This window comes from Hyla sarda, chromosome 4 (genome assembly GCF_029499605.1).
Source record: "Hyla sarda isolate aHylSar1 chromosome 4, aHylSar1.hap1, whole genome shotgun sequence".
Taxonomy (NCBI): domain Eukaryota; kingdom Metazoa; phylum Chordata; class Amphibia; order Anura; family Hylidae; genus Hyla; species Hyla sarda.
The window spans coordinates 228,826,969-229,980,401 of record NC_079192.1 but is presented as its reverse complement, the minus strand read 5'-3'; the positions used below and the strand labels follow the sequence as shown (position 1 = coordinate 229,980,401).

Sequence of the window (1,153,433 nt, the reverse complement as noted above, 5' to 3'; positions counted from 1 at the left end):
TGAACATACACTTTACACTTCCATCCTTCATGTTATTGGGGTTAATGGGATTCAAGGGTGTAAGTTTTATTTTCCTATGAAGCCTATTCCTATTAACTATTCCAACCCCTCCCTCCGCTCCACCCCCAGGTACATTTATAATTCCCACCTCTCTATCTACACTATCTTCCCCCTCTTTGCTGTAGGTTCCCTCCCCCCAAGTCCCTAGTTTAAACACTCCTCCACCCTTCTAGCCATCTTCTCCCCAAGCACAGCTGCACCCTCCCCATAGAGGTGCAGCCCGTCCCTACGGTAGAGCCGGTAACCGACAGCGAAGTCAGCCCAGTTCTCCATGAACCCAAACCCTTCCTTCCTACACCAGCTTCTGAGCCACTTGTTTACCTCCCTGATCTCCCGCTGCCTCTCTGGTGCGGCTCGTGGTACTGGTAGGATTTCAGAAAATACTACCTTGGAGGTCCTTGCCTTAAGCTTGCGGCCTAAGTCCCTGAAATCATTTTTAAGGACACTCCACCTACCTCTTACTTTGTCATTGGTGCCAATATGTACCATGACTGCTGAGTCCTCTCCAGCCCCGCCCAGCAACCTGTCAACCCGATCCGCGATGTGCCGAACTCGTGCGCCAGGCAGACAACACACTGTTCGGCGATCCCGGTCTTTGTGACAGATCGCCCTGTCTGTCCCCCTAATAATTGAGTCCCCCACCACTATTACCTGTCTGGCCTTCCCTGTACTCCTCCCTCCTTACTGGAGCAGACACCCCCCTGGCGGTCAGAGGCAGTATCCTGCTGCAGTTCTGCTAGCTCTGTAATGGCATCCCCCTCATCTGCCAAGCGGGCAAACTTGTTGGAGTGTGCCAGTTCAGGACTAGCCTCCCTGACACTTTTTCCTCTACCCCGCTTTCTAACTGTAACCCAGCTAACTGCCTGACTGTCCTGCAACTCCTTCCCACTGTCCTCCCCCACCTCTATTCCCGAGAGTGCCTGCTCAGTGAGCAGGAGACTCCTCTCCATGTTGTTAATGCTTCTCATTGTTGCCAGTCGCCCCTCTAGATGCAGGATCTGGGCTTCCAAATGGACAACTAGCATACATCTCGCACAACAATATGCACCCTCATACATTGAACAGAATGTACAATGGACTGTATTTTCCAACATGGAGGCCATCTAGTTATGGGGATTTCTCAAATGTATAGGCAAAAACAGACAGTCAAAATTACACTTCAAATTTTTTGTAGACCTTGTGGGTTCAGAAATTAACACTCACAGTGATCTCAACCTCCTGCTTTCAAACTCCTGTTTTTGAAACTCCTCTTTCATGCCCCCTCTTACACAGCAACACTCAGAAGAGCAAGCTCTCAATAAGAGTGAAAAAGGGTGTTTAAACTCTAACAGTTATCCCACTATGCGCAAGAGAGAAAGACTTACCCAAAATATGAATGTGGACTATAGGCAGTCACACCCACTCCACAGATTCACTCCGCACAACAGATAATCACAGTTTTTGAAACTCCTCTTTCAAGCCCCCTCTTACACAGCAACACTCAGAAGAGCAAGTTAATGCGATGGCCCCGACATATAAAAGCATTGTATGTCGATGCTGACATTGACATGCGATGGCCTCTGAGAGGCCATCGTATGTCGATTTTATCATATGTCGGGGCCATCACATGTCGGGGGGTTGCTGCATTGAATTGATAAAGTGTCTTTTATTTTGTGTTTAACAGCTACTCAAAAAGTGACTTGCACCAGAATTTGAAGGAAAAAAAAAAATTCTAACAAACCTAGCAACATCTCACCATTTGATCCGATACTTATTTTATTTGGTAAAATGTAAAAACAGTAGTTCTGTAGAAGCACAATTTAGTGCAAAACAGTTTCCACTCAACAGTTGTCTATTGTTGTAAACAGTTGTCTGTTGTTGTAAGGGCTCTGTAGAGATTATAACATCACATTCATTAGCCTCTTTATTTAAAACTACAGCAGTCACCAATATTAACCTCTTAAGGATGCAGGGCGTACGCAGGGAGTATGCAGGGCACGGTGACCCTGCGTCGTAGCAGGTCGGGCCCGGCACCTAGCAACAGCCGGGACCAGTGGCAAATACCGGACATCAGAGATTGTGCTGAGGCCCGGTATAAACCTTTTAGACATGGTTGATAGCCACATCTGGAATTAAAAAAAATGCTTCTAGGCAGCTCAGTCAGGCTGATCGGGACCACCGCGGTAAAACCACCATGTCTCAATCAGCTGAGAGGACAAGAGGAGGGTCCTCACCTTTCTCCTCGGTGTCCAATCAGCGATTGATTGTTCCATGCCTGAGATGCAGGCTTGAGCAATCGAGCGCCGATAACACTGATCAATGATATGCTATGGCATAGCATTGATCAGTGTATGCAATCAATGTATTGCATGTTATAGTCCCCAAGGGGGCTATCCAAGTGTAAAAGAAAAGGTAAAAAAAACAGTTAATAAATGTGATTTAAACCCTAATAAAAGTTTGAATCACCCCCCCCCTTTCCCATTTAAAAAAAAAAATGTAAATAAAAATAAATATAAACATATGTGATATTGCCACATGCACAAATGTCCGAACTATAAAATTCATAATTAATTAAACCTCGCGGTCAATTGTGTATATGTAAAAAAATATTCCAAAGTCCAAAATAGCATATTTTTGTAACTTTTTATACCATAAGAAAAATGAATACAAATTGATCAAAAAGTCCCATCAAAACAAAAATGGTACCACCAGATCACGGCGCAAAAAATTAACCCTCATACATCCCAGTATGCGAAAAGATAAGGTGTGATTTTTACTGAAAAATGCACTGCGTAGAAACGGAAGTTACAAAAGTTACAAAATGATTTTTTTCAATTTTGTCCCCCAAATATATACATATATTTTTTTGTTTTGCTGTAGATTTTTCGGTAAGATGACTGATGTCATTACAAAGTACAATTGGTGGCGCAAAAAGCAAGCCATCATATGGGTCTTAGGTGCAAAATTGAAAGGGTTATGATTTTTAAAATGTAAGTGTGTCCTTAAGGGGGTTAAACAATCATCTTTTCTCTTGATTATTATTTTTATTATTATTTGATTTATCTGTATTCCTTTTTTCATTGAAAATAATAAAAAAAAAACTTTGAAAGTGAAGTAAACAGTAATGCTCATTTCTACCTTGCTTCAAAGAAGTTTTTTTTAAACTCATTTGATATAAACAAAACCTCAGTTATAAACTTAAATGCAATCATATCCACTTAGTCATGTATGTTTTGAAAAGACACCAGGCACATTGCGATATCTAGCACTTATAATCACTGCCAACCTGATGTAAAAAAATTTAGGTTGGTGGCTTAAAGTATGACCCAAAAATGTATGAATATACATTGTGTGAACATAGCCTTAACCCCTTAAGAACCTAGAATTTTTCTCAAAGTTTTTAAAATCGGAATTTTTCAGGGACCAGTTCAGTTTTGAAGTGGATTTGAGGGGCCTTCATATTGGAAATACGCATACTGTAAATGATCCCATTATAACAACTGCACCCCTCAAAGTATACAAAATGACATTCTTAAAGTTTGTTAAAGGGGTACTCCGGTGGTCAACATGTTTTTCTGTTATTGACTTACCCTATTTGTTTTGTTTCATTTATATTCTTGTTGTTTAGGCTACTCTATTTCAGTTCTTTGTTGTCTTTTTATCCCCCCACTTTGTTTTCCTATCTTTGCTTTTATTTCCTGTTTCTTACTGTGCTAAAAACTACAAATCCCAGCATGCCACATGCCTTCCTGGTTTTGGGCGGCTACTCTTATTTTTTGTTTGTTCCGCCCTTTACCCACCCTACTATTTTCCCGGGTCGTCCCCCTTATACACAGCACACTAATATAATCAGCCCTGGTTGGGATACACTGGCAAACACACAAAAAAGGGACTACAACTCCCAGCATGTGTCATTCAGGAGTCTTCAGTCTGTGGTATAACACCAGCATGCTGCCTCTGTAGTCTCCTGGGGGTTGTAGTTTACCACACCTCTATAGGGCATACACCAGTTTTTCCTAACCAGGGTGCCTCCAGGTGTTGCAAAACTACTACTACCAGCATGCCCGGACAGTAAAAAAGCTGTCCGGGAATGCTGGGAGTTGTAGTTTTTATACAGCTGAAGACACCCTGGTTGGGAAACAACACACTTTGTTTGTAACATACTGAATAGGCTAGGCCAGTGTTTCCCAACCAGTGTGCCTCCAGCTGTTGCAAACCTACAACTCCCAGCATGCCCAAAGGCTGTCAGGTCATGATGGGAGTTGTAGTTTTACAACAGCTGGAGGCACACTGGTTTGGAAACACTGGTGTAACATGATGTGTATGCTAAATAGGCTAGGACAGTGTTTCCCAACCAGTGTGCCTCCAGCTGTTGCAAAACTACAACTCCCAGCATGCCCAAAGTCTGTCCAGGCATGCTGCGAGTTGTAATCTTGCAACAGCTGGAGGCACACTGGTTTGTAAACACTAGCATACACACACATATCAGGGACTACAATGTAGAAAGCTGTCTCTGACAGCTCCGATCATCCCTTTCCGGGCAATTGGATCACCAGAGACTTATCAGCCCGGAATCGCTGCAAATCGCTGACATGGGAGTGGTGTCTCAGGACCCCCCCAGTGGTTTGCACGGGGTGCCTGCTGAATGATTTCAGCAGGCATCCTGGTCCTGTCCCCGCCCGGCACGCAGCGGGGACAGTAATTTCCACGGGCATACAGGTATGCTCTGGGTCCTTAAAGCGTACCCGTCAGATCAAACAAAATATTTTTTTTATTATATATCACTCAGTACCTAATTCTGACAATGTAAATCAAATTTTTATTTATCTAGCACCTCTATTTTTTTTTTTTTATTACATTTTTAATTTAGCTCACTAGTCTGAATTCCTATAAAAGGGAGGGGGTGTGGCCTCATTGTGCAGGTCTCCGCCCCCTCCCTCAGTATGCTGTCTGCTCACATCTGCCCTAGCATTAGCAAAACTACAACTGCCAGCTTGTCCTCACTGACAGTAGCGGGACACAAGCTGACAGTGGGAGGATTTTTCCTCCAGCTATGAGCCCTGTGCTCACAGCTGTCAATCAATTAAGTGTGTCCATGACGCATGGACACAGCAGGACTAGTATCCAAGCAGGCAAGGGGGGTAATTGTTTGTCTTTTTCAGTATGAAATACTGAACATTTTCTAATGAAAGTAATTGCAAAACCCATTGGTTTTGCATGCTTTCAGCTAAGTTTCTATTAAATTGCTAAATTCTTATTCCATTTGGCGTTTTTCCCTTTGGGATTTTTCTTTAATCCTCCTTGCATTTTTTCACTCTCTTTTGGTGTTTTACAGCTCCTTGGAGATTTTTTTTGTCAAAATCGTGGCATTTTTCGCCCATAAAAGTCTATGTGGGTTTTAACTTAGGCATTTTTGCAGGCGGTTTTTATTCTTTTTTCGACTTAAGCGATCCAAAAAAGTGATGGAGATACCTTTTTTAATAACATTTCGTAGGGAAGCATTAAAAAAATAAAATAAAATAGATGCCGTAGTGAAGGAAAAAATTGTATCTAACGAAATGTATCTTTTTTATAACAACATTTTTATTAATTTTTAAAACAGGGATCAATTTATGTGGGCGGGCAGGGACCTAAAAATGTAGCCGACAATAATAAAAATGTAGTGTGTGTATGTTTTTCACTTTTTTCTTTATTTTTACATTTTTTAGGTAGTACTACTACTCTCAGTATGGAACACACTGTTCCATAATGGGAGTAGTAGTACCTGTACTAATTGACAGATCGCCAGTTGCGATACTTCTGTATAATGTATAGATGCGGCTGGATGCTCTTCTATGTTCCAATGCATTTTTTTGACCAAGTGTGCTGCTGCGACCTTCTTTTTTTTGTATACTCTGTACATGACACAGCAGCGTGCACCCGTGTATTAGGTAGTTATGCTGGCTATTTTTATTTTAGTTTTTTTTGTGCATCTTAGGGGGAATGGCACCCTCTGTAGCCGTGCACCCCTCCCCTTTTTCACAGGAGGTATTTTAATTGAAATTGATAATGGATCCAAATTGTCACCCAGTCAGAGGCTGTATGCCCAGCAGAGGTGAGTGTTTTGAGTAATAGGCTCAGAATGTGTGTTAGGGTCCCATACAAAACGAGGCCACCTCCGCGTGGTGGATGGGGGGACATGTTTTGATCCAAAAGTGCGCTAAGAGCCTCCATTTTTTGACCAAGTGTGCTGCAGCAACCTTCTTTTTTTGTATACTGATGTATATGTACACCTATTCATATTTCCCGCAGAGAGCTGTGATTGGCCAGATGGTTCCAGCCAATCACAGCTCTCTGTGGGAAAAAGGAATATGTGCATATATACGTCAGTGCAGGGGACCATAGAGGAGCAGCCTGCTGCATCTATACATTATACAGGAGGTTCACAGCGGGTGTCAGGAGTGACATCCACTGTGATCTTTCCTTAACTGCAGGTACTAAAAGGTACCAAAAAAAAACTGCCAAGGTGCAATTTCCACACAAATGAAAAAACGCCAGAAAAAAACGCCAGACGCAGGAAATTGCACTGCCGTTTTTTCAGGTGTTTTTTCTTGCGGTTTTTATTTTTTCAAACCAAAAAACGCATGACAAAAAACCAAGGGGAAACTTAGCCTTAAAACATATCAAAAGTTTTTATATCTGACAGTGCCCATTTAAGTCCCAGGACGTCAGGGCGTACCTGCCTGTACACTCTGGGTTCTTAAGGGCTTAAAGGGGTACTCCAGGGAACTAAACTCATAGTCCATCATTTCCCTCTGACCAACCTATTTATTTTTCTAAATATAATTTCTTGGCTATATAGAGCAGTTTCCCTTTTTTAGCTTTCACTTACATGCAGGGAATGAGTGAAAAACATAATTTTCAATTCCTGCTTGTCTTTGTGTAAACCGCCCACCTCCTGGAAGACAACCACCATGTGATTTCTGGCTTCACAAGCAAAAGGTTTTCACCGGAGTACCCCTTTAAGGCCCAAATGGGCTGCATCCTTAAGGGGTTAAGGAGACAACAAGGGACATAGGAGCTGACAAAACCACATGGATAACTACAGGGGACGCAGAACAGGTATTGTGGTGGCTTTGGGACATTTTTATTTGTCTTAACTTTCTCTGAGCACCCCTTTAACCTGTTAAGGACCAAGGACATACCAGTACGTCCTGAGTCCTTTCCCTTTCTATAACGCAGGGCGTCTAAAGTGAAAAGAAAACATTGCCGGTTAGCTCAGGGGGCTGTTCCGGATGTCCACGGCGAAATCGCGGCATCCCGAACAGCTGTGGGACACGGGGAGGGTCTCCTACCTTGCCTCCTGGTGTCCGATCGCCAAATGACTGCTCAGTGCCTGAGATCCAGGCATGAGCAGTCAAGCGGCAGAATCATTGATCACTGGTTTCCTATGAGAAACCAATGATCAATGTAAAATATCAGTGTGTGCAGTGTTATAGCCCCCTATGGGAGCTATAACACTGCAAAAAAAAAAAGTGGGAAAAAAAGTGAATAAAGATTATGTAACACCTCCCCTAATAAAAGTTTGAATCACCCCCCTTTTCCCATTTAAAAAAAACTGTGTAAATAAAAATAAACATTTGTAGTATCACCGCTTGCTGAAATATCCGAATTCTAAAAATATATAGTTAATTAAACCACACGGTTAATGGCGTACGCGCAGAAAAATTGTGTATTTTTGGTCACTTTTTATATCATGAAAAAATTAATAAAAAGCGATCAACAAGTCCAAACAATACAAAAAGGGTACTGCTAAAAGCTTCAGATCACTATGTACTGTACTATTTTTTACCTGTTAATCTGTCAAGCACTTAGATACTGTGAAAGTCCAGGCAAAAGTAATCACTGGCTGGTGTACGTTTTTGTTAACCATACTGCACTGCATTTTCTGCCCTTATAAGTGTATACCACATACATACATCTAAGTAGTGTACTATTTTGTACTTGTTAATCTGTCAAGGGCCTAGATACTGTAAAAGTCCACGCAAAAGTAATCACCAGCTGGTGTTTTACTAAAATACCGCATTTTTCTGCTCTCATGCGCTGCGACTGGGAAGGCTGAGATATGTGCCCTGCATGGCACACATGTTCAATCTGGTTGTGAAGTGGTTCCTGAGGTGTTCCCCCCTTTGCAAGACATCCTAACAATGGGAAGGAAATTTTGCATGCACTTCAGCCACTCGTACACCGCAAAGCACACCCTTCTTGAGCTGCAGCGTCAGAACGCTATCCCCCAACATAGTCTGATTTGTGACGTTGCCACGAATTGGAATTTCACCCTCCATATGTTGGACCGACTATACAAACAGAGAAAAGCCATCACCAATTTCTTGATGATCCAAGCAGATAGGATGTGTATTTTCAATGTAAACCAGTGGCAGCTCATACGTGACACCTGCCGTTTGCTCAGGCCCTTTGAGGAAGCCACATTATTAGTAATTCGCCAGGAATACGGGATGAACAACGTAATTCCACTGCTTCATCTACTACAACATGTGTTGCAAACGATGGCAGGTCAGGGCAATGGAGATGTGGCGCATACATCTCACTGCCACATGAGCCCTGTGGGGGCTGAACTGGAGGAGGGGACAGGCACAGTGGAGCACAGTTTAGGGATCGCCAAATGGGCAGTTTTTCTAGTCATCTGACAGGAGAGGAGGAGCAGGAGCAGCCAGAGGAGCTAGAGGGTTATGAGGAAGGCGAGACAGAGGACCCAGACACACCGTGGCAGTATTTGCAGTAGAGATGGAGGCAGGGAGTCCCTCCCAGTCACTTGCACAAATGTCACGATGCGTGCATAGTGACAGATGATTCGTCACCATTTGGCAGCGGGATGACTTCTGGATCTCCACCTTATTGGACCCTCGCTACAGGCAAAAAATGGGGGCCTTTTTAACACCCACTGAAAGAGAGGACAAACTGACCTTCTACAAAGACATCCTATGTAGTCAGTTGGCCAATGCCAATCGGCGACATCGTCCATCCTCTCGCAGGTCTGACTTGGGGGGGCCCCCTGCGCTCACCTTCCACTGCCATGTCTGCTGATGATTAGCTTTCTTCACCCGCATAGTGAAGCACCTCATCAGCAGCAGGTAGACCTGGAGCAGGACCTGAACAAGCAGGTGGTGGCATGCCTTGACATGCCCATGCCAACACACCTTGAAGATCCGCTGGACTTCTGGGCATCCAAACTTGATTTGTGGCCGCAACTAGCAGAGTTTGCCCTGGAAAAGCTGTCCTGCCTGGCCAGTAGTGTGCCATCAGAGCGGGTGGTTAGTGCGGTAGGGTCCAAAGTCACCCCCAGGAGAACTCGTCTGTCCACGAAAAATGTGGAGAGACTGACCTTTGTGAAGATGAGTCAGGCATGGATCAGCCAGGATTTCCACCCACCATTGCCTGATACATGAGAGTAGATGACCATGATGCCACACCAACACTTCACAAATATGGATAGTGCCAAACAGATTTAAGGCACTGCTCCACAGTTACAAACATTCCGCTGTATCAGACATTTTTTCACCCACCTTCATCAGCGGGTACTGGTATTGCCACCCACCGCACCACTCTATCACCGGGTCACTGTCAGGACTCCTGATGCTGCTTCTGCCAACTCCAGGCTGTGCTATTCAGGACACTATATGGTCTCCTCATGCTTCAGTCACCTCCAGGCTGTGCCATTCAGACAATATTAGGTCTCCCCATGCTGCCACAAACTCCAGGCAGTCATTCAGCCACTTTATGGTCTCTTCATGATTCAGACACCTCCATGCTGTGTCATTCATCCAATATATGTTTAACTGATGCTTCAGCCACCTCCAGACAGTGCCGTTCATCCAATATATGGTTTACTGATGCTTAAGCCAGTCTGTGTCATTTAGCAACTACATGATTTAGTGATGCTGCTGGGCCTAGGACATTACCTATTTATGTTAGCACTAGGTAGCACTAGGTACCATACATCTGCAATGAAAATTTCTAAATTCATCAATTAATCTTAGGGGTTGTGAAGCCCTCTTGTGTACTCATGCTGCTGCCAGCTGTAGTCTGTGTGATTCAGCAACTACATGGTTTACTGATGCTGCTGGGCCTAGGACATTACCTATATATGTTTATGGTAGCACTAGGTACCATACATCTTCAATAGAAATTTAAATTTTCATTTTTTATTCTTAGAGATTGTGAAGCCCTATTTTCCCCTCATCTGCTGCCAACTCCAGGCTGTGCCATTAAGCCACTATATGTTCTCCTCATGCTTCAGCCACCTGCAGGCTGTGCCATTCAGACACTATATGGTCTCCTCATGCTTCAGCCACCTCCAGGCTGTGCCATTCAGCTACTATATGGTATCCTCATGCTTCAGCCACCTCCAGGCTGTGCCATTCAGCCACTGCATGGTATCCTCATGCTTCAGCCACTTCCAAGCTGTGCCACTCAGCCACTATATGGTACCCTCATGCTTCAGCCAACTCCAGGCTGTGCCATTCAGACACAATATGGTTTCCCCATGCTGCCACAAACTCCAGGCGGTCATTCAGCCACTATATGGTTTCCTCATGATGCAGCCACCTCCACGCTTATCATTCAGTCAATATATGATTTACAGATGCTTCAGCCACTCCAGACTATGCCATTCAGCCACTATATGGTTCACTGATGCTGCTGGGCCTGGGAAAATATCTTAAATTCCAATTCCAGGCTGTGTCATTCTGAAGGATTGTGGTCTCCTCATGCTTCAGCCACCTCCAGGCTGTGCAATTCAGCTAATGTATGATCTCATGCGTCAGCCACCTCCTGGCTGTGCCATTCAGCCATTTTTGGTTTACTGATGGTGCTGGGCCTGGGCCAAACATTTGTTATGGTAGAACTAGCAACCATTAATCCTTAATTTAAATTTGAAAATTCATCTTTTAATCTTAGGGATTGTGAAGCCCAGGGGTCTACTCATGCTGCTGCCAGCTCCAGCCAGGCTTTGTCATTCAGCAGCTATATGGTTTAGTGATGCTGATAGGCCTGGTAAATTACCTTAAAAGGTTTAGAGTAGCACTAGCTACTATACATCTTCAATTTAAATTTCAAAATTCCTCTTTTAATCTTAGGGATTGTGAGGCCCTATTGTCTCCTCCTTTTGCCAACTCCAGGCTGTGTCATTCAGCCACTATATGGTCTCCTCATGCTTAAACCACAACCAAGCTGTGTCATTCAGGCACTATATGGTCTCATGCTGCTAACACCTCTACACTGTGTCATTCAGCCACTATATGGTCTCATGCTGCCACCTCCATGCTGTGTCAATCAGCCACTATATGGTCTCCTCATGCTGCCAACATCTTAGCGCTGTGTCATTCAGCCACTATGAGGTCTCCTCATGCTGCCAACACCTCTACACTGTGTCATTCAGCCACTATATGGTCTTCTCATGCTGCCAACACCTCCAAACTGGGTCATTCAGCCACTATATGGTCTCCTCATGCTGCCAACAACTCCATGCTATACCATTCAGCCACTATATGGACTCCTCATGCTTCAGCCACATCCAAGCTGTGTCATTCAGCCACTATATGGTCTCCTCATGCTGCCAAGACCTCCACGCTTTGTCATTCAGCCACTATATGGTCTCCTTATGCTGTCAACACCCCCATGCTGTGTCATTCAGCCACTATATGGTCTCCTCTTGCTGTCAACACCTCCACGCTGTGTCATTCAGCCACTATATGGTCTCCTCATGCTGCCAACATCTCCTTGCTGTGTCATTCAACCACTATATGGTCCCCTCATGCTTCAGCCACATCCAAGCTGTGTCATTCAGCCACTATATGGTCTCCTCATGCTGCCAAGACCTCCACGCTTTGTCATTCAGCCACTATATGGTCTCCTTATGCTGTCAACACCCCCATGCTGTGTCATTCAGCCACTATATGGTCTCCTCTTGCTGTCAACACCTCCACGCTGTGTCATTCAGCCACTATATGGTCTCCTCATGCTGCCAACATCTCCTTGCTGTGTCATTCAACCACTATATGGTCCCCTCATGCTTCAGCCACATCCAAGATGTGTCATTCAGCCACTATATGGTCTCCTCATGTTGCCAACACCTCTACGCTGTGTCATTCATCCACTAAATGGTCTCCTCATGCTTCAGCCACATCCATGCTGTGTCATTCAGCCACTATATGGTCTCCTCATACTGATGCCACCTCCAGGCTCTGTCATTGTGCAGCTCTGCATCAGTGATTCTAATAGCCACACCTCTGCAGGTCATACTGAATAACAGTATTATTTCACTAACCCAGCACACACCATATGCCTGTTACAACAAGGCAAAGTGTTGTACACCCCTATTGAGGATCTCTGTAGGCCAGAAATAGCAGTTTTTAATAACGATTCACGGCGAGTAAATTCGGACCAAAACAAATAATTTTTGAAAATTTGGCGAATCGACCATATCAAAATTTTCAAAAATTCGCTCATCTCTAATTGCTAAAGCTAAAATTGACTGGACAAATCATTTAATTTTTATATAGAAGTGTCGCAGACAAATGCAGTAAAATCTTTTTTTTTTCTCAAATTATCTATCCATCACATATCTATCTATCTATCTATTTATCTGTCTATCTAATCTAACTGTACTTAGTTGCTAAAGTATTGTCAGCTTGAAAAGGTCACAGAGTACATGCTTATCTTTGAATCATACTAGATCAATATTAACAGAGTATCCATGAATATGAATTAACATCTATTTCTGTTCATCCTAGGTGAACTACATACAATGCTTTTCTTGTTAAATGGAGAAAAAAATTGTTCCCCATATTCATGATCACTGCATCAACGCTTGTAAGAACAGAGTGATTGTAATGACAGAAACACTTCAGAAGAATGCTAATTTTGTTCTCCTATATGACTGATTGGGCAACTTCAGCAAAAATTGATTATTCTGTCACCTCTTTGAGTCTACTAATGACATGTTGTTCTTCCAAAGAGACTCAGACCTACTTGATAGACTTGGCCTCAGGTATTTCATTCAAATCTCAAAAGGAAGAGAGCAATAAGCAAGGTAATAAAAAAGGTTAAAACCTATTGAACTGAAATTAATTAAATGACCAACAGACCTTTAAACAGCTAATTATCATATGTCTTTGTGGGATTTCCATGCAGAACATTTCAAAATACAATAAACATATCTATCCATTTATCTACAATATCCAGTCTTGCTGTTTTACATACTGAAACTAAAGCTTGAGGATATTATTATTAATGGAGAGTACAATATGAATAAATAATAGAATAGTAATTTTCTTAACTTAACCAACCAAGGGGAAAGTATAGTATACACTATGATACACCATTATATCAAGGGGTATTCCTTTTTATTTATTTGACTATACAGGGGTTGTAAAGTTAGTGTAGTTCACACTATAAAGTGTCTGTACCTGTGTTTGATATTGGTCTTCAACTTTGCCCTGATTTTCATATTTAGCAGCATAAAAAGGGAGTGTTGTCTCAGGCTTTTCCCAAGTTGCATTAAATCATTAGTCAGGTGTTGAAAAGAAGCATGACAATGCTTCAGTAGGGAACCGACCGCTGGTTGGGAGGGAAATCATTCTCTACAGGGATGCAGAGAATTGTAGTTTCCAGCACAGCACGCATGGAAGGGAGCCTAGCTGTGCTGCAATGGGTGGGGTGGCTAACATGTGGGAGGGAGAAAAGTGACCTCCTATTTCCAAACAAGGGATCCTGGGACTTAGTTGGAGACAGGAAACTCCAACAGGAAATAGACATTTCACAAAAAGAAAGCAACAGTGTTATGGTGGACTCAACATAGCCATTTAGTCCGGGGAAAAGCGCAGTTCCTTCTTATGCATGTCCATTACTGTCTGGCAGGTAAGTACTAAAGTCACCTTATGTTGGATAACCCCTTTAATATACACATCTTATGTTCCTTTCCTTGTCATTACACTGCACATGACAAACCCCATTATGTTTCTCCCCTTGGCACACCAGATGATAAAGTACTGAATAGTGTCATGCACCATACAGAATACACATAAGCCCTCATTTACTAAGCTAATCCAGTCAATTTTTGTCAGGTTCTGCGACTGAAATTGTGTCGCACACCCCGTGCAACACTTTCTGAGACAGATTCTAGTATCATGACCCGACATCACTCGGAGAGTTTTAAAAACCCTACAAAAGGGGCATGGTTATTGAATAAAGGGGTGTGTTCCTGACCAAACTCCCAAAAAGTATGTGAGAAAATACTCCACAAAAAATGTGAGTTTGTGAAGAAGAAAATTCTACAGCTCTGGGCAGTCGGAAAAAAGGAAAAATGGAGGGTTTATGTGGCAAATCATGTCCTATGCTGTTTTATATTAGTTAAACAAATGTTTCATACATTTATTTAATCCAATCTGAAAATTAAATTAAATTAAATGAAAATTTAATTAAATTTTTTTATATATTTTTTTTATACTTTCTATTCTTTTTGTCAAATTTTGTAGAATATATATTTCATTATTGTTTTTATAAATTATTACACTGAACTTTCACTGAACTTTATTTTAAGCAAGCCAGACACCCTTTGTTTTTTTTGTTTTGTTTTTTGAGAAAATTCGTTTTTTAACCAAAAATTTACCAAATAATAACATTATGAAGATTCATAAATAAAAATTAGCCCTTTTGGGCATTTTTGAGACTATGCTTACACAGCGAAATGTCCTTGCAGAATTCCACTGAGCACATAGCAGAATTTCCATGGCAGATGTTTCCGCTCGGAATTGCATTGCCATCTCTGAGATATTTCTCATTTCAAAATTTAGCGTGCGACACAATTTCCAACTCGTGCGACACAATTGTTTTCCCATGCGACACATTAGTAAATCAGGGAGAAAAATACACGGAGTAAATCAAAAAACACTCAGAGATAAACACTCCACTCTTAGTAAATGAGGGCTATAGAGTATCCAGCTCATCAGCTCATCAGTTTTTGACTGAACTCTACTATTCTGGTTTATGGATACAATGTACAGGTCCCAGACAAAAACCATCTTGAAAAAGTAAAAGCAAATCCAGCAAGTGAAAATTTAAAATCTAAAATTTTTATTTATAGCCTTTTAAAATAGCATAAAGCTTAGTGGCCGATAGAAACTGATCCATTTCAGGTGCATAGTGCACCTTTAATCATGATATAACAAAAATGATACATGGCAATAGTTAAACACATTCTTGGGTTATACAGTGATATAAAACACTAGAGATGAGCAAACTTACAGTAAATTCAATTCGTCACGAACTTCTCGGCTCGGCAGTTGATGACTTATCCTGCGTAAATTAGTTCAGCCTTCAGGTGCTCTGGTGGGCTGGAAAAGGTGGATACAGTCATAGGAGACTCCTAGGAATGTATCCACCTTTTCCAGCCCACCGGAGCACCTGAAGGCTGAACTAATTTACGCAGGATAAGTCATCAACTGCCGAGCCGAGAAGTTTGTGACGAATCAAATTTACTGTAAGTTCGCTCATCTCTATAAAACACCTGTTTGTTATTTAACTCTTTTCTATCTATGTCACATAGATAAAATACAATGAATCCTTAAAAAGCCTGTAAGGAGATCCATATGGTATCATGCCCTATTATATTTATGCAGATGAATAGGTGAAACATGACCTCATAACTAGTGTTGCACGAATATTCATAATGCTAATTTTTATTGTGAATATCCGCACTTCGCGATTTTGCGAATATTTATGCTATAGTGCTATATATTTGTAATAACGAATATTCGTTTTATTTTATTTTTTTGCTTTTTTCACATGCAAATTTTCCATGGAAATTTTTTTTAATGAACATAGCGAATATGCGCATTTCGCAAGCATATCACAAATTCGAATATGGCCCCTACTGCTCATCACTACTCATAACCTTTAAGTCGCACCCCCAAGACTGATCAAGTAGTTAACTTTCATCTGTTGGGAAAAGTTCAGTTTAGAAAAAAGTATAATTTTCAAAACCATATGAGTTGTATAATATGGATCAATACTCTCATTTGCAAAAGCATTATCAGTGGATAGAAAATGTCTTTTGAATGTACAATCTTGAATAAATGTATTAATTTCTCACTGCATTTTTTCCATCTTTTAAAAAAGGATTTTTTTTTTTTTTTTTTAATATGACAATTGGCTTGGTTGAATAGGCAACTCTGATTCATTGAGAAGCTTTCTCTTCGTTTGTGATCATCCTTCCTGATATTACTTTTAAACCTTTGCCCCTCTAATTTAAAACTATGTCCTCTTGTGGTAGCTATACATGTTAAAGGGGTTCTCCCTTGTTTATACTGTTTTTTGTTATTATGTTTGTGTTTTATGTGTGTATAAGTATGTGTTTTTTTATGTTTGTTGTGATTATGTATATATGTATTTTCTTACCTTTTGTGAAGATCTGGAAGCTGGCCCCTTTTTCTTCCAGCGGCTTGCTGTGCACCTCGGCCTCCGCCATGTTGTGTTCGGTAAGTGGGATGTCGTGGGGTGTGTTCTTGCTTCTGTCCTTCCTATCTTCTGACGTCCGAGGCAAATCTTTTCTTCCTGTTTCTTTTGTGGCTCAGCGACGAATCTGCGGCCTCTTCCGGCGCATGCGCAGGTAGTTTTTTTTTTTTTTTTTTACCAATAAAGTTTTTTTTGTCTAATTGACAAACTGTCTGCGCATGCGCGAGTACGCAAGTGCTACGCTAACAGCGTAGCGTACGTTAGGTCTACGCTAATAGCGTAGCTTCGCGCAAGCACAGACAGTTTGTAAATTAGACAAAAAAAACTTTATTGGTAAAAAAAAACAAAAAAAAAACTACCTGCACATGCGCCGGAAGAGGCCGCAGATTTGTCGCTGAGCCACGGAAGAAACAGGAAGAAAAGATTCGCCTCGGACGTCAGAAGATAGGAAGGACAGAAGCAAGAACACACCCCCGACATCCCACTTACCGAACACAACATGGCGGTGGCCGAGGTACACAGCAAGCCGCTGGAAGTAAAAGGGGCTAGCTTCCGGATCTTCACAAAAGGTAAGAAAATACATATATACATAATCACAACACACATAAAAAACACATACTTATACACACATAACACACAAACATAATAACAAAAAACAGTATAAACAAGGGAGAACCACTTTAACCCCTTCAGGACGGAGCCCATTTTGGCCTTAAGGACCGGAGCGTTTTTTGCACATCTGACCACTGTCACTATAAACATTATTAACTCTGGAATGCTTTTAGTTATCATTCTGATTCCAAGATTGTTTTTTCGTGACATATTCTACTTTAACACAGTGGTAAATTTTTGTCAATACTTGCATCCTTTCTTGGTGAAAAATCCGTAAATTTGATGAAAAATTTGAAAATTGTGCATTTTTCTAACTTTGAAGCTCTCTGCTTGTAAGGAAAATGAATATTACGAATACATTTTTTTTGGTTCACATATACAATATGTCTACTTTATTTTTGCATCATAAAATTGACTTGTTTTTACTTTTGGAAGACACCAGAGGGCTTCAACGGTCAGCAGCAATTTTCCAATTTTTCACAAAATTTTCAAACTCAGTATTTTTCAGGGACCAGTTCAGGTTTGAAGTGGATTTGAAGGGTCTTCATATTAGAAATACCCCATAAATGACCCCATTATAAAAACGACACCCCCCAAAGTATTCAAAATGACATTCAGTCAGCATTTTAACCCTTTAGGTGTTTCACACGAATAGCAGCAAAGTGAAGGAGAAAATTCACAATCTTCATTTTTTACACTTACATGTTCTTGTAGACCCAATTTTTGAATTTTTACAAGGGGTAAAAAGACAAAAGTTTTACTTGTATTTATAGCCCAATTTCTCTCGAGTAAGCACATACCTCATATGTCTATGTAAAGTGTTCGGCGGGCGCAGTAGAGGGCTCAGAAGGGAAGGAGCGACAAGGGGATTTTGGAGAGTACGTTTTTCTGAAATGGTTTTTGGGGGGCATGTTACCTTTAAGAAGCCCCTATGGTGCCAGAACAGCAAAAAAAAAACACATGGCATACCATTTTGGAAACTAGAGCCCTCGGGGAATGTAACATGGGATAAAGTGAACCTTAATACCCCACAGGTGTTTCACGACTTTTGCAAATGTAAAAAAAAATAAAAAATTTTACCTAAAATGCTTGTTTTCCCAAAAAAAATTTATTTTTAAAAAGGGTAATAGCAGAAAATACCCCTAAAAATTTGAAGCCCAATTTCTCTCGATTCAGAAAACACCCCATATGGGGGTGAAAAGTGCTCTGCTGGCGCAATACAGGTCTCGAAAGAGAAGGAGTCACATTTGGCTTTTTGAAAGCAAATTTTGCTCTGGGGGCATGCCGCATTTAGGAAGCCCCTATGGTGCCAGGACAGCAAAAAAAACCACATGGCATACCATTTTGGAAACTAGACCCCTCGGGGAACGTAACAAGGGGTTAAGTGAACCTTTATACCCCACAGGTGTTTCACGACTTTTGCATATGTAAAAAAAAAAATTTTTTTTTACCTAAAATGCTTGTTTTCCCCAAAATTTTACATTTTTAAAAAGGATAAAAGCAGAAAATACCCCCCAAAATTTGTAACACAATTTCTCCCGAGTACGGCGATACCCCATATGTGACCCTAAACTGTTGCCTTGAAATACGACAGGGCTCCAAAGTGAGAGCGCCATGCGCATTTGAGGCCTAAATTAGGGACTTGCATAGGGGTGGACATAGGGGCATTCTACGCCAGTGATTCCCAAACAGGGTGCCTCCAGCTGTTGCAAAACTCTCAGCATGCCTGGACAGTCAACGGCTGTCCGACAATACTGGGAGTTGTTTTGCAACAGCGGGAGGCTCCGTTCTGGAAACAGTGGCGTACCAGACGTTTTTCATTTTTATTGGGGAGGGGAGGGGGGCTGTATAGGGGTATGTGTATATGTAGTGTTTTTTACTTTTTATTTTATTTTTTGTGTTAGTGTAGTGTAGTGTTTTTAGGGTACAGTCGCACGGGCGGGGGTTCACAGTAGTTTCTCGCTGGCAATTTGAGCTGCAGCAGAAAGTTTGCGGCAGCTCAAATTTGCAGCCAGATACTTACTGTAATCCTCCGCCCATGTGAGTGTACCCTGTACGTCCAGCTGTTGCATAACTACAACTCCCAGCATGCCCGTTTGCTGTCGGTGACTGCTGAGAGTTGCAGTTTTGCAACAACTGTAGGCACACTGGTTATGTATCACTGAGTTTGTGACCTAACTCAGTGTTTCACAACCAGTGTGCCTCCAGCTGTTGCAAAACTACAACTCCCAGCATGTACGGTGCATGGTGTACGGTGCCTGCTGAGAGTTGTAGTTTGCAACAGCTGGAGGCACACCGGTCGTGAAACACTGAGTTAGGTAAAAAAAAACTCTGAGTTTCACAACCAGTGTGCCTTCAGCTGTTGCAAAACTACAACTCTCAGTAGTCACTGACAGCCAACGGGCATGCTGGGAGTTGTAGTTATGCAACCAGCAGATGCACCACTACAACTCCCAGCATGCACTTTAGCTGTTTGTGCAAGCTGGGAGTTGTAGTTATACAACAGCTGAAGGTACACTTTTCCATAGAAACAATGTGCCTCCAGCTGTTGCAAAACCATAAGTCCCAGCATGCCCATAAGGGAATGCTGGGAGTTGTGGTGGTCTGCCTCCTGCTGTTGCATAACTACAGCTCCCAGCATGCCCTTTTTGCATGCTGGGAGCTGTTGCTAAGCAACAGCAGGAGGCTGTCACTCACCTCCAACGATCCAGACGCTGCAGGTCATTCCCGCCGCCGCCGCTGCTCCTGGGGCCCCGATCCCAACATTAACGCCGGGGATCGGGGTCCCCAGCACCCGGGGTGCACGTCCCGCACCCGCTCACGTCCTCCAGAAGAGGGGCGGAGCGGGTGCGGGAGTGACACCCGCAGCAGGCGCCCTGATTGGTCGGCCGGTAATCAGGCCGACGAATCAGGGCGATCGTTAGGTGGCACCAGTGCCACCTCATCCCTACAGGCTCTGGCTGTTCGGGGCCGTCAGAGACGGCCCCGAACAGCCAGTAATTCCGGGTCATCGGGTCACTGGAGATCCGATTGATCCGGAATCGCCGCAGATCGCTGGACTGAATTGTCCAGCGATCTGCGGCGATCGCCGACATGGGAGGGCATAATGACCCCCCTGGGCGATATGCCGGGATGCCTGCTGAACGATTTCAGCAGGCATCCGGCTCCGGTCCCCAACCGGCTAGCGGTGGGGGACGGAATTCCCACGGGCGTATGGATACGCCCTCGGTCCTTAAGGACTCGGGATGCAGGGCTTATCCATACGCCCTATGTCCTGAAGAGGTTAAGGTCCTTTCCTGGTAAGTTTTATCCTGCAATCTATGTACTAGTTTAGTATCTCTTCTCTGAACTCTCTCTAGAGTATCTATATCCATTTGGATACATGGCCTCCAGTGCGCACAATATGCGCACAATATTCCAAGTGAGGCCTCACCAGTGTTCTGTACAGCGGCATGAGCACTTCCCTCTTTATACTGCTTATACCTCTCCCTATACATCCTAGCATTCTGCTAGCGTTTCCTGCTGCTCTATTACATTGTCTTCCTACCTTTAAGTCTTCTGAAATAATTACTCCTAAATCCCTTTCCTCAGATACTGAGGTCAGGACTGTGTCAAATATTCTATATTCTTCCCGAGGGCTTTTATCCACATTAAATTTCAGTTGCCAGAGTGCTGACCATTCTTCTAATTTGCCTAAATCCTTTCTCATTTGGCGTATCCCTCCAGGAACATCAACCCTGTTACATATCTTTGTGTCATAAGCAAAAAGACCTTACCATCAAGACCTTTTGCAATATCACTAATGAAGATATTAAACAAAATTGGTCCCAGTACAGATCCCTGAGGCACCCCACTGGTAAAAAGACCTTGCTCTGAATATACTCCATTGACTACAACCTTCTGTTGTCTGTCAGTCAGCCACTGCCTAATCCACTCAACAATAAGGGAGTCCAAGCTCAATGACTGTAGTTTATTGATAAGTCTTCTATGTAGGACAGTGTCAAAAGCTTCACCAAAATCCACTTATGTGATGTCTTCTGCCCCTCCGCCATCTATTATTTTAGCCACCCAGTCAAAAAAATCAATAAGATTTGTTTGACATGATCTCCCTGAATTAAACTCATGTGTTTTTTTTTTTAAACTTGCAATCCATGGGATTTTAGATGTTCCACAATTCTATCCTTTAGTGGGGTTTCCATTAATTTCCCCACTATTGATGTCAGACTTACTGGCCTATAGTTGCTTGATTTCTCCCTACTACCTTTCTTGTGAATGGGCACAACATTTGCTAATTTCCAATCTTCCGGGATGACTCCTGTTACCAGTGATTGGTTAAATAAATCTGTTAATGGTTTTGCTAGCTCACCACTAAACTCTTTTAATAATTTTGGGTGTATCCCATCAGGCCCCTGTGACTTATTTGTGTTCACTTTAGACAGCAAACGTAGATCCTCTTCCTCTGTAAAGACACATGCATCAAATGATTCATTAGTCTTCCTCCCTAATGGAGGTCCTTGTTGTTCTTTTTCTTCTGTAAAAACTGAACAGAAGTATTCATTAAGGCAGTCTGCTAGCCCTTTATTCTCTTCTACATACCTTCCTTCTTTTGCTTTTAATTTAGTTATTCCTTGTTTTAATTTCCTTTTTTTCATTTATATATCTGAAGAATGTCTTATCCCCTTTTTTTTTACAGACTGAGCTAGTTTTTCTTCTGCCTGCACTTTAGAAGTTCTTATAACTTCCTTTGCCTCTTTCTGCCTAATCTTGTAGATTTCCCTATCTTCATTGCTCTGGGTTGTTTTATAATCATTAAATGCTAGCTTTTAGTTTTTTATGATTTTGGCCACTTCTGCAGAGTACCACAGTGTTCGCTTCCTTTTTCTGCTTTTACTGACAAGTCTAATGCAATTTTTCTGTTGCCTGCAATAATGCGTCTTTTAAAGGGGTTATCCACCATAAGGTGATTTTAGTATGTACCTGGCAGACAGTAATGGACATGCTCAGGGAGGATCTGTGCTTGTCTTGGAGCTACATGGCTATGTTGTGAGATTACCATAACACTGTGGCTAGCTTTTTGTGAACTGGTATTTCCTGTTTGACTTTTCTTTTTTTGACTACAAATCCCACACTTTCATTTTCCTCCCTCCCACACATCAGTTCCCCACCCATTGGAACATAAATGAGCTGCATCCATCAAAAGACCTGTGATTTTCCATCAGGGTGCCTTCAGCTGTTGCATAAATTGGAGATTGATCTCTCTCCCACCAAGCGATCCCTCCACCCATTGAAGCAGACAGGCTCCCTGTCATCAGCTGACTAGTGAGTCAGGTTTCGACCGCATTGCAAGCTGGGAAAAATCAAAGACAACAGTCATGTTGTATGCTGTTAAAAATAAATAGTGGGGTGAAAATCACAGAAGAATTGTGAGAAAGCCGTCACACACAGGTACAGACACTATATTATGAACTACACTAACTTTACAGCCCCTGTAGCATAGTCAAATAAAAAAAGATCCTGGAATACCCCTTTAAGTAGTCCCATTTCTCCTGGACTCCATGTAATCCCTTCCAGTCTGATAGGGACTCATTTCTGACTAATCTAATTTTTGAAAAGTCTGTTTTTCTAAAGTCTAAAACTTTTGTTTTTGTATGGTGTGACTCCTTCACTGTTCATATATTAAACCACACTGACTGTTGATCACTAGATCCCAAGCTTTTGCCTATAATAACATCATATACCAAATCCCCATTTGTGAATGCCAAATCCAAAATGGCCTCCCTCCATGTTGGCTCCTCAACCACTTGTTGTAGAGATAATCCCAGTAGGGAATTTAGAATATCTGTACTCCTGGCAGAACTTGCTATTTTGGTTTTCCAGTTTATATCCGGAAGATTCAAGTCTCCCAATAATGATAACTTCTCCTTTCATTGTCATTTTAGCTATGTCTTCAACTAGTAGATCATTTAATTCTTTAACTTAGCCAGGTTGTCTATATTTCACACCCACACAAGTTACTGTCTGATTACCAAACATAATCCAAGCTGACTCTATGTTTGCCTCACTAACTTGTATAAGGTTAGATTTTATGCTGTCTTTCACATACAGGGCCACTCCTCCTTTCTTGCCTTCTCTGTCTCTTCTGTATAAAGAGTACCCTGGAATGTATATGTCCCAGTTATTACTTTCATTAAACCATGTCTCAATAACAGCCACTAAATCTACATTCTCAGATGCCATTACTGACCCAAGTTCATTGATTTTATTACCTAAACTGCGTACATTTGTAGACAGGACTCTGAGCTTGTCATTTCTCGTCAACCTCTGTGCTACTGACATGTTCTGGCATTGTTTCAGGAGGCAATTGGACTCATGGATGTTCATTCTTTTGTCCCCCCTTTCTAGTTCAAATACTCCTTAGCAAATTCTTGGAATTGTTCACTGAGTACATTTGTTCCTTTGAAAGATAGATGCAAACCATCTTTTTTTTTTTTTTACAGTTTTTTCTATTGCAAGTAGAGCTATCATGAGACACAAAGCCAAATTCTTTCTCTTGACACCATTTACTAAGCCGTAAATTGAACTCCTTGATGTGCCTCTGCCTATCATTCTGAACGTTATGCACAGACAGAACTTCAGAAAATAAAACAGTGGATGCATAATCCTGGACATCATTACCAAGTGTGAAACTTCATTGCAAGCCAGGTCATTTGTCCCTAGAAGGAAAAGAACATCCTTGTCCCCTTCCCTCTTTGCTTGCTTAACAATATTAAGAATATGTCTTCTATCTCTTCTAGACTGAATGCACTGACCCCACAATCTGAACGAATTGCCAGAATACACTATATAAATGTACATACTAAACAAACTATGTGGCTACGTACAGCACAAACTATGTGGGCGTATGCACTGAACCAACTGAATGATAGAGTGATCTGAATAAGTCTATGATAGTGTAATGTGGCCTGAATAAACTAAATGAGTGTATGACCGGAACAACTTATATGCTCTTTTGGGCGGAATTAACTATGAGCAAAGGCACAGCACAAACTATGCGCGTATGGCCAACCGAACAAAGACTGTATGTATGGACCCAACAATATAAGCGTAAGTGCAGAACAGACTCAGTGAGTGTAAGCATGCAACTTAAATGAGTATGCCCCGAACAACTAAATGAGTAGACGCACAAAACAAACTATACACGCGTATGCCCAGAACAAACTATGACTAACTAGCATACGCATGGAACAAATTATGTGAGCTTATAGCCAGATCAACTATGACTACAAGCAGGTAAATGGACCTGAGCATAACCATGGAACAGACTAAGTAAGTGTAAGCACAGGACTATATGAGCATGTGAACCTGACAACAATATGAGCATATATCCAGGACCAAATATGTAAGTGCTTATGCCTAGAACTAACTAAGTGTGTGTATGCAGCAAACAAACTCTGTATGCACAGAATACCTTTACGACCGTATACACAGAATAAACTGTATGCACTTATGCACATGTGAACAATGTGAACGTGCCGAGAACAAATTATGCTCGTATGTGTAAAGAAACTGTATGAGCATAAGCCTCTAATAACTATGTGAGCGTATGCCCTGAACAAATTACATGCCCTTATGCAATGGACGAAGTACCTGAGCGTGTGTCCAACACAACTGTGAGCGTAAACACGAAACGAACTATAAGCACGTGTGCATGAACGAACTATATGCAGAGAACAAAACTATATGCGCGAATGCTCCGAACAAGATATATGAGCATATGCACTAGACAAACTTGCTAAATGTATGCACAGAACAAACTATTCATGCATGAAGTAAATTATATGATCACGTGCTCATGCGCTTCATATTCTTTACGCTGCACTAGCAAGCACGGCATAAATGCTACGAATGTGTGAACAGCATCAAGCCAAGAGCTTGTGTACAGCATAAATACTAACAGTGCATGTACAGCATAAAGATTCTACAACCGTATGTATATGGTATACTCGCTATGAGCAGATGCACAATATGAATACTATGATTACACGTGAAATACTACCAGTACTACAACTTTGCTACTGCACAAAGGCTACAAGTGCACGTGTAATGACAAACACATGGCCCACCCTCCTATCTACAGGAGGGCCGTGTAGAAACCCAAATAAATAAAGAGCATATATGTAGAATGCGACCGTATGCATAGAACATATTGTAGGAGCGTGACAATTATAGGAGCGTATGCACACAACAAATAAATTACCATATGCGTGGAATAATTATAGGAGCATTGCACCGAATAACTACATGATTGGATGCGTAGGATGATAATAGAAGCATGTGCATTGAACAACTGTATGACTGTATGCGTAGAATAATTATGGGAATGTGTGCACAGAACAACTATATGATTGTAGGATAAATTATAGGAGCGTGTGCCTAGAACAACTATATGATTGTATGCGTAGAATAATTATAGGAACATGTGCACAGAACAACTATACGACTATGCGTAGAATTAATTATGAGAACGTGTGCACAGAACAACTATATGATTGTAGAATAAATTATAGGAGCATGTGTATAGAACAACTATATGATTGTATGCGTAGAATAATTATAGGAACATGTGCACAGAACAACTATATGACTATGCGTTGAATGAATTAAGAGAACGTGTGCACAGAACAACTATATGATTGTAGAATAAATTAAAGGAGCGTGTGCATAGAACAACTATATGATTGTATGCGTAGAATAATTCATAGGAACATGTGCACAGAACAACCATACGACTATGCGTAGAATGAATTATGGGAACATGTGCACAGAACAACTAAATGATTGTCGGATAAATTATATGAGCGTGTACATAGAACAACGATATGATTGTATGTGTGAATAATTAATAAGAACATGTGCACAGAACAACTATATGACTGTATGCTTAGAATAAATTATTGGACCATGTGCGCAGAACAACTATATGACCGTATGCGTAGAATACATTATAGGAACATGTGCACAGAACAACTGTATGACTGTCTGCATAGCACCAATTATAGGAGTGTGTACATAGAACCACTATTATTGTATGTACCGTATAACTCCTACGAGCGTATGTACAGTATAACTCCTACGAACATATGTACAGTATGAATCCTACGAGCGTGTGTACAGTATGAATCCTAATATCGTGTGTACAGTATAAATCCTACAAGCGTGTGTACAGTATAATCTTACGAGCGTGAGTTCAGTATAAATCCTACGAGCATTTCTACAGTATGAATCCTACAAGGATGTGTACAGTATAAATCCTACGAGCGTGTGTACAGTATAAATGCTACGAGCGTGTGTACAGTATAAATCCTATGAGCATGTGTACAGTATAAATCCCACGAGCTTGTGTACAGTATAATTCCTACGGGCGTGAGTACAGTATAAATCCTACAAGCGTGTGTACCATGAATGCTACGAGTGTGAGTACAGTATAAATCCTACGAGCGTACGTACAGTATGAATCCTACGAGCGTGTGTACCATGAATGCTAGGCGAGGACCCCCTACATTACCCCCCCCTCTCAAACCATGCAACAGACACTGCCAGACACCATAATAACTGCAACAGACACTACTACAAAAAATGAGGCCTCACCAGGGGTTTTGTGGGGGAGCGAAGTCTCAGCGGGAGACATCCTCAAGTGACAGCCGGCATGCCCCCGCCACAAATCTCACTGCAGGGCCAGCTTGCGTGCTGACGACATGGAAAAACAAGGGATCCCCTACTCCCCCCCCCCCCACACTGTCCCTGAGTTACTGAAACCGGGGCCGGGCTGGCTGAGAGTACCATCCTATCTCCGGCTCACCTCCGGAGAGCAGGCTGCGATGGAACGCCGCTACCCCAGCCAGCCCCGGCCACTTACCCGCAGACTGCGCGATGCTGCTTCCGATCAGCTGACTGAGAGTGTCAGCTGACTGATCGTTACGTGAAGAACCCGCAGCATCAGGGACAAGTACTACCGTGGGTTCTTGTAGGGACTACCCGCCGCTCCCACAAATACAGGCTTAATAAATTAGCCTTCACACACACACACACACACACACACATATATATATATATATATATATATATATATATATATATATGACCCAGTTGACAGTGCATATCTCGGCTGTGTTTTTTCTTTTGGTGTAACACCCCACAATTGTGTTGCAGGGGTTTCAATCGGACCCCTGACCAGTGCAACACTTCCCAGTTCACTTTCTGCATGCCGTGAGCCCAACATGAGAGTTTAACTGCCAGTATGGGACTAAAGGTCGATTCTGACAGTTGTAGGCCAGTGTTCTGCTCCTGAATATTCTTACAAATTGTATATCTACAAGCTGTGGCAATGGCTAACCCACTAAGTGAATCCTATCACTCTAAAATCCCTTTCTCTATCATTTTCTTTTTTATTTTCATCATTATGAAACACACTTACTGAACTAACACAAACCCACTATATAACTGTATTTATATTATCTGTGTTTTATTATCTATCGCTGTCTGAGATATGCTCTTTCTCACACCTCTCTCCCCACAAACAAGCAGGATTTCTTGATTGAGATGTTTTATAGTGGCTGTGATTTCTTCTTCTTTGGGATTGAAAATATTCTTTAGAATATCCTTTATTTTGTCATATGTGAACACTCACAGCTGCCTGGCCGATCTTGAAGTGATCTAGTTTTTAAAACATACCCAGAAGCATAGTAAACATCAATGTGGGATAACAGTCAATATTTTTTTCCCTGAATTTTTGTGGTATTTTCCAGATAAAACATCTAATCCAGTAAACACTGGCAATTCTATTTATAGTACAAGTGACAGTTGATGAACTTGAATCTGATTGGCTGCTCTTGGCTTCAATGACAGCTCACATTTCATCCTTCATAGTATAATAGACAATGGTTGCCATGGACAACACTGGCATTTTTATTCTAATAGTTTCCATGCTTGAAGTTTGGAATGTATCAGACATTGAGATGAGTGACTTTGTTACCATTCTTTAAAATTCATTACAGCTTATGTAAAATGCATCAGTAGTGATGTGATGAGTATTAATCATTTTTAAACATGATTATTACTTTTTTTTTTACAAGGTTAAACATGAAGAATGATTTGGGCCTGAGTTTAATAGGGTGTGGAAGACGTATACATTTGTATTCAGCAAATGTGGTCATTGGAATTATCCTATCAGAGATAAAGTTAAGTAAGTTTATTCAACTTGAGCTGCAACATAATTTGGTACAAATATGCAAAAGATATGCATATTTTACTCACATTTTGGGAACATATCTGTAGCTACTACAGGCAAAAGTACTCACCGGCTGGTGTTCTACTCAGATACTTTCTTAAGTGTACTGTAGTGGATTGTTCTGCCCTCATAAGTGCATACCACATATGGACATTTAAGTAGTGTACTGTTTTGTACCTGTTAATCTGTCAAGGGCCTAGATACTGTGAAAGGACAGTAAAAAGTACACACCTGCTGCTGTTCTAGACAAATAATGTTTTAAGCGTAGTGAAGCGTATTGTACTCCCCTCATATACGCACTATTTCAGGCAGAGAAGTGCCAGGATGTGCACAGAGGAGTGGCAGAGGCCTAAATTAATCAGGCAGAGGTTGCAGTAGACTAGAGGCGAGTGGCAGCAGGAGTCGCAGCGAGAGGCCTGAGCTCCGGGTATCAGCTAGCGGTTGTGTCTTGACCAGCAACCCATCTGCCATCATCGATTGGTTAACACGGTCATCCACTTCATCACAAGTGACATCTGATACCCCAGTCAACATTCAGTGGGTTCCTCAGACAAAACCCTCAGTTGGCATGGCCTGGTAGCAGTCCTGTCCTCCCATTGCCTCTGTCCTATGGTGTTCCCTCCCCTAAAGAAGTATCTTATGCTGTGGGTTCAGTTCCACTATTCACTGAGGACGATCTAATAGAGGACAGTCAGCAGCTACTGCCCAGCCAAGAAGGGGAGGAGACACCCACCGCTTCCCCCGCTAGGCGGGCAAGTAGTGATGAGGAGAGTGAGGCGTTGCCAGGGTTCAGGGTACTGAAGCAGACACTGTTGAGGAACCTGAGGAGGATATCAGTGATGTGCAGACACTTGTTGATGATGATGAAGCCGATTGCAATTGGGAGCCTGGTGAAGAAGGGCCTCATCATCATCAGGAGAAGAGGGTTGCAGGTTGCCGTGAGGCAGCAGCTGAGCCAGCAAGGTGGTAGCATAGTTTGCAGTCAGCGTGGTGGGAGAAGTGGAAATTCTGGAGCCAAACGTGCCCGGGGGAGACCACCTGGTTGGCAGCAGCCTACCTTCCCGGGTGGTAGTGGAACAGGTGTTCCTGGAGACAGTGGCAGTAGCAGTCAATTAGTTTGAAATGTTGGTGGGAAAATCAGCTACTCGGTGGTCTGGCAGTTTTTCATCAAATATCCGGAGGAGGTTCACATAACCACATGCAAGATATGTCGGCAGAAGGTGAAGCGTGGCCAGGTTCCAATGTTGGCAACACTGCCCTGCGTCAACGTATGCTTCACCACCATAAAGCATCCTGAAGAACTGTGGCTCTGATGTAGTGGTCCAGCCTGCTGCATCACCCAGTGGCACGCCACTCCCTCTTTCAGCCAGCCAAAGCTCCACCACCTCAGCCAAAGGGAGCTGTGTGTCATACCTTCCTTCTGTTGCTTCAGATGCTCCTGCTCCTCCTACTTTTAGTCAGCCATTCCGCCAACAATCCATCAGTGAAGCCATGTCCAAAAGACAACAGTATGTGCCCACTCATCCAATGACGCAGAAGCTGAATGTGCTCCTGTCCAAGTTGCTGGTGCTGCAGGTCCTCCCTTTTCAAGTGGTGAACTCTGCACCTTTCAGAGAACTAATAGCTTGTGCCAAGCCGAGGGGGAGAGTGCCAAGCCGTCATTTCTTTGCTAAGAAGGCAGTACCAGCCCTGCACAATTTTGTGAAAGAGAAGAAACTTTGCATGCCCTTCAGCCACTCGTACACCGCAAAGCACACCCTCCTTGAGCTGCTGCGTCAGAATGGTATCCCTCAACATAGTCTGATTTGTGACATTGCCAAACGTTTGAATGCCACCCTCCATATGTTGTACTGACTGTACGAACATAGAAAAGCCATCACCGATTTCTTAATGATCCAAGTGGATTGGGGTACTCCCCTGTGTAACTTCAATGTGAACCAGTGGCAGCTCATAACTGACACCTGCCATTTTCTCAGGCCCTTTGAGGAAGCCACATTATTAGTAAGTCGCCGGGATTACGGGATGAACAACGTCATTCCACTGCTTCATTTCTTACAACATGTGTTGAAAACAATGGCTGATCATGGCACTGGAGACGTGGCGCCTACATCTAATGGCCACGTGAGCCCTGTGGGGGCTGAACTGGAGGAGGAAGGGGAACTGGGTGTTTTTTCTAGTAATCTGACAGTAGAGGAGGAGCAGGAGCAGCCAGAGGAGCTAGATGGTTATGAGGAAGGCATGACATAGGACCCAAACACACCGTGGCAGTATGCAGTGGAGATGGAGGCAGGGAGTCCCTCCGAGTCACTTGCACAAATGGCAATATGCATGCTCACGTGCTTGTGTAGTGACAGTCGAACTGTCACCATTCGGCAGCGGGATGACTTCTGGATCTCCACCTTATTGGACCCTCGCTACCACCCAGGGGCGGACACAGACAGCAGAGGGCCCCTGTGCAAAGAATGTGCCTGGCCCCCCCCCCCCCCCAGCACTGTGCCCCCTCATGTACCTAGACCCCACCGGAGGGCCTCCACTTACCCCGCGCATGTAATGTCGCCACTTGCCTTGTCCACCACAGGTGGATGGAACGGCTCCTGAGGTGGGCTCCAGGTGGCCCCTGTCCCTCTCAGTGTGCGGCCCAGTGAGTACTCCCCCGGGTCAGCCTGACCCGTATCTAGCTGGGAGGCAGAGGGCAGTGCTCCCCTTTACATTCACACCCCTGGACTTAGCATGACACCCCTTGGCACCCCCTGGTTCCTTGGCTTCTTATCCTTAGTGATAGAAGTGACTTACAGGCAGGGCCAGACTGGGACCAAAAATAGGCTCAGGCATTTTAAAATAAACAGCCCATTTTTATGGTGGGGGTCTGACTCATGGGACCCCCACCAATCACCTTGGTTCAAGTGGCTCCCCAGATGTTGGAAAGCTGCAACTCCCATCATGTCTGAAGTGACTACAGCTGATGGGACAGTCAGGAGACTACACAATGATATCAGTGACTACAGCTCTGATGGGACAGTTAGGAAAATACACAATGATATCACTGACCTGAGTGACGTCTTCTCTGTTGTCTTTACTTTTCTTCTTCATCTGGTCCAGACACCAGGACTTCTTCCATCTTCTCTGCAGAGTCTGACACCTGGACATCATTGGTTCCTTAATTTGTCAGTAGATCCTCATCCTCTGTATGATGACAATAATCATTATAACCATGCCAAATACTGTACCCCCTGAATATAATACTGCCAACCACTGTACCCCCTGAATACTGCCAACCACTGTACCCCTGAATATAATACTGCCAACCACTGTACCCCCGAATATAATACTGCCAAATACTGTTCCCCTGAATATAATACTGCCAACCACTGTACTACTCTATTAATATAATACTGCCAATCACTATACACCACTGAATCACCCCATACACCCCACGCACTCCATCCTCAGTCTCCTCATCACCCCATACACCCCACGCACTCCATCCTCAGTCTCCTCATCACCCCATACACCCCACGCAACCCATCCTCAGTCTCCTAATCTCCCCCATACACCCCACGCACCCCTTCCTCAGTCTTATCCCCCCATACACCCCACACAACCCATCCTCAGTCTAATCATCACCCCCATACACCCCACCCCACGCACCCCATCCTCAGTCTCATCACCCCATACACGCCACACAACCCATCCTCGGTTTTCTCATCACCCCATACACCCCACACACTCCATCCTCGGTCTCCTCATCACCCCATGCACTCCATCCTCAGTCTCCTCATCACCCCCATATACCCCATCCTCAGTCTCCTCATCACCCCATACACCCCACGCACCCCATCCTCAGTCTCATCACCCCCATACACCCCACGCACCCCATCTTCAGTCTCATCACCCCATACACCCACACAACCCATCCTTGGTCTCCTCATCACCCCATACACCCCATCCTCAGTCTCCTCATCACCCCAGACACCCCATCTTCAGTCTCCTCATCACCCCATACACCCCACGCACCCCATCCTCAGTCTCCTCATCACCCCATGCACCCCATCCTCAGTCTCCTCATCACCCCATGCACTCCATCCTCAGTCTCCTCATCACCCCATACACCCCATGCACTCCATCCTCAGTCTCCTAATCACCCCATGCACTCCATCCTCAGTCTCCTCATCACCCCATACACCCCACGCACCCCATCCTCAGTCTCCTCATCACCCCATACACCCTACGCACTCCATCCTCAGTCTTCTGATCACCCCATACACCCCATGCACTCCATCCTCAGTCTCCTAATCACCCCATGCACTCCATCCTCAGTCTCCTCATCACCCCACACACCCCATCCTCAGTCTCCTCATCACCCCATACACCCCACGCACTCCATCCTCAGTCTCCTCATCACCCCATGCACTCCATCCTCAGTCTCCTCATCACCCCATGCACTCCATCCTCAGTCTCCTCATCACCCCATGCACTCCATCCTCAGTCTCCTCATCACCCCATACACCCCATGCACTCCATCCTCTTCACCCCATACAACCCATGCACCGCATCCTCAGTCTCCTCATCACCCCCATACACCCCATGCACTCCATTCTCATCACCCCATACACCCCATGCACTCCATCCTCATCACCCCATACAACCCATGCACTCCATCCTCAGTCTCCTCATCACCCCATACACCCCATGCACTCCATCCTCATCACCCCCATACACCCCACGCACCCCATCTTCAGTCTCATCACCCCATACACCCCACACAACCCATCCTCAGTCTCCTCATCACCCCATACACCCCATCCTCAGTCTCCTCATCACCCCATACACCCCACGCACCCCATCCTCAGTCTCCTCATCACCCCATACACCCCATGCACTCCATCCTCAGTCTCCTAATCACCCCATGCACTCCATCCTCAGTCTCCTCATCACCCCATACACCCCACGCACCCCATCCTCAGTCTCCTCATCACCCCATGCACTCCATCCTCAGTCTCCTCATCACCCCATGCACTCCATCCTCAGTCTCCTCATCACCCCATGCACTCCATCCTCAGTCTCCTCATCACCCCATACACCCCATGCACTCCATCCTCTTCACCCCATACAACCCATGCACTGCATCCTCAGTCTCCTCATCACCCCCATACACCCCATGCACTCCATTGTCATCACCCCATACACCCCATGCACTCCATCCTCAGTCTCCTCATCACCCCATACACCCCCTGCACTCCATCCTCATCACCCCCATACACCCCACGCACTCCATCCTCAGTCTCCTCATCACCTCATATACCTTAAGCACCTCATCAGTATTACACAGCTGACACCCCCCCAGTCCTTCTCATCAACATTAAACCCCCTAATCACTACACCCCTGACCCCCCTTCTGGTCCTCCTTATCAACACTACGCTCTCCCAGACCCCCAATCCTTCTTATCATTACACCACCAACCTCTTCAACACCCCTCCTGTCCTCTTCATCATCATTGCAATCCCCTCCCAACCCCCCACCGCCCTGCACCCGATCGTCGCTCTCCTCACCTTATCTGCTCAGTGATGCGGCCGTGTGAGGCGGGAGGGTTTGCTGCTCCTGTCGCTTCTGCCGGGGTCAGAGGCCATGACACGTGACATCAGAGGCTTGGAACAGACGTGCGTGCCTGCGCGGGGCACGTCTGTTCCCATCAGCCCCTGGCCTGTCCGTCTCGTCCGGACGGTTTAAAGGTAAATTACTGCTGTCAGCGGCAGGTCCGGGACCTGTTGCTGCAGCATATAGTATGAAGTACTGGCAGGGGGCCCTGCAGGGGCCCAGACTGTGAGGCCCAGGCTGTGACCTGGGCCACTAGGTGGGCCCCCTAACACGCTGGGCCCCTGTGCAGCCGAACCGGCTGAACAAGTGATATGTCCGCCCCTGCTACCACCACAAAATAGGGGCCTTTTTTACACCCACTGAGAGGGAGGACAAAGTGACCTTCTACAGAGGCATCCTATGTAGTCAGTTGGCCGATGCCTATCAGCGCCATCGTCAATCCTCTCGCAGGTCTTTATAGGGGGGCCCCCTGCGTTCACCTTCCATTGCCATGGCTGCTGGGGAGGGGTGGAGTGGCAGGAGCAGTACCAGCTCCATCAGCAGCAGCCTGACTCTACAGTCACTGATAAGTAGCTTTCTTCACCCGCATAGTGAAGCAATTCATCAGCAGCAGGTAGACCTGGAGCAGGACTTGAACCAGCTGGTGGTGGCATACCTTGACATGCCCATGCCAACACACCTTGAAGATCCACTGGACTTCTGGACAGCCAAACTTGATTTGTGGCCTCAACCATCAGAGTTTGCCCTGGAAAAGTTGTTCATTTAAGCCAGTAGTGTGCCATCAGAGTGGGTGTTTAGTGCGGCAGGGGCCATAGTCACCCCAAGGAGAACTTGTCTGTCCACGAAAAATGTGGAGAGACTGACCTTTGTGAAGATGAATAAGGCAGGGATCAGCCAAGATTTCCGCCCACCAATGCCTGATGCATCAGAGTAGATTGACCATGGTGCCACACCAACACTTCACAAATATAGATAGTGCCAAACAGATTTAAGGCGCTGCTCCCCGCTGCTTACAAACATTTCTTCACATCAGACCTTTTTTCTCCCACCTTCGTCACCGGGTACTGGTATTGCCACCCTCCAATTACCTCTATTACCGGGTCACCACCAGGTTGTGCCATTCAGCCACTATATGGTCTCTTCATGCTTCACCACCTCCAGGCTGTGCCATTCATCCACTGTATGGTATCCTCATGCTTCAGCCTCCTCCAGGCTTTGTCATTCAGCCACTATATGGTCACCTCATGCTTCAGCCAACTCCAGGCTGTGCCATTCAGACACTATATGGTCTCCTCATGCTGCAACAAACTCCAGGCTGTTCCAATCAACCACTATATGGTATTCATACAAGATAGGGCCAGGGACTATTGATAGGATTCAGATAATTGGGCAGACTAGATGGGCCAAATGGTCCTTATCTGCTGACACATTCTATGTTTGGTCATGCTTCAGCCAACTCCAGGCTGTGCCATTCAGCCACTATATGGTCTCCTCTTCCTTCAGCCAACTCCAGGCTGTGCCATTCAGCAACTATATGGTCTCCTCATGCTGCCACAAACTCCAGGCTGTGCCAGCCACTATATGGTCTCCTCATGCTTCAGCACACTCCAGGCTGTGCCATTCAGCTACTATATGGTCTCTTCTCATGCTTCAGCCACCTCCAGGCTGTGCCATTCAGACACTATATGGTCTCCTCATGCTTCAGACACCTCCAGGCTATGCCATTCAGACACTATATGGTCTCCTCATGCTTCATCCAACTCCAGGCTGTTCCATTCAGCCACTATATGGTCTCCTCATGCTTTAGCCACCTCCAGGCTGTGCCATTCAGACACTATATGGTCTCCCCATGCTGCCACAAACTCCAGGCAGTCATTCAGCCACTATATGGTCTCCTCATACTGATGCCACCTCCAGTCTCTGTCATTGTTCTGCCATGTGACATGACTCATTGTTAGATTTGGTCCTTTGTACCCACACCCGGGAGACTTAAACTTGGGAGTTAAAATTTCAATTTCAAAATCTTAAATTTCAAAATCTTTAATTTCAGTGGTCTCCTCAATTTTCTGCCAACTCCAGGCTGTGGCATTCAGCCACCATAGGGTCTCCTCATGATTCAGCCATCTCCAGGCTGTGTCATTCAGCCAATATATGGTTTACTGAAGCTGCTAGGCCTGGGCATGGGCCTAAACATTTTATGGTAGTAACAGTGTCTACTCATGCTGCTGCCAGCTCCAGGCTGTGTCATTCAGCAACTATATGGTCTCCTCTTGCTGCCAACACCTCCACGCTGTGTCATTCAGTCACTATATGGTCTCGTTCTCATGCGGCCAACACCTCCATACTGTGTCCTTCAATCATTATATGGTCTCCTCATACTGATTCCACGTCCAGACTTTTTCATTGTGCCGCTCTGCGGCAGTGATTCTAATAGTGATGCCTGTAATCTTTATGTCATACTGAATAACAATATTAAGTACCCCAGCACACTCCATATGCGTGTTAGAACAAAGCAAAGTGTTCTACACCCCTATTGAGGCTCTCTGTAGGCCAGAAATTGCTTTTTTTAATATAGATTCGCCGCAAATAAATTTGACCAGAAACAAATTTTGGGGGAAAATTCTGCAATGCGGCCGAATCAAATCTTTCAAAAGTTTTCTCATCTCTACCGATGATGCTATGTCTTTTGAGTAGTGTGCCGATAATCCTGGACTATCCAGAAAAAACATGGGGATTTGCGCAAAGTAATAATCTGCCATATTTGGTAGATTGTGCTATATACTTTTTTGACTGACCACAAGTGAAAAAAAATAAAAAATTCCAACAATATGTTAGGCAGGCATAAGTTCACCATTGTCCGTTGCAAATAATATTTTGCATGTCATTTACAAAGGATGGTTGCCTGAAATGGAGGGGAAAAAACTACTGTTTTAGGAAACATTTATCTCATGTGTATACCTAGATTAAGAAATCTGCTCTTCCACAAAACAAATTACATGCTGTCTAACAAAAAAAATCTACCCTGAGGTACATTTCTGAGGCTGGTGTATCTTGTACCTTATGTATTTTGTGGCCCATGACAATATATGAGTATGAGTATAATTGGCCTGCCATTGTAGAAATACATCAAAAAGTATGTTCCTGCAACCTGCATAGGCAAGAGGCCATGCCCAGGGAACTGTGGCTATCACATATTTTATAAATACCTGTGTACCAGTTTATGTTACCTTATAGCATAATGTTTGTTCTTACTAAGAGTGCATGAGGGAAGATCAATTTAGTGAAGTAATTGACAATTCCTTACATCAGCACAAGGGTAGATGAGGGAATCATTTTTGTAAAATCCTGACAAAGTCTCACTTTATTGCTGCTTTAACCCCTTAAGGACCCAGGGTTTTTCCATTTTTGCATTTTCGTTTTACCAGAGATCGTTGGCTGAGGAAGTAAGTCACTGCGCACGAAACGACCCACACGCCCCCTGCCGACCGCTGAGTCCTACCCACCTGCGGCTCCATGCATGAGAAATTAAAGTGTCGCTGTGCCATCTCTGGTGAGTGCCGTTTGGTTTCTTCTACATATTTCACTTTAAAAAACATAACTCTCAATTTTGCACTTAAAAATCCATATGATGGCTTATTTTTGCGCCACAAATTCTACTTTGTAATGACATCAGTCATTTTACCCAATAATCTATGGCAAAACGGAAAAAAAAAATCATTTTGAGACAAAATTGAAAACAAAAAAAACACCATTTTGTAAATTTTGGGGGCTTCCGTTTCTACACAGTACATTTTTTTGGTAAAAATGGCACCTTGTATTTATTCTGTAGGTCCATACAATTAAAATGATACCCTACTTATTAAGCAGCGTCCATCGGGGTCCAGCAGCCACCATGAAGGACATAACAGCACCATAGTACACTGCACTGTGATCTCATTGGTTTCTCCCTCATCTTTTGGGATTTCCCTACGCTGTAACCCTGACAGCACCAGTGTAATCCTTATCTCCTGGATACCTATTGGTTGGTAACTGTTGGCATACCTAAGTTTTAGTTTTTTGACTGCTATCCTTAGTCCTCTCGGCACCTACGAGTCCGGGTGCTGGGTCCTGGTGCTCCCTGATTGGGGCTATATCGTTATATCATCAGCTCCACATGATTATTTTCTTGGGTCTTACTACATATGTGCATTATTCTTGCATTCATCAAGCATCTGTCCAATTGATTGGGGTATTATTTGGCCATATATATAGCCCTAAGTTAGGGCTTCAAGATTATAGTGTATCTGAGTTTGGTATAATTTTGGAGTTTTGTCCATGTGCACAACATAGTTTTGGACCGTACAAACCCCTGGTGACTGCCTGACTGACTACATCTGACCCACTGACGCTGTGCTAACCTATCTCTTCTTTTATTTGTTGTATCTAATATTATGTATTGACATCAATTGTGCCCACTTATCATGTCAACTAACATGTATGTGATCATTAATCCTGCTATCTGATTTATCTTTACTGTGTTACCTGTTCGGCCTCCTCTCGTTCCCTGATGAGCCCCATCTATTATCGGGTGAAACGCGTTGGTAGAGAGGTTTGCTCATTTAGTACTATTATTATCATTACATTTTGTCTCCCTTCCCTATCCACACTTAGTTCAGGAGTATCCACCCTAGATAGGTAGGAACTCTAGTGTAGTCACTTGTACCCTTATCCCCCCCCATCCCCCACGCTTTGTGGTTTGTGTCTAATATTTTAAATACGCTCATCTTTGTATATACTGTATGTTGGGCACTTCACTTTTGAGTAAATAATAATTTCTTATATCTAGGTCTGCCTTATTGGTGTGTTTTTCCGCTTCGCCTACTTATTAAGGTTTGATTTACTTCTGGAAAAAATCATAACTACATGCGGAAAATTTAAACGCTTAAAATTGTCATCTTTTGACCCCTATAGCGTTTTCATTTTTCCGCGTATGGGGCGGTATGAGGGCTCATTTTTTGCACCGTGATCTGTATCTGTAGTGGTACCATTTTTGTTTTGATTGGACTTATTGATTTATTCATTTTTTTGCGCGTACGCCATTGAGTGGATTAATTAACAATATATTTTTATAATTCGGACATTTCCTCACGTGGCGATACCACATATGTTTATTTTTATTTACACAGTTTTTTTTTATGGAAAAGGGGGGTGATTCAAACTTTTATTAGGGAAGGGGTTAAATGATATTTATTCACTTTTTTTCACTTTTTTTTGCATAGGAGGTTATAACACTGCACACACTGATTTTTTACATTGATCAATAGTTTCTCAAAGGAAACCATTGATCAATGATTCTGCCGCTTGACTGCTCATGCCTGTATCTCAGGCACTAAGCAGTCATTCGGCGATCGGACACCAGGAGGCAAGGTAAGGGACACTCATGCTGTCTCACAGCTGTTCTGGATGCCACGATTTCACCGCGGACATCCCGAACAGCCCCCTGAGCTAACCCGAAATGATTTACTTTCACTTTAGATGCGGCGTTCAACTTTGAAAGCCACGTCTAAAGGGTTAATAGCACGCAGCACCACAATCAGTGCCGCGCGCCATTAGCCACCGGTCCCGGCTGTTGTTAGAGGCCGGGCCCAACCTGCTATGACGTGGGGCCATGCCGTGGCCCCATGTTATAGAATGGGAGCGGACTCATGACGTACCAGTACGTCATGGGTCCTTAAGGGGTTAAAGGAGGTGCCACCTCACACTTGTTATTGTACTTCTCTGTACAAAGGACCTTAGTTTTGAATAGATGTGAAAAGCTTTTCAGTTAAGTTTTATCAGTAAATAATTTTCTGCTATGGCTTCTTTTAATATCTCTCTAAACATTAGCAGTCATCTGCCTTAAAAAAAAAGGGATAATTTTTACACAATGATTTAAAAAAGCATAACAAATCCACTAGTGCAGTGTATTTTTATTGAACCTGTTAGTTACCAGTGGGTACCAATCATTTACCCATGGCCATACGTTGTTAAACAAATATTTTTGGATTACTGGTGTAGTGCAGGTTCGGGCAGAACAAGTTCAGAATCATCAGCACAGAACTTTTTAAAAGTACTCATCTCTAATGCATATATATAATCTTAATATTGTTACATGTACAACACACTCACTTATCATATATCATAGCTTGACAGCACACAGAATTGGTGCAGTAGGTGTAGTATTAAGGCTAAAGGGGTACTCTGGTACTCCGGTGAAAAACTTTTTTTTTTTTTTTAGTAAATTAACTGGTGCCAGAAAGTGAAACAGATTTGTAAATTACTTCTATTAAAAAAATCTTAATCCTTCCTGTACTTATTAGCTACTGAATAGTACAGCGGAAATTATTTTCTTTTTGAAACACAGAGCTGTCTGCTGACATCATGAGCACAGTGCTCTCTGCTGACATCTCTGTCCATTTTACTAACTGTCCAGAACAGCATATGGTTGCTATGGGGATTTCCTTTTACTCTGGACAGTTCCTAAAATGGACAAAGATGTGAGCAGAGAGCACTGTGCTCAGCAGACAGCTCTGTGTTTCAAACTGAAAACAATTTCCACTGTAGTATTAAGAAGCTAATAAGTACAGGAAGGATTAAGATTTTTTAATAGAAGTAATTTACAAATCTGTTTAACTTTCTGGCACCAGTTGATTTAAAAAAAAAAAAAAAGGTTTTCACCAGAGTACCCCTTTAACAACACGTTTATGCTCTTTATTTTCAATAAATATTTTGTTAAATGAAGGTTTTAATCTTGCTGGTGAAGTTAATAGTTATTGTAGGAACCTACAGAATAATGATAATGTGTCATTGTTACCGAAAATTGCACTAGGTGGAAACTAAACCCCACCAATATTTGTTTTTTATTTTTCAGCTTTGCCTTACACACACACACACACACATATACATATATATATATATATATATATATATATATATATATATATATATATATATATGTATATATATACATATATATATATATATATATATATATATATTTTATTTTTTATTTTTTTTTGTTAGTTTTTTTACCGTTATTTCTATGGTATGATGTGTGATGTCATTGCAAATTACAATCGGTCTGTAGGTGAGAAATTAAAAGCATTAGTATTAATATTAAGCAATTTAAATGAATTATTTTATTGCTTATAGAAATTGTTTTATTGATAAAATCATTGACATGACATAATGATAGGGTATGAAACTGACACAGCAGCTGTTTTAACACATTCTTTACAAGTTCAACATTTACTTTACAAGTCACACTGGTTGTAATTTGTAATAAGTAGCAGCCAGACATATACAATATGAATATCACATGACACATTCTTTCTTTGATATATTTTGAGCTTATATTTTTCTGTTTAAAGCCTATTACCTTGTTTCCTGGTTTGCTTTTATTCAGTTGTAATAGCATTTCAAGGGCCCTGCAGAAAACATTTGCGGAGTCTTAACATCAAACATGACCTCAACCGTTGACCTAGCTGTAGAAACTACCATATAAAGTGTAGGCTTTAAATGGGCTTTTGGGAATAACTATGAAAGATGCATGAGAAAAAGTACAACTTAAAAAAATCTTGAATGTTTTGACAGTTTATTTCTTTGTTCTATTTTTATTTTTCCAGTTTGTGTTGCATATAGATGAACATTACTCTCATAGCTTGTTTGCTACAAGTTTAGCCCAACCAATAATTTTAAGTAGAAAGATAACTTTTATATGATTGTAAAATAGCAGTAAAACATGAGTAATGGAAGACAGGTATATCTATCGCCTTCACCTTGTCCGTGTAGCTTCCTTTGTACCAATAATAGTGTGAAAAAAAGAAAAAAAAATCCCACTAAAGCATAAAGAAAATAAGTTCTGTTTTTCTATTACCTACCTAATTAAAGAATCACCTAAAATACTTATGTGTGTCTCCCATGACTTTCTTCATGTAAATACAAAATCACGTGGCCTTTACTGGCTGTCTGGTATATCAGACCAAAAGGAAAGATTTAAAAATGGTTAATGTCTAAAAAAAAAAAAATAGCTACTATAATGTTTGTTGCTACAAGATAAAAAATATTGTTCCTTCAAAGAAACTGTACCTCCTCCTACAAGGACTTGCAATTGAACTGCTAGCCTCCTTAACTTGGTACCAAACACTAGTTTGGTTGTTCTTAACTTGTTGGTGTAGCATTCTTCAAAACTGTAGGTGTTGGCATGAGTAGCCTTTTGGGAGACCAAAAGTAGCACAGCAGGATGGACACTAACCCGCAGGCACTTTGGTGTCATTGCCAATAATAAAAACTATGGGGCAAATATATCAAAACTGTCTAAAACAAAAACTGTTTTATTTGCTTATACTCATAAAATGAAAGCTGAGCATTGACTGGTGTCTATGGGAAAATAAGAAAAAAATATTAGAAAATGCACCCTAATGCTGTAGTTTAATCCGTATTAAAGTGCATTTGGCATGTAGATTCAACACAAACAACTCCCCTATAGCCTAGCAATGGTTAGTGCCCTCATGCCAAACATATATATTTTTTTAAATGTAATCTTATGTCTTTATTATTGAAAAAACAATGTTTATTCTGTGTCCCTTGTCTCCACTATGTCATGCTGCTTTGATTGACACATTGGGCTCTCTTGCCCTGTGCCCGATTTTAGCCCTGTGTGTTTTGTCTGTGACCTTGTGGTAAGCTTCACAATCCCTGAAGGTGGAGAATTACTTTGCTGCCTCTAGTGGCTGTCCTCATTAGTGGTGCATGTGCAGATAAAAGACACAGGGCTCCCATCGGCAGGAGAGCCCTCTGTCAATAAAAGCAGTCTGATGTATTGGAGAGAGGCATTACAGCTCTTGGACACCGTAGACTACTGGCCACATCTACAGCAAAAACTGTATTTTTTTAGAGAATAAAAGCACACAATTGAACTAAAAAAGTATGTTTGATATGGGAGTTAGGCTGCTAGACAATGGGGTGGTTGTATGTGATGAATCCATGTGACAGAAGCTTTAGAATACTGTCTATTATTTTTATTTCTTCATATATAGTTTACCGTAAAAAAAAAATACAAATCACATACAATTATCACAATTGTAACAAATATAAACTTTATTGTTAATGTAAAAAATGCAAAAACAATGATGAAATAGAGGTTTTATGTGTACACCTTAAAAACTATTTATAAAAATATTAAATATAGTGTATAAGTGTGTATATGGAACATAATTTATCACTGTGTGTAGGCGGAAACAGCAAGACACACATTGATTTATAGAGATTTTGCGAATTGTTCGCCGGCGAACAGTTCCCAGCGAACTTAGCATGTTCGCGTTTGCATCGCCGGGTTCGATTCGCCCCCTATACTTTAACATTGTGGTAAACTTTGACCCTGTGAGTCAGAGTCAGCAGACACATTACAGCCAATCGGCAGCAGTCCCTCCCTTCCAGACCCTCCTACCTCCTGCACGGACGCCATTTTACCTTCATTCGGCATGCTGCAGGCTTAGAAAGTGGAGGGACAGAGAAGCTGCTCCTGCTGTAATAGGGAAAGCAATAGCTAGGTTGCTGCTAGGTGGTGTATTCAGGGTCCACTTTTCTCCTAAAACACTAGTCTAACATCTGCTTTATGGACAGCACCCAAAAAAGCCCTTTTTAGGGCTCAAATATGAGTCCGTGTGTCTTGAAACAGCTGGAGGCACCCTGGTTGGGAGGGAACCGCTGGTTAAAAGGGGTACTCCAGTGTAAAACTTAAGTTCCTTCAAGCAACTAACTACAGTATTAAAAGGGCTATAAGTTCAGTCCGTGTGTCTTGCTACAGCTGGAGGCACCCTGGTTGGGAGGGAACCGCTGGTTAAAGGGGTACTCCGGTGTAAAACTTAATTTCCTTCAAGCAACTAACTAGAGTATTAAAAGGGCTATAAGTTCAGTCCGTGTGTCTTGCAACAGCTGGAGGCACCCTGGTTGTGAGGGAACCGCTGGTTAAAAGGGGTACTCCGGTGTAAAACTTAATTTCCTTCAAGCAACTAACTACAGTATTAAAAGGGCTATAAGTTCAGTCCGTGTGTCTTGCAACTGGTTGTGGACTTCTGCTTAAAAGGGGAACTCCGCTGGTAACCCTTTTTGCTTATTGTCACACTAGTGCAAATCACATTTGGTGTGACAGTTGTTCAAAAAAAAAAAAAAAAAACTTTTTTGGCTGTGAAATAAAACCAGTGCTGCCTTAAGGTGGGCTCTAACTATGTGCTGCCTAATATGGGGGAATCTATGTGCTGCCTAAAGGGGGGGATCTAACTATGTGCTGCCTAATATGGGGGAAACTATGTGCTGCCTAAAGGGGGGCTCTATGTTCTGCCTAAAGGGGGGCTCTAACTATATGCTGCTTAACATGGGGGAATCTATGTGCTGCCTAAAGTCAATGACGGTTTGCCCGGTTCGCGAACATTTGCGGAAGTTCGCGTTCGCCGTTCGCGAACTGAAAATGTTATGTTCGCGACATCACTATTGATTTACAGTGCTTTTTACTCAGAAATCTGTTAAAACCTGTATTTCACATGAGCGGCTATCCCTTTATAATATATTGTGCCCTAAGGGATTAACCTGTCTGTGCAAGATGATGCCGAGGGGATCAAATGCTTGTTTAGCCAATCGGGGCTGCTGCCCTGTTCCCCTATATCTGGCTAGACTGGAAGAGGTTAGTTTAGTCTAGAGTTAGTTAAGAAATAGAAAGAGTAGAGGTCACCTTTAGACCTTTGCTGTGGACTTGTATCTCACCACATGAGGACAGGCCTAAGAAAATCCAGTTACAGAACTAATCTGTTCCAGAGCGACAACACCCTTCACAGGATTCTGACGATCAAGTAGTCCATTCCAGTCATACCAAGTCTGCAGTGTGGAGAAGAGCCAAGAGGGCCCTCAGACCCTATTCACAAAGAAAATGATAACAGGAGATAGAAAGTCTCAGGCAACTTCAATCCATAAGTCTACTGCTCAAACCTGGCGGTAAGCCCTGATATATTATTCCTATATCTGAGAGTCAGTGTTTGTCAGTTCCTACGTCTTTAATAAGCTGTGCAATCAAACCCAGATCAGTCTAAATACAACTCAGAAAGCAAGAAGCTAGTCAGACAGGAAGGACTACAAGTTTCATGGTGCCCAGAAGCAACAGTGATCCCTGAAGCATTCTCTAATGAACATTCTTGTGTATTTTACAAGTTCCTGAGTAAAACTGGGTAATTTTCATAACTCTGCATCTGTGGTCGTTATTGCCTCAGCGCTTGACCCAGGAAACTACTACCCTTGGAGTGTGGAGGTCAACACTACCCTTGCGTCACAAAGTTTATTCCAGTCACATCACCCCATCAGTATTACATACATGCAATCACCCCAGTTAGCCACCATGCTTATCTTATTCTGCTGTCAGCTAGGTCAACATAGCTTAAATGGCACTTTCTTTTTTTAAATTAAAAATCACAAAATTTCCCAATCCTAATTTGATTGTGTGCCAATTCTTACAGTGACATGTTAGCATGGCAATGTAATTTAAATATCAACCAAGTTGATATGTAATTTATTACTTATCTGTCCATCAGACATGTCAAAAAATTGTTGATCACACTGGCCTCATTCTATACAGAGAAGTGGACGACGGATCTCTTGGCCACCAGGGAGCAGCCCACAATGCTGCTTGCTTCCCCCGGAAAATGACTCAAAATCGTAGTGGGTCTCAGGAATTAGATCCGATATAATCAACTTTTTACATGTCCGATCGACACATCAAATGTAGTTTTTAATGACAGTAAAGATTTAAATGCTTTATATGAACATTTGGAAACTTTTGATCTTTATAAGACCCACAGTAGACATGCTATGTATGAGCTGTTAAATGCATTTGGGATCTCAGTGCACTATGCGACAAGTCAAAAACATAACGTATGTCCACAACTATTTATGTATGGAAAAATACATTTCTAAATTCCTAGCTGACAGTAGACATTATTTCATATTTCATTAAAAGATAATAATGAAAGAGATGTGTTCTTAATATTTAATTCGCTCTATTTCAACATAATTCTGTTGGAACAAATTATAACCCCTGATTTAGCATCAATAATAAAGGAAAGACATATTCATTATATTTCTAAAATTTAACATCAAATATTAAATTTCATTAGAGCACTCGACAGATTAAAGTATCATTTATGACAGGCAACATACAGACTTTAATTCTTTGTTAACTTGTGATTTGATTTTTACAAGGAGGAGAGGGCAAAAAACATTCTAAAATTAGATTTCACATCATGCACATGATAGGTTTAGATTTAACACTTTTTATTTGTCCAGTCTGTATCGATGTACTGTATCAATACAATAAATTGAACTGTGGTTTTTCCAGATAATAGAGTTTGGAGGTCATTGAAATACTTATCCCGATAGTCACTTGCAAGTCCTAAGTAAAACCTCCAATATAAAAAAACAAAACAAAAATAAAAACTATCAATTTAACTCCTTAGTGAACAGTCTTTTTTAGGCCTTGAAGGGGTACTGCGGTGGAAAACTTTTTTTTTTAATCAACTGGTGCCAGAAAGTTAAACAGATTTGTAAATTAATGGAATACAAATAACAATAGCATGCGCTCACCGCATAACTGGCGTCTATACGTCCGGAGGTCCGGGGCATCGGGAGAAGATCAGGCTGAACAGGCTGGATGGAAGCCTGTTCGCATGCACCCCGCAGGTGTCAAGCCTCTCACAGGATCCCCAACCACCTCCGCTTATGTATCCTTCTGGCCTTAGTAGCAACTGACGTGGTGCCCTCCTCTTCAGTTCTTTGTTCCACTGTGTAGATTTATTAATTACTTCTATTAAAAAATCTTAATCCTTCCAGTACGTATTAGCTGCTGAATACAACAGAGTAAATTATTTTCTTTTTGGAACACAGTGCTCGCTGCTGACATCACGAGCACAGTGCTCTCTTCTGACATATCTGTCCATTTTAAGAACTGTCCAGAGTAGGAGAAAATCCCCATAGCAAACATATGCTGCTCTGGACAGTTCCTAAAATGGACAGAGATGTCCACAGAGAGCACTGTGGTCATGATGTCAGCAGAGAGCACTGTGTTCCAAAAAGAAAATAATTTCCTATGTAGTATTAAGCAGCTAATAATTACTGGAAGGATTAAGATTTTTTAATAGAAGTAATTCACAAATCTGTTTAACTTTCTGGCACCAGTTGATTTAAAAAAAAAAAAGTTTTCCACCTGAGTACCCATTTAATATCGAATCCATTTTTCATTTCTTTAACTTTTTATTTTATCACTCCAAGAGCTGCAGTATTTAATTTTTCAGATGACACAGTGAATTTATTATTTTTTTTTTTTTAAGTGGGACAAGTTTTATGTCTTAATGGCACTATTCTTGGTACATATCATTTTTTTTAAACTCTTTCTGGGAGGGAAGTTAAAAAGAGAAACAATGTCAAATGTATAAAGTTTTTTTTTAGAAGAACAGGAACATTCAAATAAATAAATAAAGGGAACACTTAACTCCTTGGGGACTCCGTTTTTGCACTATGTTTAAAATTGTCATCTTCTGACCCCTATAACTTTTTTTATTTTTCAGCATATGGGGCGGTATGAGGCTAATTTTTTGTTCCGTTAGTTTTTATCTATACCATTTTTGTTTTTGACTTTTTGATCGCTTTTTATAAATTTTTTATGGTATAAAAAGTGACCAAAAATACACAATTTTGGACTTTGTTTTTTTTGCGCATATGCCATTAACTGTGCAGTTTAATTAACTATATATTTTTATAGTTTGGATATTTACACATGTGGTGATACCACATATGTTTATATTTGTTTTTATTTACATGTTTTTTTTTAATGGGAAAAGGGGGGTGATTTGAACTTTTATTAGGGAAGGGATAAAATAATTTTTTTTTGCATTGTTGTAGCCCTCATAGGGAGCTATAACATGCAGTACATTCATTGCCAGCACTGTTCAATGCAAAGCCATAGCATTGCATTAATCAGTGTTTTCAGTGGTCGATTGCTCAAGCCTGGATCTCAGGCTTGGGGCAATCAATCTCCAATCGGACATGCAGGAGGCAGGTAACGGACCCTCCGCTCGTGTTCTTACTGATCATGACACCGCGGTTTCACTGCGATGGTCCCGATCAGCCCAACTGAGCTGCCAGGAATGCTTTTTTGCAGTTTAGATACGGCAATCAACTTTGAACCCCACGTCTAAAGGGTTAATAGCGGGCATCTCCGCGATCGGTAATGTGCGCTATTAGCCCCGGGCCCCGGCAACCGTTAGATGCTGGGACTGACCCGATATAACGTGGGGTCACGGTGTGACCCCTGCATTTTATCACGGGAACGGGGCAAGGATGTACAGATATGCCCTGAGTCCCCAAGAGGTTAAAGGGAATTTGTCACCAATGTCACCTGAACTAACTTGCTGGTACAGGCTTATAGTGAGGGCACAAAGGTTTTCACCTCTTTCTTTTCCATGTCCCGTTCCAGAGATATTGAAAATACAGTATATATGTAAATGATTTGTTTGGTGCACTTGGGGCATTCCCAAACCCTAAGGTGCACTGTCCGGCCTTCCAGCTTCTTCATTGGTAATGCCTTCTACATAAATATTTCTGTCTTTTTCCCCTAAGCATGTAGGTCGTCCTGGAGCGTCACTATGCCCATGTGTGAGAAAGATCTCTTAGCACATACAGCCTACGTGCTTAGGGAAAGAATCCATGAATATTGCAGAAGAGAACATTGCCAAGGAAAAAGCAGGCTGGCTGGACAGTGTACCTCTGGGCTTGGGAAGGCACCATGCACACCAAACAAATAACTCACATATATTATTTTTCATCAATATTTCTGGAACAGTCGTACAGATCAATACAGGAGCATCAATGGCAGACCTGGGAGCCTTCATAAGACACTTGGATGCTGAGAATGGAGTAAGAGAGTCCCGAAGGGAGAGTCATGCTGAGCGGTTAGGCTGACACTGTAAAAAGGAGGTAGCCTGGCTAATAGTCCCTTAATTACCACCACAAAAATACATATGGGTGGTTACTAAGGAATTAAATATCTGTAAATATATGTAGGATTCCATAGAAAAAAATCCAACTCTTTGTTCCAGTGCATTCTGGTGTAGCTTTAGAATGCAAGACATAATTGCCTATATAGCTATTTTATAGCTAAAAAATGGCTGTTTTGGGTATATGGCAGCCGGAACCATTAGGAGAATTTCAAAACTGTCTGCTGCCATTGCCCCGCCTTACTCAATCTGTACCCAATTCACTTCAAGGAGTCGGACAGAATCAGCTAGTGACTCCAGTCAGCTAATTTTTTAAATCATATCAGTTTTGTTTCTGGACCAAAAACCATGGCAGAGTCACTAGCTGAGCTGTAAACTCAAAAACTCTATCGGAAAAAATGTACACTGGCACACCTGGATAGTGACATCTTCTTTCTAACTGATCAAAGAACTGTCCTACACTGGGTTGATCATATATGTTTCCCATTTGTAACTATGTCAGTTAGAATTGTATTTAACCCCTTCCCGACCTATGACATACATGTACATCATGGGTCGGGTGGGCGGACATGACAGGGGCCCACTGGTCAGGTCCGCGTCAAGACTGGGAGATGTCCGCTGCTATCAGCAGCTGACATCTGCCGTTAATGACGGACTTCAGTGATCGCACTGAGGTCTGTCATTTAACTGGTGAAATACCATGATCCATACAGATCACTGCATTTAAACATGAAATGCAGCTATTTCTTGGTATCTAGTGGTTCCATATTTCCCCCTACGATGTAATCACAGGGGGGCTATGTGTTGCTAGGGAAGCCCATGGTCTTACCTGCTCCTCTGCATCTTCCCTGGCTCTGAGATTGCTTAGGGCTCACTTAGTCAGCCCTTAGAAATCACACAGATTCCAGAGATCAATGTAATGCATCCACTTCCATTCCAAACAAATTATCTCTCGAAAAGCTTTTCTTCTGAGCATTGTAGTTGACGTTCACACATGGGGTATTTCCATACTCAGAAGAAATGGGGTTACAAATTTTGGGGGGCATTTTCTCCTACTACTTCTTGAAAGATTGGTAAATTTGGGGAAAAAAACTGCATTTTAGTGAAACAAATTTATTTTTTTCATTTACATATATGAATTTAATAAAAAGTTGTCAAACACCTGTGGGGTGTTGAGGCTCACTGTACCCCTTCTTACATGCCTTGAGGGGTGTATATTTTAAAATAGTATGCCATGTGCTTTTTTTTTGTTTTTGTTTTTTTGCTGCTCTGGCACCATAGGGGCTTCCTAAATGTGACATGCCCCCCTAAAACCATTTCAGCAAAATTCACTCTCCAAAATCCCATTGTCACTCCTTCGCTTCTGAGCCTCTAGTGCACCCACAGAGCATTTTACGCTCACATATGAGGTATTTCCTTACTCAAGTACTCAAGAGAAATTGGGTTACACATTTTGGCGAGCATTTTCTCCTTTTACCCCTTGTAAAAAGTCAAGAACTTGGTCTACAAGAACATGTTAGTGTAAAAAAATGGAGATTTTTAATTTTCTACTTCAATTTGCTGCTATTCTAGTGAAAAACCTAAAGGGTTAACAAAGATTCTGAATAACATTTTGTATACTTTGATGGGTGTAGTTTTTATAATGGGGTCATTTATGGGGTATTTTTAATATGAAGACCCCTCAAATCCACTTCAAAGCTTAACTGGTCCCTGAAAAATCCAGATTTTGAAAACTTTGTGAAAAATTGCTGCTGAACTTTGAAGCCCTTTGATGTCTTCCAAAAGTAAAAACATGTCAACTTTATGATGCAAACATAAAGTAGACATATTGTATATGTGAATCAATATATCATTTATTTTGTATGTTTATTTTCCTCTCAAGCAGAGAGCTTCAAAGTTGGAAAAATGCAAAATTTTAAATTTTTTCATGAAATAAAGGATAAAGTAGAATATGTCACGAAAAAACAATCTCGGAATCAAATTCATAAGTAAAAGCATCCCAGAGTTATTAATGCTTAAAATGACAGTGGTCAGATGTGCAAAAAATGCTCTGGTCTATAAGGCCAAAAATGACCTTGGTCCTTAAGGGGTTAAACATAAACATGCCTCCTCAGAGAATTCACACCCTTTTTGTCAACTGGGACTGAAATCGTGTCTAAAACACATAATAAATGTAGAGCACAGCATGTGCACCAGCTTTTATATGCATTTCATGCCAGACCTACGGCACATTTTCAATAATACATATGCCCCATTGTATTTTGCATAGGCATATTTGACCACTATTTCCATATTTTTTGTATTAACCAATTGTATTAAATTCCATTGTTTTTACATTTTCCTGACATCACTAATATCAAAAATATGTTTTGTCTCTTTTTAGTTAAATGTAAAATGTAAAAATGTAGAGTCCTTATTGTATAAATAATCAGAAAAATGTGTTATCCATAGATATAGGCTTAATTGCCCAGATTTATGTATCAGAATTTTGTCTGAAGAAGTCACATATGTTACGCCGAGCGCTCCGGGTCCCCGCTCCTCCCCGGAGCGCTCACGGCGTCTCTCTCCCTGCAGCGGCCCGGTCAGTCCCGCTGACCGGGAGCGCTGCACTGATATGGCCGTCGGGGATGCGATTCGCACAGCGGGACGCGCCCGCTCGCGAATCGCATCCCAAGTCACTTACCCGTTCCGGTCCCCTGCTGTCATGTGCTGGCGCGCGTGGCTCCGCTCTCTAGGGCGCACGCGCGCCAGCTCTCTGAGACTTAAAGGGCCAGTGCACCAATGATTGGTGCCTGGCCCAATTAGCTGATTAGTTTCCACCTGTGCACTCCCTACTTATACCTCACTTCCCCTGCACTCCCTTGCCGGATCTTGTTGCCCTTGTGCCAGAGAAAGCCTTTCCTTGAGTGTTCCTAGCCTGTGTTCCAGACCTCCTGCCGTTGCCCCTGACTACGATCCTTGCTGCCTGCCCTGACCTTCTGCTACGTCCGACCTTGTTCTTGCCTTATCCCTTGTACCATGCCTATCTCAGCAGTCAGAGAGGTTGAGCCGTTGCCGATGGATACGACCTGGTTGCTACCGCCGCTGCAAGACCATCCCGCTTTGCGGCGGGCTCTGGTGAAAACCAGTAGCTACTTAGAACCGGTCCACCGACACGGTCCACGCCAAACCCTCTCTGACACAGAGGATCCACCTCCAGCCTGCCGAATCGTGACAGTAGATCCGGCCATGGATTCCGCTGAGGTGCCGCTGTCAAGTCTTGCCGACATTTCCACGGTGATTGCCCAGCAATCCCTAATGATCACCCAACGAAATCACCAGCTGGCATACTTGACCACCGTGACACAGCAACTTCAGTCACAGATACAGCAGCTGCTGCCGCAGATACAGCAACTTCAGTCACAGACACAGCAGCTGCAACAGCAACAACCATCTCCTCCGCCGGCTCCTGCAACTCCTCCGCAGCGACCGGCCACTCCTAACCCCTGCTTGTCCTTGCCGGACAAATTTGATGGGGACTCTAGACTCTGCCGTGGTCTCCTGCCTGGGAAGGCCCTGCCATGTGCCACACCGCTCGGAGCACCTCTCTCACAGTATCTCTTGCAATCCACCCCTGTGCCTCCCGCCGAGGAGGCTATGCAAGTGGATCGGTCTCGTCTGACCCCTGAAGAGAGGACTCGCCGCAGAAAGAAAGAAGATTTACTTCTATACTGCACTGTGCGTTACCGCACAGAACCCCTGCTCTTGAGCATGGAACTTCATCTCGAAAAAATTGAACTTTTTGTTTTGCCCAAATGCTCCTCTGAAGTCCTCCTCGGTCTGCCATGGCTCCAACGCCACTCCTCTACCCTTGTCTGGACCACCGGGGAGATCAAGAGCTGGGGTGCTTCTTGCCACAGAAAATGCCTCACGTCTGCTCCCAGTCCCGTCAGTCAAACCTCTGTGTCTCCTCCTTTACCTGGTCTTCCCAAGGCCTATCTGGACTATGCTGTGTCTCCTCCTCACAGCCCCCGTCCTGTTAACACTCTGCCCCGTGCCAAGCTTGACCCTCTTCCCTCCCTCCCTACCCCCACGCCTTCTTGTGTGCCCGCTGTTGATGTGGTTTCCCGGGGCTTCGCCACCATCTGGAAAAAGACTCTAAAATTCCTCATACTAGCCTCATCCCGGGTGAAGAAGCTTGCCGGAAAAAAGAGAAGAGCTCCTCCTGTTTTTGTGTGGCTCTCCGCCAAGTATATCCGCTTTCGTGTCCCCAGTTTTTATCTGGGACCACGTTACCTTGGACCCTTTGAAATTAAATGCCTAGAGGAAGCTACTCCGGTCTCCGGGTCCTCAGACGTCTTCCGGATTAAAGAATTTTCAGGTCCCAAAAAGAGGGGGAGACCCAAGGGGGGGGGGGGTACTGTTACGCCGAGCGCTCCGGGTCCCTGCTCCTCCCCGGAGCGCTCACGGCGTCTCTCTCCCTGCAGCGCCCCGGTCAGTCCCGCTGACCGGGAGCGCTGCACTGATATGGCCGTCGGGGATGCGATTCGCACAGCGGGACGCGCCCGCTCGCGAATCGCATCCCAAGTCACTTACCCGTTCCGGTCCCCTGCTGTCATGTGCTGGCGCGCGCGGCTCCGCTCTCTAGGGCGCGTGCGCGCCAGCTCTCTGAGACTTAAAGGGCCAGTGCACCAATGATTGGTGCCTGGCCCAATTAGCTGATTAGTTTCCACCTGTGCACTCCCTACTTATACCTCACTTCCCCTGCACTCCCTTGCCGGATCTTGTTGCCCTTGTGCCAGAGAAAGCCTTTCCTTGAGTGTTCCTAGCCTGTGTTCCAGACCTCCTGCCGTTGCCCCGACTACGATCCTTGCTGCCTGCCCTGACCTTCTGCTACGTCCGACCTTGCTCTTGCCTTATCCCTTGTACCATGCCTATCTCAGCAGTCAGAGAGGTTGAGCCGTTGCCGGTGGATACGACCTGGTTGCTACCGCCGCTGCAAGACCATCCCGCTTTGCGGCGGGCTCTGGTGAAAACCAGTAGCTACTTAGAACCGGTCCACCGACACGGTCCACGCCAAACCCTCTCTGACACAGAGGATCCACCTCCAGCCTGCCGAATCGTGACAACATGTAGTGACGGAACACATGGGCATTAGGTCGAAATTTGCTTACCTTTTGCACTTTTTTCTCCCACCATCTGGCTGGTATGACCTATCACACATGTTTATATTATCTTGACTGCTATTGTATTTCCATCCATAGCACTTTGCTTTGATAGAATCGTTACAACTTGACACTAGGATTATTCTACGTCCTCCACTATAGTGTATTTCTTAAATCATTGTTTCATTGCCATTAGTGCTGCAGTGGAGTGACTTCAGTATTCATCATTGTGAATATATAGTATTGTTAGAGATAAGCGAATGTTTGAATTAGTTTTGGTCCGAATAAATTTGCGGAGGATCACTTTTAAAAACTGCTATTTCTGGGCTACAAAAAGCCTCAATAGGGTGTAGAACACTTTGCCTTGTCGTAACATGCATAGGGAGTGTGATGTGTTAGTGAAATAATACTGTTATTCAGTATGACATGCAGATTAAAAGCATCGCTATTAAAATCACTGCCGCAGAGCGTCTGGAAGTGGCAGCAGGGAGACCATATGGTGTCAAAATTGAAGGGATGATAGATATTTTCTTATGTAATTTTTATTTAATTTATTTTGAATTTATTAATTTAGTTTGAATTTAGTTTGAATTTTTTGAGTGAGCATCGAGCTGGCATTCTGCCGCGAGGCAAGCTACCACCTGTTCCAGCCCCTGCCTCAACCCCCCCCCCCCCCCACCGACTGTCTTACTCTGTGTTGAACTGCAAATGTTCAATTTAATCAGTTATGCTTCATTGTTATCTCTCTAACCTGTTTCCTTGGATTCTTGTAGTAATTCCAGATAATGTATGACGACGACTAGAGAGGAGTGAATTTTTTTTAAATTTGATTAGTCCAATTTGATTCGCTCATCTCTATTGAGGACCCATTGGAGGGCAAGTCTGGTTCCAGCTCCAATAGTGTAAAATTTGCTGCAGTGTATAAGTTTGTACCTGTAACTTACGTAGCTCATACCTGTAACTTAAAATCGAGCTGGTGGTCCGCCGCGAGGCCAGCTACTGCCTGTACCAGCCCCAGCCTCTCAGCGCACCCCCATGCTCATGACTGAGTGTCCACTTCAAAATGGAGGGACTGTGGCCCCAGCAACTTGGACAGGAGCACATTCAGCTTCTGTGTCATTGGATAAGTGGGCGCATAATAAAGTTAGAAGTGGCTGCAGTGAAAAAGCTTGTACTTGTATCTTAAAATCGAGCTGGTGGTCCTCTGCCAGGAGAGTAACCACCTGTTTCACCCCCTGCCTCTCAGCCCCCCCCCCTAAACTGTGAAAGTGTGAATGTTTCCTTTAATCAGTTATGGGTCATTGTTATCACTCCAACCTGTTTGATTGGATTCTTGTGGTAATTCCACAGATAATATATGATGTCGCCGACTATAGGCCCTCAGTCTTGAAAAGATTACATCAATTTTTTTTAAATTTAAGATTTTGATTAGATTCACGAGTTAAATGTCCCAGGTGCTTGAAGCATTTACTTTGAACTAATACTGTATGACCACAAACCCCAATATAACAAGGAATCACATGGCGGCACAATGACAGAGCCTAAAGGTGTAGCAGTCCGACAAGGCCATAGGGCCTCACAATAGAAAAGATTAAAGATATTTTTAAAAATTTAAATAGAAGATTTTAGATAGATTACAATTTTTAAAGTTTAATTTAAGGTGCCAACAGCATAAGGAGACCATATGATGGCACAATGACACAGCCTGGAGGTGGCAGCAGCATAAGAAGACCATAGAGTGGCAGAATGACCAAGCCTGGAGGTGGCAGCAGCAAGAGGAGACCATAGGGCCTCACAATTGAAAAGATTAAAGGGGTTATCCACAATAAGGTGATTTTAGTACATACCTGGCAGGCAGTAATGGACATGCTTAGGAAGGATCTGCACTTGTCTTGGGGCTAAAAAGCTATGTTCTCAGATTACCATAACACTGTGGCTAGCTTTTTCGGAACTGGTATTTCCTGTTTGACTTTTCTTTTTTTTTACTACAAATCCCACGATTCCATTTCCTCCCTCCCACACATCAGCCACCCCACCTATTGAAACATAAATGAGCTGCATCAATTCAATCAAGGTGCCTACACCTGTTGCATTAGTTACAGATTGATCTCTCTCCCACCAAGCGATCCCTACAGCCAGTAAAGCAGACAGACTCCCTGTCATCAGCTGACTAGTGAGTCAGGTCTCGGCCACATTGCAAGCTGGGAAAAATCTGAGACAACAGTCATTTTGTATGCTGGTAAAAATAAATATTGGAGTGAAAATCACAGAAGAATTGTGAGAAAACTGTCACACACAGGTACAGACACTAAATTATGAACTACACTAACTTCACAGCCCCTGTAGCATAGTCAAATAAAAATAATTCCTGGAATACCCCTATAAAGATATATTTTCAAATTTAAATTGAAGATTTTAAATAGATTTCCATAAAATTGTTTTGGTAATGTCTGCGCCTGATGAAATTTGGCCTCTGTTACTCCTCTGTGCACATCCTGGCACGTCTCTGCCTGACATACTTAATGTGTATGAGGGTAGTACAGTAAGCTCCACTACACTTAAAACAGGATTTTTTTTCTTGAACAGTAGCAGGCGTGTACTTTTGGCTGGCCTTTCACAGTAACTAGGCCCTTAAGACTTTAACAGGAACAAAATGGTACACCACTTAGATGTACGTATGTGGTCTTCACTTATGAGGGGAGTACAATGCGCTCCAGTATGCTTAAAATAGTATTTGTCTACGACACCAGACGGTGTGTACTTTTGGCTGGCCTTTCACAGTAACTAGAATCTGTATAGAAAAAAAAAGGTGTGGGACCAATGCCAGCCTCTAGCGCATTACCCTTGGCAACAGGTGCAGTGGGGTTCAGGGTTTGGCCCAAAAAACGTATAGATGGCCGCTCACCTTAGAGAAGATCAATAAAAGCCTTTCACCCCAGTGATAATGGGGTACGGAGTCCAGAGATGGTTGCTGCTTGCCTTCTGGGTTGCAGGACCAGCTGTACATCTGTCCTGGATACAGATGAGGAGAAACTTGAGAAAAGAACCCTTTAGAGATGGCGCTGTGGTTCCCTCAGAATGAACAGGATAGACTGGATATTGTTTAAAAGGTTCACAGTGGAACCATATTTATTGGATAAAAATAAAAAACATGAGATGACACGTTTCGGGAGGTACCCTCCCTTCCTGAGATCAGGGTGCTTATTGTTCATCATACAGACAAATAAATACATGAAAAAATGCCAAAGTACACATTAGGGGGCGGGTCTTAGTGACATCATGACAGATAAGACACATATAGCATCAATACAGCATTGTTATGATTAATGCTATATGTGTCTTACCTGTCATGATGTCACTAAGCCCTGCCCTCTAATGTGTACTTTGGCATTTTATTCATGTATTTATTTGTCTGTATGATGAACATTAAGCAGTAACAGTAACTAGGCCCTTGAGACTTTAAAGTGCAACTGTCATGAAATCTGGGTGCAATAACCTCCACACAGCCTTTGTAATGTATGCAGTTGGTGTGTATTGCAATGTTTTACCCAATATTTGCAGGCTTTCATGACCCCCAAAAATGCTTTTGATCAAAGCCACTGACGGTCGAATAGGTGTGGCGCGAGGTAAGCCATGCCCACCCCCTGTATGTCAGCGCTGGGACCACTGTGTGATTGACACACAGGTCCCAGCACTTGCGCCCTTCAGCTCATCTAACGTGTGCCCCGCTGTGTGTCATCCAGGCAAGCTCTCGCTCCCCCAGCTAGCGCTCGCAACCGCTGCTGTCTTCCTCTTCGGTGCGCCTGGGCAGTGCTAGGTGCAGAGAGCGCGCTTCCTCTCTGTCCCTAGTGTTGGGAACTGTCCTGCTTGCATGTGCATCTCCACCAGAGAGAAGAAATAAGACAACAGGCATGAGTATAATAACCAGCCAAAAAAGGTGATCAGAAGGGTGCATGTGCTGGGACCTGTGTGTCATTCACACAGAGGTCCCAGCGCTAATGTACAGGGGGTGGGTGTTGTGGCGGCGGGGCATCCGACCGTCAGTGGCTTTGATCAAAAGCATTTTTTGGGGTCATGAAAGCCTGCAAATATTAGGTAAAACATTGCTATACACACCACCTGCACACAGTAGAAAGGCTGTGTGCAGGTTATTGCACCCAGATTTCATGACAGCTGCACTTTAACAGGAACAAAATGATACACCACTTAGATGTATGTATGTGGTATGCACTTATGAGGGGAGTACATTGCCCTCCAGTATGCTTAAATTAATATTTGTCAACAACACCAGCAGGTTTGTACTTTTGGCTGGCCTTTCACAGTATCTTGGCCCTTGAGAATTTAACAGGAACAAAATAGTAGACCACTTAGACGTATGTATGTGGTATGCACTTATGAAGGGAGGACCATGCACTCCAGTATGCTTAAAACAGTATTTGTCTAGAACAGCAGGAGATGTGTACTTTTGCCTGGCCTTCCACAGTAACTATGCATTTAAGAATTTAACAGGAACAAAATGGTACACTATGTAGATGTGCATATGTGGTATGCATTTATGAGTATAGTACAATGTGCTCCAGTACACTTAAAACAGTATTTGTCTACAACATCAGTAGGTGTCTACTTTTGGCTGGCCTTTCACAGTAACTAGGCCCTTGAGACTTTAAAAGGAACAAAATGGTACACCACTTAGATGTATGCTCAGGTTACACTTAATAGAGGACAATATGCTTTTAGTGCTTTACTCACCTTAACTGGCTGGCTACTATTAGCTTTTCAGTTGTTGTATACACCAGTGCTGCAGCACACAGTCGCTGTGTACTACACCCAAAATTGCACTATCTCTCTCAATCTCACTCCTTCCCTATCTGTGCTTCTAGGCTGGCTTTGGGCTTGAGGTGAATCACTGCTGTAATGCACCCAACATTGAACTTTCTCTCTCAATCTCACTCCTTTCCCTGTTAGTGCTTTTATGCTGGATTTATGCTTGAGGTGAATCTCTGCTGTAATACACCTGCAATGGCACTTTCTCTCTCAATCTCTCTCCCTTCCCTATCAGTGCTTCTAGGCTGGATTTGGTCTTCAGGTGAATCAGGTGAATCACTGCTGTATGTGCAACACACTGCTCTGTCCCTCTCTCTCTCTGCAATAGAACGCTGATGTCAGTGGCCGCAAGATGGCTGCCAATTATATAGGGCTGTGATATCACAGGTGTGGTTGGCTGCTGATAGGCTGCATGCTGCATGTGATTCAGGTTCATCCCACTGACCCTTGTTCCCACCTTCCCAGGATTCCTTGCCCCAGTCGTCGCAAATGGAAAGTTACCTGAAATTCATTAGGGAAGCAGTGGCACAGTTCTTTAGGGAAGCAGTGGCACAGATTATTCAAGGGGATATGGCATAGTTAATTAGAGGGGACAGTGGAACAGTTAATTTGGGGGGCAGTAGCAAAATTAATTAACCTCTTAAGGACGCAGGGCGTACCTGTACGCCCTGCGCCCGGTCCCGGTATATAACGCAGGGTCATGCCGTGACCCCACGTCTTACCAGTAGGTCCCGGTGGCTAATGAAAGCCCGGAACCTGGGCTAATAGAGTGAAGCACGATCATTGTGCCGTGGGCTATTAACCCTTTAGACGCGGCATTCAAATTTGATCCCCGCATCTAAAAGGAAAATAAAAGCTTCCCTGCAGCTTAGTCGGACTGATCGGGACCATCGCTGTGAAATCGCGATGTCCCGATCAGCTAGAACACGACAGGAGGTCCCCTCACCTGCCTCCGTCGTGTCCGATCGGTGATTGATTGCTCCAAGCCTGAAATACAGGCTTGAGCAATCAACCGCCGATAACACTGATCTTTGCTGTGTCAATGCACGGCAATGATCTGTGTATGAGATTGGTATGTGCAGTGTAAAATTAAAATTAAACATATGTGGTTTCACTGCATGAGGAAATGTCCAAATTATGAAAATATATTGTTAATTAAACCGCTCGGTCAATGGCATACGCGCAAAAAAATTCCAAAGGCCAAAATAGCGTATTTTTGGTCACTTTTTATATCATGAAAAAATGAATAAAAAGCAATCAAAAAGTCTGATCAATATAAAAATGGTATCAATAAAAATTTCAGATCATGGCGCAAAAAATGAGCCCCCCATACGCGGAGAAATTAAAGTGATAGGGGTCAGAAGATGACAATTTTAAACATATACATTTTCCTGCATGTAGATTTTCCTGCATGTAGATTTTTTTAGAAGTACGACAAAATCAAACCTATATAAGTAGGGTATCATTTTAACAGTATGGACCTACAGAATAAAAATAAGATGTCAATTTTATCAAAAAAATGTACTGCGTAGAAACGGAAGCCCCTAAAAGTTACAAAATGGCATTTTTACTTCAATTTTGTCGCACAATGAATTTTTTTTCTGCTTCACCATGGATATTTTGGTAAAATGACTAATGTCATTGCAAAGTAGAATTGGTGGCACAAAAATAAACCATAATATGAAATATTAGGTGCAACATTGAAAGCAATATGATTTTTAGAAGGTGATAAGGAAAAAATTAAAATGCAAAAACGGAAAAGCCCTGCGTCCTTAAGGGGTTAAGGGTAGTGGAAACAATATGTTGCAGTATTATATTCAGGAGCACAGTATGTGGCAGTATTGTATTTAGGGGCACAGAGTATGGTAGTATTTAGGTGATACTGGGAACTGTAGATTTACTGGGTGATCAAGAACGCGCATGTGTTCGAAACGCGTCCATAGGAGTAGTTTGCTGACCAGGTGAAGGTGCATGGTGTGTGCTCTGTATTTTTAAAGAAAAGTGCAATAAAGGATCTACGTTTTAAGGGACTGCTGGACTACCTTTCTTCATTTACTCACAGATTTACGTCATCCAAACTTCAGTAGCTCATTTTACTCTGTGACTTACTGTTAGCAGTTAGTTACTGTTAGTTAGTAGAATAATATTCTGCAATAAGCAGTGCCTCTTTCTTTCATGTCATTGTGGTATCTAGGTGTGAACTAGGCCTTAGTGTTCAGCTCGGACCTTCACCTGATGGCAGACCTGGATAAGTGAACCCTTACTAAAAGTAGGTGAGTATGCTTGGTCTAAAGCGCTGCTCCTCGACACACTTTGTATGCAATACAGCAGTTCAATATGCCTTTAGGTTGTTTGACAAGAATAACCCTTTAAGGTTCTGTTGTGTCTGCTAGGGAAAGATTATATATATATATATAATCCAAGAGTGTGAACAGACACGACAATTAAGTGCTCTGAATGGATTCCAATTCCAGGTTTTATATGTAACATGTTATTAACAATGACGAGGTCAGTCAAGTGACTTACACCTCCGGTATTTTAAGTTGTCCCCTGTGATTGTACGGCAGTCTACGATTAAGCTTTTTAGCGAAACGCGTCAGACTTTCTACCCTGTACTGCAGAATCTTGAAATAAAAGAATAAGAAGTTTTTACCTGCAACCTAGTGCCGGACCTTGTTTCTTCTTTCACAAGTGAGTAGCCGGAGGCGGTACCGGCCGGTCTACGGCACAGGAGGCGAGCTGGGCGTGCATTGGGTGAGTGACTCACAAACCAGCCTTGATATATATATATATATATATATATATATTTTTTTTTTTTAAGTTTAAAATGTCATTTTACAGACACTTCAAACAGATAGTAAGGGGTTTATTTTGCACCTCTGGCAGCTCCCATACAGTTATGTGAAGATCTCAATATGTTCAAAAAAGGAAATCATGATATCTACATTATTCTTTACTTTCACAGTTTTTATGGTAGATAATACTATACCTGCACCAAAATACAACAATTTTACTCATTAACTTCTGGCGGTGAGTAAGTACAGTGTCACATCAGAGATGGGTACGTTGTCATTATAGAGCACTCAAGTGCTTTGAAGTGCTTTTTGGACTTTTTTTTCCATCCCAGTATATCTTCTAGTTAAGTGGAGAAGATGCAAGTGCTCCAGCACAAATCAGTAGCTGCATTTAAATGTATTTTGGCCCATCAAGCATTCTCATTGCTTGCAAAAAATTATTATTATAGAATCTAAAGTATTCCCGGATAAATAATTACATTGATTTAAGGTATTTATATATATATATATATATATATATATATATACAGTGACGCCCCCGACCTACGATGGCCCCGACATACGATCATTTCAACATACGATGGCCTCTCAGAGGCCATCGCATGTTGAAGGCAGCATCAACATACGATGCTTTTGTATGTTGGGGCCATCGCATAAACGGCTATCCGGCAGCGCAGACTGCTTCAGCTGCCACCGGATAGCCGTTTATGGTGCCCCGTGTGGTCCGCTGATGATCACTTACCTGTCCTCGGGGCTCCGGCGCGTCCTCTTCAGGATCCCCTGCAATGTCGGCGCTCTCCATCGTCGTCATTACGTCGCTGCGCTCGCCGTCCCGTCATCCAATAGGAGCGGTGTGCATAGCAACGTGATGGCGGCGACATGAGAGCGAGGATGCCGGGGAAGCAGAGGCCTTGCCGGAGCGTAGGGGACATTCTGGGACAGTCATTCTGATTTCAATATTATATACAATGGGCAGATGCAGTTCTTTCATTTCATTTCATCTATAAAAATACGGAGAAATTACCATTGACACAAATATATAATACACAAACCACATTGCTAATAGGGACATTAGGGACATTTGAAAAAAAAAATATTTCTGCAACTAGAAATGTATTTTTTAAATTTATATCTCTGACATATAACTGTGCTTTACTATGCTTTCATCTATCTATCTATTTATTTATCATCGAATGTATCTGTTTATCTTTTATTTACTTATTCTTTACAATGTTCTTTGCCTGGGAGACAGTAGAAAACGAAGCCTATGTGAACGCCACCAGAGAGCACTGTTGCTTTAGAAGAATTCATATAGTTAATTTAACCTTTCACTGAAATAGTAAAAAGACAGACAAACACTGCTCTGCTAAATATTTCTTCTCGCTTTCCACATGGCAAATGTCACCAATGCAGATGGCATAATGATTCAGTTAGACTTGTGAGGTTTATTGGTTAGATTTTATTCTGTCAAGTCACCTGGTACTTTTGTGGTGAAACTATGGAATATGAAAAAAAATATCCCCCCAAAAATATATATAGTAAAATATTATGTAAAATAAATGAGTCCTGTAGACCAACAGTGATCTTCACAACCTTTATTTATTTATGCATTTGTAAAAAAAAATGCAGCAAATTTTAATTTTACTACTAAATAGTAAATATGTATATAACAGATATATCCTGTATCACTTCATATATAGATTTTGTTTGGCTGTTTGATTCCAGTATGATTGCACAGATTAAAATAAGGATGTTACGACACTCCCCGACAGGTAGAGGAAGCCGCCGCTTGGAATGATCCCCTTCTCCAGGAACGCAGGTTGGTTCCAGCCAACCGTCCAACTCCCAACCGGAGGATACGAACGCGGCCGCTCCCGATCAGCAAATCAGTCAAACTCTTTCCATAGCTAGGAATAACGAAAGCGCTGTCCCAATATTAATCCCCCCCCCCCACAAGCGAGACCAGCTCCGACTTGAGGGTCACACAGGAATTAATTTAATGGGGCTACCTACCCGGTATTTATGCAGGTCTCCACCAGGTGGAAACTCCCCTAGGGGACCTGATGGAAGACTGTAAAACATAGTGGACAGTAGCCAATCGCAGTGGCTTCAACATAAGCCCTTCCCACTTTACCCATACCTCCCTCCTCTCTATCCCCCAGACAACTGGGAAGAAATCCAATTATCTTCCAGGATGAAGAAATCCAATTATCTCCCAGGACGAAGAAATCCAATTATCTCCCAGGACAGAGACAATCGCCATCCCAGAACACAACAAGAAAACACATTGAAACATATAAAGGACGAAATAGAAGGCAGGCGGCAGCTTCCAGCGGTGTTAAATAAAGGGTCCGTTTTTAGTTGCAAAGGATTTGTACCGAACACTGCTGATTTTTCCTCGGGTCCCAAAAACAGCCGCCGCCTCGTGGTCGGCGAACGACGACCACCCGTACGAATGGAATGGAGAGGTGTCTGATGTTAACCACAACGTTCCAATTGGGGCCAAGTGGGTAACCAGCAGATGGGTCCGTCACAAAGGACTACATGGGATACTTGAAAATTTAGTTTAGTGCTGTATACAGGGCTGGCCTTTGGGGTGTGCGAGCTGTGCCTCCGCACAGGGCGCCATAGCAACATGGGCACCGGGCGGCCAACACAGCTCGCAGGGTAACAGGCCGGTGTAGTGAAGAAAGCTGTGTCTTGAAGCGTTCTGTGTCCCAAACAGCTGATGAAAGTGCTGCTGAGTCACTGTGCTGAGACACTGTGATTGGTTGATAGGGATGTGTGTGCAGTCTCGCTCTGCTCTGCTCACTGCTGCAGCCTTACAGCCTGGACACTGATTTCTTCAAACCCTACATTGTTATGTAATCAGCCTGAACACAGATTTCTTCAAACGCTACACTCTAATCTACTCAGCTTTTCCATATTTCAAACCCTACAGTGTTATGTATTCAGCCTGGACACATATTTCTTCAAAACCCTACAGTATAATATACTCAGCTTTTCCTGATTTCTGCAAACCCTACACTCTAATCTACTCAGCTTTTCCAGATTTCTGCAAATACTACACTCTCATGTACTCATCTTTTCCTGATTTCTGCAAACCCTACACTATAATCTACTCATCTTTTCCAGATTTCTGCAAATCCTACACTCGAATCTACTCAGCTTTTCCAGATTTCTGCAAATACTACACTCTGATGTACTCAGATTTTCCAGATTTCTGCAAACCCTACACTCTAATCTACTCAGCTTTTCCAGATTTCTGCAAATCCTACACTCTCATGTACTCAGCTTTTCCTGATTTCTGCAAATCCCACACTCTAATCTACTCAGCTTTTCCAGATTTCTGAAATATGGAAAAGACGAGTAGATTAGAGTGTAGGGTCTGAGTCTGATTAAGGGGGACTGGTGAAGGGGGGAGGGTCTGATTAAGGGGTGAAGGGGGGAGATGAGTACTGAGTGGACTGAGTAAAAAGAACATGGGACTGGGGAAAGGGGGTCTGAGTCTGCTTAAGGGGGACTGGTGAAGGGGGAGGGCCTGATTAAGGGGGCCTGCATCTGATTAAGGGGGGCAAGGGACTGGTGAAGGGGGACATGGGACCGATTAAGGGGGCAGGGGACTGATTAAGGGGGAAAGGGGACTGATTAAGGGGGACATGGGACTGATTAAGGGGACAGGGGACTGATTAAGGGGGACAGGGGACTGATTAAGGGGGCAGGGGACTGATTAAGGGGGACAGAGGACTGATTAAGGGGGACATGGGACTGATTAAGGGAGACGGACAAAAAAATATTTGTTACAAAGATTTTTATCCTCTTTGTGTATGTTTATGGGGGGTAATAGGGGGGGGGGGGGGGTGTGCCACAAGGTTAGCTCGCACAGGGTGTCTCAACACCTAAGGCCGGCCCTGGCTGTGTATAGTCAGAAATCCTATTAGAGATCCAGTTAAATATGAAAAAAAAACGTATTTGCTGTGTTGTATGTTATCGACAAGAAATGTGAATAGGTAAGGCTGGGTTCACATATATCAGGCATCCGGCATAGGTGAACTCAGCTTAGATCTCCACACAACTGATGCCACAACTGATGACAAGTTGTCATCAAATGTATGGCATCCGGCAACCATTGTTTCTGCATGGTGGACAGGGGAACGCAACAAGCTGCATTTCCCTGTTCGGTGCCCTGTGGCTGGATGAAACACTGGATGATTGTGAATGGAATCAGTTCTAGCATCAGTTGTCCCTCCAGAGTTCACAGCGGAGGGAAACTAAGCTGAACGCCTGATATATGGGAACCCAGCCTTAGTGCACTCAAAAGTGCTGTGTCTCCTTCAAATGCATATTAAAGGGGTACTCCACCCCTAGACATCTTATCTACTATCCAAAGCATAGGGCATAAGATGTCTGATCACAGGGGTCCCGCCACTGGATACCCCAGTGACCTCTCCTGCAGCACCCCTGTTCATGAGTTGCACGGAGCGAAGATCACTCAGTGGCTGATAATGGGCGATACAGGGGCCAGGGTACCGTGAAGTCATGAGGGGGCGAGGCCGTGACGTCATGATACCCCGGCCCCTGTATGAACGGGGGTGCTGCAGGAGATATAGCGGGGGTCCCCAGCAGTGGGACCCCCCGATCAGACACCTTATCCCCTATCCTTTAAATAGGGGATAAAATGTCTAGGGGTGGAGTACCCCTTTAAGCAGTTGTCCCAGAACAGATATAACATATCCCTCACTTAACTTCTAGGGAGCATGTAGTCACTACACTTTACCTCTCTCCCCACTTGAAGGTGGCAGGCAAACTTGCCAAGGCTCATCCCATGTTGTGATCACCGCATACAGGTGAAACCTCAGCCGCATGTTGTGGTTAATGGCTGCCCAATGTTGCAGCAGTCCCAATCTAGAACCAGTCCTGGCATCACAGCCAACCCTCTTCAAGCAGGAAGACGGGGATAGTGCAATGTCAGCACGCTGCCTAGAAGTTGGGCACAAAGGATGAAACATACACTATTTCTTTTACTGTCCTAAGACAACTCTTACATACTGGGCATTGTATGCAGCACTGGTGTCCCAAATGCTTTGAAGTCGGACAGCGATACCATGAATGTGAAAAATTCTTGAGGGATTTGTGAATATAGTATAATTGTCAATGATTATGTTTCATTCATTTGCCTAATTGCCTATACATATATATATACATATATATATATATATATATATATATATATATATATATATATATATATATAATTTTCATTTTGTTTAGTACTAAGTCTTATTACTATTTTTGATATTATTTAATATCCTGGTCATAAATTTACATACACATATTTATATTTCTGTTATTTCTGATATTTTATGCTTATGTTTTAGCAATGTTTGGTATTATTAGTGTTGAAGTGCAAACCAGTAGAACCCACATTTGGTCCAAACACAAAATTCTGTTTGCCATGAACTGGAACCTCAGGCTTTCTTCTCTTATCTCTCCTAACAAGTTTTATGATCAGCCCACACATATTTTCCTTAGACAACACCCAAGTTCCCCTCCCCACTCTCTCATTCCCATTCAACACAATCTTTCCCTTTTTTCCCCTTCTTTCTCCCTTGTCATTCTTACAATGGCCTTTATCTGTCCCCATCATATTTTCCTCCTCCTCCCCTCCCTCTTCGCTTCCTGTGTCCTTTTCATCCCTCATATATTTTTCCTTTTCATCTTTCCCATCCCCCTCTTTCCCTACCTTCCCAGTGCCACCATTCCCCTCTTTCCTAGTTTGCCCCCTTTATTCCCTTGCTCTCCGGTCTTCTTCTCACTTACACTATTTCCATTCCTCCCACAAAGCTCCATTTTCTTCAATTACAACACATTATAAAGGGCGATCTCTCAGTGTCTCTTTTTTCCCAGCAACGCGCTGGCCAGAAAGCAGTTTCATCTGATCCTGCTTTAAAGAGTGCACACTCTGATGGCTCTCTCTCCCTACAGAGGTGTGCACAGACATTCACATAGTGGCAGGGTTAGTATGTTACTTGGCAAACAGTTTCTTCTCAGCAATTTCTTTTTGCTATTTACTCTATTCCAGAGCATCTTGTAAGGGCATCCTGACATTCATCAGCGGGACCCTCGCATTCAGACATCATATTCCCTATCCTTTGAATAGTGGAAAAGTTGTCTAGGGGCGGAGTACCCCTTTAACGCTTATTTTCTATATTTCTCCATTCTGTTATAGTTGATGGCTCTATTCTAGAGCTTCTTGTAGTGACATTTATTTACATAGCACTCCTCTTATCTACATTTAAATAATCCCTATACAAGAAGTCTGTTCTTGGAGCTTACTTATCTGACCACTCAGTAAAGTTTTAGGCTTAGCAAATTTGGCTGAAAACTATAATTTTATAGACAATTTTAAGGATGACAATACACACTGCACACCTTGTTAATTTTAGGACACGTACATGCTGGCGTACCCACTAAATTTTAAAATTAATGTTGTTTTAAAATAGAATAAGGCTCAAAATAACCCATATGTGGCACTAAAATTTTTCCTTAAAAAAAAGAAACATCCATAGTAATACAGCTTCATGCACATTTTGGGGTGGGTAACGTACTGAGCGTTTTTTTCTTTTTTTTGTGGCTTCACTATTGTTTATGTGCCTGTTGGTGCTACGCTGACTTCCTTCCTGACATAAACTCCGGCCTCAGCGCATCAATGCAAGACTCCGCCTGCCAACATCACAAAATGCGGGCTCAAAATTAAACAAAAAAGCCTCCAGGGTACGGATATTCATGGTGTGGCATAGTATGTTTTTAATATTTTTTTAATTTCTGAGGAGGGTGGATGGGTTTTTGCGGGATAGTTGGAGTGCAGCTATTTAGTGCCAGGCAGGTCAGTCAGGGTGTCACCCGATGTGGTATGCCCCCCCTTCCTGTCACTCTCTAGCAACACTACTCATAATAAAGGGTTGATAAAGAACTTCGGCTATTAACATAAGGGAAAGCTTTTCTGCTTTAAAAAAATGCTTTTGATAGCGGGTTTCCCAGGTTTTGTTTACATGCGGTTTTGTTTACGTGCACAGCCCTCCATGTGCTTGCCAGAGGTAGCCTGAATGCCATTGTGTACCGAGATGAGCTCCTCAGACCCCTTGTGAGACCATATGCTGGTGCGGTTGGCCCTGGGTTCCTCCTAATGCAAGACAATGCTAAACCTCATGTGGCTGGAGTGTGTCAGCAGTTCCTGCAAGAGGAAGGCATTGTTGCTATGGACTGGCCCGCCCGTTCCCCAGACCTGAATCCGATTGAGCACATTTGGGACATCATGTCTTGCTCCATCCACCAATGCCACGTTGCACCACAGACTGTACAGGAGTTGGTGGACGCTTTATTCCAGGTCTGGGATGACATCCCTCAGGAGACCATCCGCCACCTCATCAGGAGCATGCCCAGGCATTGTAGGAAGGTCACACGGGCACCTGGAGGCCACACACACTACTGAGCCTCATTTTGACTTGTTTCAAGGACATTACATCAAAGTTGGATCAGCCTGTGGTGTGGTTTTCCACTTTGATTTTGAGTGTGACTCCATATCCAGACCTCCATGGGTTGATACATTTGATTTCCATCGATAATTCTTGTGCGATTTTGTTGTCAGCAAATTCAACTATGTAGACGGAAGTATTTCATACGATTAGTTCATTCATTTAGATCTAGGATGTGTTATCTTAGTGCTTCCTTTATTTTTTTGAGCAGTATATATATATATATATATATATATATATATATATATATACTGCTCAAAAAAATGCTTATGACTTGATAAAGGGAGGAATCCCGAAAGCTTCTCTACAAAATCTTGTTAGTCCAATAAAAAAGGTATTACAGTATTACAAGATACTGCAACTACAGATGATTTTGCTTTATATATATATATATATATATATATATATATATATATATACATATATATATATATATATATATATATACACACACACACACTGTGTAACAGTGTTTCCCAAAAAGAGTGCCTTCAGCTGTTTAAAAACGTTAAAACTTCAACTCCACGCATGCACAGATGGACTTTGGGGAAGTTTTATCAAAACCTGTCCTGAGGAAAAGTTGCTGGGTTGTCCATAGCAACCAATCAAATCGCTTTTTTCATTTTTGAAAAGGCCTCTGAAAAATTAAACAAGCGATCTGATTGGTTGCTATTGGCAACTAAGCAACTTTTCTCTGGATAGGTTTTGATAAATCTCCCCCTTTGACTTTTTGGGACTGCTGGGAGTTGTATTTTTGCAACAGATGGAGGCACCCATTTTGTGAATCATTGTTATATAGTACCGCAGTGTTGGGGCCCGCCAAGGGGCTAGGGCAGAAAAGGGCGGTTATGAGGAAGTGAGCACAGAGCGGCCGCAAAGAATGCTGGGACCTGTAGTTTAACCCCTTAACCCTTTAAGGACCGGGGTTTTTTCCGTTTTTGCATTTTCGTTTTTTGCTCATTGCCTTTAAAAAATCATAACTCTTTCAATTTTGCACCTAACAATCCATATGATGGCTTATATTTTGCGCCATTAATTATACTTTGTAATGACATCAGTCATTGTGCCCAAAAATCTACGGTGAAATGGAAAAAAAAATCATTGTGAGACAAAATTGAAAAAAAAAAACGCCATTTTGTAACTTTTGGGGGCTTCCGTTTCTACGTAGTACATTTTTCGGTAAAAATGACACCTGATATTTATTCTGTAGGTCCATACGGTTAAAATGATACACTACTTATATAGGTTTCATTTTGTCGTACTTCTGGAAAAAATCCTAACTTCATGCAGGAAAATTAATAAGTTTAAAATTGTCATTTCTGACCCCTATAACTTTTTTATTTTTCCGTGTATGGGGCGGTATTAGGGCTCATCATTTGCGCCGTAATCTGAATTTTATAACGGTACCATTTTTGCATTGATAGGACTTATTGATCGCTTTTTATTCATTTTTTCATGATATAAAAAGTGACCAAAAATTCACTATTTTGGACTTTGGAATTTTTTTGCGCACACGCCAATGACCGTGTGGTTTAATTAACGATATATTTTTATAATTCGGACATATACGCACGCGGCGATACCATATATGTTTATTTTTATTTTTATTTACACTGTAGTTTTTTTTATGGGAAAAGGGGGGTGATTCAAACTTTTAATAGGGGATCTTCATTCACTTTTTTTTTCACTTTTTTTTGCAGTGTTATAGCTCTCATAGGGACCTATAACACTGCACACACTGATCTTTCACATTGATCACTGGTTTCACATGATTCTGCCGCTTGACTGCTCATGCCTGCATCTCAGGCACTGAGCAGTCATTCGGCGATCGGACAGCGAGGAGGCAGGTAGGGACCCTCCTGCTGTCCTGTAAGCTGTTCGTGATGCCTCGATTTCGCCGCGGCTATCCCGAACAGCCCACTGAGCTAACCGGCATGGTTTCAATTTCACTTTAGACGTAGCGTTCAACTTTGCGCGCGATCAATGCCGCGCGCTATTAGGCCCCACGTTATAGATCGGGAGCGGACACATGATGTTTCAGTACGTCATATGTTCTTAAGGGGTTAAAGACAGCGTGTGGGGAAGGGAACATCTAGGATGGCAGAAAGGCGTAAAAGAGCCACGTACAGGAGATAAAACGATCACAGTAGAATGTTTTGTTTATATGCATGCAAGATTCAGTATTTGGAAAGTCTTATTTTTTGCCAGTTGTAATATAAAATAATATATTTAGTCCATGATAAACTAAAATTTAAGAAATGTATCTGCATGCCAGGAGATGGTCAAGATAACTGGAGATTTAAAAGGATTATAAAGCATCAGAGGATACAGTAATCTAATAACATGTACATATTTTTTTTTCCATTTCTCCCAATCAGACCAGAAGGAGATGAAAGTTTGGTATATTGTATAAACCCCCGTAAAAATGTGCTTCAGTTTAATTGTCTACAATTTTTAAGAGAGACAGATTAAAAAAGATAAAGAACATCACATGTTAAATGTACATACATCAAAAAGAATCTATAGAATTCATTTAATAGGTTATTTAACAAATAATGGAAAACAATGCTTTTATCTAAATTTAAGCAAAACATAAATAAATAAATAAATAAGTAAATAACACAGTAATTTATATAAACCCTTCTATTTGTAGCAAACAAATTTTTTATGTTACATAAAACTAGGCCTCATAGAGTCATTCTTCCAGGTCTGGTCATTAAAATGTTAGTTAATCTCTTTTCCTCTTATTTTTTGTGAGACAACTGGAACATCATTGTAATTCATTTTAATGCAATTTATTTTAATGAAATTTCTATTCAGTAACCCTATCTAAATTGACATCACTGCTTATGAGGCCCTAAATTCCTATATACATTCTATAAAAATATCTATTATAAGTAGAGATGAGCGAATTTTAGAAAAATTAGATACGTCCGATTCGACAATTTTTTTTTTTTTGTTTCCGTCCAAATCTATTTGCGGTGAATTGCTATTAATAATGGCTATTTCTGGCCTACAGAGAGCCTCAATAGGGGTTAAGGACACTTTGCCTTGTTCTAACATGCATAGAGAATGTACTGTGTTAGTGAAATAATACTGTTATTCAGTATGACATGCAGATTACAGGCTTCGCTATTAGAATCACTGCCGCAAAGCGTCTGGATGTACCAACAGTAAGACCATATGGTGTCAAAATTGAGGAGAATAAATAGATTTTCTTATTTAATTTTTATTTTATTTAATTTGAATTTATTTACATTTTTTGAGTACCCATTCTGGTGAGAATTGAGCTGGTGGTCCACCGCAAGGTGAGCTACCACCTGTTCAAGCCCGTGCCTCTCAGCGCACCCCCCACTGTCTTACTCTTTGTGGAACTGCAAATGTTTAATTTAACCCCTTAACCCCTTAAGGACTCAGACAATTTCATTTTTACGTTTTCATTTTTTCCTCCTCGCCTTCTAAAAATCATAACTCTTTTATATTTTCATCCACAGACTAGTATGAGGGCTTGTTTTTTGCGTGACCAGTTGTCCTTTGTAATGACATAACTCATTATATCATAAAATGTATGGAGCAACCAAAAAACACTATTTTTGTGTGGAAATTAAAAAGGAAAACGCAATTTTGCTAATTTTGGAAGATTTCGTTTTCACGCCGTACAATTTACGGTAAAAATGACATGTGTTCTTTATTCTGAGGGTCAATATGATTAAAATGATACCCATTATTACATACTTTTATATTACTGTTGTGCTTAAAAAAAATCACAAACTTTTTAACCAAATTAGTACGTTTATAATCCCTTTATTTTGATGACCTCTAACTTTTTTATTTTTCCATATAAGCGGTGGTATGAGGGCTAATTTTTTGCGCCATGATCTGTACTTTTTTTATACCACATTTGCATATAAAAAACTTTTAATAAATGTTAAAAAAATTTTTTATAAAATGTATTAAAAAAGTAGCAATTTTGGACTTTTTTTTTTTACGTTCACGCCGTTCACCGTACGGGATCATTAACATTTTATTTTAATAGTTCGGACATTTACGCATGCGGCGATACCAAATATGTCTATTAAATTTATTTTTTACGCTTTTTGGGGGTAAAATAGGAAAAAACTGATGTTTTACTTTTTTATTGGGGGAGGGGATCCGATCATTCATTGAAATCGCGCACTGCTGCAGATGCCGGGATCTGTATTGATCCCGGCACCTAAGGGGTTAATGGCGGACGCCCGCGAGATCGCGGGCGTTGGCCATTGCCGGCGAGTCCCTTGCTGCGATCAGCAGCCGGGATCAGCCGCGCATGACACGGGCATCGCTCCGATGCCCGCGGTTATGCACAGGACATAAATGTACGTCCTGGTGCGTTAAGTACCACTGCACCAGGACGAACATTTACGTCCTGCGTCCTTAAGGGGTTAAGGACCAGGCCATTTTACACCTTAAGGCCATTTTACACCTTTTTGCAAATCTGACCACTGTCCCTTTAAACATTAATAACTCTGGAATGCTTTTAGTTATCATTCTGATTCCGAGATTGTTTTATTCGTGACATATTCTACTTTAACTTAGTGGTAACATTTTATGGTAACTTGCATCCTTTCTTGGTGAAAATTCCCCAAATTTGATGAAAAAAATGAAAATTTAGCATTTTTCGAACTTTGAAGCTCTCTGCTTGTAAGGAAAATGGATATTCAATATAAAAAAAATTTGGGTGCACATATACAATATGTCTACTTTATGTTTGCATCATAAAATGTATGAGTTTTTACTTTTGGAAGACACCAGAGGGCTTCAAAGTTCAGCAGCAATTTTGAAATTTTTCGCAAAATTTTCAAACTCACTATTTTTCAGTGACCAGTTCAGGTTTGAAGTGGATTTGAAGGGTCTTCATATTAGAAATACCCCATAAAAGACCCCATTATAAAAACTACACCCCCCAAAGTATTCAAAATGACATTCAGTAAGTGTATTAACCCTTTATGTTTTTCACAGGAATAGCAGCAAAGTGAAGGAAAAAATTCAAAATCTTCATTTTTTACACTTGCATGTTCTTGTAGACCCAATTTTTGAATTTTTGCAAGGGGTAAAAGGAGAATATGTATACTTATATTTGTAGCCCAATTTCTCTCGAGTAAGGACATACCTCATATGTCTTTGTTAATTGTTCAGCAGGCGCAGTAGAGGGCTCAGAAAGGAAGGAGCGATAAATGGTTTTTGGGGGGGCATGTCACCTTTAGGAAGCCCCTATGGTGCCAGGACAGCAAAAAATAAACACATGGCTAACCATTTTGGAAACTAGACCCCTCGGGGAACGTAACAAGGGGTAAAGTGAACCTTACTTCCCCACAGGTGATTCACGACTTTTGCATATGTAAAAAAAATATATATTTTTTTACCTAAAATGCTTGGTTTCCCAAAAATTTTACATTTTTAGAAAGGGTAATAGCAGAAAATACACCCCCAAAATTTGAAGCCCAATTTCTCCCGATTCAGAAAACACCCCATATGGGGGTGAAAAGTGCTCTGCTGGCGCACTACAGGTCTCAGAAGAGAAGGAGTCACATTTGGCTTTTTGAAAGCAAATTTTGCTCTGAGGGCATGCCGCATTTAGGAAGCCCCTATGGTGCCAGAACAGCACAAAAAAAAACACATGGCATACTATTTTGGAAACTAGACCCCTCGGGGAACGTAACAAGGGGTAATGTGAACCTTTATACCCCACAGGCGTTTCACGACTTTTGTATATGTAAAAAAAAAAAATTTTTTTATACCTAAAATGCTTGTTTTCCCAAAAATTTTACATTTTTAAAAAGGGTAATAGCAGAAAATACCCCCCAAAATTTGGAACACAATTTCTCCCGAGTACGGCGATACCCCATATGTGACCCTAAACTGTTGCCTTGAAATACTGCAGGGCTCCAAAGTAAGAGCGCCATGTGCATTTGAGGCCTAAATTAGGGACTTGCATAGGGGTGGACATAGGGGTATTCTACCCTAGTGGTTCCCAAACAGGGTGCCTCCAGCTGTTGTAAAACTACCAACATGCCTAGACAGTCAGTGGCTATCTGGCAATACTGGGAGTAGTTGTTTTGCAACAGCTGGAGGCTCGGTTTTGGAAACAGTGGCGTACCAGACGTTTTTCATTTTTATTGAGGAGGGGGGCTCTGTAGGGGCATGTGTATATGTAGTGTTTTTTACTTTTTATTTTATTTTTTGTTAGTGTAGTGTAGTGTTTTTAGGGTACAGTCACACGGAAACAGTAGTTTCTCGCTGGCAGCTTGAGCTGTGACAGAAAATTTACCGCAGCTCAAACTTGCAGCCGGATACTTACTGTAAACTTCCTCCAATGTGAGTGTACCCTGTACATTCACATTGGGGGGGAGAAACATCCAGTTGTTGCAAAACTACAACTCCCAGCATGTACGGTCTATCAGTGCATGCTGGGAGTTGTAGTTTTGCAACAGCTGGAGGCACACTGGTTGTGAAACACCGAGTTTGGTAACAAACTCAGTGTTTTGCAACCAGTGTGCCTTCAGCTGTTGCAAAAGCTACAACCCCCAGCATGTACGGACAGCGGAAGGGCATGCTGGGTCTTGTAGTTATGCAATAGCCGGAGGCATACTACTTTGGCTGGGGATGCTGGGGATTGTAGTTATGCAACAGCTGGAGACACACTGGTTTGCTACTTAACTCAGTGTGCCTTCAGCTGTTGCAAAACTACAACTCTCAGCAGTCACCGACAGCCAACGGGCATGCTGGGAGTTGTAGTTATGCAACCAGCAGATGCACCACTACAACTCCCAGCATGCACTTTAGCTGATTGTGCAAGCTGGGAGTTGTAGTTATACAACAGCTGAAGGTACACTTTTCCATAGAAAAAATGTGCCTCCAGCTGTTGCAAAACTATAAGTCCCAGCATGCCCATAAGGGAATGCTGGGAGTTGTGGTGGTCTGCCTCCTGCTGTTGCATAACTACAGCTCCCAGCATGCCCTTTTTGCATGCTGGGAGCTGTTGCTAAGCAACAGCAGGAGGCTGTCACTCACCTCCAACTGCAGATCCACGCTGCAGGCCAGTCCCTCGCCGCCGCCGTCGCTCCTGGGGCCCCGATCCCAACAGGGATGCCGGGGATCAGGGCCGGGGATCGGGGTCCCCAGCACCCTGGGTCTTCTTCCGGCCGACGAATCAGGGCGATCGTGAGGTGGCACCAGTGCCACCTCACCCCTGCTGACTATGGCTGTTCGGGGCTGTCTCAGACGGCCCCGATCAGCCAGTAATTTCGGGTCACTGGAGACCCGATTGACCGGGAATCCGCCGCAGATTGCTGGACTGAATTGTCCAGCGATCTGCGGCCATCGCCGACATGGGGGGACATAATGACCCCCCTGGGCGATATGCCGGGATGCCTGCTGAACGATTTCAGTAGGCATCCGGCACCGGCTCCGCTCCAGCTAGCGGCTTGGGCCGGAAATGCGCAGGGCATATCCATACGCCCTGAGTCCTTAAGGACTTGGAAACGGGGGCGTATGGATACGCCCTGTGTTCTTAAGGGGTTAATCAGTAATGGTTCATTGTTATAGCTCCAACCTGTTTCATTGGATTCTTGTGGTAATTCCACAGCTAATATATGATGTCGACAAACATAGAGCCTCAGTCTTGAAAAGATTACATCAATTTTTTGAAATTTAAATTTAAGATTTAGAAATTTAAATTTCATATTACACTCCCAAGTTTAATGTCCTGGGCACCGACGTTTTGAATAAATAGTGGGGTTGAAAAAAAACAAATCTGACAAGGAGTCACATGTCACATGGCGGCACAATGACAGAGCCTGGAGGTGGCATCAGTATGAGGAGACCATATAGTGGCTAAATGACACAGCCTGGAGTTGGCGGCAGCATGAGGAGAACATATAGTGGCTGAATGACAAAGTGTGGAGGTGGTGGCAGCCTGAGGAGATCACATAGTGGCTGAATGACACAGCCTGGAGTTAGTGGCAGCATGAGGAGAACATATAGTGGCTGAATGACACAGCATGGAGGTGGCAGCAGCATGAGGAGAGCATATAGTGGCTGAATGACACAGCCTGGAGGTTGCGGCAGCATGAGGAGAACATATAATGGCTGAATGACACAGACTGGAGTTGGTGGCAGCATGAGGAAAACATATAGTGACTGAATGACAGTGTGGAGGTGGTGGCAGCATAAGGAGACCACGTAGTGGCTGAATGACACAACCTGGAGTTTGCGGCAGCATGAGGAGAACACATAGTGGCTGAATGACACAGCCTGGAGGTGGCGACAGCATGAGGAGAGCATATAGTGGCTGAATGACACCCCCTGGAGGTGGCACCAGCATGAGGAGAACATATGGTGGCAGTATAAGACAGGCAGTATAAGACGGGCAGTATAAGACAGCTTGGAGCTGGCATCAGCAGGAGGAGAACATATTGTGGCAGAATGAGACAGCCTAGAGGTGGCAGCAACAGCATCAGGAGTCCTGAAAATGACCCGGTGACCGAGTGGTGCGGTAGGTGGCAATATCAGTACCCGGTGACGAAGGTGGGTGGAAAAGGAGAATTTGTCAGCAGATGTGTGGCATCAGGCAGGTGGTAGTATCAAAATAGTAGCTGAGGCAGGTAGGTAGAAGAAAACGGTCTCTTTTGTAAAAGTGTTAGTGTGTACAAGTAAGAATTGAGGATATGCATTATGCATATGCAATTTTTTTTAAAATCAAACCAATGGAAAGGTGTGCAAAAAACACCATGTGACACCTACACCGCCAAGTATTGATGCGATGCAAAGACCTCTAAAAGGTGGAAGGGAACAACATATGGTCTATTGTAACCAGTGGGGGTAAAAACTTCCCCTGTAAGACCCTACTCTCACTTTATTAATTCCTTTCTTGGCAGTCATTACCCACCCTAAAAAGGGTGGACCCACAAAGGAACCTCCCCATATTTCCTTCTACAAACACTGCCATTTCCCAGGAATTTTAGGTGGAAATAGGTATTGGTTCCTGTGTGGGGCCGCCCTTTTTAAGGTGAGTAACACTTTCCTTGAAAAGTTGGGAACAACGTATTGTCCGCTGTAGCAGGTTGGGGGAAAAACCCCTGTAAGGTCCTACCCTCGTACTATTAATTCCCTTCTTGGCAAGTGTTACTTACTCTAAAAAGGGCGGCCCCACACAGGAAACTCTCTCTATTTCCACCTAAAAACCCTGGGTAATGGCAATGTTTGTAGGGGGAAATAGGGAGAGGTACCTGTGTGGGGCTGCCCTTTTTAGGGTGAGTAACATTTGCACAGAAGGAAATTAATAATGCGAGAGTAGGGCCTTACAGGGGAAGTTTTTACCCCCACCGGCTAAAATGGACCTTTTAGAGGTCTTTGCATCACATCAATACTTGCTTTTTGCACACCTTTCCTTTTGTTTGCTTTCAAAATTTTTTTTAGTACATATATTTTATCCTAAGAAAAGTTGCGTTTTAGCTAATGCATATCCTAAATACTTGTGGTCTGATGCCGAGGAATGTCTGTAACTGGGGAGCAGCACCTTAAATATGTTTTGCACTACACATATTTGTGTAGTGTTGGTGTGACACCATGGTCAATCTACTCTGATGCAACAGGCATTGGTGGGTGGAAATCTTCACTGATCCATGAATGATTCATCTTCACGGCCTGAGAGTGGGGAGGCAGAAGTGGCGTGACCTGTCCAAGTTGCTGTTGTTGTGGCTGTGCAGTAACCACATTCACCCAGTTGGCTGTAAAGAACATGTATTGTCCCTGACCATAGTTACAGCTCCCCACCATAGTTACAGGCTCAAGGACTGGCCCACGTTCTCTTCCACAAAATTGTGCAGGGCTGATACTGCCTTCTTCGCAAAGAAATGACGGCTTGGGACTCTCCACCTCGGCTCAGCACAAGCCATCAGTTCTCTGAAAGGTGCAGAGTCCACCACTTGAAAATGGAGGGACTGCAGCACCAGCAACTTGGACAGAAGCACATTTAGCTTCTGCGCCATTGGATGAGTGGGCACATACTGTTGTCTCTTGGACATGGCTTTGCCAATGGATTGCTGGCCGAATGACTAACTCGAAGTAGGAGGAGGAGGAGGAGCAAATGGAGCGACATAAGATGGGTTTAACACACAGCTCCCTTTGGCTGAGGTAGTGGAGCCTTGGCTGGCTGAAACAGGAAGCGGTGTTCCACTGGGTGATGCAGCAGTCTGGACCACCACATGAGAGCAAAGTTTCTCCAAGGCCGCTTTATGGTGACGCTGCATATGTTGACGCAGGGCCGTGGTGCCAACATTGGGACCCTGGCCATGCTTCACCTTCTGCCGACACAGCTTGCATGTGGCCAGGTTAACCTCCTCCGGATGCTTCATGAAAAACTACCACACCGACGAGTAGCTGATTTTTTTCACCAACAGTCTGCACTGATTGACTGCTACTGCCGCCGACTCCAGTAACCCCTTTTTCACTACCTCCTGGGAAGGTAGGCTGCCTTGAAGCAGGTAGTCTACACCAGGCATGTTTGGCTCCAGACTTTCCACTTCTGCCACCATGCTGACTACCAACCATGCCACCACCTTGCTGACTTAGCTCCTGCCTCACAAGCAACCTGCAACCCTCTTCTCCTGATGATGATGAAGCCCCTTCTGCACCCAGCTCCCAAGTGCGATCGGCTTTATCATCGAGTTGTGTCTGCACGTCACTGTTGTCCTCCTCAGGTTCTTCAACAATGTCTGCTTCAGGAGCCTGAATGCTCGCAACACCACTGTTACACCTTGTGCTCTGGCCACTTCCCCTGGCCGTGAGCGCACTGTCCCCCTCGCCCCTGTTGCCGGCGGGGCTGGGATTCGCGGGACGTGCCTGCCTACGAATCCCAGCCCGTCGCTTACCACACTCCTCTGCTGCTTCTTCCTCTGCCTCTCAGCTCTGACGTGCTCGTCCCCGTCTCCTAGGGCGCATGCGCGCCGAAGCTTGGAAATTCAAAGGGCCAGTATGCCCATAATTATGTGAAACACCTAACACTATTCTATAAGTCCCTGCACCTCCCACTCTTCCCTGCCGGATCTTCAGTGCCATTTGCCTGAAATTAAGCTTTCCATACTATCTGTTTGCCTTGCCCGTGTTCTGACCCTTCCGCTACGTTATTTGACTACGCACCTTTACCGCCTGCCTTGACCTTCTGCTAAGTCCGACTACGCCTCTGCCACATCCTGCTGTACTTCGCCTCACCCAGCTACCAGTGTGGTCGAGTCGTATTAGGGGTAGCGACCTGGGTGTCGCCTGCCGCAGAAAATCCATCCTGCCTTGCAGCGGGCTCTGGTGAAGACCAGCGGCATCTTAGACTCTACTCCCCAATACGGCCCATGTCATCAGCCACTCTGGTCAGTGGATCCACATCCGGCATTATTACAACCACCTCCCATGCCACTCTCCTCATTACTACTTGACTCCATTCTTGGGTGTATAAAAAATTCTAAAGCCACCAAAAAAATAAAAATAAGGTTAATGTAAATATTTTAAAAGGATCAATTTATGTGGGCAGGCAGGGACCTAAAAATGAAGCCGACAATAATGAAAATGTAGAAAGGGGCCATGTAAATGTAAAAATAATATATATTTTTATAATTAATTGTATTTATTTATTATTAATATATTTTAATATTGTGTTTAATCAAGTGTGTGTGTATGTGTGTTTCACTTTTTTTTTTTCTCGATTTTTTATATTTTTTAGGTAGTACTACTACTGCGAGCATGGAACAGACTGTTCCATGATGGGAGCTGTAGTACCTGTACTAATAAACAGATAACAGCAGGTGTCACTCCTGGCACCCGATGCGATTGTCCTATCCATTGCAGAGATGGAGCGGCTTTCTCCTCCACTCGCATCTCTGCACTATACTTTGCACTAGAACTCACATCACTTATTCATATTTCCCATAGAGAGCTGTGATTGGCCAGATGGTTACAGCCACTCGCAGCTTTCTGAGGGAAATATGAATAATAGCTAAATATACGGCATATACTCCAGTGGGCCCAGAGAAGAGCGGCCGCCCGCCCGCATCCATTTGTTATACAGGACGATCACATCGGGTGTCAGAAATTACACTCATTGTGATTGGTCTACTAATGCAGGTACTACAGCTCCCAGCATGGAGCACTGTGTGTGTGCTCCATGTTAGAAGCAGTAGTACCTGCAGTTAAGAACAGATCACAGCAGGTGTCACTCCTGACACCTGCTGTGATCGTCCTATTTATTGCAAAGATGCAAGCGCAGGAAAAAGCCACTCTCATCTATACATTATACAGGACGATCACAGGGGTGTCGCTAATGAAGAAATTCCTAAATTCGAATCGAATCGAAGTTCAGATTCGCTCCGAATCAAATTTTTCAGGAAATTTGCAACGAATTAGGCTTTGTCAGATTCGATTCGCTCATCTCTACTGATCTCATTCCGTGCTCCGGTTCTCCCATTATTCATCTCTGTATCTTCTGTTCTGGGGCAGACTCAGAGCATGGGCGGAGCTTTCTGATGTCAACTATGTTGTAGAACCTAGCAGAGAACAGCAGCGTTAACTTCAGGATAGTCAGAGAAACTGTTCACCGGGAATCAAACTTTTTCAGAGGTTTACAATATGTAGGATCCCACATGTTTCAAGATCATGTTGTTTTCATGGAATTTTTATTATTTACCTTAAATGAAGATTCAATGAAGACCTCTGTTTTAACCAAAAACATGATGAGCGCTGAATATACAATACATGTTGGGCGCAGATTATACATGTTGGGCGCTGAATATACATGATAGGTGCTGGATTGAAGCAAAAAATTCAAAATACTTGAAATGATCAGTAATTGACAAAAATATAGTTGCCAAGAATATTTTAGTTTCTTTCAAGTTTCCATTTATGGAGAGTATGTATTGTAGTCACTGCTTTAAGGCCCAATGGGGGGACATGTATCATTATATGTGTATCTAGAAGCAATTTACCCCTTTTACCGACTTCTAAATCTAGATGTGCTAAATTTATCAATCAATCGCAATGAGTTTCATAAATATAGTAAACTCCTCATACCTCCACTCTTCGAAAAATAAAATCGATGATTTAGAGCATCTCGCTACGTGCAGTCCAAGATGGCTTATATTTGTGTAAAAAATATGGTCGTTGCGCAAGATTTCTGCAGGTAAATGAAATGTACGCAGTTAATAAATTTGTGCGTACTAAATATGTTACTCCAAGGTACACCAAAACCTACACATCGGGAGTTAATGCTCTACCAGAATGAATGCAAAAAAAGAGGCAAAAAAACAGCTTGTGCAAAATTTTGCTCAAAAATTTAAACACAAAACAGGGGTAAAATATTTGATACATGTTCCCCAATGTGTTTATACAGTTGTGTCTTCACTCATTGATATGTGTTTCAAGTGACCTTGCTTGCTTGTTTTATTCCCCTTGATCTTATTGGTTTTACCAACTTTACATCCTTGTTTAGCTTTAATCCATTTGATTGTATTGAGCTTGTTTAAGGTATGTGATAACTTGGCACTAAGAAGGATTTTAGACTTTAATCTAGTATAAGGGATTAAAAAAAAAACTTGATTGTAGCCATAGGTTAAAAATTGAATGAAATGAAATTGAAGGACAAATGTAATTAAATAATCTAGAATAAATTGACATGCTGCTAGAATAAACCTTTCTCTTTTATTTGTGTGTATTTCAAATTGTGCGATACATTATAGAATATAAAACTACAAATAAATATATATACACAGTAGAGAAAGCAGCACTACCGTAAAAAAGTGCAAGGGTGCCAGCAGGTGAAGGGAAAGGAAAATCACATGCAGCACTCGATGGGGAAATAAGGTAAGTGGCTTTATTCCATCAAGTGTACAGGATGCAATGTTTCGGTTGCCTTTGCAACCTTTTCAAGCATAGTGAAACAATGACCTAGAGCAGTGATTCCCAACCGCGGTCCCCCAGCACTACCCCTGTGTGCCCCGTGATTTTGGCCTTGATTTTTCTTTTTTGTCTGGAGATCATGACAGGCTTTTTTTTTGCCCTCCTCTTGCGCCAAATCGTCCCCCACCCCCTCATTCTACTTGCAGATTTGCTTAGACCACAACATGGGAGCATTACATCACCTGTGGCTGCCCCGCCCACACACAGGACACTTCCCATTGTAGAGAAGCAGCAGCAGCAGCCGCCGTGTGACCGCCCACCATTAAGGCTCATCCACAACGCTCGTCACACATTGTGAGTCACACAATAATAGGAAGGAGAGTGGGTGGGTGAATGGGTTAGAGAGCCTATGTAAGTGGTTTTCCATTGGCCTGGGGGAGAGGGAATGGTGATGATGACGATGATTGGGGGGTAAGGGTGCTGGTGATACTGATGATGATGGGCCTGGGGGAAAGGAAATAATAATGGTGATGATGGCGATGATTGGGGTTGGGGGGTGCTCTTAATGGTGCTTGAAATTAGTGTTGTTGTAATTACTGCGACACTTCGCGATTTCGCAAATATTTAGAATATAGTGATATATATTCGGAATGACAAATATACAGTTTTTTTTTATGCAAATATTTATGCTAATATTTGTGGGAATATCGGCATTTCCAGACTGGACATTGATCCCTCCCATCTTTTAGGCGAAAGATATAATTGGGCATGTGCACTATGCAAATTTCATTACGAATTTTCGCATGGGGAAAAAAAGAGAACATAGCGAATATGCAAATTTCACGAACATTGGATGAATATTTGTCCATATATTCGCGAAATATCGCAAATTCAAATATGGCCCCTGCCGCTCATTATACTTGTGATACTGATGATGATGGGCCTGGGGGAGATGGAATAATTTTGGTGGTGATGATGATTGGAGGGCTTAAAGGTGCTTGTGATACTGATGATGATGGGCCTGGGGAGAGGGAATAATGGTGGTGGTTAGACATGTGCAATTTGGTTCGGCACGAATGTCTAATTTACCGAATTTTACCGTTTTCGTGCATTCGGACCGATCCGAATGCACGAAAACATATTTTGAACATTCCCGAATAGCCACGATAATACGAATAGCAAAGTAACGAATGCATTCGTTATTTCTCGAACACATGTTGTAAATAACGAATGCATTCGTTATCCGTAAACGACCGTGAAGAATTCATTCTGATAACAAAGATAATATAAAGGATACAGATACAGTTTGATTTTTCGGATACATTCGGTATTCGGGTACATTCGGTAAATCTTTTTATTCTTTTTTGGGACTTTAGCGATCCTAAAAAATTATGGAGATACCTTTTTTATTAAAATTTCGTAGGGTATCATAAAAAAATCATAATAAAAAAGATACAGTAGTGATGGAAAAAATTGTATCTAACGAAATGTATCATTTTTATTATGAAATGTTTATTCATTTTTAAACAGGGATCAATTTATGTCAGCGGGTAAAGCACTAAAAATGTAGCCGACAATAATAAAAATGTAGTGTGATAGTACTACTACTCCCAGCATGGGACACACTCTTCCATGATGGGAGTAGTAGTTACCTGTACTAATTGACAGATCGCAGGGGTCCCTTGCGATCCTCTTGTATAATGTATAGATGCAGCGGCTGCTTTTCTATGGTCCCCTGCACTCACGTATATATACACATATTCATATTTCCCGCAGAGCTGTGATTGGCCAGATGGTTCCAGCCAATCACAGCTCTCTGTGAGAAATAGGAATATGTGTATATATACGGCCGTACAGGGGACCATAGGAGAGCGGCCGCCGCATCCATACATTATACAGGAGCATCACAGCGGGTGTCAGGAGTGATATCCGCAGTGATCTTTCCTTTACTACAAGTACTACCACTCCCAACATGGAGCACACTATGCTCCATGCTGGGAGCTGTAGTACCTGCATTAATAGATAGATCGCAGCGGGTGTCAGAAGTTACACTCGCTGCGATATGTCTATTAATGCAGGTACTACAGCTCCCAGCATGGAGCAGAGAGTGCTCCATGTTGGGAGTATTAGTACCTGCAGTAAGGGACAGATCCCAGGGATGTCACTTCTCCTGACACCCGCTGCGATCTTCCTGATGTGAATGTCGGGATCAGCTGTTCTCAGGGCTATAGAGCCGGGAGAACAGCTGACGCTGAGCCATAGGTATACATCGTATATCTATTGCCCAGCAAGAACTTACAGTGAGCCTGCTATGTGTATACAGTATACACATTGCTGGCTCACTTAACCCCTTGCTGAGCTGTGCGCTATGCGCAAGCCCAGCAAGGGAAGAGTTAACTTAAACTGCTGGACAGTGTAGGTTAACCCTTTGGGCGGTATACACTATATACAGCTATCTATAGATAGCTGTATACAGTGTATACAGAAGACTAAGTCCAGCTTACTTCCTCGAGTCCCGGGCCGGGTCCGTGTAGCTCCGCCCCCTAGTGATGACGTCATTAGGGGGCGAAGCTACAGAAGGGAACAAGGCTAATTAATCTGAAGCTCTGTTCACATTGTACGTTTTGGATAATGGGAACAGACCCTTCTGGCAGTGTCTACCCAGACAGGGAGACTCCAGCTGTTGCTAAACTACAACTCCCAGCATGCCCAGACAGCCAAAGGCTGTCTGGGCATGCTGGGAGTTGTAGTTTTGCACCAATTGGTGGCTCCCTGTTTGGGTAGACATTGCATCATGGGTGCTCTCCCCAGCGGACAGCGCCAAAAATGTCATAACCAATTTTTTGTGTTTTTTTTCTTCTCGTTTCAGATCCGTGCATGCAGAGGATTACTGCGGATTCGATGGATTACGGCGGATGATTATTTTTTTTCCTTTAATAAAATAAAACCCTATGCGTTTTTTTTTTTTTATTTAAATAAAAAAAAAACGCATAGGGTTCCCCGTATTTTCATTCTCAGCTCAATACCAACCAAACAGCAACAGCCTGACGTTACCAGGGTGGGCGAGGACCATTGTTACTGGCCCTCCCCAGCCTAAATAACGCCAGCCTGTTACCGTCTAGGTCCAGGAGCGCCATTTTTGACGCTCCGGGCCTGTTGGTACCGGCTCTTCCCGGCACCCCTGTGGCAATGGGTACCGGGGTAATAATTGGGGGTTAGCGCTAGCTGTTTTTGGGGCTAGCACTAAGCCCTGGCCTAGTAATGGATTCCGTCAATAAGACAGCTTCCACTACTAACCCTGAAAATTTAATAAAAAAATAAAAATAAAAAAAAACTCAACACATTGGAAAAATTATTTTATTTAAAAAAACACTCCCCCACAGCCCTCGTTAACCATTTTATTAAAGGAAAAAAAAATAATCCGCCGTAAACCATCGAATCCGCAGTAGTCCTCTGCATACACGGGTCTGAAACGAGAAGAAAAAAACCACAAAAAATTGGTTATGACATTTTTGGCGCTGTCCGCTGGGGAGAGCACCCATGATGCAATGTCTACCCAAACAGGGAGCCACCAATTGGTGCAAAACTACAACTCCCAGCATGCCCAAACAGCCTTTGGCTGTCTGGGCATGCTGGGAGTTGTAGTTTAGCAACAGCTGGAGTCTCCCTGTCTGGGTAGACACTGCCAGAAGGGTCTGTTCACATTATACAAAACGTACAATGTGAACAGAGCTTCAGATTAAGTAGCCTTGTTCCCTTCTGTAGCTCCGCCCCTAATTACGTCATCACCAGGGGGCGGAGCTACACGGACCCGGCCCGGGACTCGAGGGAAGTAAGGCTGGGTTCACACCACGTTTTTCAAATACGGTTACCGTATACGGTTTTTCGCTAAAAAACGTATGACAAAAACCGTATGCAACCGTATACAACCGTATGACTCCAAATTAAAACATATACGGTTTTTCCCCTTACGGTTCTATCTGTTTGCATCAGTTTTTGCCAACGGTTTTGCTATTTTGTTGGAATTAGTTTTCCAGCAATTTAATAAAGTTACTATTGTTCTATTGAAATTCCAATCTGCGCATGTGTCAACTCCAAAAACGGATTAGAAAAACCGTGTGCAACCGTATTCTGAAATTCTGTGTATGGTTCTCATAGACAACAATGTTAAAAGAACCGCATACGGTTCGCATACGGTTTTCCAACCGGAGGCAAAAACGTGGTCGACAGCGTTTTTGCCTACGGTTGAAAAATCGGCAAAACCGCATCCGAGGCAAAACGGATGCAACCGTACACAACATTTGGAATACGGTTTACAATGCATTCTCTATGCATATGGTTTCGGATACGGTCGTATACGTTTTTTTGCGGAAAACCGTATACGGTTACCGTATTTGAAAAACGTGGTGTGAACCCAGCATAAGCTGGACTTCGTCTTCTGTATACACTGTATACAGCTATCTATAGATAGCTGTATATAGTGTATACCGCCCGAAGGGTTAACCTACACTGTCCAGCAGTGTAAGTTAACTCTTGCCTTGCTGGGCTTGCGCATATCGCACAGCTCAGCAAGGGGTTAAGTGAGCCAGCAATGTGTATACTGCATAAACATTGCAGGCTCACTGTAAGTTCTTGCTGGGCAGTAGATATACGATGTATACCTATGGCTCAGCGTCAGCTGTTCTCCCGGCTCTATAGCCCTGAGAACAGCTGATCCCGACATTCACATCAGGAGGATCGCAGCGGGTGTCAGGAGGAGTGACATCCCTGGGATCTGTCCCTTACTGCAGGTACTAATACTCCCAACATGGAGCACTCTCTGCTCCATGCTGGGAGCTGTAGTACCTGCATTAATAGACATGTCGCAGCGAGGGTAACTTCTGACACCCGCTGCAATCTGTCTATTAATGCAGGTACTACAGCTCCCAGCATGGAGCAGAGTGTGCTCCATGTTGGAAATGGTAGTACTTGTAGTAAAGGAAAGATCACTGCGGGTATCACTCCTGACACCCGCTGTGATGCTCCTGTATAATGTATGGATGCGGCGGCCGCTCTCCTATGGTCCCCTGCACAGCGTATATATACTCATATTCCTATTTCACACAGAGAGCTGTGATTGGCTGGAACCATCTGGCCAATCACAGCTCTGAGGGAAATATGAATATGTGTATATATACGTGAGTGCAGGGGACCATAGAAAAGCAGCCGCTGCATCTATACATTATAAAGGAGGATCGCAAGGGACCCCTGCGATCTGTCAATTAGTACAGGTAACTACTACTCCCATCATGGAAGAGTGTGTTCCATGCCGGGAGTAGTAGTACTACCTAAAAAATGTTTTAAGAAAAGTGAAAAATACGCACACACTACATTTTTATTATTGACGACTACATTTTTAGTGCTTTACCCGCTCACATAAATTGATCCCTGTTTAAAAATAAATAAACATTTCATAATAAAAAAGATACATTTCGTTAGATACAATTTTTCCCATCACTACTGTATCTTTTTTATTATGATTTTTTTATGATCGCTAAAGTCCAAACAAAATAAAACAGTTACCGAATGTACCCGAATACCGAATGTATCCGAAAAAATGAACCCGAATACCGAATGTATCCGAAAAATCTAAACCGAAAATATTGCCGAACCGAAATTTTTTTCCAAAACGAAAAAACGAAACAAAATGAAACGAAAATGTTTCTAGTGCACAAGTCTAGTGGTGGTGATGATAATGATTGGAGGGGTTAAAGGTGCTTGTGATACTGATGATGATGATGGGCCTGGGGAGAGGGAATAATGGTGGTGGTGATGATGATGATGATGATTGGGAGGGAAAGGTGCTTGTGATACTGATGATGATGATAGGCCTGGGGGAGAGGGAATGATGGTGGTGGTGGTGATGATGGTGATGATGATTGGGGGGGTTATGGTGCTTGTGATACTGATGATGATGGTGATGATGATGATTATGGGCCTGGGGAGAGGGAATAATGGTGATAGTGATGATGATGATTGTAAGGGAATGGTACTTGTGATACTGATGATGATAGGCCTGGGGGAGAGGGAATGATGGTGGTGGTGGTGATGATGATGATGATGATTATTGGGGGGGTTATGGTGCTTGTGATGATGATGATGATGATTATGGGCCTGGGGGAGAAGGAATAATGGTGGTAGTGATGATGATGATTGTAAGGGAATGGTACTTGTGATACTGATGATGATGATGGGCCTGGGGGAGAGAGAATAATGGTGGTGGGGGTGACAATGATGAGTGGGGGGGTTAATTGTGATTATGATAGTGTTTAAGGATGAGCGAATTGAATCTGACGAATCCGAATTTGCTACAAATTTCAGGAAAAAATTTGATTTGCAAGGCGGGAAGGTAGGCAGAATGACCCTGAATCACATGCAGGATCAGCAGCCAGTCACCACTGTGATATCACAGCAATATATAATCGGCAGCCATATTGCAGACGGTCCCTTCAGCCTTTCACTGCAGAGAGATAGATAAGGACAGACAGCCATGTGTGTTGGCCAGAAAAGCTTTTTTTCAGCAGCGATTCACCCCCCAGTCAAGTCAGCGAGCAATGTGTGTTTCACAGAATAGCATTCTTACTGCAGCCATTTACCTCTCAGTCACTGTCTACAGCATTCTATTACAGGGAGGGACACAGAGCAGTGTGTTGCACAGTGTGTTGCACAGAACAGCAACGATTCAGCTCAAGCACAAATCCTACCTAAAAGCACTGATAGGGAAGGGAGTGAGATTGAGAGAGAAAGTGCAATTTTGGGCGTGGTACACAGCAACTGTGGGTTGCAGCACTGGTGTGTACTGCTAGTGTTGTGCACAAATACTTTTTTAAGTGTACTATAGCACATTTTTCTTCCCTCATAAGTGCATACCACATACGTACATCTAAGTGGTGTACTATGTTATTCCTGTTAAAGTCTCAAGGGCCTAGATACTGTGAAAAGCCAGACAAAAGTACTCACCGGCTGGTGTTGTACACAAATACTTTTTTGAGCACACTGTAATGCATTTTTCTTCCCTCATAAGTGCATACCACATACATACATCTAAGTGGTGTACTATTTTGTTCCTCTTAAAGTCTCAAAGGCCTAGATACTGTGAAAGGCCAGGCAAAAGTACTCACCGGCTGGTGTTGTACACTAATACTTTTTTAAGCATACTGAAATGCATTTTTCTCCCCTCATAAGGGCATACCACATACGTACATCTAAGTGGTATACTATTTGATTCCTTTTAAAGTCTCAAGGGCCTAGATACTGTGAAAGGCCAGGCAAAAGTACTCACTGGCTGGTGTTGTACACAAATACTTTTTTAAGCGTACTGTAGCACATTTTTCTCCCCTCATAAGTGCATACCACATATGTACATCTAAGGGGTGTACTATTTTGTTCCTGTTAAAGTCTCAAGGGCCTAGATACTGTGAAAGGCCAGGCAAAAGTACTCACCGGTTGGTTTTGTACACAAATACTTTTTTAAGCATAATGTAGCACATTTTCCTCCACTCATAAGTACATAACACATATATACATCTAAGTGGTGTACTGTTTTGTTGCTGTTAAAGTTGCCTAGATACTGTGAAAGTCCAGGCAAAAGTACACACTGGTTGGTGTTGTGTAAAAATACTGTTTTAAGTGTAGTGGAGCATATTGTACTCCCCTTATATACGCACTTAGTATGTCAGGCAGAGAAGTGCCAGGACATGCCCAGAGGAGTGGCAGAGGCCTTAATTCATCAGGCAGAGGTCACAGCAGACTAGGGGCGAGTGGCAACAGGAGTCGCAGCGAGAGGCCTGAACTCCTGGTATAAGCTGCTGGTCGTGTCTCGACCAGCAACCCATCTGCCATCATTAATTGGTTAACTCGGTCATCCACTTCATCCCAAGTGACATCTGACACGCCCAGTCAACAATCAGTGGGTTGTATAGCAATTATTTGTTTAAATTTTATTAAATATTATTTAATATTTTACAAGTCACATGCAGATTACAGGCGTCGCTAATAGAATCACTGCCGCAGAGCGTCTGGATGTGGAAACAGGGTTGGCTGACCATATAGTGTCACAATTGAAGAGATTAGAGAGATTTTTTAATTTAGTTTTAATTTAATTTAATTAAAAAAAATTAATCCTTTTTTGAGGACACATTGATGGCCAAGTCTGGTGCCAGCAGCCATGGTTATTCCAGCTCCAAGTAGTTGAAGTGTTAAGATTTTTAAGTAGAAGGAAATTACAAATCTGGATAAAAATGTTTGAAACCAACTGGTGGCAAATCATCAGTCTCAGAGGTCCCCTCACTCTGGTTTATGGAACGAACTTTTGCAGAAATTTCTACAACTGAAACTACCCCCTTTTAAATCCACCCTTGATGATCTTGTCACATATTCACTTATAATTCTACCTCTTTTTTTATAGCATTTTTATCACAGATTTTAGCGTTTTTTGAAGTTAGTATTTTTTATTGTCAATTTTTCTGCCCAAGCCTGCGCACCTGTGAGTCACAGACATGCAGGCCAGCCAGGAGGGGAGTCTGTGTGCAGTACCGGGACAGGGGATTCTGCAGTTCCAATCCTCGTGTATCCTCCCTCTCCTGTGAAGCCGCTCTGGAGTCTGGATTTTCCCTGTTCCCTAGGCAGAATGATGTGGATGGAGGGAAGGAGCAGGGGCAGCGCTGACAGAGGCTTACTCAGCTTCAGAGGCTTACTCAGTGCACCCCCACCCTTCTTTCACTCTTCTACACCTCTCTGTTACCCCTGGACACCCCTCTGTCATCCCTCTAAACCCCTCTGTCTCCCCTGTACATGCCATGGTTACCCCATACACCCCTCTACACCCCTCTGTCACCTCTGTATGCAACATTTCTGTATGCAAAATTTTTGGATTTAACATTGAAAGGGGACATATTAACCAACAAAATCTACACATACCAACAAAATCTACACGTGTACCGAAAACCTTCTTCTGGCAATACAATTCTACATGCTACCAGTTGTCATTCACCCCATACAATCCATAATTTACCCATCGGAGAGTATACCTGAGCCAATAGGGCATCATCAACACTGGAATCATATAAAACCACCATGGTAGACATAGACAACAGACTCAAAAATTGTGGCTTTAAACCACTCTTATTCTAGCTAAAGGTATTGTGGTCAAGAAAAGGGATAGGAGGGAAGAACGTGCAATAAAAACATCCGAAGTAGATCGAAAATTCAAAAAATTACTTTCTCTACCCCTTACTCACCGCAATTTAAGGACATATGTAGCATAATACAGCAACACTTACCTGTGTTATATCAGGACTCTGTGTCGGCAAAACTATTACACACAGGGATCAGATTTGTTGCCTGAAGAGGACAATCGTTCAGAAACCATCTGTCCCCTAGTAAATACAGAGACAGTACCCCTACTGGAACGTGGCTCACATGTACCGGTTTCCATAAATGCAACCAACCCCGATGCCCAACACTCAAATTTGTCAATTCCACCCAAACTTTCACTCTACAGTTAACCAGTCTACCTTTTATATTAAAACTTTCATGAACTGTAATTCACATCACTTAATTCATCTAGCAACGTGTCAGAAATGTTCACTACAATACTAAACCATCAGGAAATTTAAAACTCGAATAGCAGAACACCTGAGAGCAGCCACTTCTACGCATCTTTTTAATAGTGCTCGCACATCAAGTAAACATATTCGAGAAATCCATGAAGGTTACTGTTCTGACATTACGGTTTGCGGCATCGGGAAAGTACATTAACCCAAAAGGGGTGGGGATTGTACAAGAATGGTATTATCCAGAGAAGCCTTATGGATTCTATCCCTAGATGCACGTGCCCCTAGGGGTCTAAACTATCGCAACTATCTTATGTACATATATTAATTTGATTACATCATATTCCATGTTACTATAAAGGGAAACCGCAAGTCACTACACTGTTTATATATTTTCAGTTCTAACCAGTCCTGTATGCCCAAATATTGTATTTAACCTCATTTGAGATTTATTTACTACAGACATATTATTTTTCTCTCTCTAAATCTCATATAATATTTTGGACTGTAGACTCTCTGACATATATAACATTTGATGCTAAATAGGTTACCTTGTAAATCATAGATATTCCCTTCATGTGAATATGTTTTTTTCCTACAGGTATTATCCATATCTAGTACCATCATAGTGATTGTATACTACTTGTGGTAATTTTCTTGCATTTACTGTTTATGACCATTTGCTCATTAGAGCTGGTTTCTTTGACTTTATGTGGCTTTAATATTAATGTATAGCCGATTCCCAGTGGTCACTTGTACATCCACAACTATACATGTTGTTGTATATACTTTCTTATAATTCATTTGTATAATAATTTTTCCTTCGATATGTAACACTCTTGTAGCCTTGTGAGTAACATATACTCTTCAGGACCACACTACTACCACAAATGATTGCATCATAGTACGCATAATATGCATTATGTCTATTTACTTACTAAAACATATTTCTATTACAGACACTAGTTCACACCTGGTGCAGCACTGACACTGTGATTTTTGTTAATGTCTCCCTACCCATGTGTTGTTCCAATACAGGTTTTCCACGTAGTTCGCTCTTTCTGTAGCTACACTCACCTGACATCCACCGGATGGGAGGATCCAAACACCATACCACTTCAGGTACATTATGTAAACAAGCACAGTTCTGTTTCTTACCTGCCATGAATAAGGACCCATCCTGGGTCCGAAATGCATCGGCGTGCTTGTTTTTACCCGGCACATCCATGTTTTAAGGGACCCTAATAAAGCTTGAATTTTAACAGTTGTGCTGTGAAGTTGGATACCTCCAATTTTCCTGCATGATGTGCAAAAATGGGGGGGGGGGGGGGGACAATTTTCTGTTCTCGCCTCAGAAGCAAAAAAACAGCTCTGTCTGTAATGCTCATCATGTAATAATGTTTAACATTTATCTGATCGCCTAGTAGTTTGCAGACTTTGTTTAAAGACTTTTCAAATTTATGAAAAGTGACTTGTAATTTTTTTAATAAAATTTAATAGAATTTAAATAAATAACTTTGATCCATAAAAACCAGGTAAGAAGTCCAGAATGGAAGGTAACTCTTGTCACTACATTCTCTTCGCATGAAGGACATTTCCAAAAGAATTTGCATATGGCAATGTCATACTGAATAACAGTATTATTTCACTAATCCAACACACACCCTACAGCAAGACAAAATGTTCTACACCCCTATTGAGGCTCTCTGTAGGCCAAAAACAGACGTTTTTAATAGTGATTCGCCGCAAATAAATTTGTACCAAATGGTGGTGGTGGTGATGATGATTGGGGGGGGGGTTAATGGTGCTTGTGATACTGATGATGATGATGGGCCTGGGGGAGAGGTAATAATAAGTGTGGTGATGATGATGATGATTGGTGGTGGTGGGGTTAATGGTGCTTGTGATACTGATGATGATGATGATGGGCCTTAGGGAGAGGGAATAATGGTGGTGGTGGTGATGATTGGTGGTGGGGGGTTAATGGTGCTTGTGATACTGATGATGATGATGATGATGATGATGGGCCTGGGGGAGAGGGAATAATGGTGGTGGTGGTGATGATGATGATGATGATGATGATAATTGGAAGGGAATGGTGCTTGTGATGCTGATGATGATGGGCCTGGGGGAGAGGGTATAATGGTGGTGGTGAGAATGATGATTGGTGGGAGGGGGTTACTGGGGCTTGTGATACTGATGATGATGATGATGGGCCTTAGAGAGAGGGAATAATGGTGGTGGTGGTGGTGATGATTGGTGGTGGGGGGTTAATGGTGCTTGTGATACTGATGATGATGATGATGGGCCTGGGGGAGAGGGAATAATGGTGGTGGTGGTGGTGGTGGTGGTGGTGGTGGTGATGATGATGATGATGATGATAATTGGAAGGGAATGGTGCTTGTGATGCTGATGATGATGGGCCTGGGGGAGAGGGTATAATGGTGGTGGTGAGAATGATGATTGGTGGGAGGGGGTTACTGGGGCTTGTGATACTGATGATGATGATGATGATGGGCCTTAGGGAGAGGGAATAATGGTGGTGGTGGTGGTGATGATTGGTGGTGGGGGGTTAATGGTGCTTGTGATACTGATGATGATGATGATGATGATGATGATGATGGGCCTGGGGGAGAGGGAATAATGGTGGTGGTGGTGATGATGATGATGATGATGATAATTGGAAGGGAATGGTGCTTGTGATGCTGATGATGATGGGCCTGGGGGAGAGGGTATAATGGTGGTGGTGAGAATGATGATTGGTGGGGGGGGGTTACTGGGGCTTGTGATACTGATGATGATGATGGGTCTGGGGAGAGGGAATAATGGTGGTGGTGATGATGATGTTGAGGATTGGGGGGGGGGGGGATATGATGCTTGTGATACTGATGTTGATGGGCCAGGGGGAGAGCAACCATTCTGGGGCCAGAAATTTTTGACCACTACAAAGGTAATCTTTTTTTCTCATTTTAAGTGCTACAATGCTACTAATGATATAGGACACTTCATACTGCTTAAATTAGCTTTATACTATTTAAATTAGCTTTTTTAGAGACTTTTTTGCAATTTTTTTCGTTTGGAGTGGCCTGGTGGGCAACAACCTGAAAAAGGTTGGGAGATACAGAGCTATATAAATATGTAGTTCAATTGATACTGATAACAAGTCAATCAACTAATTATAGTGCATATCATACAAAGTATAAAAGTGAAAACTTGATGAGAACACATCATATACATATTCCAAGTGTACAGTATAAATCAATGTGTGACACAATGTACAGTATAACTATACCCCATAGATGATCATAATTACCGTGCAGGTGTGACTGATATAAATAATCTGTAGAGGCGGAAACTGGGAGCCAGAAGCCCCCCCCCCCCCCAAAAAAAAAAAAACAGTAAACATGCACTGGGCCGCGTCATCTTGGGAGAAAGGGGCACGCTGAAGCCCTCTGTGACCAGAATACAAAGGGGAAAAAAATAATAGCACCCCAGATTACCATAGTGACACATGGCGCATGCACACTAGGTATATTGAGGCCATAGCGGCCATCTACAGATAGGAAATCTCAAGCAGGTCGCATCATTAGTATAATAATATGACAACTAGGTCCTTTTAGAGAAATGGACCAAGGATAAGGAACAGGGCACTGCATTCACATAAGAAGAGCTTTGAGTTTTGAATTCTCTTGTCGTTTCATCAACATAGATATACTGACAAGGACACAACAGGACGTAAACGACATAGCTAGAGTTACTGGGTTAGCTTTGCTGCTATACTATGACTACAGTGACAGTCTGCAATCTGCAGCGCAGACCCTGGAAAATTACCGACTCTTACTCCACCGAGGCCAGGAACCTCGGTGACACATACCGACCATCCACAATGGCCCCTTTCACCTTCTTTAAAAAAAAAAAAAATTATATATTATATATATATATATACACATACATATACACAGTATCTCACAAAAGTGAGTACACCCCTCATATTTTTGTTAATATTTTATTGCACCTTTTCAAAGGACAAAACTGAAAAATATTACACTTGGCTACAATGTAAAGTAGTAAGGGCACAGCCGATATAACAGTATTAAAGGAGTATTCTGGGCAAAAACATTTTATCCCCTATTCAAAGGATAGGAGATAAGATGTCTGATCGTGGGGTGCGGGAGCTGAATCTCCAGTTTCGAAAACCTCCGGGTTTCCGGGAATGGGGACGTGACGTCACGCCACGCCCCCTCTATTCATGTCTATGGGAGGGGGCGTGATGGCCATCACACCTCCTCCCATAGACATGAATGGAGGGGGCGTGGTGTGATGTCACATCTCCAGTCCCAGAAACTCGGAGGTTTACGAAACTGGAGATGCAGCACCTGCATAGAATGTGGGTGCTGCAGGGAGATCACGGGGGGGGGGGGGGGGTCCCACCAGCGGGTCCCCTGCGATCAGACATCTTATCCCCTATCCTTTGGATATGGAATAAGATGTTCTTGCCCGGAATACCCCTTTAAGGGTTGCTGTCTCTTAAGAATAACTAACACACAGTGATTAATGTCTAAACATTGGTCTAAACTATCCAAAGTGTCAATATTTTTTGACTTCAACCTCTGCTAAATTTTGGCAGCACTCATACTTCTATTTGGTAAAGACATCTTCTGGATGTGACTCTGAGCCTATGCACTCAACCTCTTTGGTCAACCATGGTGAGGCTTGTTCTGAGTGAAACCTGTCCTGTGAAACCACTGTATGATCTTGTCCACTGTGCTGCAGCTCAGTTTCAGGATCTTGGCAATCTTTATGTATAGCACCAATTCTTTTTTCAGATCCTCAGAGAGTTCTTTGTCATGAGGTGCCATGTATAATTTTAGTGACCAGCATTAGACAGTGTTAGAAGGATAACACCAAATTTAAGACACCTGCTCCCTATTCAAAATTGAGAGCTTGTAACACTAATGAGTCACATGACACTGGGGAGGGAAAATGGCTAATTGGGCCCAATTTGAACATTCCCACTTACTCACTTTTGTTCAAACAGGTTTAGACATAAGCCTCTTAAGGATGCAGGGTGTATCTGTACGCCCGGCACCCACTCCCGTGATATAACGCGGTGTCACACGCTGACCCCACATCACAGCTGGTCGGTCCTGGCATCTAGCATCATCCGTGACCCTTGGCTAATACCGCACATTACTGATCGCGGTGATGTCCAGTATTAACCCCTTAGACGTGGCGATCAAAGTTGATCGCCATGTCTAAAATGAAAGAAAATGCTTCCCGGCAGCTCAGTCGGGCTGATTGGGATCACCGCGGTAAAACCCCTGTGTCCCTATCAGCTGAGAGCTGGTCCCTACCTTCCTCCTCATTTTCCGATCGGCGATCCATTGCTCCATGCCTGAGATCCAGGCTAGAGCATTGGAGTGCCGATAACAATGATCAATGCTGTACTATGACATAGCATTGATCAGTGTATGCAATCAGAAGATTGCATGTTACTGTCCGTATGATGGCTATAACTGTGTAAAAGTTAATAAAATGTGATTCAACCCTTTCCCTAATAATAGTTTGAATCATCCCCCTTTTCCCATTAAAAAAAAAAAATGTAAACAAAAATAAACATAAACATATGTAGTATTGCCGCATGCATAAATGGCTGAACTATAAAAATATAATGCTAATTAAACCACACGGTCAATGGAATATTCGTAAAAAATATTCCAAAATCTAAAATTGTATATTCTTGGTCACTTTGAATACCATAAAAGAATGTATAAAAAGCGATCAAAAAGTCCCATCAAAACAAAAATTATACAGATAAAAGCTTAGGGACCCAGGGAGTGCCTGTACAGCCCTGGGAATTTCGGTCCCCACTGCTAGCCGGGCGGGGACCAGACCGGGATGCCTTCTGAAATCATTCAGCAGGTGCCCCGTGCAAACCCCTGGGGGGGGGGGCAATTCAGACCGACGATCTGAGGCGATTCCGGGTCATACTGGTCTCCGGTGACCTGGAAAATAAGAGCGATCAGGACTGTCCAAGACACCCACGATTCCCCTGAAGGGATAGGAGTAGGGTGGCAGGGGTGCCACCCCTCCTATCCCTGCTATTGGTCGGTCAGAAGCAGATCAGGGGCGGGGGGGGTTAAAGTTCAATTCACCTGTTCTGCCCACACATGGTAGTCAGGGCAGAACGAAGGAACTGTGGTTTGACCGGCAGCGGTGGTGGAGGTCACTTGCCAGCAGCAATCAGCGACAGCGGGCGGCGATCCTCTTCCTGGTGCAGCGATCCTGCAACTACAGAATCCGGTGAGTTGTTGCCTAGCAACATCTGGAGGGCTACAGTTTGGAGTCCACTATACAGTGGCCTTTAAACTGTAGCCGTCCAGATGTTGCAAAACTACAACTCCCAGCATGCCCAGACAGCTGTTTGCTGTTTGGGCATGTTGGGATTTGTAGTTTTGCAACAGCTGGAGGGCTACAGTTTGGAGATCACTGTGCAGTGGTCTCTAAACTGTGGTCCTCTAGATCAGTGATTCCCAACCGCGGTGCCGCGGCACACGGGATTTTGCCGTGATTTTTTTTATTATTATTATATTTTTTTTTTAAATGTCCCGCCCCGGCCTGACGGCGCAGGGGGGAAGGGAAGTCTGCGTGCGCAGTGCGCGCACAGCGTCCCCCTGCATCTCCTGCGTCCCCCGTGTTCCCCCTCCTTCTTCCTCTGTTCCCTGTGTCCCCCGTGTCCCCCTCCTTCACCCTCCGTCTCCTGCATCTCCCTCCGTCCCCCTCTCCCTTACGGCGCAGTGAGACGAAAATGGGTCCCTGCCTGGGACAGAACGAGCTGCACCTGTGCCGGACTCCCGTGCCTGCTGTGGAACTGCAAGCTGCGCGGGCCGGCTTGCTTAAGGTACGGTACCCTTTCCACCCCTCTGTTCACCTTCTCAACCCTGTCTAAACCCCCCACCGTCACCCAGGTCCACCCTCTACCCCCCCCGTCACTCATATCCACCCCCCCCTGTCAGCCATGTCCGCCTTGTCCACCTCCCTGTCCATCTCTATCACCCATGTCCACACCCCCCCCTGTCACCCATGTAATCCCTCCCTTTCACCCATGTCCACCCACCCTGTCACCCATGGCCACCCCCCTGTCACCCATGTCTACCCCCCCTGTCACCCATGGCCACCCTCCCCCTGTCACCCATGTCCATCCTCCCCCTGTCACCCATGGCCACCCTCCCCCTGTCACCCATGTCCACCCTCCCCCTGTCACCCATGTCCACCCTCCCACTGTCACCCATGTCCACACACCCCGTCACCCATGTCCACACCCCCCCCGTCACCCATGTCCACACCCCCCCCCGTCACCCATGTCACCTTCCTGTCACCCATGTCCACCCCCCCCGTCACTCATGTCCACCCCCTCTCACACATGTCCCCCCACCTATCATCCCCGTCACCCATGTCCACCCTCCTGTCATCCATGTCTGCCTTGTCCACTCCCCAGTCTACCCAGTCACCCATGTCCACCCCCCCAGTCACTCATGTCCACCCCCCCAGTCACCCATGTCCACCCCCCAGTCACCCATGTCCACCCTCCCTGTCACCCATGTTCACCTTCATGTCACCCATGTCCACCCCCTCTCACACATGTCCCCCCACCTATCATCCCAGTCACCCATGTGCACCTCCCCTCTTACCCATGTCCACCCTCCTGTCATCCATGTCTGCCTTGTCCACCCCCCTGTCCATCCCTGTCACTCATGTTAACCCCCCCTGTCTACCCCCGTAGTCTACCCTGTCACCCATGTCCACCCTCCTGTTCACCCATCTGTCCCTTTGTCACCCCAGTCCACCCCTCTCTGTCACTCCTGTCCCTCTTTTACCCCCTTGTCCACCCCTCTGACCCCCTGTCACCCATGTCCACCCCCCCTGTCACCCATGTCCACCCCCCCTGTCACCCATGTCCACCCCCCCTGTCACCCATGTCCACCCCTCCCTGTCACCCATGTCCACCCCCGTCACTCATGTCCACCCCCTCTCACTCATGTCCCCCCACCTATCATCCCCGTCACCCATGTCCACCTCCCCTCTCACCCATGTCCACCCTCCTGTCATCCATGTCTGCCTTGTCCACTCCCCTGTCCATCCCTGTCACTCATGTTTACCTCCCCGTCTACCCCCGTAGTCTACCCTGTCACCCATGTCCACCCTCCTGTTCACCCATCTGTCCCTTTGTCACCCTTGTCCACCCCTCTGACCCCCTGTCTCCCATGTCCACTCTCCTGTCATCCATGTCCACCCCCATCCAACCCTCTGTCACCCCTGCCCATCCCTGTCACCCATGTTCACCCTCCATTGTCCACCCCTCTAACCACATCCATGTCACCCATGTCCACCCCCCCGTCACCCATGTCCACCCCCCCTGTCACCCATGTCCACCCTTCCCTGTCACCCATGTCCACCCTCCCTGTCACTCATGTCCACACCCCCCCCCTGTCACCCATGTCACCTTCCTGTCACTCATGTCCACCCCCCGTCACTCATGTCCACCCTTCCCTGTCACCCATGTCCACCCTTCCCTGTCACCCATGTCCACCCTTCCCTGTCACCCATGTCCACCCTTCCCTGTCACCCATGTCACCCATGTTCACCTTCCTGTCACCCATGTCCACCCCCCATCACTCATGTCCACCCGCACTAACACATGTCCCCCCACCTATCATCCCCTACACCCATGTCCACCCCCCTCTCACCCATGTCCACCCTCCTGTCATCCACGTCTGCCTTGTCCACTCCCCTGTCCATCCCGGTCACTCATGTTTACCCCCCTGTCTACCCCCGGAGTCTTCTCTGTCACCCATGTCCACCCTCCTGTTCACCCATCTGTCCCTTTGTTACCCCAGTCCACCCCTCTGTCACTCCTGTCCCTCTTTTACCCCCTTGTCCACCCCTCTGACCCCCTGTCTCCCCTCCTTTCACCCATGTCCACCCCCTGTCCACCTCTCTGTCACCCCTATGCCCCCGTCACCCATGTTCACTCTTCTATACCCATCTATCACCCTTGTACACCTCCCTACACCCCTCTGTACACTCCTCTACACCCCTCTGTCACCCATGTACACTTCTCTACAACCCTCTGTCATCCATGAACACTTCTCTACACCCCTCTGTCACGCATGTACACTTCTCTACACCCCTCTGTCATCCATGTACACCCATCTGTCACCCATGTACACTCCTCTATACCCCTCTGTCACCCATGTACACTCCTCTACACCCCTCTGTCACCCATGTACACTTCTCTACAACCCTCTGTCATCCATGAACACTTCTCTACACCCCTCTGTCACCCATGTACACTGAACTACACCCCTTTGTCACCCATGTACACTCCTCTACACCCCTCTGTACACTCCTCTACACCCCTCTGTCACCCATGTACACTCCTCTACACCGCTGTGTCAACCATGTGCACTCCTCTACACCCCTCTGTCACCCATGTACACCCCTCTGTCACCCATGTACACTCCTCTATACCCCTCTGTCACTCATGTACACTCCTCTACACCCCTCTGTCACTCAGGTACACTCCTCTACACCCCTCTGTCACTCAGATACACTCCTCTACACCCATCTGTCCACTCCTCTACACCCATTTGTCACCCATGTACACTCCTCTATACCCCTCTGTCACCCATGTACACTCCTCTACACCCATCTGTCACCCATGTACACCCCTCTGTCACCCATGTACACTCCTCTACACCCCTCTGTCACCCATGTACACCCATCTGTCACCCATGTACACTCCTCTACACCCCCCTGCCACCCATGTACACTCCTCTACATCCCTCTGTCACCCATGTACACTCCTCTATACCCCCCTGCCACCCATGTACACTCCTCTACATTCCTCTGTCACCCATGTACACTCCTCTATACCCCCCTGTCACCCATGTACACTCATCTACACCCCTCTGTCACCCATGTACACCCATCTGTCCCCCATGTACACCCATCTGTCACCCATGTACACTCCTCTACACCCATCTGTCCCCCATGTACGCTCCTCTACACCCCTCTGAACGCTCCTCTACACCCCTCTGTCACCCATGTACACTCCTCTACACCCCTCTGTCACCCATGTCCCCCCCTCTGTCACCCATGTCCACTCTTCTACACCCCTCTGTCACCCATGTAAAAAAAAAAGAAAAAAAAGTTTGGCGCCTAATAGGTTTGTTTTGCAGGTTTAAAGGTGAAGAATTGTGTGTGGAAGAAATCGTGATGATGGCCCAGACCAGATGGAGAAGAGAAGGCAACGATGCAAATTAGAGAAGACGTCATTGGTGAGTTGCTGTATAAAGCAGCACTTTAAACTACATAAATAGATATAGTGCATTGCGTTTTTTACCGTTTTTCCTTTTTTTTTTTTTCTTGCTTGTCAACCTCGGTAGCGGTGCCCCAAGGAAAAATTTTTTTCCGAGGTGTGCCCCGACCCGAAAAAGGTTGGGAAACACTGCTCTAGATCTTGCAAAACTACAACTACCAGCATGCCCACGCAGCAGTACTGTCTGGGCATGCTGGAATTTGTAGTTTTGCAATATCTGGAGGGCCACAGTTTGGAGATCACTGTGCAGTGGTTTCTAAACTCCCAGCATGCACAAACAGCAAACGTCTGTCTCGCCATGCTGGGAGTTGTAGTTGCGTACCTCCAGCTGTTGTATAACTACATTTTCCAGCATGCCCTTCGGAGATGAGTACATGCTGGGAGTTGGAGTTTTTCAACAGCTGGAGGCACACTGGTTGGAAAATACTCAAATGTGCTCTCTCTCTTTCGGAGCCCTATCCTATTTCAAGATAACAGTTTAGTGCCACACATGGGGTATTTTCATACTTGGGAAAAATTGTGTTACCAATTTTGGGGGGCTTTTTCTCCTTTTACCCCATATGAAAAGGAAAAGTTGGGGGCTACACCAGCCTGTTAGTGTAAAAAAATTTAAAATGTTATACTAACATGCTGGTGTTGCCCCATACTTTAAATTTTCACAAGAGGTAAAAGGAAAAAAAGACCCCAAAATTTGTAACACAATTTATCCTGAATACGGAAATACCCCATATGTAGGTGTAAAATGCTCTACGGACCCACAACAAGGCTCAGGAGTGAGAGTGCACTATATACACTTGAGGCTTATATTGGTGATTTCCACAGTGGTGGCTGACTTTACAGTGCTTCTGACATAAACACAAAAAAATAAATACCCACGTGTGACCCCATTTTGGATACTACACCCCTCTGGAAACGTAACAAAGGGTAGAGTGAGCCTTAACACCCCACAGGTATTTGACGAATTTTCGTTAAATTGTGATGGTAAAAGGAAAAAAAATGTTTAAATAAATGCTGTTTTTACCCTAAATTTTCACAAGGGAAAATAGGAAAAAAAAAATTGTAACCCCTTTTCTTCTGAGTAAGAACATACCTCATATGTGGATGTAAAATTCTCTGCGAGCGAACTACAATGCTCAGAAGAGAAGGAGCACCATTGGGCTTTTGGAGAGAGAATTTGGCTGGAGTTGAAGGCCATGTGCGTTTACAAAGCCTCCATGGTGCCAGAACAATGGTGACCCCACATGTGACCCCATTTTTGAAAACTACACCCCTCACGTAATGTAATAAGGGGTACAGTGAGTATTTACGTTCCACAAGTGTCTGACAGATTTTTGGAACAGTGGTCCGTGAAAATGAAAAATATAATTTTTCATTTGCACAGCCCACTGTTCCAAAGATCTGTCAAACGCCAGTGGGGTGTAAATGCTCAATGCACCCCTTATTAAATTCTGTGAGGGGTGTAGTTTCCAAAATGGTGCCACGTGATGGGAGGTCCACTGTTCTGGCACCCCCGGGGGCTTTGGAAACGGACAAGGCCCTGATTTCTATTCCAACCAAATTCTCTCTCCAAAAGCTCAATGGCGCTCCTTCTCTTCTAATCATTGTAGTTCGCCAGCAGAGCACTTGATGACCACACGGGGTACTCAGAAGAAATGGGGTTACAAATTTTGGTGGGGATTTTTTCCTATTACACCTTGTAAAAATGTAAAATTTGGGGAAAAAAACTGCATTTTAGTGAAAAAATAATAGAAATTAATTTACACATCCAACTCTAACGAAAAGTCGTCAAACACCTTTGGAGTGTTCAGGCTCACTGGATCCCTTGAGGGGTGTAGTTTCCAAAATAGTATTCCATGTGTGTTTTATTTTTTTTTTTTTGCTGTTCTGGCACCATAGGGGCTTCCTAAATGAGACATGCCCCCAAAGAAAATTTCAGAAAAACTCACTCTCCAAAATCCCATTGTCGCTACTTCCCTTCTGAGCCCTCTAGTGCACCCACAGAGCACATAACATACACATATGAGATATTTTCTTACTCGAGAGAAATTGGGTTACTTATTTTAGGATGATTTCTCTCTTTTACCCCTTGAATTTTCTCCTTCACTTTGCTGCTATTCCTGGGAAACAACTAAAGGGTTAACACACTTACTGAATATCATGTTGAATACTTTGAGGAGTGCAGTTTTTAAAATGGGGTCATTTATGGGGTATTTCTAATATGAAGGCCCCCTAATATGAAGGCCCACTTCAAATCTGAACTGGTCCTTGAAAAATTCCGATTTAGAAAATTTTGTGAAAAATTGGAAAATTGCTGCTGAACTTTAAAGCCCTCTGATGTCTTCGAAAAGTAACAAAATGTCAACTTTATGATGCAAACATAAAGTAGACATATTGTATAGGTGAATCAATATATAATTTTTTGGGATGTCCATTTACCTTATAAGCAGAGAGTTTCAAAGTAAAAAAAATTTTTCATAAAATGTTGGAATTTTTCACCAAGAAATAATGCAAGTATCGATGAAAATTTAGCACTAACAAAAATTAGAACATGTCACGAAAAAACAATCTCGGAATCAGAATGAAAAGTAAAAGCATCCCAGAGTTATTAATGCTTAAAGTGACAGTGGTCAGATGTGCAAAAAATGTCGGGTCCTTAAGGAGAAAATGGGCTGGAAAATGACCTACAGAATAAAGATAATGTGTAATTTTTACCGAAAAGTGCACTGCGTAGAAACGGAAGATCCCACCCACAAATATTTTTTTCTGTTTTGTCGTAGATGTTTTAGTAAAATGACTGATATCATTACAAAGTACAATTGGTTGCACAAAAAACAAGCCATCATATGGATCTGTAGGTGCAAAATTGAAAGGGTTATGATTTTTAAAAGGTGTGGAGGAAAAAACGAAAGTGCAAAAATGGAAAAACCCTGAGTCCTTAAGGAGTTAATGGCTGTGTGTTGAGTTATTTTGAGGGAACACAACATTAAACACTGTTATACACTGTGCACTCACTACTTTACATTGTAGCAGAGAGTCATTCCTTCAGTGTTGTCACATGCAAAGATAAAATAAAATATTTGCAAAAATTTAATGTGAGGGATGTACTCACTTATGTGAGATATTGTATATCTATCAGCAGTGATAATTGCAAAGTCATATTTAAAGGAAATCTGACATCAATGTCACCTGCACTAACCTGTTGATACAGACAGGTAGTGCAGGTGACACTGATCATAACCATACTTGTCCCTACTTGTACCTGCCCCAGCACCATGCTTCTGTTCTCCTGCTATCTTCCTCCGTATGTTACCTTCTGGGGCTGACTTGGAGCAATCTACCGAACTTCCTGACGTCACCACTGCTGTACTCTGCTTAGTCCAGCTGTTAGCAAACAGCAGCGTGGACTTCAGGAAGCTTCACCCATGCTCCAAGTCAGCCCTATAACGGAAGATATGGAGTAAGATAGCGGGAGCACCAAAGCACGGATCGAGGACAGGTAAGTATGGTTATCATCAGTGTCACCTGCCCAACCTGTCTGTACACACAGGTTAGTGCAGGTCACGTTGATGACAGATTTCCTTTAATAAAGATTGCTTGTAATTTCATAGCTTACTCCAACTTGGTTCAATAACTTATCTTAGCTGTCCTTCTGGGATTTCCAAGGTGATAACATTACAGTGTGACCCAACCCACCAGGTTCAGCTTAGGTTAAGAAAAGCACCTGCTGTCCCTGAATTATATTTTTTTTATTTTAACATACATTAAATTCTTTGCTTTATGAACAGCCCTTCATTTAAAAAAATAGGGTATCCCCATTTTTTGAATGGTCACTAGAAAGAGGATCACCTTATTTTTCTAATTGTAGGGGTTTTGAAGCATTGACAAAAATTACTAAGCTAGGAGTGGGGTGATAAATAAAAGGAGAATTAAATAAAACTGTTTCCAGCCCAAAACTGCTGCTGCTTAGTAGTTCCTGGTGGAAATGCCCTGATAGTATTACTGTACACTTTCCATAGGACCACTAAGGTCAATTACTGGCCTCTATGGGTGTGTAAAATATGTTAAAGAGTTTTATGCTGTGTGAACATGCCTAAAAGCAAAACTGTAAATGAGAAAAAATAAAATTATATATATATATATATATATATATATATATATATATATATATATATGGAGGTTAGCTGAAACAGTTAACCTAATTTGTGGGAAGAGTCTGGTCTTTATATACCCACCTGACCCACACAGGTGCTGTCGCCAGCATGCAAGATGTCTTTGCACCGGATGCTGTGGTTTTGGTGGGAGGTTTGATTGCATACGTCACAGAGAGGCACTGTTCGCTAGCCTAACTATGATGCAAGGAATACGGTAATGGGTCACGGTACCTTTCATGCTGCAGGCTATGAAGTAGCTAAATCTCGCTCCTACATATGTTGTAAACATGCAGTAAGCACATGTAGCTGTACAGGCTCCAGCCTGGCCTGCTGGCCGTGAGGTAATTTGCATATTTCAGCCTGAGGTTAACTCTTTCCTGCTTCAGTCTCTTGGTTTGCAAAGATCACTCATAGGGGGTCACAGCTGTGGCTTATGCAAATGATTGACTGCAGCAGGAGAATGTGTTTGGGCTGACAGAGCAGCACAGGCTGCTGAATCTCCAGGTTTAACCCTCTCAGCATTGGGCTCCATATTTCTGCTAAGTATTATGTGTTTTTACTGTGTACTTACATTTATGAGATTACCTTTTCCTTCATATGTAACCTGGTGTAATCCAGTTTCATGCTCACAACCGTTCTCCATTCTGTCCCCTGGTTGGAGTCTCTCCTGCTGCGTCTCTGCATCTGCAAGCATTTTATGCTGTAGCCCAGGACAGAGCTTTATCTCAGACAGCATGTCATCCATTATAGGCAATGTATAAATTGTCATTATACATTGTACTGTTATACATCATCAGTGCATTCATTTACAGAGTTTGTCAGTTATATGTACACCACGTATACATCTCTTAGTACATACCATGTAAGTTTCCGTCGGTATACTGTTATACGTCACTGTGGTGATGTCACTTATCGTAGATACATCATATGTCTCTATTATACTGTTTTGTTACCATTCATTTAACTTGTATAGTTAATTATTACATACATGTAGTCAAGTATAGGTTATGTCACCATAGAATATACTGTGCGCCCACCTGCTACGACAGCGGATGTTTCATAGCTTTATTGTCACATTTGTCTTGGTTTTTAGTTCTGTCACGTTAGGCTTTCATTAATGTATGCAGCTCAGGTATTTCAAGCTGTCACAGCATGACTCTCATGGTTCTCAGGTCTAGTATGTTAGGCTGTTATCATGGCATTGCATTTACATTTACTCATGTGGGAGGTCAGGTGTGATAGGATTTTGTCTGTTAACTTGGGTTCATATGACGTAGGTTATGATAAACCATTAATTCATGTATTACTTAACTGAGGTATTTTTGTCCCCTTCTCTAGGATACCCTTCACAGCCACCCAGGCACACCCCAGTCTTAATTATTCATGCAAAGTGGTACTCTACTTACGGTACATATAAGAATCCGACCACAAATATATATACATATGTTCATTCCATAACAGTCATTATTATAGTTTTTATTACTTTTCAAAAGGTCTCCTGATGTTGAAAGGCCCCTTGGGGTCAGAGAAGACACTTGTTTGACTTTAGCAGTTCTATCACCAGCCATAGCTGCAGAAAGCTGTCATTAGTGCCTGTAAAGACTGTAGCAACTGTGACCTAGCCTGTGTTGGAGAGCAACAAGCCTTAGTGAAACATCAACAGACCTTATATCTGGTGCAATTAATGCCAACTAGAGATAAGCGCATCGAACCCGCAGAACCTGAGTTGGTTGGTTACTAAATGTTTAATTCTGCAAGAACTCGAACTTATTAGGTTGTTAGGTTGTTAGAACCTGCTAAAATAACAGCCACATGGCAAAAAGGAGATGGAGAATCACATGGCCTAAGTGAATCCCCAAATGCCTTTTAAACAGCCCTTCCAGACAATTAGAAGGCAGTATATGAAGTTATGTAAAGCCACTTCTTGGACCACGTGAAAAAAGCAATTGCTTCTTTCCATAACTCTATGTGTGTATAATCTCCCTTAAAAATAGTGATTATTTTTAAAAGCTAATACAATGTTTTTTTTTAATTTTATTTAGTCAACCTGTTAGTTACCAGCTGGTACCATCTGCTTACCTATAACCTTACATGCTGCCATATCTTTCAAATTGACTTACCTTAAGAAGAGTTTAGAAGTAGATATACACACTCCTAGGTGACATAACAGTTTTATATAGGGATTTTAAGCCCTTCAACAGTGTTATACACATGCTTTTGGGCTATCAGTGAAGTTTGGACAAAACCAGAACTTTTTGCCAGAGTTCGACAAATAAGCAGAACAGAACTTTTGAAAAGTTTGTTCATCTCTATGGACCAGTGCGAATGGACTGTATTACCAGCAAGAAGTACATGCATGATAACATCATGGACCATGTTCGAAAATTTGCACAGGCAATACTGACTCTTTCTAAGTGGCAGATATGGCAGACCAAAACATCAAAAGGTCTAGATGGAGAATTATGATCTTATGACTCAACAATTTGGGTAATATTACTTGACCAAAGTTCATGTTATTATGTGCAGTTAAGCAACCAGGGAATGTCAAAAACCACAATGAAGAGGGAAAGAGATTTCTTACAAGGTTATATGACAACTGGGTCATGTGTAGTTTCCACAAATGAAAAAGTTGCACATTCTTCATAAATACCTAAATAGTTTATAACAAAGCAAATTTCAAAGTGTGGTCTGGGTAGTGTGAGATTTTGTGAAAATTTGAGCGACTGCAACAACATTTTACAACAATTTTGCAATGAGGAAATTCAGCGAGAAAAATGTCCTCACTGAATTCGTCTGTGGATCTGCCATCTTCTTTATGGAACAGAAACAGAATTGGCCTGGAACTGACCCTTATGTTAGCACTGTCCCATTGACAAATATGACTTTCCTAATGGATTCTGGAATATTATTTGGCACATAATTATTTGTAATTGTTATAAATGGACAAATGTCTGCATATGTTCGCAGTTTAGGGAATAAGATCAATGAACTTGGGTCAATAATGGCATCTGAGAATGTATATTTAGTAGCTGTTACTGAGACCATACTTCAATGAGAGTAATGGCTGGGACATGTCAATACCAGGGCACTTTTTATATAGGTAAGACAGAGAAGACAAGAAAGGAGAACGGTTGGCCCTGAGTTTGAAAGAGCATAAAATCTAACTGAGGGCTTGGCCTGGGGGGAGAGCACAGCTGCCAGTACCCTTTTTTAAAATCTTTTTTTAGATTTTCTTCAAATTTTTTTTTGCTCGCTTCAACTACCACCAGTCTACCACCCCAGCTATCCACTTGATACTACTACCAGCAGTCTGCCACCCCTGCTGCCACCCGCTATCACCAGGCCTAAGTAAGTACAGATACCCTCTACACTGTACTGCTGCTGATGCAGCTACTTCTACCACCACCTCTGCTGTTGCTACTACCAGGCATTGATAACCAGGAAATCCCCAAAAAATATGAAAATTTGAAAATTTTTCATTTTTTGGAAAAAAAAATAAACATTTCTTTCTCACTTTTCAGGAAACCAATCTTGTGTTATACACCCAAAAGAGAATTATTGAAAGACTTAGGAAAAGCCATGGCTACTTCAAATACCACCATATGCTTTTAACCCACCAGCAGGCAACTGCTAACAAAAAGTATAAATTTTGTACCTTTATTTTAATTTACAAAGCATACAAAGTCTGCTAGTGCATTATATTTTTAAACAAGCTATTAGTTACCATGGTCACCTTAGCTTTGACATTAACTAAGCCTTAAAACCAGTTTAATGTACGTTGATACTTTCCTAGGCGACCTTGCAATGATATTCAAGGCTTTACGGCTTTACGTTTTTTTATACAAATTTAAGGGTTATTGTAAGGTTCTGAGTTCAGTACAAACTTTTTTGCTCAGAACAGAACTTTTTGACAATTTTTTTAAATTAAAAAATTTAAAAAATGTTTAAGTTTGCTCAACTCAACATATTTCTTATGCAGTTATGTAGTCTTAGGCCATGTTCACACTGCGGAATTTCCAAGTAGAATTCTACAGAAAAATTCTGCTTAGATTTTAATCAGATTCTGCTGCATGTTCATTGTTTTTGTGGATTCCGGCTGGAAATGCGTTGCCTTCTATGGAGATGGTGGATTTTTATGCCGTCCTTGAGCCGCCGGAACATGCAAATGTGCAAAATGTATCAGCGCACATTCTGCACATTTAACTCCATGTGAACATAGCCTTATATTTATTTTGGACCCAATCTAATCCCAAAGCTGCACTGTGTAAACAAAGACTGTAATGCTATGTTCACATGGCAAAATTTCCATGCATAATTCCATGGAAATATTCCACTCAGTAATTCCGCTGCAGCCCATTGATTGAATCCCATTAATTCCAATTGGATTCTGTTGGAATGTGCAGATGACACATTTCTGAGCAGTCCTAGTGCTGCCAAATCAAGCAAATTTGCAGAATGTTTGTGTTTTTGTGGCGGACATTCCGTGTGAACATAGCTTAAAGGGGTACTTCGGTGAAAACCTTTTTTCTTTTAAATCAACTGGTGGCAGAAAGTTAAACATATTTGTAGATTACTTCTATTAAAAAATCTTAATCCTTCCTCTACTTGTTAGCTACTGAATACTACAGAGGAAATTATTTTCTTTTTGGAATGCTCTCTGATGACATCACGAGCACAGTTCTCTCTGCTGACGTTATTATAATAATAATAATAATGCTTTATTTATTGTTGTCCTTAGTGGGATTTGAACCCAAGTCCCCAGCACTGCAAGGCAACAGTGCTAACCACTGAGCCACCATGCTGCCCTTAGCATATATCTGCTATGCATCTGCTATGCATGGTTGCTAAAATGGACAGAGATGTCAGCAGAGAGCACTGTGCTCGTGATATCATCAGTGTTCCAAAAAGAAAGGAATTTCCTCTGTAGAATTCAGCAGCCAAAATGTACTGGAAGGATTAAGATTTTTAATAAAAGTAATTTACAAATATGTTTAACTTTCTGCCACCAGTTGATTTAAAAGAAAAAATGTTTTCACCGGAGTACCCCTTTAACTGAGTAGAAAACTGGATGCTCAATAATATATTAGACCTCATATCACTCCGCTTTTTTATTGATTCAATGTGCAGCAATGCCACACCTATCTCAGGAGTCAAAAAAGTCAAATTGCAAAATGAGCAAAGCAGTAAAATACCACAGCAAATATCATACCAATGAAAGTGCCAAACAAATGCCTGTATATACTTAATTATATAATAGTTTTTTGAAGGAAAATAAAATTTTCCTTTAAACACCATTCTTTCCTATTTATATGCCTAAGTTTTATTTGAGAACATTGCCATTATTAGTAACCACTGCAAATAGCCTTAGTACATTCCTAATATATTAAAGAGACAGACAAGTGCGATAATTAACTATGTCAGGTGCTGACAAATCAGAGATGATGGCATCCCCAGAGTGAGCCTGCTTGAACCACATCCCACTTAACTCCGACATTGCTTCTCCTTGAGCAGAAAGTGTTGAGAAAGAAGTCCAATATTCGTTTTGCACTATTAAACACACTAATGAAGAATTATTACTTTCCTTTTTAAGTTTAAATATAAGTTTAAATATTACAAAAGAAATCCCTGAATATGATTTATTTATTCATTCATTTAATCATAACCTGCACTTGACTAACATTATTATTAAACATAATTTTGTCATGTTAAACTATATCATTATTTCATTACATCACAGCAACACTTCCCTTAGATGATTTATGATTAGTTGCTTTCTCTTTTCAAAGTGGGAGCAAGGAATAAAGCTGCCGGGCACCAGGGTTTTGAGGGTGGCAGGAGGTATCAAAACTCTAGTATTAGGAAAGCCCATACAGAATGCAGCATGCAAAAAACATCCCGAACATACAGTAACAAAAATGCAGTAAGGAGAGAAAATGAAGAACGTAGCACAAAAAAGAAGGTTCCAACAGCACTCTTGGTCAAAAAATGGAGGCTCTTAGCACATTTTTTGATCAAAACGTCTCCCCCATCCACCGCACGGAGGTGACCTCATTTCAAATGGGACCCTAACACTCATTTCACTCAGTTTCTGCTGGGCATATAGCATATGACTGGGTGACATGCTGGATCCACTATCAATATAAAACTGTGAATAGGGAGGGGTGCACAGCTACAGAGGGTGCCACTCCCCCTAAATTGCACAGCGAAAACAAAAAGAAAAATAGGCAGCACAACTACCTAATACACGGGTGCACGCTGCTGTGGCAAATACAAAGCATACAAAAAAGAAGGTTGCAGCAGCACTCATGGTCAAAAAATGGAGGCACTTTTTCATCAAAACATGTCCCCATCCACCACACGGTGGTGGCCTCATTTCGGATGGGACCCTAACACTTATTCCACTCACCTCTGCTGGGCATATGGCCTCTGACTGGGTGACATGCTGGATCCACTATCAATCCATACAGAATGCAGCCTGACGGGTGAAAAACACATCCTGAACATACAGTAACAAAAATGCAGTGAGGAAAGAAAATTAAGAATGCAGCACTCACCCATAACGTGGCATGACCAAGCGGGTTTTGCTGTGAAACTGAGCCATTGCTGATCCCCTGAGCTCGGAGGAGCCCATGTTGTTTTATCTCCCCATCCCTGCCTGTAACCTGCACCTATGTTTCTGTAATAAAGGATCTTTGTTTTTTTTTTGCATCGCTAAAGGTTGGGTGAGTGCTACATTCTTCATTTTTTTCCTTACTCTCTTTTCAAAGTATTCCTTTATGATTTGAAGGTAGAGATGTATGGTTCTTGCTTCCAAATGATCGTTCGATCAACAAACATCTACCAATCTCCAAATAAATGTGAATGTTGCACACAGCGGAGTGTTCATATGTTGTTTATGGAACAACTTTGGTGTTAGTGTATTCCACCAAGATTAAAAGGTCAAATGGTGAAAATAAACAAGCCTGACCTTCCTTCCCACCAAAATCTTCTGTTGGAGAAGAGAATGGAGGCCAACATACACCTAAGAAGGTCAGCCAAACCTGTCGGCAGCAGAAGGTTTGGCTGACTTTAGTATAAGGTGTATGGGCACCTTAAAACAACTACTTTTGAAAGGTAAAAAAATATTATTTTAGTGTGTTTAGTAGTATTTTATTTAGTTTTTTTGTAGGTTTAGTTCTCTTGCACATGGCACAGCAATGAGGACATAGCTTTTATGGATTTGTATGCTACCATTTTATACATGGCATTCAGTTCTAGTAATACTTTTAGTAGAGAATATTTCTAGAAATGAGCAAACGAATGCAAATATCACAACGAATGCAAATATCACCACGATTCTATCGCGCAAATTGCTTCATTAAACTCCATTTACTGCGTTCCAGGCTCCAGGGCATCTAAAATGGCGGATCCACATGTCAGTACATGGGACGCTAGAAAGGTGGGAAGGCAAAGTGGGAAAGGAAGTAGGCGGGATGACCCTGAATCACATGCAGGATGCAGCCTATCAGCAGTCAGTATCCCCTATGATGTCACAGCACTATATATTCAGCAGCCATTTTGCGGCTCGTCATATCGTTCATAACACTGCATAGAGATAGGGCGGACATCGCTGTGTGTGTGTTACACAGAAAAGCTCATTCCAGCAGTGTTTCACATCCTAGTCCCATCAGTGTTCTGGTGGACAGAGAGCAGTGTTTTTTTCACTGAAAAGGATTTTTACTGCAGCTTTTAACCTCCCAGTCGCTTTCTTCCGCATAGTATTACAGAGAGGGGCAAATAGCTGTGTGTTGCCTCATACATTTCAACAAGCTGCCTCAACTTCATAAACCTTAGCAAAGGAGGTAGGAATAATGTTTCAACGCAATTCTGTATCTTTGTTCCACAACAAATCATCTGCTGGTTAACCCCTTAAGGACGCAGCCCTTTTTAACCTTAAAGGGGTACTCCGCCCCTAGACATCTTATCCCCTATCCAAAGGATAGGGGATAAGATGTCAGATCACCGCGGTGCCGCTGCTGGGGATCCCCGGGATCCCCGCTGCGGCACTGCGGTATCATTACAGCACAGAGCGAGTTCGCTCTGCACGTAATGATGCACAATACAGGGGCCGGAGCATCGTTACATCACGGCTCCCCGGGCCGTCCCCTGTATTGCCTGTCATTACACACAGAGCGAACTCGCTCCGTGCTGTAAAAATAGCGGGGTGCTGCAGCGGTGATCCCGGGGGTCCCCAGCAGTGGCACCGCGGCGATCTGACATCTTATCCCCTATCCTTTGGACATCTTATCCACTACCCTTTAAGGACTGAGCCCTTTTTCGCAATTCTGACCACCGTCACTTTACGAATTAATAACGCGAAAACGCTTTTACCGAATATTCTGAGATAGTTTTTTCGTGACATATTCTACTTTATTTTGGTGGTAAATTTTTGGCGTTACTTGCATCCTTTTTTGGTGAAAAATCCCAAAATGTCATGAAAATTTAGAAAATTTTGCATTTTTCTAACTTTGAAGCTCTCTACTTGTAATGAAAATGGATATTCACAATAAATTTTATTTTTCTTCACAAATACAATATGTCCACTTTATGTTGGCATCATAAAATGGACATATTTTTGCTTTTTGAAAAAATTTTGATGGCTTCAAAGTAGAGCAGCAATTTTCAAAAATTCCATGAAAATTGCTAAATCTGAAGGGACAGATGTTACAGAACTACAACTCCCAGCATGCCTGGGCAGTCGAGGCATGCTGAGAGTTGTAGTTTGGCAACATCTGGAGGGCTACCGTTTGGGAACCACTGTAACAGTGGTCTCCAAACTGTGACCCTCCAGATGTTGCAAAACTACAACTCCCAGCCAAAGGTTGTCTGGGCATGCTGGGAGTTGCAGTTTGGCCTTCCTAGTGGTTGCCACAGTAAAGATCGTTTTACTTTCACTTTCAATCCCCCCCCCCCCCCCACCGTCAATTCCCTACCTGAGCAAGTATTCAGCAGGCTCCAGCGAAGATTCCGGGTCCCCAGACATCTTCTCCTGCAGGTACGGCCTCCATCTTCTTCCCAGATCCCCTCGACATCCAGGGGCGGGCAGAAAGGAGGGTTGCCATGGCAACCCCCTGTCCTGCGCCGCCATTGGTCACCATAAGTATTCAATTTAAATTTCAAAATTCTTCTTTTAATCTTAGGGATTGTGAAGCCCTAGTGTCTACTCATGCTGCTGCCAGCTCCAGGCTGTCCCATTCAGACACTATATAGTGTCCTCATGCTTCAGCCAAATCCAGGCTGTGCCATTCAGACACTACATGGTCTCCCCATGACACAAAAACTTGGGAGTTAAAATTTTAATTTCAAAATCCTCAATTTTCAATTTCAAAATCTTAATTTCTATTTAACTTCTTAAGGACTCAGGGTGTACCTGACCGCTGCATCTGAAAGTGAAAGTAAACACTTCACGACAGCTCAGTCGGGCTGATCGGAACATCGCGATAAAATCGCGATGTCCCAATCAGCTAGGACGCGAGCGGAGACCCCTTTACCTTGCTCCATCGCGACCGATCTGGGTTTGATTGCTCCAAGCCTGAGCTAAAGGCTTGAGCAATTGAGCCCCTATCTCGCTGATCCATGCAAAGTTATGGCTTTGCAGGGATCAGGGTAAAAGATCAGTATGTGCAGTGTTATAGCCCCCTATGGGAGCTATAACACTGCAAAAAAAAGTGGAAAATAAAGTTAACAAAGGTCATTTAACTTACTAGTGAAAAATATTTTCACTGAAAGAATATGGGGAAGTGCTTTAAAACTTGACTTTTAATATGTTACCTAAAATCGCACCTTAAATCAAAATGTTCATAATGATACCAACACCAAAATCATAATGAACTAATACCAAGATCCATACCACTACTGAGTGGATTTATTACAGCAAATATCTCAACATCCCTACGCGTTTCTGCTCTAGTATTGAGCGTCATCAGGGGATGAATACAACTTATGCATGTAGATAACTCGGATATTGAAGTATCATAGATTAATAGCTTAGCAAAATGGCTCCCGATACTCAGTGCTCCCTATTTGTACTCAAAGTGGCACTAGTTCATAGTGCTCACTAAAACAGGTGTACTTAAGGTTGCGACAAATATGACAACTAGTGGTGATAGTCCGGACCTGTAAAAAAGATAGAGAAAAAACAGCAATAGATTTCTCCCATTGTATGGTGACTCCAATCCTAATAGTACTGGGTACTGTACTTACAGTCTCGATTTACATGCCCGTCACCTAAGGGAGAAAAAACACATAAACATGCCTATTACTGTTCAGGGTCTGGAATGCCTGCAGAGAAATCTAGCAATACGCCGCTAGAAGGCTACTCTCTGTTGTCCGTCGCATCACCGGTATGGAGTCTCGGATGGGGTACAAACCCGCAGTGATGGGGAGCCATACTGTTAATGTCGGCTGCTCTGTGCTCACCATGTGAGACATGCCGGCGTCTGGCGTCATATCCTGTCGCCCCGGCACTACGTCACTCAAGCGATGCCCTCTAATGAAGCGTAAGGGGGGCGGAGCTAAGTCCCGAGCGCTGTGCCTGATAAGGGACCGGAAGATAACAATAGTGATTGTGGCTAGCTAAGTTAATATAACCAACTGCAGGTATCAAAACATAAACAAACCATTAGTGTAATGTTTGTTAAAGCTGGTGAGTCCTCATGAGTTACCTTATATCTTATTTCTATGTGGGTTTATAAAGTGTGTCAGTTTATAATTCTTAAACTTGGAGAGAGAGTGAAACCAAACGAGCGAGTAGCAGCGTATCCTATCACTTTAAACGGATACTGGGTCCCTCATTCTTTGTGTCACCACGCTCAGTCTCAGAAAGTCTCCATGTCATAACCCACACAGTAAATAACATAAATATTAATTGAAAGTGTAACTATTATAAAGAGAAAAATACCTATGATAAGCCATATAGGCTACCCTATATGTTATATGCTCCAAGGTTGCCCAAAGAAAACCACACCCCACATAATAAATTCTACCAAACAAATTGGGGCCACACATATGCATGGAAAATACTACTATAGTAGCATAATGTCTACCAGTGTTTGTGCGCAAATGTGCGGTGGCCTACTCAGGGTACCTAGCCTTGGGATGGGAAGGGATATAGTCATGGCCATAGGGAGCCTAACTAACCCTACTCTATCTATTTCCCTAATCCTAGGCGGAGTTTGACGCCCTTAGAAGGGCGGCCCCGCACTGGTGCCTCCTACTTGACCTATGATGACCCAAGTCTAACGGTGACTCTATCTGCTAGACTCACTAGGGTCTCACCTAACTTCCTATATGTCACCGGTATATGAGGGGGGTACTTATATGAAACAGGCAAAGTTTAATTGGTCCTTCAGACTATTGGAAGATAAAGTGCCTAGTTCATATATCCACTTGCATTCCCTCTGCAAGAGGATCCTATCAAAATCTCTTCCTCTTGGAGGTGGATCAATCTCTTCAAGGCCAAAGAACTTGAGTTGTGATTCATTTCCTCTATGGGCGTGATTCATATGACGGGCAAGTGGAGTATAGAAATAGATCACGCCCCGTGTATTACAGTTAATGAAATCACGGATCATGTACCTCCTACCCATGACCTCATTTACGAATTCCTTCGTTCTAATCATGTTGGGGCATGCTTTACAGTGGCCACATGGATAATTCCCCTGTGGTATGGGTCCTCTATTCAACCAGGTGGTCCTACTAGAAGTACAAGGGGAAAGATGGCTATGTGTGATCATGTCCTCAATGTTTTTCCCCCTACAGTAAGTAATCTGTGGAAAATCTGTAATGATCTCTTTGAGGTCAGGGTCCATCTGAAGAATGTTCTAGTGGCGTTGTAGAATTTCCCGCATATGTGTGGCACCGGTGTCATAGGTGGCTATAACTCTCGTGGGATTAACCATGTTATCTGGTTGTTTGGGTGTGAGTAGTGATTCCCTGGGCGTTCTTAGAGCATCACGTAGGCCGTCCGCAGAACATAATCTGGGTATCCTCTATTAATAAACCTATGCCTTAAATCCTGTGCTTCTTTTACAAAATCAGTTTTTTCAGAACAGTTCCTCCTGAGGCGGAGGTACTGCCCCCGTGGGATCCCCATTTTTAGAGGTCCCGGGTGGCAGCTCTCCCACCTCAGGAGGCTGTTTGTAGCTGTACTCTTTCTATATATTGTGGTACGTAAAGTACCATCAGATTTTTTATGTATACACATATCCAAGAAAGGTAATTTAGTCTCATGGAATTCATACGGGAAGGCCAAGCCTATGGAATTATGATTTAGTTGTCCCACAAACTCCTCAAACTATGCAGAACAGGGAGGCAAACCGGGACCTTACCCCACATGAGCGAGAGAGAGCAGACAATGAAGGATCCTCAGTTAGGGGGCTCATTACAAGTTGTGAACTTTTCTCACCACATGCTAATGGATGCACAAGTGGAGGTCCTGGGCCGGGGACTATCATTTGTACCTACAGTCAAGTTTGACCGTTTTACCTGGACCAAGGACCTCCACTTATTTGCACGCAAGTTAAAATGGCATAAATTTCACAAAATTCGTGATAGAAAACAATGCCAGGAACTAGGAATAAGTATAAATGAGCTTCCTGCAGTGAGAGATCTTACTGTTCTCTTGGATGACAATATCAGGGATACAGGAGAAGGTCCATTCACTATGTGCAAACTTAAAAATAAGTATTTTCCTCCCATTGGTGAAGTATCCTGCGTGGATGTCTTCTTGGAACTGGTTTCTAAGGACATTGAAAATATCACTCTTCCCTACTTGTCTGCGAATATGACCAACCTTTCACAAGCAGAAAGGCTGGCTGTTAAACAACTACAAAACAACCAGGAACTGGTTATAAAATCCGCAGACAAGGGGGGAAACATTGTTATGATGAATCGCTCCAAGTATGTACAGATGTGCACTAATCTTCTCAATGACAGGTCTACATATGAGATCCTATCGAAAGATCCCACTAATGTATACACACAAGAATTATTGGTAATCCTTAATAAAGCTAAGGGGAATAACCTCATCAGTGAATCAGAATACTTTAATTTTTGTTGCCCAAAACACTTACTGTCCCCAACTTCTATGCCCTCCCAAAAATCCACAAGTGGGTTATCCCCCTTAAGGGGAGACCTATAGTGGCGGGCATAGGGGGTCTGGGACAGAACCCGGGTATTTATATTGATCAAATACTCAGAGAATTCGTAGTGTCCCTTCTGTCATACACACGGGATACTATGGATCTCCTACAGAAGATCGAGGGTATTACCATTGATGAGGGTACTTTGCTTTCTAGTATTGACGTGGAAGCCCTATATTCATCGATACCACACGAGATAGGACTTATGGCCATAGCACATTTTTTGTCCTTTAGAGGAACCCAAATGAAACCTCATAATGACTTTGTCATTGGACTGATGCGTTTCACGCTGACCCACAATTACTTCCTGTTCAATAACAAATATTTCCACCAGCTCAGAGGGACCGCAATGGGGAGCCCTAGTGCCCCCAGTTATGTGAATCTCACTCTGGGCTGGTGGGAAACCACCGTGGTATTTGTGGGTGGCAGTGAACACTTCAGTGAGTGCGCCCTGTTATGGGCGTGCTTCATTGATGATATTTTCATTCTTTGGCAGGGAAATTCTGCACAGTTTGAGGAGTTTGTGGGACAACTAAATCATAATTCCATAGGCTTGGCCTTCACGTATGAATTCCATGAGACTAAAATACCTTTCTTGGATATGTGTATACATAAAAAATCTGATGGTACTTTACGTACCACAATATATAGAAAGAGTACAGCCTCCTGAGGTGGGAGACCTCTAAAAGAGGGGATCCCACGTGGGCAGTACCTCCGCCTCAGGAGGAACTGTTCTGAAAAAACAGATTTTGTAAAAGAAGCACAGGATTTAAGGCGTAGGTTTATTAATAGAGGATACCCAGATTATGTTCTGTGGACGGCCTACCGTGATGCTCTAAGAACGCCCAGGGAATCACTACTCACACCCAAACAACCAGATAACATGGTTAATCCCACGAGAGTTATAGCCACCTATGACACTGGTGCCACACATATGCCACTGGAACATGCTTCAGATGGACCCTGACCTCAAAGAGATCATTACAGATTTTCCACAGATTACTTACCGTAGGGGGAAAAACATTGGGGACATGATCCCACATAGCCATCTTTCCCCTTGTACTTCTAGTAGGACCACCTGGTTGAAAAGAGGACCCATACCACCGGGGAATTATCCATGTGGCCACTGTAAAGCATGCCCCAACTTGATTAGAACGAAGGAATTCGTAAATGAGGTCACGGGTAGGAGGTACATGATCCGTGATTTCATTAACTGTAATACACGGGGCGTGATCTATTTGGCGATGTGCCCATGTAAAAAGATATATGTGGGCAAGACTTTTAGAGAGATGAAGAAAAGGATGTTGGAACATCTAGGGGACATCCGTAGAGAGAGAGAGAGAGATACTCCACTTGCCCGTCATATGAATCACGCCAATAGAGGAAATGAATCACAACTCAAGTTCTTTGGCCTTGAAAAGATTGATCAACCTCCAAGAGGAGGAGATTTTGATAGGATCCTCTTGCAGAGGGAAAGCAAGTGGATATATGAACTAGGCACTTTATCTCCCAATGGTCTGAATGACCAATTAAACTTTGCCTGTTTCATATAAGTGGCCCCCTCATATAACGGTGACATATAGGAAGTTAGGTGAGACCCTAGTGGGTCTAGCAGATAGAGTTACCGTTAGACTTGGGCCATCATAGGTTAAGTAGGAGGCACCAGTGCGGGGCCGCCCTTCTAAGGGCGTCAAACTCCGCCTAGGATTAGGGAAATAGATAGAGTAGGGTTAGTTAGGCTCCCTATGGCCATGACTATATCCCTTCCCATCCCAAGGCTAGGTACCCTGAGGAGGCCACCGCACATTTGCGCACAAACACTGGTAGACATTATGCTACTATAGTAGTATTTTCCGTGCATATGTGTGGCCCCAATTTGTTTGTTAGAATTTATTATGTGGGGTGTGGTTTTCTTTGGGCAAGCTTGGAGCATAGAACATATAGGGTGCCCTATGTGGCTTATCATAGGTATTTTTCTCTTTATAACAGTTACACTTTCAATTAATATTTATGTTATTTACTGTGTGGGTTATGACATGGAGACTTTCTGAGACTGAGCGTGGTGACACAAAGAATGAGGGACCCAGTATCCATTTAAAGTGATAGGATACGCTGCTACTCGCTCGTTTGGTTTCACTCTCTCTCCAAGTTTAAGAATTATAAACTGACGCACTTAATAAACCCACATAGAAATAAGATATAAGGTAACTCATGAGGACTCACCAGCTTTAACAAACATTACACTAATGGTTTATTTATGTTTTGATACCTGTAGTTGGTTATATTAACTTAGCTAGCCACAATCACTATTGTTATCTTCCGGTCCCTTATCAGGCACAGCCCTCAGGACTTAGCTCCGCCCCCTTACACGTCAATAGAGGGCGTCGCTTGAGTGACGTAGTGCTGGGGCGACAGGATATGACGCCAGATGCAGGCATGTCTCACATGGTGAGCACAGAGCAGCCGACATTAACAGTACGGCACCCTGCCACTGCGGGTTTATGCCCCATCCGAGACTCCATACCGGTGATGCGACGGACAACAGAGAGTAGCCTTCTAGCGGCGTATTGCTAGATTTCTCTGCAGGCATTCCGGACCCTGAACAGTAATAGGCATGTTTATGTGTTTTTTCTCCCTTAGGTGACGGGCATGTAAATTGGGACTGTAAGTACAGTACCCAGTACTATTAGGATTGGAGTCACCATAAAATGGGAGAAATCTATTGCTGTTTTTTCTCTATCTTTTTTACAGGTCCGGACTATCACCACTAGTTGTCATATTTGTCGCAACCTTAAGTACACCTGTTTTAGTGAGCACTATGAACTAGTGCCACTTTGAGTACAAATAGTGAGCACTGAGTATCGGGTGCCACTTTGCTAAGCTATTAATCTATGATACTTCAATATCCGAGTCATCTATATGCATAAGTTGTATTTATCCCCTGATGACGCTCAATACTAGAGCAGAAACGCGTAGGGATGTTGAGATATTTGCTGTAATAAATCCACTCAGTAGTGGTATGGATCTTGGTATTAGTTCATTATGATTTTGGTGTTGGTATCATTATGAACATTTTGATTTAAGGTGCGATTTTAGGTAACATATTAAAAGTTACGTTTTAAAGCACTTCCCCCATATTCTTTTAGTGAAAATATTTTTCACTAGTAAGTTTCCTTGTTGTATTCTAAGTGCTGGGAGGTAAGAGCCCCTTGCAGGCTTTGTGAAAATATTTTGCATTTCAGATAAAGGTCATTTAACCCCTTCCCTAATAAAAGTTTGAATCGCCCCCCTTTTCCCATAAAAAACAGTGTAAATAAAAATAAACATATGTGGTATCGTGCATAAATGTCTGAACTATAAAAATATATTGTTAATTAAACCGCACAGTCAATGGCGTATGCGCAAAAAAATTCCAAAGTCCAACATAGCATATTTTTGGTCGCTTTTTATATAATAAAAAAATGAATAAAAAGCGATTAAAAACTCCACACAATGCAAAAATGGTACCAATAAAAACTTTAGAACACGGCACAAAAAATGAGCCCTTATACCTGCTTGTACACAGAAAAATAAAAAGTTATAGGGGTCAGAAGTTGACCATTTTAAACGTATACATTTTACTGTATGTAGTTATGATTTTTTTTTCAGAAGTACGACAAAATCAAATCTATATAAGTAGGGTATCAGTTTAACCATATGGACCTACAGAATAAAGATTAGGTGTCATTTTTACCAAAAAATCCACTGCATAGAAATGGAAGCCCCCAAAAGTAACAAAATTACATTTTTTCTTCAATTTTGTCGCACAATGAATTTTGTTTCCGTTTCGCCATGGATTTTTTGCTAAAATGACTATTGCAAAGAAGAATTAGTGGCGCAAAAAATAAGCCATTATATGGAATTTTATGTGCAAAATTGAAAGCGTTATTATTTTTAGAAGGTGATGAGGAAAAAATGAAAATGCAAAAACGGAAAAACGCTGAGTCCTTAAGGGTTTAAAAATCTTAAATTTCAATGGTCTCCTTATGCTTCTGCCATCTCCAGGCTGTGCCATTCAGACACTATATTGTCTCCTCATGCTTCAGCAAACTCCAGGCTGTGGCATTCAGCTACTCTATGGTCTCCTCGTGCTTCAGCCACCTCTAGGCTGTCATTCAGCCAATATATGGTTCACTGATGCTGTTGGGCCTGGGCCTAAAAAAATTTATAGTAGCACTAGCTACCATAAATATTTAATTTAAATTTCAAAATTCCTCTTTTCATCTTAGGGATTGTGAAGCCAAAATGTCTACTCATGCTGCTGCCAGCTCCAGGCTGTTTCATTCAGCAACAATATCGTCTCCTCATGCTGCCAATACCTCCATGCTGTGTAATTCAGCCACCATATGGTCTCCTCATGCTTTAGCCACATCCAAGCTGTGTCATTCAGTCACTATATGGTCTCCTCATGCTGCAAACACCTCCATGCTGTGTCATTTAGCCACTATATGGTCTCCTCATGCTGCCAACACCTCCAGACTGATGCCACTTCCAGGCTCTGTCATTGTGCCGCCCTGCGGCATTGTTTACAAAAGCAATGCCTGTAATCTGCAAGTCATGCTGAATAACAGTATTATTTCACTACCCCAGCACACTCCATATGCGTGATAGAACAAAGCAAAGTATTTTACACCCCTATTGAAGTTACTGGAGGAGAAAAGATGTTCTGCAGAGGCACGCCTTTCAGTGACAAAATTCAGTTCCGAACGGTTAAAAAAAGTATTCACATTTTTTTGTGCATACATAAAAAGACAAGTGAGACGCGTTTTGGGCTTAAGTTACCCCTTTCTCAATTTCAGATTAGAGTTGTCTACATTCCTACATTATTATTACATTTAAATAGTAAAAATGGAGCCAAAGAAACAGGATCGGGTCCAGCCCAGTGGGCGTAACATGGGTTGTTTGTGTGCAGACTGTTTACTGTTCATCTTGTAACCCTTGGTGTGGTAAAGGATTGAGAATTTCTTTGTTGCCAGATTGGTGAAAGAGTTATTTGTCCATCACCAAGTTTAAGCCAGTGGGTTTAAAGCATAGGTCAGCCAAGGCCATGATTGTGATCCTGAGAAGAAGCTGTGTTGTGGGCTACTGAGGTAAAGACAAATACCCATTAGTCAATAGGTAGATCAATTCACTACCATGAAGCAACATGATGAGATTTGTGGTGTCTTTGTGAGCTGTGTGAGCTTCATTCCTATCAAGACCAATTGTTTTATGAATGTGGACAATGCTGGAGAGAAGGGATACATTTTCTTTTATTTATTATTTACAGAAAAGCCTACTTTAGACCAAGAAACCAAAGTAATGTAATTTTTAATTTTTAATTTTTTTTTACCTAAATAGGTCATCCAGTGGCTTTTTAAAATTTTTTAAGCATGCTCATTGTGTGGTATATAACAAAACAAAGCTCCAGCACTCCTATGATACCTGAACTGCAGCATGTTGTGCCAGGCCCAGAAAGCCTCTGGGCCCAGTTTCTCACACTGCCACTCAGTGAATTACAGCCCACATCGATGTCCCGCCAACAATGGCCAAATTGATTTCAACCAATTATTACTTGAGAGAAAAAATATAGAAAAACAACCAGGGAGCGCTACTTTCAAAAGACCAAGTCTTATAATGTAATCAAAATCAGGGAATAGAATGTGACTCACCTGGTGTAGGTGGTGGTCCCTATGATTAGAAGACCACCACTAACACCTCCAGAGCCACATTCACGTTGTTCAATAATGTATCACTCCTCCACCAATACGGTATCCATATAGGAGATCGCAGGGATATCCAGATATACCTCAGGTAGATCTGTAGAGATTAAAGCATAAAGAAAAAAGGAGGAGAAATTTTCCCAACTACAATGAGAATTTAGCCTGTCGGTCCAGTGGTTTGCTCTCCTTGGTCCGGAATCGGTTAGTCACCTGGGTGGAAGCCTGTGGTTGTCTTGGTCTCGAGTCTGTGTGATATGCCTATGAGGAGGGGGGATACGTTTTAATTAACACTTGCCCCCACTGTGGAGTAAGTTCTCATCCATAATACCTTGTGAATGATAGTTCAATACTTCTCTGAGCGCTTGGGAACATTTCTCCTCCTTTTTTCATCATGCTTTAATTATTACTTGAGAGCAGGGCTCGAGTCCTGCAGGAAGGCACAGGAACGGCATTCTTTTGCTTTTTCCAGAGGAGGAACGCCGTCCCTGTTACATTAGTCCTGCAGGACTAACCTTTTTTTTTAAAGCAGTACAAGATTAGAAAAGCATGTAGGCATTGGTATCATTTTAATCATATTGACCCACAGAATAAAGATGACATGTCATTTTTACCATAAAGTGCACTCCAAATAAACGACCTCCCCCCAAAAAAAAAAAAAAAAGTTGCTAAATTGCCTTTTTTCTTTTCAATTTCTCTCACAAGTTATATATTTTTTGGTTGTGCCATACACTTTATAGTACATTGAGTGATGTCATTACAAAGTACAATTGGTCATGCAAAAACAAGCCTTTTATGGGTCTGTGGATGGCAAAATGAGTTATAGCTCTTAGAAAGCGAGGTGGAAAATATCAAAACAAAGTTAACTTTCTGTGTCTTCAATGCCAAAAGGGGCTGTGTCCTTAATTTCATGAAGGGTTTGTTACAGTTTGCTATCAGAAAGGTAATTTGTTACATTGTGTACTCTTAAGTGACATTCACCCAGGGCCTCCACCACCACATAAGGAATGCAGCCCTCTACCACTTTAACAGGGCCATAACTGCTGGGAGTAGACGTACTGAGACAGTCATGTCTGCTAGAATACACCGGGCCCTTTGCTGCCCACCAATGAGGAGCAGAACAGTCACTACTGTGGAGTCAAACTGTGATGGTAACTAACTTCGGTTGGGGCCTACTGCCATATAGGGGCTATACAGGAGGGCTGGAAATCTCTACATGGGGGCATAATTACTGTTTGGGGCACTATAGGTGCTGGAAAAGTGCAGAGCCTAAAATGTTTGTCTTGCAGGTTCTGTGGAGACGAGTTATGGCTGGAATTAATCGTCATGACATTCTGGGCCGGATAGAGAAGAAAAAGTAAAGTAACCGACTCTGATCAGAGAAGATGTTACGTGCAAGGCACCTGATGTAACTGTATGTAATCGCTTCTATGGTCTGCAAAGCCTGTGTGGACCTGATATCTACCATTATATGATCACCATATGTGGGAATATTTGTAGAAGTGGGGGTAGGGGGCAGTAGTTACATCTGTTCTCTCCTTCTCTGGCTACTGTATATGGTCCTATATATTCACATCATGATTTAACCTTACACTTAGGGTATATATTCTGTCAAACAGAGATGCCAACATATACTGTGGTGTAGTGGCAATGCCCCCATTTACTTTAGTGGCCTAAATATAGTCAAGGGCTAGTGTGTATGTTTAGTCCATTTTCTGCATGTAGAGTATATGTTTACTAAAAAGTGTGACTAAAAAGTGTGATCTGCTGTGCTTTACAGTGCTGCAAAGTAAACACATACATGCAGGGAATGGACTAAAACTTAGTCACTAGATGACTACGTTTAGGCCATTAAAGGGGTACTCCGGTGCTTACACATCTTATCCCCTATCCAAAGGATAGGGAATAAGATGCCTGATCGCGGGAGTCCCGCAGCTGGGGACGCCCGTGATCATGTACGCGGCACCCCGTTTGTAATCAGTCCCCAGGGCGTGTTCGGGGTGCCGCGTGCATGATTACGGGCGTCCCCAGCTGCGGGACTCCCGCGATCAGGCATCTTATCCCCTATCCTTTGGATAAGGGATAAGATGTGTAAGCACCGGAGTACCCCTTTAAAGTGAAATAGACCACTGCCAATACACCACAGTATGTGTTGGCAACCCTTTTTGTATATTCTAAGCTAAAGTTTAAATGGTGATGTGAACAGCCCCCTAGTAGGATAACACAGAGGGTTAACCCCTTAAGGACCAGGCCATTTTGGCATTAAGGACCAGGCGAATTTTATTTTTGCATTTTAGTTTTTTCCTCCTCACCTTTTAAAAATTATAACTCCTTTAGATTTCCATCCACAGACCCATATGAGGGCTTGTTTTTTGCGTCACCAATTTTACTTTGTAATTAAATCACTTATTTTACTATAAAATGTATGGCGCAACAAAAAAATATTATTTATGTGGGGAAAATTGAAAAGAAATCCGCAATTTAGCAAATTTTTGAAGGTTTTGTTTTAACAAAATTTGTATGTTTGAAATTGCCCTATTTTGACCATGGTCTGTAGTTTTTATCGGTACCATTTTTAACGGTACCACTTTTGCTTAGTCTTTACTTTTTATAAATTTTTTATAATTTTTTGGGGAATAAAATGTGACAAAAAAGAAGCAATTTTTAAATGTTTTTTATTTTTTTATGTTTACGCCATTCACCATACACAATAATTAACAATATATTTTTTGATAGTTCAGACTTTTACGATACTTTTTTGGGGGTAAAATGGGAAAAACAGATTACTTACATTTTTATCGGGGGTGGGGATTTTTCACATTTTGAAAAAATATTTGTAACTTTTTTTTCACACTTTAAAAAAAAAATATTTTTTTACTTTTTTTTAACACTTTTATAGTCCCCATAGGGAATAGCGCTGATTAGTGTTATTGGCTATCTTCTGCTCTGATCGGCTCAATCTCAGACCAGAGCAGAAGACCCCTGGAGATGGACAAAGGCAGGTGGGGGACCTCCAGTAGCCATGCTGGATGATCGGATCCCCGTGGCAGCATTGCGGGCAATCCGATCATCCATCTTAAGTACCACACTGCCGCAGATACCATGATCTGTATTGATCACGGTATCTGAGGAGTTAATGGCAGACATCTGCGCGATTGCGGATGTCCGCCGTTATTGGCGAGTCCCTGGCTGCTGATAGCAGCCTGGACCTGCCGTGCATGACGTGAGCACCGGTCCGGTGCTTGTGGTCATGGTGGAGTGTAAATGTACGTCATGGTGCATTATGTACCACGGCACCATGATGTCATTAAGGGGTTAACCTGTTATAAAAAAAAAATGTGTATTCAGTTAAAATCTGTGACTGAGCAATGAGTCTTGCCCTGTTACTAAACTCTTATAAACCATAGACAGCTGTATGCCTGCAGCCTGTAAGAATCCTGGAACCATGCAAGATGTCACGTTTTAGCTTGGACGTTTTTTTTTTTTTTTTGCGCAAACTGGGGGAGGGGGTGTATTAGAAAACTTGGGTGAGTTCCCACACTTTTTTTTTCCAGGACTTGACCCCTGGCTGAGAGGTAGTATGACACATTGGGCATGGGTGCCTTCCGGGACGCCTTTGTCCATCTCCATGCTTAACCCCTTAACGCACCAGGACGTACATTTACGTCCTGAGCATAACCGCGGGCATCGGAGCGATGTCGGCATCATGCACGGCAGGTCCCAGCTGTGGATCGCAGCCAGGGACCCGCTGGTAATGGTGGACAATGGCATCCGCCATTAACCCCTCAGATGCTGTGATCAATACAGATCACGGCATCTGCAGCATCGTGGTCACATAACAGGATGATCGGATCGCCCGCAGCACTGCCACGGCGATCCGATCATCCTGCACGGCAGACGGAGGTCCCCTCACCTGGCTCCGCTGCCTTCCGGAAGTCGTCTGCTCTGATCGGCCTTCCCGCAGACCAGAGCAGAAGATGACCGATAATGCTGATCAGTGATGTGTCCTATACATAGCACTGAACAGCATTGGCAATCGAATGGTTGCTATAAATAGTCCCCTATGGGGACTCTAAGAGTGTAAAAATAAAAGTAAAAAAAATAAAGTTAAAAAAAATGTGAACCCCCTCCCCCAATAACAATGTAAATTGTCCCATTTTCCCTATTTTACCACCAAAAAGTGTAAAAAAAATTATTTTATATACATATTTGGTATCACCGCGTGCATAAATATCCGAACTATTAAAATAAAATGTAAATGATCCTGTACGGTGAACGGCGTGAACATAAAAAAAAAAAAAGTCCAAAATAGCTGCTTTTTATAACATTTTATTCCCAAAAATTTTATTAAAAATGTAATGAAAGTTTTGTATTAGCAAATATGGTATTAATAAAAAAAAGTACAGATCACGGTACAAGAAATGAGCCCTCATACCACCGCTTATACGGAAAAATGAAAAAGTTATAGGTCTTCAAAATAAGGGGATTTTAAATGTACTAATTTGGTTAAAAAGTTTGAGATTTTTATTAAGCACAACAGTAATAGAAAAGTGTACAATCATGGGTATCATTTTAATTGTATTGACCCAGAGAATAAAAAACATATGTCATTTTTACCATAAATTGTACCGCGTGAAAACAAAACCTTCCAAAATGTGCAAAATTGCAGTTTTCTTTTTAATTTCCCCACACAAATAGTATTTTTTTGATTGCGCCATACATTTTATGGTAAAGTGAGTGATGGCATTACAACGGACAACTGGTCGCGCAAAAAACAAGCCCTCATACTAGTCTGTGGATGAAAATATAAAAGAGTTATGATTTTTTGAAGGGGAGGAGGAAAAAACGAAAACATAAGAATAAAATTGTCTTAGTCCTTAAGGTCCAAATGGGCTGAGCCCTTAAGGGGTTAAGCTCAGAAAGACGATTGCAGCAGAGGACAGGAGCAGGAGGTATCACAAGAGCGCTGGAGGTAAGTAAAGGCTTGTTTTGTTATATATCATGGGCAATAACGGGCAATCTTCTAAACCCTCCGATCCCCCCCCCCAATCCACTGGATAACCCCTTTAATTAAAGGGGTTATCAATAAACAAAAATTAAAGCCAGGGTTTAGTGTTAATCCTAATGGCTAAATCTCCCTTCCCCCATTTATTACCCCAGTACCCACCATCACTAGAATTACCAGAAAGAGCTGGTACTGTCAGACCCGAAATGACAAAAAATTATGGTGTGGGACCGGGCAGTAGCAGGCTGGTAATGGAAAATAGAGGGAAAGATTTGGGCGCAGTGGACCCAGTACAGAGAATCTATCAAAAAAGTACGGTAATGTAAATCAATATCCGGTTCTAATAGTACTTAAAAATCGGCACAATTTTTATTTCTGTGTTTTTGTTTTCCCCTCCTCAGAGCCATAACTATTTATTTATTTTTTATCCACTGAGCCATATAAGGGATTTTTTGTTGTGTGACCATATGTACTTTCAATTTAACATAAAGTGTGCAATACAGCCCAAAAAAAATATTTTGGGGGAGAAATAAAAAAAAATAAAAATAAACATTTATGGGGTTTTACAGCACATTTTACAATAAAAATAACATGTTATCTTTATTTTGTCGGTCAATATGGTGACAAAGATATCCAATTCATATAGGCGTTATTTTATTTCATTACTTTTACATTTCTTTTTTACTTTTTAAAGAAAATGAGTATGCATAAAATTGCCATAACTAAATACCTATTTGAAACCAAAGAACCCCACATGAAATATGAATAAGTATCAAAGATTACTGAGATGCATAGGAAACTATAAAACCACAATTAAAAATGAAATAGTAGTCTCCAGACTAAAACATTGTACCAATGGGATGGGTACAGAACATAAAAAGAACAGTGGTAACAAGTCTCCAACTTCTACAGATAATCACACAGCAATATGCTTGTGAGTCGTTTGTCATGCACTAAAGTAATTAATGTAAAAAATAAATACCGTATTTATCGGGGTATACCACGCACCGGCCTATAACACGCACCCTCATTTTATCAAGGATATTTGGGTAAAAAAAGTTTTTTACCCAAATATCCATGGTAAAATGAGGGTGCGTGTGTGCACGTGTATACCCCGATATACCCCCAGGAAAGGCAGGGGGAGAGAGGCCGTTGCTGCCCGCTTCTCTCCCCCTGCCTTTCCTGGGGTCTAGAGCGCTGCTGTCGGCCCTTCTCACCCCCTGGCTATCGGCGCCGCTGCCCGTTCTGTCCCCCTGACTATCGGTGCCGGCGCCGATAGCCAGGGGGAGAGAAGCGGCGCCGACAGGCAGGGGGAGAGAAGGGGCAGCGGCACCCATTGCCGGCGCCGCTGCCCCGTTGCCTCCCCCCATCCCCGGTGGCATAATTACCTGAGTCGGGTCCGCGCTGCTGCAGGCCTCCGGCGTGCGTCCCTGGCGTCGTTGCTATGCACGGCGCGGCGCACTGACGTCATGCGCCGCACCGTTCAGCGCATAGCAACGACGCCAGGGACGCACGCCGGAGGCCTGCAGCAGCGCGGACCCGACTCAGGTAATTTTGCCACCGGGGATGGGGGGAGGCAACGGGGCAGCGGCGCCGGCAATGGGTGCCGCTGCCCCTTCTCTCCCCCTGGCTGTCGGCGCCGCTTCTCTCCCCCTGGCTATGGGCGCCGGCACCGATAGTCAGGGGGACAGAACGGGCAGTGGCGCCGATAGCCAGGGGGTGAGAAGGGCCAACAGCAGCGCTCTAGACCCCAGGGAAGGCAGGGGGAGAGAAGCGAGCAGCGACGGCCTCTCTCTCCCTGCCTTTCCTGGGGGTGTATCGGCGTATAACACGCACACAGACTTTAGGCTAAAAATTTTTGCCTAAAAAGTGCATGTTATATGCCGATAAATACGGTACATAAATTAAAATCTATCTATCTAAGATAAATTCGTTAGGTGACCGAAACGTCGCTCACTTGTGTGATTGAATAAACAGCCACCAATTAATCACCACTGTATTGTCATTTGCTGTAAATTGTGGCGGCCCAGGATCAGAGCCCGGCCACCAGTCTGCACCCGTACACCGAGGATATTGCTGCCTTCTTTTTCCGTGATTAGCTATCTATCTATTCACACAAAGAGACCAAAACAAATACGCTCCGAAATTAAGTTACGTGTAATAATGTGAAATGACAAAGGGAAAAACGATTGAGCATGCTTATTGATGTTTATTTTATACTTTGTACAAAAGCCTCTTCTATGAATCGTGATCTTCAGTTATTTGCTGGGCCATTCTAGCAGCTTTAATTTTTTCTTTCTTTTTTTTTTAAACCATTTGAGAGTTTCCTTGGCTATGTGAATGGGATCATTGTCTTGCTGAAGTGTCCTCCCTCCTTTCATCATCATCATCCTGGCAGATGGCAGCAGATCTTTGTCAAGAATTTGCCCATTCATCCTTCCTTCAATTATGTGAAGTTTTCCAGAACCATTTGCTGAAATGTAACTTCCCACCATGATGTCCCCACCTCCAAATGTATGGTATGGTATGGTATGTTTAGGGTGAAGTGCAGTGCCATTTCTCCTCCAAACATGGTGTATATTATGGAATCCAAACAGTTAAGTTTTGCTCTCATCTGACCCCACTATATTCTCCCAGTATTTCACAGTTTTTTCTAAATGTTGTGCATCAGATTTTAAAGACTCTTCAACCCTTTTTATTCAGCAATGGAATATTGCGTGGTGATCGTGCATACAGGCCGTGGCAGTGGAGTACATTACTTACTGTTTTATTTGAGACAACAGTACCTGCTAATTCCAAGTCTTTTTGAAGCTCTCCACAAGTGGTCCTTGGCTCTTGGACAACTCTGTCAGAAATCTTCTGAGGAGCACCTGGTTGAGGTAAATTTACAGTGAAATAATTGTCTTTCCACTTCTGTATTATGACTCCAACGGTGATCACTGGAACATTTAGAAGCTTAGAAATGCGCCTGTAACCAACAACATTATTATGTTTTACAACAATTAGGTTGCAAAGGTCTTGAGACAGCTCTCTGTCTGGCTCTCTGGCAATCTATGTCTGTTTGTACCTCCCTTTCTTCACATGTTCAATCCTTTTTCCCTGTATCATTTCACATTATTATACATAACTTAATTTCTAAGCTTATTTGTATTTGTTTTTGCATATACTTAGGTAGCTTATTTGTTTTTGTAAATACTTAGGTTTTTACCAACGTCTGGTGAAAATTGAATGTCAAAAGGACCTTTGGAAATATATTTAGTGAGAAAACTGGGACATATTAAGTACTTATTTCACCCATATTAAATGTAAGTTATCTTGTGTTAAGAAACAGATCACCATGATGTGCATTTACGACACTGGGCTGCGAGAAGTTAAGTGGCTGTATAGTCACATGAAGACCCAAGCAAACTTTTCAAAAGTTTGGTTTGGCCACTCTGACTACACCTTTGGTTGTGGTCAAAGTTTGGTTGGTCAGAACTAGTATACTTCACACATTCACAGTAAAAACGATGTTTGAAGGGGTACTCTGGTAATATAAAATTCAACTGGAGTTCCCATGACCTCCGGAAGGGGACCCATCTTGCCCCATCTGGCCCCCACCATTTGAGATGAACTGTTCTTGAGAGTGACACTTGCTGTCCCACATTACTGTGGTGATTGGCGAGTGGGCCATCAACCCCAAGACCAGTTTGTCTTATAAAGTGGGGGCCTGGAGAGCTCCAAGGTAAGAGACTGGCCCTGTTCTGAAGATCGCAGGGTTTCTCAGTGGTTGGACCCTCTGCAATTGGACACTCATCCCTTAACCATTTCAGGGGTGATAAGTTTTACATAATCCCTTTAATGTACTTTCCCAAACTGGGAAACCCTTACTGGTTTATCTCACAAACACATATCTGACATAACAGTTAAAATTTTAACTACATGCTAGGAGCATAGACAAAGCATGACAGCCTCCGGTAATAACTAGGCTTCAGAAATTGTTGCAAGCAGAGCTGAAAGTAAGAAATGCTCTGAAGTGGGGATTGCAGAGCTTTCGCTGCTTAGATGTTATTTAAAGGTAAAAACCACAGATTACTGCCTTCACAGGCATTCGGACCAAACAGAGGGCTGTCAGAGACATGCAGGGGGCAGTGAGCACCTTTTCTCATAACACAGGGAAAATGTTCTGCATTAGTGCTTGTCACTGGCTACGGACAAAGAAATTAACACTCTACAGGGCAAATCTTGCAGATTGTGATGTAATACTGATTATTGAATGTAATCACATTGATAGATGTAACTGCATATATAGTATACTGAGTCACCACTCATAATGTTCGCTCAAGAAAGTTTGTGTCAATCCATCTGTCTAAAATGTGTTTCATAAACTATACTCTAATAGCAGATAAGGACATGAATTAGATTAGGACATGAATGTTAAGGTTGCAATATTAAATGCACAAATAAACGATGCAAGAAAACAAATAACCGCTAAATAATTTTGTAACTTTGCAATGTTGTAATGAAATGCGGAAGTGAAAGACACTATAGGCCCTTTGGTATATCCCAGTCCCATTGCAAATCACTAACTGACAAACTCAATGGTTTGGAACCTGGAACAGACAAGTCCAATAAAACCTCTGCCCAGTGACACCGTCTAGTTTAGTCTACTTGACAAGCCACAAAATGAGTTCCAGTACAAATAGTTTTATGTCAGAAGTATTATTTTAAGTCACAGAAATTTATTTTTTAAGCAAATAATACCTTGTAATTTTAAATGTCTTCAAATATTCCAGCTAAAGGTGAAGTAAAAGTATTATTTAAACATGTTGAAGAGAAGATGTTTTTCTGCCTTTACCCAGTGACACACTTTTTAATACCTCTTTAATTAAAATACTAACAGGATTACTTAAAGTGATCCCTGTGGGAAAATTAAGATGTCCTGTAAATTTGCAGTTTAAGTTGTCGGCACAGTTAAAAAGATTGTATTGCCGATTCATAGAATTTGCCAGCAGTTTTATTAATAACAATTAATGACTATGGTAGGTGTCCTATGATCTAAAACTCCTTTATATTTTTTCTGTTGTTTAGGATGTAAATAACAATACAACTATCAAAGGGGAAGTTATCTAAGTGATTGTAGCTATTTAGTAGAAACCAGAAAGTTTAATTGGGGAATTGTTGAACAAGTCAGCAAAGCTAAGCAAAACAATTGGACATAGAGTCAATTACACCTGATTTCAGCGTCCATGCACTTCTAAGGTGCACATAAGTACCCAGTCAGTTTGTTTCTCAAGTTGTTTGTGTTCAGTTTTTGAACTAACTTCTGCATTACGCCTTTCTTGATCCTTGCTGTGTACTTTTGACTCTTTGCTTTTTGGCCTGCCTATTTTTGTACTGCATGCTCTCTTGGTATTGATTCAGCCTATCTGACAAAACTTTCTCTTTATTCCCTGCTTTGTACCTTTTGCATTGCCTGTTAACTCTTTGTATCTCAACCTGCTTACTTGATGCCTGTACAGTGTTTTTTTTTTTTTTGTTTTTTTTTTTTTTTATTGTTTTGGGCCTTGTTACGCCCTTGCTTAAATAAAAAACTTCAATGAAAAATTTAGTTATAAAAGTATACAGCAGTACATGAAAGGATGAATGCATACATAAAAAATGGGGCGATATCTCTGGAACCCGCACATAGTAATACTAATACACCAGGGTGCATACACTATAATGACAAACAGGAAAATAATATGATTACATCATATATTGAGACAATAGGGAGCACAAATGGCAATGATTTTCGGTTAGGAAATCATCTAATGATGAAGTTCAAAAAGCAGTTGCTGGTTATCACAAAGCGCCATCTGCAGAAAGTGAAAAAAAGAATGTATAAAGGTGCTTTCACACCCCTATTTTTTATACGGTCACTGGATCTTGCTGGGAGATGTCAAAATCAGGCACTCCCTTATCCCAGCCAACTATCTGACTCTGGCCGACTCATTCAAGTGAATGAGATGTGTTCTGTGTCTGGCTGGTATACGCGAGCACCAGGATTTGACATTTCCCAGCCGGATCTGGTGACCATATAAAGAAAAATGGTGTGAATGCACCCTAAGAAATACAATAATACAACAACAGACTATACAGACCCAAAAAAGCAATGCTTATAGTGAGGCAGTGACAGAGATGCTACTCAAATCAGTCCCTACACTAACATAAGCAAGGAGAACCAACAATATGATTGAAAGCTGCCCCAAAGAATTGTATTAGCCATCCTAAGATTATTAGTGCCTACTCTGTCATCTGCTTGGCCTGGTTTCCTGTGTTAGTAGATCACTTTTTACACTGACATAAGCAAGTGTAGCCTCAGGCGCTCTGCTTTATTAACCAAGTCCATTTGTCTTTGCCAGCCTAATGGACCCAAAGTGGCACAGGGCTAAGAACTTTTTTTTAAAAACGTTATTGCATTTACTGGGCTATGCACGCTGTACCTGACCCAGAGAATGTAACTGAGCAGGAAGCCATGGAATTTATCTTTTGACAGAACTCCTTGCTGCTCTACATTAAAGAAATTGCGCTCCCCATCCTTCCGTTTGAGAATTCCCCAACAGATGCCTACTAGGTCTACCCTCGGCTTCTTTAGCAAGGCTTGGAAGGGTTTTTGGGGTTGTTCTTTTGGGATACTACCCTGCTGCCCAGTCTATGAAGGGAGGGGATTATGTTCTGCTTCAAGGCTTAGACATTAATTGCTATGTGTTGAGTTATTTTGAGGGGACACAACATTAAACACTGTTATACAGGCTGTGCACTTACTACATTGAGTAAGAGCAAAAACATTCTTTTTTGGAGGTCTTATGATTATAGACTACATAGCACACACTCATTTGGAATAGTATTAATGTAATAATAAATTTTTCCAGGAAATGCTTATTGTTGCATTACATTATTACTAATATATAAAATACCAATTACTGTGTTTGTACTAGATTCATCTCCCTTACATATTTAGCACCTCATCCTTGAAAGCACCAGTTCCTACATTCTCATTCAGCACAATGCTATTTTTTTTATTTAAATGACAAATATGTACGAGTCATATATTTATATGTACAGTATAGAATTTCACTATGTTCATCGTGAGCCTCAAAATCTGAAATATGATCTGCATTTCTGTATTGTATAATTCTTTCCTGAATTCATTCAAGGGTAATTGTTACTATAATGACATAGTTTGTGAATAATCCCATCCAAAGTGGTTATCTTGAAGGTAAAATGCTTTACTTTATTTAGTGTTGGACCTTTCAATTACAGCTTAAGAATAAATAAAATGCTACTAGTGCATGAAGCACTGAATAAAATCTCATGGGATAAAAGCTCTGCATAAAATGCCTAAAAACAGATAAGTTTCTAGTTTTGAACAAAAAAAAATTAAAATAAAAAAAGAGAATATTTGAAGGTCAAGTAATGAAGGAATCTAACTGCCTCATTGAGACAATTTCAGTTCATTCTCACATTCTCGAATGAGAAATCTTTCAAGCATAAACCAACTTATTTGTCAGTAAAGTTCTCAGAATCATCTCTCAGTTCTATTTAAAGAAATAAAAAGTCCAATGTCTTCCTTGTAAATATCATGCAAATGTGTTTGTGCACATATAGGGGCAGATGTATCAAAACCTTTGCTGAGTTGCCCATAGCAACCAAATTAAGTTGTTTCTTTCATTTTTGAAAAGGCCTCGGAAAAATAAAAGAAGCAATCTGGTTGCCACGGGCAACTCAGCAGCTTTTCCTCTGGACAGGTTTTGATAAATCTCCCCCATACTGTATATATCTTCTACGTGAAACTGCACTTAAAAAAAAAAACTTTAATATAATGTAATCATGTAACACTTTCTCATCTCTGAAAATTTTTCAGTTTTGTTTAGATAAAGAAGATGTCATAGCTTGGCAAATAGTCTTTTCTGGTTCCTTTGGCAGGAGAAGGTTAAAAAAGCCAGATTCAGCCAAAGCAGGAAAGTTACACAATTTGTACAACTCCCTATGATTTTATTGGGGATTGCACAAACCGTGTAGCCCCACAAGCTGTAGTGTTTATGTAACTCCTGCAACAATGGGAGCACAACTACTATTAAAGTTAATAGAAGCTATGCAAATTTTTTAACTTCCCTCTTTAGGCTGTTACGACCATCCTTGGCAAGGTGAGGGGTCTAGAGGTGGCAACCCAGCAAAGAAAGCGTACTGCAAGAATAATGAAAGTCAGTACTTGTTTCTTTTCAACTGGTACACAACCTTTAGTCAGCGCAGTGGGACACGTCATGAAGGTCTAATTGATTTTAATGGAACCTCCAAAGAGATACTGCGTGGAAAAAGCAACCACGTAGCCCCTTGAAATTAGTGAGGGATTATTTTAGGTTTTTGCTTTAGATTTGAAAATTAGTGCAGTTTTTTTTTTTTTTTTTTTTGGGGGGGGGGGGGGGGGGGTCATAATCCATATGGTTGTTTCCTTTGTAAACATTCCCTTACTTTAATGGAGGCAATACTTTTATATAGGTTATAAAAATATCTACAGCTCACAGTTGCATGGTGGTTTCCAGTGTCGAGGCATGATTTTTAGTTGGAAAACAGGCTAGTGGCGGTGGTATCATCCGCAGTTTCAGCTCTATTATAGTGCATACTTAGAGTGTATTACCCCTCCCAGCCGTGTGGTGCCCAGGTCCAGGACTTCCCAACATTATGCTGTTCAACCATAGTGTGTCCACTATCACTCACAATTAAATTATATAAATAATATACTGTATAAGCTAAAATAACAAGCTAAAAATAAAACATATTTAAAAAATCTATGCAGGCTTCAAAGGAGCCTCATCTCTTAAATGAACAATATTCCTTATTCAAAATTTCTCTGCACGGCCCTAAACCCTGTTTTTTCCTTTTCTATACACTTATAGTAGATAGTAAAACCCAATTGTAAATGCCGGAAGTTCAGACCTTTCAGCTTAATGCACTCCCCCAATAAAAAATAAAAAACGAGATACAATGCAGTTTTTTAGGTACAAATTGTAGAAATATTTTGATCATTTTGATCATTTAATGCATATACAATATATTAATCTGTTAGATCAGCCTTTATTGGTATCAATAGCTATGTCATAGCAGGCACCGAGGCCCAGAACAGGCAAAGGAGTTGTACACCACAGGATGCCGGAAAGCTAGATTCCAGGGATCTGCAAAAAAACACATTTAAAAAGTTAAATGACCAGCATCAGAGTCATCTCAGATGTCAGTCATTACTGGCTAGTGTTGTCTCCAAAAAGTTATGTTTGCTTGACCCCTTCCCTTCAAGACCCATAACTTTTTTATTTTTCCACTGACAAAGTTGTATTTGGGCTTCTTTTTTGTGGAACAAGTTGTACTTTCTATTGGCACACTTTATTTTATTATATAATGTATTAAGGAGCCAGAAAAAAATATATGTGAGGCAAAAAAAAAAAAAAAAAAAATGGAATTGCCAATTTTGAGAGGCAATGATTTTTTCAGAGTTCACATTATGAAAAATATGGCATGCTATCTTTATTCTATTGGTCAATACAATTCCAATGATACCAAACTTGGGTAATTTTTGTTTTGTTTAAAGGAAAGAAAAAATGAAATCTTAAAATAGAAAAAAAAAAATGTTCAATGCCATGTTCACACCACTATAACTTTTTAATTTTAACACCTACGGAGCTATGTTATTTTATTTTTATTTTTTTGCATTTACGCCTTTTACAGTGCAGCATCAGGAACATCATAATTTAATAGTTTGGGCAATTACGTATTTACCAATACCAAATATGTTTGTTATTATTTTTTTTACAGTGTTTTATTTGAACAGAGGGAAAAGGGGGTGATTTGAACTTTTTTTTAGGGGGAGGATTTTTTTTATATTTTAAAAACCTTTTTTTTATAGCATTTTTGATCCTCCCCCCAGGGTCCTATCATAATGGCTTACATATGGCTATGGTTTACATAGATCAATGTAATGCTATTGCATGTTTTCGGCGCTCAATTGCTAAGAGTTTCTTAAGACAATCGTCAATCTACCGAGGATGAGGAAGGATGGGTAAGTCCCCGTTCTTCCCCAGCAACCCATCTGCAGCCTGCGATTACATCATGAAGCTGCAAATGGGACCACTAGTCTCCAGAGATGACTGGAATTTAATGTTTAAATGTTGTGATCGCTATTGATCACAGCATTTAACCATTTCAATGACAGACATCAGAGCCAGCTTTACCAGTCATTACTGGCAGATGTCAGCTGCTGATAACAGCGGGGATCTGCTAGTTATGACATGGACCCGACCGGCGTGCTCGTGTCATATTCCCCTCACATAACCTACATCATAGGTCAGGAAAGGGTTATTGTTTTATTAAGCATATATTATAGTGTCTATACAAAACTCATCCAAACTTGTCCTAGTATGCACATACATAGAAACGTCACCCAAATGTGCAGGCTTTGTAAGATCTGTAAGATCCTCTGGATGACATTTCCAGTCTTCTGTGATAAATTATTTTAGAGAATATCTCATCACTATGGATCTTGCTAACGATGAACAGGACACGTCAAAAGATAATGTTAATGATATTACAGCTTTAATCATGTGTACACTGTTACATTTATGCATTGCAGTGTATTGTGCCTGATTGCATTGTTCTATTAAGCCTGACAGGACTTAAATGGAGTTGTCACGATGCCGGCTGGCAGGTAGTGGATCCTCTGTGCCAGAGAGGGATTGGCGTGGACCGTGCTAGTGGACCGGTTCTAAGCCACTACTGGTTTTCACCAGAGCCCGCCGCAAAGCGGGATGGTCTTGCTGCGGCGGTAGTGACCAGGTCGAATCCACTAGCAACGGCTCACCTCTCTGGCTGCTGAAGATAGGCGCGGTACAAGGGAGTAGGCAAAAGCAAGGTCGGACGTAGCAGAAGGTCGGGGCAGGCAGCAAGGATCGTAGTCAGGGGCAACGGCAGAAGGTCTGGAATCACAGGCAAGGAACACACAAGGAACGCTTTCACTGGCACTAAGGCAACAAGATCCGGCAAGGGAGTGCAGGGGAAGTGAGGTGATATAGGGAAGTGCACAGGTGCAAAGACTAATTGGAACCACTGCGCCAATCAGCGGCGCAGTGGCCCTTTAAATCGCAAAGACCCGGCGCGCGCGCGCCCTAGGGAGCGGGGCCGCGCGCGCCGGGACAGAACTGACGGAGAGCGGGTCAGGTACGGGAGCCGGGGTGCGCATCGCGAGCGGGCGCTACCCGCATCGCGGATCGCATCCCGGCCGGAGATAGTATCGCAGCGCCCCGGGTCCGTGGAACCGACCGGAGCGCTGCAGTGAGGAAGGTGTAGCGAGCGCTCCGGGGAGGAGCGGGGACCCGGAGCGCTCGGCGTAACAGTACCCCCCCCCTTGGGTCTCCCCCTCTTCTTGGAGCCTGAGAACCTGAGGATCAGACTTTTGTCCAGGATATTGTCCTCAGGTTCCCAGGACCTCTCTTCTGGACCACAACCCTCCCAATCCACTAAAAAGAAGGTTTTCCCTCTGACCTTTTTAGATGCTAGAATTTCTTTGACGGAGAAGATGTCCGAGGAGCCGGAAACAGGAGTGGGAGGAACAGATTTGGGAGAAAAACGGTTGAGGATGAGTGGTTTGAGAAGAGAGACGTGAAAGGCATTAGGGATACGAAGAGAGGGAGGAAGAAGAAGTTTATAAGAGACAGGATTAATTTGACACAAAATTTTGAAAGGACCAAGATAGCGTGGTCCCAACTTGTAGCTAGGGACACGGAAGCGGACATATTTAGCGGAGAGCCATACCTTGTCTCCAGGGGAAAAAACGGGGGGAGCTCTTCTTTTCTTATCCGCGAACTTCTTCATGCGTGATGAAGCCTGTAAGAGAGAATTTTGGGTCTCTCTCCATATGATGGAAAGGTCACGAGAAATTTCATCCACAGCGGGCAGACCAGAGGGCAAGGGAGTAGGGAGGGGGGGAAGAGGGTGACGGCCGTACACCACGAAAAATGGGGATTTGGAGGAAGACTCAGAGACCCTGAAGTTATACGAGAATTCGGCCCATGGGAGGAGATCTGCCCAGTCATCCTGGCGGGAGGAAACAAAATGTCGCAAATAATCACCCAAGATCTGGTTAATCCTTTCTACTTGTCCATTGGACTGGGGATGATATGCAGAAGAAAAATTTAATTTAATCTTGAGTTGTTTACAGAGAGCCCTCCAGAATTTAGACACGAATTGGACGCCTCTATCCGAGACAATCTGCGTAGGCAACCCGTGAAGACGAAAAATGTGTACAAAAAATTGTTTAGCCAACTGAGGCGCAGAAGGAAGACCAGGAAGAGGGATGAAATGTGCCATTTTGGAGAATCGATCAACGACCACCCAAATAACAGTGTTGCCATGGGATGGGGGTAAGTCAGTAATAAAATCCATACCAATCAGAGACCAAGGCTGTTCGGGGACAGGCAGAGGATGAAGAAAACCAGCGGGCTTCTGGCGAGGAGTCTTATCCCGGGCACAGATAGTGCAGGCTCGCACAAAGTCCACAACATCCGTCTCCAGAGTCGGCCACCAATAGAAGCGGGAGATGAGTTGCACAGATTTCTTGATACCCGCATGACCTGCGAGATGGGAGGAGTGACCCCATTTGAGGATACCGAGGCGTTGGCGAGGAGAAACAAAGGTCTTTCCTGGAGGAGTCTGCCTGATGGAGGCAGGAGAAGTGGAGATCAGGCAGTCAGGTGGAATGATGTGTTGCGGAGAGAGTTCAACTTCTGAGGCATCCGAGGAACGAGAGAGAGCATCGGCCCTAATGTTCTTATCGGCAGGACGAAAGTGAATCTCAAAATTAAATCGGGCAAAGAACAGAGACCACCGGGCCTGGCGAGGATTCAGCCGTTGGGCAGACTGGAGGTAGGAGAGGTTCTTGTGGTCGGTGTAGATAATAACAGGAGAACTTGATCCCTCTAGCAGATGCCTCCATTCCTCAAGTGCTAATTTAATGGCTAGAAGCTCTCGATCCCCGATGGAGTAGTTCCTCTCCGCTGGAGAGAAGGTCCTAGAGAAAAAACCACAAGTGACAGCATGCCCGGAAGAATTTTTTTGTAGAAGAACAGCTCCAGCTCCCACTGAGGAGGCATCAACCTCCAATAGGAAGGGTTTGGAAGGGTCAGGTCTGGAGAGGACGGGAGCCGAAGAAAAGGCAGACTTGAGTCGTTTAAAGGCGTCTTCTGCTTGAGGGGGCCAGGACTTGGGATCAGCATTTTTTTTGGTTAAAGCCACGATAGGAGCCACAATGGTAGAAAAATGTGGAATAAATTGCCTGTAATAATTGGCGAACCCCAAAAAGCGTTGGATAGCACGGAGTCCGGAGGGGCGTGGCCAATCTAAGACGGCAGAGAGTTTGTCTGGATCCATCTGTAGTCCCTGGCCAGAGACCAAATATCCTAGAAAAGGAAGAGATTGGCATTCAAACAGACATTTCTCAATTTTGGCATAGAGTTGGTTGTCACGAAGTCTCTGAAGAACCATACGGACATGCTGGCGGTGTTCTTCTAGATTGGCAGAAAAAATTAGGATATCGTCCAGATATACAACAACACAGGAGTATAACAGATCACGAAAAATTTCATTGACAAAGTCTTGGAAGACGGCAGGGGCGTTGCACAGTCCAAAGGGCATGACCAGATACTCAAAGTGTCCATCTCTGGTGTTAAATGCCGTTTTCCACTCGTCCCCCTCTCTGATGCGGATGAGGTTATAGGCGCCTCTTAAGTCCAATTTAGTGAAGATGTGGGCACCTTGGAGGCGATCAAAGAGTTCAGAGATGAGGGGTAAGGGGTAGCGGTTCTTAACCGTGATTTTATTAAGACCGCGGTAGTCAATGCATGGACGTAGGGAGCCATCTTTTTTGGACACAAAGAAAAATCCGGCTCCGGCAGGAGAGGAGGATTTACGGATAAAGCCCTTTTTTAGATTCTCCTGGACGTATTCGGACATGGCAAGAGTCTCTGGGGCAGAGAGAGGATAAATTCTGCCCCGGGGTGGAGTAGTGCCCGGGAGGAGGTCGATAGGGCAATCATAAGGCCTGTGAGGAGGTAGAGTCTCAGCTTGTTTTTTGCAGAAAACATCCGCGAAGTCCATATAGGCCTTAGGGAGACCGGTTACTGGAGGAACCACAGAGTTACGGCAAGGGTTACTGGGAACCGGTTTTAGACAGTTCTTGGAACAAGAGGACCCCCAACTCTTGATCTCCCCAGTGGACCAATCCAGGGTAGGGGAATGAAGTTGAAGCCAGGGAAGTCCAAGGAGAATTTCCGAGGTGCAATTGGGGAGGACCAAAAGTTCAATCCTCTCATGATGAGATCCGATGCTCATAAGAAGGGGCTCCGTGCGGAAACGTATGGAACAGTCCAATCTTTCATTATTTACACAATTGATGTAGAGGGGTCTGGCGAGACTGGTCACCGGGATGTTGAACTTGTTGACGAGGGAGGCCAAAATAAAATTTCCTGCAGATCCAGAGTCCAAGAAGGCCACTGTAGAGAAGGAGAAGGCAGAGGCAGACATCCGCACAGGCACAGTAAGACGTGGAGCAGCAGAGTAGACATCAAGGACTGTCTCACCTTTGTGCGGAGTCAGCGTACGTCTTTCCAGGCGGGGAGGACGGATAGGACAATCTCTCAGGAAGTGTTCGGTACTAGCACAGTACAGGCAGAGGTTCTCCATACGGCGTCGTGTCCTCTCTTGAGGTGTCAGGCGAGACCGGTCGACCTGCATAGCCTCCACGGCGGGAGGCACAGGAACAGATTGCAGGGGACCAGAGGAGAGAGGAGCCGAGGAGAAGAAACGCCTCGTGCGAACAGAGTCCATATCTTGGCGGAGTTCCTGACGCCTTTCGGAAAAACGCATGTCAATGCGAGTGGCTAGGTGAATAAGTTCATGTAGATTAGCAGGAATTTCTCGTGCGGCCAGAACATCTTTAATGTTGCTGGATAGGCCTTTTTTGAAGGTCGCGCAGAGGGCCTCATTATTCCAGGACAATTCTGAAGCAAGAGTACGGAATTGTACAGCATACTCGCCAACGGAAGAATTACCCTGGACCAGGTTCAACAGGGCAGTCTCAGCAGAAGAGGCTCGGGCAGGTTCCTCAAAGACACTTCGGATTTCCGAGAAGAAGGAGTGTACAGAGGCAGTGACGGGGTCATTGCGGTCCCAGAGCGGTGTGGCCCATGACAGGGCTTTTCCGGACAGAAGGCTGACTACGAAAGCCACCTTAGACCTTTCAGTGGGAAACAGATCCGACATCATCTCCAGATGCAGAGAACATTGGGAAAGAAAGCCACGGCAAAACTTAGAGTCCCCATCAAATTTATCCGGCAAGGATAAGCGTATCCCAGGAGCGGCCACTGTGGTGAGGTCAGCGACAACTGGCAGAGGAACTTCAGCGGGATCCATGGCCGGATCTACTGTCACGATGCCGGCTGGCAGGTAGTGGATCCTCTGTGCCAGAGAGGGATTGGCGTGGACCGTGCTAGTGGACCGGTTCTAAGCCACTACTGGTTTTCACCAGAGCCCGCCGCAAAGCGGGATGGTCTTGCTGCGGCGGTAGTGACCAGGTCGAATCCACTAGCAACGGCTCACCTCTCTGGCTGCTGAAGATAGGCGCGGTACAAGGGAGTAGGCAAAAGCAAGGTCGGACGTAGCAGAAGGTCGGGGCAGGCAGCAAGGATCGTAGTCAGGGGCAACGGCAGAAGGTCTGGAATCACAGGCAAGGAACACACAAGGAACGCTTTCACTGGCACTAAGGCAACAAGATCCGGCAAGGGAGTGCAGGGGAAGTGAGGTGATATAGGGAAGTGCACAGGTGCAAAGACTAATTGGAACCACTGCGCCAATCAGCGGCGCAGTGGCCCTTTAAATCGCAAAGACCCGGCGCGCGCGCGCCCTAGGGAGCGGGGCCGCGCGCGCCGGGACAGAACTGACGGAGAGCGGGTCAGGTACGGGAGCCGGGGTGCGCATCGCGAGCGGGCGCTACCCGCATCGCGGATCGCATCCCGGCCGGAGATAGTATCGCAGCGCCCCGGGTCCGTGGAACCGACCGGAGCGCTGCAGTGAGGAAGGTGTAGCGAGCGCTCCGGGGAGGAGCGGGGACCCGGAGCGCTCGGCGTAACAGGAGTAGAAAGGCAGACTTGTGAACCTTTATTAGCCATTGGCTTTAATGGCAGCCTAGGGGCCTTTATTCACCTCTTACCATCTGCTTAGATGCCACGGTTGCAATCGATAAAGTTATATCCAATTCTAGATTCTGCAGCAGACTGTCAATTGTAATAAACAGCAGACATCCTGCATGCATCCATGCAACTTATTGAGAAGGGGTTACTATCCTGACAAGAATAGCAACTTAAGCACCTTAAAATTCCATATTAATGCCATATTAATATAACTATGCCATATTAATATAACTATGCCATATTAATATAACTATGCACAAAAAGGCTAAGCCAAATAAGATAACTTCCATTTCATAATCTGAAGATAATCTATAATAAAGGGATACTCTGGTGGAAAACTTTTTTTTTTTTTTTTTTTTTAATCAACTGGTGCTAGAAAGTTAAACTGATTTGTAAATTACTTCTATTAAAATATCTGAATGCTTCCAGTACTTATTAGCTGCTGAATACTACAGAGGAAATTCTTTTCTTTTTGGAACACAGAGCTCTCTGCTGACATCACAAGCACAGTGCTCTCTGCTGGCATCTCTGCCCATTTTAAGAACTGTCCAGAGTAGGAGAAAATCCCCATAGCAAACATATGCTGCTCCGGTCATTTCCTATAATGGACAGAGATGTCCACAGAGAGCACTGTGCTTGTGATTCAGCAGAGAGCACTGTTACAAAAAGAAAATAATTTCCTCTGTAGTATTCAGCACCTAATAAGTACTGGAAGGATTAAGATTTTTTTAATAGAAGTAATTTACAAATCTGTTTAACCTTCTGGCACCAGTTGATTCAAAAAAAAGTTTTCTACCGGAATACCCCTTTAATTGCAAAAACACATGACAAAAAATACTGGAGACCTATAGCAATTTTTGGAAAATTAAATGATGTATTATCAGTAATAATAAAACAGATCCCAGACCGAAGTGGTAACAAATAAAACCTTGTAGTGGTCAAACTAGGATGGTGCACATTATGAAGTATGAGCTACATAAAAGCTGGCAATGCGTACAACAATAATGGTAGAAAGTCTTTTCCTGTGATTCATTTTTCTGATGCGTTTTTGTGTAGCCAGATGTTTTATTATAGTCTCCAGTGAACAAATAAATGTGCTACAATGTTTTTTTGCTATTTTTTTTTGTGTGCATTTTTGAGGCTGTGCCATTTGAAATGCAACAGTCTCTCATAATGTTCTTCTGCCATTTTTCCCTATAGGGAACATTTCTCTAGGACTTATAGGGAGAAATAGGGAGACTATAGGGAGAATTTCTCCAGGACTTGAAAATAAAAACATAAAAAAAATATATTTAAGCAAAAAAGGCTGAAAAATGCTTGTAAAATTGGTTTGGGAAGTGTTTCGAATTCTTGTTTTTTTTTAATGCAGATGCAAAAAATACTTGAAAGAACATCTGTAAAGGGGCATTTTTTTCTAACCTTCAACTATCTCACATAGAACTCTATATAACCATAGAAATATAGCACAATATAATTGGGCCTTTTTAGAATTTATTTTTCAGCACTTTTAGTGGCAAAATGTTTCAATCTACAATACCTAGTGACAGAAAGATATCCAGAAACATGACATATGCCAATCTATTCACTACATCTAAAAACTTAATAACAAGTGTATACTCTCTCAATATGTTCTCATAAAGAACATATCAAACCTTTCCTGTATTGTAAGAGTTTATTTCCACTTGTCAGATTAAGCAAGTGACACATTGTCTTGATGTTAATGATGTCTTTGCACATCAAATAAACACATTGCCTTAGCTGTTCCAATTTCCTATCAAATCTGCTCCCTGAGTTTTATCAAGATGCCTTTCACTTTGTCAATTTTGTATTAAATGTGACAGGGTTGAGTGATCGTGCCACTACTGATTGTATGTAGCCATCCCTGAGATCATTCTACAGTGCAGTTCTTAATACAGTGTCTTTTGGAACAATAAAGTAAAGAGAACAAGTGAAACATCTTCAATCTCCTTCATTAAAAGTCCATAAATTAATATTATATCTATATATCTATATATATCTATATCTATATATATATATATATATATATATATATATATATATGTGTGTGTGTGTGTGTGTGTGTGTGTGTGTGTCCATAAGTCTAATAATATTATTAGAGTATTTAATATTAAGCTTAAAAAACAAATTGACAAGAGACTTTATTGTGTGGTTTACAAAATAGATCTCAGACCATAAGGGAAATATGTAAATGATGGTGGAAGTTAAGAAGCATGATGACGTACCAAAGTTTTTGGAATACTAAGGCAACAACAAATGTGTTTGGCCATTTTAAAATACAATAATACAAATGCATTACTGTTGTGCACTGCATATATTTTATATGTGCTATACAAGAATAATTGCACAAGCCTGGAAGTCATGTATTTTAAACAGTTTCATAGTAACATAGTTTGTAAGTATTAAAAAATGCAGCAGCACTCCGATATAGATGAAAAAGTGATGTTAGGGTTTATTCATCAAGTGGAAAAACACAATGTTTCAACCGTCTCACACGGTCTTTGTCGAGCTAGTTTGTAAGTAGAGATGAGCGAATCTTAGAAAAATTAAATTTGGCCGATTCGCTTAATTATCAAAAAAAAAATGTGTTTCGGTCTGAATTTATTCGCGGTGAATCGCTATTAAAAACGACTATTTCTGGCCTACAGAGAGCCTCAACAGGGGTGTAGAACACTTTGCCTTGCTGTAACACGCATAGGGTGTGTGCTGGGTTAGTGAAATAATACTGTTATTCAGTAGGACATGTAGATTAGAACAATCGCTATTAGAATCACTGTCACAGACAATGACAGAGCCTGGAGGTGCCATCAATATGAGGAGACCACATAGTGGCTGAATGACACAGCCTGGAGGTGGTGGCAGCATGAGGAAACCATACAGTGCCTTAATGACACAGCATGGAGGTGGTGGCAGTATGAGGAGACCATTTAGTGGTGGAATGACACAGCCTGGAGTTGGTGGCAGCATGAGGAGACCATATAGTAGCTGAATGACACAGCCTGGAGATGGTGGGAGCATGAGGAGACCATATAGTGGCTGAATGACACAGCATGGAGGTAGCGGCAGCATGAGGAGACCATATAGTGGCTGAATGACACAGCCTGGAGTTGGCAGAAGCATGAGGAGACCATAAAGTGGCTGAATGACGTAGCATGTATTTGGTGGCCGCATGAGGAGACCATATAGTGGCTGAATGACACAGTGTGGAGTTGGCGGCAGCATGGGGGCACCATATAGTGGCTGAATGACACAACCTGGAGGTGGCGGATGAATGAGAAGACCCTATAGTTGCAGAATGAGACAGCCTGGAGGTGGCGGCAGCATGAGGAGAACAGATGGTGGCAGAATGAGACAGCCTGGAAATGGCATCAGCATGAGAACATATGGTAGCAGAAAGAGAGCGCTGGCATAAGCATGAGGAGAACATATGGTGGCAGTATGAGACAGCCTGGAGCTGGCATCTGCAGCATCAGGAGTCCTGAAAGTGACCTGGTGATATAGTGGGGCGGTGGGTGGCAATACCAGTACCCATTGAAGTTGGGTGAAAAAAGGAGAACTTGGCATCAGATGTGTGGCATCAGGCGGGTGGCAGGATCAGAATAGTAGCTGAGGCAGGTAGGCAGAAGAAAACAGTCTCTTTAGTGAAAGTGTTGGTGTGCAAAAGTAAGTATTGAGGATATACATTACGGAAAACGTAACTTTTAATAATATTCTTAGGATAAAATATATGTACCCATATTTTTTTTTTTAAATCAAACAAAAGGAAAGGTGTGCAAAAAAACATCATGTGCCACCTACACCACCAAGTATTTAGGTGATGTAAAGACCTCTAAGAGGTGAAAGGGAACAACGTATGGTTCAATGAAACCGGTGGGGGTAAAAACTTCCCCTGTAAGGCCCTACTCTCAAATTATTAATTCCCTTTTTGGCAAGTGTTACTCGCCCTAAAAAGGGCAGCCCCACACAGGAACCTCTTCCTATTTCCTCCTGAAAACACTGCCATTTCCCAGGGTTTTTAGGTGGAAATAGGGAGAGGTTCTTGTGTGGGGCCTATCCTTTTTAAGACGAGTAACACTTCCCTCGAAAAGGTGGGAGGCAACAATGTATTGTCCATTGTAGCAGGTGGTGGTAAAAAAAATTCCCCTGTAAGGCCCTACTTTCGTCCTATTAATTTCCTTCTTGGCAAGTGTTACTCTCCCTTAAAAACGTGGCCCCACACAGGAGACTCTCCCTTTTTCCACCTAAAAAACCCTGGAGAATGGCAGTGTTAGAGGTTACTGTGTGCGCAGACACCAAATCAAAAAAAATCTCAGCAATACAAAACATATATACAAAAATGAAAAACTTTATTGAGGTAATACATATATTTGATAAAATGCAATAGCACAGTGCACAGAACTGATAAAATGCAGGAGGTGTAGGCAAAAAAACACTGAAAGAAGAGAGATGCAGGTGCCAATAAATAATAGCTTAGAATGAAAAGTATATCCTAATAGGTACATATAAACCCTATAAAAAAGTAACATCAGAAGAGAGGCACAACAAAGAGCAAAATAAATCAGTTTAGAGCCATCTACCACCTGCACTTACAGTCAGGTTCCTGTGTGCGGCTGCCCTTTTTAGGTTGAGTAACCTTTGCCAAAAAGGGATTTAATAATGCGAGAGTAGGGCCTTACAGGGGGAGTTTTTACCCTCACCTGTTACAATGAAACATAAGTTGATCCCGTCCACCTTTTAGAGGTCTTTCCATCACATCAATACTTGGTGGTGTATGTGGCACATGGTTTTTTTTTGCACACTTTTCCGTTTGTTTGATTTCCCAAAAATTTTGGGTACATATATTTTATCCTAAGAAAAGTTATGTATTAGCTAATGCATATCCTCAATACTTACTTGGGGTCTGATGTGGAGGAATGTCTGTAACTGGGGAGTAGCACTTTAATTATGTTTTGCACTATACATACTTGTGGAGTGTTGGTGTGGGAATCCTGGCTGATCCATGCCTGATTCATCTTCACAAAGGTCAGTCTCTCCACATTTTTCGTGGACAGACAAGTTCTTCTTATGGTTACTATGGCCCCTGCCGCACTAAACACCCGCTCTGATGGTACACTATTAGCCGGGCAAGACAGCTTTTCCAGGGCAAACTCTGCTAGTTGCGGCCACAAATCAAGTTTGGCTGCCCAGAAGTCCAGCGGATCTTCAAGGTGTGTTGACATGGTCTTGTCAAGGTATGCCACCACCTGCTGGTTCAGGTCCTGCTCCAGGTCTACCTGTTGCTGATGAGTTGCTTCACTATGCAGGTGAAGAAATGGTGACAATTCAGCGGTCACTACGCAAGCAATTGAGCATGCATCGTTCCATTTGTGCAAGTGACTCGGAGGGGCTCCCTGCATCCATCTCCACTGCATGCTGCCACGGTGTGTCTGGGTCCTCTGTTTTGCCTTCCTCATAACCCTCTAGCTCCTCTGGCTGCTCCTACTCCTCCTCTTCTGTCAGATGACTAGAAAAACTGCCCATCTCGCGAAACCTAAACTGTGCTCCACTGTGCTCCTCCCCTCCTCCTCGGCGCCACTTCCCCAATGCCCTGACCAGCCATCGTTTCCAACACTTATTGTAGTAAATGAAGCAGTGGAATGACGATGTTCATCCCGTAATCCTGGCGACTGTCTAATAATGTGGCTTCCTCAAAGGGCCTAAGCAAACGTTAGGTGTCACATATGAGCTGCCACTGGTTGACATTGAAGTTACACAGGGGAGTTCCCCTATCCTCGTATAGTCGGTCCAACCTATGGAGGGTGGAATTCCAACAAGAAACATCGCAAATCAGACTATGTTGGGGGATACCGTTCTGATGCTGCAGCTCAAGGTGCTTTGCAGTGTACGAGTGGCTGAAGTGAATGCAAAGTTTCCTTCCCATTGTTAGGATGTCTTGCAGATGGGGGAACACTTCAGGAACCGCTTGACAACCAGATAGAACATGTGTGCCATGCAGGGCGCATGTCTCAGACTTACTTGTCGCAACGCAGACAATATCTTCTTCCCGTTGTCAGTTCCCATTGTTCCCATTTACAGTTTTCCTGGAGTAAGCCATGATTCGATTTCTTCATGAATGGCTTTTAGCATTTCCTCCCCTGTGTGACTCCGTTCACCAAGTCAAATCATGTGAAGAACAGCATGACACCGCCATGGCCTGCACACATGGTATGCTGGAGGGGCACTGAGACTTGTCCGTGCAGTGGAGGATGCATGACCGTGTTAACCAATTGATGGCTGCAGATGGGTTACTTGTCGAGACACGACCACTAGCTGATACCGGAAGTTCAGGCCTCTCGCTGTGACTCCTGCTGCCACTCGACCCTAGTCTACTGCGATGAATTTAGGCCTCTGCCACTCCTCTGTGCACATCCTTGCACTACTCTGCCTGAGGCGAGCTCAGGGAGAACAGAAACCTCCCGTGGGGCAGAAGGGAAACTTAGTGCTTACATGAGTGGAGGACAATACGCTCCAGTATGCTTAAAACAGTATTTGTCTACAATACCAGCAGGTGTGTACTTTTGGCTTTCCTTGCAATGAACTAGGCCCTTAAGACTTTAACAGGAACTAAATGGTACACCACTTAGATGTACGTATATCGTATGCACTTATGAGGGGAGTTCAAGGTTCTCCAGTATGCTTAAAACAGTATTTGTCTGCAACACCAGCAGATGTGTACTTTTGGCTGGCCTTGCAATGAACTAGGCCTTTTAGACTTTAACAGGAACTAAATGATACACAACTTAGATGTACGTCTGTGGTATGCACTTATGAGCGGAGGACAATGCACTCCAGCATGCTTAAAAAAGTATTTGTGTACTACACTAGCCAGTGTGTACTTTTGCCTGGCCTTTCACAGTATCTAGGCCCTTGAGACTTTAACAGGAACAAAATAGTAAATGACTTAGATGTACGTATGTGGTATGCACGTATGAGGGGAGGACAATGCGCTCAAGTATGCTTAAAAAAGTATATGTGTACAACACCAGCTGTACACACCAATGCTGCAGCACACAGCCGCTGTGTACTACACCCAAAATTGCTCTTTTGCTCTCATTCTCACTCCCTTCCCTATCAGTGCTTCTAGAGAAAAACAGAAGAAAAGGGTCCGACAATCGGCGTCTCATGTATTTCCCCGAGATAAAGTAGGAGGTGTGGGGGGTGACCCCACGGGGCTTATAAATGGCCGCCCACCTCAAAATGGAAAGTAACAGGCATATAACGCCTATTTAACCCCTTAAGGACCCAGCCAATTTTCACTGTAGGACCCGGCCATTTATTGCACATTATAAAAACTGCACCCCCAATGTCAAAATGACATTCAAAAGGTTTGTTAACCCTTTAGGTGTTTCACAGGAATAGAAGCAAATTGAAGGAGAAAATTCAAAATATTCATTTTTTACACTGGCATGTTCTTGTAGACCCAGTTTTTGAATTTTAACAAGGGTTAAAAGGAGAGAAATCTTCCTAAAATGTGTAGCCCAATTTCTCTCGAGTAAGGAAATACCTCATTTACCTCGTATGTCAAGTGTACAGCGGGCACAGTAGAGGGCTCAGAAGGGAAGGAGCGACAATGGGATTTTGGAGAGTGAGTTTTTCTGAAATGGTTTTTGTGGGGCATGTCGCATTTAGGAAGCCCCTATGGTGCCAGAACAGCAAAAAAAAAAAACATGACATACTATTTTGGAAACTACACCCCTCAAGGCATGTAACAAGGGGTCCAGTGAGCCTTAACACCCCACAGGTGTTTGACGACTTTTCGTTAAAGTTGGATGCGTAAATGATTTATTAATTTTTTTCCACTAAAATGCTAGTTTTCCCCAAAATTTTAAATTTTTACAAGGGATAATAGGACAAAATGCCCCCCAAAATTTGTAACCCCATCTCTTCTGAGTATGGAATTACCCCAAGTGTGGACGTCAAGTGCTCTGCTGGCGCACTACAATGCTGAGAAGAGAAGGAGTCACATTTGACTTTTGAAAAGCGAGTTTTGCTGAAATGGTTTTTGGAGGGCATGTCGCATTTAGGAAGCCCCTATGGTGCCAGAACAGCAAAAAAAAACACATGGCATACTATTTTAGAAACTACACCCCTCAAGGAACACAACAAGGGGTACAGTGAGCCTTAAAACCTCACAGACAGGTGTTTGACGACTTTTTGCTAAATTCAGATGTGTAAATGAAAAAAAAAAAAATTTCACTAAAATGCTGGTTTTCCCCCACATTTTATATTTTTACAAGGGGTAAAAGGAGAAAATGACCCCCAAAATTTGTAACCCCATTTCTTCTGAGTATGGAAATACCCCATGTGTGGACATCAAGTGATCTGCTGGCGCACTACAATGCTCAGAAGAGAAGGAGCACCATTGAGCTTTTGAAGACAGAATTTGGTTGGAATAGAAGTCGGGGGCCATGTGCGTTTACAAAGCCCCCCCGTGGTGCCAGAACAGTTGACCCCCCCCCATGTGACCCTATTTTGGAAACTACACCCCCCACAGAATTAAATAAGGGGTGCAGTTAGTATTTACACCCCACTGGCATTTGACAGATCTTTGGAACAGTGGGCTGTGCAAATGAAAAATTACATTTTTCATTTTCACAGACCACTGTTCAAAAAATCTGTCAGACACCTGTGGGGCGTAAATGCTCAATGTACCCCTTATTACATTACGTGAGGTGTGTAGTTTCCAAAATTGGGTCATATGTGGGTATTTATTTTTTTGCGTTTATGTCAGAACCGCTGTAAAATCAGCCACCCCTGTGCAAATCACCAATTTAGGCCTCAAATGTACATGGTGCGCTTTCAATCCTGAGCCTTGTTGTCCGCCCGCAGAGCATTTTACGCCCTCATATGGGGTATTTCCGTACTCAGGAGAAATCGTGTTACAAATTTTTGGGGTATTTTTTTCCTTTTAACACTTGTGAAAAAGGACAACACCAGCATGTTAGTGTAAAATTTTAAATTTTTTTACACTGACAGGCTAATGTAGCCCCCAACTTTTCCTTTTCATAAGGGGTAAAAGGAGAAAAAGCCCCCCAAAATTTGTAACACAATTTCTCCTGAGTACAGAGATACCCCATATGTGGCCCTAAACTGTTTCCTTGAAATACGACAGGGCTCTGAAGTGAGAGAGTGCCATGCGCATTTGAGGACTAAATTAGGGATTGCATAGGGGTGGTGTCTCCAGCTGTTGCTAAACTCCCAGCATGCCTTGACAGTCAGTGGCTGTCCGGAAATGCTGGGAGTTGTTTTGCAACAGCTGGAGGCTCCGTTTTGCAAACACTGCCGTACAATACATTTTTCATTTTTATTGGGGGGACAGTGTAAGGGGGTGTTTATGTAGTGTTTTACCCTTTATTATGTGTTAGTGTAGTGTTTTTAGGGTACATTCACACGGGCGCAAGTTTACAGTGAGCTTCCTGCTAGAAATTTGCGCTGCGGCGAAAAATTTACCTCAGCTCATACTTGAAGCAGGAAACTTACTGTAAACCTGTCTGTGTGAATGTACCCTGTACATTCACATGGGGGGGGACAAACTTCCAGCTGTTTCAAAACTACAACTCCCAGCATGACAGACCGTGCATGCTGGGAGTTGTAGTTTTGCAACAGATGGAGGCACACTCCAACTAGTGTGCCTATAGCTGTTGCAAAACTACAACTCCCAGCATGTACTGATCGCCTTGGATACCGGCGCTGCGACTAGAGCATACAGACAATGACATCCAGGATAAAGTAAAGGATCCTCAGCAGGACCATTTATTTAAAAAAAATAAAAATAAAAGACAATGGATTACACGTTTCGGGAGGAGCCCTCCCTCCCTCAGATCACCCTGATCTGAGGAAGGGAGGGCTCCTCCCGAAACGCGTAATCCATTGTCTTTTATTTTGTTTTTGTTTAATAAATAGTCCTGCTGAGGATCCTTTACTTTATCCTGGACGTCATTGTCTGTATGCTCTAGTCGCAGCGCCGGTATCCAAGAGTTTCTTTACATTCCTTTCTATCAGTGCTTCTAAGCAGGATTTGTGCTTGAGCTGAATCGCTGCTGTTCTGTGCAGCACACTGTGCAACAACACACTGCTCTCTGTCCCTCTGTGCAACAGAACGCTGATGTGACTAGGAGGTGAATTGCTGCTGGAAAAATGCTTTTCTGGCCATCACACAGCGCTGTCTGTCCCTATCTATCTCTCTGCAGTGAAAGGCTGAAGTGACTGTGGCTGTGACACAGGGGTTGCTGGCTGCTGATAGGCTGCATGCTGCATGTGATTCAGAGTCATCCCACCTACCCTTGTTCCTGCCTTCCCAGGATTCGTTGCTCCATGTCCTCACATGTGGATCTGCCATTTTAGATGCCCTAGAGCCTGGACTGCACTAAATGGAGTTTAATGGAGAAATTCACATTTTTTTTCGTAATGATTTCGGATTCATCAGATTCAATTCGATCATCCCTATTTGCAAGGTTAAAAAAAAAACAAGAGTCCAAGTACAACCTAAAACCCTACTGTGTTATTATTTAAAATGTGGTTAGAACTAAAGTAAACAAGACTTGTCTTTATAACAGAGGTCAGAAAAAAATTGTATGTCTATTTTATGGAAAATACCTTTGAAAGTTATCATTAAATGGGCACTGTCACCAAACTTTTTTTTAAATATGTTGTAGTACTTATGTACTACAGCATATCTCTTATATAAACCTATTAATTTTTTTTCATTAAAATAGTTTATTTTACTGTTGAAAACTGGCCACTAGGGGTCTCCCTCCTAGTGGCCGGCTGCAGGCTGGCGTAACGGCACGCCTGAATTCGGACTGATGCTGGCCGGGCATCAGTCCTAATTCATTCTGCCTGTGCTCGCTCCCTGCCTGCCAATCAGACATGGGGGAGCGAGCGCTGAGAGCGCATTGGCTCCCTTGCTTGACACGCCGGCCCCACCTCCCAGCATCTAGACGCCGCCGCCGCTCTGCACTAGAGGTATGGGGGGGGGTTCGGGGGAGCGCCGCTGTGAGGTGTTTCAGCTCACACCGCTGCTGCTTGACATGCCGCCGCTCTGCACTAGAGTTATGGGGGGGGGGGGGTTCAAGGGACCGCCGCTGCCGCTGCTTGACATGCCGGCCCTGTCTCCCAGCATCTACACGCCACCGCTTTGCACTAGAGGTTTGGGGGGGGGGAGCGCCGCCGCCGCTGCTCTGCACAAAGTTATTGATTTCACCACAGGGTGCATCCAGCTGTTTCACCACTACAACTCCCAGCATGCCCTGACAGCCAATAGATGTCAGGGCAAGCTGGGAGTTGTAGTGGTGAAACAGCTGGAGGCACCCTGTATAATGAACTAAGGGCGGAAGTGTCGGCCCCAGCAGGCATCAGTGACGTCACGCCTGCTGGGGAAGTCTGCCTGGTAGTGAGCACACTACCAGGCAGACAAAAAGCCATTTTAATATAGTAAAAAAAATGTAAAGGCAGGTAGGGGGTTAGGGATAGATGGGCATTAGGTAGGGACAGAAAGAAAAAAAAACGGATGGTGGGAGTTACCCTTTAATTTAGCTTTTTACTGGGATAGTGTCATGACTGGTTCTAATGGTAAGGCTGATTAGAATGATTCTGATTGTTGATCTATATATTTATATATATATATATATATATATATATATATATATATATATATATATATATATATAAATAACCAAAGAATAAGTTGGCCAGCACTATTGATTACAAACTATTATATAGACCTGGCTTACAGGTGCAGGCTGCTGGGCTAAATATACAACAACAGGAGCCCAGCAGCCTGCACTTGTAAGCCAGGTCTATATAATAGTTTGGAATTAATAGTGCTGGCCAACTTATTCTTTGGTTGTATTACACATACGGGGGAGTGGCTACCTCCATGTTGGCTCTTGCACCCCACCCACCTCTATTAGGTGTATATAAGGTGCCTTGGATGTTTCAGATCTTGCAATGCCTGCTGAGCTGTTCACACAGAGGCATATTCATAGTGTAGGGTCCGTCCCAGAATGAGGTCACCTTACCGTGGTGGGACGGTCCAAGCTATTTGGCCGCCAAATTTGCAAGCTAAGCACCTCATAATTTCATAATTTCATATTTTCATTTATTGCATTACAGCTGTATAGCTTTTAATGTTCTATCTATATACTCGTGTATACTCATGTTTTATCTATATCTTTGTAATAGCAGTGTGCTGCTGTATTCTCCTGTTGTTGTGTGTGTATATATATATATATATATATATATATATATCTATATCTATATATATATATATATATATATATATATATATATATATATATATACACTTATATGCTATTGCCAATGCTGCAGAAAAACATTATATCCGCTTATGCTAAGTAACCAAGATGGAGCCTTCCTCAAGAACTAGACCTGAGAAGCAAGAAGGAAAAATTTACAGTATCCAAAAAGGAGAAGTTGGAAAAGAACATCTAACTGAAAAATATGCAAACGGTGCAAAATAACGGATACATCTGGAATTTTCTGTTAGAAAAGGGAAATTGCAACATAACGGCATATGATTAGGATTGAATAAATTGCTTATAATAAAAGCTTACGCATTATACATAGTTAAATTACCAATCAAAATATAACAAGATGATTTTGATATGACAACTAACCTCCCCTTTTTGATAAGCATATCAAAACAATGTATTTCTGCATAATAAGAACAACTCCTCTGCCAGTGTGAACTAAACTTCAGCTGAAAGGGAGATTTATACCACACATTTGTCTGGTATTGATTTCTTGTGTCAACACTCAGCACCTACTAATTTGGACAGAGGCAGTCACTCACATTCTAGGCCAAACCAGCAGCCACTCCTTATCACTAATACTACTTAACACCAATACTACTGTTCCATGCCGAGGTGCATTTCTCTCTCTTTGCTGTGATTGTACTGTCTCTAGGTGATCTGTGTACACAGCGGGTGAATACGACCCAGCAGGTCTAGCAAAATACTATTGTGGTGTCCTGGTACCGTATTTTATACATTACCTATGTAGAGGTCCCCATAGTCAGAGTCCCTAGGACGTCGGGATCCCTCTTTTCTAGTCTTCCCCTTGTCACCTCTCACTTAGCCACTAAATGTATAGTAGTTCTATCTGATATTTATACAGTTATAAGTATAAAAAGTGTATATATTGAATTGTCTACCTGTTTGTAGTGTAAAAGGACCTGCGGGTCATGTGATCAGGTGGAAAACTCTTTGGTTTTGCTTTAGGACCTTAGGAGGTCCAAGTGACGTGTTCACCCACCATGCCTTGTAGCGGTGAGTGACAGCTGACACGGACCAATCCAAAACGGCCCTGCCCATATAAGGGAGCGGCGGCCATTAATTGCTCTCTTGTTCCTGCGCTGCTGATGAGGACGGATCTGCGCAGCTATCTTCCGCAGTGACTAGGCCCAAGCCTTGCGGCAACGGCCATTCATACAAAACTGTGAGTTATCTCAATCCCTGTTAACTTCACAAGATCACCGGACCTAAACAGACCCTTAAATCCAGACAGATCTCTGCACAAATCCTAATTCTATTAATCCTTGGATAAGTCAATGGTCCGCAGCATCTGTCAATCATTGCTGAGCTGTATAGAGACTGTATTACTAAGACTGTTGCTGTTAATTGGATGTACCGCAAGTGCCTCAGGAAAGTTTATGCAATTTCAAGTTCATCTCTATTGTGGACCTTCATTCATTTAAGCACGCACCTATCGTTTCTGGGAAGGGTGGCGATAGGCCGAAGATTTACCTCAGCGTATTAACCCTCACCCTGGCGTCACGAGTTACAGGGGTTAAATTAACCCCTCATATACCGAAGCAACACCCCCACTGTATTATATCCCCCCAAGGGCTACCACGTTATACTTTACTAATTTCCTAGTATAGTTATTTCCTTTGGTTTTGTTATCTTGCCTTCCTTTCATTGGCCGCTTCTATGTGAGGTCATTACTGTCTGCTATATATCTCTGCTACTCTTGAATTTAAGCAGAGCCTCCATTTTTGGTGCTGTGACTGTAGGACAGTTTGGATGGTCCTCTGTATGGCAAACAGATCCAGTGCTGTCTTCCACCTCCTTTGTTTTATGTAGTTACCTCCCTTCCCATTACCATTCTCCGGGCTTTTTCCCCTGCTGCTTATGCCCAATATAATCACTGTGCGTCATTGCTGAGTGTACAGGAACAAGAATTCCAATTTCAGTTCAGGTACACTGAACAGCCCAGCTGTAAGCACGAATGCTGTCTGCATTTCTGTTTATACACACCAGTACATTCGTTGTGTTGAGAACTTTGCAACTGGCCCAGATAATGTGTATGAGTAAATCCAAATTGGCTGCTTAATCTGAATTGAAATTTAGTTCTCTCTATTCATCCGTTATCACTTCGAAAATACCCCATCGTATGTATTCACTTGTACCTGGTTGTCCTGATCTTCTTGTAGTTCTTGTCTTAGGTTGAACATGCACAATCTGTGTTATTTTTTTTACTACATTTAGTTTTTTTTTTCTGTGAGGTGAAACAGCTCATGTGCAAAATCACTCTTCTTATTGCACTGGGTGAACATGCAAAGTGTACCCACAATGCTTGGTGTACAATGTGCTGCAACCTTCTTGGTTTTATGTCAGTGATGGTTAGCTTTGGGGTAATCTTGTTTACCAAATTTCCCAACAGTGGTCTCAAAGGATTCTTAGCAGGACTGCCCAGTTTACCCTAGCTAAGTAACCCTAGTAAGCTGTTATAGCCAATAGGATAGAAAGAACATATCAAGACTAGCATTTAACACTCTGATCTTTATAATTTCCCCACCAGAGCATTATGGAATAATGTTAAGGAAATGTAATTGAAATTGATGACAGCTCCGAGCAGTTGTAAACAGTAGTAAAATGAAACAATAAGTAAATATGAAACCACACCTTTTTTATGATCTGCACTAGACTTTTTGATTATCTGCACTAGACACAGATTTAATAAATATCCCCCTAAGTTTCTGAGAAATGGTAAATATGTTCTTGATGTTTAAGATGAAACAGAAGGTCCTGTAAACACAGTAATATTTGCACATTAACCCCTAGAACAGTGGTTTTCAACCTTTTCGAGACTGTACCCCCAAAGGGTGAAAGTATGTCGGCGAGTATCCCTTGTGCGTAAGTTCGCACGGAACCCACGCACGAGGGGTACCCACAGACAAAATAAGTAATAAAAGTACCTAATTTAATTATGGTGTGTGCTTACCTTTCTAATGCGATATTAATTTTGTACTTAATCCCCTTGTGCCATTATTGCCACCTCCATCTTAATCCCCTTTTATCATTATTTACCGCTCCCTCTGATCCCCTTTTGCCATAATCGGATAATAGCAAAAGATAATCAGAGGGAGGGGGAATAATGGCACAAGGGGATTAAGATGGAGAGGGGGGGGGAGATAATGATTAACCTCCCCCCTCCATATTAATTCCCTTGTCCCTGGGCCAATATATGAGATACATACAATAACACTCTCCCATACTGCGGTCTTACACTTAGTTTAACATGCTTACCAGGCCTGTGTCTATCCCGTTCGGCAGGAGTCAGAGGGCCGCACTGATTTGTGAGGTCCTTCTGCGCTGTGACATGGCCGGTATTTGTCAGCAAGTTTCCGTACCTCCGCATAACCCTTGCTGTACCCCCGGTTGAGAATCCCTGCCCTAGAGGATGCCAGATATATACGCCCTGTGTGCCTCATACTTGGCACTCCAGGAAGCACATGAACATTTTGGGTCTCATCCAGACTATTAAGCAAGCACAGGGATCTTCTTGTATGGTCTATGCATAGCACTGAACAGTAATAGCAATCAAAAGATTGCTATAAATAGTCCCCTATGAGGACTTAAAAAATATATAAAAGAGTAAAGTTTTATTAATGTGAATAAGCTCCTGATCCTGTAAGTTAATCATCCTGTAAAGTGAACAACGTAAAACAATACCGAATCTAAAATTGCGGATTTTTGGTCACATCATTTACCAAAAAATAGGATTCAATAGTGATCAAAAAGTCAAATAAACAAACAAGTACTGATGAAAACTACAGATCACAGTGCAATAATTGAGCCCTCATTCAGCCCCATATACAGAAAAATTAAAAAAGTTATAGGGGGTCATGATATGGTAATTTTAAATATACTTATTTTGTTGAAAAAGTAAGCAGTACAATAATAAAAAAGATTGTAACCATGGGTAATATCTTGTTAGTATTGACCCACAGAATAAAAAGAACATGCCAGTTTTATTATAAAGTTTGCTGTGTAAATATGAAACCCCCCACAATTTCTTTCCACAAACAATATTTTTTGGATTGTGTCATACATTTATTACAAAATGAAAGGTATCATAAAGTACGATTGGTCATGTAAAAAAACAACATATGGGTCTGTGGATGGTAATATAAAAGAGTTAGGGCTCTTAACTCCTTAAGAACGCAGGGCGTGGCCCTGCGTCATAGCGGGTCGGGCCCGGCCTCTAACAATGGCTGGGACCCGTGGCTAATAGCACGCTGCACTGATCGCTATTAACCCTTTAGGGCTTTCAAAGTTGATTGCCACATCTAAAGTGAAACTAAACTGCTGCCGGTTAGCTCAGGGGGCTGTTCGGAAACGCTGCTTCCCTAACAGCTATAGGACACGAGGAGGGTCCCCTAACCTTTCTCCTGGGGTCCGATCACCGAATGACTGCTCAGTGCCTGAGATCCAGGCAGGAGCATTCAAGCAGCAGAATCATTGATCTATATTATTCTATGAGATAACAAAGATCAATGTAAAAGATCAGTGTGTGTAGTGTTAAAGTCCCCTACGGGGGCTTTAACATTGCAAAAAAAAGTGAAAAAAAAGATTACTAAAGATCATTTAACCCCTTCCCTAATAAAAGTTTGAATCACCCCCCTTTTCCCATTTCGGAAATGTCCAAAATATTAAAATATATCATTAACATATATTAATTGACCGCACGGTCAATGGCGTATGCGTAAAAAAAAATTCCAAAGTCCAAAATAGCGTATTTTTGGTCACTTTTTATATCATGAAAAAATTTATAAAAAACAATCAAAAAGGCAGATCAATACAAAAATGGTACCACTAAAAACTTCAGATCATGGCGTAAAAAAGATCCCTCATACCGCCCCATATGCAGAAAAATAAAAAAGTTATAGGGGTCAGAAGATGACCATTTTAAACGTATACATTTTCCTGCATGTAGTTTTTTTCACAGAAGTACGACAAAATCAAACCTACACGAGTGGTGTATCATTTTAACCGTATGGACCTACAGAATAAAGATAAGGTGTCATTTTTACCGAAAAATGCACTGCTTAGAAACGGAAGCCCCCTAAATTCACAAAACAGTGTTTTTTCTTCAATTTTATCGTACTATAATTTTTTTTCCGTTTCGCTGTAGATTTTGGAGTAAAGTAGAATTGGCAAAAAATAAGCCATCACATGGATTTTTAGGTGCAAAATTTAAAGGGTTATGATTTTTAAAAGGTAAGTAGGAAAAAACGAAAGTGCAAAAACGGAAAAACGCTATGTCCTTAAGCAGTGAAGGAGAGGAGTAGAAAAAAAAAAAGAACGAATGTGCAAAAGTGAAACATGGCTGTGTCCTCAAGGCCCAAATGGTCTGTGTCCTTAAATGGGTACTCAAGTGGAAAACATTTTTTTTAAATCAACTGGTGCCAAAAAGCTAAACAGATTTGTAAATGACTTTTATTAAAAAAAACATTTACCCTTCCAGTACTTTTTAGCAGCTGTATGCTACAGAGGAAATTCTTTACTTTTTACATTTCTTTTTTGTCTTGTCCACAGTGCTCTCTGCTGACACCTGATGCCCGTATCATGAACTGTCCAGAGCAGGAGAAAATCCCCATTGCAAACCTACTGGACAGTTCCTGACACGGACAGACATGTCAGCAGAGAGCACTGTGGACAAGACAAAAAAGAAATAAATAAAAAAAGAATTTCCTCTGTATTATACAGCTGCTAATAAGTATTGGAAGGGTAAAGATTTTTTAGGAGTAATAGAAGTAATTTCCAAATCCGTTTAACTTTCTGGCACCAGTTGATGTAAAATAAAATAAAAATATTTTCCTCCAGAGTACCCCTTTAACCCCTTCTCGCTATTGGACGTATGCATACGTCCAGGCGAATTACACGTTCGCGCAAATGGACGTATGCATACGTCCAAGCGATCTCCTGCTCTGCCGCGGGCAGCGCAGGAGATCGCGTGTGGGACTCAGCTGTCAATCACAGCCGGAGTCCCACAGCAGCTGCCGGGGCCGCGATCGCGCCGGTCCCGGCAGCATTAACCCCATAGATGCCGTGATCAGTTCTGATCACGGCATCTATAGTGTTTGCAGGGGGAGCGCTCTCCCCCTGCCCATCAACGGCGGCTCCGCGATAAAATAAGGGGGATCGAGGGTGTCCAAGACACCCTCGATCCCCCTTGAAGAGATAGGAGTGAGGTGGCAGGGTTGCCACCCCTCCTATCCCTGCTATTGATCGGCCGAGCGACCGACCAATAGCAGACTGGGGGCGGGGGGGTTAAAGTTCTGTTCCCCCCGCTATGCCCACCCATCGGTGTCCGGGCACAGTGGGGGGAACCGTGTAGTAGCGGCGGCGGCAGCGGCGATCACTTACCCGGCGGCGGCTGTGATCATGGCGGCGGTGGAGGTGAGTATGACGCCGCGTGTCCGGGAGTCTGTTGCCTAGCAACATCTGCAGGGCGACAGTTTAGAGAGTGGTCTCTAAACTGTCGCCCTCCAGATGTTGCAAAACTACAACTCCCACCATGCCTTGACAGCTGTTTGCTGTGTTGGCATGCTGGGAGTTGTAGTTTTGCAAGATTTAGAGGGGTTCAGGCTAGAGATCACTGACAGTGGTCTCTAAACTGTAGCCCTCCAGATGTTACAAAACTACAACTCCCAGCATGCCCAGACAGCAGTTTGCTGTCTTAGCATGCTGAGATTTGTAGTTTTGCAACATCTGGAGGGCCACAGTTTAGAGACCACTGTCAGTGATCTCCATACTGAACCCCTCTAAATCTTGCAAAACTACAACTCCCAGCATTCAGGAACAGCAAATGGCTGTCTCGGCATGCTGGGAGTTGTACTTGCGTGCCTCCAGCTGTTGCATAACTACATCTCCCAGCATTCCCTTTGGCAATCAGTACATGCTGAGAGTTGTAGTTCTGCAACAGCTGGAGGCACACTGGTTGGGAAATACCGAGTTAGGTAATAGGTTCTATTACCTAACTCAGTATTTTCCAACCAGTGTGCCTCCAGCTGTTGCAAAACTACAACTCCCAGCATGCACGTTCTGTCAGTGCATGCTGTGAGTTGTAGTTTTGCCCCCCCCCCCTCCCATGTGAATGTACAGGTTACATTCACACTGGCGGCGGATTACAGTGAGTTCCCTGCTTCAAGTTTGAGCTGCAGCAGCCGCAGCTCAAACTCCTAGCGGGAGACTCAGTGTAATCCGCCGTCAGTGTGAATGTAACCTAAAAACACTACACTACACTAACATAAAATAAAGAGTAAAACACTACATGTACACACATACACTGCCCCCCCCCACCACCCCTTCCCCCCCAATAAAAATGAAAAACGTATCCTACAGCAGTGTTTCCAAAACGGAGCCTCCAGCTGTTGCAAAACAAAAACTCCCAGCATTTCCGGACAGCCATTGACTGTCCAAGCATGCTGGGAGTTTAGCAACAGCTGGAGGCACCCTGTTTGAGAATCACTGGTGTAGAATACCCCTATGTCCACCCCTATGCAAATCCCTAATTTAGGCCTCAAATGCACATGGCGCTCTCACTTTGGAGCCCTGTCGTATTTCAAGGCAACAGTTTAGGGCCACATATGGGGTATTGCCGTACTCGGGAGAAATTGCCTAACAAATTTTGGGGGGCTTTTTCTCCTTTTACCCCTTATAAAAAGGTAAAGTTGGGGTCTACACCAGCATGTTAGTGTAAAAAAAAAACATTTTTGTACACTAACATACTGGTGTTGCCCCATACTTTAAAATTTCACAAGCGGTAAAAGAAAAAAAGCCTCCAAAATTTGTAACGCAATTTCTTCTGAGGACGGAGATACCCCATATGTGGGCGCAAAATGTTCTGGGGACGCACAACAAGGCTCAGAAGGGAGAGTGCACCATGTAAATTTGAGGTCTAAATTGGTGATTTGCACAGGGGTGGCTGATTTTACAGCGGTTCTGACATAAGTGCAAAACAATAAATACCCACATGTGACCCCATTTTGGAAACTACACCCCTCACGGAATGTAACAAGGGGTACAGTGAGCATTTACACCCCACAGGTGTCTGACAGATCTTTGAAATACAATTTTTAATTTGCACAGCCCACTGTTCCAAAGATCTGTCAAATGCCAGTGGGGTGTAAATTCTCCCTGCACACCTTATTACCTTCCGTGAGGGGTGTAGTTTTAAAAATGGGGTCACATGTGGGGGGTCCACTGTTCTGGCACCACGGGGGGGCTTTGGAAATGCACATGGCCAAATTCTCTCTCCAAAAGCTCAATGATGCTCCTTCTCTTCTGAGCATTGTAGTTCGCCCCCAGTGGACTTCACGTCCACTTATTGGGTATTTCCATACTCAGAAGAGATGGGGTTACAAACTTTGGGGGGTATTTTCTGCTATTATCCCTTGTAAAAATGTAAAATTTGGGGGAAAACAAGCATTTTAGTGTAAAAAAAAATAATTTTTTTTTACATATGCAAAAGTCGTGAAACACCTGTGGGGTATTAAGGTTCACATTACCCCTTGTTACGTTCCCCAAGGGGTCTAGTTTCCAAAATGGTATGCCATGTGTTTTTTTTTCTGTCCTGGCACCATAGGTGCTTCCTAAATGCGGCATGCCCCCAGAGCAAAATTTGCTTCCAAAAAGCCAAATGTGACTCCTTCTCTTCTGAGACCTGTAGTGCGCCAGCAGAGCACTTTTCATCCCCATATTGGGTGTTTTCTGAATCGGGAGAAATTGGGCTTAAATTTTGGGGGGTATTTTCTGCTATTACCTTTTTTTAAAATGTAAAATTTTTGCTAAACCAAGCATTTTTGGTAAAAATTTTTATTTTTTTTTTACATATGCAAAAGTCGGGAAACACCTGTGGGGTATTAAGGTTCACTTAACCCCTTGTTACGTTCCCCGAGGGGTCTAGTTTCCAAAATGGTATGCCATGTCGTTTTTTTTGCTGTCCTGGCACCATAGGGGCTTCCTAAATGCGACATGCCCCCCGAGCAAAATTTGCTCTCAAAAAGCCAAATATGACTCCTTCTCTTCTGAGCATTGTAGTTCGCCCCCAGTGGACTTCACGTCCACTTATTGGGTATTTCCATACTCAGAAGAGATGGGGTTACAAACTTTGGGGGGTATTTTCTGCTATTATCCCTTGTAAAAATGTAAAATTTGGGGGAAAACAAGCATTTTAGTGTAAAAAAAAATAATTTTTTTTTACATATGCAAAAGTCGTGAAACACCTGTGGGGTATTAAGGTTCACATTACCCCTTGTTACGTTCCCCAAGGGGTCTAGTTTCCAAAATGGTATGCCATGTGTTTTTTTTTCTGTCCTGGCACCATAGGTGCTTCCTAAATGCGGCATGCCCCCAGAGCAAAATTTGCTTCCAAAAAGCCAAATGTGACTCCTTCTCTTCTGAGACCTGTAGTGCGCCAGCAGAGCACTTTTCATCCCCATATTGGGTGTTTTCTGAATCGGGAGAAATTGGGCTTCAAATTTTGGGGGGTATTTTCTGCTATTACCTTTTTTTAAAATGTAAAATTTTTGCTAAACCAAGCATTTTTGGTAAAAATTTTTTTTTTTTTTTACATATGCAAAAGTCGGGAAACACCTGTGGGGTATTAAGGTTCACTTAACCCCTTGTTACGTTCCCCGAGGGGTCTAGTTTCCAAAATGGTATGCCATGTCGTTTTTTTTGCTGTCCTGGCACCATAGGGGCTTCCTAAATGCGACATGCCCCCTGAGCAAAATTTGCTCTCAAAAAGCCAAATATGACTCCTTCTCTTCTGAGCATTGTAGTTCGCCCCCAGTGGACTTCACGTCCACTTATTGGGTATTTTCATACTCAGAAGAGATGGGGTTACAAACTTTGGGGGGTATTTTCTGCTATTATCCCTTGTAAAAATGTAAAATTTGGGGGAAAACAAGCATTTTAGTGTAAAAAAAAATATTTTTTTTTTACATATGCAAAAGTCGTGAAACACCTGTGGGGTATTAAGGTTCACATTACCCCTTGTTACGTTCCCCAAGGGGTCTAGTTTCCAAAATGGTATGCCATGTGTTTTTTTTTTCTGTCCTGGCACCATAGGTGCTTCCTAAATGCGGCATGCCCCCAGAGCAAAATTTGCTTCCAAAAAGCCAAATGTGACTCCTTCTCTTCTGAGACCTGTAGTGCGCCAGCAGAGCACTTTTCATCCCCATATTGGGTGTTTTCTGAATCGGGAGAAATTGGGCTTCAAATTTTGGGGGGTATTTTCTGCTATTACCTTTTTTTAAAATGTAAAATTTTTGCTAAACCAAGCATTTTTGGTAAAAATTTTTTTTTTTTTTACATATGCAAAAGTCGGGAAACACCTGTGGGGTATTAAGGTTCACTTAACCCCTTGTTACGTTCCCCGAGGGGTCTAGTTTCCAAAATGGTATGCCATGTCGTTTTTTTGCTGTCCTGGCACCATAGGGGCTTCCTAAATGCGACATGCCCCCCGAGCAAAATTTGCTCTCAAAAAGCCAAATATGACTCCTTCTCTTCTGAGCATTGTAGTTCGCCCGTAATGCACTTCAGGTCAACTTATGGGGTACCTCCATACTCAGAAGAGATGGGGTTACAAATTTTGGGGGGTATTTTCTGCTATTAACCCTTGCAAAAATGTGAAATTTGGGGGGAAACACACATTTTAGTGAAATATATATATTTTTTTTTACATATGCAAAAGTCATGAAACACCTGTGGGGTATTAAGGCTCACTTAATTCCTTGTTACGTTCCTCAAGGGGTCTAGTTTCCAAAATGGTATGCCATGTTTTTTTTTTTTTTGCTGTTTTGGCACCATAGGGGCTTCCTAAATGCAACATGCCCCCAAAAAACCATTTCAGAAAAACGTACTCTCCAAAATCCCCTTGTCGCTCCTTCGCTTCTGAGCCCTCTACTGCGCCCGCCGAACAATTTACATAGACATATGAGGTATGTGCTTACTCGAGAGAAATTGGGCTACAAATTCGAGTATAAATGTTATCCTTTTACCCCTTGTAAAAATTCAAAAATTGGGTCAACAAGAACATGCAAGTGTAAAAAATGAAGATTTTGAATTTTCTCCTTCACTTTGCTGCTTTTCCTGTGAAACACCTAAAGGGTTAAAACACTTACTGAATCTCATTTTGAATACTTTGGGGGGTGCAGTTTTTGTAATGGGGTCATTTATGGGGTATTTCTAATATGAAGACCCTTCAAATCCACTTCAAACCTGAACTGGTCCATGAAAAATAGCGAGTTTGAAAATTTTGTGAAAAATTGTAAAATTGCTGCTGAACTTTGAAGCCCTCTGGTGTCTTCCAAAAGTAAACACTTGTCAATTTTATGATGCAAACATAAAGTAGACATATTGTATATATGAATCCCCCCCAAAAATATTTGGAATATCCATTTTCCTTACAAGCAGAGAGCTTCAAAGTTAGAAAAATGCAAAATTTTCAATTTTTTCATCAAATTTTGGGATTTTTCACCAAGAAAGGATGCAAGTTACCACAAAAATTAACCGCTATGTTAAATTAGAATATGTCACGAAAAAACAATCTCAGAATCAGATTGATAAGTAAAAGCATTCCAGAATTATTAATGTTTAAAGTGACAGTGGTCAGATGTGCAAAAAAGGGCTGCGTCCTAGAGGTGAAAATGGGCTGTGTCCTTAAGGGGTTAAGGAATTTAAAATAATAATATAACAATGCTATATTTTTTTTATCATTTTTTTTTTAAATGAGAACGTAAATGTTGAGAAATATAATTCTTACTACACTAATGTTTCAAATAGGAACAAATGAATGCAACAATTGTAAATAATGTGACAGTTTTGGCTTCCATTTCTGCCCTCAATAAAGGTTTAATATGTTCATGCATGGCCTCTTGATGCCCATATTTATTCACATCTGTGCAGATGGCATCACACTGTTTTAAAAAGCAATTGCCATTTATCTAAAAAGGTTTAAATCAGCCTCACTATGTGCTAAGTGATGACAGGGTAAACCAGCTCACAGAGAAATAGCTAAGACGCAGTTAAATGCAGAAAGCAAATCTTTATTATAATAAATGAATTATGGCTTTGTAATGTGTATGTGTGCACAGGATGGTTACTGTTATTGTCATATAGGTAAAACACAACATAAGATGCTGTTTGCTTGTAAAGCACAATAGCTAATTTCTTATACATTTTACTGACTGTAAATAAGTCAATCACATAATAAAACAGTAAACACAAGGAAAGAAAGACACCTGTCAATCAAACTTTGCCTCCTCTGTCTCATCACAATGTCAATCCCTGCAAATGCAAAACAAGCAAACAAGATATTAAAGTCACTTCAAATTTGTTTCACAGGAGTAGGCCTACAAATGACACTCAGTATGTTCCCTTTAACTTATTATCATGTAGGACTTATGTAAAGTTGAAATGAATCTGCATAATCTCTTTTTTTTTTTTTTTTTTTGGGGGGGGGGGTCAAAATGTGCAACTGAAGGCTCTAACTGTGCATTGCATGTGTGGAGTACATGTCTCTATTATATCTATAGTATATACTGTGAAGTGTTGTTTATTTTCAAGAAATCATTTAAGCTTTTCTCCAAGCTGTGAAATACTCCTGCTGCAACAAACTTTTTATGTTAGAGTGTTCCACAGCTTCACAGCTCTTACAGTAAAGAAGCCTTGTTGCTAATAAAGATGGAGCCTTTTCTCTAGATCCCCATAACTTGTTTTAGGTAGATTTATTCCGAAAGGGAGATTCTTTTTTTAATGTTATGGTCAATTTGAATTTGGCCGTACAGCTTAGTAGGGCCAAGTGCCAGGTGCCCAACCCCAGTCAATGTAGGCGTGAGTGTAAGAGATTCATCTCAGTAAACATTAACTGTTTCACTGGACATCTTGCCGCTAAGTCTACAGGAATGGGGACTCCTGTAGCACTCTCCATGAAGCCCTACTTTAATAGCATAACTGCTTACCTTCAGGTGCCCTGTGCCTGACTTAGGAAATATAAACTGAGTGGTAAAGCATACAGTATTTTCCACCTTGCTTATAGTACAAAAGCATAGACTTCTATCTTTAAAAGGTGTCCCTGTTCCTTGTTTAGATTAATCCAAAACAAATCCCAAAAAATCATAACCAGATGAATCTGGATCTTTTGTAAAATACAGAGTGAAATGGGCTCATGATGAATCAATTCACTCACTTTTATTAATAAGGAAAATGCTCAGTCTCTAATGGACATTGTTGCTATTCTCCATACCTTTTCCAACTTCAGGTGCATTCACACCTTGAATTGCCAATCCGGCAGGCAGATATGGTGGGAGAATTTCAAAACAACTTCCTGACATATTGCTGCCAAATCTGTGCCATACCCCATTGATTTAATTGAGCTGCCTGGAGTCAGGTAGTGTCTCTGGTTAACACATTTGTTGACCATATGCTTTTTTTTTAACCAGACTGAAAAGTATAGAAGACAACGATTTTCAGTCCAGTTCAAAAAACATATACATTGGAAAATGAGCCAATCAGAGTCACTACCTGACACCAAGTGGCTCATTTAAATCAAAAGGTATGGCATGGATCCGGTAGCGAAATGGCAGGAGGCCAAATAATGTTACAATCAGAAAATAGAAACAGATTAGAAAAAATAGAATGTTTCAGTATCAGATTCTAATCAGTTAAAAAAAAATCTACAATACTTTTAAAGGGTTATCCAGGAAAAAAGAAAAAAACTGCAAGGCTGCAGTACCTTGGCGCTGTCACCACATAGAGTATAGAGACAACTGTATTCCAGGATCTTTTTTTATTTGACTATGCTACAGGGGCTGTAAAGTTAGTGTAGTTTATAATATAGTGTCTGTACCTGTGTGTGACGGCGATCTCACAATTCTTATGTGATTATTTCAACAGCATACAACATTACTCATGTCTCTGGATTACCCAGGTTGCAGTGCGTCGAGACCTGACATCACTAATCAATTGATCAGAGGGAGCCTGTCCTGCTTCAATTTAGCAACAGCTGAAGGCCCCCTGGTTTGAAAATACTGTGTTTCAATGGGTGTGGTGGCTGATGTGTTGGAGGAAGGAAAGTGATCTCAAACTTTCAAGCATGGAACTGTGGGATGTGTAGTTTAGAGAACAAAATCCAACAGGAAATACCCCATTTTGGTAGGTAAGTACTAAAATCATTTTATGGTGGATAACCCCTTTAATATACCCCCAGCATATTTTTCATTGCCCTAATTTGCAAGCTACAACTGTCCAAATTCACAGCCACAATTCCCCCTGCAGCTATTTATTTAACAAAAAAGTAATTCCTCATAAATATAGGAACAAGTGGAGTAAAGAGTAAGGCTGGGTTCAAACAGCATACATTTTTTAGAATGTATTGTATTTTACGCGTGGGTATCCCAAAAATGTGGAGGGAAAACGGGTTGAATTTTATGCTGTGATTAAGTCATAGGTTCAGGTATAAGTGCAGGAACTAATTAGGAGATGACCTGGAGGACTTTTCTTAATTTAAACAGACTATTTTCAGACTCTCTGGTAAAGTAAGAGATGACTCTGGTATGGTAACACCAGCTTAAAAAAAAGGTGGTACACACGCTAAACTGATCCTAACAGCTGTGATTGACAGTTGACTTTTGTTACATTGCCTGAGCACCTATTTACTGTAAGGCACCACTAAAATGGACCTAGCTTTATGTGCATTGTAGAAATGACATGTAAACTTTACTCTGCAGGTTGATACGATTATGGCGACATCAAATTTCTATACTTTTTTTCATATTTTAGTTCATTTCTAGTGAAAAAAATATATAATATATTTTATTATTTATTTTCACTTTTTTTTTTTTACATTTTACTGGCCCCTGGCCGGCTTCAGGGAGGCTTGGCTGTGCAGCACAGCCAGGCTAAATAAGCTGTCGCAACGCCCGGCGCACATGAAACATCAAGTTCTTGTACGTGATGATGCGGGAAGTCATCCCTAATCCCCACGTACATTTTCCTGATTATACGGGAAGAGGTTAATATCCTGATTACAAATCAGATTGAACATGACTCATAGATATACATATATGTGTAAGTTGACCATATACATTTTGGAAATAGGAAGACAGGCTTTTAATATAAAATGACTGCATTTTGTAACTTTTTCTGTCACCCTTTTCCATTATTTCTTTGAAACTCACAGTAAAACCCTGGGTAAGCAGAAGAAACAAGAGCATTCCACTTGAGCAGATTGTTTCAGTCAGTCAATATACAATGTATCTGTATATCAAAGTTAAGTTCAGTCCAGTTTAGAAGAAGAGAGTATATTAGAAAATGGCTATTGTGTTGATACCTCAACAAGCCACAAAATATAAAAGGGAACCTAAGAATTTAAAATATAGGAAAATTATGTTGGAAATCAATATTAAAGAGGTTATCCAGGATTAGAAAAACAAAGCACCACATTTGTCGTGAGTGGTGAAACATACAGTGGTCCCTTACTGCTATTGCTAAATTAACAGAAGAATGTTAACTGAGTGATGCAGAATACAGTTTGTGATTCACTGTTCAGTGTACAGTGTAAATGACAGTGATATATGCACGCAGCATTGCCAGTTACCTACAGGCAGCTACACATTTGCTGTGCTGGGCATTCAGACCACTAAATATTAAAGGGCTTCTCCATACCTAGACATCTTATCTAGGGATGAGCGAATCGAATCTGACAAATGTAAAAATTTGATTCGCAAAGAATGCGAATATCGCCACAATTTGATCGTGCAAATTGCTTCATTAAACTCCATCTAAAATGTTGGATCCACATGTGAGGACATGGAACAAGGAATGCTGGGAAGGCGGGAACAAGGGTAGATGGGATGACTCTGAATCACATGCAGCACGCAGCCTATCAGCAGCCAGTCACCCCTGTGATGTCACAGCCCCATATAATCGGCAGCCATCTTGCAGCCACACACATCAGCATTCTTTTGCAGAGAGAGAGGGACAAAGAGCAGTGTGTTGCACAAAAAAATCTTTTTTACAGCAGCATTCACCTCAAGGCCAAATCCAGCCTAGAAGAACTGAAAGGGAAAGGAGTGAGATTGAGAGAGAAAGTGCAATTTTGGGTGTAGTACACAGCGACTCTGTGCTTCAGCACTGGTGTGTACAACAACTGAAAAACTAATAGTAGCCATTCAGTTAGGGTGAGCAGAGCAATAAAAGTGTATTGTCCTCTATTAAGTGTAACCTGTGCGTACATCTAAGTGGTGTATCTTTTTGTTCCTGTTAAATTCTTAAGGGCCAGCCAAAAGTATACACCTGCTGGTGTTGTAGAGAAATACTGTTTTAAACGTACTAGAGCGCATTGTAATGAGCTCATAAGTGCACACCACATACGTACATCTGAGTGGTGTACCATTTTGTTCCTGTTTACCCCTTAAGGACGCAGCCCATTTGGGCCTTAAGGACGCAGACAATTAAATTTTTAAGTTTTCGTTTTTTCCTCTCGCCTTCAAAAAAATTATAACTCTCTATTTTCATCCACAGACTAGTATGAGGGCTTGTTTTTTGCGCGACCAGTTGTCTGTTGTAATGCCATCACTCACTTTACCATAAGGTGTATGGCAAAACCAAAAAACAAAAAAAAATGCTATTTGTGTGGGGAAATTAAAAAGAAAACCGCAATTTTGCTAATTTTGGAAGGTTTTGTTTTCACGCCGTACAATTTACGGTAAAAATTACATGTGATCTTTATTCTTTGGGTCAATACAATTAAAATGATACCCATGATAACATACTTTCTATTACCGTTGCGCTTAAAAAAAATCGCAAACTTTTTAACAGAATTAGTACGTTTAAAATCCCCCTATTTTGAAGACTTATAACTTTTTCATTTTTCCGCATAAGCGGCGGTATGAGGGCTAATTTTTTGTGCTGTGATCTTTAGTTTTTATTGATACCATATTTACTTATATAGAACTTTTAATCCATTTTTTATAAAACATTTTTGGGAATAAAATGTTATAAAAAAAGCATCTATTTTGGACTTTTTTTTTTTACGTTCACGCCGTTCACCGTACAGTATCATTAACATTTTATTTTAATAGTTCAGATATTTACACACGGTGATACTTTTTGGGGGTGAAATAGGGAAAATGGGACAATTTACGTTTTTATTGGGGGAGGGGGTTTTTCAAAATGTTTTTACTTTATTCTTTAACTTTTTTTTTACTTTTATTTTTACACTTTAATAGTCCCCATAGGGGACTATTTATAGCAATCACAAGATTGCTAATACTGTTCAGTGCTATGTATAGTACATAGCACTGATCAGCATTATCGGTCATCTTCTGCTCTGGTCTGCGGGAAGGCAGATCAGAGCAGAAGACGTCGTGAAGGCAGCAGAGCCAGGTGAGGAGACCTCCGTCTGCTGTGCTGGATGATCGGATCACAGCAGCAGCGCGATTAGTGACCGCGATGCTGCAGATGCCATGATCCGTATTGATCACGGCATCTGAGGGGTTAATAGCGAACATCCGCGGGACCGCGGATGTCCACCATTATGGGTGGGTCCCTGGCTGCGATCAGCAGCCGGGACCTGATGCGCATGATCCGGGCATCGCTCTGATGCTCGCGGTTATGCTTAGGACGTAAATGTATGTCCTGGTGTGTTAAGTACCACCTCACCAGGACATACATTTACGTCCTGCATCGTTAAGAGGTTTAAGTCTTAAGGGCCTAGATACTGTGAAAGGCCAGCCAAAAGTACACACCTGCACATGTTGTAGACAAATACTGTTTAAAGCGTAGTGGAGAGCATTGTACTCCCCTCATAAGTGCATACCACATATGTACATCTAAGTGGTTTACCATTTTTTTTCTGTTAAAGTCTTAAGGGCCTATATACTGTGAAAGGCCAGCCAAAAGTACACACCTGCTGGTGGTGTACACAAATACTGTTTTAAGCGTAGTGAAGCGTATTGGACTCCCCTCATATATGCACTAAATATGTCAGGCAAAGAAGTGCCAGGACATGCACAGAGGAGTGACAGAAGCCTAAATTCATCATGCAGAGGTCGCAGCAGACTAGGGGTGAGTGGCAGCACGAGTCGCAGCGAGAGGCCTGAGCTCCCGGTATGAGCTAGCGGTCGTGTTCCATCCAGCAACTCATCTGCCGTCATCGCTTGGTAAACACGGTCATCCACTTCATCACAAGTGACATCTGACACCCCCAGTCAACAGTCAGTGGGTTCCTCAGACACAACCCTCAGTTGGCATAGCCTGGGACCAGTCCCTGTCCTCTCATTGCCTCTGTCCTATGCTTTTCCCTCACCTACAGAAGTATCTAATGCTGTGGGTTCAGCTCCACTATTTAGTGAGGACCATCTACTAGAGGACAGTCAGCAGCTACTGACCAGCCAAGAAGTGGAGAAGACATCCGCTGCTGCCTCTGATAGGCGGGCAAGTAGTGATGAGGAGAGTGGCGTGGTTGGTGGTGTTGGGAGCGTTCAGGCCCCTGAAGCAGACACTGTTAAGGAACCTGAGGAGGACATCTTGATGATGATGAAGCCGATCGCACTTGGGAGCTGGTGCAAAAGGGGCTTCATCATCATCAGTTTGCAGTTAGCATGGTGGCAGAAGTGGAAAGTCTGGAGCCAAACAAGCCCGGGGTAGACAATCTGCTTTGTGGCAGCCTACCTTCCTGGGAGGTAGTGGAACAGGGGTACCTGGAGCCGGCGGCAGTAGCGGTCAAGCGGTCAATCAGTGCAGACTGTTGGTTGGAAAATCAGCTACTCGGCAGTGTGGCAGTTTTTCACCAAGCATCTAGAGGAGGTTAACATGGCTACATGCAAGATGTGTCGGCAGAAGGTGAAGCGTGGCCAGGGTCCCAATGTTAGCACCACAGCCCTGCGTCAACATATGCTGTGCCACCATAAAGCGGCCTGGGAGAACCTTGTCACCGATGTGGTGGTCCCGCCTGCTGCATCACCCAGTGGCACACCGCTTTCTGTTTCAGCCAACCAAGGCTTCACCACCTCAGCCAAAGGGAGCTGTGTGTCATACCCCTCTTCTGTCGCTTCAGATGCTCCTGCTCCTCCTACTTCAAGTCAATCATTCCGCCAGCAATCCATCGGCGAAGCCATGTCCAAGAGACAACAGTGTGCGCCCATTCATCCAACGACACAGAAGCTGAATGTGCTCCTGTCCAAGTTGCTGGTGCTGCAGTCCTTCCCTTTTCAACTCTGCACCTTTCAGAGAACTGATGGTTTGTGCCAAGCCGAGGTGGAGAGTCCCAAGCCATAATTTATTTGCAAAGAAGGAAGTACTATCCCTTCACAATTTTGTAGTACAGAAGGTGGGACAGTCCTTGAGCTTGTCTGTGTGTACCAAAGTGCACGGCAGCGCCAACGTAGACATAAATGGAGGGAGTGTGATGTTGCGACTATGGTTGACCGAAACAGGCATCCTGGTGCTGGTGCGGGGGTCCCAGTTGCTGGACCCATTGCGATCAGACATCTGTCTAGGGGCAGCATACAGTGTAAGCTTTGCAGCATAGAGTACAGGAGCAGGGATTCTTGTCCCTGCTCCTGCACAAGAACGTTTCCTAAAACAAATAAGATTAAAGCACTTGCGAGTTAAGCAGGAGCAAACTTCCACCAATAGATGTTTCTATAATAATGACTGCGAAACACAGTTTGGACAGTGTTAACCAGTGATGACAGGAGAAAATGGTCTTAGGCTAAGTTTCCACTTGTTTTTTTTTTCTGGCAGTTTTTGGATATCTTTGAAGAAAGGAACAGGCGACAACTCTCCGGTGGGTGCAAACAGATTCTTTTATTCTTGTGATGTAATAAATTACTTCTTAAAATCGGGGGAGACACAACTTCAGACTTCATGCAGTGTGTACAGGTAACAACGCCGTTTCACACACCTTGTGTGCTTCTACAGACCAACTCACTTCCTGCTGGGCGGCGCTGAAATAGCTCCTTCCAGCGACGTCAGCAGGACAGGTGAGTTGAATATGCCGCTAACTATACAAGAGATACTAAAAACAACATATGAAAAAGTATTCCAAAAAAGTTTTTTTTTCTCATAGAAAAACACTAAAATCAATTTTATCATTAAGTCCTAGCATATCTTGAGCTCTTGTTTTAAGTATAATATAAGTATAATATAATAATATAAAACTTTTTGTGCCTATCCTCTCCGTTGCTACTAGCAACACTCTCTAGACCGCAAAATTGCAAATTCGAAGTATCACTATTATGCTGTGATCTGATGTGGTTGATAAATCTTGGTGAACCCTTTCCCGACCTAACGGACCAGACATGCTCTCTAAATCTCGTAAACAATGGTCTAATTGTGCTTCCTATGTAAAAGAAACCGCAACTACATTGCAAACTATAGACAATAAATTTTGATCTACAACATATAAAATCAGAGACTATGAAATTTTCCCCTCCTAGTGAAATATTTTTACACGGACGAAAATATGAACACCAATTACAGGAACCGCACTTATGGTTACCATCAGGTCTGGATCGGGTCAACCAATTATCACACTTGGTACTGGAAAATTTACTTCTGTGGCTTAAATCGCAGAAGGGCATTATAATTAAAAAAGCAGACAATGCCGTCCTTATGTCCGAAGAATATTATAAGAAAGAAGCTCTGCGCCAATTGGGGGATCAGTCAACTTACTTTAAATTACGGGAAAATCCTACTCCCAAATATAGGTCTAGTCTGCAGTCCTTACTCAGAAGATATGTAGAAAAAGGTACTCTTTCTAATTGTACCGCAGAGAAGCTGTTACCGACCCACCCCAAATTTCCAGAGTGGTATTTTTTGCCAAAAATTCATAAGACGCTCGAGTCCCCTCCGGGAAGACCCATAGTGTCTGGGGTGGGTTCGGTGACAGAACCTCTGTCACGGTATATAGATTGGTTACTCCGTCCCATGCTAAAATTTGTCCCGTCTTTAATTAAAGACACTAACGAATTTTTGTTAGCCTTAGATGGTTTACACTGGCAGGGGGGATTTCTGCTCGCATCTATCGATGTAGAGAGCCTTTATACCAGGATACCACAGGAAAAGGGCACAAATTGCATTAAGGAGTTATTATCCAAAACAGATAAGGATGCAGATTTTATTTCCTTTATTGGTGAGGCTTTACATTTTATTCTTAGCCACAATGCTTTTCTCTTTGATGACACCTGGTATGCCCAGATAAATGGGACGGCGATGGGCACGCCCGTTCCGTGTACATTTGCCAACCTTTACCTAGCAGCCTTTGAACAAAAATGTGTTTTTTCCCCGTCCAAACAGTATCTTAAATATCTACAGTGCTTTTTCAGATACGTGGACGACATCTTCATTCTCTGGACCGGAACGGTCCAGCAGTTTGAGGATTTCGTCACGTATCTGAACACTCCAAATGACTTCAATATGCGGTTTACACATAAAATTGACAGCTGTTCACTAGAATTCCTAGATGTACAGGTCTGTGTAGAGGAGGGACAAATAACTACAAAAGGCGTTAGGAAATCCACTGCCTCCAATACTCTGTTGCACCACGAAAGTTATCATCCTGCTCATACTAAAAAGGCTTTACCCTATAGCCAATTTCTTAGGCTTCGCTGAATTAATAGCAATGATTGTACTTTCATGGTGCAAGCCTCAGAGTTATTGGAACGTTTAAAGTGTAGAGGCTATCCAGAAGACCTTCTCTTCGAAGCCCTTTCCCGTGCCAAAAATCAGAGCCGTTCCGATCTCCTTCTCGGAGAAAAAAAGAAAGGAAAAAAAACACAAAACTCTGGTCCTATTCAGACCTCCTCAACTCCAGGTTTTAGAGAGGATAAGGAACGACTCTGTTTTTCATTTAAATTCACCCCGATGGCAGATACCATCAAAAAAGTTATTCTGAAGAACTGGCCCCTAATTGAAAAAGATCCAAGTCTAGGCATGATTCGTTTGCAGAAACCTATTATTACGTTCCGTAGAAGTAGAAGTTTAAAAAATGAATTAGTCAGAAGTAAATTTTCCAGTACCAAGTGTGATAATTGGTTGACCCGATCCAGACCTGATGGTAACCATAAGTGCGGTTCCTGTAATTGGTGTTCATATTTTCGTCCGTGTAAAAATATTTCACTAGGAGGGGAAAATTTCATAGTCTCTGATTTTATATGTTGTAGATCAAAATTTATTGTCTATAGTTTGCTATGTAGTTGAGGTTTCTTTTACATAGGAAGCACAATTAGACCATTGTTTACGAGATTTAGAGAGCATGTCTGGTCCGTTAGGTCGGGAAAGGGTTCACCAAGATTTATCAACCACATCAGATCACAGCATAATAGTGATACTTCGAATTTGCAATTTTGCGGTCTAGAGAGTGTTGCTAGTAGCAACGGCGAGGATAGGCACAAAAAGTTGCTACAAAGAGAAGCTTATATTATACTTAAAACAAGAGCTCAAGATATGCTAGGACTTAATGATAAAATTGATTTTAGTGTTTTTCTATGAGAAAAAAAACTTTTTTGGAATAATTTTTCATATGTTGTTTTTAGTATCTCTTGTATAGTTAGAGGCATATTCAACTCACCTGTCCTGCTGACATTGCTGGAAGGAGCTATTTCAGCGCCGCCCAGCAGGAAGTGAGTTGGTCTGTAGAAACACACAAGGTGTGTGAAACTACGTTGTTACCTGTACACACTGCATGAAGTCTGAAGTTGTGTCTCCCCCGATTTTAAGAAGTAATTTATTACATCACAAGAATAAAAGAATCTGTTTGCACCCACCGGAGAGTTGCCGCCTGTTCCTTTCTTCAAAGTGTATCTGCTGGCTTGTTGCTCTAAAGGCTGAGCACCACCGGGGAACCTGCAGCTGCTGCCAGGACTGTACCGATTCTTGCTCCGGGGACAAGGTAGTGCCAACTTTTCTTTCTTTTTTGCCATTTGAGTTTTTGGATATCTGCCAGTGCAGTTTTTGAGCCAAAGCAAGAAGAGTATTCAAAAGGAATAGGACATATAAAGGAAGAACTTACACTTCTCCCTTATGGATCCACTTCTGACTTTGGCTCAAAAACTGCAGTGGCAGTTTTGCAAAAACTGCCAGAGTAAAAACCAAGTGGAAACTTAGCCTTGTAGTGTAGCAGTGCTTGGAACCCCAGGTCAGCCCAATTTAACTTAATGGGCTAAGCTGGAGTATTAAGAACAGCCACACTTAAATATATATTGTTTTGCATGGAAGTCAGTCTTCTAATACATTGAGTATCCTAGACCATAGCTCATTTTTCTACATTCAAACATGCATTGTTAATTATTCCAATATGCCTAAAGAAATTGCCAAAGAATAATGAGAGATAGTAATATTTTCCAATTATGAAATAATACTATTGTAATCAGCATCTGCTTTTAGTCATAGACTTAGCAGATAAGCAAGGAGGTATAAAAATGTACTAATGTGATAAAAACTATATAAAAACTATTTAGAGAAAAGAGCCTGGTTCTTAAATGGGACTAAGAAAAACTATTCCAAGTAGATTAACCCCTTAAGGACCACAGGTTTTTCAGTTTTGCACTTTCATTTTTTCCTCATCACCTTCTAAAAATCACAACACTTTAAATTTTGTACCTATAGAATCATATGAGGGCTTATTTGTTGCGCCACCAATTGTACTTTGTGACATAAATCATTTCACCACAAGGCTTACGGAAAACCCCCAAAAAAAGAATATTTGTGGGGCAAAATTGAAAAAAAAACACCATTTTGTAATTTTTGCAGGCTTCCGATTCTACCCAGTGCACTTTTCAGAAAAAATTATACCATATCTTTATTCTGTAGGTCCATACGGTTACAATAATACTAAATGTATATAGGTTTTCTTTATTTTACTACCGGTACTTAAAAAAATTATACCTACATGCACCTAAATTAATGTTTAAAATTGTCCTCTTCTGACCCCTATAACTTTTTAATTTTTCCGTATATGGGGTGGTGTGAGGGCAAATTTTTTTCACCATGATCTGAAGTTTTTATCGGTGCCATGATTGTTTTGATCTGACTTTTTGATAATTTTTTATACATTTTTTTAAAGTATGCAAAGTGACTTTGGGATCTTTTTACGTATACGCCATTGACCGGGCGGTTTAAATAACCTTATATTTCTATAGTTCAGACATTTACACATGCGGAGACACCACATATGTTTATTTTTATTATGTTTATATATTTTTTATATGGAATTTGGGTAAAGGGGGCAGATTTATACTTTCAATAAAGAAGGGGTTAATGTGTGTTTTAAAACTTTTTTTTTTTTTTTTACACTTTTAGTCCCCTTAGGGGAATTTTAGGAGGGATCCTTTGATTCCTCATACAGATCAATGTTGTTCCATAGAACCACATTGATCTGTGTGCTCTGCGCTCGATTGTTAAAGTCTGGTCCTGCCTGGCTTTATCATTCACAGCACAGCAGCTGACACAAGAGCAGAAGTAAGCCCTCCGGCTACCTCAGAAGTTGATCGCCCTGGGGGGGGGGGGCAATCCACCCCACTGGACCATCAGGGAACAGTTAAAGGTACCTGTAGACGCCACTGTCAGCATTGACAGTGGCAATCTAAAGGGTTAATAGCCAGCCGTGGCAATCGCCGCATGTCGGATGTAAACGCTGGCCCTCAGCTACAAGAATCGGCTGGGGCTGGCCAGTATGTCACGGGCTTGAGATGGGAGCCTGCGCCATACCTCGTTAATGGCACAAGGACAAGTATACATGTCCTTGGTCATTAACCAGTTAAATTTAGACTGGAATATTAAAGCAATAATAGATAATATAAATCAAGCAGAAAATATCCATTCAATTATATGGTTTCAGCTAATAGAAGGATTCTAGAGTACATCTGAACACAAAAAAAACTGCAAAATGTGAAACTTTAGTTTGCCAATTATTTTCTAATAAATGCATTGCAGTCAAACAGATAATACATGTGATCACTAGGGAGAATAACACAACATTTCAATCATAGTTAACCACTTCTATGTCATCATCACAATGTAGTAACAGAATATATTATATATTTACTGCACAGTAAAATAATATCTGGAAAATGTGCAACAACAACCATTCTATTAGTATAGTTTCTCCAGGCAACCTTCTATTTTCAGTCAATATTTGGATAGGGTTTTATTTCATATGATACTGCAGTGACAGAATCTAATTACATACACTGAACTGTATGCAAATGATGTTTTTCAAAAGAAAAAATAAAATAAAAGAGTCTTTTCATACAATCACTCAAACCACCGATGAATAATGTACTGAAAAATTGTGGGCAAAGATTTTATGATTATTTCCGTCAGGACAATCCCTGCAGCGATGGAGAGTAGTCTTCTCAAAATTCTTCATTTCTCAGATTCAAATAATAATAGGATCAAAAAATCAAGATTGATCAGCTTGGAAATAAAGACACCTTAGGTTGGGTTCGCTACTCAGCATAGATCTGGATGCAACTGATGCCACAACTGAAGTCGTCATCAGTTGTATGGCATTTGGCATCCATTGTTTCTGGATGCCGGACATGCAACAAACTGTGTTCCCCTGTCTGGTGCCCTCCGGCGTGTCCAACCATTTGATGTTCAAATTGAGACTCAGGATGATTGTGAACGGTCCCATTCAAATAAATGGGATCGGTTCTACCATCAGCTTCCCTCTGGTGCACTGAGGCTATCTTATTTATATGTGTAAGGCTAGGCTTCCACACAGAATTTTACTGGCATTTTTTTTTAAACTCCCACTGCAGTTTTTGAGCTAAAGCCAGAAGTGTATTCAAAAGGAATGGGGAATATAAATGAAGGACTTAGGGGGAAATTTATCATTGTTTGCTTTGGTAAGCAAGTTCTGAGGGCATGTTTTTTTGCTTTCATTTTGTTTATGTGCTACATATTTATCATACTATCACAGGGGGTTGATAAATGTGGAGCACATATGCAAAACAAAATAGTCACAGCTGAGACTTTTGAGATACTTTTTTGTGACTTTTTAAATTTGCTCATGTATGGAGTTGTGTACTCCAGGTCAGACCTGGAGGAGACTTGCGACTTTTTTTAAGGGGTTTGCAACTTTTTTTTTTGCCTACGTGCAAATTTCGCACATCATAAATACACTGCAAAGTGAAAACTGAAATTTTCTTAGGTAAGGCTATTTGTAACTTTTAGCTTACCCACAGAAGGTGCACAAAAAAGTGCTTAGATGCATGTGAGACTGTTCGTGCGCCTGGAGTAAGCAAAAAAAAGGCTCTAAATACCTTCATAAATGTCCCCCTTAGACATCTTCTTCCATATAAATCCACTTCTGACTTTGGCTCAAAAACTGCAGTGGCAGTTTCCCAGAAAAATGCCAGAAAAAACCTCTGTGGAAACCCAACCTTAAGGTGTAGTTAATACATAAAACGGACACATCATTTATTCAATTAATATACAAAGGATAGGAATTTTAGACAACATAGAAAAGAGTTTTTTAAAGCTACAGTAGTTAATTTATGGTATGTCCTACCCCAGGAAGTAGGGAAAGTAGAAATTATAAAAGCATTTAAAAAGGGCTTAATGCTAATCTAATGACAATGCATCAAGAGTTAAATAAAAAATATGTCACAATTGTTGTGAAATAACATGGAACCCACATTGAACAATTTCTGCTAAGCAAAACTTATGATAATAAACATGAGGTTCATTTAGTGCATTTTCATCAAATTGCATTAGCCCACTTATCACACCAGAAGTCTGGAAATGTAATAATAGCTAGTTAGACAATCTGTAATAGTTTAACATATAAAGATTTGCTAACACATCCTCAGAATTGCATGTTGCTTGTGACCAGAAACACTTGAGGGGCATTGGCCCAAATGCGTAATCCACAGGAACAAAGAACTAAATCTTCAGTAAGTTTTTTCAAGTCCATATCCTTCATTGCATGATGCATTCAAATTTGGACTGGTGACATCTCTCAGGTCAGTAATACATACATAGATACATACATAGCAATACATATTTTAACTCATAGTCTGAATGGGTCTAAATGGCGAAAACATTTAAAAGACAAACTGACCAATTGGTAAACTATGTCATTTGCTGACAGTGTTTCTTAAAGGTACATACACAGCCAAAATGTTCAAAGTGACCCAAATGCCACTTTGTGATGCAGCAACAGCCACAATGTTATATAATGAGAGCAGTATCTATTTATCAGTAAATGTGTATATGATATTGAGCAAGCAAAATATCCTAAGAATTAAAAGATATATGGAAATTTTTTTTTTCTCAGTTTAGGCTTAGTGGAATTTGTGTCTTTAGTTTAAGGATCAAAAAAGCTTCCTTTGACAGCTAAAGTTGTTGCCAATCCCTCCTCTGGTGGGGCAATAAACACATTCTGTAACAACAAAAGTATCAATTTTACTACCATAAAAGTAGATAAAGTGTTGCAGCGCCTGATGAGTTTACTTGACCCTTTTATATACAGTAAAGGTGTGCACAATCCGTGCTTTTACTTTATGTCACCTGCAACCCACATATGTAAGATTACAAGCATTACATAATATTTGGTTTTGGTTTCACTACTATGGACAGTGTCAGACAACGAAGAGCTGTGTTCTATTTTTGACCACATGTCACCTTACCTATCATCCATTTTTTATAACTCCCCTTTCTTAGTCCGCTTGTAATTTCCCTGGGGTCAGACTCAGATAGTTCATGTGTAGAACATGTTTTTTTTTTTTTGAGTCTGATAAACTCCCCCTTTGGGATTGCCTCATAGAAGGAGACAGAGTTTAAAGAGCTTTTATACCAACTTGATAACATATTATCGAGTGAACAAAGGACCTGGTGAGACTACAATACCCTGAACAATTATGTAAACTGAGGAAGCTCCCATGGGGTCCAAATTTTCTCCATCCCTTGTAAATTTATACATAGCAATGAGGGTACATGAATATTTTTTCCTGTGAAAAATACCTTTTCTCACTGCATTTTCTGGTATGGGCATGATTTTTATAACTCCCACCTCGTATGGAGTCACAATGTTACATTTATACCAGAATTACTAAATTATGTGAACAAGAACACAACATGAATCTCAATGTCACCAATTCAGGTAGGACAAAACATGTCAATTTTATGGACATTACTATGATTGGGGATCGTTTTTATCATTGCATCATTCTATGGAGAACCCAAATCAGGGAATATGAATCTGAGGGCTTCATCTTGACATCAGTTTAATATTATTGAGGCAATCCTGAAAGAGGAATTTATCAGAACTATTTGAGTTTGGCTCCAGGGAAAATACAAATAGACTACGAAAGAGCTTGTTCATAATAGTTAAGGCTCTACTACCCATAATCGCAAACCTGACGTTTTCTCCACAACTTATAGTAGGGGATTTCATTCAGTCAAAAACATTTTTTAATAGTGCCTTCCTATGTCATACATAGGGCAAAAATCACTGGAAATATTTTATCACCCACTGAGTTTGCCCTAAAATGGAAACCCCATATTTGGTTTTCACAAAAAAAGTTTTCTTTGCATCTGGTGGACAACGGTGTATGGTATACTAAAGTGTTTTTGTCCTAAGGCAATCACAAATTTACCATCCAGTCCTTTCCCAAATATTATGTAAAGCTCGCAATCTTACATATGTGGGTTGCATCCTTTCCCAAATATTATGCACTGCGTGCTGTCTTACACATATGAGTTGAATGTTACATAAAGTGAAAAGGGAAGCTTTTTGCATCCTGAAACTAAAAAGACAGGAATTCCACTAGGTCTAAGCTGAATTATATATATATATATATATATATATATATATATATATATATATATATATATATATGTATGTATATATATAAATTTTTATGACATTTTGATTGCTCAATATCTTATACACATGCACTTATATTTACATATTCTTCTTGTTATGTAACATTGTGTATGCTTCTGTATCATTTGTTCAATTTGGGTCACTTTCAACATTTTCAATAGGTATGTACCTATGTACCTATTAAGACCTGTTTCAACTGTGCGTAAGAGTGTTTATGACTAGAGTTGCTTGAGTCTTTTTCTGATCTGAGAAATGCTACCTGTCTAAATTTATACTCATCATGCAATAAAGAATGTGGATTTGAAGAGATTTCCTGAAGATGTATTTTTTTTTTAAATCTGTAATACTAATAACCTTGAAGCAGACCTGTCATAAGGTTTTAAGGGTATAAATGAAGGATATGGCAGCATAGGACTTTTAAACTTAAATTGAGAATTTTCCTATCATAGGTGACGGAAAATTTTGATTTTAATAAAAACAAAACATGAGTATTATGCTATAAACTTCTTTACTAATCTCAGCATCATATAAGTAATGGAAGTATCATAGAAATGTTATATATATATATATATATATATATATATATATATATACATATATATATATATATATAAAGTGTAAATAAACATATCTGAGCTAGGATGCAACCTAGAATGATGTTCATGGTATTGGCCAATCAGGTGATAGTACAGGTGATATCCATAACTGTCATATAGATAACTTCCTTCTTCTTTGCGAAGTAGAGATAGGAAAAACAGGAACAATCAGCAACAGGCAATTGTAGAACCAGAGAATAACGCAGAAATGGGGTGCAACGAGTTACTCCATCGATGAAAACGTCACAATAGGAAAAGATGAAGTGATCATTGTTGAACTGAAAGAAAGAGAAGATAATTACAGGGATGGGTTCTGGGAGGGATAATACTCGCGTTTTGTTTTTATTAAAATCTAAATTTTCCGTCAATAAGGATAGGAAAATTCTCAATTTTAAGGCAAAACAAAACGCTTTGTATTATGCTAGTTCAAAGCTAGTTATAAACTATAAACTCTAAGTAATAAATAGAGAAAGAAAAAACAAAAAATTAGATCAATAACATGGAAACATGCGATTCAGGTCTAAAATAGAAGGTCTTAAAGGTAGAATCAGAAGACCAATTGGCAGCTTTTAGTAAGTCTGATAAAGATCACCAGATTGAAAAAGTCTAGTGGAAACAGCACTTCTAGTAGAGTGGGCAGTAAATTTGGAGGTATTAACACCAGCAAGATGTAAAGTTTGTTTAACGCATCTGGCCAGAGTAGGAGAGGATACAGGTGCATGAGGTTTGCAAAAAGAAATTAATTATTGGAAGTGAGAAGCAATCCTAAGAGATTCAGTTTTTTGTTCGTAAGATTTCAGGCAACGAACAACACAAAGTTTTTCATGATGTGGAAAAGAGGGGTAGAAAACAGATTGAAGATTAGTTTTGGTACGACGATAAATAGAAAAAATTACACATTGTGGAGTAAATTGCCTATGAAATACATCAAGGGATTTGACATCAGAGACCTGTTTCACAGAGATAAGACATAGAAGTGCAGTGAGTTTGAAATAAAGAAATTTTAAAGAGAGAGAATCGTTGTCAGCCCAGGAAATGAACATATTGAGGACAAAATTCACGTCCCATGATGAAGTATACTTTGGTAAAGGAGGTCTCCAAAAAGAAATTCCTTTAAGTAGTTGGCAAACAAGAGGATGTTTACCAATAGGAATTGAATCGATAGGTATGTGTTTAGAGGATATGGTGGAACGATAAAGATTAATGGTTCTGTATGCTTTACCAGCATCAAAAGAGGCAGATAAGAAATTTAAGATGTGGTATATAGATGTTCGTAAGGGATCCAAATGCCTTCTATCGCACCAATCAGACCAAAGTTTCCAGGCTGATCTGTAAGAAGATCTGGTACCTGGGGCCCATGCATCGGATAGGATGTCCTAAGATGATTTTTAAAGTTGGAGATCAGATCTTGGTGACCCAAGATCAACCAAGCGACTAGAGGTAGTTGTCCTGACAGAATCAGAGGGTGGAAGTTCCCTTGAGGATCAAGAAGAAGATTCTGAAATGAAGGAAGAAGACTGGGAAAGTCTATAAGAAGATGAAGAATTTGGGGAAACCAAGACTGGGTTGGCCATAGCGGTGTGATGAGAACTAGAGTGGATTTCTGTATCGAGGTCTGGAAGAGAACTCGAGGAATGAGATTGAAGGGAGGAAAAGCGTAAAGAGTTTTCTGAGGCCAGAATTGCAGGAAGGCATCTTCCCCTAAAGCTTCTGGATCCGGGCACCAGCTGTAAAATAGAGGTAACCGAGTGTTGAGACGGGATGCAAAGAGATCTATGTGCAAAGGACATATGGAAATTCCAATTCCATAGGGAATTGATCGATTGGAAGATTGGAAGATGAAGTTTCCAATCGCTGGAATCTGTCAAATAACGAGAATACCAGTCTGCTACTGAATTGGAAATTCCAGGAAGGTATTCCGCTTTCAGGGTAATATTCTTGTCTAAACAAAAATGCCAGTATTCTTTGACAAGATCTGCAAGAACTTTTGAACTTGTGCCTCCCAAATGATTGATGTATTGGACAGTGGAAATGTTGTCCATACGTAGAAGAATACAACAATGGGAGAAATTATTTGCAAAACTTTTTAAGGCAAAGAAACCCACTAGAAGTTCTAGACAATTTATGTGAAGGTGGGACTCTGATGGAGACCATTTGCCTCCTGTAGAAAGGGAACCGCACTGAGCGCCCCATCCGGAAAGACTTGCATCCGATTCTATGATGATGTCTGGATTCGGATGAAAAATTGTCTTTCCATTCCAGGACTCTATGTGAGTGAGCCACCAAAGAAGTTCTTCTTTGGCTTCTGAAGAAAGAGGAACTTCGTCGGAATAGCCAAGGCCTTGTCTCAAGTGGCAAATTTTTAGGCATTAGAGAGCTCTATAGTGAAGAGGAGCAGGAAAAATGGCTTGAATGGAGGCTGAAAGGAGACCCACAATTCGAGCTATTGTCCTCAGAGATATAATGTCTTTGTGGAGAATCTGTCTGATTTCTTTACGAATAACTTTCAATCTCCTTGGAGGGAGACTCAAAGTGGCCAGTTGAGTATCTATTATGAAACCCAAAAATTCTTGAGTTTGAGATGGAATTAGGATGGATTTTTTGTGATTGATGGGAAACCCTAGATGAGTTAAGAGATGTAATGTCCAATTCCTGTGGAGCAAAAGTAACTCTTTTGATTGGGCCATAAGGAGAATGTCGTCTAGATAGATAATAAGGCGAACTCCGCGGCTTCTGAGAGAGGCAACTACTGGTTTCAGTAGTTTTGTGAAGCACCACGGGGCCGATGAAAGACCGAACGGGAGGCAAGTAAATTGCCATGTCTGATCTTCCCAAAGAAATCAAAGAAAAGGTTGAGATGATGGATGGATTGGTATTGTCAAATAAGCGTCTTTTAGATCTATCTTTACTAGCCAATCGTTCTTCAGAAGAATGTCTCTTAGAAGATGGATGCCCTCCATCTTGAAATGACGATAAACAACCAGGTTTTTTAAAAGTCTTAAATTGATCACAGGTCTGTGACCTCCATCTTTCTTTTTGACCAGAAAGAGATTGCTTAGGAATCCCATGGAATGTGGGGGTACAGGTATAATTGCTTGTTTTGAAGCCAGTTCTTGGATTTCTTGGTCAATGAGTTTTTTGTCTAATAGAGAAAATTGGATTGGATGAGGTAAATGAGTTTTGACAGGAGGGACGACAAATTCTATTTGGTAGCCCTTGACTGTATTTAGTATCCAAGAGTCGGATGTAATCATAGTCCAATTGTGGAAAAAATTAAGGAGTCTTCCCCTAATGGGATATGTGGGGAAGAATATAGGGGTAGACTTACCTGTGGGGGGTCTGGAGCGAGGGTAACCTCTTTGGCCTCTGGAGCGCCAGGGTCTGGACCTGTAAGGGAAAAATGGGGAGGGAGCGGAGGATGGACCAGCAAATTGTGTGGATGCGTGAGGGTAGGAGCCTCTATAAGTTCTATACTGAGATGACCGGCCGGAAAATCGTCCCCGACCTTTTCCGGCCTTCCCAAAAATTCTGTTGGAGAAGACTTTCTTCATGGACACTTGAGCCTTATTGAGTGAAGAAAAAAGACCCACATATTTATTTAGCTCCCTGATGAAATCTTCACCAAAAAGCATGCCATTGGTGGGATTGACCGGTTCGGCAGTAGCCAGATGAGTCAGTTGGGGGTCAATCTTCATGAGAACTGACCTTTTTCTCTAAGTGGAGAGAGCGGAATTGGCATTACCGAATAAACATATGGCTCGCTGAATCCACCCTTTAAGGGTTTTGGTGTCAACTGTGGCATTTGAGGTGGATGCTTCATCAGCCATGTCCATAATTTTAGAAAGGGGACCAAGAAGGTCCATTAGTTTGTCCTGACAGGACTTGAAACTACGGTCTACTCCTTTTTTCGGATATTTACCTGTTTTAAACAGGAATTTAGCCAGGAGTGGGTCCAACGCAAAGAAGGGCGAGGGCATTCTGCCTTCAGTTTGCTACGTGATGGGCGATCTAAAGGTTTATTAGCCCTCAGAGCTAAAAATTCAGCAATTCTTGAATTGGGAAGCCATTCACCTGAGCGTGGATGGCAGATTAAAGAGGGATCAAAGTATGAATCCCCAGGGTTTGTCACTGAAGTGTCTTCCTGCAGAGCAGGGTCCTCGTGATCTGAGTCACTGTCCTCCGAACAATATAAAATCTCCTGAACATCCTGAATGTCAGAATCTTCGGATTCCTAAGAAGAATTAATTTGGTAGGAGTCTGGCTTCGCTCTAAATGCGCATGTCGTAGCCTTGACAGGTTGGACTTCCTCTCGGGTGGAGGGTGAGATATGGGGTTTCTTTGAACCCCTGTTAGATGGGTCTTGTTTAGAGCCCGAATGAGTGGTATCGGACTCATGGCGAATCCCTGAGGTGTGTTGTACACTTTTAGAGGGATATGGTTCGTCAAAAGAGGTATGGTGTTTTTTCGATTTAACCTTGCCAGGACCCTTAAAAACTTTCGCCAAATGAGATACTGACTCAGAAGGTGACCAATAATGGTCCGAAGGGGTAATAGTAGGTAAAACCCCAGAAGTTATATTACCAGAGCGAGCCATAACATTAGATAATGATTTTTCAAAAGACTCTTGCAGGGTGGAAACTGCATTTTGTAAAGATCTAGACACTAAAGCATCTATCATGGACTGCAAAGTGTCTGGGTTGACCTTGTCTGTGGTATTCTGAATACTGTCCTGAGACATTATATATGATATGGAAATGTGCAATAGCAGGGAAAAAAGATGTATATACTGCATATAATTAAGGATAATCCAATATGAAATGTAAAATATATATAATAAATATGAGGTAAATAAATTATTAAATATACAATTAATTAATAAATAAATAATGAATTATTATGAAAACATTAAGATATGACTAAAAAGAGGAAATAAATAAATCACGAAATAGTCAATTAATTACAACGATAAGGGGTAATGAGAAAGGGTATGAAAATAACAAGAAATATAATGAGTTCCGATGGAAATAAAAGATTCAAGAAAGAAAAGAGGTTGAAATATAAAATATACAATGAAATACAATGAAAAACAAAAAAAATTATCATATATATATATATATATATATATATATATATATATAATGAAAAAATGAAGAGAAAAATAAATAAATTTATTAAAAATCACTAAATAAATAAATAATTAATGAAATAAATATGTAGATTGATATAGCAATATATAGAAAATTATGAGAGAGAAAAAACAGCATAACTTCACCGTCTGCTGAGCAGCAAAGTAGAAGGAAGTTATCTATAGGATAGTTATGGATATCACCTGTACTATCACCTGATTGGCCAATACCATGAACATCATTCTACGTTGCATCCTAGCTCACATATGTTTATTTACACTTTTTATATATATATATATATATATATATATATATATATATATATATATATAAAAAATTTCTATGATACTTCCATTATTTACATGCTGCTAAGATTAGTAAAGAAGTTTATAGCATAAAACAAAGCGTTTTGTTTTGCCTTAAAATTCATAACTCTCAATAGTTGATTGATCCCTCCAGTGTCAATAAATCAAAAAGATATGAAAATTCATTTTTGGAGCCCTCCACTGGGCATTCCCCTAGGTTACAAGAGCCCAGGGAAGAGGCAGGGATTACCGTGCAGCCTAATATCTATCAGGGAGGGTAAATGAGGCATCCAGTACACAAAGGGGAGTGCCTAACTGGTGAAGAGGCTGAACTGTGCTGGGCTCTAGTAGCCAATAAGAATGCCAAGTGGGCTCTAAAGCCCCCCACTAGTTCAGTAATGTTTTAATGCAAAATATATTACCCTGATAATGCCTTTAATACTTTTTGCCAAAAGAGAGGAAAAAAAAAACACATGGAACAACTATGTGGAACTATCCCCAATAGGATGTGTGGACACAAATGATGAAAGCATGCTCACCTTATAGTGTTGCACTCAGAGCGCAACACCGTATAATGCCTTCTGTCACTATTAGTGACCCACCAATATAGAGTGCAGCCGAGCAGTAGGCCATGGGCCTTTGAAGCAGGTACGGTGCAAACTGAAGTGTAGTATCCTAATCCAGCTTAGGAGTATAAAAATGCTGCTCTTCTAGCGCTCTCAAGTAAGGTCCCATCAGGCTGAGATAGTAGTATTAACCGGAACTGACCAAAAGATATTAAACAAACACTGGCCCTCATTTACTAAAGGATAACTGATGCTTTTTCTCGGTTATTGCGCCTAAAATTTGGTTGCATCCCGCTTGCGACCAAATCTGCTACTTAAATTTAGGCGCACAACCTACATTTTCTTAAACACTCCGAGATTTTTTTTTTTACCTACAAAATGGGCGTGTTTTATTCAAAAAGGGGCGTGAACCCGACAAAAACAGAAAAAACACTCCGAGTGTCAAGAAAACTCACAGGAAAACCTGTGAGTTTTGCTTCACAGAAAGCCAACAGTTCAGAGCTGTCGGTAAATTTCTCAAAACGGATGGAATCCTGCTACCCCCAGCATGGAACAGGGTCTGTTCCATGTTGGGGGTAGTAGTGTAGGGGCTGAGGGATTGATCGCACTGGCTCTCACTTCTGAGACCAGATCCGATCAGATGTTATTAAGCAGGGGAGCGGGCGGCATGTTCCTTTCCCCTGCAATGTACAGTAAACTTTAATTTTTAAATTTCCCACCAGAAGCCCTGAATGGCCGGGACCGAGGAGCCAATTAGGGTTCCTGGCAGGGTTTTAATATAGAAGCGCTGTGGTGGGCAAAGATGTATAGAATCACTGGGGGGGGGGGAGGTATATATCTGGCCCCTCCAGCATTTCTATATATATTTCCCCCTGCTGCGCTATATCAAACTTAGTGGCCGCTGCGCTTGAATAAATGTACTGCCCCCAGCGCTATTATATATCTATACTGACCCCCGCTGCGCATATACTGACCCCCGCTGCACATATTTATATATATATACTGCCTCCCCCAAGCTGCGCATATTAATCTTCATCTTCTCCCTCCCCTGGCTGCCAATGAATGAAAACTCTATTAGCGGGGGAGCGGAGGGCTGCTGCCCGCTCTCGCTGCTAAGAGTTTGTCATTCATAGCGGGCAGCAGCTGCATATCATGCTGTGGGGGTCAGACATATGGATATATGTCTGACCCTCACATCATACATATACAAATGCCAGCTCACCGCTATGAATGACAAGTAAGCTATTGGCAGCAGCAGCCAGAGCCTCCGCTCCCTGCACTGCTTTACTTGTCTTTCATAGCGGTGAGCCGGCACCTGTATATATAGATGCTGTGAGGGTCAGACCTATATCCATAGGTCTGACCCCTACCGCGCATCTATATATACAGGTGCCGGCTCACCGCTATGAATGACAAGTAAGCTATTGGCAACAGCAGTTCGAGCCTCCGCTCCCTGCACTGCTTTACTTGTCATTCATAGCGGTGAGCCGGCACCTGTATATATAGTTGCACGGTAGGGGTCAGACATATGAACATATGTCTGACCCTCACAGCATCTATATATACAGGTGCCAGCTCACCGCTATGAATGACAAGTAAAGCAGTGCAGGGAGAGGAGGCTCGGGCTGCTGCTGCCAATGTGCGACAGAAAAAAACCCTGCGACAGAAAGAAAGGGAAATTGGGCGACAGATTAGTAAACAACAAGGAAAAAAAAGACGAGTACACTGAAAAAAAAAACCTAACCGACACTCCAGGCTTTGTAAATGAGGGCCACTGGCTTTATTTGCCAAAAGAATAAAATAAACAAACATACATGTGTCAGACAATGCGTTTCGAGGGGCGAGACCCCCTTTTCATCAGTTCATCTCATGATATACCTCTTTTACTGTTTGTTTTTTTAGTCAATTAAATAGTGTTATGCTTATTTTATGTATTACATTTTATTACAATATTATTATTATTATTATTATATTTAAACCTATTTACATAAAAAGATAAGGTCATGCATTTCTTTAATTTTGTTGCATCTTTCTCATCACTACTTTTTAGTTACCATGATTGCTATTATCAGGAAAAAAACATGTTTTATTCCAAGCTTGTGTCATCTCTCAATATAATGAGCACCAAAAATGCAAATACATATCGATTTATGCAGAGGTCACTTCATGTGACAAGCAATCTGTGAAAAAGTTACTCGGAAGAACTAAGTTATAAAAAAGTAATTGGAAAAATGACTGTAACCTTTCGGTAATGAATAGCAATAATAAATGGCTTTTGTAGTTTTCTGTTGACCCTGTCAAAACAGCAAGGTGGTCTTTTTGTAACCGATTCATGATTCTGATCTGTTCTGTAATCGGAGATATGAATATGACATCATTCATTAATAGATCCAGTCATTGCCTGCACGCATGATGGCGAGAAGCAACTTAATTCATTTATTTGTGACTAAGAGGTCATCAGAATAAAAATGAAACAATTTATCATTCCTAGATTCAAAGATCTATTTATTTTTTCATAAATCGCTACTATATTTTCATACTATTGTTAAAAAGACATTTTTATTTCTGATGTGATGCATGTGCAGCCATAAAATGGTGCATTGTTATTTTTCTTTTTTTATTCCTTTGAACGTTCCTCTTAATAACTATAATTCAAATATTGCTTGATTTTTGCTACAGGTCTTGCTGGTCTCTTTTGAGTTCTATGCTGGTCTTTTATCATCCACATACCATTGTCACTGTTTATATGACTTGAATTTAGAGAGACACCAATGTAGTCTAAACTTCTGGCGACCACTCTGTTGTATGTATTGGCACAAAGTAAAATGACGGTCAATAGAAGATAAAGTGAATGGTTATTAGGCAACCAATCTTTGTGCTGTTTTGAAAACTAATAAGAACTTTTATCAGAACAGAGAGTTAATCCTGGAAATAACAGTGCTATTAGACCTTTTAATAACGACTCTTTCATTAATCCTAAACTTGGAAGATAATTTATGAACACTTCTGTTTATTTCTCTTTTCTATTGTTCAATGAATGACACCGCCACTTTTGTTCTATTGTTCTTTTTTTTTTTTTATCAAAGTATTAGAATAACAATTAAAGAAATTCTATCTAATACCCTGTAAAGGTATGTAAATGTGTAAAGAAAAATGTAATTACTCTTATTAAATAAACAATCACTATGGTATGTCAGATACTGGCTCTACCATAGGGACGGGCTGCCCCTCAATGGGGAGGGTGCAGCTGTGCTTGGGGAGAAGATGGCTAGAAGGGTGGAGGAGTGTTTCAACTAGGGATGCGGGGGGGGGGACCTACAACATAGAGGGGGAACATAGTGTAGATAGAGAGGGGGGCTTATTAATGTACCTGGGGTGGAGGGGAAGGGGGGGTTGGAATAGTTAATAGGGATAGGCTTCATAGGGGAAAAAAAAAACATACACAATTGAATTGCATGTTGACTAATGCCAGAATTCTGTCCAATAAAACAGAGGAACTGAAGGGGTTGATGTCTGAGGAGAATTATGATATAGTGGGTATAACAGAGACTTTGTTGGACGATACCTGTGACTGGACAGTCAACATACAGGGTTATAGTCTATTCAGGAAGGATCGGACAAAACGGAAAGGGGGAGGAGTTTGTATTTATGTAAATTCCAGCCTGAAGGCCGCATTGGGGGAGGATATTTAGGAGGGAAACGATAATGTGGAGGCATTATGGGTAGAAATATATGGAGATAAAAAAAAATCTGAAAGGGGTTTGCTATAAGCCACCAAACATAATGGAAGAGCCAGAAGATCAAATACTGAGGCAAATAAACAAGGCAACAAATCAGAACGAGGTGATAATAATGGGGGATTTTACTATCCTGATATAAACTGGGAGACTGAGACCTGTGAATCTCATAAAGGAAAAGTGTTTCTTACTATAGTTAAAGACAATTATCTGTCCCAAATGGTGCAGGGCCCAACCAGAGGGGACGCCCTACTCAACTTAGTTTCAACCAACAGACCTGACAGAGTAAATAATGTGCAAGTAGAAGAACACCTAGAAAATAGTAATCATAATATAATACAGTGGTCCCTCAACATATGATATTAATTGATTCCAGGAGAACCCATCATATGTTGAAACCATCATATGTCGAGTACATATGTCTATGTAAAAATGGTAATTGGTTCTGGGGCCTCGGAACCATTGTATGTTGAATACATATCTCTATGGGAAATTGCTAATTGGTTCTGGGATGACCATTGTATGTGGAGTGTATGGGGAGTGTTTAACAAACCAGGGTGCCTCCAGCTGTTGCACAACTACAACTCCCAGCATGCATGTACAGCCATTGACTGTCTGGGCATGCTGGAAGTTATAGTTTTGCAACAGCTGGAGGCACACTGATAGGGAAACATTGATGTATGGGGTGTATAGTGTGTATATGTATTGTATGGGATGTGTGACATCGCATACAGTACTGTACAGTTCTTTCAAAGCCTTCAGGGGGGACAGAATGTCCTCCATTACAATCCTGCCGACTACTGCTCCTTAGGAAAGGAAGGGGAGAGCAGCCAGCAGCTCATTGGATGCCTGCAGCAAGATGCTGCAGGCTATTGGCTATGGCTGCACTGGGGGGGCGGGGCTTACACAGAGCTCAAAGTGGAAGCCTGCTTGAGTTAGCAGGACAGCAACAGGAGGCACACGGGGCACACGGGGCACATTAAACAACTATCTGTCAGTTGCTGAAGTTGTCAGCGCTGTCAGATAGCTGTTTGTACAATGGCCCCGAAACATAGCAGCATCGTACGTTGATGCTGCCTTCAACATACGATGGGCTCTGAGAGGCCATCGTATGTTGAAATGTCAGGGCCATCGTAAGTCGGGGGGTCACTGTACATTCAAAAATAGATGTGTGTATCACTAGCGCTGGATTTATTTAATTCTGGCAGCCAATTGGTCGCTAAGAGGGTCCTGGCAAATCTATCTGTACCCTGTGGGATAATATAATACATTATAACTTGTTCTTCAATAAGGGAATCTCTCGAGTGGCCACAAAAACAATGACCTTTAGGAAGGTAACATTTTATCAACTCAGAGAAGCCCTTAACAATATAAAAAGGGATAATGTCCTCAAAAACTAAAATACTGACACTAAATGGGAGACTTAAAAATATTGTAAATTCTCACTGTAAGAGGTATATACCTTAAGGAAATAAAAGGGTCAGAAATCAAAGAAAACCAATATGGATGAATAAAAATGTTAAGGGGGCAATAAATGACAAAAATAAAGCATTTATACTACTAAAACAGGACGGCAGTGAAGAAGCATTAAAAAGCTTTAGAGAAAAATGTAAAATATGTAAAAAAAAGATAAAAGCCGCAAAAATAGACAGAAAGTCTCATTGCCAAAGATGTTCTTTAACTACACACACACACACACACACACACATATATATATATAGCAAAAAAGGTTAAAAATGAAAGTGTTGGCCCTTTAACCTGTTGGGGACCAAGGGCATACAGGTACGCCCTTGCTCCCTGGTACTTAAGGATAAAGAGCGTACCTGTACGCCTGTGGGAATTTTGGTCCCCTCTGGGAGGCGGGCGGGGACCGGATCGGGATGCCTGCTGAAGTCATTCAGCAGGCACCTCATGCAAATCCCTTGGGGGGGGGGGTCCTGAGACCTTCCCATGTCGGCGATCGCCACAAATCGCCAATCAATTCTGATCAGCGATTTGCAGCGATTCCGGGCTGATCGGGTCTCTGATGACCCAATAGCCTGGAAAATAGGGATAATCGGAGCTGTCAGAGACAGCCCCGAATATCCTAAAAGATAGAAGCGAGGTGGCAGGGGTGCCACCTCCTCCTATCCCCTGTGGTTGGCCGGTCAGGACTGACTGGTGAATCGCAGGGCAGGGGTGGGGGGGGGGTGGCTGTGAAAGGTGCGGGGGTGGGGGGACTGGCGGCAGTTACCTGCGATCACGCGGGCACCGGGGTCCAGCGGCTGAAAGGACTGCAAGCAAGTGGCGGCGACCTCAGAGGCAGCAGTGAAAGTCGCTGTAAAGTGATCTTCACTGCTGCTTCTTGGAGTTTTAAAACTACAACTCCCAGCATTCCCAGACAGCCTTTGGCTGTCTGGGCATGCTGGGAGCTGTAGTTTTGTAACATCTGCAGGGCCACAGTTTGGAGACCACTGTGCAGTAATCTCCAAACTGTGCCCTTCCAGATGTTGCAAAACTGCAACTCTCAGCATGCCCAGACAGTCTAGACATGCTGGGAGTTGTAGTTCTGTAACATCTGGCCCTTCATATGTTGCAGAACTACAACTCCCAGCATGCCTGGAAAGTCTTGGCATGCTGGGAGTTCTAGTTTTGCAACATCTGGAAGGGCATTGTTTGGAGACCACTATACAGTGGTGTCCATACTGTAGCACTCCAGATGTCAATTCAAAGCATGCCGAGACTGTCCAAGCATGCTGGGAGTTGTAGTTTGGCAACATCTGGCCCTTCAGATGTTGCCGAACTACAACTCCCAGCATGCCTGGCCAGTCTGGGCATGCTTGGCGTTGAAGTTTTGCAACATCTGGAGGGCTACAATTTGGAGACCACTACACAGTGGTCTCCGAACTGTTATCCTCCAGTTCTTGCAAGACCACAGCTCCAAAAAATGACCTTCAGCTGTCTGGGCATGCTGTGAGTTGTAGTTTTGCAACAACTGGAGACACACTGGTTGGGAAACATTGTCTGTTTCCTAACTCTGTGTTTCCCAACCCTTGTGCTTCCTGCTGTTGCAAAACTATAAATCTCTGCATGCACTGACAGACCATGCATGCTTGGAGTTGTAGTTTTGCAACAGCTGGAGGCACATGGGTTGGGAAACACTGAGTTAAGAAACAGACAGTGGTGTAGAAGCACTGCAGTAGTCTGATACCTAACTCTGTGTTTCCCAATCCCAACCAGTGTGCCTTTAGCTGTTGCATAACTACCAGCATGCACGGTCTGTCAGTGCATGCTGGGAGTTGTAGTTTTGTCCCCCCCCCCATGTGATTGTACAGGGTACATTCATATGGGCGGGGGTTTACAGCAACTCTCCCGCTTCAAGTTTGAGATGCGGCAAATTTTACGCTGCAGCGGGAAACTCACTGTAAACCCCCGCCCATGTGAATGTACCCTAAAAACACCACACTAACCCAAAATAAAGAGTGAAACACTACATATACACTACACACTTACACTGTTATCCCCCCCCCCCCCCAATAAAAATAAAAAACGTCTTGTACATCAGTTTTTCCTGAACAGAGCATCCAGCTGTTGCAAAATAACAACTCACAGTATTGCCGGACAGCCATTGACTGTCCAGGAATGTTGTGAGTTTTGTAACAGCTGGAGGCACCTTGTTTAGGAAAAACTGACGTACAGTATTTTTGGTGGAGGAGGCAAGCGTAATGCTGTAAGGCAACTTTCCATGTGGTACGTGCTCCTTCTGTCCACAGATGAGACGCACCAATACATGGAAAAGTTCATCTACAGGTGAAATCTTCTACTCTAGAGAGCTACCTCTGTCAATGCCCTTATCCCCTTGATTATGTGGGGAAAACGGTTAGGAAGGTTAGAAGAAGAATTGGTGAACACATGGGAGATATAAGACACAATCGGAATACCCCTATTGCGCATCACATACATGACAAACATGCAGGGGATGACAATGTTCTTTGCTTTACCATAATTGAGGTTGTCCACCCGCCAGTAAGAGGAGGAGACTTTGATAAAATACTTCTGCAAAAGGAACTCCGGTGGATCTATAAAATAAGATCTTTTTCACCCTATGGCTTGAATGAGGCATTATCGTTTGGATGCTTCATATAGATCCAATACAAAATCACTAACTCTTGATACCCCTGAGCGGCATGCCCTGTAAATATAAATTCTCAGAATGACCCCAACTACGATGGAAACCTGCCCATTTGGCACGACATAGTGCAGTTTTTTTTTTTTTTTTCTTTGTATCTTGTTGTCAGCGGAAACCGCTGACATTCACATGTATATAGGTACCATTATTAAGAAGGCACACATAATATCTAGGATATAGGGAGGATTCCCTTAGAAACCGAGAATGTGGCTTTATTTTAAATTCTAGCCTAACTCATATAATAATGTTAATGCGGCATAACATTAACAGATGACTATGAGAATATTAAGTAATCAATGTGGACCTATCCATATCACTATAGTTAATTCATAATACATCTGAACTATGATGAGTCATGTGTAGAGCTTTGTCGGACCGGCCCCTTGATCTAGGACCGGTTAGAGAGTTGTAGTATAAGTCTTAACCTACCTAGGATAAGAATACTTCTCTCTGACAGCTCGTACATAGTGCGATACGTCATTTCCAGCCTAAACCGGAAGTGACGCGATTATGCGTTCCACTGTGAACCGCATTAGGTGTGCTGACGTACGGCTCACCGGATATTTAAGGGCGCGCGATGCGCCAAATCGGTAGCCGCACAGAACCCTCGCACATTGCTGCAGGGTGCATATGGATGGCGTGCTCCTCATCCTCTATCTGTATCCCTATCGGTCTCCTGATGAACGGGACATTAAGAAACGCGTCGAGACATTAACCATGCATCTTCTGGATCATAAAACCATAAGTATCCAGCTAATAGTTTGATATATACTTTCTATTGTATGGGGGGGGTTTTGATGGTGCCCTATCCTCCTACTGCTACATGTATGTAGATGTCATCTGTATATCAAAAGGTGACTTTTCTGGTTATATAACCCGTGTGGGGAAGGGATTACAACATTGTCAATTACCCTGACTGATACTTAGGTAAAGGATCACTCTCCTTGCAGCTCTGACTGTCCTGCCTTGACTGATTATAATCATAGATCAGTAGTAGGGTATTGGCCCCGCAGGTAGTCAGTACATTTTTCATTAGCAAGTAAGTGAGTTTATTGTAGGGTGTCTATAGTACAACAGGGACTAGGTTCCTACGCGGGACCATCCTTCTTAGGACGCCCACCCCGCCTAGAGGTAGGGTTTCTAGGGGTAGCATAGTGTGTAACAGGCTCCCCTGCCAACCCCCTCCTGTTATCCCACCCTGAGACCTCTCCCGAACCATGGGGAAAGGGTCAGAATTAGCCAGGCGGATACTTTATGGTAATTAATATCAATCATTTTTACGCAGCTACTATGCTGCATTTACCTGGAGCTTAACCTATTATTTTCAATTTTTTGCACATGCGGTGGTTTTCTGTCCAGTTTTTCGAGGACAGTTTTAGTTGTACCTATTAAAAGTTACATTTTAGTCTGCAAATTAAATTTCCTGATTATACTGGTAGACCAATATCAATTTTTTTCTGTGTAAACCATCCAGGAACACCCCTATGAAAATCCCTAATTTAGGCCTCAAATATACATGGCGCTCTCTCACTTCGGAGCCCTGTCGTATTTCAAGGTAACAGTTTAGGGCCACACATGGGTTATCTCCGTACCCAGGAGAAATTGCGCTACAAATTTTTGGTGGCTTTTTCTCCTTTTATTCCTTATGAAAAGGTAAAATTGGGGTCTACACCAGCATGTTAGTGTAAAAAAATTAAATGTTTACACTAACATGCTGGTGTTGCCCCATACTTTTCATTTTCTTAAGAGGTAAAAGGAAATAAAAAAAAAAAAAACTCAAAATTTGTAAAACCATTTCTCCTAAGTACGGAAATACCCCATATGTGGACATAAAATGCTCTGCGGGTGCACAAAATGGCTCAGGAGTGAGAGTGCACTATGTACATTTGAGACCTAAACTGGTGATTTGCACAGGGGTGGCTGAATTTACAGTGGTTCTGACTAGTGTTGCTCACGAATATTCGCAATGCGAATTTTATTCGCGAATATCGCATATTCGCGAATTCGCGAATATTCGCGAATATAGCACTATATATTCATAATTACGAATATTCGTTTTTTTTTTTTTCACAGTACACATCACAGTGATCATCCCTCTCTGCTTCCAGCTTATGTGGTGTAAAGAAGGCTCTAATACTACTGTGTGAGACTGGGGCGCGAATTTTCGCTTATGCGAAAATTTGTATATGCTAATTTTCACATATGCAAATTTTCTCTTATGCTAATTTTCGCATACGCGCATATTCGCATATGCGAAAATAAAACGAGAATATTACGAATGTGCGAATATTCGCGAATATATGACGAATATTCGTCCATATATTCGCGAATATTCGCGAATTCAAATATGGCCTATGCCGCTCAACACTAGTTCTGACATAAATGCAAAAAAATTAATACCCACATGTGATCCCATTTTGGAAACTACACCCCTCACAGAACGTAACAAGGGGTGCAGTGAGCATTTACACCCGGCAGGTGACTGACAGATTTTTGGAACAGTGGTCTGGGGCTTTTTCTCCTTTTACCCCTTGTAAAAATAAAAAATGTGGGTCTACAAGAACATGTTACTGTAGTGTAAAAAATGAAGATTTTAAATTTTCACCTCCACTTTGCTGCTATTCCTGTGAAACATCTAAAGGGTTAACAAACTTTATGAATGTCATTTTGAATATGTTGAGGGGTCCAGTTTTCATAATGGGGTCCATTATGGGGTATTTCTAACATAAAGACACTCAAATTCACTTCAAACCTGAACTGGTCCCTGAAAATTCAGATTTTGAAATTTACTTGAAAAATTGGAAAATTGCTGCTATACTTTGAAACCCTCTGATGTCTTAAAAAAATAAAACCATGTCAAGTTTATAATGTCAACATAAAGTAGAATCAAATTTATAAGTACAAGCTAGAGATGAGCGAACTTACAGTAATTCGATTTGTCACGAACTTCTCGATTCGGCAGTTGCTGACTTTAGCCTGCATAAATTAGTTCAGCTTTAAGGTGCTCCGGTGGGCTGGAGACTCTCTTCTAGGACTGTATCCACCTTTTCCAGCCCACCGGAGCACCTGAAAGCTGAACTAATTTATGCAGGCTAAAGTCAGCAACTGCCGAGCCAAGAAGTTTGTGAATTGAATCCCTGTAAGTTCACTCATCTCTAGTACAAGCATCCCAGAGTTATTAATGCTTAAAGTGACAGTGGTCAGAATTGCAAAAAATGTTCTGGTCCTTAATGTCAAAATGGACATAGTCCCCAAGGGGCTAAAAACGATAAATAAGAAATTATAAACGGGGATCAGGTAAAATCAAATATATTAAACAAATTCTTCTCCACTGTATTAACAAAGGAAAATAAAATACGACGTGAAATACAGCAAGATAAGGTAAACACCCCTGTACATGTCACCTGTCTAACCCAGGAAGAAGTACAGTGCCGCCTACAAAAAATCAAAATAGACAAATCGCCAGGTCCAGATGGCATTCACCCCCGTGTTCTAAAGGAATTAAGTAATGTAAGAGACAGACCCCTATTTTTAATATTCATGGACCCTATAGTAACAGGGATGGTTCCCTAGGACTGACGCATGGCAAATGTGGTGCCAATATTTAAAAAGGGGTAAAAATGTAACCCCGGGAATTATAGGACAGTTAGTTTAACCTCTGTTGTATAAAATTTGTTTGAGGGTTTTCTAAGGGATGCTATTTTGGAGTATCTTGATAAAAATAAATGTATGACCCCATATCAGCATGGGCTTATGAGGGATAGGTCCTGTCAAATTAAGCTGATCTGCTTTTATGAGGAGGTGAGCTCCAGACTGGACCAGGGGCAGTAGCTAGATATATCTGGACTTTTCCAAAGCATTTGATACGGTGCCACATAAAAGGTTGGTGCAATGAGAATGTTTGGACTGGGGAAAAATGTGTGCAAGTGGGTAAGTAACTGGCTTTGTGATAGGAAACAGAGGGTGGTTATTAATAGTACTTATTCTGATTGGTGGACTGTTACTAGTGGGGTACCACAGAGGTCAGTCTTGGGTCCTGATCTATTTAATATATTCATTAATGACCTTGTAGAGGGGTTGAATAGTAAAGTAGCAATCTTTGCAGATGATACTAAACTCTGTAAAGTGGTAAACACTATACAGGACAGTGCACTGTTACAAATAACACAAGGTTATGAAGATGGGGAAGAAAAATCTGGGCTGGGATTACATATTAAATGGGTGAACACTTGGGACGACTGATGTGGAAAAGTACTTGGGGTTTTTAGTTAATAGTAAATTTAGCTGTAGTGACCAATGTCGGGCAGCTGCTGCCAAGGCAAATAAAATCATGGGGTGCATCAATAGGGGCATAGATGCCCACGACAAAGAAATTATTCTACTGCTGTATAAATCACTAGTCAGACCACACATAGAATATTGTGTACAGTACTGGGCACTAGTGTACAAAAAATATATAGTGTTGGAGAGGGTTCAAAGACGGGCAACCAGAGTAATACGGAGAATTGGAGGACTACAGTACCCAGAAAGATTATCAGAATTAGGGTTATTTAGGGGCGACCTAAAAACTATGTATAAATATATCAGGGGGCCGTACAGAGATCTCTCCCATGATCTATTTGTACCCAGGACTGTATCTATAACAAGGGGGCATCCTCTACGTTTAGAGGAAAGAAAGTTTCTACACCAGCACAGATGGGGATTCTTTACTGTTAGAGCAGTGAGAGATGGTCATGGTTAACTGGGTAAAAGAATTTAAAAGTGGTCTGGATGCATTTTTGGAGAGTAATAACATTACAGTTTATGGATTCTAGATCTATTGGGACAGAAGGTTGATCCAGGGATCTATTCTGACTGCCCTATTGGAGTCGGGAAGGATTTTTTACCTCAAGTATGAGGGTTTTATGCCTTTCTCTGGATCAATTCAGTAAGGACTGATTAGGGTTATAGGTTGAACTTGATGGGCTCTGGTCTTTTTCAACCTTATGAATTATGTTACTATGTTTTTTTTTTTTCAAAATTACCTCTGATTTTATATTCAGCATATTAAATGTAGCTGTTTATATTATTTATATTATTGAAGTTATATTGAATCTTTATAAGAAGTTGAAAATATCTTTAGATCCAATTTATGTAAGGTCAAAGCTTGTTTAGTTCTACTTATGTGAAGGCTGTTGATGTTTTTTTACTTGTCAGCACTGCACTTGATATTTAGAATTTCTTCCTGTCAAGAAAAAAAAAGAATAATGTTACACATAATTCTGTAATAATGGAAAATAAATATTGCTTGGTTCTCTAAAAATCTAATTTGAAGTATGTCAGTAAACGCTAGTTCGAAGAGTTGGTAGCATTATACACTACTCAAAAAAATAAAGAGAACACTTAACCCGTTAAGGACCATGCCCATTTTGACCTTAAGGACCAGAGCATTTTTTGCACACCTGACCTCTTTAACCCCTTAACAACCACAGACGTAAATGTACGTCCTGGTTTGGCGGACTTCCCGCACCAGGATGTACATTTACATCCGGTGTATGTCCGCGAGCATCGGAGCTCTGCTCGCGTCATACACGGCAGGTTCCGGCTGCTAGCAGCAGCCGGGGACCCGCCCGTAGTGGCCGACATCCGCGATCGCGCTGATGTCCGCCATTAACCTCTCAGATGCCGTGATCAATACTGATCACAGCATCTGCGGCATTGCGGTACTTTGATTGGATGATCGGATCGCCTGCAGCGCTGCCGTGGCAATCCGATCATCTGTAATGGTGGCCGGAGGTCCCCTCACCTGGCTCCGGCCATCTCCCGGGGTCTTCTGCTCTGGTCGAGCAGACCAGAGCAGAAGATCACCAATAATATTGAGCAGTGCTGTGTCCTATGCATAGCACTGCACAGTATAAGCAATCAAAGGATTGCTATAGATAGTCCCCTATGGGGACATAAAAAGTGTAATAAAAAAGTTGAAAAATGCAAAAATAAAAAGTCAAAAAAAGTGAAAAATCCCCTCCCCCAATAAAAATAAAAATTGAAAATTTTTCCCATTTTATCCCCAAAAAGCGTAATTTTTTTCTTAATAAACATATTTGGTATCACCGCGTGCGTAAATGTCCGAACTATCAAAATATAATGTTAATGATCCAGTACGGTGAATGGTGTAAACGTAAAAAAGAAAAAAAAGTCCAAAAATGCAGCTTTTTGTTTTATATATGCAAACGTAGTATCTAAAAAAAATTACAGATGATGGGGCAAAAAATGAGCCCTCATACCACCCTATATACGGAATAATGAAAAAGTTATACATGGTCAAAGTAGGGCGATTTTAGATTACTGAATTTGTACAAAAAGTTTTAGATTTTTTTAAGCGGTACAAAAATATAAAAGTATCTAGCAGTGGGTATAATTTTAATCATATTGACCCACAGAATAAAGAACACATGTCATTTTTACCATAAATTGTACAGTGTGAAAACGATTCCCTCCAAAATGTGCAAAATTTGGGTTTTCATTAAAATTTCCTACCTAAAAAATTTTTTTTTGGGTTCGCCGTAAATTTTATGGTAAAATGAGAGGTTTCATTACAAAGTACAATTGGCCACGCAAAAAACAAGCCCTTATATGGGTCTGTAGATGGAAATATAAAAGAGTTATGGATTTTAGAAGGCGAGGAGGAAAGAACGAAAACGCAAACATAAAATTGCCCTGGTCCTTAAGGTGAAAATGGGCTTGGTCATTAAGGGGTTAAGCATTAATAACTCTGGGATGCTTTTACTTATGAATTTGATTCTGAGTTTTTTCATGACATATTCTACTTTATCATAGTGGTAAATGTTCGTCGATACTTGCATCATTTCTTGGGGGAAAATTCCAAAATTACATGAAAAATTTGAAAATTTTGCATTTTTCTAACTTTGAAGCTCCCTGCTTGTTAGGAAAATAGACATACCATGTAAATTATATATTGATTCACATACAGTCATGGCTGCAAATGTTGGCACCCCTGAGTATTTCTCGCAGAAAATTATTACAGTAACACATGTTTTGCTATACACATGTTTATTCCCTTAGTGTGTATTGAACTAAACCAAAAAAGGGAGGAAAAAAAGCAAATTGGACATATTGTCACACCAAACTCCAAAAATGGGCTGGACAAAATTATTGGCACCCTTAAATTAATATTTGCACACCCTTTGGGAAAAAAATTACTGAAATCAGTGGCTTCCTATAACCATCAATAAGCTTCTTACACTTTTCAGCCGGAATGTTGGACCACTCTTTCTTTACAAACTGCTCCAGGTCTCTCTTATTGGAAGGGCGCCTTTTCCAAACAGCAATTTTAAGATCTCTCCACAGGTGTTCAATGGGATTAGGATCTGGACTCATTGCTGGCCCCTTCAGAAATCTCCAGTGCTTTTTTGCCATCCATTTCTGGGTGCTTTTTCACTTATGTTTGGGGTCATTGTCCTGTTGAAAGACCCAAGATTTCGGAAGCAAACCCAGCTTTCTGACACTGGGCTGTACAGTGCGCCCCAAAATTTGTTGGTAATCCTTAGATTTCATGATGCCTTTCACACATTCAAGGCCCCCAGTGCCAGAGGCAGCAAAACAACCCCAAAACATCATTGAACCTCCTCCATATTTCATTGTAGGTACTGCTTTCTTTTCTTTGTAGGCCTCATTCCATTTTCAGTAAACAGTAGAATGATGTGCTTTACCAAAAAGCTCCATCTTCATCTCATCTGTCCACAAGATGTTTTCCCAGAAGGATTTTGGCTTACTCAAGTTCATTTTGGCAAAATGTAACCTTGCTTTTTTATGTCTCTGTGGGGTCCTCCTGGGTCTCCTGCCATGGTGTTAAATTTCATTTAAATGTCGATGGATAGTTCACACTGACACTGATGCTATCTGACCATGCAGGACAGCTTGAATATCTTTGGAACTTGTTTGGGGCTGCTTATCCACCATCTGGACTATCCTGCATTTCATAAATCTTTCTCCTCCGTCCATGCCCAGGGAGGTTAGCTACAGTGCCATGGGTTGCAAACTTCTTATTAATGTTGCGCACTGTGGACAAAAGCAAATCTAGATCTCTGGAGATGGACTTGTAACCTTGAGATTGTTGATATTTTTTCACAATTTTGGTTCTCAAGTCCTCATGCAGTTCTCTTCTCCTCTTTCTGTTGTCCATGCTTAGTATGGCACACACAGACACACAATGCAAAGGCTAAGTTAACTTCTCTCCTTTTTATCTGCTTTCAGGCTTTATTTATATATTGCCCACACCTGTTACTTGCCCCAGGTGAGTTTAAAGCAGCATCACATGCTTGAAACAATCCTATTTATGCTTGCATCATAAAGTTGACATGTTTTTACTTTTGGAAATTCAGCATCCAATTTTTCACATCATTTTCAAAATCAGAATTTTTAAGGGACCAGTTCAGTTTTGAAGTAGATTTGAGGGGTCTTCATATTAGAAACACCCCATTAATGACACCATTATTAAAACTACACCCCTTTAAGTATACAAAATGACATTCAAAATGTTTGTTACCCTTAACACAGGAATAGCAGCAAATTGAAGGAGAAAATTCAAAATCTAAATTTTTTACACTATCATGTTCTTGTAGACCCAGTTTTTTTTATTTTTACAAAGGAAATTCCACCCAAAATGTGTAACCCAATTTCTCTCGAGTAAGAAAATACCACATATGTAGATGTAAAGTGTTCTGTAAGTGCACTAAAGGGCTCAGAAGTGAAGGAGCAACAATGGGATTTTGCTGAAATGGTTTTCAGGGGGCATGTCACATTTAAGATTCCTCTATGGTTCCATAACAGCAAAAATATATAAATAAAACATGGCATACTATTTTGGAAACTACACCCCTCAAGGCACGTAACAAGGGGTACAGTGAGCCTTAACACCCCACAGGTGTTTGACGACTTTTCGCTAAAGTCGGAGGTTTTAATGAAATTTTTTTTCACTAAAATGCAGTTTTTCACCAAATTTACAATTTTTACAAGAGGTAATAGGAGAAAATGCCCCCCAAAATGTGTAACCTCATTTATTCTGAGTATGGAAATAGCCCATATGTGGACATCAAGTGCTCTGCTGGTGCACTACAATGCTCAGAAGAGAAGGAGCCACATTTGGCTTTTTTAAATCAAATTTTGCTGAAATGGTTTTTGGGGGCATGTCGCATTTAGGAAGGCCCTGTTGTGCCAGAACAGCAAAAAAAAAACAAAAAAAAACACATGGCATACTATTTTGGAAACGACACCCCTCAAGGCACGTAACAAGGGGTACAGTGAGCCTTAACATGCCACAGGTGTTTGACGATTTGTTAAACTCAGATGTGTAAATTACATTTTTTTTCATTAAAATACAGTTTTTTCCCCCAAATTTACTATTTTTACAAGAGGTTGTAGTAGAAAATACCCCCAAAATTTGTAACCCCATTTCTTCTGATTATGGAAATACCCCATGTGTGGATATAAAGTGCTCTATGGGCAAACTACAATGCTCAGAAGAGAAGGAGCTTTTAGAGAAAGAATTTGTTTGGAATGGAAGTCGGGGCATTTACAAAGCCCCTATGCTATCAGAACAGTGGACACCCCCACATGTGACCCCATTTTGAAAACTACACCAATCACGGAATGTAATAAGGGGTGCAGTGAACATTTACACCCCACTGGGGTTTGACAGACTTTTGGAACAGTGGGCTGTGCAAATTAAAATTTTAATTTTTTATTTTCACAGACCACTGTTCCAAAAATCTGTCAGACACATGTGGGGTGTAAATGCTCACTGCACCCCTTATTATATTCTGTGAGGGGTGTAGTTTCCAAGGGTCACATGTGGGGGGGGTTCCTCCGTTCTGGCACCATGGAGGGCTATGAAAACGCACATGGCCTTTGATTCCAGCCAAATTCTCTCTCCAAAAGCCCAATTGGCGCTCATTCTCTCCTGAGCCCTACAGTGTGCCAGCAGAGTACTTTATATCCACATTTGGGGTATTTATATACTCAGAAGAAATGGTGTCACAAATTTTGGGAGGCTGTTTTCCTATTACCCCTTGTGAAAATGAAAAATTTTGGATAGCACTACCATTTTTGTGAAAAAAATACACATTTTTAATTTTCAACGAAAATTCTTCAAACACCTGCAGGTAGTTAAAGCTCACTATACCCCTTGTTACGTTCCTTAAGGGGTGTAGTTTCCAAAACGGGGTCACATGTGAGTGTTTTTTTTTTGTGTTTATGTCAGAACCGCTGTAATGATCAGCCACCCCTGTGCAAATCACCTCAAATGCACATAGTGCTCCTACTCCTGAGCCTTATTGTGCATCCACAGAACATTTTACGCCCACATATGGGGTATTTCTGTACTCCGGAGAAATTGTGTTACAAATTTTTTTTTTTTTTTCCTTTTACCTCTTGTGGAAATAAAAAGTATGGAACAACACCAGCAAGTTAGTGTAAAAATTTTTTTTTTTTTTTACAATAACATGCTAGAGTAGGCCCCCAAAATTTGTTAGGCAATTTCTACCGAGTACAAAAATACCCCTTATGTGGCCCTAAACTGTTAAAATACGGCAGGGCTCCGAAGTGTGTGATGCCATGCGCATTTGAGGCCTAAATTGCATAGGGATGGACATAGGGGTATTCTATGCCAGTGATTACCAAAGAGAGTGCCTCCAGCTGTTGCAAAACTCCCAGCATACCTGGACAGTCAATGGCAATCCGGTAATACTGGGAGTTCTCCATTTTGGAAACAGGCTCCGTTTTGGAAACAGTGCCGTGCCAGATGTCAAAGGTATGTGTATACGCAGTGTTTTACTCTTTATTTTGTGTAGTGTAGTTCTTTTTTTTAGGGTACATTTACACAGGCGAGTGTTCACAGCGAGTTTCCTGCTGGGAGTTTTAGCTGCAGCGGAAAATTTTCTGCATCTCAAACTTGCAGTGAGAAACTTGCAGTAAACCACCGCCCGTGTGAATGTACCCTGTACATTCACATGGGGGAGGGGGGGTGCAAACCTCTAGTTGTTGCAAAACTACAACTTTCAGTATGTAGTGACAGCAGAAGGGCATGCTGGGACTTGTGGGTATGCAGCAGCTGGAGGCATACTACCTTTGGCATGCTAGGGGTTGTAGTTATGCAACAGCTAGATGCACATTGGTTGCAAAACACTGAGAGTTTGTTACTTAACTCAGTGTTTACCAACCCGTGTGCCTCCAGCTGTTGCAAAACTACAACTCCCAGTATGCATGGTCTATCAGACAAAGGGCATGCTGGGAGTTGTATTTTTGCAACAACTGAATGATAACAATTTGGAGACCACTGTGTAGTGTTGTCCAAACTGTAGCCCTCCAGTTGGTGCAAAACTTCAACTCCAAGCATGCCCAGACTGCCCAGGCATGCTGGGGGTTGTAGTTTGGCAACATCTGAAGGGCCAGATGTTACAAAACTACAACTCCCAGCATGCTTGGACTGTTTGGGCATGCTGAGAGTTGTCGTTTTTTCAACTTCTGAATGAGTACAGATTGGAGACGACTGCACAATGTTCACCAAACTGTGGCCCTACAGATGTTGCAAAACTATAACTCCCAGCATGCCTGGACAGCCACAGGCTGTCTGGGCATGCTGGGAGTTGTAGTTTTGAAACTCCAAGAAGCAACAGTGAAGATCACTTTACAGTGATCTTCACTGCTGCCTCTGATGCCAACGCCGCTGCTGCCTCTTCCACTTGCCTGCTGCTGCCTCCTCCACTTGCCTGCCACCGGTCCCCAGTCCCCGTTGCCTGCGCTGGTCCTGCGGTATGTCACCAGGCAGCTCTCGGGGTCATCTTCCCCCACTCTTCCGGGACTTCTAGGGGCAGGAAGAGTGGGGGATCTGAACTTTCTACCTGCCAGTCAGCTGAGACACTGACCAGGACCATTCACAGATGGATCAAATGATTTCTATAAATAGTCCCCTATGGGGACTATTAAAGTGTAAAAATAAAAGCAAAAAAAAGTTAAAAAAATTAATTAAAAAAATGTGAAAACCCCCCTCCCCCATTAAAAACGTAAATTGTCCCATTTTCCCTATTGAACTCCCGAAAAGTGTTAAAAGTGATAAATGTTAATGATGCCATACAGTGAACGGCATGATTGTAAAAAAAAAGTCCAAAATAGCTGCTTTTTTTTTTATAACATTTTATTCCAAAAAAAATAAAAAAATGGATTAAACGTTTTATAATAGCAAATATGGTATCAATAAAAAGTACAGATCACAGCGCAAATAATTAGCCCTCATACCGCCCCTTAAACAGAAAAATGAAAAAGTTATAGGTCTTCAAAATAGGGGGATTTTAAACACACTAATTTGGTTAAAAAGTTTGTGATTTTTTTTAAGCGCAACAATAATAGAAAAGTATGTTATCATGGGTATCATTTTAATCGTATTGACCCAAAGAATAAAGAACACATGTTTTTATTACCATAAATTGTAGAGTGTGAAAACAAAACCTTTAAAAATTAGCAAAATTGCGGTTTTCTTTTTAATTTTACCACACAAATAGCATTTTTTTGGTTGCGCCATACATTTTATGGTAAATTGAGTAATGGCATTACAACGGACAACTGGTCGCGCAAAAAACAAGCCCTCATACTAGTCTGTGGATGAAAATATAAAAGAGCTATGATTTTTTGAAGGCGAGGAGGAAAAAACGAAAACATAAAAATAAAATTGCCTGCGTCCTTAAGGCCCAAATGGGCTGAGTCCTTAAGGGGTTAATCACTTATGGGTCATTGTTATCGCTCTATCGATTTTTTGAAATGTAAATTTAAATTTAATATTTAATAATAAAATATGTGGTTACAAAAGACCAAATACAACAAGGAGTCACATGGCGGCACAATGACAGAACCTAAAGGTTGACCATAATCTGGCAGAATGACACAGTCTGCAATTGTCAGCAGCAAGAGGAGACCATATAGTGGCTCAATGATACAGCCTGGAGTTGGCAGCAGTATGAGGAGATCATAGGGCCTCACAATCCCTAAGATTAAAAGATTAATTTTCATTTTTAAATGGAAGACTTATGGTAGCAAGTGGAACTATAAAAATGTTTAGGTATTGTCCCAGCAGCATGATGAGACCATATGATGGCTGAATGATGCAGCCTGGAGTTGGCAGCAGCATGAGGAGACCATAGGGCCACACAGTCCCTAAGATTAAAATATTAATTTTCAAATTTAAATTGAATATTTATGGTAGCTAGTGCTACCATAAAAATCTTTAGGTAATGTACAAGCAGCATGAGAAGACCATATAGTGGCTGAATGATGCAGCCTGGAGGTGGCGGCAGCATGAGGAGAACATATAGTGGCTGAATGACACAGCAAGGAGGTGGCGGCAGCATGAGGAGAACATATAGTGCCAGAATGTTACAGCATGGAGGTGGCGGTAGCATGAGAAGAATGTTTAGTGGCTGAATGAAACAGCCTGGAGTTGGCGGCAGCATGAGGAGGCATGAGGAGAACATGTAGTGGCTGAATGACACAGTGTGGAGGTGGCGGCAGTTGTTTCACTCTGCGGGTGAAGAAAGGTACTCATCAGCGACTGTAGACTCAGGCTGCTGATGGAGCTGGTACTGATTCTGCCCTACCACCCCTTCCCAGCAGCAATGGCAGTGGAAGGTGAGCGCAGAGGGCCCCCCAAGTCAGACCTGCAAGAGGATGGACAATGGCATCGATAGGCATCGGCCAATAGACTTCAAAGGATGTCTCTGTAGTAGGTCAGTTTGTCCTCCCTCTCAGTGGGAGTAAAAAAGGCCCCATTTTGTGGCGGTAGTGAGGGTCCAATATGGTGGAGAGACAGAAGTCATTCCGCTGCTGAATGGTGACAATTCGGCGGTCACTATGAGAGCAAGTGAACATGCATTGTGCCTTTTGTGCAAGTGATTAGAAGGGACTCCCTGCCTCCATCTCCACTGCAAATACTGCCACGGTGTGTCTGGGTCCTCTGTCTTGCCTTCCTCTTAACCTTCTAGCTCCTCTGGCTGCTCCTGCTCCTGTCAGATGACTAGAAAAACCACCCATCTCGCAAAATGTAACTGTGCTCCACTGTGCCCCTCCCCCTCCAATTCAGCCCCCACAGAGCTCATGTGGCCATAAGATGTAGGCGCCACATCTCCATTGCCGTGACCAGCCATCGTTTCCAACATGTGTTGTAGGAAATGAAGCAGTGGAATGACGTTGATCATCCCATAATCCTGGTGAGTGACTAATAATGTGGCTTTCTCAAAGGGCCTGAGCAAACGTCAGGTGTCACGTTTGAGCTGCCACTAGTTGACATTGAATTTACACAGGGGGTCCTCCTATCCGCTTGGATCATCAAGAAATTGGTGATGGATTTTCTCTGTTCGTATAGTCAGTCCAACATATGGAGGGTGGAATTCCAACATGTGGCAACTCCCAAATCAGACTATGTTGGGGGACACCGTCCTGACACTGCAGCTCAAGGAAGGTGCGCATTGCGGTGACTGAAGTGCATGCAAAGTTTCCTTCCCATTGTTAGGATGTCTTGCAAATGGGGGGAACACTTCAGGAACCACTTGACAACCAGATTGAACAAGTGTGCCATGCAGGGCGCATAGTTCATCCTTCCTTGTTGCAGTGCAGACAAGATGTTCTTCCCGTTGTCGGTCACCATGGTTCCCCTTTCCAGTTTTCGTGGAGAAAGCTATACTCCGATTTCTTTATAAATTACTTTTAGCAGTTCTCTTAGGACTTCTCCCAGGCCATGCCAACTGAGGGTTGTGTCTGAGGAACCCCCCCGACTGCTGACAGGGAGTATCAGATGTCACTTGTGATGAAGTAGATGACCGTGTTAACCAATCAATAGACATGTGCAATTCTGTTCGGCACGAATGTCTAATTTACCAAATTTTACCGTTTTCGGGCATTCGGACCGATCCGAATGCACGAAAACATATTTTGAACATTCCCGAATAGCCACGATAATACGAATAGCAAAATAACGAATGCATTTGTTATTTCCCGAATGCATGCGGTAAATAACGAATGCATTCGTTATCCATAAACGAACGTAAAGAATTCATTCTAATAACAAAGATAATAAAAAGGATACAGATACAGTTTGATTTTTCGGATACATTCGGTATTCGGGTACATTCGGTAAATCTTTTTATTCTTTTTTCGACTTTAGAGATCCTAAAAAATTATGGAGATACCTTTTTTATTAAAATTTTGTAGGATACCATAAAAAATAATAATAAAAAGATACAGTTGTGATGGAAAAATTGTATCTAACGAAATTTATCTTTTTATTATGAAATGTTTATCAATTTATGTGAGCGGGTAAAGCACTAAAAATTTAGCCGACAATAATAAAAATGTATTGTGTGCGTGTTTTCACTTTTTTAAAAATATTTTTTAGGTAGTATTACTACTCCCAGCATGGAACACACTCTTCCATGATGGGAGTAGTAGTTACCTGTACTAATTGACAGATCGCCGGGGTCCCTTGCGATCCTCTTGTATAATGTATAGATGCGGTGGACGCTTTTCTATGGTCCCCTGCACTCATGTATATATACACATATTCATATTTCCCGCAGGGCTGTGATTGGCCAGATGGTTCCAGCCAATCATAGCTCTCTGTGTGAAATAGGAATATGTGTATATATACGGCCGTGCAGGGGACGATAGTAGAGCGTCCGCCGCATCCATACATTGTACAAGAGCATCACAGCGGGTGTCAGGAGTGACACCCGCAGTGATCTTTCCTTTACTACAAGTACTACTACTCCCAACATGGAGGGCACTCTGCTCCATGCTGGGAGCTGTAGTACCTGCATTAATAGACAGATCGCAGCGGGTGTCAGAAATTACACTCGCTGCAATATGTCTATTAATGCAGGTACTACAGCTCCCAGCATGGAGCAGAGTGGGCTAGCAGTAAGCCCTGGCTTAGTAATGGATTTGGTCAATAAGACCAGCTTCCACTACTAACCCTGAAAATTCAATAAAAAAAACAACACAACACATTGGAAAAATTATTTTATTTAAAAAAACACTCCCCCACAGCCCTCGTTAACCATTTTATTAAAAGAAAAAAAATAATAATCTGCCGTAATCCATCAAATCCGCAGTAATCCTCTGCATACACGGATCTGAAACGAGAATAAAAAATACACAACAAATTGGTTATGACATTTCTGTCGCTGTCCGCTGGGGAGAGCACCCATGATGCAATGTCTACCCAAACAGGGAGCCACCAATTGGTGAAAAACTACAACTCCCAGCATGCCCAGACAGACTTTGGCTGTCTGGGCATGCTGGGAGTTGTAGTTTAGCAACAGCTGGAGTCTCCCTGTCTGGGTAGACACTGCCAGAAGGGTCTGTTCACATTATACAAAACGTACAATGTGAACAGAGCTTCAGATTAAATAGCCTTGTTCCCTTCTGTAGCTCTGCCCCTTAATGATGTCATCAATAGGGGGCGGAGCTACACAGACCTGCCCGGTACTCGAGGGAAGTAAGCGGACTTCGTCTTCTGTATACACTATATACAGCTAACTATAGATAGCTGTATATAGTGTATACCGCCCAAAGGGTTAACCTACACTGTCCAGCAGTGTAAGTTAACTCTTTCCTTGCTGGACCAAAAAAATTTTCCAAAACGAAAAAACGAAATGAAACTAAACAAAATTTTTTCTAGTGCACAGGTCTACCAATCAATGACGGCAGATGGGTTGCTGATCAAGACAAGACCGCAGGCCTCTCGCTGCGACTCCTGCTGCCACTCCCCTTAGTCTGCTGTGACCTCTGCCTGGTGAATTTAGGCCTCTGACACTCCTCTGTGCACATCCTGGCACTTCTCTGCCTGACATACTTAGTGCGTATATGATGGGAGTACAATTCGCTTCACAACGCTTAAAACTGTATTTGTCTAGAACAGAAGCAGGTGTGTACTTTTGGCTGTCCTTTCACAGTATCTAAGCCCTTGACAGGTTAACAGGTACAAAATTGTACAGTACGTGGCTGTAGGTATGTGGTATGCACTTATGAGGTCAAAAATGCACTACAGTATGCTTAAAAAGTATTTGAGTACAACACCAGCCGGTAATTACTTTTGCCTGGCCTTTACAGTATGTAGGCCCTTGACAGATTAACAGGTACAAAATAGTTCACTGCTTAGATATAGGTATGTGGTATGCACTTATGTGGGCAGAAAAATGCGCTGTAGTAAGCTTAAAAAATTATTTTTAGCAATATTATTGGCAGTCCTTTCATAGTATCTAGGCCCTTGACTGACTAACAGGTACAAAATAGTACACTACTGAGATGTAGGTATGTGATATGCACTTATGTGGACACACAAATGTGCTACAGTACGCTTAAAGAAGTAGAGGAGTAAAACACCAGCTGGTGATTACTTTTGCCTTGACTTTCACAGTATCTAGGCCCTTGATAGATTAAAAGGTACAAAACAGTACACTACTTAGATTTAGGGAAATGAAGGAGATCAGATCCAGCTCAATGCAGGTAAAATCAGGTTTAATCCATAGGACAAGGAAGGAACAAGTAACGCGTTTCAAGCGCTGTAAGCGCTCTTAGTCATACAACAAATGCATGTTACAGGTCGGCTTAAATAGGCAGTAAGGTAATTGCGGCCGGTTACAGGTCATGTGACCGGCAGGAATTAACCCCTTACAAGTAAAAAAGGGGCAATATAAAGACATAAGATGTATACTTCAAGTATCAGGAAGGTGAATAAATACAAATACAATACTAACTACATAAAGGAATAATGTCTGAAAATAATAAATGACCGATGTGTGGAGAAATGAGAGAAAGAATGAGAGAACAGGCATGAGTTAATGAATTAAATAGTAAAAAGATATATGCTATCATGCACATCGGCTGTGAAGAAACCACATACGAGTTGACATCTAAGAAATGTGTCACCAGATAGGTCCTATGTAAAAATAAACACAAATATACGAGTGAATCAATATATATTAATGGACACCTGGGGAATATGTGAAGATATCAAGGAATGAATAAAGGATGACATAAATAAAATAATATTTAGTAATGAAGAATGACATCCTGCCGTTTATTCATACCAAGAGGAACTCGTGTAGACAATTTGAGAATCCAAAAGACTTCTCGATTGAGAAGCTTTTGTTTCAAGTCACTTCCTCTCTTGGATGGGTTAACACGTTCAATTGCAGTGCATTGTAAAGAAGAGAAGCTGCCATGGTGTGCTTTGGCACAATGTTTGGACACTGCAGAAGTATTTCTGGAGTTAAAATGAGGGATGTCAGATAAATGTTTTCTCAACCGGACTTTAAGTGGATTTGTGGTACAACCGACGTACTGTAAACGGCAGGTCATGCACGACACCAGATACACCACGTATGTGGTATTACAATTAATGTATTGTTTAATTGTATAGGTAGCATTAGTGACGAATGAAGTAAAGGATCTGATGACGTGCATCACCGAGCAACAGGTACATCGGCTGTGCCCGCATCTAAATGAACCAGGGTAGGATAGCCAAGTGGGTGGAGCAGGCCTGGAAGTAGAGAAGAGACTCGGATAGACTCTTTGGCCAATCGTGGGAGCCTTTTTAGGAACGCATCTGTACCCGGTTTCTTTAATACACGCATACTGGGGATCAGTCAAAATTATAGGCATGTATGTGTGTATAATCTTACAAATAGTAGAAAAATCAGTACTATAAGAAGTGGTGAAAGTCACCAGAGTTGGATTGTCGTGTTTCATTTTTGGTTTGCGGGAACTGTTAAGTAGTTCCTGTCTGTTTCCATCAAAGGAAATTTTAGTGGCTCTTTTAAGTGACCAATCAGGGTAACCACGTGCTTTTAAACGTGCCTGGACAGACTCGGCCTCAGTGAAAAAATCCTTGTCAGTGGAGCAATTTCTGCGTGCCCGAATCATCTCACCCACCGGCAGGTTTTTTATAAAGTGGGGTGGGTGACATGAGTGGGCACACAGATTGGAATTGACAGCTGTACTTTTACGAAATGTAGAAGACTGTATTTTGCCAGTGGCACTGTCGCCCCTCAGGTTGACATCGAGAAAAGAAATGGTGTGAGTCTGTTCTGAAACAGTGAACTGTAGATTAAGAGTGTTAGTATTAAGATAAGAAGAGAAGTCTGGCACGGTCGCCACACCGGGACCCCATATGAATATGAGGTCGTCTATGTAGCGACCGTACCAGACAAGATGATTAGCAAAGGGGTTAGATGGAGAAAAAAGATAGATAGATTCCCACCAACACATGTAGATATTAGCAATAGAGGGGGAGAACTTAGCCCCCATAGAAGCGCCAGTGATTTGGAGAAAGAAACACCCATCAAACGTGAAAAAGTTGTGTTCAAGAAGAAAAGAAACACATAAACCCAGAAATTCGCGTAGGTCAGGAGAGTAAGTGGAGTAAGTAAAAAGAAACCATTGAAGTGCAGTGAGTGCAAGGTGATGTGGAATGACTGAGTACAGGGATGTGACATCCGCTGAAACCCAGGAAAAGGATGAATGCCAAGGTACATGATTCAAATTAAGTAGTAAATGTTTAGTGTCCTGTATATATGCCGGAATCTGAGGGATGAGTGGTTGGAGGAGCGAGTCTATCCAGGCACAAAGGTTTTCGTTTAGAGAGCCGATGCCTGCAACAATAGGCCTGCAAGGTGGGGGGAAACAGAGCTTGTGGATCTTGGGAAGGGAATGAAAAATGGGGATCACTGGGTGATCGATAATGAAAAAATCTGCCTCGCGGGAAGTAAAGAAACCCTTCTCCTTCCCAAGATCCACAAGCTCCGCTAACCGTTGTTTGAAGATAGTAGGGTCGGATCTGAGAACATTATATGTGTTGGGATCCGACAACATGTCTAAATTAATTTGACGGTAGAGCCCCTTATCTAGAATGACAACGGCGCCCCCCTTGTCAGCCTGTCTCACAACTAAATCATCTGCTGTGGACAGGCTGTCAAGAGCAGCTTTTTCTTGACGGGTAAGATTAGGGACATGGTGACCCCTAGTGTGGGCCAAAGTTGTTAGATCACGCTCGACTGCCTCCTGAAACATGTCCAGAACAGGTGTTCTGGACATGACAGGATAGAAATTGGAATTCCGTGTGGTAATCTTTGGAACTATGTCCAAGGCAGCGGAGCTGTGATCACACAATTGGTCCAAAGTGGAAATGGATATCATGTCCTGAAAAGAAAAATTGGTGGCTAATCAATGTTCTGGAACAACAAGGTTAGGTGAAGGGGATGATACAAAATCATAACTAATAATATCGTCACATTCAGGTACAATAGAGTCATCTACTTTAGGCATGTTGGAGAAATGACGACGGATGGTAATACCCCTCACAAACCTATTAATATCGATCAGAGTTCTGAATAAATCAAATCTTGTAGTTGGAGAGAAAGACAGTCCCTGTGACAAAACCGAGATCTGGGAAGTAGTAAGAATCTTGGCTGAGATGTTGTAGATAGGAATAGTGTTCATTTCTTTCTGTCCCTGTGATTGCGCGGACTGCGTCTTTCTGGCTCTGTGCTTACGACCCGCCCGCCGTTTTTTGAAGTAGAAGTCGCAGGGTGTGAACTGGATTTGAAATCCTGATTGGGCGTATTCTCATTAGTAACTGATTCGCCAGGATCAGAAGCAGAGTCAGAGGTATCTGGTTCTGTTGAGCTGAAATTAACCCTGGTGGTACCACGTTTCTTGTTCGTCTCTTGGAAGAGTTTTTTTTTAGGATAGAACGAGGAGTACTCGCCCGAGTGGTTATTTGTGGCCAGGGAAAAACACTATTAGAACGATAATCTTGATCATCTCTAAGGTATTTAACCTGTTTAGTGTCAGCAATAGATTTTTCCATTAATGTAAGTTTGTCATTGATTTTAATGTCCAACTCTTGGAACAGCTTATGTTCAGCATATTTAGCAACATCTTTTTGTAGTAAAGAAATTTTATTTCTCACCTCGTCAAGGGCCATTTGCTCATGCCGGATTATCAGATTGACGAACTTCATTGATGAATCTGAAAGAAGTTCTTGCCACTCAGTCTTGAAAAAATCCGAATAGACGGTAGTAGGAAATTTTTTCAATCTAAGGCCACGAGGGATCATATTCTGAGGCACATACTTTTGTAGTGAAGATAAATCCAACCATATCCTGGTCTCTTGAAGGAGTGCTGCCTCGTGATCCGACATGTGCATGCGAAGATCCAGCAACTCCTTGGTGTCCGGATTAAATGCATCAAGAGTCTGCAGCATACTGTCGATTCGTGCTTGCCGGTCCTCCACAGATTGCAAGCAAGTGCTTTTGGAGGACATGCTGTGGTAATGCCCGTAGCAATTAGAGCGTATTGCAAGCTGGCGTGGGGAGCACGGAAAGTCCAGACTACTTAGATTTAGGTATGTATTATGCACTTATGTGGGCAGAAAAATGCCCTACAGTACACTTAAAAAGCGTATTTTTTTACTACACCAGCAGTTCACAACAGTGCTGCAGCACACAGTCGCTGTGTATTAACCCCTTAAGGACTCAGCCCATTTTGGCCTTAAGGACTCAGACAATTTAATTTTTACGTTTTCATTTTTTCCTCCTCACCTTCTAAAAATCATAACTCTTTTATATTTTCATCCACAGACTAGTATGAGGGCTTGTTTTTTGCGCGACTAGTTGTCCTTTGTAATGACATCACTCATTATATCATAAAATGTATGCCGCAACCAAAAAACACTATTTTTGTGGGGAAATTAAAACGAAAAACGCAATTTTGCTAATTTTGTTTTTCACGCCGTACAATTTATGGTAAAAATGACGTGTGTTCTTTATTCTGAGGGTCAATACGATTAAAATGATACCCATTATTACGTACTTTTCTATTATTGTTGCGCTTAAAAAAAATCACAAACTTTTTAACCAAATTAGTACGTTTATAATCCCTTGATTTTGATGACCTCTAACTTTTTTATTTTTCCGTATAAGCGGCGGTATGGGGGCTCATTTTTTCCGCCATGATCTGTACTTTTTTTTGATAGCACATTTGCATATAAAAAACTTTTAATTAATTTTTTATAATTTTTTTTTTAATAAAATGTTTTAAAAAAGTAGGAATTTTGGACTTTTTTTTTTCGTTCACGCCGTTCACCGTACGGGATCATAAACATTTTATTTTAATAGTTCGGACATTTACTCACGCGGCGATACCAAATATGTCTATAAAAAATTTTTTTTACGCTTTTTGGGGGTAAAATAGAAAAAAACGGACGTTTTACTTTTTTATTGGGGGAGGGGATTTTTCACTTTTTTACTTTTACTTTTACATTTTTTAACTTTTTTTTTTACACTTGAATAGTCCCCATAGGGGACTATTCATAGCAATACCATGATTGCTAATACTGATCTGTTCTATGTATAGGACATAGAACAGATCAGTGTTTTCGGTCATCTTCTGCTCTGGTCTGCTCGATCACAGACCAGAGCAGGAGACGCCAGGAGCCGGACGGAGGAAGGAGAGGGGACCTCCGTGCGCCGTTATGAATGATCGGATCCCCGCAGCGCTGCGGGCGATCCGATCATTCATTCAAATCGCGCACTGTCGCAGATGCCGGGATCTGTATTGATCCCGGCACCTGAGGGGTTAATGGCGGACGCTCCGATGCCCGCGGTTATGCACAGGACGTAAATGTACGTCCTGGTGCGTTAAGTACCACCTCACCAGGACGTACATTTACGTCCTGCGTCCTTAAGGGGTTAAACCCAAAAATGCACTCTCTCACAGACTATTAAGAATGGACTGCTGGGTGTGTATTATACTGTCTACAGACTAGTATAACCAGCAGACCATTTGTTGTGGAACAAAGAGGGCAGAAAAATGTGCTACAATATGCTTAAAAAAGTATTGGAGTAAAACACCAGACGGTGATTACTTTTGCCTGGCCTTTCACAGTATGTAGGCCCTTGACAGATTATAAGTTACAAAATAGTACACTACTTAGAAGTACGTATGTGGTATGTACATATGAGGACAAAAAAATGCGCTACAGTACGCTTAAAAAATATATTGGAGTAAAACACCAGCTGGTAGTTACTTTTGCCTGGCCTTTCACAGTATCTAGGCCCTCGACAGATTAACAAATACAAAATAGTACACTATTTAGATGTAGGTATGTGGTATGCATTTATGAGGGCAGAAAAATGCACTACAGTACGCTTAAAGTATTTGAGTACAACACCAGCTGGTGAGTACTTTTGGCTGTCCTTTCACAGTATCTAGTCCCTTGACAGATTAACAGGTACAACATACTTAGATGTACACTACTTAGATGTAGACATGTGGTGTGCACTTTGTGGGCAGAAAAATGCACTACAGTATGCTTAAAAAACTTATATTTTTGCACAACACCAGCAGTACACAACAGTGCTGCAGCACATTGTCGATGTGTACTAAACCCAAAATTGCACACTCACACAGACTATTAGAATTGGACTGCTGGATGTGTATTATACAATCTACAGACTAGCATAACCAGCAGTGTAACGGGTCAAGGCAGGTGGTGGATCCTCTGGGCCTGTGTTGATGATGACATGAGCAGTGCCAGGGAGCAGAGTTTAAGGTGACGCTGTTTTTCACCAGAGCCCGCCGCAAAGCAGGATGGTCTTGCTGCGGCAGGCGGCACCCAGGTCGCTACCCCTGGAACGACTCGTCCACACAGGTTGCTGGGATGTGGCGTGGCACAAAAGGAAACTGGCAAGATGTGGTCAAGGTAGCAGTAGGTCAGAGCAGGCGGCACAGGTGCAGGTTCAGGTAACGGAACTAGTATCAGGAACACAGATATCAGGAACACAGAAGCTTTCTATGGGGCACAAAGGCAACAAAGATCCAACAGGGAACAAAGGGAGGAGCTGATACTTATAACAAGAGCACAGGTGAATACACTTTATTAAATGAGTACTGGCCCTTTAAATGTAAGAGTTCTAGCACACGCCCTTGGAGGCAGGAGCAAATGCACTGAGGCTGCGGGAACAGGAAGACCAGGGAGGTGAGTGATGGGCTGGGATGCAAATCCCAGCTCTGCCAGCAGCGGGGACGTGACAATAGAGCGCTCACGGCCAGCGTGTCTGGCTGGAGTGCAGATGTAACAAGCAGACCATTTGTTGTGAAACAAAGAGGGCAGAGAAATGTGCTACAGTATGCTTAAAAAAGTATTGGAGTAAAACACCAGCCAGTGATTACTTTTGCCTGGCTTTTCACAGTATCTAGGCCCTTAACAGATTATAAGATACCAAATAGTACACTAGATGTACGTATGTGGTATGCACTTATGGGGGCACAAAAATGCTCTACAGTACGCTTAAAAAACGCATTGGAGTAAAACACTAGCCAGTGATTACTTTTGCCTGGCCTTACAGAGTATCTAGGCAGATGACAGATTGACAGGTACATAATAGTACACTACTTAGATGAGGGCAGAAAAATGCGCTACGGTACCCTTAACCCCTTAAGGACACATGGTTTTTCCGTTTTTGCATTTTCATTTTTTCCTCATCACCTTCTAAAAATCATAACGCTTTCAATTTTGCACATAAAGTTCCATATGATGGCTTATTTTTTGCACCACCAATTCTACTTTGCAGTGACATTAGTCATTTTACTCAAAAATCCATGGCAAAACAGAAAAAAAATTGATTGTGCGACAACATTGAAGAAAAAATTTAATTTTGTAACTTTTGGGAGCTTCCGTTTCTACGCAGTGCACTTTTCGGTAAAAATAACACCTTATCATTATTATGTAGGTCCATACAGTTAAAAGGATACACTACTTACATAGGTTGGATATTGTCGTACTTCGGGAAAAAAATCATAACTACAGGAAAATGTATACGTTAAAAATTCTCATCTTCTAACCCCTATAACTTTTTTATTTTTTCGCATACGGGCCGGTATGAGGACTCCTTTTTTGCGCCGTGTTCTGAAGTTTTTATCGGTACCTTTGATGCATTGATTGGACTTTTTGATCGCTTTTATTCATTTTTTTCATGATAGAAAAAGTGGCCAAAAATATGCTATGTTGGACTTTGGAATTTTTATAGTTCGACATTTCCGCACGCGGCGATACCACATATGTTTATTTTTATTTACACAGTTTTTTTTTTATGGGAAAAGGGGGGTGATTCAAACTTTTATTATGGAAAGGGTTAAATGACCTTTGTTAACTTTTTTAGAATTTTTTTTTTGCAGTAGGTCCCATAGGGGGCTATAACACTGCACACACTGATCCTTTACCCTGATCCCTGCAAAGCCATAGCTTTGCATGGATCAGCGAGATAGAGGCTCGATTGCTCAAGTCTGTAGCTCAATCTTGGAGCAACCAAATGCTGATCAGACTCGAAAGAGCAAGGTAAGGGGGTCTCCGCTCGGGTCCTAGATGATCGGGACATCGCAATTTTATCGTAATGTCCCGATCAGCCCGACTGAGCTGCCGGAAAGCATTTACTTTAATTTTTAGATCCGGCAATCAACTTTGCCACGTCTGAAGGGTTAATAGCACGCGGCACAATGATCGGTGCCGCATGCTATTAGCCCATGGTCCCGGCTATCGTTAGCAGCTGGGACTGACCCGGTGTGATGTGGGGTCACAGTGTGACCCCGTTTTAAACACCGGGACCGGGCGTAGGGTGTACAGGTAAGCCCTTCGTCCTGAAGGAGTTAAAAAACATATTTTTGCACAACACCAGCAGCACACTGTCGCCGTGTACTAAACCCAAAATGTCACTCTCTCAAAGAATATTAGGAATAGACTGCTGGGTATTATACAGTCTAAAGACTAGTATAACCAGCAGACACAGAGTTGCGCTGAAAAATTATTACTCCGTCTTCTGCTGTTTCTCAAGCTGAGCCAGCTTGTTCAAATGTATGAGGCAATACACAGCTCTCTGCCCCTCTTTGTAATACAATGCTGTAGAAAGTGACTGGAAGGTTAATGGCTGCAGTAAAAATCATTTTTTGTAAAAATATGCACTGCTCTCTGTCCACCAGAACGCTGACGTTACTATGAGGTGAAACGCTGCCTGAAAAAGTTTGTCTGTGTAACACACAGCGCTGCCCTATCTCTCTGCAGTGAAAGGATGAAGGGACGAGCCGGAATATGGCTGCCGATTATATAGGGCTGTGACATCACAGGGGTGACTTACTGTTGATAGGCTGCATGTAATTCAGGGTCATCCCACCTACCCTCGTTGCGACCTTCCCAGAGTTCCTTGCCAGATTCCTCATATGTGGATCCACCATTTTAGATGCTCTGGAGCCTGCACCACAGTGAATGGAGTTTAATGAAGTGATTTACGTGATAGAATCGCGCCAATATTCTCATTCGTTGCAAATCGAGTTTTTCATGAAATTCGTAACAAATTTGGATTCCTTAGATTCAATTCGCTCATCTCTAATTGTCATCACTCATACTGATTCCATAGGCGTTCTCTTATTTAGAGAATAGAATGTCCACTACAAAATTTGCTTCATGAAAGACAGGGGCTACAGAGTAACCTGGAAGTGATTTTATAAATGTATTATCATTTGCAAAGTCACCAAAAATAAATCTGTACTGTATAGTAATGTGGTAGCACATGTCAATAGGTCTCAGAAATTCTAAATTTGAGCTGTAGGTACTGCCTTGAGTTATCTTTAAAGTCCATGGCAGATTTAAGTACTGCAAATCCTAACTATATGAATCCGAGAGATGCTAAACACCAGTGATAATATTTTGACTGGTGGGATAAACATGTTATCTGTTTATTCAAATATATTTATGACATGTTTCAAACTGAGGTAACCTTATTTAGGAAGATTTCCATATACAGTGTTTATATTGTTAATGTTATAACTTGTGTACAGTGTCACTCATCAGCATAATTTACCCTTTATGAAGTATTCAACAGATATTTTAATGCATATTAGTCTGAAGCTCATATTATTTTAATGTATAAATATATAAAATATGTATAAGGATTTGATGCAACATATCTTTTAATTATGTTCATGTGTTTCCCCTCTATTTTAAATATTTATTACACTGTAAGGAGATGTTTAAACTTAGTTAAGCTGAGAAAATAATAGAACATAGTAATAATAATATTCAAAATGTCATCTTTAATTTTTCCTAAATTTATTTGTGTCAAATTAAATTGCATAGTAAGAAATTAATTAGTGGTGTGTCGCATATCATGTTTTATGCTTAAATGTCAACTAGATTGTCTACATGGAAATAAGACTGGATTCCAGTCATGCATTGTATATTAATTACAAGTTAGAAAGTTAGAAGAGATAGTTAGAAGCTTTTCAGCACCTTATTAACCCCTTAACAACCCAGTCTGTTTGGGCTGGGAGGATGTAGCACATATTTATTTGTGCATTTTCGTTTTTTCCTCCTCGCATTCTAAAAGCCACAACTCTTACTTTTTCATCTACAAACAGAGACAAATTAGGGATAATTTTTGTAGGACCAATTGTACTTTGTAGTTACAGCTTTTATTTTATCATAAAGTGTACTGTGGTACTGAATTATTATTATTATTTTTGTTCATCTATGTCAGTAAAACTTTGTTCTGTGGGTTAATATGATTACACAATACCTTATTATACCTTAATATTGTTACTACTTTTGCTTTATTATAACTACCACTACTATTTAAAGGTGAACATTTCTTAAAAATAAAAATCAGTATCATGAAAATAATTATAATATTAATTGATGAGTTTGTAAACATTGAATCTGTCTTGCAAACAACCCCATTAGGTGGACTATTAAAGCTATATAATTGTATGAAAAGTAAAACACCAACAAGACTATGTGATTGAAAACTTAGCTTTAAATTGTTGCATCATGAAACCAATAAAGAAGATATATGTGATCATCTGTGTGATAACGCCTGGACCTCAATAGCCACTCACTTCATGTGCCCCGTAGTGTGGTATATAAGGCTGATCTTGCTCACTAATAGACATAAAAACAGTTTAAACTTTGCCTTCTGAATATATGTTGCGTTTTAACATGTGCATGTGACAGTAAAGCCAACCCAGCTATCAGTTAATTGAGACACTAGATTCATATTAAAATGATGGCCCTTAGACTGTGACAACATAAAAATAATAATAAAAAAAGATACAAGACGCATTTTTGTTCTTGCTAGATTCATACTGTAGAACAAGGTTAAAATTATTAGAAATGAGCCAAAGGCTGTGGGAATGACAGGGGTTGTAATTTAGCAACAGCGGGAGGCTCTCTCTTTGGGAATACACTTCCAGAAAGGATCTGTTCACATTATACATTTTTAACATGCCTTTTCAAAACAAAAAAGGCATGCTAAAAACATAATGTGAGCAGACCCACACTTACCTCCCTTATTCCAGTCTGTGATCTTCTTCTTGTGTAGCTCTGCCTCTAGTGATGTCATCACTAGATGCTTGGCTACACAAGAAGAGGCCGCGGCAGGAACAAGGTGGGTAAGTGTATCCTCTTCAGCATACAGTATACAGCTAAAATAGCTGTATACTGTATCCTCCGAAACCCCACCCCCCCCCATGAGTTAACTATTGCTGTTCAGCAGTGCTAGGGAATTTGTTTCCTTGCTGGGTCAGTGCATAGCACTGAGCCTAGCAAGGGGTTGCAGTAAAGCAGCAAACTATACAGATCGCTGCATTATTGACTGTATTCCAAGGTTCACGCAAGTCTGGTAAGGCATGGTTTTACAAAGTTTAGGTCAAAACCGGATGTTTCTTTCTCAAACCTAAATATTACAAAACATATTTACATAACCAATATGGTGGGGAACTGCGTGTGTTAAAATATAACCTTTAATAATATTCATAAAAATCACCAAAAGTAATTGTGCTATAGTGAAGATAAAAGAGAATTAAATTAACATAGCCCTCCTATGCTAAACGTATAGATTACGCAGCATAGGATGTGGATTGCTCCCAACGCGTTTCAACCTAAGTTAAAGGCATCATCAGGGGAGGCTTACGCAATCTTAGCTACGAGTATTATAATTGAGATTTAGCTCAGGTCAAATCAATATTTATTATGACATGAATTATAATCAATAAGCACTTTACTGGTGCTAGTTAGCACCACAGGGTAACACTGTATGTCCGGTCTCGGCCTAGAACCAGATCCCGGCACGATTATCCCTGTTGTTAGCGGCCTATCCAGTTCAGCGCGACACCCGCAGTGGCGGGGAGCTGTTAGTGCATAGTACAGCTACCGCGCGCGCAATCCACATCCTATGCTGCGTAATCTATACGTTTAGCATAGGAGGGCTATGTTAATTTAATTCTCTTTTATCTTCACTATAGCACAACTACTTTTGGTGATTTTTATGAATATTATTAAAGGTTATATTTTAACACACGCAGTTCCCCACCATATTGGTTATGTAAATATGTTTTGTTATAATTCATGCTGGGAATAATTTGGTCTCCTTGTAGGGCCTGTACCTCTATAACATACATTTATAGCATAGTCAAACCTAAATATTGTAAAAAAGATTTGTCAGAATTCTGTTTTATTTTTTAAGTTATACAATGAAATTCACGCACCCTAAAAAGGTGCCAATAAAAACTATGGAGGAGATTTATCAAAACCTGTCCAGAAGTTGCTGAGTTGCCCATAGCAACCAATCAGATCACTTCTTTCATTTTTCAGAAGCCTTTTAAAAATTACAGAAGTAAGCTGATTAATTGCTGTGGGCAACTCAGCAACTTTTCCTCTGAACAGGTTTTGATAAATCTCCCCCTATAACTCCTCCTGCAAAAGATGGCCATCATACAGGGATATCAGTCCATCTTTGTAAATATGGCTTGTGGGCAGCACCAGATTGGTCAGGTGCAAATTGCCAAGGGTGGTTTGGTCCATCTGGTGCAGTGAAAAGTGCAGGACGGCAACATCACCATCATGATTTAAGTTCTTTTAAAGAGTTCTTTCTGGGAGGACATCATTGTGAATTGAAGATCTCAGTCGAAGCTGTTGATAACCAGGAGGAAATTCTCAATATCAACAATCTGATAATTCTGTTGAAAGCTCTGCTGATTTCCTTTGATGTAGTCAGTCTCTGTATCTCTCCTATCTCTCCTACTGGATCTGTTTCAAGATACATATTTTGCACAGAAACAGGGGACCGCTTTGGGATCTAATGTAGTACCAACTTAGGCAAACCTATCCATGATATACTACATGGAAAACAACAGCATTTACAGATCCAAACACTTAGCAAATTGCATTTATTGGTGGTGCTACATTAACAGTGCATTTACACTCTGCACAAGTGATGAAAGTGGCCTTCCAGGAGTTCCTCCTAGATATCATCAACTCATCAAGACCTTCAATTCACAATGGTGTCCTCCCAGAAAGAACTCAAGTTCCTGGATGTCCTGATGAAGAAAGATGACTCTAAAATTTCCACTGACCTGAGAATGGTCAGTGAAGAACATATGATGCCCTCACTATTGGGCACTGTTGGGTCCCAAAACAGTGTATATTTTTCTGAAGTCGTGGCGCACAGTGCTCGCTGCATTTACATGTGCCTTTCTTAGGTGTTAATGTGAGTTTTATCTGCCCATGAATCCATTAGGTGTTTAGTGGCTATGTTTTCTATGTAAATAGTTAATGGCAAAAGTCACAGTCTTGTGCAACAGTCACGCCAATCAGGACCACATTCAGCTAGCCACACCATGCTGGCTAGATTCCTACACCCCATTTATCACATATCTCACTGTTCATCTGGATCTAGAGGTTGGAGCCCCTGAAATTTCCTGCATGGGTGTTGTCTATTCGTCCATCCTCGGCACGCTTCAGACCCCACTCTTGGAGAAGAGCTTCAGTGTGCAGTGTAACATTCCCAGGTGAGTTTGTATTTTTAATATGTAACCCTAACATCATCAGTTACTGAGTTACAGTACTTAGAGCGCCTATCTGTTCCTAGTTACATTTGCATTGTAATAACTGCACAGTATAAGCTACAACACATATTCCCATTAAAATCAATGGGACTAAAAGTTTGCATTAATTCAGATGCATAAACCATGACAGTATGTGCACGAGAAGTTTGCTTAGTGGACATTAATACCATATCAGCTGACAGAAGAAACTGTGGAACTAGAGCACAATGGGGGAGATTTATCAAATCCTGTCCAGAGAAAAAGTTACTGAGTTGCCCATAGCAACCAATCAAATTTCTTTTTTCATTTTTAAAAAGGCCTCTTAAAAATGAAAGCAGCAATCTGATTGGTTGCTATGGGCAACTCAGCAACTTTTCCTCTGGATAGGTTTTGAGTGTAGACTTCATTGTTTACCAGGCACAGTTCTATACATACTATCGTATATCACAGCTCAAACCCAGTTATCTTAAGAGTACGTTCACATATACAGGATTTGCTGCAAATGTGATGCTGCAGAGTGCAAATGTACAGATGCGATGTGGTGTTCAATCATTTAATTACATTCATTTCTGAAGCATCAAATGTGTGGTACATCCTGTCTGTGTGAATGTATCCTAAAATTATCATAATAGCTTCATTTAACTGATTATGACAATTTGTTTAGAGTTTCACTTTAAGACGGTCTGTAAATAATATATTGCAGTTTTTTTTTACAGTTTGCGAACTTGGCCTAAGCCCTTTGTAACCTACTTGTTTAAGGCCTTAATGACTAAGCAATGTTTTTGTCTCTTGCTAAAAAATGTTCTGCCTGCCTGCATTTTTTCTGCCTGCATAGCATTTTTTGAAAGAGGGACTTTCTGTGGGATGTGTTACACATTCAATTTTTTTCATTCAGCGGTACATGAAATTTTTGGTTAACTTTTTGTTTCTCTTTTTGGTAAACACAGTAAACACAATGTAGGCACAACTCCCTGAACCCGTATTTCATCAGCACACATTTATTGTAAAATGATTTCACACAACGCAGACACATATCTATCTACATAGAAAATCAAATGGTCATGATGGTCAGATTGGGAACCCACTACTTAGCTTTCATGAAGAAAGGGTTAAAATGTTAGGATATAATTGAATTAGGGTGAAAAAGAATAACTCTGCTAATATATATATATATATATATATATATATATATATATCAATAAATAAAAATGCTGGTGACTTAGCATGATGTATGAACAAATAAATAAAAATAATGCACAAATACTACTTTAAACAGTTCTTCTAGTTCTCTAGCGCACACAAAGCAGACAGATTCAAAGTTAAATTTTTAATTTTTGCGTCTTACCAATATTTTAACACACCATGACTTGCTTTATTAAAGGTAATTCTTGTTCACAAAAAAAAAAGAAAAGAGTTGATTTATCTAAAATGTCATCAACTTTCTGAAGTTCTTCAGCAGAAAACCTGTGCAATCCAATCCTTAGGTTAGAGCAAATCATTGTAAACATCAATTTAAGAAATTATATGCAGTTAAAACATTTTATTTGATCTTTAAATGTCATTGTTTTGCAGTATAGAGAAAGCAAAGCAAAATAAATCATTTTTCTGGTTGTATAAAATATTAACCAGATGCTTCATAATTTAACGCTTTGGTATTCTAAAGGCCAAAGCAATTTAATGCATCACATTTTAGACTTGTGATGTTTTTATTTAGATGCTTTTGGATGAGAGATGAATAATTATTACAAACTTTCAGTAATGTGGAAGAGCATAATGGCCATGGCTCCTGTTAACATAGAAATAGTTGTAATAAAATATCAGTCAATACAAATAAATCATTTCGGTTCAATGGAAAACATGTCCAGAGAATTGTGCCAACCAAAATCTCAGACTGAACTGTACTATACTGCCCAATTCTAAAGTACATTTCAGGAACTCAATACACATACATACAATACAATAATAATGTTATATTAATATATTTCTGTCCACTCCATGTAAATCAACAGGCTAAAGACACAATCCCTGTTCCGATAATATTCTCACACTGTACAGTAAGGCAAGCAGTGCTATTGGCAGGGTTGGACTGTCACACTGATGGCCCGATCCTGTACTGATGGCTGAAATTCTCTGGCAATAAAAATAAAAAAAAGACACATTCAAAGCATTACTCCTATTCTGGGCTACATTTTCAAACATAGAAATAGTCATTTCTGCATTCAGCGGTTGCTAGGGAACAACGTGATGCCATAAATGACAATAAAAGGATTCCCTGGTTATATAGATCTTAGTGTCATGCAGAGAATATTCAGTCTGTGTACACAGATCACTGATAGTGATCTAATGGCTTCTAACATTATATCATTGTTATTAGACATTTTTACCAAACATAGTTAATGTGTCTCCTGCTAACCTGTGCTTCCCAAAATTACCTTTCCAAAAATAATAAGATGAACAAGATGAAAAACAAATTACAAATGTTTTGCCCTTTGCATTGTTACTAAATTGTTAATAAAATCTGTATGATTTGGTACAAACTTTCGACTGCAGACTTACCTGTTGAACTTCCACAGCATTTCTGACACACAAGAAAGCACTGTAAGCCTTAGCAAGAAAGACTTGAAGAACTTTCTTTGTATAGTCTGTAAAAATTTTTTTACATGTCAGTGAGACATGTCAAAAGTTTTGATCAGTTAGGGTCTCAGTCCTAAGACCCCAACCAGTAGAACTTCCCATCTTGCAGCGATCTGCATCCAACTTAACTAGGCGGGCTCCATTATAAGTCTATGTGACCATTCAATTGAGCCCTCCACCTAAATTTTACTGGTGGAAGTCTTAGCACTTAGACCTTGAAAGATCCAAACTTTTGACATGTTTCTGTGACATGTCAAAAGTTTTGTTTTTTAATGACAGGGACATTTTAAATAAAAATCTGAGGTTAGTTATAATAAGATCAGAAGTAAAGCAAGAAAATATTATAGTAGAAGTAATTTTTTTTATATCCCACACAATGGGCATATTTTTGAACCCCTACCCTCTTTCCACCGGATAAACACTTTAAATAGGCAACCAAGGACTGATGATATCTTTGCAAACCAATGTCGCCAAGTAGGCTAAGAAACAGTGCCATAACCAAATCCAGCTCTGATAGAAAACAGGAGACAATATGAGGTGTCTTGTTGCCTCGCAACTGGACATAGCTATCAGCAGTGACAGGCAGCACTGCTGTTCGCAAGTCAGGCTCTGCCTGAAGTCTTCCAGCTGGCGGACCCTCACCCTGTTTCCTAGGGCGCTCATGCCGGCTCTCTCAAATTTGAAGGGCCAATATTTGTTTTTTCTTGGGAGCTGACCCTATAAATATTTCTCACTTCCCTTTGACCCCTGCCGGATCTTTGTGCCTCCAAGCCTTAGAGAAAGCGTTCCAAGTTCACTCTTACCGCGCACCAGTACCTTTTGCTATGTTTCCTGACCACTGAACCTTGCCGCTTGCCCTGACCTATCTGCCAGTCCCCGACTCTGAGTTGCCTTACGAATCTGTACCTCGCCTCATCTCGGCCGCCACTGTGGGCAAGTCGCGCCAGGGGTAGCGCCCTGGGAGTTCGCTTGCCGCAGCAAGTCCATCCTGTTTTTTGGCAGGCTCTGATGAAAACCAGCGGCTCCTTAGACTCTGCTCCCTGGTGCGGCTTTTACCATCATCCACAGTGGTACAGCAGATCCACTACTCCAGCCGTTACACAAATATCCAAGTTAATGAACTTTAGAGAGTCTGAATATTTGTAATGCCTATCCAGAACATTGAAGGCAGTCTGTGGGTCTTGGGTCTTCCTCCTTAATCCAAATCAGGTTGTATGCACCCATATATATCACTGAGTGACAATAAAGACTTATATTATGCTAAAATGTGATTTTTATTCTGTGTCAAGATAAAGCAATAAAATATGCTACACTACATATGTTGCTAACCCACAGTTACACAGCCTCACCTATATGTATAGATTCTCCCTAAGAATAGATTGACGCAGAGGCTCTCCTAGAATCCAATAGATGCAGCAATATTACTGTGATGCTGCTGCAGACTCCTAGGACATACTGGGCTAACGGTGTTTGGGTGCAGTTCATTAAAGGAAAATCTTGACTATTGTATCCTGTTTTGTCTAAAATGTTTAATATATTCCTACAGTTAAACCAATATGACTTGTGGTCAGCATGGTTGTCACCACAAGAGACTTCTTCTGCAATGATGATGTAGTCTGCATTTAATAACACTTGGAGACTTACAGCAATGAGATACTTACAAGCATGAATGCTGAAAGTCTTATTGCTTGTTCTGTGATATGATAACATAGTTAGCAATGTTTATCACCATCCCCCAGTATATTTGCAGTTATACAAATCTGTCAAAAAATTTGGACTGGCATTTTCAAAAGAGACGCACCATGTCAGGGGGACTAATATGTCAGACCATCGCCTCCACTAATGGTGTAATATGTGAATTAAAGGTTACATTCTGACAATCCCAGAATAAATTGCTAAAGGAACCAGTGCTGACAGCTATATTTATAGCTATTGTAACTGGCTCATTGTATAATTACTGTACATCATAGCAAAAGGAGTGGACACTCCATAACACAGAGATGCTGGGAGATTTGCACTGTCCTACATCATCCTAGATACATAAGTGAAAGTTCCCAAATACAGAAGACAAAATGTGCCCACTGCAATTACCAAAGTAAAAATAACAAATATGCTGTAATAAAAATTATATAGTTCCCTCTTAAAGTATAACATTTATCTCACTAGGCAATAGTGAACAAGTGAACAAGTTATAACAGAAGCTAGGATACTGTACTTTGGAGAAATAGTATTTATCTGAAAAGGTATTTATTTCATAGTTTTCCAAAAAGGTCCATGGGGGAGATTTTTAAAGACCTGTCCAGAGGAAAAGTAATCTGATTGGTTACTATGGGCAACCCAGCAACTTTTCCTCTGGACAGGTTTTGATAAATCTCCCCCCATGTGTTTGCCCCAAAGATCCATTATGCTTCTTTTTAGGATCTCATTGTCCCAATTCCTGCTCTCAAATCAAAACACAATTGTTCTACCACTTTAAAAGTAATACTGGTGTCTCCTATGTAACACTCAAGAACAAGTTTTGTCACTGGTGTATCATTAATGTTGGCTACAGGCGAACCCGGTCTCACTCTGAAGGGTAAATTCAGTTGCAGAACTCTGCCATGCTCAGCTCGTGCAAGCCTAGCAATGACACTATTATTAGCACAGAGGAACACATGGTGTTTGATGCCTGAATTAATATAGGAAGTATTAGGAACATTAGGGAAGATTTATCAAGACCAGTGCAGAGGAAAAGTTGACCAGTTGCCCATAGCAGCCAATCAGATTTCTTCTTTTATTTTTTAAATGGCCTCTGAAAAATAAAAGAAGTGATCTGATTGGTTGCTATGGACAATTAGTCATCTTTCCTCTGCACAGGTCTTGGTAAATCATCTCCATTGAGTTGATGTCAGGGTAGCCCAGCATACCTTGCAGCTAGCAGAAGGATCACATGACACCAGGTTGTACAATAAATGTTTGCATTATGTCATATACAGCACAAATGCTACGGCTATGGACCACCGGTTCTCGGCGCTATTGGCTGCCTTTACCTCCTGTCAATCCATAATGGTGACTAAAGTAGATAACCTGTGGCAGGAGTTTGTTATTCTGCGACATGAGATCCAAAAGTTACGTGAGTGCACTGAAGAGGTGGAACACAGAGTTTCTACGCTGGAGGATACTGTCCTTCCCTTGCCGGAGCGGGTTGATTCTCTACAATGCCAGGTTACAGGAGTTTTAAGCCATATGGATGATATGGAGAACCGCCTTGTAGGCATTCCTGAAAAGGTAACCCCTTTAGATATAATTTTGTTACAAATTTCAATATTTAGGCATCTAATATTAGAAAAATACTAAGAATTGGCCCATTATTCAAAATGATAAAATTCTAAATCAAATAATTCCCCCAGTTCCTAATGTCACTTACAGACGTTCTAAAAATCTTAGCAATTTGTTAGCCCCCAGTAGATTTTCCGAACATCCGACACCACAGAATAGCCGTCCCTTTAAACCATACTGTTTCCCCTGTAAAAAAAGTCGCTGCCTTTGCTGTGAATGGATCATTCAAACTGATACTTTTTCTTCTTATTTCACACAACAAACATTTAAAATAAAAGATTCATTAAATTGTGACACTACTTTTGCTATTTATCTATTAACCTGTGGTTGCGACCGCCAATATGTCGGCCGCACCACACAAACTGTACGCTCCAGGAAGAACAAGCACAGATGGAACATAAAACATGGTTTTTTGTTGCACAGTTTGTCCCGACACTTCACTCTTCACCATCAAAAAAATACTGAAACATTGAAATTAATCATTTTAGAAACTATCCCCATTCATTTACCTAAAAGAATACAAAGATGAAATAATCGTGAATTCTTCTGGATTCACAAATTACATACTTTACACCCCCAAGGTTTTAATGAATGTATCGATACAGTTAAATAATCTGATAAATTAGGGTCTATAATATTACATTTCTCCTAATAGATTAATCTCCCAAATATTATATCTATACCCGCTTTTTTTGTTGTTCCTTCTGTGCTGTTCATCCTGGAGCGTCCTATCCGGGATATTGTTTCCTTCCCTTCTACTTGTTTATTGAAATTGGTTTATAGGTACGTCCTTTGTTATATTTTATTATTATTTTAATTTTAATTTTATTATTTATTTTTATGATTTTTATTTTTATCATTTTCATTATCTGGTCGTTTTTTACTGTTTATCTATCATTATTCATGCTTTATTATCCAGGTTCTTTTTTCTTCTTTGTATACAGAAACCTCTGTATATTTATTATTCATTTATTTATGATTTTTTGTTGTTTGTAAATTTCGATTTTACAAATATGTTGTTATTCTTCTATGGGTATTCACACCTTGCGTCTTGGCCGGGTGCTGTATTCAATACCGCACTAGTTATTCTAGTCTATTTCCCCCACTTCTCTTTTAAGTAGTGTTCACATGTCACCCTCGGGTCAGTTGCGATTTATAATACCGTACTGTTCATTTTACCTTATTTGTACTGTCATTACCCATTTAGATAGTACAGTGATATATAATTAAATTTTTTGCTCTCTGAACTAATACATATAGTATCCTATAGGTCCATATTTCTCTATACTATATATTTTGAAATAATATTCAACTTGTTGAATGCCGCACCGGTGACTAAGCGGTGTGATTACCTAAGTCGCTTGTGGGGTATATTCACACCACATGCGATAATTATATTATATGTTTATGTAATTTCATTGTGCTTCTACATTATTGTTTTATTTTTGTGATTATCGTCTGTCTATTTATATTCATTTATATTTTTCTATATATATTTTTTTATTTATTGTCACATTCATATGTGGATATGTAATTTTATGCAACAACTCTTTCAAAAAGTACTCTAATGGTTAATCCCTGGAGGTATATATACCTGTCACCAGCCTTCTCTTGCTATGCCTGATGAAGCTGCGCATGCGCAGCGAAACGCATTGAATTTAATAAATCCATTGATTTTACTTGGCTTCCTGATGGTTCCTCTCTGCGCCAGACAAACTCCTGAATCCATGGTCATTCGGTTTTGATTTTACTTCTACCCAGGAGGGCTGCAGTGGACCTTCGTGTACATCTCTTCTGCACTTTACCTTGTTGTGTGTGGGCGCACAACCAACTTTGGTAAGCGGTTTGGGAATTACCGTCCCCCACCCCCACTAACAAGATCTGCTGATCCCGCACATGAGGCGCCTTCCTCCTTCTCTCTGAAAAGGTAGAGGGGAATGATCCTGTGTTATTCCTTGAAACGTGGCTAAGGAAGATTGTTCCGGTGGACACCTTCTCTCCTTATTTCTCCGTTGAACGAGTTCATAGAGTCCCAGCTAGACCTCCTCCCCCTGGGGGTCCCCCTCGTCCATTCCTTGCTAAACTTCTCCACTTCAAGGACAGGGATGCTGTTCTCCGTGCTGTAAGGATCAAGGGGGAGGTCATGCGTGATGGGAGCAGAGTGTCTTTCTACCCTGACTTTTCCGTGGAGCTCTGGAAGCAGCGGGTGCAGTTCAGTGAGGTCCGGGCGGAGCTGCGTGCCAAGGGTTACCGCTCCTCAATGCTGTATCCTGCCCATCTACGAGTGGTGGATGGGGCTATCTGTAAAGACCCTACTATCTGTGGCATACCCAGGGGGTCTTTTGTGGAGGTTTCCCTTTATGCGGATGACACACTAGTGTATTTGGCGGATGCAGATGGTTCTCTCCTGTCTTTAATTGACCTACTGGACCGGTTTGGTTCTATCTCGCGCTTACGGGTGAACTAGGCTAAGTCCTCCCTAATGGTGCTTTCACCCGGGGTTCTTCTTCCTTCCTAACTTCCAGCTGGGGTGCAACTGGTTTCCCGTTTTAGATATCTGGGGGTGGAGGTTACGGCTTCCCTGACAGACTATCTATCCCTGAATTTAGATCCGCTCTTAACTGCCTGGTCCTTGCTCCCTCTGTCCTTAGCTGGCTGGATAAATATCTTCAAAATGATTTACCTCCCTAAATCTCTGTACCTTTTTCATTTAGCCCCTCTAATTGCTCCCAAGAAATATTTCAGTGTTCTCTGTGGTGCTCATGGATCCTTCTATTGGCAGGGAAGTCCTCCCAGGCTTGGTCGGGCTCTTCTCCAGGCTCCTAAAAGACATGGGAGCTTGGCTGCCCCTGATGTATATAACTATTTTCTTGCCTCCCAACTGGTCTATGCAACGTTGTGGATCGACTTGGATCTGTAGAACTCGGCAACTGCCCTGGCTGGAGTGCTTAAGGGTTCTTATGAAGCGTTCACTAACTCACTCTACAGATACCACTCTCGCTCCTCTTTTTTCCTTCCACTGCAAATCATAGCTAAAGTGTGGTCCATCGTGTCGAGCAAATTTCCACAACCGCTGGTATCTCCTAGAGCACCCTTGTGGGGGAATGTACATCTACCTCACCTACGTGGGTTACAGGAGGCCAGTTTCTGGGGTTCTCATGGAGTCAAATTTGTGATTCACTTATTTGCAGAGGATCAGTTCTTCTTATCCTTTTCGGACATGAAGGAGCGTTATAGCAGCCCTGGAAATGCTCCCTGATGTTTACTCCTGCTTTTTTGAGGTGGAGCTTCTCCTGGGCACCACAGACTTGTCTAAACCCCTTACTCTTACTCTCTCCTCCTAGCCTTTTTTCCCAGGCCTTTCAGAAATGGGTGGTGGATGTCCCGAATTTGCCAGTGGAAGGAAGTTGATATTATTCAACGGTAGTTAGTAGCAGAGACATATTTATCAATCTAGATGTATTTTAAGGTTGTATTATAGGTCCCCAACAGTGTTCCACTTGTCTTTCAGGGAGGAGCATGGGGGGGGGGGGGGGGTTGGGATTACCGGGAAGTGTGCCTGAATGAGTATATGTTTGTTTGTCGGATGGGTCTCTGAGATGCCCTCCTTATTGCTGATGACTGATTATATGTGTATTGCTCCCTGTCTTTATGGAGGCATCGGCCTCTGGATGCACAGAGGCTGTTAATTTTGTTTGTATTGTTTATCATATCTGTTTATTAAAATGCAAAACTACATGAATAAATACTTTTAAAAAAGGCATCTAAAACTTAAAAAAAAATAGGCATCTAAGTTACGTGTATTTTCTAGGTTTAATCAAACTGACAGTATATTTATCTGTGTTTAACATAAATCTGCATTAAAAGTTTTGAGAATGAAAGTTGATTGGCAGTTTCTACCGCCATTTGACTACTTGGTTAGTGCAAAAAAAAAAAACATAACAAAAACCATAAAATCATTTTCATAAAAAAAAAGTCTCTTAAAGAAATGGTTGACAGAGGAAGGGGTAAAGAAGAGAGCACCTCTGCCTTTTCCTTTGTCAATAAGTATGTTGGTGTCCAGGGACGTGCACAGACATTTTAGAGGGCAGGGGCTCAAGTAAAAAAAGAGGGCACTTCTCATCATTTAAAAAAATGTCTGCCAGACTTAATGGGCTGCGGCCCAGGGACACAGTGGACCTCCGGCCAGGCTCCCTTGACATTCCCATAAAAGTTGGTGCTTTTGTAAAATAAAGTCAAGAACAGTTTCTATGAAGGTCTTCCCTGTGTATATACACTTTGGCTATGCTGTCAGTCTTATTTACAGAAAACATGTGACAGCTGCCCTATAATATACTGTATTATAGAGAAGATTTATCAAAACCTGTGCAGAGAAAGAGCGGTGCAGTCGCCCATAGCAACCAATCAGATCGCTGCTTTCATTTTGCAGAAGACTTTTCCTCTGCAAAGGTTTTAATAAATCTCCCCCTATATGCCCCGGTCTGAGCTCTATATGACAGAACGTGCACTGTATCTGGCCTCACCCAGCACCCATCCCCAATCACCCAGCACCCATCCCCAATCACCCAGCACCCATCCCCAATCACCCATCACCCAGCACCAATCACACAGCACCCATCCCCTATCACCCATCACCCATCCCCAATCACCCAGCACCCACCTTATGCAGGAATCTCCACACAGCTCTGGTTCTTACACTGAAGAGATGGACACCACACTAATATATGCTTACATGCTGCAATATACAAGTTGGCAAAAAAAAGAATTATAAATATACAAAGACGGCCAGGCATAGCACAGCATACAGGATGGAGGCAGGGAAGCTCCGCCTCCATTGCGCACAAGACTGACTTCGCTTACTAGCAATGTGGGTCAATACGTAGAAAACGGCTGGTCCACATTTAGTAAGTATAACATTATCTTTCTCCTGTTCTCCTGCACTGTAACCTAGTGTATTGGGTTTAGTAGGAGTAAACAGCCTGTCAGTTTCCCTTTAATTATATACCGTACCCCCCTTAATGATCTATATACTGTGCCACCATTCATCTATTAATTCCCTATATACTGTGCCACCATTAATGAACTATATACTGTGCCACTATTATTTAACTATACTGTGCCACCATTAACCCTTTAAGGACCCGGGCTTTTTCCGTTTTTTCATTTTCAATTTTTCCTCCTTAACTTTAAAAAATCATAACTCTTTAAAATTTTCACCTAAAATTCTATATGAAGGCTTATTTTTTGCGTCACTAATTCTAATTTGTAATGACATTAGTCATTTTACCCAAAAAAACCTTATCTTTATTCTGTAGGTCCATACGGTTAAAATGATACCCTACTTGTATAGGTTTGATTTTGTATCACTTAAGAAAAAAATCATGAATACATGCAGGAAAATTTATACATTTAAAATTGTCATTTTCTGATCCCTATAACTTTTTTATTTTTCTGTGTTCAGGGCGCTATGAGGGCTAATTTTTTGCGCTGTGATCTGAAGTTTTTATCGGTATCATTTTTGTTCTGATCAGACTTTTTGATCACTTTTTATTAACTTTTTTAGTGGTATAAAAAGTGATCAAAAATGCGCTATTTTGAACTTTGTAATTTTTGGCGCATACGCCATTTAATGTGCGGTTTAAAAAGCAGTATATTTTTTTAATTCGGACATTTCCGCACGTGGCAATACCACATATGTTTATTTTTATTTTTATTTATACTGTGTTTTTTTTATTCTTGGAAATGCCGGGTGATTCCAACTTTTATTAGGGGAAGGGATAATTGAAAGGGTTAATGATTTTTTTTACACTTTTCTTATGCAATATTATAGCTCCTATAGGGGGCTATAACATTGCATTAATTGATCTTTTACACTGATTGATGCATCTCCATGGGAATGGATCATTCAGTGTTTTCGGCGATCGAATGCTCAAGCCTGGATCTAAGGCTTGAAGCATTTAATCGGCGATCGGACAGCACAGGAGAAGGTAAGAAGACTTCCTCCTGTGCTACAGCTGTTCGGGATGACGCGATTATACCGCGGCGATCCCGAACAACTCCCTGAGCTAGCCAGGCACTTTTACTTTAGTTTTTAGCGGCGCGGCTCAGCTTTGAGCGCGCGGCTAAAGGGATCAGTGCCGCGTGCTATTAGCGGCAGGTCCCGGCTTCACTATGACACCGGGCCCGCCGCGATATGATGCGGGGTCACCGTGTGACCTCGCGTTATATCGCAGGACCGGGACTCAGGCCGTAAGTTTACGTAATGTTCCAAAATAAATAAAATATATTCTGTGCTTTCATAAATTCCCTATATAATGTGCTTACATTCCTCTATTAATTCCCTAATAATGTGCTTTATACAATACATACACGCCATACACGTGGTCTAGACGCGACCACCAATAGCAGATCAGGGGCGGAGGGGTTTACTTTCGTTTTCCCCATCCTGCCCACCCACAATAGGCGGGGCAGAATGGAGAAAACGAAGAGGAGCAGCGCCGGAGTCCACTTACCCGTCCGGAGGCAGCGGAGCGACGGGGATCGCCGGGCGGCGACGGAGATCTGCGGCGGCGTGCGGCAGAAGAGGACGGCTCCCTGGATGCGACGGAAGCCGGTGAGTTGCCCAGCAACATCTAGAGGGCTACAGTCTGAGACCACTATAGTGGTCTCTAGACTGTAGCCCTCCAGATGTTGCAAAACTACAACTCCCAGCATGCCCAGACAGCTGTTTGCTGTGTGGGCATGCTGGAATTTGTAGTTTTGCAACAGCTGGAGGTCTACAATTTAGAGACCACTGCACAGTGATCTCTATACTGCCCTCTAGATCTTGCAAAACTACAACTCCTAGCATGCCCACACAGTTTTCTGTGTGGGCATGCTGGGAGTTGTAGTTTTGCAACATCTGGAGGTCCACAGTTTGGAGATCACTGTTCAGTGTTCTCTAAATTGTAGCACTCCAGATGTTGCAAAACTACAAATTCCAGAATGCCCACACAGAAAACAGCTGTCTCGGCATGCTGGGAGTTGTAGTTGCGTACCTCCAGCTTTTGCATAACTACATCTCCCAGCATGCCCTTCTGTGATCAGTACATGCTGGAAATTGTAATTTTGCAACAGCTGGAGGCACACTGGTTGGAAAATACTGAGTTAGGTAACAGAACCTAACTGAAGGTTTTCCAACCAGTGTGCCTCCAGCAGTTGCAAAACTACAACTCCCAGCATGTACTGACAGACCGTGCATGCTGGGAGTTGTAGTTTTGCAACAGCTGGAGGCACACTGGTTGGAAAATACTGAGTTAGGTAACAGAACCTAACTGAAGGTTTTCCAAACAGTGTGCCTCCAGCTGTTGCAAAACTACAACTCCCAGCATGTACTGACAGACCGTGCATGCTGGGGGTTGCAGCTTTGCAACAGCTGGAGGCTCACTTGTTGGAAAAAACTGAGTTAGGTGACAGAACCTAACTGAAGGTTTTCCAACCAGTGTGCCTCCAGCTGTTGCAAAACTACAACTCCCAGCATGTACCGACAGACTGTGCATGCTGGCAGTTATAGTTTTGAAACAGCTGGAGGTTCCCCCCCCCCCCCATGTGAACGTACAGGGTACATTCACACGGGCGGGTTTACAGCAAGTTTCCTGCTTCAAGTATGAGCTGTGGCAAATTTTTCGCCGCAGCACAAATTCCTAGCAGGAAACTCTTACACTGTCCCCCCCCCCCCCCAATAAAAATGAAAAACGTATTGTATGGCAGTGATTCCAAAACGGAGCCTCCAGCTGTTGCAAAACAACAACTCTCAGCATTTCCGGACAGCCACTGACTGTCCAGGCATGCTGGGAGTTTAGCAACAGCTGGAGGCACCCTGTTTGGGAATCACTGGCGTAGAATACCCCTATGTCCACCCCTATGCAATCCCTAATTTAGTACTCAAATGCGCATGGTGCTCTCTCACTTCGGAGCCCTGTCGTATTTCAAGGAAACAGTTTAGGGACACATATGGGGTATCGCCGTACTCGGGAGAAATTGCACTACAAATTTTGAGGGGCTTGTTCTCCTTTTACCCCTTATGAAAAGGAAAAGTTGGGGTCTACACCAGCCTGTTAGTGTAAAAAAAAAATTTTTTACACTAACATGCTGGTGTTGCCCTTTACTTTTTATTTTCACAAGAGGTAAAAGGAAAAAAAGACCCCAAAAATTTGTAACACAATTTCTCCAAAGTACGGAAATACCCCATATGTGGGCGTAAAATGCTCTGCGGGTGCACAACAAGGCTCAGGAGTGAGAGCGCACCATGTACATTTGAGGCCTAAATTGGTGATTTGCACAGGGGTGGCTGATTTTACAGCAGTTCTGACATAAACCCAAAAAAATAAATACCCACATGTGATCCCATTTTGGAAACTACACCCCTCACTGAATGTAATAAGGGGTATAGTGAGCATTTACACCCCACAGATTTTTGGAACAGGGGTACGAGAAAATGAAAATGTAATTTTTTTGTTTGCACAGCCCACTGTTCCAAAGATCTGTCAAACGCCAGTAGGGTGTAAATGCTCACTATACCCCTTATTACATTCTGTGAGGGGTTTAGTTTCCAAAATGGGGTCACATGTAGGGGGGTCCACTGGTCTGGCACCACAGGAGGCTTTGTAAATGCACATGGCCCCCGACTTCCATTCCAAACAAATTATCTCTCTAAAAGCTCAATGGCCCTCCTTCTCATCTGAGTGTTGTAGTTCGCTCGCAGTGCACTTGACGTCCAAACATGGGGTATTTCCATACTCAGAAGAAATGGGGTTACATATTTTGGGGGGCATTTTCTCCTATTACCCTTTGTAAAAAAGTTAAATTTGGGGAAAAACTGCATTTTAGTGGAATTTTTTTTTTTTTCATTTACACGTCTGACTTTAACAAAAAGTTGTCAAACACCTGTGGGGTGTTAAGGCTCACCGTACCCCTTGTTACGTTCCTTGAGGGGTGTCGTTTCCATAATAGTGTGCGATGTGGGTTTTTTTGCTGTCCTGGCACCATAGGGGCTTCCTAAATGGGACATGCCCCCCAAAAACCATTTCAGAAAAACTCACTCTCCTAAATCCCATTGTTGCTTCTGAGCTCTCTAGTGCACCCGCCAAACACTTGACATACATATATGAGGTATTTTCTTACTTTAGAGAAATTGGGTTACAAATTTTGAGAGGATTTTTTTTCCTTTTACTCCTTGTAAAAATTCAAAAACTGGGTCTACAAGAACATGCCAGTGTAAAAAATGAAGATTTTGAATTTTCTCCTTCACTTTGAAGCTATTCCTGTGAAACACCTAAAGGGTTAACACACTTACTGAATGTCATTTTGAATACTTTGAGGGGTGCAGTTTTTATAATGGGGTTATTTATGGGGTATTTCTAACCAGAAGACCCTTCAAATCCACTTCAAACCTGAACTGGTCCCTGAAAAATTCCGATTTTGAAAATTTTGCGAAAAATTGGAAAATTGCTGCTGAACTTTGAAGCCCTCTGATGTTTACCAAAAGTAAAAACTCATCAATTTTATGATGCAAACATAAAGTAGACATATTGTATATGTGAATCAATATATAATTTATTTGGAATATCCATATTCCTTATAAGCAGAGAGCTTCAAAGTTAGAAAAATGCAAAATTTTTAAATTTTTCATGAAATTTTTGAAATTTTCACCAAGAAAGGATGCAAGTATCGACGAAAATTTACCACTGACATAAAGCAGAATATGTCACTAAAAACTATCTCGGAATCAAATTTATAAGTAAAAGCATCCCAGAGTTATTAATGCTTAAAGTGACAGTGGTCAGATTTGCAAAAAATGCTCCCGTCCTTAGGGTCATAATGGGCTCCGTCCCCAAGGGGTTAAAGGAAATCTGTCACCAGTGTCACCTGCACTAACCTGTTGGTACCTACAGGAAGTTCAGGTGATACTGATGACAACCGTACTTACCATGACCCGTTCCGTGCAGGGGTTCTCCGGTAATCTCCTCCGTTAACTTCAGCTCCGGCCCGGGCTTGGGGCACGGGCGGAGCTTAGTGACAAACTGCTGCTGTTCACCAGCAGAGAGCAGCAGAGAGCAGCAGCGGCTTGTGGAATGTGCAGAGCTTAGTGAAATCACCTCTGCTGGGTCCCGCTGCTGGAGAACAGCAGCAATGATGTCACTAAACTCCACCCGTGCCCCAAGCTGGAGCTGAAGTTAATAGAGGAGATTACCGGAGATCGCCTGCACGGAACGGGACAAAGTAAGTACTGTTGTCATCAGTGTCACCTGCACTATCTGTCGGTACCGACAGGTTAGTGCAGGTGACACTGGTGACAAATTTCCTTTAAGTCATTCACTTTTCTTTCTCTAAAGTGTTAGGTTCACAACAAACATAGTATTGTGAACTGCCAGACCAAGAATGCTTATTACAAACATGCTTGGCAATAAAATCCCATTTCTCAATCACTAAGAAAAATTGTTCATTGCATGTTTTTATGCATCATTATAGATGGTCCTCGGCAGAATAACTCATTGTGCTGGTATATAACATTTGGTTGCTTAATGATATATCACAATCTGTGCAAACTATAGAAATATTTTGTTTGCCATTCAGAATTCTGTCTAGATATTTTACCTTTTTTTAAAATATTTTATCCATCTTTAAAATCCACTTATTATTATGACTCCATAAATGTAAATGCACAATTCATAGCTGTGTACATGAGGGAGACACATTGTTTGTCACTTAAAAAGAAATTGGTTTTCCAGACATCTCATTTATGGCTATGCAGCGATACATGATCCAGTGATGATTCAAGGCAGAGAGGAGGAATTATTTTAGATTTTTGTAGTGTGTAGTTTTTTTGAAATGTCAACTAGTTCAAGAACACCAAAAATGTTATAATTTAAAAACGTTTCCCCAGCTGCATATATTGTATATTTAAATTTCAGAACAACTAACATATATTTTATAATTTAGGATTGATATAGATTACTCTTAAAAGGGAGATTCTTTGTTTTAGTCATATAATCCTTTTTGGGGAGAGAAGCAGAATTAATAACATATGATAGATTCATACTCTTAGGACAGATTACTATGTTTGCATTTCTTCCCCTTTTCTCCCCCTTAATTTTTTTTCTAAACAATAATATACAATGCATTTATAATGTTTTTTAGATCCTTTCACATTTTGATATGCTGCAGCTTTATGCTAAAATGTAACATTTTTGTATTGTAAAATTATCAAAAAGAATTTAAAAAAATTCTGCATGGATATAAATGTTTAGACACTTTACAATGTTTCTACACCTTGATTGGATTCCATCTGTGGCAAATCCAAAGCGATGTAAACCAAGCGATGAGCAGGAAAGAGCAGCCTGTACAGCACAAAGACGGGATTGTGTAGAGACACAAATCTAGAAAAAGGGCACAGATAAATGTCTGCTACACTGAAAGATCCCAAGAGCACAGTGGCCTCCATAATTCTTAGATGTAAGATGTCTGGAACAACTCGGAGTCTTCCTTGAGCTGACCACAACACTAAACTAAGGAAATGGGAAAGAGGTGAACAAGAACCCAGTGACTGAGCTCCAAGGATCCTGTGTGCAGATTGGGGAAGCTTCCAGAAGTTCAACCATCCCCTCAGCACTCCACAATTTGGGTTGTATAGCCCGGAAGAAACCTCTCCCCAGTAAAAGACACATGCAAGCCCACCTGGAGTTCAGACCTAATTGACTCTCAGACTGTGGGAAACATGATTATTTGGCATGATGGAACTCAAAATGTAACTTTCTGGCCTCAATTCTAAGCATGATGTATAAGCACACTGCTTGCCCTCTGCCAAATCCCTACAGTGAAGCTGGAACAACTCGGAGTCTTCCTTGAGCTGGCCACCACACTAAACTAGGGAAATGAAACTAGTGCCCTGACTAAAACCAGTTTAACATCTCTGAAGAGTGCTAAATGTGGCTTGAAACTGATTGACTCCCTCCAACCTGACAGTGCTTGAGAGGAACTGCAGAGAAGAATGGCAGAACATTTCCAAATCCAGGTGTGCAAATCTTTTGGCATCATACCCAAGAAGACTGGAGGCTTTAATCACTGCTAAAGGTTCTACAAGTAAGTACTAAGTAATGGGTCTATATATGTATGTTAAGTTTTTCCTTTTTTTAAAGAGTTGCAAAAATTTGTAAAATTCTGTATTTAATTAGTCCACATGGGGTATTGAGTGCAGAATGAGGGGAAAATGTTGTTGATTTTAGCACAATGCCACAACACAACAAAATGCTGGGTCCCCCTGCAATCTTGAGAATAGGGACCTAAACCCTATCTTAGAATAGGGAAGCAAGTCATGCAAGCATTCCGTCACTTTATTAATTGTTCATGGCACTTTCAAAGATAGACAATAGCTGTAATCAGCTATCTCTGGCAGCTCCATTTGGGAATGGCAGACCCCCCTTCCTTCCAGACTTATTCTCTTCAGGATAGAAAATACATTTTTTAAGTTGGAATTCTGTGTAATTGTCAGCACGGCCACAGCCAGCGTCATTGCTCTGCTCCCTTAGCAGACAGAGCAGAGCAATGATATGGGCCGTGCCCAGGCTGTCAATCATGCAGAGAGGGCATGATTACAGCTGGGGAAGACAGGACTAAGTAAGTATAGCTTCTTGCCCAGCGGACTACTTACTTCATATCCTCACCATCCCTGCAGGCAGGAACGTCCCCTGGGATGGAAAGAAAGAACATTTTGTAATGACAAACACTCATGTGTATCACAAAGTCCACTCATTACATGATGTATCTGCCTTCCGAGCTCCACCATGCTCCGATACTAATAACTATTCAATGATACAGCAAAGTGACCATCAGATTACTAACATATAATTGAGATAAGGTATTCACAGTAATGTTTCCACATAGTTTCCTCCTTTCTTTATGTCTCATTTCTTCCAAACGGTTATAACTAGAGATAAGTGAATCGTACCGGACAAATATGAATTTGTTACGAATTTCCTGAAAATTTTAATTCATATTGAATCCGGATTTGATAAAACAAATCGCTTCATTAAACTTTTTGTGCAAGCAAGGGGGCTAAAATGGCAGATTCCACATGTGAGGACATGGGGCAAGGAATTCTGGGAAGGTGGGTAGGAATGATGACCCTGAATCACACGGTTGTGTAAAGGATTTAATAAAAATAATCATATATATATATATAGTGAGGTTTAGGAAACATATTACGGATGCTAAAAGTAGTTTGACAAACATGTCCATGCTGTCACGTCACTTTAGAGAGTCCCATTCAGGTGACACTACCCATTTACGAGTATTGGGAGTAGAAAAAGTCACCTTAGGACCCAGGGGAGGCGATCTTAGAAAGAAACTATATAATAGAGAGGCACATTGGATGTTCCTCTTGGGAACAAGATTCCCGCAAGGATTAAACAAAAGATTGGATTTAATGTTAACGTGTGCATAAATGGAATAAGTAAATATAGTGGATGTACACAATTTATCCTTAATCATGTAAGCCTAGTCCCCGGTTTAATATTTATTCTTCGTTTCCTGTGCATATATAATAAATTTAGAATTGTTGTAAATTATAGGGGGATGTTCACACGACGTGATGCATATCATGCGGTTATCGATTTATATATATAAATATCTCGGATTTTGATGTCTACATATAGTTCAAAGTGCTTATTTCGGTAAATATGTACCTCTAAACCAATATGAATATCGGTATATACGATAAATTTCGAATTGTCGCAAATTGTATAGGGGGTTGTTCACATGGTGTGACATACACCATGCGGTTATCGATTTATATAAAAATATCTCGGATTTTTTGATGTGTAGATAAAGTTTAAATTACATACTACGGTTAAATATGCACCCCTGCATAAATACGAATATCGGTAGTATTGGTAGACTAGTCTTCGGACCATTTAAATTTGAATTTTACTTAAAATGTGAAAGCCGCATTGATTGCATCCTGGTGTGAACTCTCTTTGAACGATTAAATGTGATCATGATTCCCAATGCCATGTTTTGTAACCAACTGTTTTTAATTAAGATCCATGTGGTCATGTGACCAAACTCATGTGTATTTTAACCTGCATTATTGAATGTGTGTCTATCTACGATTAAGCACCCGAGGGTGCGAAACGCGTCAGATTGTGTCCTGCCTAAGCGTGTGAATAAAGCCATTGACAAGTTTTACCTGCATTTTCTCGAGTGCCGGACGTTTTCTTTTTTGTGAGAGTTCTACTAAGCCGGGAGTGGTACCGGTGTCCGCAGCACGAGATAGCGCAGCAAACACGAGAGTGGTGAGCAGCCTGACCCTATCTGCATCAAACAGTTCCCGCATTGGAGTGCTCCCACCGCGTGGACTAACATGGCTGAATCTAATTTGGAAACGCCAAGGCTAGGACTGGGGGAACCTGTAACCGCTGATGTGAGTAATATGGACAAATATGGTCCGAGCAGAGATGCGAAAGCTCAAACAGTATTCAATGATTTTGTTACAACCACGGTTAACGTGGTTCCCCCTGACATGCTTGCTATTACAAGACAGTTGGAGAATCTCATGATTAAGGAGACGAAGACTTGGTGGGATAATAAAACTCTCACTACATATTTAGAAAAGAACATTGTGCCAAGGGGTCTGAGACTGAAAAAAAGACCCATAAAAACCTACTCACAGGGATTCATTACCAAATGGGACTCCGCATTGCTGGAATGTTCAGCTAAACTTATGACATATATTGTGGAGGAGGAATCCCTGGAATTAGCCAGTATGCAACAGGAGATGGAGGGCCTTAGGACCCAGCTGGCTATGTACAAAGAGCACAAGGATTTTGCCAGTGTGGAACAAGCAGCATTGGAGAAGCTAGACAGTGTGGAAAACTCCATAATGGACATTAAAAAAAGTAAATTCCAAAGAGATATTTTGGATTACAACAAAGATCAAGTGTTCTCGTGGCATCTCAACAAAGGGGACAACCCAGACACACCGCGTTCTATTTTACGCACACCACGATCCAGATCCAAACGCAGAAATCATCCAAGGTCCCGATCTGCAAGGAAAGTGAGCTTTTCAGACCCTGAAAGTTCCCAAGAGGAAAACACAGGTGCACAATATTCATCAGTACAACAACAGAAAAAGAAACTAACATCGATCGCCGCACCATCCAAAGAACTTGGAGCTATTCCAAAAAACCGCCTGGGTCAGACCGACAGCCTAAAGGGTCAAAAACAAGGAGAGCTGGACGCAAACATAGAAGAAAGAAGATATCCCCTGTGCTCGCTACTGGTTCCGAGATAAATCCGGTAATGAACTTATCTGCATGCATCTTATCTGCTGACCAAATCACTGTACTTGGTAAAGGACTGAATTTTGTGCCGACAAGTAAGTTTGAACTTTTTAATACCATATTAGATGTTAATAAATTGGCAAGAGGACTCACTCTCAAAAGACATTTTCACAAGGGGGTTATGAGTCATGAGGAGGGAGAATCCTCAGGTACAGTGGTGGGAGGATCAGTAGCGAACGATGGTGATGAAATTAATGTTAATGTTACTAATTTCAAGGATCAAAATGTATTATTACAGCTTACCTGCTTGCAGAAAGAAAATGCAGTTGTCGATGATAGTAGGAATAATAACTACCGCTCGGCCAACCCTGGTTTCTATCCTGTTGCCTCCCGTTCGGAGGCGCTGGATAGATTCCAGGAGTTGGTCGAGCGGGACCTAGTGAAACTCAATGAACAGGTGTCTCGGAATAACGCTTATGACAATTTAAATAAAAATGAACGTATAGCATTGAAGGAATTATCTGAGAATAAGTCTATCGTAATTCGTAATGCTGATAAAGGTGGAAATATTATTGTTCTGGATTCAGGGTTATACAAACAACTTAATGAGGATATGTTATCAGACACATCCACTTACTGTAAATTAAGAAATGACCCTACTAAAATGTACCAAATGAAACTTAAGAAAATATTGGAAGAGGGCGTAGCACTGGGGGCAATTAACAAAAAACTGGAAGAATATCTATTTGTAGAGAATCCAGTTACTCCAGTGTTCCACTCACTCCCCAAGGTACATAAAGGTGTATTTCCACCTCCCCTTCGGCCAATAGTTGCTGGCATTGGGTCGCTGGGTGAACGCCTTGGAGAATGGGTGGATCACCATCTCCAACCACTGACTAAAATCACCCCCACATTCACACAAGACACTAAGCATGTGATTAACATCTTAGAAAAAATTGTGTGGGATGAGCAGTTGTCATGGGCAACGTGTGATGTTATAGGCTTATATCCATGTATTCCCTGGTCTAAAGGCCTCGATGCCCTGTCCATTCATATGGAAAAGTTCAGCACATACTCCCCTGGTCTGCGGGAATTCATCACCATCGCCACGGAGTTTTTGCTCAAACACAATTACTTCGTGTTCGATGGTGGTTTCTACCTGCAGACCAGGGGAGCATCAATGGGTGCCAAATATTCCCCGTCCTTTGCAAATATCTACATGTTTCACTGGGAGCAACTTTTTATTTTCAGTGATAAAAACCCATATTATGATAATATACACTGGATTAGTCGCTACATAGACAATTTATTGATAATTTGGAGGGGTACAGAGACACTATTTTCGGAATTTGTCAAGTATATTGGAAATAACAACCTAAATTTGGGGTTCACCTCACATTTCGATAAAAATACAATTAATTTCTTGGACATTTCGTTGATTAGTGGGAGTGATGGCATAGAAATTCGCCCCTATAGAAAAGATACAGCCTCTAACTCCATTCTGCTAGCCTCTTCCTGCCATCCACGACATGTCCTGGATAATATTCCCTATGGCGAATTATGCAGAATAAAACGTAATTGCTCTAGTGAGATACAATTTAAAATTGCAGCAGAGGAACTACATACTAGATTGGAACAGAGGGGTTATAGTGAAAAAATATTAAAAAAAGCAGAGATAAGAATAGAAGGACGGGGACGTGAGGAACTAGTATCCTATTCTAGCAGGCATCAGAACAGAAGGGACTCATATAAAGTTGGAGATATATCGGCTAAAAATACAAATGAAAATGTAAATTTGAGTAAAGATAGACCACCATTTTTCGTGACCTCATACAGTACTCAATTTGGACAAATTAAGAAAATAATAAATAGATATATCCCGGTATTAGAAACAGACCCAATATTAAAAGACTTATTATCAGAAGGTATTTCTATTGTGTCCAGGAGAGGCCCCACTATTGGAACCAGGGTCTCACCCAGTCTATTTATTAGTCAAAAGGAAAGTGTAAAGGATCGGGACTGGTTGAGGAATATAGGTAACCGCAAATGTGGTCATTAGTGTTGCTCGCGAATATTCGCAATTCGAATATTATTCGCGAATATCGCATATTCGCGAATTCGCGAATTTCGCGAATATAGCGCTATATATTCGTAATTACGAATATTCGTTTTTTTTTTTTTTTTGTTTGTTTTTTTCTTCACAGTACACATCACACTGATCACCCCTCTCTACTTCCAGCTTGTGTGGTGTAAAGAAGGCTCTAATACTACTGTGTGAGACTGGCGTGCGAAAATTCGCATATGCGAAAATTCGAATATGCGAATTTTCGAATATGCGAATTTTACCTTATGCTACTTTTGTGTATGCTAATTTTCACATCTGCAAATTTTCGCATACGCGAATCTTCGCGTATGCGAAAATAAAACGAGGATATAACGAATATGCGAATATTCGCGAATATATGACGAATATTCGTCCATATATTCGCGAATATTCGCGAATTCGAATATGGCCTATGCCGCTCAACACTAGTGGTCATACCAGATGTATCACATGTACACATATGGTGAATACAAATACTGTAACGTCTTGCACAACAAATAGAACATATAATATACATCAATACATCAATTGTAATACTAAATCCATCATATATGTAGCCACATGCACTGCGTGCAACTTGCAATATGTAGGATGCTCGGGGAATTCATTGAAAGTGAGGTTTAGGAAACATATTACGGATGCTAAAAGTAGTTTGACAAACATGTCCATGCTGTCACGTCACTTTAGAGAGTCCCATTCAGGTGACACTACCCATTTACGAGTATTGGGAGTAGAAAAAGTCACCTTAGGACCCAGGGGAGGCGATCTTAGAAAGAAACTATATAATAGAGAGGCACATTGGATGTTCCTCTTGGGAACAAGATTCCCGCAAGGATTAAACAAAAGATTGGATTTAATGTTAACGTGTGCATAAATGGAATAAGTAAATATAGTGGATGTACACAATTTATCCTTAATCATGTAAGCCTAGTCCCCGGTTTAATATTTATTCTTCGTTTCCTGTGCATATATAATAAATTTAGAATTGTTGTAAATTATAGGGGGATGTTCACACGACGTGATGCATATCATGCGGTTATCGATTTATATATATAAATATCTCGGATTTTGATGTCTACATATAGTTCAAAGTGCTTATTTCGGTAAATATGTACCTCTAAACCAATATGAATATCGGTATATACGATAAATTTCGAATTGTCGCAAATTGTATAGGGGGTTGTTCACATGGTGTGACATACACCATGCGGTTATCGATTTATATAAAAATATCTCGGATTTTTTGATGTGTAGATAAAGTTTAAATTACATACTACGGTTAAATATGCACCCCTGCATAAATACGAATATCGGTAGTATTGGTAGACTAGTCTTTGGACCATTTAAATTTGAATTTTACTTAAAATGTGAAAGCCGCATTGATTGCATCCTGGTGTGAACTCTCTTTGAACGATTAAATGTGATCATGATTCCCAATGCCATGTTTTGTAACCAACTGTTTTTAATTAAGATCCATGTGGTCATGTGACCAAACTCATGTGTATTTTAACCTGCATTATTGAATGTGTGTCTATCTACGATTAAGCACCCGAGGGTGCGAAACGCGTCAGATTGTGTCCTGCCTAACCGTGTGAATAAAGCCATTGACAAGTTTTACCTGCATTTTCTCGAGTGCCGGACGTTTTCTTTTTTGTGATATATATATATATATATATATATATATATATATATATATATGGCATATATTGTAGAGTAGATAGAAACAATGACAACTCACCAATACCGGCAAATTCAGTCTTTATTTATCCAGATTTCATGTGGTAACATAGACACTGAGGCAGGGAGCTGTAATGATGTTAGCAGGAGCTAGGAGTCAGCGTGACAGCTGTTTCCTACCTCATCACATACTTCATCAGGCGTCTGACATTAGAGGATGCAATATATTTATATATATATATATATATATATATATATACATATATATATATATATATTTATAATTTTTTTTTATTGGTATATTTTACATCTGCTTAGTTCTTTTGCTCAATATTAGCTGACCTGTCAGAAATCATAAGCCTTCCCCACAGTGTAGCCTGACAATCAAGATTGAACTGTTTGCAGAGAGATAAAGTAATGTCAAAATGACATTTGGATATTTGGGAAGAAGAACAAGGTTAATAATTGCTTAGCGCTTAGAAGCAAAATAAGTCAAACTTGCGCATGACAAAAAAATCTATGTACACAAATCTTAACACACACATCACTAATAATCAATAATGTGGGTGGTAATTTATGTTAATTCTGGAGTCTACATAAACCCCTGGGAAATGTTGTAATAAAGATGACAGAAGGAAGAATTTATGTACTGAATAACATGTCAGTACTTCGATTCATGCATCAAATAATAATAGATTCTGATGGAAACAGATATCCACTAGGTCCTGAAGGAGAGTTCTGCTTCAGTGGAATGCAGCCTATCAGCAGCCAGCCCCTGTGATGTCACAGCCCTTTATAATCGTCAGCCATTGCTACAGACAGACATTTCTGGGATTCTTAACAGAGAGAGAAGGCAGTGTGTGTTCCAAAGAAAAATAAGCTTTACAGCGGCGCAATGATTCACCTCAAGCCAAATCACTGCAGACAGGCAAGGACAGGAGAGAAAGAGAAAGTACATCTTTTTTTTCTGTTGCTGTACTGGGGTGCACTACTCTAAAATTAGTCTGTACTGCTGTACGGGGGTGCACTACTCTAATACAGGTGTAACTGTACTAGGGCATATTTTCCTCTCATAAGTGTAACCTATATATACACTCAGCCGATGTACGTTTTTTTTTTGCTGTTAACCCCATCCTGCAGAATGACGTATATAAACGTCATGATATGCAGGTAGTTCGCACATCATGATGTTTATATACAGGGCTCAAATCCTGCAGGAACTCATGGGAACGGAGTTCCTGCACTTTTTCCACAGCAGGAATGCAGTTCCCATTAGCAGGAGTCCTGCAGGACCAGCCCTTAAAGAGTTACTCTGCCCCTAGGCATGTTATCCCCTATCCAAAGGATAGAGGATAAGGTGTCTCATCACAGGGGTCTCGGCTGCGGCACCCCAGACATCCAGTGCACGGACCGAACTTCGCTCCGTGCCGGATGACTGGTGATGCAAGGCAGAGGCTCGAGATGTCACAGTAATGCCCTCTCAATGCAAGTCTATGGGGGGCAGCCACGCCCCCTCCCATAGACTTGCATTGAGGGGCTGTGACTGTGAGTCATGAGCCTCTGTCGCTGAACCCAACGCTCTAAACGAACACCGGGAGCAGCAGGGAGAACGTGGGGGTCCCCAGCAGCGGGACCCCTGGGAACAGACATCTTATCCCCTATCCTTTGGATAGGGTATAAGATGTCTAGTACCCCTTTAAGTGGAAATCTAGGGTGAGTTCCCACTCTTTTTTACCCAGGACTTTACCCCTGTTTATATGTCATTCAGTTAACCCGGCGATGCGCGGCATCGCACGGGTTAACTGGCAGAAGTCCCGCTGTTACCAGTGGGGGACAACTTCTGCAAGCCCCCCCAGGACCACCTGTGGATGGTCCTGGTCAGCGATCACTGTGATTGGTCCCTGTGGACCAATCACAGTGATCGCTCACTGGGGGAGTTAAAGTTCAGATCCCTCGCTCTGCCCGCCCCTAGAAGTCGGGCAGAGCAGGGGAAGAGGATCCCGAGAGCTGCGGGGGGACCGTGGCACATACCTGCAAGGGGAACGGCAAGGCAGTGGGAACTGGGTAGCTGCGGCAGGCACACGTGGAGGCAGCAGCGGCAGCAGGCACACGTGGAGGCAGCAGTGAAGGTTGCTTTAAAGTGATCTTCACTGCTGTTTCTAGGAGTTTCAAATTTACAACTCCCAGCATGCCCAAACAGCATTTTAGTGAAATTTTTTTTATTTATTTTCACATCCGAATTTAACGAAAAGTTGTCAAACACCTGTGGGGTGTTAAGGCTCACTGTACCCCTTCTTACATGCCTTGAGGGGTGGGTGTAGATTTCAAAATAGTATGCCATGTGTGTTTTTTTTTTTTTTTTGCTTTTATGGAACCATAGGGACTTCCTAAATTTGACATGCCCCCTAAAACCATTTCAGCAAAATTCACTCACCAAAATCTCATTGTCGCTCCTTTGCTTCTGAGCCCTCTAGTACACCCACAGAGCACTTTACGTTCACGTATGAGGTATTTCCTTACTTGAGAGAAATTGAAATACACATTTTGCGGAGCATTTTCTCCTTTTACCCCTTGTAAAATTTCCAAAACTGGGTCTACAAGAACATGTTAGTGTAAAAAAATGTAGATTTTGAATTTTCTCTTTCACTTTGCTGCTATTCCTTTGAAACACCTAAAGGGTTAACAAACATTCTGAATATCATTTTGTATACTTTGATGGGGGCAGTTTTTATAGTGTGGTCATTTATGGGGTATTTCTAATATGAAGGCCCCTCAAATCCACTTAAAAACTGAACTGGTCCCTGAAAAATTCCGATTTAGAAAATGTTGTGAAAAATTGGAAAATTGCTGCTGAACTTTGAAGCCCTCTGATGTCTTCCAAAAGTAAAAACATGTCAACTTTATAATGCAAACATAAAGTAGACATATTGTATAAGTGAATCAATATATCATTTATTTGGTATGTCTATTTCCCTCACAAGCAGAGAGCTTCAAAGTTAGAAAAATGCTAAATTTTCAAATTTTTCATGAAATGTTTGGAATTTTTCACCAAGAAATTATACAAGTATCGACGAGATTTACCACTATGATAAAATAGAATATGTCACAAAAAACAATCTCAGAATCAAATTCATAAGTAAAAGTATCCCAGTTATTAATGCTTAAAGTGGCAGTGGTCATGTGTGCAAAAAATGCTCTGGTCCTTAAGGCCAAAATGACCTCAGTCCTTAAACGGTTAAACTCATAAGGTCCAGTTACTGTTAAAGGCCAGTAATACTTACACACCTGCTTTTAACGCCTAATTAAGGTTTAACCGTACTAGAGCATATTGTCCTCACATAAGTGTAACCTATACGTACACTCAATCGGTGTATGTTTTTTTCCTGTTTAACTCATTAGAGCCAGTTATACTAGCCCTTTAAATGTAAGAGCTCTGGCGAGGGGGCAGGTGTGTGCCGGGGCTACGAGGACAGAAAGAACAGGGAGGGGAGTGACAGGCTGGGATTCGCATGTGGGCGCATCCCGCCATGTGAAGCCCACATGAGGGCGCTCAAGGCCAGTGTGTGTGGCTGGAGCGCAGATGTTACACTTACTAGGGCATATTGTCCTCTTATAAGTTTAACCTATACGTACAATCAGCCGATGTACGTTTTTTATCTGTTAAACTCATAAAGGCCAGTTACTGTTAAAGGCCAGGAATACCTACACACCTGCTTTTAATGTCTAATACTGGTGTAACCGTAATAGTAACATAGTAACATAGTTCATAAGGTTGAAAAAAATACCAGAGTCCATCAAGTTGAACCTATATGCCTAATGAGTCCATACTGAGTTGATCCAGAGGAAGGCAAAAAACCCTCATACTAGAGGTAAAAATTCCTTCTTGACTCCAAATATGGCAGTCAGAATAAATCCCTGGATCAACGTTCTGTCCCTATAAATCTAGTATACATAATCAGCAATTTTATTATTCTCCAAAAATGCCTCCAGACCCCTTTTGAACTCTTTTACAGAGTTCACCATGACCACCTCCTCTGGCAGAGAGTTCCATAGTCTCACTGCTCTTACAGTAAAGAACCACCCTCTGTGCTGGTGTAGAAACCTTCTTTCCTCAAGACGTAGAGGATGCCCCCTTGTTATAGATACAGTCCTGGGTATGAATAGATCATGGGAGAGATCTCTGTAAGGTCCCCTGATATATTTATACATAGTTATTCGGTAACCCCTAAGCCTTCTTTTTTCTAAACTAAATAACCACAATTCTGATAATCTTTCTGTGTACCGTAGTCCCCCTATTCCCCGTATCACTCTGGTTGCCCGTCTTTGAACCCTCTCCAGCTCCACTATATCTTTCTTGTACACTGGTGCCCAGTACTGTACACAGCATTCCATGTGTAATCTGACTAATGATTTGTACAGTGGTAGAATTATTTTATTGTCATGGGCATCTATTCCCCTATTGATGCACCCCATGATTTTATTTGCCTTGGCAGCAGCTGCCCGACACTGGTCACTACAGCTACATTTACTGTTAAAGGAGTACTCCAGAAAAGGAAAATTGTACTCCAAACTGCCAGCAGTAAAAAAATAAAGAGGTACATACCTTCCTTCACTCCCCCAGTGCCTCCGGTAACCCACTCTGCTTTCTGCCGCGATCCTCTTCCTGGTTGCCAGTTGTTGGTGAGTCATACCACACTCAGCCAATCACCGGCCGCAGCGAGGTCCCGACTCGGCTGGCAATAGGCTGAGCAGCAGTCTGACGTTTTTGTCCCTACGGTAGGGCTGGTATCTGACAGCAAAGTCGACCCAGTTCCCCATGAACGCAAACCCTTCCTTCCTACACCAGATTCTGAGCCACTTGTTTACCTCCCTTATCTCCCACTGAATCTCTGGTGTGGCTCGTGGTATAGGTAATATTTCAGAAAATATTATCTTGGAGGTCCTTGCCTTAAGCTTGCGGCCTAAGTACCTGAAATAATTTTTAAGGACACTCCACCTACCTCTTACTCTGTCATTGGTGCCAATATGTACCATGACTGCTGGGTCCTCTCCAGCCCCACCCAGCAACCTGTCAAACCGATCCACGATGTGCCAAACTTGAGCGCCAGGCAGACAACACACTGTTTGGTGATCCGAGTCTTTATGACAGATTGCCCTGTCTGTCCCCCTAATAATTGAGTCTCCCACTACCAGTACCTGTCTGGCCTGCCCTGCACTCCACCCTCCCTCCTTCCTTGAGCAGACACCCCCCTGGCGGTCAGAGGGAGAGTCCTGCTGCAGTACTGCTAGCTCTGAAATGGCATCCCCCTCATCTGCCAACTGGGCAAACTGGTTGGGGTGTGCCAGTTCAGGACTAACCTCCGCGACACTTTTCCCTGTACTCTGTTTTCTAACTGTAAAGAGTGAAAAGTCTGTTTAAAATTCTATTAGTGATCCCTCTATGTGCAATTTTAAGTACTCCCACAAGTCACTCCAACTTCAAAGATTCACTCCGCACTGCAGATATCTTTCTGTTTTAAACTCTTTTACAGCTGCCTCTCTTTCAAAGCACACTCAGACAGGGCTTATTGTCATCTCATAAGTGTAAACTAAACTTATAAGGGCCAGTTACTGTTAAAGGCCAGGAATACCTACACACCTGCTTTTAACGCCTAATACAGGTGTAACCATAATAGGGCGCATTGGCCTCTCATATGTGTAACCTATACGTACACTCAGCCGGTGTACATTGTTTTCCTGTTAAACTCATAAGGGCCAGTTACTGTTAAATGCCAGGAATACCTACACAACCGCTTTAACCCCTTGAGGACACAGGGTTTATCCATTTTTGCACCTTTTTTCCTCCTTACTTATAAAAATTATAACCCTTTCAATTATGCACCTAAAAATCCATATGATGGCTTATTTTTTGCACCACCAATTCTACTTTGTAATAACATCAGTCATTTTACCCAAAAATCTACGGCAAAAAAAAAAAAATCATTGTGCGACAAAATTGAAGAAAAAACACAATCTTGTAAGTTTGGGGTGCTTCCATTTCTACGCAGTACATTTCTTGGTAAAAATGGCACTTTCTCTTTATTCTGTAGGTCCATATGATTAAAATGATACCCTACTTATATAGGTTTGATTTTGTCTTACTTCTGGAAAAAATCATAACTACATGCACAAAAACGTATACGTTTAAAATTGTCATCTTTTAACCCCTATAACATTTATTTTTATGTGTACAGGGCGGTATGAGGGCTCAGTTTTTGCGCCGTGATCTGAAGATTTTAGCGGTACCATAATTGTATTGATCAGTCTTTTTGCTCGCTCTTTATTCATTTTTTCATGATCTAAAAAGGGACCAAAAATACGCTATTTTGGACTTTGGAATTTTTTTGCGCGTACGCCATTGACAGTTTAGTTAACAATATATTTTTATGGTTCTGACATTTGCGCACGTGGCAATACCACATATGTTTATTTTTATTATGGTAGCATATTTTTTATATGGAATTTGGGAAAGGGGGGGGGTGATTTAAACTTTTAATAAGGAAGGGGTTAATGTGTGTTTTTAAACTTTTTTTTTTACTTTTTATTTATTCACTTTTAGTCTCCATAGGGGACTTTTAGGAGGAATCATCAGATTCCCCATACAGATCAATGTGGCTTCCTAAAACCACACTGATCTGTGTGCTCTGCCAGACTTTATCATTCAGAGCACAGGAGCCGGCAGTGAAGGAGAGGTAAGCCCTCTGGCTACCTCAGCAGTGGATCCCCCCCCCCCCCACAATCGCGCTGGGGGGGGCGATCCACCCCACTCGACCACCAGGGAGCATTTAAATGTAACTTTGACATCGGCAATCTAAAGGGTTAATATCCAGCCGCGGCAATTGCCGCATGTCGGCTATTAACCCCGGCCCTCAGCTACAGGAATCAGCTGGGGGCTGCACGGTATGATTCGGGCTCGAGTCGGGAGCCCGCATCATACACTGCTTGCCTTCTCAGTACGAGCCGCCTCGTGCTTCATCGGCAACCGGTTAAATGCCTTATACAGTTGTAACTGTACTAGGGTGTATTGTCCTCTCATAAGTGTGTCATTATGCTGCCATTTGGTCTCCTCATGCTGCCGCCACCTCCAGGCTTTGTCATTCTGCTGCCATTTGGTCTCCTCATGCTGCAGCCACCTCCAGGCTCTTTTTATTGTGCCGCCCTATAGTCTCCTAATGCTGCTCTAACCTCCAGGCTCTGTTATTGTGCCGCTCTGCGGCCTACATGGGCTGCCGCCACCTCCAGACTGTGTAATTGTGCCGCCATATGATCTCATGCTGCTTGTGGCACATTAAACTCGTTAATCTCTTTAAACTCTTCAACTGACATCTCAAAAATCTCTTTAATCCCTTCAATTGTGAAGCCATATTGTCTCCCGACCCTGCTGCTACATCCAGGCTCTGTCATTGTGCTGCAGTGATTCTAATAGCAATGCCTGTAATCTGCATGTCATGCTAAATAAGAGTATTATTTCACTACTCTAGCACACTCCCTATGCATGTTATAGAAAGGCAAAGTGTTCTACACTCCTATTGAGGCTCTCTGCAGCCCGGTAATTGCTGTTTTTAATAGAAATTTGCAGCGAATAAATTCGGTTCTAACCAAATTTTTTTCGTCGAATCAGCCGAATTAAATTTTTCACAAATTCACTCATCTCTACATACTCGTAGTTAGATCAGAGCTGAAGAATTCAACCATACACGACCGTTGTTGCATCTGACTAAGGGATGCGTGTCAGACGCAGCAATGGTCATGTATGATCTATAGTTCTGATTTAACTACGAGTATGTTATAAGCGTCTGGAAGAAGTAAGACAAAAATAAAAATAAATTATGAAACTATATGTAAACAGGTCTGTGAATTCCTTAACTTTATTATACTAAGTAATCTGATGGTCACTTTGTATCAGTGAATAGAGAAAGAAGATTTTACAATATATCGCATTGTCACGTGTTATATATGGTAAAATCTTATGCAGTTTCCCATAGCAGAGCTGAGCAGAGCTCCCTCCTCCCCCTTCATAGGCTTATATTTCTTGTCTTGTAGACACAGGACAAATCTGAGCTGATTTTCACAGCAGAAGTGTGAGGAAAACAGAAGAAAGAAGCATTTTGGTCTAATAAGAAATATTACAAAGTTTCCTATATTTGTTGTACTAAAGATCTATGCAAAGTTTGTATATATGACTATGCCAATTTACTAGGTGAAATTTATTGTAATAGTATTATTTAAAGAAGGAAAGCAAAACCTTCATTTTCACTGATATTGTTTGCAAATGTGTCATAAAAGCGATCCCTTGACTTTACAGGTACAAACTGCAATGATATTCTTTGTTGGGAAGCCTGGAAGGAATATAATAGAAGTTAAAGAGTACCTGTCATCAAAAAACTTTTGTCCATTAATCTATTCCAAACAACTCTGTAATTGCATGTATTAAAAAAAAATGTCTAAATCTATGTTTATTTCCACTTCAAGAAATTGACCACTAGTGGTCTCCCTACATGTTCCAATCTCTTATAGAGTTCGGACTCATGCTGGCCTGGCATGAGCCAAACTCTCATACTGAAGCCGGGACATTGACAAACACAGCGCAGCTCCCTGCCTGTCAATCAGACAGGGCGGGAGCAAGCACTGTGCCCGCAGCATGGCGCTCCTTACATGGTCAGCAGGTTTCTTCTCTGGCATGTGCAGTGCTAAGCTGAGAGGAGGAGACTCAGCAGCTGCAAGCCATGCTGTGTGCTGAGCCTCTGTGCGCACTCCCGAGAGCGATCGCAGCATAGAGGAAGAAGGGCGTTAGTGAGTGCAGGCAGGGTTCAGATGACATTGTGCCTGCCAGGCCATGCCCCCATCCTCCCTCACACATAGACCCAAGAAGGAGCAGCCATACAGGGACAAAATAAGGTAAAAAGAGGGGTAAAAAAAAAGGCAGGATTAGTGTCAGGAACAGTAAGGGACAGATGGGGGGTGGATTAGGGACAGATTATTTTGTGATAGGTACCCTTTAAGGAGAGGAAAGGAGACTGGGTGGAATTGAATTAGTCGAACTCCCTTGAGAAAGTCAGCGTGGTCTGACGAAACGTCGGGGGGCGAATGGCTAGCATAAAATTTTAAACAGCAGCCATATATGCCTGCAGAAACATTAATGTGTATGTCCATAGCTAATAGCTAAAGACTACAAGACTACTTGGTATTTCTTTGGACGTACACAGTGAATTGACCGAGCACAGGATGTGTTTTTAATGAGCACATTACAATTCCTTGTCTCAACTTAAGACCATTTTAAACATATGAAATAAAGCATTGAAGTTTTAATAAAATTGGTGGGTGATTTCTAGTTTAGGGCTAACCCCTTTTGGGGGGGGGGGGGCACCCCTAAAAGTTGTTGATTATATTAATGCCCTGGAATCCTCGGGGGTATTTGTTGGTTAATGGGTGGAATGGACTTGTTTGGGAGAGGCAAAATTCTAAAGTTTGGTGAAAGTCAGGGATGTAAGAAGCCTTTGGTAAACACAATGACAACTGTTAAGCCAGGTTCACACTTCAGAATCTCCGGCTGCACACAATCTGGCCAGAGATTCTGAGTGCGGACCATGCAGACATTGCCATGCCCATAGACGGTAATGTTTGCGGAGCAGATTCCTCCTGAAGAATGGTCAAGTTCATTCTTTTGGCACGGGAATTTCCATACTACGCAGTGTGCACTGTGCAGCGACATCCTATCATCCTATTCCATTTCCAGCAATGGAATTCTGCTGCACTGGTCGTAAATTCCGTAATGTGAACCCAGCCTTACAAGCAGGTAGTAACTGTGGCATCATACTATTTATTTCCCTGGAAAGACATAAAGCAAAGAGACCAAGAGGGAGACCATAAATACATTGTTACAACATTGATGATGAGTGCAATTTATTTGGGGGAAAGAAATAAGATAAATATATGCTTTTTTTATTGTTTCTGTCAAAACATCAAAAAACCATGATTATTGTATCCGTTGAACCCGTATTGACAGACTTAGTGACATTTTACAAGAATATGACACCTATTTTATTTTCCTTAAAAAATTAGGAGATTCGCTTTATGTTGTAGGAAAATAAAAGTTAAATGACCAGGTCTAGGACACCATAATTTCTCTTTAGAGGCTATTTAGAATGAATAGGACTCTGGTGGTTAGGAATAATTTACCAGCCAGTCACCGATAACTTCATCAGAATTCTTCCCTGAGGGATCATAAGATGTTAGACCGCTGAGAACAAACCCCGATGCTACATTGTTAAGTGGATGAAAGTGGTGGAATTAGATGAAAGTATTTTCAAACATCATTTAGTCCTTGCTGCTCTGCAACAAGAATCCCTGTTGTGCTCAGTGTGTTTGCTTGTGAAGATAGAAGATACATATTTACAGAGTTACCTGCTCAATCATGCAACTGTGCAATTGTCTGAATTTAAATGTGAGTAAAAACAGTCATCAACAATAGCTTTTAGGCATAGAAAGGCCGCATTAATAGCAAGAATCATGATGGATTTTAACCTCCTGCCTTTCATGGTAGGGAAGGTACTGAAAAAAATGATCTTGACAAATGTGCATATGTATTTCTATGAATATAATAATTCAAAAGAAAATTGAAAGTATTTAGTGGGAAGTAATGGACATCTGAAGGAGAATTTGTTCAGGCGTAGCTTTTGTGATTATTACCATAAACCTAATGTTCTTCACTATTAGGCTGCAGGAAGTAAAAAAAAAAACGCATGTGCTACTATTATTAAAGTATAAGTCATAAAGTTTTTACCAATATTACCACATACATAAATGACACTAACAACAGACTGTAAAGTCTGTAGGGTTTAGTTACTAAAGTGATCCTGACTCTTTTTTGTCAGGTTTTGCGCCCAAATTGTGTTGCACGTTCCATGCGACACAATTTGCGACCAAAAAAAAAAAAAACAACACACTCCATTTTACAAGAAATTTAAATTCATAATTATAGGACACACATCTCCTGTCTACATAATCATTTTATTGGCCACAATAAAGATACAATCAGCTGACTGATCTTTGGTCCTTTTACAAGGACAGGTTATTGGGAACGACTGCTCTTAGGAACAGTCACATAATAATTTTCTCAATGCCCATGTAAACGGGCATTGAGAATGAGCAAGAAGTTGCATGAACAAACTTGCATTTTACTTATAGAAGTGCACCATTAAGGCTAGAAGGCTGGGGTTTGATGTTTCCATGAGATACAGGGGGATATTTATCAAAACCTGTGCAAAGGAAAAGTTACCCAGTTGCTCATAGCAACCAATCCGATTGCTTCTTCCATTTTGCAGAGGCCTTGCTAAAGATGAAAGAAGCGAGCTGATTGGTTGCTATGGGCAACTAGGCAACTTTTCCTCTGGACAGGTTTTGATAAATCTCCCCCACAATTTCACAATGCATAGGGTAGGGTCACACATAGTGCATATCAGACTGTGCAAAATCTACTATACAGTAGAAAATACACTGTGTATTCTTCTAAAAGCAGACACACAAGGCTACCCGGTGGCAGACATGTGTTTGAAGGTAGGTCCCGCCTCCAAACAGGGCTGAAGCTCCCATAAGGCGACTCATGCAATTGCCTCAGGAGTGCTGCTACAAGGGGGGGGACATCGGCTTGTGGGAAGGCTGGTGGCATTGTGTTTGGAGGAGACTGGATGCATTTGTGGGGAAAAGGGGAAGATAATGCTGGAAAAGTGCAGAGCCTAATATGTTTGTGTTGCAGGTTTTGTCCTGAAGAGTTTTGGCTGGAAGAGATCATCATGATGTCCTGGGGCAGATGGGGAAGAAAAGAAAAACTACCGCCCGGTAGTATATGTTTAGCATAAAAACTTTATTTAAACAATAGGTAATTTTTTGATGATGCATTCCCTGTTTTCTGTAAACAATTTAAGTGACAGTATGAGATGGGCCAAAGCCTTCAGGAGTTATTAGAAGTGATGCCTAAACGGGATGTCTTACCAAAAACAACCCACCTCAGATTAAGGAAGCAAAAATAGTTGATTCTGCAGAAAAAGCTGGAGTCTCATCATTGTGACTAACAGAGAGGGATCTGAGAGGACCTTCTTTTCTGGCCACCTGACCCAATAAGGGATACTGATAGGGAATATCTTCATTAAACTCAAGACAATGAACCTTCTCAGACTTAAAGGAGTTGTGCAATGTTTAAAAAACATGGCTGCTTTCTTCCAAGCATACTGTAACACGTGGCTGCCCAGTAAAATACAAGTATCTGTACACTGCTCAAAAATAAAGAGAACACTAACATAACACATCCTTGATCTAAATGAATGGACCAATCGTATGAAATACTTTCATCTTTACACAGTTGAATGTGCTGACAACAAAATCACACAAAAATGATCAATGGAAATCATATTTATCAACCCATGGAGAGCTGGATATGGAGTCACACTCAAAATCAGAGTGGAAAACCACACTACAGGCTGATCCAACTTTGATGTACAAGTCAAAATGAGGCTCAGTAGTGTGTGTGGCCTCTACGTGCCAGTTTCACCTTCCTACAATGTCTGGGCATGCTTCTGATGAGGTGGCAGACCTGGACAAAAGCATCCGCCAACTCCTGGACAGTGTGTGGTACAACATGGTGTTGGTGGATGGAGCAAGACAGATGTCCCAGATGTGCTCAATCGGATTCATGTCTGGGGAACGGGTCGGTCAGTCCATAGCATCAATGCCTTTCTCTTGCAGGAACTGCTGACACACTCCATCCTCAATAGGTCTAGCATTGTCTTAAATTAGGAGGAACCCAGGGCCAACCGCACTAGCATATGGTCTCACAAGGGGTCTGAGGATCTCATCTCGGTACCTAATGGCAGTCAGGCTACCTCTGGAAAGCATATGGAGGGCTGTGTGGCCCCCCAAAGAAATGCCACCCCACACCATTACTGACCCACTGCCAAACCAGTCATTCTTGAGGATGTTGCAAGCAGCAGAACGTTCTCCACAGCGTCTCCAGACTCTGTCATGTCTGTCACATGTGCTCAGTGTGAACCTGCTTTTATCTGTGAAGAGCACAGGGCACCAGTTGCGAATTTGCCAATCTTTGTGTTCTCTGGCAAATGGCAAACATCCTGCACGGTGTTGGGCTGTAAGCACAACCCTTACCTGTGGACGTCGGGCTCTCATACCACCCTCATGGAGTCTGTTGGCCTGCTGGAGGTCATTTTGCAGGGCTCTGGCAGTGCTCCTCCTTGCACAAAGGCAGAGGTAGCGGTCCTGCTGATGGGTTGTTGCCCTCCTTCAGCCTCCTCCATGTCTCCTGATGTACTGGCCTGTCTCCTGGTAGTGCTTCCATGCTCTGGACACTATGCTGATAGAAACAGCAAACCTTTTTGCCACAACTTGCATTGATGTGGCATCCTGGATGAGCTGCACTACCTAAGTCACTTGTGTGGGTTGTAGAGTCCGTCTCATGCTACCACTAGAGTGAAAGCACCACCAGCATTCAAAGTGACCAAAACATCAGCCAGGAAACATTGGAACTGGGAAGTGGTCTGTGGTTACCACCTGCAGAACCACTTCTTTATTGGGGGTGTCTTGCTAATTGCCTATAATTTCTACCTGTTGTCTATTCCATTTGCACAGCAGCATGTGAAATTGATTGTCAATCAGTGTTGCTTCCTGAGTGGACAGTGTGATTTCACAGAAGTGTGATAGACTTGGAGTTACATTGTGTTTTTTAAGTGTTCCCTTTATTTTTATGAGAAGCGTACATTATATTTAGTGAACATTTCCAAATCAAATATTTTTAAGGGGTTGTCAAGCGAAGAAACATATCCAAAGGCCCTCTCTCACCCGCTCTATTATTTTCTATGGCATCCCGAAGATACCCGAGTACAGCATAAGGGCATTTCCGGTGCTCCCATAATAATGATTGAAGCACGTTCCATGGCCCCACGGTCCCACCAGTCAGACCCCACCATGATTAGACCAGTATCACCTATTCTGTAAATAAAAGCTATTTTTACACGACAATGTATTTAACAAATGTTTGCTATGGGAATGTGTAGTAAAATGTAATGCACACCAATGAATTTTTGAATAAATGTTTTTATCTACAGACTCCATTAACTGGACAAAGCATGCATTGTGCCTATAAATGAGCATAGTCCACAGTGTGTATGATCACAAGTCTCCATGACATGTAGAATAGGACTAAAAGTCCTAACCAGTTCAATTGAATGTGACAACACTGGAGACATCAATGCAATTTTTCAGTATCGTAAATTGACAGTATATAAAGAAGATGACAAGGGAAACTAGTGAGCTATGCAAGAACCCCCTGGGACTGATAGATGTCCTTCCTGCAAACAGTTATGTCAATGTTGAGCTGCAAATGACTGTATTATATTAACTGTTTGTGTCTTCTATTGTGGGGGCAAGGCAGTACTGTGTGTATGGAATATTGCGCTGTGCCTATATGTTTTTGCTGTGGTTAATGTGCAGTTTGACAACATGGTAGTACAGAAGATTTCCCATGGATGTAATGTAGCTATAGGTTTTAATTTGCAAGGGCTAGAACAGGGACCCTGCTCTAGCAGTCTAGGGTTGGTGAAAATGTGACAAGTGACCATTGTGTTGGTGAGTAATAAAATGAGTATTTTTCTGTCAAAGTATGATTTCAGTAATTATTGTATGACCTGAAGTGTAATGCATAAGGAAGGTACCAAGTGACAAGAGGGCACTTCTGGGCTTTGTGACAAGCTGGCACTGGTGCATTGGTGTTTACTATGTACAGTTGAGGTTCTTAAGAAGTGTAGCTGTTACACTACTGTCTGGGTCATGGAGAGAGTGCAGATCGATTACCAAAAGTGACAGTAAAGGCAGTGTGGTAGTGACCGTCAACTACAATGATGCAGTCAGAGAAACAGCTCGGCCCAAGGACTATCAATGACATCAGTGACATCCAAGTGAGAAGATCAAGTACAGCACTTGACTAAAGGGTATTGTACAACTGTTATAATGTTAACTGTTCCTCTACTTGAGAACAAGGACTGTGCAGCAGGAATCACTAGGAACATGGACTGTGGAGTGTTGGACCATATCAGGGACCGGAGTCTAAGGTGCCGCTGGTGTTCACTAGAGCCCACCGCAAGGCAGGATGGGCTTGCTGCGGTAGGCGACACCCAGGTCGCTACCCCTGACACTGCTCAACCTCAACAAAGGTAGCTGGGCAAGGCGAGGCACTGAAGGATAAGGCAGTAGCGTAGTCAAACGTAGCAGAAGGTCAAGGCAAGTGGCAAAGGTGCAAAGTCAAATAACGTAGCGGGAAGGTCTGAACACGGGTATGGCAAACAGGCAATATGGAATGCTTAATCTCATACTAGGAGCACTGAAGATCCGGCAGGGAAGTGTGGGATGTGCAGGGACTTTATAAGATAGTGTCAGGTGCAACAACTAATTATGGGCGCACTGGCCCTTTAGATTTCAGAGCTCCAGCGCACGTGCGCCCTAGGAGACGGGGACGCGCATGGCAGAGCTGCGACACAGAGGAGGAGGCGGCAGGCAGCGGAGCGTGGTGAGCGACGGGCTGGGATTCGCATGCCCCGCCGGCAGATGGGGACACAGGAACACTGCGCTCACAGCCGGAGCTTGCGGCCAAAGGGCAGAATGTAACAGTACCCCCCTTTGGTCTCCGCCTCCTCCTCTTGTGGTTCAGAAATTATTTGAGAAGGTCCTGGTCCAAGATATTGTCCTGTGGTTCCCAAGACCTCTCCTCTGGACTGAATCCTTCCCAATCCAGAAGAAAGAAGCATTTTCCTCTGACCAGCTTGGAATCCAGGATTTCCTTAACAGCAAAAACATCAGAGGTACCAGAGATGGAGAAGGGCGAGATGTCGTTTTGAGAAAAACGATTGTGGATGACAGGCTTCAAGAGGGAGACATGGAAGGAATTCGGGATCCAGAAAGAGGAGAGCAGAAAGAGGGAATAAGCCACAGGTTAAGATGTTTTTAAGTTGTTTTTTTGGACCCAGTTAATAAGAGGGTACCTTGAAGCGGATATATTTGGAGAATAACCACTCCTCCCAAGAGAACTTGGGAGGAGGGCATCTTTTCCTGTCCTCTGGCGACTTCATACGGGTCGTGGCATGAAGAAGAGAGTGACGAGTCTTCTGCCAGATGGAGGCGAAATTCCGCACCAGTTCATCATCCATAGGTACTCCGGAAGAAGAAGAAGACAAGAAAAGAGGAGGACGAGGATGAAGCCCATAGACCACAAAGAAGGGTGAAGTCCCAGTGGATTCTGAATCCCTATGGTTGTGAGAAAATTTGGCCCAGGGTAGTAAATCGGCCCAGTCGTCTTGGCAAGCAGAGACAAAATGGCGAAGATAGTCCCCCAGGATCTGGATGACCCTTTCGACCTGACAATTGGATTGAGGGTGGTATGACGAGAAGAAGTCCAATTTAACTTGGAGACGAGAGCAGAGGGCCCTCCAGAACTTTATATATGAGTAGGCAATCTATGGAGACGGAAGATATGACCAAGGAATAGCTTGGCAAGCTGTGGTGCAGATGGTAAACCTGGCAAGGGCACAAAATGAGCCATTTTAGAAAATCGGTCCACAACAACCCAGATGACCGTATTGCTGCCAGAAGAAGGAAGGTCACTAATAAAGTCCATTGCTATGTCGGTCCAGGGCAACTCAGGAACCGGCAAAGGATTTAGTAGACCAGCAGGCTTGGCACAAGAGGTCTTGTCCCGGGCACAGACTGAACAGGAACGAATGAAGTCAATGACATCTTGTTTTAGAGTTGGCCACCAATACTGTCGGGAGATGAGTTGCAAGGACTTACGAATACCGGCATGACCGGCCAACAGAGAGGAATGACCCCATTTCAAGACTCGGAGTCTTAGGCGGGGAGTAATGTAGGTCTTCCCAGGAGGCAGGTGCTAAAGACTTGCTAGTGCTGCGGAAATGAAATGATTAGAAGGTACAATATGTTGAGGGTGAGATTCTTGGTCGTGTACTTCAGAGGATGTAGATTCTTCTCTGCTGGATGGAAGTGAATAAAAAAATCTAATCTGGAGAAGAACAGAGACCAACGAGCCTGTCGAGGGTTGAGACGATGGGCAGTTTGTAGATATAGCAAGTTCTTGTGGTCAGTATAAATAGTAAGCGGATGTACAGAGCCCTCCAAGAGATGATGCCATTCTTCCAAGGCCAATTTAATAGCCAAGTGCTCGTGATCTCCAATTGTATAATTTCTCTCCACAGGAGAGAAAGTCTTAGAGAAGAAACCGCAGGTTACAGTTCTTCCTTTGGATGATTTTTGGGTCAATACTGCACCTGCACCAACTGAAGAAGCATTCACTTCCAAAATAAATGGCTTGCCTGGATCTGGTCTCGACAATACAGGAGCAGAAATGAAGGCAGATTTTAACTGTTTGAACACTTCTTCAGCCTCAGGAGTCCAGAATTTCGGATTAGCAGTTTTCTTGGTAAGAGAGACGATGGGGGCATCCAAGTTGGAGTAGTGTGGAATAAATTGCCGATAATAATTGGCAAAGCCAAGGAAGCGCTGAATCGCTTTCAAGTCAGAAGGTCGAGGCAAATACAGTACAGCAGACAACTTGTTAGGATCTATTTGTAGACCTTGACTGGTCTTTTCAAAAGTACACTTTTCAAGTTTTGCATAGAGATGATTGTCTCGGAGGGGCTGTAAAACTTGGCAGAGGTGAGAACGATGAGTGTGGAGATAGGGCAAGTAGACGAGAATGAGATCCAAATAGACAACAAAACAGGAGTATAGGAGATCACGAAAAATGTCATTGACAAACTCCTGGAAGACTGCTGGAGCATTACAGAGTCCAAATGGCATCACCAGATACTCAAAATGTCAGTCATGAGCATTAAACACAGTCTTCCACTCATCCCCTTCTCGTATACAAATCAAATTGTAGACCCCACAAAGGTCTAGTTTAGAGAAGATCCTGGCAGACGATCAAATAATTCAGAGATTAAAAGAAGTGAGTAACGGTTCTTTATTGTAATTTTATTCAAGCCTCGGTAGTTGATGCAAGGTTACCCCTGACACGGCTCAACCACACAGGTAGCTGGGCCAGGCGAGGTACAGAAGGATAAGGCCGTAGTGTAGTCAAATGTAGCAGAAGGTCAAGGCAGGCGGCAAAGGTGCAAAGTCAAATAATGTAGCGGGAAGGTCTGGATACACGGGTAAGGCAAACAGGCAATATGGAACGCTTAATCTCAGGCTAGTAGCACTGAAGATCTGGCAGGGAAGTGTCGGAGGTGCAGGGACTTTATAATGTAGTGTCAGGTGCAACAACTAATTATGGGCGCACTGGCCCTTTAAATTTCAGTGCTCCGGCGCACGCGCTTGCTAGGAGATGGGGACGCGCACGCCGGAGCTGAGACACAGAGGAGGAGGCTGCAGTGGAGCATGGTGGCATGGAGTGATGGGTTGGGATTCACATGCGGGAGCGTCCCGCGATGCAAACCCCAGCCCCGCCGGCAGACGGGGACACAGGGACACTGCTCTGACGGCCAGAGCTTGCGATCGGAGTGCAAAGTTCAACATGGAGCAGGAATCATCAGGAAGACAGACTGTGGGGCTAAAATCACTACAAACATGGATCATAGAACAGGAATCACCAGAATCATGGTTTGTGGAGAAGGAAACATCAGGAACAGGACTGATTCATTGGTCACAACAGAAAGGCTGGAAAAGAACTAAAAGGTACAGACATGTGATGGTAGATTTACAATAAATTGCTAAATATTCAACTGTTTTGGGGCATTTTTTTTTCTTGCTTTTGGACCATTATTTTGCCCCTTTTTTTATCTGTAGCATTCTGCCACTTGAGCCTCATTTTGCTCATTATTTTTACCAGATCTAGGAGTGGATCCCAAAACATAAAAAGCTGGAAACCTTTTCATTACATTTTTTATTTTTATTTTTTTGTGTGTGCTGGTTTGACTTCTGGTTTTGGTAAAAAATGAGGCTTAGAAATGTAATACCCCAACCAATGCCTATGCACCAAAATATGAACAAAAAACTTCCTATTTTTCTTTAAACAGCTGTGCCCTCAATTCTACACCTGTACAAATTTCACCTTTACCATTATTACATATGTGAAGAAAAATATGGCTGTTTTATCAGCTGTAAAACCTCCATTTTATGGTTCCAAAATACAAAAAACAATCTGTTAACATAGCTTAACCCCTTAAGGACTCAGCCCATTTTGGCCTTAAGGACTCAGACAATTTAATTTTTACGTTTTCATTTTTTCCTCCTCGCCTTCTAAAAATCATAACTCTTTTATATTTTCATCCACAGACTAGTATGAGGGCTTGTTTTTTGCACGACCAGTTGTCCTTTGTAATGACATCACTCATTATATCATAAAATGTATGGCGCAACCAAAAAACACTATTTTTGTGGGGAAATTAAAACGAAAAACGCAATTTTGCTAATTTTGGAAGGTTTCGTTTTCACGCCGTACAATTTACGGTATAAATGACGTGTGTTCTTTATTCTGAGGGTCAATACGATTAAAATGATACCCATTATTATATACTTTTATATTATTGTTGCGCTTAAAAAAAATCACAAACTTTTTAACCAAATTAGTACGTTTATAATCCCTTTATTTTGATGACCTATAACTTTTTTATTTTTCCGTATAAGCGGCGGGATGGGGGCTCATTTTTTGCGCCATGATCTGTACTTTTTTTTGATACCACATTTGTATATAAAAAACTTTTAATACATTTTTTATAATTTTTTTTTAATAAAATGTATTAAAAAAGTAGGAATTTTGGACTTTTTAAATTTTTTTTCGTTCACGCCGTTCACGGTACGGGATCATTAACATTTTATTTTAATAGTTCGGACATTTACGCATGCGGCGATACCAAATATGTCTATAAAAAATGTTTTTTACGCTTTTTGGGGGTAAAATAGGAAAAAACGGACGTTTTACTTTTTTATTGGGGGGAGGGGATTTTTCACTTTTTTTTTACTTTTACTTTTACATTTTTTTACATTTTTTTTTACACTTGAATAGTCCCCATACGGGACTATTCATAGCAATACCATGATTGCTGATACTGATCTGTTCTATGTATAGGACATAGAACAGATCAGTATTATCGGTCATCTCCTGCTCTGGTCTGCTCGATCACAGACCAGAGCAGGAGACGCCGGGAGCCGCACGGAGGAAGGTGAGGGGACCTCCGTGCGGCGTTATGAATGATCGGATCCCCGCAGCAGCGCTGCGGGCGATCCGATCGTTCATTTAAATCGCGAACCGCCGCAGATGCCGGGATCTGTATTGCTCCCGGCACCTGAGGGGTTAATGGCGGACGCCCGCGAGATCGCGGGCGTCGGCCATTGCCGGCGGGTCCCTGGCTGCGATCAGCAGCCGGGATCAGCCGCGCATGACACGGGCATCGCTCCGATGCCCGCGGTTATGCTTAGGACGTAAATGTACGTCCTGGTGCGTTAAGTACCACCTCACCAGGACGTACATTTACGTCCTGCGTCCTTAAGGGGTTAAAGGGGTACTCCGGTGGAAAACTTTTTTATTTTTTTTATCAACTGGTGGCAGAAAGTTAAACAGATTTGTAAATTACTTCCATTAAAAAATCTCAATCCTTCCAGTACTTATTACCTGCTGAATACTACAGAGGAAATTATTTTCTTTTTGGAACACAGTGCTCCCTGCTGACATCTCTGTCCATTCTAGGAACTGTCCAAAGCAGCATATGTTTTCTATGGGGGTTTTCTCCTACTCTGGACAGTTCTTAAAATGGACAGACGTGTCAGCAGAGAGCTCTGTGTTCCAAAAAGAAAAGAATTTCCTCTGTAGTATTCGGCAGCTAATAAGTACTGGAAGGATTAAGATTTTTTTTTATAGAAGTAATTTACAAATCTGTTTAACTTTCTAGCACCAGTTGATTAAAAAAAAAAAAAAGTTTTCCAACCCCTTTAAAGCTGGCCTCACACTGGCAGTCCCCACAACTTGTTACATGACTTGTGATGAAAAAAAAAATCAAAGAAAAACAAAACACCAAGACTTTATTATTTCAAATTTTTGTGGTGTATTTTTTCCCAAGTCAAATTTTTGTGGTGTATTTTTTCCCAAGTAAAAAAAATTTGCAAAAAAAAAATAAACCCTAAAGACTAGAAAACTAGCCCACGCGAGTGTTCACACATGTGTACGTTTGTTGCATATTTCGCATATTTTAGCACCTTATTTTGCTACTCATAGGGGGAGATTTATCAAAACCTGTCCAGATGAAAAGTTCAACTCGCTTCTTTTGTTTTTAACAAGGCCTCTGCAAAATGAAAAGATCTGATTTGTTTCTACGGGCAACTGGAAAACTTTTCCTTTGCACAGGTTTTGATGAATCTCCCCCATTGACTTCAATGGGTGGCAAAATCAGCTGTAAATAATATGCAGCAAAATGTGGAGATGTGAGCCTATTCTTAGGCCCCTTTCACACTACAAAATGTCTCTGTTTTAAAGATTTGTTTGAAGTTTTGTCTGAAAATAGGCTGTAAAACAGCAGTTACAAAATCCTATACGGCCATTAGAAAACCCCATTATAGTCTATGGGATTTTTAACATTATCCATTTTAACCCGTTATTATTTTGGGATGGAAGATAGTAAAGGGAGAAATAGTGCAGTGAAGACCATACAAATCTGCAAAATATTTCTGTTTTTACACAGTTTACGGTGGGATAAAATTGACATTTTTTATCTTCATTCTGCTGGATAGCATTATTACAGCTACTCCCAATTTATATATGTCTCTCCATATATCTATCTATCTCTCCATCTATATATCTATCTATCTAATATCTATCTATCATTTATCTATCTAATACAGTGGTTCTGAACCTGGGATCGATCGAACCCCAGGGGTTCGGTGAGTCAGTCCCGGGGGTTCAGCAGGTGAAGGTCGCAACAGGACAGGCAAACCGAACTGGCCCTGGGCCCCGAGCAGAGACGGTGATTGGCCGTCCTGTAGCGACGGGGCAGTTCCCCCCCATCACTATTAACTCCCTGCGGCCCCGCGTTAAGTTTAAAAACACAGGCCGGGACGTCACTGACATCCCATGCGTGGGCCCATGGAAACGAAGGCACCGAGGACCGGAGGATAGAGAAGGAGGAAGACACGCGCTGGCCAGCTTGGTAAGTGACCAGCGACACGTCATCTTCGGTGCTCCGACCACTGGTCCGAGACCTACTGCTGTAGCCAGAACGGTGGTCGGAGCACTGAAGTGGGCAGTACACAGGCATACACTGTATATGGCTGGAGGCTGTATGTCTCTGGGGGAACACTGCCTACATCAGTGGTCTTCAACCTGCGGACCTCCAGATGTTGCAAAACTACAACTCACAGCATGCCCGGACAGCCAACGGCTGTCTGGGCATGCTGAGAGTTGTAGTTTTGCAACATCTGGAGGTCCGCAGGTTAAAGACCACTGGCCTACATAATGTGGGGGAACACTGCCTGCCTAATGTGGGGGAGCACTGCCTGCCTAATGTGGGGGAACACTGCCTGCCTAATGTGGGGGAACACTGCCTGCCTAATGTGGGGGAACACTGCCATTGTTGCAAAAATGACATGAGAGTGGCACTTGCCAAGGTAAAGCTGCGCATTTCTGAACTGGTCTCTGAAAGACAACAGCAGAAGTCACACTGATTTGCAGTAAATATTCATTATGCTTTTTTTTGTGTGTGAAAATCATGTTTTCATGGTTTTGTTCTTTGTTCTTAATGGTTTTGTTCATTTTGTGCACCTATGTATAAATATATACTTAAATATATACCTCCTATGTTTTGAATTTGAAAAAATCATATTTTATTTTTCCAATTAAGAGGGGTTTGGTGAATGCGCATATGAAGCTGGTGGGGTTCAGTACCTCCAACAAGGTTAAGAACCACTGATCTAATATCTATCTGTCTCATATCTATCTATTTCTCAATCTATCTCTCTATCTAATATTGAGTTATCTATGATCTATCTATCTGTCTCATATCTATCTTTCCATCTATCTATCTATCGATCTATCTATCTATCTATCTATCTATCTATCTATCTTATATCTATCTATCTCATATCTATCTATCTATCTCATATCTATCTATCTATCTATCTATCTCATATCTATCTATCTAATATCTATCTATCTATCTGTCTAGACAATGAACTATTTCATAGTTTCACATTTGCATCTATTACACCATAGCTGTATAGCTCTCCATGTTTTAACTGCATATTCATGTTGCACCTATATCTTTATGCTGGCAGTGTGCTGCTGCATTCTTCTGTTGCTGTATATCTATCTATCTATCTATATATCTCATATCAATTTATTTATCTAATTATCTATCTATCATCTATCTATCCATCTAATATCTATGTTTCTATATATCTATCTCATATCTATCTATCTCATATATATTTATCTATCTATGTCATATCTATCTCATATCTATCTATCTAATGTCTATCTATCTATTTAATCTATCTATCTATCTAATATCTATTTATCATCTATCTATCTCATCTATCTATCTTATCTATCTATCTATCTATCTCATATCTATCTATCTCATATCTATCTAACTATCTATCTATATTTTTGCTCTGATGCAATAAAAAGCCTGCACTTTAACCAGACCTAGTGAGTGGTGGTTTCCTTGAAGTGACGCTTTGTATCTATCTATCTCTCTATCTATCTATCTATCTATCTATCTATCTCTCCATCTATCTATCTATCTATCTATCTATCCTACTTGCAACTACTGTAAGGAACCATCCTCGGGGATTCACTCTGGGATCGTCCTGGACTACGCCACAGAATGCGTTTCTTCTCAATAAACCAGCAAACAAACATTTATAATGCAAATCTGGCACCTTGACAGTTTTATTAGACAGGTTGTAGGGGGAAAAAATAAACAAAAAACAGGAACAAAACAAAATCCTAGACCGTCTGGTCACTGACTAAACAGATCAGCTTGTCCTGACTAACAACCGCTGAGCTTCCCTCAGCCAGTTAAACATATGTCCCCTGCAACCTTCTACTCACAATTCTTGTCACTCTTTGAGCCACACATAGCTCGGGCTGTGTACTCCTCAGCAGGCTCTATCTCTCCCCTACAGCCCACTTGCTGTCTCCTAGGAAGAGCACAGATTAGACTGACTCTCCATCTTATATACACACCTCCCTTCTCTCCTGCCTCATTAATTAAGAAGCAGGTGAGATTCTCCAGGGTTAGCCAAGGAAATACACCCTTTCCTTGCCACTTCATCACACTACTTTTAAATAATTATAAAAATCTTTCCATGGCAATATTCAGACCCTTATTACCTTTTTATATTTTTATTTGTTAAGCGACCTGAGGGCTCATTTTCTTGTGCCATCTGTAGTTTTTATTGGTAACATTTTGGGGTCGATGGTACTTTTTGATCCTTTTGTTGTTCAAGATATGAGGTGCACAAATCCTGCAATTCTGGTATTTTGTATATTTTTTTCCACCACGTGGGAGCACTAATGTTTATTTTAACAATGATATTAATGTACATTATTTTTCGGATGTTAGATATTTTATTTGAAAAATATGAAAAGGAGATTGATTTGAATTTTTATTAATGGAGATCCTGTATATTTTTAAAACATTATTTTTCATTTATTTTTGCACTTTCAGTCCCCTAAAAATTCTATTGTGCTGCAAAATTAATGATCAACTGGTACTAGTGGCTGGTGACTGTGCAGGCTGCAAAAGTAGACTTTAATCTATAGCAAAAATGCTATTATTTTATATATAATGCATTCCTATATTCATTATCTATTCTGAATAATAGCCCATGTAAAGCCAAGCTTTTACAATGTCTAGCTGATTTATCAATGCTTTTATTTTATCTTTTTTTTCTGCCTTTGTTTTATTCAAACACAAGAAAATGGTGGGAAGTGTATAATAAAAATAGAAAAATAAATGCCTACAAAATACAATAAATTTAAGCACTTCTTAGATTGGCATTTTGAAATTGTAATTAATGTTCATTCTTTTGGAGTGAATTTAGTTGGGAAAAAAAGTCAATGGCATTTGTATTTTCGACATTCTGCGTGAACTAAGCCCCAATTTTAACCAGCGCAGATCCTCTGAGGAAATTCCTTGCTGAATTTCCTCAGTGTGCACATGCCCTTACTTTCTTATTGATCACCCTGTCGATGAAAGGATTCAGGCCTTCTTCTTCATCTCCTACAGTGCGGCCATTATTACCATTCCTCTCCATTCCCCCGGCTTTTGGAACCTAAGCTCCACCCCAAATGCAGGCATTTTACAGCACTGTGACCACCCTTACTATTGCATTAGCTTTACTATTTTCAAGTATAATAAATTATGCATAATCTCTTTTATGCTTACATATATTTTCTTCATTGTAGGATAGTCTCCTTTGCATTATTGTGTGTGTGTGTGCATGTGTGTGTTCCATGACCATTTTACCTATATCTCTGTTTCATTTGATGAAGCCCCATCCTGAAGGACCTCTTTCCTGTTACCCCTAGCGTCACTTTTAGACGTTCTAAAAATCTTCACAATTTGATTGCTCCTGGCAAATTAAAAAAAAATTAACATATATCCCTTATTCACAAAGGTCTTCTTGTACCCAGTGCAGAAAAAGCTGATCTGAACTAATAAATGTGGAAACACATGATTTTGTGTCCTCCCAGACAGGGAAGAAATATAGGATTAAAGGTACTAATAACTGTGAGACAAATTATGCAGTATATCTGCTCTCATGCAGTTGCAATCTCCAATTGTCGGCCGCACTGTTCAGATCGCGGATGAACAAGCATAGATGGAATATTAAACATGGCTTTATGCTCCACAGCTTATCGATACATTTCACCAACATACATCAGGGATCGATTGATTCCCTACATCTAAAAATTATAGAAAATATCCCGAAGGATAAATCAAACAGATATCAGCAATTAATAAATAGAGAATCATTTTGGATTCACAAATTGGCATAATTGGCCCCTTCAGGGCTAAATGAAGTGGTGGAGAATGACCGATGAGCTGTGGAGCATATTACTATTGTTTTTTCTCACAGATTTTTTTTGTTAATTTTTTATAATTCTTTTATCCATCTATTATGTAATTAATTTTTTTGGTTCATTTTATATATATTTTTATTTACATAGCAACCAAGTAAACGCAGCAGCACTCCAGCGTAGTGAAGAATAGTGACTTTTATTTATCACCAAAAAGCAATAGCGACGTTTCAACCACCTCACGTGGCCGTCCTCAAGCAGTGCAAGTTACATAGTGAGTGCATTAAATAGGGAGAGACAATGTGACCTCACTTCCTGTGGGCGTACAATAATTTGCATGTGTAAACAAACAAGTAAGTTTACAGTAATATACCTCTATACATCTCATGTACAGGGAACCCTGTTCTACTGCAAAAATAAAGTGTAACAACAAAAAATGTAAAAAACAAAACATTTGTGCTACGCATACAATAAACGATTGCTATGCAGTGCAGTGTTATGGAGCATTGTTCCGTGCCAATCAGTCCATACCTCCAGTCCCAGACGTGGGACCCGAACATACAGATCTCAAACAATCCCCCTGATACCTCCATAGGAACAAAAAAAGCAATGTGATAGATGATCGGCGTCCTTGCCGACTGTAGTGATTTCCGGTGACCGGATCCAAACTTCCGGTTCAAAGGCCTGTGGTATTCCAATTCACGCATGCGTGGTGTTCCAGCTGGAGACTACAAGCCATCTTGAGTATTGGCAGGCCCTCTCTCGTAGTATTGGCGCCTGCGCACTTGTCGACCGAGCTCGCGCCTGCGCCTCGGCGCCTTGAGCTCCCGGTCAGCCATCTTAGGTGCTGGAAAGTGGACAGTTTAAGGCTTGACATAGTCCCTGTGTTGCCAGTACTTCTCCCAGCGGGCCCCCGGTGTCAGTGCAACTGATGGTTGTTTCCCCACTGGTAGGGGTAGTTCACCAGTGCACCGTGATACCTGCTAGACCACCTATATGGTACGGGTTATAGCAGAGAAGACACCGGCCCCTGATATGGAGAATAAATGTACCCGATGGATGTCTAGCCCGTCCACAGCATCCAGTTCTCCATAGCAGGAAAGCGCCACTCTAGTTAAACTGGAGTCCACATCCTGGCCCAAAGCAGATAAAAAAAATATATAAGATATATAAAAAAAGGGGAGAGAGGATAATCCTAATGGAGGTTTCAGCTTTCAGGTGGATGATGGAGATCTCGTCGGGTTTCCACGTTGGACCTGGATCAGAACACAAAAAGAAAGTATTATTAATGTGATAAAGGAAATATTGTATATATTACAAAATATTTAACTAGAAAAACACTTATTACACAGGTCAGGATGTGTCATGTTATCTCAATTTAGGCGTTACAAATAGCATGTGTTACCTTAAAGTCAACATTCAGACCCTCTGGTTTGAGGGTATGAAGTTGAAAAATCCATTTGAGTTCCTTCTTTTTTAGTAAACTTACACGGTCCCCACCCCTTTTAAGGGGGGGGACGTGATCAACTAGCATGCATTTCAGGTCCTTTTCTCCATGGCCTGCCTCTAGAAAATGCTTCGGAACTGGTAGGTCTTGTTTTTGTTTCCGTATAGTGTAACGATGTTGATTCATACGTGTTTTGAAATCATAGGTCATTTCTCCTACATATAGTTTTTTGCAGGGGCACCATAGTATATAGATGACAAAATCATTCGTACATGTCAAATAGTAGGGGATTTTATATTTTCTACCAGTAGTAGGGTGTTGAAAAAAACTGCCTTTCACCATGTAGGTGCAATTCACGCATCTTCTACACGGGTAAGAGCCAGTGTTTTCCACTGTCAAAAATCTCTGAGTCTGTTTCCTCAGGGATACATCCGCCTTGATGATTTGGTCTTTCAGATTCCTAGGGCGTCTATAAGCCATCAAAGGTGGTATTCGAAATTCAGGAATGCTTGGGTACTCCTTCTGGAGCAGCACCCAAAATTTCCTCAATATGGTAGATATTTTTCCAGAGGTATTATTGTATGTTGACACAAACGCTACTCTTTTGTTCATGGAAGCGTGTTTAGTGGGGTTTAAAAGATCATGTCTAGAGGCTGCTTGAACCTTATCCCGGCAGCTGGAAATAAGTTTCCTCGGGTACCCTCTCTGTAAAAAATTGTCTGCTATTTTATCCATAGCTGGTTCGAGTTTGTCAGGAGTGCTGACGATCCTTTTCACCCTCAATAACTGACTGGTGGGCAGGGACCTCAGCATCGACTTGGTGGCAGCTGTCATATTTCAAAATGGAGTTACAGTCCGTATCCTTAGTGTAGAGGTCAGTGGATAAGCAATTGCCACTGACCTCAACCCAGGTGTCCAAAAATTGGACACCAGACTTGGAAGAGGTAAGAGTAAAGTGTATGTTCTCATGAATGGTATTTAAATATGCATGAAAGTCTCCCAGCTGGTCTTGGGAGCCCACCCATACGATAAAAATATCGTCAATGTATCTCCTCCACCCCAGCACATGGCTGAAGTGGTGGGACACATAGATGCGCTGCTCCTCAAGACCAGCGACGAACAAATTTGCGTAGGTCGGCGCCACATTGGTGCCCATTGCGGTGCCGACCTGTTGAATAAAGTATTCGTCATTGAATACAAAGTAATTCCTAGTAAGCACCAAGGTTAGCAAGTCCATCAAAAAAGACACTTGTTCAGAAGTGAAATCCCCAATGATGGTCTGTTGTACGCATTGTATTCCCTCTGTGTGTGGTATAGAGGTGTAGATTTAATGACAAAAGACGTTTAGTCTCATTCTCATACCTTCTTTGAAGATCTTTCTGTGAAGGCATGTGTAAAAATGAAGGATCACCGCCTATATATTGGAGAATCCGATCCGCATCCTGATCCGTATAAGAAAAGACATTTTGGGATATAGTCGGGATAGCATCCAGATGAGGTTCCATAGCAGGAAAGTATAGGTGCAAGCTCTGTTGACCACTAGGTAGAGAAGCAGGTGGAGCAGCACTCTCAAGTTGAACTAGGTGCAGTGGGTGCAGGCTGTGGATGGGCCCTGGTCCTCGGGCCCCGATTAGATACAGCATATTTTTTTCTTAATTTTCTGATATCATTACAAGAAATATTTCATACATAATTATACATATTTCTTTTTGTAAACATTTTTCTTCAAACAAAATCATTTTTTTTTTATTGGAGTTTGTTCATTGCTTATTTTTATGGGGGAGTGCCGCTATCTTTTTTTGTAAAAATTTACACAAGTTTATATGGTTTTTAATACTTTCTTAATAATATAGTTTTTGTAGTGCAGTCTGCAGTCTTATATTGTATATTAAGTTCTGTTCTGTTGGAAAAATATTTTTTGTTATCTGAATTTATAATTTTTTTATATGCATGCTAATTTTGTCTGTTACTTGAAAGGTTAACTATGTGGTATATAACCCTAAGCTTACCTGCACTTGTCATGCCTGAGGAAGCTGCGCCTGTGCAGTGAAATGCGTTGCACCTTAACTATTAAAGGAATTTTATCTTGATGTACGCACCTTGATTGACTTCTCCCCGATCAACATTACAAAAATTCCCGGTCTCTCAGAAGTTCCATGGTCTCCTACATCTGATGAAGGGCCACTATCTAATTTAGAAACACGTTATGGGGTTTCCTAATAGAGCAATAGAGCCTTTGTAAATACCATACTTCCCTGTCCCGCCATTTGTCCTGTGGTCCACAGGCCTGTTGCCTACAAGATTCTGGGGGTTAGTAGTAAATAGTGCAGAGATTTCACATTATTGCACCACTCAAACCAGACTGGATCAGGCAATCTCTTTAAGGGGTTAAAGTAACATGTGTTGGTTATGTCATTATGCGTGAATTGAGCCTTATACAAGCTTATATTTTTCATTCAGGTAACTCTAGGTTTAAAAAAAACAATGTTGATAGCTCATCCATGCATAATCTTAACTTTTTTTCTTCTAGTTAAATGAAAGAAAATATTTTTGTGTCTTCTATGGATCATGCATGTTATTTTTCTAAATTAACTAGGCTATCTGCTTATACAAATCTCATGGTTTGTTGGGCCAAAAGTAATGAGCTCAATGAATCAATTTGTCTTTATTTTATTTGCAGTCCTGGGAAGGATTAATCATAATTTAAAAGAAACTGGTGTCAGCTTCCATCAGTCATCACCAATAAGCCTAGACAATCTTTAAAAAAATATTTAAACAGAAAGTGAATGAAGTGTGTCTAAAAATATCACTAACACTTTAGTAAACGCAGTTATCTAAGGGATTAATCACCAACACTATATGACAGTATTCTTCAAATTGCTGAGCAGCCAAAAATAAAAAAAAAACACTGAACATGAATACATAAATACACACAAAAAGAGAGAGATACATAAACAAAGTGAAATGTTGTTCGCAATCTTATTTTTAATACAGGAAATGTAACTCTTCCCTGAAATGGCACATTTAACATGCCCATCGACAATGGTGGACAGCCAGGATGTTAGTAGTCTATTGAGAGTAAGCAAGTAGTTAAAGGGGTTCTCCGCCCCTAGACATCTAATCCCCTATCCAAAAGATAGAGGATAAGATGTCTAATTGTGGGGGTCCTGCCGCTGGGAAGCCTTGCCATCTCTCCTTCAGCACTCCCTGTCATCTGCTACACAGAGCGAACTTTGCTCCATGCCTGATGACAGACTATACAGGGGCCGGAGTATCATGGGAGCCCACCCCTTCGTGGCATCACGACCCGCCCCCTCAGTGCAAGTCTATAGGAGGGGGCATGGTCACATCCCCCCTCCCATAGACTTGTATTGGGGGGGCGGACCTTGATGTCATGAGGGGGCGGGGTCATGACATCACAATACTCCGGCCCCTGTATCGACCGTTATCAGGCACAGAGCGAAGTTCGCTCCATGCAGCAGATGACAGGGGGTGCTGCAGGAGAGATCGCGGGGGTTCCCAATGGCAGGACCCCCGCGATCAGACATCTTATCCCCTATCCTTTGGATAGAGGATAAGATGTCTAGGGGCGGAGTACCCCTTTAACATTGCAGTAGTTAACGCTCTATGAACCTAGTCATTCTATTCAGGCAGCAGTGAAAAATCAGCTAACAGTTCAATATTCTGGCTATTGTTCAGAGGTAAGTAACAGCCAACTTCTCTATACTGTCTTTAAATATGTCAACCGAAATAACCCCTGTATCAACAACCTATTTCCAAAAATCTAGTTTTCATAACTTGTAACATCCATTTGCAATAACGTAATAGAAGCAGTGGCATAGTGTGAGCATCCAGGGCAAGGCAAGCTATCATTATGTATGCAATTGGTTTCTTTTAAAAAGGAAATAATACCTTGACACCAGGACTTTACATTATCATTGCATTGGCTAAATAATACCATGATGCTGTTTAAATGAAAACTGCTATTAATAGAAAATTGGCACCAATAATTACAATATGCAAGGGACAACTAATTGCGCCAAGCCATGACCACTACCATTACAACTATTACCTCCACATAGTGACCGGATAATATCACCATACTGATACTGAATAAACACCACTATACACAGACCCCCTCCTATACAGTGCCCATATAGTGGTGATCTCAACACAGACTCTGCAGAACGTGATTGAAAGTGATTATGTAGCAGTCACATCCAAGGACGTCTTCTCAAAGTAGTTCTATTTCCATCCATGACTTGTCTCCACACAATCTGCCAGACAACAATCTTAGGCTTTGCACTTTTCCAGTATATTTCTCACCTTTTTTCATTAGATAAATGTCCCTGGAAGGTAGATAAATCCCCCCATTAAGTGGATTCCCCCAGTAGGTATTTTCCCAATTCGAAAAATGCCCCCAACAGGTAGGTATTTATCAAGAGAAATGTAGGCGTTACCAAGCAGAGTTTAGCCGGGAAACTAAGCTCAGAGAAGACCTTGTTTCATTCTCAGCATCCATGATGTAATCCACACCCTATGATCTAAACAAAAGATCTTCATTGCTATTGCTACAAATATACAAATAAAAACATGTTGTTGAAAACAATAGAACAGAGGCATGATTTTAATAAAAGAACTGAGCGCATTGCATTCATTTAGACCAAGAGGTCCGAGTGAGTTCAAGAGCATAATCCATTTTGCTTCCTTTCAGAGTAAATGAACATGATGATCCTTGCCCATGGGTGGTATCTTTATTCCATCTAGAACAGCAAATTTCAATCCCTGTATGTTGCCATAATGGCACTCGTGCATGTAGGAAATGAGTAGAGATGTTGTAATCTTGTACACAGATTTCTTTTTTGTTTTTCCAATGCAATAGGATCCACATGGGAATATTGAACAATACACCACTTACAAACTTTTTGCAGTTAAGAAATTGCTTGATGTTAACATTAAAACCCCCTAATCTGAATTTCCCTTGGCATTATTGTATTTACAATAAGAGCAATTTTTACATGGAAAGTTTGCTTTTTCGATTGATTTATTAACCCCTTCCCTCAGAATGCCATATGGTGATGCGGTACCTTTGTGCACTTTGTTATATTATATATATATATATATATATATATATATATATATATACACATATATATATGGCATCAGGGGCTTAGCTGGAAACCACCAGTCCCCGATGCAAAAAATTGGCCTAGCAGACTATAAGGTACCATGCGCTCTAGCGTTTCTGGCCTGAATGGGGATCTTTATCAGGCATGAAACATACTGATTCGACTCAGTCACACTAGTGACCTGGAACCACTATTCCATATTGCCATTTATAATGACTCCTTTTATATGTGTGTTTCATGGCTGATAAATATCCCTGTTTGGGCCAGAAATGCTAAAGTGCATGGTACCTTATAAAATAAAGCTAATTTTATTATCCATATGAATTGGCCCATCATCTATTTCACTTGGAGTGTACTTGCCAGAATTCTTATCCGAGACTGTTGGTATTGTTTTTATGATTCCTTTCCTATCCACACTTATTTAGTAAGGGCCCATTTCGGTAGTATAGGTATTCACCTGTATCCGTACCCCCTTCCCCTCTTGGTGACTAATACAGTAACCATGATGTTCTGAGACACTTTTTTTTATATGATTATTAAGTAAAAGTTATATTTTATACCTCATTGGTGTTTTTCTTATGTAATAATACTTTCACCAAGGGTAATCTGCATCCAAATTTGGGCATACGGGGTCCTCCCCTATTAATCCCTGAAGTATTTCTGTTAATGTTCTAGTGATTAAGGTGCATTAATTGAAAAAGCAGAAAACCATTTAAGGGTATGTTCACACTGAAAATTTCCACCTGTACAAATTCAAGGCAGATATTCTTAGTGAATCGGGTGCCACTGGCACTAGGATCGCACAGACGTGATGGCACAGACCTGCACTGTCACCATTGACAACAATTCCAATCTACACTGAATTTTGCCAAAAGAATGAACATGTTCATACTTTTGGCAGAAATCCTGCAGAGGAAATTCTGCAGTTGCAATTCAGCAGCAGAATCCCATTGACAGCAATATGGGGCTGTTGCAAAGCAGATTCTCAGTGTATACTGGCCCTAACCCTACCAGTTACTTAGAGAAGAACCACTTCCTATAGTAAGCCAAGTAGAAAATTATGTAGCAAATATCCCTCTCCCCTCTCAGTGTTTCCCAACCAAGGTGCCTCCAGATGTTGCAAAACTATAACTCCCAGTATGCCTGGACAGCCTTTGGCTGTCCAGGCATGCTGGAAGTTGTAGTTTTGAAACACCTGGAGGAACCCTGGTTGGGAAACACTGCCTCAGATGAAGGTAGTTGTGTATGTCCTGTACCCATTCCTATCTATTAGTCTTATTGGCAGAATGCTTCCCTCCTGAACTTTAGTCACTTTTGTTCCCTAATATTTACTGTGTGGCCCCCCGTGCCCCCTCACCCTGATCTGCCTGCAATGTAAGGAATAGTTTTGCGTGTTTGTTTTTTTGTCATGGGTAGAGAAAAGGCAGGAGTGAGCAGACTGCTTGGTGGGATAGAGGCTCAGAGGGTCTGTAGTGACAGAGGGGGTCAAAGACTGGCTGAATTGTGAAGCCAAGCTCTGGGGAGGAGGAGGGTTGTGACGTACCAGGAGCTTGCTCTTGTGACTCCTGCATACACCCTGTATAACAGTCTCTGCCACACATAAATAAATCACTAAGTTTATGCTCCAGCCCTGTGGGCCCCCTGGCTATGGGGCCCGGTCGCAATTGCGACCTTTGCAACCTCTATTGCTACGCCACTGTATGGCATTGAGTAAATCCACGCTCCCGCAGCACTGTGCGGTTTAATCAGCTGAAGTCCCAGTGTGTCTGGCGGGAGACCACTTCTGTCTGACACTTCAGACTTTTTACCTCCACTATGCAACTATTCCAGTGAAACACCTAAAGGGATAACAAACTTTCTTAATGTCCTTTTCAATACTTTGAGGGGTGCTGATTTTATAATGGGGTCATTTATGGGGGATTTCTAACAAAAAAAATCCACTTTAAACTGAACTGATCCCTGAAAAGTTCACATTTTTACATTTCTGTGAAAAATCTGAAAATTGCTGCTAAACTTTGAAGCCCTCTATTGTCTTTAAAAAGTAAAATCATGTCTATTTTATGATGCCAACATAAAGTAGACATATTGTGTAATGTCCCAGTACAGGATATACTCCTATACAGTACTTAGGCCCTGTCTGAGTCCCTCATTGTCCTGGGGGCTCTCCTGCAGTATCTACCCCATAGTAGTAAGTCTAATGTTATGTATAGTGTTGTAAATATAGTGCATAATGTTATGTTTAGGTATATAAAGTATAAAGGACCTTTAGGGCTTCTTGCTCAGACCCCCCTTTATAAAAGGGGAGCCATTACAATCTCTCTCTTAGATCCTGAGAAACAGCAAAGCACAGACATCACAGATCCTGTGTCCACTACACCTGGTGGCCATAAAGCCTGCACACCAGCCACATTGTCAGTAAGTCAACTCAGCTATGTCTGCTATCTCTACCAAAGTCATGTCACTAGTCAAGTCAATTATACTCACAGTGGCTGTATTGAAGTCTGACCCAAAAGTACTGCAAATCCCAGCAAATGTTATCTACAAAAATGTCTAGCTAAATAAATGTCTAGCTTTAATTATAAAGAGTGTTCTGGGGAGAAGTGTGTAATGCCAAGGGACCTCAGTAGCCAAGGCATTGGGCAGAAAGCCTCCGGCAACCTAATCCACCAATTGTCTAGTAATGTATAAAGTATTGTCATGTATAATCTACTGTCAGTTTTAATCATAGTCGTTATTCTCCAGTAATCTCTGTTCTCCGTTGAGCAAAAATTCGTCAGAGCATGTATGGACATATATGGACAATTATACAAAGACTCTATTGTGTAATCAGTTTCTCAAACCAAACCACAGCCTGGAAATGGACGTTAATTGCAATTCCCCAGGACTGCACTCAGCCCCAAGGCCGCTTCGACCCTCAATCCCGACAGGACCCTTCGTTGAGGGCGACTTCTGTTAAGTTGGGGGGGTTTGTAATGTCCCAATACAGGATATACTCCTGTACAGTACTTAGGCCCTGTGAAGTTGAGTCCCTCATTGGCCTGGGGGCTCTTCTGCAGTGTCTCTCCTATATCAATAAGTCTAATGTCATGTAAAGTGTTGTAAATATAGTGCATAATGTTATGTATAGGTATACATAGTATAAAGGACCTTTAGAGGTATCACATTTTATGTTCACATTATGTGTTATGTTACCCAGAGAGCACAGTTGACCACCTGACATGCAGCTTGACCTATGGGCTTCTTGCCCCCCCCCCCATTACAATCTCTCTCTTAGATCCTGACGAACAGCAAAGCACAGATATCACAGATCCTGTGTCCAGTACACCTGGAGGCCATGAAGCGTGCACACCAGTCACATTGTCAGTAAGTCAACTCAACTATGTCTGCTGTCTATACCAAAGTAAAGTCACTAGTAAAGTCAATTATAGTCAGAGTGGCTGTATTCTGACCCAAAAGTACTGCAAGTCTCAGCAAGCTGCAAGGCCCTTTCCATGTTACTGGTCGACTCTCTGGGATTCTGACCTAGCTGTAAAGACTTTATCAACGGTCTAACCTCAGTAAAGCTACCATTAACCCTTACCTGGTCTTGGACTGTTATTGCCCTGCCTAACCTTGGGATAGCGGTGCTACCCTTTGTGTGGTTACTGGAAAAACCACTCTGGTGTGACGAACATTAGGGGTTAATAACACCTTGCCACTGGGCTATACCAGTCTGAGTCTGAACTGTGCTTGCATACAGTTGCGAAAAAGTTTGCAAAAGAAGATTGTACGGGACTTTGTCATTGTAATGTGTTACTAATGTGATGCTGTTAAAGTATAGTGATGAGCAGCATTGCCCATATTCGAATTCGCGATATTTCGCGAATATATAGACGAATATTCATTATATATTCGCATATTTGCGTATTCGAGGAAGGAAACTGTGAGGGGGTGGGAAACTTTACTATTGGCTGCTAAGGATGTTGTTGATAACCTCTGACAAGTGTATTTGCATCAATTAGTTGGCCCACAAGTGAAAACAAGGAATATGCGAATATTCATATATGCACATATGCGAATATGCACATATGCAGAAAAAAGTGAATATACGTAATTTTGAATATATAGCGAATATATTCGCAATATTCATGAAATCGCTAATTTGCGATATTTGCAATAAAAATTAAAAAATGCGAATATTTGCGCCCCAACACTATTAAAGTAAAGGGGGAGGTGATGAAAATTGTGTTGTTTACTGTGAGGACGTCTGCTGTACCTGCAAAGGTTAACCTGATGGTCGAGAAGCGCGCAAAAGGTTCCAGACAGAGCCAGCGTCCCGCCCCTGGGCATGGAGATCATGTTGCCGTGTCCAGTCCAAGGTGGAACTTGAAAGGTCTGCCCCTTGTTGCCAGGGGGGTGGACAAAGAGGATGCACCGCGGAGTCGCTTCAGGTCCCAGGTCCCCCTGATGACGTCCTCCCGGTTGGCACTCATCTTGTCGGAGACCAGTATAAGAAGCGAGTCGCAGCAATCCACGAGTGCCGGGAGTCCCAAGATGGAACTGGAGCCCATTGCTGAGGGGACCAAAGCAGGAAGATCCCTGGACGCAGCCATGCAATGAATCCTGGTGGCTGCGCCTGGCTCCGTAAGTCCTGGTCCAGCACCAGCTGCAGCGGAGACTCTGCGAATGCCGACTGTTGTAAAAAGTAAGTCGTTGTTACTGGGGGGCCCCTGTATACACCCTTTAGTGCCCAGCAGCAACCTTGTAGACTTGTATCCAAGGGGGAAAGCAATACAAAGGGGTTCCAACCTAGTACAATTCAGGCCACTGCAGCCCCACACTAGGCCTCTTAAAGGGTCAGTAGCCTCCAAACTGTTAAAGGGCTCAGCCATCAGGAAAAAAATTGTCCTAAAATTAAAGCACATGCTGCTGGCCAACGGTGGATGGCTACCTTCTCCATCTCAGCTGCGCGGCATCCATAAAGAAGTGTAGCAATCAGGGCGAGAGGACAACCCCTGCCCAACGTCAACAAGTCTGTCAGATTCGTACGAAGATGATGGAAATAGTGCAAACAAAAGACTTGAAAGAAGCTGTTAACAAACTGATCCCAGGCACCATAGGCCAAGACATTAAAAAGGCCTGTCAACTTATCTATCCTTTCCATGATGCCTATGCTCAGAAAGTCAAGATGCTGAACCAATTGCCTGGGGGCCTGACCTGGCCCACTCTAGCAGCCACAGAGCTGAGGCCGGGTCAACAGGCTTCCACAAGCGTGCCCAGGGAGCTTGCCATGGCTCCACCATACTTGTCCAAGCCAACAGATCCACCAGCTATGGATCCCAAGTATCTGCGTCAAGGCTCCTTCACAGATGTTCCCAGGCCTACTCCTAGGAGCAAGGAGGTTTGGTCTGATCATCGGGCACAAACAGAAGTATCCATGCCTACTCCTGCTGTCGAGGAGGTGTGGACTAGCCAGCAGGTACCAACAAAGTGCCTTGACCTACTCCAGCAGGCTCAGCAGGCACCAACAAGTCATCCCCCAGTGGCGCAAGCTGCTGCGGGCAAGTGATGGTCACTGTCAGTCCTACCATCACTGACTCCCATTTGTTCCATGTTGCATAAAACACTCATGATAACCCCATGTGGGGTGCCCAGTCTCACAAACCCTAGATTCATTTCTCAATCTAGGGCCCAGTCCAACAGGCGAGATTAGGAAAGAAAATTGCCAGAAAGAAAGTTGCCAAAGAAACTTGTGTACAGTAAATTCACCAGACTTGGTCGTATGACTAATTGACTTGTGTGTGCAAGCCCAAACTTTTGTTGTTTCAGGTTCTACAGTAATGTTCAAGCAGAGTACCTGAAGGACTTGTCAGAAAAGTTTTCTGCAGTAACCAATCTTGTAAGTGTTGTGCCCAGCTTCAGCCAAGAGACTCCTTAGGTACAGGAGATTTGACCTGAACTCTATAGTGTATGACGACTGCTGAGCAATACATGGACATTCGTGTAATATATTGTTCTTGCTAAAAAACAAAGGGTTACGGTCTTGTACTGAAATGTTTATGGTCCTGCATTATAACTGCTATGGTCTAATAAAATGTATATAAGTTGTTGTACACCAAAAGTCATAGCGTACACTATTTTTTGATGTCTGGTAGTTTTCTTACCAATCAGGAGAAGCAACATATCATCCCATCACCAGCATCATGTACAGTAAACAGTAAAGTTGTTTACACACAATCATCAGTACACATAATCATCAGTACACATAAAGTACTGTTTCATGTACAGTAGGAGTGTAACACTCACAACCACACAGTCCACACTAATGTCATATGTCACTAATGTCAAATGTGATATTTCTTGTGTCCTCGTGCTCAGGATGCTTTCCTGGCCAGAAGGTATACCTGTTACTTACAGAAGCACATAAAAAGTCAAAGGTAACAGAATGTCAAATGTTATCTAGACAAAAATGTCTAGCTAAATAAAATGTCTAGCATTAAATATAAATAGTGTTCTGGGGAGAAGTGTTTAATTCCAAGGCATTGGGCAGAAAACCCCCGGCAACCCAATCTGCCAAATGTCTAGTAATGCATGAAGTATTGTCATGTGTAGTCTACTGTCAGTATTAGTCATAGTCCTTATTCTCCAGTAATCTCTGTTCTCCGCTGAGCAAAAATTAATCAGAGCATGTATGGACATTTATGGACAATTATACACATTCAAAGACTCTATTGTGTTATCGGTTTCTCAAACCAAACCACAGCCTGGAAATGGACGTTAATTGCAATGCCCCGGGACTGCACTCGGCCCCAAGGCTGTTTCGACCCTCAATCCCGACAGGACCCTTCGTCGAGGGTGACTTCTGTTAAGTAGGGGTTTTTTCAATGTCCCAGTACAGGATATACTCCTGTACAGTACTAAGGCCCTGTCAGATTGAGTCTCTCATTGTCCTGGGGGCTCCCCTGCAGCATCTTCCCCATAATAGTAAGTCTAATGTAATGTATATTGTTGTAAATACAGTGCATAATGTTATATATGGGTATATAAAGTATAAAGGACCTTTAAGGACCTTTGGAGGTATCATCTGTTATGTTCACATGTGTGTTATGTTACCCAGAGAGCACCAGTAGACCACCTGACCTGAAGCTTGACCTATGGGCTTCTAGCTCAGCCCCCCTTTATAAGGGGAAGCCATTACAATCTCTCTCTTAGATCCTGAGGAACAACAACGGACAGATATCACAGATCCTGTGTCCAGTACACCTGGAGGTCATAATGCCTGCACACCAGCCACATTGTTAGTAAGTGTACTCATCTATGTTTGCTGACTCTAACAAAGCCACGTCACTAGTCAAGTCAATTATAGTCAGAGTGGCTGTATTAAAGTCTGACCCAAAAGTACTGCAAGTCCCAGCAAGCTATAAGACCCTTTCCGTGTTACTGGTCAACTCTCTGGGACTCTGGCCTAGCTGTAAAGACTTTAACAACTGTCCAACCTCAGTAAAGCTTCCGTTAACCCTTACCTAGTCTTGGACTATTATTGCCCTGCCTAACCTTTGGATAGCGGTGCTACCGTTCAGGTGGTTACTGGAAAAACCACTCTGGCATCACGACCATTAGGGGTTAATAACACCTTACCCCTGGGCTATACCTTGCCCCTGGGCCCCATCCACCTACACACTTCATTTGTCATTCATTTGGCATGTCCATTTTCCTCACAAGCAGAGAATTTCAAATTTATTAAAAATGCTAATTTTTCACAAAGAAATGATGCAAGTATTGACAAAAATGTACTACTGTCTAAAAGCAGAATATGTTACGAAAGAACAATCTCAAAATTAGAATGATAAGTAAAAGCTTATCAGAGTTATAAATGCATAAAGTGACATGGATAAGATTTAAAAATGTGTGTCCTTAAGGCCAAAATGGGCTATGGGTTATCCTTATTATTATATAATTTCTCTTTTGCTTTTAATTTAAGCGCTTATAGTTTTAGTTTTCTTAGTATAATTATAGGGTATATAATTGTATCTAATAGTGTTGTTAAAGGAGTTCTCTAAGCTAAAACTTTTAACCCCCGCTTTGCCCGGGCTGTAAAACTATACATAATAAACTTTCACTTACCTGCCTACGATCCCCCGTTGTTCCGATATCGCCATCCCATTCCCCGATCCCGGTCTCTTCCACTTCCTGCGGGTCGGTGACTTCACTCTGCGTTCAGCCTATCAGCGGCGGCAGCAATGTCCTGTCGTGGCCTCTGATGGGCTGAGCGCAGAGTGAAGTCACAGACCCGCAGGAAGAGGAAGCTGACAGGGACCGGAGCACGGGCAGCGATATCGGAACAACGGGGGATCGTAGGCAGGTAAGTGAAAGTTTATTATGTATAGTTTTACAGCCCGGGCACAGCGGGGGATAAAATATTTCAGTTGGAGAACTCCTTTAATTTTGTAGTTCATGGATCATTGAAAGAAGAAAAAAATAACTATTGTTCTGCCTTTTTTTGGATTTGTTTATTTTTTTCTTATTATTTTGAGATAGCCAACCCACCTCTCTATGTATCTCTATAGGAAAGCCACAGATCCAGCATTCATGTATCTCCATCTCTTCAATAGAGAGGTTTCTCCATGTATGGGGAGAGTCTGGGTGCCGGGCAGGAGATCAAGAGGGGTCCCAGCTTTCTGACCCTCCTCCCCTTGTGATCAGACACTTATCCCCTATCAACGGGACCCTGTGAATGGGGCATAAATACTATACTTACCAGAGTTTGAACAGAGAACATAGTTATGAACATTCTAAGTGTTTCACCATTGCACACTAAGAAAATTGATTGAAAAAAAATGTCTTTTTCTGACCTCGGTCAGTTGACTGAGAATAAAGCAGAGGTCTTTTCATTTACCAAAAGGGACCGGAATCAAATCCTCATGCAAGCTAAAAATGCAAGTCTGTCATTTGCATCTAAAAAGATCAATTTAAGCAAGACTATGTTAGAAAGCTTCAAAATCTGTCTAAGAAGGAAGTAATTTTGTCCTTTAATGCATCTACCCTCACAGAACATCTCAAAATACAGAGAATTCCTTGTGGTTTAAGATGCAAACTTGCACTAACATTATTACCGGAAGATGCTGTATACTATCAAAAATGGTATGCAATGAACAATAGACACTCACTTGATTTAATTCTGTTGACCATACAACACCTACAGTAGGCCATTGATCTTATTAAAAAAGAAATTTTGGAGATTAATGAAAAGTTGAAAATGATCAAACCTGAGGTTGAAATTGAACAAATGCAAAATGAACTATCTACAGAGCTGGAGAAATTAATAACCACAACATTACAGAATAAACTGCAAACATTTTTACGCGACTTGAGATATTACTTGCAGAATCACGCATATACTTGGGCAGAGGAAAGACGAAACTGGAGACAAAAAAAAAAACAGTCAATATACATCTTATGATACTTCCGATACAGACCTCAAAGAGAAAGCCTTGTTTTTTAAGAAAAACTAAAGAAAAAACAGGCATTGTAGAAAGCAGGAGCTCGTACACAACCGGAGAAAAGAGTGGTTCAGTAAAAAAGATAAAAGACAGACAAAGAAAAAGGGAAATAGAATGTAATAAAGGAGAAGCCCTCGTTGTGAACATTTCTGATCATATATTAACAGAGGCCAAAAGAACTGTGATTAACAAAGGTTTAGGGTGTGTTCCCTCATTTGATAAAGATGTTTTTAAATTTAGGGTAGACATGTTTAAGTATATTAAAATGAAAATGTATTTACAAGGTAAAGAATTGTCCCCGATTGATAAAAATAGACCTTTACACTCTATCCCTGATTCACTTTGTAAAAAATCCACGTTTGTACCAGATGTAATGACAAATAGTGTTGATACTTTTGCTTAGATAGTAACATCGGAGGTTAGTGAAAAAAGGAACGATGCCCGTAGACTGTATTCTAATATTTCTCGAGTAGAAAGAGATGCAGTGAAAAATCTACGTGATGACCCTTCCTGTGTTGTTAAGAGGGCTGACAAAGGGGGACCATCATATTAATGAGGAAAGAATATTATTTAGAAGAGGCTGAAAAACAACTAACAGATAGAAATGGTTTCTTTAATATTGAAAGAAGATTTAACACTAGACTGAAAGCCAATTTTGATATGTTTGTCAATCAGGTGTTAAAAGAAGATATTTTCTCTAAGAAAATGGCGAATAGTCTGGGTGCTGAATTTCGTTCAAAATTTTTATCCAAACATTCCACAGGGCGAGGGTGCACAATGCATCTATGAGGTGCTGTATAAAAATAAACAGTTGAGTAACCGTATGATCACATTCCTTATGGGCCTATTAGATTTTGTTTTAAATAAGAACTATTTTCGTTTTGATACTCAATTCTTTTTACTAGTAGGCGGGTCTTTGATGGGGTCCCCCGTCCCCCCCAAGTTTGGCAAATATTTTTATGAAAATGTTTTTAAAATAAGGTCATCTTCTCCTCCCACGGCATGGCCAAAAATGTGAGGAGCTATTGCTCAGGATGTGCTATAAAACATAACTTTTAATATTATTTCTTTAAATTCCTTATATAAAGTCAAGCGTCCAAGTGAAACATAATGAGTACACAAACTCGGTAAAGTTTAAGAATTCAAGGTGCACTCTGGGTTTTGCAGGGCCCAGCCAGGCCAGAGGAGCTACACACCAGGGGCATAGGTTGTACACAGCCACTCTGAGTGAAAATACAATATTTTACCATCAACGCATTTCTACCAACAGATAAATGTTGGTGTCATCAGGGGGTAGACAAATATACAATGAAAAGACCGAACTGAAAGAACCAAATATCAAAATAATAAAGATATGTCCAGGTGTGGGTAAGGTGACCTGGAGCCTACAATGTGCGCTTGTCCTTCTATGATACCTGCAAATCAAGGGGATTTCACATGTAGCAGGTATTCTTCATATAGTCAAATACCAAACAACACACCGATAATAACAATATGCAAATAAAATGTGACCTGGGACCTGTATAAGAAAACTGACCCTATGCCACCTGCAAATCAAAACATAGCTAGGTATAAAGCCTTAAATGGGCACTGTCAGATATAAAAACTTATGATATATATCCATATAGATATATCCAATAGATTTTGCAATTGCTTTAATAAAAAAAAAAAAGCAGTATTTCATACTGAAAATCCAGTCAAAGAACTGCCCCAGCTGCCTCTTGGGATACATACTAGACCTGCTGTGTCCACTTGTCATCACCTATGTCATTGACCCACTTCATGATTGACAGGTCTGCAGGTCTATAGCTGCTGCTTGCATGATCCTGTGGAGAGAAGGGGGGAGGGGCAGAAGCACAGGCTCCCTCACTGTCTGCTGTGTGAAGAGAAGGGGGGACGGAAGAAGAAAACTGCTGCCATGACTGAACAGGAGACAGAAGACTGAATGGAGGATTTCTTTGTCCCTGCATGTATAAATGTGTGTGTGAATATACATGTATGTGTATATATATCTGTGAATATATGAAATGAATGTGTGTGTGTTACAGGGGGACTATAATCATATGCTTCCAGCTGTTGCAAAACTACAACTCCCAGCATGCCTGCACAGCCAAATGATGTGTGGGCATGCTGGGAGTTGTGGTTTTGCAACATGTGGAGGAACACAGCCTGCAGCAACACTGCTGAAAATCAGTTTTACCAATCATATGCCTCCAGCTGTTGCAAAACTACAATTCATAGGATGTGTGGGCATGCTGGGAGCTGTCGTTTTGCTAAAGCTGTAGGCACAAAGAAGTTTTTTTGGGGGGGTGATCGGACAGGTACGCTTTAATGCAAAATGGTGTTCCTGTAGGGAAAGATGCTGTCCCTAATGGTCACATAGATTAGGTGTCCAATTTTCAGCAGGATCCGTTTGTCATAGATCCACCTCCAAAGTAAAACAATGGAGCACAATTTAGTAATTGGACCTGTTTGAAAGGAAGACATAGAGCTGTACTGTGACAGTTCTATATTACTCACGGTTAGCTCAACATTCTAAGCTGACAGCGCGATCCTGCTACCGCAGGAGACCGGAGTTGTCCGGTTCACTCGATCGATGTAGCAAGGAATTGGCATCTGACATCACGGGCGAAATGACATGTATATACACAATGAAATTAAATAGGTAGTAACCGAGGACCCTACAGTAATGGCTGGTCATTAACTAGGAGGCAATATGAGTGCAGATTACCATGAATGGTGTTTTCATGAATATAAAAAGGCGTACCATAGCCATGCAAAAAGCAATATAGAGCTATGCAAGTATAAGAAGCCATGTATGGTGTTTTCATGGAATTATTCAAAATTATATGTAAAACAGTGTAATTACCATGAATCGTGTTTTGATGGGTCCATATGTTTGCCTAAATCCTAGAGGGGCAATATTGTGACAAATAGCTTCATGAAAAATTGATACAGGGTGTTAGAATCATACAGAGGCAACAGAGGTCAACAGGTCAATGGTGAACCCCAGTTAAGAGTCAGGTTTAGTATAATGCAATGGGGTGTAGGATGTAGATATCAACTATTAAACGCCACATGGACCATTAATTGCAGGGGGGGGGGTCTTGGTGGATGGTGACAGATGATATGGCGAGGCCCTAGGGATACCTACACTGTCCCTGAGGTACCCTGGTTGTGACGCCCTAAACCTAGGTGGGGTTGCCGCCCTAAAAAGGGTGGTCTTGCACAGGAGCCTCCTGTTAAGATCCTATTGTATCCTATATAACAGAGGTGACTAAAGACTCCTCAGTGACTGATTACAGCCGTTCCTAGCTGCCTAATAAAGTCACCTAATAGCCCATGTTCCTGAAAATGGATGTATTATAATAAAAAAAAAACATGCAAATTGAAGTTGTTTGTTTAGACCATAAGGTGAAATGGAATTGAGATGATAAATCCAGCAACATTCCTTCTGGATGAGTAATCTATTGATGTCGCCCCCTCTCTCAGAAGGAAAAACTTTTTATATCCCGACAAATCTTATGCAAGATGAATCACCCCCATGTACAGAATTAGCATGTGGCGCCACAAGTGTATCCCGGGAATTTCTGATGTCTCCCAAATGTTCAAGAATTCAAGAAAGCATGTACAAAGGGCTACATAAATTACTAAAGTAGTAGAGCAGTTTATAAACTGTTCAATGGAGCGTTAAGATAGGGGATAGTTGTAGTCTTGGTGATGTACTGGCAGGCGCAGCAGTGGCCGCATTTATGGCATCCGACAGCTGGTGCCATCCTACCTAGCTACGTCTGGGTGCCTGAATCAGGGGTATGCAGATGGCTTTGAATGGCTGTGCCCCCCATTACGCGAACCTCACCCTGGGCTGGTGGGAGGCAACCACCCTAATCAGTGATGAGAGAGGACACTTTAGCGAATCGGCCCTGATTTGGTTGCATTTTATTGACGACATTTTTGTTCTTTGGAACGGAACACAGGATCAATTTGGGCAGCTGGTGCAAGCTATAAACTCTAATGATCAAGGACTCTTTTTAACGTATGAAACTTAAGAGAGGAAACTCGCATTTCTGGACATAAAAATCATTATTGATTCTGAGAACACACTTCAAAGCACGATTTTCCACACAAAAAAAACATCAACTAAAAGTCTCCTAAGATGGGAGAGCTGCCACCCGGGTCCCCTGAAAAGGTTACTCCCGGAAGGGCAGTTCCTCCACCTCAGGAGAAACTGCTCCGAACACGAGGACTTCAAGCAAGAGGCTGTGTAATACCCCCAATACATTCTTACACATGCTCTAAGGGAGGCATTCAGCAGGTCACGTAATGAACTCCTTGTTACAAAAACTAATGTAACTGGAGATTTACAACCCACCAGAATTATAGGCACTTTCGATAAACTGGATGCACCCATATGTAATATCATTGCACAAAACTGGGAGATTTTGAGAATGGATTCCGATTTACGAGACATTGTAGGGAGCAGACCACAGATCATGTATAGACGTGGTAAAAGTCTTGGTGACCTACTGGTTCAAAGCCATCTGCGTACCCCTGATTCAGTCCCCCGGACATGGCTAAGTAGGATGGCACCAGCTGCCAGGTGCCATAAATGCAGCTACAACTATCCCCCTATCTTCATGCCCCATTAAACAGTTTATAAACTGCTCTACTACTGCACTAATTTATGTAGCCCTTTGTACATGCCCACTTATCTATGTGGGAAAGACCAACCAACAGCTTAAGAAAATAATTCTTGAACATTTGGGAGACATCAGAAATTCCCGGGATACACTTGTGGCACTACATGTTAATTCTCTACATCTGTACATGGGGGTGATTCATCTTGTATAAGATTTGTGGGGATAGAAAAAGTTTTTCCTTCTGAGAGAGGGGGCGACATCAATAGATTACTCATCCAGAAGGAATGTCGCTGGATTTACCATTTAAATTCCATTTCACCTTATGGTCTAAACAAACAACTTCAATTTGCCTGTTTTTTTTTATAATACATCCATTTTCAGGAACATGGGCTATTAGGTGACTATATTAGGCACCTAGGAATGGCTGTAGTCAGCCGCTGAGAAGTCTTTAGTCACCTCTGTTATATAGGGTACAATAAGATCTTAACAGGAGGCTCCTGTGTGGGATCGCCCTTTTTAGGGCGGCCACCTCGCATGGGTATAGGGCGTCACAACGAGTGTACCTCAGAGACAGTGTAGGTATCCCTAGGGCTCCGCTAGATCATCTGTCACCATCCACCTAGGGCCCCCCTGCAATTAATGGCCCATGTTGCGGTTATTAGTTTATAATACCTGTTGCATTATACTTCACCTGACCCTTAACAGGGGTTCCCCACTGACTTGCTGACCTCGGTTGCCTGTGTATGATTCTATCACCCTGTATCAATATTTCATTCAGCTAATCGGCACAATATTGCCCATCTAGAAGGTATGCATGAGTAAAGGGGTGTTCCCCCGAAACGTCACGTCAGACCCTGATGGCTCAAACTAGCATGTTAAGACCTCTGCTAGCATGTGATTGCTTCTGCTTTATAGACCTTATTGCATGAACTGTGTAAGCTTTGAAAATTAAAGAAAACAAAGAAGAAAATGAAGAAATAAATTCATCTAATCGTGAGTGCATGAATGTATTATTACAGTGAACTGTTGCACTAGGCCACTACAAAGTGTTTGCATTGGAGTACCCCTTTAAAGGGAAACTCTGGTACATAAGTACTTATCCCCTATCCACAGTATTCTGTTGATAGAGAATAAGTGTCTGATCGTGGAGGTTTGACCACTGGGACCACCCACAATCCTCTGCTGGCACCCAGGATCTCTCCATGCACACAAAGCGGTGGCCAACACACCTCTCTAAGTATATCTATAGGAAAGTCACAGATCCAGCATTCATGTATCTCTGTCTCTTCAATAGAGAGGTTGCTCCGTGTATGTAGAGAGCCTGGGTGCGGGGCAGGAGATCAAGAGGGGTCCCAGCTGTCTGATCCCCCTCCGCGATCAGACCCTTATCGGCTATTCACAGGACCCTGTGAATAGGGAATAAATACTATATGTACCGGAGTTCCTCTTTAAGTAATGAGAGGACCCTCATATATTTTGAGTCTTACTTAGGATTATTATCCTAAGTAATTATTTAGGATTTCCACAAATATGGAAAAGTCTGTACTTGTGATATCCCAAACTACTAGAATGTTTTGAAATATCAAAACTAGAGTTGATATGTCGAAGAAAGAGGATAGTAGTGGAGAAAATGAAATTACTTTCAAGAAAATATTTGTATAGGTGCATGATATAGGCACACTATGGCCATAGTGTTATTGGTTAGAATGAAGTGGAGGGATATTTACTTATTTCACATAGGGAGGAAACTGTCAAAAGTAAGAGGATGGGAAGATCACAGAGCTTATTGATTTCAAGGATTCCTTAGCATATGCATATCATAAAGAGGGCTTCTATCTTACATCATGATGTGAACACTTTAACAAATAAAATGTAAAGCAGGTCTTCACACTCAGACCCATATTTAATTAAATGAGTTCTCCAGTACAGGAAAACGTATCCCCTATCCTAAGCATAGGGGATAAGTTTCAGATCACGAGGGGTCCGTCCGCTGGTACCCCCCCCCCCCCCCCCGATCTCCCGTATGGGGCCCCGGCAGTCAGTGGGAGGGGGCGTGTCGACCACCACACAAAGTGGTGGCTGACATGCCCCCTCAATAGAACTTTACGGGAGAGTTGGAGCGCTGCCTTCGGCAATCTCCGGCTCTGCCATAGCGCTGTATTGAGGGGGTGTGTCGGTCACCAATTCGTGCAGTGGTCGACACACGTTATCTGTCCAGAAAGAGGGGGCCCTGTAAGGAGAATTGCAGGGGGTCCCAGTGGTTGTACCCCCCCCCCCCCAATCTTTAAGTAGCTGCACCAGAATTTTGTCTACAAATGTACCAGAATTGTAATTCACAACAATTAAGACACATTTATTAAGCAAAGTGCACCAAACCGAAAAGAAAGTACACCTCATCTGACACGGGCTGGGGATTATCATAAAATGGGTATGGTATCGGCAGAATGGATTGTTGTCTAACTTGTAATGTTGTAGTACACAAATTCACCAAAGTCTTGGCACACTGTTTTGACCTTAAATATGCAACAACAAAGAAAATAGTCTAAATTCAGAACAAAAGTACAAAGCTAGTTTAGACAGTCTTATCAGCCCGAAACCTGTAATAAATGAGGTGCAGAAGACTGTTCAAATATGTTTGCACTGTCTTAGAGTTATACAGTAATAGTTAATCTGAGCTACCGTGGCAGCTTTACATTTAGTTTTTTAAACCAGAAGTCAAAAGGAAGAAGAACTATAAAGGAATGTCTTGCTGGATCCACTTTTGGCATTGGATACATAATAAACTACAGTGGTAAACAGCACAATGTATAAAACCACATGTGATCATTTATTGTGCTATGTGTTGGAGCAATGTTTAGAAAGAATGTTTCACAACTGACAGAAGAGACATGAGAAAAGTCAATTTTAGTTATTCCATTAAGAAATATTTCTCTAGCTCTACAATTACACTTTACAAAGAGGGTAACAAACTGAAGATGGTATGAAGAAATATAAAAAGTACAGAAGTACATTATTATAGCATGGAATGATAAATCTACTTCAATTTCTAGCAGTATACTTCAATAGCATTTCATCGATAAATAGCGAGACCAAGTACTCTTAGAGAACATTTTTATATTTTCCATGTGTTTTTTTTACATTTTGTTCACTTATAATGTTCTCATAGACAAATTATTATACTTAAACTAAAATGTGTAAAATTACAGGGTTATTAAATGGTAGAATGTGGAGATAAGTTATGAGTTATTTATTTATTTGGAAACTGTTTCACTGTGGTACGTTTATGTCAGAGCAGTCTTGGAAAATCCTGGCACATAACAATGGCAAAATGAAAAAGACAACATGCTAATTAAGGTCCTGTTTTATCTTGTTTTCATGTATGAATAAGTGCCATTTTACTGTAGTCATCTTGTACAGGTTTGAAATTTAAAAAAATCACTGAAAATATATTAAACTCAGATGACACTTTATTCTATATGTTATTTAGACTCACAGTCTCTTTTTGAACCTACATTGTGAACATAAAACACATCAACCAATGTTTTATCATTTAGCTTCAATCTTATCTACCTATTCTGTGTGAAAAATCGTGAAAAAATAAAAAGTAGAGAATACTAAGTTGGGTCTGACGGTTAGCCAAATGCTGGCAAAAAGTTCTTGTTCTGACCAAACTAGCTCTGTTCAAACCCATATGTCACCAATAGCCCAAAAGCGTGTGTATAACACTGTCTAAGATCCCTTAATGGCCTTTATCAAATGTTAGGTCACCTAGGAGTGTATCTATGTACTTCTGAGCTGTTATTAACCCCTTATGGACTCAGCCCATTTGGCCCTTAAGGATTTTATTTTCACCTTCTAAAAATCATAACTCTTATATTTTGATCCACAGACGAGTATGAGAGCTTGGAAAGACAGCACTCATTTTACCATAAAATGTATGGCACAACCAAAAAATACTATTTGTGTGAGGAAATTGAAAAGAAAACAGCAATTTTGCTAATTTTAGAAGGTTTCGTTTTCACACTGTACAATTTACGATAAGAATGACATGTTTTCTTTATTGTGTGGGTTAATACGATTAAAATGATACCCATGATACATACTTTTCTATTATTGTACCACTTCAAAAAAAAAAAACTTTTTAACCAAATTAGTGCGTTTAACCCCTTAACCCCTTAAGGACGCAGGACGTAAATGTACGTCCTGGTGAGGTGGTACTTAATGCACTAGGACGTACATTTACGTCCTAAGCATAACCGCGGGCATCGGAGCGATGCCCGTGTCATGCGCGGCTGATCCCGGCTGCTGATCGCAGCCAAGGACCCGCCGGCAATGGCTGACGCCCGCGATCTCGCGGGCGTCCGCCATTAACCCCTCAGGTGCCGGGATCAATACAGATCCCGGCATCTGCGGCAGTTCGCGATTAAAATGAACGATCGGATTGCCCGCAGCGCTGCTGCGGGGATCCGATCATTCATAACGCCGCACGGAGGTCCCCTCTCCTTCCTCCGTGCGGCTCCCGGCATCTCCTGCTCTGGTCTGAGATCGAGCAGACCAGAGCAGGAGATGACCGATAATACTGATCTGTTCTATGTCCTATACATAGAACAGATCAGTATTAGCAATCATGGTATTGCTATGAATAGTCCCCTATGGGGACTATTCAAGTGTAAAAAAAATGTAAAAAATCCCCTCCCCCAATAAAAAAGTAAAACGTCCGTTTTTTCCTATTTTACCCCCAAAAAGCGTAAAAAACATTTTTTATAGACATATTTGGTATCGCCGCGTGCGTAAATGTCCGAACTATTAAAATAAAATGTTAATGATCCCGTACGGTGAACGGCGTGAACGAAAAAAAATTTAAAAAGTCCAAAATTCCTACTTTTTTAATACATTTTATTAAAAAAAAAATTATAAAAAATGTATTAAAAGTTTTTTATATACAAATGTGGTATAAAAAAAAAGTACAGATCATGGCGCAAAAAATGAGCCCCCATACCGCCGCTTATACGGAAAAATAAAAAAGTTATAGGTCATCAAAATAAAGGGATTATAAACGTACTAATTTGGTTAAAAAGTTTGTGATTTTTTTTAAGCGCAACAATAATATAAAAGTATGTAATAATGGGTATCATTTTAATCGTATTGACCCTCAGAATAAAGAACACATGTCATTTTTACCAGAAATTGTACGGCGTGAAAACAAAACCTTCCAAAATTAGCAAAATTGCGTTTTTCGTTTTAATTTCCCCACAAAAATAGTGTTTTTTTGGTTGCGCCATACATTTTATGATATAATGAGTGATGTCATTACAAAGGACAACTGGTCGCGCAAAAAACAAGCCCTCATACTAGTCTGTGGATGAAAATATAAAAGAGTTATGATTTTTAGAAGGCGAGGAGGAAAAAATGAAAACGTAAAAATTAAATTGTCTGAGTCCTTAAGGCCAAAATGGGCTGAGTCCTTAAGGGGTTAAGGACCAAGCCCATTTTCACCTTAAGGACCAGAGCGTTTTTTGCACATCTGACCACTGTCACTTTAAGCATTAATAACTCTGGGGTGCTTTTACTTATGAATTTGATTCCGAGATTGTTTTTTCGTGACATATTCTACTTTAACATAGCAGTAAAATTTCGACGATACTTGCATCATTTCTTGGTGAAAAATTCCAAAATTTCATAAAAATTTAGAAAATTTTGCAATTTTCGAACTTTGAAACTCTCTGCTTGTAAGGAACATAGACATACCAAATAAATTATATACTGATTCACATATACAACATGTCTACTTTATATTTGCATTATAAAGTTGAAATTTTTTACTTTTGGAAGACATCAGAGGGCTTCAAAGTTCAGCAGCAATTTTCTAATTTTTCGCAAAATTTTGTAAATCTGAATTTTTCAGGGACCAGTTCAGGTTTGAAGTGGATTTGAAGGGCCTTCTTATTAGAAATACCACACAAATGACCCCATTATAAAAACTGCACCCCTCAACGTATTCAAAATGACATTCAGTAAGTGTGTTAACCCTTTAGGTGCTTCACAGGAATAGGAGGAAAGTGAAGGAGAAAATTCAAAATCTGCATTTTTTACACTCGCATGTTCTTGTAGACCCAGTTTTTGTATTTTTATAAGGGGTAAAAGGAGAGAAATCCCCCCAAAATTTGTAACCCAATTTCTCTCGAGTAAGGAAATACCTCATATGTGTATGGAAAGTGTTCGATCGGCGCAGTAGAGGGCTCAGAAGGGAAGGAGCGACAATGGGATTTTGGAGAGTGAATTTTTCTGAAATGTTTTTGGGGGGCATGTCACATTTAGGAAGCCCCTATGGTGCCAGAACAGCAAAAAAAAAATCCATGTGGCATACTATTATGGAAACTACACCCCTTAAGGAAGGTAACAAGGGGTACAGTGAGCCTTAACACCCCACAGGTTTTTGACGGCTTTTCGTTAAAGTCGGATGTGTAAATGATTTTTTTTTTCACTAAAATGCTGGTTTCCCCCCAAATTTTACATTTTTTACAAGGGGTAATAGGAGAAAAAGCCCCCCAAAATTTGTTAGGCAATTTCTCCTGAGTACAGAAATACCCCGTATGTGGCCCTAAACTGTTGCCTTGAAATACGACAGGGCTCTGAAGTGAGAGAGCGCCATGCGCATTTGAAGACTAAATAAGGGCTGCATAAGGACGGAACCGGATGCAAGAATGACACTTGCCTCCGATACCAAAAATACCCTATGGCAGTGTTTCCCAAACAGCGTGCCTCTAGCTGTTGCAAAACTTCCAGCATGCCTGGAAAGTCAATTGCTGTCCGGCAATACTGGGAGTTGTCTTGCAACAGCTGGAGGCTCCGTTTTAAAAACAGTGTCGTATGAGAAATTTTTTATTTGGGGGGGGGGGGCTGTGTAGGGGTATGTGTATGTAGAATTTTACTTTTTATTTTATGTAATGTAGTATAGTGTGGTGTTTTTAGGGTACATTCACACGGCCGGGGTCTACAGTGAGCTTCCCGCTGGGAGTTTGAGCTGCGGCGGAAAACTTGCTGCATCTCAAACTTGTAGCAAGAAGTTCGCTGTAGACCCCGGCCATGTGAATCTACCCTGTACATTCACATGGGGGGAGGGGCGCAAACCTCCAGCTGTTGCAAAACTACCACTACCAGCATGCCCTTTGGCTGTCCGTGCATGCTGGGGTTTGAAGTTATGCAACAGCTGGAGGCACACTGGTTGCAAAACACAGAGTTTGTTACTTAACTCAGTGTTTCACAACCAGTGTGCCTCCAGCTGTTGCAAAACTACAAATCCCTGCATGTACGGTCTATCAGTGCATGCTGGGAGTTGTAGTTTGCAACAGCTGGATGCACCCTGGTTGTGAAACACTGTGTTAGGTAACAAACTTCACAACCAGTGTGCCTTCAGCCGTTGCAAAAACTACTACTCTCAGCATGCAGTGACAACTGAGGGCATGTAGTTATGCAACAGCTGTAGGCATAATACTAACACTCCCAGCATGCCCTTTGGCTGTCCGTGCATGCTGGGGGTTGTAGTTATGCAACAGCTGGAGGCACACTGGTTGCAAAACACTGAGTTTGTTACTTAACTCAGTGTTTCCCAAAAAGGGTGCCTCCAGCTGTTGAAAAACTACAACTCCCTGCATGCCCAGACCACCGAAAGACATGTTGGGAGTTAGTTTTGCAATATCTGGAGGGTCACAGTTTGGTGACCACTGTGCAGTGGTCTCCAAGCTGTAGCCCTCCAGATGTTGCAAAACTTCAACTCCAAGCATGCCCAGACTGTCCAGGCATGCTTGGAGTTGTAGTTCTGCAACATCTGAAGGGCCACGTGTTACAGAACTACAACTCCCAGCATGCCTGGACTGTCTGGGCATGCTGGGAGTTGTAGTTTTGCAACATCTGTAAGAGCACAGTTTGGACACCACTGCACAGTGGTCTCCAAATTGTGGGCCTCCAGATGTTGCAAAACTACAACTCCTAGCATGGCCAGAAAGCCTTTGGCTGTCTGGGCTTGCTGGGAGTTGTAGTTTGGCAACTCCTGGAATGCAGCAGTGAAGATCCCTTACCACTGATCTTCACTGTTGCGTCCGCCGCTGCCTCCGCCGGTCCCGAGCTGTCTGTCCGGATACCGCCGCGGGTCCCGACAAGATCGCTGGTCCCGGAACACGATCGCTAGTCCCGGAACCATCCGCCATCTTCCCCCCGCTCTGCCCCGACATCCAGGGGTGGGGCAGAGCGGGGATTTCCCCTCTATCCTCCCGCCCCCCTCCTGCCATTGGTCGCTAGTCCTAATGACCAATGGCAGGGGTTTAGGAGCGAGGTGGAAGCTGCCACCTCGCTGCTATCACTCAGGATGGATCGGAGCGGTCTCTGACTGCTCCGATCATCCCTATTTTCCAGGCAATCGGGTCACCAGAGACCCGATCAGCCCGGAACCCCGCAAGTCATTGTCATTAGTCAGTGACTAACTGACTGACTAATGAGAATGATCTGCAGCAGGGGACCAGTCTGATTGGTCCCCTGCTGCATAGTGTCATCAGTCAGCTGTCCAGGACAGCTGAGATGACGTTTCTATCACCATGCCAACGGACATGGTGATAGAAAATGTATTGGACGTGTATACACGTCCATTTGCATTTAGTCACAGAAAAAATGGACGTGTATACACGCGGGAAGGGGTTAAAATCCCTCTATTTTGACGACCTATAACTTTTTCATTTTTCCGTATAAGCGGCGGTATGAGGGCTAATTTTTTGCGCCATGATCTAAACATATTATTGATCCCCATTACACACGTGTTGATACCAAATATGTTTATAATTTTCTAATTTATTTTACACTTTTTGGAGGTAAAATGGGAAAAATGGAAATTTTACATTTTTATTGGGGAGGGATTTTTCTAATTATTTTTTTGTTTTTTTTTTACACTTTTTATGTTCCCATAGGAGACTATTTATAGCAATCCCTTGATTGCTAATACTGTTTAGTGCTATCTGTGTTGACCCACGGTGTATGGCAGAGTGTTTTTTTGGGTTCCGGAACCACAGAGTGTTTTTTTGGGTACCAGAACCACATGAACGGTATCTCCACTATTCCATTGGCTAGGTAGTGAAAGGAGAGTCCACAACCTGTTATGGTTTAATGGAGGCTTTACTGAGTTTAGATAGATAGTATTATCTTCACAGCTAGGCCAGATTTCCAGAGAGGTGGCCAGGAACACAGAAGGATCTCGCAGCTTGCTGGGACCAATTAGACTTGTAATTGACTTTAGATAATTATCTTGAGGCTTGACTTTAGACTGGACTTTACTATGGGTAGTGACAGCAGACATAGACTTTTGACTTACTGGAATGACCATAGCTTTTCTGCCTTCCAGGTGCTGGTCACTAACACTGAGGTATCTGGTGTTTGCTGGTCTCAGTAAAGACTGATGGGACAAGAGAGAAGAGAGAGAATTGTAATGGCCGCCCCTTTATATAGAGGGGGGCTGAGCAAAAGCCCATAGGTTAAGCTGGTGTTCTCTAGGTAACATCATGTGACAACATAACATGTGACATTTCACAGGTCCCTCAGACATCTCACAGGTCCTTTAGACTATCTATACATTAATGCACTGACTATAATCCTATGACAATAAATGACACTTATAATAACAGCAGGGGAGACACTGCAAGAGAGCCCCCAGGTCACTGAGGGAATCAACCTGACAGGGCCTAAGGGAAGTACAGAACCATGTTCTGTACTGGGACATTACATATGCATAGGGCATACATAGCACTGATAAGTGTTATCTTTGATTCTCTGCTCTGGTGTTCTCGATCTCAGACCAGAGCAAAAGACCCCAGGATACCTCCCCGGTGCTCGTGGCCATGTACAGGATGTAAATGTACGTCCTAGTGCATTAAGTACCACCGCACCAGGACATGCATTTACATCCTTCGTCGTTAAGGGGTTAATGTTGGAAAAAAACACACAACACACTGTTTAATTGCAAGTAGAGGTATCGGAAGAAGCAATAGCTTTATCCAAGTGGTCGAAAAATTGTCCCTCTTTGTTGGGATATGTCTTCCAGTGTTTATGTGCATACGGAGGTATCAGAAGCAGCAATGACTTTTTCCAAGTTTACCTGGCAAGTGAAGAAACAGTGGGTTTTTGTAAGCTGTGAAAAATAATTCCCATTTTGTGGCTTAAAAGGGTACTCCGCCCCTAGACATTTTATCCCCTATCCAAAGGATAAGATGTCTGATCGCATGGGTCCCGCCGCTGGGAACCCCCACTATCTCTCCTGCAGCACCCCTATCATCTGGTGCACCCTGCATCCAGGAGCTATCCTGTCCGAGAGTCGTCCCAGGATGGTTGTGCATACAGGAATTGATCCACAAGGGTGGACAGAAGAAAGATGCTCCAGTCGGTGCTTCACCGTAGTATTTGTGGCAGGTGCCGGATCAATGGAAGAGATTCGGACCACGAGATGTGTGAAATAAAATATGGCTTATTGGATGCAGCACTAGGACTACGCGTTTCAAGGGGGTAGGCGAGACCGATTGGCATGCCCGGCTGCATCAACTAAGTGTGTAAGGATTCACTTCTAATTGTTTTACTTCTACTGTGAACAAATATGCTATAAGTGATTTGTAAATTTATATATAGATTCACTAGCCCTGGATGGGTTTGGATCTGATCTGTGTCTGAACTGCTGCTAAGCCAATAGATGTGCTCCCCTGTTGATGCTCATCAATATATGGTATATGTAACAAAAGTATTATTAAATTGGCAAGTGCTGTATCAGACACATTACAAAATGCTGGCTATATAGTGGAAACTGACCTGTATAGACAGTAAGAGGGAAGAAAGGTCCTAATGATACAGATCGAGCTGTAAACGGTGTGATGGAGAGTTCTCAAAGTGGCTACAATGGAGACAAATAGCTTAGATGTTTAAAATAGTATGTATATCAATAGGAATAGACTGTGTCAAAACTGTGGGATATACCTGTTGGAGGTCAATCGCGATGGTGCATGCAGTGATTAGTAAGGATGTGCAGATTCAGGTGCCAAAACAGCTGCTACAGTATGCTGAGGGAGTGATGTTCCTGCGGTGTAAGTATTTAAATAGATTAATCAATTTGTATCTAGTACAAAGAACTATTATTAGTTTTGGTCATATTGCTCCTATTAGTACCTGGTAGGGAGCTGTGTAGGAAGCCTATCAGGCTGAATTTGTGGGAGGGGCTTTGGCTATTTAACAGCCATCGGCCCTTCCCTCTAGGCGTATGCTGGGTTGGCGAAATTGTGGGGGTTCTTTCGTTGCGTACGCTGGGTCAGGTGTGTGGTGGTGCAGGTAAGTGCCTGGTGTCCGGCAGGTTTCATTCACTGGGGCCCTGGTCTGTTGCAATTGCTCCCCTCGTTTGGCGGGCAGGCTCCGGCACCCAGCGCGTTATGCAGGAGGCAATCCGACGGTGCAGCGCGTGCCCGGGCTGGCCGCGGGATACACGGCCTTTGGGTCCAGCAACAGCTGGCGGCATGGCAGGCGCGGGGAGACGTGACCCACGTGGGTCTCCCTGTGCAAACGTCTCACGTGTAACGCTGGTCTCTGAACGGGCGGAGTCACAGCGTGCCAGTGAGCCCGGCGGCACAGCTCCACGGATGGTCAGCAGGTGGCGCTGCAAAAAAAAAAAAATAAATGTGTGAGGAAATGTGTCAGGCTTATAGAGTGTATTGGTACCAGTGAGTAATGTGGGGCTGGCTTATGGTGCACCGGTGTCAGGCCACAGTTTCCTGACACATGCACTGTCGCAGACAAGGGGCAGCTTGCAGGTTAACAATACTATAATCCATATTACTGTGGCTTCGGTTTGGGGGGGGGGGGGGGTCATGCATATCGGGGTACCGGATCTGATGCTTGGGGTAGTCAAGTAATAAGTGGGGTTGGGGTAGTTTCAGACATAGGGGGGGGGGGGGGCTAGTGGGTGCCAGCAGTTATCTGTCAGATGTGGCAGGTGGGGCGCAACACATATGGCTAGAACACCGATGGTTTCTCTTGCAGATTGGGTGGTCTGTATCCAGTTAGGTGGTCGTTACGTTCCCAGTCATTGCAAACTTGGCTACGGTCAGTACCAACCGTACGGCGGTTATTCATGTTATCTATTCACGTTTCACGGTGGTTATAACTTCCGTTAGCAGACGCTAGTTCACGTCATTTCATTTCAAATGCTTAAATACTCCTGTTACACTAGTTAATGTTACACACTGCTGCTGTTACACATAGGCCCTGAATCACTGTATATCTGACTCGACACGTCAGATAGGGTTCAAGGCATCATTGCTACTGTCACGTATACAGAGCATTTTCGTTACACGGGTAGTGGTCACTGCAATCTTGACTCTTCTTCAAGGGTGACCATTTGCTTGCGGTGGTTGCTGACACGTCTTCAGAGCCATCGCTAGTTAGTTAGAAACGGTGCACACTGTAATCTTGACTCGCAGTCAGGAGGTATTCACGGTTTAGTTATTCATGACTATACGCGTCATGCACACGTTCTCGGTCAGACTCACGGTCAGGCCTCGTTTCAAACTATTCAGGTGGTACTCTGGGTCGCACTGGCACTACGGTCAGCACTCTTGGGTTCGGCCACATTGCACGGGCAGTCACCTGCAGCTGTAAGCTAACATTAAGTATGTATTCGGTTGTCCACAGGTGTTACAGTCGATTTGCTGTTCGTTTCAGGAGTCTTACTGTTGTGTTACAGTGGTGGTAAGGTCAGTCAGTACTCAGCAAGGGGGGTACACGTTTCTCATATCAGGTCACTCATGCTTACCGTTTTTTTTCCCGGCACCCGTTACGGCCCGGACAGGTCATGTCTCACATATCAGACATAGAGGAACCGATGTCCATCCCTGATACACCAGCTAGAAGCTCCGTGCGAGGGACGCCCTCCTCTGCAGCTTACAGGGCTTGGACGATCCCCAAGTTGATGGAGGAGTTGCGCAAGAGGGCAATTTCATTTCCAGCAACCACCCGGAAAGCAGAATTATACAAGCTCCTCATGGCGGATCAGGGGGCTAGCGACAGTCAGGAGGGGACCTCGGGCCAGTCCACCCTCTCTGAACTGCATGCAATGATGACTTCCATGTTGGGCAGGCTTGACTCTCTGGAGAGGAGGGGCATTCAGGGGCCCCCAGCTCCAGCAGCAGGCACCAACGCCTACACAGATGTCTGCCCCTGTTCTGGAAGGCAACCCAGGTAGGCGCTCTGGGCCACCAAGGGTGTCACCAGTTCATTTTGTCCCAGCGTCCCTGAGAAAGGACATACTGGAAGGGAAGGACATCAATTTGGCGTCTCTGTTGCTATCTGCCTTCAACGTTGAGGACACTAGAACGGTAGCGTGCGCTGACTTATCTGTTGTCATTAAGAGTAAGGACACCAGGCTGAAACGGAAGCTAAATATCCACGAGTTCATGATTGCCTTCAGCAAATACAGGGAGGTGATATGCTCAGCAGAGGCCGGAGCGCAGAGAGGAGCTCGACCTGTATTTGCTGAGGGTTACTGAATACGCATACAAATACGGTGGTACCCATTTCTACGATTATCATAGAAGTTTCTCAGCCATGGCAGCAGCGGCCTTCAGCCAAGATGGGTACCTCACGGACTGGAGCATCGAAGATTCACAGATGTTCTGCAGCCACTTCGAGAATCTCAAATTTCCCGCATGTGCCTCCTGTCAATCAATCACGCATACTACGGCGTGGTGTGTAGGGCTGACTCAACAGGGCGAGCAGGGCACTGCCAGACCTTCCACTTCCACGGACAGTTTCAGCAGGTCCGCACCTTCCGTGGATAAGTTGGGCCATCCAGTACACTATCTCGGAGGCTCACAAATTTGTAACAACTATAATATGTCTTCTTGCAACTTCAGCAATTGCAGGTTATTACACGTCTGCTTCTACTGCTTCAGGGCACATCCGGGCTCTGCATGTAGGCAGAAAGGGCCAGCATGACTAGGCGTGGTACGCACCCCAGTCCTGGCCGCTCTGCTCGTGAATCACCCGGACCCAGACTGGGTCCAGTGGTTGATCAATAGTTTTGACAGAGGCTTCCACGCCGGCATGGTCACACTGCCGCAGGCCACATTTGAATGTGACAATCTGCTGTCTGCCGTAAACGATCCCACTGTTGTCACTGAATTAATAAATGCTGAGCTAATGAAAGGTTATATGATTGGCCCCTTGTTAGTTTCTCCATTCAGTTCTTGGAGGGTCAATCCGGTAGGGGTGGTAACAGGCAAGTTCAATGCGAAAAAGAGACTGATATTTGACTTGTCGGCTCCTCATGGGTCACTTGTCCCCAGTATCAACTCTCTCATTCCATCCGAGGAGTTTAGTATGCACTATTCTTCCATAGACCAGGCTATTCAAGTCATCTTGGCGCTCGGCCCAGGGACTTGGATGGCGAAGGCAGATATTACTTGGATGACTTTCTTCTGCTCAGTCGCCCGAGGGAAGAGCCAGACCAGTTGGTCAGATTGCTGAAACTGTTCACTGACATTGGGGTGCCAGTGTCTACTAAGAAAACGGTCAGTCCAACTAAGTGTCTCACCTTTCTGGGAGTAATCCTAGATTCAGTCACAATGCAAGTCAGCTTGCCCACTGACAAACTCAACCGTATCAGAGACACCATCCACAAGTACACGGTCTCCCAGGTCACGACCAAGGGCGAGTTGCAGAGCTTGCTGGGAATGCTGGCATTTGCGATGCGAGCAATTCCGCAGGGCAGAGCGTTCATATCCAGAATATTGTCTTTGCTGCATGGTGTCCCTCAACAACACAGTAGGGTTTGGTTAGATTGCCAAGCCCTGGCTGACCTGAACATGTGGGATAGGTACATGGCACAATGGAATGGGACGGCTATGTTTGTCCCGCCAGCCTCCGAGTTGTCCCCCAAGATCTGCACTGATGTGTCATCTTCCACCGGTTTTGGTGCAGTGTGGGGCGGCAGGTGGATGGCGGGCCAATGGTCCAATCAGGTATTGGCTCTGGCAGGCTTCAGCAGCACCTCGGCACTTTTTGAGGTTTTCCCCATTGTAGCAGCTGCAGTGACATGGGGCGACAAGTGGTCAGGGCAGACGGTGGAGTTTCAGTGTGACAATCAGGCGACAGTGGCCATAGTCAACAAGGGCAGTTCCAGGCATGCCACTGTCATGTCATTCATGCGCAGGTTAGTTTGGGTGTCCTTACAACACAACTTCAATTTTGTAGCCAGACACATACGGGGGGTAGACAACACGGCCGCAGATGCTCTGTCCAGGGCTAATTTCCATCTCTTTTCACAGGTGGCTCCGCAGGCAGACGCAGTAGGAACACAACCCCCTTGCCTGGCACAATTAATCTTGGACTGAATTACTATACACAGGTGGCCCGGGAGTTAATGTCAGACGCCTTAGCTCCCAATACCAGAAAGGCCTATCAAGCAGCACACGATACCTTTAGGTCCTATCTGTCTCAACATAGCATCCCCTTTTCTTACGACACCACTATCATTCTATGTTTCATCGGTTTCTGCCACTCTTCTCTGCACCTGTCTCATAGCACTATTAAATCTTACCTTTCGGGCATTCCGCATTTCATTTCTTTATCCCACCCAGACAGGCTGTCTATCCTATCATCTCAGGCTGTCAAGGCTGCGCTCAGAGGGGTGGTGGCTCGCAGCTCCACAGCGCCACCTCTCAGGAAACCGATCAGCGGCGAGCTGTTCCGAGCCATGTCTGACGCATTAGCCAACAACCCGTTTGGCTTTGAGCGCAGTCTGATAATTAAATCTGCCATTTATCTAGCCTTCTATGGCTTCCTCCAGCCGGGTGAATTTTCATGTGCCGGGCGGGGAGAGGCACATCCACAGAAGGCTCATTTAAGGTTTCAGGGTTCTTGGTTCGAAGTTTCACTGTCCGTCACAAAAACTTGCAGGTGGGGGGTGGTGGTTAAGTATTTTCCTTCAGGTAACAACTGGTGCCCGGTGGCGGTGTTGGCACAACTGGTTGAGTTCCTCCATGATAAGCCTCCGGAGTCGCCACTGTTGCCTTTCGGTGGGGGTGCTCTTACTACTTCTCTTTTCACATCGCATGTCCACACGCTGCTTTGCACTTTAGGACACAACCCCAGAGAGTTCTCAGGTCACTCATTCCGCATAGGAGCAGCATCGGCGGCCTCCAGGCACAAGGTGCCTGTACATGTCATCCAGAAGTTGGGGAGGTGGCGTTCTGATGCATATACCACTTATGTCCCAGATCCCTCAAGGGAAATGTCAGAGGCATTTCAATTTTTGGCATTATAAATAAATGATACTTAATTTACCCTAACTGGTGGTGTATTTTTGCCCTCTATAGGCGGACCCTCGACGCGGTTTTCAGGCACACTTCAACCGCTGTTCTATGTCATAAGTAGAGTTTTGTGTTAGGTCTTGGTAAATCTAGTTTCTTGCAAGTGGCCTTGACAGGAGGTAACAGGTAAGCTCATGCACGGTTCAAAGTCCTGACCACAAGTAGGAAGCCTATCAGGCTGAATTTTTGGGAGGGGCTTTGGCTATTTAACAGCCATCGGCCCCTCCCTCTGGGCGTATGCCGGGTAGGCGAAACCCACCCTCCTCACCCATTTCTTCATCACCATACATAAGGGAATGCCCTCTATAGGCGGACCCTCGACGCGGTTTTCAGGCACACCTCAACTGCTGTTCTATGTCATAAGTAGAGTTTTGTGTTAGGTCTTGGTAAATCTAGGTTCTTGCAGGTGGCCTTGGCAGGAGATAACAGGTAAGCTCATGCACGGTTCAAAGTCCTGACCATAAATAATTGTATCGCAGGTCCGTATCGATGTTATAGTGGAGAGTGCTTTGTACTGTGTATCTGCCTATGTTACAGATCTGAACTCTATAAAAAGATCTATTCAGTACGCACTCTCAACCTCTGGAGCACCTCCAGGGAGAGCCCACGCAGATACACAGTACAAAGCACTCTCCACTATAACATCGATACGGACCTGCGATACAATTATACAGCTCCCTACCAGGTACTAATAGGAGCGATATGACCAAAACTAATAATAGTTCTTTGTACTAGATACAAATTGATTAATCTATTTAAATACTTAAACCACAGGAACATCACTCCCTCAGCTTACTATAGAAGCTGTTTTGGCACCTGAATCTGCACATCCTTACTAATCACTGCATGCACCATCGCGATTGACCTTCAACAGGTATATCACACAGTTTTGACACAGTCTATTCCTATTGATATACATACTATTTTAAACATCTAAGCTATTTGTCTCCATTGTAGCCACTTTGAGAACTCTCCATCACACCATTTACAGCTCGATCTGTATCATCAGGACTAGAGATGAGCGAATTTACAGTAAATTCAATTTGTCACGAACTTCTCTGCTCGGCAGTTGATGACTTATCCTGCATAAATTAGTTCAGCTTTCAGGTGCTCCGGTGGGCTGGAAAAGGTGGATACAGTCCTAGGAAAGAGTCTCCTAAGACTGTATCCACCTTTTCCAGCCCACGGGAGCACCTGAAAGCTGAACTAATTTATGCAGGATAGGTCATCAACTGCCAAGCCGAGAAGTTTGTGACAAATCGAATTTACTGTAAATTCGCTCATCTCTAATCAGGACCTTTCTTCCCTTTTACTGTCTATACAGGTCAGTTTCAACTATATAGCCAGCATTTTGTAATGTGTCTGATACAGCGCTTGCCAATTTAATAATGATTTGTAAATTTGTTGTACTACTGCACATGCTTTTATGGCAATTTGTATGCTATTTAATTTAACTTCGAGTTTTTTTTTTATGTATAAAATTATGCTATGTGTAAGGAACCAATTATCGGAGCTGACAAAGAGGGGGTCCTACTCCTTGAAACGCGTAGTCCTAGCGCTGCATCCAATAAACCATATTTTATTTCACACATCTCGTGGTCCAAATCTCTTCCATCGATCCAGCACCTGCCATAAATACTACGGTGAAGCGCCGACTGGAGCATCTTTCTTCTGTCCACTCCAATTTCTGTTAAAGCTATGTGACTTTTGTACTGACATTCCCCCAACCTTCTGGTTGGTTGGGAAGGCTGTTTGAGGGGCATTATGGGATTCCCTGTAGTCATGTGTCTTTCCTCCCTTTCTTTTCTGCTTATGTTATTTTAGCAGGTTCTTTATATCCAACCATCTGAAATTTGAGTTCTAACCAAATTAAATTTTCAGGAAAGTTCTGACCAAAGAATAGTAGTATAAGTATAGTTTTGGTAGTGGTAGTTTTCATGTTAAATAGATTTTCTGGAAGGTCGAAAATCGGAGAAAAAAAAAAAACTTAACTCACACCATAATTTACTGCTACTCCAACACCAACACTCCAGTGTCTGCTATCAGATGTGTAGCAATAACATCATGTATGTGGTTTACGGAATGCTGCAGACGGTTGTTACCCTCAGTTGTCATGGGCCATACATGGAGGTAGTGTTTAACATGACATGAATAATGCATGGGATGTCATCACATTATATCTGGTGGGAAACAATGGCACAATAGCACACTGGAGAAAGGGTAAATCTAGGGGTAATGTTTTTTTTTTATTTTATTTTTTACCCCAGTTCTAGCCTCTTGTAATATATAGATATATATATATATATATATATATATATATATATATATATATATATTAGCTGAATACCCGTTTTTTCCTTCCTAATCCTTGCTGGGGAGGAAAATAAACAAAGGAGAAAGCTTTTGACTTCATATCCTGTCCTCATATATTGTTGTCATATCCCAACCCCATATCCCGACCTCCTATCCCGTCCTCCTATCTTGACCTCCTATCCCGACCTCATATCCCGTCCTCCTATCCCGACCTCCTATCCCGTCTTCCTATCCCGTCCTCCTATCCCGTCCTCCTATCCAGTCCATCTAACCCAACCTCCTATCCCATCCTCCTATCACGACCTCCTATCCCGACCTCCTATCCCGTCCTCCTATCCAGTCCATCTATTCCGACTTCCTATCCGGTCCTCCTATCCCATCCTCCTATCCAGTCCTCCTATCGTGTCCTCCTATCGCGTCCTCCTATCCAGTCCTCCTATCGCGTCCTCCAATCGCGTCCTCCAATCGCGTCCTCCAATCGCGTCCTCCTATCCCGTCCTCCAATCTCGACCTCCTATCCCGTCCTCCTATCTCGACCTCCTATCCCGACCTCCTATCCCGACCTCCTATCCCGACCTCCTATCCTGTCCTCCTATCTCGTCCTCCTATCCAGTCCATCTATTCCGACTTCCTATCCGGTCCTACTATCCCATCCTCCTATCCAGTCCTCCTATCGCGTCCTCCTATCGCGTCCTCCTATCCAGTCCTCCTATCGCGTCCTCCTATCACGTCCTCCTATCTCGACCTCCTATCCCGTCCTCCAATCTTGACCTCCTATACCGTCCTCCTATCTCGACCTCCTATCCCGGCCTCCTATACCGGCCTCCTATGCCATCCTCCTAACATGTCCTCCTATCCCGACCTCCTATTCTGTCCTCCTATCCCGACCTCCTATCCCGTCCTCCTATCCTGACCTCCTATCCCGACCTCCTGTCCCGTCCTCCTGTCCCGTCCTCCTGTCCCGTCCTCCTATCCCGTCCTCCTATCCCAACCTCCTATCCCGACCTCATATCTCGTCCTCATATCCCGACCTCATATCCCGTCCTCCAATCCCGACTTCCAATCTCGAACTCCTATCCCGACCTCCCATCCCTTCCTCCTATCCCGACCTCCCATCCCTTCCTCCTATCCCGACCTCCTATGTGTACCAGTTATTGAAATATCTCCAGCCGTACAGAAGTTATGTGGGAACATACATTTCCCATTGATTTGCATGGGACTTTAAACAAGAACCCCGACCCTCACAAATGGGGGTAGTTAAGGGTTAAATTAACTATACTATATTTTAAGTGGACATATAAGTAACATGTGACCAAGTATTATCAAAATATCTCCAGCCGTTTGGAAGTTATGCAGTAACATATATTTCCCATTGACTTGTATGGGACTTTAAACATAAGCCCCGCCCCTGGCAAATGGGGGTGAGTAAGGGTTAAATCACCTATCCTATGTTTGCTGTTGACATAAGTAACATGTGTGCCAAGTTTCATGTTAATATCTTTAGCCATTTGGGCGTGATGCTGGAACATACACACATACATACACACACACACACACACATATATGTAAGCACACTTGTATTGATCTTTACCCATTAGGATCACTAGGGGTAAAGTGTTTCTCTTATGATGCACATTATGTAGTGTTTCTGTTCCTGTAATATAATCTGCAATGCTTCTTCATCACTGCAGATGTTTTTTAGTAACCCGAGGATAAACTTTTAAAAATCTAATTTATTTTACTGTAGTTGTAAATGCTTTATAAATAAATAAATCCACAGCAAATATACTATGTGTGACTCAGAAATGCAGTGACATTTTTTGCAGCAGATTTGCATGCAGAAAGTCTGCAACATTTCGACAGGTAAACACAAATACGAAGAGAGAAAATAGCTGGCACTACCACATATTCACCGTACAATGCAGAGTACAGCAGGTACATGGAAGCTCGCTTCAAACAGGGTTCGGACGGTGCTCACAACAGAAATGCAGCAAAAGAGGTGATTAACTCAGGTGTAAGAAAAATACGTCCGCGGCACACGTCATGGATCCCAACTTTATTAACAGCTTTATTAACAGCCTGTGCTCTGCCTAAGCTGTTAATAAAGTTGGGATCCATGACGTGTGCCGCGGACGTGTTATTCTTTCACCTGAGTTTTTCGACAGGTAAACCTGCTGCAGCAAATCTACATCAAATTATGAGAGTTAACTTTAGATTTGTTTCAGATTTGCTGCTGAAGATATTGGTGTGGAAACAGTGCTGGGTTTTTATTAGTGTGGAATGTTGTTTTGTTGCAGATGTGTTTGTACCTACATACTGCTTATGAGCCTCATTTTGAGACATAAATGGCAGTAAAAAAAAAGGACCAAAAGCAAAAGAAAAAATGTGTACATATAATTAAAAAGAAGAAATGTGCAGCTCACAGCAGTAAAATGTGAGGTTAACTGGGATATTCTCACACCCAGAGAGAAAGGAAAGGGAATATATATATATATATATATATATATATATATATATATATATATATTGTGGCAGTGTGGCAAGGAAAGGGTGTATTTCCCTTGCTATCTCTGCAGAATGCTCCACCTGTGGCCTGATTAATGAGGTATCGGGAAGGGAAAGTGTGTGTTTAAAAGGAAAAGGAACAGAATAGTTGGGGCTCTTCCTAGGAGACAGCATGTGGGCTGTAGGGAAGAGACAGAGGCTGCTGAGGAGTACACAGCCCGAGCTGAGTGGCTCAAAGAGAGTGACATGAATTGTGAGTAAAAGGTTGCAGGGGACATATATTTAACCGACTGAGGGTAGCTCAGCGGTTGTTAGTCAGGACAAGCTGATCTGTGTAGTCAGTGACCAGACGGTCTAGGATTTTGTTTGTTCCTGCTTTTTGTTTATTTCTTTCCCTGCAACCTGTGTAATAAAACTGGCAAGGTGCCAGATTTGCATTAGAACCGTTTGCTTGCTGGTTTATTGAGAAGAAACGCATCCTGTGGCGTGGTCCAGGACGATCCCCGAGCTAATCCCCAAGGAGGAATCCTTACAATTGGTGTCGGATGCGGGCAAACACGTTGCTAGGAGCAACCAGTGGTCGAGTTGCAGTGAAGTTGTTGCCAAGAGAAAACTACCGTGCATGGTGCAAGGGTGTACTCTTTCTCAGAGAGGAGACAGTGGGACGAGCCCAGCTGTGGAGTACAAGAGCAGGACTGCGCCTGTGGTGAAGTTGTTGCTAGGGGCAACAGATCGCATCAAGCGAGTGGGCACTCTTTCTCAAGTAAGGAGACAGGTGGACGGGCCACCTGCAGAGTGCAGATTACGTTTTGAGACTGTGTATAAAGGCGTTGCTAGGGGCAACGGAAACATTTTGTTGGCAAGCGGCTGACATTTCGGCAGAGGACTTTACTGTGTTTGCAAGGTTTGAAGTGTTGCAAGATGGATGTCCTGATAAGTGCTTTGTTGCAGACTGCTGCAGCGCAAGAGGAAGCAAGCTTTGCAGAGTTTGAAAGGATTGCTACACATGAGGCATGGCCCAAGACACACTGGGGAAACTTGGTGTTTGGATTCATTGGAGGAGATGCCCAAAAAGTTCATTGTGAACTGGATCCAAAGATCTTACGGGACTATGAGAAAGTCAAGACAGAGATCCTGACTAAAGTGGGAGTAAGCCAAGCTGCAAGACTACAGTGTGCACTGCAGCCTAACAGTGATGCTGGGTTTAAAGTTGCAGAGCTACTTAAAGAGCAAGTGGAGCGATGTTCTGCAGCAGAGAAGCTGGTGAGAGGTGTCCAGCACCAGCCTTTAACTGATTGGACGGCAAGAGATTCTGGTAAGACTGTTCCAGGGGTTATGGGGGCCATGTTTAATGACTATGGGACTGTGCATAAAAAAGCTGAGTCGGAGGGTGGTGTTTCCCTAGTTGACTGTGTGAACAGTGTTCAAGGTGGTACCAACCTATGTCCAGTTGCAAAATCATGTGAGGGTGGGGAACCCCTCATGAAGACTGATGAGACTGTTCACACTGTGCAGATCGGATTGAAAAAATCTGGTGAACAGAAAATGTTAAATGCATGACTGGGAGAAAATGTATTAAAACACACTTTGCCTGAGTTAGGTCCTAGTGCTATGAACTGTCCTGTAAATTTTGAACATGTGCAATCTGATAATGTTTTTGTTCAAAAAATTATGTTGTGTTCAGATGTAAAGAGAACTGCTGCCACCTCTGACAGGACAAAAGAAAACCTGTGTGAGCTGGAAATAGAAGGTAAAAAGATGAGTTTTTTTAGACCCTAGATGTGTAATAAGTCTGGTAAAGTCCAGCAGGAGAAAGCCAGACCCCGCTATAGTGTCTATGCAGGCTGGTATTTGGGGTTATAAAACGGTTAATGTCTGTATTTCTACTCCCTATGGTACTATAGGTCATAAGGTTGCAATAGAGCCCTCCTTGGAGTATGATGTAGTACTGGGGACGGATTTTCAATTTTTTCAGCAATTATGGGAAGACTGTCAGGTGACTAGAGCAGGAACACCTGATAGGCCCACAACACTTGACTTGCATCACACATTAGAGGAGAGTTACTCAGCAGAGGCTGAGGACGGGGAGTGTCAGCAGTTACTAGATGTAGGTCAGATAGGGGTCTGCCAGACTGCTGGGGGAGCTGAAGACCAGACCGTGAGTCAAGTCCAAGAGGATCCAGTGACTCAAGTGACAAGTGTGCCTCTGACTGAAACAGAATCTTCAGTGAAACCAGAAACGGATCAGGTACAGGAACATGGGTTCCATCCGCCAGCTGAAGATGAGCCCAAGGTGGGGCTAGAGTTGCGCGGTCATCTGGAAGAGGTGACTGGAAAAGAAGCTACAGAGATGTCTGTGGATAATGCAGAAGTACTGAAGAGAGTACATGTGGAGCTGGGTGCTGCGCTTACTGTCACAGACAGAGTCCTCAGTGAAGGCGATGTGATGTCTGGACCAGAGATGGATCGTGACCAGGAAGGTCGAACCACTGGACCAGATGTTGTTGCAGACCCAGGAGCCCTAGACCTTTCTGCTGGGCAGCAGAGAGACAGTGTTGAAGTGAAAGAGAAGTCTGCCAGTGAGCAGAGAGACAGTCCAGAGAGACTCTCCAGGAACTACCCTGAAGCCCAAGTGGCCAAGACCCTTGAAAAGGGGGAGACTACTCCTAAAGGTGGAAAAGAGTCTGAACGAGTTTGCTTGAAGGAAGAGACAGGCCAAGCACGGGTGACTGTCAGAGGACAAGAGAATGTCACAAGGTCCAGCAGCGAGAGTAAGGAGACCGCTGTAAGTAAGAGATCTCGGAAAAAACGCGCTGGTCTTGGTAAAAAAAGGGAGCAGATCCAGAACCTTGAAGAAACCTTACAGATGGTTTCTGCTAAATTGTCTCAAAAGGAAGAAGTAGTTCATCACCTGACAGAGAAGAAAGAAAAAACGCTTGCAGACTTGAATAAAGAGCAGGAAGCAACGCTTCAGCTGCAGAAAGATATGGAGCGCCACAAAAGTGAGTTTGCGGCTCTGCAGGATGAACTGTCCCGCTCCCAGGGTCTTATGACCAGCAAGGAGAGAGAATTGGAGATTCTGGCCAAGCAGATCTCATTCAAGGATGAAGAAGTGAATGTCCTGTGTGGGGCATATCTGGCTCTACAAAGTGATCACAAGGCTAGGTTGGTAGCCATGGAAGAGCTGGAGAAGGAGAAAGTGGTAATGGCTCATAAGGTGCAGAGCCTGGAGGCGCAGAACGAAACGCATATTAAGTCTTGCGCAGCTGCCTTGGATGCACTGGGTACTCAGCTCTCTGAACAAGAGGCTCAGCTAAAAGTCTATGAGCAGAAAGTGTCCAAGATGGCGCAACTGAATAAAGACAATGAGCAGATGAGAGAACAACTGCTGTCCCTGGAGGATACTGTCAAAAACTTGACAGAATTGCTGGAAAGTGAGAAGAAGAACTCTTCTAAGCTCAAGAGTGAGCAGCAGAAATGTTTAAAGCTGGAAGGGGACATGAAGGTCCTAAAAGAAAGCCGTGACCAAGTTATAGCAGAACTGGCTAACGAGAGGTTAAAAGTGTCTCAGATGGAAATTGAGGCCAAAGCCACAGCCGTCTGTGTAAAAGAAGAAAAACTGCTTGTGAGGCAAAAGCTACTGGAGACAGGGATGCTTTCTCTAAAAAAGGCTGAGTCTGAACAATGGACGCAAGAAACAGTAGAGTCTGAAGACCATGAGAAGAAGCCATATGAAAGGTCCTCTGAAGCTGATACTGAGGTGAAACCATATGGGAAGTCCTCTGAAGCTGAGACTGAGGTGAAACCATATGGGAAGTCCTCTGAAGCTGCAGAGATATTAACATTGCATGGTGAAAATTCTGAGGCAGAGAAGTTCTCTGAGGTAGAAGTTAAACCAGAGATAACTGCAGAAGCTGCAAGTAAAGTCAGTGACACATCTGAAGGTGCAGGTGAAAAACTGGCTAAAGGAGCCAAGAGTTTTCAGCCTAAAAATGAGCCTGTGAAAGTCGGTGTCCCTAAAGAAAGGGCTAATAAGAAAGCAGAGTCCTTAAAAAGAGGTCACTGTGATAGAAGACTGGGTCGTGGTGGAAACCCTGAGAGGCACTGGATTAGAAAACACTGGAAGAAAGTCCGCAGAAGTAGAATTTGGAGAAGAGTCCGTCTCAAGGAGAAGAGGGACAGGTGCATTAAAGGGAAGCCTCCTGAAATTGTGGAGGATGACTTAGAAGACCTGCAAATGGGTGATACAGGCTCGGTTGGCCACCAGCAAAGTTTGTGCAATGGTCATACCAGTGACAGAAGAAGACAATGGCCTAGAGCATCTGCCTTGTCCGCACCTAGAGTCCAGAGCACTGCACAGACCAAGATGAAGAACCTGGTGTTGGAAAGGTGTGACATGAATGGAGTTTTTTACAAGGAATTTGTCAAAGGTGACCAAAAGTCTTGTGCTCGGTGGCTGATGAAAGTGCGAATGAAAGAAGGGTGCACCATTGAAGTGGTGCAGATAAAATCTACTGATGAAGGAAGCCAAGTGCCTCAAAATCTGTTGGACGTAGTTGTTCAAGGAAAAGGAAAGGCAGTTGGACTCTGCCTTTTGAATACAAGTGCTCCTTCCCGGTGGTCTGAGCAGAGGGGGGGGGGGATATGTGGCAGTGTGGCAAGGAAAGGGTGTATTTCCCTTGCTATCTCTGCAGAATGCTCCACCTGTGGCCTGATTAATGAGGTATCGGGAAGGGAAAGTGTGTGTTTAAAAGGAAAAGGAACAGAATAGTTGGGGCTCTTCCTAGGAGACAGCATGTGGGCTGTAGGGAAGAGACAAAGGCTGCTGAGGAGTACACAGCCCGAGCTGAGTGGCTCAAAGAGAGTGACATGAATTGTGAGTAAAAGGTTGCAGGGGACATATATTTAACCGACTGAGGGTAGCTCAGCGGTTGTTAGTCAGGACAAGCTGATCTGTGTAGTCAGTGACCAGACGGTCTAGGATTTTGTTTGTTCCTGCTTTTTGTTTATTTCTTTCCCTGCAACCTGTGTAATAAAACTGGCAAGGTGCCAGATTTGCATTAGAACCGTTTGCTTGCTGGTTTATTGAGAAGAAACGCATCCTGTGGCGTGGTCCAGGACGATCCCCGAGCTAATCCCCAAGGAGGAATCCTTACTATATATATATATAATATATATATATATATATATATATATATATATAAAACCAAAGAATAAGTTGGCCAGCACTATTTATTCCAGACTATTGTATAGACCTGGCTTACAGGTGCAGGCTGCTGGGCTAAATATACAGCAACAGGAGAATACAGCAGCACACTGCTAGCACAGAGATATAGATAAAACATGAGTATATAGATAGAACATGGAAAGCTATACAGCTGTAATTCAATAAATGAAAATATGAAATTATGAAATTATGAGGTACTTAGCTTGCAAATTTGGTGGCCAAATAGCTTGGATCGTCCCACCACGGTAAGATGACCTAATTCCGTCCCAGAATGAGGTCACCTTACCGTGGTGGGATGGTCCAAGCTATTTGGCCGACAAATTTGCAAGCTAAGCACCTCATAATTTCATAGTTTCATATTTTCATTTATTGCATTACAGCTGTATAGCTTTCCATGTTCTATCTATATACTTATGTTTTATCTATATACTCATGTTTTATCTATATCTTTGTGCTAGCAGTGTGCTGCTGTATTCTCCTGTTGCTGTATATTTAGCCCAGCAGCCTGCACCTGTAAGCCAGGTCTATACAATAGTTTGGAATCAATAGTGCTGGCCAACTTATTCTTTGGTTGTATTACACATACAGGGGAGTGGCTACCTCCATGTTGGCTCTTACACCCCACCCACCTCTATTAGGTGTATATAAGGTGCCTTGGATGTTTCAGATCTTGCAATGCCTGCTGAGCTGTTCACACAGAGGCATATTCATAGTGTAGGGTCCGTCCCAGAATGAGGTCACCTTACCGTGGTGGGACAGTCCAAGCTATTTGGCCGCCAACTTTGCAAGCTAAGTACCTCATAATTTCATAATTTCATATTTTCATTTATTGCATTACAGCTGTATAGCTTTTCATGTTCTATCTATATACTCATGTTTTATCTATATACTCATGTTTTATCTATATCTTTGTGCCAGCAGTGTGCTGCTGTTTTCTCCTGTTGCTATATATATATATATATATATATATATATATATATATATATATATATATATATATATATATATATATATATTTCTCAGTCCTCCGCACACCAACCAATAATTTTGGATGTATGATGGCTTATTGGCTCACTCCAGGAAAAAATATAGAATTTCCAGACCATTAACTTATAAAATTGACAGTTTAATCTAAAATATATCAAGCAAAAATATACAATTGAGCAACAGCCACAGGGTCCTACAGCTGTGCATATGGTGTAACACAGGGAATATAATAAAAATTGTGCCCTTATATCATACAATGGTAATACTAAATAACCATATACTGCGGAACAGAAAAAAACATATTTGCATATCAACAAATGCCACAGTTTAGCACATATTGTCAGTCCTGAAATAGAAGTATATGCACAATCTCAAAATGATATACAAGTTCCACCAAACCTGTAAAAAGAAAATGGAATAATGGATTGCAGCAATATGGTGGATTGCACTTGTGTCTCACCAGTCCTGTAAATAAAAAAGGATATAGCAAAGCCCTGCTAGAATATTCGATAGCAACCCAAGTCCTGCAATAAACAGATCCTACAATTTGTGTAATGCAGAGTAAAGCGGAGTCCAGCTGGGTAGCGTAGTGCAGCAGAGTCAAGCTGGGTATATTCGTATATCCCGGGTAATGTCAGCATTAATTTTCCCGCAAACATAAGATGCAGGCACAGCGTGCCACTCACCCCTCCACGCTAGTCCAGTTATCAGCGGCTTCCTGCTCTAGCTGAAGGCGGTAGGAGCGCACAATGTGCAACCGCTCACTTGCCACAAGCGAGCTCCCGGTGGCATGTGACTTGGATGGTCAGCTGACTGACAGTCAGCTGATCAGGTCTGCTTGAGCACATGCTGCGCTGTATCTTTCAAAGTTGCTTTTTCTCCTATCCCGACCTCCTATCCCGTCCTCCTATTCCGACCTCCTGTCCCGACCTCCTGTCCCGACCTCCTGTCCCGTCCTCCTATCCCGTCCTCCTATCCCGTCCTCATATCTCGTCCTCATATCCCGACCTCATATCCCATCCTCCTATCCCGACTTCCAATCTCGACCTCCTATCCTGACCTCCCATCCCTTCCTCCTATCCCGACCTCCTATGTGTACCTGTTACGCCGAGCGCTCCGGGTCCCCGCTCCTCCCCGGAGCGCTCGCTACACTCTCGCTACTGCAGCGCTCCGGTCAGATCCACTGACCCGGTGCGCTGCGATACCGCCTCCAGCCGGGATGCGATTCGCGATGCGGGTGGCGCCCGCTCGCGATGCGCACCCCGGCTCCCGTACCTGACTCGCTCTCCGTCGGTCCTGTCCCGGCGCGCGCGGCCCCGCTCCCTAGGGCGCAAGCGCGCCGGGTCTCTGCGATTTAAAGGGCCACTGCGCCGCTGATTGGCGCAGTGGTTCTAATTAGTGTGTTCACCTGTGCACTCCCTATTTATACCTCACTTCCCCTGCACTCCCTCGCCGGATTTGCATGGGACTTTAAACAAGAACCCCGACTCTCACAAATGGGGGTAGTTAAGGGTTAAATTAACTATACTATATTTTAAGTGGACATATAAGTAACATGTGACCAAGTATTATCAAAATATCTCCAGCCGTTTGGAAGCAACCCAAGTCCTAGATGATGTAGATGATTCTTTCAAGCTCGCAGGTTTATCAATCTTTTTAAGTGGTTGTTTCTGGTGATCGCTTGTACAGGCTTCAGCAGGCTTTGTATCAAAGATTGTACAATAATAAAAGTTCCTCCAATACTTTAAATTCAGAGAAAAGCCGCAGTGGCAACAATCATAGTGCGAATGGGGTATAGGTAAAATAAATCAAAAAACGCGTTTCGGGATGTGTAGATGAACACAAACCGTTCAATACTCCATCAACAGTGGTGTGTATATATATATATATATATATATATATATATATATATATATATATATATATATATATAGATGTATATTCACTACACTTGTGTTTCTACCAATCATGTTAGTTTGTTACCCATTTAAATTGGATTTTTGTACATGTTTGTCATGCTTGAAAAAGGCTTGTTAGCCGAAACGTCGCATTGTCTCTCTTAATGCAATAAAGACCCTGTAGCTTGCACTTTACCTGGACCCGGTGTTGGGTGCTGTTTCCTTGTGGAGGAAGATCTATGTGGATCCAGTGTGGCACACTGGGGGTTACACTGCACCACACCTGAGCAATCCTGTGCTGGAGTTCCCATAGTGATTACTATATATAGTAACACTATATATAGGGACACATTTTGATCAAAAGTGCGCTGAGAGCCTCCATTTTTTGACCTAGAGTGCTGTTGCAACTTTCTTGTATGTACATTTTATATATATATATATATATATAGTTACATAGTTACATAGTTAGTACGGTTGAAAAAAGACATATGTCCATCAAGTTCAACCAGGGAATTAAGGGGTAGGGGTGTGGCGTGATATTGGGGAAGGCATGGGATTTTATATTTCTTCATAAGCATTAATGTTATTTTGTTCCAGGAATGAATCTAATCCTGTTTTAAAGCTGTTAATTGTTCCTGCTGTGACCAGTTCCTGAGGTAGACCGTTCCATAAATTCACAGTCCTCACGGTAAAGAAGGCGTGTCGCCCCTTGAGACTAAACTTTTTCTTCTCCAGACGGAGGGAGTGCCCCCTCGTCCTTTGGGGGGGGGGGTTTAACCTGGAAGAGTTTTTCTCCATATTTTTTGTATGGGCCATTAATATACTTATATACGTTTATCATATCCCCCCTTAAACGTCTCTTCTCAAGACTAAACAATTGTAAATCCTTTAATCGCTCCTCATAGCTAAGATGATCCATGCCCCATATTAGTTTAGTCGCGCGTCTCTGCACCCTTTCCAACTCCGCAGTGTCCCTTTTATGGACAGGTGCCCAAAACTGAACAGCATATTCCAGGTGAGGCCGTACCAATGCTTTATAAAGGGGGAGTATTATGTCTCTGTCCCTTGAGTCCATGCCTCTTTTGATACATGACAATATCCTGCCGGCTTTGGAAGCAGCAGCCTGACATTGCATGCTATTCTGTAGTCTGTGATCTACAAGTACACCCAGATCCTTCTCTACCAGTGACTCTGCCAGTTTAATCCCCCCTAAGACATACGATGCATGCAGGTTATTAGTACCCAGATGCATAACTTTACATTTATCCACATTGAACCTCATTTGCCAAGTGGATGCCCAGACACTTAGTCTATCCAAGTCATCCTGTAACTTATGCACATCCTCTATAGACTGTACCGTGCTACAAAGCTTGGTGTCATCTGCAAAGATAGAAACAGAGCTGTTAATACCATCCTCTATATCATTGATAAATAAATTAAACAACAGCGGGCCCAGTACTGAACCCTGGGGTACACCACTAATTACCGGGGACCAATCAGAGTACGAATCATTGACCACCACTCTCTGGGTACGATCCATGAGCCAGTGTCCAATCCAGTTACAAACTAAAATTTCCAAACCCAAAGACCTTAACTTACCTGTCAGACGTCTATGAGGGACAGTATCAAATGCTTTACCAAAATCCAGAAACACTATATCCACAGCCATTCCTCTGTCAAGGCTTCTACTCACCTCTTCATAAAAGCAAATTAGATTGGTTTGACAACTTCTATCCTTAGTAAACCCATGCTGGCTATCACTTATAATACTATTATCCCCTATGTATTCCTGTATGTAATCCCTTATAAGGCCTTCAAACAATTTACCCACAATGCACGTTAAACTTACCGGTCTATAGTTTCCTGGGGAAGACCTAGAGCCCTTTTTGAAGATTGGCACCACATTCGCCTTGCGCCAGTCCCTTGGCACAATACCAGACACCAGAGAATCTCTAAATATCATGAACAGGGGTACAGATATTACTGAACTTACCTCTCTAAGAACTCTTGGGTGCAATCCATCTGGCCCTGGAGATTTGCTTACATTTATATCACTTAACTTACCTTGTACCATCTCTACATTAAGCCAGTTCAGTACATTACATGATGTGTTACCAGCACTGACCTGGCCAATGTCAGCTCCTTTTTCCATAGTGTATACAGAACTAAAGAACCCATTCAGTAGCTCTGCTTTCTCTTGATCGCCTGTGACAACCTCCCCATTATCATTATTAAGGGGTCCTACATGCTCTGTCCTTGGTTTTTTTGCATTTATATATCTAAAAAAATATTTAGGATTAGTTTTGCTTTCTTTGGCCACCTGTCTCTCGTTTTGAATTTTTGCTGTTTTTATTAAATTTTTACAGATTTTATTAAGCTCTTTGTACTGTTTAAATGTTATCGCTGACCCATCATATTTGTATTTTTTGAAGGCTATTTTTTTGTTGTTTATTGCTCTTTTAACATCATTTGTCAGCCATGTAGGATTTAGTTTTAATCGTTTATATTTGTTCCCCTTTGGTATATATTTAGCTGTATAGTTATTTAGAGTTGATTTAAAGATGTCCCATTTACCTTCTGTATCAGTATTTGACAACAACTACCCCCCAGTCTATGTCCTGTAGTGCAGCACTCAGCCCAGGGAAGTTTGCCTTTTTAAAGTTATGTGTTTTTGCCTTCCCCGCCTGTCTTTGTTTTCTACATTTTAAGTCAAAAGTAACTATATTGTGGTCGCTATTACCAAGGTTTTCCCGCACAGTTACATTACCAACCAGCTCTGCGTTGTTGGAAATGATCAGATCCAACAAGGCATCACTTCTTGTTGGGTCCTCCACAAACTGGCCCATAAAATTATCCTGCAATAAATTTAGGAATTGACGCCCCTTTGTAGTTTTAGCCAACCCCGGACCCCAATCTATATCTGGATAGTTAAAATCTCCCATTATTACCACTGTACCTGTCCGGGCGGCCCTCTCTATTTGTTTATGAAGCCGAACTTCTATCTCTTCAGTGATATTAGGGGGTCTGTAGATTACCCCAAATATTATTTTTTCAGTATTTCCCTCCTTTTGTAATTCTACCCACAGTGATTCCACCTCCTCAAAATCATAACACACTATGGCATCGTTCACACTGACTTTCATACCACTTCTTACATACAGACAGACTCCACCACCTTTTCTGTTCATTCTATCCTTGCGAAACAATGTAAACCCCTGCAGATTGACAGTCCAGTCATGCGAGGAGTCCAGCCATGTCTCAGTGACCCCAACTATATCAATATGTTCCTCCAGTATCAAGGCCTCAAGCTCCCCCATTTTATTTGCTAGGCTTCTGGCATTTGTGAACATACACTTTACATTTCCATCCTTTATGTTATTGGGGTTAATGGGATTCAAGGGTGTAAGTTTTATTTTCCTATGAAGCCTATTCCTATTAACTATTCTAACCCCTCCCTCCGCTCCACCCCCAGGTACATTTATAATTCCCACCTCTCTATCTACACTATCTTCCCCCTCTTTGCTGTAGGTTCCCTCCCCCGAAGTCCCTAGTTTAAACACTCCTCCACCCTTCTAGCCATATATATATATATATATAAAACTCAATGTGTGTGTATGTGTGTGTGTATGTTCCAGCATCAAGTCCAAATGGCTAAAGACATTAACATGGAACTTGACACACGTTATATATATGTCAACAACAAACATAGGTAGGTGATTTAACCCTTACTCACCCCCATTTGCCAGGGTGGGGGTTTTTGTTTAAAGTCCCATACAAGTCTATGGGAAATATATGTTACTGCATAACTTCCAAACAGCTGGAGATATTTCGATAATACTTGGTCATATGTTACTTATATGTCCACTTAAAATATAGGATAGTTAATTTAACACTTAACTACCCCCATTTGTGAGGGTCTGGGTTTTTGTTTAAAGTCCCAAGCAAATCAATGGTAAATCAATGGGAAATGCATGTTGCCACATAACTTCCGTAAGGCTGGAGCTACTTCAATAATACCTGGTACACATATTGCTTATATATCAAAGATAGTTAAATTAACACTTACATGCACCCTATATAAATGATGGGTTTTTGTTTCAAGTCCCATGCAAGTATATGGGACGTCTGTTACCTTACTCCACAAGCTCCGCTCTGCATCTCCTGGTGAATGTGAAAATCCGGCTTGGAAGCCACAACCCATCTAGCAAAGACACGCACACATTTTATGCCCCACCCCTTTTATTATCTACCCTTTTTGTGCGTCGGTCTAGCTTGCAAATCATGCACAGTCCCACAAAGCCACGACACCTTCTATTTTCAGCTTACAATATCTTCATCACAAATCAGTCCCACCTGAGGACAGGATATGAGGATGGGACATAAGGATGGTATATGAGGTCGGGATATGAAGACGGGATGTGAGGACAGGATATGAAGACGGGATATGAGAATGGGATATGAGGTTGTGATATGAGGTCGAGATAGGAGGACGGGATATGAGGTTGAGATAGGAGGAGGGGATAGGAGGTCAAGATAGGCGGATGGGAAATTAGGTCGAGATAGGAGGTTGGGATATGAAGACGGGATATGAGGTTTAGATATGAGGACGAAATATGAAGACGGGATAGGAGGTCGAGATATGAGGATGGCATATGAGGTCGGGATATGAGGATGGGATGTAAGGTTGAGATAGGAGGTCGGAATAGGAGGTCGAGATATGAGGTCGGGATATGATGACAGCATATGAGGACAAGATATGAGGACAGGATTTGAGGTCAAGATAGGAGGTCGGGATATGAGGTCGAGATAGGAGGTCGGGATATGAGGACGGGTAAGAGGACGTGATATGAGGTCAAGATATGAGGACGGGATAGGAGGTCAGGATAAGAGGTCGAGATATGAGGAGGGGATATGAGGTTGGGATATGAGGACAGGATATGGGGTTGGGATATGACAACAACATATGAGAATGGGATATGAAGTCAAAAGCTTCCTTATTTGTTGATTTTCCTCCCCAACCAGGATTAGAAAGGAAAAACTGGGCAACGACGGGTACTCAGCTAGTCTATATATAAAACTCAATGACCCTCATTTACTATTGCAAACCCGACATGACAGAATTTGCGCCAGAATTGAAAAAAACCCGATTAAATCTCTATTTTGTTAAGAAAACTCGAAAAAGGGGCGTGGCTGCTCGGAAAAGGGGGTGTGTTCACTGAAAAGGGGCATGTTCCTGACATTTTCACAAAAAAGCAACATATTTACTAAGGTTTCCACATAAAATGTGGTGGATTTGAGCTGAGGAAAACCCTACAGATCAGAGCATGTGTAAAAAAAAAAGAGCAGAGTGTAGGGAAAAGTGCAAAATGTAGGGAAACCTTAGTAAATACAGTGGAAAATAAATTGTAGAGAATTAAAACCCACAAAGAAACCTACAATGTGTGTATACGTGTATGTTTCAGCATCACGTCCAAACGGCTAAAGATATTGACATGAAACTTGGTACACATGTTACTTATATTTCGACAATAAACATAGGATAGGTCATTTAACCCTTACTTACCTCCATTTGGCAGGGTCATGGTTTTTGTTTAAAGTCCCATACAAGTTTATGGGAAATATATGTTACTGCATAACTTCCAAATGGCTGGAGATATTTCGATAATACTTGGTCACATGTTACTTATATGTCCACTTAAAATATAGGATAGTTCATTTAACCCCTAACTACCCCAATTTGTGAGGGTCTGGGTTTTTGTTTAAAGTCCCATGCAAATCAATGGGAAATGTATGTTCCCACATAACTTCTGTTCAGCTGGAGATATTTTAACCCCTTAAGGACTCAGCCCATTTTGGCCTTAAGGAGTCAGACAATTTAATTTTTACGTTTTTTCCTCCTCGCCTTCTTAAAATCATAACTCTTTTATATTTTCATCGTCAGACTAGTATGAGGGCTTGTTTTTTGCATGACCAGTTGTCCTTTGTAATGACATCACTCATTATATCATAAAATGTATGGTGCAACCAAAAAACACAATTTTTCTGGGGAAATTAAAAAGAAAAACGCAATTTTGCTAATTTTGGAAGGTTTCGTTTTCACGCTGTACAAGTTACGATAAAAATGACATGTGTTCTTTATTTTGAGGGTCAATACGATTAAAATGATACCCATTATTACATACTTTTATATTATTGTTGTGCTTAAAAAAATCACAAACTTTTTAACCAAATTTGTACGTTTATAATCCCTTTGTTATGATGACCTATAACTTTTTCATTTTTCCGTATAAGCGGCGGTATGAGGGCTCATTTTTTGCACCATGATCTGTACTTTTTTTTGATACCACATTTGCATATAAAAAACTTTTAATAAATTTTTTATAATTTTTTTAAATAAAATGTATTAAAAAAATAGCAATTTTGGAAATTTTTTTTTTACGTTCAAGCCGTTCACCGTACGGGATCATTAACATTTTATTTTAATAGTTCGGACATTTACGCACGTGGTGATACCAAATATGTCTATTAAATAAATTTTTTACGCTTTTTGGGGGTGAAATAGGAAAAAATTCACGTTTTACTTTTTTATTGGGGGAGGGGATTTTTCACTTTTTTTTTTACTTTTAATTTTACATAAAAAAAAAAAAAATGTTTTACACTTGAATAGTCCCCATAGGGGACTATAGTCCCCATAGGGGACTATTCATAGCAATACCCTGATTGCTAATACTGATCTGTTCTATGTATAGGACATATGTATAGGACATAGAACAGATCAGTGTTATCGATTATCTTCTGCTCTGGTCTGTTCGATCTCAGATCAGAGCAGAAGACGCTGGGAGCCGGACAGAGGCAGGTGAGGGGACCTCCGTGCGGCGTTCTGAATGATCAGAAAGCAGCTCTTCGGGCGATCAGATCATTCATTGAAATCGCGTACTGCCGCAGATGCCGGGATCTGTATTGATCCCGGCATCTGAGGGGTTAATGGCGGACGCCCGCGAGATCGCGGGCGTCGGCCATTGCCGGTGGGTCCCTGGCTGTGACCAGCAGCCGGGATCAGCCGCGCATGACACGGGCATCGCTCCGATGCCCGCGGTTATGTACAGGACGTAAATGTACGTCCTAGTGCGTTAAGTACCACCGCACCAGGACGTACATTTACGTCCTGCGTCCTTAAGGGGTTAATAATACCTGGTACACATGTTCTTTACATGGCAAATAAAAATATATGATAGTTAAATTAATCCTTACATACACCCTTATATAAAAGATGGGAGTACCTTACTCCACAAGCTCAGCTCTGTATCTCCTGGTGAATGTGTCAGTTCAGTTTGCAAGCCATACCCCATCTCACAAAGACATGTCCACTGTTTAAGCCCCACCCTTTTTATCCTCTACCCTTTTGTGCATCAGTCTTGCTTGCAAAACCCATCCAGTCTCACAAAGCCACGTCTGCTTCTATTTTCAGCTTACAATATCTTCATCACAAATCAGTCCCACCTGAGGACAGGGTATGCGGATACCACATAAGGACGGGATATGAGGTCATTATATGAGGTCGGGATATGAGAACGGGATATGAGGATGGGATCCAGCTGGCCATTTGCCCCATAACCTCTGAAGACTTCACAACTGTGACGAAACATGTTAGGGGGCTATGTGAAAGATTTTAATAATGGCATCAGCACTGTTAACAGCACACACTTCAGGAGTGCTGTTTACAATTATAAAAACAGTCCTGTTGGACGACAATGCAATGCTTACAAATCAGTGCATGTGATGCTGGGTTTTTAAATCATGTTCACATCATAGCCCACATTTATTAATTATTATCTAATAAAAGTTAAGCATTAACATTTTGAGTGAGGGATAACAAGTGGACTTTTTACTCAGTCTTTATGGCTGAGTTGCTCCAAAAATTTACGTACGTGTAGTCCACCCCTCACTTGGTAAAACAAAAAGAAAAACAGGCGCTCCCTTGTGAAGAACCAATGGGATCACAGGTGTGTGGGAGGGGAGGGAAAAAGTGAAGGCTCACCCTGCCAGGTTGTGTGCACTCCCACACAACCAAGATGTGCGTTTGATATAATGATCCCGGTCTGCAGCCTTCCCAGAAATAGCGGAGAGATATAAAGCGAACTTCGGAAGAGATGGGAATACCGGCGCTGACCAAGGAGAAGACAATAGAGCCAGGTGTGTAGGGAACAGATTTAATCCAATGTGACGCGTTTCACCGCGCTTGCGCAGTTTCATCAGGCATCATGCCTGATGAAACCGCGCAAGCGCGGTGAAACGCGTCGCATTGGATTAAATCTGTTCGCTACACACCTGGCTCTATTGTCTTCTCCTTGGTCAGCGCCGGTATTCCCATCTCTTCCGAAGTTCGCTTTATATCTCACCCCTCACTTGGGTCATTGATCATTGGATCATTCTTTTGAACGTTAACATCGACGTCACACGCCACCGGGAGCTTGCTGAAGTAAGCAGTTGCACCTTGTGCGCTCCGACCGCCTTCAGCTAGAGCTGGAAGCCACTGATAACCAGACTAGCATGGCGGGGTGAGTGGCACGCTGTGCCTGCATCTTATGTTCGCAGGAAACTTAATGCTGACATTTCTAGCGATATACTAATATACACAGCTGGACTCTGCTGCATTACGCCGCCCAGCTGGACTCCCCTTTACTGGGCATTACACAAATTGTAGGATCTGTTTATTGCAGGACTTGGTTTCTATTTCAGGACTGACAATATGTGCTTAACTGTGGCATTTGTTGATATGTGAATATATTTTTTTTTCTGTTCCGCAGAATATGGTTATTTAGTTTTACGGTTATGATATAAGGGTACCATTTTTATTATATTCCCTCATTAGGGGTCAGTGTTACACTATATGTACAGCCGTAGGGCCCTGTGACTGTTGGTCAATTGTATATTTTAGCTTGATATACTTTAGCTTAAACTGTCAATTTTATAAGTTAATGGTCTGGAAATTCTATATTTTTTCCTGGAGTGAGCCAATAAGCCATCATACATCCAAAATTAGTGGTTAGTGTGCTGATGAGTGTGTGAACATAGCCTAATACATTAAATTCAATGTGGAAAATAGAAAGAAATGTAATATCTGCACCATATGACAATTTCCATGAAAATTCTATGAAGATTTTTTTATGTATGTTTTCCCCCAACAATTAGCAGATTTCCCAGTCAGGCTGTTTTATAATGTCTATAACTCATCACTGTGAAACTGTTATTCCCCCTATAGTATCTCATAAAGGGTTGACTGCAAGACATTATGAGGGAGCCCATAAGGGTACTACCTAAGGTCATTTCTGCTAAATCAATTTGCTCATCTCTACTCATAATAATAGCGCCACTATGAATCAAAACGCCACTGCATTAATTTTAGTACACACTGCAACCCTTAAATTAATGGCAATAGATACTGCACCCCTGAATTTATTTAACGAGAACTTGTGTCCCCTGAATTCATTTTAATATATACTTTGCCCCCTAAGGATATATACCTTGATAGCCCCCTCTTAAATTTTAATTTATACTGTGCTCTCTAAGAATAAGATTGCCCTCCCTCCAAGTAAATTGTTAACTTACCTGTCCTTGTTTATACTCTGTCAGGCAGAGATGCTGATCTGGCCTCTGCTAGACAGGTCTGGCTCCAGGTAAAGGATGCAGGTGGTATGATAATGGTATCTGTATCTCATTGGGATTGCCAAATATTGGTGCATGGAGCCAAGGGCTCCTTGTACCCACCAGTAGCTGATTTTTTAATTGTGTGTGTATCCTAAGGATGCAGTTATAATTGAGTTAAGGGCAACTAAGATGAGTTCCCGTTTCTACCCCAAAATAGCTGTTCAGCAGAGATGATGAGGACAAGATGGATCCCACCACTGGGGAAAAAGGAATAAACAGTGGGAGACATCCAATGTGCTTAAAGAACACAATAAACTCTTTGATATTACATCAGGCCTGATCTCTCAGCATGCACGGAAACATAAAATGTACTGTAAACTACTGTTCAGGGAGGGAAAGAGCCAATATATGCACATTTCAAATGACATTTTTGCATCTATTTTACATTTGTTTTAAAATGATAAAGTGTCTTTAAATGTTTTTTACATTAACATTTATTACAAGGGGCTTATAGAGCAATCTACTTATTTAAACCAACTAAATTAATAAAGGTTAATGGTCTAATTTGTGATGAAAGGTTGTCCATAGAAGTAAATGAGGGCATGATGCCACTAAATGAAATCTTAAACAACAATTTACTCTATTTTAGGTCCCACGGAGAATGAGAGAATAGTCCTTGCAGCTGAAGAAAAAGAGATTTAGTCGCAAATTTTTAAATATCCCCTACTGTTTGAGCCATAAAGATACAGTGAGGCAGGATTTTGCCAACAGTAATTGATAACAACAGAACTGTAAATACATTAATCAAGAAACTGGTTATTTGTTTAGATAGATTGAGCTTATTGTTATTAACAAAGCCATTAGAAATATTGATCCAAGTTCAATGTTTTTACTAAGTCTGTTGTTTTAAAGAAGATTAGCCAGTGTTTGACCTTACGTTCTTTGTAGACCTGCTCTTGGTGTTTATGAAAAATATTGATAAATGAAATGTCCAAAGGTAATACGATAAACAAGTGAAAAAATCCAAAATGTTTTTTTATAATTGTTACCATGATAACATATTCAGTATCCATAATGTGTAATAAATAAGCAAGTAAACAAGTAAAATGAATTAAATCTACCTAAATGGGTAGTCCCAAATTTTAATTTCTATCCCCTTCAGGATAGGGGATAAGTGTTTGATCACTGGGGGTCTCACCACTGTGATCTCCAGCACAGCCTCCTGGCTCTCCACATCAGAGTAGGGGTTGATATGTCTCCTTTATGCATCTCTATGGGATAGCTGGATATACACGAGTGCTGTACTCGTGTATTTCCTGCTCTCCTATAGATTAATGGCTCATGTATACTTTGTCAACAAAAGTGAGTACATTTTCCCTTCTCTGTGTCATGTGACTTATTATTGTTACAAAGTCTAAGGCATAAAAAAAATGCCCTTGACTAAGAAAATTGCCAAGACCCTAAAACTGAGCTGAAGCATGGTGGGCAAGACCATGCAGTAGTTTCACATGACAAGTTCCACTCAGAACAGGTCTTCCCATTATCGACCTAAGAAGTTGAGTGCTTATCCTCAATGCCATATCCAAAGATTGTCTTTGGCAAATAGACATATAAGTGCTGCTATCATTGCTGCAAGGGTTAAAGGGGTGGGGATCAGCCTGTCAATGCACAATCCATACGCCAAACACTGCATCAAATTGACCTGTCTTCCCAGAAGGAAACCTCTTCTAAAGAAGAAGAACAAGAAAGCCTACATACAGTTACAGAACATAAGCAGGCTGAGGACAGGGATTACTGGAACCATGTCCTGAGGGAGACTGAGACAAAGATAAACATATTTGGTTCACTGCCTTGCTAAAGAAGCTGGGATTAAGGTGACAGACTGATCAAGCATGTTTCCACACCGAAACCTATATTAAGCATCTGTGGGGCATCCTCAAAGGAAGGTGGGGGAGTACAAGGTTCTTTACATTCACCAACTCCAGTGGCAACTTGTGAAGCTCTAATGAACCCTATGCCCAAGAGGCAGTGACAAAAAAAATATTGACACTTTGGGCCCAATCTGGACATTTCTACTCAGGGGTATACTCACTTTTGTTGCCAAGGTCTACATATTACTGGCTGTGTGTTAAGTTATTTTGAGTGGACACAACATTAAACATTGTTACAGTCACTAATTTACATTGTAGCAGTGTGATATATATATATACTGGGAGGGCCATTTATATGGATACACCTTAATAAAATGGGAATGGTTGGTGATATTAACTTCCTGTTTGTGGCACATTAGTATATGTGAGGGGGGAAACTTTTCAAGATGGGTGGTGACCATGGCAGCCATTTTTAAGTCGGACATTTTGAATCCAACTTTTGTTTTTTCACTAGGAAGAGGGTCATGTGACACATCAAACTTATTGGGAATTTCACAAGAAAAACAATGATGTGCTTGGTTTTAAAGTAACTTTATTCTTTTATGAGTTATTTAAAAGTTTCTGACCACTTATAAAATGTGTTCAATGTGCTGCCCATTGTGTTGGATTGTCAATGCAACCCTCCTCTCCCACTCTTCACACACTGATAGCAACACTGCAGGAGAAATGCTAGCACAGGCTTCCAGTATCTGTAGTTTCAGGTGCTGCAGAATGGGCAAAAAAAATAAAATTGGAACAGGACCCTCAGTTTACGCAGAAGATTTTGTTCAGTGAGTGAGGCAAACTTTTATGTGAATGGTGAAGTTAACAAACAAAACCACCGCTATTGGTCTGACCCTAACCCACATTGGAGAGATCCCTCCAAGACTGCTGGAACACAAAAATTGATGGTATGGTGTGGTATATGGGGTACTAAGATAGTGGGGCCATTCTTCATCAATGGAAACCTCAAGGCCACTGGATATGCGAAATTGCTACATGATGATGTGTTTCCCTCTTTATGCAGCTGGCACGTTTCCTGAGTTTTTCCAGCAAGATGGTGCACCACCACATTATGGGTGTCAGGTCCGAGCATTCCTGGATGAACAGTTTCCCGGAAAGTGGATTGGTCATCGTGGGCCAGTTGAATGGTCCCCAAGGTCTCCCCATCTGACCCCCTTAGACGTTTATCTTTGGGGTCATATGAAGGCAATTGTCTATGCTGTGAAGATACGAGATATGCAGCACCTGAAACTACGGATACTGGAAGCCTGTGCTAGCATTTCTCCTGCGGTGTTGCTATCAGTGTGTAAAGAGTGGGAGAAGAGGGTTGCATTGAGAATCCAACACAATGGGCAGCACATTGAACACATTTTATAGGGGGTCAGAAACTTGAAAATAACTCATGAAAGAATAAAGTTATGTTAAAACCAAGCACATAATTGTTTTTCTTGTGAAATTCCCAATAAGTTTGATGTGTCACATGACCATCTTCCTATTGAAAAAACTAAAGTTGGATTCAAAATGGCTGACTTCAAAATGGCCGCCATGGTCACCACCCATCTTGAAAAGTTTCCCCCCTCACATATACTAATGTGCCACAAACAGGAAGTTAATATCACCAACCATTCCCATTTTATTAAGGTGTATCCATATAAATGGCCCACCCTGTAGTTATATTTATATATAAATGATTTTTTTCTAAAATAAGTAGAGATGAACAAATCGAAGCAGACGATCCCGAATTTGTTACTAATTTCAGGATTTATTCGATTCATAACGAATGCGAATATCGCTGTGATTCTATACATGGGGCAGGAGATGCTGGGAAGGCGGGAAGGCAAGGCGGGAAGGGAGGTAGACAGGATGACCCTGAATCAAATGCAGGATGCAGCCTATCAGCATTCATTGACCCATGTGATGTCACAGCCCTATATAATCAGCAGCCATTTTGCGGCTGCTCATTTCATGCCATTCACTGCAGTGTGTTACACAGACATGCTGAATTGATCATACCACAGCGTTCCACTTCCAACTGCTAGTCACATCAGCATTGTGGCCAGAGAGCAGTACAGTGCTTTTCTTGTTTTCACGGAGAAGGATTTTATGCTAGCCATAAACCTCCCAGTCACTTTATTCAGCATTTTATAAGAGAGGGACAGATAGCTTTTCATTGCCTCATACATATCAACAAGCTGCCTTAACTTCATGAACCGTATCACAGGAGGCAGGAATGATTTTTCAGCGCAATTCTGTGCATTTTTTCCACAAGAAATTATCTGCTGTTTATACTAATCTGTAGGTGGTATAATAACCAGCAGTACACACCATTCTTAACTTCACAGAGTGCATTTAATTTTTTTTGTGTTACTGCACTGTTGTGTCCTGCTGCTGTGCAAAAATAATTTATTTCAGCGGACTAGTAGTGCATTTGTCTGCCCTCATACGTGCATTCCACATACCTACATAAAAGCAGTCTACTATTTTGTATCTGTAAATCTGTAACAAGTCTAGATGCTGGGAAAGTCCAGGCAAAAGTAATCACCGGCTGGTGTTTTACGAAAATACGTTTTCCAAGTGTACTGTAGCGCATTTCTTTTGCCCTCATACGTGCATACCACATACCTACATATAAGTAGTGTACCATATTGTACCTGTTAATCTGTCAAGGGCCTACATACTGTGAAAGTCCAAGCAATAGTACTCACCGGCTGGTGTTTTACAAAAATACATAGTTTTTAATGTGTATTGGAGCGCATTTTTCTGCCTTCATCAGTACATACCGCATACGTACCATATCATCGGCTGGTGTTTTAAAAAAATAGAGTTTTTAATGCGTATTGAAGCGCAATTTTCTGCCCTAATCAGTGCATACTGCATACGTACATCTAAGGGGTGTACCATTTTGTACCTGTTAATCTGTCTAGGGCCTACATACTGTGAAAGTCCAAGCAATAGTACTCACCGGCTGGTGTTTTACAAAACTTAGAGTTTTTAGGCTCATTGTAGTGCATTTTTCTGCTCTGATCAGTGCATAACGCATACATACATCTAAGTAGTGTACCATTTTGTACCTGTTAATCTGTCAGGGGCCTACATACTGTGAAAGTCCAAGCACTAGTACTCACAGGCCGGTGTTTTACAAAAATACTGAGTTTTTAGGCGTATTGTAGCGCATTTTTCTGGCCTAATCAGTGCATACCGCATACCTACATCTAAGTAGTGTACTATTTTGTACTTTTTCATCTGTCAAAGGCCTAGAAACTGTGAACGGACAGCCAACAGTACACACCTGCTGCTGTTCTAGATAAATACTGTTGTAAGTGTAGTGAAGCGTATTGTACTCCCCTCATATACACAATAAGTATGCCAGGAAGAGTATTGCCAGGATGTGCACAGAGGAGTGGCACAGGCCTAAATTCATCAGGCGCCGGCAGAGGTCACAGCAGGGGTGTGTGCCAGCTAGAGTTCCTGTGAGAGGTCTGAGCTCCCGGTGTCAGCTAGCAGTCGTGTCGCGACCAGAAACCCAGCAGCCGTGATTGATCGGTTCACTAGGTCATCCACTTCATCTCAAGTGACATTCGACACCCCCAGTCAAAAGTCGGTGGGTTCCTCACACTCAACACTCAGTTGGCATGGCCCTCATGCTGCTGCTGCCACCTCCAGGCTCTGCCATTGTGCTTCTCTATGGTCTCCTCATGCTATTTCTACCACCTCCAGGCTCTGTCATCGTGCCACAATATGGTCTCCTCCTGCTGATGCAGCTACCTCCAGGCTCTATAATTGTGCTGTTCTATGGTCTTCTCATGCTGATACTGCGACCTCCAGGCTTTATAATTGTGTTGCTCTATGTTCTCCACATTCTGATGCTACCACCTCCAGGCTATCTCATTGTGCTGCCATAAATACTGCAAAACATAATTAAGGTGCTGGTCCCCAGTTTCAGAAATTCCTTGCATTAGGGTCACTTTCAGGACTCCTGATGCCATCTCCAGGCTGTGCCATATAGCCACTATATGGTATCCTCATGCTTCAGCCACCTCCAGGCCTTGCCATTCAGACACTTTATGGGCTCCTTATGCTTTCCCCACCTCCAGGCTGTGTCATTCAGCCAATATATTGTTTTCTGATGCTGCTGGGACTGTCTTGGATATTACCTACATTTATTTATGGTAGCACTAGCAAACATGCATGCTCAATAAAGATTTCAACATTGATCTTTTAATGTTAGGGGTTGTGGAGCCCTCTTATGTACACATCCTGCTGCCTGATACAGGCTGTGTGTTTCAGGAAGTACTTGGCTTACTGATGCTGCTGGGCCTGTGCCTAAATTTTTTGGATGTTAGCACCAGCTAACATACATGTTCTATACAGATTTCAAGATTTACCTATTAATGTTTGGGGTTATTAATCCCTCTTGTGTACTTCTGCTGCTGCTGCCTGATCCACGCTGTGTGTTTCAGCAACTATATGGTTTAGTGATGCTGCTGGGCCTGTGCCTAAAAATTTTTGATGTTAGCACTAGCTAACATACATCTTCTATACAGATTTCAACATTAACATAATGTTAGGGGTGGTGAAGCCCTTCTGTAAACTCATGCTGAAGCCTGCTCCAGGCTGTGTGTTTCAGGAACTACTTGGCTTAGTGATGCTGCTGGGCTTGGGCCTTACATTTTGGTATGTTAACACTAGGTTACATAAATGCTTAATTGAGATTTTAACATTGATCTTTCAATCTTAGGGGTTCTGAAACCCTCTTGTGCACTCCAGCTGCTGACTGCTCCTGTCTGTGTCATTCAGCAACTACATGGTTTAGTGATGCTGCTGGGCCTAGGACATTACCAATATATGTTTATGGTAGCACTAGGTACCTATACATCTCCAATGGAAATTTCAAAATTAATCTTTTATTCTGAGAGATTGTGAGGCCCAATTGTCTCCTCATCTGCCGCCAACACTAGGCTGTCTATCCCAGGTGGTAGATATTTCCATTGTGAAGTTCCTCAGTTCCAGTAGGCTTTAAGTCTTTTTTGTAGTTCTTCAGTTGCAGAATTAAGTTTTATCATGTCTTCCTGTTCCTTCGGTGAGCTAATGTCACTGGAAAACAAAATACTCATATTGTCATCTAATGAAGGATCCTTTTCTTCAGAGAACGCATCTATCATTTTATTAGTTTGCATGTCAGGTGGTATTCTAACAATTAAGCCACTTTCAGGCTGTACTATTCAGACACTACATGGGCTCCTCATGCTTCCTCACCTCCAGGCTGTGTCATTCAGCCAATATATTGTTTTCTGATGCTACTGGGACTGGAATATTAACTCCAAATATGTTCGGGTAGCACTAGCTAACATAAATGCTTAATTGAGATATCAAGATTGATCTTTCAATGTAAGGGGTTATGAAACCCTCTGGTGTACTGCTGATTAGTGTTGAGCGGCATAGGCCATATTCGAATTCGCGAATATTCGCGAATATATGGACGAATATTCGTCATATATTCGCGAATATTCGCATATTCGTTATATTCGCGTTTTATTTTCGCGTACGCGAAAATACGCGCATGCGAAAATTAGCATGTGTGGAAATTCGCATATGCGAAAATTAGCATATGCTAATTTTCGCATATGCGAATTTTCGCACGCCAGTCTCACACAGTGGTATTAGAGCCTTCTTTACACCACACAAGCTGGAAGCAGAGAGGGGTGATCACTGTGATGTGTACTGTGAAGAAAAAAAAAAAAAAAAAAACGAATATTCGTAATTACGAATATATAGCGCTATATTCGCGAAATTCGCGAATTCGCGAATATGCGATATTCGCGAATAATATTCGAATTGCGAATATTCGCGAGCAACACTACTGCTGATGCCTGCTCCTGACTGCTCCTGTGTCTTTCAGGAAATACTTGGCTTACTGATGCTTCTGGGCTTGGGCCTTACATTTTTGGATGTTTAGCACAAGCTAAATACATGCTTATTAGAAATTTCAACTTTGATCTTTCAATGTAAGGGGTTATGAAACCCACTTGGGTACTGCTGATGCCTGCTCCTGACTGTGTGTTTCAGGAACAACTTGGCTTATTGATGCTTCTGGGCTTGGGCCTTACATTTTTGGATGTTTAGCACTAGCTAAATACATGCTTCATAGAAAGTTCAACATTGATCTTTCAATGTAAGGGGTTACAAAAACCTCTTTGGTACTGCTGATGCCTGCTCCTGACTGCTCCTGTGTCTTTCAGGAATTACTTAGCTTACTGATGCTTCTGGGCTTGGGCTTTAAACTTTTGGATGTTTAGCACGAGCTAAATACATGCTTAATAGAAATTTAAACATCAATCTTTTAATGTAAGGGGTTATGAAACCCTCTTGGGTACTGCTCATGCCTGCTCCTGACTGCTCCTGTGTCTTTCAGGAACTTCTTGGCTTAATGATGCTTCAGGGCTTGGGCCTTACATTTTTGGATGTTTTGCACTAGCTTACATACATGCTTAATTGAGATTTCAATATTGATCTTTCAATCTTAGGGGTTATGAAATCCTCTTGGGTACTTCTGATGCCTTTTCCTGACTGTGTCTTTCAGGAACTACTTGGCTTACTGATGCTTCTGGGCATGCATTTTCAATAGAGATTTCAACATTCACCTTTTAATTTTAGGGGTTGTGAACCCCTCTTGTGTACTCATGCTGCTTCCTGCTCCACTCTGTCAGCCCGTTGGTCCTGTGACAGTGTGTGACTTCACCTCCTCATTCTCAACTGTGCCCTCAGCCTCCACTGTCCGGACAAGTCTCAATGGTCTTTCAGCATACCATGGCATATGCAAGGCACTGCGGTGTCATGCTGTTCTTCACATTGTTTGCCTTGGCGAAAAGTGTTGGAAACAGTGGCTGGTGAGGGCAACGGAGACGTTGCGCCTACATCTCACAGCCACATGAGCCCTGTGGGGGCTTGTTAAATTTGGCCCTTTGAACCCACACGCCGGGGTCCGGGACACTTGGGAGTTAAAAGTTTAATTTCAAAATCATTAATTTAAATTTCAAAATCTTAAATTTAAATAAAAAAATCATACATTTCAATGGTCTCCTCATGCTTCAGCCAACTCCAGGCTGTGTCAGTCAGGCAATATATGGTTTACTGATGTTACTGCTGAGCCTGGGTCTGGGAATAAAAATTGTGTTATGGTAGGTAGCACTAGCTATTCAAAATCTTCTTTTTAAATTTCAAAAATTCTTGTGTTTGAGGGGGATTGTGAAGCCCTGGTGTGTACTCACGCTTCAGCCAACTCCAGGCTGTGTAATTCAGGCAATATATGGTTTACTGATACTGCTGCTGGGCCTGGGAATTAAAGTTTTGTTATGGTAGGTAGCACTAGCTATCCAAAATCTTCATTAACATTTTTAAAAATTCTTGTGTTTTTTGGGGGGGATTGTGAAGCCCTGGTGTGTACTCATGCTTCAGCCAACTCCAGGCTGTGTCATTCAGGCAATATATGGTTTACTGATACTTCTGTTGCGCCTGGGAAGAATTTTTTTTTTTTTTTAATGGTAGGTAGCACTAGTTATCCAAAATCTTCATTTTAAATTTCAAAAATTCTTGTGTTTTTTCTTGGGGATTTTGAAGCGCTTGGTCTCCTCATGCTTCAGCAAACTCCAGGCTGTGTCATTCAGGCAATATATGGTTTACTGATGCTGCTGCTGGGCCTGAGTCTGGGAATAAAAATTGTTTTATGGTAAGTGTTGTGGTTCGTGGCTTTGGGGGTCGAATTGGACTTGGCTCCAAAGGTTATACGACCAGCTAAAATGTCTGCAGACCATGCATCTGAGACACAAAATGGCTGCCACCGTGCGGTCATGTGAATACAATATATTCACTGACCAGGTGCATAGACACTTAGCTGAGCAGTATTTCCAGAGACCAAATGCATTCATAAACACCCCACAGACCAACCTATTTTAGGAATTTTGGAAGAGTTATATCCCAATATCCAATGCACAAATTAATACTACACATCCATACACTGGCAGAAATAAAGATGTTTTAATACACAACTAACTAAAACGCACTCTAACTAAAAGAGAGAAGAGAGAAAAAAGATTTTAAACATATCTAGAAACTTAACTCTGCAGTGTAAGGAAACACATATACAACAATTATAGTAGAAACCCTATAATTGGCTATATGGTTTTATTGGGGAAACTGAGCGGTTTCTCTGGAAAGCGTTGCTTGGAGGAAGAATGTATATTTCTGGATTTACCTGGTTCCCTCTGCGTCATGTTTCCAGTAGAATAACAACTTGTGGAGATATGGCCACTATGACTACATGTAGTACATTTAGAGGAACAGTGTTTAGTTTTGTTACCATGTGCCTTACAATATCTAGCGATATGGCCTGAAACACCACATGCAAAACAAGACTTTACCCTTTTAGCCGTATTTAATATCTGGGTCTCATTTTTCATAGCTGTTCTATGCCGCTTCCCTGCTAGAGACACACTTCTAACAACTTTTAAACTGTTCCAATTTTCTTTGTACTTCCCCTTGTTGCTATTCGATTTCTGTTTCTTACGCAATTGAGGACCAACACTGGGAACTTCTACAATCTCACTCTCTAGCGCTCCCTTATTTGCACTTGAAACACAGACTTTTTCAGAGGGTAAATCTGCTGTGAAATGTGGCTGTGAATTATGGGAAGAGGCCACATCAGACACCATTTTGGGGAACTCGCTTTTAGTAATCTCATTCCTCAACACCTGGATCTCAGCATAAGACTGAGCCAGTTTGTTATTAGTATCTATACATTGGTTTTCCCATTCCAGTAATTCTGATTCCAACGTGCGAATCTGCCTATCTTTATCAAGGAAACTCTGTGTTTTAGTCTGCAACTCTTTCTCAAGTTCCTCATTTCTCTGCAACTCACTTTTTAGGGCATGTAAAAGAATCAAATCAACCTCAGCCGCAGCTCAGCTCTCATTTTTGGGAAAAACCCATAAATCAAGCTTCAGAGCCATTCCTCCTTTCTCTTCCCCTAACTCTGGTGCACCATAGCATACAAGCTCTTCTGCTGTAACATTCCATTTTCCCATAGTGGTAGCCCAATGTGGTACAGACCCATATTTGGGCCTTCTAACCCCATCAATGCACTCAACTTCTTTCTAATGAAGCTCATTCTCTCAGTCAGATATAGTTGGAATGTGATCAAGGAATTGTGTATATGCCCTCCCACACTAGATAATACAGTGGAGAGTTATAGCACACACAACTAAGGTACAATCACGATCTTGTACCACATACAACAGGAGACTTTCAATATGCTTTACAATCTGTGTCTAATAACTATCATGTCTGCAATACAACCAACCATTACCTAGCAAGCAATGCTATTAATTACCAGTGACAATCACTGAATAACTATCATGTATGCAATTCAAGTTACCCTTAAAACAAGGAACACAAAAGCAACAGTCTTATATCCTGTATGAACAGTATAGTGCAACTAGTGATACTAAAGTTTCATAAATTAATTATAATTGCTTGGAAAATTTGTTAATTTGGTCAATTGATTACTAATATTCATAACTCCTACAAAATCCCATCCTCATCGTCATTTGTTGTGGTTCGTGGCTTTGGGGTCGAATTGGACTTGGCTCCAAAGGTTATACGACCAGTTAAAATGCCTGCAGACCATGCATCTGAGACACAAAATGGCTGCCACCGTGCGGTCATGTGAATACAATATATTCACAGACCAGGTGCATAGACACTTAGCTGAGCAGTATTACCAGAGACCAAATGCATTCATAAACACCCCACAGACCAACCTATTTTAGGAATTTTGGAAGAGTTATATCCTTATATCCAATGCACAAATTAACACTACACATCCATATACTGGCAGAAATAAAGATGTTTTAATACACAACTAACTAAAACGCACTCTAACTAAAAGAGAGAAAAGAGAAAAAAGATTTTATAAATAGCTAGAAACTTAACTCTGCAGTGTAAGGAAACACATATACAACAATTATAGTAGAAACCCTATAATTGGCTATATGGGTGGATTTTCCTTAAAAGACACATATATATATATATTTGTATCTTTTAAGGAAAATCCATATATATATATATATATATATATATATATATATATATATATGAATATGCAAAGCATCTCCTGATCCAAACTGACCAGGGCGGCGCGACCACGACGGTCCTGGAGGTATTAGACCGTGTCTCTCACAAGGGCAAGGCTGTCAGCAATCCTGCGACCAGGAATGCCGCAGGTCTGGTCCGGATGGACGATCTGCCCGATGACAGATTTCAGCCTGTTGGCCAGCACCTTGGCGATGATCTTGTAGTCCACGTTCAGGAGAGAGATGGGACGCCAGTTTTTCAGGTCACATCTCTCCCCCTTCCGATTATACAAGATCGTGATCAGCCCTGCAGCCTCCTGGGTGGACTTGCTGGTTGAGGCCATGGCTTCTTCCAGCAGGCTCTTTTCCACTTTCTTGCTTGTGGAGATTCTTCGCAAAGTCTTCTTTCCCGGGTGGGAGGAGCTATGCAGATCCGGTCCCGGTGGGAGGAGCTATGCAAATCTTCTCCAGAGGCAGCAAGTTTCTTCAAAAAGATTCTGCGCCGCCTTCTTTGAAGTACCGGAATTCACCGCCGATTTCCTTCTTCCAAGTTCTTAGTGGGCTTCTTCCGGAGCTGCAGTCTTCAAGATCTTCTCCTTCTTCAGATTTTCTGTGGCAGGCAGGAGATGATCTTCAGGTGGTATGCTCTCGAGAATTGTGGTTCTAATAAGAGCGAAAAGTACTGCAATCATACTACGCAAAATCTCTACCACAATGCTGTTTCATGGTTTTTGCCACTCGTCAGTACAGAGCAGGGTGATCTGGCTTGGCTAGGGTAAGAGGCCTGAGAGCAGCTAAAGGGGATGAGTATTTATCTCAGGGAGAGATTACCACTCCTGGTATGACGGAGCTTCATAAGGCCATTTTGCACTCCGCGGGCATTCTGGGTAGGGGAATATGCAAAGCACCTCATTACACCACCTTATTCAGTCTGTCTTTGTATAAATCCCGATTAGCTTTTCATATTCCTTAACAGGAGCTAAGCTGATACCAGGGAACACTCCCTGAATAAGGTGGTGTAATGAGCTGCTTTGCATATTCCCCTACCCAGAATGCCCGTGGAGTGCAAAATGGCCTTATGAAGCTCTGTCACACCAGGAGTGGTAATCTCTCCCTGAGATAAATACTTATATATATATCATACAAAGAATATAATATTGGGAAAGGCTGCAGTCCTTTGTCTCAGGATAAGGCAAAAAAAATGGAATCTGAATGGAAAGATGTGTTGGTATGCAGCCCTGACAGAGGTAAGAGAAAGAAAGGTCCCCTTCAATGGGCTTTTATTATGTTGTCTCCGCCCCTTCTCAGCCCACAGGTGGTCCTTGTCTAATGTTACAAAAAGCCCCTGTGGACATGCCTAGGAGACCCTCTTTTAGCAGATCCTCCATTTTGCCATTGTTTAAACTCCATGCAGCTCTATGGTTTAGGAACACAAAATATAGCAAATAAAATGTATGTCATTTTCATGTCCATAACAGTAGGTAGCACTAGCTATCCAAAATCTTCTTTTTAAATTTCAAAAAATCTTGTGTTTTTTTGGGGGGGGGATTGTGAAGCCCTGGTGTGTACTCATGCTTCAGCCAACTCCAGGCTGTGTCATTCAGGTAATATATGGTTTACTGATACTGCTGCGGGACCTGAGAATAAAAATTTTGTTATGGTAGGTAGCACTAGCTATCCAAAATCTTCATTTTAAATTTCAAAAATTCTTGTGTGTTTTCTTGGGGATTGTGAAGCCCTGGGGTCTCCTCATGCTTCAGCCAACTCCAGGCTGTGTCATTCAGGCAATATATGGTTTACTAATACTGCTGCTAGGCCTGGGTCTGGGAATAAAAATGTTGTTATGCTAGGTAGCACTAGCTATCCAAACTCTTCGGTTTAAATTTCTCAATTCATCTTTCAATCTTAGGGATTGCGAAGGCCTATTGTCTACTCATGCTGTTGCCAACTCCTGGCTGTGCCATTCATCCACTATATGGTCTCCTCATGCTGCCAAAACTTCCACGCTGTGTCATTCAGCCACTATATGGTCTCCTCATACTGATGCCACCTCCAGGTTCTGTCAATGTGCCGCTCTGTGGCAGTAATTCTAAAAGTGATGCCGGTAATCTGCATGTTATTCTGAAAAACAGTATTATTTCACTACCCCCGCACACTCTATATGCCTTTTAGAACACAGCAAAGTTTTCTATACCCCTATTGAGGCTCTCTGTAGGCCAGAAATAGCCGTTTTTAAAATAAATTTGGATCAAAACAAATTTTTTGGGAAAATTAGGCGAATCAAATTTTTTTTAAAGTTTGCTCATCTCTAATAATAAGCTTCCTGAAAGTATTCTGTGTAATATGTGAATAGTTAACAGGGAATTCCAGATATTCTATAGTGTTTACCTAACCCCCTAGATGCTGTTGCAATTGACTTTATATTTCCCAAAATTAAAGTGCACCTGTCATCAACAAAAACTGTTTATATAATGTAGATAATACAATTATATGTCTATTTGTAATATACATTGGTTTAAAATTTAGTTTATTTTGCGGTTGAAAAAATTCTGTGCCTGCAGCTATTGTCTGTGTGTCTCTATGAGGAGTCCAAAAACAGGAAGTGAGGGTAGCACAAGCAGGGATCTGTGCAGACATCTGGCTTGTCAATCATCCTGATGTATGAGCCAGGAGCATGTTAGAGCCTCAGCGCACACAGTCCTGCCTGTGCACCCTCACATCCTCTATTTGGACTCCTCATAGAGACACACATGCAATAGCTGCAGGGACAAAAATATAAAACATTTTAACCAATGTATATTACAAATATACCTATAATAAATATTTTCTAAATTGTATAAAAAGTTTTTGTTGACGACAGGTACACTTTAAGTTATTCAATATAAATGTAGTAGAGGGTGTAATCAGCACCTGGGTGTGGTGTCGTGCACCTGAGTCTCCATGGTTTCTCAGCACAACATAGTCCCATACAAAAAATGCACTTCACACCATCAATTCAGTTTTCTCCAACAAATCACTTTACTTTAGCCGCATGTTTCCATACAAAAACTTATTTTATGGACACTTTAAGTTATCTCTGATCCCAGAATTTGCAGCTTGCCTGTGTAGTCTTTTATGCTTTTACAACATGTATCCCTCATATTTGCAGTAATCTGAATTGTCAAGTGTTTTAAGTGGCAAAAAAAATGAAAATATTGAACTATTTATGAAAATCCGAAAAGTTTTTAAAAGGGATGTATTGCCTGGATTTTCTTTTTTCACTGTTTAGATCCAGATATAGCAATATATATGTTTTAGTAACTTATTATTGGAGCTGCCATCTTACCTAAGCTATTTTTAACAGTATTTAGATATATTGTTGTATGGTGATACAGTTAAAAAGATACATAGGCAGAAGCTGTCCCACTCACATGAATGGGAAACATTTCTGAGCGTGCTCTGGCTAAGAAGACAGAAAGGGAAAACCCAACTATGTATTGTAGAGCCACATAAAATATTACGAATGTATATTATGAATGTAAATTATACCTCTAATGGTCACAATATGGTAAAAAAGACAGACAGGCACTAAAATAATTAAAAAAAACAAGAAACTAGCAAGCACATCCTAACGTTAACAAATTTCACAATAACATGTAATGTTCTGTTGGGGGCACATGTTTATGGGATGAGAATACCTATTCTGGTCCTTTACTCCATTCTGGTCCTTTGCCTATCCATGCCCAGAGAGGCCTTAGCCTTGTACTGCTTCACTTTATTACATTGTTTTGTCATTTGCCTTACAGGCTAGCAAACTAGGGAGATGGTCTTCTTCCTGTTGCCGAGGCTTAATATGTCAGGCTGCTTCTCAGCTTATCACTGGCTGAGGCAAGACATTGCTGCGACTGGAGATTAGCTGAATTGCAGTCTGATGAGTTGACCACAAGAAGCAGGAAGAAGACTACAATAGAGGATGGGTGCAGGAAACCGGAGGCAGCGGAGGAACGGCGGGTGGTCAGTCCATTTAATTTTTTTTAAATGCTGGCATTCTGGGCATTTTTTTTCTTCAGTTTTATCCCGCAGTACCCCTTTAAAGAATACCTGTCACCAAATAAAACTTTTAATATAGTGTTCCTTGTGTAATTAGCAGACACTTTCCCATTCACCTGCTTTTAAAATCATCAACATGAATATGTTTAAAATGCAATATAAAAAACGGCCACTAGGTGGCTTTGTTTTGTTCCCGAGCCACAATGAATACAGTGAGTTCAGTCTCCTCCTGGCCTGGCAGGAGTCCAAACTCAGGAAGTGTTTAACTGCACTGAGCTTGATTGACAGCTGCACAGAAAGTGAAAGCTCCACAGATTCTCACAGAAAGCCACACAGACTGACAGCAGAAGGAGAGCCTCGCTGATAGCAACACAGACTGAAACATGCACAGAGCCTGAGGTCTTCTATTCCTCACAATGCTGCAATAATGTGAGGGCAGAAGTTGTCCCCCAGCAGGCTTCATTGATGTCATGCCTGCTGGGAAACGCCCACTTTCTCCTGCTGGGTAATTGCACTTTGCAAGAAAGAAGAAAGGTATGATACACAGCTTTTAAAAGTTCTAAAATAGTTTTTAAGGGCAGGAGAGGATGTTAGGAGTTGTTAGGGAACATAGCCTGAGGTAGTTGAGAACAGTTTATTTGGTGACAGGTACTTTTTAAGTTGTTACTATATCACACTGAAAACCCATGTGAATGTGAAATAAAAACATGTATTTTCAACCAGGGCACGCACATTTATCATTAGAGATGAAGCTTTCATCTAGCCAAATGTTTTGTTTCCATTCAGCTATTCAGAATGGCCAATTCAACAGGTATAAAATTGCACAGTCTAGAGCAAAGTAATGATACCTGTTAGTAGATCTGTTCTTTATACTGCATGTAAAATGTTTAGTTTTTTTCCACCTAGATACACTAAGTGGTAAAGTAAACAGTAGATTGTAAGTAAAGATATACTCTATTTTGTTGTTATGCCTGAAATATTTTTTGAAAAAATATCTGTATGAAGTTTTACCACACTATAAAAATAAATAATAATAAATAAAGCATCAACAAGACCTTATGCAGACACTTTACTGTAGTTGCATATATTGTATATATCATGTTTTCCTGTGCAAAATGATTCACAAAGGAAAAATAGGAATGTCTTGTTCATAAATTTGCTTTATTGAATGTACAAAACAATTAATTGTTTCCTTATGAGGTTAAGACCAACCAAGACACCTATCTGAAGATAGACATTGCATACACTTACAGTGGGGAAGTAAGTATTGTAAGTAACATGTCACTATTTTACTCAATAAATATATTTTCAAAGGTTGGAAACAACCCAAGTAATTCATACAAACAGCTTATATTTAGTGAAGAAAATGGTGACATGTTCAATACTTATTTCGACAACGGTAAGTCCATATATCAGTACATAACTTGTAGACCCATTTAGTGATTCCAATATGTTGTGATGTGTCTGATAGAGCAAGCCATGAAGCAATATGCTAACAGTGCATCCAGTACACTGACACAGTATGGATTGATAGCACGCTCATATAAACAGTAAAATGCTGCTAAGTAGCACAGCCCAGTGTCCAGACATCATTATATCAATGCATTTTTGCCATAAGCCATTCATCAGGGGCATAGTTGAGATTTTACAGAGGCAGTTAAATAGAGGTCTACATGACTCTGATGCCTTAAGACAGGAAACACATTGGGTGGGCCTTCTAAGGTACTTGGTAATGTACAATGCAGTGTATGATCTATTTGAAACTGAGTCATTATCCAAACATCACACTATGTGGTAAAGCTATATATAATTGAGTGATGTCTGAACATTGTACAGCGTATATGAGCATGCTGTAAATCTGTGCTGTAACAGTTTACTGGATGGACTCTTGTAGAATATTGCTCTATTGCCTGCATTATAAGAGATACATAAGCTAACTATATATGTAACACTCACGGAGGTAGTAGATCCACTGCACCTGTGTGGATGATGGCTTGGGCCGTGTCAGGAAGCAGAGTCTAAGGTGCTGCTGGTTTTCACCAGAACCCGCCGCAAAGCGGGATGGACTTGCTGCTGCAGGCGGCACCCAGATCACTACCACTGACACAACTGGTCCACACAGGCTGCTGAGAAGTTACATGGCACAAGAGGGATCTGGCAACTCGTAGTCAGGATAGCAGATGGTCAGGGCAAGTGGCAAAGGTACGTGGTCAGGAACGTAGCAGGGGGTAAATAGACAGGTGACACGGGGTCAGAACACTGGTAGGCAAAACAGGGAAACACTTTCTCAATGGCACTAGAGCACACAAAGATCCGGCACAGGGAAAGGGAAGTGCTGACTCTTCTAGAGTCAGCACAGGTGACCACAATTAAGGGAGCGTACTGGCCCTTTAATTTGCATAGCACTGGTGCGCGTGCCCTAAGGGACGGGGATGCGTGCAATGGCGATGCACAGACAGAGAGAAGCTGGAGACAGCGTTGGGTGAGGAGATGCCCGGGACTCACATGCGGGCACGTCCCGCACAGCGAGTCCCGGAGATGTCAGTAACAGGAGGAGGGAAGCGCTCATGGTCAGAATGAATGACCGTAGCACTGCTCATAACAATATAAAGTGGAATTTGCAAGTTATATACTTATATATTCACAAAGGTGTATGAATTGTCTATATAACCTCATGCAGATACAGATACAAGTTCAGGGTCTATCCTATCTGCATTGTCACATATACCACTAATCAGTTTTACTGAATCCAATACATTTAAGTTAGAGATGAAATGTTACTTCTCTTATTCAACCGTAATTGTAACTTTAATATGATCTAGACTGGAATTAACAGATCTTAAGAAAAATTACAATACTTTATATTGGTAGGTTGCTAAGGCAACTAAGAGAAAAACAGATTAATGGCTTTACAAAAAAACACAAAAGCTAGTAGATATTAAGAGAATAGTTGTCGCTTATTTAAAAAATAAATGCTAGTCCTGCCATTTATATTACCAGTCCATTATTATGAATGTTACACATCATTTTGTAATAACTGGATGACAAGAAAGTATATACAATGTATTGATTTGTCATTGATATTAAATGGTTATTCCTGTTTTAGAATATGATGACATATTGCCAAGAGAAGGAACAATTGTCTAATCGAAGGGGGTGCAACCTCTGGGACCACAGCTGACCTGGGAGAGAAATAGACTGACGTTACATTGGTATTTTTTCATCACAACAATGTTACTTGTCCTTCACTTCGCAGTAGACTGAAATACAGATCACTAAAGTGAACTGGACTTGCACAGTAGCCTCAACCATCATTATGGAGGTAAAATTATTCTAAGGCTCAATTGTGTCCAGACAGTCAGAATCCCATCAATCAGTAAGTGATGGCATATCTTAAAGATGCCATCTTTTGACACCTTAGGCCCTGTACACAATGTTTATTTTTATTTACACTGTTTTATTTTTTTAATGAGAAAAGGGGGGTGATTCAAACTTTTATTAGGGAAGGGGTTAAATTATCTTTATTAACACTTTTTTTTTAAACTTTTTTTTTGCAATGTTATAGCTCCCATAGGGGCCTATAACATTACATACACTGATCTGTTACACAGTTCACTGGAATGTATTAACACACCTGTGATCAGTGTTATCGGCGCTTGACACCTCCTGTCTGGATCTCAGGCACGGAGCAGTCATTTGCAGATCGGACATCGAGGAGGCAGGTAGGGTCCCTCCCGGTGTCCTGCAAGCTGTTTGGGATGCCGGAATTTCACCGCCGTGGTCCCAAACAGCCCGACTGAGCAGCCGGGATAGTTTCAATTTCGCTTCAGAAGCGGCGGTCAGCTTTGATTGCCGCGTCTGAAGGGTTAATACAGGGCACCACATCGATCGGTGATGTCCTGTATTAGCCGCGGGTTCAGGCCGTTGATGGCCGCCGGGACCGCCGCGATATGACGCGGGTCACCACGTAAATATACGTCCTTTGTCATTAAGGGGTTAAAGGGGTACTCCTGTGTAAAACTTTTTTTATCAACTGGTGCCAGAAAGTTAAACAGATTTGTAAATTACTTCTATAAAAAAATCTTCCAGTACTTATTAGCTGCTGAATACTACAGAGGAAATTATTTTCTTTTTGGAACACAGAGCTCTCTGCTGACATCATAACCACAGTGCTCTCTGCAGGACATCTCTGTCCATTTTAAGAACTGTCCAGAGTAGGAGAAAACCCACATAGCAAACATGTGCTTCTCTGGACAGTTCCTAAAATTTACAGAGATGTCAGCAGAGAGCACTGTGGTCATGATGTCAGCAGAGAGCTCTGTGTTCCAAAAAGAAAATCATTTCCTCTGTAGTATACAGACCATAAAAAGTACTGGAAATATTAAGATTTTTTAATAGAAGTAATTTACAAATCTGTTTAACTTTCTGGCACCAGTTGATTTAAAAAAAAAAAGTTTACCAAAGTTTACTAAAGTGAACTAATACATGCATCAAATAGTATTCTGGCTAGTCAGCAAATCCCCCACCTGCTACTTTAACCCCTTAAGGACTCAGCCCATTTGGACCTTAAATACTAAGACAATTTTATTTTTATTTTTATATTTTTTCGCTTTTTCCTGCTCCCCTTCAAAAAATCATAACTCTTTTATATTTTCATCCACAGACTAGTATGAGGGCTTGTTTTTTGTGCGACCAGTTGTCCGTTGTAATGCCATCACTCACTTTACCATAAAATGTATGGCGCAACCAAAAAAATACTATTTGTGTGGGGAAATTAAAAAGAAAACCGCAATTTTGCAAATTTTGGAAGGTTTTGTTTTCACGCCGTACAATTTATGGTAAAATGACATGTGTTTTTTATTCTCTGGGACAATACGATTAAAATGTTACCCATGATTAGATACTTTTCTATTACTGTTGCGCTTAAAAAAAAACCGCAAACTTTTTAACCAAATTAGTACATTTAAAATCCCCCTATTTTAAAGACCTATAACTTTTTCATTTTTCCGTATAAGCAGTGGTATGAGGGCTCATTTTTTGCGCCGTGATCTGTACTGTTTATTAATTTCAGATTTGCTTATACAAAACTTTTATGACATTTTTAATAAATTTTTTTGGGATTAAAATGTTATAAAAAAAAGCAGCTATTTTGGACTTTTTTTTTACGTAAGGGATCATTTACATTTTATTTTAATAGTTCTGATATTTACACACGCGGCGATACCAAATATGTATATAAAATATTTTTTTTTACACTTTTTGGGGGTAAAATAGGGAAAATGGGACAATTTACGTTTTTTATTGGGGGAGGTGTCTTTCACATTTTTTTACTTTATTTTTTTACTTTTATTTTTACACTCTTATAGTCCCCATAGGGGACCATTTATAGCAACCATTCGATAGCTAATGCTGTTCAGTGCTATGTATAGAACACAGCACTGATCAGCATTATCGGTCATCTTCTGCTCTGGTCTGCGGGAAGGCAGATCAGAGCAGAAGACTCCCGGAAGGCAGCGGAGCCAGGTGAGGATGATCGTGCAGGATGCCGTGCAGGATGATCGGATCGCCGCGGCAGCACTGTGGGCTATCCGATCATCCTGTTAAGTGACCGCGATGCTGCAGATGCCGTGATCTGTATTGATCACGGCATCTGAGGGGTTAATGGCGGACATCCGCGGGATCGCGATCCACAGCAGGGACCTGCCGCGCATGATGCCTGCATCGCTCCGATGCCCGCGGTTATGCTCAGGATGTAAATGTACGTTCTGGTGCGTTAAGTACCACATCACCAGGACGTACATTTACATCCTGCGTCGTTAAGGGGTTAATCATATGTTGCTTTTGTACTTGGGTGTGTGTACTCCGGAGCTCACACTGGAAGACTTGCTGAATTTAAGTCTCTCCCTGGGACGCGCTGATCATCCCCTTGACAACTATCTCCTACCCCTCTCCCACATCACTAGCTGTTTTCAGTGGGGAGTAGGCACGGTCTGGATCCAGGGGAGTATCTGTTGATGACGCTGCTGTTGAGAGATGGCACATGAATCTGCAGCCACTGCTTTTCGTGACGTCATCCCTGGGTGAGTCCTCCTGCTTTCTGATGCGCAGGTGCCGGCTCTCTGCACTGATGTAGTGGTGACGGGAGAAAAAATGGATGCGAGGCGGAGCATAACCATATAAGAAACCACTGGGTCTTTAGGTTAGTTGCTAATGCCACCTCCGCAAAACAAGACTGGATTATTACTTGGAGTCTCCCTCACGAGCCACAGAGCGAAACGCCGCATAGGAGACAGGTTTCAAGTCAACAGTAGTGGACCGCACCTTACTTGGCACATTGCACTTTGATCATTTACAATTTTCTGTCTGGTTTTATAGGGATTGTGCAGAGTAGCACACAGGTTCCTGAGGCACGGGGGTCGCCCTTTTTAGGGAGAGTGCCCCAGCTACGTGAAACACAGCTAGGGACAGGTTAATATAGGGAATCTGTGCACTACACTATAGGGAGGAATAGGGAGTGTAGGGAGAGCTATTGTACCTACCGGCATCCCTTACTAATGGCTCCCTGGAGCCACTGCTCTATTTAGAAAGTATCTTCTATCCCTCATAGGTTTATTATATTCATTGTATACACCTATGTATGTATGTGCATACTCCCTATGAGCTCTTGGCATCAATATTAGTTCACATTTATCTACATTGTATCTTTTGGTGACTAATTATCTAGAGCTTGATATTATTTGATTGTGCAACTTCATGTGCTAGGTGCAATATATGATCTTTTGGTGTGTCTATCTGTTTATATATTTTAATATTTTTGGGTGCTAATATTTTAGAAGCATTATAATAAAAGTTATATTTTAATATTTCTATACCCCAGTTTTTGATATGAAAGTTATTAAACAACCATCAGGGAGCATGAGTGGATTTCTCAAGATGGTGGACCATCTTAAAAGTACTCTCTGAGGTACAGTTGTCTATCAAAGAAACATAAAGTCGCTCAGGAAATAACATTTAATAATTCTTGGAATATATTGGTAGAAAAACTCTTCAGCATTGGAAGCATGGACCCGCACTTTATTTGGTATATAATAAAGATATATAGAGGCTATATTACCGTGTCTTAACATCACATAGTACAGGTTTTCCATATTATTAATGATTACATCTAAGACAAGCCTCGCTTTTCATCATTTACATTTTCTATAAATACCGTATGTAAAAAATCCCTTGTTCTTTGACTCCTTGACCCAGAACTTTTGCCAACAATCCCCTCTAAAGTTTACTTAATGAACATGCGGCTAAATACCTTTTTAGTTCTAGAAGGCTTTTCATTATAGCTGAACTTTATAGTCACAGCACCAACGAACTCTTATATTAGAAAGTCAATTCAATCTTTAACAGGGATTTATCTCTTTGGTATATCAGTAAAAGACAGAAATGAGATTTGGGTTCATTCCCCTGTTAGAACAGATTGTTCTGAAGTCTGCCAGTTTTATTATTGACCAACCTGTACTTTGGAGTGATTTTCTCTTCATGTATCCCAAAAAAACTCACACGACCCAATAATCATGTGTTGATAGGTGAATTAGTTTCAGAATTCTAATGAAGCTCAGCAGCTGGGAGACAGACAGCTCATCTAAAGATTAAATGAGAAAAATTGCCACTTTTGCTGGTTCCTTTAGAAACTCATCTACATTCTGTCAGCTTTTATTAGGATAGGAAACAGCGAATTTTGAAGGAAATATGCATGAGTCCTACATTGAGCTAACCAATCGGTTAAGACACCTTTATGTAGTAACTGCAATTTACTTTATAACATTTTTTTTTCAGAAGTTGCAGCAACAAGTTATTATTGCTATGTTATATATTATTGCATTAAAGGGGTACTCCAGAAAATTATTATTATTATTATTATTTTTTCCACATCATTTGATGCCAGAAAGTTAAGCAGATTTGTAAATTACTTCTATTGAAAAATCTTAATCCTTCCAGTACTTATCAGCTGCTGTATACTACTGAGGAAGTTGTGTAGTTCTTTCCAATCTGACCACAGTGCTCTCTGCTGACACCTCTGTCTGTTTCAGGAACTGTCTGGAACAGGTTTGCTATGGGAATTTGCTTCTACTCTGGATATTTCCTGACACAGACAGAGGTGTCAGCAGAGAGCACTGTGGTCAGATTGGAAAGAACTATACCACTTTCTCTGTAGCATACAGCAGCTGATAATTACTGAAACGCTATAGATTATTAAATAGAAGTAATTTACAAATCTGTTTCACTTTCTAGCACCAGTTGATATGAAAACATTTGTTTCCCATTTGTTTTTCACCAGACTACCCCTTTAACTACAATATTGCTATAATCTCTTCTAGTATTGACTGATGATGTTATTTAACCAACTCTCATACTTTGTACCAAAAATTAATAGATAGATGGACACATAGACAGAGAGATTACATTGGTACAATGCATGGACTATTTCATAATTTTCAGTATACAGTATAATACACTACATTCAGGAACAATTTGTAAATCAAGAGAGGGACACAGCAATACCAAGCTCCCAGACTAAATGAAGCTTCAAAATTCCCGTAAGTACGTTTATCACTTTGAAGAGTAATAGCAATTTTCTTATATATAATGTCATTATCAAAATTGCGGCTAGGAGGGAGTATGATATTATCTTTAGATTACAGACTGTATTGTGTTGATGAACTGAGGGTTTTCAATATTTATTTATTACCCAAATATAAAGGGGTGTCCACATAAATTGTCCTTGAATTCAATTATTTATTTATATTTTGTTAAAATACAAACTCAATACAATGGTCACATAGCAAATACATCTCTTGATAGACTATAGCGATTTTTTAAATTTATTTTTTATTTTAAAGATAGAATTGTGACACATATTTTGGAATTTATTGAGCCATTAGTAAAGGTAACTGTACAGCCCACAAAATTGCCACATCAATTGTTAAAATAATAAAAAATTATATTTTGAATTTTTTTTTTTAAATAATACATAGACATATAATAATATATTGAATATAACCGAACCTAAGACTCAGTGTCAAGCATTTAGTCTCCTGGGTCTCCCCAAGATGCATTTCAGGAAAATGGAAATATAAGGGCCTAGGCCAAACACTTAAAAACAGCCCCATTCAAATACCCTGATGTCACCAGTATGCATTCTGTTAGGTCGTATTCTTTAGGCATCCACTAAACTCAGATTACTCTAGCAGATTTCCAGATTTCATCACTCAAGAGAACATGTTTCCGCTTTTACAAATCCAGATCATACTTGGATTTACATGAGATTAACTTGTGACAACAGAAACCTACTTGCAGCTTACAATGCCATGTTCAGGGTTGTTTCTCACATAGCATGAAAAAATTGCATAATTTGGCTTGTTTTTTTCCTTTTTTTTTTTTTTTTCGAAACCACAAAATACACAAGCAGGCATAGATTTTCCACAATAAAATTGCACAAAAGATTTGCACTTTTTATATTCTCCATAACCTAAAAACAAGTGTCATAATCTTTGAGAACAAATCCACACCGTAGTGGTCATGCTCAATTTTATCAAATTTTCAAATATTGGTGAGCATGGTATAGAAAGCTTTATTTTTGCACAATTTTGAAGCGTGGAATGATTTCAGACAGTTATTTGGCATGATTTATGGTAAAAATGTGAGCTACTCCTGAGGAAGTTGCCATTTTCAGGCAACGGAACGCGTGGGGTTCTTGTGACCCCGTCCTCCATTATCCATTTGGTCTGGGACGCTAGCTTCTGTCATTTCATTCAGGACATGCAAGTATAGGTGTTGCCCAGGCTTGGTTTTTCCACATTGATTATTTTCATCATGTCTTTTCTTATATGTATGGTCATGTGTGTTAAATATATAAATTATTTTATTATCTGTTTAGCATTGGGCACCTTGCCCATACAGTGACATTGATTTGTTATATGCTAGGCTCCGACTTGCTATTTATTTGACCATAGAGGACGGGTATCTATATAGGTGAGGGGGTTCATGGCCCCTCTCCTTTGTTGTGCACTGGCCTTCAGCCAGGATTTTAATGGTTTTTTAATGTGTGTCTCTAATATTTGTTTAACCCTGTATGTGCAATTTGTCTTTTGTACTAAAGTGTACTGATAAATTAATTTCAATTGGTATTGCTGGGTGTGCTGCTACTTTTCAGTGATGTCTTTCTCTTACTATTTACATTATGCTAAAAACTGGCACAAATCCATTGGTAAATACATATATTATATAAAAGTCACTTAACTCTTCAGTACAACCCGTAATAATGCCATTTGCTTATGGAGACTACAATGGTGTAAGCTTGATTTTATTCCCTTGTATGCAATGGGTGTGGCTTAAAAATTATACTATCCACATACTTTTGGCTGCATAGTACATTTATGTATGTGCTGAACTTTGATTCAGAAGCATATATGTGTTCCATGATCTTGATATTGAGTTTTTTCTATTAGTGCTTTCAGCAACGTCTTTGTAAAAAATTGCTTTTGCCCAGAAATCATTGTCTGTACTCATAACAGTTTTCACATTTTCATTTGATACTGAACATCTGTTACCTGTCATCTGCTCTTTCCTTGTAGATGTTGTTTCATCTTTCAGGAAATTCTACTGCTGCATTTTTAACAACCTTTGTACCTTTTATTGTCCTCTGTGATCCTTTGCCATGAAAGCATTTTTAGATGGACTTGTTCCCCATCCATTAACATTATGTGTTCCCTTTTTAGTTTGTGAGTGGGTTTCAATTTTGTTCTGAATAAATTGCTATTATATCAAGTGGAAATAAAAATAAATAAATGAATGAAAATCAATAAAGAATATGGTTTCAAAAGCAACCTCACAACACGGTTGGGCAGAAACATTTAAAGTTTGTAATGATGCAGGCAACAAATTTGTTTTACAGAATTTAATAAGTTTAAAATTTCAAATAATTTACCCATTATCCCACATACAACAAACACAACAGCACATTGTAGTTACTAAGACATATGGCAACATTGAATATATGAATTATTTTAAATAGTGATACTGATATATTTACTATGCAAGTGAAACTGAGGTTCTTAGCGCAAATTTTGTTAAACCCCTTAAGGAACCCCTTAATTAATAGCCATAACTCTTATTTTTTCATCTACACACCCATATGAGGGTTTGTTTTTTGCTGGACCAATTGTACTTTGAAATTTCTTCCTTCATTTTTCCATAACATATGCTCCAAAACAAGAAAAAATATTTGCGAGGATATTTATTTATTTTGCATAATTTACCATGTCTAACTAACGTGTTAGTTTGATTCTGTGGGTTGGGGTGATTTCATCAATAACCAATTTGTATAGCTCCATCATGTTTTACTAATTTTTACAAATTCCCAATTCTTTTTTTCCCATTTTATTATATAGTTAAATAGATACATAGCTTTCAAGACATGTATTTGTCCAGTTATGCCTATTACCCTACAATGTTGTACCAGAGGAAAGCAAGCTATTTAAAACATACCAACTACATATAACATACACACATATAAACTAAGGTCAATAATTGCACTAGGGGTAGATGGGGGGAGGGGGGGATGCTGGTCCTGCCCTATTTTCCTGCCTTTTGGAGCCACGGCAGAGTAAGCTCCCTGCTGCTGCTGTAGCTCTGTGTGTCTGCTAATCACTGCCGGTGAGAAATCCGAGATACAAGCGGACACGCAATGCTACCACAGGAGCAGCAAGGTGCTTGCTCTACCGTGGATCTGTAACTACCAACAGCGCATCCGCAGCTTCAAATATGCTGCAGATGTTATTCCATGTGACCCTTCCCCTAGAGAATATAAAGATAAGAGATATATTCATGTAAGAGAGGAAAAAGAAAAGACACGGATCACTCACCGACTTCCAATGCTGTTGTCATGACTAGTGATGTTGCGAATTGTTCGCCGGCGAACAGTTCCTGGCGAATTTAGCATGTTCGCGTTCGCATCGCCGGGCGAACATATGTGAAGTTCGATCCGCCCCCTATACTTTAACATTGCAGTAAACTTTGACCCTGTGAGTCAGTCAGCAGACACATTACAGCCAATCAGCAGCAGTCCCTCCCTTCCAGACCCTCCTACCTTTTGCACGGATGCCATTTTACCCTCATTCAGCATGCTGCAGGCTTAGGAAGTGGAGGGTCAGAGAAGCTGCTCCTGCTGTATAGGGAAAGCGATAGCTAGGTTGCTGCTAGGTGGTGTATTCAGGGTCCAGTTTACTTCTAAAGCACTAGTGTAACATCTGCTTTAAGGACAGCACCCAAAAAAGCCCTTTTTAGGGCTGAAAGATATCAGTCCGTGTGTTTTGCAACCGCTGGAGGCACCCTGGTTGGGAGGGAACCGCTGGTTAAATGGGGTACTCCAGAATCAAACTTAAGTTCCTTCAAGCAACTAACTACTACAGTATTCAAAGGGCTGAAAGATATCAGTCCGTGAGTCTTGCAACAGCTGGAGGCACCCTGGATTGGGAGGGAACCGCTGGTTAAAAGGGGTACTCCAGAGTCAAACTTAAGTTCCTTCAAGCAACTAATTACTACAGTATTCAAAGGGCTGAAAGATATCAATCCGTGTGTTTTGCAACAGCTGGAGGCACCCTGGTTGGGGACCACTTCTTAAAAGGGGAACTCTTGCTGGCAAGCTTGGGGTCTTTCATGCTGTTGTGCCTGTTGGGGGACCCTCGTATAAAAAGGATGAAGGAGAACGACCTGTACTGGGTGTCCATGCTACTAGACCCCCGGTATAAACATAAAGTGCCTGACATGTTACCGCATTACAGCAAGGCGCAAAGGATTCAGCAGGTCCAAAATAAATTAAGAAGTATGCTGTACACAGCATATAAGGGTCATATTACAGCACAACAGGGATCTAACAGGGGAAGAAATGAAAGTAACCCTCCTCCTCCTCCCACGAACATGCCGGCAAGGACAGGATGCTGTATAGACATGCTGTTGATGGAGGAAATGCAGAGCTTTTTAAGTCCTACGCATCCCCACAGCCCTTCGGGGTCCACCATCAGAGAACGTCTTGACCGACACGTAGCAGACTACCTGGCCTTAACCGCAGATATTGACACTCTGAGGAGCGATGAACCCCTTGACTACTGGGTGTGCGGCTTGACCTGTGGCCTGAGCTATCCCAATTTGCGCTCAAACTTCTGGCCTGTCCCGCTTCAAGTGTCCTGTCAGAAAGGAGATTCAGTGCAGCAGGAGGTATTGTCACTGAGAAGAGGAGTCGCCTTGGTCAAAAAAGTCTGGATTACCTCACCTTTCTTAAGATGAATGAGGGATGGATCCCGAAGGGACTGACACTGGGCGACACATTTGACTGAACAAGGCCTGATCAGATGAGCTGCCTTGGGCTAAAAATGGTATTTGAACTCTGTATGCCGGATGACTTGCATGACTTATCTTCCACCAACTAGGGTTCAAGCCGCAATGTTTTAGGGCAGAAATTTTTCTGCCCGCTGCTACAGCAGCGGCTGCAACAATACCACATTTTCCAGCCAGGTGTACATGCCTAATTTTTCTGGCCTCTGCTGCTGCATTTCTTATGGTGCTGCAATTTTTATGGCCACTGCTACAGCTGTGACAATACCAAATTTTCCAGCCAGGTGTACATGCCTAATTTTTCTGGCCTCTGCTGCTTCACTTTTTCTGGTGCTGCAATTTTTCTGGCTGCTGCTACAGATACGGCTGCGACAATACCAAATTTTTCATCCATGTGTACATGCCTAATTTTTCTGGCCTCTGCTGCAGCACTTGTTATGGTGCTGCAATTTTTCTGGCCACTGCTACAGAAGCAGCTGCAACAATACCAAATTTTTCAGGCATGTGTACATGCCTAATTTTTCTGGTACTCTCTGCTGACATCTCTGTCCATTTTAGCAACCGTGGATATTAGATGTATGCTAAGGGTAGCATGGTGGCTCAGAGGTTAGCACTGCTGCCTTACAGCTCTGGGGCCTTGGGTTCAAATCCATACCGGAGCAGTGAGTGTGATTCATCATTTCTTTCTGTGGACATCTTCTGTTTATCCCCTTCATCTCCTGGATTCTGCTGTATACTCATATCTTGCCTAGTCTTGTTCATTTTATCATGTCTGCCGTTTATATGATATCCGGTTTATGAACTGTTTGTAAATTCACTATATTCTGCTGTTTGTGAGTTTATATTGTGCCCTGTTAGTATTTGTATTCTGTCTGGTATATGTCGTTGTCTAGTAGTTTTCTGCTTCTGTTCTGATCTGTAATCGACTATGTATATTATGTGTGTTTATGCTTCTGCACTTTAGCGCAGGAACGGAACGGCACCCAGTTGCCGATCCACCATTTAGGGTGGATGGGCAAGTAGGCAGGGAGAGCGGTTTTGGGGTCAGTTTAGGGCTCACTCTCCCTGTCCCCAGTCGGTCATGACAGAATAACCAGCCAATCCACTTGCTCTGTTGCCACTTTCTATGTTCCTGATTCGGTTTTCAAGTGGACCAGATGCAAGGACCTCTTCGGCCTGTCTGCTGCAGTATGGCGTTCCTCCATTCCTGAACCAAGCATCTTCATCCAGGTGGCAATCATGGAGCCACCTGTGCCCAGGTATTTTTTGTAAAAAAAAATTCTTGTATGTTTTTATGCTTGTTTTTATTTTTAGAGGGTCTGGTGGCCCCTCTTTAAAGGGGGGGGTACTGTAATGTCCGTTTATTTGTTTTTCTTTTTTTCTGTTTAGGTGTGTATTCACACACTAGTTTGTTCAGAGCAATTTGCTATTCTAGCTGGATAGGGAATAGTTAATGCTCTGAATGAATGAGAACTTGGGTGGAGTGATTTAGCCAGAGTTCTTCTGCAATCTGGTGCTGGTTATTGAGTGCAATACTACTATGTCTGTTTGTGCTATATTCTGACTATGTCTGCTTGAGCATTTACCTTGTATTTACCTTGTCATTTTATCTGGGTTTTTAGCCATGGTTATATAGCATGCTCCTTGTATTTTTCCAAATGCAATGGTGTCCGCTCACCTCCGGAGGCAGATCCCCGACACACCTGTGCTGCCACGGACCCGCCGGTCCCGCCCCGGCTTCAACAGCGTATGAAAAGGAAGGATTGTCCGACAGCAGGTATGTTCAAAGAGATCACTTTTATTCATGCCATAGCAAGGAAACAGACATCACAGGACTGTAGTAATCTGACGCGTTTCGCTCTCTCTTGAGCTTAAACGTAGACTGGTCTACGTTTAAGCTCAAGAGAGAGCGAAACACGTCAGATTACTACAGTCCTGTGATGTCTGTTTCCTTGCTATGGCATGAATAAAAGTGATCTTTTAGAACATACCTGGTGCCGGACAATCCTTCCGCTCCTTGTATTTTAGTCTGTGTTACATTAGTCGGTTTTAGGATTATGTTTGTTCATTCTGCTCTGTCTGTGTTTACACTATGTCTGAGTCTAGCTTGGACCCTGTGCTCTGTATGTTATATTCTTGTTTGGTATTCTGAAGTCTATTCAGACTCATCCGGTTCTAGTCTAGTGTTTCATTTATTATATTTCTGTTTCCTACTGGGTCAGCATTTTGTCCACACGATGTGTGTCCCCTGGTCAGTAGCCTATTTAGCTTTATTATTAATGTCTACTCCTATAGTGGAGTGGGGAGTCCAGTTTGTACATTCTGTGTCCCAGTGTGAACAGTGTCTTATTTTTCCTTATCAGTTTGCCTGTTTATATTATGCCCTGCTAGTATTTGTATCCTTTTTAGTATATCTGGTTGCCTAGTAGTTTTCCGTTTCTGGCCTGTGACCGACTATGTATATTTTGTGTTTTTACGCCACTGCACTTTAGTGCAGGAAGGGACCGGCACCCAGTTGTCAATCCATCGTTTAGGATGGATGGGCACTTAGGCAGGGAGAGTCTTTTTAGGGTCATTTAGGGCTCACTCTCCCTGTGCCCCAGTCGGTCATGACATCTGTGCTCTTTATTCTTAAATATACAAAGGTGGCTACGCATAGTCAGATTTAACGGCAGGGCAGAAGGTGGTATGGAGCCCCCTCCGGAGCACCGGACGGGGCTGCTTACCACCTTCTGCCCTGCCGTTACATCTGTCTATGTGTAGCCACCTTTGTATTCAAGAATAAAGAGTACACCACTGGAAGTTGGTGAGTGATCTGTGTCTTTTCTTTTTCCTCTCTTACATGAACATATCTGCTGAGACGAACTAGCGTGAGCACCACCACTAGCTGGCTGATGTGAACAGCGCTTACTGTTTGAACGCATAGACTGTCAAGAGCAGTGCCCCAGAGCAGTGCCAGGTGCTTCTCTATTCACTTGTAATAAAGGTTAGAGATATCATAGAGATATGAGTGGCTGCAATATATAGAGCTGGCTTATTCATAAATTCACTGGGTAATGCACCTTGATAAGGTTAACATACTGTATGTAAGTGCCCATGAAAGTGCAATGACAAAGATGATAAGATCCATAAAGCATAACATGAAGTACCAACACCAGAGACCTTCAGAGTAACAGAATATCAGATAAACAGAAATATTCTCTCACAGCCCCCCTGCAATTAAATGAGGGAGATAGTGTTCCATCTCAGGTTCACATAAAGGGCATAACACTATACTGGCTGGTTAGCATGTGAGCAGGGATGTTGTCCTGGTGACAGAGGGATACAAACTACCTATTTAAACGTGAAGCACACGGCCTTGCAGATAGTGTCACACCCTTCTGCCCAAACGTCTCATACACTTCTGCCCATAACACAAAGACATCAGAATATTGGGCAGACTAGATGGGCCAAATGGTTTTTATCTATTGACACATTCTATGCTTCTTTGTTTCTACGTCTGTTGTTAGGATAGAGCCCGTTCTAGTCTGTGTACAGTAGAGAGGCATAATCTTACCGGAGGCACACTTCTAGGAGGATCCCTCATAATAGTGAGATTCTAGGGGAAGGAGAAGCAACAGTAAATGCATTTAAACCACATTGTTATGAAAAACCAGTGAGGGTAGGTTTCTTTCACATTATTCATATAGTATGCAGGTACTGTAATGCCCAAACACTGATCGGTTTAGCTTTAGTCCAAACCTGAAAATTCCCTGGTTATCACCCTTAATCCCACTCATAAATGCGGAAGCTGGAAGGGGAGATACTAGATTGCTACCGCAAGAGTGGTCCTGGTAAAGGGGCAAATGATCAGGCAGGCCAGAACTCTCTGGTGGCAAACAGCAGGGATATAGGCAAAGTAAAAGCATAGCAAACAGAGTCTGCTTTAGCAAAGCTGAGCTGGTAATAATAGCAAAGCTGTGTAGATCAGAAGCAGCCAGATGATGTTAGCTTGCTCAGAATGCAGAGGTGTAGATGACAGGGCAATAAGGTCATGAACACAGGAACAATGCTGACAGGTACCTTTGCTTGTCGAAACTACAATGTTGCTCAGGCAGAGCAAAATTATTTAGGCAGCACCCAGCTGAGGTTGGAGAAGTGGAAACAGGGACATGAACATGCCTGCAGGGTGTGCCAGAATCTGTCCCACCTGCTCATTACAAAAGAAGAATTGAACCTGCAGCCAAAAGGGGGGAGCTCTGTAAGCAGCTTGGCTGAGGTAAAAAGTTAGACTACAGAGTTTGCACATCTGGATTTGGGAATTTTCTGACATTCTTCGCTGCAGATCCTCTTAAGCACTATCAGGTTTTTTTTGTGTAACAGAATGTGCAATTGTGCAATTTTTTTTAGTCAGGTTTTATTTTGTGCAAGAAAAGTTAACATGTCCTTCTTACCATGTAATGGATGCAGTAAAAAAAAAATTAAACCTTCTCCAAAAAAAATTACACAAAAAAAGTTTTAATAAAAGTAATTAATCCCCTCCCCTAATAAAAATATAATTCCCCTCTTTTCTCATTTTACAAAAAAAAAGCTTATTCAGCTTATTTGGTATCGCCACATGCATTGTTTTTTGTTTGTTTTTTATTTCTTGTTTGTGTTTTCCACTAGTTTTCTAACCAACTAATGGTAAACGGTAGAATAATGCCCTTTACGCCCTCATACTGGACGCATCTACCACCTCCACTCCCTTGTACCGGCTGGATTGGGAGAAAGATATAGGCCTCCCTCTTACAGATGAGGAATGGTGCAGGGCCCTATCTCAGTGTCACTGCACAACCATTTCCTGGAAAGCACAAGAGACCAACTTCAAACTCCTCTCCAGGTGGTATAGAGTACCAGACCTACTTACTAAATTTTATCCGGGTCTCGGACGCTTGTTGGAGATGTGGTTCGTCTGGTGGCACTGTTATTCACATTTTGTTGCGCTGCCCCCTGATGACTCCTTTTTGGAACAGAGTCCTAGATGTTATTCTTCGCTTAACGACTTATAAACTACACAATAACCGCGAAACCCTACTTCTGAGTATTCTACCCAAAGGAATGACCAAACACACCTCCAAACTGATCCCTTTCCTTCTACTAGCTGCTAGGACCCTTGTTCCAAGAATATGGAAAGCAAGACATCCTCCTTCCATCTCGGACTGGTTTCAAGAGATATCACACTTACACAGAATGGAGAAATTACGGGCGGAATCTCCCCGTCAATTAGACACATATCATAAAATTTGGCATCCTTGGACGCAGTTCTCGTCCTCGAATGACTATGCACAAATCCATCTCTCCAATTGAGCTGGTGTGGTGTCTCTTGTTGACCACATACATCAAGTAGTCTCTATAGCTTACATGGATCTATACATACTGCTGCCCAGCCGGGGAACCACGTTGATCCGATAACCTCTCGTGTCAAAAGGTACGTCTCATTGATCTTATTGTCTACCCTCTACTCCTTCTCATTTCTCCCTTCCCCTCCCTTTTCCTTTCCTGCTTCCCGCTTCTTTTCTCTTTTTTCCCCTTCACTTTTTCCTCTCTTCTCACCGCTGGCATCCTGCCACTTTAGTTGACATTCATATATGTTATATATATATATATATATATATATATATATATATATATTTTTTTTTTTTTTTATTTGCTACCTGACAGTGGCCATGCAGTTTGCATTCTGTTCTCTCCGTGCTCTCGACTGAATTAGAAGCCCATCATAAGCAGGATGGGGAAGTGATACCTTTAAAAAAGCTCTAACCCCGCTGACTAACAGTTCCCCATGAGTGATCTCATGTCGCTGATGCTATGTGTTTTTACTTACCTGAATGCGAGCTTCAAGTTGTTATTCATTCATTGCCTTCTGTCATACTGCTGTTATTTCTGCTTGCCTACGTTTGTATCTGTATTGATATTTTGGTTAAACTTAATAAAATTATCAAATATTTAAAAAAATAATAACGGTAGAATAATGTAGGCTTGTAAACTAATACAGGACTGTGGACACTTGGGCTATGGACACTTTCAAAAAGCAAGTGCTTAATATTTATTATCTCCATGGGTGTTTGTTGAAATGATGCTTAACTTTGTTTCTACAGTATCTACAGGGTGCTGTGTGAGCTATATTTTGTCTCTATATTTGTACATGACTATATGTTCCTCCACTTTTGACTGCCTTGTATCTACTTCCCTCGAATGCCCTGTATCTACTCTTCTTGATTGCCTTGTATCTACTCTTCTCGACTGCCTTGTATCTTCTCTCCTCGACTACCTTGTATCTATTCCCCTTGACTGCTTTGGATCTACTTCCCTCGACTGCCTTGTATCTACTCTTCCCGACTGCCTTGTATCTACTCTTCTCGACTGCCTTGTATCTACTCCCCTCAACTGCCTTGTATATATTCTCCTCAACTGCCTTGTATCTATTTTCCTCAACTGCTTTGTATTTACTTCCCTCAACTGCCTTGTATCTATTCTCCTCAACTGCTTTGTATCTACTCCCCTCTTTTTCCTTGTATCTACTCCTCTCGACTGCCTTGTATCTGTTTTCCTCTACTGCTTTGTATCTACTTCCCTTGACTGTCTTGTATCTATTCTCCTCCACTGCTTTGTATCTACTTCCCTTGACTGTCTTGTATCTATTCTTCTTGACTGCCTTGTATCTATTCTGCTCAACTGCCATGTATCTATTCTCCTCAACTGCTTTGTTTCTACTTCTCTCGACTTGCCTTGTATCTATTCTCCTCGACTGCCTTGTATCTATTCTCCTCGACTGCCTTGTATCTTCTCTCCTTGACTGCTTTGTATCTATTTTCCTCAATTGATTTGTATCTACTTCCCTCGACTGCCTTGTATCTATTCTCCATGACTGCCTTGTATCTATTTTCCTCGATTGCTTTGTATCCACCTTCCTCGACTGCCTTGTATCTATTTTCCTCGACTGCCCTGCATCTATTTTCCTCTCTCTCTTCTCTAGTCCTGTAATTTTTCTCAGCAATTAAAATTCCATTTTATGAGGGATTTTGCAAACTCATTCTTCATTAAGGTGGATAAAAAGTTCTTCACACCTATGTATTGTATCATGTACTTTTTAAATTGTACAATATTTTACGCTAGCAGTCATAATTTAGAAGGAACAAATTGTTATAACACATTTCATTAATGTACTTTAGATGCCGTGATACAATTCATGTGTCACTAAATGTAGATATAATAAAATGAGATCTGTATTTAATATATAGTTACCAAATAATAAAAACTGACATATTGACTTAGGTATCAGATAAAAGATTTTTTTATAACTGTATTTCAGGAATGCTTGCATAAACTATTCCTCACTACTGTAGGTTATTATAGGTTATTTTATAGACTTTAATATACAAGGTTATTATTTATACAAGACTTTAATACTTGGAGTCCCTGTTTGTGTTTCCATACAGTGCCACCTAAATCAGCTTATTGAAATATTCTCTAAAAGTATCATTATCACCTCAATGCTACATCTGATGGTGCATTTTTCTGTTCAAGTGGGATATTGAAGGCTAGAGATGAGCGAATTGAATCTGACAAAGTCAAATTAATTCCGAATTTAATGAAAAATTTAATTCTGACCAAATCCGAACTTCGACTCGATTCTAAATAACAAATTTCTTCATTAGTGACACCCCTGTGATCGTCCTGTATAATGTATAGATGCGAGCGGCTTTCTCCTGCGCTCACATCTCTGCAATAGATAGGACAATTGCAGAGGGTGTCAGGAGTGGCACTTGCTGGGATCTGTCCTCAACTGCAGGTTCTACTGCTCCCAACATGGAGCACACTCTGCTCCATGCTGGGAGCTGTAGTACCTGCATTAATAGACAGTTTGCTTCTGACACCTGATGCGATCGTCCTATATAATGTATAGATGCCGGTTCTTCTCTGGTCCCACTGTAGTATGAGTATGTGCTGTATAAATACCTATTATTCATATTTCCTGCAGAGAGCTGTGAGTGGCTGAAACCATCTGGCCAATCACAGCTCTCTGCGGGAAATATGAATAAGTGATGTGAATTCTATTCACATCACTGGCCGCCGGAGTATAGTGCAGTTAAGCAAGCGCAGGAGAAAGCTGCTCCATCTCTACAATAGAAAGGACAATTGCATTGGCTGTCAGGAGTGACAGCTGCTGTGATCTGCCTATTAGTACAGGTACTGTACTAATTAATACAGGTCTGTTCCATTCTTGAAGCTGTAGTACCTGAATTAATAGACAGATCGCTTCTGACATATGATGTGATTGTCCTGTATAATGTATAGATGCGGGCGGCCGGCCGCTCTTCTCTGGTCCCACTGTAGTATGATTATATGCTGTATATATACCTATTGGGGGAATTTATCATTATTTGTCTATTGTAGACACAGTTCTACCCCTTTACACTGCTGTCTATTGTACACTCTTGCTCAGAATTTACTAAGGCTGTACACTCCTTTGATAAATCTTGTGCAAATATAGAATCGCCCCCCCCCCCCTCGCTCTACCGTACACTCCTTCTCTACCTCACAGGAAAAGTGGACACAGGGATTTTGTTCTATTGCTTTGAGGCCAGGATTCCATTGAGGTTTTTTATGCATCATAAAAACCGCCAGAAAAACTGTCCCAGCTTTTTCCTGCGTTTTGTCAGTTTTTCTTGTGTTTTTTACTTGCGTTTTTGCTGGTGTGTGGAAGCCAAAAAATTTATTAAACTTTTTTTTTTTTCTTTGAAATTTAGATACGTGAATGTGGAGGACTATGTCAGATTTGGTGGATTGCGATGATGAACAGCGTTTAAAAAAATATATATATCAATAAAAGGGTTAACGAGGGCTGTGGGGGGGGAGTGTTTTTTTAAATAATTTTTTTTCAATGTGTTGTGTCTTTTATAATTGAATTTTCAGGCTTAGTAGTGGAAGGCGTCTAGTAGACAGAATCCATTACCAAGTCGGGGCTTAGCGTTAGCACCCAAAACAGCTAGCGCTAACTTGAAAATATTACCCCGGTACCCACCGCCACAGGGGTGCCAGGAAGAGCCGGTACCAACAGGCCCGGAGTGCCAAAAATGGCGCTCCTGGGCCTAGGCAGTAACAGGCTGGCGTTATTTAGGCTGGGCAGGGCCAGTAACAATGGTCCTTGCTCACCCTCATAACGTCAGGCTGTTGCTGCTTGGTTGGTATTAGGGAACCACACCCTTTTTTTATTTATTTATAAAAAAAAAAAAAGCTCATAGGGTTCCCCCTATTTTCAGTATCAGCCAGATACCAACCAAGCAGCAACAGCCTGACGTTACCAGGGTGGGGGCGAGGACCATTGTTACTGGCCCTCTCGAGCTTAAATAACGCCAGCCTGTTACCGCCTAGGCCCAGGAGCGCCATTTTTGACACTCCGGGCCTGTTGGTATCGGCTCTTCCTGGCACCCCTGTGGCGGTGGGTACCGGGGTAATAATTGGGGGTTAGCGCTAGCTGTTTTTGGGGCTTAACGCTAAGCCCTGGCATAGTAATGGATTCTGTCTATAAGACAGCTTCCACTACTAATCCTGAAAATTCAATTATAAAAAACACGGACACATTGAAAAAAAAATGTATTTAAAAAAAATCACTCCCCCACAGCCCTCGTTAACCATTTTATTGAAATAAAAAGAAAAAAAAACGCTGGTCATCGTCGCAGTCCACCAAATCTGACGTAGTCCTGCGCATTCACGTATCTGAAATGAGAAGAAAAGAAAAACAAGAAATATGGGTTAGTAAATTTTTTTTATGCAGCGTGTTCATAATAAGGGAGTCTCCAATTGTTGCTAAACTACAACTCCCATCATGGGGGGGGGATGTAGTTAAGCAACAGCTGGAGGCCCACTGGTTGCAAAACACAGAGAGTTTGTTACTTAACTCAGTGTTTCCCAACCCGTGCACCTCCAGGTGTTGCAAAACTACAACTCCCAGCATGTACGTTTTGTCAGTGCATGCTGGGAGTTATAGTTTGGCAACAGTTGGAGGCGCACAGGTAGGGAAACACTGAGTTAGGAAACAGACAATGTTTACCAACCAGTATGCCTCCAGTTGTTGCAAAACTACCACTCCCAGCATGCCCAGGCAGCCGAAGGACATGCTGAGAGTTGTAGTTTTGCAACAACTGGAGGAGAACAGTTTGGAGACCACTGTGTAGTGGTGTCCAAACCGTAGTCCTCCAGATGTTGCAAAACTACAACTCTCTGCATGTCCAGACTGCCAAGGCATGCTGGAAATTGTAGTTCGGCAACATCTGAAGGACCAATGTTACAGAACTACAACTCCCAGCATGCCTGGACTGTCTGGGCATGCTGGGAGTTGTAGTTTTGCAACATCTGGAAGAGCACAGATTGGAGACCACTATACAGTCTCCAAACTGCGGCCCTCCAGTTCTTGCAAAACTACAACTCCCCGCATGCCCAGACAGCCAAAGGCTGTCTGGGCATGCTGGGAGTTGTAGTTTTGAAACTACCAGAAGCAGCAGTGAAGAGCTTCACTGCTGCCTCTGATGCAGATGCCGCCGCCTCCACTTACCCATGCCGCCAACCCGCCTCCAGCATTCTGGAAAGTGCCGCGGTCCCCGCCGCAGCTCTCTGCGTCATCTTCCCCTGCTTTGCCCGGACTTCTAGCGGCGGGCAGAGCAGGAGAAATTAACTTCACCCCCCCAGTCAGCTCATTCACTGTGATTGGTCCACACCTACCAATCACAGTGATCGCTTACCAGGACCATCGACAGATGGTCCAGGGGGGTGTTGCAGAAGTTGTCCCCTGCTGGAAACAGCGGGGCTTCTGCCAGTTAACCCGTGCGATGCCGCACATCGCCGGGTTAACTGAATGCCGTTTATAAACGCGGATCGCAGCAGATCTCCAGAATGATTTGCTGCGATCCGCATTTAAATTAAAAGGCTGGTGGTACATGCGGCTATATTGCGCTGCCACCGGCTTCTATATACAGTACACTGTCATAATTCATAATCCCCGCCGGGAGACGGGAGCTCTGATTGGTGGATAGCTATTGACCAATCAGAGCTCTCCTCTCCCGACGGCGATTATGAATTATGACAGTGTACTGTGTATAGAAGCCGGTGACAGCGCGATGTAGCCGCATGTACCGCCGACTTCTATAGTTAATAAATGTGGATCGCAGCGGGTCTCTGGAGAATGACCCGGTGCGATCTGCACCTCAGCCCCTGGACTACAACTCCCATCATGGGCAGAGTCTGTCCATGATGGGAGTAGTAGTTCTAAATTTCCCGCAGCCGGGGGATGTACAAGTGCCATCCCTCAGCGTTGCGGCACTACAACTACTCCCCTTATGGGACAGACTGTCCCATGATGGGAGTAGTAGTCCAAGGGCAGAGGGGCAGATCGCAGCAGATCATTCTCCAGAGACCTGCTGCGATCCACATTTATTAACTATAGAAGCCGGCGGCACATGCGTCTACAGTGCTTTGCCTGCCGACTCCTATATACAGCTCTTATAATTCATAATCCTCGCCGGGAGAGGGGAGCTCTAATTGGTTAATAGCTATCCACCAATCAGAGCTCCCCTCTCCTGGCGGCGGGGATTATGAATTATGACAGTGTATACAGGAGCCGGTGACAGCGCAGTGTAGCATTTGTACCGCCAACTTTTACAATTAATAAATGCGGATCGCAGCGGGTCTCTAGAGAATGACCCGTTGCGATCTGCACCTCAGCCCCTGGACTACAACTCCCATCATGGGCAGAGTCAGTCCCATGATGGGAGTAGCAGTCCTTACTGTGCCAAAATAGACACTTTTGGTACGTGTCCTCCAAAATGGTGTATATTTGCGCAAGAAAATGCCGTTTGGCATTTTTTTTGCACAAAAAAAAAACAACGCAGTTAGTAAATTAATTCTACAGTAGAAAATGCTCTATGGTAGAATTAACCATAGACAACAGGATGAAAAGTTCTATCAAAATTTGCGCAAAAAAAAGACACAAAAAAACACTTGCACTTTTTTTGCACAAAAAAACTGATGCAAAATAGCTCTATATATAATGATAAATTCCCCTCCATTATTCATATTTCCCGTGGAGAGCTGTGAGTGGCTTGAACCATCTTGCTAATCACAGCTCTCTGCAGGAAATATGAATAGGTGTATATATACGGCAGTGCAATATTTAGATGCGGCCGGTCCATAGAAGAGTGGCCGGCCAAATCTATACATTACACAGGAGGATTGCAACAGGTGTGAGAAGTGACACAGGCGATCTGTCAATTAGTACAGATACTACTATTCCCATCATGGAACAGTGTGTTCCATGCTGGGAGTAGTAGTACTACCTAAAAAAAAAAAAATTAAAGTGAAAAACACACACACACTACATTTTTATTGTTGTCGGATAAATTTATAGTGTCTTGTCTGCCCACATAAATTGATCCCTGTTTAAAAATTATTAAAAATGTTGTTATAATAAAGATACATTTTGTTAAATACAAGTTTTTTCCATCACTACTGTATCTTTTTTTAATATTTCTTTTACTGGTACCCTACAAAATGTTATTAAAAAAGGTATCTCCATCACTTTTTGATCACTAACCTTCTTATTTTATCCGTTATTGCCTCCTAAATGGACCATTCTAATAACGGATGCAAAGGGATGCCATTTATTGGCATCCATTTGCATCAGTTTTTAATCCGTTAGTATCAGCCATCGGCAGACTCCCGCAGCCGGTACTATTACTACTCTCATCATGGGACAGACTTATTTCCAAGATGGGAGTAGTAGTTCCCTGGCTGCGGGAGTCTGCCGGCAGCTGGGGAGACTACATTAGTGTTTGTACTACTACTCCCATCATGGAACAGAGTCTGTTCCATGTTCGGGTAGTAGTACAGGTATAGGGACTGATCACACTGGGTCTCACTTCTGAGATCCTATGCGATCAGCCGTTATAAAGCAGGGGAGCAAGTGGCATGCTCGGCTCCCCTGCGATGTATATACTACTGTGTAAACTTTCATTTTTACATCCACTGCAGGGAGCCCTGAATGGCTGGCACCGAGGAGCCATTCAGGGCTCCCGGCGGGTTTTTAAACTACTACTTTGTCCCCCAAATTTATGCATTCATGCATGTTTATAATAATTCATTGGCCCCACTGTTTTTATAATAATTCATTGGCTCCAGTGTGCTTATAATAATGCATTGTCCCCAGTGTGCTTATTCCCCCCTCCCGCTGCCTGCTCATCACCGTCAGGTACAGAAATGAGCAGCAGAGAATAGACATGTCCCGGTGGTGCACTGATTGTACTAGGAGCAGGGCAGCAGCGGGAACATGTCTGGCGGCTGCGAATGAATGAATAAATGAAGCCTACATCCGAAACATGTCAGCTTCATTCATTCACCGCCAACGGTTCCCGACATGTCCCGCTGCTGTCCTATTCCAAGAAGATAAGGAGCAAGCAGCCAGAGGGGGAATAAGCCCACTGGGGCAAATGCATTATTACAAGCACACTGGGGCCAATTCATTATTATAAGCACAGTGGGGCAAATTAATTATTATAAACACACTGGAGCCAATGAATTATTGTAAACATGCATGGGGGCATAAATTTGGAGGACAAAGTAGTAGTTTAAAAACCCGCCAGGAGCCCTGAATGGGTCCTTGGTGCCGGCTATTCAGGGATCCCGGTGGGGGATTTAAAAATGAAAGTTTAGTAGTATATACATCGCAGGATAGCTGAGCATGCCGCTCACTCCCCTGCCTTATAACTGCTGATTGCATCGGGTCAAGTGAGACCCGGTGCGATCAATCCCTATCCTCTGTACTACTACCCACAACATGGAACATACTCTGTTCAATGATGGGGGTAGTAGTACAAACACTAATGCATCCTCCTCAGCCACCTGCTGACTCCCGCAGCAAGGGAACTACTACTCCCATTCATATTTCCCACAGAGAGCTGTGAGGGGACAGATGGTTGCAGCCACTGACAACTCTCTGTGGGAAATATGAATAGGTGTATATATACATCAGCGCAGGGTACCATAGAAGAGCGTCCGCCTGCCCGCATCCATACTTTATACAGGAGGATCACAGCGGGTGTCATAAGTGACACTCGCTGCGATCTGTCTATTAATGCAGGTACTACAGCTCCCAGCATGGAGCAGAGTGTGCTCCATGTTGGGAGCAGTAGTACCTGCAGTTATGGACAGATCACAGCGGGTGTCACTCCTGACACCCGCTGCGATCATCCTTCATGCCTGAGATGCATATTGTCTTTCTCCTACGCTCGCATCTCTGCTCTGTACTCCAGCAGGCCACTCAACATTCATATTTCCTGCTGAGAGCGGGGATTGGCTGCCAACATCTGCCCAATCCCCACTCTGGGCGGAAAATATGAATGAGTGATGTGAATTTGTATTCACATCACTGGCCGACCCGGAGTATAGTGCAGAGATGCAAGAACTGTATAGAGCCGCTCCACATCCCTGCTATATTATGGATGATCACATCGGGTGTCAGGAGTGACACCCAGGGCGATCTGTCTATCAGTACAGGAACTACCACCCCCATCATGGAACAGTGTGTTCCATGCTGGGAGTAGTAGTAGTACTACCTAAAAAAAAAAAAAAAAAAAAAAAGAGAAAAAAAAAACACACTAAATTTTTATTATTGTCGGCTACATTTTTAGGTCCCTGCCCACCCACATAAATTGAGCCCTGTTTAAAAATTTACATTAACATTTACATTTATTTTTCTAGTTTTCATTCTAAATCACAATTTTTTTTCACCTTACTTTTTTAGCCCCATTTTTAATTTGAGTGCTGAATTTGCTGAGCTGAGTACCCGATGTTGCCCGGTTTTTCCTTCCTCATCCTTGTTGGGGAGAAAAATCAACAAAGGAGGAAGCTTTTGACTTCATATCCCATCCCCATATATTGTTGTCATATCCCAACCCCATATCCTGTCCTCATACCCCGACCTCCTATCCCGACCTCCTATCCCGACCTCCTATCCCGTCCTCCTATCCCGAACTCCTATCCCGACCTCCTATCCCGACCTCCTATCCCGACCTCCTATCCCGTCCTCCTATCCCGACTTCCTATCCCGACCTCCTATCCCATCCTCCTATCCTGTCCTCTTATCCCTCTTATCCCGTCCTCCTATCCCGTCCTCCTATCCCATCCTACTATCCCGTTCTCTTATCCCTCTTATCCCGTCCTCCTATCCCGTCCTCCTATCCCGACCGCCTATCCCGTCCTCCTATCCCGCCCTCCTATCCCGACCTCCTATCATGTCCTCCTATCCCGACTTCATATCCCGACCTCCTATCCCGACCTCCTATCCCGTCCTCCTATCCCGTCCTCCTATCCCGACTTCCTATCCCGACCTCCCGACCTATTCCGTCCTCCTATCTCCATCTCCTATCTCCACCTACTATCCTGTCCTCATATCCCGTCCTCATATCCTGACCTCCTAACTCGACCTCGTATCATGAACTCCTATCCCGACCATCCTGTCCTCCTATCTTGACCTCCTATCTCGACCTCCCATCCCGTCCTCATATCCCGACCCGTAATATGTGTACCAGGTATTGAAATATCTCCAGCCGTATGAAAGTTATGTGAGCACATACATTTCCCATTGATTTGCATGGGACTTTAAACAAAAACCCCGACCCTCCCAAATGGGGGTAGTTAAGGGTGAAATTAACTATCCTATATTGTAAGTGGACATATAAGTAACATTTGACCAAGTATTATCGAAATATCTCCAGCCGTTTGGAAGTTATGCAGTAACATATATTTCCCATAGACTTGTATGGGACTTTAAACAAATACCCTGACCCTGGCAAATGGGGGTAAGTAAAGGTTAAATTACCTATCCCATGTTTGTCGTTGACATATAAGTAACATGTGTGCCAAGTTTCATGTTAATATCTTTAGCCGTTTGGACGTTTTTGTGGAACATACATACACACATTGAGTTTTATATATATATATATATATATATATATATATATATATATATATATATATATATATATATATTTTTTTTTTATTTTTTTATTTTTTTTTTTTTTTTTTTTAATTTTTTATTTGTAATGTATTTTAATATTGTGTTTAATAAAGTGTGTGTGTATGTGCGTTTCACTTTTTTCTCTCTATTTTTAATTTTTTTTTAGGTAGTACTATTACTCCCAGCATGGAACAGACTGTTCCATGATGGGAGCTGTAGTACCTGTACTAATAGACAGATCACACCAGGTATCACATCTGACACCCGATGCAATCGTCCTATCTATTGCAGAGATGGAGCGGCTTTCTCCTTCGCTCGCATCTCTGCACTATACTCCGGCCGCCCAGTGATGTGAATGGAATTCACATCACGTATTCATATTTCCTGTAGAGAGCAGTGATGGTTCCAGCCTCTCACAGCTCTCTGTGGGAAATATCACTAATTGGTATATATATACGCCATATACTACAGTGGGACCAGAGAAGAGAGGCCGGCCGCCCACATCTATACATTATACAGGACGAAGTGACACTCTCTGCAATCTGTCTATTAATACAGGTACTACAGCTCCCAACATGGAGCAGAGTGTGCTCCATGTTGGGAGCAGTAGTACCTGCAGTTAAGGACAGATCACAGCAGGTATCACTCCTGACACCTAGAGATGAGTGCATTTTTGAAAAATGTTATTTGATTTTCAGAAAAAATTTGGTTCCATCTAAATTTATTCCCGGCGAATAGCTATTAAAAACGACTCTTTCTGGCCTACAGAGAGCCTCAATAGGGGTGTAGAACACTTTGCCTTGCTGTAACACGCATAGGGCGTGTGCTGGGGTAGTGAAATGATAGTTATTCAGTATGATATGCAGATCAGAGGCGTTACTATTAGAATCACTGTCGCAGAGCGGCACAATAACAGAGCCTGGAGGTGGCATCAGTATGAGGAGACCATATAGTGGCTGAATGACACAGCATGGAGGTGGCAACAGAATGAGGAGAACATATAGTGGCTGAATGACACAGCGTGGAGGTGGTGGAAGCATGAGGAGACCATATAGCCTCAATTTTAGCCTCAATAGGGGTTTAGAACACTTTGCCTTGTCCTAACACGCATAGGGTGTGTGCTGCATTAATGAAATAATACTGTTATTCAGTATGACATGCAGATTACAGGCATCGTAATTAGAATCACTGCCACAGAGCGTCTGGATGTGGCAGCTGGGAGACCATATGGCATCAAAATTGAAGAGAATAAAGAGAATTTTTATTAAATTTTTAATTTACTAAATTTGAATTTATTCAAATGTTTTGAGTACCCATTATGGTGAATATCGAGCTAGCAGTCCTCCGCCAGGTGAGATGTCATCTGTTCCAGCCACTGCCTCTCAGCACCCCCCTGACTGTGAAAGTGTGAATGCTTTATTTAATCCGTTATGGTTTATTGTTATCGCTCTATAGATTTTTTTTAATTGAAATTGAAATTTAAGTTTTAATAATAAAATGTGTGGTTACAAAAGATCAAATCCAACAAGGAATTACATGTCACATGGCGGCACAATGACAGATCCCAGAGGTGGTAGCAGCACGAGGAGACCATAATCTGGCAGAGTGACACAGCCTGTAATTGATGGCAGCAAGAGGAGACCATATATTTGCTGAATGACACAGAGTTGGTGGCAGCATGAGGAGAGCATAGGACCTCAAAATCCCTAAGATAACAAGATGAATTTTCAAACTTAAATTGAAGTTTTATGGTAGCTAGTGCTACCTTAAACATTTTTAAGTAATGTACAAGCAGCATGAGGAGACCATAATTCAGCAGAATGACACAGGCTGGAATTGGCTGCAGCAAGATGAGACCATATAGTGGCTGAATGACACAGCCTGGAGTTGGAGTCAGCATGAAAAGACCATAGAGTCTCACAATCTCTAAGATAAAAAGATGAATTTTCAATTTTGAATTGAAGTTTTATGGTAGCTAGTGCTACCTTAAACTCTTTTAAATAATGTACAAGCAGCATGAAGAGACCATGTAGTGGTTGAATGACACAGCCTGAAATTTGCGGCAGCATGAGGAGACCATATAGTTGCTAAATGACACAGCCTGGAGTTTGCGGCAGCATGAGGAGACCCTATGGTGGCTGAATGACAGCCTGAAGTTTGCAGCAGCATGAGGAGACCATTTAGTTGCTGAATGAAACAGCCTGGAGTTTGCGGCAGCATGAGGAGAACATATGGTGGCAGAATGAGACAGCCTGGAGGTGGCAGCAGCATCAGGAGTCCTGAAAGTGACCCAGTGACAGAGTGGTGCAGTGGGTGGTAATGCCAGTACCTGTTGACGAAGGTGGGTGAAAAAGGTCTGATGCTGAGGAATGTTTGTAACTGGGGAGCAGTGCCTTAAATATGTTTTGCACTTTCCATATTTGTGAAGTGTTTGTGAGGCACCATGGTTAGAGATGAGCGAACTTTTGAAAAATTTGATTCCGCAGATTCACCTAATTTTTCAAAAAACATTTGCTTCGATCCAAATTTATTTGTGGAAAATCTATATTAAAAATGGCTATTTCTGGACTACAGAGAGCCTCAATAGGGGTGTAGAGCACTTTGCTTTGTTCTATCACGCATATGGAGTGTGCTAAGGTAGTGAAATAATACTATTATTCAGAATGACACACAGTTTACAGGCATCGCTTTTAGAATCACTGCTGCAGAGCGGCACAATGACAGAGCCTGGAGGTGGCATCAGTATGAGGAGACCATATAGTGGCTGAATGACACAGCGTGGAGGTGTTGGCTGCATGAGGAGACCATATAATGGCTGAATGACACAGCTTTGATGTGGCTGAAAAATGAGGAGACCATTAAGTGGCTGAACGACACAGCGTGGAGGTGTTGGCAGCATGAGGAGACCATATAATTGTTGAATGACACAGCGTGGAGGTGTTGGCAGCATGAGGAGACCATATAGGGGCTGAATGACACAGCCTGGAGTTGGCTGAAGCATTCAGCAACTACACAGCCTGGAGCTGGCAGCAGCATGAGTAGATACTAGGGCTTCACAATCCCTAAGATGAAAAAGATGAATTTTTAAATGTAAATTGAGGATTTAAGGTAGCTAGTGCTACCATAAAAAAAATGTAGGCCCAGGCCCAGCAGCATCAGTAAACCATATATTGGCTGAATGACACAGCCTGGAGATGGTTGAAGCATGATGAGACCATATAGTGTCTGAATGGCACAGCCTGGAGATGGCAGCAGCATGAATAGACACTAGGGTTTAAGAATCCCTAAGATTAAAAGATTCATTTTGAAAATTAAATTGAAGATTTAGGGTTGCTAGTGCTACCATAAACATTTTATATATTGGCTGAATGACACAGCCCAGAGTTGGCTGAAGCTTGAGGAGACCATTCAAATTTAAGATTTTGAAATTGAAATTGAGGATTTTGAAGTTGAAATTTTAACTCCCAAGTTTTAGTGTTCCGGGCCCTGGCATGTGGGTACAAAGGACCAAATCTAACAAGGAGTAACATGTCACATGGCAGCACAATGACAGAGCCTGGAGGTGGCATCAGCATGAGGAGATCATATAGTGGCTGAATGACTGCCTGGAGTTTGTGGCAGCATGGGAAGACCATATAATATCTAAATGACACAGCCTGGATTTGGCTGAAGCATGGGGAAACCATATAGTGGCTGAATGTTACAGCCTGGAGTTTTTGGCAGCATGAAGAGACCACATAGTGGCTGAACAGCAAAGCCTGGAGTTTGTGGCAGCATGAGGAGACTATATAGTGGCTGAATGGCACTGCCTGGAGGTAAATGAAGCATGAGGAGACCATTTAGTGTCTGAATGGCACAGCCTGGAGGTGGCTGAAGCATGAGCAGACCATATAGTGGCTGAATGGCACAGCCTGGAGTTTGTGGCAACATGAAGAGACCATATAGTGTCTGAATGGCACTGCCTGAAGGTAGCTGAAGCATGAAGAGACCATATGGTGTCTGAATGGCACAGCCTGGAGGTGGCTGAAGCATGAGGAGACCATATAGTGGCTGAGTGGCACAGCCTGGAGTTTGTGGCAGCATGAAGAGACCATATAGTGTCTGAATGGCACAGCCTGGAAGTATCTGAAGCATGGGGAGACCATATAGTGTCTGAATGGCACTGCCTGGAGCTGGCTGAAGCATCAGTAAACCATATATTGGATGAATGGCACAGCCTGGAGGTGGCTGAAGCATTAGTAAACATATATTGGATGAATGGCACTGCCTGGAGGTGGCTGAAGAATCAATATACCAAATATTGCATGAATGACACAGCCTGGAGGTGTTGGCAGCATGAGGAGACAATATAGTTGCTGAATGACACAGCCTGGAGCTGGCAGAAGCATGAGTAGACACTAGGGCTTCACAATCCCTAAGATTAAAATATTAATTTTGCTAGTGCTACCATTTTTAGGCTCAGGCTCAGCAGCACCAGTACACCATATATTGGCTGAATGACACAGCCTGGAGGTGGCTGAATCTTTAAGAGACCATATAGTGGCTGAATGGCACGACCTGGAGTTGGCTGAAGCATGAGGAGACCATATAGTGTCTGAATGGCATAGCCTGGAGTTGGCAGAAGCATGAGGAGACTATTGCAATTTAAGATTTTTAAATGTAAATTTAAGATTTTTAAATTGAATTTTGAAATTTAACTCCCGAGTTTTAGTGTCCTTGACCCACACGCTGATGTGTGGGTACAAAGGAGGTGGCATCAGTCTGGAGGTGGCATCAGTATGAGGAGACCATATATTGGCTGAATGAATGACTGCCTGGAGTTTGTGGCAGTATGAAGAGACCATATAGTGGCTGAATGGCACAGCCTGGAGGTGGCTGAAGCATGAGGATACAATATAGTGTCTGAATGAGACAACCTAGAGGTAGCAGCAGCAGCATCAGGAGTCCTGAAAGAGACCCTAATGCAGAGGAATTTCTGAAACTGGGGACCAGCACCTTAATTATGTTTTGCAGTATCCATGGCAGCACAATGAGAGAGCCTAGAGGTGGTAGCATCAGCATGAAGACATCATAGAGCAGCACAATTAGAGAACCTGGATGTGGCAGCATCAACATGAGGAGACCATATGGCGGCACAATGACAGTGCTTGGAGGTGGTAGCATCAGCATGAGAAGACCATATGGTGGCACAATGACAGAGCGTGGAGGCTTTAGCATCAACATGAGGAGACCATAGAGCAGCACAATGAGAGAGCCTGGAGGTGCCAGCATCAGCATGAGGAGACCATAGAGCAGCACAATTAGAAAGCTTGGAGGTGGCAGCATCAGCATGAGGAGACCATATGGTGACACAATGACAGAGCCTGGAGGTGGGGGCACAATGACAGATATGGGATATGGGGGCACAATGACAGATCATGGAGGAGGTACCGTTATCATGAGGAGACCCTAGAGCTGCACAATGACAGAGAATTGAGACGGCAGCAGCAGCATGAAGGGCATGCCAAGTGAGGATTGAGTCTGAAGAACCCAAAGACTGTTGACTGGGGGTGTCGGATGTCACTTGAGATGAAGTGGATGATCGAGTGAACCGATCAATCACAGCTGCTGGGTCGCTGGTTGAGACACGAGTGCTAGCTGACACTGGGAGCTCAAACCTCTCGCTGCGACTCCGGCTGCCCCACACCCCTACTCTCCTGCGACCTCTGCCTGCGCCTGATGAATTTAGGCCTCTGCCACTCTACGTTGCACGTCCTGGCAATACTCTGCCTGACATACTTATTGCGTATATCAGGGGAGTACGATACGCTTCACTACGGTTAAAACAGTATTTGTCTAGAAAAGCAGCAGGTGTGTACTTTTAGCTGTCCTTTCACAGTATATAGGCCCTTGACACATTAACAGGTACATAAGAGTACACTACTTAGATGTAGGTATGCACTTATGAGGGCAGAAACATGTGCTACAGTACACTTAAAAATATGTATTTTTGTAAAACACCAGCCGGTGATTACTTTTGCCTGGACTTTCACAGTATCTAGGCCCTTGACAAATTAACAAGTACAAAATAGTACACTACTTAGATGTACGTATGTGGTATGCACTTATGAGGGCAGAAAAATGCAGTACAGTACGCTAAAAGAAAAACGACTTTTTGCACAACACCAGCAGTACACAACAGTGCTGCAGCACAAAAAAGCTGTGTACTAAACGCAAGATTGCACTCTGTCAAAGACGATTAGTAATGGACTGCTGGGTATTATACCGTCTACTATAACTAGCAGATGATTTGTTGTGGAACAAAGACACAGAATTGCGCTGAAAAAATTATTCCTGCCTCCCCTGCTAAGGTTTATGAAGTTGAGGCAGCTTGTTGAAATGTATGAGGAAACACACAACTTTTTGCCCTTCTCTGTAATACAATGCTGAAGAAAGTGACTGGGAGGTTAATGGCTGGAGTAAAATCCTTTTCTGTGAAAATAACACTGCTCTTTGTCCACCAGAACGCTGATGTGACAAGAATGTGAAACGCTGCAGGAATGAGCTTTTCTGTGTAACACACTAACACACACAGCGATGTGTAATGAATGATATGACAAGCCTCAAAATGGCTGCCGAATATATAGGGCTGAGACATCACAGGGGTGACTGGCTTCTGATGCAGGATGCAGGCTGCATCCTGCATTTGATTCAGGGTCATCCCGCCTACTTCCCTTCCCGCCTTGCCTTCCTGCCTTCCCAGCATTCCTTGCCTCATGTACTGACATGTGGATCTGCCATTTTAGATGCCCTGGAGCCTGGACCACAGTAAATGGAGTTTAATGAAGTTATTTGCGCGATAGAATCGCAGCGATATTCGCATTAGTTGCAAATCGAATATTTAATGAAATTCGTAACGAATTCGGGTTCATCTGATTCTATTCGCTCATCTTTAACCATGGTCAATCTACTCTGATGCATCAGGCAGTGGTGGGTGGAAATTCTGGCTGATCCATGCCTGAATCATCTTCACAAAGGTCAGTCTCTCCACATTTTTCGTGGACAGACGAGTTCTTCTTGGGGTAAATATGGCCCCCCGCTGCACTAAACAACCACTCTGATGGCACACTAATGGCCTTGCAAGACAGCTTTTCCAGGGCAAACTCTGCTAGTTGCGGTCAAAAATCAAATTTGGCTGCTCAGAAGTCCAGCGGATCTTCAAGGTGTGTTGGCATGGGCATGTCAAGGTATGCCACCACCTGCTGGTTCAGGTCCTGCTCCAGGTCTACCGGCTGCTGATGAGTTGCTTTACTATGTAGGTGAAGAAAGGTACTCATCAGCGACTGTAAACTCAGGCTGCTGCTGATGGAGCTGGTACTGGTCCTGCCACCCCACCCCTCAACTGCAGCCATGGCAGTGGAAGGTGAGCGCAGAAGTCCCTCGAGTCAGACCTGCGAGAGGATAGATGAATGCACAGATAGGCATCGGCCAACTGACTACGTAGGATGTCTCTGTAGTAGGACAGTTTGTCCTCCCTCTCAGTGGGTGTAAAAAAGGCCCCCATTTTGTGCCGGAAGTGACGGTCCAATAAGGTGGAGAGCCAGAAGTGATCCTGCTGTCGAATGGTAACAATTTGGTGATCACTACACAAGCAACTGAACCTGCAGCGTGCCATTTGTGCAAGTGACTCGGAGGGACTCCCTGCCTCCATCTCCACAGCATACTGCCACGGTGTGTCTGGGTCCCCTGTCTTGCCTTCATCATAACCCTCTAGCTTCTCTGGCTGTTCCTGCTCCGCCTCTCCTGTCAGATGACTAGAAAAACTGCCCATTTCATGAAACCTAAACTGTGCTCCACTGTTTCCCTTCCCCTCCTCCTCCTCCAATTCAGCTCCCACAGGGCTCATGTGGCTGTGAGATTTAGGTGCCACGTGTTGTAGGAAATGAAGCAGTGAATTGATTTTGTTTATCCTGTAATCCTGGCGACTGAATTATAATGTGGCTTCCTCAAAAGGCCTGAGCAAACGGCAGGTGCCACGTCTGAGCTGCAACTGGTTGACATTGACGTTGCACAGGGGAGTCCCCCTATCCGCTAGGATCATCAAGAAATTGGTGATGGCTTTTCTCTGTTCGTATAGTCGGTCCAACATATGGAGGGTGGAATTCCAACATGTGGCAATGTCGAAAATCTGATTATGTTGGGGGATACCGTTCTGTCGCTGCAGCTCAAGGAGGGTGTGGTTTGCAGTGCACGAGTGGCTGAAGTGCATGCAAAGTTTTCTTCCCATTGTTAGGATGTCTTGCAAATGGGGGAAAAACGTCAGGAACTGCTTGACAACCAGATTGAACACGTGTGTCATGCAGGGTGCATGGCTTAGCCTTCCTTGTCACAGCGCAGACAAGATGTTCCCTTTTCCAGTTTTTGTGGAGTAAACCATGCTCTGATTTCTTCATGAATGACTTTTAGCAGTTTCTCTGCTGTGGGACTTTCCAAGGCAAACCATGTGAAGAAAAGTGTGATACCACCGTGCGCTGCACACATAGTATGCTGGAGGGCCACTGAGACTTGTCCATGCAGTGGAGGCTGAGGACACGTTGGAGGATGAGGAGGCAGAGTCGCACACTGTCACAGGACCAATGGCCTGAGAGCGTGGAGGAGGAAGCGGTGTGACCTGTCCAAGATGCTGTTGTGGCTGTGCAGGAAGCACATTCACCCAGTGGGCCATAAAGGACATTTATTGTTCCTGACCGTAGTTACAGCTTCATACGTCGGTGCTGGGCTGGTACTGCCTTCTTCGCAAAGAAATGACGGCTTGGGACTCTCCACTTTGGCTCGACACAAGCCATCAGTTCTCTGAAAGGTGTACAGTCCACCACTTGAAAAGGGAGGGGCTGCAGCACCAGCAACTTGGACAGGAGCACATTCAGCTTCTGCGCCATTGGATGAGTGGGCACATACTGTTGTCTCTTGGACATGGCTTCGCTGATGGATTGCTGGCGGAATAAAGTAGGAGAAGCAGGAGCATCTGGAGCGACAGAAGAAGGGTATGACACACAGCTCCCTTCGGCTGAGGTGATGGAGCCTTGGCTGCCTGAAACCTTGGCGTGCCACTGGCTGATACAGCAGGTTGGACCACCACATCGGAGCCACAGTTCTCCCAGGTCATTTTATGGTGGCGCAGCATATGTTGAGGCAGGGCCGTGGTGCCAACATTTGTACCTTGGCCACGCTTCACCTTTTGCCGACACATCTTGCATGTGGCTATGTTAACCTCCTCCGGATGCTTGATAAAAAAAATCTGCCACACTACCGAGTAGCTGATTTTCCCACCAACAGTTCACACTAATTGACTGCAATTGTCTCCAGGAATACCTGTTCCACTACCTCCTGGGAAGGTAGGCTGCCACGAAGCAATTGGTCTCCCCCGGGTACATTTGTCTCCAGAATTTCCACAACTTCCACCACCCTGCCGGCCAACCATGCTAACACCTTGCTGGCTCAGCTGCTGCCTCATGGGCAACCTGCAACCCTCTTCTCCTGATGATGATGAAGCCCCTTCTGCACCCGGATCCCAATTGTGATCGGCTTCATCATCATCAACAAGTGTCTGCACGTCACGATGTCCTCCTTAGGTTCCTCAACAGTGTCTGCTTCAGGACCCTGAATGCTGGCAACACCTCCTCCCACGTCATTCTCCTCATCACTACTTGCCTGCCTAGCGGAGGAAGCGGCAGATGTCTCCTCCACTTCTTGGCTGGGCAGTAGCTGCTTACTGTCCTCTATTAGATCATCCTCACTGAATAGTGGAGCTGACAGGGACTGCTCCCAGGCCATGCCTACTGAGGGTTGTGTCTGAGGAACCCATCAGCTGTTGACTGGGGGTATCAGATGTCACTTGTGATGAAGTGGATGACCATGTTAACCAATCGACGACGGCAGATGGGTTGCTGCTCGAGACATGACCGCTGTCAGGATCCGGGTACTGTGAGGATACTGGTGGGGATCCTCTGTGTAAGTGGGGTAATGACGTGGGCCGTACCAGGGGAACAGAGTCTAAGGGGTTACTGGTTTTCACCAGAGCCCGCCGCAAAGTGGGATGGACTTGCTGCGGCAGGTAACCCCCAGGTCGTTCCACCCCATAGCGACTCAACCCCGACTGACGGCTGAGATAGGCGCGGTACAAGGGATTAGGCAAGAGCAAGGTCGGAAGTAGCAGAAGGTCAGGGCAGGCAGCAAGGATCGTAGTCAGGGGCAACGGCAGAAGTTCTGGAACACTGTCTTGGGACATACAAGGAAACGCTTACACTGGCACAATGGCAACAAGATCCGGCGATGCTGGGAAGGGGAAGTGAGGTAATATAGGCTAGGGCACAGGTGAAAGCACTAATTGGGCCAGGCGCCAATTAGCGGCACACTGGCCCTTGAAATCACAGAGAGACGGCGCGCGCGCCCTAGGGAGCGGGTCGCGCGCGCCGGGACTGAACAGACGGGGGACAGATCGGGTGAGAAGACCGGGATGCGAACCACGAGCGGGCGCGTCCCGCATCGCGGGTCGCATCCCCACCAGAGACACTAACGCAGCGCTCCCGGTCAGCTGGTCTGACCGGGGCGCTGCGACAAGGTGAACGCTGCGAGCGCTCCGGGGAGGAGCGGGGACCCGGAGCGCTCGGCGTAACAACCGCTAGCTGATACTGGGAGATCAGGCCCTTCGCTGTGACTCCTGCTGCCACTCGCCCCTAGTCTGCTGCGACCTTCACCTGCGCCTGATGAATTTAGGCCTCTGCCACTCCTCTGTGCATGCCCTGGCAATTTTCTGACTGACATACTTAGTGCGTATATGAGAGACTCCAAATAGAGTCAACCTTAAAGGGGTACTCCGGTGGAATTATTATTTTTTTTTTAAATCAAAGTTATAAAGATTTGTAAATTACTTCTATTTAAAAATTGTAATCCTTCCAGTACTTATCAGCTGCTGTATGCTCCAGAGGAAGTTCTTTTCTTTTTGAATTTCTTTTGAGTCTACCCACAGTCCTCTCTGCTGACACCTCTGTCCATGTCAGGAACTGTCCAGAGCAGGAATAAATCCCCATAGCAAACCTCTCCTGCTTTGGACAGTTCCTGATAAGAACAGAGGTGTCAGCAGAGAGTACTGTGGTCAGAGAGAAAATAAGTTTTAGAATCAGAAGTAATTTACAAATCAGTATAACTTTCTGGGACCAGTTGATTTGAAAAAAAAAAAATTCCCCTTTAAATGTGGTTTCCCACCATGACCAGTTGATGGTTGTAGACATTGCTTGAGCAGTCTTCAGTAAATATTCTGCCTTCAGGAACTTCCTGAAGATATATTTATATTCATTATTCTAAAAACTTAAATTCCTTTGGAATGGAACAAGTTTTAAAACCACCAAAAAATGATGGTTCCTGTAGTATAGAAAACTGCTAAAGTCAGGGATTTGTTTCTGCTCATTATCCTTCAATGCTATTATAGCCTATAGAGGGGTTTCCCACAAAATCAATTAAGATCCATCAAGAACAATAACATTATTGGTTATTATTGATTTTTTAGTGCACTTGCAGCGATCACTTATGATTACTGTCGGGAGTAAATAAATGTTTCTTCATAGCTATAGATCTTTTCAGACCTACTCCCAGTGAAAATATGGACAAAAAAAAAAAATTAATGTCTCATATCCTAAAGGGAATCAGTCAGGTCTACATGCTGTAAAGAACTGCAGACACTGATAGATAAATGTTAGGGTATGAAGGCAAAATGTACCTTTCCTGGAGATGATGGTGTAAGCCGAGCTCTGTACATCAATCAAGGAGGAGCCTGGTGGTGAGAGGAAGTGAGGAAGTGTTCAAGCCTGTGGCACATGAGCTGCTTGGCCCCACCTGCTTGACACATAGCTGAGAAATAAAATGGAAATGTTATCAGTTTGGCCACCACTATCAACCAGGAAAGGAACTATTTACTTTTATACCCTAACAGCTATCCAACAATGTCTAAAGATTCCCTTTAAAGCTTTAAATGGGCACTGTCAGATTCAAAAACTTTTTATATGTTGTACATCTTGGCAAAACATTAACCTTTCTAACATACTTCACAGGGAAATTTGATTAGCTTTCATTAAAAATCATGGCTTATAAAAGTATGGCTTTGTCCAAGCTGAAGTACAGACATGGACAAAGTCCAATAAGTGAGGGTGGGCTAGCACTCTTCTGTGCTTTAAACAACTACATTGAAGTGGTCTTAAATGGCTGGAGGTCTTAACTCCAAATGCAGTTGTGCACCTACGCTGGGGTGGAGGTCCTGCACTTGTGGTCCGTCTCTATGGGCGATTCCCAGTATAATGTGCATACAATGAGGATGCCTGCAGACGGTCACAAGTACCACAATGACATCCTATATCAGATAAATGTGTGGATGCGTAACACTAATAATTTTACAAAAGAACAGGAATATAGGTACACTACTGTGGTAGCTGTAAACAATGACATTGGCTAACCCTCAAAACTGATGTAAAATTGAGACATTAGCAAATATATAATTATATGAAGGATATACCTGAGCCCGCACACCAATTCCTAGGTTTTTGTCAAGTTTTCACACTCCTCTGTGCTCTCTCCTGTCTGATAGTACTCCTCTGTGCTTTCTCCTGTCTGATAGGACTCCTCTGTGCTCTCTCCTGTCTGGTAGGACTCCTCTGTGCTCTCTCCTGTCTGATAGGACTCCTCTGTACTCTCCTGTCTGATAGTACTCCTCTGTGCTCTCTCCTGTCTGATAGTGCTCCTCTGTGCTCTCTCCTGTCTGATAGGACTCCTCTGTGCTCTCTCCTGTCTGGTAGGACTCCTCTTTGCTCTCTCCTGTCTGATAGCATTCATCTGTGCTCTCTCCTGTCTGATAGGACTCCTCTGTGCTCTCTCCTGTCTGATAGTGCTCCTCTGAGCTCTCTCCTGTCTGATAGTACTCCTATGTGCTCTCTTCTGTCTGATAGCACTCTTCTGTGCTATCTCCTGTCTCATAGTACTCCCTGTGCACTCTCCTGTCTCATAGTACTCCCTTTGCTCTCTCCTGTCTCATAGTACTCCCCTGTGCTCTCTCCTGTCCTATCAGATAGGATGCTAGCTCACCCTCACTTACTGGACTTTGTCCATGCCTGTGCTTCAGCTTTGACAAGAATTTATAAGCCATGATTTCTATAAAAAGGAAATACAATTTTCTTATGAAGTATATTAGAAAGGTTAATGTTTTGCCAAGATGTACAAGGTTTTGTATATGACAGTGTCTATTTAAATACTGTTTAACCCCTTAAGGACCACGGGTTTTTCCGTTTTTGCACTTTCGTATTTTCCCCATCACCTTTTAAAAATCATAACCCTTTCAATTTTGCACCTAAAAATCCATATGATGGCTTATTTTTTGTGCCACCAATTCTTATTTGCAGTGACATCAGTCATTTTACCCAAAAATCTATGGCGAAACGGAGAAAAAAATCACTGTGAGACGAAATTGAAGAAAAAACGCCATTTTGTAACTTTTGGGGGCTTCCGTTTCTACGCAGTGCATTTTTGGTAAAAATGACACCTAATCATTATTCTGTAGGTCCACACAGTTAAAATGATACCCTGCTTTTATAGGTTGGATTTTGTTGTACTTCTGTAAAAAATCATAACTACATGCAGGTAAGAGGACCTCCGCTCGTGTCCCAGCTGATCGGGACACCGCATTTTCACTGCGGTAGTCCCGATCAGCCCCGCTGAGCAGCCGGGCAGCTTTCACTTTTGTTTTAGACGCGGCGATCACTGCCACGCGCTATTAGCCCTGGGTCCCGGCATCAGATACATGCCGGGACCGACCTGATATGACCCAGGAGCAGGCAAAGGACGTAAATATACGTCATTGGTCGTTAAGGGGTTAATCGTGACAATTTTGGTGGTCTACAATGGCTTGTACATTTTCTGTACTCATTCCATTTTTAGAAAGTATTTTCTTCGTTAACTTTTAATAACTTTTACAATCAACTCTCCTGTATATCCCTCTTGCTTTTTTATCACTTTAACCCCTTAACGACGAAGGACGTATATTTACGTCCTCCGCCGGCTCCCGCGATATGCCGCGGGATCACACGGTGTCTCCGTGTCATATCGGGTCGGTCCCGGCGGCTATATCAACGGCTGGGACCCGCGGCTAATACAGAACATCACCGATCGAGGTGATGCCCTGTGTTAACCCTTCAGACGCGGCAATCAAAGCTGACCACCGCGTCTGAAGTGAAAGTATCCCGGCTGCTCAGTCGGGCTCTTTGGGACTGCTGCGGTGAAATTGCGGTGTCCCGAACAGCTTACAGGACACCTGGAGGGCCCTTACCTGCCTCCTCATTGCCCGATCGACGAATGACTGCTCCGTGCCTGAGATCCAGGCAGGAGCAGTCAAGCGCCGATAACACTGATCACAGGCGTGTTAATACACGCCAGTGATTAGCATGAAAGATCAGTGTGTGCAGTGTTATAGGTCCCTATGGGAGCTATAACACTGCAAAAAAAAGTTAAAAACAAGTGTTAATAAAGGTCATTTAACCTCTTCCCTAATAAAAGTTTGATACACCTCCATTTTCCCATAAAAAAATTAAACAGTGTAAATAAAAATAAACATATGTGGTATTGCCACGTGCGTAAATGTCCAAACTATAAAAATATATCGTTAATTAAACCGCACGGTCAATGGTGTACACGTAAAAAAAAATCCAAAGTCCAAAAAAGCGTATTTTTGGTCACTTTTTATACCATTAAAAAATGAATAAAAAGTGATCAAAAAGTCCCATCAAAACAAATATGGTACCAATAAAAACTTCAGATCACGGCGCAAAAAATGAGTCCTCATACCACCCTGTATGTGGAAAAAAAAAAAGTTATAGGGGTCAGAAGAGGACATTTTTAAACGTATAAATTTTCCTGCATGTAGTTAGGATTTTTTCCAGAAGTACGACAAAATGAAACCTATATAAGTAGGGTACCATTTTAACCGTATGGACCTACAGAATAATGATATGGTGTAATTTTTACCGAAATATGAGCTGCGTTGAAACGGAAGCCCCCAAAATTTACAAAATGGCGTTTTTTTCTTCGATTTTGTCGCACAATAATTTATTTTTACATTTTGCCGTGAATTTTTGGGTAAAATGACTAATGTCACTGCAAAGTAGAATTGGTGACGCAAAAAATAAGCCATAATATGGATTTTTAGGCGGAAAATTTAAAGGGTTATGATTTTTAAAAGGTGATGAGGAAAAAACGAAAGTGCAAAACTGAAAAACCCTGCATCCTTAAGGGGTTAAATGTACTGCGCTACAGTGGGTAACTTTACGCACAGCTGCAGGGCTCATTGTACTCCCACTGTGCAATCACGGTCCAATGAGCAAAAATGGCTACCGAAGGTCTCCTTCCTTCTGTCATGCAGGATGTCTGATATTCTTGTGCAGTCTGGAAAGCCAGACTTTACAAGAAGATTGCTGATTGAACTATTCAGTACTATGGTATTGCATAGTACTAAACAATACATAGCAATTGAATGATTACTATTAATAGTCTATGGGGCTTATAAAATAAAGCATATAAAATAAAACAACTCCCACCATGTCCCTTCTATGAGGGCATGTTGGGAGTTGTAGTCGTGCGGCGCAGGTGGGTGAAAAGGAAGCCAGGGAAGCGGGAGGCATTGCGCTCCGTTCCCTGGTTTCCCAGTGGTGAAAATGAAGTTACGACACTGTAACTTCATATTTCCCTCTTGCAGCTGTGATTGGCCAGGGGCTCCAACTTTTGTAAGAAAAGAAAAAAACTTCTAAATCCCTTGATAAATCTACCTCATTAAAAAAAATGATGTAGCAGCAAAAGGAGAACTTATACAGACAGGTATACCCAGATAGCAAATAATGTATATAGAGGGAAATACATGCGTGTGTAAAAATATAAATAAGTAGTAAATAGCTAAAAAGAGTTATCTAATGGAAATAAATGTATCCTCTATCGGCAGGATAGGGGATATGTTTTAGATTGCAGGGGTTCCCAGCACTGGGGCTCCTTTCGATCTCCTGCCCTCTACTCTCCACTGGAGTGGCGCGTCACGACTCACGCCCGAAGCAGGGACTGCCACACCTCCTCCATATCTCTCTATGGGAGAGCCGAAGATAGTCGAATGACTCTCCCATAGAGATATATGGAGGGGGAGTGGTGGCCTCCGCTTAGGGCGGGGGTCATGATGTGCCACTCCGGAGGAGAGCAGAGGGCCTGTGCAGGAGATCATGGGGGGCACCATTGCTCGCCCCCCACGATCTAAAACTTATCCCCTATCCCCAATTTTATAGTACCCAGTAGCAGCAAATCCCCATAGCAAACCTCTCCTGCAGCGGACAGTTCCTGACACAGACAAAGCAGCAGAGAGCACTTTGATCAGACAGGAAAAAATACACAACTTCCTCTGTAGTATACAGCAGCTGATAAGTACTGGAAGGATTAAGATTTTTTTATAGAAATTATTTACAAATCTTGTTAACTTTCTGACACTAGTTGATTTAAAAAAAAAAAATTTCCACCGGAGTATCCTATACATGTAGGGAAGAGGAAAAAATCCCCAAATTTAATCATATAAAGAAAAATATCCAGGATAGTAAATCTACTTATGCAGGTGGATTATCTGTTTTTTCATGATTAGTTAACACATGATAGGAAAAACTTGTAGGGAGCTAGGATGAAAATATGCATATTAAATACCAATAGGTTTGCTATTATTCTTAATGTTGTTGGCCTTTGTCTAATCTCCTAATATATTTTTCCTGCTTTAAGTTGACACTGAAATGCGACTATGAAAATAAGATTAACAAAATGTGTTTATTAACAAAATGCAAGGAACTGCTGGAATAAGTAAACAATGACTTCAAAATATTATCCTGATGAATTAATATATGTTTCAGATGTATAAATAATGTTACATTTTCATAACACTCTATTTTCTATATAAATTGTGCATCATGTTCTTTTTAATTAAAACACATGTTACAATTTTCAGCTATTGAAAATAGGTTTAATGGATATGGGATAGAATTTACAGTAATTGTTATTTAGCACAAAATGTGTTATATCAGTGGCATAAGGCAATAAAAACACAAGGTCTCTAACCATTAATCTAGAAAACTACTGAAGCCTGAAACAGTATCAACACTTCCATCATTTTGTTGTGACATGCAATCTTTAACTTTAAGCATTTCACCATCGATTAATTTAAAGATAAGAATCACATTTAACTTTTTGACCTATACTTTACCCTTCATAAAACAAAGAAACATTTAAAAACTGTTTTTGAATAACATCTAGCCATTTATGTGAAAGAGAAGTATGATGAAGCCCGAGCGGCTTGTAGTGCTTTTGCTATAAATGTTCCTCGCTTAAAGTGTACCTGTCCTCAACCAAAACTTTTTATATAATGTAGATAATAACATGATATGTAAATTTGTAATATACATTGGTTAAAAAATGTGCATATTTTTGGGTGAAAAAATGCTGTTTCTGCAGCTATTGCCTGTGTGTCTCTGTGAGGAGACCGAATACAGGAAGTGAGGACAGGACAAGCAGGGCTCTGTGCAGACTCCTGGCTTGTCAATCGTCCTCATGTGTGAGCCCATAGCATGTGATAGAGCCTCACTGCACAGAGCCCTGCTTGTCCTTACTGCACAGAGCCCTACATGTCACTGTGCTTTGCCGCAGTATTCGTAAAGTTTGGCAACATGGCAGCAAGGACATTTTTTTTATGATACATTTGCAAAAAATAAAACTCTAATTTTACAAATCTGGAGGAAATGTGAAGTAAAGTGAAAGGATCTGAATACTTTCCAAATGCATTGTATGCTGCAGATTGTCTGTGTGGAAAATTTGTAGCATTTACAGTTAACAGCAAAGTGAAGGAAATCCCATCCACAAGCTGCAAGAAAAAAAAAATCAGTGGTAAATAGACACAATTTGGTGCCAATTTCTGCTGATGACAATCAGTGCAGAAAATCTGCAGTGTAACCATGTACTCTTATAAAAGATTATTTATGCAGTCCACTAAGGCTAATGTCAATAATTGTGTTGCTCGCGAATATTCGCAATGCAAATTTTTTTTGCGAATATCGCATATTCGCGAATTTGCGAATATTCGCGAATATAGCACTATATATTCGTAATTACGAATATTCTTTTTTTTTTTTCCACAGAACACATCACAGTGATCACCCCTCTCTACTTCCAGCTGGTGTGGTGTAAAGAAGGCTCTAATACTACTGTGTGAGACTGGCGTGCGGATTTACGCACATGCTAACTTTCGCATGCGCAACTTTTCGCATATGCGCAAATAAAACGCGAATATTACAAATATGCAAATTTAGCGAATATATGACGAATATTCGTCCATATATTCGCGAATATTTGCGAATTCGAATATGGCCTATGTCGCTCAACACTAGTCTATAACATAAAAATGTAGGAGGGGGAAAGGGAGGGAAATTCCAAATAGAAAAGTGTTTTATAAGTGGAGGGGGAGGTGGCATGGGAAGACAGAAATGCCCATTTGCACGGTAATTGCCCCATTTAAAAGAGCCTTTACCGATAACTTATTAATGTTGAGCATTTCATTCTCCATCACATATCATGGCATAAAACAAGAAGGAAGTATTTACCTTCCTACAATGTAATCGATCAAGGGGTGGAATATATAAGGCAGCAAGTAAAAGTTAGATCTTATTAATGTTAATGAATAAGGTCAAGTTAATGGGCTAGAAGTAGAAATGAGGGAGCTGAGTCCTGAAAACTCAGTCCCGCTCAGAACTTTGGGATGATTGTCAGGCACGGCTCGCATTGTCTGTGCACAGCACAGTACATGCCATGCTAGATACCTGAAGTAGTAGCTATGACCAGGGCAAATACATGTCTTTTAAGACACACACTGGCTCAACATCTTGCAGAACTTGGCTCCATCGGAAAGAGGCCAGGAAATAGTCGTGACAACTTTATGGTTGTGCCGATCTGGTTTCAACTTCTGATACCTGCACTGTATCCTTCTTTTTTCTTCTCATCTAGAAGGAAATGAAGAGGGATAAGACACTTGGTAGCTGTTAGAATGTGAAGAAGCATCCTGATGCTATTCTTCCCTAAATGTTTAGTGGGACTTTCACAAGGAAGTGGAGGGGCTTCAGAGGCATAGTAATATCCAGAACCTCTCCCATAGTGGATTGAGCCACTGTTCAATAGAACGGCAGAGAGCAATCCCAAAAATGTAAAGCATCAAAAACTTAGTCAATCTGAGGCCTAATATAATGAAGTGCATCATTGCCAATGACTGGCTAAGAAGTATTATTAAAGGAGTACTCCAGTGAAAAACATTTTTTTTTATTAATTGGTGCCAGAAAGTTAAAGAGATTTGTAAATTATGTCTATTTAAAAATATTAATCCTTACAGTACTTATCAGCTGCTGTATACTACAGAGGAAGTTCTTTTCTTTTTAAGTTTATTTTCTGCTCTCTGCTGACACCTCTGTCCATACACCTCTTTCTGTCTCAGGAATTGTCAAGAGCAGGATAGGTTTGCTATGGGGATTTGCTCCGACTCCGGACAGTTCCTGACATGCACAGAGGTTTCAGCAGAGAGCACTGTGAAAAGAACTTCCCATGGGGCATACAGCAGCTGATAAGTACTGGAAGGATAAAGATTTTTAAATAGAAGTAATTTACAAATCTCTTTAACTTTCTGGCACCAGTTGATTTAAAAAAAAAAACTTGTTTTTCACCGGAGTATCCCTTTTAACCTGTTGGGGACGAAGGGCGTATGCATACGCCCTTGCGTCCTGGTACTTAAGGACGAAGGGCGTATCCATACGCCCGTGGGAATTTCGGTCCCCGCCGCGTGTCGGGCGGGGACCGGGCCGGGGTGACTGCTGATATCTATCAGCAGGCACCCCGTGCAAATGCCCAGGGGGGGCATTAGACCCCCCCATGTCGGCGATCGGCGCAAATCGCAAGTGAATTCACACTTGCGATTTGCGCCGATTCCGGGTCATTACGGGTCTATGGTGACCCGGTGACCCAGAATAGAAGGGGGATCGCGGGTGTCTAAGACACCCACGATCCCCCTAAAGCGATAGGAGTGAGGTGGCAGAGTTGCCACCCCTCCTATCTCTGCTATTGGTGGTCTAGACGCGACCACCAATAGCAGATCTGGGGCGGAGGGGTTTACTTTCGTTTTCCCCGTCCTGCCCTCCCACAATAGGCGGGGCAGAACGGGGAAAATGAAGAGGAGCGGCGCCGGAGTCCACTTACCCCTCCGGAGGCAGCGGAGCGACGGGGATCGGCGGCGGCGACGGAGATCTGCGGCGGCGTGCGGCAGAAGAGGACTGCTCCCGGATGCAACGGAAGCCGGTGAGTAGTTGCCTAGCAACATCTAGAGGGCTACAGTCTGAGACCACTATAGTAGTCTCTAGACTGTAGCCCTCCAGATGTTGCAAAACTACAACTCCCAGCATGCCCAGACAGCTGTTTGCTTTGTGGGCATGCTGGAATTTGTAGTTTTGCAACAGCTGGAGGTCTGCAGTTTAGAGACCACTGCACAGTGATCTCTATACTGCCCTCTAGATCTTACAAAACTACAACTCCTAGCATGCCCACACAGCTGTTTGCTGTCTGGGCATGCTGGGAGTTGTAGTTTTGCAACATCTGGAGGTCCACAGTTTGGAGATCACTGTTCAGTGGTCTCTAAATTGTAGCACTCCAGATGTTGCAAAACTACAAATTCCAGCATGTCCACACAAAAAACAGCTGTCTCGGCATGCTGGGAGTTGTAGTTGCGTACCTCCAGCTGTTGCATAACTACATCTCCCAGCATGCCCTTCTGTGATCAGACATGCTGGGAATTGTAGTTTTGCAACAGCTGGAGGCACACTGGTTGGAAAATACTGAGTTAGGTAACAGAACCCAACTCAGTATTTTCCAACCAGTGTGCCTCCAGCTGTTTTAAAACTACAACTCCCAGCATGTACTGACAGACCGTGCATGCTGGGAGTTGTAGTTTTGCAACAGCTGGAGGCTCACTGGTTGGAAAATACTGAGTTAGGTAACAGAACCTAACTGAAGGTTTTCCAACCAGTGTGCCTCCAGCTGTTGCAAAACTACAACTCCCAGCATGTACTGACAGACCGTGCATGCTGGGAGTTATAGTTTTGAAACAGCTGGAGGTTTGCCCCCCCCCCCCCCCCCATGTGAACGTACAGGGTACATTCACACAGGCGGGTTTACAGCAAGTTTCCTGCTTCAAGTATGAGCTGCGGCAAATTTTTCGCCGCAGCGCAAATTCCTAGCGGGAACCTCACCGTAACCCGCCAGTGTGAATGTACCCTAAAAACACTACACTACCACATAATAAAGAGTAAAACACTACATAAACACCCCCTTACACTGCCCCCCCCCCACAATAAAAAGGAAAAACGTATTGTACAGCAGTGTTTCCAAAACAGAGCCTCCAGCTGTTGCAAAACAACAACTCCCAGCATTTCCGGACAGCCACTGACTGTCCAGGCATGCTGGGAGTTTAGCAACAGCTGGAGGCACCCTGTTTGGGAATCACTGGCGTAGAATACCCCTATGTCCACCCCTATGCAATCCCTAATTTAGTCCTCAAATGCGCATGGCGCTCTCTCACTTTGGAGCCCTGTCGTATTTCAAGGAAACAGTTTAGTGTCACATATGGGGTATCACCGTACTCGGGAGAAATTGCACTACAAATTTTGGGGGGCTTTTTCTCCTTTTACCCCTTATGAAAAGGAAAAGTTGGGGTCTACACCAGCCTGTTAGTGTAAAAAAAAAAAAATTTTACACTAACAGGCTGGTGTTGCCCTTTACTTTTTATTTTCACAAGAGGTAAAAGGAAAAAGAGACCCCCAAAATTTGTAACACAATTTCTCCTGAGTACGGAAATACCCCATATGTGGGCGTAAAATGCTTTGGGGGCGCACAACAAGGCTCAGGAGTGAGAGCACACCATGTACATTTGAGGCCGAAATTGGTGATTTACACATGGGTGGCTGATTTTACAGCGGTTCTGACATAAATGCAAAAAAATAAATACCCACATGTGACCCCATTTTGGAAACTACACCCCTCACGGAATGTAATAAGGGGTACAGTGAGCATTTACGCCCCACAGGGGTCTGAAAGATTTTTGGAACAGTGGTACGTGAAAATGAAAAATTTTATTTTTTTGTTTGCACAGCCCACTGTTCCAAAGATCTGTCAAACACCAGTGGGGTGTAAATGCTCACTGTACCCCTTATTACATTCCGTGAGGGGTGTAGTTTCCAAAATGGGGTCACATGTGGGGGGGTCCACTGTTCTGGCACCACGGGGGGCTTTGTAAATGCACATGGCCCCCGACTTCCATTCCAAACAAATTATCTCTCTAAAAGCTCAATGGCGCTCCTTCTCATCTGAGCGTTGTAGTTCGCTCGCAGTGCACTTGACGTCCAAACATGGGGTATTTCCATACTCAGAAGAAATGGGGTTACAAATTTTGGGGGTCATTTTCTCCTATTACCCTTTGTAAAAAAGTAAAATTTGGGGAAAAACCAGCATTTTAGTGGAAAAATATATTTTTTTCATTTACACATCCGACTTTAACAAAAAGTTGTCAAACACCTGTGGGGTGTTAAGGCTCACCGTACCCCTTGTTACGTTCCTTGAGGGGTGTCGTTTCCATAATAGTGTGCAATGTGGTTTTTTTTTTTGCTGTTCTGGCACCATAGGGGCTTCCTAAATGGGACATGCCCCCCAAAAACCATTTCAGAAAAACTCACTCTCCTAAATCCCATTGTTGCTCCTTCGCTTCTGAGCCCTCTAGTGCACCCGCCGAACATTTGACATACACATATGAGGTATTTTCTTACTCAGAAGAAATTGGGTTACAAATTTTGAGAGGATTTTTTTCCTTTTACCCCTTGTAAAAATTCAAAAATTTGGTCTACAAAAACATGCCAGTGTAAAAAATGAAGATTTTGAATTTTCTCCTTCACTTTGCTGCTATTCCTGTGAAACACCTAAAGGGTTAAAACGCTGACTGAATGTCATTTTGAATACTGTCCTTGGGGGGTGCAGTTTTTATAATGGGGTCATTTATCAGGTATTTCTAACCAGAAGACCCTTCAAATCCACTTTAAACCTGAACTGGTCCCTGAAAAATTCTGATTTTGAAAATTTTGCGAAAAATTGGAAAATTGTTGCTGAACTTTGAAGCCCTCTGGTGTCTTCCAAAAGTAAAAACTCATCAATTTTATGATGCAAACATAAAGGAGACATATTGTTTATGTGATTCAATATATAATTTATTTGGAATATCCATATTCCTTATAAGCATAGAGCTTCAAAGTTAGAAAAATGCAAAATTTTCAAAATTTTCATGAAATTTTTGAATTTTTCACCAAGAAAGGATGCAAGTATCGCCGAAAATTTACCACTAACATAAAGTAGAATATGTCACGAAAAAACAATCTCGGAATCAAATTTATTAGTAAAAGCATCCCAGAGTTATTAATGCTTAAAGTAACAGTGGTCAGATTTGCAAAAAATGCTCCCGTCCTTAGGGTCATAATGGGCTCCGTCCCCAAGGGGTTAATGACTCAAAATATGCACAATATTATACACTGTGGAAATTCTGGCTTACTTAATCGGACAATTCTGTCTTACCCTCTCACCCCCTTTGTGTGCCTCCCCCCCCCCACATTTGTTATCTTGAACTTCCCTTTTGTTGTTTTTAATTGATATTAGGGTTATTGACCCACTATATTTTTAACCATATCATTTCTGTCATGTTTGGTACAATTATAGAGATCTGCTTTTGTTGATCTTGTTAAAATAGATGGGTTGACCAAACAAACAGAAATAAACCAACCGGAAACTGAGTGGGGAGATATAAGTTAAGCGAGGTCCGGTGAAAACAGGAAACGGTGAAAGGTTAGAGGATATGTGAACTGAATTAAATTTAAACCTACCTTTTGACCATATTGCAAAGTATGCGGCAGGTTGTTTCAATGTTATGGCTGATCAATGTGTGCCATATTAGCTTTTAAAACATAGTATTTATTTATTTTGTTTTCATGGCGTTACAGTTCACATTTAAGCTTCCGAATAAAGTTTTCTTAAATAAACATTTTTTAAATTCTTCATTGATTTATTTTATGATTTACACTGAAGTCTGAATATAATTTTTCTGATACAAAAGTTCAGATCCCTTGATAATATCATTAGAGGGGATTTTTTCATGTTGTAAGGTATTTTATTTTAAAAACATCTCTACAGACATCACTGAGTAACTCAATCCTCGGAAAACCTACAAGTGCTAAACATAGAAGAAATACTTTTCATATTGTGGAGTCTCATGGTGGTATCATATGATCCATCATAGTTATTCAGTAGTTTTGAAAAGGATCATATGACGCATACTCCAGGATTCTTCAGAATTAATAGTCACAGACTACATTACATGATTCTTTTTAGAGTGGCTTTTGTTTGAATTCCTCGCTTGGTCCTATCTGTTGGATATAATTGTACCACTCCATTAGAGTATTATACCAATGTTATTTTAATAGCCCTGTTAAAATAAGAGCTCTTTTTTTTTTGTTAGATCTAGAATGCGTGGTTGGATACATTTTGCATTGTACTGCAGCTACTCTTAGCAAAATATAAATTTCGAAAGCCATTGGCCTTGCTGCTGGTATTATTGTGCTACTATTTAGTATTTATTTTGCCAACTATGTTCTATCAAGATGACATTTAATGCAAACTTACTTTGAAAGTCGAAAGGCATGCTTCTCAAATGACCACTTAACTTCCACATCTATTATGTATCATGATAATCTCAAAATAAATTGCTACTTGCCTTTTGAATAATCTCAACCAAAAGACATTTAGTTCGAAATTCTCTACTACATGCACAATACAATATAATATAGTAATATACACCAACGGAAAATAAAATAAAAGGAGCGATAGAATTTTTTTAACTCTTTAAGTTTACTTATTTAAGGAAAGAACATTTGTTATTAGACATGTGCAAAATAAGAGCACTTTCTGTTATTTAATCATGTTTTTACTTATTTGGCACTTTAGATATCCATACCACACTTTGCAGGACAAATAATATATACTGACAAATCACATTTTCATATGGAAAATGCTATCTGCTGTTATTCACAAAATTTCAAACTAAATCATTAATATAAGGCCACCATGTAACAATACATTTCTGAAACATGTTGGCTTAAGCTGTTCATGAAATAAGAACACTACCCTGAACACAAGTGACTATTTGAACTCCTCACAGATATTGGTCAAGCAATTCCACATGATAGGCTGTTAGTAGAAGTTTAGCGGGACCCGGCACCCCTGCCGATTAGTCGATTACCACCATCTCAGAGTCATGAATAAAAAATGTATAGAAGACGGATTATTGCAGTAAATAATTAGATTTCTTTATGAAACAAAAAGAATGCAAATGGTAGGTAATAAAACTTTGTGTGGACTTCAACATCAGGCTAAAAGGAAAAGATAAAAGGAGAAGATAATATATGGTCGAATGACAACACCCAACACCCTGTTGATGGACTGTTTAAAAAAGCCAGAGTGGTTCAGATCTACACTTTGAAAGGAACTGAAATAAAAAACTTTACCTTGTAATGGCCATGCCAGGTTACTGAAACTCAGCGTACACTAAAATAAATGATAGCTGAGCTGCAGTAACCCATCACAGCCACTTTAGAGTGAATGGAGCCATCCGCTTCAAACTCCATTCATAGTGTAGATCCTACCACCCTGGATCTGTCAAAAAGCTGATACTGAGTGTAGGCTATCAAGATGTGTAACTGGAAAGCCCCTTTAAGTCCAATGTAGATGTAGGGGGCTCAACTTTAGTGTACTGGCAGGTAATGGAAAACCTTTCAAACCTCTAATCCATTATTCCATTCCTATAGACAGTAACCTATTTTGCCAAAGACTGGAGAAGTTATCACAACATTTCCATGTTCATATGTGTTTGTTGAGTCCTTCGCTAGTAAACTAATAGATAACTGGCAATAGTGATGCGCGGCATTAGCCATATTCACATTCGCAATATTTTGCGAATATATAGATGAATATTTATCCTATATTCGTGAATTTTGCGTATTTGTTATATTTGCATATTCGAGGAAGAAAACAGTGAGGGGGTGGGCAACTTTACTATTGGTATCTAGGGATGTTGTTGATAACCTCTGACAAGTGTTTTTGCATCATTCTAATTGGCCCACAAGCGAATATGTGCATGTGCGGAAAAAATGAATATTCATGATTTCACATATATAGCGAATAAATTTGCAATATTCGCTAATTCGCAAATTTGTGATAAAAATTTGAGATGCGAATATTTGCGCCCAACACTAATTAGCATGAGAAAAAAAAAAATAAGCAAAATAGGATCATAAATATCCCATATGTCAGCTTCTCTTTTTACTATACATATTGTTTGACTTGAGAGCTTGTCAAAAATCCTCTCAATGAAGATTTAAATTTCAAAATCATGCTATGTGTACCTTTATAAATAAATAGATTAATTAATTAATAAATAGATAAATAGATAGCTATAGATAGCTATCAGATTAGCAGAATGAAGGGCATTCAATGTAAGTTATAGCTGATCAATTTTAAGGAATTCTACTACCTGTGCACTGAACTGATGACATAATAGGTTATCAAGTATCAACCAAAACATGATTTCTTTTGTACTGTGTTCTGCATAGAGCCCATTGCCAGTTTATGCCCAAGGGGTGAAAATCAAAGCTTAGATATGTGTGTAGAGATACCTCAGTTAACATTCACCATGTATTGATAGTCGCCTTTGATTATGTTCTCTGATAACTAAGCTATTAATTGAGGAACTTGTGAATTTGGAGCCTATTTTATCTCCTCTGACCTTGTCTTTATCATTGGAAACACAACAAAGAACATGTATGACTTCAAAGTATTGGCATTTCCCTCTTCATGTTAGCAATACTGAGGAAGGCAGCTGTGAAAAACATATTAAGTATTGATTTTTCACACACTCTTGAATCATCTTTAATTAGATTTAGACTACAGACAATGTCTGCGGTTACAATCCGCTCCCCTATTATCTGCATACCAGGTGTTTGCAATTTCTATTTAATCTGAATGGTTACTCTTAAATATACATTGTAGATTGTTTTAATTACTAGGCTTTGTAAGAAAATCTTTGCTTTATTGCTATGTCATACATTTCAGTATAATAATTTATTAATGCGGTGCGGCAAACACAAATAAAACAATTGAATCAATGTGATCTGCATATTCATTTAAAACTGTAATGTGTTTATTCAAATTATTACAGAAGATGCCTTTTAATTCCCACATAACAAATCACAAGGTCACCTAATCCTGGCTTTCAGGATATATTAAGCATAAAACAAACTTTTGCTTACTTAATTGCTATTTTTCTTAATGCAGTCGGCAGAACTTTTATGTGAAGCAATAAAAGGAAGTCACTGCAAGGTATCAAAGTCTTAAATGTTGAAGTGTTAGTTTAAACACTTTGTGATAAAAGTTGAAAATGAATATTGCACTACAAAGTGGGACGACACTTGGTTTGGTATCATATAATGTATTGATTCTGGGTGGTCTGGAGTAAATCACCCACTCTTTTTATTGACAACTAATGGAGCAACTGATCCACTAAATGTTTATTGATACTTTTTTTCTTAGTTTTAACTGTTGGGGACAACAGTCCAACTACCATACACTACTACCAAATAGCATGAATAGCATTTTATAAATTATATAACATTTTCAGTGTTATTGAGTGTAAGCGCCATGTACTGTAGTCTATTGTTAAGGCCTTTTAGTTCCCTTGACAGCTCCACGGAAAGAAACATCTCTGATTAAACTTGAAAGACATGTGTCTTTTTCAATGGTACTAACAAAAATGTTACTATGTAAGTCGAGAATTTCCAAGGCTAGATGACGGAAAATATAGATTTTATTAAAGACAGGAGGCGATTATTATGCAGTTCTTTCTTTACTGAAATATACCAGCAGCAAAACAGTTAATGAACAGTAGTAGATTAACTACAAACATGCCGTGCATAATGACCAGCCAATGAGTGATGTGCTAGGTTATATAAGTCTCTGCGGTCTTAAAATATCCCTCTTTCTTTGATACAGAAGGAAAACAATGTAACAGGAACATCGCAGACCAATGAAGAATAAGGCATTTTAACATGGAGGAGAATAATCTTGGGAGGAACGAGAAGAACATTTGAGGTCTCTCAACATGCAGAAGGTTCTGAAGCAAATTAAACAACAAGAAGAAAAAGATATATAAGCAGTTTTAGGGATGGGTATTCGGGAGGGATAATATTCCCCTCCTGTCTTTAATAAAATCTACATTTTTCGTCATCTAGACTAGCAAAATTTCCAATTTTATTGAAAGACTGGAGGCTCATATTATGCAAGTTTAAAGCTTATACTACAAAAATATCATTAATACATGTGAAAAATTATACAAAAGAGAAATTCAGAAAACATTCATAGAGACATGAGAGTCGGGTTTAAAATAAAACGTTTTAAATGTGGAATCGGAAGACCAATTTGCAGTCTTGACAAAGAACCTCCAGATTGAAAAATGTTTGTAGAAATCCAACCTCTAGTGGAATGAGTGTTAAAAATGGAAGGTATCAATGCCAGCCATGGACATAGACTGTTTAACCCATCTGGCCAACATAGGAGAAGAAACTGGAAGGTGAGGTTTACAGTAAGAGATGAGAAGTTGAGAAGAGGAAATGGAACGAAGAGGTTGAGTTTTATACTCATAGACTTTAAGACAACGAACAACACATAGTTTGTAGTTATGAGGAAAGGCAGGGTAAAAAACAATTGAAGATTTTTTGTTCTCCTAAAGATGGAAAATTGTACTCCATTAGGAAGAAATTGTCTTCGGGAAATATCTAAAGCTCTAACATCTGATACCCTTTTAATGGAAATTAGACAAAGGAGTACCGTAAGTTTGAAGGAGAGGAGTTTCAAGGGTAAGAAATTGTTATCTTCCCATCTTAAAAAGAGATCTAGAAGGGTGTTTACGTCCCATGTGGAATGATATTTAGGTCTCTTAAAATTAATGTCTTTAAGGAGTTTGCAAATGAGGGGGTGTCTACCTACTGGGATAGAATCAATAGGAGAATGATGAAAATATATATCTGATCTATAATTGAGGGTGCGATAGGCTTTACCTGAATCGAATGCTTCAGACAGAAAATTTAGGATATGAACTATAGAGGAATGCACGGGATCCAAGTTTCTTGGAGTGCACCAACGAACCCAAATTTGCCAGGCTGATCGGTAAGACAATTTGGTGTCTGGGGCCCATGCTTCTAAAAGGATGTTCTGAGTAGACTGAGAAAGTCCCGACATTGTTTGTGAAGACCTGAGATTTTCCAGGCTAAAAGAACAAGTTGGTTTGATAGTATTATCGGATGAGGGTTCCCCAAAAGAACTTGAAGGAGGAGGTGATGAGATGAAATGACTCTCGGAAGGTCTGTAATCATGCTAAAAAATTGGGCGAAACCACATCTTAGTCGGCCACCAGGGCATTATTAAGACTATTTGTAAATCAGGACTTGAGACAGGGTTCTGGGGATCAGAGAAAAGGGGGGGGGGAGCTAAAGGGTTCCCGGAGGCCATGGATGAAGAAAAGCATCCACTTCTGAAGAATCTGGGTCTGGCTGCCAGCTGAAGAATTTTGGAAATCTGTTGAAAGATGAGGGGGTCCAATCTCCAGTCGCTGGAGTCCGTAAAATGACATGAGTGCCAATCTGCTACTGAATTGGACAGTCCTGGCAGATATTCTGCTTTTAGGGTAACATTCCTGTCCAGGCAGAAATGGCAAATGTCCTTGGCGATGTTGGATAGAGTTTTCAACGTTGTCCCACCCAGACGGTTGATATACTGGACAGCCGAGAAATTGTCCATACGGAGAAGTATGCAACAATGAGATCTCACAAAGCTTTTTAAGACAAAAAAATCATGCGAGAAGCTCTACACAATTTATGTGAAGATGGGCTTCCGCTGTGGACCATTTCCCTCCCGAGGAGAGCTGTCCGTAGCAAGCTCCCCATCCTAGGAGACTTGTGTCAGATTCTATACAAAGATCTGGATTGGAATTGAAAATGGTCTTTCCATACCAGGATTGGATATGTTGGAGCCACCAAAGGAGCTCTTCTTTGGCTTCTGAAGAGATTTTCATTTTGTCTGAAAAGTCAAGACCCTGATGTAAATGTTGTATTTTCAGTCGTTGTAACGCTTTGTAGTGGAGTGGAGCAGGAAAAAGGGCTTGAATGGAAGCCGAAGGAAGACCTATAATCCGAGCAATGGATCAATGGGAAATTAAGTCTTTGTTGAGAATGGTACGGATCTCTTTCCGAATCAAAGAAAGTTTCTTGGAAGGAATACTTAAAATGGCAGATTTTGTATGAGAATAAAACCTAGGAATTCCAGTTCCTTGGAAGGAGAGAGGATGGATTTCTCCATATTGATGAGAAAGCCTAGGTCCGCTAACAGGGCTAATGTCCATTGAGTGTGAAGCAGAATAAGAGAATGGGATTGTGCCATGATATGGATATCTACTAGATATATTATCAGACGCACTCCCCGGGAACGTAAAACAGCCATTACTGGTTTTAGTAATTTGGTGAAACACCAAGGGATGAAAGACCAAAGGGAAGGCAAGTAAATTGCCAAATTTGATGACGCCATTGGAATTGGAGATATGGTTGAGACTCTGGATGGATAGGAATGGTTAAATATGTGTCCTTTAGTTCTATTTTTGTCAACCAGTCTCCTTGTAGGAGAATATCTCTTAACAGATGAATGCCCTCCATTTTGAAGTGGCGATAGATAATAAATTCGTTCAGATTTCTCAGATTGATTACAGGTGTGAAAGTCCCGTCTTTTTTCTTTACCAGAAAGATGTTGCTCAGGAAGACTGGTTGGCATGAGTTTATTGGGAAAATGGCATTTTTTATTTGAGTTCTTTTATCTCTAGGTCTATCAATTTTTGATCTGCTAGGAAAAATTGGATAGGACGTGGTAACTGCGTTTGATATGGAGTGCATAGAAACTCTATTTGGTAACACTTAATCGTGTTTAGAATCCATGGGTCTGTAGTTAGAGTGTTCCATTTGGGAAAAAAATGTTTTAATCTGCCTCCTAATGGCAGATGGGAAAAATGGAGAGGGTAACTCACCTGGAGTCTGGTTGGATCTGGTAAATCCTCTTCTACCTCAGAGACACCAGGATCTGCTCCTGTAAGGGAAAAAGGGAGCAGGCTGGGAGGTAGGGGTGGGATAGGAGGGATTGTAAGGGTAGGAGTAGGAATGGGAACCTCTGGAGGGAGTTCTATGTTGAACATGGCTGGGAAAGCGGCCCCTGCCTCTCCCAGCCCTGCCAAAAACCTTGGACTGGAAAACTTTTCGTAGGTATATCTGGGCCTCATCCAAAGAGGAGATTCTGCAAAAAGAAGGCCATCGGTGATAGGGGAAGCTTCAGATGAAACCAGGTGAGAGAGCTGGGAGTCTAACTTCACAAGGATTGTTCTTCTCTTTTCGGTACAGAATGCCGCGTTGGCATTGCCAAATATACACATTGCTCTTTGGGCCCATCCTTTGAGGACGGAGAAGACAATAGGAGAGCCTGAAGATGAGGATTCTTCGGCCAGGTCTAATATCTTGGAGAGGGGACCAAGGATAGCCAAAAATTTGTCTTGGCAAATTTTGAAGGAGTGATCAAGCCCCTTCTTTGGATTTTTACCACTCTTTAATAAATATCTAACAAGGATGGGGTCAATATTCAGGGTAATGGCCAAGTTAGAAGAGAGGGAAGGACGTGGGCATTCCGCCTTTAATTTATTCCCCTCTGCCTTATCCAATCCCTTCTTAATCCAAAATTCAATAAACTTGGAAACCTGAGGATTCAGACTCCATTCCCCTGATCTGGGGGGCTTAATTTGAGAGGGATGTAAGAAAGGGTACCAGTACTATCTAAGATAGTATCATCAGTATTTTCAGTCTCATGAAAACTGTTCTCAGATTCCTCATCAATGAAACCTCAGAGTCCTCATTATCAGATAAATATTCTTCTGAGGAGGAATGATCAAAAGACTCTTGGTAAGAGTCAGGTTTCAATCTCTTAGAGGATTGCCATGCTCTTCCTCACAGGCGGAGGGTCTTTGAGGTGACTTAATGACATCTGTATCAGTGCTGCATGTTAATAGTGAGCCTTCAAATTGTGCCTGACCTGCTCCCTTATTGTGCAAAATACGCACTTTTTTGGAGGTACGATATGGCGTTTTTTTTAGGAATGTTTACTAGGAATTTGTTGATCAGATGGAGTGTTATTAGCCTCATCTGCAGACCAAAATTGGTCCGTGTGGGATGCTGCAAAAAAAGGGCCACAGACTGCGCTATGGTATCTTGCATAGAGACAAACGCTGATTGACCAGCAAATTGCACAGATTTATTGACTGACTCATTGACAATGGAATTAATTTGGTCCTCAGTTAATGGGTTATTTTCCCTATTTTTTTACATATCTTGGGAAGACATATTAGAACAAGGGAAAGGTAAGAGAGAACCTGTGGAGAAAATACCAAACTAATATTTATATTTTATTCAGTATGTGCAACTTAAAGTGAGGTAATACATAAATTAGACCTGTATTACCTGCAAAGGAATTGTAGAGGGGGCAGTAGCACCACTAATGAAAGTGGAGACAATGTAAGTATATATGCTGGACTGCAGGAGAGACGCGGAGGACCGGAATCACACACTGAGGAGACGAAGTTTAAGGAGCTCACAGACACACTGCTGTGCTGAGGAGAGACGCTGCTGTGTGAGAGAAAATCCTGTGCGGGAACGCTGACAGGATAAAAATCAATGAGAGTGACACGCAAGGTGCCGAGGCCGGTCACGTCATGCGCGGTGACCGCAATACTAAAGGTAAGATGAAGGAAGCACAAGGAAACGGAGCAAAAGGGTTATAAGAAAAGATATATATATATATATATATATATATATATATGTATATATATATATATATATATATATATATATATATATATACGTATATATGCGCCTCTAGTAATACAAGACAGACGAATCAGAAGTATAGAGTAAACAATAAAGGAATACTAAAGAAAATATGAAAGAGAGCATATAATGACAAATAATGGAATAGAAATAAAGAGGATATGACAATAAATGAATAAAGTAAATGGAATATATGAGGATATAAGATTCTGAGTAAATACAGTCACTGGAATTAAAACAATAATACTGTGACTTATCTGTATGGAGCATCAAAGAAAGAGGGATATTTGAAGACCGCAGAGCCTTATATATCCTAGTATATCACTGATTGGCTGGTCATTATGAACAGCATGTTTGTAGTTCATCTACAAAGTTTTTTCTTTTTTTTGCTCATTAACTGTTTCGCTGCTGGTATATTTCAGTGAAGAAAGAACTGCATAATATTCGCCTCCTGTCTTTCAATGAAATCCTTAAATATTCACAATTCTGGTGCACCTTCACTAATGATAAGCTAATATTATGTTATCATCCACAGTATTTTTGCAAATTGCTGAACAAATTCACAATAAGATTCTAAAGAGGATTTGTTTTACATCACTCTTAAACTGAGCTGAAAGCATCAGAGCATTGTAAGGCTGAGTTCACATATGTCTGGTACACGGCATAGGTGAACCCAAATCTTGATGCAATTAATGCCACAACTGAAGACAACATGCATCAGTTGTCATCAATTGTTTGACATTTGTTTCTGGACGCTGGACAAGGGAATGCAGCAAGCTGCGTTCCCCTGTCTGGTGCCGCCCACAAGTTCAATCATCCGGTGCCTCAATCTGGATGCTGGATGGTTGTGAACTGTCGGATTAAAATGAATGGTATCAGTTCTAGCATCAGGTTCCCTCCGATGCACACTGAAGGGAAACTCTGGCAGACAACTGAATAGGGACGAGTGAATCAAAACTGACGAATCCGAATTTGTTACGAATTTCAGGAAAAATTCTATTCGCAATGAATGCAAATATTGGTGCGATTCGATTGCGTGAATTGCTTTGTTAAACTCCATTTAGTGCTGTCCAGGCTCCAGGGCATCTAAAATGGCGAATCCACATGTGAGGACATGGGGCAAGGAATCCTGGGAAGGCGGGAACAAAGTAGGCAGAATGACCCTGAATCACATGCAGCATGCAGCCTATCAGCAGCCAGTCACCCCAGTGATTTCACAGCCCTATATAATCGGCAGCCATATTCCAGCCAGTCACTTCAGCCTTTCATTGCAGAGAGATAGATAGGGACACACAGCACTGTGGGGAAGATTTATCAAAACCTGAGCAGAGGAAAATTTGCCCAGTTGCCCACAGCTACCAATCAGCTCACTTCTTTCATTCCTAACAAGGCCTCTGAAAAATAAAAGAAGCGATCTGATTGGTTGCTATGGGCAACTGGGCAAATCTTTCTCTGCACATCTTTTGATAAATCTCCCCTTATGTGTTGGCCAGAAAATATTTTCTTCCAAAAGCGATTCACCTCCTAGTCACATCAATGTTCTGTTGCACAGAGGGACAGAGAGCAGTGTGTGTTGCTCAGAAAAGCATTCTTTTGGCAGCGATTCACCTCCAAGTCACTACAGCATTCTATTACAGAGAGGGACAGGGAGCAGTGTGTTGCACAGAACAGCAGCGATTCAGCTCAAGCACAAATCCTGCCTATAAGCACTGATAGGGAAGGGACTGAGAATGAGAGAGAAAGTGCAATTTTGGGTATAGTACACAGCGACTGTGTGTTGCAGCACTGGTGTGTACTGCTGGTGTTGTACACAAATACTTTTTTAAGCATACTGGAGCGCATTGTCCTCCTCTCATAAGTGCATACAACATACATACATCTAAGTGGTGCACAATTTTGTTCAAAGGTCCTAGATACTGTGAAAGGCCAGGCAAAAGAACACACCGACTGGTGTTGTTCACAAATACTTTTTTTAAGCCTACTGGAGTGCATTGTCCTCCCCTCATAAGTGCATACCACATAAATTCATCTAAGTGGTGTACTATTTTGTTCCTGTTAAAGTCTCAAGGGCCTAGATACTGTGAAAATCCAGGCTAAAGTACACACCGGCTGTTGTTGTACACAAATACTTTTTTAAGCTTACTGTAACACATTGTCCTCCCCTGATAAGTGCATACCACATATGTACATCTAAGTGCTGTACTATTTTGTTTCTGTTAAGTTCTCAAGGGCCTATATACTGTGAAATGTCCGGCAAAAGTACACACCTGCTGGTGTTGTAGACAAATACTGTTTTAAGCGTAGTTAAGCGTATTGTACACCCCTCATATACGCACTAAGTATGTCAGGCAGAGAAGTGCCAGGACGGGCACAAAGGAGTGTCAGAGGCCTAAATTCATCAGGCAGAGGTCGCAGCAGACTAGGGGCGAGTGGCAGCAGGAGTCGTAGTGAGAGGTCTGAGCTCATGGTATCAGCTAGCGGTCGTGTCTTGACCAGCAACCCATCTGCCATCATCGATTGGTTAACACGGTCATCCACTTCATCACAAGTGACATCTGACACCCCCAGTCAACAGTCGGTGGGTTCCTCAGACAAAACCCTCAGTTGGCATGGACCGGGAGCAGTCCCTGTCCTCCCATTGCCTCTGTCCTATGCTGTTCTCTCCCTCACAGATGTATTTTATGCTGTGGATTCCACTCCACTATTTAGTGAGGACGATCTAGAGGACAGTCAGCTGCTACTGCCCAGCCAAGAAGTCAAGGTGACATCCGCCGCTTCCTCCGCTAGGCAGGCAAGTAGTGATGAGGGGAGTGGCGTTGGAGGTGGTGTTGCGAGCGTTCAGGCTCCTGAAGCAGACACTGTTGAGGAAGCTGAGGAGGACATCAGTGACATGCAGACACAAGATGATGATGAAGCTGATTGCATTTGGGAGCAGGGGCAGAAGGGGCCTCATCACCATCAGGAGAAGAGGGTTGCAGGTTGCCCGTGAGGCAGCAGCTGAGCCAGCAAGATGTTAGCATGGTGGCAGTCAGCATGGTGGCAGAAATGGAAAGTTTGGAGCCAAACATGCCCAGGGTAGACCGCCTGCTTTGCGGCAGCCTACCTTCCCGGAAGGTAGTGGAACAGGGGTTCCTCAAGTCGGTGGAAGAAACAGTCAATCAGTGAGGCCAGGGTCCCAACATGTTCACCATGGCTTCAACATATGCAGTGTCACCATATAGGGTTCCCCCCATCTGCAAGACATCCTAAAAATGGGAAGGAAACTTTGCATGCACTACAGCCACTTGTACACCACAAAGCACATCCTCCTTGAGATGCAGCGTCAGAACGGTATCCCCCAACATAGTATGATTTGCAACATTTCCACACGTCAGAATTCCACCCTCGATATTTTTGACCGATTATATGAATAGAGAAAAGCCATCACCGATTTTTTGATGATTCAAACCAATAGGGGTACGCCCCTGTGTAACTTCAATGTCAACCAGTGGCACCTCATAGTGACATCTGCAGTTTGCTCAGGCCCTTTAAGAAAGCCACATTAGTCGCCAGGATTACGGGATGAACAACGTCATTCCACTGCTTTATCTACTACATCACGTGTTGGAAATGATGGCTTGTCAGGGCACTGGAGACATGGCACCTACATCTCACGGTCACATGAGCCCTCTGGGGGCTGAACTGTAAGTGGAGGAGGAGGGGGACAGGCACAGTCGAGCACAGTTTAGTTTTCGTGAGATGGGCGGTTTTTCTAGTCATCTGACCGGAAAGGAGGAGCCGGAGCAGCCAGAGGAGCTAGAGGTTTATGAGGAAGGCGTGACATAGAACCCAGACACACCGTGGCAGTTTGCAATGGAGATGAAGGCAGGGAGTCCCTCCGAGTCACTTGTACAAATGGCACGATGTGTGCTCACTTTCTTCCGGAGTGACCACCAAATTTTCACCATTTAGCAGCGGGATGACTTCTGGCTCTCCACCTTATTGGACTCTCGCTACCGGTACAAAATGGGGGCCTTTTTCACACCCATTGAGAGCGAGGACAAACTAACCTACTACAGAGAGATCCTACGTAGTCAGTTGACTGATGCCTATCTGCGCCATTGTACATCCTCTCGCAGTTCTGACTTGGGGAGCCCTCTGCGCTCACCTTTCACTGCCATGGCTGCTGGAGAGGGCAGGGGTAGCAGGAGCAGTACCAGCAGTAACAGCTTGAGTCTACAGTCGCTGATGAGTAGCTTTCTTTACCCGCATAGTGAAGCAACTCATCAGCAGCAGGTAGACCTGGAGCAGGACCTTAACCAGCAGGTGATGGCATACCTTGACATGACCATGCCAACACACCTTGAAGATCCGCTGGACTTCTGGGGAGCCAAAATTAATTTGTGGCCGCGACTAGCAGAGTTTGCCCTGGAAAAGCTGTCCTGACGGCCAGTAGTGTGCTATCAGAATGGGGGTTTAATGAGGTGGGGGCCATAGTCACCCCAAGGAGAACTCATCTGTCCATGAAAAATGTGGAGAGACTGACCTTTGTGAAGATGAATCAGACATGGATCAGCCAGGATTTCCACCCACCAATTCCTGATGCATCATAGTAGATGGACCATGGTGCCACACCAACACTTCACAAATATGGATAGTGCAAAATATGTTTAAGGTGCTGATCCCCGGTTACAGACATTCCTCTGCATCAGACCACAAGTAAGTATTGAGGATATGCATTAGCTAAAACGTAACTTTTCCTAGCATAAAATATTTGTACTAAAATTTTTTTTTCAATCGAACAAAAGGAAAGGTGTGCAAAAAACATCATGTGCCACCTACACCACCAAGTATTGATGTGATGCAAAGACCTCTAAAAGATGGAGGGGAACAACGTATGGTCCATTGTACCCGGTGGGGCTAAAAACTTCCCCTATAAGGCCCTACGCTAGCATTATTAATTCCCTTCTTTGCAAGTGTTAGTCGCCCTAAAAAGGGCAGCCCCACACAGGAACTTCTCCCTATTTTCTCCTTCAAACACTGCCATTTCCCAGGGTTTTAGGTGGAAATAGAGAGAGTTTCCTGTGTGGTTTTCCTCATGCTGCCGCCAACTCCAGGCTGTGTCATTCAGCCACTATATGGTCTCCTCATCCTGCCGCCAACTCCAGGCTGTGTCATGCAGCCAATATATGGTCTCCTCATGCAGCCGGTACCTCCACGCTGTGTCATTCAGTAACTATATGTTTTCCTCATGCTGCCGCCACCTCCACGCTGTGTCATTCAGCCACTATATGGTGTCCTCATGCTGCCGCAAACTCCAGGCTGTGTCATTCAGCCACTATATGCTGTCGCCAACTCCAGGCTGTGACATTCAGCCAGTATGTGGTCTCCTCATGCTGTTGCCACCTCCAGGCTATGTCATTCAGCCACTATGTGGTCTCCTCATTCTGCAGCAACCTCCATGCTGTGTCATTCAGCCACTATATGCTGCCGCAAACTCCATGCTGTGTCATTCAGCCACTATATGGTCTCCTTATGCTGCCGCCACGTCCACGCTGTGTCATTCAGCCACAATATGTTCTCCTTATTCTGCCGCCACCTCCATTCTGTGTCATTCAGCCACTATATGGTCTCGGTATGCTGCTGCAACCTCCATGCTGTGTCATTCAGCCACTATATGCTGCCGCGAACTCCATGCTGTGTCATTCAGCCACTATATGGTCTCCTTATGCTGCCGCCACGTCCACGCTGTGTCATTCAGCCCCAATATGTTCTCCTTATTCTGCCGCCACCTCCATTCTGTGTCATTCAGCCACTATATGGTCTCCGTATGCTGCTGCAAACTCCAAGCTGTGTCATTCAGCCACTATATACTGCCACCAACTCCAAGCTGTGTCATTCAGCCACTATGTGGTCTCCTCATGCTGCCATTACCTCCACATTGTGTCATTCAGCCACTATATGCTGCCGCCAACTCCAGGTTTTGTCCTTCAGCCACTATGTGGTCTCCTAATGCTTTCGCCACCTCCAGGCTGTGTCATTCAGCCACTATATGGTCTCCTCATGCTGCCGCCTACTCCAGGCTGTGTCATTCAGCCACTATATGGTCTCCTCATGCTGCCTTCACCTACACGCTGTGTCATTCAGCCACTATATGGTCTCCTCATCCTGCCGCCAACTCCATGCTGTGTCATTCAGCCAATATATGGTCTCCTCATCCTGCCACCAACTCCAGGCTGTACATAGTGGAAAAAATCGGAGGTAGCTCCGAATGCGGTGTAGGTCTCTAGCCGGTGTAGGTGGGTACCCGGGTGGAGGGTAGTGTGTTCCTTGCCGGTGATGGTAGCTTAGTATGCAGGCCTGGAGCGTGAGGACGGAGCCCAAAGGTGGATCCGTATGTAGAATGCAGAAAATGTAGAAAAATGCTGCGGTGGCACTTCCAAGGAATTCACCCAAAGTCGTGGGTATAGGTATAAAGTAAATAATTTATTTTTTACAGCATAAAGAAATCAAAGAAAATAAATAAATAAATCAAGATGTGTTTCGGGAGTCACAACTCCCTTTTTCAATTGCAGGTGGTTGCTGTGTGGCCAGGTGACAGGTGTGGGAATTTAAATACACAAAAATGGCACCAAACCAGGTGAGCTGGTGATGTCATGTGGGGTGGATGCCGGGGCCAGGTGTGGACTGGGCAAGAGAGACATACATAATACAACATTTTCAATAAAAGAGCATGAAAACCACATAAAACATGAAAAAATGCATAGGTATAGTCTTTTACAGGAGTATTTAGAAGTTCAAATAGAACCGCGAGAAATGTCCATAGTAGCGACCAATAGGAGAGCTGCCGGTGTCCGTGGGACCAATCAGGAGGCAGTGGGCGGAGGCTGTCATCTCTGTGCTGGGTTGCCGCGGCAGGTGTATAAATGGAGACGAGCCTCTTGAGGCTGAATGGTCGCTTGCTGTGGGATAGTGTAAAGGCGCCCAATCAGGATCGTGCCGTACATGACTGAGTATAGTTTCGCTGTCATGGGCGAAAGTCCGTGTAGGGAGATGCCGTCCAAAGATGGGCATGGGGGATAGTGGGCTAGATTCTGATAGGCTGTCCATGATATCGAGTGAGCCAATCAGAGGGGGGACGTATAAGTCCGGGTTCCAGGTTGCTGCCGCTGGTGGCGGTACAGTGTCTTTCAAAAACGTCAGCCAATCGCTGCTAGGGTCATCCGGGTGGTGGCCAATCGGAGATGATATGTGTATATTCTCTCCGGGAGATTCCTAGAGGCATCGGCGGCAATTCTTTTTTGAAGAATATGACCAATCGCTGCTGAGCAGGTCCGGGCGGTGACCAATCATGAAAAAGGAGGTATTTTGCCGACCAATCATGAAGAAGGAGGTCTTTGGACGCGGTCAGGGTGCCGGTATCAGGCTTGAACTTTGTCCAGTCGGGCTGTCATCCGATCTGGTGGTCGTTGGGGTCCGGATGTCGCTTGGAATTTTTCATGGAAGGGCTGTGAGACCTGCAAAGAAAGATAGAGAGAGAAAGGGGAGGGGAGAGAAACAGGTGGCTTCTGCGGCAGCTTGGTGTCGTCTTGTCCCGCAGTGAGGAAGCATCTGCTACTGCTGTCACAATGTCATCGGGACCCATCGGCTTGTCTTTAGCTGGCATCGGTGAGGTGGGTGGACTTGTATTCTGGCAGCAGTAGGTGGAGGGGTGGATTAGGTAACATTTTCGATGTATTCATTCAAACCAGAGGGTGTCAAAGTTTTAAGGGTGAAGATCCAGAAATGTTCCCGTTTTCTCAGTACTGCGAATCAGTGGGCAGTGTCAGGGGAGATGTGTTCAATAGGTGTGATGGTGTGGCACCTGAAGTCGCTGCTGTGCTTTTCCGCTGCATGCCTGGAGACACTGGAGTTGGTACCCCTTGGTGACATTGGATCTGTGCTTGTTAAGGCGCTGATTTAGTGGTTGGATGGTGCGCCCGACGTACTGAAGACCACAGGGGCACTCGAGGAGGTAGATCACGTAGGAGGTGCTGCAGTTAATGAAACTCCTGATGGGGTAAGTAATGTTGGTCACCCTGCAGGTGAATTTTCTGCATTTGTTAGCAATGTTGTTGCAGCATTTGCAGAGAAGTTTGTTGCACTTTTATGAACCGGTGACAGGTGGGGTGTCCAGCATGGTGGTTTGCTTCTTTGGTGCTTAAAGTTTGCTGGGTGCCAGCATATTTTTGAGGGACCTGCTTTTTCTGAAGGTGATGTTTGGTCTTGGTGTCAGAATGTCTTTGAGGAAGGGGTCCAGCAGGAGAGTTTTCCAATGGTCAGTGATGATCCTTTTGATGAGTTTGTGATCATCATCATTATAGGTGGTGATGAAATTGGGTTTGCTCAGGTAGGTCATTGTTGGTGACTTTGGGTTTCGAGCACTCTTTTTGTGAGAATTTGCTTGCCTTGAGCTTGCTTTGGTTGATGAGTGAGGTAGGGTAGCCTTTGGATTTAAAGCGCTGGTCCAGGATTGTACTTTGGTTCTCGAAGACTGAAGGTTCGGTACAGTTTCTTCTGATTCTTTTGTACTGACCAAAGGGGATGTTCTGTGTCCACTTTCTGAAATGGCAGCTGTCATAGTTGAGGTAGCTGTTCCCATCCACTGACTTGAAATAGGTCTTGGTTTTGACCCGATTGTCCTAGGTGTGGTAGACGATAACATCCAGGTATTCGATGGAGTCCTCTGAGTGGTTAGAGGTGAATTTAGTATTCCAGGAATCTTCATTTAGGGAAGTCAGGAAGTTGTTGAGGTTTTCCTTGGAGCTATCCCAGATGATGAAGATGTTGTCTATGTATCTTTAGTACACTATGCAATGTTTTAACAGTTTATGTTTGTACAGTACAGTCTCTTCAAAATGACCCATAAAGAGTTTAGCGAGGCTTGGTGCGAATCGGCTCCCCATGGCTGTGCCGCAGCACTGGTGGTAAATGCTGCCGTTGAATTGGAACGAATTGTTCTGCAGGATGAAGAGGAAGCTGTCCTGGATGAATTGGCACTGGAGTAATGGCATAGTGGGATCACTATGGAGGAAATGTGATACTGCAGCAATGCCCACGTGGTGGTCAATGATGGTGTACAGGGAGGTAATGTCCATAGTCAGGAGCCTGTAGTGATTTTTCCACCTTACATCAAGGATAGAGTTAATGAAGTCTGTGGTGTTCCCTGGTGTATGAGGGCAGTGCTTGGACATATGGCTGTAGGATGATGTCCACATACTGTGACAGGTTTGATGTCAGGGAGTTAATGTCGGCGATGATTGGTCTTCCGGATGTTTTTTTTTTTGGTCTTTGTGGATTTTGGGCAGGTAGTACAACAGCGGGGTGTCCGGTTCTGTGCTATTAATGTAGTTGTACTCCTGCTTGACGATAATGCCTTCTGTGAGGCTGTGGTCGAGCAGTTTAAAGAGCTTTTTGTTGGTTAGAGTTGGTGTTTCGTGTTAACTTGCTGTAGAAAGTGCGGTCGGAAAGGAGCCTCAGTGATTCTTTCAGGTAGTCGGTTCTGTTGAGCAGGACGATGCCGCCGCCTTTGTCTGCCGATTTGATAATGATGTCAGGGTCATCTGCCAGTTCTTTGATGGCTTTTCTCTGTAGAGATCTGTAGTTGCTGGAGCCCTTGGGTCTGTTGGAAGGTTTGCAGTCTCTCAAACTCACTGGATACTCCGGCGGCGAAGGTATTGATGAAGTTTCCTTTGTGATGAGTTGGAAAGAAATGGGACTTGGGTTTGAGTCCACTGTGATATGGTGGAGGAACCATCAGTGTGGCAGGAACCAGCGTCTGTGTAGCTGCTGGTGTCTCCTTGGCGTGGTGGCTGGGTACGTTGAAATGTCTTTTTAGGGTTAATTTCCTGATGTATGCATTGAGGTCCAGGAACAGGGTGAAGTCATCCGGTCTGGCTGATGGGCAAAAAGACAGACCTTTCTGGAGGACACTCTCATGGTGTTTGGTGAGAGTTTTGCTGGACAGGTTGAAGATTTTCACTGTGTCCAGGTGGGTGGAGGATGGGGGTGGTGGTTCAAAGTCTTTTATTGGAAATGTTGTTTTTTTTCTTTCTTTTTCCTCCTCCGCATCCTCTCTTTCTTTTCTTTTTTGTGTTCTGGATTGTAGCGGCGGGGCTAGTGATACTTGCAACAGGTACTCGTGATGATCCCTATGCATTTTTTCATGTTTTACGTGGTTTTCATGCTCTTTTATTGAAAATTTTGTACTATGTTGGTCTCTCTTGCCCAGTCCACACCTGGTCCCGGCATCCATCCCACATGACGTCACCAGCTCACCTGGTGTGGCGCCATTTTTGTGTATTTAAATTCCCACACCTGTCACCTGGCCACACAGCAACAACCTGCAATTGAAAAAGGGAGCTGTGACTCCAGAAACATGTCTTGCTTTATTTATTTATTTTCTTTCATTTCTTTATGCTGTAAAAAATCAATTATTTACTTTATACCTATACCCACGACTTTGGGTGAATTCCTTGGAAGCGCCACCGCAGCATCTTTCTACATTTTCTGCAACTCCAGGCTGTGTCATTCAGCCAATATATGGTCTCCTCATGCAACTGGCACCTCCACGCTGTATCATTTAGTCACTATATGTTCTCCTCATGCTGCCGCCACCTCCACGCTGTGTCATTCAGTCATTATATGGTGTCCCCATGCTGCCGCAAACTCCATGCTGTGACATTCAGCCACTATATACTGCCGCCAACTCCAGGCTGTGTCATTCAGCAAGTATGTGGTCTCCTCATGCTGCAGCCACCTCCAGGCTGTGTCATTCAGCCACTATATGGTCTCCTCATGCTGCTGCAACCTCCATGCTGTGTCATTCAGCAACTATATGCTGCCGCAAACTCCAGGCTGTATAATTCAGCCACTATATGGTCTCCTTATGCTGCCGCCACCTCCACACTGTGTCATTCAGCCACAATATGTTCTCCTTATTCTCCCGGCCCCTCCATTCTGTGTCATTCAGCCACTACATGGTCTCTGTATGCTGCTGCAAACTCCAGGCTGTGTCATTCAGCCACTATATACTGCCACCAACTCCAAGCTGTGTCATTCAGCCACTATGTGGTCTCCTCATGCTGCCGCCAACTCCAGGTTGTGTCATTCAGCCTCTATATGGTCTCCTCATGCTGCTATTACCTCCACGTTGCGTCATTCAGCCACTATATGCTGCCGCCAACTCCAGGCTTTGTCATTCAGCCACTATGTGGTCTCCTAATGCTGCCACCATCTTCAGGCTGTGGCATTCAGCCACTACATGGTCTCATCATGCTTCCGCCACCTCCAGGCTGTGTCATTCAGCCACTATATGGTCTCCTCATGCTGCCGCAAACTCCAGGCTGTGTCATTCAGCCACTATATGCTGATGCCAACTCCAGGCTGTGTCATTCAGCCACTATATGGTCTCCTTATGCTGCCGTCAGTGCCACACTATGTTATTCAGCCACTATATGGTCTCCTCATGCTTCCGCCACCTCCAGGCTGTGTCATTCAGCCACTATATGTTCTCATGCTGCCGCCACCTCCACGCTGTGTCATTCAGCCACTATATGGTCTCCTCGTACTGATGCTACCTCCAGGCTCTGTCATTGTGCTGCTCTGTGACAGTGATTCTAATAGTGATGCCTCTGATCTGCATGTGATACTGAATAACATTATTTCACTTACCCTATGCGTGTTACAGCAAGACAAAGTGTTCTACACCCCTATTGAGGCTCTCTGTAGGACAGAAATAGCTGTTTTTAATAGCGATTCACCGCAAGTAAATTCAGAGCTAACCAAATTTTTTCGGAAAATTCAATGAATCGGCCGAATGAAATTTTTAAAAAATATTTGCTCATCTCTAGATACAATGTAGGAAGTTATTTCTGCTCCCCATTTTCTTTAGGGGGCTGTCAGTATAAAGCATACCTTAATGAACCCTAACAATACAAAGCAATAAAAAAAAGAAAAAATACATGTGAGAAAAGGAAAATGATTAGTACTCGCCAACTTGTTGTTCAGTATACTTCTTTTATTAGCAGTGCAGACAACAGTCAATTAAAAGCAGTGGTGCCCGGATTTCGATTAAGGTTACAGCTTTTTTTGTGCGCCACATGCACTTCTCTGATGCATGAAACAGCTGTAACCTTGCTAGCATTACCAGCATCCAGTTAAATTGCTAATCATTTTGCGTTTCTGACATTTCTGTTGTCTGTGTAGGAAACTTCATGGTATGCATTGAGGTTATGGCTGTTAACCCTATAAGTGCTTTGTGTATTCTTTCCGGTGCTATACTGAATGCTGTTTCTCATTGGTAGAAAGAAAAATATATGCAAAACATTTATTTTGCGCAACACTATTTTGGTCTTGTCCAGCGACAAATAGTGACTGTGACACTAATCTGTACATTATGTTGTATCATATGAATTCTATACTGAGTTTTTATGTAGTAATATAATATTGCACTGTATGCACTTACGTGATACTATTTGCATTGCACCTGCCCTCCCTCAGCTTTCAATTGATTTTAAATGTTAATATGCATTAGCTTTCTTGTAATAAAGCTTTACATGCATATAGTTACGTGTTGTTATGGAAATTATTTGTAACCAAAGGGATGGGTGAATAAGTGTACTAGTCATAGAATAACATGCCTTATGTGTTATACACTGGTTTAAAGGGGGTACTCCGGTGCTTACACATCTTATCCCCTATCCATCAACTAAAAAAAGGAAGGTTCTTTTTCTAAAATGGTTATTAGTGTATGCCACTTTGGGAAATCATTCAGCTGACTATCTGCTTTTATATACAGAAGACAGCAGATAGAAGAACCTTTAGTTCTTTCCCAAATCATACTCCTTATGTACAGTACTTCTGAATCATGATTCATAGCTAACTATTCTTCAGCCACATTATATACCTTTGTCAAATTAAAGTGTTTGTGCAAACTAAGACAAACTAATATTGTGTGAAGAGAACATCTTGGTGATAAACTGTGTTTCCATAGGAACAAAATGCTTGTTTTCTACATGTGAATACTCATGTTTCTACAAATAGATTTGGTCACTGATTGAGTAACATTTACAATTCAATATAATGCCTTTAAGAAACGGTCCAGTCCAGTGAATACATTCTGGATATGCAGGTTGATAAAATATTCGTTTAGCCGCTCTTCCTTTGGGGCAGTCTTCCGGTCTGTTGGTGTGAGCATTCAGATCCTGGTGAGTGCTGGTATTTATTAGTGTTGAGTTCATAGGCCATATTCGAATTCACGATATTTCGTGAGTATATGGACGAATATTCGTCATATATTCACTAAATTCGCATATTCGTAATATTTGCGTTTTATTTTCGCATATGCGAAAACTCGCGTATGCAAAAATTAGCATATATGAAAATTAGCATAAACCCAAATTAGCATAAGCAAAAATTCGCAAATGCTAAAATTTGCATATGCAAATTTACGCATATGCGAAAATTCGCACGCCAGTCTCACACAGTAGTATTAGAGCCTTCTTTACACCACACAAGCTGGAACCAGAGAGGGATGATCACTGTGATGTTTACTGTGAAAAAAAAATTACAAAAAAAAAACCGAATATTCATAATTACGAATATATAGTGCTATATTCGTGAATTCGGGAATATGCGATATTCGCGAATAAAATTCGCATTGCGAATATTCGCGAGCAACACTAGTATTTAAAGGAGCACTGCAGTGTTAGTCACTTATCCCCTATCTGCAGGATAGGGGATAAATGTCTGATCACGGGGGGGTCCAACCGCTGGGACCCCCTGCAATCTCCCATACGGGGACCTGGCATTGGTCTGTTGGCGTGAACATTAAGATCCTGCTGGTATTTAAAGGAGTACTGCAGTGTTAGACACTCATCCCCTATCTGTACAGGGACTCGGCATTGTCGTGGCTCTGCATGGCTAATGTGCGTGTTGTCGACCACACTGAGGTTGACAACCCACCCCCTTCCCACAGCTCTATGGGAGAGGTGGGGATGTACGAACACTGCATCTCCGCCTCTCCTTTAGAGACACATGGAGGGGCGTGTTGGCCGCAGCATCATGCAGAACCGGGGCCCTGTACAGGAACACTGCAGATCTCCTTTAAGGTGAACGTGCAACTTCAATAGCTAGTTACTATACACTACCTCTTTTTTCCTCACTTTTTCCCAACGTAAGACCATGCTTGTAATTGAACCACACATATAGGAACCTACTTATGAAAGGATGTCAGGGATGAATATGTCCTGATAATGGCTATAGATAGTAAAAACTATTGATAATGGCTTTATTGTGAATCGGTGGCTAAGTCATAAAAACCTAGAAGATACTCTGTGTGAGAGAAAATGGAGTGAATTTTCCGTAACAACCCATCACAGCTTAGTTAACGAGCTCTGGTAAAATGAAAGCTGAGCTGTGATTGGTTGCTTTGGGGAAATCACTCAATTTTTTCTCTCGCACAGTATAGAAATAAATATGATTACTGCTGAAATATAGATATTGTAAAAATCACACCCTAAAATACATGAACAACATCTTTATTGTGCTCTAAGCAGTCTGATATCAGGGTACACTGGTGTCCATTACTTCTTCTGTCACTAAACTATGACAATTTAGACTGAAAAGTCACTGTATTAGAGCCCTGCATAGGGATTGGTATTCCACAGGTCCCGGGGACCCAATTAAAAACTTGCTGATGCAGGTGGCAATAAGGTTGTTAAACTCTTCCTGCAACCCCTATAGATTAATATTCATAGCAGTGATGCATGATATAATACAAAACTACCGTGTTTGAAAAGTGTGCTAATGGTAGAACATAAACTCATTGTGGAGCTTTGGCAGAGGGGTAAGACAGGGCACCACATTGTCAATTGATTATCTTTGATATGTTGAAAAATCTTGACCTTATCATGACTCACACGCAACCTAAATTTTTAGGGAAAAAGCTGTACTACATAAACCAATTTTTTTCAATTGTCTCAGGTTGCCACAACTTACACCCTCTTTAAAAAAAAAAAAAAATGTGTGTGTGTATGTTAGTCACTGGAGGCCACCAGAATGAGTGTAACTTTATACAAACTTTTGACATGTTGTTCAGACATGTTTAGATCGCTCCAGAGACCCACTACAAATGTTATTTATAATGGGAAGAATCACATGGTAGTGTGCTCATTCCTCAGTCGGCTGTGTGATCTGACTGCTATTGTCCATCAGAGAGTGAAGCATACTGACACACACTTCTCCCAGCTTTAACTTATAATCACAGTAGTTCCCCGGAATTATGACATCTAAACTTATCAAAAGTTAGTAAAAGTACAGTAATGCGTTAAAGTTTCACCAGTCCCACTGGTTATAAGACTCACATTTTCTTGAAAAAGCTAGTGACATAGCAAAACATGTCGAGGGGGGCAGAGTAAGAAGCTTTTAACATAGACTGTGCTGAGCCCTGATTAGTACTGCAGGGAAATTCAGACATTCAATCCTAATAACAACTCTCCGAGGATAGAGTGTTCTCTATGAGTGCTGTGTGCACAAATATAACAAAAGGGTTTCTAGCACTGATGGTTTTAATTGTGTGTAGGACAATAAACGAAATAAAGCTCATAGGAAGTAATTAATTGGTATATGGGAAGATAGGGTACTTTTGGATTACCCCATAGGGATACTACAGGGAAAATTGTCAGATCAACCCTCCATATACTGGTCTTGACCAGTTATGGTACAAATAAGCCCTCACACAATGCGGTCGACAAAATAAAAAAAACTTTGCCCGTCGGAACATAGCAACACAAAAAAAAGAAAAAAAAAGATTCTGTTGGGAAAAATAAAAATATCATAAACAGCTATATAACTTGGGTTTTGCCATAATCGTACCAACCTACAGAATAATGCGAACATCATTTTTTCTGCACAGAAAATATATTTAAAAAAAAACAAAAAAAAAACGCCTGAAATATTTTGGAGATTTTCACAAACAATGATGCATGTTTAATTTTTTTTTACAGCTCATATAAAGTACAAAAGAAAACATTTCTGAATTGCTCAGTAAAAGAATTTCAAAGGTATTATGACTTAAAGAGACACGTAGAAAATGTACACACACCCAACTGGATGTGCACTTAGGTATAGTATATAGTACCAATGAGAGAGCAAACACTACCAAAATGGCTGCCACAATGTGCTGGAGTAATAGCTATATCACAGTCGCAATGACCGCCCTATATAAATCTGTGTGGCACGCTAAATAGCACTGGAACATCTAGTGCATGCCCAATCGGGAGACCTGTGATACACTGAAGGCCAAATTGGTGTAGCTGTATGTGCTTTTCCAACTCATGTACTGTTGGGTAGAGGGGGCAATTTTGTTAGAGTCTGACTCCTGCTTGGACCACTAGAGGTCATATACCAGCTTACCGTTCATTATTTTGGGGAGTGCAGATGTGGCATCTCACTCGCTCTCGTTCACAGCAGTAGTTGGCTTATTTCCTGCAGGTGTGTAATTATTATTTTTCAGGATTTCATTGGCTTTCTTACATATACAGTGAGGCAAAAAAGTATTTAGTCAGCCATCAATTGTGGAAGTTCTCCCACTTAAAAAGATGAGGGAGGCCTGTCATTTTCATCATAGGTATACCTAAACTATGAGAGACATAATGAGAAAAAAAATCCATAAAATCACATTGTCTGATAAGTATTTAGTCACCTACAAACAAGCAAGATTTCTGGTTCTCACAGACCTGTAACTTCTTCTTTAAGAGTCTCCTCTGTCCTCCACTTGTTACCTATATTAATGGCACCTGTTTGAACTTGTTATCAGTATAAAAGACACATGTCCACAATCTCAAACAGTCACACTCCAAACTCCACTGTGGCCAAGACCAAAGAGCTGTCAAAGGACCCCAGAAACAAAATTGTAGATCTGCACCAGGCTGGGAAGACTGAATCTGCAATAGGCAAGCAGCTTGGTATGAAGAAATCAATTGTGGGAGCAATTATTAGAAAATGGAAGACATACAAGACCACTGATAATCTCCCTCGATCTGGGGCTCCACGCAAGATCTCACACCATGGTGTCAAAATTATCACAAGAACGGTGATCAAAAATCCCAGAACCCCACGGGAATCAAACCATGCAGTGCAATACATGTCCGGGCCTGTCTGAGGTTTGCTAGAAAGCATTTGGATGATCCAGAAGAGGATTGGGAGAATGTCGTATGGTCAGATGAAACCAAAGTAGAACTTTTTGGTAAAAAAACTCAACTCGTCATGTTTGAAGGAGAAAGAATGCTAACAGGATGACTGATTTGTGGAAAGGAAAGAATGAATGGGGCCATGTATCGTGAGATTTTGAGTGAAAACCTCCTTCCATCAGCAAAGGCATTGAAGATGAAATGTTACTGGGTCTTTCAGCATAACAATGATCCCAAATACACCACCTGGGCAATGAAGGAATAGCTTCCTAAGAAGCATTTCAAGGTCCTGGAGTGGACTAGCCAGTCTCGAGATCTCAATCCCATAGAAAACCTTTGAAGGAAGTCTGTGTTGTCCAGCGACAGCCCCAAAACATCACTGCTCTAGAGGAGATCTGCATGGAGGAATGGGCCAAAATACCAGCAACAGTGTTTGAAAACCTTGTGAAGACTTACAGAAAACGTTTGACCTCTGTCATTACCAACAAAGGGTATATAACAAAGTATTGAGATGAACTTTTTGTTATTGATCAAATACTTATTTTTCACCATAATTTGCAAATAAATTCTTTAATCCCTTAAGGACTTAAGGACTGAAAAACTGGGTTTTTCAGTTTTGCACTTTAGTTTTTTCCTCCTCGCCTTACAAAAATCATAACCCTATCAATTTTGCACCTACAGACTCATATGATGGCTTTTTTTTGCACCACCATTTCTAATTTGTAATGACATCAGTCATTTTACCCGAAAGTCTACAGAAAAACCACCCAAAAAAAATCATTGTGCGACAAATTTTTTTTTTTTAAAAAGAACACCATTTTATACCTTTTGGGGGCTATCGCTTCCCTGCAGTGCATTTTTCGGTAAAAATGACCCTTTGAGGGAGATTAATCAAAACCTGTGTAAAGGAAATGTTTTCCAGTTGCCCTTAGCAACCGATCAGATTGCTTCTTTCATTTTTCAGAGGCCCTTTTCAAAATGAAATAAGCAATCTGATTGGTTGCTATGGGCAACTGGTCAACATTTCCTCTGCACAGGTTTTGATAAATCTCCCCCCTTATCTTTATTCTGTAGGTCCACACGATTACAATGATACCCTACTTATATACACTGCTCAAAAAAATTAAGGGAACACTAACATAACACATCCTAGATCTGAATGAATGAACTAATCGTATGAAATACTATCGTCTTTACATAGTTGAATGTGATGACAACAAAATCACAAAACTTATCAATGGAAGTCAAATTTATCAACACATGGAGGTCTGGATATGGAGTCACACTCAAAATCAAAGTGGAAAACCACACTACAGACTGATCCAACTTTGATGCAATGTCCTTAAAACAATTGAAAATGAGGCTCAGTAGAGTATGTGGCCTCCACGTGCCCGTATGACCTCACGACAATGCCTGGGCATGCTCCTGATGAGGTGGCGGATTGTCTCCTGCGGGATGTCCTCCCAGACCTGCACTAAAGCATCTGCCAACTCCTGGACAGTATGTGGTGCAACATGTCGTTGGTGGATGGAGCGGGACATGCTGTCCCAGATGTGCTCAATCGGATTCAGGTCGGGGGAACGGGCGGGCCAGTCCTTACCATTAATGCCTTCCTCTTGCAGGAACTGCTGAAACACTCCAGTCACATGAGGTCTAGCATTGTCTTGCATTAGGAGGAACCCAGGGCCAACCGCACCAGAATATAGTCTCACAAGGGGTCTGAGGATCTCATCTCGGTACCTAATGGCAGTCAGGCTACCTCTGGCAAGGTACCACCCCAAATGCCACCCCACGCCAAACCGGTCATGCTGGAGGATGTTGCAGGCAGCAGATTGTTCTCCACAGCCTCTCCAGACTCTGTCACGTCTGTCACATGTGCTTAGTATGAACCTGCTTTCATCTGTGAAGAGTACAGGGCACCAGTGGTGAATTTGCCACTCTTGGTGTTCTCTGGCAAATGGCAAACGTCCTGCAAAGTGTTGGGCTGTAAGCAAAACCCCCACCTGTGGATGTCGGGCCCTCATACCACCCTCATGGAGTCTGTTTCTGACCATTTGAGTGGACACATGCCCATTTGTGGCCTGCTGAAGGTCATTTTGCAGGGCTCTGGCAGTGCTCCTCCTGTTCCTTCTTGCACATAGGAGGAGGTAGTGGTCCTATTAACTATTGTGTTACTATAGGTCTACAGTCTACAATGTATACATGTACTACCACTGCATCATTTTGTTGGATTGTCATGCATGCATGAGAGCACTTTTATATTTGTACCCCTGAGTACTTCCCCCTTTCCCCAGTTCCCATCATCTTTTTTCTATTCCCCTTGGTTTTATTATTGTATTTTGTGATATGAAACTAAATTTAAATAAAATTTAAACAAATTTGTTTTCCTCCCTCCTAAATTTATCTACTCACTGTTCAGGCTCTGACTACCTGCAGGTGAAAAAAAAAAAAAAAAACATCATAAAAATATTATGTGAAAAGTAAGCAACATTTACAGAACAACATATGATAACATGTATTCTTTATTCCATAACTCTTGGATAACACATCAATTGGTTAGGACAATGTGCACTAGAGAAGGCAACCGTTGTTTCATGTGAAACTCCTACTTTGTCAAGCCTGCCTATCTACATATTAGCACATGCCTCCTTGCCATGTCTGAATTCCTTAGAAAGCTGAATAAAAGACGTATGTAATGAAGCCAAATTTTTTAAAACGTTGAGTACGTAGTTGTTTACTCCTGTCCATGACATTTGTTTTCATAATCCACCTAGCTTATTTGCTGAGTAAGATTATTTGTCTTTTACTTCCCAACTATGGCATATCGACCAGATTCCTGCAAAATGCTGAACCTCTTGTTTAGTTGATGTGAACATGTTTTTGATGTTCTATCAGATGAGATAACTAGTGGTTATCAATCTCAACCCCTTCCCGCAGAATGTCATATATAAACCCCGGGTTGTGCAGTGCGTTCGCGCATCCCGGCGTTTATAAATGACATTCAGTTAACCCGGAGATGCGCAGCATCGCACGGGTTAACTGGCAGAAGTCTCGCTGTTTCCAGCAGGGGACAACTTCTGCTTCACCCCCAGGACCATCCATTGATGGTCCTGGTCAGCGATCACTGTGATTGGTCCCTGTGGATCAATCACAGTGATCTGGGGTGAAAGTTCAGATCCCCCGCACTGCCCGCCCCTGGAAGTCGGGCAGAACGGGGGACGATGGCTGCGGGGGCTTGCTCGGGACCTGCAGCATAGGGGGGGGAACATCAGGGGAACGGCGGACTTACCAGATCCAGCGGCGGGACCGAGGAGCAGCGCGGGACCGGCCACGAGGACGAGGAGCGACGGGACCAGCAGGTGAGTATATGGTCCTCAGAAGCAGCAGTGAATATCTTCACTGCTGCTTCTAGGAGTCTGAAAACTACAACTCCCAGCATGCCTAGACAGCCTTTGGCTGTCTGGGCATGCTGGGAGTTGTAGTTTTGCAACATCTGGAGGGCCCCAGTTTGGAGACCATTTTATAATGGTCTCCAATCTGTGCTCTTCCAGCTGTTGCAAAACTACAACTCCCAGCATGCACTGACTGTCCAGGCATGCTGGGAGTTTTAGTTCAGCAACATCTGGCCCTTCAGATGTTGCCGAACTACAACTCCCAGCATGCCCTTCAGCTGTCTGGGCATGCTGGGAGTTGTAGTTTTGCAACAACTGGAGACACACTGGTTGGGAAACATTGTTTCTAACTCAGTGTTTCCTAACCTGTGTGCCTCCAGCTGTTGCAAAACTATAACTCCCAGCATGCACTAACAGACCATGAATGCTGGGAGTTGTAGTTTTGCAACATCTGGAGGGCCCCAGTTTGGAGACCATTGTATAATGGTCTCCAATCTGTGCTCTTCCAGCTGTTGCAAAACTACAACTCCCAGTATGCACTGACTGTCCAGGCATGCTGGGAGTTTTAGTTCAGCAACATCTGGCCCTTCAGATGTTGCCGAACTACAACTCCCAGCATGCCCTTCAGCTGTCTGGGCATGCTGGGAGTTGTAGTTTTGCAACAACTGGAGACACACTGGTTGGGAAACATTGTCTGTTGAGACCATGCATGCTGGGAGTTGTGGTTTTGCAACAGCTGGTGCACCCCCCCCCCCCCCCCCCTGTGAATGTACAGGGTACATTCACATGGGCGAGGCTTTTACAGTGGGTTTCTCGCATCTTGAGATGCAGCAAATTTTGCGCCGGGAAACTCGCTGTAATCCCCCGCCCATGTGACTGTACCCTAAAAACACTACACTACACTAACACAAAATAAAATAAAAAGTTAAAAACACTACATATACACATACCCTTACACAGCCCCCCTCCCCCAATAAGAATGTCCGGTACGCCACTGTTTCCAAAGCAGAGCCTCCAGCTGTTGAAAAACAACAACTCCCAGTATTGCCGGACAGCCGTTGACTGTCCACGCATGCTGGGAGTTTTGCAACAGCTGGAGGCACCCTGTTTGGGAATCACTGGCGTAGAATACCCCTATGTCCACCCCTATGCAAATCCCTAATTTAGGCCTCAAATGCAGTGAATATCTTCACTGCTGCTTCTAGGAGTCTGAAAACTACAACTCCCAGCATGCCTAGACAGCCTTTGGCTGTCTGGGCATGCTGGGAGTTGTAGTTTTGCAACATCTGGAGGGCCCCAGTTTGGAGACCATTTTATAATGGTCTCCAATCTGTGCTCTTCCAGCTGTTGCAAAACTACAACTCCCAGCATGCACTGACTGTCCAGGCATGCTGGGAGTTTTAGTTCAGCAACATCTGGCCCTTCAGATGTTGCCGAACTACAACTCCCAGCATGCCCTTCAGCTGTCTGGGCATGCTGGGAGTTGTAGTTTTGCAACAACTGGAGACACACTGGTTGGGAAACATTGTTTCTAACTCAGTGTTTCCTAACCTGTGTGCCTCCAGCTGTTGCAAAACTATAACTCCCAGCATGCACTAACAGACCATGAATGCTGGGAGTTGTAGTTTTGCAACATCTGGAGGGCCCCAGTTTGGAGACCATTGTATAATGGTCTCCAATCTGTGCTCTTCCAGCTGTTGCAAAACTACAACTCCCAGTATGCACTGACTGTCCAGGCATGCTGGGAGTTTTAGTTCAGCAACATCTGGCCCTTCAGATGTTGCCGAACTACAACTCCCAGCATGCCCTTCAGCTGTCTGGGCATGCTGGGAGTTGTAGTTTTGCAACAACTGGAGACACACTGGTTGGGAAACATTGTCTGTTTCTAACTCAGTGTTCCCTAACCTGTGTGCCTCCAGCTGTTGCAAAACTATAACTCCCAGCATGCACTAACAGACCATGCATGCTGGGAGTTGTGGTTTTGCAACAGCTGGTGCACCCCCCCCCCCCCCCCCCCCCCCCCCCCCTGTGAATGTACAGGGTACATTCACATGGGCGAGGCTTTTACAGTGGGTTTCTCGCATCTTGAGATGCAGCAAATTTTGCGCCGGGAAACTCGCTGTAATCCCCCGCCCATGTGACTGTACCCTAAAAACACTACACTACACTAACACAAAATAAAATAAAAAGTTAAAAACACTACATATACACATACCCTTACACAGCCCCCCTCCCCCAATAAGAATGTCCGGTACGCCACTGTTTCCAAAGCAGAGCCTCCAGCTGTTGAAAAACAACAACTCCCAGTATTGCCGGACAGCCGTTGACTGTCCACGCATGCTGGGAGTTTTGCAACAGCTGGAGGCACCCTGTTTGGGAATCACTGGCGTAGAATACCCCTATGTCCACCCCTATGCAAATCCCTAATTTAGGCCTCAAATGCGCACAGCGCTCTCACTTTGGAGCCCTGTCGTATTTCAAGGCAACAGTTTAGGGCGACATATGGGGTATCGCTGTACTCGGGAGAAATTGCGTTACAAGGTTTGGGGGGCTTTTTCTTCTTTAACCCTTCATGAAAAGGAAATGTTGGGGTCTACACCAGAATGTTAGTGTAAAAAAATTAATTTTTTTACACTAACATGCTGATGTTGCCCTATACTTTACATTTTCACAAGAGGTAAAAGGGAAAAAAGCCCCCCCAACATTTTTAACGCAATTTCTCCCGACTACGGAGATACCCCATATGTGGGCGTAAAGTCCTCTGGGGGCGCACAACAAGGCCCAGAAGGGAGAGTGCACCATGTACATTTGAGGTGATTTGCACAGGGGTGGCTGATTGTTACAGCGGTTTTGACAAACGCAAAAAAAAAAAAAAACCCGCATGTGACCATGTGGCACCATAGGGGCTTCCTAAATGCGATATGCCCCCCGAGCAAAATTTGCTCTCAAAAAGCCAAATATGACTCCTTCTCTTCTGAGCATTGTAGTTCGCCCATAGTGCACTTCAGGTCAACTTATGGGGTACCTCCATACTCAGAAGAGAAGGGGTTACAAATATTGGGGGGTATTTCCTGCTATTAACCCTTGCAAAAATGTGAAATTTGGGGGGAAACACACATTTTAGTGGAATTTTTTTTTTTACATATGCAAAAGTCGTGAAACACCTGTGGGGTAATAAGGCTCACTTTATTCCTTGTTACATTCCTCAAGGGGTCTAGTTTCCAAAATGGTATGCCATGTGTTTTTTTTTGCTGTTCTGGCACCATAGGGGCTTCCTAAATGCAACATGCCCCCCGAGCAAAATTTGCTCTCAAAAAGCCAAATATGACTCCTTCTCTTCTGAGCATTGTAGTTCGCCCATAGTGCACTTCAGGTCAACTTATGGGGTACCTCCATACTCAGAAGAGAAGGGGTTACAAATATTGGGGGTATTTCCTGCTATTAACCCTTGGAAAAATGTGAAATTTGGGGGGAAACACACATTTTAGTGAAAAAAAATATTTATTTTTTTTACATATGCAAAAGTCGTGAAACACCTGTGGGGTATTAAGGCTCACTTTATTCCTTGTTATGTTCCTCAAGGGGTCTAGTTTCCAAAATGGTATGCCATGTGAGGGTTTTTTGCTGTTCTGGCACCATAGGGGCTTCCTAAATGCAACATGCCCCCCAAAAACCATTTCAGAAAAACGTACTCTCCAAAATCCCCTTGTCGCTCTTTCCCTTCTGAGCCCTCTACTGCACCCGCCGAACAATTTACATAGACATATGAGATATGTGCTTACTCGAGAGAAATTGGGCTACAAATATAAATATACATTTTCTCCTTTTACCCCTTGTAAAAATTCAAAAATTGGGTCTACAAGAACATGGGAGTGTAAAAAATGAAGATTGTGAATTTTCTCCTTCACTTTGCTTCTATTCCTGTGAAACACCTAAAGGGTTAAAATGATGACTGAATGTCATTTTGAATACTTTGGGGCGTGCAGTTTTTATATTGGGGTCATTTATGGGGTATTTCTAATATGAAGACCCTTCAAATCCACTTCAAACCTGAACTGGTCCCTGAAAAATAGTGAGTTTGAAAATTTTGTGAAAAATTGGAAAATTGATGCTGAACTTTGAAGCCCTCTGGTGTCTTCCAAAAGTAAAAACTCGTCAATTTTATGATGCAGACATAAAGTAGACATATTGTATATGTGAATTAAAAATTTTTTTATTTGTAATATACATTTTCCTTACAAGCAGAGAGCTTCAAAGTTAGAAAAATGCAAAATTTTCTAATTTTTCATCAAATTTTAGGATTTTTCACATGGAAAGGATGCAAGTTACCACAAAAATTTACCACCATGTTAAAGTAGAATATGTCACGAAAAAACAATCTCGGAATCAGAATGATAACTAAAAGCATTCCAGAGTTATTAATGTTTAAAGTGACAGTGGTCAGATGTGCAAAAAACGCTCTGGTCCTTAAGGCCAAAATGGGCTTGGTCCTGAAGGGGTTAAATGATCCCTGAACCTAACCCATAAGCTTCTGCATGACCAAAATTACATACGTTATAAAGTTTGCTAATGTAGTGACCGTATTAAATTACTTACAAGTAATGTTGTACAATGTAATGATCATTAATTGAATGTAATGAATGATTATTAACTAATTGTGACTTGGGACTTTTGAAAAATTGGCACAGTTTTGCGCTACAGCCACTCCAGCAAGGATCAGGCGCAGGCAGCCGCACCAGACTGACTAACAAGTGTTCTCTACAGTAAGTTGCACATAAGCATTAGCATTTATTAAAAGGCACAGGAATCTTGATAAATGCAGACCTGGTACACACTAGTGCACTACACAGACATAACCCTGGAGTACTGGATGGTTTAAGACTAAACAATAGAAATATCCTCTGTGTGTTTTTGTTTTGGTTTGCTTGTTCTATCCATATTTATTGTGTATTCACATCTCCAAAATCTTTTTTTATTTTATTTTATTGTAGGGCATGTAAAGTTATACACTTTTGTAAACATATAGGGGGAGATTTATGAAAGCCTGTGTAGAGTAAGAGTGAAGCAGTCGCCAATAGTAACCAATCCGATTGCTTCTTTCATTTTTTTTTTAAAGGCCTTTACAAAATTAAGGAAACAATTTGATTGGTTTCTATGGACAACTACACCACTCTTCCTCTACACAGGTTTTGATAAATCTTCACCATAGAACTTTTTTAAAGTTGCCTCCTTTTCATGTTACATCTGCATCTTTTTTACTGCTGGTGGTCTAGGCTACAGACCACCTCTCCTTACTTTGGAAGCAGTGCACAGGTGACAGCACACATTTTCCCTGACACAGAGCTGTGATCTGTCAGGAACCTTATCTCTGTGTAAATATAATCACTGATGCTTCAGACACATGGGCTCTTCTGATTGTGTGCAAGAAGTACTTTGTCATTGAGTCATGCAGTGAGTCAGTGAGTTTTTTGTTTTATAAGCTAAAGTGCACCATTTAGCAATTAGTCTACAGACCTTTTTGCCATTTATCTAATAGTTTTCACAATCCATTTGGCCAATTCTAGGCATTATGGGGGAGATTTATCAAACCCTGTCCAAAGAAAAAGTTGTCCAGTTGCCCATAGCAACCAATCAGATTGCTTCTTTCATTTTTCACAGGCCTCGTTCAAAATGAAAGAAGCGATCTGATTGGTTGCTATGGGCAACTGGGCAACTTTTCCTCTGGGCCGGTTTTGATAAATCTCCCCCTATATGATTTTGTTTTAAAGTCTGTTTTTGCGTTGTCACTTTCACTTAAAGCTATGATTATTGTAGATTGAAGTATTGTGATCACTTCAAATTAGTACTCTATTTCTTTTATAGACATTGAGGAGGAGATTTATCAAAACTTGTATACAGAAACAGTGGAGCAGTTGCCCGTAGAAACCAAACAGAATCCAGCTTTCATTTTTCAGAGACCTTTTTATAATAAATAAATAAAAAATAATTGCTACGGACAACTGCTCCATGGTTCCTCTGTACAATTTTTTATAAATCTCCACCTTAGTTTTTTTTAAAGTAGTCTATGATACCAATTTTATAGCCTAGCACAAAGTATGCATCCTCCGCCAACTCAAGTGGTGATTACCTCATAACTCAAAATTAGATTTAGAAACTAAAACATTCCAAAAAAACTCATTGTAATATGTTCTGTCATATGTGAAAGGGTCAATCTAAATGTAAGAACCTTGTTAGTGTAGGAAGGATTAGATCTTAGATTGCTTTGTTATAGTTTATGAATTGGTAGACTACCTGCTCTTTGTTCATTATATTTTGAGTAAATCTTACTCTTAAGGTAACCTATACCTTGTTTGTCTGCAACCGATACTTAAAATTGATGTACTGGCTATGTCAACATCTCCACTGTACTATTTCTTTTTCTTGTTCAAAATTTCTAAATAAAAAGTTTCAAAAAGCTTGTGGGCAAAATTGTATTTGTGATTCATCATTTTAGTATTTCCAAAGATAAACTTAACCCCTTAAGGACCCAGGCTTTTTCCGTTTTTTCATTTTCAATTTTTCCTCCTTAACTTTAAAAAACCATAACTCTTTAAAATTTTCACCTAAAATTCTATATGATGGCTTATTTTTTGCATCACTAATTCTACTTTGTAATGACATTAGTCATTTTACCCAAAAATCTACGGTGAAATGGGAAAAAAAATCAATGTGCGACAAAATTGATGAAAAAAACACTATTTTGTAAGTTTTGGGGGCTTCCGCTTTTACGCAGTACATTTTTCAGCAAAAAAGACACCTTATCTTTATTCTGTAGGTCCATACGGTTAAAATGATAACCTACTTGTATAGGTTTGATTTTGTATCACTTCAGAAAAAAATCATGAATACATGCAGGAAAATGTATACGTTTAAAATGGTCATCTTCTGACCCCTATAAATTTTTCTGTGTTCAGGGCGCTATGAGGGCTCATTTTTTGCACCGTGATCTGAAGTTTTTAGCGGTACCATTTTTGTTCTGATCAGACTTTTTGATCACTTTGGATTCACTTTTTAGTGGTATAAAAAGTGATCAAAAATGCGCTATTTTGTACTTTGGAATTTTTTAGTGCGTACGCCATTGAATGTGCGGTTTAAAAAGCAGTATATTTTTATATTTCGGAAATTTCCGCATGCGGCGATACCACATATGTTTATTTTTATTTACACTTTTTTTTTTTTTATTCTTGGAAATGCCAGGTGATTCGGGAAGAGATAATTCAAAGGGTTAATGATTTTTTTTACACTTTTCTTAGGCAATATTATAGCTCCTATTGGGGGCTATAACATTGCATTTACTGATCTTTTACACTGATTGATGCATCTCCATAGGAATGGATCAATCAGTGTTTTCGGTGATTGTTTGCTCAAGCCTGGATCTCAGGCTTGAAGCATTCATTCGGCAATCGGACAGCGCAGGAGATGGTAAGAAAACCTCCTCCTGTGCTGCAGCTGTTCGGGATGCCACGATTATACCGCGGCGATCCCGAACAGCTCCCTGAGCTAGCTGGGCACTTTCACTTTCGTTTTTAGCCATGCGGCTCAGCTTTGAGCGCGTGGCTAAAGTGTTAATGATCGGTGCCGCGCACTATTATCGGCGGGTCCCGGCTTCACTATGATGCCGGGCCCGCTGCAATATGATGCAGGGTTGCCGTGTGACCCCGCGTTATATCGCAGGACGGGGACTCATGACGTAAGCGTACGTCATGGGTCCTTAAGGGGTTAAAGGGCTATTCCAGGAAAAAACTTTATTTTTTTATATCAACTGGCTCCAGAAAGTTAAACTGATTTGTAAATTACTTCTATTGAAAAATCTTAATCCTTCCAATAATTATCAGCTGCTGAAGTTGAGTTGTTCTTTTCTGTCTGGCAACAGTGATCTCTGCTGACATCTCTGCTTGTCTCGGGAACTGCACAGAGTAGAAAAGGTTTTCTAAGGGGATTTGCTTCTACTCTGGACAGTTCCCGAGACAGGTGTCATCAGAGAGCACTTAGACAGAAAAGAACAACTCAACTCCAGCAGCTCATAAGTACTGAAGGGATTAATAGTTTTTTTAAAATAAGTAATTTACAAATCTGTTTAACTTTCTGGAGCCAGTTGATATATAAAAAAAAAAAATCCCTTTAACTATACTGTGAAGAACATACAAACTCTTTGAAATGTTCATTTATCCATTTCATGTATGCATATTCTGTTGCTTTCATGTTACAAGAGTTGGTTAGATTATTTAGTGTTATTTTTAAAGGAATCTGACACTTCATTTCGACCTTCATGATACAGTATATGCAGTATAACCACATGAACCACCTTGACAATGGACAAGTAATCTCTATTTGACTATGAAATATCTATTTTGAGTGATAGTTTACAGACAAGTCCACACTAATCTTTAACCCCTTAAGGACTCAGGGTTTTTCCGTTTTTTCCTCCTTACTTTTTAAAAATCATAACCCTTTCAATTTTCCACCTAAAAATCCATATTATGGCTTATTTTTTGCGTCACCAATTCTACTTTGCAGTGACATTAGTCATTTGACCCAAAAATGCACGGCCAAACGGAAAAAAAATCATTGTGCGACAAAATCGAAGAAAAAACGCCATTTTGTAAATTTGGGGGCTTCCGTTTCTACGCAGTTCATATTTCAGTAAAAATGACACCTTATCAGTATTCTGTAGGTCCATACGGTTAAAATGATACCCTATTTATATAGGTTTGATTTTGTCGCACTTCTGGAAAAAATCATAACTACATGCAGAAAAATGTATACGTTTAAAAATGTCATCTTCTGACCCCTATAACTTTTTTATTTTTCCACGTACAGGGCGGTATGAGGACTCATTTTTTGCGCCGTGATCTTAAGTTTTTATCAGTATGATTTTTGTTTTGATCAGACTTTTTGATCACTTTTTATTAATTTTTTAATGGTATAAAAAGTGACCAAAAATGAGCTTTTTTTGACTTTGGAATTTTTTTGCGCGTACGCCATTGACCGTGTGGTTTAATTAATGATATATTTTTATAGTTCGGACATTTACGCATATTTTTATTTATGCGATTCCACATATGTTTATTTTTATTTTTTCTTACACTGTTTTATTTTTTTTATGGGAAAAGGGGGTGATTCAAACTTTTATTAGGGAAGGGGTTAAATGACCTTTATTAACACTTTTTTTAAACTTTTTTTTTGTAGTGTTATAGGTCCCATAGGGACCTATAACACTGCACACACTGATCTTTTACACAGATCACAGGCGTGTATTAACACGCCTGTGATCAGTGTTATCGGCGCTCGCCGATCTGACACCGAGGAGGCAGATAATGGCCCTCCCGGTGTCCTGCAAGCTGTTCGGGACTGAGCAGCCGGGTGACTTTCACTTTAGAAGCGGCGGTCAGCTTTGACCGCCGCTTCTAAAGGGTTAATACCGCACATCGCCACGATTGGCGATGTGTGGTATTAGCCGTGGGTCCTGGCCGTTGATGAGCACCGGGACCGACGCGATATGATGCAGGATCGCGGCGCGATCCCGCTTCATATCGCGGTAGCCGGCGCAGGACGTAAATATACGTTATAATTGCAAATGATATATTAATGACCAATTACAAAGATTTCAGAAAGGCACAAAAAATATGCAAACAGAATTGTTTTTAAAAAAAATGCAAAATTGAACACTAACTATTAAAAAAAGATTCATAAATCTCCCTTATTGTATTCAGTAATGTATGGTGTGAGATTTTCAAACTTTCACTGCAACTTGACACTTTGGCGGAGATTTATCAAAACAGATGTAGTGGAGGAGTGGAGCAGTTGCCCATAACAACCAATCAGATTGATTCTTTTATTTTTCATAGGCCTTTTTGAAGAAGAAAGAAGTGATCTGATTGGTTGCTATAGACTACTGCACCATTCTTCCTCTCCACAGGTTTTGATAAATCTTCCCCTATGTCACAAAGTATAAACACTGGTCCAGATTTATCTGTCCAAAGACAAAAACTACCTGATCAGCAACCAATCACAGCTCAGCTTCTCCTTTTCAAATTGCTCTGTTAAAATGAAAACTGAGTTGTGATTGGTTCTTGTGGGCAAATTAGATAGTTTTTTTGTTGTTGTTCTCAGACAGATTAATAAAAACATGGACTACTGTGAATCCTTATGTGTTTATCCAGTGATTTTTATGGACATAAAGCCTTGGGAGTCTTCAGATAGCACATTGTGGTATTGGTTTGAATTGTTTTTTTATTAATTATTAAATTATTTAACTAAAGGAAGGGTGAAGGTGGATATATCTGTCTTAGTTATATTGGCTCTTGTTTTCACTTTATTGCAGGCTCTTACAGGTGCTTTTGCAACCACACTATGTCAAGAAATCTCAGCATTGAGTCCTATAAAAATTAATATGATAGGTAATAAATAATACTATCGGGAATAGTTCAAAAGACCCAATAATTGGCCCTAAACTAAGTTTTACTTTATGTCTGTTATTTTGTTTAATGATTACATTGTTATGGTTACAATATATAAAGTGCCACATACACATCAGATTTGATTATTTAATAATGTTTAAATGTTTGACTGTATAAAAGGACTAAGTAAAGTAAAATATTTCCACTCATTTTTGTTGGAATGTCAATTGTATGCCCATATTTTAAGAGACCATTGTTTGTATCAGTTTTATTTAGGGTCACTGTGTGTGGCACAATTTAAACTTTTCAGGGGTTTTGGAGCCCTTATTTCTAGAGGAGAGTGTGTCACAGCGTGTGGGGCAGGGAATGCATAATGATTTTAATTGAATAAACATTTTTTCTGTATTAAAGTATTGGTTGAGCTACACTGTATTAATGCTACTATGTAAATGTATAAACCTTATTTAGTTTATGCTTTTGATATTTACCATTGAATTACAATTACAATTTTACTTACCTTATTACTTACATGTGTATTGTTGTTGTTGAACACTGTATTGCCTCCACTTCAAATTTCTGTAAATAATTCTTCAAGGATTGTTGACTTGGTTGCTTCCTGAAGACTCATTTAAACTTGTTTCACTTGAGATGGCTACTTAGTTTAAAGCTTCTGATCCTGACTGCTTGCACATCTTATTTTTTATATTTTGTACACACTTTATTACATTATAGCGCTTTTAGAAGTTCATTAAACTCTGCAATGTGTATCTAACTGAAATATACAAAAAGGAATATCATAAGTGCTACGCCAGAGTTCCAGAGTTTTTTTTTTTTTGTACAGGACAGGACAACAAAGACAGGTAGTAAAAACAAAGAACAAACAAAATAGATAACAATCCTAAGCTTTAATTCATTGTGGGCCAACACTTTAGTGAAGGCTCCAAAATCCCTAAAACTAATATAAGCATTATAGCATATAAACTTTTTTCGCATAATAATTAAATGCAAAATTAAATGTCAACCTTTGCAAACCATTTTTTTTTACTAAATAGGTCCAAAATGATAGTCTGATAAACTTTATAACATATTTTTCTTGAGGGTTTGAGTTCAGTTTTTATTTAACAGAGCTCAAAATAGAAATTAATTAAATAACTATAAATTATGGCATTTATATTTGGGGATAGCTTACTACATGTTGAGATATATATATATATATATATATATATATATATATATATATATATATATATATATATAATCAGCACTGTTCACAGATTCAGAAGTATTAGACTTAGTGGCTCACCTAATGCCCAAGGCCGAGTATACACACTGTGCAACACCTATACACACACTCAAATGAAACAACAAAGAAGATAATGGCTAGCACTCTAGGTTATATAGCAATCTTGATATTTGTATATCAACATTCTATTCCTTCTGAGGAAGGGCTTAAGAAATCCAAAAACGTGTTCAGTTTCTATGCTAAGTGCCACTTATTGCTTTGAATCTGATAAACAGGTGTCCCACTTCATGCCATAAGTGAGGAAAATCTGAATCTAAAATGATTTCTTCAGGATCTGATTAACCTATGATCAGTTAATCTTAGGATGCAGTAATACTGACGACTGGAGAATTGCTACAGCCATACTGTACAAAGAAGTTGGCTATTTTACATTAGAAATACCCTACCTACATAGAGGAGAACTGATCTGCATGAGGAAATGCAACATCCGTTGTACTGCAGGTCACATCGATCTTCTCCCAATATATATCTGTGGTACTGTAGGTCACATCAATCCTCTCCCAATGTATACCTGTGGTACTGCAGGTCACATCGATCCTCTCCCAATATATATCTGTGGTACTGCAGGTCACATCGATCCTCTCCCAAGATACATCCGTGGTGCTACAGGTCACATCGATCCTCTCCCAATCTACATCTATGATACTGCAGGTCACATCCATCCACTCCCAATCTACATCTGTGGTACTGCAGGTCACATCCCTCCTCTCCCAATCTACATCTGTGATACTGCAGGTCACATCCATCCTCTCCCAATCTACATCTGTGGTACTGCAGGTCACATCCATCCTCTCTCAATCTACATCTGTGGTACTGCAGGTCACATCATCCTCTCCCAATCTACATCTGTGGTACTGCAGGTCACATCCATCCTCTCCCAATCTACATCTGTGATACTGTAGGTCACATCCATCCTCTCCCAATCTACATCTGTGGTACTGCAGGTCACATCCATCCTCTCTCAATCGACATCTGTGGTACTGCAGGTCACATCATCCTCTCCCAATCTACATCTGTGGTACTGCAGGTCACATCCATCCTCTCCCAATCTACATCTGTGGTACTGCAGGTTACATCCATCCTCTCCCAATCTACATCTGTGGTACTGCAGGTCACATCCATCCTCTCCTAATCTACATCTGTGGTACTGCAGGTCACATCCATCCTCTCCTAATCTACATCTGTGGTACTGCAGGTCATAGCAATCCTTTTTACTCCACATGGGTAGAGCGCAGGCAGAGATCGTAAGTAGCGATCTTCTTCACGTCGGTCTGTAACCTCTTGACTACCTGACTTCCTGAAAGCAGCAGTATACACCTCAAGGCAGCGGCAAACTGACATGGGACAGTGGGAACCGTAAGTATAAAGCATGTAGTGCACAAGACAACAAGAATTTAGGACCATTACTAAACTTACAACTAAAGTTTTATCCTACAACTTGCAGAGGGTCAGGGAGTTGTGGTGTCGGCACAGAGCAATATTGTGCAAATATTTCTAAGACTTGTCTTGTGTTCTGTGGTACAGATTAATAAAGTGGATTTATATTGTTCATCACTACAGAAGATTGGAAACTTTTTCCTCTAATTGCTGATATATTTTTATACATACTTTTTTATTGCTACTACTACTTTTTATTTGTATTGTCATAGGCTGCAACCTATAGGGATTTTTTTTTCCAGATGTGTTATTTGTGTAATAATTTATTAATAATATATATTTGTTTATTAGCATATAAAAAAGTAGATGTTTACAATTTATGATTTATGTTCCACATTATTAGTATCATTACTATATATCATTAGTGATTCTGATTAGTACTGGAGAGTCAACTATTATCACCTACTTTACTGTTTTATATTATGTCCTATTTTATCCTCTAAATACAATTTTAATATATAGATATCAAGATATAGCTAAAGATACTAAGAGTTCTAGCCATTATCTTTTTTGTGACTGTAGAGAGATTGTTATCAATCACTGTCCATTGGGGCTCACAATCTAAATTCACCATCAGTTACCAATGAAAACTATAACAAACATGGGTAAAACAGACAAATGCATTGCATAAGTAGCTTTTTTGGTTTTAACACAGAGAATAGCTATAATCATTGAGCCATTGTGTCCAAATTAGGTTCCCCCTAGTATCAATGTGAGGAAGATGGTATTTTATCATTTAAAGGGGTTTTCCCACAAAGTAATGTTGGAAAAATCAGATATACAAGTAACACTGTATAAAACAAAATGGAGTGGAGTAAAATGAAATGCCATTTGTTAGGAAAAATAACTTAAATGTTTGTACTGTTCGTCTCCTACTTAATCTGATCACTTCCTATTTCCTCTCTGATTTGTGACTATGTTGTGTGCCCTGCAACATTACATATGCTTTCTTATATTCCCCCTTGTTAGAATGCTCAGTGGAAACCGCCAGCACTTTACGGATAGACCAGGAGATTGCACTGAACTTGTGTCACCATCTTAGCGGATTCCAAATGGTGGATACAATTAAGGGTGAAAGATTATCAATAAAATGCAAGTACATGGAAGATTCGTAAATATTTCTTAAACAGTACTTTAGGGTGACTCTGGGTGAGGGTGACTCTGATGCTAACCATGTTTACCTTTTTTCCAACATGGCTGTTCCAAGTTGTGCCTGAAAATCCAAATATGCAAAAGAAGTGCTTTGTGGTACTAGGGACATTCCCATCCCCTTGGTGAACGCTTATGTTCCGCCCACTGCTCACTCCTATCACATGATCATCATCATCATCACATGTCCTTCTGCTTCTGTCCTGCACTGATGAGCTCTGTCCCCACATGTACGGTTGGTTCACATAATTGTGACATCATCACACACTCTAAACCTCCAGCATTTAGCAGATATGGGGCAGGTCTTGGTTGCACAGTTACTGACCAGGAACTTCACTGTATCTGCTACATGCTGGAGGTGTAGGACCTGAGATGATGTCAACATCATATGACTAGTACATGCAGGGGTGGAGCTTAGCAGTGCAGCATAGAAGTTGAAGGGCCTGTGATGTTGATGATGATCATGTGACAGGAGGCAGGCAGGTAGAAGAGTGCACCATGGGAAAGAGAACACCCCCAGGGCACCAGAACACTTAATTTGCATATTTGGATCTTCAGACATAACTAAGGAACAAGGCCACATAGAAAAAAAGGGTAAGCAGCATGTGAATCAGCATCACTCGCACTATTACCCTGTACAAGCAGGTTAGTTCAGGTGATGCTGGTGACAGAATCCAGCTTTGTAATAATAAAAAGACCTTAGACCCTTATAAAGATATATAACAAAATTAATCAGACTACAATTTTGGACCTAAAAATAAAATTGTGGTAAAACATATGTTTTAAAATCACAACGGTGCATAATTCTGTTAATGTTGTAGTTCCATCTGTCAATTCCCTTCTTAAAACAAATGGCACCGAGAAAGACAGCTACACATCTTCAGAAAAAAGCAGCTCTCTGTATAAATGACACTACTCACAGGGTGTTTTAGTGAACAAAAGGCTTCATAAAAAGACTTATCTTAATATTTTTTTTTTTTTTATAATTTAGCTATACCAATACAACAGCAAATATTTTAAAGCAATAAAAATGGAACACCTTCAGCTGTTTTGAGTGCATAAAATATAACTACTTTGCTCCATTGTATTTACATTAACCCCTTCATCCCTGAGTTTAAAGTCTAGCAAAAAAAGAAAAGGCTCAATATTAGCTACAAAATTAATGTGTGGAGTTTGTCACACGTGAATTTAATTTAGATACTGCATATGTTATATGGAGTATTCTAGGAATATTATTTTAGACATTTATATCCCACAATTGATGAAGACATGAAAAACAACTTGCAGTCCTTGCCGACATACAATTTAGCAGTGTCAAAAAGTAAAATAAACTTTATTAAACAGATAAAATTATATGTAGTGCGAAAAGGAATAGCAATTGGAAAGCCTATGCTTTGATCTTTTCAACATTTAATAAAAGCTGGCTCTCTGTTGTTACAAGAGCTTTCATACTTTCAGAATTTGTATCAGAACTTAGCAGAACGGTTATTTCCATTACTTTGTATGGACACCATGTGATCACTTGAGGGATATGAATTCAAAGAGATGAGATTTTTTCTAAATAAAATATTAGCTCAACAAATGCGGATGACTAACTCTGTGAGGTGAAGGAGTTAATGCAATGAGTTGGAAACATGATTAAAAGAATCACGTGAGTTCAATTGGAGACCACCATTTATTGACCATTCTTTTACCTAACATTATGAAATGGTGTCTGTCAAAAACACTGGGCAAACTGCCAAAATAACTCATATTAGTCAAACGAAAGGGAACAAAAAGTGATTATGCCAAAATATATTTAATCTCATGATAACTTAAACAATTGTAACAGCAGCCCTACAATAAAATAATTGGAAACCTTTAATCCATCCAAAACCATTCAATATCCAAAACTGTGTCGCTACCATTTCTATTTCCTCCAAGATCATTTTTGACCATAGCAAAGTTCTGACTTAAAACTGCAATTTACATTGCATTTAGTTTAGTACACTAGAGCTAGACAAACATGAAAGTAAAGAGTTAAATGTGGTAGTTTTCAATGCTTCTGTCCAGACAATTGTAACATAAGTAAAGTAAATAGCTAAAAGCAAAAAAAAAAAAGTCTGCCAGGAAGACAGTAGACTAATTTGCAAGATGCTAGCTTCTCTGATGAAAAAAAATGAAAATAAAATTAAAAAAAATAAAATATTTGAGTGTAAATTGAATTGACTTAAATTCCACACAATTTCATTTTAACTGCCTGCTTCATGAAACTGAAGAATAAAAATAGATTTCTAAAGATGAGGTAAATCTTGTACAGAACATGGGTAATATCAATTAAGGTACACATAGCCATGGTCTACAATGATAAATAGAATTCATGTCTGCATAAACAATATGACTATATGTACTCTTCATACATATCATGATAAACTGTAGCATATGTGCATCCTTAAGAAGGGTTGAAAGTAACTTGGAAAAGCAATGTAGATATATTTTTGACTACTTTTACCAGTACGCAAAGACCAAAAAAAAAATGCCTTCCAACAGTGCAATGGTTGAATGCATTTATATTATATAAACATAATTCTTTGCTTTTTCTACAGAGTCCTCTCTGCTCATGCTTTACATCCAAAACGTCCCAATGGAAGAAAGCAAAACTACACTGGTGACTTCAGAGACAACTGAAGTAATAAACACAACAGAACTCTGACATTTGTTTCCATTGCAGAGTTACCACGTTAATTGTTAAATAGGATTTTCTACAAATATACAACATATAAAAACTGTTAAATATATAACTTTAGGCTTTTCAAAATACATTTAATGATCTCTTTCAAACAAGTGTCACTTTTTTTCTTTAATTTTCTTTCTGGTGCTAAATGGTGTACTGAATGGGGCCACAGGTGACCAAACATGCTCTTTTGCAAATACCGTTTTATCCAATTTCAACTATCAAAATGGAATTGTAGAAGAGGCATATTTTACTGGTTAAAACTGAAAATGAGTTTAGTATGGGAATGTCATTCTAAGTACAGAGGAATAAAGATATCATTAGGACAGTTTCTGTTTTGTGAAATGTGGTTTAAAACATAGGCTGTTACTGTTTTCTCCATGCTCCATTGGGTTCTTTAGATGTTCATGTGAAGAGCTATTTCTGCATCCATTTCGCTGCAGTTGTCCATACTGATGTCCAATACATAGCAAAACTCCAGAGTTGGAAAGGCTGAAAACATGTCTTTTTGATAAATCATAAGAAGCATTCATGTTCAACCTTTACATTTAAAACCCAATATGCTTGATGGTATTAGGTTGGTGTCCTTTTTCACATAGGCTTTACTCTTTGGTCTATTGTATTTATATCCAACATATAAGAAAATAAAAGCGATTCGGATAGTCCAGGGCACAAGGAGTCACTCTCTTTTGCACATTAGTCATCTTGTAGACAAAACAGTCTTCTTTCTAAGGCTGATAAGGGGAAGAATACTCAGAGAAGTTGGTATCATCCAGTCTAGCAGTTTACACATATGGTAGATGAAATGTTAACCATGATATGTATTGCTAATATCCAAGCATATCTCATATCAACATACAGTGTTCTTGTTGCCAGTGATCCTTTACATGGAAGGACAAAGTTTAGCTCATAATGTAGAGAAGTTAGGCCGTCTTTTATGAGATACCAGGGAACAGAGTTGATGACAAACAAGATGAGGATCCACAGCAGTGAATTTGTCTAAAGTACATAGCTCTCACAAGCCTGAACTCCTTTTTCAGGGTATGGTTGTTGCATTTGTCAGGAGACCTGTAGATCAATAAACACACACTGTAAGTCAATATTTTACTTTCAAGTCTCTATTGTTCACTCTTAAATGTAACCTTTATTAAGCATGCTCAAATCTCAAAGGAAACTATAATGAACTAAACAATGCTCATTCTAAAGGTATAAAACTATACAAGTAACAAAATGATAAGGACCCGTCATTACTCTGCCTAAAAGAATTGAAATAAAGGACATCATTTGTCTCATCCTGATATCACTATATAAAAATCTACCTACTCATACATCACATTGTGCTATATATATATATATATATATATATATATATATATATATATATATACAGTACAGACCAAAAGTTTGGACACACCTTCTCATTCAGAGTTTTCTTTATTTTCATGACTATGAAAATTGTAGATTCACATTGAAGGCATTAAAACTATGAATTAACACATGTGGAATTATATACATAACAAAAAAGTGTCAAACAACTGAAAATATGTCCTATTCTAGGTTCCTCACAGTAGCCACCTTTTGCTTTGATTACTGCTTTGCACACTCTTGGCATTCTCTTGTTGAGATTCAAGATTCAAGAGGTAGTCACCTGAAATGGTTTTCACTTCACAGGTGTGCTGGTGTGGACGAGGAGGTGTGATGGTAAAGGGGTTGCTTTGCTGGTGACACTGTTGGGGATTTATTCAAAATTGAAGGCATACTGAACCAGCATGTCTTCCATAGCATCTTGCAGCGGCATGCTATTCCATCCGGTTTGCGTTTAGTTGGACCATCATTTATTTTTCAACAGGACAATGACCCCAAACACACCTCCAGGCTGTGTAAGGGCTATTTGACCAAGAAGGAGAGTGATGGGGTGCTGCGCCAGATGACCTGGCCTCCACAGTCACCGGACCTGAACCCAATCGAGATGGTTTGGGGTGAGCTGGACTGCAGAGTGAAGGCAAAAGGGCCAACAAGTGCTAAGCATCTCTGGGAACTCCTTCAAGACTGTTGGAAGACCATTTCAGGTGACTACCTCTTGAAGCTCATCAAGAGAATGCCAAGAGTGTGCAAAGCAGTAATCAAAGCTAAAGGTGGCTAGAACCTAGAATATTACATATTTTCACACTTTTTTGTTATGTATATAATTCCACTTGTGTTAATTCATAGTTTTGATGCCTTCAGTGTGAATCTACAATTTTTATAGTCATGAAAATAAAGAAAACTCTGAATGAGGTATGTCCAAACTTTTGGTCTGTACTGTATGTGTATATATATATATATATATATATATATATATATATATATATATATATCGAATAACTGCAATTGTGTTATTTGCTGTTTCAACTTACTATAGAGTATTTTTAATGTCTTTACTCTTTTTTTAAGACAAAAGTGAGATATATTAAAGGTAATTTTCATTTTTTTGATACTTCCTTATTTAGTTTGGAATTGAAAAATACAGCCCCCTGTAAAAAATGTTCTCCAAGAATATTGAGTTAAAAATACCACCACTCACTTGTGTACACATTGCTTTGCTGGATGCCGGATACCCTGCTGGATGCTGTAAAATGTGGTATAAAAACAACCATGTGACAGATACCAGAACAGAGCCCCAACACACATGAGAAACTAGCCCTATATTGGTCCATTTTTGGTCAATATATTGGTCAGTATTTTACCAAAATCAGGATTAGGTCCAAAACACAGAAAATAATGCAAAACTTTCCAGTATATTTTATATATATATATATATATATATATATATATATATATATATATATATATATATTTTATTGCTAATTCAGTTCCACTCATGGTTTTGGTAAAAATACTGATAAAATATCATGCTATGTGTGAACCCAGACTATATTTGCCAGGTCTGTGTTATTGTTATGTTATCGGGGATAGGAGTATGAAACCTTATCTACAACCCCCAGCCTGGTAGTAACCCTCCAGAGGTCCAAAGACAGTATTCCTTTATTACTCTATAGCAGCATTTTCCAACCAGTGTGCCAGCAGCTGCTGTAAAATTACAAATTCAAGCATTTCCAGCCTTTTGTCCGGGCATGCTGGGAGTTGTAGTTTTGCAACAATTGGAAACACAGTGGGAGATTTATCAAAACCTGTGCAAAGGAAAAGTTGCCCAGTTGCCCATAGCAACCAATAAAATAGCTTCTTTAATTTTGCAGAGGCCTTGCTAAAAATGAAAGAAGCGAGCTGTTTGGTTGCTATGGGCAACTGGGCAACTGGGCAACTTGTTCTCTGCACAGGTTTTGGTAAATCTCCCCGAGTAATTGGGAAATACAGTTCTAGAGGCTCCCTGTTCCTCTGCCACAGCTCTTTTTTTTTTCCTAATTCACCTGTTTATTTTTCTGGCTGTGTTGTGGCTTTATCCTTTGCTGTAGACCAAACAAAAACTACATATACAGCTGAAAAAAGGGTGCAAAAAATATTTTAACCCCTTCACGACGAGCGACGTACATGTACGGCGCCGCAAAGTGTCACTTGGGGTTCCGGGAGTGCCGCGTCAACGGTAGCGGTGATCGGGCCGGGATGACTGCTGTTATCCGGGTCACACGAGTCACTGATGACCCGGAAAATAAGATGGATCGGGGGTGTCGGGGATCAGGGGTGTTTAAGTGACAGTGGTCAGATTTGCAAAAAAGGGCTTCGTCCTAGAGGTGAAAATGGGCTGCGTCCTTAAGGGGTTAAGCTGTGTTCACACATTTTTTGTCTAATTTTCAGCCTTATTTCCAGCCATTTTTTCTGTACACACATTTTTCCTAGCCATTTTTTTTATTTATTTTTTGGTCCCTTTTTACAGCCATTTAAAACTAGGTTCATGCTGTGATTTTTCACTTACTTTTTGCACAGACAACCACATTCACATCGACTTGTGGATGCATTGGGGGAGATTTATCAAAACCTGTGCAGAGGAAAAGTTGCCCATATTAACCAATCAGATTGCATCTTCTATTTCTCAAAGGATTTTTAAAAAATGAAAGAAGCAATCTGATTGGTTGCAACTGGGCAACTTTTCCTTTGCACAGGTTGTGATTAATCTCCACCAATTTGTAAAAAATTTTGCGGAAGCATTTTTGCAAATAAAATAGGCATGAAATAACCACTGTGTGATTTATGAATTCTTCACACAAGCCTTGTCCCACCATGTTCACTATGTACAAGCTATACTGCAATCTACAATTGTGTCGACATGCACAGTTTGCAAAAATACAATTACAAACTTGATTACATATTTCAGATTATTATCTTCTTATTCATATTTTAATAGGTGTTTCACATAGACAGCGTTAACCTGAAATAAGAAAACACAGGAGTACTCTTGGTAAGATAGAGACAAAATAAATAAGGAGGCCTGTGACTGACAGCTTTCACGACTGCATGAAAATGGCAATGAAATAGCAGACAGACAGTGACATTGAGAAAGATTACATTTGTAAGGACAGGAAAAGCAGTGTACATAGATATTGCTCACAAGCTTTAAAGATCATTCGGGACCACTTGAAAAGATTAAGTACGGTTTAGAAACTGTGTGAAAGAAATCTTTGTAAAGCCTGTGTGGTACAAATTCTATAGTTACCATGTCATTCACAGTGTTTAAACATTTTTTTCACATATATACATAAATAATGTACTTCTGTAACCAATAATATTGATAATCAGGAAATGTAAACATAACAAATGTAATAACACAAATTATTAATGATAATTTCAGTTGTCAAGAGGTGGGAAATATTCAACAGTGAGTAAATGATCTGTTCCTATATTGGAAGCAGAGAAAATGGGCAAGCCTAAGTATCTAAGCAACTTTGCCAATGACCAAGTTGAGATGGAAAAGTAACAAAGTCAGAACATTTATAAAAAAAAAAAAAAACAGGTCTTTTCAGGTGCAAGAAAAGACATCATAACTGTTGGGCCAATAGGATCATGGAGATGCTAGCCTGCTTGACCTGATATTAGAAAAGCTATACTGTGTGGTCTGATCCTACAAAAGAGCCATTGTAGCACAAATTGCAGAAAAAGTTTATGTGGGCTATGATAGAAAGGTGTCAAAATACACAGTGCTTCACAGTTTACAGTGTATGAGGCTGAGAAACCAGAGACCATACTAAGTTCAGTTCTAGCCAAACTTGCCTGAAATGAACAGAACTGGACCATGGGGCAATTGGAGAAGGTGGCCTGTTTGGTTAAATCACATTTCCATTATGTAGATGGCCAGGTGTGTTCACATGTTACCTATGGGAATGGTAAATGCACAATGACAAGCAACATGATGCTCAGGGGAATGTTCCATTGAGGAACTTTTGGTGCTGCAAAATGTATTCCGGGATTGATGTTAGGTGTCGAAATTATTCAGGGATTGAGGTTAGGTGTTGAAATTATTCAGGGATTGAGGTTAGGTGTTGAAATTATTCAGGGATTGAGGTTGGGTGTTGAAATTATTCAGGGATTGAGGTTGGGTGTTGAAATTATTCAGGGATTGAGGTTAGGTGTTGACTTGGCCTTAAAATTCCTGAGATCTCAGTTCAATTGAATACAATCAGGATACAGAGGCCTTAATAGGACAATGCCTTGATAGCTTAAAATTTGTGCAGCTCATAACACACATGCATGCCTCATAACACACATTTGTGCAGCTCATAACACACATGCATGCCTCATTCACGCTTTTTTAAAGTTTCAACCATGATTTATTTTGGCTAAAGAAAATGTTCAGTGATAAGTATCGGCTGGATAGGAGATAAATGTCTGATCGCGGGGGGTCTGACTGCTGGGACACCCCAGGACCTCCCGTACAGGAGCTCCATTGTCTTCTCTGTTTGGAAAGATAAAAAAAGTTGAAGTTTTTTTAAGTAGTACAATAATTGGAAAGGTATGTAAACATGAGTATATTTAATATGATTAAAATATAATTTTAATCATTTCAACCCATAGAATATAGATACTCTTACCAAGTTGCATTTTTTTCATTGCACCATACATTTTATATTAAGATAAAAATATTTATGCCTTAACCCCTTAAGGACACCGGCCTTGAGGCAAAAGCAAATTTTATTTAGCATTTTAGTTTTTCCTCCATGTATTCTAAGAACCATAACTCTTTTATATTATTATCCACAGACCCACATGAGTCTTTGTTTTTTTGCGAGACAAATTGTATTTTCTAATTGTATCACTTATTTTACTATAAAATATACAATTGTATTTTCTAATTGTATCACTTATTTTCCCATAAAATATACAGCAAAACAAAAGAAAGATATTTGTGTTGGTAAATTGAAAAGAAAACCGTCATTTTGCAAATTCTAGAGGGTTTTGTTTTCACGCTGTACATTTTGATCATATATCATATTGATCATGGTGGACCTGTCGTGCATGAAGCGAGTGCAGCTTCTGCGCTCCCTTCATGTACAGGATGTAAATGTACGTCCTGGAGAGTTATGCACCAGGGCAGCAGGACATACATTTATGTTCAATGTCGTTAAGGGGTTAAGGCCAAAATGAACACAAAACTTGAGCTCCAGCTGACCAACTTGATTCCCTGAAGAAAGTCTTGTCCCACATGTCCACTGTGCCATAATCCATTCTTTGTAGTCTATTACAATGCTGAAGAAGGAATATTTTTTTAAGCATACCGTTTTGCTTTTTTAAAAGGCGTAGCACGCAAAGTCATAATATTTGGTGCAAGGCATGTATTTATAGCTGACAAGCAGCTGATTTGAATGCAAGTGCATATTGTTATAAGAACATATTGTTTGAATTAAACAAACATGCAAATGAACAATTTACCATTGACTTTGAAGGAACAATCATTTCAATGTTTTACCAGAGAACGGAGAGAAGTACATCCACATTCTAATTAAAGAACAGAGCGGTACAGGAACATTTGTAGAATGACAGATGACTGACAGGATGTTATGATGAAACTTGCATTTATATTTGGCAGTATTCTTACTAAAGAAACTCATGAACATTGCAAATTAACTAAGAAGAGAGATGCATCATCCAAAATGAAAAAAAAACATTGGTATTTCTACAGATGTTTAGCATGCAGTGAATATTTTGCAGCCCTATTCAGTATTTGTCATAGATATGTAGAGTTTATTATTAATTATTCAATTGATTGTTTTGGCATATGTTTTGTAAAACTTTGCACATATTCGTTGAAGCACCAATTCGTAAAACCAAGTGAAAATCTTGTCGATGATTCCTATTGGCATACTGTATAAGTTTACAGCACTAAAGTTGATTCAGTCTTCTTTATAGATATGTGTAACTTTTATAACTAATTGATCCATTTATTGTTTTGGACATATTGCATATGTTTTATACAGATATATATATATATATATATATATATATATATATATATATATATACCGTATATATATTCTTTTTTTTTTTCTTTTTTTTTCTTGAAGCACCAATATGTGAAGTCAATTCAAAATCCTGTAAATGATTCCGGTTGGCATATATGTTTACAACACTGCAGCTGACAACAGACAAGGACATTACTATATTTCATGCACTGGATGATTCATGGTGTATGCCAGAAATATTGTCTTCTTTCCCAGAATTATATTTGTTGTGCACCTGCATAAGTGTTTTTGATCAATGTACATGCTAAGTCAGCTACTGAATTTTTCACTATAACAAAATGTGAATGTACACTTTGGAGTATTATAAAACAATACTATACTGAAGACAGATACTTTTAAATCTGAATAGATGAAAAGACTGATATTTTTTCCCACTGAAACATAATTTTAGTGAAATTCCAAAATGGCATACCCTAATCTGTGCTGAGAGTGCTCCTAGGGGCAATGAGGTAGCTGAAGTATAAAAGCTCAAAACAATAGACCCAAATGGGAGGGTGGATGTAAAATCTGTTATATTATTATACCAACTCTGTCATAGTCAGAGTTACTAATCCACTTTGTATCCCCCTCCAAAATAGTGATACAATGTAACTTTTAATAGAATTTTCTAACAAATATGAGCAAGACTTGAAGGAAGGGTTAAAAACTCAGCACTGTTGTACTATTGTATACTCATATTCATTGTCGCTGTTCAACCATACGTTATATATACACCTATCCCCTAGATACACCTGCAGTGTGTGTCCGGAGATCAGTAGTGTATCTTGCTGATGTTTAAAAACACTTCACAGGGCCCCCCGACATGTTTCATCACCCAAGTGACATCCTCAGAGGTTATTGGGCAATGACCCAGCTACCGATCAAGTTTGCTCATCAGCAAAATGCAAGATACTGGTATCTTTTACTTTTTTTTTTAAACCCATCCCCCTCCCAAACCCCCATAATAGAATGCTGAGTACGCCTCTGGGAGGGTGTGGACATATATATATATATATATATATATATATATATATATATATATACTGTATAATTATTTATACATATACAAATATATATATATATATATATATATATATATATATATATATATATATATATTTCTTTTTTTCCTAAGAAGATGATTAAAATGCTGGATGAAAAGGTAATTGAATGCAATGTCAAAGGTGTAAATACAGGAAAGAGTGGATATGACAGTGCCAAACCGCAATATAAACTGCTTGCAGAAAAGATCATTTGAAACCTTAAAAAAAAAAAAAAAAAACACTTGTCTACTACATTATGATGACAATAAACAATTTAGGGGGATTTTATCAGGAAAGGCATTTTACAAGAATGTCTTAATATAAAAGTGTGCTGCTTTCGGCAGGGGTAAACACCTTTTAATAAATCTGACAGCGAAATGTCAGCATAGCAGGAGGCTAAGTTTTCTCTCACAGCCACTTTATGCTAAGCTTCACCCCATTGGTGAGTAAGGTGTAAAGTTTAGAAAGTCATTTAATTTTTGTGGAAAACTGAGGCTTGCACTAAAGTTTTGTAACTTTTCACAGTCTGGGCCTAGTGTAGACAATGATAAACCCCCCTTTGAGTAATAAACACACCATAACCTTTGCTCGACTACTCCTGTTCTTCTGGAATTTTTCGTGGACTAATGACGAGGGGGTCCAAATACCCTGGCCCACACTTGAAGACTAAATAACTTCATGGACGGCTCATCTTCTTCCCGTATATCACAATGTCGAGCCTTTCAAAAATATTATACAGTACTTGCAACCATGTTTTCTTTTTCTTCATTATTGCTGTCATCCTTGACTAAATTGCTACTTCAAAATGTTTACAGTGTATGTACATTTGTTACATTTTCAATAAAACTTAATTGAAAAGAATGTGAAATCATCTATGCATGTAAATCAGGTTGATACATCACATCTTTCTGTCTATCTATATCTATCTTGTAGCCCAAAATACATAATATTACTAATATGCAGTTACTCTTCTTATAAGTAAAAATAGAAGTTATGGAAACCTCTTAGTTCTTTCCACTGATGGTCAGTAGCTGCACTTTCCTGTCTTTAGAATCCCCCCAATATACATAGATTCCAACTGGTAAAACATTTATAACATTTTTAAATGACTATGTATAATTAATTGTCATAGAAATAAATGCACAATATGTAGCGGTAGTAATCATTGTTTAGGGTAGTGTTACAGATATTGCTAACACAATAGTCATTGTTCCAGGTATTGTGAACATATTGCTTTCTTTATAGTTAATACTGAAATATAATTTCCAGTATATATCTCCAATGAGATTAAACAAGCATTCCTTGTATGGTTTAACTTCTTTCCACAGCTCTGGCAGTGCTTCTCAGATCTGACCTACATTAATAATACTGTTCCACTCTACAGATTCCTTGATCAAAAACTGACATTTGTGTTGAAAGATGCCAAATTTTATAGAGATTCTGTGATAAGGACAAATGTCCTCAAGGCACTGTGTTTACCAAACAGTATTCCTCTGCTAAATAACCCTTTATGCGTTGTGGACCTTACAGAAACTTAAAAAATCATAAAAGTCAAGACCAGAGTGAGTTTTAATATATGTATGCTGTATGAATTAAATACTCTCATTGCAGATCAATTTTGTTGGAATTATTTAATCTGAATGTATTACCCTTCTCACACTAAATAAATGTGGCCATCCGTAAAAGCTATGACACAAATAAATGTTATGCTATTTGCAGATAAAAGATATGCAGCATTTTGGATCTAGATATAGTAGAAAGTGTGTGAACTAGAGTGAGAGGTCTTGCCGGTCATGCAGTTGAGTGGCCATGAAATGACCACCAAAGAGCTAAAAGATCATCAAGCACTGACACAGTAACAGGCTACAATGTGAAGAAGAAGACAAGCCAGACTTTGAAGGCTGTTACTAACCTTTACAATCTGTTACTGGCACAAACATAACAACAATGATCATAAACAAATTAAAAATATATGTACACATGTTCAGCTATTACCCCCATATTGACTAAAGGAACCACAATTTGACAGTCTGTGCGTGAAAAATAATGTGCGAAAATGGGGGTTGTCTGGTGAAGTGTAAGCCATTATTCTATTTAACCTTTTAAGGACGCCGGGCATATGCATACACCCTGCATCCCGAGTCCTTAAGGACGAGGGGCGTATGCATACGCCAGTGGGAATTCCGGTCCCCGCCGCTAGCCGGTTGGGGACCGGACCAGAATGCCTGCTGAAATCATTCAGAAGGCATCCCGGCACATTGCCGAGGGGGGTCCTGAGACCCCCCCATGTTGGCGATCGCAGAAAATCGCATGTCAATTCAGACATGCGATTTTCTGCTATTCCGGGCTGATCGGGTCTCTGGTGACCCGAAAACCCGGAAAATACGGATGGTCAGAGCTGTCAGTGACAGCCCGATCATCCTGAGGGCTAGGAGCGAGGTCGCAGTGCTGCGATCTCCTCCTATCCCCTGCCATTGGTCAGAACTGATTCTGACCAATGGCAGGGCAGGATAGTGGGTTGCCATGGCAACCCCCCGTTCTGACCACCCCTGGATGTCGAGGGGAACATGGGGAGAAGATGGAGGCTGGTACCTGGAGGAGAAGATGCCTGGGGACCCACGATTGTCGCTGGAGACTGCTGGATCCTGGCTCAGGTAGGGAAACCACGTTGGGGGGGGGGGGGTTGGGGAATGAAAGTGAAAGTAAAGTGATCTTTACTGTGGCAACCACTAGGAAGGCCAAACTGCAACTTCCAGCATGCCCAGACAGCCAAAGGCATGCTGGGAGTTGTAGTTTTGCAACATCTGGACCCCTGTTACAGTGGTGCCCAAACGGTAGCCCTCCAGATGTTGCAAAACTACAACTCTCCGCATGCCTAGACTGCCCAGGCATGCTGGGAGTTGTAGTTCTGTAACATCTGTCCCTTCAGAGTTTGCACTTTTCTTAAAATTTTTAAAAATTGCTGCTCTACTTTGAAGCCCTCTAATTTTTTCAAAAAACAAAAATATGTCCATTTTATGATGCCAACATAAAGTGGACATATTGCATTTGTGAATAAAAATAAAATTTATTGGGAATATCAATTTTCCTTACAAATAGAGAGCTTCAAAGTTAGAAAAATGCTAAATTTTCAAGAAATTTTGGGATTTTTCACCAAAAAAAGGATGCAGGTAACGGCGAAAATTTACCACCAAAATAAAATAGAATATGTCACGAAAAAACAATCTTAGAATATTCGGTAAAAGCATTTTTCGAGTTATTACCGTATTTATCGGGGTATACCACGCAGGGCACCCTCATTTTACCAAGGATATTTGGGTAAAAAAATTTTTTTACCCAAATATCCATGGTAAAATGAGGGTGCGTGTGTGCGCGTGTATACCCCGATATACCCCCAGGAAAGGCAGGGGGAGAGAGGCCGTCACTGCCTGCTTCTCTCCCCCTGCCTTTCCTGGGGTCTAGAGCGCTGCTGCCGGCCCTTCTCTCCCCCTGGTTATCGGCGCCGCTGCCCGTTCTGTCCCCCTGACTATCGGTGCCGGCGCCCCATTGCTGGCACCGATAGCCAGGGGGAGAGAAGCGGCGCCGACAGCCAGGGGGAGAGAAGGGGCAGCGGCACCCATTGCCGGCGCCGCTGCCCCGTTGCCTCCCCCCATCCCCGGTGGCATAATTACCTGGTTCGGGTCCGCGCTGCTGCAGGCCTCCGGCGTGCGTCCCCGGCGTCGTTGCTATGCGCTGCACGGCGCGGCGCATGACGTCAGTGCGCTGCGCCGTGCATAGCAACGACGCAGGGGATGCACACCGGAGGCCTGCAGCAGCCGGACCCGACCCCGGCAACAGGTAATTATGCCACCGGGGATGGGGGGAGGCAACGGGGCAGCGGCGCCGGCAATGGGTGCCGCTGCCCCTTCTCTCCCCCTGGCTGTCGGCGCCGCTTCTCTCCCCCTGGCTATCGGTGCCGGCAATGGGGCGCCGGTACCGATAGTCAGGGGGACAGAATGGGCAGCGGCACCGATAGCTAGGGGGAGAGAAGGGCCGGCAGCAGGGCTCTAGACCCCAGGGAAGGCAGGGGGAGAGAAGCGGGCAGCAATGGCCTCTCTCCCCCTGCCTTTCCTGGGAGTGTATTGGCGTATAACACGCACATAGACTTTAGTCTAAAAATTTTAGCCTAAAAAGTGCGTGTTATACGCCGATAAATACGGTAATTCGTAATGCGACGGTGGTCAGAATTGCGAAAAAGGGCTCAGTCCTTAAGGTGAAAAAAGGGGTTAAACTTAAAGGGGGACATTTATCAATGTTTTGCTTAAGTGTGACTTATTTATCAACTGCTTTTAGCCTGTTGATAAATTGCTTTCATGTATGCAATTTTTCTTTTTTTTGCTTTGGTAGTGGCTTTTTCTGCTCTATGTCTGAGCTGGAGTAAATGTAGTAGTTTTTTTCATGCAATGCGACTTTCTCACTTGATAAATCTCTGACAACTGCAAGTCAAATATCACTTTTTGCTTTGGTAAGCAAGATTTTTATTTTTTGCTTAGGACACTGCACAATCAAAAAGTCACAGAAAAAAAGAGAGTAGTTGCAAGTGCAACTATTGCGAAAATTTTAGAGCCCTGATTGTGGTCACTGCACAGAGCCCTGCTTGTCCTCACTGCACAGAGCCCTGCTTGTCCTCACTGCACAGAGCCCTGCTTGTCCTCAGTGTACAGAGCCCTGCTGGCCCTCACTGTACAGAGCCCTACTTGTCCTCAGTGTACAGAGCCCTGCTTGTCCCCACTGCACAGAGCCCTGCTTGCCCTCACTGCACAGAGCCCTGCTTGTCCACAGTGTACAGAGCCCTGCTTGTCCTCACTGCACAGAGCCCTGCTTGTCCTCACTGCATAGAGCCCTGCTTGTCCTCACTACACAGAGCCCTGCTTGTCCTCACTGCACAGAGCCCTGCTTGTCCACAGTGTACAGAGCCCTGCTTGTCCTCAGTGTACAGAGCCCTGCTTGTTCTCAGTGTACAGAGCCCTGCTTGTCCTCACTGCACAGAGCCCTGCTTGTTCACAGTGTACAGAGACCTGCTTGTCCTCAGTGTACAGAGCCCTGCTTGTTCTCAGTGTACAGAGCCCTGCTTGTCCTCACTGCACAGAGCCCTGCTAGCCCTCACTGCACAGAGCCCTGCTTGTCCTCACTGCAGAGAGCCCTGCTTGTCCTCACTGCATAGAGCCCTGCTTGTCCTCACTGCACAGAACCCTGCTTATCCTCAGTGTACAGAGCCCTGCTTGTCCTCAGAGCACAGAGCCCTGCTTGTCCTCAGTGTACAGAGCCCTGCTTGTCCTCAGTGTACAGAGCCCTGCTTGTCCTCAGTGCACAGCGCTCTGCTTGTCCTCAGTGTACAGAGCCCTGCTTGTCCTCTCTGCAAAGAGCCTTGCTTGTCCTCACTGCACAGAGCCCTGCTTGTCCTCACTGCACAGAGCCCTTCTTCTCTTCACTGCACAGAGCCCTGCTTGTCCTCAATGCACAGACCCCTGCTTGTCCTCACTGCAAAAAACCCTGCTTGTTTTCAGTGCACAGAGTCCTTGTTGTCCTGCCAACACTTCCTGCATTTTGTCTCTGCACAGAGAGACACAGGCAATAGAAGCCGGGATAAAATATATAAAACTATACACATTTTTAACCAATGTGTATTGCAAATATACATATAATGTTATTTTCTACATTTAATAAAAAGTTTTTGCAAAAATGAGTGTCCATTCAAGTTCTTGCCATAAGATAGAACTCCACTATTGAAGCATTTCTAGATGTCTTTTTCAGTGATATTAACTTTAAATACAATATGAAATGCAATATACAGATTATAAATGAATGAGCAAATGAAAACAAACTAATTATTCTCCTTGACTGTCACTAAGAAGCTTTCAGCATCCAGTAAAATGTAATTACGATTCTTCACTTTGTTTACTATCAATTGATTAAATGATTCGCTCATTATAAAGTCCCTGGACAATTTATGGTTCCTAATCTTCTTTTGGAGCCCACTGTGTTTCGGATTGTGCAGTGACCCCCTTAATTTATTCCCATGGCTTCAAGGAATGTGATAAATACTGACCTCTCAGTGATAAGCATTTTCTAAAGAAATGTCCAGATGAAGTATAACCTAGTTAGTTTGTTTACAAACACATTTGGACATTCTAAAGTTATGCAGACACTAGTAGTTACAAGAAATGATGCACTAAGAATATTTAAAGCAATAAAAGAGAAAAGGAAGAGCACTAACCACATTTTATGTCTTCCTAATATTCATCTTGGAAAGCAGAGTAGCGGGTCGGCGTGGAGAGACACAATCTCTACGCGCCGACCCACTACTGCGCTTGGCAAGATGAATATTAAGAAGGCATAAAATGTGGTTAGTGCTGTTACTTTTCTCTTTCATTGCTGTAGTACCTATGGTTTGCTGTCCTTAAAATACTGCACCCATATTTTCTAGCACATTTCATCAGTCTGTTCCAGTGATGCATCGTTTTAAATGGAAATCTATCATCAGTGCCACTGGCACTAACCTGTGGATATAGACAGGAAGTACAGGTGACACTGATGACAGTGATACTTACCTTGTCATGTTCCATGCTCTGGTTCTCCTGCAATCTTCCACTTTATCTTCTGCTCCAGGGCCAACTTGGGGCATGGGCGGAGCAGTGGGGAGAGCACTTAGCTCTAACCATGCTCAAACTCTACCCTGGAACAGAAGATACGGTGGAAGATTGCAGGAAAATTAGAGTACTGACAGTACTGTACTGACAGGCTAGTGCAGGTGACACTGATGACAAATTTCCTTAAAATAATGGCTAATATTATACATGTGTGATTGGCAAACCTAGATCTATCCTAGCTCTCCCCTATTTCTTCCTATACACCGGGTATGTAAGAATATTTAAAATTGATACTATACAAGTATCCCCCAGTTATGGTGGGAATCAAATAGAATTCTACTTAGGCCGATTTCACAACAGCGCATTTTGTGTGGCAAAAAAGCCACTGCAGTCTTAGATGTTGTTTCTTAGCCAAAGATAACATTTTTTCTTTAAACTTACATTTCTTTTGAATAAACTCCTGGCTTTGGCTCAAAATGCTGTCCTCAAAAACTGCAGTGTTTTCCAAGTTTGTGAATCGGTATCAGTTTTCTAAGAAAAAGAATAAAATAAATTGTATATATATATATATATATATATATATATATATATATACACACACACACACACACACACACATACAGTGGGAACATTTCAAAACGTTTCCTGCCATATTCCAGCCAGATCTGCACTGTACCCCTTTGATTTCAATAGAGTCAGGTCGTGTCTCCGGTCAGCTCATTCTCTGACCATATTCAGTTTTAGAACTGGACTGAAAAAGCCAGATACTGTAGGAAAATTAGTCCATTGGAGTCAGTCACCTCATTGAAATCAGTGGGGTATGGCGCAAATCTGGCAGGGCTACGGCAGAAGGCACTTTGAAATTCTCCTGCTGTATTAGCCCCTTAAAGGGGTACTCCGGTGGAAACTTTTTTTTTTAAATGAACTGGTGCCAGAAAGTTAAACAGATTTGTAAATTACTTCTATCAAAAAGTCTTTATCCTTCCAGTATTTATTAGCAGCTGTATGCTACAGAGGAAATTCTTTTCTTTTTGAATTTCTTATTTGTCTTGTCCACAGTGCTCTCTGCTGACACCTCTGTCTGTATCAGAACTGTCCAGGGTAGCATAGGTTTGATATGAGGATTTTCTCCTGCTCTGGACAGTTCCTGATATGGGCATCAGGTGTCAGCAGAGAGCACTGTGGACAAAACAGAAAAGAAATTCAAAAGGAAAATCATTTTCTCTGTAGCATACAGCTGCTAAAAAGTACTGGAAGGATAAAGATTTTTTAATAGAAGTAATTTACAAATCTGTTTAACTTTCTAGCAACAGTTGATTTAAAAAAAATATACCGGAGTACCCCTTTAACGACCAAGCTTTTTTTTCCATTTTTGCACTTTTCATTTTTTCCTCCTTACATTTTAAAAATCATAACCCTTTCAATGTTGCACCTTAAAATCCATATGATGGCTTTTTGTTTGTGCTATCAATTCTACTTTGTAATGAGATTAGTCATTTTACCAAAAAACCTACGACAAATTGGAAGAAAAAAAATAATTGTGCGACAAAATTGAAGAAAAAACACCATTTTGTTAATTTTGGAGGCTTCCGTTTCTACACAGTACATTTTGCAGTAAAAATGACACTTAATCTTCATTCCACAGGTCCATACGATTAAAATGATACCCTACTTATATAGGTTTGATTTTGTCGTACTTCTGAAAAAAAACATAACTACATGCAGAAAAATGTATACGTTTAAAATTGTCAACTTATAACCCCTATAGCTTTTTTATTTTTCTGCATATGGGCCGGTATGAGGGCTCATTTTATGCACCGTGATCTGAAGCATTTTTGTTTTGATCGGACTTTTTGAGTGCTTTTTATTAATTTGTTATGGTATATCTATTTTGGACTTTTGAATTTTTGGGCGCGTACGCCATTGATTAATTAACAATATAGTTTTATAGTTCGGACATTTATGCATGTGGTGATTTCACATATGTATCTTTATATTTTTTTGCACATTTTTTTTTTTTTTATGGGAAAAGGGGGGGGGGATTCAGACTTTTATTAGGGAAGGGGTTAAATCACATTTATTAACTATTTAAAATATATATATTTTTTGCAATATTATTGTTATAGCATTGAATTGATCAGTACTATCTGTGCTTGATTGCTCAAGCCTGGATCTAAGGCTTGGAGCAATCAAACGCTGATCGGACAGCGTGGATCCAGGTAGGGAGCCTCCCGCTGTCCACTCAGCTGTTCGGGAGGCCGTGGGGAAATTTCCCTGCAGCAGTCCCGAACTGCTCCGCTGAGCTAACTGACAGGATGTTCTCCCGTTTTAGACGCCACGATAAACTTTGATCGTGGCATCTAAAGGGTTAATACCAGACATCAGCCCGATCGGAGATACAAGATACAAAGCTGAGCGTGCTTCACAGATCGGGAGCTGGCCACGGACGTAAATATACCTCCATGGTCGTTAAGGGGTTAAGCTATTGAATATGCAATCCAATATGTGAATGCACCCTTATACCTCTTTCACCACAATTGCAAAAAGTTGGCAGGGATAAGCAGGAGATGATGAGACCTATGATATATCGCAACCTATGATATACCACAATTTATGCCACAAATTAGCATAAAAGGATTTCAAAGCGTTGCACACATGGGCAATAAAACAATGTGCTGAATTTATAAATAGACTTAAAGGGGTACTCAGGTGGAAAACTTATTTTTTATAATCAACTGGTACCAGAAAGTAACCTCTTAAGGACGTAGGGCGTATCTGAATGCCCTACGCCCGGTCCCGGTGTTTAAAATGGGGTCACATCGTGACCCCGCATCACACCGGGTCGGTCCCGGCTGCTATTCATAGCTGGGACCCTGGGCTAACAGCGAGCGGCACAGATTGGTGCTGTTAACCTTTCAGACGTGGCGATCAAAGTCTACCGCCGTGTCTGAAAGTGAAAGTAAACGCATTCCCGGCAGCTCAGTCGGGCTGATCGTGACATTGCAATAAAATCGCAATGTTCCGATCAGCTAGGACGCGATCGGAGGTCCCTTTACCTGTTTCCGCCGTGTCCGATCGGGGTTTGATTGCTCCAAGCCTAAGCTACAGGCTTGAGCAATCGAGCCCCTATTTCGCTGATCCATGCAAAGCTATGGCTTTGCAGGGATCAGCATAAGAGATCAGTATGTGCAGTGCTATAGCTCCCTATGGGAGCTATAGCACTGCAAAAAAAAAAAATTGAAAAAAAAAAGTTAACCTCTTCCGTAATAAAAGTTTGAATCACCCCCCTTTTCCCATAAAAAAAAACAAAAAAAAACTGTGTATATAAAAATAAACATATGTGGTATCGCTGCTTGCGGAAATGTCCGAACTATAAAAATATATAATTAATTAAATCGCACGGTCAATGGCGTACGTGCAAAAAAATTCCAAAGTCCAAAATAGTGTATTTTTGGTCACCTTTTTCTATAATGAAAAAATGAATAAAAAGCGATCAAAGTGTCTGATCAATCAAACTACAGAACACGGCGCAAAAAAAATGAGTCCTCATACCGGCCCGTACGCGGAAAAATAAACAAGTTATAGGGGTTAGAAGATGAGAATTTTTAACATAAAAATTTTCCTGCATGTAGTTATGATTTTTTCCGAAGTACGACAATATCCAACCTATAAAAGTAGGATATCATTTTCACCGTATGGACCTACAGAATAAAGATGAGGTGTCTTTTGTACTGAAAAATGCACTGCGTAGAAACGGAAGCCCGGGTAAAATGACTAATGTCACTGCAAAGTAGAATTAGGGGCGCAAAAAATAAGCCATCATATGGAATTTTATGTGCAAAATTTAAAGCGTTATGATTTTTAGAATGTGTTGAGGAAAAAATGAAAATGCAAAAACGGAAAAACCCTGCGTCCTTAAGGGGTTAAACAGATTTTCAAATTACTTCTATTAAAAAATCTTAATATTTCCAGTACTTATTAGCTGCTGAATACTACAGAGGAAATTATTTTCTTTTTGGAACACAGAGCTGTCTGCTGACATCATGAGCACAGTGCTCTCTGCTGACACCTCTGTCCATTTTAGGAACTGTCCAGAGTAGGAGAAAATCCCCATAGCAAACATATGCTGCTCTGGACAGTTCCTAAAATGGACAGAGATGTCAGCAGAGAGCACTGTGGTTGTGATGTCAGCAGAGAGCTCTGTGTTCCAGAAAGAAAATAATTTTCAATGTAGTATTCAGAAGCTAATAAGTACTGGAAGGATTAAGATGTTTTAATAGAAGTAATTTACAAATCTGTTTCACTTTCTGGCACCAGTGGATTAAAAAAAAGTTTTCCACCAGAGTACCCCTTTAAGATGAATAATACATTTAGCGCATCTTGCTCCATTGTCACTTTTGCAAGGAAAAGGGCTGTAGTAATAAATTTCTGATCTTTTTGGAATTATTTGCCCCTTTATTTATTTTCCTGTGTTTAGCTTCTGTATATTTTGCTCTGTTCTGCTGCTCACTCTTTCTGACATCCACTGCTCAGGAAGGGGAGTGTTTGAGGCAAGCACTAAGCTCGCCCTTACTCATTATGCATTCACTTCCTTCCTGAGTCTGCTTTGCTGTGCTAAATCTCTACATCCAATCATTGCAGGCTGCTCTATAACTCCTTCCTCTCTGTTTTCAGACAGGAGTCTGATAAATAGGAGAGGAGTGAGCACAGAGGAATGCTAGTTCAACCCTGACTTATTGGACTTTGTCCCAGCCTGGGCTTCAGCTGGGACAAAGATGATGCTGCAGCCGGACAGGATTATGTTCTGGGTGATATTGGGACACCTAGTGGTCTTTTTTTTTATAAGCAATGATATCTATAAAAAAGCAGAAAACATTTTTTATGAATTATATTAGAAAGGATAATGATTTGCCACGATGTACAACATATAAAAAGTTTTTCATTTTGATGGGGCCTATTTAATAAAAAATAAAAAAAAAACACCAAAGACCAAAAAAATAAAAAATAAATCCCCAATGGTGAGGAAAAATGCAGATGTCATGTGAGCAGTGAACGCTAGTGTCCTTGCCTATAGAGTTCTTACAGGATGGTTGTGATTTTTCAAGTATGCAACACTATCTTCTATTTTAGTGAGAGGTTTCATAATGTCTATATTTTCTTTTTTATTCACTTTCATAAGTAAGACAATAATAACCCTATGAAAACTGTACCCTGTCACACAATAATAATTGTTTTGTGTATCTGTATCATTCTCTCCTCAACTATCCTGACTTAGATAAAAGACTTAATTTAACCTGCTAAAAAAAACATGTCTTAAAAAACATATCCTTGACATGCAATCAGACATCATTTTTTAAGAAAATGTTGTATAGATTTTCTTGTACTTAAGAACTTGAGCTTTCCTGAAAAAAAATTTGATAAGAGTTTTGGCGTGACATGAAATCAATGGAATGTGACTAGCTGAAAAATGTCTATGAAAAAGAGGCAACGTAGATGGAGGACATCAAAAATGTTTCTGGGTTATTTCCAAAACCACTTGCATTTCTCTAAAGGTATTTGCTGCACATTCACAATGATTCAGAGCACAGACAAAGGAGACCTCTGCTGGCCAAAGTAGAAATTGCAGCAACCCAGTTTTTAAATAGATGTTTTTCTGCAATCATATATATAGTGATGTTTTTATGGGGGGATTTAGAGTAGACCTGATCAGATATACCCTTAAAGTATCGTCATATATTGTTGTAAAAATGGGGAAAGTGCACAAGATGATTGTAAACATAAAAGTATTTTAATGTCATAAATTAAAAGTATTTCCTTCAATAATCAATGTTCTACAAGTTAGTATTATATCATGTAATATTTGCTTTTACGTGTTATATGTGTTGTATTTTTGCCTTACACCATTGTCTTATACTATTGTCTTAAATGTTTCTCTACTGGTTTCATTGATTAAATGTATTACTTACTGCAAGGATTCATGTGTTAAACCAATATAGCTGCAAATACTCTTTAACCCCTCACTACAAGGGTACCAGTATAGCTGCAAACATTCTTTAACCCCTCACTACAAGGGTACCAGTATAGCTGAAAACAATAATAAACCCTTCACTACAAGCTTACCAGTATGACTGCAAATAATCATTAACCCCTCACTACCCTGGTACCAATACAGCTGTAAGCAATCATTAAAGGGGTACTCCACCCTTGACATCTTATCCCCTATCCAAAGGATAGGGGATAAGATGTCAGATTGCCCGACCCCGCTGCTGGGGACCCCGGGGATCGCTGCTGCAGCACCCCGCTATCATTACTGCGTAGAGCGAGATCGCTCTGCACGTAATGACGGGCAATACAGGGGCCGGAGCATCGTTACATCACGACTCCTCCCCTCGTGACGTCACAGCCTGCCCCCTTCAATACAAGTTTATGGGAAGGGGGCGTGGCGGTCGTCACACCCCCTGCCATAGACTTGCATTAAGGGGACGGGCCGTGATGTCATGAGGGGCGGAGTCATGACGTCACACTGCTCTGGCCCCTGTATCGCCCGTCATTACGCACAGAGCGAACTCGCTCTGTGCAGTAATGATGGCGGGGTGCCGCAGCGGCGATCCCCAGGGTCCCCAGCAGTGGGACCGCGGCGATTTAACATCTTATCTCCTATCCTTTGGATAGGGGATAAGATGCCAGGGGTGGAGTACCCCCTTAACCCCTCACTACAAGGGTATCAGTATTGCTGCAAACAGTCTTCAAAGGGGTACTCCGGTGGAAAACATTTTTTTTTTTTTTTTAAATCAACTGGTGCCAGAAAGTTTAACAGATTTGTAAATTACTTCTATTAAAAAATCTTAATCTTTCCAGTACTTATGAGTTGCTGTTATGATCCACAGGAAGTTCTTTTCTTTTTGAATTTTCTTTCTGTCTGACCCCAGTGTTCTATGCTGACACCTCTGTCCATTTTAAGAACTGTCCAGAGTAGGAGCAAATCCCCATAGAAAACACATCTATGCTCTGGACAGTTCCTAAAACTGACAGAGGTGTCAGCAGAGAGCACTGTGGTCAGGCAAAAATGAAATTCAAAAAGAAAAGAGCTTCCTCTGGATCATAACAGCAGCTGATAAGTACTGGAAGGGTTATGATCTTTAATAGAAGTAATTTACAAATCTGTTTAACTTTCTAGCATCAGTTGATTAAAAAAATAATGTTTTGCAGTGCAGTACCCTTTTAAAGTGTTACTTTCAATAATGTAACTCTGATGATGGTCCAATGTCAGGACATCTTTCTAAATCTCCTGACAACTACAAGTGCATTTGCCAGAAGTCCTATAGACTTACAACCAATGGTTTTAGTCTCAGTCAAGTCTAATGATACTAAATTACTGGAAGATTTAAAAATAAATGCTTCTTCTGGGCCATCATCGGAGTTGCACTTTAAGAAAAGTTTAGACATGTCATATGGAAACAGGTTAAACATTTTCATCGGACAAGGTTTGGGTGCTGAGATTATCATTGCTTTCTAGAATGAGTGGAGAGAAGGGCTCAGCTAAGCACTTCTCCTTTCTGTAGAAGATGGATTCTATAGAGAGTGTATGGGCCCCATCTCCTGCATCTATGAGACACTAGGGAGAGAAAGAACTGGGAAGTTCATCCTACTTGGTCTAGCAGCTGATGGGGGTTTCAATACACAGACTTTAAGAGAGCAAAACTTTTGATGTGTCTCTATGACATGTCAATTTTTAAAAACAGGGACACTTTAAGGCTAGGTTCACATGAGCGTTGTGGATGCAGTTGTTTTTTTTTGTAAGCTAAAGTCCCATCATAATGACTGAATCAGCAAATGTAGCTTCATAACAGAGCTCTGAATGCTAATGTAAACCTAACCTAAGGATAATTTATATAAAAAGAGAGAGAAAGATAGAAACAGGGAAAAAGAAAGGTGGGGGGGGGGGTTATATGTACAGCACCACAAACAAAAATCAATATACAGTGGGGATCAAAAGTTTGGGCACCCAAGGTATAACATTTGTATTAAAGTGCATAAAGAAGCCAAGGAAAGATGGAAAAATCTCCAAAAGGCATAAAATTACAGATTAGACATTCTTATAATATTTCAACAAAAGTTAGATTTTATTTTCATCATTTACACTTTCAAAATAACAGAAAACAAAAATATGGTGTCTGCAAAAGTTTGGGCCTTGTACTTGTACTGCCCCCTTTGGCAAGTATCACAGCTTGTAAACGCTTTTTGTAGCCAGCCAAGAGTCTTTCACTTCTTGTTTGAGGTATCTTTGCCCATTCTTCCTTACAAAAGTCTTCCAGTTCTTTGAGATTTCTGGGCTGTCTGTCTTTTATGGTCTATCCATAGATTTTCAATTATGTTGAGGTCAGGAGATTGTGAAGGCCATGGCAAAACCTTCAGTTTACACCTCTTGATGTAATCCCCTGTGGATTTCGAGGTGTGTTTAGGATCATTATCCATTTGTAGAAGCCATCCTCTCTTTAACTTCAGCTTTTTCACAGATGGCATCAAGTTAGCATCCAAAATTTGCTGAAATTTTATTAAATCCATTTTTCCTTCTACTCGTGAGATGTTCCCTGTGCCACTGGCTGCAATACAACCCCAAAGCATGACTGATCCACCCCCATGCTTAACAGTTGGACAGAGGTTCTTTTCATTAAATTCTGTTCCCCTTCTTCTCCAAACGTACCTTGGCTCATTCCGGCCAAAAAGTTCAATTTTAACCTCATCGGTCCACAGAACTTGTTTCCAAAATGCATCAGGCTTGTCTATATGTTCATTTGCAAAGATCAAATGCTGATTTTTGTGGTGAGGACGTAGAAGAGGTTTTCTTCTGATGACTCTTCCATGAAGACAATATTTGTACAAGTATCTCTTTATAATGGAATAGTGTACCACAACTCCAGTGTCTGACAGATCTTTCTGGAGGGATTGTGCAGTCAAACGTGGGTTTTGAATTGTTTTTCTCACAATTCTGCGAGCTGTTCTGTCTGATATTTTTCTTGGTCTTCCAGATCTTGCTTTAACTTTCACTGTTCCTGATGACTGCCATTTCTTAATTACATTCCGGACAGAGGATATTGACATCTGAAAACGTTTTGTTATCTTCTTATAGCCTTCTCCAGCTTTGTGAGTGTCAACTATTTTCAATTTCAGATTCCTAGACAACTGCTTAGAAGAACCCATGGTGCTGATTGTTGGGGCAAGGTCAGGTGAGTCTAGGCATTTAAAACCTTTGAGATTGACATCACCTGGTTTTCCCAGATGATGATTAAGAACAATCCATGACATTGGCAGGTCTCAGCTTTGCAAAGGGGGCAGTGCATGCTATAAATTCTGCAGGGTGACCAAACTTTTTTTTTGTTTTCTGTTATTTTGAAAGTGTAAATGATGGAAATAAAATCTAACTTTTGTTGACATATTATAAGAATGTCTAATCTGTAATTCGATGCCTTTTGGAGATTTTTCCATCTTTCCTTGGCTTCTTTATGCACATTAACCTCTCTGGCGGTATGATTCTGTCTGGAAATTTGTACCAAAAGCGGTACAATTTTTTTAACTGAATTTCACATCTCCCTCCGCCCATTTCACATCTCCCCTGTCACATTCCCCCTCCCTTGTCACATTCCCCCTCCCTTGTCACATTCCCCCTCTGCCATGTCACATCCCCCGTCACATTCTCCCCCCTCCTTGTCACATTCTCCCCCCTCCTTGTCACATTCTTCCCCCCTTGTCACATTCCCACCCTTGTCACATTCTCCCCCTTCATGTTACATTCCCCTCCCCCTGTCACATCCCCCCCCTTGTCACATCCATCCTTCATGTCACATTCCCCTCCCCCTGTCACATCCCCCCCTGTCATATTCCCCCCTGTCACATTCCCCCCCCCTTGTCACATCCCCCCCCTGTCACATTCCCCCCCTTGTCACATTCCCCCCCCCTGTCACATTTCCCCCCTTCATGTCACATTCCCCCCCCTTGTCACATCCCCCCCTCCTGTCACATTCCCCCCTTTGTCACATTCATCCCCCCTTGTCACCTTGTCCTGCAGCAGAATACACTGGGTTTGCCGGCAGATTTCAAACCTAGTGTATTTGCTGCAGAACATGTCCTTTCCCCTTCAGCCAATCACAGGCTTGACACCACTGCGGCCTGTGATTGGCTGAAAAGTGAAAGGTCCTAGAAGATGAATAGTGAATAGAGGACACCCCGGACCGCACAGAGGGGAACGGCATCTGCAGGGACCGGGACTAGGTGAGCAAAAGGTTTTTTGATTTTACTACTTCTTCCTTTTACATTTAGCTCAGTGTTTTTCTAACAGGGGGCCTCCAGCTGTTGTGAAACTACTACTCCCAGCATGCCCGGACAGCCTTTGGCTGTTCGGGCATGCTGAGAGTTGTAGTTTTGCAACAGCTGGAGGCCCCCTGGTAGGGAAACACTGACTTTTAGTATTTTTCTTTAACTGCTCTGGCCGGCCCCTGCAACGGGAGCCGACCAGAGCAGATAATCGCATGTTTTCCCGGGGGCCGAATCGCTATATCGCATTGCTTTTGCGATATGTCGTGCAGCCCGGCCGGGAACTCTGCAATTCTACCCCGAGCGTGACTCGGGGTTACCGATCCTGGCAGGGAAAATTAACCCCGAGTCACGCTCGGGAATACCGCTCAGGAGGTTAATAAAAATTTTTACCTGGGGTGCCCAAACTTTTGATCCCCACTGTACAAGGGGTACATACAGACTGAAAACAGAAATAAATCATGGGATTATATAATTAAGTAGTAAAATGATGGACATAGTTAAATAAAAGTAGAAATTAAAATACACACTATGTATCATTCATACAGCTATAGGGGCCACTTGTCTTTCAATAATATACTGTAGACCTTCTAATTAAATTTTTACTGGCTTTACCCCTGCATGAGAATATTCTATACCTGTTATTGTCATTTACAGAAAATATTCCAAGTGTACATTTAGAAAGTAATTGTGTAACAATCACAATTTATGGAGGAGGAGCAGCAGTGTGTTTTGTTATTCAAGTCTGTCTTTGCCCTCAGCTTATCATTGGCATTCTCCTTCTGACCGTCTACACAATCTGCAGACTGGCACAATGATTCTTATTACATGAGCTGAGGAATCGTCATACTATGTTCTGCATGGCTCACCTTCCATTTAATTGGATCAACCAACATAACTCATATTTAGCATTACATAGAAGCCACATTGAAAGAACTGTTTTAGCTATATGTTTCTTTCTTGGGATTAATGCAAACCATCATTTCATGAGCATATGCGCTTGCACCCTGGTGGCTATGGTCTAGGACACAGCAGGAACAAGGCTCTTTAAATATCACAAGCACCTCGGGATCATTGATACTCGTGTCCGCATTCTGCTGCTGTTTACATGAGCAGCATGAGAAGCACCAAACACAATGCTATTATGCAGCTCACTTCTTTAGTGTTGATCTTTTCTTTCCGTTGAAATCATTTTTGTCCAAACAGTAGATAAGGGCAAAGACCAAAATCAATTATCCTGATGCCAGCAAGCTGTTCAGAGCAGGTTGTACATGTTGTACTCTGTCTGGAATACCACGTGAAATCACTTTTGACTGTCTAGATTTGTCTAGTGAGTTATCTATGTTACATTTTAAGAGTGTGTGACACGAACCTACATCATCTCAGACAATTAACAGTATAGGAAATTATTTTTAGTAACTGGAATATAAGACAGAAAGGGGAGGGCACACTGGACGGCAACTTCACCTGTATGGAGTATGCAGTTCAACCTCGGCGATCTATGTAAAAGCCTCCTACGGGGTGCATATACTAAAGATGAAGTATCAATAAGTATGGCACAGAAAGTGTGTGTATGCACTCAACGCTCAATATAGGTCATTACGTTCCGGTGTCCAGTCACGGGAAGCTGGATATCAGCGTGGACGCATCAGGGTAGCACTCAGAGGCAATACCGGCAGTTTTGCACGTCTGTCGTGCAAAACTGCCAGCTTTGCCTCTAAGTGTTATCCTGATGTGTCCACGCTGATATCCAGCTTCCCGTCACCCGGACCCCGGAACGTAATGACCTATATTGAGCGGTGAGTGCATACACACCCTTTCTGTGGCAAAATTATTTTTAGTGATGCATTTGCAAACATGCCAAAGGAAATACATAATTTCTATTCTTCTTCCATAGTTTGCACCACACTGAATAGACTAGGTTGACTTTACAGATCGATTACAGTTCATATCACTGCATGACGAATTGTGGCAAACAATAGTTCATTGGAAAATCATGTCCAGTGTTCACTGCAGCTATATCATAAGACTATACAATAATATCTAGGCCACCCAAAGCACAGCCAACAGTAATAAACCAATCCAACTGTTTTCGAAGTATTTTATTATGGAGGAATTTATTTTTTTAAACATTTTTATTTTAAAATAAAAACTTGGATTTGAAGAGTTGTGACAGGAAGGAATTAAGTAACTTTAATAGATATGAAATGCTCAGAAATACAAGACATTATGACTCAAAAAGAGGTTCTGTAATGAGGGTTTTCTTATTAGGGTATTTCTTACTAGGTAGAGGGCTCCACAATAGGGCCTCTTAGGGCCCTGCTATATTCCCCCATTCCACTATTAGGGCTGCCCTCATTGCCCCTAGTGGACAATTATTCCCCATGTCCCTTTGCATATTACCCCAATGTCTTATTGCCTGATGTGATTCTTATCTCTTCTTGTAGATCTTTGGTTGCTCTATTTATGAGCCTGGTGACTTTTGATATTATAGGGTCCCTTTACAGTGAAAGTCCTTCCCACGTGGTTATGTGCTTAACCTGGTATTTTCTCCTAATGTATATACATTCCATACTGTTTGTACTTGCTGGGCTATATTTTACTAATATTGCCCAACCTATGGTAATATCCTAATACATCCCATATGGCATTTATTTTGCACCGGTTTTTGTTAAACACAGCTGAAAACCCTTGTCTTCCTTTTAACTGTGTGTGCATCTATGCATTGCCCTATGTACCAACACAGAACAACATCACATAATCCCTATCAGGATGATACATGTAAACTAGTGATGATTGGCATAGGCCATATTCGAATTTGCGATATTTTGCGAATATATGGACGAATATTCGTCATATATTCGCGAAATTCCCATATTCAATGTATTTGTTTTTTCGCATATGCGAAAATATATTCGCATATTCGCGAATATTGAGCCCTCCCTTCTTTAATGGTATAGGGAACTGTGACTAGTGCATTATTGAGTGCATGATTTTTCACCCATGGAAACAGATAGGCCCATTGTGGTCTATGGGGATCTCATAGCATTTAAAACAGTAAGATAAGCAGGACTCTCTTTGCAGCACAGTAGATGGGAGACCACCAGGGGTGACACAGAGTTTTACAGTGTTGTGGTTTAACTTTACTTTCCTGGAAATGCTGCTGAGTTTTCCATAGCAACCAACCAGATTGCTTCTTTCATTTTTCACAAGGCCTCTGCAAAATGAAAGAAGCGATCTGATTGGTTGCTATGGGCAACTCAGAAACTTTTCCTCTGGACAGGTTTTGATAAATCTTCCTCTATGGGGGAGATTCATCAAAACCAGTGTAGAGGAAGAGCTGTGCAGTTGCCCATAGCAACCAATCAGATTGCTTCTTTCATTTTTGAAAAGGCCTCTGAAAAATGAAGGAAACAATCTGGTTGCTATGGGCAACTCAGAAACTTCCAGGAAAAGCTGCTGAGTTGCCCATAGCAACCAATCAGATCGCTTCTTTCATTTTGCAGAGGCCTTGTGAAAAATGAAAGAAGCAATCTGATTGGTTGCTATGGGCAACTCAGAAACTTTTCCTCTGGACAGGTTTTGATTAATCTCCGTCTATGGGGGAGATTCATCAAAACCAGTGTAGAGGAAGAGTTGTGCAGTTGCCCATAGCAACCAATCAGATTGCTTCTTTCATTTTTGGAAAGGCCTCTGAAAAATGAAGGAAGCCATCTGGTTGCTATGGGCAACTCAGAAACTTCCAGGAAAAGCTGCTGAGTTGCCCATAGCAACCAATCAGATCGCTTCTTTCATTTTGCAGAGGCCTTGTGAAAAATGAAAGAAGCGATCTGATTGGTTGCTATGGGCAACTCAGAAACTTTTCCTCTGAACAGGTTTTGATGAATCTCCCTCTATGGGGGAGATTCATCAAAACCAGTGTGAAGGAAGAGTTGTGCAGTTGCCCATAGCAACCAATCAGATTGCTTCTTTCATTTTTGAAAATGCCTCTGAAAAATGGAGGTAGCAATCTGTTTGCTATGGGCAACTCAGCAGCTTTTCCAGGAAAGTAAAGTTAAACTACAACACTGTAAAGCTCAGTCCCACCCCGGGACTCGAACCCGTAGTGGTCTCCCATCCACTGTGCTGCCAAGACATTCCTGCTTAGCTTTCTGTTTTACATGCTGTGAGATGCCCATAGACCACAATGGGCCTATTGATTTCAATGGGCAAAAAATCACTAGTCACAGATCCTTATACCATTAAATAAGGGAGGACTCAATATTCGCGAATATGCACATATATTTTCGCATATGGGAAAAAAAACATGAATATTCGTAATTATGAATATATAGTGCTATATTTGCAATATTCGCGAATTCTCGAATATGCAATATTCGCGAATAAAATTCGAATTGCGAATATTCGCGAGCAACACTAATGTAAACCATCACAGAGTGTAAAATAACATATGTCATCCATTGAAGCATGGGTATAGAACTGTAATTTTGATCACAAGTTTAGATTTTTAGTGCAGAGAATTGACAAGTGTATTTATTATTGGCCTAGAAATATCTAAAGATAAGGTTCACAATTTATACATTGCACTTATTCTGTCACTTCTCTTTTTGTTATATCAGCGCTATTCTTCCCCTATGTCTCTTGTGAACTATATCTCCCAGATGATGACACCAGTACCAGTGACAGAAACATGTAGGAAGCCACAAGGAATTATTAGGGGATATTCTTTTGAGCCCACTTGATGAAGGATAAGAATGCTCAAGACATTTGTATGTATCCAATCTTGTGACAAATTCATATTTAGATTAGGTCACGTCATTGTGCCCAAGTTTGACTTATGCACTTACTGTACGCACTCCTGTTACACATCACAATTTCTATTATGATAACTGCAGAGGGCAGTTTCTCTCTGTAAAATAAAAAAAATATGTGAACTGTCTTCAATGACATATCATCTATTTTCTCTAGCTGGTTCATAAATACAAATTCTTTATTTGCCATGCAACACTTGAAGTGTTACATGGCAAACACCCTACATATAATGCATTTTGGTTTATGAAATTTTGATGGCATTTTTTAAATTAAACTTGTTCCATGAAAGGATTTTTTTTTTTAGCGTTTTCTCATAGGCTTTTTATAACATTGCAATGTTGTACCTAATGTAGGACAAGTACAAAATGACTCATAAAAAAAACTCCACTTAACTCTCATATAAAAATGCTTGTATTTAAAATACATATATTTTTGATGTATTTAACTCCTTAAGGACTTAGGACGTATGAGTACGTCCTAAGTCCGGTCCCTGTCTATAACGCGGGGTCCCAGCGGGACCCCGCGTCATAGCGGGATGGTCCCGGCACCTATTCACAGCCGGGACCCGCGGCTAATAGCGTGCGGCTGCGATCGTTCGGCCACACGCTATTAACCCTTCCGATGCGGTGCTCAAAGCTGAGCGCCGCATCGAAAGTGAAAGTAAATGCTTACCAGCTGCTCAGTCGGGCTGATTGGGGTCATCGCGATAAAATCGCGATGCCCCGATCAGCTACCCGGAGAGAAGAAGGTCCCTACCTTCTTCCGTCGAAATCCCGGCTCTGATTGATTGCTCCATGCCTGAGTTACAGGCTGGAGCAATCAACTGCCGATTACACAGCTTGTTGCCATGCAACAGCAAGGCAACAATCTGTGTATGCAATCAGCCATTGCAAGCTCATAGGTCCCTATAGGAGCTATGAGCTCGCAAAAAAAAGTGTAAAAAAAAAGTTAACCCTTTCAGGTATTCCCTTCTGAACTAAAAGTTTAAATCATCCGGCATTTCCTATTAACAAAATAAAACAGTGTAAATAAAAATAAAAATAAACATATGTGGTATCACCGCGTGCGGAAATGTCTGAATTATAAAAATATACTACTTTTAAAACCGCACGTTCAATGGCGTACGAGCAAAAAAATTCCAAAGTCCAAAATAGCACATTTTTGATCACTTTTTATACCACATAAAAGGGAATAAAAAGTGATCAAAAAGTCTGATCAGAACAAAAATGATATTGGTAAAAAACTTCAGATCACGGTGCAAAAAATGAGCCCTCATAGCTCCCTGAACAAAGAAAAATAAAAAAGTTAAAGGGCTCAGAAAATGACAATTTTAAACGTATACATTTTCCTGCATGTATTTATGATTTTTTTCTGAAGTAATACAAAATCAAACCTATACAAGTAGGATATCATTTTAATTGTATGGACCTACAGAATAAAGATAAGGTGTAACTTTTACCGAAAAATGTACTGTGTAGAAACGGAAGCCCCCAAAATTTACAAAATGGCATTTTTTCTTCAAGTTTGTTGCACAATTAATTTTTTTTTCATTTCGCCATGGATTATTCAGTAAAATGACTAATGTCACTGTAAAGTACAATTGGTGGGGCAAAAAATAAGCCATAATACAGATTTTTAGGTGCAAAATTGAAAGGGTTATGATTTTTTAAAGGCAAGGAGGAAAAAACGAAAATGCAAAAACGTGAAATCGCTCAGTCCTTAAGGGGTTAAAAATGCGACAAAGGAACACCATGTGTTAAAAGATTTAAATGACAAATAAAAGCCCATTGTTAAAAGGTGAAATAATGTGTCCCTTACCATTTGAGTATTTCAATAAATTATTTTTGTAAAGATAAGTGCTGACCCACCAACAGAAGCATTGTATGCAGAATATTCAAAATATTTGAATATTCAAAGTACATTATTAGTAAAGCTATTGTGAATGTTGCTGCCAGTGTTTCTAAAAGACAGTGTCTCTCATGGGCCAAATATTGAATCAAGCTACACAATAAAGGTCATTCACTATAGTAACTGTGACTTCTTTCCAATTTTCCTCCCAAAGTAATGCTCATTCCAGCTCCCATTTATGTATTACATTACTCATGACAGTAATTGAGACTGCCATTATTGTACGTGTTATTTCTGCGTGGTAAAATATTTCATTACTAGGATATCACATTGATATTTATCTCCAAGAACACACCAGATGAAATGTGCCAGAATGTCACGGTGAAATATGAAATATCAAAAGCGCTCTGAAATTTAGGGTATATCTACAAAGTGCCATGCTTACATTGTTTACATATTCATGATGTTACCCCGTACTATGGAGCAGTAGGTAGAAACATTCATAAAACTTTCCATATCTCATCATTGACAAAGGGGGAGGGGAATTTACCAAGACCAGTGTTTCGTAGACCAGTTTAAACATATCTCCATCAGTGGGTTTATCAAAAGGCACACTTAATACTGCCCATGCCACAGCCTCAGAAATTCATGCCAGCTTTAAGCTGGCATAGATTTCCACTACAATTAATGCCTGCCAGCAGGCTTAAATTATAAAAAAAAAAAAATGCAGCTTTCGGGGGCAACCATGTCCCTTTTCATGCAAAACCCCACTTCCTCCACAGTTAGCCCTGCCCACTTCGTGAGCACTGCAAAGATCTGTAAAAAGTTGTGAAATTTAAATGTGTGACCTTTTACTGATCTGTGCCAGGCACAGAGTTTTATACATTTCCCACAGTTTGTAACTCTTAAACAAATATATTAGTGCAAACTACAGTTTAACCCCTTAAGGACTCAGCCCATTTTGGCCTTAAGGACTCAGACAATTTAATTTTTACGTTTTCATTTTTTCCTCCTCGCCTTCTAAAAATCATAACTCTTTTATATTTTCATCCACAGACTAGTATGAGGGCTTGTTTTTTGCGCGACCAGTTGTCCTTTGTAATGACATCACTCATTATATCATAAAATGTATGGCGCAATCAAAAAACACTATTTTTGTGGGGAAATTAAAACGAAAAACGCAATTTTGCTAATTTTGAAAGGTTTCGTTTTCACGCCGTACAATTAATGGTAAAAATTACGTGTGTTCTTTATTCTGAGGGTCAATACGATTAAAATGATACCCATTATTACATACTTTTATATTATTGTTGCGCTTAAAAAAAATCACAAACTTTTTAACCAAATTAGTACGTTTATAATCCCTTTATTTTGATGACATCTAACTTTTTTATTTTTCCGTATAAGCGGCGGTATGGGGGCTCATTTTTTGCGCCATGATCTGTACTTTTTTTTGATACCACATTTGCATATGAAAAACTTTTAATTAATTTTGTATAATTTTTTTTTTAATAAAATGCATTACAAAAGTAGGAATTTTGGACTTTTATTTTATTTTTTTCGTTCACGCCGTTCACCGTACGGGATCATTAACATTTTATTTTAATAGTTCGGACATTTACGCACGCGGTGATACCAAATATGTCTATAAAAAATGTTTTTTACGCTTTTTGGGGGTAAAATAGGAAAAAACGGACGTTTTACTTTTTTATTGGGGGAGGGGATTTTTCACTTTTTTTTTACTTTTACTTTTACATTTTTTTACATTTTTTTTTACACTTGAATAGTCCCCATAGGGGACTATTCATAGCAATACCATGATTGCTAATACTGATCTGTTCTATGTATAGGACATAGAACAGATCAGTATTATCGGTCATCTCCTGCTCTGGTCTGCTCGATCACAGACCAGAGCAGGAGACGCCGGGAGCCGCACGGAGGAAGGAGAGGGGACCTCCGTGCGGCGTTATGAATGATCGGATCCCCGCAGCAGCGCTGCGGGCGATCCGATCATTCATTCAAATCGCGAACTGCCGCAGATGCCGGGATCTGTATTGATCCCGGCACCTGAGGGGTTAATGGCGGACGCCCGCGAGATCGCAGGCGTCGGCCATTGCCGGCGGGTCCCTGGCTGCGATCAGCAGCCGGGATCAGCCGCGCATGACACGGGGATCGCTCCGATGCCCGCGGTTATGCATAGGACGTAAATGTACGTCCTGGTGCGTTAAGTACCACCTCACCAGGACGTACATTTACGTCCTGCGTCCTTAAGGGGTTAAAAATCGCAAGGTGGAATACAAAGGATAAACATGTATGACATTTATATCATAACCTTTTTAATAGAAATGCAAAAACAGAGTTCAATATAAGACATTGAATGACTAGTGTTAATGTTGTAAAAGTGATTTTATATGTAGTTCAGCACATTTTACTTCTCTAATCATCACACTTATGACTATTTATAGAAATGTGTCATTGGGAAATGACCTTTTTTTATTTTCCATGTCACTGTTTTTTGTAGAGTTTAGTCTCAACACTAAGCCTTATAAGGCTGTAATACAATATACAGTTTTATTATAATACTAGCTGAGTACCCGGCGTTGCCCGGTTTTTCCTTGCTAATCCTTGTTGGGGAGGAAAATCAACAAAGGAGGCAGCTTTTGACTTCATATCCCGTCCTCATATATTGTTGTCATATCCCAACCCCATATCCTGTCCTCATATCTCAACCTCATATTCCGTCCTCAAATCCCGACCTCATATCCTGTCCTCATATCCCGACCTCATATCTCAACCTCCTATCCCGACCTCCTATCCTGTCCTCATATCCTGACCTCTTATCCCATCCTCCTATCTTGACCTGATATCCCGACCTCATATCCCGACCTCATGTCCCGTCCTCATATCCCGTCCTCACATCCCGTCTCCATATCCCAACCTCATATACCGCCCTTATATCCCATCCTCATATCCCGACCTCATATCCTGTCCTCAGAAGATATTGTAAGCTGAAAATAGAAGGGGACGTGGCTTTGTGGGACTTGGCATGATTTGCATGCCAGACCGATGCTCATAAAGGGTAGATAATAAAAGGGGTAGAGCTTAAAATGTGGGCGGTCTTTGTGAGACGGGGTGTGGCTTGCAAGCTGGATTGACACATTAACCAGGAGATGCAGAGCGGAGCTTGTGGAGTAAGGTACTGGAAGTCCCATATACTTGCACGGGACTTGAAACAAAAACCCATCTTTTATATAAGGGTGTAGGTAGGGGTTAATTTAACTATCATATGTTTTTATTTGACATATAAGTAATATGTGTACCAGGTATTTGTCACGATGCCGGCTGGCAGGAGGTGGATCCTCTGTGCCAGAGAGGGATTGGCGTGGACCGTGCTAGTGGACCGGTTCTAAGTCACTACTGGTGTTCACCAGAGCCCGCCGCAAAGCAGGATGGTCTTGCTGCGGCGGTAGTGACCAGGTCGTATCCACTAGCAACGGCTCAACCTCGCTGACTGCTGAAGATAGGCGCAGTACAAGGGAGTAGGCAGAAGCAAGGTCGGACGTAGCAGAAGGTCGGGGCAGGCAGCAAGAATCGTAGTCAATAAGGCAATAGCAGGAGGTCAAGTACACAGTATGGACAAACACAGTAACGCTTTCACTAGGCTCTAAGGCAACAAGATCCGGCAGGGGAGAGCAGGGACAGAGATCAGATATAGTCTGGGAGCAGGTGGGAGCCAATTAAGCTAATTGGGCCAGGCACCAATCATTGGTGCACTGGCCCTTTAAGTCTCAGGGAGCTGGCGCGCGCGCGCCCTAGAGAGCGGAGCCGCGCGCGCCAGCACATGACAGCAGGGGACCGGGACGGGTAAGTGACCTGGGATGCGATTCGCGAGCGGGCGCGTCCCGCTGTGCGAATCGCATCCCCGACGGCCATGACAGTGCAGCGCTCCCGGTCAGCGGGACCGACCGGGGCGCTGCGGAGAGAGAGACGCCGTAAGCGCTCCGGGGAGGAGCGGGGACCCGGAGCGCTAGGCGTAACAGTATTATTAAAATATCTCCAGCCGTACGGAAGTTATATGGGAAGATACATTTCCCATTGATTTGCATGGGACTTTAAACAAAAACCCCGACCCTCACAAATGGGGGTAGTTAAGGGTTAAATTAACTATCCTATATTTTAAGTGGACATATATGTCAAAGTGTCAGGATAGAAAACTGAATGTGCAATGAGTCAATAAAATAAATGACAACTTAAAGGGTGATTCTTAGTGATTCCTCAATTTTTGCCAGGTAGTTTTGAAACAAATCCTCCAGTGGATAAACATGCCTTCTATGAACAAATTGGGGACAGGCATAGTGGAAAGATGCCATAGCAGAAACGACTGCAAATCCATTGCATATTCTGCATGCTTTAAATGCTGCATGTTTTTATGGTTATGCTGTATGATTGCAAAATTCCGTTGCAGAGTGTCACGTCTGTGTTAAAACATGCCCAGATATTCATATGGATGTTTTTTTTTTCTATGTTTGATTTAGGTTTCTTATTATTATTTAAATTCTGCTGTATTTTCGAATTTGCACTGTATTAACAATAACAATGTAGCAACATAACACTGCAATTAGCACTTCAGTCATCTCCAGCATATGATGATAATTATTGTATCTTCTGCATATAAAATCAATATCTCATTAAAATATTAAAATACTGTATTTCTATGTTTTCTGCATTTCAAATGAACAATTTGGTTAAAGGGAAACACAACTATTGTTAAATATTTAACTTTCTAGGACTATTAACTTAGTAAATATTTATAGTTGCTAATTACTAAAAGAATATTTTATTAATTATTCATGCATTTTATATTGCTTTTTTGTTTTGTTTAATCCTAGTTAGTATTGTTGTCTTTGAGATTGTGCATTTCATAAAATCCTGAAAGTAATAGATTAAAAGCATTGCATAGTGATGACTAAATTAAAAGGGCTTGTTGCCAAGTGATACAGCAGTAAGTAATAAAGAACACTCCTGCCTTGGTATCCTCTTGACCAAGCAGAACAATCATTAAGAATTAAATGCTGTGATTCAGCCCCTGGTCCCCAAGGGGCAATGCCTCATACACTACCAAGTATGTAGTTATCTGGGACAACAGCCAAGATTATGCTCTCACAGACTACATTATGAACACAACAGTTCAAGCAAGTTTGGCCAAACAAAACAACACTTTTAAATAATACTATAGAATATAGTATACAATAGAAGCAAAGCCTTAATCTCTAATAATGCATGATACTGTTTATTTGCCTCATTTATCAACATATTTTTCTATATGCTCTGAAAAATATGATTAATGTAATACTAAAAGAAAAAATATATGATTAATGTTATTATAAATAAAAACCCATACTTACAGAACAGAAACTAAAAAACAGAAAAAACAATTGAACCAGTGCCTAATTAGATAGAGCTAATATAACAGAGCAAAATTTGTTTATGAAGTGGAGTGGAACATTTTGGCACAATACATCTGCATTAGAGGTCTGTGTTATAGAATCACTGGACAAAAAATACACCATGCATACATTTTTTGTCTGGTTATAATCCAATGAAACTGTAATGTCCGTTTATTTGTTTTTGTATTTTTCTGTTTAGGTGTGTATTCACACACTAGTTTGTTCTGAGCAGTTTGCTATTCTCCCAGGATTGGGAATGGTTAATGCTCAGAACCAATGAGATCTCTGGTGTGTCTATTTTAACCAGAGTTATCCAGTATTCCCTGCTGCTTATTATGGTCATACGTGAAACAACTACACAACGTTCTCTGCAGCATCCAACAGCTGATCAGTACTGGAAGGATTAAGATGTTTTAATAGAAGTAATTCACAAATATATTTAGCTTTCTAGCACCAGTTAATTTGAAAAATGTTTCTTCCCCGGAGAGCCCCTGTAACTTATTGAGATGGTGGAGTGTTGGGATCTGGATACATGTAATATGCACATGAACATTACTGCCACATGTACTTGATCTCCCAGGAGGGCAGTAAAAGGTGGCTGCAGTGTTTGGTTGTGTCCTCTATGTTATCTGTCTCATCATAATGTAATGTGTATTGCTTTGTCATTAAAGGAGTGACATACAGATAAACACAAGTCTCCCTTTTCAGTAATAGTATTTATTTGCATTTTTTTATTTCTATCACAGCTTGACATATTTTTATGAAAACTATAAGACAGTCAGCACCACTATTCATGTCATTATAAATACTGCAACCCAATGCAATATTTAGGGCCCAATAGAAGTCTATGGGATCCCTTAAGATTAATTGGTCTCTATAATAGCTATATTGGCTCTGCTGTGAGCAAAGCCATAAAGATGTTTTAAATATAAATCAGGGGTCACCCTCCAATTTAATGTATAGTACAACACTGTTTTTCTTATTTATGAATAGCACAATAGCATGCAGTTTGCTACAAACTAAACAGCACCTAACTCTCGAAAAATATTAGTTAAACTGTCAACAGAGATTCATTGCTTGTGTTCTCCTTGTCAAATAAATAACAATAAAATAGGATTCACCTCTAAGTACTTACAATGTAAATTAAACACTGCAAAACAATATTATGTTGTAATCACAAAACTCTAAATTTATATCCATTTGTATTAAGGGTGGCTTTTGCTGATATGTTTATACTACTGTTAGTTTTCCGATTTATGGATTTCTCCTTCACTGAAATTTGCTTGGAAATGTGTTGAGATATCTCAAAGTACATTTTTGTTCTTTTTATTATTTCTTTCGAGTTATGTAACTATTATGGCCATAAATGCCAAATATTTCTTTTTAAGAGGTTGCAATATAGGTAATAATTTTAAGAGCAGTAAGAGGATAGTCATGCATGTCACAAATTGAGCAGTTCATTTGGATGCTACTTTTGTCATTTCACTGTAAATAGCATTACCCACAATAATCTTAGGTAAAGCCCATTTTATTTGCTAAGGATCTTAAACTTTTAGAAAGGAAATTGAATGTATCTTTGCATTAGGTATCGTAAAGCTCTGTGCACATTTCTTCTGATCCATACATCTGGCATACATGCTAGGAAATCTCCCAGAGGAACGTTTCAGAGGAAGAGCCTCCTTTATCATGTGCGGGATTAAGGAGGCTCCGCCTATAAAACGTTCTGCCAGGACTATGGAGCAACCACGAGTGTAAAGTGTTTTCATAAGTGTATTTCCCTTGTAAAGGATCCAGATAAAATTTTAAGGAAGAATTATGATGAAAATTTTTTTAAAACTGAAAAGTTTTACAAGAATCATGAGTTATAGACTAAAAGGATGTTTATTCTGTTTGCTGCTAAAAGCATTGGCCTACAGCCCCATGTCAATACTGTGTATATTGTGTATATTGAAAGTTTGTATACTGTAATGGAAGTTCTATAGATTTCTAACTATCAGGTTTATTACCTTAAACACATGGGAAAGGTGATAGCTTGTATATCAATTTACTAAATGTTGACATTTATTTATTCTCCAGCCTTTCCACTACAATAAGTATGTCCCCACACAATAGTAGAAGCTTTCCTTCAATTAAATTTTAAAATTCTATGAGAATTCACAGATTTCTAAGACACTTTCTCATTTACTGTATATATTGTGCAGCCACACTAAAACAACTGACAGGTACAGTGAAAAACAGATTATTTTGTGACAATGGCAACTGTCAAGAGGTAGGATATATTACATGGTATATTAACAGTCAGGTGAAGTTAAAGTGTCAGGAAAGGGAAAATACGAAAGCCTAAGAATCAGTGTGACTTTAAAATGAAACAAATTGTGATAATGACTGGGTCATATCCTTTCCAAATTGGCAGGGCTTGGGAGATTTTGAAGTTAAATAGTTTATCCAGGGATAAAAACAGAGACATTGAAAAAAAAAAAAACAGCACTACCTCGGTTCAGATTATGTGTGGCATTGCAGTTCTGTTTCATTGAGGTAAATGGTGCCAAGTTGTAATACCACAGACAACCTGAGGACAGGGCTCACTTTTGTCACTTTTAATAAGGCCTCTGAGAAATGAAAGGAACAATCTGATTGGTTGCTATGGACAACTGGGCAACTTTTCCTTTGCACAGGTTTTAAAAAATCTCCCCCAAAGAGTTTAAGGTATTGATTTGACCTCCTACAGTACAAAGCTCTTAAAGGGATTATCCACCATAAGGTGATTTTAGTACGTACCTTGCAGACATTAATGGACATGCTTAGGAAGGATCTGCGCTTGTCTTGGGGCTAAATGGCTATGGTGTGAGATTACCATAACACTGTGGCTAGCTTTTTGTGAACTGGTATTTCCTGTTTCACTTTTCTTTTTTTTTTTTACTACAGATTCTTCCTCCCTCCCACACATCAGCCACCCCACCCATTGAAACATAAATGAACTGCATCCATTCAAATCAATGTGGTTTGCAATCAGGGTGCCTACAGCTGTTGCAGATTGATCTCTCTCCCAACAAGTGATCGCTCCACCTATTGAAGCAGACAGGCTCCCTGTCATCAGCTGACTAGTGAGTCAGGTCTCAGCCGCATTGCAAGCTGGGAAAAATCTGAGACAACAGTCATTTTGTATGCTGTTAAAAATAAATATTGGAGTGAAAATCACATAAGAATTGTGAGAAAACCGTCACACACAGGTAAAGACACTATATCATTAACTACACTAACTCTACAACACCTGTAGAATAGTCAAATAAAGAAATTCCTGGAATACCCCTTTAATCCAATTGAGAATCTGTAGGGTGTGTTACAAAAACAAATCGTTTGGAGGCCTCACCTTACAACTTATAGGGCTTAATGTATATGCTACAAATTTTTTGGCTATATTCTGAAGTTTGATAAAGTCCTTGTCTCAATGAGGCATATGTTAGGCAGGTGGTTTAATGGCAACCAGAATATGTGAAGCAGAAAAAATACATTTGTCCAAGGGTTGTGTTGATTCTAAAATGCATAGGGCCTAGTTATTGGAGTTGGGAAAGAGAAGGGTAGGCTCCTATTCCATCCACACCATTCATGTATTAGGTTCTTTGAACTCATTAAGTGTCACCTTAGAGAGCTCCCTTATGAGACATGAGCCTCTCAAACAGTGCTCCTAGCGTGGCAAGGAAACGTTGTAGCAAGGTCTATGAGAGCTGAAGTGCCACGGTCTATGTGTGTTGAAGTGAGATTGTTTTCATATATCAAACACCAAACCAACATTTTACCATGTGAGGTAACTTACCCCAAATATATATATATATATATATATATATATATATATATTTTTTTTTTTTTTTGCAGGAGCATTACAATTAAAATTAATTTCATAAATATTAACTATGCAACACCTGCATACTTGTCCTAAATGAATGCAAATGTTATTTCCATTCATGAAGTGTAGGAATAAGTCTGTAAATTGCTGCTGCAGGTTTTATCAGGCAGCTTCCTGCAAAAATTACATTCAAATTACTCAAAAGTTATTTTATAATGCCTCAGTGATTTAATAATCACAATCAAATTGAGTCATTTCAAATACCATCGAGACAATGAAACTAAAACACTCTCTATTTCAACCTTTTTACCAAAAGAGATGTCAACCGTGAGTGGTGAGTGAGATAGAAAATTATAATTGGTGTCGTTTGCAATTGATTTGATGTCAAAATGTTCGGAGGTCACCATCATTATATCTGCTAAAAGGGCAGACATATAAACAGAACCTAAAACTTACCAATATCTCTGCAAAGGTGCTACAAAGCTCAGAGTAGGTCACTGGTCGCCAATTAACAATTACTACCCAAATATTAATTTTATGTAATGAGGTTTAGAGATAGAAATCACACTAACTCTTCTAATCATCTTAATTTCATAATTAGCATACAGATATACATAAGGGAAAACATGGCACTTGGTGAAATGTCAAATCTAAAACGGGGCATGTTTAATGTCACTGAGAACAATTACAAATTCACTAAAAAGTCTATCACTTAATAGATTGTTCAAAACTTACTAAAAATAAACATTGACGTTTGATCAGATTTGTAACATGGAATTTATTTATTTTTTTCCCCCTCCAATGAAGTTCCCTTTCAAAGTGCTCTACTGAGCCAGAAAAGCTTAGTGGTTACAATTGCTGTATATTGCACTTTCACTTATTATAGCATATAATTACCTGAATATTTCAGGTAATACAATGTGAAATAAAAATAACAATATTCAATAGTAGAAATTGGTCTCAGGTTTCTGTCCTTTACATCAGAACCCTTTTCTGGCCTGTGTTACTTCAGGGAGGAGCATACCTGCTTTTCAGTTCACACTGTCACGATGCCGGCTGGCAGGTAGTGGATCCTCTGTGCCAGAGAGGGATTGGCGTGGACCGTGCTAGAGGATCGGTTCTAAGTCACTACTGGTTTTCACCAGAGCCCGCCGCAAAGCGGGATGGTCTTGCTGCGGCGGTAGTGACCAGGTCGTATCCCCTAGCAACGGCTCAACCTCTCTGGCTGCTGAAGATAGGCGCGGTACAAGGGAGTAGACAGAAGCAAGGTCGGACGTAGCAGAAGGTCGGGGCAGGCAGCAAGGATCGTAGTCAGGGGCAACGGCAGAAGGTCTGGAATCACAGGCAAGGAACACACAAGGAACGCTTTCACTGGCACTAGGGCAACAAGATCCGGCGAGGGAGTGAAGGGGAAGTGAGGTGATATAGGGAAGTGCACAGGTGTAAACACTAATTGGAACCACTGCACCAATCAGCGGTGCAGTGGCCCTTTAAATCGCAAAGACCCGGCGCGCGCGCGCCCTAGGGAGCGGGGCCGCGCGCGCCGGGACAGAACTGACGGGGAGCGAGTAAGGTACGGGAGCCGGGGTGCGCATCGCGAGCGGGCGCTACCCGCATCGCGAATCGCATCCCGGCCGGAGGTGGTAACGCAGCGCCCCGGGTCCGTGGAACCGACCGGGGCGCTGCAGTGAGGGAAGTGTAGCGAGCGCTCCGGGGAGGAGCGGGGACCCGGAGCGCTCGGCGTAATAGTACCCCCCCCCTTGGGTCTCCCCCTCTTCTTGGGGCCTGAGAACCTGAGGATCAGACTTTTGTCCAGGATATTGTCCTCAGGTTCCCAGGACCTCTCTTCTGGACCACAACCCTCCCAATCCACTAAAAAAAAAGTTCTTCCCCTGACCTTTTTAGAGGCCAAAATCTCTTTGACAGAGAAGATGTCCGAGGAGCCGGAAACAGGAGTGGGAGGAACAGATTTAGGAGAAAAACGGTTGAGGATGAGAGGTTTAAGAAGAGAGACGTGAAAGGCATTAGGGATACGAAGAGAAGGAGGAAGAAGAAGTTTGTAAGAGACAGGATTAATTTGACACAAAACTTTAAAAGGACCAAGATAGCGTGGTCCCAACTTATAGCTCGGGACACGGAAACGGACATATTTAGCGGAGAGCCATACCTTGTCTCCAGGGGAAAAAATGGGAGGAGCTCTTCTTTTCTTATCTGCGAATCTCTTCATGCGAGAAGAAGCCTGTAAGAGAGAATTTTGGGTCTCTTTCCATATGGTGGAAAGATCACGAGAAATTTCATCCACAGCGGGCAGACCAGAGGGCAAGGGGGTAGGGAGGGGGGGAAGAGGGTGACGGCCGTACACCACGAAAAACGGAGATTTGGAGGAAGATTCAGAGATTCTGAAATTATACGAGAATTCGGCCCAAGGTAGAAGATCTGCCCAGTCATCCTGGCGGGAGGAAACAAAATGTCGTAAATAGTCACCCAAGATCTGGTTAATTCTCTCTACTTGTCCATTGGATTGAGGATGGTATGCAGAAGAAAAATTTAATTTAATCTTGAGTTGTTTACAGAGAGCCCTCCAGAATTTAGACACAAATTGGACGCCTCTATCCGAGACGATCTGTGTAGGCAACCCGTGAAGACGAAAAATGTGTACAAAAAATTGTTTAGCCAACTGAGGCGCTGAAGGAAGACCAGGAAGAGGGATGAAATGTGCCATTTTGGAGAATCGATCAACGACCACCCAAATAACCGTGTTGCCATGGGATGGGGGTAAGTCAGTAATAAAATCCATACCAATCAGAGACCAAGGTTGTTCGGGGACAGGTAGAGGATGAAGAAAACCAGCGGGCTTCTGGCGAGGAGTCTTATCCCGGGCACAGATAGTGCAGGCTCGCACAAAGTCCACCACATCAGTCTCTAGAGTCGGCCACCAATAGAAGCGAGAGATGAGTTGCACAGATTTCTTGATGCCCGCATGACCTGCGAGATGGGAGGAGTGACCCCATTTGAGGATCCCAAGGCGTTGGCGTGGAGAAACAAAGGTCTTTCCTGGAGGAGTTTGCCTGATGGAGGCTGGAGAAGTGGAAATCAGGCAGTCAGGAGGAATGATGTGTTGAGGAGAGAGTTCAATTTCAGAGGCATCTGAGGAACGAGAGAGAGCATCGGCCCTAATGTTTTTATCAGCAGGCCGAAAGTGAATTTCAAAATTAAATCGGGCAAAGAACAGAGACCACCTGGCCTGACGAGGATTCAGCCGTTGGGCAGACTGGAGGTAGGAGAGGTTCTTGTGATCGGTGTAAATAATAACTGGAAATCTTGATCCCTCCAGCAGATGCCTCCATTCCTCAAGTGCTAATTTAATGGCTAGAAGCTCTCGATCCCCGATGGAGTAGTTCCTCTCCGCCGGAGAGAAGGTCCTGGAAAAAAAACCACAAGTAACAGCATGCCCGGAAGAGTTTTTTTGTAGAAGGACAGCTCCAGCTCCCACTGAGGAGGCATCAACCTCCAATAGGAAGGGTTTAGATGGGTCAGGTCTGGAGAGCACGGGAGCCGAAGAAAAGGCAAACTTGAGTCGTTTAAAGGCGTCTTCCGCTTGAGGAGGCCAAGACTTGGGATCGGCATTTTTTTTTGTTAAAGCCACAATAGGAGCCACAATGGTAGAAAAATGTGGAATAAATTGCCTGTAATAATTGGCGAACCCCAAAAAACGTTGGATGGCACGGAGTCCGGAGGGGCGTGGCCAATCTAAGACGGCAGAGAGTTTATCTGGGTCCATTTGTAGTCCCTGGCCAGAGACCAAGTATCCTAGAAAAGGAAGAGATTGGCATTCAAACAGACATTTCTCTATTTTGGCATAGAGTTGATTATCACGAAGTCTCTGAAGAACCATACGGACATGCTGGCGGTGTTCTTCAAGATTGGCAGAAAAAATCAGGATATCGTCCAGATATACAACAACACAGGAGTATAGTAGATCACGAAAAATTTCATTAACAAAGTCTTGGAAGACGGCAGGGGCGTTGCATAGACCAAAGGGCATGACCAGATACTCAAAGTGTCCATCTCTGGTGTTAAATGCCGTTTTCCATTCATCCCCCTCTCTGATGCGGATGAGATTATAAGCACCTCTTAAGTCCAGTTTGGTAAAAATATGGGCACCTTGGAGACGATCAAAGAGTTCAGAGATGAGGGGTAGGGGGTAGCGGTTCTTAACCGTGATTTTATTAAGACCGCGGTAGTCAATGCAAGGACGTAGAGAGCCATCTTTTTTGGACACAAAGAAAAATCCGGCTCCGGCAGGAGAGGAGGATTTACGGATAAAGCCCTTTTTTAAATTTTCTTGGACGTATTCAGACATGGCAAGAGTCTCTGGGACGGACAGAGGATAGATTCTGCCCCGGGGTGGAGTAGTGCCCGGGAGGAGGTCAATGGGACAATCATAAGGCCTGTGAGGAGGTAGAGTCTCAGCTTGTTTTTTGCAAAAAACGTCCGCAAAGTCCATATAGGCCTTAGGGAGACCGGTTACATGAGGAAGCACAGGGACACGGCAAGGTTTACTGGGAACCGGTTTTAAGCAGTCCTTGGAACAAGAGGGCCCCCAACTCTTGATCTCCCCAGTGGACCAATCCAGGATTGGGGAATGGAGTTGAAGCCAGGGAAGTCCAAGAAGGATTTCAGAAGTGCAATTGGGGAGGACCAACAGTTCAATCCTCTCGTGATGAGATCCGATGCACATTAGAAGGGGCTCCGTGCGGAAACGTATAGTACAGTCCAATCTTTCATTGTTTACACAATTGATGTAGAGGGGTCTGGCGAGACTGGTCACCGGGATGTTGAACCTGTTGACGAGAGAGGCTAAGATGAAATTTCCTGCAGATCCAGAGTCCAAGAAGGCCACAGCAGAGAAGGAGAAGGCAGAGGCAGACATCCGCACAGGCACAGTAAGACGTGGAGAAGCAGAGTAGACATCAAGGACTGTCTCACCATTGTGCGGAGTCAGCGGACGACTTTCCAGGCGGGGAGGACGGATAGGACAATCCTTCAGGAAGTGTTCGGTACTAGCACAGTACAGGCAGAGATTCTCCATGCGGCGTCGTGTCCTCTCTTGGGGTGTCAGGCGAGACCGGTCGACCTGCATAGCCTCCACGGCGGGAGGCACAGGAACAGATTGCAGGGGACCAGAGGAGAGAGGAGCCGGGGAGAAGAAACGCCTCGTGCGAACAGAGTCCATATCCTGGCGGAGCTCCTGACGCCGTTCGGAAAAACGCATGTCAATGCGAGTGGCAAGATGGATGAGTTCATGTAGGTTAGCAGGGATTTCTCGTGCGGCCAGAACATCTTTAATGTTGCTGGATAGGCCTTTTTTAAAGGTCGCGCAGAGTGCCTCATTATTCCAGGATAATTCTGAAGCAAGGGTACGGAACTGTACGGCATACTCGCCAACGGAAGAATTACCCTGGACCAGGTTCAACAGGGCAGTCTCAGCAGAAGAGGCTCGGGCAGGTTCCTCAAAGACACTTCGAATTTCCGAGAGGAAGGAGTGTACAGAGGCAGTGACGGGGTCATTGCGGTCCCAGAGCGGTGTGGCCCAAGCCAGGGCTTTTCCAGACAGCAGGCTGACTACGAAAGCCACCTTAGACCTTTCAGTGGGGAACTGGTCCGACATCATCTCCAAGTGTAATGAACATTGGGAAAGAAAGCCACGGCAAAACTTAGAGTCCCCATCAAATTTATCCGGCAAGGATAGTCGTATTCCAGAAGCGGCCACTCGCTGCGGAGGAGGTACAGGAGCTGGCGGAGGAGATGATTGCTGGAGCTGTGGTAGTAACTGTTGTAGCATAACAGTCAGTTGAGACAGCTGTTGGCCTTGTTGCGCAATCTGTTGTGACTGCTGGGCGACCACCGTGGTGAGGTCAGCGACAACTGGCAGAGGAACTTCAGCGGGATCCATGGCCGGATCTACTGTCACGATGCCGGCTGGCAGGTAGTGGATCCTCTGTGCCAGAGAGGGATTGGCGTGGACCGTGCTAGAGGATCGGTTCTAAGTCACTACTGGTTTTCACCAGAGCCCGCCGCAAAGCGGGATGGTCTTGCTGCGGCGGTAGTGACCAGGTCGTATCCCCTAGCAACGGCTCAACCTCTCTGGCTGCTGAAGATAGGCGCGGTACAAGGGAGTAGACAGAAGCAAGGTCGGACGTAGCAGAAGGTCGGGGCAGGCAGCAAGGATCGTAGTCAGGGGCAACGGCAGAAGGTCTGGAATCACAGGCAAGGAACACACAAGGAACGCTTTCACTGGCACTAGGGCAACAAGATCCGGCGAGGGAGTGAAGGGGAAGTGAGGTGATATAGGGAAGTGCACAGGTGTAAACACTAATTGGAACCACTGCACCAATCAGCGGTGCAGTGGCCCTTTAAATCGCAAAGACCCGGCGCGCGCGCGCCCTAGGGAGCGGGGCCGCGCGCGCCGGGACAGAACTGACGGGGAGCGAGTAAGGTACGGGAGCCGGGGTGCGCATCGCGAGCGGGCGCTACCCGCATCGCGAATCGCATCCCGGCCGGAGGTGGTAACGCAGCGCCCCGGGTCCGTGGAACCGACCGGGGCGCTGCAGTGAGGGAAGTGTAGCGAGCGCTCCGGGGAGGAGCGGGGACCCGGAGCGCTCGGCGTAATACACACCATCTAACCAGCAACTAATTATATCAAATACATCTTACAAGGGCTCTTTACCCAACCTTTAAATCTACTGGGCCCAGGCCAAGGGCCTTCAAGGACTATCCCACCCAAGTTGAGTACCCAAGCACCACAATCTAGAAGTCCAGTGGTACAGGTCTAACTCTCATCAGACCTGCAATGCCACTACCGTATTTATCGGCATATAACACGCACTTTTTAGGCTAATTTTTTTTGCCTAAAGTCTATCTGCGTGTTATTCGCGAAAAGCCACTGCAGTTCAATGATTTAAAGCGGGCGCTTTAAATCAATGAACTGCAGCGGCTTTTGCAGGTCCAGAGACCTGCCGTCGCTGCCCGATTCTCTGCACCTGCCTATCCTGGGGTCCAGAGACTGCCGGCGCCCCTGCACCATTGCCTCCCCATCCCCTCCGGTTTTTCTAAGCCCGCAGAAGCCCCCAGGAAAGGCAGGGGGAGAGAGGCTGTCGCTGCTCGCTTCTCTCCCCCTGCCTTTCCTGGGGTCTAGAGCCCTGTTGCCGCCACTTCTCCCCCCCCTGGCTATCAGCGCCGCTGCCCCATTGCCTCCCCCATCCCCGGTTTTGTGATTACCTGTTGCCGGGGTCCACGCAGCTTCTGGCTCCGGTGTGGCGTCTATGCGTCATTGCTATGCGCTGCGAGGCGCAATGACGAGTGACGCGACTCTCTATTCCTTTTGCAAGAAATTGTTATCCCTGTTAGACCTACACCACATACAATGCAATATGGCAATTTAAAGTGAAGGACAATTATTTATAAGAGAATACAAAATTCATAAGACACAGAAGATGTACAGTTAATTCTGCATACACTACAGTCAATATTTGCCAACTTTTTTTAACCAATTTTAGTAGCCTTTTAGGTGTTTAGATGTATATTTTATTATTATTGTTTATATACATATTTAATCCAGTTTCTGATTAAATATCTGATTGAAAAAATGTTTCAATGTTTCCTTTATCCAGTATAATGTTTTACTAATTAGCTTCACTGCTGAAAGTGTAGCATATATATATATATATATATATATATATATATATATATATACATTTGCCACTATATTCTTTTCACACTTTTAGTATGGAAACTAATCAATAATACATCATACTGTCCAAAGGGTACATTGAAAAGAAAACCTGGATAAAAATATAAGCTGAGAGACAATACCAACAGTTACAATAATAGGACCTGTGGCATAGCTGACTTCAAAGGAAAACACTTACTATACTAAAGTATTGTTCATTGCAGACATTGAACCCTCTGGTGAAAAAGCTTCTGTTATTTAGATAATCCAGTCATATATCATTCTAAGGCGCCTCTATGGTTTGAACAGATTTTTTTTTTCTTTTTCATTAGTTACCATCCACTGGGCTAAATGAAGGATGCCTTGCATTATATTTACTGGTGATGTTCTGCATTATGGATGCATTTTTCTTTATTAACTTTATTATACACTACACTTCATACACAGGTTACCAAGACTGGCATGGCCATACACTGATCTTAGGTAAAGTGCTGTCCCTCTCACTCTCACCATGAGGCAGACTGAGAAATACTGTATATGCCCATACTGAACTGGCGTATTTTTACTACAATTTTATGCCTGCTTGCAGATAGTAGTGCAGGTGGAACTACTGATTTAGTGTCATGCTTGTAGGAATGTTTCTGAATATAAAGAGTGTGTTTATGTAAATAGGAACTACTGTAAGGTATAGCATGATTTTCTACACTTTTATCTCGCTCTTTATCAAAGCAGCATATACACAGAGACCAGTACTGCTAGTCAACAAAACATTCAAAGAAGTATCAATTGTTTAACTCATTATTTTTTCAGGGAAATATAGATACTTTCTATAAAAGCCTTTAAATTGTTTATAGCACTTAAAGGGGTTATCCAGTAAAAACTTTTTTTTCATATATCAACTGGCTCCAGAAAGTTAAACAGATTTGTAAATTACTTCTATTAATAAATCTTAATCCTTTCAGTACTTATGAGCTTCTGAAGTTAAGGTTGTCCTCTCTGATTACACCTGTCTCGGGAAACGCCCAGTTTAGAAGCAAATCCCCATAGCAAGCCTCTTCTAAACTGGGCGTTTCCCGAGACAGATGTCATCAGGGAGAGATAAACAGAAAAGAACAACCTTAACTTCAGAAGCTCATCAGTACTGAAAGGATTAAGATTTTTTAATAGAAGTAATTTACAAATTTGTTTAACTTTCTGGAGCCAGTTGATATATATATATATATATATATATATATATATATATATATATATATATATATATATATATATATAAAGTTTTTTTCCTGGAATACCCCTTTAAAATACCATATTGTCATGGACTGAAAATTCAACTGTGTAATATAAACAATGTCAGATTACAATACAATCTTTTGTCCTTAGTGTGGTATACTAAAGCTGGGAAGCCAGAAGGCAATGGGATGATAAAGTTTACCCACAAGATAGGCAGAAGAGTTTTTGTTGCCATGGAATCATTGTTGAAGAAGAGCTATGCACCTTGATGACAGTACTCCACACTGGAGGGGGAGGGAAGTCTTCATCAATGTAGGAAGGGTCAGTGCCACATGGAGCGGCAATAGACTGTGTCACTGCATGCACACATTAAAGAAGATTAGAGTGACTTAGAGAAAGAGATAAATAGAAAAGGAGATCGGAGGAATGCGTTTGTGTGTAGTGTGAGCCATGTTAGGTGTCATCAGAGCCTGCTTAACCTGAAAATCAAGCCTCCCCAAGAAAAGGTCCCAATGTAGAATCCTTAAAGAAGAAATTGCCACTAAGGTTTAGTTGAGTTCATGAATGCCAGAGCCATTCTGCCACTTGACTTCATGCTGCTAAATTGAATATTAATAAAGATGTTCACTGTGACTTTAACCAATTTTTTTACTTCTTTATTTTTCTAAGATGGGAGCACTATTGTGGCCAGTGATTTGCATTTTGTGCAGGTCCCTGTTACGCCGAGCGCTCCGGGTCCCCGCTCCTCCCCGGAGCGCTCGCTTCTCTCTCGCTACCGCAGCGCTCCGGGCAGCTCCACTGACCCGGTGCGCTGCGATACCGTCTCCAGCCGGGACGCGATTCGCGATGCGGGTAGCGCCCGCTCGCGATGCGCATCCCGGCTCCCGTACCTGACTCGCTCTCCGTCTGTCCTGTCCCGGCGCGCGCGGCCCCGCTCCCTAGGGCGCGCGCGCGCCGGGTCTCTGCGATTTAAAGGGCCACTGCGCCGCTGATTGGCGCAGTGGTTCCAATTAGTGTGTTCACCTGTGCACTCCCTATTTATACCTCACTTCCCCTTCACTCCCTCGCCGGATCTTGTTGCCATTGTGCCAGTGAAAGCGTTTCCTTGTGTGTTCCTAGCCTGTGTTCCAGACCTCCTGCCGTTGCCCCCGACTACGATCCTTGCTGCCTGCCCCGACCTTCTGCTACGTCCGACCTTGCTTCTGTCTACTCCCTTGTACCGCGCCTATCTTCAGCAGTCAGAGAGGTTGAGCCGTTGCTAGTGGATACGACCTGGTCACTACCGCCGCAGCAAGACCATCCCGCTTTGCGGCGGGCTCTGGTGAAAACCAGTAGTGACTTAGAACCGATCCACTAGCACGGTCCACGCCAATCCCTCTCTGGCACAGAGGATCCACTACCTGCCAGCCGGCATCGTGACAGTCCCGCACCAAACATTTTTCTCTGAAGAAGGAAGAAGACAGAAGATAGGTGATCGGACTGAACTGAACATGAGTTGTGAAGGACCGTGGCTAGGTAAATATAGCTTTTTTTCAATTTTTTTCCCCAAGTCTCAGCAGAATATGAATCTCTTCAAAATGCTGGATAACCCCGTAAGGCAATATCATTGAAAGATGTGCGGTAGTAAGTCACAGTCAACACAACCCACAAAAATAAATGCGTATTTGAAGTTGATGGGTTAATCAGTCTCAGATTTACCACTTTTGGTGTCTCAGTGGGGAAACATTAGGTCAAAATGATAATAACAAGACATTTTTTGTAAAACATTTTCTGTTTATTTGAAGTTCAGCAGAGTCTGTTGCTCTTTGATGCAAGCAAACTTGGTTGTCTATTCCTGTTTTATCCCATTACATGACAGTGGCTCCATCAGATGCAAAACAAAACCTTTTTTTTTTTTTTTCATTTTATAAGTACATCCATAATTGTTTCCGCACTTTGGATTTCCAAAGGAACTAAATGTGAAAAAAAATATTTCTTGGCATCCTTCAATGTGGCATTTAATATAAATAATCAAAACAGATGCTGTTGAAGTTTCTGTTTATTCCAAATTCAGTAAAGTGAGTTCTTTCTCAATGCAAGCCAATGTGTAGCTGTCTACTTCTGTTTCACCAAAGTACATGACACTGGCTTCATCATATGCAAAACAAAATCTTCAAGGTTTTCTTTTTTTTTAATATATTTCTTTCATAGACCATAATAATGTCAACATTTTAGAAACACATCTGTAATTGTTTCTGTTGTTCGGGTTTCCTACGAAACCAAATCTGAAAAAAATCATTTCTTGGCAGCCTTCAATGTGGCGTTTAATTTAAATTTTCAAAACGGATGCTGGATGCTCATGAAAGCTTGGTAGACTCATCTATCAAAGCTGATTTTTTTTCTTACTAACTACAGGTTGAAATAGTATTGTTTAAACTCACCCAAAATATGTTTTTCTATTTCCTTAGCAGTATTACATATATGAAAGGTGACCCCCATATAAATACTGCTGATCGTTTGCTGTATACTGGAATAAATATTTAACATCTGAGATAGGTCAATTATTTTTGGCCAGATAATGGGATTAAATATGTTAATTGTGTTCTTTAAATGTGCTAAATTCTTCTTGATGTAATGTTATTTTTAATGTTTCCTTCACAAGCTTTTCAGATATGCAGATGAGGAATGATTAGTAAACAATTTAGTTCATAAATATTTTATTCATAGGGACTTCTCTGTGTCATTAAAGAAAGCTTCACAGTTAGTCCATCTGTTATCAAGGTTACTAAAAAGATGTGTATTTTTTTTAAAAAGGGGCTTTACAGGTTTGTAAAATTGGTTAAGGAAATAGAAAAAAAATACATACCTCTCCACTAGCTTTCAAAACACTAGAGCTCAAGAGCTATCAGTCTAGAGCCCCAAGAATTGGCCTAATAATAAAACCCACATATTGTGCACATGAGGCTGAAGCTCATAACTAGCCATGACAAGTACACATGACTGCTGAGCATATTTATTGATATACTGAGCCAATCCAGCCCAGCCAATGTACGATCAAATCCTAGTTAAACTCTTATTGAGGTAGACATATCATTGTGAAAGTCTATATTTAAAAGGTGCCTTCTACTGGTTACACCCAAGGGCAAAAATGTGAAAAAAAAATTGTTGGAAAAGAAAAAGCTGCCCAATTCTTTAACAAGATTCTTTGTACAGATGAAATCAAGACTACATTGTCTTTGAAACAATAAGAAAGATAACATGATAAATGTTACCAAGTACATTAAAATATATTTGCCAACAAACTGAAAAATAAAATAGCTCCCAAATAGCATAAACACAAAGAACAATCCGGTGTCAGACCAACAATGTTTGAACCAAAAATATAAAGTGACCATGGTGCATAATGGGAATTGATCGCTATGACAATATGACACCACTGGTATAGTTTGACTCAGCTAGAATTCAGTCAATGTTGCAATAATAATAAGACATAGTTTCATTAAATAGATGGATAATGATCCAAAACATGTCATAAAAGCAACTCAATGGTTTCTTCATGCACTAAAATAAAACATTTTTGGGCAACTGGATAGGTTCTCTGACCTCATCTTGCTTCTCATTTAGTGGAAAAATAACTGAAAGCCCACAGACTCACATCATTTGAAGGCTGTTGCATAAAAAGGCCTTGCAAAGCACCTTAACCCCTTAAGGACCAGGCCATTTTACACCTTAGGACCAGAGAGTTTTTTGCAATTCTGACCACTGTCACTTTAAACATTAATACCTCTGGAATGCTTTTACTTATCATTCTGATTCCGAGATTGTTTTTTTGTGACATATTCTACTTTAACATAGTGGTAAATTGTTGTGGTAACTTGCATCCTTTCTTGGTGAAAAATCCCAAAATTTGATGAAAAATTAAAATATTTTGCATTTTTCTAACTTTGAAGCTCTCTGCTTGTAAGGAAAAGTGATATTCCAAAATATATTTTTTAATTCACATATACAATATGTCTACTTTATGATCACATCATAAAATTGACAAGTTTTTACTTTAGGAAGACACCCGGGGGCTTCAAAATTCAGCAGCAATTTTCCAATTTTTCACAAAATTTTCAAACTCACTATTTTTCAGGGACCAGTTCAGGTTTGAAGTGGATTTGAAGGGTCTTCATATTAGAAATACCCCACAAATGACCCCATTATAAAAACTGCACCCCCAAAGTATTCAAAATGACATTCAGTCAGCATTTTAACCCTTTAGATGTTTCACAGGAATAGCAGCAAAGGGAAGGAGAAAATTCACAATCTTCATTTTTTGCACTCGCATGTTCTTGTAGACCCAATTTTTGAATTTTTACAAGGGGTAAAAGGAGAAAATGTATACTTATATTTGTAGCCCAATTTCTCTTGAGTAAGCACATACCTCATATGTCTATGTAAATTGTTCGACAGGCGCAGTAGAGGGCTCAGAAGGGAAGGAGCGACATGGGGATTTTGGAGAGAACCTTTTTCTGAAATGGTTTTTGAAGGGCATGTCACATTTGGGAAGCTCCTATGGTGCCAGAACAGCAAAAAAAAAAAAAACACATGGCATACCATTTTGGAAACTAGACCCCTTGATGAACATAACAAGGAATTAAGTGAGCCTTAATACACCACAGGGGTTTCACGACTTTTGCATATGTAAAAAAAAAAAAAATTCACTAGAATGTGTGTTTCCCCCCAAATTTCACATTTTTGCAAGGGTTAATAGCAGAAAATACCCCCCAAAATGTGTAACCCCATCTCTTCTGAGTATGGGAGTACCCCATAAGTGGAGCTGAAGTGTACTGCGGGCGAACTACAATGCTCAGAAGAGAAGGAGTAACATTTGGCTTTTTGAGAGCAAATTTTGCTCGGGGGGGCATGTCACATTTAGAAAGCCCCTATGGTGCCAGGACAGCAAAAAAAACCTACATGCCATACCATTTTGGAAACTAGACCCCTTGGGGAACGTAATAAGGAATTAAGTGAGCCTGAATACCCCACAGGGGTTTCACGACTTTTGCATATGTAAAAAAAAAAAATGTCACTAAAATGTGTGTTTCCCCCCAAATTTCACATTTTTGCAAGGGTTAATAGCAGTAAATACCCCCCAAAATTTGTAACCCCATCTCTTCTGAGTATGGCAGTACCCCATAAGTGGAGCTGAAGTGCACTGCTGGCGAACTACAATGCTCAGAAGAGAAGGAGTCACATTTGCAAACTTTGCTGAAATGGGGGGGACATGTTGCATTTAGGAAGCAGGGGCAACATGGTTCCAGGACAGCAGAAAACCCCCCCACATGGCATAACATTTTGGAAACTAGACCCCTTGGGGAACGTAACAAGGAATTAAGTGAGCCTTAATACCCCACAGGGGTTTCACGACTTTTGCATATGTAAAAAAAAAAATGTCACTAAAAATGGATGTTTTAACCAACATTTTACATTTTTACAAGGGTTAATAGCAGAAAAGACCCCCCACAATCTGTAAATACATTTCTTTGGAGTAAGGACATACCTTATTTTTGAATGATTATAGCTTGGCGGAGGCACATCGGGTCTTGGTATAGTGTGAGGTCAGTCAGGGGCCTTGAGCTTCATATGGAGCCAGCATGTGGGACCCCCCCCCCTCAAGGAGCATTAATGGGGGGTTCACTGAGCCCTAAAATAGGGGAACACTATGGGGGACTACGGGCCATAACTGGGGTAGACAGGTGGGGTACAGAGGCCCGTAATATGGGGTACAGTTGGTCAGAAAATTATAAACAATAATAAAACAGGATATGTTCCCAGAATGATGACCCAGAGCATAGCCAAAACCAAAAAAAATATGCACCCCCCAAACCCTATGCTCTGAATCATCATTCTGGGAATGTGATGTGTGTGGACGTCCCTAACCTGTTGCCTCAAATGTGCATCCGCTCAGGTGGAGAGAGAGCGCTGAGCATTTGAGGCAACATAAAAAGTCCCCGATGAGAGTGACTCATCAGGTTTTTATTTTTTTCAGTTTTTTGGGCAATTTAGTGATTCATGGGGTTAAAATTTGGAATGTACTCTGGACTTGGTATATTGGTCAAATTAAGGACAATTCGAAATGTAAAGGGAAAATTTAGGGCTCCATGGAAGTATGTTACTCTCAGAAGCAGCCTATGTAGAGGCCCAGAATATCTGGGCAAGTGTCGCACTGATAGATGGTGTCCTTCCGAATCCCCTTCCTGCGACACACTCTGCATTTTTTCTGGGATCGCCCCTTCTTTCCAATGTGGGGGACCTCACCTGGAAAGTGCTGGCCGGGGACGATCCTGGCGCCTATAACTCCAGACCCTTGGGAAGTCCGGCCTGATCTTTCCCGGTCGCCAAAGATCAGGAACCTTAGGACTTCTTCTTGGTACTGGAGGAATGTCCCTGTGTTGCCAGCGTACTGGGATAGTACAAAAGCATTGTACATGGCAACCTGTACCATGTAGACCGCAACTTTTTTGTACCATGCCTGTGTTTTCCGCATGGCATTGTATGGCTTGAGGACTTGATCTGAGAGATCAACTCCCCCATATACCGATTGTAGTCCAGAATACAATCGGGCTTGTGAACCGGTCCCACGGTACCTCACACAGGGACAGGGGTGCTGCAATTCCCATGAATAGTGGTGAGTATAAGGACATCCCTCTTATCCTTATACTTCACCAACAACAGGTTATCATGGGTCAGGGCCCGGGACTCACCCTTGGGGATAGGCGTCTTTACCAAATTTAGAGGGAGGCCTCTCTGGTTCTTCCGCACGGTCCCACAAGCGGACGTGGATCTGGCGGAAAGGGATTTGAACAGAGGGATGCTGGTATAAAAGTTATCCACGTACACGTGGAAACCCTTATCCAGCAATGGGTGCACAAGGTCCCAAACGAGTTTCCCGCTAACACCCAGAGTGGGGGGACATTCTGGGGGTTCAATACGGGAATCTCGTCCCTCATTTACTCTAAACTTGCAAGTGTACCCGGAGGTACTCTCGCAAAGTTTGTAGAGTTTCACGCCATACCGCGCCCGCTTTGAGGGAATATACTGGCGGAAGAGGAGTCTCCCCTTAAAACTGATGAGAGACTCATCTACCCAGAGGTCCCTGAGGGGTACGTAGGCCTCCAAAAATTTGGCCCTAAAGTGATCGATGACCGGCCTCACTTTGTAAAGCCGGTCATAGGCGGGATCACCTCGGGGCGGACATGCCGCATTATCTGCATAATGCAGGCATTTCCGAATCGCCTCGTACCGCCTCTGTGTAATCGCCATACTGTAAAGCGGGGTCTGGTAGAGGACGTCCCCACTCCAGTAATGACGAGCACTTGGTTTTTTGTTCAGGCCCATATGCAGCGTGAGGCCCCAAAATGTCCTCATTTACGCTGCATCAATGGCGCGCCATTCATTGGACCTGGCCAAAAGCGAATCTGGGTGGTGGGCAATGAACTGCTGGGCATACAAGTTCGTTTGCTCCACCATTAGATTGACCAGGCTGTCACTGAAAAAAAACTTTAAAAAGTCCAGATCAGTGAATCCAGCATGGTTAATCCGGATTCCTGAGTCGCCAACAAACCCAGGAATCCGTGGCTGATAACCCTATGGGGGGCTCCAGACAGGGTCACCGGAAGGGGGCTCCGGTGCACTTGTCTGGGGGGCCGGACTCCTATTACGAGTGGCATTGCCACCAGTACTAGTGTTGGCCACTGGGTCACTTTCATGGGGGGTGCGTGGCCTCGCCTGGCGGCGTCTCCGCCGCCGTACAGGGGACTCATCATCACTACTAGATGATGAGGAGGGCGAGGAAGAACACAAAAAAGTCCGATCTTCCTCGTCCTCAATGGCAGATTCGGAGTCGGAGGCTAAAAAAGCGTAAGCCTCCGCTGCTGAAAATGCCCGGCGGGCCATCGCCTTTTTTTTACGGTGGTGGGGGTGGGGTGGTGGCGGGGGGGAAGGGTTTGTGTGCGGGGGGGGGGCAGGGAAGTATGTATTGTGTGGTGCTTGGTGTAAACTTACAGGAAAAAAAAAAAAGCTGCGGCCAAAAAAAAAAAAGGGTGGCACTCGCAGCACCCTGGACCCCTAATAGGGCCCGGGGTCACATGGATCAGGTGACAGTGGACCCTTGGGGACCTATTAGGGGGTCAGGGAGGGATTTTTTTTAAACTTTATTTATCAACCTTTTTTTACTTTTTTGGGACACAGAATGCCTACCTTGCCCTGAATAAGGCTCTCCCTGATCTAGGGGCTCCTGAGGGGGGGTCCCGGTCCTCTCGTGGAAGCTCTGCCCGCCGACTGAACTCAGCAAGCGCGCAGAGCTGCGTGAGGGGACCGTTAACCCCTCCTCTGCTGGACTACTATTGGCCGGACGATCCCGGCCAATAGCAGCGTTGCTGGGGCGGTGACAGTACCGTCACCGCTCCCCAGCAACTGGAGGTGATTGGCGGTGTATTGTACACCACCGATCACCTTCTTTTTCCGGGTCATTGGGTCACAATTGACCCGAATGACCGGAATCGCAGCAGATCGCTCGCGTGAATTCGCGAGTGCTCTGCTGCGATCGCCGACATGTGGGGGTCCCGGGACCCCCCTCGGCATATGCACGGCATGCCTGCTGAACGATTTCAGCAGGCATGCCGTTACGATCTCTGCCACTTTCCACTAATAATATATATTATAAATGTGTAGCTATATATATTATTGATATATGTATAACAGTTAAAATGATAGGTAAAGCATTCAAATTCATAGAATACCTGTTGGTATAAATGTATATGAAGGATGTGACTTGCTGATGTTTACTATTAATACCATGCTTTTGTCCATGTCTTCTACGACAAAATGTATATATATTTTTTTTATATACCAGATCTTCATAGGTAATATTCAACAGTCTAGTAAATAAAACAAATTATCAGTCTCCTGTATATTGTTGTATATCCTGTATTAATAAGACTATTATCCTCATTATGGCAGATCAGATATAGTATATTATTGTGCACCTGTTTTACTATTTTCTAGGACCAGCTTATTGGAAAGTGTCATTCTAAAATATCTTAATACTTTATTTTATGTAACATGAGAGAAAAATGCATCTTGTTGAAATATTAGAAAGAGATGAGGCCTACAAGACAATGTAAGTTACAAAGCAATAAAAGATTTGAAGACCCCAGAGAACAGCAGTGGGAAGTTTATTTGACAGCAGTAAATGACAGCGGTGTATTCTCAAAGTTATCAAACTGAAATGCAGTAGCCAATGGACAACAATGCCTTCCTAGAAAATGAGAAGCAGAAAGAAACAAAGACCATCTATCTGGTCTTCAACAAAATTGGAACCTGTGGGGTGTTGTCAGTGGCTGAAAATTCAATGGAAATTCACTTTTCAGCTCGTGTGGATTTATCCTCTTATCTTGAAAAGTTTCTTCATTTATAGTTTTTCCCCCCAAAAAAATGTTTCTATCGAGCAATGACACATTTTAAAATGTAATTTGATTTCTTATAATTCAATGTAATGTAATTGCATATATTGAAACATAATTAAATTTTTTTCCCCAATATGGAAAAGTCTAGTAACTAGATTTTAAGGCTTCAGATAAAAGAAACAGTATTCTGGGTCTCAATTGAAACATTTTACCATTATTTCTGTAATCGATTTGAAGGACTGTATTTGACATACTTGAATCATTTTATGGCTCCAGCAACATAAAAAAGAAATTTACTATTTTAATATTGTTTTTATAACTTTGTTCTAAGCACGCCTCAGTTGTTTAAGACAAGTCCATTTTCCAATATATAATATAAACTCGAAAAAGCAGATTAAGATTCTAGTCAGGGTGCTTTCTGATTCTGAATACAGTACCAGTCATGAGTTATCTCACTGTCTCCAATATTCATCAACATAAAAAGGAAACACACATTTACTTTTCAGTTGTATCAAAAATGTGTTAACTGCTATTCATGTCAATAACAGTTAAAAGGGTTCTCCAGATCTTAGGCTATATATGTTGTATTGGTAGCACATGTGTCAATCAACAGTACGAACTGGCCATAGCACTCCAGCTAGTACTGTCGTTCCTTTATATGAGCAAATCACCATATACACATATATGCACAGGTACTACAACAATTCAAACACCACATTCTTAAATAGATTGTAAAAGAAACAAAAAATAGATTTTGACTTTTCTTTAGAGAAACAGTGTTAAACTGGCCTGTACTTGGCATTTCAGCTCAGCCATTTTGAACATAAGTGGAGCCAAGCTGTAATACCAAATAGAACCTCCAGACAATTTTACACGCTTGCTGTATACTTTGGATTCAATAAATTGTATCCAATGTGTACAGCATGACATTAAGGAGAAACTATTTTTCTGTGCTCCAGAAGGGAAGGATCAAATATTTAAGATATAACATGTTATCTTAACAATAATGTAATATTGGCATAGTCCATTGCATGATATGTTGGGGAGGGGGGGTGGGGGGGATTCAAACACACTTGGCTATAAGAAACTGCAGGTTTTTAAAGGAAGTCTTCTACTTTTTCTTGCTATACCAGTCTCGAAAAATTGCACTGCAGTGACATTTTTCAAAACAGTGCTTTGTGTTAAAACCACAACATTTTGCATAGTTTCTAGAAAGAATAAAGCTCCTTGGATCAGCATCACCCACATTTTTTTTAATATGCCAATAAGCTGACTTGGTGCACCCTGATGTTCATTCAACTTCCTCCTCTATCTATAAATATTAACCTCTTAAGGACCAATGACGTTGTGGAACGTCATGGCACCCTGGGCTTTAAGGACCAATGACGTTCCACAACGTCATGGCCTTTTCCGGTCTCTGCCGCTCGCCGGGCAGAGATCGGAACCGGGTGCCTGCTGAAATCCTTCAACAGGCATCCAGGGCAAACGCCGAGGGGGGCCATGTAGGCCCCCAATGTCGGCGATCGCCGCAAATCGCAAGGGAAATCGCCCTTGCGATCTGCGGCGATACCGGGCTGATCGGGTCTCTGGGACCCGACCGCCCGGTAATTTTGCATGATCCCGGCTGTCACAGACAGCCAGGACCATGCTGGAGCCTAGGAGCGAGGTGGCAAGCCTGCCACCTCCTCCGATCCCCTGCGATCCGTCGGTTAACTAACCGACCAATCGCAGGAGGGGGGGCGGTTACTTCCTCCCGTCCTGCCCGGCCCCTTGAAGTCCGGAGAGGACGGGAGGAAGACCGGAGGACGCGGCGGGGGACGGGGGAGTGCTGGGGACCGGCCCCGGTACTTACCTCGTCCCTGAAGACCCGTCTCCCGGCGGTGAAGACGGCGGCGGCGGCGACAGGTGAGTTGATCTTCAGCCGCGGTCGGGCCCTTTACAGCAATGCACGTCGCCGTAAAGCGACATGCATTGCTGTAATGGGACCCTGTATACTATAACTCCCAGCATGCCCAGACAGCCCTTGGCGTCTGGGCATGCTGGGAGTTGTAGTTTTGCAACATCTGGAGGTCCACAGTTTGGAGACCACTGTGCCCTTCCAGATGTTGCAAAACTACACATCCTCAGCATGCCCTTAATGTCCAGGCATGCTGGGAGTTGTAGTTCTGTAACATCTGGCCCTTCAGATGTTGTAGAACTACAACTCCCAGCATGCCTGGACAGTTTTGGCATACTGGGAGTTGTAGTTTTGCAACATCTGGAAGGGCACAGATTGGGAACCACTGTATTAGTGGTCTGCAAACTGTAGTCCTCCAGATGTTGCAAAACTACAACTCCAAGCATGCTGGGAGTTGTAGTTCGGCAACATCTGGCTCTAAAGATGTTGCCGAACTACTACTCCCAGCATGCCTGAGAATGTTTGGGAGTTGTGGTTTTGCAACATCTGGAGGCACACTGGTTGGGAAACATTGTCTGTTTCCTAACTCAGTGTTTCCCAACCCGTGTGCCTCCAGCTGTTGCAAAACTAGAACTACCAGCATGCACTGATGGACTGTGCATGCTGGGAGTTGTGGTTTTGCAACAGCTGGAGGTCCCCCCCCTGTGAATGTACAGGGTACATTCACATGGGCAGGGGGCTTACAGTGAGTAACAGGCTGCAAGTTTGCGATGCAGCAAATTTTGCGCGGCAGCTAAAACTCGCTGTAACCCCCCGCCCGTGTGACTGTACCCTAAAAACACTACACTACACTACCACAAAATAAAATAAAAAGTAAAAAAAACACATACCCCTACACAGCCCCCCTCCCCTCCCCAATAAAAATGAAAGCGTCTGATACGCCACTGTTTCCAAAATGGAGCCTCCAGCTGTTGCAAAACAACAACTCCCAGTATTGCCGGACAGCCGTTTACTGTCCAGGCATGCTGGGAATTTTGCAACAGCTGGAGGCACCCTGTTTGGGAATCACTGACGTAGAATACCCCTATGTCCACCCCTATGCAAATCCCTAATTCAGGCCTCAAATGCGCATGGCGCTCTCACTTTGGAGCCCTGTCGTATTTCAAGGCAACAGTTTAGGGTCACATATGGGGTATTGCCGTACTCGGGAGAAATTGCCTAACAAATTTTGGGGGGCTTTTTCTCCTTTCACCCCTTATGAAAAGGTGAAGTTGGGGTCTACACCAACATGTTAGTGTAAAAGAAATTTTTTTTTACACTAACATGCTGGTACTTTTCATTTTGACAAGAGGTAAAAGGGAAAAACGCCCCCCAGAATTTGTAATGCAATTTTTCCCGACTACGGAGATACCCCATAAGTGGGCGCAAAGTGCTCTGGGGGCGCACAACAAGGCTCAGAAGGGAGAGTGTGCCATGTACATTTGAGGTGATTTGCACAGGGCTGGCTGATTGTTACAGCGGTTTTGACAAACGCAAAAAAAACAAAACCCCACATGTGACCCCATTTCGGAAACTACACCCCTCACGCAATGTAATGAAGGGTGCAGTGAGAATTTACACCCCACTGGTGTCTGACAGATCTTTGGAACAGTGGGCTGTGCAAATTAAAAATGCCATGTGGGGGTTATTTTGCTGTCCTGGCACCATAGGGGCTTCCTAAATGCGACATGCCCCCGAGCAAAATTTGCTCTCAAAAAGCCAAATATGACTCCTTCTCTTCTGAGCATTGTGGTTCGCCCGTAGTGCGCTTCAGGTCAACTTATGGGGTACCTCCATACTCAGAAGAGATGGGGTTACAAATTTTGGGGGGTATTTTCTGCTATTAATCCTTGCAAAAAGGTGAAATTTGGGGGGGAAACACACATTTTAGTGAAAATTATATTTTTTTTGTTTATGTATGCAAAAGTTGTGAAACCCCTGTGGGGTATTAAGGCTCACTTTATTCCTTGTTACGTTCCTCAAGGGGTCTAGTTTCCAAAATGGTATGCCATGTGGGTATTTTTTGCTGTCCTGGCACCATAGGGGCTTCCTAAATGCGACATGCCCCCGAGCAAAATTTGCTCTCAAAAAGCCAAATATGACTCCTTCTCTTCTGAGCATTGTAGTTCGCCCGTAGTGCACTTCAGGTCAACTTATGGGGTACCTCCATACTCAGAAGAGATGGGGTTACACATTTTGGGGGGTATTTTCTGCTATTAACCCTTGAATAAATGTGAAATTTGGGGGGAAGCACACATTTTAGTGACATTTTTTAAACATTTTTTTACATATGCAAAAGTCGTGAAACACCTGTGGGGTATTAAGGCTCACTTTATTCCTTGTTACGTTCCTCAATGGGTCTAGTTTCCAAAATGGTATGCCATGTGGGCATTTTTTCCTGTTCTGGCACCATAGGGGCTTCCTAAATGCAACATGCCCCCCAAAAACCATTTCAGAAAAACGTACTCTCGAAAATCCCCTCATCGCTCCTTCGCTTCTGAGCCCTCTACTGCGCCCGCCGAACAATTTACATATACATATGAGGTATGTGCTTACTCAAGAGAAATTGGGCTACAAATATAAGTATACATTTTCTCCTTTCACCCCTTATAAAAATTCAAAAATTGGGTCTACAAGAACATGCAAGTGTAAAAAATGAAGATTGTGAATTTTCTCCTTCACTTTGCTGCTATTCCTGTGAAACACCTAAAGGGTTAAAACGCTGACTGAATGTCATTTTGAATACTTTGGGGGGTGCAGTTTTTATAATGGGGTCATTTATGGGGTATTTCTAAGATGAAGACCCTTCAAATCCCCTTCAAACCTGAACTGGTCCCTGAAAAATTGTGATTTTGGAAATTTTGTGAAAAATTGGAAAATTGCTGCTGAACTTTGAAGCCCTCTGGTGTCTTCCAAAAGTAAAAACTCGAAAATTTTATGATGCAAACATAAAGTGGACATATTGTATATGTGAATAAAAAAAAATTATTTGGAATATCCATTTTCCTTACAAGCAGATAGCTTCAAAGTTCGAAAAATGCAAAATTTTCAATTTTTTCATCAAATTTTGGAATTTTTCGCCAAGAAATTATGCAAGTATCGACAAAATTTTACCAATAACATAAAGTAGAATATGTCACGAAAAAACAATCTCGGAATCAGAATGATAGGTAAAAGCGTCTTAGAGTTATTAATGCTTAAAGTGACAGTGGTCAGATGTGCAAAAAACGCTCTGGTCCTAAGGTGTAAAATGGCCTGGTCCTTAAGGGGTTAATAATGCTTTCCTCCAGTGAAATCTCACTTTTGAAAGCCGAAAATTCCCTTTTTCCATCCTTTCGACGAGTACTGCACATGCACAGCTTCCAGGTTATACCAAACACCCCTGTCCTCAGTGTGCTGATTCCCTTTAAAAAGTGCAACTGCTACATATTGTGCAACTGCTACAAGTATGATCAACACTGTATATTGTATGTACTTGATAGTGCCTCACAGATCAAGGCCAATAACAGACAGGTATCTGCCATTCTAAAATGTATTAATACTTGCAGCAATTTTTTGTAGAAACGTTCAATTTTATTTTTTGCGCAGACCACAGGAAAAGTCTCAAGGCTTGCAGAACATGATTTGACTTTTTATACGCAGGGAAACTGGCGTGATTATGTATAGCAAATGAACAATGATTTAATATCTAGCTTGTGTCTTTACAAAAAAGGCTTTTTTCCAAATATTTTCCCATATTTTGTTTAAAGCTCTCCATTATGGATTACATAATCATCCAAACAATTCTCCTTTTGCTACATCAATGACCAAGATGAGTATACCACAATTTTATTAATAACCTTCAGACCCCATTAGGCTATAAGGATGCATTCTGACAAAATCATTCTCCCATGCTGAAAATCTGCAGATCAATAATTTGCATGCTAGACTACTCTGGATCCTACAGGAACAGCAGCTATTCATGCAGAAGCTGTAGCACGAAAAAAGAATCATCTTTAGGTATGTGTATAAATAAACTATTCTAAGAGCTAGAATTCCAAGAATATTATTAGACAGTAGAAGTCATTTACATTTGCATGTAAGAAGCCTAGTTTCAGTAATATCAAATAGAAGATCTAACCTCTGTAATGCGTCCACAATAGTGATCTGATACACAGTATACAACTTTAACATTGCATTGTTCAGTCATAATTACTTGCTACACGATCATGTATTAAAATGATGTGAAAAATTACAAAAGAAAGATTAACAGATGAAATGATTCTATTGTTGAGTTGTTATCTAGTAGCATTATCAACTCTAAATTTAGTCTGGTTGTTGCTAGGAGTCAATAGGATTTGTTTTCTTCTAGGCTGGATTCTTATGTTGCTTTTTTTGTGGTTTTATAAAATAGGAAAATTACAATAAAGGGAAATAATCAGCTATGTTATGCTGTCCTCGCTGAGAGGTGCATAGCATAGGGACAGACACTCTTTTCAGTATTTAAACCCGCTAACTCGCAGTTCATCAAAATTGTAATCTCTGCCTCTTGCCCACCCACTTGCCAATGGTTGACAGACTTTTTCCTATGAACAGTGAGAAACCTGTCAATCATCTTGATTGGACGTGGGGCAGCTGGGACTCTTTTTAAGCTGTGTGCTTCCAGCTAGTTGGGGTAGATTGCTTGAATATATTGGCATAAGGAAAAATTGCATCTGTCCCTATGTTATGCTGTCCAATTAACATTGTGCTGGCTACTATAAAGAAAATAAGACAGAACAGACACTAATGTTAGGCTCCAGAACAACTTTTACAAGCCTGCTCCAAAGTTTGACTATTTTAAACCCAGTTTTGAAGAGAATATTAATAATTATTGCATTTGTATTCAAAGGCAAATACATTAAAATTCAGATATTAAAAACATTGAAGATGAGTTAGAGTCCGTCTACAGAGCACAGAAAATACGTTTTCAACTACTTTCTACAAGGATTGAATTATTGTGAAGTGCACCATGTGCATTTCAGATATACATTATTCCGGTGGCATCTCCAACAAAAGGCATCTGTCCCTTCATCAACAGCTAGTACATTTTGAGTATCCTAGGATGATAGAGAAATCTTCATATCAACTATTTTCTGGTATTATATTATTGTATTCAATTTCCAAATTTGCTATACTGAAAATGGGAAAAATATTTGACATTAAATAAAATGTTCAATTACTTGGTGATGCTAAACTATTTGGTAGCTTGGGCAATTGATTGTGCTGAGGTAGTTCCCAGCAAGCCATTACATGACAGATTTGAAAATATTGAAAATAGTTTTTTTTTATACTTGATTCTCAATGGGTCCTTTATGAGGTAGGTCATCTAAATTACTTAATATGTCATAGAGGTTTTACCAAATTAGGGAAGGCGGGCATTTTTGATTTATTGTTGAGATTGTCATATACAGTAAGTATAAACTTAAGTGAAAGATTTGGCATTGACAATACTGACAATATTTTATCGAATATGCATAAACTGTTGGGGACTGTTGAGAAATTAATAATGATATATTGCCCATAAAAAGTCCTACTGGGCATTTTTTTTATTTATAAAAATGAGTTAGCAAAATCATGGACAAATGTCTGTTTAATTAACATTAGTATGCTCTAAGTGAGTCTGTGGGTAAGTGGTCGTCTGTGCACACATTGTCTCTGATTTACTAAGTGTAGAGTGTGGTTTTCTTAGTGGGTTTTGATTCCTGACAGATATTTTTCCACAGTATTTACTCAGGTTTCAATACTGTCACGATGCCGGCTGGCAGGTAGTGGATCCTCTGTGCCGGAGAGGGATTGGCGTGGACCGTGCTAGTGGATCGGTTCTAAGTCACTACTGGTTTTCACCAGAGCCCGCCGCAAAGCGGGATGGTCTTGCTGCGGCGGTAGTGACCAGGTCGTATCCACTAGCAACGGCTCACCTCTCTGGCTGCTGAAGATAGGCGCGGTACAAGGGAGTAGACAGAAGCAAGGTCGGACGTAGCAGAAGGTCGGGGCAGGCAGCAAGGATCGTAGTCAGGGGCAACGGCAGGAGGTCTGGAACACAGGCTAGGAACACACAAGGAAACGCTTTCACTGGCACGATGGCAACAAGATCCGGCAAGGAAGTGCAAGGGAAGTGAGGTGATATAGGGAAGTGCACAGGTGATCAGACTAATTGGAACCACTGCGCCAATCAGCGGCGCAGTGGCCCTTTAAATCGCAAAGACCCGGCGCGCGCGCGCCCTAAGGAGCGGGGCCGCGCGCGCCGGGACAGGACCGACGGAGAGCGAGTCAGGTACGGGAGCCGGGGTGCGCATCGCGAGCGGGCGCTACCCGCATCGCGAATCGCATCCCGGCTGGAGGCAGTATCGCAGCGCCCCGGGTCAGTGGATCTGACCGGAGCGCTGCAGTGAGGAGAGTGTAGCGAGCGCTCCGGGGAGGAGCGGGGACCCGGAGCGCTCGGCGTAACAGTACCCCCCCCCTTGGGTCTCCCCCTCTTCTTAGAGCCTGAGAACCTGAGGAGCAGACTTTTGTCTAGGATATTGTCCTCAGGTTCCCAGGATCTCTCTTCTGGACCACAACCCTCCCAATCCACTAAAAAAAAGGTTTTCCCTCTGACCTTTTTTGATGCCAGAATCTCTTTGACGGAGAAGATGTCTGAGGAGCCGGAAACAGGAGTGGGAGGAACAGATTTGGGAGAGAAACGGTTGATGATGAGTGGTTTAAGAAGAGAAACGTGAAAGGCATTAGGAATACGAAGAGAAGGAGGAAGAAGAAGTTTGTAAGAGACAGGATTAATCTGGCACAAAATTTTGAAAGGACCAAGATAGCGTGGTCCCAACTTGTAGCTAGGGACACGGAAGCGGACATATTTAGCGGAGAGCCATACCTTGTCTCCAGGGGAAAAAATGGGAGGAGCTCTTCTTTTCTTATCCGCGAACTTCTTCATGCGTGATGAAGCCTGTAAGAGAGAATTTTGGGTCTCTCTCCATATGATGGAAAGGTCACGAGAAATTTCATCCACAGCGGGCAGACCAGAGGGCAAGGGGGTAGGGAGGGGGGGAAGAGGGTGACGGCCGTACACCACGAAAAATGGGGATTTGGAGGAAGATTCAGAGACTCTGAAGTTATACGAGAATTCGGCCCATGGAAGGAGATCTGCCCAGTCATCCTGGCGGGAGGAAACAAAATGTCGTAAATAATCACCCAAGACCTGGTTAATTCTTTCTACTTGTCCATTGGATTGGGGATGATATGCAGAAGAAAAATTTAATTTAATCTTGAGTTGTTTACAGAGAGCCCTCCAGAATTTAGACACGAATTGGACGCCTCTATCCGAGACGATCTGCGTAGGCAACCCGTGAAGACGAAAAATGTGTACAAAAAATTGTTTAGCCAACTGAGGCGCTGAAGGAAGACCAGGAAGAGGGATGAAATGTGCCATTTTGGAGAATCGATCAACGACCACCCAAATAACAGTGTTGCCACGGGAAGGGGGTAAATCAGTAATAAAATCCATACCAATCAGAGACCAAGGCTGTTCGGGGACAGGCAGGGGATGAAGAAAACCAGCGGGCTTCTGGCGAGGAGTCTTATCCCGGGCACAGATAGTGCAGGCTCGCACAAAGTCCACAACATCCGTTCTCCAGAGTCGGCCACCAATAGAAGCGGGAGATGAGTTGCACAGATTTCTTGATGCCCACATGACCTGCGAGATGGGAGGAGTGACCCCATTTGAGGATTCCGAGGCGTTGGCGTGGAGAAACAAAGGTCTTTCCTGGAGGAGTTTGCCTGATGGAGGCTGGAGAAGTGGAAATCAGGCAGTCAGGAGGAATGATGTGTTGCGGAGAGAGTTCAACTTCCGAAGCATCCGAGGAACGAGAGAGAGCATCGGCCCTAATGTTCTTATCGGCAGGCCGAAAGTGAATTTCAAAATTAAATCGGGCAAAGAACAGAGACCACCGGGCCTGGCGAGGATTCAGCCGTTGGGCAGACTGGAGGTAGGAGAGGTTCTTGTGATCGGTGTAAATAATAACTGGAAATCTTGATCCCTCCAGCAGATGCCTCCATTCCTCAAGTGCTAATTTGATGGCTAGAAGCTCTCGATCCCCGATGGAGTAGTTCCTCTCCGCCGGAGAGAAGGTCCTAGAAAAAAAACCACAAGTGACAGCATGCCCGGAAGAATTTTTTTGTAGAAGAACAGCTCCAGCTCCCACTGAGGAGGCAACAACCTCCAATAGGAAGGGTTTGGAAGGGTCAGGTCTGGAGAGTACGGGAGCCGAAGAAAAGGCAGACTTGAGTCGTTTAAAGGCGTCTTCCGCTTGAGGAGGCCAAGACTTGGGATCGGCATTTTTTTTGGTTAAAGCCACGATAGGGACCACAACGGTAGAAAAATGTGGAATAAATTGCCTGTAATAATTGGCGAACCCCAAAAAGCGTTGGATAGCACGGAGTCCGGAGGGGCGTGGCCAATCTAAGACGGCAGAGAGTTTGTCTGGATCCATTTGTAGTCCCTGGCCAGAGACCAAGTATCCTAGAAAAGGAAGAGATTGGCATTCAAACAGACATTTCTCAATTTTGGCATAGAGTTGATTGTCACGAAGTCTCTGAAGAACCATACGGACATGCTGGCGGTGTTCTTCTAGATTGGCAGAAAAAATCAGGATATCGTCCAGATATACAACAACACAGGAGTATAAAAGATCACGAAAAATTTCATTAACAAAGTCTTGGAAGACGGCAGGGGCGTTGCACAGGCCAAAGGGCATGACCAGATACTCAAAGTGTCCATCTCTGGTGTTAAATGCCGTTTTCCATTCATCCCCCTCTCTGATGCGGATGAGATTATAAGCACCTCTTAAGTCCAGTTTAGTAAAGATGTGGGCACCTTGGAGGCGATCAAAGAGTTCAGAGATGAGGGGTAGGGGGTAGCGGTTCTTAACCGTGATTTTATTAAGACCGCGGTAGTCAATGCAAGGACGTAGGGAGCCATCTTTTTTGGACACAAAGAAAAATCCGGCTCCGGCAGGAGAGGAGGATTTACGGATAAAGCCCTTTTTCAAATTTTCCTGGACGTATTCAGACATGGCAAGAGTCTCTGGGGCGGACAGAGGATAAATTCTGCCCCGGGGTGGAGTAGTGCCCGGGAGGAGGTCGATAGGACAATCATAAGGCCTGTGAGGAGGTAGAGTCTCAGCTTGTTTTTTGCAAAAAACATCCGCAAAGTCCATATAGGCCTTAGGGAGACCGGTTACTGGAGGAACCACAGAGTCACGGCAAGGGTTACTGGGAACCGGTTTTAGACAGTCCTTGGAACAAGAGGGCCCCCAACTCTTGATCTCCCCAGTGGACCAATCCAGGGTTGGGGAATGAAGTTGAAGCCAGGGAAGTCCAAGGAGAATTTCAGAAGTGCAATTGGGGAGGACCAAAAGTTCAATCCTCTCGTGATGAGATCCGATGCTCATTAGAAGGGGCTCCGTGCGGAAACGTATGGTACAGTCCAATCTTTCATTGTTTACACAATTGATGTAAAGGGGTCTGGCGAGACTGGTCACTGGGATGTTGAACCTGTTGACGAGAGAGGCCAAAATAAAATTTCCTGCAGATCCAGAGTCCAAGAAGGCCATAGTAGAGAAGGAGAAGGCAGAGGCAGACATCCGCACAGGCACAGTAAGACGTGGAGAAGCAGAGTAGACATCAAGGACTGTCTCACCTTTGTGCGGAGTCAGCGTACGTCTTTCCAGGCGGGGAGGACGGATAGGACAATCCCTCAGGAAGTGTTCGGTACTAGCACAGTACAGGCAGAGGTTCTCCATGCGGCGTCGTGTCCTCTCTTGAGGTGTCAGGCGAGACCGGTCGACCTGCATAGCCTCCACGGCGGGAGGCACAGGAACGGATTGCAGGGTACCAGAGGAGAGAGGAGCCGAGGAGAAGAAACGCCTCGTGCGAACAGAGTCCATATCTTGGCGGAGCTCCTGACGCCTTTCGGAAAAACGCATGTCAATGCGAGTGGCTAGGTGAATGAGTTCATGTAGATTAGCAGGGATTTCTCGTGCGGCCAGAACATCTTTGATGTTGCTGGATAGGCCTTTTTTAAAGGTCGCGCAGAGGGCCTCATTATTCCAGGATAATTCTGAAGCAAGAGTACGGAATTGTACGGCATACTCGCCAACCGAAGAATTACCCTGGACCAGGTTCAACAGGGCAGTCTCAGCAGAAGAGGCTCGGGCAGGTTCCTCAAAGACACTTCGGATTTCCGAGAAGAAGGAGTGTACAGAGGCAGTGACGGGGTCATTGCGGTCCCAGAGCGGTGTGGCCCAAGACAGGGCTTTTCCAGACAGAAGGCTGACTACGAAAGCCACCTTAGACCTTTCAGTGGGAAACTGGTCCGACATCATCTCCAGATGCAGGGAACATTGGGAAAGAAAGCCACGGCAAAACTTAGAGTCCCCATCAAATTTATCCGGCAAGGATAGGCGTAGACCAGGAGCGGCCACTCGCTGCGGAGGAGGTGCAGGAGCTGGCGGCGGAGATGATTGCTGAAGCTGTGGTAGTAACTGCTGTAGCATAACGGTCAGTTGAGACAGCTGTTGGCCTTGTTGCGCTATCTGTTGTGACTGCTGGGCGACCACCGTGGTGAGGTCAGCGACAACTGGCAGAGGAACTTCAGCGGGATCCATGGCCGGATCTACTGTCACGATGCCGGCTGGCAGGTAGTGGATCCTCTGTGCCGGAGAGGGATTGGCGTGGACCGTGCTAGTGGATCGGTTCTAAGTCACTACTGGTTTTCACCAGAGCCCGCCGCAAAGCGGGATGGTCTTGCTGCGGCGGTAGTGACCAGGTCGTATCCACTAGCAACGGCTCACCTCTCTGGCTGCTGAAGATAGGCGCGGTACAAGGGAGTAGACAGAAGCAAGGTCGGACGTAGCAGAAGGTCGGGGCAGGCAGCAAGGATCGTAGTCAGGGGCAACGGCAGGAGGTCTGGAACACAGGCTAGGAACACACAAGGAAACGCTTTCACTGGCACGATGGCAACAAGATCCGGCAAGGAAGTGCAAGGGAAGTGAGGTGATATAGGGAAGTGCACAGGTGATCAGACTAATTGGAACCACTGCGCCAATCAGCGGCGCAGTGGCCCTTTAAATCGCAAAGACCCGGCGCGCGCGCGCCCTAAGGAGCGGGGCCGCGCGCGCCGGGACAGGACCGACGGAGAGCGAGTCAGGTACGGGAGCCGGGGTGCGCATCGCGAGCGGGCGCTACCCGCATCGCGAATCGCATCCCGGCTGGAGGCAGTATCGCAGCGCCCCGGGTCAGTGGATCTGACCGGAGCGCTGCAGTGAGGAGAGTGTAGCGAGCGCTCCGGGGAGGAGCGGGGACCCGGAGCGCTCGGCGTAACAAATACATTTTCACTCTTCCTTACATTCTGCTTTTTTTTTTTTATATATATATATATATATATATATAACTGCTCTGAGCTGTGGGGTTTTCCAGAACTCAAATCCACCACATTTTAAGTGGAAATTAGTAAACATGTTGGGATTCTTCCAAAATGTCAGCGACACTCCCCCTTTTGGTAGCCATGCCAATTTTCCTTGTGGCCACTGCCCTTTTCGGAGAAAATGGAGAGTCAGACTTTTTTTTTTTTTGGGTCGCAAATTGTGGCACAGACACAATTTGTGGCACAATGCACCAAATTCTGGCATGCTCAGCCACAGTTTTGGCACACACCTGACAACCCGTCACAAGGTTGTGTTTACAATAGTAAATCAGGGCCAATATGTATAAATACTAACACTTATTTTTAAAGCTGCCTAAATAATTGACATGCAAGGATGAGGACCCAAGTTGCCCATGATTTTGTGGATTTATTTTTACAAATGAAATATGCCAATTTTCAAAAGACTGTGTGAACCTAGCCATATGATCCATATTACCAACCTTAATACTATATGCTCTATCAGGGGTTCAATAGCCAAGGTAAAAGTTAAAGGGAATAATGGAAATCCCTGCCTTATTCTATTAGATCTTGAGAATTAATTAAATAAATATCTGGAAACCTAGGCTGAAGTCTGAGCATTTCTATTAATATCTAAATAGTTATTCAAAGATACCTATCATGCATTGATTATTTGGCCCTGATTAACTCTTTAACTACTTTACAGAAGGAACAACTTAAATAAGCACTCCTTGTTTTTCCCTGCCCAGAAGTAAAGCTGTAGGCTTACTTACATGGGCTGATCCTTCTATCACAGTTCAGAATTAGTTGCCGGTTTTGATGCAGTTTCTGTTCTGTTAAAGGCCCACATGACCTGGTCCCTGACTCTCTGTAATCTACAACTTCTTTATTGTAGAACAGAATTTAGTAGACCTTATGTAAAGTGTCTCAAAGGTGGCAGTGACTTCTAGTTCACAGCAAAGAAGCTGTAGATTCAAAGAGTCAAGGATCAGGTCATGTGGGCATTCAGTATGATGAGAACTGCATTGAAACAGGCAAATAATACCAACCTGTGAAAGAAGGACCAGCCTGCGTATATAAGTTTATATATAGCCTTACTTCCAGGCAAAAAAAGAAAAAAAAAAACATGGAGTGCTTCTATAAGCTTAACTGGAATGAAATAAAATATAAGTAGGGGCTGCTGGACGATATCATTTAAAAAAAAACTGTTTTAGAATGAAGAAACTGCAAATGAATGATCTCTGTATTTATTTCCATTATTAAAGGTGTATATATTTATAAAATGTTCAATAAAAGGAATTTGAGGCTTATGTACTATAATTACTGTAAACAGTCCCTGGCAAAGTTTCCTGTTGCTGCTTATCCAACATTCTTGCCAAATTTTAAGTTGCGTTTATGGTCAATAGATTTAAGCTTTTGTGTTGAGCTAGTTACGTACTGTGTCCAAAAATAAATAAGTATTATCGAAAGCTTCAGGAAATTCAACAATTATCAAACTGACTTAATGTAACAAACAGAATATGGACACAAATAGTGATGATAGACTGTAAATAGTAATGGGATAAACATTTTTACTGTGCAACTCAATTGTATTGTTCCGAGAAGAGATTTTGGCAGATTATTTTAAATGCTTCACATGGAAATTTGCAATGATGGCACAATTACCGTTCCATTTTATGTGAAAACATTAAAGGAAATAGTATCTGGAGAGGGGGTCTATTACTTCCATTACTTTAGTTCCATATTTGTGTTTAAGAAGAGAAATAAACACAACTGTGTACTTAACATCTACCGTACATTAAATGTAAAGTTACAATCCCATTTCCAGTGTGACAATGCAGGTGTTTAATAATATGCTTTGTCAAAGTAGCAAAATAAATTCAATACAAATGACCTATTGATGAGATGTCTTCCCATGTATTGGCTTGAAAGGTGTCAACTGACAAGCCATGAATGATGTCCAACAAACAGGTTAAAGGTCGAGCACGAAACAGTTACAATTAAGACTCTTTATTTCTTCCTTCATATTAAAATTATATGTCCTTGACAATTTTCCTATTTAGCCTAGCGTGATACCCTTAAGGTTTTCACATGAAGAAATAAACAATTTGCATTTTTTAATTGTGTGGTGCTTCAGTTACTTTTTGGACAATAAAAAATTACCATAGCTGTTCCTTAGGATTTCAGTTTGGGTAAGGCACTAAAATTTCTTCTACACTTTTTGTTTTTTAATTGATAGGTAAAGCAATATAATCTGTGGATCTAATTTACTCAACATGAAAGTCCTCTTATAAAACAAAGGATCACTTAAAGGGATATTCAAGGGTTTATTCCCTATCCACAGGGGTGTAATGTGGCCAGCAATCCTTGTTTAAATCTTGCATTCAGGCAATGTGGGACGCCAGTGCTGGTCACCATAGCATCTGAGTGGAGGAGTATATTACAAGGGGATAACAAGCTCATCGGTGGGGATACGACAGCTGGTGCCTCCACCAATCCCAGAGAACAGGCAAAAATTGCCAAACCAAAGTGTTTGTTATTCCTGTTTAGAGCCATTGTGAGGACCTTATCCCTGTCCTTCATATGTCAAATCACCCTGAGGTTGGGAAATAGGGTACAATGCCAATAATATCTAAACCCTGTAAGTTCTCTAAAGGATTACAGGGTATAAACCCTTAACTATAACTTCCTATTACATACAACATATATTTCTTATTAGAACTGTATAATAGTTCCTGTAATTAACGTTTAATGCATAAGGGGCCTTAAAGGAGAAATCCTGTCATAATCAACTTATCCCCTATCCACAGGCTAGGGGATTAGAAGCTGAACAGGGGGGGGGGGGGGGGGAATGGTGGGACCGATCGCCGGGACCCCCAAAAATCTCTGCACGTGCTCCATTCATTTCTATGGTCGCAGCACTCGGGCATCATTGACACCCCATGGAAATTAATGGAGTGCATTCCACCTACTGGTAGACAACACATGAGAGAGCTGGGTTCCTGTTCCGGAGATCATGGGGGTCCCAGCCGTGGGACCTCCTGGGATCAGCTACTTATCCCCTATCCTGTGAATAGAGGATAAGTTAATCATGGCTGGAGTTCTCCTTTAAGGATTTAATGCAGATACATTTTTGTCTTTTATTTTTGTCATTCTTGTATAGTGTAGATAATCCTGTAGTGTGCTCTGTATGAAGACCTCAGGAACTGACTTTAAAAACACTAGATGTTAGCTTTCCCACAATTCAGGTGCATCTTTACAAGAATGTATAGATGAGTGATGTCCAATTGTTTACAATTTCAGGGCATGTCTGTAATAAATTCTAAAAATCTGTTTGTATTTCGGGCAATCCGAATTAGGTTTATAGCCCATTCTGTACAACAATAAGAGCAAGTAATACACATTTGATAAACATCTGTCCCATACCTCATCTGAACTCTCCTCACATTTCTTCATCCGACTCTTCCTAATATTTAACTATATATTCCTAGAAATCTCCTGAACTAATAAATGTCCTTTCCTAGTATATGTAATCACTTCATGTGAGTCAGTAAGAAAAATATTTTCAGTGTTTGTATTTCACTGCATTGTAAATTTGTAAATATTGAAATTTTTGTCTATTAGAAATTCCATTTAGGTCTCTGAGCTCCTCAAATTAAATTAGCTTTCCATGAACAAATAATTCCCCTACATAACAAATTCCTTTCTACCTCCAGAATTTATGGTCCTGAATTTTCAAAATTTATATAAATTTTCATTTTGTCACAATGGTATACATATCAAGCTTTTATTCATTTTACATTTCTTTTTTATTCCCTTCCAATTAGAATATAAATTCATAAAGAAACAATACTATTGATTTTATTTTATTTTTTATTTTTTTTTGGTTTTCACTTCCAATTTAAAAAAAAGTTGCACTCCCCATAACCTTAAACTCATAATAAATTTAATAACCAGATTTTTTGTTCCATTTTAATACATTTTGTAATTTGATAATTTGAAGTAAAGTTTAAAATTTGGAGAGGAGAAACCTCCTCTATCTTTTGGAAAGATCAAGTACTCATTTTTCATCCTAACCTTTTTCCTCCCCCAGATAAGGGTATTAGGCTGTGCCTTAGGGCTGCGGAACAGTCTACCGGGGATCCAAACTGGTGCAGAATATAGAATAAACACAATTTTAACTAATGCAACCCTGTATGTCATAGAAAGGGAAAGCTAGAACCAAGCGTTGATCTTTTTAATTTTATTGAAATTCAATGCAGTAAACCAATATGGGTTTGCTGCCGCTTTGACTCCCATGAATAAAAAAAATATATATATCCTTATCTACAATCTTAAGTTCTAAATGGGATAAGTCACATGGTTCATCTTGTCCCTCATGAGAGTCTAAAGAAGTGTTTCCCAATAGTGGTCCTCAAGCACTCCCAACAGGTCATGTTTTCTGGATTTCCTTAGTCTTTCACAGGTGATATAACTGTGGTGATGCCTGATTCACTGACCATAATTATATCACCTGTGAAAGACTAAGGAAATACAGAAAACATGACCTGTTGGGGGTGCTTGAGGACCGCGTTTGGGAAACACTGGTCTAAAGGATTAAAAGGATGCTCCAATTATCATGAATTGGGCAGTTGGATCTAAATTGAGCAACTTGGCAAATCTATAAACCCCCAGTCCAAATGTACTCACAGTCTGCCACAGGAATCCCTACTCCCCCCTGTGAAAGACCTTCATAGCATCTAGAGACAGGATAGGGCCAGAAGCTCGATCTTTGATCTGCAGATATGCAAAAAACCTATATTTTCAAAAATAAATCTTTTGAGAATAAAGCTAGTTTAACTTGCGTTAATAACCTCGGGCAGTCTCCCAGCCAACATCTTTGCCAAAATTTTGATCAGGAGGGTGATCAGCCAGTATGATTTTATTCTCATGGGATCTCCATTTTTCTTTTGTATAAAAACAATATCAGCTTCCCTAATTGAACAGGGAAGTCTACGGGCTGTGCAGGATTTAATAAAAATCACTAGTAGTTCTTATGTTAGTTCTTATGTTTTTATGTATTTTTCTAGTTTTGTTTGTTAACCAGAGAAAAGACTATGGGAAATGTAATACTTGTGAAGCTCCATCTTAGTATCGTGCCTATGTATACATAAAGGGAACACATAAATATCAATTCCCTACTACAATGTTATTGTTTTTATTGGTTCTCTCCGAACACCATGAAGGGCTGGAGATCAATACTAATAAACTTTGGTTACCTTAGGGTCTTTTCCTATATGGCACATTTGTTGCAGAATTTTTAGGTTGCATATGCCTTTTAGCTAAAGTTGATTACTTCTCTAATTTATATCATTTTTTATGTGAATTATAGCAAATAGATAGGCAAATACTAAGCCATGACAACTTTTCATAATAGTGCACTAAATGCTGCACATTAAAAAAAAAGTCACAAAAAAAAAATTTTGTAAGCAAGAAAACTGCCTTTTTTATCTGCATTTGTTGGCATTTTTATTCAGTTCCATTATTTAGATCAGTGGCAGTACTGAAGAACTGTCTTTGTAATGCACATCAGAGATCAGTTTTCATTTTACTACAGCAGTCTGAGAAATGAAAGTAAAAAATTATCTTATTAGACATTTTTTATTAATCTGTTTTATTATTTTGGAACATCTACAAAAAGCCTGCAAAAAACAAAAAAAAAACATGATGCACTCTAGTGTTCTGGGCTTTTTCAAACTCAAAAAGGTCACAAGTGTATATAACAGAAGCCTTATAAGTCTGCAGGTCAATTACAGGGAATTTGAGACTATGTACAGCTCTTAATTTTTTACCAGTAAGGGTTTATGCACATATATCGGTGGTACATCTTTGTACATTTGTTTTTTACAGAGTCTTTTTTTGGGTTGAATGTGAAAAAAAAAAAGTGCAATGTTCCATTGGACATGGCACTGCAGAAGTATCATCTAGTTAAGTCAGCTCTTTTAAAGAAGAATACCTTTGTATAAGAGAGTAGAACAATGTCCTCCAGAATGAAGTCATAAGAACATCACTTGGTCTCTGTGCACACGGCTCTGCCTAAAAGGTTTACTAGATGCCAAAAGCATAACTAGAAATAACAGCATTATAGTAGCAAATGACTTCCCTTGAAGTGTACATTCAGTAACATAAATCTATTGTAATTGATAATAGTAAGTGATATGTGGAGATTAGCAAATTTTTCAGAAGTCAAATTTGGCTGATTTACCAAACTCTGGCAGAAAGTTCTGGTTCTAACTTAACTGGCCCAAAAATGTGTGTATAACTCCAAGAGCCCTTAAAACCCCATGTAACACTGTTAGGTCACCTAGGAGTGTATATATATATATATATATATATATATATATATATATACAGGGTGGGCCATTTATACAGATACATCTTAATAAAATGGGAATGGTTGGTGATATTAACTTCCTGTTTATGGCACATTAGTATATGTGAGGGGGACACTTTCAAGATGGGTGGTGACCATGGTGGCCATTTTGAAGTCGGCCATTTTGAATCCAACTTTTGTTTTTCAATATAGGAAGAGGGTCATGTGACACATCAAACTTATTGGGAATTTCACAAGAAAAACAATGACGTGCTTGGTTTTAACGTAACTTTATTCTTTCATGAGTTATTTACAAGTTTCTGACCACTTATAAAATGTGTTCAATGTGCTGCCCATTGTGTTGGATTGTCAATGCAACCCTCTTCTCCCACTCTTCAGACACTGCTAGCAGCACCGCAGGAGAAATGCTAGCACAGGCTTCCAGTATCCGTAGTTTCAGGTGCTGCAGAATGGGCAAAACAAAAATTGGAACAGTTTATGCAGAAGATTTTGTTCAGTGATAAGTCAAACTTTTATGTGAATGGTGAAGTTAACAAACAAAACCACCACTATTGGTCTGACACTAACCCACATTGGATAGATCCCTCCAAGACTGTTGGAACACAAAAATTGATAGTATGGCGTGGTAAATGGGGTACAAAGATAGTGGGGCCATTCTTCATCAATGGAAACCTCAGGGCCACTTGATATGCGAAATTGCTACATGATGATGTGTTTCCCTCTTTATGCACTGAAGCCGGCACGTTCCCTGAGTTTTTCCAGCAAGATGGAGCACCACCAAATTATGGGTGTCAGGTCCGAGCATTCCTAGATGAACAGTTTCCTGGAAAATGGATTGGTCATCGTGGGCCAGTTGAATGGCCCCAAAGGTCTCCCGATCTGACCCCTTAGATTTTTATCTTTGGGGTCATCTGAAGGCAATTGTCTATGCTGTGAAGATACGAGATGTGCAGCACCTGAAACTACGGATACTGGAAGCCAGTGCTAGCATTTCTCCTGCGGTGTTGCTATCAGTGTGTGAAGAGTGGGAGAAGAGGGTTGCATTGACAATCCAACACAATGGGCAGCACATTGAACACATGTTATAAGTGGTCAGAAACTTGTAAATAACTCATGAAAGAATAAAGTTACGTTAAAACCAAGCACATCATTGTTTTTCTTGTGAAATTCCCAATAAGTTTGATGTGTCACATGACCCTCTTCCTATTAAAAAAACAAAAGTTGGATTCAAAATGGCCGACTTCAAAATGTCCGCCATGGTCACCACCCATCTTTAAAAGTTCCCCCCCTCACATATACTAATGTGCCACAAACAGGAAGTTAATATCACCAACCATTCCCATATTATTAAGGTGTATCCATATAAATGGCCCACCCTGAAGTAACTAACTGACTGAACTCATGTTCTATGGGTTCGGCTCACTCATGTTTAATGATAAGTGATAGTACAAACAAAGATAAACTCAGCTTGATGTTCTCATAGACCTGTGTTGAAACCAATTTACAATAAATTAGCGTAATGGAAAAAAAAACTCCAAGTAAGTCCAATGTTTTATTGCAGCAAAATGAAATGATATATAGCAGAAAGTCATGGACCTTGGCTTATGCCTCATACAAACTCCTGTTCTGATAAGTGACAGTTGCTATTGTCACTATAAGTCAATTAAAAAAGTGGTAAATGAATGTGAAATATATCTCTGAATGTGAAGCTTGAAGGAAATCCTCCATTTTATTATTTTATCGGATTACATGGCACATGCCGAGTGTTTGCCTCATGTTAATGAAGAGAAACCTTAGTGAAAAGATAATTATTGGGATTAGAGTTTATAATCTTCTTGGCTGCACTTTATATTGAAGCAGCAATGCATATAAAACGCTGTGATGCTGCAGGGAATTTGTCATTACAGGTTACACAGAAATTGTTCTCTTCTAAATGTTTTTACTGTTTAAAAAATAAATAAAACTTAGTAAAAGAAGAATAAGAGAAGCGCAGTTGTGATTTATGAAGCTCTGTCATGGCACAATAGGAATAGAAATATACAGCTTCCATGCATGCAGCTTAGAGGGACAATGCCATGAAAAGTTGTGATGTAAAAAACAAGATATGTGCACAGCCCATTTTATATAGCCTCTGATGCCAGATAAAATGAACTGGGGAAAAAGCTGTCTTTTACTGCAGTAAGCAAGTGGCAGCTAAAGCAAGTTGTTTATTACCTTCCGCTGCAGAAGGAACAGATCCATACAAATCTCACACATTCAGGGTTATTTAATAAAGGAAATACAAAACTATGACTGTTCTCCATGGTTGTCATACCACAAGAGCAGAAGATGTCACAAGATGTCACTTTTACTGTATATACTTGAGTATAAGCCGACCCGAATATAAGCCGAGTCCCCTAATTTCACCCCAAAAACCCAGGAAAAGTTATTGAGTCGACTATAAGCCTAGGGTGGGAAATACATCAACCCCCCCCTGTTTTCATCCAGACCCCTGTCATTAACACCCTCATCATCATCACCCTGTCATCATCCCCCTTCATCATCACCGCCTGTCATCATCCCCCCTTCATCATCATTACCCTGTCATCATCCCCCCCTTCATCATCACCGCCTGTCATCATCCCCCCCTTCATCATCACCGCCTGTCATCATCCCCCCTTCATCATTACCCTGTCATCATCCCCCCTTCATCATCACTGCCTGTCATCATCCCCCTGTTATCATCCCACATCCCCCTTCATCATTACCCTGTCATCATCCCCCCTGTCATCATCCCCCCTTCATCATCACCGCCTGTCATCATCCCACACCCCCCCTTCATCATCACCGCCTGTCATCATTACCCTGTCATCATCCCACCCCCCCTTTATCATCACCGCCTGTCATCATCCCCCTGTCATCATCCTACACCCCCCTTCATCATCACCGCCTGTTATCATCCCCCTGTCATCATACCACCCCCCTCATCATCACCGCCTGTCATCATCCCCCTGTCATCATCCCACACCCCCCTTCATCATCACCGTCTGTCATCATCCCCCTGTCATCATCCCACACCCCCCTTCATCATCACGACCTGTCATCATCCCCCCCTTCATCATCACCGCCTGTCAACAGTGGTCTTCAACCTGCAGACCTCCAGATGTTTCAAAACTACAACTCCCAGCATGGCTGTCCAGGCATGCTGGGAGTTGTAGTTTTGAAACATCTGGAGGTCTGCAGGTTGAAGACCACTGCTGCCTTCGTCATCATCCAGACCCCACTCCCACCCCCTTTAGTTTTGTACTCACCTCCGCTCGGCGGAAAGGAAGGGTGAGCTGTTCCGGCCATCTGTGCTACAGGGACCGTCCAGTGGGGATGATTAGTCGTTCCGGGCTGTCCATCTTCACCGGGGAGGCCTCTTCTCCACGCTTCGGGCCCGGCCCCGGAATAGTGGCGTTGCCTTGACGATGACGCACAGGGACGTTCATGCGCAACGTCCCTGTGCGTCGTCGTCAAGGCAACGTCACTATTCCGGGCCCAAAGTGCAGAGAAGAGGCCCCCCCGGTGAAGATGGACAGCCCGGAAGGACTATCCCTCCCCACCGGACGGTCCCTGCACCACAGATGGCCCAGAACAGCTCACCCTTCCTTCCTGCCGAGCGGAGGTGAGTACAAAATTAAAGGGGGTGGGGGGAGGGTCTGATGAAGGCTGCAGTGGTCTTCAACCTGCGGACCTCCAGATGTTTCAAAACTACAACTCCCAGCATGCCCGGACAGCCATCAGCTGTCCGGGCATGCTGGGAGTTGTAGATTTGAAACATCTGGAGGTCCGCAGGTTTAAGACCACTGAGGGTGGAGAGTTCACTCGAGTATAAGCCGAGGGGGGGGTTTTCAGCACGAAAAATCGTGCTGAAAAACTCGGCTTATACTCGAGTATATACGGTATGTTTTTTATTTTTTTTTGTTAGAATAACCCCTTTTAGAATGAAGCCTCTCTGGCAAAGTAACTCATCTTTGCAGATCTGGCTTCTCCAACCCCATTCAATTGGTTTTTATGCTGAGGGATTCTCCATGGAGCCTCTGCAGGGGAAGAGCAATGCATGGCACCCATTCAAATAAACGGGCAATCATGCTCTTGCAATGAGAATACCTGAACTGCAGTCAGTCTTTACATCAGCTGTTTGTCTCACTTAACAGGGTCCTAAATGGTAGTGGGTGCATTAACCTTTTCCTGCAAATGGACATAACAATAGTGTGTGTTATATGTCCCCCAGAATGGTACCAATAAAGATGTCTACTTGTCTTGCAAAAATGTTTTGGCAGCTAAAGGCCCCTGCGACTTCATAAACTGCATACACAATATACTTAATAAAAGGATGTATCAAACTAGGGCCACATATGCTATGTTACAGAGAAAAAATGGATTTAAATGAAATATCTGCCAAAAACTATAAAATTGTAAATTCTGCCTCAACTTTGCTTTAATTTCTGTGAAGCATCAAAAGATCTTATGCATTTCCTAAATGTCAATTTGAATACTTTTCGGGTGGCAGTTTTTAAAATCGGGTGATTTAAGGGGGTTTCCAGCACCCAGGCCCCTCCCATCCATTTCATAATTGTGATGGACCGGGGGCTGAACATCCACTTATGTGGTGAACAGGGTCAGCATGGGCACTCTGACCATTTTACATCTACATGGCCCTTTTCCAGTAAGTTGGGATGCTCCATTTGTTCTGATATCCTTCTATCATAGCCAGCATTAAGTTTTTAACAGTTCATGCCACACTGTATCTTCTGTTGGATAAGACCTAGCTTTCACTATCTATGCTCACATCAATGATACTTGGCCTCCATGACCCTATAGCCATTTAACCAGTCATTCTATCTTGGGCCACTTGGTATACACTAACCATTGAATCCTGGTGTAATGATATTGCTATGGTTGATCCCCATATATAGATATCAATCAACTACCTGACTTAATTTTTTTCAGGTCAGTGACGCATCTCTACTTATACACTGACAGGGAGATACGCATCACTCAGTGTTGTTGGGTTAGAGCGGCTTCAGGCACCACCTCTTGTGACTACTTCCCAGATCCTGGTGGTATTTCCAAACTATGATTTCTCTAAAATGCTTGAGTATTTAAGAGTACATAATAGTGTGTTGGGATGGCGCTGGATGCACCAGTTTTATGTGGCATAAAACTGGTAACGGGTTCCCTTTAAAAAGTACAGTGAATATATATGTCATATCATCCAATAAATTATTTTTAGATATATTTGTATCAGACAGCGACACAAGTGTGGCACATTTGGCACAGAAACCCCTCAGCTGCAACCTTTTCATGTTTATCAGGAAGGTGCAATAATCATCTGTTGAGTTGGTAATTTCGGAGCCAAGTTTCTTAGATGCTGCGATAAATAGTGATTTCACTGGCTATATATAGCAGAAGTGGAGATTATGGATCAAGATTTATTCTTCAGTTGTTACTTTTTGAGAGAAAATGGTGAAGCAATTCTAAAACTGATTAAAAATCTGTATGATATGCCAGTTCCCTACAGGGATCCCTTCTGATCTGCTGTGTGTGGCTGTAGAGGCACAGTTTAATGCCATGCAGAACAGTGTGTCTATACCCGAGTGAAATATTCCGTTTTGTATCTGAAAAGAGACAGGAGTATACATACAGTATGATAGATATTAAACTACAATCTCCATGTAATATGTTGTGGGTTGGAACATTTAGTGATACTTGACTTCATAACTAAAGGGATATGCCCATCATATCATCTATCCTCATGGCAGAAATGATTGATGGATACCGGCTTCCCTCTCTTGGATCCTCACCTAATCTTCAGACCACAGGCCACAATATATAGGAAGGACAATATCATTATTTTACATGTTCTCTCCGTATTCAAGGGTCTTTATGAAATCAAACTTTTACTTACACAACAACTACTGTACTTTTGTATGGCAAATTTGCAGCAAAATACAGAATTAGTATAGTAGATACAATGTCAATTTATGTTGCAGATTTGTCCTGGATTCCCCCATCGAAATCAATAGGGAAGGGAAAATCTGCACCAAAGCCACAGCATATCTGCAGCAGTTCTGCAACAGTTCTGCAACAAATCAGCAGAAAACCTACAACAAAATCCACACTAAAATCTTAGCAAATTTGCTGTGGAAGTAATCCATGTAGCGAAAATAGTGAAAATATTATGTTTCTATTTTTTTTTATGTACAATTGCATCTCAAGAACAGTTGGAAAATGTATTTGTATTTTGACATTTGTGCCATGTGCATAGAAAGTCTATGTACATAAGATTTGTCCTCCTTGGTAGGTTAAAGGTTTTTTTTTTTTTTTTTACTGTTCTGGCATCATGGGGGCTTCCTAAATGTGACATGCCCTCCAAAAACCATTTCAGCAAAATTCGCTCTCCAAAAGCTCAATGTCGCTCCTTCCCTTCTGAGCCCTCTAGTGCACTCACAGAGCACTTTACATCTACATATGAGGTATTTCCTTACTTGAGAGAAATGGGGTTACAAATTTTGTGGGGCAATTTTGTAGGGCAGTTTGGGGTAACACAAGCATTTTAGTGTTAAAAAACAAATTTTTCATTTTCACGTCCCACGTTAACGAAAGTTTGTCAATCACCTGTGGGGTATAAAGACTCAATTTACTCCTTGTTACGTTCATTGAGGGGTGTCATTTCCAAAATAGCGTGCCATGTGTTTTTTTTTTACTGTTCTGGCATCATGGGGGCTTCCTAATGCGACATTCCCCCCAAAAACCATTTCTGCAAAATTCCCTCTCCAAAATGCCATTGTCACTCCTTCCCTTCTGAGCCCTATAGTGCACCCACAGAGCACTTTACATCCACATTTGAGATATTTCCTTACTCGAGAGAAAAGGAATTGCAAGTTTTGGGGGGCCTTTTACCTTTTAACCCTTGCAAAAATGAAAAAAAATGGGGCTACAATAACATGTTAGTGTAAAAAATTGAGATTTTGATTTTTCTCCTCCATTTTGCTGCTATTACTGTGAAAGACCTAAAGGGTAAACAAACTTTTTGAATATCATTTTGAATACTTTGAGGGGTACAGTTTTCACAATGGGGTCAATTATAGGGGATTTCCAACATAAAGACCCTCATATTCACTTCAAAACTTAACTGGTCCCTGAAAAATTCTGATTCTGAAATTTTTGTGAAAAATTGGAAAATTCCTGCTATACTTTGAAGCCCTCTGATGTCTTCAAAAAGTAAAAACATGTCAACTTTATGATGCCAGCATAAAGTTAACATATTGTATATGTGAATCAATATGTAATTTATTTGACATGTCCCTTTTCCTTACAAGCAGAGTGCTTCACATTTAGAAAAATGCTAAATTAAAAAAAAATTCCCGAAATTTTGGAATTTTTCACAAACAAATGATGCAAGTATGGACAAAAATTTACCACTAACATAAAGTAGAATATGTCCTGAAAAAACTATCTCGGAATCAAATTTATAAGTAAAAGCATCCCAGAGTTATTAAAGGGGTTATCCAGGAAAAAAACTCTTTTTTATATATCAACTGGCTCCAGAACGTTAAACAGATTTGTAAATTACTTCTATTAAAAAATCTTAATCCTTCCAATAATTATCAGCGGCTGAAGTTGAGTTGTTCTTTTCTGTCTGACAACAGTGCTCTCTGCTGACATCTCTGCTTGTCTCAGGAACTGCACAGAGTAGAAGAGGTTTGATATGGGGATTTGCTTCTACTCTGGACAGTTCCTGAGACACGTGTCATCAGAGAGCACTTAGACAGAAAATAACTCAACTTCAGCAGCTCATAAGTACTGAAAGGATTAAGATATTTTAATAGAAGTAATTTACAAATCTGTTTAACTTTCTGGAGCCAGTTGAGATATATATATATATATATATATATATATATATATATATATATATATATATATATATACATATATATATATATATATATATATATATATATATATATCTACATAAAAGTTTTTCCCTGGAAAATCCCTTTAACATCCAGTGGTTAAACGTTTCATTATTAGAGAGGTATGGAATCCAATAAGTCATGTAGTGCCCCAATGCACAAAAGGGTGACATATTCAAAAACTTGCCAAACAGTCTAAGATTGCACCAGATATTAAGATGATTGTTTAAAAATCTGGCGCATGTTATACTGATAAGATACTGACCCTCATTTACTTTGGGAGCTTCGTTTTAATTGAGGTAAAAAAAAAGGATGGGGGACACGCATTTCAATGTATTTATTTATTTATCCTTATTTTTTGCTTTAGTTGACCCTTTAGTTATTTATCTGAAATGTGGGCATGGCTTTCTACTTTTACACAATACTAGTCATTTATTACATTTCCCACCCTGCAACTTTTTCAGTCATTTATAAAATTTCCCACTTTTGGCAACTTTTTACACTGCAATTTTTCACTTATAAAATTTTTTAATAAAAACAAAATCAGGTTATTTGGGTGCAACAAAAGTGAAGAGCACATTCATACATATGAGAGAAAATAATAAAGAAGGGCCAATATGTTACACAAATGCATTTACTGAAAAAAATCTGTTTAAAAAAATGAATTGAACTTCATGAAAAAAACATTAATGCTGTAAATAATACTCAACACTGTTATTAAAGGGGTACTTCCACCCTAGACATCTTATCCCCTCAATGCAAGTCTATGGGAGGGGCCGTTACGGCCGTCACGCCCCCTTCCATCAACTTGCATTGAGGGGACGGGGCGTGACGTGACACCAAGGCGGAGTCCTGATGTCACGGACTTCCGTTACAGTGGTCGTGACCGAGACCCTACAGCGCTTCCGGACAAGAAACAGGTGGGTGCCGCATGCAACATTGCGGGGGTCCTTAGCGGCGGGACGCCCGCGGTCAGACATCTTATCATCTATCCTTTGGATAGGGGATAAGATGTCTAGGGTGGGAGTACCCCTTTAAGCAAAATATAGAAATATGAGCCATAGCAAAGAGCTATGAAATACTAATAACTTCCACTTTAAGAATACTGACCTATCCTTAATTATGGATTGTTTTTCATGTATATGGAAGAGATGTAATATTATACTATTGGGTTAATGCCAACAGCGAGTCGCTAAATATTTCAGGAGTAAAACACATGGGCCCTCATTTACTTAGAAAATCGGGTTGTAAGTCTATGTTGCTTTTTTCCCCGACTGCTTTTTTCCCCTGGTATTTATTATTATGTCGCATCCTGTTTGTCACACGTGGGTTTTGTAGGTTTTGGTTTCCAACTCCTCTGAGTTGTCGGGAAAAAAAATCCACAACAATTCAACAAATTTGGGTTGGAAACCTTTATAAATATGTGGGAAAGCTCAGAAATGTCGGCTTACGCCCCTTTTTCGGGTTTGGGAGAATCCACATCGGGTCCGTCGGGAAAAAATGTTGCATCGTGTCGCAGACTGGCGCATGATGTCTCCAACATGTCGCAGACAAAGATGCACCAAAAAAAAAAAACGACAAAACAAGTCGGGTTTAGAATAGTAAATGAGGGCCATGGTGATGAATGGGATTTCTTCACGACAAAGAGGGTAAGTCTTGAGATACATCTAGGCTTCTAAAAGAATCTTAAGTTCCAAAGCATTTGTAAATGTATATGTAGAGATTTGCCTATTAGCATCTCATTATGTACTGATATCACACCAGAAAAATGTAAGGTTTTCCTAAACTTCTAAATGTTTTATTACAAGTGTTATTTCTCTCCACCAAGTTAATGTGCTAAAAACTATGAATTCCACTTGCATTGAATGAATAGCTGAAAAGCAGGATGAGGTGTGTGGGTGCATGTCTGGCACACAACAGCATGAAGTGCCCTTAATTTCTCTATTACTTTCAAACATATTTTTTCAGGTAAGACTTTTGTTTAAATAAGCATTGAAAGGAAACATGTCAAGTGTATGTACCTACCTAAAATTCACTATGACATTAGGAATATTTTTGACAGAACTTTCACCTGTGTCTACAATTTGAAAACACATTAGAAAACCGTATTTTTCGATATTACTCAATTCTTTAACTAAAAACAAGCTGTTCTTATTATCACAGGTATATCTAAGGTAGGTAATAGGGTCAATTGGGCACCATTGGTCATTTTTTATTTTTCTGTTTCTATGACAAAACAGAAAATTGGAAATTATAACACATATCTGAACTCAGTCTTACAGAAATAGACCAAAACTGCTTATATTAGATTGTATTTCAGTGTGTACGTAACTATAGTTATCAAGTAAAATTACCAAAAATAAGTTAACTAATTAGTTATCAGTAATAATAATACATAGCGTGTTGCTGGCTACAGGTTAATTTGGCTTAAAAGCATATCTCCAAAGTTTAATTCCTGCCTGTTCTTCAATCTGGATGGCGTAAAGCGATACAGTTTATGTTGATCAGTAGAGTTGCCGAAGTAACTGTAGGACACATAGTGAGTTCCATGTACGAGTCCTATTAGTTAAATATAAGCTTGTGCACAGAACTTATTTTTTGTTGTAAAGTTGCTGCAGCAACTGCGTCATTGTCCCTATCAAGGGAACGCCACAATGTTGAAGGACCTTGTACTTCTGCTACTAACAGTATAGCAACAGAAAGGATAAGGTGCTTACACAAGCAATGTGGCCCAGAGCTGATCGGTGGGGTTGTCAGAGGTTGGACTCCTGCTTACTTTATATTGATGGACTATCTAGAGGATAGCATTCTGCTGTCCTGTATGGCCATACTGCTCTATGTGACAGAAAGCTATTTATGTACAAAGCAATATATTTTTGTCGGACAGTAGAGTGTTCCACAAAAAAGTACACATGTTGAAACATGGTGGTAGTTGGCACCCTGGGAGCACTGAAGGACTGAATGTGAAGGAGTTGTTAGTTTCCCATTAATAGTTAAAGGGTTTATCCAGGAATAGAAAAAACAGCTAATTTCTTTCAAAAACAGCTCCATGTCACTTTAATGGTACTGAGCTGCAGAACCACACCCAATCTAGAGACAGACAGGGAGTGATTTTTGATAGAAAGTAACTGTGTTTTTCTATTCCTGGATAGCCCCTTTAATAATCTCTTTCCACCTAATACAGGGGATACAGGGATCTGTTTGTTATTTGCTATTTAACGTAAATAACCTAACAATAGAATAACTTTTTGTGTGTCTTGTGTTTTATTAAATCCTTGTCCTTGACAACAGAATACAAAGAGCTTACAATTAGTAAGGAACTTGACTAACACAAAGATTATTTCCAGTAAGAAGAAAGATTTAGTGACTTCGGGCTTGCATGTTATTTTTCTCAAAGACATCATGATAATGCAGCTGTCACTGTAAGTGTATGCTCAGAGTCAGAACAAGTGTGTATCCAAGGTTCTTACATTATTAAATCTAGAAATATGCAGCATTTTTAAAAGGTGGAATATTCTGAAGTCCTGAAGTTTGTTCTGTTGTTTTTGAAGAAAATGTATCTATTTTTTTCATAAGTCAGAAAAGCTTCTTTTAACATATGTTGTGTATATGAATAATCAAGCATGACAGGAGGCGAGGAAAGGAGCAGATGTTGGGATGCAATCCAAGATATTATAGAAACACTGCTTAACATATTTCTAGCTTTCTTTTTTCTAGATAAGATTGAATGCACTTTTATTAATGACCCTATGTCAGCCGCATACCAAAAGTGTAAAATAACTGTGTCTACACACAAATAGTCCTCAGTTTTTTTTTTAACAAAACACCTTTTCTTTCCCCTTTACTCTTTCCTTCTATCTTCCCTCATTCTTTCTTATTTTCTTTTTTCTCCCCTCTGTCCATACATTTCCTTTCCCCCAGGATAGTGGTACACAACTGGCTGACCGCAGTCCAAATCAGAACCGTCATCCGGACTGCCAGCCAGCTCTCCCTTCATTCATTTATTGTCTTTAAGATACTGATACAAACGAATAGACGAGCACCACCGAAGAGGGGGAACACTCTTTTCCATGCCCAGCTGGAGGACAGTGCTTCAGTGATGCAGGCAGCGCGAGTAGCCTGACTAGAAGAGACAAGAGCAGCAGAGCAGTGCCGGGGTACTGGGACAAGGAGACTGATGGCTGAGGAAGTCTTTTCTCCCACCAGTGAATCTTCAGTTGTTGAAGAACAACAGGGAGATCAAATATTGCATTATATTGATATCCACTGGCACTTGCATTTATGAAAACTATTGAGATAAGTGAAATATGTGTTGATCCGTTTGTATAGAAGTTTAGTGGTACAACGGTTATATATGATATAATACTTACAACAGTGATTTATATGTGTGGCACACTTCCATCTATTTTAAATATATATGTTCTTTATGGGGTAAGGGTGTTTGTTCTTGTCTTTATGGTGTAAATAGTATATGTTTTGTTATCTAATGAAATTTATGAATTTATATTGCAGTGTACTCTTATCTGCTACTAAATTTGAAAGTGTATAATAATCGGAGGTCTTTTGCTATACCAGATTGAAATGTGGTTCCAATATAGGAGTGTAGTTTTTGGTTAGATCATTTGCCTGGATCAAAGGACAGCTTAGATCCTTCAGGGTCTCTCAAAGAAATGCTCAATTGTACCATTGTACTTTAGTTGTAGAGATGGTTTTGCTATGGAAATTTTAGGCTTTCTTAAACAGTATATGTATTCTGTTTGTGGTGCCTGACACATTTTTTTCTTGGCCTCTATTTTGACCAAAATGACTCATAAGAATTTAAATACTATAATTTTACTACTTTCCTAAGGTTTTGTCAAAAGAAATGGTCCCATGATCACATTATATATGCCAAGTTTATTAACCGGTTGGCGTCTAAGAACAAGCCAGCATCATACCAGCCGGCCCTCAGCTGATTCCTGTAGTTGGGGGCCACCGTTAATAGCCGATGACATGCGGATGGTTGCTGTCAAAGTTGACAGCGGCATCTAAAGGGACATTTAAACCATTTCTGGTGGTCCAGTGGGGTGGATCACCCCCTCGCAGGGTGATCTCGGGGAGGGGGGGAGGGATGATCCACTGCTGAGGTAGCCAGGCTTACCTCATGTCCTGTGGCTGCTGTGGCTCTGACAATGATAAAGCCTGTCAGGACAAGGCTTTATCAATCGGGCGCAGAGCACACAGATCAATGGGGTTCTATGGAACTACATTGATCTGTATAAGGCATCTACTGATTCCTCCTAAAAGTTCCCTAAGGGGACTAAAAGTGTAAAAAAAAAGTTGAATAGAAAGTTTAAAAAGACACACATTAACCCCTTCCATATTAAAAGTTTCAATCACCACCTTTTCCCAAATTCAATATAAAAAATATGTAAATGTAATAAAAATAAACATATGTGTAATCGCTGCGTGCATAAATGTCCAAACTATAAAAATATAATGTTAATTAAACCGAATGGTCAATGGCGTATGCATAAAAAAAAAATCCATACTCTAAAAAAAGTATAAAAAGCGATCAAAAAGTCCCATCAAAACAAAAATGGTACCGATAAAAACTTCACGGTGCAAAAAATTTGCCCTCATACATCCCTGTATAAATTTTTTTTTTAAGTTATAGGGGTCAGAAGATGACAATTTTACACATACTAATTTTGGTGAAGTAGTAAAATAAAATAAAACTTGTATAAATTAGGTATCTTTGTAACCGTATGAACCTACATAATAAAGATATGGTGTAATTTTTTTTTTGAAAAGTGCACTGCAAAGAATCGGAATCCCTCAAAAGTTAAAAAATAGCACTTTTTTCTTCAATTTTGCCCCACAATGATTATAATGACATCAAAGTACAATTGGTTGTGCAAAAATATAGCCCTCATATGGGTTCGTATGTGCAAAATTGAAAGCGTTATGATTTTTAGAAGTTGTTGAGTAAAAAACTAAAGTGCAAAAACTGACAAACCCTGCGTCCTTAATGGGGATAAAGGAGTAAAAGGTAAATAATAATAACAAGAATAATAATGTATTGTTTAATAACTTTGCACACCTTTGTACACACAAGTATGAATAAAGAATATTGTGGTAGTAGATAAAGTTGAAAATATTAATGGCATGTGGCTCAATTATATAAATGTAACCAGTTATATTAGAACAGTTCTGGTCCAGCTAAGGAAGGCTGAACACACAAATCACCTCCTTCAGACCATTACTGAATTGGCAGTAATCTAGTAATGCAAACTCACAGGTTTGTGAACAGGCTGGTCATCTACAAGGTCAGTATTACACAATGGTTTGCTCATCTTTTAAAGGTAAATTTAAAGATACTATGTAAAAGTACAGGTTGAAAACACTCATAGATAAAAATGTTTCACCATTTTTACAAAGAAGTGTGCTAATGAAGAACAATGTTTTAGCCATTATCATCTTGAGGAATATTACACTGATAACAGTTTACAAAGAGTCAAATAGTGGCTAGACAGTGGGAAGAACAATAGTAAATAATACATAGTAAACTTTTTAAATATTATTATTATTATTTTTTCTACATTCATATGAGTTATTGCTCTGCTGTACGTACAATGATGACCCAGTAAATAGCAGAAAGAACCAATACCTCTTATAGCACTGTCAATCTTTACTGAACCTGTATCAAAACTAGAACCTGGTTAAGGCATACAATACAAAAAACACATTTACATAGTAAGACATATAATTCCATGATTAAAACTCCCGTTTCTAAGCACTAGTTACACCGCGCCTCCTAATATTAAGCCCTTGGGGACAGAGACCATCATGACCCTAAGGACAGGAGCATTTTTTTCAAATCTGACCTCTATCACTTTATGCATTAAAGGGGTTATCCAGGCAAAAACTTTTTATATATATCAACTGGCTCCAGAAAGTTAAACAGATTTGTATATTACTTCTATTAAAAAATCTTAATCCTTTCAGTACTTATGAGCTTCTGAAGTTAAGGTTGTTCTTTTCTGTCTAAATGCTCTCTGATGACACCTGTCTTGGGAAATGCCCAGTTTAGAAGAGGTTTGCTATGTGGATTTGCTTCTAAACTGGGCGTTTCCCGAGACAGGTGTCATCAGAGAGGACTTAGACAGAAAAGAACAACCTTAGCTTCAGAAGCTCAAAAGTACTGAAAGGATTAAGATTTTTTAATAGAAGTAATTTACAAATCTGTTTAACTTTCTGGAGCCAGTTGATATATAAAAAAAAGTTTTTTCCTGGATAACCCCTTTAATAACTCTGGGATGCTTTTCCTTATAAATTTGATTCCGAGATAGTTTTTTCAGGACATATTCTACTTTATGTTAGTGGTAGATTTTTGTCGATACTTGCATCATTTGTTTGTGAAAAATTCCAAAATTTCTGGAATTTTTTTTAAATTTAGCATTTTTCTAAATTTGAAGCACTCTGCTTGTAAGGAAAAGGGACATGTCAAATAAATTACATATTTATTCACATATACAATATGTTAACTTTATGTTGGCATCATAAAGTTGACATGTTTTTACTTTTTGAAGACATCAGAGGGCTTCAAAGTATAGCAGGAATTTTCAAATTTTTCACAAAAATTTCAAAATCAGAATTTTTCAGGGACCAGTTAAGTTTTGAAGTGAATATGAGGGTCTTTATGTTGGAAATCCCCTATAATTGACCCCATTGTGAAAACTGCACCCCTCAAAGTATTCAAAATGACATTCAAAAAGTCTGTTTACCCTTTAGGTCTTTCACAGTAATAGCAGCAAAATGGAGGAGAAAAATCAAAATCAAAATTTTTTACACTAGCATGTTATTGTAGCCCCATTTTTTTCCTTTTTGCAAGGGTTAAAAGGTAAAAAAAGGCCCCCCAAAACTTGCAATTAATTTTCTCTCGAGTAAGGAAATATCTCAAATGTGGATGTAAAGTGCTCTGTGGGTGCACTATAGGGCTCAGAAGGGAAGGAGTGACAATGGCATTTTGGAGAGTGAATTTTGCAGAAATGGTTTTTGGGGGGAATGTTGCATTTAGGAAGCCCCCATGATGCCAGAACAGTAAAAAAAAAAACACATGGCACACTATTTTGGAAATTACACCCCTCAAAGAACGTAACAAGGAGTAAATTGAGTCTTTATACCCCACAGGTGATTGACAAACTTTCATTAACGTGGGATGTGAAAATGAAAAATTAGTTTTTTTAACACTAAAATGCTTGTGTTACCCCAAACTTTTCATTTTCACAATAAGTAATTGGAGAAAATGCCCCAAAAAATTAGTAACCCCATTTCTCTCAAGTAAGGAAATACTTCATATGTGGATGTAAAGTGCTCTGTGGGTGCACTAGAGGGCTCAGAAGGGAAGGAGCAACATTGGGCTTTTGGAGAGCGAATTTTGCTGAAATGGTTTTTGGAGGGCATGTCACATTTAGGAAGCCCCCATGATGCCAGAACAGTAAAAAAAAAAACAACACACGGCACACTATTTTGGAAACTACACCCCTCAAGGAACATAAAAAGGGGTAAAGTGTGCCTTAACACCCCACAGGGGATTGACGAACTTTCGTTAAAGTGGGACATGAAAAAAAGAATTAAATAAAATGCTGATGTTACCCCAAATTTTTCATTTTCACAAGGTGTAACAGGAGAAAAAGCCCCCAAAAATGTGTAACCCCATTTCTTCTGAGTATAGTAATACCTCAGAAGAAAAGAAGCGCCATTGGGCTTTTGGAGAGAGAATTTGGTTGGAAGGAAGTTGGGGGCCATGTGGGTTTACAAAGCCCCCATGGTGCCAGAACAGTGGACCCCCACCCACATTCACCCCAGTTTGAAACCTACACCTCTCATGGAATGTTACAAGGGGTACAGTGAGCATTTACACCCCACTGGCGTTTGACAGATCTTTGGAACAGTGGGCTGTGCAAATGAAAACATTTTTTTTTTCATTTTTAAAGACGACTGTTCAAAAAATCTGTCAGACACCTGTGGGGTGTAAATGCTCACTGTGCCCCTTGTTACATTCTGTGAGGGGTGTAATTTCCAAAATGAGGTCACATTTGGGGGGTTCACTGTTCTGGCACCATGGGGGCTTTGTAAATGCACACGGCCTTCAATTCCAGCCTAATTGTCTCTCCAAAAGCCCAATAGCTCTCTTCAATTCTGAGTCCTGTAGTTCGCCCGCAGACTACTTTACATCCATATTTGGGGTATTTTCTTACTTAGAAGGAATGGGGCTACACATTTTGGGAGGGTTTTTTCCTCTTACCCCTTGTGAAAATGAAAAATTTGGGGTAACAACAGCATCTCAAGGGAAAAAAAACCTAATATTTAATTTTCAAATGCAACTTTAACAAAAATACGTCAAAGACCTGTGGGGTGTTAAGGCTCACTATACTGCTTGTTACATTCCTTGAGTTCACAGAAAGTCAGCTGACACAGGAAAGACCTTTTTTTCAGACACATAAAGCCCTGTCATTTTCTGAATGCTAGTCACATGACCCAGGTACATTAATGAAACACATGGATGCAGTTGTGCTGTAACAAAACATATGACTATGTGGGACTAGTGATGATGAGTGTGTATGACATAGGTATTTTTATTTTAATTTTCAAAAGTAGAAGTCTATACTGACAGCATTTGTTTTTTGGGGTCCATAAGGTTTTCACCAGGTTCCCATTTTGTTTCAGTGAACAAGAGTTCACTGAATTATGGAGGGGGCCCTACCAGCAGAAAGCCAATGACACACACACACATCATTTTGACACATTTTTAGGTGCATTTGATTTTTCACTTTCTTTGTATGTTCAAAACCTCTATGGACAAATGTTGCTAATCAGGCTATAGTAAAACAAGGTCAATTCTATTACACAGCATTTTGAATATTTACATTTTTGTTGCATTTTGGACTTATTTTTCAAAAAAAAAAATATACTCTGTCAGGTGTTTTTTCTTCTATAGGGCTTCAAAGATACAAAAAAAAAGGCTTGTGCAAAAAGTCACAAAATACAAAATGCCACCGAAACACATGTATAAACTAAATTATAAATCCAAGGCTTATGTGTTATAAAACTATGCGTGAAGAAGCCCTTATAAATCATAACAAAGTGGGTAAAATGTCTCATTGACAGCTGATCTTAAGACCTCCATTGTACTGATGGATTGACTGGCGTAGTAGGATTCTGATCTGTCCTTTATATATAACAAAAGCACAAGGATCTTTTACAACATGTTTGAACATTTTTTTCCCCTGAAATCATACAAAATAGCTCATTTTAAAAAGAAAGAGAAATGTTCTCTTTAGATTTTCTGATATTAAATATTTTTGCACCATAATTGAACACACACACATTAAAATTTTCAGGTCTACAATTGTGGCCAGTTTTAGGTATAGTAGCCATTGACTCGGACTAGTTACAAAATGTAAAAAATATTTACTAATATGGTGATATAACATTGTGGAAATAATAAAGGAGTCTAGAATACACAGCAACAACTTTTAGGTTGCATCGGTGTTAAACTGAATGCAATATAAAAACAGTTTAATCTACAAGAAAAACTAATTTAATTTCTAGCTCTGATAGCATGTAATTGTGCTAATAGAGAGGAGTGTTTTGTTGCTTTATCTGTAAATAAAGTCTATTAAGAAATCCTCTTCCCTATTTGAAAGAGGATCTTTGGTTTATTTTACTGGCAAAGCATGGAAATCTGTGTTAGAGTGATTACACCTTTTATCCACTGTGAGTTCTCTTTTTAGGTTCCTGATACTCTTTAATTTCCCACTTCAGCTAATTTAGCAATAAAATTACAGAGGTTTAGGGAGGTTAGCTACTAAGGAAGTGGAGCATGAATGTTCTTTTAAGTTCAATTCAATGAAATCACATAATCTAAAAGAAAGAATTCATTAAATAACAATTAGGCAGAAATGGATCATTGACAAAATATATACAGTTTGATAGTAAAATTAATTTATTTTCTCAACAGTATAGAACATTTGGTAATGCAACAAATAAGATTAGATTCTTAAGGTTCATTTAATATGCGTTCATTGAGTTAAAGAAAGAAAATGATTGATCGTAAAACCACTGCCACTGAGTTGGCAGACATTTTGCTATCTAAGTTTTAGTGCTGACTAAGCCTAAAATAAGTAATACAGTAGGTGTTAATGTTCTTTTTTTTTTCTTTTTTTCTACAGAAAAAATAGTAAAAAAGTTAGCTTTTTGCTTTGGTTACTGATCAGAAGCAATACAGTGGTGCAGGAGAAAAACCTATTGTAGAATTCATGTTTCAATTTTTAGTGCACTGTATGACCATTTGTGAATGATTACTAAAGAAAAAAATGTGATACGTAATGTTAACCTCTGTTACATGCCAGGATTCTACACTGCATTTGGGATTTGGAGACATTGGGGGAGATTTATCAAAACCTGTTCAGAAGAAAAGTTGTTGAGATGCCCATAACAACCAATCAGATTGCTTCTTTCATTTTTTAGAGGCCTTTTCAAAAATGAAATAAGCGATCTGGTTGCTATGGGCAACTCAGCAACTTTTCCTCTGGACAGGTTTGGATAAATCTCCCCCATTATGATGGGTTCTCACACAGTATTTTGGGCAGTACTTAAATCAGTATTTTGATCTGAAAAACCCTGCAGCCAGATGTTGGCAGAGAGTCAATAGGGAATTATGAAATGCTGAATCCACTTTTCATTTTTAGGTTTGGCATTCGGGTTTGTCGACATAAGAGTTAAATTGTGCTGCACAGCAATACGGCCGGCTGAGGTAAGTAGTGATGCTATGCATCATTACTTACCTCCTAGGGCTGGGTTCACAGATTCCGACATCTGGCATATGTGAACTCAGCCTATATCTCGATTAAACTGATGCCATAACTGATGACAAGCTGTCATCGGTTTATGGCATCTGGCATCCATTGTTTCTGGACAGCGGATAGGGGAATGCAGCAAGCTGCATTCCCCTGTCCGGTGCCCTCTAATGTGTCCAACCATCCAGCGTCACAATTGAGACGCTGGATGATTGTGAACTGTCCCATTCAAATAAATGGGATTAGTTCTAGCATCAGTCTCCCTCCGATGCACACTGGAAGGAAACTATGCCGGACCCTAAATATATGTGAACCCAGCCTTACACTCTGCCGTATGGACGCACTGTATCTGACCAACAAAGTGGTACCCTGAAGGAAGTGAAAAACTGCCACATTACATGGGTGGTAAGGGGAAGACTAAAATACAAACAAAACAAAACCCAAAACAAAACATGGTGTTCAAACTTTATTTGCTAACAATGCATTGTGTATGCAATGACAAAAAAATAACATATATTTCATACATAGGCCTATGAAGATACAGTGACTCTGTGCCCCTTCACATGGTGCTTTCTGTGGTTTTGTATGTCAGAAATGTATACAGTACTTCTATAACATAGCATTTGAGAGAACATATTTTTTGAATACTGTTTGAAGATGTATAAAATTGGACATATATGGAGGTACAACAGGGCTCCATGAAAGTCTGTGGTGCCCTTTTACAGAACTTTACAACTAGAGATGAGGGAATTTTTGAAGAATTTGATTCGGCCAATTCGCCGAATTTTCCCCCAAAATTAGTTTCGGTCACAATTTATTTGTGGCAAATTGTTACGCCGAGCGCTCCGGGTCCCCGCTCCTCCCCGGAGCGCTCGCTTCACTCCCTCCGCTGCAGCGCTCCGGTCACGTCCTCTGACCCGGGGCGCTGCGATCCTGCTGCCAGCCGGGATGCGATTCGCGATGCGGGTAGCGCCCGCTCGCGATGCGCACCCCGGCTCCCCTACCTGACTCGCTCCCCGTCTGTTCTGTCCCGGCGCGCGCGGCCCCGCTCCCTAGGGCGCGCGCGCGCCGGGTCTCTGCGATTTAAAGGGCCACTGCGCCGCTGATTGGCGCAGTGGTTCCAATTAGGGTTTTCACCTGTGCACTTCCCTATATTACCTCACTTCCCTTGCACTCCCTTGCCGGATCTTGTTGCCTTAGTGCCAGTGAAAGCGTTCCTTGTGTGTTCCTTGCCTGTGTTTCCAGACCTTCTGCCGTTGCCCCTGACTACGATCCTTGCTGCCTGCCCCGACCTTCTGCTACGTCCGACCTTGCTTCTGCCTACTCCCTTGTACCGCGCCTATCTTCAGCAGCCAGAGAGGTGAGCCGTTGCTAGTGGATACGACCTGGTCACTACCGCCGCAGCAAGACCATCCCGCTTTGCGGCGGGCTCTGGTGAAAACCAGTAGTGGCTTAGAACCGGTCCACTAGCACGGTCCACGCCAATCCCTCTCTGGCACAGAGGGTCCACTACCTGCCAGCCGGCATCGTGACAGTAGATCCGGCCATGGATCCCGCTGAAGTTCCTCTGCCAGTTGTCGCTGACCTCACCACGGTGGTCGCCCAGCAGTCACAACAGATAGCGCAACAAGGCCAACAGCTGTCTCAACTGACCGTTATGCTACAACAGTTGCTACCACAGCTTCAGCAGTCATCTCCTCCGCCAGCTCCTGCACCTCCTCCGCAGCGAGTGGCCGCTCCTGGGATACGCTTATCCTTGCCGGATAAATTTGATGGGGACTCTAAGTTTTGCCGTGGCTTTCTTTCCCAATGTTCCCTGCATCTGGAGATGATGTCGGACCTGTTTCCCACTGAAAGGTCTAAGGTGGCTTTCGTAGTCAGTCTTCTGTCCGGAAAAGCCCTGTCATGGGCCACACCGCTCTGGGACCGCAATGACCCCGTCACTGCCTCTGTACACTCCTTCTTCTCGGAAATCCGAAGTGTCTTTGAGGAACCTGCCCGAGCCTCTTCTGCTGAGACTGCCCTGTTGAACCTGGTCCAGGGTAATTCTTCCGTTGGCGAGTATGCCGTACAATTCCGTACACTTGCTTCAGAATTGTCCTGGAATAATGAGGCCCTCTGCGCGACCTTCAAAAAAGGCCTATCCAGCAACATTAAAGATGTTCTGGCCGCACGAGAAATTCCTGCTAATCTACATGAACTTATTCACCTAGCCACTCGCATTGACATGCGTTTTTCTGAAAGGCGTCAGGAACTCCGCCAAGATATGGACTCTGTTCGCACGAGGCGTTTCGTCTCCTCGGCTCCTCTCTCCTCTGGTCCCCTGCAATCTGTTCCTGTGCCTCCCGCCGTGGAGGCTATGCAGGTCGACCGGTCTCGCCTGACACCTCAAGAGAGGACACGACGCCGTATGGAGAACCTCTGCCTGTACTGTGCTAGTACCGAACACTTCCTGAGGGATTGTCCTATCCGTCCTCCCCGCCTGGAAAGACGTACGCTGACTCCGCACAAAGGTGAGACAGTCCTTGATGTCTACTCTGCTTCTCCACGTCTTACTGTGCCTGTGCGGATGTCTGCCTCTGCCTTCTCCTTCTCTACAGTGGCCTTCTTGGACTCTGGATCTGCAGGAAATTTTATTTTGGCCTCTCTCGTCAACAGGTTCAACATCCCAGTGACCAGTCTCGCCAGACCCCTCTACATCAATTGTGTAAATAATGAAAGATTGGACTGTACCATACGTTTCCGCACGGAGTCCCTTCTTATGAGCATCGGATCTCATCATGAGAGGATTGAACTTTTGGTCCTCCCCAATTGCACCTCGGAGATTCTCCTTGGACTTCCCTGGCTTCAACTTCATTCCCCAACCCTGGATTGGTCCACTGGGGAGATCAAGAGTTGGGGGTCCTCTTGTTCCAAGAACTGTCTAAAACCGGTTCCCAGTAACCCTTGCCGTAACTCTGTGGTTCCTCCAGTAACCGGTCTCCCTAAGGCCTATATGGACTTCGCGGATGTTTTCTGCAAAAAACAAGCTGAGACTCTACCTCCTCACAGGCCTTATGATTGCCCTATCGACCTCCTCCCGGGTACTACTCCACCCCGGGGCAGAATTTATCCTCTCTCTGCCCCAGAGACTCTTGCCATGTCCGAATACGTCCAGGAGAATCTAAAAAAGGGCTTTATCCGTAAATCCTCCTCTCCTGCCGGAGCCGGATTTTTCTTTGTGTCCAAAAAAGATGGCTCCCTACGTCCTTGCATTGACTACCGCGGTCTTAATAAAATCACGGTTAAGAACCGCTACCCCTTACCCCTCATCTCTGAACTCTTTGATCGCCTCCAAGGTGCCCACATCTTCACTAAATTGGACTTAAGAGGCGCCTATAACCTCATCCGCATCAGAGAGGGGGACGAGTGGAAAACGGCATTTAACACCAGAGATGGACACTTTGAGTATCTGGTCATGCCCTTTGGACTGTGCAATGCCCCTGCCGTCTTCCAAGACTTTGTCAATGAAATTTTTCGTGATCTGTTATACTCCTGTGTTGTGGTATATCTGGACGATATCCTAATTTTTTCTGCCAATCTAGAAGAACACCGCCAGCATGTCCGTATGGTTCTTCAGAGACTTCGTGACAACCAACTCTATGCCAAAATTGAGAAATGTCTGTTTGAATGCCAATCTCTTCCTTTTCTAGGATATTTGGTCTCTGGCCAGGGACTACAGATGGATCCAGACAAACTCTCTGCCGTCTTAAATTGGCCACGCCCCTCCGGACTCCGTGCTATCCAACGCTTTTTGGGGTTCGCCAATTATTACAGGCAATTTATTCCACATTTTTCTACCATTGTGGCTCCTATCGTGGCTTTAACCAAAAAAATGCTGATCCCAAGTCCTGGCCTCCTCAAGCAGAAGACTCCTTTAAACGACTCAAGTCTGCCTTTTCTTTGGCTCCCGTGCTCTCCAGACCTGACCCTTCCAAACCCTTCCTATTGGAGGTTGATGCCTCCTCAGTAGGAGCTGGAGCTGTTCTTCTACAAAAAAATTCTTCCGGGCATGCTGTCACTTGTGGTTTTTTCTCTAGGACCTTCTCTCCAGCGGAGAGGAACTACTCCATCGGGGATCGAGAGCTTCTAGCCATTAAATTAGCACTTGAGGAATGGAGGCATCTGCTGGAGGGATCAAGATTTCCTGTTATTATCTACACCGACCACAAGAACCTCTCCTACCTCCAGTCGGCCCAACGGCTGAATCCTCGCCAGGCCCGGTGGTCTCTGTTCTTTGCCCGATTTAATTTTGAGATTCACTTTCGTCCTGCCGATAAGAACATTAGGGCCGATGCTCTCTCTCGTTCCTCGGATGCCTCAGAAGTTGATCTCCCTCCGCAACACATCATTCCACCTGACTGCCTGATCTCCACTTCTCCTGCCTCCATCAGGCAGACTCCTCCAGGAAAGACCTTTGTTTCTCCACGCCAACGCCTCGGAATCCTCAAATGGGGTCACTCCTCCCATCTCGCAGGTCATGCGGGCATCAAGAAATCTGTGCAACTCATCTCCCGCTTCTATTGGTGGCCGACTCTGGAGACGGATGTTGGGGACTTTGTGCGAGCCTGCACTATCTGTGCCCGGGATAAGACTCCTCGCCAGAAGCCCGCTGGTTTTCTTCATCCTCTGCCTGTCCCCGAACAGCCTTGGTCTCTGATTGGTATGGATTTTATTACTGATTTACCCCCTTCCCGTGGCAACACCGTTATTTGGGTGGTCGTTGATCGATTCTCCAAAATGGCACATTTCATCCCTCTTCCTGGTCTTCCTTCTGCGCCTCAGTTGGCTAAACAATTTTTTGTACACATTTTTCGTCTTCACGGGTTGCCTACGCAGATTGTCTCGGATAGAGGGGTCCAATTCGTGTCTAAATTCTGGAGAGCTCTCTGTAAACAACTCAAGATTAAATTAAATTTTTCCTCTGCATATCATCCCCAGTCCAATGGACAAGTAGAAAGAATTAACCAGATCCTGGGTGATTATTTGCGACATTTTGTTTCCTCCCGCCAGGATGACTGGGCAGATCTCCTTCCATGGGCCGAATTCTCGTATAACTTCAGGGTCTCTGAATCTTCCTCCAAATCCCCATTTTTCGTGGTGTACGGCCGTCACCCTCTTCCCCCCCTCCCTACCCCCTTGCCCTCTGGTCTGCCCGCTGTGGATGAAATTTCTCGTGACCTTTCCATTATATGGAGAGAGACCCAAAATTCTCTCTTACAGGCTTCTTCACGCATGAAGAGGTTCGCGGATAAGAAAAGAAGAGCTCCCCCCGTTTTTTCCCCTGGAGACAAGGTATGGCTCTCCGCTAAATATGTCCGCTTCCGTGTCCCTAGCTACAAGTTGGGACCACGCTATCTTGGTCCTTTCAAAATTTTGTGTCAAATTAATCCTGTCTCTTATAAACTTCTTCTTCCTCCTTCTCTTCGTATCCCTAATGCCTTTCACGTCTCTCTTCTCAAACCACTCATCCTCAACCGTTTTTCTCCCAAATCTGTTCCTCCCACTCCTGTTTCCGGCTCCTCGGACGTCTTCTCGGTCAAGGAAATTTTGGCTGCCAAAAAGGTCAGAGGGAAAAATTTTTTTTTAGTAGACTGGGAGGGTTGTGGTCCTGAAGAGAGATCCTGGGAACCTGAGGACAACATCCTTGACAAAAGTCTGCTCCTCAGGTTCTCAGGCTCCAAGAAGAGGGGGAGACCCAAGGGGGGGGGTACTGTTACGCCGAGCGCTCCGGGTCCCCGCTCCTCCCCGGAGCGCTCGCTTCACTCCCTCCGCTGCAGCGCTCCGGTCACGTCCTCTGACCCGGGGCGCTGCGATCCTGCTGCCAGCCGGGATGCGATTCGCGATGCGGGTAGCGCCCGCTCGCGATGCGCACCCCGGCTCCCCTACCTGACTCGCTCCCCGTCTGTTCTGTCCCGGCGCGCGCGGCCCCGCTCCCTAGGGCGCGCGCGCGCCGGGTCTCTGCGATTTAAAGGGCCACTGCGCCGCTGATTGGCGCAGTGGTTCCAATTAGGGTTTTCACCTGTGCACTTCCCTATATTACCTCACTTCCCTTGCACTCCCTTGCCGGATCTTGTTGCCTTAGTGCCAGTGAAAGCGTTCCTTGTGTGTTCCTTGCCTGTGTTTCCAGACCTTCTGCCGTTGCCCCTGACTACGATCCTTGCTGCCTGCCCCGACCTTCTGCTACGTCCGACCTTGCTTCTGCCTACTCCCTTGTACCGCGCCTATCTTCAGCAGCCAGAGAGGTGAGCCGTTGCTAGTGGATACGACCTGGTCACTACCGCCGCAGCAAGACCATCCCGCTTTGCGGCGGGCTCTGGTGAAAACCAGTAGTGGCTTAGAACCGGTCCACTAGCACGGTCCACGCCAATCCCTCTCTGGCACAGAGGGTCCACTACCTGCCAGCCGGCATCGTGACACAAATCACTATTAAAAATGGCTATTTCTGGCCTACAGAGAGCCTCAATAGGGGTGTAGAACTCTTTGCCTTGCTGTAATACACATAGGGTGCATGCTGGGTTAGTGAAATAATACTGTTATTCAGTATGACATGCAGATCCGAGGCGTCACAATTAGAATCACTGTCGCAGAGCAGCACAATGACGTAACCTGGAGGTGGCATCAGTATGAGGAGACTATATAGTGGCTGAATGACACAGTGTATAGGTGGCGGCAGCTAGTGTTGAGCGGCATAGGCCATATTCGAATTTGCGATATTTCGCGAATATATGGACGAATATTCGTCATATATGCGCTAAATTCGCATATTCGTAATATTCACGTATTATTTTCGCATATGCGCAAATTTGCATAGGCGCAAATTTGCATATGCGAAAATTTGCACGCCAGTCTCACACAGTAGTATTAGAACCTTCTTTACACCACACAAGCTGGAAGCAGAGAGGGGTGATCACTGTGATGTGTACTGTGAAAAAAAAAACTAATATTCATAATTACGAATATATAGTGCTATATTCACGAATATTCGTGAATTCGCGAATATGCGATATTTGTGAATAAAATTTGCATTGCGAATATTCACGAGCAACACTAGCGGCAGCATGAGGAGACCATATAGTGGCTGAATGACCAAGCCTGGAGGTGTCGACAGCATGAGAACATATATTGTCCGAATTACACAGCCTGGAGTTGGCGGCAGCATGAGAAGACCATATAGGGGCTGAATGACACAGCCTGGATTTGGCGGGAGCATGAGGAGAACACATAGTGGCTTAATGACACCGCCTGGAGTTGGCGGCAGCATGAGGAGAACATATAGTGGCTGAATGACACAGCCTGACGGTGACAGAAGCATGTGGAGACCATATAGTGGCTGAATGACACAGCCTGGAGTTGGAGGCAGCATGAGGAGAACATATAGTGGCTGAATGACACAGCAAGGAGGTGGCAGAAGAATGAGGAGACCATATAGTGGCTGAATGACACAGCCAGGAGTTGGCGGCAGCATGGGGAGAACATATAGCAGCTTAATGACACAGCAAGGAGGTGGCGGCTGCATGAGGAGAACATATAGTGGCTGAATGACACAGCCTGGAAGTGGCAGAAGCATGAGGAGACCATATAGTGGCTGAATGACACAGCCTGGAGTTGGTGGCAGCATGAGGAGAACATATAGTGGCTGAATGACACAGCCTGGAGTTGGTGGCAGAATGAGGAGATCATATAGTGGCTTAATGGCACAGCCTGGTGTTGGTGGCAGCATGAGGAGAACATATAGTGGCTGAATGACACAGCCTGGAGGTGGAAGAAGCATGAGGAGACCATATAGTGGCTGAATGACACAGTCTGGAGTTGGCGGCAGCACGAGGAGAACAAATAGTGCCTGAATGACACAGCCTGGAGTTGGTGGCAGCATGAGGAGATCATATAGTGGCTTAATGGCACAGCCTGGTGTTGGTGGCAGCATGAGGAGAACATATAGTGGCTGAAGACACAGCCTGGAGTTGGCGGCAGCATGAGGAGACCATATAGGGGCTTAATGACACAGCCTTGAGTTGGCGGCTGCATTAGGAAATCATATAGTGGCTGAATGACACAGCCTGGAGGTGGCAGCAGAATGAAGAGAACATATGGTGGCAGTTTGAGACAGCTTGGAGCTGGCATCAGCATGATGAGAACATATGGGGGAAGAATAAGACAGCCTGGAGGTGGCAGTAGCAGCATCAGGAGTCCTGAAAGTGACCCGGGGATAGAGTGGCGAAGGAAGGTGGGTGATGCATCAGGCATTGGTGGGTTGAAATCCTGGCTGATCCATGCCTGATTCCTCTTCACAAAGGTCAGTCTCTCCACATTTTTCTTGGACAGACGAGTTCTCCTTGGGGTTACTGTTACCCCTGCAGCACTAAACACCCGCTATGATGGCACACTACTGGCCGGGCTGGACAGCTTTTCCAGGGCAAACTCTGCTAGTTGTGGCCACAAATAAAGTTTGGCTGCCCAGAAGTTCAGCGGATCTTTAAAGTGCGTTGGTATTGTCATGTCAAGGTATGCCACCACCTGCTGGTACAGGTCCTGCTCCAGGTCTACCTGCTGCTGATGAGTTGCTTCACTATGTGGGTGAAGAAAGCTACTCATCAGCTACTGTAGACTCAGGCTGCTGCTGATGGAGCTGGTACTGCTCCTACAACCTCACCCCTCCCCAGCAGCCATGGCAGTGAAAGGTGAGCCTAGAGCACCCCCCGAGTTAGACCTGCGAGAGGATGGAAGATGGCCCAGATAGGCATCGGCAAATTGACTGCGTAGGATGTCTCTGTGGTAGGTCAGTCTGTCCTCCCTCTCAGTGGGTGTAAAAAAGGCCCCCATTTTGTGCTGGTAGCGAGGGTCCAATAAGGTGGAGAGCCAGAAGTCATCCCGCTGCCAATTGGTGACAATTCGGCGGTCATTATGCAAGAAAGTGAGCATGCATCATGCCATTTGTGCAAGTGACTCGGAGGGACTTCCTGCCTCCATCTCCACTGCATACTGCCACAGTGTCTCGGTCCTCTGTCCCGCCTTCCTCATAACCCTCTAGCTCCTTCAGCTTCTCCTGCTCCTCCTCTCCTGTAAGATGACTAGAAAAATCACCCATCTCGTGAAACCTAAACTGTGCTCCACTGTGCCCCTCCCCCTCCTCCTCCAGTTCAGCCCCCACAGGGCTCATGTGGCCATGAGATGTAGGTGCCACATCTCCAGTGCCCTGACCAGACATTGTTTCCAACACAACATTGTTCATCCTGTAATCCTGGCAACTGACTAATAATGTGGCTTCCTCAAAGGACCTGAGCAAACGGCAGGTGTCACGTATGAGCTGCCACTGGTTGACATTGAAGTTACACAGGGGAGTCCCCCTATCCACTTGGATCATCAAGAAATCAGTGATGGTTTTTCTCTGTTCGTATAGTTGGTCCAACATATGGAGGGTGGAATTCCAAGGTGTGGATACGTTGCAAATCAGACTATGTTGGGGGATGCCGTTCTGACGCTGCAGCCCAAGGAGGGTATGCTTTGTGGTGTATAAGTGGCTGAAGTGAATGCAAAGTTTCCTTCCCATTGCTAGCATGTCTTGCAGATGGGGGGAATACTTCAGGAACCGCTTGAAAAACAGATTGAACACGTGTGCCATGCAGTGTGCATGTCTCAGGCTTCCTTTTCGCATCGCAGACAAGATGTTCTTTCCCGTTGTCAGTCACCATGGTTCCCATTTCCAGTTTTCATGGAGTAAGCCCTGATTTGATTTCTTCATGAATGACTTTTAGCAGCTCCTCCCGTGTGACTCGCCAAGGCAAACCATATGAAGAACAGCGTGACACTGCCGTGCCCTGCACACATGGTATGCTGGAGGGGCACTGAGACTTGTGCATGGAGTGGAGGCTGATGACATGGTGGAGGATGAGGAGGCGGAGTCACACTGTCACAGGACCAACTGCCTGAGAGTGTGGAGGCGAGTGTGCCATGTCCAAGTTGCTGTTGTGGCTGTGCAGGAACCACATTTACCCAGTGGGCCGTAAAGGACATGTACTGTCCCTGACCATATTTACTAGTCCACATGTCTGCGCTGCTGTGCACCTTGATACACACCAACAGGCTAAAGGACTGGCCCACCTTCTGTTCCACAAAATTGTGCAGGGCTGGTATACTGCCTTCTTTAAAAAGAAATGACGGCTTGGGACTCTAGACCTCGGCTCGGCACAAGCCATGAGTTCTCTGAAAGTCGCAGAGTCCACCACTAAAAAGGGAGGGACAGCAACATGGACAGGAGCACATTCAGCTTCTGTGCCGTTGGATAAGTGGATACTGCTGTCTCTTGGACATGGCTTTGCCAATGGGTTGCTGGCAGAATGACTGATTCGAAGTTGTAGGAGCAGGAGTATCTGGAGCAACAGAAGATGGGTTTTACACACAGCCCCCTTCGGGAGATGGTGGAGCCTTGGCTGGCTGAAAGAGGGAATGGCATGCCACTTGGTGATGCAGCAGGCTGGACCACCACATCGGAGCCACGATTCTCCCAGGCTGCTTTATGGTGACGCAGCATATGTTGACACAGGGCCATGGTGTCAACATTGGGACCCTGGCCACGCTTCACCTTCTGCTGACACATCTTGCATGTGGCTATGTTAACCTCTTCCGGATCCTTAATGAAAGACTGCCACACCGCCGAGTAGCTGATTTTCCAACCAACAGTCCGCACTAATTGACTGCTACTGCTGCCAACTTCAGAAACCCCTGTCTCACTACCTCCCCGGAAGGAAGGCTGCCGCGAAGCAGGTTTCCCCTTCTGCCACCATGCTGACTGCCAACCATGCTACCACCTTGCTGGCTCAGCTGCTGCCTCACGGGCAACCTGCAACCCTTTTCTCCTAAAGATGATGAAGTCCCTTCTGCACCCGGCTCCCAAGTGCGATCGGCTTCATCATCATCGAGTTGTGTCTGCACGTCACTGATGTCCTCCTGAGGTTCCTCAACAGTGTCTGCTTCAGGAGCCTGAACGCTCGCAATACAACCTCCCATGCCACTCTCCTCATCACTACTTGCCTGCCTAGTGGAGGAAGCGGCGGATGTCTCCTCCATTTCTAAGCTGGGCAGTAGCTGCTGACTGTCCTCTAGATCGTCCTCACTAAACAGTGGAACTGAACCCACAGCATATGATACTTCTGTGGGGGAGGAAACAGCATAGGACAGAGACAATGAGAGGACAGGGACTGCTCCCGGGCCATGCCAACTGAGGGTTGTGTCTGAGGGACCCACCGACTGTTGACTAGGGGTGTCAGATGTCACTTGTGATGAAGTGGATGACCGTGTTAACCAATCGATGGCGGGACGGCATTTGGGTAGCTGGTCAAGACACGACTGCTAGCTGATACTGGGAGCTCAGTCTTCTCTCTGTGACTCCTGCTGCCACTCGCCCCTAGTCTGCTGCGACCTCTGCCTGATGAATTAAGGCCTCTTGCACATCCTGGCACTCTGTCTGACATAATGCGTATATGAGGGGAGTACAATATGCTCCACTATGCTTAAAACAGTATTTGTGTACAACACCAGTCGGTGTGTACTTTTGGCTGATCTTTCACAGTATCTAGGCCTTTAAGACATTAACATGAACAGAATAGTACAACACTTCGATTTACGTATGTGGTATGCACTTATGAGGGGAGAAAAATGCACTCCAGTACGCTTAAAACAGTATTTGTGTACAACACCAGCGGTGACCCCGCGTTATATCGGGTCGGTACCGGCGGCCATCAACGGCCGGAGCCCACGGCTAATAAAGGACATCACCAATCGCGGTGATGCCCTGTATTAACCCTTCAGACGCGGCGATTAAAGTTGACCGCCACGTCTGAAGTGAAAGTATCCCGGCAGCTCAGTAGGGCTGTTCGGGACCATGGCAATGAAATTGTGGCGTCCCGAACAGCTTACAGGACACCGGGAGGATCCCTACCCACTTCCTCGGTGTCCAATCGGCGAACAAATGCTCCGTGCCTGAGATCCAAGCAGGAGCTCTCAAGTGCCGATAACACTGATCAATGGTATGTTAATACATGCCAGTGATCAGTGTAAAAGATCAGTGTGTGCACTGTTATAGCCCCCTATGGGAGCTATAACACTGCAAAAAAAAAGTGAAAAAAAAGTGTTAATAAATGTAATAAAACCCCTTCCCAAATAAAAGTTTGAATCACCCCCCTTTTCCCATAAAAAAAACTGTGTAAATAAAAATAAATATAAACATATGTGGTATCGCGCGTGCATAAATGTCCGAACTATAAAAATATATTGTTAATCAAACCGTATGGTCAATGGCGTACACGTAAAATAATTCCAAACTCCAAAATAGCGTCATTTAAAAAATTTATAAAAAGTGATCAAAAAGTCTGATCAAAACAAAAAAAAGGTACCGATAAAAACTTCTGATCATGGTGCAAAAAATGAGCCCTTAAACCACCCTGTACGCGGAAAAATAAAAAAAGTTATAGGGGTCAGAAGAGGACACTTTTAAGCATATACATTTTCCTGCATGTAATTACGATTTTTTCCAGAAGTACAACAAAATCAAACCTATATAAGTAGGGTATCATTTTAACCGTATGGACCTACAGAATAAAGATAAGGTTTCATTTTTATCGAAAAATGCACTGCATAGAAATGGAAGCCCCAATACTTACACATTTTTTTTTTAGTTTTGCTGTGGATTTTTGGGTAAAATGACTAATGTCACTGCAAAGTAGAATTGGTGGCGCAAAAATTAAGCCATAATTTGGATTTTTAGGTGGAAAATGTAAATGGTTATGATTTTTAAGAGGTAAGGAGGAAAAAATGAAAATGCAAAAACTGAAAAACGCTGAGTCCTTAAAGGGGTATTCAAGGGAAAAACTTTTTTTTTTTATATCAACTTGCTCCAGAAAGTTAAACAGATTTGTAAATTACTTCTATTAAAAAATCTTAATCCTTTCAATAATTATCAGCTGCTGAAGTTGAGTTGTTTTTTGTCTGGCAACAGTGCTCTCTGCTGACATCTCTGCTTGTCTCGGGAACTGCACAGAGTAGAATAGGTTTGCTATAGGGATTTACTTCTAAAATGGGCGGTTCCCAAGACAGCTGTCATCAGAGAGCACTTAGACAGAAAAGAACAACTCAACTTCAGCAGCTCATAAGTACTGAAAGGATTAATATATATATTTTTTTTTTTCCTAAGTAAATGTTTCGTCACGATTCGGCTTCCAGGTAGTGGATCCTCTGTGTCAGCGAGGGATTGGCGTGGACCGTGCTAGTGGACCGGTTCTAAGAGGCTACTGGTGTTCACCAGAGCCCGCCGCAAAGCGGGATGGTCTTGCTGCGGCAGTAGCAACCAGGTCGTATCCACTAGCAACGGCTCTACCTCGCTGACTGCTGAGAAGGCGTGGGACAGAAGGACTAGGCAGAGGCAAGGTCAGACGTAGCAGAAGGTCGGGGGCAGGCGGCAAGGTTCGTAGTCAAGATGGATAGCAAGGGTTCAGGTAACACAGGCTTTGGACACACTAAACGCTTTCACTGGCACAAGGCAACAAGATCCGGCAGGGGAGTGCAGGGGCAGTGATCAGATATAGTCTGGGAGCAGGTGGGAGCCAATTAAGCTAATTGGGCCAGGCACCAATCATTGGTGCACTGGCCCTTTAAGTCTCAGAGAGCTGGCGCGCGCGCGCCCTAGAGAGCGGAGCCGCGCGCGCCAGCACATGACAGCAGGGGACCGGGACGGGTAAGTGACCTGGGATGCGATTCGCGAGCGGGCGCGTCCCGCTGTGCGAATCGCATCCCCGACGGCCATGACAGTGCAGCGCTCCCAGTCAGCAGGACTGACCGGGGCGCTGCAGGGAGAGAGACGCCGTGAGCGCTCCGGGGAGGAGCGGGGACCCGGAGCGCTAGGCGTAACATGTTTATTGTATTTTCACTCAGATAAACACAGTACAAAACAAGACTTTGCAATGAGAATGCAACATGACATTTGAGTGGCAATCAAATGATATAAGTAGCATGAATCGGATCAGCTGGCACTGAAACCTAGTAACCTTGGCGTTAACAATACGAACAATCGAGAATCCACTCACATGGAAGGGAAATGAGGGGGGGGGGGGGAGAGGTAGTAAGGATTAATATTTTTTATTAGAAATAATTTACAAATCTGAAACAAAAACTTTTGCCCGGACCTTCTAGGTGAGTATAGGTATACTATATTTGAGTTTATAATTATAAAATAGATTACTGGGTCGTGCTTCAATAATAATGTAATATATTTATTAAAATGTTTATAATTTTTATAATCTTTAGAGGCCTGTGGAAAATGAAAGAAGCAATCTGATTGGTTGCTATGGGCAACTGCACCACTCTTCCTCTGCACAGGTTTTGCTAAATCTCCCCCCACATGACTAAATTATGCATGAAAAGGATCAGAAAAAGCAATCTATCTGAAAGGCAAAACAAGAACAATGAAAAAAGTGAAGATTACACACAAACATTTTATATATCTTTTTACAAAATATATTCATGGTTTCACTTTTTTTTTTAATTATATTCACATATAATAATTAATAATTCCCATATATAATAATGATAATTTATAAGGTATAATATTTAGATTGATGCTTTCTCTTCTTACCGTAGTGGTCTTTATTCGCCCTCCTGGCTGTGTACAGGTCCAACCTGACTTATTGATTAATAAATCGCAGCCTTCCCCTTCTAAACATGGAAGCATATCACACCACTGTTTCGTTCTTATAATACGTGCTGCAACAAAAAGAAAAACCATAGTGATTAATATTTTTTGAGATTTTACTTGTCCGTGTATTTATCATCCTTTATAACAACTAGTTCAATGAAAATGGGTCAGCGACTTGTCCTAGTTAAATAACAATTAACACATGAAGAACTATTGTGGCATGATAATGCTAAATCACTCATTCACATTTTGTTACCTGACTGTTTTATTATAGGATATATATAGCATCAGCTCAATGTTACAGCAGTGCTTGACAAAGTCAGAAAAGTATCAGGACAGATACAGATTTTATACATTTCCCATGCTATGCTAAAGCAGTCAGAGACAATACTGATGTTTATGACAAACATTTGGAGAGTACAACATTTCATGGCTTGTATTATTCTTTGGAATGGCATATGGAAAATGTTAAACAGAACAAATCGATGACCTCTGTAGCAGTTACATTCCATTTTTATAGTTATCTTCTTGTCTAAAATCTCGAGTGAGGTATTCTCTCCAAAGGGCCAGTATAAAGAGTCACTAAGGCTGGGTTTCCATCTATCCAGTAAGGCTGGGTCCACATTTATCAGGTGTCCGGCATAGTTTCCCTCCGGCGTGCACTGGAAGGGAAACTGATGCTAGAACTGATCCCAGTCATTTGAATAGGACAGTTCACAATCATCCAGCATCTCAATTTTGACGCAGGATGGTTGAACGCAGTGGACGCTGGATGCCATACAACTGATGACAATTTGTCATCAGTTGGGACATCAGTTTCGTTGAGATCTAGGCTGAGTTCACCTATGCTGGATGCAGGACATATGTGAACACAGCCTATAACTGGACACAATTGATTCCATAACTAAAGTGCATTAGTTGGCATCAGTTTTGTTTTTGTTTAGTTGTTTGCTTAAAATAAGGATTTAAGCAATAATACAATCGCATTGGCATACATCATACAACAAATTAGAAAATAGTCTTGACATACAAGACTTAAAACAAAAGAGTCCCCGCTCCAGTTTTGTTTACAAGAATAGGTAGGTAATAGAACAGAAACCAGGATAACCAATGATAAGAGCTGCTTGTGTAGAATGAGAGGAAAAACTTCTAACAATGGGTTCTTCTCATGTCTCTTTAGACCAAAAGAGACAAGAAATCACCACAGCGGACGCCAGGGGACCACCCAAATTGCTTCCTATGGTGTTGAAGTATTCACTTGTAGACATATGTCATCCAGCATCTAAAATCTAATGGTTAGTTAACATAAAATAAAATGTAAGACTGAGAGATTACCCAATGTGCCCTTTAATGCCTCCATCGAATACCAGGTGGTATATTGAAAAGGTTACAATATTTCTCCCTTTCCTGCTTTCAGAGCAGTAGAAATAAAAGATTTCTATTTGTGAAAAAACTGTTTGGTGGAGAGTTCTCTAGTGTGTAGGACATTTATCCTATCCATGGCAAGGAGATGTTGGAGGGTCTTAGTATCAGTGGGTGCAGTGCTTGCTGATCTGGGCCAACCATATATGTGAACAGTAGCCATATAATATTACTGACCTCCATTTATGGCTGTCAGCAACTTTTAGGATTTTAATCACATTTGTGTAAAATGCCATGTTAGTTTTGATGCAGCCAAACCCATGACATACCTGATGCTAGGGGAGGATGCTACCTTCCTGCTACCTTCCATCTGATCAGTTATGGCCCGGTAGCAAACCCATATGGACATGTCATATTTTGCCTTCAGTTTGCAGTATTTGTTTTCTCATTTACAACTTTCTAAAAATGAACATTATTAGCTTTAATCATTTTGTAGAGGGGTACATTGAAAAACAGAAAGTAAACAAACAGTATTTCCACCACTCTTTAGTAAGATTTATTGTTTCCTGCGTGCCCTGGGTATAAATAACATTTTGATTTTATTATTACTAATGCAAATTTTATTGTAACATATTTGGATACGTTTCCATTTGTGATTCTGCTGCAATTTTTCCTGCAAATAATCTTTAATGGATTTTAACCCCTTAAGAACAATGGACATAAATGTATGTCCTGATGCCCTGGTACTTCCCATACCAGACGGGGATCAGTCGGTAATGGCGGACATCAGAGACTGGAATTCTCCTTTAACCACTTAGGGACACAGGGAGTTCAGCTACTTTGTACTTAATGACCCAAGGCGTACCTGTATGCCCATGGGAATTCTGGTCCCCGACGCTCACTGGGTAGGCACCGGGAAGCCTGCTGAAATTAACAACATCTGGCAGGGTCCTGAGACACCCCCCCCCCCCCCCCCCCCCATGTAGGCGGTGAATTCACACCGGCGATCTGCAACGATTCCGGTCATAAGGGTCACATGTGACCCGATGACCCAGAAAAAGATGATCAGCGGTGTACTATACACCGGCAATCACCTCCTGTAGCTAGGGGGAGGTGGCGATCCCGTCACCTCCTCAGGAGTGCTGCTATTGGTCGGACAATTGGTCTGTTAATGTCCCCTTCCCTCAGCTCTGCTCGCACACGATCTGAGTCAGCGGGCAAAGTTGAGAAAAGAAGCCAGGGACCCCCCTCTGTCAAGATCTGTGCAGAGAAAGTGGCCTCCTGCCACCCTTAAAGTGAGGGAAAGGTAGGTGAAAGAGTAAAAAAAAGTTTAAAAATAACCTGACCCTCTAATAGGTCCCCAAATGTCCGCTATCCATTTTTTTTGTGTGACCCGGGCCCTATTACGGGTTCAGGGCTCAGCGATTTGCCACCTTATTTTGGGGGGTCCACAGCATTTTTTTAATGTTATAATATGACGGTGTGTGACTTACAATCACAAACCGTTATATAGTTTGCACCCAAGCACACACTCATATACACTTCCCCCCCGCACACATCCCCCCTCCCGCCACCTATTCGGTCGAGGAGGAATATGCTTTATGTGCCTCCGACTCCGAATCTGCCAGTGAGGACGAGGAAGATCCTACATTCCTGTGTTCTTCCTCATCCACCTCCTGATGATGAGACCCCTACATGGCGGCGGAGATGCCCCCAGGCTAGGCCCCCCCCCCATGACAGTGACCCAGTGGCTGACACTAGTATGAGTGGCCATGCCACTAGTAATAGGAGTCCGACCCTCCAGACAAGCGTACCGGAGCCCCCTTCTGGTGAACCTGTCTGGAGACCCCCAGAGGGATATCAGCCTCGGATTCCTGAGTTTGTTGGCGACTCAGGAATCCAGATTGACATAGTTGGCTACACTGAAATGGACTTTTTTAGTTTCTATTTCAGTGACGACTAATGGTGGAGCAAACAAACTTGTACACCCAACAGCTCATTGCCCACCACCTTGATTTGTTTTTGGCTAGGCCCAATGAATGGTACACCGTTAATGCAGCCAAAATGAGGACATTTTGGGGCCTCTTGCGGCATATGGGCCTAGTCAAAAAAACAAATGTCAGGCAGTACTGGAGCGGGGATGTCCGCTACCAGACCCTGCTTTACAGTATGGCCATGACACGGAGGCGATTCGAGGCCATTTGGAAATGCCTGCATTACACTGATAATGCGACATATCCCCCCTGAAGTGATCCTGCCTATGACCGGCTTTAAAAAGTGAGGCCGGTCATAGATCACTTTGGGGACAAATCTTTGGAGGCCTACGTACCCCTCAGGGAGCTCTCAGTAGATGAGTCTCTTATCATCTTTAAGGGGAGACTCATCTTCCGCCAGTATATTCCCTCGAAGCGGGCATGGTATGGCGTGAAACTCTACAAACTTTGTGAGAGTACCACTTACAAGTATATGAGGGATGAGATTCCTGTACTGAACCCCGAGAATGTCCCCCAACTCTGGGTGTTAGCGGGAAAATTGTTTGGGACCCAATGTACCAAGACTAGAGTACATTCCAAATTTTAACCCCATAAACCACTATATTGCCCAAAAAACCCGGAAAAAAAAAAAACCATGATGACAGGCATTTATCAAGCAATTTAGTAAAAAAATTTTAACTAAAAATGTCGCACCTGCGACTACGTGATTTTTTGTGGGACATTTTGACCGGAAAGTGAGAAAAGCAAGTTTTCCAAAACTTAACTACGAAGTAATAATTTTAAAATGGACTACGGGTAGTCTGGTATTTATTAACTGCGACAGTTGCAACTGCGCAAAAAAAACAACAAGGTTAAAAATTGACTAAACATGGAGCAGAAAAAGCTACTACCAAAGTAAAAAAGAAAAAATTGCTTACGTGAAAGAAAATTATCAACAGGCTGAAACCAGTTGATAAATAAGTCACACATAAGCAACAAAAAAAAAAGAAAAAAGTACTAAAAAAAGGAAAACATAAGCAAACATTGATAAATGTCCCTCGATAAGACTTCTGGCGGTATTTTATCACTATCATCAGGGGGGGTTTATGTTGCCTCAAATGCGCATTTGAGGCAACAGGTTAGGGATGGCCACGCACAACACATTCCCAGAACAATTATGCAGAGGGTTTGGGGGGGAGGGGCATATTATTTTAGTTTTGAATATGCTCTGGGTCATCATTCTGGGAGCATAACATATTTTATCATTTTAAGGCCCACTGTACCCCACTTTATTAACTCAGTGCACCCCATGCAATGCTCCTTGAGGGGGGTCCCACTGTTCTGGCTCCATGTAAATGCTCAAGGCCCCTGACTGCGCTCCTGCTCTTCCAAGACTTGGTGTGCACCCGCAGAGCTGGTTTCATCCAAATATAAGGTATATTCTTACTCCAAAGATATGTATTTACAAATTGTGAGGGGCATTTTTTCCTGTTACCACTTGTGAAAATGAAAAATTTGGGCTAACCCCAGGATTTATGTGTAAAAAAATCAAAATTTTCCTCTTCACATCCCACTTTAATTAATATTTATCAAACACCTGTGGGTGCATCAAACACCTGTTAAGGCTCACTGTACTGCTTGTTACATTCCTTGAGGGGTGTAGTTTCCAAATTAGTATGCCATGTGTTTTTTTTTTTTTTTTGCTGTCCTAGCACCATAGGGGCTTCCTAAATGAGACATGCCCCCCACCCCATTTCAGCAAAATTAGCAAATGTGACCCCTTCTCTTTTGAGCACTGTAATGCGCACGCAATGCACTTGACATCCACATATGGGGTATTTCCATACTCATAAGAGATGGGGTTACAATTTGTTTTTGGGGGGTGGGGGGCATTTTCTTCTATTACCCCTTGTAAAAATGTTACATTTGGAGGAAAACCAGCATTTTATTGAAAACAAAATTTACACATCCAACTTTAATGATAAGTCATCAAACACCTGTGGGGTGTTAAGGCTCACTGTACCCCTTGTTACGTTCCTTGTGGGCTGTAGTTTCCAAAATAGTAATAGTATTTTTTTTGCTGTTCTGGCACCATAGGGGTTTCCTAAATGAGACATGCCCCCAAAAAAACATTTCAGCAAAATTTGCATTCCAAAAGCCAAATGTGACTCCTCCTCTTCTGAGCATTGAACTGCCCCTGCAGTGCACTTGACATCCACACATGGGGTATTTCCTTTTCAGAATAGATGGGGTTGCAAATTTTGGGGGGATATTTTGTCCTATTACCCCTAGTAAAAACTAAAAATTTTGGGGAAAACCAGCATTTTCGTGAAAAAAATAAAAATTAATTTGCACGTCCAAATTTAACGAAAAGTCGTCATACACCTGTTGGGTTTCAAGGCCCACTGCACCACTTGTTACATTCCTTGAGGGGTGTAGTTTCAAAAATATTATGCCACGTGTTTTTTTTTGCACTTTTGCACACTGCTCCGTCCCCTGTATCGCCCGTCATTACGCACAGAGCGAACTCGCTCTGTGCAGCAATGATAGCGCAGTGCTGCTGCGGCGATCCCAGGGGTCCCCTGCAGCAGGACCGTGGCGATCTGACATCTTATCCCCTATCCTTTGGATATGGGATAAGATGTCTAGGGGCGGAGTACCCCTTTAAGATGAAAATGGGCTTGGTCCTTAAGGGGTTAAAGGCTGTGACCTTAAGGGTTAAATAATTAGATTTCTTTAGTTTTGGTGCAGAAACACTGCAGATTTGGTGCAGAAATGCTGCAAATTCTGCATCTGATCTGTATCTTATTTGCAGCGGACCTGCATTGTGTGGGCATATCCTTGCAATGTATTATGACCTATCAACAATTGAATGACCAACCTATTCTTTTTTTAGGCTTCTTGTTAGTCTTCCAGCAACCATGACAACCTGCATCTGCAGTCCATGATTACATCACAAGTGCAGCAATTGGGTGACAGGGAGAACCACTTCTTACTACTTAGATGCCACAGTCAGTCTTGGCCGAAATATCTAAAATGTTAAATAGTCAGCTTGAATTATCCTGGCCATTACAGTAGGATGCAGCCTGCAAATGATAATGTGGACACAGACCATATATGCCTTAGCCACTATAATGTCATGAATTGTAAGCAGACTCCAACCCATCACATGATAGTATGTAATGGGATGGAAAGGTGTAAACTAATACTGATCCTTATATCACTGTTTCCAGAAACTGCTCAGAGATTTGTGCTACTGGAAATTCTTACTTAAGTGTCATTGCTACTGATCACATTCCTTATTCCTTATAGTATTATAAAATGTTCATACTATATCCCATCTTCCAGTTAGTGAGGGGGCTTTTGTTTTTATAGTGTTATTATGACCCTTGCCCCACTATTATTGTTTGCCACTGTGTAAAGTAGGTTTTGCCTTATTATCATGTGTGTTGCCTCATATACAATATATAAAGTCAGCAGAAAATAATAGATTCTACTGACACGTGCCATCAGTGCAGCATGTAAACTTCTAAGGACTGTTGTCATAAACTGTATTCTTTCTCAAACCCCACCCTTTAATAAACCCACAAAAACACACTACATATTATTGAGCTACAACCTTAACCTTTTTAGCTGTTATTGCAAACATAACTATATACTTACTATACTATAGGCATTGCATGAAAGATACTACGATCACCTCTAAAAGCATAGCATATAATCTATTACTGACCCTAAGCAGCATGAAAAGCTTCGGCTGAGGGCTGCCCATTGACATGAGGCTGAAAATCCAGTCCTACCTGTTAAATTATCCCTTTAATAAGTTATACACATGAATTACAAAATGCAACCCAAAGAACCTTACAGCAATATAAAGGTTGAGACCTCATTAAAAAAAACTTGATGGTATACAATGATTATATACCTATTCAAATATTCATTCCATTATTTTAAATACCATTAATATCTTAAATTACAAATATGCCCGTAACATTCTAATCATTTACAGATGTCAAATACATTGTATTCAACAGACATTGACATCCATACTGGAATATTAGCAATTAATAGCAGCTGTAAAGCCAAATAATGCTCCATATGGTGACACTTTGGCTCCTTTAACCATCCTGTTTTCTACTTAAACTACTGTTTTCCAAATATGTGTGTTTGGATACGTTTGAACACTGCATTTGCTGATCATTCATTCATACAGTCAACTGCCAAAGCCATGGTAAATCCCACGTGTGGGAGGAAGCATATTTTTTTTTGACAAGAAAAAGTGAGATAAACCTTGTCTGTCAGCCATAAATTTGAACAGTCTTATCCGTCTAGTAAGATACGGCTGATTAAAATATACAGGGAAATCTTCCGCAAATCCTACTTGCAATATCTAAGCAAGGTATTAGGAAGATTGTGTTTTATTGGTGACAGCTGAAACGGTGAATATTAAAACCAGCATGGCAGTGGTGGGCTTTTTGAAGAAGAAATTAAAAATATAATTCTTCCCAGTCTAAATATATATTACCTTGGCTATGCTACTTCTAGAGGGAATTCTAAAACAACACAAATGAATCGATGTCTTTTGTAAGCAGCAAATTGAGAGCAGTAATTATACCGTGATAGCCCTTGAGCCCCAAGGATTCATTTACTTTACTAGACAACAAAGAAATATTATTTTATACCATTTTGCTCTCAGAGTACTTATGTTATCTTTTATGTTTTTATTGTATCATTACATTGTTTGGGGACCTGTCACACTGACATATAAACTATCAATTCACATATTTTAACAACCGCAGCCAGGATTTAATTATTTCCGTAGTCTGCATGTTACCACAAGCACATCTTCCTCGTATTAATTTTGCATCGCAAAGGAAACACCCAGCGTTGCAAAAAAAGAAAATTGTTTCCATATATTCATGACACTGAATTCCGACTTTTATAGTTTGTTCAAGCAGGCTCAATATCCCACAGTGCTGCTGAACACCAGAGACACAATGGAATCTTGCCACGTGCATGCAAATCAGCACACCAAGAGCTTACTCTATGGCCGCAGAATCCTTTGTAGGGACCACCTAATGGCCATATCTTACTGCCTCACACATATACTATCTAACCACAAGACACAGTACATGCTTCAAAAGACACTCATGCCTGCCTACAGGGACTGTTTACCATAATGTTCTACTAAACCCTTCTCTGCTTCACGACTTTAAAGAGAAGCCCAATGTTTTGCAGTCTACTAATCCAATAAGCTACAACACAGAATATAAAACTACCCGATCACTACACATACAGCGAGCTGAATTTGTTACATGTACAGATAAACTAAATGACACTTAGCACCGAACATCATAAAACAGCTTGGATATGTAATATCTTTGTATGGCAAGCAAGCTGTTTATGTCTCAAAATTGAAAAGTATTCTAATAAAACTTTGCAAGAAATATTTTTAGACTTCTGCAGCGGGAAAGAACAAATGGTCCATACGAAGTTTGCATTAGCATGAATTAGACATTTGACCTCTTTGTCTTATTTGGAGAAGATGTAGAAACTAACAAGGACCTTCTGGGAACAAGAGAAAGGAAAATAAACTGAACAATATGTAAAGAAACAAACCATAAAAAAAGATCTTCCTTATTCATCCTGTTACTGTAAAGAAATATGTCCTAACCACCTGTGTAATCAATATTGATGTGTTACCCTTACCATAACTCTGCTATTGGATCCACTATATATTGTAGTTTTTAGCACCCAAAATGGTCTCTATTGTTTTGTACTATACGAACCCTTAGTAAAATTGCCATAGAGATGTGTTAGTCTTCTAATATATCTCAGAATGGCTCTGTGGCATATAAGCAAAACAGAGTAGACCAATGCGCATCTAAGCGCTGTTGTCCTCTTAAAAGATTTTGGATGATATGGAAGGAAGGTTTGTTCACCTTGTGATGTTGTACAAGGAACACAACACCATTGATCACTTATTCTCACAGGCTGTGGTATGCCAAAGGAGTGCAGCCCACACTGATCCCATATCAGCTGGTGGAGAATGGTCTTCACAATGTGGAAAAGGGAAAGAAAAATTCTCCCCCAAAAAGAAGTGCTATAAGCGGCGCTCTCCTCTCAATGCTCAACATTTCAGATGTCTAGGGCTATTGGCAAGTAACCAACAGGAAACTGACTTGGTAAAATAACAAACAAAAAGGTTTATTGTCTAGGCACTTAAACTATTATAAGGGGTTCTCCAGGAATAGAAAAACAGAGCAGAGTCTTCTAAAAACAGTGCCACCCCTGTTCTTAGGTTGTATGTGGTATTGCAGCTCAGTTCCATGGAAGTAAATTGAGTCAAGTTATAAAATCACACACAACCTGAAGACAAACGTGGAGCTGTTTTAGGAAGAAATTAGCTCTGTTTTTCTATTCCTGGATAACCACTTTAAGGTGTATTTACACATACAGTATCCTACACATATTTTATGCTCGGGATTTGAAGCTGCAGATGTTATGCTGCAGAGTTCAATGAAAAACGAAATGACTGAACACAGCTTCAAATCCTGCCCCTTAAATATGCGCATGATACTGTACATGTGAATAGACTCTTAAAGGAGTATTCTGGGCAAAAACATTTTATTCCCTTATAGAAGAATTTACATGCCGCACCTTTGATTGGGTTTGCAGCATAGAGAGTCTGCCCAGCTCCATACTAAAGAGGAGATTCTAAGTGTGACCAGGACCACTCGGACATTGTCGTCCCAATAGACGGCAATGTCTGCAGTGTGAGTTCTGCCAGAACATTCAGCAAGTTCAATGTTCTGACTGAATATTTAGATCTGAATTTTCGGACAGAAATTTCTCCCAGAAAATTCTGCAGTGTGAATGGATTACCAGAAAACATCTTCACTCGCATTAAACCCTCAAGCAGCAGAATTTTCAATTGGAATTCAGAGGTGGAATTCCAGTTGGAAATTCGGTAGTGTGAACCCAACCTTATGCTAGGAAATAGCTGATGTACACAGTACTTGCTGTGTAGACTGGAAGCAACTTTCTAAATGTTATTCTATGCTTTGTTTTGTAAGTCTCAACATTGCTAAAGCGACACCCAGTTTGTATTCACTGGTCAAGCTGGAGAGCAGCAGGGACCAGAAATTACATTGTATTGGGACAAACTGATCCACTTGGTAAGAAGGGCAGAAGGGTGGCTGTTTACCCTTATGTTACAGTGAAAAGACAAGTTTTGCTGTATTGGCCCTTTAACCCCTTAAGGATTCAGCCCATTTGGGCCTTAAAGGGGTACTCTGGTGCTAAGACATCTTATCCCCTATCCAAAGCATAGGGGATAAGATGCCTGAACATGGGGGTCCCGCCGCTGGGGACCCCTGTGATCTTGCACGCAGCACCCCATTAGAATCAGTCCCCGGAGCGTGCTCCCTCCGGTTCTGATTACTGGCGATCACGGGGACGGAGGGTTGTGATGTCACACGGGGGTGGAGCCAGGACATCACAACCCTCCGTCCCTGTGATCGCCAGTAATCAGAAACGGGGCGAGCACGCTCCAGGGACTGATTCTAAAGGGGAGCTGCATGCCAGATCACGGGGGTACCCAGCGGCGGGACCCCCACAATCAGGCATCTTATCCCCTATGCTTTGGATAGGGGATAAGATGTCTTAGCGCCGGTGTACCCCTTTAAGGGCTCAGACAATTTTATTATTACGTTTTCGTTTTTTCCTCCTCGCCTTCAAAAATTATAACTCTTTTATATTTTCATCCACAGACTAGTATGGGGCTTGTTTTTTGCATGACCAGTTGTCCGTTGTAATGCCATCACTCACTCTACCATAAAATGTATGGCGCAACCAAAAAAATACTATTTGTGTGGGGAAATTAAAAAGAAAACCGCAATTTTGCTAATTTTGGAAGGTTTCGTTTTCACGATGTACAATTTACGGTAAAAATGACATGTGTTCTTTATTCTTTGGGTCAATACAATTAAAATGATACCCATGATAACATACTGTTCTATTACTGTTGCTCTAAAAAAAAATCGCAAACAAATTAGTACGTTTAAAATCCCCCTATTTTTAAGACCTATAACTTTTTAATTTTTCCGTATAAGCGGCGGTATGAGGGTTAATTTTTTGTGCCATGATCTGTACTTTTTATTGATACCATATTGGCTTGTATAAAACTTTTAATCCTTTTTTTATCAAATTTTTTGGGAATAAAATGTTATAAAAAAGCTGCTATTTTGGACTTTTTTTTTTTACGTTCACGCCGTTCACTGTACGGTATCATTAACATTTTATTTTAATAGTTGGGATATTTATGCACGCGGCAATACCAAATATTTATATAAAATATTTTTTTACACTTTTTGGGGGTGAAATAGGGAAAATGGGACAATTAATGTTTTCATTGGGGAAGGGGGTTTTCACATTTTTTTAAACTTTTTTTTTAACTTTTATTTTTACACTTTAATAGTCCCCATAGGGGACTATTTATAGCAATCATTTGATTGCTAATACTTTTCAGTGCTATGCATAGGACATAGCACTGATCAGTATTATCGGTCATCTTCTGCTCTGGTCTGCTCGATCACAGACCAGAGCAGAAGACCCGTGGAAGGCAGCGGAGGCAGGTGAGGGAACCTCCAGCTGCCATGCTGGATGAGCGGATCGCCGCGGCAGCGCTGCGGGCGATCCGATCATCCATTCAAAGTACCGCGATGCTGCAGATGCCGTAATCTGTATTGATCATGGCATCTGAGGGGTTAATGGCGGACATCCCTCTGACCTGCAGCGCATGACGCGAGCATCGCTCCAATGCGCGCGATTATGCATAGGACGTAAATGTACCTCCTGGTGCGTTAAGTACCAGCTTACCAGGACGTACATTTATGTCCTGCGTCGTTAAGGGGTTAAAATACCCCAAAGTTTTCTCCTTGCCTGTTGATGGGTTTGTGATAGAAATTGCTATGGTACATAACATTGTGAAGCCTGATCTGAGGATATGATTTAATAGTACAGTACAGCGCTGCATATCAATGAAACTCCCACCTGACACAAGTAAGCCTCATATTCTCAAACATATACATTCCCTACACTTAAGTGTCCTCAGATCGGGCACCTTTTTCCTGCTGACAAGTTCCCCCATTGTATTTCATTTACTTAGCAAAACCTCCCACTCTTTCTGTGTTATTCTACTTTTCACCTACAACATTGTCATCACAAGCAATGGTGCGGTTCATAACTATACTTATAGTAAATTTTCTAAATGTCCTTTCAGCTTTTCTTAAATTATCTATAATCTAATAATCTTGATATATTACATTCACACACAATGCCAAGTGCTATATAAATCAAATGTGACATATCAGTAGTGGTTCTATTGATACAAAATTTATCTCCCCCCCTTGACAGATGACCTCGTCACTGAGAGTGCTTTAGTCCACTGGCTGTGACTGTAGAGGTCACCCCTATTTTAAACATAGATGTAATCTCATAAATAAAAATACATAGAGAAACACACCTCATAAAAAGTATATGAAGTACTCAAGAGAAAGTTAGATTGTAACATGAAATTGACCTAAACATGAAACTCATATGACCACTGCACACCAAATCTCAGTGACATCCTTTTAACATTGATTTCGACATACAGTATGAGAATCTCATTTGGAAAACACATTAATTTTATACTTTTATGAGCCTGAATCCATGGGGGAGACTATGAATACTTATTTTGGACTATGCTGACTAGTGGGGGGTCTTTATTTTATGTCTTGGAAAGCATGATTCAGAGTGCTTTATCCCGCTGAGAATTCATAGATCCTTCATGCTTCACTTTAAAATATGCACAGTGGGGAGCAGGAATAAGTTCATGGATCAAACTTGGATTGTACCACTAAAATAAAATGTTAAAATTGCTTAGTACTTTATATGTTTCCTGTACATATATCACTTGACCTTCTTATCATGTCATAAAAATAGTTACTCAGAAGGTAAAACAGCACGGAATTATCTCTTTATATTAAGTGAATGTGTTATTTGGATTTACAAAGGATTCTGATAAAGGATTCTTAAGAAAAGGCTGAACAACCTCTTCCTAACTCCATATAACTACCTAAGAAATTCAAGGTCTAGAAATCTCTACGTCAATATTCCCAATCTAGCCCTTATGGAACCCCAACAGGCTATGTCTTCAAGAAAACCCTTAAAGGGGTATGCCAATTTGTTCTAATAACAAACTAAAGTGCTGCTTGTGTAAAACAAACTTGATCATACTCACTTCACCCGATCGAGCACTGGTGCTCCAGTCTGCCAGTGCCTGTGTTTACTTTCTATGATAACATGCTCTCCTTCCCCTTCCTGGTGATGTTCTGCACACACCGAAGTCAACCACTGAGGCTGCACCGTGGTCAGAACATCATCAGCAGAGCAGGGAGAGCACATTATCATGGGAAGTAAACACAGACATCTCAGCAGACTGATGCACCAATGCTGGGCGAGGTGAGCATGATCTAGTTTGGTATTATACTTAAGCAGCACAACTTAGTTTGTCATTGAAAATAATTGAAATACGCCTTTTAAAGTGTCATTGTCACTTAATAAAACCCCCATGATTTCTATGCTACACCCGGCATTCGTTTAGAACATTGGGAGCCGCGCTGGAGGCTTTTGACATCATGGTCACACCCCGTTTGTTACATCACAGCCATGCCCCCTCAATGCAAGTTTATGGGAGGGGGCATGATGGCCGTCTTGCCCCCTCACATAGACTTGCATTGAGGGGGTATGGCTGTGATGTCACGAGCAGGGCATGACCATGATGTCACAAGCCTCCGCCCCGTATTACCAGTCATCCGGCACAGAGCAAAGTTTTCTCTATGCACCAAATGTCTGGGGTACCACAGCTGAGATTGCGGGGGTCCCCAGCGGCGAGAACCCCATGATCTGGTATCTTATTCCCTATCCTTTGGATATGGGATAAGATGTCTAGGGGCGGAGTACCCCTTTAATGTTCTTAAGACATCTTGACTATACAGAGTTTAGTGTAAAATGTTTCACTATACAATAAAAAAAAAAACCTTGGCTACCAGCACAGCTAATAATTGGTATTATATGTACTAAGAACTGAGATAACATAAATGATCCAATGTCAAAGCTTGCACTACTTATCAGAGCCCCTCTGCTTTCTTAACCTCTCTAGTACAGAAAATCTGTTTTACTAACAAAGCCAACAGGGTGAATGATGTCTTTTCAGATTTCATTTGCAGAATGACAATTGATATAAACAAGGGAAAAGGCATGCCACAATACGAATAGTGCACATTCCTAGATTTTTGGTTCAGTCCCATCCCTTATTCAGACACCGATCTAAAAATACATTAAACATCTTTCTTTAATGTGGAGAACCCCCAAAAAATGATGATTCTTTCTTCTCACTAGAGATATAATGAATTTTACACATTGTAAATACTGACTGCTATAATGCAGGAAATTACTCTTTTTGCAAAAAAAAAGATGATGCTGTTGCTGTACATTTAAATAAACAATGTATTAGCAATAATTCTGGGTTATGCATTATGTCATCTAATGCTTTCTTCATATTTCATTTGTTATTAGCATATGTGCCAAAAATTCCCTGGTGCACACTATAGGCTGAGCATAGCCATAAGGCTATAAAAGGTGATTTTGGTGCCCTCACTGCTGTTATTGTGCCCCTATGTTCCCCACCGTGGTGCACAACTATTTCTCACCATTCCATTCTGTTGAGTCCAATGTAGGACTGTTTGACAGTTGTGATCACGCCTGGACTTTTGCTTTTTGTCTTTAGCCAATCAGCAAAAAAGAAATTTGAAAATGCTATCCGCTATATCATCTGCAGGCAGGTACTTTTATGGCTTCTATATAGTAGAGAGAAAATAGGGAAAGTCATCTACTACAATCTATTCGTAACCAGGACTATATCTATAACAAAGAGGCATCATATACGTCTAAAGTAAAACAACTGGTAAAAATGTATTTAAATTTGTGTTGAGGAAAGGTTGACAAGTTTCCTGTTGCAACCAATCAGATTGCTTCTTTTATTTATTTATTTTTAAATCCATGTGAAAGTAAAAGAAGCCCTTTGATTGGCTACTATGGGCAACTGGCCCACTTTTCTCTGCACAGGTTTTGTTTTCTGTAAGAGCAGCAATAATATGGAACTCTCTGCCAGATGAAATGGTCATGGTGAACTCAATAAAAGAGTTAAAAAGGGGACTGGATACATTTATGGAGATTAATATTATACAGGATAATAGTCCCTAGATTATGAAGGTGGGGCATTGATCCAGGGATTTATTCCGATTGCCAGACTTGGAGACAGAAATTAATTGTTATGCCTAAATTTAGGAAAATTGGTTTCCACCGGATTCTTTTTACATCCTGTGGATCAACACTATAGGGTACTAAATGGAATTCTATAGAGTAGCGGGCTTAACTGGATGGATCCCTTTTAGCCTTACAAACTATGTAACTATAGAAGGTGTATGTCTACCCATTACCCACGCTTGGCCAAACAACATTGCAGGGAATATTTTTAGCAATCCTGGTTGACTAACAGAAGTCTTTTTTAAATGCCTCTCCTTATGTTCTTTTCAGATAGATGCCAGGCATAAAGCTCCTAAATGCGAAACTACAAAGTGGGGAGTTCTTATCAACCATTAATCCAAGCCTCTATGACCATTTTACTGCAGATGACTTTGTTTAAATTGTGAAAAATTATCAATTTTATATATAGAAATAAAGACCAGCTCACCGCCCTGTAGATTCTTTGAGATGGAGGGACTTCAGTTGTATCTAGGAAGCACCGAACAAGTGTCCAAGCCGCATACTTGGTGTGAACAGACCCTTAACGAAAAATGTGCAAAATTCCAGCTCCCAAAATTATATCATATAAAAGTCCAAAATTTATTTCACATAATTAAAAAATGAAAATCAAAATAAGGTGGTTTTAAAAACATAGCAGAAATTCTGAGGCGTTTCGAACCATCATGGTTCTTAGTCATGGCACAGCACTGTTAGCCACATGCATCCTTTTATACTCTGAACAAGACAAGAAATGAGCACACATGCCTAGATGTGGGAACGCCTCTCATTGACGAAAGTTTCAGAGATGAAAACGTGACGTGGACAACCAGGTGAATATTGATTTAATACATTCTAGATATTGCTTTAGTTTCGTATATTCAAATCATTAGAATTACTTCAATATTCGTCCATCTTCGGAAACATATTCTATGTATATTCATTGTACTATGTTTCTTTCCATATTGCAGACTCCGGAACTTGCATAATGATATGGTGTTGATTGTAAAAAATAACCACAATTATCACTATATAATGCACATAAATATCATAGCTATCATGGTTACCAAATAAGTTATAATTAAATAAATAGCAGTTAACCCATTATATTCATCATGTGTTCTTAAAGGAAATCAACCATTGTTCATACATTGCAATGTTTTTTTTTTATTGTTAATTGTGTTCATACACTTGATATTGTTTCAACTTGTATATTCACACTGATATTCTAGTCAATTCATTTACCCAAAATATAGTGAAAAACCGCGAGCTTTGAACAATGGTTTATCCCTTTTTTCTGTGGTTTTTGATAAAATGTAAGGGAAATATTAATCATTATACATTTGGTCATAATATAAATTATGACCCTGCAAACAATTGTAAACTTATATTATTTGCTTTTAGAAAGGTATGCATAATTGCCATCTGTAAATCATCATAATGCAGTGAAAATACCATTATATATGAACAACAGTTTACTCATTTCTAAGTGCATTCGACAAAGAACAAAAAAACATTTTTATTGGGATATCATTTGTTTATTCATTCATTTATTTATTTATAAAGCATTTGCCAATAACACAAATGTGAACAAAGTCACATGTTTTCTGAAGCTCGGGTAATCGTTATAAGTTGCATTATGTCCACTGGAATGGGTTCATTTGACATTGCAAATTTGTTTTTGTTCATCTATGTTGGTATTTAGTTATTATATTCATCCTTTAGTAATATAAATAAAATTTGCAATGCATGAACAATATGTCATGTGATTTTAGCGCATTTCATGAAACTATAATTACATCAAATAGGAAAACAGTGGTTTATTCACCTATAAACAACGTAGAATACATAAACTTCATTTAAAACAACTGTATGAAATTACCATTTACATATGCACATGAATGTCTGTATGTACACACACCTGCAATATAGTGAAAATATGAGCAATTGTTGATTTCCTTTCAGAACACATGATGAATATATTGGGTGGTATATACACCTACAATATAGTGAAAATATCGCAATGTATGAACAATGGTTGATCACCCTTTTAGAACACATGATGAATATAATGGGTTAACTTCTGTTTATTTAATTATAACTCATTTGGTAACCATGATAGATATGATATTTATGTGCATTATATGTAGTGACAATTGTGGTTATTTTTACAATCAACACCATATCATTATGCAAGTTCCGGAGTGTGCTATATGTGAAAGAAACATAGTACAATGATTATACATAGAATATGTGTCTGATGATGGACGAATATTGAAGTAATTCTAATGATTTGAATATATGAAACTAAAGCAATATCTAGAATGCCTTAAATCAATACTCACCTGGTTGTCCACGTCAAGTTTTCATCTCCGAAACTTTCGACAATGAGAGGCGTTCCCACATCTAGGCATGTGTGCTCATTTCTTGTCTTGTTCAGAGTATAAAAGGATGCATGTGGTAAACAGTGCTGTTCCATGACGGTTCAGTGCTGTGCCATGACCATGATGGTTCGAAACGCGTCAGCGTTTCTGCTCTGCTTTTAAAACCACCTCAATTTGGTTTTCATTTTTTTAATTATGTGAAATAAATTTTGGACTTTTATATGATATCATTTTGGGAGCTGGAATTTTGCACAATTTTCATTAAGGACCTATCCCTTTTTTACACCATATGTTATTTACCACATCTTATCAGTACTGTACACACTGTGATCACAGTTTTATTTTTCTGTTTTAAGAACATACATCAGGAACAATTTTGTGGACAGGAATTACAATTTGCACTCATAGGAGATTAGAGAGAAAGAAAAAAACATCAGGGTGCACTCCTAGTGAAGATCGCTTGGGTGAGGAAGATATAGAAAATAATGTAGGGTCTTTACCCTTAGGTGTTGTGCTAAGAGCACAACACCTTAAGTAGCTTGTTTAAATGAAAGTGCAGGTGAGCCGCCTGGGGGAACTCCCGGGGTGACATCAGTCAGTCGGGTAAAATTGCAGGAAGGTTAAAGAGGAGACTGTCCCCTCAATGAAGGAGCAGGCATGCAGATTGAATATATGTACTTTATTGCAACACGTTTCAGCCTCGAACCGGGGTCTTTATCAGGCATGGTGAAGGAGACCCCAGTTGTGGGCCGATACGCGTTGCAATAAAGTACTTATATCCAATCTGCGGGACCAGCGCCTTCATTTGGGGGACAATATCCTCTTTAACCTTCCTGCAATTTGAACTTATGGCACACAGCCGCAAAGCAGCAGTGCTAAATACCATAATTGTTTCAATTATTAATTTGTTCCATTTTGCTTCTTCTATTACACTATGCTTTTAATTCTTGAATATATTTAAAAATTCATTAAATCATGCACACACTCAATAATATCTTTTGTTTTTCCATAGGAGTTTATTTAAACCCCCCAAAATGCCATCTATTTAGTTTAGGAAATTCCTAACCAAGATAATTGTTTCATTCATCACAGCATTTTTTTTCCATGCAAAATTTATTAAGATTAAAAAGCAATTTCTTATTGCTGTTTCCGTTCCTCAAACTACAAATCCATCTTAGAAATAAGGTCATTTTATGTATGTTTAATACAATGCAAATGATGCGCATTAATATGTATTTATTCACAGTCCACACCTGCTAATATTTGTTTCTGAAGAGCTAATATAATGATTTCATATGCTGCGTCCCTGTTTTATCCTCCTAAACCCCATTCATTTTAATGTTTGGAAATCAGATGTGATAAATCAGAGTTAACAGACAAACTGACTCATATTAAATAATAATTATTAACATAAAGTATATGTTCTTAAGCAAACAATATGCATTGTTAATTATCCATAATAAATGAATGTTGTGCTGGGAATATTAAAATTATTATATATAGTTCCTCTTTGGCTTTAGTTTGTTCCATGAATTTTAACTTAAAAGGTTATTTCCATTTCATAAATTAATGGAGTATTTTTTTTTTTTAAAGAATGTGGAGTTCAACCCTTGAGACCCCAGCCATCCTGGGAATAAAGGGACAATGGGTGCTGGTTTAGAAAGATATCCCTTTACTCTGTTTTTCCATGCATAATTGCGTACCAGCCACATACCTGCACCAAATCCCCAATCAAGTACATGGGGTTGTGCTGTAGGCCCCTGCACAGTCAGGTGGTTGGGTGCATATCTGTGTAGGGAAAATTAAAAATAGGACTTATATCTAAATCAATGGATCAGTGGGGGTTTAAAATACAAAGCATTTTTTATTCCTTCATTAAAATTCCTTACAGGTCTTCCAGCTTGGAAAATGTTATGAAACAACCAGCTTTGCCCCTTCAGGCACAGCACCATTTTTCTAATATGACATGTACAGTAAGTGAATCACTGATATTACTGATCAGAATAAAAACAAGCAATCTCCAGGTAGCAGAGCGGGATCAATGGAAGCGCTGAGACCAGATAAGAAGTTAAAAGAATTTATTTCCCATAATGCAACGCGTTTCACGGTCACCCGCTTCCTCAGGCATCTGAGGAAGCGGGTGACCGTGAAACGCGTTGCATTATGGGAAATAAATCCTTTTAACTTCTTATCTGGTCTCAGCGCTTCCATTGATCCCGCTCTGCTACCTGGAGATTGCTTGTTTTTATCGTGATTATATTTCAGCGGGACGAAGCTGCAGAGACCCTTTGATGATACACCCTGTTCCATTGTTGTACTTGGTTGGAGTACAACTTCATGTGGTAAGCGCAATTCACACTTAGCGTTACCAACTCACCTTTGGTGTTACACTACGGAGCGCATCCGTTTGTGCTTTTTTTATTACTGATCAGAGGTATGCCTATGCATTGCACTAAACAGTTAAAGTCATCAACAAAAATTATATAAATAGTACTCTGTGTAGATTAGAAAAATATGAGAAAAGGTTGTAAAAACTTACAAATATACAAATGAAATCACCCCATTTTTCCCATTTTGCAAAAAAAAAGTAAAAGTAAAAATAAATAAATAAACAAACAAACATGTTTTGTATTGCTGTATGCAGAAATGTCTGAACTATTTTAATATAATATTAAAGGGGTATTCCAGGAATTTATTTTTATTTGACTATGCTACATGGGCTGTGAAGTTAGTGTAGTTCATAATATAGTGTCTGTACCTGTGTGTGACGGTTTTCTCACAATTCTTATGGGATTTTCACTCAATATTAATTTTTAACAGCATACAAAATGACTGTTGTCTCAGATTTTTCCAAGGTTGCAATGCGGCCGAGACCTGACTCACTAGTCAGCTGATGAAAGAGAGCCTGTCTGCTTCATTGGGTGGAGCGATCGCTTGGTGGGAGAGAGATCAATCTGCAACTAATGAAAAAGCTGTAGGCACCCTGATTGAAAACCACACTGATTTGAATGGATGCAGCTCATTTATGTTTCAATGGGTGGGGTGGCTGATGTGTGGAAGGGAGGAAGATGGAAAGATGGAATTGTGGGATTTGTAGTAAAAAAAAGAAAAGTCAAACAGGAAATACCAGTTCACAAACAGCTAGCCACAGTGTTATGGTAATCTCACAACATAGCCATTTAGCCCCAAGACATGCGCAGATCCTTCGTAAGCATGTCCATTACTGCCTGCCAGTTACATACTAAAATCACCTTATGGTGGATAACCCCTTTAAGAATTCCATATGGTGAACGATGCAAAGTATAAAAAATACTAAAGTTCAAAATTGCTGACTTTGGCCACATCACATTTCAGAAAAAAAGGAATAAAAAGTGATAAAAAAAGGTCACATATCTGCAAAAGTCTGACTGATTAAAAGTATTAAAAAAAATGAGTACTGCATATACCGAAAAACAATGAAGCTATGGGGGTCAGAATAGAACAGTTTTAATATGGATATCTTTTTAATTGTATTCACCCACAAAATAAAGAGAATGTGCCAGTTTTACAGTGCAATGCGTAAAAATTTTACTTCCAAAAATTTTCTAAATTGCAAAAAAACTATTTTCCAACAAATAAAATGTTTTCATCCACCATACTGTCACGATGCCGGCTGGCAGGTAGTGGATCCTCTGTGCCAGAGAGGGATTGGCGTGGACCGTGCTAGAGGATCGGTTCTAAGTCACTACTGGTTTTCACCAGAGCCCGCCGCAAAGCGGGATGGTCTTGCTGCGGCGGTAGTGACCAGGTCGTATCCCCTAGCAACGGCTCAACCTCTCTGGCTGCTGAAGATAGGCGCGGTACAAGGGAGTAGACAGAAGCAAGGTCGGACGTAGCAGAAGGTCGGGGCAGGCAGCAAGGATCGTAGTCAGGGGCAACGGCAGAAGGTCTGGAATCACAGGCAAGGAACACACAAGGAACGCTTTCACTGGCACTAGGGCAACAAGATCCGGCGAGGGAGTGAAGGGGAAGTGAGGTGATATAGGGAAGTGCACAGGTGTAAACACTAATTGGAACCACTGCACCAATCAGCGGTGCAGTGGCCCTTTAAATCGCAAAGACCCGGCGCGCGCGCGCCCTAGGGAGCGGGGCCGCGCGCGCCGGGACAGAACTGACGGGGAGCGAGTAAGGTACGGGAGCCGGGGTGCGCATCGCGAGCGGGCGCTACCCGCATCGCGAATCGCATCCCGGCCGGAGGTAGTAACGCAGCGCCCCGGGTCCGTGGAACCGACCGGGGCGCTGCAGTGAGGGAAGTGTAGCGAGCGCTCCGGGGAGGAGCGGGGACCCGGAGCGCTCGGCGTAACAGTACCCCCCCCCTTGGGTCTCCCCCTCTTCTTGGGGCCTGAGAACCTGAGGATCAGACTTTTGTCCAGGATATTGTCCTCAGGTTCCCAGGACCTCTCTTCTGGACCACAACCCTCCCAATCCACTAAAAAAAAAGTTCTTCCCCTGACCTTTTTAGAGGCCAAAATCTCTTTGACAGAGAAGATGTCCGAGGAGCCGGAAACAGGAGTGGGAGGAACAGATTTAGGAGAAAAACGGTTGAGGATGAGAGGTTTAAGAAGAGAGACGTGAAAGGCATTAGGGATACGAAGAGAAGGAGGAAGAAGAAGTTTGTAAGAGACAGGATTAATTTGACACAAAACTTTAAAAGGACCAAGATAGCGTGGTCCCAACTTATAGCTCGGGACACGGAAACGGACATATTTAGCGGAGAGCCATACCTTGTCTCCAGGGGAAAAAATGGGAGGAGCTCTTCTTTTCTTATCTGCGAATCTCTTCATGCGAGAAGAAGCCTGTAAGAGAGAATTTTGGGTCTCTTTCCATATGGTGGAAAGATCACGAGAAATTTCATCCACAGCGGGCAGACCAGAGGGCAAGGGGGTAGGGAGGGGGGGAAGAGGGTGACGGCCGTACACCACGAAAAACGGAGATTTGGAGGAAGATTCAGAGATTCTGAAATTATACGAGAATTCGGCCCAAGGTAGAAGATCTGCCCAGTCATCCTGGCGGGAGGAAACAAAATGTCGTAAATAGTCACCCAAGATCTGGTTAATTCTCTCTACTTGTCCATTGGATTGAGGATGGTATGCAGAAGAAAAATTTAATTTAATCTTGAGTTGTTTACAGAGAGCCCTCCAGAATTTAGACACAAATTGGACGCCTCTATCCGAGACGATCTGTGTAGGCAACCCGTGAAGACGAAAAATGTGTACAAAAAATTGTTTAGCCAACTGAGGCGCTGAAGGAAGACCAGGAAGAGGGATGAAATGTGCCATTTTGGAGAATCGATCAACGACCACCCAAATAACAGTGTTGCCATGGGATGGGGGTAAGTCAGTAATAAAATCCATACCAATCAGAGACCAAGGTTGTTCGGGGACAGGTAGAGGATGAAGAAAACCAGCGGGCTTCTGGCGAGGAGTCTTATCCCGGGCACAGATAGTGCAGGCTCGCACAAAGTCCACCACATCAGTCTCTAGAGTCGGCCACCAATAGAAGCGAGAGATGAGTTGCACAGATTTCTTGATGCCCGCATGACCTGCGAGATGGGAGGAGTGACCCCATTTGAGGATCCCAAGGCGTTGGCGTGGAGAAACAAAGGTCTTTCCTGGAGGAGTTTGCCTGATGGAGGCTGGAGAAGTGGAAATCAGGCAGTCAGGAGGAATGATGTGTTGAGGAGAGAGTTCAATTTCAGAGGCATCTGAGGAACGAGAGAGAGCATCGGCCCTAATGTTTTTATCAGCAGGCCGAAAGTGAATTTCAAAATTAAATCGGGCAAAGAACAGAGACCACCTGGCCTGACGAGGATTCAGCCGTTGGGCAGACTGGAGGTAGGAGAGGTTCTTGTGATCGGTGTAAATAATAACTGGAAATCTTGATCCCTCCAGCAGATGCCTCCATTCCTCAAGTGCTAATTTAATGGCTAGAAGCTCTCGATCCCCGATGGAGTAGTTCCTCTCCGCCGGAGAGAAGGTCCTGGAAAAAAAACCACAAGTAACAGCATGCCCGGAAGAGTTTTTTTGTAGAAGGACAGCTCCAGCTCCCACTGAGGAGGCATCAACCTCCAATAGGAAGGGTTTAGATGGGTCAGGTCTGGAGAGCACGGGAGCCGAAGAAAAGGCAGACTTGAGTCGTTTAAAGGCGTCTTCCGCTTGAGGAGGCCAAGACTTGGGATCGGCATTTTTTTTTGTTAAAGCCACAATAGGAGCCACAATGGTAGAAAAATGTGGAATAAATTGCCTGTAATAATTGGCGAACCCCAAAAAACGTTGGATGGCACGGAGTCCGGAGGGGCGTGGCCAATCTAAGACGGCAGAGAGTTTATCTGGGTCCATTTGTAGTCCCTGGCCAGAGACCAAGTATCCTAGAAAAGGAAGAGATTGGCATTCAAACAGACATTTCTCTATTTTGGCATAGAGTTGATTATCACGAAGTCTCTGAAGAACCATACGGACATGCTGGCGGTGTTCTTCAAGATTGGCAGAAAAAATCAGGATATCGTCCAGATATACAACAACACAGGAGTATAGTAGATCACGAAAAATTTCATTAACAAAGTCTTGGAAGACGGCAGGGGCGTTGCATAGACCAAAGGGCATGACCAGATACTCAAAGTGTCCATCTCTGGTGTTAAATGCCGTTTTCCATTCATCCCCCTCTCTGATGCGGATGAGATTATAAGCACCTCTTAAGTCCAGTTTGGTAAAAATATGGGCACCTTGGAGACGATCAAAGAGTTCAGAGATGAGGGGTAGGGGGTAGCGGTTCTTAACCGTGATTTTATTAAGACCGCGGTAGTCAATGCAAGGACGTAGAGAGCCATCTTTTTTGGACACAAAGAAAAATCCGGCTCCGGCAGGAGAGGAGGATTTACGGATAAAGCCCTTTTTTAAATTTTCTTGGACGTATTCAGACATGGCAAGAGTCTCTGGGACGGACAGAGGATAGATTCTGCCCCGGGGTGGAGTAGTGCCCGGGAGGAGGTCAATGGGACAATCATAAGGCCTGTGAGGAGGTAGAGTCTCAGCTTGTTTTTTGCAAAAAACGTCCGCAAAGTCCATATAGGCCTTAGGGAGACCGGTTACATGAGGAAGCACAGGGACACGGCAAGGTTTACTGGGAACCGGTTTTAAGCAGTCCTTGGAACAAGAGGGCCCCCAACTCTTGATCTCCCCAGTGGACCAATCCAGGATTGGGGAATGGAGTTGAAGCCAGGGAAGTCCAAGAAGGATTTCAGAAGTGCAATTGGGGAGGACCAACAGTTCAATCCTCTCGTGATGAGATCCGATGCACATTAGAAGGGGCTCCGTGCGGAAACGTATAGTACAGTCCAATCTTTCATTGTTTACACAATTGATGTAGAGGGGTCTGGCGAGACTGGTCACCGGGATGTTGAACCTGTTGACTAGAGAGGCTAAGATGAAATTTCCTGCAGATCCAGAGTCCAGGAAGGCCACAGCAGAGAAGGAGAAGGCAGAGGCAGACATCCGCACAGGCACAGTAAGACGTGGAGAAGCAGAGTAGACATCAAGGACTGTCTCACCTTTGTGCGGAGTCAGCGGACGTCTTTCCAGGCGGGGAGGACGGATAGGACAATCCTTCAGGAAGTGTTCGGTACTAGCACAGTACAGGCAGAGATTCTCCATGCGGCGTCGTGTCCTCTCTTGGGGTGTCAGGCGAGACCGGTCGACCTGCATAGCCTCCACGGCGGGAGGCACAGGAACAGATTGCAGGGGACCAGAGGAGAGAGGAGCCGGGGAGAAGAAACGCCTCGTGCGAACAGAGTCCATATCCTGGCGGAGCTCCTGACGCCGTTCGGAAAAACGCATGTCAATGCGAGTGGCAAGATGGATGAGTTCATGTAGGTTAGCAGGGATTTCTCGTGCGGCCAGAACATCTTTAATGTTGCTGGATAGGCCTTTTTTAAAGGTCGCGCAGAGTGCCTCATTATTCCAGGATAATTCTGAAGCAAGGGTACGGAACTGTACGGCATACTCGCCAACGGAAGAATTACCCTGGACCAGGTTCAACAGGGCAGTCTCAGCAGAAGAGGCTCGGGCAGGTTCCTCAAAGACACTTCGAATTTCCGAGAAGAAGGAGTGTACAGAGGCAGTGACGGGGTCATTGCGGTCCCAGAGCGGTGTGGCCCAAGCCAGGGCTTTTCCAGACAGCAGGCTGACTACGAAAGCCACCTTAGACCTTTCAGTGGGGAACTGGTCCGACATCATCTCCAAGTGTAATGAACATTGGGAAAGAAAGCCACGGCAAAACTTAGAGTCCCCATCAAATTTATCCGGCAAGGATAGTCGTATTCCAGAAGCGGCCACTCGCTGCGGAGGAGGTACAGGAGCTGGCGGAGGAGATGATTGCTGGAGCTGTGGTAGTAACTGTTGTAGCATAACAGTCAGTTGAGACAGCTGTTGGCCTTGTTGCGCAATCTGTTGTGACTGCTGGGCGACCACCGTGGTGAGGTCAGCGACAACTGGCAGAGGAACTTCAGCGGGATCCATGGCCGGATCTACTGTCACGATGCCGGCTGGCAGGTAGTGGATCCTCTGTGCCAGAGAGGGATTGGCGTGGACCGTGCTAGAGGATCGGTTCTAAGTCACTACTGGTTTTCACCAGAGCCCGCCGCAAAGCGGGATGGTCTTGCTGCGGCGGTAGTGACCAGGTCGTATCCCCTAGCAACGGCTCAACCTCTCTGGCTGCTGAAGATAGGCGCGGTACAAGGGAGTAGACAGAAGCAAGGTCGGACGTAGCAGAAGGTCGGGGCAGGCAGCAAGGATCGTAGTCAGGGGCAACGGCAGAAGGTCTGGAATCACAGGCAAGGAACACACAAGGAACGCTTTCACTGGCACTAGGGCAACAAGATCCGGCGAGGGAGTGAAGGGGAAGTGAGGTGATATAGGGAAGTGCACAGGTGTAAACACTAATTGGAACCACTGCACCAATCAGCGGTGCAGTGGCCCTTTAAATCGCAAAGACCCGGCGCGCGCGCGCCCTAGGGAGCGGGGCCGCGCGCGCCGGGACAGAACTGACGGGGAGCGAGTAAGGTACGGGAGCCGGGGTGCGCATCGCGAGCGGGCGCTACCCGCATCGCGAATCGCATCCCGGCCGGAGGTAGTAACGCAGCGCCCCGGGTCCGTGGAACCGACCGGGGCGCTGCAGTGAGGGAAGTGTAGCGAGCGCTCCGGGGAGGAGCGGGGACCCGGAGCGCTCGGCGTAACACATACATTCTATGGTAAAATGAAAGGTATCATTGCAAAATACAATTGATTTGTAAAAATGAAAAAAAAAGCCCTCATATGGCCCAGTGGATGGAAAAATAAAAGAGTTATAGCTGTTAAAAGGTGAGTAGCAAAAACAAAAACACAAAAAATTTAACCTGGCTGTGTCCTTAAGAGGTTAATATGTTCTTGATTTTCCTTCTACAGCCTCTACAGTATACTACATAAGCTCTAGTTTCCCTCTATACCTCTACATAGCCTATATGATTCTCTCCTGCAGACAGCCTTTTCTGTGCTATCCTCATTCTCTTCAGCATGTGTGAGCTGCCCTTCAATGTTTCTCCCCCTCCCTTATCTACTATTTCACCTGGTCTGCATCCACCCCTGGCTGTTATCTCCAACACTGAAAGAGCAGAAAGTCAGGACATCTTTCATCTAGCAGCTAAATCGAAAGACATTTCGAATGAAGACTATTTAGATAGTTTTTTAAATGTTGCATTTTGGAAACATATTGAATATATAATAATATAGTGCAATGGTGTTCTTATCCCTTAACCCCTTAAGGACGCAGGACGTAAATGTACGTCCTGGTGCGGTGGTACTTAACGCACCAAGACGTACATTTACGTCCTAAGCATAACCGCGGGCATCGGAGCGATGCACGTGTCATGCGCGGCTGATCCCGGCTGCTGATCGCAGTCAGGGACCCGCCGGCAATGGCCGACGCCCGCGATTTCGCGGGCGTCCGCCATTAACCCCTCAGGTGCCGGGATCAATACAGATCCCGGCATCTGCGGCAGTGCGCGATTTGAATGAATGATCGGATCGCCCGCAGCGCTGCTGCGGGGATCCGATCATTCATAACGCCGCACGGAGGTCCCCTCTCCTTCCTCTGTGCGGCTCCCGGCGTCTCCTGCTCTGGTCTGTGATCGAGCAGACCAGAGCAGAAGATGACCGATAATACTGATCTGTTCTATGTCCTATACATAGAACAGATCAGTATTAGCAATCATGGTATTGCTATGAATAGTCCCCTATGGGGACTATTCAAGTGTAAAAAAAAATGTTAAAAAATGTAAAAGTAAAAGTAAAAAAAATGTGAAAAATCCCCTCCCCCAATAAAAAAGTAAAACGTCCGTTTTTTCCTATTTTAACCCCAAAAAGCGTAAAAAATTTTTTTTTAGACATATTTGGTATCGCCGCGTGCGTAAATGTCCCAACTATTAAAATAAAATGTTAATGATCCCGTACGGTTAACGGCGTGAACGGAAAAAAAAAAGTCCAAAATTCCTACTTTTTTAATACATTTTATTTAAAAAAAAATTATAAAAAATGTATTAAAAGTTTTTTATATGCAAATGTGGTATCAAAAAAAAGTACAGTTCATGGCGCAAAAAATGAGCCCCCATACCGCCGCTTATATGGAAAAATAAAAAAGTTAGGGGTCATCAAAATAAAGGGATTATAAACGTACTAATTTGGTTAAAAAGTTTGTGATTTTTTTTATGCGCAACAATAATATAAAAGTATGTAATAATGGGTATCATTTTAATCGTATTGACCCTCAGAATAAAGAACACACATCATTTTTACCATAAATTGTACGGCGTGAAAACAAAACCTTCCAAAATTAGCAAAATTGCGTTTTTCGTTTTAATTTCCCCACAAAAATAGTGTTTTTTGGTTGCGCCATACATTTTATGATATAATGAGTTATGTCATTACAAAGGACAACTGGTCGCGCAAAAAACAAGCCCTCATACTAGTCTGTGGATGAAAATATAAAAGAGTTATGATTTTTAGAAGGCGAGGAGGAAAAAATGAAAACGTAAAAATTAAATTGTCTGAGTCCTTAAGGCCAAAATGGGCTGAGTCCTTAAGGGGTTAAAGGGGTAATCTGGTGGAAAACTATTTTTTTCTTATCAACTGGTGCCAGAAAGTTAAACAGATTTGTAAATTACTTCAATTTAAAAATGTTAATTCTTCCATTACTTATCAGCTACTGTATACTACAGAGAAAGTTGAGTAGTTCTTTACTGTCTGACCACACTTCTCTCTGCTGACGCCTTTGTCCATGTCAGGAACTGTCCGGCGCAGCAGAGGTGTGGTATGGACAGTTCCTGACATGGGCAGAGGTGTCAACAGAGGGTACAGTGGTAAGACTGAAAAGAACTACACAACTTCCTTTGTAGTGTACAGCAGCTGATAAGTACTGGAAGGATTAATATTTTTAAATAGAAATTATTTACAAATCTGTTTAAATTTTAGGCCCCAGTTGATTTTAAAAATTTTTTTTTCCACCGGAGTACCCCTTTAAACAAATACCTCCTTCTATAAGATGGTTGTCAGGGACTGGTTGAAGCTTTTTAAATGTATTTAAAGAATGCCTGTCCTATCCCACACACAAAAAAAACTGTCATATGTTAATCAGTACCTCATCCTGATCAATTAGAGGTATTTATATTTATATATGTCTCTATCGACAATATTTTACCGAAAAATACCATATTACAGATGCTCAATGTCTTTTTCGTCTTTCCAGAGGGAGAGGGTGTGCCCTTCTCATGCCTGCACTGTGATGGTTCCTCCCTTCCCTCACTCTGCTGATTCACTGCTCTCAGAGCTAACCTGGCAGCCCTTCACTGTAACCCTTTCATCTCTGCTTTTATGCTTTACACACACACACACACACACACATACACAAGATTATTGGAGATTGCCTGTACTCTACCACCAAAGACAATATGCTGAGTGTATAACCTAGATCTTCCTAAATTAGTGCAAAGGTTTAGTGCTAAAAGTACAGTGGTTTCCTATGTCATTCATGTGTATCATCCTTTGTCAGGCCTGTAATGCTGGGACTTGTAGTTTTGAAATAGTTGGAGGTACAGTGATAACTCTTTTTTGCAGCTGTGTTGCCTTCAGCTGTGTGCCTACATCTATTGCAAAACTATAACTCCCAGCATGCCCAGACATCCTTTGTAGTTTTGCAACATCTGGAGGCACATGTCTAGTAAAACTCTGTGTTACAGCTGTGTTGCTGCAAGCTGTGTTTCCCCTTCAGCCTTGTCAATTGTGTCCATTACCCCACACTCATGCTGCTGTGGGACTCATAGTTTTCTTTTATAGAATTTTGTAAAGAAGTATATTAGAAAAACTTTTCTTGTGCCAATATGTATAACATATAAAAAGTATTTGTATCTGACAGTGCCCATTTAAATATTGAACATACTTGTCTACAGATGTGCTACTGCAATAAAGTTATGAATTCTTGAAATCTGTAAATTAAATAAATCATTTTCTGTAAAATATATACATTTTTGAATTCATATACAGAGGTACAGTCTTCATAGATCTCTTTTTCGAAAATTGTTATACTGACATTTTCATACTGTCTGACATTCTATTTGTTCTATAAATGTATAAAAAATGTAATAATAGTTTTTTTTTTTACATGAAAATAAAGAAAAAAATCTGCAATTCCACCACTGATTTTGAGGTTTTATTGCTACAAAATTTAACTAATGATGTAAATGTCATATTATCTACATTCTGCGAGTTAGTATGATTTTACAGCTGTACTAAATTGACTTTTTTATTTTTTTGTTTTATTAACATTACACAATAAAACGGCTGTTAAAGTTTTCTATTTTTTCATTTTTACCCATATACAATAAAAAAAATAATAAAAAAAAAAATATGTTTTAGGAGACTGAATAAACAAAAAACAGCAATACTGACAGTTTTTAATATGAATATTTTGTGACCTTGGGTTTATGTTAAATCAAGGTCAGTTAGTTTATAGCATTGCAATTCTACATTATACACTGCAATACAGGACATCTATATTGCAATGTATTATTCCTGTCACTGTAAGACTGACAGGCAGCCTATTAGCCCCTGCCTTTGGCAACATAAATTGTTCTCTATCTCCCCAATGCACTATAGAAAAGTGTTTAGACACAGATGAAGGATTTCTAGTGCTACAATCCTATTCCTACCATCTTAAATTTGCTCTGACATACTCACTTTTTTCTATCTGGTGGTGCAGCCCTCGTATTGGATACAACATTGTATACATGTTTTTCAATACTCGACATACTTAGTTTTGCTACATGTGTACAGATGGGTGTCATACCTCTGCCTTTCATTGGGGTACAATGTTTTGGACTCATATAGAAAATATCTGCTTTATAGCCTCATACCATGCAACCATTTTGTTCATTTATGTGGTGTTAGTGACCTGTAAGTCTGGAAGCTTATTATGGCATGTTATGATTATAGTTCCTCCATTTAAGAGGCAAAGCAAGTTGCCAAGAGTTTCACTTTAAGGAAAATATATAAATTGACTTTTAAAAGATGAATATCTTAATATTTAGACCTTAGTGTTGTTTAATGACTTAAAATATACACATGAACTGGTGTATATGTATAGTACTGTAGATAATCTCAATTGTATGTATTTCTGTGTAATTACGATTTGCATATAGCATTATGAAATATATGACTAGAAATATGACGACACATGAACACTTTATCAAGTTCAAATACATCCAACATGCAAAACGCTTTAGGAACCTTTACCAAAACCAAGCCATCTGAATACTCAATGAGCCGGTAGGTTATTTTATGAAGCAGAAGGTTGGAAACACTTGAAGAGTACATTTAGATGGACTCTTTTCCTGTCTGGTTCATGGACTCCAGACTAATGATATTAAGACAGACTTTGAAAAGAGATCATTATTATGAAGATCACAAAGGTCATTCATGCAGACACTTGGAATAAAGCATCCAGAATGACCGGTGAAGCAGAAATGTTTCTCCATCAAGCACATTTCCTGCACTGTCCAAGTAGCAATATGAATTGATCTGAAGATTTATTTCAATTCTAAAGACTTACTCCAACAGTAGAGCTGCATAGCTCCTTTTTATTGTATGCATTTCCCTAAAAGCAGCAACTGTATGTCCCATAGTTTATCCATTCATTTACGATGAGCTGATTTTACTGCCCCCACTTTTTTAATCCCCCCTACACCACCACCTTTGCATGTTGTATATATCTTACCTTGTTTACTCATCCAGGAATAGGAAATATAAGACAATAAGAAGGAAATCTTTTCATCATTATTGATTCTTTGACAGATTTTAAATGAATGAAAATCTAATGACTATCTTGTATTTTAGGAACCTTAATATTATTTCTCCTTCCTTATTACACTTATCTATCCTAAGATTATACCACAGGCCCTATTTGACTTTGTAGAAAGTCTTCTATTCCCAAACAGTCCTCAACCCCCTTCACATTTATTTTTTTTAGTTAAAAGTACTCAATTGGCCTATAGTACATTCCCGCTAACACAGACACTCATACACATACACAAACCTTTTATGAAGTATTTGGGTATTTCCTTTTTCTTTATGACTGTATTGTTTCATTGTCACTTCATTAGTTCAATATTTATCACATGGGGTCTTTTTGTGAGGCCTCTAATGTTTCCATATATGTGCTCATTTTTCTCAAATTGACACATCTGTTTTACTGTCTTTTGCAACATTCTTCAATACAGAACATATAGAATAAAGTGTCCCTAATCCTTTCATATAATTCATTATGTTTTTTCTTTTTTTTTATCGATGGCACTCTATAAAGAGCATTATGTCTGACATTACAAGTGAACCTGGGGTTTATCATTTTGGACCTGGTGATCCAAGCTCAAAGACTGTGTTATAATGTAACTCAATGATATCTCAGAATATGAATTAAACATGTGCTCTGGAACATAAACATTGATGATCTATCTTAAGGAAAAGCCATCAATGTTTGATCAGTGGGGTCTGAGTTCACATCAACATTTTATCTGTATAGATACTATTACTGCAGCTGACCCCATTCAGGTGAACAGCTAGGTACAGCTGCCTGTAGGGACAAGCCAATATGGCCATCAGTATAAAAGTTCTGGAGAGCCCCTTTAACCATTCCCATGTTTGTTTGAATTCCTTACTTTTTTTCACGTTAATCTTTGACTAATAAATGTGTTTCTATCTTTTATTGTTATATTTACTTTAAATAACATGCCAGAAATGCTCTGTTGGAGGCTGAGGGTTTTTTGTTAGCACCTCAGCTATCGCAGTATTATTTCAATCTGAAAGTAAAGACAAGAATGTTATTCTGCTACATGAAAGGTGACTTTACAGAAATGAAAGCAATATGAATATGCATGGCAGCTTGTTAGGATTATGTAGGGTTATATTGTTAACGGTGACAAACATCATCTTGGTTTTTGTGTTTGTGACAAATATTAGGTGCTGTACAATAATTATGTAAGTGCCTTTCTTGTCTCACATCTTGTTGTATTGTAAAGGACAATGTAGTTGGTTACAGCAACAGTGTGCATGGAACATTTCTAGTAAACATCGCCCACTTATAGCTCACACAGAGAGCACATTTATATTCTTCATTACAGGCTAGTTAGTAAATAGTAGATACAACACGCGAGCAGTAAAATGAGTCAGATTTCGGTGTAATGAAATTTAAGAAGATTGCTAATAAATGGCATTTTATCGGCATCTATCTAAGGGGCAAATTGTTTTCAGTCATCAAAAAAGATAAACCTATTACTAAAACCAAGATTCACACACGCAATCCTGTGAAAACATAAATATTCAGTACGGCTAATGTGTTATTGCTGATATGTGTGCGGCGGAAAATGTTAACACCTTTTGACTGGCAGCCAAATTGTCACAAGGATTATTGCAAGTACATTTGAGATGTGTGATTGTAGCTTAGAAGTGAGTAATAACAGTATAATTATTTATACATGTGGCTTATTCAGCTACCTGGCACATTTGGCCTTGGAGAATGGACCTAATAAGTCCTACTCAACGCACAATCTGGTCCCTGTATCAAATGACTTCAAGGGGTATTCCTATCTGGGACAAGATATATCATAAATGTCTTTCTCTTGGAGGTTGTGTAAACAGGGTAGCATTGTAAAAAGTTTATATAAATCCTGAGATATAGAAAAATGTAAAGACAGTCTTTATACAATTATCAATAAAGGGAATTTGAGTTAAGCAAATTATGAATTACAGCCATCTCAGCGGAATTCAGCTCCCGACCACCTCCAGCAGCTGCAAATAGCCCTTGCTATAAAGTTTGGTGCGGGTCACAGAGGTGGGGACAGCATCTATGAGAGATTTATAGCATATTTTGTGGAGCACACTTTTTAAAGCTAGTGTTGGTGCAAAAGGAGCTTAACAAAATATTAAAAGGGGACTTCAATTCATCGGTGATCACTAGGATCAATCTTATGTTTGTATTGGAGTCAAAAGTGTTCAAACCAGTCAACATGCTATGGCATATCCTGATGAAATACCACAATATTGCAAGATAGGAATACCACTTGAAAGTGAATTGATAAAGCTCATAAAATGTTCAGTCTCAATGAATGTAGAAGGTGTTACATGCCAGTTATTTGCTTCAATGTTGGCTTATTAGCTTCTTTTGTGGATGAATCGTTGGATTTGCTGCTTTGTCTAATATGAGTCAGATGCACGCTGACAGCTTACATCCTGCAGCTCTGTGTCTCCCCCACTTTAATCTTCAGTACTGCTAAAGTGTAAAAAGCACACGTTCCTAATGAAGTCAGTGCATAAGGCTCTGCTTTGACTCTAGGAATAAAATTATTAAAACCTACAAGTTACCAAATCAAGTAAAGAAAAAATAATCACATAAATAGGCATACAATATCAAATGACACTTAAAAAGAACTATTCCAAAGTCCCCTTAAAATATTCAATTTTACTACAGCAATCACCAAGAACAGCATGTCATTTTACACTGTTTCATTTAAAAGAGAAAATTGTAGAACAAACTGTATACATATATTTAAGTTATTTCAGTATCCTTCAACATATGTACAATGACAAACAATGTGAAACATTAAAAATAACTTGTCACCATGACATACCGATCAAAATTAGAACATTAGTAGGATGAATATATTGACACCTAGTAATAGGAAACAGCCTTTTTCCAAATTGCCAAACTCTGAAAGAAAGCATTTCCCGATTCTGAGGAGTCACACAACCTCTCCAATCAGTCATATGATGTTATGTGTGACTTCTGTTTCTGTATAGTGTATGGTGTACACATATATGTCTTATATAATGGGCTGGTAATTTTTTTTTTATAAATCTATAATGTACCTAGTGACTGGAGTCTGTTATGATGTACTGATTGGTGTGCTTTTCATATAGAAGTTTAGAAGTTTATTCTATCCAGTTCTGAAATCTACAAAATACATTTGATAGTGATCTTTTTGGCATTGGGTGAAGAGAATACTAGTGAGAAAACAAATGTATGGTTCCTAAGAAAATAATTTTATTTTAATTTTAACAAGCTCCCACATGCGTTTTTACATTGCAACTCACTGTTTCAAAATAACTAATTTTACCAGACATTCTTCCTTTAACCCCTTAAGGACACATGACGTACTGGAACGTCATGTGTCCGCTCCCGATCTATAACGCGGGGCCACGGCGTGGCCCCGCGTAATAGCGGGTCGGGCCCGGTCTCTAACAACGGCCGGGACCCGTGGCTAATAGCGCGCAGCATTGATCGCTGTGCCGCGCACTATTAACCCTTTAGACGCGGCATTCAAAGTTGAACTCCGCGTCTAAAGTGAAACTGAAACCATGCCGGTTAGCTCAGTGGGCTGTTCGGAATAGCCGCGGCGAAATCGCGGCATCCCGAACAGCTTACAGGACAGCACGAGGGTCCCTACCTGCCTCCTCGCTGTCCGATCGCCGAATGACTGCTCAGTGTCGGAGATCCAGGCATGAGCAGTCAAGCGGCAGAATCATCGATCACTGGTTTCTTATGAGTATCCAGTGATTAATGTGAAAGATCAGTGTGTGCAGTGTTATAGGTCCCTATGGGACCTATAACACTGCAAAAAAAAAAGTGAAAAAAAGGGAATAAATATCATTTAACCCCTTCCCTATTAAAAGTTTGAATCACCCCCCTTTTCCCATAAAAAAAAAAACACAGTGTAAATAAAAATAAAAATAAACATATATGGTATCGCTGCGTGCGGAAATGTCTGAATTATAAAAATATATCATTAATTAAACTGCACGGTCAATGGCGTGCACGCAAAAAAATTCCAAAGTCCAAAATAGTGCATTTTTGGTTACTTTTTATATCATGAAAAAATGAATAAAAAGCGATCAATAAGTCCTATCAATGCAAAAATGATACCGTTAAAAACTTCAGATCACGGCGCAAAAAATTAGCCCTCAAACCGCCCCATAGAGGGAAAAATAAAAAAGTTATAGGGGTCAGAAATGACAATTTTAAACGTATTAATTTTCCTGCATGAAGTTATGATTTTCTCCAGAAGTACGACAAAATCAAACCTATATAAGTAGGGTATCATTTTAACCGTATGGACCTACAGAATAAAGATCAGGTGTAATTTTTACCGAAATATGTACTACGTAGAAACGGAAGCCCCCAAAAGTTACAAAACGGCTTATTTTTTTTTTCAATTTTGTCTCACAATGATTTTATTTTCTGTTTCACCGTAGATTTTTGGGCTTAATGACTGATGTCATTACAAAGTAGATTTGGTGGCGCAAAAAATAAGCCAAACATATGGATTTTTAGGTGCAAAATTGAAAGAGTTATGATTTTTTAAAGGCAAGGAGCAAAAAACGAAAATGCAAAAACGGAAAAAACCCCGGTCCTTAAGGGGTTAAAATATCATTTAAATTTCAATTAGGAAATAAAATGAGCACTTGTGAACAAAATGTTAAAAATAACCAAAAATCTGCAAAGAAAACCCTTACATGCTTGACCATTCCTTTATTTAAATGAAGATACAGGTGACCACCGTTCATGTGATCTCTTGAGGTCCTGAAGGTCAGATGTCTACTGATCAGACCCTTATCACCTATTTAATCCCTTAACAACATCAGACATGTACATTTACATTCTAAAAAGCCCTTGCAGAGCTCTTCTTAAATGCTCCATGCCACTCTGGGAGAGGCAGAGGAAGACTATACAAGCAGATCGTCGATATCAATAATAAAATTGATTTAAATGTAATGGTAAAATGCAATATATCATTACAAAATGACAATGGATCATGCAAAAAACAAGCCCTCATATGAGTGTGTAGATTAAATAAAATATTTACGTCTTTCAAAAGGTGGGGAGTAAAAAAGAAAAACACCAAAAAGGAATTGGCTATGGCCTAAGGGCAAATGGTGCTATGTCCTTAAGGGGTTAAAACATCCATTAACCTGTTAGGACGGAGGGCGTACCCGTGGCTAATAGTGGCACTGATAACCCTTTGGACGCAGCGTTCAAAGTTGAACACCGCGTCCAAAGTGAAAGTAAACGAATGCCGGTAAGCTCAGGGGGCTGTTCGGGATCGCAGCAGCGAAATCGTGGCATCCCGTACAGCTGTAGGACAGCAGAAGGGTCCCCTACCTTCCTCCTCACTGTCCGATTGCCGAATGACTGCTCAGTGCCTGAGATCCAGGCATGAGCAGTCAAGCAGCAGAATCATTGATCAATGGTTTCCTATGAGAAACCATTGATCAATGTAGAAGATCAGTGTGTGCAGTGTTATAGTCCCCTATGGGAGCTATAACATTCCAAAAAAAAAAGTGGAAAAAAAAAAGTTAAAAATATTATTTAACTCCTTCCCTAATAAAAGTTTGAATCACCCCCCTTTTCCCATAAAAAAAGTATGTGATATTGCCGTGTGCATAAATGTCCGAATTATAGAAATATATAGTTAATTAAACCGCATGGTCAATGGCGCACACACAAAAAAATTCCAAAGTCCAAAATAGCGTATTTTTGGTCACTTTTTGTGTCATGAATAAATTTCTAAAAATCAATCAAAAAGTCAGATCAAAACAGATGGTACCGCTAAAAACTTCAGATTACATCGCAAAATATTTGCCCTCATACTGCCCCGAACACGTAATAATAAAAAAGTTATAGGGGTCAGAAAATGACAATTTTAAACGTATACATTTTCCTGCATGTAGTTATGATTTTTTCTAGAAGTACAAAAAATCAAACCTGTATAAGTAGGATATCATTTTATTTGTATGGACCTACAGAATAACGAGAAGATATAATTTTTACCAAAAAATTTACTGCATAGAAACAGAAGCTCCCAAAACTTACAAAATGGCATTTTTTCTTCAACTTTGTTGCACAATTATTATTTTGTTCTGTTTAGCCGTAGATTTTTGGGTAAAATGACTGATGTCATTACAAAGTAGAATTAGTGGCCCAAAAAATAAGCCATCATATGGATTTTTAGGTGTAAAATTGAAAGGGTTATGATTTTTAAAATGTAAGGAGGAAAAAACGAAAGTGCAAAAACGGAAAAACCCTCCATGCCCAAGGGGTTAAAAACAACCAATTTTGGACAGTGCAAGATTCTGGGTCAGCCACAGTCAGAGTTTAGAGCTTTGAAACAATATTATATTGGATTAAGAAACTAAGAGAATTTTATCTAACAAACAGGTTACAACAAAATACATGACCCAAATTTCTCCCTAGAATGCACAACAATTCATCATGCAAATGTCTGGAACGCAATGCAGATAATAATTACCTCCCCTTCCCCCCCCCCCCCATGCATCATGAGACTACACTGCACCATAATGTCCAGCACCCTTACAATGTGAAGCATAGGTTTCCCCAAAGTTTCTTTCTTGAAAATATATCTATATTTATTTTTAAAGATCAACATACACATAATTTCGAATTTCCTTTTTTAATTCCATCATTTTTTATGCAAAACAAACAGTTTTAGCATATATCCTGAGACAGAAGTAACAATGTTGCCTATCTGTAGTTATATACATTGGTTGGAGTAGGACAGAATGAAAGGTTTTGTACTTTCCCCTGATAAATACAGAGAGGACAAAATGAAAAAGTCATTTTCCATGTTATATTTTAACTTCCATGTTATTTGGTCATATATTTTGTTAGCATTTACTATTGCATTCACTGCTGAAACTGCAAATTGTTATATTTAAAGGAGTTGTCTCGGGAGAGGCATTAATGGCATACATGTATCACTAGGATATGACATCAATTTCAGATCATCAAGGGACCTGTTAGAATTGCTTGTGTGTCTTGAAAGATCACTGTGAAAATCACTTTTACAAACACATGATGTATGTGTTTTTACTTTGTGCTGCACATATAATTCATTCGGAAGGTCTTTAGAACTTTCACCTTTTTTTTTTTACATTTTGTTCTGTTAACACATTGTGCTAAAAAAAAAGGTTCTATTTAGGCACAATACACCCAGGCGTCATGGAGGTTTGGAGTCTCTAAGGCTGTGTTCACATATGTCCGGCATCCAGCATATGTGAACTCAGCCTAGATCTCGGCGCAACTGATGTCACAACTGATGACAAATTGTCACCAGTTGTATGGCATCCGGTGTCCATTGTTTCTGCATGACAGACAGGGGAACTCAGCAAGCTGGGTTCCCCTTTCCGGCGGCCTCCTGCGTGTTCAACCATCTGGCGTTAAAATTGAGATGCTGGATGATTGTGAACTGTCCCATTTAAATGAATGGGATCAGTTCTAGCATCGGTTTCCCTGCGGTGCACGCCGGAGGGAAATTATGTGGGACACCTGATATATGTGAACCCAGCCTTACTCACAAGTTACGTCTTAACCCCTTGGGGATGGAGCCCATTTTGTGACCCTTTAAGCATTAATAACTCTGAGATGCTTTTACTTATGAATTTGATTCTGAGATAGTTTTTTCATTACAAATTGTATTTTATGTTAGTGGTAAATTTTTGTCGATACTTGCATCATTTCTTGGTGAAAAAGTCAAAAATGTCAACAAAAATTTGAAAATGTAGCATTTTTTCTAATTAGGAAAATCTCTGCTTTTGAGGAAAATAGACATTCCAAATAAATTATATATTGAGTCACATATACAATATGTCTACTTTATGTTGGCATCATAAAGTTGACATGTTTTTATTTTTTGAAGACATTAGAGGGCTTCAAAGTAAAGCAGCAATTTTCCAATTTTTCATGAAAAATTCTAAATCTGATTTGAGGGACCTTTCTGTAAGAAATCCCCCATAATGGACCCCATTATGAAAACAGCACCCCTGATAGTATTCAATATGACATTCAGAAAGTTTGTTAACCCTTTAGGTGTTTCACAGGAATAGCAGCAATGTGAAGGAGAAAACTCCAAATCTCCAATTTTTATACTAACATGTTCTTGTAGCCCAATTTATTTATTTTTTTTACATGGGGTAAAAGGAGAAAAATCATAAATTTGTAACCCAATTTCTCTCGAGTATGGCAATACCTCATATGTGCATGTAAAGTACTCTGTAGGCTCACAACATGACTCAGGAGCAACTTTGGGATTTTGGAGAACGAATATTGCACTTTATTTTTTTCTGGGGGCATTTCACATTTAGGAAGTCCCCAGGGTGCCAGAACAGCAAAAGAAACCCATATTGCACACTATTTGGAAAACTACACCCCTCAAGGAATGTAACAAGGGGTACAGTGAACCTTAACACCTCACAGGTGATTGACGACTTTTCACAAATGTTATTTTTAACACTAAAATGCTGGTGTTACCCCAAATGTTTCATTTTCACATGGGGTAATAGGAGAAAATGCCCCCAACATTTTAACCACTTAAGGACCGGGGTTTTTTCCGTTTTTGCATTTTCTTTTTTTGCTCCTTGCCTTTAAAAAATCATAACTCTTTCAATTTTGCACCTAAAAATCCATATGATGGCTTATTTTTTGCGCCACCAATTCTACTTTGTAATGACATCATTTTGCCCAAAAATATACGGTGAAATGGAAAAAAAATCATTGTGCGACAAAATTGAAAAAAAAAATGCTGTTTTGTAATTTTGGGGGCTTCCGTTTCTACGTAGTACATTTTTTGGTAAAAATGACACCTTATCTTTATTCTGTAGGTCCATACGATTAAAATGATACCCTACTTATATAGGTTTGATTTTGTCGTACTTCAGGAAAAAATCATGCAGGAAAATGTATACGTTTAAAATTTTCATCTTCTGACCCCTATAACTTTTTTATTTTTCCGTGTATTGGGCGGTTTGAGGGCTCATTTTTTGCGCCGTGATCTGAAATTTTTAACGGTACAATTTTTGCATTAATAGGACTTATTGATTGCTTTTTATTCATTTTTAAATGATATAAAAAGTGACCAAAAATGCACTCTTTTGGACTTTGGAATTTTTTTTGCGCGCACGCCATTGACCGAGCAGTTTAATTAATGATATATTTTTATAATTCGGACATTTCCGCACACGGTGATACCATATATGTTTATTTTTATTTTTATTTACACTGTGTTTTTTTATGGGAAAAGGGGGGTGATTCAAACTTTTAATAGGGGAGGGGTTAAATGATATTCATTCACTTTTTTTCCCCACTTTTTTTTTTGCCGTGTTATAGGTCCCATAGGGACCTGATCTTCATCATTGATCACTGGTTTCTCATAGGTGATCGATGATTCTGCCGCATGATCATGCCCGGATCTCAGGCACTGAGCAGTAATTCGGCGATCGGACAGCAAGGGGGCCGGTAGGGGCCCTCCCGCTGTCCTGTAAGCTGTTCGGGATGCCGCGATTTCGCAGCGGCTATCCAGAACAGCCCACTGAGTTAACCGGCAGCTTTCACTTTCGGTTTTAGCCGCGCGGCTCAGCTCTGAGCGTTCGGCTAAAGGGTTAATAGCGTGCGGCGCCGCGATCGGCGCTGCGCGCTATTAGTGGAGGATCCCGGCTTCACTATGACGCCGGGCCCGCCGTGATATGATGCGAGGTTACTGTGTAACCCTGCGTTATATCAGGGGAGCAGGACCAAGGACGTACCAGTATGTCCTTGGTCCTTAAGGGGTTAAACTCCATTTCTCCCAAGGAAGGAAATACCCCATATGTGGTCGTAAAGTGCCCTGCTGGTGCACTACAGGTCTCAGAAGAGAAGGAGTATCATTGGGTTTTTGGAGAGAGAATTTACTGGGCCTTCTCCTTGCCTGAGGGATGCTGCCAACGTGATATTTGATGTCTTCTACTCTTTTTATCTGTTTGTTTCAAACTTAATAAAACTGTACTATTGAAAAAAAATTCAATATTAAGTCAAGTTATACCCATTAATCTGCACTTATTATCCAACAATGAGAAAGGAAAAAACAAGAATTTAATAAATGTTTACAAATGTATTAAAAAAGGAAATATTTCATTTGAACATAAGTATTCAGACCCTTTGCTTTTAGCTCTGGGAGCCTCCCATTTCTCTTTGTTCATCATTGAGATGTTTCTATGCTTTTATTGGTATCCTCCTGTGGTAAATATAGTTTATGACTAGAAATGATTTAATGATTAAGAAAGACACATCATGGCACCAGTCAAGCTATAAGGAGGGAAAAAAAATTTAGACTTGGATTGTGTGGAGGCACAGATCTGAAGAAGGGTACAAAAAAATCTGATACATTGATAGATCAATAGCATGATTAAAAGAAATCAAGGCTCTGAAGTGCTGTAATGACAGTGTCTATAACATGTATGTGGGGTCCATACAGTTTGAATCCCGCTGGAGGTACACTTACTTGCTCTTTATGAGACCCAGGTCCAATCTGCTGTAGAGCCCGCTTAGGCAGGCTCTGCTGCAGATTGGCCGGTAACACTCAGCAGATTGGCCAATAACACTCAGCAGATAGCCGATAACACTGAGTAATGCTATGCAAAAACATAGCATTAATAAGTGTAAGAATTCTGTAAAAGTCACCTATGTAAAAAAAAAAGAAAAAAAAGGTAAAACATTCAAACAATGTTGCTGCTTTTATACAAATAAGCCCCTCCCCGAATAAAAATTTAAACTGTTCACTTTTTTTATTTTATAAAAAAAAATAACGACATATATTTGGTGTTGCCCCAGGGGAAAATGTCCAAGCTATTAACCCCTAAGGACCCAGCCCATTTTGGCCTTAAGGACCAGAGCGTTTTTTGCACATCTGACCACTGTCACTTTAAACATTAATAACTCTGGAATGCTTTTAATTATCATTCTGATTCTAAGATTGTTTTTTGTGACATATTCTACTTTAACATAGTAGTAAATTTTTGTGGTAACTTGCATCCTTTCTTGGTGAAAAATCCCAAAATTTGACGACAAATTTGAAAATTTTGCATTTTTCTAACTTTGAAGCTTACTGCTTGTAAGGGAAATGTAATGAGTTTTTACTTTTGGAAGACATCAGAGGGCTTCAAAGTTCAGCAGCAATTTTCCAATTTTTCACAAAATTTTCAAACTCACTATTTTTCAGGGACCAGTTCAGGTTTGAAGTGGATTTGAAGGGTCTTCATATTAGAAATAGCCCACAAATGACCCCATTATAAAAACTGCACCCCCCAAAGTATTCAAAATGACACTCAGTCAGCATTTTAACCCTTTAGGTGTTTCACAGGAATAGCAGAAAGTGAAGGAGAAAATTAGCAATCTTCATTTTTTTCACTCGCATGTTCTTGTAGACCCAATTTTTTTATTTTTACAAGGGGTAAAAGGAAAAAAATTATACTTATGTTTGTAGCGCAATTTCTCTCGAGTAGGCACATACCTCATATGTCTATGTAAAGTGTTCGGCGGGCGCAGTAGAGGGCTCAGAAGCGAAGGAGCGACAAGGGGATTTTGGAGAGTACATTTTTCTGAAATGGTTTTTGGGGGGCATGTTGCATTTAGGAAGCCCCTATGGTGCCAGAACAGCCAGAAAATCACATAGCATACCATTTTCCAAACTAGACCCCTAGTTCCCCCCAATTTTCACATTTTTGCAAGGGTTAATAGCAGAAAATACCCCCCAAAATTTGTAACCCGATCTCTTCTGAGTATGGAGGTACCCCATAAGTTGACCTGAAGTGCACTACGGGCGAACTATAATGCTCAGAAGAGAAGGAGTCATATTTGGCTTTTTGAGAGCAAATTTTTCTCGGGGGGCATGTTGCATTTAGAAAGCCCCTATGGTGCCAGGACAGCAAAAAAAAAACATACATGGCATACCATTTTGGAAACTAGACCCCTTGAGGAACGTAACAAGGAATTAAGTAAGCCTTAATACCCCACAGGTGTTTCACGACTTTTGCATATGTAAAAAAAACATTTTCCCTAAAATGTGTGTTTCCCCCCCAAATTTTACATTTTTTCAAGGGTTAATAGCAGAAAATACCCCCCCAAATTTGTAACCCCATCTCTTCTGAGTATGGAGGTACCCCATAAGTTGACCTGAAGTGCACTATGGGCGAACTACAATCCTCAGAAGAGAAGGAGTCATATTTGGCTTTTTGAGAGCAAATTTTGCTCGGGGGGCATGTCGCATTTAGGAAGCCCCTATGGTGCCAGGACAGCAAAAAAAAAAAACACATGGCATACTATCTTGGAAACTAGACCACTTGAGGAACAAGCGGTACAGTGAGCATTTACCCCCCCACTGGTTTCTGACAGATCTTTGGAACAGTGGGCTGTATAAAAGTTTTCATTTTCATGGACCACTGTTCCAAAGATCTGTCAGACACCTGTGGGGGTTAAATTTTCACTGCACCCCTCATTACATTCTGTGAGGGGTCTAGTTTCCGAAATGGAGTCACATGTGTTTTTTTTTTTCTTTTTTTTGCGTTTGTCAAAACCGCTGTAATAATCAGCCACCCCTGTGCAAATCACCTCAAATGTACATGGTGCACTATCCCTTCTGGGCCTTGTTGTGTGCCCCCAGAGCACTTTGTGCCCACATATGGGGTATCTCCGTACTCAGGAGAAATTGCATTACAAATTTTGGGGGACTTTTTTCCCTTTTACCTCTTGTGAAAATGTAAAGTATGGGGCAACACCGGCATATTAGTGTAAAAAATAAAAAATTTTTACACTAACATTCTGGTGTAGACCCAGACATTTCATTTTCATGAAGGGTTAAAGGAGAAATAGCCCCCCCAAACCTTGTAACACAATTTCTTCCGAGTACGGCGATACCCCATATGTGGCCTTAAACTGTTGACTAGAAATACGACAGGGCTCCGAAGTGAGAGAGCACCATGCACATTTGAGGCCTAAATTAGGGACTTGCATAGGGGTGGACATAGGGGTATTCTACGCCAGTGATTCCCAAACAGGGTGCCTCCAGCTGTTGCAAAACTCCCAGCATGCTTGGACTTTCAATGGCTGTCTGGCAATACTGGGAGTTGCTGTTTTGCAACAACTGGAGGCTCTGCTTTGGAGACAGTGGCGTACCGGACGTCCTTATTGGGGGGGGGGGGGGGGTACTGTGTAGGGGTATGTGTATATGTAGTGTTTTTAACTTTTTATTTTATTTTGGGGTAGTGTAGCATAGTGTTTTTAGGGTACAGTCACACGGGCGGGGGATTACAGCGAGTTTCCCGGCGTAAAATTTGCATTTGCTGCATCTCAAACTTGCAGCGAGAAACCCACTGTAAAACTCTCGCCCATGTGAATGTACCCTGTACATTCACAGGGGGGGGGGGGTGCACCAGCTGTTGCAAAACCACAACTCCCAGCATGCATGGTCTGTTAGTGCATGCTGGTAGTTATAGTTTTGCAACAGCTGGAGGCACACAGGTTAGGAAACACTGAGTTAGAAACAGACAATGTTTCCCAACCAGTGTGTCTCCAGTTGTTGCAAAACTACAACTCTCAACATGAACTGACTGTCCAGGCATGCTGGGAGTTGTAGTTCGGCAACATTTGAAGGGCCAGATGTTGCTAAACTAAAATTCCCAGCATGCCTGGACAGTCAGTGCATGCTGGAAGTTGTAGTTTTGCAACAGCTGGAAGAGCACAGATTGGAGACCATTATACAATGGTCTCCAAACTGGGGCCCTCCAGAAGTTGCAAAACTACAACTGGAAGTTGTAGTTTTCAGACTCCTAGAAGCAGCAGTGAAGATCTTCACTGCTGCCTCTGAGGACCATGTACATACCTGCCGGTCCCGTCGCTGCTCCTCCACGTGGCCGGTCTCCCGATGCTTCTCGGTCCCGCCGCTGCTCCAGGTAAGACTGCCGATTCCCGCGGTCCCCCCCCTATGCCGAAGGTCCCCGCGAGCCACCGCAGCCATCTTCCCCCGTTCTGCACGACTTCCAGGGGCAGGCAGTGCGGGGGATCTGAACTTTCACCCCAGGTCACTGTGAATGGTCCACAGGGACCAATCACAGTGATCGCTGACAAGGACCATCAATGGATGGTCCTGGGGGGTGAAGCAGAAGTTGTCTCCTGCTGGAAACAGCGGGACTTCTGCTGGTTAACCCGTGCAATGCTGCGCAGCGCCGGGTTAACTGTATGCCTTTTATAAACGGCAGTCTGCGGGAAGGGGTTAAAACATAATGTTTATGATCCCATATGATCACTGGCCGAAACAGAAAAAAAAAGTCCAAAATTGCTGATTTTGGTCGCACGTTATACCAGAAAAAAATGGAATAACAAAAGTGATATTGATAGAAACTACAGACAGTGCAAAAAAAATTGCCCTCATACAGTGCTGTAGGTGGAAAAAGTTATAGGTGTCAAAGTAAGACAATTTTAAACATACAAACTTTTTTTTTATAAAAGTTTGACTTTTTCCGAAAGTAAAGAAAATAAAGTGATATGGCGCTCAAAGTTACATGGAATGAAAATCTTATTTAGAAAGTGTTTATATTTAATAATATGATATACAGGAGTATAAATTGCCTATTTGTGTGTCACAGAGCCCTTGTGACTCACTTTGGGCCAAAGATCCTTATAAGAACAACAACAAAAAATTACTTTATCATAAAAGTATACAACCTTATAAATGATGCTCTAAAAACACAGTATAACTGCAATGCAGATGAATAAAGTGAATATAGTGTCCATAGAAATCCAAAAGGCAGTATGGGACTTGTAGTCCTCCAAACATAATATTCAATTGTCCCATGCAATGGATGATGACAATAATAAGCAGTATTTGCCCAAGCACAGAAATTGCTCAAGTCAAGGTCCCAACAATGATATTATATCTAAGTATTACAAGCGTGCCCTCCTTTCCACAAAGAGTTAGTAAGGCTGGGTTCACATATATCAGTCATCCGGCAAAGTTTCCCTCTGGCGTGCACCGGAGGAAAACTGATGCTAGAACTGATCTCATTCATTTGAATGGGACAGTTCACAATCCTCCAGCGTCTCAATTTTGACGCCCGGTGGTTGGACATGCCGGAGGGCACCAGACAGGGGAACGCAGCTTGCTGCGTTCCCCTGTCCGTTGCCCAGAAACAATGGATGACGCATGCCATACAACTGATGACAAGTTGTCAGCAGTTGTGGCATCAGTTGCGTCGAGATTTAGGCTGAGTTCATCTATGACGGATGCCGGACATATGTGAACCCAGCCTAATAGGTAACTAAACACACTCACTCCACGTTAACTAAGGCCAGTATAGTATAGATAGAGTCCGGTGCGCTGCACCTCTCACCTCTCCTGTGAGACGGCACTTTACTTTTTCTAAAAGTAGTACAATAATAGAAAATTGTGTAAACATAGGTGTTGTTTTAATCACATTGACTCACAGAACAAATATAACGCACCATTTGTACTGTGTAGTGTACTCTTTAAGGCTGGGTTCACATATATCAGTCGTCCGGCACAGTTTCCCTCTGGCGTGCACCGGAGGGAAACTGATGCTAGAACTGATCCCATTCATTTGAATGGGACAGTTCACAATCATCCAGCATCTCAATTTTGACGTCTCAAGCTTGCTGCATTCCCCTGTCCGTTGCCCAGAAACAATGGACGCCGCATGCCATACAACTGATGACAAGTTGCAACGAGATTTAGGGTCCGGATGCCGGACTTATGTGAACCCAGCCTAAAAAGGTAACCCTCCAGAAGTTGCAAAATTGCAGGGTTTCTTTTTAATTCCCCCACCCCATATTATATATTTTTGGTTGCAGTATACATTTTATGGTAAAATGAATGGTGTTATTACAAAGTAAAATTGGTCGTACGAAAAACAAGTCCTTATATGAGTCTGTTGTTATATAAAAGTTATGGTTCTTGAAAAGGTGATGAGGAAAAAGGGAAAAGCAAAACATTTAAATTGGTTGTGTCCTCAAGGGTTATTGCAGAATTTTATTTTTTTCTTTTCAATAAAAAAAAATGAGAAAAAAAGAGGAACACCATTATTTTTTATTTTAGCACAAAGTCGTAACATTACAAAATGAGGACAAAGTAAAAGGGTCTAAGGGCTTTCTGAATGCACGGTAGCATTTTAAACTCTACATACACATACACAAACAATGAAGATGATAATACAATAAACAACTGGGAAAGACAGCAGCAAAAAACAGTACATAATGCCCTGTTTTAAGTAACAAAACACAAAATGTTACTCTAATTCAATGCCATAACACAAAATATTTATTTTTCTGTAAACAATGTCTTTTGTACATCACATAAATTAATTCCATTCCAAAAGCATGTACAATTCTGGAGATGTGACCTGTGCCTTCAGGTTAGCTGCAGTGCTTACAGAGAATCTGAGGTAGTCTGATGTGCATAAATAATATCCCTCAAATATAAAGCATATTTTAATAGGAAAATGTAACCCCCTTTTTAGTCGAAAATTTTTAAGTTGATACAGGAGGGGCAAAGCACAATTTATAGGAAAAGATTTAGAATGATCTGTCATTCATGTACTGCAAATCTCAGCTCATTCTAAGCTAAGTAGTCAAGTAGGCTGTCTTTATGAGCACTTATACACAGATAGTTGTCAATCACTGATTAGGACCGCCTACTTGACTACTAAGCCCAGAATGAGCAGAGATTTCAAGGATAAATGACAAGTTGTGGTGAAATTTTTCTCACAAAACTATGTATAAGTCTTCTCAGCATCTTCTGCTCTATAACAGGCTACCATTAACAAATCATATATTAACATATAATACAATTCTCTCTGATTACACATTATCTTATGTTTATTTCCTGCATCGATTTGTTATCTTATGTCATTAACTCCTTAAGGACACATGACGTACTGGAACGTCATGTGTCCGCTCCCGATCTATAACGCAGGGCCACGGCCGGGACCCGTGGCTAATAGAGTGTGGCATTGATCGCGGTGCCGCGTGCTATTAACCCTTTAGACGTGGCGTTCAAAGTTGAACGCCGCGTCTAAAGTGAAAGTATGCTGGTTGGCTCAGTGGGCTGTTCAGGATAGCCGGGGCGAAATCGAGGAACATCCTGAACAGCTTACAGGACAGCGGGAGGGCCCCTACCTGCCTCCTCGCTGTCCGATCGCCGAATGACTGCTCAGTGCCGGAGATCCAGGCATGAGCAGTCAAGCGGCAGAATCATCGATCACTGGTTTCTTATGAGTATCCAGTGATTAATGTGAAAGATCAGTGTGTGCAGTGTTATAGGTCCCTATGGGACCTATAACACTGCAAAAAAAAAAGTGAAAAAAAGGGAATAAATATCATTTAACCCCTTCCCTATTAAAAGTTTGAATCACCCCCCTTTTCCCATAAAAAAAAAAACACAGTGTAAATAAAAATAAAAATAAACATATATGGTATCGCTGCGTGCGGAAATGTCTGAATTATAAAAATATATCATTAATTAAACTGCACGGTCAATGGCGTGCACGCAAAAAAATTCCAAAGTCCAAAATAGTGCATTTTTGGTTACTTTTTATATCATGAAAAAATGAATAAAAAGCGATCAATAAGTCCTATCAATGCAAAAATGATACCGTTAAAAACTTCAGATCACGGCGCAAAAAATTAGCCCTCAAACCGCCCCATAGAGGGAAAAATAAAAAAGTTATAGGGGTCAGAAATGACAATTTTAAACGTATTAATTTTCCTGCATGAAGTTATGATTTTCTCCAGAAGTACGACAAAATCAAACCTATATAAGTAGGGTATCATTTTAACCGTATGGACCTACAGAATAAAGATCAGGTGTAATTTTTACCGAAATATGTACTACGTAGAAACGGAAGCCCCCAAAAGTTACAAAACGGCTTATTTTTTTTTTCAATTTTGTCTCACAATGATTTTATTTTCTGTTTCACCGTAGATTTTTGGGCTTAATGACTGATGTCATTACAAAGTAGATTTGGTGGCGCAAAAAATAAGCCAAACATATGGATTTTTAGGTGCAAAATTGAAAGAGTTATGATTTTTTAAAGGCAAGGAGCAAAAAACGAAAATGCAAAAACGGAAAAAACCCCGGTCCTTAAGGGGTTAAAATATCATTTAAATTTCAATTAGGAAATAAAATGAGCACTTGTGAACAAAATGTTAAAAATAACCAAAAATCTGCAAAGAAAACCCTTACATGCTTGACCATTCCTTTATTTAAATGAAGATACAGGTGACCACCGTTCATGTGATCTCTTGAGGTCCTGAAGGTCAGATGTCTACTGATCAGACCCTTATCACCTATTTAATCCCTTAACAACATCAGACATGTACATTTACATTCTAAAAAGCCCTTGCAGAGCTCTTCTTAAATGCTCCATGCCACTCTGGGAGAGGCAGAGGAAGACTATACAAGCAGATCGTCGATATCAATAATAAAATTGATTTAAATGTAATGGTAAAATGCAATATATCATTACAAAATGACAATGGATCATGCAAAAAACAAGCCCTCATATGAGTGTGTAGATTAAATAAAATATTTACGTCTTTCAAAAGGTGGGGAGTAAAAAAGAAAAACACCAAAAAGGAATTGGCTATGGCCTAAGGGCAAATGGTGCTATGTCCTTAAGGGGTTAAAACATCCATTAACCTGTTAGGACGGAGGGCGTACCCGTGGCTAATAGTGGCACTGATAACCCTTTGGACGCAGCGTTCAAAGTTGAACACCGCGTCCAAAGTGAAAGTAAACGAATGCCGGTAAGCTCAGGGGGCTGTTCGGGATCGCAGCAGCGAAATCGTGGCATCCCGTACAGCTGTAGGACAGCAGAAGGGTCCCCTACCTTCCTCCTCACTGTCCGATTGCCGAATGACTGCTCAGTGCCTGAGATCCAGGCATGAGCAGTCAAGCAGCAGAATCATTGATCAATGGTTTCCTATGAGAAACCATTGATCAATGTAGAAGATCAGTGTGTGCAGTGTTATAGTCCCCTATGGGAGCTATAACATTCCAAAAAAAAAAGTGGAAAAAAAAAAGTTAAAAATATTATTTAACTCCTTCCCTAATAAAAGTTTGAATCACCCCCCTTTTCCCATAAAAAAAGTATGTGATATTGCCGTGTGCATAAATGTCCGAATTATAGAAATATATAGTTAATTAAACCGCATGGTCAATGGCGCACACACAAAAAAATTCCAAAGTCCAAAATAGCGTATTTTTGGTCACTTTTTGTGTCATGAATAAATTTCTAAAAATCAATCAAAAAGTCAGATCAAAACAGATGGTACCGCTAAAAACTTCAGATTACATCGCAAAATATTTGCCCTCATACTGCCCCGAACACGTAATAATAAAAAAGTTATAGGGGTCAGAAAATGACAATTTTAAACGTATACATTTTCCTGCATGTAGTTATGATTTTTTCTAGAAGTACAAAAAATCAAACCTGTATAAGTAGGATATCATTTTATTTGTATGGACCTACAGAATAACGAGAAGATATAATTTTTACCAAAAAATTTACTGCATAGAAACAGAAGCTCCCAAAACTTACAAAATGGCATTTTTTCTTCAACTTTGTTGCACAATTATTATTTTGTTCTGTTTAGCCGTAGATTTTTGGGTAAAATGACTGATGTCATTACAAAGTAGAATTAGTGGCCCAAAAAATAAGCCATCATATGGATTTTTAGGTGTAAAATTGAAAGGGTTATGATTTTTAAAATGTAAGGAGGAAAAAACGAAAGTGCAAAAACGGAAAAACCCTCCATGCCCAAGGGGTTAAAAACAACCAATTTTGGACAGTGCAAGATTCTGGGTCAGCCACAGTCAGAGTTTAGAGCTTTGAAACAATATTATATTGGATTAAGAAACTAAGAGAATTTTATCTAACAAACAGGTTACAACAAAATACATGACCCAAATTTCTCCCTAGAATGCACAACAATTCATCATGCAAATGTCTGGAACGCAATGCAGATAATAATTACCTCCCCTTCCCCCCCCCCCATGCATCATGAGACTACACTGCACCATAATGTCCAGCACCCTTACAATGTGAAGCATAGGTTTCCCCAAAGTTTCTTTCTTGAAAATATATCTATATTTATTTTTAAAGATCAACATACACATAATTTCGAATTTCCTTTTTTAATTCCATCATTTTTTATGCAAAACAAACAGTTTTAGCATATATCCTGAGACAGAAGTAACAATGTTGCCTATCTGTAGTTATATACATTGGTTGGAGTAGGACAGAATGAAAGGTTTTGTACTTTCCCCTGATAAATACAGAGAGGACAAAATGAAAAAGTCATTTTCCATGTTATATTTTAACTTCCATGTTATTTGGTCATATATTTTGTTAGCATTTACTATTGCATTCACTGCTGAAACTGCAAATTGTTATATTTAAAGGAGTTGTCTCGGGAGAGGCATTAATGGCATACATGTATCACTAGGATATGACATCAATTTCAGATCATCAAGGGACCTGTTAGAATTGCTTGTGTGTCTTGAAAGATCACTGTGAAAATCACTTTTACAAACACATGATGTATGTGTTTTTACTTTGTGCTGCACATATAATTCATTCGGAAGGTCTTTAGAACTTTCACCTTTTTTTTTTTACATTTTGTTCTGTTAACACATTGTGCTAAAAAAAAAGGTTCTATTTAGGCACAATACACCCAGGCGTCATGGAGGTTTGGAGTCTCTAAGGCTGTGTTCACATATGTCCGGCATCCAGCATATGTGAACTCAGCCTAGATCTCGGCGCAACTGATGTCACAACTGATGACAAATTGTCACCAGTTGTATGGCATCCGGTGTCCATTGTTTCTGCATGACAGACAGGGGAACTCAGCAAGCTGGGTTCCCCTTTCCGGCGGCCTCCTGCGTGTTCAACCATCTGGCGTTAAAATTGAGATGCTGGATGATTGTGAACTGTCCCATTTAAATGAATGGGATCAGTTCTAGCATCGGTTTCCCTGCGGTGCACGCCGGAGGGAAATTATGTGGGACACCTGATATATGTGAACCCAGCCTTACTCACAAGTTACGTCTTAACCCCTTGGGGATGGAGCCCATTTTGTGACCCTTTAAGCATTAATAACTCTGAGATGCTTTTACTTATGAATTTGATTCTGAGATAGTTTTTTCATTACAAATTGTATTTTATGTTAGTGGTAAATTTTTGTCGATACTTGCATCATTTCTTGGTGAAAAAGTCAAAAATGTCAACAAAAATTTGAAAATGTAGCATTTTTTCTAATTAGGAAAATCTCTGCTTTTGAGGAAAATAGACATTCCAAATAAATTATATATTGAGTCACATATACAATATGTCTACTTTATGTTGGCATCATAAAGTTGACATGTTTTTATTTTTTGAAGACATTAGAGGGCTTCAAAGTAAAGCAGCAATTTTCCAATTTTTCATGAAAAATTCTAAATCTGATTTGAGGGACCTTTCTGTAAGAAATCCCCCATAATGGACCCCATTATGAAAACAGCACCCCTGATAGTATTCAATATGACATTCAGAAAGTTTGTTAACCCTTTAGGTGTTTCACAGGAATAGCAGCAATGTGAAGGAGAAAACTCCAAATCTCCAATTTTTATACTAACATGTTCTTGTAGCCCAATTTATTTTTTTTTTTTACATGGGGTAAAAGGAGAAAAATCATAAATTTGTAACCCAATTTCTCTCGAGTATGGCAATACCTCATATGTGCATGTAAAGTACTCTGTAGGCTCACAACATGACTCAGGAGCAACTTTGGGATTTTGGAGAACGAATATTGCACTTTATTTTTTTCTGGGGGCATTTCACATTTAGGAAGTCCCCAGGGTGCCAGAACAGCAAAAGAAACCCATATTGCACACTATTTGGAAAACTACACCCCTCAAGGAATGTAACAAGGGGTACAGTGAACCTTAACACCTCACAGGTGATTGACGACTTTTCACAAATGTTATTTTTAACACTAAAATGCTGGTGTTACCCCAAATGTTTCATTTTCACATGGGGTAATAGGAGAAAATGCCCCCAACATTTTAACCACTTAAGGACCGGGGTTTTTTCCGTTTTTGCATTTTCTTTTTTTGCTCCTTGCCTTTAAAAAATCATAACTCTTTCAATTTTGCACCTAAAAATCCATATGATGGCTTATTTTTTGCGCCACCAATTCTACTTTGTAATGACATCATTTTGCCCAAAAATATACGGTGAAATGGAAAAAAAATCATTGTGCGACAAAATTGAAAAAAAAAATGCTGTTTTGTAATTTTGGGGGCTTCCGTTTCTACGTAGTACATTTTTTGGTAAAAATGACACCTTATCTTTATTCTGTAGGTCCATACGATTAAAATGATACCCTACTTATATAGGTTTGATTTTGTCGTACTTCAGGAAAAAATCATGCAGGAAAATGTATACGTTTAAAATTTTCATCTTCTGACCCCTATAACTTTTTTATTTTTCCGTGTATTGGGCGGTTTGAGGGCTCATTTTTTGCGCCGTGATCTGAAATTTTTAACGGTACAATTTTTGCATTAATAGGACTTATTGATTGCTTTTTATTCATTTTTAAATGATATAAAAAGTGACCAAAAATGCACTCTTTTGGACTTTGGAATTTTTTTTGCGCGCACGCCATTGACCGAGCAGTTTAATTAATGATATATTTTTATAATTCGGACATTTCCGCACACGGTGATACCATATATGTTTATTTTTATTTTTATTTACACTGTGTTTTTTTATGGGAAAAGGGGGGTGATTCAAACTTTTAATAGGGGAGGGGTTAAATGATATTCATTCACTTTTTTTCCCCACTTTTTTTTTTGCCGTGTTATAGGTCCCATAGGGACCTGATCTTCATCATTGATCACTGGTTTCTCATAGGTGATCGATGATTCTGCCGCATGATCATGCCCGGATCTCAGGCACTGAGCAGTAATTCGGCGATCGGACAGCAAGGGGGCCGGTAGGGGCCCTCCCGCTGTCCTGTAAGCTGTTCGGGATGCCGCGATTTCGCAGCGGCTATCCAGAACAGCCCACTGAGTTAACCGGCAGCTTTCACTTTCGGTTTTAGCCGCGCGGCTCAGCTCTGAGCGTTCGGCTAAAGGGTTAATAGCGTGCGGCGCCGCGATCGGCGCTGCGCGCTATTAGTGGAGGATCCCGGCTTCACTATGACGCCGGGCCCGCCGTGATATGATGCGAGGTTACTGTGTAACCCTGCGTTATATCAGGGGAGCAGGACCAAGGACGTACCAGTATGTCCTTGGTCCTTAAGGGGTTAAACTCCATTTCTCCCAAGGAAGGAAATACCCCATATGTGGTCGTAAAGTGCCCTGCTGGTGCACTACAGGTCTCAGAAGAGAAGGAGTATCATTGGGTTTTTGGAGAGAGAATTTACTGGGCCTTCTCCTTGCCTGAGGGATGCTGCCAACGTGATATTTGATGTCTTCTACTCTTTTTATCTGTTTGTTTCAAACTTAATAAAACTGTACTATTGAAAAAAAATTCAATATTAAGTCAAGTTATACCCATTAATCTGCACTTATTATCCAACAATGAGAAAGGAAAAAACAAGAATTTAATAAATGTTTACAAATGTATTAAAAAAGGAAATATTTCATTTGAACATAAGTATTCAGACCCTTTGCTTTTAGCTCTGGGAGCCTCCCATTTCTCTTTGTTCATCATTGAGATGTTTCTATGCTTTTATTGGTATCCTCCTGTGGTAAATATAGTTTATGACTAGAAATGATTTAATGATTAAGAAAGACACATCATGGCACCAGTCAAGCTATAAGGAGGGAAAAAAAATTTAGACTTGGATTGTGTGGAGGCACAGATCTGAAGAAGGGTACAAAAAAATCTGATACATTGATAGATCAATAGCATGATTAAAAGAAATCAAGGCTCTGAAGTGCTGTAATGACAGTGTCTATAACATGTATGTGGGGTCCATACAGTTTGAATCCCGCTGGAGGTACACTTACTTGCTCTTTATGAGACCCAGGTCCAATCTGCTGTAGAGCCCGCTTAGGCAGGCTCTGCTGCAGATTGGCCGGTAACACTCAGCAGATTGACCAATAACACTCAGCAGATAGCCGATAACACTGAGTAATGCTATGCAAAAACATAGCATTAATAAGTGTAAGAATTCTGTAAAAGTCACCTATGTAAAAAAAAAAGAAAAAAAAGGTAAAACATTCAAACAATGTTGCTGCTTTTATACAAATAAGCCCCTCCCCGAATAAAAATTTAAACTGTTCACTTTTTTTATTTTATAAAAAAAAATAACGACATATATTTGGTGTTGCCCCAGGGGAAAATGTCCAAGCTATTAACCCCTAAGGACCCAGACCATTTTGGCCTTAAGGACCAGAGCGTTTTTTGCACATCTGACCACTGTCACTTTAAACATTAATAACTCTGGAATGCTTTTAATTATCATTCTGATTCTAAGATTGTTTTTTGTGACATATTCTACTTTAACATAGTAGTAAATTTTTGTGGTAACTTGCATCCTTTCTTGGTGAAAAATCCCAAAATTTGACGACAAATTTGAAAATTTTGCATTTTTCTAACTTTGAAGCTTACTGCTTGTAAGGGAAATGTAATGAGTTTTTACTTTTGGAAGACATCAGAGGGCTTCAAAGTTCAGCAGCAATTTTCCAATTTTTCACAAAATTTTCAAACTCACTATTTTTCAGGGACCAGTTCAGGTTTGAAGTGGATTTGAAGGGTCTTCATATTAGAAATAGCCCACAAATGACCCCATTATAAAAACTGCACCCCCCAAAGTATTCAAAATGACACTCAGTCAGCATTTTAACCCTTTAGGTGTTTCACAGGAATAGCAGAAAGTGAAGGAGAAAATTAGCAATCTTCATTTTTTTCACTCGCATGTTCTTGTAGACCCAATTTTTTTATTTTTACAAGGGGTAAAAGGAAAAAAATTATACTTATGTTTGTAGCGCAATTTCTCTCGAGTAGGCACATACCTCATATGTCTATGTAAAGTGTTCGGCGGGCGCAGTAGAGGGCTCAGAAGCGAAGGAGCGACAAGGGGATTTTGGAGAGTACATTTTTCTGAAATGGTTTTTGGGGGGCATGTTGCATTTAGGAAGCCCCTATGGTGCCAGAACAGCCAGAAAATCACATAGCATACCATTTTCCAAACTAGACCCCTAGTTCCCCCCAATTTTCACATTTTTGCAAGGGTTAATAGCAGAAAATACCCCCCAAAATTTGTAACCCGATCTCTTCTGAGTATGGAGGTACCCCATAAGTTGACCTGAAGTGCACTACGGGCGAACTATAATGCTCAGAAGAGAAGGAGTCATATTTGGCTTTTTGAGAGCAAATTTTTCTCGGGGGGCATGTTGCATTTAGAAAGCCCCTATGGTGCCAGGACAGCAAAAAAAAAACATACATGGCATACCATTTTGGAAACTAGACCCCTTGAGGAACGTAACAAGGAATTAAGTAAGCCTTAATACCCCACAGGTGTTTCACGACTTTTGCATATGTAAAAAAAACATTTTCCCTAAAATGTGTGTTTCCCCCCCAAATTTTACATTTTTTCAAGGGTTAATAGCAGAAAATACCCCCCCAAATTTGTAACCCCATCTCTTCTGAGTATGGAGGTACCCCATAAGTTGACCTGAAGTGCACTATGGGCGAACTACAATCCTCAGAAGAGAAGGAGTCATATTTGGCTTTTTGAGAGCAAATTTTGCTCGGGGGGCATGTCGCATTTAGGAAGCCCCTATGGTGCCAGGACAGCAAAAAAAAAAAACACATGGCATACTATCTTGGAAACTAGACCACTTGAGGAACAAGCGGTACAGTGAGCATTTACCCCCCCACTGGTTTCTGACAGATCTTTGGAACAGTGGGCTGTATAAAAGTTTTCATTTTCATGGACCACTGTTCCAAAGATCTGTCAGACACCTGTGGGGGTTAAATTTTCACTGCACCCCTCATTACATTCTGTGAGGGGTCTAGTTTCCGAAATGGAGTCACATGTGTTTTTTTTTTTCTTTTTTTTGCGTTTGTCAAAACCGCTGTAATAATCAGCCACCCCTGTGCAAATCACCTCAAATGTACATGGTGCACTATCCCTTCTGGGCCTTGTTGTGTGCCCCCAGAGCACTTTGTGCCCACATATGGGGTATCTCCGTACTCAGGAGAAATTGCATTACAAATTTTGGGGGACTTTTTTCCCTTTTACCTCTTGTGAAAATGTAAAGTATGGGGCAACACCGGCATATTAGTGTAAAAAATAAAAAATTTTTACACTAACATTCTGGTGTAGACCCAGACATTTCATTTTCATGAAGGGTTAAAGGAGAAATAGCCCCCCCAAACCTTGTAACACAATTTCTTCCGAGTACGGCGATACCCCATATGTGGCCTTAAACTGTTGACTAGAAATACGACAGGGCTCCGAAGTGAGAGAGCACCATGCACATTTGAGGCCTAAATTAGGGACTTGCATAGGGGTGGACATAGGGGTATTCTACGCCAGTGATTCCCAAACAGGGTGCCTCCAGCTGTTGCAAAACTCCCAGCATGCTTGGACTTTCAATGGCTGTCTGGCAATACTGGGAGTTGCTGTTTTGCAACAACTGGAGGCTCTGCTTTGGAGACAGTGGCGTACCGGACGTCCTTATTGGGGGGGGGGGGGGGGTACTGTGTAGGGGTATGTGTATATGTAGTGTTTTTAACTTTTTATTTTATTTTGGGGTAGTGTAGCATAGTGTTTTTAGGGTACAGTCACACGGGCGGGGGATTACAGCGAGTTTCCCGGCGTAAAATTTGCATTTGCTGCATCTCAAACTTGCAGCGAGAAACCCACTGTAAAACTCTCGCCCATGTGAATGTACCCTGTACATTCACAGGGGGGGGGGGGTGCACCAGCTGTTGCAAAACCACAACTCCCAGCATGCATGGTCTGTTAGTGCATGCTGGTAGTTATAGTTTTGCAACAGCTGGAGGCACACAGGTTAGGAAACACTGAGTTAGAAACAGACAATGTTTCCCAACCAGTGTGTCTCCAGTTGTTGCAAAACTACAACTCTCAACATGAACTGACTGTCCAGGCATGCTGGGAGTTGTAGTTCGGCAACATTTGAAGGGCCAGATGTTGCTAAACTAAAATTCCCAGCATGCCTGGACAGTCAGTGCATGCTGGAAGTTGTAGTTTTGCAACAGCTGGAAGAGCACAGATTGGAGACCATTATACAATGGTCTCCAAACTGGGGCCCTCCAGAAGTTGCAAAACTACAACTGGAAGTTGTAGTTTTCAGACTCCTAGAAGCAGCAGTGAAGATCTTCACTGCTGCCTCTGAGGACCATGTACATACCTGCCGGTCCCGTCGCTGCTCCTCCACGTGGCCGGTCTCCCGATGCTTCTCGGTCCCGCCGCTGCTCCAGGTAAGACTGCCGATTCCCGCGGTCCCCCCCCTATGCCGAAGGTCCCCGCGAGCCACCGCAGCCATCTTCCCCCGTTCTGCACGACTTCCAGGGGCAGGCAGTGCGGGGGATCTGAACTTTCACCCCAGGTCACTGTGAATGGTCCACAGGGACCAATCACAGTGATCGCTGACAAGGACCATCAATGGATGGTCCTGGGGGGTGAAGCAGAAGTTGTCTCCTGCTGGAAACAGCGGGACTTCTGCTGGTTAACCCGTGCAATGCTGCGCAGCGCCGGGTTAACTGTATGCCTTTTATAAACGGCAGTCTGCGGGAAGGGGTTAAAACATAATGTTTATGATCCCATATGATCACTGGCCGAAACAGAAAAAAAAAGTCCAAAATTGCTGATTTTGGTCGCACGTTATACCAGAAAAAAATGGAATAACAAAAGTGATATTGATAGAAACTACAGACAGTGCAAAAAAAATTGCCCTCATACAGTGCTGTAGGTGGAAAAAGTTATAGGTGTCAAAGTAAGACAATTTTAAACATACAAACTTTTTTTTTATAAAAGTTTGACTTTTTCCGAAAGTAAAGAAAATAAAGTGATATGGCGCTCAAAGTTACATGGAATGAAAATCTTATTTAGAAAGTGTTTATATTTAATAATATGATATACAGGAGTATAAATTGCCTATTTGTGTGTCACAGAGCCCTTGTGACTCACTTTGGGCCAAAGATCCTTATAAGAACAACAACAAAAAATTACTTTATCATAAAAGTATACAACCTTATAAATGATGCTCTAAAAACACAGTATAACTGCAATGCAGATGAATAAAGTGAATATAGTGTCCATAGAAATCCAAAAGGCAGTATGGGACTTGTAGTCCTCCAAACATAATATTCAATTGTCCCATGCAATGGATGATGACAATAATAAGCAGTATTTGCCCAAGCACAGAAATTGCTCAAGTCAAGGTCCCAACAATGATATTATATCTAAGTATTACAAGCGTGCCCTCCTTTCCACAAAGAGTTAGTAAGGCTGGGTTCACATATATCAGTCATCCGGCAAAGTTTCCCTCTGGCGTGCACCGGAGGAAAACTGATGCTAGAACTGATCTCATTCATTTGAATGGGACAGTTCACAATCCTCCAGCGTCTCAATTTTGACGCCCGGTGGTTGGACATGCCGGAGGGCACCAGACAGGGGAACGCAGCTTGCTGCGTTCCCCTGTCCGTTGCCCAGAAACAATGGATGACGCATGCCATACAACTGATGACAAGTTGTCAGCAGTTGTGGCATCAGTTGCGTCGAGATTTAGGCTGAGTTCATCTATGACGGATGCCGGACATATGTGAACCCAGCCTAATAGGTAACTAAACACACTCACTCCACGTTAACTAAGGCCAGTATAGTATAGATAGAGTCCGGTGCGCTGCACCTCTCACCTCTCCTGTGAGACGGCACTTTACTTTTTCTAAAAGTAGTACAATAATAGAAAATTGTGTAAACATAGGTGTTGTTTTAATCACATTGACTCACAGAACAAATATAACGCACCATTTGTACTGTGTAGTGTACTCTTTAAGGCTGGGTTCACATATATCAGTCGTCCGGCACAGTTTCCCTCTGGCGTGCACCGGAGGGAAACTGATGCTAGAACTGATCCCATTCATTTGAATGGGACAGTTCACAATCATCCAGCATCTCAATTTTGACGTCTCAAGCTTGCTGCATTCCCCTGTCCGTTGCCCAGAAACAATGGACGCCGCATGCCATACAACTGATGACAAGTTGCAACGAGATTTAGGGTCCGGATGCCGGACTTATGTGAACCCAGCCTAAAAAGGTAACCCTCCAGAAGTTGCAAAATTGCAGGGTTTCTTTTTAATTCCCCCACCCCATATTATATATTTTTGGTTGCAGTATACATTTTATGGTAAAATGAATGGTGTTATTACAAAGTAAAATTGGTCGTACGAAAAACAAGTCCTTATATGAGTCTGTTGTTATATAAAAGTTATGGTTCTTGAAAAGGTGATGAGGAAAAAGGGAAAAGCAAAACATTTAAATTGGTTGTGTCCTCAAGGGTTATTGCAGAATTTTATTTTTTTCTTTTCAATAAAAAAAAATGAGAAAAAAAGAGGAACACCATTATTTTTTATTTTAGCACAAAGTCGTAACATTACAAAATGAGGACAAAGTAAAAGGGTCTAAGGGCTTTCTGAATGCACGGTAGCATTTTAAACTCTACATACACATACACAAACAATGAAGATGATAATACAATAAACAACTGGGAAAGACAGCAGCAAAAAACAGTACATAATGCCCTGTTTTAAGTAACAAAACACAAAATGTTACTCTAATTCAATGCCATAACACAAAATATTTATTTTTCTGTAAACAATGTCTTTTGTACATCACATAAATTAATTCCATTCCAAAAGCATGTACAATTCTGGAGATGTGACCTGTGCCTTCAGGTTAGCTGCAGTGCTTACAGAGAATCTGAGGTAGTCTGATGTGCATAAATAATATCCCTCAAATATAAAGCATATTTTAATAGGAAAATGTAACCCCCTTTTTAGTCGAAAATTTTTAAGTTGATACAGGAGGGGCAAAGCACAATTTATAGGAAAAGATTTAGAATGATCTGTCATTCATGTACTGCAAATCTCAGCTCATTCTAAGCTAAGTAGTCAAGTAGGCTGTCTTTATGAGCACTTATACACAGATAGTTGTCAATCACTGATTAGGACCGCCTACTTGACTACTAAGCCCAGAATGAGCAGAGATTTCAAGGATAAATGACAAGTTGTGGTGAAATTTTTCTCACAAAACTATGTATAAGTCTTCTCAGCATCTTCTGCTCTATAACAGGCTACCATTAACAAATCATATATTAACATATAATACAATTCTCTCTGATTACACATTATCTTATGTTTATTTCCTGCATCGATTTGTTATCTTATGTCATTAACTCCTTAAGGACACATGACGTACTGGAACGTCATGTGTCCGCTCCCGATCTATAACGCAGGGCCACGGCCGGGACCCGTGGCTAATAGAGTGTGGCATTGATCGCGGTGCCGCGTGCTATTAACCCTTTAGACGTGGCGTTCAAAGTTGAACGCCGCGTCTAAAGTGAAAGTGAAAGTATGCTGGTTGGCTCAGTGGGCTGTTCAGGATAGCCGGGGCGAAATCGAGGAACATCCTGAACAGCTTACAGGACAGCGGGAGGGCCCCTACCTGCCTCCTCGCTGTCCGATCGCCGAATGACTGCTCAGTGTCTGAGATCCAGGCATGAGCAGTCAAGCGGCAGAATCATCAATCACTGTTTTCCTATGAGAAACCAGTGATCAATGATGAAGATCAGTGTGTGCAGTGTTATAGGTCCCTATGGGAGCTATAACACTGCAAAAAAAAAGTGAAAAAAAAAGTGAATAAAGATCATTTAACCCCTTCCCTATTAAACGTTTGAATCACCCCCCCTTTTCCCATAAAAAAAACACAGTGTAAATAAAAATAAACATATATGGTATCGCCGCGTGCGGAAATGTCCGAGTTATAAAAATATATCGTTAATTAAACCGCACGGTCAATGGCAGATGCCATTTTTTTTTTTCTTCAATTTTGTCTCACATTAATTTTTTTTTTTACGTTTCACCGTAGATTTTTGGGCAAAATGACTGACATCATTACAAAGTAGAATTGGTGGCGCAAAAAATAAGCAATAATATGGATTTTTAGGTGCAAAATTGAAAGAGTTATGATTTTTTTAAAGGCAAAGAGGAAAAAACGAAAATGCAAAAACGGAAAAACCCTCGGTCCTTAAGGGGTTAAAATATAGTTGGGAGATTTACCTCTGTTAAGTATTTTTACATCTCAATAATCTTAATGATCTTTTACAGCACATGAGAACATTTCATACAACAACACAAAGCCTAGAAAAGTCTATTAAATTTAGAAATCTAATTGGTGTGCTACCATTTTATTATGCAGGATTTTGATTCTTCTATAGAGCTAGAGTTAATGGGTTAATGCAGGGTTACAGAATATTACATATTTGTCAGGTTTACAGATGTACTGCTAATTTCTGTGTTGTAGTTGACTGTTTGCAGTATATATTGCAATTCAATAGTGTGAAAATATGTATGGTGACTCATCGCATCTAATTCTGCATCTAATAATTTAGCAGTTGCTACAACACTCAAAAATCATGTAGCTACTCTTTAGGATGAATTTTGAAATGATAGAAGAAATTAATAAGCTTTTGGCTAGTAACTTGATAAGTCATGTATATAAATAAAACGGACTATACATGTTTAGAGTGGTATTATCTTGCATATAGTATATACATGCATGGACACTATATATATATATATATATATATATATATATATATATACTAGCTGAGTACTAGTGTTGCTCGCGAATATTCGCAATTCGAATATTATTCGCGAATATCGCATATTCGTGAATTCACGAATTTCTCGAATATAGCGCTATTTATTCGTAATACGGATATTCGTTTTTTTTTTTTTTCACAGTACACATCACAGTGATCATCCCTCTCTGCTTCCAGCTTGTGTGGTGTAAAGAAAGCTCTAATACTACTGTGTGAGACTGGCGTGCGAATTTTCGCATATGCGAACATTTGCATATGTTAATTTTCGCATATACGAATTTTCGTTTATGTTAATTTTAGTATATACTAATTTTCGCATATGTAAATATTCGCATACGCGAATTTTTCGCATTTACGAAAATAAAACGAGAATATTACGAATATGCGAATATTCGCGAATATATGACGAATATTCGTCCATATATTCGCGAATATTCGCGAATTCGAATATGGCCTATGCCGCTCAACACTACTGAGTACCCGGCGTTGCCCGGTTTTTACTTCCTAATCCTTGTTGGGGAGGAAAATAAACAAAGGAGGAAGCTTTTGACTTCACATCCCGTCCTTCATATTGTTGTCGTATCCCGACCACCTATCCCGACCTCCTATCCCGTCATCCTATCTCAACCTCATATGCCATCCTCACATCTTGTCCTCATATCCTGACCTCTTATCCCATCCTCATAGCCCATCCTCCTATCCCATCCTCCTATCCCGACCTCCTATCCCGACCTCCTATCCCAACCTCCTATCCCGACCCTTCTATCCCGTCATCCTATCCTGACCTCCTATCTCGACCTACTATCTCGACCTCCTATCCTGTCCTCCTATCTCGTCTTCCTATCTCGACCTCCTATCTCGACCTCCTATCCCGTCCTCCTATCCTGTCCTCCTATCCCGTCCTCCTATCTCGACCTCCTATCACAACCTCCTATCCTGTCCTCCTTTCTCGTCCTCCTATCTCGACCTCCTATCTCGACCTCCTATCCCGTCCTCCTATCCCATCCTCCTATCCCGTCCTAATATCTCAACCTCCTATCTCAAACTCCTATCTCGACCTCCTATCCCGTCCTCCTATCCTGTCCTCCTATCCAGTCCATCTATCCTGACCTCCTATCCCTTCCTCCTATCTTGACCTCCTATTCCGAGCTCCTATCCCGAGCTCCTATCCCGAGCTCCTATCCCGAGCTCCTATCCCATCCTCCTATCTCGACCTCCTATCTCGACCTCCTATCCCATCCTCCTATCTCGACCTCCTATCCTGTCCTACTATCCAGTCCATTTATCCCGACCTCCTTTCTCGACCTCTTATCCCGACCTCCTATCCCGACCTCCTATCCCGTCCTCATATCTCGACTTCCTATCTCATCCTCCTATCTCGACCTCCTATCCTGGCCTCCTATCTCGACCTCCTATCCCATCCTCCCATCTCGTCCTCCTATCTCGACCTCCTATCATGACCTCCTATCCCGTCCTCGTATCCCGTCCTCGTATCCCGTCCTCCTATCCCATCCTCCTATCCCAACCTCCTATCCCGACCTCCTATCCAGACCTGTAATATGTGTACCAGGTAGAGATAAGCGAACTTACAGTAAATTTGATTTGTCACAAACTTCTCGGCTCGACAGTTGCTGACTTATCTTGCTTGAATTAGTTCAGGTTTCAGGTGTTCCGGTGGGCTGGAAAAGGTGGATACAGTCCTAGGAAAGAGTCTCCTAGGACTGTATCCACCTTTTCCAGCCCACGGGAGCACCTGAAAGCTGAACTAATTTATGCAGACTAAAGTCATCAACTGCCGAGCCAAGAAGTTTGTGACAAATCAAATTTACTGTAAGTTCGCTCATCTCTAGTACCAGGTATTGAAATATCTCCAGCCGTACGGAAGTTATGTGGGAACATACATTTCCCATTGATTTGCATGGGACTTTAAACAAAAACCCCGACCCTCACAAATGGGGGTAGTTAAGGGTTAAATAACTATCCTATATTTTAAGTGGACATATAAGTAACATGTGACCAAGTATTATCAAAATATCTCAAGCCGTTTGGAAGTTATGCAGTCACATATATTTCCCATTGACTTGTATGGGACTTTAAACATAAACCCCACCCCTGGCAAATGGGGGTGAGTAAGGGTTAAATAACTATCCTATATTTTAAGTGGACATATAAGTAACATGTGACCAAGTATTATCGAAATATCTCCAGCCGTTTGGAAGTTATGCAGTAACATATATTTCCCATTGAATTGTATGGGACTTTAAACATAAACCCCGCCCCTGGCAAATGGGAGTGAGTAAGGGTTAAATCACCTATCCTATGTTTGTTGTTGACATATTAGTAACATGTGTGCCAAGGTACATAATATCTTTAGCAGTTTGAACATGATGCTGGAACATACACACATACATACAAACACACACGTTGAGTTTTATATATATATAGATATATATAAATTATATTCTTGTATGAGTTCAGCAGTAGTATTATAAGTGTTAATAGCCACCCATGGTAATCGTCCCATGGGGGCTATTAGCCATAGTTACCGGGTATGGAGCGGGCTCGAGTCAGGAGACTGCTCTATACACCCTTAGTGGCACCATGACGAATTACAACCGTCATGAGTGGCAAACTGGTAAAAAAAAAAAAACATAAAGAATTACTAAATGTATCAATTTTTTTTATGTACAAATCTGCGTTGGCAAATACATATGCTGTTGAAACAGATTTTGCAGAATTCCAGTCTCCAAACTATGCCACAGTATTCATTTGTCCTTTTACTGAATAACCACAAATGACATTGTCAGTCATACAGGAGTGGCCTGTGCCAGTTTGCTAAATATCAATAGTGAAATAAAAATATATGATAGGAGGTGGTGAGGTTAAAACCTACCTTATAGTGCAATGTGTTGTGATGAATGCTGACAGAAAGGATTACTAAGGGAAATCGGCAATGGCATAACAGTGAGCTCAGCTAAATTGGCCCAGCTAAGAGAAAAGTATAAAATCAAAAGTAGAAAAAACAATGTTAAAGTAACTTTACAGCCTGAGACATGTGACCTCTGGAGAAGGATAAACTGTGTGCATGGGTTTTAGAATGAATCTTGAATGAACAGTTCTACTTGAGTCAACTTTTTAAAAGGTATTAGAAAACTGCTAAAAGTGATTTCTGTCCATTGACTAAAGTTTTCCACAAAGTCTAGAAAGTCTAAAATATTTTAATATTTCTTCATAATCTACAATATAAATATATAAAAATTATATATATATATATATATATATATATATATATATCTATCATAGAAATCCATTTGTAAATGGAAACTGCTATTTAGCAGAATAGCTGCTGCTGTTGTATCTGATTGTTTTTTGTTCCATTTATAGACTATATTGCGTAAGAAGGTGATTTAACTCATGAATACATTAAAGGCTATAGACATCTTTGACAAGGAAACATTTATTTGCATATTGTATGTTTGTATTTTATTCTCTGCAACCAATTTTCCTTCATTCTTTTCAGACTTACTGATAATTTTTGTGATCATTTTTTTCTCACAGGGCGTTGTCATCTCAGTAATGCATGCTGGATTCAGGAGTCTAGAGTTTGCTATGATTGCTCTGTTTTCTCTCCACACTTGTCCATAGTCCATGTGATTCTCACCTGCTGACTGCCTTTTGTGTGCTCTCCTCCCAATCTACAGTCTCTGTGAGCTGCCCTCCATGTATGCTCTCCCAATCCACTACACTCTGAGCTGCTCTGTATGTATTTAACATCACACATGTCTGTCACATGATTTCCATACTAATGTCCTTTAACCCCTTAAGGACGCAGGACGTAAATGTACGTCCTGGTGAGGTGGTACTTAACGCACCAGGACGTACATTTACGTCCTAAGCATAACCACGGGCATCGGAGCGATGCCCGTGTCATGCGCGGCTGATCCCGGCTGCTAATCGCAGCCAGGGACCCGCCGGCAATGGCCGACGCCCGCGATCTCGCGGGCGTCCGCCATTAACCCCTCAGGTGCCGGGATCAATACAGATCCCGGCATCTGCGGCAGTTCGCGATTTAAATGAACGATCGGATCGCCCGCAGTGCTGCTGCGGGGATCCGATCATTCATAACGCCGCACGGAGGTCCCCTCTCCTGCCTCAGTCCGGCTCCCGGCGTCTCCTGCTTGGTCTGTGATTGAGCAGACCAGAGCAGGAGATGACCGATAATACTGATCTGTTCTATGTCCTATACATAGAACAGTTCAGTATTAGCAATCATGGTATTGCTATGAATAGTCCCCTATGGGGACTATTCAAGTGTAAAAAAAAATGTAAAAAAATGTAAAAGTAAAAGTAAAAAAAAAGTGAAAAATCCCCTCCCCCAATAAAAAAGTAAAACGTCCGTTTTTTCCTATTTTACCCCCAAATATAGACATATTTGGTATCGCCGCGTGCGTAAATGTCCGAACTATTAAAATAAAATGTTAATGATCCTGTACGGTGAACGGCGTGAACAAAAAAAAATAAAAAAATCCAAAATTCCTACTTTTTTAATACATTTTATTAAAAAAAATTATAAAAAATGTATTAAAAGTTTTTTATATGCAAATGTGGTATCAAAAAAAAGTACAGATCATGGCACAAAAAATGAGCCCCCATACCGCCACTTATACGGAAAAATAAAAAAGTTAGAGGTCATCAAAATAATGGGATTATAAACGTACTAATTTGGTTAAAAAGTTTGTGATTTTTTTTAAGCGCAACAATAATATAAAAGTATATAATAATAATGAGTATCATTTTAATTGTATTGACCCTCAGAATAAAGAACACATGTAATTTTTTCCATAAATTGTACGGCGTGAAAACAAAACCTTCCAAAATTAGCAAAATTGCGTTTTTCGTTTTAATTTCCCCACAAAAATAGTGTTTTTTGGTTGCGCCATACATTTTATGATATAATGAGTGATGTCATTACAAAGGACAACTGGTCACGCAAAAAACAAGCTCTCATACTAGTCTGTGGATGAAAATATAAAAGAGTTATGATTTTTAGAAGGCGAGGAGGAAAAAATGAAAACGTAAAAATTAAATTGTCTGAGTCCTTAAGGCCAAAATGGGCTGAGTCCTTAAGGGGTTAATATTAGAGACCTGCGGTCACTTGGTGGAAGGTTTCAGTCTACTGTGTCTCTCATGTTCATTGCTGGCATTGTAGTCTGGAATCAGGTTGATTAATTATTTTAAAAATAAATGTATTAGCCATGCAAGGAAAGAAGCAACAGTAGACAGCACTCACCATTCAGAGGTCTTGCTTTATTGCCATAAGCTGTGCATACAGTACTTCCGCAGGCAGAGGAAAAAATTGCAGAGGTTATCAGGACAGACTGTTTTGCACGACACTCACGATAGTGGAAACACATGTGTCGCGCAAAACAGTTTGTCCCGAAAACCTCTGCCATTTCTGTTTCTGCCTGCTGAAGTACTGTATGCACCGCTTGTCACAATAAAGCAAGACCTCTGAATGGTGAGTGCCGTCTACTGTCACCTCTTTCCTTGCTTGGTTTATCTGTCTTGATGGACAGAGTACCTCCGCAATCAGAGCAGGTGCTGACCGCACAGCGTTGGATCCTCTACTAGATTGGTACTTACCCCTAGTTGTGCATGTGCCGGAGCATTGGCAGATGCTAAGGTGATAAAAGCACAAAATAAGTGAATATGTTAATTAGTTTTTTTAGATACTAATATTATATATATATATATATATATATATATATATTATTATTTTTTTTTTTTTTTACTGGTCTCTTGGTGGTTTACTTTTATCTTTTGAATATCTTCTAAATATTCAGGTTTGATATACTAAATTACAGCTATATTTTTTGCCTCACTACAATCTGTGCTGGGAAAATATTATTGACTACAATGCATTCAAATAAAGTAATCTGTGTAAAGATTTAAAAAAACAGGAATAGGAAGAACAAAATGGTGTTTCTTAAAGATGCAATTAATATCAAAATGATTTATGAAGTGTCTCAACTGGAAATCCCTAATGATTTTATTGCTATACTGTTTTACAATGATTACTATATTGAAGGCACAAAAAGTTACAGAATATTATATTTGTTTAATTAGTTTGAACATTGATTTTTCTAAGTTTTATATACAGTTGTCTATTTTCTGTAAATTTTACAAACCATCCTGACATGATGATAATTGTCGCTATTAGCTGACTGATTGATTTTTTTTGTAAAACATGTAAAATGTAGAAGAAAATAAATAAAAGAACTTGTCATTTATGCCAGCCACAACTTTTCAACAAAGTATCACAGCAAATTAACAAAATAGGTCGGAGGAAGAAAACTTCCGAAAAAATTGGGACGTCAGAGAGGGTGCAGTACTCATGCATAAGGTGCTACGAATCTTTATTAGAAATTAGAATAAAGATTCGTAGCACCTTATGCATGAGTACTGCACCCTGTCTGACGTCCCAATTTTTTGGGAAGTTTTCTTCCTCCTACCTATTGCATACACCGGCTTCCATTTCCAGGAACTTCGGAGGGACCCAGAGGCAGCGTTCTCTATACTATATGCCCATCGAGGTGTTATGCTCTTAGCATAAAACTTTTAGGTAAGAGTCCATCCTCACTAACCATCAGCTTATTGCCCTACTTGTCTATCTGGTAATCCGCACAAGGTGCGCACCTTTTTCTCTCTTTTCTCTCCTTCCTAGCAAATTAACAAAGCATCATTCCAAAGCCCAAAATGAAAGAAAAATAAGTTACACTAATTTTCCCAAACTCGCCACTTCTCCTGTCCTAGCAGAACCCAGTCGTGGCTGAGCAGCTGTTCTTGCTTTTAAATTGATATGCAGGATTTACTCACTCTGGGGCTATATCAAAAAATGATGTTGAGTTGGACAACCTCTTTAATTTCAATTTAAATTACATCTGTGGACAATAAGTATAATAAAGTATGTTTAGGCGAAGCAAAGAGAAGCATGGACGGGTACTATTGCATCACTGAATTATACAAGCACTGGAGCGGCAGATTGGCCAAACAGACTGGCTGTGGGTGCAAAGCTAAGAAAAACTAAGAAATAGTAAATACTAATACAAAAAGAAAAGAGTAGGCCGCACTCACCAGAGAAAGTAAAATTGTCTTCTGTATTGATTCATCCTAAAAATTCTTACCCTGATGCAGATACAGAGAGTCAGAATGAGGCCGAATGGCGGAGAGGCTGACGTCAGTTTCGTCGTTCTGTCCGCTTTCTCTAAGCCTTTTTTTCTTCTTGTATTAGCATATACAGTACATTTAGGCATATGTGCCAAGATATTGATGAATGTTACAAACTCATAGTATAAACTTTGAATTCTATAAGTCTATACCAGTCTGAAAAAGTCAGGGAAACAAGAAACTAGTTCAAAACTTTAAAACCAATTACATTTTTTTTCAACAGTCAATAAAGTGTCTACATTGTGATTTGAATACAATTTACAATACTAAATTGCTCCAAAATTGAAAAATTATTCTAGCCTAAAAATAATAATGTAGTCTTGATATATGTGGTCCAGAGTATATAATCACCCAGACTAAGTAATGTATCAATATTTTATCTTTCTTGTTATGTATAAAGCACTTTCATCTGAAAGTGACCTACATAAGTCCCAGTACAGTACATCAAATAATCCATTATTTAACAAATCAGTGAAGCACCTCCACAGAATGAAAGCAACCCATAGCTTTAATCCTGCTTCGATTAACTTCCCCCTCCACATAAACCAGACCTTAATTTATATCAATTTGCAGTAATCTTTGGAAGAAAATGCAACTTCACTTACACATGCTGTTTGACAGCAAAATGAATTTCTCTGGCTTGTGGATGCCCTGTGATGGTGCTTAATAAGAATTGCACTTGGAAACAATGAGGAAGGCTGAACACTTTTAGTATGCTTAAACAGTCTTTATGGTAAGATGGATGATGAGGGTTAATGATATATGTTCTGCCTTCTTTCTACTAACATATGCAGGCATCACTTTGATTACCGACAAGACCTCAAGGACACTCTCACTGAAGTTTGTAGTCATCATTTTAGGTAACCCTTCCTTGTTCTTACACATTAATATAGTTTTCATACACCAGCTTACCAGTAAGTAATTTATATTGACTCAAGTGAGTAATATAAACACAATGCAGACAGAATAATATGCATATTATGCTGAAATTATAAATGGAACCTATGAACAATGTTATGAGCGATGGCATGATTTTATGTCAACACTGGAAATGCTCCTTGATTTGGGGAGCACTGGTGACCATCATCCAACTAGGTCCTGTCAACAGATAATTGTTTACTATTAACATATTAACACATACAGGATACAGATGATGTGTAGCATGTTTTGCTTTTAATGAAATGCTAGATAGATACAATACTATTCCAAGTTCCTATATATTTATGTACTATGAAGGCATCTTTAAAGGGGTTGTTTTATTTAGTCAACCCATTCCCATATGGGGATTCATAAGCTAAAATACATACTGCATTTTATTCAAACAAAATCAGGAAGTTAGAACCCAAATCAAAGACTAGTGCAGCAGCTTATTGTATAAAAGGGTTGTCTATTACCCATACAAGGTGTCAATCTAAAACACTAGTGTAAATAAGACCTCACATGGGGTTTACATATTATTCAAAGGTACTCCCTCTTTTCTACTACCCCAGATTGCAATCCCCAAAGGAAGCACACAATGACAACATAATTGGAACAGCAAAACTCTCATAAAAGTGACCGGAGCAATATATATTAGACCTGTGGCCTCTCCTTAAAAAGTGAAATATAGGCATCTATGAATAAAGGGGGGGGGGGGGGGTTGATCACATATCTTTTTACAGAATGGTGATTAACCCCTTTCCCCTTGTTCTTGAGGTATAGGGCTCAGTATACCCTCTGATTGTCTGGCTTCTTTGTCAGATGAGTAGAACAGCATTGGACTGTGTTTTCTGTACTTTTGACAATAAGGGGGATGTTTAGACTTAATTGCTGAGGTGTATAGTTAGCTCTAGCCAGTGCTTAGACAGTAAGATCTTGAGAGATGGTAGATCCTGTTTACGAAGAGCTGGCTAAAGCTCTCCCCAGACATTAATGGAGTACCCCGGTGTGTCAGACAATAAGTGTTGGTTCAAGAGGCCATGTTGTCCATTTCCAACCATGATTGAAATATGTACTACCTTTCTTAGAAAACTAAGATTTTTCTGGAAGGAATGCAGGGGGCTCACAGGGTTTGATAAGTGTTCTAACAGGATGTTCACACAAAGTGGCCCCCTTCAGATTCAGGAAAAACATCCTGTATAGATTAAGTATTGTACCATATGGTATGACAACACCCTACTTGTTTTTCTGCTTGTAACATATATAAGGAGTGGTCTTTCCCCCTACTCAATAGAACTGATTCTGAACACTGCTTGTGTCTGTGTCAAAGTCCTTTCTTGACGAGCTTGTGTATATTAATTTGAAACTCTTTGACATCTCATTGAAGTCCCCTTGAAGACTTCCCTGACAATCTGGCACCCAACGTGGGGCCAGAAGCCAACATCAAGAGCAGAGCAGCAGCATCATCCCCCTGAACCGAGCGGAAAGCAGGAGACCCCCGGAACCACAGATCTGAAGGAACCAGCACTTGTCAAGGTAAGACCTTATCTTACCAATCTTATCTGTGTTTCCTGAGTTAGCCTTTGCTTTCTGTCCAGATGGGTAGGTGTGTGCATGCCTTCTTGATATATATATGCTTCTGGCCTGTAAGAACACACATTGAGAAAGAGCTATGTCATATGAGCTAGACATTGTAGCTGCTTGTATCTGTCTGGGATTGTTATTTCTGTTAATGGTTTACCCTATCTGGAAAATTGCACAGAGAGCTAGAAAAAGGGAAATTAAACCCCTGAACCCCCTAACTGATCTCTGATAAATGAATTAAATTTACTCGGGATTTTGGGTTAAGTAAGGAATATTAGGACTCACAGGTCGGAATTAGCACAAGTGCAGTCAGGAAAAAAAGAGACAGTGAAGTAAGCGGAGATATAATGTTGAGCGGCATAGGCCATATTCGAATTCACGATATTTCGCGAATATATGGACGAATATTCGTCATATATTGGCTAAATTCGCATATTCGTAATATTGGCATTTTTTCGCATATGCGAAAATTTGCATGTGCGAAAATTCGCATATGTGAAAATTTATGAACTTTATAGCAAATATACCAGTGTAACTTGATAGAAGCAGCAGAAGGGAGGGATCAATATTCGCGAATATTCACACATGCGAATAATCGCATATGTGAATATTCACCCGGCGGTCTCACACAGTAGTATTAGAGCCTTCTTTGGACCACACAAGCTGGAAGCAGAGAGGGGTGATCACTGTGATGTGTACTGTGAAAAAAAAACAAAAAAACTAATATTCGTAATTTCGAATATGTAGTGCTATATTCTCGAATATTCCCGAATTCGCGAATATGTGTTATTCGCGAATAAAATTCGAATTGTGAATATTCGCGAGCAACACTACGGAGATAGAAGCAGAAGAAAATGGGTAACTTCTTCAGCAAATAGATACCAGTTAAGTGGAAGACAGCCAAGCAGATAGTACAGGAAAGGAAAGGAGTAAGGTGGGAAAGCTTGTAAAAAGTTACTGGAGAAAGTGGGATGTGATAAAAAAAAAATGGGGTCCTGGACCTGGACCTCTGGTCCAAGTTCAGCCAGCAGTATGAGGGATGGTGAAAATATGAAAGCTTAACAGATATGTCAATAGCATGGGAAGATGTAAGTAGGGATGTAAAGGAATGAAGATATGAAGTCAGAAAGGGGAAGCATGTAGTTTACTATGCAGTCCCCAAAGAAGGGAGTAAACAGCCTCAGGACATACTTCCTCTGCACCAAGCGTTCAGTATCACACCCAAGAATGGATCTGTGCGGTCTGTGACTAACAGAATCCAGACTGGAGAGATACTTGCTCCAACTGTGGAGCACCGTGCCCACGTGCAAAGAGAATTTATCTGTGTTACGGAGAGAGACTTATGTACCAGGGCAAATACAATCAATGCCACAACTAAATTTACATGGGGAAGAAGACACTGGAGTTGATACTAATGCCACAATGTCTCCCCCACAAATGTCCCCAATCAGACAAACCCCTGGGAATTTTACCACTCAAGAAATGTATAAACCTTGGACACCTCAAGAACATCTGTCCATAGTGAAACAGCTCCCTGACCCCCTAGAATGCCCTATGTCATTTGCAAGGACAAGGAAGCAGATCCAGGTAACTTATTCGGCCAAGGGAAGGATCTGCAACCTCTTTTAATTTTAAAAGCGGTAGAAGCTACGGGACAAATGCTTTTACAAGCAATAGTGTAAATAGTAGGCTCCCTGACACTTGCTAATATAATCCAGGAAAAGGCAGAGGGAGTAGAACAATTTTTCTACAAACTCCAACAGAGATGGACGATCTGGGTTATGACAGAACTAGAACTATAGGAGAAACAATGCTCACAATGGCTTTTGTGGAGGGACTAAAGCCCTCCATAAATGCAAGACTGCAGGATTGCAAGCCCGAATGGAGATCTGTCTCTCCAATGGATCTGCTCCGAGCAGCAAGAGGGTTGGAACAGAATCCAAAAATGATAAAGAAAGGCACAAAGGAAGTATTGTATGCTAGTCAAAATACTGGTACTCAACTTAAGCATAACTTCAAGTGCCACTATTGTGGAAAAACCAGGACATTTTAAAAAGGAATGTAGAAAGCTGCAGAAGGACAAGCAGAATTGGACAGTGCAGAATCAGCAGAACTCGCAGGCTGCACGACAACAAATTGTAAATTGCCAATAGGAAGCAGGCAACCCCATAACGTCTTCAGTGGGGGAGGGTACCTCAGTCCAGATAGAGGGAAATATCTTTGTTGGCAATCCCTCTTTTCTAGTGGACACGGGGCAGCCGCAACTATTATTCAGACAAAACATGTTCCACAGCATGCCTTGTCACAAAACACTCAAACAATAATGGGGGTAGAGGGAAGACCTACACACCTCCTTGAAACACTCCCCACAAAAAACAAACATTCAGAGACCAACAACTTGTCACAAAACTTCTATTGAGCATGGACATACCTGTCAACATACTAGGCACTGACCTCCTACAAGCAATGGGCACTAACATACAGTACTAACATACAATACTGACGGAACACCCTCAGTGAATTTCAGTGCAACACATAGTGAGGTTTTCTGTGCCATGACTGCCTCTCTCATAGACCCAGTACCTACCTTTATGGTTAGGGAAGACCTTGTGTCTTGTCTGGAGGGGGCCCCCGAAACTTTGTTGGCCACCTCCAAGACAGACATAGGAAGAATTAATGTACCCCCAATGATGGTGCACCTAAAACCAGGCGCATCACTTCCGAGGGTAAGGCAGTATTCTTTGAATATGGCACAAGAATCGTCGATTGAACAGCAAATTAAAGACTACCTGGAAGCTGGGGCACTAGTGTAAATTACATTACCTGCAAACACACCTTTGTTCCCAGTCAAAAAGAAAACACAGCCAGGTCAACTCACTAGCTACCGCATGGTTCATGATCTTCGTCTAATCAATGCGGTGACAGTGCTTGACACTCCTGTTGCTCCACATACTCTGTTGTCACAAGTATTTGTTGATGCAACCTGCTTTTCTGTTGTGGACCTCTCCAATGCCTTCTTTAGCATTGGACTCCACTTTGATTGCCAGTATGTCTTTGCCTTCACCTACAAAGGCAAACAGAATGCTTGGACTGTTTTGTCGCAGGGAGCACAACATTCACCTAACATGTATTCTCAAGCTCTTAAGTCTGTGTGTCACGGTGCCGGCTGGCAGGTGGTGGATCCTCTGTGCCAGAGAGGGATTGGCGTGGACCGTGCTAGAGGATCGGTTCTAAGTCACTACTGGTTTTCACCAGAGCCCGCCGCAAAGCGGGATGGTCTTGCTGCGGCGGTAGTGACCAGGTCGTATCCCCTAGCAACGGCTCAACCTCTCTGGCTGCTGAAGATAGGCGCGGTACAAGGGAGTAGACAGAAGCAAGGTCGGACGTAGCAGAAGGTCGGGGCAGGCAGCAAGGATCGTAGTCAGGGGCAACGGCAGAAGGTCTGGAATCACAGGCAAGGAACACACAAGGAACGCTTTCACTGGCACTAGGGCAACAAGATCCGGCGAGGGAGTGAAGGGGAAGTGAGGTGATATAGGGAAGTGCACAGGTGTAAACACTAATTGGAACCACTGCACCAATCAGCGGTGCAGTGGCCCTTTAAATCGCCAAGACCCGGCGCGCGCGCGCCCTAGGGAGCGGGGCCGCGCGCGCCGGGACAGAACTGACGGGGAGCGAGTAAGGTACGGGAGCCGGGGTGCGCATCGCGAGCGGGCGCTACCCGCATCGCGAATCGCATCCCGGCCGGAGGTGGTAACGCAGCGCCCCGGGTCCGTGGAACCGACCGGGGCGCTGCAGTGAGGGAAGTGTAGCGAGCGCTCCGGGGAGGAGCGGGGACCCGGAGCGCTCGGCGTAACAGTACCCCCCCCCTTGGGTCTCCCCCTCTTCTTGGGGCCTGAGAACCTGAGGATCAGACTTTTGTCCAGGATATTGTCCTCAGGTTCCCAGGACCTCTCTTCTGGACCACAACCCTCCCAATCCACTAAAAAAAAAGTTCTTCCCCTGACCTTTTTAGAGGCCAAAATCTCTTTGACAGAGAAGATGTCCGAGGAGCCGGAAACAGGAGTGGGAGGAACAGATTTAGGAGAAAAACGGTTGAGGATGAGAGGTTTAAGAAGAGAGACGTGAAAGGCATTAGGGATACGAAGAGAAGGAGGAAGAAGAAGTTTGTAAGAGACAGGATTAATTTGACACAAAACTTTAAAAGGACCAAGATAGCGTGGTCCCAACTTATAGCTCGGGACACGGAAACGGACATATTTAGCGGAGAGCCATACCTTGTCTCCAGGGGAAAAAATGGGAGGAGCTCTTCTTTTCTTATCTGCGAATCTCTTCATGCGAGAAGAAGCCTGTAAGAGAGAATTTTGGGTCTCTTTCCATATGGTGGAAAGATCACGAGAAATTTCATCCACAGCGGGCAGACCAGAGGGCAAGGGGGTAGGGAGGGGGGGAAGAGGGTGACGGCCGTACACCACGAAAAACGGAGATTTGGAGGAAGATTCAGAGATTCTGAAATTATACGAGAATTCGGCCCAAGGTAGAAGATCTGCCCAGTCATCCTGGCGGGAGGAAACAAAATGTCGTAAATAGTCACCCAAGATCTGGTTAATTCTCTCTACTTGTCCATTGGATTGAGGATGGTATGCAGAAGAAAAATTTAATTTAATCTTGAGTTGTTTACAGAGAGCCCTCCAGAATTTAGACACAAATTGGACGCCTCTATCCGAGACGATCTGTGTAGGCAACCCGTGAAGACGAAAAATGTGTACAAAAAATTGTTTAGCCAACTGAGGCGCTGAAGGAAGACCAGGAAGAGGGATGAAATGTGCCATTTTGGAGAATCGATCAACGACCACCCAAATAACAGTGTTGCCATGGGATGGGGGTAAGTCAGTAATAAAATCCATACCAATCAGAGACCAAGGTTGTTCGGGGACAGGTAGAGGATGAAGAAAACCAGCGGGCTTCTGGCGAGGAGTCTTATCCCGGGCACAGATAGTGCAGGCTCGCACAAAGTCCACCACATCAGTCTCTAGAGTCGGCCACCAATAGAAGCGAGAGATGAGTTGCACAGATTTCTTGATGCCCGCATGACCTGCGAGATGGGAGGAGTGACCCCATTTGAGGATCCCAAGGCGTTGGCGTGGAGAAACAAAGGTCTTTCCTGGAGGAGTTTGCCTGATGGAGGCTGGAGAAGTGGAAATCAGGCAGTCAGGAGGAATGATGTGTTGAGGAGAGAGTTCAATTTCAGAGGCATCTGAGGAACGAGAGAGAGCATCGGCCCTAATGTTCTTATCAGCAGGCCGAAAGTGAATTTCAAAATTAAATCGGGCAAAGAACAGAGACCACCTGGCCTGACGAGGATTCAGCCGTTGGGCAGACTGGAGGTAGGAGAGGTTCTTGTGATCGGTGTAAATAATAACTGGAAATCTTGATCCCTCCAGCAGATGCCTCCATTCCTCAAGTGCTAATTTAATGGCTAGAAGCTCTCGATCCCCGATGGAGTAGTTCCTCTCCGCCGGAGAGAAGGTCCTGGAAAAAAAACCACAAGTAACAGCATGCCCGGAAGAGTTTTTTTGTAGAAGGACAGCTCCAGCTCCCACTGAGGAGGCATCAACCTCCAATAGGAAGGGTTTAGATGGGTCAGGTCTGGAGAGCACGGGAGCCGAAGAAAAGGCAGACTTGAGTCGTTTAAAGGCGTCTTCCGCTTGAGGAGGCCAAGACTTGGGATCGGCATTTTTTTTTGTTAAAGCCACAATAGGAGCCACAATGGTAGAAAAATGTGGAATAAATTGCCTGTAATAATTGGCGAACCCCAAAAAACGTTGGATGGCACGGAGTCCGGAGGGGCGTGGCCAATCTAAGACGGCAGAGAGTTTATCTGGGTCCATTTGTAGTCCCTGGCCAGAGACCAAGTATCCTAGAAAAGGAAGAGATTGGCATTCAAACAGACATTTCTCTATTTTGGCATAGAGTTGATTATCACGAAGTCTCTGAAGAACCATACGGACATGCTGGCGGTGTTCTTCAAGATTGGCAGAAAAAATCAGGATATCGTCCAGATATACAACAACACAGGAGTATAGGAGATCACGAAAAATTTCATTAACAAAGTCTTGGAAGACGGCAGGGGCGTTGCATAGACCAAAGGGCATGACCAGATACTCAAAGTGTCCATCTCTGGTGTTAAATGCCGTTTTCCATTCATCCCCCTCTCTGATGCGGATGAGATTATAAGCACCTCTTAAGTCCAGTTTGGTAAAAATATGGGCACCTTGGAGACGATCAAAGAGTTCAGAGATGAGGGGTAGGGGGTAGCGGTTCTTAACCGTGATTTTATTAAGACCGCGGTAGTCAATGCAAGGACGTAGAGAGCCATCTTTTTTGGACACAAAGAAAAATCCGGCTCCGGCAGGAGAGGAGGATTTACGGATAAAGCCCTTTTTTAAATTTTCTTGGACGTATTCAGACATGGCAAGAGTCTCTGGGACGGACAGAGGATAGATTCTGCCCCGGGGTGGAGTAGTGCCCGGGAGGAGGTCAATGGGACAATCATAAGGCCTGTGAGGAGGTAGAGTCTCAGCTTGTTTTTTGCAAAAAACGTCCGCAAAGTCCATATAGGCCTTAGGGAGACCGGTTACATGAGGAAGCACAGGGACACGGCAAGGTTTACTGGGAACCGGTTTTAAGCAGTCCTTGGAACAAGAGGGCCCCCAACTCTTGATCTCCCCAGTGGACCAATCCAGGATTGGGGAATGGAGTTGAAGCCAGGGAAGTCCAAGAAGGATTTCAGAAGTGCAATTGGGGAGGACCAACAGTTCAATCCTCTCGTGATGAGATCCGATGCACATTAGAAGGGGCTCCGTGCGGAAACGTATAGTACAGTCCAATCTTTCATTGTTTACACAATTGATGTAGAGGGGTCTGGCGAGACTGGTCACCGGGATGTTGAACCTGTTGACGAGAGAGGCTAAGATAAAATTTCCTGCAGATCCAGAGTCCAAGAAGGCCACAGCAGAGAAGGAGAAGGCAGAGGCAGACATCCGCACAGGTACAGTAAGACGTGGAGAAGCAGAGTAGACATCAAGGACTGTCTCACTTTTGTGCGGAGTCAGCGGACGTCTTTCCAGGCGGGGAGGACGGATAGGACAATCCTTCAGGAAGTGTTCGGTACTAGCACAGTACAGGCAGAGATTCTCCATGCGGCGTCGTGTCCTCTCTTGGGGTGTCAGGCGAGACCGGTCGACCTGCATAGCCTCCACGGCGGGAGGCACAGGAACAGATTGCAGGGGACCAGAGGAGAGAGGAGCCGGGGAGAAGAAACGCCTCGTGCGAACAGAGTCCATATCCTGGCGGAGCTCCTGACGCCGTTCGGAAAAACGCATGTCAATGCGAGTGGCAAGATGGATGAGTTCATGTAGGTTAGCAGGGATTTCTCGTGCGGCCAGAACATCTTTAATGTTGCTGGATAGGCCTTTTTTAAAGGTCGCGCAGAGTGCCTCATTATTCCAGGATAATTCTGAAGCAAGGGTACGGAACTGTACGGCATACTCGCCAACGGAAGAATTACCCTGGACCAGGTTCAACAGGGCAGTCTCAGCAGAAGAGGCTCGGGCAGGTTCCTCAAAGACACTTCGAATTTCCGAGAAGAAGGAGTGTACAGAGGCAGTGACGGGGTCATTGCGGTCCCAGAGCGGTGTGGCCCAAGCCAGGGCTTTTCCAGACAGCAGGCTGACTACGAAAGCCACCTTAGACCTTTCAGTGGGGAACTGGTCCGACATCATCTCCAAGTGTAATGAACATTGGGAAAGAAAGCCACGGCAAAACTTAGAGTCCCCATCAAATTTATCCGGCAAGGATAGTCGTATTCCAGAAGCGGCCACTCGCTGCGGAGGAGGTACAGGAGCTGGCGGAGGAGATGATTGCTGGAGCTGTGGTAGTAACTGTTGTAGCATAACAGTCAGTTGAGACAGCTGTTGGCCTTGTTGCGCAATCTGTTGTGACTGCTGGGCGACCACCGTGGTGAGGTCAGCGACAACTGGCAGAGGAACTTCAGCGGGATCCATGGCCGGATCTACTGTCACGGTGCCGGCTGGCAGGTGGTGGATCCTCTGTGCCAGAGAGGGATTGGCGTGGACCGTGCTAGAGGATCGGTTCTAAGTCACTACTGGTTTTCACCAGAGCCCGCCGCAAAGCGGGATGGTCTTGCTGCGGCGGTAGTGACCAGGTCGTATCCCCTAGCAACGGCTCAACCTCTCTGGCTGCTGAAGATAGGCGCGGTACAAGGGAGTAGACAGAAGCAAGGTCGGACGTAGCAGAAGGTCGGGGCAGGCAGCAAGGATCGTAGTCAGGGGCAACGGCAGAAGGTCTGGAATCACAGGCAAGGAACACACAAGGAACGCTTTCACTGGCACTAGGGCAACAAGATCCGGCGAGGGAGTGAAGGGGAAGTGAGGTGATATAGGGAAGTGCACAGGTGTAAACACTAATTGGAACCACTGCACCAATCAGCGGTGCAGTGGCCCTTTAAATCGCCAAGACCCGGCGCGCGCGCGCCCTAGGGAGCGGGGCCGCGCGCGCCGGGACAGAACTGACGGGGAGCGAGTAAGGTACGGGAGCCGGGGTGCGCATCGCGAGCGGGCGCTACCCGCATCGCGAATCGCATCCCGGCCGGAGGTGGTAACGCAGCGCCCCGGGTCCGTGGAACCGACCGGGGCGCTGCAGTGAGGGAAGTGTAGCGAGCGCTCCGGGGAGGAGCGGGGACCCGGAGCGCTCGGCGTAACACTGTGCTTGAGAGCTTGGGAGTGCCAGAAGGTGTGGATGACTTGCTTGTCTGTGCACCCATAGAGGAGCAATGCAAAACTGCCACCTTGAGTCTTCTTAATTTTCTAGAAGACTTAGGGTGCAAGGCTTCCAAGGAAAAGCTACAATTTCAACAGGATAAGGTCATCTTCCTGGGACATTATATTAGTCATGGTGCTAAGCACCTCACAGAAGAAAGAACACAGGCTGTCAGTAAACTAAAACCACCTACCTCTGTTTCTGGCTTACACACTTTTCTAGGTCTGGTGTCCTATTGTAGACCTTGGATACGTTCAGCTTTCTTACTAATGCAACCTCTCTAATGCAACAATTTCCACTCACTGAAACTTGCTATTCTTTCTTCTTGTCGTTTAGGAATTCCAAATTATGATCTACCATTCTCACTTTTCTGTACTAAAATTGCTGGACACGCCACTGTGGTTCTCACTCAAAAACATGGTGGGAAGCCCCACCCCCTGGGCTATTACTCTGCTAGACTTGATTCTGTTGCCATAGGAGCGCCCTCATGTGTCAGGGCAGTCACAGTAGTCCTGGCCATGGTAGACGAAGCCTCAGAAATTGTACTTAATTATCTGTTGGTAGTACTCACACCACATGACATTCAAGGCATACTGACACAGGTACAACCAAAATATTTGTCTTTAGCTAGGCAAATCAGACTACAATGTGCCTTATTGATGTCACCAAACATTTCATTTCAATGCTGTACAACATTGAATCCTGGCACTCTCCTCCATGTCGATTTTCAGGATTCTAACGGGGGAGGGGAGGGGGATAATGAGTACTCACTTTTTGAAAATTCTCTTACTGAAGATTTATTTGATGCACATCGCCATCATGATTGTGTAGCTTTAATGCAACAAGAGACAGTAGGTTTTGCAAATGTGCAAGAAACCCCTTTAACTAATCCTGAATTTGAGTTATTTGTAGATGGTTCAAGGTTACAAGGGGAATATGCATGGTTTCATTTCGGATACGCTGTGGTAAGTGCACACAAAGTCATAAAAGCGCAGGCTTTACCACCTCACATGTCAGCCCAAGAGGCCGAGGGCACTTACTGAGGCCAGTAGAGTGGCACAAGGGACCAAAGCCAACATTTAAATTGACTCTAGATATTCATTTGGCATAGCTCATGACTATGGGCCAATATGGAAGGCGAGGAACTTCCTTACGTCGGCCGGTCAGCCAATCAAAAAATGGTCAGGTTGTCAAAGAACTCATGGATGCACTACTGCTGCCTGAAAAGGTTGCAGTGGTTAAAGTAAAAGCACACACTAAGGCAGGCACTCCAGAGGGCAAGGGTAACAACCTCGCGGAGAGCACCACAAAACTGGTGGCCCTGAAACCCTTGAAACCAGTAGCCTAGCCTGCATATGTGGTAAGTTTAGAAGATCTGGAGACAGATACGCTGAAACAGCTGATGAAACAAGCCTCAAAAGGTGAGAAAGACCAGTGGGTAAAGCAGGGTGTCTCCGAGCAGAATGGCATCTGGATGGCATACCGAGTCTGTCTGCCTAAAGCGTTGTATCTGGAAATCTCTTGATCCTCTGTTTGATGGTCAATTTCAAGTCCTGCTGAATACTGCCATTTCAGTGAAGCTCAAAGGAAAGCCCACCTGGATTCACATGTCACATTGCAAAAAAGTTTTGAAGCCTGAGGAGAAATTAACATAGTCATCTGTATAGTATTCATAATATGGCTAGTCTCACTGTCCACTTTATGGACACCAGCAGTCCCAGTCAAAGAGGAGACGGGGGGCAGGGCAACAAAAGTGGTGTTGTGGTAGAAAAATAGTCCCGAACTGAGAGAAATTACTCATGTTCACCCAATCAGACATGTAATGTAGGTAATGGCACAATACAAGGGCATGATGGGGTATATAGGATAAAAATGGGAACATACATGATAACGACTAAATCAAATGTCACTATAACTTTTAATTGGACAACGAATATGACCCCAATGAAGTGTTGTAGGTGGGATGATGACAAGGATCCTCCCACAATGGTAAATGCTAGTATACAATGCAATCGCATAGCCAATTTCACAGAAATAACTGGGCTAGGAATGTATAGTTGCACGAACCAGAGTAACATTGTTAACCGTACTTGGTTTGTATTCAACTTAAATATAGTGAAAAGAAAGCCTCCCAATTTTAACACTTCTGTACTTATACCCTCTTCTCGCACCTGTATTAATGTCTCTATAAGTCAACAAAAAGTTCTTACTACCTTTTAATCTTTCTTTCCCTGACATTCCAAAGTGCCCCAGGGTAAAAAGAGAATGTTATGACACTCTACTAGGAGGGGCAGGAACTGGGATGGCAATAATGAATGGTATACAGATGGAGACTATACAGAATAAGTGGATGAGGGTGGGCGGTCACATAAGTGATGCATTAGTAATATCAAGTAAATGGTATCCAACAAGCATTAATGCACATCAGCAGCTGCTAAAATAGAATATCATGGGTTAACAAAGTTTAATATGTCTGTGATTACTGCTTTGGATTTATGGAATAATTTAGCTTACTTTATTACTCAAACTATATGTTCTCTGAATATCTTACACAAAAGACAAAAGCTCAAATGGCTTTAATGTCTGGAAATTATAATGAATGGGCTAAATACTTTCCACATTTGAGTAAATCAGATATCTGGTTTGAAACACATGCTAAAGATGTCAGATGTGAGGATAAGTGGTGTGCAGGACACTTTGAGGCTTACCATGTAAAGCCTGGAAAAACAACTTTAATGTGTAGATTGATTACCAAACCTCTACTTGTCACTACAGTAGACAATCCTCCAGAATTCTGATAACCCAAAATTCTGGGTAAATATTTGGATGGAAAGAACAAGACACATGATTTAGCCTTGTGCAATGATGGGTAGAGTTTGTGGTGAAGGAACTGATGTATATGAACCTTGTCTGTTACAACATGAAGGTAACATATGTAAGTTCTACAGAACTTGGTCACTGTGGGGAATCATTTTATTGAGGTAGGTCCTCGACAAGTGTGTTTGGTCAGTAATGATAATGAAACTCTCATACCCCTTAATCTTACTGCTCCCTTCTCAGGGTGCATGTCACGATGCCGGCTGGCAGGAGGTGGATCCTCTGTGCCAGAGAGGGATTGGCGTGGACCGTGCTAGTGGACCGGTTCTAAGTCACTACTGGTGTTCACCAGAGCCCGCCGCAAAGCGGGATGGTCTTGCTGCGGCGGTAGTGACCAGGTCGTATCCACTAGCAACGGCTCTACCTCTCTGACTGCTGAAGATAGTCGTGGTACAAGGGAGTAGACAGAAGCAAGGTCGGACGTAGCAGAAGGTCGGGGCAGGCAGCAAGGATCGTAGTCAATAAGGTAATAGCAGGAGGTCAAGTACACGGTAAGGACAAACACAGTAACGCTTTCACTAGGCTCTAAGGCAACAAGATCCGGCAAGGGAGTGCAAGGGAGGAGATCAGATATAGCCAGGGAGCAGGTGGAAGCCAATTAAGCTAATTGGGCCAGGCACCAATCATTGGTGCACTGGCCCTTTAAGTCTCAGAGAGCTGGCGCGCGCGCGCCCTAGAGAGCGGAGCCGCGCGCGCCAGCACATGACAGCAGGGGACCGGGACGGGTAAGTGACCTGGGATGCGATTCGCGAGCGGGCGCGTCCCGCTGTGCGAATCGCATCCCCGACGGCCATGACAGTGCAGCGCTCCCGGTCAGCGGGACCGACCGGGGCGCTGCGGAGAGAGAGGCGCCGTAAGCGCTCCGGGGAGGAGCGGGGACCCGGAGCGCTAGGCGTAACAGTACCCCCCCCCCTTAGGTCTCCCCTTCTCTTTGTCCGGTAACTGCCTCCCCTGGGATGAGGACACCGGGAAAGAATGGAGGGATTCCTCAACAACAGGCAGTACAGCAGGAGTGGGAATGGGGAGGGAGGGCAGAGGGCGAGGCCTGGCACGGGGCAGTGTGACACCAGGACGGGGGCCATGAGGAGGCACCGAGGCTTGCCTGACTGGACTGGGAGGGGGGGAGAGGCACTTCTTATGGCAGGCAGAGTCCATAAAGACTTTAGGGAGACCGGATACAGGGGAACACACAGGGTCACGGCAGGGAGTACTGGGAACCGGTTTAAGGCAGTCCTTGAAACAAGAGGTACCCCAGCTCTTGATCTCCCCTGTGGACCAATCCAGGGTTGGGGAATGGTGTTGAAGCCAGGGTAGTCCAAGGAGAATTTCGGAAGTGCAATTGGAGAGGACCAAAAACTCAATTTTTTCGTGATGAGTTCCGATGCACATTAGGAGGGGCTCCGTGCGGTAACGCACGGTGCAATCCAACCTGGCTCCGTTGACCGCGGAAATGTGGAGTGGCTTGACGAGACGGGTCACCGGGATGCGGAATTTATTCACCAAGGACTCCCGAATAAAATTCCCAGAGGCACCAGAGTCCAGGCAGGCCACAGCTGAGAGGGAAGAGTTGGCTGAAGGAGAAATCCGTACAGGCACCGTGAGACGTGGAGAAGCCGACTTAGCATCAAGAGACGCCACACCCACGAGAGCTGGGTGCGAGCGTGCGTTTCCCAGACGTGGAGGACGGATAGGGCAATCCACCAAAAAATGTTCGGTACTGGCACAGTACAGACAAAGATTCTCTTCCCTACGGCGATTCCTCTCTTCCAGGGTCAGGCGAGACCGATCCACTTGCATGGCCTCCTCGGCGGGAGGCCTAGGCGCAGATTGCAATGGAGACTGTGGGAGAGGTGTCCAGAGATCTAAGTCTTTTTCCTGGCGGAGCTCTTGATGCCTCTCAGAAAAACGCATGTCAATGCGAGTGGCTAGATGAATGAGTTCATGCAGGTTAGCAGGAGTTTCTCGTGCGGCCAGAACATCTTTAATGTTGCTGGATAGGCCTTTTTTAAAGGTCGCGCAGAGGGCCTCATTATTCCAGGATAGTTCAGAAGCAAGAGTACGGAATTGTATGGCGTACTCGCCAACGGAAGAATTACCCTGGACCAGGTTCAGCAGGGCAGTCTCAGCAGAAGAGGCTCGGGCAGGTTCCTCAAAGACACTTCGAATTTCCGAGAAGAAGGAGTGTACAGAGGCAGTGACGGGGTCATTGCGGTCCCAGAGCGGTGTGGCCCATGACAGGGCTTTTCCAGACAGAAGGCTGACTACGAAAGCCACCTTAGACCTTTCAGTAGGAAACTGGTCCGACATCATCTCCAAGTGCAGGGAACATTGCGAAAGAAAGCCACGGCAAAACTTAGAGTCCCCATTAAATTTGTCCGGCAAGGACAAGCGGAGGCTAGGAGTGGCCACTCGCTGCGGAAGGGGTGCAGGAGCTGGCGGAGGAGATGGTTGCTGCTGTAGCAGAGGCAGAAGTTGCGACTGAAATTGCTGCACCATGGTGGACACTTCCGACAGCTGGTGGGTTAGATGGGCGATCTGTCGGGATTGCTGGGCGACCACCGTGGTGATATCAGAGATATAAGGCAGAGGAACCTCAGCGGGATCCATGGCCGGATCTACTGTCACGATGCCGGCTGGCAGGAGGTGGATCCTCTGTGCCAGAGAGGGATTGGCGTGGACCGTGCTAGTGGACCGGTTCTAAGTCACTACTGGTGTTCACCAGAGCCCGCCGCAAAGCGGGATGGTCTTGCTGCGGCGGTAGTGACCAGGTCGTATCCACTAGCAACGGCTCTACCTCTCTGACTGCTGAAGATAGTCGTGGTACAAGGGAGTAGACAGAAGCAAGGTCGGACGTAGCAGAAGGTCGGGGCAGGCAGCAAGGATCGTAGTCAATAAGGTAATAGCAGGAGGTCAAGTACACGGTAAGGACAAACACAGTAACGCTTTCACTAGGCTCTAAGGCAACAAGATCCGGCAAGGGAGTGCAAGGGAGGAGATCAGATATAGCCAGGGAGCAGGTGGAAGCCAATTAAGCTAATTGGGCCAGGCACCAATCATTGGTGCACTGGCCCTTTAAGTCTCAGAGAGCTGGCGCGCGCGCGCCCTAGAGAGCGGAGCCGCGCGCGCCAGCACATGACAGCAGGGGACCGGGACGGGTAAGTGACCTGGGATGCGATTCGCGAGCGGGCGCGTCCCGCTGTGCGAATCGCATCCCCGACGGCCATGACAGTGCAGCGCTCCCGGTCAGCGGGACCGACCGGGGCGCTGCGGAGAGAGAGGCGCCGTAAGCGCTCCGGGGAGGAGCGGGGACCCGGAGCGCTAGGCGTAACAGTGCATATCAGGTATTCATGTATTGCAATGGAAAAATTAGACTTTTTTTGTTTGAAAATGATATACGCTTGTTTATACTTGTAAACATAACTCCCCCCTCCTTTACTCAATTCCATAATTTGTTAAAAGATGTCGAACATGTAAGAAAACATATAAATAAATATAATCACACCTTACAGGATAGCTTAATGTCTGCATATATAGACAAAGATCAGGTTCTAGGATTAGCTTCATCTTTTAAGGATGAAACTGCTCATCACAGATACAACATATTTAGTGGTTGGTCGCCAAAAGCTTCTAAAATCAGCCATTTCTTGTTTGGTACATGACTATATTATTCTTGCTTTTTGTCCTCTGGTGTTTTATTAATATATGGGTCTATTGTAGGATTAAACATCAAGTAAGATGCCTATCCCTGTATTTCAAATAATGCTTTCACTTGTTTCTTTATATTTCAGAAGCTAAAGGAAAATGGAACAATCACTCTTTTCCACATAAACAAATCACAAAAAACAATCGCAATGCATCACAGAAAAAAATGGTACAAAATTTTTTTAAATAACTGAATAAGAGGAAACTTGATAGTTTTCAAATCTGCATGCAGCTTAACCCCTTAACGACGCAGGACGTATATTTACGTCCTGCGCCGGCTCCCGCGATATGAAGCGGGATCGCGCCGCGATCCCGCATCATATCGCGTGGGTCCCGGCGCTAATCAACGGCCGGGACCCGCGGCTAATACCACACATCGCCGATCGCGGCGATGTGCGGTATTAACCCTTTAGAAGCGGCGGTCAAAGCTGACCGCCGCTTCTAAAGTGAAACTGAAAGTGACCCGGCTGCTCAGTCGGGCTGTTCGGGACCGCCGCGGTGAAATCGCGGCGTCCCGAACAGCTGATCGGACACCGGGAGGGCTCTTACCTGCCTCCTCTGTGTCCGATCGACGAATGACTGCTTCGTGCCTGAGATCCAGGCAGGAGCAGTCAAGCGCCGATAATGCTGATCACAGGCGTGTTAATGCACGCCAGTGATCAGCATAGGAGATCAGTGTGTGCAGTGTTATAGGTCCCTATGGGACCTATAACACTGCAAAAAAAAAGTAAAAAAAAAGTGTTAATAAAGGTCATTTAACCCCTTCCCTAATAAAAGTTTGAATCACCCCCCTTTTCCCATAAATAAAATAAAACAGTGTAAAAAAAATAAAAATAAACATATGTGGTATCGCCGCATGCGTAAATGTCCGAACTATAAAAATATATCATTAATTAAGCCGTACGGTTAATGGCGTACGCGCAAAAAAATTCCAAAGTCCAAAAAAGCGTATTTTGGTAACTTTTTATAACATTAAAAAATGAATAAAAAGTGATCAAAAAGTCCGATCAAAACAAATATCATATTGATAAAAACTTCAGATCACGGTGAAAAAAATGAGTCCTCATACCGCCCCGTACGTGGAAAAATAAAAAAGTTATAGGGGTCAGAAGATGACATTTTTAAACGTAAAAATTTTCCTGCATGTAGTTATGATTTTTTCCAGAAGTGCGACAAAATCAAACCTATATAAGTAGGGTATCATTTTAACCGTATGGACCTACAGAATAATGATAAGGTGTAATTTTTACCGAAATATGCACTGCGTAGAAACGGAAGCCCCCAAAAGTTACAAAATGGCGTTTTTTTTTCGATTTTGTCGCACAATGATTTTTTTTTCCGTTTCGCCGTGCATTTTTGGGTAAAATGACTAATGTCACTGCAAAGTAGAATTGGCGACGCAAAAAATAAGCCATAATATGGATTTTTAGGTGGAAAATTGAAAGGGTTATGATTTTTAAAAGGTAAGGAGGAAAAAACGAAAATGCAAAAACGGAAAAACCCTGAGTCCTTAAGGGGTTAAAAAATAAAAAAAACAATTGTGTGTGGTAAGGAAGGAAGGTAACATAACTGATGTGGAAACACTTTAAGCTACTGTGCTATTGACATTGACTGTACAAGTCATGTTATAGTTAATATGATAAAGCCCTATGATGTACAGTTTAGAAAAAAGAGAGTCCCAAAAGAGATCAATTTTGCCCATAAGGCAAATAGGAATACTTTATCTAGGTAGAATCCATCTCCTTTTCTTCTCTCTTCACATGTTCAAGGAATATTTTGAGAAAGTACTAGTCCTCTGTTATGTGCACGCTATTAAGTGAAAAGGGAAGAAATATGAAGGTGTATATTACCAGTTATACAGCATCAATTTTTAAGAAAAATGTCTGTGGGAAATACTTTCATGAGTACTACTACCTATTACTGCTGTTCAGTTGAAGATCTGATTGCCTTCTGTAACATGTTAGGCCTCCAGTACATTGTGTAGGATTTACACAACCTCAAAGGGCCTTCCAGGGGCATTTTATTCTTAGAAATAAGTCCAGATGCTACAAAAACAAAACAAAACAAAAACATACTAAACTGCCCTGAACCCCCGTCACTGCTATCCTGATGGTGTCCCGTTTCTGGTGCTCTACACTTCTTCTTGCTTCCTGTGATGTTCTGTTCATGCAGGAACTGCCTGTTCAGCCAATCACTGCAGCTACTACATGAACAGGATGTCACAGGAAGAAACAGAGCGCAATAAAGATCTGGTGTCATTAAAACAGCAGTGGCAGGGGATCGGGGCAGGAAAATATAAGTAATTTTTTACTTTCGCAGCACCAGGACTCATATATATGAATAAAAAATTGTCCTAGAGTCCCCTTTTATTAAAGACAGCTAAAAATAGTTATCTTGGATGTGTTAAGCTAAGTTTAAGCCCTGAAGCAACTGTTGGATGTCATGTCTACACAAGTGTCAAAAGTTAACTAGGTGTATAAAAAGCTACAGAAAAAAATAACATTTGTGGAATATCAATATACAGAAAACAAAATGCACACCCATTATATTTCCTCTGCATCAACAACATGATATAAAAACAAGATGTTTAGCATTGAAAAAGCGGATTTATCTTCTACAGAGACAACAAGCCTAAGAAGAATTTCTGGTAGCTTCTGCTATGGGTTTGTGCTTATAGAAATGTGTTGTTTGTTATTTATCTTTTATTTCTACTTACATCTCCTTGGTTACAAAAAGCTTTATAGATTCTAAATTTGTACTTGTACAGAAGAAACTCACAAGAGGCGGCTATATTACAGTTCTCATAAGCCATTGTACTAAAGATAGATTTTTAACTGGTCTATTATATATGTTTGCATTTTCTCACCATGAGATCCTCTTCCTTTTTGCTTAAAATGGTCGTCTTCATGGAACTAATACATATTGTAAGGTTTCATTTAAATTATACAAAAAATAAAGTTCGTGGGTAGAAGAAAGTAAGTATGGAACTGCCGCGTACCTGGTTAAGCGGGAGGTACTGTGAATACGGTCCTACACCTAGGCATGTGAAACTTGGCTGGTTACAGTGCTCAATCCTCATGTTCATGCTTTAAAGAAGAGAAGAGGAGGCACTTGCATTGCTGCCAATGTGAAGATTATTCCATGCGGTCAGAGATACAACATCAGCCGTTTCTCACTCACATGCGCTTAATGGCCATGATTAAGCGCATGTGAGCGAGAAATAGCCCTTCGGCCGATGTTGTATCTCTGACCACATGGAATAAACTTTCCGTTAGCAGCAATGCAAGTACCTCCTCTTCTCTTATCTAAAGCACAAAAAATAAGTCAGTATTTAACATAGCTAATATACAAATTGTTCAATGTTGACAGTACAATGTCGAGTTGTGGGTACCTCTTACTGTAGCTGATAAAAGGGGTTCCTGCAGCCGTAAGCACCCCCCCCCACTTCCCCAATGATGTATTAACTGCTGAGAACTGCTATGTTATCTTTAATTATACATCATCTTTGAAAATCAATTAGCAATATGATTGACAATCCTTTAGTATTAAGAGCAGAGCAGAGAGGAGTGAACCCATAGAACACAAGTTCGGTCAGAACTTTGCTAACATTTTGGTTTGGCTAGAACTCGAACTTCAAAAGTTCAGTTCAGCATAACTTGCCACATAGCCAGAAGGAGAAGGGAGGGAGGGTCCCATGACCTCACAGAATTCCATAATGCCTTTCAAAAAAAGTGTCACACATATAGTTGAAGTAAGGCATCACTGCCGAGAATGTTCTGCATCTGTTCTGTTAGTGCAAAATCTGTTTTAATATATATATATATATATATATATATATATATATATATATGTATATATATATATGTATATATATATATATATATATATATATATATATATATAAAACTCAATGGGGGAGATTTATCAAAACCTGTGCAGAGAAAAGTTGCTCAGTTGCCCATAGCAACCAATCAGCTTGCTTCTTTCATTTTTAAAAAGACCTCTGAAAAATGAAAGAAGCAATCCGATTGGTTGCTATGGGCAACTGGGCAATTTTCCTCCGCACAGTTTTTCATAAATCTCCCCCAATGTGTGTGTGTGTATGTATGTATGTATGTATGTTCCACAAAAACGTTCAAACGGCTAAAGATATTAACATGAAACTTGGCACGCATGTTACTTATATGTCAACAACAAACATAGGATAGGTGATTTAACCCTTACTCACCCCCATTTGTGAGAGTCTGGGTTTATGTTTAAAGTCCCATACAAGTCAATGGGAAATATATGTTACTGCATAACTTCCAAACGGCTAGAGATATTTCGATAATACTTGGTCACATGTTACTTATATGTCAACCTAAAATATAGGATAGTTAATTTAACCCTTAACTACCCCCATTTGTGAGTGTCAGGGTTTTTGTTTAAAGTCCCATGCAAATCAATGGGAAATGTATGTTCTCACATAACTTCCGTACGGCTGGAGATATTTCAATACCTGGTACACATATTACGGGTCGGGATAGGAGGTCGGGATAGGAGGACAGGATAGGAGGACGGTATAGGAGGACGGGATAGGAGGTCGGGATAGGAGGTTGAGATAGGAGGTTGGGATAGATGGACTGGAAAGGAGGACGGGATAGGAGGACCGGGATAGGAGGACGGGAGAGGAGGTCAGGATAGGAGGTCGGGAAAAGGAGGTCGGGACAGGAGGTCGGGATAGGAGGTCAGGATAGGAGGTCGAGATAGGAGGATGAGATAGGAGGATGGGATAGGAGGACAGGATAGGAGGTCGGGATAGGAGGTCAGGATAGGAGGTCGGGATAGGAGGTCGGGATAGGAGGTCGAGATAGAAGGATGGGATAGGAGGTCGGGATAGGAGGTGGAGATAGGAGGACGGGATAGGAGATCGGGATAGGAGGTCGAGATAGGAGGTCGGGATAGGAGGACGGGATAGGAGGATGGTATAGGAGGTCGGAATATGAGGACGGGATATGAGGACGGGATATGAGGACGGGATAGGAGGTCGGGATATGAGGACAGGATATGGGGTTGGGATAGGAGGACGAGATATGAGGACAGGATATTGGGTCGGGATATGACAACAATATATTAGGACGGGATATGAAGTCAAAAGCTTCCTCCTTTGTTTATTTTCCTCCCCAACAAGGATTAGAAAGGAAAAACGGGCCAACGCCGGGTATTAAGATAGTTGGAAATAAAGTGTGCACGTTTTTGTTTTGTTTTACACCAATAGTAAAAAAGCAGCATAGAGTGATTTGTGTCTCTTTTGTGCACTTTCTAGTATGTCAATCCTGCTGCTACATCCCAAAATGCTTCTTCACTTTTTAGACACAAAACTTACTGCTACTTCAGAAATGGGATAGTTTGGAAAAAGATGTTGCTTATTCTAAAACCTCTGTGTGCAAATAGAAACTGGCAGGCATCCATGTCAAAAAAGGCATACATTTTAGATATTTAATAAAAAAATAATAATAATGTTTAGGAAATGTTACTTAGATGGTACATGGAATTTGCCTGTTTTGAAAGGTGAGTTTGACAGATACATCAAAAGATATAATTTCAGTTCAGAAACAGGGAAATCCTTCAAGTAATAAGGGTTGATTTTTTATATTTTTTTATGCTTTAATTTACCCAGTAGAGAATGTGTGAAAATGAGATCCCATGACAGGCCAGTCATCTCTCCGCTTATACAGGAAGTTTATTTATTGATGTATTTTATGTGGACCAGATAGTAGCATAATTTCTAATTAAAAAACATGTTTTATTAAGATGTACAGTATTTACTTTAAACAACACAATTGATTTTTAACACTTTTATTAAACTGTTCATACCATACAGTAAACTTTTTCAGCAAATATTATTTTGCATACACTTTGTTCAATATACATGAAATATAGCCTTTGAACATTTGCTTCTTACCACTTATATGTGGGTGATGTTTCCAGGGTGTATGAGGTGTAATTATCCAATAGAATATATCCTATAGATCTAGTTCAGCCCAGAAATAGGCAGCTTGCACATGTACAGTAAATATAGCACAGTTCAGAAGACACACTCCCTTTGTTTCTGGGGGCACATTTCCTTTGTTACTTAACAAAGGGACATGTCCCCTAAAATCCCCTAAAATTTTAAAGCAACTTATTCTATCTGCCTCCACTTAATATTTATTAGCTCTGTTCCTATTTTTATTTCCATAATGCATAAAATACAAATATTGGGGGAGATTTATAAAAGCTGTCTATGTCCCGTATCAATATAGACCAAACTACAGAGGGTTAGGTTGGTCTATTGCGCGCCTAATTTATCAAAAGTCGCACGGCTCTTGATAAATTCTGTGCATAGACTTCGGGATCTACGCTTTAGTCTATATTTAAACCTGCTCCAGCATGGTCTGACATTTCGGCGTACTTTCAGCCGATGCGACTTGTCACTGAAAAGTCACTTTTGATAAATTCAGCACCAATGCATTTTTCTGTCTAAAATAGACTAGGATGCATCATTTTCTGAAAATCCTCTAAAGCAAAAGTTGCAAAAAAGTCGCACATATTTAGACTGTGACATTCTGTGCGACAAATTTAGATGGGAAAAAACTGTCTAACTCATTTAATAAATCTCCCCCATTGTGTCTATGGGAATGGTCTGCTACATGTATTATGAGCCTAGAAAGTGACTAGCTGCCGCTTGCTTTCAAAGATTTCACAGCACTAATATTCTAGCAAATGCTAGTAGGAAAAAAAATCTTCCAAATTCCACAGTTTGATAGATTTTTCCTTGCAAAAGTGTTATATGGCTCACCTATTGCTCTCCTACCCTACCAACTTCATAACTTCACAGTCAGTTTGCAGCCTGACCCTTTACTCCTCTGAATATTCAAAACAGTCTTATGCCTAACCCAAGCATTTTGTTTTTTTCTTATTGTATTAGCCTCTCACCTTTCCTGGAAGCAATTCCATTAATCTACTGCCCTTTATTCAAATGAGATGTAGTTCCCCAGACTTCCTGTGAAATGTTATGTATATAGTCTCAGTATGTAATTGACTTCCCCTTGCAAATGTAACTATGCCAGTAACAAATATTTGTTTTATCCGATGCTCTAAAATTAAATAACAGATTTGATTATTCATTTTGCTAATATATTTAATAAATAAAGAAGACATCTTGGCTGTCTTCATTTCAAATCTGTCCTTATTCTCATGGTGGCCAATATTTACACACTATTTTAGTATTTATTTTATTTATTTTATTCATTTATTTGAACAGCAGAATGGCAGATTTTGTTGCAGAAATTTCTAGTGATGAAAATCAGTATCATTTATCTGACAGGGGCGTTTGGCAGCAAATTTCAATTTAATTCAGATGAATGATACAGTCACAGAAATGTCTGAAACAAATTTCCTTAACAAGACCTCTATTGAGTTTGTATGAGTTTAAACTGCTGCACTGTTGTTAAAGAGACCATGCTTTACCTTTACTTAATTTTTTTTTATCAAATCAGTTTTTTATTAAACAAAAGAAAGACACGAGCAGAGCAATAATAAAACAGAGGCCTACGCACCTTCATTAAGCCCCCTCAGATGCTATGTTAACTAATTGGCACCCCTGATAGTGTTGCAACATTTGCAGCTAGGTGTCAGTTGAGGTAAATGACTCGAATGCAGTCCTCTCCATACTCGCCTCTCTGATTTATTGACACAAATGTATTTCAAATGTCAGAGATAAATAAATGTGGATAAGGGTTCTGGTCTATCCATAACAGCCCGATACCAGATCACATTTCACACTCTGCAGGATTGGGTAAATAAACCATACTCAAGGTTTCAAGGCTTCAAGGAAGGCCTTGGGGAGAGATGGGGAAGATATTCCTAAAATGACAAGATCAGAGTTATCTCTGACACCTGCTGCAGTTGGTGTGGATACGGCTCATACACTTGCATTATCACTGCACTATTTTAAACTAAATACTTTGCACCAGCACTGAAATTGTACATGTGTCACCAAAGGGTTAAGGCAAAATTAAAACTCAGGTAATCATATGATTTAGTGAAGAAAGAATTAAAAACATGACAAGAAACTCTGTCTAATCTGATGCCGCTAAACAATAACTTTAGAGCAGTGCACGCCACTGGTGCAGAGAACTGGCTATGATAACCTCCCAATGTTTAGACAAGGTTCATATTGACTCTGAGCTCTAGTAAAGCGAGCTTCACCACTGAACTCTATTCAAGGACAAAAGTAGAGGAATATAAAGAAAATACTAGATATCATTTTTTTTTCTCCACTTAACTCTATAACAGTCAGTCAATGGACCCTATTTAAGTCAATGGGATCCGGCGAGGTTTGGCAGCACCCAGTGGTGTTCGTTGTGCAAAGGGTCCATTCTGCTTCCTTGTTTGGCATCAAATAAACCCTAAACAGGAGGAAACCTAGCAACAGTGTGAACAAGCCCTAATTATTTAGCCATAGCAGGTCATGACATAGCGTGATCACAGTGTTTATCATAATTTACGTGTATAAGCATAAAACTCTATACTAAGACTAAAGTACCACTTGTAAGGGTATGCTAAGTGTGAGCTAAAGTATTTTTCATTAATGCAAAAAAATCTTAAAATGTGTTAGGCTCCTTTCACACTATGAGTACTCATCCGTTATTAAACATCCGTTTTCTGTGTAAAAACTGATGTATAATAACGGATGAAATAATGGGTGCTAACGGTTGACTAATGTCCATCAAAATAACGGGCATGTTCATTTGTTAAGACCCATTATAAACATCCATCATGTACAGCCGTTTTAAGACCTCTGCCGACAGACTCCAACAGTAGGGACTACTTCTATTCCCATCATGGAACAGACTGCGGTAATTAGTGTTTGTACTACTACCCCCATCATTGAACATAGTCTGTTCCATGATGGAGGTTGTTGTACAGGGGCTGAGGGATTGATCACACCAGGTCTCACTTGTGAGACCCCATGTGATCAGAAGCCAAAGCTTTCTGGGCATGCTGGGAGTTGTAGATTTGCCACATCTGGAGGGCCAAAGTTTGGAGACCACTATACAGTGGTGCCCAAGCTGTAGCACTACAGATGTTGCAAAACTATAACTCCAAGCATGCCCAGACTGCCCAGGTATGCTGGGAGTTGTAGTACTGTAACATCTGGCTCTTCAGATGTTGCAAAACTACAACTCCAAGCATGCTCAGGCTGCCCGGACATGCTGAGAGTTGTAGTTCGGCAACCTTTGGCCCTTCAGATGTTGCCCAACTACAACTCCCAGCATGCCCTCTGGCTGTCTGGGCATGCTGGGAGCTGTAGTTTTTGCAACAGCTGAAGGCACACTGGCTGAGAGTTTGTTACCTAACTCAGTGTTTTGCAACCAGTGTGCCTCCAGCTGTTACATAACTGCAACCCCCGGCATGCAAGGACAGCCAAAGGGCATGCTGGGAGTTGTAGTTTTGCAACAGCTGGAGTTGTGCCCCCCATGTGAATGTACAAGGTACATTGACACGGGCGGGGGTTTACAGTGATTTTCTCGCTACAAGTTTGAGATGCAGCTCAAACTCCCAGTGGGAAACATGCTGTGAACCCCCGCCCATGTGAATGTACCCTAAAAATACTACACTACACTAAATAAAGGGTAAAACACTACACATACATACCTCTACACCGGCATGTTATTGTAATTTTTTTATTTTTATTTTTTACACAAACATGCTGGTGTTGCCCCATAGTTATGATTTTCACAAGAAGTAAAAGGAAAAAAAGACTCCCAAAATTTGTAACACAATTTCTTCTGAGTATGGAAATACCCCATATGTGGATGTAAAAGGCTCTGCGGACACACAACAAGGCTCGTGAGAGAAAGCGCCATGTACATTTGAGGTGATTTGCACAGGGGTGGCTGATCGTTACAGCGGCCCCATTTTGGAAACTACACCCTTCACGGAACATAACAAGGGGTATAGTGAGCCTTAACACCCCACAGGTGTTTGAAGAATTTTCGTTAAAGTTGGACGGGAAAATGAATGTTTTAAATTTTTTTCACTTAAATCCTGGTGTTATCCCAAATTTTTCATTTTCACAAGGGGTAATAGGAAAAAAGCCCCCCAAAATTTGTAGAGTAATGGAGTAAGACCATACCCCATATGTGGATGTAAAGTGCTCTTCGGGCTCGCTACAGCGCCATTTGGCTTTTGGAGAGAGAATGTGTCTGGAATTGTAGGCCATGTGCATTTACAAAGCCCCCATGGTGCCTGAACAGTGGACCCCCCACATGTGACCCCATTTTGGAAACTACACCTCTCAAGGAATGTAATAAGGGGTACAGTGAGCATTTACACAGGTGTCTGACAGATTTTTGGAACAATGGTCCATGAAAATGAAAAATGTTATTTTTCATTTGCCCAGCCCAATGTTCCAAAGATCTGTCAAAGCAAGCGGGGTGTAAATGCTCACTGCACCCCTTATTAAATTCTGTGAGGGGTGTAGTTTCCAAAATGGGGTCACCTGTGGGGGGTTTCTGCTGTTCTGGCACTATGGGAGGTTTGAAATTCCACATGGCCCCCGACTTCAATTTCAGCAAAATTCTCTCTCCAAAAGTCCAATGGCGCTCCTTCTGTTCTGAGACCTGTAGTGCGCCAGCAGAGCACTTAACGTCCACATATGGGGCATTTTCTTGGGCTTCAAATTTTGGGGTCCATTTTCTTCTATTACACCATGTGAAAATTTAAAATTTGGAGTAACCCCATCATTTTAATGTTAAAAATCTAATTTTTTACTTTTTCGGCCTTCTGTTAAAAAAAACCTGTGAAGTGTAAGTACTTACTGTAACCCCTGTTACATTCCTGGAGGGGTCTAGTTTCGAAAATGGTGTTATATGAGGGAGTTTCTGTTGTTCTGGCATCATGGCACATTTGTAAATGCACATGGCCCCCAAATTCAATTTCAGCAAAATTCTCTCTCCAAAAGTCCAATGGCGCTCCTTCTGTTCTGAGACCTGTAGTGCGCCAGCAGAACACTTAACGTCCACATATGGGGCATTTTCTTGGGCTTCAAATTTGGGGTCCATTTTCTTCTAGTAGACCATGTGAAAATGTAAAATTTGGAGTAACCCCATCATTTTAATGTTAAAAATCTAATTTTTTACTTTTTCGGCCTTCTGTTAAAAAAAAACTTGTGAAGTGTAAGTACTTACTGTAACCCTTGTTACATTCCTGGAGGGGTCTAGTTTCGAAAATGGTGTTATATGAGGGAGTTTCTGTTGTTCTGGCATCCTGGCACATTTGTAAATGCACATGGCCCCCAAATTCAATTTCAGCAAAATTATCTCTCCAAAAGTCCTAGGGTGCTTCTTCTGTTCTGAGACCTGTAGTGCGCCAACATAGGACTTAATGTCCACATATGGGGCATTTTCTTAATCAGGAGAAAAATTTGGGGTTAAAAATAAAATTTTCCATTTTCACGTTCGACTTCAACGCAAAGTGGTCAAACACCTGTGAGGTGTTAAGGCTCACTATACCCCTTGTTACGCTCCTTGAGGGGTGTAGTTTCCATTTTGCTGTTCTTGCACCAGAACAGTAACATGGCCCCCAAAAACCATGACAGCAAAATTGGTTTTCAAAAATCCCACATTGCTCTTTCCCTCTTGAGCCATGTTGTGAGCCCACAGAGCACTTTATGTCAACATATGAGGTATATCCAAACTCGAGAGAAATTGGGCTACAAATTTTTTTTCCACCTTATACCACTTTTAAAAATGAAAAAAATGGGGCTACAAGAACATGTTAGTGTAAAAAAAGCAGATTTTGATTTTTCTCCTCCACCTTGCTGCTATTGTTGTGAAACACCTAAAGGATTAACAAACTTTTTGAATGTCATTTTGAATACTTTCAGGGGTTTAGTTTCTATAATGGGGTCATTTATGGGTATTTTTTCACAGAAAGGCTCCTCAAATCCACTTCAAACTTAACTGGTACCTGAAAAATTCTGATTTTTTTTTTTTAATTTAAAAATTGCTGTTATACTTTGAAGCCTTCTAAAGTCTTCAAAAAGTAAAAACATGTCAACTTTCTGATGCCAACATGAAGTAGACATATTGGGGGACATTTATCAAAGCATTTAGTAGGTTTTTTTTTGCTTAAAATTGTCGCAAAAAAGTTATACGTGCGACTACACTCTTTTTTCTGCGACTTTTTGCATGTTTAGTGTCCTAAGCAAAAAATAAAAAGCTTGCTTACCAAAGCAAAAAGGGACTTTTGACTTGCAGTGGTCAGAGATTTATCAAGTGCGAAAGTCGCAAAAAAGTCGCATCGCATGAAAAAAACCTACCAAATTTACTCCAGCTCCGAAATGGAGCAGAAAAAGCCACTACCAAAGCAAAAAAAGAAAAAGTGCTTAAGTGAACGAAATTTATCAACAGGCTGAAAGCAGTTAATAAATAAGTCGCACATAAGCAAAAAAATAATAAGAAAAAAATAACTAAAAAAAGGAATACATAAGCAAACATTGATAAATGTCCCCCATTGTATTTGTGAATCAATATAACATTTATTTGGAATATCCTTTTTCCTTACAAGCAGAGAGTTTCAAAGTTAGAAAAATGCAACATTTTCTACATTTTCATGAAATTTGGGGATTTTTCACCAAGAAAGGATGCATGTAACGACGACAATGCATGTACCACTATGTTAAAGTAGAATATGTCACGAAAAAACTATCTCGGAATCAGAATAATCAGTAAACGCATTCCAGAGTTATTTATGCATAAAGCGACAGTGGCCAGAATTGCAAAAAAGGGCTCAGTCCTTAAGGGGTTAAGACTGCCATTCTCCACCCTGTCCACACCAATACTGCATACAATTGGCACATAAGTGTCACAACTGAACAGGACACCTGCCAAACAAAACTTGTAAATGATGCTGAGATGCTGAGTGACCCCTGGATATAGCTGGGTGAAGTATAACCCAGCTCGGTGCTCTCTCCAACTCATTGAAGACTTGGTCCATAGACTAAAATGAAGTGCATGTCCTGTCAGAGCTGCTGATTGCTTTAACCAGGCTATATTTAAAGATCAGTGGCATCAGCATTGAAACCCTGATTAATCAAAACATTGACATGTCTTCATGAAAGGTTGAAAAAAAAAAATTAATGACAGTAATGCTCAAACTCCTCAAATGCTAGCAAACAACTGTTAGATATGCTGGAAAAAAACAAAACTAATTCATTTAAAGGCCCTGTCTTGCAACTAAAAGGGCTTAAAGGATCTGCTGCTAATAACTTGGTGCCAGATACCATAGGACACCTCCAGAGGTTTTGTGTCTGATCCGAGTAGCTTCTAAAGACCTCTAGCTGAGAAAATATCAAATCTTAAATGTCTTAACAAGTATTACGATCTAGTTGAGGGAAACAATAGCTTAAAAAATTCATTGACTCAATGCTATGCAAAGCAGAATAAGGCAATTTTTAGTACTGCTGAGTTCAAGTCTTTATGCTCCATAAAACTTTAATTAAAAATGAAGAATACTAACTGCTCTGAGATATGCCATTACATTGAAAGGATTTTTTTTTAGGTAAAATTAACCTAAAGATTTTCTGTATTCATAAAACATCTATACAACCTATTAAGAAATTATCTACATCTTTCATAAAATAAATGTAGGATCATTTGCATGGAGGCCATGAAATACTCTCTTTCTGACTTGTGGGTCCGATAGGCAGATTTTAAAGGTAATATCGCATAGTGAAGAAATTTCTATTGGACACCATTTTGAGAAAAAATGCTATGATAGATAGATAGTCACTTTGAAATACATCTTTTATACTAGACTGAAAATTTGAATAAACCCAAAACCTGGTTGCCATCTCTTGCTGTTAAGATACCTTACTCTCCAGCATCAAACATGGTATTTTTTAGCATACAGGAGTTCAAAGGGTTCACAAATATAAAACGGATTAACACAGACTCCAAGACGAACGCAGCGGTCTATGGCAAACCATACACAAGAACAGTACTTGCATTTCCACAAGTGCTGCTACATTCTACTTTGAGTCCATTTAAATCAGATGTAGATAAAGGTCTGATGAAGGTCAAGCAGATTGAAAATGTTTGGCATCATTCTTATCTGATGGAACTATACAAAAAGAAGCACATTATACTGAACTTTGAGAACAAGTTTTGTGTGTACACAACTTTTTTCTATTTACCTATCTGGGTGGGAACCAAAGCTCTTAATCTTCAAACATACCCAGACACCCATGATTATTCAGTCAAATGGGACCTAAACCTGAGCTGCTATGACATTGTTCAATGAGTGTGGACAATGTTGAAGAAGCTTCGTAGATGTGATTGTGCCATCCTATTGATACTGTCTGAGAAAAACCATGAACCATGTATAGCTTGGAAGAAAGAAGAGACAGAGATGATATGATAGATACTTTTAAATACATAAAGGGAATCAATGCGGTAAAGGAGGAGAAGATATTTAAAAGAAGAAAAACTACCACAAGAGGACATAGTTTTAAATTAGAGGGGCAAAGGTTTAAAAGTAATATCAGGAAGTATTACTTTACTAAGAGAGTAGTGGATGCATGGAATAGCCTTCCTGCAGAAGTGGTCGCTGCAAATACAGTGAAGGAGTTTAAACATGAATGGGATAAGCATAAGGCTTTCCTTCATATAAGAAAGGGATAGGTATAAGGCTATCCTTCATATAAGATAGGGATAGGTATAAGGCTATCCTTCATATAAGATAGGGCCAGGGACTATTGATAGGATTCATATTATTGGGCAGACTAGATGAGCCAAATGGTTCTTATCTGCCAACACATTCTATGTTTCTATGAAAAATGCATATGCTGTCAGTTTTACTTTTTGAGGGACTCATCTATTTATAATGCTTCAGCATGTCCCAACAGGGTTTTCTAAACAAATGTTTTTAATTCTGAATACAAGGTTTCCTTATAAGGCTGGGTTCACATATGTCCTGCATCCGGTAAAAGTGAACTGAGCCGGTATCTCGGGGCTCAGGGATGTGAATATTGAATCAAATTAGATTTATTATTAAAATATTGTGTCCTTTGATTCACAGGGCCCTTGTGGATCAACAGGAACACCAGATGAATTAAAATAAATAAAATGACAAAAAAGCATAAAATACAATGAAATGGAAAAAAAAATCATTGTGTGACAAAATTTATGAAAAACACCATATTGTAACTTTTGGGGCTCCCGTTTCTACACAGTAAATTTTTTGGTAAAAATTACAGCTTCTCTTTATTCTATAGGTCCATATGATTAAAATGATACCCTACTTATATAGGTTTGATTTTGTCGTACTTCTGGAAAAAATCATGCAGGAAAATGCATACGTTTAAAATTTTCATCTTCTGACCCCTATTACTTTTTTATTTTTCCGCATTTGGGGCGACATTTTTTGCGCCGTAATCTGAAGTTTTTAGCGGTACCATTTTTGTATTGATCGGACTTTTTGATCGCTTTTTACTCATTTTTTCATTATATAAAAAGTGACCAAAAATACGCTATTTTGGACTTCGGCATTTTTTTACATCTACGCCATTGACCGTGCGGTATACTGATATATTCTTATAATTCGGACATTTCCGCACATGGCGATATAACATATGTTTATTTTTATTTACACAGTTTTTTTTCTTTTTAAATGGGAAAAGTGGTGTGATTCAAACTTTTATTAGGGAATGGGTTAAATGATCTTTATTAACTTTTTTTTTTCACTTTTTTTGCATTGAACCATTGAATAATGATTCTACCGCTTGAATGCTCATGCCTGGATCTCAGGCATGAGCATTCAAGGGGCAGAATCATTGTTCAATAGCGCGGTGCCACGCGCTATTAGCCACGGGTCTCGGCTGATGTTAGAGGCCGGGCATGACCCGCTATGACGCAGGTACGCCCACCGTCCCACACAGGTTAAATATTAGATGGTATACAGCTCAGTTCAATATGCTAATATTGTCCGGGTATGGAAAAATGTCAAGTCTGGGGCTCCCCTGATCCGGGGAAGTGAGATACAGCGGAGTCTCTGTTAGGCTTTTTCCCTGTGTGCGCTGTGATGATACACATTAATTAAAAGGGTTGGTGAATGGTACCTTACAGTGAGCAATGGTCTTTGTCCACATCCCGGCTCTCTTGGCAGAGAGAGTGTTGCTGGAGACTCGGCTGCCTCTCGAATTCACAGTTATCCCATTTATATAACCATATGATATCAGTACTATTCCAAACTGACACATTGTTGCTCTTTTTTAAACTGGATGTGATGTCATCCACAAATAGGAGGGGTTTAAGATATATATAGCCAGTGAATGACCCCCAAAAGCATGTATATTAAGCTGCTGAGGAAAGGACCTACAGGGGTCCTGAAACAAGTCCAGCCGAACAATATATTTGCGACCACCACTAACCTTATTATTGAGATACAGCACAAGTTTGGAACACGTCTGTCTAATACATCGGCATCACCCGATCTGTCAATCAACATATGACAGCTTGCGCTATCCTAGCACGAGGACACCACCGGGATCTGTAACCGCCAAGTACAGGAGAAGCTCTGCAGTAGACCTAACCGGAGCCCACCATCATCTGCGCTACAAATTGGAGAGACGGCCAAGTCTCCAGCAGCGCTCTCTCTGCCAAGAGAGCCGGGACGTGGACAAAGACCAAAGCTCACTGTAAGGTACCATTCACCCACCCTTATAATGATGTGTATTATCACAGCGCACACTGGGAAAAAGCCTAACAGAGACTCTGCTGTATCTCACGTCCCCGGATCGGGAAAGCCCCAAACTTGACATTTTTCCATACCCGGACAATATTAGAATATTGAACTGAGCTGTATACCATCTAATATTTAAAGAGTGATCACTGAATAGAAGAAAGCCACAACACAGTATAATGTTTAATATCTTATCCAGGACAAACCTATTATAAGTGTGTGGTCACATTTTTTACTATATTTTATGCAATTTTTTGACATTTTATTTATTTTAGTTCATCTGGTGTTCCTGTTGACCCACAAGGGCCCTGTAAGTCACAGGACATAACAAACACTATTGTTATAATATAATATTTTAATAATAAATCTAATTTGATTCAATATTCACGACCCTGAGCCCCTATTTCTATTTCTACTTAGCCTTTGTCCGACACCATGGGTATAGGTGTCATTTGGTTAGCTCGGGTCTATTGGTTACTAGCCTGACAAGAGCCTTTCGAACAGCCTTTTAAAGGGGTATTCCAGGATTCTTTTTATTTGACTATGCTACAGGGGCTGTAAAGTTAGTGTAGTTCATAATATAGTGTAAGTACCTGTGTGAGATTGTTTTCTCACAATTCTTCTGTGATTTTCACTCCAATATTTATTTTTAACAGCATTCAAAATGACTGTTGTCTCAGATTTTTCCCAGGTTGCATGTGGCCGAGACCTGACTCACTAGTCAGCTGATGACAGGGAGCCTGTCTGCTTCAATGGGTGGAGGGATCGCTTGGTGGGAGAGACATCAATCTGCAACTAATGCAACAGCTGTAGGCACCCTGATTGAAAACCACAGGTATTTTGAATGGATGCAACTCATTTATGTTTGAATGGGTGGGGTAACTCATGCGTGGGGGGGGGGGGAGAAAAATTTAATTTTGGGATTTGTAGGCAAAAAAGAAAAACTCCAGGAAATACCAGTTCACAAAAAGCTAGCCACAGTGTTATGGTAATTTTGCAAAATAGCCATTAGCCCCAAGACAAGCGCAGATCCTTCCTAAGCATGTTCATTACTGTCTTGCAGGTACGTACTAAAATCACCTTATGGTGGAGAACCCCTGTAAGCCTGAATCTCTACACAACTGATGCCACAAGTTGACCATCCAACGTCCATTGTTTGGAATCCGGCGTTCCCCTGTCCGGTGCTCTCCAAGGTGTCGAACCATCCGCCATCAACATTGAGATGCTGGATGATTGTGAACTGCCCCATTGAAATGAATGGGATCAGTTCTAGCATCAGTTTCCCTATGGTGCACGCTGGAGGGAAGCTATGCCGGATGGCTGGTATATGTGAACCCAGCCTAATTTGGTTACCGTCAGTTATGACCACATGTGGATTAACACATGATCTGTTCAGGCTTCTTGAGGACTACAATTTAGAAATACTGCCCTTGACCTTTGATTAGAGTTAAAAAAAAAGGGGGGGACCGTGCAGACACAGAAGCAGTGCCCATGGAGGAGTCACATTACATAAGAAAGGTACTGATGGATTCAGTGTGAGCAGCTCTTTAGAAACAAGTCATTGGTTTAGAGTAAAAAAAACATGCGCACAGGTCCACTTTATAGGGTTAAATTAAAATAGTCTGGATTCCGAAAAAAAACATTTCTACTGCATTTTGAGATGTAGCAAGTTTCATTCCTAGTGTGCTCATACATATAACTTCTATAAATATGAACAATGGCAAGAACTTAAAATAATCTAAAACTAAAAATCCATTCAGTGGATGACATGGTTGGTCGCTAGCTCTTTTTATCTTGCTTCTGGTACATACTTTTTAAGGTTTCTGTTCTAAACAACATTAATTGTATTCTTTTGTTCACATTTCAAAGTTAATTTACACAAAGTAATTCTTTTGATGCTATTTGTGCTTTGTGTGCTTTATTATTTAAGAATAACAAAACAATCTAAGTCACTGATTTCAGTCTTGGGACTACCTTTTCCAATTTATTGTGAAAAATAAAGTAAGACACACAACTTACTTGATAATAAAGGAACATTTTGGAACTTTTTAGTCAATCCTTGTGTTTTTGTGGTAAGTGTTGCATCTTTATCGACTCAATTTTGGAGTACATACAACTTATAAATTAACTTTTACTAACTTTTTTTATGTGAGGAATGGAGGAAAACAACAATTTTGCCATTAAAAAAAAAAAATTTTTGCCTTTTTAAAATGTAAGCCGTTTACCATGCTGTATAAAAAAATTACCTTTATTCTCTAGATACATTTTATGGGAATACCAAATATGTATAGTTTTTATTTAGTTATGCTATACACAATAATAGCACATGTCATGCAAAAAAAAAAAAATTAGATTTTGCATTGCCTTATCCAAGGGCCATGTTTTAGAAAACATTTAGATGGGGTGATAGAGAACTAAAGCCTTGTCTTTTGATCTAGATGCTGTAGTTTCTATTTATTGCATCTTTTTGGTGTACACTTCTGTACTACACTGCTGAACTGCATAGAAGTGGCCCTGTGGTGCCATTGGGCACCAACTAAAGCAGCCTGTGGCTAGCAGTTAAAACCCACTCGCGTGACACATTGGGGGAACCTAATAAAGTCTTAACATGGTGGAGATTGGCAAAAAGTCACAATTTATTGCCTTTTTTGCTGATCTGATCTGTGCTCGACAAATGGATTGGGATAGTTTAATCCCCTCAAGCCAAATTTACTACAATTTACGCCCATTGGTATGGCATCAATGTTTACTATATCTTAAACTTTTAATATGTTCAAATCGGAGCTGCTTACTGCTATGCTTGACATTTTAATCATTTTTAGATCTAGCAGCCATCCTTATTATAGGGTTTCCAAATTAAAAACATGTATTAGATTTATTGAAATGGCTTTAAGTTGCTGGTAAGATAACTATGAGGGGCATTTACTAAGGGGTTTAGTCATTTTTTTCTGACTATTTTTGGCGCAAAATTGTTGCAATTGCGCCTACCCTATAAATTGTGCGACTTTCTCTAGCAAGAGCTAGAAAGTCAAATTTTTTTTCCCCGCTTAATTTACGCAAGTTTTCAGTTTTTACTTGCAGTGGTCAGGAATTTATTAACTGAGACAGTCGCAGTTGCGCAATAAACTGTCGCAACGGCCGTAAAAATTGACTAAATTTACTCCAGCCTTTGGCTGTCCAGGCATGCTGGGAGTTGTAGTTTTGCAACATCTGGAGGCACCCTGGTTGGGAAACGCTGTTTTAGGCCAGTGTTTTCCAACCAGGGTGCCTCCAGATGTTGCAAGACTACAACTCCCAGCATGCCTGGACAGCCAAAGGCTATCTAGGCATGCTGGAAGTTGTAGTCTTGCAACATCTAGAGGCACCCTGGTTGGGAAACACTGTTTTAGGCCAGTGTTTCCCAGCCAGGTTGTCTCCAGATGTTGCAAAACTACAACTCCCAGCATGCCTAGACAGCCTTTGACTGTCCAGGCATGCTGGGACTTGTAGTTTTGCAACATCTGGAGGCACCTTGGTTGGGAAACACTGTTTTAGGCCAGTGTTTCACAACCAGGTTGCCTACAGATGTTGCAAGACTACAACTCCCAGCATGCCTGGACAGCCTTTGACTGTCCAGGCATGCTGGGGCTTGTAGTTTTGCAACATCTGGAGGCACCCTGGTTGGGAAACACTGGCCTAAAACAGTGTTTCCCAACCAGGGTGCCTCCAGATGTTGCAAAACTACAAGTCCCAGGTTGGGAAACACTGTGCCCGGCCTCCGCCCCACCTTACTGTAAGGGCATGCTGGGAGTTGTAGTCCTGCAGCTGGGGGCAGGGGACAAGCTTGTCACTTGCCCACACATCTCCTGCACCACACAACTGCAACTCCCAGCATGTCCTTACTGTAAGGGCATGCTGGCAGTTGTAGTCGTGCGGGGCGGGAGATGTGTGAGCAGGTGATAATAAATGTACTAACCCATTTTTTTTGTTTTCTTCTCATTTCAGATCCGTGTATCCTGTGGACTCCTTCGGATTCGGTGGACTACTTCGATGACCAGCGTTTTTCTTTGTTTGATTTTAATAAAATGGTTAACGAGGGCTTGTGGGGGAGTGTTTTTTGTAATAAAATTTTTTTAAAACCTGTTGTGTTTTTTTCTTACTTTACTAGACAGGCTTAGTAGTGGAAGCTGTCTTATAGACAGAGTCCATTACTAACCTGGGCTTAGCGCTAGCCACAAAAACAGCTAGTGCTAACCCCCTATTATTACCCCGGTACCCAACGCCACAGGGGTGTCCCGGGAAGAGCCGGTACCAACAGGCCTGGAGCGTCAAAAATGGCGCTCTTGGGCCTAGGCGGTAACAGGCTGGCGTTATTTAGGCTGGGGAGGGCCAGTAACAATGGTCCTCGCCCACCCTGGGAACGTCAGGCTGTTACTGTTTGGTTGGTATTTGGCTGAGAATGAAAATAGGGGGGACCCTATGCGTTTTTTTTTTAAAATAAATAATTAAATATATTTAAAAAACGCATAGGGTCCCCCCTATTTTTATTCTCAGCCAAATACCAACCAAACAGTAACAGCCTGACGTTACCAGGGTGGGCGAGGACCATTGTTACTGGCCCTCCCCAACCTAAATAACGCCAGCCTGTTACCGACTAGGCCCAGGAGCGCCATTTTTGACGCTCCGGGCCTGTTGGTACCAGCTCTTCCCGGCACCCCTGTGGTGTTGGGTACCGGGGTAATAATTGGGGGTTAGCGCTAGCTGTTTTTGTGGCTAACGCTAAGCCCGGATTAGTAATGGACTCAGTCTATAAGACAGCTTCCACTACTAAGCCTGTCTAGTAAAGTAAAATAAAAAAAACACAACAGGTTTAAAAAAAAATTTATTACAAAAAAAACACTCCCCCACAAGCCCTCGTTAACCATTTTATTAACATCAAGCAAAGAAAAATGCTGGTCGTCGAAGTAGTCCACCGAATCCGAAGGAGTCCACAGGATACACAGATCTGTAGAAGAAGTAACCAAAAGAAAAAAAGTGTAAGTACATTTAGGGAGAAAAAAACTGTGTTAAAAAAATGTAATAAACACACACACACACTAAACACCGTTTACCACTTCTGAGCCATGACTACAATTTACAGTGATCCCTCAACTTACAATGGCCTCAACATACAATAGTTTCAACATACAATGGTCTTTTCTGGACCATCGTAAGTTGAAACCAGACTCAACATACAATGCTACAGACAGTCCAGATCTGTGAAACGTGTCAATGGCTGGAAGAACCAACCAATGAAAATGGGCATTCACTGGTAAAACCCCTGTATTACTGAAGTGTATGCACTGACTGGTGTCTGGTATTACATGTTCTGTACACTTTACCTGTATCAGGGTTAGCTGCTCTTTTGGACACCAGGTGAGGGTGACTCCATTACTTGTTTTGGACATTGCCTGTACTGTACAGGACCCCTGAAGAAGCTCCTGTCCTCTACATAGACCAGTGTTTCCCAATCAGGGTGGCCCCATCTTTTGCAAAACTACAACTCCCAGCATGCCCGGACAGCCTTTGGCTGTCCAGGCATGCTGGGAGTTATAGTTTTGCAACAGCTGGAGGCTCCCTGCTTGGGAAACACTGACATAGACAGTAATTTACAGCTCCCAGCAGATCTTTATTACTTTTATATGTAAGGCTTTGCTTTATCTATGTTAGTTATCTACTTATTTTTCTTTGTCACTTTTTCCTATTTTGGATGACATTTTGGTGCCTTTAGAACCAATTACCACGTTTCCATAGAGTTATGGTCTCAACATACAATGGTTTCAACTTACAATGGTTTTCCTGGAACCAATTAATATTGTAACTTGAGGGACCACTGTAGTTATTGAATTATTTAGATGTGGTGAAAAAGCTAAAACTCAAAAACAAAAGATCCAGAAGGAAACCAGCAGCCAAACCTATTCAGACAGCAGGAAAAAGGAACAGACTATTTTTTCTACTACATGAAGTAAATTTCCCACTTTTGCCTATGTGTGCCAAATTTATTAATGCCGTGCAACAATTTAGTAAATTTGTCGCACATAGTCAAAAATGAAGTAGAAAAAAACAGGGTAAAAACCAGACTACATAGTAAAAGATTAGTAAATGCCCCTCTATGTTCTTAAATGATGAAACGGGAGAAAGGTATCAGCAAACTCCTCTGGTGGAGGTTTATCGATCCAAGAACAAAAGGATATGACAGTTAAAATTACACAATCCAGATCCATCTACTTATTTGAGATAGTTGGCCAATTCCATCAAAATACACTTTTAACATTTTATATAACAAACATATGCAAGGTAACTGAATCTTACAGTGCAAGATAAGCAACATGTGTAAGGGTAAAATTACACATGGCACCACGCAGACCGCAAACAAGTATGACCGCTCAATGACAGAAGGTAGGCACCTTCAATATTGTCGTACAGAAATGGGGAACCTGCACACATATAAGGTAGGAAGGGGAGAGAGGAAAGGGGATGGGGGAGGTATCGAGTTGGAAGGGGGAGATTGGGCAGGGGATGCAGGGCATGGGGGGGGATGAAAAAAACAAAAGGGCACATCTGTTTTTGATATAAGGATATAAAAACATTATAGGACAATGCTACACACATTTTATTGACTTCTAATGCTGTATACTGCTTATTTTTGTTTTCTTACTTTGAGTGTTAACCTTTGTCAGTGCAGCTTTTCACATCAAATCTGCGATACTTATGAATGAATTGTGTAACATAAATGTGGCACATATTCAGATTTCTAAATAAATAACATCTATGCTGCTGTCTGCTAAACAATGCCCCTTTTTAATAGGATGTCCTTTGTGTGACTTAACACAAGCTTAGGCAGCATAGCTTTGTAAATGCCGTCTATTCTCTGTGCTACTAATGAACCCAAACAATGAAATGCTTTAGGAATCTTCTTAGCATATTAGTGCAGGATGGATTACCATAACTCCATTTACAACTTTAGATGAATACATTACACATCTCATTTAAACATTATAATAAGTTCACAGAGATATGCAATCTCTCACAAAATGGCGCATATCTGATAAATTGCAACATTCTCCTAGGGCAAAAAATGACTTGTTCTTTGCATGAGGAACTCAAAGCACATAATCCATGTTAAAATACATACTGTACAGTCTACTTCACAACAGTCTACTCCAGGGTTTTTGAACAGTCAGAGTGATCTCTTATACTGTAAATGATGAAGGAATGCATTAATTTTGATTTTAATAAAAGAGGACAAAATATTTTTTTTAAAGTAAAATATATTTTAATGTAGTTTAGTTTAGTTTTCTTCTTAGTGACATCTTCACATTAAAATTACCAATAAAAATACAACTTAGTTAAGGACCCCAAATTCCTATGAAAACAATTTAACCAATATCACAGCAGAACACTCAAACAGCTTTATTTACATAACAATCTATGTGTGTCCACACACAGGCAAACACAGTATATATCCTTAGTGGCAGAGTGTCACTAAGGCATGTTGTTGTGAAAAGCGGGTTATATAACACCATATATATTGGAAAATGTTGAGTTGAGTATAAATTTTAACATAAACTGTGGTAATAAGACCAAATACACTTTTCCAAAATCCCATTTATATCAATATATAAAAAGAACCCCTAACCTCCCACCCTGTCCCACCCCCCTCCCGCCTGCCGCAAGTGCATTAATCAATTGGGGAGTAAGAGGTCCGGAGGTCAGGGAGCACCACTTTCATTTTATTCACCCCTCTTGAATTTTCCCCATCACCGTATATTTATTAAACTGTGGTAATGATGGTAAAGCTGGCACACAGAATCTTAAGTCTAATGGGTATTAGAGTCAGCAGATATGGGTTTATTGGGTGTTCCCAGTTTCAGATTTTACATCGGGGCCCAGAAGCTACAAGCTATGCCTCTGCCTCCTCGGCAATGTTGCATCGCCCTTAAAAGAGGGCTGAAATGGGCTGAACTATAATATATATATATATATATATATATATATATATATATATATATATATATATATATATATATATATTATTTGTATTGAACTTTGCAGTATAATTAAGTTTTACAAATAAAAAAATCGGGCCATGTTTACACCCAGTAAAATCCCCATTTGTTGCTTTTAGTTTATGTTTTCAACTATGTATGGCTCAAAATGAGGCTCAATAAATGATGTGTGAACAGTGCAATGATAAGTACAATTGTATAATTACTCATAGCTATTATACAATATCCCCTTTGACTTCTTTGACTAAGACATTTCTTCAGTAATTCAAATGCTAGTGAAGGCATTTGTGGTAAACCTAAAAGACATACTTGTCAGGAAAAAAAATACTTTATTGTGAAGCATTATGACCATAAACAGCAATCTATGATATGGATCCATAACTTTTTTGCATACTTTACAAAAAATCAGGGGATACTTAAATGGAAATGTACTGAGATAAGGTCAACAGCCTGGAAGCTGTTAAATGAGGAATTAGCCAAAAGTGAGCAACTGTACTTGCATATAAATATTTAGCGGGCAGAGAAGAGGAATATATGTCTCAGGGGCACAGAAATAAGTCACTCAGAAAACATTCCAGGAAACAGTAGACTCTCCAATGTCAAGCTGGGTTATGGTACAAAGCATTGACTAAAAGGCTGAACTAATTGTTGTACTTTTGCTGTTAAAGATGTTGTACTTCTTGCACGCTGGCATGTACCCCTGACCTGCCAACTGCTGTGTGAAGCGTGGCTTAAGATAGTTAAGACCTGCACAGAAACAAGTCAAATGATCATTTACAAAGTGATGCATAGACTAAATGGGAAAGAGCAGCATGCCATGTGTGACTCTTCATTTCCATTTACTGGAATCATCACATTGGACCTCACCAAGTTATGTGTAAATAAGCATTTCCCTCAGTATTTAATGAGTCTAATAGACCATCAAGGAAGCTAGAAGAAAAAAAAAGGAAAAAAAGGGAATATGTATAAGAAGCGGGAAACTGCATGAGGTCCATTAGAGGTAAACTCTTCTAATTCTTTAATTATAACTTTCTAAGCAATGGGAAGCCACTTGGAAAGAAGCTGCAGTTCAGAATGATAATGATCTGATTTTCTATTTCTGTATCTAAGGTAGAGGCAAGGATAACACTGACCAATACTAGAGATAGGATGCCACGTCTATGGGTGGCTACAGAAACAATATGGAGTGTGCTATGCTACACTCAGTACACTCAGTTATCTTTTTAACTAAAAAAATATACATATTTCCATGATCACATTTTTTGTTCTAGCAGCCAAATGAAAGATTACATTAGAACTGTGATTTTGTTGTTGAAAAAAAAAAAGATTCTAGTATTAAATGTTTAGTCACATAAAATGTTATTACAAACTCCTCAGAGAAGTATCTCTAGGATCGAGTCTGAATTTTGACACCACCATGAATCATGAGAATGGAGAGGATATAGAGCTGCCCCCTGCACAGCAGACTCTGACCACCATGCTGGGAAAAGAACTGCAGCACAACTGATCAGTTTGATACTTAACCTCTTAACCCCTTCCCTCTTTGGCGATTTTTCATTTTTGCACTTTTGTTTTTTCCTCCTTACCTTTTAAAAATCATAATCCTTTCAATTTTGCACCTAAAAATCCATATGATGGCTTATTTTTTGCACCACCAATTGTACTTTGTAAAGACATCAGTTATTATACTCAAAAATCGACGGCGAAATGGATAAAAAAAAACATTGTGCAACAAAATGAAAGAAAAAATGCCATTTTGTCAATTTTGGGGGCTTGTTTCTATGTAGTACATTTTTCGGTAAAAACAGACACCTTATCTTTATTCATACAATTAAAATTATACCCTACTTATGTAGGTTTGATTTTGTCGTACTTCTGAAAACAAATCATAAGTATATGCAGGAAAATGTATACGTTTAAAATTGTCCTCTTCTGACCCCTATAAGCTTTTTATTTTTCCATGTATGGGGTGGTATGGGGGCTAATTTTTTGCGCCGTGATCTGAAGTTTTGATCGGTACCACTTTTCTTTTGATCAGACTTTTTGTTATCGCTTTTTATTCATTTTTTTATGGTATAAAAAGTGACCAAAAATACGCGATTTTGCATTTTTGATTTTTTTTGCGCATACGCCATTGAATGTGTGGTTTAATTAACAATATGTTTTTATTGTTTGGACATTTACCCATGTGGCAATATCACATATGTTTATATTTATTTTTATTTGCACAGTTTTTTTTATGGGAGGGTGATTCAAACTTTTATCAGGGAAGGGGTTAAATCATCTTTATTAACTTTTTTTTCCATTTTTTTTCAATGTTATAGCCCCTATAGGGGACTATAACATGCAGTACATTGATTCAATACACTGATCACTGTCATTGCATTGCAATGGCAGGGATCAGTGTTATTGGCGATTGATTGCTCAAGCCTTGATTTTAGGCTTGGAGCAATCAATCGTCGATCGGAATGCACAAGAGGCAGGTAAGGCACCCTCCTGTTGCATTCTAGCAGATCGGGATATCGCAATTTTACTGTGATGGTCCCGATCAGCCCGACTGAGCTGCCAGGAAGCTTTTACTTTCACTTCAGACACGGCAATCAATTTTGATCGCAGCATCTAAAGAGTTAATCCCAGGATCGATGTCCAGCATTAGTCGTGGGTCCTGGTTGCGCCTGCCGAGCGCGTGTTATACTTCGGTAGCCGCGTTTGGACATTTATAAATATCCATATGCGGCAAGGGGTTAAGGACATAGTTTTTTCTTCCTTGCCTTCTAAAAGCCATAACCCTATCAATTGTCGACCTCCAGACCCATAGGAAGGCTTGTTTTTTTTTTTGTGCCACCAGTTGCTTTTTGTAATGACATTACTAATTTTAACACAAGATCTACAGCTGAACAAAAAATATTACTTGCAAGGGGAAAAAACAAAAAAAAAACACCATCTTGCAACTTTTGGGTGCTTTCATTTGTATGCGGTGCCCTTTCTGACCCCTCTGACTTCTTGATTTTTCTGTATACAGTGATGAATAAGGGCTGAGTTTTTTTTGCACCATAATCTGTAGTTTTTATCAATATCATATCATAATTTTCGTTTTCATGGGACTTCTTGATCACATTTTTTTTGTATATGAAGTTACCAAAAATATGCAATTCTAGCCTTTGAAATTTTTTACGTGTATGTTATTGACCGTGCGGTTTAATTAACATATATTTTAATAGTTTGAACAGCTTTTATCATTGTTATTAGCACTCTATTGCTTTAATTTGTCATGGCTTCCTGCAATGCCAGACACCGGCCTGAATGTAGATGTTTGGCATTAGCCATGGGTCCCGGCTGCTAATAGCAACCGGGACCCACCAGGTACAAAACGCGCTTAGGTCAAGTATTACCGGCGGGTTCCTGGCTGCTATCAGAAGCTGGACCTACCACGCATGACCCAAGCATCGCTCCGATACTCGCGGTTATGTATAGGATGTAAATGTACGTCCTGGTGAATTAAGTACCACCTCACCAGGATGTGCATTTACGTCCTGCGTCATTAAGGGGTTAAAGAGCGACAGAGGACAGGACTCAGAAGCTGCTCAGTCCACCCATTCTTACATACGCCATCCTTCCCCCCAGTAATACGAGGCTGCAGGGCCCTGTTACAGACCAGCATTAACATGGTTTAGTAAAATATCCCACATAATGATCAAAAAAGGGCACCTTAAGATAAAAAGCCAAGGGGCCCAAACCCACTTTTTAGTCTATGTATGCACGTCCCTGTACATGACAGACCTGGGGGCCTGGAGGACCCTAAGCTGCTGTGGAAACCCATGGTAACCTCACCCCTTCCTTTGACCTCTTAGATGCTGGTGTCTGCTTTGACAGAGACATCTAAGTAAACATCAGGAATTGAAGCCCGCTTGATCCAAGCTGTAGCAACCGAGTATTAGTTCAGTGCTATAATTGGTGATAGTTCAGGATATACACTGCCCCATCATTACACAGTAATATACAGGGTTGGCCATTTATATGGATACACTTAAATAAAATGGGAATGGTTGTTGATATTAACTTCCTGTTTGTTGCATATTAGTATATGTGAGGGGGGGAATTTTTCAAGATGGGTGGTGACCATGGCGGCCATTTTGAAGTCAGCCATTTTGAATCCAACTTTTGTTTTTCCAATAGGAAGAGGGTCATGTGACACATCAAACTTATTGGGAATGATGTGCTTGGTTTTAACGTAACCTTATTCTTTCATGAGTTATTTACAAGTTTCTGACCACTTATAAAATGTGTTCATTGTGCTGCCCATTGTGTTGGATTGTCAATGTAACCCTCTTCTCCAACTCTTCACACACTGATAGCAACACCGCAGGAGAAATGCTAGCACAGGCTTCCAGTATTCGTAGTTTCAGGTGCTGCACATCTCGTATCTTCACAGCATAGACAATTGTATAATACAATTTAACATAGTTCACAGACTATATTATACACCCTTATTATTAGAAAAAATAGGACTAAGAAATCATAGTAACTGCAGTCGGTGTAAACAGAGTGGGGCCGGACAGCTTCATATGTTATGGGATTGCCCTGAACTGTCCACATTTGGGAGAGAAGTTTATGAGTTGATTGACAGAGAGACGGGGGTCCTAATTGATTTTTTACCAAAAATAGCCATATTGGGGGCCATTAAGGAGGACCTCGGGGAAAAAAAGAAAGTGTGTATGAGAATGCTTTTCTATGCTAGATTAATGATTGTTAGGAATTGGAAATTCCCAAAACATCCCAGTAGCATAGAGTGGTATAGGAACATGTGTAAATTTGAGTCATATATTAGGAGAGAGGCAAACTATTAAATTAATTTTTTTTTTTTTATATTGTAATAGGTTCTGGGAAACTGGGGTATGGGCCACTTTTAAATTTATGTGTAGTATATAGTTTAGGATTAACTGTAGTATTTACTGTCTTAGTGGCTTTTGTAGCACATTGAGGGGTTATATTTAACTTTAATATATATTATTAGAGAATCGGAAATAGTTATTGGTCAGATCCCCCCAGTTTCCCATTATCTAGAAAAGAAGGTTTGTGCTGCCTGTGGAGGAGCTGGGGGGAGGGAGGGAGAGGAGAATAATAATTTAAATAAGGATTTGTTGTATGTTTACCTTTTATGATTATGTATTAAAGGAAAAAAAAAAAACCTTGTTCACATGATGAAATAAAAGCTATTCACATTTAAAAAAATAAATAAAAAAAATGGACAATTGCTTTCAGATGACACCAAAGATAAAAGTCTAAGGGGGTCAGATCGGGAGACCTTGGGGGCCATTCAACTGGCCCACGACGACCAATCCAGTTGATGTGTTTCCCTCTTTATGCACTGAAGCTGGCACGTTCCCTGAGTTTTTCCAGCAAGATGGTGCACCACCACATTATGGGTGTCAGGTCCGAGCATTCCTAGATGAACAGTTTCCTGGAAAGGGGATTGGTCGTCGTGGGCCAGTTGAATGCCTGCCAAGGCCCCGCAAGGACCCGTTAGACTTTTATCTTTGGGGTCATCTGAAGGCAATTGTCTATGCTGTGAAGATACGAGATGAAACTACGGATACTGGAAGCCTGTGCTAGCATTTCTCCTGCGGTGTATATAGCAGTGTATACGGATACTGGAAGCCTGTGCTAGCATTTCTCCTATGGTGTTGCTATCAGTGTGTGAAGAGTGGGAGAAGAGGGTTGCATTGACAATCCAACACAATGGGCAGCACATTGAACACATTTTATAAGCGGTCAGAGACTTGCCTAAGGTGATATTATAGTATGGCTCTGTATCATTCCTTTCTGTATCACAGATAAACATGAGAACAGGCACATAGTTATCAACTTTAATGTTAAGATATAATATATGTAAATGATATATAAAATGAAGAAACAATAGCCATAAATAGAAAATATATATAATATGGACCTATCAATCAAAGATTTATATTTGAAAAATCCATAATTAAAATATGTAATATTCAACCACTCATACATTCTTATCTGTTTCTGCATTTTCTGGCTCTGTTATGCAGTTATACATTAAAATTACTTCATTTGGTTATGCAATTTGAATTTCTGCATACTGCTTAGCAACATGTTTGTTGCTTAGCAACAAAAGAACCATATTTTGGTTAAAGAATGCAATGTGCTATAAGAATAGGAACGGAAAGCTGACGATATTATCTACATTGTTTTACAAAGATGTATATGAACATTCGGACTGAAATAACAATTTGGCACTTTTCAGAATAAATATCTTCAAGGAAGGAAATATATACTGTGATATAGTGAGATGTAAGTCAGCCTTTCCAATGTTATATCTCATACAGGGGTCAATATGTAAGTAACTTGTTACTATGACAATAGAGAATACAGAATAAAGCAAAGTGACTTATTAGAAATACAAAAGATTTTCTGCTCCTTGGAAGTAATTATTGAGATGATAGATTGATAGTTTAGATAGATAGATAGATATAGGAGATGGATAGATAGATATATACATATAGGAGATGGATAGATAGATAAATAGCCAGATATATTGATAGATAGGAGATAGATAGATACATATAAGATAGATAGATAGATAGATAGATAGATAGATATAGGAGATGGATAGATAGATAGATACATATAGGAGATGGATAGATAGATAAATAGCCAGATATATTGATAGATAGGAGATAGATAGATATGAGATAGATAGATAGATATATAGATATAGGAGATGGATGGATAGATAGATAAATAGCCTGATATATTGATAGATAGGAGATAGATAGGTATTAGATAGATAGATAGACAGATATATATGAGATAGATAGATAAATATGAGATAGATAGATAAATAAATAGATATAGGAGATGGATAGATAGATAAATAGCCTGATATATTGATAGATAGGAGATAGATAGATATTAGATAGATAGATAGATAGATAGATAGATAGATAGATAGACAGATATATATGAGATAGATAGATAAATATGAGATAGATAGATAAATAAATAGATATAGGAGATGGATAGATAGATAAATAGCTAGATATATTGATAGAGAAAAAAAAGGAGAAAAAAAAACATGCTTGAAAAAGGCTGCATTGGCAGCTGAAACGTTGCATCTGTATTTTTAATGGATTAAAGCTACCACTATGTTTTCACCTATTTTGTGTGCTGCAGCCGCTTTTTGTTTTCTAGATATATTGATAGATAGGAGATAGATAGATAGATAGGAGATAGATAGATAGATATGAGATAGACATATATGAGATAGATAGATAGATAGATATGAGATAGATAGATAGATATGAGATAGATAGATAAAAATCCAGGAAACAGCAGCACACAAAGGTATTTGTGTCAAAAAAGGTAGAAGTTTATTCCATTAATCCAGTGAACAAAGTGCGAGCAACGTTTCTGTGACCTCACTTCACCGTTATTAAGCTCAAGTGCAGAATCACATGTGGGTGTTTAAATACACATCAGTGTTACATCATTAACCAATCAAATACAAAGTAAACAAAGACATGTGCTTGCGATATATCCAGTGGTAATAAGGCATCATACATAAATGCGATATACATTCAATGCTAGTGCTGTGATTAAAGTGCCATACATAGTGCACGTGCAGATAGTGTGGCGAACTGCCTGAAAACAGTAATGCATTCATGTAAAATATAATATATACAATTGGGCGCTTACCCGGCAGAGCTTACTGGGACTACACGTGTGTGTACTACAGCGTGGGTCTCCGGAACTGCGCGGCTGCAGCCTGCCAGCCAATCGGAAGCGCCGTTCACCAGAGATGAGCAGCCAATGAGGTATAGGACTCTGTAAATAGTGTGCGCGTGCGCACAACTGATCAAAGGTAAGTGAGGGCCATCTTAGAAGAGGGCAAACTTGCCCATATTGTGTATACACAAGTTGTAATATAATAATGGCGGATGTCTTACGTTCATAGGCGTGGGCATAAGCAGGAATGAGCTGGCATGGCTCCCCTAGTATTACAGGATGGTACGTGGGTCACGGGTGTACACAGGATCACTCTCCCAGAATGAACTTGGAGAGTGCCCTATGCAGTATAATGGTGTATGGTGTATAATGGTGTATGGACCCCTGCCATAGGCAGGTTTCCTCACCAGATAGATAGATAGATATGAGATATATAGATAGATATGAGATAGATAGATAGATAGATAGATAAAAAGAAATGAGATAGATAGATACATAGATTTAAAAAAAGTCCAAAGAAGCAGCACAATCCACCCAGAATAAACGAAGAATATATCGGTGCACGCAGTCATAGGAGGCTTGGTTAGGGACTCCAACGTCAATATAAAAGAGAAAAAAACGCAGCACACAAGAAGTGTCTCAAGTGCAAAAAAAGTGTATTCCATCGTTTAGCAAGGTATAAAAAATGCAATGTGCAAGGTATAAAAAATGCAACATTTCGGTAGTCTCATACCACCATGCCTGAAGATGGTGGTGTGAGACTACTGAAACATTGCATTTTTTATACATTGCTAAGATGGAATAAATTGCACTTTTTTGCTGCAGTTTTTTCTCTTTTATAGATAGATAGTTAACTAGATAGATAGATAAAAAGGAGATGGATAGATATATAGATAGATGGATAGATAGGAGATGGATAGATAGATATATAGATATGAGATAGATAGATGTGAGATAGATAGATAGATAGATAGATAGATAGATAGATATGAGATAGATATGAGATAGATATATAGATGATATATATTAGATAGATAGATAGATAGATAGATAGATATGAGATAGATAGATATTAGAAAAATAGATAGATATGAGATAGATAGATAGATATACAGATAGATAGATAGATAGATAGATCGATCGATAGATATTAGATAAATAGATAGATATGAGATAGATAGATATACAGATAGATAGATAGATAGATAGATAGATAGATAGATAGATAGATTGATCGATAGATATTAGATAGATAGATATGAGATAGATAGATACATAAATAGATATATATGAGATAGATAGATAAATAGATAGATATTAGATAGATATATAGATAGATAATGCTTTTTTCTGCAAACCTCATCTTCTTGTGTTTATAAGAAACAATAAATTCCTATTTTGCAAGAAGGAAAATTTAGCAAATATATCAGAGAAGAGGAATTACAACAGCAATAACCTCTGATTATATAATGTCTAAAAAGAAATCCCTTTAAAGGGGTACTCCGGTGAAAACCTTTTTTTCTTTTAAATCAACTGGTGCCAGAAAGTTAAACATTACTTATTAGCTGCTGAATACTACAGAGGAAATTCCTTTCTTTTTGGAACACTGATGACATCACGAGCACAGTGCTCTCTGCTGACATCTCTGTCCATTTTAGCAACCATGCATAACAGATGCATAACAGATGTATGCTAAGGGCAGCATGGTGGCTCAGTGGTTAGCACTGCTGCCTTGCAGTGCTAGGGACTTAGGTTCAAATCCCACTAAGGACAACAATAAATAAAGAGTTATTATTATAATGACATCAGCAAAGAGCACTGTGCTCGTGATGTCATCAGAGAGAATTCCAAAAAGAAAAGAATTTCCTCTGTAGTATTCAGCAGCTAATAAGTACAGGAAGGATTAAGCTTTTTTAAGAGAAGTAATTTACAAACCTGTTTAACTTTCTGGCACCAGTTGATTTAAAAGAAAAAAGGTTTTCACCGGAGTACCCCTTTAATAACCCTGCTACACTTAACTAAACAAATTTCCTTTTTCCTTTTATTAATAAAAGCTGGTTCCATGATGAATTGAAGACTTACTGTCATGTACATGGACATGCATACAGATTCCAGCATATTTTAGCTTTATATTACTCATCATAAGTCTTTGACAAAAATAAAAATTTACCCTACTGGGATACAATCAGGTAAAAAAAAAAAAAAAGACTCTAAAAGGGGCTGGAGATTCAGACAACCATTAAACTGTGGCCTAAGAAATGACGCCGTGGCCCTTAGTAAACATTAGTTCCTAATGCGGCAGATTATGCAATTAGCAAACAATGACAAATAGATGACAATAAGGAATGTCAAGCAATTTTCATGATAAAGCTTCCTGTCTTTAAAAAAAAAAGCCGAGACATTTCAATTACATAAATAATTAAGTCATTATTCCAGGAGCCTGCAGTATTTGGTCCTTTTGGCACATTAACCCAATCATTTACATGTATCATTAATGCAAAATACATATGCTGTGAAATGCTTCTAATGGAAGCATGCATCAATTAGGATGAACTGTGGCAGACTCAGCAGAATGCCAGCAACTTAATAAAATGATGCATGGATATGCAGAATGAATATTACATAACTATACAAGTGTAAAATCAAATTTATGTTATTCTTCATTTCCTATTTTGTGTACTAAAGTGAGTGAGGAAAATGTCAGAAAGTGAACTTCCATCAGATAAATTCCAATTAACATAAGTGAATGCCGGCTGTTCTACAAGAAAGGGCAGTGTAACAGCCTGGACCTTAATGTGTCTGTCCTGCTCATATAGGAATTTGGGTAAAAGGCAGATTATTCTTTTGTATATCTGGTGATACAATAAATGTGACCACATGATGAACGTAGAGAGTTAAATGTTCTGTTAAGGGTGGTTACACACATAGGGGGAGATTTATCAAAACTTGTGGAGAGGAAACGTTCCCCAGTTGCCCATAGCAACCAATCAGATCGCTTCTTTCATTTTTTTTGAAAAAGTCTCTGAAAAATGAAAGAAGCGATCTGGTTGGTTGCTATGGGCAACTGGACAACTTTCCCTCTGGACAGGTTTTGATAAATCTCCCCCTTTTATGGAAAACATACCATTTTAGTTTTAGAAGGGGACCCAGCAGCAAGGAGAAAAAAGTCATTCTATGATATTTCTCATTCCTGGCTCTAAAATCATCCTTAGACCCTGAGACATCTTAGCCCCCGCTATGCAAGTCTATGGGAGGAGGCGTGACGGTCGTCACGCCCCCTCCCATAGACTTGCATAGCGGGGGTGACATCACAAGGGGCGCAGTCAGGATGTCACGATACTCCGGCCCCGTGGTCGCCACCCGGCTGTTTGTGAGCTGGCACCGCGGCGTGCAGCCCAAACAGGGTGGGACCAGCGGCGGGACCCCAGGGTGAGACATCGTATCCCCTATCCTTTGAATAGGGGATAAGATGTCTCAGGGCCGGAGTACCCCTTTAAGTGTGATCAACAGACAGATCAAAGACATTTGCATTCTTTACAACAACAATCCGTACATGCATGTCCTTATAGGAGCAATGGGACATTCCTTATCTATCTGCACGTGTGTCTATTTCATGGTTAGGGGATTTACAAAACCTTTCTAATTGTTAGACAATGGGAATTAGGACAGATTTCCCAGGCTGTCCCCATTCTTCTTATGCCACACCCTTTTCCAGCAGGCCACGCCTCCTTGTTGAATGAGGCACACGTTCTTATTCTTCGGCGCACACATAATGATATATGTGTCTCAACTGCTGTGCACATATTTTTATGTTTGTGGAGACAACATTCATGTGCATCAGGCATTATAAATGTGGGCCACATTGATATACAAGATATATATATATATATATATATATATATATATATATATATATATATACCCTACCGTATGAGTTTATAACTTCATACCTTTCTATGGAATACTGAAGTCTACTATGCTGTTACTTACCATCCTTTTTTTTTGTGGCATACCAATGTATGGTATATTGATCTGATGGACACTCTCTTGGTTTCTGTCAGAAAAGTGAAGCCCTATGGATATGCTTGGGGTCTTTTCCTACCGTATATTACTAACACACGTTAAACACACCCTAAATTTAAATGTGGCAGATTAACTGCATACATTTTTCAGGGAATTACAGTATACTGAAGCCAAAATTTTGGCTGGAGTTAGGTTTTAGTACTACATATTTTACATATTCTTCCCTCTTTTATTGGTCGATCATAAAGTGGACATACTGCATTCATACTGCTAAGAAAGAAGAAAATTCAGATTGCCTGCAGCGCTCTCTGTACTCTGGCAGCATGGATGTCAGAGGGTGTAAATTAAGCTACAGTACTAAAATGTGACTGCCTGGGTCTTCACCAATGTTTGTAATTTATCTTACTCAGCAGAATGTTGTGAGCTGTAAATTCCGTCCATGAGACTGTTTTCCAAGTCTTTTCTATTGCACCAATCTTTCAATTCACTTGTCAGTATTTCCCAGTGACAGCAGGAAGAAATTACTGACCACAAGTGCGTGTCTATACTGTATATATTTGTGGAGCCTATAGTCCTGTGGCTCTTTGGAATAAATTTCAGTAGTGAAGGGATTAACATTGATTATCAGTGGCGCCTGTCAAGAGGTGCGATTTATTACACACCAAGGGAACAGTCAGTTCCAGAATAGAATGGCTTGGCAGCAGGAAAAATGGACAAACATAAGGATTTGAGCAACTTTCACAGGTGCCAAACAGTGATGGCTAGATGTTTTGTGCAAGTCTTGTGCAATGTTTCTGGTATTCAGAGGTTAGTACCTACCAAAAGTGGTTCCAGGAAGACAGGGTGAATCGAACATAGGGCTATGGACTTCAAGAGTAACTTCACTTGTCAAATCCCACAGAAGAGCTAGTTCACAGTTCTCTCTGCTGACGTTATTATAATAAAAATAACGCTTTATTTATTGTTGTCCTTAGTGGGATTTGAACCCAATTCCCCAGCACTGCAAGGCAGCAGTGCTAACCACTGAGCCACCATGCTGCCCTTAGCATACATCTGCTATGCATGGTTGCTAAAATGGATAGAGATGTCAGCAGAGAGTACTGTGCTCGTGATGTCATCAGTGTTCCAAAAAGAAAGGAATTCCCTCTGTAGCATTCAGCAGCTAATAAGTACTGGAAGGATTAAGATTTTTTAATAGAAGTAATTTACAAATATGTTTAACTTTCTGTCACCAGTGGATTTAAAAGAAAAAAGGTTTTCACTGGAGTACGCCTTTAATGCTAAATATGATAACAGGGATCAAAATACACAATGGATTATCACAGATTCCTGAGTATACAGCTACATAGCTACAGATGGGTCAGAGTGCCCATGCTGACCCTTGTCCATTGCCAAAAGTCCCTACAATGGGTATGGACCATTAACTGGACCATAGAGCAATGACAAAAGGGAGTCCAAAGATGGCACCAAAATACATTGGGGGAAGAGGACTGGGGTCTGCCAATCATGTGGATGTTCTGCAGACCAGGACCACCGCTTTGTGGTAAACGTATTTCCTAATGGCAGTGGCTTCTTTCAGAAGGTCATTTACTTCCTTTCAAAAATGGTTTAAAGGGGTACTCATGCCTGATGACTGCCAATTCCGGGGCTGGAGGATCGTGATGTCACAGCCTCGCCCCATCGTGACGTCACGGCCCGCAGTCTCAATGCAAGTCTATGGGAGGAGGCGTGACGGCCACCATGCCCCCTCCCATAGACTTGAATTAAGGGGGCGAGGCAGGATGTCATGAGGGGGCGAGGCCATGGCATCAATATCCTCCAGCCCCTTGAATCGCCAGTCATCAGGCACCAGATGACAGGGGTGTTTCAGGAGAGATTGTGGAGGATCCCAGCAGCGGGACCCCTGCAATCAGACATTTTATCCCCTATCCTTTGGATAGGATATAAGATGTCTAGGGGTGGAATACCCCTTTAAGAACAAATAGTTCAAGGTGATGACTTGACCTCCAAAGTCCTCAGATCTCAATCCACTCAAACATCTGTGGGAAGTGATGAATAAAAAATCCATGAAGGCTCCACCTCACTACTTACTGGACTTGTAAGAACCATTGCTAATGTCTCGATGCTTAGTAACAGCACTGTAGCTAACAGGATTCATAATCTCTGTGGATTCCCTATGAACTTGCAGAAGATTACAGTCTTATTAACAACAGTCTGAATTCTGGTGACAGATACAAAGGGTAATGTTTGCAAATGTGAATGTTTATACTGCAACAATGAGCTATCCTTTTAATAAGATTACAATAGGGAATTGCTATTTAAGAAATCTCCTAACATATTCGTCCGTCTCTGTTTCTGTCTGTCTGTCTATCTCTGTATATATAGCTATCTATATTTAAAGATTATGGAAACTATTTTTAAACAGGCATTTGCAATTACTTTTCCTTTATGGTTTCTGAAGCTACAGTTGTACATAAATTTAGTACAGTAACTGTTTTATATTAATATATTCAATTCCCCATGTTATCTTACATAGAAATGCAACAGAAAAAAACACATTTATAGGTCATCTAGATTTTAGAACTCAGCAGAAATGCTGACTGTTAAAACTCACTTTTAGAAGTATAGATATAAAGTACTTTACCCTGTTCAACTAAAGAGAATAGATTGTGAACGTGTGGTGCCTGTGTAAACTGCTGTCAAAATGCATCATATCACCATAGCAGTAATACAATTAATGCATGACCGCAATACACTAAACTAATATATTTTATACTTTAAAAACATGCATAAACATTTAATCCACCCAAATAAAACCAGAATATGAAGGATAGAAGACTAAAACTATATTAGAACTTGGCAGTGACAAGACAGGACAATTAGTACCAATCTGGCAGCTCATAAAGCTATACAGAAGCATTACATTAAATGTCTGGAAATGTGTGTGTTTTGGCTTTAGATTGCTAAGACATGGTACACAATATTAAGATGGTTTTAGCAGGGCAAGTGTTTAAATGTTTTATTAAAAAGAAGGATATTAGGAAAATGGCTTGTAGTATTTTTCTATTATATCTCCATCATTTAGGGACATAAAGCAAGTATTTTTTTTCTTTCATTTACTCTCATATGATTTTCCAAAATGTTATGTACCAAGATTAGTTAAACCTGTTGAGTCATTGGCCCAGATTTATGAAGCTGTGAAAAAAACAGTTTGAAAACAGTTCTCCTTCAATTTTATCAGAGCTTGGTGAGATATAAAAGCCTATCTACTCCAAAATAATCCTTATGCCTATACATGTGTATATATATATATATATATATATATATATATATATATATATATATATATATAATTCTGCCTACTCTCCAGTGAAAATACCTCTTACGACCCCTTACATAATAACTTATTTGCCACTAATAGAACTTAAAAGTACAATTTCCATTTTCACTTCAAGTAAAACACTATTTACAACCAGAGTTCAAGCTTTCTCCAGGGAGATTAGAAATGGAAGCACAGAAACTACAAAACAGTTTCATCTTTAGATAAAAAGAACATTTCTGAGGGTATTCGTCTTAATCCTTTATGGACATTGGATGTAAATGTACATCATGATGCACTGGTACTTCACTCACCAGGACGTACATTTACATCCTGTACGTGACCCAAGTACTGGAGCAATGCTTGCATCATGTACCGCAGGCCCCGGCAGCTTTCAGCAGCTGGGGACCCGCCGGTAATGGCAGACATATCAGCGATCACACTGATGTCTGCAATTAACCCCTCTAATACCGTGATCAATACAGATCATGGCATCTGTGGCAGTGCTGCTATTGTAATGGCTGATCTGATCGAAAGCGGGCCAAGCGCAGGGATTAGATCAGCCAAGATGGTAGACGGAGGTCCCCTCACCTGTCTCTGCCACTCTCCTGGGGCCTTCTGCTCTGATCTGCCTTCCAGCAGACCAGAGCAGAAGATAGCCGATAATACTGATCAGTGCTATGCCTATACATAGCACTGAACAGTATTGGCAATCTAATAATTGCTGTAGATAGTCCCTATGGGGATACAATGAACTAAAAATAAAAGTTAAAAAAAGTTTAAAAAATTAGAAAAATCCCATCCCCCAATAAAAATTGAAATCCCTCTTTTCCCCATTTTACTCAAAAAAGTGTAAAAATTATAATTATTAAATATATTTGGCAATGCCACATATGTAAATGTCAGATCTATCAAAATATAATGTTAATGATCCCGTACTTCGAACAGGATAGACGTAAAAAAAAAAAAAAAAAAAGAATTGCTGCTTTTTGGTGACATCACATTTACAAAAAAAATTATTAAAAGCAATTAAAAGGTCACATATACACAATACCAAAGAAAACTACAGGTCATGGCGCAAAAAAATGTGCCCCCATACAGCCCCATATAGGAAAAATAGGTGGTCAAAAAAGGGCAATTTTAAACACTGATTTTGTAAAAAAAAAGTTTGTGATTTTTTAAAAGCAGTACAATAAAGGAAAAGTATCTAGAGATGGGTATGATTTTAATCATATCGACACAGAATAAATAAAACTTTTAATTTTTACCGTAAAGTTTACAGCGTGAAAACAAAACCCTCTAAAATTGTAAAATTGTGGTTTACAATGAAATTTCCTCACACAAATAATAATTTTTTGGGTTCGCCGTACATTTTATGGTAAAATGAGAGGTGTCATTACATAGTAAAATTAGTTACACAAAAAACAAACCCTCATATGGATCTGTGGATGGAAATTTAAAAGAATAATGGATTTTAGAGGGCAAGGAGGAAAAAACAAAAACACAAAAATAAAATTGGCCTGTGCCTTAACCCCTTAAAGGGGTACTCTGGCCCTAAGACATCTTATCCCCTATCTAAAGGATAGGGGATAAGATGTCTGACTACCGGGGTCCCGCCGGTGGGGCATGCAACTCAAAGAGGTGGGTGCCGAATGCAAGATTGCGGGGGTCCTAAGTGGCGGGACCCCCGTGGTCAGACATCTTATCCCCTATCCTTTGGAAAGCGGATAAGATGTCTTAGTACCGGAGTACCCCTTTAAGGACTGAGGCCATTTTCACCTTAAGGACTCAAAACTTTTTTCAGTTTTGCACTTTCGTTTTTTACTCCTCACCTTCTGAAAATCATAACACGTTCAATTTTGCACCTACAGACCCATATAAGGGCTTGCTTTTTTATGTACTTTGTAATGACATTACTTATTTTATAACATAATCTGCGACAAAACAATATATATATATATATATATATATATATATATATATATATTTGCGGGGTGTAATGAAAAAAATATGCCCTTTTGCTATTTTATTATTTACTTTCACTTTAGACACCTCGATCAACTTTGATCGTGGCGTCTAAAGAGTTAATGTTGGGCATTGGAACGATTGGTGATGCCTGGGATTAACCCTAGGTCCTGGCTGCTGATAGCAGTTGGGACCCACAGGGTTTGAAGCATTCTCCGCTCCTGAGAGCACTTTAAACCCCAGTAATGGGACTCAGGACACACAGGTACGTCTTGAGTACATAATGATTCGGAAACGGGGCGTACCTGTATGCTTTGCGTCCTTACCTAGTTGAGTGATAAAAAAAAAAAATAAACAAACAAATAAGCCACTATTTATAGGTTTCTCAGTGAGTGAGAGCACAGATCTAGCACCAGTTTCAGTACTAAAAGTAACTGGTCAATGTATTAAGATACAGTCATGGTCGTAAATGTTGGCACCCCTGAAATTTTTCGAGAAAATTAAGTATTTCTCACAGAAAAAGATTGCAGTAACACATGTTTTGCTATACCCATGTTTATTCCATTTGTGTGTGTTGGAACTAAACCAAAAAAAAGGTGGAAAAAAGCTAATTGGACATAATGTCACACCAAACTCCAAAAATGGTCTGGACAAAATTATTGGCATGCTTTCAAAATTGTGGAAAAATAAGATTGTTTCAAGCCTATGATGCTCCTTTAAACTCACCTGGGCAAGTAACAGGTGTGGGCAATATAAAAATCGCACCTGAAAGCAGATAAAAAGGACAGAAGTTCACTTAGTCTTTGCATTGTGTGTCTGTGTGTGCCACACTAAGCATGGACAACAGAATGATGAGAAGAGAACTATATCAACAAAATATCAACAATTTCAAGGTTACAAGTCCATCTCCAGAGATCTAGATTTGCCTTTGTCCACAGTGCACGACATTATCAAGAAGTTTGCAACCCATGGCACTGTAGCTAATCTCCCTGGGCGTGGACAGAAAAGAAAAATTGATGAAAGGTGCCAACACAGGATAGTCCAGATGGTGGATAAGCAGCCCGAAACAAGTTCCAAAGATATTCAAGCTGTCCTGCAGGCTCAGGGAGCATCAGTGTCAGCGCGAATTATCCGTCAACATTTAAATGAAATGAAATGCTATGCCAGGAGACCTAGGAGGACTACACTGCTGACACAGAGACATAAAAAAAGCAAGACTACATTCTACCAAAATAAACTTGAGTAAACCAAAATCCTTCTGGGAAAACGTCTTGTGGACAGATGAGACCAAGATAGAGCTTTTTGGTCAAGCACATCATTCTACTGTTTACTGAAAACGTAATGAGGCCTACAAAGAAAAGAACACTGTTACGCCGAGCGCTCCGGGTCCCCGCTCCTCCCCGGAGCGCTCGCTACACTCTCCTCACTGCAGCGCTCCGGTCAGATCCACTGACCCGGGGCGCTGCGATACCGCATCCAGCCGGGATGCGATTCGCGATGCGGGTGGCGCCCGCTCGCGATGCGCACCCCGGCTCCCGTACCTGACTCGCTCTCCGTCGGTCCTGTCCCGGCGCGCGCGGCCCCGCTCCCTAGGGCGCGCGCGCGCCGGGTCTTTGCGATTTAAAGGGCCACTGCGCCGCTGATTGGCGCAGTGGTTCCAATCAGTATCTTCACCTGTGCACTTCCCTATTAATACCTTACTTCCCCTGCACTTCCTTGCCGGATCTTGTTGCCATTGTGCCAGTGAAAGCGTTTCCTTGTGTGTTCCTAGCCTGTGTTCCAGACCTCCTGCCGTTGCCCCTGACTACGATCCTTGCTGCCTGCCCCGACCTTCTGCTACGTCCGACCTTGCTTCTGTCTACTCCCTTGTACCGCGCCTATCTTCAGCAGTCAGAGAGGTTGAGCCGTTGCTAGTGGATACGACCTGGTCACTACCGCCGCAGCAAGACCATCCCGCTTTGTGGCGGGCTCTGGTGAAAACCAGTAGTGACTTAGAACCGATCCACTAGCACGGTCCACGCCAATCCCTCTCTGGCACAGAGGATCCACTACCTGCCAGCCGGCATCGTGACAAACACAGTACATACAGTGAAATATGGTGGAGGTTCAATGATGTTTTGGGGTTGTTTTGCTGCCTCTGGCACTGGGTGCCTTACATGTGTGCAAGGCATCATGAAATCTGAGGATTACCAACGGATTTTGGTTCACACTGTACAGCCCAGTGTCAGAAAGCTGGGTTCGCGTCCGAGATCTTGGGTCTTCCAGCAGGACAATGACCCCAAACATGTGTCAAAAAGCACCCAGAAATAGATGGCAACAAAGCACTTGAGAGTTCTGAAGTAGCCAGCAATGAATCCGGATCTAAATCCCATTGAACACCTGTGGAGAGATCTTAAAATTGCTGTTGGGAAAAGGCGCCCTTCCTTATAGGAAGCGATTGATTTCAGTTATTTTTTCCAAAGGGTGTGCAACCAAATATTAAGTTACGGTTGCGAATAATTTTGTCCAGCCCATTTTTGGAGTTTGGTGTAACATTATGTCCAATTTGCTTTTTTTTCCTCCCTTTTTTGGTTTAGTTCCAAAACACACAAAGGGAATAACATGTGTATAGCAAAACATGTGTTACTGCAATCCTTTTCTGTGAGAAATACTTCTAGAAAAAATTCAGGGGTGTCAACATTTATGGCCATGACTGTTTGCTAAACTCTGATGTTACCTGTTTCGTTCATTTTTTTTTTTTTTTTTTTTTAGCTCTGGAGCCATACCTGTGTAAGATTTATACAATGTGGTCACAAAAAAGATTAGCACATCTTGTTATATAATATATTCTATTTTAACTGAGCATGCTTTAAAATAGTCCAGAAAAGTCACACAGCAAGATATAATTAAATCTTACTGCAAAGTCTATACTATGCTCATACCAGGTTAAAGTATAGGTTGAACAGTAAGATAAAAGTCTTGCTTTAGAGTAGAATATGAATCCAATTACATAATAGTTCCTAATAAGTTCTTCATAAGTATCAACCACTTTAATGGTGCAAAAAATAGCTGGCAGAAATATGAATTTTCTACTGTTGCAATGTGAATCTAGTTTCATTCTTATGACAATAGGAGATCAAGGGAGACGGGAGGGGCAATTCCATGGATATAAATATATGCTGATATTGCTATTTATTATTAAAGGGCTGCAATGTTAATGTGTCTCCCACTTGTCTATAAAGACCAAGGCACAAGAGCTTATCTGTGGGATCTCTGCTGGACCAGATTGCTGAATAACCATTGCTTTATTTTACAGCATTTCGGGCCCTTTTATAAAAGCTGTTAAAAACAAAGTACAAAATATACAAAATATACAATATGCTAAAATACTATAGGATTGCCTGTGCAGTATTTAGCTGTAGCTATGGGTTAAAATGAATATGTTATGTGACCGTGGATAGTGGGTTGTGACACACACTTGCATTGCAGGTACAGAGAAAGATACATTCATAAAAAAAAGATGGGTTTCCAAGGCACACCTGAAAGTTTGATTTTCAAGACTTAGTATAAGGAAAAGCATTCCAAAATACAACCATGTTACCTGCAGAAAAAAACCAGCAGTCTTTAGAAACAATCTTTTGCTGAAAAAGAGCTATTTTTTAACATAGTAACCAGTAAATAATATAATGTGTGTATTACCATTTTCAAGTTCTATTCCACTCAATAACTGGAATAAGATGGATGGTTTTTAGTACCATGAGTTGGCCAAATAACAGTCATTTTATGGTGCAAAATATGAAGGAAAAACAATGTGAGAACACATTCTTAAGGTGCAACCCCCCAAAAAGTGTTAAAGACAGGAGTGAGGATTCAGATCAGAAAGGACTTTTTATTTTTTTATTGGCTAAGTAGGGAATATGAGTTCGGTTGTAAGATTTTAAATATGAATTGTAGAATAAAGCATTGCAGAGACTATAGACTTAGTCCGGGACCAGGATTCATAAACTATGTCCAACTGATTCCAGTGCATGTCATAGAAAGCAGGAGTTAATATTAAAGGAGAATTCCAGTGCAGGAACACTTATCCCGTATCCAAAGAATAAGGGATAAGTGTGATTGCGGCAGGTCCGATCACTGGGACCTTCAGCGATCTACTGCACAATACCCCTGCATTTCCCAGGAGGGGGGGGGGGTGTTGTTGACCCCCGCATGAAGCGGTGTCCGAAACACCCCCTCCTTGTATCTCTATGGGAAAGACTGCGATATAGGGTTTGGGTATTTCCGGTTCTCGCATAGAGATACATGGAGGGAACGTGTTGGGCACCTCTACATGCAGTAGTCGACATGTGCCCTTCCTGGAGTGCTGTGCAGGAGACTTGGGGGGGGGGGGGCAGTCCAGCAGTTGGACCCCTGTGATCAGACACTTATCCCTTATACTTTGGAAAGGGAATAAGTGTTCCTGCACTGGACTACTCCTTTAAGGCTATGTTCAAACACAGTTTTTAATCCTTATTTTCTGCCATTTTGCGGTTCACACACAGCTCCTTAATCCAATTTTTGCTTTTAAACCATTTTTTTCAGCCAGTGTATGAAGCAAAGAATATAGATCCTAAGCCTTTATTTTTCTTTCCAAATAACCGAGTTAAAGATAAATGTGGTGAACTGTTGTTACAACTACATTAAGCTAAAGTGACATTAGAGTATTCCTAGTATCTATGAGGAGTACTCCTGGGGATACAAGTTCTTAGGTTTTCAAACGCTGTTGTGGTCTATCAGCTTCCTCATGTTTGAGCTTCATATTGTTTTCCTTTATTAACAGTTAATGGCTATATCCGTCCTATGATATTTGTATCAGAAACAGAAAAAAATTATCCTGTCTGGATAAAACTGTCATCGAATGTTCTACATGACCATAGAAATGCATAAAGCTACACAGTCATAATAAGCATTGTAGCTACTTTTCTTGTCTAAAAAGATATCTCATTCCATTCTTATTCTATCTTCTGAAGCACAATTGCATTAAACAAATGCAGCCCATGGCAAAACGGGGATCATGAAATAGACAGTGTAATAGTCCCAAGGATCCTGAAAGACCCTGGCAGAAGAGAAGACAAAACAAAAAGTAATGGATCTTATAATAACTAACAGAACCCCAAGGCCATAAACTAAAGCTCAGAAAAGTGAATGATATCATTAGTAAATAGTTGATTCTGCATTTTTTGTTCTCACTTGACTGCATTTGGTATTTTCCTCTTTTTTCCATACCATAAACAGGATTTTTTTTTTTTTTTTTTTTACAGACTGGATGGGCTGTTTTATTACCCTGACACATAATATAATTGTATTTCTTTTCCTCTATTTCATGGAATGCTACCTGTTTGGCTGTGCCCATATGTTCATTTTAAACTAAGATTTTCCATTGTTTTACAAGTGAGCGCTTATCTGGAGCTAGCAGAGGATCCACTGCAGTGGTAGTTATCATTACTGTCAATCATCACATCACTGCTGGACAGTTGCTGTTGTGAACATTAAAACAAACTGATAGATGTTTCATACAGCAATGAACACAAAGGTCCAAAACATCAGAACAAAACAGCTTCTATAAAAAAAAAATAATAATTTCAACTGCAGGGACCTAATTTTTTCTTTCCTTTTCCCCCCAGTTAAATAGACAAAAAATGTGAGCAGAAATGTGCAAAATTCCTTTCCAGTTTTCATATGTGACATAAAAGCAATGTACCACCCATAACCTTTTTTGTAATATATTTTAGATTCTTTCTTGTCTTATTGCAGCAACATGAGCCAATCAATAAAAGGAAACACTCAGGATTTAACTGCCATTTAACACTCTATGTATTCGGAGGTGCCCATGCTCCCTGCGTGTTAATAGTCGTCCGTTATATGCATTTTAAAACAATACTATTGATTGAGCGTTTGATTAAAAATAATAAAAAGAAAGTATGAGAAAGAAAGGCTCAACCAAAGTCTTTGTAATTTTAGCAATAACTCTAGAGGCTTTGATAACATATTCATTGACTACATTTACTAATATCATTTATGGGATTTTTCCAAACAGCAAGTTAAGCCTCGATTCGGTGGGTGGTTACCAGTAAGAGAGTATAAGTTAACTCAGCTCACCCTTCCAGCCAGACGCTTGCCGCACGGCACCGTGTGAACCGACACCAAGGTAGCAATGAAGAAATAGATGGTCCAGCGCAGGATAACGTGCAATAAAAACCAAAATGTATTGTAGATTCAAGCCATAGGATAGCAGGACACAGGGCCGGAAAAACCAGCCTTACTCATACAAAGATACAAAAGAAATGGCCATTCCTTTATGGGAAGTGGTGGAAGGAAACACCCAGGTGAACACCTGGTGTAATCACACACATTCAAAAATAGACACAATATAAAATACCAACATAGTTACAAAAACATTTTTTAGAATATAACTATAAAAGTTAATATAATAGTAATAGTAATGGTAGTGGCCTGGACTAATAAATTTTGTTTTTTATTGCACGTTATCCTGCGCTGGACCATCTATTTCTTCGTGGTTACCAGTAGCACCATTGCATTTCTAATTTATCTTAGAAACTGTTCTAAAAAATGTTCATAGAACTATTTTAATGGAAACCATAGGTGCAGGATATTCATGAGTGTTAAACCCATCATCGATTGTTACCATATTTACAGATGGTTGTCATAAAAAATATATATAAAGCATTATTTTTTTTCTTGTTGCTTATAGAGCAGATTTATGTTTCACATCACCAAGATCATAGATATAGTGGTACAGCATTTGTGAGTGCACAGAACCCTTCAACCTGAGAAGACACAAAAGGACATTTTTCCCCATATGAGATCAGTACATCACAGATGCTTCACAGCTTGCAATGTGACCCAATAGGTTTTAGCTGTCCCCCAACAAAGCAATGTACTGAAATTGGCATCACTCACATCAGTCTTTGTCAAAGGACAGGTTTACAGGTCCCAATTGCTGAAGAACGGTGATGGTCATAGTGTTGGCTACATGATGGGTCAGAGCATCTCCAAAATGGTAGGTCTTTTTGTGTGTTTGAAGGTTTCACCGATTAGCATCTACCATAGGTTCAAGGAAGAACAACTAGTGAGCCAAACCAGAGCCAGTTTTATGAGAGCTCAGTCCTCATTAATGGGGGGGTTAAAGACCAAATCATCTGGTCTGATCCAACAGAGAAGCTACTGTAGTACAAATTTCTGGAAAAGGTGATCCTGGCTATGACTGGAAGGTTTTAAAAAATGACTGACCAAAGCACTTACAATATGCATGTGAGCATCAGAACTGGTACTTCTATCCAAAGCAACAGAGGGTTCAGCAATACATATAATAAGTAAAAGGAATTCACAGACCCGTTTCAGCAGTTTTTCTTACGATTTTAACATGCTGTAGGCCTACAATATGCAAGAATAAAAAGAATGAAAAACTGCTGAAACAGGTCTGTGAATTCCTCTTATTTATTATATGTATTTCTGAACCCTCTGTTGCTTTGAATAGAAGTACTTGCTCCGGAGGCATACGGTGGAACTCCGTAGACAGAGTGGTATACAGACTTTCCATGAAGCGGATTTAAGTCTTATTGTCGAATTCATTACTTAGTGAGCATCAGAACTGGACCATAAGCGATGAAAGAAGATGGCCTGTCTGATTAATCAAGTTTTGACATGGTGCATGTCCGTCACCTATCTAGAGTATATTTGGCACCAGCATGCACTATGGAAAGTAGTTGTGTGATGCCATGGGCAATGTTGTACCAGGAAAGCTTTAGTGCTGGCATTCATAGGAATGCTACATTACCTCCTACACATTTGTGGAGACCAAGCAAAACCTAGGATAATCCTTAGGAAGACACAATGGTCAGCACAACCACCTTACTCTTTAGCACTTAGAAACCGCAAAGTCAGTACAAAGAGCCATGTGGGCACCCATGTGTGGGGCTAGATCCAGTCTATGTGGTGCTTAATCCTTTTAAACTTTTTGTGCAGATGCAATAAAAAGTCTTTTAAGAAGTGACCAGGAGGCATTCACCGGAGATACGATAAATCCTTCTTTATTCTTGGGTTAGCAAAACATCACAGAAATAGGGTACACGACCCGGACGTCACAGACCAGGATAAAGTTCTTTCCTGTTGAGACCCAGGATAATGCATTGTGTCACAAGTTATAAATTATTCAGGAGTAGCAATAGGAATATGACATAGAGTTCAAAGTGTTGACTCCAAGGAGAGCAGCACTCACAGAAATAACATACAGGTGCAATCTGTGCCGGATTTTGGTCAGGGATACCTTAGATAGACAAAATACGAATTGTCAGCAGCACTCCAATTAAGGTAAAAAAGTGTAGGTCTTTATTCACACAAAGTGCAATGTGACGCTTCAGCTGGCTCAACCAGTCAATTTCAAGCTAATAATGGCTGAGTGAGCCAGGAAAAACGTTGCCTTGCACATTGTGTGAATAAAGTCCTACACTTGTATACCTAATGGGAGTGCTGCTGTCAATTTGTATGATATATATATCTAAGCCCATGACCATCAGAGGCTCAACATTCTGTGTACGTCACATTATGGTCATATAATAGTGACCTTATAAGATATCTTTACATTCCACCAGAGATGGATATGATCTTTTTTTCCACCATACCTACTGTAAGAAAACACAAAATGTCATCCAAGCATTATCATTTGTATAGATGAAAGATGAAAATATAAATAAGAGATAGAGGCAGAGATAAATAGATAGATAGTATGGTGCATGGATTTTATGGCTATTTATTCTATTTTTATTTATTTTTCTATGACCATAGCAATTACATTGATTTATCACCTTCCTGTCAAACATCATAAATATGCTTAACTGAAGAATGTAGTCAGCATGCATGAACACAGATCCAAATGAACAATGCAAATCACAAGAGATTTATGTAATCAAGTACAGCAGTTTATTACACTATATGCGGTATCTGTTGTTACTGCCTGCTCCATATAATAATTCTATAAACTGTACTAGACTGGCAGTTCTTATAGTTGACACTTTATATTGCTGTTCCACATGTTCACAGTACAGTTGTACCCTTGAGCTTATAATGTCATGAAGCTGTAGAAGCTCAAGTTTATTTGCTTGTTGAACACTGGAAATGTGATATTTTTTGTAGTAATAAATAATTTGAAAAGGACAATAATCTCCTGTAACATGTCCATAATTACTGTTACTGGGATTTTGGTACATTGGGACAGTAGGATTGGTAATTACCCTTCATCATGAAAAGGAACCATTTAGCCATTCAACAGTGGCCATGCAACATAGATAAGCTGGCAAAATAAATAATTAAAAAAGTATATATTGACAGTATATATATATATATAATAATTATTTTTTTCATTATCATGAGTATATATGATAGTATATACCTGGTGTTTGAATTGGACTGAATTTCCATGTAAGGCTTCTAGCTGATTTTATTTTGGCTTTCAGTGGAAAGCTTTTATTCAGCTAATCTAATGCATTTCAAATAGAGCACACTTGGAGGCTCTGAAAATGCTAAGGCTAAAATTGACCATCCTGATAATATGATATAATCAAACCTACAAAATGACTTTTTTCTTTCATCTAGTTAGAACCGAGAGGGAAGGGACAATATGCAAGGTAACAATTTTAGCCAATAAACAGTTAACAACACTAGAAAATGTGTCAGTAATTTCCTGCTGTTAGTCGCAATACTCCCATATGGTCTCTGGTCATCCTTGCCCTTATGTACTGAACTAAGGAAGATAAATGTAGCTGACCCTACCCCTCAGAGAACAGGACACTTAGAGCATTTTACCGGTGAAAGTTACCTTAGCCCTTTTTACGCCAACCTATTTTTCTACACTTTTTTTCAGATTATTTTCTTTTATTAAAATGTGCGTTGTCATTCATCCTATTAACATACAAGCTGGAAAAAGCCAATGTTGAAAGAACGTTTCTGAAAAAAAAAAAAAAAAAAAAATATATATATATATATATATATATATATATATATATATATATATATATTTCTTAATAACAGGTTTTCTAAAGGCTTGAATAAAAATAAATAGTAAGCTTATAATACACATTACAGTGTGTTTATACAGCTATCATGATTAAGTTGCACTTCTCTGAAATGACCACTAGTGACTGCTGTTTCACTGTGAAAATATCTGTTTCTCTATTATACTTGACTTTAACTTTGCCTTTAGCCAAGTTTTGGCTACAGGAAGTCATTCTTGCTTCTTGTTTTGGCCTAATTCAGACCACATGAAAGTCCAAACAGTGCCAGAGTATTGTGACTTGCTCCAGTCTCATGGTCTTGTGAACATCAGACTTTTTCTTGCTGGATTTACTTCCACGTCATATCTATCAATGAAGCTTCCCTTCTGAGGATGTTTTGTCCAGTTCTTCACTATGTTCCATTCTATATAATTATTTAGATACCAGACTTAGTTGATCAAATGCCTATTGACCTGTTTTGACCTTAATGATCAAGGCAAATTTTCAAACTCTGACATGCGTCCACTTATTTGGTAATAACTTTGGAACACTCTTAATTATGAAAGTAATTTTGAGATTGTTTTTTCATGACATATTGTACTTTACATTAGTGGTACATTTTGATTGATAAATTAGCTTTTTTTAGATTTGATATTTTCTGCTTGTACGATATATAGTCATGCCACAAATTAATGATTAATTCACATCTACAATATGTCTACTTTATGTTCCCATTATTTGATAAACATTCTTTTACTTTTTTAGAATGTTAGAAGGTTTATAAGTTTAGCAGCAATTTTCCAGATTTCAAGAAAAAATTCAGGGACCAGTTTAGCTCTGAAGTGGAATTGAGGGATCTATTGGATATCCCAATAAATCACCCCATTTTATATACTGCACCCCTAAAGTAGTCAGAATGACATTAAAGAAGTTTATTAACCATTTAGGTGTTTCACAGAAATAAAAGCAAAGTGGAGGAAAAATTTAACATTTTGATTTTTTTGTAGATTTTTTATTTTAATCCATTTTTTTCTGTAACACAGTAGGTGTTGACAAAGAAATAAAACTCAAGATGTATTCCCTGAATTCTGACATACTTAGAAATATCCCATATGTAGCCAATGTGCGCTACGTGTCTCTCACACAGGCCTCAGACATGAAGGCGTGCTGTGTGGATTTGGGGGCATCCTTTTAGTTTAGGACATTTTGTTGGCATCATATAAAATTACAGGGGACGCTTTCATTGGTACCATTCTGGAGTTCATGTGACACTGATCGTTTTTTATTTAACTTTTTATGAGGTGGTATACATAAAAAAATTGATTCTGTGGTTGTTTTTTATTTTAATTTTTTAGGTCGTTCATAATGCGGTATAAATGACATGTTAACATTACACTGGAGGTTGATACGATTACGGAGATACCAAATTTATATATTTAAAAATATATATTTTAGTTCATTTATGACATAAAAACTATATATATATTTTTTTAAATCATGATTGCAAGTCGCCGCATTCTGTGAGCTGTAACATTTTTATTTTTTCACTGACTCAATTGTGTGAGGACTCTTTTTTTGCAGGATATGTATTTGGGGGGACAATTTTTGGGGGTGTATTATATACTCACATAATTTATTTTATTATTTTTTATATTTTTTTCACATTTTTTAATTTTATTTTTCACATTTTTTTTTATTTTTTATTTTCCAAAAATTGTTCACTTTTTTTTATTGTTTCCACTTTTTTCAAACTTTTTTTTCACACTTTATTATTTATTTTTTACTATTAGACACATAATTCAATGGAGTACACATCTGTACTCCATTGAATTATGCCTATGTCTGTCAGTACTGACAGGCATGGATAGATCAGTCCCTACCTTAGGTAGGGACTGATCACTCATGTTGCATGACAACGGAGGCCACTGTCAGTCCTCCATTTGCCATGGCAACCATCGGCACTCTGGTTTCACTTTGCAGAGCGCTGATCAGTGACACGGTGGCCTCCGCCGATGGGGCCCCCCTCACCACTGATAGGAGCTTGGTCAGTGAGGTTTTATAATACAGCAGTATAGCAATATAAAGTGCTGAGAGCCCAATTTTATACTAAAGCATTGCAAAAAGAGTGTAATGTCACAGAAATCTGACACTTTATAGGTCTCTGGATATGGAACAGACAGTTCAGGATTCTACAAGAAGTTTCTGAGAACTATTGAAAGTTTCTCTCAAGAAACATGGAGCCGACCTGACTCCATTTCAGTGACAATAGAATTTAAATTAATTATCAGATTTCTGTGCATTCGTCAATTTTCAAAGTGCAGAAAACTATTAAGATCCAGGTTTTGGTAAATATTAGTAAAGGAGTCTCATTAATTAAATTACCATCATAATAAGTTTTTTATTTTTTTATTTTTTTTAACACTTCCAAGAAAATAACAGATGGATAGATAATAGAGATATATGTTTAGCACATGGTTGTCCTCTATAACTTGAATAGAAAAGGTGCTAAAAAAAATTACATATTGCTTATTTTAAATGTGCCCATGCACATTAGATGAATGTCAGCATAACTGATGGAACAAGCCAGGTCAAATATTTAATGTATATGGGAGTGCCCCAATTTCCCCAACAACAGATGCCTCAGGGAACAATGATTGTAAATGTTATATCTCATCATGTTATGGGAGATAAGAACTAAAGATGTTTCTGGGAGCTGCTTATTCCTCTTTCCCCATTTAGAACACATTTACTCTCAGCTGAGCCAAACATGTATGTTTAGGGAGGAATCAGGAGAAAAAAATGTGTCCTTTTTAGGCTGGGTTCACATATGTCCGGCATCCGGGATAGTTTCCCTCCAGCGTGCACCAGAGGGAAAATGATGCTAGAACTGATCCCATTCATTTGAATGGGACAGTTCACAATCTTTCAGTGTCTCAATTTTGACGCTAAATGGTTGGACATGCAGGATGGCACCAGACAGGGGAACACAGCTGAGTTTACCAACTGATGACACCTGATGCATGTTGTTATCAGTTATGGCATCAGTTGTGTCGAGATCTAGGCTGAGTTTACTTATGCCGGACATATGTGAACCCAGCCTTACAACTAAGGTATACAGCCACCTTAAGCCAAGTACAAAGTCCAAGTATCCTCTAGCTTTTTAATGTTTCATCCTACTCCAGAATGTGGAAGCTGGACTTCTGCTGCAAGAGGATACCAGGTCCCTGCTGAATAAAGAAGGCAGTAGAGACTGAGGCATGTGAATAGGTATTAAAGACAATTTAAAAACTTTTCGAGTGTATAGTTAGATACCCTGGAGTATACTAAAATAATACCCATACTTGCAGCAATAGAAGATAAAGGAGAATGGCAAATAAGCAAAACATTCTTGGCATAAAAGCATATGCTCGAGATAAGTAACTTGATGTAAATAATGTCACCTTGGGCGTAGATGGCTAAAATCATGTCTTTGATATAATGTCTAAAGCAAAATTTGCGCAGGGTCACACATTTATGTAATTCTAATATAAATTATTTTTCAGCATCGAGAGACAAACTATCTTCTAGTGCAATAGCTGACTTGACAACCCAGAATAAAGCCACATTGATGATGTAAAATAGTGAAGATAATACTTTAAGTCAGGCCACAAAGATTTTAAAATCCATGTTTATGTCATAATTACAGAGAGAAATTATCCAAAAATTATTAGGATGGTCAGGGTATATACCCAATTCAGGGAAGGTATTTATAATGGCTTTCAACATCTCTGATGCATGGATTTATGGGAAATATAATAATTAAAGGTATAAGTAGGATAGGGGAGAAAATATTCAGAAATGTCTCATAATACTCATTGAATAAATCATCTGGTTCTGGAGATTTATTTGATTTTCATGACCGAACAGTAAGACAGATTTCAGATTCAGTTATAGGAGTATTAAATTGGGACCTAGAAAGGGTAGGTAATGACGGACAGGACTATTCTTATGTCACTGTCACTAGGGGAAGATGTAGCAAGATCCACAAACTCATCTGCTAACAGTTAAGGGTAAAGATCATTAAGTCCTTTTTCTAGGACCAAATATAAGCAATTTTCTGTACTCTAAAGGACGTTAGCCTTCTATGCTAAAAATGTAACCACTCCCTCCCCACTCAGGTAAAAAATTCACTTTTAGAATATCTTTATTTTAATATAGCAATAGGAATCTATAAGAATCACTACATACATTAATTTGTGCCTTTTTCCTTCATCTGAGCTTTCTTGGTTTTAGAAGCTAGATCAGAGAAAATAATGAAAAATAGAGGCCTTATAAAAAACACTACATGTTTTGAATGAAGGAACAAAAGTAGTGTTAAAAGAAAAAAAAATGGTTAGCATTAAAGATATATATTTCCCATTTTCAGGTGATTTAAGCAAGAAAGTGATCAACCTCCATGGAATAGTAAGTTTTAGGTTAAACCTTAAAGAAATACTTAAAGAAATAGGTACATGACCTGACCAGGTTATCGCGCCCATCTTGGCATCCGTAACTGTATGCAAAAACTGCTTATCCACCAAGAAGGAATCAATACACATAAATGCATTATGGGTTGCTGAGTAAAATGTATAACCTCAGTGAGCGGGATAGCGATTTTGCCAAGTGTTCTGAACATCTTCTAGCAAAACTAAAAGAAGGTCTTGATGCAGTCTAATAGGCGACTGGGAGCAGTCAGTAGAGTTGTTAACCACTATATTAAAATCTACATATATCACCACGTGACCCTTCTGCATAAAAAAAACTTAGAAATAACCTTACGGTCTAAAGATATATGTTAAATCACAGTAACATCATGTAAGGAACAGAGTAAAGCTCACACAAAAATAAAACAACCACCAAGAGCAACATAAGAAACTACATAGGTAAAAGCATCAGTACCACTAATAAGAATAATAGCAACACCAGCATATTTTGTGGTAAGACTAGCTGTCAGGGAATTCATGCTGTCTTTGAGTATCCAACGTATTACATGGGCTTCTTGTATACAGAGCATATTACAGTTAGGTGATAGTATCTCTCTCCAAAAAAAAGGCACTTAAAGGCAGAGTTTAACCTTCGCACATTGACTTGACCTTAATACCAATAATAGACACAAAAGAAGTATGAATGAAGAAATATAAATTATCTCTGGTTCACTGGACAAATAAAAAAAGATCCAGTTAAAATAAGATACAACAAAATAGTAGGCAAAATATTATAGCAACCACTGTTATTCCCTCTCTCAGTGGAAGTAGTAGAAGTAGTGAAAAAACAAGAAAGCCATAGTAGGTTAGGCCGCCATACAGTGGAGGATAATCTGGAACCTTTATTATGGTGGAGTATGATCTGAGGAAGGCAGGAGATTTCAAGATTGAAGCAATTCTTTGATAACCTTTGGTTGAAGATGGACATGCTGAGGGGCATTTTTGACTTAAAATCCCAAATCGTATGGGATACCCTTGTCTCTGAGCCACTTTGTAAATAGGGCAAATTCATGCCTATGAAGGATAGTAGCAGCTGATAGACTGGTAAGATGGTAAAGGTCCTTTTATCTCTCAATACATTTTAGTGGAATTTTTAAAGCTTGTAGGAACTCATCTTTGACATGGTAAAAATGTGTATGAGCAAAAGTATCCCTAGGGAGATGCTGAACAAGATGACAACGTTTTAAAAGCAATGAATCCTGTCAAAAGGCAGGACCAATGGCATTAAATCTGTGAGATATTGTAAGAGCTGATCATGTGTAACTGATTCTGGTATGCTACATATAGAGGCATTATTGTGCTTGGATATATTCCAAGACCAGAACTTTGGAAAAGAGCCTTTGAACTTCTAAATCTGCACTGGAATCTATAAATTAGAAACATAGTGCAGATAGGAACCATCTGCCCAACATTCTAAGTCTCTATGAGGAGTCCAAATACAGGATGTACAGAGCCCTACTTGTCCTGCCCTCACTTCCTGTATTTAGTCTCCTGACAGACCCACACATGCAATATCTGCAGGGACACCATTTTGTCACCCAAAAATATACACATTTTTTTTTTACCATTATATTACTAATGTATGTTACAAAAATTTTTTTCTACAATATATTAAAAGTTACACTTTAAACTCCTCAAAGCATAGCTACCACTTCTACAGGAAGGCTATTCCATGCATCCACTACTCTCTCAGTAAAGTAATCCTTCCTGATATTAATGCATAAATCTTTGCCCCTCTAATGTAAAACTATGCAACAATTTATCTCTGTTTGAAGTTGTTGAAATAAATAAAAATAAATATATATATATATATATATATATATATATATATATGTATATATGCTCATTCATCCATTTGATTAAATGTATTATTTTGTTCATTGATAAAACATTTTGAAGTTAATGCCTCTGTCTATCTATCTCTTTCTATCTGTCTATCATGATGATATATATAATTTGCATAGCTGTAAAAATACAAATCATAAATGTAAAGGGTTACAACAACACAGAGGCAGGAAGAAATCACTGAGCACTCCATTAACCGACAAAGGAACGGTCATTATTTTCCCTGTGGTAACTCAATGTTGACTAATAAGAGTGTTCAAAAATAGCTTTTCTAACAGATCATTAGAATTTGGTTAATGGAGCATAGCATATATCTATGCTGACTGGTTAATAAATTCACACACTATACATTTAAGACTCTATAACCTACTTGAGAAAGCTTTAAGGCTCCTTAATCTTTTTTATATCTTTTTTTATACTCCAATAATACATTTTATATATATATATATATATATATATATATATATATATATATATATATATATATATATACATACTTACAGCTTCCACTTCTGTCTATGTAAAGGGCAGAGGAGGGGCGGCAGGGGCATATGTTGGCATTGTACAGGGCGAAAAGTCGGATCTCTTATATATGGCACCACATGATCCCAGAGTGAGGGATAAAACAGACCTTTGGACTTATGTTTACCGCATGTTGTAACTCTTTCTTATCAGTCAGAGGAAATACTTCTTTTGTATGCATGCATGTTTTATATCCAGAAAAGGAATAAGCCAAAAAGCACTTGCACCTTTTTAATCGAATTGTCGAGTTTGTAACATGAATATTTACTAATATCCTTTTTATGGTATCAATACTGTAAGTCACACTAAACACTGGCACCACGAGCTCACATAAACATATAAACATCAAAAAAAGAATTTAGCAATTATACATTTTACATTGTCGCTACTTTGTTAGCACCCAACTTTAAAGAGGTACATCGGCGCTAAGACATCTTATCCCCGCCGCTGGGGACCCCGTGATCTTTCACGCAGCACCCCGTTACCATCAGCCCCCAGAGCATGTTCGCTCCGGATCTGATGACTGCCGATCAAGGGGCCGGAGTATTTTGGCATCACGGCTCCACCCCCATGTGGCATCATGATCTGCCCCCTCAATGCATGCCTATGGGAGAGGGCATGACAGCTGTCACGTTCCCTCCCATAGGCTTTCATTAAGGGGGCAGAGCGTGACATCACATGGGGGCGGGGCCATGACATCACAATACTCCGGCCCCATGATCGGCAGTCATCAGACCCAGAGCGAACATGCTCCGGGAGGTGATGGTAACGGTGCTGCGTGAAAGATCACAGGGGTCCCCAGCGGCGGGACCCCCGCAATCAGGCATCTTATCCCCTATCCTTTGGATAGGGGATCAGATGTCTTAGCGCCGGAGTACCCCTTTAAAGGTGAAATAAACTGATTGTCTCTCTTCGGATTCTGATAACATGCTACAGTCATACCTACATTTATGAGGGATAGGATGGAACAGATTTCCTTCAAAGTACATTTTTATCTACAGGATGTTGCCATAACAAATATTTTTACACTAGTACCACAAAACAAAAATGCGCTCGATTATCTTTAGAGATTAGTAATTAACTATTATTACTAGTAACTAGCATTATTTGTTGCCATTTCTTTGGTTCTGTGGTTCTTCTGTTTTATTTGCAAAGCTGGATTTACAAAAAATTTTTGCTAAAATTACTGTTTGATGCAAAGTTGCAAGAAGCTGGTTGTGTGCATAAATTATGCATTTTGTATTCAGAGTGCATTATCTAAATTTTGCAGATTTTGGTAGCACAGACGATATTTGCAGTGTGCGCTGTATATTTTTGAACTGCAGCTTCAATGTTGTTGCGAGGGCAGGATACATTTTTTAAACTCCCAGCAACTCTACAGCCTGCTGCCAGTACAATTTGTAGAAGTCTTTCTTTAGCAGCAGGCTATAGAGTTGCCAAAAGTTTTCAATGTGTTTCCAGCTTCCACAACAAGAGACTATCATAGTGCACATTTTCACATTTAAAAAACTGCATTTTTATTCCTATTTTTACAGCCATATTTTTCATATTACTTTATGGTGTGTAAACCAAGCCTTATTTCTGCTTGGGTCACACTGTAAAGAGGTACTCCGCCCCTAGACATCTCATCTCCTATCCAAAGGATAGGGGATAAGATGTCTGATCGCTGGGGGTCCCACCGCTGGGAACACCCACAATCTCTCCTGCGGCACCCAGTGTCATCTGCTGCACGGAGCGAACTTCATTCCGTGCCTGATGATGGGCGATACAGGGGCCAGAGAATTGTGATGTCACGGCCCCACCATCTCGTGATGTCACAGCCCGCCCCCTCAATATAAGTCTATGGGAAAGGGCGTGACAGCCGTCACGCCACCTCTCATGGACTTGCATTCAGGGGGTGGGGTGTGACATCACTAGATGGTGGGGCCGTGACCTCAGGGTACTCGGCGCAGCGTTCACATGACCTGCAACAATGAATATTCATATTGAGCCGGCGGGCCGTCTACAGTGCGCAATTCACTGAAGATGGATGAAGATCATATGAGGGACAGATCTCTGGAGTGCAGGTACATATTTAACCCATTAACCCCTCATCGGTCTCCTGTTTACCCACACTATAAACCAGTGTATTGGGTTTAGTGTGGGTGAACAGATGACCATTTTCCTTTAAAATAATACTCAAAAAACTGTGTGAGAACATAGCTTTAGACTTAGTTAATTATAAAGTAATCCACATTACACAGGATATGCTATATATGTCTGATTGATTTAGATCCCACACCTGAGACCCACATCTATCTCAAGAACCAAACCCGCCTCTCTCCCTGTCCTGCCTGGTTGTGTTGGTTGGAGAAGTACAGCATGGCAGAAACAGCTGAGCAGTTTGCTTTATGTTTTCTCAACTCCTACTGACTTTATTGGGAGTTGTATTAACAGCATAGCACTGGGAGCTACGCTTTTCCCATTAGTCTTGGGTTACAAAGCAATGCTGTTTATTCACCCTCCATTAAATTCAATGGGAGTTACACAACCTACTTTACATAAAACTTTCTACTAGGATGTTTTGGCCATTCTGGTCATCTCTAGTAGGGATCGACTGATATCGAATTTTTAGGTCTGATACTAATAATCTGTGGAGGTTAAGGCCGATAGACGATAACTTATACCAATATACCGGTATAAGTTATCAGCTATTTATTCCGACCACCAGCACCACCACCCCCCCCCCCCCCCGGCGACGCCGCTACAGATCATTGATTTAAAGCGGTCGCTTAAAATCAATGAACTGCAGCGGCTTTTGCGGTGCCAGAGACTGCCGCCGCCACCCACTTCTCTCCCCCTGCCTGTCCTGGGGTCCTGAGTCCTACCACCGCCGCTGCCCCCATACCTATTCTCTGCCCAGAGACCGCCGCCGGCTGCTTCTCTCCCCCTGCCGGTCGTTAGTCCAACCACTGCCGCTGCCCCATTGCCTCTCCCATTCCTGGTTTTATAATTACCTGTTCCCGGGCCCGGGGTCCGCGCCACTTCTGGCTCCACGGTGTCCTGAGCTGTCACTGTGCGCACTGACGGTTATGTCATGTTGAGGACGCCACTCGTCATTGCGCAGCGCACAGCATAACGCAGGACGCCGCAGGAGCCAGAAGTAGCGCGGGCCCCGGGAACAGGTAATTATAAAACCGGGGATGGGGGAGGCAATGGGGCAGCAGCGGCGGCGGTCTCTGGCTGGGGTGGCGGTGCGGTGGGGGGGTGCGGTGTGCGCTGCGGTGCGTGGGGGTGTGGCGGTGCAGGGGCAGGCCATTATCGGATAATCGGCAAGGTCATTGCCGATACCGATAACGTCCAAAATCGTGAATATCGTCTGATAATATCGGCCAAACCGATAATCGGTCGATCCCTAATCTCGAGCCACTATACAATGTTCTAGAGATAGGTGCAGGTCCTAGAGGTGTACCGACATTATATTAGAAATGTTTTACATATCCTGTGGATATTATAATAGTTATAACAAAAATAATAATAATTACTGAATATTATTGGATTTTTTTAATACATTAATGATGGCAAACTGGAAAATAAACTAGAAAGCTTCTAAAGCTGCGGCAGAAGAAATGAGGCTTAACAAGGTGTCTATTAAAATATATACAGAGTGTTTTCCTCTAGAAGGAAAGATGTAGCTTAGTCTTCTGGCCAATAAGTCATATGGCCAGGCATTATATTTCACACCCAGGGTACATTTAAGATAAACAAATAGGCCTCAATGACAGAGTAAAAATATTATAATGTAAGAATCACTATACATTGAACAAGGCATCAAATATGTGTGCAATTAAAAAATGCCTCTAAAAGTACTGTCTCTTTAAAGGATTAATTCAGTAGGTGTTGAATCCAGCTTTTCTGCTTATACACAGGGCAGGTTATGTGGACAGTCAAATATTTTAGAATATGAAACAAAAAAACATAGCCTGTCCATCATCCTGCCCTCTACAAATCATCATTCATGTGTTACCCTCTTGGCATTCCTGATTCATTCCTAAGTCACTGAGACGGGGAAGATAGACAGGGATTCCTGCACACTTTACTGCTTACGTGACCAAGTGTTTCAGTGAATGAAAGCATTGCTACATGTAACCCCTCAAACTGGTGACTCTGGATGTTTATATAACCATATCTTAAAAATGTTTTTTACTTTAATGATCCTAAACTGGAAATGACACTGTATCTCTGTGAATTGTCAACCTAACAAATCAATTGTACCATTTGTACCTACATCTAGTAGTTTAACTCTTTAAGAATAAATGCCAAATTCCTTCCAAAGGCATCCATATGAATTAATCTTGTGCATACATTCTGGCTTCTTTTAACCTTAAAGGGGCACTCACCTGAAAAACATTTTTTAACCCCTTAGGGACTCAGCCAATTTTTACCTTAAGGACTCAGCCCTTTTATGCAATTCTGACCACTCTCACTTTATGCATTAATAACTCTGAGATGCTTTTACCTTTTATTCTGATTCTGAGAATGTTTCTTTTGTGACATATTCTATTTTAACATAGTGGTAAATATTCGTTGTTACTTGCATCCTTTCTTGGTGAAAAAGTCAAAAATTTCATGAAAATTTAGCATTTTTCTAACTTTGAAACTAACAAATGGACATTCCAAATAAATGATATATTGATTCACAAATACAGTATGTCTTCTTTATGTTGCCATCATAAAGTTGTCATGTTTTTACTTTTTGAAGACATCAGAGGGCTTCAAAGAATAGCAGCAATTTTTCAGGGACCAGTTAAGTTTGAAGTGGCTTTGAGGGGCTTTTCTGTGAGAAATACCTGATAAATGACCCCGCTATAGAAACTGCACCCCTCAAAGTATACAAAATGACATTCAGAAAGTTTGTTAACCCTTTAGGTGTTTCACAGGAATAGAAGCAAAGTGAAGGAGAATCAAATAAAATTCTTCATTTTTTACACTTGCATGTTCTTGTAGAGCATTTTATGATTTTTTAAAGGGGTAAAAGGAGAGAACTCCCCCCAAAATTTGTAACCCAATTTCTCTCGAGTAAGGAAATACCTCATATGTAGATATAAAGTGCTCTGTGGGTGCACTAGAGGGCTCAGAAGGGAAGGAGCAACAATGGGATTTTGGAGAATGAATTTTGCTGAAATGGTTTTTTGGGGGAGGCATGTCACATTTAGGAAGCCCCAGAACAGCAAAAAAAAAAAAACAAAAACAAAAAAAAAACCTACATGGCATAATGTTTTGGAAACTACACCCCTTAAGGAACATAACAAGGGGTACAGTGAGCCTTAACACCCCACAGGTGTTTGACGACGTTTCGTTAAAGTCGGATGTGTAAATTAATTTTCTTTTCACTAAAATGCTGTTTTACCCAAATTTTACATTTTTACAAGCGGTAATAGGAGAAAATGCCCCTTTAATTGCAAGAATTAGAGTCAGGCAGCTGATGCCAAGGCAAATTAGTTCATGGGGTGTCTTAAAAGGGGCATAGGTGCATAGAAAAAAGATATAGTACTACCACCTTACATCACTAGTCAGATCACACATAGACCCCAGAGCACATGTAGGTCATAAATAAGCTCAAATACAAATTAGTAAAAAAAAAAGTAAAGAAAAATGATCAAAATTATGGTTATTTAGGTTACCTATTGACTGTAAAAATATATCAGAGGTATTGACCTCAGATATATTTTTACACTGTAATAAGATTTCTGTTCCTTCTCTGCTTAAACCATTGACTGCAACTATAATAAGGGAAATAGACTATATCTAGAGATTAATAACGTTTTTATACCTTCATAGAGAGATTCTTTGTTAGATTATTGGGCATGGTGAATAGTAAATACAGATATCTGCAATAACATGAGATAGTTTGTAGGTTCATAGATTTATTTTTTGCCAGATTTGGTAATAAAGTTTTAGGTCCCCATGATGAGAAAATTTGGCTCCTACCTAAAAGATTTTTTTTTTCTTCATCTGGATCTGTAGGAGAACAGGCTGAACTAGATAGAATAGTATAGTTTTTTGTTTTCCAGCCTTTCAAAGTATGATACTTTCAAAATATGACTTACCGTATATACTCGAGTATAAGCCGAGTTTTTCTGCATGATTTTTCGTGCTGAAAACACCCCCCTCGGCTTATACTCGAGTGAACTCTCCACCCGCAGTGGTCTTCAACCTGCGGACCTCCAGAGGTTTCAAAACTACAACTCCCAGCAAGCCCGGGCAGCCATCGGCTGTCCGGGCTTGCTGGGCGTTGTAGTTTTGAAACCTCCGGAGGTCCGCAGGTTGAAGACCACTGCGGCCTTCGACATCATCCAGCCCCTCTCACCCCCCTTTAGTTCTGTACAGTACTCACCTCCGCTCGGTGCTGGTCCGGTGCTGCAGGACTGTCCGGAGAGGAGGTGGTCCGGTGGGATAGTGGTTCCGGGCTGCTATCTTCACCGGGGAGGCCTCTTCAAAGCGCTTCGGACTCGGCCCCAGAATAGTCACGTTGCCTTGACAACGACGCAGAGGTACGTTCATTGCCAACGTACTTCTGCGTCATTGTCAAGGCAACGCCTCTATTTCGGGCCGGAAGCGCGGAAAAGAGGCACCCCCGGTGAAGATAGCAGCCCGGAACCACTATCCCACCGGACCACCTCCTCTCCGGACAGCCCTGCAGCACCGGACCAGCGCCGAGCGAAGGTGAGTACTGTACAGAACTAAAGGGGGTGAGAGGGGGCTGGATGATGTCGAAGGCCGCAGTGGTCTTCAACCTGCGGACCTCCGGAGGTTTCAAAACTACAACTCCCAGCAAGCCCGGACAGCCGATGGCTGCCCGGGCTTGCTGGGAGTTGTAGTTTTGAAACCTCTGGAGGTCCGCAGGTTGAAGACCACTGAGGGCGGATGATGAGAAGAGGATGATGAAGGGGGGGTGTGGGATGATGACAAGAGGATGATGAAGGGGGGGTGTGGGATGATGAAGGGGGGTGGGGATGATGACAAGGGGATGATGAAGGGTGTGTGTGTGGGATGATTACAAGGGGATGATGAAGGGGGGTGGGGATGATGACAAGGGGATGATGAAGGGGGTGGGGATGATGACAAGGGGATGATGAAGGGGGTGGGGATGATGACAAGGGGATGATGAAGGGGGGATGTGTGGGATGATGACAAGGGGATGATGACAGGTGATGATAATGAGGGTCTGGATGATGACAGGCGGTGATGATGATGAGGATGTTAATGACGGGTCTGGATGATGACAGGGGGGGATGATGTATTTCCCACCCTAGGCTTATACTCGAGTCAATAACTTTTCCTGGGATTTTGGGTTGAAATTAGGGGTCTCGGCTTATACTCGGGTCGGCTTATACTCGAGTATATACGGTACCACTATTTTAATGTGTGGGGAAAAACTGACTAGCATATAGATGAAGAGTTAAAAGTGTGAAGATGAACTCTACAAAAACAAATGTAAAGTTCCTTTATCCTCTACCATAGGATTTAGTATATTTAACCTCTTCAGGACATAGGGCGTATGGATACGCCCTGCATCCCGAGTCCTTAAGGACCGAGGGCGTATCCATACGCCCGTGGGAATTTCGGCCCCCACCGCTAGCCGGTTGGGGACCGGAGCCGGATGCCTGCTGAAATCGTTCAGCAGGCATCCCGGCATATCGCCCAGGGGGGTCATTATGCCCCCCCATGTCGGCGATCGCCGCAGATCGCTGGACAATTCAGTCCAGCGATCTGCGGCGATTCCGGGTCAATCGGGTCTCCAGTGACCCGATGACCCGGAATTACTGGCTGTTCGGGGCCCCGAACAGCCAGAGCCTGCAGGGGTGAGGTGGCACTGGTGCCACCTCACGATCGCCCTGATTCGTCGGCCGGATTACCGGCCGACCAATCAGGGAGCCTGCTGCGGGTGTCACTCCCGCACCCGCTCCGCCCCTCTTCTGGAGGACGTGAGCGGGTGCGGGACGTGCACCCCGGGTGCTGGGGACCCCGATCCCCGGCGCCCCTGTTGGGATCGGGGCCCCAGGAGCAGCTGCGGCGGCGGGACTGACCTGCAGCGTCTGGATCGTTGGAGGTGAGTGACAGCCTCCTGCTGTTGCTTAGCAACAGCTCCCAGCATGCAAAAAGGGCATGCTGGGAGCTGTAGTTATGCAACAGCAGGAGGCAGACCACCACAACTCCCAGCATTCCCTTATGGGCATGCTGGGACTTATGGTTTTGCAACAGCTGGAGGCACATTCTTTCTATGGAAAAGTGTACCTTCAGCTGTTGTATAACTACAACTCCCAGCTTGCACAAACGGCTAAAGTGCATGCTGGGAGTTGTAGTGGTGCATCTGCATCTCTCAGCATGCCCGTTGGCTGTCGGTGACTGCTGAGAGTTGTAGTTTTGCAACAGCTGAAGGCACACTGGTTGTGAAACTCAGAGTTTTTTTTAACTAACTCAGTGTTTCACGACCGGTGTGCCTCCAGCTGTTGCAAACTACAACTCTCAGCAGTCACCGTACACCATGCACCGTACATGCTGGGAGTTGTAGTTTTGCAACAGCTGGAGGCACACTGGTTGTGAAACACTGAGTTAGGTCACAAACTCAGTGATACATAACCAGTGTGCCTACAGTTGTTGCAAAACTGCAACTCTCAGCAGTCACCGACAGCCAACGGGCATGCTGGGAGTTGTAGTTATGCAACAGCTGGATGTCCCCCCCAATGTGAACGTACAGGGTACACTCACATGGGCGGAGGATTACAGTAAGTATCTGGCTGCAAATTTGAGCTGCCGCAAACTTTCTGCTGCAGCTCAAATTGCCAGCGAGAAACTACTGTGAACCCCCGCCCGTGCGACTGTATCCTAAAAACACTACACTACACTAACACAAAAAATAAAATAAAAAGTAAAAAACACTACATATACACATACCCCTACACAGCCCCCCTCCCCTCCCCAATAAAAATGAAAAACGTCTGGTACGCCACTGTTTCCTGAACGGAGCCTCCAGCTGTTGCAAAACAACTCCCAGTATTGTCGGACAGCCGTTGACTGTCCAGGCATGCTGGGAGTTTTGCAACAGCTGGAGGCACCCTGTTTGGGAATCACTGGTGTAGAATACCCCTATGTCCACCCCTATGCAATCCCTAATTTAGGCCTGAAATGCGCATGGCGCTCTCACTTTGGAGCCCTGTCGTATTTCAAGGCAACAGTTTAGGGTCACATATGGGGTATCGCTGTACTCGGGAGAAATTGTGTTACAAATTTCTGGGGGTATTTTCTGCTTTTACCCTTTTTAAAAATGTAAATTTTTTGGGAAAACAAGCATTTTAGGTAAAAAAAAAATTTTTTTTTACATATGCAAAAGTCGTGAAACACCTGTGGGGTATAAAGGTTCACTTAACCCCTTGTTACGTTCCCCGAGGGGTCTAGTTTCCAAAATGGTATGCCATGTGTTTTTTTTTTTTGCTGTCCTGGCACCATAGGGGCTTCCTAAATGCGGCATGCTCCCAGAGAAAAATTTGCGTTCAAAAAGCCAAATGTGACTCCTTCTCTTCCGAGACCTGTAGTGCGCCAGCAGAGCACTTTTCACCCCCATATGGGGTGTTTTCTGAATCGGGAGAAATTGGGCTTAAAATTTTTAGGGGTATTTTCTGCTATTACCCTTTTTAAAAATAAAAATTTTTTGGGAAAACAAGCATTTTAGGTAACATTTTTTATTTTTTTTTTACATTTGCAAAAGTCGTGAAACACCTGTGGGGTATTAAGGTTCACTTTATCCCATGTTACATTCCCCGAGGGGTCTAGTTTCCAAAATGGTATGCCATGTGTTTTTTTTTTGCTGTTCTGGCACCATAAGGGCTTCCTAAAGGTAACATGCCCCCCAAAAACCATTTCAGAAAAACGTACTCTCCAAAATCCCCTTGTCGCTCCTTCCTTTCTGAGCCCTCTACTGCGCCCGCCGAACACTTTACATAGACATATGAGGTATGTCCTTACTCGAGAGAAATTGGGCTACAAATACAAGTAAAAATTTTGTCCTTTTACCCCTTGTAAAAATTCAAAAATTGGGTCTACAAGAACATGTGAGTGTAAAAAATGAAGATTATGAATTTTCTCCTTCACTTTGCTGCTATTCGTGTGAAACACCTAAAGGGTTAAAACGCTGACTGAATGTCATTTTGAATACTTTGGGGGGTGTAGTTTTTATAATGGGGTCATTTATGGGGTATTTCTAATATGAAGACCCTTCAAATCCACTTCAAACCTGAACTGGTCCCTGACAAATACTGAGTTTGAAAATTTTGTGAAAAATCGGAAAATTGCTGCTGACCGTTGAAGCCCTCTGGTATCTTCCAAAAGTAAAAACACATCAATTTTATGATGCCAACATAAAGTAAACATATTGTATATGTGAACCAAAAAAAAATGTATTCGTAATATCCATTTTCCTTACAAGCAGAGAGCTTCAAAGTTAGAAAAATGCAAAATTTTCAAATTTTTCATCAAATTTACGGATTTTTCACCAAGAAAGGATGCAAGTATCGACAAAAATTTACCACTATGTTAAAGTAGAATATGTCACGAAAAAACTATCTCGGAATCAGAACGATAACTAAAAGCATTCCAGAGTTATTAATGTTTTAATGACAGTGGTCAGATGTGCAAAAAACGCTCCGGTCCTTAAGGCCAAAATGGGCTCCGTCCTGAAGGGGTTAATGGTGATCATCATTATATTGCTACAAATAGAAATATGCTGAGTGGCCATTTCATGATGCATCAATCCTTCAGAACTTGATTTCAGCACAAAACACACAAAAAGAAGGAGATAAGGTTTCCTAGGCTAGAATAAATAGGTATCACTTTTTAATACCTTAGGTCTTCTGTGGCATTTTTAGCTATTCCGCTTACCCGACATTTTGTTGTATATTTTTAATTGTGTACCTCTATGTTCTTGTTATATTTGTGCTTAAAGCAGTAGTTATCTTGGAAAAATGCACCACATTCATTACATTTACTAATTATTGCTTACTTTAACATTACAGGCAATAAATACTATCATTGTTCTAGAAAATAAATAACATTAAAATGTTGGCATAACAATAGACATTTTCTATGTACTCAGCTGAATATGTTGCTTTCAAAACCTCACTATACAAAATTAATGCTAAACAAGCACTTTTTTTCTCATTGAATTGCAGAATACATAGCAGTATGATAGTGATACAGAATGTATTCCAAATGTGAAGGGAGAGCATTAGTGGATTGCTGTTTCTCTATAAGTTCAGGATATTCTATACAGCAATCATTACTAATATGATGCTAACTCCATTAATATGCTTTGGCATTACTTGTAAGGAGGTTAAAAGTATATTTTCAAGGCATCTCTCCCACTTATTAAATAATCATGTTGCATTTGGATTTATATAATTGCATGCATATGGATAAGTTAAATATCAAGCCAAAAACAAATACAGTTTGTCATAACTAGAGATGAGCGGATTTTTGAAAAATTTGATTCGGCCGATCTGCCAAATTTTTCAAAAAAGATCGACTTGATCCAAATATATTGAATTCGATCTGAATTTGTATAGGTGATGTATTTTAACAATGTGTTTAATAAAGTGTGTGTTTCACTTTTTTTTCTCAATTATAATTTTTTTTTTCATTTTTTAGTAGTACTACTACTCTTACACTTCTTACACCTGATGCAATCATCTATAATATAGCTCTATACAGCACTCACATCTCTGCACTATACTCCGGGCCAGCCAGTGATGTGAACATAAATTCACATCACTCATTCATATTTTCCACCCAGAGTGGGGATTGGCCAGATGGTGGCAGAAAATCCCCGCTCTCAGCAGGAAATATGAATGGTGAGTGGACCGGCCGGAGTACAGAGCAGAGATGTGGGCGCAGGAGAAAGCCGCTCTGCCTCTCAGGGATAAAGGATGATTGCAGCGGGTGTCAGGAGTGATATCCGCTGTGATCTGTCCTTAACTGCAAGTACTACTGCTCCCAACATGGAGCACACTCTGCTCCATGCTGGGAGCTGTAGTACCTGCATTAATGTCACTCCTGGCACCCACTGTGATCCTCCTGTATAATGTATAGATGCGGGCGCGCGGCCACTCTTCTATGGTCCCCTGCACTGACGTATATATACATCTATTCATATTTCCCACAGAGAGTTGTGATTAGCTGGAACCATCTGGCCAATCACAGCTCTCTGCAGGAAAAATTAATAGGTGCATATATACGGCAGTGCTGGGGACCATAGAAGAGTGCCCTGCCTGCCCACATAAATTGATCCCTGTTTAAACATTTATTAAAATTTTGTTATAATAAAGATACATTTTGTTAAATACAATGTTTTCCCTCACTACTGTATCCTTTTAAATATTTTTTTAATGATACCCTTTGAAATTTTATTTCAAAAGGTATCACCACTTTTTTGGATCACTGAAGTTCATATTTTCTCCGTTATTGCCTCCTTAATGTACCATTCTAATAATGGATGCAAACTGATGCAAAGGGATGCCATTTAGTGGCATCCATTTGCATCAGTCTTTCATCCTTTAGTATTAGCCGTCATCAGACTCCCACAGCCGGGACCACTACTACTCCCATCATGGAACAGACTTCTTTCCATGATGGGAGTAGTAGTTCCCCGGCTGCAGGAGTCTGCAGGTGGCTAGGGAGGCTACCCTAGTGTTTGTAGTACTACCCCATCATGAAACAGAGTCTGTTCCATGTTGGGGGTAGTAGTACAGGGGATAAGGGATTGATCGCACTGGGTATCACTTGACCCGATGCGATCAGCAGTTATACAGCAAGGGAGTGAGCGGTATGCTCCCCTCCCCTGCAATGTATATACTACTGTGTAAACTTTCATTTTTAAATCTCTTGCCGGGAGCCCTAAATGGCTGCCCCTGAGGAGCCATTCAGGGCTCCCGACTGGGTTTTTAAACTACTACTTTGTCCCCCAAATGTATGCCCCCATGCATGTTTATAACAATTCATTGGCCCCAGTGCGTTTATAATAATTCATTGGCACAAGTGTTTTTTTTAATAATTCATTGGCCCCAGTGTGCTTATAATAATGCATTGGCCCCAGTGTGCTTATTCCCCCTCCCACTGACTGCTCCTCATCTTCTTGGAGCAGGGCTGCAACGGGACATGCTGGGAACCGGTGCCAGTGAATGAATGAAGCCGACATGTCCTGCATGTAGGATTCATTCATTCATTCACATGTCGGTGGCAGCCCATGAATGAATGAAGCCTACATGCGGACATGTCGGCTTCATTCATTCACCGCCACCGTTTCCCGACATATCCTGCTGCCCTGCTCCAAGAAGATGAGGAGCAGGCAGCGGGAGGGGGAATAAGCACACTGGGGCCAATGCATAATTATAAGCTCACTGGGGCCAATGAATAATTATAAGCACACTGGGGCCGATTAATTATTATAAATATGCCTGGGGACATAAATTTGGGAGACAAACTAGTAGTTTAAAAATCCCTCCGGGAGCCCTGAATGGCTCCTTGGTGCCAGCCAATCAGGGCTCCCGGCAAGGGATTTAAGAATGAAAGTTTACACACTAGCATATACATCACAGGGGAGCGGTGCATGCCGCTCACTCCCCTGCTTTATAACTGCTGATCACATCGGGTCTCAGAAGTGAGACCCAGTGCGATCAATCCACATCCCCTGTACTACTATCCCCAACATGGAACAAACTCTGTTCCATGATGGGGGAGTATTACAAACACTAATGTAGCCTCCCCAGCCACCAGTAGACTCCCACAGCCAGGGAACTACTACTCCCATCTTGGAAAGAAGTATGTTCCATGACGAGAGTAGTAGTATTCCCGGCTGCGGGAGTCTGCCGACGGCTGATACTAACGGATAAAAAACTGATGCAAATGGATGCCACTAAATGGTATCCCTTTGTATCAGTTTGCATCCGTTATTAGAATGGTCCATTTAGGAGGCAATAACGGAGAAAATATGAACTTTAGCAATCCCAAAAAGTGATAGAGATACCTTTTTTCATAAAATTTCATAGGGTACCATTAAAAAAAATATTTAAAAAAGATACAGTAGTGATGGAAAAAAATTTATTTAACAAAATGTATCTTTATTATAATGAAATCTTAATACATTTTTAAACAGATATCAATTTATACAGGCAGGCAGACCACAAAAAATTTAGACTTCAAAAATAAAAATGTAGGGTGTGTGTGTGTTTTTCACTTTTTTAAATATACTGTTCACTGTTCCATGATGGGAGTAGTAGTATCTTTACTAATTGACAGATCGTCCGTGTCACTTCTGACACCTGTTGTGATCCTCCTGTATAAAGTATAGATGTGGCTGGCCGCTCTTCTATGGTCCCCTGCACTGACGTATATATACACCTATTCATATTTCCCGCAGAGAGTTGCGATTGGCCAGATGGTTGCAGCCATTCACAGCTCTCTGCGGGAAATATGAATAATAGGTATATATATGGAATATACTCATACTACAGTGGGACCAAAGAAGAGTGGACGTTTACATTATACAGGAGTTGAGGACAGATCACAGCAAGTGTCCCTCCTGACACCTGCTGCGATCATCTATTGCAGGTGCGATCGCAGGAGAAAGCTGCTCACATCTATACTTTATACAGGATGATTCGTTATTTAGAATCAGGTCAAAGTTCGGATTCGGTCCAAATCTAATTTTTCATGAAATTCTGAATGAATTTGACTTGATTGATTTGCTCATCTCTCATCATAACATATCCTCAGTATAAAACTTTTAAGAAATAAACAGTGTCATCCAATTAAAGACACTCTTGGATTAATGCAAGAACCATAGGGACATTTTGATAACCTTTATGGTAATAAGTTTTTACATTCTTATCCGAGAGCATTATTTATGTTTTATTTTGACCAAAACGTTTAAAATTAGTCACTGGAAAATATTTTTTCCGTTTATCAGCTAATAACAGGATAGCATTATTGCATTTTTTTGGGAGATAAGGTATTAAAAGTAATAAGAAACCCTAAAAATAAATAAACAATAATTATGCATGTCCCTGGAACAGTTGAACATAAATTCCTGGGTAAATATTTATCTTTTGCAAGTTTGAAGGTGTTAGAAGGAGAAGAAGGGAAATATTTACCTAATAGCATGATTTTTAGGACGAGTACTCATTTAAAAAAAAAGTGTACATCTCTGATATATGTTGGTATATTGGCAAGAAGGTATGTCGACATATACCACAGTATACAAATGGTGGGCTCCTTCACTGTAATGGACCAACAGTATTCTACTAGTGATTATGTTCTATTTCAAAATGCATACTTTTATTTTGCAGGACTGAATAGTAGACATTTTGAATACTGAAAAAAAAAATCCTATGTTTAGGAAACCAGTAGACTACATTACAGTGAATAGGCATGTCATAGGTACACCGCAGTGTGCAGAATTTTACTACAAATCTACAGCTCACTTCTAATATGAACCCATCCTAATTCTGCTCTGATCCCTGCTCGACAGAACAATAAACCCAGCATACATGTACATGAAAATATGGGGATCACCTCTCACTTATGTACATGAACTTCAGTGTGCAGAAGGCATTTCATCATCACCATGTAACTTTGACAAGTTCTACTCGACTCCTTGAAGACTCAGTTGAAGGGTAAGATTGATACTTTTCCCTTATTGTACTCAAATATATATTCTGCTACAATCTCAGAATTGTATTATTTCTTTTCTTTCTGTCTGCCTTTTTTGATATGCCTTACATTTCAAAACTCAATAAAACTTTGAATATGAAAAATAAAGCTGATTTAACATGTCCAAATGCATCGTACATCATACTGCTCTAATGTTTTACTGTCAGCAAGCACATGACACGCACTTTGTTTCCAATAAGTCTCCATTTTCAAATATTGTTTTCTCTTGAGCGGTATCTATAGAAGTCCACTGCATGGTGAAGCATATTCCTCCAGATGTTTGTCATCTGTGTGCCTTGATTTAGTACTTATTAAAATATTAAGACAGCATTTTCTCCCTTTGCGTAAAGTATATGGACATCTCCTGTACAGTAAAGCATAGTCCTCAAATTTTTTATTGTTTATGCTACCTGATTCATTGATGTTTTGTACTTCAACAAGTCACCAAAGAACCCTTATAGGCATAGCAAATTTACATTCTGTAATTTCTCACACAATGTATCTGCAATAATGTATGTTTTACTCAAGGCAGAGGACTTGGAATATAAAAAACCTCCCAATTATGCTTTCAGGTATGGTGTATTATGGGCCGAAACATAAACCAACTCACCAATAAAGTCTATGTGTCTTATATCACAATAAAATGTAGTAGTCATATTGTTTTCTTTTCTTGTGATAAATATATTCTATAATAACAGCCTCTGTGGCTGTGAATACTGTCCATTTCCATCAATGGTGACCTTGGTTTCTTAATAATCTGTAAAATAAATTTAGCCACTCATAATAGGAGCATTTCAATAATTAGATTATGTGAGAGTATTAGTGTTCATAGATATTCTAAAATAATTGTTAAAATACCTTCAAAGAATTTTTTTTTTTTTTTTTTTTATATAAAGGATATTTTACTAACGTTTCCTACAGCCAGAGTCAGACTGACCCACATGGGCATGTTTTTATGGCCTATGTTCTGACACAATAATGGTTCTAAAGGTTTAGTTGAAGAAGAACTCCATTTAAAGTTGATTTGGAGTCTATCACTTGCTAGTTGGAACAATTTTTATTGGTAATAAGGAATAAACTATACTAATGATATAACTCTATAAACAACAAAATCACCACGATTTAGCACAGTGGAATACCAGTGTACATCAGGCCATATTGCTGCAGATATCAGTCTGCAGAATAGACATTCTTCATACCTACGGACAGCTACCTGTCTCATTCTATTATGTGCCTTTCACTACCTCCTATCATCAAAGTTATTGCCCCAAATTTATACACAGTGATTTATGCTAAGACAAGGACAATAAATATTGTCACTTTTAGCAATTATTTGTTTCCTGAGTGCTGATTTTTATTACTTTTACTGTCAATCAAACATAAACACAAAATCTATTCATGATGGCTGGATAGATGCACATATATGGCAGACCTAGGGGACTTCATAAGGCCACTGGTTGCCATAAAAACCTATTGACACTCAGAAATAAAATGTCACAGAGATGCCGATGGGGAGGCAGTTACCCCAGTTACCACTTAGATGTCCTGGTAAATATCTGACCAAGCCACCGATAGGGTTAAACTACCAAGATTGAAGGTTTCTCCAATGGGAGAGCCATGCTGGGCTCTTCCTCCTTAGGAGGAGTTTGGACAGGAGTAAGTCCTGTAAGTGACATCTGTGGAAACACATAAGGGGCTGTAGAGTTATCCTTCTATAACAATGCCATTAGTAAAATATTAAATAAGATTATTTTCAGTGAAAGAGATTGAATTTTGAGCAAGTCACATTAACACATTAACGTTATACAGTATGTGGTTCTTCAAATTCTACATGGCTGGTCAACAACTTAAATCGCTACACAGATACAAGAATAAACAAATAAAAAGATTTTTTTGGCTGGATTAACTGTTAAGCAATGCTATGGTTGTACTACTCAAATTGATACATCAAAACAACATATAAAGACAACACTTTTATTTTTTTCCATAAGTGTATCTCAGCAGAGAACATCAATACTGTGAATGTATTAAGAAAAACAGCATTCAGGACTCCCAAGAAAATTGACTTTCAAAGATGACATAGTATTGATTATGATTACAATTAACATGTATTCAGCTACCACAGAATAGATTGACAAGAGTGATTGAAAGACTTTACAGCAGCCATCCACATGAGGCTTACACAGAGGTCAAAAACCTTTAAGTGATCTGAAAGGGAGGAGGAGAATGTACAAGGACATTAGGATACATTAAATGCTTGCTGACAACTTTCTATAACTTTGGGAAATGTTTTCTAGTTTGTAATGTTTTAGATGAATTTATGTAAACCTGGCCTAGCCTGTTTGCTGCTATGCCTTCTTACAATATACATAATTGTTTTAGATGACTTAAAACACTGAAAATGTATCATGTGCACTTCTTTAACCTGCACTTTTCACCTTATGTCAATAAAAAAATGGCACAAATGTATAATTTTATTATGAATATGGTGCATTTTTAATGCACTTTTTTGCCTTTCAATTTCTAGAGAACCCATTGAGTGGAGTGGTATTTCAGAAAAATATTGTTATGTTTTAAAACATCACAAATAATAAATGCACCTATATGTCCTCACTAGTTGAACCATGACCTCCTTTACTGTAGCCACATACCATTTACCAAAGCCTGCTTCTGTAGAAGCGAAAGTGCCCAAAACACAGAATGGGGGATAAGGATTTTGCACCTTTTTTCTGTATTTTACCACACAGTACATTAAAAAAGTGGCACCACTTTAATTTTAAAAAGGCACAAATTTCACTTCATTCACATGTTCATTTTTCACTTTTTAGGCAAAAAATCTTAAGCTTAAAGTAAACTATCTAATAGATGGTGCAGATAGGAGTAGACAGTGTAGGATGCACAAGATTTAGTTTTTTCCATTGTTAAATAAAAACAGGTTAGATAAAAAATAAAAATGTGCCAGATTCTAAAACTACTGAGTCACTGTTTCAAACCTGGTGCAATCTTAAACCGTCCAGCCTATATTCACACTTTCTAAGAATTAGTTTTTAAATATCTCCCCATATAATTGAAATACAAGTCATGTAACAAAGATTTTTATGTAAATTACAACCAGAATAATGACACATTTCCAATAATTAAACTATCTAAAAAAAAAAAAACTAAGAATAAACAATATCAGAAGCATAAACTTAAGCTTTTGTGCCATCACTACATCTAAAATTAAAGTTCACAATTGTAGTTCAAACTGTAGAATAAATGAATTTAGCAGTTTATTATGTCTCTTTTTACCACTCCGGGGCTGAACCATGCTGCATTAAATACACTCCACAACTACTTCATATCAATTCAAGTAGTTTTAAAATGGTTTTGTCAGTTACAGTGACATGCAGTAACCCATGGTAACTAATAGCTTGTTTAAAAACACAGCACACTAGCAGATTTTGTATGCAAAAATAAAGGTGCATAAAATTTCTCTTTTAGTTAGCAGATGCCTGCTGGTATTAAAATGTACATGGAAATATCGAAGACTCATTGGCTTTTTCAGAGCATTCCCTTTTTTGGGAGTTGCAACAGGATTGGTGTCTCAAAATAGTTAAGAAATTGCTTTTGTAAACACTGACATTTTGAAAAGTTGAAAAAAACATCAAGTGCCTCAAGATAGTGATGAAGAAATAGTTTTTGTAAACATTACAAAGTAAAAAAACAGGATTCCTTTTTTTTTGTGATCATGGCGAGTTGTGTATGTGTAGGCCTGGCCGATTCATGACATTCATTTGGTGATGAACAATGTCAGGTTAAAAAACCTGATGTAAAAAACTTTGTCATCATGTACTCATCATGTGCTGCTGCTTCTGCTTCTTTCAATGGTAGTTCTGGCAAAAAGTAGGGAGACCTGGGGTTATGTGATCTTTCTGCTAGCTACAAGGTATACTGAGCTATCCTAACATAATTACAGTGTCCCTAGTACTTCTTTCATTCATCCAAGTGCCAAAACACTGTGGGGGAAATTTATCAAAACCTGTCCAGATGAAAAGTTGCTGAGTTGCCCGTAGCAAACAATCAGATTGCTACTTTCATTTTATAGCGGCCTTTTCAAAAGTGAAAGAAATGATCTGATTGGTTTCTATGGGCAATGAAGCAACTTTGCCTCTAGACAGGTTTTGATAATTCACCCCCAGGTGTTCCTCATGTCAGGCCTGTGCAAGCGGAAAGCTCCGTGAGCCAAATTTACCCTAAAAGTTCTGAGCCTTCACTCATCTCTACTCATGTCAAGTATCAGCCCCTTAAAACAGCCAACATGACTATGAAGCAACTAAGAGTAATACACATCTTTTTCTCATTCATATTTTCGTAATTCATGAGCATATAGAAGCCTTTGCAGACAATCAAATAGGTCAATCCATTTCTTTTAAATAGAAAAGAAATAAATAATATATATATATATATATATATATATATATATATTGTGAGAAGGTGAAAGGGATAATAGTGGACGGTCGATATGTGTCACCAAGGCTCCTGGCCTTGGTGAAGTATGAGACAGTATTTATTCAGTGTCTGTGCTGCGTTGCAGACTGTCGCTGTGGCCGTAGTATGGCTGGAAGACTCTTACTGGGAATGGTCAAGTGTAGGGTGGGGGCCATTCCCCACAATCCAGGCCGTCTTTTGTTGGCCTTAAAGCTAAGCTGCCTCACCAGCTGAGGGGGATTTGCTAGTTGCAGCTCACACTGCCATAGAGAGCTGAGTATGGAGTTCTTCCCTGAGAGTTTGGAAGCTGGTGAACAGCCTGCCTGGGGACTTGGAAAAGACTTGCTTGAGGTGTGAACAAATTCCTAAGGAATACAGGTGTACTTTTGTTATGTTTTCCTTTGTTCTGCATTGAAAGACTGTTTTCTGTTTGCCAAGTGTGAATAAAACACTGACCTTTGAGTTGAAAAGTCCTGTATCCGTGCCTCTACACTGCAACCGCAACTGTCTGCAAGAGTGAGTCATCACTATATATACATATATATATATATATATATATATATATATATATATATATATATATCTTACTTATAAAATTATTATTAACAACAATAATAATAATAATAACTTGAATAAGTTGTCTGTGAAAGAGCTGCATAAAGTAGAAAGGAGATAACATGCTTGCAGGGTCACCTCTATCTACTATTCCTATCCTTGTTAATGAAGTCATCACTAAATTGTTCTAAATGTCATGTAATGAGCTGTTATTACGGCCAGGATTTAAATAGGATATTGAAAAGAAAGAGTTTTTTTTTTTACAGTTACTGAATTCTTTACTTCTCATATTATGTTAAATAATCTAACTTACATCACATGATATGTCTTACTTTCTTAGATCTCAATATAGTAGAAAAGAATAAAACACATCCTCAGACTAAAACGTTTTAGGATTATTAGTCAGGCTTGATTGTACATTAAAACCTAACCCTTGTCCCAGGTCATCATACACTTAGGTTTCTTTTCATCAGATACTACTTAATTGTCATTTCTACATTCCATCTTGTTGTTCTTTCAGTTGTTACTGTTGCAATCCGCCTTTTAGTCCTAATGATCATAAATTCAATGAGGTTTCCACAACTGTTTAGGGAAAAGGCTAGCTTCACTATACGTACTACTTCTAGATCCCTAAAGATGTGATCTTTAGGATTGGATCCCACAAATATCCAAGCCATGAAAAACTAGTTATTGCATGCAATTTTCCTAACTCCCATTGACTCTTATTCATAGAAGTTGCATAAACAGGGTAGCACTGCAAACTGCTAAATCTCCTGGAGTTAAAGGGGTACTCCGGTGAAAAACATTTTTTTAAATCAACTGGTGCCAGAACGTTAGACAGATTTTTAAATTACTTCTATTTAAAAATCTTAACCCTTCCAGTACTATCAGCTCCTGTATATTACAGAGGAAGTTATTTTTTTTTAGAAATTTCTTTACTGTCTGACAACAGTGCTCTCTGCTGACACATCTGTCTGTCTCAGGAATTGTCCTGAGCAGGAGCAGATCCCCATAGAAAACCTATCCTGCTCTGGACAGTTCCTAACATGGACAGAGGTGTCAGCAGAGAGCACTGTGGTCAGACTGATAAGACATTTCAAAAGAAAATAACTTCCTCTGTAGTAAACAGCAGATGATAAGTACTGGAAGGATTAAGATTTTTAAATGGAAGTCATTTACAAATCTGTTTAACGTTCTGGCACCAGTTGATTTAAAGAAAATTGTTTTTCACCGGAGTACCCCTTTAAAGGGGTTATCCTGGAATGGAAAAACACAGTTAATGTCTTTCAAAAACAGCTCCACATCTGTCTCCAGGTTGGGGGTGGTTTTACAACTTGGCTCAATCCACTTCAATGGAACTGAGCTGCAGAACCACACCCAACCTGGAGAAAGATGAGAAGCAGGTTTTTAAAAGAAAGTAGCTCTGTTTTTCTTTTCCTGGATAACCCCTTTAAGTAAATGCTTAGGTTATGGTTCTTCACTACTCACGCAATTCTTATTAGCATTAATAGCAGTTAAACAAATTGTGTAAAGCAGGCACCTTGGTTTTTTCATCTTCACTACCAACTCTAGTAGCCACAAACAGGCAGGAGGGGGATAAGGAGCCCTCTAACTAGGAAATGTATATCATTTGCATTGTCCTTCTCCTTTTTATTGTCCTATTTTTTTTTTATTTAATATCACATCGAAACACAAGTAACAATGAAAAAAAAACAAAAACAAAAAAACATTATAGCAAGGAAAAATAGATGTAGGTCCCAGCAGTTCAAGGGCCTGATCAGGGTCCAGACATAATGTAGAAAAGAAAGGGCCTGCTGCACATGTTTTACCAGACATGTGCCACACAGTGACATCAATGTGTGGCACATGTTGGCATTGTTGTGAATTTTCATGAATTTCTAAAGGTTCATTCTCAGAGGTAAATATAAGAAAACAGAGTTGCCTTCTCCCAAAGTGAACGCTAGGGTAATAGGTAAGGGTGTGTTGATGATCCATCACAGTTGCAGCTTTGAGCATTTATCTCCCTCATGTCCCATTAATATGTTTCTAGAGGAAACACACATTTATCATAATGTATTTGGAGCATGCATAGAAGAAGTTAAACAGCTCTTAATTGGTCAAGGACGATCACACTTCACATGCCTTGATAAGTCCCTCACTATTTGTTCTACAAGCTCAAAATAGATGTTTGGTTTTGTTTGAATAAAAAGCAACACTTGGCACATTCAAAATTCATATTCATAACATGTATTTTGAGTTTTTCCAGCAATGTCATTTTGTGGTTCATACTGAGTATTGTGCAATATGCTCCTGTAATTCTGTGAACCTAATCCAATGTTCCAGAAATAATTTAACTATGCAGATGACCAATTTATTTTCAATCAGAGATGTAAAAAAGCGGTAGTGTTTAAGTCTACAATTGGTATTCTACAGAGAAAGTATTTCCAAGCCAAACAACTGCAATATTTAGATATTCGCTTCCAAAATAACAACGTATATTACCGTTTCTTTTCATTGACTGAAGTAGTGCTGCCTTAAGCAAAGACAAATTTTAATGGAAAAATAGAACTGTATGCATTTCATTATATGTGCCCATACAACCTACAAGCATGCTCACCAAAGCTGAACAGACTGAAATATTAAAACCTCACAGTGAAACAGGTGCAGGTGAATTGTCTCCTGCTGTTCATGTTTGATCATTCAATAAATTAGCCAAAAAGGTCTTTGGCTAGTTACTGAAGGCTCTTCATGTGGATATTTCAGCTTTATATAATAATGGAAAGACACATTTTAGCCTTAATCACACAGCAGGGCCCAGTGCATAGATCCTGTACAATGCTACTGTGAAAGGCTTTCTTTAATGCCATGTATATGGAACTTTATGCCCTAGAAGTAACTCTAATGAGAATACTCTAGGGGAGTCCATTAGAAAAAGTCAGTTCGAAATTGTGAGCATACAGGAGCTTAGTTATGGTCCATACACTTGTATGGGCATGGTATTAAACCTCCAACTTAACAAGTTATACGCACAGATACAAAAATACGGCTATGTACATGAACCCTTCTGCTCTGTAAACATCCTATTATTAGATCAAATAGCTATCACATTCCAAATAAAATGATCAAAATCGATCTTTTCAAAATGGGAAATACTGTAAGGCTGTAGAGAATCCAAATTAAATACATAATCCATTTGTTGGCTTTATTGGGACACAACTATGATCCATGACATTTAAGTGCAGACAGAAGGGGTAAACTGCTGTTTATTTCAGATCAAACTGGAGATGATCAAAAGGATCAGCCATATGAAATACAGTATGCCCAACCCTTCTCTTCCCTGACATCATCTGTTGGGGAAAAGTCAAAAGGCCCACATATGCTTTAGATAGTCAACCAAACCCACAAACTTTTATTTTTTACTTAAGTGTATAGGGACATTTAATGAGGCCATATACTTAAAAAAGACCTGTCAGAAGATAAACAAGGGTGTATATAATCATATGACTAGATAGGACTCATCATCTTGATTCCAAGCATTCCTTCTTCATCTGTAAAGTTCTTTCCAATGGCCAGGGGCATTTCCCAGCATGTCAAGAGCCCATGTAAGCCCACCCCATGTCCTCTTTATCTAGTGTCTGTCAGTCAAATGGGTTAGGTGAATGCAAGTGGACCAGTGGGCGCTAATAAAGAGAACATGGACAGGACATACTTGGGCTCTTGACATACTGGGATATGTCCTTGGGCTTTTGAGCCTGATTTGCATTTTTACATAATAACAAAAGACTTATATTATGAGCTAGAAGTAAGAAAAATCAAGATAAAAATGAATGCCCCAAAATAAAGATGACTAGCCCTATCTACTATTGTGTCTATTGTACTTAAACCCATGTGTTTTCTGCCCACAGTTCCGCTTTTACATACTGTATCTGTTTATGCAGCTAAAAGCTGACCTTACTATAAAATTTCATGCTCAACAAAAAGTAAATGATTCTTTAATTGCAAAAGGGAAAATAAGCCCTTTTTATTTTTCTGGCAGATGTTTCTCTTTACAGGAACAAAGAATTATGAATGTTGAAACCCAAAATGACCGATCCTTCTAAGTTCTGCCAATTGAGAGGTTCTAGGAGAGACCACCCTTAAACATAAACCAATTCTGTTAAAAATGATGAGGTTCAGCTAACATTTGCATTACTACATTTTACATCATGTACGGTATATGTAGTATTCACACGTAGAAAGAACATATTGTTTAATCTATTCTGTGTCAGTTGTACCTGTTTTGGAATGTCTCCATCTGGTTGAAAGTACAACCCAAAATAATTTACGCATGAAAAAAAAAAAAACTATTTGTAATAACATTATTAACCCCTTAAGGACCAGGACCATTTTAGCCTTAAGTACAAGACCAATTTTATTTTTGCATTTTAGTTTTTTCTTTCTCGCCTTCTAAAAATCATAACTCTTTTATATTTCCATCCACAGACTCATATGCGGGCTTGTTTTTTGCATCACCAATTTTACTTTGTAATTACATCACTTATTTTACCATACCAAACAAATACTATTTATGTGGGAAAATTGAAAAGAAAACCACAATTTAGCAAATTTTGGAAGGCTTTGTTTTCACGCTATACACTTTATTCTGTGGGTCAATATGATTAAAATGATATCCATGTTATATGCTTTTCTATAATTGTACCACTTAAAAAAAAATCTCAAACCATTTTAACAAAATTAGTATGTTTGAAATGCCCTATTTTGACCACCTATAACTTTCTCATTTTTCCGTATATTGGGTGGTATGAGGGCTAATTTTTTTGCGCCATGAGCTGTAGTTTTTATCAGTACCAATTTTGCTCAGGTTTTACTTTTTATAAATTTTTTATAAATTTTTTTGGGAATAAAATGTGACAAAAAAGCAGCAATTTTTCCAGTTTTATTTTTTTTTTTTACGTTTATGCCGTAAACTGTATGGGATAATTAACAATTTATTTTAATAGTTCAGACTTTTACGCAATAATTATTTTTATGCTTTTTTGGGGGTAAATTGGGAAAAACGGACGTTTTACTTTTTATTGGGGGAGGGGATTTTTCAATTTTTTTACTTTTTTATTTAAAATATTTTAACTTTTTTTACACTGTGATAATCCCCATAGGGGACTATTTAGAGAAATCATTTGATTGCTAATACTGTTCAGTGCTATGCATAAAGCATAGCACTGATCAGTGTTATCGGTGATCTTCTGCTCTTGTCTGCTCGATCTCAAACCAGAGCAGAGGACCCCGGGAGACAGCCGGAGCCAGGTGAGGGGACCTCTGGCTGCCATGCTGGATGATCGAATCCCCGCGGCAGCGCTGCAGGCGATCCGATCATCCATTAAAAGTACCGCACATGCCATGATCTGTATTGATCACGGCATCTGAGGGGTTAATGGCAGACATCCACGTGATTGTGGTCTGGTGCTCGCGGTCATGGCGGCGTGTAAATGTACATCATGGTGCGTTAAGTACCACGGCACATGATGTACATTTACGTCCATTGTCGTTAAGGAGTTAAACAATCATATTATAAATAAAAACAGGTTAGTAGAGAGAAGTGGCATTGGGTTAAGAAGATATGTATTGTGCTAATCAGGTGTATATGGTGTCTAATCTAGAAAGCCATGGTGTTTGAATCAATACACTGGTAAGAATATATAATGTAACATGCAAGTAAATCGAGAACGATGTGTGTTCTTACAATGAGCACACATGATCAAAAGGAAATAAATGCATTTTATGGATTTGTGCAAGTAAAAACAAATCAATCTCACCCCCGCAGTGATGCCTAGTTAGCTGTTAACCCTGCCCAACAATAGAGTAGAAAATACTATTTATTGTAGTAAGGGGGTGGATAAACAAGCTTTTATTCAGAATGACTGGAGGAAAAAAAATGCAGCCTTTCTAATGGTAATTACTGATAACGCTAGTTCTACATTCCTTATAATTATTGTGAGCATGCAGCGAGCCAAGCTGGTCTTGTAGAAGGAAAACTCACTCTACTTGAGATAAATAACATTATTAGAACATTTTTTTGTACTTCTTTATCAAAAATATTAAATCAATACTATTATTAGAACCTCCAATTTAAAATAATATACTTTGTTTACCGAACTGTATACATGCAATTGGGTTAGGGGTATGCAAGGATGAGCAAATGACTCAAAGAGTATATTTGGTCATCCTAGGACCTGACATGATTGTATGTCCAAGGGAGGGATTACTCAATCCCTTTTTTCATATGTTGTAATATAGAGCAGAGAGTCTGAAAGCCTCTGCTCAGGACAAATAAATTATCAGTAATTAAAGTCTTTTTATAAATATGAACCTTCTCACCCTAGGCAACTACCTACACCTCTTACGACTCATCTAACCTTTTGATATGAGACACAGTGAATTTAGAAAGTCTTCAGCCACTTTCACTTTTTCACATTTTGTTATATGTGCAAAAAATTAACAAAATTGCACCCCCACCTAAAAAAAAATAGATTTTTGATAAGAACTCTGGCTGGGCCACGTAAGACATCCACAGAGTTGTCCCTTAGCCACTCGTGTGTTGTCTTGGCTGTGTGCTCAGGGTCACTGTCATGTTGGAAGGTGAACCCTTAGGCCAGTCTGAGGTCCAGAGCACTCTGCGTCGGGTTTTCATTAAGAATATATCTGCTCTTAGTTCCATTCAGTTTTTCCTTAACCAGTCTCCTTATCCCTGCTGCTAAAAAACACCCCACAGCATAATGCTGTCACCACCATGCTTCACTGTAGGGATGGTATTGGGCAGATGATGAGCAGTGCCTGGTCTTGGCTAGATATGACACTTAAAATTGACACCAGAAAATACAATGTTGGTTTTACTAGACCCGAAAATCTTGTTTCTCACAATCTGAAAGTCCTTTAGTAGATTGTTTGCAAACTTCAGGTGGGTTTTCATGTTTCATGCATTTTTTTTTTTTTTTTACCAAGGAGAGACAGTGACAGTTGACTTTCTGGAAGTTTCTCCCTTCTGCACACATGATCTTTCAAACTCACCCAGAGTGACCATTGGATTCTTGGTCACCTCTACTAGGGCCCTGTCTTTTCCAAATCATTTCCAATTAACTGAATTTACCACAGGTGACTCCAATCAAGGTGTAAAAAAAAGCTCCAAGATGATCAAGAGAAATGGGAGGCTAAATTTCAAGTGTCATCTCAAAGGGTTTGAATAATTATGTCCATGCAAAGTTAAAGTTTTTCCTTTTTAGTAAATATTTTAGCACAATGCCACAAAATGTGGAAAAGTGAAAGTGTCTGAAAACTTGATGAATGCAAGATAGATAGATAGAGAGAAATTTGTAGCTAGGCTTTGTTTCAGGGAAGAACTTCAAATGACGGCCCTAGCTCTCTAAGTAAAATTTTGGCCAAGGCAGAGTGACTTGGACACCCCTTTTTGAACCCAACGCATGTTCCCTAGCCCCTCTTTAGGAGGGAAGGAAGGATAGAGCCACATTGAGAGGTTACTGCATTTCCTCACAAGTGTAATTATCGCCAAGGAGACAAGAAATAAAGCTTGCCTGGAATCTTGTAAAACTCAACGATGATTTGAATCCATGTAAAGTTCTATCTAACATAAAAATGTTAATGTGAAAATACAAAGATTGCAGCGTGTCATGTGGAAATGAGGAAAGTGTCTGAGGCAAATGTGGTTAAACAGTATAGAGGAACCACAGTGCTATTCATATTAATAAATGTTAATATCATTTATTACATCAGGGTGATAATAACTGTCATTATGAAGGAAAGGTCCGCTATAATCTGAAGCTGGTGCTGTGCTGCTCTCTTAAATAGCTCCCGTCACTAGCTCGAGACTTCAGATATCATGAACTCAGTTGCCTGCCCTTTTTTTATCATTGTGCCTGGAATTTCTGCAAGGGTAAAGTAATTTCATCATTAATGTAACAGGCTGAACATTTAGACACATAGGGAAGAGATTCATTAACTTCTGAACTGACAGAAGTGAAGCAAATAGCATTTACATCACTAAGAAAACTATAAGTTGTATTGTGTTCCACATGTTTGTGCACTAGATCTTGGGTTGAAATAGGCTGGCAGACCACTGCACACAACAGTGTCACCAGACCTTGCCAGCATCACTGAGCTCCACGGGTGGCACAGTGACTAATCGGTCAGTATTGTTACCTTGCCACACACTGGTCCCTGTTAAATCCCACCAGGGTCAATTATTCATGCCATAAAAGATTCATTTTTGAATAATTGGAAAATAGACCAAACCATGGTTTTGGCCATTGTTTGAAATGGATGGTAGTTTTAGAAACATATGAGTGCCCTGTTTTCTTTTGTTTTTTGTTTAGTTTTTTTCTTTTTGTTCAACTTCATTACTGAGTGACTGCAAATGTAAGTCAGTCTTTTCATTTAAACTGAACGGTCCTAATCTTTGAGTAAGACACAACAGAAAGGTCAGCTAGATGGTGGTCTGACAGCTGACTCCCCTTTCTGTCTCTCATGTCATATCTGATTGATATACTATACTGGTGACTGGTTTACTCTTTGATTATCATAGATACAACCTGTCACAATATATTTCATAAGTCCTTCAGGCCTACACAATCCATAAACTCTAGATCGTGTCATACAGCTGTAATAAAGAAAGTACTTCACCAGCAATGTGTTAATATTGTTGTTTAACATAAAAGCATAATTTATTAAATACGTAACAATAGTCAATAACATACGCATTTTCTTTTTCAACATATTTTATTCTTGATATTGAATAAATAAGACAATTGGTTAAATTTCAGCATTCCCTGAAGCTGCAAGCAGAGTCAGAAAGACAATGACACCGAATGTCAATTATTTTCGGCATTGTATGTACATTTGATATTGATATGTTAATGATGTAATGAATCTACTTAGTTCTAAGTACTAATCTGGAAGCAATTGTAGAGGATTTGATAACATCTGCCCTTAGCGCTGTGACTTTCTATAGCTTGAAGGAACATCAAATTGGTTTGAAAATAGGGTCTGAGACACTAATCAAGCTGTACTGTTTTCCCCCTTTTAAGAATGGATTAGATTTGGGTTTAACTTTCTGATATATCTGCATCGCCTGGGCTTTACATAGAATTCTCATTTTAAAGTGTTTTGGAGATGAATCAATGAACATTTGAACAGATCATTCTCTTCTTCTCTCTCATCTTGATTAATCCATTAAAGTTAATGCTTCACTTGTTGCCTTCTACAGACTCTCCTTGAAAACCGGTAAAGGTAAGGTAATGATAGGCAGCAGATGATGTCACATAGCCAGACACATTACCAGGCTTCTGCATCTCTAAAATGCTGCATGATCTACTGAAATGAGGGCTGCTATATTATTATGTTCTGGTGTAGGATTACTATTTAAACAGCAGGTTCCCTACTGGAACTGTACTGGATGCCTACAGTGTACTGTGCTGTGGAACATGATTCCTATTCTAATATTAAACAATTACAATAATTCAAATATAACATATAGTCTGGAATTTGAATAACTACTTACAATGGATGGATCTAGGAGCATTAATCTGTACTTTCCCAAATTTGATGCCTATATTATAAGTCCTCACAAGAGATCCTTAAATTATTGGACCACAAACCAGAGCCCTAAATTACAAGACTCCTAGACAAGACCTTTCAATTATAAGACCTCAGAACAGACCTCTAAATTATCATATTTCAGATCAGATTTTTAAATTATAAGCCTGACCTGACAAATAAACAATCAGACTCTTAACCTGACCCCTAATTATAAGTCCACAGACTGTGAAAAAATAGACAAAAGCATCAGGGTCAGGCATTGCAGAGAACAACTTAACAGTAGATTAGAGACTATTGTGGGAGGAACGAGCGTGTTATAATCAAAAAGGTCTAGTAGGTTGGAATATAGAGTTGGCTGAAATCCCAGCTAGAATGTACAGATATACAGTCAAACCCATTACAGAATGTAAACCATTCAGAAAGTGGGACAATGAAGAAAACAGAGCCAGCAGTTTGCATCAGAAGCAGAAGAAAAACATGAAAGACCACAGAAAAGTAGTAAAATAGCTTTAGCAAAGCATTCCAAAGTAATTACCAAAAAAAAGTAACAGGTCAAAAAATGGGGCTGCATTATGAAGGCCAAAACTAGCTATGTCCTTAAGAGGGTAACTGGCCCAGGGACTAATACAAACAGCGGAGAGCCATGTGCAAGAAACAATATGTTGTCCCCCTTCTCTCCAACAAACCACCATTATGATCTATGACATTCAGTAGCTTAGCAAATCTACACCTCATCTACACAAATCTACACATTATGCACGTCATTGCTTAATGTCAATGAGGGACATTTATCAATGTTTGCTTATGTATTCCTTTTTTTAGTACCTTTTTCTTTACTGTTTTTTTTTTTGTTTTTTTTTTGCTTATGTGTGACTTATTTATCAACTGGTTTCAGCCTGTTGATAATTTTCTTTCACATAAGCAATTTTTTTTTTTTTTACTTTGGTAGTAGCTTTTTCTGCTCCATGTTTGAGCTGGAGTAAATTTTGTAAATTTTTTACCTTTTTTGCGCAATTGCGACTGTCGCAGTTAATAAATGCCAGACTACCCGTAGTTCATTTTAAAATTATTACTATGTAGATAAGTTTTGGAAAACTTGCTTTTCTCGCTTTCCAGTTAAAATGTCACACGAAAAATCGCGTAGTCGCAGGTGCGACATTTGTGTGACATTTGTAGTTAAAAAAAATTAACTAAATCGCTTGATAAATGCCTGTCTATATGTCCAAAATAAATATAGTATAAATTTTCTAAAGTGTTTAAAAAAAAAAAAAACAGTAATAAAATAATAAGCATATATATCAAACATTGTTTTTTCTAACTGTTATTGTAGAAATAGTTAAGAATCTAAAAAGGATTTATATGATAATTAGACGGATGGATGGATAGATAAATAGATAGATATGAGATAGATAGAAAAATAGATAGATAGATAGATAGATACGAGATAGATAGATATGAGATAGATAGATAGATATGAGATAAATAGATAGATAAATAGATAGATATGTGATAGATAGATATGAGATAGATAGATATGAGATAGATAAATATGAGATAGATTGATATAGATGGATAGATAGATATGAGATAGATAGATAGATAGATAAAGAGACAGGTAGATAGATAACAAATGTAAAAAGTAAATACATTATTTTTTAAGAAAAGAAATACGAAGAAAATGTTGGATTCTGAATTGTGTTAATCTTATAAATCTTGATACCTATACCAGTATGAGTCTATCAAATGAAGAGCTCAGCAGGAAACATTTCTTGACTGGAGCACTGCTGTGTATCAATGTATGATTATGTAGTATACACATTTTATAACCTAAAATAATATTTCTTATTCAAAACAATTGATGTTAAGAAAACTCCATTCACATAGTATCAGGTTTGCCACTACAAGAACTCTGTTGTTAGAAACTTGATATTTGCAAATACAATAAGGTACAAACGGTAAACCTCCGTATTTTTGTATAGAAGAATGAATAAAGCAGGCTTAAAAGACCTGACTAGAAATCTTTATTTTCTCTGTATACATTCTGACAGGGTTTTAAATAAGATCTGTTAATGGTTTCTTTTCTGTTTATTCTCTGGAGCCGAGTTTCCCAAGTAGTCTGTCTCCAACTGTTGCAAAATTACAACTACCAGCATGTCCGGGAATGCTAGGAGTTGTAGTTTTGCAGCAGCTGGAGGTGCACTGCTTGGAAAACACTGATTTAGAGAAGGAGTCTGACATGACAATGCATGCTTCTGAAGAGTCTTATGAAGATAGGTGGTACCTGCTGCAAATTTGCAAAAGGGACCTAAATCAAAGCTGTACTTAACCCCTTAAGGACTGAGCCCTTTTTCACCTTAAGGACTGAGCCCTTTTTCACCTTAAGGACTGAGCCTTTTTCACCTTAAGGACTGAGCTCTTTTTCGCAATTCTGACCACCGTCACTTTAAGCGTTAATAACTCTAAAACGCTTTTACCGAATATTCTGATTCTGAGACAGTTTTTTCGTGACATATTCTACTTTATTTTGGTGGTAAATTTTCGGCGTTACTTGCATCCTTTCTTGATGAAAAATCCCAAAATTTCATGAACATTTAGCATTTTTCTATCTTTGAGGCTCTCTGCTTGTAAGGAAAATGGATATTCCAAATAAATGTTATTTTTATTCACAAATACAATATGTCCACTTTATGTCGGCATCATAAAATGGACATATCTTTACATTTTGGAAAAATTAGAGGGCTTCAAAGTAGAGCAGCAATTTTCAAAAATGTCATGAAAATTGCAAAATCTGAAGGGACAGATGTTACAGAACTACAACTCCCAGCATGCCTGGGCGGTCTAGGCATGCTGAGAGTTGTAGTTTGGCAACATCTGGAGGGCTACCGTTTGGGCACCACTGTAACAGTGGTCTCCAAACTGTGACCCTCCAGATGTTGAAAAACTACAACTCCCAACTCCCAGAGACCCGATCAGCCCGGAATTGGAGAAAATAGCATGTCTGAATTGACATGCAATTTTCTCCAATCGCCGAAATGGGGGATCTCAGGACTCCCCTCGGCGATGTGTCCCGGGATGCCTGCTGAATGATTTCAGCAGGCATCTCGATCCTGTCCCCAACCAGCTAGTGGTGGGACCGGAATTCCCATGGGGGTATCCATACGCCCTCAGTCCTTAAGAACTTTAAAACGGGGGCATATGGATACGCCCACCGTCCTTATCAGGTTAAAAAACAGGGAAAATTGAGTGGTCAGTCAAAGAATGTTTAATTTTGTTAGGCTATGTTCACATATGTCCAGCATCTGGCACAACTGATGCCAAAACTGATCACAAGTTGTCATCAGTTGTATGGCATCTAACATCCATTGTTTCTGCATGGTGGACAGGGGAACGCAGCTAGCTGCATTCTCGTCTGGCGTGTCTAACCATTCAGCGTTAAGATTGAGACGCTGGATGATTGTGATCTGTCCCATTCAAATGAATGGGATCAGTTCTGGCATCAGTTTCCCTCCGATGCATGCCGGAGGGAAACTATGTAGGACGCCTGATATATGTGAACCCAGCCTTAGACAAATGGAGCATTCAGAGCTATATGTAACAAAAGCTGCTAATATCAATGTATCAAATATACAGAGATGCTAATATAATTTCCAAATATGTACGCAATTGTTTAGAGCATTATTACAGCTGCAAATATTTGAGTTATGGTCAAGACATTTCACAACCTAGTTTTATCACAAGAATTCTAGTATGGTTATTGTTAATTACCAAACATATTAATAAATGGCCTTTAAATGCATTACAGTAAAGTGTGTGTGACTTCATACATCCCCATTCTCGGCCATCAGTCTTGAATGACTGGTGAAAGTGAAGCTCAAAAACCTGTTTTGTCTTATTGCCATATTACACCCATTATTTTAGTCATAAATTACACGAGATTATCTGAGCAGCGAGTGATGGCCTTTTTTCTCCTGCATAATTCATGAGTTTTCTCATGCAGGAAGGAAAAATGCTAGGAGGACTTCTCAGGATATCTGAAACTTTCCTTCATAACTCTTTACAATGTTTACACTTTACAATGTTTTTTTTACATCTATTCCAACTCTGCCTTTCCCACTATAGTAGCTGTCAATCTTATCTAGCATATTTTTTCTTTGAGATAACTTGTGCAACCTGTATAAGAAATCAAGACAATACAGAACTGCAGATAAGAACAGAAATTTTAGTGTGAACAAGCTGCACACACAAGAAGTGAAAACATAATACACATGAATATTTTCCAAACAGCATCTACCTAACCAACAGAACAGAAATGGAATATGAGACCTGGTATGGACAGTATAAGATGACAGTTGAGAACTGCAGTGGAGGTAAATGGACAGTTAGGCAAAGAAGAAAGAAATAAAAAGTAAAAAAAGAAGAATTTAAGAAAAACCTAGCATCAATATTGGACATATAATGTGAACCCTCTCTAAAAGAAAACCTAGCATCAATATTGGACATATAATGTGAACCCTCTCTAAAAGAAAACATAGCATCAATATTGGACATATAATGTGAACCCTCTCTAAAAGAAAACCTAGCATCAATATTGGACATATAATGTGAACCCTCTCTAAAAGAAAACCTAGCATCAATATTGGACATATAATGTGAACCCTCTCTAAAAGAAAACCTAGCATCAATATTGGACATATGATGTGAACCCTCTCTAAAAGAAAACCTAGCATCAATATTGGACATAAAATGTGAACCCTCTCTAAAAGTAAAGTAAAAATAAATTAGAATAGATGTTAAAGTATGATTATTTGTATGTAGAGCATGGTTTTAAGGCTGGAATATTTAAAGGGGTACTCAGGTGCTTAGACATGTTATCCCCTATCCAAAGGATAGGGTATAAGATGCCTGATCGCGGGAGTCCCGCCGCTGGGGACCCCCGTGATCTTGCACGCGGCATCCCGTTTGTAATCAGTCCCCGGAGCGTGTTCGCTCCGGGACTGATTACAGGCGACTACAGGGCGGGCGGCCTGTGACGTCACGCTCCCGCCCCCATGTAATGTCACGCTCCGCCCCTCAATGCAAGCCTATGGGAGGGGGCGTGATAGCACTGGAGTACCCCTTTAATTATTAAAGGGATTCTGACAATATTTAAGCAAGTTGCCTTTCCACAGGTTAGGTGATAAGAATCTGTTGTGTGGGGGTTAAACTGCAGGGACCCCACCAATCACAAGAACGTTCTTAGTCCCCTTGAACAAATGAAGGGGCAGTGTCCATTTTACCCCACAGCTCCTTTCATTTTTTATGGGACTTTCGAACATAGCTAAGTTCTGTACATTTAAGCTTTTGATGAAAAATTAATTTTTAACGTAAATTTGTTTTCCCTTAGTCCTAACAGCAGCACAAGTGGGGTGTCCTGCCCCTTTGAAGCTGGCAGGATTGTGGAATTTTTAATTCCGCCCAAGCAATTAACCTTTTAATTAAACCCCCCATAAAAGGCCTCCTCCCACAGGCCACATTGCTTATTTAACAAGTAACAACTAAAACAATAAGGGTGGGAAATTTATGTGCTGCTGTTAGGACTAAGGGAAAACTAATTTACGTAAAAAATTAACGCTTTCCTTACGTCCTAACCAGCAACACAAGTGGGGACTTAGCAAGTAACAACACAAATAGGGAGGGACTACGGCAGAGTGGCACTTAGGATTGATTGCCCAAAGCCAACTCTTCCGAATATTTGGCATCAACCCTGTAATGACTGATAAAAGTGTTATGGGTGCCCCAAGAGGCAGCAGCACAGATTTGTTCCAGAGGAACAGATTTCCTCTCAGCAAAGGAGGTAGAAACTGCCCGGGTAGAATGGGCAGTAACAAAGGCCGGAGGAGTCAACTCCTGGGCTACAAAGGCCTCTCAGATTGCCTCTTTAATCCATCTACTCAGAGAGGGTTTAGAGGCTTTAAAACCTTTGTTCTGCCCTGCAAAAGAAACAAGAAGGTGTTCTGATCTTCTGAATTCGCCAGTTCTTGCAATGTAGATTTTCAGAATTCTTAAAATGTCCAGAGTGTGATCTGCAGCTTCCTCAGGAGAAGATGGGTTAGGACACAGAACTGGGAGAAATATGACCTGGATGATGTTAGAGAAAGTTGGGACCTTAGGAACAAAGGTAGGCAGATATCTCAACAGGACTCGGTCCTGAAGAAAGAGTGTGTAAGGCTCAAAAGCCAAAAGGACCTGAAGCTCACCAAGTCTTTTGGCTGAGGTTATGGCCAATAACAAGGTAACTTTAAGGGATAAATACCTAAAGTCAACTTCTTCCAGAGTTTCAAAGGGGAGAGTGTATAACCCCTTAAGAACAGTGGGTAAATCCCATCTGGGGATAGGCCTGAGAACTCTAGGTTTAAGTCTTTCAGCTCCCATGAGAAATCTTTTGATTAGGGGTTCTTGTGACAAAGGTCTGCCTAAAGAGGCAGAGAGTACTGAAACCTGAACCTTTAGAGTAGATGGGCTTAGACCCTTGTCAAGGCCATCCTGGAGAAAGCGTAGTATTGCAGAAAGAGGAGGCTACTACCTCTTTCATAGTACACCACTGATGAAAGATCCGTTTTATCTGGGAATAAACTTTGTTTGTTGATTGTGCTCTGGAATGAGCAATGGTTGTCAAAACCTCTGCAGGAATCCCACTACCAAGTAGGGTCCTGTCAATCTCCAGGCTGTCAGATTGAGTCTCCTCAGATCTAGGCAGGAGCCTGTGTTGTGAGACACTATGGTCTGCATATTGGGAAGCCTCCAATAACACCCTTGACTCATCCTCATGAGCTGGGTGAACCAGGACCTCTGGGGCCAGAAAGGTATGATGGCTATGACAGAGGCCTGGTCTTGCCTGACTTTCATCAATACCCTCGGTATCATGGAAAGTGGAGGGAATATGTAGGCGGCCTGAACCTCCATGGAATGGACAGAGCATCTATCACCACAGGATTGTCCTCTTTGTAAAGAGAGCAAAACTTAACTGACTGGTTATTTCATTGAAAATATCCTTGTTGAGGGACCATTCGCCCTGGACTGGAAGACGTCGACTTAGACGATCTGCAACTGTGTTGAGATCCCCCTTAATGTGGATCGCTGAAAGGTGGGTTAGGTTGGACTCTGCCCAGGAAAGAATTAGTCCTGACTCTCTGAGGAGAGTTTGTGACCTTGTGCCCCCCTGTCTGTTGATGTAAGACACCACTGTGGTGTTGTCTGACTGGACTCTTATTGCTTTCCCTAGAATGAGTGGAGCGAAATGGAGTAGAGCTAGCCGAACTGCTCTCAGCTCTCTCATATTGGAGGAGAGAAGTCTCTCCTGAGGGGTCCAAATACCCTGAACCGGATTTTCGTCCAGAAGGGAGGCATCCGTGGTCATAATCATCCAACGAGGTTGAATCAAGGACTTCCCATTCGTCAGATCCCTCCACCAACTGAGGGATGCTTGGACTTCGGGAGACAGGGAGCACTTTTTGTCCAACCCCCTGGGGTTGCGATTCCAGACAGCCAACACTTGCTCTTGAAGTGGCCGGAGATGCCAAAGGGACCAAGGAACTGCCTCTACAGATGCTGACATGTGACCCAACATCTTCATCAGAGTTCGAATGGAGACCCTGCGAGGGCTTCTCAAGAACTCCGCGGCTCTTACTACTTGACCTTTTCTCTCTGGAGTCAGAGATAAGGTCATTTGGGAAGAATCGATTATGAAGCCCAGAAACTTCCTGGTGGTGGAAGGAATGATCTCGGACTTTTCCCAATTTATAATCCAGCCTAGACGCTGGAGAAATTCTAGAGCCAGGTGAAGATGGGATTGCAAAACCTCTGGAGTGGTGGCTTTTAGAAGCCAGTCGTCCAGGTAAGGGATGATCTCTAGACCTTTTAGTCTGAGAGCATCAACAACTGGAGCCACAACACAACTAAGACCAACGCTGCTCAGCAAAAATAAATAAAAATAAAAGGAAGGCAGCAAGGCTGCAGGAAAACATACTAAAATATAAAAAGATACCCCCACAAAGGAGGGGGAACACTCCATGCAGCCTCAGTGATACACAGAGCCTGCACCGTCCTGCTGTCCCACAGGACAGAAAAAAAGCAATGTGGCAGGAGGCCTTTTATGGGGGGTTTAATTAAAAGGTTGATTGCTTGGGTGGAATTAAAAATTCCACCGTCCTGCCAGCTTCACAGGGGCAGAACACCCCACTTGTGCTGCTGGTTAGGACATAAGGGAACTTGAATTTTTCACAATTTTGGAGTGGTGCAGTGAAACTATTTTTTGATGTCTATTAGGAAATTCTGTGACCTAGGCTCACATATCTGCTTAAACCAACCAGATTTAATTTTGAATGTGCTGCTCTTCTTTTCTGAGCATTGTGCTTGGCTTTGTTTGGATGTTCTATAGAGTCTGATAGATAATAAGATAAGGTCTTTAGATAACACTGGTAAAGGAGTATCGTATATACTCGAGTATAAGCCGAGTTTTTCAGCACGATTTTTCGTGCTGAAAACACCCCCCCTCGGCTTATACTCGAGTGAACTCCCCCACCCGCAGTGGTCTTCAACCTGCGGACCTCCAGAGGTTTCAAAACTACAACTCTCAGCAAGCCCGGGCAGTACTCACCTCCGCTCGGCGCTGGTCCGGTGCTGCAGGACTGTCCGGAGAGGAGGGGGTCCGGTGGGATAGTGGTTCCGGGCTGCTATCTTCACCGGGGAGGCCTCTTCTAAGCGCTTCGGGCCCGGCCCCAGAATAGTCACGTTGCCTTGACAACGACGCAGAGGTACGTTAATTGCCAACGTACTTCTGCGTCATTGTCAAGGCAACGCCTCTATTCCGGGCCGGAAGCGCGGAGAAGAGGCGCCCCCGGTGAAGATAGCAGCCCGGAACCACTATCCCACCGGACCACCTCCTCTCCGGACAGTCCTGCAGCACCGGACCAGCGCCGAGCGGAGATGAGTACTGTACAGAACTAAAGGGGGGTGAGAGGAGGCTGGGTGATGTCGAAGGCCGCAGTGGTCTTCAACCTGCGGACCTCCGGAGGTTTCAAAACTACAACTCCCAGCAAGCCCGGACAGCCGATGGCTGCCCGGGCTTGCTGGGAGTTGTAGTTTTGAAACCTCTGGAGGTCCGCAGGTTGAAGACCACTGAGGGCGGATGATGAGAAGAGGATGATGAAGGGGGGGTGTGGGATGATGACAAGAGGATGATGAAGGGGGGTGTGGGATGATGAAGGGGGGTGGGGATGATGACAAGGGGATGATGAAGGGGGGGGGTGTGGGATGATTACAAGGGGATGATGAAGGGGGGTGGGGATGATGAAGGGGGGTGGGGATGATGACAAGGGGATGATGAAGGGGTGATGTGTGGGATGATGACAGGTGATGATGATGAGGGTCTGGATGATGACAGGCGGTGATGATGATGAGGATGTTAATGACGGGGGTCTGGATGATGACAGGGGGGGATGATGTATTTCCCACCCTAGGCTTATACTCGAGTCAATAACTTTTCCTGGGATTTTGGGTTGAAATTAGGGGTCTCGGCTTATACTCGGGTCGGCTTATACTCGAGTATATACGGTACTCTGGTGGAATAACATTTTTTAAAAATCCACTGATGCCAGAAAGTTAAACAGATTTGTAAATGACTTCTATTTAAGAATCTTAATCCTTACAGTACTTATCATCTACTGTATACAATAGAGGAAGTTGTATTGTTTCTTTCTGTCTGACCACGGTGCTTCGTGCTGACACTTCTGTCCATGTCAGGTACTGTCCAGAACAGGAACAAATCTCCATAGCAAACCTCTCCTGCCTTGGAGAGAGCACTGTGGTTAGACAGAAAATACATTAAAAAAGAAAAGAACTTCCTCTGTAGTATACAACAGCTGATAAGTACTGGAAAGATTAATATTTTTAAATAGAAGTAATTTACAAATCTGTTTAACTTTATGGCACCAGTTGATTTAAAAAACAATTGTTTTCCACCGGAGAACCCCTTTAAATCAATGAAGTTGTTCACTTTGCAAGGTATGCCACTTGCTCAGGTTGGGCTTTTCTTGTTGAATTTGTAACATGCTGCTGTCATACAAAGTACTGTATCATGTGGAAGCTGCATCCATGGTATCCCTTGCGCAGGTATATACTGTACAAATTTTCACTTGAACAACAATTGTATATGGAATATAAAATTTTGAAAAAAATCTCTTAAGTTCTTCTATGTTGTATGCTTCTGTTATAGTTATGTTTGCTGATATGCCAGATATCAATTTGAGAAATTTTTGAAAATACATTTTTGTATATAGAATATGAATCTATGCAGCAGATGCGCTGCACAGTCAGTCTGTAATTTTCACTTCAACTTCAGAGTTATTTATTTGCTTTTATTTATTTGTTTTATGAAAAGTACATTTGTAGAAAAAAAAGCATATACAATATGTGGCAAGGCTGTAGTTTTGCTAAAAGTGTCATTTTTATGTATTTTCCCAGCAGGATTCATAGACCTCATATGGCAACTTGCATCTGTAGCTGGTTTAACAAATGTAAGTGGTACAGAGAGAGATAAGAATAATGAACATAAAATTATTTGTGTGCAAAAGAAAGAAAGCAGCACATAAAAAGGAAATCGGAAAGAAGAAAACACCTAATCAGAAAACACATACACACACACACACACACACATACACACGTCACACACACATACACACATCTCTCTCTCTCTCTCTCTCTGTAAATATATACAGTCATGGTCGTAAATGTTGGCACCCCTGAAATTTTTCAAGAAAATTTTGTATTTCTCACAGAAAAGGATTGCAGTAACACATGTTTTGCTATACACATGTTTATTCACTTTGTGTGTATTGGAACTAAACCAAAAAAGGCAGGGAAAAAAAGCAAATTGGACATAATGTCACACCAAACTCCAAAAATGGTCTGGACAAAATTATTGGCACTGTTAACTTAAGATTTGGTTGCACACCCTTTGGAAAAAATAACTGAAATCAGTTGCTTCCTATAACCATCAATAAGCTTCTTACACAGAATCGTGGACCACTCTTCCTTTGCAAACTGCTCCAGGTCTCTCTTATTAGAAGGGCACCTTTTCCTAACAGCAAATTTAAGATCTCTCCACAGATGTTCAGCGGGATTTAGATTTGGACTCATTGCTGGCCACTTCTGAACTCTCCAGCACTTTGTTGCCATCCATTTCTGGGTGCTTTTTGATGTATGTTTGGGGTTGTCCTGCTGGAAGACCCAAGATCTCAGATGCAGACATTCCAGGCAACCCCAAAGCATCATTGAACCTCCACCATGTTTCACTGTAGGTACTGTGCTATTTTCTTTGTAGGCCTCATTCTGTTTTCGGTAAACAGTAGAATGATGTGCTTTACCAAAAAGTTCTTTCTTGGTCTCATCTGTCCACAAGACGTTTTCCCAGAAGGATTTTGGCTTACTCAAGTTAATTTTGGCAAAATGTAGTCTTGCAGTGGGGTCCTCCTGGGTCTGCCATAGCGTTTCATTTCATTTAAATGTTGATGGATAGTTTGCGCTGTCACTGATGCTCCCTGAGCCTGCAGGACAGCTTAAATATCTTTGGAGCTTGTTTGGGGCTGTTTATCCACCATCCGGACTATCCTGTGTTGACACCTTTCATCAATTTTTCTCTTCTGTCCACGCCCAGGGAGATTTGCTACAGTGCCTTGGGTTGCAAACTTCTTGATAATGTTGCGCACTGTGGAGAAAGGCAAATCTAGATATCTGGAGATGAACTTGTAACCTTGAGATTGTTGATATTTTCAACAATTTTGGTTCTCAAGTCCTCAGACAGTTCTCTTTTTCTATTCCTATTGCCCATGCTTTGTGTGGCACACACAGACACACAATGCAAAGACTAAGTGAACTTCTCTCCTTTTTATCTGCTTTTAGGTGTGACTTTTATATTGCCCACACCTGTTGCTTGCCCCAGGTGAGTTTTAAGGAGCTTAACATGCTTGAAACAATCTTATTTTTCACAATTTTAAAAGGGTGCCAATAATTTTGACCAGTTTGGTGTGACATTATGTCCAATTTTCTTTTTTTTCCTCCCTTTTTTGGTTTAGTTCCAATACACACAAGGGTAATAAACATGTGTATAGCAAAACATGTGTTACTGCAATCCTTTCCTTTGAAAAATACTTAATTCTCTTGAAAAATTCCAGGGGTCGGCCATGACTGTATATACATGTGTATATATATATATATATATATATATATATATATATATATATATGTATGTATATATATATATATATATATATATATATATATATGTATGTATATATATATATTTGGAATAGACATAGAGACAGAGAGTTAGAGAGAGAGAGAGAGAGAGAGAGAGAGAGAGAGAGAGAGAGAGAGAGAGATTAGCACTGTAGAACCGGTCACATAGCAGCAAAATAGCTGGCGGGGGCAGAGTAGTAACATTTTAACAGGGCTTCTCCTGTTTTTATTTTTCAGTAACAAAACAAATACCTTCATCATAAGACAAATACAAAGTAAAACCTGCTTGTCCAGAACAATAATTAAACAAAATGTTTCCTCTCTTATCAGGTAGCTTACTGCCAGCTATCCAGCTAAATAGTCACCAGAAATGTGTTACTTACACAAGGTAAATGTCCCCTTCAAGATTGCAACTCTGATCAGAGTTATCTCACAGCCTTTTAGTGCAAACTTAGTTACACCTTTTGTAAAGTATTAATCTGCACCTATGCTGACTTGGGGCCAACCTGAAAATCTGGACTGGCCAGAAAGGGGATAAAAGACCCCACTACCAAACATGCTGTCAGGACCGACTGGCGGAGACAGGGAGAGTGAGCCCTAAACTTACTCTTAAAACACTGTCCCTTCCTACTTGCCCATCCATCCTAACTGAGCGCCGGTCCCTCCCTGCGCTAAAGTGCAGTGGTGTAAAATAATAATAATACAAAGTTGGTCATGAGCCAGAAACATTACAGGAAGATAGAGCACTAAATACTGGACTCAGATAACTGACATAAATAGATAAAGTTCAGAGGATACAGATCAGTACGTAAGCACAGGGGACATTATAGACCAATGGTAAAGCACAGAGAAAACCCTAATTCAGTGATCATGAACGCTATGATCAGTGCATGTGCTAACAAACTCTAAAGATCAGATCAACCATATAATATAGATCATAAGATATAAATATAGTACACTGTTCACACTGGACACAAATAACTAACAAACAGTTTAGGTCCAGAACTCAAGACTGGGAAACGGATGAGTCAGCATAGACTCCATGAACAAACAGGAATTATAACATACAGAGCACAGGTAACACTAGACTAGAACTGGATGAGTCAGAATAAACTCCAGGAACAAACTGGAATAAACTCAATACCCCAGAAAACCTCCATTGGACACAGGAATTTCTTGATACTAAAACTCAATCTCCCAGAGTCCAGCATGGAACACAGAGATATCTTGTACTAAATCTCAATTCCCCAGAGTCCGCATGAAGGGTAACAGGGATGTCTTGTACAAAAACTCAGAAAACGGATACAAGAAAACACACAGTGTGAACAGCTATTTAGCAGAAAGGACCTACTAATTCTAAAAACTGACTAATCAAACAAAGATAAAAATCTACTATGAGCATGCTATATAACCATGGATAAAAACCCAGAACATCTCAAAGATAAATACAAAGTGCATGCTAAGGCAGAAATAGTAGCATCAAAGCACATATAAAGAGTGTTGCACTAACAACTTCATAGCAGCCTGTCAATCACCAGCTCAGAACCTAGACTGAGCTGGAGACTTCTAGACACACCCGCACAGCCATTGGGTGAAATGATAAAAGCATTAACTATTTCCTAGCCAGGAAACGGTTCAGACACAACCTAAATCCAATGGCCGTGTCTGAACATAACCAAGACAGACATTACACCTGCCTTTAAGCTCATAAAAATCCAGGCCTGATAACAGGAGTTCCCAAATTCCCTAGACAGCTTAATTTTGACAGATATTTGAACCATTTCCTGGATCTTCCATATCTCTATGCCTGGGTGACAAAAAAGCTTTCTTAAAGGGGTACTCAGTTGAAAACATATTATCCCCTATCCGCCACTGGAGACCCCCGTGATCTCCGGGCTGGCAGCGACGGCATCCAGAACACGGAAGCTTGGGGCTTACACATTCGTGACGTCACGCCATGCCCCTTTTTATTCATGTCTATGGGAGAGGGGGGATGGCTAGTACATAGCCATCATGCCTCTTGCCATAGACGTGAATTGAGGGGGCATGGCGGCTGGCATCACCAGTCATCAAGCACAAAGTGGAGTTCGCTCCGTGCACTGAATGACAGGTGTGCCGCAGCGGAGATTGCATGTGTCCTCAGTGGTGGGACCCTCACAATTACACATCTTATCCCCTATCCTTTGTTTCCAGTGGAGTACCCCTTTAAACCTGGTATCCATATATACCAGGTATATTGGAGAAATACAGTGATCCCCAATGATTTCTTTAACTGTCTCACTATAAATATATAGATATATATATATATATATATATATATATATATATATAGATGCTTTTAGGACCACTGTTTCTGTTCTGTACAATCTAATGTCTGATCCAAAAATCTTCCCTAACTTTTGTTACATTTACATCAGTTTGGCTATGTTTAGTCAGCACTCAACAGTCATGTTCAGAGGCTTCGAGCAGAGTTTCCATTGCAGATTTCATCATATTTAATAGGATACATAACACCACATGCAGTGAGAAACCTTGCCTAATGGTGGCTATCATGCAATGAATATAGCAATTCAATTAAACAAAAGCCCCAACTCCTTAGCATAACCTCTTCTTCAACTGAATACAAATCTTGCAGTCAGTATGCCGAGAAAAAAAAAGAGCAGCACCTTAAAATAATAATTGTATGCAATAACCATATTAAATGAGCACACCTGAAAATCTTAGTATTTCACAAATCAACAAAAGTTTAAACTTTTCTTTCCTCCTACCAAGGCATTCCTTTTTTAAAAGAACAACATAAAAGGATTTGCGGAGGACACTGGCAGCCATGCCCGGCATGACATTTAGTTATTCTTCATCATACCATAAACTCACAAGAGTGCACATGTGCGATGGATACGTCCTTTGGGCTGTACTTGATTTTATTATTCTTTTTATTTCTCCATTTTCCTTGGAACTTTTAAATCTACAAATCCTCCAGAGGTATCTACCTTTCATTTCTACATGTTGCTTTATTTTTCTATCACTGTACTGCAGTGACTTATTAGGCAGCAAGCATTTCAAGGTTTCTCAGTGAAAGTTTAATGTGAAATGAAAATTAATTATTGATATTCTATTCAATAGGAACAATCATTTATTCACAGAAGTTCTTCAGACCTATCTGTACCCGTCCTGCTTCCTTATCCATTTGCCATGACTTTGTCCGGAATAAAAATCAAAAGGTTTGTAAATAAAGAAAACATACTAATTATACCATGGAAAAGTTTACAATTTACAACAGTTAAAAATATCAGTTTTGTGAATGAATAAATAAATAATTAAATTAAGTTTTGACAAGTGGTTGCGTAAAATTAGAGTAACACACAAACACAAAAAAAACATAACCCTTGTGAATAAAAAATTTTGCAAAGTTTGGTCTGTTATAAACTTCACAATGGCAATAAAATAGCATTTAATTCAAATGAATCATAGATTATGCAAAATGGTTGGGACTGGGACTTCATCCTAATGTATGAGACCTTTGGGATAATGCATGTTCCCAGTTGTATAAGCTTATCACAGTGAGATTCAGTTGCGCAATTATAAATCAATGAATAATATATACAGAAGCAATTAACTTACTACACAGCTGTACTTAGGGTAGCCTTTCCATATTAAAATTGCTACTGAGTATTTTTGTTCCCTAAAATAGCCTGGAGCAAAAGAACATTTCTGGATGTGTAAGAACTTAATGATTAAGTTTTTGACTCAAAACGCTATATTGGATTCCTGGATTCTTAAAAAAAAAAGTTGTCGCACAAAAGTTTATTGCAAAACAAGATAAGTAACATTTAATTTTGTATAGGCAAAGGTTCATTTTTTTATAACACATTTTATTGTAATTTTCATATTACAAAAAGAATAACAGTATAAGCAGCGTGTACCAATAATTGGGAATACATAGAAACCAGGAAGATAGTTCAGAAAGTCCATCAGGGTAATGAAGCAGGAGAGTATCAGCAGTTGGCCACATTCTATCGACTTTCAAGAAGAGCAAAACATCCCAGTTACATAACCTTGGTCTGACATAGTGACAACAGATAGGCAATATAAAAGAGTATAGAAAAGAAACGAGTAAATAGATGGCCCCAACCCTCGCGAGAAGGCGGGGGAAGACACTAGGGTATCTACGAGGGAGGAAGTTGAAGTGCTCCCAGCTTGCCATCAATAGCTCCCAAGCAGTACCATTCGGTAAAACTGAAGGGCCTTATAAGCTATGTGTGCTATTTCATCAGTAGTGTAATGCGAAAGAATAAAAGTCTCCTCTTTGTCCAAAAACTTTTTTGTGTGTGGTTTTATGGCATTCTGTGTCAATTCTGTCAATCCAACAGAGCAATTTGAGTTGTGCCTTTACCATTGCCAGTGTCGGGGTATCAGCGGAAAGCCAGGAAGCAAACAAGCATCTCGGCACAACTAATAAAACAATATGGACCATTTGAGGTACCTTAGGAAGAGCTAGTTGGGTCTGATCAGGAGGCCTGAACTAATGAAAGAGTAGAGCTCTCAGAGAATAGGGCAACTCAAGATCCCAGGTATCCTTAATATAGGTAAGACTCAGGTGTCAATAGTCAGCAGTATAAGTACACGTCCAGACCCCATGCCACAAGTTGATCAGATGGGTAGAGCATTTAGGGCAAGCTGTAATTCTGTCAGGGAAGTCGGGGGACTGAAGGATATTAAACCCGTATTGTGCCTTATGTGCCAGCTTGTAATATGTCTCACGCCACCGTTCATTTATAATGCAGAGTATGATTATATTCCAACCCCTTAAGATGCGCTCAGAGATATCATCTCTCGTTATCCACATGGGCCAGGAGGAAAAGAGGGAGGTTGGGTCTATTTTAAAGGGGTACTCCAGCCCTAAGGCATCCTATCCCCTAAGCAAAGGATAGGGTGTAAGATGTCTGACCGCGGGGGGTCCCGCCGTTGGGGACAACCGCAATCTTGCATTCAGCACCCACCTCGGGGAGCTGCACACCGCGTTGCCAGCTCAGAATCTGCCACGTGACAACCACGGGGCCGGAGTATCGTGACGTCACAACTCCGTCCCCGTGTGACATCACTCCGGCCCTGTGGTTGTCACACGGCAGATTCTGAGCTGGCAGAGTGGCGTACAGCTCCCCGAGGTGGGGAAGGCAGAACAGTTTCCGAGCCTCCTTCCATGCCACCACCGTGTGTCTCAGGAGGACCAAACGCTTCACCAAGGGAGGCAGCTTGGCATTAGCAGTGTGAAGGAGTGCCATCAGGTTCCATGGAGCAGCCAACTCAGTTTCCAAGCTGTGGCTGGCATGGAAGGAGGATCCATGGATCCAGTCCACCACAAATTGAAACAGACAGACAAGATTGTAGCCCCTTACATTTAGGAAATTTAGTTTGCTCAGCATCAATTTCTGTAATGCAATACGGGGGCGCTTATCAGTATGTTTCAGTAAGAGAGGCAAAGTTTGCAAGGGGTAGCGGAGATGGGAGAAGCTAACCATTTTTATCAGGTGACACCTGCCTATATAGATGAGAGGGAGACCCCCCACTTCAGTAATTCTGCTTTAATCTTTGCAAACAGCGGAGGAACGCTTAAAGTATACATTTTGTCAGAGGTTTTGCCTACTTTAATACCCAAGTACATGAGAGATGAGGAGTAATTTTGTAGCCCGGATATCTCTTAAAATGGTCCAAATGATCCAAGATAGTCTGTAAGGAGGAGCCTGGCTGATCTAGAAAAAGTAGAATATCATCAGCAAACATGGTAAGTTAATGCCATATAAATATTAGAGGTCAGTAGAGACCTGGTTCCCTTATACAGAGGGAAAGGGGTAGATAGGATCCCTGGCATATAAATCCTCACCATTGGTGTTGCATAAATGCCTGTCAGATATGTACGGAAGGAACCATGGAGACCTATTTTATCTAACAACAATACAAGCAAATCCCAGCAGATGTTGTCAAAAGCCTTCTCGGCATCCAATGCCAACAAGGCTGGACACTACCCCGGAATGGGCCGGTGCTGCAGTCTGTCCAGAACTGCCAGGAAAGTCCGCAAGTTCATGGTACCTGACCGGTTCCTAAAAAACCCCACCTGGTGAGGGCCGATCAGGGCAGGGAGAAATTGGGAAAGATGGTCGGACAAGATTTTAGAGAGAATTTTGATATCCTGGTTTATAAGAGAAATAGCGCGGTAACAGCCGGGGTCTCTGCGGTCCTTGCCTGGCTTCGGAAGGATTTTGATATAGGCTAGAGAGGCCTCCTTAGAGAGAGAGAGGCAGAGGACATATAGTCAGCAAAGACATCAACCAGGACTGGGGAGAGCTGAAGTAAGAGAGCCTTATAGAATTCCCCCAAGTATGCATTCGGGCCAGGCGCTTTGTCATTATGTAAGTGTTTCATGACATACTGGATTTCCTCCTTTGTTATTGGAACGTTGAGGACATCCTGCTGGTCGTTAGATAGCGAAGGGAGGTCAAGATCCCTAAGAAAGGCTTTGCTAGCTGATAGATCAGCAGGAGAATCCTTGTACAAATTGGTATAGACGTTGGCAATGATTTTATTTATCGGATGGGGGTTGGACCAAGATACTCCAGAGGTGTCCTTCAAGGTCGTTATGTGAGACAGTTGGTACCGTCCTTTAGCAAGACAGGCCAGTAGATGCCTAGCTTTATTGCCGTGTCGGAAAATATCAACCTCAAACTGGGGTTGTTTAAGGCATTCCTTCTGATCGAGCCATGACTCAAAGTGGGACCTAGCTGCCTTCCAGTCATCTCTGTGTGCATCAGTGGGGGAGCTGAGAAAAAGGGCATACGCCTCCCTGAAGCGGACGGTAGCAGCATTAAATTGAGTTAGGGAAGTGTGTTTAAAAGCTGCCACATAAGCCATCAACCTTCTTCTATGAATCGCTTTGCCCGTCTCGCAATATAAATGCGGATTCGAGCGGTGCTCCTCATTATTCACAGTAAAGTCTAGCCACCAGGCTTGTAGCTGTTCTACAAAAGTCACATCTTTAGCAAACAATGAAGGAAATCACCAGAGAATATAAGTCTCCTTGGTATAGGAGAGATTGAAGGTCAATGTTAGTGGGGTTTGGTCTGAAAGTGCCAGTTCCCCAATGTCCACGGAGTGTAATCTTTGGCCGAGGCCAGCACTAAGGAAGAAGTAATCAATCCGAGACCCTGATCCATGAGCATTGAAGAAATGGGTGAACTCATGGGAGTCTGGATCAGTGAGGCGCCAAGCATCCTGCAAACCCAATTCCTCTAGGAACAAGGGGAGTACACAATCCCTGGATCGCACTGTCAGTGGGAGTGGCAATGGGCCTTCCCGGTCAACTAAAGGGTCAAACACTGTATTTAATTCACCCCCTATTAGTTTACCAAAAGTGTTGTCAGCATGATTTCTATCAGTCAGATCCCTGAAGAAAGGCCTATTCTGCCAATTGGGTGCATAGACATTATAAATGCCTAAAGGCTCTCCATTGTGCTCTATCTGTATGTGAGATACCCTACCCTCAGTGTCTGTATCATGGAAAATGAAGTTAAATGGAAACAATTTATTAATAAGAGTGAGAACCCCTGCTTTGCCCACTTTAGCCGAGGAGCCATAGAACAGGCCCTACCCATTGCTGCTGCATCCTAAAAAATCAATGTCAGCGAGATGTGTCTCTTGCAATAACACTATATCTGGGTGGGACCGTTTCAAATAATGTAAAAGCAGCCTTCTTTTGTTTGGGGAGTGAAGACCTTTAACGTTCCACGTACTAATCGTGGCCATGGTCACACCAACAAAAAAAAAAAGAGACACTGGGCAAAAATAAAACCTGCAGATCCACAGAATAAAGTGGGGAGGGAGGAGTAGCAGCAAGGAGAAGGACACTGTTAGCTATAATATCTGTCGTGGACCAAAGGATCAAATAGATGAAGGCGGCACACTCACAAAACAAAGTATAATAAACAACACCCAAAACAGAGGGAAAAATGCAAACATATTAGGACAAGTTAGATGTAAGCCTCCAGAAAAACAATAATCCCAGGAGACACGAACAATAATGGCCATGCCCACTTTGGCTAGGGGACATCCTTTTTTTCAGGCAATATAGGGTGAGGGAAAACAAATAGAGAAAGAGAAAAAAAATGGACCAATAAAAATAGAAAAAAATAATTACGGTGGCCATCCCCTCCTCTCCGGCCGTGTCCACAGGTGTTAAGCTCCCACACCCAAGGGAGCCATCAATAATCATCTGCAGCTCGAGAATAAATTAAAGAAAAAAATGACACAGTACAGTACAATTAGACCCGAGAGGAGTATCCTTGTGCAGGAACAACATGGAAGAGGATCAGGATCCGATGATATATCTCGGAGTAGGACAGGAGGGTCCTTAATCAGGAGAAGTTTGCGACTACCACCATAGTCGTGGCGAAGAGAGAGAAGATGCTTGCAACGGTCTCTCGGAGCAGGATATGAAGTAGCATCTCTGATAGTGGATCTGGAGCGTCAATCTTCCATTGAAGAGTGGAATCTGCGGCCTAGGCATCGAGAGGAACATTGTGAAGAAGCGACCAATATGTGGTTCAGGGTCTTGTAGATGGAGATAGTACCATCAGGATGGAATACTCATAGAACCGCTGGATACTGCAGCTGGAGATAGTAACTGGCTTTGTGCAGTGAAGTGCAATTGGAACTGAAGGCTCTCCTGTGTTTTGCCACTTCCACGGAGTAGTCCTCAAAGAGCAAAAAACGAATGCCATGAATTACTAGTGGTTGTGAAAGGCGTCTGGAGGCTTGCAGAACCTCCACCTTATCATTAAAATCCAGGAAACGGAAGATAACTTCGCGTGGGCGGTTAGCTAAGGCAGTGAGCATTCCATGTGAGGAGGCAGGAGCGGAGCCAATACGATTGACCCTCTCCTCATGGCATGGCTGAGAGAGGCCTAGAGTCTTGGGAAGGTCACGCTCATAGAAGTGCTGTAGATCAGGAGAAGCCACCGATTCTTTAACCCCTACTATGCAGAGCTTATTTTGTCTGGATCTGTTTTCCAGGTACTCCAGCTTCTCACATACTCTGGCCAGTTCAGATTCTGTGGCACGGAGGCTCTACGGCATTGCTGTGTCGCCATCTTACAAAGTAGATAAACGTGTTTCAACATCAGATAAATGGCTCAAATGCATATTCACCTCCAGTCGTAAATTCTGCAGTGTCGCTTTAAGAACCTGCTCTACTATATGTTTCACATAAGGGGCAATGCATTGAGCTACTGCCTCTGCTAATAGCTGATAGTCCACATGCAAATAAGACCCAGAGGTAGCAGGGAGAAGCTGGTCCTGTGAAGCTGCGGGCTTATCTGTGCCCTGTGAGGAGCTGGCTGTGTCCCCTGTGGAGCCAGCTGGCAGACCCACATCCATTTCTGAAGGTAAAGTAGGAGAGACTGGCTGAGGCTGGGCTGTGGTAGCAGTGTGTGGGGATGCTGCGGTCGCCATCTTGAGCCCACCGCACACCACTGAGGAGTCTTCAACAGCCTGCTGGGAGGCTGTCAGGCCACCGCACTGGAGGAAGCGGTCGTCTGCAGAGGCACGGGAGAGCTGCTGGGACACCTGACAGGCAGCGCGGAGCAGGTACTGAGCAGGTAATTGCCAGGGGAGAGGGAGCTCACTGCTCCTGCTTCCTACATGGCCCACGCCGGAACCAGAAGTCCAAAAGGTTCATTTTAAGGTCAAAATCATTTTTCCATATTAATCCATTTAAATATTTGGCCATAAAATTTATTGATTCTGCTTTTAGCATTGTATGTGTATTATAGCTGCATATAACGTTCTTATGCATGTATTATGAGTTTATTGAGGCACTTCTGGCTGGAAATCAATTTGGCCCCAAATGTTCATAGTACACTGATGCGCAAATCCTATAAACAAATGACCTGTAAACAAGTGAATGCTAATGATATCATATTGCTAATCTATAGAGAAAAACTCAATTAACCCCTTGAAGACAGACGGACTTCTTTGGCCTTTAGAACTACATGCATTGCTTCCTTTTTTTACTCTGTTTTTAATAGTCAGTTTAATTCTCAATGCAGCTGTATGAGGACTTTGTTGTAAGAGGTGTAGTACCAAAGTTTTTAATCCTACCTTAATGACACAGGGCAGACAAAACAGGGACAGTACAAAAACAGTCAGAAACAGTGTCAGGAAAATCAAAGGTAAAGCCAAACCAAAAATATGGAACTCCTTAGTACTTTCAAAAAGTGTCTAAGAAATGAAAACTGGAGAATTGTCACCTGGGTCATAGGTAAAGAAGGCTAACCCTTCTTGTCCAATCCCATGAAGCAGAAATTGCTGAAAAGGTTAATGCTAGCCATGATAGAAAGCTATCAGAATACACAGGGCATTTCAGACTTCTGAATATGTGGCTGAACATCCCTAGACCAGTCATAGTGCCTATGCTGACCCTGTCCACTGAGGAAAGTGCTAACAATGAGCACTTGACTGCAGTGGAATTGAACAATGTAGCTTTAACTGATGAATCACATATACTTTTACATTTGGTGAATGGTCAGGTGTGTGTATTGCTCACATGGGGAAGAAAAAATACCTGGATGCAATATGAGAGTCAGACAAGCTGGCAAAGGCAGTGTGATACTCTGGGCAACGTTCTTTTGTGAACGTTCCTTTGACACATCACTACAAAACACCAAGAAAAGGGCAATGTGGCATTCCCTCATGGCTTCAGCCTCATTCAAAGGGATATTGCACACAGCTAAACTGCAAGGATTGTTAAGGATTACTGAGGAGCTTGACAAACAGTTTAAGGTGTTAACTTGGCCTTCAACATCCCTAGATCTCTATCCAACAAGAATCTGTGTTGTGTGCAAAAAACAAGTCTGATCCATGGCGGCTTCACTTCAAAAACAACATAAAAAAATCTGCTGCTAATGTCTTGGTCCTTTGGAGTTCATGCCAAAGTTGTTTAAGCAGCTCAAGGGGGACCTACACAGTATTAGGCAGGTGGTTCTAATGTTATGGATTATCAGTGTATGTGCTTGTGTATCTATCTACCATATACAGCACTATTTATTGAATAAATCACTAATGCTGGGCTAAAACACTGAGGTAAACATGGGTGAACACACATTTCCACTTTCATTCATCAATGCACACATAAGAACATATCAGTAAAGTCAAATTGATTATCTATGAATAAACACAGAAGAACAGACTCCAAAGTCGGCTTCAAGCAGGGCAATTATGGTGCCAGGACCCCTATGGTACCCTAAGGGGTTAATCCAAACCTACACCAACATATCTATAGTGTTCCAAATATACTATCATCATATATGTCACACTTCCAGACTAAAATAGTCTATCATTAAAGTATTAATTTTGGGATTCTCGGAAACATTAACAAGTCTCACTATTTTTATACAGATTAAAATATTACTTGGTATGATGGTCCTCATTAATTTGATAGAGTTCTCAAACACGCGCAGTATGAAATGAATCGACTGTCAGGAAAACTTTATAAAATGCTTGTGATACAAGAAATATCTTTTTTTCTAAGATTCAATACATTTCCACTTGCCAGTTAACTTTCTACCATTTCCTATCGCTCTCCTTTCTACAGTTTTCACTATGCTTCACCTGTCTAATCATCTTCCGGCTGAATGCCAGATGTTTCATCCTCACAACATTATGGTTCTCCTCTCCTGAGTCCTTGTTCATTGTATAAAGCCATCTGGTCCTTGGTCTTTCATGTCTTTTGAGGCAACGAAGCTCAGAAACAAGGCAGAAGGTGTTTGTCATACAATAACCACTTGTGTGACACGCATTTTCACACTAAAGATGTATATAACCTTATTCTTGAATTTGCTGAGCAAAGTCAGCTCATTAGAAAAAAGGTCTTGGACATTCAGATAACAAGGATAACAATAAATTCTGTCCTAGAATAAGCATCCTTGACATGCATTTATTTAAAATATTTCTTCAATCTATCAGAACGTTGCTGTCTCTTCTATCCATTGTTATACAGGTTATAGAGTGCATGCATCCAGTTCCATAAACAACACTTCTTTCATTATTTTGTTTCTTTGTCAACTTCAGGTTTTTGTTACCAATGAATTTGTACTTCAATATAAGAAGGAAATGAATACTTGCATAGCATGTTCATAAATAACTTAGACAATGCAGATTTTATGCTGTGGATTTATGCTGAGTATAAAGGAGCACTCCATTGTATCCAAAGGGTAAGGGATTGAGGGGGGCTTGACCGTTGGGACCCACCGCGATCTCTTGCACCGCACCCCGGCACTCCCCAGGAAGAAAGCATTTTGACATTTGCACGGAGCGGCAGCCGACATGTATCTCTATGAGAGAGTCAGAGATACACGAATGCTGTATATCAGGCTCTCCCATAGAGGTACACGGAGGGAGCATGCAGGGGCAACATGCCCCATTCCTAGGGACTGCTGGGGTTCCAACAGTCTCAAACCTCCTAAAATTAGACACTGATCCTCTATCCTTTGGATAGGACATAGGTATTTGTGCACTAAAATACTCCTTTAAATAAGCTAGAGGCAGCAGGAAAAAAAATCTGCTATTTTTTATTTTTTTTTGCTTTATTAAAAAAATGGAAATGTATAAAACAATATAATATGCTATTATTAAAAATAACATGAAACACAAGGGTCACTTAATAGTAGGGGGTGAGAGCAGTTAGGAAAGTAAAATTTTTCTAAGAGACATTGTTAAAAAGGAATTATTCACTAGCAGTAATATAAGTTTATTACAGTCTTTCAGGATATGTTCACTCAGAGGTTTTTCGTAGCATATTTTGGTGGTGTAAAATAATCCTAATGTACTGTAAACGTATCATATATATATATATATATATATATATATATATATATATATATATATATACAGGTTAAACACATTTCTAATTGACGTGACTATTTTTGGTTTATGTTACCTTTTATCAATTGTGTTAAATTTTAGGGGCATTTTTTTTTTATTATGCATACACCTATTTAGTTATGCCCACATAACTGTAAAGTCAAGGCTCAAATCCCTTCTGCCCCTTTCAACACCCTTTTGGGTGAAGCAATTCATTATTAAAATTGATTTAGTTAAAAACATGTATAGAAGTAGAAAAAAGAAAGGGCCCTAAGCAGTCGCCTTGTGCGATACCCTAAAAAACACAGTAAAAAAGCCCCACAGATGTGGGGGCAGATGCAGAGTCTATAAATTTGCTGCTCACCTGGAGCATATAGTATATACACATATAACCTCATGCAGAGGTACAGTATATAGGTGATCCCGTGCAAGCCTGCAGGTCTCAGTATGAAACCAAATGGAAATCCTAAAGTAGAACTGGGTATAGCGAAGAGAAAATGACCTCCATAAAGGCGCCCATGTATCCAAGGAAACGTCACAACCAGGTCATGGGAGTGAATTCAAGCTTCAAGTTTATTGAGTTGCAGCACAATGACACGTTTCAGGGTATAAAAAATCCTTCATCAAATTGGCAGATTAATACAATAACACAAACACACTGGCTTTATATATGCACACTAATAAAAACAAAATGGTAGCAGGGTCAGGGGTCAGAATGGCAAAGACAAATCATTTTGCATAGGACTTCATATAAAATACATTCATAGATTTAAGTAGATTGGCCAGCTATAATAAATATCTCAAGCTTAGCAAAATGTTAACATTTTTAAATGATAGTCATAATGTATTCAAGGAACAATATATTGTGTAGTGGGTCTGTACTCGGCCCGGTTTAGGATAGAGACGAGGCTTGGTCCACAGTATGTGATGTACTTTCTGTCGTGCGCTTCATGGCTTGTAAATACTGTAGAGAGAGAAAAAAGCATGCCGCTGCTCTGATGTAAACAGAGAAGCACGCCACCGCTCTGGTGTAAACAGAGAAGCACGCCGCCACTCTGATGTAAACACAGAAGCACGCCGCCACTCTGATGTAAACAGAGCGAAGCGGTGAGCAGGTTGCTAGAGACACGTTGCTAAGGAGCACTTCCTAGTGTTGGAGCTTATTCAGAACGCGCGGTCTGCGCATCTAATAAGGAAATGCAGTATCAAAAAAGTAAGCAGAAAATCAAGCAGTAATTCTAATGGGAATAACCTAAAAGACTATAATATATAGGTTACTGAATAGTAGGAGTGGATTGTGACAGTGTATGACAGTGGAGCTGGCTTTGGACCGCACTTACTAGAGGGAATATAAAAGGAACATCATCTTTGTTATAAAGCAGTGCATATAGGCGGTTTATGTAACAGACCTATGCAAAATGATTTGTGTTTGCCATTATGACCCCTGACCCTGCCACCATTTTGGTTTTATTAGTCTGCAAATATAAAGCCAGTGTGTTTGTGTTATTGTATAATCTGATGAAGGGGTTTGTATACCCTGAAACGCGTCATTGTGCTGCAACTCAATAAACCTGAAGTTTGAATTCCCTCTCATGACCTGCTTGTGACGTTTCCTTGGATACCTGGGCGCCTTCATGGAGGCCATCTTCTCTTCGCTATACTTAGTTAAAAACAGACACTTTTCTAATGATTTACGTCTGTGAAAAAAAAACTCTTTGTGGTCAAAAAGGTCACAAGTGGTCAAATGTTAAAAATGCATAATTGTTGTAATAACCCCATAAATATCTTGTAAATTATAATTATATTAAAATTAACATTTGTTGAAGGTAAAAATTATACTATGTAATGGATACTATGTAATGTGTACATTCAAATCCAAATTGACCACTATGTTTTGTCAAAGGTTAGTTGGTGGATCAGAAAGAATGGGCTGACATACTGAATTAAACCCACAATATTTCCTATGCATACATAGACAAATATGTCTCAGCTTTAGGCTATACTTTAATGTAAGTTATCTGGTTTAAAATGCAATTAAGAGAACGGTTGTTGCTCATACCTAAGAGACAGATTACAATTTGATACAATAATGAAAGTCATTTTCCTGTAATTTGTACTAATGATATTGGCAGCATGTAGATCACTACTTACTTTCATCTAACAGGTAATTCCCAGACATTCATTTTAACCTCTTATCAAAATGTAGCTTAAATACATCTTGATCTTCACTATGTAGATCTTCACTAATCATTCGGAGGGACTGATGATCATTGCATATGTGTAATAACCCCAAGTATTCTCCAGTCATACATCTTATATCTAGCATATATTTAATAAACCACCAAGCCAAACAATTCCATCCCACTAAAAACGTTTGAAGGTGTTATACAGAAATAAAAAATAAACAAAGCTAATTCCTTCCAAAAAAAGCCCCGCCCGCTCTGGTTGTGTGTGGTAATACAACTTGACTCCATTCACTTAAATACAACTGAGGTGCAATACACACACAACCTGTGGACAGGGGTGGCACTATTTTTAGTAGGGATCGACCGATTATCGGTATGGCCGATATTATCGGCCGATAATCACGATTTTGGGCATCATCGATATCGGCAATTATCTTTCCGATAAGCCGGTAATGCCCCGCCCCCCGCACCGCCCCCACCGTACCGTGACCGCCACCCCCTCGACCCGCCGCACCGCGTCGCACCCCCCACCGTGATGCTAGGCGGTATACCGTTATGGATTTTTTCCCATACCGCTATACCGGTCGGGCCCCTCCCCCACCCTCCGAGTCAATAAAAAAATTTAACTTACCCGTAATGGGGGTGGTCCAGGCCATTCTTCCTTCATGTAGTGTCCGGGGGCGTTCCAGATGGAGGGTGGTCCGGTCCGGGCTGTCCTTCTTCTCCCACGGTCTTCTCCACTCCGGGCAGGCTCCGGCCTAATACACTGCATAGACGCCGCTACGCAGTGACGTCAGGTACGTCGCTGCGCACGGGCGTCACTGCGCAGCGGTGTCTATGCAGCGTACTAGGCCGGAGCCTGCCTGGAGTGGAGAAGATGACCGCCGGAGAAGAAGGACAGCCCGGACCGGACCACCCTCCACCCGGAACGCCCCCGGACACTACATGAACGATGGATGGATGGCCCGGACCACCCTGACAGGTAGGGGGAGAGAAGCGGGTGGTGGCAGCGGTCTATGGCCCTGCAAAAGCCACTGCAGATCATTGATTTAAAGCGCCCGCTTTAAATCAATGATCTGCAGCGGTGTCGCAGGGGGTTAAATAGCCGATAACTTATACCGGAATATCGGTATAAGTTATCGACTATTGGCCCTAACCTGCACCGATTATCGGTATCGGCCCTAAAAAAACGATTTCGGTCGATCCCTAATTTTTAGAACAGAAATTGTCTGTATTGTCTGCAATGGGTTTGCGCAAAACCTATTCACATGTAAGGGATGTGGCTTGTGTCATGAACGGGGGGGGGGGGGGGTTGGTCAGGCAGCCAGTACCTCACCCTTAATTAGGGTCCTAAGCTATAACACTAATGCCCACCCTTAACCCTTCAGATGCCATAACAGTGCTGGTCACGTCATTTAAAGCAGTTGAAGAGCTTGCATTTAATTGGTCAGGCAAAAAAAAAAAAAACATGCCCTGATAAGAGTCTATGAATGGAAAAATAAAAAGAGTTATGACTCTAAGAGAGCAAGGCAAAAACAATCATGCAAAAAGGAAATTGGCTGTGTTCTTAAGTCCAAAAAGGGCTGTGTCCTTAAAGGGGTACTCCGGCCCTAAGATATCTTATCCCCTATCCAAAGAATATGGGATAAAATGCCTGATCGCGGGGGTCCTGCCGATGTTCACTCTGGAGGCTGATGATAGTGGGGTGCTGCATGAAAGATTGCGGAGGTCCCCAGCGGCGGGACCCCAGCGATCAGGCATCTTATCCCCTATCCTTTGGATAGGGGATAAGATGTCTTAGGGCCCGAGTACCTCTTTAACGAGTTAATAACTCTGATGCAAATCTTTTCAATTGTCTTGTTTATTTAAAGTAGTGTCACATACTTTGCAGTTACTGTAATGTAAATAAAGTATAAATAAGAATACAAGGACAAATACAGTCATGGAAGTAAATGTTGGCACCCCTGAAATTTTTCTAGAAAATGAAGTATTTCTCACAGAAAAGGATTGCAGTAACACATGTTACTGTATGTATTGGAATTAAACAAAAAAAGGGAGGAAAAAAAGTAAATTGGACATAATTCAAACCAAACTCCAAAAATGGGCTGGACAAAATTATTGTCACCCTTTCAAAATTGTGGAAAAATAAGATTGATTCAAGCATTTTATACTTCTTTAAACTCACCTGGGGCAAGTAACCAGGAGAAAAGAACAGTAGGGGGACTTGAGAACAAAAATTGTGGAAAAATGTCAACAATCGCAAGGTTTCAAGTCCATCTCCGCAACATTATCAAGAAGTTTGCAACCCATGGAACTGTAGCTAATCTCCCTGGGCGTGGACGGAAGAGAAAAATTGATGAAAGGTGTCAACGCAGGATAGTCCGGAAGGTGGAAAAGCAGCCCCAAACAAGTTTCAAGGATATTTAAGCTGTCCTGCAGGCTCAGGGAGCATCAGTGTCAGCGCAAACTATCCTACGACATTTAAATGAAATGAAACGCAATCGCAGGAGACCCAAGAGGACCCCACTGCTGACACAGAGACATAAAAAAGCAAGACTACATTTTGCCATTTTAACTTGAGTAAGCCAAAATCCTTTTGGGAAAATGTCTCGTGGACAGATGAGACCAAGATAGAGCTATTGGTAAAGCACATCATTCTACTGTTTACTGAAAACAGAATGAGGCCTACAAAGAAAAAGAACACAATACCTATAGTGAAATATGGTGGCGGTTCAATGATATTTTGGGGGTTGTTCTGCTGCCTCTGGCACTGGGTGCCTTGAATGTGTGCAACGCATCATGAAATCTAAGGATTACCAACGGATTTTGGGTCGCAGTGTCCGAAAGCTGGGGTTGCATACGAGATCTTGGGTCTTCCAGCAGGACAATGACCCCAAACATAAGTCAAAAGCACCCAGAAATGGATGGCAACAAAGCGCTGGAGAGTTCTGAAGTGGCCAGCAATGAGTCGAGATCTAAATCTCATTGAACACCTGTGTAGAGATCTTAAAATAGCTGTTGGCAAAAGTCGCCCATCCAATAAGAGTGACCTGGAGCAGTTTTCAAAGGAAGAGTGGTCCAACATTCCGGCTGAGAGGTGTAAGAAGCTTATTGATGGTTATAGGAAGCAACTGATTAATTTTTTAGTTAGTTATTTTTTCAAAAGGGTGTGCAACGAAATATTGAATTAAGGGTGCCAATAATTTTGTCCAGCCCATTTTTGGAGTTTGGTTCGACATTATGTCCAATTTGCTTTTTCCCTCCCTTTTTTGGTTTAGTTCCAATACACACAAAGGAAATAAACATGTGTATAGCAAAACATGTGTTACTGCAATCCTTTTTCTGTGAGAAATACTTACTTTTCTTGAAACATGTCAGGGGTGTCAACATTTACAACCATGGCTGTATACTATTGCATATGCATCAGCTTTATCAGTCAGCCTGATACCAGTGGTGGATCAAGGGGGGGGGGGCAATGGGGAAATTGCCTCCCCCCAGATTAATTTCCCCCATCAGTATTAAGGACATCCCTGTTTCCCAAAAGATCTTTCCGGGACACAAGGATACCCCGGTTAACTCTCTGTGGTCCTGCATTAACTTAAAAAATGCAGGGGCCGCCGGGAGGTATTGCACGCAGGGATATCCCTGATGGCCCACAGGAGCGTAGCAGTCTAGCATCGAGCAGAAGGGCGCGTGCTGGCCAGCATGGTAAGTTAGCAGCGGCACATCAGCTGGTCGAAGCACTGAGGTGGGGCAGTACACACAGCCACACAGGACATACAGCCTCCAGCCATACACTGTATATGGCTGGAGGATGTGTGTCTGTGGGGGCTACTGCCTACCTAATGTGGGGGAACTACACTACCAACATAATGTGGGTGAACAATACTGCCAACCTAATGTGGGGGAACTATACTGCCAACCTAATGTTGGGGAACTATACTGCCAACCTAATGTGGGGGAACTGTATTGCCAACCTAACGTAGGCAAAACTATGCTGCCAACCTAATGTGGGGGAACTATGCTGCCAACCTAATGTGGGGGAACTATGCTGCCAACCTAATGTGGGAGGAACTATGCTGCCAGCCAAATAATGGGGGAAACCATGTGAAGGGCCATGTCACCTATTAGAATGACCTATCTACTTAACAGGGGGGACCTACCTACTCTTCCCCAACCTACTTATCTACCCAACAAGGAGTTATTATTACTGTATGGAGAGTTAAAGGTGCTGAAAAAGTCTAAAGAGCCTAAAATGTGTGTCTGGCAGGTTCTGTGGAGACAAGTTGTGACTAGAAGAAATCATCATGACAGTTTCGGCTGGATGGAGGAGAAAAAGGAAAGTTAACTACACCAATTAGAGAAGACATCACTTGTAACTGTATGTAATCACTTATATGGTCTGCAAAGCCGGCATAGAGCTGGTATCTAACACTATTTGGTCATATGGTCACTGTATGAGGGGAATACTGTATATATATATATATATATATATATATATATATATATATATATATATAATTTTTTTAATGCTTAGTAATGGTCAGTAGTATATAGAATATAGGCTTTAAATCTTTGGTTTATTTAATGTGTAGTTTTTTTGTTGGTAAAATAGCTAGCATCTACTCCCAAGTAGCAACCCTTATTCCCAATAGCCCATTGATCATCCAATACATGATAATTGTTAGATCAGTTCCTGATGTCAGATACCAGAATGACTTAAAGGGGTACTCCACTGGCCAGAATTCGGAACATTTAGTTCCGACCGTTGTAAGCGTGTTGCAGGGGTCGGACATGCGACACGTCTATGGGGGGTACTCCAAACACTGGCCAGTGGAGTACCCCTTTAATTCCTGGTGATTTTGTTTCTTGTAAATGTTGGTATCAAAGAGTCTGATCCCTGCCACTGTTATAACAATTCAGAAGAAAATAGATAATACACATGCGCAAAATCTGCCATGTGTAAAATAAAATATGCCATCATATTTTAAGTTGTGTGAACTTACTCTAAACATGTCAATGACTTGAGCTAATCATTGTATTGTATAAAGCTCAAAGTGTTGTAATCTCCTCTAAGATTGTTTATAATAGATGAATTTTCATGCAAATGCTGAAAATATAAACAAATGACACAGATAAAGATGAATGTCTCGGCAGGTGGTATTAAATAATTTGCAATTAAGACTTGCATTTGTCACTTAAATAATGTTATTGCAGAAAGTTCCATTTATGCAAATGTTCTCTTGGCAGTAATGCCTTGCTATTAATAAACTGGAAAAGACTTATGGGCTTATTATTCATTGAATCACCAATCAACTTTAATACATTATTCTTCAACATACAGTATGCTTTAGAGAATATTATCAGCTTTCAGCAGATATATTGTATAATATCATTCCTTGAAATCATTCAGTGGGTAATAAATGACAGATGCAAAGAAATACAAAAGACAGATACAAAAATACTACGCAGATCAGAGCAAACTAGCAAAATCATTGAGTGAGTGAATATAGCAAGCCATATGTATGTGACAATGGGGTTCCATGATTTAGAATGCAAACAAGCATTTTGAAATGTCATTTTATTTTATATTTTTGTTATATTTTTTTTTCTAAAGGAGACATGCTAAAAAGTTGACAATATCAATATTTTGCAAAACAAAAACATTCTTTGGAGAAGATCTGTCTAATAGTTGTACAGAGAGGGCAGTCTGAGAATGCACCATATTTATAAACTGGCTTACATGGCTTGTTTAATTTTACACCCCCCCCCCCCCCTATTGCTAGGTTTAAAGGAGTATTACGGTTTCAGTAGACTGTATTTTTTTTACCCTGAGACATATAACTTACTAACATAGTTGGGGACTGACCAGTGATGGGATCATCAGTGATCTAAGGCCCTCATCCTTAGCATTGGGTATCTCTTCATAGTATTTTCATATAGTAAATGACATTTTATTCATTTATATTAGAATGGTTGTGTTGAATGGGTTCTATAAATGTATTTATTTTTACTTGGTTTGCAGTATATCACTTAAGATCGAATACAGATTTTTTCTCCTTTTTATTATGGCAATGTATACTGGACTTACTTTATCACCATAAATCTGTCCTGAATAAACTACTTTTTGTTTGGAGTAATTTGCAGCTACAAATATATACACACAACAGAATAACATTTGTAGCGGCCAAATAGGTTCGGAAACGTGTTTTTCTTTGAATAAATCAATATTTGACCCTAACATTTCCCTTACACTTAATGAGTAAATGACAGAAGCATTTATTGAGCATTGCTAATAAGATGCAATTGCCCTCACATTACTATTAAATCCAATGAAAATAGCTCTGCACTCTGTAGGTGGAATGGAAGCGTGATCAGGTACATATCAATGTTTTTAGCAGCTGTCTGATTTTGCAGAACCAGCTGAATGTTTTCTATTAGTTTCTTCCATGGCCGCTATGCCCTGCCTTCCTTTAGAAGTGACAGCAGTGATCAATAAAGCATATATTATTTACCCAATAGGTCACAGAAGAAAATAGTGGAATTGAGTCCTGGGTGTACAGAGTAAATTAGCAAAGTGACTCTCGGGGCTCATATTTTCTAATTGTGAGTGATTAAACAGATTCATGTACAACAACACATATAAAGTGATGAAACGGGAGCCATAAAATGCTGTACAATAATGTTTAAGACGTTAGCTTTTCAAGCAGGATGGATACTTAGAGTACTATGTACTATGAACAATGTAATGTAGCTTATCCAAACAAAACTATACCGCACTCTCAAACGTACATGCTAAATATCAGTGATAGAACTTTTTTTTAGACTTACTAATTGTCCATAAAAATAAAAAATGTAAAACGCATATATGTTATTGAAATATAATGCTACTGCCCCATTCTCCTCCTACTGAGTAGTTTTGTAGTCTTTGAGTGCACGGGGAGGTAGTGGCAATAAAGGGTAAAACTCCTTGAGAGTTTATGATAGTATCAATAAATAGTAGATTTCCTGGTCAATCAGTGGTGCATGTACATAGATAAATGTTTTTCTACATTCACTTTCTATTAAGCAACTGCCCTTGGAGGGACCTCAATATGCATTTCTAATTTCTCAATATTCATTATGAATAGATTAATGTCAAGTTCACACTTTTTTTTTATCCTACAAAAAGAAACAGTTAAACAGTGTGGTAGGCAATTGAAAAGTCACATCTTTTTGTGCAAACACTTGGTTTGTGCAAAAATTTGCTACCTTTTGGCCAATGTTCACTATCCCTCCAAGTGGATGGGGCTTGGCATAGAGGAGGCATGGTTATGTGTAAAGGGGAAATCCACATCAGCTGGGGCTGGCATAGATTTCTGAGGGAGCCATAGAGAGTGCTAGAATTTATCAAGAGATGTGTGATTGTACACAGCTTTTTACTCAAGACCAGTCTTGATAAATCACCACCTATATCTACTTGTTATTCGCTAATAAGAAGTAACAAAGCTTACACCAAAATAACCTGGCCTTTACACTTATATTAGCTGCAATGTGGAAGTTTAAAGGGGGCACAGTAAAAACTGAGGGGAACCAAAGGTCTCTCTGATGACATAAATTTAGGTAGAAATCTGACTGATCGTAATGGATAACATTAAAGTTTAACACATTAATTCATTTATACAGGACAGTTCACTAGAGACTAGGAAAGGACTCTAATCTGACAACAATCTATCATAGGAAATGTTCTAAAGATTCTTATGTAACCAGTGGCTAAGAAATCAGGAAGATTCTATAAAATAATATTCAAGTAAGGTAGTAGGGTGTTAGAGCCTTGTGTTTGCACCAACGACCAGTAAGCTAATGATTGGTGTGAAAGAGGTCGTAAATCACAGCTGTTAATGTCTGAACAAACAGAGGGCTTATAACCTTGTTGTCTTATAGCACACAGCTGTCTATATACAACAATCAGCCATAACACTAAAACCAATAACATGAGCTAAATATCAATGGCTATCTTGTTACAGCATCACCTGAACTGATGCTCTGTAAGCAGGAAAAACGGGCAAGTGTAAATGTGGCCATATACATGAGATACAAGTAGGGTCATGGTTAAACCACCATCAAACAAACAATGATCAATGATCATTTCACAGACACAGCCATACACATGTTGGTCCGTATGGGTCATTAATGTTTTTTAAACTGGTTATGCATGATCATTGACATTGGGGAAAGGACAAAAAAATCTATTGTTTATTAACGCTCTTTTGTCTTACCGTAGTCTGAAAATTTTTAACATTGCATTCTTTTCACATCATACCAGTATTTCATTGTGACAGGAGTATCATGTGTGCCTGCTTGTTTCTATTCTCAATGTCTGTCATATCTGTTTACAGCTGGATAACAACCAAACTGGTGTATCTTTATGCAAAGCAGAATTCTTTGGTTGAACCTAATCTATTGCTTTACTGGGGTTACTTTCATTAAAAGTGGTCTCCTCACAAACCCTAGGTTTACTTTTGGAGGTAAACACATTGGGAACGGTGTAAACAGATTTTTTTTTTAGATTTAAATATATGCATTAAAGGTGTATGAAGAACTGTGGGCTCCCCCTTTTCTAGCTTGGTTTAAGCATTTCCTATGTGTTCCCTGCGCAATCTGCAAGATCTGTCCCTTAATTTTAGGTGACCTATCATATAGGTAGTTAGGGAAGGCATAGAGTACATATTCAGGTCCCTAGGGCCAAGTGTTATATACTTTCCTCAGCCTAATAAATATATTCTTTCGGGTCAGACCTCATTTCTTCTTATGTGACTCAACTGGACAAAAATTCAACACTCCTGATATTTTATACCAGTTTACCGGTTTGTCATCAGTCAGCTAAAACAATTGTACATTGTTCCATTTCACCAAAAGAAAAATTGCTTTGGCTTAAATAGTTCATTTTCATCAATTTTTTTTCTCTTGCCTCTCTCTCTGGGGTGGGTAAGAGGTGGGACTGGAAGGTCATTGTAAAGGAAATATGCTAAATTTTGTATGGACTTTTCGGTGTTATTGTGAACAGTTTCATATGATGACACGTAATATGTGATCTTCAGTTGTTTACTCTATATATATGGTAGAAAACTAAAACAATAAAATAAATAATTTAAATAAAGAACAAGTGGTATTTCCTTATGGCAGCGGTATTTCCTTATGGCAGAGGTCTCTTTCAGTTATGTCCCCTGCAACACTGCAAAAATTGAATGAGAATAGTGGGAGGAACATGAGAAAGAGTTCAAGTTGTTGAATCAGACAGATCCATAGCCCCACCTAAAAAATGTGCAGCACTTAAAGGATCTGCTTGCTAAAGTCCTGATGCTATATACTATAGGACACTGTCAGAAGTCATGTCTCAAGGGGTCAAAACCTGGTGTCATGAGGGTGAACAGCACAATATTAGGTAGAAAGTTTTAATACATCAATGACGTAAGAATAGGTAAGGTAGTCTTACGTGGGCCAACAGATTCAATGCCAATGTTATCCAGCAATATTAATGAAAAAAAAATAGGAGAAAAATTCTCAGGATGTGCACATAAAACGTAACTTTTACTATATATATATATATATATATGTATATATATTAAAAAACAGAAACATATATCATGCCAGTGGTAAGGCTAGGTCTGCAGAGAAATAAAGAGAAGCACATGGGCATTTTCTCCCTGGGCTGATTTATTCAGATGCCACTGGTATAGGTCACCTAAAAAAAGGGAAATAAAGAAAATCCACTCACAATATTTCCTGTGGAAAGAAGACATCTATAGATCTGTACAGCGACAGTCCTTGTACTCACGGTTACTGTGGTAATACAGCAGAGCGACATGAGACATCTGCATCCAGCAGGGAGCCGGGGATTACCAGCTATTTCGCGGGTTCCAGCGAGCGTGTGGCGTCTGACGTCACATCCGCTCCTAGTCGCGACTAAATATGCACTTGGCCCCGGTCGACGCAAACACAGAGGGCTTGTGTAGTTTTGCACGTCCGAGCCCGCGCTGGTTAGAATCGCAGTCCGGAGCGCTAATGTGACAGGAATAAGAGTAATAGACAGGTAGGTCTAAAGCTAAGGCACAATAACAACACAAGTCACGGTGCGACGTGCACTGGGTTCAATTATTCCCAAATATAAACTCTTGATTATTTGATAGAATAATAAAGTAAGATAAGTTTAAATAAGGTAAACAGGCAGTTTAACAACACAGGGGATATCTAATGATACTGAAGCATATGTGACATTTACAAAAATAAGATAATTATCTGTATTTATTGGATTTTTTGGATTTTAGAAAAGGCAGGGACGACAAATATATAAATTAAAGAAGTATGGAAAGAATAAATTGGGGAAGGTAGGTAAAAATGGTTATGCGGTGGGTTATAATAAATTTTGAATTTTATAATGAGTGTCTAGGGTGAACGGGGTTCCATATGGCTTCCGCCTGTAAGGGGGATGTTCACTATTTAAAGTGGGGGAGGGATATAGATATGGCTCTAAGGGATACTAAATTAGCCCTGTAAGTCCCTATAGAGGGCCCTAAAGCGTAGGCGGGGTGGCCACCCTAAAAAGGGCGGTCCCGCACGGGAACCTCCTGTAGCCTCCTACACTAATACCTGGATAAAGGTAATGACCACTAGCTCCTGCCGGCCGACTACAGCCGTACCTTACTGCCTGATCAGTCATTATAAGGTGAGGCCACACGGAAATCCTATTTTACAGAAAGCACCCAAATTGTATGTGCTCATTCAGGCCCCTAGGGGCTACTGTGTTTAGTCTGTGTATCCACAGACATTCCTTCTGTAATAGAATGCGGTCCACGTTTCCCCTTCTTTCTGAAGTAATAACTCTCTCGATACCTATAAAGGATAACTGTCCTATATCTCCTCCGTGCTTGTTGTTGATATGATTTGCGACAGAGGTATCACAATGATTTCTAATATCCCCAACATGTTCTAGAACCCTTTTCTTGAATTATCTGCTTGTTTTCCCTACATATGAAAGAGGGCAAGAGCAGACAGCAAGATAAATAACCGCCCTGGTTGAACAGTTAATATAATGTTGAATTACTATGGATTCAGTTTGATGGGGTAAGATGTTTGTTTTATTAACATGTTGACAAGCCTGGCAGTGTCCACATTTTTAGCACCCTTTGGTGGGTGCTAGGCGACCCAGCCAGTTATGTGTACTACAGCTGGTTTGTTGAAGATGACTGTGGACAAGCAAGTCGCCAAGACTACGGCCTCGTCTATATTTAATCTGCGGAGTATTGCCAATGATTTCTTGTAGATCAGGGTCTATCTTTAGAATGTCCCAGTGTTTCAAAATTATGTTGCGTATGGGGTTCGCTAATTTTGTCGTACGTGCCTATGATTCTAGCTACTGGTTGAGCTCTGGAAGTGTCAGTGCTTCGTTTTGGAATCAAAAGTTCACTCCTAGCTGTCATAGAGGCTTCCCTAATGGCTTTATTCAAGATATACTGCGGATATCCCCTGTCTTGGAAACACCATTTCATGTTCTGTGCTTCTTTCTGATAGTCCTTGGGGCATGAGCAGTTCCTCCTGAGGCGTAAAAACTGTCCCTTGGGGATACCCCTTTTAAGGGGTCCCGGGTGACAGCTTTCCCACCTCCACCTTTCCCAGGCTGTTGGTAGAGGTAGTTTTTCGATAGATAGTACTCTGGAGTGTGCCGTCACGATCCCTCATGATGCTTATATCCAAGAAATTAAGTGTTTGTTGCTGTGTTTCAAATGTAAATAAAAGACCTATATCGTTTGTGTTAATGGTGCGGACCAGTTGCTCAAATGTGTCCCTAGTACCCTTCCAGAGGACAAACATGTCGTCAATGAAACATAACCACATTAACGCACAATCACTGAAGTGTTCTCTGGTGTCCGAAAAAAGGACGGTGGCCTCCCACCAACCCAGGGTGAGATTCGCATAGCTGAGGGCACAGGGGCTCCCCATGGTGGTCCCCCTGAGTTGGTGGTAAAATCGGCCTTGAAACAAAAAGTAATTATGTGTAAGCACAAACCTGAGCAACTGGAGCACGAATAAATTATGTTCGTGAAATTGAGCTCTGGGAACCCCAGAGACCCCTATCAACTTTGGGGTCCGCCCCCTCGCAGACCTCAATATCGACAGTAAACAATACCAACCAACTACAGGTGGTTAATTTGTCAAATCATGTTCTTTCTAATACACAATTACAAGTTCTTCAAAAGGGCCTATCCTTTGTCCCCTCTGTCAAACATGATTGGTTCGAATGGATTACGGACTTGCATCTTTTTCCAGACGTCTAAAATGGCATACATTTTTCAAACTTAAAGACAAAAGAGAAGGCCTGATCTTGGGTTTGACAGAGGAGGACCTGGTAACTATTAGACAACTGATGGGGCTACTGGATGATAATGAACGTATCCCGGGCGAAGGCCCATTTACAGATCTAAGACTAAATAGTAAGCTCTTTCCTCCGATTGGTGATACTTTGTGTATTGATGTCTTTCTCAAACTCGATCTCCAAGATCTTGAGGCAATCCCTCCTGACTGTAGGGGTCTCAGGGAAAATCTTACACGATCAGAAAAACATGCCCTCCATCAACTACAATGTAATGACCAACTAGTCATTAAATCTGCAGATAAGGGGGTTAACATCGTTTTGTTGGATAGATCCAAGTACATTAGAATGTCCAAAAGACTCCTTGATGATCAGGAAACATATGAAATCTTTCCGCATGATCCCACAATACAGTACTGTAATGAACTATCTGATATTCTTCAGGCGCATTATGCAAGAAATTGATAGATAAAAAGGAATTAGATTTTTTATCACCATCCTCCCCGGTGATTCCCACGTTCTATTCGTTACCCAAAGTGCATAAGGGGCTCATCCCCCTGAAAGGGCATCCCATCGTATCAGGGATAGGTGGTGTAACGCAGAACGTGGGAATATATATTGAACAAATACTTCGCGAATTTGTATTTACTTTACCCTCTTATTTAAGAGATACTATGGACCTGCTTCAGCGGGTGGAGGGCATTACTATCGACAATGATACCATCCTAGCCAGTATAATGTTGAAGCCCTCTACTCTTCTATCCATCACCACATTGGCTTACGAGCGGTCGAGCATTTTTTAAACTCTCGAGGAGCTCAATTTCACGAACATAATTTATTCGTGCTCCAGTTGCTCAGGTTTGTGCTTACACATAATTACTTTTTGTTTCAAGGCCGATTTTACCACCAGCTCAGGGGGACCGCCATGGGGTGCCCCTGTGCCCCCAGCCATGCGAAACTCACCCTGGGTTGGTGGGAGGCCACCTTCCTTTTTTCGGACACCAGAGAACACTTCAGTGATTGTGCGTTAATGTGGTTACATTTCATTGACGACGTGTTTGTCCTCTGGAAGGGTACTAGGGACACATTTGAGCAACTGGTCCGCGCCATTAACACAAATGATATAGGTATTTTATTTACATTTAAAACACAGCAACAAACACTTAATTTCTTGGATATAAGCATCATGAGGGATCGTGACGGCACACTCCAGAGTACTATCTATCGAAAAACTACCTCTACCAACAGCCTGGGAAAGATGGAGGTGGGAAAGCTGTCACCCGGGACCCCTTAAAAGGGGTATCCCCAAGGGACAGTTTTTACGCATCAGGAGGAACTGCTCATGCCCCAAGGACTATCAGAAAGAAGCACAGAACATAAAATGGCGTTTCCAAGACAGGGGATATCCGCAGTATATCTTTAATAAAGCCATTAGGGAAGCCTCTATGACATCTAGGAGTGAACTTTTGATTCCAAAACGAAGCACTGACACTTCCAGAGCTCAACCAGTATCTAGAATCATAGGCACGTACGACAAAATTAGCGAACCCCATACGCAACATAATTTTGAAACACTGGGACATTCTAAAGATAGACCCCGATCTACAAGAAGTCATTGGCAATACTCCGCAGATTACATATAGACGAGGCCGTAGTCTTGGCGACTTGCTTGTCCACAGTCATCTTCAACAAACCAGCTGTAGTACACATAACTGGCTGGGTCGCCTAGCACCCACCAAAGGGTGCTAAAAATGTGGACACTGCCGGGCTTGTCAACATGTTAATAAAACAAACATCTTACCCCATCAAACTGAATCCATAGTAATTCAACATTTTATTAACTGTTCAACCAGGGCGGTTAGTTATCTTGCTGTCTGCTCTTGCCCTTTCATATGTAGGGAAAACAAGCAGATAATTCAAGAAAAGGGTTCTAGAACATGTTGGGGATATTAGAAATCATTGTGATACCTCTGTCGCAAATCATATCAACAACATGCACGGAGGAGATATAGGACAGTTATCCTTTATAGGTATCGAGAGAGTTATTACTTCAGAAAGAAGGGGAAACGTGGACCGCATTCTATTACAGAAGGAATGTCGGTGGATACACAGACTAAACACAGTAGCCCCTAGGGGCCTGAATGAGCACATACAATTTGGGTGCTTTCTGTAAAATAGGGTTTCCGTGTGGCCTCACCTTATGATGACCAATCAGGCATTAAGGGATGTCTGTAGTCAGCCGGCAGGAGCTAGTGGTCATTACCTTTATCCAGGTATTAGTGTAGGAGGCTACAGGAGGTTCCCGTGCGGGACCACCCTTTTTAGGGCAGCCACCCCACCTAGGCTTTAGGGCCCTCTATAGGTTCTTACAGGGCTAATTTAGTATCCCTTAGAGCTATATCTATATCCCTCCCCCACTTTAAATAGTGAACATCCCCCTTACAGGCGGAAGCCACATGGAACCCTGTTCCCCCTAGACACTCATTATAAAATTCAAAATGTATTATAACCCACCGCATAACAATTTTTACCTACCTTCCCCAATTTATTCTTTCCATACTCCTATAATTTATATATTTGTCGTCCCTGCCTTTTCTAAAATCCAAAAAATCCAATAAATACAGATAATTATCTTATTTTTGTAAATGTCACATATGCTTCAGTATCATTGGATATCCCCTGTGTTGTTAAACTGCCTGTATACCTTATTTAAACTTATCTTACTTTATTATTCTATCAAATAATCAAGAGTTTATGTTTGTGAATGAGAAAGAATTGAACCCGGTGCACGTCGCACCGTGGCTTGTGTTATTATTGTGCCTTAGCTTTACACCTACCTGTCTATTACTCTTATTCCTGTCACATTAGCGCTCCGGACTGCGATTCTAACCAGCGTGGGCTCTGACGTGCAAAACTACACACGCCCTCTGTGTTTGCGTCGACCGGGGGACGGGGCCAAGGGCATATTTAGTCGCGACTAGAAGCGGATGTGACGTCAGACGCCACACGCTCGCTGGAACCCGCGAAAGAGCAGGTAATCCCCGACTCCCTGCTGGATGCAAGTGTCTCATGTCGCTCTGCTGTATTACCACAGTAACCGTGAGTACAAGGACTGTCGCTGTACAGACCTAAAGATGTCTTCTTTCCACAGGATACATTGTGAGTGGACTTTCTTTATTTCCCTTTTTTTAGGTTACTTATACCAGTGGCATCTGAATAAATCAGCCCAGGGAGAAAATGCCCATGTGCTTCTCTTTATTTCTCTACAGGATCGCTACAGTGCAGACCTATCCTTACCACTGGCATGATATATGTTTCTGTTTTTTTAGTTCCTTGGGCAATGATTTATAAAGCAACTATTGGAAGTGATATTAATCAGGCTTCCCTACATTGTTAAATAATATGTTTGTAGTGCAGTTGCTTATTTGCATATTTTGTGGTTCCATTGCATGATATTTGGGCTACTTGGTGAGTTACGACTGTTTACATTATATATACCTCCCTGATGACACTACCGAGACTGGTGGTAGAAACGCGTTGGTGGTATAACTCTATGAGCTTTGATACTGTTTTCTTTTAACAGTAATTTGCGGTACCGTTTGTGGCTGGGCCCAGCCACACCGAGTCAGCGTATACTCTATTATTTTTGCTTTGCCACCGTGCAAATATAATTAACCTACACTAAGAAAAATATACCTTTTAATATATATATATATATATATATATATATATATATATATATATATATATATAATTGTAAAAGTTACGTTTTATGTGCACATCCCGAGAATTTTTCTCCTATTTTTTTTCAGAAAGTTTTAATACAGCATGTTTGAAAAAGAATGACCCAATTTCAAACAGCTATTTTTGATAAAGGAAATGTAGTACACAAAAGAATAGCACAAAATACTAATAAAATCATGGAGTTTAAGATAGATTACAAATGTTCTATGTGCCCTCCACTATCCGCACGGATGACATCTAGACAATAGCTGGATTCATCCCAAACTTCATGCAATGTGTCCTGTTCAATTGAAGCTACTTCTGCTGATATCCTGTTTTTATCCTGTACATTCATGTTCAACACTCGGACTGACATCTGAGGGCAATTATCTAAAACTTTAGGCCACACCCATTTCATCTACACACCTGTAAGGTGCTGAATGCTTAAGGTTTTAATAAAATTAATGGTTTAAATTGGGTCATTCGTTTTGGAACACGTTGTATTATGGCTGACTGTTTTATAGAGAAAGCCCAATGGGTTTTATTGTAACAGTATATCCTACCATGCTGTACCCAGTGCTTCAGGCACAATAATCAAATTCACCTAATGCCATAAAAGGGAACATGTCACATTAATAATGCAGTCCAATGTATGTTATAGAGTTGGAGAGCTAAGCAGATCGATTTGTAGCTTTGTGGTTAAATACATAGTATTACTTGTATATTATTCATATAAGCCTATGCATAGGAGTCAAATGCACAGTTCTATTTAGTGACTGACAGCCTTCCCTGTATGAGTATGTCTACAGAGATAACCGTCAGTCTACTTGACTCCAAAGGTTAAGGGTGCAAAGGTTAAGAGTAATACATTCACTATACTATATCTTTACCTACAAATCTATATATCATTGACTTGGCTCTTCCTGCTCTAAAACATGCACTGGACTGCATTATTAACATCACTGGTTCTGTAATCCATTCATGTTAACAAAAAAATCTATCATAAAAAATGAATGTCAGTTCATACAGGATACAGCGTAACCAAACTGCCATTGGTATTTATCTATATATATAACTCAATGAGGGCCATTTATCAAAAGTGAACTTGGTATTTGTTCACTTTAGATAAAAAAGTTGCGGGCAAAGTGGTGTCAAATTTATCAAATGGCACATGGATGTTGATGAATGCCCGCTGAACTGCTCTGTTGAAATGTCACAGAGCAGTAGCTGGCCGTGCAACAATTGTATTAAAAGTCGCACAGACGTTAATACAATTGTAACATAGAGACATATAGGGCAGGGTTTAATTGCCATGGGATTTCTTCTAAATATGGTCAGTGCAAATTTTTAGCAGAAAAGTCGCACATGATAAATTGCATGGAACCAGACTGCGACAAATTTAGACAAAAAAAAGCTGTCTACATTGCTTGATAAATTCCCCTCAATGTGTGTATGTATATGTGTATTCCAGCATCACTTCCAAATGGCTGAAGATATTTCGATAAAACTTGATGCACGTGTTACTTAATTGTCAACTACAAATATAGGATAGATAAATTAACCCTAACCTACTCCCATTTGCGAGGGTCAGGTTTTTTGTTTAAAGTCCCATGCAAGTCTATGGGAAATGTATATTTCAGCATAACTTCCAAACTGCTGGAGATATTTTTATAATACTTGGTACACATATTACTTATAAGTCAAATAAAAATATATGATAGTTAAATTAACCTTAACTCACCCTGTTTTGTGAAGGATGCGGTTTTCGTTTCAAGTCCCATGCAAGTATATGGGACTTCCGTTAGCTTGCTCCACAAGCTCCACACTGCATCTCCTGGTGAGTGTGTCAGTCCGGCTTGCAAGCTACACCCTCCCTGCATGCCATTCCCCCTCTCGCAAAGACATTCCCATCATTTAAACCACACCACTTTTATTTTCTACCCTTTTTGTGAATCAGTCTGGCTTGCAAATCACGCCCACTCCTACAATGCCACGCCCTCTTCTCTTTTTGGCTTACAATATCTTCATCCCAACTCGGATGGGATATGAGGTCAGGATATAAGGATGGGATATGAGGACGGGATATGAGGACGGGATGTAAGGTCAGGACATGAGGATGGGATATGAGGACTGGATATGAGGAAGAGATATGAGGACGGGATATGAGGACAATAAATGAGGATGGGATATGAGGTCAAAAGCTTCCTCCCTGCTTTTCCTCCCCAACAAGAATTAGGAAGGAAAAAAAAGTCAATGCCGGGTACTCAGCTAGTTGAAAATAAATCAATTATTTCACAAGGTTACAGAATACACAACTAATCTCTTGTTACTTAAAAGAGCTGTCCAGAATTAGGAAAACATAGCAGCTTTCTCCTATAAACATATCCCCCTGTCCACAGGCAGTATGTAGCATTGTAGTTCAGACCCTTTTATTTCAGTGGAGCTGGGGCCGAGTTGCAATGCCAGATCCAAGCAAAGAATCAGTAGTGCTGTTTCTGGAAGAAAGCCTCCATATTTTCTAATTCTATTAAATTGAAATATTCTTTCACAGACTTTTTTTTCCCATACAGCAAAGGTTGGAGCAATTTTACTAATCTTTATTGAGGGGGCAGGGCAACCTCATCCAATCTGAGGCATTTCTCTACACTCCCTAAGTAATGTTCATTGTGTGCTTATATCCATGGTTTTAAGTGTATCAACCATTAGAAATTACATCAAAGACATAGGCAGCAAAATTATGGGGATTATGTTTCTGATATATAAGACTACAGAGCTCCTTTTTATACCATCTCTCTTTTTCCTCACATGTATACTAAACACCTAGAACAGTGGTCTCCAACCTGCGGACCTCCAGATGTTGCAAAACTACAACTCCCAGCATGCCCGGACAGCCGTTGGCTGTCCGGGCATGCTGGGAGTTGTAGTTTTGCAACATCTGGAGGTCCCCAGGTTGAAGACCACTGATCTAGAAGATTCATCTAAACCTGTGCAGAGAAACAATAATACATTTGCCCACATCAACCAGTCATATTGCTTCTTTTATTTTTTTTTAGAGTCCTTTATGAAACATTAAATAAGCAATCTGATTGGTTGCTACAGGCAACTGCACTGCTCTTCCTCTACATAGGTTTTGATATATCTTCCCTTCATCTTCTTTTTGCCACCATTAGGCTATGTTTTCACGACAGAACGTCTGCATGGAGAATCTCGGTGCAGACATTCCGCATACTGCGGGTGCTGGCATAAATCGCACAGGAATGCAATCTCATAGACAGACATGCATTCCATGCATACTCCACACATAGAATAATCATGTTCATTCTCTGTGCGAACACGGAAAATGGAATTTCCGTGCCAGAAACATCTGATGCGGAAATTCTGGCGTGTGCACAGTGCAGCAGAATCCTATTGAATTCAACTGGATTCCACTTCAGCAGAATCTCTGTGCTGGATTCCAATGTGGAATCCTGCACACAAATTTTGCTGTGTGAACATGGCCTTATAGTGAATTCTTTGTACAGCTGTATATGGGTCTGATTGATCAGAGTGTTATTTACAAACAGACCGGCCTTTGATATGTACAATATTTTAACATGAAGTATAACAATAGAACAGTACTGTGTACTCAAGAAACAAACACAATGGGGCAGATTTATCAAAACCTGTGCAGAGGAAAAGTTGCCCAGTTGCCCATAACAACCATTCAGCTCGCTTCTTTCATTTTTAACAAGGCCTCTGTAAAATGAAAGAAGGGATCTGATTGGTTGCTATGGGCAACAGGGCAACTTTTCCTTTGCACAGGTTTTGAGAAATCTCCCCCAATAAACTGAGCGTATTACAACAATATTCCATATGATTTATGCTGCTTTTTACATGAAAACCAATTGTATCAATGTGACCATGAAGGTAAATCAGAGACAAAAAAACAGGTTTCTGTCATGACAGGTCCCCGTCTGCTCACAGTCCTCAGGAATACTTTTGTTTACAAGGATAAAATATGAACCTTCCGTAAATATGACAGTACCTGCAAGACAAGTCTAGCTTGCCACACAAAATTGCTATTTATTTATTTTTTTGTAAAGACAAACATTTTCTTCTCAGGATAAGTATGTGAGGAAGCTCCAGGCTGCTAGTATTTGGCAGTGAGTCATATACAGTGATAATTTTAATGAGACAAAATACTAGAAATAAAGAAAAAAAAATTCTATTCTAACAATGCTGCAAGTGCTTTTTTCCCAACAACATTAGCTTTCACGCAGAAGAAGCCACATTAGCCTAAGGGTGGCATTAAAACTCTGAATCTGAATTGGAGCAAAATGCATTTTTTAAGCTACTAATCGGGTAGCGGTGGGTACATCTCATCAGCTACATTTTCATTGCATTATTCAAAAATGTTTTGAATCCAGTTATTCAGAATTCAAAGAATATTAGAACGCTCCATTAAATGTCTGGCTCGTTCTTATGCATCTTTATCCTCAGCTGTATGGCTATAAAACAACGCTTTGATACACACCACTGAGAAACATAAACATGTTTTGAGATGCATACGTGTTGCACAAAGTCTTCGGCATGTATGCATAGCAGATGCTTTAAAGAAAGGAGCTGGTGTTATCGTCTAGGAACCTTTCCACACATACAGGTAATGCATTGATAATGTCAATAATAATAATTCAGCATTCTTACCATCTACGCAGGCTGGCCTTGCTCTTGTTGTGCCGGCAATCTGTCCTTTTCTACATGCACAGCGAGCAGTTTGTCGGGCTATGGTCCTTCGGGGCTGACTGCTGTCTCTGTCATATGTAACAACCTCACACGTACCTGCAGCCAGTTGACCTGGAAAAGAGCCAGCAACAGGTACCAATGTCAGCCAAGGTACTATAAGCAATCAATTATAGGTAAACAGAGTCAGGCCCCATGCAGCAGAAGCCCCTTCCCGACAAATGGGAAATAAGCTGGAGGATGTAATCAAACTGAGATGACATATAATTTTTCTTTGAGACAGACGTGTCAAAACCCAGCAAGATGATGCTGTCAAGAAAATTGTTATTGGCCTACAGAAGGTGAGTTGGGTCAGTCTGGCCAGAGTTACTTTTCAACACAGGTAAAATATAAATACTGTATGTAGATCAAGACCAATAGTATAGTAAAGAACAAAGTAACGGGCTGTAGTTTATATTGGGACTATTCTTTGTTTGCCTGAATTAGCATGCACTGCCTATATCCTGAAATGCTATTGTAATTGTGAATTATTATCTTCCCAGGTGTGAAATGTATAAATTATGCAGTATCTAATGGAGGTGAAAAACTGTTGTTAATGAGGCAACTGCTCTTATTTCCAACCTCCGCTGGAGATAGAATACAACTTTCTTCAGATGCTTAGAACTTGTAAAACACTGTTGACTTAATTCTGCTTCTTCTGTTTGTATAAACAATGAAGATCATTCTTTTATCACGTGAAGACTCGGGACAGGGGGATTTCAGAGTGCATTTTATTTCAGCTTCAAATTACTCTTTCTGATTTATTTTTGTAACCTTAGTGTTATACACAGTCATGGCCATAAATAATGACACCCTTGAAATTATTTCCTGGATATGTTCCCTGAGATGAATGGTTCCTGTAGCCTCTGTTGTCTTCTCTAATGAATATTTTTGCCATCCTTCTCTCTCCTTGCCATCTGCCTGCAATCATTGCAGCTCTTCTCTGTCAGCCCCCACCCTCCTGCTCGGAGCAGCAAAGAGAGAATTAGTGTCTGATTGGATGAGGCTGCACACACCTTCCAGTTCTCAGCACTTAAGAGAGCATGACTCATCAGTGCAGAGCAGAAACCACATGGTCTGTGTCTCTCAGGAGGGTGGGAGCTGCTTTAAGAGAGGGATTTGGACAGCAACAGAGTGGATGCCTGGATGATGTAATTCCCTTACTTCATGCATGTAAGTGACAACCAAAGAGGGTAAACTGCTCTATATTGCTAATGAATAATATTTAGACATTTAAATAGGTTGATAAGAGGGAAATGATGGACTATGGGTTTAGTTCCCTGGAGTACCCCTTTAAAGATTTAGTAAAACTATGTAACGCTAAGACAGTGCCGGTTTATCAAAGCAGTGGAGGTTGTTTGATAAATGTTGCATATTTTAAGACTTTTTTTATTTTGTTTTGGCTTACTTTAGACCAGTGTTTCCAAATAGTGGCACTCAAAATCTTGCAAAACTGCGACTCCCAGCATGCCTGGACAGCCGTTGCCTGTCCAGGCATGCTGGGAGTTACAGCTTTTCAACATTTGCAGGACTATCATTTGGAGACCACTGCTTTAGACCAACTCACATTTATGGTGCATGTCATTGCCACTCCGTTTTCTTCCAATACCATATCCCTTTTCCAATAAGCCTTTTGTTCTTTGGGAGACAGACTGATACCAAAAGAGCCTGGTCACAGCTTACCCCTTCACTTCATTGCTCCACTTAGTGCCTAGCTGTGCTGAGTGTTTATGTGAGTGGATAGATCAGGATAGACAGCTGTTGAATATATTTGTCCACCTTAAGATAATATCCTCTTCTCCAAGCCCCACACTTTTCTCTCCTTATCTTAAGGTCACGTGTAACTAGCCATTCAAAGAGCATTATCCTGTGTCAAATACTCACAGTAGAACATCTTAGGATACGTTATAGCAGTTGCAAGGTTAGGAAACACTACTGCATATTGTTGTACTAATCAGAATAAACTAGTAAGCATGTAGAACATAGTAAAAATGGCAAGAATTGGGTAAGTATTGTTCAAGCTACAGGCTAATTCTCATCTTGGTCTTGTGCCCGTATTAAATAATAATTTCTTTATATAGCGCCAACTTATTCTGCAGCGCTTTACAAAGCTTGTCAGTGTCAACAACTGAGGTTTACAATTCCACATTAACCTATTAGTATGTTTTGGAGTATGGGAGGAAAGTAAAGTAGAAGGAGGAAACCCACACAAACACAAGAAGAATCTTTAAACTCCATGCAAATGCTGCCCTTGGTTGGATAAGAATGGAGGAGGATCTAAGCACTGCAAGGCCAGAGTGCTAACCACTGAGCTACCGTGCTGTCCAAATTGTTTTATAAATGCAAATTACAAGATGATAGAATACATTTTTCTCAACATTAGTTGATTCCACATTAGGGTTGTATGTGTAACAATGTATGTATAACAATAAAAATAGGAAGACAAATGTTGGACAATACAAAGAGGCATTCAATCTCTATATCACGATAATATCAAAAGACAATCGAAAAACTAAGACCTCATAATTCGAAACAGAAGCAACAGCAACTATATACTATATATATATATATATATATATATATATATATATATATATAATGTACAAACAAGAAAGTTGCAACAGCACTCTAGGTCAAAAAATGGAGGCTCTCAGCGCACTTTTTGATCAAAATGTGTCCAATAGGGCGAGGGAATAAAGTACACAGTGACAGTGTGAAGGTAGGAAATCAAGCTGAATAAGCTATGCACAGAAGTGTACAGATTTGTAACAGTCTAAAAAAAAAACACAACAAATAAACATGTCCCCTATGTACAGATAGAAGAGAAACAAGAAGAGAAAGTATGTTACCACATGGGGATAAAAAGCTTTAGGCACAGACCAGTTTACATGGCAGCGGAGACCTTCGATTTGTTCTGCAAACTTCCATATGTTCATAGAACCAAAAACTTTTTAATATATTTTACAATTTCTTAAGGGGTTCCTATGCTACCAGTGAATGAGCAGATGGGAATGTACAGGACAAATGAAAAAATATAGTGACTAAGTGGAGGAACATCTTTTTAGAATGCAAACGTTCTGGACGAAGGCTCACCAATATATTTCTATTAGGCTATACATCATACAGAATGCTATAAACTACATTACAGCATCGTTCCAGGCCTGGCTTTTACATTATGTGAAATTCAGCACTTGTCACTGAAACTTTGGAATCAGTTTTAAGTAGGTCATAAAATAAAGCTGCATATGTTTTACATGTCATTATCCTTGTTGTTGTGCTTTAGAGTTAAGGATTTACACCCGCATTTGTGAAACTGTTAAACTGCAAATTAAACATTAAAGTGTGACATGATCAACTACTGGAATCATCCAAGAACCAAGCAAAAGGTATATAACCTTAAATATTTATTAGAAAAAGATGTATGTATTGTGAACATTGATATGGATAGTGGTCTTAATTCCAAACTACTCATATGAAAAGTCTGAACAAGATAATAGCACAGATAGAAATAGTTTTCATGGAAATATAGGGGTAATTTCTATGCAGGTTCTAGGATTGCAAATGTAAGCACTGATGAATAGGTAGGTAATGTAGGCATTTGCTTAGGAAAACATTTGCTTAGGAAAATCTGGTCTGGCTTTTGACCAGTTATTTTTCCCCTGTATATGTAAAGGTGCCCATACACCTTCAATAGACATTGGCAAAATATTTGTCTCCTTTTCAGCCTATACCCATGAATGTTTGGCTTGGTCAAAGATTCATATGTACTAATTGGGAAGAGGAGAGGTAAGCTGCTGCCAGACAGTTCTGCAGTGCTTATCTCCCCCCAAAAAAGGGTCAGACAGCTAAAATCCATCATGCTCGACCCTTCTGTCCCCTTGCCTTATCAGTTAAGGGAGTTCCAGTAGGTCCTCATACACATTAAAGTTGACCAACTTTTTACTAAGGTGTATGAGAACCTTAAGAACAATAGAAAATGGTGGTAAAGGTGGAAGAGAAAAGTAATCCGGCATCTTTTACACTAGAATTCAGGGACCAAAAGGGAAAAGAGGAAGGACTAGAAGTAAGTGGAGTAGAAGTAAACATATAAATATTCTTTTACAGAAAGAAAAATATTATTTATAAAAAGTACGGGGGTTAAAACACTGTATTTTTAAGTAATGAAAAAAAAAAAGATATCACATAAAAGTCAAATAGCTTTTTCCAGTATTGATACTGTAACAGTCAATGTCCATTTCCTTCTATTTCTGTAATACTTTATAAAGTCTGGTTTGATAAGTATCTACCATGCAAATGAAATGTTTTGATGAAAAGAAAATAGAATGAATTTCTAAATTGAAACAAGAATCTTTCATTTAGATAGAAAAGTAATTAAATTATATGACCAGTTTTGCATATGCATGACGACAGACTGGCTTCAGAAGGAAAAGCTGATTGGATTTAATCTTCAAAATCGAGTGAAAATGTAATTAGAACCACTGGGACTTGTGGTTGAGACAATATATTACAAAAATTATAAAATTAAACAAAAAATTACATATTTACCTTTTTTTTGTATTTTTTTTAATGTTATTATGATTGTTAAAGTGCATGAAGACTCCAAAGCCAGATACAATAAATTTGTACTCCACATATTTCTATCTTATTGCAGCAATATATTAAGCAGCTCGGTGCAGAGAATGTTCTCATCATAATAGTAGACCAATAGCAATCCCATTGAACATACACTTTCTGGAATAAGTCTCAGTGGATGACAGTTAATATCAGCAAATGGTATATAGGGAAAATACAAAACCTATCTATGTTAGGTTAAAACAGAACAGTGACAACATAGATATGCTGAAGAAATTAGAATTGTTAATAGTAATACATTGTATGTAAGGTACATCCTTTAATTCCGTTTTTGAACATGTTCACATAGCAATTTTTTGCAGAGGAGGCCAAGCTGATTTCATGGCAGAAAATGGGGTGTCAGTGTCTGAAATCCTGCTCCCATTAACTTCAATAACAAAGAAGTGACTTGTCACTTCCTTTCCATGTGGCTGCACACTGAAGGTCAATTGAAGACAATGGGAGCTTCAGGACATCTCCCCTGCACTTCCTGAGGCTCAGAAAAAGTCACAACACAGTACTGCACATAGGTCCAGATCATGCCAATGTGCATAGGTCCTTAGAATTCTTCTTATTAACCATTTTCTACTTAAAGCACACCAGCCAGAATAAGGTGATTTTTGGGCTTCTAATATTGTTCACATTCCCTCTACCTATCTATCTATCTATCTATCTATCTATCTACTATCATCACAAATACCATGTGACTACCTGTTATCCTATTAGATACATTTCCAGTTGTTCTCTTTGTTGTTGACATATGCCAATCACTTGTTTCCAGTGCTGAGAAGCCAGCGACCTGTCCTCTAGGGTAACACAAGGTTCCACCCTCACTGGGATATTGGTGAAAATCAGGATAATGGTTTTTACACTGAGATCCTTTTCTGCAGGCTCAGACCATTCTTCAGCAGGACTGTTACACCTTAAGTTGTGCTTGAGCTTTTCCCGATGCTCATACTATAGGAAGAAAGCTTTCGATCAGTGCAGGCAGACCGTAGCTCATCCAGGCCAAACTTTAAGACCAGAACACTCACAGTACGTCAGTATACTGAAAGCTTTTCGCCATATCACATCATGCAATATTTTCACATAGATAACCCACTCAACTGCCCGGGCTCACTGCATGTATTGCGCACATGTCATTATTCTATGCCATGTATTACATTATTTAAATGTTATACACACACTTGTTCTGCCTGAAACTGAATTATAGAAGCATTTAAGACTAAAGTCCCTTGGGCCCTCTAGAGGAAGTTATTCTGGGGGCCCATCCTAATTTCTGGTCTTAAGGTCGGCTTCAAATAAGGTTCTTTTTTAAACCTTTGGAGCCCTACATTAGGGGAATTTATGTTGTGGTCACACCATAGGCCTCCCAGGCAATCCCCTGTGACTCTGGCTGGCTACTCTAACCCTGCAGGTACTCAATGGCAGCTGGTAGGATATGGAGTATGGGGGGGGGGGGGGGGTCACTTATAAACACTACAAATTAGCTGCTTATTCCCAATGGTACACTTGATTTGTTATAATACTTGATTATGATGTTGGAAATGTCCCTGTTTTTTAATCATATTGTGAGTAATGTACCACAATATTCTATTAACCAAAACATCTAAAGTCTCATACAAGAAATCACAAATGAGTAGATGGTAAGTATAGTTTGATTTCCTTGACTTAGCCACCCCAGTTCTCTATTCATTGAACATGTTATTACGGTTGCTATTTTATACTCCTGAAAACTGGAAGGTCATACTCCTACTAATTAAACAAAGGCCGTAATGTTCTCGCTTAAGGAATTGCTGTAAAAAAGAGTTTTAAAGCATGACATTTGCGGGATGTCTTCGGAATACAGGATGGACCTCTTATTACCACCAATAATTGTTTTCTTTGTGTCTTGTCTAGAAAGTGTTCCTTAAACACCCTGTACGGATGGCAAAACAATTACCATCATTCTTTAAATAAGAGCTTTAAGAAAGAAACACCTCATTAACACTGCAAATAAAAACTAAATGCTAAAAGTCTACTCGAGCTTCGTAAAAATTCCCATTTACGTACATGACTTAAGTGACTGACAAAGACGGTCTACATTCCCAGCCCTAAGACTATTTAATGATGAAGGAATCACCATTTAAAAAATCCCCACTTGCTAATTCACAGTGGCACAAAAGAGATATTTTGTCATCTATTCATAGTTGTGAGAAAAAAACGAAGATGTATCTTCTCATTGTTTATTTCCATACAATCGGCTTTCCTGTGATTTTTTTTTTCCATTTAAATGGATTTGAAAACATCCTTTTATCCTTACTAGCTACACCAGACATGCAGAAAATTATAATCTTCACAACAAGAAAAGGATAATCACTCACTGGCTGATGCACGGCTTTGAAAAATGGAGAAATCAGAAGGCCAAATTGCACAGTGAAAAGCGGTTGCTGCCTAATAATTTTGCTATAGTAGATTGTCAAACAAAGGCTAATAGATAACTACAGTAACACTAAGATAAAACATAAAAGAATTTGCCATGCCTGTTGCAATAAAAATAGAGCAGTTCCTTCATTCACTGAAAGCTTTTAAGTCATTTCATGCCAATGTGCTTTGCAAAATGATATTTCTTCCATGAAATCATTTCTATTAACAATATTTCTATATATTTTTTCTGATTTATTGTAAATGTTCCCTCTCAAAAGATATGTAGCAGCATATAGATAAGTGCTTTGCACATCTGCAAGGGTCACAGAACTTGGTAGACTGTGAAAATGGAACAACACAGTAAAGATACTCAGCTGATAAAGAAAAAAAAATCCACAGTCTATATTAGCTCATGTTACTGCCATGGTTGTATCTACAGAATTTATTGTTACACTGGATGGATTGATATTATTTAGATTTCAGGGTGCAAATGACATTTTCTAATGCACATATGCTAAAAGATATAAATAAATATATTATCCCTTAAGGACTCAGCCCCTTTTCAGCTTAAGGACTCAAAACAATCTTCGTTTTTGCATTTTCATTTTATCCTCCTCATCTAAAAAATCATAAGGCGTTCAATTTTGCACCTACATATCCATTTAAGGGCTTGTTTTTTTGCGTCACCAAAATTAGAATGTTTAAAATTGTCATCTTCTGAGCACTATAACTTATGGAGCTATATGAGGGCATATTTTTTGCACAGTGATCTGTAGTTTTTATCAGTACCATTATTGTTTTGATGGAAATTTTTGATCACTTTTATAAATATTTTTATGGAACATAAAGTGACCAAAAATTCACTATTTTGGACTTTGGTATTTTTTTTTACGTGTACGCCATCGACCGGTACCACATATGATTTTTTTTTTATTACATTATTTTATTTAAACAATAGGAAGGGGGGGGTGATTTAAACATTTATTAGGGGGGAAGCTTATTCACATGTATTCTCTTATTTATTTATTTCTACCACTTTTTACTTTTTTTTTTTTAGCCCCCTTGGGGGGCTATACTATCCAATCTTCTGATTGCATACACTGTTTAATGCTATGCCATTGCACAGCATTGATCAGTGTTACCAGCGCTTTGTTGCTCTAGCCTGCTGCGGAGGCATGGGGCAGCAGATCACCTATCGGACGACGAGGAAAACACTTCTGTCGTCCAGTAAGCTGATTGGGACATTGCAATTCTGTTGAAATAGTCCCGATCAGCTCTGCTGAGCGGCCGGTTTAGTTTAACTTTCGGTTTAGACACCGCAATCAGTTTCAGTTTAGACGGCCCGATCGGTGGTGCCCACAAGGTTTAACCCATTCTCCGCTTGTGAGAACAGTTTACACCCCGTTAGCGGGACACAGCTATGCCCGGAGTCCTTAAGGACTCGGGGAAGGGGGCATACCCATACGCCCTGCGTCCTTAAGGGGTTGACAAAAAATGTAAATATATTATATATATATATATATATATATATATATATATATATCTATATATATACCAAAGTAGTTGCAGCACCACCAAATAAAGCATGGGTCTGGGTCTGATCTTGACCCGTTTAGATAGTCCAACCAGTGATGGCGCAGCACTCCAAAGTTGAAAAAAACGTGTTGAGCTGAAACGTTGCTGTCTGTTACATGTGGTGAATTCACGTTTTTTTCAACTTTGGAGTGCTGCGCCATCACTGGTTGGAATATATATATATATATATATATATATATATATATATATATATATAGTGAAAGGAAGACTACAGAGAAATTGGGATTATGGATTTGTTGACATTGGAAAACAGATGTTACGTGTCGATACAATGTAGGAATTACACTGTGGCAGCTAATACAGAGGATTTTTATTGTGTTGTGTGCAGATAAGAAACATAAATATGTTGAGCTAATGTAATTTTCCTTTGTGACTTTATATAGCATTTTAGTACATTCTAGAGGTAGTCTAAAGAGTATGAGCTCCTCTTTAGAATAATTGTACTAGTCATAAAGTAAGCTTAAAGGGGTTTGTGAAGGGGTCAAGTCCTGGGGGAAAAGTCTGGAAACTCACCCAAGATTTCTCCTCAAGGGCTGGTCCTGCAGGACTCCTGCAAATGGGAATAGTGTTCCTCCTGTTGTGGAAAAAGTGGACGAACTCCTTTCTCATGTGTTTCTGCAGGACTTGAGCCCTGGGTTTGTGGGACTGTTTTTTTTTTTATGGTCTATTGTCAGAATAGGGCATTAAAAGCATTAATGTAATTTACTAATACCTTTGACATGTTGTGTGATCACAAGTTATAAGCCAGTGAAGACTTATCCCCAGCTCTCAATGAAATCCAAATCTGTGGAGTGAAAAGGTTGGATCTGCTGGTCGGCCAGGTGCACTTCACAGGGTTATAGCTTGTGATCACAGTAGATCTCAAGAGTGGGACTCATGTCTGGACAACATGTAAAAAGTTTAATCCAATGACAGTAACATCACATGGATCAGCTACTTGTCAGAGCCATGGAGCCCACAATACAAAGTGAACAGAGTTGGAAGTAGATGGTGCTGTTCAATCTTTAAACATCAGGAGCTATGCTACCATAACCAAGCATGGCTGTTACCCAATGTAGGGAACTGTCTACTACCGGATCAGTTTAATGTCAGTTCACTGTCAATTCACTGTAGGCCTTGTGCCACTCAGCTGATCGAAAACCAAACGATTAGATGTTATTGGCTTATCCTGATGATAGGCCATCAATAAAAAAAACTCAGAAAACCTGTTTAAACCATTAATGTATGTGGAGTCTCTAAGCAATAATTGGTTTAGAGCTGGGTATACAGAGATGTGAAGTGCAAGGGATATCCTGGCCTTCAGCCCTAAACCCCCACAAAAGAAGAAAAAACTCCCTGGTTGAATTCTTCAGAACAGTCACAGATTGGTGACAGTACTGTTGAAGCATGGTTAGGATGGAACAAAGCCAAGGGTCGTACCAGCAGTACAGGCAAGGTGTGACAGCTTAGAGTACAAGGGGTCAGAACCAGGAGTAGACCAACAGGAACTAGATGAATAATCTCAAGAGCAAAGCAGAGAAAATATCCGGACAGGAGCAAGGGTGAGGGTCAAGTAGGAGTTAGAATCAGGGAAAATGGAACAATAATTGAGAGCCAGCACAGGATATAAAGCTCAATTGGCAGACAAGACATTAAATAGACTGCCAAACCTGATAGAATTTACTCACACTATTTGTTTTGGCAACCTGATGCCAACACACAGCCAGAACAGGAAAGCCACAGCCTGATATAGCAGGGTCACAACAGGAAACAGAAGCCAGAGAACCAGTGGTTGCCTAGTAAGTGCATACAGCCTTCAGCCAGAGGCACAGATGGTCACTTGGATGCAGCACTGAAACCTGGGTCACTATTAAACACTTGGTTGTAATAAATGATACAGCATCAAGACGATCTGAGGTAACCCTATTCTACTGCTATTTGGGTGCAGAATTCAGTGCAGCAACAAAAAGTTACATAGCCTGTTATCAGCTGGAAAATTGGTAGATGCCCTCAGACAATGAATGAAGCAACTTTGTCACTAAGAACAGTTCCAATACATACAAAGAAGAGAAAAGTGCAATGCACACATTGTACAGCTATCAAATTATAAGTACAGCAAAATATCCCCAGATAACCTGTATTAAGCCACTAGGGGCATTTGCCAAACCACAGACACAGCAGGAAACACTAAGTAACCAATACATGAGAAAGTAAAATGATAACATTTCTTTATGTTGTATTTACAGTCATCTGTCTGCTCAGGGGTCAAGTCCTGGAAAAAAAGTGTGGGAACTCACCAAAGATTTCTAATATACTATTGACTATGTTTAACCTGTGTAGAAGTAGAAGAAGAAAGGCCCTAAAAAAGGAGGAGGGGGAGATGGACCCCACTAGTGGGAGAGAGTCGGAGACCCTATAAAATGGTTGCTCACCTTGAGCGTATTTCAAATACGCATATAACCTCATGCAAAGGTATAATGGAGTGCAATCTCAGAGGTCCTAGGAAGTATCCAATGGAAATCCTGCAGTGGAGCTCAATAGAAAGTGAAGAAAATGACCTTTGGAATAGGCGCCGAGGTGTCCAAGGAAATCCCACAACCAAGTCAGGGATATGAAATAAAAGTAGGTTGTTTATTAAATAAAGAAAACAATAACACATTTCAGGGTGCAGCAACCCCTTCTGAAACACGTTATTGTTTTATGTATTATTATATTTATGTGTTAATAAACAAGCTACTTTTATTTAACATCCCTGACTTGATTGTGAGATTTCCTTGGACACCTGGGCAACTATTCCAAAGGTCATTTTCTTCACTATTAATAATGCTTAGGCCACTAAAGTAAATGGGGGCATTGCCACTGCACCACAGTATATCTGTTTGACAGAATATATATCCTAAGTGTAAGGTTAAATCATGATGTGAATATATAGGACAGTGTTTCCCAACCAGGGATCCTCCAGGTGTTGCAAAACTACAATTCCCAGAATGTCTGGACAGCCAAAGGCTGCCAAAGGCTGTCCAGGCATGCTGGGAGTTGTAGTTTTGCAATATCTGGAGGCACCCTGGTTGGGAAACACTGATATAGGACCATATATAGTAGCCAGAGAAGGAGAGAACAGATGTAACTACTGCCCCCTACCCCCACTTATACAAATATTCCCACATATGGTGACCATATAATTTTTGCATATGCTAATTTTCGCTTATGCTAATTTTTGCATGTGCTAATTTTCGCATTTGCTAATTTTCGCATATGCGAAAATAAAACGCGAATATTACAAATATGTGGATTTAGCAAATATATGACGAATATTAGTCCATATATTTGCAAAATATCACAAATTCGAATATGGCCTATGCCGCTCAACACTACTCCTTACTACTGTGGTCAGACACTGTAACAAACCTCCTTATAGAATTTACTTACTACTGTGGTGACACACTGTAACAGATCTCCTTCCATGTAATTACCTTACTGGAGTGACATGTGACCTCTCTTCCAGCTCAGCCCCGCCTCCTCCACAGCATCAAACAGGTCCTTCAGCCACGATCTTTCCTCTCCTCCACAGCTAAGCTCCGCCCCCAACATGTGATGGTGACATCATCATGGGTCCTACATCTCCAGCATCTAGCAGTCCGGGCTAGGGGAGGAGACGGAGGAAGGGTAAGAACAGAGATCGGACCTGCAGGACTAATGTAACAAGGACAGCGTTCCTCCTCTGGAAAAAGCAAAGGAACGCCATTCCTGTGTGTTCCTGCAGGACTCGAGCCCTGTGCCTGCTCCATATGATGTTAAATCCAATGAATTGCAAGCCCTGCACCTAGAAATAACCTTGAAGGTACAGTACATCATGGTAATCCAATTTCTGAACAAGAGACCAAACTTTATCACTATTACAGTTCACTATAATGGAACAGTTCAATATCCACTCTCACAGCTTAAGAACGCTGGGAAATTCAAATTATTCCAGCAGATACAAAGAAATTAATTTGAGTTATATCTATAAAAGGCTTTTTCCAGAAAATTTATCTGTGCTGTACAGAGCATGGTAAGTCTACCGAATTAAACAAGATCAGCAATGAAAAGGGCAGCTGTCTCTGCTGGAGTACATGAAAATCAAAGATGCTTTTCAGGGTTAGTAAAGCAATGAATCACTACTGCGTTCTTTCCTCTCAAACATGTTGTATCAGTGTCATAAGACACTATAACTGAGTTAATCTCTCCACTGTTATCCAATTAATGCCTCAGTTCTACTTTTACACTTTGTACAATATATATAGTATACTTGAACATCACCATCTCTACTTCATTATCTGAAAGGATTGGAAGGCGTCTGCACATGCACATAAATCAGGGATATTTCGAGAAGTATGGGATTCAGACATTTTCTCTATTTACAGATTTTTCTTCATCAGTATATCTGTAAGTTTTGAATGCATTTGCACAGATTTAAATACATTGAACTTTAAATTGTATCTAGCATTCACATATTCATATACAGGTGTCGAAGGCATATACAGGAGCTGTCAACATTTTATGTAGGATTGAGCTAGTGTATAAAAGTAAGGAAAAAAAGTTTACATGAAAAATAAACTAACAAAAGTACAAAAACATAAGTATAATAGGGGGCATAGCTATTTGGGTGCAAATGTATCTGATACACCCAGTTCCTGATGTCTGGGGGACACAAAGACCCCACTGAAGGATAAAGCCACTGTAAGAGATGTATCTGTTTGATTTCTCGTTTGTTAACAAAGCTTGCGGTTGCTCTGGCGACGCCTTGGCCTATTCTTGTGTCGTTTTTATGTTCCCACCCTGCTAGTTCTGGCTATTTAAGTTTGCAATGTCCTCTTAAACACTGCTTGTGAAAGAGCTTTTACTCTAATATATCCTGCATTTGATTCTGTGTTCTGGTTCTGTGACTTTGGCTCTGATATTGATTAACACTTTGCTTTTCGATTCGGTACTTCTTTTGTTCTCTTGGCTTTTGTATGCAGCTTGCTGACCACTGTTTCTCCATGACCCTTTCTGTATAGTGTGTAGTTTGTTGTTTTCACCTGAGACATCCATGCACTTTTTCCAGCGTAGGAATCACCTGGCACAATGCTACTGCATGCAGATCATGGGTGCTACAGTTCATATGGAGTTGTTTATAGAGCTAATAAATGCCACAGGCCAATAAATGGAGGTGCTCAATTAATCTCAGAGAATAAAGAAAAAGATGGAGCACTCACCAGGTATTGGCTTCAGGTAGCTTTATTCCCTACATCAGGAAGCGGCATATCGGAGAGGTAAAGAACAGAGAAGGGGAAATGGAGAAGGCAATGTGGAGAAGGTCCTTTACGTCTCTGTTATGCCGCTTCCTGAAGTACGGAATAAAGCTACTTGAAGCCAACACCTGGTGAGTGCTCTTTCTTAGGACAATGCAGAAATGTAAGAGTGGGGATACTGATAACTGAGTCCCATTGTAAAGAAGAAAACTGTTTCCCTGTAGCCAAGAGTGTATGGAGGGTGTGTGCGTGCCTGAGCCAATCACTGCCCGGGTGACATTCGACTACAGAGGCACTGTTTCTTCGTACCAAAGGCAACAGAAGTTCATGATTAAAAAGTTAAGTGAGTACAATTTAACAAACAGACTAAGCTATCTGTACAACATCATTATCCAGTAAAAACTAATGTTGGGGATAGCTGTGCAAATTTATGGAATGTGTCACATAGTTATTGCTATGTGTAAAGGTCTTCACCCAATGCACTACTATAAATTAAAAATTCAAAAACTGCCTCTTTACCAAATTGAATATGGTACATAAAAGCTACAGAGAGTTACTTTGTCTATTATGTTTCTCTAGAGGGAAAAGGGAAAGGAGACAAAAGCCGAGCTTGTTATAATAATTGGTATGTAGGTAGGAAAAGAAATGGTTCTTTGTGCGAAAGATGAATGTGAGAGATAAAAAGAGAGGAAGAAATGACTGATTCAAATTCAGGTTTGTTTCTGCTCCAGTAGAGAAAAATGACAACATGCTAGTTTTCCTGAGAAAGGACATAATTGTTTCATCAAATCAACATGTGCATTTGCAAATCATATTTTGTTTTCTGCAGCAAGCTATTTATAACAGAGACAAATGCTGAATTTGTTTTTGATTTGAAGACAATCTAGATTTGGTTTGAAGATTTAATTGCTTGGCATTCAACAAGTTCCGGAAAGATAAACACACCCAAAAAAAAAAAAAATTGCTACAAATTTTAAAAGGCATCTTCCCTCGCGCTCTTCTTATAAACCTTACTGCTTTTAGTAAGTCTACTATATTTCCTCTGTGTTTAAAGGGAACCTGCCATCACTCTCATGCTGCCTGAACCATGAGTCATTGGGGTCATCCTTAGTGGTTTTTCCCCACCCCACCAGCCTTCATTGATAAATCTCTGCTTGTTTGGGTATAAGGAGAAATATATCCATCAAGGCTGATGGTGAAGAAATATATCACTGGGGGCCATCCAGACAACTCATAGCTCAGGCAGCATGAAAGTGCAGGCAGGTTCTCTTTAAACGACTGAGGAAAATAATTGACTTACTAAAAGCAGTAATGCATATACTGAGAGAGCCAGATAAGTTCTTTTCAATGCCCTTTGCCTTTCTGTGACATCTTTACCAAAACATTCATCAAGCTCACAGTTTCTTTCAAGGATCATCTGCGGAGAGTTGTGAGGTTGCAGAATAGTTGACCTGGAGATGACAAAACCAATTTCTTTTTTCAGGTCACTACAAAATGCATGTTAGGTTTGAAGAAAACAGTCTATAAGTCAGGTTATTTTTAAGGCCAGTTATGAATGAATGTCAGGGTCTTGGGGAAGAAGTCTTGTGATAGAATAGTTATAAAGTGAATGAGTATAAAGGGTACACTTTTCACTGAACACCCCAAACAGCTATAGTGACAGGTGTGCCTAAAAAAATGTGCACAAGGCAACCTAGTTTCACATTTGATAAATGTATCCGTTCAGACTATTAGATGGATTTTTGGGTTATAACCTTTCTGATCATTTAAACACGTGTTACAATATGTATACAATATGCACATTACATTAAAATGTACTTGGGGTATACAGCGGAACTCTACTGCTCGATCTGATGATAATTACCAATTTACCATCCCTCCTTTCTGATTATAGAGATTCTTATGAGTTTAACCTTGGAACTATCCTGACTCTTTTAGGACTTACTATAGATATTGTGCAATATACTGGAAGCTCTTTGGGAACTTACCATCATCCTATTTTGTCTTATTTATTTCTTATCTAATGAGTGAATATGTTTTTTTCTCTTCTTTTATCCTGCAGATTAACTATTATAATTAAACTTACTCTGAATGTGTTTTGCTGCATTCATGTGAATAGTCTACTGTATTCTGTCTATATAAAAATGTATAATACAAATATTTTAGGATTTTCACAAAATATTAAATCCTTTTAGAAAAGAAGCAAGACAAGTGCATTGTAAGTTGCCTATAATGGGTAGAAAGGACATAGTGTTTCTCTCTAGTTTTAGCTTTTAGGAATTAGAACCATATATCCTGTCCATGAGTTCTCAGGAAATTAGCGTTTCAAATCGACTGACTTGAATCTGGTTTGATAAGTGTTGCTGAATCATGAAATAAATCTAGGATGTAGGACATTGCTGTGCATCAATGATCAATTGTGGATGTGATTTTTAAAAAGACCACAGGATATAAGTGCAGACAATTGTCTACCTAATACCTTATTGCCATATGTAAAACTGCTTCTGAATTGAAAGCAGGGAAATATATACACAAATAGTAAAAATAGCATGACAACCCCTAAACCAATGCTCCTATAGATAATTATAAATGTCAAAGTTGTAGTTACAGCAAAGAGCAGGTGAGTGGGAAACAGTGTTCTGTGTGTGTGTGGGGGGGGGGTATTAGTTACAGTAAGTCAGCTTATTACGTGTAGGTCTGATTTTGTGATCTATTGTATCATGTGCCAATGCCTTAGTTTTTAGATCGGTTTAAACATTAGGAGCCTGTTTACAAGATTGCAATTCTTTGATATTGAATATGTTTGGTTTAACTTTAATATTACTAGTAGGAGAAAACTATTACTGATTTTAATATATTTTTATTGTTATTTTCCAAATACAATTATTGCTCATACATATCACACATATGCTTACTTAGACATTCTAAAAAACAAAACAAAAAAACAACAAAAAAAAACAAAAATAAAAATAAATAAAACTAAATAAAACAATTCCATCTCTTCCCTTTTATTCACACACCTCCCTTCCTAACCTTCACACTGCTTCTTTCTTCCACTCATGCCCAGAGTTCCATTTGATCTTTGATATTTGGGAGTTACCCCAAGTTATTCACCTGGTTTCCAAAATATTCTCAAATCTCCCGCCACATTAGGAGCCTGTTTACAAGATTGCAATTCTTTGATATTGAATATGTTTGGCTTAACTTTAATATTACTAGTAGGAGAAAACTATTACTAACAGGAACTATTAAAAAGAGAAGCTACCTGCATTTTCCCATTTAAGGGCCACAGGGGGTCTTGGTCTTAGGAAACTAAACAAAATTATTGCATTCCTGACAAAAAGGTGTAGACAAAAATGTGTATACTTTTATCTGTGTTTTCCATTCAAGGCATTAAGATTCTAAACATCTATCTTGCTAGGTTCACATATGTCCGGCATCCAACATATGTGAACTCAGCCTAGATCTCGACGCAACTGATGCCACATCTGATGACAATTTGTCATCAGTTGTATGACATCCGGCATCCATAGTATCTGGACAGTGGATAGCGTAACACAGCAAGCTGCTTCCCTCTGTCCGGTGCCCTCCGGTGAATCCAACCATCCAGCGTCAAAATTGAGATGCTGGATGCTTGTAAACTGTCCCATTCAAATGAATGATATCAGTTCTAGCATCAGTTTCCCTCCACTGCACGCCAGAGGGAAACTGTGCCGGACGCTGGATATATGTAGACTCAGCTTTACTTAACCATTGGGGTAGTTTATCAACATCGTGTGGGAGGATAGTGGCGCAGTTTCCCATAACAACCAATCAGACTGATTCTTTAATTTTTTTAGAGGCCTCTTTAAAAATTAAAGCAGTAATCTGATTGGTTGCTACAGGCAACTACACCACTCTTCCCCTACACAGGTTTTTGATAAATCTCCCCCATGGTCTATTCAGACATGTGTTCAAACACAGATCTAAAATCTTTACATTTCTGGGTTTTCGTAATCCAACAATCCAGAAGAAAATACAGCTGTTTGGCAGCTAAATGGTCCCAAACATGTAGGCCCACATTTATCATTGCAGTGCAAGTGAAGCATTTTTTTACACCTTTTTTTTTGTGTGCTGATAATGTGTAGGAGCACCAAATTTATTAAAAGGTAAAAGAGCTTTGATAAATTTTGTGCAGGTCCACATTTTCAGTAATTTCTGTCTACACATACACCAAAAAGCTACACCATGTCTGGGCTGGTGTAGTGTTAGAGACTTTTCAGTGGCTTTGCGCCTTTTTTTACTCCTTTTTACAAAAAGGGGCAATGATAAATCCCTTATCATTTCTATTGCCAAAATCAGTGGATTGCAACTCGAAATCAGCAGAAATGTGTAAACAAAAAGGAGCAAAAAAAGGCGCAAAAAATCCTGCTTGCGCTTTTTTTGCCCCTTTTTTTAGACACACAAAACAGTCTAAAGACAATGATAAATGTGGGCCGTAGAGTTTTTACATTATGTTGTATTTCAATGATTTTGAACTCTCGCTTTTATTTACTACCAATTACAGTTGTATTTTTAATTTAAAAAATGTCTAACTCTATAACATCAGGGACTTTAACCCCTTAACGACGCAGGACATAAATGTACATCCAGGTGTGGTGGTACTTAACACACCAGGACGTACATTTATGTCCTGTACATGACCGAGCAATGGGGGGTGCTCCCGTCATGCACAGCAGGTCCCAGCTGCTATCAGCAGCCAAGGACCCACCAGTAATGGCAGACATGAGCAATCGCGCTTATGTCTGCCATTAACTCCTCAGATGCCGTGATCAATGCAGATCACACCATCTGCCGCAATGCGGTCAGAAAACTGGATGATCGGATCGCCCGCAGTTCTGCAGCGGGGATCCGATCATCTGTAATGGTGGATGGAGGTCCCCTCACCTGCCTCCGTCCGTCTCCCAGGCTCTCCTGCTCTGGACTGAGATCGAGCAGACCAGAGCAGAAGATCACCAATAATACTGATCAGTGAACAGTATTAGCAATCAAGTGATTGTCATAAATAGTCCCATATGTGGACTATTAAAGTAAAAAAAAAAAAAGTTTTAAAAATTGGAAAATATCCCCTCCCCCAATAAAAATGGAAATTGTCAGTTTTTCACATTCTACCCCCAAAAAGTATTAACAAATAATTAATAAACATATTTGGTATCACCGCATGCATAAATGTCCGAACTATCAAAATATAATGTTAATGATCCCATATGGGGAATGGTGTAAACGTAAAAAGAAAAAAAAGTCAAAAATTGTCACATAATATTTAATTTTTTACAGATCACGGTGCAAAAAATTAGCCCTCATACCACTGCTTATACGGTAAAATGAAAAAGTTATAGGTCGTCAAAATAGAGGGATTTTAAATGTACTAATTTGATTAAAAAGTTTGAGTTTTTTTTAAAGCGGTACAGTAATAGAAAAGTATGTTATCATGGGTATTATTTTAATCGTATTGACCCATAGAATAAAGAACACATGTCATTTATAATGTAAAGTGTACAGCATGAAAACGAACCTTCCAAAATTAGCAACATTGCTGTTTTCTTATCAATTTCTCCTCACAAATAGTATTTTTTTGGTTGCACCATACATTTTATGGTAAAATGAGTGATGTCATTACAAAGGTCAACTGATTGCACAAAAAACAAGCCCTCATACTTGTCTGTGGATAAAGAGTTATGATTTTTAGAAGGAGAGGAGGAAAAAACGAAAATGCAAAAATAAAATTTGCTGAGTCCTTAAGGGATTACATATTTTTTTTATAAAAACATGTTTTAGTTCCTTACACTATTACCTTTTATATGGGGCTTTGATTGGAATAAAAGCTGCACAACCCATTAAAAATGGATAAAAATCTCTTCTGGCTACACCAATAAATAAAACTGTACGGTGACAAATGACAATGTAACAGCACCCAAGGAACAACATATGTGGGGTTCTGAATGCTGTATTTAGATTCTGCTGAAATATGTGCATAATTCAATTGGGTTTTGAAGGTTATTTATTCTGGATTACAAAAATACTTAGCATTATTTTAGGATTTGGATTGTCTGGTCTCTTTTGTGCTAGCCTCAATTATCTACTTTCAGTGTAATTTTCTAAAAAAGTAATTTAGTTTTAGCCTCTTTTTACTGCCTGGCAAAATAATATTGTAAGTAATGATTCTTCTTGAGATTTGATATCCACAGACTACTAATATTTATGCTCATTTCCGATAATCCTTCTTGTTCTCATGGTCACATAATATTTCACTCTTTTCCAGGTAACATAACAATTTTACACACGGAACATAACAATTTTACTGCAAACTTTGGGGTGGTTTCACAGAAAATGGTCATCCTGTTCATCCACACTAAATCCAATACACTGGGTTATAGTGTTTCTGAACAGGAGACCCATGTGAGGTCAGTGAGTTAAATACATACCTTCAGTCTGGCATGGGTCCGCTATCTTCGGTGAATTCCACACTGAAGGCAAGCTTGCTGGGTGAATTTGAATACTGATGGTCGCTGGTCACATGAGTGCTCAGAAGGTGCAAGCGCTCATGTGACCAGCACTCATGGATATTCAAATTCACTGGGGGCCCACCTTCAGTGCGCAATTTACCGAAGATAGAAGCAGACCTTCGGAAGGACACCGCACTGGACTGAAGGTACGTATTTAACTCACTGACCCTGCATGGGTCTCATGTTCACCCATACTATAACCCAGTGTATTGCTTTCAGTGTGGGGGAACTGGATGACTGTTTTCCTTAAAAGTGAATGTGTTGCCTATATGGTTTGTTTATTTGTTGTTGTTTTTTTACTGATTAGAGCTGGATAATGAAATATGTAATTTTTATTTTATTTCAGTATATTATTATAAGAGCTAAAATATCTTTTGAGCTGTTTAAAACATCATTAAAACTTACTCTAAGAAATGTTAACCCCTTAAGGACCAGGGTTTTTTCCGTTTTTGCATTTTCGTTTTTTGCTCCTTGCCTTTAAAAAATCATAACTCTTTCAATTTTGCACCTAAAAATCCATATTATGGCTTATTTTTTGGGCCACCAATTCTACTTTGTAATGACGTCAGTCATTATGCCCAAAAATCTACGGTGAAACGGGAAAAAAAATTATTGTGAGACAAAATTAAAAAAAAAAAAAAAACGTTTTGTAAATTTGGGGGCTTCCGTTTCTACGTAGTACATTTTTCGGTAAAAATGACACCTGATATTTATTCTGTTTGTCCATGCTGTTAAAATGATACCCTACTTATATAGGTTTGATTTTTTCATACTTCTGGAAAAAATCATAACTTCATGCAGGAAAATGAATACGTTTAAAATTGTCATTTCTGACCCCTATAACTTTTTTATTTTTCCGTGTATGATGCGGTATGAGGGCTCATTTTTTGCGCCGTGATCTGAAGTTATTAACGGTACCATTTTTGCATTGATAGGACTTATTGATCATTTTTTCATGATATAAAAGGTGACCAAAAATGCACTATTTTGGACTTTTGAATTTTTTTGTGCGCACGCCATTGACCGTGCGGTTTAATTCACGATATATTTTTATAATTCGGACATTTCTGCACGCGGCAATACCATATATGTTTATTTTTATTTTTATTTTATTTTTATGGGAAAAGGGGGGTGATTCAAACTTTTAATAGGGAAGGGGTTAAATGATATTTATTCACTTTTTTTTTCACTTTTTTTTTGCAGTGTCATAGCTCCCATAGGGACCTATAACACTGCACACACTGATCTTTATCATTGATCACTGGTTTCTCATAAGAAACCAGTGATCGATGATTCTGCCGCTTGACTGCTCATGCCTGGATCTCAGACACTGAGCAGTCATTCGGCGATCGGACAGCGAGGAGGCAGGTAGGGGCCCTCCCACTGTCCTGTAAGCTGTTCGGGATGCCGCGATTTCGCCGCGCCTATCCCGAACAGCCCACTGAGCTAACCGGCATGCTTTCAGTTTCACTTTAGACGCGGCGTTCAACTTTGAACGCCGCGTCTAAAGGGTTAATAGCGTGCGACACAGCGATCAATGCCGCGCGCTATTAGCCGTGGCCCTGCATTATAGATCGGGAGTGGACACATGACGTTCCAGTACGTCATGTGTCCTTAAGGGGTTAAAGAATATAAGAATTTACTCTAGCTTCTAATCATGCTCTATAACCTGTGCAGATGTCAATTTACAGGGAGGTGGAGGGGGGGTTCTATTGTGTTATTAAAACTGGTATCAGATCCCTTATAAATCACTTTCCAGCAGCCTCCTACTTATCATCATAAACAGAACAGGAAGTCTTAGCTTAGTTTTAGGCTTAGTGGTGAAAATGCTAGATTTTACCAAATATAGTATAAATGATAAAACAAAGGCCAACAATTCTTAAAAAATAAGTTTTACATAAAAGCTATATTAGGTCATTTTCTAATGACATAATCATGTTAAATATACAACAATAATATGACACACAGACTTTATTTGAAAAAAAAAAATTGTCCTGGGATTAAAGGGGCTGTTTCACCAACACATTCCAATTTACTGTATATGCCCTATTAGGACATCATTTCATATTATAAGTAGCCCCCCAGACCTGTAGCAATGAGCTGCTTCAATGGAGCAGTATCATGGTTTTTTGGGATTGATATGGTAAGTCCCTTTAAGCTTATCATCTCCCTACACAATATGATACCCAGGAAGTAGAGATTTGCCTACTAATAGAATAGTTTCTGTCTATTTCAAAATAGTGTCATGAGTTTCATGTTTAACAGAAACATGACAGATATTACATATCAATTTTAAAATAATTACCAATAATCCTTGACTGATCTCATTGACTGATAACACAAGACTTTAGGTTTCAGTTAGTTTTGTTGTTTATTTGTCAGCAAAAAAAAAGGGCTGCAGAAAAGAGCATTCTTGTTCTCAAAAATGCCAATCTGAGAGTACACGTGTATAAGGCGGTTGGGAGGAAAGCTGTCTTCTGAATGAGAATTCAGCTGTCAGCTATCTAATGTGTATTGCTAGACATAGGTGGTGGTGTGGAAGTAAAAAAAAAAAACAACAATAAAAACTAGTGAATAGAGAGAAATTAATTGACCCTACAAAGCCTCTTTGAGTTATCAGGTAAAGAAATTCTTTAACTTCCTCTCTATTGGTTCTACAGGAACAAGAATGACTCTTCAGTAAGTGGTCCCTGGATAGAAACATTGAAGACTGACAGCACATAAAGATCACATGTACCAACGAGTATTTTCTTATATTATTCCCTTTTTATTTTTATCTTAGGATAGATATGTGTTTATCCTATATATGTTTAACCCCTTAATGAGCCAAGAAATTAACATCTTTGCATTATCATTTTCCCATTTTTGAGAGCCATAATAAGCCTTTTATTTTTTTAATGTACAGAGCCAAATGAGGGCTTAATTTTTAGGACCAATTTTACTCTATGATGACACCTTCATTGTACCATAAAATATACTAAGGAACAGGAGGTGAGGCGATTTAGGAGGGGATTTGTTTTTATGGCATTTGCTGTGCAGTAAAATTAACATGTTATCCATATTCATAAGGTCTCAATTTGTATAGATTTCGTTATGTTTTACTACTTTTACTATATTGCTTTTTTATTTCTTTGATATATATATTTTTTTATTTCCCCTTTAAACAGTACAATAAAGAAAGGAAACATAATGACAAAACAATGTTGAGCAGTATAGTAGTTTTTAAAAAATACAGTACTGCCATGAAAACATAGGTGTAATAGAGTGAGGAAACTGCTATATAAGTTCAAGGGTTACTCCGATAGGGGATAAGATGTCAGATCGCTCTGTGCGTAATGACGGGCAATACAGGGGCCGGAGCATCGTTACATCACGGCTCCGCCCCCTCGTGACATCATGGCCTGTATCGCCGGTCATTACGCACAGAGCGAGCGTGCTCTGTACAGTAATGATAGCGGGGTGCCGCAGCGAAGATCCCGGAGGTCCCCAGCAGCGGGACCCCAGCGATCTGATATCTTATCCCCTATCCTTTGGATAGGGGATAAGATGTCTAGAGGCAGAGTATCCCTTTAAGATGATATCCTTATATTAGCATGAGAAGAATTACAAGATAGTTTGGTATTTATGAATAACTCAAGAGATATTTGTATAGTTATCATATTTTACCAGTACACTTATCAAGAATCTGTAGAGTTGTTTATCCATTTCACAAGAATAATAAGAAAAATAACTAGAAACTATTTTGTATACCTATCTGGTTGGTTTCTTTCCAGCATTGAATCATTATGGGGAGATCTATTAAAGCTTGTGCACAGGATCAGTGGAGCAGTTGCCCTTAGCAACCAATACGTTTGAAAAAGGCCTCTGAAAACTAAAAGCTGGAATCTGATTGGATGCTATGGACAACTTCCACTGAAATTTCCTTTTATCATTCCCAATTTCCTGCTTCAGCTATTCATTCAGGTCCTGCTTTACATCACTGCCATGTACTCAGCATTTCATGGTGCCATCTATTAATTCAATTCGCATTTTTAATGACAACATGTTTAACTTTTCTTTTTTTTTTTCCCATTATACTTTATTCTTGGTCTTAAATCCAGAAACTGCTTTTTGTTCACACTGAAGAATTGGAGCAGAATTGAAGAGGAATAATAATTTTTTTTTACCATTTTCTCCCTAGAATTCCATGCAAATTCCGCCAGAAGAATGTTCTTTCTTCAAACCGAACCAAATTCAGCTTCGGAATTCAATAGAACTTTCTTTGTTGGATGATTTGGAGCGGAATAAGCAAGCAGATTCACGCGAGTAAATTCTTCTCCAATTCCTCAGTGTGAACATACCTTTATCATTTGAAGAGAAAGAACATTGTTACAATACCCAACCTGTTTTCTACATATGCTCCTTGGTGTCATTATGTGCTGTATTGTTCCCTACTTACTCGAATGGGTGTTAAATAAAAGTCCAATATTTAAGGAGCTTTCACAAGTCCTGAAATAATAATTTCATTATTATTGGTCATAATTGTTGTTTTCTCATTGGTCTGCAAATATGATTAGCCAACCACCAAGCGTTTTTTTGTTTATTCATCAGCTGATCACTGGCCCTTTTATACAAGTCAATCCTGTATATTTGGCCCATGTAAAAGGTCCTTTATACCAGACTTTTTCACCATAAGATCTGGCTACAATGTACTTTTACAAGGTTTTGTTGCATTCCATTAGTTTATTTTTAAGAGAAAAATCATAAGCTTAAGTTTAGCCTTTATGACCCTTTTCTCATTTTTGATTATTTACCAGATATGCACTAAGTAGCATTGATTTGCAGACCAGTCTGATAGTTTGTATCTCAATAAGCTCTTAAGAATCCCAATTTAGGACAGGTTGATTTAATTATCCATAGAAGATGAGCCTAAATATACACTTCCCCCAAAAAATAAAGCAATCTAAAAGGAAAGCAGAAGGCGCTCCATGTGCGGGATCAGCAGATCAGGCCCATGGGGGGGGGGAGAGATCTATCCCACGCTGCTTACCAGAGTTGGTTGTGTGCACACACACAACGGGAAGCACCTGAAAAATTGTGTGTCCTCATCCGCAGCCCTCCTTGAGACCGATTAGCTAGGAGATAGACCATAGGAGTAGGAGATGTCGGCGCTGGATGAAGAAGCCAGGAGAGGTAGTAGCATAAAATCAAGGTAGATTTATTGGATGCAACGCGTTTCGCTGCGCATGCACAGCTTCCTCAGGCATGCTATGTATGCCTGAGGAAGCTGCGCATGTGCAGCAAAATGTGTTGCATCCAATAAATCTACCTTGATTTTATGCTACTACCTCTCCTGGCTTCATCATCCAGCGCCGACATCTCCTACTCCCATGGTCTATCTCCTAGCTAATCAAAAAAATAAAGGGAACACTAAGATAACACATCCTAGATCTGAATGAATGAACTAATCATATGAAATACTTTCGTCTTTACATAGTTGAATGTGCTAACAACAAAATCACGCAAAAATTATCAATGGAAATCAAAATTATCAACCCATGGAGGTCTGGATATGGAGTCACACTCAAAATCAAAGTGGGAAACCACACTACAGGCTGATCCAACTTTGATGTAATGTCTTAAAAACAAGTCAAAATAAGGCTCAGTAGTGTGTGTGGCCTCCATGTGCCTGTATGACCTCCCTACAACACCTGGGCACTCTCCTGATGAGGTGGCAGATGGTCTCCTGAGGGATGTCCTCCCAGACCTGGACTAAAGAATCTCCGAACTCATGGACAGTCTGTTTTTTAACGTGGCATTGGTAGATGGAGAGAGACATGATTTCCCAGAAGTGCTCAATTGATTTCAGGTCTTTGGAACAGCCGGGCCAGTCCATATCCTCAATGCCTTCCTCTTGCAGGAACTGCTGGCACACTCCAGCCACATGAGGTCTAGAATTGTCTTGCATTAGGAGGAACCCAGGGCCAACCCCACCAGCATATGGTCTCACAAGGGGTCTGAGGATCTCATCTCAGTACAAAATGGCAGTCAGGCTACTTCTGTCAAGCACATGGAGGGTTGTGCGGCCCCCCAAAGAAATGCCACCCCACACCATTACTGACCCACCGCCAGACCAGTCATGTTGGAGGATGGTGCAGGCAGCAGAACATTCTCCACGGCATCTTCAGACTCTGTCACGTCTGTTACATGTGCTCAATGTGTGACTGCTTTCATTTGTGAAGAGCACAGGGCACCAGTGGCGAATTTGCCAATCTTGGTGTTCTCTGGCAAATTCAAAACATCCTGCACAGAGTTGCACCTGTGGGGGTGTCTTGTTAATTGCCTATAATTTCCACCTGTTGTCTGTTCCATTTGCACAACAGCATGTGAAATTGATTGTCAATCAGTGTTGCTTCCTGAGTGGACAGTGTGATTTCACAGAAGTGTGACCTGGAGTTACATTGTGTTGTTTAAGTGTTCCCTTTATTTTTTTGAGGAGTGTAGCAAAGTTCTGATAAAAAAGCCACATTATGCCCATATAAGTAACTCTTCAAAATTGTTATTGGTATTTTACTTTACTCCTCAATAAACCATCTCTACGCTTAGTCATTTCAACAAGTCCCTTGATGTACGTTCTGCACAGAGTTTAATTTAAGCTACAAAACATGAATGAGAAGTAGCAAGAAGGGATTCCACAAATGTACATCCACTCTTAGAGGAGTGTTTAAGAACCCAGAGGTGTAACAAAAATCCTCTGAAAATATACTAAATTCTGTCATTGATGACAAATTGCTTTCCTGTTGTATTCTTGCCATCATTGCATACACTGGCAAGGGCAGTTTGTATATGTTGTTTTGATGCCACAGAGAACATGTTTTATCATCTCAAAGTTATTAGTTTTGCCCTCCCATTACCTTACCTATTGTGAAAAAAATAAATATTACAGCATATTACAATAATGGATCCAGTGTGAAATAATGAACCTGAAATAGCTTTTCATTGCTAATGGCAAGTGACTTAGCTTTTGAAAAATAGCAGGCCAAGACAATTGTTTATTATGTAATTGTGCACAAATAATAAAACACATGCTACTATTGGTTCATACTCTCAGGAGACAGCTCATGGCAGCAAAGCATTAAAAACTAACCATTATCGGAGCTATGAAATGGCAATTCAGTTGGCATTCACTTGGCCTTAGTCATAAGGACAAAATTGCAGTATGAACTCTTGGCATATAACTGCTTATCCAGCTTGAGAATAGAAAACAAGATCTGCATTGCTGTCTCAGATGTAACATTTTACAGCAACAAAAAGGAAAAGGAAAACACAAACACAAGATAATAAATTGAATGAAGCTTAAATGCAATGTAGCCATTCGTGTATATACAGCGAAGCACACAGCATATGGTCGCAGCAATATTTTATTTAAATTAATATGGTATATTTTTTCAACATCACTGAAAAGAAGAAAATAATAATAACATTACTATTGTAAAAAAAAAAAAAAAAAAAAAAAATATATATATATATATATATATATATATATATATATATATATATATATATATATACATACACACAATTATACACCATTATACCACATTTACCCCTTAAGGACGCAGGGTTTTTCCATTTTTGCATTTTAGTTTTTTCCTCATCACCTTCTAAAAATCATAACACTTTCAATTTTGCACCTACAAACTCATATGAGGGCTTATTTTTTATACCACCAATTGTACTTTATAATGATATCAATCATTTCACCACAAAATTTACAGCAAAACCAGAAAAAAAAATTGTTGGGCAAAATTGAAAAAAACAAAAAACGTCATTTTGTAACTTTTGGGGGCTTCCGAATCTATGCAGGTCAATATGACATGATATCTTTATTATGTAGGTCCATACGGTTACAAGAATACCTAATTTAGACACAAAATTTAGTATGTGTTAAATTGTCATCTTCTGACCCCTATCACTTTTTTCTTTTTCCGTATACGGAGTTTTAATCTGTACCATTTTTGTTTGGATGGGACTTTTTCATCGCCTTTTATATATTTTTTTAGGGTATACAAAGTGACCAAAAATATGCAATTTTGGATTTTTTTTTACATGTACCCCATTGACTGTGCAGTTTAATTAACATATTTTTAAAGTTCGGATATTTACGCATGTGGTGATACCACATATGTTTATTTTTATTATGGTTGCATATTTTTTATATAAAATTTGGGAAAAGGCAGGTGATTTAATAATGGGTGTTTTTTTAAACTTTTTATTCAACTTTTTTTTTACACTTTTATTCCCCTTAGGGAACTTTTAGGAGGAATCAGTAGATTCCTCATACAGATCAATGTGGTTTCATAGAACCACATTGATCTGTGTTTTCCACGCCAGTTCCTGCCAGGCTTTATCATTCACAACGCAGCAGGCAGCACAGAAGGAGAGGTAAGCCCTCCGTCTACCTCAGCAGTGGATCATCCCCCCGTGATCGCGCTGCGGGTGGGGGGGGGGAATCAACCGCACTGGACCACCAGGGATGGTTTAAATGTCTCTTTAGAAGCCGCTGTCAACTTTTACAGCAGCGATCTAAATGGTTAATAGCCAGCCGTGGCAATTGCCGTATGTTGACAGCTGGGGGCTGGCCAGTATGATGCGGGCTCGAGTCGGGAGCCCACGTTATACATTGCTTGCCGTCTCCTTAGTCGGAAACCGGTTAATATAAGATTTATCAGATTCTGTCAACAATAAAGTTGGCCAAACTAAGAAACATTCAATGTTAAAGAGGTACGCCCGTGGAAAACTTTTTTTTTTTTTTTTTTTTTATCAACTGGTGCCAGAAAGTTAATTACTTATTACTTCTATTAAAAAATCTTAATCCTTCCAGTACTTTTTAGGGGCTGTATAGAGGAAATACTTTTCTTTTTGGATTTCTCTTCTGTCACGACCACAGTGCTCTCTGCTGACCTCTGCTGTCCATTTTAGGAACTGTCCAGAGCAGCATATGTTTGCTATGGGGATTTTCTCCTGCTCTGGACAGTTCCTAAAATGGACAGCAGAGATCAGCAGAGAGCACTGTGGTCGTGACAGAAGAGAAATCCAAAAAGAAAAGCATTTCCTCTGTAGTATACCACCCTTAAAAAGTACTGGAAAGATTAAGATTTTTTTGATAGAATAAATGTACAAATCTGTAAAACTTTTTTGCACCAGTTGATTTAAAAAAAAGTTTTCCACGGGAGTACTCCTTTAAGTTGTTTACCCTAATTATATTTTAAAAAAAGCTACTATTATAATCTATTTTTATTTTGTAGTTACCCAATGGAAAAAAAGTGTCTTTTGTATGAAATTAATGGTATGCCGAAGTTCAGTAGGTTGCACTGAGCGTTTTATTGTACTGTGCATGAGCCCCGAATGGGTAGAAAGAGAGTCAGAAAGATGAAAAAGACTAACCTTAGCAAAAGGTAGACACTCAATGCGTATTGTTACATAAATAAATTCTACATGGCTTTATTGCCTCTTACAGTTTCTTCGACAGAATAATAGATTATGGTCTAATTTTTTTTCTTTCTGCTTTTTATTCATTAAAGATAAAAAATTCTGAGGATGTATGAAACTTAGAAGTTAAAGCAAGTGGCTGACTGAATACTGGCTAGAAATTCTGTGTAGGAAACCCATGGATATAAAGATTATAAAGAGATAGGACATAAATCATGAACTGTCAACCTGACCAATTGCACTGTGTTTTTCTACAGAAAGACATATCCTTTATGCCATCGGGTCTCCAGAACAGAAGCTTCAGGTGACAATACACGATAACAATAGGGATTTTTTAGCTTATGAAACAAAGCTGTTAGAATATGCCCTTGGGTCTTTGTGCTTTGGTGACCTTGTGTAAAATATACAGACAAAATGAGGATACAGAAACTAATAAAGCCATTTGGGGTTATGTATAGAAAATACGGTGCTGTGCTTTATGGTTTGTCCTGTGAATTTGGAAACATCAAATATGTTTTTATACAGTATGTATTGTATTTAACCTAAAGAATCATAACTTCAAAAGCCTAAACAGTATGGTATTTGGTATTTAAAAAGCAAACATACTAAAATAGGTTGAAAAATAAATTTATATTTTAAGTAAAATGTCTTCTAATCAAAGATCCTATACCTAGATATATGCTACTGTGAGAAAAAGGGTCAAGAAGGCAGCACCTGCCAATCCTGAAACTGAATAAGACTCCTGAGACCATGACCTGAAGGACTGAAGTTGCTCATTTAGTGGTTGAAAATCTGTATCTGAAATATTTGAGAAAGACCCAATTCTGATGCAAGGCCAACATGTCTTCTTTCTCATCCATTGATCTCATCAGACCATATATTCAAGTTCAACTACCAACTATAGACAAAATAGTCAAGCAAAACATCTATGGTGCTGTTCACACACTACAAACACTTATTTATGTAAGTCATGACACTGTTGAAGATGCACAGATGAAAAAGCCAGGGAAAAAAAATTTAGCCTTATAATACATTCAAAAATGTGGTAGTTCAAAGTAATATGTTGTCACAAAATTACCTATTGTTTAAAATTTTTTAAGGTTAAACATATTTGTTATGGATGTTCTGTTATGTTGTTTCTAATTTTCCATATTTCTATCTATATCATAAAATAGTCCTGAAAATTTTTATTCTGGCCACTATGCTTAACCCCTTAAGGACCAGGGGTTTTTCCGTTTTTGCATTTTCGTTTTTTGCTCATTGCCTTTAAAAAATCATAACTCTTTCAATTTTGCACCTAAAAATCCATATGATTGCTTATTTTTTGCGCCACCAATTCTACTTTGTAATGACGTCAGTCATTTTGCCCAAAAATCGACGGTGAAACTGAAAAAAATAAATCATTGTGAGACAAAATTGAAAAAAAAATGCCGTTGTAACTTTTGGGAGCTTCCGTTAATACGTAGTACATTTTTCAGTAAAAAGGACACCTTATCTTTATTCTGTAGGTCCATACGGTTAAAATGATACCCTACTTATATAGTTTTGATTTTGTTGTACTTCTGGCAAAAATCATAACTTCATGCAGAAAAATTAATACGTTTAAAATTGTCATTTCTGACCTCTATAACTTTTTTATTTTTCTGCGTATGGGGAGGTATGAGGGCTCATTTTTTATGCCGTGATCTGAAGTCTTTAACAGTAACATTTTTGCATTGATGGGACTTATTGATCGCTTTTTATTCATTTTTTCATGATAGAAAAAGTGACCAAAAATGCACTATTTTGGACTTTGGATTTTTTTTCCGCGTACGCCATTGACCGTGTGGTTTAATTAACTATATATTTTTTATAATTCGGACATTTCCGCATGCGGCGATACCATATATGTTTATTTTTATTTACACAGTTTTTTTTTTTTATGGGAAAAGGGGGGTGATTCAAACTTTTAATAGGGGAGGGGTTAAATGATATTCATTCACTTTTTTTTTCCACTTTTCTTTTGCAATGTTATAGCTCCCATAGGGACCAATAACACTGCACACACTGATCTTTCACATTGATCACTGGTTTCTCATAAGAAACCAGTGATCGATGATTCTGCTGCTTGACTGCTCATGTCTGGATCTCAGGCACTGAGCAGTCATTCGGCGATCGGACAGCGAGGAGGCAGGTAGGGACCCTCCGGTTGTCCTGTAAGCTGTTCGGATGCCACGATTTCACCGTGGCTATCCCGAACAGCCCACTGAGCTAACCCGCATACTTTCACTTTCACTTTAGACACTTTAGACTAAAGGGTTAATAGCGCGCGACACCGCAATCAATGCCACGCGCTATTAGCCACGCCGTGGCCCCGCGTTATAGATCGGGAGCGGACACATGACGTTCCAGTACGTCATGTGTCCTTAAGGGGTTAAAGGGGTACTCCACTGGAAAACATTTTCTTTTAAATCAACTGGTGCCAGAAAATTAAACAGATTTGCAAATTACTTCTGTTAAAAAATCCCAATCCTCACAGTACTTATCAGCTACTGTATAATACACAGGAAGTTATTTACTTTTTGAATTTCCTTTCTGCCTGACCACAAGTGCTCTCTGCTGACACATATGTCCATTTTAGGAACTGTCCAGAGTAGGAGCAAATCCCCATAGCAAACCTCTCTTGCTCTTGAGAGTTCCTGACATGGACAGAGGTGTCAGCAGAGAGCACTTGTGGTCAGGCAGAAAGGAAATTAAAAAACAAAATAACCTGTGTATTATACAGCATCTGAAAAGTACTGGAAGGATTGGGATTTTTTAATACAAGTAATTTACAAATCTGTTTAACTTTCTGGCACCAGTTGATTTAAAAGTAAATGTTTTCCAGTGAAGTACCCTTTAATATAAAAACTTCTTGTTTTGTAGAAATCCCTTTCCAGCAGTCTCCCTCTTATCATCACAGGAGTACAGTGAAAGGTGACTCCAATATATACATAGATAACACCATTTGTAAAAGCAGAAGCTCAGAGCTCAATCTACCCCTTCATGTTAAATTAGTTCGGCACAGGTCATATAGGATACCTGGTAAACTACACCATTCATGTCAATAGGATTTGGGCTAGTCTATGTCCATGGGTCCTGCATAAAGCATGTCTCTAATTACTGTTCAAAACTGCTCAGTCAAGATGACTGCTCTAATAACAATACACTAAAAACAAAAAATAAAATTCAATCAGAAAATAGAAACATTTTAGAAAAAAAAATATGTTTAGTATTGGGCAATCCATGTATGACATATGGCTGATATGATTGGTTATTTCATAAACCCTCAACTCAAGATTTCCCTCACTCACCGTGCATTTACTTCCTCCCTGAGTCTGCTGTGCTGTGTTTATCCAATCACTGCAAGCTGCTCTGTAACCCTTCCTCTCTGTTTTCAGACAGGAGTATGCAGGAAGTATGTATGAAGAACAATTGTGAATGAAATATATTAGAAAGGTTAATGTTTTACCAAAATGTAAATAATATAAAAAGTTTTTGGTTCTGATATTGCTTATTTAAGTCCAATACGTAGCAAGATGGAGACTCAATTGGAATGAGACTTGTGCATTTTTGGTCAAGTTAACACCTTAAACCACTTTCTATATTGCTCAAATGATTCAATTTTAAACAATTCTGAACCATTTTAAAACAACTTTGCAGTGTGACCATTGCAACATCCTGCTGGAAACGGACATTTCTAATAGGGAACACTTTTGTTATGAAGGGAGGTACTTGGTTTAAACAATGATTAGGTAGGTGGTACATGTGAAAGGGACATGCACATGAATGCTAGGAGGACCAAAGGTTTCACAGCAGAACATTGCTCAGAGTATAACATAGCCTCTACTGGCTTACATTTTCTGCTGCAGATTAGCAACACATGGGCCCCAAGATGTACAAGAAAACTTGATAGGTGTCAGCTCTGAATATTCTGCAGCAACATGCGATGCAAACTGTGATGCATGGCATACACCTTTCTATCACCGCCAGCTATAAGGTTTTCAGTTACTCTGGGCTGGGCTGACTAGCCATTGCTTCTCACATGCATCAATGATTATGTTGCTGGTTCATGGTTGTCCTTCAAAGAACCACTTTTAGGAGGTACTAATCACGCATTGGCACAGGCATCTATGCATCACCATTTAGCCTTTAAAGGGGTACTCCGGCGCTTAGACATCTTATCCCCTATCCAAAGGATAGGGGATAAGATGCCTGATCACAGGGGTCCCGCTGCTGGGGACCCCTCTGATCTTGCACGCCGCACCCCGTTAAAATCAGTCAGCTGTCATGCCCCCTCCCATAGGCTTGCATTGAGGGGGCGGAGCGTGACGTCACATGGGGCAGAGCCTTGACGTCACAATGCTCCGGCCCCGTGATCGACAGTAATCAGACCCAGACCGAACACGCTCCGGGGACTGATTTTAATGGGGTGCCGCGTGCAAGATCACGGGGGTCCCCAGCGGCGGGACCCCAGCGATCAGGCATCTTATCTCCTATCCTTTGGGTAGGGGATAAGATTTCTAAGTGCCGGAGTACCCCTTTAAGATAATCAATGTTATTCATTTTACCTATCTGCTGTTTTAGCTCCTTAACCCCTTAACAACCACGGATGTATATTTACGTCCTGTGTCAGCTCCCGTTATGTGAAGCGTGGTCAGGAGCAGAGCGAGCTTCATACCTGATGGGTTCCGGTTGCTGTCAGCAACAAGGACCTGCGGCTAATACCGGACATCGCTGATCGGGCTGATGTATGGGATTAATCTTTTAGATGCCACCACCAAAGTTGATCATGGAGTCTAAAACGGGAGAAAACACTGCCGGTAAGCTCTGCAGAGCTGTGGTGAAATCGCAGGGTCCCGAACAGCTGAGAGGACAGCAGGAGGGTGCTTACCTTCCTTCCCGCCATCCGATCGTCGCTCCATTGCTCCAAGCTTAAGATCCAGGCTGGAGCAATCGAGCACAGATAACACTGATCAATGCTATGCTATGGTATAGCATTGTTTAGTGTATGCAATCTAAGAATTACGTGTTATAATCAGAACTTAATAAATGTGATTTAACCCCTTCAGTAATAAAAGTTTGAATCACCTTTTTCCCATAAAAAAAATTAATAAAAATAAATAAAAAATACACACACATGCATATATATATATATATATATATATATATATATATATATGTATGTAAACAAAAATAAAAATATGTGGTATCGCCGGGTGCATAAATGTCCAAACTATAAAAACATAATGTTAATTAAACCGCACTGTCAATGGCATACATGTAAATAAATTCCAAAGTCCAAAATTACATACTTTTGGTCACCTTGTATACCCTAAAAAAATTTATAAAAAGCAATCAAAAAGTCCCATCAAAACAAAAATGATACCAATATAAACTTCAGATCACAGTGCAAAAAAATTAGCCATCATACTGCCCCGTATACAGAAAAATAAAAAAGTTATAGGGATCAGAAGATGACAATTTGACACATGCTAATTTTGGTGCATGCAGTTATAATTTTTTTTGTAGTAAAATAAAATAAAACCTATGTAAATTTGGTATCCTTGTAACTGTATGGACCTACAGAATAACGATATGGTGTCATTTTTACCGAAAAAATCATTGCGTAGAATTGGAAGCCCCACAAATATTTTTTTTCTGGTTTTGCAATAAATTTGGTGGTGAAATGATTGATGTCATTACAAAGTACAATTGGTGGCGCAAAAAAACAAGCCCTCATATGGGTCTGTAGGTGCAAAATTGAAAGTGTTCTGATTTTTAGAAGGTGAGGTGAAAAATTTGAAAGTGCAAAAATGAAAAAACCTTGCATCCTTAACCTTGCGTCCTGGTACTTAAGGACCAAGGGCATACCTGTACGCCCATGGGAATTTCGATCCCTGCCGCTAGCCGGACGGGGATCGGAACGGGATGCCTGCTGAAATCGTTCAGCAGGCATCCTGTGCAAATGCCTGAGGGGTCCTGAGATTGGCGATTCACGGCGATTCCGGGCTGATCGGGTCTCTGATGACATGACAGCCCGGAAAATAGGGATGATCAGAGCTGTCAGAGACAGCCCCGATCATCCTAAAGAATAGGAGCGAGGTAGCAGGGGCGAAGATTGCCGTAAAGTGATCTTCACTGCTGTATCTAGGAGTTTCAAAATTACAACTCTCAGCATGCCCAGACAGCCAAAGGCTGTCTGGGCATGCTGGGAGTTTTAGTTTTGCAACATCTGGAGGGCCACAGTTTGGAGACCACTGTCCTTCCAGATGTTGCAAGACTACAATTCTCAGCATGCCCAGACTGTCCAGGCATGCTGGGAGTTGTAGTTCTGCAACATCTGGCCCTTCAGATTGGGCATGCTTGGAGTTGAAGTATTGCAACCTCTGGAGGGCTACAGTTTGGAGACCACTACATAGTGGTCTCCAAACTGTTTTCCTCCAGTTGTTGCATAACTACGACTCCCAAAATGCCCTTCGGCTGTCTGGGCATGCTGGGAGTTGTAGTATTGGCACACTGGTTGGGAAACATTGTCTGTTTCCTAACTCAGTGTTTCCCAACCCCTGTGCCTCATGCTGTTGCAAAACTATAACTTCCAGCATGCACTGACAGACCATGCATGCTGGGGGTTGTAGTTTTGCAACAGCTGGATGCACATGGGTTCGGAAACACTGAGTTAGGAAACAGACAGTGGTGTGGAAACACTGCAGTAGTCTGATACCTAACTCAGTATTTCCCAATCCCAACCAGTGTGCCTCCAGCTGTTGAATAACTGCAACTCCCAGCAAGCACGATCTGACAGTGCATGCTGGGAGTTGTAGTTTTGCCCCCCCCCCCCCCCCTCATGTGAATGTACAGAAGTCTTTCTTTTGGGAGTGGTCTCCCGGAAGAAGGACTTGTGTCCAAAACGGTCGTAGGGGTGGACGTCTCCTGTATGTGCACTTTACATTGTATGTGTGGGTATCTCTGCTGTTTGCACCTTGCTAATTATGCACTTTTCATTACTCTTACATGTGTTGTTTAGTAATGTCTAGATTTACACGCACTGGTGCTTAGATATTATGTATTGTGTGCAACCTGTAAATACCCACCTCATGATATAGCAGCATAATATGTGGCACATGCCAGTGTAGCAGTCAGCATGCACTCTATTCAGGAGAGGTCCTCTGTTTTAGCTGCCATTCCTCTTTGTTTACATGTTTTTTTTATCATGTCTCCCCTTTTTTTTAACAAATAAAGTTGATATTGATTGTTACAGTAGTCTGCTACAGTCCTTTCTTTCTATATTGGTTTTTGCACAGTTTTGCTGTTATAGCGGACATTACATGGTCTAATTACTTATGCCCTGGGAGTACTCAATGGTGTTAGTTTTTTTTTACCTCTCCTCCTCCCCTATAGGTAGGGCCGTTTGTTTGTGTTATTGGTATTAATATAATGTATTAGCATAGTAAAGTTTTAAAACAATATAACTAAATACATAAATAAATAAATATACTGAAAGAAGATGTCCAGCGGTAAGAAACTCATCTTCTATCCAAGCACGCCCCCTCTATTCACCTCTATCACCTCTAATACCAGCATGTTTCCACCAGCTGACGTGCTGGGTATGAAACACGCACTAGCAGAGAGCTGGGGCCGAACCGGGGGCCCCATATTGGAGATCACGGGGGTCCCAGTGGTTTCCCCCCCATAATCAGGCACTTATCCCCTATCCTGTGGATAGGGGATACGTTTCTTATCGCTGGACATCTTCGTTAAGGCTTTGCCACATATGTCCAGCAATCAGGCTCAGTTTTGAGCCAAATCACCGACCATAACTGATGCCACAACTAATGCCAAAGTGCATCAGTTGTGGCATGGTCTGGCACCCAGTTGTCTCTACAGTCAATCATTGAACGCTGCAAGATTTGTTCCCCCATCCAGCATGTCCGTCAATCCATCATCCCAATTAAGACACTGGATTAATCTGAACTGGGATCAGTTCAATGATCAGTTTCCCTCTGGCTCTTTTCTACAGAGCCGGAAGGAACTTTATCGAATCGCTGGACATATGTGATGGCGTCCTTACACATATTGAATATCAGTAATAACCTGAAGAATTAGTTTAACAGTGTGAACAGTTTAAAAAGAAAATACACATTGTTTTAGAGAATAGAATAAGTTGAAGGTACATTGCTTTTTTTGTAATTCAGTACATACTGAATATAAAACTAAATGACACAAGGAAACTAGCCCATCTAAAACAAGAAAAGGAACACAACTCTGATGACACCAAAGGAGTTAACATAACACGTAGTTTCTACTCTCTGCAAAACATGGAACAATTACATAAAGACTTTGCTGAAAAATACATTTTGATTGTGATAGGTGCAATTATAATTTGGTACTCAGTGTGCATTCATCTAGGTATGTGACTGCTATGCTTATCACACAGTACATTTGCAAAGTCATAATATCACTGAAAGCTGATTGATAATACATGTTTTGACTAGAAAAGTGAACCCAAGAAGAGTTGCTCGCAAACGTCTACATAATGCTTGCTTGTATTATGTTACCGGTACATTCCCTCCGCTACTAACATTGAAGAAGAGGATCACTGGGAGTTCCATTCTTTGGTCACAATGACATTCTCTAAATTATTTTTCCTTCTGATAAAGTGAAGTCACAGCAAGTATTAGGTACAATATAATAAAATCAGTAGTTTTAGGAGTGCAGTATTTCTATCACTGATCCAGAGATACCCATATTCTATATCCAATACAATTAGTTTATCTCCACATAGTATTATTCACGCTGGTTCTGTCACATTATAGTTTAAATGTCTTTACACAATGTTCCAAAGCAGCCATAAACACATAATTACATTTACCCCATTGTTGCTCTGTGCAGTACTTACAGATTGCCTACGTATTAAATGATTAGACTTTCCTATGGTACAGTGGGAATACGGCAAAGTTATTAAATAAATTCCATTGTGGCTTATTAGCAGTGCTACTCCTGTGGCTTTACCTTTTACTCATGTGCACACACTGTAGAACTAATCTATGGGAAGCTTACATCTTTTTAGAAAAAAAATTGCTGATAACTGTAAAAAAATCAGACATTGGGTGAAAATCATCTGATTCTTAAATATATCATAATATAACCCTATAAAATGTAAATACACCAGGTAGAAAATAATCTGAAGCTCTCATCATTCATTCAGCAATCCCAGACTTTATTCTTCTTACAAAGTATTTTCCATCCTTTTCCACCATGGGGCACCCCTTGGAAACCTATTTTACCTTTGGGCATCCCTACCAAATCATTTTATCTGATCTGAGTGATTAACTTTATCTTTTTGTTACTTCACCTAGCCCAGACTGTCATGACAGTTTCTTCCAGCCACAACTCATCTCTGCAGAACCTGTCAGACTGTTACGCCGAGCGCTCCGGGTCCCCGCTCCTCCCCGGAGCGCTCGCTTCACTCTCCCCGCGGCAGCGCTCCGGTCACGTCCTCTGACCCGGGGCGCTGCGATTCCGCTGCCAGCCGGGATGCGATTCGCGATGCGGGTAGCGCCCGCTCGCGATGCGCACCCCGGCTCCCCTACCTGACTCGCTCTCCGTCTGTTCTGTCCCGGCGCGCGCGGCCCCGCTCCCTAGGGCGCGCGCGCGCCGGGTCTCTGCGATTTAAAGGGCCACTGCGCCGCTGATTGGCGCAGTGGTCCCAATTAGTGTGTTCACCTGTGCACTTCCCTATATCACCTCACTTCCCCTGCACTCCCTTGCCAGATCTTGTTGCCTTAGTGCCAGTGAAAGCGTTCCTTGTGTGTTCCTTGCCTGTGTTTCCAGACCTTCTGCCGTTGCCCCTGACTACGATCCTTGCTGCCTGCCCCGACCTTCTGCTACGTCCGACCTTGCTTTTGCCTACTCCCTTGTACCGCGCCTATCTTCAGCAGCCAGAGAGGTGAGCCGTTGCTAGTGGATACGACCTGGTCACTACCGCCGCAGCAAGACCATCCCGCTTTGCGGCGGGCTCTGGTGAAAACCAGTAGTGGCTTAGAACCGGTCCACTAGCACGGTCCACGCCAATCCCTCTCTGGCACAGAGGATCCACTACCTGCCAGCCGGCATCGTGACAGTAGATCCGGCCCCTCCCGGGCACTACTCCACCCCGGGGCAGAATTTATCCTCTCTCTGCCCCAGAGACTCTTGCCATGTCCGAATACGTCCAGGAGAATCTAAAAAAGGGCTTTATCCGTAAATCCTCCTCTCCTGCCGGAGCCGGATTTTTCTTTGTGTCCAAAAAAGATGGCTCCCTACGTCCTTGCATTGACTACCGCGGTCTTAATAAAATCACGGTTAAGAATCGCTACCCCTTACCCCTCATCTCTGAACTCTTTGATCGCCTCCAAGGTGCCCACATCTTCACTAAATTGGACTTAAGAGGCGCCTATAACCTCATCCGCATCAGAGAGGGGGACGAGTGGAAAACGGCATTTAACACCAGAGATGGACACTTTGAGTATCTGGTCATGCCCTTTGGACTGTGCAACGCCCCTGCCGTCTTCCAAGACTTTGTCAATGAAATTTTTCGTGATCTGTTATACTCCTGTGTTGTTGTATATCTGGACGATATCCTAATTTTTTCTGCCAATCTAGAAGAACACCGCCAGCATGTCCGTATGGTTCTTCAGAGACTTCGTGACAACCAACTCTATGCCAAAATTGAGAAATGTCTGTTTGAATGCCAATCTCTTCCTTTTCTAGGATATTTGGTCTCTGGCCAGGGACTACAGATGGATCCAGACAAACTCTCTGCCGTCTTAGATTGGCCACGCCCCTCCGGACTCCGTGCTATCCAACGCTTTTTGGGGTTCGCCAATTATTACAGGCAATTTATTCCACATTTTTCTACCATTGTGGCTCCTATCGTGGCTTTAACCAAAAAAAATGCTGATCCCAAGTCCTGGCCTCCTCAAGCAGAAGACGCCTTTAAACGACTCAAGTCTGCCTTTTCTTCGGCTCCCGTCCTCTCCAGACCTGACCCTTCCAAACCCTTCCTATTGGAGGTTGATGCCTCCTCAGTGGGAGCTGGAGCTGTTCTTCTACAAAAAAATTCTTCCGGGCATGCTGTCACTTGTGGTTTTTTCTCTAGGACCTTCTCTCCAGCGGAGAGGAACTACTCCATCGGGGATCGAGAGCTTCTAGCCATTAAATTAGCACTTGAGGAATGGAGGCATCTGCTGGAGGGATCAAGTTCTCCTGTTATTATCTACACCGACCACAAGAACCTCTCCTACCTCCAGTCTGCCCAACGGCTGAATCCTCGCCAGGCCCGGTGGTCTCTGTTCTTTGCCCGATTTAATTTTGAGATTCACTTTCGTCCTGCCGATAAGAACATTAGGGCCGATGCTCTCTCTCGTTCCTCGGATGCCTCAGAAGTTGAACTCTCTCCGCAACACATCATTCCACCTGACTGCCTGATCTCCACTTCTCCTGCCTCCATCAGGCAGACTCCTCCAGGAAAGACCTTTGTTTCTCCTCGCCAACGCCTCGGAATCCTCAAATGGGGTCACTCCTCCCATCTCGCAGGTCATGCGGGTATCAAGAAATCTGTGCAACTCATCTCCCGCTTCTATTGGTGGCCGACTCTGGAGACGGATGTTGTGGACTTTGTGCGAGCCTGCACTATCTGTGCCCGGGATAAGACTCCTCGCCAGAAGCCCGCTGGTTTTCTTCATCCTCTGCCTGTCCCCGAACAGCCTTGGTCTCTGATTGGTATGGATTTTATTACTGATTTACCCCCTTCCCGTGGCAACACTGTTATTTGGGTGGTCGTTGATCGATTCTCCAAAATGGCACATTTCATCCCTCTTCCTGGTCTTCCTTCTGCGCCTCAGTTGGCTAAACAATTTTTTGTACACATTTTTCGTCTTCACGGGTTGCCTACGCAGATTGTCTCGGATAGAGACGTCCAATTCGTGTCTAAATTCTGGAGGGCTCTCTGTAAACAACTCAAGATTAAATTAAATTTTTCTTCTGCATATCATCCCCAGTCCAATGGACAAGTAGAAAGGATTAACCAGATCTTGGGTGATTATTTGCGACATTTTGTTTCCTCCCGCCAGGATGACTGGGCAGATCTCCTCCCATGGGCCGAATTCTCGTATAACTTCAGGGTCTCTGAGTCTTCCTCCAAATCCCCATTTTTCGTGGTGTACGGCCGTCACCCTCTTCCCCCCCTCCCTACTCCCTTGCCCTCTGGTCTGCCCGCTGTGGATGAAATTTCTCGTGACCTTTCCATCATATGGAGAGAGACCCAAAATTCTCTCTTACAGGCTTCATCACGCATGAAGAAGTTCGCGGATAAGAAAAGAAGAGCTCCCCCCGTTTTTTCCCCTGGAGACAAGGTATGGCTCTCCGCTAAATATGTCCGCTTCCGTGTCCCTAGCTACAAGTTGGGACCACGCTATCTTGGTCCTTTCAAAATTTTGTGTCAAATTAATCCTGTCTCTTATAAACTTCTTCTTCCTCCCTCTCTTCGTATCCCTAATGCCTTTCACGTCTCTCTTCTCAAACCACTCATCCTCAACCGTTTTTCTCCCAAATCTGTTCCTCCCACTCCTGTTTCTGGCTCCTCGGACATCTTCTCGGTCAAAGAAATTTTAGCTGCCAAAAAGGTCAGAGGGAAAAATTTTTTTTTAGTGGACTGGGAGGGTTGTGGTCCTGAAGAGAGATCCTGGGAACCTGAGGACAACATCCTAGACAAAAGTCTGCTCCTCAGGTTCTCAGGCTCTAAGAAGAGGGGGAGACCCAAGGGGGGGGGGTACTGTTACGCCGAGCGCTCCGGGTCCCCGCTCCTCCCCGGAGCGCTCGCTTCACTCTCCCCGCGGCAGCGCTCCGGTCACGTCCTCTGACCCGGGGCACTGCGATTCCGCTGCCAGCCGGGATGCGATTCGCGATGCGGGTAGCGCCCGCTCGCGATGCGCACCCCGGCTCCCCTACCTGACTCGCTCTCCGTCTGTTCTGTCCCGGCGCGCGCGGCCCCGCTCCCTAGGGCGCGCGCGCGCCGGGTCTCTGCGATTTAAAGGGCCACTGCGCCGCTGATTGGCGCAGTGGTCCCAATTAGTGTGTTCACCTGTGCACTTCCCTATATCACCTCACTTCCCCTGCACTCCCTTGCCGGATCTTGTTGCCTTAGTGCCAGTGAAAGCGTTCCTTGTGTGTTCCTTGCCTGTGTTTCCAGACCTTCTGCCGTTGCCCCTGACTACGATCCTTGCTGCCTGCCCCGACCTTCTGCTACGTCCGACCTTGCTTTTGCCTACTCCCTTGTACCGCGCCTATCTTCAGCAGCCAGAGAGGTGAGCCGTTGCTAGTGGATACGACCTGGTCACTACCGCCGCAGCAAGACCATCCCGCTTTGCGGCGGGCTCTGGTGAAAACCAGTAGTGGCTTAGAACCGGTCCACTAGCACGGTCCACGCCAATCCCTCTCTGGCACAGAGGATCCACTACCTGCCAGCCGGCATCGTGACACAGACAAACATCTCAGGCTCCACACTTTTGCAGCACCCTCTTTTTCTTCTCCCTACCTATAGGGATGTAAAATAGTTCTGCTGTTTGGTGTCTTGGAAAGTAAAGTACATAGGAAAGTTGGTTGGTGGGAAGAGGTAGGTTGATTTGGGAGGAGTGGGTAGGTTCCCCCGTTAGGTAAATAGGTTGCTCAGGTAGGTAGGTTTGCTCATTAGATGCCCCTTATGTGGTTTCCCATTGTAATCTGGCACCCCAACATGTAGGTTGTTTCCCCAGTTTATAGTTTTCTCCAGTAGGTGGGTTTTCCCCTGTAGGTAGGCTCCTCTGGTATGTAGTCTGCTCCCTGTAGGTAGAATCCCCTGTATGTAGTTCTTACCTGTAGGTAATTTGCCCCTATGTAGATAGTTTTCTCCCTGTATGTAGTTTGTCCCTTTGTAGCTGCTCCCCTTATGTAGTTTTTCCCCTCTAGGTAGTTTTCCCCCCTTTATGAAGTTTGTCCACTCTATGTAGGAACCCTTGTAGGACGTTTCCATCCTGTATGTAGAACCCCCTGTACAAAGTTTCCCCCCTGTAGGTAGGACACTGTATGTAGTTTATTCCATGTATGTAGGATCCCCTTAAAAAAAAGGGGGGGGGGGATAAGACATTCTTCAGATATATAAATGAAAAAAGGAAATTAAAACAAGGTATAACTAAATTAAAAATAGAGGAAGGAAGGTATGTAGAAGAGAATAAAGGGCTAACAGACTGCCTTAATGAATACTTCTGTTCAGTTTTTACAGAAGAAAAAAAGAAGGAAAAGGACCTCGATTAGGGAGGAAGACTAATGAATTGTTTGATGCATGTGTCTTTACAGAGGAAGAGGTTCTACATTTGCTGTCTAAAGTGAAGACAAATAAGTCACAGGGGCCTGATGGGATACACCCAAAATGATTAAAAGAGCTTAGTGGTGAGCTAGCAAAACCGTTAACAGATTTATTAAACCAATCACTGGTAACAGAAGTCGTCCCGGAAAATTGGAAATGAGCAAATGTCGTGCCCATTCACAAGAAAGGTTGTAGGGAGGAATCAAGCAACTATAGGCCAGTAAGTCTGACATCAATAGTGGGGAAATTAATGGAAACCCCACTAAAGGATAGGATTGTGGAACATCTAAAATCCCATGGATTGCAAGATGAAAAACAACATGGGTTTACTTCAGGGAGATCATGTCAAACTAATCTTATTGATATATTTTTTTGACTGGGTGACAAAAATAATATATAGCACCTTTATTTTTTTTTTTTTATTACACTTTTGATTTAGTTCACTAGTCTGAATTCCACTACCAGGACTAGTATGTGTCCAAGCAGGCGGTGGGACTGGCTTTTTCAGTATGAAATACTGAACATTTTCTAATAAAAGCAATTGCAAAACCTATTGGTTTTGCATGCTTTACAACATATCAAAAGTTTTTGTATCTGACAGTGCCCAATTAAGGTAGTTTTCCAACTGTAAGAAGGACCCCCTTAGAGTATCTTGCACCCTGTAGTTAGGACCTCCCTAAAAGTTAGTTAGCTCCCTATATATATTCCAAGAGGAAGGGATGCTCCTAGCCTTTAGTTGTGGCAGAACCTGTGGATGTGCTAAGCCGCAGGCATTCTAGCCAGGCCAGACACTCTACCACCTGACACAGTGGATGTACTATACAGTAACAATGATCACATTACTACATCTACATACTCAGATCTGATGGGGCAGGTGGTCTTGCACACAGACTAACAAATATGTAAAATATCTGTGAGCTTAGCACTGCTGCTGTACATATTCAAAATGCAATGGTATGTTCCCTGTCCACTCCTGTTGGTGAATACTTATCCTCCTCCTGACCCCAGTGCAGACAAGGCAAGACAAAACATTTTACATAACTTTATGCAAGAATACATTTGAATAAACATGTAGAAAATCAGTTCAGTGTGCTTTCAATGTAATAACTACCATGCATACTATGCCGCACTTTCCCTTAACTGCAAGCCATCATCTTAAATGTTTAGAGTATGCTTGCATGTTAAAGCTGACACATAACCGCCCCTCCCTCTCTCTCTCTCTCTCTCTCTCTCTCTCTCTCTCTCTCTCTCTCTCTCTCTCTCTCTCTCTCTCTCTCTCTATATATATATATATATATATATATATATATCAGTGGATGAGATATATTCAGTGATATATTGTTTTAGAAGGGTAGCTAGGCATCCTGAACCAGTAATCTTAATGAATGTCAAGGGAATAAAACATATGTAGTTTTCTCACCTGGACCTTCGGTTTTTCTGCTTTCGTGCACAAATTGCTAAAGGCAAGCAGTCAGTGGTTCCCAAGAACCTTGGAGATTTAGCCGCATTGTAGACTGTAAATCATTCCTTGATTAATTTAAGAAAGGTCATGGGTTCAGTAATTCAACCAAACATTATGTTGACCTATTTATTGGTCCTAAATTGATTACAGTTCCCATTGCCTAAATGGCAATCAGCTTCAATTAATCGGATTGATACAACTTTCTATGGAATGTATGTGATTGCAAAGGTCTTTCTGTTATTTCCACATCTTTCTGACAGACAACAGACCGTACCTACTGATCTGAATACATTTTTATGGTTTACGCACAGTGCATTCTTCTCATGGTCATATTTTTAGACATGCTGACGTATTACACAGCACTGAATGGAAAATGCACTCATGAGTTTCACTAACAAAATAATGTAACTAAGACATTGCTATTGGGTACAGTAAAGAGATATATCATGACATATCATTAAGCATGCAATATTCCTAAGATAACACTCCTCTATACACAAGAAATATCTGAATGGCCACCATGTAACACTACATCTATCAAGCTTATTGACGTATTGATTTGCTTTTCCTAATATAGAACAGTTAAAGACATCATATGACAAAGGGACATCATAAAGGGGTCCTATCTCAGACCAATCCTCTATGAGCTAGTATGGTGAGAAAATTTATATAAATGACCACCATATAACACTACATTCTCCCTGCTGGCTGTGACTTTCCCTGACAACAAGTCCAATCTATTGAGCCCCCACCCCCTTATATCTGCAGCTAATGTCTTAGCCAGATACCCCAAAACACTGTTAAAGGTCTTGTGGGGTCCACTCCTTAACCAATCATAAATTTTTTGGTAGCACAAGGGGGGCCTACCTAATAGTAAGGGCATGATTTTAATGATATAGCTGATCAATGTGTGTGTGGAAAATGTGTATATTAACCATTGTTCATCCTTGGTATAACAGATCAAAGTTAGTTACTTCTGCAGTATAAAAGCGTGACTGGTCACATTCTTATCGATTCAACACTGGTCCTGAGAACAAGGGAGTCTGATATCTGTCCCTTGTGGAAAAGAAACACATTCACAATTACTCACATTGAATGCATTTAGAAATGCAGTAATAGCTAATATTGGCTATCTATGCTGCAAATACAGTGAATTAATTTAAGCATGCATAGGATATGCATAAGGCTAACCTTCATATAAGATAGAGCCAGAGACTATTGATAGTGTTTAGAATATTGGGCAGACTAGATGGGCGAATGGTTCTTATCTGCTGACACATTCTAATTTTATATGGTCATTAAGCTGTTTTTGCATTTTATATAAAAGTCTATGGGGATAATTAAGAGAAACCATGCATGTGATTTGAGTTCTCTTTCAAAACTGGCATCTGGGCACCCTGTTCTCAGTATCAGTAGACTACCCAGGTACCAACCCTTTTAATATCAATCAATTGTAAAGCATTTGCATCTATTTTTATTCTTTAGTGGGGGTGTAGTTAATTTAAAGTGAAAAGAGGTCAAGCATGTAAATACATTTCCACTGTGTGGAATCCTGAAAATCTATTTCAATGCAGCTTATTTGACAAAAGAAAAGACTCTTATAGTTGGTACAATAGCTGTTTGCATTAAGGATATCATTTAGAGTTTGATAACTGATAGCTGCCATATGTCTGCAGTCATTCATATAAGAGACAAAGATTTATTAATAAACAGGAATTTTAGTTGCAAAGTCAAATGCAGCAGCAATTATTTTTCACCATGATGGTAGGTAGTTAAAAATTCAAAAATGTTTGCACAAATCAATTAGACTTTTTTAAGTAAACATCTTGACCATGGTGTGACATGGTTAGCTTTTTGCATTGTTCGGTGATTTATTGATTGTGACTTTTTAGAATTTTTTTTTTACTTTACTGACCACACTTACAAACTAACTTACTCCACATCTGAGCTACTTTACTCCACATCTAAGCTACATTGCTATTTATTAAAAATGTGGTCCTCTTTGATAAATATGGGGGAAATACACATGACATACACCCAGGCAAACAGGGGTAAAAATGACTTGATTTACACAATGCTAAATCCCCCCCCCCCCCCCCCCCCCGAGGCTGGGTTCACACAAGCCCAACCTTAACATATTTTCTTATCCATATCAAAGCCACAAATCCTGGCCCGACAGCTATCAGTTCCGTCCATGATACCTGCAGGCTAGTGTGAACCCAGCCTCATGCTGAGCTTTTCGGGTTAACCAAAAAATAGCTAAATCTTTCCCTCTAAATATCCCAATTTTTGGCGCACCAGTTTGACTGAAGAAGAGGATCACATATAGGTGAGACCTGATGCATGTTAAAGAAAATGTAATTTACCAGTTTTCAAATAGAAAGTGAAGAAAGCTAACATTTCTATTATCACTGGACTGTGCTTTGTGCAGCAGACACGATTTACAGGTGACACATCTTGAATGACAGCATTTCCCACTGAATGGATTTACAGCAGCAAAGCCACCGCATTGAAAAGAGCAGTGTGACATTAAACATATCACAAAAATCCATATTTACTCCTGTCCTTTCTATCTCATCCTATGTTATTTAAATACTCAGTGCAAAGCCTTGGATAAAACGATACAGGTACATAAACAACATTCTCGATGCTCTCAGACAGAGCTATCGGAATCTATATATCATGTCCATTCTCGTCTATAAACACTGTATTCCATCATCTGCAGAACTGGCAAATTAGATTTCCATGTGGTATGGACAGATGTATATATCAAAAGGCAGGAAAATACCATTTGCTTAAAGGTAAATGACACCACATTGCTAATCTACAATGGGATGACAGATGCAATGCCAATTTTTAATTAGCGTGCAGTAAAGGTGAAAGTTCACCAAATGTCCCCCAAGATGTGTTAGGATCCTTCAAAGCAATCACTAGGATCAGGTACAATAACATGGGAAAGATTTCATTATGTTTACATCTAAACAGCCCCCTGGGACGCTTGACTGATGGCTGCAGATTGCGGTATAAGGAGAAAATTAGCATACATTGGATGTTTTTTATTTAATCAGGTCTAGTTGTTACTTTTCTTGTGTCATTTCTGCAGATAGCTCATTCACCTCGAGGCATAATTATCCAGGAAAGATTCCATTCCCTATATAAAAGAGGCTTAAAGAAAAATAATGGTAAAGGGCACCAGCTATAAAACATGAGGTATGTAAACATTCTAGTCCACATGTCAGGGACAGTCTAGTTATATCATTAGCATTAGTGTTGCTCACGAATATTCGCAATTCGAATATTATTCGCGAATATCGCATATTCGCGAATTCGCGAATTTCGCGAATATAGCGCTATATATTCGTAATTACGAATATTCGCTTTTTTTTTTTTTTTTTTTTTCACAGTACACATCACAGTGATCATCCCTCTCTGCTTCCAGCTTGTGTGGTGTAAAGAAGGCTATAATACTACTGTGTGAGACTGGGGTGTGGAAATTCACATATGCGAAAATTAGCATATGCGAATTTTCGCATATGTGAATTCTCGCATATGATAATTTTCGCATATGCTAATATTCACATATGTTAATTTTCGCATACGCGAATTTACGCATATGCGAAAATAAAACGGGAATATAACGAATATGCGAATATTCGCGAATATATGACGAATATTCGTCCATATATTCGCGAATATTCGCAAATTCGAATATGGCCTATGCCGCTCAACACTAATTAGCATCACTCAAGCAATCTCTTAAAGTGTTTTCTGGATTACGATGCATTTGGAAAGTCTGCAGACTCTTTTTCACTTGTGCTAAAATAAATAATAGTTTTCCCTATAAATGTACGCTCAATACCCTGTAATAAGAATGTGAAAACCGAAATTTTATTAAAAAGTATGAACTGAAATTTAGCATGGACATTATTAAAAAGTATAAACTGAAATTTAGCAATTGGACATAAGTATTTAAACCCTTTGCTATGACATTTAAAATTTAACTCTGGGGACCTCCCTGTGATGACTGGTTCTGCCAGAACCCATAGAGTTAATGATTTCCAGCCCTGTTGTTTGTTTTGGTTGCTAGGATGACGCCTCTGTGCTCCTGGGTGTTGTTAAGCTTGCAGAGCCAATTAGAGTCCTCCTGGTTGCAGCTCAGACATATATAAGGAGGCCCTTTTCAGTCATTCTCTGCTTGTGATAGTTCTTAGTAACTTACTTGCTATCTCTATGCTCATTCTGTTTATACTGTTTTTTTGACTTTTGGCTTGGCTTTTGACTTCCCTTTGATACGCTGTTACTGTACTTTGTGATCTCCTGGTTTATACTCGGCCCTCTGACTATATATTTTTATAGGTGTGTGTGTTTAGGTTTGTTTTCTGTTAGTCGTGTACCTCCAGCCTTTCACGACATTTTGTCAGTTTTGTAGTTTATTGTTTTGACTTTTTGACTATCCCTCACTTATTTAGGAAGGGACTGTCACCATGGTTACAGAAATGTCATCTAAGGCAGGTACGTAAGTAGGCAGGGACAAGGGAGTGAGCGAGAATATTGTGCACTCCTTCCCTGCCCAGACGTGACACTCCCATTTCTCTTGATCATCTCTGAGATGTTTCTACATCTTGATTGGAGTCACCAGTTCAGATTCAGTTTATTAGACATGATTTGGAAAGAAACAGCCCTGTCCAAATAAGGTCTAACAGATGGCAATGCAAAAACCAAGCCAGGGGTGAAAGGAACAGCATGCAAAGCCTGTAAAGGAACAACATTCTAATTCTGTTGCACAAAAAATTCCCAAAAGTAAAGTGGCCTGCATAATTCTTAAATGGAAGAAGTTTGAAACAACCAGGAATACGTTTTCTTAGAGCTGCCTACCCCATCACACTAAGTAATTGGGGAGAAGGACCTTGGTAAGAAAGGCGACCAAAACCCCAATGGTCCCTCTGACTGAGCCCCAATAAGCCTGTGTACAGTTGTAAAATATTTTTAGAAGGTCAACAATCACCACAGCACTCCACCAATCTGGGCATTTTGGTAGAGTGGCCTGAAAGAAGCTGCCTGGAGTTTACAAAAAAACACTTAAAGGTCTCCCAGATTCTGAGTGACAAGATTCTTTGTCTGACAAAACCAATATTAAACTTTTAGACATCAATTCTAGACATCTGGAGGAATCTAGACACTGTACATCAACTGTCCATTACCATTCCTACAGTGAAGCACGGTGGTTATATAAGCATCATGCTGAGAGGGTATTTTTCAGTAGCTGAGATAGGGAGACTGGTCAGGGTTGAGGGGAAGCTATATAGAGCACAGTACTGGACCTTAGACTGGGTCAAAGGTTCACCTTCCAACTAGACAAGGACCCTCAGCCCACTGCCAAGACAACACAGAGGTGGCTTAGGGACAACTCTGTGAATGTCCTTCAGTTGCCCAGCTAGAACCTCCATTTTAACCCAATCAAACATGTCTGTAAAGAGTATGAATTCTTACGTCAATGCAATATTATTTTTTTTTCTTCTCAATAAATCACCAGAGATTTCTAACATGTTTTCCCTTTGTCATTATGGGGTATTGACAACTTGTTTTTATGTTATTTCAGCACAAGGTCGCAAAATAACAATATGGGAAAACACGAAAGGATCTGAAGACTTTCTGAATGCACTATATATCTCCTGCTGAGCTTTGATGTTATCATATTGCTTATAAAATCCTGAAATGTATGCCGCCTACTCTAATTTCACTATTGTCGTGTCAAGGCCATAAAATACAACAAATCATGAATTAAGTGCACTTAAGATGTTCAGTAGCACAGGTGTGTGCTTACTATTATATGATATCAGCTGGAAATGAGGAATCAGTCGTAAAAAGTACCATCATCCAGAGATGTAAGCGCAGGCTCTGCGGATCTCAATTTTGTATTACAGCTGTACGGCAGCCTTTTACCTTCCTTGTTTCAAATAGAAAGAACATTTCCTTATGAAATAGAAAATCACCAGTAAATATGAATCAATGAGTTGCCAAGTTGTTAAAAAGTCTACAACACAAAGAGAGAAACACTATCTACTTGAGAATCTACTTGCTTCTCAGCATAATTTAAAAAAACTAACAGGTTGTTAGTATATATTTTGATCAAAAATGTACTAAAAAGTACAAAAAAGTCTATTTGGCTGTTTCTAAGTGGCTTTAAGAGCCCCCTTGGGGTTGTAATCCAGTTTTCTAGGGTCCTGAACTGCATATCTGTTTTGTAAAGTATTAATATGGTAGCAGGGATTTTACATAAATTGTCAGATTTGACATTCAGATGTTCTAGTAAGATGTACAAAAATCCAGTTGTCGCTACATTACTTTAACACAAGTAAAAATATTAAAGAGTAGAACCGGCTGCTTGCTATAAGGTATTTCCCAGGCAGAATTAGGCTATGGACCCAGGGATGAAAACTAGTAAATGATTCCTTAGCAGCTTTAAAGGGTCAGCTGCAATTCACATTCCAAACAGCTAGCTGTTAGGTCAAAGAAACACATGGTCCCTTTCATATATATGCCTGTGCTTCCATAATGTAGAACAATGCTTTTATTCTCTTGTGCAAATAGGCGTTTCCAAGTCTGAAGTACTGAGGGCTGGAATGACTCCTGGCTTACTTTCATATGCCTACCCATGCTTGATTGGCAGTCAACTGGAAGCCAAGCCCTGTTTCTAAATCTCATTCCATACAAATTGTGTGCAGGTATGAGATTTGGAAACAGACCTCAGCTTCCAACTGGTGGTCAGGGACAGCGATGACAGTTGGGAGAGACAAAGCATTTCAGCCTTTAGCAGGTAATCATCTGACAGATTCCTTTTAAAGGATCCTAAACTGGTTTCCAGGAATCTCTTGGCTCCATAACTTCATTCTGTTTGGAAAACAGCTTCATATAGGCTTCACTGTATATGCAGGGAATGGTGGATTGTTTTTCAGCTTGTCAAAAGGTAGACAAAACATTCAATAAGTCCAGGACATATAATTCTTGAAGTGTATGTGGGTTGCCCTGCAAATGTCCAGTGTGATTGAGGTGACTGATCTATATAAGTCACAAGAGAAAAAACTAGGGGGGCTCAACCTAATATTATTAGAGGGTGCTACTCAGCGAAAGAAACCATAACAATAAATTGACAAAGAAAAAGAATTCACTAATAGAGTAGCACACCAAAATTATTTAATTCAATTTTTATTCAGAAAAAAATGAACACACAAAAAAGACCAATTTACACACATAAGGGCTAATCAGTGCATGATACAAACAAGTTAAAAACACTTAAAATTCTGGCTTACACATGCCAGTGCACAACTAAGGGGAGGGGCCATGAACCCCCTCACCTATACTGATGCCCGTCCTCCTTTACAATAAGCACAATCAGTAATCCATAGCCGTAATATCAACACAGTCTGGGTAAAATATACAATATATTATTGAGAGATACAACCCATAAAATGCAGGATAGTAGTGCAAAAAATATATTTAAAGGGACCAGTGCCTGTGCAAAATTATGCTTATAGCAATATAATGGTAATACCAAAGTAAATGCAACAGGTAAATAGAAAATAAGTCACAATAGCAAACGATTCTAGCTAGTGGGTGTAGTCTGATACTTAGCAGAAATGATCCGTCACCAGAAGCGAGCGTCCCAGATTGAGATGGGGCTGATGTAAAGGATAATGGATAGAGGAGGACGGGGTCACCCGAAACCACACGTTCCGTTGCCTGGAGTGGCAACTTCCTCAGGGGTATTGTGCTGTTGTGGATTGTGAGCATTATATACGTACAGTGTCCCTAATTAGCCATACCTTACAGGTGCAGGTCAGCGTGTACCCATGTGCCTGTGAGTGGCCGGACGCCGCTGTTACTTCCGGCCAGCCCACGTCACTTCCATGCGCCTGTATGTGATGTAATCGTCTCCGTTGTGTATGCACACAAGCGTACAGTGCTGCACATGTGTAAATACTCAAAGGTGCTACAAGACGTTACCACACTGAACAGTAAGCAGTGTGCACGTGCATTGATAATGAAATGTTATCTAACAGATATGAGACATGTATTTAACATAAAGTATTTCACAACCAATAGTATATATGCACGTAAGTGTAAACACTTACTTACCTGTGCGCTGCTTACTGTGCAGTGTGTACCACTAGGTGTTCAGTGTGGTAACGTCTTGTAGCACCTTTTAGTATTTACGCATGTGCAGCACTGTACGCATGTCTGCATGCACAACTCGCTTACAGAAATGTGTGTCATCTTGCGTACCACTAGAATACCAGTGGAACGGAGACGATTACATCACATGCGGGCGCACGGAAGTGACGTGGGCTGGCGGGAAGTAACATCGGCGTCCGGCCACTCACAGGCACATGGGTACACGCTGATCTGCACCTGTAAGGGATGGCTAATTAGGGACACTGTACGTATATAATGCTCACAATCCACAACAGCACAACACCCCTGAGGAAGTTGCCACTCCAGGCAACGGAACGTGTGGGGTTTCGGGTGACCCCGTCCTCCTCTATCCATTATCCTTTACATCAACCCCATCTCAGTCTGGGACGCTTGCTTCTGGTCACGGATCATTTCTGCTAAGTATCAGACTACACCCACTAGCTAGAATCATTTGCTATTGTGACTTATTTTCTATTTACCTGTTGCATTTACTTTGGTATTACCATTATATTGCTATTTGCATTATTTTGCACAGGCACTGGTCAATTTAAATATATTTTTTGCACTACTATCCTACATTTTATGGGTTGTATCTCTCAATAATATATTGTATATTTTACCCAGACTCTGTTGATATTAGGGCTATGGATTACTGATTGTGCTTATTGTAAAGGAGGACGGGCGTCAGTATAGGTGAGGGGGTTCATGGCCCCTCCCCTTAGTTGTGCACTGGCATGTGTAAGCCAGAATTTTAAGTGTTTTTAACTTGTTTGTGTCATGCACTGATTGGCCATTATGTGTGTAAATTGGTCTTTTCTGTGTGTTCATTTTTTTCTGAATAAAAATTGAATTGATCAATTTTGGTGTGCTAATCAGTGAATTTTTTTTCTTTGTCCATTTATTGATCTATATAAGTGACTATTATTATATTCTTAAAGTAAATTTGTCACAAGTTTCACCTGCACTTACCAGCTGTACTGGCTGGTAGTGCGGGTCACACTGATTAAAATGGTTCCTCTCTTATAGAAGCTGGTGTTATACCTTTAGGCACTGACGTGTCAGGGGGAATGTAACTGTCTATTTAAAACTGCATCTTCTTTTCTTAGATTCCAGTAAAAAAATCAGATTTTTAGAAAACAGTAAAAATCACTAAGATATTGCATCCCCAACCACCCAGAACAGAACATACTGTACATGGCTCATAGTGACACAAAACACATAAATCTATCTCAAACGTATCTATACACAGTTCACCAATGTAGGAACACATTTTTATACATAATTGATATTTTCAATAAAACAATAAAATACAAATCTCATAGTAAAACTTTAAAGGCTTCCATCTCACAAATTGGCCAATTTTTCCATCAATGGCAACTGACCTACTCAAACATCTTACATATCAGAGTAAGACAAAAGGAGAGGAAAATGGAACGACAAAACAATGTAAATATCTCAGATTGTTCTCCTGCCTATGCAGCAGTTATCCATAGAATGGCCTGTGGTTTAAACTCATTTGTCTTGCTGTCTAAAGAGAAGGAGATGATCCCCCCCCCCGGGGAGAGAATTGATAATTAGAACATTGTTACTGATTGTCAGGCTACAGATTGATCCCCATAAATCATGTCAGGAAGTCAAAATAAAATAACACTGGCCAGAAAATAAGATTGTATAATAGAAGATCAATTAGAGAGATTTTCTGCCCTTTGTGGCTCACGGTGCTGCCTGACACTGACTTGATTAGACCGGCAATTTCAGTCACTTACGCCTTTTGTCAGGATATCGCGGTTAGGTATTGGAAATGATTTCTTTGCATATGCTCTGTATAACATGCAAAACATCTTCTTTTTTCTGTCTCTAAAAAATGAAAATGCATGGCAGCAAAATGTTTGGTTTCTAAATGTGGTGGCCAGGTATAATTTATAAATGCAATAATTGTGTGCCAATATTTTGGCTTCATTTGTGCCATTTTTTTTAATTATGTTTACTATACTATATTACTATATTTAATTTACATTTGCACCACCTCTGGAAACATTTGCTCCTTGCCTGCTAGTTTTCCATTTTGACAGATTTTGGGGGCATGGCTCTAGGTTTTATCAGCTGGAATGTATATTTAAATAGTACAGATATTTCTGCCTGCGGCAATATGTTTATTTATTTATTTATTTATGTCAGTTGTAAAATGAGAAGAGAGTGATTTCATTTTTATTGAGGGAGGGAGTTATTTATAGTTTATAAAACTTTTTATGACTTTCTTTACATTTTGAAGTCCCTGCAGGGGACTATTTTTTTAACAACTTTTAGATTACTAACCAGACGGCAGACCATACTAAAAGATCCCTGGAGCAGCCTTCACGGCCATCTGCAGAATAGAAAAGACAGCGCCTCGTGTAATTCTGTGGGTATTATGTCCCATTCGACCATGGGGTGTGATATGTGCTCAGCTGGGGTAAGTCTTGGTTAAAGCGTCTCATCCCCTCAGACGAGTGATCTCGGGCTGCAGGCTGCTGAGTCTGGCCGAAACACTCAGGCAGAGGTTGGCCGAAGGATAAGAAGGTAATGGAGGTTAAAGGTGATCTACAGTGGTGCTGCCTTTCGGAGACCAAATTCAATTCCAGTCCGGTTTAAAACAAAGTATTCACATTTATTAGTGCATACATATGGTGGACAGTCAGGCAACATGCATTTCGGGGTAAGGTTCCCCCTTTCTCAGCTGCAGAATAAAAATGTCTAGGGATTTTTATTCTGCAATTGAGAAAGGGGGAACCTCACCACAAAACACGTCTTGCATGACTGTCCAACATATGTATGCACTAATACATGTGAATACTTTGTTTTAAACTGGACTGGAATTGAATTTGGTCTCCGAAAGGCAGCGCCACTGCAGATCACCTTTTACCTCCATTACCGTCTGGACAGAAGAGCTCCAGCCCCCATATTGACTCATCTAACCCCACAATCGTGCTGAATATGGTCCGATGGGTTTCATAAAGCTTGCAACTGATTAAAGTGCCGTGATCAGTATTGATCATGCCATCAAAATGGTTAAGTGAGAAAGCTGCTACTCTGGTGGTGGCTTATTTTCCCCATGACAAAAGATCAAGCATGTTGGTATTCAGCCTGACCCTTCCATCTCCCTGTCCCCATACACATTAAAGGTTTGGCAAATTCAACTGGCAGGTTCAACCAACATGAAAGTAATGTGTATAGTCAGCTTTATTCTGAGTACTTCATTACTTTTTTTTTTAAGACTAACTGAACATTTCTCATGGGAATTTATAAAATGGCAGCTTTGTGGAAGATTTTTGCTTCATGTCAAAATTTAAGGGCTCAAATATTTTCCAAGCACAGGTAAAGACTTACTTCAGTTTAAATTCTGAACTTTACTGAGCAACACTGTATGAAAGTCACTGCAAAAAAAAAAAAAAAAATGAAAAGAAAACTTGCCAAAGCAACTTACACATGTGTATTGTCTAACTGACTACATACGTCTTGTAGTAACCCCCAGAGGCCTACAAAGAGATATTTAGTCCGTCAGCTATTTCTCTCAAGTGTTAGTGAACTACAAGTAATAATCACTATTGCCTGAAATCTATGGGAAGGAAAGTACATGGAACCATTCATGACACTTCATCAGCATGCAGTGTGCAAACAGAGTGACTGCAATGATTGAATACAGGCTCAGACTACTGGCTTTAATCTCCATCTCATTCATTCAGCTTTTACTTTTGGCACAGCTGTATGATAAACATTTCAACCTTCTTTCTTGTCGGCTTTTGTACTGCTTCTCACGAATGCATGTACATGTTGATCACACAAACATATTATGAAGTACTTATGGATGTACAGAGAACAAAGACAAATACATATTTGATAAGATGTGTATATTAACCCAGAACAGTTTATGGAAATGTTTTGTTTTCCTGGGAACAAGCATGTATCCAGTCAGAATATGCTCCACAAATGAACGCATTGTTCTCAGCTCTGTATAACTTTATTTTGTGCATTGGGTTTAAATGAAGGAATATTTGGGGGAAAATTGCAGAAAATCACCTGGAGGAAACCGGTCATAGGTGCATGGAAACTGCAGACCTAAATGCAACAGAAAGGAAAGATGAAGACAATTCCAGCCCTCTGGTGATCAATAAAAGCCCCAAATTTATTATCAGAAGATAAAAATCATATAAACTTCAAGTTTTATTGATCACCGGAGTGCCAGAATATCTTTCATGGTTACAACAATAAAACTGAATGAAGTTATATGAGAATAAATCAACACTCTGACCACTTTCTAGTGTTTTAATAAGAACACAACTATCAAGGATGCCGGTGGAGGCACAATCAACACCAACGATTCCTTTATTTATGGCATATCTACAGGATTTGATAAATGGCATCCCACCTCGGAAACCTTTATCTTTCCATGGCCTCATTAACTCTACAGGAAGGTAGTCATATATGAGTGTCTCTCTCCTGTGAAGTCTATGGAAGTCATGGACCGAGCAAAGCAAGCTAGGTTAATGACATCAAAATTTTATTAGTATATAAGTTGGTGAGCACTACCATTGGGGTTGGGGCACGTGGTTAGTCAGGTCCAGAAACAGTGTAAATAACGTCCTAGCACTCACCAAGTATATTCAGAAATAAGGACTTTTATTGCATATCCTTCAAATCAAACAGGACACGTTTTGGCGGTAGCCTTCCTCTACCGTCGAAACACGTCCTGTATGATTTGAAGGATATGTAATAAAGCTCCTTATGTCTGAATATACTTGGTTCATCCTGGGACTTTACTTACATCAAGTGGGGGGTGGGGGGGATTCACATATGTGTTGCAACAATGTGGTTGATTCATAGCACAATTTGCACTTTTTTTGTTTTCTATTAATTAGAAAATCTATAATACATTATAAGCAGTACACACAAAACAATATAATTTTATATAGTTTTTCAGTGATTTCACTAATGTTACAGTGAAAAAAAAGTAATTGATATAGGATGCCAATAATTTCTACAAAAATGTCGTAAATAATAAAAATCTACACTGAGCATTCAATTCTATTAGATCAGTAAAATATAGTAGGTTGCTCTAGAAATGATAAATGGCTGAGGTGTTCTAATGTATAAGTAATGATAAATACAGTCACAAAAGAGCATATGTTCAGCTATCCTGGAGGAGTACCTGTTTATAACAAAGGCCTCAAAGGGCCAGTTTATGAAAGACCTGTTTTACTCGTGTGGAAACAACCACTGAAAACATATGTAACATCATTTGTCTGAAATCTCAGTATATTTTTATGGAACAGTAGGTTAAGTTCTTCATTTTGTGCATTACTATCTACAAACGTCAATCAACAAAACATTACATGCCTTTACTCTTTAATTTGTACAGATCACTTAAGGGTGTGCTGCAAGGATCATTTTGTTCTGTATGTATATATATGCACAAGTAATATACCTTTACATACCATGTTTCGCCCATACCAGTTTGCATGTTGCCCAACACATTACATTGTAAGGTCACACTCCCTTCTCCTCAGTGTGCAATGTGTGACTGTCCCTGATTGGCTGAGACATGAACAAAACACCCTCATCTATATTCACTGCTTCTCTAACCATGTGACCAGCTCAGCCATCTGAAGGCGGGCCCTTCCGCAGCTCACACAGAAAACAAGCTCAGTGGTTGAAGGTTTGTATAGTTTTTTTTTTTTTTTTTTGCAGCTTTCGGCAACCTGCACAAAAAAATCCAATTTTAAAATAAATCAGCTGAGATACTTTGTATATAAAAAACTATTTCAGTTTTTGCTTTTACAATTTCTGGCTTGATAACTCATTTAACAACTGTACATGGCCTTTAAAAATTATTAATAGCAAACCTAATAAATACTTTATTGGTATGAAGCTATTGCCACCCCGGCCCATATTTACTATCAGCATTTTGCATCAGTATTTTGAAGCACAAAATAAGAAATAAATGCAGGGAAGACATTTTTTTTAAGATCCAGTCCTGGTGTTGGCTTACATTTACTGTAGTGTGTAACTAACTTTATAGCTAAAGCTTGCCAAATATTAAGGGAGCATTTTCTCTGTGTGGGCAAGGCAAAGGGGGACACTTTTTTCTAAGTAGGGATCAGTTACTAGGCACTTTTATGTAGTGGGATGCACTATTTAGATGTGTTAGTACCAAGCTTTCTATTACTGTGAAACAAAGTCCTCCTTGTGCTGCCAAAACACCTCTTGGGATACCAAAAACCAAAACAAAAAGAATAAAAAGCACATCCAAACATGCATTGTGTGCTCTGACACCTTTCAATTCTCAGCAATTTGTGTCTCAGAATCTCTTCTTGGGATGGGGCCAGAAAGGCTAGCCTTTACTCCTCCACATGACTATAAGCCTGTTGTCAGTTCACTGGTTGTTCTTCCATGAGAATTTTATTGGATACTATCCAGGACATACCAGGCATCTCCCACAAGATTAGAGATGCTCTGTTATCTAGCTATAATAGTTTGCGATTACAGTAAAATCCCTTTTTGCTTGTCCATTTTCCAGCTTTTAACACGTTAACTGAAAGTTCACTTCCTGCCTAATATATCCCACACCTTGACAGGAGCCATTATAAGGAGATAATCAATGTTATTCACTTCAGCTCTCAATGGTTTTATTATCTATCTATTTATCTCTCTCTAGCCTTACATCTATCCATCCAACTATCCAGACATCAAATTAGGTATATAGTGGGAAAATTATCGCCTTTTGGTGGTAGCAAATCGCATATTTGCTAAATATTGTGTAACAAGTCAAAAAAAATTGCTAAACTTTGCGAAATGTCATTAAATGCGTAACTACACAAAATTTATCAAAGGCCCTGTGACCATTTACAAAAATCTGGTGCACATACACATTAGTGCCACACAAAATAAAGGTATACACAAATTGTTCACCTACACTAGCAATGATAAAATTGAAATCTTTTAGGCGCCTATTTATTTCTCCACTATTTTTCATAATAACATTTGAAATTAACAAAAAGACTTATTCTCCCCAATTACAAAGAGATAATACTTGGCAAGAAAGTTCTCTTTTATTCTGTGTTTCTTTTAGGTTATTAATTTAGTCACTCTTCAGATTTCCGACCTCAAAAAGGTTTTCTATGTAAGGAATCTGCATGTTGCACAGTTCTGACAGCTGGATATTGTAAAATAACATCTCAAATTGTTTTCAGAGTAGTTCTCAGAATTATTTCAAATCTTTGTATCTTTAGACTGGAACAAAAGAACTTGTGGGCTGCCAGAAAATATTATAGTCCTTGGTGAAATGAAGTCCTTGACCTGTAATCAAACTTGTGGAATATGGCTCACTTTAGCTAATTCCAACTCTTGAAAATACTTCTGATTTACACGAAAGTAACAGGCTTACATAGTAGTTTATCACAAGTACCAGAGATTACTGTACATGGTATATGAGCTGGAATACAGTGGTGAGAAAAGTCCTAAAGAACAAATATTTTGGGAATATAGAATTTACATTCAAAAATCAAGAGTTTAAAAGGCTTTACAAAAGATATAATAGCCTGGCCGACACAGTGCTAGTTTCTAAAGTAAATCCACAGAGTACTCAGCTGGTAACCTCTTGTAGAAAACTAAAATACCATAATCCTCCTAAAGTCCTCCAGTTGCTAACAGCCAATATACAATATACCATGATAGAGGATCTTAGCGGCTCTAAACGGCTAGCCTATGGATTTTTTTTTTACTTTAAATTTATTTTAGACCATCTATTAGAGTTGACAGGATCAATTCCAGGTTTGTCATTTACAGTGAATTAGGCCGATTCATGTCAGTAAGGAGGTAACTTTTCAAATATTTGCTCATCTAAACAAGATATGGAATTGATCTACTAGTAATAACATTTCTAGTAAACAGAGAAGATTAGTTACCTGGAAAATCAATGAAAAAAACAATATTGGAATATTTATACTTTATTTTGTATTGCAAAAAAATTTGTAAAATACAAAATAACAAAAATGACACAGAGAAAACGGAAGAAAAGAGATTTCATTAAATTGGTTTTGTAGGGGTTGTTCAGAAATACAAAGGTTCTGCATTTTCATTTTCATAAAAATAGTTTCTCTCGTGCATAGGCTTTGTCTGGTATTGCAGACCTGCCCCATTCATGTCAGATACAGCTCATAGACAAGGGTGGTTCTTAACCCCTTAACGACCACGGACGTATATTTACGTCCTGAAGCCGGCTTCCAATCTGTGATGCGCGTTCAAAAGCTGAGCGCGCTTCCTATCTGCGGGGATCCGCGGCTAATACCGGACATCGCTGATCGGGCTTATGTCCGGGATTAACCCTTTATTCTCTAAAACGGGAGAATACACTGCCAGTTAGCTCAGCGGAGCTGTTCGGGATTGCTGCAGTGAAATTGCGCTGTCCTGAACAGCTGACAGGGCAGCGGGAGGTGTCTTACCTTGCTCCCAGCTGTCTGATTGACGTTTGATTGCTCCAAGCCTTAAATCCAGGCTTGAGCAATCAAGTGCAGAAAACACTGATCAATGCATTCCTATGGCAATGCATTGAACAGTGTAAGAGATCGGTGCATGCAGTTTTATAGCCACTAGAGGGGGCTATAACACTGCATAAAAAAAGTTTAAAAAAAAGTTAAAATGTGATTTAACCCCTTCTCTAAAAAAAATCTGAATCACCCCCTCCTTTCCCATTTAAAAGGAAAAGTGTGTAAATAAAAATAAAAACAAACATATGTGGTATCGCCGCATGCGTAAATGTCCAAATCATAAAAATATATTGTTAATTAAACCGCACCGCAAAAATATTTCAAAGTCCAAAATAGTGTATTTTTGGTCATTTTTTATACTATAAAGAAATTAATAAAAAGTTCTCAAAAAGTCTGATCTAAACAAAAATGGTACCATTAAAAACATCAGATCATGGCACACAAAATGAGCCCTCATACTGCCCTGTTTGTGGAAAAAAAAAAGTATGACAAAATCAAACCTACATAAGTAGGGTATCATTTTAATTGTATGGACCTAGAGAATAAAAATAAGGTGTCATTTTTGCTGAAAATTTTACTGAGTAGAAACAGAAGCCCCCAAAAGCTACAAAATGGCATTACATCTTGCAAAATGATTTTTTTTCCGTTTCGACTTAGATTTTTGGGTAAAATGACTGATTTCATAAAAAGTAGACTTGGTGGTGCAAAAAAAGGCCATCATATGGATTTTTTGGTGCAAAATTGAAAGGGTTATGATTTTTAAAATGTAAGGAGGAAAAAATGAAAGTGCAAAAACTGAAAAACGCTAGGTCCTTCAGGGGTTAAAAAGAAGAAAGCCTGGAAAAACAATTTAATTTCATTTCATTGACTTATAATGAAACATAGAGAATGGAAGATCAGGACAGAAATGATTCAGTATGGTCATGATTCTTTTCTGTTAGGCTAGGGCTACATAAAGGCATTTTTAGGTCATTTAGTATCACAACTTTCCAATGTTAACTACACTCCTTTAAACATAGTAAAAAGCAATAGTTTTACGTTACATGCTACTTGGTGAACTCTTAAAGACTACAGCTGTCACTCAATAGCATAAAAAAGTTGCATCAGGGCACTGTCAACAAATGATGCCATAACTGATGGCAAAATGCATCAGTTGTCTATGGTTAAGTGCCCATAATCTCTTCAGGCTGGACGAGGGAATGCTGAAAGTTGTATATCCCCTTCCAGCCTGTGCGGTGATAAAGAATCCCAATTGAGGCCTTGGATATATCTGAACTGTCTCATTCAATAGGATCAGTTTGATCATTGGTTTTCTCCCAGTTGTTACGCCGAGCGCTCCGGGTCCCTGCTCCTCCCCGGAGCGCTCGCGGCGTTCCTCTCTCTGCAGCGCCCCGGTCAGACCCGCTGACCGGGAGCGCTGCACTGGCACTGCCGGCGGGGATGCGATTCGCATAGCGGGACGCGCCCACTCGCGAATCGCATCCCAAGTCACTCACCTGTCCCGGTCCCCGGCTGTCACGTCCTGGCGCGCGCGGCTCCTCTCCTTAGGGCGCGCGCACGCCAGCTCTCTAAGATTTAAAGGGCCAGTGCACCAATGATTGGTGCCTGGCCCAATCAGTCTAATTAGCCTCCACCTGCTCCCTGCTCGTATAACCTCACTTCCCCTTCACTTACTTGCCGGATCTTGTTGCCTTGTGCCAGAGAAAGCGTTTATAGTGTTTGCCTTACCAGTGTTCCTGATCTCTTGCTATCGCCATTGACTACGAACCTTGCCGCCTGCCCCGACCTTCTGCTACGTTTGACCTTGCCTCTGTCTAGTCCTTCTGTCCCACGCCTTCTCAGCAGTCAGCGAGGTTGAGCCGTTGACGGTGGATACGACCTGGTTGCTACCGCCGCAGCAAGACCATCCCGCTTTGTGGCGGGCTCTGGTGAATACCAGTAGCAACCTAGAACCGGTCCACCGACACGGTCCACGCCAATCCCTCGCTGACACAGAGGATCCACATCCAGCCTGCCGAATCCTAACACCAGTGCTTTTCTACAGTACTTGAGGGACACTCAGCCGAATCACTGGATATATATATGTGATGGCACCCTTAGAAAAGGTCTTGATCTGGCACCATATTAAAAATAGGATTAAATTTACTACTATAGTAAAAATGCCAGCGCATTAGGCTATTGGGTTCTCATGCCACTAGACTATTAGTCTGCTTACTGTTTAGTCTATTTGGTTGGTTTGGTTGATGTGCTTTAAGATATATTCCCTCATCCAGTGTACCCAGTGATCTGATGTCTGGAATCAGATTGATCATCAGTTCCCTTAGAAAAAGCCTTGATCTAGTTTGATACTACTACACATATTTACTATTATGATTTAATAATATATTCTGGTTTTCAAAAAAATGCAGAAACATTAGGTTTTTGGGATCTCATGGTGTTGCTTGCTGCTTAGACTATTATTGCTTGCTGCTAAGTATACTTGGTTTTTGAGGTGCTACACTCTGCTCAGTTTGAGCAATTTCACACCAATCATGTTACTAATGTGAAAGCATACTAACTAAATGGAATCCACATGGGCCACAATCTGTAGGGAAACCCATAGTTAATGTATCAGGACAAATGGCATAAAGGCCACACGCTCTTTAGGGTTTCTAGGCTGAATAATCATAATCGTATGTATAAGGTCAAGGAAAAATAAATATGGAAACACAAGATAAATCTATCGGAAAAGCTCTGCACTCATGCTTATAAGAGCAAAAACCCATCTAAAAAGTATCAGTTTTGAGGTTAGTAAATCTGAGCCATAGTGTTCCCTGTAATCTTTACATTATCCTCTAAGGAAGAAGGCATGACTGATGTACTATACTTACCAGTTCTGCAATTCCGCTAAAATCGTTTTCCTTAATCAAGTTGATGGATCTTAATATAAATAAAGCAGAGATATCATCAAGAATGCCTATTATCTAGATTCCAGGATTCTTCAGTCTGTTAAGTCTTTTGAAGAATCTAATGTGTGTGTGTGTGTGTGTGTGTGTATATATACATATATATAAATGTATATCTAATCACTTCCCCATTTTAATGTTCCCTTTTTATCATAGTGCTTACAGTTTTTAATTATACTTGTATACTGATGCTTTTTATGACTTTTCTAGTTGTCTCATATAATATGCCAGGCTATTTTTAAAATTATAAAGCCTTTCCACTTTTACTATACAAGGAAACTCTAATGCATAAAACTTTTATTAGCTGCATATTGTTAAATAAATATGAGTGCAGCAGCAATATATCCGAGACTATCAAATCTAATGACAACATATTTTTCATAAGCCCCGTCTATGTAGTAAACACCGCTACTTATTAAGTATTTCTCCAAACCAATTATTCTTAACAACAGAAATCCTTCTTCAATAAAACAAAGAATGGATATGTTAATTAAGCTGTGCATTGTCATTACCATCTGAGCCAAGGAAATACACAGCAAATATTGTAGCTCAGATTAGATATTCTTCAAGAAGTAATATTTCAATTTTCATACAATAGAATTGTAATCTGATTCTCTACTAAGATGGTTTAAAGCAATCATTCATGGTGCTACAGTGATTATTTAAAGAAGCCTCAATTGTGAATCAATGTAATTTCATTAAAAAACAGATGCCAATGCTTATGCTACTATTGAATCATCACAGAGATTGCATGTATTCTGTATGAGCTACTCCAGGCAAATAAATAGTGCTCAATATAACTTGCATAGGAGCCAAATAAACCAGTTCATTATAAAGTATTGGGCATAACCTAAAAATATGTTTACCCCATGTTCACATAATATTTCAATTGGTCCTATCACTATACCAGGTTGCAATGTGCAATGAGGTTATCTTTTAGATGCTTTTTTTTTAAAGCAAACAAGTGAGTATAAAATACCATTATCTCGAATCCCCCAAACAGGGAACCTAAGGGATGTAAGTTGCGTTTCCTACTCGCATTTACAGAAGGTGATGCCGATCGGTGAATGAGCTCTCATGGAGCTGCCACTTAGACCTACACTACAAATCCTCTCAGAATGCAAGTGTGATAGGTCCAGAATATGTGCAACTATGATATACATGTAGCAGCATAGAGTTTGCTAACTGTCAGAGGTGACCTTGCCATACTTGTCATACATAGGGGTGTGGCCTTAGAAAAAGAGAGTGTAGCTTCAGTAAAAGGGGATGTGGCCTAAATGTGCCAAATATGTGCCAAGGTTTTATCATACAACTCTGGTTTGAAGCAAGCCAACTAATAGTTGGTCTAAGCTTATAGTAGGCAGTCTTCATATAAGATAGATTTGGCACAGTTCAAAACAGCAGAGCAGTTGGCATACAAAAGTATACCCTTTATTTTGAAGCATGTAATAAAGTAGTAAACTATGCTATTCCATAAAAAAAGGTCAGTATATAGTAAAGAAACGCGTTGTAATGTGCTTTCGGTCTGTTCAGACATTAGTTCTAATATCTGAGCAGTTTCTGTGCTATTTGTTCCTAGGCATGGAAGAGTTAATGCTTTCACCCTATTGCAGTTGGGGTGTGGCTTTAAAACCCCAGCTCAGCCTGTATTCTGGGCTTGTGATTTGCAATTCTGTCCATGTCTGTTTTATCATACACCATGTATTTATCTTGTCATATTATCTGAGTTTTAGCCATGGTTAATAGTCCTGTTTATTATAGATTTTAGTCTGTGGTACATTTGTCGTTTTTTTTTTTGGATTATTGTATGTCCATTCTGCTTTTGCCTTGTATCTTAGTCTGTGTTCACACTGTGAGTCTTGCTTGTATAATTCCTGTTCTGGTATCCTGATTCCTCCATGTTGTGGAGTTTGGTTTTGAATATTTCTTGTCTAGTATCCTGACCCGTGTTCCTCCATGTTGTGGAGTTTGATTTTTTCTGGTATCATTTTTTTTAGTACATGCACTGATCATAGAGTACAAGATCACTGATCTAGTGTTTCCTCTGTGCCTTACCATTGGTCTATAGTGACCTCTGTACTTCAACACTGATCTGTGTCCTCTGACCTATTATCTGCTTATATTAGTTAACTGTGTCCAGTGTGAACAGTGTTCTATTTTCCTGATCAGTTTAGTGTTTAATATTCAGTTCTTCTGTTCATCCCCTGCATCTTCTGGTTTCTGCTGTATGCTTGTTCTGTTTATCTTGGTTCTGGTTTCTGAACTGTATGTTAGTACACTTCATCCTGCCCTGTTTGTCTGTTTATATTCTGTCTGGTATATTTGCTTGTTTGGTGGTTTTCCCATTATGTTTCTGGCCTGTGACCGACTATCTATATTATTCTTTGTTTTTTACACCCACTGCACTTTAGTGCAGGTAGGGATCGGTATTGTGGTGGTTGATGGGCAAGTAGGAAGGGAGAGTGTTATTAGGGACAGAGTAGGGCTTACTCTCCCTGTCCCCCTAGTCAGTCATGACACGTGTACAATGTGATGCACATTGTGCTTACAATAGCAGCCTATATTTAACAAATCCTACTGCCTACCCATACAAAGGGATTAGCCTTTCCTTCGGAGGTATAAATTGAGAAATCCACTTGATGTTTACTTCCAACATAGGCTCTAAACATAATGTGAACAGAGCATAAGTTGTTAAAGTGGATAAATCTCCCAATTAAATGTGTAAATGTATGAAATTAAAATTAAAAAAAATGTCTACCATAAGGCTAAATTAAATTGATTGTTGTTACCCTTGCTGCTTTCCTGAAGTGAGCAGTTGGTTGTGTATATTAAATAATTAAAATGATCTAATTAGAAAACACAAGAAAACCAATGGAACTTAATGTGCACTGCTGTGTAACAGCATCTAATATATAGCAGTCTTAAAATTCATTTTGCAACATTTGGTTTCTGTATGTTGCATATTTTATTTAGCAGTCTCCAAGGAACTAATCATAATTTGTCTAATTTATTACTGCTTCTAGTTTAAAAATTAGTCACACGGTCTTGGAAAAAAAGTAGGAAGTTTAGAAATAAAAGAGCAAGGTACTAATGAGGGGTCTCCTCAATATTAGACCTGCTTAAAAAAATGATGAAGTTATCAGTTTCATGTAAACATATAATCACTCAAACTGCAACATAGGTCTTCTAAACCTATATTGTTAATGTTGTAGAACATTAGGAAAACTGTATTGTTATCTTCAATTGGTGTGATAACCAACCTTGAAATACCATAGAACTGTGGTCTCATACTGTGGCCCTCTAAATGTTGCAAAACTTCAACTCCCAGCATGCCTGGACAGCCGTTGACTGTAGCCAACGGTTTTCCAGGCATCCTGGGAGTTGACGTTTTGCAACATTTAGAGGGCCACAGTATGAGACCACTATTCCATGGTATTTTTAGGTTGGTTAACGAGTGTTCTATTCCATACAAAAACTACAGTCGCTCATTTGAGCCTTGGGAAGTCTCCATACTCTTTATGAAAAGTCACCTGACCCTGCAGATTTCAGTGAAAAAAACCAACTCTCAAATATTTATGGGGGCCTCCCAACTCTCCCCTGACAGAAGATATCAGGAAAAAGGTTGGGCATGCTGGATTTTTTCTACCTGACTCTTCCGGTAAATAAGCTGCCGCCAGAGCTGTCTGACATCAGTTTACCTCCTGTCTCCCCATTCATGTCACATGAACATTCAACAAAGTAGAATATTTATATGTATGGGATGAATGTAACAGATGGCTGTTGGCAAAACAAGCGTTCAGCCAACAGCTATAAAAGATGTATGGAAACCTTTAGGTAAGCCATTCTGCACACAAAATTAAAAAGAACATTATAAATATTCATATCAGAATTATAATAACTGTGCTATTTTCTTTTAAATTCATATTTGTTTTATATAAATGTATATCAATCTTGGAGGAGTCATCTTATGTGATGTCTTTTCTGCATAACTTAATTTTGGAATTCCTGTCGAGGTCCAAAAAATTATTTTTAATCCATTACCCCATGGGTGGCCAGAGCCTTACACCTTGCGTTGCTAGGAAAATAAATCATCATCCATGCTTTTTAGTAGAATAACCAGAAGTAAAAGACAAACTTTAAAGAGACTTCTGAGGGACATAAAATGTTTTTAGGCCCAGCTTGATACATTGTTATCTTCATCCGTAGATTGTGTACAGTCATGATCACTTTAATTAATCATTTCTGCCCAGACTTCGCTCCTGCTCTGTGACCCTGACTAAACTTTGAAGTTATGATCACAGAGAAAAAAAACTATAAAATTGGAGTGGTAATAGTACACAGAAGAATAAATGTAATCAGAAAAATCTTCAGGCAAGATACATTTTGCAGTAACTTTTCCTAATTACTTCCACTAATTATTTCCATTTTGTTTTCTATCACCTGACGATAATTTGTCTTAGTTACCATATACTATAAACAGAATCTTTCAATCCACTCTTATAAATAGACGAATGTTAATTCATTTAAAGATTATTTCATTTCAGCAGTAAGCCTTAAAAAGTTAAAGAGAAATACATGGCATACCCACAATGGTCATTTGACCTTAAATTAATAGACCAAATGTAGTCTAGTAGTAACTATTTTCAGTCTATTTCCCAAATGTAATTCGGATATGTTTTAAACTCAAAAACAAGAAAAAAAAAGTATATGATGAGAGAATAGTCCCACTGTGATCATTAGTCCCACCGATGTATACCGGTAGCATATTTGAAAAACATGATACAAATGCATGATCCGTCTGAACAGGCTTAGTGAATAGGGTAGGTGCCATCTGGATCTATGGTAAATTTTATTTTCTGTTCCAAGGTCACACACCACAAGATTTAACACTTCCAGTATTTGTAATAAGAAAAGCAGAAGTATAGAATCGTAAACACATTTTCTTGGTCGGAGAGAATTTGCCATTTCAAAAAGTGTATAATACATATGTTCAGACTTCAGATATGCTCTCCCCCTTTATAAGTGCAGATGCTTTGCAAAGTCATAGCAGTGGGTGCAGAAATGGTGGTGTACACATGGACATCCAGCATTCAGTATAGTCACTTATTAATTACAATTATAAAAGAGTATGAGAGGGACTATAATTATTTTTTTTAAATTATTATTTATTTATTTTTGGGGGGCTTCTACTCTTCTTCTTCCTGTACAAAAAACTGAAAATCAACTATGGTTCTATTAGGTTCTAATATTTTTAAACTGACTTGTTTTTTAAAAGAGTTCTGAGTTTCGCAACAACAAACTGCTAAACTGAAGGGTGTCCAACTGCTGGAGCCTCCCAAAATTAAATGCAATGGAGCTCCATTCCTAGCTGTTCAGCCCTTCTGGGTATGGGGACTAAATGTCACTCACACGCTCATCCAATGGAGCTTATGGAGACTATTAAAATGAATGGCTTGTCAATCTACATATATAAAAAGAGAAGGCCTGACTTACTGACTCATTAACGCCCAGCCTAAACCCTTGGACCTAGAAAGCTGAATTTTTTCACAGGTGTAGTTTTTAAGACGTAGATGAGGAATAAGAAAGGATTTTTTGAAATTCAACCCTTAGGGGGGTGAAAAGGGGGTTGAAAGTTTGTGTGGAAGTCTGTCATTTTTGAAGCTAGAAGCATGAAACTTTGTTTTTAGGCTAACAATTAGAGATAAAGAAACACGTGTTTTAAAGTTTTCTAAAATTCCAACCCTGAAGGGGTGAAACGGGGGTTCAAAGTTTGAATAAATTAACCCCTTGCCACAGAATGCCGGGTATACCCAGCGCTGCGGCACGGGAGGGTTATGAAGCAAACTCAAGAGCTGAGCTTGCATCATACCCGCACGGTCCCAGCTGCTATCAGCAGCCAGGACCCGTGGCTAATGCAGGCATTAACTCTTTAGATGCGGTGATTAAAGTTGAAATAACTCGGGTTGTTTGGATGCCCGTAGACTTTACCCAGAGTGGCCTCATTACTATAGGATTGTAAAAAGTAGGTCTATGTTACCCCAAATTTAACGCAAGCGAAGCCACGGGCAAAAGCTAGTTTAATACTAAAAATGAACATGGTTAATAATACAACTGAATTATCTTAATGAAATGTTTGGAAAGATATATTTTATAGGGCTGATGCTTTAAACATAGACTAGTAGCTGGAAGGGCATTACACTGATAGGATAAAGTTCTTAATACAAAAATGTATGTATAATTCCAGCTCAACTAGAGTCTCATATAGTAAAAGTGAAAAATAAAGCATAGTCAGAGCTGACACCTGATTTTATTATGTGCGCAAAAGTACAATGTATTCCTATGTAATACCTGCAATATTGTTGCTTGTCTTCCAGCAAGCAGTAAATTTATTTTTAGCACGCGTCATGCTCATTTTGACAGCACTATAGCAAGTTAATTTGCTATGTATTTAAGAGATGAATATTACAGGCCACTGTGATTACAAGGTCCCCGAATCTTTGCAGTATAAAAACTTGAGGGCAATAATGTATATTATATTGAGTTAATATGTCACCTTAGTGCTTGATTTACATAAAACACAAAGCAAAATATTCAGCCACACAAAGAACACCCAGAACCCTAGAGAAAATTGAGTTCAATAAGCACAGAGAACGCTTCCATTTACGGATGCAGGTTTTAGTGTGCATTTACAGGACGCAATTACCTTGCTTAATAAAATATGAATATCCAGTAATATTTATTATTAACCGATAATGGTATCTAGAATAGAGTCCTAGCTAAATAAATGATACTAAACTTTCACAAACTAACTTTGCTTTCTGACTCCAATTTGCAGGTAATAACATCTCACCTTGTACCGGCTTTATTGCAGAATATAGGAATATATAGTTCAATCTATTTCAATAATTATGGCATAAAGCCATACTCAAGGATTATCTCATAAATAACCTGTGCAAACCTGCTAAACATCACTTCTTAGAAGCATTGATTTATACAGAAAAGAACAAATAATTGCCCCTATGATAGACACAGTACATCATGCAAAAAGCCATTAAACGGGTAGAGCCTGATGTTTACAGGGCACTTAACATGAAGCGGCAGATTAAAAAGGATCTTGTCTACATACAAGGTTTAAAGCTGCTGATCTAAAGCATTAGTACACAGTTATATAGTACCATATTAGGGGTATTAGGATTATTAGGGTATTAAAAGGTAAGTATGGTCAAAACAACAATCTGCCTTTGTATTGCATGTACGTATTACTGGTCCAGACACTGATGTGAGCTGTACAAATCCCTCCATTAACCCCTTAAGGACCAGGCCATTTACACCTTAGGACCAGAGCGTTTTTTGAACATCTGACCACTGTCAATTTAAACATTAATAACTCTAGAATGCTTTTAGTTATCATTCTGATTCCGAGAATGTTTTTTCGTGACATATTCTACTTTAACATGGTGGTAAATTTTTGTGGTAACTTGCATCCTTTCTTGGTGAAAAATCCCAAAATTTGAATAAAAAATTGAAAATGTTGCAATTTTCTAACTTTGAAGCTCTCTGCTTGTAAGGAAAATGGATATTCCAAATAAATGTTTTTTTTGATTCACATATACAATATGTCTACTTTATATTTGCATCATAAAATTGACAAGTTTTTACTTTTGGAAGACACCAGAGGGCTTCAAAGTTCAGCAGCAATTTTCCAATTTTTCACAAAATTTTCAAACTCACTATTTTTCAGGGACCAGTTCAGGTTTGAAGTGGATTTGAAGGGTCTTCATATTAGAAATACCCCATAAAAGACCCCATTATAAAAATTGCACCCCCCAAAGTATTCAAAATGACATTCAATAAGCGTTTTAACCCTTTAGGTGTTTCACAGGAATAGCAGCAAAGTGAAGGAAAAAATTCACAATCTTCATTTTTTACACTTGCATGTTCTTGTAGACCCAATTTTTGAATTTTTACAAGGGGTAAAAGGAGAAAATGTATACTTGTTTTTGTAGCCCAATTTCTCTTGAGTAAGCACATACCTCATATGTCTATGTAAAGTGTTCGGCGGGCGCAGTAGAGGGCTCAGAAGGGAAGGAGCTACAAGGGGATTTTGGAGAGTACATTTTTCTGAAATGGTTTTTGGGGGCATGTTGCATTTAGGAAGCCCCTATGGTGCCAGAAAAGCAAAAAAAAAACACATAGCATACCATTTTGGAAACTAGACCCCTTGAGGAATGCAACAAGGAATTAAGTGAGCCTTAACACCCCACAGGTGTTTCACGACTTTTGCATATGTAAAAAAAAATATATTTCACAAAAATGTGTGTTTCCCCCCCAAATTTCAAATTTTTGCAAGGGTTAATAGCAGAAAATAACCCCCAAAATTTGTAACCCCATCTCTTCTGAGTATGGAGGTACCCCATAAGTTGACCTGAAGTGCACTACGGGCAAACTACAATGCTCAGAAGAGAAAGAGTCCTATTTGGCTTTTTGAGAGCAAATTTTGGTCGGGGGGCATGTCGCATTTAGGAAGCCCCTATGGTGCCAGAACAGCAAAAAAAAAAAAAAACACATGGCATACCTTTTTGGAAACTAGACCCCTTGAGGAATGTAATAAGGAATAAAGTGAGCCTTAATACCCCACAGGGGTTTCACGACTTTTGCATATGTAAAATGTTCACAAAAATGTGTGTTCACAAATTTCACATTTTTGCAAGTGTTAATAGCAGAAAATACCCCCCAAAATTTTTAACCCATTTCTTCTGAGTATGGAAATACCCCATGTGTGGACGTCAAGTGCCCTGCGGTCGAACTACAATGGTCAGAAGAGGAGGAGCGCTATTGAGCTTTTGAAGAGTGAATTTGTTTGGAATGGTAGTCAGGGGCCATGTGCGTTTACAAAGCCCCCTGTAATGCCAGAACAGTGGACCCGCCCACATGTGACCCCATTTTGGAATCTACACCCCTCACAGAATTTAATAAGGGGTGCAGTGAGTATTTACACCCCAATTGCATTTGACAGATCTTTGGAACAGTGGGCTGAACAAATGAAAAATTAAATTTTTCATTTTCACGGACCACTGTTCCAAAAATATATCAGACACCTGTGGGGTGTAAATGCTCACTGTACCCCTTATTACATTACATGAGGGGTGTAGTTTCCAAAATGGGGTCACATGTGAGGGGGGGGGGGCATTGTTCTGGCACTATGGGGGCTTTGTAAACACACGTGGCCTTCAATTCTGGACACATTTTCTCTTCAAAATCCCAATGGTGCTCCCTCTCTTCTGAGCATAGCAGTTCGCCCGCCGAGCAGTTTACATCCACATTTGGGGTATTTTCTTACTCAGAAGAAATGGGGTTACAAATTTTGGGGTCTTTTTTCCTATTTTCCCTTGTGAAAATGAAAAATTTTCCCATCCAACTTTAACAAAAATTTGTCAAACACCTGTGGGGTGTTAAGGCTCACTATACCCCTTGCTACATTCCGTGAGGGGTGTAGTTTCCAAAATGGGGTCACATGTCGGTATTTTTCTTTTTTTTCCATTTATGTCAGAACCGCTGTAAAATTAGCCACCCCTGTGTAAATCACCAATTTAGGCTTCAAATGTACATAGTGCGCTCTCACTCTTGAGCCTTGTTATGCGCCCGCAGATCATTTTGCGCCCACATCTGGGGTATTTCCGCACTCAGGAGAAATTGCGTTACAAATTTTGGGGGTCTTTTTTTCCTTTTACCTCTTGTGAAAATAAAAAGTAAAGGGCAACACCAGCATGTTAGTGTAAAAAAATTTTTTTTTTACACTAACAGGCTGGTGTAGACCACAACTTTTCCTTTTCATAAGGGGTAAAAGGAGAAAAAGCCCCCCAAAATTTGTAGTGTAATTTCTCCCAATTACAGAGATACCCCATATGTGGCCCTATACTGTTTCCTTGAAATACGACAGGGCTCCGAAGTGAGAGAGCACCATGCGCATTTGATGACTGAATTAGGGATTGCATAGGGGTATTCTACGCCAGTGATTCCCAAACAGGGTGCCTCCAGCTTTTGCTAAACTCCCAGCATGCCTGGACAGTCAGTGGCTGTCCGGAAATGCTGGGAGTTGTTGTTTTGCAACAGCTGGAGGCTCCGTTTTGGAAACACTGCCGTACAATACGTTTTTAATTTTTATTGGGGGAGGGGGCAGTGTAAGGGGGTGTATATGTAGTGTTTTACCCTTTATTATGTGTTAGTGTAGTGTAGTGTAGTGTTTTTAGGGTACATTCATACTGGCGGAGGTTTACGCTGCGGCTAAAAATTTGCAGAAAACTTACTGTAAGCCTGCCCATGTGAATGTACCCTGTATGTTCACATGGGCGGGGCAAACCTCCAGCTGTTTCAAAACTACAAATCCTTGCATGTACTGACAGACCATGCAGGCTGGGAGTTGTACTTTTGCAACAGCTGGAGGCACACTGGTTGGAAAACCTTCAGTTAGGTTCTGTTATCTAACTCAATATTTTCCAACCAGTGTTCCTCCAGCTGTTGCAAAACTACAACTCCCAGCATATACTGATCACCGAAGGGCATGCTGGGAGATGTAGTTATGCAACAGCTGGAGGGATCGCAATTACAACTCCCAGCATGCTGGGATTCGCAGTTTTGCAACATCTGGAGAGCTACAGTATAGAGACCACTGCAAACTGTGGCCCTCCAGATGCTGCAAAACTACAAATCCCATCTTTCCCAGACAGCAAACAGTTGTGTGGGCATGCTAGGAGTTGTAGTTTTGCAAGCTCTGGAGGGCTATAGTTCAGAGACTACCATATAGTGGTCTCAAACTGTAGCCCTCCAGCTGTTGCAAAACTACAACTCCCAGCATGCCCAAACAATGGTCTCGGACTGCAGCCCTCCAGATGTTGCTAGGCAACTTACCGGCTTCCGTCGGATCAGGGGAGCCTGCTGCACGACATCGCCGCCCGCCGATCTCACCGACACGGATCATCGCCCACAGCCTCTTTAGATCGGTAAGTGGACTCCGGCGTTGGTCCTCTGTCGTTTCCCCATTCTGCCCCACCTATTGTGGATGGACAGGACGGGGAAAACTAAAGTTAACCCCCACGCCCCAATCTGCTATTGGTGGTCGCGTCTAGACCACCAATAGCAGGGATAGGAGGGGTGGCACCCCTGCCACCTCACTCCTATCTCTTCAGGGGGATTGTGGGTGTCTTAGACACCCGCGATCCCCCTTATATTCCGGGTCACCAGGTCACCATAGACCCGTAATGACCCGGAATCGCGCAAATCGCAAGTGTGAATTCACTTGCGATTTGCGCCGATCGCCGACATGGGGGGTCTGATGACCCCCCTGGGCATTTGCGCGGGGTGACTGCTGATCGATATCAGCAGTCACCCCGGCCCGGTCCCCGCCCGGCGTGCGGCGGGGACCGAAATTCCCACGGACGTATGAGTACGTGCCTGGTCCTTAAGACCCAGGGTGCAGGGACGTACTCATACGTGCTTGGTCCTTAAGGGGTTAAATTAGACATAACCAATGCTATTCTAGCATAATGATTGCTTTATGTCTACTTGTACTATCATTTTTATCATTGTTCCAACCGCATATCAAAAAGTCCCCAAAAAATAGATAGCCACTTAGTGTACAAACTAAACAATAAATCACTGAAGCACTAAAATTTCACTTTTAATAGATAATGTATTAAAAAATATCCTAAAAGATCCCAAGACCATCTAAATTTAAAATGCACAACTTCCGCATGTGTCACCAGTCAAGTACACAAGCAGAACAAGTAGAAAAAAATGTTTGTATCTATAATTACAGCCAACACAACACAGAAAAAATAGATGTATAGATGTAATGGCCAGAAGGTCGAATCGCAAATAAAAGTGCTTCACAATGTAAGGTAATTTATCAAATCTTGAGTAAAGGAGTAGTGTAGCAGTTGTCTAACATCCAATCAGAAAGCTGGAATCTGATCGGTTGCTATGGGCAACTCCTTCGCTGTTCCTCTGAACAAAGTTAGATAAATATTCCCCACTATTTAAATAACTGTAGTAAGCTGTTGCTAAATAATAATACCACCCTAAACTGCCTAAACTAGTAATAGTGCCATTCAGCACCCAAGTAATAGTTCTAAACTTGTGTTAATGCAACGATAACATGTCCAATCAATGCAAAAGGTACCATACAGTATCAATATATTGATATCATATACTTCCTAAATAACAACATAATAGTACCTGTATAATGTAATTGACCAAGGGGCATAGCAATCATTGTAGAAACCATAGTAGCTGCTTTGGAACTGTCCAAATGTGTAAAAACCCCTGGGCATAGGTTCTGGGACTGAACTGTACTTTATATTTCATCTAGTCACACAGAATATTATCGGTAGCTAGGAAATAGCCTGCTGATATATAATGCAAGCTGTAGACCCATCTGTACTGTACATGTCTACACTTTACAGTAAGAAAATAGTTTAACTGAACTAAATAGTGGCAGAGTTCCTCCTTCTCTGACTGGTAAGAAGAGAAGTGTGCTAAGCAGCATGCAGCTAGAGAACAGAAACACCTTACCACCGCCAGCTGTTCTTCAAGGTCCCTGACTCCGCCAACCTGCTGTCCAGCACATTGCCTTAAGAAATACTCTTGTTGTAAGGTATATAAGTACATTAGAAAACTCCAGGTTCCCGTTAACCTTGGGCTCCCTTATTCCCCCTCCCCTTATCAGTAATGATAAAGTCTAAAATCCTCTCATCAGAAGGAAATGTTGGGCTGAAACACTGATAAGTCAGGACCAAAATCCACAAAGAGGTCATGTCATTGTGTCTGTGACCATACTGCTTGACACATCCTACTTTGTCCTGCTCAACTGGATTACATTATGATAAGATGGGAATATTCTGCAAACATTCATGGGGTCATTTATTGTTCTATTTTTTGAAATTTTATTTTCTTAATGAACATTATGTTCTTTTTTAACCATTATATATGTATGATTGTGGGCAAAATGTTGGTGCATCGGTGAAGCATCAAAAAACACCAAATTGCGCCAAAGTTTTTAATATCCATGTCAAAAGTAAAAGATCCTAGCATGAAAAGACACCAAAACATTTCAGTAAAACATTTCAGAAATGGCTGGGATTAATAAAAAAAAGTTACCACCACACTCATATTGTAAAAATAGGTGACCTTTGGTGCATGTTTAGAGCATGACATTTATACATATAGTGAAATGCATTTCCCCTGACTTTTTTTCTGCAAAATTGACATGAAAATCCAGTAGTAAATTAGGGCCTTTATCTCTTTGCTCCATTACTGTTTACAATGTCTGATTATTTACTAGCATGAAAAATCAAAACCATTATCTAAAAATATGGCTTGCTTAGAAAAACTGCTTGAAATGCCATTCAAATAGTAATATATAATAAGGCAGGGTTTACACTAATTGAATCTTCATCTGGAATTCCAGCAGGAGGGCGTGAGGGCGGTCAGTACCGACAGCAGTTTGTGCTAGTAATGTGTGGACTGCATTGCTGTCCCCATAGACAGCAATGCATTTCTGTGTGAATCGGATGGGGCTTATAGCCTTTCTCCAACCTCCCATTGTATGTGTGCATAGCCACACTGGAGGTAACCAGGGAGCAGTCTGTAAGCTGGACTTTATGCTGCCGTAATTGCCCACTGGCCCCTGGTTTTGCTTATGATGTACAGATAGGTTTAGTGTTAGGTCCCGCGCCACTTGAGAAACCTTGGCGTTGGTGTGCGGGCTCAGGTATGTCCATCATCTAAGCATATACTGGCTAATGTCTCAATTTTAACATCAGTGTTGAGGGTTAGCCAATGTCATTGTTTACATCTACCACAGTAGTGCATTTAAATTCCTGTTTTGTATTATTCTAATTGTTATACATCCACACCTTTTTATCTGGTGTAGGATGCCATTGTGGTACTTGTGGTCTGCTGCAGGAATCCTCCATTGTATGCAATTTATGCTGGAGATCGCCCTTAGCAACGAACCACAAGTGTAGGATCTGCTCCCCCAATATATATGCACAACTGCATTAGGGGTTGAGCACCTCCTGCCATTTGAGGCCATGTCTTTGTTGTTTCTGTGTGAATCCCCTAAGAAATATTTTGGCGGATCCCCTCAAAAAATGTATTGCAGATGGCAGTGTAGTCTGTGCAGTCCTAGCGCCAACTGCTGTAGACACTGGCCATAATTGGGATCTCTAGCCCAAATTCCAGTCAGAGATTTCCCCAGGCAGGTTTTGACTTAAACACAAATATGTTTACCACAGTAAATCCTTAAGCATTACTGTCATTAAAATTAACTTTTTACATATCACACTGACTTGTCTAAAGTTAAGGTTATCCGATCATTAGTTATAGGGGAGTCAAGTGCACGGCAGGGTGCTTTACTCCACAGGTAGGCGCTCGATGCAGGACTGGGCTTCATAGACAACAATGGAGCCCATCTCCTGTAAACAGTGGGACTGCAGGCCATGCTGTTTGTTGTGTCACATGTCAAAAGTTAATATAAATGACAGTAATGCTTTAAGAAATTCAGTATTATTACATTAGGTCTCTACCTCACCAAGGTTGCCTACCCTTGCTATAGCATATCTGTCAAATAACCAAATTGAAGTGAGATTAGATGAGCTTCTTAAGACTTAATACATAAGAATGCTTTCATTTTACAATGGCATTCAACCGTCTAGGGGGAGAAATGTTTTGTCAACAGTCAATGAACATTAAAATCATTATTAGCGGAAACATCTGAACAATACTAGAAATGTAAGCAGCATGCTTATCTCAAACCAACAGTAATACTATTATGATCATTCATTCATTATCCACTGTGTGTTACAACCTAAGTAACAAAAGATGATGGAAAGCAACTTACTGGCTGTGGGACACAAACACGCGTCTATGTTACGGGATCGTCATTTTATAATGTTAGAACTTTAGGGCCAATAGGCAACACTAAATGACAATAGTTGCCCACTTAACCCATCAGACACAGGCTTATTCATTCTGGACGTTTTGATAACAATATAGAAGAGCATTATCATGTATGCAATTTCTGCATTCTGCCACATAATCTGGAAAAACATTTCCAATGGTAAAGTTGCATTAAACTTCATTACAAGAAATATCAGTCCAACTAAAAGAGGAAAAAAATCTCTAAAAAAAAAAATATTTACTCCATAGAGCCATCATAATGGGAATCACTTGAAGTAATATCACAATTCTAACCCGGTCTACCATCTTTATTCATGCAGTTATCCAAAGATAATTTGCAATGTGTCCATTATAAACTATTAGATGGGTAAGTTACTTGATATATCACCTATCATCTGGTACGTTCTTACTCCAAATTCTGTCACCTTCATATCTTACAGAGTATGATCACATATAGTACACATAGATAATAATACTTTGTCTTGCTTTTCAACACATCTAGTTGACTGGAAGAATGTGGTTGGCTACAATAATGACATAGTTATTTACTAAAGTGTATATGTTCTTTTACTGATTCTGGAAATGGATTCCATTAAAGTGATGGGTTTAAAGACTTAAATTTACAACAAAGTTATCATTTCACTGGTATCCTGAATGCATTGTGGGAAGGAACAGTAAAATAGTTGGGGAGAATGTAAGATTACATACAGTGTAAATTGAGCAATTCAGAGTGCTAAACTGTTACAATGTGGGAACACTGATATAAGGATACTGAGAAAATACAGTACTGGCTGCGGGTAAGGCACTGAACTAGAGACAAGAATAGAGTCAGTGAAGCAGAAGTTATAACATTTAACAAAAGAGCAGATATGTCATAGCCAACATGTTCTATAACATCTTCCAAGATACCAACTAACCCAGCATACTGGAATGCTAAAGATAGAACGCTTGCATTCCCAATATATTTAATAGACATCACAAATCTGAACATGGCATAGATACTGTAGAAAAATGGCTGTACATATAATATTCAGAAAAACGCAATAAATATAAATAACAGAAAATTGTAAATACTTTATGTGTAATAATGCATGGTTGTAAGGCTATAGTCATACTTTTGACTGGTAAGCTAATTGAGAGACATGGGAGTTTACCAATTATACCTGCAAACCCATGTTAAAAAAAGCAACAAAAATCACTGTGTGAACACAACCTTAAAGGACATTATATCTTAAATTATGCTCTATGTCATATAGAAATAAATTATCACCTAAGGTTAGGGTGACACGGAACAGATCTGATGACAGACCCTACAGTGTGACTTCTGCTGTGTCTGCTCGTAGCAGCAATCCGCAGACACATGGGGGAGATTTATAAAAACCTGTCCAGATGAAAAGTTGCTGAGTTGCCCATAGCAACAACAAATCAGATTGCTTCTTTCATTTTTCAGAGGCCTTTTCAAAAATAAAAGAAGCGATCTGATTTGTTGCTATGGGTTTTGATAAATCTCCCCCACAGTGTTCTGTGTGTAGCCGCACACATGCACAGTGTACTTGCACACATCATGGCTGCTTTTGGCCTAGCTCAGGGAGCAGAGGGAGCGGTTGAAATGTCTGCAAGTACACTGGGCATGCTTGCAGATCGCTATGTGTCTGCTCGTAGAGGTGGATTGCCGCTACATGCAGGCAGGCACAGCTGGAGGCACACTGTAGGGTCCGTCAGCGTAAATTACACTGAGGATCAGTTCCTTGTGACTCTAACCTAAAGGTGCTTTCCAGGCATTTATTATTGATGACCTATTCCCATCAGTTTGGTAGTACTGTGGCTCTGGCACATACACAATAAATGCCAGAAACCTTGGCGCCAATCATTGTGTGGTGTAGGGGCTGAGTTACTGCAGTGCATCTACCACTGGAGCAAATGGAATACAGAAAAATGCTCTTCAGATTAGTTTTATATTTTTTATTGAAGTTTTAAATGATGATTTAGTGCCACAAGAATCCTTATATATATTTGTGGCCGGGGCTACATCAATGTGTTTGTTGTATCCTAAACACCAACTACCTATACTAACCAGCTTGAGTTTCTACCTAAGTTATCCTAAACGCCAACTACCTAAATCAAGCAGCTTAAGGTGTGCCATTGCCACTGCATGGGAGCACACCTAAAATAGGGAATACCTTGATAAAGAGTGAAGTAATTTGGGCGGGTGTGACGGTATACTTCTGCTCCTACAAATACAGGCTAATTATCCTTTAAACTTATGTAATTATTTTACTTAATTTTGCATTTTTCTTCATAAGATGGTCACAATTCTACATAATAAGTTGATAAAGTATCTTTGGAGATTTTTTTTGTAGGTATAGGTGACTTATTTTTTGTGACAATTAGTTGTTTAAGCAACTACTGCTGTGAAAAATCGCACCTCACTAATTGACATAGCCGACCAGCCATCCATACACTCTACCTTCAAATAATCCAGCCTGTCAGAAAGATACAATGCATTAAGATTACCAATTTATTTCCAAATAGCACAACACTGCAGATGTCTTTTCAAATATCCATCTAAGCAACTCAATAAAGTGATAAACTACTTCAACTTGCACAGAAGATTCATTAGATCATTGCAATTTGCCTGTGCGCACCAGTGAATTCAGCTATTGGAGCACAAAATGCAGTTACATTTGAGACTTATTAATACATCTAAAGCGACAAATCAGCATTGACATCCCAATTTGATCCTTTATAGATGATCAGTTTTTATTTTAGAAACACTTGGCACACAAGCCAACACTGGTGAAGATTTGTCTACTAATAAAGTTGGCTGAAAGACCACTGAATGACATGACTTGCAGAACATTGTTTAAAGATATCAAGCTTTTCAGTTTACCATCAATATTTAAGATAAATGAATAAATAAATAAATCTATTACGTATTTCAAAGAAAAAAATTGAAGGTAATTATTTATATTTTGTTTTGCCCTCATGGTCATAAAAAAACACGAACAACTTCATAAGCTTTTATTGAAGGTAGTACTAATACTCAAGAAGGACAAGACTGCAGTAAAACTAAAGCAACTTTTGAAGACTTAAATAGTGACTGTGGGTAGAGATGAGCAAATTTTTGAAAAATTCTATTCGGCCGATTCGGCCGATTCGAATAGAAAATGTGGTTCGGTCATCATATTTATTAGTGATGAATTGCTATTAAAAATGGCTATTTCTGGCCTACAGAGAGCCTCAATAGGAGTCTAGAACACTTTGCCTTTCTTTAACACACATAGGGCACATTTGTGCTTGAGCTGAATTGCTGCTGTTCTGTGCAAAACACTGCTCTCTGTCCCTCTCTGTAATAGAACGCTGTAGTGACTGGGAGGTGAATGGCTGCTGGAAAAAAGCTTTTCTGGCCAAAACACAGCGCTGTCTGTCCCTATATATCTCTCTGCAATGAAAGGCTGAAGTGACTGGCCAGAATATGGCTGCCGATTATATAGGGCTGTGACATCACAGGGGTGACTGGCTGCTGATAGGCTGCATCCTGCATGTGATTCAGGGTCATTCTGCCTACCCTTGTTCCCGCCTTCCCAGGATTCCTTGCCCCATGTCCTCACATGTGGATCTGCCATTTTAGATGCGCTGGAGCCTGGACCGCACTACATGGAGTTTAATGAAGCAATTTGCGCAATAGAATCGTAACGATATTCGCATTCATTGTGAATCAAATTTTTCCTGAAATTTGTAACGAATTCGAATTCGTCAGATTCGATATGCTCATCCCTATTTGTGGAGACAATTCGTAACCTCAGAAGTATGAATGTCAAAACTGTTTGTAAAACTTGGTATCCTGGTCAGATATACCGTATACACTCGAGTATAAGCCGAGTTTTTCAGCACGATTTTTCGTGCTGAAAATGCCCCCCTCGGCTTATACTCAAGTGAACTCTCCACCTGTCAATCCCTTCTCAGTGGTCTTCAACCTGCGGACCTCCAGATGTTTCAAAACTACAACTCCCAGCATGCCCGGACAGCAATCCAGACCACTGCGGCCTTCATCATCATCCAGACCCCCTTTAGTTTTCTACTCACCTCGGTGGGAAGGAAGGGTGAGCTGGTCCGGGCCATCTATGCTGCAGGACCGTCCGGTGGGGAGGGATAGTTGTTGCGGGCGGTCCATTTTCACCGGGAGGCCCTCTTCTCCGTTCCGGGACGGCCCCGGACTAGTGGCATTGCCTTGACGACGACGCACAGGGACGTCCACATGAACGTCCCTGTGCGTTGTCATCAAAGCAACGTCACTAATCCGGGGCCGGCCCGGAGTTAGCGGAGAAGAGGGCCTCCCGGTGAAAATGGACAGCCCAGAACGACTAACCCTCCCCACCGGACGGTCCCTGCAGCATAGATGGCCCGGACCAGCTCACCCTTCCTTCCCACCGAGGGGAGGTGAGTAGAAAACTAAAGGGGGGTCTGGATGATGACGAAGGCAGCAGTGGTCTTCAACGTGCTGACCTCGAGGTTTAAAAACTACCACTCCCAGCATGCCCGGACAGCCGATGGCTGTCCGGGCATGCTGGAAGTTGTAGTTTTGCAACATCTGGAGGTCCGCAGGTTGAAGATCACTGATGAAGGGATTGACAGGTGATGATGATGAAGGGGGGGGAAATGATGACGGGGGTGATGATGACGGGGGTCTGGATGATGACAGGGGGGATGATGACAGGGTGATGATGATGGGGTGATGATGACGGGGTGAAAATGACAGGGTGATGACGACGGGGGTGATAATGACAGGATGATGATGAGGGGGTATTAATGACGGGGATCTGGATGATGACAGGGGGGGATGATGACATGGGGGATGATGTATTTCCCACCCTAGGCTTATAGTCGAGTCAATAACTTTTCCTGGGTTTTTGAGGTGAAATTTGGGGCCTCGGCTTATATTCAAATCGGTATATACGGTGTGTCTCTTGCTGTTGATACCAGTCCAAAAATCTTATTGCTGGCATTTAGCTCCAGGGTCAGGCATCTATAACAGGCTTTTAATACTACAATTTGCATTGCTACAAATGTTGGCAGCAGATGGTCATCCAGGACTTTTACTTTGTAGCAACTACACAAAACCCAGATATGACATGATTTGTACAACTAACATAATTGTGGTGCAATTTGCACCAAAAAACTGCCTTACATGATTTGCATTAAATTAGCATTGAGTTTTGTTATGCACTTTTTCGATTTCTGTCTGGAAAGCGGCTTGGCCTCTGTAAAAGGGGTAAGTGTTCTGTAAAAAGGCAACATGGCTTATGATGCACCACTGTATCCCAAAAATTCTGGTGTAAAATCCAGGCACAATTTAAGCCAATCAATAGTTGGTCTGGTATTTGGTATTTATACCAGACCGTCTAAGAACACAGGATTTTTCTCAAATTGCTTTAGCAACTAGTGTATTTACCTCTGAGAATCCTTTTTTTTTCTTTTAAATAAATCTGAGCTACTTGTTTAATAGCTGAACCTTTTGGATTCATGAGCCATACCTCGATAAGTGAAAGTGACTTACTTTTGTGACTTCTTTTTTCTAGATTAAGAGGAGGAAACCATGATGGAGTCAATAAATTATGAGCTGAATAATTATGGAATCGTCAACCAACAAATTCAGATTAGTATTTTTTGCCCCGCTCATTCTTTTAGGATAACCAGAATTCCATAAATTTAACTAATGATAAACAACAATCTTCATCAAGATGGTTCTAATAGATGAACTATTTCAGACAGTACTTAACATGCAAACTCATACTGTATTCACCCCTTAGCTATTGTAAAACTATACATTTCCTGCACTGCTTGAATGGCCATGGTTGCTTAAATTCTAAAGTGATCACTAGAGATAGTAGAATTGATCCTTTGGATAAAGGATTCAATAGCGACAGAGTTGAATTGAATTTGAAGGATTAGTGGTGAGATTCAACAACGTGAAAGTGCCGAGGGCAGGCAGATCAGTAGTATGCTGAATCCTAACAGGTTCACATATATATAATCATCAATGGGAATTGTAAGAGCAGCCTCATGTCACTGGCTTGCACTGTGAATGTTTGATACAATATTTGACATTAGAATTGCTACTACTACTTGTACTTGTTTATATTTTATACTCCAAAAAGTGATAGAAACAGAATTCATTGTTTTGTTATAGTTTGTTCTGTAGATTTAACAAATGAAATGGGTATTTCTGGAATTTCTTTTCATTGACTATGCTACAGGGGTTGTAAAGTTAGTAAAGCTGATATTATAGTGTCTGTACCTGGATTTTATGGCTGGTCTTGCTATTCTTGTGTGATCTTTGACCCAATGTTTATTTTTAACAGCATACAAAATGACTGTCACCTCAGGTTTTCCCAGGTTTCAGTGTTTGCCCGAGACATTACATCACTAGTCAGGTGTTCAAAGGGAGCCTGTATGCTTCAATGGGTGGAGTGACTGCTGGATTGGGGGGGAGATTATTCTCCACAGGGCTGAAGGGAATTGCCCCAGGTGTGCTTCAATGGGTGGGGTGGCTGATGTGTGGGAGGGAGAAAAGTGACCTCACACTTACAAACAAGAGATTCTGGGACTTGTAGTTGGAGGAAGAGAACTCCAACAGGAAATAGCCATTTCACAAAAATAAATAAGCAGCATTATGGTGGACTTACAACACAACCATTTAGCCCCAAGAAAAGTATGGATCCTTCCTAAGCATGTCCATTACTGTCTGGCAGGTAAGTACTAAAATCACTTTATGGTGGAGAACCCCTTTAACTATTTTCCAGTAAAACTACATAAGTGCACATCCAAATATAGGTGTTTATAATGCACATGCACATATAGCCAATGTCCCACTACAATCACTGGGATCAGAGACAATGCCATTCCTGGCCCTTCAACAAGGCAGTCCATAGTGGTTACCTCATGGGCACCATCTGGCATGATGGCTGGCATTGCTCTATGTCCATTTCTTTTCTGTATTTTACTGATAAACAATAATGTTTTGATTTTCTTAGTATTCATTTATATAAATAATCAACAGGTGATATTATAAAGCTCCCTGGTGGCACTAAAAATTATTGAATAACATTTAATACGGTTTATTTCTTCATAAAAAGTATTCACAGTAAAAGAAAAATGTAACCATTTTTTTCCCTTAAAAATTGGTACTGGAAAGAATAATGGCACAATTCCTGTTATATGTACCTCAAAAGGGTGCCATTGAAAAAAAGACACAGCTTTATACTGCTACATTGGCAGGAACAAAAAGTAATGGCTCTCTAAATGTAGAAAACCTTGTAGTGATTTGTTACTTGGCTAACCATCACTACTTAGATGTAAGATTTCTACCTGACCATATTCAAGACACATCTTGAGCTACAGATAGTGCTGGAAATATTTCAATCTCCATTATAACATAACATTGAATGCAATGCTTGCTTGGCATTCCCCTAATCAAACGGCATAATTAAGACTTTATCAAACAGCTTTAGGAAAATTCTGACTTGGAGAACCTGACTGTCATGTTTTATTTGCTGTAAAAATATAAGAGGATGTCTGAACGAAACAGATGCCACCACCATGTTTGTAGTTTAATTTGTGTAATAGAGGAAAGCAAATGGTCTTGTTGCATGTAATCACTGCTAAAGACAGAGCAAAATGCTCTTAGTCACATTTCTCCATTAACATATGAGGCCTGTGAGCCCTAAAATTAACATGTTACAAAGAAAAGAACTTAATGTCTTAAAATAACCCATCTTTATAAAACTATGCTAGATGCTGACAGAAGAATATATAGAGAATTATAAAAAGGCAATTTATCACAATTAGTGGTTCCATCCTCTGGATACAGGGCAGAGAAATTGTCAAGAGGCTCTCATAGAAGCACGTGCTCTGATCTCAGATGCTGGTATGACCCTTATAACATAGATAAAGAAGTATAATACAAGGAAATTCAATGTGATATTTCATTATAATTCTTTATTATTTAGGGAGGGCACAATACTTTGTTAGCCAATTATGGCAATACATAGGGGGATATTCATCACTCTCTATGCTATTTCAGAGTAGAATAAAATATTATTTATTTGTGCAAGAAACTGTTCTATTGTTCTTTGGTGCAAACAATTATACATTTCCCCATGGTCTTTACAAGGATTATCCGAGGCAGGGGACACACGGTTAAAAATGTTTATTTTTATTTTTATCTGTACTCAGCATATTGACCCCCATCCCCCCACCATTGTTTTTCTAATGGTGCCCATATCCATGCTAGTCTTCACTTCGCTGACTGCGGCAGATCACTGTGACCATTTTCTGGGTCCAGAGAAAACCAGATCAGTCAGGATTTGGAACTGTTGGAACAGCACAATATTCCATCAGACAATCTTGTTAGAGCAATGTTCCACATAGGTAATAGCAGCGAATTATAGGTCAACTAAAATTTGGATCCTCTACAGACATCTTATTGTTGAATTTACACAAGAAATGAAAAATACTTTTAAATTGCCTTTTTTATGGCTAAACAAGGCATAAAAAGTCTTTTCACAGAAAAGGGTTTTCATACATGAAGGTACTACCTTACCACAAACACCCATCGATAGAGATATCTCTTTGGTCTCTTGAGCCTCATCAGTACAGAGCAGAGATCTATATATACAGTATGGTTTACTGGAATAAAGACTTTCATAGGGAGGATCCACACCAAGGTAGTACAACTTCAGCCAACATTCCCTGGGGAAAAGATGCAAATAACTCTCCTACAAGGAGAAAAAGCTTTTTCTGAAGAACAATTTGTAACTGGAGTAAAACATGGATTTACAGCACTGGTCTGCACACAGCCATGGTGAAGCTAAACCTCCCAGCATGCCTCTGAAAAACATGCTGGCAGTTGATCCACAGGCTGCAGAGCACCGGCGTACAAGACAGCCATGTAAATAGCACTTTAGAGACAGTTTTTCTCTTGGAAAAGAACGATTTGCATATATTTCCACAGAGTATTATCTAAAGTCTCTCTACCTTCCTGCTGATTCTCTATAAGAAAAGTAAGGTTTTCAGTGTAGTTACATTTATACCAGTACAGTAGGGAATCATTTTATATCTTTGCTGTGGAGATGATTGTATAGAGAGCCCGTAAATTGTAATATACACCAGTAAAAGATTGTAAGGGCACATCTCCAGACTTTAACTAACATCAGTAAAAAGACAAAAAAAAAATTCCTACAAACTAGTGTACATTTGTGAAAAATGTGGGTTCTCTAAGGAAAAGGCACCTCAACTTATACCTATCATTATACAGGCAACTACTCAGATCAACATCCAATAATAAAGATGAAGGAGACATATCAGGCAAAAGAATGGTAAATATGGGCCATATAACATCAGAGTCCGCCAAGGCTACCAGTAAATGAACAATAGTTTTCTCTTCTATGGAGGAGATAATGTGATCATCAGTGAGGATATACACAACAGATTTATCAGGGGTATACATATATTAGAAGTGTCCATAAATACCAGTATTACAAACAATTCACAATTTCAGTTCTGCATTACAGAATGCTTAGATAAAAAAGCAGTGTTCACTTTTTGTTCAAAGAATGCAGCAGATATCTGATCTGTTTTTCAGTATTAAAATAATAAAACTACTGAAGAAAAAAAACAGAGGAGGGATGTACTGTTGTTGTAAAGGTATGACTTGCATTGAGGGGACAGCGTGACGTCACACAGGGGCGGAGTCCTGACGTCACGGACTTCTGTTCCCGGAGTCGCGACTCAGACCCTCCAGCGGTTCTGGTGAATAAACAGGTGCATGCAATAATGCGGGGGTCCTCAGCGGTGGGACCCCCGTGATCAGACATCTTATCCCCTATCCTTTGGATAGGGCATAAGATGTCTATGGTGGTAGTACCCCTTTAAGCTTTTTGTAAGGGTGTGTAATGTTAGCTTGGATTGGAAAGGTTGGCTTCCCAGTTTTAAAGAGTATGACTAGACAAACAAACAAAAGCCATGAAACCATCTAAAAGTGTGTGTTGTATACTGTATTATTAGTTCTAATAAATATAGAGAATGGATTGACAATATTCCGGTCCCAGTGGTTGTCATTGTTGCTAGAGATGGGCGAATGAAAGCTGACAAAGTTGAATTCGTTCTGAATTTCATGAAAAATTTGAATCTGAACGAATCTGAATTTCCTCACGCCTCGTGGTAACTAATCACTTCATTCACTACATTTTGTGCAGGCCAGGGGGCTAAAATGGCGGCTACACGTGTGAGGACATAGGGCAAGGAAGTCTGGGAAGGCAGGTAGGAGGGATCACACTAAATCACATGGCGGCATGCAGCCTATCAGCAGCCATCAAGCCATATGATGTCACAGCCCTATATATTCGGCAGCTATTGCCAAAGACGGGCACTTCCCATTTTGCTGAGAGAGCAGAGACTGTGTGTGTGCACTAATCACCATTATTGACAATACAGATCTTTCCAGCGGCAAAGCCATTCACCTCAAGCTCGCATTCGTTCTGGCTAGAGAGAGAGCAGACATTGTGTGGTCACTAATCAGCGTTACTGACAATACAGATCAGCACAGGGGAAATCCATTGACCTCAAGCCCACATCACTGCAGTCTGTCAATAGAGATCATCACAGGAAGCACTCCCCATTCAAAGACTGCAAGCAACCTTGGTGATACCACATCCAGACTCTGTCATTGTACCGCTCTGTGGCAGTGATTCTAATAGCAATGCCTTTAATCTGCACGTCATACTGAATAACAGTATGATTTCACTGCCCCAGCACACTCCCTATGCGTGTTATAGCAAGGCAAAGTGTTCTGCCCCCCCCCCCCCCCCCCCCTATTGAGGCTCTCGGCAGCCCAGAAATAGCCATTTTTAATAGTGATTCACTGCAAATATATTTGGATCGAACTGAATTTTTCTGGAAAATTCTGAGAATTGGGCAAATCAAATTAATGAAAAATGTGCCCATCTCTAATTGTTGCACTTGCACTTTATGTGGTTAGTACGGCATAACAACTGTGTTTTTTTTATTTTTTATATTGATTTTACATCATGTTATAGTCATTGCTTTAGGCTGCTAGCACTACTTTTGGCACTACATTTTGTTGTGTGGTGGACTATGTGAGATAAGGTCTTTTTCCCTCGTGCCTTATGCATGGCTCATGATAGATACAATAATTCATTGTGATTGCCATTCTTACTGTCATTTATATAAGTAATCACTGATTGACAGTGCAGGTCCCAGTGCAAGCTGTCTTTGTGTGTGATGTATGTATTTCTCCTTTTTTAACATAATTTGGTGTTTTTAACTGATGAAATAAACATTAAATTTTTTATGGAATTTTTTGAAGTGACTCCAGTTTTTCTTATTGGTGTTTGTAGTCCTAATAAATAGTATAATGATAATTGCTTACATTGTTACATTACATTAGTTAATAGGCATAATTATTCAAAATTATAAACAACTACAACTAATAGACAATATGTAATCTGTTGGTCAGGGGATGTATATCTAATCACATAGGACATGGCTGTCTCCACAAGTGAACGACAGCAAAGTACACATAGTTTCTCCAACTGTAGTTATTAAATGTTACACATTTTGGTCAGTTCATTCAGACATATGGCGTATCATTCTCTCAGTCTACCTGACAGAATTTCTTCTAAGGTTCTAACAACCAAACTACTCAATAGTCAACAAATTTGGAGTTTTGGAAACATTTATTGCACCAGTGAGTCACACATAAAATGTATATTTTGGATTTGAGGGAATGATTCAAGATGCTTGCCTATTAGTGTTGAGCAGCATAGGCCATATTCGAATTTGCGATACTTCGCAAATATATGGACGAATATTCATCATATATTCACTAAATTTGCATATTCGTAATATTCGCTGAATTCACATATGGGAAAATTAGCATATACAAAAATTAGCATATACGAAAATTTGAATATGCGAAAATGTGCATATGCTTATTTTCACATATGCGAAAATTCGCACGCCAGTCTAACACGGTAGTATTAGAGCCTTCTTTACACCACACAAGCTGGAAGCAGAGAATATTCGCGAGCAACACTATTGCCTATTACCTATAAACATTTCAATATACAATATATGATAGAACTATTGAATACTGTGTTTTAACACAATGTATTATTAGTCTATTCCTAGCTAAGTGGTAATAATAGTGGGTGACAAAATATATAGATATTATGATCATGTACAATATTCTTTTTCCTCTTTTTTGATGACTTTTACTAACATGTGCCCATGATTCATGATATCCACATTGAGAGATGTTTTAGGTAATGTACTGTGCATGCTTTTCATTTACACCCACACAATTGTTTCAAGACAACGAACGTGTGGTGACTCACACATGGGTTGTTAGAAATGAGGGCTTTTTATTGAACTACCGCCTGCTTTGGCTGCTTGACCTACAAATGGATTTTTACTTTTGCTCTTGCCATTTAGTTAGATCCCAAACTTGTCATCAATGTCATGCTGCCTGAAACATTGGGGTGGTCCCTGGGGGCTTCTGCTTGCCCCACCTGCCTTGATTGATAGCTCTCTCCTTATAACTAAACACAGCTATCTATTAATCAAGGCTAGTGGGAAGAAGCTACCATCATGACATGTCGTTTAGGCAGCATGAACTTGATGACAGGTTCCCTTTAAATAATTTGGCCAGCCCTTTAACATGCATATGAAGACATTTACAACACCATGTTTTTAAACATCTTAAAAACAAGTCATAAAATGTATTAGTGCACTGCCTTCTCTTTTTGAGAAATTCGACTCAATTCTTAAAGACATTTAAAAGTAATGTGGACAGGAATGTGCAGGGATGTTGACACAGTTAAGGTTATTGAATTTAATGTAGAATTAAACATCAGATGTATTGAAAAGAAAAGAGCTTAAAACTCCCTCTGCTGCTGAAATGTTCGGTTTGACCCTCTGTGTTTGAACTGTAACAAGTACCACAACTACAGCATTTCGGTCAGGTCACAATTCCCGATGGGGTGTTTGAAGGGCAAGAATAAAATAAAACACTCTGAAGTCTTTTATTGTGAAAAAGTTGGCAATGGGCACTCTTAGAAGCAAAAGATTTACATTCTGAGCAAAGTCAAAAGATGAACTTTAATGGTGTTATTCTTAAAAGTTTTTGTCGTAAAGGGAAATAGACATCTAAACCTATAGGCCTGTCTTTCTAAAAATCCAAAAGGACTCAGTGTGTCTGTTGCCGCCATGGCAGGCAAGGCTTCAGCAAAGGATGTGCATTCTTTTATTAAGCCTTTCAGTGCTGCTGGGGCTATAGTTTATTGCTTGGCAATATGCAGCAACTCCCCTCAGCACTGAAGGATTAAACAGATGTGATACATCTTTAATTGTCAAGTTGCTTTGAGTCCAAACCTTTTTCACTGCACTTGCAGATAGTGATACAGTATGAATTTCATTAAAAATAAATGATTTTCATATTATGCTTTAGGACTTACAAACACAGCCACATGTGTCATAGCTTTGGAAATTATAGTATGAATTGCTTTGTTCAAATAATCTAAAGCTTGGTTTTAAATATTTTAGTGGTATAACATATATTTGTTCAGTTAAGCAAACCTGAAGGCTAACAGAATATATACATTGAACATGATAGTGGACGTAATTTAGCAACAGAGAACTGGCCATGTCATTTGTAACAACCAATCATAGTGTAGCTTTAAAGTGTTTTTAGACACAGCTCAGGCTGCTCACTCAGGAACTCCCATAGACTTCTATTGTAATTGTGCCTCGCTTAGCATACTCTTGGCTCATTCTAGAGATTAGTAAATATCTGAACACTCAGACCCCAACCAATCAAAACTTTTGATTTGTCTTTACAACTTGTCAAACTTTTTTTTTTTTTTTAAAGTGACAGTGTCCATATTGTTTTCCATTGCATATTAAGTTGAACCTGACATCCCTTTCATGCTGCCTGGACCATGAGTAATCAGGTCATTCCCCTGAAGCTCCTCCACTGCCTATTGGCTCTTATTGATAGATCGCTACATGTTTGGTTATAGGAAGAGATCTATCAATCACAGCTGATGGGGCAGGCAGAAGCCACTATGGACAGCCCAGAAAACACCTGGTTCAGGCAGTATGCAATTTATTATCTAGAAGATAACATGTGACACTTCTGACAAAACCTTCTTTAAATGGGCACTGACCTTTTAGCAATTTTAGCATAAATCAAAGGTCAATTAAATAAAAAAACGCTTATATAAATCTTATTAGAAAAAAATGAATTTGCCTCCACTTAAAAGCCACCACTTCTATGCCCCCGTCTCCTGAACTGATCGTGTGCTCTCATTTCACTGCTAAAATTAATCTTAATAGATAAGATGGAATGCTAGCTTGCTGAGGGTCATGCCACCTATGGAAGAATAAGGAGAGGAAGGGGGGAAAAGATAGACTATTAGACTGAGAAAGAGACACTGACAAAATCCTACAGGCTCTGGTAAAGTATTTTATTGTTTAGTTTATGGTTGGATTCCAAATTACACTGATTATTACTGCTATATAATGTCATGTATGCTGCTGCTTCTGGGGGTGAATCCAACACTGGGTTGAAACAGTAAAATACTTTACTGCAGCATCTCTGTCTACAGCTTTTTATCCCTCACTGCACCTTAATCTACCCCTCCCTTCTCCATAGACTTGCACAGGCAACATGTAACTCACTTGACCCCTGATTTTGCACAACTCGTATGTGCACCAAATTGTCTAGGTTGCCGCAGCAACTTGTGGAACCACATTTCAGGCACAGCTGAGATGGGGAATCAAGCACACATGGGGAATAGCATAATTGGTAATTCCACAACCTCCTGAAAGCATTTACTTTAAAATCTAGAACAAATTACCCTGCCTCGTAAAACCATCAACCATCAAGATGTTCCATACATTTCTGCCATCTCTGAAAGCAACACAGGAAACTGTTTCATGTCCAAATCTCTTTTTATGAGCATAAGGTCAATATATAGGGGTAAGGAATGTTTTTTAGTAAGCAAGTACAGGTTGATCACTGAAGCTCTCTCAACCCAAGTTACTGAATAAATCCTGACAGCAAGACAAATCTGTAATCAGCCAATATAAAAAAGACAGTATCATAGTAACATAATTTGTAAGGTTAAAAAAAAGTTGAACCTATAACCCTAATCTGTTGATCCAGAGGAAAAAAAAACAAACAAAAAAAAAAAAAAACATGAGGCTCCCTATTATCCCATGACAGAGGAAAAATTCCTTCCTGACCCCAATTTGGCAATCAGAATAAATCCCTGGACCAACGTTCTATCCCCATAAATCCAGTATCCATAACCTGTAATATTATATTTTTCCAGAAAAACATCCAGGCCGCCGTTGAACTTGTTTATTAAGTAAGACATCACAACATCATGTGCCTGAGAGTTTCATAGTCTCACTGCTCTTACAGTAAAGAATCTCTGTCTGTGATGGTGATGAAATCTTCTTTTATCTAGACGTAGAGGATGCCCCCTTGTCATGGTTTCCGACCTAGGTATAAAAAGATCACTAGAAAGATCTCTGTACTGTCCATTCATATATTTGTACATTGTAATCAGATCGCCCCAAGATGTCTTTTCTCTAAACTAAAAAAACCCAACTTGATGACCCGTCTTGGTCCCGTAATCCTCCCATACCATTGATTATCTTTGTCTCCCTCCTCTGTACCCTCTCCAGTTCAGCAATGTCCTTCTTATATACAGGGGCCCAAAATTAAACACAATACTCCATGGAGGAGATTTATCAAAATATGTCCAGTTGCTCATTGCATCCAATCAGATAGCTTCTTTATTTTATTTTTCACAGGCCTTCCTAAAAATGAAAGAAGCAAGCACGTTTTCCTCTGTACAGGTTTTGATAAATCTCCCCCCATATGTGGTCTGACTAATGATCTACAGAGGTAAAATTATGTCACTGTCACAAGCCTCTATGCCTCTCTTGATTTATCCCATGACTTAGATAGTCACATTTTGTCTCATAATTATAGGCTACTTCTAAATGGTTATGAAAAAAGATATTGTTCTCTAAAACAGTGTTTCCCAACCAGTGTGCCTCAGGGCTGTTGCACAACTACAACCCCCAGCATGCCCGGACAGCCAAAAGCTGTCCGGGCATGTTGGGAGTTGTAGTTTTGCAACAGCTGGACTGGTGGGGAAACACCACTCTAAAACCTCAATGTTCATTTTAAAGTAATGTGCTAAAATGACCACACTACATCCAAATGAATAAACCTTTATGTACTGTTAATACGTTTATTTAAAAGTATGGAGTGAGGAAATAAATTCTATTCTTCAAAGCAATGATACAAAGTAGGAGTTCTCTCTCCACCTAAAAGATGACTTTGTTATGTCAGGATTTATACACGCAGACACAGCCTATTTGTCTACGGAAACAATCATAGCCGTCTACTGTCTGTAGCGTCAGTAATAAAGAAAATTACCAAAAAAAAAGGCTGATGCCCAATTAATTGAATTCAGATTCCAGAAGGGCCATCATTCTCATTAATGGAAAATAGAAGTTTATGATTTCACAAGAATTCTAATTGCTTTCCATAATTGCACATAAAATACTGCTGTAACAAATAAATAATCAGATAACAGTTCACTGTTTATTAAACTCCATTTCCACCAGGATTCTAACTGTTCTGTTTTATTACTGTTTATATTCCTATATTGCCTTCTTACAAATCAAGCAACATAGGTTCCATTGTAACACAGATGTAATTGTTTCTCTTCAAATCAAATCACTGAGGCCTTATTCTTGCAAAATGATACATATTCATCTGGCAACTACGGAGCATATTAATACGTCTAGAGAGCTGTAGTGAAAAATAAAAACAAATAGATAAAGTATCTAAATAGTCGAAGAACTGGAGCAATTTGTAAAGGCTAGTAGAAACTAATGGCTCAACCTATCGCTCATGGTAAGTAGAGTTTTCTTTACAGTTTTCTTCATGGGTATAAATGTAGTCAATTCAGTATAGACATTTCGGTTAATCAATTCACGTACATGCTATTTTAGATGTATGTGCAGATCAACCAGTTGGACTTCAGTACCCGAGAAAATTATTTAAAGTTGTATCATGATCAAAAATGAAACCCCCCGATCTCCTGTACGTGGCCCTGGATCTCCATTGAAAAGGAGTGCTCGACAACTGCACAAAGCCAAACCGTGTCAGCTGCCGCTTCTTGCAGAGGTCGACGCGCCCCATTCCAAGAGATAGCCAGGACCACATACAGGAAATTACAGGGAGTCCCAGAGGTTAGACCCCTTGAGGTCTAAAACTTATCCTCGATCAAGCGGATAGGGATACATTTTTGTGCATGATATATCTCCAGTAAAGAAGCTTTAAGGATAAGGTTAAACATAGTGCTTCCTCAGTGTTTTTTGGACTGGTAGCCCTGTGTGTCTGCTCATAGCAGATCTGAAGCAGGAAATCTGCTGCTACGAGTATACACACAATGCTACCCGGCCACAGCAGGCAGCTCGCTCTAGTGACTGGTGTCAGTGCATCCACAGTGTGAAATAAAATGCGGATGCACTATGTGTGACCCGACCATAAAGGGGTTGGGCTTTTGCTTTTTATTGCAAAGAAGAGCATTTTAATGCTGATGTTTTATCACTTACATGTATTGACTCTTTTGTAGCTGTGTCCTATTATCTATATATGTTAAGTCCCACCCCTTACACCACATGGTTCTGATGGCACTCCCATCTATGAGTTTGCTACACATAGAGAAGCATGTCACCACACGTCACTTGGTACCTTCCATAGCAATACAGTACACACAGGTGAGTGAGTAATGTATAGTTGCATGCTTTACCATGTGTAGCCATCTTATGGACAGGAGTGTAGTCTAGACCACATTGACTTTATATATGTAACTAAAAGGGCACAACTGCAAGAAAGTCTATATACATTATCTCACATAGGTGAGAACACCCCTTATATTTGGCAGTGTTTAAGAAATGACACTAAGTTACAAAAAAAGTGAGTGCACAGCCTGTATAACAGTGTTTAATGTTGTGTCCCCTCAAAGTAACTCAACACATAGCAATTAATGCTAAATTGTACCTGTCAGATCACCCAAAAAAAAAAGAAACTGTTATATGTGGCTCAGCATCTCATCCTGATCATGTACATATATAATCTTTATGTGTCTATGCCCAACATTTCTCTTAGAATTCACTTTATTTACTTGGAGTGATTGCAAAGTGAAAGTACTTCTCATTTACAGGTGGGGGGGGGGGCTTTCTGTGATAACCACTCCCCCTCCCTAACTGCTCTGGGAGCAGTATCCCTTTTCTTTCTGGTTTTATGCTATTCATAAACACACATACACACACACACAAGATGTGTGCCTACCACGCTTGCAAAACTACAGCTCAGAGCATGCCCACACATCCTTTTAAGTTGTAATTTTGCAAAAGCTGGAGGCATATGATTGTAGTCCCGCTGTACCACACACACGCACACATTCACTTAATATATTCAGTAATATACAAACATACATACATATCCACACACACACATACATGCAGGGACACTTACTTTTTGAACAAATAAATCCTCTATTCACCGGCTGCAGTGTGTTTCTGCCCCTCTCCCCCTTCTCTTCACATGAGCAGACAGTCAGTGAAAGCTCAGCTGCAGTGTGTTCCTGCCCCCTCCCTTTCTTCACACAGCAGACAAGTAAACACAGGCAGGGATGGAGCTGATAGCAGAGCAGCTTGCTGTCAATCATGAAGTGGGTCCATGATGTAGTGACACAGCAGTGGACACAGCAGGACTGGAATGCATCCCAGGAGGCGGGGAGGGGGGGGGCAGTTACTTGACCGGATTTTCAGTATGAAATACTGAAAATTTCCTAATGAAAGCACTTGCAAAACCTATTGGTTTTGCATGCTTTACAACATATCAAAGGTTTTTATATCTGACAGTGCCCATTTAAGTCTCTTGGGAATGTAGTTCACTAAAGCTTCATAGATTGCTTCCCCAACTTGTGTTTGAGGATGCCCCACTGATGCTCAATAGGGTTTAGGTCTAGAGACATGCTTGGCCAGTCCATATTTTTTATCCTAAGATTCTTTAGCAAGGCAGTGGTGGTCTTGGAGTGATGTTTGGGGTCGTTATCATATTGGAATACTGCCGTGTGGCCTAGTCTCCAAAGGAAGGGGATCATGCTCTGTTTCAGTATGTCACAATACATGTTGGCATTCATGGTTCCCTCAATGAACCGTAGCTCTCAAGTGTCAGCAGCACTCATGCAGCCCAGACTATAGCACTCCCACCACCATGCTTGACTGTATTTAATACACACTTGTCTTTTTACTCCTCACCTGGTTACTACCACACACACATTAGACACCATCTGAACCAAATAAGTTTATCTTGGGTTTATTGGACCACAGGACATGATTCTTGTTATCCATGTTCATAGTCTGTTTGTCTTCAGCAAACTGTGAGCTTTCTTGCACTGTTATATAGGTTGTACACACACTACTTTACATTGTAGCAGAGAGTCATTTCTTCAGTGTTGTCACATAAAAAGATATAATAAAATATTTTAAAAAATGTGAGGGGTGTACTCGCTTATGTGAGATATTGTAAGTATTCTTTACAACCCCTTTAAAGAATCCAATACTATAAATAAATAATATCTGATAAATTGAAATATTTTTTTTGTGTTGCTAATACAGCACCAACATATTATATTACAGCCCAGACAGATGTACATGAATAGGACTGACCTGCAGAGATTTGCAGTAATAGGCATAGCTGCTACAAAATGTACAGAGCTGTGCCAGATAACATATAAAAGTCTGCAGCATTCGCTGAAAAACCATGGCTCCTTCAATGAGCTGGATGTGTCTCTAATATTAAAAGCCTATTGTAAGAAAAGTCTTGGAAAACCCTTTTAATGTAACAAATTAAGAGTACATAGTTACTTTGTAAATGTGTAGCCAATCTAGCAATGTGAAATGTTTACACAGAGAAGTACATACGATAGATAGTAATACATGGGTTTTGTCTTCTGCATCAGAAAAAAGAAGTATTATGTTGGTCAAGTCTAATTAGAAGAAATGGGTCTGTTATCTAAAAGACATAAAAGAACATAGTACTGAACCAAACACACAGATGTATAATATAATTATTATAATTCTTCCTATTATTAACATACTCCAGATGAATTCATTGAGAACATGCAGCTCAATTATGGAAACAGAAGCTTATTATAGCAGGTACAATGAGGAAGTAATTATTCTGCTTGTCTGGTAGAGAACCACCACCATATGATATAGTTGTCTTTTAGGTTCTTTACTAATAAAGTCAGTTAATACTGTTAGATTTGTCTAGGGGCTTTATGTTACCTAGAAGGTGTCACAGTTCTTTAGATATTCATATAATGAATCGCCTAAAAGAGACAAGTAAAATCTCAGCACATGGGTCATTATTGAACATAACCCCTCTAATGGACATCAGGTATCACCCTCTGTAACCTCTAACTGCCCCCAGTATGGTAAGATGATCATCTTTCCTATGATTATTATGTGTTCTGCACATCACTAAAGAAGTATATTGAGACTTTGCACCAAACAATACAGGTCTTTCAGGCATTTTAGTGAATTCCCATTGAGCTATCAAGTGGGGAATGCTGATAAGTAACAGTATTTAAGACATTTTATTCATTATTAATATTTTTGATTATTATACAAGAATACCTCAGCGTAAAGGTGTTACAGTCACTTTTTTTAATGGCCTGTAGCATAAGTATGAAGGCTGATTTATCAGCCTGTATTTTTAGGAGGGTTAACTATGCTCTTTAAGGCTGCGGGGCCTCACTCAAATGCGATATCATTGTGGTGTTCCTCTACAAACCCACCTTGTTTTATTCCTTCCTTACATTCTATTTTACTTACCATTTCAGATGGTATTTCCCCTTAAAGGGGTTCTCCGGTGCTTACACTTCTTTTCCCCTATCCAAAGGATAGGGGATAAGATGCCTGATCACGGGAGTCCCGCCGCTGGGGACCCCCAGGATCATGCACGCGGCACCCCGTTTGTAATAAGTCCCCGGAGCGTGTTCGCTCCGTGTCTGATTACAGGCGACCACCGGGCCAGCGGCGTGTGACGTCACGCCTCCGCCCCCGTGTGACATCACACCTCTGCCCCTCAATGCAAGCCTACGGGAGGGGGCGTGATAGGACTCCCGCGATCAGGCATCTTATCCCCTATCCTTTGGATAGGGGAAAAGATGTGTAACCACCGGAGAACCCCTTTAAGGCATATTTATCAGAGTGGCTATGCTCTATACATAGGGTAACCTTGCTCAGTTCTATACATAGGGTAAGCTTCACGTGGTTCTCTACGTTTAGTTGCGATGACCACAAATCTAATTATATCCATAGAATAGTCAAAGATTTGTACATTTCCATCCATTAAATGAAAGCTGATCAAAGAAGTGAAATGTGAGAAATACTATCAATATTGAAGGGTTCTGCGATAATGTCCCTAGCCGGGATGCGATTCGCGATGCGGGACGCGCCTGCTCGCGATGCGCATCCCGACACGCTTACCAGACTCGCTCCCCGTCTGTGCTGTCCCGGCGCGCGTCCCCGCTCCCTAGGGCGTGCGCGCGCCGGCTCTTTGCGATTTAAAGGGCCGGTGCGCCACTGATTGGCGCATGGGTTTTAATTAGTATGTTCACCTGTGCACTTCCCTATATTACCTCACTTCCCCTGCACTTCCTTGCCGGATCTTGTTGCCATTGTGCCAGTGAAAGCGTTCCTTGTGTATCCTTAGCCAGTGTTCCAGACCTCTTGCCATTGCCCCTGACTACAATCCTTGCTGCCTGCCCTGACCTTCTGCTACGTCCGACCTTGCTCTTGTCTAATCCCTTGTACCGCGCCTATCTCAGCAGTCAGAGTGGTTGAGCCGTTGCCGGTGGATACGACCTGGTTGCTACCGCCGCTGCAAGACCATCCCGCTTTGCGGCGGGCTCTGGTGAAAACCAGTAGCAACTTAGAACCAGTCCACCAACACTGTCCACGCCAATCCCTCTCTGACACAGAGGATCCACCTCCAGCCTGTCGATCCTGACAATTCTAATATTGGGACAATTTAATAGGAACAAATACATCGCATGACTCATCTCTTCAAAGTACGCATATTTAAAGTTTTCTTTAGGATTAAATAACCTTGCTGTCTTTTCATGAAACAGCACCATTCTTGTCCTCTTGAGGACTCTTGTCCTCTTGTTTTAGGCAATATTGCAGCTCGGTTGCATTGCTGTGAATGGAGCCATATACAACCTAAGGACAGGTGTGGTGCTGTTTTTAGAAGAAAGTAACCATGTTCTTTAAATCCAGTGGTCTCCAAACGTTGGCCCTCTAGATGTTGTAACATCTGGAAGGTTGCAGTTATGAGGCCACTGCTCTAACTCTCGATAATCCATTAAATGTGTCTATACTCTTTTGGAAATTCAAAAGAAAAACAAACCAATTGTCCTTCCCTACTTTATAACATCCAACTCTTTCTAGTTAAATATCTCTAGTATAGTGCTTATGGAGTAAGATTATTTTGTGATCTCCAAACTGTCTGTATAAAACGAAAATGTTGCTACATTAGATATAAGAACTTTTCTAACCTATGAGGTTAACGGAAAATCTAAACTTTCCAATGAAAGCCTTTTACTGGAGTAATTGCAGTTCCCATAATGTAAAACATAGATTAAAAATATCTAAATATCATCTATTGCTTGCCCTTGAGGACTGACCTTTCAGAGCTATGAAGCAGAGTATTTAGATGTACACTGTTAAAGATCTTATCAGGATTTGGAATAGATTTACTTATTCCTTTTTTCTCCGCAATATAGGCTTTACATCTATTAATTTATGGCATGCTCCTTTTAAAAGGGGCCTAAAGCTTTTAATTGTTTCTTCTATGTATCTATCCCTACATTATCACTGATATATTTTGTTTACAATATATATGAAGAAGAACATCTTCATTATTTTATTATAAGCCCCATTTGATCTACCATTAAACCAGCATGTCACAGAGTAGCATTGAAAATCATTTACATGCCAAAGACATACTGCAACATGGATCATATTTGGCAACATCAATGTGGCAAAACCCGTGGGATGATACCACATAATTTGTCCAATCTAGTAACATTTCACTATTTAATTGTAAAACTAAGGCATTTTTACAGCATTTGTTGACACAGCTCAAAACCAATTGATTACATTTCATAATTTATAGCACTATTTCTCAGGACTGTATATCTCAAGGAACACGGCTGCTTGCCTCACTTGGGAGCATGTGAAAAGTTAATAGTATCCCAAAGGCATCTTTTCATGGTCTAAAATAATTCAGAATATGTCAAACATGCCACAGCTAGAACACAAATAATCCTAATTTCACTTTTCAATGTGCTAGGAAAATATTCTATAAATTTATGAAGTCTACAAAGAAATGCTCGCACTGCGCATTCTAGGCATGGAAAACATTGTGTGGAATGGCAGTATTTCCCCATCAATCATGGATTTGGGTACAAAACCATACAAAATGATTATCAAAAGAACTGTGAAAGTAGGGAATAAGTACAAATGCTGAATGAGAATGACTAAAATGGAAGGCGCTAAACCAGGCATAATTTTTACATTATTTCCTTGGTGCTTGTTAATCATAGGAGCTTGCCTGCAGGAGTGCAATGTATATATTAAAAGGGGTCCTATAGTTACAAGAAATGAGATTTATCTTCCCAACATAGCATTATTTGTCAACATAATTATATAAATGCATTAAAATAAACTCTTAAAGATTAGCTATTAGCACCACAGCTTCAAGACTGCATTGTGCATCCACATAGCAGCCTTAATTCAGAGTATTTATGACTCTCCTGCACCCATTGTTACACTTGGAGGGAGATTGGGTCACCCACTGGACGAAACAGCCATTACAATAAGCCTTTCCCATTGAGACATGGAAGACTTGATGGTTGTACGGTGAAATCGCGGCATTCTGAACAGCTTACAGGACACCGGGAGGGACCTTACCTGCCTCCTTGGTGTCTGCTCCGTGCCGGGATCCCCTGCATGGCTGGCGTTCTCCTTCGTCGTCATCATGTCTTTGCGCACACGTCCCGTCATCCAATAGGAGCGGCGTGCGTAGCGGCGTGGGTAGCGGCGTGCGCAGCGGCATGCGTAGCGGTGTGCGTAGCGATGTGATGGCAGTGACGGAGAGCGAGGATACCGGGCAGCAGAGACATTCTGGAGCAACGGGGACACCCGGGGACGTGGCGACAGCGATGGAGGGCGACATCCAGGGCAGCGGTGACGGGTCCGGAGCGGCGGGGACACGTGAGTATTACCTCCTATACCAGTGGTCTTCAACCTGCAGACCTCCAGATGTTGCAAAACTGCAACTCCTGGCATGCTGGGAGTTGTAGTTTTGCAACATCTGGAGGTCTGCAGGTTGAAGGTTCAGAATCTTTTTTTTCTAGATTTTCATCCTTTAAAATTGGGTGCGTCTTATATGCCGGAGCATCTTATATGGCGAAAAATACGGTAGTTTAAATCATCCCCAATCTTGTAGATCAGTGCTTGTTCAAAGAGGCTATAACAGGACTCAAGGATCACGTAGGGATGGACACACAAATGATTGCTGGATCATTCTTGTGGCCTATTTTTTCTATCATTCGTTGGCAGCACTACCATTATTACACAGGTCCCCTATTATACTTGTTCCTTAGCAGGTTAAAAAATTCAGTCAGAATTTTTTAACCATATTTGCAAGCAAAACCAGGAACAAAAACAGAGAAAACATATTTAAATAATATCTAGTCCGTGTTGTGGACCTACTACCTGTTGTGCCTCATAAATACTGATTCAAAAGATACTGCTTTCTGCCACATGTCCATTGGGATATCTTCACACACATTGCAATTCACTTAGGTTTTTTCCACTGTTTTCTAAATGCAGTATGCTCAGGTACGCTATTTCAGTATATAGACTATCAGCTCTGTCTGAGATGCAGAGTGGAAAAGAAATGGGCAGTCACCAATGAATATATTCACCTAACTAACAAACATAACAAAAATTAATTTATTTTCCTTATTCTTATAGCTAAATGGCTGGCTTAGCCCATATACGAGACTGGGTTTGGATTGGAGACATGATTGAATGTTACATGGCCTTCAATGTGATCTGCATTGATGCATAATTTGTACTATTTGACTATATGAATTTATACTATATCTATTATTTTTCCTAAATGTTGCACAAGTAATTTTTCTTCTTTGCTATGCATTGTCTTCTATGAGAACTAACTAAGAAACAGAAAACAACCCCATTAGTATAACTATACAGACACTGCAGAAACTCACCAGCCAATGGAAAGGAAAAAATGAAAATAATGTTAATGTTGGAAGTTGTTGCTAAGCAACTAAGACACACAACAATTTCTCACAATCCAGAGACAGGTGTCATGATGGGAATTAGTGGAGATGAGGTGCAAGGACGTAAGACAGGTTTGCTTACCTACAGAAGGATCATTTTTAGCATACATTTTGCCGCATAATTACAGTCCTATGTGGGATGTTTTGCTGTTAGATTTGTGAATGCAAGGCTATATTTAATACAAGAGATGTGCCAGGCATTGTAAATGGAAGTGCTCTGCATTAGTATTTTTCATTCTTAGTTAAGGAAGTACATAGGTTAGAACAATGCAAAAGAAAAACATTGCATTCTTAATTTTTTTCATATTTTGTTGTGTTGTATGCTAAAGTATGCTAAAGGGAGACTGGTCAAGGTTGAGAGAAAGCTGAATGGAGCAAAGTACATAGAAATTCTTAATGTAAACCTGATCCAGAATCCTCTGGACTTCAGTGTGGGCCAAAAGTTTAACTTCCAACATGACAATGACCCCAAGCAAACAGCCAAAACAACACAGGAGTGGCTTAGGGAAAACTCTGAACCCAATAAAACATCTCTGAACAGATCCAAGAACGGCTTCCAATTACAGTCTCCAACAGAGCATGAGAGGATCTGCACAGAAGAATGGCAGAAAATCCCCAAATCCAGGTGTGTAAACCTTAAAGGACAACTGTAGTGGAACACTTTTATATATGCCCATGCCCGGGCCTCAAAAATAAACAAAATTAACTCATACATACCTTCCTACGAGCCCCCGATGGTCCGGCACAGGCCTCATAGTCCGGCAGTGCTGACGTCATTCCACTTCCTGGGGACGGAGACGCCGCAGAGCCGTCGGCGTATCACTGGCCGTAGCGATGTCCCGCCCCGGCCGGTGATAGGCTGAGCCCACTGTTATGTAAGAAGCCGGCCAGAGCTCCTTACATGACAGTGGGCTCAGCCTATCACTGACCAGGGCGGGACATCAGTAGAAGTAAAATGACATCAGCACTTCCGGACCGTGAGGCATGTGCCGGACCAACGGGGGCTCGTAGGAAGGTATGTATGAGTTTATTTTGTTTATTTTTGAGGCCCGGGCATGGGCATATATAATAGTGTTCCACTACAGTGGTCCTTTAAGGCATTATACCCAAGAAGACCGAAGGCTGTAGTGGCTGCCAAAGGTCCTTCCAATAAGTATTGAGTAAAGGGTCTGAATACTATAGAGGGACTTGAATTTAGCACAAGGTCACAACATAATAATAAGTGCAAAAATTAAAAGCGCCTGAAGACTTTCTGAATACATAATATGTGAATGATAACAAGGAAAATGTGATCTCCATTAAATCCAGAACATTTATTTCCACAGATTAATGCACAGAGAGCTATGTTTTATAGATACAGTGGGAGATGATTTATACCTGTGTTGATTTATATCACGACATCAAATAAAATTAGCATCACAAAAAGGATTGGGATCATGTTCTGTAAATCATATTCTACACTTCTAATAAGATCGCACAACAACAAAGAACGTATTGTGTCATTCCTAAAAGGTTTCTTCAGGCATGTTAAAATCTTGTCTCTGCAGTTGTCAGGGGTAATATACAGTATGTTGTGCTACAGTAAATGGATCTGTGGAGCCACAATCCTGCTAAGTCCAGTAGGATCGGTGCTAGATACATCATCCTTTATATCCCCAAAATCAAGAACAAAATACTGCATATGCAGTTTAAGATTATACCATCTAACAGCAACCAGAAATGGAGAAGACAGCAACGTCAAAATGAGAATTTTTATTTAGTAATATCAATAAATATACTTATTTTCTCATAGCAATATTGAATTAAAACCTTCAGCAAATGACTTATTTTGGTCTTTGCTTTTTTTTTTTTTTTCATTACAGGGGCCATAACCTTTATGTTTCCATCCATGTAAGCTGTATAAGGGCTACTTTTCATGAAACATGTTAAAGTTTTCAATATCAATATTTCTGGGTACCCATAGCTCACGGGGATAGAAAGGAAAAACACCAATTCAGCCACATTTTTAAAATAGAATACATATATCTATACTGTATAAATGATATTTTAGCACTTTTCTTCATTGTGTTACATGTTATATGCCAATATTAGATATGTATATTTTAGATTAAAGTGAGTGGGCAGCTCACAAAAACTCCATTCATTTGGATAAAAGGAGAGGTTAAGTACATAGGTGAAATTCAGGTGCCTACCAAAATGCCACTGACGCTGAAGAATCCCAAATCAAAAGTCTTTAAATAAAGTGCCTTTTTACTTGATTTTAGACTTTAATCTAACATATAGCAGCAAAAATGAAAGACATTGCTGTTAAAGCATAAGAAAAAAAAAGATAAAAAAAAGGACCTATACCAGGCGCATATGGGATTGCCCATGTGAAAGCATCAGTAATATATTCCAAATCAGAGCTCAGATAGATTTCCACTACAATTTATGCCTGATAGAAATTGGGTACACAGGAACGGACACTCCCCCTTCACATGAAGCTACAACCCCTCTACTATTACACCCACCCACTTAACCAGCACAGGCCAAATTAGAAAAATACATAAAATTGTAATCAAATCACCTGCTTAGTACAAAAATGTACAACTTTTTTACTGAGCGGTGCCAGGCTACGTATTTCCTTCCTATGTGTTTATAGGCTGTATCTCTGCTTTACAGCAGGGGCTTGGGATGTATTGCTGGTTCCCCTCCACTAAACTCCTTTAAGGAACTATGGAAGTCACAATTCTGTCTGTACAACTACATAAAGTATATGCACCAACATAAAGTTTTTTTTCTATTTATACACCATCTTATCGGCTCATTCAATGTATTACCAGGCTTGGACTTTAATCTTTTTATTTATATAGTAATACATATTTCAGTCTCTACATCATAGAAAATCTATTATGACATATCATACCAGTAGAGAAAGACAAAAAGTTACTTAGTCTTTGGAAACAATAAGACTCCAGGCAGGATATGTAAATAAACTATACAATGGCTTCCTTTGTGTACTATGTAATTTATTTATAACTGTTCATCATTTTTTTTTTGCTGTCATTATGTCTATATCTCCCTTGACTGCTCATTTTTTCTCAGACAGATTTTGTTTTGATTAATATTGTCGTCATACTTGATTGTGTTTATATTCATTTACATCTTTGCTTGGAGACTTGTTTGTTTACTCATGTATCACTTACACCTTATTTTACGTTTTCTTTAAGTTAAATTAAATTTCTTTGACTATGTCCCTTTGTAATTTCTATGAAGATTTGCTCAGCTCATGTAGTCTACTCTCAAAACGAAGCCTATTTCTATTCTGTACTTCGTCTTGTATAACATACTGACATTTAAAGGAGTATTACAGGAAGAAACTTTTCTTTTTATATCAACTGGCTCCTGAAAGTTAGACAGATTTGTAAATTACTTCTATGAAAACGCTTAATCCTTCCAGTACTCATAAGCTGCTAAAGTTAAGTTGTTCTTTTCTTTCTGACAACAGTGGTCTCTGCTGACACCTCTGCTTGCCTCAGGAACTGTCCAGAGTAGGAGCAAATCCCCATAGCCATTCTCTCATGCTTCCAACAGTTCCTGAGACAGACAGATGTGTCAGCAGAGAGCACTGTTGTCAGAAAGAAAAGAACAACTCAATTTCAATGCATGTTTTTCCTGAGTACATTATTTCCTGAATACATAATTATGACATGCTAGTGAAGCCCTCAAAACACAACCATTTGGTGCTTTAATACAAACACATAGCCACCTCTGACCAGCCCCTCCATCTCAACATATACACATACAGTGCCTTGTGAAAATATTCGGCCCCTTTGAACTTTTCGACCTTTTGCCATATTTCAGGCTTCAAACATAAAGATATAAAACTGTAGTTTTTTGTGAAGAATCAACAACAAGTGGGACACAATCATGAAGTGGAATGAAAAATTGGGCGTGCAAAATTGTTCAGCCCCTTTACTTTCAGTGCAGCAAACTCTCTCCAGAAGTTCAGTGAGGATCTCTGAATGATCCAATGCTGACCTAAATGACTAATGATGATAACTAGAATCCACCTGTGTGTAATCAAGTCTCCATATAAATGCACCTGCACTGTGATAGTCTCAGAGGTCCGTTTAAAGCGCAGAGAGCATCATGAAGAACAAGGAACACACCAGGCAGGTCGGAGATACTGTTGTGGAGAAGTTTAAAGCTGGATTTGGATACAAAAAGATTTCCCAAGCTTTAAACATCCCAAGGAGCACTGTGCAAGTGATAATATTGAAATGGAAGGAGTATCAGACCACTGCAAATCTACGAAGACCTGGCCGTCCCTCTAAATTTTCAGCTCATATAAGGAGAAGACTGATCAGAGATGCAGCCAAGAAGCCCATGATCACTCTGGATGAACTGCAGAGATCTACAGCTGAGGTGGGAGACTCTGTCCATAGGACAACAATCAGTAGTATACTGCACAAATCTGGCCTTTATGGAAGAGTGGCAAGAAGAAAGCCATTTCTTAAAGATATCCAGAAAAAGTGTTGTTTAAAATTTGCCACAAGCCACCTGGGAGACACATCAAACATGTGGAAGAAGGTGCTCTGGTCAGATGAAACCAAAATCGAACTTTTTGGCAACAATGGAAAATGTTATGTTTGGCGTAAAAGCAACACAGCTCATCACCCTGAACACACCATCCCCACTGTCAAACATGGTGGTGGCAGCATCATGGTTTGGGCCTGCTTTACTTCAGCAGGGACAGGGAAGATGGTTAAAATTGATGGGAATATGGATGGGGCCAAATACAGGACCATTCTGGAAGAAAACCTGATGGAGTCTGCAAAAGACCTGAGACTGGGACGGAGATTTGTCTTCCAACAAGACAATGATCCAAAACATGAAGCAAAATCTACAATGGAATGGTTCACAAATAAACATATCCAGGTGTTAGAATGGCCAAGTCAAAGTCCAGATCTGAATTCAATTGAGAATCTGTGGAAAGAACTGAAAACTGCTGTTCACAAATGCTCTTCATCCAACCTCACTGAGCTCGAGCTGTTTTGCAAGGAGGAATGGGCAAAAATTTCAGGCTCTCGATGTGCAAAACTGATAGAGACATACCCCAAGCGACTTACAGCTGTAATCACAGCAAAAGATGGTGCTACAAAGTATTAACTTAAGGGGGCTGAATAATTTTGCACGTCCAATTTTTCTGATTTTTATTTGTTAAAAAACTTTGAAATATCCAATACATTTTGTTCCACTTCATGATTGTGTCCCATTTGTTGTTGATTCTTCACAAAAAATTACAGTTTTATATCTTTATGTTTGAAGCCTGAAATGTGGCAAAAGGTCGAAAAGTTCAAGGGGGCCGAATACTTTCACAAGGCACTGTATACATCTTTATTGGGACATTAAGAAAAAAATTAGACCACAGGCAGAGGAGCAGACAGGAAATGAGTGCAGCTGATTCTGCAGAAAGATCTACACTGTAAGGCAATGTTCTGCAACAGCTCTGGGCAGGAAACAGGTAGAAGTGAGGTGGGAGAGGAGTAGGTAGGATTGTAAAACGGTGATGAACAGTTGAAGGAAAACAATGCAGTCTGGGAATTGTAATACAGAACAGCTGCACAACAAGAAAGTAGTGCTTCAGACATGGTAGGGGAGAGGACTACAGATATACAAAGCAAATGTTTTTTTGTTAATTTCTGAACAAGAGCAGACAGCTAAGGAATGTTACATACCTCTAAAACATTTTTGGTGGTTTTAGAACTGGGGAGACAGGTAAGGTATTCTATATACATCTGAAGCATTTTAATTTATTTATCTGATGTAAGGACACCCATTTAAGCTCAATAGCATTATACAGATGTTTGTTGTATTCAAACTTCAATTATAAAGTTTAGGGGGAGAAAAAAAAGAGCCCTGTGTCATATAAAGGAGCTTGTGGATACAACAATCATAAAACATCTACAGTGGGGCAAAGCAAGTATTTAGTCAGCCACCAATTGTGCAAGTTCTCTCACTTAAAAAGATGAAATAGGCCTGTAATTTTCATCATAGGTATACCTCAACTATGAGAGACATAATAAGAAAAAAAAATCCATAAAATCACATTGTCTGATTTAAAAGAATTTATTTGCAAATTATGGTGGGAAATAAGTTTTTGGTCACCTAAAAACAAGCAAGATTTCTGGCTCTCACAGACCTGTAACTTCTTCTTTCAGAGTCTCCTTTGTCCTCCACTTGTTACCTGTATTAATGGCACATGTTTGAACTTGTTATCAGTATAAAAAAAAAACTGTCCACAACCTCAAACAGTCACACTCCAAACTCCACAATGGCCAAGACCAAAGAGCTGTTGAAGGACACCAGAAACAAAATTGTAGACCTGCACCAGGCTAGGAAGACTGAATCTGCAATAGGCAAGCAGCTTGTTGTGAAGAAATCAACTGTGGTAGCAATTATTATAAAATGGAAGACATACAAAACCACTGATAATCTCCCTCAAACTGGGGCTCCACACAAGATCTCACCACGTGGTGTCAAAATGATCACAAGAACGGTGAGCAAAAACCACACGGAGGGACTTAGTGAATGATCTGCAGAGAGCTGGGACCAAAGTAACAAAGGCTTCCATCAGTAACACACTACGCCGCCAAGGACTCAAATCATGCAGTGCCAGACATGTCCCCATGCTTAAACCAGTACATGTCCTGGCTCATCTGAAGTTTGCTGAGAGCATTTGGATGATCCAGAAGAGCATTGGGAGAATGTTATATGGCCAGATTAAACCAAAGTAGAAATTTTTGGTAAAAACTCAACTTGTCGCATTTGGAGGAAAAAGAATGCTGAGTTGCATCCAAAGAAAACCATACCTATTGTGAAGCATGGGGGTGAAAACATCATGCTTTGGGGCTGTTTTTCTGCTAAGGGACCAGGGTGACTGATCCATGTAAAGGAAATAATGAATGGGGCCATGTATCATGAGATTTTGAGTGAAAACCTACTTCTATCAGCAAACACACCGCCTGGGCAACAAAGGAGTGGCTTCGTAAGAAGCATTTCAAGGTCCTGGAGTGGCCTAGCCATTCTCCAGATCTCAACTACATATAAACCTTTGGAAGGAGTTGAAAGTCCATGTTGCCCAGTGACAGCCCCAAAACATGACTGGTCTAAAGGAGATCTGCATGGAGGAATGGGCCAAAATACCAGCAACAGTGTGTGAAAACTTTGTGAAGACTTACAGAACACGTTTGACCTCTGCCATTGCCAACAAAGGGTATATAACATAGTATTAAGATGAACTTTTGTTATTGTCCAATTACCTATTTTCCACCATAATTTGCAAATAAATTCTTTAAAAATCAGACAATGTGATTTTTTTTCCTCATTATGTCTCTCATAGTTGAGGTATACATATGATGAAAATTACAGGCCTCTCTCAGCTTTTTAAGTGGGAGAATTTGCACAATTGGTGGCTGACTAAATATTTTTTTGCCCCACTGTACTTTAACCTGTGTATCTGGGCCCCAGCACTGATAGCATACCCACTATGCATATATGTATATATACTTTGCCTATATATACTATGCCTATATATGCTATAAGCAACAGGGACCCACGGCTAATGCCGGACATCGCCGATCGGGCTGATGTCTGGCATTAACCCTTTATACACAGCGATCAAACTTGATCGCTGCATCTAAAACAAAAGTAAACATTGCCGGTTAGCTCAGTGATGCTGCTGCGGTGAAATTGCGGCATCTCGAACAGCTTGCAGGACACGAGGAAGATCCCTACCTGCCTCCTCGCTGTCCGATTGCTGAATGACTGCTCCGTGCCTGAGATCCAGGCAGGAGCAGTCAAGTGGCAGAAACACTGATCAATGCTATTCTATGGCATAGCATTGAACAGTATGAGAGATCAATGTAATGCATGTTATAGTCCCCTATGGGGACTATAACATTGTAAAAAAAAAAAGGAAAAAAAAAAGTTAATAAAGATCTTTAACCCCTTCCCTTATAAAAGTTTGAATCACCCCCTTTTCCCATAAAAAAATAAGATGTAAATAAAAATAAATATAAACATATGTGGTGTCGTCGCGTACATAAATGTCCAAACTATAAAAATATATAGTTAATTAAACCATACAGTCAATGGCATATGTGCAAAGAAAGTCCAAATTAGCATATTTTTGGTCTCTTTTTATATCATGAAAAAAATGAGTAAAATGCGATCAAAAAGTCCGATCAATAAAAAAAATGGTATCGCTAAAAACCAGATCACGGCGCAAAAAAATTAGCCCTCATACCGCCCCGTACGCAGAAAAATTTTAACGTTATAGGGTTCAGAAAATGACAATTTTAAACAAATAAATTTTCCTGCATGTAGTTATGATTTTTCAATCAAACCTATATAAGTAGGGTATCATTTTAATTGTATGGACCTACAGAATAAAGATAACATGTCATTTTTACCGAAAAATGTACTGCGTAGAAACAGAAGCCCCCAAAAGTTACAAAATGGCATTTTTTCTTCAATATTGTCACACAATGATTTTTTTTTTGTTTCGACTTTTGGGTAAAATGACTGATGTAATTACAAAGTAGAATTGGCGGCGCAAAAAATAAGCCATCATATGGATTTTTAGGTGCAAAATTGAAAGGGCTATGATTTTTAAAAGATAAGGAGGAAAAAATGAAAGAGCAAAAACGGAAAAATGCTCAGTCCTTAACCCCTTCCCGCTATAGGACATATGCATAGGTCCAAGCACCCGACATGTTCGTGCAATTGGACGTAGGCATACGTGTTAGCGATCTCCGGCACTGCTGTGGGCAGCACAGGAGATCAGCTTTGGGACCCGGCTGTTAATCACAGCCGGAGTCCCTCTGCAGCTGCCGGAGCTGCGATCGTGCCCGTCCTGGCAGCATTAACCCCCTAGATGCCGTGATCAATCCTGATCATGGCATCTATGGTGTTGACAGGGGGAGCGCTCTCCTCCTGTTCACCAACGGCGGTGCCACGATACGATCGCGGGTCACCGTTGGTTGCTATGGCAGCAGGAGGTCAGATTATGACCTCCTGTCTGCCTGCTACGGTAGCCTGTGTATCGCACAGGCTGTACTGTGTGCAGTTTATCGGGTCATACTGTCCTGCAGTACAAATGTATTGCAGCAAAGTATAACCTGTAAAAAGTGTAAAAAATAAAATCAAAAGTTCTTCAATAAAGAAGTATGAAGTGTAAAAAAAATTAAAAAAATCCCTTTCCCAATAAAAGCCCTGTACAATCACCAAAAAATATCAAAAACACAAATCATATACATGAAAGGTATTGCCACGTCCATAATGACGTGTACTATAAAACTATAATGTAAATTATCCCGCACAATGAATGCCGTAAAAAAAAAAAAAAATCCGCAAAATTTGCCAAATTTGGTACAAATAGCGGAATAAAAAAATATAAAAAGGGAGCGAGTAACCCAAATAAGATACCAATAAAAAGTACAGTTCATCCCGCAAAAAAATAAGCCCTTAATGGCGTCAGATGAAAAATAAAAAAGTTACGGCTGTTAGAAAGTCAATGACAGAAAAAAAAACATAGAAAGCTATATAAAATGGGGATCGTCATTATCGTACAGACCCATAGAATAAATATAACATCACTTTTGCCGCACAGTGTACACCATAAAAAAATTATTTAAAAATTTTCCAATTTTTCACAATATTTTGAAGTTTTTCACAAAAAATGCTACATGTATCAACAAAAATGCACCATTTATATAAAGTACAATATGTCACAAAAAAACTATCTCAGAATTGCTCTGCTCAGAAAAAGCTTTCTAAAGTTATTACCATTTAAAGAGATACATGTCAAATAAAAAAAAAGAGCCTAGTCATTGAGGTAAAAAATGGGTCCGTCCTCATTTTTTAAATCAACTGGTGCCAGAAAGTTAAACAGATTTGTATATTACTTCTATTTAAAAATCTTAATCCTTCCAATACTTATCAGCTGCTATATACTTCAGAGGGAGTTATTGTCTTTTTAAATTTCCTTTCTGTCTGACCACAGTGCTCTCTGCTGACACCTCTTTCCATTTTAGGAACTGTTCCTAAAATGGACAGAGGTGTGCACTGTGGTCAGACAGAAAGGAAATTCAAAAAGAAAAGAACTTCCTGTGGAACATACAGCAGCTGGTAAATACTGGATGGATTAAGATTTTTAAATAGAAACAATTTACAAATCTGTATAATTTTCTGGCACCAGTTCATTTAAAAAAAAAGTTTTCCACCAGAGTACCCATTTAACCCTTACATCTTCATCTCTATTACACTTATATGCAGATACAAAGGTAAGGTTATTTGTATATATTAGTAACAGCATACTGTTTTGTCTCCCAAAAGATCAATTTCTATAGCATTTTAAGTGGGGTGTAGATCAGTTGCTATTTGTGATTCCCTTCTAATACAATGTTGCCTAGCAACTGGCATCAAGTTAAAACACAAATTGTCACTGAATATATTAAATATAGAAATCCTTTTGTATCATAAAGATTCATGCAGTAAGGAAGAAGTACCAAATAACGAAGAATAGCAATTCTGATTATTACAATAATTGTCGTCAATTAGCGCCAACATTTTCAAATTATTGTAAATTCAATTTACACAAACTAATCACATACAATGATTCTTTTTAGCATCACTGTATTTGTGCATGAATGCTGTCGTTTACCCTTGTTAGGTCTATTACTATAGCTAGCTATGAGCTTATTGGTTAGATTCCAATAGCCTGCCATATATAATTCTTTGTTTATATGGGAGTTTATAGGTTATATAGGCTGAATGCAATTTAGCACATGAGGCACATAACATCAGAGTCCCTTGTTGGGCTAAAAACTAATATAATATAACATAATAATATATCATAACATAGTATAACACAAAGCCGGGTCAACAATTTAAGATCTAATTGAAGGGGTTCAATAGCTGTCCAAAAGGTCTCTTTGAAATCAGTAGGTCACAAAATGTCTCCCCTACTAGGACCACTAATGATCAGCTGCGGGAAATCTGCCAGAATGTGTTCATTTTTCCTGCAGCACCACCACAGAAGAAGCTATGTATTCCACATATTTTAACATTTAAATCAGTGCACTGCCCATGCAGTGGACAACAAAACTCCTTTTGTAGACACTCACAACTCCAGTTAAAAAATGAGAATGCTGGGCAAAAACCTAAGTCTATTAACTATAATATGGTAAATGAAAACAGAGTTTCTAAACTGTACAACCCCTTTAGAGAAATGTATGATCTGGATCTATATTTATACTGTATGTTCTATTAATGCATAGCAACAATGAAAAAAAAATTACAATTCTTCCTTAGGCTCATTGCGTTCATTCTTTTGGCAGAATATGAACAGAATACATTGCGTCTATGGGGACAGCAATGTCTGTGTGAGCCTATTTCCTAATTCAGTTGCTGGCCGCCATTGGAATCTCCAGCCCGAATAAATATGTTTTATATATATTGTAGCCAGAACTATGAAATCTAGCCTGCATACTTTTTGGTCTTTTTCTTATGATCTTCAAGTGTGTGCGTGGGCTTCCTCTAGGTCAACCAGTTATCTTCCACTCTCCAAAACATTCTGATGGTGTCATGACAGACCGGTGGGACAGGGAGAGTGATCCCTAAACTGACTCTAAAAACACTCTCTCTGTCTACTTGCCCATCCATCATAAGCGATAGATTGACAGCTTGGAGCCAGTCTCTCCCTGCGCTACTGTTCAGTGGCGTAAAAACAAATAATATACATAGTCGGTCACTGGCCAGAACAGAAACAAAAAAGGACTAGACAACCAGATAGGATACAAATACTAACAGGGGAGAATATAAACAGGCAAACTGATCAGGAACATTGGACACTGTTCACAAACAGATACAACAGGACAAAGATCATATCAACCAAACAGGATATAAATATAGAACACTGTTCACACTGGACACAGATTACGAACAAACAGATTAGGTCCAGAACACAAGACTAGGAAACGGATGAGTCAGCATAGACTCCAGGAACAAACAGAAATAAAAACTCAATCCCCTAGAAAACCTCCAGGAAACACAGAATGTCTTGATACTAGAACTCAATCTCCCAGAGTCCACCATGGAGCACTGAGATCTCTTGTACTAAAACCCAATGCCCTAGAGTCCCATTAACCACTTAAGGATGTAGGGTGTACCTGTACGCCTGCCGCCTGGTCCTGGTATAAAATGCGGGGTCACGACGTGACCCCGCGTCATACTGGGTCGGTCCCGGCAGCTAATGACAGCTGGGACCCTAGGCTAATGGGGTGCTGCACCGATCATTGTGCAGCGTGCTATTAACCCTTTAAATGCAACATTCAAATTTGATCGCCACATCTAAAATTAAAGTAAAAGCTTCCCGGCAGCTCAGTCGGGCTGATCGGTACCATCGCGGTGAAATCGCGATGTCCCGATCAGCTAGAACGTGACCGGAGATCCCCTCACCTGCCTCCATCATGTCCGATCGGCGATTGATTGCTCCAGGCCTGAAATCCAGGCTTGAGCAATCGACCGCTGATTACACTGATCTTTGCAGTGTCAATGCACGGCAATGATCTGTGTATGAGATCGGTATGTCCATTGAAATAGCCATCAGGGGGGGCTATAACACTGCAAAAAAGTGTAAAAAAAAGTTAATAAGGATCATTTAACACCTTCCCTAAGAAAAGTAAGAATCACCCCCCGTTTTCCATTAAAAAAAAAACTGTAAATAAAAATAAAAACAAGCAAATGTGGTATCTCTGCATGCGGAAATGTCCAAACAATAAAAATATATTGTTAATTAAACCACACGATCAATGGCCAAAAAATTCAAAAGTCCAAAATAGCGCATTTTTGGTCACTTTTTACATCATGAAAAAATTAATAAAAAGCGATCAAAAAGTCCGATCAATATAAAAATTGTACTGATAAAAACTTCCAATCACAGCGCACAAAATTAGCCCTTATACTGGCCCGCACATGGAAAAATAAAAAATGTATAGGGGTCAGAAGATGACAATTTTAAACGTATACATTTTCCTGCATGTAATTATGATTTTTATTAGAAGCATGACAAAATCAAACATATAAGTAGGGTATCATTTTAACCGTATGGACCTACAGAATAAAGAAAGATGTCATTTTTATTGAAAAATGTACTGTGTAGAAACGGAATTCCCCAAAATTTGCAAAATGGCATTTTTTCTTCAATTTTGTCGCACAATGAATTTTTTTCCACTTCGCCGTGGATATTTTGGTAAAATGACTAATGTCACTGCAAAGTAGAATTGGTGGTGCAAAATATAAGCCATAATGTGGAATTTTGGTGCAAAATTGAAAGTGTTATGATTTTTAGAAGATGATGAGGAAAACATGAAAATGCAAAAACGGAAAAACCCTGCTTTCCTTAAGGGGTTAAAAGGTCACATGGATGTCTTTTTACAAAAACTAAGAAAATGGATACAAGAAAACTCACAGTGTGAACTAAGCAACAAAGCAGAACAGACATACCCATCCTAAAATCGATTCATGAAACACAGACTAAAATCTACAATAAAAGACTATTTACCATGGCTAAAAACTCAGATCAAATCACAAAATACAAGGTAAATGTTCAAGAGGAAATAGAAGTATAATGCACAGACATCATAGAAGCATTATTGCACAAGCAGACAAAGTGTATTGCACTAAATAACCAGCAACTAGAATGCAGACTGAGCTGGAGTTATATAGCCACACCCACCTGTCACATGGGTGAAAGGCTTAACTCTTGAAAAGGAAAGCACAGAAAACAGACAATGCATGAAAAACAAGGTCTAAACAGGGCCTAAAACGGAAAAATGCAAAAACAAATAAACGGACATTACAGATGGTAATCCAGATTGTGAGCGCCAATGGGGACACTGACCAATGTGAGTGATGCCAAGCTATGTACAGCGCTGTGGAATATGGGGGTGCTATAAAATCTATGTAAATGCCCATTTTATTTTACTCTGATGTAAGAGCTCAGCTGTGTGCTACTTCCTACTGCTCTTCCTTCTTCCCTGTATTCTGACTCCACTAAACACTACAGCTTCATCTCCATACTAACCACCTTCAATCCTGGAAAAGGAATAACTACAGGAAGCTGAAAGGTGAACTCAGTGCCACTCAGGAATAGTGACCTATACTTTTTAACATTCTTATTTGTACAGAAACACTGTAATCAGCTCACCCAGTTGCCCTCTTGCGTCACAGACCGGGACAGACCCAAATACATAGTATAACCTAATAGAACAGAGGAATGCCCAGCGCAATGCCAGATAAATACTGTTTATTGAAGAATCAACCAGACATCATAGATGCAAAAGTGACGGATATCGGCCACAATCTGCGGCTTAGTCCTAACTAACTGACTAAGGCTGCAGATCGTGGCCATAAAAATGCACCATTTTTGCATCTATGATGGCTGGTTGATCCTTCAATAAAAAGTATTTATCCGTGATTGCGCTCTACATTCCTCTGTTCTATTTTTATCTGTACTACCGATTTATGCAACTAAAAAATGCTCTAAAACAGAACACAATTAGATATTACATATCCATTGCAAATATTCATGTACTTGATTCCCAGGGACAGATTTTGTCCCTGGGAATATCAGTCTCTGAAATTGTCTTTAGTATTAACCACCTACAACAGCTGATAAAGAGTGTTAATTCCTATTAGATTCACTGCCTACTATCACTTTATGTTTCCCCACACTGTATTATGTTCTGAACAGAAAGAAGGAAAGATTTGTCTTGATGGGTGATATATAGCATGTGAGACATTATCATGCATGAGAGGCTTAGATACGCCAACTCAGCAGGAAAATGCCCCCGGAAATTAGTACAAAATGTTGGCAGCCATGATATTGATATTCATTTGTCTCAATGTTATATGTCTGTAATGAATATGCTTCTTCTTTCAGTGTGTTACACAGAAAATAAAAAATTGCAGGGGAAACATATGAGTTGGATGTTGTGTATTTTTCTATGTACTGTAATTTGCCGGAAGAAACAAGATGGCAACCGACTACCAAATGTTACTATGCTAAGAGAGAAGTGATTTTATCTTGCCGGCTGTCAGTTAGGACTGATTAGGCAACTAAGTGAACCATCAGTAATGTAGAGCAACATACTCTGACAGTCTGTGTGCTTCATACAAAGGCTTCTCTGGAGAAGAAATGCTCTTGTTCACTGTACCTTTGCTATAGTAGCTATCAGACCGGAATAGAGTTCAGTTACATGAATATAAATATATTGAATATATTTCGACATATAAGAACGCGCAATATCATTGATGTGTTTTAGAAACAATACAAACCGTTCAATCAAAGGGCAAGAATGCATCATTTTCAGCAAATTACATTTCAATCTCAGCCTGCCCCATGGAAAATAGAAATAGTAAGCTCTGCAGCATGAGGTTACTTATTTTAAATGGGACTACATATGTAATAAAACTATCAAGCTGTGCTGTGCAAAAACATTAGTGCAGATGGATCGCTGTTTGAAATTCTAAGTCTCGCTGTACTGTTTAAATATTTCCTCCGCTACCAAATAAAAACCGAGCGTGCAGCAGGGTTAAATCAAAGCGAATCCGCAAATGAAATCAATCTGTAACGTAATAAGGGTACTTTGCATTGGTAAATTAGAGAAGACAATGGCTGAGGCTTTTCAATAAAAGTGTTATAGGTAAAGACGCAGCATGAAAACATTATTGAAAGATGACGCGGGGGTCGCTGAAGAATACAAAATTAGGGGCATGTATATTTCTTCTTGAAAATCTTTGCTTTAGAGAGTAAATTCATCACTGCCACATGGGGTTTGTGTTATAGTGTATCTGTACTTTTTAAATATTTTTTCAAAACCTGCCTAGTTTTGTTACATTACCCCTTCAGAGTAGTGACAAAGTGATTTTGGGGCTCTCACTGCTGGTATTGAGCCCCTGAGAATGCCTTCCATGACATACAGCTATTTCTCATTCTCTCTATTTCAGAGGGGCTGACCTAAGCTGGACTTTTTTGGTGCAAGCACACACACACCTAGACTCCATTTCCAATCACAGGACAACATTTTTGTGCTGGTAAAAATGCACTTGACTAAACAGGCTGGTACTGTGCTTGGGGATAATTTACACAAGTGGGGGAGAAGGGGGTTATTGATGCATTGGGAAATGGTATATGAGCAGAAATAAAAGAAACTGCAGCAACATTACAGCAAGGTAGTGGTTACAATATTTAATGACATGCTGCTGATGGCAAGCTTGCAGACTATAAAGGAGGGTTATATTCAGGAGGCAGCACCTTATACATACATTTGTAGAATCACTGGCATTTACACAAGGTGCTGCTGCCTATAACATTTTGGGTCGTGAGAAATAAGATACTTACACTGTTATTTGAACAAACTTTGCATATATCAGAAGTAAAAACATATATAAGGAACCTTTAATATATATTAAGCAGTAAACATGTGTCATTCTCCTGTTATCAAAGTTTTCAGAAGTCTTAAGTGTATTTTCACCATAATCCACATTCTGGATTTATTAGTGAAAAACCACACAGACTACAAGCAGTATTTGAATTACCTGGAAAAAAAACTATGCACTGCAATTTAAAATGTAGAAAGTGTATTCTTGCACTGCATGATTTTGGTGCTTATTTTGGTGTGTAATATGTGCAAAAAAAAACATTTCAAAATGCTGTGTGAACATACCATACAAATTCTTTTTAGTATTTTTTTCTCGTTGCAGCGGATTTAGACTGATTGCAAAACTCATGACAAATTTACACCAGCGTCCATCAGATTCCATCAATCTTTCAATCCATCAACCATTGACCCTACAGATCATTGCAAATCCTGTAAAGAAAACTGATTAAGATATAACTGATGGAGATTGATGTTGACTAAGGTTTAAGAGCAGAAGGAACATATAGGAACCATTAAACAACTAGATGCGTAGACTAGTGGTGTTGTCCATAGCTATCAATCACATTCAATCACACACAGTTCTGATTGGTCACATTTTGTACATTCGGTTTTCAATGCTGCAGTTTCTGCAGGACAAATTTTCAGCAAAAGCTCACCTTAACGGAGAAACATAGAATGTGTTGGCAGATAAGAACCAATCAGCCTATCTTGACTGGCCAGTATTCGTAATACTATCAATAGTCCCTGGCCCTATCTTATATGACGCATAGTCTTATGTCTGATATTCTATAACAGGCTGAATACTATCAATAGTCCCTGGCCCTATCTTATATGACGCATAGTCCCTGGCCCAAAGAGTGGAGTAGCTGTCTCTTTCAGCCCGTCCCTTTCCAGATTTTACTTTATAACCTGAGTGTTATGAGAACTTTTGCTTTTAATAATAACTTTCTGGCTTGTTAAACAAGATTGGCATCCCTGGTTTCTAGTTAAAGATACTAACCCATATAAAGTAAAACCTCCCAATAGTGGACACTCGGAGAAAAAAATGTCCACTATTGAGAGATTGGGAAATGAGGGGGTGATACATTTGCACAGAGGGTAACAAAGGGGGGAATGAAAAAGCACAGGGGGGATTGAGGAGAAATTATTTGGCACAGGGTGTAATGAAGGGGGGTGATTTGGCACAGGGGTAATAAAGTGGAGTGGGGGGATGAGAGAGGTGGGGCAAATGATGTACAGAAGCAGGAGACCACTGTTCACACAGCGGTCTCCTGCTTCTGTGTTGGGGCTGCTACAGGGGTCAGGGCCCCTTATCGGGCTACTGGCTGCACCCCCCTGACAGCGGCCCTGTGTACAAGGTAGTGCTGGCACATAACCCTGGTTGTCCCATATTGGGGGTGTTTTGTCCCCTATTGGGAGTTTTTTGTCCCCATTGGGAGTGTTTCGTCCCCTATTGGGTGTGTCTGCATCCACTATGGGGAATGTCCCCTATTCAAAAGGTGTGAATACATCAAGTCTTTTGGGACTCTGCCAGGGAATAAAAAACTTTTCACTATTGGGAGGTGTCCGCTAAGGGAGATTTTACTGTATACTGTAACTTTGCTTATGGTTACATTCTGGGAAAATAATAAGCTAACATCTGACACTATAATCAACAACTGTGCCAACAATTAGAACAATGCTGCTTATTGCTAAGGATAAACTGACACACAGCCATTAGAGATAATTACATGCACATAGGCGATGCAACCCACATAGAAATAATACTAAAGATCATAGTGTTAACATACTGCTTGACAGTACATTATATAGTGTAGTTGGCTGTAACAGAAATGGTCCTTTAATGAAGCAACATTTCATAGTAAAAGATTGTTCATCTTCGCTCGGTGTCCGTTGATCATGTATGGTATCTGAATAACTTTATCATGAATGGCCAATTTGAGCAACTAAAAATACTTGTGCAGCTCACAACTGTACAGAAGAACTGTAACAAACAGCATGGCCTACAATGTGTATAACTCATGTCTATGCAATGATCATCCACCATACCATCTGTCGTCATCAGTCATTTATCCATCAACCTACTGCTAATTCCTATTTTGCATTACCAAACAATGTCTATCCATTACCAAAAACATCCATATACCCTTAGGCCGGGTTTACACTTTGAAATTTCCAGCCAAAAATCTGTCCGGAGATTCCGAGTGCAGTAAGCGTTCGTAAAGTCTGCTGAGCAAAAACCCACCAGAATAAGTTCAATGTTCGGGCAAATTTTTTCAAGCTGATTTTCCTGTCTGAAAGTCCGCCCCAAAAATTCCTGAGTGTGCGCTGAGCAGCGGAATCCCATTGCCAATGCACCAGAATTTTTTTAGCTGAATTTCAAAACGGAATTCTGATAAGAAATTCTATAGTTTGTACCCGGCCTTACTCATTGGACATAGTCAGTATACCTTTGTTCTTTTTTGTGCGTGAAGAAAAGAAATGATAACAGGTCAATATGGTACCTACAGTGACAAATTGCGACACACTGTGTTATGCTTAGTGCAGTGGTTGAGGGGATGATGGCTGACACATGGATTAAGAGAGCAAGAAATAGCTCCTGTATCATGCACCAGCTGCTCAAGAATTGCACTAGGCATAATACATTATGTCGGTGTTCATTTATACATGAGACTGTCTAACCAAATGATCCAATTCTTTTACTAAACATGTTGAGGACATCAACCAACTGGTTAAGCAGTTTTAGGCTATGCCTGTGCGGACATTCCAGATACTGTGCGGCGCTGGCATAAGCTCCGCACAAGGAATGAACGTGTTTATTCTTTATGTGGACACAGAAAATGGAATTGCCATGCCGGAAACATCTGGCACGGAAATTCTACCATGTGCACAGAGCAGCAGAATACCATTTCATTTCAACGGGACTCTGCTACAGCAGAATCTCCGTACGGACATTCCAAGCAGAATTCCGCACGGAAATTCCTACCTGCGAACCTAGCCTCAGGTTACAGTATTTCCAAATTACCATAAATTTATAAAGCAATTGATTATGGGAATCAGGATGTACTGAAGGTTATTATTTTGTATGGGGAATTCAATGGAAATGTTAGAACATCTACTGTACATCCATTCAAACTGTAAAAATGTGATTGATTTACGATTAATCCAGCTATAATTTGCATCACTTTATTTTGGTAGCTGTATTTTCAGTTTATGCAACTGAAACTGACAAAATATGTTACAACATTAAGGGATATTCTTATATTTTTATCTCAGTTAGAGTCATGCCAGCACATTTCCTTTCATATTGTTGAATTGCTTTCTCATTATCTTCCAACAAACATTTTTTACTACATAATTATACCAGTCCTACAGCATTAACAAGATAGGAGAAGAACTATGGTATAGTGTGTCATAAAAGAAGACACATGCTGCCCTTTTTGGTAAAGACTGATCATAACAACATAATAGGGGCACTGGAGGGATTTATCATCACTGCACCTGGCATATTTGTAAGGAAAATTTTTTTTGACAGTTTGTGTCTTGCTCTCCAAGTGGGTAGAGTTTCACATGAAGGGGGCATGGTGTCTCATATGAACCACATATATAGGGGATAAGTACCTGATCCCCACGTTCTGCAGAACGGGACCTGGCTCTACATAAGGAGCGCATGTGGAACACAGCACACAGCACATTGCGGGGTTCCCCTTTCCTGTAAATAAGGCATACCTAAATTGTTGCTGGAGTTCCCCTTTAAGTAGCTAACCATTAAAATAAATCCTAATATCTTTCACATTTTTTGTGTAGACAGAGACATAACAAAAGAAGACACAATAACACCAGGCCCAGGAGTCTGATGGATCCCATGAAGTCTTTGTTTCTAATATGAGGAGACCAATACTATAAATGAAGCACTATATTTGGGGGCTGGTACCAGATGTTGCATTGGGGCCCACAACCTCATGTTACTCCTTTGCAAAACGATAGTTAAAATACCAATTTTGATTGTTAAAGACAAATTCCTCTGTTAACAACAATATGCAATGGTATAAATTTCCATTTCTGGGGCATCTCTTTATATTAAAACTAACCATTAACTAAGTCATTTCAGTGATGAGTTGATCACCTGTTATGATCTTCCATACAATGAAATATAACAGAAAGACCCACAGATATAAAGCCACCATCTATTATTGTGGAAAACTAATGGTAACCTTCAGTAATGGAAAGTAGATATGGAGGGTGCGCAAAATAAAGTTTGTAAAGATAAAAATTATAAATGAAAGTATTGGCTCATGCACTTGATTATATCATAGTTCTGCTCTATAGTTCAGATTTTGTACAAATCCAACAGAGAAAACAAATTGGGGCATGTTCCATTGGACCCCATATGTAGAATGGAAGTATAGACAGAAGTACAGACGTTATTTGTACATATGGAACCAACAGAGACTTAGAGGCTATATGGCTTTTTACACACGCTTCATGCCAACCAGTAACACTGCACAAGGAAGAAGATACATGTGGACAACAATGTCCAACAAGAGATATCTCTGGCACTGCTATAGCGATACTTACTTCTATCCTGCTTGGAGTAGCAGTCAGTGGCAGCTGTGAAGACCTCATTGGTGCTCAACAATATTAGAGACAGAAATGTTGTCCCACATGCATAACATCTAGTAAAACAAACAGATCGTGACACCATTAAGATGACAGTAATTTCTTCTTTACTAGACACTTCAAAGTTAACGGCAGTACATCACAAGCAGTGAAGGTAACAGTGGAGGGAGGTGCAGGGGAGTTCAGTAGACAACGACCGTTTCGGTCTTGTCTACTGAACTCCCCGTACCTCTCTCCTCTCTGAATGGAAAGTGCCATAATCTGTTTATTTTACCAGATGTGGGACAATATTAGAGAATTGGGTGATGCTTATAGAGAGGTTCCCTGAAGGTTTTATAGGTGGACAATACGAAGACCGTAAACACGAAAAAAAAACTGATAAAATAATTTCCATGAGTATAACGCATCTCATCTAATCACAAAATTATCTATGTTCTCTCAGTCTACTAATATAGTCAAACTTTGTCTAAAACAGTAAAAATGAAAGCTAATGCGGTGAAATACAAATTAATGACACTAACTTAATGTCACATACAGTTATGAGCCTTCCGATTCACACGTTAAAAAAATGCCATTTCTCCGGGGACCATTCACGATTCCACACTTTATAAGCACTACTCAATTTATGACACATGGATCAAAGCACACACAGCCATTCATAGAAAATAACAAGAGAAAATCAAAAGGTACAGTACATTTACCAATATATGTGATGCACTTCGAATAATGAATGCATTTAAAATGTCACAGGGGAAGCAGCCGTGAATCTTTAATCAGACTACTCAGGGTTATCTCTTATAGTAACCCATTTTGGTAATTAAAAAAGAACCCTGCCCCCACCCGGCTCTGCTTCATTGGAACATTTCATGACTGCTGGTAAGCCAGGCTTCATTATTAATTACAAGACTATTTGCCTGACAACTAATTAATTAACACATTACTTGGCATAGTGTGTAACCAGGGATAAAGCTCTGTTTGTTGGTCGGAGGAACCCGAGGACTGGAACACAGAACACAATCCACATAGAAAATATATCAACAACACAATAAATACACTATTTTCACTATAGCCAATGGGTTAACTCTTTCTGCAGCAACAAATGGGGTAATACAGGGCTGCAGCAATTAATCAATGATAAAAATCGCTAATGGAAATTGTTATCAACAATTTCCATCATTAATTAATTGTTTTTTAGAGGGAGTGGTCTCGGTTGTTAGGGGTGTGACATAGTAACATAGTATACCTACTATTGTTACTCCTTTCCCTGCCTTTTAGCCTCCAGCACTGAGACCATGGCCTGGAGTGCAGTCCGAAATCCAGCATGGCCTACCGGTCCTAGGTGCCTCAGTGAGAGCCTACCAGAAGCAGCGTTCTTCATCCTCCATGCAGTGATAGATCTTTCTGGTGCAGGAAGGACGGCCATCTCTAAGGTCTGTGAACTGCTCATTCTTCCCTGCAGCAGGGCTCATAGTTTAACCCTTTAGATGCTTTCCCCTTTTTTTTTCCCTGTTAACCCTTCAGGTGCCGTCCCCTCATTTTTTCCCAATTTAACTTTTCACAACGCGGTCCCCACTTCCTCCCGTTAACCTTTGCCTGGTCCCCTAATCCTGTTTTGTTTTTTTGTATCCCAGTAATCAATTAACTGAACCAATAATTTACTAACTAATCAATTTTTACAAATAATTATTTGTTGCAGCCCTAGTGTAATACAGTGCATTGCAATAGCTGAAACTTTTAAATATATAAAGGGAATCAACACGGTAAAGGAGGAGAGCATATTTAAAAGAAGAAAAACTACCACAAGAGGACATCGTTTCAAATTAGAGGGGCAAAGGTTTTTGAAGTAATATCAGGAAGTATTACTTTACTGAGAGAGTAGTGGATGCATGGAATAGCCTTCCTGCAGAAGTGGTCGCTGCAAATACAGTGAAGGAGATTAAACATGTATGGGATAAGCATAAGGCTATCCTTCATATAAGATAGGGCCAAGGACTATTGCTAGGATATTGGGCAGACTAGATAGGCCAAATGGTTCTTATCTGTCGACACGTTCTATGTTTCTATGTTTCTTTAGCTAAAATGGATACCCAGTCTTCAGTGATTTTGTTGGACAAGGACCTCTATGTAAGATTTTGGAGAAATTACAAGATGTTACTTGTTGTAGTAGGTCACTATTCACTACCATTTCATTTCTCTTATCTGTATTGCCTACCATATCTTAGGCTCAGTTCACATTACAGAATTTCCTCACTTTCCTCTACTTCTCCATGCAAAAACCATGACACATGAGTAATTTGAAGCAGAGTCAAGTAGGTAATCAAAGCCCCACTGATATTAATGGAAGGTCCTGATGACCATTCTTGCAGCAGAAAATAATCCTCATCAGGAACTTCCAATGACACCAAAGGGGCTTGGATTCCAGACAGAATTTTCACATGCAAAATCTGTGTGGCTCTACCTCAAATTATTTTTGTGTCATGGTTTTTGCATGGAGAAGTAGAGGGAATTTGGCTAGGAAATTCTGTAGTGTGAACCCAGCCTAATACCCTAGTCAAGATTATCTATAAAGGATCAATGCAATGTTTAGCACTGCACAGAGCTGATCAGCGGAGTGTTGAGATGTTCAGATTACAAAAATGAAGGGGCAGGTAAGCTTGGTGGGGTGTCCTGCTGCATTTTTAAAATAATTTTCTTCTATAGCTAACACTACCTTGCCAAGAAGAGCTGGAAAGAGACATTCTGAGCGGTAAGAGAAAAATGTTCTGCCAAGAGATTCTTTGTAATCATTATATCATCATAAGATGCCAGAATGAACTAATAAGAACAATGTGACATCTATAGGTGAGACAAGTGCTTGTAACCACTGAATGAACTACACTGTACAGTATGTTAAAGAAAATTCCATATAGAAATGCACCCTTTTATATTTTATAAAGCTATAGAGCAAAGGTAATGTACGTGTGTCATTATAATATTTACTAAATTATTACATTTCTTTTGTATTTACTTTTGTTAATTATTTCTTTATATTAGTCTTTTACCATTTCTAATTATTCTGATATTTACAGTTTTACAATTTCTGTTAAAATTACATAAAGATTATAGGGGTCATTTTCTATGTGCAGTGGTTTGGAGCACCCCACAAAAGTAAAGCTCTACCCATTTTAGGTCCACTGGAGATGCATACCTCATAGGTCTGTGGCTATAGTTGCGAACATTGCAGAAATCTATACCAGCTATTAGCTGGCATATATTTCTGTGACTTTTGGTGATGCATACTGGCCCTAAGGTTGCATGTGAGGAGGGCAAGACCTAGGCTTCTTCCTTCTCCCTTGGCGCAAGTGACAAATATTTGTATATGCCAAAAATATGGTACTCCTCTGTGCTCTCCCCTGTCTGATAGTACTCCTCTGTACTCTCCCCTGTCTGATAGTACTCCTCTATGCTCTCCCCTGTCTGATAGTACTCCTCTATGCTCTCCCCTGTCTGATAGGGCTCCTCTGTGCTCTCTCCTGTCTGATAGCACTCCTCTCTGCTCTCTCCTGTCTGATAGCACTCCTCTGTGCTCTCTCCTGTCTAACAGTACTCCTCTGTGCTCTCTCCTGTCTGATAATACTCCTCTGTGCTCAATCCTGTCTGATAGTACTCCTCTGTGCTCTCTCCTGTCTGATAGCACTTTTCTGTGCTCTCCTCTGTCTGATAGGGCTCCTCTGTGCTCTCTCCTGTCTGATAGCACTCCTCTGCGCTCTCTCCTGTCTGATAGTACTCCTCTGTGCTCTCTCCTGTCTGATACCACTCCTCTATGCTGTCTCCTGTTTGATAGTACTCCTTTGTGCTCTCTCCTGTCTGATAGGACTCCGCTGTGCTCTCTCCTGTCTGATAGTACTCCTCTGTGCTCTCTCCTGTCTGAAAGCATTCCTCTGTGCTCTCTTCTGTCTGATAGTACTCTTCTGTGCTCTCTCCTGTCTGATAGCACTCCTCTGTACTCTCCTGTCTGATAGGATTCCTCTGTGCTCCCTCCTGTCTGATGGCACTCCTCTGTGATGTCCCCTGTCTGATAGGACTCCGCTGTCTCCCCTGTCTGATAGGACTCTTCTGTGCTCTCTCCTGTCTGATAGTACTCCTCTGTGCTCTCCCTGTCCTATCAGACACAGAGGATTGCTAGCCCACCCTCACTTATTGGACCTTATCCATGCCTGTGCTTCAGCTTTGAAAAAGCCATGATTTTATAAACCATGATTTCTACAAAAAGGAAATGACATTTTTTTATGAAGTATATTAGAAAGGTTAAGGTTATGCCAAGATGTACAACATACAAAAAGTTTTTGAATCTGGCGGTGCCCATTTAAGTAGTTGTACAGATGTGTCCACTCTTACCTGTCCATACATTTTGTTAAAGGGGTATCCCAATCCCTTTAAACTTGTTGTCTTAGTGTCTGATTTACAGAATAGGGCCCTGATTCTCCCTGGGTCAGCACACACTTCATGCATTATCTATGTCAGTGCCCATCTCTCTGGTGCTCCTATAGACAATGCACGCCTAAGTTTTAAAGAGCTAGAATACCCCTTTACACCTTCCTATGTTACAAATTTAATATATTACCACAACCTGCTAGAAAACTCTTAAGAGACTGCAGTTCACATTAAAACCACTAAGTAGACACATATAGCATAAACAATTCCTGACAGTGTATAGTAAAATCAGGTTTTTATTCAGAGGTGGACATCATGTGCCACTCTTAAGATTTGGATATATATATATATATATAATGACAATTTTGCAATCTATGCTTGAAGAGTATAAAAATGTTCAATATGTATCAAAATACTCTGATTAGATAATAATAATATTAATAATGAATGACATCTTCAAGCAGTGCTGACTGTGATTCCTTGACCCCATCAGAGGACGTGATTCTGATCTCTGTACCTCTATTTGTTGTTCTCATTTTACTCATAGAACATGTTAAGATCAAATGGGTTATTTGTGAATCAACCTGCCCTAGTATATAAGAAGGCCTCCAGTTTTTAATGGATTAGTCTTCCACTGGATTTTTGGCCCCCATTATCGTGTTAGAGCCTAGGCCCCAAGGACTTTTCCTTGTAAAGTGTATATTATTCTGGGTGATATCTGTCATAGAATGAGGAAAATATATCATGATAAATGACATTTAGTTACAAAAGAAAACAAAGCGGCGTAGCAGTCATGCAATTCTGTGTGTCTGCTTTATGAATAGCAGGGTTAAATAATATTATGATTCATGAATTTAATGGCCATAAAAATCATTAAAAGTATTCCCAATGCCGTATGAAAGCTTTCGGAATCTATGTTTACTTAGTAAAGATTTGTACTTTAACTACAATGCTTACTTCCCATAAGTGGTTTTCTGCCACATGAATGTGGATTTAAAGTGTACAGAGCGAGCGTAGGTTTAATGACATACAATATATATTTAAACCCTATAAAACCGCAATTGAAACTTTCTGGTAGAATGGCCACTTTAAATGTCAGCATGTTGTCATTTTGAATAGTGGGATCTGGGTTTCTTTAGATCTGATGAAGGAAGCGGTTTCCTCTAAAATACTGTGATCTAAACAAAAAAAAAAGTATCACTGAACACTGCAATGCTCATCTATATTTTATGGACCCGGAAAGAAATACTCTCCTGTGTTAAATCATTTACGCATTAGTACCTGACCTTTCCTGCTGGCATTTCTTTTATTAGCTCGTCTATAAATACACCACTCAGGTATTTAAAAGTCGGTGTAACAATAGTAATAGTCATACAATATGCTTCTTTTCCTTAGAAGGAGACCTGAAGGGACATCTGGATAACCTTTCTGACCTAAACAAAGCTTTAAAAAGAGAGATTTAAAAAAGCAGCAAATAAAGGAAAGTTGATATAATAATATCCATACAATTATAACTTGGAACTAAAATTCTTGCAAATAGAGTTGCATATACAGAATTATAAATTGTACGGATTTATGTTTTGCTGTATGAACAGATATTTACAGCACACAGTAGTTACGGCAGAGGTGTATATGCTTTTCTATGTTTCTGAGATATGTTATTGAGATCTCAGACCAGAACAGGCTTTCTGATCAGGAGAAGGATCCTTCCTCCCCAACATCCCTTTTTATTACGTGTTAGTAAAGCAATGACCTGAAGGGAAACATAACAAATAAGATAGGTCAGAGACAGTATCAGAGGACTTGGTCTCCCCCACATACCACAAAGCCAGATGCCAACAAATAGCTACCAGGGATCTATTATGTTTATATTTAATGGGGTCAATGGAGTATTTGGATATTTTTCCTCTGCTCTTCCTTAAAGGGGTATTCCAGGAAAAAACTTTTTTATATATATCAACTGGCTCCAGAAAGTTAAACAGATTTGTAAATTACTTCTATTAAAAAATCGTAATCCTTTCAGTACTTATGAGCTTCTGAAGTTAAGGTTGTTCTTTTCTGTCTAAGTGCTCTCTGATGACACCTGTCTCTGGAAACGCCCAGTTTAGAAGAGGTTTGCTATGGGGATTTGCTTCTAAACTGGGCGGTTCCCGAGACACGTGTCATCAGAGAGGACTTAGACAGAAAAGAACAATCTTAACTTCAGAAGCTCATAAGTACTTAAAGGATTAAGATTTTTTAATAGAAGTAATTTACAAATCTGTTTTACTTTCTGGAGCCAGTGGATATATATATATAAAAAAAAGTTTTTTTCCTGGATAACCCCTTTAAGGCTGCTAGCACCTTATCAGTGAAACATTAATGCAAATTTTACTATAATAAAAGAGATACCTGCAAATGGATTATGGAATGCTATATGGCTCCCTTGTATACTGGCAGCTGCACTGTATCTAGTACTTATATTCAGCCTTTTTGCAGATGCTAGCAGTGGATAAATCTGCCTTTAGTACATGCATTGGTGTATAGATATGTTACGCCTAGCGCTCCGGGTCCCCGCTCCTCCCCGGAGCGCTCACGGCGTCTTTCTCCCTGCAGCTCCCCGGTCAGTCCCGCTGACCGGGAGCGCTGCACTGTCATGGCCGTTGGGGATGCGATTCGCACAGCGGGACGCGCCCGCTCGCGAATCGCATCCCAGGTCACTTACCCGTCCCGGTCCCCTGCTGTCATGTGCTGGCGCGCGCGGCTCCGCTCTCTAGGGCGCGCGCGCGCCAGCTCTCTGAGACTTAAAGGGCCAGTGCACCAATGATTGGTGCCTGGCCCAATTAGCTTAATTGGCTTCCACCTGCTCCCAGACTATATCTGATCTCCTCCCATGCACTCCCTTGCCGGATCTTGTTGCCTTGTGCCAGTGAAAGCGTTTAGTGTGTCCAAAGCCTGTGTACCTGAACTTCTGCTATCCACCCTGACTACGAACCTTGCCGCCTGCCCCCGACCTTCTGCTACGTCTGACCTTGCCTCTGCCTTGTCCTTCTGTCCCACGCCTTCTCAGCAGTCAGCGAGGTAGAGCCGTTGCTAGTGGATACGACCTGGTTGCTACTGCCGCAGCAAGACCATCCCGCTTTGCGGCGGGCTCTGGTGAAAACCAGTAGCCTCTTAGAACCGGTCCACTAGCACGGTACACGCCAATCCCTCGCTGACACAGCGGATCCACCTCCTGCCAGCCGGCATCGTGACAGTAGATCCGGCCATGGATCCCGCTGAGGTGCCGCTGCCAAGTCTCGCTGATCTTCCCACGGTGGTCGCTCAGCAATCGCAGCAGATTGCCCAACAAGGACAGCAGCTGTCGCAGTTGACCGCCATGTTACAGCAACTTCTGCCTCTGCTACAGCAGCAACCATCTCCTCCGCCAGCTCCTGCACCTCCTCCGCAGCGAGTGGCCGCTCCTAGCCTCCGCTTGTCCCTGCCGGACAAATTTGATGGGGACTCTAAACTCTGCCGTGGATTTTTGTCTCAGTGTTCCCTGCACATGGAGATGTTGTCGGACTTGTTTCCTACAGAACGGTCTAAGGTGGCGTTCGTAGTAAGCCTTCTTTCAGGAAAGGCCTTGTCTTGGGCCACACCGCTCTGGGACCGCAATGATCCTGCCACAGCCACAGTCCAGTCCTTCTTCGCTGAAGTCCGAAGTGTCTTCGAGGAACCAGCCCGAGCCTCTTCTGCTGAGACTGCCCTGCTGAACCTGGTCCAGGGTAATTCTTCCGTTGGCGAGTACGCCATACAATTCCGTACTCTTGCTTCTGAACTATCCTGGAATAATGAGGCTCTCTGCGCGACCTTCAAAAAAGGCCTATCCAGTCGCATCAAGGATGTGCTGGCCGCACGAGAGATTCCTGCCAACCTCCAAGAACTCATCCATTTGGCTACCCGCATTGACATGCGTTTTTCTGAACGACACCAAGAGCTCCGCCAGGAAAAAGACTTAGATCTCTGGGCACCTCTCCCACAGCATCCTTTGCAGTCTTCGTCTGGGCCTCCCGCCGAGGAGGCCATGCAAGTGGATCGGTCTCGCCTGACCCAGGAAGAGAGGAATCGCCGTAGAGAAGAAAATCTCTGTCTGTACTGTGCCAGTACTGAACATTTCTTGGTGGATTGCCCTATCCGTCCTCCACGCCTGGGAAACGCACGCACGCACCCAGCTCACGTGGGTGTTGCATCTTTTGGTTCTAAGTCTTCTTCTCCACGTCTCACGGTGCCCGTGCGGATTTCTCCTACAGCCAACTCCTCCCTCTCAGCCGTGGCCTGCTTGGACTCTGGTGCCTCCGGGAATTTTATTTTGGAGTCCTTTGTTAATAAATTCAGCATCCCGGTGACCCGTCTCGTCAAACCGCTCTACATTTCCGCGGTCAACGGAGCCAGATTGGACTGCACCGTGCGTTACCGCACAGAACCCCTCCTGATGTCTATCGGACCCCACCACGAAAGGATTGAGTTCTTCATTCTCCCCAACTGTACCTCTGAGGTCCTCCTCGGTCTGCCATGGCTCCGGCTTCATTCCCCCACCCTTGATTGGACCACCGGGGAGATAAAGAACTGGGACTCTGCCTGCCACAGGAAGTGCCTCTCCCCCCCTCCCAGTCCCATCAGGCAAGCCTCTGTGTCTCCTCATGGCTCCCGTCCTTGTGTCTCCCTACCCCGTGCCAAGCTTCACCCTCTGCCCTCCCTCCCCATTCCCACTCCTGCTGTACTGCCTGCCATTGAGGAAACCATCCATTCTTTCCCGGTGTCCTCATCCCAGGGGAGGCAGTCACCGGACAAAAAAAAGGGGAGACCTAAGGGGGGGGGGTACTGTTACGCCTAGCGCTCCGGGTCCCCGCTCCTCCCCGGAGCGCTCACGGCGTCTTTCTCCCTGCAGCTCCCCGGTCAGTCCCGCTGACCGGGAGCGCTGCACTGTCATGGCCGTTGGGGATGCGATTCGCACAGCGGGACGCGCCCGCTCGCGAATCGCATCCCAGGTCACTTACCCGTCCCGGTCCCCTGCTGTCATGTGCTGGCGCGCGCGGCTCCGCTCTCTAGGGCGCGCGCGCGCCAGCTCTCTGAGACTTAAAGGGCCAGTGCACCAATGATTGGTGCCTGGCCCAATTAGCTTAATTGGCTTCCACCTGCTCCCAGACTATATCTGATCTCCTCCCATGCACTCCCTTGCCGGATCTTGTTGCCTTGTGCCAGTGAAAGCGTTTAGTGTGTCCAAAGCCTGTGTACCTGAACTTCTGCTATCCACCCTGACTACGAACCTTGCCGCCTGCCCCCGACCTTCTGCTACGTCTGACCTTGCCTCTGCCTTGCCCTTCTGTCCCACGCCTTCTCAGCAGTCAGCGAGGTAGAGCCGTTGCTAGTGGATACGACCTGGTTGCTACTGCCGCAGCAAGACCATCCCGCTTTGCGGCGGGCTCTGGTGAAAACCAGTAGCCTCTTAGAACCGGTCCACTAGCACGGTCCACGCCAATCCCTCGTTGACACAGCGGATCCACCTCCTGCCAGCCGGCATCGTGACAAGATAATTAACCCCGTCATGATTTATATTACTTAGTTTTTGCATTTTCTTGTTTTTCCTTCTCTCCTTCTGTACAATCGCAATGATACCCAATACTACTTTTGAAAAAATTTTAAATTAAAAGAAAAGTTGCATTTACTCTTTCCCAACCCCCCGATTTTGATTACTGGCTTATGTTCTAAGACTCTCTAAGACCCATAACTTTTTTCTTTTTCCACTGACAAATTTTTATTAGGGCATATTTTTCACTGGTACCCTTTACTTTATCATATAATGTATTATCAACAAAGAAAAAAAAATATTTGAAGGTGGATAATTGGAAACAAAATGAAAATGCACAATTTTGTGGGGCAATCATTTTTTTGGGAGTTCAGCATACGCCTAAACTGACATGGTATATTTATTATACGAGTCAAAATGATTCCAATAACAAACTTGGATAACTTTTTTTTCGTATCATAATTTTTTTAAACTTTGATAATTATAGTTTTTTTTAATGGTAAAAAATAAACTTGAAAAATAAACTTGTATATTGTCATGTTCTGACTGACCCCTATAACATTTTCATTTTTCCACCTATGGGTCTTTGTGCCTTTGTGCCATCAGCTATAGCTTTTAACAGTACCACTGTTCTGACTTCAACACTTTTTATTTCATTTGTCCAATGGGCATCTGCTGGCTATGGCATGAATCCAACTCTCGATCCCATGCCATACTCCCTTACCCACCTCATGATATCCATGCTCGTCATGGATCGAGAAGGGGTTATAGAGCCATATTCTGACCTCTATAACTTTTCTAGTTTTATGTCTATGGAACTGTGATAGGGCTAATTTTTTGTGCCATGATCTTTTGAGCATTACCATTTAGAAGTAGATGGTACTTTGTGATAGCTTTTTATTTATATTTTTAAAATCATTGTATTATTATTATTATTTTTTAGTTCCCCTATGGAATCATGAAATCTGTCAAACTTTCATCTTGTGTGCATGGCCAACTTTACTCTTTGTTCTATTCTCCCTGAAGAGTCATGCAGACAATACATTATGATCAAAGGCATAAGACTATACTTTTAGGAACAGTTTAGAAAAGTTAGGTCAGATTCATACCATGTTTTGGTATACATTGGAACATGCCCATGTATACTTTGAATTTCATTGATTCTTATTGACAGAATGTACAGTCATGGCTGTAAATGTTTGCACCCCTGACATTTTTCTAGAAAATGAAGTATTTCTCACAGAAAAGGATTACAGTAACACATTTTGCTACAAACATGTTTATTTCCTTTGTGTGTATTGGAACTAAACAAAAAAAGGGAGGAAAAAAAAGCAAATTGGACAAAATGTCACACCAAACTCCAAAAATGGGCTGGACAAAATTATTGGCACCCTTAACTTAATATTTGAATGCACACCCTTTGGAAAAAATAACTGAAATCAGTTGCTTCCTATAACCATCAATAAGCTTCTTACACCTCTCTGCTGGAATGTTGGACCACTCTTCCTTTGCAAACTGCTCCAGGTCTCTCTTATTGGAAGGGCACCTTTTCTCAAAAGCAATTTTCAGATATCTCCACAGGTGTTCAATGATATTTAGATCTGGACTCATTGCTGGCAACTTCAGAACTCTCCAGCGCTTTGTTGCCATACTTTTCTGGGTGCTTTTTGATGTATGTTTGGGGTCATTGTCCTGCTAACATTGTCCTTTCTAACACTGGGCTGTACAGTACGACCCAAAATCTGTTGGTAATCCTCAGATATCATGATGCCTAACACACATTCAAGGCACCCAGTGCCAGAGGCAGCAAAACAACCCCAAAACATCATTGAATCTCCACCATATTTCACTGTAGGTACTGTGTTCTTTTCTTTGTAGGCCTCATTCCGTTTTTGGTAAACAGTAGAATGATGTACTTTACCAAAAAGCTCTATCTGTCCAAAATACGTTTTCCCAGAAGGATTGTGGCTTACTCAAGTTCATATTGGCAAAATGTAGTCTTGCTTCTTTATGTCTCTGTGTCAGCAGTGGGGTCCTCCTGGGCCTCCTGCCATAGCATTTCATTTAATTTAAATGTCAATGGATAGTTCACACTGACACTGATGCTCCCTGAGCCTGCAAGACAGCTTGAATATATTTGGAACTTGTTTGGGGCTGATTATCCACCATCCGGACAATCCTGCGTTTACACCTTTTTTCATTTTCTCTTCTCTTCCATTCACGCCCAGGGAGATTAGCTACAGTGCCATGAATTGCAAACTTCTTAATAATGTTGCGCACTGTGGACAAAGGCAAATCTAGATCTTGATATTTTGATATGTTTGATATGTTGATATTTCTCCACAATTTTGGTTCTCAAGTCCTCAGTTCTCTTCTCGACTTTCTGTTGTCTATGCTTAGGGTGGCAAACACACACAATGCAAAGACTAAGTGAACTTTTCTCCTTTTTATCTGCTTTCAAGTATGCTTTTTATATTGCCCACACCTGTTACTTGCCCCAGGTGAGTTTAAAGGAGCATCACATACATGAAACAATCACATTTTTCCTCCCTTTTTTGGTTAAGTTCCAATATACATAAAGGTAATAAACATGTGTATAGCAAAACAAGTGTTACTGCAATCTCTTTCTGTGAGAAATACTTAATTTTCTCAAAAAATTTCAGGGGTACCAACATTAATGTCCATGACTGTATTTTGACTACCTTTGGCCCATGTACTGAACATATATGGATATTTAGTGGGACTCAGAAACATGATGTGCGGTGCTACTGAATCCCACACAATAAAGGTATACTTTCAGGAAATGGACTGAATGTAGTCACTAGCAGACTATGTTGGGTCAATAATAATAATAATAATAATAATAACATGCATGCAATGGGTACACTTTGGTACGCATCAGCATATCTTTTGGCCGGCAATGCTACCTGACCCTGATGTAACCTTAACCCTACTGATAGAAAGAACTTTTTAAGTCATAGAACCTAACAGGAATGTTTCTCTTACTGTTATTGGGGTGATAAAATTGAAGGCTAAGTCAGTGAATCTAATAACTCTTGGAAGCCAAATAAGAAATGATCCAAGTCATTTACTACATAGGTTCCTAGGTGGTTCATGAATGTTAATATGTTAAATATATCTTAATATTTTTACAACATTGTTATACAGGATTCATACTAGGTGTATAAGCATTTTTTACTAATTGTTTGAATATATACTTCTAATATCAGAAGACGTGATCATGTACTTACTATACACTGACTGCACACGGAAAATCTAAATACTATGACAGTGACAGCACAACAAGAAAAGTACATCATGAGTGTTATGTGAAGTGATAATTGACAAGGAGTCTTGTCCAAAGTGCTAAATAAAATGTGAAGAAATAAAATGTTTACATCTTGTCACGTTGAACACATTTTGGATTCCATACTGATAGTGTTACTGTGTAGAGAAATCCGCTCGGAGACATTTCTTATTAAACTCCAAATTTGTTATTGTAAAGTAAAGTTTAGAGTAAAGCACAGAAAGTAGTAACTCTAGGTTTATAAGGAAAAAGCCCCCCCCCCCCTCCTCCCAGTATGTAAAGGTACTGAAATTATCCCCCAGTGCATGTATTTTTAAAAGAGAAACTTCCACTAGTTTTGTGCTGCCCAAGCAATATGCAGAATGAAACACTGACAGATTTCCCTATCACAATGATCTATGATTTACTTAGAACGGCTGTACTGTGTTGGAGAAATCATAGTTGTTACTTCCACCAGAAACGGGGCTCCAAATCATCGGGGAAGTCCGCCACCACTAATTGACAGATTCCATATTTGCACATAGGGAGAGATCTGTCAATCGGGACCAAATGACTCAGAGCCCCATTCCAGGCTGAAGTTACAACTATATTTTCTCCAAAACAACACAGCTGTTCAAAGTGAATCCCACACAAGGAAGCCCCTTAGTGTTTCAGGCGTCCTTTGCCCCTACTGGGGAAATATAATTGAAATACCTCTACATACATGGGGAGTTCAAGCATTTCTTTCTAATAAGCAAACAGTTAAAACTTGCTATCACTGTGATAGGGAAGTCAGTCAGTGGTTTATGTTGCCCATAGTTTATTCCTCTCTTTAATCCTGCAAGTCGATGAACTCAGTCACATGCCAAGAATGAATGCTAACTCACAAGCAGTTCAATATGCATAACTTAAAAAGGCAAAGAAAAGCAGAAAAGACAGCTAACTGTACAATAGAATCAACTACACAGATGTGTTCTTCCTCACCTTTAACTAATCACTCAATACAACCCATAGGGCTATGTTCACATGGGGGACACTCCCCTGAAAGCAGAGCACCAGCAGAACATGTCGGCGCTAGGAATGCACAGATATGCGACGGCATAAACATGTCTATTCTTTCTGCAGACAACGGAATTTGAATGTGAGCATTGCAGCAGAATCCCATTGAAATCAATGGGACTCTGCTGCTGCGGAATCTCTGTGTGGAATTCCAATTCGGAAATTCCATCGTGTGAACATATCCAAAGTGTCACAAGATAACTAGGACAAAGATTTATCTGGCACCTCAATCAGGACACTGGATTGCCTAACACAATGGATGGGGAACATGTACTGTCGGTCAGCAGAAATAACTTGATGCCGGACCCATAGAGCCAGTCACTGAGTCGGATCCCCAGATATATGTGACAAGGCCCTTAAGAACAAAACCCCATGATTTTGTAATATACTGTGAAGAGATGTATCTATATTTAAAGCGGAACTGTCATAAAGAATATACTTGTGAAGCTGCAGACACCATGCACTAGGGCTTCACAAGCGTATTCTAGGCATATCTTCAGTGGTACACTAGGCTGCTTTATACTTACAGAATTAAGCTTTATATTACCCTCGAGAGTCAGGCTTACAGTCGGGGAGGAGGAGCCCGGGGTCCGTTCTGCTTTGGGCCGTACCACCTGTTTCCGCCTACGTTGCACAGTTAATTGACAGCTAGGGCACGTGGGCATCAGAGTTACACAGGGCCGCTGTCAGCAGGCGAGCCCTGCCTGTCAATCAATTGAGCGACGTTGGCAGAAATAGGCTGTGTAGCCAGAAGCAGAGCGGACCCCAGACTCCACCTACCTGACTGTCAGTCTGACTCCCGAGGGTATTATAAAGCTTAATCCTGTAAGTATAAAGCCTAGCATACCACTAAAGGTAATGCCTAGAATATGCTTGTGAAGCCCTAGTGCAGCTTGTTGAGGGTTTTGCTATCTTGTCACAATAACATTACATTTTTATAATAACAAATAGGAAAGATAAGGGTGGACACACCTGTATTTAGCAAATAGCGACTACTACTTAGTTCTGAGCTAAAATGACAAGGGTACCATCAGGACAGGAGATCAAATGTAAAACAAATGTTAGGGAAAAAAATGAAAATACTGAAAATATTTCCAACATTTTTAGGCACGATTTTCTTCTAAAGATGATATTGATTGGTTTGTTACTTAAAGGGGTACTCCGGTGCTAAACATCTTATCCCCTATCAAAAGCGGGCGTCACTTCACACCCCCTCCATTCATGTCTATGGGAGGGGGTGTGACAGCTAGCATGTAGCCGTCACGCCTCCCATAGACCTGAATGGCTGAATGGAGGGGGCACGGTGGCTGTAGTCACCAGTCATCCCGCACAGAGCGAAGTTGGCTCTGTGCACGGATGACCGGGGTGCCAAGCCGGCGATTGCGGGGGTCCCCAGCGGTGGGATTCCCGCTCTCTAACATCTTATCCCCCATCCTTTTGATAGGGGATAAGATGTTTTGCGCCAAATTAAACATTTAAAGCAAAATGCATTTTATATAAAAGATGCTTGATATTTATTTCCCAATATGTTGCGGGTTTCTAGTTCTTCATTAATATGCATCCTAGGTATTCGTGTATTCCATAACACTTTAGTAGGCTGAATATACAGTATCCTTAATGAAATTTTATTTAAACTTCATATTCAGCATTCTAGTGTAAAAAGGCCATAACAAGGACGTCTGCAATAACTAATTTCATCAAGAGGAACATATCCTGTACCAAATTCTCATTCATCTTTCTTAGAACTGCTGTCAACTGATTTAACTTCAAAAAATGAAATGTCTAATACATAAAACCTTGTCTGGCTGGTTAAACTGTAAGAGAACGAGCAAATGAACAGACAATATTACCGCAAGAAATAGATGACAAGAAATAGAAATGCCATATCTGATGATGTGATGGCATAAAAAAATTCTAGTCCATGTATATCATAGGGAGGAAAAAAAAGATCTTTATTACCGTATTTTTTGCCGTATAAGACACAATTTTTCTTCCCCAAAACTGGGGGGGGGGGGGGAAAGTTGGTGCGTCTTATACGGCGAATACACACACCTATCGCGGGGGTCCCTGCGAAAAAAACACTAACCTGGCTGTTCAGTCGGGCTGTTCGGGACTGCCACGGTGAAATCGCAGCATCCTGAACAGCTTACAGGACACCGGGAAGGACCTTACCTGCCTCCTCGGTGTCTGCTCCGTGCCGGGATCCCCTGCATGGCCGGCGCTCTCCTTCGAAATCATCACGTCGTCGCGCACGCCGTCCCGTCATCCAATAGGAGCGGTGTGCGTAGCGACGTGATGACGGCGACGTGATGATGGCGACGGAGAGCGTGGATCCCGGGGAAGAAGACGTCCGGAGCGTTGGGGACACGGCGACACCGATGGAGCGACATCCAGGGCAGCGGTGACGAGCGGTGACGGGATCTGGAACGGCGGGGACACATGAGTATTACCTCCTATACCAGGGGTCTTCAACCTGCGGACCTCCAGATGTTGCAAAACTACAACTCCCAGCATGCCCGGACAGCCAACGGCTGTCCGTGCATGCTGGGAGTTGTAGTTTTGCAACATCTGGAGGTCCGCAGGTTGAAGATCACTGTTGGGTTCAGAATCTTTTTTTTCTAGATTTTGCACCTTTAAAATTGGGTGCGTCTTATATGCTGGTGTGTTCTATAGGGCGGAAAATACGTTAGGTCTTGTTCACTTAGCAGAATTTCTGAGCGGAATCCGGAGGAAACATTCAGCTTGGAAATTCCATAACATTGGATTCTGTTGCACTGTGCACATGCTGGAATTTCTTCAGCGTAAACATATACTGCGGAAATTCCTATCCCGGCCACCATAGAAAGAATTGGCATTTCTGTAGAATCAGCTCGAAAATGCCTTGCCACCTATGGAGATGGCGCATTTCCAAGCAATCCTAGTTCCATAATTTTCTGCTGGCACCCGTTGTCTGCAGAATGTCTGCCGGAAATTTTCAACTTAACATTCCACAGAAAATATGCTGTCTTATGGCAGTCGCCAAAGAGCTTTAGGCTAGTTTGCCATGTTTTTATAAAATTAGCATGTATTTTTTTTACACGTGCATTTTTTTTACACATGCCCGTTTTTTTTGCCAATTACAAACGTGCACACAAAAGTTAATCTGTTGGGAAATGTTAAGACAGAAATATAAAGTTACAGTTCTTAGAATGCAAAAATGAAAAAAAAAATTGCCTTGTTTAGATCCCATACTGTTTTTAAGTCAGCAGTACACCAGTCTAAAGAGCTACTGGAGTGTGTTCTGTATTTGGTAACACAGAACTCCGGTGTGTTATCGTTTTTACTAAACTCTTTTCAGACGTATTTTCTGGAAAATCACATACTTTTCCTTGTCAACCCGCAAAGGCTTCTTTTACATATACTGCATAGAAAAGCTGAATTTAGCGACTGGCATGTGCCTACAAAATTGTGTGCACCATGGTTTTTTTTTATTTTAATTATTGACTTGCGTCAAAGTTATCTTCTAATTTAGCTCTATTTTTATTTTGTCTCCATTGGCTTTGTCATTTTTCTTTCTGTCTTATAGTACGCTTTGCACAGAAACTGGGAAAACCACACATAAATATCTGGGATAATGATATATTCTCCCAAGAGTTAAACAAACAATTACATTAAAGGGGTACTCCACTGGCCAGTGTTCGGAACATTTAGTTCCGAATGCTGTGTGCGCTGCGGGGGTCGACTACGCTACCTCGTGTTGTCAGGCCATGCCCCTATAATGCAATGGGAAGGCGGACAGCCACCACACCCCCTCCCATAAACTTGCATTGAGGAGCATGGCCTGATGTCATGAGGGGGTGTGGCAGACCCTCGCAGCGCACACACAACGTTCGGAACTAAATGTTCTGAACGCTGGCCAGTGGAGTACCCCTTTAAAAAATACAATTGTGTTCTCAGCTTTTAAAGGAGAACTATCATGTAGAAAACCTTATCCTCTATCCAAAGTATAGGGGATATGTTTTAGATCACGTGGAGGGGTCCAACTGCTGGGACTCATGCACGGGAATCTGGCTCTCCGTGTGAACAGTGTGTTAACCCCTGCATGAAGCGGCGGCCGACACGGCCCCCTCCATGTATTTCTATGGGAGAGCCAGAGATACTGAGTCGGTCGCCACTTCTACATTCCTGAGGAGAGCTGGGGTCCCATGCAGGGGATTGGATAGGGATATGTTTTTCTGCATGATAGTTTTCTTTTAGAGGCTTGAAGCAGTATAAGGCTGGGTTCACACTAATCCGCCATCCGGCACATGTTCCCTCCGGCGTACACCGAAGGGAAACTGATGCTAGAACTGATCCCATTCATATGAATGGGACAGTTCACAATCATCCAGCATCTCAATTTTGACGCCAGATGGTTGGATTCGCCAGATGGCATCGGACAGGGGATCACAGCTTGCTGCTTTCTCCTGTCAGGTGTCCAGAAACAACGGATGCCGGATGACATACAACTTATTACAACTGATGCCTGTTGTCATCAGTTATGGCATCAGTTGCGTCGGGATCTAGGCTGAATTCATCTATGCCGGATGCCAGACATGTGTGTACCCAGCCTTACAATGTTTCAGATCTATGAGCTTGTTTAAGCAAGATTGGACTGTGATCTCAAATTCTGCTGCCGAAAATCTGCTGCAGACTACTCACAGAGAACCGACCCCCTTTCAAATTCATAACAGGAAACACACTGTGTGGGAGATTTATCAAAACCTGTCCAGAGAAAAAGTTGCTGAGTTGGCCCTAGCAACCAATTAGATAGCTTATTTCATTTTTGAAAAGGCGTCTGTAAAATGAAAGAAGTGATCTGATTGGTTACTATGGGCAACTCAGCAACTTTTCCTCTGGACAGGTTTTGATAAATCCTCCCCCTGTGAGTTTGCAATCCAATCTACCTGTGTGAAACAAGAACTTCAAACAGGAAAAAAATAACAACAGATTACCTGTCTAACATAATTTTCAGAATTATGGACTGATGCAAGCAGAAGAACTCTAGAAGTTGCTGTTTAAACTGAAATTCTTAAAATGCACTAACAAGATAATTAATAAGATCCAATCTAACTCAGTTCTAACTTATTTGTAATGCACACTGGATATGGATAGGAGAAAAAAGGAGATTGAAATCTGTGTGTTTTGCTCACAATTTCTACAAATGACCTATTTATCCTGGCAGCCAGTAAATGAGTCATGTTTTGTTGGCTGGCTGGCCGGCTTTTTCAGGAAAAATCACTGAATTTCCGATGCTAAAAAAATATTTGTAGATATGATTATTATTATTATTATCATTATGTTTTTATTTTAAATCCAAATCCAAGGCAATTTTTTGCAGCACTTTTCATGGTGTATTTTTGTGGCACAAGTCATAATTCTGTTGTTTTGTAAAATTATGGTCATATATTTTTTTTTCCATCATATTATATTATATTTTTGGCTTATGTTGCTTTTCATGCATTGCTATAAAGTTTAAAGCTAGGTTTCCAACTGTTTTATTGGGGGCGTTTTTTTTTTCTTTAAAAAAAAAAAAAAAAAAGGCCCAAAGCACTGACCTGTCATTTTGTACAGTTTTTTTTTCTTTTTTAACCCATTAAGGGATGGGGGTTTTCCGTTTTTGCATTTTCGTTTTTTGCTCCTTGCCTTTAAAAAATCATAACTCTTAAAATTTTGCACCTAAAAATCCATATTATGGCTTATTTTTTGTGACACCAATACTACTTTGTAATGACGTCAGTCATTGTGCCCAAAAATCTACGGTGAAACGGAAAAAAAAATCATTGTGAGACAAAATTGAAAAAAAAACCCCCTGTTTTGTAACTTTTGGGGACTTTCGTTTCTATGTAGTAAATTTTTCGGTAAAAATGACACCTGCTATTTATTCTGTAGGTCCATACAGTTAAAATGATACCCTAGTTATATAGGTTTGATTTTGTCGTACTTCTGGAAAAAAAATCATAACTACATGCAGGAAAATGAATACGTTTAAAATTGTCATTTCTGACCCCTATAACTTTTTTATTTTTCTGTGTATGGGGCGGTATGAGAGCTCATTTTTTGAGCCGTGATCTGAAGTTTTTAACGGTACCATTTTTGCATTGATAGGACTTATTGATCGCTTTTTATTCATTTTTTCATTATATAAAAAGTGACCAAAAATGCACTATTTTGGACTTTGGAATTTTTTTGCGTGCACGCCATTGACCGTGCGGTTTAATTAACTATATATTTTTATAATTCGGACATTTCCACACGCGGCCACATATGTTTATTTTTATTTACACTTTTTTTTATGGGAAAAGGGGGGTGATTCAAACTTTTAATAGGGGAGGGGTTAAATGATCTTTATTCACTTTTTTTTCACTTTTTTTTGCAGTGTTATAGCTCCCATAGGGACCTATAACACAACACACACTGATCTTTATCATTGATCACTGATTTCTCATAAGAAACCAGTGATCGATAATTCTGCCGCTTGACTGTTCATGCCTGGATCTCAGGCACTGAGCAGTCATTCGGCGATCGGACAGCGAGGAGGCAGGTAGGGGCCCTCCCGCTGTCCTGTAAGCTGTTCGGGATGCCGCGATTTTGCCGCGGCTATCCCGAACAGCCCACTGAGCTAACCGGCATGCTTTCAGTTTCGCTTTAGACGCGGCGTTCAACTTTGAACGCCGCGTCTAAAGGGTTAATAGCGCACGGCACAGCGATCAATGCCGCACGCTATTAGCCACGGGTCCTGCCCATCTCAATGTGGAGGCCCATGTAAAGCAAGCATCACTCCTACCTTAAAGGGGTACTCCAAAGGATAGGGGATAAGATGCCTGATCGCGGGGGTCCCCCCGCTGGGGTCCCCCCCATGATCTTCCACGCAGCACCCCGTTATAATCAATCCCCGGAGCATGTTCGCTCCAGGGACTGATTCTAACGGGGTGCTGCGTGCAAGATCACGGGGGTCCTCAGCGGCAGGACTCCCGCGATCAGGCATCTTATCCCTATCATTTGGATAGGGGATAAGATGTCTTAGCGCTGGAGTACCCCTTTAAAGGCAACGTAAAAGCTATTACAGCAATACATTAGATTATAATAGCAGGTAAAAATGACTGAAAAAGAATAAATCCTACAGAATAAGAACAACCATGCTACATTTTTGATAAACATTTCCAACTATTAGTCAAAATGACTAAATGCCACTTGTTTCCCTTAGCTATGTTTTTATAAGAAGCACATCTAAAATTAGCTCGGCTGTGCTTCTGCTATATCCATTTTACTTCTGGCTATAATTTGCTATGCATATCTAGACGCAGAGTACGGATTCCTGATATCAGAACCATCTTACTAATAAGTCGACTAAAGGCCCCTCTTTCAGATCTGTCTGTGTGTATGTAATGATGCATCACTCCCATTACAAGGTGGATTGTGCAATGTTTGAACAATGAACCAGGGATAACAACAGGCCAAAACACAATGCAGATGAAATCCCTTAAAGGAAACCTGTCAGCAGGAAATGCCTGATCTGAGAACACGGCCTGATAGCACTAGAGAGACTGGAATTAGAATGATAATATTAGGCTTTCTTGTGTCATATCGGGATTTCTTTAATCTACTGCACGGAACTGGACGTTGTGCTGGAGATCTGAATAAGATTCTGATCTTCTGATTCTGAGGAAGTGAAAGGGAGGTGAAAAAAAACGCTTCTCACGAGCAGTAAACTTTAAAAGAAACAGCGTTCGGCACAACAACAAGTCTTTCATCATAGCCCAAATGCCACTAATGTTGCATTAACATTCTACTAGCTCAGTGATCTGTCCCATATCCTCTGGGGTGCTCAATCCAAAGATGCAGGGCCATAATCAAACAATAATAGAGAAAGATAAATGGCACTCACCGGATCAGGATGCGGGTACAAGTTTCTTCTATTAAGTATAATGTGAACATACATCAAAGCAGGTGAGTTATTTGGATGCCATAAGTATAACAATGAGTGTCCAAATAACTCCCCTGCTTGGATGTGTGTTCACATTGTACTTTACTAATAAATTTAAAAAAAACTTGTACCCGCATCCTGATCCGGTGAGTGCCATTTATCTTTTTTTACTGTAGCATCTCATGAAACCCCCATCACTAGCACAGTACTATACAATACAGCACTGCAGAAGAAAAGAGTGAAACCCAATTCTGACATAGGGAAGCCTAATACTATCAAACATTTACACAGCTATACACAGGCACCATTTTCCTGTCGACAGGATAACTTTAAAAGAGGTTGTATCATTAACTACCTTTCATTGGCGTGCTTATAAGTGGTAAGCCCTCAGCAGTGAATATGGGAAAACAAAAAAAAATTATGCTACATACTTTATTTACATCTGGCTATTGATTTCTAAAACCGTACCTAGCTGGTTTCTTATAAACAAAAAAATCCCCAGTTACTCACAGTTCTAAAAATAGACATATTAAAGTATTTTTCCTGCATGAGCAAACTGATCAAAACAGAGGCACGAATGGCAGCCTCTTATAAAGACAGATAAAAATAATAGCAAAACGCACGCTTCTTGTTCTACTGAAAAATACAAACAATTCATGATACCAAGTAAAATATGACTAACAACACTTTCCTTTCAACCATCTTCAGATATAGATGTAGCTCGCTTTCTCACAACATTTGACATGTTGTGAATGGCTATCTGGCATATCACAGTTCTGCAGATGATGTCTTGCCAAGAAGTATATTAGCTGAAGGCATACAATTGCATCACTTGGTAAAACAAAGATGCATTATACCATCACCACTTGTGTACACAAAGACAACTATGAGATGTGAGATAGCAAAAGACAAGACACCATCCATAAAGTTTATGTGGCAACAGCTAAACTATTACTCAATGTAAAATGTAATACAACTTTTTGAAAAAATAAAAAGTATCCATGTTATTTAGACAATATAGTAAAGGTGACCTTCCTAACTACAGCTCATAGCTTATCCCACACCTGTAGCAAACAACATATTAAAATAAATATATGCATAAATATGTCTATATAACTCAATGTGTGTGTGTGTGTGTGTGTGTGTGTGTGTACATATATATGCATGTCCCATGGCTACAGACATTAATAAATTATATGTTAACTAAAGATATAGTAGAGTTAAATTAACCCTTACCGACCCCCATTTGTGAGGGTCAAGGTTTCTGTCTGAAGCCCCATGCAAGTCTATGGAACTACCAGCACATCTCCAGATTGTGTTACTCTCGTACTGCAAAGATTGTCTAGGACTTTTATACATCCTGCTGACAGTCCAGCAGAAAGTGTGCAGAGAACAGTTAGTGCAGAGGACAGGATATGAGGTTGGGACATGAGGATGGGATATGAGGACAGGATGTGAGGTCAGAGTATAAGGACAAGATATGAAGACGAGATGAGGATGGGATATGAGGAGGACATATGAGTCTGGGATATGTAGACTGGATATGAGAACAGGATATAAATTTGGGATATGAGGATGGAATATGAGGACGTTATATGAGGTAGTGATATGAGGTCAGGATATGAGATGGGGATATGAGGACGGGATATGAGGATGGGATATGAGGGCGGGATAGGAGGACAGGAGTGTCATTGTTGCTTTCCCTCTCTACAAGGTTTAGGTAGAAAGACCGGGTAATGCCAGGTTCTCAGCTTATATAAAAAAATCTACCAGGGATATTAGGAACTACACACTTTTTGGGTCATTAAACATAAGTACACACACAAGCATAGTGTACCATTCAGATGCATTAGTTAACGTACTTCAAATCATTTTCTAGGATACAAAATTATTTAAAAACCAGAATAATACATGTGTCATGACGCAATCGGGTTATGGTAGAAGGGTTATGTTTTCTGGTGTTGGTGGGAAGCATCATGCCATGTTGTGATGGGTCTATCACATATTGTCACAGACTTCATGCCTTTCTATATATAATTTCCCAGCTGGCCTGCCATTCCTTGCTTGTGTTTGAATCTGTCTGCACTAACTGTTATGCTGCTCCTAGCTGGTTCTCTTCTGTGTATTCTGACCTCGGTTGTTACATGTTTATTCTCTGCTTAGTGAGATGGCTTGTTAAAGTACTCTCTGTTTAACTTGTCTGTTAACCTATTGTACCCTGACCTGCTTCCCTGACATCTGCACTGCATAATTTTTTTGGACCTTGTTATGCCCCTGAACTTGTTGAGAACAGGGACCACCATCTAGTTGAGGATCTTTGGTTTAGGGTGGATACTCAAGTAGGAAGGGAAAGTTGCTGTGGGTAAGCTCAGAGCTGCATTTATCCCTGCTAGACATGACAATCAGTTTACTGTGTTTTTGGACTTGTCTCTCCACCCATAAATCTCCATGGATCCTGATGCTTGTTGTTTAGAAGCCAATGTGTGATTATGATGTGAGAACAAAGAAATGTCAATTTGCTCTATTCATTGTGATATGACAGTGAGTAGGTGATGTGACATCATTATGGATGACATGTCATCATGCTGGATTCCAAATAATGAGTGGCATGGAAATACAAAAGAATTTGACAGGTAACATTATTAAAAATTATATATATATATATATATATATATACACACACTGAATCATAAAGAGAAAATACGCTGCACTCACCAAGTTTCCAACAGTAGTGTCTTCTTTATTCTTTATTCATCAAAGATAAAACACGCCAGCAGGTACAGCGGGAGAGCGGGTTAGCAAACAAGCGGGGGGGGGGGGGGAGAGTGGTGACGGACCATTGCGTGCTCAGCACTTCCTCAGGCCACATTAATAATATTTGTTTGGTTGCGCCGTACATTTTATGGTAAAATAAGTGATGTACTTACAAAGTACAATTGATGACGCAAAAATCAAGCCCTCATGTGGGTCTGTGGATGGGAATTTAAAAGAGTTATGATTTTTTAGAAGGCAAGGAGGAAAAAACGAAAATGCTAAAATAAAATTGGTCTGGTCCTTAAGGCCAAAATGTGCCTGGTCCTTAAGGGGGTTAAAAATAAATGTCATGTTTTTTAAGAACTCACCACACCATATACACATTGGTGTGAGTTCAGGGCAATTATTAATACAATTTGGTATTAAAGAGGTTTTCCAGCCACAAGGATAAGTCATCTATATCAGACTGGAAGGGTGCTGATACCCATCATTCTGCCAATCATCTGCTTTTTCAAGCCTCAGCTCTGACATACAGAGAAACAACTGGAAGCAAACAGCTCCATACATGTATGTATGTATGTATGTACATGTGTAGTGGCCATGATGTTACTGCACTTCAGCTCCAGTATATTTCAATTAGAGCTGAACTGCAGTATCTACGCGCAGCCACTACACAGTGTATGGAACTGTTTGCGTCTTGCTCTGCTCACTGTATACAGACTATGCTAGAGAGAAAGCATGAGTATACCAAACTCAAAGGATGCCATAACATTTTAATTTCCTATCAATAAATACTAAGTTGCTAAAATTGAACATGACTTCTTGTTCTAAATATCACATAATTTGCTGTTTTAACCCAAGATGAAGCACTTTTACGCCAAGAAACGGACTTGGATACACATGCATCTGTAATATACTACATATACTGTAATTGATTCTGAAATCTAAACTAAAATATTGTAAATGATTGATGGAATAGTATAATAAGGGAACCTCATTACATTTATAGGACCAAGGCCTCTGTAACATTATACAAAGTTCCCGACGCTAATAGAAATGAAATGTTTATTGATGTGATCATCTCATTAGCCCCTGGATTTTCTGCTATTAATAAGAGCCTCAGTCACATACAGTTCATTTACCAAAGGACTGGTCCACTTTTTAGCTAAATTAAGCTGGACTTTATCTTAAGGAGCAAATAACATGAAAGTATATACTAATATCTAGTAGTGCATAAGAGGGCCTACATAGAAAGAGAGCAACATTTTGCAGTGGCTCTCTCTGCTTGGCTTTATAATATATATATATATATATATATATATAGAGAGAGAGAGAGAGAGAGAGAGAGAGAGAGAGAGAGAGAGAGAGAGAGAGAGAGAGAGAGAGAGAATAATGGTGATTCAAAATGGATGGTGCAAAAGTAAAGGCCTGAAGTTAGAGTAATATCAACAACAAATAGCCAGTGGCTTAAACATCAAAGTAAATATTACTAAGTTACTTCTACAAACCAATTCCAGAACATGGTTTTCAGCTTATATAATGTGTCATAAGATGGCAAAATTTAAGCAAGAAAACACTTTTTGCATGCTGGATCAGCTATGCCAGTAACCACAATTTAGTGCTGGCTTCCAGGATCACCAGATCTGACACCTTGTGACTCTTTCCATGGGGCTACATCAATGACTTGATGTATCTGCCCTGCCCCCCCAGCCACCGGATCTGAATGACCCAAGACAACACATCACTGAAACAGTGGAGTCCATAACCGAGGATATGTTGGCACGTGTCTGGACATACCGTATTTATCGGGGTATACCACGCACCAGCCTATAACACGCACCTTCATTTTACCAAGGATATTTGGGTAAAAAACAGATTTTTACCCAAATATCCTTGGTAAAATGAGGGTGCGTGTGTGTGCATGCGTATACCCCGATACACTGTTTCTGACCCCGCAGAAGCCCCCAGGAAAGGCAGGGGGAGAGAGGCCGTCGCTGCCCACTTCTCTCCACCTGCCTTTCCTGGGGTCTAGAGCCCTGCTGCCGCCGCTTCTCTCCAACTAGCTATCTGCGCCGCTGGCCGTTCTCTCCCCCTGACTATCGGTGCCAGCACCCCATTGCCGGCGCCGATAGCCAGGGGGAGAGAAGCGGCACCGGCAATGGGGCAGCTGCGCCGATAGCCAGCGGGAGAAAAGGGGCAGTGGCACCCATTGCCGGCGCCGCTGCCCCGTTGCCTCCCCCATCCCCGGTTGTATAATTGCCTGTTGCCGGGGTCAGTTCCGCGCTGCTTCAGGCCTCCGGTGTGCATCCCCTGCGTCGTTACTATGCACTGCACGGAGCTGCGCAATGACGAGTGACGTCATTGCGTCTCGCAGCGCATAGCAACGACGCCGGAGGCCTGAAGCAGCGCGGACCCGACCTCGGCAACAGGTAATTATACAACCGGGGATGGGGGCGGCAACGGGGCAGTGGCACCGGCAATGGGTGCCGCTGCCCCTTCTCTCCCCGTCTGTCAGCGCCGCTTCTCTTCCCCTGGCTATCGACGCCGGCAATGGGGCAGCGGCACCGATAGCCAGGGGGAGAGAACGGGCAGCGGCACCGATAGCCAGGGGGAGAGAAGGGCCAGCAGCAGGGCTCTAGACCCCAGGACAGGCAGGGGCAGAGAAGCCGGCAGTGACGGCAGGTCTCTGCAAAGCCGCTGCAGTTCATTGATTTAAAGTGCCCGCTTTAAATCATTGAACTGCAGCGGCTTATCGGCGTATACCAGGCAGGTAGACTTTAGGCTAAAAATTTTAGCCTAAAAAGTGTGTTATACGCCGATAAATACGGTAATTAAACTACCACCTAGACATCTCCCATGTAACCATGGAACTCCCTTTGAACTTTTGTTGTGTTAGATAAAACTCGGATTAATATTTGTGTTATGTTCTTTCGGTTATGAATACTAAGGCTATCATTTTAAACTATCCTTTTTCAATCACCCTGTAGAGTTAAAGAACACATAAATAAATGTGATAGATGAAGAAACTGTTATGACCGTCGGGGTGGGCTGGGAGAGTGAGCCCTAAGCAGTCCCTAGAAACACTCTCCCTGCCTACTTGCCCATATGCTCTAAACGGCGGATCAACAACCAATGTGCAGGTCCCTTCCTGCGCTAACGTGCATTGGGCGTAAAGGTACACAAATAATACTAAATATAGTTGGGAACAGGTCAGAAACATAACGGGAAAACAACCAGATAAACTGGACAGGATATAAATATACAAACCGGGAAGGATATAGCATGCTAACATACAGTTTAGAAACCGGAATCAAGATAAACGGCAGATATGAATAAATAAACAAGACTAGATATGGAATAAGTATACAGCAGAAACCAGGAGATTTAGGGGATGAACAGATGAACTGAATGTAAATCACTAAACTATTCAGGAAACATAGAACACTGTTCTCACTGGACACTGAACAAAGAACACAAACAGACTCCCAACTCCAAACATTGAGGGACATCAATACTAAAGCCAAATAAACTTCTAGCCAGTGGGCACACTCCACCGTGTGATCAGGATACTGGCCTAGAAGGAGACAGAAATATGATACACAGAACACTAGAATGAGATGAGTCTGAACAGACTTCACAAAAGCCAAACTCCAAAACATGGAGAAATACAGGTCAGGATACAATACAAGAATATTACAAAACCAATCTCCTTTACAAAAACAGACATTACAGAACCACTAATAAACCATACATACTCAACACTATGTGCATAGTTTATAACTGTTTCATATCTGATATCATCTGTGAATCTTATCATGCTGTTTCATACACAGTTTGTCCATCAGAGGTTATTATGAAAGAAATGTTAAATATAGTATATTGCTTAAATGGTGTACCTGTCCAATAAGTGAAATTATGCATAACTGTCATGGCCTTTTTTTTCTCCAAAAGACAAAACTATTCAATAAAGTAGAGCCTTAAAAAGTGGAATTTCCAGGTTTAATAGCAGAAGCAGCTTCCTTAAATAGCTTTCCTTGCAAGCTCCTTTGTACTGCAATCATAAGGAAATGGCTTATGCTGTTACGTTTGCAGTCTGAAAGGCTCATTATTGCAGGATTTGCTTTGCCACGTTGAGGCTGCACTTGCATTTGCACAGATTTGCTTTCTCTAGCTACCAGCTCAATGTCTCATTTTCATTGTCAACGTGATGGTTTTTAATATTATAAAAGGCATTGTTTAGTTTCTATGATCAATAAAAACAATGTTCTATTTTTCAAATGTTAATCTTCTAAGTAGCACATTTCATCACAATGATATTAACAAAATATGGCTGCATCAAGCCAGATGTCTTATATGCTTGGATTATTCAACACAGTCTAATAACATTTCCATTTACTACAGGATTTTAGGGCTTGCAAAAAGTTTACTTTATTTAATTTTTATCATTGTTATATCCTCAATCATCTCCAAACTAGAAAAAATAAAGGCTGCATTAAAAGTTGGTGCACTGTTTTCAAATGCACCTCACCTCATATTGGCATTAGTACCCCCTATGAAGTGGTTTCTCAACAATAGCCAGCTTTACATGTATGGGGTCAGTAGCAAGTAGCAAGACAAAGGCTTTGTACACACAAGAGCTAATAATGATCACTTTGTTTCAGATCAATAGTATTGTGCATATAGTTTCGGCCTATATTGTGTCTCCATCTTTCTCCATTTTATTTTTTTTTTTTCCCCTTGTATATTTTAGGGAAATCGACAGGAAAACATTATGGTAGAAACCATCACAGAGCTATTCTCCCTTATAGCATTGGGGAGTCTGAATATTTTTGACAAACACTGGATTGGATCTCATCAGGGGAATGCAGTCAAACCTTTGCCAAGTGTTTATGGTTCAACTGGTACTTCTGCATAGTGGGATCCACTCCTTCGATAACTTATGCAATAACTATTTTATAATACCGTTATAATACCGTAACAATAACAAAATAAATGACAGTTAATTAACAAAATATGGAAAATGTTAGCATCAAAACAATGTAAATTATCAATGCAAGTCTATGGGAGGGGGCGTGATGGTCGCTACGCCCGCTTCCATAGACTTGCATAGAGGGGGCGTGACATCACGAGGGGAGGTGGTTGTGACGTCACAAGCCCCGGCGCATGCACTCAGTGTTGGGAACAAAAGGTTCCAAACGCTGAGGCAGTGGAGTGCCCCTTTAAGTTATTTTTTTTGCCAGTCATCCCCTTTCAACTGTTATTTTGTAAGCGTATAATTCATGTGTTTATTGCCTTTAAGATGCAAAATGAGGGAAACAGAAGCCCAAATGTAACACATGCGTGCCAGAAAGGTAAAAGAGGAAATCATAGCCACAACTGGACATATTTATTCATTCAATTATGTAATTTTACCAGTGTAATTGTATTGAAAAGAATGGTGCTTAAGCTGAATTCCATATTTATTAAGGGCCTTATCACTTCTTCTGACTTAAATTTTCCATTAACTAAAGATTTACAGTAGTATTGGTAAATATACCCCAATGTTACAGCATAATTGAATATTCTGAGATATTTCATATTAAAATGCAGTTTCCTCCAGAAAAAGTAACTACATTCAATATTTTTCATGCTGTATGAATATTGCAGTTGTGTGTACTTACAGGAATACTAATGTATAGTGGATAAATTGTGAATATTAATACCCAAGAACTTCATTCTATCAAGCTTCGATACAAATGTTCAACCATAATAAAAAGCTAGAAATGAGTTTGATAGATGCCGTCTACATCTATCCTGATTGCCATGTATCATGTTGTTAAAGTGGTGAATCAGAATAATGTTCAGAAATGAGAAGATAAGCAGGAAATCATATTCTGTGCAGCACATTCATACCATAGTAAAATCGCTCAGTTCACTGTACGTCTTTGTATAAAACATCTCCCATGAAAAGAGTTCAGTTAAAGAAGATGTTCAATGCTAAGAGATTTATCCCCTATCCACTGGGATAGGGGGCCACTGGGACCCCCCGTGATCTCCCATACTGGGCTCTGGCTCTGCGCTGCTAGAGCGTGTTTTGTATCCAGCAGGTCAGCTAGTTGAAACACACCCCCTCCATTCATCTTTGGAACGCTGTGTATCCGCCTCTCTCATAGAGATGAATGGAGGAGGGTGTGTTTGTACCAGCTGACCTGCCCATAGAAGACCTTTTACATGACCCTTCTTACTGACACAATCATAGAAGAACCAGAACCAATAGTTTTAAATAAGGAGTTGCTCCTCTATTTCTTATTACATTGCCAACGGGACCAGACCCTTCTTGCTAACAACAGCTAGTGTTCATGGCAATGTGCCATTTAAAGATGCCATATTAAAATCTGAAATGTTCAGGTAAGTAGGACTTCCGCTCATAGGTTCTTTTATTTTTAGTAGCACATGTCAGCGTACAAAACTGTGTAATACATTTTCTTGGGGGAAAGTAATTTTCACTCTCTGTCACTATCGTTCCCCTTTCCCTGTCCTCAGGCTCCCTATAATTGCAATGAAAGCTCCTCAACTAATAAAATGTATATCTTAACACAATACCTGGGGTGGGTAAGGCTAGGTTTCCATACAGGTTTTTTTGAGCAATTCTTAAAAAACTGCTACTACTGTTTTTGAGTCAAAGCCAGAAGTGGATTAAAAAGGAATGGGAAATATAAAAGAAAGACTTACACTTCTCCTTTCTTACTCTATACACTTCTGACTTTGGCACAAAAACTGCAGTCGCAGTTTTACAAAAAATGCCAGAAAAAAACAGTGTGGAAACCTAGCCTAAGGGGGATAATTTTACAGATTTTCTGCCCTTTAAAGGAAAACTGACAGACCGTTTACTCACACTAAAACCATTGGATTATAGTGTGGGTGAATCTAAGTAAAATGATGTATTACTTACAAAAATCAGTCCAGCCGTTTCTGAGTTACCGACTCCGTTGCTGGTATGCATATATGTCCCTTTGCGCAATGAAGACGGGAGCTGGCTTTCTGAACTTCCCTGCCTCTTTCCTCCATGCTCTCATATACCCACCCAGCTTCTGCATATGCATAAATCTTCACTGTCACGTCCTAATGACTAGAATAGCAGAATCATCACATGGGAATAGATTCCACATCACTAAGACTTGAGGAGTCATGAGGATTCTAGCAGAGTGTTCTGGGGGGCACAGGCTCTTACATCATTGGAACCTGAAAGTGAAGATTTATGCATATGCCGACGTGTCATCCTATTATGAGGCCTAGTAGCCAAAATAAAAGCTGGAAGATCTCAGGATTATTTTAACAAAGTATCGGAATAAAAAACATGACCAAAAAAGAAAAAAAAGTTTAACATAAAAACTTGATTTTAAAAAATAGATCATTTTTATCTTACACATTCCCTTTAAAGAGGACCTGACTGGCCCTCTTTAAAGGGAATGTGTAAGATAAAAATGATCTATTTTTTTAAATCAAGTTTTTATGTTAAACTTTTTTTTTCTTTTTTGGTGATGTTTTTTTTTTTTTCCGATTTTGTCATACTTTGTTAAAATAATCCTGAGATCTTCCAGCTTTTATTTTGGCCACTAGGCCTCATAATAGGATGACACATCTGCTGACTCTCCTGACATGTTTATTCGAATAGGGCATCCGATCTGAAAACTCTGCATTGTGCTGTTCCTCCTGGAAATGACAGCTTGGAGTTACCATTCTCTTCTAAATGGGACTAGTCATTGGACACTTTGCCACTGTCAGCACTGGATGGACAGTGTCACACTGTGCAAGGACACAACCTATAAAGTGAGTCGGACTGCTACTACTGCACATCAAATTTCTGATTATCCATTGGGAATTAAACCGGCTCCCACTGCAGAAAACAACCTAACATCCTCAAGTTTAAAAATGACCTTGAAAAGAAAAGATAAAAGAAGGGTAAGAGTTTTCAGTTCTGTTTGGTATCTGTACAACAAAAGAACAGCTTTCCAAAGGCAAATTGGGCATTAAAAGGACTTCTGTGTCTGTAAAGGACACATGAGATGAGCTCCGTCCAGAACTATATGTGCATATAAGTTAAAGTGGTTTTTGACCATTGATCTCCTTTAGATGTGCCCAAGAAATGCCTGGATATAGTTAAAATCATTTCTTTTAGTTTTAAAGCTTTAGCTAAAGGATAAATGAAAGAAGAAAATGGCTGTGAATTAAAGAACATCTATTTGTCTCCTCATTTTCCGTGTACTCCTTGCTGTACTCGATGTGATGCTGATAGAGTACTATACCATAATCCATAAATCATTGCCTTTGCTCTGCAATATCATTACATATTTTAAGCTCTAGTATGATTTACAACCATAAGTTACTGTACGCAGCGTGAGCTGCTGAAAATAAACCTTGTCCCAGAATAATTAAACATTATCTAATTCTAATGTGGGCCTCAAACTGATCTTACCGACGCCTGCTAAAGGTTAAATTAATTTATTAGAACCATTTGAACAATAAAGTGTTTAGAAGAAAAATGGAGATCATGTCAGTACTAGAACCATGGTTAAAACCCTCGTAATTGAGCGGCACAATTTTGTGCATCTATATTTCCTTTCTATTTAAATTTTAGGTAAGTAAAATTATAGTAAGGAAGGAGGTGAACTGCAAAAAAGTAAAAGGGAAGGGTAAAATATTAGTAAATAATTATGTAGAATAATGTATGATTCTAACAGGAACCTCCACTCCAAATAAAGAACAGACGGGGAAAAAAATATCCCTCCACTGTACATATTTAGCTACATAAACATACTAAATCATACATAAAAGGAAAATTGGAATATAGACAAAAATATAGACAAACCCATATAACCTAGCTGGTCTAAGTAAGGATTCCAATAAATCTGGTTCCTGAATTTTTATACAGTCATCCCAGGTCCTAAAGACTGGAAATGTAACTGGTATCAGGGTTTTTATGAAGATGAGAATAAAGCTCTGTCGCGTTTAACCATTGCCTATTTTCTATATTATTCAGTCATATGAGTGAATTCAATGGCCTCTGCATATGATATGTTTATGATCATTTCAATTCAAAGAGGGAATAAATCATTGCCAGAGGTTGAGTTCCTGTAAGAAGAAAGGATTGAGCATGTTGAAGTCTTAATGCCCTCATCTTTCTGTCCCCTCCCCCCCAACATCTGGTGATGGAATAAAGAAGCATTATACAAAAAGGATGATCTGCTGATCCCTCTAACACCATTAGTTAAGTTAAATCTCATCTTATGAACATGGCCTGCCTTAGCCATCAGATCAGTCGTGTATCACACTCTAGAACAGATAAGTCTAGTGGGATTAAATCATCTGTTATCTGATGGATTCTACAAAGAAATGTCTACCCTTGAGGGCTGAATTAAAGAATCGGTGATCAATGTTGGACAGTCACATACCTGCTTTATTGTTGACATTTGCTGCAATTTTTTTACTTACAGTTCCCAAACATAATTTTTTTTTACAGAATCTTATGTAACAGGTATGTCTGTCTCTCATTCTATCAGCACTTCCAGCCCCTTCTGTCCAGCTGTTTCAGCAGGATAAGCCAATTGTATCCGGCATTGGCAAAATAAGATGCCATATTAGGAAGCCAATTTAAATATTTGCTATGGGGCCCCTTTCTTCTATGTATGCCATTGCGTGAACAATATGTTCTAAAATATGGATATCACTTACCATTAGGGCTTGTTCAAGCTAATAATTTCCCCCCAGAATTTCCACTTTGCCGCAGCCTCCATTTGCTGTCAATAGAATTCTGCAGTGGAATTTCTGCTATAGAAATTGTGCTAAAGAATTTCCGCTGCAGAATTTCCAATGAAAAAAATTAGCATGTTCATTTTTTGGCGGAATTCTGTGCAGGCTGCACTGCTGACAATACAGACGGCACAAGTCCGTCTGGTCCTAGCGCTGCCCTAACACAAAAAGTAACACTGTCTACTTCTCTCTCTTTTTTTTTTATAACTGACCTTAATAAACTGGTGACATGTGTGCTTCCTAATAGAAAGAGAGACGGACAGTATGCTTCATCTACTACTTCATTTACACAGAACGGCCCCAAATTATCAATATGTTTCATTTACTTATAGCGACCAATCACAGCTCAGTTTTTTCCTCAGTTTGTCCTCAGACAGACTGAATATTCTGGGCCAATGTATACAATTTAATAATACATTTGTAATTTCCAAATATAAACATATAGCACTATAGGATTGCAAGTGGACCCCTTAGTAAGAATTCAGACATATATACAGAAATATGACTAAACAATTAAGTTAGACAAACAGCATATGTTATATTATGTCTTAAATATGATATTCCCATGTGAAAATGAGAAAAGAGGAATAATTTATATACAGCTTGGGGGCTGAAAAAAGGAACTACTACTGTGAGTGTGAATTGTCACTTCCTTTCACACACAAGGCAGTGAGGGGGAATGGAGCTCTAGCTGGCATGGAACACCATGATGAACACAGATTCAGAAACCATGAAAATAAATTTAGAGGTGGTTTAGAAAAATAAAATGCCACTTATGATATATTTGCAGATACTTTTGGTTGAAAAGTTATTTAACCTAAAGGCATAAAGCTTTTGTGATGCGACAAATAAGTATAAAGCATAAAAATGCAGAACTGCAATTCTACTTTCTTAGACCCCGATCAACTCTAATTGAAAATAATAATCTAATATTTATGTTATAGCAATATCTCGCTATACAAGCGTAAACAGATGCCCTCAAGGCAAAGCATTGAAGGTAGGTGCAACAATGTTACATCTGTATCAGTGGTCATCCCCCACTAAATACAGTACATAATGCATACACAGCTAGAATCAGCTATTAAAGAGAAATGACTAGAGACTGATGTGAAATGGAAGCTTCCTGGTCACTCTATGAAGATAGGAAAGTAAACATTTATCCCCCATCAGCATTCTTTACTAGTCATCCTGGTGAGTTGTAACAGGCTAGAAAAAGGCCTATTGAGACTTAAATCTTGTTAGGCTCGGTAAAGACTTATGGTGCTTATGATTCAGCCTTAAAATTAGTTTTTTGTCTAAATTCATTTGTTTAGTGGTTATGCTGGGTTACTGCAGCTTAGATCCCATTCCCTCCAATGACAGCTGATTTGCAGTAACACAGTCCCAGGACTACACAAAGAATGAAGCCACTGGCTTCCAGGACCGTTTCTGCAGATTTCTAATACTTTACACATTTCCCTTTTGTATTATCTGAATTCTTACAAAGATCAAGATGCCTCCAGTACTGCTCCTGAATCTTCAAAGCGGTACTCTGCTGTAAAATATTTTCTTTCAAATCAACTGGTGCCAGAAAGTTAAACAGATTTGTAAATGAAATCTTAATCCTTCCAGTATCAGCTGCTGTAAACTACAGAGGAAGTTCTTTTCTTTTTGAATTTCCTTTATGTGTGACCACAAGTGCTCTCTGCTGACACCTCTGTTCATGTCAGGAACTGTCTGGAGCAGGATAGGTTTGCCATGGGGATTTGCTCCTACTCTGGAAAGTTAATAGAATGGACAGAGGTGTCAGCAGAGAGCACTGTGGTCACACATAAAGGAAATTCAAAAAGAAAAGAACTTCCTCTGTAGCATACAGCAGCTGATAAATACTGTCAGGATTAAGATTTTTAAATAGAAATAATTTACAAATCTGTTTAACTTTCTGGCACCAGTTGATTAAATTTTTCCAGCGGAGTACCCGTTTAAAGGGAATCTGACACCAGGATCACCCTTGTGCACCTGTTTACATACTGGTTAATAGTATAGGTGATCCTAATAAAAGAACTATTTACCTGAAGAAAATCCGTTCATTGGTTACTGAGTCATTTTCAGAGTTGCTAATATGTACATTTTTGTCTTTGCGCTATGGAGGATCGAGAGGTCCTAGCAAACCCCCATTCCCTGTGGCTAGATTTCCCCTCCTGTTTAATGCATATTCATTATAACTTGGAGATCAGCAGTGCATGAAAACAAATATAATAGGAGGTCACATGTGGGGGCAGAGATTGGCAGAGCAGTTTAGAGAAGATTGTGACTGAAGGACCTGTGATAATGGTTTGGATTAGGTGGGGTCGAGCTGGAGTAGAGGTCACATGTCTCCTGTAGAAAGTGGAGCTCCTATCTATATCTAGACCCTTTTGTAGGAAAAGACTCCAACACCATCTAGATGAGATGAGAGAGAAGCTGTAATGAAGATGCATGAAGCAGGAGGACATATCTGGCCACAGGGACAGAGGATGGATCGCTAAAACCTCTGGATCCTTTCTCCATTGTGCAGAGATAGAAATTAGCAAATTATTAATGCTGAAGATCCCTCAACAACCAATGGAAGGAATTGCTCTAGGTTAAGAGCATTTTAATCAGTTCATTAATCCCTTAAAGGGGTACTGCGGTGGTTAATTTTTTTGACTATATGGCGTCTTCTTTGTAAGTTTAGTTTTTTTGCACTATACATGTGTTATATGTTTTGGCAGCATGTATGTGTTTTTCTTACCTGTTTGTTGGGCAGGAAGTTCTGTAGTTCAGAGGGTTTTCTTTTACTGTTGTCCACAGTTCTGAGTCTGTTGTGGACAAGATGTCACAGCTTTTGTTTTTCTCTGTCTGCATGAGAAATAAGCCACGCCCCCTCATCTCATCCAGCTGAGTACACAGCTCCTCACCTCCCCTCCCCCCTGCTCTGTATTCTAAGGTCACAGGTCTGCACAGGAGAAAGAACACAGAGAAGATAAGTGTTATCTGAAGGGGAGGATGAGAAGGTGCACGGGCTGGGGATGTATGGACTGCAGGGGAATAAATCTCTTACTGGGAATGATCTCTATGGGGGAGATTTATCTAAACCTGTGCAGAGGAAAACCTTTCCAGTTGCCCATAGAAACCAATCAGATTGCTTCTTTCATTTTTCACAGGCCTTCATAAAACTGAAAGCAGCAAGCTGATTGGTTGCTATGGGCAACTGGGCAAGTTTTCCTCTGCACAGGTTTTGATAAATCTCCCCCTATATGTGAAGGAGGAGGGGGGGGGGGGCTCCTGAATGACACATGCTGGGAGTTGTAGTCCCTGTTGTGTGTGTGTATGTATGCTAGTGTTTACAAACCAGGGTGCCTCCAGCTGTTGCAAAACTACAACTCCCAGCATGCCCTGACAGACTTTGGGCATGCTGGGAGTTATAGCTTTGCAACAGCTGGAGGCACACTGGTTGAGAAACACTGTTCTAGCTTATTCAGCATACACATCATGTTACACCAGTGTTTCCTAACCAGTGTGCCTCCAGCTGTTGCAAAACTACAACTCCTAGCATGCTCAAAGGCTGTCAGGGCATGCTGGGAGTTGTAGTTTTGCAACACCTGGAGCCACCCTGGTTGGGAAACACTGGTGTATGCCCTACAGAGGTGTGGTGAACTACAACCCCCAGGAGACTACAGAGGCAGCATGCTGGTGTTATACCACAGACTGAAGACTCCTGAATGACACAAGCTGGGAGTTGTAGTCCCTTTTGTGTGTGTGTATGACAGTGTATCCCAACCAGGGCTGATTATATTAGTGTGCTGTGTATAAGGGGGCCGACCCGGTAAAATAGTAGGATGGGTAAAGAGGGGAACAAAAAAAAAAAGGAGCCGCTCCAAACCAGCAAGGCATGTGGCATGCTGGGATTTGTAGTTTTCAGCACAGCAAGAAACAGGAAATGGAAGCAAAGATACAAATGCAAAGTGGGGGATAAAAAGACAACAAAGAATGGAAATAGAGTAGGCTAAACAACAAGAATAGAAATGAAACAAAACAAATAGGGTAAGTCAAAAACAGAAAAACACGTTGACCACTGGAATACCCCTTTAAGGACCAAGCCCATTTTAACCTTAAAGGGGTTGTGCGCTGCCCTGCAGTTCGGAGCTCCACTCACAGCGTCCGGAAGTTCATTACTCCGAACGCTGTGTGCGGGCTTCCGTGTTCGCGGCCGCAGGGCATGACATCACGCCCGCCCCCTTATGACGTCTCGCCCGCCCCGTCAATGAAAGTCTATGGGAAGGGGGCGGGACTGCTGTCACGCCCCCTTCCCATAGACTCTGGTAGAGGGGGCGGGCGTGACGTCACGAGGGGGCGGGCGAGACGTCACGAGGGGCTGGGCGTGATGTCGTGACCGGCGGCCGCGAACACAGAAGCCTGCACACAGCGTTCGGAGTAATGAACTACCGGACGCTGTAAGTGGAGCTCCGAACTGCAGGGCAGCGCACAACCCCTTTAAGGACCAGGCCAATTTTTTTTTTTGCATTTTCTTTTTTTCCTCCTCGCCTTCTAAAATCCCTAACTCCTTTATATTTCCATGTACAGACCCATATAAGGGCTTGCTGTTTGCGTGACCAATTGTACTTTGTAATGAAACCTCTCATTTTACCATAAAATGTATGGAGAACCTAAAAAAAAAAATTTAGGGATGACATTTAAATGAAAACCACAATTTTGCACATTTTGGAGGGTTTTGTTTTCACACTATACACTTTACATGTTTTTTATTCTGTGGGTCAATATGATTAAAATGATACCCATGGCTGAATTCCTAGTCCACATTACCCCCAGCTCTGTTACTGACCACATTTATACTCCAGCAGCACTACTGCCAACAATCTGGGACTAATCAAAGGACCATGGGCTGGCAGCAAGTTGAGGATGAAAACCAAAAGATCCTTTATGAAGTCTAATATCTTATCTAGTACTTAACCTTTGTGATTGTGTCTGAGATCTGCTGAGGACAGAGACTGGTGTGAGCAATGAAAAGCTCACTAGATAGCTGCAGTATATTCTGGCACTACAGAAGTAACAGGAAATGCTGTGCATCAATAATAAATACATTTAGTATGTAACATCGCAGTTTGTACAGATTTTAGTCAAAAAAAGAAGATGTTACTGTTTTTTTGTGTCTAAGGAAGTACCTAGGGTTGGTGGGCAGGGTCACCAGAGGTGTCAACACAGAACTAATAGAATGTTATAGTATGAGCATATAGTAATTGAATTTCTGGGCGCTTGAGGGATATTAGCACTAGTGCCTTACATCAGAGCATCCTTTTATGTATGAGTATTAAGAGATTTCTGTAAAGTAAGGTGAACCACATTACAATGTGTAGGCTAACAATTCTGAGAATGCACAGGCATCATTTTAAAAAGATTGTAATAAGCGTAACAAGAACAAAAGTTTCTATTACTCATCTCAACTCTGTACAATATATAGGTTAGTGTATTTAAATGTGCTAGAAATAAAAATTAATTGTACAAACAGAATAATCTACTGCTCTTTGGGGTTAAAACACTCAAGGCTCTTTATTCCCAGTTGTACATGCATACAGACACATTAAAATAAACCATTGCCTACTGATGTAAATGGAGTGAACTGGTAAATGATGCATACCACGATCTGGGGATGGTAGTTTATGCAGGTGTAATTGTTCTCTGTGCATAAAACCCTTCATCACAGACAAAGACTAATGGTTTTAGAAAATGAGCCACATATCTGGAACACACCTGAAGTGAAGTTGGACCGGAGTTGCGATAACATTTTCTGATGTTATGGAATTAGCATCTCTTGCATAATGAACAACCCACAGGATAAGCCAAGAGTCTCTGCAGTGTTCTGGTATGAAATGTAATAAGGCTGAGCGCTAAATGTACAAAAAACAAAAACCTCCAGTGATTTACCAGCAATACTGCTCTTGGAAATGTTCTCAAGATATCCTGCAGGTGAAGTACAGTTTCTTAGGTAGGAGGCATTAGAGTCAACACTAGTCATAATCAGGCATTGCTGTGGAAACCATTTAAAACGGTTACAATGAATGGAATATAATATTAGCATTAGGTAACTATACATAATACAAACTCAAATGTTTTCGCAAACCGACCCTGCATATCAGGAGTTAATGCAATCAGGAGTATATGTTAAACCTACCATTTAAAATACATGGCTTTAAAGGCTATATATCTACTAGGTGGTAACCATTATACATTGTTAATAAGCAGCAAACCGAAAAAAGAAAAAAAAATGGCGGAGATTGGGTCTCTGTACTCTCTTACAAACACATTCACATTGCCACGGACTCATATGTAGTTTTACTTACTTCACAGAGGGGAGTATAGCTTCCACTACTCCCCTCTCACCCATGTAGCCTCAAACCAGTATCCGTCAGTCTGTTTCTAGTAGTAATTCCCTCCTTGGTCTCTTCGTTTCAACCACGAGCAGGCGCGACCATTCAGGTATTTAGATGAAGACTTTTTACTATACATAACATATAGAAATAACATTTCATCTAAATACCTGAATGGTCGCGCCTGCTCATGGCTGAAACTAAGAGACCAAGGAGGGAATCACTACTAGAAACACAGACTGATGGATTCTGGTTTGAGGCTACATGGGCGAGAGGGGAGTAGTGGAAGCTATACTCCCCTTTGTGAAGTAAGTAAAACTACATATGAGTCCGTGGCAATGTGAATGTGTTTGTAAGAGAGTACAGAGACCCAATCTCCACCATTTTTTCTTCTTTTTTCTGTTTGCTGCATGAATATCGGGAGATGAATCATTATACCCGAGGATAGCACTTGGTCCAGACGATACCTGGGATATTTACTGTGCGGCCAGTGATTGAATGTGAGTGGTACATTGTTACCACTCACAGATTGTAAGTAAAAGAACGCAAGTTAAAGTATATTTGTTTGTTACCACCGCTTGAGAACCGAGAGAGCTGCTCCCAAAAAATATTTTTTCCTTTTATAGATTGTTAATAATGAATGTCAATAAATAAAACATTCAATAGCTAGTGTTGGGGCACCGAGGTGGTGAAAACACTAGCTGCAGGTCACTGCCATGTAAAGTGAATGGTGATTGGTAGAGGAGCAGCCAGTAAAGGCTCCTGGCTGCTGCTTCACCAATCAGGAGGCACAACACAGACTCAGCCATGACACTAAGGAAATTACAGTACCCAGTTTCTTCAACGTTATCTCCCTCACCACATGGGCATAGGTAAGTGTCACTTTCTATAGTCTACAGTCCTGGAAGGGGAAGGGAAGGTGTTCAAAGGGGAGAGTCCTGTCCTGTTTGGGCCCAGGATGTGTGGAGGTAGGCAGCTCTTTACAACAAGTCAGGTCTTTTTATTGCTAAATTTAGATTGTTTCACAATTTATAGGCTCTGGTACACATGCAGGCTTTTTGTGCCTAAAGAAGACATTTCATCAGAGCAATTTCTTTCATGTCTATAACTTAATAAATCTCAATCCCATCTTGATATACTGTATGATGTACAAGTATGACATATGTCAGGTGGGGAAGTTTGGAATGGGATCAGGAGTTGAAACCAATCTATACCTAGCAGGGACCGGCTGCTATCTGCTGCTGACACCCACTGTAAGTCACAGGCAGGCACTAGCGATCACTTTGAAACCAGTTATTTAACTTCCTACATGCAGCAGTCCATAATGACTGTGGCATCTAGAAAGTCATCTGACAGGTGTCAGTCCTGTCAAGGTTCTTATCAGCACCCTTATGGCACAATAGCAATGATGTCAATTAGTTGTCATGGCAGCCAAGGACCTTGTAGAGCCCTCAATAGCTGCATGTCAAATCTATTACAGCCTGCCTGGCAAAGTGTAACAGGAGAATGCTGAATACTAGTATTGCAGTGTACTGTATAAAAACATTTCCTAGGAGGACTAAAAAGTAAAAACTAAATTGTATAACCACATGCAGAAATGTCCAAACTATTAAAAAATAATGGCCCTGAGTGTTGTGTAGTTTTCTTTGTGGGTTTTAATTCCCTACATTTTATTTTTGTCCAAGGTATTTACTAAGGTTTCCCTACATTTTGCACTTTTCCTTAGGTTTTATTTTAATTTTTTTTATTTTTTTTACACATGCTTTGATCTGTTGGGTTTTATTCAGCTCAAATCCACTACATTTTCCGTGAAAACCTTAGTAAATATGTTGTTTTTTTGTTAAAATGTAGGGGACACGCACCCTTTTGGTCGACCATGCCCACTTTCCCAGATTACCACGCCCCTTTTTCGGGTCAATGGGGTAAAATGGAGAGTTAGTCAGGTTTTTTTTTCGAATCTGGCGCAGAGCCTGACAAAACATGTCGGGCTTACAATAGTAAATCAGGGCCAATATTATTGATCCCACATGGCAAAGTCCATGAGCATTATTGGCTACCTCATATCCCAAAAAACATGGAATAAAATAGTACTTGAAAATATATGGGTAACTTATGGCTGGGCTACATATAACCTTTATTACATATAGCTAAGCTTGCCATATAATTTAGCAATCCAGTTACTCCATATCCATAAAGGGGGGGGGGGGGGACCAGCCTGAACTTACCGCACTGAACTATTTTATAAACTATCTACATATATTTTTGTTCTATTTTTCTTAATAATTGTAAAAAAAAAAAAAATTACCAAAACCTTCCCCCCCCCAAAAAAAAAAAAACATTACTTTATGTGCCCTTCTGTATAAAAGAAATATTTCAGTGTCCCAGGTTGCACTCTGCTTGCTTCCACTGCCCTATCCTGCTACGATTGACAGGCAAGAATCTCAGAGCACTGACATACATGTGGTGAGACAATGATGCCACAGCTTCAGCCAGCAGGCACATCCCATGTTAGTGCTGCAATAAGGATGAATGGCATATACAAGGGATTTTTCAAGGGCTCTGAGAGTCCTGGCTGTCAATTTTAGATTGAGAGGGGAGGAAAGGGTGGTGGAAATGAGTAGGGAGAGGTGTTGAAGTCTGGAGCACTGGCATATTAGTTAATTAAAGTGTGTCCCCTTTAACAACTGTAATATATATATATATATATATATATATATATATTCATGAAGAACATATTGATTGCAATAGCTATTGAGTTATAAATATGTTTTGTCTCAACAGGATTTAATATTTGTTATTTCTTTCAGTAATGCATTATCAGCACAAGAAAAATCCTCTCCCCGAATGCTTTACAGAGAAAATTATGAGGAATGAGCTCCTGAAAGCTCAATATTTCAAAACCATGTGGATAGCAAGTGGCAATGTTAATATGACCTTGTGTTTTGTTACAGGATATGTTGTTGCTGTTCTAAGAGTTATATAAATGTAGCTGACCATAATGTTGACATAATACTTGAACCATGCATTTACTTTGTGACAGACATTGATCTTTTTTTTTTAATACAACAGAAAATGAAAAGTGTAAGGTTTGGGAATGTGCCAAAATGATATTGATAGAAATTAAAACTAATTCTAATACATTTTACTAGTTCAAACTCCTACTGTGTTTTAAATGTATAGCACTAGCAGGTGGTACTTAAAGGGGTATTCCGGTGGAAACATTTATTTTAAATTGTGGCCCCGCATTATAGAATGGGAGCAGACTCATGACGTACCGGTACGTCATGGGTCCTTAACGGGTTAAAGGGGTACTTCACTAGAAAACATTTTCTTTTAAATCAACTGGTTTTTTGTCTTGTCCACAGTGCTCTCTGCTGACACCTCTGTCTGTGTCAGGAACTGTCCAGAGCAGCATAGGTTTGAAATGGGGATTTTCTCCTGCTCTGGACAGTTCCTGATATGGGCATCAGGTGTCAGCAGAGAGCACTGTGGACAAGACAAAAAATTTATTCAAAAAGAAAAGAAATTCCGCTGTAGCACACAGCTGCTAAAAAGTACTGTAAGGGTAAAGATTTTTTTGATAGAAGTCATTTACAAATCTGTTTATCTTTCTGGCACCAGTTGATAAAAAAATAAAAAAAATAAAAAAATTTCCACCGGAGTACCCCTTTAATACACAGCAAAGCATATTCACAGCACGAATGATGCAAGTGTAGAAGTTGACTAACATACAGAAGGTACCCTGTAGTAAAGGTGATAATCCGAGCTAACATTGATACTGGCTATTGAACCCCTTAGATGCTACTGTGATTCCTGGTCAATGCATCTAAGTGATTAGACAGAAAGAGAGAGCTCCCTCCACCCATCAGCACCCCTAAGAAATAATATTGCAGGGTAGTGAAATATGACAACATAAAAATAAAAACATTGTTTTTCATAATCTGCAACCCAAAAAAATGCTCAAAAAGCACTATAGTATGTACCCCCAAATGGAAAAATTTTATCAAAAACATCAAACATAGATACCAAAATGGAGCCATTAAAAGAAACAAGTTGACTATCAAAATAGTAAGCCTTGATATGGCTATGTCTAAAGAAAAATAAAAAATCTATGACTGTGGCAATACAATACATTTCAGGAAAATAATGCATACGTAAGGCCAAAACTGTCTACTTTCTTCAATAAGTTGCAAACAAGCATAGTAATCTTTAGAGTTTGATTTTATTCCAACAGTCAAATTCCCTACATATATAATTATATAATATTGTTACAATGATTAAAAAATATACAAATAAAATATACATGAAGGCAGGCAATTGCTGAAATGATGCATGAATACAAAATGTAATAAAGCAGCCATTTTCTAAAAAACTCTTTTTAAACAAAAGCTGCGTATTGGCTTTACGAATGGCCAGAGCACTGTTATCATTAGTAGATGCAGTCTAGCAAGCTCAATGAATTAGAGCATTGCATGTAGTATATGGATACGCTAAACTGCCATGGAAAGAGCTACTCTTATAGATTCAATTCTTCATAAACCACAATTTTAAAAAGACAAAACTATAAACACATATTTATTAAGAAAATAATCTGAGTTCAATTCTATGGCCCATATAGTAGGGCCCATATATTATTTACTTTGAGATTGCCTCAAATACACTTACCGTATTTATCGGCGTATAACACGCACTTTTTAGGCTAAAATTTTTAGCCTAAAGTCTATGTGCATGTTATACGCCGATACACTCCAAGGAAAGGCAGGGGGAGAGAGGCCGTCGCTGCCCGCTTCTCTCCCCCTGCCTTCCCTGGGGTCTAGAGCGCTGCTGCCGGCCCTTCTCTCCCCCTAGCTATCGGCGCCGCTGCCCGTTCTGTCCCCCTGACTATCGGTACCGACGCCCCATTGCCGGCACCGATAGCCACGTTCCCTCCCCCCATCCCCGGTGGCATAATTACCTGGGTCGGATCCGCGCTGCTGCAGGCCTCCGGCGTGCGTCCCCTGCGTTGTTGCTATGCACGGCGCGGCGCACTGACATCATGCGCCGTGCAGTGCATAGCAACGACGCCGGGGACGCACGCCGGAGGCCTGCAGCAGCGCGGTCCCGAACCAGGTAATTATGTCACCGGGGATGGGGGGAGGCAACGGGGCAGCGGCACCGGCAATCGGTGCCGCTGCCCCTTCTCTCCCCCTGGCTATCGGTGCCGGCGCCCCATTGCCGGCGCCGATAGCCAGGGGGAGAGAAGGGGCAGCGGCACCGATAGCTAGGGGGAGAGAAGGGCCGTCAGCAGCGCTCTAGACCCCAGGAAAGGCAGGGGGAGAGAAGCGGGCAGCGATGGCCTCTCTCCCCCTGCCTTTCCTGGGGGTATATCGGGGTATACACGCGCACACACGCACCCTCATTTTACCATGGATATTTGGGTAAAAAACTTTTTTTACCCAAATATCCTTGGTAAAATGAGGGTGCGTGTTATAGGCCGGTGCGTGGTATACCCCGATAAATACGGTATATGGACATTTATCAATGGGTTTAGTCAGGTTTTCTTTACTATAATTGTCGCAAAATTGTCGCAACTGTGACTACGCGATTTTTCGTGCGACATTTTGACTGGAAAGCGAGAAAAGCAAGTTTTCCAAAAATTAACTACGTAGTAATAATTTTAAATTGGACTATGGGTAGTCAGGTATTTATTAACTGCAACTGTGCAAAAAAAAAGTCGCAACAGGGTTAAAAATTTACTAAATTTACTCCAGCTCAAACATGGAGCAGAAAAAGCTACTACCAAAGTAAGAAGGAAAAATTGCTTACGGGAAAGAAAATGATCAACAGGCTGAAACCAGTTGATAAATAAGTCACACATAAGCAAAAAAAAAGTAAGGAAACAATTACTAAAAAAAAGAATACATAAGCAAACATTGATAAATGTCCCTCTATGTAAGTAACTCTTGTTGCGGGACTTAAAAACATAGTATAACATGCTATCCAGTGAAAGACAACTTATTCCCTATCCAAAGGGGATCTCTTGAAAACGAACATGGCAGAGAAGAACGTGGGCTGCAGATGGCACGTGCTCCATTCAGGGGGCATTGAAGAAACCCAAATGCTGTTCTTGGGTATCTCCAGCACACTTCTCTCAGAGAGCCAGGGTAACATTCATCGGCCATAATTCCCCGCTACCCCCCAAGATCACTGGATGACCTCTTTAAGGCTGGAGAATGAACAAATCATTTGCCTATTGTCAATATGGTTCTTTAAAATGTTATATAAAGGGTTACATAATTCATAAAAAAAAATGCTTAGCTTAATATTGATCTAACAAGACTGCCATTAGGATAAGATGGACATATTCCTGTGTTAAGGTAAATCAGATCATGCCGTCACGCCTCCTCCCATAGACTTGCATTGAGGGAGCATGACTGTGACGTTACAAGAGGGCGTGGCCGTGATATTACGAGCCTCCGGCACTGAGCGAAAACTCCTCCATTTTTCTTTACGAATCCCTTCTGGCAGGAACTCATGGCGGCTAGCTCAAAGTTTACTGTCCTGTAGCCTTGTATTTTTTTTAAATAAATCATCTATTTCTCTCAATGGAAAATAATGATAGTCCACTGAATGTGATGTCACAATGTGATAGTCTATTGTGATATAGCTCTACAACAAACAGTCATATAGCTGGTACTATGATTGTTTTATATCCCTGAAATGGATTTCTTGCATTCCTGTTATTTTGCTATATATCTGCATGTTTTAACTATTTCAAGCTTTTCTGTGGTGGAGCATTAATGTGGGGTTGAAAGACATACAATAAAGTATTTGTAACTATCATCTATAAGTGCATATTTGTATTTTACAACGTGGAAGTTATCTAGAGAACTATAATATCCTACTGAACACCTAAATTCTTGTACTGAACAAAAGAGACACACATCATTTCATTTTTTTCTGTGTAGACAGTGGGTATATCATCTATGTGTATTGCTGTTCTGATGACAGCTCATTGTCTACTTCTGTGTGCCAGTTTTTGCACAACACTGGATACATTTTCCTCCTTCCTCATAGCCAGCGGCAGGATGTGTTTTGGCTTTGAACTCATTTAATTTCTTCAAAATTGCTATACTATTTCTAGCTCAGGTTCAATGTAATCTTCCTGATTCATCCAATGGCAAGCTAAAAGCACTATACTCTAAGGGACAGCTTCAGATGGAGGTCTTTAGCCAACATCTTATATTTTTTTTTTAGCCCTCGGAGGAGAAATGGTACAAGATTTGATGTAAATAATTTAAAAGTTATTTAAACCCAGGAAAAATATACCTGCATCTTTTGTTGTTTACTACCTGCTATTCTCAATAATTCTTGTAAAATACTCTGTAGGATTTGTCTTTTATTAAGAAGTTCCCTTACTGAATCTACATCAATAATACATTGTATTTTTATTTATTTTTTATCATGGATGATATAAAAATAAGCAAAGATTTTCAAGAAAATAGAAATGCCTTTTAAGAAAACTATGTATCTAATCATAAATTTATTGTCAAACAAATATGTCTCATGATGAGAAAAAAGAAGTCTCTAAGTCAAGCTTTCTTGCTTATTCTTTGCCCTCAGGTCAGTGGTAATTTTTAGGGATATTCTTGTATGGAAACTCCATTGAAAAGACAAGATCCTACTATACAGCTCAAAGCTAGAATGGCACTTAAAGCATAAGAGGCCAAAACTATGGCAGAACATTCTGCATCTAAAGGTAGCCATACACTTCCAATAGCTAACTCTTCATTCTCAAAGGAGAAAGAAGGGTTAAGCCTCTGCCAGATATCTCTGGGGAAGTTTCTCTCTCTGAGAAGGAAAGGGCCGGGCAGTAGAACATTATATCCCAGGGAAAAGTTGGTAGGCCCCCCTACACTTTGAACAATCAGTGGGTTTTGATGACTTGTCTTTTTTCTTTAAGGTTTTATCATAAACAACAAAATAACAATAAGCAGTAATTAAATCTAAATTTCCATGTGTCATATCATCCGTACAATATATAATAAACAATAACTCCACATAAACAAACAACATACAAGTAAAAACAGAACCAGGCAACTAAACAAAACAGAAAACAAACAGAAAACCATAACAGGTACAAAATGGTCACCAGAGAGAAATATAAACCACTGTGGACTTTTCCATAATAATTTAGCTCTCTCTAATAATTTTACCTTCTGAGGATAAGTTAAATTTCTAATACATTATTATTAAATCTATGCCATGCCATTTATATACAAAAAGGCAGCTGTAGATAATTTACAAGCCACAATACCTTCTAATTTAGAATTCTGAAATCATTAAAATTATAGCAATTATGTCCCCATACCATATATTTAAGACCAAGTACGAGTACCGATACTTTTTCTTAAGTACTTGTCGATACCAATTACCTATACTTTTTTAACGTCCTGTGACAGGGTTTTTGTTTTTTTTTTCCTTAAAGGGGTACTCGGGTGGAAAACTTTTTTTTTTTTTATCAACTGGTGCCAGAAAGTTAAACAGATTTGTAAATTACTTCTATTCAAAAATCTTAATCCTTCCAGTACTTATTAGCTGGTGAATACTACAGAGGAATTTTTTTACTTTTTGGAACACAGAGCTCTCTGCTGACATCATGACCACAGTGCTCTATGCTCACACCTCTGTCTATTTTAAGAACTGTCCAGAGTAAGAGAAAATCACCATAGAAAACATATGCTTCTCTGGTCAGTTCCTAAAATGGACAGAGATGTCAGCAGAGAGCACTGTGGCCATGATGTCAGCAGAGAGCACTTTGTTCCAAAAAGAAAAGAATTCCCTCTGTAGTATTCAGCAGCTAATAAGTACTGGAAGGATTAAGATTTTTTAATAGAAGTAATTTTCCAATCTGTTTAACTTTCTGGCACCAGTTGATTTAAAAAAAAAAGTTTTCCACCGGAGTACCCCTTTAAGGATACGTTCACATGGGTGGATCCACAGCGTAGCTTATGCTGCGGATCCACCGCTGAAGGACTGCTACGTGGTGCCTTTAGATATGCCTGCTCGGAGCAATACGCTGCTACGAGCAGACACACTGCGATATGTGAGTCGCAGTGCGCCCTCGCAGTGTACTCGCACATCGCCGCCGCTCTTGGCCTAGCTCATGGAGCAGGGGGAGCAGCCGCGATGTGTGTAAGTACACCACGCATGCGCGGCAACTCGTACATTGCTTCAGTGTGTCACATCTAAAGTCAGAATGTAGCAGTCCTTCAGCGGCAGATCCGCAGCGTAAAGGGGGGTGACTCCATTTTTTTATTGGGAGGGGGTTAATTCACACTGTAGATTGCATCCACTGATCAATGCTATGCTATTGCATAGCAGTGATCAGTGTTATCAGCGCTCCTTTACCACTGCCTGCCATGGCTGGCAGCAGTAAAGGAGTGACGATTGGACGCACAGAGCAGGGTAAGGGACCTCCATCTCTCCTCACAGCTGATCGGGACAATGCAATTAAACCAAGGTGATCCCCATCAGCATCCCTGAGCTAATCGGCAGTAAGTCTCAGGAATTTTAGATGCCGCAATCAACTTTGATCACAGCCTCTAAAGGGTTAATGTGGGTCCCGGCTATGATGTGCGCTGAGCTGCTGAGTGCACTGCATAGCTTGGGAGAGGAGAGTGTAGGTGGCTTACCACACCTCCGTGATACCTGCCAGCGGAAGCGTAAAGTACACTTTACGCGCGAGAGGTACCCATGGACAAAATAAGTAATAAAATTACTTATTTTTATATTTCATTATTCCCCCCTCCATTTTGACCCCCTTGTGCCACAATTATCCGATATGGCAAAAGGGGATCAGAAGGGGAGGGGGAAAATAATGACGCAAGGGGATCAGGGGGAGGGTGGGAATAATGGCACAAGGGTATTAAGATGGAGGGGGGGGGGATAATGGCACAATGGGATCAGAGGGAGGGGGCAATAATGGCACAAGGGGATTAAGATGGAGGAGATATTAATCCCCTTGTGCCATTATTCCTCCCTCCCTCTGATCTCCTTTTGCCATTATCCCCTACCCCCATCTTAATCCCCTTTTGCCATCATCCCTCCATCTTAATGCCATTATGCCAATTCTCCCCCCCCCCATCCCCCCTCTGATCCCCCTGGGCATATATCTATCTATCTATCTATCTATCTATATATATATATATATATATATATATATATGTATATATATATATATATATATATGTATATATATATATATATATATATATATATATATATATATATATATATACATACAATAGCATTCCTCCCTCCTATACACAAAGTTTTTACACTTTGTTTTTAACATTATTAGCCGGCCTGTGTCTCTCTCTGTATATCCCGTTTGGCGGGAGTCCCATTTGACGGGGCTGCACTGAAGGGTGAGGTCCTCCTGCGCTGTGCGGCACCTCCGTGCAACATCAGTGACGTTACATGTCAGGCCCACAACCACGCAGCTCACTTAAGGTAGCAATGCATGGCCATTATTTGTCAGCGCATTGTTGTAACCCCACACAACCCGTAGCGTACCCTGTACACGGACCACAGGTTGAGAACCCCTGGTATAGGGGCATCTACAAAAGCAATAATTATAGCACAAACAACATTTTTAAATCTTCCAACATTTTTAAATCTCTGAGCACTCCCACCATAGATGGTAAAGGGTCCCTACTCCTTGTTTACACCTCCAACATTGGTTCGATAACTCAGGTGGAATTCAATTCAAACTGTATGGGGTCTAGTACGATCGGTACAGCCACCTCCAAGAGACTTCCAAACGGTTTACACAACAAGGGATATTAGAAGGAAGTTTTAATACAAACTTTCATTCATCCATAGAAAATGTGTGCCCCAAGTCTCTTTCCCAGCTTTCTTGTAAGGGTTAGAGTTGTGGTCTGTTGTGTTACAAGCTGGTTATACGCAACACAAATGTCTCTCTTATTCATACTGGGATTCAGAAACAAGCTCTCATAAGGTGTTGGTGGTTGTGAAGTTCCCTAATTTAAAGAACTAAAAGATGTCTTAGTTGTAAATTTTTATAGAAATCCTTTACCGAAACATAATACTGTGAGCATATGTGTAAATGGGAGTAGGACACCACTGTAACTATCTGTCAGTGTAATGACACCTAATTATACCCCCAATGCACTCGGTTGAATGGCTTCTCCACATCTAAACATAGGAGAAGAGAAGGCATTTGACTCACACAACATAAGCCATTACATTCAAAAAATATTGACTTCTGTCTGATGTTTGATGGCTCCATACAAAACCCACCTGATCTGGGTGAATAACTGAGGAAATGATAATAGACAAACACAAGGCAAGCACCTTAGCATGTAACTTAAGATCCAGGACTAATAATCAGATTGGCCTGAAGTTTGCAGGATTTGTGGACAGTTTATCTTGCTTGGCTTGGGCAAGCATCTCAGGTGGCAGTGTACCCAATACCAATACTTCATGAAACAGAGAAGTCAGAATATAATAGTGTCAGCAAATTAAAGAACTCATGTTTAAGGTCAAATAGTGTGGGAGGTTTGGCATCGTGACGTTTGGAGTCATGAAAAAAGTGTATAGGGACCTTGAAGATTAGTGTTAAAAAAGTTGTCCCATGTAGTGTTGCTCGCGAATATTCGCAGTGCGAATTTTATTCGCGAATATCGCATATTCGCGAATATTCTCGAATATAGCATTATATATTTGCAATTATGAATATTCGTTTATTTTTTTTGTATTTTTTTTTCACAGAACACATCACAGTGATCATCCTTCTCTGCTTCCAGCTTGTGTGGTGTAAAGAAGGCTCTAATACTACTGTGTGAGACTGGCGTACGAATTTTTGCACATGCTAATTTTCGCATATGCTAATTTTCACATATGCAAATTTTCCACAAATGCAAATTTTTATTATGCTAATTTTTACACATGCAAATTTTCGCATATGCGAATTTTCGAAAATAAAACGCAAATATTACGAATTTGCGAATTTAGCGAATATATGATGAATATTCGTCCATATATTCGCAAAATATTGCGAATTCGAATATGGCCTATGCCGCTCAACACTATCCCATGTGAACAATTATTCTGTCAATGAGGACCCACTAGTGAACTGCGATTGAAACCACCAGTGATGAACTGTTATTGCTAAAGAAGTGGAAAGTGACATTGCATATGTCAATCTTTAAAATCAATGTGGTGGCCACATAATACATGATTACACCGAGACCTTCAAGATAAGAGCTGCTTATGGGGTATTTTTAAGTGACAGTTGTGCTTTAAACTCTAATATCTCTGGTTCTGGTGAGATCAATTAACTAATAAGTAGTATGTACAGATTCATGGTCAAAAGCCATATATAGCAATGCCTTATTGGCTATATATGATTCAAAATTGATAAGTACTGTTGACAAATAACAAGCCATCTCACTGTCAATAAAAACATTCACATATATTTTAAATATCAGTTTACACAAGGGCATTGGGAATATAAAATGAAAACAACAACAAAACTATGTATAAAAAAGAAGTACATAGTAAACCGTGGCTGTACTACTTGCCGCTTTCTGCTACACTTGCTATGTCTCAAGAATACAACCAATCCTATTTCATTTCAGTAAAATGTCCAATAAATGTAAGCATGTGTCCCAGAACTACAAAGGTATAAATGTAAATAATCATTCTATAAAGTTTAAAGAGTTGTTAAAATGAAGCAGCCTACAGAACCAAATGCATTTAGATTCACAGACTCTTTTTACAGTTGACAGTTTCCAAATCTGTGCTATTACAGTTTGGATATCTTCCAAATGCTTTAAAAAATATTAGAATTCCAGAAATCTCTTGAAACATGAGCAGCTAGTTAATCTGGTTATTGTCCTTGTTAATTTGGCTTTTTATTGTAGCAATATTTACAACTGGGAATTGGAAAACAACATAATTCATTATCTGTGCATTAGAGCTGCGTACCACCTGGATACTAACAGTCTCTAACAGGACCAAAAAACATTGACAACAAGAAAATGCATGTATAATATCAATGCAAGTACACTGAAAGGCCAGTTTATTAGATCAACCCATCTAGAAGCATCTTTTGGCAGCAGACATAGAATTTGTCAGTGAAATCATTCAGCTGGAATTTTGTCCCATGTGGACAGGATAGCTTCTAGAAGTTTCCACAGTAGCTTGGTGGAACTGACATGCCCTAAACGTATTATTACAAGTAATGAAGAGAATGTCCGTTCGCCACTGCGAGTCCTCCACTGCTGGAGGTACCTGGATAGGGGCTTTTAATGCATTGGTCCTTGCTGAGAATGTGTTGGTAGGGCTCAGGCTAAAGGTGTATTCAGCAGTATCACATCAATGAAAAAGAGAAAAGAATAGAAGCCGGTCACTCACCAGTAGATTCTTTCTTCAGGCTTTATTCATGCCAATGATATACTCATATATACAAACGGGGACATGACAAGGAAGAGCAGGGGAGTACAGTGGCAACAAGCTCCGTTTCGCACACTTAAGTGCTTCGTCCGGCCATTTGGCCGGACGAAGCACTTAAGTGTGCGAAACGGAGCTTGTTGCCACTGTACCGCCCAGCTCTTCCTTGTAATGCCCCCCCCCCATTCCATTGACCTAAACTTATTATACCTTGTCCCAGAGATGCCAAGGAAGACTCAGAAATCCCTGAATTCATGACGATTTGACCCTTGTGGCATGGTGCATTGTCTTGCACAGCTGCCATGAACTTGGTTAGCCATGATGCTTAAATAAGCCCTACTAACCAAACATACATTTTTAGGTAGCAAAGAGCCAAGGGTGCCCCAAGACACATATCAAAGTCAAATTTACTCAGATCACTCGATTCAAATCTTGCACTGAAACTGATTCACTGAAAAAAGCTATTAGATTTTATGCTGCACTCCAGGGTCACATGTTTACATTTCCTACTGGGAAGCTCCAGTTGTGAAAGAGCAGATGCCTTTATTAAATAGGTGATTTCTAGGTATATGTTAATCCAATCTCTTTGTTTTAATGTACATAAAAGCTTTCACAGTCAGGACACTGAGTCTCTAAAATCTTTTGTTTTTTGGTACAGCATTGAAAACACGTCCCTAATAACCCATAATAGCACCCTCATGGTTCCAACGCTTCAGTTCTTGATCAAAGCATGAACGCTAATGCTACATGGATGTCACTTAAAACCCCAAGGACCCTTCAAAGATTCAGATACAACCCGCAAAAACTATGGTTAAAGTGAAAACCAGAGCAGAACATAACTGAAATATAAACAAACATAACCAACAATTAATATAACTACAGTAGTACACAGCATATTATGTACTAATGGATAAATAATGAATCATTCCTATAATTCCTGCCTCCTGGATATCTGTTATTAAAACACAGAATTGAGTTAGTTTTCTTGTTTAACACATATTGCTTCTAATACCTTTAATGTATCAGTTTGTTTACTTTCTATATACCCCAAAAACCCACCATGCTCTTTAGCAGTGCTAGATACCCTAAAGGAGTGGTCTCCAAACTGTGGACCTCCTGTTACAAAACTACAACTTCCAGCATGCCTGGACATGCCAATGAAATCTGACCTCTGGGACCCCCCCCCCCCCCCCACAATCTTCAGAAAATGTCCCTGCTACATGGAGCATGAGGTTGGCACAAGATACCCTAATCCAGTAATAGTGTATCTCTGGCACTCCCATAGAGACTGAATGTCCCAGAGATTGGACCCCCCCCCCCCCCCCCCGGGTCCAGACCCCTATTTTCTATGCTGTAGATAGGGGATATATTTACAAATGCTGGAGTGCCCCTTTCACATTTGTAAATGAACTTGCCCATAAGGGATTTTCAGTGTTAGAAATCCCATGCTTAAGTATCCTATTCGGGCATTGTGAGTTAACAGAGAGGAATCTCATTCAAGATCCAACAAATATTTGTACAAGGGGAAAGCAACTACAAAGAGCACCCATCATTCTTGGGCATCTGGGGATTGTCTGTGAATGACAAATTGATTTTTACCAGTAACGGTGTAAATGTTCACTTCCCCAGTGGTGTTGCTGCAGGGAATTAGATACCTACTGGCTAGTTTTCCCAAAGATTACAGCTGGGACAATTTGCAATAATTTTTTCACCAGGGGATCTGTATGGCAATACATAGAAATATACACAAAGAATATGGGAAATCTGCCTCTAAGAGTGGACATACAGAGCTACCTGGCAGGGAGCTTGGTCTTGTGACTGCCGTAGGTGCAGTCGCAGCGTAAAATACACTGCGGATGCACTTTATGTCACCCTCCCCTTAAGAAGTTATCTGCTATATACCCCCGGTGAGAAACCTATTCTACCCTTACAATGAACCTGTTACTAAGAAAAAGCCTTTTGACATGTCCTAGAGAAAAGTTTGATCAGTCAATAGAACAAGCAAGGAGAGAAACATGTGGCTAAGTGTTTCTCTCCTAGCTCTCTGTCTATGGGACCAAGAAAGTTTCACAGACTTTCATTATGTCTCTGTCATTTGGTTTAGAGACACAAGAGAACATGTGCAGCGCACACTTCTCCAGGCTCTATCTAGCGATCGGTCAGGGTCAAAATACTCCAGTTGTTTTATATGACATTGCCCATATAATGACTCTGTATCTGGCCTGGTGTACTGACCCAAATGTCTTACTACCTTTTAAAAATTGTGATTTCACATCTACATTTCAGTTTTATTGGTAAAATAAATAGAACAGATATTTTATTCTTATATCTATTAAACCAAACGTGAATGCAGTACTTATATTATTGCTGAAGTGAATGAAACAACCTGAAGCAAATTACATGGAGTTTCGATTCCAGTTATTGTTAGGATATAAAAATGCCTTGAAGTTAATGGTCATCAGTTCAAGCATATGCTATAATTACATGGTTATAAAAAATGCAACATGTGTCTGAATATCACAGTCCATTATTAATAGCACTTTCTGAAAAACCATGAACATATTCAACTTTTTAACTAAGTCATCCAACTAAAAGGTCAGTCAGGTCAATGGACTTCTTATATGCATAAGTCTTCTTATATGCATAAGTTTTTCTCTATGACTCTAGTTAAAGAATGCAAAGTAGCTCTCCTCCAGAAGGAACAAAACCTGTTCTTCAGTGCCACCTATTGGAGGTGGGTCCCTTCAAATGTTCCACCATGAAAGAGCCTTAAAACTTAACTAGGTATTCTATGCCAAGCAATAATCTTTCCTGGAAGGGAGAGGTACCCAGAATCCACAAGCTTGTATTGACTGTGGAAGGGTCATTGCTTTACATTGCTATCGAAATTATTGGAAAAGATACTTACTCCATGCTTCATATTACCTTCAGATATGGACCATTCTCTTCCCGAATTAAACCCTGTGTGACCTTAATTTAGATATGCAACTATATTTCCTTATTATCACATATAGCCATTGTGAAGAATCCTGTTCGCATCGACTATTGAATCAAAATAGACTGAATGCATTCTCCATGTTTCCTCTTCCTAACAGATAGCAAATACATTTTTTACTCATTCAGACAATTTGAACAATAAAGGTGATTTCATGTTAAGAGAGCATTTTTGTCTTTTAATACATTATACATAATGATAAGCAGGGTAAGTTTCTATATGCCAACTTGTTTTAAAGGTGTATCCTGGAGAACAAAAAACATTAAATGAACTGGTGCTAGAAAGTTATACAGATTTGTAACTTACTATTATTTAAAATCTTACCAACCCAACCACCCAGTGTGGATTGCTGCCGAACTTTACAACTATCCTTTTAGAACGACCTTTTTTTTTTCCCACCAATGTCGCATAGCTCCAGTTAACAATGCAATTTCACAACAGAATGGAGTACATCACAGGTTTCCCCACCCCATTAACAAAGATGATGGAAAAACCAGAGCAGGGCTCCTCTTTAAAGCTAACAAAACTTAGAGTAAGACTATGACATGAGTGTCATAGTCTTACTCTAAGTTTTGTAAGCTTTAAATAAAAATAAATAAAATTGACAAGGGTGCAATTTTACACACTCTCATAATAGAAATGCCAAAGCACTCACATACCGTATATACTCGAGTATAAGCCGTCCCGAGTATAAGCCGAGAACCCTAATTTCAACCCAAAATCCCAGGAAAAGTTATTGACTCGAGTATAAGCCTAGGGTGGGAAATACATCATCCCCCCCTGTCATCATCCAGACCCCGTCATTAACATCCTCATCATCATCACCGCCTGTCATCATCCAGACCCTCATCATCATCATCTGTCATCATCCCCTTGTCATCATCCCACACATCCCCCCTTCATCATCCCCTTGTCATCATCCCCACCCCCCTTCATCATCCCCACCCACCTTCATCATCCCCTTGTAATCATCCCACACCCCCCCATCATCTCCTTGTAATCATCCCACACACACCCCCTTCATCATCCCCTTGTCATCATCCCCACCCCCCTTCATCATCCCACACCCCCCCTTCATCATCCTCTTGTCATCATCCCACACCCCCCCTTCATCATCCTCTTGTCATCATCCTCCCTCAGTGGTCTTCAACCTGCGGACCTCCAGAGGTTTCAAAACTACAACTCCCAGCAAGCCCGGGCAGCCATCGGCTGTCCGGGCTTGCTGGGAGTTGTAGTTTTGAAACCTCCGGAGGTCCGCAGGTTGAAGACCACTGCGGCCTTCGACATCATCCAGCCCCCTCTCACCCCCCTTTAGTTCAGTACAGTACTCACCTCCGCTCGGCGCTGGTCCGGTGCTGCAGGGCTGTCCGGTGAGGAGGTCGTCCGGTGGGATAGTGGTTCCGGGCTGCTATCTTCACTGGGGCGCCTCTTCTCCGCGCTTCCAGCCCGGAATAGAGGCGTTGCCTTGACAATGACGCAGAGGTACGCTGGCAATGAACGTACCTCTGCGTCGTTGTCAAGGCAACGTGACTATTCTGGGGCCGGGCCCGAAGCGCTTAGAAGAGGCCTCCCCGGTGAAGATAGCAGCCCGGAACCACTATCCCACCGGACCACCTCCTCTCCGGACAGTCCTGCAGCACCGGACCAGCGCCGAGCGGAGTTGAGTACTGTACAGAACTAAAGGGGGGTGAGAGGGGGCTGAATGATGTCGAAGGCCGCAGTGGTCTTCAACCTGCGGACCTCCGGAGGTTTCAAAACTACAACTCCCAGCAAGCCCGGACAGCCGATGCCCGGGCTTGCTGGGAGTTGTAGTTTTGAAACCTCCGGAGGTCCGCAGGTTGAAGACCACTGCGGGTGGAGAGTTCACTCGAGTATAAGCCGAGGGGGGTGTTTTCAGCACGAAAAATCGTGCTGAAAAACTCGGCCTATACTCGAGTATATACGGTATTAACGCCTCTTGCACTTAATTTCTTCCTTAACTTTCTCACTATCACATTCGGAAGCTATTTTTACAAATCGCGTCATTATCCCATATACCTTTCCTTCTCAGCTCGGTAAATGTGCTCAAGGTGTTTTTAGTTTGACACATTTAAGTTTTTTTTTCTTGATGGTGTTGATAGTAGAACGCAGTAACAAACATGGAACATTTTGTCAGTGACAGAAAGGTGAGACAACATGTATAAGGACTGTGTTGGGTAAAAATGACTTATATTAAGACTAAATGTAGTATTATACAGCTGTATAGAAAAGTTAAAAAATAATGGACATTTGAGTAAAGCACTTATTAATATAGGTCCATTTCAGTAGATTTAGAAAGATTGTCATCACCTTTTAAGCTCGTAAATACCGTATATGCCGGCGTATAAGACGACTGGGCGTATAAGACGACCCCCAACTTTTACAGTTAAAATATAGAGTTTGGGATATACTCGCCGTATAAGACTACCCCTTCTACCGTTATGTACAGTCCTTGTAGTTCCCCCCACATCCGGTAGGCAGTATAGTTCCCCCCACATTAGGCAGGCAGAATGTTCCCCCACATTAGGTTGCAGTTCCCCCATATTAGGTAGGCAGTTCCCTCACATTAGCAGGCAGTTCCCCCACATTAGGTTACAGTTCCCCCACATTAGGTTGTAGTTCCCCCACATTAGGTCGGCAGTTCCCCCACAATAGTAGGCAGCTCCCCCACATTAGGTCAGCAGTTCCCCCACATTAGTAGGCAGCTCCCCCACATTAGGTCAGCAGTTCCCCCACAATAGTAGGCAGCTCCCCCACATTAGGTCAGCAGTTCCCCCACAATAGTAGGCAGCTCCCCCCACATTAGGTCAGCAGTTCCCCCCACATTAGGTCAGCAGTTCCCCCCCACATTAGGTCAGCAGTTCCCCCACAATAGTAGGCAGCTCCCCCCACATTAGGTCAGCAGTTCCCCCACATTAGGTTGACAGTTCCCCCACAAAAGTAGGCAGCTTCCCCCACATTAGGTCGGGAGTTACCCCACATTAGGTCGGGAGTTACCCCACATTAGTAGTCAGCTCCCCCACATTAGTAGACAGCCCCCCCCCTCACAGACATACAGCCTCCAGCCATATACAATGTATGGCTGGTGGCTGTATGTCTGTACTGCCCCCACAGTGTTCAGATTACCGCTCCTCCAGCCCGGGGTCACCATCTACTCCTATGGACCATAGCAGCAGTCCCGGGCCTTTAGGAACGGTGACCGGATCACTGAGGAAGATGACGCGCCGCCGGTCACTCACCAGGCCCTGGCCGGCGTGCGTCCTCCTGCGATGGTCCTGCGGTCCTCCTGCGTCTCTATGGTCGCAGGAGGATGTCACTGACATCCCGTGCGTACAACCATAGAGGCGGAGAAGCGGAGGAGGACCGCAGGAGGAAGAGCACCGGTCGGGGAATGGTGAGTGACCGGCAGACATCCCTATGTCCCGAAAAGATCTTTCGGGACACAGGGATGTCCGGCATAGGAAAAGCTATGATTATCTGCTCCCGTGATACTAAAAACCAGGGTGCCTCCAGCTGTTGTGTAACTACAACTACCAGCATGCCCGGACCGGCAAAGGCTGTCCGGGCATGCTGGGAGTTGTAGTTTCACAACAGCTGGAGACACCCTGGTTTTTAGTATCAGTAATTAGTTTTTATCTGCTCTGGCCAGCCCTCGCATACGGGAGCCGGCCCGGGCAGATAGTCATAAGTTTTCCTATCCCAGACCCCAATACCCGGCGTATAAGACCACCACCGACTTTTCAAAAAAAAAGTCGGGGTTAAAAAGTCGTCTTATACGCCGGAATATATGGTAAGTAACATGGAGACTAAATAGGAGAATTTTAAGAAAAAATTGACTTAATAGTTTAAATAATTTCTAATGACACTATTATGCCCTCAAAATTCCAGTTTTGCAGCACATTTAAAAAATTGGTGGGTTAGGTGTGATGCATCTGAGATTAGAGCACTGATCTTAATAAATATTCCCAATTGACTTTCACTGTACAGTGACTTTGCATAGTCCCATTACCTCAGTGATCTTTGATATTTAGTAACCATTTAATTATCTTCCAAGAGAATTGAATATCTTAGTATATCAAGTCATTTTCTTATCTCAAGATCCATGTCTTGACTGATGAACAATGCCGAATGCTTGCAATTTACAGTATTTCATCCTAGATGGCCAATATGTAAAACCCCTTGCAAAATGTATGGAATACCCACACTTAGATGTCCAATGAAGATTCTGGTCTGTAAATGAAACAAATTGTATTTACCACTAAAACCATATGTAATACTTTCATTTGTGACTTAATTTGTCCTTTGGAAGAAGTGTTTAAAAAAGGTCTGCTGTTTCGTGGGTGATCTGCTTTGTGTATCGTGCTACTGGCTCATGGACATGAAAACTGGACGGACCAAGAGGCTGCTTCCCCACGATATTTCTATATGCCAGAGGTGTTGTGTCTTCAGCACAAACCCCTCTGGTAAGAAGCAAATCATCCTTCACCGTTGCAAATCGTTTGTTACGGGCTTCACATGACGCGCATCACTTTTTTCACTTTTTCCTGCACACTTACTAGATCAACCTTCTTTTTACTTTGTAGGTGTAACATAAATAACATAAATGACACAAAGCAATGCTTAAAGGGGTTCTCCCTTGTTTATACTGTTTTTTGTTATTATGTTTGTGTGTTATGTTTGTATAAGTATGTATTTTTATGTGTGTTGTTATTATGTATATATGTATTTTCTTACCTTTTGTGAAGATCCGGAAGCTGGCCCCTTTTTCTTCCAGTGGGTTGCTGTGCACCTCGGCCTCCGCCATGTTGTGTTCGGTAAGTGGGATGTCGGGGTGTGTGTTTTTGCTTCTGTCCTTCCTATCTTCTGACGTCCGAGGCAAATCTTTTCTTCCTGTGTCTTCCGTGGCTCAGCGAGGAATCTGCGGCCTCTTCCGGTGCATGTGCAGGTAGTTTTTTTTTTTTTTTTTTCCAATAAAGTTTTTTTGTCTAATTGACAAACTGTCTGCGCATGCGTGAGTATGCAAGTGCTACACTAACAGCGTAGCGTACGTTAGGTCTACGCTAATAGCGTAGCTTCGTGCAAGCGCAGACAGTTTGTCAATTAGACAAAAAAAACTTTATTGGTAAAAAAAAAATAACTACCTGCACATGCGCCGGAAGAAGCCGCAGATTTGTCGCTGAGCCACGGAAGAAACAGGAAGAAAAGATTCACCTCGGACGTCAGAAGATCCCACTTACCGAATACAACATGGCGGAGGCCGAGGTGCACAGCAACCCACTGGAAGAAAAGGGGCCAGTTTCCGGATTTTCACAAAAGGTAAGAAAATACATATATACATAATCACAACACACATAAAAAAACACATACTTATACACACATAACACACAAACATAATAACAACAAACAGTATAAGCAAGGTAGAACCCCTTTCAGCGTTAGGAAATATCCCTCTACCAATAAAAGAAAATAATTTAAATTTATAGCATAGGTTTTTCCAGATCAAGTAGAGGTGGATGAAAGTGATATTCATCAAAGAATCACGGATCTGCAACAGCTAAGGTGATGATGTGGGAACTTTTGTTAGGTGGCGCTCTAACAAAAATGATAAAGATGGCTGCCTGAATAAAACATCACATTTCCGCCCCTATTTATGATATATTGTACTTTTCAGATGAGAACAATTACCTTAAAGGGGTTATCCAGGAAAAAACTTTTTTTTATATATCAACTGGCTCCAGAAAGTTAAACAGATTTATAAACTACTTCTATTAAAAAATCTTAATCCTTTCAGTACTTATGAGCTTCTGAAGTTAAGATTGTTCTTTTCTGTCTAAGTGCTCTAAGATGACACGTGTCTCGGGAACCGCCCAGTTTAGAAGAGGTTTGCTATGGGGATTTGCTTCTAAACTGGGCGCATCCCGAGACACGTGTCATCATAGAGCACTTACACAGAAAAGAACAACCTTAACTTCAGAAGCTCATAAGTACTGAAAGGATTAAGATTTTTTAATAGAAGTAATTTACAAATCTGTTTAACTTTATGGAGCCAGTTGATATATAAAACAAAGTTTTTTCCTGGAATACCCCTTTAACAGTCAATGCTCGGGTATATAAAAACATTTGGGCCCTTTTCTCAATCAATAAGTCTGATGATAAAATCATATTCCAGGATGATGACACAGAGCAAGTAATATTAAAGCTCTTCAGAAATGACATGCCAGCTCAGTGATATGGCCATCAAACAGTCAAGATATTGTTATGCCTGAAAATTTGTGGTGGAAATTAGTCCATGACAAGGTCCCATCCCACAAAGTTGATTTGTCATCCACTCTTTAACCCTTTAAGGACCCAGCCAATTTTCACTGTAGGACCCGGCCATTTTTTGAACATCTGACCACTGTCACTTTAAACATTAATAACTCTGGAATGCTTTTAGTTATCATTCTGATTTCGAAATTGTTTTTTCGTGACATATTCTACTTTAACAAAGTGGTAAAATTTTGTGATCATTAAATTTGATGAAAAATTTGAAAATTTTGCATTTTTCTAACTTTGAAGCTCTCTGCTTGTAAGGAAAATGGATATTCCAAATAAAAATTTGATTCACATATACAATATGTCTACTTTATGTTTGCATCATGAAACTGACAAGTTTTTACTTTTGGAAGACACCAGAGGGCTTCAAAGTTCAGCAGCAATTTTCCAATTTTTCACAAAATTTTCAAACTCACTATTTTTAAGGGACCAGTTCAGGTTTGAAGTGGATTTGAAGGGTCTTCATATTAGAAATACCCCACAAATGACCCCATTATAAAAACTGAACCCCCTAAAGTATTCATAATGACATTCAGTCAGCATTTTAACCCTTTAGGTATTTCACAGGAATAGCAGCAAAGTGAAGGAGAAAATTCACAATTTTCATTTTTTACACTCGCATGTTCTTGTAGACCCAATTTTTTAATTTTTACAAGGGGTAAAAGGAGAAAATTTATACTTATGTTTGTAGCCCAATTTCTCTCGAGTAAGCACATACCTCATATGTCTATGTAAATTGTTCGGCGGGCGCAGTAGAGGGCTCAGAAGCTAAGGAGCGACAAGGAGATTTTGGAGAGTACATTTTTCTGAAATGGTTTTTGGGGGGCATGTTGCCTTTAGGAAGCCCCTATGGTGCCAGAACAGCAAAAAAACAAACAAACAAAAAACACATGCCGTATCATTTTGTAAACTAGACCCCTTGAGGAACGTAATAAGGAATAAAGTGAGCCTTAATACCCCACAGGTGTTTCACGACTTTTGCATATGTAAAAAAAAAAAAATTTCACAAAAATGTGTGTTTCCCCCAAATTTCAAATTTTTGCAAGGGTTAATAGCAGAAAAGACCCCCCAAAATTTGTAACCCAACTCTTCTGAGTATGGAGGTACCCCATAAGTTGACCTGAAGTGCACTACGGGCGAACTACAATGCTCAGAAGAGAAGGAGTCATATTTGGCTTTTTGAGAGCAAATTTTGCTCGGGGGGCATGTCGCATTTAGGAAGCCCCTATGGTGCCAGAACAGCAAAAAATAAAATAAAACAAATGGCATACTATTTTGGAAACTAGACCCCTTGAGGAACATAACAAGGAATAAAGTGAGCCTTAATACACCATAGGGGTTTCACAACTTTTGCATATGTAAAAAAAATAATAATAATTCACTAAAATGTGCGCTTCCCCCCAAATTTCACATTTTTGCAAGGGTTAATAGCAGAAAAGACCCCCCAAAATTTGTAACCCCATCTCTTCTGAGTATGGAGGTACCCCATAAGTTGACCTGAAGTGCACTACGGGCGAACTACAATGCTCAGAAGAGAAGGAGTCATATTTGGCTTTTTGAAAGCAAATTTTGCTCGGGGGGCATGTCGCTTTAGGAAGCCCCTATGGTGCCAGAACAGCAAAAAAACAAAAACAAATGGCATACCATTTTGGAAACTAGACCCCTTGAGGAACATAACAAGGAATAAAGTGAGCCTTAATACCCCACAGGGGTTTCACAACTTTTGCATATGTAAAAAAAATAATAATAATTCACTAAAATGTGTGCTTCCCCCCCAAATTTCACATTTTTGCAAGGGTTAATAGCAGAAAAGACCCCCCAAAATTTGTAACCCCATCTCTTCTGAGTATGGAAATACCCCATGTGTGGACGTCAAGTGCTCTGCTGGCGCACTACAATGCTCAGAAGAGAAGGAGCGCCATTGGGCTTTTGGGAAAAAAAAATTTGGAATGGAAGTCAGGGGCCATGTGCGTTTACAAAGCCCCCCCGTGGTGCCAGAACAGTGGACCCCCCACATGTGACCCTATTTTGGAAATTACACCCCTCACAGAATTTAATAAGGGGTGCAGTGAGTATTTACACCCCACTGGCGTTTGACTGATCTTTGGAACAGTGGGCTGTGCAAATGAAAAATTTAATTTTTCATTTTCACTGTTCACTCCACCCCTGTGCAAATCACCAATTTAGGCCTCAAATGTACATGGTGCACTCTCACTCCTGAGCCTTGTTGTGCGCCCACAGAGCATTTTACGCCTAGATATGGGGTATTTCTGTACTCAGGAGAAATTGTATTACAAATTTTGGGGGTCTTTTTTTCCTTTTAACGCTTGTGAAAATAAAAAGTATAGGGCAACACCAGCATGTTAGTGTAAAAATTGTTTATTTTTTTACACTAACAAGTTGGTGTAGCCCCAACTTTTCCTTTTCATAAGGGGTAAAAGGAGAAAAAGCCCCCCAATATTTGTAGTGCAATTTCTCCCGAGTTCGGAGATACCCCATATGTGGCCCTAAACTGTTTCCTTGAAATACGACAGGGCTCTGAAGTGAGAGTGCGCCATGCGCATTTGAGAACTAAATTAGGGATGGCATAGGGGTGGACATAGAGGTATTCTACGCCAGTGATTCCCAAACAGGGTGCCTCCAGCTGTTGCTAAATTCCCAGCATGCCTGGACAGTCAGTGGCTGTCCAGAAATGCTGGGAGTTGTTGTTTTGCAACAGCTGGAGGCTCCGTTTTGGAAACACTGCCATACAATATGGTTTTAATTTTTATTGGGGGGGACAGTGTAAGGGGTGTATATGTTGTGGTTTACTCTTTATTATGTGTTAGTGTAGTGTTTTTAGGGTACATTCGCACTGACGTGTTACGGTGAGTTTCCCGCTAGGAGTTTGAGCTGCGGCGAAAAATTTGCCGCAGCCCAAACTTGAAGCAGGAAGCTTACTGTAAGCCTGCCCGTGTGAATGTACCCTGTACGTTCACATGGGGGGGCAAACCTCCAGCTGTTTCAAAACTACAACTCCCAGCATGTACTGACAGACCGTGCATGCAGGGAGTTGTACTTTTGCAACAGCTGGAGGCACACTGTTTGGAAAACCTTCAGTTAGGTTCTGTTACCTAACTCAGTATTTTCTAACCAGTGTGCCTCCAGCTGTTGCAAAACTACAACTCCCAGCATGTACTGATCGCCGACGGGCATGCTGGGAGAAGTAGTTATGCAATAGCTGGAGGTACGCAACTACAACTCCCAGCATTCCAAGACAGCTGATTGCTGTTTGGACATGCTGGGATTGGCAGTTTTGCAACATCTGGAGGGCTACAGTTTTAGAGAACACTGCAAAGTGATCTCCAAACTGTGGTCCTCCAGCTGTTGCAAAACTACAATTCCCAGCATGCCCTGACAGCAAACAGTTGTTTAGGCATGCTAGGAGTTGTAGTTTTGCAAGATCTGGAGGGCTACAGTTTAGGGACCACTATATAGTGGTCTCAAACTGTAGCCCTCCAGCTGTTGCAAAACTACATATTCCAGCATGCCCAAACAGCTGTCTGGGCATGCTGGGAGTTGTAGTTTTGCAACATCTGGAGGGCTACAGTTAGAGACTACTGTATAATGGTCTCAAACTGTACCCTGCAGATGTTGCTAGGCAACTCACCGGCTTCCGTCGGATCCAGCCGACGTCACCCGCCCGGATCGGTAAGTGGATCTTCGGCGCCGGTCCCCGTCATTTCCCCATCCTGCCCAGCCTATTGTGGGAGGGCAGGACGGGGAAAATGAAAGTAAACCCCCCGCCCCCGATTTGCTATTGGTGGTCGCATCTAGACCACCAATAGCAGGGATAGGAGGGGTGGCACCCGTGCCACCTCACTCCTATCGCTTCAGGGGGATCCTGGGTGTCTTAGACACCCGCGATCCCCCTTACATTCCGGGTCACCGGGTCGCTATAGACCCGTAATGACCCGGAATCGTGCAAATCGCAAGAGTGAATTCACTTTCGATTTGCCGCGATCGCCGACATGGGGGGGTCTGATGACCCCCCTGGGCATTTGCACGGGGTGCCTGCTGAATGATTGGTCCGATCTCCGCCCAGCGCACGGCAGGGACCGGAACTGCCCATGACGTAACTGTACGTCATGGGTCCTTAAGACCCAGGGTGTCGGGACATAACGTTACGTCATGGGTCCTGAACGGGTTAAGAAAGGTGGTACAAGCCTGATCTAGAATATTGTTTATCAATGCTGACATTCAGGACTTCGATAATTCAGGTGTCATAAAAGGTTTAGAAGAAACAACAAAGAACTGAGAATTTTCTGTTGTCAAAACTTTAATGTTGACATTATATCATCCCATATATTGGATCTAAGAGGTGAATATCCCCGGGGCTCCGGTTCACGTGGAAAAAAGGTGTGTTCGAGCGCTCACTCCTGTAGTGAGCACTCGAACACACCTTTTTTCCACGTGAACCGGAGCCCCGGGGATCTTCACCTCTTGCATTCTCCAGATGTCCAGGAATCCCAGGATGCCACGGTGTGAGCTGCACCCCCTGATTTCACTATTCCCTTTGCAACTGGATACAAGCGCGATATGGTGTTGTGCCCACTGCACAACACCAGAAGGTGAGCAAGTTTTTTTCACCTCTTTGTCTTCGTTATATCTGAAAACTTTTACGTCACATTGTTGCGCTTCCCTTTTGTGTTTCCAATTTTTTCTGCATATCGAGCATATATTGGATCTAGAAACATATGCCAAATATCTATTGCTTTGAGGTATGTTTCAAGAAGCTAGAATGTTTAGGTACTGCACAAACATCATAGTTTTCTGTGTTTTTTTTTTTTATATCTGCTTTGTAGTTTGCCGATTTTGACATTTTTGCTAGGGACTGTAATGGAACAGTTACATATAAACTAAGAAAAAGCATAACCAGGATGATGGGGTAATCCATTAGAAAGGAGCATAGCAGAAATTCACAGCTTCTAGAAACATGAAATTATAAGTAATTACAGTTTACAATATTATTGATTCTGTGGAAAACTAGAGGAGTAACCCAGAATATCAACCTCATTACTGTCACAAAAGAGACACTCAGTCAATACTCTTTTTTTATCTTACACTTTGTCTTTTAATTACCCAGCCAAGCAGCCATGTATTTTTCTGACTGGTTTCTCTATCTGCAAGTCCCTGGTCTTATCGCTTAGTGCCTGAGTGACTAGGAAAGCTTCAGCATGACTCACACGAGAGGGAGAAAGAAGGAAATGCAGTACTATCTCAGCTTACATAATTCTGCAGGCAAAATAGTGTCCTTTGCCCACTAGCGGCCAGTTATTTCTGAAGGTCAGACAGGGAAACACTGCATTTCCCCGTTTGGTATGTCCTACGACCCGACTCCGGTGCCTGATAAATCTATACAGTCCATTTCAAATGAATGGCATCAGTTTAATCATCAGTTTCCCGGTTTTCTACAGCGCTAAAGCTGACCTGGATTGCCTCACATGTGTGACAGCGCCCTTACCTTTCATTTAATCCTATCTGTGCTGGTGATGAGGAATTCAAAGTAGTGATCTCTATAGATCAGGAAGTGTCAGACTATTTTGAGGCTTAAGAGTTAGTGAGAAAACTGCCAGGTTTCAGGATTTTTCAAAATATAGATTCTGACCTAGAAAACTTTAAAAAAACACAAAGGTCATGTCAAATATATTGTTTTTACCAGTAGACTTGTGATCTACTTCTGCCACTTACAGTCACTTCTGAGAACCTAACTGTATTATTTATATATATATATATATATATATATATATATATATATATATATATACAGTACAGACCAAAAGTTTGGACACACCTTCTCATTCAAAGAGTTTTCTTAATTTTCATGACTATGAAAATTGTAGATTCACACTGAAGGCATCAAAACTATGAATTAACACATGTGGAATTATAGACAAAACAAAAAAGTGTGAAAATATGTTGTATTCTAGGTTCTAGCCACCTTTTGCTTTGATTACTGCTTTGAACACTCTTGGCATTCTCTTGATGAGCTTCAAGAGGTAGTCACCTGAAATGGTCTTCCAACAGTCTTGAAAGAGATCCCAAAGAACCATCTCGATTTGGTTCAGGTCCGGTGACTGTGGAGGCCAGGTCATCTGGCGCAGCACCCCATCACTCTCCTTTTTGGTCAAATAGCCCTTACACAGCCTGTAGGTGTGTTTGGGGTCATTGTCCTGTTGAAAAATAAATGATGGTCCAACTATACGCAAACCGGATGGAATAGCATGCCGCTGCAAGATGCTGTGGTAACCATGCTGGTTCAGTATGCCTTCAATTTTGAATAAATCCCCAACAGTGTCACCAGCAAAGCCCCCCCCCCCCCCCCACACACACCATCACAACTCCTCCTCCACACCAGCACACCTGTGAAGTGAAAACCATTTCAGGTGAATACCTCTTGAAGCTCAACAAGAGAATGCCAATAGTGTGGAAAGCAGTAATCAAAGCAAAAGGTGGCTACTTTGAAAAACCTAGAATATGACATATTTTAAGTTGTTTCACACTTATTTGTTATGTATATAATTCCACATGTGTTAATTCATAGTTTTGATGCCTTCAATGTGAATCTACAATTTTCAAAGTCATGAAAATAAAGAAAACTCTGAATCAGAAGGTGCGTCCAAACTTTTGGTCTGTACTGTATATATATATATATATATATATATATATATATATATATATATATATATATATTTATATATATAATTTCTCAGTAATTAGTCTTTGTTTTGTCTCTTTTTTATTTTATTCGTTTAAAAAATGATCTTTGAGGCATTTATCATCTGGATGCTCCCATAATCTCTTTTACAACGCAATAGTTAGCTCTAGAAGCATGAAATTCTAGGAAGATAAGTCAAATTTAAAGAGGAGTCATTCTGTTGGTGATTCACAGTATATAAATTACTTCTACTTCTTTATCTGCTCTACCATTGCCACACACTTCATTCCCCTTACAAGGGTCATCATTCACCAAAAATGTTAGACAAAGATCATTGACACTGAAAATACATCCTGCGTCATTAGAGCACTTAGAACACTTTCGTACAAGAAGTACTGCATGCATTTACTTTGAGACACATGAAATCTTTGCTTTAAGAGGACTTTAATAGTATACTTGAGAGGTTGGCCCCTGGGAATAAACAGTAAAAATCAATACTGTATGGGAGAAAAGTCAGAATTGCAAATACTAAAACAAATCAATAATGCAAGAAGATTATTGTACATCTGATCATGTGTATTTAAACAGACAGCAAAATAAAAAGTAATTCATGGCAGCAGAACTTTTGGGCCTTAGTCATCTTTATTGAGCGGAATTACGTTATAGGGACAGAGAATTACTGCACTTTGAGGCAGTTAAGATAGTATTATTATTATTTTTTCTCTTTGGACTACTTTAACATCAAATAAGCTTTGAAGATGCATTATGCAAGTTAATGAGTGCCCTGTTACGAATGGAGAAAAAAATAGGTAAAATTGGATTTCTTCTGTAATGCAACTATGTGAAAGCGTGACTTGTCTCAGAGAATACTGGCGGATAACAGCAATCCTATAACAAATTAAACAAAAAAAAATCTATTAACAAACTTAGATATTCTCTGTGTAATCTTGACACTTATTATGTTTTAGCAGAGATATCGAGTTTCATACATTTTATTTGCACAAAATGTAATTTAACATAATAGTTAGAGGCTGTTTTTCTTCTTAACTCATTTAAATATGATAGAGAAATTTCTAAAATCGCAGTTTTTCTTTTGTTGGATAGTTTATATAATATATTTTGCAAGTCTTAAAGGGAAACTGACAGCCGGTTCACTTGCACTAAACCCAATATACAGGGTTAAGGTGTGGGTGAAATTGATTAACCCCTTAAGGACGCAGGATGTAAATGTACGTCCTGGTGATGTGGTACTTAACGCACCAGGACGTACATTTACGTCCTGAGCTTAACCGCGGGCATCGGAGCGTTGCCGGCATCATGCGCGGCAGGTCCCAGCTGTGGATCGCAGCCAAGGACCCACCGGTAATGGCGGACACCCGCGATCCCCCGGATGTCCGCCATTAACCCCTCAGATGCCATGATCAATACAGATCACGGCATCTGCAGCATCGCGATCACTTAACAGGATGATCGGATGGCCGGCAGCGCAGCCGCGGTGATCCGATCATCCTGCACAGCAGACGGAGGTCCCCTCACCTGCCTCCGCTGTCTTCCGGGAGTCTTCTGCTCTGATCTGCCTTCCCGCAGACCAGAGCAGAGGATGACCGATAACCCTGATCAGTGCTATGTCCTATACATAGCACTGAACAGGATTAGCAATCGAATGATTGCTATAAATAGTCCCCTATGGGGACTATAAGAGTGTAAAAATAAAAGTTAAAAAAGTAAAAAAAAATAAGTAAAAAAAAATTGAAAAACCCCCTCCCCCCAATAAAAATGTAAATTGTCCCATTTTCCCTATTTTACACCAAAAAGTGTAAAAAAAAATATTTTATATACATATTTGGTATCGCCGTGTGTGTAAATATCTGAACTATTAAAATAAAATGTAAATGATCCCGTACGGTGAACGGCGTGAACTTAAAAAAATAAAAAGTCCAAAATAGCTGCATTTTTATAACATTTTATTCCCCCAAAAATTAAGAAAAATGTAATAAAAGTTTTGTATAAGCAAATATGATATTTATAAAAAGTACAGATCACGGCGCAAAAAATGAGCCCTCATACCACCGCTTATACGGAAAAATGAAAAAGTTATAGGTCTTCAAAATAGGGGGATTTTAAACGAACTAATTTGGTTAAAAAGTTTGCGATTTTGTTTAAGCGCAACAGTAATAGAAAAGTGTATAATCATGGGTATCATTTTAATTGTATCGACCCAGAGAATAAACAACACATGTCATTTTTACCATAAATTGTACGGCGTGAAAACAAAATCTTCCAAAATTAGCATAATTGCGGTTTTCTTTTTAATTTCCCCACACAAATAGCATTTTTTGGTAGCGCAATACATTTTATGGTAAAGTGAGTGATGGCATTACAACGGACAACTGGTCGCGCAAAAAACAAGCCCTCATACTAGTCTGTGGATGAAAATATAAAAGAGTTATGATTTTTTGAAGGGGAGGAGGAAAAAACTAAAGCGTCCTTAAGGTCCAAATGGGCTGAGTCCTTAAGGGGTTAAAATCCTGTATTACTAATGAATTATAAAATGTATAAGCTGGCATTGTTAGTATTTAATCGCCTTCTTTGCACAATGGAGGCGGGATCTGGAATACCCAGCATCCCTGCTGCCTTACCTTCTGCTCCTATATGCCCTCCCACCTCGAGTTCACATGGGTGAAGGGGGTCTCATGAATATTCATATGGTTGGTGGGCATATAGGAGCAGAAGGGAAGGAGGCAATAATACTGGGTTTGCTGCATCCCTTCTTCTTTCAGAAACGTATATATTAGCAATTAGGTTTGGTCGATATTATCGGCCGATATTCACGATTTTGGACGTTATCGGTATCGGCAATTACCTTGCCGATAATCTGATAATGCCACGCCCCCCGCACCCACCGCAGCGCACCTCCCCCCCACCGCTCCGCAGGACCCCACCCACCTCACCACCGCGCCGCACCCCCCAACGCACCGCCCCGGCCGCTGCCCCATTGCCTCCCCCATCCCCGGTTTTATAATTACCTGTTCCCGGGCCGCACGCTATTTCTGGCTGCTGCGCATCCTGTGTTACGCTGTGCAGCGCAATGACGAGTGACGTCCTCAACGCGACGTCAACGTCATTGCGCACAGTGACAGCTCAGGAGGAGGGAGCCGGAGACAGAAGTAGAGCGGACCCTGGGCCCAGGTAATTATAAAACCGGGAATGGGGGAGGCAATGGGGCAGCGGCGGCTGTCGCCGGGGTGGGGGGGAGATAACTAGCCGATTATTTATACTGGAATATCGGTATAAGTTATTGGCTATCGGCCCTAATCTCCACAGAGTATCGGTATCGGCCCTAAAAAACTATATCGGTCGATCCCTATTAGCAATGCGTACTGGATTTAGTGTGGGTGAACGGCTGTCTGTTTCCCTTAAGGGTAGAGTCACACGTAACGGATTCGAAGCATATTTTACGCTGCAGATCCGCCGGTGACCCGACCCATTTTGTGCCTCCAGCAGTTGCCACCCCTGTTCCCCCCGCCTCGCTCCACCCCTGGCCTGCTCGCAGTGGCAATCCACCGCTACGTGCAGCCACACAAGGGGCCTGCGAGTCGGCGAGTGCACTCTGACATCACGGTGCAGTGTACTCAGACATAACAGCTGCTCCACAATGTCTGAGTTGAGGCCATGTGCAGTGTACATGTCATAACAAAGTAATGTGCAATGCAGGCCAGGGGCGGAGTGAGGAGGGGGAACGGGGGTGGCAACAGCTGGAGGCACAAAATGGGTCCAAAGTGAATGACTAAAGAGTTGTATACCAGTCAATAAGATTTTCTTTCAATTTACCATATATAGGCCTTATATCCAATAGAATGGGTTATACCCACTTGTTGGTTTACTAAGGCAGAACACCTGCTCTCTTCCATAATAAACAATATTGGTACTGTTGACATTGTATATGCATACAGTATATACTGTCTGATTTTCAGGTTTCATAGTTTACATAGTTACCCTATGAATATATAGTGCTCTTTGTATCCAGAATTCAACATCATCATCAACTTTACTTTTTCTCTCCTGTCAAGATACTGTAAAAACTCAATTTATGGCTCTATTCCCACAGGCATCATGGCTGTTGTTTTTATAGGATCCATGATTGATATGATGGATCTGTTTTGACTCTTTTTATAACAGATCCTGATGGATCCCATGGGCTTACAAAGGTTCTGTCATCATTCCATTTCTAACAAGCAGAATCACACGCCACAATACATTATTCTGCCAACTGTGGAAATAGAAAAAATGAACAGTTTGAACCTGTCTTTCCTATATGTTTCCCGAATATACATCAGGTTGTTACCTACAATCAGCAGAAGATGATTAATGCAATGTATATGCACAAATATTATTCTGTCAAATGATGTTCAAAGATAGAGACATATTGGAATGATATTACTTGGCATTTACCGGCAATCTACTATGCTGCCTAGTAGCCACTCATACATTAATAGTAGTGATGATCAGCAGGGGCCATATTCGAATTCACGATATTTTGCAAATATATTGTCGATTATTTGTCCGATGTTCACAAAATGTGCATATTCGCTATGTTCAATAACTTTTTTTCTACACGAAAATTTGCATTGAAAATTCGCATGTGAAACAAAAAAAAAAAAAAAACAGACCCACGTGATAGACCCCTATTCGCATGGAAAATTTGCATAAAAATTTGCATGTGAAAAAATAGGAATATATAGCACTATATTCGAAATATTCGCAAAATGCCGATATTTGCAATGAAAATTTGCATTACGAATATTCGTGCTCAACACTAATTAATAACTGCTGAATATGTTTCTTTTCTCATGTGCCATTTTGAGGCAGTTTTTATGCAGTGTTTGAAGCCACAACCAGAAAATAATTCAAAGAGAAGAAACAGAATCTCTGCTATATAATTCTCCTCCCTATGCAATCTATTCCTGGCATTGGCTTCAAAAACTGCATCAAAATGGCACTTGAGAAATCACCCTAACAAAAGCTTGTCTATAGCAGAAATTAGAATAGGATCAAAAGTGTGAAATGTGTTAGAAATATACCGATCAGCCACACTACTGAAGGGGGACCGGAATAACATTCTTTATCTCATTATGACAATGGCACCTGTCAAGGGGTGGGATATAATAGGCAGTAAATTATTAGTCAGTTCTTGAAGTTGTCAATGAGGAAGACTTGAGTTTTTAATGCATTAAATACTCCAAAGTTGAAAGCCACGTTTCTCAATAATTATTTAAGGGAATTCCATCCACTAGAAAACATATAGGAACACAGTTTTAAGAAAAAGCACTTACCGTATTTTTCGCTGTATAAGACGCACTTTTTCTTCCCCAAAACTGGGGGGGAAGTTGGTGCGTCTTATAAGGCGAATACACACCTATCGCAGCGGTCCCTGCGGCCATCAAAGGCCAGGACCCGCGGCTAATAGGGACATCACCGATCGTTGTGATGCCCTGTATTAACCCTTCAGATGCGGCGATCAAAGCTGACCGCTGCGTCTGAAGCGAAAGTGACACTAACCCGGCTGTTCGGGACCGCCGCGGTGAAATCGCGGCATCCCGAACAGCTTACAGGACACCAGGAGGGACCTTACCTGCCTCCTCGGTGTCTGCTCCATGTCGGGATCCCCTGCATGGCCGGCGCTCTCCTTCGTCATCATCACGTCGTCGCACATGCCGTCCCGTCATCCAATAGGAGCGCCGTGCATAGCGGCGTGCGTAGCGACATCATGGCGGCAACGGAGCGCGAGGATATCGGGCAGCAGAGACGTTCCAGAGCGACGGGGACTCCCCGGGGACACGGCGACAGCAATGGAGGGCGACATCCAGGGCAGCGTTGATGGGTCCGGAGCGGCGGGGACACGTGAGTAGTACCTCCTATACCAGTGGTCTTCAACCTGCGGACCTCCAGATGTTGAAAAACTACAACTCCCAGCATGCCCGGACAGCCAACGCCTGTCCGGGCATGCTGGGAGTTGTAGTTTTGCAACATCTGAAGGTCCGGAGGTTGAAGATCACTGTCCTATACTTTACATTGTATTTGGTTCCGAATCTTTATTTTCTAGATTTTTATCCTATAAAATTAGGTGCGTCTTATATGACGAAAAATACAGTACTGGCTTCTACATAAAACCGGTGCTTGCCTGAGATCTTTGGAGACTCAAAATGGCAGAAAAATTGTCTATCTCCTAGCAATAGCACTTCAGTCTTGCTGCATTCTGAAAATCTGATCTGTCTCCCTCATATGATGATATGTAACTGTTCATGGTATAAATGGGGCTTGGCATTATGGCTTACATACAGAGGTGGAGCCCTATTTATCATGTGAACCGATGTGTCTTTACAGAAGGTAGGGGAAGCAGTTCTCAGAGTGCTATGAAATGGAGATGCTAATGTTAGAATCTACGCAATTTCCTGCTTACTTCTGTCCCCAGTCCAGTTGGGACGTATACCTTATGAGCTGACAAGGGGCAAGAGCTAATGAAAAGACCATTCCTGTACACAATGACAATAGCTACCAATGTTGAGTTATTTTGCCCACAAGTGATGATCTGACCCTGCCGCCTCTCTTCTCAGTAGGTATACCCCTTAAAATTAGTAAGTCCTTTCCTTTTTAAAGGGTACCTCTCATCAAAAAAACTTTTGATATATTATAGATTAATGTATGCAGAATAACTTTACAATTGCATGTTATTAAAAAATATGCTTCTTTCTATTTAATTTTCCACTTTGAAGAAATTACCACTAGGGGTCTCCCTACCAGTCCTGGCAGCAAGCATTTCAGACTCATGCTGGAGTCCTAAACACTACGAGCTGCCAGTCTGCTTTGTTCACAAAGGAGAACACTCAAGCTGCCAGCCTGCTTTGTTCACAGCCTGTTTGGCTGTGAACAAAGCAGGCTGGCAGCTCTGAGTGTTTAGGACTCCAGCATGAGTCAGAAATGCTTGCTGACAGGACTGATCGGGAAAAATACAATAGAAAGAAGCATATTTTTCATTAACATACTATTGGAAAGTTATTCAATATTCATTAATCTAAAATATATCAAAAGTGTATTTGATGAGAGGTACCCTTTAAAGATAGATACAGTGAACTGTTTTATATTTTTAGGTGCCCGAACACCCGTTTAATCTAGTTGAGTCAGTGAAGGACATATTTCTTATTCTTCACCAGGAAAATCCTACATTTTCTGTAACAAGACTCAATGATCTCCATAGTGTTGACTGACTTAATCTGCTAGATGATTAACGGTCCCATGCTCGGCAGAATGTGATTAATTGTGAGGCTTGCAGCAAGCTATGTATAATTATCAGGTGTTAGCAGGTAAATATGAGATGGATGCTACTAGAAAAGACTGCGAAACACATTACAAGGAAAAGGAAATTCTATTGTGGCTTTCTTGGTAGCTGAATAGAAGCTGTGTGCACTACATAACAATTTCATCCATTCATCAGGTTTTTATTCATCTGTGTTTAATTAATTTCAGTATCACGGTTAAACTACAACACACTGGTTAATGCACAAAATGCTGATCTGGAAATTCTAATAAATTCTTTTGATTTGAAAGATAAAGTGCAATGTATTAACACCAGTTTTCTGATACACATTTTTGAAAACTACAGTATGGCATTCATAAAGCTCCATGCTGTTTTTTTTATGACAGAAAAAGAAAAAGGGCTCTAGAATCCTATGATGTAGGAAAATATGCCACTTTTAGCCTTGTATTGTTTAAAGAGGTTCTGTCACTCTGATTATGCTGTTCTATCTGAGGGAAGCATAACATGCTGATGCTGATTAAAATTATGTATCACTTACATCTTGTAATGCAGGTGTTCTCCCGATATCCAGGAGAATGAACAGCATGCTGAGCTGCTCCCTCCACCATCCTGACAATGACTGACAGCTGCCTGTCTACAAACATTATAGGCAGAAAGTTGTTAATCAGTGGAGGTAGGTGAAATTAGCAGCTGTACAGGTTCGGCTGCTGTAAAGCATATATCTGAATGATGTTAACAGCAGCTCAGGAAAGATGGCTGGCCACATAATCATGTTCAGAAAATAGAATAAAAAAATCTACAATCAATCAAAAACAGAAAAGAAAAATATGTAGCCATATCTAGTTTTATCTAGTTTTTTTTTATCTAGGAAAAAATATGTTATACATTCCTTTTAAATGACACTAGTAAGTGAGAAACTGTTCTATTTCCCCGACTAGAATCACTCTCACATGCAATGCTTTCACTCTATTTACAATGACTAACTTGACAGCCATGTTTTATTGTTAATTGAATTATATGCCTTTTAGCAACATTTTAAAAAGCAAATGGAGGTGTTGCAGCTGCTACAAAGTACAAATTCTACCTCAGGGATAGTACTACAATGTCATTTTTTATTTGTCTACTTTGTGATTTTTTGTGTAGGACAACTACACTACCACTGATAATAACAAAAGAAATTAAAAAATTTAAAAGGGAAAGAAAAAGAGGGTAAAGGAAGGGAAGGATGATATGACACCATTTTCATTTGAAAGCTTAAATATTGTTGACATTGCTCTGACTTAATGTGATGGAAATGGTGCTAGAATAGGATATAAATAAAAAGTTATTTGATACAACAGTTACGGCATCTGGAGATAGATAAAAACATAAAAAATATCTCATTGATATAATTAGAGATGAGCGAACTTACAGTAAATTCGATTCGTCATGAACTTCTCGGCTTGGGAGTTGATGCCTTATCCTCCATAAATTAGTTCAGCTTTCAGGTGCTCCGGTGGGCTGGAAAAGGTGTATACAGTCCTAGGAGACTCTTTCCTAGGACTGTATCCACCTTTTCCAGCCCACCGGAGCACCTGAACCTGAACTAATTTATGCAGGATAAGTCATCAACTGCCGAGCCGAGAAGTTCGTGACAAATCAAATTTACTGTAAGTTCGCTCATCTCTAGATATAATAAAAACATTCCACCGATAGACATAAAAACCCCTCAAGAGTTTGAACGTTCTCAGATTCTTGTTGATGATGACTATAAAGGTAACATTGACTTATTGCACATTTTGCTTCTAAGCTTCTATCTGGTAATTCTTGACCAGATTTACTGTACGTAGGTTTCATATAAACTAATATATACTGTCTATGTTAGTGCACCACGCACATGGCGCGATGTATGCCCAAAAAGCGTTTCTCAGCACATGGAGCCCTTACTGGTGTAACATCTGCGCTCCGGCCACACACACCGGCCATAAGCGCTATTTTGCTCATGCCCGCATGCGAATCCCGGCCCATCACTCACCTCCCTGGTCTTTCTGTTCCCGCAGCCCTGGCGTGTGTGCCCCTGCCTCCTAGGGCACGCGCGCTGGAGCTCTTACATTTAAAGGGCCAGTACTCATTTAATTAAGTGTATTCACTTATGTGCTCTTGTTATAAGTACTTGCTCCTCCCTTGAATCCCTGCCGGATCTTTGTTGCCTTTGTGCCCTAGAGAAAGCATACTGTGTTTTTGTGTTCCTGATATCCGTGTTCCTGATCCTTGTTCCATTACCTGACCTGCCCTGACCTTCTGCTACCTTGATCACGTCTTGCCAGTTTCCTTTTGTGCCACGCCACATCCCAGCAACCTGTGTGGATGAGTCATGCCAGAGGTAGTGACTTGTATGCCACCTGCCACAGCAAGACCATCCCACTTTGCGGCGGGATCTGGTGAAAACCAGCTGCACCTTAGACTCTGCTCCTTGGCGTGGCTCATATCATCATCCACACAGGCCCAGAGGATCCACCACCTACCGTGACCTGTTATAACTGAGTTAGTATATGGTGCCTCTTTAGGGCACTACAACTTTTGTTTCATGAGACATAGAATGTAATAAAAATGGCCTTGACGATCAATTGACAAATAAAGCAACAAGAAATAAAAACATAGGAAACTAATTTTTATTTTGGGATTGATAAATGCTAATCCTAGACATGTTTCTATTAACTTAGATTTACCAACCACATCTGCTGGAAGCATCTACTACTCTTTCAGTAAAATACAATTTTCTTCAATGCTTTAGATTGTGCCCCCTTGTCCTTGTGCCTAGCTTCTTAATAAAAATACTGAACCTTATTTAACCCCTTAAGGATGCAGCTTATTTGGGCCTTAAGGACTCAGACAATTTTATTTTTACGTTTTCGTTTTTTCCTCCTCGCCTTCAAAAAATCATAGCTCTTTTATATTTTCATCCACAGACTAGTATGAGGGCTTGTATTTTGCGCGACCAGTTTTCCGTTGTAATGCCATCACTCACTTTACCATTAAATGTATGGCGCAACCAAAAAAATACTATTTGTGTGGGGAAATTGAAAAGAAAACCGCAATTTTGCTAATTTTGGAAGGTTTCATTTTCACTCCGTACAAAAATGACATGTGTTATTTATTCTTTGAATCAATATGATTAAAACGATACCCATGATATCATACTTTTCTATTACTGTTGCGCTTAAAAAAATCACAAACTTTTTAACCAAATTAGTGCGTTTAAAATCCCCCTATTTTGAAGACCTATAACTTTTTCATTTTTGCGTATAAGCGGCAGTATGAGGGCTAATTTTTTGCGCCATGATCTGTACTTTTAATTGATACCATATTTGCTGATATAAAACTTTTAATATATTTTTATAAATTTTTGGGAGAATAAAATGTTATAAAAAAGCAGCTATTTTGGACTTTTTTTTTTTAACGTTCACGCCGTTCACCGTACAGTATCATTAACATTTTATTTTAACAGTTCAGATATTTACGCACACGGTGATACCAAATATGTATATAAAAAAATGTTTTAACACTTTTTGGGGGTTAAATAGGGAAAATGGGACAATTTACATTTTTATTGGGGGAGGGGGTTTTTCACTTTTTTTTTACTTAATTTTTTTACTTTTATTTTTACACTTTAACCCCTTAAGGACTCAGCCCATTTTGGCCTTAAGGACTCAGACAATTTAATTTTTACGTTTTCATTTTTTCCTCCTCGCCTTCTAAAAATCATAACTCTTTTATATTTTCATCCACAGACTAGTATGAGGGCTTGTTTTTTGCGCAACCAGTTGTCCTTTGTAATGACATCACTCATTATATCATAAAATGTATGGCGCAACCAAAAAACACTATTTTTGTGGGGAAATTAAAACGAAAAACGCAATTTTGCTAATTTTCACGCCGTACAATTTATGGTAAAAATGACATGTGTTCTTTATTCTGAGGGTCAATATGATTAAAATGATACCCATTATCACATACTTTTATATTATTGTTGCGCTTAAAAAAAATCACAAACTTTTTAACCAAATTAGTACGTTTATAATCCCTTTATTTTGATGACCTATAACTTTTTTATTTTTCCGTATAAGCCGCGGTATGGGGGCTCATTTTTTGCGCCATGATCTGTGCTTTTTTTTGATACCACATATGCATATAAAAAAATTTTTATAAATTTTTTATAATTTTTTTTTATAAAATGTATTAAAAAAGTAGGAATTTTGGACTTTTTTTTTTTTTTTCGTTCACGCCGTTAACCGTACGGGATCATTAACATTTTATTTTAATAGTTCGGACATTTACGCACGCGGCGATACCAAATATGTCTATAAAAAATTTTTTTTACGCTTTTTGGGGGTAAAATAGGAAAAAACGGACGTTTTACTTTTTTATTGAGGGAGGGGATTTTTCACATTTTTTTAACTTTTACTTTTACATTTTTTTACATTTTTTTTTTACACTTGAATAGTCCCCATAGGGGACTATTCATAGCAATACCATGATTGCTAATACTGATCTGTTCTTTGTATAGGACATAGAACAGATCAGTGTTTTCGGTGATCTTCTGCTCTGGTCTGCTCGATCACAGACCAGAGCAGGAGACGCCGGGAGCCGCACGGAGGAAGGAGAGGGGACCTCCGTGCGGCGTTATGAATGATCGGATCCCCGCAGCAGCGCTGCGGGCGATCCGATCATTCATTCAAATCGCGCACTGCCGCAGATGCCGGGATCTGTATTGATCCCGGCACCTGAGGGGTTAATGGCGGACGCCCGCGAGATCGCGGGCGTCGGCCATTGCCGGCGGGTCCCTGGCTGCGATCAGCAGCCGGGATCAGCCGCGCATGACACGGGCATCGCTCCGATGCCCGCGGTTATGCTTAGGACGTAAATGTACGTCCTGGTGCGTCAAGTACCACCTCACCAGGACGTACATTTATGTCCTGCGTCCTTAAGGGGTTAATAGTCCCGCATGATCCGGGCATTGCTCCGATGCCCGCGGTTATGCTTAGGACGTAAATGTATGTCCTGGTGCGTTAAGTACCACGTCACCAGGACGTACATTTACGTCCTTCGTCGTTAAGGGGTTAAAGATGTTAATCAGTGAACAAAACCCATAGCCCATCCTTTCCCTCTCATCAACCTATCTAATTGTCTACATATCATTCATTAGCTATATAGAACAGTTTCCATTGTTTGGTTGTCACTAACATGGATGAAATGAGGGAATGACATCATATAGCCATCCACTCTCCCTTTCTGAAATCAGCCCCTACCCTCCTGAGAGACACAAATCACATGGTTTCTGCCCTGCCCTGATGACTCATGCTTCCTTTAGTGCTGAAAACTGGGAGGTGTGTGTGGTCTCAGCCAATCGCACACTGTATCTCTCTGCTGCTCAGGAGAGTGGGGGCTGCTCTCAGAGAGGGAGCTGGTTGGCAGAGCTGCAATGATTGCTGGAAGATGTAGGCAAGGGGAGGGAAGGATGGCAAAAAATATCAAGCAGCCAGAGAAGACAACAAGGGCCACAGGAGCCATGCATATCAGTCAGAATGGTTTACGGAAAACATATCCAGGTAGAGTGGTGGCTTTGGAGTTTTTTTTAAATATATAACCTTCCCTGGAGTATCCCTTTAACCTCTTAACATATTTAAAGGTTTCGATTATGTCCTGCCTTTCCTTCCTTCCTTTCCGCCCTTTAAGTCTTTTCTTTGTTTTATGCTTAAGTATGTATTTTTAAAATTTGTGCTCAGGCAAGTCCACCATTCTTGTAACCCATCTTTTGCATCTGTTCTATTGTATCAATATCTTTTTGTAAATATTCCAGATATAGCCGCACAGAAGCTTTATACAGTAGGATTGGTTTGGAGAATAAGTAGACTGCTAATAAACCTGATTCTGCATATTCTTATCTACAACAGAGTGTGCATTTACCAAAATATTTAAATTGCTAGGTATTCTTCTAAAATAGCTCAAGTAATTATATGAATCATGAAACAATGCTGGCTGCAAATGCACTGTATACAACTGTAATCCTATGTATATCTTTTGGAAAATAAATTTCTGCCAAGGTAAGGTTCTTATATTTTATATCTAATAAATAAAAAAAATAAAACACTTAAGAAAACAACTGTTAGTTCCTATAATTACTTTTTTTTCACCTCCAAACTAGCATGCTGCCCGATAGCTGAAATTTGAACTATTCACATAGTATTGCTGTGTTAATAAACACTAATCATAAGATTTCCAGCATCGATTAAACAAATCCATTTACATGTGAAGGAGCAGGTGCCAATATATGCTAAATACCGTAGATAATCACAATTCTTAATAGCTGCAATCAAAGTTAATCAAAATGCTAGAAAACGCAAATCATTACAGAATCTACATAAAGTATTTAGCTGCAATTCCAAAGTAAGAGGCTATTCACAAAAATGACATTGTTTGAGTGTCAAAAACCACCTCCAGCACATTATTAGCATAAAATGACAAGGTATACAAAATCCACTTTTTATCTCGAGTACAGCCACTTAGGTTGATAGTCAATGGGTTTGACTTTATATTTGAATATACTATATCTATATTGTTAGTTCCTTTTTTTTTGTGTGTTTTTAATCTGTCCGCCATGGAAATTGTTTATTGATCGTTGGCCATTTGATAATTCATCTCCATCAAAAAAATGTTGTGTTCTGTAAAATGTGTTCTTTATAGGAAACATGCATTTTGTCTTCTTTGTAAAATGTCACAGAATAGAAACTTACAATCATTTCTGCCAGAGGAATCCGACATTTGGCTGACCTAGTTGGCAAGGAGTTTATTCAATGTTATCATCAAGCAGCAGCAGAAAATGGCCCAGTTGCAGTTTTCTTTTTTTTTCTTTCTTTGTCCTGTGGTATTTTTTGTCACACGGATCGGGATTAAAACCTTTTATGTCACAGATAAAAACTTCAAGCTAATGAACTACATTAAAGGGGTATTCCGGGCAAAAACATTTTATCCCCTATCCAAAGAATAGGGGATAAGATATCTGATCGCTGGGGGCCCGCCGATGGGACCCCCCGTGATCTCCCTGCAGCACCCGCATTCTATGCGGGTGCTGAATGTCCATTTTCGAAACCTAAGGTTTCCGGAACTGGGGACGTGATGTCATGCCACGCCCCCTCCATTCATGGATGTCACGCCCCCTCCCATAGACATGAATAGAGGGGGTGTGGCGTGACGTCACATCCCCAGTCCCGGAAACCCGGAGGTTTCCGAAATTGGAGATTCAGCACCCGCATAGAATGCGGGTGCTGCAGGGAGATTGCGGGGGGTCTCAGCAGCAGGCTAGGGGATGAAATGTTTTGGCTCGGAATACCCCTTTAAGGAAAAACTGTGAACAAAATTGGTGCTAGGATCTTTAGGGTATTGTGTGCAGGACAGGGAAAGACTACTGAAATTCTTATAAAAAATGTACTATAAGGATGTTGTAAAAGGCCTTGTACATTGGGTGATTATAGGCCAAATGGGACAATTATGGCCACATGTAGAAAACCCAACAAATGCATATTGACCTGCTCCAGCAACAAGTCATCCTTAGGTTGTTTTCGCATATACAGTATCCTGCGCATATTTGATGTGCAGGATTTGAAACTGCAAAATTGAAGCTGTGTTCAGTCATTTAGTTTACATAAAATCTGCATCTTTAAATCCTGCACTTCAAATGCAATATGCAAATACTGTACATGTGAATAGACCCTAAACGAGTTTCATTTCTCCCTGTGTAGGCGGAATGTGTAGACAAAAATTATATACAGTAAGTGAGGGCCACACGAACAAACCAGCTTTGGTCATCTGCACCTGCATTAAGCACAACTGAGCTGTGTTTGTTTACAGGAAGGGGGTGTGCCACCCGCTCTTACCTGCCCAATCCCCTGCCCCTGTATCCCTTACTGGTCTTCATTGCTGATCACTTCCTGATCTTTGTCTTGATACAAGGAAGTAGCTGCTTAGCCATTCTAGCAGCAAGATAAAGTTTTTTTTTTTTTTTTTTTGGTAAGCCACACCCCATCTCACAAAGACACACCCACATTTAAGCCACACACCTTTTATTTTCATCTTACAAGTTCTTTACCACAGCTCAACCCCACCTGAGGACGGGATATGAGGATTAGAAATGAGGATATGGGGTCAGGATTTTGGGACGGGATATGAGGACAAAAGCTTCCTCCTTTCTTGCTTTTCCTCCACAAGGATAAGGTAGGAAAAACCAAGCAACGCCGGGTACTCAGCTAGTGTATATATATGAGAATATTATGCCCTTTTGGTACACTTTGGTACATGATAAAGCAGCTACAATAGTAGAATAAAGCACAGACACCTAGTATGTTCTTTAAATACTAAATGGGCCAAAGTTGGGACATATCTAAACAAGTGGCACCAGTACAGGGGAGAACAATAAGAACTTATACAATACACAATAACATATTGTCAGATATACAGTAGTGCAATCTATCATTATGTAATCCTGGCTACATGGCAGTAGATATGCCACTGAATTTTCAGGCAATAGACTGCATAAACTATTTATTAAAATAATATTAAAAATGATCAGATATCACATGGAAATTATGTTTCCCATGAAATATCTGCAATAAAAAATAATGTTACAATGAATGGTAATATTCACTTTTTAGCCTTGAACAAGTTAAATAGACTGCATCATAGAAGCATCTGCCATGTAAATATACCCTAACAGATTTCATCCCATTTTCTTTAAAGCATGGGACAGTGTTTAATACACACCCAGACAAATCACATTAAGTAAACACTCAAAAATCACTCAACATCATTCTCTAGAGAGCATTTAATGTACAGAATAATAAAAAAATTATAATAATAATGAAAAGGCTTACAAGCTGTGAAAATATGAGAACACAGAATATACTTGAATATCCAAAAGAGAGGCAAGATATAAAATACTTTGATCCTTAAAAAATTAATTAATCCATGAAGATAATAATCCCTTATACTCAGTAGTTCATAATAGACTCTCTTAAATTGTAACAAAAGAATCATAAAGTGATTACTCAATTCATAACGCCTATACTCAAGTAAGAGGGATACAATAAAATCCATATATTCAGCCACTATAGATTTACAGCAAATAAATAATGTAACACAAACCCAGTAATGGCAGTGACCTGCATAATGTGTTTAATAATACAGTATTTCTATGTTAACTAGTCTCTGCTAAGACATATGTTAGAGTTTTAAAATAACAATTTAATAGTACTAGAGCTTCAAGGATCTGCCTGTCCCGCCCACACGCAGTGAACATGGATTTCTACTAGGTTGTTAACAGCTGCAGCTATAAGGGCAGGGGCACACATGCCATATTTTGTTGCCTATTTGCTACTGCGTATTTGCCGTTGTGTATTTTCCTACCCAATTGAAGTGAACGAGTAGCAAAATCAGCTGCATATTTTGCTACCTATTGACTTCAATGAGTAGGAAAACACGCAGCACCAAACGCGCAGCAAAATATGACACACGTGAATCCCCCCCGGACTGTGTATTTATATGTCTATTGACAATCAATGATAATAGCCACACCGTTTTACCTGTGACCACACATGGTCATTAATATTCATTGTTAATGGCCATATGCTTTTGCAAGTAGAACTATTTATCTGAAAAATTGTATGGCTATTAACAACATATTGAAAGCCATGTGGACTGCATGTTAATGGCATTGGCTGCATAGGGCCATCAGCTTCAGTAACTCTACATCTATGGATACATACTATTAAATAGATAGTTTGAATCTGTACCTATCTCAAAGCAGAATCTAGTTAATACAGTTAAATATATGTCAGCTCAGTCTAAGTCGCATGTGGTGGATTGGTCATGTGGGTTTAACCTTCTTCTTCAGGGTCATAAACAACAGTATAGCATCATGACGTTAGTGATATCATCTAATATGGAAAAGGCTGAGCACTTAAAGGAGAAGTATCATGGAAGAAAACTTATCTCCAAAGGATAGGGGATAAGTTTTAGAGTTTTAGATCCCAGGGGGTCTGAGCGCTGGGCAGCCCCAAGCGCCATTCCCCCCCTCCCCCCCACGATCTCCTGTTTGAAGCCCCAACTTTGCTTCACAGCGGCGCATCACAAGCCCACGCCCCCTCCATATAGCTCTATGGGAGAGTCGTTTGCCAATCTTCGGCTCTCTCATAGAACTATATAGAGGGGGTGTGGCGTGCTGCTGTGAAGGAGAGCTGGGGCTTCAAATAGGAGATCGCAGGGGGCCCCAGCGCTCTGACCCTCCGCGATCAAAAAGTTATCTCCTGTCCTTTGGATAGGGGATACGTTTTTTTTCATGATTCTTCTTTAAAGCATAATGATGTTGATCCAGTGACAGGAAAACGGTTTACTTCTCCAGGCAACTTCATAGCCTGAGACTAAAGGGATCAGGATATGGATTTGCTGAAAATCCGCAAGTCCCCAGCAGGTCTATGGGATGTCTAAGAAATCTATATCCTGATGGCTGTAGTCTCAGGCAAGTGTCTGGGTATGAAGTTAGGGGAGATTTAAACATGTATCCTGCTGCTGCTTTAATGCAACACATCTACCTTCCACAACTCCATGGTTCCTTAGCTCTAGTTTTCTCGACAAAGACGAGTTTCTCATGAATCACTGCCTGGCACTTTTCAGTAATTTAAATTCATGCCCACTATCTGAGTTTTGAAACCCCTTTCCTTGACTATTGCCTTCAGTCTTACACTTTTTATCATGATAAGAAAAAGCAGTGAACTCGTAACTAACTCTGAATACTCCTAAACTACATCTTCACCATGCTTTACCAAATCTCTATGTGTTCAGATTAGCATAAGAAGGCTCTCCTGTGGTATTACTGCAGAGATAATATAGGAGAGAAATCCCAAATACAAGCCTCTGTGGATATGCACTCACTTATTACTGTTGTGCTATGTCCAGCACAACACATTTTTAAGCCCTTATAAAGGATTATAAATGTCACCGGTGGACCTACTGGCTGCTCACTCTCTATAATACCACTCAGGGGAGAGGTTTAAATATCAATGGATATTAGTTTGTAAGAAAGTTTCAAAAATATATTTACTGCAACAAAAACAACAAACAACGTGTATTGGAGCAAGTCTTTGATGTAGACTACATACTTTGTCAGGTTCATTAACCATTTCATTCATGGGCTCAAAAATTGTGAATCGGAGTTTGGATTGAAACCTGTATAGACAAGGCACCGTTTCTGCGAGGACTCAGCTTTCTTGCAGACAAGTTTCCATTACTTGTTCGGATTGGCTGCTATGTATAAGCACACGCTCATCAAGAAGGTAGCTCTTATTTATCTAGCTTATTTTCAAGTATGAAAGACTGATGATAAATTACAAGCAACTAATTCATCAGAGAGAAAAACAAGATTATCAGATACCTGCCAAACATAAAGGATTCTCAATAATATGAGGCTCTCCAGCTCTGTTTGAACTTCAAAAAATATAAATCTCAGCCACAAAAATCCTGATTCCGATAACTTTGTTCAGTATTAAAAAAAAATATTTTATTAAAGCAGACAACCCTAGCCCATTTATGTATCTCATATATATATATTGGTATTTTATAAATACATTTTTATAAACATAAATCATAAAAACATCATTTTAATGATGCACATGTAACAATGGAAGTGTGTCTTTCTATGAGCAATGGCTCCAATTTAAGTCAAAACCAACATTCCCTTTTCCTTGTGATTTCTCCAGCATGAAGGCTCTTATATATAAATATATCTGTATAAGCAGTAACAGTGGTAAATGGCAGCCTTCCATACAGAGAGATTTGGATCAGCTCCAGTGAACGATGAAATGAAATACAGCTCCACAATTTTAAATGGGTTTATGCATTTACATTCTATTTTTCTCTAAGAAAAAAAAAATGAAACCCTCATCTACAGGTCATCAAGGCTAACCTAAATTAACCTAACAAAACGGGAGCGGAAAGCGATTTCTACTTTGAGGGACGTCCTTCATCATTAGGAACTGTCTGCCTCTGTCTTTTCTCCATTTGAAATACAGTGAAGAACAAGCAAAGCATTTCAAAATGCCTCCTAGAGTGCACAATGCCCAACACGCCAAATGCAAATACGCCTCAAATATGTGCATTTATTTTTCAAAATGAAAAGAATCCATTTCATACCTGTAACAATCTGGAATATATTCATATAATGCATAGCAGTACTATAATATTTAGAAAAAAAGAGGCAACCTTTTTGGTTATTTTTTTCTTTTTTATATTATATACACTCCTCAATGTTGGAATTGAGACAGGCAGGAAAAGTCATGGACATATGGAAATCAACGGATTGACAGACACAACATTATAAATAATGGTATTCAAATCATAAAAAAATGGAAACAGAAGATTCAGACATATTCGGTATTAAGTATTAGCACCACATGCACAAATATACACACTTACACGTCTCGGCATGCTACCAATGAGGGATCGGTGTGAGGTGGCATAATGTGATATCATGGTGTGAGGTGGAATAATAATGACAAAAATAATAGGAAATTCTAAATTTCTTTATTGTAACAAAAAATTTGAAAAAAACTAACAAACCAGGAGGACATACAGAACGTTCAGTGGGATACAAAAAGCCGCACACCAAGACATTCCATTGACAAAATATATGTATATACAAGTAAGGTATACAGCACAAGAAATCTCTATATAATAGAAAAGAATGGTAGACTATACAACAAACATGCACTGCAATATGCAAATCCTGTAGTGAAATGGATCAAATTCCCATGCAATACATCAATTGATAAACTAATATAAAGTGCAAGTGCATTTGTTGCTGGGAATGATGTATAAATATGTTACGATTGCCCAGTCCCAGATGATAGTAGATACGTTTACAAAGCCTAAAAATGGTCTCTGCAGTGACTATTTATAGGCTTTGCATATAAATCCACTATGAATGATGATTTTTGGTGGAGTGTCTCGGGGAGCTGCTTTTTGAATCCCACTGAATGTTCTGTATGTCCTTCAGTTTTTGTAACATGTTCTGGTTACCAAAAAGATGTCATATATTTTCATATGTGCTTCTATTTCTATTTTTTCTTTGCATTATAAATAGCAAACTGTATAATATAGTAATACACATTACTATGGCAATGGGATGCACATTCATCTCGTAGTGCTTTATAACAGTTTTACAAAGGGTTGTTGTTCTACACCCATTATACACTGATTTCACCCCCACCCCCTCCTCCCATCTATGTTAGGCTGGGTTCACATATGTCAAGCATCCGGCATAGGTGAATTCAGCCTAGATGTCAACACAACTGATGCCACAACTGATTTGTTATCAGTAGTGTTGCTCGCGAATATTCGCAATGCGAATTTTATTTGCGAATATCGCATATTCGCGAATTCGCGAGGATTCGCGAATATAGCGCTATATATTCGTAATTACGAATATTCTTTTTTTTTTTTTTTTTTTTCTTCCACAGTACACATCACAGTGATCATCCCTCTCTGTTCCAGCTTGTGTGATGTAAAGAAGGCTCTAATACTACTGTGTGAGACGGGTGTGCAAATTTTCGCATATGCGAAACTTTGCATATGCGAAAATAAAACGGGAATATTACGAATATTCGCGAATATATGACGAATATTCGTCCATATATTCGCGAATATTCGCGAATTCGAATATGGCCTATGCCGCTCAACGCTAGTCATCAGTGGTATGGCATCCAGTTTCCATTGTTTCTGCATGGCAGATAGGGGAATGCAGCTTGCTGATCCGGCATCAAAATTGAGATGGATGATTGTGAACTGTCCCGTTCAAATGAATAGGATCAGTTCTAGAATCAGTTTCCCTCCAGTGTACACCAGAGGGAAGCTATGCCGGACGCCTGGTATATGTAAACCCAGCCTTACTTGGTCATTGTTTGGCGAGGTGGCAGTAATGTATGGTAGCTGGACTCCTCTAGTCTTTATTCCAGGTGTGTTAACAGCACAGCATTATACTTATTTGGTTGTGGAACTAATGGTAAGGCCATTTCTCCAAAGTGTCCCAGAACTAATGGTAAAGCCATTTCTCCAAAGTGTCCCAGAACTAATGGTAAGGCCATTTCTCCAAAGTGTCCCAGAACTAATGGTAAAGCCATTTCTCCAAAGTGTCCCAGGAGCTGTTTTTCATAACAGTGTCAGGCCAAATGTGGCTTATGCTACTGTGAGCAGCTTGCATGGCCTAAATGTGCTACCATGCCCTGCAGCATCTCCAGATTTGCCTCCCATTGAGCACATCTGAGACATCATTGGTCGGCATTTGCAATGGGAGTTGCCAGCAGCAGAGCTTGATAATTTGCATGTTCAAGTGCATTCAGCGTGGCAGAACATTCCTCAGATAACTATTAATAACCTCATTGATAGCATGCCAAAGCATGAAAGTGTGTGTATGTATGCTAATTGCCCTTGTACTTAAATAAATTAAGAATTAATATTTTGTTTCCATTTTTCATTAGTTACAAACCAATAACATTAATCCTGAGATATCCATAATTCCACCACTTTTCCTTCTTGTTGAGGAGCATACATTTACTGTATATTACACATATAAACTATTGACAATACGCAGGACATAATGTATAACTATTACTAATATTAATATAATAGTTTCTCACATTAAACTCTGCTGATTATACGCTAATACTCCCTCCTACCCTTGAGTATTCTTGGAGCTCTAAGGTCAACATTGCCACTATGTTGTGTGTAGAGAGAAACAGGAATTTTCATTATGCCAGAAATCCCTGTAGAATATATTAAAGTTCCCTGTTCGTGGATATGACAGGAACTGGTGGGAGGTGTAGAGACCCAGCTGTGCATTTTAATATACATATGTGCTACAATTATGGTGGTTAACCTGGTTGTTCCCAATCTTATCCTTTTTTATTCCATCTACATTCTATGTAATATCTACTTTATCACTTTATTATTCATTACTATTTTAAGGCCTGTGTTTGTGACATGGTAAATAATAAGGAAAAACAGCCCACAGCTATATATTCAAATGAAAAATATGGCACTACTTAAATGGATGATATCTGATAATGTTCTATATGGCAGTAAATTAACAGTATTTTTTACCAACATATATTTTTTCAATATAAAAAGCATGCAGCAATCAAATAAAATATTGTTGACAATCCATTGTTCAATAAGATATATTTACCTTAGGCCCCTAGGTGTCATCTGAACACATCTATATTATCCTGTGGTAGGCTGTGTTCACACATTGCAGTTGCATTGCAGTACTTTTGTGTAGGGTTTTTACTGTGTTTGTGCCATACCATGACTGTAGCGAGACAGTACTGCATTGCAAGTCCAGTGTGTGATCATAGATTAATAGGCCCTGCGATCAGCTTGTTTGTCAGCTTATCACATTGTTCATAGCAGGTTAAAAAGTCCTGTAATGAAAGTGAAGGGCCACATATATGATCCAACAATCATTGTGTGGCCCTCCCTCTAGGATAGATAAGCCATGCAAAGGCTTCTTAAAGGGGTAGTCCCATGCCCCAGAGTTCTGAACATTTTGTTCAGAACGCTTGGAGAGGACGGCTGTGATTGTGACATCACAGCCACGCCCCTCATGATGTCACACCACACCCCATCCATTCATGTCTATGGGAGGGAGCGCGACGGTCGTCATGCCCCCTCCCATAGACATGAATGGAGGGAGTGTGGCGTGATGTCATGATCACGGCCACCCGCCCCAAGCGTTCTGAACAAAATGTTTAGAACTCTGGGGCACGGGAGTAACCCTTTAAAAGGAATGTAACACCTAGCTAATTTTACTGATTAGTACCAGATACTGAAACACATTGTAGGAGATTTATGGTCTAATTTGCATGTTTTTATGATTTGCTTATTTTTGCACGTTATTTACTTACAATATAAGTGATTTCTAAAGACGTATCTATGTAGGTCCCTTTACATGCAGTGGTCATAAATTTAATCATCTGTCATTTTTAAAAACTATGCAAAAATTGTGCATTATTCATCACATGTATGATAACTAATGCGCATGTCTGCAAAAAAATATATATTTTTGAAAAACGCAACAAAACTGACTGAAAATTCCATACAAAACAACTCAATGAAAAATTTCCCCCATTCTATTTGTAATCGGTTTCTTATTTCTTTTTTATTATTATTTTTTTTGTTAGTACATTTTTTATGTAGGCTGCAATCATGCCTGAGCTGTTTTAACAGCATTAAGAAAACGGCTTTACAGCATGCCCCATGGACATAGACAACAATAGACTGAAGCTGTCCCATTCACATGAATGGGAAAGGTTACTGATCATTTTCTGTGACCTTTGAAGAGTTCATCACACAAGGAGGGGAAGCCTAAACTGTGAGCTTCAGCTATCTTCTCTATCTACTGTCCCCCTGCTCAAGAAAGCACATGTGCAGGTCTGTCATGAACCTCAGAATCATGTTTGTTTATGAACCTCTGAATCATTCAGAGGTTTATTAGCAAATTTCAGATGGGTGCGTAAATGTAGTTTTTTGAGCAGGGGGACTTTGAAGGTGCTGCAGAATTCCAGCATCTGCAAGGGATCAAATACTTTTTTCCTTCACTGTACTTAGCGCTGACAAAAATGCAATTGAAACTTTCTACTTTAGGTGGATTTAAAATAATTTAATTTGAATCTCACATCATGACTAAGGTTTGAAGCCAACTTAACATCCAGCAGGTGCTAAATACAAAGTAATAGCAAACATTATGCTGCAGTAAGGTGAACTAATAAAAAAAACTTTAAAATGTTGTTTGACTTAACTTACAAGCCTTAAAGGGGTACGCCGCTGCTCAGCGTTTGGAACAAACTGTTCCGAACGCTGGAGCTGGTGACGGGAGCTCGTAACATAATTGCCCCGCCCCCTCGTGATGTCTCACCCCGCCCCCTCAATGCAAGTCTATGGGAGGGGGCGTGACACCCCCTCCCATAGACTTGCATTGAGGGGGCGGGGTGTGACGTCATGAGGGGCTGGCCTATTACGTTACGAGCTCCCGGCGCCGGCTCCAGCATTCGGAACAGTTTGTTCCAAACGCTGAGCAGCGGAGTACTAGGGATCAACCGGTTATCGGTTTGGCCTATATTGTCGGCGGATATTCACGATTTGGGGCGTTATCGGTATCGGCAATTACCTTGCCGATAATACGATAATGCCCCGCCACCTGCACCGCTCCCCCCACCGCACCGCACCGGCCAGAGACTGCCACCACCGCTGCTCCATTGCCATCCCCGGTTTTATAATTACTTGTTCCCGGAGCCCGGGGTCTGCGCTACTTCTGGCTCCTGTGGCGTCCTGCGTTATTGCTGTGCACTGCGTTGCACAATGACATGTGATGTCCTCAACGTGACATCACCGTCAGTGCGCACAGCGTGACAGCTCGGGCCGCCGCCGGAGCCAGAAGTAGCGCGGACCCCGGGAACAGGTAATTAGAAAACCAGGGATGGGGAAGGCAATGGGGCAGCGGCGGTGGTTGAACTAGGGATCGGCAGGGGAGAGAAGCGGGCGGCGGCGGCCTCTGGCCAGAGGATAGGCAGGGGGTGGGGCAGCGGCAGTGGTTGTACTCAGGAGGACCCCAGGACAGGCAGGGGGAGAGAAGCGGACGGCGCTCTCTGGCCCTGTAAAAGCTGCTGCAGTTCATTGATAAAGCGCCCGCTTTAAATCAATGATCTGCAGCGGCTTCTTCGGGGCCGGGGGGTGTGGAGAAATAGCAGATAACTTATACCGAAATATCGGTATAATTTATCGGCTATCGGCCTGAAAGTCCACAGATTATCGGTATCGGCCCTAAAAAATCAATATCGGTCGATCCCTACGGAGTACCCCTTTAACTGCATACTGAGGCTTGTAATTCTTAGAAACCTCTGTAAGAAGGTTATGTTAGCCCAGATTCTCCCACTCTGGAGTGAGTTCTACTAAGAATCCTGCAGTAGTAGAGCCTGATAGGTACAGAGATTCTTTTAAGCCAGACTGGTCATAATAACCATGTGTATTTCCAGGTATACAATTTTATCTACACTCAGTAGGATTGCACAGTAAGGGGACTGCTCCCAATCAATGGACTTTTCCCATTAAAATGTGTGATTTCTCTTCCCTCAGGCTATACAAGGACAGGAATCAATTTTCATAGTAGTAAGCATCTATTGAACTTATATAATTTTTGCACAATAGACTCAAATTGCTGCTGTATCGATTGAAAAATAACCTTTGGGTATGGCGAGGGATAACTAAAGGGTTAAACCTACAATCATAGTAATTGCAGAAGTACTCTTAGATGAGTATTAAATTTGTCTGGAGGGTTGGTGTGATTTATAATAGATAGTGCAAGTGGAAAAACAGCTGGTAACCCCCAGTCAGGTTACTAGTATTATTTTTGAAGCAGTCTTGAGAGGTCTAATCTTACAGCCTGCTATATAGTGTGCTACTCTCTCTATTGGCAACATTTTTATTATGTTTTTTCTTTAAATCTGAGCACTCTTCCAAACCAAAATGTCTAGAAAAAAGCATGACAGCCTTTCTTATTTGTCTTCCTAGATCAATACCAACTATCCGACTCCTGATATATCCCTAGAAGACCTTGAATAACTTCTTCACAAAGCAGAATTTAATTAGAAGTAATTATAAAAACAATGGAGTGACCTTATTCAACCTCGAAATAACCTATAGGAAGTCCTAGGCTGTTTACTGATGCTTATGTATATCGGCATCTCTAACACACGGCCAATACCCATGTGCACTGCAAAGCAAGGTTATCATTGTATCCACAAAGATGTGCCAAAAAGGAGCTTCTGCTTTAACTTAGTGGCCCAGGTTCCTTAAAAATGTGGAACGTATAGGCAGTGATGTATACCGTAGGCACCATTTTGATATTTCTAGCAACTTGCGTAACCCTATTAGGGCTCATTCTCATGGCGGTCTGCCCCTATAAATTCATGCCCGTTCTGCAATCCGTTTGATCATTTTTAAACGGGTTGCAAACGGCTGTAAAAAAATCCCATTGATGTCAATGGGATTTTTTTACAATCCCTTATTACCTGTTTGCTCCCGTTGCCTTCCGTCCCATTTTTTTTTTTACGCGGAAAAGACGTTGCATGCAGTATTTTTTCTCCCGTCAAAAATAATGGAATAGAAATGGATATTAAAAATTTACCATTGAAGTCTATGGCAAATGGATAAGCATATATGTCATCCGTTTGCACCCAGTTTTTAATATACATTTTTGAACCGTTATTACTTCTTAACATACTCAGAAGGAGTGAAATCAGCAAACTCTTGCTGTGCTGCCGGATTACTACTACTCCCATCATGGAACAGACTTGTTTCCTTGATGGGAGTTGTAGTTTCCAGGTTGCAGGAGTCTGGGGAGGCTAGATTAATGCTTGTACTACTACCCCATCATGAAACAGAGTATGTTCCATGCTGGGGGTAGTAGTACAGGGGCTGAGGGATTGATTGCACTGGGTCTCACATCTGAGACCCAATGCGATCAAAATGTATTAACCAGGGAAGCGGGCGGCATGCTCCGCAACCCTGTGATGTAGATCATGTGTGTGTGTTTTACTTTCATTTTAAAATGCCCCGAGGGGCCATTCAGGGCTCCCGGCGGGGTTTTTCAAGACATTAGCGAGGATTGTAATCTTGCACTACACTGGCGGCCGGGGAAGCATTGTGCTGTGTTCCCCGGCTGCAGGAGGGCAAGATCTATAGGTAGTGCAGCAGTGGGCAATATACATAGCTAGAGCAGGGGGAGGGGGGCAGACATATAGCGCTATATGTCTGGCCCCCCGCTGAGCTAGCTATGTATATTGCCTCCCACTGTGCTAGCTATGTATAATGCCCCCGATGCGCTAGCTATGTATATTGCCCCCACAGCACTTACATATGTCCCCCCCAGCGAGCGCATACATAAGTCCCTCGCAGCGCATCTGTGAAGTATACTATCCACAGCGCATCATGTTGCTGGCCAGGGAAGGCAGCGCAATGCTGCCCGCTTTCTGGCCAGCAGATGTGCTGCTGATAGCATACTATTCACAGATAGCGCTGTGAGGGACATTTGTGTATAGAAGCGCTGCAGGGGGACAAATATATATATATAGTGATATATATCTGTCCCCCTGCAGTGCTTCCATACACATGTGTCCCTCGCAGCGCATCTATGAATAGTATGCTATCAGCAGCACATCTGCTGGCCGGGAAGCATGCAGTATTGCGCTGCCTTCCCCGGCCAGCAGCATGATGCGCTGCTGATAGTATACTTCACAGATGCGCTGCGAGGGACTTATGTATGCGCTCACTGGGGGGACGTATGTAAGTGCTGCGGGGGCAATATATATAGCTAGCGCAGTGGGGGGCATTATACATAGCAGGCGCAGCGGGGGCAATATACATAGCTAGCTTAGCGGGGGGCCAGACATATAGCGCAATGCTTCCCCGTCCGCCAGTGTAGTGCAACATTACAATCCTCGCTAATGACCTTAAAAACCCAGCCGGGAAACCTGAATGGCCCCTCGGTCCTAGCCATTCAGGGCTCCTGGCGGGGGATTTAAAAATGAAAGTAAAAACACACGATACTGCTCCCCTGGTAATAACTTCTGATCGCATCGGGGTGCGATCAATCCCTCAGCCCCTGTACTACTACCCCCAACATGTAACAGACTTTGTTCCATGATGGGGGTAGTAGTACAAACACTAAACTAGCCTCCCAACCACCTGCAGATTCCCGCAGCCAAGGAATTACTACTACCATCATGAAAAGAAGTTTGTTCCATGATGGGAGTAGTAGTAGTCCCAGCTGCTGGAGTCTGTAGACAGCTGATACTAACGGATGAAAAATTGATGCAAACGAATGCCACTAAATAGCATCCCTTTGCATCAATTTGCACCCAATAATAGAATGGTCCATTTAGGAGGCAATAATGGACAAAATCTAGATCGGGGACAATGGCTGTGTGAATGTAGCCTTAGCCTACTATTAGCTTTCGCTCAGGTACTGTATTCATTCACATTGCAGAAAAATAATGCAGATCTTGCCATGAGCCACATCCACTTTTTAATAATATTTTTAAATTGTCATAGACTAGGTACAACTATGTTCCAGGATAAACAGATAAAAAAATATGTTGGACCAAAAGTTGTTGCCTCTGTAAACCTATAGGAATTCTTAAGGTATTGAATAAAAGTAATTGTAAGCCCCAGACTTCTTGCTGCAGGCAAAAGCATTGTTTATATTTCTCTTAATATACATGACCCCATTATACCTGAAAGAGAAGGAATAGTTATGATAGGCTACAAGCTGAAAAAGCACTTTGCATGCATTAATAATCCAGCTGGAACCTTTTCATGTAAAATCACGGTCACGATGTGCTGACAGTGAATACAAGTAAAATGTCAGTGCACCAATCTTCACAAGCCAAATAATACTTATTACAGAGTTATTATGAGACCACTGTACATAGTTTCTATGGTCTCTTTGGATTGGGTCATTGTTATTATTCCCTGCAGACCAATTTAATATGTTTGTAATTTGGATACAACAACAGGACCTTCCATTCTTCAACTGAACTGCATTTGGAACACTAGAGAACGCAATAGTGAACCAAGCCGGGCTATAACAGCCATAATAAGAAACTTAGACTAGAGCAATATCAATTAATGCCATCAGTATTATTTTTGGTGTAAGACAATAGAGGTAGACATCCCTCTCATACAGCCTTTAACGCCCCTACTCTGGAGAATATACAAGACGGGTGTGAAATGCCATGCTGTCCTCATACCCTACAAAGATATTGGATAATATCAATTCTATACAGGGTTTTGTCATGACTGGTTTGATGATGGACATTACCAATATGTATATTAGAAGCTCACTATAGTATTCAACTAGGATGATGTAATGACCAAGGCTTTCCAACCTTAAATAGAATGTCTATAGTGTACAAGGATACCCTACAAGCTTTACTTTGTACAAAGATACCCTACAGAGTCAACTTTGTTGGTTAGTAGTGACATTTTTTACTTTATGTTCGCTGATACGATTTTCAGAGAACAAAGTTTGATACGCTGAGAAAAGTAACGTTTGTTGTATATCATTTGTTAGATGATGGACCCAGTTTTTCAATGGGACTTAATCTTAACGCTTCACTTCTGGTTATCTTCTACCAGCTGGTCCTCTATTAAGATAAGCCTTCTATAGGGAGCTGTCTTGTCAAATAAACTGCTGGGTGTCACTGCATATTATTGTCTTGGGCTTTAGTCATTGTCAATAGTTTTATATTTAACCATTAACTATGAATAGCCTGATAATTAGATACACTTTTCCTTTAACCAATTGACTATAGTTATGTTTTCCTAACATTTAGTTAATAGGGAAAATTATTGGACATGTCTTTCCTGTCAATGTAACCCAATACACATTACAAATATATATAATTTTTTTGAGGCTCAAAAGTGAAAATAAACCACTGCAGAAGATGTCTGATCATATGTAGCTAAATGATGTTAACCACGTGCATCACCGGCATCTCAGGAGGTCATAGTTTATTGTCGTTACCAGACCTCTACCCCTTCGGAACCTTCTTGGTATAATCTGAGGTTTGGTTCAAAGTGCTGAAGAATTGTAAGTCATTCATACAGCCAATTATGGTAATGGTGGTTGGAGTAAATACAGACTTGTTTCCCGGTAGCATGTGAGCATCAAACACCTGTCATGTAATCTCATCAGATACTAAACAAAGGCTGTGCCCTCTCATTACACCCCAGTCAACAGAAACAAACTAACTAATGAGGTTGTGATTGCAGGAGGAGAATAAATGAACAAATCACAAAAGAACAACTGCAAGAACACATTCCACTCAATAAAGGCAGATCAATGGTAGCACCAACTGCAAGGAGCTACTCACATACATACATCTTCAATGATCAGCAGAAACTTTCACAGATCTGTCCCACAGCAATACATTTATTAAGAGTTTACAGATCTCTGCTTGATGCTAAAGGAATAGGCCATAAAAATGCATTTCTGCAAGTCTGCTTTATTAAAGTACAAGATATTACCTTTCTTCCATACATTTATCATAAAATGCTTTAATGGAGGCACAGAATGTGCAAATCCTAGCAAAACAACTGTCATTACACGCTACCACCTTCAAAGTGCAATACATTAAGACAGCAATAGCTATTACAGTATATGCACGAAGATAAGCCAAAACATAAACCCCTACACAATAGGCCTATTTGAGCCTTAAAGGGGTACTCCGCTGCTCAACGTTTGGAACAAACTGTTCCGAACGCTGGAGCTGGCGTCGGGAGCTCGCTCGTGATGTCAAAGCCCCGCCCCCTCAGAGCAAGTCTATGGGAGGGAGCGTGACAGCCGTGATTATGAGGGGCTGAGCTATGACATCATGAGCTCCAGGCGCCGGCTTTGTTTGTTCCAAATACCGAGCAGCAGAGTACCCTTTTAAGGGTGGAGTCACATGCGCCAGAATTTGTTGCAAAAATCTGCAACATAATCGGCCACATGTGTATTCCAACCAAAAACCAAGGTTTAATATTCCATTACATTTTTTTTTAAGCTGATGTAGCCATTTAACTCCTTGGGGACGGAGGGCATACCTATACGCCCTCAGCCCACTCCCTTTCTATAACATAGCGGGTCGGGCGTGGCCTCTAATAGCACGCGGCACTGATCGCGGTGCCATGCACTATTACCCCTTTAGACACGGCATTCAAAGTTGAACACCGCGTCTACAATGAAAGTAAAGCACTGCCGGTTAGCTAAGGGGGCTGTTCGGGATCGCCGCGATGAAATCGCAGCATCCCGAACAGCTGTAAAGACAGCAGGAGGGTCCCTACCTTCCTCCATGCTGTCATTCCCGCTCCCATAGGGTTGCATAGAGGGGGCGGAGCATGACATGACACGGGGCAGAGACGTGGCATCACAATACTCCGGCCCCATGATCGGCAGTCATCAGACCCGGAGCGAACATGCTCCAGGGGCTGATGGTAACGGGGTGCTGTGTGAAAGATTACGGGGGTCCCCAGTGGCGGGACCCCTGTGATCAAGCATCTTATCCCCTATATTTTGGATAGAGGATAAGATGTCTTAGCGCCGGAGTACCCCTTTAAAGGATTTGTTCCTAATGTTTGGTGCTAGATATTACAGGACACCCTTAGAGGTCTTGTGAAGCCCAAGGCTTGACAAGCAAGAGATGTTTGTCTCCAAGAAGAGGACAGACACCATATTAGGCAGGTGATTTTAATATTATGGCTGATCAGTGTATTTTTACTATGCAAAGCAGACTAACACACATAGAGGTTTAAACAGTATATGTGCTGAGGAATCAAATAGATACTGGCTATAAACTACTCTAGATATATGCTGTGAATCTTTCCAGCATGGTGGCTTTGTTGCTTTGGAGCCCTGGGATCCTGGGTGATAGTATGACCAACAGCAACATCTGCATGAACGCTGTGTGTTCTCCCTTTATGTAGGTTAGGTAGGTTATTATACTGTAGGAGTGTACAGTACTTATTTCATTAATTGTGCCCTAAATATTTTGTTACCCGACTACTAAAAAACTGCAAGTTGCTTTTTAAACCTTTATTACTTCATCCATCCTTGAGGCAAACCTAAAGGTGAGCTGTCTAAACATGAATTACTTCCGAATTTTGAGTGCAGTGAGAGCATTATAATATCCAGGCTATTCACTTCCATTTAGATGTCAATACTACGCAGGATACTGGCACCCATTTTGGTGCCAGTATTAACATGTGTGCTGCATTGGTAAAAGCCATCCCCATACAGCCGCACTTGCCTTCTTTTTTTCAGGTATAGCCTTAGTTTTACTAACACGGTTGGCTACAAATATGATGCAGTGCTGAAAAGAATGACTACTTTAGGCTACACAAGAAATGCTGTTGCCGGGTCCATTTCTTCAATAGCTTTCTTTACTGGAGTGATACACAAATGCCAGGAAATGGAGTCTGCTGTAACTTTAGGTGACTGCCATCCTCAAACAAAAGCTGCATTACCAGAAAACCATGTAACTTCCATTATTTCCTAACGGAAGCATACGAAAAAAAATAGATTGCTTACACAATATTAAACTATTATTACACTGGTGTATTGGTATATACTTATTCTTAGTATTCCCATAAATATACATATAAAGCTTTAAAGTCATACTGCAGCTAGTTTGTTTAGTTAACCTTCATATGTAGATGAGAAAAGCCTAAATATGTAAGAGCTCTGGATAATGCCTAGACAGGCATGGGACTGCAATGCTAAATTACTATGCCCTTTCCTTAGTTTGCAGTTCTATTCATCTTTTTGAAACATTGAAAGACAGATTGGACATCAGGGAACGGATTAGCCACAGGACGACCTGTATTTCTACACAAAAGCCTAAGTGTGGAAAAATGGCACCCTGTGTCACTCATTCTTCACTTCCTGAAAAAACAAAATATTCATGGAAATGGCCATTTAAACAGCTCTTTCCCACTCATGGCAGAACAAGTGCTGATTGTCTCCCCCGCACATATCAAAACAATTTGACTTGGCCAGAATAAGATCACAAGAACTGATCTAGGCCTCTCTTGAAGACAACTAAGGGACAGTAAATGGTTACATAAAAAGTACTCATTCAAAATAAGGAGATATTTTCGATACAGAGCCATTCGTCCGATCCAGAAATACACAGTTAGTTACAGTAAATTGCAGGAAGGCGACATCTCTATCAAGCAGAGCCTATAAAATACGGGCAGGAGAGGAAAAACTGACTTTCAATGCGATATTGTTTTTTACCTATGATGTAAACACTTATTATTGTCTTTTTGTGTCATAGAGGTCAGGGTTCCAGATGTAAATGTCTTGGAGATAAACAGAATCCTAATAAAATGTACAGTGCATATGGTTTTACCCCAACAATATGCTGTCTAACCAGGCACTATCCTCACTACGGTAGTTTAAGGCATCTATGGCTGCACAGGGATTACACACTGTAAATTAAAGCCCTGCATATTCCGCAAGATGTTACATTTTGAGGCTAATAATTCAGGAAGCCCTGATCAGGTCTAATATGGAGAGTTTGGCTCCAGAACTAGTCTGAAGGGGAAATCATTTCATATGCATGATGTGTTAAGCCACAACTGCAATCATTAAACACATCATAAAGTCCACTGTACATTTCTCATTAAAGCTGCGAGAGGAGAAAAATGTCCTCTAAACTGCGCTTTCAACAACACAGATGCGAGCTGGAATAAGGATGTTATGCCATCAATTAGGAGGATTCTTCTTCTGAACTTTCCACATTCTTGTTTTCCAAGGATCAAAATTTCTGCACCACAGGAAACATTCCCCTGGCAAGTTCTCCTTGACATTTAAAAAAAAAAAAAAAAAAAGGAGCTTCATTAAGACAGAGGAATGCAAAACGTAAGTGCAATAGGGAAAAGTTACCTTGTATAATATATTATTAGGCTGGATCTAGAAGAAGGAGATATATGAGCAGCCAGCCTCCAGACATTTCATGGCACTGAGAGCAGCCTGTATTAACAAGCGTAGCGTGGCAATGTTCAGGCATAAACCACACATACAGTAGCTCTCTATCTCCAGAATGCACTTAACTAGCCGCACACACATTAACAGGCTCTTAATGATCAGACACATCTCCTCCTAAACAATGAAAAAGGTATCTCAGCAATATACGCCTTCCCTTCCAGGAGCAGGTGAGTGCCCTCACACAATAAGCCAAGCTCACCTCCCATATTGATATACAACAATAGGATTTATTCTGGGAATAATCACCCATTGAGCAATTTCCTGTGATGTTTGCTCAGAACATACCAGAAGATCCAGACTTCCATCAATTCGCCTGGTAATAAATACTGCTATAGCAACAGATGGGAGCTATGTCATTCCTCAGCAACAAGAATCTTGTGAGAAAAGCCATGTTGCACCACAAGTAGCAAACCAGTAGGCACCCCAGACAGAAGGGCAACATGACTCTTAGGGCCAGGGGCTATAAACAAGCACTTGTACTCTTTATAGGGTTGATGGATTATTAAGGCACAATGCGACATGGAAGCAGGATCAGGATACTATGGAAAGGAAAGCAGCTTCTTCTTGTCTGCATTGACAAGGAGGGAAGGAAGGGACCACCATAAGTTGTGTAGGTGCCTGGGGTCTATAGGTGCAGGCGAAGTCTATGGGAAGGGCAGGCTGCACAGATGGCAAGGACTGGCATAGTATAGAATAACACAAGCCTACATAATCACTAGGCAGCAGCTCATCAGGAACATTTTCCATTGAGACTAAGGATAATAAATGTGGCGTTGTGTGGCGTTCAAACTGCAGATGCCGCTATGTAAAGAGAACATCATTCAACTCCATTAACCTTTCACACTGTGCATTTCCAATGGGATGACTGCAATTCAATGACCACCCAAAATCCAGTTGAGTGAGTTTGTTTGGAGAAGTGGAGCTAGTGAAGGGATTGGGGCCTGAGCTGCAGAATCCGCTGCATCCTAGGTGCACTCCACTGCCCTTTCCATAGAACTTTAGTGCCATCTATTGAAAACTTGCTGAATAAAAGGGGATCAGGGCACCTATTGATCTGGATTCCAAACAAGCCAATTACTCAACAGGGTTTTATTCTTTGGCTTTTCCTATGTTCTCCTCACAATGCCCAGCACCATGCACTTGGGCACTAATTGCCGCTAAATGGGGGCAGTGCCCATCACCATGCATCTTACCGCATACAGTAGTACCCAGAGCCCGCCATGCCAGCACGCTGGCTCCACCATGAAGTAGTAGTAAGTCGAAGCATATTTACCTTCTTTAAGCAACTGAGAGTGGATAAGAAATAGAAGCAAACAGCAGATGGCCGCCCCTGCTAGTGCCCATAAAGCCTTCAGGAGCTGCATGTCGCTTCCCAAGTCAGAGAATCCCCACAAAGTAACACAGCGAATCCCCAGAAGAACGAAGCATGAAGGGCTCCGGAGCTCACAGGAAAGTCTCAGGCACCATGCTCTGCTCCAGGGCTGGCAGCACGGACCCCCTCCATGAATCAGCTTTCTGCTCCTCGGAGTTGGCCGGCGGCGGGAGACTGGGCACGACTGCGCAATAGATGGGAGCCATCAATTCCCCCTGCCCCCGGTCAGATCGTGCCCATGTCCCCGCAGGTCCCGTGTAAGGTAACTTGTCCTAGGCGGCAGCAGGCTCTCTCTCCCCTTACGTGTTGCTCTGCAGAGGCGCTGGCACTGGGCAGGGGTAGCACTCCTGGCTGGGTGGACGGCTTCAGCTGGCAGAGCTCATTCCGATGCAATGATCCAGTGGTGAGGGAAGGGCAGAGCCGGGCACAGTCCGCTGCTGCAGCTGCTGCTCCCTCTTCTTCATGTGCTGCTGCTGCTGCTGCTTATTGCGGAGGCTGCGCTGCTTCTCCCTCCTGTTCTCTGGGAGGAATGTGTGATGCCGCTGCCCTCCCTTCCTCCCTCTCTCCCTCCCTCGGCGGGTACAGGGCTGGATGGTAATAGATGTGGATTATTTATTGTGTCAGTGCCCGCTACCTCCTTATTTAAACAGTGCCAGAGCTCGGCGCAACTTTCCGTGTGCTGAGCCCGTGACGTCACGGTGTGCCCCCTCCTCGTCCTGAACAGCGGTGCCTACCACCCCCGAGCTGTGACCTGTCACCCTCTCCCACACAACGGCTTTCCTTCCTGGGATTCCACTACACAGTGCCAGCCTCGCCAGCCTGCCCCGTAGTATCTGTACCTCTGTAGACTGCGGCTCGCACTCTGCCTACTGCATGGATACAGGCTGTGCTAATGGTGCGGCCTGGGAAATGGACAACCCTGGGGTGTGTGAATAGGCAGCTTATCCTGGCATTGTGCGCTCTGTGTCTGGCTCCTTATTAACACACATAGCTGCTGGTTGTCCTGGACACTGAAGTGGAGGAGCCTTTCATCTGTCTGCAGAGCAGGGGCTGAGGAGAAGTTTCCATGTGGCTGCTGACAGCTCTGCTGCCCCCTTATCCTCCCAGTCCTCTGCTGCCCCCTTGTCCTCCCGGTCCTCTGCTGCCCCCTTGTCCTCCAGTCCTCTGCTGCCCCCTTGTCCTCCCGGTCCTCTGCTGCCCCTTGTCCTCCTGGTCCTCTGCTGCCCCCTTGTCCTCCCGGTCCTCTGCTGCCCCCTTGTCCTCCAGTCCTCTGCTGCCCCTTGTCCTCCCAGTCCTCTGCTACCCCTTGTCCTCCCGGTCCTCTGCTGCCCCTTGTCCTCCCGGTCCTCTGCTGCCCCTTGTCCTCCCGGTCCTCTGCTGCCCCTTGTCCTCCCGGTCCTCTGCTGCCCCTTGGCCTCTCAGTCCTCTGCTGCCCCCTTGTCCTCCCAGTCCTCTGCTGCCCCTTGGCCTCCCATTCCTCTGCTGCCCCTTGTCCTCCCAGTCCTCTGCTGCCCCCTTGTCCTCCCAGTCCTCTGCTGCCCCTTGGCCTCCCATTCCTCTGCTGCCCCTTGTCCTCCCAGTCCTCTGCTGCCCCCTTGTCCTCCCGGTCCTCTGCTGCCCCCTTGTCCTCCAGTCCTCTGCTGCCCCTTGTCCTCCCAGTCCTCTGCTACCCCTTGTCCTCCCAGTCCTCTGCTACCCCTTGTCCTCCCGGTCCTCTGCTGCCCCTTGTCCTCCCGGTTCTCTGCAGCCCCTTGTCCTCCCGGTCCTCTGCTGCCCCTTGTCCTCCCGGTCCTCTGCTGCCCCTTGGCCTCTCAGTCCTCTGCTGTCCCCTTGTCCTCCCAGTCCTCTGCTGCCCCTTGGCCTCCCATTCCTCTGCTGCCCCTTGTCCTCCCAGTCCTCTGCTGCCCCCTTGTCCTCCCGATCCTCTACTGCCCCCTTGTCCTCACAGTCCTCTGCTGCCCCCTTGTCCTCCCAGTCCTCTGCTGCCCCCTTGTCCTCCCAGTCCTCTGCTGCCCCTTGTCCTCCCAATCCTCTGCTGCCCCCTTGTCCTCCCAGTCCTCTGCAGCCCCCTTGGCCTCTCAGTCCTCTGCTGCCCCTTTTCCTCCAGTCCTCTGCTGCCCCTTGTCCTTCCAGCCCTCTGCTGCCCCTTTGGCCTCTCAGTCCTCTACTGCCCCTTGTCCTCCCAGTCCTCTGCTGCCCCTTGTCCTCCCAGTCCTCTGCTGCCCCCTTGTCCTCCCAGTCCTCTGCTGCCCCTTGGTCTCCCAGTCCTCTGCTGCCTCCTGGCCTCCCGGTCCTCTGCTGTCCCCTGGCCTCCCGGTCCTCTGCTGTCCCCTGGCCTCCCGGTCCTCTGCTGCCCCTTGGCCTCCCAGTCCCCTGCTGCCCCTTGGCCTCTCAGTCCTCTGCTGCCCCTTGGTCTCTCAGTCCTCTCCTGCCCCTTGGCCTCCCAGTCCTCTGCTGCCCATTGGCCTCTCAGTCCTCTGCTGCCCCTTGTCCTCCCAGTCCTCTGCTGCCCTTGGCCTCCCAGTCCTCTGCTGCCCCTTGGCCTCCCAGTCCTCTGCTGCCCCCTTGTCCTCCCAGTCCTCTGCGGCCCCCTTGGCCTCTCAGTCCTCTGCTGCCCCTTGTCCTCCAGTCCTCTGCTGCCCCTGACCTCCCTGTCTTCTGCTGCCCCCTGGCCTCCCAGTCCTCTGCTGCTCCTTGGCCTCCCAGTCCCCTGCTGCCCCTTGGTCTCTCAGTCCTCTGGTGCCCCTTGGTCTCTCAGTCCTCTGCTGTCCCTTGGCCTCTCAGTCCTCTGCTGCCCCTTAGCCTCCCAGTCCTCTGCTGCCCCTTGGCCTCCCAGTCCTCTGCTGCCCCTTGGTCTCTCAGTCCTCTCCGGTCCCTTGGCCTCCCAGTCCTCTGCTGCCCCTTAGCCTCCCAGTCCTCTGCTGCCCCTTGGCCTCCCAGTCCCCTGCTGCCCCTTGGTCTCTCAGTCCTCTCCTGCCCCGTGGTCTCCCAGTCCTCTGCTGCCCCCTGGCCTCCCAGTCCTCTGCTGTCCCCTGGCCTCCCAGTCCTCTGCTGCCCCTTGGCCTCCCAGTCCTCTGCTGCCCCCTGGCCTCCCAGTCCTCTGCTGCCCCTTGGCCTCCCAGTCCCCAGGGATCCCTGCTGCCAACTCCAGATAATGGTGTCATCTGGCTCAATACTCCCTGATACATTTGTTCTATTTTGTGTTACATAGCACTGTAGGTCATTGTGATACAATATCACATATCAATGTGCACAGAAGAATGAAAAATAGTTCTATATAGATCTGTTTTCTATATTTACATATGCAGGTGTTAATATTTACATTTACTATTGTTACATATTTACCAATAGCATCTATGTCTAAATTTCTCTTTCTAGCTAGACCACCATGAATATGTCTTACAACCATGACTTGTCTCCATAGAATTTGCCAGGAAAACATGTTAGACTCTCCACATTTCCAGCAATTTTCCTTAACATTTTTCTCTCCCAAAGTGCCCCAAATAATGCCCCACTTTGTGCCCTGCATAGTATGAGTGAGTAGGTAAGTGTGTTGGAGGGAAGGGTAGGGGGATTGGGTGGTTGTTAAGTATTCCTCCCATTAAGTAGTGGCCCCTAGTTGTCTTCCCCTCTGTTAGGTAGATGCCACCAGGGGTAGGTAACATTCCCTATTAGGTAGTTCCCAGTAGGTAGGTAGGTAGGAAATTCCCCCTATCCTATTAGGCAGAATCCCCCAGTAGATAGGTTAAGTAGCCCCCAGCAGGTAGGTAGATAGGGAATCCCCTTTTTTGTTTGGAATCTCCCCCTAGTAAATTAGGTGGAATCCCCCAGTTTGTTGGTAGGAGGGTTTCATAGCCCCAACAGGTATGCAGATAGGGAAGCCTTCTATTATGTAGAAGCCGCCAGTTGGTAGGTAGAGAGTCCTCCCTATTAGGCAGAAGCCCTCAGCAGGTATGTAGGGAATCCCTCCCCCCCTTCCCCTATTAGGTAGAAGCCCCCCAGGTGCCCCACACTTAGTAATTATGCCCCTCATTTCCCCACACTTAGTAATGAGACACCCTCTTTGTCCCACACTTAGTAATAGGGCCCCCTCATTGCCCCAGACTTGCTAATAATGCCCCCTCATTACTCCACACTTATTAATATAGCCACCTCATTGCCCTTCACCTCCTAATAATGCCCCCAATGCTATCTGTAGGGTATGTGTAAGTAAAAAAAAAAAGTTATGAAGCCATGAGGTCCCCTTAAGCACGAGGTGGTAGAGCTGCCTCTGCATGTTACACTACTAGGGTGCCTCCAGCCATTGCACCTACAACTCCCCACATGCCTGGACAGCGTTTGGCTGGACATGCTGGGATTTATAGTTTTGGAACAGCTGGAGGCCCTCTGGTTGGGAAACACTGATCTATGTACAGCCAGGAAGTATGGGTGATATCTGCAAAAACTTGTTATTACCGTAGATCCTTCCCTCCAAAACCATCCACATTGTGTACAATACTGGTACTCTATACTATTATTTTATATATCCCAATATAAATAATAATAAGAGAATCCCAGATTTCACGGGTTTCTCTTAAACAATTGTCAGACTTGTCACATGTGTCTTACAATATGATTAGTGGTGGTCCTCCTGGGACACCCCTGAATCCTTGATGTTAGGGGAGAGGTGGCCATGCATGTAAAGCCCCTCTGGCTCCGTATGAATGCAATTTACAGAAACCTTGCACACCCTTTATGACAAAACCAAAACGATCCTCACTGTCTACAGTCCTGGTATATTGTTTTTTCTTATTTTCTATGTCCCCAAATAAATATATAAATACATCCTTTAACCCTTTAAGGACCCAGCCAATTTTCACTGTAGGACCCGGCCATTTTTTGCATATCTGACCACTGTCACTTTAAGCATTAATAACTCTGGGATGCTTTTACTTATCATTCTGATCCCGAGAATGTTTTTTCATGACATATTCTACTTTAACATGGCGGTAAATTTTTGTGGTAACTTGCATCCTTTCTTGGTGAAAAATCCCTAAATTTGATGAAAAATTTGAAAATTTAGCATTTTTCTAACTTTGAAGATCTCTACTTGTAAGGAAAATAGATATTCCAAATAAAACATTTTTTTGATTCACATAAACAATATGTCTACTTTATGTTTGCATCATAAAATTGATGTGTTTTTACTTTTGGAAGACACCAGAGGGCTTCAAAGTTCAGCAGCAATTTTCCAATTTTTCACAAAATTTTCAAACTCACTATTTTTCAGGGACCAATTCAGGTTTGAAGTGGATTTGAAGGGTCTTCATATTAGAAATACCCCACAAATTACCCCATTATAAAAACTGCACCCCCTAAAGTATTCATAATGACATTCAGTCTGCATTTTAACCCTTTAGGTATTTCACAGGAATAGCAGCAAAGTGTGGGAGAAAATTCACAATCTTCATTTTTTACACTCGCATGTTCTTGTAGACCCGATTTTTGAATTTTTACAAGGGGTAAAAGGATAAAATGTATACTTATATTTGTAGCCCAATTTGTCTCGAGTAAGCACATACCTCATATGTCTATGCAAATTGTTTGGTGGGCGCAGTAGAGGGCTCAGAATCGAAGGAGCGACAAGGGGATTTTGGAGAGTACATTTTTCTGAAATGGTTTTTGGGGGGCATGTTGCCTTTAGGAAGCCCCTATAGTGCCAGAACAGCAAAAAAAAACACATGGCAAACCATTTTGGAAACTAGACCCCTTGAGGAACTTAACAAGGAATAAAGTGAGCCTTAATACCCCACAGGGGTTTCACGACTTTTGCATATGTAAAAAAAAATATTTTTTTTCACTAAAATGTGTGCTTCCCCCCAAATTTCACATTTTTGCAAGGGTTAATAGCAGAAAAGACCCCCAAAATTTGTAACCTCATCTCTTCTGAGTATGGAAATACCCCATGTGTGGACGTCAAGTGCTCTGCTGGCGCACTGCAATGCTCAGAAGAGAAGAAGCGCCATTGAGCTTTTGGGAAAAAAATTGTTTGGAATGGAAATCGGGGGCCATGTACGTTTACAATGCACCCCGTGGTGCCAGAACAGTGGAACCCCCCAAATGTGACCCTATTTTGGAAACTACACCCCTCACAGAATTTAATAAGGGGTGCAGTGAGTATTTACACCCCACTGGCGTTTGACAGATCTTTGGAACAGTGGGCGTAAATGCTTATTAAATTACGTGAGGGGTGTAGTTTCCAAAATGGGATCACATGTGGGTATTTATTTTTTTGCGTTTATGTCAGAACCGCTGTAAAATCAGCCACCCCTGTGCAAATCACCAATTTAGGCCTCAAATGTACATAGTGCGCTCTCAATCCTGAGTCTTGTTATGCGCCCGCAGAGCATTTTACGCCTAGATATGGGGTATTTCTGTACTCAGGAGAAATTGCGTTACAAATTTTGGGGTTCCTTTTTTCCTTTTAACGCTTATGAAAATAAAAAGTATAAACACCAGCATGTTAGTGTAACATTTTTTATTTTTTTACACTAACAAGCAGTGTAGCCCCAACTTTTCCTTTTCATAAGGGGTAAAAGGAGAAAAAGCCCCCCAAAATTTGTAGTGCAATTTCTCCCGAGTACGGAGATACCCCATATGTGGCCCTAAACTGTTTCCTTGAAATACGACAGGACTCCAAAGTGAGAGAGCTCCATGCGCATTTGAGGACTAAATTAGGGATCACATAGGGGTATTCTACGCCAGTGATTCCCAAACAGGGTGCCTCCAGCTATTGCTAAATTCCCAGCATGCCTGGACAGTCACTGGCTGTCCGGAAATGCTGGGAGTTGTTGTTTTGCAACAGCTGGAGGCTCCGTTTTGGAAACACTGCCATACAATACGATTTTAATTTTTATTGGGGGGGGGGGGGGAGGGACAGTGTAAGGGGGTGTATATGTTGTGTTTTACTCTTTATTATGTGTTAGTGTAGTGTAGTGTTCTTAGGGTACATTCGCACTGACGTTACCGTGAGTTTCCCGCTAGGAGTTTGAGCTGCGGCAAAAAATTTGCCGCAGCCCAAACTTGAAGCAGGAAACTTACTGTAAGCCTGCCCGTGTGAATGTACCCTGTACATTCACATGGGGGGGCAAACCTCCAGCTGTTTCAAAACTACAACTCCCAGCATGTACTGACAGACCGTGCATGCTGGGAGTTGTACTTTTGCAACAGCTGGAGACACACTGGTTGGAAAACCTTCAGTTAGGTTCTGTTACCTAACTCAGTATTTTCCAACCAGTCTGCCTCCAGCTGTTGCAAAACTACAACTCCCAGCATGTACTGATCGCCGAAGGGCATGCTGGGAGATATCGTTATGCAATAGCTGGAGGTACGCAACTACAACTCCCAGCATGCCGAGACAGCTGATTGCTGTTTGGACATGCTGGGATTTGCAGTTTTGCAACGACTGGAGGGCTACAGTTTTAGAGAACACTGCAAAAACTGTGGTCCTCCAGCTGTTGCGAAAATACAATTCCCAGCATGCCCTGACAGCAAACAGTTGTTTGGGCATGCTAGCAGTTGTAGTTTTGCAAGATCTGGAGGGCTACAGTTTAGGGACCACTATATAGTGGTCTCAAACTGTAGCCCTCCAGCTCTTGCAAAACTACATATTCCAGCATGCCCAAACAGCTGTCTGGGCATGCTGGGAGTTGTAGTTTTGCAACATCTGGAGGGCTACAGTTAGAGACCACTGTATAATGGTCTCAAACTGTACCCTCCAGATGTTGCTAGGCAACTCACCGGCTTCCGTCGGATCCAGCCGCACGTCATCGCCGCCCGCCGATCTGTGTTGCCCGCAACCTCCGTCACCCGCCCGGATCGGTAAGTGGATCTTCGGCGCCGGTCCCCGTCATTTCCCCGTCCTGCCCTGCCTATTGTGGGAGGGCAGGTCGGGGAAAACGAAAGTAAACCCCCCCGCCCCCGATCTGCTATTGGTGGTCGCGTCTAGCCCACCAATAGCAGGGATAGGAGGGGTGGCACCCGTGCCACCTCTCTCCTATCGCTTCAGGGGGATCCTGGGTGTCTTAGACACCCGCGATCCCCCTTACATTCCGGGTCACTATAGATTCGTAATGACCCGTAATCGCGCAAATCGCAAGTGTGAATTCACTTGCGATTTGCCGCGATCGCCGACATGGGGGGGGTCTGATGACCCCCCTGGGCATTTCAGCAGGCATCCCGATCCGATCTCTGCCCGGCGCATGGCGGGGACCGGAAATGCCCATGACGTAACTGTACGTCATGGGTCCTTAAGACCGGGTTCATGGGTCCTGAACAGGTTAAAGGAGTATTCCGGTGAAAACCTTATTTTTTTTTTTTTTATCTACTGGTGGCAGAAAGTTAAACATATTTGTAAATTACTTCTATTAAAAAATCTTAATCCTTCCATTACTTATTAGCTGCTGAATTCTACAGAGGAAATTCCTTTCTTTTCGGAACACTGATGACATCACGAGCACAGTGCTCTCTGCTGACATCTCTGTCCATTTTAGCAACCATGCATAGCAGATGCATAGCAGATGTATGCTAAGGGCAGCATGATGGCTCAGTGGTTAGCAGTGCTGGGGACTTGGGTTCAAATTCCACTAAGGTCAACAATAAATAAAGTGTTATTATTATTATTATTATTATAATAATGTCAGCAGAGAGAACTGTGGTCGGGATGTCATCAGAGAGCATTCCAAAAAGAAAATAATTTCCTCTGTAGTATTCAGCAGCTAATAAGTACAGGAAGGATTAAGATTTTTTAATAGAAGTAATTTACAAATATGTTTAACTTTCTGCCACCAGTTGATTTAAAAGAAAAAAGGTTTTCACCGGAGTATCCCTTTAAATGTGGTTCTTCTCTAAATTACTTTGGAGATTTGTCAGATGTGTTTAACAAGATGATTAGTGGTGTTCCAACTGAGGCAACCCTCATCAGTCCTGTATGTTAGGGAAGAGGTAGCCATGGATGTGCAGCCACCCCCACTCCAAATGAATGCAAGGTTACAGAAACATCACACCCCCATTAAGACGTGACAGGCTAGCACTAGTACTTGTGTCAACACAGTGTTTTAGTGACAGAACCCTTTAAAATTATTTATAACTTGTAAGAAGGCTGTAGATGAGTGATTTAAACTAGAATGCAATGCACTGCACATTTCTCTCAGCTCTTATTTGACAGCACCCATCATCTCTCCTTACATGTCTGGTTTAGTAAATACTCATATTTCTTATTTAATCATTCTGGAGCATCATTCTATAGAAGTCTGCATTGGGTCATTCTTAGATATTTCTCCTGGAAATATATGAAAGTTACAATCCCGTGCGTCCTATATAGTCCAACACTATCAACTCTGATTGGAAAGTAAGGTGGAGTGTGTATGAATATAACCTCTATACATGGAGAATATTAACAACCAGTTGTCAATATACAGACAATATTTCCATAATTTTTACATCCATTTTTATACCTTTTCAGGAAGAATAATAGAGACACAATACTGACTTTTAAGGAAATGATCCATGTTCCTGGCTGAAGTTAAAAAAAACTATGACTACACCTCATCCCCTGCCGAAGTTACAACTATGACTACTCCCCATCCCCTGCTGAAGTTACAACTATGACTACTCCCCATCCCCTGCTGAAGTTACAACTATGACTACTCCCCATCCCCTGCCGAAGTTACAACTATGACTACTCCCCATCCGCTGCTGAAGTTACAGCTATGACTACTCCCCATCCCCTGCTGAAGTTACAGCTATGACTACTCCCCATCCCCTGCTGGAGTTACAGCTATGACTACTCCCCATCCCCTGCCGAAGTTACAACTATGACTACTCCCCATCCGCTGCTGAAGTTACAGCTATGAATACTCCCCATCCCCTGCTGAAGTTACAGCTATTACTACTCCCCATCCCCTGCCGAAGTTACAACTATGACTACTCCCCATCCCCTGCTGAAGTTACAACTATGACTACTCCCCAGCCCCTGATGAAGTTACAGCTATGACTACTCCCCATCCCCTGATGAAGTTACAACTATGACTACTCCCTACCCCTGATGAAGTTACAGCTATGACTACTCCCCATCCCCTGCTGAAGTTACAACTATGACTACTCCCCATCCCCTGCTGAAGTTACAACTATGACTACTCCCCATCCCCTGCTGAAGTTACAACTGTGACTACTCCCCATGCCCTGCCAAAGTTACAACAATTAATACTCCCCATCCCCTGCCAAAGTTACAGCTATGTAGAGAAAACAAGTAGAATGTGGCTCACCCATTCTATTGCAGAGTGTCTGCTCTGGTACCACCCAAATGGCACTAAATGCAAATATACACAAAAGAATAGGGCGACTCCTCAAAGCCAACAACCTATATCTCAAAAGTAGTGTCAGTAAAAGTAAAAAACAGGGTTGACTAAATGGTATCAGGGGATAAATATAGTAAATAGCTGTATGAACAGAAGTGGGGTCCCTTATATCAAATTGATAACTTGTTATATCAGGAAATATACTGTGAGTCCCAAAATATCCTTACTGCAAAGAAATGATGCATGTGGAGACAGTTTAAAGGGATTATCCAGGAAAAAAAAACTTGTATATATATATATATATATATATATATATATATATATATATATCAACTGGCTCCAGAAAGTTAAACAGATTTGTAAATTACTTCTATTAAAAAATCTTAATCCTTACAGTACTTATGAGCTTCTGAAGTTAAGGTTGTTGTTTTCTGTCTAAGTGCTCTCTGATGACATGTGTCTTGGGAACCGCCCAGTTTAGAAGAGGTTTGTTATGGGGATTTGCTTATAAACTGGGCGGTTCCCGAGACACATGTCATCAGAGAGCACTTAGACAGAAAAGAACAACCTTAACTTTAGAAGCTCATAAGTACTGAAAGGATTAAGATTTTTTAATAGAAGTAATTTACAAATCTGTTTAACTTTCTGGAGCCAGTTGATATATAAAAAAAATTTTTTTCCTGGATAACCCCTTTAAGAGAGAAGCAAAGTTACTAGTATAGACCAATGGTGTGGACTATCAGGGTTGAAGCGCCACAGTAACTATGATGACAGCTGCTATACTTAATCAAGTGAAATTTATTAGTGCACAGTCAGAAATAGACACAACAGACAATATACTAAATATCACAAAGAATATCTAGGGATCCCTATGCACAATAAGCGCTATAAGTGTGAATTCATAATAAATATAGTTATAAAAACAACATATATATAAGATAGCATAAACTAAAATATAAAAAGGGGGAAGTGGTGGAACGTGACCGCAATTGCGGTAATGGGATATCCTTGATGTATGGTTAATGATTATTATGACATTTCAAATACGTATATACTGTACTTTATTCCAACAACATACAGAGTGGCAGATTAATGTTGATCTATTCGGCTCGCTATGCGAACACAACAGACAGCATGTGTGTAACAAAGGTACCTTAATCCCGGGCAGTAGTACTGGTCATCAGACACTATCTTCAGCTCTGGCAATACTCACATGCAGGGCCCGGCGTCCCGATATCCCAAAATGAGAGGAAACGTCCTCAGAGCGCGGCAGTGGTAAATGCTGTTATCCTAGTGTCCTGCAGTCTGTGCACACAGATTCCTGGTTCTGTTGGTTTGCTGTGACCTGTAGTCATTCAGCTGTTGTAATCAGCAAGTGGCAGGTATCCAGCAGTCTGGTGGAGCAATACAGTCCTGACCAATAGCTTGCATAAGCAAATCAGCAAAAGTTGGCAGTCGATGTATTTCAATCATCCAGCAAGATGCTGGTGGCGTGATGATTCCACAGTGGGAAAGATGGACACTGAACGCATTTCGAGGTGCTCTCCATCTCTTTTTCAACAGAAGAATACTGCTGGATACCTGCCACTTGCTGATTACAACAGCTGTCATCATAGTTACTGTGGCGCTTCATAGAAGGGACCAAACTTCTGCTCATACATCAGCTATTTACTATATTTAACCCCTGATACCATTTAGTCAACCCTGTTTTATACTTTTACTGACACTACTTTTGAGATATAGGTTTTAGGCTTTGAAGAGTCGCCCTGTTCTTTTGTGTCAAAGTTGCAACTATGACTACTCCCCATCCCCTGCTGAAGTTACAACTATGACTACTCCCCATCCCCTGCCGAAGTTACAACTATAACTACTCCCCATCCCCTGCCGAAGTTACAACTATGACTACTCCCCATCCCCTGCCGAAGTTACAACTATGACTACTCCCCATCCCCTGCCGAAGTTACAACTATGACTACTCCCCATCCCCTGCCGAAGTTACAACTATGACTACTCCCCACCCCTGCTGAAGTTACAACTATGACTACTCCCCACCCCCTGCCGAAGTTACAACTATGACTACTCCCCATCCCCTGCTGGAGTTACAACTATGACTACTCCCCATCCCCTGCTGTAGTTACAACTATGACTACTCCCTATCCCCTGCTGAAGTTACAACTATGACTACTCCCTATCCCCTGCTGAAGTTACAACTATGACTACTCCCTATCCCCTGCTGAAGTTACAACTATGACTACTCCCCATCCCCTGCTGGAGTTACAACTATGACTACTCCCCATCCCCTGCTGGAGTTACAACTATGACTACTCCCCATACCCTGCTGAATTTACAACTATGACTACTCCCTATCCCCTGCTGTAGTTACAACTATGACTACTCCCTATCCCCTGCTGAAGTTACAACTATGACTACTCCCTATCCCCTGCTGTAGTTACAACTATGACTACTCCCTATCCCCTGCTGAAGTTACAACTATGACTACTCCCCATCCCCTGCTGAAGTTACAACTATGACTACTCCCCATCCCATTCCAAAATTACAACTATGGCTACTAACTGTCCCCTGCTGAAGTTACAACTTTGACTACTCCTCATCCCCTGCCGAAAATACAACTATGACTACTCTGAAACAGCACAGCCAACCATAGTAAATCATAGATCACTATTAGGAAAAAGAAAGCCTGGTTCAGGCAGCATTGGAGTACTGAGAGGTTCCCTTTGATATGTTTAAAGCTGGACATGAAAACAAATTATAATATACTTACTTTTATGGTTCTATGCTTTTTCTTCCCAACAAATTCTTACCAGTCGGGCAAGCATTTGCTACGCAGAAATGGCATTAATTAATTAAAAAAAAATTTTTATATTGAACATAATGAAGTTTTTTTTTTTTTTTTTATAAACATCAGAACCCCATTTAAATAGTACTGTTAGGAGGAACTGGTTTCATATGGTATAGTGTCCCTCCTTTTTCATTTACTTTCCCAATCTGACATCAAACATGGAGGGACGCAAGTGCACATTGGTCGTCACATTTGCCATGGCAATAGTAGATACCTGAAGATTGTCATGTACTAACTTACTAAGCTAAGTACTAAGTAAGGGGTTTTCCAATTTTAATATAAAACAAACTGCTGCCTGTTAGGGCTAGAAAATAATAAACTACACTGTATTAACATTGCTTGGTCTAGCGCTGACACTTCAATGTGATGTGGACAGCTCTGGATGATACTCTCGCTATTCTCTCCTAATGACGTTCTGATCCCACTGCAGCCAATTACTTGTGTTTTTGAATGTCATCCGGATCGGAGGGAGAATGTGTCATCAGGGTAAGTAGAGACACCATGGTGGATCGAAGCATTGGCATTAGGAAACATGAGAATGTATGCTGTGTTCTTTATTAATTTTTATCCTTTACAGGCAGCAGTCATTTTTCAAATTGATTCAAAAAATGTAATATGTCACCCAGGAAGAAAAGTTATCTAAAAGAACACCAGTCTATTCACTAGAGTAGAGAGTTACTACAGGAAAAAATCACTGATTTTAAGGATATATGCTCTTGTGGTGAACACCCTACAGTGCTAGGTCCCCTATTGGAAAGGGAAGTCTCTGTCTATCTAATGTTATTTATAGACAGAATCTGCAATGCAAATTATTTATTGTGCACCCTCCTGAATTGTAATCATTCCCCTCCCCCATATTAGGCCATTAGAATAGTGTATTTTAAAGAACACAATACCTTTATAAATGCACAAATGTACAGATGTTGCCAGCATCATCTTGATCCTTGGTGCAATAAGATATGTACCACACTCCTAAATTTGAGATAAGTTATACTAAATTGTTGCACAAACATAATTTTAACATTTCTACTCAATAATCATAATAATCTCCTGTGCACTAGGAAACCCCAACACAACGCATTGATGTGTTGGGATAACGCATTCAGGATAACTGTGGCTACATCTGTACCTTAAAGAGTACCTGTCACAAAAAACTTTTCATATGTTTTATATTAATGCATTTGGAACACTTTCCTAAATGCATATAATTAATTTTTTGTTGATATTTTATTGTGAATTTTATGTTTAAAAAATCTACCACAAGGGGTCTCCCTAGATGGACCAGCCGCTAGTCTTTTATAGATTTCGGACTCATGCATGGCCTGGCATGAGTCTGAAATCTTAGACTGCACAGACTGCACAGCGCTGCTCCCTGCCTGTCAATCAGACATGCGGGAGCGCACGCTGTGCACGCAGCGGAGCAGGGAGTGCTCTTGACATGGCCAGCTGCATCATCATGCTCCTCCTGCCTGAGAAGGAGAGCGCTGCTCTGAATGAGGATCGGGTCTGCCTTCCTTATCTCTGATCGAGTAAGTGTTAGCTAATGATCACATGGGCATATAAATTTGGACATGTGTTACACAAATGTGTTGCCTCCAGCTGCTAGTAGTAGTTTTGCAACAGCTTGAGGCACCATGGTTGTGAAACACTGATATATATATATATATATATATATATATATATATATATATATATATAGAGGAAGAAAGGCGGAAGTGAGCCTGGCCAGGCTTCAGATGACGTTGCGCCTCCCCTTTCCGCCCTCGCATACAGCAGAAGGACTGAGCAGCCATAGTGAGGGGGGAACGGGTATTTATGAGCATTTTTAAGTAGAAATAAATACAGTGATAGCATTATTCAGGCGGGGATTAGGGACAGTTAAGTTGATAACAGGTACTCTTTAAAGGAGTAGTGCAGTCAAAAATAACTTATCCCCTATCCAAAGGATAGGGGGATAAGTTATAGATCACGGTGGTCCCACCACTCCAGCATTCTCCTGAACGGGGCCCCAGAAGTCTGCCGGAAGCGGCCACTCCAACCCCCGCAGGAAGCCACGGCCGATACGCCTCCCCCCCATGTATCTCTATGGGATACATGGAGGGGGGGGTGTTGGTCGCCACTCTGTGCGGGGGTTGGCACGCCCCCTGCCAGCATGCTACCGGACCCCATTCAGGAGATTGCGGGGGGTTCCAGCTGGTCGGACCCCCCCCCCCCGCAATCTGTAACTTATCCCCTATACTTTGTAATTTGGATATACTTTTTTCACTACACTACTCCTTTAAAACCAGAAGTATATTTCAAGAACAGGTTTAAGAATAATACCAAACTAAGAAGGGGATTTTTTTTTTTTTTCAAAGTCAAAACAGTTTCTTTAAGAAGTTAAAGACATAGAGGTTGTACCAAAGTACTTAGAGAAATGAATCACTGTGCTAAAACACACATTATCTGCAATAATAATAAAAATAATTATAGTTATTTATATAGTGCGCATAGACGTAACTTGTAGAGACGTTACTGGTCTGAGGTAATATAGGAAATATGTTATGTTAGTCATTTGACTGTTGACAGAGCTATCAAGTGGACGCTAACCACCATTGTAACAGGGTACGATCCTCTCCCTGGTCATCCACTGGGAATACCTGACTGGACTGAGCTCACATCCCAGGGATGCCATTATCAGACCTGTTACCTCCAACCTGGATATAACAACTATATTCAACCTTGCACTCGGTTACTCACCTACAAGATTCTTATGATAATCAACTGGACTGTCCACACGTCTGCTACTCATCCTCTTCTATAAACTAAGTGAGGATGATCCCATGTACGCACGCCATCAAGCATCATTTATCTATACATGTGAAGGCACGCTGACTACCGTGCAGAGTCCCCAGTGACCCGTCTCTAAGTATTCCTTACTAATCCCTAACAAGCTACCTGCAGTAATACAGAGTAGTGAAACACGTTGGATGTGTATGGTTTTACTCATATATGCAAAATGACATCATAAGTTATACTTTGTAGACAACTCTTTATGTCTTATGTATGAATACTGTGCTACACCCCTGGGTAACACCCATGGGTACAAATTGCTACTCTATCTACCACATGTTATTGTCTCCTATGTAATCAATCTGTGCGTCTATAGTGATTCTTGATGATTTAAGGGGTTGTTACCTTCTGCAGCCAATTATACCTGTATACCATATCTATTATCTGTATCCCTACCCAGCCTAGAGTCTACTGGGAGGTGTAGGCCCAGGTCATTAGGACAGGGGACTTACTGCTTTTACAGGCAGGCATCTCAGATAGGGATAAGATTAGAATTCCCCATCTGATTCTTTACTGGACTGCATATTGAGCTACCGGTACATCGTGTTCATTATTTATCTTGAACCAGTAGCATGTTATGAATAAAAAAACATTTAACTGGAATATGTTCTTCTTGATATTTTTTTTTATATCGTGTCAACAGATTCCCCAGCACTGCTACTATATAAAAAAAATAATAATATATCACTTCGGACACCACAATATCTAGACATGAGCAAATCTTAAAGGGTAAGTAATGCCTCCATTGTTTCTCCAGTATAGAGAATATAAGCCCATCTTGTGACTCACCAACCAGGTGTGTTGGATCTCCGATAGAGGTTGAATACTAAGAGACACAATTGTATGATGGAAATGTAGCCCTCTGTGAATAGTTACCGGTACACGTGGGTGTCAAAGAATCACCTTGCAGCTTACTAAACCATAACACATTTTAAATAAAAAGCCAGTGACTTCCTGGTTTATTGAGCCTTCAGGGGCACAATAAATTCATTTTGCAATTATAGAAACAGGCTGTCACTTGTATTGTGTTGGTGTGAGACATTCAGTTGGGAAAATGCAGAGCTCTAGCAGTTCCTGCACGCATGGCTGCACTAGGCATGATGTGTAGTGGATTGGAGGTGTAACAGGGTGCAGTAATTCCCTTACTGACGGAGCTGTCCACCGAAGCCAGTGCTGTAGTAATGAGTAACACTGAAAGCTACGTGAGGCAGAATAACTGCATCTCTAGTATTATCCTGTCCTTGCCAGGTGGCAGAGAGCACTTGTTAAACTTACATATCATGCAGAGTGCAAATACATTTGTTTTCCTTTATTGAACATATCGACCTTTGCTCTTCAAATACTTTACCAGCTCCTGTGCTCACTGAGAGATTAAAGCAGAATTCACATTCACTGACTATACAGTATTCTGTAGCTCCACCAGAGTTCATCTTTTATGTCCATTACTTAATAAAGATTAGCGGTAATGTTCAAAAATGAAACAAATTTAGATCTTTCCTTTATATTTATCTGTACACGGAAAGGAAACCTGTATTTATGATCGTATGTATAGGTTTCAATTTATTCTACCTAGAGGACGAAGTAAAAAAAAAAACAGACTAATGTTAAGTCCGTTTTAAAGATTATATACAGTATTTGGTTAAGGCAGTAATCAAGTCTAGTTTGGATTGCTCTTTATCAATATTGCAAAAAACAAAACAAAAATAATAATAATAATTTAAATGCACAATTCAGCTGGGAGCAGGCATGTTATATGGGTGGTTCCAGACATCTTCTATTGCCCAACTAGGCTTTCTCCCTATAGCACTCTGAGGTAGTAATAAAGATTGTCAGCACTCACCACATCTTCAATTTCTTACACCCTCTCTCTTTAGTCGTTATCAATATCAGCAACTCACTGATTATACCAGAGCTGCATTTGTTATCCCTCCCTTGCTGTGATCCTCTCTACAGCTAATTAGTCATTTCCATAATCAGCAGTTCGCTGCGTATACCTTGGCTGCTTCTACAATGTAAAAGCTTTCTTGCTGCTGTTTGCTTTCTGCACACGTAACATTAAAATAAAAATGGGGATGCCATCTATAGTATTGTACTGCAAATCATTCCCTAGCACAGAGGGGAAGGGCTTACAAGTAGGTCCTGTGTAAGAGAAAGGAAGTCCCTGTTTAAGAACTGCTGACAAGTACACATGCTCTAAGACTACCCCTGAAATGGAGAAAATGAGAAATAGCTGTGTACTGTGGAGAGGACTCTAAGGAGCTCAATAAAAGCAGTGAGAGCACTAAAATTATCCTGTCACCCCTTTGAATGGTTAAAGGGTACCTCTCATCAAAAAAAACTTTTGATATATTATAGATTCTTGTTTGCAGAATAACTTTCCAATTGCATGTTATTAAAAAATATGCTTCTTTCTATTTAATTTTCCACTTTGAAAAAATGACCACTAGGAGTCTCCCTACCAGTCCTGACAGCAAGCATTTCAGACTCATGCTGGAGTCCTAAACACTCAGAGCTGCCAGCCTGCTTTGTTCACAGCCAAACAGGCTGTGAACAAAGCAGGCTAGCAGCTCTGAGTGTTCTCCTTTGTGAACAAAGCAGGCTGGCAGCTCTGAGTGTTTAGGACTCCGGCATGAGTCTGAAATGCTTGCTGCCAGGACTGGTAGGGAGACCCTAGTGGTCATTTTTTTAAAGTGGAAAATTAAATAGAAAGAAGCATATTTTTTACTAACATGCAATTGGAAAGTTATTCTGTATACATTAAACTATAATATATATAAAAAAAATTTGATGAGAGGTACCCTTTAATGAAACAAAATCATGCAGGTTTTAAAAAAATTGTCTGAAAGTACACCTACAGTATTTCAATGACAAGTACCATCCACTATCTAGTATGTGCACATTAATATTACCATGTGAACACTGTATACAAATACAAAACAGTACAAAAAAAAAAGAAAAACACTCACAAAACTACCAAACTACCATGAAAAGTGTATTGCTTTATTATTATACCAATGAATATAAAATCATTTACAAAGAAGAACCATACAAAAGAAGGGAATAAAGACTCTCAAGTTGCACTCCATGTAAGAGTACCTGTCATATCACAGAAAAAATAATACTTATATTTGTTACTCACTAGATCAGGCAGGTTCTTTACATGTATTTTATATGTGTCTATCTTCTGTAGTTCAACACAAACAACAAAAGGGTCCGAATTCACTGGCAGGTCAATCAACAATATGTATGTACAAGTCTATATCACTAGACAAAAGGACTAGTTTCACCAAGTGAATTGAAGGAGGTAAATAAATAGTATGATAAAAGTAAAACTTGACCTATTAAACTTAAAGCGGTATTCCAGGAATTTTTTTTTATTTGACTATACTACAGGGGCTGTAAAGTTAGTGTCGTTCATAATATAGTGTTTGTACCTGTGGGTGACGGTTTTCTCTCAATTTTTCTGTGATTTTCACCCCACTATTTATTTTTAACAGCATACAAAATGACTCATGTCACAGATTTTTCCCAGGTTGCAATGGGGCAGAGACCTGATTCACTAGTCAGCTGATGACAGGGAGCCTGTCTGCTTCAATGGGTGGAGGGATCAATCTGCAACTAATGCAACAGCTGGAGGCACCCTGATTGAAAACCACAGGTCTTTTGATGGATGCAGCTTATTTATGCTTCAATGGGTGGGGTGGCTGATGTGTGGGAGGGAAGAAAATGGAATTGGGGGATTTGTAGTCAAAAAAAGAAAAGTCAAACAGGACATACCAGTTAACAAACAACTAGCCACAGTGTTATGGTAATCTCACAACATAGCCATTTAGCCCCAAGACAAGCGCAGATCCTTCCTAAGCATGTCCATTACTGTCTGCCAGGTACGTACTAAAATCACCTTATGGTGGATAACTCCTTTAAATAGATACCCTATATGGGAAAGCATTTAAAATTACAATGCCCTATTTGTCATCCATAAACGTGGCCCAAATTAACCCTTCAAATACTGTAATTATACAGGAAACTACAAAACTGTCAGACGATAACTACAAATTAATTAAAAGGGTACTCCACTGGCCAGCGTTTGGAACATTTAGTTAGCGAGGTCGGCCAAGCCCCTTTGTGACATCAAGCCACGCCCCCTCAATGCGGGTCTATGGTAGGGGGCATGGCGGCTGTGATGTCACAAGGGGGCATGGTAGACCCCCACAGCAGGTACACACAGCGTTCAGAATTAAAAGTTCAAAATGCTGGCCAGTGGAGTTCCCCTTTAAATAGATTATTGTTACAAAATACCAAGGGTCAAAATGCCTGAGTGATGCGCTTTCTCTCCCAGAAAAAGTAACTGTGTCTGAGAGCACTCCTGAATTTCGTAGCTAGCTGCATTACTCTAATCCCCCTCTCTGCCAAGGACACACTGTCTGACAATGTTTAGAGGTATCAGGCTTATCCTCCTAGACTAGACAGTTAGTGTAGGATGAGATAGGGCATTGACCTAAAATAAGCACACCCAATGGTACATATAGCTTCTGTATTTGCCTCACAAGTAGCTCTGTTCTGCTAAACGCTGAGAAACAGTGAGATTGCCTTCACTCACCATGCATTCTCTTCCTCCCTGAATCTGCTGGTCAGTGCAGTGTCTCTTCATCGAATCACTTCAGACTGATTTATTACCTCCTAGGAGTCTGATAGACAGGACAGGAGTAAGCAGAGAGTTGTGTTAGTCCCACCCTCACTAACAGGACTGGATACAGATAACCGATAAAGCAGTCATCTGTATCAGGGCGCTGGGAAATAAATGCTCAAATGCCAAGACATTAGATAACTGCTTAACTTTACTAAACTGCTGGCAGATCCGTAAAATACAGTAGACAGATATGTAAATAGTACAGACTTAAGGTAGCATCTACATTAAAACTGTCGCCGACTTGGATTTGGGGATTGTGGAGATTGTGGAATTTGTTGTACGATTGACTAGACTTTTAGACTTGAAGCAGACTTTGACTTAAACTAAACAGTTTTAAAGCTTTACTGACTTGCAGCAGATTGGAATTGACTTGTATTAGGCTTCAGATAATTTCTTGGACAATTTTAAGAGTACCTATCATCAAGTAAAACTATAAAAATGAAGCCTTATTGCAATACATCTTCATTTAAAAAAAAAAAAAAAAAAAAAAATATATATATATATATATATATATATATATATATATTTCCAGCAGTTTTAACCTGTTTAAAACCTCTTTTGTATGGTGTACTGCAGGCGCTGCATAGTCTCTGAACCAGTGCCGGACAGGCACTGGTCTGATTTCTGGAAGTGTGGCTCTGCTCATTTCTTGCTCCCTGCCTGTCAATCATGCAGATGGAAGCGAGCGCTGTGCGCTCTGTGAACACGGCCATAACCACCGCCCCCCTTCCAGGTGTCCTCCCACCCCTCACATACACTTTTACACTTCCAGAAGTGCTCCCATAGTTTTCTTCTTATTTTTTATAATATAATTGGCTCTGTGTTTCTATAACTCACTAACCTACTGATGATCAGTTCATACTGGAGGGTGCACGGCAGGCAGCATGCTCCGATGTCCCTTCTCTCTGTATGCCTTGCATAACAGAGAGGAGGGAACTCACAGCCACTTCAGACTTCAGACCTGGCTCTATCAAACCAAACAAGAAAAGTCCTTTTACCTCACCTACTTTTCCTTGGGTATAGTCGAGACGCCATCAGCTGCAGAGCATCCAACAGAGGAATCCCAGACTCTAATCTGTCATTAGGATAGGTATGGCCCCTATGATAACCCGTACCTTCTTCTAAAAGCTAAAGGTCCTGTCATCTTTGCTATTTACCCTTAAAACGCTGATTGAGTTATGGTACTATCTCAGGAGTGGGATCCCACAGAGAGAACTTCCCTATCCCAAAGGAGTAGGGCAGCCAAAAGGATGACTTCCCTGATTAGTTGCAGGAAACATGTGGCTATTCTTACTGTTGAAAACAGTTAACCCTTGCACAGCAGTTAAAATGACAGTAAGCTGATAACACTGAAAAACATGATAAAATACATTTTTATTTCAGAATCACATTACGACTCAGGCCTATAATAGAGAAAGACACCTTGGGGGACTCCAACCACCCAAACAGAGTTTAAGTAGCGAAGGTGTTACTGCTCTGGGACACATTACCACAATGCATGTTTGTCACAGCCTTTGTCCAGACGATTTTTGTTGACAATGCTATTGCTCAGATAAATACAAGTGTTTTGATATTCTCAATATTGTACAGTATTTCCTGGTACCCACTATATAATTCCCAACTCGATGTATCCATTGATCAAGTACGGTATATGACCAAGTATTTGCTCATTTCCTGTAATCAAAAATGGATATATAATAACAATGTAGAGTAATGAACAACATCATCTGCCCAACAAAGTGCCACTTAGATGACTAGAATACTGTAAATGTATTATATACCAATCAATAAAGTGCATAGTATTATAAAGACATATTTTTATGAACTCCAGCACTCTTAGCCACAATTGGTGCCATCTTGCCTCAGAGAAGCATTGAAAAGTCTTATCACCATGTCATTTTAATTAAGTCTAGAAAATGACCAAAGCCATCAAAAAAGGCACCATTTTGCTTATCAGAATTTTTCCAGCCAAAGCACCAAGCATATGAATTCCCCAATCTTAGTGTTGTAATCTACTCACTCTACTCAGTCAATGGAAAAACACTGCATGGCTCTGATAGAGAGGTCAACATAGACCTGAGTGACAATATAATGGCCCCAGCTTTTCACAGCATAGTGGTTTAAGGTCACCTCCTCACTTATTGAAAAACAATAACATTTAAGTCTAAATCACATTCAAAACAACATAGAGTAAATCGTCTAATCCAATAAACTTCTAAACCAAGAAATAATTCACATGAAGAATTAGTGCATTCCTTCTTTCCGTCCTCATTTCTTCCCCATATCGAATTCCAAATATCATTAAAAAAAAGACAAAGAGAATCCCTTCGAATTAAACTATGCTTTAGAAACCCAATTCATTCATCCAATAGAATACATTAGAGAAGCATTATACACCTTATCTCCTTTTGTAATAAACAATAGAAAAACAAGATAACTAAATTCTTCTTCAACATTTCAACAAATCAGAAGCACAACCCTTTTCTTGCTTTCCAAATCCAATCCAGTTAGAAACTGTCTATGCAAACTCCTGCACTAGAGGAACATATAAAACATCTTATACTCAATACAGTCCGATACAGTACTATAGCATGAATAACAAAGCGGCCAACCACCGCATGTATGCTTGACTGCTGTTCCATTCAAACTGCTTCTAACTGCAGTCATGCAGTAAGGAGGAATGGGAGAATTGGTTCCCCTGTTCTAGTGATATGTAGAGGCCCCAGTAGTGGGGTCATCAGTAATTTATCACTTATTCTTGTATAGCTTCTCCTCAGCAGCAGTCACTCAAAACTGTTTATGAAACTTTAATCCAATTTAGCAATATTTCATATTATAAATGTGCACCAAAATCCAAAATCCTGGGAATGTACCAATAATAACTGAACTACATCAACTCTAAAAGTTAAAGGGAACCTGTTACCAATCTCATGCAGCTCAATCGACAGGTGGACTGAAACACCAAAACGCTCTCTCTGTACAATGATATTTCATTCACTCTGGATGGCTGTGTCCTTTCAAAGGAAACATAAATATAAAGCTGTCCAGGAAAGGGTGGCTTCTCGCATAGAGATTGATAAATCAGGGCCAGCAGAACAAGGAGGGAGACACCACTTGGGACTGCCTCGATGACTCAAAGACCTGTTCCACGCTAGCCTTATTATTAGGATTCTTCTGAAAAGGCACAGCCATTAAGTGGGAATCGCATCATTGTACAGAGGGAACTTGTCAGTGTTTCAGGCCAACTGTGGATTGAGCTGCATGAAACTGGTGACAGGTTCCCTTTAAGGACCTGGCGAAATAGGAATCCAAATTGTATTCAAGACCAGAATTTTGTATGCTGGTCTTAAGGTAAAGTGCACTATTAAGAAGCGCCAACCTACAAATATCTTTGGAGCATTGTTCAGTGTACCATTCAATGATATATATGCCAGCTATAAGCTGAGGTAGAGTTCAGCTATATTATCTAATGTTATATAAAGTTAATGTTGGTCGATGGAAGGCCACTCCCCTTTCTGCTAAACCCCACCTAACTTAAAAAACTAATGAGAATGGCATAAAGAAGCTGAAAGTAGACCATTTTTGCATAAATTAGTTTTTTCTTATATATTTGACTCCTTTGAATGCCAGTTTTTTCCCATATAAATCATATTAATTTCATTTGTAAAATTTTCATTTTCCCCACAACAGTGAGTTAATTCCCAAAAATGCACAAAAAATACTTGCATGCATGAACCACTGGGAAGACTTTTAAAAGATATTATTCAAATGGTATTACAGCCCTATGAGATTATTGTATATACTGCCACCTCACCACCATTATGGCATAATTGGTACTCTGGGGAGGACTTGATTCAGTTGAAGGGCTCACCAGAGGAGAAAGAATGGGTTTTGATGGGCGCACAACACTATGATACAGGTAAACAACCACGGACATCGTATAAAAATAAAAAAAAGTGGCTTTATTATTACATAGATGATGTGTTTCGAGAGCATCTGCTCTCTTTGTCAAGTCTTATAGCAAGGTGCAGATCTTGATGCTTTATATATGTTGACAGAATTTGAAAAGGCCCAGGAAATACCGGTTGTGGTAACGTGACAGCACCCTGCACATCACATCCTGTTCACACATCGGAAGAACAGGGGGGCGCATCTGATTACAATCAAAAATACACATAATATTATGCATAAAATTATTAATAAAATTGATTCTTATAACAATTGTTGTTCCCAACATTGATGTTAAACGCTTTTTTATTTTTTAAAACCATTATAAGATTTACATATTTGGCCAAATGGTAAGCAAAGCACCTCAATTTTTCTTTTTTTCATTATAGCAATATAGCATTTCATATTTCATCTATATCTTTGTGCTAGCAGTGTGCTGATGTATTCTCCTGCTTTTGTATATTTAGTCTAGCAGTGTGCACCTGTATGCCGGGCCCATGCAATAGTTGTGCAACAGTATGTGCTGGCCAGCTTATCCTTTTTTGCATTGTGAGAAATAGCTCTAAATATAAATTCCAGCACTAAATGGACAGCATACAGTGCTGATGCAGCAGTGGATAAGGTGCTCAGTTTTGGACCATTGTGTGTCTGGGGGTTTGGAGTTCAAGACCAGCCAGGACCATTCATTTTTTTTTTTTATGATGATAAAAACATACCTGTATTGATATTTAAAAAATTATATAATAAAGTGACTCAGGGGAGTCATAACTTGAACTAATTTAGATTGTTTGCGGTTATATTTATTTCGGGGGATAGATGGTATGTTTAGAGTCCCTATGTTATGACCGCCAGGAGGTGCTGTACTGAAGGATTTATCTATTGTGAACAAACGGGGGGTTGGAGGGGAATAAGAAGTTACGGAAGGTGGAGTTTTAGTGATGTTATTGTTGATCAGGAGCGCTATTTGTGTTCTTGATGTACAGACATGGGAAATAGAAGAGGTTATAGAGTTAAATGGGATTAATTTTAAAATGTATTGTTAGTGGTTTCATTCAGTGATATCTACCACTGATAAGGCTCTGTCCCTTTGGGGTGAGGTTTAATATGTTTTTTTGGACAGAGGAAACCAGCGTGCCTATGGTCCATGGGAGCAATAAAATTGAGGGGATGGACATGGATATTAATAAAAACATTATTAGAAAGGGGTTGGTCCAGAGGAAATTGTATTATGTTTCTATTTTATTTTTTATCTGACAACTTCCAGCATTTCATTAAGACCTTTCGGCTGTAAAGTACACAGCTTGCATATCCAATACATCTCTTTGTTGTTTAGAGTCTGAATCCGGTTCAGTGTTTCTTTTGGGATTTGTTCTATAGGATGAATCGTAATAGGCATGGAGGAATTTGGTACTTCTGCTAGAGAGACTAAGTAGTTGATATCCCTTTCAGATATTGGCCCTGTGTTGATTTAACCTTAAATGGAGTGCTTGGGTGGTCCGACCCACGTATTGTTTGTGACACAAACATTCTATAACATTAACAACAAAGCTTGAATTGCAGTTAAGGTGAGGCATGATAGTGAAGGTCTCTTCCTTTTGATTGCTCTTAAACGTGATTTTCTTATTTTCAATAGATGCGCAACATAAACATCTGGACTTGCCGCACTTATATACCCCATTTTTAGGTGGATGAGACTTGAATACACTTGGATTATTTTTCTTTTTGGTGTGTCTTTTTAAATGGCTGGGGACCAAAATGTTCTTCAAAGTAGGTGCTGGGTTATTTTACTCCTGGGTTATTTTTGAGGTGTGGCTTTAATATTGGATCTTCTTGCAAAATGTGCCAATGTTTTTTAAGAACCTGTTTTATATTTTCATGGGCTGTATTATAGGTGGTAATGAAATTTGGAGTGGATGTATGTTCCATCCTTACTTCTTTTTTCTCCGGATTGGTGGATGTTACAGACGTCATCATGAGTGAGGTCTTTGGTCTTCTTAAAAACTTTGTTTAATAAACATGCTGGGTACCCTTTTTCTATAAATCTTATTTGTAAGGTTTTTATTGCTCTTTAAACATATGGTCTTGGGTCCAATTTTTTTCGAACCCGCTTATATTGGCTAAAAGGCAAGTTTGTTCACCACTTTTTAAGATGGCCACTATAAAAGGACAGGTAGCTATTTGCGTCTAAACTTTTAAAGTAAGTGGACGTGATGATTTCATCTTGCTCATGGGTGATTTCTAGGGCCAAGAACTTGATGTGATCTTCGGACCAATTAGCTGTGAGAGATAGCCCCCAATCGTTGTTGTTAATATTCTCGATTAATTCTTCAATCAGTAATGCTGGTCCATCCCATAGAATTAAGAGATTGTCTATATACAGCTTGTAGACTTTTGCATGAGTGGAAAAGAGATCTTGGGACCAGATGAATTTGTCCTCAAATTCCCCCATTACTAAATTCGCATAAGATAGGGCCACTTAAGTCCCCATTGCGGTTCCTTGTGTTTGATGATAAGTCCGCCCATTATATCAAAAGCAATTGTTTTCCATGATGAATGATGGACAAGCTAATATCTGAAAAGAGAAGAAACAGAAAAGCGTTCCGTGTGTAGGATGGCGATGGCAGGGTTGGGGAGAGGAACCAACAGCTGCTTACCAGAGAAGGTTGTGTGAGCTCACACACAACAATGGAAAGCGCTTGGATATGAACGTCCACAGCCTTCGTGAAGTAAATGTACACAGAAGGGTGACTGGAATGTGAAAGGAATTCTTTAGCGCTGGATGTATGAAAGAAGCCGGACCACGAAGATAAAACCAAGTGGTGTTTATTGTGCAAAGATGCAACGCGTTTCACTGCACATGTGCAGCTTCATTAGGCATGTCAATTAGGGGGAATCACTCAGGTGATATACCCAAGCAGATCAACCCTTTACAGGAAGAATCTTGAGTTGCAACAACAAACATACAAAAAACAATAAAGAAATCTTCACTAATGCAGCAATAGTATTATTCACAATATCCATATTAAGATATAAGACCGCATATATAAAGTGCAAGGCCATACATATAATATACAATATGCATATCACAACTATAAATAAACCATATGTATTATGATAATATAAATCCAGCATACGGACTCAGCAAAGTTAAACATTCATTTATATTAACCAAACAGAAAAAAGCAATACCATAAAATTAATTATCAATGGTGGCGATCAGAAGCAGAGCAATACAACCAATACATAAAAACACATAGAAGATAAACAACTGCATGTAAATCTGCAAGTCGCAGTCTCCATGTGAACTATGACTAATAAAATCACAACATTATAACATATGGAAATAGTAGTCATCAGGGGTTACCATAAGATTTATACTCCGTAATGCCAGCCAGGGGGAACTTCTCTCACAAGACATACCTAGTGATGCGTTGTTACATGTACGGTAAGGGGTGTGTACTGTATTGCACTAACAGGAAAAGAACTAATCTCACATGAAGTACCTCGTGATGTGTCTTGGTCAATTACAGCAGTATTAGATCCGACAGACTACAGGTAAGGTAAGATACAATTACAATAACATTAGAAGAAAAACATCTATAACTACACAAAAAGGGATGGAATTAATATTACTACAATATCTGATGCAGAACACAAACCTTCTAATATGTGGTATAATGTAGCAAAACTATACACATTATATATTAATCAGAGCGTGTTTTTTAACTATTTTTACCAGCATACTTTTACCTAGAATTTTTACCGGGTGTTCTCTACACATTCATATAAAACCAGAGGAGCCAGGGTCGCTTACTTATGTATCCAGAATGATTTGCAGTTTATTAGTCTTTGATACCTATTGGAGGCTTCAGGAGGAATATATTCTAATATAGTTCAATTAATTAAATCTGCATTCTTATTATGAGAAATATTGAAATACCTCAACACGCTATGAAGCATAAATCCATGTGCAATATTCCGTCTATGCTTATTGATCCTTGCTCTTACTGTTTGTACTGATCGACCAACATAATGTAAATTACAGCTACATGAAAGGAGATATATAGCAGATTTGGTCTCACAATTTAATTTACCTTTAACTGAAAAAGTCTTGCCAGTCTGAAATGATTTAAAGGTAGCCACTTTATTTTTAATCCAATTACAGCACAGACACCGATTTTTCATGGTTTACACCACGTGGTTTACACCTAGATGCTACATCATTATCACTAGCAGTATATAAGTTTATTAAGTCTTTCAGTACCGTATCGCTTTGGATAATAGGCCAATTCTTTTGCAAGATCTTTTTTATGCGCCATGCTTCTGAGTTATAATTAGCTATGAAGTTGAACCTAAACTTCTGTTCTATTGAGAACCTGTTTATCGATAGTAGCAGCAACTAAATCCGATAGTTTGTTATACTGTACTTTTTTATATGCTTCTGTTAAAAGAGTTTTGGGGTACCCCTTATCTACAAAACGTGTTTTAGGGATGTCGGCCTGCACTCTGAAATCCGTATCTGGTGTGCAGTTTCTACGGATATGCAGATATTGCCCCTATGGCACACCCCTCAGCGAGCTGGGGTAATGAGCACTGTCGAACTGTAAAAAACTGTTTACATCTACAGTTTTAAAATAAGTTCTGGTTGCCACAGAACCTATATCTGTTATGTAAATCTATAAATCAAGAAATTGAATTGTTGTTCTAGAGAAGTGCATAGTAAATTGTAAACCCCAAGAATTTTGATTCAATTAATGTACAAATAATTTGGCTTCTGCTTCTGACCCCAACCAAATCATTAAAAAAATCATCAATAACAGACAGAAAAAGAGAACAACATTCTTAAGAAACAAGGACTGTGCCATGATAAAGGACACAAATCACCCCATAAATAATTTAGCATAACTTGGGGCGAAACGAGTCCCCCTGGCACAGCCCTTGGTCTGACGATAAACGACATTATCAAAATTAAAAACATTATGCTCTAAAATGAATCGTATGGATTCTAATAGAAAATCAGCCTGATTTCTAGGCATACATATATCCCCCTCAAAAAAACTTAATTGCAGTAACACCTAACTCAGTATCCATGTTGGAGTAGAGGGAGCACACGTCTAGGGTCAAAAACGAAAAAGAAGGTGGTAAAGGAAGTTGCTGAATATCATAGATTAAATGTGCTGAATCTCTAAGGTAAGAAGGCAATTTTAAGACATAAGCAACTGAACCAACCCCAGCAATAATAGGGCGTCCTGGGGGGTTAACTAAATTTTTTTCTGGTAAATAATAAAAATTTGATAAAACATAACTCTTAATATTAAGCAAAGTGTGCTTCCTTCTATCAAACAAAGACTGATTAGCAGCCTTCTTGATTAATTTACAGTATAAGCCAAATAATTCAGCAGAAGGATCCGTTTGTAATATGCAGTAGTAATCTATTATCTGATAAAATACGCAGGGCTTCTTCTTTATAAGCAGTGCGGTTTAAAACCGCAAAAACCCCCTCTTTGACTGCTGGGCGGACAATTATAGAAGTATTAACCTGAGTCGTTTTGATGGCAGCTCGCTTCAATGTTGTAAGATTATCAATTTTCAACAGGCTTCTCACACAGCTCATTCAATTCTTTCATGACTATTGTATAAAATGTTTCTAAGTATCCACCTCAATGTTGTAAGGGACAGATGTAAGGGATAGATGTAAGGGATAGAACGAAGATACTGGTTTTACACTCATGTCTAACTGGAATTATTTCAGTACTTGAATCTGTTATAATGTTATCATGTATACCTGAAGGAGAAGATGCACTTGTATTTTCATCTATAAATTGATTAGATTTATATTTATTTTATTTAAAGTGGTGGATCACCGATTTGAAAAGGGTCATTTAAAGGAGTGAACACAGATTAAAAGAGATTTTGGATTGGAAGAGAAATTAAAATGTGGTTATATACAAATTAGAGAGGCTTATAAAAAGGATAAAGACAATGATAGATGGGTAGTAGGGGAGCACTTAATTATGGATTATATTATGGACCCACTGATCACTAATAAAAGGAAAGTAATGGGGAATATATACAAAATGATTGTTATCAGTAAGGGGGAGACTCAAATTAATAAATGTAAAGGGAAATGGGAAAAACATTTAGGGGAGATAAGTAGAGAAGCCTGGTTGAAATGGAAAAAACAATAATTGTGCGACAAAATTGAAGAAAAAACGCCATTTTGTAACTTTTGTGGGCTTCCGTTTCTATGCAGTACATTTTTCAGTAAAAATGACACCTTATCTTTATTCTGTAGGTCCATATGATTAAAATGATACCCTACTTATATCGGTTTGATTTTGTCATACTTCTGGAAAAAATCATAATTACATGCACGGAAATTTATATGTTTAAAATTGTCATCTTCTGACCCCTATTACTTTTTTCTGTGTATGGGGCGGTATGAGGGCTCATTGTTTGCGCCGTGATCTGATGTTTTTGGTACCTTTTTGTATTGATCGGACTTTTTGATATAAAAAGCGACCAAAAATATGTGGTTTGGACTTTGGAATTTTTTTGCGCGTACACCATTGACCCTGTGGTTTAATTAATTATATATTTTTATAGTTCGGACATTTACACACGCGCCGATACCAGATGTGTTTATATTTATTTTTATTTACATGGTATTTTTTTATGGGAAAAGGGGGGTGATTTGAACTTTTAATAAGGAAAGGGTTAAATCACATTTATTAACTTTTTTTTACACTTTTTTTTTTGCAATGTTATAGATCCCATAGGGGGCTATAATACTGCATACACTGATTGCCAGCACTGTTCACTGTAAAAGCCATAGCTTTGCAGTGATCAGTGTTATCGGTGGTCGATTGCTCAAGCCTGCATCTCAGGCTTGGAGCAATCAATCGCCAAAGGAACACGCCAGAGGACCTCCGCTCGTGTCCCAGCTGATTGGGACATTGCATTTTCACTGCGGTGGTCCCGATCAGCCCCAGTGAGCAGCCAGGCAGCTTTCACTTTCGTTTTGGACGCTGCGTTCAACTTTGAACGCCGCGTCTAAAGGGTTAATAGCGCACGGCACCGCGATCACTACCGCGCGATATTAGCCCCAGGTCCCGGCTTCAGATACATGCCGGGACCAAACCGATATGACGCGTTACCCCGCGTTATATCGTGGGAGCCGGCCAAGGACGTAAATATACGTCCTTGGTCGTTAAGGGGTTAATAGAAGTAATTTACAAATCTGTTTAACTTTATGGAGCCAGTTGATATATACAAAAAAGTTTTTTCCTGGATAACCCCTTTAAATGAATGTAAAGAGAACACGTGGTAAACATTCTAGGTAAAAGTATGCGGGTAAAATTTTTTTCAAAAACACACCCTGATTAATATATAATGTGCATAGTTTTGCTACACTATACCACATATTAGAAGGTGTTCTGCATCAGATATTGTAGTAATATTCATTCCATCCCTGTTTTGTGTATATGTGTTTTATATATATATATATATATATATATATATATGTTTTTCTTTATTATTATTGTAATTGTATCTTACCTTACCTGTAGTCTGACGGATCTAATAATTCTGTAATTGGCCAAGACACATCATGAGGTACATCACGTGAGATTAGTTCTTAGTACACACCCCTGACCATAACCTGTAACAATGCATCACTAGGTATGGTAACCCCTGATGACTACTCTTTCCGAATGTTATAATGTTGTGATTTTATTAGTCATAGTTCACATGGAGACTGCAACTTGCAGGTTTACATGCGGTTTTGCGTCTTCTATGTGTTATTCTGTATTGGTTTTATTGTTCTGCTTCTGATCACCACCAATCATTATCATTATAATGATAATTATTTATTTTTATGGTATTGCTTTTTTTCTGTTAGGTTAATATAAATGAATAGAACCAAGAAAAGGGAAAAACCACTTGAAAACGGACCATATGTAAAATAAAATAAATTTTATTTAGGATAATTCAAAAACATATAAAATACAAACACAGCGTGGAAAAACAAAGGTGGGAACCAGGGAGCAGGGGGAGACAATGAAGGGGGTAAAGAAATAGTCCAGGTGTGCTAAGCAATGGTGCAAAGAGACAAGTATATCAAAGTGAAATTGAAAAAATCATATACACATAAGGCACATATAAGGGCAACATTGCCTCATTAATAAATAAATGTGCACGTGTCAAATACAGTACAAATCACATGAATAAAGTGCCAAAAGCGTACAAAATAGATGGATAAGACAAATATAATTAAAAAGCACACAAACCGGATCACAATGAAGACCACATGTAATGGTGGCATGAATCAATGAAACTCCCTCCACTCCCCAGTTACCCACCAGACCTCCAACGCGTTTCACCCAGCGGGGCTTTGTCCAGGAGTGGTGGGCAACTGGGGTGGGGTACCTTATGTATGCACAGCCGGCCAATCACAATAATTACGCAGATTGAGATAGTTACCTGAACGCCAATATGCACTCCGGTGCCATTATTGTCCTCCACCGCCGCTATACTACGCCACTTCCAGGTATGCTAGGTGGAATGGTAAAAGGGCCACGGCAAAATGGCCGCTTTGTAAACCCTAGAGGAAAAAATACTTGATGGCTCCAAAAATATGGCCGCCGCGCATGGGCAATTTGTCAAGTGCTGTATAAGCACAGTAGACCCTGGGAAAATGGCCACGTACATACAGGAAGAAGGGCTACATAAATATGGGCGTCCCATATAAGTGAACTAGTGTAATTAATCCCAAAATTTTATATAAATATAGCAGCGGTAATTGTAAGGAGGACTAAGGTGCAGGAGTGCATGTTATAGGCAAAAAATTCATGCATAAAATGAGTATATATACATATAAAACCACATAGGAAGAATAATAAATTCATAACAACAAATGAGGGAGGTAAAATACGGGAATGTATTGATATACCCATAATAACAATAATAATAATAAATTAAATAAATAATAAAGTGACTAAAAAAAAAGTGAAACAAAAAAGGAAAATATGAATATAAATACATATATATTGACAGTGAATGTGCTAAAAAGATGTGTATGGGAAAATGTAATTTGATATAAAAAAAATAAAAAAGTGAAATGTGTAAACGTAAGTATATGGATGCATGCATTACACCTACATATATACAGAAATGCACTAAAAATGATAAAAATCAGTGTTGATGCTGAGGTGTGATGAATGTGTAAACCCCGGCAGGTGAATTAATGATGAGTTACATGATGCTAGTAATAATGGTGTAAAATATATGAGTAAGTATGTGCAACCTGTAATTATGTTGCACATACTTACTCATATATTTTACACCATTATTACTAGCATCATGTAACTCCTCATTAATTCACCTGCCTGGGTTTACACATTCCTCACACCTCAGCATCATCACAGATTTTTATCATTTTTAGTGCATTTCTGTATATATGTAGGTGTAATGCATGCATCCATATACTTACGTCTACACATTTCACTTTTTTATTTTTTTATATCAAATTACATTTTCCCATACACATCTTTTTAGCACATTCACTGTCAATATATATGTATTTATATTCATATTTTCCTTTTTTGTTTCACATTTTTTTTAGTCACTTTATTATTTATTTAATTTATTATTATTATTGTTATTATGGGTATATCAATACATTCCCGTATTTTACCTCCCTCATTTGTTGTTATGAATTTATTATTCTTCCTATGTGGTTTTATATGTATATATAGTCATTTTATGCATGAATTTTTTGCCTATTACATGCACTCCTGCACCTTAGTCCTCCTTACTATTACCGCTGCTATATTTATATAAAATTCCCCCTAATTGACATGCCTGATGAAGCTGCGCATGTGCAGTGAAACGCATTGCATCTTTGGACAATAAACAGCATATGGCATTATCTTTGTGGTCCGGCTTCTTCCATACGTCCAGCGCCGTATAATTCCTACCATCCTCCAGTCCCCCTTCTATAGACAAGCAAATAGGAATTCTTTTTCTACATTTGCAATACTGGGGTCCTTTTCCAATATGTTTTTGATACAGGATAAGCCTATTATGTGCCTTATATTAGTGTATAAGGCTGCAACATCAAATGTTAAAGAATAATTCGGTACCCATGAGATGGGTCTCAGTAGTAGAATTAATTTGTCTTAATTTTTCAGGTAACTTTCCAAGTTTTGTACGTGATCTTGTAGAAGCAAATCTAGATACTGTGAAACATTGGATAGTAAACTATTTGTGCCTGCAATAATGGGTCGGGTGGGGGGTGCAATGGGGTTCATATGGAGTTTCGGAAGGTGATAGTAATATGGAGTGGATGGATGGGTTATGGTTAGAAATGTCTTTGTTTTCTTGGTAGTATGTTGTTTTGTAAAGCTCCTTCTAGGAGATTTTGTAATTTAGTCTGTAAATCTTTAAACGGGTCACCTTCAATGATCCTATAGTAATTAGTTTCACCCAGAATATTGAGCGCTTCATTATTGTAATCTTGGTAATCCAGCAAGAATATCCAGCAAGAGTGGATAACCAATTCAGAATCATTCCTCAGTGTTTTTAATGCTCTTCTTTTTTTTTTGTATGCGAGTTGTCCCTCTTTGTTGTCACCTTTTGGATTTATCTTTATAGAATCCAAATCTTTTGCCACTAGGTCATGGAAAGTCTTAATAAAATGACTTTGGCTGAATAGGGGATAGAATTTGGAGGGGCATTTTATATTGGGAAGTTTTTCTATTATTTTCCGACAGGCACCTACTTTGAAGAACATTTTGGTCCCCAGTCAATTAAAAAGACACAGCAAAAAGAAAGATAATCTAAGTGTATTCAAGTCTCATCCACCTAAAAATGGGGTATATAAGTGCGGCAAGTCAAGATGTTTATGTTGCGCATCTATTGAAAATAAGTTAAATACGTTTAAGAGCAATCAAACGGGAGAGACCTTCACTATCAAGTCCCATCTTAACTGCAATTCAAGCTTTGTTGTTTATGTTATAGAATGCTCATGCCACAAACAATATGTGGGTCCAACCACCCAAGAACTCAATTTAAGGTTAAATCAACATTGGGCCAATATCTGAAAGGGATATCAACTACATAGCCTCTCTAGGCACTGTCATGAAGAACTACCAAATTTCTCCATGCCTATTACGATTTATTCTATAGAACAAAACCCAGAAGAAACAACGAACCGGATACAGACTCTAAACAAGAGATTTAGTGGATATGCAAGCTGTGTACTTTAAAGCCGGAAAAGTTTTTAATGAAATGCTGGAAGTTATCAGATAAAAAATAAAATAGATACATAATAGAATTCCCTCTGAACCAACCCCTTGCTAATAATGTATTTATTAATATCCATGTTCATCCCCTCAATTTAATTGCTCCCAAGGACCATAGACACGCTGGTTTCCTCTGTCCAAAAAAAAAAACATATTAAATCTCACCCCAAAGGTATAGATCCTTATCTGTGGTAGATATCACTGAATGAAATCACTTACAATAAATTTTAAAATCTATCCCATTTAATTCTAAAATCACCTCTATTTCCCATGTCCGTACATCAAGAACACAAATAGTGCTCCTGATCAACAATAACATCACTAAAAATCCACCTACCGTAACTTTTCATTCCCCTCCAACCCCCGTTTGCTCACAATAGATAAATCCTTACAGCACTTCCTAGTTGTCATAACATAGGAGCTCCAAATATACCATCTATCCCCCGAAATAAATATAACCACAAACAATCTACATCAATTCAGGTTATGAATCCCCTGAGTCCCTTTATTATATATATTTTTTTTAAATATCAATACAGGTATGTTTTTATCATCATAAAAAACAAAAAATGATTACATAGTCCTGACTGGATTTGAACTCCGAAACCCTAGACGCACCATGGTACAAAACCAAGCCCTTTATCCACTGCACCACCAGCACGTTAATTTATTTTCATTAAAGCTGACATTTATATCTAGAGCTACGTCTTATAATGGTTTTAAAAAATAAAAAGGCATTTTATGTTAAATATATGTAAAAATATACTGTTTTACACCAATGTTATAAACAACAATTATTATAAGAACCGATTTTATTAATAATTTTATGTATAATGTTATGTGTATTTGTGATTGTAATCAGATGCGCCCACCTGTTCTTCCGACTAATGTGAACAGGATGTGATGTGCATGGTGCTGTTACGTCACCACAGCCGGTATTTCCTGCACCTTTTTTCAAATTCTGTCAACATATATAAAACATCAATATCTGCACCTTGCTATAAGACTGGACAAAGAGAGCAGATGCTCTCGAAATGCGTCGTCTATGTAATAATAAAGCCACTTTTTTTTTTATACAGTGTCCGCGGTTGTTTACCTGTACCGTAGCATTGTGCGCCCATCAAAACCTGTTCTTATTCCTCCGGTGAGCCCTTCAATGGAATCAAGTCCTCTCTGCAACCTCCGTGTTCCGACAGTTCCGGGTGTTGGCTGCAGCGCATATTGCAACTGAAACATGCGATAATAGGTGTTGAGCTCTAAGCCCAACACATTCAGGTACGTGGGCATTTAGCAAAGTAAAAGAACCTAGTTGTGTTGCCCGCCACCACAGCGCCACCACTGTTTTTCGCTCCTTATTAGTGTTTAGCGGCATAGGCCATATTCGAATTCGCGATATTTCGCGAATATATGGACGAATATTCGTCATATATTCGCTAAATTCGCATATTCGTAATATTCGCGTTTATTTTCGCATGTGTGAAAATTCGAGTATACGAAAACTAACATATGCGAAAATTAACATAAACCATAATTAACATAAGTGAAAATTCGCAAATGCGAACATTTGCATATGCAAATTTTCGCATATGCGAACATTCACACGCCAGTCTCACACAGTAGTATTAGAGCCTTCTTTACACCACACAAGCTGGAACCAGAGAGGGATGGTCACTGTGAAAAAAAAAATTACAAAAAAAAAAAAAATAAAGGAATATTCGTAATTACGAATATATAGTGCTATATTCCCGAATATTCGCGAATTCGCGAATATGCGATATTCGCGAATAAAATTTTCAATGCGAATATTCGCGAGCAACACTACTCCTTATCTGCCCTGCATAATTGGTATTCTACAACATTATATTTGGCCATGCAGAAAAGTTTAGCCACTGTGGCAACAAATCTCTGTCTTATCGGATCCTTACTCCAAATACATATGCGACCTCCATCAGCACCAGACACTGGTGGGGGATTTTAATCCTTTAGATTTTCTCCAGGTCTCACCAGTTTGGGCACCTTAGCAGTGAGTGAAGGCCACTATTGTTGCTCCCCATCATTAACCCTTTAAATTCTGTGATCAGTGCCAATCAGGGTGTCTAAAGTATTAAGTCACATGCTCAGGTAACGTATCGGATCCCCATGGTTGCTGTAGTCTTTCCAGCTAAAATGGTGGAAAAGGGTCCCCTTACCTGCCTCCAGTCGCCAGATTAATGCTCTGATGATGCAGCCTGGTAGAGCCAGGCAGTATCAGTGGAGCACCTATCTGACTGTTAAATGCTAGCAAAAGCAAACCATTTAACAGTGAATGCAATCTTTTTATTGCATGTAAAAGTCTACTCTAAGGACTTGAAAAGTGTAAAAATTTTTTTTTTTATGAAAGCTCTCATAAAATATAAATTCACCCATCTTTTCCCATTTTACAACAATAAAGAAATAAAAATAAGCAAATTTAGTATCACCATGTGTGAAATTGTGTAAATTATTAAAATATCTTGAATATGATCCTCAGCAGTGAAACCATAGAAAATACCAAACGCAAAAAATGCTGATTTTTGGTCACATCATATATCAGAAAAAAAAGAATAAAAAGTCCCATCAAAACAAAAGTAGTATTTTACCCCGCCAGAAGAGGACTTTGTTAAAAAAAAAAGTTTGACTTTATTTTAAGTGGTACAATAATAGAAAAACAATATAAATGAAGCATCATTTTAATCTCATTGACTGACAGAATAAAGAAAATATGTCATTTTTACCGTACAGTGCACTGTTTAAAAACAAACACTCCTAAAAGTGGCAAATAATACACTTTTGGGTTTCACTGTATATTTTATGGTAAAATGAAAGGTGTCATTACCAAATTATCATTGGTAATGCAAAAAACAAGCCCTCATATGAGTTTGCGGATGAAAAAAATAAGAGTTCTGTCTGGTATATATGGGAGGAGGAGGAAAAAATGAAAACGCAAACATGAATATTGGCTGTGTCCTCAAGGCCAAAATGGGCCGTGTCCTTAGGTGGTTAAATCTTGTCCAACCCTTTGTTATATGTTGAAAGCATGGTCTAAAACTGAACAAATTATGAGGGTCAACGGTTGTTCTCCATGGACGCATAACAAACTCCAGGGGTTTGAGGTGTGGGAAAAATTGGGTATCTAGTATATAAATTAAATCTCTACTAATGCATGGCTAAAAGAATTTAATTAGTTATGCACTAAATATCCTCATTCCCCCAGGATTCTTTATAGTTATATACAGTTAAAACATGCTTGGAGCACACAGCTCCATATCTTTAACCTCTTAAGGACCCAGGGCGTATGGATACGCCCTCACACCCTGGGCCTTAAGGACCCAGGGCGTATCCATACGCCCTGGCGTTTTCCGGTCTGTGCTGCGCGTCGGGAAGAGATCGGAAGCGGATGCCTGCTGAAATGCTTCAGCAGGCATCCAGGGCAAACGCCGAGGGGGGCCATGTAGGCCCCCCATGTCGGCGATCGCCGCAAATCGCAAGGGAAATCGCCCTTGCGATCTGTGGCGATACCGGGCTGATCGGGTCTCTGGGACCCGACCGCCCGGTAATTTCGCATGATCCCGGCTGTCACAGACAGCCAGGACCATGCTAAAGTATAGGAGCGAGGTGGCAAGCCTGCCACCTCCTCCGATCCCCTGCAATTCTTCGGTTAGTTAACCGACCAATCGCAGGTGGGGGGGCGGTTACTTCCTCCCGCCCTGCCCGGCCCCTGGAAGTCCGGAGAGGACGGGAGGAAGACCGGATGACGATGCGGGGGACGGGGGAGTGCTGGGGACCGGCCCCGGTACTTACCTCGTTCCTGAAGACCAGGATCCCGGTGATGAAGACGGCGACGGCGGCGGCGACAGGTGAGTTGATCTTCAGCCGCGGTCGGGCCCTTTACAGCAATGCACGTCGCCGTAAAGCGACATGCATTGCTGTAATGGGACCCTGTAAACTACAACTCCCAGCATGCCCAGACAGCCCTTGGCGTCTGGGCATGCTGGGAGTTGCAGTTTTGCAACATCTGGAGTTCCACAGTTTTGGGACCACCGTGCCCTTCCAGATGTTGCAAAACTACACATCCTCAGCATGCCCTTACTGTCCAGGCATGCTGGGAGTTGTAGTTCTGTAACATCTGGCCCTTCAGATGTTGCAGAACTACAACTCCCAGCATGCCTGGACAGTTTTGGCATACTGGGAGTTGTAGTTTTAAAACATCTGGAAAGGCACAGATTGGGAACCACTGTATTAGTGGTCTGCAAACTGTAGTCCTCCAGATGTTGCAAAACTACAACTCCAAGCATGCCTGGACAATTTTGGCATACTGGGAGTTGTAGTTTTGCAACATCTGGAAGGGCACAGATTGGGAACCACTGTATTAGTGGTCTGCAAACTGTAGTCCTCCAGATGTTGCAAAACTACAACTCCAAGCATGCCTGGACAATTTTGGCATACTGGGAGTTGTAGTTTTGCAACATCTGGAAGGGCACAGATTGGGAACCACTGTATTAGTGGTCTGCAAACTGCAGTCCTCCAGATGTTGCAAAACTACAACTCCAAGCATGCTGGGAGTTGTAGTTCGGCAACATCTGGCTCTAAAGATGTTGCCGAACTACTGCTCCCAGCATGCCTGAGAATGTTTGGGAGTTGTGGTTTTGCAAGCTGGAGGCACACTGGTTGGGAAACATTGTCTGTTTCCTAACTCAGTGTTTCCCAACCCGTGTGCCTCCAGCTGTTGCAAAACTATAACTACCAGCATGCACTGATAGACTGTGCATGCTGGGAGTTGTAGTTTTGCAACAGCTGGAGGTCCCCCCCTGTGAATGTACAGGGTACATTCACATGGGCAGGGGGCTTACAGTGAGTTTGCGATGCAGCAAATTTTGCGCGGCAGCTCGAACTCGCAGCGGGAAACTCGCTGTAACCCCCCGCCCATGTGACTGTACCCTAAAAACACTACACTACACTAACACAAAATAAAATAAAAAGTAAAAAACACTACATATACACATACCCCTACACAGCCCCCCCTCCCCTCCCCAATAAAAATGAAAAACGTCTGGTACGCCACTGTTTCCAAAATGGAGCCTCCAGCTGTTGCAAAACAACAACTCCCAGTATTGCTGGACAGCCGTTGACTGTCCAAGCATGCTGGAAGTTTTGCAACAGCTGGAGGCACCCTGTTTGGGAATCACTGGCATAGAATACCCCTATGTCCACCCCTATGCAAATCCCTAATTCAGGCCTCAAATGCACATGGCACTCTCACTTTGGAGCCCTGTCGTATTTCAAGGCAACAGTTTAGGGCCACATATGGGGTATCGTCGTACTCGGGAGAAATTGCCTAACAAATTTTGGGGGGCTTTTTCTCCTTTCACCCCTTATGAAAAGGTGAAGTTGGGGTCTACACCAGCATGTTAGTGTAAAAAAAATAAATTGTTTACACTAACATGCTGGTGTTGCCCTATACTTTTCATTTTGACAAGAGGTAAAAGGGAAAAAAGCCCCCCAAAATTTGTAATGCAATTTCTCCCAACTACGGAGATACCCCATATGTGGGTGCAAAGTGCTCTGGGGGCGCACAAAAAGGCCCAGAAAGGAGAGTGCACCATGTACATTTGATTGTTACAGCGGTTTTGACAAACGCAAAAAAAACAAAACCCCACATGTGACCCCATTTCGGAAACTACACCCCTCACGAAATGTAATAAGGGGTGCAGTGAGAGTTAACACCCCACTGGTGTCTGACATATTTTTGGAACAGTGGGCTGTGCAAATTAAAAATGTTGTACAGCCCACTGTTCCAAAGATCTGACAGACACCAGTGGGGGGTAAATGCTCACTGTACCCCTGGTTACGTTCCTCAAGGGGTCTAGTTTCCAAAATGGTATGCCATGTGTTTTTTTTTTTGCTGTTCTGGCCCCATAGGGGCTTCCTAAATGCGACATGCCCCCCCAGCAAAATTTGCTCTCAAAAAGCCAAATATGACTCCTTCTCTTCCGAGCATTGTAGTTCGCAGGTAGTGCACTTCAGGTCAACTTATGGGGTACCTCCATACTCAGAAGAGATGGGGTTACAAATTTTGGGGGGTATTTTTTGCTATTAACCCTTGCAAAAATGTGAAATTTGGGGGGGAAACACCCATTTTAGTGCTTTTTTTTTTTACGTATGCAAAAGTCGTGAAACCCCTGTGGGGTATTAAGGCTCACTTTATTCCTTGTTACGTTCCTCAAGGGGTCTAGTTTCCAAAATGGTATGCATTGTGGTTTTTTTTTTGCTCTCCTGGCACCATAGGGGCTTCCTAAATGGGACATGCCCCCGAGCAAAATTTGCTCTCAAAAAGCCAAATATGACTCCTGCTCTTCTGAGCATTGTAGTTCGCCCGTAGGGCACTACAGGCCAACTTATGGGGTACCTTCATACCCAGAAGAGATGGGGTTAAAAATTTTGGGGGGCATTTTCTGCTATTAACCCTTGCAAAAATGTGAAATTTGGGGGGAAACACACATTTTAGTGAAATTTTATTTTATTTTTTTACATATGCAAAAGTCGTGAAACACATGTGGGGTATTAAGGCTGACTTAATTCCTTGTTACGTTCCTCAAGGGGTCTTGTTTCCAAAATGGTATGGCATGTTTTTTTTTTTTTTGCTGTTCTGGCACCATAGGGGCTTCCTAAATGCAACATGCCCCCCAAAAACCATTTCAGAGAAACGTACTCTCCAAATCCCCTTGTCACTCCTTCGGTTCTGAGCCCTCTACTGCGCCCGCCGAACACTTTACATAGACATATGAGGTATGTGCTTACTCGAGAGAAATTGGGCTACAAATATAAGTATACATTTTCTCCTTTTACCCCTCGTAAAAATGCAAAAATTTGGTCTACAAGAACATGCGAGTGTAAAAAATGAAGATTGTGAATTTTCTCCTTCACTTTTCTGCTATTCCTGTGAAACACCTAAAGGGTTAAAAGGCTGACCGAATATTATTTTGAACTCTTTGGGGGATGCAGTTTTTATAATGGGGTCATTTGTGGTGTATTTCTAATATGAAGACCCTTCAAATCCACTTCAAACCTGAACTGGTCCCTGAAAAATAGTGAGTTTGGAAATTTTGTGTAAAATTGGAAAATTGCTGCTGAACTTTGAAGCCCTCTGGTGTCTTCCAAAAGTAAAAACTCGTCAATTTTATGATGCAAACATAAAGTAGACATATTGTATATGTGAAAAAAATTCAAATATTTTGAATATCCATTTTCCTTACAAGCAGAGAGCTTCAAAGTTAGAAAAATGCAAAATTTTCAAATTTTTCATAAAATTTTCAAATTTTTCACCAAGAAAGGATGCAAGTTACAAATTTTTTTTACCACTATGCTAAAGTAGAATATGTCACGAAAAAACAATCTCGGAATCAGAATGATAACTAAAAGCATTCCAGAGTTATTTATGTTTAAAGTGACAGTGGTCAGATGTTCAAAAAATGGCCGGGTCCTAAGGTGTAAAATGGCTGGGTCCTTAAGAGCTTAAACTTAACTTTGAAAAATCGTTTACCCGTATTTCTCGTATAGGCAGAAAGGCTGGTTTACCATATATGCCGGCGTATAAGGCGACTGGGCGTATAAGACGACCCCAAACTTTTCCGAAAAAAAGTCCGGGTTAAAAAGTCGTCTTATACACTGGAATATACAGTAATTTTATATATAACACATAAATTGTTGTTAGCAAAATTCTGGGAAGGCTTTCCAGTCCTTCGTAAGGTTAAGAAAAAAAGAAAATGTAGGGCCCATAACTGCTGAACAATGAAAAGGTGTCCTAACAATGGTCCCTAAACTATGTATCAATGAGTCTGGTAGATTATTGCAAATATTCTTGATACACAGAGTCTACTGGACTCTTGATAGGGTATGTGGCAGACACTAGATGTCCAAAATGTGGGGCAGAAACAGCTGACCTTCTAAACGTTTTTGGAAATGTAATAACAAAAGATGGTTATAGGCAGATACTGTATCAACTCGTTCATGATAGATTTTCAATTCAATTACCGTATATACTCGAGTATAAGCCGACCCGAGTATAAGCCGAGACCCCTAATTTCAACCCAAAATCCCAGGAAAAGTTATTGACTCGAGTATAAGCCTAGGGTGGGAAATACCTCATCCCCCCCTGTCATCATCCAGACCCGTCATTAACATCCTCATCATCATCCCCTTGTCATCATCCCACACATCCCCCCTTCATCATCCCCTTATCATCCCACACATCCCCCCCTTCATCATCCCCTTGTCATCATCCCACACATCCCCCCTTCATCATCCCCTTATCATCCCACACATCCCCCCTTCATCATCCCCTTGTCATCATCCCACACATCCCCCCTTCATCATCCCCTTGTAATCATCCCACACCCCCCCTTCATCATCCCCTTGTCATCATCCCCACCCCCCTTCATCATCCCCACACCCCCCCTTCATCATCCTCTTCTCATCATTCGCCCTCAGTGGTCTTCAACCTGCGGACCTCCAGAGGTTTCAAAACTACAACTCCCAGCAAGCCCGGGCAGCCATCGGCTGTCCGGGCTTGCTGGGAGTTGTAGTTTTGAAACCTCCGGAGGTCCGCAGGTTGAAGACCACTGCGGCCTTCAACATGCGGACCTCCAGAGGTTTCAAAACTACAACTCCCAGCAAGCCCGGGCAGCCATCGGCTGTCCGGGCTTGCTGGGAGTTGTAGTTTTGAAACCTCCGGAGGTCCACAGGTTGAAGACCACTGCGGCCTTCAACATGCGGACCTCCAGAGGTTTCAAAACTACAACTCCCAGCAAGCCCGGGCAGCCATCGGCTGTCCGGGCTTGCTGGGAGTTGTAGTTTTGAAACCTCCGGAGGTCCGCAGGTTGAAGACCACTGCGGCCTTCAACATCATCCAGCCCCCTCTCACCCCCCTTTAGTTCTGAGTAATCACCTCCGCTCGGCGCTGGTCCGGTCCTGCAGGGCTGTCCGGTGAGGAGGTCGTCCGGTGGGATAGTGGTTCCGGGCTGCTATCTTCACCGGGGGCGCCTCTTCTCCGCGCTTCCGGCCCGGAATAGAGCCGTTGCCTTGACAACGACGCATCTGCGTCGTTGTCAAGGCAACGTGACTATTCTGAGGCCGGGCCCGAAGCGCTTAGAAGAGGCCTCCCCGGTGAAGATAGCAGCCCGGAACCACTATCCCACCGGACGACCTCCTCACCGGACAGCCCTGCAGGACCGGACCAGCGCCGAGCGGAGGTGAGTACTCAGAACTAAAGGGGGGTGAGAGGGGGCTGGATGATGTTGAAGGCCGCAGTGGTCTTCAACCTGCGGACCTCCGGAGGTTTCAAAACTACAACTCCCAGCAAGCCCGGACAGCCGATGGCTGCCCTGGCTTGCTGGGAGTTGTAGTTTTGAAACCTCTGGAAGTCCGCAGGTTGAAGACCACTGCGGGTGGGGGAGTTCACTCGAGTATAAGCCGAGGGGGGTGTTTTCAGCACGAAAAATCGTGCTGAAAAACTCGGCTTATACTCGAGTATATACGGTAACTGCAAACCCGCTATGTTGTATATTGGCCTATGTTTAACATCCTAGCACCAGTTGATTTGAAAACATTTGTTTTCCCACAGGAGAACCCCTTTAATTCTGCAGTCTCTCTATTCTACAGGGGTGGGTATGGTAGGTTTAGTCGGTTTTACTTAATGGGTAGTAGTGTTGCTCGCGAATATTCGCAATTCGAATTTTATTCGCGAATGTCGCATATTCGTGAATTCGCGAATATTCGCGAATATAGCGCTATATATTCGTAATTACGAATATTCTTTTTTTTTTTTCACAGTACACATCACAGTGATCATCCCTATCTGCTTTCAGCTTATGTGGTGTAAGAAGGCTCTAATACTACTGTGTGAGACTGGTGTGCGAATTTTCGCATATGCGAAAATTCGCTTATGCTAATTTTCGCATATGCGGATTTTCACTTATGCTAATTTTTTATATGCAAATTTTCGCATATGCAAATTTTCGCATATGTTAATGTTCGCATACGCGAATATTTGCATATGCGAAAATAAAACGAGCATATTACGAATATGCGAATATTCGCGAATATGCCGAATATTCGTCCATATATTCGCGAACATTCCCGAATTCGAATATGGCCTATGCCGCTCAACACTAATGGGTAGGAAATATTAGATAAACAGATTTTGTTCCTAATTATGAAATGTTAGTGGTATTAATACCTGGCAATAGGCATGGTAACAATTATTGGCAGGATGGTTGAAAATGAATGTTCAAAATATGTTTCATTCCAAAAAAAAAATAAAAAAAGAATACTTTCCGTTTTCGGTATACACCGATTTAATGACATAAATCATGTTTCGTTCAGATATATAGTTCGCTCGAGAAGTTTGCAGTCAATGAAAAGTCCTACTGATACAGCTTTGAAAAAATGCTGTATTTGTATTACTTCTAAAAGTTTAAATACATTGACTAAACAAAAAACACTGACAAGTGAAGTGAATAACATTGATTACCTTATGACAATAGCTCTTGTCAAGGGGCGGAATATATTAGGCAGCAAGTGATCAGTCAGCTGTAGAAGTTGATGTATTGTAGGTAAACATAAGGATTCAACTCTTTCAGGGGCCAAATTGTGATTGTTAAATCATTAGGTCAGAACATCTTGAAAACAATAAGTCTTCTTGGGTATTCTGTATGCAGCAGTTGGTTCCTACCAGAAGTGGTCCAAGGAAGGTTAACAGGGTCCTGGCTACCTATAACTCATTGAGTTACTGTAGCATAACTTGCTGGAAAAAAAACTAATGCTGGCTTTGATCCAAAGCCTGTTATATATGACAGAGAGTACAACATGTCCCTATAGACTCTTGTTTACTGTTAGAAATATCTACAATGCAAATGGGCATCAAACCTCTGTCATGGGGTAATTGAAGAAGGTGGCCTGGTCTGATTATTCATATTTTATTTCACATTATGTGAATGTCCAGGTGGGTGGGTGTTGTTTACTTAAAGGGGTACTCCCCTGGAAAAAAAAATTAAATCAACTGGTGCCAGAAAGTTAAACAGATTTATAAATTACTTCTATTTAAAAATCTTATTCCTTCTAGTACTTTTCAGCTGCTATATTCTCCACAGGAGGTTCTTTTATTTTTGAATTTCCATTCTGTCTTGTCTGCTGACATCTCTGTCCTTTTTAGGAACTGTCCAGAGCAGGATAGGTTTGCTATGGAGATTTGCTTGTACACTGGACAGTTCCTAAAAAGTGATGTTGCGAACATTAAATTTTCGGTTCGCGAACGGCGAACGCGGACTTTCGCAAATGTTCGCGAACCGGGCGAACTGCCATTGACTTCAATGGGCAGGCGAATTTTAAAACCCACAGGGACTCTTTCTGGGCACAATGGTGATTTAAAAGTTGTTTCAAGGGGACTAATACCTGGACTGTGGCGTGTCGGAGGGGGATCCATGGCAAAACTCCCATGGAAAATTACATAGTTGATGCAGAGTCGGGTTTTAATCCATAAAGGGCATAAATCACCTATTATTCCTAAATGCTCTGGAATAACGTGCTTTAGCCCCCTTTAGGCAGCACATAGAGCCCCCCTTTAGGCATCACATAGTTAGATCCCCCCTTTAGGCAGCACATAGATTCCCCCATATTAGGTAGCACATAGTTAGAGCCCCCCTTTAGGCAGCACATAGGTAGAGCCTCCCTTTAGGCAGCACATAGTTAGATCCCCCTTTAGGCATCACATAGTTAGATCCCCCCTTTAGGCAGCACATAGATTCCCCCATATTAGGCAGCACATAGTTAGAGCCCCCCTTTAGGCAGCACATAGAGCCCCCCTTTAGGCAGCACATAGATTCCCCCATATTAGGAAGCACATAGTTAGATCCCCCCTTTAGACAGCACATAGATTCCCCCATATTAGGTAGCACATAGTTAGAGCCTCCCTTTAGGCAGCACATAGAGCCCCCTTTTAGGCAGCACATACATTCCCCCATATTAGGCAGCACATAGATTCCCCCCATATTAGGCAGCGCATAGTTAGAGCCTCCCTTTAGGCAGCACATAGAGCCCCCTTTAGGCAGCACATATTTAGATCCCCCTTTAGGCAGAACATAGATTCCCCCATGTTAAGCAGCTCATAGTTAGAGCCCCCATTTAGGCAGCACATAGAGCCCCCTTTAGGCAGCACATATTTAGATCCCCCCTTTAGGCAGCACATAGATTCCCCCAAATTAGGCAGCACATAGTTAGAGCCCCCCTTTAGGCAGCACTGGTTTTATTTTACAGCCCAAAAAGTTTTTTTTAAATTTTTATTTGCACAACTGTCACACCAAATGTGATTTTCACTAGTGTGACAATGAGCAAAAAAGGTTGCCAGCGGAGTTCCCCTTTTAAGCAGAGGTCCCCAACCAGGGTGCTTCCAGCAGTTGCAAGACACACGGACTGAACTTATAGCCCTTTTAATACTGTAGTTAGTTGCTTGAAGGAACTTAAATTTTACACTGGAGTCCCCCTTTTAACCAGCAGTCCCCTCCCAACCAGGGTGCCTCCAGCTGTTGCAAGACACACGGACTGAACTTATAGCCCTTTCAATACTGTAGTTAGTTGCTTGAAGGAACTTAAGTTTTACACTGGAGTACCCCTTTTAACCAGCGGTCCCCTCCCAACCAGGGTGCCTCAAGCTGTTGCAAGACACACGGACTGAACTTATAGCCCTTTTAATACTGTAGTTACTTGCTTGAAGGAAATTAAGTTTTACACTGGAGTACCCCTTTTAACCAGTGGTTACCTCCCAACCAGGGTGCCTCCAGCTTTTGCAAGACACACGGACTGATATTTGAGCCCTAAAAAGGGCTTTTTTGGGTGCTGTCCTTAAAGCAGATGTTAGACTAGTGCTTTAGGAGTAAAGTGGACCCTGAATACACCACCTAGCAGCAACCTAGCTATCACATTCCCTATACAGCAGGAGTAGCTTCTCTGACCCTCCACTTCCTAAGCCTGCAGCATGCTGAATGAAGGTAAAATGGCGTCCGTGCAGGAGGTAGGAGGGTCTGAAAGGGAGGGACTGCTGCTGATTGGCTGTAATGTGTCTGCTGACTCTGACTCACAGGGTCAAAGTTTACCTCAATGTTAAAGTATAGGGGGCGAATCGAACTTCACATATGTTCGCCCAGCGATGCGAGCGCGAACATGCTAAGTTCGCCGGGAACTGTTCGCGGGCGAACAATTCGCGACATCTCTATTCCTAAAATGGACAGAGGTGTCAGCAGGGAGCACTGTGGTCAGACAGAAAGGAAATTCAAAAAGAAAAGAACTTCCTGTGGAGAATATAGCAGCTAATAAATACTGGAAGAATAGAAGTAATTTACAAATCTGTTTAACTATCTGGCACCAGCTAATTTAAAAAAAATGTTTTCTAGTGGAGTACCCCTTTAACCCCTTAACCCCCTTTAACCTCAAGGTTTTTCTGTTTTTGCACTTTCGTTTTTCCTCCTTACCTTTTAAAAATCATAACCCTTTCAATTTTCCACCTAAAAATCCATATTATGGCTTATTTTTTGCGTCGCCAATTCTACTTTTCAGTGACATTAGTCATTTTACCCAAAAATGCACGGCGAAACGAAAAAAAAAATCATTGTGCGACAAAATAAAAAATAAAAAACATTTTGTAACTTTTGGGGGCTTCCGTTTCTACGCAGTGCATATTTCGGTAAAAATTACACCTTATCATTATTCTGTAGGTCCATACGGTTAAAATGATACCCTACTTATATAGGTTTGATTTTGTCGCACTTCTGGAAAAAATCATAACTACATGCAGGAAAATTTATACGTTTAAAAATGTCATCTTCTGACCCCTATAACTTTTTTATTTTTCCATGTACAGGGCGGTATGAGGACTCATTTTTTTGCGCCATGATCTGAAGTTTTTATCGGTATGATTTTTGTTTTGATCGGACTTTTTGATCACTTTTTATTCATTTTTTTAATGGTATAAAAAGTGACCAAAATACACTTTTTTGGACTTTGGAATTTTTTTGCGCATACGCCATTGACCATTCGGTTTAATTAATGATATATTTTTATAGTTCGGACATTTACGCACGCGGCGATACCACATATATTTATTTATTTATTTTTTACACTGTTTTATTTTTTTTATGGGAAAAGGGGGGTGATTCAAACTTTTATTAGGGAAGGGGTTAAATGACCTTTATTAACACTTTATTTTTACATTTTTTTTGCAGTGTTATAGGTCCCATAGGGACCTATAACACTGCACACACTGATCTCCTATGCTGATCACTGGCGTGTATTAACACGCCTGTGATCAGCATTATCGGCGCTTGACTGCTCCTGCCTGGATCTCAGGCACGGAGCAGTCATTCCTCGATCGGACACCGAGGAGGCAGGTAAGGGCCCTCCCGGTGTCCGATCAGCTGTTCGGGACGCCGCGATTTCACCGCGGCGGTCCTGAACAGCCCGACTGAGCAGCCGGGATACTTTCAGTTTCACTTTAGAAGCGGCGGTAAGCTTCTAAAGGGTTAATACCGCACATCGCCGCGATCGGCGATGTGTGGTATTAGCCGCGGGTCCCGGCTGTTGATGAGCGCCGGGACCGAAGCGATATGATGCAGGATATGATGCAGTCCTGCGTCGTTAAGGGGTTAAAGAGGCCCATTAGCTAACACAAAAAATAAGATTGTATCATCAAAAAATAGCTTAGGGTATCCTGATCACACACCATTCTACAGTGTCTAAATACGCACTCCCACTCCAGAGATATGTAGGTTCAGGGAATTAGTCAGATGGGCATGACAACTTTGGGTAGGCCACAAGTCTTCTTTAAGAAAAAAGTAGCCCCAGTTTGCATTATGGAAAAACAGCAAGCCAGTGAAGGCAGTATGATGCTTGGGGCAATGTTCTCCTAAAAAAGATTGAATGCTGGTATTTATATGCATGTTACTTTGCCAGGTACCACCTACCTAAACATGTTACAGACCAAGTGCACCCCTTTATGGTAACTTTATTCTCTCATGGCAGGGGTCCTATTCAGCAGGGTATTGCACTATACAATGCTAACAAAGTGTTCAGAAATGGTTAAGAAACATAACAAAGATGTCAAGACATTAGCTTCCAAATTTGGACCAACTGATGATGTGGGAAACAATGTCTGATCGATGGAGGTCCCACCTTGCAAATTATATGATCTGCTTTTAACCTATTGGTGCCAGATACCAAATGTGGAGTCCATGCTTCAACAGGTCAAGGGACCTACACAGTATTAGTTTTAATATTATTAGTTTAGTTCCCTGCACTTGGAGATGATGTCGGACCAGTTTCCAACTGAAAGGTCTAAGGTGGCTTTCGTAGTCAGCCTTCTGTCTGGGAAAGCTCTGTCATGGGCCACACCGCTCTGGGACCGCAATGACCCTGTCACTGCCTCTGTACACTCCTTCTTCACGGAGATCCGAAGTGTCTTTGAGGAACCTGCCCGAGCCTCTTCTGCTGAGACTGCCCTGCTGAACCTGGTCCAGGGTAATTCTTCTGTTGGCGAGTACGCCATCCAATTCCGTACTCTTGCCTCCGAATTATCCTGGAATAATGAGGCCCTCTGCGCGACCTTTAAAAAAGGCCTATCCAGCAACATTAAAGATGTGCTGGCCGCACGAGAAATTCCTGCTAAGCTGCATGAACTTATTCATCTTGCCACCCGCATTGACATGCGTTTTTCCGAAAGGCGTCAGGAGCTCCGCCAGGATATGGACTTTGTTCGCACGAGGCGGTTTCTCTCCCCGGCTCCTCTCTCCTCTGGTCCTCTGCAATCCGTTCCTGTGCCTCCCGCCGTGGAGGCTATGCAAGTTGACCGGTCTCGCTTGACACCTCAAGAGAGGACACGACGCCGCATGGAGAACCTATGCCTGTACTGTGCCGGTACCGAACACTTCTTGAAAGATTGTCCTATCCGTCCTCCCCGCCTGGAAAGACGTATGCTGACTCCGCACAAAGATGAGACAGTTCTTGATGTCTACTCTGCTTCTCCACGCCTTACTGTGCCTGTGCGGATATCTTCCTCTACCTTCTCCTTCTCTGCCACGGCCTTCTTGGATTCCGGATCTGCAGGAAATTTTATTTTGGCCTCTCTCATCAACAGGTTCAACATCCCGGTGACCAGTCTCGCCAGACCCCTCTACATCAATTCTGTTAACAATGAAAGATTAAACTGTACCGTGCGTTACCGCACGGAACCTCTCCTAATGTGCATCGGACCTCATCACGAAAAAATTGAATTTTTGGTCCTCTCCAACTGCACTTCTGAAATTCTTCTTGGATTACCGTGGCTTCAACGCCATTCCCCAACCCTTGATTGGTCCACAGGAGAAATCAAGAACTGGGGTACTTCTTGTCACAAGGACTGTCTTAAATCGGTTCCCAGTACTCCTTGCCGTGACCCTGTGGTTCCCCCTGTATCCGGTCTTCCTAAGGCTTATATGGACTATTCTGACGTTTTTTGCAAAAAGCAAGCTGAGACTTTGCCTCCTCACAGGCCTTATGACTGTCCTATTGACCTCCTCCCGGGTACTACCCCACCCCGGGGCAGAATCTATCCTCTGTCTGCTCCTGAGACTCTTGCCATGTCGGAGTATATCCAGGAGAATTTAAAAAAGGGGTTTATCCGCAAGTCCTCCTCTCCTGCCGGAGCTGGATTGTTTTTTGTGTCCAAAAAAGATGGCTCCCTACGTCCTTGTATTGATTACCGCGGACTTAATAAAATCACGGTAAAAAAACGCTACACCTTACAAGAGGTGCTTATAATCTCATCCGCATCAGGGAGGGGGACGAATGGAAGACCGCATTTAACACCAGAGATGGACACTTTGAGTATCTGGTCATGCCCTTTGGCCTATGCAACGCCCCTGCCGTCTTCCAAGAGTTTGTTAATGAAATTTTTCGTGATCTCCTATATTCCTGTGTTGTGGTTTATCTGGACGATATTCTGATTTTTTCTGCCAACTTAGAAGAACACCGCCAGCATGTCCGCATGGTTCTTCAGAGACTTCGTGACAATCAACTTTATGCCAAAATGGAGAAATGTCTCTTTGAATGTCAATCTCTTCCTTTCCTAGGATACTTGGTCTCTGGCCAGGGACTACAAATGGACCCAGATAAACTCTCTGCCGTCTTAGATTGGCCACACCCCTCCGGACTCCGTGCTATCCAACGTTTTTTGGGGTTCGCCAATTATTACAGACAGTTTATTCCACACTTTTCCACTATTGTGGCTCCTATCGTGACGCATTTAAACATCTCAAGTCTGCCTTTTCTTCCGCTCCCGTGCTCTCCAGACCTGACCCATCTAAACCCTTCCTATTGGAGGTAGATGCCTCCTCAGTGGGAGCTGGAGCTGTCCTTCTACAAAAAAATTCTTCCGGGCATGCTGTGACTTGTGGTTTTTTTTCTAGGACCTTCTCCCCGGCGGAGAGAAACTATTCCATCGGGGATCGAGAACTACTGGCCATTAAATTGGCGCTTGAAGAATGGAGGCACCTGCTGGAGGGATCAAAATTTCCAGTTATCATATACACTGATCACAAGAATCTCTCCTATCTCCAGTCTGCCCAACGACTGAACCCTCGCCAGGCTAGGTGGTCGTTGTTCTTTGCCCGTTTTAACTTTGAAATCCATTTTCGCCCTGCTGACAAGAACATTAGGGCCGATGCCCTCTCTCGTTCTTCTGATGCCTCTGAAGTAGAGGTCTCTCCGCAACACATCATTCCTCCGGACTGTCTGATCTCCACTTCTCCAGCTTCCATCAGGCAAACTCCTCCAGGGAAGACTTTCGTTTCTCCACGCCAGCGTCTCGGGATTCTCAAATGGGGACACTCCTCCCACCTCGCAGGCCATGTGGGCATCAAAAAATCCTTGCACCTCATCTCTCGATTTTATTGGTGGCCGACTCTGGAGACTGATGTTATTGATTTCGTGCGGGCCTGTACTGTCTGTGCCCGGGATAAGACTCCTCGCCAGAAGCCTGCTGGTCTCCTTCATCCTCTGCCTGTTCCTGAACAGCCTTGGTCACAGATTGGTATGGACTTTATTACGGACTTGCCCTCATCCTGTGGCAACACAGTTGTTTGGGTGGTCGTTGATCGATTTTCCAAGATGGCACATTTTATTCCTCTTCCTGGTCTTCCTTCAGCGCCTCAGTTGGCAAAGCAATTTTTTGTACACATTTTTCGCCTTCACGGTTTGCCCACGCATATCGTCTCAGATAGAGGCGTCCAATTCGTGTCTAAATTCTGGAGGGCCCTCTGTAAACAGCTCAAGATCAAATTAAACTTCTCTTCTTCTTATCATCCCCAATCCAATGGGCAAGTAGAAAGAGTTAATCAGGTCCTGGGTGACTATTTACGGCATTTTGTTTCCTCCCGCCAGGATGACTGGGCAGATCTTCTACCATGGGCCGAATTCTCATACAACTTCAGAGTCTCCGAATCTTCTGCTAAATCCCCATTTTTCGTGGTGTACGGCCGTCACCCTCTTCCTCCCCTCCCTACTCCCTTGCCCTCTGGTTTGCCCGCTGTGGATGAAGTGACTCGTGATCTTTCCACTATATGGAAAGAGACCCAAAATTCTCTTTTACAGGCTTCATCCCGGATGAAAAGATTTGCTGATAAAAAAAGAAGAACTCCCCCCATTTTTGCTCCCGGAGACAAGGTATGGCTCTCCGCTAAATATGTCCGCTTTCGTGTCCCCAGTTATAAACTGGGACCACGCTATCTTGGTCCTTTCAAAATCAAGTGCCAGATCAACACTGTCTCTTACAAACTCCTTCTTCCTCCTTCTCTCCGTATTCCCAATACCTTCCATGTCTCTCTCCTTAAACCACTCATCCTTAACCGCTTCTCTCCCAAAGTTGTTTCTCCCACTCCAGTTTCCGGATCTTCTGACGTCTTTTCTGTGAAGGAGATTCTAGCATCCAAGACGGTCAGAGGTAAAAGATTCTTCTTGGTCGACTGGGAGAATTGCGGCCCTGAGGAGAGATCCTGGGAACCTGAGGACAACATCCTGGACAAAAGTCTTATCCTCAGGTTCTCAGGCTCCAAAAAGAGGGGGAGACCCAAGGGGGGGGGGTACTGTTACGCCGAGCGCTCCGGGTCCCCGCTCCTCCCCGGAGCGCTCGCAGCGTTCTCTCATTCGCAGCGCCCCGGTCGGACCTGCTGACCGGGTGCGCTGCGATATTACTCCCAGCCGGGATGCGATTCGCGATGCGGGACGCGCCCGCTCGCGATGCGCATCTCGGCTCCCGTACCTTACCCGTTCCCCGTCTGTGTTGTCCCGGCGCGCGCGGCCCCGCTCCTTAGGGCGCTCGCGCGCCGGGTCTCTGCCATTTAAAGGGCCGCTGCGCCACTGATTGGCGCAGCAGGAATAATCAGTATTCTCACCTGTGCACTCCCTACTTATACCTCACTTCCCCTGCACTCCCTCGCCGGATCTTGTTGCCATTGTGCCAGTGAAAGCGTTCCTTGTGTGTTCCTAGCCTGTGTTCCAGACCTCCTGCCGTTGCCCCTGACTATGATCCTTGCTGCCTGCTCTGACCTTCTGCTACGTCCGACCTTGCTCTTGTCTACTCCCTTGTACCGCGCCTATCTTCAGCAGTCAGAGAGGTTGATCCGTTGCTGGTGGATACGACCTGGTTGCTACCGCCGCTGCAAGACCATCCCGCTTTGCGGCGGGCTCTGGTGAATACCAGTAGCAACTTAGAACCGGTCCACCAACACGGTCCACGCCAATCCCTCTCTGGCACAGAGGATCCACCTCCAGCCAGCCGAATCGTGACAATACTACAGAGGAAATTCTTTTCTTTTTGGAACACAGTGCTCTCTGCTGACATCACGAGCACAGTGCTCTCTGCTGACACCTCTGTCCATTTTAAGAACTGTCCAGAGTAGGAGAACATTTCCATAGCAAACATATGCTGCTCTGGACAGTTCCTAAAATGGACAGAGATGTCAGTAGAGAGCACTGTGGTCATGATGTCAGCAGAGAGCACTGTGTTCCAAAAAGAATAGAATTTCCTCTGTTGTATTGAAAAAGATTTTTCAATAGAAGAAATTTACAAATCTGTTTAACTTTCTGGCACCAGTTCATTTAAAAAAAATATAAAAAAAAGTTATCTACCGGAGTACCCCTTTAACAATCCTTATTCATAGGCCATCTATCAATGTAAAGAAATACATTTAGGTGAGTTGTACATTGTGTTACATAAAGTAGTTTTCATTGTACATTGGTAGGTGCGTAGCATGCACCTTTCTATTTTGAGTCCTGTGTAAAAGAGTTTTATCATAGTCTCAAATAAAAAGCTGTCTGATGTAACACATTTACTGGAAGATTAATGACTCACCCTTTAAAATCAGTTATTTTTGGCCAAAGTTAAATGCATTTAATACTTAAGGTGTTGAAAAATACATTACTCGTGGTGTCCAGTCACCTTCTTTCAATGGCGCCATGCTGCTGTTTTTATGTCTGTTTCAAGTCCACGGCCTAATAATAGTGATGGGTATACTTTCCGTTTTACTTTGGAATCACTATATGCCATATCTTGATGACATCCAGGTTGCTAAACATTTGTGATGAGTATTTTATTGTAGGGGCTAACATACTCCTTTTATGCGGTATTGTATGAATTCTGTGCACAGCAGTCCAGTGACAGACGTTTGTAAGATATTTGTCTTTTAGGTTTGAATCAATATGGAACGAGAGCAACATAAAAAGAACAGCAAAACAAGAAGAGAAGCTGGCATGAGGGTAATGACCTGCTAGGGATTATTTTAGTGGTAATCCAACGACGAAAGCAAATCTAAGACATGTATTGTTCTCTGTTCATTATACACTATAATACCCCGAGTCAGATATTGTCCAACACATTATACCTTCCATGTAACAAGAAGCAAATGTCATCACAGGCTGATGTGTCACAGCTGTCATTGCACGCAGGAGCTGACAAAAGAACTTTACTACCACAGCTAAAGAAGCAGCAACTACATATGTATGCAATCATTTACACCCCTAAGTACAATAACTGTGAAGATGTTAACAGCAACACTAATAGCAGAAACAAACACATTGCATCAGGAAAACTGGAGGTTTAAATTAAGCAGCAGGCAGAAGAACAATTTAAATAGAGTGTACTGTAGCTGTGAAATACCCTGCTGTGGGTATATTCAACAAGGAATTGCTTTCCGTTCATTGCCTTCTCTTTGTCTTACACATCAGCACATTTATATGTAAAATAACCACATCTTACGATAGGCTCAATTCCCTACTTAAATAAGGTAACACTTCTTTAGAAGAAAAAAAAGATTATTGTGGAAATGTGTGATAAAAGTTACAGATTAAGCTACATATTCTACTTCATTTCTAAAAAAATAATTACATATAACGTAGGTTTTAACTGTTTTGCTTATTATTTTTTCTTGCTTTATTTTACTATATTACCTTATATGTGCATTGCTCTACTATTATCAGCTTTATATTCATTTTATTTACTTGCAGGGTTGGGGGTAAGATAGGAACAAACATTCACTGGAATCCCTGGTAGAAAAAAGGATTGTACAAGATACACTAACCCCTTAAGGACCCAGCCAATTTTCAGTGTAGGGCCATTTTTGCACATCTGACCACTGTCACTTTAAGCATTAATAACTCTGGAATGCTTTTACCTTTCATTCTGATTCCGAGATTTTTTTTTCGTGACATATTCTACTTTATGTTAGTGGTAAAATGTTGTCGATAGTTTTAAATGTTGGATTTTTTTATTTTTTTATTTTGAAGCTCTCTGCTTGTAAGGAAAATGAATATTCCAAATAAATTATATATTGTCTCCAACAAAAGAAAAAAATACACTGGGCACTCACTATTAGATGCTTGCGTGGATTTATTGTTCAGAACGGTACATCAGTGCGGCAGACGCTCATGCAGGGATGTTTCACAGGCTACGGTCCGTTTCTCGCGATACTTCACACTTCAACAGGCCTTAAGGCCGTAGCCTGTGAAACATCCCTGCATGAGCGTCTGCCGCACTGATGCACCGTTCTGAACAATAAATCCGCACAATAAATCCACACAAGCATCTTATCGTGAGTGCCCAGTGTATTTATTTCTGTTGTTGGAGACTTTGTTTGAAATGGACTGTGTCTACATTGCACTGTGAGCACCACTGAATTGTTGTGTGAACGCAATCGCTACTAGTGGGAGCGGCGAGAATCTACAAGGATTGCTTGAGCCGGGCAGTGTCGGGTAGCTGTGTGTGAATAAAATTTTATATTGATTCACATATACAATATGTCTACTTTATGTTGGCATCATAAAGTTGACACGTTTTTACTTTTGGAAGACATCAGAGGGCTTCAAACTATAGCAGCAATTTTTGAAGGGCCTTCTTATTAGAAATACCCCATAAATGACCCCATTGTAAAAACTGCACCCCTGAAAGTATTCAAAATGGCATTCAAAAGATTTGTTAACCCTTTAGGTGTTTGACAGGAATAGCAGCAAATTGAAGGGGAAAATTCAAAATCTTCATTGTTTACACTGGCATGTTCTTGTAGACCAAGTTTTGGAATTTTTACAAGGGGTAAAAGGAGAAAAATCTTTCTAAAATGTGTAACCCAATTTCTCTCGAGTAAGGAAATACCTCATATGTGTATGTCAAGTGCTCTGTGGGCGCAGTAGAGGGCTCAGAAGGGAAGGAGCGACAGTGGGATTTTGGAGAGTGATTTTTTCTGAAATGGTTTTTGTGGGGCATGTCACATTTAAGAAGCCCCTATGGTGCCAGAACAGCAAAGAAAACCACATGGCTTACTATTTTGGAAACTGTACGTAACAAGGGGTCCAGTGAGCCTTAACACCCCACAGATGTTTGACGACATTTTGTTAAAGTTGGATGTGTCAATGATTTTATATTTTTTTCACTAAAATGCTAGTTTTCCCCCAAATTTCAAATTTTTACAAGGGGTAATAGGAGAAAATGCCCCGCAAAATTTGTAACCCCCATCTCTTCTGAGTATGGAAATACCTCATGTGTGGACGTCAAGTGCTCTGCTGGCACACTACAATGCTTAGAAGAGAAGGAGTCACATTTGGCTTTTAGAAAAAAAATTTAGGTGGAATGGTTTTTGGGGGGCATGTCGCATTTAGAAAGCCCACATGGTGCCAGAACAGCAAAAAAAAAAATGCATGGCATACTATTTTGGAAACTACACCCCTCAAGGAACGTAACAAGGGGTACAGTAAACCTTAACACCTCACAGGTGATTGACGACTTTTTGTTAAAGTTGGATGTGTAAATGAAAAAACTATTTTTTTTACTAAAATGCTGTTTTTTCCCCCAAATGTTACAGTTTTACAAGGAGTAATAGGAGAACATCACCCCCAAAATTTGTAACCCCATTTCTTCTGAGTATGGAAATACCCCATGTGTGGATGTCAAGTGCTCTGCTGTCAGGGGCCATGTGCATTTACACAGCCCCCCGTGGTGCCAGAAGAGTGGACCCCCCCACATGTGACCCCAGAATTTTATAAGGGGTGCAGTGAGTATTTACACTCCACTGGCGTTTGACAGATCTTTGGAACAGTGGGCTGCGCAAATGAAAAATTAAAATTTTCATTTTCACGGACAACTGTTCCAAAAATCTGTCAGACACCTGTGGGGTGTAAATACTCACTGCACCCCTTATTACATTACGTGGGGGGTGTAGTTTACAAAATCGGGTCACATGTGGGGGGGGGGGGGGTCATTGTTCTGGCACTATGGGGGCTTTGTAAACACACGCGACCTTCAATTCCGGACAAATTTTCTCTTGAAAAGCCCAATGGCGCTCTTTCTCTTCTGCATGTTGTAGTGCACCAGGAAAGCACTTTACATCCACATATGGGGTAATGAGGTTGCAAATTTTCGGCGGCTTTTTTTCCTATTTTCCCTTGTGAAATTGAAAAATTTAGGGCAACACCAGCATTTTTGTGAAACAATTTTTTTTTTTCATTTTCCCATCCAACTTTAATGAAAATTCGTCAAACACCTGGGGGGTGTTAAGGCTCATTATACCCCTTGTTATGTTCCATGAGGGGTGTAGTTTCCAAAATGGGGTCACATGTGTGTATTTATTTTTTGGCGATTATGTCAGAGCCGCTGTAAAATCTGCCACCCCTGTGCAAATCACCAATGTAGGCCTCAAATGTACATAGTGCGCCCGCAGAGTATTTTATGCCCACATATGGGGTATTTCAGAAATTGTGTTACAAATTTTGCTTTTTTCCTTTTACCACTTGTGAAAATAAAAAGTAGTAAGAGTATGGGTCAACACCAGCATGTTAGTGTAACAATTTTTATTTTTTTACACTAACAGGCTGGTGTAGCCCCCAACTTTTCCTTTTCATGAGGGGTAAAAGGGGCAATTTCTCCCGAGTACAGAAATACCCCATATGTGACCCTAAACTGTTTCCTTGAAATACGACAGGGCTCCGAAGTGAGAGAGTGCCATGCGCATTTGAGGACTAAATTAGGGATTGCATAGGGGTGGACAGTGATTGCATAGGGGTATGCCAGTGATTCCCAAAAAGGGTCCCTCCGGCTGTTGCTAAACTCCCAGCATGCCTGGACAGTCAGTGGCTGTCCAGAAATGCTGGGAGTTGTTGTGTTGCCACAGCTGGAGGCTCTGTTTTGGAAACACTGCTGTACAATACTTTTTCATTTTTATTGGGGGGGACAGTGTAAGGGGGTGTATATGTAGTGTTTTACCCTTTATTATGTGTTAGTGTAGTGTTTTTAGGGTACATTCGCACTGGCAGAGGTTTATGGTGAGCTTCCCGCTAGGAGTTTGCGCTGCGGCGAAAAATTTGCCGCAGCTCAAACTTGAAGCAGGAAACTCACTGTAAACTCACCCGTGTGAATGTACCCTCCAGCTGTTTCAAAACTGCAACTCCCAGCATGTACTCACAGACCGTGCATGCTGGCAATTGTACTTTTGCAACAGCTGGAGGCACACTGGTTGGAAAACCTTTAGTTAGGGTCTGTTACCAAACTCAGTATTTTCCAACCAGTGTGCCTCCAGCTGTTGCAAAACTACAACTACCAGCATGTACTGATTACCGAAGGACATGCTGGGAGATGCAGTTATGCAACAGCTGGAGGTACGCAACTACAACTGCACGGTGATCTCCAAACTGTGGCCCTCCAGATGTTGCAAAACTAAAAATCCCAGCATGCCCAGACAGCAAACTGCTGTGTGGGCATGCTAGGAGTTGTAGTTTTGCAAGATCTAGAGGGCAACAGTTTAGAGACCACTGTATAGTGTTCCCAAAATGTAGCCCTCCAGATGTTGCTAAGCAACTCACCGGCTTCAGTAGGATCCAGGGAGCCGCATCGCCGTCCTCTTCTGCTGCCGATCCCCGCCGCCAATCGCCGTCCGCTGCCGCTGATGGGTAAGTGGACTTTGGTGCCGATCCCTGTCGGTTTCCCCATTCTGCCCCACCTATTGTGGGTGGGCAGAATGGGGAGACCGAAAGTTAACCCCCCGCCCCCTATCTGCTGTTGGTCGTCGCTTCTGAACGACCAATAGCAGGGATAGGAGGGGTGGCACCCCTGCCACCTCAGTCCTATCTCTTCAGGGGGATTGTGGGTGTCTTGGACAACCCCGATCCCCCTTATTTTCCGGGTCACCGGAGATCCGTATGACCTGGAATTGCCGCAAATCGCCTGTGTGAATTCACCGACATGGGGGGGGGGGGGGGGTCTGATGACCGCCTGGGCATTTGAGTGGGGTGCCTGCTGATCGATATATGCAGTCACCCCAGTCCAGTCCCCGCCCGGCGTGTGGCAGGGACCAAAATTCCCACACATGTACAGGTACGTCATGGGACCTTAAGAACCAGGGCGTCATGGCATACCAGTATGGAATGGGTCCTTAACTGGTTAAAGGGGTATTCCAGGAATTTTTTATTTTATTTTACTATGCTACAGGGGCTGTAAAGTTAGTGTAGTTCATAATATAGTGTCTGTACCTGCGTGTGACGGTTTTCTCAAAATTCATATGTGATTTTGACCCCAATATTTATTTTTAACAGCATACAAAATGACTGTTGTCTCAGATATTTCCCAGGTTGCAATGTGGCCGAGACCTGACATCACTAGTCAACTGATGACCGCGAGCCTGTCTGCTTCAATGGGTGGAGCAATCGCTTGGTGGGAGAGAGATCAATATGCAACTAATACAACAGCTGTAGGCACCCTGATTTAAAACCACAGGTCTTTTGAATGGATGCAGCTCATTTATGTTTCAATGGGTGGAATGGCTGATGTGTGGGAGGGAGGAAAATGGAATTATGGGTTTTGTAGGCAAAAAAGAAAACTCAAACAGGAAATACCAGTTTACAAAAAGCTAGCCACAGTGTTATGGTAATCTCACAAAATAGCCATTTAGCCCAAAGACAAGCACATATCCTTCCTAAGCATGTCCATTACTGTCTGACAGGTACGTACTAAAATCACCTTATAGTGGATAACCCCTTTAACTAATTCTTATAAAGCTCTTGGGCCCAATATAAAACAAAGCTTTCAGTTACCATACTCCATTAAATGGAACCTATCATCATATTCATGCTGCCTGAACCCTTGGTCATAGGGATGGTCCCCAGTGGCTTCAATTTGCCTTTATTGAAGAGAACTATCAATCAAGTATGGTGGCATGGGGAGAGGCAGCAGGGAACACTCTGATGACTTATGTGACAAAAAGGACCTATATGTTTTCTCAGTCAACAGAGCCCGGGCATAACTGCTACAACTGCATCTATTATAGCTACATCCTGGATTGGATCTTTTCTTTACATGGATTAACTTTAGGGGGTGCAGTGGTTGTAGTCATACATGGGCACTGGAGCCAGAGGTGGCCCAAAAGGTCCCACTATCCCATATGAGGACACCATTGCTATAAATGATTGATCATAGTATGCGGGCCCTTTGTTAGCTTTAGCTTTGGGGCCCAGCAGGGGTATTGGTAGGTCGCCAAAAGACTAGTGGCTAGAGCCAATAGCCCAAGCCAAGCCCTAACCACACCCCCAGCCATGCCCTCCCCCGTGCTAGATTAAAACAAAAAAATTTAAAAAACAAAACCATATGTTCACTTTATATCCAATGAAGTGACCAGCACAACAGCGGGCCTGCGTCCTTCTTCCTCCATGGTGAATGCACCGATGAGTGACATCACCGTGGCTGTGATGCATGGGGGCAGAGATCATGACCTCTTGTCAGTGTAAGCTGCAAAGCCTGTGGCTTACACTGACAGACAGCTTTCAGCTGTATGCACGTGTGTGCATACAGATGAAAGTGGCACTTACCTGGGGATCCGGTACAAGTGTTTGGATCCCCATTAAGGGGTGAGCCTTGGTCACACCCGGGGCTGCAGGCCCCTAAACCCCCTTCCTCCTTGCAATGCTACTGGGGCCCAGTAGCAACATGTTTCATTTTTAATCAAGTAACAATTAAAAACCTCTATGCTCTGGTTAAACAAAGTGTCCCTGTGCTCAAAGGTATATTACTAACTACTAAGCTGCAGTATAACATTTTGTCTAGGCAAAGATTATTAATGTCTATTTACATGTGTTTGACAGACATTAGGTATTTAAATATTTGTTGCATACTAAGCACGGTTCACATTGAAATTACTTCATTAAATTTGCACTTTTTAATATTCAAACGTTAGATATTTGTCTCTTTAGTTATCCAGACCATAGTGCATAGTGAGGAAAGCATCTACATTAAATGAATTCATTACAATAGGGCATAAGTAATGAGGAAATACTACCTTGGCACCATTTAACTCCACTAATAAAATCATATGCTCAGCAATGCTTCTATTCCAGGAATTGTTCACTGAATATATCATTGTATTTATTTCCAGCATATAGACAAAGCCCTGTAAAGATCAGAGAGTTGGAGAAACAACATCATTCTAGCTGATCAGTCACAAAACATTAGCGGTTCTGTCATAAAAAATAAGAATTTACCTAATTGCCTTTGTGTCTTTCTTAAGGCAAGAAGTAGGTGTTTGACTGGTACCAGTGCCAACCATATTGGCACTAACTGAACTATGTTGGTCTGTGTTGGTCATAGTATTGAGGATTTGGTGAATAACAATATGGTGGTTACTTGTATGTGATAATGTGTATAACTCGTATGACAAGCAACATTTCGGTGAGAGGTCTCAAATTCCTGTTTACCTCTGCTGTTCAAATCTTTGTAAGTCCTCTCTGTTAAAGGGGTTCTCCGGTGCTTAGACATCTTATCCCCTATCCAAAGGATAGGGGATAAGATGCCTGATCGCGGGAGTCCTGCCGCTGTGGACCCCCGTAATTTTGCACGCGGCACCCCGTTTGTAATCAGACCCCGGAGCGTATTCGCTCCGGGTCTGATTTCCGGCAACCACAGGGCCGACGGCTATCACGCCCCCTCCCGTAGGCTTGCATTGAGGGGCGGAGCGTGACGTCACACGGGGGCGGAGGCGTGACGTCACACGCCGCCGGCGAACACGCTCCGGGGATTGATTACAAAGAGGGTGCCGCGTGCAAGATTACGGGGGTCCCCAGCGGCGGGACTCCCGCGATCAGGCATCTTATCCCCTATCCTTTGGATAGGGGATAAGATGTATAAGCACCGGAGTACCCCTTTAATATACTTGAAACAAAAGGCAAACTAATGCAGGGAAAAAAATAGGTGTGTGGCACAGAAATAACAAAAGGACCACTGTAACACCATCCCTATTAGTGTTTACCCATTAGTGTGACTCCAAAATAAACTATAAAAAGAAGAAGCAAAAAAGCCAAAAGAGTCACTTATACAAAGATAAAAATGAATGAATTTTATTGATATGCACTAAAATTAGATGCACACATGAGAGGAAAACAATGCATCACAAAAAGCGGCAAAGACGGATACCCTGCAGCAAAGATGGCAATATAGGGGTATTGCACATAGGCCAATAATCAAGCAGTATGCATAATTACAGACATCAATCTACATTATAGCAGCATAGTATTTATACAATATGGAAAGTGCAAAATGCAAATAGAATAAGTGCATGAAAAAATTGGATATTACATAATACGAGAGGATATAGGAATCACAGGAAGACTGCAGGGACCGGGATGCCGCCACTCCAACGCGCGTTTTGGCACGCTGACCTTCGTCCGGGACTCCCTCTCGTGGGTATTATGTAACATCCAATTTTTCCATGCACTTTAATGTCTGTGTATACTTCTCTATACACACCAGTATACAGCCCCTTATTCTATTTGCATTTTGCACTTTCCGTATTGTATAAATACTATGCTGCTATCATGTAGATTGGTGTCTGTAATTATGCATACTGCCATAGGCGTGCGCAGCCTACTGCATTAGGGTGTGCACCCTAAAGCACAAACTCACTCTGCTCACGCGTGTTTATGTGTGTGTATGTATATATATATATATATATATATAGATATATATATATATATATATATATACATATACACACACACTCCTGCTTGCATATTGTAGGAGGATTGGATCCAGGGCCGGTTTTAGGCTTAGCATGGCCCTGGGCAAAATCAGAAGTGGGGTCCCAAAAGTTGTAATAGTGCACTAATCAGATTAGCACATTTTTGGTCACTTCAAATACCATAAAAAATATCTAAAAAGCAAAAAAAAAAAAAAATGGTACCGATAAAAACTACAAATCACAGCGCTAAAAATGACCCTCACATCCCCATATACAGAAAAATAAAAGTGCTATAGGGATCAGAATAGTACAATTTTATATTTTTGTATAGTTCCCCCACATTAGGTTGGCAGTATAAATCTCCCACATTAGGATGGAAATATATTTCCCCCACATTAGGTTGGCAGTATAGTTCCCCCACATTAGGTTAGTAGTACAGTTCCCCCACATTAGGTTGGCAGTATAGTTCCCCCACATTAGGTGGTAGTATAGTTCCCCCACATTAGGTTAGTAGCACAGTTCCTCCACATTAGGTGCAGTACAGTTCCCCCACATTAGGTGCAGCACAGTTCCCCCACATTAGGTGCAGTACAGTTCCCCCACATTAGGTGCAATATAGTTCCCCCACATTAGGTGCAATATAGTTCCCCACATTAGGTGCAATACAGTTCCCCCACATTAGGTGCAATATAGTTCCCCCACATTAGGTGCAGTACAGTTCCCCCACATTAGGTGCAATATAGTCCCCCCACATTAGGTGCAGTATAGTTATAATTGTAGGGAGGAGGACAAGTCTAGAATTTACCATGAGGCTTATTGTATCAGGGCATGCTGGGAATTGTAGTTGGTAACTGCACCTCCCAGCATTGCATTCCTTCAAGGAATGCAATGCTGGGATTTTCAGTTACCAACTACAATTCCCAGCATGCCCTGATACAATATGTGGTGACCAAAACTACAACTCCCATTATGTTGCACTGGGGGTGCTGTGTGTGTGTGTGTGTGTGTGTGTGTGAGGTGCTGTGTGTGAGTGTGGGGGGGGGGGTGCTGTGTGTGTGTGTTTGAGGGGTGCTGTGTGTTTGAGGGGTGCTATGGGTGCTGTGCGGGGGATTGGGCACATAATACATACATAATATAAAATATATACATAATACATTAAAAAAAATTTATTTCAGCTACCAGGTCAGTGCTGTAGTCGTTTTTAGTATATTTGCTGGTAGAAGAGTACGGACTGCAGAGAGTGGGCCAGAAGTATAGTATATAGTATAGCAGAAGAGCACGGACTGCAGAGAGTGGGCCAGAAGTATAGTATATAGTATAGTAGAAGAGCACGGACTGCAGAGAGTGGGCCAGAAGTATAGTATATAGTATAGTAGAAGAGCACGGACTGTAGAGAGTGGGCCAGAAGTATAGAATATAGTGTAGTAGAAGAGCACGGACTGCAGAGAGTGGGCCAGAAGTATAGTATATAGTATAGTAGAAGAGCACGGACTGCAGAGAGTGGGCCAGAAGTATAGTATATAGTATAGTAGAAGAGCACGGACTGCAGAGAGTGGGCCAGAAGTATAGTATATAGTATAGTAGAAGAGCACGGACTGTAGAGAGTGGGCCAGAAGTATAGAATATAGTATAGTAGAAGAGCACGGACTGCAGAGAGTGGGCCAGAAGTATAGTATATAGTATAGTAGAAGAGCACGGACTGCAGAGAGTGGGCCAGAAGTATAGTATATAGTATAGTAGAAGAGCACGGACTGCAGAGAGTGGGCCAGAAGTATAGTATATAGTATAGTATAGTAGAAGAGCACGGACTGCAGAGAGTGGGCCAGAAGAATAGTATATAGTATAGTAGAAGAGCACGGACTGCAGAGAGTGGGCCAGAAGTATAGTATATAGTATAGTAGAAGAGCACGGACTGCAGAGAGTGGGCCAGAAGTATAGTATATAGTATAGTAGAAGAGCACGGACTGCAGAGAGTGGGCCAGAAGTATAGTATATAGTATAGTAGAAGAGCACGGACTGCAGAGAGTGGGCCAGAAGTATAGTATATAGTATAGTAGAAGAGCACGGACTGCAGAGAGTGGGCCAGAAGTATAGTATATAGTATAGTAGAAGAGCACGGACTGCAGAGAGTGGGCCAGAAGTATAGTATATAGTATAGTAGAAGAGCACGGACTGCAGAGAGTGGGCCAGAAGTATAGTATATAGTATAGTAGAAGAGCATGGACTGCAGAGAGTGGGCCAGAAGTATAGTATATAGTATAGTAGAAGAGCACGGACTGCAGAGAGGGGGCCAGAAGTATAGTATATAGTATAGTAGAAGAGCACGGACTGCAGAGAGTGGGCCAGAAGTATAGTATATAGTATAGTAGAAGAGCACTGACTGCAGAGAGTGGGCCAGAAGTATAGGATATAGTATAGTATAGTAGAAGAGCACGGACTGCAGAGAGTGGGCCAGAAGTATAGTATATAGTATAGTAGAAGAGCACGGACTGCAGAGAGTGGGCCAGAAGTATAGTATATAGTATAGTAGAAGAGCACGGACTGCAGAGAGTGGGCCAGAAGTATAGTATATAGTATAGTAGAAGAGCACGGACTGCAGAGAGTGGGCCAGAAGTATAGTATATAGTATAGTAGAAGAGCACGGACTGCAGAGAGTGGGCCAGAAGTATAGTATATAGTATAGTAGAAGAGCACGGACTGCAGAGAGTGGACCAGAAGTATAGTATATAGTATAGTAGAAGAGCACGGACTGCAGAGAGTGGGCCAGAAGTATAGTATATATAGTATAGTAGAAGAGCACGGACTGCAGAGAGTGGGCCAGAAGTATAGTATATAGTATAGTAGAAGAGCATAGACTGCAGAGAGTGGGCCAGAAGTATAGTATATAGTATAGTAGAAGAGCATGGACTGCAGCGAGTGGGCCAGAAGTATAGTATATAGTATAGTAGAAGAGCACGGACTGCAGAGAGTGGGCCAGAAGTATAGTATATAGTATAGTAGAAGAGCACGGACTGCAGAGAGTGGGCCAGAAGTATAGTATATAGTATAGTAGAAGAGCACGGACTGCAGAGAGTGGGCCAGAAGTATAGTATATAGTATAGTAGAAGAGCACGGACTGCAGAGAGTGGGCCAGAAGTATAGTATATAGTATAGTAGAAGAGCACGGACTGCAGAGAGGGGGCTAGAAGTATAGTATATAGTATAGTAGAAGAGCACGGACTGCAGAGAGTGGGCCAGAAGTATAGTATATAGTATAGTAGAAGAGCACGGACTGCAGAGAGTGGGCCAGAAGTATAGTATATAGTATAGTAGAAGAGCACGGACTGCAGAGAGGGGGCTAGAAGTATAGTATATAGTATAGTAGAAGAGCACGGACTGCAGAGAGTGGGCCAGAAGTATAGTATATAGTATAGTAGAAGAGCACGGACTGCAGAGAGTGGGCCAGAAGTATAGTATATAGTACAGTAGAAGAGCACGGACTGCAGAGAGTGGGCCAAAAGTATAGTATATAGTATAGTATAGTAGAAGAGCACGGACTGCAGAGAGTGGGCCAGAAGTGTAGTATATAGTATAGTAGAAGAGCACGGACTGCAGAGAGTGGGCCAGAAGTATAGTATATAGTATAGTAGAAGAGCACGGACTGCAGAGAGTGGGCCAGAAGTATAGTATATAGTATAGTAGAAGAGCACGGACTGCAGAGAGTGGGCCAGAAGTATATAGTATAGTAGAAGAGCACGGACTGCAGAGAGTGGGCCAGAAGTATAGTATATAGTATAGTAGAAGAGCACGGACTGCAGAGAGTGGGCCAGAAGTATAGTATATAGTATAGTAGAAGAGCACGGACTGCAGAGAGTGGGCCAGAAGTATAGTATATAGTATAGTAGAAGAGCACGGACTGCAGAGAGCGGGCCAGAAGTATAGTATATAGTATAGTAGAAGAGCACGGACTGCAGAGAGTGGGCCAGAAGTATAGTATATAGTATAGTAGAAGAGCATGGACTGCAGAGAGTGGGCCAGAAGTATAGTATATAGTATAGTAGAAGAGCACGGACTGCAGAGAGGGGGCCAGAAGTATAGTATATAGTATAGTAGAAGAGCACGGACTGCAGAGAGTGGGCCAGAAGTATAGTATATAGTATAGTAGAAGAGCACTGACTGCAGAGAGTGGGCCAGAAGTATAGGATATAGTATAGTATAGTAGAAGAGCACGGACTGCAGAGAGTGGGCCAGAAGTATAGTATATAGTATAGTAGAAGAGCACGGACTGCAGAGAGTGGGCCAGAAGTATAGTATATAGTATAGTAGAAGAGCATGGACTGCAGAGAGTGGGCCAGAAGTATAGTATATAGTATAGTAGAAGAGCATGGACTGCAGAGAGTGGGCCAGAAGTATAGTATATAGTATAGTAGAAGAGCACGGACTGCAGAGAGTGGACCAGAAGTATAGTATATAGTATAGTAGAAGAGCACGGACTGCAGAGAGTGGGCCAGAAGTATAGTATATAGTATAGTAGAAGAGCACGGACTGCAGAGAGTGGGCCAGTAGTATAGTATATAGTATAGTAGAAGAGCATGGACTGCAGAGAGTGGGCCAGAAGTATAGTATATAGTATAGTAGAAGAGCACGGACTGTAGAGAGTGGGCCAGAAGTATAGTATATAGTATAGTAGAAGAGCACGGACTGCAGAGAGTGGACCAGAAGTATAGTATATAGTATAGTAGAAGAGCACGGACTGCAGAGAGTGGGCCAGAAGTATAGTATATAGAATAGTAGAAGAGCACGGACTGCAGAGAGTGGGCCAGTAGTATAGTATATAGTATAGTAGAAGAGCATGGATTGCAGAGAGTGGACCAGAAGTATAGTATATAGTATAGTAGAAGAGCACGGACTGCAGAGAGCGGGCCAGAAGTATAGTATATAGTATAGTATAGTAGAAGAGCACGGACTGCAGAGAGTGGGCCAGAAGTATAGTATATAGTATAGTAGAAGAGCAGGGACTGCAGAGAGTGGGCCAGAAGTATAGTATATAGTATAGTAGAAGAGCATGGACTGCAGAGAGTGGGCCAGAAGTATAGTATATAGTATAGTAGAAAAGCACGGACTGCAGAGAGTGGGCCAGAAGTATAGTATATAGTATAGTAGAAGAGTACGGACTGCAGAGAGTGGACCAGAAGTATAGTATATAGTATAGTAGAAGAGCACGGACTGCAGAGAGTGGGCCAGTAGTATAGTATATAGTATAGTAGAAGAGCATGGACTGCAGAGAGTGGACCAGAAGTATAGTATATAGTATAGTAGAAGAGCACGGACTGCAGAGAGTGGGCCAGAAGTATAGTATATAGTATAGTAGAAGAGCACGGACTGCAGGGAGCGGGCCAGAAGTATAGTATATAGAATAGTAGAAGAGCACGGACTGCAGAGAGTGGGCCAGAAGTATAGTATATAGTATAGTAGAAGAGCACGGACTGCAGGGAGCGGGCCAGAAGTATAGTATATAGAATAGTAGAAGAGCACGGACTGCAGGGAGCGGGCCAGAAGTATAGTATATAGAATAGTAGAAGAGCACGGACTGCAGAGAGTGGGCCAGAAGTATAGTATATAGTATAGTAGAAGAGCACGGACTGCAGGGAGCGGGCCAGAAGTATAGTATATAGAATAGTAGAAGAGCACGGACTGCAGAGAGTGGGCCAGAAGTATAGTATATAGTATAGTAGAAGAGCACGGAGAGTGGGCCAGAAGTATAGTATATAGTATAGTAGAAGAGCACGGACTGCAGAGAGTGGGCCAGTAGTATATAGTATAGTAGAAGAGCATGGACTGCAGAGAGCGGGCCAGAAGTATAGTATATATTATAGTATAGTAGAAGAGCACGGACTGCAGAGAACAGGCCGTGTCCCGTGTATCAGAACAAAGGAAAAAAGAAAGTTGCCTCTTTCAAGGTGCTTGTAGTATTAAAACATCAAACCTTTAATCTGTATGCATTAAAAATAGAAAAAGGTGACATCAATCATTAAAGAGAAGTGAAACGCCAACACGTTTTGAGCAAAATGTTGCTCTTAATCACGGCTATATGTAGCCTAAAACGCACTGGAGTTTCACTTTTCTTTTATGATGTCACCTTTTTCTATTTATAATGTATACAGATTAAAGGTTTGATGCTTTAATACTACAAGCACCGTTATCCTTGGAAGAGCTGGAGGAAACTTTCTTTTTTCTTTTGTTCTGATTCATAATACATATATACATACGTCATACATACATACACACATCATACATATATAATACATGCATGCATCATACATACATACGCACACCATACATAATACATACACAAATCCATAATATATACATATACACATCATACATAAATACATCATACACACATAACATACAGTACATACATAACATATGTATATGGTATGTATGTACTGTATGTATGATGTGTGTATGTATGATGTATTTATGTATGATGTGTATGTGTGTATATATTATGGATTTGTGTATGTATTATGTATGGTGTGCATATGTATTATGTATGTATTATATATGTATGATGTGTGCATGTGTATATTATGTATGTATGTATTATATATGTATGATGTTTGTATTTATGCATTATGTGTATATATATATATATATATATATATTATACATACATAATGCATAAATACAAACATCATACATATATAATACATACATACATAATATACACATGCACACATCATACATATATAAGACATACATAATACATACATAATACACACCATACATACATATTACACACATCATATATTACACACACCATACATACATATTACACACATCATACATACATATTACACACACCATACATACATATTACACACATCATACATACATATTACACACACCATACATACATATTACACACACCATACATACATATTACACACACCATACATACATATTACACACATCATACATACATATTACACACACCATACATACATATTACACACACCATACATACATATTACACACACCATACATACATATTACACACATCATACATACATATTACACACACCATACATACATATTACACACATCATACATACATATTACACACATCATACATACATATTACACACACCATACATACATATTACACACACCATACATACATAACACACACCATACATACATACATAACACACACCATACATACATATTACACACATCATACATACATATTACACACACCATACATACATATTACACACACCATACATACATAACACACACCATACATACATAACACACACCATACATACATACATACATAACACACACCATACATACATATTACACACATCATACATACATATTACACACATCATACATACATATTACACACACACACCATACATACATATTACACACATCATACATACATACATATTACACACACCATACATACATATTACACACATCATACATACATATTACACACACCATACATACATATTACACACACCATACATACATATTACACACACCATACATACATAACACACACCATACATACATACATAACACACACCATACATACATATTACACACACCATACATATATATTACACACACCATACATACATAACACACACCATACATACATAACACACGCCATACATACATACATAACACACACCATACATACATATTACCCACATCATACATACATATTACACACATCATACATACATATTACACACACACACCATACATACATATTACACACATCATACATACATATTACACACACCATACATACATAACACACACCATACATACATACATAACACACACCATACATACATATTACACACATCATACATACATATTACACACACCATACATACATATTACACACACCATACATACATAACACACACCATACATACATAACACACACCATACATACATACATAACACACACCATACATACATATTACACACATCATACATACATATTACACACATCATACATACATATTACACACACACCATACATACATATTACACACATCATACATACATATTACACACACCATACATACATATTACACACATCATACATACATATTACACACATCATACATACATATTACACACACCATACATACATATTACACACACCATACATACATAACACACACCATACATACATACATAACACACACCATACATACATATTACACACATCATACATACATATTACACACACCATACATACATATTACACACACCATACATACAAAACACACACCATACATACATAACACACACCATACATACATAACACACACCATACATACATATTACACACATCATACATACATATTACACACATCATACATACATATTACACACACACCATACATACATATTACACACATCATACATACATATTACACACACCATACATACATAACACACACCATACATACATACATAACACACACCATACATACATATTACACACATCATACATACATATTACACACACCATACATACATATTACACACACCATACATACATAACACACACCATACATACATAACACACACCATACATACATATTACACACACCATACATACATATTACACACACCATACATATATAATACACATCATACATACATATTACACACATCATACATCCCACCCCCCTCCCGTCCTCGGTCTTTGCACATTTCTTACCTGCGGCAGCCATGTTGGGGTCAGAGGCCGGGCACGTCCACTCCCATCTGCTGCACACTTTGCACCATCATCCACTTCTTCCTCACGCCGAGGAATGGACACTTGGTGCCAGGGGTTGCGGCCAGGATCATCTCAGGAGGTGGAAGGAGACGTGCGCAGCTGCGGGGCAGCCCCTGCGTCTGCAGTTAGCGCAGCAGTGTGCGCGGCCGGGGAAGGGGGAGGAGCGGCCCGGAGGAAGGGGAAAAGAGTGGCCCAGATGAAGGGGGATAGAGCGGCCAGGAGGACGGAGGATAGAGCGGCCCGGAGGACGGGGGATAGAGCGGCCCGGAGGACAGGATAGAGCGGCCCGGAGGACAGGATAGAGCGGCCCGGAGGACGGGGGATAGAGCGGCCCGGAGGACGGGGGATATAGCGGCTGAAGGACAGGGGATAGAGCCGCAAATTCCGCAAATTAAAAAAAAATGCATTTTTAAACATCCGGTGTGCCTTGAAAGTCTTTCAAGGCACACCGGATGTTTAAAAATGCATTTTTTATTTTTAATTTGCGGCTCCGGCCACTCTATCCCTGCTGCCTGCTGCCATACATGATGGGGATGTAGTCCTGAACTGTGAGCCTACATTATGTAGGCTCACAGCTCAGGACTACATCCCCATCATGTATGATTGTGACTGTCAGGGATGTCTGGTGGGGCTGGGGTTTAGTAGGGAGAAAAAAAAAAAGTCCTGCAGCAGCGGGCCGCGGCCGCGGTGATTAGGGTGTGCCTGTGCACACCCGGCACACCCCGTGCGCACGCCTATGCATACTGCTTGATTATTGGCCTATGTGCAATACCCCTATACTGCCATCTTTGATGCAGGGTATCCGGCTTTGCCGCTTTTTGTGATGCATTGTTTTCCTTTCATGTGTGTATCTAATTTTAGTGCATATCAATAAAACTCATTCATTTTTATCTTTGTATAAGTGACTCTTTTGGCTTTTTTGCTTCTTCTTTTCTGTTAATATACTGTAGAAGACATGGGTTTCTCCAAGGCATATAAGTCTAAATCTATGAGCGAGTATATCCCTCACATTTTTGTAAAAATTTTAGTATATCTTTTCATTTGACAATAAAGAAGAAATGATGCTCTGCTACAATGTAAAGTAGTGAGTGTGCATCCTGTATAACAGTGTTTAATGTTGTGTTCCCACAAAATAACTCAACACACAGCTATTAACTTACCATTTGCAGCTCCCCTGGGATGCCGATATTGGTCTCCCGTTCCACGGCCCGGTCTTCTTCCACATTCTGGGGCCTGACACCTCACACTGTGCTGAGCTTATTGCTAGCCATAGCAATGTCCTGCCTCAGCTGAGTGGCAGTGTCATGTAATGAGTCTTCCTGTTGCCTGAGCCTGTAACATCACAATGCCACTCAGCTTATCACCAGCCAAGGCAGGACATCGCTGTGGCCGGCGTTAAGCATAGCACAGCGTGAAGTGTCGGCCTCCATAATGTGGAAAAAGATTGGGGCCGAAGGAAGGGAGAGCGATATTAGCACACAGAGAAAGCGGCGGAAGGTAAGTAAATGGTTTGTAATTTTTTTTTTTTTTGCCCAGGCAGAATGGAAACATAAAAAAATCATGGATAACCCCTTGAGTGTCTAAACCTTGGCCAAAAAGTGAGTGAGAACACCTAAGTGAAAATGTCCAAATTGGGCCCAATTAGCCATTTTCCATTCCCAGGGTTATGTAACTCGCTAATGTTAAATTTGGTGATATATTTCTTACACTCTCTAATGTTGGTCACTGGAAGTTCAACATGTCACATCATGGCAAAGAAATCTCTGAAGATATGAAAAAAGAATTGCTTCTCTACGTGAAGATGGCCTAGGCTATAAGAAGATTGCCAAGACCCTGAAACCGAAATGCAGCATGGTGGGCAAGACCATACAATAGTTTCACAGGACAGATTTTACTTAGAACAGGTCATACCATGGTTGACCAAAGAAGTTGAGTGCATATGCTCAACATTATATTCAGAGGATTTTTATGGGAAATAAAAGAATAAGTGATACCAGCATTGCTGCAGAGATTGAAGAAGTGAGGGGCCAGTCTGTCAGTTCTCAGACCATACAGAGTACACTAAAAGCCTTTTCTAAAGATGAAGCGCAAGAAAGCCATCAAACCTGGATTACTGGAACCATGTCCTGTGGTTTGATGAGACTAAGACAAACTTTGGTTCAGATGGTGTCTAGTGGGTGTGGTAGCAACCAGGTGAGGAGTAGCAACCAGGTGATGGGAGTGTAATTGTCTGGGACTGGATGAGTGCTGCTGGCACTGGGGAGTTACAGTTCATTAAGGAAACCATTAATGACAGCATGTACTGTGAATAAGGATGAGCAAATTGAATCTGACAAATCCGAATTAGTTACGAATTTCATGAAAAATTTGATTTGCAACTAATGTGAATATTGCCGCGATTCAATAGCGCAAATCTCTTCATTAAACTCCATTTAGTGCGGTCCAGGCCCCAGGGCATCTAAAGTGGTGGATCCACATGTGGGGACATGGGACAAGGAATCCTGGGATGGCAGGACTAAGGGTAGGCTGTAAGACACTGAATCATATGCAGCATCCAGCCTATCAGCAGCCAGCCACCCCTGTGATGTCACAGCCCTATATAATCGGCAGCCATCTTTCGGCCAGTCAATTCAGCCTTTTTATGGCAGAGAGAGGGAGAGGGACAGACAGCGCTGTCTGTTGCATAGAAAATCTTTTTTCCAGCAGCGATTCACCTCCCAGTCACATCAGCATTCTGTTGCACAGAGAGAGGGACAGAGAGCAGTGTGTGTTGCACAGAAAAGCTTTTTTACAGAAGTGATTCACCTCAAACCCCAATCCAGCCTAGATAGTGTGAAAGGCCAGGCAAAAGTACCCACTGGCCTGTGTTGTACACAAATACTGTTTTAAGCGTACTAGAGCGCATTGTCCTCCCCTCATAAGGGCATACCACATACGTACATCTAAGTGGTGTACTATTTTGTTCCTGTTAATGTCTTTAAGGGTAACTCTCATTAAAAAATATTTCTAATATACTTTGTTTAAAAAATTAAGTTTTCTTTGATTTATTTGTGCTTAAAAAAGCTCAAGAGCACATTTTCCCCCATCTTATACACAGACTTTGGACAGAAGTCCAAACACAGAAGGTGCAGCCTGGAGTGCTGAGGGGGGGGGGCTGTCCAGCCTCATCCAATCATAGCTCCTCTTACAATTAACTGCCATATGCTGTTGCTTGGACACCCCCCCCTCCCCTCAGCACTCCAGGCTGCACTTCCTGTGTTTGGGCTTCGGTCCAAAGTCTGTGTAAGAGATGTGGGAAAATGTGCTCTTCAGCTTTTTAAAGCACAAATAAAACATAGAAAACTTCATTTTTTTTTTAAACAAAGTATATTAGAAATATTTTTATTTACCATTAGAAGTGCAATAGCAAAAATTTGTTTTAATGAGAGTGCCCATTTAAGGGCCTAGATACGGTGAAAGGCCAGGCAAAAGTACACACTGGCTGGTGTTGTATACAAATACTGTTTAAAGTGTACTGGAGTGTATTGTCCTCCCCTCTTAAGTGCATACCACATACGTACATCTCAGTGGTGTACTATTTTGTTCCTGTTACAGTCTTAAGGGCCTAGATACTGTGAAAGGCCAGCCAAAAGTACACAACTGCTGGTGTTGTAGACAAATACTGTTTTAAGCATAGTGGAGCGCATTTTCCTCCCCTCATAAGTGCATACCACATATCTACATCTAATTGGTGTACTATTTTGTTCCTGTTAAAGTTGTAAGGGCCTAGATACTGTGAAAGGCCAGCCAAAAGTACACACGTGCTGGTGTTATAGATAAATACTGTTTTAAGCGTAGTGGAGCGCATTGTCCTCCCCTCATAAGTGCATACCACATACGTACATCTATTTGGTGTACTATTTTGTTCTTTTAAAGTCTTAAGGGCCTAGATACTGTGAAAGGCCAGCCAAAAGTACACACCTGCTGGTGTTGTAGACAAATATTGTTTTAAGCATAGTGGAGCACATTTTCCTCCCCTCAAATACGCACTAAGTATGTCAGGCAGAGAAGTGCCAGGATGTGCACAGAGGAATGGCAGAGGCCTAAATTAATCAGGCAGAGGTCACAGCAGACTAGGGGCAAGTGGCAGCAGGAGTCACAGCGAGAGGCCTAAGGTCCCGGTATCAGCTAGTGGTCATGTCTCGACCAGCATCCCATCTGCCCTCATCGATTGGTTAACACAGTTATCCACTTCATCACAAAGTCGGTGGGTTCCTCAAACACAACCCTCAGTTGGCATGGCCCAGGAGCAGACCCTGTCCTCTTATTGCCTCTGTCATATACTGTTCCCTCCCCCACAGAATTATCTTATGCTGTGGGTTCAGTTCCGCTACTTAGTGATGACAATCTACTAGAGGACAGTCAGCAGCTACTGTCCAGCAAAGAAGGGGAGGAGACATCTGCTGCTTCCTCCGCTAGGCAGACAAGTAGTGATGAGGAGAGTGGCATGGGAGGTGGTGTTGTGAGCGTTCAGGTTCCTGAAGCAGACACTGTTGAGGAACCTGAGGAGGACATCAGTGACGTACAGACAAAACTCGATGATGATATCAAACTTGGGAGCTGGGTGCAGAAGGGGCTTCATCATCATCAGGAGAAGAGGGTTGCAGGTTGTCCATGATGCAGCAGCTGAGCCAGCAAGGTGGTAGCATGGCTGGCAGTCAGCATGGTGGCAGGAGTGGAAAGTCTGGAGCCAATCATGCCCGGTGTAGACCACCTAGGGATTCCTGGAGTCGGCAGCAGTAGCAGTCAATCAGTACAGAATGTTGGTGGGAAAATCAGCTACTCAGCGGTGTGGCAGTTTTTCATCAAGCATCCGGATGATGTTAACCTGGCCACATGCAAGATGTGTCGGCAGAAGTTGAAGCATGGCCAGGGTCCCAATGTTGGCACTACGGCCCTGCGTCAACATATGCAGCACCACCATAAAGCGGCCTTGGAGAATCGTGGCTCAAATGTGGTGGTCCAGCCTGCTGCATCACCCAGAGGCATGCCACTCCCTGTCTCAGCCAGCCAAGACTCCACCACCTCAGCCGAAGGGAGCTGTGTGTCATACCCATCTTCTGTCGCTCCAGATGCTTCTGCTCCTCCTACTTCGAGTCCTACTTCTGCCAGCAATCCATCGGCGAAGCCATGTCCAAGAGACAACAGTATGCGCCCACTCATCCAACGGTGCAGAAGCTGAATGTGCTCCTGTCCAAGTTGCTGGTGCTGCAGTCCCCTCCTTTTCAAGTTGTGGACTCTGCACCTTTCAGAGAACTGATGGCTTTTGCTGAGCCGAGGGGGAGAGTCCCAAACCGTTATTTGCGAAAAAGGCAGTGCCAGCCCTGCACAATTTTGTGGAACAGAATGTGGATGCAAGACATCCTAACAATGGGAAGGAAACTTTGCATGCACTTCAGCCATTTGTACACCGCAAAGCACACCCTCCTTGAGCTGCTGTGTCGGAACGGCATCCCCCAACACAGTCTGATTTGTGACGTTTCCACACGTTGGAATTCCACCCTCCATATGTTGGACCGACTATATGAACAGAGAAAAGCCATCACCGATTTCTTGATGATCCAAACGGATAGGGGGACTCCCCTGTGTAACTTCAATGTCAACCAGTGGCAGCTCATACGTGACACCTGCCGTTTGCTCAGGCCCTTTGAGGAAGCCACATTATTAGTCCTTTGCCAGTATTACGGGATGAACAAGCTCATTCCACTGCTTCATCTACTACAACACGTGTTGGAAACGATGGCTGGTCAGGGCACTGGAGACATGGCGCCTACATCTCACGGCCACATGAGCCCTGTGGAGGGCTGAACTGGAGGAGGGGGAGGAGCACAGTGGAGTGCAGTTTAGGTTTCAAGAGATGGGCGGTTTTTCTAGTCATCTGACAGGAGAGGAGGAGCAAGAGGAGCTAGAGGAGCTAGAGGGTCATGAGGAAGGCAAAAAGAAAAACAATCACCTCCAAGGAAGGGTGGAACTCAGGCGCTGAAGGACCAGGCAAAACTCAGGACAGCAAAACATTTATTCCCAGTGGGCAGTATGCAACGCGTTTCGTGCATAAGCGCTTCATCAAGCATATGGACAAGGGAACAGGAAACACTATTTATACACACCAAGCAAGCAAGATTAACCCCTCATTGTAAGACACAATCATCCAATGGGGGAGTAACAACATACAACAAAAATGAACCATTTACTATGTCTGGTTAACCATTATTCAACCATAGCAGCAAAACATAAAGGTGCACTCCAACTTAAAGTGCCAACATGCGCTAATGGTAAACCCCAAGTATTTACAGGGTCCATAAGGTGCATACGATATAATAAAAGCATATATTAAAAATATATATTATAAAAATATTGTAAAAATGCAAAAATTACAGAAGTACAAAAATACAATTATTAGATCAGCGAGTATTCTCAATAGTTTCATTCAGTCCGTTAGGAAATAAAGTGCCGAGCTTGAAGATCCAAAATGATTCCCGATTTATAAGTTTTTGGTATCTATTGGGTGTATCCACGGAAACCATTTCTAAAATTTGGACCCTCAAGCAGTCCGCACTTCTATTGTGAACTGACAAAAAATAGCGAGACACACTGTGTAACAAGAACCCGTTCTTTATGTTAGAACGGTGCTTGTTCATGCGGGCACGAATAGGCTGAATAGTACGACCGACATACTGTAAACAACACTCGCAAGATAATAAATAAATAACAAAGGAACTTTCACAATTAAAAAGACCTTTGATAAAAAAAAGTGTACTTAGTAACTGTTGATGTAAAAGAACTTTCAGTGCACACCATCCTACAACACAGTCAACGGGGTTTGTTACACCTGCGCATACCACAGTCACCTGACAGAACAATAGAAGTGGGTTTATATCTAAATCTACTGGGGGCAACTAAATTGCTTAGGTTCATGGATCTCCTAAACGTGACCCCTGGATGTGAAGGGACAATATTTTGTAAAACAGGGTCGTCACGCACGATTGGCCAGTGTTTATTTAAAATCTTTTTAATAGTATTAGAAGCACAATTAAAATTAGTGATAAAATTGTATTTAAAATCACACTTAGTACTATTATTCACCCTATTCCTATTTGCACTAGCTGACACTAATTCATTCTGTGATAGATTTTTTACCCTATTATAAGCATCTGAAAGTAATGGTGTGGGGTATCCCTTGCTTATAAACCGTTCTTTTAAGGTGCGTGCTCATCTGGTAAAATCAGAATCTAAGGTGCAATTTTTTCGGATGCGCAGATACTGGCCGTACGGAACATTTTTTAGCCATTTAGGATAGTGTGCACTCGAAAAATCTAAAAAACAATTCACATCAACACTTTTAAAATAAGTTTCAATAGAGACTGCCCCATCCTCATTTTTCTTTAACAAAAGGTCAAGAAATTCAATATGTGTGTTGGAAAAATGGTGGGTAAATGTCAAACCCCAATCATTATGGTTGAGGTAAGCGACAAACAAGTCAGCTTGTTCCGGAGACCCCAACCAAATAAAAAACAAATCATCAATGTAGCGCCTATAAAAGGCGATACATTGTTTAAAATCAAGTGACTGTGCAATGTAGAGGGACTCGAATCGCCCCATGAATAAATTAGCATAACTTGGGGCGAAACGAGTCCCCATTGCACAGCCCCTTGTCGGCCTGTATATACATACATTATGTTCTAAAATGAAGTGCATTGCGTCAATCAAGAAGGTGGACTGTACCTTCTCCGCGTCAGCGTCTAACCTGAAGATTTCTTCCATCACTCGTAGGCTCAATTCAGTGGAGATATTAGAATAAAGTGAACAGACGTCTAAAGTGAGAAAAGAAAAATGTGAGGGAAAAGAAATAGACTGTAGTTCTTTAATAAGTTGGGTAGAATCCCTTAAATAAGACGGAAGATTAATTACATAGTCTAGTAAAAATAAATCAATAAAATGGGAAAGATTACATAGACCCAATACCAGAAATAATAGGATGCCCTGGAGGAGTGATGGGGCATTTGTGAAGTTTGGGTAAATAGTAGAAAAAGGGAAGAGAATAATCCTTGATATTAAGAAAATCAAATTCCCTCTTATTTAATAGTGATAAATCCATAGCTTTTTGGATAAAAGATTTGTACTGAGCAAAATGAGTGGGGGACGGATCACTATGGAGCACTTCATAATAATCACGGTCAGCCAAAATTCTATTGGCCTCCGTGATGTAGGCAGATTTGTCAAGTATAGCGACCCCCCCCCCCCCCCCTTTGTCTGCGGGGCGCACAATTATAGATTGGTTCTCTTGGATGGTTTTGATGGCTTTATGTTCATTAATGTACAGGTTATCCCGAGATTTTAAAGAGATAGACTGAGATCTCAAATTTCAGAAATCCCTGGCTACCAAAGAGAAAAATGTTTCCAGGTGACTCCCCCTATTATGTAAGGGATAAAAGTTTGATGTTGGTCTAACATCAACATGTTTGACTAAATATGTGGAGGTAAAACATGGAGGTCCTACCGGATTGGTATCACTACTATCAAGGTATGTCACAAGCACTTGTATATCAAGAAGAATATCAGTTTCAGGTACAAGCGAACTGCCAGTGCAATTGTCTTGTAAAAATAAATGACGACGTAAGGTAAGCTTCCGCACAAATTTGTTCAAGTCATCAGGTAAAGAAGTGGGGCAAAAGGATAATCCCCTACTCAATAACTGGATTTCATTTTCACTCAGAATAGGTGATGAGAGATTAAATAGTTTTACATTCTGTTCTTTTTTTTGCTCTGGTGTGGGGGGTACCTCTCTTGGTCCTGGCACCTCCCCTACATCCTCTATATCTATTTTTCTTTTCAATGATTTGGGGTGCAGATTGTGATGGTGTAACTGAGAGGTGGGGGGTGGAAATATTTGGTGATGAGATGAGATGATGGATTCTGAACTGGTTGTGGTTGCAGGAGGGGTGAGGAAGTGCTTACAGTGCGTGCAGGCATCCAGACACACTGTGGCAGTATACAGTGGAGATGGAGGCAGGGAGTCCGACCAAGTCACTTGCACAAATGGCACGATGCATGCTCATGTGCTTGCATAATGACCGCAGAATGGTCACCATTCGGCAGCGGGATGACTTCTGGCTCCACCTTATTGGACCCTCACTACCGGCACAAAATGGGGCCTTTTTTTACACCCACTGAGAAGGAGGACAAACTAACCTACTACAGAGACATCCTATGTAGTCAATTGGACGTTGCCTATCTGTGCCATCGTCCATCCACTTGCATGTCTGACTTGGGGGGCCCTCTGCTCTCACCTTACACTGTCAGGGCTGCTGGGGAGGGAAGAGGTGGGGTGGCAGGAGCAGTACCAGCTCCATCAGCATCAGCCTGAGTCCACAGTCACTGATGAGTAGCTTTGTTCACCCGCATAGTGAAGCAACTCATCAGCAGCAGGTAGACCTGGAGCAGGACCTGAACCAGCAGATCTGCTGGACTTCTGTGCAGCCAAACTTGATTTTTGGCAACAACTAGCAGGGTTTGCCCTGGAAAAGCTGTCCTGCCCATCCAGTAGTGTGCCATCAGAGAAGGTGTTTAGTGCAGCGGGGAGCCATAGTAACCCCAAGGAGAATTTGTCTGTCCATGAAAAATGTGGAGAGACTGACCTTTGTGAAGATGAATCAGGCATGGATCAGCCAGGATTTCCACCCACCAATGCATGATGCATCAAAGTAGATTGACCATGGTGCCAAACCAACACTTCACAAATATGGATAGTGCTAAACATATTTAAGTGAGGATATGCATTAGGTAAAGCTTAATTTTTCTTAGGATAAAAAATATGTACCCAAATTTTTTTTTTTTTTAATCAAACAAAAGGAAAGGTGTGCAAAAAACACCATGTGCCACCTACACCACCAAGTATTGATGTGATGCAAAGACCTCTAAAATGTGAAGGGGACAACGTATAGTCCATTGTAACTGGTGGGGGTAAAAACTTCCCCTGTAAGGCCCTACTCTCGCATTATTAATTCCCTTCTTGGCAAGTGTTACTTGCCCTAAAAAGGGCAGCCCCACACAGAAACCTCTCCCTATTTCCCCCTACAATCATTGCCATTTCCCAGTGTTTTTAGGTGGAAATAGAGAGAGTTTTCTGTGTGGGGCTGCCCTTTTTAGGGTTAGTAACACTTGCCAAGAAGAAAAGTAATAGGGTGAGGGTAGGGCCTTACAGGTGAAGTTTTTATCCCCACCTGCTACAATGGACAATACGTTGTTCCTTTCCATCTTTTCGAGGAAAGTGTTACTTGTCTTAAAAAGGGCAGCCCCAAACAGCAACCAATCCCTATTTCCACCTAAAAATCCTAGGAAATGGCGGTGTTTGTAGGTGGAAATCGGGAGTGTTTCCAGTGTGGGGCCACCCTTTTTAGTGCTAATAATACTTGCCAAGAAGGGAGTTAATAATGTGAAAGTAGGGCCTTACAGGGGAAGTGTTTACCCCCAACGGTTACAATGGACCATACAGTGTTCCCTTCCACGATTTAGAGGTCTTTGCATCACATCAATACTAGGTGTTGTAGGTGGCACAGTGGAGATGTGGAGAGGGTCGGCACTCGAGTTCTGTTGTGGTGCACGAGGACAATTACAGAACAAGTAGAGAAGGAAAAACCGGCACTCACAGTAATCTTCTGCCAAACATGGTGTGTTTATTTACACGGTGCTAAATACAAAGGATGCGTTTCGGCCAAAGCCTTATTCAGACTAACTGTCAGTCTAAAAAAGGCTTTGGCCGAAACGCGTCCTTTGTATTTAGCACCGTGTAAATAAACACACCACGTGTAGGTGGCACATGCTGTTTTTTGTACACCTTTCCTTTTATTTGAGTTTAAAAAAAAATGGGTCCATATATTTTATCCTAAGCATATTATTAAAAGTTACATTTTACGTAATGCACATCCTCAATACTTACTAGTGCAGACTAACACTTTTACAAAAGAGACAGTTTTCTGCTGCCTACCTGCCTCAGCTACTATTCTCATCCTGCAACCTGCCTGATGCCACACATCTGATGCCAAGTTCTCCTTTTTTCACCTACCTTCATCACCGGATACTGGCATTGCCACCCACTGCACCACTCTGTCCCTGGGTCACTTTGAGGACTCCTGATGCTGCTGCTGCCACCTCCAGGCTGTCTCATTCTGCCACCATATGTTCTCCTCATGCTGATGCCAGCTCCAGGCTGTCTCATTCTGCCACTATATGTTCTCCTCTTGCTGATGCCACCTCCAGGCTGTGTCATTCAGCCACTATGGGGGAGATTTATCAAAACCTGTCCAGAGGAAAAGTTGCTGAGTTGCCCATAGCAACCAATCAGATTGCTTCTTTCATTTTTAACAAGGCCTCTGCAAAATGAAAGAAGGGATCTGATTGATTGCTATGGGCAACTGAACAACATTTTCTTTGCACAGGTTTTGATAAATCTCCCCCTATATGTTCTCCTCATGCTGCTGCCACCTCCATTCTGTGTCATTCAGCCTCTATATGGGCTCCTCATGCTTCCGCCACCTCCAGACTGTGTCATTCAGCCACTAAATGTTCTCCTCCTGCTGCCGCAAACTCCAGGCTGTGTCATTCAGCCACTATATTCCGCCGCCAACTCCAGGCTGTGTCATTCAGCCTCTATATGTTCTCCTCATGCTGCCGCCACCTGCACGATGGGTCTTTCAGCCACTATATGGTCTCCTCATACTGATGCCAATTCCAGGCTCTGTTATTGTGCCGCTCTGCGACAGTGATTCTAATAGCGATGCCTCTGATCTGCATGTTACGCTGAATAACAGTATTATTTCACTAACCTAGCACATACCCTATGCGTGTTACAGCAAGGTAAAGTGTTCTACACCCCTTATTGAGGCTCTCTATAGGTCAGAAATAGCCGTTTTAATAGTTTTTAATAATTTTCAGAAATTAAAGCAGAGCATGATCCCCTCCCTTCAGAGGTCTCGGGCAGTATTCCAAGATTATAACAACCCCAAGCACACTCTCTCTGATGTTACATTGGAGGATAGATACAGTATCCCTGTATCTGAGTATCCCATGCACAAGAAAGTATTACAAGGCACAATGGTTTTTTCCAAGCGTTCCAAAAATGATCGCTCTGGCTGGAATTCTACTTTTACAATTACGAGGTATTAATATTAGGGTGTATAACGCAGGTTTACACCTCACACCGGCCAGTGATATGAATAGAACATCACTCATTCATATTTCCTGCTTCGAGTGGTGACTGGCTGCAACCATCCGGCCAATCACCACTCTGGTTGGAAAATATGAATGAGTGATGTTCTATTCACATCACTGGCCGTCCCGGAGTATAATGCAGAGCTCTGTATAGAGCCGCTCCATATCTCTTCTATACTATGGACGATCGCATCAGGTGTCAGGAGTAACACCTGGGGCGATATGTCTATTAGTACAGGAACTACTACACCGATCATTGAACAGTCTGATCCATGCTGGGAGTAGTAGTACTACCTAAAGTCTGATCCATGCTGGGAGTAGTAGTACTACCTAAAAAATTTAAAAAATAGAGAAAAAAAAGTGAAACACACAAACACACACACTTTATTAAAAATGAATACAAATTTGGTTATACATTTTTTTTCCGTTAAATAAATGTTTTTCCCATTCCTACTGCATCCTTTTTTTTTTTTTTTTTGGTACCCAACAAATGTGGAAAAAAACGCCAAAGGGGCCAAAAAAGGCAAATTCCACACAAAGGTAAAAGCGCCAGGAAAAATGCAGGGAAAAACAGTGGCAGTTTTTCTGGCGTTTTTTTCTTGCATTTTTAAGCCTATAAAAACGCAGTGCAAAAACCTCAGTGGAATTCTAGTCTCTATGTGAGTTGCAACAGAATTGGTAAAGGTGTCTAAAAATTTTAAAGAATCTTTTGGCAGTGAAGAAATCACTTTTGTAAATTTAGAAATTTTGGAAAATTATACAAAATTCTTGCTTTTTTGACCATGGCTGGTTGTCTATGTGTAAGCCTGGCTACTATAAGCTGTGCATCCCTTTTGGCAAGGATTCATGTCAGGTAAAATTTTTGTATTTAAAAACTTTAAAAGGTGACAGAAGGTTACTGTCTAAGGTCAGCCAACTGAACAACGCTTTGCTCTGCTTGTAATGTGATAGCTTTGTCACTGCTGGCTGGAATGTGTTGTGCACCAACTGGACACAGTACTGCAGGTGACAGTATAGATAGAAAGGAGTAACTCACTTGGAGTGAAGATCCCTCAGCACTTCCAGACACATCATTAGATATAAAACACAAGCTTTTATTTTATCTTCTTAAAAAACATCAGGGTAGCTAATCATGTTAACCCCTTAAGGACTGAGCCCTTTTTCCCCTTAAGGACTGAGCCCTTTTTCGCAATTCTGACCACTGTCACTTTAAGCGTTAATAACTCTAAAACGCTTTTACCGAATATTCTGATTCTGAGATAGTTTTTTCGTGACATATTCTACTTTATTTTAGTGGTAAATTTTCGTCGTTACTTGCATCCTTTCTTGGTGAAAAATCCCAAAATGTCATGAAAATTTAGAAAATTTTGCATTTTTCTAACTTTGAAGCTCTCTACTCGTAAGGAAAATGGATATTCCAAATAAATTAAATTTTTATTCACAAATACAATATGTCCACTTTATGTTGGCATCATAAAATGGACATATTTTTACTTTTTGAAAAAATTAGAGGGCTTCAAATTAGAGCAGCAATTTTCAAAAATTTCATGAAAATTGCAAAATCTGAAGGGACAGATGTTACAGAACTACAACTCCCAGCATGCCTGGGCGGTCTAGGCAAGCTGAAAGTTGTAGCTTGGCAACATCTGGAGGGCTACCGTTTGGGCACCACTGTAACAGTGGTCACTAAACTGTGACTCTCCAGATGTTGCAAAACTACAACTCACAGCATGCCCAGACAGCCTTTGACTGTCTGGGCATGCTGGGAGTTGCAGTCTGGCCTTCCTAGTGGTTGCCACAGTAAAGATCACATTACTTTCATTTCTCCCCCCCACCGTCGATTCCCTACCTGTGCGTGATCTCCGCTGATGTCTCCGATGATCGCCGGGCCCCACGCATCTGGTCCTCAGGTAAAGGCCTCCATCTGACTAATGGCAGGGCATAGGAGGAGATCGCAGCACTGCTACCTCACTCCTATCCCTTAGGATGATCGGGGCTGTCACTGACAACTCCAATCATCCCTATTTTCCGGGTGATCGGGTCACCAGAGACCCGATCAGCCCGGAATTGGAGAAAATCGCATGTCTGAATTGACATAAGATTTTCTCCGAACGCCGACATGAGGGGGTCTCAGGACCCCCCTCGGCGATGTGCCCGGATGCCTGCTGAATGATTTCAGCTGGCATCCCGATCCGGTCCCCAACCGGCTAGCGGCGGGGACCGGAATTCCCACGGGCGTATCCATACACCCTCAGTCCTTAAGGACTTTAAAACAGGGGCGTATGGATACACCCGCCATCCTTAACAGGTTAAAAACATGGACCGAAGCATTTCGGCTGTGTAGCCTTTCTCAAGGTCTGCTGCAACGCCCTGACAGCACCTGGAACAATCAGGAAACATGGCAGCTACAACTTGCATGGAGAGGTGATCGGACTTTTCCTTCTATTAGGCAGGATAGATGCAGAGAACAAAGCTGTCCAGCACTGGGGTATAATGTGGATATGTCAGTAAATTATGGTCAGATGTCTTAAGGAATGTACAAACTTGCATCCCAGGTGGTGCTAACCGTCCAGAGATATGTAGTGCATATAAATAGCTAAGAGAGTAACAATAATGTAGCACTCACCTGAAATCCCATGCAAAACGTGAAGACTTTTATTTCAAACACTAGAGAAGGTTACATCAGGACTTAGAACAAGGAAACAACAAAGGCTCCTCCAAGCACAGATAAGCAGTGACGGCTCCGTTTACAGTAAAAGTTTGCTTGGACAAAAAAGCAAGCAATGATTGGATAACCTTGGGTCATGTGATCTTTCCGATAGCAGCAAGGTATGCTATGCTGCCTTGACATAAACTCAGTGGGGGACATGTATCATTATTTATGTATGGTAGAAGCAGTTTACCCCTTTTGCCAAATTCTAAATTACGCCCAGAAGCGCTAAATTTATCAATCAATTGCAAAGAGTTCCGTAAATTGCTGGCAAATATAGTAAACTCCTCATACCTCCACTCTTTGAAAAATGAAATCGATGATTTAGAGCATCTTGCTACGTGCAGTCCAAGATGGCTTATATTTGCATAAAAAATATGGTCAATGCGCAACATTTCTGTGGGTAAATGAAATGTATGCATTTAATAAATTTGTGCATACTAAATATGTCACTCCAAGGTACACCGAAACCTACACATCTGGAGGAAATGCTCCACCAGAATGTTCGCAAAAAAAAGCCGCAAAAAAAAAACAGTGTGCGCAAAAATGTTAACACAAAACAGGGGTATAATCTTTGATGCATGTCCCCCAGTGTTCCTAGTACTCCCTCCTTTCATTTAAGCCCCAAAATGCCATAAGTTACTCATCCCTTCTGCTATTTTTAGAACCATTGCCAGGTCTGCCAGCCTGCCAATATTCAAAAGTTTGGCTATCCACAACCTCAAAGTTTGAAGCCTGGTTTGCTGAGATCAGTTCACTCATCTCTATATTTAATGCATGTGAGAGCCTCAACTTTTCACTCAGTGGCAAATGTCAAGGAAGAAGAGAGTAAAGCAATGGGATTTTAACATGCCCAATCCTCCATGACAGTTCCTGACATGAACAGAACAACTAAACTTCCTCTGTAGTATACAGCAGCTGATACGTACTGGAAAGATTAAGATTTTTAAATAGAAGTAATTAACAAATCTGTTTAACTTTCTGGCACCAGTTGATTTAAAAAAAATAAAATAAAATTATAATAATCCGCCAGAGTACCCCTTTAAGGCTAGACTGAGACATTTCCAAGAGTAATTCTGCGTAGAAATTTCACTGGAAAATTCCAATGCAGCAGAATCTTATTGCTGTCAATGGGATTCCACTGCACAGTCCACACTACAGAATTTCAGTGGCTGCACTTCTTTTGGCAGAATCCATGTGGAATACATTGCCGCCTATTGACACATTTATTGTGTTCAAGAGTGTGTATACATGTATAGCAACTATAGCTTAAACATTTCCCCAGGTTGTTATCATAATAGTGTAAATATTCTGGCAGGAGGTGCAGCCAGACCATAAGACCTTCATGCAGCCTGGGAAATAATATGGCCACTAATGCAAAGCTCCTATCTGTGTACATCCACAATTTTGGGTACAGAAAGGGTTATATGTTTTGGCATATAGAAAAAAAAAAAAAATAAAATAAAATTACATGTAAAACAGAACTTCTGGACATTGCACAATAAATCACCATGTCACATCCTCAAAGGTTACTTTGTGATTTAGAAAACATTTCTTCCGTCAAACTTGTTTGAAAATTGGTGATGCGGCCTTAATGGCGCCGTCCCCGATGACAACACATCGATGGTTTACTGCAAAGTGAAAAACCTGCAACACATTCCTTGTCACATTGAACATTTGCACATAATATAACATTCATTTAAAATGTATAGCAACTACAAAGCAAGGGAATACATAACATATATACAAATAAGTGGCAATGTACTATATTGCCCAAGTGGAACTAATGCATTGCTAAAGTGACTTCTTTAATGCAGCACTTTAAAAGGATTTCAAATCATTGGACACAGAGCTACTGTACATGACAGGGAGAACGGAACTGTGAGCTTACAGCAATTCCACCATAATGATAAGAGACTTCCAGAACATACAGTATGTCCATTGGAAGCCAAAGTACCCCGGTAAAAATGATGTGAATCTGAAGCTTATTGTTTAGTATTTCAGTTGAGCCAAGACTTATCTACATCTGCTTTATTAAAATGTAGGATGCATTAAGATAAAATACAGTCACAAATATAATTCTCCGTATGTGATTTGTGACACTGCAGCCATACACATTTAGGATAGTTTACTGCTGACATTTTGTCTTGTCCTTCATTTTATTCCAAAATTAATTATATTGCATCCTTTATATTGGCCTATGAGTCCTTAAAGTCTGTACTTATGTTTATTTAGTACCGTATTTTTCGCCCTATAAGACGCACCGGCATATAAGACGCACCCTATTTTAAAGGTCCAAAATCTGGAAAAAAAAGATTCTGAACCCAACAGTGATCTTCAACCTGCGGACCTCCAGATGTTGCAAAGCTACAACTCCCAGCATGCCCAGACAGCCAACGGCTGTCCGGGCATGCTGGGAGTTGTAGTTTTGCAACATCTGCAGGTCCGCAGGTTGAAGACGACTGGTATAGGAGGTAATACTCACGTGTCCCCTCCGCTCCTGACCCGTCACCGCTGCCGTGGATGTCGCTCCATCGCTGACACCGCATCCCCGTGGTGTCCCCGACGCTCCGGATGTCTTGTTCCCCAGGATCCATGCTCTCCGTCGCCATCATCACGTCGCTTCGCACGCCGCTCCTATTGGATGACGGGACGGCGTGCGGGACGACGTGATGAAGTCGAAGGAGAGCGCCGGCCATGCATGGGATAACGGCACGGAGCAGACACTGAGGAGGCAGGTAAGGTCCCTCCCGGTGTCCTGTAAGCTGTTCGGGACGCCGCAATTTCACCACGGCGGTCCCGAACAGCCGGACTGAGCAGCCGGCTTAGTGTTATTTTCGCTTCAGGCGTGGCGGTCAGCTTTGATCGCCGCATCTGAAGGGTTAATAGAGGGCATCACCGCCATCGGTGATGTCCTGTATTAGCCGCGGGTTCTGGCCATTGATGGCCCCAGGTATTCGCCATATAAGACGCACCAACTTCCCCCCCCCCCCAGTTTTGGGGAAGAAAAAGTGCGTCTTATACGGCGAAAAATAATAGTTACCAGCATATCTCACCCCCTTATCAGTATTCTCTCCCTGGATATAACTTTATTATGTGAGACCTGCTCTCATAGATCTGTCAGCTCTGCTCCAAATTAGTATTTTAGCGTATCTCTGCATAATGCAGTCCTGCACTATAAAAGGGCCAAATAGTCCCTCTACACTACGACCATATTCACCATATACATTATACACCATATAATGTATCCACCAAAAAGACAAGTATAACCAATATTGCCCCATACAGCAACCATGTAGTGATAGGTACCAGAAGTATATAGGCTTTGAATCCCAGTGAGTACACTTACATCCAGTGAATCACAGGTGACATCTTCTCTGATCAGTCATTCTCTTTTCCTTTTTTCTCCCTTTGACTTCTTTTAACTGAAAGACGTCTCTGCAGAATATGGTGACCCCATTAGTATAGAATAAGGTAATAATGATGGACATTTATCAACGGGTTTAGTCAGGTTTTCTTTACTATAATTGTCGCAAAATTGTCGCAACTGCGACTACGTGTGTTTTTGTGCGACAATTTGTATGAAGAACAAGAAAAGCAAGAAAATTCAAACTTGCTTACATAGTAAATTTTTCAAAATGGATTTGCTTTAGTCGGGTATTTATTAACTGCGACAGTCGCAACTGAGCAAAAAAAGGTTAAAAAACAAAAAACAAGGTTAAAAATTGACTAAATTTACTCCAGCTCAAACATGGAGCAGAACAAGCTACTACCAAAGTAAAAAAAGGAAAAATTGCTTATGTGAAAGAAAATTATCAACAGGCTGAAACCAGTTGATAAATAAGTCACACATAAGCAAAAAAAAAAAAAAAAGTAAGGAAAAAATTACTAAAAAAAAGGAATACATAAGCAAACATTGATAAATGTCCCTCAATATCCTTACTGATAGTGTGCCACTTGTGTACCCTATTCCCTAATAATGTCCCAGTTGTGATCCCATTCACAGATAATGCCCCAACAGTAACCTCTACTAATTAATAAAGCTCCCCTATGAAATAGCCCCACTGTGCCATACAATAAAAATGGCCCATGTGCTCCCATGCAGTAATAAAGCCTCTGTGCAATAATAAAGCCCTCTGAGGCACATACAGTAATAGTACATGCAGCATTATTTATTTTCCCTGTGCCTTCCTACAAAAATATTCACCCTGTTCAATATAGTAATAGTGCCCCTTGTGCCCTCATATAGTAATAGTACCCACATGTTGTAAGGCACATTTATCATGCCTGTATTTGTAGAAGAGGCAACTGTCCCCTTTGAAATGCTGTGGGAACTTGCTTAATTATTGTGGCATTCCCCATCCTACCCACCCCTTTTTAATTCCTTTCATTCAACATACCATTCCTCAGGGTAAGCCCCCTTTAGACATATTTAACCTTTGCTGCATACATAGGTAAGTTCACTTGGTTTGTTACACTTGGTTGCTAGGGCCACAAATATTAATAATAACCCTCTGTACCCCATATAGTAATAATGTCCCCCCTGTGCCCCATAGAGTAACAATACTAATAATGCCACATTGTGACCAAACAGAAATAAAGTAAAAATCATGCTCACCTTGTCCTTGTTCCCACCTTGAATGCAGCCTTCATCTCACTCTTCTGGCCTTCAGTCTGTGAGCCACAGGGACAGCATTCCCTGGCAAGCATGATTATGTCATATCAACATGTTGGTTTGTGTGGGGATTGTGTCCCAGCGACCCATAGGCTGCAGTCATACTGCACTTATAAATGGAAACTGCATAATTGTACATGGTGGTATTGTTAACTGCAGTCAAGAAGCATATGGCTTGGCTACAAAGACACTTAAAACTCAGAAACACATACAGTCATGGCCGTAAATGTTGACACCCCTGAAATTTTTCCAGAAAATTAAGTATTTCTCACAGAAAAGGATTGCAGTAACACTTGTTTTGCTATACACATGTTCATTCACTTTGTGTATATTGGAACTAAACCAAAAAAGGGAGGAAAAGAAGCAAATTGGACATAATATCACACCAAACTCCAAAAATGGGCTGGACAAAATTATTGGCACCCTTAACTTAACCCCTTAAGGACCAAGGACGTACCGGTACGTCCTTGGTCCTGCTCTCCTGATATAACACGGGGTTACACAGTAACCCCGCTTCATATCACGGCGGGCCCGGTGTCATAGTGAAGTCGGGACCCGCCTCTAATAGCGTGCAGCGCCGATCGTGGTGCCGCGCGCTATTAATCTCAGAGCTGAGCCGCGCGGCTAAAAGCGAAAGTGAAAGTTGCCGGCTAGCTCAGTCGGGCTGTTCGGGATAGCCGCGGCTAATCGCGGCATCCCGAACAGCTTACAGGACAGCGGGAGGGCCCCTACCTGCCTCCTCGCTGTACGATCGCCGAATGACTGCTCAGTGCCTGAGATCCATGCGGCAGAATCGTTGATCACTGGTTTCCCTATGGGACCTATAACAATGCAAAAAAAAAGTGAAAAAAAAAAGTGAATAAAGATCATTTAACTCCTCCCCTATTAAAAGTTTGAATCACCCCCCTTTTCCAATAAAAAAAAAAACACAGTGTAAATAAAAATAAAAATAAACATATATGGTATCACCACGTGCGTAAATTTCCGAATTAAAAAAATATATCATTAATTAAACCGCTCGGTCAATGGCGTGCGCGCAAAAAAATTCCAAAGTCCAAAATAGTGCATTTTTGGTCACTTTTTATATCATTTAAAAATGAATAAAAAGATCAATAAGTCCTATCAATGCAAAAATGGTACCGTTAAAAACTTAAGATCACGGCGCAAAAAATGAGCCCTCATACCGCCCCATATACGGAAAAATAAAAAAGTTATAGGGGTCAGAAGATGACAATTTTAAACGTATTAATTTTCCTGCATGTAGTTATGATTTTTTCCAGAAGTCCGACAAAATCAAACCTATATAAGTAGAGTATCATTTTAATTGTATGGACCTACAGAATAAAGATAAGGTGTCATTTTTACCGAAAAATTTACTACGTAGAAACGGAAGCCCCCAAAAGTTACAAAACGTCTTTTTTTTCAATTTTGTCGCACAATGATTTTTTTTTTGTTTCACCGTAGATTTTTGGGCAAAATGACTGACGTCATTACAAAGTAGAATTGGTGCCGCAAAAAATAAGCCATCATATGGATTTTTAGGTGTAAAATTGAAAGAGTTATGATTTTTTAAAGGCAAGGAGCAAAAAACGAAAATGCAAAAACGGAAAAACCTCCGGTCCTTAAGGGGTTAATATTTGGTTGCCCACCCTTTGGAAAAAAATTACTGAAATTAGTCGCTTCCTATAACCATCAATAATCTTCTTATGCCTCTCTGCCGGAATATTGGACCACTTTTCATTTGCAAACAGCTCCAGGTCTCTCTTATTGGAAGGGCGCTTTTCCCAACAGCAATTTTAAGATCTCTCCACAGGTGTTCAATGGGATTTAGATTTGGACTCATTGCTGGCCACTTCAGAACTCTCCAGCGCTTTGTCGCCATCCATTTCTGGGTGCTTTTTGATGTATGTTTGGGGTCATTGTCCTGCTGGAAGACCCAAGATCTCAGATAAAAACCCAGCTTTCTGACACTGGGCTGTACAGTGTGACCCAAAATCCACTGGTAACCTCTCAGATTTCATGACGCCTTCACATTCAAGGTACCCAGTGCCAGAGGCAGCAAAACAACCCCAAAACATCATTGAACCTCCACCATATTTCACTGTAGGTTCTGTGTTTCCAGAAGGATTTTGGCTTAATCAAGTTCATTTTGGCAAAATGTAGTCTTGCTTTTTTATGTCTCTGTGTCAGCAGTGGGGTCCCTCCTGGGTCTCCTGCCATATAGTTTCATTTAAATGTTGACAGTTTGCGCTGACGCTGATGCTCCCTGAGCCTGCAGGACAGCTTGAATATCTTTGGAGCTTGTTTGGGGCTGCTTATCCACCATCCGGACTATCCTGCGTTGACACCTTTCATCAATGTTTCTCTTCCACGCCCAGGGAGATTAGCTACAGTGTCATGGGTTACAAACTTCTTGATAATGTTGCGCACTGTGAACAAAGGCAAATCTAGATCTCTGGAGATGGACTTGTAACCTTGAGATTGTTGATATTTTTCCACAATTTTGGTTCTCAAGTCCTCAGACAGTTCTTTTCTCCTCTTTCTGTTGTCCATGCTTAGTTTGGCACACAGAGACATACAATGCAAAGACTAAGTGAACTTCTCTCCTTTTTATCTGCTTTCATGTGTAATTTTTTTATTGCCCACACCTGGAACTTGCCCGAGCAGAGCTGCCAACCCCTGTCCTGCCTGGCCCTGGATGTCGTGGGGAATGTGGAGATAGGTACCTGGAGATGGAGGTAGGTACCTGGAGGAGAAGATGCGCGGGGACCGCCGGTCGACGCTGGAGACAGGCGCAGGTAGAGAAATGACGGTGGGAGGTGGGGGGGGAAAGGAGGGGGCAGTAAGCGATATTTACTGCTGCCCTTCCTAGTGGGTGCCAAACTGCAACTCCCAGCATGCCCAGACAGACTGGGCATGCTGGGAGTTGTAGTTTTGCAACATCTGGAGGGTCACAGTTTGGAGACCAATGTTACAGTGGTGCCCAAATGGTAGCCCTCCAGATGTTGCCAAACTACCACTCTCAGCATGCCTAGACTTCCCAGACATGCTGGGAGTTGTAGTTCTGTAACATCTGTTCCTTCAGATTTAGCAATTTTCATGAAATTTTTGAAAATTGCTGCTCTACTTTGAAGCCCTCTATTTTTTTCAAAAAGTAAAAATATGGCCATTTTATGATGCCAACATAAAGTGGACATATTGTATTTGTGAAAAATAAAATGTATTTGAAATATCCATCTTCCTTACAAGTAGAGAGCTTCAAAGTTAGAAAAATGCAAAATTTTAAAAATTTTCATGAAATATGGGGATTTTTCACCAAAAAAGGATGCAAGTAACGCCGAAAATGTACCACCAAAATAAAGTAGAATATGTCACGAAAACGATCTCAGAATCAGAATAATCGGTAAAAGCATTTTGGAGTTATTAATGCGTAAAGCGATGGTGGTCAGAATTGAGAAAAAGGGCTCAGTCCTTAAAGTGAAAAAGGGCTGCGTCCTTAAGGGGTTAAGTTACCAAACATTACATCATAGCCCCCAAAAAAGCCCTAAATTCATGGCTACTAGGTTTTTTGCTTCCCTACAAATTGCCATCCACTGCCTGTTGTAAGGGGAATTCCGACTATAGCAGCAAAGAGACCCAGATGGAAATAAACTCTTGACTTATTCTTATTAGTATTATTACTATTCTGAATCCATTAACCTGTTGGGGACGAGGGGCGTACAGGTATGCCCTTGCATCCCGGTATTTAAGGACATATTTAAGGACGTATTTCCAATCACCGCCGCTTGCCAGGCGGTGATCTGAACTGGATGCCTGCTGAAATCATTCAGCAGGTGTCCCATGGCAAGGCCAAGGGGGGTCCTGAAACCCCCCGATAAGGTGATTGCCATGATTTGCCTGTCAATTCTGCCCCGCGAATCACGTTTTTTCCAGGCTGATTGGGTGACCCAATCGCCCAGAAAATAAGGGTGATCGTAGAAAGTGCCGATTACTTTGAAGGGATTAGGGGCAGGGGAGGGTTAAACTGATGATCCACCGCTCTACCCGCATGTGGAAGTCGAGGCAGATTGGGGGGGGGGAGAGGAGGAGATGGCAGCGGTGGTCCTGTGGGGGGTATCAGTGGACAGTGGGGGGCAGCTTACCCGGCGGCGGAGTCGGCCTGCTGCGGGTTGCGCCGGGCTGCTGCAGGTGAGTGATCCGGCTGTAGCCCTCCAGAAGATGCAAAACTACAGCTCTAAGCATGCCCAGACAGCCAAAGGCTATGCAGTGGTCTCCAAACTGTGGCCTTACAGATGTTGCAAAACTAAAACTATCAGCATGCACAGACAGTCCAGGCATGTTGGGAGTTGTAGTTCTGCAACATCTGGCCCTCCATATGTTACTGAATTACAGCTCCCAGCATGCCTGGACAGTCTGCCCATGCTAGGAGTTGTAGTTTTGCAACAGACGGAGGGCCACAGTTTGGAGATCACTGTATAGCGGTCTCCAAACTTTGGCCTTCAGATGCTAAAAAACTATAACTCTCAGCATGCCCAAACTGTCCAGGCATGCTGCGTGTTGTTGTTTGGCAACATCTGGAGGGCCAGATGTTGCAGAACTAAAACTCCCAGCATGCCTGGACTGTCTGGGCATGCTGAGAGTTGTAGTTTTGCAGTAACCGGAGGGCCACAGTTTGGAGACCGCTATTTCCAAACTGTGCCCCTCCAGCTGTTGCATAACTACAGCTATCTATGAACATAGATATGGCAATGGCATTGGAATTCCCCTTAATTAGTATAATATAATATAAGGTTTTTTACTACGTGACCTATGCCTCCATTGGTTGTGATCTCTTGGTATTTTCCCCTTTATGTATCTTTTTCTGTTGCTGTGTAGTGTCATGTACTGCATCTTTATATTATGTCTATACAAATAGTTATGCTAGCATATATAAATTATTATATGATGCAACACAACTGGTTCCAACAGATTTCCTCCAGTTTTGCACACGTGTATAATGTATCATGTATTTGCGTTATGAATATATTGTTCTGTAATGTAAGTTATATTTCTTGGATGGGTAGACTATGCTTTTATATATGTTTTCAATTTATAAACACACGTTTTTATGTATCATGTGATATATCAGCTGATCTGTCTATACGTTAGTTCCGGACTGTGTGGGTGGAGATTTGGTCCAACTAGAGCAGGTGTTTTCATCTGTTGTGGGTGGATCCCCTCCCCTATATAGTGCAGATGGATAATTTGTGAAGGTAGTATAACTAAGGCGGATACATCCGCTGAAACGTGTCACTCGTGTCTGTACTTTTTGAAGCTGTTGTCCTATGAAGCTTAAATAAATAACAAATTTTTACTGCATGTTACTGTGCTACACTTCACCCTTCTTTCTACTGTACAAGAACATGTTAGTGTAAAAAAATTAATCTCCTTCACTTTGCTGCTATTTAGAGATGAGCGAACTTACAGTAAATTCGATTCGTCACGAACTTCTCGGTTCGGCAGTTGATGACTTTTCCTGCGTAAATTGGTTCAGCCTTCAGGTGCTCCGGTGGGCTGGAAAAGGTGGATACATTCCTAGGAAAGAGTCTCCTAGGACTGTATCCACCTTTTCCAGCCCACCAGAGCACCGGAAAGCTGAACTAATTTATACAGGAAAAGTCATCAACTGCCGAGCCGAGAAGTTTGTGACGAATCAAATTTACTGTAAGTTCGCTCATCTCTACTGCTATTCCTGTGAACCCCCAGAGGGTTAACAAACTTTCTGAATGCCATTTTAAATACTTTGAGGGGTGCATTTTTCATAATGGGGTCCACTATGGGCAGGGATCAAGTCCTGGAAAAAGAAGTGAGGGAACTCATCCATGATTTCCACTCAAGGGCTGGTCCTGCTAAGGGGAATGGTGTTCCTGCAGTGAAAAAAGTGCAGGAACTAAGTTCCCACGCGTTCCTGCAGGACTTGACCCATGATGGAGTGATGGGGCATTTTGAATATGTTAAGGACCAGGGACGTACCGGTACGTCCTGAGTCCTTCCCTTTCTATAACCCGGGGCCACGGCATGGCCCCGCATCATAGCGGGTCGGGCCGGGACCCATGGCTAATAACCCTTTAGACGCGGCATTCAAAGTTTAACGCCACGTCTAAAGTGAAAGTAAAACATTACCGGTTAGCTCAGGGGGCTGTTCGGGATGTCCGCGGAGAAATCACGGCATCCCGAACAGCTGTGGGACACGAGGAGGGCCCCTACCTGCCTCCTGGTGTCCGATCGCTGAATGACTGCTCAGTGCCTGAGATCCAGGCATGAGCAGTCAAGCGGCAGAATCATTGATCACTGGTTTCCTATGAGAAACCAGTGATCAATGTAAAAGATCAGTGTGTGCAGTGTTATAGGTCCCTATAGGAAACAAAAAGTGAAAAAAAAGTGAATAAAGATCATTTCACTCCTCCCCTAATAAAAATTTGAATCACCCCTCTTTTCCAATAAAAAAAAAAAAAAAACAGTGTAAATAAAAATAAAAATAAACATATGTGGTATCGCCGTGTGCGGAAATGTCCGAATTATAAAAATATATCGTTAATTAAACCGCACGGTCAATGGTCAAAATTCCAAAATCCAAAATAGTGTATTTTTGGTCACTTTTTATATCATGAAAAAATTAATAAAAAGCGAACAAGTCCAATCAATACAAAAAGGGTACCGCTAAAAACTTCATATCACGGCGCAAAACATTAGCCCTCATACAGCCCCATACGCAGTAAAAAAAAAATGTTATAGGGGTCAGAAGATGACAATTTTAAACGTATACATTTTCCTGCATGTAGTTATGATTTTTTCAGAAGTGCGACAAAATCAAACCTATATAAGTAGGGTATCATTTTAATTGTATGGACCTACAGAATAAAGATAAGGTGTCATTTTTACCAAAAAATGTACTGTGTAGAAACAGAAGCCCCCAAAATTACAAAACGGCGTTTTGTTTTTTGTCTCAAAATTATTATTTTTTCTTGTTTCGACGTAGATATTTGGGTAAAATGACTGATGTCATTACAAAGTAGAATTGGTGGCGCAAAAAATAAAGGGTTATGAGGAAAAAACGAAAGTGCAAAAACGGAAACCCCCTGGTCCTTAACCCCTTAAGGACTCAGGGTTTTTCCATTTTTGCACTTTCGTTTTTTCCTCCTTACCTTTTAAAAATCATAACCCTTTCAATTTTCCACCTAAAAATCCATATTATGGCTTATTTTTTGCGTCGCCAATTCTACTTTGCAGTGACATTAGTCATTTTACCCAAAAATTCACGGCGAAACGGAAAAAAAAATCATTGTGCGACAAAATCGGAAAAAAAACGCCATTTTGTAACTTTTGGGGGCTTCCGTTTCTACGCAGTGCATATTTCGGTAAAAATTACACCTTATAATTATTCTGTAGGTCCATACGGTTAAAATGATGCCCTACTTATATAGGTTTGATTTTGTCGCACTTCTGGAAAAAATCATAACTACATGCAGGAAAATTTATACGTTTAACAATGTCATCTTCTGACCCCTATAACTTTTTTATTTTTCCACGTACGGGGCGGTATGAGGACTAATTTTTTGCGCCGTGATCTGAAGTTTTTATCAGTATGATTTTTGTTTTGATCGGACTTTTTGATCACTTTTTATTCATTTTTTCAATGTTATAAAAAGTGACCAAAATACGCTTTTTTTGCCTTTGGAATTTTTTTGCGCGTACGCTATTGACGGTACGGCTTAATTAATGATATATTTTTATAGTTCGGACATTTACGCACGCGGCGATACCACATATGTTTATTTATTTATTTTTTTACACTGTTTTATTTTTTTATGGGAAAAGGGGGCTGATTCAAACTTTTATTAGGGAAGGGGTTAAATGACCTTTATTAACACTTTTTTTTTTACTTTTTTTTTGCAGTGTTATAGGTCCCATAGGGACCTATAACACTGCACACACTGATCTCTCATCCTGATCACAGGCGTGTATTAACACGCCTGTGATCAGCATTATCGGCGCTTGACTGCTCCTGCCTGGATCTCAGGCACGGAGCAGTCATTCGTCGATCGGACACTGAGGAGGCAGGTAAGAGCCCTCCCGGTGTCCGATCAGCTGTTCGGGACGCCGTGATTTCACCGCAGCGGTCCCGAACAGCCCGACTGAGCAGCCGGGATACTTTCAGTTTCACTTTAGAAGCGGCGGTCAGCTTTGACTGCCGCTTCTAAAGGGTTAATACTGCACATCGCCGCGATCGGCGATGTGTGGTATTAGCCGCGGGTCCCGGCCGTTGATTAGCGCCGGGACCGACAAGATATGATGCGGGATCGCGGCGCGATCCCGCTTCATATCGCGGGAGCCTGCGCAGGACGTAAATATACGTCCTGCATCGTTAAGGGGTTAAGGGGTTAACATAAAGACCCTCAAATTCACTTCAAATCTGAACTGAAACTGGTCCCTGAAAAATTCCGATTTTGAAATTTTCTGGAAAAATTGGAAAATTGCTGCTAAACTTTGAAGCCCTCTAATGTCTTCAAAAAGTAAAAACATGTCAACGTTATGATGCCAACATAACGTAGACATATTGTATATGTCAATTAATATATAAATTATTTGGTATGACCATTTTCCTTACAAGCAGAGAGTTTCAAAGTTAGAAAAATGCTAAACTTTCAAAATTTTCATGACATTTTAAAATTTTTCACAAAGAAATTATGCAAGTATTGACAAAAAATTGCCACCAACATAAAGTAGAATATGTCATGAATAAACAATCTCGGAATCAAATTGTTACACCGAGCGCTCCAGGTCCCTGCTACTCCCCGGAGCGCTCGCGGTGTTCCTCTCTCTGCATCGCCCCGGTCAGACCCGCTGACCGGGAGCGCTGCACTGACACTGCCGGCGGGGATGCGATTCGCATAGCGGGACGCGCCCGCTCGCGAATCGCATCCCAAGTCGCTCACCTGTCCCGGTCCCCGGCTGTCACGTCCTGGTGTGCGCGGCTCAGCTCCTTAGGGCACGCGTGCACCAGCTCTCTAAGATTTAAAGGGCCAGTGCACCAATGATTGGTGCCTGGCCCAATCAGTCTAACTAGCTTTAACCTGCTCCCTGTCTATATAACCTCACTTCCCCTTCCCTTCCTTGCCGGATCTTGTTGCCTTGTGCCAGAGAAAGCGTTAGTGTTGTCCAAAGCCTGTGTTCCAGATCTTCTGCTATCGTCATTGACTACGAACCTTGCCGCCTACCCTGACCTTCTGCTACGTCTGACCTTGCCTCTGTCTAGTCTTTCTGTCCCCCGCCTTCTCAGCAGTCAGCGAGGTTGAGCCATTGCCGGTGGATACGACCTGGTTGCTACCGCCGCAGCAAGACCATCCCACTTTGCGGCGGGCTCTGGTGCATACCAGTAGCAACCCTAGAACCGGTCCACCGACATGGTCCACGCCAATCCCTCGCTGACACAGAGGATCCACATCCAGCTAGCCGAATCATAATACAAATTCATAAGTAAAAGCATCCCAGAGTTATTAATGCTTAAAATGACAGTGGTCAGATTTGCAAAAAATGCTCTCATTCTTAAAGTGTACCTGTCATAGTGCAAAAAAAAAAAAAGGTGATATGTTACTCAGGACCCAATCCTGATCATGTGCATATCATTTTTATGTGTCTCAGACCTATATATCCAGAGATATAAGCATTTATCTGCTGGTGAGTTACTTTTTCATTGTGCAGGCTGGAGGGGGCGTGTCAGTCTGTATCCCTCACAGGAGCAAGCCTGGGCAGTCAGCCAATCAGTACTCTCTACTCTGTAACCCTTTCCTCTCTGGTTTTATGCTGTGTCATGTGTCAGAGGAAGATGCTTGGAGCTTGCCTGCAGCAATCAGAAGACATTATGGTGAATTCATAACAGGATAAAATGTATAAATATAAGAATAGATCTTTATAAAATTAGTGTAAGGATTTTTTAGATAAAAGTACAGCATTTTTATGAATACATGTTCTATCTGTTTTATCTTCTCCTAGTAAAGCTGGATGCTAATCATCATAGCTGTCACTATGTGTGTCATTCATCTTTCACAGACTTCTGAATGTCTGATCAACTTCTTTGTCATTCAGGAGTCCGAGAAAGCTTTGACTATTTCAGCATGCTGGGAGTTGTAGTTTAGTAACAACTGAAGCTGCAATGTTTGTAAATAACTGTGTTAGAGCAGTGTTGCCTCCAGCTGTTGTAAAACTACAGCTCCCAGCATGTCCACACATCCTTTATCTGTAGTTTTGCATACACTCAATAGAAATCTCCTATACTGGATACCGGTATGCTTTATGGCCGGTATCCAGTATGCTGTAAAATCTAGACTAGTCTGTCTGACTAAAAGACAGGCGACCCCTAGTAGTGGCTATTTTGAGCTTGAATTTCAGGTGAAAATTTAATTTTTTTTTAACAGGTGTGTATTGTGAAATGTCATATTATAATGAGTCCTGCAATATATGAAAAGTGTTTAACAATGACAGTGCCTCTTTAACCCCTTAAGGACTCAGGGTTTTTCCGTTTTTGCACTTTCGTTTTTTCCTCCTTACCTTTTAAAAATCATAACCCTTTCAATTTTCCACCTAAAAATCCATATTATGGCTTATTTTTGGCGACGCCAATTCTACTTTGCAGTGACATTAGTCATTTTACCCAAAAATGCACGGCGAAACGGAAAAAAAATCATTGTGCGACAAAATCAAAGAAAAAACGCCATTTTGTAACTTTTGGGGGCTTCCGTTTGTACGCAGTGCATATTTCGGTAAAACACCTTTTCATTATTCTGTAGGTCCATACAGTTAAAATTATACCCTACTTATATAGGTTTGATTTTGTCGCACTTCTGGAAAAAATCATAACTACATGCAGGAAAATGTATACGTTTAAAAATGTCATCTTCTAACCCCTATAACTTTTTTATTTTTCCACGTACAGGGCGGTATGAGGACTCGTTTTTTGCGCGGTGATCTGAAGTTTTTATAGGTATGATTTTTGATTTTTGTTTTGATCTGACTTTTTGATCACTTTTTATTCATTTTTTAATGGTATAAAAAGTGACCAAAAATGCGCTTTTTTTGACTTTGGAATTTTTTGCGCGTACGCCATTAACCGTGCGGTTTAATTAATTATGTATTTTTATAGTTCGGACATTTATGCACGCGGCGATACCACATATGTTTATTTTTTTTTTTTTACGCAGTTTTATTTTTTTTATGGGAAAAGGGGGGTGATTCAAACTTTTATTAGGGAAGGGGTTAAATGACCTTTATTAACACTTTTTTTCTACATTTTTTCTGCACTGTTATAGGTCCCATAGGGACCTATAACACTGCACACACTGATCTTTTACACAGATCACAGGCGTGTATTAACACGCCTATGATCAGTGTTATCAGCGCTTGACTGCTACTGCCTGGATCTCAGGCACGGAGCAGTCATTCGCCGATCGGACACCAAGGAGGCAGGTAATGGCCCTCCCGGTGTCCTGTCAGCTGTTCGGGACGCCGCGATTTCACCGCGGCGGTCCCGAACAGCCCGAGTGAGCAGCCGGGTCACTTTCACTTTCACTTTAGAAGCGGCGGTCAGCTTTGACCGCCACTTCTAAAGGGTTAATACCGCACATCGCCGCGATCGGCGATGTGTGGTATTAGCCGCGGGTCCCGGCCGTTGATGAGCGCCGGGACCGACGCGATATGATCCGGGATCGCGGCACGATCCCGCTTCATATCGCGGGAGCCGGCGCAGGACGTAAATATATGTCCTGCGTCGTTAAGGGGTTAAGGTCAAAATGGTCTCCATCCCCAAGTGGTAGATATGAGCAAACTTACAGTAAATTCGATTCGTCACGAACTTCTCGGCTCAGCAGTTGATGACTTATCCTGCGTAAATTAGTTCAGCCTTCAGGTGCTCCGGTGGGCTGGAAAATGTGGATACATTCCTAGGAAAGAGTCTCCTAGGACTGTATCCACCTTTTCCAGCCCACGGGAGCACCTTAAAGCTGAACTAATTTATTTTCACTTATTCAGGAAAAGTCATCAACTGCCGAGCCGAGAAGTTCGTGACAAATCGAATTTACTGTAAGTTTGCTCATCTCTACCAAGGGGCTAAGGAAGCCACCCATTTTGGCCTTTAGGACACAGGAAATTTAAATTTTTGCATTTTTCCATTCATGTAGCCATTAGTGTTGAGCCCACATATTCGAAATGCGAATTATGAGGGCTCGTTTGTTCTTTTTGCAGAACCATTTTTACTTTGTAACAGCACCTTTTATTTTACCATAACATGTACAGTGCAACCCCAAAAAATATTATTTATGGTGTAAAAACTGACTGACTGATTATTCTGTGGGTCAATACCCATGTTTACATACTTTTTTATTACTGTCAAACGTTTTAGCAAAATAAGTATGTTTAAAATTGATCTATTATGACTGCCTGTAAATTTCAATTTTTTCCGTATACAGGTGTGTATGAAGGCCCATTATTTTTTATAATTAACACTTTTGTTTATATGTAACTTTTTGACAAATTTTTAGTCTTTTTTTTTCTCTGGGATGTGATAAGACCGAATATCAGTAGGGTTGCTCACGAATATTCGCAATGCAAATTTTATTTGCGAATATCGCATATTCACGAATTCGCAAATATTTGCGAATATAGCACTATATTTTCGCAATTATGAATATTCGTTTTTTTTTTCACAGTACACATCACAGTGATCATCCCTCTCTGCTTCCAGCTTGTGTGGTGTAAAGAAGGCTCTAATACTACTGTGTGAAACTGGGTGCGAATTTTCACATATGCTAAATTTTGCATTTGCTAATTTTCGCATATACAATTTTTCGCATATGCGAAAATAAAACGCAAATATTACGAATATGCGAATTTAGCGAATATACGACGAATATTCGTCCATATATTTGCGAAATATCGCAAATTTGAATATGGCCAATGCCGCTCAATACTAAATATCAGCAATTTGGTATTTTTTTTTAGTTTGATGCCATTCACCATACAGGATCATTAACATATTTCAATAGTTCAGACATTTCCGTACACAATGATACCAGAGTAACATTTTATTTTTATTAGGGGAGGGGCTTACTCACTTTTTTAGTCTTCAAAAGGGACTATTTATTGCTATCTTTTGACTGCTTTTACTGTTTTGTGCTATGCATAGGCATAACACTGATCATTATTATCAGTGATCTACTAGAGGGCAGACCAATGAAATAGATCGCAACATACGGACGAGAGCAGGTAAGTAAAGCACAGGTGGCCACAGGTGGCAATATTGATTCATTAGAACCCTAAGATTGCACTGCTGCTGGTCTGATGAATCCCACCTAGCCCCGCCAATACTTCAGATGCCATAATCAGCATTGATCTCGGCATCCGAAGGGTTAATGGCAAACATCAGCTTGATTTCCAACATTATCGGTTATTCCCTGGCTGCTGATAGCAGCAGAAGCTCATCATTGCTTACATCATTGCCGCGTCATAAATGTACGGCATTGTGAGCAAAGTTACTCGCTGCAGCAGCGTACATTTACAACACATGTCCTTAAGTGGTTAATAATTAAAAAAAAATATTATTTGTTTTTATGGTGCACCCTTAGTTCCAGGCCGCTGTACATCTGATAAGAGTTTAAAGGCAACCAATCATCAGATGTTACCCTATATAACACTTGTCAAAGCGTTATATAGGGTAAAATCTTTATCCTCACAATCCCCTGGGGGACGCTCCTGACCCCAGGCATGGTGAAGATATGAAGTTATAAACTAGTCCCCGCCGGTCCCCCAAGTAGTCCCCTGGAACGGGAGCTCCACTTACCAGGTCCCGTTACTTTGTCACCCGCGTCATCGCTCTGCTCACTGAACATACGGAGCAGAGCGATGACGCAGCCTGTCAATCAAGCTGAGGGGGCATCGCTGCTGGCCGAAGTAACGGGTCTAGGTGAGGGGAGCTCCCCGCCCAGGGGACTACTAGTGGGGCTGGCGGGAACTAGTTTATAACTTCATATCTTCACCATCCCTGGGGGCAGGAGCATCCCCTGGGGATGGTGAGGATAAAGATTTTTACCCTATATGATGCTTAGCCAAGTGTTACATAGGTAAAATCTGATGATTGGTTCCCTTTAAGATACATGTAGCACAATCACAAGTACAATGGATATGAAACTGTAAATCACAGACAGATATAGGTTCCTTCCTATGAGGGCTTACAATCTACAGTCTTATCTCAGATCACTCATATAGTTTTGAGCAACTGTATAAATACTTGTGTTCTTACTATCTACACAGTGCTGCCTCATAAATGTAATCACCTCTCCTCCAATTCATTAGTCATTATAATTTTCAGCTATTCACTGCTTAGACCAGGACTGCATTTGTGATGTAATGCCTTACTTGCTTTCATAGCAGAGAGTAGGAGGTCTTGTGAGTGGCAGCTTTCGTTTTTGGCCAGAGAAGTATGTACTACTAGAAAACAGCCCAGCTCTGGCGCCAACCCCTGAAATGGAGAGAATAAGAAATAGCTGTGCATCATGGACTGGACTCTCGGGGGCTTCATAACAACAGTGAAAGCACCAAAATCTCCTTGGTAATGTAATAGAATCATGCAGGTTTTTGTAAATCTTTCGAAGGTACAGTCATTTTTGAAATAATAGATTATCCAAAATACATTACTATAAGTACTAAATGATTAGATATTAATCTATACTAAACGACAATAGAGACAATTGCATCTGGTTACAAACAGTGACTGTATTCTGCTGAGGCCACCTGTCAGGAAGCTGCTGGGAATCTAATTTTCCTACAACCCCATAGGCGTCTTTCAAATTTACTTTATCTTCTAAAGGGCGCAGCAGATCTAATAGTAATAATGTTATAACTATGTTACATTCAGGATTTGCTGATGGGGCAATTTCTCAATTTTAATGAGAAAACAGAGTTATGTAATTATATTTTATTAACAGATTAACTATCAAATTGATTCTCACATGCCAATAATAAATGTGTTATTACCTTGCTTATCAATAGTGAAATGCACTAAGTTGAAAGGGGGTGGCATATGTTTATGTATGGCAAATGTTTGTGTTTCTTTAATTCAGGGTGTATAGGAGAATATGTCCTTTCATGGCTCAGCAGCATACATAAATACTATGCTGTAATGTTTTTCGGGTGCTTTTATTCTCCCTTCATGTCCTTGTTCAGCTATGAACATACAAGATTATTCTGTTTCTATGAAGAAAAAAACACTAAATCATTGCACATTTGACTGTTTGCCTTTCCAGTAATAACCACCTCTGCTCAGCAAATTCTAAATCTCTAGTGCCACCAAAGGTTGGCTTCATGAACAGCTCACTGATATGCTCTGGGTAAGAACTGAGATGGAAGTCACTTGTAAAAATATAAAGAAAATGACACAAGGAATCTGTTTATCTGAAATGTGTCAGCCGCTAACCTAAGGGATTGCACACTATACTGAGTTTTAACAACATTTCAACTTTCCAAAGTTTTTCCCTCCACAGACATTAAATACATCTAGAAAACACGGATAACTTGTATCTCTGGTTATTGTCTGAATCATCTAATTTCTTAAGGTGTTTTGTGCTGTAAATGAATCAAGCATCTATTTGAACTATTCTTAATTTACCGAGGACAAACCAGAACTACATAGCTTGTATTCATGGACCCGTTGGGTTGTTATCTGGCACATCCGGCCACATTGACATGTCATGATTAATTAGCTATTATAGATATTGCCTGACACTTAAGGTTGGTGATGAAATTAGTCAGGGACAACCAGTTCTGCTGATGCTAGCATGTAAGGCTGGCATCAATCCTGCCGAGAAGCCACGACAAACAAAGGTGTTTATCAATAGTGTGCAGTTATCAGTGTAAGTAAAGGATTTCACTAATAGCTCCCTAAACTCAATGGAGGACATTTATTTAAACCTGTGCAGAGTAAAAGTGGAGCTATTGCCCATAGCAACCAATAAGATTGTTTTTTTTATTTTTAAAAATGCCTCAAAAAATATAAGAAGCAATCTAATTGGTTAATATGGGCAGCTGTTCAACTTTTCCTCTACACAGGTTTTGATAAAACTCCCCCTATGTCTTTTAATCACCATTTACAATATATGTATTCAAGTTATTATTAACATTTTCAATTACTATCAGCAATAACAAATTTTTATGTATTGTTATACCAAAATAATAATTATAATCAAGAACACTCAGCAAAACTAATATATTCAAAATATAGGATTCCTTGTGTTAGGTCCTGCACTAAATGTAACACAAAAGGACACTTACACTCTAGAATAAGAAAAGCAATACTACTTTCCTTCCAAAATAGACCAACCCCTGTCCATAGGTTATGTCTGGTACTGCAGTTCAGCTCCATAGAACTACATGGGTCGGACCTGTAATACCACTCACAACTAACCATTCACAACTGTACAAAGGTGTGGGGCGGTTTTTTGAAGAAAACCACCATGTTTGTCTATTCCTGGACAGGCTCTTGAATATTTACCTCTTAAAACTAGGAGAAATGTATATAATGTATCACAGCAGCGGAATCCGCTCACAAGCTGATTGCTCTTCATACCCGGTAGGTCCCAACTGCAGCCATGACCCTCGATTAATGCCGGACATCGCTGATTGGGCCAATGCCTGGCATTAACCCTTTAGATGCCACAATCAAAGTTGATTTCAGTGTGGATCTATCGGTGCTGGTAAGCTCAGGGAGCTGATCAGGACATATATGACGATATTACAGGTCCCATTTAGCTGAGTAGATGGCAGGAGGGCCCTCACATGCCTTCTCACCTTCCGATCACTGCTCTGCCAGGCTCCGCAGGCTAGAGCAGCAGAGCACCGATAACACTGATCAATGCTGAGCCAACCCCAGTATTAAAAAGTTTATGCAATTGCAAGATTGTATGTTAAAGCCCGCTATGGGGACTCAAAAGAAATAAAAAGTGTAAAAAATAATAACACTCTGCATCTCCCACTTTTTAATCACCCTGCATCTCCCATTTTTTAAATAAAATTATGTAATAAAAAATAAACATATGTGGTACCGCCGTGTGAGTAAATGTCCAAACTATTAAAATATATAAATAGTTAGTTAAACAGAATGGTAGATGGCATACAGGTAAAAAAAATATCAATGCCTCAAATTGTGCATTTTTGATCACTTCATATACCATAAAAAAATTATTAAAAAGCGATAAAAAAGTCTCATCAATTCAAAATTATACTCAAAAACTACAGACAACAGCGCAAAAAATGAGCCCTCATATAGCCTCGTATGCAGAAAAATAAAAACGTTATAGAGGTCAGATGGCCCCTATGGATAGGGGATACATTTTACTAAACTGGGTTACCACTTTAAGCTAAGTAGCCTCTGAATTAGTATTTAGCACTTTAAGGTGAACTCCAAAATGATATGCACAACCCAAAAGAGAAAAAGTCATTTTTGTAAAAATAACCATAAAATATGGTACATTTTACTAAAAAAAAATACCGTATTTATCGGGGTATACCATGCACCGGCCTATAACACGCACCCTCATTTTACCAAGGATATTTGGGTAAAAAAAGTTTTTTACCCAAATATCCATGGTAAAATGAGGGTGCGTGTGTGCGCGTGTATGCCCCGACACACCCCCAGGAAAGGCAGGGGGAGAGAGGCTGTCGCTGCCCGCTTCTCTCCCCTTGCCTTTCCTGGGGTCTAGAGCCCTGCTGCCGCCTCTTCTCTCCCCCTGGTTATGGGCGCCGCTGCCCGTTCTGTCCCCCTGACTATCGGTGCCGGCGCCCCATTGCCGGTGCCGATAGCCAGGGGGAGAGAAGCGGCGCCGACAGCCAGGGGGAGAGAAGGGACAGCGGCACCCATTGCCGGCGCCGCTGCCCAGTTGCCTCCCCCCATCCCCGGTGGCATAATTACCTGTTGCCGGGGTCGGGTCCGCGCTGCTGTAGGCCTCCGGCGTGCGTCCCCTTCGTCGTTGCTATGCACGGCGCGGCACATGACGTCATGCGCCGCGCCGTGCAGCGCATAGCAATGACGCAGGGGACGCACGCCGGAGGCCTGCAGCAGCGCGGACCCGACCCCGGCAACAGGTAATTATGCCACCGGGGATGGGGGGAGGCAACGGGGCAGCGGCGCTGGCACCCCCTGGCTGTCGGCACCGCTTCTCTCCCCCTGGCTATCGGCGCCGGCAATGGGGTACCGATAGTCAGGGGGACAGAACGGGCAGCGGCGCCGATAGCCAGGGGGAGAGAAGGGCCGGCAGCAGGGCTCTAGACCCCAGGAATGGCAGGGGGAGAGAAGCAGGCAGGGACGGCCTCTCTCCCCCTGCCTTTCCTGGGGGTGTATCGGCGTATAACACGCACATAGACTTTAGGCTAAAAATGTTTGCCTAAAAAGTGCGTGTTATACGCCAATAAATACGGTATATAAAAATTCATGAAAAATCATAAGAAATATATTTATAAGAAATCATAAAAAAAAAACAAGGCGACATCACCACAGCCTGCACATAAAAACAAATATGGCTTCTTAATTATATAATGTGCTTTAATGAAACATACCTAATAACACAAAAAGGCACATGGATGTGCAAAATGTAATATAATTTAAGAATAATATAGTAATGAAGCATACAAGTAGAAAGTTGCAGCAGCACTTTTTTTGTCAAAAAATGGAGGCTCTTAGCGCACTTTTTGATCAAACCTGCCCCCCCTTTCACAATGTGGAGGTGGCCTCAAATCAGATGGGACCCTAACACGCTCACGCTACTCACTTCTGCTGGGCATATATGGGGAGATTTATCAAAACCTGTGTTGAGGAAGAGTGGTTCAGTTGCCTATAGCAACCAATCAGATTGCTTCTTTTATTTTTAAAGAGGCCTGTGAAAAATGAAAGAAACAATCCGATTGGTTGCTATAGGCAACTGAACCACTTTTACTCTACACTGGGTTTGATAAATCTCCCCCATAGCCTCTGACTGGTTGATATGCAGGATCCACTATTAGTTTGAAAATATCCTGTGAACAGGGAGGGGTGCCCGGCTATGGAGGGTTGTCACTCCCCCTCACTTGCATTGCAAAAAAAACACAGAAAAATAGCCAGCACAACTACCTAATACAGCAGCACTCTTGGTCAAAAATGGAGGTTCTAAGCCAACTTTTTTGATCTAAGCATGCACTATTAGCCTCCATTTCTTGACCAAGAGGGCTGCTGCTACTTTCTATTTGTATACTTTGTATTTTCCACAGCAGTGTGCATCCGTGTATTATGTAGTTGTGCTGCCTATTTTTCTGTGTTTTTATAGTAAAGTGCCTTGTGATGAAAGTAGTGTTACCAACATGAAAAACAATAAAGAATAATAAAACAATAAAGAATAGTAAAATAAACCATACTCAATGATAACAAAATGTTACAAGTAGAAGCTAATCAGATTAGTCTGACAAAACCAATCCATCATAAACCCAATCTTACTATCATTGAGATACTCCATAATAGCATGTCTTTGAAAGCCTTTAAAGGGGTCCTCCGCTGCTTAGTGTTTGTAACAAACTGCTCGTGACGTCATAGCTCTGCCCTCTCATGACGTCACACCCCCTCAATGCAAGTCTATAGGAGGGGGCAGGGTGTGACATCACAAGCTCCTGGTGCCGGCTCCGGCATTCGGAACAGTTTGCTCCAAATGCTGAGCAGCGGAGTACCCCTTTAAATGTTTTACCTACAATAGATATAATACTTTCTGGCCTACAGTGACAGAAACATTTGCGTCTTGTAACCTCTTTTTAAATATTTGCACCAAATTTCATAACATATTGACCTTCAGTTTTTGGGATCTTTTTTTAAATATCTGCACTACATTTGCTATATAGCAGTATTGTGATACGCACCCTGTTCTTATACAATCCCTATTTATTATATTTAAAGGTCTGTCTAACATGATACTTTATTTCTGTAGGACTTGGGGTTGAATGCCATCTGGACCCGAGGATTTGTCTTATAGGAACAACCTAGATGTATACATTGTGAACAGGCAGATGCCACCATTACATCAGCTTGTAAATGCCATTTCTTGTGAATGGGTTTGTGATGAATGTGCTTGGAGGGAGCCAGCTGTTGAAAGATGACTCAGTACAGCCAGCTAAACAATATGCATTGATTCAAATCCCTCCACATCAATGTGTTAAAGCAAAAGTGGCGTGGAGAAAAATCATGAAGAAGTGCATATTTTTCTTTTTTTCTTTAAACTTTTCCTCTTTGTCCCTGTTTAACACTAGTTAATAAAACATATTTCATTCTTATAATGCACTAAAAGTATGACCTTCAAATGTTCTTGCATTTAAATTCAATTCCTGGGGAACACACGGAGTAGTAAACGATGTAAAAGGTCCCGATTTATATTTAAGAGCATAAACTTAATGCTCTGGTGTTAAAACAGTTAAACTTTTTTCCTTTCTTCATCATGTTAGAGGTGAGCTCTGTGCACCGTGCTGTTGTCTTTTATCTACAGGTTAAGGCTTGGGTTCTTTGGCAATATTTCCCATCAATCACAGTTATCACAGTTGCAGTCATTCTAGTTCACAGTATGTTATCATGCATTATTGCTGCTAATATTAGCCTACTGTGAGTGGTATGAAATACAGTTTTATGCAATAACATGAGTACCTGCCGCTTTTAGGCACCTACAATTTAAGATTTAGGCCCAGGTGCTTTGACTATTAGATTGCTGTACAATATCACACGTTACCACAAGTAATACTAGTCTCTGAGAGCCAAATGACATTGCTTTTCTGTATGTTGTTTCACACCCCCACAATTTCAGGTGATGGCAAAAACACTAACCCTAGACCCATGTACATGTATTCAGAGTGTACAGGCTCAGTGTGGTGCCATATGTACTGAATACCTCCATGCATACAACATGACTTGAAGATTTTATCTAAACTGAATTTGTATGAAATCTGGTATTACAGTCACAAGTCCTGGCCAAAGGCCAGTGTAGGCATCTGTAATACTTTCAGGTAAAGGCACTAAATCCTCTGTTGAGCTGGGACATGCAGCTTAAAATGGTACTCCGCTGCCCTTCTTCCGGGGCTCCGCTCCCCAGCATCTGGAAGTTTATTGTTCCGAACGGCTGTGTGCAGGCTTCCGTGTTCAGGGCCGCCCCTCGTGATGTCACACTCGCCCCCTCAACGAAAGTCTATGGGAAGGAGGCGTGACGGCCGTCACGCCCCCTTCCCATAGACTTTCGTTGAGGGGGCGGGCCTGATGTCACAAGGGGGCGGGCCTGACGTCACGAGGGACGGCCCTGAACACGGAAGCCCGCACACAGTCATTCGGAACCATAAACTTCTGGACACTGAGGAGCGGAGATCCGGAAGCAGGGCAGCGGAGTACCACTTTAAAGGGGTACTTTTTTTATTTGACTTTGCTACAGGGGCTGTAAAGTTAGTGTAGTTCATAATATAGCGTCTGTACCTGTGTGTGACGGTTTTCTCACAATTCGTATGTGATTTTCGCCCCAATATTTATTTTTAACAATATACAAAATTACTCAGGTCTCAGGATTTCCCAGGTTGCATTGCGTCTAGACCTGACATCACCAATCAGGTAAACAGAGGGAGCCAATCCTGCTTCAATGGATAGAGCAACCGCTGGGTGGGAGAGAGATAATTTTGCAACAGCTGTAGGTACCCTGATTAGAAAACACTGGTGTATTGCATTGAAGGGATCACAGCTGTGTTTAAATGGGTGGGGTCACTGAGGTTTGGGAGGGAGGAAAGTGACCTCATACTTACAAACTATGGGATGTGTTATTTAGAGAATGAAATTCAACAGCAAATACCCAGTTCTGCCAGGTACGTACTACTAAAATCCCCTTATGGTGGATAACCCCTTTAATACAGGCATGTCAATCATTTAATTTAAGCACATCTGAAATTGATATAGGCCTATGAAGTTACATTTGAGACCTCATACACTGAAATGAGCCCTATAAGGCCCCATTGGACTCTATTTAATTTTGAAACTGATAAATTCCAGGCAGGGATTCTGGTGTAACAGCCTCCCTTTGTCTTCAGACTCCACTGAAAGAATGAACATGTTCATTCTTTTATATGTATATACCAGTCCTCAATAACACTAGGGATGTGTAGAATAAAGAGGAAAGAAAATAGTGGATCTAATAAGGATTTATTAATATATGTATATAAGTAAGTAAATGCAAATAAATCGCCAATCACTCTGCAGGGCCCTTGCAGGAATGAATTGGTAATAATCAATTAATATATAAATAAAAATGCAAAAATAAAAATGAAAATGCAGATAAAAATGCAGATAAAAATAAGCACCAATGTCCACTACGGTGGTTAGCAACGTGTCTCTTTTGGTTAGTAGTCACTCTTGGTCACAGTTAAGTCCAAGGATATCCAATTAAAAGAGTCACAGTTCAGTAATCAACTGAACTGTGACTCCTTAGGGCGCGCGCGCGCCTGCTCTCTAAGATTTAAAGGGCCAGTGCACCAATGATTGGTGCCTGGCCCAATCAGCCTAATTAGCTTCCATCTGCTCCCTGGCTATATTACCTCATTTCCCCTGCACTTCCCTGCCGGATCTTGTTGCCTTGTGCCAGTGAAAGCGTTTAGTGTTGTTCAAAGCCTGTGTTCCAGATCTTCTGCTATCCACATTGACTACGAACCTTGCCACCTGCCCCGACCTTCTGCTACGTCTGACCTTGCCTCTGCCTAGTCCTTCTGTCCCACGCCTTCTCAGCAGTCAGTGAGGTTGAGCCGTTGCCGGTGGATACGACCTGGTTGCTACCGCCGCAGCAAGACCATCCCGCTTTGCGGCGGGCTCTGGTGAATACCAGTAGCATCTTAGAACCGGTCCACCGACAAGGTCCACGCCAATCCCTCGCTGACACAGAGGATCCACATCCAGCTAGCCGAATCGTGACAGATACGCTATTATATAGGTTTGATTTTGTTTTACTTCTCAAAAATTTTTAACTACATGCACAAAATTAATACTTTTAAAAATGTCCTCTTCTGACCCATATAAATTTTTTATTTTTCTGCATACGGGGATGTATGAGGGCTCATTTTTTTGCACTGTGATCTGAAGTTTTAAACAGTAGCATATTTGTTTTGTTTGGTCTTTATGATAGCTTTAATAAAAAAATTTTATGGTATAAAAATGACCCAAAAATACGCTATTTCGGACTTTGGATTTTTTTTACGTGTACGCCATTGACCGTGTGGTTTGATTAATTAATGATATAATTTTACAAACTTTTATTAGGGAGGAGGTTAAAAAAAAATGTATTAATCTATTTTTTGACACTTTTTTTTTTGTTGCAATGTTATGGCCCCCATAGGGGACTATAACATGCAGTGCATTGATTGTATACACTGATCAATGCTATGCCATAGCATAGTTGATCAGTGTTATCTGCGCTCCACTGCTCCTGCCTGGATATTAGGCACGGAGCTGTGAATTGACAATCGGACAATGAGGAGGCAGGTAGGGGCCCTCCTCGTGTCCGTACAGCTAATCAGGTTTCTCTGCAGTGGTATCGATCAGCACGACTGAACTGCTGGGAAGGTTTAACTTTCACTTTAGACAAGTCTGAAGGGTTAATACTGGGCATCTCCATGATCGGTGATGTCTGGTATTATCCGCGGGTCCCGGTAGTTTATAGTCGCTGGAATCGTCCCAATACGCGTGACCCCACGTTATATTCCGTGAGCCGGCGCAGGACATTAATATACATCCTGCGTCATTAAGGGGTTAAACATGATTTTTTATATTTCATTCCTTATGCTAAATCAATAACTTTTGTAATTGGCTTCCAAAAAAACGCTTTATGTTAGTTTTGTGTCTGTATTCTTCTGGCCACCAGGGGTCTCCCTTCTTGGCCAGAACACATTCAGTCTGTTCAAAATCTCAGATTTTGGCCTCCTTCTTGTAATGGCAGGAGACAA

The 1,153,433-nt window shown here is 41.2% G+C and overlaps 1 protein-coding gene and 1 long non-coding RNA gene across 3 annotated transcripts; one reads left to right on the top strand and one right to left on the bottom strand.

The window, feature by feature from the left end:
* Positions 1-459,184: 459,184 nt before the first annotated feature.
* On the bottom strand, positions 459,185-1,036,257 carry TAFA5 (TAFA chemokine like family member 5). 2 transcript variants are annotated; one of them, XM_056573705.1, is made up of 5 exons: positions 1,035,304-1,036,257; positions 802,276-802,425; positions 575,404-575,531; positions 476,978-477,067; positions 459,185-462,505 (listed from the first exon to the last, which is right to left on the bottom strand). In XM_056573705.1, the coding sequence occupies exons 1-4, from the start codon at positions 1,035,392-1,035,394 to the stop codon at positions 477,008-477,010; spliced, it is 429 nt and encodes a 142-aa protein (XP_056429680.1). In that variant the 5' UTR covers positions 1,035,395-1,036,257; the 3' UTR covers positions 459,185-462,505; positions 476,978-477,007. The 2 variants fall into 2 exon arrangements, with proteins under 2 accessions (XP_056429680.1, XP_056429682.1); XM_056573707.1 differs by lacking the exon at positions 476,978-477,067 and having other exon boundaries at positions 459,187-462,505; positions 1,035,304-1,036,227.
* Positions 1,036,258-1,057,035: 20,778 nt separating this feature from the next.
* Positions 1,057,036-1,149,580, top strand: LOC130369036 (uncharacterized). The gene is made up of 5 exons (XR_008892649.1): positions 1,057,036-1,057,211; positions 1,072,452-1,072,647; positions 1,092,154-1,092,222; positions 1,143,843-1,144,020; positions 1,149,410-1,149,580. It is a non-coding gene; the product is annotated as an uncharacterized LOC130369036 (long non-coding RNA).
* The last annotated feature ends 3,853 nt before the right edge of the window (positions 1,149,581-1,153,433 follow it).

Bases quoted from the DNA above. Each gene is read 5' to 3' on its own strand.
- TAFA5 (XM_056573705.1), bottom strand. From the start codon at position 1,035,394: ATGCAGCTCCTGAAGGCTTTATGGGCACTAGCAGGGGCGGCCATCTGC. The intron at 802,426-1,035,303 runs GTAAATATGCTT...GCTCTTTTCCAG, and splicing joins CTCTCAGTTGCTTAAAGAAG to GTCAACTGGCTGCAGGTACG. The intron at 477,068-575,403 runs GTAAGAAGAGAA...TCTTTTTCTTAG, and splicing joins GGCGAATAAAGACCACTACG to AAAACTGATACCGATTCACA.